Raw genomic sequence first — 867,975 nt, forward strand, 5'->3', positions numbered from 1 at the left:
TTGTTGCTGAACCAGCTGAAGACAAGTTGCAGGGCTCGGTTCAGGTCACTTCTCAAAGGCCTAGAATGTTGCCATGCTCCCACATAATCACGTAACACTGGTGAGCCTAAGTCACTCTGCCCATCATTACCTGCTACGCAGCCCCTTCTAAAATTCCCTCATTGCCTTACAAATATCTTCTAGAGGGGCGCCTGGGTGGCGCAGTCGGTTGAGCGTCCAACTTCAGCCAGGTCACGATCTCGCGGTCCGTGAGTTCGAGCCCCGCGTCGGGCTCTGGGCTGACAGCTCAGACCCTGGAATCTGCTTTGAATTCTGTGTCTCCCTGTCTCTCTCTCTGCCCCTCCCCCACTCACTCTCTGTCTCTCTGTCTCTCTCTCAAAAATAAATAAACATTAAAAAAAAAAAAAAAAGAAATCTCCCGACACACAGGTCAAACCTTGTTTTGGGGGAAGGTGGTGGTGTCCAGAAAGAACATGCATAGACATCCATAGCCTTACCGATACATCTAGCCTTACGAATGAAAATGGTCACCTCAAAGACAGGGTTTTTCTTCTGTTTTGCTTTGTTTTCCAGTGGTCGGATTTGTTGTCGGGCTTTAGAAGCATTTGCAGGAGAATTGAATGGAATCATTCGCTCAGGCAGCACCAACATGGTCCAGACTCTGGACCTCATCGTTAGCCACTGAAGGTGAGATACCGGAGGGTTCCTGTTGCCTTTCCTTGGGACCCTGTATCGAGGTACCATCGAAGGGTGGATATCAGGAGCCTGCTCGTCTCTTAGGTCGCAGCCTTCGACAGCGCGTTCATGCTGGTCCCCACATAAAGGACTGTTGTGGGAACCTAAGTAGGACCCTACTCCGGGGCCCAGCTGTGCGTACAACTAGATGGTACACCTCTGGTCCAAGCCTATCTCCCCTCCAGGCCTTGGTTTCCTCATCTGCAAAGCCGTGAGTTGCTATGGTCTAAAAGGCAAGGCCACTTTCTTCTCGGCTGGCTGGCTTCATGTCAGGCCCTCCCAGGAGTGAACACCTGGCACTCCAGGCACTCCCTCAGATTATCATGAGAATTTCCTCACTTTGTCTCCAGGAAGTCACCTCTTTGACGCAAGCCTGATAAATCCATGGAAGGTCAGGATACTGGCAACCAGCAGGCCGTGAGAGTTTGCTCTGCCCTCTTCCTACTTCAGAAATGTACAAGCAGTACACGTGGCCCTCAGCCCTCAAGCACAGCCCCACCGTGTCAACTCTTTCAGCCCCTTCTGTCCCCCCTTCTTTCAGCCCCTTCAGCCCCTCTGTCCCCTAAGCCCTCACTGCATCCCGTTTCTTTACGAAATGGTGGGAAATATGTCAGAAACGGGGACAGAGGATCTGAAGCAGGCTCTGCACTGACAGTGGAGAGCCCAAGGCGGGGCTTGAACTCACCAGCCATGAGATCATGACGTGAGCTGAAGTCGGACGCTTAACCGGCTGAGCCACCCAGGCGCCCCAACCTTCCTTATGTCTCAAACACAACTCTTAATGCCCTCCAAACCATTGCTCCCCTAACCTTCCCCAAAGCATAACGTATGCATCACCGCCCTCCCAGTTGTGCCAGACAGAAGCCTAGGCGTCTTTCTCAAACCTTTCACTTCTGCCACACCCCAAATCCAGTCCACTTACCGGTCAGGTGAGCGTGCCCTCCCACATACGGCTGAGCCTGCTCCCTACAGATCAGCTCCACGGTCTTCATTGAACTAAAACTGCCACTGCCCCTTGCCTGAACTACTGCAGACATCTGGAGCTCCAGCCTCCCCCTCGGCCCTCGCGCTGTCTCACCACTGCTCAGAGCCGCTGATGAAAATCTTCAAAACTGTGAACCGGACCAGATCGCTCCCTTGTTCGTCATCTACCCAGAGTCTGCTCGTGAGGGCAGGACTCGCTCAGTGCTGTATCCCCAGTGCTGGGCTGAGGGTCTGGCACGTAGTAGGTGCTCAGTACACATAGTAGTGCTCGCACATTAAGTGGGAAGAGTAACCAAGACTGGAAATCTCATGAAAGGAGATAGGGAGCTGTTCACGGTGAATAACTACATTTTTTTTTTTTCATCTTCTTTGCACTTCACTAAAAGCCTAACACAGTGCTTTGCACTTAGTAGGAGTTGAGCAAACATATGTATTCGGTTGAATCTCACTGAACAAGCCAAGTTTCAGAGGCTCCATGTCCTAATTAGAAAAACTCTTCTGGAGGGGATAAAGGCTGGGAGGAGGAGTTTGTCAGGAGACCCAGGTTCCCAGCTTGGCAGGATATATACAAAGGGCTCAATGGGCTCATTTGCATTTTGTTTTGCATAAATATGCAAGCCCAGCGGCTGAGCTGGTGTCTCTAAGGATGTCAAATGGCAACTGACTGCGTTTTCAAATCGGATATCCAAGATCCTACAGTCAGATTCCCACCCCAAAGAGGTTCTTCCTCTGCCCTGGTTATGGTGAGGTACCCTGACCCTGGCTGAGCGAATGTGCTTTGACTGGGTCCTCCCTATGCCCTGGCCCCTGCCAGCTGCTTCCCCCATGCTCACCCCCTACAGAGACCTTGGCAAGCCTGGCTAAGGTGTGGTGACTTCCAACAAGGCCCCGTTGACAGAGCTTAAAACAAACCTCCCTGTTCACACATGGGCCAGAGAGATGGAAAGAGACAAGTTGGGAGACCGACTCTGACCGGCTGAGGCTACCAGTGCACAAGAGAAGTTTCAAACAGAAAACAGCCCTTAAAAAAAAAAAAAAAGCATCCTTTCTGAGGCCAACATGGAGTGCTGGGAGGGCTCCGAAAGACCATGGGATTTTTTTTCTCCCCTGTTAATCCCGTTGCCCTGATTTGCATGGGATTTGCATAAACAGCACGCTGTATTCAGGCAGCCCTCACTTCAAGGACCAAGATTATGGTTGAGGATTTGTCCCACCCACAGTAGTTTTGTTCAACTTCCACTGTTTAGAAGCGCGGGGACACCTAAAATAGCTCTTTATATACTGGCCGAGGTGAAAAGGATACAAAATGATGATGGAGAAGCAGCGAGGACCGGAGTGAGGGGGGGGTGGGTGGGGGAAGATGCGGTGTTCCCTCCTGGGAGCCAGGACAGGAGGTAGAACAGTAGGAACTTTAACGTGGCTTCCAGTTCTGGAATTCTATAAATCTCTGCGGGGTGCCAGGCACTGGAGGGCTGGCCTCCTCGCCAAACCCTGGGATGAAACCGGGAGCAAGATGTGCTTGCTGCGGCCAGATCCAGGTTGAGCTAATATTTGTTGAAGGCTTTTCTGTGACAGCCAATGTCACGTGGGGAGAGGGAGGGGGCGTGATTCCATTGGACAAAGGAAGGGATGGGCAGGAAGGAATGTGGACTTCTTCCATTAACCTCACCATCGCTGCCCTCCCAGACACTATGCAGCGATAGGCTCTTTAAAAGGCTAAGGTTCACAAACCTCCTTCAACTTCCAGCCGTCAAGCTGTACCTCGTCCTCGAATGAGAAGCAACCAACGTCTTCCCGTTGATGCTGGTCAAGAGTCGCTTTCCAACTCCCGATGTCAGGCTCCACTCAGGGCATTTCCGAATGGGCCTCTCCACCCCCGATTGGCTCTGCCGGTGCTGGTCTTTGAAATTTCTCATGTTTTTTTGGCTTGAAGGAAGTTGCCTTGGCCCCAAGCTCTGTTGAGCCCACACCCAGATATCCCAACCTTAGCTTTAGCATTGTGCCAAGAAAGATCACAGAGCAAGATCATGGAACCTACTGGGCTACCTCAGATAAAATAAACAACAGGTAATAACCTTCTAGGAGCAGGTCAGGAAAACCTGCAGGACACTCATGAAGAGAGGGTGGGAGCAATGTCCAAGGTCTCTGTTTCTTTCTCCCCAACGTCCTCATTGTGTACACAGAGTACTAGTTGCTGATTACTGTGTGTGCAGCTGGGCACCTGATACACCCAGCCTCCGGGAGAGCCGCGTGTCCCGACAAGAGGTGGGAGGAGGGCACTGAGAGGGGCAAAAAGACTGGGACCCTAGACCTTCCTGGTCTGGCCGCATCGAAGCACCACTCACTTTATCGTTACAAGATCATGCACGTCGCCCCACAGCTCGTGAGCATCACGTCCAGGCAAAGAAAACTGGAACAAAGTAAAACAGACAAGCAGAAAGAAAACACTGGTGTCCAGTCCTAACCCTAAGGCTTGGGAGCTATGGAACTCACTAGGGTTTTCACTTGCCTTCCTTACAGAAGGGGGCTTTGAAAGTCCCCCTGGCCTTATTCTCACAAGAGAGCTGAGAATCACAACGGACATCACACAGGTGTGGATTGGGGCAGCCACTTGTCCCATATTTTCTGTCCCAGAAAAACAGACGTGGCTGAAAGTTTTTCCAACTTGTCCACCAAAACGGAATTATTCTGTTCGTTCCAGATCTGATTTCCCCTAAACAACGTATGATCGGTAGCATTTTCTCCTTGCCTTTCCTTTGTGTGTTTGTTTCTTTCTTTCCCAGAGATGCGGGAAGGAAACAGCTCAGGATTCTGGAGTTTTATATCCACACAGAGCTTCTTCAGCAGCTGGCGGACTACAATACAACAATACAACAGATCTATGATGGATCAGTAAGTCTATCTCATTATCATTTACGGCTTAAGGAAACGCTTGGTGGTTTGGAGACTGCGAATTAGATTTTCTCAAAGGGAGTATGATTTGGGCTTCCTATGGTCTTGAGACATGCAAGAACCAAACTCAGCTTGTAAAGATGGGAAACAGAAAGTTCTGTTCCCATTTTCGATGCCGATCTCCTATCAGACTCTGATGCTCATGGATTACTTAGCCTAAATGTAATCAATTTTGATAACTTTAGTTTTCCTGCTTCCCTTCTGTATTTTTTCCTTTTTTTTTTTTTTTTTTCAAAATTAACCCAGAGGCTCAAAAGGCTGAGGAAAATTTCCCAATGCCTTTTAGCTGGTTTCTGGTTTAAAACCTAGTTTTCTTCTGAAATCCTTGAATTTCCACTGCAGGATAAACAACATACCTTTAAGCCCCCTTCAGTTTACTCCAGAGGCCAATGTGCCCTGCTGATTTATTTACAGATTTTTGGGATGCTCTTCTCTCCACCATGAAATGTTGCGGAAGCCCAGGAACTAGGGACAGGGGGAGGAGGAAAAAAAAAAAACATATTGTTGCAACCCCCTCCTTCTCCTTGATCATTAATTGTATCCTGCTGGGAGCTCTCCCGTGCACTCTGGGTGAGCATGTGTCAAACACATTTCCCTCTTCCCTGCACTTGCCAAGGGTGTGTTAGCCTCTTAGTGTTGGAACCCCCTCCTTGGGACATGGAGAAAGTCGGACCAGAGGAAGGAGGGGGATGGAGAAGATCACAGGCGTGCGGCGGGCCAGGGTCAGGCTCTGGGCTGGAGCCTGCAAGTTCAAACTTCCTCCGTGGACGGAGGGTGGGGGTGATCAGGTCTTCTGTGGTGACCAGCTGGAGGCTGGGGAGGCAGAAGGGACCCACTACGGTGCCCGGAAGCTAGGAGGCTGCAAACTCACTTGGGGTTCTCCTTAAATGATGGGGTAGCAATCCTTTGTCTGACTCCGCCTCCACTCGTTCTGAGGCCCCCGGACAATCCCAGCAGCCAAATGCGGCTGCTTCTCCCAGCTGTTTTGAATTCTTCTGAGAGCAGGATAAGAGGAAAAATCCTTCCTGGATATTTATTTGCCCCAGAGGGCAACAAGGTACATGACCAAGGGGCCGGGAACAGTCTATTGGGTTCTATCAAGGGAAGGAACATTCACAGTCTGGGGGGCCTGGAAGCTCCACTGGGGTTTCTGCCGTTTTTGGCTCCCATGGAAGAGTCTTGCCTCTCAGAGCTGCTCCCCACGCTGAAGCGTGAGACTCGGGTCAGTCTTAGCAATTCTGCTCAAGGAATTGTAGGCGTAGGGTCGTCCTCTGTCACCGGGCTTAGTCCTCTCTTCCCTTCAGCCCCAGCCATGTGGAAAGGCTTCCGATTGGCAGATCACAGCTGGCTCGCAGAGAGGCTGCTTCTCCAAGACACGGGAGGACCGGCGACCTTCTCCCCGGATCAGGAGAGGCTGCCAGCCAGCTTTCGTTCGGCTTCACCGTGACTTTGGCTCTTTGCAGTATCACGCATGACGCCTTCAACCCCGCGTCGGTCCCATCCCCGCATTGTCCTTGGCGAAGCTGTACAACTTGCTGCAAAGTGGTCGTTACTACCTGGTGCCCGTGACAGGACTACTGAGCAGACAGGCTTACAGGCGGACACGACTTGACCCGCACCTCATTAGCTGCAGGACCCGTCCTCTCTGAACAGCTTGAGCTTCAGGCCACCCATCCCTGTTTATTTTTAAAGGATGGAATGAGAAGGGCCCGTGGGGGGTTCAGTCGGTTAAGCGCCTGCCTTCTGCTCAGGTCACCATCTCCCGGTTTGTGAGCTCAAGCCTCGCATTGGGCTCTGTGCTGTCAGTGCCGAGCCCGCTTTGGATCCTCTCTCTCTCTCTGTCTCTCTTTACCCCTCCCCAGCTCATGCTCTCTCTGTGTGTCTCTCAAAAATAAACCTAAAAAAAGTTATTTAAAGAGAAAAGGCTGAATGAGAATATGCGTGTGAAACACAAACACTGTGAGGGCACGTGGTCTGCAAGAGATCTCATGTGTTACCGCAAGGAAAGTGAAAAACGGCAAGAGTGAGATCTGGAAGCTCATGTTGCTTGGGCCACACTCACCAGCGCCACCTCCCAGCCGGGATGCCCCCCTCCTCCGCTTTCAGGTTGTGTCCTCTCTGGGTCACATATGTCCACGAGCCACAGACTTTTCACTATCCCATGAAAACTCAGCCCAGATGGAGACAAGGCAGAAAAAAAAAAGGAGAAGAAGAAGAAAAGAAAAAAGCCGTAGTGTGGCTCTCCGTGGACCCTTGCTTAACTTGCGTTCGGCCCACGGCCCGCTTGCGCACGAACAGGCACAGCTGTTCCTCCCGCCACGCTCAGCCCCAGCGTCTTGGATGTCCCCGCAGGCCGGCCTCTCGAACCCAAGTCACAACTGGCTCCTCGAGGCAGCACCTGGAAAGAAAACTCTCCTCCCTGTTGAAAATGCACAGGGCCCCCTCTGCCCCGGTCCCTGCCACTCCCCCAACATTGTCCTACTACTGTTTCCGTGTAGCGCATCTGGCCAAAGCAAACAGCTCTCTGGAGCCGATCTCCAGCAAGCAGCTGCAATTCAGAGTTGGCAGACTGTTTCAGGAAGCCTCGGCCTTCCCCCCGCTCGCCCTACGAGCTCTCCTGGAGGACACGAGAAACGGGGCCTAACCTTTTAATTAGCCCTTGCACAGAGCCTGACCCCCTTCTCTGCAGGGACCGGACCTCCCCCTCCACTCTTCCGCCGTGGTCCTCACCCATCTTCCACGTGCCGGGTGCCCAAGGACTGGGATTGGTTTCGGTCCTCTTGAGAAAAAGAAGAGTGTGCTATGCACATGGGAGGGTGGGGGCAGATATGAGGCTCACGGGTCGGAACGCGTCTTGTTATCCTATAGTCATGGTTCTCTGCCTGAGTCTGCGGTTTGGGGACGGATGCGGGTCTCGAATCTGGGAATAATAGGAAAAGGAAGAGTCGGAAGAACAAAGGGTGGAGGAAGATGGAGGGATGGAGAAAAGGAAGGACTTTTAGCACCTTGGTAGGTTAAGTCACGTGAAAAGCGTTTTACGTGGGTTTTCGCCTTTAAAATCTGTAAGGCCATGTTTTCCCCATTTTATATGTCAGACTTTGGGGATTGCTCAAGGTCACGGTTGGTAAAAGGCGGAGCCAAGGCAAGAACACGAGTCTTTGGGCTCCAGACACGGAAGTTTTCCATCACCTTCTGCTCTTGCCCAGTAGTTTGGGGATTCCTCTAGAATGTACTTACTTGGTCCCATCGCCTGGCATAAGGCAACCGTAGGCTCAGCTGGTCCACCAGTCTGGAATGCGTCATTTCGGCTAAGAGTGACAGTCCCTCGTTTTGGGGTTTTGAAGAGTTACTTGGCGGTGGCTCTGGTGACAGTAACGAGGGGGAGTGGCAGTGGCAGCAGGGGTGGTGGTTGTCATGGTGGATTGGTGAATGGGTAACCACAGTGTGGAAGACGGTGGGGACAGTGGCCGTATCGATGATGGTGATGCTGATGGTGGTGGTGGTGGTGATGGTGACAGTGGTGGTGGTGACGTTGGTGTTGATGGTGCCTGTGGCGGTGGCAATGACGGTGATGGCACGCCCCTATTGTCACGAGTGGTGGCAGTGAAAATGACACAAGACATAAATAAACCAGGTAACTGGCCTTCTCTGTCTCTAAAATCCTTCCTCGTACCTCCCTCCCGTCTTCTGATGTTTTAATTTTGTAAAAAGTGGCCAGAGTTCTGAAACCTTTGTTTTTGGTAGCAGCATCTGTAAGATGATATGACAGCCTTTTTATTTATTTATCTTTGAAAGGAGGTAAGGGAAACAGCTTCCCTTATTTAAATAAAACACAGAGTCCCCAAGGCCTTAAAACTGGAAGCCAAGTCTCCAGGTGGGGCGGGGGTGCTGACCAAGCAGAGCCAGGACCTCTCCTGAGTTTCCTCTTTCCCTTGCCCTCCTCTCCCTCTGACTCTCGCAGCCACGACTATGTCAGCCCAGCACCGAGTTGCCGTTCAGTCTTCAGAGTTCCAGCCCAAGTGTGGCCAGCCATCTGCCCCGCTTGCTTTCCCTTAGCCCCGCCGAAAGACAGAAATGTTAATGACACAAAGAGGAGATAGAGACACACAGAGAAACTGAGAGAAGAACACCAAAGGAAAATAAACAAAGAAAACACAGGAAGTTTAGCGAGCATCCAGATTACAAAGCTTATTTTTCTGAACCTTCACAGCTAGCTCATTCCCAGGCCCCCTGGCCGTGTCCTCGTCCGCAACTTGTCTGCTGTGTTGAAGGTGCTGGGACAATTTAAGAGGATTTGCATGTTCCCCGAAGTTCCTGACTGTCTCCATGTGGAAAGGGTCCCAGCACATTCCTCTGGTCACCTTGTGCTGGTGCAACCCACACAGAGATCGCGAACCCCGGCCACCCACCCAGGGTGCTCCCGCGCAGCCCCCTTCGCCCAGATGCCCAGCAACACGGCAGTTGCCACCGAAATGAGTGAACGCACCCTTTAGGGGATCGGCTCGGCCTTTGTGGTTGGCCTAACAGTGTAACAACCTCGTAAGTGCAGAATCACTTTGCAGTGAAGTTAATTTCACCCATGAGGTTACAGCGAGGCCACCTCCCAGTAAGAGGCAAGACCAAGACGGAAGAGCTTGGTGCCGGGGACTGCCTTCAGCCATCTTTCTGGTTCCCTGCTGATGGCAACATTATGGACAAAAGATACAAGAACAACAGACTTAAAGCTCAAAGGAGAACAATTCAAAACTCCCTGGGGCTGCAAACTGAGTCGCTTTATTTTATTTTATTTTTTTAAAAATGTTTATTTATTTTTGAGAGAGAGAGAGAGACCGAGCATGAGCAGGAGGGGGCCAGAGACAGAGAGAGGGAGACACAGAATCAGAAGCAGGCTCTGGGCTTTGAGCTATCAGCACAGAGCCCAATGCGGGGCTCGAACTCACGAACCGTGAGATCATGACCTGAGCCAAAGTCGGATGCTTGACTGAGACACCTAGGTGCCCCCGAGTCACTTGAATAACAACTGAAATTCCTTGGGAAGCCTTATGCAGCCCACTTTTCCTTTCTGTTAGTGCTGCGTCCCTGGGCAGTCTGAAGGAGATGTCTACACTTCTTACAAACAGCCAGTCCTAGCTCTGGGGGTGTCAGCCAACTCCCTAGTCAGGGATGCCCCTCCTGGGGAAGGGGATGCCAGTCTGAGGGTCCTGCAGGACCCCAAGCTCCCTCGCCCAGCTCCCCTAAACCTCACACTTTTTTTCCAGGCCCGCTCCCTTTCAGCCTTCACCCAGTTGCTCCCTCTACGGCTTCTTCTAGAAACACTTTGATAAAAGGACACAAGGAAGAGAAGAAGGGAAACAACGCCTGGGAAGGATATCTGGCACTTGTTTTTCTTTGCCGTTCAAGTAACAATTTCTGCCTGGTCAGTTTGGACCGCAGATTCTATTTATTTTGCTAGCCTCCTATCATATTCCCATCCCAGGGGTGGGGTGGGCTGATAGTTTCTTTCAAGGCTGTACTAAAAATTCCAGCCTCCCTCATGATTCTAGCCTCCAGGATTAGCGGTGCAGGCAGCCTGTCCCTCTTTGTCGCTCACAGGATGGGGTCGCTCACAGCCTCCCCCGGGGGGGGGGGGAGGGGGGTGTGCAGGGGGAGGCCTTGAAGCATTTGGAGATGCGGGAGGCACAGGAAGGACATGCCCCTTCTCTCCTATCTCTCAAATGTGTTGAGGGAGGATTGCAATTGTCTCTTTTTAGCAGAAACCCCGGGACAAAACTAATTCTCCCCCAGGCCCATCACTCCCTGCCTCACAACGATTCCTAATCTTTCTGCAGAAGTTGAGCTGTTTCCACGCCTCAGCCCCCAGCCGCCCCTGTGGTTTTTCTCCGTCCCTCCTGAGTGAGGCTGGAGTTTGCAGGGAGGGAAGACGAAGACGGGGGCTCGAAGGGTTAAGTTAGCCTGGCTTTGGAAGAAGAACAACGGCATTCCCCTGATCCCAGATGGAGAATACTGAATAACTCCCTTGGGCAAGTCAGCATGTTTGGTTATCTTGGAGTGCGTACTGGGGCTAACTCATCCTGGCCAGTCCTTCCGGATGCAGCCTTGCTCAGAATCAAGCCTTATACAGGAGTGTTATTCCCCGGGGCTGCCTCCTCCCCGGCTGATAAAGAGTTTCATCATGGATGATTCAAGAGGTTGAGATTCAAGCTCTGGAGATAGCTAATGAGGCCTCCAGCGCCCAGCTGACCTCACTTTCAAGCTGTTGACAGGTTCAGTCAGGCTGGCCAAACAGCATCCCAACGACGCCAAGACAAATGATCTCCAGCGCCTGCACCCCTCCGTGTCTCCAAGTGCTCCTCCTGGATTGCTGTCTACCTCCAAGACACCCCGTGGACCCTCTCCAGATGGCCCTCGCTCCACAGGCAGATGAGTAGGCCCAGGTGGATCAGGCCGATTCTGCTCTCCAAGCCCACATCACTGGCTGCCCAGAGCTTGACATGGATCCTCATGGACCCTTCTTCCTCCCAAATTCTCCTTCCCACTCGGTCTGTTAGGGGCCTGGGTAGGTGTTTTTTTTGCATCTTGGATCACTTTAAAAAGCATGCAGTGGGCCCAGTCTTCTTGTGGACAGAGACTTGAAAGTAGGTGAGGGACACACACACACACACACACACACACACACATACACACACACGCACACACACACACACACACACACACACACAGCAGCAGCAGCCCAGCCTGTGCTCCAGCCAGGGCTAGGATGGGAAACGGAGGCCTCCTTCTCAACCACATGGCCAGTGGCACTGAGAGCCCCCAGTTCCTGGGAATGGTCACCTTCTCAGATCCTGAGTAGGGGACTGAAAGAAGACGGCAAGGCTGCACCGGTATCCACGTGGTGGGTGCCAGACAGACTGGCCCAGGACACAGCATTTTCTCCATAACTTCTAGAGTTAAGCATCGCTTTGGAAACATTGGAAGGGACGGAAAGTCCTGGGGTGTGTGAGGAGGGACCATACCCCTCCCCTCCACCCCACACAGCCAACTCTTGGGGGCCAGGGCTCAAACTAATATGCAACTTGAGCTGTGTCCATACTGGGCTCAAAGCTGAGGCTGAAAAGGCTCCAATCCTCGTGTGGCAATTCAGTCCACCGAGTTAGACCCAGGGGCGTCAGTAATAATAACAAACCACACCCCCTGACTGCTGCGTGATAACTTTGTCCTTCTTGAAATGCTTTTCCTGTACATTGTCTGATCCTCATGTCATGTCTGTGAGTTCTATATTGTTACCCCTCTCTCCTTTACAGGGGAAGAAATCTGGGATAGTGATGAGCAGAATGAGGACACTAACCTTGGACCTTTGACCCCAGATCCTTGGCTTCTCCCTTGAAGAACGCATTTAATTGAACTTGGAAATGGATAATACTTTACAGCAACGTGAGGAATTGAAGACTGATAGGCACAATGATGAGATTAACAAAGACAAGGTAACAAGAGAGTGGAAGACATTTTCCTTTTAAGAATTTTTTTAATTGGGGCGCCTGGGTAGCTCAGTCCGTTGGGCATCCAACCTCGGCTCAGGTCATGATCTCGAGGCTGGTGAGTTTGAGCCCCACGTCGGGCTCCGTGCTGACAGCTTGGGGCCTGGAGCCTGCTTTGGATTCTGTGTCTCCTTCTCTCTCTGCCCCTCCCTCGTGTCTCTCAGAAATAATAAATGAATAAACTTAAAAAAAAAAATTTTTTTTAAATTGCTTTACTTCAGCATGGTGGAAATTTAACTATTCATTACTTTATGCATTTAGTCCATGGTTATTGTATAAAAATGTTTAAATACTGATTAAAAAAAAGAAAAAACTAATGGTGCCTGGGTGGCTCAGTCGGTTGAGTATCCAACTGACTCTTGAGTTCCGCTCAGGTCATAATCTCAAGGTCATGAGATCGAGCCCCACATTGGGCTTTAAGCTGGGTACGGAGCCTGCTTAAGATTCTCTCCCTCTCTCTCTCTCTCTCTCTCTCTCTCTCCCTCCACTGTTTGGCTTGTGCTCTTTCTCTTGAAAAAAAGAAAAAAAAAAAGAAAAGAGAAACCACTAATTTCAGTTCCAGCAATGGGATGTATGTATGTAGATACATACACATCCTTGTCCAGTTGAGTTGTTCTTTGTGCATATAATCATTAATTATAAAGATCATATATTAATAAGTATTAATTATGTATTTCTATCTCCACATGCCTTCATTTTTACTTAGAAAACCTAGAAAAATTCTGGAACTATGTGTCCATGTCAGTAAATAAATCCATATGATTTTTTAATGATTTCCTAGTGTTTCATTGTATTGATATTATTGGACACTGAACATTGTTTTCATTTTTTTATAATTGCAAATCATGTTGTAAAGAAACCTCTTAGGCACGCATCTTTGTGCAGCTGTCTGATTATTTCCTCAAGATGAATTCCTGGAAATGGAAGAACTTGGTTAAAACACACCTTCAAGGTTTTGGATGTATGTTGCCAAAAAGTGTGCCTTTTTGTAATCCCAGCAGCCACATCTGGGGGTTGGAAGGCTTAGTCAGAGAACGTGTGAGCAGGAGACAATGGCTGGAGTGGGGGGGGGGGGTCAGAGTGCAAGCCGTGTTTGAGGGGGACCTTGGGTGACATTAAGTAAAGACTGGACTTTGATTTATAAGGATTAGAGACTTACGTTTTGAGCAGAGATGGACTTGGCCAGAAATGGCAAAAACAGGAGGAGAAACTGACCCAGCAGAGAGCCCTGGTGCAGGTGGGGAAAAATGGAGTACTGAGATGATCTGCATCCATGTGACAGACAGAGAGACAGAGTGGGAAGTGAGGGGGGGAGGGAAGGGGAGAAGAAGAAGAAGAGAAAGAAGGAGGGAGAGGAGAAAGAGGGGGAGTAAGAAAGTGAGGGGGTTGAGAGTCATGTCATATGTGGGAGTAAAGATGATACAAAGCTTTTGAATCTGAGCATTGGGAGGGATGCTGGCAACGCTCCAAGAAAATGGGGGGAAATTTTAAGGGAAAGTCAAATTTGTTTTGAGTGGTTTGATGGGCCACATCCATGCAAAGCTGTCTCTCAGAGCTGCTTAGGAGGGTGACCTGGTTTAGAGGCAGGTTTAGAGCCAGACTCCGAGTTCACGGTTAAGGCTGCAGGAGTAGATGACACTGCAAGAAGTGAAAAGAAGTATAAAGAAAGGACCAAGGACAGAGCCAACTTCAACTGGAGGAAAGAAAAGAGCCAAAAAAGATGGTCAAGATGAGTCAATAGAGAGGAAGAAAGAGGACATGGAACCTTGGCCTATGGGGCCCTAAGAGGAGAGATTTAGAGGAGGGGTAGTTGAACATGATGCAGAGAAGTCACCCAGAAAAACATGGAAGAGGAGCCATTCATTTGACCCCACTGGTGAGCTCCTCATGGAATAAGAGAGAAGGCATCACTCAACTGGCCATGAGTCTGGGAGGAGCTCGGCCTGAGCCTTTGCTAAGGGCAAAGATGGGAGTGAAACAAAACAGAGTTCATCGGGCCATGAGCAAGAGGAACCTTCATAGGCTGAGTCCAACCAGGAATGTTCCCACCCTTCAAAGCCTGATTGAGGGGATGGTGTGGGGGAGCAATCTTTTCTGTGAATTATCTAAATGAATGCATAGCATATAGGAGGGGCACTCAATGAAACAGGATGCACAACTCATGCTGTGTTTAAGGCAGTGGTACCGTGGTAGCCCAATCACTCTGTTTTTTTAACATAGAATTCCAACCCAGAAAAAGAAAGGGAGCATCCTATTCCATATTATGGGCAAAATTTCCTCCCTCTTCATTCAACAAAATAGTAAAGGTCTTTGGGCTGACACAAATGCCACCCTCCCTCTTAAAACAAAAGTCTCAGTTACAAAAACAAAACAAAACAAAACACATTATTCTCCCAGAGAAGCTGGGCATTCTGTTGCGATCCCCATGCCTTGGTTCTCTCTGGAGGCAGTTCCCTCCGTTATGTCCCTCCACCCCCATTTTCAGAAGGCGGGGGGCAGCCCGTCAGCTGAATCCCTTCTGCTCTGCTTGCCTCCTCCAGGACTCAATTGAGGGCACACACCAGGCAGAACAAAACAGTGGCAATTGATGACAAATGGGCTGAGCTGCCCCCACATCCCCCTCCCCATTCCCTGTTACCATGGAGACACCAGCCAGCCGAAGCCAAGAAATCAGGAAATATCCATAAAGGACAGTCTGGTGAACACAGGTGTTTAGGGAATCAATATGAGCCAACAAGAACCTTTAGTCTATTGAGGGTTGGAGGGGGACTGGGGACTAAGTAACACAGGTGGGCTTTGCCCTTGGGACCAGGAGCCTCTTTTCTCACCACTGAGAGTTGCATCATTCTGATACATGTTGATGCCATACATGGAAAGCTCTAGTTGTTTTCAGTGCCCATTTCTTCTTCCCTTTTCTACTTCACCCACAAGTCTGAATAATGGATACATGCACAAGAAGCCTTGAAATCTGGCAGAATATTTAGAAGACTTGGTCACTGGAACCTCCTTCAATCACTTTGGAAAATAGACGGGACAAAGTACTTAGGTACTTTGAACTCAGTCATCTGCATTGTTCTAATTCTAGGTGCCTGCCATGATTCTTATAACAAGACGCTCACAGCACTCACCTCTGGAGCTGGAGGACAGATTGAGCCGATTGTTCTAGACTTTCACAACATTGCTTTGTCACTGCAGTAGCCGTGAGGATCAAGACCAGGATTTTTGCAGTTGGTTTTGTGGAGCATGAGTTGCCAAAAAACTAGCAGCGTTCACTGCTTGCAGAAGGTACTCAAAACATGCTGGTTGGTTGAACACTGGAAAATTCTAAGCCTCGCTATACTAGAAATTACAGCTGAATCCCTAAGAGTTCTTTTTCCTCCATTGTATAATCCCATTGCATGGGATTTAAATAGAGATTGACTCCACCCAGCTGCAGGGTCGGATCAATCAGCGATTTGATTCTGATCCTCCTGCCACAATGTTTGGTTGAGATAAATGAAGTCTATGCCAATCAACACACAGCATTTTCCTGAGTCCTGAGGGAAACTTTGCCAGGACTTTTGAGAGAGTAAGTTCTTAACTGTGTCAGGGAGAACCACCAAAGCCTCACTCCTGGAGAACATTGAAGATGACAATCCTAGAGCTTTAAACATTTTGCCACCGTGAAGGAAATTGGCCTGAAAATAAAGATGGCACCAATGAAGACCGAGCAAGGTCAAAACAAAACCAGTCCTGATGACTTAATTAATCTGTTGGATCAAACCAACCGTGAATTCCACTTTATCCATTCTTTTTCCAATGGGCTAGGCCAATAAATCCCTTCCGTTGTTTAAGCCAGTTTGAGATGGGCTGTCTTTTTGTTTACTTGTTTTCTTTCCAAAACAAAGAGTCCTAATAAATTGTTTAAAATTTTTTAATTTAAAAATTTTTTAATCGTTTAAAAATTTCTAAAAGTGACAAGCAACCTAACCAACATACTTACCCAAACTGTCATCTGTTTGACAATTTTGCCCTTAATGAACAAAAACAAGTTTTGAAGATCTGAAGTCTGAGATTACAAATGAAATCTCCTCTTTGGAGAGGTACAAACTGGTGAATGACCAAACTGTGTCACCAGCTTGTGCTGTTCAAGGTATCCAAGCACAGTCCACTCTTGACAGTTCTTGTTAAAAGGTGGGGGAAAAGTCAGGGGAGACAGCGAACATTTTGTAGTGCACTGTATGTTCTATGAAAAGCAGATCCATTTTTATACGTAGCTAAAGCTAACATTTAAATGAATTTGCATTCTCTGAGCATTAACGTGGACCATTGTGAAGAATGATGTTGCAAGTGCTCAAGCATTCCAGAAACCGATAAGGAATTTGAATTAGAAATGAATAATATAATATGTCGATAATCCCAATGCCAGTTGCTGAGAAAGACTTTTAGGCATTCTATTGGAATTAAACTATTTGTCATGTAGCTGAAAAGAACATGTTAACTCATCATTGGTCTGCAAGAAGGACCCCCTAATTACTCTGACCAGATACACAAGGGAAAGTACTGAGAAGTTAATGCCAAATACTGTTTTTGGAGACTTAGTGATTTACTGGCTGTATTCTGCTAATCCAAGGATGAAGCTGTTCTTTGTTCTTTGACTCCCCACAACTGCAGAGTTAAGAAAAGAGGAGAAGCCCAAGAAATAATGGACAGATGGATAGACGGATGGATAGATGGATGGATGGATGTAAGGCTGATGGGTGGAGCTCTCCATGAAAAGAACACTGATCCACACCACATCATCGAGTCTGAAACATTCCTTCCAAAGGCAGGAACCCATCTCTAATTCTGTGATTGCTGGTCCAAAACACATTCTTCAATAGCATCCATCCACACCCAGGTTCTGTAATCTTCACCACTTCAGGTATCTCAGCAAATCTGATGATGGAAAACTACCTCTTATGTCTCAGCCTTGCAGGGCCTTAGCATCCAACTAACACGTACACCTCTTTCTCTGTTTTTTCCTTCTCAAATGAGGACTTACATGTGCCTTAGAGTCATTGAATTCCAACCAAACTGTCGACTCCACAAACTCTGTTAACAGAAACACCGTTTTCCTCATCAAAGCCCCAAATTAGGAAATCATCATCGTTCCTTACTTCCTACTTGGCCCCCACATGCAACTTGTAAGCCCTGAAGAGCCCAGCTGCTCATTGGTTTTCACCTTGCCCCCTCCTTTCTTTGTCTACCCCCACCTCCTACTTCAGGTTTTCATTAACGTGTCACTTAAACAATGTAATTGCATCTTATTTGATCTCCTTATTTCTGCCCCCCCCCCTCATGCTTTTCTATCTTATCCATCACTAGAAAATACGATACTGTTCCAAAAGAACCACTCTTTCCCCTCGCCCAATTGAAGCCTTACACAAGATGGAAAAAGCCAAGGTTTCTTCACATAAAGCTGGAACAGGGGTAGAGGAGCAGGTGATGTGTTGCCCTCCATGACAGTCCCTTGGTAGCCCTGTGACACCCTACAGCTGAAGCCTCCCTCCTGCTGCTGCCACTGGTGCCTTCCAGGAAAAGGCCGCTGAACAGATGCTGAGAGCACAGAACTTCAGATTTTCAAAGAGTGTGGTGTCCTTTCATCCTCACTGGCCTAGGATCCCTTCTAGAGCCTTGAAGCAATAGGAAGTATTCCTTTTTCCCCATCTCTGGATCTCATAGTGTCAACCAGATATACACCATTTCTGACTCTGAGCTGATTTTTTCTACAATCAGGCTTGTGTTTGGGACAAGGCTAGGGAAAGGTCACCATTCTGTTGGCAACTTACCCTTGTCTCCTCATCTCTTTCCCAGGGACCAAAACAATCCTATCATACCCCTCCAGATAGACAGATTGAAAGGGATATGTAATTTATATATTTACATATATTATATTTATATCAAATTTAAATTACATGTACACACACACACACACACACACACACTCCTGGGAATTTCACCGACCCACCAATTTATCAGATACGACCAGTAGTGGGCTATTGCTTTAGTCCGTGTTTATAAACATGTGTTTTCCCAGGGGAGACTTAGGGGTCATAGTCAACATTTCACTCCCCTCTTTCAGTATCTAGTTAACCAGTTCTGTTGAGATTACCTTCTATTTTTTTTTTTAACGTTTATTTATTTTTGAGACAGAGAGAGACAGAGCATGAACAGGGGAGGGTCAGAGAAAGAGGGAGACACAGAATCAGAAACAGGCTCCAGGCTCTGAGCCATCAGCCCAGAGCCCGACGCGGGGCTCGAACTCACGGACCATGAGATCGTGACCTGAGCTGAAGTCGACCGCTTAACCGACTGGGCCACCCAGGCACCCTGAGATTACCTTCTAAATATCTCTCATGTCTGTCACCTCTGGCCATCTCCATTGTTCATTACCCTACTTTAGGCCCTCATCATCTAATGCTTGGACTGGTGCAGTAGCCTTCTGATAGACCTCTCCACCTCCCAAATCATCCCCTTCCTTTCCATTTGCTCTTCCCATTATAGTTGGAAAATATATACATGGCCTTTTTTTTTTTTTTAACTCCTCAGCTTAAAACTTTTCAGTGGTTCCTTTTGGTCTAGAGATAGAAAGTCAACCGTATTCGCAACCCGGTCCTGCTTCCGTAGTGGTTTCCTGTACAACTGTCTTCCCAGTTGTACACTCTTCCCACTCTTTTGAGCTGTGGTTAAGTCCCCCTATCTGCATTTGGGGGGCTTCAGAAGACAAGGCCATGTCAGAACATGAGCTGGTCCCATGGCCAGAACTGCTCAGTCCTGAATGAGCATTCGATCATTGTTAGGTCAATGAGTTTTCTCACCGGGAATTCTATGCCATGTCCGACCGGAGAATGCTTCCCACCTATGCTGTCTGCTATGCTTCACACTAACCAGCACACACGGGAAGTGAGAAGTGACGCCAGAGAGGGGGGACTGACCACAATCAAACCTCTGGTGCTAGCTGCTCCCCTCCGCGGGCAGGTGCATCGCTGTGCGACTCTTCCTGGGATCCCATGAGCTACCCCAGCATTCTTCCTTCCAGTTCTCTTTTGACGCGTGCTAATCGGAGTTGGGCTTCCACGTCTGCAGCCAACCGTCCTAGCTATGCAGCCCCCCTTACAGGTCAGCCCCTGGAGCCCAGGGCCGTGACTTTGTCATCTCTGCTACCCTCAATGCCCATTCAGCGCTGGCACTCAAAGCTTGTGGAACGAAGAACCGATCTGGTGCCGAAAAGAAGTTTCTAGGGCTGCCTTGTTAGCTCATCACCAAAGAGAAGATTAAGAACGATTTAATTCAAGGACACCCACGGCATTCACCTCTTCCGTGCTTCCTGGAATAGCCACACCTTCTCTCCGGAGAAGGTTTCCGGTACCACAGCGACCACAGCAGTGGTGATGCCTACCACCGCCCTGCGCATGCGCAACCCCGTGCTATCGTCCCGGCAATCCAGCTGGGTGGCGCTCTCATCAGGACCATCTCCACGTGTACAGCTGGACATACGGAGGCCCAGAGAGAGGAAACGACTGGCCCGATGTCCGTGACCTTGCAGCCCCACGGGGTTCTGCCGGACTCCAAAGCCAGTGCTCCTACCAGTTTCCCGCCTTGCCTTCTCGTCGGATTTCCCGAACGGATTGGCTCTGTGTTTAGACCAGAAGAACCCCCAGAGCGTGAGCCTGTGTTTCAGATGGTGCCAGGGGTGGGAAGAAATCCCCGCGAGCACCCGCGGAGAGGCGAATGGTCATGTTCTGTGCCGCAGTCAGACCGGGCCGCCGGTACAGCTAGCAGAGTGAGACCGCACGGGGCCGGGGACACTTGATTTTTCCAAGAGGGTCCCAGGTGTGGGACACAAGGCGCCCCTCCCGCAGTCAGCACGTCCCCTCCCTCCGCAGAAAGGTGCTTTGAAGAGCTGACACACTGCGGAAAGCGCCGACGACACATCGCAGAAGGAGCGGACGAGAGAGGGGCCCCCGAGGTGGGTAACGAAGAGTTAAGGCTGCAGCTGCCAGTGCGTGTGCTGTGGAGTTATGTTCAAACTGTTCCCACTGGAGACCGAGTCAGCTGTCATCAGAGAACAAAGAATCCCCCAGAGCCGCTCAAGTTATGTCACACCCGGGAAGCCCTGAGAGCTCCCTGATTAGGATTTCTAAATCAGCCCCATCGAGGCCTGAAGCACAAAGCTGCGGAACAATACGCTGGCCACATTCACACAGTCCCAGTCCGGCCTGGCTGCCCGCCTCCCCGCCACCGCCCCTCCCACGGGGCCTCAGAGGCCACTTCACCTCCATTGGGAAAATCCTGTGCCGTCGAACCCCCCCCCCCCCCCCCCCGCGGCTGCGGCTGCGTCCAGAGAGCTTCGGCCGCAGGGGGGTGGGGGTGGGGGGCTTTGTCGCGCGGGGTCTCTGCTTGCAGTCAGGGGCAGGGGCTGTTCCTCAGGTGTGTCTTTGGCGGCATAAAGGGGGATCTGGTGCAAGGACTGGGGGGGGGGGACCCTGCAGGCACAGCAGAGGCCTCAATCTGGGAGCGCAGATTTTGCTGTTCGTGTTTCATTCCATGCAAGTCTAGGTGACCAGAGCTTAGTGCTGGAATCCTGGGATCCCCACCCTGGACGCTCAGCCCCAAGCCTGAGAAGGCCTCTCAGATACCAGTGAGCCATGGGCCATGGCGTGGGCCATGACCGCTGGCCAGAAGATTTCTTATTATCCGCAGACACTGTGGTGAGGCGAGGCAGTAGGTCTCCAAAGCACCTTGAATTCGGAGTTTTGACTTAACGCCCATGTAAGGATATTCATAAAATCGTTCGGGTTGTGAGTGCTATTGAAACTTCTTTTGTTCAATGTAAATGCTTTAAGAACACCAAACCGTTACAACCTTGAACTGCATAGATTTTAAAATTCTGGGATTTAAAAAAAAAAAAAGGCAGGCTGAATATCTCAAATTCTGAAGATTCTTGGTTTTCAATCAAACATTTTTCCTTTTTAGGGGCACCGGGGTGGCTCAGTCGGTTGAGAGTCTGACTTCGGCTCAGGTCATGATCTCACAGCTCGTGAGTTCAACCCCCACGTCGGGCTCTGTGCTGACAGCTCAGAGCTTGGAGCTTCGGATTCTGTGTCTTCCTCTCTCTCTCTGCCCCTCCCCCTCCCCCACTCACGCTCTGTCTCTGTCTCAAATATAAATAAACATTAAAAAATTAAAAAAAAAATTTTTTTTCCTTTTTTTTCTACCAAGAGTCAAAGTCATTGCCTGGGACTGCCTTTTACTTCCAGGTGTCATGGGGTCATTAACAAGGAGGATTTGGGGAGCTTGAGCTCTGAGGGGAGCCTGAAGCTGTGCCTGGGGGTTCTGGCCGTCCCCTCCTCTGTGCCTGCGTCAGCCCTGGGATCTGAGGGTTAGCTCCCTGAGAGGCTCCGACACTTACGGGCCCACCTGGAGCCAGGCCTGGGGGAAGCTGTGCCCCACGTTCTCCTGCCACACCTCCTCCCACCGACTGGAGTCACAAGGGGATACACTTGCATCATCAGGTCCCCGCACCACTTTTCCGAAGGAGATCGTGGAGGAAGGCATGGCTGGACTCCCAGACCACCTCTCATCCAGCCGTGAGATCTGAAAGCCAGAGCGAAAAGGATCACAGTCCTTTGCGGCAGCGCGGTTCAAATACGTTCTGTTATCAAATGCAGACGCTCCTTAAGGAAGCAGAGTGCATCTCGCAGGTGGGCAGACCAAATGTGCCGTAGCTCCAGGACTTTCTCAGAAGTGTCTATCTAGGGTGGCACAGCCCATCACAGAGTCCAGACCCAGCCAACACCCTGGTATCGGTAACGCCTGCCGATACAGGACCCTTCTTACGTGTTCAGCATTGCTTACAGTTAGTGCCGTAGCATTGATGCCTGTTGTGGTGAGGAGAAATAAATAGCACACAGAGCAAAACACTGACAGAGTCACAATATGAGCCCAGGTCCGGCTGCCCCCAGGACCATATCACTGAGTTTCCTGGACTCCTTCCCCTCAATTGTGTGCCATCTAAATGGAAAAGTCTTTGATGCAACACAGTTCCCCTTTCTCCTTCTGTCCTCTCGCTGCTCCGGATGGGTGGAAGGAGCCAGAAGCGTCACCGCCAGGGGACAGGCTTCACTGGGGTGGCAGGAAGGGCAAGGGTGCAGTAGCCAGCCAGTCAGGTGAGGCAGTGGTTCTGCTGAGCACCTTAGGCCAATCACCTACCCTCTCTGAGCCTCAGTGTCTTCCCGTGGGAAAGTCTGGAGGTGGCACCGATCTCACCGATGGCTTGGGGATCCACGGGAGAAAGCTGCATAGAAGCGTCTGACCCATTGTACGTGTCCTGTGAATGTCAGTGTCTCACCTCTTCCTTCCGCCAGGATAAAGGTAGCTGTTAGCCCTGATCTCAAATCACTCTGCTCCGGGTGAACAGCCTCCCCCAAACGGTGCCACTTTCTATGCTCTTTTGCGGACCATCGTTTATTCTCTTTTCACACCTTCTTGAATCCTGGCGGGACTGACTGACAAGAAAAGCTGCCTGAAGATGAGCCAAAGAAACAAAGAAAAAGAAGGAAAAGAAAAGAATGATGATGTGGTCGTGTAATGATGTCACCGATTCATTTTAAGACTTGGAAATAAGTAAACTGGGGTGGGGGGGTGGTGGAAAGATGCCCCCTTGAACCTCACACATTAGGTTCAAACTGTTCTGTTTCTTTCCTAACCTGGAGTATAAGTCTGATTTTAGCAGAAATGCCTGTGAGCTCATCACCACTGTCTCTGGATCTGAGGCAGAGGCACTGAATGAGAGAAGGGGACTCGTTGAATGCAGGTCAATCTAACACTAGCGATCAAGACAGTGGTTGCGAGATGTAGTTAGCGGCCTTCCCACTTTCCTCCAAAGTCCTTTTAAGTTAGTTGTTCTGTGTATGGTGGCCTACCCAGGGTTGTCGGGCTGGAGACTGGGGACCTTGACCGGAGAGGGCAGCACTGTGTTCTGAAGTTATTGGTATCTTCAGCGACACTTAAGATGTCTGGTGGGCTGAAGGAATGAGTAAAGAACGAATGAATGAATGACAAGCACATCCCAAATCAAGATTTTCTCTACCTACAACTCACTCTTGCCCAATGACATCAGAGTATTGTCAAATCCCTTTTTTTAGATTTCATTTTTAAATGTCAGCTCAGAGGCACCCAGGTGGCTCAGTCAGTTAAGTGTCCGACTCTCGATTTTGGCTCAGGTCATGATCTCACAGTTTGTGAGTTGGAGCCTCGTGTTGGGCTCCACACTGGCTGTTGGGAGCCTGCTTGGGATTCTCTCTCTCACTCTCTCTCTCTCCCTCTCTCTGCCCCTCCCTGCTCTCTCTCTCAAAATAAATAAACTTTTTAAAAGTTTATTTAAAAAAATAAATTAAAAAATGTCAGCTCAACTTTTGAAACTAGAGAAAAAAATTTTTTTAATTTATTTTGAGGAAGAGAGGGAGAGCAGGGGAGGGGCAGAGAGAGAGAGAGAGAGAGAGAAAGAAGAGAGAGAGGAAGACAGAATCCCAAGCAGGCTCCACACTGTCAGAGCAGAGCCCGATGTGGAGCTCGATCTCATGAACCATGAAATCATGATCTGAGCCAAAACCAAGAGTTGGACGGTCAACGTACTGAGCCATCAGGTGCCCCAAAACTAGAGAAACTTTCAAGTTGATGTTGGCGGATGCCAAGAAAAGACATCAAAAATGACTGACACATCTTAATGACTGGCAGGAGAGAAGAGATGTGTCGTGCTTGGCCCGAAGCTGGGGATGGGGGGATGTGTCAAGCCTGGAAAGAAGGATGAATAACAGATCTGAGTAAGACCAGATTGTTGAAAACCCACCAGCGACATGGTGGTGTTCATGGTGTTCATGGTGTGCATGGGGGGTGTAGAGTTGAAGGCCTCACAGGGCGAGACAATATGTGGTGTTGTTCAAAGAGCTGGGGCTTTAAAATCAGACAACAGAGAGTCCGAATTCAAGTTCTGCCACTTACTGGGTAGGAAAGTTCCATTTTCCTCACCTATAAGGTGTGGAAACAAGTACCTACTCTTTACACAAGGCTGTCGTGGGAAGGAGATGATATAGAATGTATATATGGAGCCTGGCGCAAGGAGACGCTCAGCAAGGGTAAGACTATACGGTGAACTAAGGCACGGGCTGAAGGAAGCAATGGGCTGAAGGAAGCGGACCACAGCCAGGGCGCAGGGGGTTATGATCTGTGGCCATAACCACCGCTCCCTAGGTAAGAACGCTAGGCTGAAAAGTGTGTCTTAATTATGACATTAAAGCCAGTAAGGGAAAGAAAGGAAACTTCTAGTAGCTCAGGGGAAATAGGAAATGGACAAATACCCAGGAAGGATCACCTGCGGGGCACTGGCTTAGCCTGGGAGAGGCCTCTTTCGTGGCCACCGGGGCCCTGGAGGCTGGGGCAGTCCACGTACAGGCTGTGAAACGCAGCACACTTGCTCTAGTCGTTACTGTCTTCCTGGTCGGTACCTGTTCTCACTCCCCATTTCCCAGAACCCAGGGATTTCACATTATCTCCCTCTCCCTGATAGAAAGCCTGCTCCCCGAACATTTCATTCATTCACTGATGCCAAAGCACGGCTGACAGGTGACAATTTAAAATATAAACCCACCCCGTAGTCATTTAGATTGGAAAGCTAATTAAATAAGAAAGTTGATTTAGCAAACGTTTCGGGACTCCAGTTCACTGCGAGCACTCGGGCACTGAGGATACGGAGTGGAGACAAGTGCTTTGCTCCTGCCTTAATGTCATGGTGTGCTAGCTGGGCCACCTCCCATGGCCTGACGTTGGAGCACCCCAGACGTGCCCACTCCTCCAAAGGGTAAAAAACACCCCGTCCAAAGTCCCCTTCAGTGGGTTTCTCCAGCACACACGGTCCTGGGGGAGCGTGGCACTGGTTGTTTCTGCCTGATCGTGAGTTCAGCCCGTGGGCAGAAAGAGGAAGCCAGAGACTGGAGGTTTGGTCGTTCTTGCTCTTTCTTGCTTATCCTGTGACCTTGGGCAAGTCAGCTTTGCTCTCTATGCTTCACTTTCTCTTCAGAAAAGCCAAGAGATCCCTTTTAGTGCCAACATTTCAGGAATTAAATGAGATGGCCATCACACTGGCTCAGAGAACCACTTTGTTCTTGTGCAAAATTATACATTAATATAATTAATATTAGATATCACCAAATAAACTATAGGATATATTATGCATCAAAAAATTATATATTAATAAAACATACTCATTTATATTTTCTATAAAATTTTATATAAATATATAATTTATATTAATATAATTATCTGTTATATATGCACAACACACATATATATGTATCTGTGTATTTGCCATCTTATTTAATTATATACATGTATTATGTATGTATATATGTCACATATGTTCATATACATGTATATGCACACATATAGTTAAAATAGTGTTAAGAATCAATGTTCTAAATCACAGAATATCTTCTCCATAAAAAAAGGACACACACAGTGCAGTTAGATCCAGGAACATGTTCGTTGCTCTTCGGACAGTGTCATTATTTTAGAGCTAGGCCCGGAGGGGACGTTGGGACCTGAAATCATTTCCCTGGCTCCAGTCCAAACGGGGCTCAGTGAGGACTCTTCCAGACTTACTACCCCCATGAGCACCAATTATCCCTTGTGTGTACTTGAGCATTGCTTTTTGTTTCTGGGCTGAAAGGAAATGTTGCATTTAGATAAAAATGCAAAATTAGTAAATGAATCAGGGAGCATCAATATCAAAATTAATGATAATGATAATGGTGAATGACAATGAAGTTCTCTCCAGGCAGTGAGTAGAATGTTTGAAAAGAAGTTTCTGCTGCCTGTGCCAGAGACAGGCCTGGATGGGGCCATCATTCTTGGACTCACAGAATGTCCAGATTGGAAGGGAACTTAAAACTTAGCCAATTGCAAAGAGCCCAAATGTCCATCAACTGATGAATGGATAAAGATGTGGTTTATATACACAATGGAATACTACTTGGCAATGAGAAAGAATGAAATCCTGCCATTTGCAGCAATGTGGATGGAACTGGAGGGTATTATGCTAAGTGAAATAAGTCAGTCAGAGAAAGACAGATATCATATGTTTTCACTCATATGTAGATCCTGAGAAACTTAACAGAAGACCATGGCGGGCGGTGGGGAAGGGGGGAAAATGTTACAGAGAGGGAACGAGGCAAACCATAAGAGACTCTTAAATACAGAGAACAAAATGAGGGTTGAGGGGACGCGGGGCAGAGGGGAAAATGGGTGATAGGCACCGAGGAGGGCACTTGTTGGGATGAGCACTGGGTGTTGTACGTAAGCGATGAATCATTGGAATCTACCCCCAAAACCAAGAGCACACTGTAGACACTGTATGTTAGTTAACTTGACAATACATTATTTTAGAAAAAAAACAAACACAACAACAACAAAAAAGCAGCCAATTGCACCCCACTTGACAGGCAAGCAGGTCGTCTGGACCCATCATCCAAATAATAGTTGATTGCCTCTCCTGACTCACAGGCAACCGGTCCAATTCACCAAGTGAACACAAGAGGACCCCGGCCAAGCAGATTCTACCTTCGAGGGCTGGGGGAATAAGGACACAGAGAGCAAGATGTGATTCCAGTTAGCAGGGGGAGCTGAGTGAGGAGGTGAAAAAGTGGAGTCTAGGCTGGGTCAGCACGGGGCCAGCCAGGGTCATGGGCACAACGTTATGGCGCAGCAGAAACCACGAGTGCACGCAGCAAAGCAACTCTGCAGAGGGCTTGGGAAGCAGATCTATCAGCAAAGCAGAAATGAGAGAGCATTGGCCTTTGAGATGTGAGAGCGAGCGGGAGGGAGAGCCGAGCCCTCGGGGCTCACGAGGCCCAGCAGTACTGGGCTCCCAGGGCAAACCAGGTCAAGGGCAAGCAAAATCCTCTAGAGGCACCAGTAGTAAAGAAGCATGTTACTAGTTCTAAATTAAAATTGACACCTGCAGACTGTGAGCATTTCAATACATTACCCTTAACGTCATCATCTCGGACTCGTTCAGTACTTGTATCGTCTATGTGTTAGATTATAACCTCTGGAGATGAGGGGGCCATTTCTGTTTGTTTTCCGTAGTACGATGACACGTTTACAACTCGGGAGTGCTTTTCTTTTTTTTAAGCATCGTATTGCAAAAATTAGATAGGATTTTATCAATTAGAGAGTGTACTGATCTTGCCTGCTCTGTCGACCCGCTTTTGACTCTTTAAACTCTATGCGTGTTCCAGTTATAACAGCCCAACCTGGAAACTATCCAAATGTCCATCCACAGCAGAATGGAAAAATAAATTGTGGTATTTTCACACAATGGGATATTTTACCACAATGAGAATAAACAGTCTATGACTCTCTGCAACAATCAGACTGGGTGACAGGAAGCCTGAGACAAAACCACACGTACTGCGCGATTTCATTTATATGAAGTTCAGAAATAAGTCTTGCAAGCTGATAGTGTTAAAAGTCAAGATGAGGGCTTCCCTCGGTGGGAAGGAGGGAGGAGCCACTGGAAGGAAGCCTGAAGGGGCTTCTAAGTTTCCGTTTCTTAATCCCAGTGCTGGTTACAAAGGTGTGCTCGGCTCGTGAAATTCATCAAGCCGCTCGCCTTTGCAATTTGAGCACTGTTCTATAGGGATATTATTATACTTCAGTAAAAAAGCAAAGAACTGCATGTATGACCGTGGTAAACATAAACTAATACATAGGAAAATTTATAGATTTTACAAAGCACGTTTGACGGGAATGGTATTAGTACTCCGTACTATCGTTCTGAAACGTTGAGCCAAAGAACATCATAACAAACCACTTCATTAGAATGCTTGCTTTAGAAAACCGTGGTTTTTAACTTCAGGTTGTAAATTCTGTCCTCGGAGGTTGTTCTCAACCCATGCACCTTACTGGGAAGTAATTCATTATGAGATCCCAACTCAGCTCTAACTGGACCTTTACAAAATGGGTGCAGATTTTCTTAAACCTAGAAGCAGAGCTAAAGATGTTTCTTCTTATTTAAAAAAAGGGTATATATTTAAGTATAAAATAGTTATCTAATTCAATTGAGAGAAACCATATCAGTTTCAATGCTTCCTTGTGATAAACCAAAACCTGCCTCAGATTTTTTTCCTAATGTATTCCCTGGGCCATCTTCTCCCCACCTGTTCTAAGCCCAGTTCAACCCAGTTTGAAACGGAGGCATAAACCTCCAGAGTAATGCCCGATTCGTGCAACATTCCCCCAGACTAAATTGTGTCTCGACGTTTGAGTTCTTAGAAAGCTAAGAGCAAATAAATGCATTATTTGTGCATTGGTGCAGGTAAGCGGATAACAAACACAGAGAAGTTTCCATGAGCCTACTTAGAGGCACTCAACCTTTTAATGGCAACCAGGGACTTTCACCGCAGAGACGAACCTTTTATCTTTCAAAAGAAAAGTCTCAAAATTTCTATTATCCCGCCACTTTCACAAAGCTACCTTTTAACCTTCTATGCCTTGGAAGATGAATCTCCTTGTTCGGACATTAACGTTTTTCTATTAAAGCCAGTCCTCTTAAAAAAAAAAAAAAAAGTAGGCTCTTAAAGTTAATTGAGTTCAAAGTGGGATTTTTTTTTCCATTTTAAGTGGTAATCACCTCCACTGCTGCTTAACTCTGAGATCACGGATCAGCTTCCCCTCAGCTAAGCATCTTCTCAGGAGGGCAGTGGGTACTGCAGTGGGTTCTGAGGGGCCGTGGAGGGTTTGGATGGGACTCTTCTACTTAGCCCAATTGTGCTCAAATTTGTGTGTGCATAAGGATCTTATGGCTTTCTTGGATGATCTTAAGGCTTTCTTAGCCTTCATTCCCCCCTTCTCACATCTGTTCCTGGTAATCAGGTTCCCATTACCTAGGGCAGGTGATATCAGCTAAGATGTAAAAGAAGGGCAATGTGGTCAAAGTAGTTCATACTAGCGTGTGAATGACTGATGCCATTGAGCAATTTTTGAGCAGTGCCTAGAGGTAAAAGTGTCCCTGGGCCAGTCACAAGCCCATTCTCTGATCTCTTCTAGTCCCTCCACTTCGTACCTGAAAGATGTCCCACTTATCATCCTAAAATCGGCCATCCCACTTGGAAGCCACACCCACCCCTTGCCAGGATCTCACTGACATACTCTTCCTTCACATCCAGAACTAGCCACTGTCTAATCTGAATTCCTGAAAGTGAGTGCTGCTAAAATCGTGTAACGCCAACACAACCTGGTGTGCTAGTATTTCTTTGCTTAAACCCTGGAAAGATTTGACGCAGCTTGTCCATAAAAATGCTACAATTTCTCTCATTTTTCCCATTTTCCCTCCTTGCCCATATTTCTAAGTCTGTTGGAGGCCATCCCATTTCTCCAAACCAATTATATAATTGGATTATAATTATAATAGAAAATATTATAATATATTATAATAGAAAATATACACTTATTTATAATTATAATAGAAAATTATATATAGAAAATATATAATTTTATATATTATAATAGAAAATAGATTATAATAGATTATAATAGAAATTATAATAGAAAATAGCAAAGACGTTCCCAGCTGTCAACATAAAAGTAGTTACCAGCCTGACTGCCACGGAGCTCATCCTACACACACACAGACCTGGGAGGGGCTCGATGGCGTGTCCTGTCCCCTCAAGTCTGGGGTCTTCCCCTCCTCTTCATGTTGGGGCCTTCCTATTTCCCTCACATCTCATCTTTGGAAATGTCAAGCAGCAAAGCACACTACTGCTAAAACCACGTACAGGACAGACGAACGGAAAGCGACGTTGAAGCAGACTCGCGTCACTTTTCAAATGGGGAAAAAGGCCATCGCGCACTTTCTGGACTAGTCCCAGTACCCATGGTACCTCTGAAAGAGAGGTCCAAGACCTGGGGTCCAGCCTGCATTCGTCCACTCTATTCCGCCACGGCTGCTGAGTGACGCCTCCCACACGCACACACGTCACGAATCAGCACTAGATGGGGGCAGGGGACGTGACAAAGGTAAACCAGAGACAAACCCTGTGTTCCAGGACCCTGTAGTTTCTGAGAGGAAAGAACGTACCAGGAGTCACGTTTACTTATGGTAGAGAACGGGAAGCACAACGCAAGAGGTAAAAAACATACAGTAAAACTTTGGATCGCAAGTAACTTGTTCTGCGAGTGTTCCACGAGACGAGCAAGGATTTCTAATAAATGTTAACTTGCTCAACGAGTGAGGTCTTACAATACAAGTAGCCGAATGTCATGTGATCACAACTGAGCCAGTGGTTCTTCTCTCTCTCTCTCTCTCTCTCTCTGTCTCTCTCTCTGGGGGATTGTGGGTGACTGTCCCCATACTCGGTCTCGGGCTTCAGTGTTTGGCAGAAATCAGTGATTTTCCAGAACATCGGAAGGTACCCACGGCTGGCACTAGTGATTTTTTGTCACTTCAAAGGACCTATGGACAGTCCTTGGCTTCTCCATCCAAGAGTGAGCTTAGGAACGCTTTGCTTCATTCTAGGTCAGGCTGCCTGCAGATAGAGACCCTTCCCTCTGCTGCCTTATTACCAGCTGCACTAAATACAGTATATGACAAGAGTTTATTAATACTGTACCATAGTCAACATCCCTGTGAGCGTATACAATGGCCCCCACGTAGAACAATATTCCATCGAGCCAACAGACAGCAGTGATTCCATTAGTGACAGTGAAAGTCGTCCTACACAATATCCCTCCTCTCTCTGGTCTCCCTCGCACCAGCCAGGAAGGTTTTCAAAGGTAAGTGCAGGCTAATTTATGTTTCTTTATATTTTTTAATCATCTTTATTATTTTGTATTATATTACAGCATTGTAATCATTTTCATGCGAATATTTTTGGGTCGTGGAATGAATCACCCGAGTTTCCATTATTTCTTATGGGGAAATTCGCTTTGATACACAAGTGCTTTGGATTACAAGCATGCTTCTGGAACAAATTACGCTCGCAAGCCAAGGTTTTACCGTGTATAGACATATGAGAAGTCAGGGAAAGAAAAGTGTTCTTCGGATAAAGAGAGTCAGCGAGACAAAATCTGAGCTGGTTTTTAAAGGCTCGGAATTTACTCCTACCAGAAGCCACGTGGGGAACTGTGATTCGGGTCGAAGCAACAGAGGGGCAAAGGGCAGAGAGAGAAGGTGTTCTCCTTCTGGTCCAGCTCAGAGCACAGGAGGCAGCTAAGGGAACCCAGAACCTCATGGGTGAGAAGTTGGGGGCGGTTAAAGGCGGGTTGCTGGGCAGTGGGGAGGGCTAAGATCACAGGTGGGTTCAAAAGCCAAAGGGTGATGTGAGCGAAGTGAAGAGGCGGGTCTTAAGGAATGTGCCCCATTTTCCTGGCTCCTTGGGGACTCCAGGCATTCTAACAAGAGATGTGTCGCCTGCCAGCCAGCAGATGTGGCCCATGAATAAACATCCCCGCAGGGCTGGGGGTGGGGTGGGGTGGGGTGGGGAGAATACTAAATATGAAGAAGGTGGTGGCCTGCCCCTCCGGGTCCCCCTTCCCTGCTCCCAGGGCAGCAGACACGCTGGCCCGAAGGGGCGGACTCAGACATCCTCACTCTGGGCCGGGGTCGGCCGCACATTAATCCGGGTGGATTTGGCCATCTTGTGACATAGCCAATCAGTTCGAGGGAGGGGATGGCAGGAACGCCTCTCTTTTCACGCCACAAAAGGATTTTCGTCCCTAGAGAGCACAATGGGAAAAAAAGCCAATCAAGGCGGGATCAGCTGTGGGCTGGTCGCTGCAGATCTGTCTCTCCCAGAGGGGGGTGGGGGGGACATATTGGTCCGTGTGGGAAACCCACAGCCTCAGCTTCTCACACATTGTTCTCCTCCTCTTCAACTGCACCCCTCCCCACCAGCCCGCACCCTCCCCTCTCCCCTCCCCAAAGCCGTTAATGCCACAAAAGATACTTTCCCCATTGTGCCCGGACAGCTGAGAGGTCCGAGCTAGCCCTACACAGCTCTGCGTCCTCTCCAGGGAGAAGGGGCTGGACCGTCCAAATGGAGAGCTGGATGCTTATCATACAAAGGAATTAAACCCACTTGGGCTCTCTCCTGCTAATCTGGGACTGTGGGGGGTTAAATACGGTTACATTTTCATTAGGTGCTAATAGCACAAGGGCAGCTCGGGGCAGGAGGGGCCAGACATTGTCATGCAGAAAGCTTCCCACTAAGGAAGGTCAAGGCAGGTGGGGGTGGGGGGGATAAGAGGTAGGAGGGGACCGCCAGCCTTAAAGCTTGGTGGGGGGGGGGGGAAGGGTGGGGTGTTCTTGCAGTGGGTGTGTTGTTGGCCTCAGAGTTCCATCAATGGCTAAAGTCATGTTTTCTCCAAAGGAAACAGGGTGAAATTGTTGGGGAGCGGAAGGGCTGGTCGGTGGCTGGGGGACAGAGCGAGGCCACTTGGGACTAAGTCCACCTTCCAGGGAGCCCTCCCCACTGCCACATCTGCTCTGAGGCTCTGTCAGGGTAAATGGAAGATTCGGGCAGGGGGCCAGGGTGGCGGGCAGTGGTGTGGAGGGGAAAGTTTTGGAACCTGGGAGCACTGGTATGAGCCCTGGTTCTGCCAGTCTCTCCGTGGTGGTGGTGGTGGTGGTGGTGGTGGTCTTGTGCCCTGGAGCATCAGTGGGAGTCTCTGAACCTCAGTTTCTTTTTAATGCAAAAAGGAGATAAAACGCAGCCCCAAGGATCCTTGAGCAGCCTCAGGGATTGGAAAGTGTCTGTTACAATCAGCTGCTCAGAAATGGGACGGGCTTTCTCCCAACTACCACTGAAAAGATATAGACAAAGGTGAGCTTTGATACTGTGGACTAATGTCACTTTACTCCCTCATGGTCTTCTAGCCTCCCTGACCTGGGAGCACACGTCTCTTGTCTTCTCTTTGGTTTCTTCCAGAGCTCCATCCAGAACTCGGCTCTGCCACGACCTTTGTTTGCTTTAAGTTCAGCGCATTCGGACACCACAGTCCCCCAGCCCTGAAAATGCGTCCACAAATAAATCAGCGGGTAAGCCCGTGATCTGTTTTCTGTTGGGGATTTCTTTTCCGTGCGTTCATCATCACACAGCACAGGCAGGACTTCATGGGGATGCAGAGAAGTGTGCCCGGAAGACGAGAAAATAAACACCCTGCGGGCTGGCCCTAGCCTTTGAGGTGGTGAGTGTATCACGTCTTCATTCAACAAGACACGAGATCGTGGCTCTCCATCATTTCTCATCGCACTTGGCATTCCCAGAAACTCAGAATTCATAACAAAGTGGTGAAGAGCTGCCCATCAAAGACCCTAATGATCTTGTCTCTACAGCACGTGGCCAGAAGATGTACGTATGACAGCACAGCTTCAGCAGAGGTAAATCTGTGTTTTTATCAACCTTTTGCACTGAGTGGGTTAGGGCGGGAACTGCTTCCTTCCCCACATAGGATGCCATTCCCCTCGCTCTCACCTTCTCTCTAATGCCCACCTCCGCAGACGGTGGTCCCGGATCTGCATGATCCAGTGATTACCTCTGGTGAGGTTTCAGGTTCCACGAGGCTGCTTTTCAACCATAAAGAAGTGCCCGGTCAGGCTAGTCATCTCCAAGAGTTCCCTAGTAAGATACTTCCAGGATGAGATGGCTTGACCAACAGTGGCACCTGCGGAAGGTCTACAAGAGCGACTTGTTTTCTGGAGCCCACACTTGGTTTCAGAGTCTCTCCCGAAAGCCCAGTTGGGATGTATGTGATGGGGAGAGAGAGGCGATTAGTCCTCACACTGGCTGAGAGTGTCTTGCTTGGTCCGACACGGGTCTTAGCACAACAGAGGCTCTCCAGCCATATTCCTGATTTATGGAAAGTAGTTGCAGCCTGGGAGAGCACCCACGGAAGTAATGTGCTCATCCAGAATACCTCTGAGTAAGAGAACAGATGACGCTCCAGTCCAGGTAGCATTCAGAAAAACTCGTCGCAAAGTCATAACCAGGGATCTGATAACCTGAAATCTTTAATAAGCTCCCTCTTATCTTCATCAAATATCAGATGTCAAATATCGAAACCAAGGAATTCAGGAGAAGCCAAGCACTAAACCAAACTAAGGCAAAACGAGAAGGTTTCTAACTTCAACCTGGACTTCCCCCCCCTCCAACCCCCGCCCACCTCTTTGGGAAAAAAAGAGAACATGCCTCACCCAACCGGTTAATAAAATTAGAATTCAAAAATCTTTCCAGGTGCAATGATGGATCCCTTTAGAGGAAACTGCTTCCCTGAAGCCAGCAGTGCTCAGAAATTACAACCGGTTTCAGCAATTAAGAGAAGTAAAACATTAAAAAGCAAGAGGCAAAGTACATTTGCATGCTAATAGCCCCTTCTGTAGTGCTGGGAAGCCGTGTTGTACAACAAAGCAGATAACTTTCCCACTATAGCAATATTAACCCTTGGGTTCTCACTCCAGCCCCTTGCCCCAATTCCGATGTCTGGAATTCTTCTGGCCCTGATTGGGGGAGGCGGGGCTTAGCTGTCTATCAATCTACCCACTGTGGCCTAATGCTTTCTGACTTGGGCAGGAGAAGAAATAGCATCTTAAGACTTTTGAACGTCCTTAGGGGTAGCGAGAGGAATGTGGAAAGTTGCAAGAAGCACCAGGGGTGAAAAGAACGTTTCGCTAGAAAACACGCTGGGACGGGCTGGGCAGAGGTTCTGGTGTGAAGTGAGACTTGAATCTGAACCTGGCCATACCACTTCCTAGCGACGTGATGTTGGACAAGCTATTGAAGTTCTTGGAGCCCAGTTTGCTTATTGAATAGGGTGGAATGAGGATTAAATGAGGCAATGAGGGTAACACTTCTATGCGTCTGGTAACTATGAAGGTGACTCTAACGGTGCTGTAACAGGTGGGATTTGCAGTGTTTTAGGAGGAACTTTACAAAGAACTTTTGGATGCAACGCCTTGAAAAATCACTACGACTTTATTGGAGGTGAAAAGCGATCCTTTTTGCCTCCTGTAGAAAGTTCATCTTGGAATAACAGCAGATAATGTAAAAGACTCCTTTTTGTTTTTCTTAAAGTTCATGTATTTATTTTGAGAGAGAGAGGGGGAGAGAGAGAGAGCGCAGCGGAGGGGCAGAGAGAGGGAGAGAGAGAATCTTAAGCAGGCTTCGCGCTCAGCGTGAAGCCCAAAGCGGACCTCGGTCTCATGAAACCATGAGATCATGACCTGAGCTGAAATCAAGGGTCGGACACTTAACCGACTGAGCCACCCAGGCGCCCAGACTGCTTTTATTTCTCCCCAAGATGGAGGCCAACATTCTAGGTTCCCTCAAAGATGGCAACTGTCAAGAATATACTGTAGGCTTAGGGTAGCTCACAGAAACGAGGAGAAAATTCTCAGCTCCTATTGGAAGAAGACGGTATGGCATAGAGCTTGGGTTGGGGAGCCGTGTACCCCTGGTTTTGACATCCACTTGCTTTGAAACTGCCTGGCTGTGTTACTTTGAACAAATTTCTTAACCTCCCTGGGCCTCAGTTTCCCACTGTCACACGAGGATGATAAAACAGCATACATTTGGGGCAAGAGTTTTCTGAGTAAGCACTCAACACATATCAATTATTAAGGGATATTTCCTTGTTTCTCTTTTGAAAATATGTCCTTCTCCATATGACACGATGAGGAAGCAATGCCCAAAGTATGTCATGCCTTGGATTTCAGGCCAACTCACTGAAATCGAGTAAAGATGAGGAAAGAGAAGTTTCAGTTTGTACACCAACATCCTCATCACTCACCACAGTTCTGCTGATGGGAAAGAGAGGCTGCCGGAAGGAAACAAAAGCTCATCAAGGGTTGGCAAAATATTAATCTGGAAGCTCACGGATGGGCAGTGATGCGCGTTCTCCGGCAGCATGCTACCTGCGGGCTGGACAAGCCTACCACCCCACCCTTGCACCGGGGGCACTCGCCATGACATGCCATTCACCCTCTGGACTAGATGTACCTCCAAATTACTTTCTGAGACGAGGCCAGGCAGGGGACTGGACGGATGGAAAGTGAGTGGAAAAGCGCAGCGAAGAAGCACAGGTACTGAGGTCTGACTTCAAAAACAACTTCTTTCTCTTAACAGGGTGTGTTTTCCCCCAGCGTGGTGGGTTTTAACCCTGATCGTGCATCAGATTCACAGAGGAAACTTTACAAAATTGTGCTGGGTCTCTACCCCCATTGATTAGGATTCCTTTTTTTTTTTTTTTTCTGGGGTGAGCCCTGCACGTGGGTATTTTTAAATAGCTCTTCAATGATTCTGACAGGTAGCCAGGCTTGAGAACCATTGTCCCACATGGAAAATCTGCTGAGAGTCTCCCCGACCGCCCCCTTCCTTTAAAGGATGTGTTTGATCAGCTCATTCTTGGCTACACATTAGGATTACCTGGAGGACTTTGAAAAAATGAGGATGGCCAGGACCTGCCCCCAGAATTTTTGATTTAACTGGTTGAAAGTGGGCTGTAGGCATCCAAGATATTCCTCCACAAGCTTATACTTCCATCGGTACAAGATTATTCACACCGCATAATTTGTAATAGCAAAGATTGAAGACAAGCCAAACGTTTATCTAGAAGAGATGCGTTAAATAGAGTCTGGTACAATCGTGACCTAGAATGCTATGCATCTGTTAAAAAAGAATTAGAAAGATCTCTCTGATTGCACTGATATTGAAAGACATCTTGGGTAGATACAAAGAAAAAAAAAGCAACAGGCAGAGTAGTTACTATAGGAAGGGGAAAAAATCAAGAATATGCTTTCATATTGTTTATATCTTCATAAAGGAAGACTGGAAGGGTACCCAAGAAAATAATGAAGGTGGTGACTATAAGGAGCAAAGGGTGACAAATGTTTGGGGACATGGGTTGGATAGAGACTTTGGATACCGTCTGAATTTCTGGAGTATCTAAATTACCTGTTAAAAAAAAATAAAGTTCTTAAAAATTTCCTCTAGTGATGCTAATGATGCAAATTGCATCCTGTGGACAAAATCCAGCCTGCCCCCTATATATTTTTTTTTTTTAGTTAACTTTTTATTTAGGAATATTTTAGACTTCGAAAATTATTGAGAACATAGCTCAGAAATTCCTTGTATATCCTACACCCAGTTATTCCCCTATTATTAACATCTTGCATTAGCATGTACATTTGCCATAGTTAATGAATAAGTATAGGTAACTCATTACCATACTTCAGATATCCTCAGTTTCCCCTAATGTCCTTCTTCTGGTCCAGGATCCTGTCTAGGATCTCACATTATATTCAGCCATCATGCCTCCTTAGAGACTCCTCTTGGCTGTGATAATTTCCTGGATTAACTTTCTTTGTTTTTGGTGACCTGGACAGTTTGAAGGGACACTGGTCCAGAATTTTGTTGATTGTCCCTCAGTTGGAATTTGTCTGATTTTTTTTTTTTTTATGATTAGACTGGGATAATATGTTTTGGAGAGGAAGCCCACAGAAGTAAAGTGCTATTCTCATCATATCACGTCAAGGGTATATGGAATCAACAAGATTTATCACTGTTGATGTTAATCTGGCTCACCTGGCTGAGGCAGGATTTGCCAGGTTTGTCCACTGTGACACTCTTTGCCTCCCCACTTTCCGTACCATACTCTTCGGAAGAAAGTCACTATGCACAAGCCACATCTAAGATGGAGTAGCTATAGAAGTTACTTTGGGGCGACTGGGTGGCTCAGTTGGTTAAACATCTGCCTCCAGTTCAGGTCTTGATCTCACAGTTTTGAGTTCGAGCCCCACGTGGGCTCTCTGCTGTCCTCGCAGAGCCCAGTACAGATCCCCTGTTCTGCTCTCTCTCTGCCCCTCCCCTGCTTGCTCTCTCTCTTTCCCTCATTCATTCATAAGTAAATAAATAACTAAATAAATATTTGGAAATCTGCATGAGACATTCTCCATTTATTCTTCTGTTCTCCATTTATTCATCTGATTGCTTATTTATGTCATTATAAACTCATGGGTATTTGTTTTATACTTCGGGATATATATAACATTACTTAATTTTCTTGCTCAAGCAGCTTTCAGATGGTTCCTGTATCCCTTTAACATACTCCCATCATTGTGGGGTGTTTGTTTTGTGCTTTTTGTTGTTGTGACTTTGTTTTTTAAACATCTTCTTATATTCTGGCACTATAGGATGTTCCAGGACCACTGTGTATATTTCCTGTCCCCATAGAATAATTAGCTATTTCTCTAAAGATGCCTGGATATGTCTTTTTACTGGAGAGGATCTTGGTATAGAAACCAAGATCTGGGTACTAGATGTGCTCATTGTTTCTGGGGTGTCATGGCTTCTAGTTTCTCTCAGCTGACAGAACAAGGAGACATATGCATGTACACTAACCTGTGCATACACATGTATCTATAAATATTTCTAGATGTAATCATCTGTATCTTTGTTAAGCTAAATAGGAGTCCAGTTAGATATCTCTAAAGCATCACCACATGGTTAACTCTGGCCTCCTCTCCTTGTTTATTTATTATCTCCCACTCCAACAATGAAAAACCTGACTTTCACCGTCCTCCCCCAATCAACATAATTGCCCAATTCTGGCATACGTGCCTTATGGCTTCAGAATTCTCAACTCCTATTCCTGTAGTCCTGCAAACTCCAGTCATTTCCAAAGTTAATTAGGTCAACGCTTTGATCCTCAACTTCAGTCATTTATGTGCTTACATCTGTAATACACCGACATTCTTTTGTCACGTTCCACGTTCCATCTGGGGACTCCTCCAAGTACTTAAGTCACTTTTTAAAATTTGTATGAAGCCTACTTTCTGTGCTATAAAGTTCTATGGGTTCCGATAAATGTTTAATGTCTCGTACTCATCATTACCATATCTTACAGAACAACTTCACTGCCCTAAACAATTCCCTGTGTTCCCTCTCTTCAGCTGTCTGTCCCCTCTGAACTCCTGGGAAGCACTCCTCTGTTTGCCATCTCTATAGTTTCGCCTTTTCCAGAACGTCCTATATTTGGAATCTTACACTTTTGTAGCTTTTTCAGACTGTCTTCTTTCACTTAACAATATGCTTTTGATCAAGTCTTTTGATGGCTTACTGGTTCATTTCTTTTTATTGCTGAATAATATTCCATTGTATGAATATACCATAGTTTACTTATCCATTTACCTATAAAGAACTTCTTGGCTGTTTCCAGTTTGGGGCAATTATGAATAAAACTGCTATGCACAGATTTCCGTGTAGACATAAGTTTTCAAACCCAGTTGGGCAAATACCTGGAAGTGTGATCGCTGAATTGTAGGGTAAGACTATGTTTAGTTTTATCAGAAACTGCCAAATTGTCTTCCAAAGAGGCTGTAACATTTTGCAACCCCACCAGGAACAAATGAGAGTCCCTGCTGATCTTTATCCTTGCCAAAATTTGGTAGTCAGTTTTTGCATTTTATTTTTTTAATTAAAATTTTTTAATGTTTATTTTTATTTTTGAGGGAGAGAGAGGGAGAGACAGAGCACGAGAAGGGCAGGGGCAGAGAGAGAGGAAGACACAGAACTAGAAGCAGGCTCCAGGCTCTGAGCTGTCAGCACAGAGCCTGACCTGGGACTCGAACCCATGAATGGGGAGATCATGACCTGAGCTGAAGTCGGACGCTCAACTGACAGAGCCACCCAGGAGCCCTCCATTTTTGGATTTTAGTTATTTTAATAGATATGAAGAAAAATGTTATTAATTTTTGATTCTTTGATGACACATTGAGTTTCTTTTTATGTGTTGAGTTGTCATCCATCTATATGCTTTATTTGATGAAGTTCTGTTCATATCTTTTATTCATTAATTGGGTTGTTTTCTTATTTCCTAGTTTTAAGAGATCTTTGTATATTTTTATACAAGCCCTTTATTAGATGTGTGTTTTGCAAATATTTTCTTCCAGTCTGTGTCTTATCTTTTTATTCTCTTAACAATGTCTTTTGCACAGCAGAAGTTCTCAATTTTAATAAATCTGATCAATTCTTTGCTTTCATGGATTGTGGTATTGATGATTTATCTAGGAATTTATCCCCAAAGCCAAGATCATGTAGATTTTCTTCTATGTTTTCTTCAAGACGTTTTTTAAGTTTATCTATTTATTTTGAGAGAGAAAGAGGCAGAGGAGGACAGAGAGAGAGGGAGAGAGAGGATCCCAAGTAGGCTCTGCACTGTAAGTGCAGTCTGAAACAGGGCTCGAACTCACAAACCATGAGATCATGACCTGCCTGAGCCAAAACCAAGAGTTGGACACTTAACTAAATCACCCAGGCACTCCTCGAGACTTAATTTTTGTGTAAGGTGTCAGATCTGTGTCTAGGTTCTTCTTCTTCAGTTTTGTAAAAAGATATCTACTGTTCTGGCACCATTTGTTGAAAACACTATCCTTTCTCCACTGAATTGCCATTGCTCCCTTGTCAAAGATCAGCTGACTATATTTCTCTGAGTTTTTCCTCAGCTCTCCATTCTGTCCCATTGACCTCTTCTGTTCTTCAAATAATACCACAGTTTTGATGACTAGCCTTTTAGTAAGCCTTGAAATCTGGTAGTGTGAATCCTCCAACTGTGCCCTTCTTCTTCAGTATTGTGTTGCCTAATTGAGGTCCTTTGTCTTTTCGTATATACTTTAGAATCAGTTTATCAATATCTATAAAATAGCTTGCTGAGATTTTGATTGGAATGGTGGTGAATCTGAAGATCAAGTTAGGAAGAACTGACACTTTAACAATATTGAGTCTTCTAATCCATGAATATGGTATATCTCTCCATTTACTTAAATCTTTGATTTTTTTCCCACCAGTGTTTCTCATTTTCCTGCCTGTTTCATTGGTTCATGGCCATGTTTATTCATTTACGTATTGCCTGTGGTTGCTCTCACACTACAATGTCAGACGTGAGAAGCTGAAACAGAAACTACAATTCACAAAGCCTAAAATACTTACTATCTGGCCATTACAGAAAAAGTTTTCTGATCCCTGATGCAGAGCTCACATTGCTGACCTTCTTTCTTCCAACTCTGCTTTCAATGATCTTTCTCTTTTATGGCTTTGGGAAAGAAGAGAGCATCTAAAAAGGAATAAGGGTATCTTGAGCCTCAGCAATGAGTTAAAAATTCTCCTTTAGAGGCAGTAAACAGAGGATCAATAGGAACCTTCTTTATTATCAAGGTTTTGTGGGTAGAGTTTAGAAGTAGATTATTTATAGAATTTATGTGTATGTTCTGAACTCAGTGCTGTTGGCCTAGCAGCATCTCAATGCCCCTCATAGCACGCAAAACACAGGAAGTTCTTAATAAATGTTTTATGGATGAATGAAATAAAGAATGAACGATGTGTGACGAAAGAATCGTCAGGTAGTTACTCTGGGGACTGCTGAGGTGCAGAAGTAATATCCTCAGGAGCTATAAAAATGGAGATGAATGGAACAGAGGCATGGGCCATGTAGCTAGCAGCAGGTATATAAAAAGGATGGCCCTTTGTCTTCCAGGGAAGCCAACAGATGACAGGAACACTGGTTTCTGCACTTAGCAAATGTAGTCTTGTGTTGTATCTGTATCAGTACTAAAGCAATAGGGAGAAGAAAGCCTATTAACCATTATCATGCTCCAGGCACCAGGCTAGGCCCTTTACACACACTATTTCCAAACCACACAATAGTTGCAAGGTAGCCCTTAGTATTCCAGTTTTAAAGATCAGCAAACTAAGAATCAAAGAGCAAAGTGACTCCTTCAAGATCTCTTCGTTTTGAAGTAGCAGAGACAAAACTAACTAGGGGAAGAGGTGCAAAGGAATCTTCAGCCACATGGTACCTTTCAGCCACATTCAATGCAAATGCCAGCAAATAGCACAAGATGTTGCACGGCTTCCTGCTATCATACAGCCAATATCTATAGATGCCAACTCCAGGGATCTCACAAGCATAGACATTATGCTTATGTCCCACATAGACATTAAGAAATTAGCAGACATATTTCTGCGTCCATGAAAGCCCATACCTACTCCTAGTCAATTGATTGGTCAAACAAGGAGTGACTTCCAGCTGAGAGCACAGCCCTTCATAGCAGGCACTGAAGGAACATCGGCAAAGGGAGAGATCTGCTTTCTGCCCACAGGAACCTCATGCTGTCCTGGGGAGTCTAGCATGCATGCAGGTACATCTATCCCCACACGGAGAGTCAATGAAACCATTAAAAAGCACATTTAGACAAGTTATCATTATTGCATAGATATATGTATATATATATATATGTATAGGCATTGACTCAATATGATTAAACTGTGGGGACTTCAAACTCTCCAGTTGTTTATTCATGTAAATAACAAATCCTCAACAGTATCTGATTTCCATTGTCCGATTTGTCATGAAACAACAACAAAACTAACATTTTTATAGTCCTTTACAGTTTACATAGACTTTACAAATACATCTGCCTCGCAAAGTACCTAGCACAGGAATTGTTATTGCACCCATCTTAAATCTTTGCATTCTGAGGTTCAGATAAATGATTTGTCCAAAGTCATGCAGCCAGTAAGCCAAGGACTGCCCACTAGCCTACAGCTCCCTCCTCTTTCCACATATCCCCAAAGCCTTCACGTGCTAACCTTTTGTCTCTGTCCATGAGAAATCTGCAGTCCCCAGGGCACCGGGTAGGCAATGGTGAGAGTCTCCTTTTCCTCTCCTGGAGCTTCAAAATGAGATGGCCTCTCCCAGAGGTGCTTGGTAATTTCCTTCTCTTGTGACCGGCAAAACAAAGCGGCTCCCTTTCCAAGAACCAGAGATGATCCAGGCCACCTTTTGCTTGTGGAGCATCTGCAAACTCTGTTCCCACCCCAGTCTAGCTGCTTTGTTTCCTTCAGCACAGAAAGCACGTAGGCTCAGCCGACATCTTTCCAATGCAATGGCCAAGGCATCTTCCGTGGATCTCTTAGCAAGAGGCAAGTGAATCTGGTCCAACTCCAAAGCTCTGTGGCACCAACCCACTGCCTCACCCATCCCCAAGGTACACACAAACCAGCCACCCTCTTCTCATCCTCCCATACCCCTGTGGCCCTCTAGTGTCTTCCAACCAAAGAGACATCTACCACTTCCAGGGGGTAAACAAGGAAGAGGGGGGTGAAAATGAGGGTAGACTCTCTAAAAGAACCAATGGAAAATCTTTCACTACCTTCCTTCAGCACTAAGCAACAGCTGAGCACCCAAGCCACCTGGAACGAAAGCCTGTATTGACAGAACAGTTTTTGGCATCTCACAACAGGTTGGCCAGGGCCCTTCCCCAGAGGGGAATATTTTGGTGTGAGCAAATCTCAAGGAATGGCCTCATCAAACTTCCCACCTCAGAGGAAGCAGAGCTGACAGGTGAGCTCCTACTAAGAGAAAAGCAACATTGCCAGAGGGTGACCGTGTGTTTCCTAAGCTTTGGTTGACGGCCACAGGTGTTCACGGGCTCTTCCCTCTTTTCACCCACAGCGTCTTGGATGTTTTCTGAAAGGCAGGCTGAAGTGTAAGCGGGTGAAATGGATTAGCCACTCTGAGGATGGGCAGGGATTAGGACCCAAGCCCCCAGGGTCCTGACATCCAACCACCCATCCAATCCTGTTTATCTTACGATTCAAAGGATAGACACGCTTTACAAATAATGGGTCGGAAACCAGAACGGGACCAGCAAATACTCCGAAATGTGTTCAGCAGTGGGAGTGGCTTGTCTACATCCGCTGGGCTCGGCGCAGGAAGGAGCTTACTGCGCCTGGTTCACTGTGGTATCCCTGACACCAAGCACAGGGCCTGGCACAGAGCAGGTGACCAATACATCTTTATCGAATGACCGAGACTTTCTACACCTTCTCTCTCCTGGAGTCGAGGAGCGCTAACATGGTTGTAACAACAGAACTTGGGCCGACGTGGTCAGAACACTGAATCAGAATGCAGGAGGGGCCTGGTGAGGGCGGAAGGTGGGGACAGCCAGCGGTCGCCGAGCTCAGAGCCTCGCACCCTCTCGACTGGAGGGACCAGCCCGCTGATGCATTAGAGGCAGTCCAACTCAGAATATTCTCTGCAGGAAGGAAGGGTCTTGAGTCACTTCAAAGCAGGGGATTGGTTCCGTCTGTGATTCAGGATTCCAGATGAGTCACTCTAAACATGAACTTGTGAAAAAACTTAGAGTAATCGAGCAGATTCTTCCTCCAGGAGCTCTGAGAGAGAAATCGTTATTTTATGGCAAGTATTAGTATCGCTGTTGTTGGTACTATCGTTACCGCTACGATTTTTTGTTTGTTTGTTTTTTTGGTCTAACTCATGCTTCCCTTTGGTTTAAACTTGGTACTGGAACTGCTCAGGAGATCCCGAAGGAAGCTCGCCCCCATCCCCCAAATGCGTTTGAAGCGATATGCATGAATCTATAGAGAGAGACAGATCTCAGTCCCAAGATTGAGCTTAAGTACTGCAGCTGCAGGTTATAAGCCCATAAATAAAGTTTATGGTTAAACTGGCCTGACCTGGCTTTGCCCCTAGGTACAGAAGCAGTATCTTGTCATTAGTATGCAGAACACATCAGCCTAATGTCTGCTCATTTGTTCTCAAGCCACTCTGCTCTATAAATCTTTTGGCGAGGGCGGAGTGGGGGGGTGAGGGGGGCAGAGTGAGGGGTAGACGGAGAAAGGGTCAGAGGAGGGAGGGGTGCGGGCTGCTCCGAGCTTCACCGCTGCAGTCCAACAGGCGGCCGCCGGCTCACGTGCTTGGTAGAGGGGAAAGTCACAAGTCACATAAAATAAAGTATTTTGTTTGTCCAGCGATAGGTGAAGAAGTAGGAGGCTGTGGGAAATCTAATTTGTAAGATGAGAACATTTTCTCACTCTCCGAGTTCCAAAAACAAGTTCAAAGTTATATATCATAGGATTTTACTGACAAAGCAAAGTCCCCCTGCCTTCGGGGTTGCTTATTTTTGCCTTTTGTTTTGTCCTTATTTTCTTGTGTGTTTGGTTTTTGGTTTTCCTTTTTTAAAAAAGGGTTTTCTTTTTGTTGTTGTTCTGTTTTTTTTTGTTTTTTGTTTTGTTTTGGTTTTGCATTCTAAGGAAAGGACTGGGTTTTGCTCACCCACACCACATGGGGGGCTCTTAGAGAAGCAGGTGGGGAGTTTTCAGTGTTTCCATCCTTGGCAGGCTAGCAAACTGCTGAGTGTGAAGGTTCAGACCTTGGTCATCTCTGCTGAGGGCTACATGAGAATAAAACGGGGATGAACAGGCACACAGGAGGGCCGACCTTGGAAACCGCCCTGAACCAGAAGCTACTGAAAATTGATTTAATTTGTAGAAGGTGAGCCTTTCTTCTTTGCTAGGATAACTTCCAGTCCGGAATAAATCCTGACTTTGGGAGTATCCTGCCTGGGGACTCTGGCGTTGGGGACTGGGGAAGAGGTGGGCTCCGGGAGTAGGGCAGGCCCGATATTTGTGCCTCTTGAGGGCTTTCCAGTTTCCCACTGGGCAGCAAGCAAGAGGACATCTCACCTTCAGCCTCCAGCCAGGCATAAGGAACTTTCCTTGGCACATTGGAAAGGTGTTGCAGGAATCAGAACAGAGCCTTAAATGACTCACGTCAGGGAGGGATGGTGGCCAGAAAGGGCAGGAAGCTGGAGAGGAGGGCTCAGCCCCACGTTGTGTAGACTGCCCATCCCCCAGCATCCTTCCATGCATGAAAGGTGGCTAAAATGAACCCAGGCTAGCCTTGAAGGGGACATCATGGGTCTTACAGCCTCAGGGCACTGAGTGGAGGAGGGAGTGGGATTACAGGTCCCAGGCTAGCTCTCCAATTCTTGATGACGCTGCCCAGGGACCTAAGGTTACTTATAGGCTGAAGGTTTATATTTAAACCTCAGGCCCTCTATTTTATTATTATTATTTTAAAAAATTTTAAGTTTATTTGTTTATTTAGAGAGAGAGAGAGAGAGAGAGAGAGAGCACATGGGAGGGCAGAGAGGGAGGGAAAGGGAGAATCCCAAGCAGGCTCTGCACTGTCAGCACAGAGCCAATGCGGGGCTTGACCTCACGAACTATGATGTCATGACCTGAGCCGAAATCAAGAGTCGGACACTTAACTGACTGAGCCAACCAGGCGCCCCAATTATTATTTTAAGTGGAGCATGCAACTCTGATCTCAGGGTCGTGAGTTCAAGCCCCACGTTGGGCATAGAGCTTACTCAAGCCCTTTACTTTAAAACTGGTTTCTCCTTCACTTTGGAGTTTCTCAGCTGCAGCACTATTTACATTTGGGACCAGATAATTGCTGCGTGTGCATGTGTGTGTGATTTTGCGTGTGTGTGCACTGTAGGATGTTCAGCAGCATCCCTGGCTTTTACCCACAAGATGCCAATAGCATCCCCCACCCGGTGGTGACAATCAGAAAATATCTGTAGACATCGCCAAATGACCCTTGGGGGCAAAATCACCCCCAGTTGAGAATCACTGCTCTTCTCCCTTTTGCCTCCTCCAGGCAATGCCCTCAACCTGACCATGCTGGCTCCCAGGGCCTTCCATGCACAGGCAGGAGAAGGAGGGCCCTGGGGGTCATAACAAAGGAGGAAATACAAAGAAGCATGCCCAGTTCCTGACCTCAGGAAATCTGTTGCCCCAAAGTGCTTTTAAATTCATCCTCAGAACTTAGACCAAAGAGAGACAAGAGAAATGGCTCTTCAGGTAGGGCTGTCAGATTTGGCAACCAGAGCAGCAAGGAATGCGTGTTTTAGTATAAGTGTGTCCCATGTCATATTTGGGATATACTTACACTAAAAAAAAAAATTACTGGTTATTCATCTGGAATTTGAATTTACCTGGGGATCCTGTATCTTATTTGGCAATACTCACTTCACGTGGTGGTGATCACATAAGGAAAAAACCCAGAGCGATGTTCTCATGGTGCAGAAATATTCCATTTTCTTGGAGCAGGATTTGACCTGTAATTGAAAACAAAAAAGGCAGATCTCCCCTTAATCCCACTGAAGCGCTCTCAGAATTCAGGCGGGACTGGAAGACCAGGGGACGTCTGCGTGGTTGTCTAGATCTCTCTCCGTCTGAAAAAGTAGCCGCTGCTCCCCGCTGGTGGTCCTATTTGCACACCCACCTTGGAGAATATTGCCCTGGAACTGGCTACAGAGAGGAAACACGGGACTGTGGGTGGGCGAGTCTCTGCCAGGCTTTATCTGGAAGGGGGAGATGTGGCCACTTCATAAACCCACCCGTAAGAGGCACTTTTCCTGCTGGAGCCAGAGGAGCTGGGGCGGGGTGGGGGGGGGGGCAGGCATCTTCACTGGCCTTTTCCTCTGCCATCAATCTTTTTCCTCTTTGAAGGAGAGGCGCCATTACTCATGGCCCGACAGAGTGAACTGAGGGGAAGACAGCCAGGGGAAGAAGAAGGCACCTAACTGGCAGGTGAAGGCCTCTGGGAATCCGGGGGAGGGGGGAGCAGAGAGGGACAGTCCCGGAAGGGAAGTTCATCAAGGCCGGGCCCCAGAGTAAGCTCAAAGCTGACCATGAGTCAAGCTGAGCAAATCTGGCTCTCAGAGTTTCAGGGGAGCCTCCATGTGGGGAGGAGGGAACAGGAAGACGCAGGTGCTCAGGCAGATCCTTCAGGGCCATTGAAACCTCCCCGTCTGTGTCTGTGCGGAAGGACGGCGCTGTGGCCACAGCTGGGGTCCGGGACCACAGTTCAAGCTTAACCTGCCTGACTCACCTTCCCATACACATCTCTGTCTCTTCATTTGTCAAGCGAAGGGGCTGATCCCACGTGATTTTTATAATCTCTCTGATTGTCAAATTCCGCCCTGCTATTCTTTCCATTTCTCGCTACAAGCTCGGGGTGTTCTGCTACTTCCTTCCTTTCGTGAAAATCTGAAGCCCTGAGAAACTGTAGGGAACCCTGGGACCCTAAGATTTCCTTAGGGAAGATGATGCAAAGGAATACCGTGTCCAACAAGAGAACACAGTCCCTGGAGGATTAGCACCCCTAAGTGGTGAGCGGGGCGGGGGGCACCCCTCAATAACAGTGTAACCCGAGGGAAGCAGGTCACTTCTGACACTCAGTGATACCCACCCGTAAAATGGAGGAGTAATCCCTACAGTTTATTGGGACAACAAATGAGACAGCTGCTAGAAGCATTGTTAAAAATAGAAAAGCCGTACGCATATTATATCTAATAATACACACGTGTGGCACGCACACACGCACACACACACACACACACACACACACACACAGGGCAGCGTGACTCCAGCGGTCTCTAGCCGTTAAGAGTGGAAACAGAATAAGAGTGTGTCTGGGAAGGGAGGGGGCCAGGTCTTTGGGAAGCTGCTGCCAGTCTGTCTTTCCTTCAGGACAACAGCTAAATTCCAGAGCCTCATCAGACGGGCCCTCCATGTCTTAGTAAAACTAAACTGGCAAGCGTGACCTCCCCTTGGCGGTTCACCTTATTGAAGCTGTCTGGTAGGTGAGACATTTATTAACATGGATGGACTGCCTACCGCGAGGGCCCCACTGCGGAGGGCTCAGCGGAATGAATTCCTTCCCCAGATGCAATAAGTCTCTGCTTCAATATGGAATTTGATCAAGTCCTCCTTGCCGAAGGGCCTTGACTGAAGGAAAGCTGTGATTTTGACATGGGAATAGTCAATCCATGGGGCTATAGAGCTGTAAATGTGAACTCCAGTCCTGGGAGGCACGCGGTTCCATAATTCTGGACAGGCCACTTCAAACTCAGTTTCCCGTCTGGGAACTGGATTAAAACTGTCCACAGTAAGAATGGAGATGGGAAGGGAGGGCACTAAAAATTTCACCGAGTCAATCCATTCGAATGTTGGATGGGTCACAGATCAGTCTCTCTACTGGAGACCCAGGGCACACACCCATAGTTAAGATGAAATATTCGGGAAAAATCTCAGAACCAGCTTAAGCAGTACTGCGAATGTGTTAGCTATCTATAGCTGTGTAACAAGTGATCCTAAAATTTAGCAGCTGCAGACAACAAACACTTACTATCTCAGAGTTTCTATGCGTCAGGAATCTGGGCTCAGCTCAGCTGGGTGCCCCAACTCTCACAGAGTGGATTCATCTCCAGCCTTGACCCAGGGAGTAGGGGAGGATATCAGCTTCTAAGGTCACTCGCATAGCCACTGGATGGAGGGCTTCAGGTCCACAATAACTGTTAGCCTGAAACCTCCTTCAGTTCCTTGTTGTGTGGGCTTCTCTGGAACATGGCTCACAACCTAGTTATTGGTTTCCCTTACAATGAGGGAGGGCAAAATGTGATGGTTAAGTGGATACGTCAACCTGGCTGTACCATGGCGCCCAGATATTTGGTCAAATATTTAATCTGGACGTTTCTCTGAATGTGTACATTGGGTGAGATTAACATTTAAATGGGTGGATTTTGAGTCAAGCAGATTACGTCTGTAGTATGGGTGGGCCTCATCCAATTATGTGAAGGCCCTAACAGAGCAAAGACTGACCTGCCCACAGAAAGAAGATGTTCTGCTAGCAGATGGGCTTTAGACTTGAACTCTTCCCTGAGGCTTCAGCCTGTTGGCTTCCTCCATCAGATTTTGGACTCACTGAACCTTTGCAATTGCATGAACCAATTCTTTAAAATCAATCAATCAATCAGTCAATCATCTACCTATCCATCAGCTATCCATCTGTCCTGTTATTGGTTTCTCTAGCAAACCCTGATTAATACAGAGAGAATGAGAGAGCAAGCAAGGCGGAAATCCCAGACTTTTTGTAGCCCAATCTTGAAAGTGAAACCCCATCCCTTTTTTCCCCAATTTTTTTTATTGTGGCAAAATACACATAACATAAAATTTGCCGCCTCAACTGTCTCTCAATCTACAGCTCAGTAGTATTAAATCCCTTTATAATGTAGTGTCACATCACCACCATCCATCTCCAGAACTTCTTCATCTTCCCCATCTGAAACTCCCCGTCCATTAAACAATAAACTCCTTTCCACACTCCCCTGACACACCCCCCCACCACTCCTAGCAACCACCACTCTATTTCCATCTCTGTCTGACTACTTTAGCTACCCCACGTGACTGGAAACCAGTCCTTTCGTGGCTGACTGCTTTCACTTAGCGTTATGCCCTCAAGGTTCATCCGTGTTGTAGCAGGTGTCAGAATTTCCTTCCTTTGTTAAGGCTGATAATATTCCTTTGTTTGGACAGACCACGTTTTGCTTATCCACTCGTCTGTGACACCCATCAGCTTTTGCTGTATTCTACTGGTTAGAGGTGAGTGGCTGGGTCCAGCCCACCCTCAAGGGGAGGGACTTACGAAGGGTGTGCATGCCAGGTGACAGGGATCACTGGTAGCCATTCTCAAAGCTGCCCACCCCAGCAGGTATCAGGGGACAAACTAACACTCTTATGAAGCTTATCAGCTCTATGATCTTGGGGCAAATGATTTAACCTCCTCAAGCCTCATTTTCTCATCTGCTATAGGGAGGGAGGGAGGGAGGGAAACAAAAAACCTCTTACAGTGATTCTATTGTGCAGTCGTGGTCATAAGGAGTGAAGATGGCATTGTAGCAGGGGGACCCTGTGTTAGTTTCATCCCTCAAACACAGCTAGATTGACATCAAATCGTTTTGAACACCTAGGAGATCGATCTGAGGATTAAGAGGACAATCTGCATAATGTGAGGCCGTCATGGTCAGGATCTACTGCATAGAGTAGGGGTTAGCAAACTATGGCCCATGAGCCAAATGGCCCACCACTTGATTTTGTAAATAAAGTTTTATTGAAACATAGCTACATTCATTCACTTAACACATTGTCTATGGCAGCTTTCTCACTACAGTGGCAGAGTTGTATAACTGCAACAGAGACCACATGGTAACTATCTGGCACTTTACAAAAAAAAAAAAAGTGGCCTACAGGCAGTGGTCCTTAAACTTTGGCGGATATCAGAATCCCCAGGGAACTTTATAAAAACGCAAAGGCCCGGGCCCTTTCTTACTTCCACAAGCCCGGGCCTCTGAGTCTTTACTGGACCTCTGAGTGAGCCTACGTACTAGAGTCACTACCCGGACTGATGAGGGAGACCAGGAGAAACACCACCCACAGTTGCCTATCGGCAGACACTGGGCTAAAGTTCTGAATGATGACCTCTCATCTCTGTCTCTCTCTGTGACAGTCTTCTGCCCCATGGAGCTACCGATTCAAACAGGCTTATCTCCCCAAATGGAGATGTCACACGAATCATTTCAGCTCCTCATGAAACCGTGGCACGATGCCGTCCCACACGGTTCCCTGAATCACAGCCTCTGCGTAGGCAGAGGCCGCATCGCCGGCTGCAGTCATGCATGGGGGCGCAACGTGGTCAGCGTGCAGGAGCTGGTTGTGTTCTTGCACAGGATGCGTAGAGCCCACACCTTTGTTCTTACCACTGTCTCCTCTGCGGTGGTTTGTTCATGGGAAGAGCCCTGACACATGTCCAATGCAAAGGCTGTTACTCTGGTTCCGGGGCTCTCGGCCATGACCATGCATCATTAGAACCCCTATGGAGTTTCAAAGAACTAACCAATAATCTGATGCTTGGGCCACACTCTTGGGGAATTCTCACTTGGCAGGTCTGGGGTGGCAGGTAGGCAGCTGATTGTAATAACGCGGTCACCTGGCCTGGGAATCGTTGTTCTAGACTCTAGAATCTAGAGCAGTGATTTCCAAACATTACCACGCATCAGACTCCCCTGGAGGGCTTGTTAAAACACAGATGGCGGGGCCCCACCCTAGAGTTTCTGGGAGTTCTGGGGTGGGACCCACGAATTTGCCTTTCTAGCAAGTTCCCAGGTGTTGTTGCTGAGGCTGCTCTGGGGACAAGACTGTGAGAACCACTATTTTAGGACATCATGAGGTCTGACGGTGGAAGGGACTGGAACGGATGGAGCATGGGCTGCATTGGGGGCATTTGGGTCCTGTGGTAAAGCCACTGACAAGTCAGTCCCTCCAGGTCTCTGCTTTGTTGTGTGTGGATACCAAGTCCACTGGGGGCCCAACGAGGTGACATAATATCTGCTGATCTCCAGATAATTCCCCGCGGAAGGCACCGGGAAAAGATCAAGGATGATGAACAAAGGATAGGCGAAACAAAGCCCAGGAAAACAAAGCATTTCAAAATTGAAATTCCTCAAAGCTTCTTTAAAACCCACCACCAGTGGGAACCTGAAAGTGTAATTACATAACCCGTGAATATAATTAGGCGCTTCCCTTCTGTCCCCACCCACTTCTCTCAGGCTTTGGGTATGGGAGAAGGAGGAGGGGGTCCTGAGAGCCTCCAGACTCACAACATAACACCCTACATTCCCCTGCTCTTATAAACTTCCTCAAAAAACAGTACTTGGATCTGGCTGGAGCCAAACCCCAGAGCTTCTTGTCCATCAATTAATATTTATTGGGCCTTCACAATGAGCTAAGCAGGCTTATAAAAGACAACAGTTCCTGCAGACTGTTATTAAGCCGAAAAAGAACAAGCACCTCGCCTTCCTTTTCACAAGGTGTTGGCAGCTGGGTGGTTGTGTCTGGGTCAAAATGAACATTCAACCACTCAGCCCACAAAAATTTACTGAGCACTCGCCATGTTGCAGACACTGTTCTAGGCACTGGAGGTGTGGCCGTGAGCAAAACAGACAGAAACCCCTGCTCCAAGTAGTGGGTAGATGAGACGGAGTCTCTAAGAAGCTTGGGGACAGAGGCTGGTGTCCGGTCTCTACACATGTGGCACCCCAGTCCTGCCACTGGGTCAGCCGGTCTGCCAGGAAACCGCTCATTTAAAGAAAAATCCAAAACTGTTTATTTTATGGGCCCTTTTCCAAAACATAGACATCTATGATCCCGAGGCCCTATGGGGTCTGACTTTAGACACATTTTCTTCATGAATGAATTGGACGCTCATTGGATCTCCAAATCTCTTGCCCAAATAAAATATTCATTCTAAAGCCATTTGGAGCCCAAACACCAGCAACTCTCTGGAGCATCATCTCCTCCGCAGCTCGGTTCCTCAGAATCTGTGTGCCCGTTAAGAGGCTGCCTCGACCCTCACCGGAAGCTGTGGTTGTTCCAGGTCAATGGTGGCTCGTTGACCCCTTCCCAAAAGGCACTTGTAGTTTTACAGTGTGTTGTGCCCTTCTTAGAAGGTGGTTGGGTACCAGAGAGCCCGTATCTCAGCCTGGCTGGTGGCTCCCAATCAGGATCCTGTGAATAGAAGCTTCCCAGAGACAGGTACCATTTGCTCTGTCCAGTGTGGCAAACCTAGCATCTAACAGTTTTCCTGGAGCCCAGCAGGCGAATGTCGGAAAGGAGGAGCGAATAAACGAATCAGAAGCACTTTGTGGACCTTTGTAGTCCCACGAGGCTTGTGCCAGGAACTGTCTCCACCCTCATGTTTGTCATATCGACCTCACGGAGGACATTCGCTGAGCCCGTGGCGCATGGAGGTGAGACATGAGGCCAGGGTTGTAATTGGAGACCCACAGAATGGGAACAGCCACTGGAAGATCTAGATAATTGTTCCACGGGGGTTGGGGGGGGGCGAACGGAGGGCAATGGCTTATGAGCTGGACAGAAGGCAACAACTAGCCTCATATATTTTTCTCCCGCAACCCCACTCCTCGACATCAGGTAAAAAGGGGGCATCCGGGTGAAGTTTGAAAGAGATGCATTTGAACTTATTACCTTTGGAGGCAATTAAGCTGGGATGAATGGGGATTGAGCCCCATATTTGGAGATGAGGAGGCAGAAGGAACAAAACATCGACGCAGCTCAGTATTGTTGCAGGGTGACACAAGAATGTGTGAAGGGGTGCATAGTGGCTTAGCATAAGCCCACTAGCACAGGTAGGAAATGTCACAGAGCCAACCTAGTATACGTGCTGTAGGGGAGGAGGAATCAGAAAACCAGCAAAGTCTGTAAGAAAAGACCCACTTGGGATAAGCAATCACCATGTGCTTGTTCTCGCTGTGTGGAACATGTTTTGCTTTCTTTTTCTTATCCCTTGAGATCTTGACACTTGCAATTATCTCTCCCTGGAATGGCAAGACTTATCTTTCCAGAAAACTCCTCTGCATCCTTCAAAACTTAGTTTTCATTTCATCTCTCGCCCCCAAAATGACTGCTTTTCCCAGGGATTACCACGGTACCCTCGACTTCCACCATCGTGGCATGTGTGATTCAACGCTATGTTTGAACATGTTACGTGTCTATCTATCTTGCTGGACCGTGAGTTCCCGGAGGCCAGGATCCGATCCTATTCACCTTCGTTCTCTCCAGTATCTGGCATGAAGTAGTCCTCAATGCACGTTTCTCGTATTGAAAAATAAATAAATAAATAAATAAATAAATAAATAAATAAAATAAAAGGAAAAATGACTACTACAGGCCTTGTCAAATTTGAACATCCGATGGGGACATGTCTACATGGGGGAAACCGAGTTGTGGTGGACAGTTGAAAAATGCTCCCTGAGTGAGACCTTCCAGGTTGTGGGCAGTGGGGACGAACACATGTCAACGCCGGGCCAGAGCTACCCCATCATTCCGGAGGCCCTCTCAGGAAGCAGGGAGGCTCACAGGCGATTGGAGACTTGTTTATATCAAATAAGCACTTGCTGGAATATTCAAAAATCGACAAGTTCCAGCTTGAACTCTCCAGAGAAGTCATGGCCGTTTACCCTCCATTTGGTTCCAGAGTTTGAGCAGCTCGACAAGGGTTCAGTCTGGCCCCTTGATGGGAGATCCATTGGGATGGCTCGAGCCCCAGTGTCAGTGGGACCTCGGGAACGTTGTGAAGACAAACCACCCCTGATCCCACTGCTGGGTGTCTCTGTGTTGCTGCTTGAGAGAGTAATAAGCAAAATGAAATAACTGTGGTATTTACCGCTGTTAATTAACAGCAAGGTGTTCATGAGTAATGTTGTGGTATGAAGGGTGTGGTGAAGCTTTTTGTTACTGACTCCTTCCTTCGCAGGGTTATAAACTCCAGAAGAGATGTTCCCTCCTGGCTGAAACTTGGCAGCTGGCCTGAGGTTCTTCCCTGTGGCTGGTGCTGGACCTGCCCGCTCATCAGCCTGTTGAGATCTGCCTCCGTTTCCACAGCAGTCACTGCTAGGGCCACGAGCTTCTGGAAAACTTGCCATTGGAAGCCACTCATGCTCCCCCCCCCCCCCCACCGGCATACAAAGCTCCTAAAGCAAAGATTTAAATAATGGGACTGACATGCTCTAGAAATATCCAAGTCCATGGGAAGTCACCCAAAAAAGCCACCAGGAAGTAGCATGTGAGGGCATAAGGCTGTCTTTATCCGGCAGGTAGGTGCAGAAGGGTTAAGTCAAGAACACATCTGTTATTCTCAGGACCCAATACTCAACAGCTCTAGCAAAGTCCTCTGAGGGTTGCCTCAGATGAGAGGCTATATTAGGGAATGAGCTGGGGGTAGTGTGTCTTCTATTTGGGTGAAGTTTATAAGTTATAACATGCTCTGGCTTCACATTCCCTGAGCAATGTTCACATCCCGCTAGGTCTTGCACTTTATGTTTTCCATCGCCTTTTCACAAACAGTCTTTCATTTTCATGTTCTTCCGTCCCACAACCCTCTGAAATGGGCAACGGTGGGGCGGGGGGTGGGTGGGATTGTTACTCTGGTTTCACAGATAAAGAAATCGGGTTTCGGAAAATTCAAATGACTTCCCCAGATTCACATGACATGTCCACGTTCAAACTCAAAGCTTCTGATGCCAAGGCCAGTGCTCAGACTTTCCACCCTAGCTTGTTCTAGAAAACTAAGAGTCACCACTGGTCCCACTTCTTGCAAAGCTGACTGGCAAGCGGGTTGATGGTAATGGATTATGAATTTCCCTCTGGGAAGGGAGAGTTGCTCAATGAGCTGCATTTCTCTTTCACTTAAACCGAAGAGAAACTTGGTTCAGCTTGGCTTGGATTTCCAATGGGTAGGGACCCAGAATGAGAGGCCCTTCTGAATTCTATCACCAAGTCAGAGAAGGAGAACCCAGGGCAGATGCTCTGGAGACCATCACCAGACCCCCACACCCCAATCAAACAATAGCTATACTAAATGTAACCTCCTTAGCCCCCAAGTCCTTAAAAAGCAATAGCACGGTAAAAGGAACCAACAAATTAGTAACCCATTACCTACAGATTTTAATTAGTAATGAAAACTAGACCCAACATGAACTCCTCTCTAGAAAGTCTTTCTGTTCCAACCACCTGGCAGGGATATTCCCTCCTATCTGGGAATGCTTTCAAGAAGTTGGCAACAGCCAGCTCAACCTGTCCCATCCTCCAAGATGAAGGAAAGAAACCCTTGGATGAGCCACGGAAGCCCAGCCAACGACTCCAGCAGAGCTCAGAGACCCATGGAAAAGTGACAGGGCTTGGTTGCAGTTGCAAATCTTAGCAGATCTTGGCTAAACCATACAGAAACAAAAAAAAAAAAAAAAAAAAAAAAAAAGAAAGAAAGGAAAAGAAAGATGCCTCATTTTCACACTTGGAGATTTAAAGGCTACTCTTGGTTATCCACCCGAACAAAGTTTAACTAACACAGTGTACATAAAAAGGTGCTTATGTTTAATTTTGAGATGAGCTAAAAATGCTTTATATTGCAATTGCTTCTCTACCTCCTTGGAGTTGCTTTGGCTCCCATTTACATTATTGGGCATCATTTGATCGTGTATTAGCTGTGCAATGGGGAAAAAGAGGTGATGAGTGGGGCGCATGGACTGGTTACGAAGGATGGGGCATGGAAATTGCGTCCATGAAGAACCTGCTTGGCATACGGGTCTTGGCTCTTTCTCACAGGGGTTTTCCTTTCTGAGCAAGGAGGGGAAGGAGCCATCCCAGAATTAGTTTTAATGCCTGCCTACATTCAGGGAATTGTCTCAGCCGCTGCTGATCTTCTGGTCCCTCCACAACTGCTGCTACCCTGAGGTGATGTGGCTGGTGATCCACAGAGATGAGGGTTGGTGCCCCCCAGCCCCCTAAGAGTTGGAACAATCCACAAGGTAAGGGGAAGCAGACATCCCTCCTTGCCCTGGGAGCCTCTGCCTCTCTAGTCTTCCCCGATCCACCTGCTTGAATGTGCACATTTTTTCACTGAGGGGTTAGGAACATCTCAATATTGGGGACTTCAACTTCCTTATCTCCTTGTACCTTACCAAGGTGAAGAGGCATCACAGAACTCAAGAAAGTAGAGTTCCCATGTGGAGATACCCCTTCTCCTGTCCGTCCCTTTCCTCAAGGCCCCGTATCCTCCCATGAGCTCCTCCAGAACGTACCCCACACTCTTTCCTCAAGAAATCTACCCTTTCCTCATTTCTTACTTAGATGTAGCAAACTGAGCATTCTATTAGATGCTAACGAAGGATCTCATCTATGTGTGTTTGGAAACTCAAGGAAATGAGTCCCAAGAGTTGGGTAGGTGGTGGGAGTTCAAGTTCACATTACACCTTCTTCAGCAGGAAGCTGCCGCTGATATACTCACAAGTTACCTAAGAAGCAAGCCCTCCTCACCAAAGCCAGCAGCGCTGTATTTTTCTCAGAGATGCCCCCATCTGGTCTTCTATGAGGAAAACACATCCCTCCTCAGAGCGTGGTTAGATTTTTTTTTTCCTTTGAAAATGATAATCCTGGAATTAATATATTACAATATGTTGGATTCCAGAGATTTACTTATATAAGAGTATACTAGGAGTGGACGAAACTTACCCATCAGTGCTGGATGGTGACAGTTATAATTAGATAGTGCTGGTGACCTCATCTTTCCTCAGTTTACCTCACTGCAAACTGGTAATTGAGATGTTGCTTACAGGGTCTTTTTCCCAGGAACAAAGCTTGCCTTGAGTTCCTCCTCATGACGACGTGAAATATAAGTAAGGGGAATAACTAAAAGAGTTCTGGAAACTTCCCCTATTGTGTGATATATGTTACATACCTAAAAAGTAACAGCAAGCAAGAGATGAGGGTTTTAACAGGGGAGGCCAGCTACTCACATAACTTGATGGAAGAATTGGCCGTTTCTGTGGAAGAAGAATGTTCTTCTTGACTGAGCATGTGGATGTGGGAGGGATGTACATTTAAAAAAAGTAGTCGCTCAGGAGCACATGGGTGGCTCAGTCGATTAAGCGTCTGACTTCGGCTCAGGTCATGATCTCGAGGTGCATGAGTTCGAGCCCCACGTTGGACTCTGTGCTGACAGCTGGGAGCCCGGAGCCTGCCTTAGATTCTACGTCTCCCTCTCTCTGCCCCTTCCCTGCTCGTGCTCTATCTCTAGCTCTCAAAAACAAAATAAACATTAAAAAAAAAAGCTGCTCAATTAGCCAACCAGATCATTCACATAAACCCTGTGATCAGTGAGTGATAGATTATTGTCACATCTGGAAATAGACATGAATAGATTACACAACATGACCCAAACAAATCAAAATCGATTGGTCTTTTTCAATCAACCTCAACAGAATACAGCTAACGGGGAAAACCCATGGGGACTTGATGCTTCCCCCAGAGGAACTCCCCCTCCCCCCCACAGAGGTGATGCATTCCAGAAGAGTAACTATCCTTTAAATCATGTGACGTAAGTATTATTTCAAAACGCTTCATATCTCTAAATTTTAACTTCACAGACTTCGTGAGGACATCGGAATCTCTAGGTTTCAAGTGGTAAGATGGATGGTAAGGGTAAATGAGGCTTCATGGCCACCTGTCTAGTGGACGGTGTGTCCAGGATTGTAATCCCGTCAGGGAAGCCTGAGTTCTTCCTCTCCTCTCCTCCAGGAACATAAGGTTCTGTTTAGCTCATGCCGTCTTGGCCATTCCTTTTCCAAGAAAAGTAAGTGTGCTCCCCAAACCATATGAAGGGAAATAACAATCTGGAACTCCCTTGGCCTCTTGGCCTCAAAGCACCCCCGTGGGCGTTGACAGGCATGTCAGAATGAAAGAGAAAGAGAGGGTGCCCATCTCCCCCTCTTTGCTCTGGGGTGCAGGTTTTTCAGCCCCTGCTATACCAGGGAACAGGATTAGACAGGCTGGCTGGGCATCAGGTTTCAGATTCTTGACTTCTTTTCTCTTTTCTCCTCAGCACGTTGGCTTGAGAACTGACACCAGAACAGGAAGGGGTGAAATGGTAGGGGCAACACGAAGGACTAGAGGGGGACCGATAACTCAGAGAGCTGGAGGGAGGGAGAGTCAGAAAGTGTGAAGATAGACACCTCACAGGGACATATGCAGCTAAGTGAACAGTACGGTGGTCATGGCCATGTCAGGGTTAGACCCTGGGCACATCTGAAGACTTAGGAAGGGGGAAGTGGATGGCAGACTCAGAGGGAAACCACCCATGAGGAAAGTAAGAGAGAAGTAAGTCTCATCAAAGGGGGGAGAATCCATACTGACTGTTGGCGTTCATGCGTTCCAGTCCTTGATGAAAATAGACAGGCTTACTGATTAATGACCTGTGTAATTAAGCCAATGGCTAAAAAGAAATACAAATTTAAAAACTGTCTTGAGCTCTGTAGCAGGAGAGAGCAGAAGAAAGGTTCCAGGAAAGGTGCCTCATCGATAGTGAGGCTGATTAAAAGCAAGACCAAATGATTCCGGAGTACATTCGAAGAGGGAACTCTGACTCCATTTTTTATCTGGATAAAAGGCTGAAATGTCCTCAGATGGCCCTTTTGAATTCTGGCTGGCCGCTGTGTGCAGGGGACAGCCTCCCCGCGGGCACTGAATCCTACAGTAAGATGATGTTAAAAGCTGAATTGTCAAGTTCCATTTCCTCAGCGTAATGAGGAAGAAGGGTGCAAAATTTGGAGTCGGAAACTTGGGTTTAGTTCCAGAATCTGTCTCTCCCTCTCTGTGTGATCTTGGGCAAAGTCACTCAAACTCTCTGAGCCCCGCTTCTCCACTGTGTGTGACATAAGTGATAATGCTCAACACAGAGTATTGTTGTTAAGTATCATCTTCTAGAATATGAGTAAAAGTATTCAATGCCAGAAGAGACTTTATAAGTGTTGATATTCTTTAGCTCAGAACATCCAGACTCAAGAGGTGAAATAATGTTCAAATGGCTAGTTTAAAAAATGGCTGGTTAATATAATAGCTAAGAACATAACTTGGGTCTCTTAGCTAATGCTTCTTGCTGGTTGAGAGCTAGTGATTTGGGAGTGTTTTAGAAATGTTATAATATGGTAATTCGTTGAGGCTTTCCTTTTTTGCCATCTGGATTGAGCCACGAACAAACCCCAACTCAATTGCCAAGGCATTCGTTTCCTTGTCATGGATCCTAAGAGTGGAGAAAAGGAGCACTTCCTCCAGAGACCAATATGGCAGCTTCTCCGTGGCTGTGGGAGCTCTCCATTCATCTCGACGGTGAGGAGGCAGCAATAGGTAGCATGGAGAAGTCATCCCAGCACGGTCACAGAAAGCCTATCAAGGTCAGAACAGAAATCTTCAAGGGGCACGGACAGCCACTGTGCGGCCAAGAGGTTGGTGCCATCTTAGGAAAGAAAATGGGACCGGTCACATGCACGGGCTCTCTCCTCCTGCAGCTCCTCACGAGACTGCCTTGTGTCGCCCAGAATGCCAGCTAAGCCATAAATCCACCCATTGGGTGAGCCCCAGCAACCTGCCCAACCCTGCTGGGAAACAACACATCCGGCTGTTGACGGCACTCATGACTGCCTGGCTGAGAAGTGGTATTTTAAATAAAGAGAGAAAAAAAAACGCCCTATTATTTTACTCTGGTAATTGACAACAAGTTTCTCATGAGTAATTTTATAGCACTCAGGGTGTGCCGGGGTTTGATTTAACTTCTCTTTACAGGAGCCTCAAACTTGCAGTACAAACACTATTTTGAATGGAATGAAACATGCTTCAAAAATCTGTATGGACATTGTCAAGACTTTAGTTGAAATATCCTGATCCTAAGGCCCACTAAAAACTTATTTTATTGCTGCTTCTTTCAAATTCCACTTCTGGGAAGAGAAAACATCTGAAATTGGGATCCCCAAAGATCTTAACTAATAAAAAAAACCCTCTAGTTGTATGTACATGTATACTACAACTGTAGTATACAAATATATGTGTTTTTTCTTACAATTCTATTCTATAGAATATAGAATTCTATACAATTCTATTCTATATTCCAGCAACTAGTGAGTGATTCCCAAAGTGGAATATGCAGAAAATTATTTCCTCGAAATATTCTTTAAAAATGGGTGAGGGTGATCCTTGCAATCAAATGTAATTGGGAAAGGCTGCCTATTCAATAGTGGGTCTTGCTAGACCATTAGCTATACACTAATGTATATGTTCACGATATACATTAGTGTGATCAAGGCTCTGAGATGTCCTGCAGGAAGAGAGCCTTGCTCATCGCTGTTTCGAACACAGAATCCCCCAAAGTAGAGCACAGCATTTCCCTACAAGAAATTACATACACACACAAACACATACCACCACTTGTTAACGTCCCAGTGTTATTTGATCCCACAGGGTGAGAAGTTTGAGGAACAGATTTTGAGAGACCCAGAGCTAAAAGAGAAGGAAGGAGGTACACTCAGGGCTCAGGAGTAAACCATCTCCTACTTGATTTTGGTGTTTGTACCCCAATACCTCGTTATTCATTCAACAAACACTTATTGGGTATCCAATATGGATAATGGTCAGGGGACATGCAAAGATAAATCAGATGTGAAGAAACAAGTAACACAACACTGTTGAAAGACAATGTGCTGGATAGGTTCAAAAGATCTAGTTCTACCTCCTTTCTAGCTGGTGGAGGAAACTGGGACTGAGAGAAATGACGTGATTAGTCTCTGGACGTAGAATACCTCGGCACTTCTACTTTGAAGCCCCTTCCCTTAGAACATACATATGACTGGAATAAACATTTAGCCTCCAGGAGGGAAAATGGCTCTAGGTACAAGTGCCACGTGTTAAAGGCATCTGCAAATGCCCTCAACATGAGGGTCTCTAACCACGTAAGTTTTAGGGAAGGGGCAGAAATTAAGATGACGTCTTTCCAGGAAAGACATCAAAGAGGAAATTTAATGAGCCAGATGTCCTGCATTGAGGAAGAAGTTGGACACTCAGACCTGGTCTCTGCATTGAGAGGAAACAAGCCTGTGGCAGCCACATTCAAGGCCACTGGGTCCCTTCTAGGACTCTGGACGGCCATGGGAGAGTCCCAGCGTTTACGAGAGACGCTGTCGGTCTTTGTTTTCGTGTGCTGGGCATCCGGTGAACCCACTACGCCCTCATAATAAGAGCACTTCGTGGGTTTGCTTTTTGTTTTTCTTTACTGCTTTTTGTGATGAGTACTAAGCGTAGAGTGTTAGTTCAGTAACATGATCTTTCTCCTTTGCAGCCCTCAGAGAGCTCATTCATTCTTAGAGCTTTGATTATGTACCTGTGTGCAGCTCGTTCCCATGTTTGTAAGTCAAGTTCTCCCCATCTACCCAAGTCTCCTGTTGGGTATTTTCATTAGTCTCCAAACTTTCCTGTGAATCTTTACACATCCAGGTTATCTTCCCTCAAACCCTCCTCTCCTCCCAGTATGCCTAATTCCCATCAATGCAAGCATTTTCCATGATTCCGTATCTCCCTCATTTCTATTTTCCCAGGCACTCGGTTTTGAAAGCACAGAACTTTTTCCTGTGTCCTCTCCATATCCCACAGGCAGTAAGTAACTAAAATGTGTCCTTTCTTCTTCAAGATGTCTCATGGATCTATCCCTTCCTTCCCTTTCTATTTGCTATGGACCTAGAAGAGGTCTTGCCCCCTGTGGTTGGACCACCAGTCTTACAGCTCCAGACCACCATTCACTCCCTGCTCCGATCCACCCATCCTCAGTGTTCATCTAGTGCCCCAGCTGGGACACTAGAGTTTATGGACTGTATTGAAACAGGAGCACGCAGGATGCTATATACATAATAAGTTCCCCCAGGTAATCCTGGTGTTCCGCCATGATTAAAAACCATTTGCATCCAGTGGGCATTCGAACAGTGGTAATCTCTGCGGTCACAGTATCTCCTGGGACACATTCTCAATCTCATCAGCCACAAGTAGCCCCCATCTGTTCCCTGTTTACCATGTGCCATAAAGTTGCTCAGCACTCGATGCCAATGCCATTACATAGCTACCGGGATACCCTTTTCGTAGATGAGAAATCTTCTGCCGTCAACACCTAAAATCCTTATTAAATGGATAGTGATGGGAGTGACCTCACATCTCTCTCCCATCAGCAGGAAAGACATGTTACATCTGAGCCCTTTAAAATCTCAATTTGCATATGCCTTGCCGCCTTTACCTATCTGAGTATCAGTGGAAATAATCAAGTAATTGGGGAAAGACACACGCCTCTGTCAGACACAGTTGGAGGTAGCAAGTGTAGAAAACATGGAAAGGACTGGAACAGAAGAGAAACTGTCTATTTTGGACCCAGATGCTGCCCATTCAGTGCACCAGGACCCACCGTTACAATCAGCCTCAAAGCCCACCGAACGGTTTGGCCTCGTTCTGCATTTTGAAGAAAAGTGTTAGAGACTCTCCCCTGGCCCAGGCTCTTGCAGCAGGGCCTTGTTCAGACGTTCAGACTCTACCCTCCGCAGACTAGAGGTTTCAGACTCCTCCCCAGCCCACTCCCCTCACGGCTGTCCGTTCCAAGAGCCCTGCTGAGCCCTCTCTCTGCACCTGCCTCCACGCCAGCCGGCCCCCAAAATGGCAAAATCAGCCGAGGGGGCGGTGAGATTACCGCAAATGAGGTAACGATAATCCCAGGCAAGGACCTTTTATCCAGGAAAAGTCTCCATCTAGCCGTCATCACGGCTCTGCACAATCTCCTCTTAATAAGTCCAAGGCCGGAATGTTGCAGAGATTAAGCCTGTTGAGGAATGTGACGCTTTGTAGTCCTGACATGGAGTGCTCGGAGCCGGGGAAGGAGGGACAGGTGGAGGGCGGTGGAGAGCGGAAAGGAAAAGAGGAGAGGAAAGCAAGACAAAGGACAACGTAGTCTGCAATCTTTCTGCTAAAAGCCTTTGTTCTGCCGGGACGTTATTTGGTGATCCAGACAAGGCATAATAATGTCCTGTATCTGCTTGGTTTATTATGTGTGTGTGTCATGGGTGTACATGCATATTATGGACTCTAAAGTATATAGACTGCGTGCCAGGAAGAGGGGAGAGAATGCAACGACTTCTGACTCAGTGAGAGTTTGCTTTCTCTTGGGCAAGCCGGCCTTCGGGCATCCTAACTGTGATCATCTCCAGCCAAGCAGTGATTTTGAGAAGAGGCCATTTCATAAAGTAGACACAATTAAAATAAATAAATAAATAAATAAAAATGGCTATGTTAATTCTTGCTCCCCTAGAGCCTGGACGAAGAACAAGCCAAAAGATTTTCCTTGCTGTCTAGGGTCACATCTATTTTCTGGGAGTGCAGTGCGGGAGGGAGAGGGGTGGTGGGAAATTGACCAGCCTATTACTGAAGAGTAACAGAATGCATATTCACTTCCTGTTTGCAGCATACTGGCTTCTGTGGATGTTTTCTGAAACGTGTTCTCGATTAATGAAAAATTCACGGAGGGTCGTCCACAGTAGAATTAAAAAAAAAAAAAAAAAGCTGTGGAGTTAAACAAACCTGGATTCAAACCTAGCCTCTGCTCCTTGGGAGCTGTGTGATCTCCTGTGATCCCCTTTGTTCCTCTGTTAAACTCACCTGCAAAACGGAATCACGATTCCTACCTTGGAAGTTTGGTCGCATGGACACCCAACACTGCACGTGGACTTATCATTTATCATTTACCAGTGAGCAACTGGGGGGGAGGGGGTTGGTATTACTCCGAAGAGGTAGATTGCTGAGGGAGATCGGCGTTCTCTGACTGCCTTTGCTGCGAAGCCGTCTTAGCCCCCTGCGGCGTCCACGAGAGGAAGACAATCAGTTATAGCCAATCAAGCTTCCGTAGAGCCTTGGAAAATGTTCTGTCTTAGCAATCCAGTTCTCTTAAAAGGGGGAACTGGCATAGAAGTTAGTTCATTTGTACTTCCCTAGGGAAAATGGGAGATGCGTCCAAAGCATCTTCAGGACCATTTGTTGCCTCTGGGTGAGCTCGCTGTTGCAGGACGTAGTTCAGATCCCTTGACTCACACACATCCAAGTCTGTGCTCTCTCACTGACCATCTCAGTCGCTTCCAATCACCGTAAGCTGGATCTCCGGGGCCATTCATCCATTCATTCACACATTCACTCACTTTGCAGCTGTTTGCTTGTTTTAAAAATACCATGGGGAGTTAGGATACGTACAGGGAAACAACAGAAGGGCACATTGGCCCCGGGGATGGTGCCTTGAGAGCAATAACGGACAATTTTGACAAGCCTTAAAGTCTTATTCTGTACGTTCCTTATTGCCTTCAGCTGTTCAGACATCCATGGAAATCATCAAAGACAGGAGAAGACAGGAAGAAGTGAAATGCACATTTTTCTTAAGCAGCATTGGAGGTACTAAGAGGATAAAAAAAAAAAAAAGCAAAGGATGAAAAACAAAGGAAACTTCCTGTTTAAAATAGGCATTGCCTTCGAGACACATTTCATCTAGTTGAGAAAACGGTGCATGTGTGCATGAAGAGGTAATAACCGAAGGTGACAGTTCACGAAAAGTCAAAGCGCTATTCTTTCAACTTTTCTGAGGGTAATAAAGAAATATATAAGTTACCAGCTGACTTCCTTTTCACAGGAGTGTCTTAAATGGTAGTTGTATTATTAGAAAGAGCTGAAAGCAGGAGTGGCTGAAATGGAAATGGAACTCTGAAATGGATAGGACGTTCTCTGCAAAAGAAAAAGGATCTGAGTTGAACCTTTCGGGAAAATATCGTAAATCTCATGATTATTGATGAGACCGGTCACCTTCATTTCTCAGCTGCATAGGTGATGCCAGACCTGTATTATGTGCTTCCTCAAAACTGCCCCCATGGGATTCTCATACTGAGAACCAACACGAGTTTTGTCATCCTATTTGACAGAGGTGAAAACTGAGGCTCAGGCCCACTGAGTGAGTTCAAGGTCTCACAGCGAGGGAAGGTGGTAAAACCAGGATTTGAACCCGGTTCTGTGTGACTCTGGGGCCAATGCTCATCCTCCCTAGTCAGAGTGTTTTCCCTGTCAGGCAGCACTTAGACAAGCAGGAGAGAGTGTCAGGCAAGGGAGACCATTATGCAGCACAGCAGGATTCCCCAAATGTCATCTTGTGAACAAATGAAAGGATTGACTCTAGCCAGGATTACTGGCTGTTCCCAACAGCCTTTCCCACCTTCTTGCTTTAGTAATAAAACCCTGAGTCTTAACCAGGCATGCACATGCCCTGTCATAGTGAAGCATACATTTCCCAGCCTCCTCTGGGCCTGGATGTGATCATGTGACTAAATTCTGACCAATAAGATTTAAGCGGAAGTCATCTATACAACTTCCAAAAATGTCCTTAAATGGAATGTCTGTGTTCCCTCTTCACCTTTCCTACTTCTTTCTGGGTGGACTGTGGATTTGACAGCAGGGTGTGAAATGCCTAATCCGGATCCAGGGTGACCTTGGGAATGGAGGTCACACGAAGCAGAGCAACAAGATAGCAGGAGCCTGGGTCTTGGGGCACTTGGTGAAGTACAACTATCATTCCTGTCCTGGGCTTTGAAAAGAGGGAGAAATGAGCTTCTATGTAGTTTAAGTCACTGTTATTTTAGGCTACAGTGTTACTGGCAATTGAACTTAATCCTAATTAGAACACAGTCTAAATTGATTTGATCTGAGTTTCTGTACGTGATCGGTGGGAGAGCAGGTTAGGAAAGAATGGAGATTGTGGAGAATTTCTCGAATCAAGTTAAGGCACGTGTTACTGATCTTGTAGGCTCTCTGGGCAGACAAGTATAATACGTGCGGCATTTCCAGAAGAATAAACACTCTCGCTGTGTTTTGTAGAGTGTCCCAGTCTGGAGAGCCAATGGAAGAGGTGTGGACACTTGGGCAAATCACTCCCATAAGCCAGGCGTGAGGTGGTCAGAGCCTCACCACGGGGAGAGGATGGAGAGGTCAGGAACTGAAGCTGTAGGATTCAGATACTAAGTTGATATTGAAGATCAGAATGCAGGGTAGTCAAAGGTGACAGAGATTTTTCTTTGAGGTGTCTCAATCCGTTGGCCAAAACAGAGAAGTCAGAAAGTGAATGAAAATTCAAAGAGAGATGGGGACCTCTGTTTTGGAATTCTGAAACTGGAGACCGTGGCAACATGTCTAGCAAAAGACAGATGAGGGGGAGGGGTCCATGCCTACAGCTCATTAGAAGAAAAGTTGAAAAATACAAGTATGGACAATGGTTAGCATAAAGTATGGAGCAGAAGTTGTGATATTAGATGAGTTTGTCAAGTAATGTGATTTAACAATCGGTCCAGATTCATAAATATGAGGAGGAAGAAAGAGGCAGTAGAGGGTGGTGGGGGAGGGGGGAAGTGGTCAGTAGAGAAAGAGAGAGAGGGAAGAAGTGAATTGGTAGAATAGATTGTCTGAGAGCCTTAGGCAAGAGCTTCCATCAACAGTGGAATGTGCCAGAAAATAAGACTACGTGAAAAAAGGTCATTGAACTTGGCAACGAAGAGGTAGGTCATTGTTGACCTTTGAGTGACAGTGTCACTAGAGGGCTGAGAATGGAAGCCTAGGGGAAGGGAAACTTGGGTATGAATTGAGAAAAGAAAAAAAGGAGCTAGAAAGCCCAGGAGGACGGCGGTGTCCAGGTCTTTCTTGGGATGGTGGAGGGGCCCTATATGGATTACTTAGCAGTGTATAAACGGGCAGAAGCCACCCCTCAAAGCCTCTGTATCTTTGCGTGTCCAATGAAAGTGTGCATATCTACCACGTGGGATTGTGGTGAAGAGAAATTAGCGTGTGTGAAAATACACAACACAGAGCACGGCACGTAGTAGTTCCCCATCAAACATCCACTTGTTCCTCAATGCCTTCTGGTGATCTCTCCCTTTTCGTCATGTAGTTTTAGGCCTAGGGAATCACCCCTCACGTGACTGTCCCTGTGCTTGTGGAGGTCAGAAGAAAGCTCACTGCAAACCCACGCCAACCATCTAAGGCAACAGTCCAATCGCACCTGTGGCCTGGATCCCACGTGGTCTCAGATTTCCCAGCAGTTCTGGGGGTCCTGTGAGGCGGGAGAGACCCCTCGAAAGCGGCGACTCAAACAGTTCCTGTGGATCTCCAGTGCCCATGAGGCTATAGTGGCCGTCCCAGACAGTAGCCAGGCCATGTGCTAAGCCCAGACAGCCTTAATTTCACTTAATTCATGAAGTTGGCAAAATTATCTTCTCCATTTCACTTGTGGGAAACAGGAGGCTCAGAAGAGTTTCACAAGTTGTCATTTGTTGCAGGGGATCACGTGAGGAGAAAGAGGGTTCTGAGCTCAGTTCGTGTCTGAAACCCATGAGCTCTGCCATCACTCTATGGGCCTCTTCCTGCTGAGGTGTCTGGGGGCCTGGAGCCTTCCCTAGGGCTCTCCCTGCTTCCGTGAACACTTGCCCAGGAGGAGAGAAGGCTGAAGGCAGCCCTGACCTAGACATGAGGTGGGACAGTCACAGGGCGACAGTGATACGAGCCTCGCTATGTTCAAGGGCAGCCCAGATGAAGGATGAGCCTGTTCCCAAACGGGGAGGGGTGGAGAGGAGGTCAGTGGCCCAAGTGACAGAGACTGAGCCCAGCCTTGTCACCTCATTTATCCAGAGGCAAATTTGGACCAGACCCATGGGCCACAGCTTGAACTTCCAAACAGTCTGGCAAATCCTGACAAATTTTATGCCTTCCCCAAGGCCCCCTCAGCCACCAAAGAGCCACTACATCATGGACGCAGAGACAGCTCTGGCCTCCACACACTGCAGCAATTGTGGTGGCGGCTGGGCCCCCAAGTGACCCCGCCCAACCCAGACACCTCGAAACAGCTATTCTCCGAAGCAGGCCTGAGACTGTTACCTCTAAATGAAGTAAGCGAAAAGATGAAAAGACCAAGGTGATCATTTCAGTCCGGCTTATGCATAATTATGCATTCATCAGTCAGAGCTTTAATTACCCGGAGATAAAGGTACCATTAGCGTTTGGGGGAAACCTGGCTCCAGCAAAGCGCATTTCTTTTGTCTCCCAGCCAGTGACAACCAACTGTTATCCTTGGAAGGGCTTAGCAGGGAGACTCCAACCTAAACCATAAAAGACCCTCAGTCATAAAAGGCGATGCCACTGAGTTAGGCACAGCATTTGTGGGAGATGTGGCTGAGCTGGGGAGCCCGGAAGAGCTTCCCGGCAAGGACACGCTTCCCCGCACGCTGGAGAACGGAGAAGCGTCGGGCACACAGCAGTGGAGACGCGGAGGGCAGGGGGAAGGAAACTTTGGCGCCTTCCTTAAAGCTGTACCTTGCCATTCCCTGGCATGAAATGCAGAACTTCACATCCCACCCAAGATCTTCCGAATGAGAATCTGAATTCTCACGTCATGCCCCTGGTGTTATAGACGCACGTTCAAGTGTGAGACACATTGCTTTAGAGGTCCACATACACCAGGACAACATCCCAGCTTCTCATATGAAAAACAAGAAGGCGGGGTTTGCTCGTTTGTCCTGTTTATCTGTGTACATTAAAGAGGAAAACTAGAGGCAGAAATGTGTGTGTGTGTGTGTGTGTGTGTCTGTGTGTGCGCACGCGCGCGCGTGTGTGTCTAGGGAGTATTTTTCTTTTCTATTTTTTTTAACATCTGGCAGGAGAAATAGATTTTCCCCTTCCAGTGTTGCTTTAAAAGGTAAACATAATTGAATGGGGGCAAAGTGGGGGCGGAAGTAAAGAGCATAAAACACACAGAATGTCAAATTGAAATGATTAATAAGGCTGAGAGGCAAAGCATCTCCCGGTGTGCTGTGAGATGCGACAGACAGGTCAGGGCAAACGCTAGCGAATCAATTTCAGTGCCTCTCGCCTAAGGGCTGGGACAGGCAGCAACAGAGAGAAAACCATTTCACAACGAGAAGAGGAAACTGGCAAGAAAGAAACCTCAGAAAAGGGGGACCGGGTGAGAAGGAATCGCACGGGGAGAGAAGTGGCTGGGGTGGCGAGGTTATAGGTGTGGTGGGACAGTAGGGCAGCATCTAGGCCGTACCCACAAGATCAAATTAACAGAGCATAAATGCCAGGCATCCAACCCAGAGTTCTGAATAATTAGCCAAAGTTCTGAGGTCTGAAGGCAGATTTGGCTTGTAATGCCAATGCGGCCACTTAGAAATATAAATCTGGATGCAATGCAGAGTTTTTCATTGACCTTCAACTTCTTCATCTGTAAAATGGGGATAATTCTATCAGTCTCACAGAGTTGGAAAGATTAAATGAGATACTGCATATTAAACCTTAGCACAGTGTCTGGTAAATATCACGCTCTCACCAATGGTAGCCATTATCGTTTATTATTTTTCCAGAAAGTATTCCCAGCATAACTAAATTCTCAGCGAATTTCTTCTGTTGGCCCTGACCTTAATCCGTGTTCTGAAAGAGGGATGTGAAGTGATTCAAATGCCTCTTAGTGTTCTCAGAGTATGATCTCTTATCCCATTCATTCATTCTTTCAACAATATTGGAAGCTTAGTGCATATCAAGCATATTAACCAATTAAACTCTACTCGTATTAAAGCATCAGTGACAAAAAGCATAACGAAGATGCACAGAAACAGGAGAGTGCCTAGCATCCTCTCAATCTTATGCACCTGCATTTTCTTTTCTTTTTTTTTTCTTTCCTTTTTATTTTGAGAGACAGAGTGTGAGCAGGGGAGGGGCAGAGAGAGAGGGAGACACAGAATCCGAAGCAGGCTCCAGGCTCTGAGCTGTCAGCACAGAGCCCGACGCGGGGCTCGAACCCACGAACTGCGAGATCATGACATGACCCGAAGTCGGACACTCACCAACTGAGCCACTCAGGTGCCCCTGCACCTGCATTTTCTAAGACCTAGCTCTGAAGAAGTGCGGGACGGGATTTAAGCCAACTTCCTGGGCTTCCTGGAAGTAAATACATGCTCTCAGGAATGACTCCAGGATGAGGCGAACAGGTCTGCAATTCCTGTATCTCATGGAACGTTCCATCAATGCCATGTCCCTCAGATGAAGGGACACAGTGACAATGAAGCCATGCTCAGCCACTTCTCAAGTGGCTTCTTCGCACTGCAATGCCATTTGCATCCCAGACCAGATCATCTGCCACACAGACTCACGTCTTTTGTCCCAAGGGTGACGGAATGAGACCAGGTGTATCTGCCTGGCTCCCCTTTCAGGGAACAGGGGGTATGGAGGAGGCCTTGAGAGCAGTGCTCCATGGCTGGTGAGTTATTGGGGTCTCTGCCAGGGACAGCCAACACAATAAGGGACCATACAGAAGTGCTGAGGTACAGTCATCAACCACTAGTCTCTGAGCTCAGACAAACCTGGGTTTGGAGACCTCTTATTAGGTAGAAGCCCTTGGACTTAGTGGCTTGCCCTCCTTCAGGGTCAGTTTCCTCGCCTGTAAAATGGGAATCATTTTACCTCTGTGTCTACCTCTGTGTCTGTCAAGGTTCTGGCAGAAACAGATGACACACTCAAGTTGGGTAATTTAAGGAGAGTTTAATGAATGAGCGACTTATAGAGGAGTGGGCAGAGTGCAGGGAAATAGGGGGGATCGTGCAGTACCCCAGGGCTAGAAAGAGCAGGGCCATCACCCAGGACTGAAGGGCAAGAATGCAGAAGAGCGATATCCCTTAATGGTACTTGTGAATTCTGATGGAGAGATGCAACCAGCCAGGGTAACTCTAAAAGATAAGGATTGGCTCACCTTTGTCTCCTGCCCTCCTTGGCTTAACCCAACTGGAAGCCAAGAGCAAGGCAACCTATTGACACTGTTCCCTACAGCTCAGCCTCTTGAGACCCAGAACAGGGTGAAGAGGCAAACTGAAAACACTCAGCACAATCTCATGGGGTCACCATAGGGATTCAATGAGGTCACTCATGTAAGCATGGGATAAATGTTAGCTCCAACGACGACCCTTTTCTTTCCCCCGTGAGAAGAGTGAGGCTTAAGAAGTTTAAAACTTTTCCCTAAGTTACGTGGAACTGGGACTCTGACTGGTTATTAGTCCTAGAATGCCACCTCTTAGGTATGGGGACAATGACAAGGGGACTTAGTGGCTGGATGGAACATCTAGAAGAAAGATCTCAGGGCATCAATACAATTGGAGACACACATGCTCACTCTTTGTGGCCTCTCATATTAGGTCCAGCGGGAGGAATTAACAGAAAACATCGCCATCTGAAATACTTATGGGATAAAGAGGGATTTGGGCTGGACGTCAGAGTCTGCAAGAATACAAAAACAAATAACGTGTCAATTGCAGGTCTGTCTTGACATAATCTAAGCAGCCTTGGAGCTAAGTATAGTCCATCAGAACCAACACTTCCATGTACCCATGAGCTCAACGCTGGTAGAACCAGGTGACCTCGTCAGCATTGTCCACAGAGCAGTCTAGAACTTGACCAGTTGGTGGCTATCGGCATCAACTATGCCATCTGTCCCATTCGGGTGCGTCATGCTGGGTATGGCTACAGCGCCCTGTCAGCTCAGGGAGAAGGCTTGTTTGGCTAGCCCGCTAGAATCTCAGAGCATCTGGGATCGCCTTGCTTAAACCCCTGATTTCACTCTAATGATGCCTGCATCTTGCGCTGAAGTATTGTTTTGGAGATGATCACCTAACATGACCCATGGGCACCAGGACTCCTGCCAGGTCACACAGCTATCTACTACCCCTTCTGGAAACAAGAAATCACTCCACTATTCCCCAACTAGTTCCACCCAGATCCTACTGAATACCCAGTGCTGTCTCAGGACCTAACAGTGTGTTTAATGAATCTCCTGCCATGAGAAATCTTCCTTCTGGACCCAGGGTGAATTATATGGAAACTTGACTTTCTATGTTTTACATTGACTTTCTCAGGGACATCCATGGGCCATTCATAAAATCCCCCAGAAGACACTGTTTTTGCCATCAAGCTCCCTCTGCTCTTGGCTTCCACTCCTGCTGGCAGTCTATGATTGCTCTGCCCCTGGCTATAAACCACAATCCACTGTATCCCCAGAAGAATAAACATCAACGTATTGCAAAAATCTTGGCCTCAGATGCAAACCCTACAGCACTTACTCATATCCAAATTGTTGCACCCAGAGCTCATCTAATGGGCAAATAGAGGAGTTGAAACAATTCCTCATTAGGGTCAACCTCAGGTGGCCCCAGAACCAGTAGTCTCCAGGGATGGTCGCCAATATATGCTCCATTTGGACTCACTGAGTGAGACTTCCCAACTTCCAGACACCCACCAGCTTGTTCAACAAGGAGGCAAGCAGCTCTCCCTCCGCCCCCACCCCACCCCGGCTGCATCTAAGCTGAGATTAAGTTTGGTCTCAGGAGCAAATTCAAGCATAAGCTTGTGTTCTTAGGGGCGTCGGTTAAGTGTCTGACTTTGGCTCAGGTCGTGATCTCACAGTTCGTGGGTTTCAGCCCCATGTTGGGCTCTGTGCACAGCTCAGAGCCTGAAGCCTGCTTTGGATTCTGTGTCTCCCTCTCCAATGCCCCTCCTCCACTCGCGCTCTCTCTCAAAAAAAAAAAAAAAAAAAAGCAGCATTCTTAAATGGATGCCTCAAGCTTCAAGATACCCTACATGTCAGACCTATAATCAAAACCATTTCTACGGACCTGAGTTTTATATTCAGTTGGCCAATTATTTTCCTAGAGGAGCAGTGGGGGTGCCACTTGGTATTTGTCCATTGGTTTTTGACTTTTTAGAACACCAGGCTCTGACCAGTGTCCAAAGCCACAGGAAGCAGTATGCATAGTGGTTCATCCCAAGGAATTGGTGGGAAGACAAACATTAACTGCCAGGCTTTGAAATTTCCTATAGCTCTGCTGGCCTCTGATTCCACATTTGCAAAATGGGGCCAAGAACATGGAGGTGGTGAACAGGGGTGACATAATTCACAAAACACTGAGTCCAAAAGACAGTAGCACTCAATAAATACTAAAAACAAACAGAGGGGCGCCTGGGTGGCTCAGTCAGTTGAGTGTCCGACTTCGGCTCAGGTTGTGATCTCACAGTTTGTGGGTTCAAGTCCCATGTCGGGCTCTGTGCTGACAGCTCAGAGCCTGGAGCTGTTTCGGATTCTGTGTCTCCTTCCCTCTACCTCTCCCCCTCTCGTACTCTCTCTCTCTCTCTTTCTCTCTCAAAAATAAACATTAACATTTTTTTTCAAAAAAAAAAAAAACAAATAGTAAAAGATGCTCACAATCCTGACCCATTTTCTTTTCCTTCTGTCCCTAAAGCGAGTTAAAATACCACATTAAACACTGGAATGGTTTGTTCCAGGCAATTATAGGAAACCCTCAATGGAAGAGGCATTTTCAAAGAAATAGGCCGTTTTACTTCATTGATACGGATGCACACATGGGGGGGCGGGGATGGGAGGGGTGGGGTTGGGGGCCAGCACAGGCCACCATGACGTGGGGGCTGGGAGGAGAAGGAGGGCAAGTCCCTTTTAGTAGCTGTGTGGCGATCAGGGGAGATTCAGCTCTACATCTCTTAACTAGTGGGATGCTGACTCAGTTGATGAAATATGGAAAAAGCTAATAGGAAAAAATGAATCCCATTAGGCTGTCTTGCATGTTGGCTACAAGGCTAAATGTAGCACAGGCTTCCAATAAATATGAACTAATAATCAAATTTAAAAGCGAGGAAATCATTGTTCTCCCAGCCTGGCCGCCCGCCCAGCTGCCGCTGGGAGGACGATGGGCTGCTCTTTATCTGAGAGTGGATCTCCCCTTTGCCCGGAGAAATTGTTTGGAACCCAGTCCAGCTGGAAGACTTTTCTCAGAAGTGTTTGCTTGGACCATGGCCTTCTTTTTCCAGCACAATCCTCATACCACACCCCAGGGAACCTCACCCTTGGCTTTTTTTTTTTTTTTTTTTTTAATAAGCAACTTGATTTGTTCCAGTTTCCTTAAGGATCAAAGTATAAAGAGTCCACTTTTGGCTTCCAAGTCTACACTGCCAAGAGCTGAGTTCTATTAAAATCGATCAGAACCCAGGAAAGACCAAAGGAGAGATATCACTAGTTCCGTAAGCTGGAAGCATCCTGGGAGCTTCATATTGCCCCAGACCTGGGTCCGGAAGGCATCTGCCGTCTAAAATGCATTTATTCCGCCTCTGTCCAGTAACCCTGCAGGCTTCTTCTGGTTAGTTCCTGTTACTCCTTCCTGTTGAAGTTGCTGACTCAATACTCTGAATATCAAAATGGGGTTTATTATCAGAGATGGCAAAGAAGTCAGGTTTCTCCAAGAAGTGCATTATACATTAAAGCTGACAATATGTTCAAAGGTGATTCTAGAAATTCTTGGTTTCTGAGGAGTGCCCCTGCCATTGAAGCTTCTAAAATACAAACGAACCAAAAACAAAATAAAATAAAATAAAATAAAATAAAATAAAATAAAATAAAATAAAATAAAATAAAACAAAACAAAATAAAATAAAATAAAATAAAATAAAAGAATTTCATACCAGAGCATTTGATTTATAAAGAAGAAGTATGACCCAAGCAACTATAGGAACTAGTAGAAAAATGTCCACACATCCCCAAAATGCTAAGTGGATGTCAAAAGGAGAGATATGAAAGTGTCAAAGCCCTTACTGCTTACTCTGAATTTTACCCAGACCAACACTATTTTGTGTTTGTCCAAAGCTTCGGGACTCTCTATTCCAATCCAACCTAAGGCAGAAGGATCTGGGTAACAAATATTGAAAGTAACAATGCACTTTATGAGGGAATCCCCAAAGATTTCCTCTGATGATTTCCTTAAATACATACAAAATCACCCACTTCAAAATGTCCATATCCCCATGTATGTCTAGGCACCTGTCTTCTGCAAATGTAAGGCACACATCTGTAGAAGTCCTAACTTTTCAGATGTTTTGTCTTCGGAAAAGGATATCCTATCTTTATCCCATTTGATAAGACAGTTGAAATTACACTTTACAAATTTGTAGTTACAGGGCAGGTTGGGAGGAAGAATGAACTGGTTCCACCAATTTCTACCAGTTGCAGTTGTGAATCCCCTCCCCAAAGCCCACCTCTGTAGGGTGCGTGGAACCTTGGCAAAGGAGATTTCTGCTCTCCCTTAAAGGCTGCCCACCCATCTTAGAGGATGAGCTCCAGAAACCCCTTTATCAGTATTTACTGGACCCATCTTTTTTATATGCGGGTCAGCTTGATGTTTTAAGCATGCAACCTGAAAGTCCAGGTCAGAAAAGCAATAAATTAAGTTAAAATAGCCTGGGAAGTCCAAGAGACTCATTGCTTTAAATAGAAGCTTTTGGAGGGGCATCTGGGTGGCTCAGTCAGTCGAGCGTCCGACTTCGGCTTAGGTCATGATCTTACAGTTCGTGGGTTCGAGCCCTGCGTCAGACTCTCTGCTGTCAATCAGAGCCTGCTTCGGATCCTCTGTCTCCCTCACCTTACTCCTCCTCCAGCCTCTCTCTCTCTCTCTCTGTCTCTCAAAAATAAGTAAACATTAAAAAACGTAAAAATAAATATAAGCTTTTGGAGGTCTCTAGTGTCAATCCCTAGAGGGGATAAGGGGCATCAGCTTATCTCCTGCATCTGCACTGAGCCTCTCTGGAGGAAGCCCATTTTGGTGTTCCACGACCCTGCTGGTGTTTGATCACAGGGCACTAGGTAGACTATTCTGGCTAAGCAGACAAAAGACAATGTCACTGGATGTGACCATTACAGAGGGAATCTAGGATGAGCAGATGACACCTGAATGGAAAATGTAGACATGCAAATTAAAATCACACTACTATCCTCACTCCAATACACACACACACACACACACACACACACGGCCCCTTCTCCCTCCAGCTTCATCATCAGTCACGTTCAACACGAATCATCAATCACACCCTCCACCTATCAGTATAACTCAAGGACCCCCGAATGCCTTGGCTGACACCTTAGCTAAATTTCCACTAACAATTTCAGAGTCAAATATAGCCAAGGGTAAGAAATCTCTAAAAAGAAGTCCATTAATCCAACTTTGCTGTTCTTTACTTTAGGCTACTGTTACGAGAGGAAAGGGGAAAAGAAAAAAAGAAGAAGAAGAAGAAGAAGAAGAAGAAGAAGAAGAAGAAGAAGAAGAAGAAGAAGAAGAAGAAGAAGAAAGGAAGCTATCCCATAATATCAATCCTCAGGCCTCCAAGCCGGTTTGCCTAAACGTTGCCATGGTGATGTGTATATAAGTCGGTCTTCACTCTGAGCCACAATCGCTGACTTGACAGAGAACATCCATTTGGGCTCCAAAGTCAGGTAATAGCCAGGGAGCACGAAGGCATGTTTTTGCTCAGGTTCCAACTTGAGAGTTCTACAGGAAGCCATGAGTTATTTTGTGTTTTGTTTTTCTCTCTGTAGCCCTCTTCCTCTTTTCACCTGTTCCTCACCTCTGCGGGGAGAGAGGAGGAGGAGAAGGAAAAATCCCCGGGACAAGCCTGAAGGGAGAGTGAGGGCTGGCCCCACCAGGTCTGGCTTTCCGTCTTTGCCCAGAGCAGAAGGTGGAGGGAGACTGGGGCTGAAGCCCAGGTCCTCCCTGACTTCCAGAGCCGAAACACAGGGCCTCTGAGCTGCAAGGCTCCCTGGGATGGAAAGTGACTTGCTCACGGTCACCCAGCAAAGACAGGTTTGATCCCACCTCCCATCCAGGGCTTTTCGACATAGGCAATGACATCACCCAGGATTGCCTAGTTACCCGACATACTTCTCATAGGAAGTGCCGTGTCTGTCCCACACATGGAGCAGTGCAGCAGATGTTTGATGAATGAATGAATCGATGAACACCCTCAGTATCTTTCTTTCCAGGGTTTCTGGATTCCGAAGCCAACTCGCAGCTACAAAATAACCAGCTGTAAAAATCTTGCATCCCTAAATACCCAGTGTACAACCCAGAGACAATCCTCTCCCAGGACCCCAGACGTAGCCACCTCTGCTGAAAAGTAGAACTACCGGGGTTCTCCCTAATGAGTCACCCCCGGCCCATCATAGTAGTATCAAGTGATTGACAAACAAAAATGTAGTTCCAGTGTGTGTGTGTGTGTGTGTGTGTGTGTGCGCGTGTGTGTGTGTGTTTTGGGGGGGAGGACACGGTGAGGAGGAAAGCTGGTCACATATGCCATGAGTAGATTGAGAAAGTAATCCCTCACATCCTTTTGTGTAACGTCCCCTCTTGGACCGAGGTTATTCATTTATGAATGAATGAAGTGCCACCTTGGATCAGCAGTGCCTTTGTGGCCCCAGATGACAGCTAGGCCAATTAGAACTTCCAGGGGACCGAACCGAGGATGCTGTCCTTATCTTAATTGAAGCCAATTAAATCAGTCAGTTGCATGCCACCTTAACCCTCTCCCCACAGCATCCCATCTCTAAATTGAAGAGCAGTTGAAGAAATGTGTAGCTTCCTGCAGAGAGGAGCTGCATGTAGGAACAAACACACAAAATCACCTTCTCAGGATAAGCTTGCTGCCTCTTGGGCTTTTGTAGCCAAGCCCTGCTGGCTGGCAGCTTGGTTTGCCTCCTTAGTGGGAACCATGATGCATTTGGCTGGCTCTTGGCTTCCAGTCCTACTTGTAATTTGAAGCGAGGGTAGATGGCTGGGGTCAGACAGCAAGGAGCCTGCAGGCTTAGGGGGGGAGCCTCCTTGCTTGATGAGACACCGCAGGGCGCCGAGGTAGAAGTCCTACAACTCCGCGGTGCTCTGTATCCCAAAGTAGATCCTTCCAAAAGTCGAGGAGGGGCAGAATTTAACTCTGGCTTTAGGAGCTCCCTGGGGATGAGTTCAGAGATGCCTGAACACCCCACGGCTTGACGTTCCCAGGGCACCATGAGATGTCTTACTTAAGTACCAAGGATAAGACAGATGTCACTGCCACTTGTCGAACATCCCAAGGGAAAAGCAAGCACAGTGCTTGGCACATAGTAGAAGTTCCAGAAATGTGTGCTGATTGAAACCAGGAGAGCCTATATCTGCCCCCTCTCTGGCTTACACTATCGCCGTACCAAAGAGGACTGGTTTTGAAATCTGTAATAGAGTGCTTTTTGAAGCTGTTTCATCAGATTTTCTTCACTCATTGTTGTACCCAGGTTGACAAAGAGAATGATCTGTGTGTGAGGCAACCTGTGGGTAATAACGAGGGGTGTTCAGAAGTGGACGGGTGGGCACCTTCCGCTCAGAAAACCGTAGAAAGCAGACTCGTTCCTGTTCTACGGAGCAGACACGGTACCAGTCAGAAGGCAGTGGGCGTGCTGGGTGGGGCCATGTGTGTTCCAAGATGACTCAAGTCAGGAACGGAGCTCAGAGTGGGTTCCAAGTGTCCAGAGTCCCAAGGGGCCAGGCTCGAAAACGGCCAAGTCCAAGCCAAGGTGAGAACCAATTAACTCGCGCCTCTTCTGGGAGGGGTTTGATATTTCACATTTGCCTCTTCCTATCACTGGCCAGTGAAGCCGACTTCGGGCATGCGAACTCGTCCTCACATCAGCCCGAAGGAAAGTAGAGTTGTGAGGGTGAGTTTACCTGCAAAGCTAAGCACGTGTGTTCCAAAGCTAATAACTGATGTTGTTTTTCTGGGTTCTCTGCTGGTCACAATGATCAGAGACGGTTCAGTCTCCCAGTATTGCCAAGGCAAGCCTCAGCTCTGCCTGTTGCAAGTTGTATAACCTCAGGCATGTGCCTTAGCCTCAGTTAGAACCCTCAGGAATGATTTGATATCTGTGATCCGGGAGCCGTGCTAGGCGCTGGGGACACAAAGGTAACCGCCTCCCCTGGAAGAGTCCTTGGGGAAGATAAACACCTCAGCCGAGAATTTCAACACCACCTGGTCAGTGCAAAGATGCACTAGGCGGTGCGTGTGAACACACGTGTACATTGCACACCAGGACCAGAGAGTGAGATACTGAGTTGCTACCATTATTGCAGGCATTCTACACGGTTTACATCCACAGCTTATAGGTAGCTAATCTTACCCCATTTTACAGATGAGGAAACTTTACGGCTCAAAGAAGCAAAATAACATCCTACTCCCATGGAGCTAGGACACGGGGGGAGCCAGAATCCAAACCCAATCCGGTCTGAGCTCATGATCCCTGCACTGTCCTCGCCCTTGGGGATGTATGGTCTGGTCAGGGAGAATGGGCAAAACAACACAGGAAGGAATTACATCAATGGGAAAAAGACACATAGACAGATACATAGGTCGATACTCTCACTCCATCTCCATTTTCCAAGTTCCAGATTCAGATTTCCGGTGCCTTAATGAAACAATTGCCACACAGAAACATAGGAATCCTGTAGCCACCTCAAAATTGGCAAATCCAACATCGTCATCCCCCCAACCCTGTACCCCCCACCTCTGCACACACACCTGCTCTGCTCTTCTATATGCTTTACCTCAGCCAATCTGGTAATTGCTCAAACAAGTATCTTCATGAGCCTTCCTCTCGCCCCATACACCCAAATCCTGCTGAGGCCACTTTCCAACCTCTCACGGGATTCTTTCTGCCTCCGTCTTCCCGCTGGCGCTACCTCCTTATGGCCACCGTCAAGCTTCCCGACTGGCACCTCGCCTTCGTGCTAGAGTCAGTGACCCTCCGAAAAGCCACCGTAATCGGGTCACTCTCCTGAACTAAAATGCCTCGCTGATGTCACCACGCTTTTCGAAGAAGCTAAACTTCTTGGATATCATTCCTCGCACTCCAACAGCCCATTCCAATCCACATTCTTGCCCCATCTTCTACTCACTTACGTCTGTGGACTACACCCCCCCCACCATTCCCTAAACACATAAATTTTTTTTCAGCTCAACAAACATCACCAAGTACCATTTTTATTTGCCAAGCGCTGTGTTGGGCACAGGGATGCAAGGCATGGTTTCTCAATCGTGGCACTATTGACATTTCGTACAGATAATTCTCTGTTGTGGGGGCCCGTCCCATCCATTCTGGGATGTTTAGCAGCATCCCTGGCTTCTACCCACTAGATGCCAGTGGCAACTCCCCACAAAGGTGGGACAACCAGGAGTGTCTCCCAGACATTGCCAGATGTCCCTCAGAGAGCAAAATCATCCACAGTTGGGAACTGCTGTTCTAGGATAAGACATGCTCCCTGCCCTCCGAGAGCCCGCCCGTGGTTTGGTAGAATCGACCGGCACGTAGAGCAATGGAGCATGGAAGACGCTGAAAACATGGGCCTTTCAACGGGGTCACCCTGAGTTCGTGTTCTGACTCCTCTGCTTTCTTCTGTGGCCCATGAACGTCTCTGAGCCTTCTTACTCATGTGTAAAATATGAATTCTAATTTCAACTCCAAGCTCTGCTATGTGCATTATGTAAATGAACACCCATAAATACCTGACACGTTGAGACCCTTGAGATGTGATATTTTCCCAGCCCTCACCATATGCCTTCCATATCCCCAGGGCATGGCCCAGAACTACGTGGAATCCTAACTCCTGTCCCTTCTTACCTTTTGACAAATCCTTCAAAATTCAGCTCTAATGTCACTCCACTCACTGGTGCAACACCACGGAAACAGAACTAGGTGCTCCCTTCTTTGTGTTCCCCATGTGCTTTGCTTACATCTCTTTTAGCCTATTGTTCCTATTGGTGACTAGATCTTTCTCAAGGTCAGGGGCCAGCAAATTCTTTTTTTTAAGAGCCAAAAATAAATATTTTAGGTTTGGGGGCTACATGTCTGTGTTACAACTACTCAACTCAGCCGCTATAAGCAGTCATAAACAATTATAAACAAATTGGCGTGCCTGTGTCCCAATAAAGTTTTATTTATAAAACAATATGGCGGCTGGATTTGACCAAGCTTAGGACGCCTGCTCCAGCAGTGAGCTCCTTGAGGTTAAAGCCCATGTCTTACTGGCCTTTGTATCTGTAGCACCTCACACAACACCTAGTGCATTGCAGACTCTGTTTAAATTATTAATAGATGGTGGGGTGCTTGGGTGGCTCAGATGGTTGAGTGTCCAACTCTTGATTTTGGCTCAGATCATGATCTCAGGGTCCAGCCCTGTGTCAGGCTCTGCACTAAGCCTTCATATTCTCTCTCTCTCTCTCTCTCTCTCTCTCTCTCTCTCTCTCCTTCTGCCCCTCTCTTCTTCTCTCTCTCTCTCTCACTCTTTCTCTCTCTCTCAAAAAATTTACATTTTTAAAAAAGATTAATAGATCAATGAATCAATATTAGTCATCATACAAGTATTAGTAAAACAGGTAGCTGGAAAATCTTTTTGAGATTGTGTGCATTAAGGAGCTGACCAAAATAATACAGACAACCTCCAATGTTGATTCAGAAATTAAGGAGCCAACATATACTAAAAGAGGAGTGAAAAACCTCTCTTCTTTGGAGCCATGAACCAAGGTTTGGTAGGTGTAGGATTGCCAGACAAAGTATAGGACATCTCACTAAATTTGAAATTCAGAGAAGTAACAATTAACTTTTTGGCATAAGTACACCCCGTGCAATTTTGGGGACATACTTACACTAAAAAAATATTGATCATATATCTGCAATTCAAATTTAACTGAGTACCTCTTCTTTTTATTTGTTCACTCTGGCTACCTTACTTAGGCACAGACTGTGCACAATCTCTTCCCCTCTTTCCCTCCCTCAACTTTCCAGTAGAAAAGATGAGAGCCTGTCTGACCTGCTGGGCCACCTTCCCACCCCCCAGGAAGAGGGCCCCCAGTAAACCTCATGGCAGCAGCAAGAAGTTCTGTTGGAACTGGAAATTTAATTAACAAAACGCTAACATGTAATTTCGAGGAGGGGCGGGGGGGGGGGGGAAGCGTTATCACGAAGTTAATAAGAGAACTATTTTAATTACGGTATTTAGCAAGTTATGACCATGCCACTGTGTTCTCTGGGGAAGGATTTACACAGTTCAAGAATCTTGGGGGCAGGAAATGGATGAAATGAAGAACCGAGGTGGAAACATTGCTATACTGTGCTTCTCTGAGGCACGTTTGTGGGTCCTCACGCCCGGCATTGAAAAGCCCCCAAAAGTCAGCTTAAAGGGAGATCCCACTTTCCAAACCTGGGATAATTTGAACAACAACAAAATCAGTAAAGTAATGGCTTCTGACTCATGAAAAGAAGATTTCATGAGCCCATACTGATAGAAATAAACTGAAATTTTGATGAGACACAGAATCTTTGCATTGTCTCAAAGTGCCTCCCCACGCAGAAAAAATACTAATTACACAGGGAAGAGTGGTAACTTTCTGATGGTGAGATCTGGCAGACCCACCTCCTTCAGGGCTCAGAGTTGTGTACTGCGTTTCGGGATGCAACAAAAAGAACACAGCATTGCTTCTGTGATATCTGTCAACTGTGCATCACCCAACGGTAACCATGAAGAATCATTCCACAAATTTGAAACTAAGGGCTATTCTAAGAGTTACTGGCCTGTGGTCTTTAAAACCGCCAAGGTCACAAAAGTCAAGGAAAGACTAAGAAACTGTGACAGTTCCAAGGGTCCAAACGAGACACGTCAATCACGACAACTGGCTCCATTATTGGACCAACTGGGGAGATGGGAATGGGCCTCGGGTTAAGCAGGAGTAATGTGTCCGTGCTAACGTCGGGATTGGGATGGCTGTATCTCGGCCATGGAGAATGTAGTTATGGATACGCAGCTATGTAAGGATCTTTGCTGTTGGTAGAAATTACACACTAACGTTTTCATGGTGATAGGCCATCATGTTGGCAACTAACTCTCAAGTGGCTCGTAAAATCAAAAATTCTTTGTCCTGGGGCGCCTGGGTGGCTCGGTCGGTTGAGTGTCCAACTTTGGCTCAGGTCACAATCACGCAATTGATGAGTTCGAGCCCCGTGTCGGGCTCTGTGCTGACAGCTCAAGAGCCTGGAGCCTGCTTCGGATTCTCTCTCTCCGCCCCTCCCCCACTCATGCTGTGTCTCTCTCTGTGTCAAAAATAAAATAAACATTAAAAAAAATAATAAAAAAATTCTTTGTCCTGTATTCGCAATTTTTCTGTAAGCTTGATATTGTTTCAAAATAAAAACCTAGGGGAGCCTGGGTGACTCAGTTGGTTAAGTGTCCGACTTCGGCTCAGGTCATGATCTCACGGCTCGTGGGTTCGAGCCCCGCGTGGGGCTCTGTGCTGACAGCTCGAAGCCTGGAACCTGTTTCAGATTCCATGTCTCCCTCTCTCTCTGCCCCTTCCCCACTCACAATGTCTTTCTCTCTCTCTCTCTTTCTCTCAAAAAATTGAATAAAACATTTTTAAAAAGCCTAAAAAGTAATGAAAAAGAGACACCATAAGGTAATGAGATACAGATATCAAAATGTGGTAGTAAGGGAACTAGCTTTGGGATTCTATCAAGACCAAGAAGTTGATTACAATTGATGGGGCCCAAACTTGAATTGGGAGCTACAGGCTTGACTCTACGACTTCATGTCAATGAAGCACAGGAAAGATGCAGAAAATTCTAAAGTGGGTCCTCCTCAGCCCCGCCTCCCCAAAGAGCTTGTGATGATTCACAGTCAATGAGGCTAAAACAATCGTCCTAGTTCTGGTTCACTGTGGACGTCTTTCTGTTCCGGGACACCCTGTCCATGCCACTGACTTTACCAGCAGGTTCCCGGGCAGGCTTTGCTTCTTTGCTCCCCTACAGCGTGCTAGCTGTAGCCGTGGGATCCGTCCTACCCGGCTGTCTATCTGTCCTACCTGGACCTTCTCCCGGCTCTTCTCTGCGGAGCCTGGGGGCCTGCAGCTCACTGGGGCAATGACAGAGACTCAGCAGGAAGAGCTCCTTTCTTCCAAGAGAAGGAGCTGAAAACACAGCCCCTGCTTATCCAGTATTAATAAACCTTCCAGCACCAGTTCCCCGGATACATTTCAGGCTTTGTGTCACCTCTATCCTTACTACTTTGAGTCCCCACGGGGAAGGTCACAGGGGGATCCAGCGCTACTAGGATGGAAAGGCTCTTCAAGGCAGCCAGCCGTGTGTCAGGGTAGCGTTTTTGAGGCAAAGTGGTCAGATGGCTTCATCTACATGAGAGACAGATGCACCACCCACCACAGTCACACATACTCCGAAATATTTGCCCTGAACACTTAACGCAAATCACCGTCTTCTCTGATGAAGGGTTAATAATGCCTCCGAGCGCACCAGCGCCCCCCGCCCAGCATGGTTTAGCTTCAAGAGATGCAGATCCAACAGGAAAAGGAAGGAGGAAATGCCTAGGACACCAGTTCAGGTGTCTTTCCTCATAGAATTCTCCAGGAGAGGGAAGAATGTGAACTATGCTTTTGTTTCAACTGCTGGCCTGCCACGGGGCATGGCAGCGGGTGGGTCAAAGAAGTGGCCCAGCTCACATAACATAACACCCAGCTCCACGGGGCACCCTTGACAAACCAAATACGGCCAGACTCGTTCTCCACCACCCGCGCTGCCGGGAATCCAACTCTGGATGAAGTGAGACTTTGTTTAAACGTAGGGGAGATCCGCGCAAGGGTCCCAACAACTTTTATGGTTTAGCCTGAAGAAATAGGTGCCCGCCATCATTCACATATGGTGTTGCCTCATTATACAGAACGACTGTGCTCATCCAACTGAAGCACAGAAACATCGAGTGGCCAGCCCAAGCTCCTATTTGGAGATTGGGTCAATTAAGATGTTTCTGGCCATGATTTAAAAAAAAAAAATAGCCAGAGAAAAATGACTTTTAAGAATAAAAACCTTTAATTATATCATAGAGTAAGAGGTCTGGAGGTAGGTGGTCCCAAGGTGAATTAATTTGGCAGCTCAAACGTGTCTGGGCTCTGGGTCACCTTCCCTGAAATTTTCCTCATGGTCACAAAATGGCCACTGCAGATCCAAACATCAAACCCTGTACCGAGCACCTATCATCTGCTAAGCACTGTACAAGCATGGGCCAGACAGGACCCCGACTTCTTGGGTCTTGCAGTCTACTGTTAGTCCAGAGAATGTCCTGGAATATGTCCACATACAGTGATTCTGATTCCTTTCGATTCTGATTGCATTGCACAGCTTGGCACAATTCAATCTGTACCCCTGTTTTTTAAAACTCAGAGGTAGTCTGAAAGCTTGACATATCCAGAATTCCTTTCCTCCAGGTTTCCAGCTCGCCCAACCCCTTGAAGGGATTTGTTCAATAATTCAAAGATGTTGTAAATAGAACTCTGGCTCAGGTCACGATCTCACGGTTCGTGGGTTCGAGCACCACGTCAGGCTCTGTGCTGACAGCTCAGAGCCCGAAGCCTGCTTGGGATTCCGTGTCTCCCTCTCTCTCTGTCCCCTCCCCTGTTCATGTTCTGTCTCTGTGTCTCTCTCAAAAATAAGTAAACATTAAAAAATTTAAAAAAAAGAAAAAGAAAGAAGATTTTGTAAATAGAGAGCAACCAGCACATGCCTGAGATGTGGTGAATATCCACAAAAGTAAGTTCTCATGTCCTTTCTTTGATCTTTGAGGTTCTTGGCCACCACCAGCACGTCTCCTCATCTCTTTCAGGAAGGAGCTTCCTCTAATTGTGTTCTGAACCAAAGTACCGCCTAGTGACAGGAGGGACAATGATTTACCGGGAACCTTCTATGTGCAGCCTCAATTTCCTGACATGGGCACCTGAGCTCATTAGTGTTTTCAGAGCATGGCTTGTCCTAGGCCCCGATCATGAAAGGAGTTCCAGATTAATTCCATACGGAGCAAAAAGCTCTTCTGTGGCTTTAGGAACCAAGTCTTAATCAGTTCAACTTCTCAGAGACACTTGCCCTGAGACCCAAAGATGGGTAGATGGTTGTCCATATGGATGGGAGTCAAGAAAGAATCTTTTCTTAATTGACCAGTTCCTAGACTTTGGCTACCAGACTACATCTAATTTAATCCTCCTAACAATCGAACGAAGGAGTTTTAATTTTCGCCTGAACAAACTTGGATGCAGAGGTTGGAAGATTTACCCGAGGCTTCACAGCCAGTGGTAAAGCCAAGATTAAACCCGGCTGTCTTAAGACCTGGTCCTTTTTCCATTTACCATAGATGTGGCCTTTACCACAGAGAACAGAGACCACGGCTGGGCAGAATGAAACCTGTCACGGTTATTCAGGCCTCAAAGCACCTGCTTTAGAGCGGTGGACAAAACCACTGTTCATTCAGTGAACACACCTTATTCACTCAACAGACACACTTGCTGTGTGCTAAGGACTAGAAGAGTTTAGAGTGTTCTGAAATCAGTAAGACTCGGTAGAGCCCAACTTTCAAGGATCTCACAACTTCTCAAGGGTCAGATTGGTGAGAGGTGAGTGTATATATAATGTTTGTTTGTTTGTTTGTTTGTTTGTTTTTTAGAGAGAGCGCAAGTTGGGGAGGGGCAGAGAGACAGGGAGACACAGAATCCCAAGCCGGCTCCAGGCTTCGAGCTGTCAGCGCGGAGCCCGACGCGGGGCTCGAACTCACGAACCGTGAGATCATGACCTGAGCTGAAGTTGGACACTTAATCGACTGAGCCACCCAGTGCCCCGAGGTAAATGTATATATAGATCATCATATTTATTTATTTTTTTAAGGTGGAAGTGGAGAGAGAAGCGAGTATACCTACTTCTAGAATTAAAAACATAGCCTTTCTTTCTTTCTTTCTTTCTTTCTTTTTCTTTCTTTCTCTTTTTTACGTTTAGTAAGAGAAGGCCCTTTCCAGGCAAAAGGTATTGTTATGGAACTGATACACGTACATAAATAGCAACAGAGTTGGAGGGAGAAAGAAGAAGTAATGATCTGATACCTCTGGTTGCCGAGCAGGAAAAACATTCCCTCCTGATTTTCACACGGCTGTGCCAAGTGGGAAAATTCCCGTCCCCATCCCTGTATCGGAGCTCAGTGCCAGATCTCCGGAGGGCATGCATCGAGGAAGCCCGTGTGGACCAGCTCTGCTGCAATAGGTTAAACGGAGAGAGAGGAAGCCAAGCAGGGAGGGAGAAGAGGTGACAGACTGAGGTCAACACTTCGGTGGTGTCATTTTGGGCAAAGTCACCAACACGCTTATTGAAGTTTCCATTTCTCCACATCCTGGAAATAACTAGCTTTGCCCCTTCGCTATTAAAACAAGCAGAGGGGGGTGCCTGGGGGGCTCAGTCGGCTGAGCGCCTGACTTCGGCTCAGGTCACGATCTCATGGTATGCGAGTTCGAGCCCCGCGTCGGGGTCTGGGCTGACAGCTCGGAGCCTGGAGCCTGCTTCGAATTCCGTGTCTTCCGCTCTCTCTGCCCCTCCCCTGCTTGGACTCTGTCTCTTAAAAATAAACATTAAAAAAAATTAAAAATAAAAAATAAAACAAGCCGAGGTCCACAGGCCCAGGGCCTGGCAGAACAAGGTGACGAAACCAAACAGGAGGGGCCCGCCCGGCCCCTCATCTGTTTTGCTCGGGATGACCACGTTTATCAAGAATTCCGACTTTAGAGTCCTTCTCGATAAAATGAGAATCACCTTGTTGAGCTCTCTGGATCCTTCCATCTCATGCCCGCTCCCTCTGGGCCTCTTCCCACAACAAACCACGCAAGTGCCCCAGAGGTGGCTGACGTCCAGTGGACATTCTAGCTTTTTACTTCTTTGGCCCCAGTTTAAGTGCCTGTCCCTTTCTTCGCCTGTCACCACCCCACTTTCACGGCCCACATCTTGGACTTGCCATCATCCCAAACTGTCCTGCCTCTGACGTTTAAAACCTGAGATCCTTGACATAGTGTCCCAACTTTCCAGCTCTTTCTCTTGCTCAATCTCTCACCTCGTCATGCTCTTTAGACTCTGGACCCCTCCCCTTTCTCACACTTTGTCACTTCCTCCTACTGTCCTTTTCTTCCCAGGTAAGCTCATTCAGCCACAGCCACCGTCATGCCAACAAGTGCAACAATGCTGGGTTTCTTTCCACTTCCAGCCCCAACCGTGCACCAGCCCAGCCACCGGTCTGCTCTGCTCCCACGTCCTGATGGCCGGGCACCTCTGAGAATTGCTCACAGACCCCGACACGGGCGGGACCCCCGTGTGCCAAGGGTCAGACTCGGATGAATCCCTCAGTGCTCAGCCACCTTGTTGCAAGTTTCTGATCAACCTCATGCCCCGTTTGCCTCACAGCAATGACATAATTGAAGCCCCTTCTGCCATCTTTCCTATCAGAGGGGACCTTGCCCATTTCACTGAGACAAAATGGAAAGAAAGAAGAGGCAAGCGGCCATAAACTTCCTCACTTGGTACCCACCCCTCCCTGCATCCAAACCTCCTTCCCACATCGCTAATACGAGTGCTACCTGCCTTGCATCCAAGATGCACCCACATGTCACGCCCATTTCTCCTATAACCTCCCTCGAACAGCTGGCCTCGGTATTTCCTCTGTGTTTTACTTCTCTCTCTCCATTGACTTCTTCCTGTCAGTCTATCGGCATTTTCAAGAGTCTTCTATCTTAAAGAGTCTATTGACTTTGCATCCCCTCTGAATACTGCCCATTGCCTACTTATCATCTACGTACCCATTGAACAGTCGTCCGTCTGTCTCCCTGCATGCACACTACCAGGGTTTCTGCAGTGAAGCCTATGTTTAGAGTAGCTACTTTGTCCCTTGTCAACACCCCTCAGCTCATTGGATGTGTCCCCTCCTTCTCTGCACTGAAACAGCTCCCTCCAAGGTCCCATGTGGCCTCCTCCAGACACAAGAGTGATTTTCAGTGGTTTGGGTTGCCCTTTCTGCCACGTTTTCATGTCGCCCACGTGTCCTTCCTTGGATGTCCTCCTGACTTTATTTCAGACACTCGCCACTACCTCCTAATCGGCTCTCTTCTCCTCCCAACGCACCCCATTAGCCCTGCGTAGACTTGTCTTTCTCTCCCCATCCCTCGAACGTCGGTTTTTCCCAAGACTTCCTCCTTTCCCATACCAGCTGCTTGCCAGCTGCATCCCGAGCATCCACACTGGGACCTCCCTGGAGCGCCTCAGACTCAGCACGTCAAGACCCCTCTAACCACTGGCTCCCTTCACCTCCTCTCTATCTGCCTCCGCGAACAGAACCACCAACCGCTGAATTGTCCAAATGAGAAAACCAAGGGCCACGCTGAATGCTCCCCTCATTACTCACTTGTAATTAAAAATTAAATCTGGTTGATCCCCCAAAATCTCTCAACCGCCCACCCCCCTTTGCACCACCACCTGCATCCCATTACTGTCAGTTTCCTTTGCCCGGAATTTGGAAAATTCCCTTATCTGGTCTTCCTGCCTCCGGCCTAACTCCCTACCCTCTACCCCCTGTGCCAGGCCAGAGTCATCCTTCCAGCACGCAAAAACGATCATCTCGTCCCCATGCGTGTAAAACTCTTCACTGGCTCCTTACTGATGGCAGGAGGAGAGGTACCTTCACGGCATCGGACTTTCTGTGAGCCTGGCCCCTCCCCTCTTGTCCGGCTTTATCTCTCATCATGGCTGCTCTCGTGTGCGATACTCCAGGCACCCCTAGGTGCTCACCAGCGCGTGTTCTACCTCAGCGCCTCGACACTTGCTTTTCATCCGTCTGAAACAGCTCTTCTCTAACCCTGTGCCCCTCTTGCCTGCCTTGGGGATCTCTGCTCTAGGATTTCCTCTCTTGAGGAGTCTCTCCTGACCACACCAGAAGATTCACATTGTATGGGGTTGTTGATCTGTCTCTTTCTTTCTTCCAAGGGAGGAGCCACGTTCTTTTGTCTTTATGTTCCAAGGGCTTCGACTCAGGTATAGTGAGTACTCATAAAATTCCGTGGAGCGAATACTTGAATAAATGAAATAAAAGAAGAAACGCCACTCCCAGTCTTTCATCTCAAATATATACAACGGAGAATAAATGTGCCGACAGAAGAAAAGGGCATCGATGACCTCAGTAAATGCAGCCAGGTCCAAATACGAAGACTTTTATCTAGAATATTACCTTGAAAATTGGATCATATAACCAACACGGGATGTCTGTAAGTAGGCCCCTAACTATGTGTGAGTTTCTATTATTTGAAGTATGGGATTGCTAATACCAAACCAGCCCTCGAATCCGTGGAGCCTTCACTGCACGCTAAGCCCCCTTTGGCCTCCGACTCCGTTTCCCCACCACCCCAGAAATAACGGCCTTGCCTTCGAGCGTCTGGCCACCGGACTGTGGCTCCTGGAGCAGATCAGTCTGCACCCCAGAGAACAGACAGTCTCCCCATGTGTTAGGTTGCTGCTCTCACAGACCGTTCCTATCATTCCTGCAAATTCCCTGAAACTGACTCTCTCTGTTGGTCATGGCAGGAATCAGCGGCTGCCTGAGTCCGGCAGAGATGGGAGACAGAGTCAAGCTGACCATTGCAGCCCCACCGGCCTGCAGCTTCTTGGGTATAATGCGACTTCGCAACAAGCCAAGCCTGGGCTGGGGGAACAAGAGGATGCAGGGGAAGCCGGCCGGGAAGGGGTGCACCCCAATTCCAGCCTGGTTTTCCAGCTTCTGGGTTTTTTTTTTTAATTTTGTAACATTTATATATTTTTGAGAGAGAAGGAGACAGAGCGCCAGCAGAGGGGGGGCAGAGAGAGAGGGAGACACAGAATCCGAAGCAGGCTCCAGGCTCCGAGCTGTCAGCCCAGAGCCCGACGCGGGGCTCGAACTCACGGACCGTGAGATCATGACCCGAGCCAAAGTCGGATGCTTAACTGACTGAGCCACCCAAGCACCCCTGGTTTTCCAGCTTCTAAGATATTTTGCCTTTTTTCAGACCTCCAGAGAAGCAAGGCTCTTGGGAACAGAGCCACGTCGAAGGAGGGAGCAAGAGAAAAATGGCTTCAAGGAAACAAACAAACAAACAAACGGAATTCTATCATGTCACCGCTTACGATAGAGCAAGGAATCCCAAAATGTTTTAGCCCAGCTAATATAACTTGGGGCGCCCCTGCAGTTGGGGAACACTGCTCTGGATGACTTCGTAGCAAGGAGCTCCCTATCGTCTGCCTCCCGGCGCTTCCAGCCCCCTTCCCCTCCCCCTCCCCACCCCTCAGACACACCAAAGGATCCTCAAGTTCAAATACATATAAACCAAGCTGCCTCCGTTCCCTCTCCAAGTCATTGTCAGACCCCTGCTGGAGAGCAACCAAACCCTACCACCACCTTCTCGGCGACTCCTCTTTCAAATCCCCAAACCTGAAACTAGATTCTTTTTATAGTTCCCCGAACTCGACAGCGCGTGTTTCTGTGCCATGCAAACTACCACAGACCCACCGACCCGGGACTCCGAAAATATCAGGCCAGGATGGAGAATATGTATCCGGCTGTTTCCTGCCGCCTGAAGCAAATGTCACCATGTGCTTGTTGGTAAGCGGGCCAGACAGCGGTGAATTTTATTATGACCTCTGAAGACTTTGGTTCACAACATATAATCCTAAAAGCTAACCTAATAAATATTGATATCCGGCGTTCTGTTAGGCACTTGTCATGAACTGTGTCATTTAGCAGAGCCACAACAGACTTTTGGCCTCGCTCTGTAAGGAAACTGCTTATGACCTCTCCAAGCAGCCCCAAACGTGCCGTGCCGAAGGGAGCACTCGCCCCCCACCCGCCCCCCAAGCCTTTCCCCGTGGCTGTCTTGGGTGCTCTCTGCTTCATCCCAGACCCGGCACCCTCTCAATCACTACTGGGCTTGGACCTCTTCCAAAGTGGTCTACCTCTGGCCCTCTTAGCACGAGCTCCTACACTTTGACCTCTGATTCTTAATGGGCTCAAAGCAAAGCCACCGTGCACCCTGTTTATGCCGCATCAAGCCTGAGTTTGGGCCTTCTTCAAAACCAATCCTTCAAAGAGTGGGATAGTGCCCTTGGCGAGAAAGATGACCCCCTCTACCAAGTTCCTGAGGCCATTAGCTCGCCACAAATTCCTTGTTCGCTGCTGTGAGATGAACTTGCACAGAAGGAGCTAAGGGGGAGGCGTGGCAGAATCAGAAGGTCTCGCCAGACCTCCCTCCTGCTGCTTCGGTGGTAGGTCTTAGGAAAAAGAGTCTCAAATGATTAGGCTGCAGCTTTCCTCCGAGTTTGCTTTCAGATCCGGGTCCTTTTTCTCCCCAACCTGTCTTCTCCTCTCCCCTGATCCTTCAACCTCTCCTCCCTCCCCTTTCCTGTTCACTAGCTCTCGTCTTATCCAGCACACAAAGGGTTAAATGTTCCCAGAAGTAGAGAGGCCGGGCAACAGAGGTGCAGGTGCTAACAGAGAAAGTGTGGGCTGGACTCTAGAATGATCTGTCACCGTTCCAAGAGCTTCTTTTGGGTGAGGAGTGATCACAGATTTGACTAAGTCTCCAGGTGAAAATTCCATAAATCTAGAAACTGTGAAACTCAATGGAAATTTAATTAAATGAGTGAATATATGTAGAGGGTTTGGGACAATGCCTGGCACATAGCACGCTATATAAACACTTGGAAATGAGTACGAGTTTGGGGAAATCTACGTTTCCACATCACAGCAGTCTGCATATTCCAGAATCCTTGCAAATGGTTATTTGACTTCGTGTCTGTGCAAAGTGCCTTCTGTGTCTGCCACCAGTCCTCAGGGGGTTCTCTCCTCCATTTCACCTCCTTCCTTCTCTTCTGTCCCCCTAAGAACAGCTAAAGAGCCCCGTCTTCTGTTCTCACCATTATGCCTTACTCTCAAATCCAGTGAAAAGTCTTGATCTCCCCGAAGCTTGTGTTGGTGTGGCTCACAGGGTGTCTTTCCTATCGCCTTGGCAGTAAAAACACACTGGTTTTATAATAATAGCCATTTAGTGCTTTAGAATCAAGCTGTAATTATAGGAATGCACTGGAGTGCCCACCTAAAGTAAGCTTTCCTCTCCCAAACACATTGGCAAGGGTTCGGGTTGGGTTTTCAGCACGGATGAGCTCTGGAAATCTCATGGAAAAGAGGCCGGAGTCCGTCCCTGCTGCGCACCGTGGTGCACAAGCCTCCACAGCAAAGAAGATAATGTGCAGGGTCCTTCAGAGTCACCCCTCCAGGAGGAGAGGGCCGAGAAGCAAGAATGCTTCCCTCTTTCTACTTAATGCTTCGTGGGGCAGGGAGGAAGGTGGTCGGGAAACTTCCTTCACCCCGATGTGCACGGCGCCCCGAAGCAGGCCTCGCGGCTTTGCTAACTGCTCCGGGATTACGCCTGCTCCCGGTTGTGCTGGGTTCCGGCTCAGATTCCGCCCAAGCCCCTCCTGTTCACCAGGAGAAGGGAGTGACAGACGCCGCTCTCCTGAGACATGATGAAAGATATGAGTCAGAAGAAGTGGGAAGGAAATTGGCTCTACGTTCAGGGGCTCAGGGTGTCAGCAGCTGGATGGGGCTGAAGGAGAAGGAGGGGAATCCCTAAGGGAAAACATATCACTGGCTCCAGCTTCTCTCTTCCTAACCCACTCAGATAGAAATATGCCGAGACACAGAGTGGTCGTACCCATGTACGGAGTGCTTACTTTGCATCTCACACTGTTCCCGACCTGGGTTGACAAATGCACCAGGGCAGGTAGGATGGGGACGACGAGGCCAGGGTGATGACCTAGTTCTGACTTTGATGCGGCCACGCCATAGAACGTCCAAGTTAGTGCAGTTCTTAGGTACCACTGTTTTGCAGATAAGCAAACCAAAGCTCAGAGAGGGCAAGGAGTTTATCTAAGACACACAGCAACCCAGCTGGCTGGCCAGACGTCGCTTTTTTGGCCCCCAGGACAAGACAATGTGCAAAGACAATGCAGAAGTGCTGGTGCGTGGACCCCACGTGTCTGTCTCCATGGCGACACTGACCTCACAGTTCTCCACCACCTTGTCACCTGTGGGCTCCAGGATGGGCACACAGGTGACATCGTCCACCTACCTTGTCATCTCAGTCCAGACTAGAGTCCAGGATCTGTGATTAACAAGCCTCCAATCATAAGAAAATCAAAGGGATCCAAGGACCAGACGAATATCTCTGATGGAAAGTTTTTCAATCAAACGCCATAAAGTTTGGGGCTCTTCTGGCTCTTGATTACTAAAAAGGAAAGGGACCCACAGCTGGTCTAAGGGACCCACTGCCCTTAGAAAAACAAACAACAGGATACACGATCTGTGGTCCATCCAGACAGTGGAATATTACTCCGCACTGAAAAGAAATGAGCCAGTTAGCCACGAAAAAGTACGGAGGAACCTTCAACGCATATCACTCAGTGAAAGAAGCCAGGCTGAAAAGGATGCATATAGTATGATTCCAAATCCCTGACATCCTGAAAAACAGAAAAGTGATGGAGGAGGTAAAAAGATGAGGACTGGCCAGGGCTTAGGGGAAGGGAGGGAAGCATGGCGGAGCACCGAGGATTCTGAGGGCGGTGAAGCTAGGACGCTGGGATGGGGGTCACTCGTCCTCACACCCTTGTCCGCACCCACAGCATGTGCCAAAGAGCGAACCCTGATGTCGGCTGTGGACTCAGGGCGATCAGGTCGTGTCAGCGTAGGCGCATCCTTTGTCACAAATGCCCCGCTCTGGTGTTGACAACGGGGGGAGGCTGTACGTGTGAGGGGCAGGGGTATATGGGGAATCTTTGTCCCTTCCTCTTGGTTTTGCTGGGAACCTGTAACTGCTCTAAAAAAAATAAATAAAGCCTCAAAAAAAAATAATAAATTTCTCTGATGGCAGGGATCCAATTCAATCCAAACATCATTTAATTGACTTGCTAGTTTCAGCAAAATATTTTTTTTCCTCCTTGACATTTGCCAGTTTCATAGGTTTTTGTTTTTGTTTTTGTTTTTTGGGGTGTGTGTGTGTGTGTGTGTGTGTGTTTCTTCTGTCTCCTTTGTGGAAACACAAAGAAAAGTATCAAGTGGCCCCGGATCCTAGGAGAATGTTCTCCTGTAGTGCACACATTTCGACTATCCTGGTCACTTGGGGGTGTGGGGTTCTTGTTAAAAATGCACATCCTTGGGGCACCTGGGTGGCTCAGTCGGTTAAGCGTCCAGCTCTTGGTTTCGGCTCAGATCATGATCTCGTGGTTTGTGGGTTTGAATCCATGTGGTTCCCTGTGCTCTTGGCATGGAGCCTACTTGGATTCTCTCTCTCTCCCTCTCTTTTTGCCTCTCTCTCTCTCTCTCTCTCTCAAAATAAATAAATAAACTTAAAAACATGCATATCTTTGGGCCCTTCCCCTAATCCATGAATTCAGACCCTCTACAGGCAGGGCCAAGGAAGCTGCATTTTCACAACCTCCCCAAGCAATAAATGTCTGCTCAGGTTTGGTAAAAGCCATTTCCTTCGTATACTGGGAGCGCATGAAGTCTTTAGGAGGAAATATGGCGGCAACATGGCCGTGCCCTCAACGTTTATAATCTAAGATTGATGGGAACAAGCACATAAAGGTCCACAGACATCAGGTTAGGAGCACGGAGCATGGAATCCACACTCTCCCTTTCTGAATAATGAGCAGATCTGAAAATCCGCTCCCCCCCCCCCCTTGGACGGACGGCCCAAGAGCCTCAGACATGTTCACGGTGGTCTCCCCAGCACACGGCTAAACAGAGGAATTCCGCTTCCCCGCAGAAGACACAAATAAAGGCACCACCAAAGACTGCCCAAACCCTCCCAAATTCCTCACGCAGCCCTACGTTTAAATGTGCAGCGTCCCCTGTGAGAGCCACACGCTGAGCAGGGCAGGCTACAGAGCTGCTGGGTAAAACTCAGCAGAGCTTGGCCACTACCTGTTGGCCGCTAAGGAGAAAGTGACCCCAGGGAACTTTTTCACCTTCGGGAAAGCAGGAACATTCTGTTTCCAGAAGTCACAGCTCTAGGGAGCCCTGCTTGCTGGGGGGCGAGGGGGGGGGGGCGTGGTGCCTAGCACTGCTCAGTTTCCAGGATACCAAAACTAAGCAGCTAAACAGACACCAAGTTCTCAGAAGGGAAGACGCCAGGAAGCCCGGGGCCTGATCTGCACCCCCACTCCCCACACCCACGTTTGCCCCACCGCCTTGCAGACAGCCTTGGATGCCATCCCTTCAGATGCACTTCTCTGGCCTTTTTCTCTTGTTTTAAATTGAAAATTCTCCTGAAATTGTGGGAACCCTGCTTCATGCTGGGATATAAATCGCTTGCTGTCTTGGCTTGCTGAGGCTGTGGTCACAAAGTGTCGCAGAGCGGGTGGCTTCATACAAGCCCATCATCTTCTGGAAGCTGGGGGTCGATGTCAAGACAGTGTCAACGTGTGGGCAGGGCTGGCCCCTTCTGAGGGCCCCGAGGGAAGGGTCGTCCAGGCCTCTCTCCTCGGCTTGCAGATGGCCGTCTTGTCCCTGTGTCTCTTCACATCATCTTTCTTCTATGTGTGTCCCTGTGTCCAGATTTCCTTTCTATAGGGACACCAGTCATATTGGGTTAGGGCCCGTCCGCTAATGACCTCAGCTTGACTTGACCACCTTTGTAAAGACCCCATCTCCAAATAAGGTCCCATTCTGAGGGACTGGGGGTTAGGACTCCAGCATGTGAGGATCAGCCGCCGCAGGGGAGGAGGGGAGAGGGACACGGGTTCACAGTGCTGCCCAGGGCTGGTCTCAGTGTTCGGTGGTCCTTACTCGTCCTTCATTTGGCTGTTATATTTGCCACCGCTTGTCACACTGCATGTGACCCTCGGTGACACACTGGTGTCACTTCCCTGCAGCTATAGGCAGCAGGCAGAATTCGGAGGTATTCACTAGTAACTCCATTTCTCCAAGTTCTCGGTCACCCCAAGAACCTGCCATTGCATTGACCTCCCTCCAGACCCTAACATGCAACACTGCATTTGCTCCTGGGCTGCCTCGAAAGCATCTTCCAGTTGTGACAAGGGGGCATACGCTGTCACCTTTGAAACATTCCCCAGTTCTTGGGGCGCCTGGGTGGCTCAGTCGGTTAAGCGTCCGACTTCGGCTCAGGTCATGATCTCATGGTTCGTGGGTTCGAGCCCCGCGTCGGGCTCTGTGCTGACAGCTCGGAGCCTGGAGCCTGTTTGGACTCTGTGTCTCCCTCTCTCTCTGCTCCTCCCCTACTCATGCTCTGTCTGTCTCTCTCTCTCTCAAAAATAAATAAAGATTAAAAAAAAAAAAACATTTCCCAGTTCTGGGACACCTGGGTGGCTCAGTCAGTTAAGCATACAACTCTGGCTCAGGTCATGATCTCACAGTCTATGGGTTTGAGCCCCACGTGGGGCTCTGTGCGGACAGCTCGGAGCCTAGAGCCTGCTTCGGATTCTGTGTCTCCCTCCCTCTCTCCCTCTCTCTCTCTGCCCCTCTCCCACGTGTGCTCTCTCTCTCTCTCTCTCTCTCTCTCTGTCTCAAAAATAAATAAATAAACAAAATAAATAAGTAAAATCTTAAAACATTTCCCAGTGCTTTTGGTGACAGGCAAACCTGAGATCGGATACCAGTTCGGCCACTTACCACCTGTATGGCCTTGAGCAAATTGCTTCACCTCTCGGTGCCTCAGTTTCTTCATCTTTTGGTGGAGATAATGGTGACCGCCAATGTTATTGTAATGACTCAATAAGAGAGCGAACCTAAAGCATGTGCTGGGTATTATCTCCCGCTGTGCCCTGCACAACTCCCACTGCTTTGTGTGTGTGACACACAAGCACTCCCCAGAACCTACTGTTGTACATGTGGAGGTACCAGGAAGTGTTCGCCTCTGCGGGGAGCTGACTCCTTGTCCCTTGTCTGTAGAAGTCTCGCACCACCCCGACCTCTGTACTCTGTATTTTTCCTAAAAGCCCCGGATATTCTGTTCTGGATATACCAACTCCTTAGGTCACTTTAAGGGAAAATCCTCTAATAAAGGTTGGGCGGGGGGGTGGATACAGTTGGTGCAGTGAATCATGTTTTAGGACTCGAGGATCCCCAGTCACCACACTGGAAGTCCTGGGGCCGGGGCGATCCTGATTCCCATGGCCCCAGATAACCCCTCCACATACTCAGCAAGCAAAGCCAGGGTTCTCTGCCCCTGATCTGTGGTTGCTTTTGAAATCTAGCACCCAGGCTAAAGAGTTAACATAACTTCATTGCAGAAGGATTTCTCCATAATCCGTACACGTGTCCCGGGGATCAGGACTGTGGGAGGTGGTGCTATTCCGTGGTAGCTGCTCGGGCCCTTGGCCCACAGCCCACCGAGCTCCCAAAGCCCTCTTGTTCAAGTCGATTTCAAATTTAATTACAACAACCAAGCAGAAGCTGGGGCCTCTGCAGAGCCATCACCCCGGAGCTTGGAGAAGGCCAGGGAGAGAAGCATCTTATCACGAAACAGAAACGTGGGAGGGGCTCCTGTCACCTCGCCCTGTGAAAACAAGCCAGCGATAAGCGTTTGGGCTTCGAAGGAGCCAGAGTCGCGCCTGTGGATAGTGAAGTAAGGGCAGCCTCGAAGTGGGCCACCTTCCTGCTGTCCCCATAGCCTGCCTCGCCACCTCCCTCCCACCCTGTCAGGTCAAAAGGCCTGGCACCAACTCTCTCCTCGCACTGGTCGGAGTTAATAACTGATGTCTGAGAAGGGCTTGAAGGACAAAGGCACAAAGAACGGAAAGGGAAGAGAGAAGGAAGGCGACACGGGCCAGGTAATCTGACACACTTCTGGAGTGAGACACCCTGGCAGGGTGAAGGCGTTGGAGAAAGATTAGCGCCTTGGCTGATGAGCCAGATGACTGTTGGGTATTTCGAAGTGTGGGTCGCCAGCTCCCAATAATCAGAATAGCCCCAGACCCTGGGAGGCTTCTGATCAATGCTGATTCCTAGGCCTCCACCTAGACTTAGGAGACCATCAAAGGGGGCCAAGAAATGAGCAGTTAAAAAAAATTTTTTTTAACGTTTTTAATTCATTTTTTGACAGAGACAGAGCATGAGTGGGGGAGCGGCAGAGAGAGAGGGAGACACAGAATCCAAAGCAGGCTCCAGGCTCTGAGCCATCAGCACAGAGCCTGATTGATGCGGGGCCCGAACTCACAGAGTGTGAGACCATGACCTGAGCCGAAGTCAGACACTCAACCTCAACTGACTGAGCCACCCAGGTGCCCCATTCTGATGCTTTCCACCACACATTTCAGGAGGCTAGGATAGCCTCGAACGGGGATTGGCAAACTATAGCCCATGGGCAGAATGTGGCCCATGGCCTGTCTCTACAAATAAAGTTTTATTGAAACACAGCCATCCCTTGGGGCGCCTGGGTGGCTCGGTCGGTTAAGCATCCGACTTCGGCTCAGGTCATGATCTCATGGTCTGAGGGTTCGAGCCCCGCGTGGGGCTCTGTGCTGACAGCTCAGAGCCTGGAGCCTGTTTCAGATTCTGTGTCTCCCTCTCTCTGTGACCCTCCCCCGTTCATGCTCTGTCTCTCTCTGTCTCAAAAATAGATAAACGTTAAAAAAAAATTAAAAAAAAAAGAAACACAGCCATCCCCACTCATTTGTACGCTGTGGCGGCTTTTACAGTACAATGGCAGAGTTGAATAATTGTGACCGAGATCCTGTGACCCTCAAAACCTGGCCCTGTCCAGGAAATGTTTGCCAGCTCCTGGTCTCGAACAGTGACAACCTTAGCGCTACATTAGAATCACCTGGCAAGTTGCAAAGATAACTGATGTGGGCCCACCCCAGGTCAATTAAGTGAGAATGGGGTAGGGGTAGCCTCAAGCATGATGAGATTTCTATGCTGCTAAGGTCTAGACTTTGTTGGGAGAAACCTTGTGTAATTATAGAATTGGCAATGATTCAGAATCGGCTACTGCTCCCTCCTCTGATGGCAAACGGCTTCAACGAATATTTAGGGAGAATCTTCTAGGAGGAATAAGACACTGGTGCTAAAAGGTGACTCGGCCCTACCTATCTTCCAGGGGTGCTCCGTCCATTCGGCCGTAAGTGACACTCAGCATATTTTCCCCCTTAGACACGAAAGACCTGCTCTGTCCTTAAGGAGGCATCCTCAGCTTCGCCGGCTGGCCCGTGGACTGGTAACCTCAGGGTCACTTAGGGGAGCGATTAGAAACCCAGTCCCCAGGGGCGCCTGGGTGGCTCAGTCGGTTGAGTGTCCGACTTCGGCTCAGGTCATGATCTCACAGTTTGTGGGTTCGAGCCCCGCATCAGGCTCTGTGCTGACCGCTTGCTCAGAGCCTGGAGCCTGCTTCAGATTCTGTGTCTCCTACTCTCTCTGCCCCTCCCCCGTTCACGCTTTGTCTCACTCTGTTTCTCAAAACTAAATAAATGTATAAAAAAAAAAAAAAGAAACCCAGTCCCCGGATCGTGCCCAGAACTGTGAATCAAACTCTCTGAGGCTGGGGCCTGGGAACAGTTCTGGTTGACGGGCTTCCAGGGAGCGGTCAAGGCATCCAGACTTGGGAACCACCAGTAGATTCTCTTTGAGGCTTAGTCTAAATGTCATTTCTACTAGGTTCTTCTAAAGCCGGTGGGCCCAAAGGAAGCATGCTTCCCGTTTACGACACGAACCGGAAAGGTGCTGAGCCGGGCCCATTTCTTGGCCCCCGATAAGGAGCAGCACGACCAAAGGCCATGGTGTGTATGCGTCTGTGTGTGTGGGTGTGTGGGTGCATCGGCGTCAGACTGTTTGTGGGCGAGGGAGGTGGGTGTGTGCCCACGTGAGTATTAACATGATAGTGGGCGCGTGTGTGCACGCACACTGTGAGCGTGAGAGCGTTCGTGTGTGAGCGGATGGGTGTGTAAGCGTGTGTGCGCGTAGGTGACTGTGTGCGAGTGTGTCTGGGTTAATCCCTACCCGACAGACCGGCCCGTCCCGTGAGGAGAAGTTCAGGTCCTACGGGCGCTCAGCCAGGCAGGGCTGGACCACGACAGAGCGAGCGAAGCTCCAAAGGTGCTCACGTGTGGGGGTCACGTGCTTCAGCCAAGTCCCAGTGCCCCTGCCAAACTTCAGGTACCTCCCCCCCAACCCCCTCGCCCCACTGCTCACCTGCCCTGTGAGCCCAGGCAGGTGCCGTCCCCTCCCTAAGCCTGTTTCCTCATCCAAACGCTTGGGAGAACGGCCATGCCTACGGACAGAGGTTGGAGAGGAAAAACAAAGAAAACGTGAGGTAAGGCTTTTACAGGTCCAGCTGAGTGCCTGACACGTTTGTTTGTCATTTCACGAGATGTTCGGCGAGAACCTGCCCCGGACAGGTTGTGTTCTAGGTACTGGAAACAAAGCAGTGGACAAACTAGAATGAATTCCTTGTCTTCGTGGAATGAATGTTCTAATGGGGAGGGACGGAGACTAGAGCAAACACACCCGGGGAAACATACGGTGTCTTCAGACGGCGATACCCGCTATAAAGAATGGTAAGCAGGGCCAGACATCACGCTAACACGGGACACGAACGTTGGTCACGGTTCCGAAAAGGATCCGTCATTAGCAATGCCTCCCTAAAGTGAATGGCTCAGCTACCCCACTCCAAGATTCCCTAACTTCCTGGGACTCAGCTATAGTTATTTGTGGCTAAAAATTGAGCATTCTATCAAGAGAGCTATGCAAAGCAAAAGAAAAACAAACAAACAAAAAAAATAAAATAGAAATGTAAAAACAAACAGAACTCCCCACACTTTTGCTGGAGGTTTGTTTTTGCTGGCGTCTCTACCAAGAGGGAATATTTGTCCGCACGCACAACGAGAAGGTGGGGCTTCCAGAATGCAGCAGAAGCCGGCCCCATTTCCAGGGCGGCCAGCTGACAGCTACAGGGACAGCAGGGACCCCGAGCCTGCCCCTCCATAACCCCAACCCTCATTTTCTGCATGTAACTCTAGATGCACAGAAGACAGAGAAACCAAGATTGTGGCCGCTTTAGCCAACCACGCTCCCAGAGGGGAGTTTTGTAATGGAGGAAGAAGATTTTGAAATAACTCTCTTGTAGCCAGTGAGAAATAAATCTCGCTTTCTGGTCAGAGGCTGAGACTAACAGGCTCTTGGCGTCACTCAGGAGAGAAAGACACCATCTCCCCCCTGCCGCGTCCCATCCCCGCCCCGGGGCCACCAGGGAAATGACCGGTTCCACACCCTGCCCATCCGGCTTTGAAAGGGCCTTCAAGGAATCAAGAAGCAAAATGCTTGCTGCGGATGGTGATTTCTCAGCCGTCCTTCGTGGCGTTTCGCACAAGCTGCAGCTCTCTTGTGCTACATCGGTTCCTGCATTTCAACTCCATGCGTCCCCTTACCCACCCGCCCAACCGACACTTGCTCCCGCGGGCAGTCGGGATCCAGTGTCCGTAAGAGGCCTTTAAAAACTTCAGGAACATCTACAAATCGGGCTGTTGTTATTCTCCATTCAAATCCACGAGACTCTGCCCTGAGGCCGCATGGACACACACACACACGCGCGCACACACACACACACACACACACACACACAGGGGCAGTGGGGCTAGTGTGTGGAGAATACACAGAGGGCCTTTGCACTTACGGCCACAGTTTTGAGGAAAGGATGATGGAAAATGGGCAGCAGCGATATGAGATGCTGCCATACAGGCTGCACCCTAAAGACATTCTGGGTTCTTCTGCTGATGGCCGCCACACCCCTCCTCCAAGCTCACGGGCCAAAAGGAGACAGACGAGGGAGAGAAGTTATTCCCACTTGGATTTTCGCATGGAACCGAAAGAGACCCCTCAACATGTATTTGCTGAGCACTCACTCTGTCCCCAGATCCCCAAAATGCAAAACAAAGAAGCCATGTTCCTTCTCTCCAGGAATGCAGTCTGTAAAGATAACAGATGAGCAAATGTCTTTTATTTATTATTTTTTAAATTTTTGAATGTTTTATTCATTTTTATGACAGAGAGAGACACAGCATGAGTGGGGATGGGGCAGAGAGAGAGGGAGACACAGAATCTAAAGCAGGCCCCAGGCTCTGAGCCGTCAGCACGGAGCCCGACGCAGGGCGCGAACTCACGAACTGTGAGATCATGACCTGAGCCGAAGTTGGACGCTCAACCGACTGAGCCACCCAGGTGCCCCGGGACAAATGTATTTTAAAATGATAATAACATCCAACCTCCTTTCTCTGACCATTAAGACCTTCCGTGATCTGGCCCCTACCTACTTTTCTGAACACATGCCATAGGACTTTTGCCTCATTTACTCCACTCTAGCCACTCTGGGCTTCTGGCTGTGTCTTGAAAATGCTAAGAACGTTCCTGCCTCAGAGGCTTGGCATTTTCTCTTCCCTCTGTCTGGAATGTTTTCCCACAGACATGCCAATGGCTTGCTCCCATACTTCCTTCAGTCTCTGCTTCCCTGTGTCCCTCTGGGGAGCCTCCCCTGGCCATTCTACTTGCGACAGCCCTGTGGTTACTCTGTCTGTCCTCTGACCCCGCTTTATTTTTTTCTCAGTATATCACTATCTACATGAATGGTACAAATATATTTCTTGTCTGTCTCCCTCACTACCAGTAAACCTCATAAGGGCACCAACGTTGAGTCTTTATTCCCTGCTATCTGGTTAATGCCTAGCTTACCATAAGTACACAACAGATATGTACTTAAAAGAATAAATAAATGCTATAATAAAGTCAGAGCGCAACATAATCTGTCCCAAACACTCCCAGGCTGTGATAGGAATATCCCATTTGCAACATCTCCCTTTCCTGGAAAGTTTTCTCTAAGCACAGTCCTAAGGATCAAATCGTATTTCCCTGATGGCATTTATGGTAGGAGCTGGAGATGTATTTCTCTAGAACAAGAAGGTTACATCATGGTACAGTGAGATCTCGGAAAATGAGTCCAAACCATATAAAAATACACTATGGTGATTTTCTAAAATATTAGCTGCTGAGTTGCAGAAAACTCACATGTGAATGCCCACACCATACGGCAAAACAAAGTCATGAGGGTGTCATGGAAGTGGGGCAGGGACCAGAATGTCTCCTTCCAATCCCTCTTTATTCCCCAGAGCAGTTGCAAGGACAGATTTTAGGGCTTCGAGCCGTTTAGAGGCACGGTTTAAAATCCAAATTCCAAAACTTACCAAGAAAAGCTGGGAAATGCAAAATGAAATCAACGAGATCATATTTCTCTGCTGACACCAAAGCTTCAAAGCTTAGAGAAAGCCTCTCCACCCATCTGTGACACGGGGCACCCGGACTGCGCCCTCCCCAGCTGTCTACTGCAGCCGGCCAAGCATCTCTTTTTTGATGGCTCGGCGCTGGGTTCAAGACACTTCGGCACGGTGGCTGGCTTTAAAAAAAATGTGTTATAAAGAAGATGTGACCAGCTCAATCTGATCAGAGAAGAAAAGGAAATATGAAAGAGCGATGATTCGAAATGCTGCAGGAAATGAGGAAACGAAGGAGGGGTGTGATGGGAAAGTCTAGAAAGAAGGGAATAAGACAGAAACATAGTTACTGAATCTGATGGAAAAGGAGTGCCGTGAAGGCAGGTGGGGCACGTGCAGGTGAGATTCACAAGTCCCCCTCTTGCTCTGAGCCCCCTACACTCCACACGCCACATGGGGACCCCTCCGTGAGCCGGTGGAACAGACGTCGGATGAAGAGTCACGGGAACCAGCAGCCGCGGGCCACGGTCAGGAGAGCCCCAATAACCGCCACAGCAGCGGTAATTATAATAGCCCCCAGGGTGAAGGGCGTCCTGGGTCCGCAAGGTGCTAAGCATCTCACATGCAAGGCCTCAGTTAATCTGCCAACAATATATGAGACCAAAGGTGGACTCATCCCTGCCTTCCAGGCACACGTTACACAGTTTCTCTACATCTGCATGCCTTGCAATTCGAATGCAGCGCCGACTGACCCCCGAGACCAAGAGACCCTCTACCCACCTTCTCCTCGCCTACACAACGGCCCCGACCCTTCCCACCCCCCACCCCGCACACCTCACGGAGCCGCGGTGAGGGACAAGTGACATGTCCTATGTGAAAGCGCCTCACAGCTGGGCGAGCGTGGTCTAGTGGTCCCTTCCTTCAAATCTACACAGCGGGCCTCCTCCAGGCCAGACTCGCTCTGTACTGTGGAGTCACGGCGGTGACCAGAGGGACAAAGGTGAAGGCCCGAGGCGCATGCTGTCAGCAGACAACGCCGATGGCACAGAGTGGTCCAAAGGGCTAGGAGGAAAGGCAGGCCAGGCCAGGGCAAGCGACGGAGAGCTCGTGAGATGCCATCGTGCACAAAGTCCAAGGGGAAGGCCTCCCTGGGAAGAGAACATTCCAGCAGACCTCTCCATGAAGACAGCACCCCACCCTGGGCCCTTCTAAGGGAAAAGCATTCGAAACAACAGAACCGTGTGTGCAAATGGCTGAGGCAGATACCCAGACCGGAGGCCAGTGAGGGGAAGTGTGGGCATGAGGCCGGGAGGCAGCCAGGGACGAGACTCGGGACCGTCCTCCTGCGAGGCGGGAAGTGGCAGGGCAGTGGCATCCGTGAGGAACCTCGGAAGGGATGAATGGCTCTGCAGGTCACGAGAGCAGGTTAGAGTTCAGTCACGGCCAGCAGCTCCCGACCTCCACGAGCCCCGCAGAAGCGGCCCAGGCTGACCGCCCCGGGGCTCTGCCCTGGCCGACTGACTCCTCTATTTTATGCCCTTTGCAATCTGCATGTTAGCTGCTGCGCGCGGGGACCAGGGAAGTTTGCCGAGGTGCCTCGCACCAGCTCTCCCCCGACCCGTCCCTGCTTATTTGCGTGAGATAACAGCAGTAGGTGATTCATGGCAACGGAACAACAGAAACCCGGAGATTTAGAGCAAGGGCATCCCAAAGCAGGAAGTGATAAGGGTTGGAGGGAATGTGTGAAAGCGAAAAGGGAGCTGGGATTAATCGGGGTGCAGACTGGACTTAACCAAATGCGGTTCTCCGTGTGCCTTTGAGGAACACCCAATGCAAAACTATTTGCATGCATGCAGCCACTGTGTACGGCCATCCGCTAACGTTGCAAGGGGACACATAATTCAAAGGCGAAAAATATTTGCCGGATCGGCCTCTTGCCACACGCGACAGCTCCCTGGTGTGAGGTTCAGGGGTGGTGGTGGTAAAGGGGTCCACGCGGTTCTGGTTTCTCTCCTTGAAGTCACTCTTCTGGAAGAGCTCCCTTCCCGGGATAACAGCCAGCACTGTTGCTATGCTTTGGGCCTTGCACTTGGCCACGGAGGGGCCAGAATCTAGGCTTCCTTCACCGCTGGACCCTCAGTGTGTGTCTCAGAATGGTCGGAAGAGGAACTGGGTGGGCTGAGAGGGGCAGTGATTTCTGACAGAAGGGTCCTATTCCCCCTCAAAAGGAGCCAACCCCAGTGACACGGTGATAGCAGACTTCCAGCCTCCAGAGCTGTGAGACATTACGTTTCTGTTGTTCAAGCCACCCGATCGGGGTTTGTTATGGCAGCCCAGGGAACAAACACACTCACCAACAGCAGCTTATACTCCACGGCAGGTCTCTAGCGATTATTATGTTTCCCCGGGCCCTCCCTGATGCCCTGCAGAGGACGCTCACGGACCTGAAGTCGTGGACGACTCCCGTACTGGGTTCTCCACTCCTGGTTCTCTGATGAGGGCTGTGAACTCGTCCCCCTCCCAGACTGTCACCGCTCACTGTGTCGTAGGCAATATGTAAGACTTTATAGGACTTCCTCATTTCATCCTCATGATAATAACGGGTTCTATTGTTTCCTCCACTTTACAGGTGAGGAATCAAGGACATTCGTTAGTACATGAAGTTCATGATAGATGGCGGGGGAATCTGGTGCATCTTGGCCAACGGAGCGTCCTCTTGAGATGAACTCTGCTCATAGTTGGTAGGAGATGGTGGTCACGGAGCTGTGAGTTCCCTGATCTAAGGGAACACATCCCAGAGGAAGAAGAGGTAGGCAGTCAGGCTGAGGTTCCAAGCCTGGCTCTTCCCCCATAGCCATCGGCCTTGGGCACGTGGATTCCAGAGCTTCCTCCATGAGAAGGGTAATGGCAGGAGGGTCCATTCATCATAGGACCTACCCTAAAAACCACCCACCTACTCGTTGCAAGCAGTGCCCTACCTGAGGAGAACCCCCCCCCCCCCGCCAAATCATCCCACACATTTCAAATATCTTTAGGGGATAGTGCCATACTTAGTGGAGAGCCACTGGATCATTCAGAGTCTCATAAACTTCACCTCTAGAATGAGAAAGAGACAGACTATCTTTGTGTCCAAGTCTTGAGGACCTAGAGATTTCCACATACAGAGAGCAAGCTTTCTCAGCCTCAGCACCATCAACATTCTGGACTGGAGAGTGTTTATTATGGGGGGGCTGTCCTACGCACTGTGTGTTTAGCAGTTTCTCTGGCCTCTACCCACTACATATGCCAGGAGCACCCTTCTCCCAAGCTGTGACAATCAAAAATGTCTCCAGACATTGTCACATGTCCTCTGGGGGGCAAAATCGCACCCCCCCCCCATTGAGAACCACTGATACAGAACACTCAGGACAGTATGAGGCTTATAGTTGGGATACAGGGAACTGTAACTATTGGAGACAACCAGCTTCCTTCTGTTTTTATTCAGTGACAATAACCAATCAATTCCATTAGACGATGAGAATGGTCCACTGACCACGAGCAGTACCTATGTTAAGTGCACAGCCCAACAGGCTTTCTTACTGATTCTAAAGACAGAGCATAATTATCGCCAGTGTCCTCCTCTTGCCAGTTTCAAGAGCCTTTCCAGAAGCCTTGCTCTGACCCCACCCCTTCCATCAGTTCTCTGACGCTTCCTGTCCCCAATTCAACAGTTAATCCCCCATTCACCGCTCACCATTTCCTCTCCATTCTCACCGCCACCACCCAAAGTGACGTGCCCTGCATCCTTCATCCAGACACCCTAGCTGCTTCTAGAGGAAGAGCCTGCTCTTTCCATCTTCCTCCTTCAATCCTTCCATCTCCTCCTGTCAAGACAACATCCCCTGGGGACACTTGGGTGGTTCAGTCAGTTGGGCGACCGACTCTTGATTTTGGTTCAGGTCATGATCCCAGGGTCATGGGATGGAGCCCCGCATCAGGTTCCTTGCTGAGAGTGGAGCCTACATGGGATTCTCTCTCTCTCTCTCTCTCTCTCTGCGCCCCACTCCCGCTCATGCTCTCTCCTTCTCTCTTGTAAATAAAAAAAAAATTTTTTAAAGACAACATTCCCCAGATACCACATTCATCGTCCATATACCAAAATCAAGAACTTTCACTGACTTTCAACTTCCCTTTATCACATTCACCTTCCCCCGTTGGCAGCCTTACTTCCTGCTTCTCCCCAGGTGAGTTCTCTCTGGCTACTTTCTGCCTCACGCATTCCTGCTACATCCTCTGGGCAGCACGGTCTTTCTCCCTACTTCCTTCCCATTCCTCCAGCCCTAGCACAAACTCAGCTTTCCCCAAAGCCTTGTTGAACTTCTCCAATCCTGATGACTTTTCCCTTCATTAAGTTCTAGTACATGTATGGTCATTTCTGTTTAGCAGAACGCTTAACTCATTGTTTAAATCCAGTCTTGACATTTTTACCCTGGTGTCATTAGATGAAAAAAAAATTATCTCCATGCTATTAAGCTCAGTACCCACCCCCCACCATGCTGCCCCACCAAAAATACCTGGCTTATTCTATCCTCCAGATTTTCACTAAATGTCACCTTCTTTTTTTTTTTTTTTTTAAATTTTTTTTTTTTCAACGTTTATTTATTTTTGGGACAGAGAGAGACAGAGCATGAACGGGGGAGGGGCAGAGAGAGAGGGAGACACAGAATCGGAAACAGGCTCCAGGCTCCGAGCCATCAGCCTAGAGCCTGATGCGGGGCTCGAACTCACGGACCGCGAGATCGTGACCTGGCTGAAGTCGGACGCTTAACCGACTGCGCCACCCAGGCGCCCCATTCTTTTTTTTTTTTTAATTAAAAAAAATTATGTATTTATTTTGAGAGAGAGAGAGAGAGTATAAGCAAGGAAGAAGCAGAGAGAGAGGAAGAGAGAGAATCCCAAGCAGGCTCCACACTGTCAGTGCAGAGCCTGATGCGGGACTCAATCTCACAACCATGAGACCATGACCTGAGCCCAAATCAAGAGTTGGATGCTTAACCGATGGAGCCACCCAGGCAGGCGCCCTTTGAATGTCACATTCTTAGCACAGCCTTCTTGGACCACCATATTTAAAATTGCAACTTGCCCAGCGCTCCCAAGCCATCCATCCCCTCACCTGCTGGGAACATGGCAGCTAAGGAGATAAAATGACTTGTTGCTTTCATGGAGCTTATATAAGCTTGACATATTTACTCAGGCACAAAATATATTCACTTCATTCACTTATTTCTTTCATAGTTCAATATCAAATCTGCTCTCCGTATGACTTCATATCCGTGTCTGTGTTCTTGACTTTAATCTCAAAGGCAAGAATCTCCTCTGGTCTTTCTTTAGTAAATCTTTAATTCTAAAATAGTTTCCAATGCACAGAAAAGTTAGGAGGTTGATACAGCAAGGTCCTATACACCCCAGATTCCCCTATTATTAACATCTTACATTACTGTGGTAGATTTGTCACAATTAATGAGCCCATGTTGATGCGTTATTATTAAATGAAGCCTATACATTTTTCAGATGTTCTTAGTCTTTCCTAATGTCTTTTTTCTGTTCCAGTTTCTCAGCCAGAACACATTACATTTAGTTATCATTGTCCCCTCCCATGCTTCTTGGCTGTGATGGTTTTCAAGCTTCCCTTGCTTTTCATGACCTTGGCAGTTTTGAGGAGTACTGGTCAGATATTTCGGAGAATCTCCCTCTGGTTTTATTCATTTGACGTTTTCTCATGGTAAGACAGGAGTTACAAGTTTGGGGAAGGAAGGACACAGAGGTAAAGTGCCATCGTTATCATATCATCTCAAGACTACATGCTCTCAACATGGTTTATTACTGTTGACACTGACCTTGACCTCCTGGTTGAGGTAGTATTCATCAGGCTTCTCCACTGGGAAGTCCCCTCTCTCTCCTCCTTTCCTGACTGTGTTCTTCAGAGGGAAATCACTAGGTCCCATGTCCTTGATGGTTGAGTGTCTACATAAGTTCTTTGAAATTCTTCTGCACAGAGAATTGTCTTTCCCATCTATTTATTTATGAAATATTTATTTACATCAGTGTGGACTCTCATGGATATTTGTTTTATACTTTGGTTTATAATCCAATACTACATTATTTATTTTCTTGCTCAAGTTGATTCAGATTTGGCCACTGAGAGCTCTTTCACTTTGGCTCCTGTGTTCCTTTGACATATCCTCATCATCATGTGTATGTGTGTTTTGGTTTTTGTTTTGTTTTATCTGTTTGGAGTTTAGGCATTCCCTTCCTTTCTGGCAAGACAGGTGCTCCAGGCTCATCTTGGATATTTCCTGCCTCAGCCCGGAAGTCAGCCATTTCTCTAAAGAGCCCTGGTTCTCATTACTGGAGAACAGGACCAGAAACAAAGGGCATTCAGTGCGCTCATTGAGAGTGTGGTGATGTTAATTCTAAGTCCTTTCAATGGACAGAGCAAGGAAATACATGTGTATACTAATCCATGTTTACACACACACACACACACACACACACGCATTTATAAATGTTTCTGTATGTAATCATCTGTATGTATATTAAGCTCATATTAGTACGAGCTCCTACTAATATTTCCAACTCTAATCCATGACCACATGGATCATTCTAGCCTCCTCCCTTTCTTTATCTGAAAAGTCCATTCCAACAGTGAGAAGCTGGGCTCCCACCATTTGCTGTCTATTTACTCACTTGTTCAGTTCCAGGAAGCGTGGACAAGTATGAGAACTGCTAACCCATGCTCCCATGGGAACCAACTTAATGAACCACAGTACAATTACGTGCAGTTCCTTTTGCCTCTAGTCTTATAGACACATTTGCAAAGTCGCTTAGATTCACACCTTTCCCGCCCTAAACCTCCCATGAGATTGTTGCGTATATTTCCAATACAGTTGGATCCCAGTATCACATTTTCCTTCCATCCTAGGATCCCCCAACCTCCTAAATATGTATATTTTTATTGCATACATTAAGGTTCGCTCTCCGGGCTGTAAAGTTCTATGGGTTTGACAAATGCATACTGTCATGTATATGCCATTACTGTATCCAACACAATTGTTCCTTCCATTGCCCAGAAAACCCCCTGTGCTTTGCCTGTTCAACTCTCCTTCCCTCCTGAACCTCTGGCAATCACTGATTTTTTTCCTCTTTTTTTTGCCACCTGTATTTTTGCCTTTTCCAGAATATCATAAAAATGGAATCACACAGTATGTAGCTTTTCAGGCTGCTTCCTTACACTTCGCGAGGTGTAGTTTGTGTGGTTTGGTAATCCATTCCCGTTTCGCCACTGAATAGCATTCCATTGATCATTGGGGGTACCCACCAAAGTGTCTCAATCAATTTCATCTGCCGGAGGGCATCATAGTTCCTTCCAGTTTTTCGTGATTGTGAGTAAAGCTGTTATAAACATTTGTGTGTAAGGCATAAGTTCTCAACTCAGGTAGGTAAATATCCAGGAACACGATTGCTGGATTGCATGGTAAGACTATCTTCAGCTTTGTAAGACCTTCTTTGTTTATTTGGGGGTTTGGTTCATTTGTTTGGTTGGTTGTTTTAAGCAATGCTCAGTACTGAGACACCCATGACCAAACAGTTGATAAATAACATTTTATGTATTAAGGATCTAACAGTCAGCTGCTTATAGACTCAGTTCCTATGAAAGCAGCTTAATTGCGGGTGAAGGAAAGGACGTCCCTGGCATAACCCCCTTCATCACCAGCATAAGGAGTCAGGAGGCCTTAACATTAAACCTGCCCATGGGGTCATGTGCCATGCCTTCTTCTGCACCTCAGTTCCTTTCAACTCAGGCATGCCTTGTGGTTTCTGAGATCATACATGTGAAAGGAATATTAATCACTACTAACTACTAAACCATCAGTTAGTGTTAAACTGTGTGGCCCAACTGAAAACCATATTGTCTCCATTTGATTATTTACTGTATCCTCACTCCCTAGGCACCCATTTTCCCAATTCCAAACAATCTTGCTGCCACACCCCAGAGTGAGGAGAAGCCCATTTTTCCGGGGCGGGGGGGGGGGGGAGGGAAGTAGTGTTGAAGAGCCTGAGCTCATTTAGAAAGTATCAGATCTCTCCAGCAGGATCTGGCTCTCCTCCCATGCATGGGAGGACAAAGGATCCTGCCCCTCTTCTTTTCTTTTCCAGAGTGTGGTGGGACCGAGGGGACCTGGGATGTTTTGGATTCTCCTCTGCAGATTCAGCCCAGAGCAGTGGGTGTGGGATTTGGGCACACATTCCAATTCTCTAGATGTTAAAACTCAGACTTCTAGGACCCATCCCCACAGCGTCTTACTCAGTAGGTGTGGGTTGGGATGCAGAATTTGCATTTCTAACAAGCTTCCAGGTGATGAGATGCTGTTGGTCCTGGATAAGTCTTGGAGAAACACTCCCCTAGATGATCACCTTTCATGCATCCAATGCAGCCAAGGCATCACTAGGACTTGCCTTCTCTACTCAGATGGAAGACAAAGCTGGATGGGAGAGCTGGGGAAGGTTGAGCTTAGGTTTGGGGGAGGAGGGCCAAGGAGGCTGACACTTTGACACTGGGCACACAAGTCACCTGCCACTCTGGAAATGGCTCCCCATTGTGGAAATACAGGTTTAGGGAGATGAAATGGACTATGGTGGCCAAAACCACTTCGTTGTAAAAGGGAAGGAAGCGAACCCAGTGGGAGGAGGCAGCTCACACAGCAAACCAGGGCAGAGCCACAGTGACCTAACCTTTCTGGCTCTTCCTACAATAGCAGAGGGCGCTTCCTACAATAGTAGAGTGACGCTTCCTTGCTCAAGGCAGCACAGGTGCCTTCTATGCTCAGAGGTGAGGAGGGCAGAAGCAAGCCCATTATTGAAATGATGATGCTTGAATTGTCATCTCAACCATAAGTGAGCAAAACATAGCTCCTCTCTCCATCCATCCCCCCCCAGACACACACACACACACACACACACACACACACGCACACACACATGGGTTCACGAGGGCCAGCACTCCAAAGAGACAGAGGGTGGGAAATGAACAAGTGGGTAAGATGTAGGATCATTGTTTATATAGCAACACTAGTCAGAGCAATAACTTGTGTTGGGCCACACAGGATAAAGAACTCCAAGCTTCCAAGGGCGCCTGGGAGGCTCAGTGGGTTAAGCGCCCGACTTCGGCTCAGGTCATCATCTCAGTTTGTGAGTTTGAGCCCCACATCAGGCTCTCCACCCTCAACACAGAGCCCTGTTCGGATCCTCTGTCCCTCCCCCTCCCTCTCTTCTTCTCCCTTGCTTCTTCTCTCTCTTTCTCTCAAAAAATAAACATTAAAAAAAATAATAATAATAGATTTTTTTTAAAAAAAAAGAAGAACTCCAAGCTTCTGGAAGATGAGAGCACTAAAATTCTCAGTTGAAAAACCAAAGAGACAGAAGAACCAAAGTCGATGCCCTCAGTTCCTCCCCCCAGAATAAAAGAACTCTGGCCATCCTGTCCTTGTGACCCTGGAAATTGCTCACCTGAGCGATTCACTGTATTTGTTGAAGATGAATAAATGCCCGTCACTGTGTCTGGAACCCGGATCTCAGAGCACCTCTAGAAGGAGAAGTGAGGGATGGACAGAGGAAGGGGGCTGGGGGAGGAGAGGCTTTGCCTGCTTTTCCTTAGATTTTCAATACTATTAGATGATTTCCTTGAATTTCTAATAAGCAGGTTGAAGTTTACATTACAAGATCTCTAACAGAGTCAGAATCCAAATGGTGCGGGAGTCGGCAGACGACAATTGCCACAGCCGGATGGGTTTCAGGTTTGTTCTTTGCAGAGACAAAGCTCCCATTGAGTGGTGGAGAGGAGGAGAGCCCGTGGAGGGTTTTCGTTACCCTCGTCACCATCCGCATGGCCAGGGGAGGACGCAGAAGGAAGAAAGCATCGCCCGGCTGGCCAATGTGCTGCTGAGGATTACAGTGTGTAGGGAGGCACACACCTGCTATGGGGCAGGGTGGGGATAGAAGACAAAGATGAGAAAAGAAAGAACCAAGCCCAGCTATGCAAGCTCACGCATTCAACAAAAATGAAGAGTGCAAACATCAGAGCAGAGAGTGGGCTCTTGGTAGCAAAGGACTATGCGCTGATTTGTTTGAGAGAGGTGAGGTCTCCCTGAGGTCTTCTGGGAGATTTGGTTCACACTCCCTTTTGTTTACGAAAACTTTGCAAAACGCTTCAGCCAGAAGCTGAAATGTTCATTTAATTCATTCTCTCAGAGGTAGTGTAGTCGTGTGGTTATGAAACCAGGATTTGGGGGTGAGGATGTCAAGATTGCTTGGGATAATTAATAATAAATTATGCCTAAGCTCCCCTCCCCACACACCCCGTTTCTCCTAGGGTTTTTGTGAGCATTTAAATGCAAACGTATGTAAATGTTAGCAGCCTTCCTATCACTTGCAAAGCACAATTTGTAGCTACTTGTCATCAGTTCCCTTGTACCTTGAGGAAAGAGGCTCTGAGGAGCACAGAGACTTCCATTTGACTTTGACCACGCTCGGGATCATCCTCCACTGAAGGACCTTCCGCAGATTGCTTTCTTGCTCAAGTTTCAACATTTCCAGTTTCTTCTCCAGAACAGCTGGTCCCAATCTACGAAATAACCCCTTTGCACACTTGAAGACCATTATTAAGATTCCCTTTGGCCATAAACATATGAAGAAGTGTTTAACATATGAAAAAAATGTTTAACCTCACCGGTAATCAAAGAAATCCAAATCAAAACAACAAAATGCAATCTTTGCCTATCAATTTGGTAACTTTTTTTAATGATAGTACTCCATGCTGGTGAGAGTAGGCTAAGGTGGCAATTTCGTACATTGCTGGTGGGAACATAAATTGGTACAGTCTTTCTGGAAAGCAATTTGGCAATATGTTATCAAGACCCTGAAAATTGTCCTTACCCTTTAACCCAGTAATTTCACTTCTGGGAATCTATCTCAAGGAAATAATCAAAGAATCGGACAAAGATTTCTGCTCCGTGGGATTTGTGATAGCACACACTATTTTGATTTGTGAATAAGTAAAACCACCCAGAAGTTCAGTGATGCTGTGACACATATTAACAAGTTATCAGCAGTCACATTAACAAGGAATATTCAAGGACATGCAGAGTGGCCACCATAAAATGCGAAACACAAGGACACACAACGGGATACAAAACTAAACACAGTAGGATTTTAATTATGTAATTACATATATTTATACTTTTATAGGTGCATAGGGAAAGACTAAATGCAAACACAGCAAAATATTAACAGTTCTTATTAGAAGGTGATAGAATTATGGGTGCTTTTTTATTTTCTTTATAATTTTATAACTAAAACAATTATTTAAGAGCTCGCGTGGCCTCATGTATGTTTCTAAGTAGCTCGGCATGGTCCCAGTCCTGCCATAGCACATTGTCCAGAACCTAAACAATGGACGATCAAAGGTTGTGGAGTTTTCCTGGAAAGGGCCAGATAGCAAATGCGTTTTAAGCTTTGCCGATCATACAGTCTCTGTTGCACCTACTCGACTCTGCTGTTGTATGGCAAAAGCATCCATAGACGATACGTCCACAAGTGGGCATGGCTGTGTTCTAATAAAACTTTATTTGCAAAATTAGGCAGCAGGTTCATTTTAGCCCATAACCTTGGTTCACCGACTCCTGGTCTGGGTGATTTGAATTTCTCCCAGCCTAAAAAAAAAAACAACTATAGTTTCAGACTTCTAGAAGAATCAGATGAGGCAAAGTTCTTCCCCATTCTCCCGACGAGTCAGTCTGAAGCCTTTATTCAGAAGCAGTCGGCGAAGGGCTCTCGTGACGGGTCCTGTTTACTCACCACTGCAAGGTGCTTCCTCTTCCCACCATGGACACCACCTTCCAAGTGGGTTGTTCTGCACCACCCACTCGGGCCCTGATAGTGGGGTGGGGTGGGGTGTGAAGAAAGCCAGAAGTCCAAGGGACGACAGCTGAGACTGCAGACTTGGAACAGCTGATAGCTGGTTAGAGATTCCCACTCTCTGCCATCCATGTGGCTGTAGAGGCTCCCGGGGTCCTAGGCCTATCGTTCTGTTTTCTTCCGGCCACTGTGTTCCAGAGGGAGGAGAGGAGAGAGTTGGAAGGCTGACTGTGCCCTAGCTGCATCCTCAGTCATTTTCAAAGGGGTGCAAATAGATGTTTTGCAGGGTGCTCGGTTTTGTAGACAGACAAACTGAACCCTCAGTGAGAGCACATGATGCACTTGTATATACACTTATGTACGATATGAAGCTTTGAAATCCCCCTTCCTGGGATTGGAATCCATCACACTCACCTTGGCATAGACACAGGTCATCATGAGGTAGGTAGTCCTTCTCTCCTCTCCCACCTCTTTTTCCCTGCCCCAACTCCTGGTGTGTGTTTCCAGTGGGGACACCTTATCTAAACCATTTTAGACATGGGACGCTTGTCCAGAATGCAGGAACGGCATCTCAGAGCAGCCTGCCTATCAGACCTAGTGATGTGGTAGGAGGTTACGAAATGGAGGTGACCAATTCCAGGGGTCTTTATTTCCTTGTCACTTTGCCCTACAACCAAATCAAACAACAAGTTGAGAACCACCAAGTGAAGAAGGCCCAAGTGGAAAGAAAAAGCAGTAATCGGGAACTTTTCCAGAAGCCCTCTTCTGGCTCTTGGTTTTGATTCCCTGACGTGGTTCAGTTTTATAGTCCTATTTTCTCTTAACCCTAAATCCCAACTCACAGGTTGTGAGTCCAGGATATAGGCACTGCCGTAGGCCAGCTTTCCATACAGACCCCACCATCCTGGCAGTTAAATAGTGATAAGAGAAGAGAAAAAGGAGATTTTGCATTTAAAAAAAAAAAATTAGAGGGGCGCCTGGGTGGCTCAGTCCGTTAAGCATCCGACTCTTGGTTTTGGCTTAGGTCATGATCTTGTGGTTCGTGGGTTCAAGCCCCGAGTCGGGCTCTGCACTGATGGTGTGGAACCTGCTTGGGATTCTCTGTCTCTCTCTCTCTCTGCCCCTCCCCTGCGCAAGCTCTCTCTCAAAATAAATAAATAAGGCTTAAAAAAAAATTAGAAGCCCCAATGGCTTCTTTTGCTCATAAAAACACCTCTCACACCGTTACTAAGACAGAAAATATTTACCCCAAACCCTCTCCTCTACCTACTCTCTCCACTCGGCTGCCTGCCTATGACGTGTCTTCCTGTTCAAGACCGTAATGCACACCCTTCTCTGATTCCCCAGGGATAGAGGCATTTGCTTACTGTTTCGTTGGAGCAAGGGCGTGTTGAGGGTCCCTGTTGCTGTATACCATGCCCTCTTCTTTTTTTTTTTTTAAATCCCATTCCATAAATAAATATTAGGAGTAGCGTGGTGTATTGAAAGCCCACAGGATTAGAAGTAATTCATGCAGCCTGCTTCTTAGGCATTTTCGCTATAGAAGACGGGCCTCAGTTTGAAATGCAGTTCCATTACTTCCCAGCTGTGTGAATTACTTAATCTCCCCAGCCTTATCTTTCCTCTATTTAAAGAAAAAAAAAGAACTGTGTGGGGGCGGGAGGCACAATGATATCTGTCGTGCAGAGCTGTCACGTTGGAACAAGAGACCGCATGAGAACACCCGGCACTGTGTAGGACGGAACATTTTATTCCCTCTTCCCTTCTTTAAGCAGGGAATGGTGCTAATAACTCCGAGATGTGCAGGGAAGAATGGTACCTGGCCCTGCACTCCAAGCGCTGGGTCTTTAGGGGGCAAGATTTATATGCACAGGTCGCTTGCAATGTTGGGTACCAGGCATGGCCGTGCAATGTGCTATTGGAACAGAGAAGAGGGAGCGATTCATTCTAGCCAGTAGTGGTGGTGAAGGCTTCAGGGAGCCTGTGACATTTGAGCTGAGCCTTGAAGGACCAGGATGGAGGTGCAGGAGAGGCTTCGGGGCCCGGGAACTGTCAGAGCACAGGCTAGAGACAGAAAGGGACAAAGCATGTCAGGAAATGATGACGCATTTGGGTGAACTGAACGGTCAGGTGCACAAGGGCCCAGAAAGAAGGCGAGGCTAAAATCACCGAGGAGGCCAGATCAGGAGGGATCCATGAGCACTGCGCGGAGATTACATGTCATCGGTGGGGGCCATGAGATTTCGAAACCAGGAAGTGGCATCGTCCGAATGTCACGTTAACAGCATGAACCTGCATCTCTATCTGCCCGGGACAGTCCCGCTGTGTAACTATTAATAGAACTCCCTTTCACGCACAGAGTGTGTCTGTTTGGACAGTTAACGATGTGGCCACAGCAGTTTTTCACCGTGCTATCAATGGGAGAAGCCAGGGCACAAAGAAGCTAGCCCCGGAGAGATCTGTGCAAAAGCCATTTCAAGTATCTGGGTAGGAAATAAGAATCTCCAAAGGGAAAAAAACCAATGGGCATGGAAAGAACATTAACAGATCAACGACCCGCTTCGAGGGTAAGCGCAACAAGACGGGTGCATTGGTAAAGGAGACAAGGAGGGAGCTTGTGAGCTGGCTGGTATTTCGGTGGTAGGTGAGTCGAACCAAGGGGGTGAACAACATCCTCTGTGGAGAAGCATGGCAAGGAGCCAGAAATGGGAATCGGGAGCACAGGAGAGGTCAGAGCTGGAGATGTGGATTTGGCAGACTCTTGGGTGAAATCGTGGCTGGAGAGGGAGTGTGTAAGACCACCCAGGAAGAGGACAGACGAGATGACACTCCAGGGGCTCACTGACAGATGATAATGAGTCATGTGCAGAAGAAATGAGAAGCCAGGGAGAAACAGAATCGTGGATGCCCAGGGAGAAGAGAGTTTGGGGCTGACTGTTTAGATCCTCAGAGCTAGACGCTCCCGACGGACTGAGTCGGCTGGAGGAGGGCCATTAGAAAGACCTTTGAAAGTTCCATTTCGCCAGAGCAGCGGGGGCAGGAGGCAAATTGCAGTGGGCAGGGAGGGAGTGGGAGGCCAGGAAGTGGTGTCAACAAAGCACAGACGATTCTTTGGAGAGACGTGTTAGTGAAAGGAAGGAAAGAGATGGGACTGTGGTTTAAGGGAATAATCAAGAGAAGGCCAGTATTGGCGGGGGGTGGGAGGGCGAGTTACATGGAACCCCAGCACATCTGAACACCAGGGAAGGAAGAAGATGCTTGCGAGGAGAAGGCAGTTCCAAGAGGCCAGAGATGCTCGCTAGGAATGAGAGAGGGGCAGATGGCATCTGCCTCGGCGGAGACGCTGGCCACGGACCAGAGACGGGACTCCCCAACATCGAGAAGGGCTGGAAGGAAGTGCGGCTGTCACACTGGGGCATATGACGTGAGTGGCAGCGGCGGTGGTGGTAACAGTCGAGACACTCTTCATGTGTCACACGTCCCAACGGTTAACAGCTACCATCACTTTTTGTTTACGTGCAAGTTCCGCGCATTAATTTAAACCTCACCGCAACCCATTTTACAGGTGAGGACACTGAGGCTGAGGGAGGCGAAGGAAACTGCCCACGAGTGGCAGAGTGGAGGCGGCAGAGCCCTGACTGAAACCCAGGTCCTCCTGACAGCACAAACAGCCAGGCTCGCAGGCTGCCTGGAGTCCGTATAGACAAGTGGCTTCGTCCTGTCGGTAGAGCCGGAGGTGAAGTCATCTGCTGTGAATGATGGGGGTGGATTTAGAGGCCTGAGGAGGGAGTAGAAGAGTTGAAACAGCTGCTGGGAAGAATGCGGTCGGGCTGGGCCTGGGGAGAGAGAGGAGAGAGGGCACGGACAGCTTCCCAGAGGTGCTGATAGCTTCCAGGAGATTCCATCTCGTTCTTATCACCCTTCCTCCCAACCCCATTTCCTGCCGAGAACTTGCCCCACACTCTCCTCATATCTCCTCTCATCCCTCCCTCAAGGGACATAAGAGTCACGTGGCCCAAGTAGAGCGGGTCAAAGATTCTTCCCACCGCTGGAAGGCTTGCTGGTCATGAGCAGCGAAGGGAGCCTGAATCCTGAGACTCTCTGCCCTAGCGAAGAAACCTACAGCCGGAAAGACTTAAGGAAGCAGTGCATTCAGTGGGCAATAATGATGGCAGATGGAATGTCTGGGGGCCCCGGTCCAGTCCAGTTGCTTGGACCCAAGCACGTAGAGAGAGAGAGAGAGAGAGAGAGAGCGGAGTCAAAGAGCTTCTGCCAGGTGAACCGGCCATCACCCTATTCCAGCAACTGGCCCGTCCATCCTGAGACCTCTTTCCACCGAAGATGTATTGATTTTAGTCAGCAAGCCCCGAAGAAGTCTCCTGCATTTGGGCCCAAAGCTTTTGCAGTGGCTTGCCTGCTTTGAAAATAGTAGCAGACTTAGGCTGGCTCTTCCTCTTTGGGAGGACTCCACCGAATTATTCACTGAAGGTGTTGGCCCTAGGGACAGGCCCGAAGACACAGGCTCATTGCTCGCTGGAGCGGCCCACCAGCTCGAACACGACTCTTAAAGCCATTGGTCGAATTAATAAAATCCATACGGGACCAGAGTCTCGAAGGAGCTGGGCTCAATTCAAATTTCCATAAAAGTGTCTAACAGGGACCAGGGAACTGTCATTGGATTCTAGAAGTGTGCTGGCTTCCTGCCTCCCAAACGTCATTTTCGGCACACTGGGACTCGGATAGAAAATCTGTGGGCTGGATGATTCCAGAAGCTTTTATTAGAATCTTCTCAGGGCCGTCTTTCCATAGGGCTAGAAACTTACTTGAGGGAGGGTAATCGTAGTTGCTTCTTTAGGGAAAAAATAAAAGCACAGGGAAAATGTCCATGGCTTCTGTTCAGGAGAACATGGAGTCTTTTGAGGGGATACAACCAAGTGGGACTCCCATTTACATTCCAGGGCCGCTAGCTGTGGGATCGGGGCAAGGGAGAGGGGCAATGGGACTCTTCCTAGAGAACTGGGCTAAATGTTTGTGTATTCAGAGTGCGTGGGCAAATGATGGACAAGCAGTGATGCGTGTGCGTGTGTGTGTATGTGTGTGTGTGTGTGTGCACGCACCCAGACACTCCAGGCTCAGGAAGAGGTATGTACCATCATCCTGCCCAAGGCAAAATAAAGCTCATGCCTCCCCATAGCCCCGATTTAAACTGGATCCCCCTCAAACCCCTCCCTCTCCCACCCGGTCCAACATTTCTCTAATTAATGCAGGAGAAAATTAATTACAGAGGGATTTTCAAGACCTCGGCATCTAATGGCCAGCCGGCTCCCCCCACCCCCCCCCCGCCTCCCTGGGCCAACTGCGGGCCCCATTGGTCCTGCTGCACCCCCCTCTTCCCCAGAACCGCGCACAATACCACAGGCTAATTAGGCCGGGAAGGAGTTTCTTGGCAAAGGGGGCTGAGCGCTAGGTCAGTACCTTGAACAACCCAGAAGAAAAACAAAACAGCATTAAAAGAAAAAAAAGAAAGAAAGAAAAAAACCCTGCTAATCCCAAGCGCATTTCCGCCAAATATTCTCCTTTTCAAGTGTTTTCTTCCTGGTAAACAAAATGCTGTCGCTGGCTCTGCAGATTTTAGGACACGGTTGCTTGGTAATATTGGGGAAAACACCAAGTCCTCACCTTAGCTCCATTTGTTTCCCTTCTGTCTTGCTCACTTCACTGAGAGGCCCTGACATTCCCACATCACGAGGGACCCCCTGGTTTGCAAAGAAGAGCTGCAGGGTTTTTTTTCTTCTTTTTCTTTCTTTCTTTTCTTTTCTTTTTTCTTTATTTCTTTTTCTTTTCTTTCTTCCTTTTCTTTCTTTTCTTTTCTTTCTTTCCTTCTCTTTCTCTCTCCCTTTTTCTCAAAAAAATTTTTTTAATGTTTATTTATTTTTGAAGGACAGAGAGACAAAGTGTGAGTGGGGGAGGGGCAGAGAGAGAGAGAGAGAGAGAGACACAGAATCCAAAGCAGGCTCCAGGCTCCGAGCTGTCAGCACAAAGCCCAACAAGGGGCTTGAACTCACAAACCATGAGATCATGACCTGAGCCGAAGTCAGACGCTCAACCGACTGAGCCACCCAGGCGCCCCATCTCTCTCCCTTTTTCTTTCTCTTTCCTTTTCTTTCTTTCTTTCTTTCTTTCTTTCTTTCTTTCTTTCTTTCTTTCAAAGATTTCTTTCTTTCTTTTCTTATGTAACTGCTCCCCAAAGCCAAGCTACGAACACAATTCAGGTCCTGTAGGCCAGTAGAACCTTCTGCAATCATGGGAATGTACTATGTCTGCACCATCCAATATGGTAGCCGTTAGCCACTTACGCCAGGGCTCCTGACAAAAGCCCTGTGGGCTGAGCTGGAAGAGCCAAGGAGGGGTCAGCCATAGAGTCTGGGGGCCCTGTGATGACAGTGAGGAACCAGAGGATGGTGTAGAACTCTTCTGTACCATTCTAGATGATCACACAAGTACACTCCAGGGTTGTGTCTGAGGCCCTGATAACGGACGCCAAGTCATTATCAGCACATATGTGAGGTCCCCAGTGACCTCTTCCACTAGAGAATAAGGACTATAGCTGGCATGGCCCACTCCTGCGCTTCTTGGCTTGCATTTCTGCTCCCAGAATGCTGTGCAGTTTCCCCCCTCCATGTTTCCCCCTCCATTCCTGAAACTCCCTGCTTCCCTGCTCCTCTGCCTTGGCCTTGGTGATTCCAATTTAATCTACGAGGTCCTAAAGCCTCAGCCTGAGAATCCCCTGAATTGGGGGAGCTGGCTCTTCTGCAACCTTGTCTCTGTGAACATGTGCTCCTAGGCATTGGTCTTGTAATGATCTTTTTATAAACCTATCATCCCCATTACAAAGTGAACCCTGAGGACACAGCCTGTTGTTGACTTTGTTTCGCTTTTCAGTGGTGTCCCCAATACCCAGGATGGCATCTAGCACATAGTAACTTCTCAATTAATATTCGCCATCCATGAAACAGCAATGATGCATCACGGCTTACCCCCTGCATCAGGGGTCAGCAAACTATATAGCCCATAGGCCAAATCCAGGCCACCATCCACTTTCGGATAGCCCTCAAGCTAAGAAGGTTGTTGTTTATTTATTTAGTTTGTTAACGTTGAAAGGGTTAGATTTTAAATGGTTATATAAGTACCTACATAATGTAATTGACCTTGCCTCTTGATCTGCAACGCCTAGAAGAGTCACTCCCTGGCCTTTTAAGAAAAAGTTTGCCAACCTCAGGTCTAGATCCCCAAGACAGCTGTTGATGGGGCTTCGTGTAGCTGGAAGTCAGAGAAAGGGAGGAGAGGGCGCTTGGGGACGGGTGCTGAGAGAGGAACCCCAAAGCTCACATCTGGGCTGAATGCAGGTTGCTGGGCAAATAAGCATGAGCCAGTCCCTGGGGATGCAGCCGGTGGGGCAGGACAGGCCATGCTTTGTCTTTCTCAAACCACCTGCCTCGTCCCCCCTGCATACACCTCAGGGGGTGAGGGTTGGAGGGACACATGATGTGAACTTCTGACAAAGTTCTGCCATGCCCACACCCAACCATGGCAAATGGAAGAGGGGCTTTTCTGGAGTCTGCATTGTGGTTTGGCTGTGTTAAGTAGCAGTTTCTATTTAAAGTCAAGCCCCCAAACATGTTTTTAATAGCAATGGAAAGGTCTTCCAGAGCAACACGCACAGAGGCTCAGAAGCAATCATCCAGCAGGCAGGAAGCAATCTGTTCTCCTCTGTCCTGCTAAGACACAAACTGAGGTTTCTAGGAGCCAAAGCAAAGATTGATATTGCTTGACACCACAGCAAGGTGAGCAATAAGGAGCCTGAAAGTCACCCCATCTGTGTCCCATGTCCCCTCCTACCCTCCCCTACACCCTCGATGGCTTTCTGACATCCAGCTCGGAAACAATTTGCCAAATACCACGGGCATCTGGGATTACCTGGAGGCTCCCTCGTTTCCCTGTTTGGTTCCATCTTCCGACAGGGAGAGGCCGAGCGCACCCAACGTGCTAAATATTTCCCTGCTGGAGAGTCTATTTTGCCTCTGCTGCTGCTTGGCGGCAGAGAGACAGGAAGCTATTTAGATATATTATCTCCCTTTTCAGGAAGTTTAGAGGAACTTTTCTATTGCAGTTCACACAAACATCCAGCTAATGGTCATTCAGTCATGCCGGCTCATTAAGTCACCAGTGAAGAATGCTCGGCCTGATGCAATGTCACCCGAGCTTCTCCACTCGCTGCCCTAGATCCAAGGGAGAACTGGGTGGGTTGTAACTAAGACTGGGAGCCTAGCCTAACGGCCATCAGGGTCCAACAGAAAGTGATTCTCACTTCCCAGGGTTGCCTACGGCTTTATAGCGTAATTGATATGTGAGTGAGAAAGAAGGTGGTCTCCATGAATAGTTTCTGGCCGGATAAAGCTGTATTTTAAGGGCGATCAAAGAGAACTCTTGGAAGGAGATTGTAAGAACGCTGTTAGGAAAAATATGATATGGATCCACGGACTATAAAGTTCAGGTCATGTAGGCGAGTCAATAGCTAGGAAAGGAGACTGGTGCGGACCATCATGGCTAACTATGTTGATCTGTTATTATACTCTGGACATAAGTGTTTTACATGCATTAACTCCTATGAGGTTCAAACAACCCAACGAGGTAGGCACTATGAGGAAATTGGCCCAGAAAGCCAAATATTTTGTGTAAGCTCACATAACTGGTGAGTGGCAGGGCTGGGATATGGATCTGGCCTGAGCTATCCAATGGGACTTTCTCTAAGGGTAGATATGTCCCATATCAGTGCTTTCCAAAACAGAAGCCACTAGCTGCGTGTGGCTATTGAGCCCCTGAGGCTAGTGTGGCTAAGGAACCGAACTCTTAATGTTATTTAATTTTAATGTATTTAAATTCGGGCAGCCACTTGTGGCCAGTGGCTACCATACTGGACTCCCAGATCTAGGCAGTCTGGCTCCAGAATCCACACTCTTAAACATTAGACTATCCTGTCTTTTAAATCAATTGAGAGAATTTGGAACTACTTATTAGGAGAACAATTAAAATCTAGAGGTAGAGTTTAATTAATATCTTCAAGGATAAGAACATATAAGACATTAGATCCCATGGAAATGCAAGAGAGAAGAGTTTGCTTAAGTTAAAAAGCAGGCGTTCATAGGATCAGGTGTTTGGCAAAATACCTACAAACAGAAGAAGGTGAAACACCAGCGTGGTTTGTCAAGAGAGGAGGTAGTTTCCTCTTGTTTAATCAATAACTTGTATTGAGCTCCTCCCATGTGACCTTACTCAGCCCCTTCTCTCTAGAGCTACGTGGTCTAGGTAGAAACTAAGTCAAATCCCTCAAACAAATCAAGGCTACATGAGCCAGGGTGGATGGTACTACTAAGTCTGTTCTTGTTGGAATTCAGGTTAGATGTTTATCAGTGAAAGCAGGCATGATCAAGGAAGCCTTCATGGAGGAGATGGCATTTTAGCTGGAAGTTGAAGGATGCATTGGATTAGGAGAGTGGGATGTTGGGAAGGAAGAATGTAACAGCAGACTTGGAAGGAAAAACAAACTGTTCTTGACAGATCATTTGGAGACTGACATTTAGGGATAAATCAAAAGTGACTCCAAATGTTCTAGCTTGTTCAAAAATAGTGGTTCTGGGGGCAGACGTGGGGAAAGTTAAGGGGTGGTAGGAGACGGTTTGGGGAAATTATGACTTTGCCTTCGGCCATGTGGATTCTGAGGCAACAGCTTGTGTCAAACCTCGGATTAATATTCCCTTTTTCAAGAGCCATTAAATGTCCAATTTAGATGTGAACGGGGTGGATCAAAAGGCCATCCAAGATCACCTCCATCCTGGTACTCGGTGATTTTTGCTTCCCCTCTGAGGTTCGGAAATTAGGCCATGGCAAAACGGGAGAGAAGCCACAGGACTCCAGAGATGTGCACGTCACCACCCCGCTGGGGACAAACGCATACCTTGTTTTCTCTGCTACGCCGAGTTGACAGACATCCGGTTACTTCATTTGGGAGTTATATTCATCTGGCCTTTGGAACATCCTGCCCAATGACTGATTTCTTTAAATAGCTTTTTTTCCCCCCTGATTATATTTGCAATACCTACCCACTGCAAAATATTTGGAAACTTCAGAAACAGAAATAAGGAAATGCAGTCATACATACGTACACACACACACAGACCTACATATGGATGTGCACGTGTGTGTATGTGTATGTGTATATATATTTATACATACAGTTAACATATTTATACAGTTAGAGTTTTCATCCATCTCTAGCTACTATGTTAAAATATATTTTTAGCTGTATGAATACACACATACGTATGGATACATAAGAAGCTAACGATGCCCAACTTTTATTGAGCTCTTAGTATGTTCTAGGTGTAAAACAGTCATCAATCTCTACATACGAGCACATCTAGAAGAGTCTATTCTTAAAACAAACCTATAGACTTTTCCTCTGTTGCCCAGCAACTATGTCTGTAACACCTCCTTTGGTCATTTGCTATTTTCCTTTCCACCACTGTAGATTCAGAATTCCTTATAAGGGACTGAGAAGACCAAGGAGGGCCAGCAGTTGGGGGTCAGGAGTAAGGAGTTGGGACCAAAAGAGGCAGGTGCCCCGCCAATGTTCTAAACCACACATCTGGAATTCCTGACTCTGAAGAATGTCCAGACAAGAGAAAAAAAAAAACGAACACTGAACATGCATAGGGGAAACCACAAATAGATACACACTAGCAGCACATGGAGCGAAGCAGACACAAGAGAGTGGAGAAGACACAGTTGAGACTGGGTAGCACCAAGGTGAATTTCTATGGTACCTTTAAACCGCCCCAGGGAAATCAGAGATTGAATTATCCCCTACTGAATATGATCCATGTAGACAGAGAACCTATGGGTAACTGAAATACACACACACGCACACATACACATATACCTACACACAGGCATGCAACCTTAACTGGGATTCTTCACTCCTGCCTTGGTTTCCTGGGGACTCAACCCAAGGCATTGGTGCTCCTGTTCTTGGAGACACCCACAAACACCAAGGGTATGGGTGGATCCTTATCTGGTCCTTTTTTTTTTTTTTTTTTGCAAGAAACAGCTTGCTCCCTGTGCAAAGCTTGTGGGAGAAGAGAGTTGTCTCAGTGTCTACACCTAGGGACAGGGTAACGAGGGGATGGCCTTTCCTCCAAAGATAGCACAACAGCCCCAGACAGCCTGTGATTCTCTCTCCAAAACCTTCCTAATGAGCTGCCTGGGGGTGGGTGGAGGGGTGGGGCATTTTCAACCATATTTCGGCCACTGCTTGTTTTTTAGAATTCTGTCTCCATTTTTCGATTTCACAAACGCCGTTTGCAATGACCTTTCCCTCTCCACCATCTTTGACAGTTTCTCATGCGTGAAACATATTTTTGTTCATTATTTTTTTTTTTTTTTTTTTTTTTTTTTTGTCCACAACCTCCCCTCACAACCGTCCAGCCTGGGTCTCCCTCCCTGTACCCTTCACCCCCATGTCAGACATATAATGAATTACCATTGCTTCAGACAACAGGGTTGGAAACTCGTGGTCTCCAAGGCAACGGGGTATCCTGGGGTGGGGTGCTGGGGAGGGGGGCTTGCCCGGCCAGGAAAGGACTGGAAGCCAAGGGGGGTGGGGAGGCAGAAGCAGAGATGATATCATTCCTGAAGCCTGAAAGCAGCCAATCAGCTGGTGAGGATATGATGTCATCTCCCCCACCCCCACCCCTTTAGGCCTAGGTAGCCCCACTGAGAATTCTAGACAAGTATTGAGCCGAAGCTGTATTGCTGTGAGAGAAAGGGGGCGGGCGGTGGCAAAGGGGGGAGGGGAGAGGGATCTACCGGCTCTCTGGATGGCCCTAACAGACACCACAGTCTTCACTAGAGGCAGCCCCATAAAAATGTCATCGGCTTGGGCTCTCCCTGCATTACAACACAATGATTTCTTTGGGGAGAAGAAAAAACCCTGAGATTTATTTTGCAGCCACACCCCCGCCTCCCTTGGAAGAGAAAAACCAACCAACAACAAGTTGTGAATGAAGTGTCTGCAGATCGGCCCCCGCCAGCCCGGCCTGAGAACTTGCCGAACGGAAAGACGCACGCACTCACACAGAACCAGCTAAAGCCATCCGTGCCGCTCCCTGCGGCCACGGGGACGGAGGAAATGCTCTGGGTGCTCCAGGGTGGGAGGCTGCTTTGGGGTGAAGCCACCCAACCTGGCAGGGGGGGCCACTTAAGGTGCCGGGGGAGGGGCGTCTGTCCCCAAGACAATGACAGTATCTAGGGCTCTGTGCCAGGTTCCTAGGAGAAGAAAACAAGCATGGCTTTAGGGAGGGGAGCTGGCGAGTTAGAGCGCCTACTGAAGTGTTACCCCCACGCAGAGGGGAGGGTGAGCGCGCAGGGCTCTCTTCTGCCAGATTTTTCTCTTGGGACTGGGAAGCAGCGTTGTTTCGCAAAAATGTTCCCAGGAGCCCAGGCCATAGGACGGTGTGTCCAAGGGCTCAGACCGGGCCAGGGCTGCCCTCCCACTGCCCTTGAACCGTGCAAAACGTGTAGGTTCCCCCCACTGGTCTTTCTGAAGTCGTTCCAGAGTTGGCCCACGTGGCCCCACTTAGACCTAAGTCTTTGAGGAAACAAAGAGGCAAAGAAAGATCCATGTCTCCTCCCCATTTTGCAGATGTGGCCATCAAGGCCAGAGAAGGAAGGGACCAGCCAAACGGCTAACACAGTCACCAGTCGATCTGGGACTAGACCCGGAACTCTGTCTCCTGCCCACTTGTTCATTCTTCGAGACAATCCCATGACACAGTAGTAGCCCTGGAAGATGGAAAGCCTTCAATGTCGGCGTCACCTGTTTACCATTTTCTGCATAAGTAATTACGTCATTGGAACCGCATGATGATCTCCAGACCCGTTCCTATGAGGTGTGAGCAAGAATCACTCTGCAGACATCTACCGCACATCCAGCCCCCACCCCTTGATCGGCAGTCCCGACACACAGAGACCCACGAGGCACAGCCAGGCTCCCAAGGGGGCCACATCCAGGAAGGAAGACAAAACAGGGGTCACGACAATATGTGCAAATTGTACACACGGGCGTTATGAATCAGGGCTGAAGACGCACGAGGGAAGGGGTGAACGTGCATATTTTAGCAAACGCTTACTGACTTCCTACTCCGTGGCAGGTGTTGAAATGGAAATGGCCAAGTCTGAGTCTACCCTCACGGTACTTATATCGCGAAAAGGACACTGAGGCTGTGTGCAAAACATCCCCCTCCGAAAGCCCCAGGAAGACAGAGACTCGATTGTATTCACGGCGTATAATCCCAGCACCTCGAGTAGTACCTGGTATACGGCAGGCATTCAATAAATTCTGGCCATATGGCCACAGAGGAGCAGTGCCTAGAATGAATGATGTTTCTATCTTTGGAGGACATTAGCAAGGAGGTGATACCTGAACAGGGCATTGGAAGGCAAATAAAAATTTCCCGGTGGAAGGCGGGGGAATATTCTAAGCAGAGGTAGCCACATTTGCAAAGATGTAGCGTGTAAGGACGGGACAGGATGGGTCACGCTAAGATAACAAATAGCCCCCAAGTCTCCGTGGCTAAAGATGGTATTAGGAGGGGGGGCCTTTGGGAAGGGATTAGGTCATGAGGGTGGGATTGGTGTCTTTATAAAAAAGACCCCAGAGGACCCCTCCATTTCTTTGCCCATGTGAGGACACAGCAAGGAGAGGGCCACCTCTGAACGAGGACGTGGGTCCTCACCAGACATTGACTCCACTGGTGCCTGGATCTTGGCCTTCCCGGCCCCCAGAACTAGAAGAAATCAATGTTTGTTATTTAAGCACCCCTGTCTCTGGTGTTTTTGTTATAGCAGCTGGAGCTAAGATAATAATTCACTCCCGTATTAAATCATTGCGGTGTTCAAATTTGTGCCAGACTTAGCCAAGGGGAGCGCTCCTTCAAGCTGATTTCTGTGTCCCTGTGACACCCCCCCTCATCCCTTTTTAAATTTATATCATTTTCTAAATTGGTACCAAGAGGACCTTATTCACTTGGATACTCCAGTGGGATCACCAGCTGAAGACTCCAGGAAGGCAGGAGAGTTTCGAGGCAGCAGGAAGAAGCCCCCGCTTGGCCTTTCCAACATCCTGGGGAGAGGAAGGAATCTGTTTTGTTGAGGAGCTGACGTGCCCCTCTTAACACAAACCTTAACAAGAACATAAGAAACGCAGTCAAAGAAATGACTATAGAAGTGCTCACTTGCCATTCCCTTTCTGAGATACTTCTTGGAGCCGTAGAGTAACAGATTTAGAGGCACAGGCAGAGGCAGGACTAGTTATTCCCCTGCACTAGTTACAGCTCTAAATGCCACATTCTTCAAATTTTTGTGGCGCTCTGTGCAGTTTTTAGCAGCCTGGATACAAGAGTCCCTCTGACTGCCCTCATTTTGGGCACCAGAGCTGTCTAATTCTTTGTGCTATTGCCTTTTCCCTCCCACATGATCTCTTAATAAGAAAGAAAGAAAGAAAGAAAGAAAGAAAGAAAGAAAGAAAGAAAGAAAGAAAGAGAGAAAGAAAGAAAGAAAGAAAGAAAGAAAGAGAAAGAAAGAAAGAAAGAAAGAAAGAAAGAAAGAAAGAAAGAAAGAAAGAAAGAAAAAGAAAGAAAGAAAGAAAGAAAGAAAGAAAGAAAGAAAGAAAGAAGAAAGAAAAAGAAAGAAAGAAAGAAAGAAAGAAAGAAAGAAAGAAAGAAAAAGAAAGAAAGAAAGAAAGAAAGAAAGAAAGAAAGAAAGAAAGAAAGAAAGAAAGAAAGAAAAAGAAAGAAAGAAAGAAAGAAAGCTAAGGTTTTCCTACTCCCATTTTACAGATGGTGTCACTGAGGTCCCCAAACATCAGGAGACTTGCCTAGTCTCACGGCAGGGCATTTGGTCACTAGCAGCCTGGCCTCTCCTTGACTTGGGTCAGTTCATGTCAACAGAGAGCAAACCCAAACAAGCAGGAGCTTCTGGGCTCTTCTTCACCCCCACCCACTTCACATGCACAAGAGTGTATCCGGCTGAGGACCTCACACTGAAACAGGCCCCCCAGCCGGCTCTCCTGTGCCACTCACACACAGCATGAGTCGGGGCTACGGTTACGTCCAGAAGCAAACAGTGGGATGCGGCCCAGGACCCGCCCTGTTGGAGCACACTTCAGACGCTGATGAGACCAGGGCAGCTGTCCAGGAACCGCGCCCAAAGCAGGGTGAGTGAGGGCTCCAGATGTCCCAGCAGAAGGGGGTCCATTCAGGGGCCACCATGCATCCCTCTCTCCGGGGTCAGAGTGAGGACAAGGCCTACAGATTAGGAGAGTAACACGGGTCAGCCGGTGCTGGCTGGAGGACGGTCCAGAGAGAAAACTGCAGTCACCTGGTCCCCCATCCTAGAACCGCAGGGAACAGCGACTGATCCTGACCTCAGAGTCCCTCCCTAAGTAAAACAGGGGCACCAGAGGCCCACGGAGAGCCTGCAGGAGCGCTTCTGATGCTGGCCTCACGTAAACCTTATTTTTATATTCTTTTCCTCCTGTGCCCTTCTACTTGTCTTTTGCTTAAAAGGTGGAGCTTTGGAAATCAGGCAGCCAGAGTAACCTACTTCGACCTGAGGTTCCACGAGCCTGTTTCCTCTGTTAATGGGAAGAGGGATCCCTCCACCTCGGGGCTGTGTTGTGGTTAAACTAGACAACGTATTTTCCCACTGCTGCTCTGCTCAGTCTAGCCCAGAGAACACAGAAACCGGAGCTGTATCTGGAGACAGGGCCTCTAAAGATGTAATAAAGGTAAACTGAGGACATACGGGTGGGACACGGACACGTGTGCGCTGAGTGGACGCGGCGAGAGGACGGCCATTTGCAACCCAAAGAGAGAAGCCTCAGGAGAAACCAACCGTGCTGATGCCTTGACCTTGGAGTTCCAGCTTCCAGAGTGGCGATTAAGCCGCTCGGGCTGTGGTGATTTGTTAGGGCAACCTGAGCAGACGAAGACAGACATGTGCCATAACTCTGCCTTTCTCCTCAGCTCCTGCCCTGCCTTTCCCTTCTCCCTTCTCCCTTCTCTCTTCGTCTGGGTGCTGCCTGCCCTGCTCCCAGCTCCCCTGGGTCTTTCTGGACAGTCTCGTGGCTGACGTGTTACTGGTAGCATTCCTCAAGGGACAAGGTGAGACGGCTCACCCGGTCCAGGACTCCAGTTTCTGAGCCTTTGACTCAAAAGAAGATGGCGGAAAAACCCAAAAGACCGGACTTTGCGTTTTCCTCGGATTCTATTTTGCGCTTAAAAAAAAAATCCAAGACTACCCCTGGCCACACTTGTGACGTGATACGTGCACCAACCACAACCCACGGAACATAGTGCGGGGCATTCGCAGCTGGGAGGTCAGGGCAACATTGGAATAAAATCGCTCTTTACTGGTGTCTGACTTCTGACAGAATGGGTTCTCTGCCCACCCACTCACCCACCAGGCCCGCAGGTAAGGCTGCACACCAAGGACACCGGTGTGGTGAGTCACTCTCGGCTCAACCAAGGACGATGGCTGCTTAGGGAGGGTGGGCCTGAACCCCCACTAGGCTGGCGGCCACAGTCGGGTCGGGCTCCCCGGAACCCCCCGGGCTGACTGATCAGACGAGGCCAAGAAGAATGCCCTTCCTTACTGTTCTGACAAGGCGGACCTCCTGTGCTCTGTCATGTGGCCCTGGCCGCAGCCTCCTCCTTGTCTTCTGGAAGAGGCATGGGGGAAGGGGAGGGCTGCAGGGCAGCGTGAGAGGCAGGGGATCCTTCCTAACAGTTCAGTGCAGCTCTGTTCCATGGGGCAGGTGGCCCGTACTCAGGTTCCATCTGTGGCCTGTTCCCATGCAACCCCGGCCTTCCCCTCCACGGCAAATCAGGGCATTTCCAGAAATGATTGCAATCAGCCACACTACCCGCAGAGCTGCCCCAGGGCCCTGCCAGGGCAAAGGAAAAAAACACGCCGTTCTTCTATTTTATGAATGAACAAACCTGTATGCTTTCTATATAAATGTCTGCATAAATCACTGGTGGGCATTCCCATCTTGGCACAAGGAAAAACCCATCCCAGGCTGCAAAGGTGGCTTCTTCCCCAAGAGAGAGGCCCAGGGGCGGCTCCCTTCCTTTCTTCTGGATCCTGGGGAGCTGTCTCTGGCTCTGTAGAGAAAGCTCTTGCTCAGACAGTGACTCAGCCCCAAAGGGGCGGAAGCTCACCTTTCCAGGGGCCTCCTGGGCCGAGCTCCAGGTGAGGCCCGGCCAGGCCTGCTGGGCTTTAGGGGATCCTTCGTAAGCTGTCCTCCTGGGAGCTCCCGCTTTCCCAGACCCGTGGCGGCGCCCTGCCTACCACAGCTCGCCGGAGAGGAGCGCCTGCCCGAAACAGCCACCGTCAAGGTCTCTGTGCCGCTGGCATTTTGTGTAAGAGCTCCGTGTCCATTTAACTAACAAGTAATCATTAATATTACCCCTGGCCCATGTATCCAACTGTTAAACTGACACTAATGAGTCTCGGGCACCATGACCAATATGAAAACCAAGTCTACACTGTTAACTTAAGTGACCCAGGCTGATTTATACATCGTGCCTTGCATTTAACCAGAATGGAGGGTATTTTATATCAAAATGCACGGACACTTCTTCCACCCTGGCTTTATTCTTTCTTATTACATCCCAGCCCCAACTGGATCAGACCAGACCACACCAGACGGTCCCGGCCTTAATTGCTGGGATCATAGTTCTGCTTCCTTGGTGAAAAGGGATTCCCAACAGAGGGGAAATTTCTTGGAAAATCTAGGGTTGAAAATGATGTACTACATGTGACTTTGGAATCCGGTGGGATAAGCATGCTATAGAATTGACTAATTCAAATGGTTTGAGTCTTCACTATGGTTAAAAAAAAAAAAAAAAGGTAGGGGTACCCAGTTTTAGGAGGGCTCTTCCAGCGGGGAGGATCCAATTCAGCAGGGGTCGCTTACCATTCTCACCTCCTTGAGGCTGGCTTCCAGGAGGCAAGAGAAGGTCAGGATCCAGGAGGGCTGAGTTGCAGAAACCCTGCCAAGGAAGAGAAGCCTGCCCCACTGCTGCCTTTACCACTTCCCAAGCATGCTGGGCTTGGTGGTCTCCCTTAATTTAGAAGTAAGTGATGCATTCATCCCACAGAACACCACACTCACACCAGGCAGCCTGCCTTCCTCCTGGTCCCACCCTTGGCCCTAGGGACACGGCCCAAAACAGCCACTCAGCCTGCATCATCTGCCTGTGAATCACAGACTCTGTGCAAGGGCGGGGGGGGGGAGGGGGGGGGAGGGGAGCATCAGGGAGAAACAGAGCTGCAGGCGGCCTTCATTCTCAGGCAGCCCTGAGGTGGGCAAGCGTGGGCCGGACCAGGAGGCCAGGTGGTCACGGAGTCCTGAGGCTCCTCTGTGACAGGAGAGCATGGGTATTCGGGGTTAGGCAGCTATTGGGGCATTTCACCCCAAAGCCCTTCAAAGCTGGTGCTCCCATGAGCCAGTATTGAGGGTTTGGGGGTGTTTCCGGTTGGCAGATAGCATCTACTCCCCGAGGAAGACTGGAGAGACCAGTGGGGAAAGACAGGTAAGGAGCCCTGCTAAGAAATGAGTCAGTGCATCTGAGGACAAATGATAGAGCTCACCCTCCAGTCTTGGTAGACCTACCTGCCCCTCCCCTGCCATGTGGCACCGGGGACCGGCTGGGGGCACGCTAATTTAGAATAGAGTCTGCAGGGTCTTACTTGCTTTTTTCTTCACTACTTGGTTTTGATTCCCAGATGTAGCTGTGTGCCTTGAGCAAGCTACCCACCCTCTCTGAGCTTCATTTTCCAGTACAGTACAATGGACAGCAGTGCACTGGATATAACAACCACACCACTCATATCAAAGGATTAAGCGAGGGGTGCTTGGGTGGCTCAGGGGTGAAGCGTCTGACTCTTGATTTCGGCTCAGGTCATGATCTCACAGTTGGTGAGTTCAAGCCCTGTGTCCCTCTCTGTGCTGGCAGTGTGGAGTCTGCTTGGGATTCTCTGTCTCCCTCTCTCTCTCTGCCTTTCCCTTGCTCACTCTCTTTCTCTCCAAAGTAAACTTTTTTAAAAAAGGATTAAGTGAGATATTTCATATAAAGCCCACTGCTGCGCAGTGCCCAGCAGGTAGCAAATGCTCAAACCCCATGGTTATTTTTGTCTTCCTGCTCCAGTCCCCCTGGGGAAAGTCTAACCTCTTCACCTTTGGGAGGGAGGTGCTCTTTCCTAGCCTCTCACCCCTTCCTTACTCATGGGCTCCATGTTCTCCTGTCCAGCCCGCACAGGCTCTCCTGGGAACCCGGGACACAGGTGGCAGGTCTGGACGTTGTCGGGGCCGCCAGGTGACACAGGCCAACACAGCCGTCTCCCCAGCGCTCAGGGAGCACGTTTCCACCTGACCCGCCGGGGGGGGGGGGGGGGGGGGGGGGGGGGGCGGGGGGGGTGCCCGCCGGAGGCCACGCCCACGCGCTGTCACTTTCAGGCCCCGCCCCCTTCCTCTGGGCCGGGCCTCACCTGTCCCTTCCAGCTTTCAGGCACCCCCTCTGCCGGTGCCTCATCAGGCCCTAACTCGTCTGGCCGGCTTGCCTTGGTACTGCGGCTTATCCAAACATCATCGCTTTTCATAAATTCAATCCCTCCTTATCAGCCGCACCATCAGGAGGAAGGCAGGGGGCTGTGACTGAAGAACGGAGAAGAGAAGCTTTAATTAGCCTCCCTGCTCCGCGGGGTCACCCGCAGTTCACTCGCCCTGCCCTCACATGTTCCCAATCACGTAGTGGGAGCGCCAGCCTGGCACCCACTGGCGACGTCTGTCCCCTGCTCCCCACTCACAGGGCTGGGCAGGAGGCAAGTTGTGCACGGAAATCGGGTGGCCGGACCCCTCCCCCCGACTCCCGCCCCCAGATCTGTCGGGTCACTGCCTGAACTGCTAGAACGAAAACCCAACCTTGGTCCCACTAGCAAACTCACTCTGCAGAGAGCGTCAAAACACCCTTGGGAAGCCAAAGCCACCTCCATGATAATGAGTGGAAAGAGCACTGGGCTCGGAGGAGACACTGGATTCCGCCACAGATCAGCCTGCAGTTGCAAAAGGTTCCTTGTCTTAAAAATAAGGGGGGGGGGGGTGCGTCTGGATGGCTCAGTCTATTAAGCGTCCCCGACTTTGGCTCAGGTCGTGATCTCACGGTTTGTGGGTCCGAGCCCCGCGTGGGGCTCTGTGCTGACAGCTCGGAGCCTGGAGCCTGCTTCGGATTCTGTGTCTCCCTCTCTCTCTGCCCCTCCCCTGCTCGTGTTGTCTCTCTCTTTCTCAGGAATAAACATTAAACAAAAAAAAAAAAATTTTTTTTTTAAGTGGGGATGAGAATACTGATCCTTCCTACCTCCCAGCGCTGTCAGCCCAGAGCAGAACCATATTCAAATACGCTTCCTCACTTGCCAAATTCTAAACAAATGACACATATTCCTAGCTGTCCAGCTCACTGGACGTGAGGCAGTCAACGTAGGGGCCCAGACACTGTTCTGTTCACGCTTGTATTTTAACTCAACTCTGCCATTTTCCTAAGGCCCAGTTTCTTCCACGAAGACCTTGACCTGATTCAGGCACCTCACTGATGGGATTTAGAAGATAGGGGCTAATTTCTCAGAGTATAAGGATATCGCACAAATGGCCGTCCACTCTTCCTGAACGTTGAACCACTCGAGGGCTGTCCTGGCAATGCAACAGAATCACTCCCAGACCCCCTGCCTTGTGCTTTCCACAGGCGTCGAATCTCCACGATAATCCAACAGCCAAATCGGCTGGATAATTGCCATTTCTGAGGTTCCTTCTTGGTGCCGAGCCCTGTTCTAGCTCCTAGGGAAGGTCCTTGACTTTGTTATGGCTGTACAGAGGGGTTACAGCTAGTGAGCCCACAGACCTGTTCACCCAAATCGGAACACTCTTGAGAGCAGAAACGTGCTCTTAATAACTACATGGGGAACACCCATGTAAACTGGGACTGTCTCGAGCCAATGGGGAGGTGTGGTTTTGCATTTTCTAGATCTTGGGGGGGATAGGGGAGGAGGCAGGTGCACTTTCTCAAACAGCACTTGAAAAGTGGATGCCCAAAGGGGCTGAATGAATGGATCCCTCGGTCGCTGTGCTGCCTGGGAGAAATGGCAACGCTCATCTTCCAACGGGGCTCACCAAGGGTCCCACTGGAGAGGGAGTCCCCCGGCGCTCAGCTTGGTGCGTGGCACATTAACACGCAGCCAGTGTTGGCTGGCCCGAGCTTGAGGGAGGAGACCGATCTCAGGGACAGACACAGTCCTAGATTCCCCCAAGAGGTCCCAGCCCAAGCATTTATGATTATGATTATAACTGGCATGTGTGTGGTAACCAGGCCTTCCGAGCGCATTCTCATGCATTTTCTCTTTTGATCTGAGGCAGATAACGCAGAAGGGAGCATGCGTCTGAAAGGCCACCCTGTTGAACAGCACACTGGCTGAGCAAGAACAAAGCCCATAAATGAAGAAGGATGTTTGCACTACGCTTCCCGCTTGCCTGAAAACAGGAAGCTTCGGAGGCCTGCTCTGGCGAGATCTCCACCTCTTCCATACCCCAAAGCTACATGGCCCAAGAGGTTTTCTTTTTATTACTTTTTTTTTTTTTAATGGGGCAAATCTCTTCTGAGACACACTTTTTTCTTTTCTTTTCTTTTCTTTTCTTTTCTTTTCTTTTCTTTTCTTTTCTTTTCTTTTCCTTTCCTTTCCTTTCCTTTCCTTTCCTTTCCTTTCCTTTTCTTTTCTTTTCTTTTCTTTTTGGTGTCGTCTTGCTGCAGCAAGAGCGAGCCATGTCTGCCCTGAAGGTTCAGTGTGGAGACTAGTCCTGGTGGCAGCTGGCCCCTTTACCTGTCACCCATTGGGCAGCCTCTGCAGAGCTCACGTCGCACAAGCACCTGTGGGGAAAAGCCGTCACTGGCTGGGGGACTGCCAGCAGTTAGCCCGTTTGAGACGGCTGGGCACACGCCTGGGGCTGGCAACTTGGAAGAAGTCTGGGGACGTACGCTTCCCTGCAGATGTCCAGGATTACAGAACGACGGAACGGACTTGTCCCAGGGATGGTATTCACTGACACCAGAAAGGACTGGAGGAGAGCTCTCTTGCTGATAAGAGGACCAGGGACCAGCCAGCGAGGAAACCCAGGGGAGAGTATGGCTGAGCGTCGACGGGAACAGGACTGGGGCGGTGTGTTTGGAGACAACAGGCAGGACACGGTCCAGACTGGCCTCGGGAGTTTTTATGCTGCCGTCTGGGCAGCCGCCAGCTCTTCCCGTCCCCCCCGTTCTTAAAATATAAACGCGGGCAAGAGAGTAACGCTCTGAATCAGAGCTCTCCAGAGAACTAGACCCAATAATAAGATACACATGTATGTGCATACGCTTGTATCTTTACGTAGATGATGATATGGATGGGTAGACAGATGATAGATATACATACCGTTTTTTAATGTTTATTTATTTATTTTGAGAGAAAGAGAGACAGCGTGAGATGCTTTCATGAGCTGCTACTGCGAGTACGTACTCAGTAATGCCCCCTGAACTGAATTCTATTGAGACAATTAACTGGGTGTCATGGAAAGGGCATGGCTCTTATAATCAGAAGAGCCAGATTCAAATTCTAGCTTTACCATTAGTTGGTGGTGGTTTTCTTCTCCGGGCCTCGGTAGGATATGTAGAAGTTAAGTGGAATCTTCTCCAACCTCATCAATAATTGTTGTCCCACAAGTCCTTGAGGAAACATGCCTTAATGTTTTCAGGGGACAGTTGTATCCCAAGAACATGACAGAAAACATCAGAGCAAATCTAAGAAGTAGGTAGGTAGGCAGATAGATAGATAGATAGATAAAATCTGTAATTAAGTATATCAAATAGAATATAAAATTATATAAGCTGATAGGGAATATGTGATTCATGTGTTCTAAGATCTAGATTTTTCTCTTTCATTGCTAAGAACCCCCAGTAAAACCATGTGCTTTGAATTTGGATATAGCTTCAGTAAACAGTCTGGAGACGACGTATCCTTGTCTCCATACCTAAAGATAATGAAGTCAAAGAGTCACCCTGGAGAAAGACAATACTGCAGAAAATGGAACAGGAGATTTGTGGAAGGAATCCACATGGCAAAAGGCAGGGAAAGATGCTCAGTCTCCTGGGAATCATAGAAATTAACACTTCAGGGGCGTCTGGGTAGTTCAGTAGGTTGAGTATCCGACTCTTGATTTTGGCTCAGGTCATGATCCCAGGGTTGTGAGATCGAGCCCCGTGTCAGGCTCCGCGCTAAGTGTGCAGCCTGCTTGGGATTTTTTCTCTCTCCCTCTGCCCTTCTCCCCCTCGCGTTCTCTCTCTCTCTCTCTCTCTGAAATAAAAATTTTATTTTTTTTATTTTTATTTTTTTTAATTTTATTTTTTTTCCCAACGTTTTTATTTATTTTTGGGACAGAGAGAGACAGAGCATGAACGGGGGAGGGGCAGAGAGAGAGGGAGACACAGAATCGGAAACAGGCTCCAGGCTCCGAGCCATCAGCCCAGAGCCTGACGCGGGGCTCGAACTCACGGACTGTGAGATCCTGACCTGAGCCGAAGTCGGACGCTTAACTGACTGTGCCACCCAGGCGCCCCAAATAAAAATTAAAAAAAAATGAAATCAACACTTTAAAAAGTACTGTGAGGAAAAGATCCTCTTGCACTGTCAGTGGGATCTTTTTGGAGGTCACCTGGGCAGATCTACCAAGTTTAAATTATACTCTTCAACCTAATTCTTTTTTTTAAATGTTTATTTCTTTATTTTGAGGGGGGAGGGCAGAGAGAGAGAGGAAGGCACTAAATCCCAAACACAGAGCCCCGCGACGGGCTCAATCTCACAAACCCATGCAGCCTGAGCCTATATCAAGAGTCAGACGCTTAATGACTGAGCCACCCAGGCCCCCCCTTCTTCAACCTAATTCTATGTATAGGTATCTGTCCCTAGGAAATACCCACCTTTGGGTGCATATGTGTTAGAATGCTTACTGCAATCTTTTGGGTAGCAGAGAAAAACCACAAAAAGCCCATACATCTACAAAATGGTTATATAACTTATTATATATTAGGTGATGGAATTTCACACAGCAGTTAAAAAACAAGGGGTCCATATGTTTTGATAGGGAGAATGGCAGAACAATGCATATATTATAAGCCAAATTTCTCTTATACAAGCTCTATAGCTGTGTGTGTGCGTGTGCGTGTGTGTGTGTGTGTGTGTGTGTATACAAAAATATCGAGAAAGAAAGACTAGTACAAAGTGCACTGGGATGAAGGAAGGGGGTGATGGCAGAAAGGGACACTGAATTATTCAACCTACACCCTCTCGTATTGTTTTATTTGTTTACAACTGGAATGTCACCTGCATAATTTGAATAACAACAAAAGTAGCAAGGACAGTGTTGATAAAAGGCAAAACAAAGGAGAGTCACTAGCCTTTTGCTAGTTCCTGTGATTACCTGTGAGTTGTCCACCCTCCCGGCTCCCCAGGTTCTCCTGGGTGAGGCTCCCAGAAGCTTAGCTTACTCGTAAGGAATGTGAAAGCAAAGGGTTGGTAAATGCCATTGCAATTTCTAAATTCTTCCATCAAACTTCCAGTTCCGGTGTCAGTCAGGGTCCTGGCAGGAAGTGCATGACACATTCAAATTAGGTAATCTGAGGTGAGTTAGTAAAAGGATTATTTTACAAGGTGTGGGCAGGTGTAGGGAAATCATGAGGGGTAGCACCATCCATAGGGGCTCAGCTGCTGCCCTTGAGAGAACAGTTACCAGTGAACACACACAGAGGGTGACAGAATGGGGCGGTGAACACCCCAGCTTCACTGTCCTCCCTCCTCTGCCACCTTCCTCCAAACTCGCCATTGTCCAGAGCCAATGTCTGGAAGCCAGAGGGGCAGGGAAACTTTTTTTTCCCTTAAGTTTATTTATTTTGAGAGAGACAGAGTACGAGCGGGGAAGGGCTGAGACAGAGAGGAAAGAGAGAGAATCCCAAGCAGTCTCCATGCTGTCAGAGCAGAGCCCGACGTAGGGCTCGAACTCACGAATGAGATCGTGACCTGAGCTGAAACCAAGAGTGGGACTCGTAACCAGCTGAGCCACCCAGGAGCCCCGGGGCAGGGAAACTTTTGATGCAGCTCATGGAGGTTAGTCTCCTGGGGCACAGAGCAGGTGGGGCAGGGTGGAGAGGGGCAAAGAGGGGAAATCCACAGGCACAACTGTCCCTTCGAATGCAGGAAGACAGGCATGACCACAATCAGATGTTTAGCTCCAGTATCACACATCTACTTGGGTATGCAAGAATCTCTGCCACTAACTGGTCTGTGGCCTTAGGCACCCTCCTACTCCAGTGCCCATGCTCAGAGCGAGCCCGACACAAAACTCAATCCCACGGCCCTGAGATCCCGACCGGAGCCAAAAATCAAGATAGATGCTCAACCGACAGACCCACCCAGGTGCAGATCTATAACACGAGGGTGTTGAGTGGATCAAATTATTTTCTAGATGCCTTCCAGCTCTAACTCCCATGACTGTGAGTCCAGACCTCTGCCTGGGCCTTGAGCCCTTTCCACTGGTTGGGAAACTCTGGTGACACCTATCACCTCACCGGCAGCAGGGAAAGAGCCAACTCTGAAGGACTGTGACGGGCCACGTGTGGGTCCGCGGGGCTTTTATGCAGCTCCTGCCCCCTCTACTCGGCACAAAGAAGGTAAAAAATGGGCCGGTCCTTAGCGCCTCCTGTGCCCGTGCTCAAGGTCAGTAAGTGAAATCCACACCACTGACCCACAGGCAGTGTTCCTGATTCACCACTTTCAGACAAGGGGCAGGTGACTGGGTAAAGGTGAAAACAGATAACAGACTTTCATTGAGTCCGGCGCCCCTTTCCTCCTCTGTGCCCTGCTCAGCCCCAACCTTCTGAGTCAGAAGAAAGACAGCTCCATTCCTGAGGAATGTTGCCAGGAACCCTCCTTCCTCAACCAAAGACTCACATCTAAGGAATGTAATGTGCGGTACACCTTTTATTTGGCCCCCTTACATCCTAAACAGGAGGATGGTCTAGTACCCAAGTGACCCCATTGTGGTCTGGCCCAGCCCCTCTGAGGCCTTAGACTCTGAGCTCTCCTCCTCTCACAAAACTAGCCATTCCCTTGACATCCCAGGACTCCTTTTTTACCTCCAGAGCATTAGGGCTCTTCACAGTGCCCTTGAACCAAGAGTGCACAAAAGCTGAGAAGTCATCTGACGTCAGAAGGGCACAGAACCCAGCTTTGTGCCTAGAAGGAGCTGTAGTGGTGATCCCAGATGTTTCTTCCATGACTTAAAGAAAAAAATCCCTCCCACCATCCTTCCTGCAGACTTTTGGCTTTAGTATATGGTGAGTTCACTTAAAGGCAAGAATGTTATTGTGCATTTCCTTCTACAGTGTTATAGCTGTACTTCTGTTAGCTGGGCACCCATGACAAGGACAGATGGCATGGTGCCAGTCAGCTGAAGAAATTGATACTGAATAAGGAAACATGTCTTACCAGCGAGAGACTCTCGGCTATGAAATAAGTCCCCAGTGATGCAGGGCATTGCAAGAGACTGAGTCACCCCATGCTAGGATCTGTGCCCAGATGAGATACTCAGTTACCCATCTTCTCAGGTATTAGAGCTACAAAATAAAAGATAGAAAGGTCTGAGTAATTCTTCCTTCCTCCGCGTTTGGTTGATTTTCATTTTGGGGGGGTTTAGTGTCCCATGGCTTCTCAGCACTAAATACTGAGGATCACAGAGACGGGGGCTGTCTCCCCATCTGTGGATGTCCTAGGAGAACGCGAAGCGAATGAACAGTATTGGTCATGAACAGACAGGCCAAAGGGCTTTCTAAACATCACCGTATTTTATCTTTACGATTATTATGCCCATTTAAAGATGTGGAAATGGAGACATTCCCTGGGAGACGAAGTAGGTTTCCCAGGACCGCGGCTCACCTGCAAGGCTACTATTTAAACCTGAGTCACTCTCCTTTCGGAGCCCTTGCCCCCATCCACACCAGCACACTACTACCTAGATGTGGGTTCAGGGGACGTCAATCTGGATCTAACGGCATCTGAGACCCCCAAGTGGTGTCCCGAGGTACGTTTCTATTCCGTGGGCTGTGCCACTTTCCCCACCCTCCCCGGGACAAGGGGGTCTGGTCGTTGCAAAGGAAGGACCCGCCAATGGAAGGAATGGAGGGACCCACCCCCGACCGGTACCTGACTGCATCTTGGCCACCAATGAGGATGGAAAATGGCACCAACTGCTTAGTTCTCCAAGCTGGGACGGCCTGACCCGCCCCCAAAAGGGAAAGGAGCTTTAGGTGAGGCAGGAAAGGAGCCGGGCTCTAAGCAGGACAAGCTCTCCCAAAGCAGGTGTGGAGGGATAATGTTTTGCAAGTCTTAACCAATGCTCACATGGCTTCCCTACAGTGTCGCCTTGCGCCCCTTGGCCTTTCTTCAACTAGTCGGGGAGGCCCCGTGGAATCCACTGCACTACAGAATGGACAGCACAGTGAAAACCAAAGAGATGATAAATTCCAGTTGGAGTTTCAAAGAAGGCTTTGGAAATGTACGGCAAATACATCACACATGGGAGGACGCAGGATGAAGACGAGCAGAGAAGCCCTTGGATAAAGACTAAGAGAGAGTCCCTGTGTTTGGGGAGGGCAAAGGGAGCCTGACACCGAGGAAGGAGTAGGAACCAGGTAAGGGGTGCTTCCAAGGCTTCTAGAAGCGTGTGGCCCTTGAGGGTCTCTGGTTGGGAACAAAAGATGACTGAGCAGTGGCTGGTGTGGATTAATGGCTCTTGACTAGTTATTGGAGATGTCAAAGGAGGCCAGTGGGGACGATGACACAGACACAGCAGGCTGCCGGCCCCCCTCCAGTGCTACTGTCCCCCACTAACCTTCCCCCTCCCCAGAAATTCAGCGCAGCCCCAACGAAAAGTGTAGGAAGGACCCTGAAATGCCCTGGTAGAATGGAGTTGTAAGAAAATCAAGTTGTAGCTGTTGCATTCCTGAGGGGTTTGTCTTTAATCATATATTTTTAAGTTTATTTCTTTATTTTAAGAGAGACAGAGAGAGCGCTCGAGCAGGGGAGGAGCAGAGACAGAGGGAGAGAGAGAGGGAATCCCAAGCAGGCTCCGTGCTGTCAGTGCAGAGCCCGATGTGGGCCTCGAACTCACGAACCATGAGATCAGGACTTGAGCCAAAATCAAGATGCGTAACAGACTGAGCCACTCAGGCACCCCATTTCTGAGTTTGTAAACAGAGGCTCACACCTGCCCTCTGGGCCAGGCATCTCTGCCCCCCAATCTCCTCAAAGGGTGCAGAGTTTACACCCTCTACTCTTTACCCCAAAGCCCCAAAAACCCGCCCACAGACGTCTCTACCACCCAGGAAGACCCTTGCACATCACTGCATGCTGCATACACATAGGATACAGCACCCTGGAGCCTGTTCTCTTGGATTCTGGGGCTGCAAGCCTCCCCCTTACAAGGGCAGCCGTTCTGGTGACAAGTCCATCCCAGCCCGATCCATTGGCAGAGGAAAACGCTGGGGAGGCAGAGAGGCTGAACCAGAAAAGGACAATCTCCCCCGCCTGCCGTCTCTGGGAACACCGTATCTGAGGTTTGTTTGGCCACCCAAGGTGCCGGGGCTCTGCCAGACCAGATAACCATTCCGGTTTGACAGGCACCCACAGCCCCCTGGTATGTGCCTTTGGCCCACCTGATAGTTCTGTTTTCCTTTTCCTCTGGGATGCCTGGGCTGCTGCTCCCCTCCCCTCCCCACCCTTCCTCCTCCTGACTTACAAAGCAGGCTCAGGAGATGTCGCCCCACCAGCGTCCTCCAACCCCCCAAGAGGCAGCGGGATGCCTCAACATCATGATTTTTTTTAAGCTTTTAAAACCTTGGTAAAAAATGGCTTGACATTGGCTCAGAGCACTGGTTCTCTGCCCACCCCCAAAACATGCATGTGTCTTTCCACAGTATCGTTGGAGCACCTGTTATGCACCAGCCTCTGTTCTAGCGAGTGGGGATCAGCCACAAGAACGACGTCCAAGATCCCCGCTCTTGGAGAATGTACGTTCTAGCCTGGTAGGGCAGGCGCGGAGATGTGGCACTCAGATCCCCCTTCAAGAAAGGACTCGCTGCCTGACCGAGGAGCTTGACTGGCCCCCGGCCCCTAAGCACTGGTGTCTCCAAGTTCCTCTTCGGCTTTCCAGCTGAGGTCATGCTCTTCTTGGGGAAGCCCCTGGCCAATGCCTGAGCAAGGTGGTGGGCCAAGAGCCAAGCCATTTCCACCCACAGGGGATTTCTCCAACAGGCCGTCTCTGCCCTAGAGCTCCTCGGGGGCTGGCAGAGACTTTTCAGGTCTTCACATTCCCACATGGGGGGCATTCTCCTGCCCAAGGCTGCTCTCCCCCTCTGCTTCTTCTATAGAAGCAAATATAACCTTAACCCCATCTCAGCATTTGCTTCCTGGGGAACCCACCCCGTGAAGGCAAGATGGCAGCAGTTGACTTGGCCAAAGAGGTCGATATTAGCTAGACGCCAAGTGTACCCACTTTCTCTGAGAAGGTGACGTTGGACCGGAGACAGGAAGGAGGAGGGGCAGTCTGCCATGCCCTGAGGACCGGGGAGAGGGTTCCAGGTGGCATGGGGAGGGAGAGGTGCGTTAGAGGTAGAGAGGGGGGACTGTTGCCGAAGCACAGGAGACGAGTGATGGGAGATCACAGGACATGAGCCAGGGGGGTTCGCGGCACCTTGTATCCCACCAAGGGGCCAGGGGCTCTTCTATGTGGAGTGAGAGGGTGGCCATCCTGTGTGCAGCACGGTCCCGTGGACAAACCCAGATGTGAGGCAACAGTGAAACACGGCAGCAATTTGTAATTCTGACACCATTCAGGACAATATTAGCAAAAGTTCCTCTCCCTTCCTGTCAGTCCGGGCTGTGACCTAAATGAGACAGGCCTGGAAGAGTGGCCAATTCTGGCCACTCGGAAAACCCTGCTGGAATCCGGGAGACTGCAAGCCATGTTGCTATGTTAGTACCTGCTCGAATTTGTTTTCAAGAGTGAATCACTCACAAACCTCAGGACGTTATTCATGGCAAGTCACTTGTTCCCCTCCTCACGAGTGACGGTGACACACACACATGTCACTTCTCCTTGGAGGGGGGTGATCAAGGGGCGGGGTTTTCTGAAATAAGGAACAGCCTCTCTCCCCACCTGGACACCTGGGTTCTCAGCAACAATTCCAGGGAAGCTGCCCTAAATCAGTGGTTCTCAGGTAGAGGCGACTGTGTGCCCCGGGGGGATATTTGGCAGTGTCTGGGGACATTTTGGGTTTGTACAGTTTGGGAGGAATGTGAGTGGCATCTGATGGGCAGAGGCCAGGAATGCGGGCAAACATGCTTAGCGCACCCAGTATAATCGGCCCCGAATGTCAGCAGTGCGGAGGCTGGGGAAGCCCGCCTGGGGTCAAGGGTCTCCAGGTTTGGTTCCCAGACCGGCAATCTCAGCTTTTCCCAGGAACACGTTAGAGAAGCAAACCCCCGGGCCCCACCCCAGAGCTCCTGAATTTTCTTCCTCGGCCATTTCCTTATTTCAGGGATCCCAGCGGGCACCTCTGAACCACGGGCTGATTTCAGGCAGGTGCCTTCTGGTGACAGCTTGCGGCAGAGTTTGAGAAGCACCACCAGTGGGGCCTCCTGGCTGTGAGATTACACCTCACAGGTGTAATCCTACAACTGTGAGCACAACATCTGAATGTCTGCACTGTCTTCGTGTAGTGAAGATACCAAGAAAGATTTCCTTAAAAGAGACAATTCTCACGTTCAAGATGGCAGACTGTCCCATTGGCCATCTTCCAGGCTGGCTGATAGGGCCAAATGGGGTAGAGACCCAGCCAGAGAGAGCGGGGTGGGCAAGATGCCCCCCACCCTGGCTCCCCCCCCGACTCCTCTGCTCCTCCCATCCCCCCGCCCCCCACCAAGGGAGGTCCTTCCCAGGCGAGCATTCCTATGATAATAATGTAGAATATGGCAGAGTGCTGCATTTTAATTAATTTTAGTCCCTTTCAAGACCACAGTTATTATTATAAAAACACTGATAATACCAAACACATGTTGAAAGTACACAGCAGGCTGCAGCCCTGGAGACCTGGGGACGTGCTAAGTCATATGTCATCTGGGGCGGCGAGGAATCAGCAGGCCCCTCCCTTGTGCCCTCTGACACCCCACGCCCTTCTCCGCGGGCCTGCTCTCTCTTTGTCACCAGCAGGCCCCTTCCCAGCCCAGCCTCTACCCTCCCACCCGAAGCTCAGTGCTCCCCTCTCCCTCCCCTGCAGAAACTGCCAGAAACTGCTAGGGCGGTGAGGTGTCAGGCCTCCAGAAATCCCTGTTTAATTATTTTATTGGGAAAAGGGGCGGGGGAGGCAAAGAAAAGGCACATTCTCTTATTTTGGAAGAATGCTTCATTATCTGCCTCTGCCGAGTGTGAAACACCTCCCTGGGCTGTAGGCAGTCCTGAATTATGACGTGAGACGCTCAGGCGCCTGGGCTCTCCCCTTCCCCGCAGCCCCCCTCCCTGCACCGCCCGCCCACCCTGCCGGTTGAGGGACTTTCAGGTGAGGACCGAGATGGGCCAAGAAGGGCAGTGCAGCGCATGCTGTCGCAACAGGGCTGGGATCCGGCCCCAAGGCGGCGGCCCCTTCGAGGGCTCCTGCCCTGAAAACACCCCCAAGAAGAGGACAAGAAGGAGTATGCCCGGTTCCACGATCATTCTTGCCAGAACCCCTGCGTCCTTGACCTCTGCTGGCTCCCGGTTTCTGGTGGTGGCAGGGGGGGGGGGTGCTCCCTGCCTGGTAAAATATCTCAAGTCCCCTGAAGAGGTTGGGAAGTTCCTTCGAGGCTAAAACAGAAGACAGGGGCACCTAGGGGGAGCGCTCTGTGCCTGGCAGGTGAGTTTGCAAATGTTCCCTAGACACAGCCTTCCTTAACATCACCTCCTCTGGCAGTGACAGAGCAGTATGGTTAGCCCCATTTTACAGAGGTTAAGTGGCTTTTCCGAGAGCACACAGCAATTATAAGGCAAGGTCATGGGGGCCAGGGGCAGGGATGGCACGAGGCTCCTGCCCTCAGCAATAAACACACTGTGGCCCCGTATCAGCATACTGATCTGCCCCAGGGCTGGATAACCCCCACTTTCGGCTAGCAGCGCCCTTCGAAGACATTCTCTCCAAACCCCGAGGGCTCATGTGGCTCCCTGAACGCAGGGGAGTCCAGAAAGCGGCCTCCATCACTCAGGTTCACGGCACTGGATTCACAGGTGGCTCTTCCCCCCCCCGCTGTCAGATGCTGCTTCTCCCCTGGAACAAGGGTTCCGCCACTGTTTGTGCATCTAACCCTCCCCGCTCCCCACCGCCACCCCTCTCCTGCAGAAATACTCTCCTCTATCCAAGGCTAAAAAGGGCCAGACAGGCCTTGACTCCGTCACCTATAGAAAAGCCAAAACCGGTCTCTTTCTCATTTGTGAAGAAGCTGATCTGCCCAACTTTCCAAAAGACCTGAGTGAGGAGTTTCTTGAGGACAGCCCCCTAAAAAAAGGTTTAAAAAAACAACAACAACACAGCCAGGCACTCTTGAATGTTATATGATTAGCACACTGAACCTTCATAACAGCTTCACGAAGTAGGCGCTACTTTGTGTCCATTTTATGGATTAAGAAACGGAGGCACAAAGTATTCAAGTAACTGGCCAGAGGCCACACAGCTGCCAAGTGGGGGGCAATAGGATTAGACCATTAAAAAAGAAATGTTCAGGGCGCCTGGGTGGCTCAGTTGGTTAAGCCTCCGACTCTCGATTTCAGCTCAGGTCATGATCTCACGACCTCATGAGTCTGAGCCCCGCATGGGGCTCTGTGCGGACAGCCAGGGGAGCCTGCTTGGGAGTCTCTCTCCCTCTCTCCCTCTCTCTCTGCCCCTCCCCCACGTGCACTCTCTCTGTCTCTTTCAAAATAAATAAACTAAAAAGAAAAAAGAAAAGAAATTGCCAGGCGGAGGGCGTTCAGGGAGAGGGAGGGTTATAATTGCTCCTCCGGGAGCTGTTTTCCAGGAATATTTCCAGGAGGATAAAATCACCTTTTCATTCTGTTAAGTGTCCTGTAGTTGGGAGAGCAAGGCAGTATCTCAATAGATTGTGCTGCCCCCCAAGTTGTCAGTACATAACCGTCACATCTCCCCGGGGTTCTCTCTCCCGCAAGTGTATTAATCAGGACGACTCACGCGAGCTGCCGTAACAAACACTCCCCAGGCCTCGGCGGTTTCACACTGGAAAGCTTTATTTTTCATTCTTGTCACAGACCAAGTGGCTGCGTCTGATGGGGAGCCTCCCAGGTGGGATTTCAAACGATTCAGGGGTGCCCGGCTCTTCGATCTTGTTCTGCCACGCTCTTAGGACCAGTGAAAGGGAAGAGTGTCGTGGGGACATTTCGCAGGGCAGTACAGATGGAGGGCGTCAGAGCTACCCGTATTCCGTCATCCAGAAGCTCGTCAGCCGTAGCCCAAACTAACCGTGGTGGGGGGAGGCCGGGAAATATCGACTTCCAGCGTGCCTCCAAAGAGAACGTGGGATGAAGAGCATCTAGGGGTCTCTACCGCACCACTCACTCCACTTGGACATCTTCAGCAATTCCTCCGTTGCACGCCTCCAACGGTCACTCTGGTTCCCTTCAAAGTGACGCTCGGGATTAAACACACTTCCCTAGACGTGGCCTGGCCTGGTCCAGGAGACCCTGAAGCATCACCTCTCTGGATCTGGATACCATATGTCCATTAGAGCAGCCTACAAGGATTCTAGCATTTTCAGCAACAGTCACACGGTTGGATCGTATTAGACTTGTGGTCAACGAAAACCTCCACATCTCTTTCATGTGAACTGTTGCCAACAGAGGACTCTCTAATCTACTTCTTGTGCTTCTGAATTTGAAACCACACGAGACTGAGCAGCAGGAGTTGAAAGCCTTCTATCTTGTTGGGTTTGGCTGAGCATTTGGGTCCACGGAGATTATCAGGGATGTGAATGCGTGCACGCATCATCCCGGCTCCCCTTCTAGCCTAGGGTCATCTTCAGACTTTCTTGATGTTTAGTCGGGTCACTGATAAAAATTCAGATGCCCACGGAGGCCTAAAGCACAATGCAACTATGTTTGAAATGAGGCTTTGATTGATACGTTGGGTAGAGTTGTTTAACTATCTGGGGATCTGCCGAACAAAACTGTTCACCAGCTCACATGTACTCTTTTAACCAGACGATACAGTCAAATGAAACCTCGTTCATTTAGAGCTCGCTCTTTGAAAGTATCTAATCTACCCCAATATATCATTCCTGTTGAATTCAATATGCTATAAACCCTAACCAATTCACAGTCATAGTTTGTCGTTGTTGTTTATCTATGGTTTATTGTTAACAGAAACCCAGGGGAATTTAAGTGCCCTGAATCTCAGTGCTTCCCGTACCATCAAGAATACTTTGAGACAACCCAGGCACATGGTCTTGAAGCAGAAACCGACCCAACTGAAGTGGGGCCACGTGGCTGTTAGTTCCTCCCCCGAAATGCCCACATATTTTCCAGCGTGCGGCTTCCCATCCATCAACCCACCGTTCTGCCCTTCCAATTAGAAAGACAAGAAATCTGACTGCCAAATGTCATGTTGGGAAAACTACCTGGACTCAGGTGTGACTCATGTCACGTGTGTGTTCGTCATGTGCTTAGGGAAGGCCTCCCGGGGGACGCCCATGACACCGGCTATCAAAGTCCACCCCCCTACAGCCCCCAAGGTCAAATTCAGGGAGGAAGACTGGTCTGGATTAGTGAAAACCCCCAGGTGCAAAAAAGCTGCCAAGCACAGGGATGCTTGTATGATTTCCAACTGCACAGTACTTCACCTAAGAGGGCATAGCCAAGAAGAGTTTCTGCGAGATCTGATAAGAATCCTTCCTAATTAACACACTAATTGTTTCCAAGTAGATGTTTCTAAGGGCCTGAAAAGCTTGTTCCCTCAAGTAGACCAAAACCCTCCCTCTCTCCACCAAATATTGTTTCTGTCGTTAACTCCCTGGGCTACACTTTTTATCAGAGAAAATCTAGAGGTAAACCTAAAACACAGTGAAATAATTCTGAATTCTTTTTTTTTTTAAGTTTATTTCTCTACTTTTAGAGAGAGCAAGCAGAGAAGGGGCAGAGAGAGAAGGAGAGAGAGAATCCTAAGCAGGCTCTGCGCCGTCAGCACAGAGCCCGACGCAGGGCTCGAACCCACGAACCGTGAGATCATGACCTGAGCCGATACCAAGAGGTGGGTGTTTAACTGACTGAGCCACCCAGGTGCTCTGAAATTATTCTGAATTCTTAATGAATGAAATCCCTGATAATTACAATATATATAATATATATATTATATATATACACATACATATACAAATAAATCATATATATATAATATATGTATATGATTTATTTTTTAATCTGAGCTTTAAAGACCTTACTTGAGAATGGGAGGAAATCATTCAAATTAATTTTTTTTCGAACTCTAGAATCATGCATCTTTTGTTTATAGGGTTTTTGTTTTGTTTTGTTTTTAATTTAAGGAATCTCTGCACCCAATGTGGGGCTTGAACTCACAAGCTCAAGAACAAGGGTTGCATGCTTTTCCGACTAAGCCAGCCAAGCATCCCCCTACATATATGATTTTTAGTGCTAACATATTGAACTGGATAGCTTTCTGTGTAGGAGTCAGGCACTGGGCTGTGTGCTTTCATTTATTATCTCTATTAATTGTCACACCAAGAGCAAATCAGCCCCATTTACAGATGGAGACAGTGAGGCTGAAATGGATCGCACAGTGAATAACAGTTTCTACCAAGGCAGGAATCAAAACCAGCCCTCCAACTTCAGCAAGACTTTACTTTTTTCTAGGAGATATATAAGGGCAGGGACTTAAGCCAACAGGCTTTTTGTGGACCCATGAAAAAACATTTGAACCCTTCAAGAAAAGAAAAATGCATTGGCTCCAAAATATAAAGAAAAGAACTTTTACAAAATCCATTCTTACCAAATGTTTAGCTACATATCCTCAAAATAACCTTGTTAACTGGCCAATGGTAATTTAACTCAATTCTCAAGTAGTTATTAATGAATATAATAAAGTTTAAATCATGAGAATAGACCTTTATTCCGAAATCTCAAAAAAAAATAATAAAACTCTTGTCCCTTCCCCCCTCCCCCACACATAAAATTATATTAAATGTGGGATGTGGGGACATTTTAAGACTTTTGATAAGATGAGGGGTGGGGCCTCCAAAAATAAGAGGCTTATTAGGGGTTGCTGAGATCTGAAAACGTCCACGGATTTGAGTCTCGCCTCGTAATCCCTCTGCTATACCACATTTTGTGTCCAAATTCGTATTTCTCAGTCCCTGAGATGAAACAAAGCCTGTTGTTCTCTGTACTTTTTGCATTAATTGACTCATCAACTTCCTCTATAGGTTGGCTTGTAGTGTCCACTCAAGTTGAATGTATAAAATGCTATTTCTTTATAAATAGTTGCCAATACACTAAAATTGAGGGTTTGGGCTAAGTCAGAAGGCCCTGGGCAGAGAGTGGTGTTGGCTTAAGTGGTATTTCAGGACAACAGGCTAAGGACAGGACAACCTAGGAACAGGTTCAACAATAACTTGGCCCAGCTCAAAGGGACCATTGCGTCCCCGGGGGCATGGACCAGGCTTTTTCCAGGAGGAGCTGGAAGGATCGATGGCACAGCAAGCTTGCCAAACTCCCCGCCCACCTACTTTCTACAGAGAAATCACATGCAGCGGCACCGGTCACAAGGGCCTTAATTTCCCGGAGGCGGCATCCAGGCCAGGCGTCCTGAGCATCGGCCTGGCTGTCAAGAGGCTTTCCACCTCTCATGAGGCTTTTGTCTCCCTCAGAAGCCAAAACGAACAGGCAAGACCAACTTCTTGGTTTAGAGAAAGTTCCAGAGAACCCAGTTAATGGTGATAGTCGGGGGTGGGGTGGGTGCAGGTGGGGATCAGGGCTGAGCTCTCCTGAGCCCTGCTAACCACCGCCGCTTAAATACCAAAAGCACCTGACAGGTTCAGTGTATTGTTCTGGAAGCTACTTTTGAACATGGATCATCTGACATAACTCTCATGCCAAGTCTGGAACCTACGTGAGGCAGAACACTTCAACAGCAGTAAGGAGGTGTGGTGCACAACAGTTAAGGGACTACCCCAAAGTCACCCAGTGATGCGGGGGTAAAACCCTCACTAGGCCAAGGCCTCTGGACCCAAGGATAGCCCTTTTCAGACTATTGCCAGTGTCTCTGTGGTCTGAGCCTCCCAAGAGTCACCTCCCAAACCCTCTACTTTGGGATACAACAACAACAACAAGAACAAGAACAACAACAACAAAAACCCCAGAGACCCAGACCTGCCGGCAGAGGACCTCGAAATACCCAAACTCTTGACTCCAAAATAGTGTTTGTGTGTCTAAGACCTGGGACCTTGAGCTACACTTCTAATCTTTGCCCAAGAGCCTGACTCACGCTAGCTGTGTTGGAAGGTGTGGCCATACCACGTGGCCATCTTTCCCTCCCACCAGGGCACTGTTGCTCTCCTGAGCTGGTGGGCTGAGTGGCTTTCTGGCCAAATGCAGCCCATTTCATGCTTTAGAAACTGGGCGTTTGTCCTGCCACGTGGCATCTAATCACACGTCTAACCCTACGTCCAACCCTACATCCAACCCCACGTCTAACCCCACGTCTAACCCTACAACCAACCCTACATCCAACCCCATGTCTAACCCTATATCCAATCCCACATCGAACCCTACATCCAACCCTATATCTAACCCCACGTCTAACCCTACATCTAACCCTACATCCAACCCCACGTCTACCCCACGTCCAACACTACATCCAACCCCACGTCTAACCCCACGTCGAACCCAACATCCAACACCACATCTAACCGTACACCATCCCTACATCTAACCCCATGTCTAACCCTACATCCAACCCTACATCCAACCCGATGTCCAACCCTACATCTAACCCCACGTCTAACCCTACGTCCAAACCTACATCCAACCGCATGTCTAACCCTACATCCAACCCCACATCTAAACCCACGTCTAAACCTACACCCAACCCTACATCTAACCCCACGCCTAACCGTACGTCCAACCCTACATCCAACCCACGTCTAACCCCATGTCTAACCCTACATCTAACCCTACATCCAACCCCACATCTAAACCCACGTCTAACCCTACATCCAACCCTACATCCAACCCCAGTCCAACCCTACATCTACCCCACGTCCAACCCTACATCCAACCCCACATCTAACCCTACATCCATCCCTACATCTAACCCCACGTCTAACCCTACATCCAACCCCACATCTAACCCCACGTCTAACCCTACATTCAACCCCACATCTAACCCCACGTCTAACCCTACATCCAACCCTACATCCAACCCCATGTCTAACCCTACATCTAACCCTACATCCAACCCCACGTCTAACCCCACGTCCAACCCTACATCTAATCCTACATCCAACCCCACGTCTAACCCTACGTCCAACCCTACATCCAACCCCACGTCTAACTCTACATCTAACTCTCTAACTCTATGTCTAACCCTACATCAGCCCCAGCAGCAGTGCTTGACTGCTGTGTCCTCTGCCCACCTTATGTTCCCAGCACAGCTAAGTCCCCAGATACCTGAGACCCACGCAGCCAAGCCCAAGGCTCTGCCCGCGAGTCTTAAGCACATTCGGGGTAGCTGGCTCATCTTTAAAAACCTTGTCATGTCCACCGTGATGACCTCTCCCTGCAAGCCAAGGACTGGTCGACCCCTAGGATATAGTCTGTGTCTTCAAGGAGTTCATGGCCTAGGGAGCTAAATGGACAAGGAGACAATTACCATTCAAATGGATTCATGTGATGGGGGAAGCACAGGGCAGACTATAAACCCAGGGAAAGAATTTTAAACATTCTTAAAACTCGGGGAAGGCTCCCTGGAGGAGGTGATGCTGGACTGGAATCATAACCCCTGGATCAGACAGATGCTGTTTCCAATCAGGGCTCTGCTGGCTCCGTCTGGGCCAGCCCAACCCACCAGACACTCCAGGTCATGCCAGTAGATGCAGTCTCCTGGGAATAGCACCAGGATCTCCAGGGACCCCGCCCCCAAGTCAGTAGCTGGTTTTTTATCCAAGGTTGGCATCAGTTTCCCAAGACCCAGAGAGCTGAGGTGGCAGGGAGGGTTCTGATGGCAGCTGTCGTCATGAAAACAGCATGCTGGCTGGGGGAAGAACCCCAAAACTGAGTTCCTCAGGACTGTGTCTCCGCGGAGTGAGAGCTTGGGGACCAGCAGATAAACCACCAGAGTTTGGCTCTGCAGGCCCCTGGAGAGCAAGATGACGATTTGGCTTGGCTACCTTCCCAGATGAGGAGACACAGCAAAAACCCCAAGGCCGGTGGTGTTATTCCAGATGCCGAACTTCTCTCCACAGTTACGGTGAGGCTCGGCCCTGCCCAGAGACTGTGTCTGCACACGAGAAAGAGGGCCACCTCCCAGGTGGCCACCAGGAGCGTGTGACAGGCAGCTCTGAGTTTGCTGTCGACCCTATCCTGTGACTGACTACGGGCCAGGGAGCTTGTTGACACAGCCTGGCTCTTCCCAAAGAAGGGGCAGACCCAGCTTGGCCACTGGGCTCTGACAGGGTCCTGTGGAATGGGGTCTGACAGAGGAAAGTCTGTGACAACCACATGGGGGTGAGTGGGTGCAAAGCATAGGGTTTTTTGCGGAGAGGAGACAGGACAGAGAACAATTCACTCCTTGCCTGTTAACCTGTGCCAGGCACAGTGCCAGGGGCTTTGCATACATCGTTTTAGATCATCTGAATCATACCGAGAGGTGTGATTTGTCCTCAGCTAACAGACGAAGGAAGGGAGGCTCATAGAGGCTAAATGGCTTGCCCAAGGTCAACCAGCCCCGAGTGACAGCACTGAGGTCGGAACCTGCTTCATGTGACACCAGAGCCCCTGCTTTCCTCATGCACGATGTTGCCCGAACAGAAGCCCCCCTTCCACCCTCACTCACACCTCTGTTGATCAGAAAAGCTTTTCAGCTCGTCCTGACATCAGGGAACAGGAGGACAGGGAGTGGGTGGCCAGAACAAGGCTCAACCATGTGGTCATCCGGGCTCAGCCTGGGGACTGCCGTGTGCCACCCTCGGGGGGAAGATGATGATGGTGAGCCCGGGACGGGAAGGAAGCGGCACGTGCAGAGTGGGCTCCCCCAGCTCACCCATCCTGTGTTCACCAGGCACTCTTTCGCACGGGCAGCTCACACCCTCCTTCACATGGCCTGGACAGGACCTCCCGGGGGTCCTGGCACCTCTGTGCATCCAACTGAAGCCTCTGGCCCCTGGATCCTTCTCCCACATCCTGCCAGCTCCCTGGAGCCAGGCAGCAACCTCTCCGCCACCCTCGGAGATGGCTGGGAACACTGGTGCCTGGCTCGGGGAGGCTCCTAGAAGCCCCAGGCACGGATCACTGCACTCAGCCATCGGATTAAAGGGGCTCAGAGTGAGGGCAGTCTGCGTGGCTGGGCCTGCTGGGCCGTTCTGGAACCAGGCCAGGCGGCCCTGCCCTCCTCTGCCCAGCCCATGGGATGCCAGGCAGCCTTGAGAAGCTGTGGACAGGGAACAGGGGTTGAACGGGCCTCACTCCTTCCTTCCAGCTGTCCCAAAGGGCAGAGCCCTTGGGTTCCGGAGGTGGCCTTTCCTGGGGAAAGGAAAGCTTCTCGTGGCCAGAGTCCTCGGAGGGGTGTGGACCTGCTCCCACCCGGGTCTTGTTTAGAGAGAATCACTTGGAAAGAGACCTGAAACTGTATCCTACAGGAAATCACAGGCCAAGAGCCAGAAAGAAACCAGGTCAAGCTTCATGGAATCAGGCCACCAGGAAGGAAGGCAAAGAGCCCACTGTTTGTGGAGTGTCTTCTCCACGCTGGGCACACTCAGCACATGTGAAATATCACCCTTCGGAGGAGGTCAGGCTTTGCCCCATTTCACACACGGGCCGAGACAGTAAGTGACGACCGAAGCAGTTACCGACGTAACGGGGGGTACGGCTAGGATTCAAACGTAGGTGTGCCCGACTCCAAAGTCAGAACTCTACCCATCGTACCCAAGACCACCGCTGGTCCCTGACACCCTCCTCCCGGGAGCAGGGCAGCAGACAGCACGGACACCCTCAGAGCCTCACTGACTCTAAGAGGCCGTGTTGTGTTGAACTCAAGGGCACAGAGCAGCGTTCAAACCCTGGCTCTGGGCTTCCAAGCTGTGTGACTTTGGGCCAATATCGTAACTTCTCTGTGGCGTAGCTTCCTCTTAACGAAGAATAGAGCTACGGATGGTCTATCGTCAGAGCTCGACTGTGAGGCTGATCATGAGGGATTTGGGGTGAAACGTTTAGGCCAGTGCTTGAACACTGTAAATGTTCAATCAGTGTTACAGTTATTAGCATTACAGTTAACGTCAACGTCAGCCTGGATGTCAAAGACCTAGCTCCTGTCACTAGACCTTCCGTTACCAAATCCCCCTCCGAAACCCCAAACAAGTTGCAGGTTTGCAGGCAGGTTGCTGATTGCTCAGGGCAGTCCCGCAGAGGGAGCTGGGACCAGCGGGGGAGGAGGCTGGGTGACTAAAAATAAACACTCGTCAGCAGACCACACACTTCATCTGTCGCCCCTCCCACCGCGGACGGGAGGAGAGAATACAAGTTCCTCCAACCAAGCTGAGTCAAGGCAAACGCATTTCTTCCTCCGGGGAGAGGAGGCCACAGGATATCGGACACGAGTGCCGCAAACTGCCACCCGGAGCATCGCCTCCTCAGTCAGGTGCAGCCGCACCTGGCAAACCCGAGCGCTGGGACGGAGCCAGGAGCTGGGAAGGTTCGGGACCATCGCAGGCTGGGAAGCCAGAGGTGGGCACGTGAGCACACTGAGGGGTCCCACGTGCAAAGATACACAAACACTCCCGTCCCGCCGCTCCTAAACTCAACAGCCCTGGCCTCTGGGGGAGCCACAACCCACCAGGACACAGGACGCAGAGCCTCATGGCCTGTGGGTCTCTAAAAGGAAAGTGGAGTCGGACACAGGTACCCCCCAGGAAGTCCCTGGAGACGGGGCCTCCCAGGACACCCCGGTGTTAGAAGTCCACGCTGTTTTGAAAGACAACAGCACCTTCCCCTCCCTCCCTGCTCCGTGTTTCCACAGGCCACCTGGTCCTGGACTTCAGCCCCCTGTCCCTCCAAGGAAGCCTCTGCCTGTGAACCCCCGGGGCCCCCGGTCGCAGCCACTGTTCCCGACCCCGGAGTCCCCCACGCCGTGTCTTCTAGGCAGCACACTCAGCTCGCGAGAATTAATTTGCTCCCAATTCTCAAGGCTCACCTCCTTCACGGTGTTTTCCCCCTTCACTGTTCCCCGCAGCACAGCAAATAATACCCCATTTTATATGGAAAACACTAAAATAGGATCACACCTTTTAAAAGATATTTCCACCTCGCAGCCTGAAATCAGACTTCACCTTTCTCCCGCCCTCCACAACCACCCCCCTCCCGGCCCCCCTCCACACACACGCACACACACGCACACATGCGCTCGCGCACGCACACACACACACACATACACACACACACACACACACACACATGCACACACACATGCCCGTTTCGCTACCAGACTTCCCTAAGCCCGTTTAATTGAAAAGGCATGATTTAGGCTAATTGAGAGCAGATGGGTCCGGCTGCAAAACGCAGAGAAGCATTTGTTGAACATGATTTACAGCAACGAGGCAAAACTTTCTCCTTTTTATATCGTCCTTCGAGCTCCACGGCCAAAACAGCTCAGCAGAAATGGGAGGAGAAAAAAAAGTAATTAGTGTTTAATTTTTTAACAATTTTTAACTCCCTTTTTAATTGCTTTACATAAACCTGTCCTAGAATTTTACAGCCTTCAAATCTCTGTCTAAGTCTGGTCCTTGTTTCTGGTTTTAATTACAGGGAGGCTTGTCTGGCACATTAAATTAGAAGAAAAACACACACACACAATTTCAGAAATATTTTGCTGTTGGACTCCCAACTGAACATCTAATATTTCAGCGTGCGAACGGGAAGGCTATGGTGGAAGCAAATGTGGGCCGAGAGCTCCCGCAGCATTACTGCATCAATCCCAAACTGTCCCTTAAGTTATTAGCAGTGAAAGAGCAGTCGCAAGACAGTATCTGATAGCCCGTAGCGGCCCGGGGAACCTCCGCGCCGCTTCGAAAAGAACGGGCTTCCCAGAAGAGCTGGGCGCCTTGCAGACCTCTGCAGGCTTTGGTCGGACTTCAGGTTCTTGCTCGTTTCTCTGCGGTCCGTTTTCAGCAGGACAGAAGCCAGAGAGGAGCACGTGTGGAGCAGAGGAGCTGGGTCCCCGCAGCGCAGGGTTAATGGAAGGGTCCAGGGAGCAGATGCAGGCGCTGGCCAGGTGACTGCATCCGAGGGACACCTTTTGCAGAGACGGTTCAGGCAGAGTCGGGGACTCACCGAACATTGCCGCTTCTCCAACACGGTAGCCACCAGCCTCCGCGTGGCTATTTAAATTTAAATGCGTGACCATTAAATACAATTGACAGTCCCCTTCCTCGGTGGTGCTATAGCAACTCTTCAAGGGCTTAATAGGCTCCTAGCGAATACGTCTCGTGCAGTGTAAATATGGGCATTTCTGTCTCTGCAGAAAGATCTGTTGGACAAGGGCGCTCCAGACTCTTCCTACTGAAAACGTGGTCTGGAGCGAGGCAGCTTGGGCGTCCCCCCGAGAGGTGGTGAGAAATGCAGGATCTTGGGCCTCATGGAGACTTGGAAACTGCATCGTAACAGGACCCCGGGGGATATGAGCCCACATGCAGGGTCACATCCCTGAAGCAGCGTGGCTGGCTGGGGCCCGGAGCAGAGTAATGGCCCGTGGATTCCCTTCAAGGTGTGCACAGAGGTGGGGGAAAGTGTGCAGATGGGGGTAAGGGGCGGTGTGCCATAAAATGTCCTCGGGACACGAAGCCCGCAGGGCTGAGGCTCCCCCGGCTTGCGTTCATTAGCACTGCCGAGGCCGCAGACCCCCTTGGCAGACCCTGCCTGAGCCTGCCCTGGGCTCCTCCAGGACTCCCGCTGGGAGGCGGAGGGGCCGCCTGGCGCCGCTGGGCGGGCCACGCTGGGGATGGGGCCAGGCCAACGCCGGCTCCCCACACACGGTCATTACCTCCCGAAAACCCAGGGGTTATTACAATTAAAACACGTTGCAGGGGGGAGTGGGGGTTGGAGGAGGTCCCTTTAGGAAGGAACACTGGGATTAAAAGAAATTAGACAGTTGTCATGACAACGCTACCAGGCCGGGCCTACCCTGTGATTATTTCAATGGGAACGGGATCGGGGCAGAGGGGGCTGGGACAGGGGGTGCCGGGAGCCATACCCGGCTGCACGGACAGGAGCTATGCTTTTCCCCTTAGGATGCGGCACAGCAGCCCGGGAAGCTCTCCCCGGGCTGATTCCTGCTGGCCTTTGCGTCCTCTGTGACTCTTGCTTACCCCAGACCACTGTCCTCCAGGATACTGACGCCCCAGTCCTCCGCCATCCCTTTCTTTTTAAACGAGGAAACTCCCAAGAGGGCCCCTGCTCCTCGGGCCACGTCGCTGGAATGACCTGGCCTGGTTTCCTGTCAGCTCCACTCTGGGGATCAGGAGACCCCCGGAAAACCGAGCACCCCTTCCTCCAGGAGGCAGGCGACAGGAAGTACAGGTGTGCGCGGCAGGCGGAGTCCCGGAAGCCAGGACCGGACGCGTTCTGGAAAAGGGCCCACGATAATGAGCAAGATGGAAATCTGCGTGCGGCACCTCCGGGCACCCGTAGAGGATTAGGGTCCCTACAGAATGGGGATCCTCATTTGGCAGAGCTACGGGCACTGAAAAGAGAAAACAGTAATTAGCTCTCCCTCTCTCTGCTCACCAGGCCCAGCAGGTCTGGCCGACAGGCAAGGAGAACCTATTTGGAAGCCCCTGGGGCAGCACAAGGGGATGGGTTGGGATGGGGCTGGGGGCGGAGGGGGAGAGGGATGCGGGCTGCTCCTGTGAGGGGGGCTCCCAGCAAATTCTCCCGTCTGCAATCGAGGCTCCTCTGGTGCCAAATAAGGAGGCTCACGGGCTGGGCTGCAGGACGAGGGCTGCACGCTGGACCAGAGGGAGGAGTTTCACGCGTCCTTCCTTGTAGAAGGCCCCGGCAAGCGTCCTCGAGGCAAGTCCTCCATCCTCCTTAAGCACGCCAAGCTGGAGATCCTGGAGGTCTGGCTCCTCCTCCTCCTCCTGGCTTTGCCCTCCCTTTTCCAACCCCAGGAGCCACGGCCCATCATTCTGGATCTTCAGCAGGGCTTTCCCCGCTTGCATTTGCAAGATCTGAGGTGTCCCCATAAAAAACGCACGCTTGTAGAATGAGGCCTAAGTGTAGGCCTTGCCCTAGCCGCTGACTTGGCGTGTGACCTTGAGAAACTCACTCGACATGTCTGTCTCCGGTGCCTTCTCTGTGCAGACCCATCTAATGCACAGTGTCGTCATAAGGATGTGTGAGATAAGGGACTTCAAATGCCCGGCTCTATGGCCACCAGAGTTCCCAGTTTGCCCCAGTCTGGGGGCGTTCTCTGGATGTAGGACTTCCCGGCTTAAAATAGGAACATTCCCCAGCAAGCCGGGACAAGCTGGTCACCCTTCCAGGCACAGCATGTGCATCCTGGGGGGCCATGCACATAGGGGGCCTCAGTCCTTGGTAAAACTCTTTACACGTTATGTATGTTCACAAAAGGTGTATGTTTACAGACCATGTATATACATATATGTATATGAATTCTCCAAAGAGATCAATTGGGGGGTAATTATTCACCTTTCAACAAGAATCCTCACTTGGCAAAATGATCAAATGTGACATTCCTGTCTACAAGGTTGGGGCTTGCGCATGGGACTCTGTGTGAAAGGAAATTTCAGAGAAACTGAGCTGATAGATGGGAAAGCAACCCGAAATCCAGTTGCTTCTGAGATCCTTTCATTTCTGGGGAAACCCCAGAACTTCTAGAAGATTCTGGCACCCAGCTGTGCCACACTCTTTCTCACGGGAAGCAAAGCACACCTGCACCTCAGCCCCACCATGCATCTGCGGCAGGGGGAGGGGGCGGTGGGGGGGGGGGTGAGTCCCTGAAAGCCGCTTGCCTGAGGACGTGCTGTCAGGATGGGGGTAACAAAGGCTCCAGGGCGCGCTCCAGCCCGATGGGCTGGGCCTTCTGAGTTGCACACGGAGGCAAGCATTCTATTTGTTTTTCTGCCCTCCCTCAGTTCAGAGTTCACGGACTGCTCGGGTTTGCCCGATTCTGAAACAAGTTCAGGTGGCGAATTCACACACAAACCGGAAAGATTAACATCAGAGCATCCTGCCCAAGATTTCTTTTTTTCTTTTTTTTTTTCCTTTTTAACCATTTAGTATTTAGAACAACTGGTGAGAGGGGACAGGAGGTCAAGAGGGGAGATGACAACCCCACCAGCTTGAAAACCCAGAGGCATGGTTAAACGACACAGGCAGATGGGCCTTGTACGGGTTTTTCAGAAGCAATGGACTCCTGCCTGACCCGCTGAGTTGCAGTCCTGCGTACTGAGCTACCCCAGCCCCACATCTCCCAGCCCCCAGCCTCTGGGCAAACCTGAGCAGAGCAAGGGAGAACCCCGTGTCCCTGTCCCCCCCCCCCCCCTTCCACCTGCTCCTTTCAGGGCAACCTAAGCCACGCGGCCACAGCCACAATCAGTATCATAAGCTTCACTCACTCCAAGTCTAAATCCTGAGGAGAAAGGGCCCAGCTGGAAACACATCCTGTCTCCCTGTAGGTGAGGTGACAGTGGGGCCAGGCACAGCAAGGGCGGAAAATATTGGAAGGTGTTGAAAAGGAGAGCTCTCTTTTTCTCCCCAGTTGGAGAGATCAAAGTCCTCACTTCATGAAAAGGAGGCTGATCACCTCCGTGCCCCCAAGGAAGTGCAGGCTCCTTCCCCCGGGAGCGCCAGGCTCCCTGAGGCTAAGCAGCCCAGGGACCCAGCCTCCTGGCCCTGCAGAGGCTGAGGCTTGGATCCCAGAGAACGAATGGTGGCTGCTGAGGCTGTCCGCCTGCTCTGGGCATCGCTGGGACAGGCTTAGCAGTGACGCTGGGTCTTACGACTTCTTGGAAGGTTGTTTGGTGAGAGGTGCCCTCACTGCCTTCAACACTAAGGCTCAGTCCTGCTTGGAAGAGAAGGATCCTGACATCCCCCGCCCCCTGCCAAACCCCATCTTGATCCCTGCCTATTTCTGCCATTGTACTTATTATACTACTTGGAAGTCTCTCTCTCTCTCTCTCTCTCTCTCTCTCTCTCTCTCTCTCTCTCTCACCTTTGATCTCTTAAAAGCAAGATTGGGCTTTCTGCCTGTGCCTTTGTATCCCATACACACAGTAGGCACTCAGTGTGTGTTTACCTAAACAGACTCTTTACAGCTTTACTACGATGTGTGTCCGAGGGGCACAGGATACCCCAAGCCTATCTGACACCCAAGCCTAATCCCCAGGCACCCTGGCCAGAGATCCTAGCCTCTCCCTACCTCTCATCTCTCCTTTTCCACAAATTTTCCCCAAAGGAGGCTGGGAACTGGCCCATTGTTCTGCCCCCAAACCATTTAACAATAACAAAAAAGAAAAAAAAATGCAAACAAGCCCTAGAAGAGGAAAACTAGCAAAAAAAAAAAAAAAAAAAAAAGAGGCAGGGAGAAGAAGAACAAAACACGCATGTATACACACATAATACAAGTTAGCATATCCCAAAGCCCCCTGGGCAGAAACCAAACAGGAAATCTAGAATCATTACCAAATGCACTTCCCCTGTTTGCCCTGCCCTCGGCCCCTGGGGGTGGGCCAAGGGTCCTCAGGTCCCGCTCACCAAGCTAGAAGCCATGGGAGGGTGGGGCTTTGATGGACTGATTGGCATTTCCTCCCCTCCCCCTGCCCTCCTGACCTCTTGGTAGGGTTTCTCCTTGGATGGATGATGGGATGGGACTGGGACAGAAGCCGCTTAGCTGCTGTCACCTCCCAGGAGCAGCAGGGCTCAGAGCTTTTCCACGAAGGCCCCCCACAGTGTGGGAGGGGGAGGTGGCCAGCAGCTGGCCTCCCTCACCCCACTCCACAGAGACCTGTGTGATGGCCGGGGCTTTGGGATCAAGACCTCTTGCTCTTAAGAAAACAGATCAGAAATGTTGGCATCAAAATAAAATATGTCGAGAGGAAGCAAGTAACCCTCGGAGCGAAACGCAGGCCACGAGGTTGAAGTGAAAAGTCTGAGCAGAAACAGAGCTGCAGTGATCATGAGTTCAAGTTCATCCTTCACAGGCTATTCCTTTTGCTTGGAGCCCAGCCAAAGATTGCACCCTGGCTCTGCATCAGCTGCCTCACCAATCCATTAAAGTCAGCCAACTTCTAATGTGAAAAGCCAGATAGTAAATATTTTTGGTTTGGGGGCCATAGGGTCTCTGTCACAAATGCCTAATTCTGCCACTGTAGCATGATAACAGATACAATACATAAATGAAGGGGCATGGCTTCGTTCAAGGAGAACTTTATTTACAGGGGCGCCTGACCGGCTCAGTCGGTAGAGAGTGCCATTCTTGATATTGGGGTTGTGAGTTCAAGCCCCATGCTGGGTATAGAGATGGCTTAAAAATAAAATCTAGAGGGGCGCCTGGGTGGCTCAGTCGGTTAAGCGTCCGACTTCGGCTCAGGTCATGATCTCATGCGCCGTGAGTTCGAGCCCCGTGTCGGGCTCTGTGCTGACAGCTCAGAGCCTGGAGCCTGCTTCAGATTCTGCGTCTCCCTCTCTCTGACCCTCCCCCGTTCATGCTCTGTCTCTCTCTGTCTCAAAAATACACATTAAAAAAATTAAAAAAAATAAAATCTAGAAATAAAGGGGGGAGATTTATTTATAAAAACAGGCAGCTGGCCAGATTTGACCCACAGGCTATAATTTTCCGACACCTTGGCACAGTTCAAGACAATGGAATGATATGATGGCTGAAGAATATGGGCTTTGAAATCAGGCAGACCCTAGTTCAAATCTTTGTCCAAGACTTATTAGCTGGGTCACCTTGGACCAGCCACCTAATCAAGCTCATCCCCACCTTTAATGAATGGCATTACCTGCTCACCAGGTTACAGCAATGATGGAACCAAGTAGAGCACCTGACATTTAATAAATGCCAGCTTCTAAGAATTCTCATTATGATGGGAATGAAGTGGACTCCAGGGTGGGTAGTGGCTTTGAGTCTCTCGCTGTTGTTGAAAGAGACTCTGCATACCTGGGTGATGAGGGTCCTTGGTGTTTTTCTGTGCAAAACCTCATTTCCTAAAATTCAATATTCCATGGATTCACTTCATGACATTAAGTCAGTGGTTGCACATTAGAATCATGTGAGGAGCTTTTAAACCTCTTAAACCAGAATCTCTGGGGGTGAGACCCTCATGCATCAGTTTATTTTGAGGCTCCCCAGATGATTCCACTGCGAAGCCCAAGTTGAGACCCACCGGACTACACAGATGGGGAGAACAAGGGAGGACCCTCTCATTTCTTTCTTCTACTCAAGGTGGAGTCTATGCACTCATAGCATCAGCATCACCTGGGAGCTTACGAGAAGTGAAGACTCCCAGGCCCACCCCCCACACCCCACCCCCCGACCTGCTGGGTCAGCCTCTGCATTTCGACAGAACCTCCCGGGGATTCCTGTGTACATCCGAGTTGGAGGTACACCAATGTATTCCACAGATGCCTGACCCAACTTGGCTCATTATCAGAATTCCCTGCAATGCTTGAAAAATTCCTAGATCTCGTCACCATCTCACTGGATCGAAATCACCATGGGTGGCCCAGGCATTGGCGCTCTGTTCCAATATTTTATTTGAAAATGTTCAAAGACGTAGAAATATCGTGCCCACATACGTGCCACCTAGATTCTATGATCGTCGAGACTTCGCTATGGTCGTTTCGTCACGGATCTATGCGTGGATCTACATCAACCCATCTCATTTTTTAAATGCACGTCAAAGTAAATTGCAGACATCCAGACCCTTCATCCCTAAACCCTTCGGTATTCACATCATCAATTTTTTTTTAATTTTTTTTTCAACGTTTATATATTTTTGGGACAGAGAGAGACAGAGCATGAACGGGGGAGGGGCAGAGAGAGAGGGAGACACAGAATCGGAAACAGGCTCCAGGCTCTGAGCGGTCAGCACAGAGCCCGACGCGGGGCTCGAACTCACGGACCACGAGATCGTGACCTGGCTGAAGTCGGACGCTTAACCGACTGCGCCACCCAGGCGCCCCTACATCATCAATTTTTAACAAGGTTTCCAATTGGCACAGCTATTCATCTAGCAATAGTCTTTTTTTTTCTGTCCAGAGGGAACAGTGGAGATGAATGCTGGTGTTTGACCTCATTCCACATTCCTCTGTCAGCCCCACCTCCTCCTTCCCTTGGTAGGACATGAGCCAATGGCCACACGCTACTATCTTCCTGCGTCTCTCGTATTTAACAATGTCATTCACTGGATACTGCCATGTCCCCCCCACCTGCCCTGGTGTGTACCCTCCTGGCAGACCCTCCAGGGCACTAGGATCCCATCTGTGGAGACTAATGATGAGCCTGCCACTGCCCCTGCCAATCCTGTACTCGAGGACATTGGAATGGCCTTAGGGACAACACGCGACGTTGCCGTTACTCACGGCGGCCGGGTTTCAGGATATCATGGACCGGACAGCTGCCATGTCACCTCCACTTCTGGTCTTCCTTCACCTTGTCTTTGTTTTTGACAGTGACCTGCCAAAAGTCAAACTCCAAGCTCTGTCAGTCTAGCCTGACGTGAACCACAAAAAAAACTAATCAGAGAGATTTTTCTGGTCACTTTAAACCAGAAAAGAGGCGAGCCCTGGGACACAAGGCAGGAACATCCATTCTGGTCAACACTGGCATGCTGTTCCACTCCTGCACCCAGCTTTTTAGGAATCTTCCAGAATCGCGGAGTTGGGTCTGCAGTCCAGCCTGCACACTTCCGCTCCTTCCCAAGGTGATCTGAGAACCACCAGAGCCCTCAGGATAAATTAGTTAAGAGGTATTGCCCCTAAATACCCCATGATTTCCAAATACTCTTCAACAGTCTCTGAAAAGCCTGCTCCGAGAGTCTGGACACATGCCCCCCCACCTTCGAAGTTGCTCTTATAGACAGAGATAACTGGGTCACAAGTCAGGTCACGCTTCATTCAGCATTTCCACCTACAAACATAAAAGGGTGAATGGGTTCTCTCGCCCCCTGCCCCTTGCCCACTTCTTTTTCCAGACCACCCACTCTCTGTTTGCCTTGGTCCTTCAACCTTGAAACCTGACACCCTCCTCTGTAGGAACCACCCATGCTTAAACAAATAAATACCCCAAAGTGACCCACTCCCCGGTGGTATTCAAATAAATGTCCCAGGAAGGAGTGTGGGGGAAGGAGGAAGGGTACTCTGGGCCTTCCCTGCCGGGAGCAAACTTGGGCCGGTGTTTCTTTGCAAATATCCGGCCAGGACTTCTGTGCAACACTAAGGAGACCCACCAGAATGGAGAGGGACCCCATGGGCTAAGAGGTTCTAAAAGTCGGGGCGCCTGGGTGGCTCAGTCAGTCAAGCATCTGACTCTTGTTTTCGGCTCAGGTCAGGATCTCATGGTTCAGTTAGTGAGATCAAGCCCGAGTAGGGCTCTGCGCTGACTCACAGAGCCTGCTTAGGATTCTCTGTATCCCTCTCTCTCTGCTTCTCCTTATCTCGCTCTCTCTCTCTCGAAATAAATAAACATTAAAAAAAAAAAAAAAAACCTTTCCTAAAACAAAAAAGAGGTCTATAAGTCATGTCTGGGGAGCTTCTGGCTGCTGGAGCTCAGGGAAGCAGAGGCAGGGGGCCATGCTCAGGCAAAGAACAAGACGTCCAAAGCCGGAATGGGGTTCTCTCTGAACTCCTCGTTACTCAGCCATAAGCCTTGAAATCCCTCCAGCTGAGGATGGAGTGCTAGGTGCCGTTCAGAGAGCGGATGGGTGGGTGAGTGGCGAGGAACAGGCACCAGTGTTCTCTATGACTCAGAAACACTTAAATATAGTCCAGAGACTAGCCTGCAGTGAGGAGAGGAGGGGTGCAGGGAAACAGGAGGGACCCGGCAAAGCAAAAACCTCCTTGCCTCTGACTCAATGCAGAAAACCACCAAGAGTCTTTGGTTTCACGGAATGTGGATGGCTAGGAATAAAGTCTCAGCTTTGTCACAGGTCAGCTGGCCAACGGAGTCACTAATGAAAAGGATCTTCAAGCGCATCTGAGAAATTGGGGGGTGGGGGAAGACAACTGCCGCTTTAAGAGAACCTCAGATAGTTGCAGACTTCCCCGCCCCCACGACCCCCTTGGAGGAAGGGAGGGGGAGAGATGTCCTCAGAAGTTGGCCGGAGGGGTTTATGGATGGCCGACGAACGTGTGGACAAGTCGGTGCCAGAAAGCTGGCTGCACACCACTGGTGCGTAAGGAAGAAGGCGGGGAGAAGGAGACTACATCTCAAAAATAAACACAAACCCCAAAGTCAACGCTGTTAATGGAAGTGACTAATCAAGGGTGTGCTGAACTTGGTCGTTCTTGATAAGATACAGGTGGAAATGCACTCGGAAAAAATAACAGACATTTTCCCCCTTTGGTAAATAAAGTGATGGGGAGGGGGGTGGGGGGGGGCGGGGGCCCAGAGTTGGCGCATGGTTCAACCCTGCAGCGGAGATTTAAAGCGCAGTTTCTCAAGTCCAACACTATTGACATTCGGGGCTGGGTAACGCTGTGCAGTGTGGGGTGTTGTCCAGTTCATTGTAAGATTTTTGGCAGCCTCCTCGGGCCTCTACCCACTAAATGCCAACAGCACCCTCCGTTCTAGCGATGACAACCAAAAATGTCTCCAGACAGCGTAAATGGCCCCTGGGTTGGGGACAGAGGGCAACACCACCGCTGGTCAAGAACCACTGTATAACTCAAGAGCACGGCCGAGTTTGAAAGTCACATACGAGCTCGTGGTGGAGGCTCAGAGGGCCAGACAGCCGGCCATCTGGAAAGGAATGTAGCATCTCAGGCATGTGAACCTTTGCTGGCTGTTAATAGCTGTGTGCTACCAGGACCTCAGCAGAAAGCCACCTGTCAGCACCGAGATCGACACAACTGGGATCTTGTCGGTTCGGAGGTCCTAGCAGTAAACTAGCAAGCACACAGCTAGGCTACTTCCAAAGTTCCGCAAACAGTCACCAGTGGTCTCAAAGTCACCTTCGCTGGGAAGCTAGGATCCATTTCAAGGAAGAAGTCTCCGGAGAAGGGACATCCAGATGCCAACTGCAGTCCAGTGGGTAGAGCCACCAGTCTCACTGGGCTCCAAAGTGAGCCACGTATGGGGCCAATGAGAGTCACTCCTCAGACACCAAGCTTCTCTTGCAAGGCAAAGGCGAAGGAGAAGGTAGGGGATCGGGGAATGGTTTTTAAAGATATTGTTTTCAGAGACCCCTTGGCCACCCCCAACTCGGCCTACGGAGTCTGCAAGGACCTAATCTGTATTTGACACAGCTGTCCCTTTGCAGGGTGGGGGTCCGGGGGAGGATCGACTGAGTCCTGAAGTCAAAATGTCAATCGCCTCACATCCCATCTTCGCCGGCGAGCACGTCCATGATGTGCCGGGATCGCCTTTAACTCAGACCGCCCACGTTTCCAGAAGAAGATCACGTCATAATGCCATCCTGCAGCCAGGCAGGCGTGCTAAGTCCCACTCAACAGTGCACACCACAGAGGGCGTGTTTACTGCAATGGGGCTTTCTGTTCCAGGGATGCATGGAATTCAAAGCATTGCTTGCCTGTCTCACCTGTCGAAGTAGAAATAATTTCAGACGCTTCTACTCTGCCTCCATAAGCCCTGCCTGGAGATGGGCTGCTGGGCTGGAGGAGGGTGATGGGCACAGAGACGGAGGAAGGGGAGAATCCTATGGGGCCAGTCCGCCGGCTCCAAGTCCTGGCCTTTCTCTCGGCCTTCCCCCAACCCCCTACTCTGGAAGCACTGCAGAATCCTCTTCCGCTGGCCTGCTGCTTCCCTCCTCAGCAATCTGCTTTCCACAAAAAAAGTGTTCTAAATAGAGCGGAACTGAGAATGGGGCCACAGCCCGGATGGAGTCTTCCCCTCCCTGGAGAGCCCGGCGTCCCCCATGGAGGGCTGGTCTCCCCCCAGCGCCTCTTATTCAAAGCATTCTTGACCCCGGAGCGCCCAAGCCTGACGGCAGGCGCGAAGCCACCACAAATGGATTTTGCCTCTGCAGCACTTTGCCTGGGCTGGACCCCTCCTCCCTCTCGGGCATCTCGGATGCCTCCTTTGGTCTCCTGTCCCTGCATTTACCCTCGGAGGTACCCAGGGGATCCTATTCCAGGCAGGGATTCAGAGGCCTGCTCCCATCACTGCTCACCATTAGTTTGCTGAGTGAGCTTGGGGGGCTCCACTGCCCCACCTGCACCTCAGCGTTCCCGAAACCAACATCTGAGAACAAGGACCACTGTGGTCTCTGTCTTACATTAGATTGTTGCGTGCTAATTTTTATTTAGGGTCTCCTGTTGCTCTCAAGGAGGACTGGGCACCAGACTGGGGGTCGGCAGACATTCCTCCTGCATTCTGGAAGAGTCTACCCAAAGCTCCTACCTACGCGGCACGACAACAGTGGCACATTTGGGGATCTGGGTAAAGCACGTGGTTCTGTGTATTTCACTCTTCAGCACGCACACCAGGAAATCATTCCAGTGTCAACCAGGTTTCACCAGTGAGGCCCTCAGACCTTCTGGAATAAGAATCCTCAGGCCTCCGGAGACGGGGCTGTGAAGAAGGCCCACATACTTCAAAGGGGGGTGTCCAGCTTTCCCCTTTATCATGCCACCACTCCCAACCCCGGTACCAAGCCTAGGTCAGGGGACCCTGGGACAGCTCTATGATGTTGTCAGAGGTCCGGTGTGGGGGTGGGCAGTCAGGAAGAACAGAGGAGGCCGGTGGGAGCCCATCGGGAAGTTGTGGGGGTGCAGCAGACCCTGCCCTCCACCCCAGGCCACTTCCTGGAGCCTCCACTGAGTTCAATCTTACGGAATCTGGAGTCAAACTGATGCCATGACCTGTCCGTGAGCCACGCCACTCTGTTCTCCGTGGCCTCTCTGAATTCAGCACCTCCAAGAATATCGATTCGTCCAACCGGGCAAAGGCAAGGGATTTAGAAAGTGAAGCGAACTTTAATAGAAAGTGGGGACGACCCACACATATCGCTGACAGCGTGGGGTGTTCCTCCTTCACGCCAACCCAGGACAGCAGAGGGCAGAGGGTAGGTCTAGAATACGCAAATAGGGGCCCTTACTAATGCAGTGCATCTATAAACAAGAATAATCGTCTTTCAAAACTGGTTTGGGGGAATTTGGTTTTTGGTGTCCCCACCCCGTCCCCACAGTTTCATGTATCTCAGAGCCAGAAAGAAAAAAAATAAAAAGGTTTTCCTCTCTCCTTTCATTCAGAACAGCAACAACAACAATAACGAAATTTAAGTGCTGAAACAAGGTATCGGAACCAGGTATTTCTTCCCCCTCTGGATGAACTGTTTTACGATAAGCTACCTGCCGGGGTCAGGAAACCTGAGCTCAATGGCTTTCCGCTCACATAAAAACTCACGAGGGGGATTCGAAGAGCTTTGCGTAGAGAGGTGGTCAGCCCACACACAACCCCTTTGTATCTGTTCTAGCTTTCCTGGAAACCACTTCTCCCCTCTGCTTCACCTCCCTCCCTCCTTCCTGATTCTCACTTAACTAATGCTACCAGCTCTCCTGGAGGAGAGCAGCGTCTGGCCAGCGCGGACCGTCCCCCGTGTCTATACCCTGAAGTGAACGAAATCCGAAGGTGAGGGTGCAGTGGGAAGGAAGGGGGAAACTCGGGAGGACGAAGGAAGGGTAGGGTAGAGCTGCTCCCTCTGTCCTGATAGGGAGCGTATTTTCTTCACTATTAGGTGTGCGATGCTCAAAAAGCAGAGGAATGGTCAAAATCAAAATAAATAGCCAACGGAAATAGGCGGCCCCTCCCTGGGAATGGTAATTGCACAGGATGAAAGTTTATCCAAACACAGGAGGAAAATGGTTCGTGTTGGAGGGATGGGGGAAAGCAGTGATCCTTACTGGAAAGGAAATTTGTTTACCACATTTTATTTGCCCCTTAGTTTTTAATGCTGCTCTGGCCCCGTGTCCTGTAAACAGACCAGCTTTTCCATTCTCCAGTGGTGCCAGGAGAGTCGTCAAAGACGGAACAGACCGAGCTGTGGCCAGAATCCTGGACGACTGAGGTCTCCCAGCTACAGGCAGCCACGCCCAGCCAGGGGTCTGATTTGAAGTCTAGGTGTGGAGACAGGGAGAAGGCGGTCCGGCTCGTGAAATCACCTCTTCTCTGCCCCGGTGCAAGAGGCAACAGAAAGGGGCTTGAGTACCCAACGTGCGTGTCCATTCGGGCATTTGGTAGGCCGCTTAGTCGGCAGAGGCCACGGACAGATGCCGGAGAGAACTTGGCCTCTGGGGAAGAAAGCGCGACTGGTAGTAGGGTGGGATGACGGGAACGTGGTGGTGAGTGTGCCCGGGAAGGAGAATCAGTGTTCCTAGAGTCAGGGTCCAGACATCACCCACATCAATACCCCCGGCCAGCAGCTCAGCTCTATCCCCAGTATCAAAGCAAACAGGCCAAAGAGCCTGCTCACAGCCAGAGAGAAGCAGCGATGCCATGGCACATCAGGAAAACACAGACTCCACGGCAGAGTCCACACTTGACGTTTCTCTTCCCATCCAGGCACAGAGATCATCTGGGCCAAGAGTCATGGCAGGCGGGCCACCGGCTCCGTGTATGTAGAGCCTACGCTGACTGAACTGGCGAGCAGATCCCCCGGGTCATCTGAGTGCTGAGTCCCTGGCACCGTTCTCAGTGCTCTGCCTGCAATAACTCACTTACACCTTGCTGCCACCCCACGACGCAGTTTAAAGATCGGGAAATTGAGGCCCACGGAGGCAACCGACTAGAGGTCTTCCTACACTTCCGAGAGGTCTCATGACTAGGGTGGTTGGGATGGTTCAGTGCAGACGGTCTGAAGCCAGAGGCTGTGCCATTCAGCCTCTCTTTAAGGTTGCTGTGTCCTAAAATAGGAGTCAGAGTCCCTAAATTTCTGCAGGAAAAGGAGCCTTCTGCCCCCACCACTGCTGCCTCACATACCATGGAGGTGTGAATGGAAAAACTCACAGACACAACAAAGATCTGGGGTGTTTTGTTACAGCAGCCACCTGGGGCTGATACGGCTTGCGTTTTCAGTCCCTCCTTGAGGTGGCCGTAGAGAAACCGGAACATGGCATGGAGGGCAGGGTCCTCATGGGGTACGCTCTATGGCAAGTCACCGACCCCTTCAGCGTGGTCCCTTCACCTGTAACAACGAAGTCTCAAAACCTTCTCCCGCTGTGGCCGTGAGATTCAAACGAGCAGCTTTAAAATTGTAAAGCACGGTAGAACACTGAACATGTTATTTCCTGAACTGCCTGATTTTTCTCCGCTGAACGTCCTATCATCTCTCACATATCTAACATCGGTGCTGGTGACCGCAGCCCACAGATGGCATCCACTGTGCCCCAAACTCTAATTTTACTTGTTTGTACGAAGTGAGAAGAGGGGGTGGGCTTTGAGTTCTTCCCCTCTTCCCAAAGAAAGTGAACCTCCGACATAGATCTCTGCCCCTCTCTTTTCCTTCCTATGCTCTTGCCCTTGAAAGGGGGTAGTCAGAGAGCAAATGGGAACACAGCCTCTCTCCCTGGGGCCTGCTTGCTTTTGAGTGACAATTCTTCCATCTTTGCCTTCTGTCCCCAGGTGATAAGCCCTTGAACCCAGGCCCATCCCCTGTAGCAGGGGATCTAATCACCATTAGCCAACTTTTCTGCCCATGACTTGGTGAAAATGTTTGCATTAGAGTAAAGGACAGGCAGCATTATGCATCCATTCAGGAACCCTAATGAAGAGTTCATCTGGCAAATGAGACTAAGACTGTAAGATCCTGAAGGCAGGGAGCATCTCGTGTGTGTGTGTGTGTGTGTGTGTGTGTGTGTGTGTGTGTGTGTGTTTCCTTTAGTGTGTGTGTTTCTCCTATTAGACGCTGTGAAATTCTTCAGAAATTCTGACCTAAACTTTGAGTTTCTTTTTTTTTCCTTTATTATTTTTTTTTAATGTTTATTCATTTTGGGAGACAGAGAGACAGAGCATGAGGGGGGGAGGGGCAGAGAGCGAGGGAGACATAGCATCTGAAGCAGGCTCCAGGCTCTGAGCTGTTAGCACAGAGCCCGACACAGGGCTCGAACTCCTCAACTGTGAGATCATGACCTGAGCCAAAGTCGGATGCTTAACCCACTGAGCCACCCAGGTGCCCCAGAACTTTGAGTTTCAATTTCTCTTTCCTATTTTAAAAATGAACCTACCTCTCAAATAATCAGCAAAAAACAGACACATTCTATTGCAAGAAAAGTTTCTACAGGGAAAACAACCCATCACGCAACAAGCACATTTCCTCCACTGTTCAGAAAAAGAAAACACTTTATTGATGAATAGTGGGCAAACAAGAAACTGGCAGTTTGGTGGGCAACACAGTGACAGGTCATTAGTAGGAAAACTCAACTTGACATCTTTCTTGTACATCTGCCATGTTCAAGCCATCACGCAGCAACTGAAGAGCTCTGAACTTGAGGCCCTTTAATGACCTCAATTTTGATCTGAACCCTCACCTGTAAGAATTGGTCCAAGCGACTGATCCATGTGATTCTGTTTTCTGAGGATTAAATGTCAACCACAGTGCCTGCCATGTGATCATTAACATGAGGGGGCATCTCAGGGATAAATTTCAATGCATAAGGAGTGACCCAGGTCCTGCTCTTACAAGGGTCGGGACGGGGGAGAGAAGGAGACAGTTAAAAGGAAGAAGGAATAGTTAAAATAAGTTGAGTGTAAGCTCAGTAAAAGACATATGAAAAGTGCCGGGGTCCAGGAAGGAGAGATCAGCATCTCTCGAGTACCCGTCCAATGCCAGCTGCTTTAAAAGGACACGTGCCCGGTTGACAGGGAAGAAGGAATTCAGGGAGGCTTCCCAGAGAACGGAGCCTTTGAGTTGAGCCTTGAAGGATCAGTAGGACTTCAGCAGCCTGGGTACCCAACATCGACCTTTTTAAAAATAGACTCATCCAGGAAGAATTGCCGAGTTAAATTGCCGAGTTAAAATTGCATGAGTTAAAAATCGTGCTGAGTTCAATCAAAAATCACCACTGGAATGTGAAAGGAACGTTCTTAATGAAGCCATTCCAGAACGTTCCCAACTCTTGGCTACAGGAGTAGTGGCAGTGAACCATGATATCCTGAACTGGCCCTTAAGGTGCATCCTCTGTGGACAGTTGTCAGAGTGGCCAGGGCCCTGAGGGTCTGACATGCAGCCCTGTGCCCTGTGCCCACCGTGGTAGGTATCAGCGAGCAGCACCCATGAGGCCCGAGAAGCCACAGACTGCAGTGATTCAGAACAGACTGGCTCGCACTGAGGACGCTTGAGGCAAAGGGTAAAGAATCTTTCATGTTGTTGAGCTTCACTGCAGCTCATACTTGGAAACTGGAGAGATCAGGTGTCTGTCCAGCCCCTCTGGTCTGGACGTTTCGCTCCACGGATCGTGAGAAACCCTGGTCAGACCCCAATTAGCACTCACAGTGCTACCTTCGGTGGTTCGTCTTTCAGTGCATCTGGCTGAAATCACTGTTCAGCATGAACAGTCACATATGAATGCGTAGCCTTTCCTATTGCCCATAATTATGCTCAGGGCCGAGGACGGAGGGGCCCCACAAGGACCACCTGGTGGGCTCACAACCCCTTCCCCCCTGAGCCTCCGTTCCGGGAACTGGGCAGTCCCTAGGCCGGTGGGAGCCCTGAATATAGACAGCTTCATGACCAGGACGATGCATCTTCCACACCCTGCTATCCCCATGCCTTTAAAACCCAGACCTGAGGTTACAGTAACAGGGAGGAAGGTAGGCAAAGGACGGAGAAAAGGAGGAGATGGAAAACAATAAAAAAAAAAAAAACAACCAAAACACAAAAAAACCCCACCCTTTGACAGAACTCGATAACCCAAAGTACATGGTGATCGGTGCCGGACGGCATACAAAAGCCAAAAGGCAGGTCCCAGGACGGGTCAACTTAAGACTTAATATTTGCTTTTCACTAAGCAAACTAATAAATCCCCTCCAGTTGTAGCCACACAGAGCGACCAGTTTTTATTTATTGGTCAAAACTGCAGGCAGGTCTCCCCCCTGCTCCTTGTCACCCGGGCAAATAGTAGTTCCCCCTTCCCCGTGCCTGCCATCAGTCTGTATGTCTATTTATCTTCTGCCTCAACAAACTCAAGTTTAGTGCAACTGACAACCAGTGCAAACAGCTTTGAAGTATTCTTTGGTAATGGACTTCCCAGGACAGCCCTGGTTTTTGGCTTGTGCAGCCGAGGATCAAGGGAGAGGAGCTACTTGGCAGAGGAAAGGCAGGCATCAGCTGGGTCAGAGGAGGCTTCGAACTTGACACATGGGAGGGACCCGAGACGATCACCAACTTCCTTCTCCCATTTGGTGGAGGAGAAAACTGAGACCCACAGAAACGGATCTAACGCTGAAGGACGAGGGTACAGATGTAGCCTGGGCAAAGAAGGTCTCACTCTGAAGCAGAGGTAGGGGGAACCAGCCCTGCTTTCCACCAGCCTGGCATGAAGGGTCTTGTCCAAGGTCAAGGGCCATTCCCAAGGTCAATGTGATGCCCTTTAAAGCATATTCCCGAGCAGAGGGCCTTACTTCACGATTAGAAGCTCCTATCTCTCCATCACCACCAGGGTTTCCCTTTGTAGATGATCAAAAGTCCCTGTGGGTCAAGATTCAGTGCCACGGGAAAAATTTCACAGGGAAGCCTGAACAAAATCTTGGGGCTGGGGTGCTAATTTGAGGTTCTGTTCATAATGAGTTGCAGCAAGATGAATTGGTTCAGGATGTGGATGAAATGGCTTTACACTGTACCTTGGGCAACATCTGATTTACTCTTCTCCTATTGAGCCAAAAAACCCCAGCAAATCTTCAAGTCATGGACTCTATTAAATAGGACGGCCTGTGGATGTCAGAGACAGAAGAGGCTTTGGGGATCACATGGCCCGACCCCTCCATTTTACAGGGAAGGATTGAAGGTGAGGGGCTCTCTGAGATGAAAACTCAGGTTTCCTGGTCTCCCCACTCTGTGGTTTTTATCAGCAGAAGACACGCGAGATCCAGAAGAGAGAGACTGATGTGCGTCAGGGAGAGGGCAAGAAGCATCTGCCTCGAAATCTCATTAAGAACTTGACATTCAGGGTCTCTTGACAGTCTATGAATTGCTCTTCAAAATCCTACCACTTCCCCACCAGGCTGAATACCACCCACCCCTCTCTCACCGTTCTCTCCCACTCTGCCAAAATGGCTGCCTCCCCCAGGCCTGGACAGTCCCTCGTCTGATGTTGGAAAGGGGATTCCTGCATCAGTCAGAGGTAAATCTAGATAAAGGTGATGCTACAGACCACTTCGAGCTCTGGGGTTCTGTGTTTCTATGTGAATGAGAAGATAAGGAGAGAGAGAAAGAGGAGATTGTTGCCTTTGGCACAACAGCGAGACTTCTGGAACCAAAGACTGTACGTGGGACATAAATGAAGGAAATGTCTGAAATGAGTTTGTCTTTTTAAAAAGAAAAACAGCGTCGAAGGAGCTGGGCTAGTGTTCCTTCAAGGGTGGTGAAGGCGGAGAGAGTCTGAACAAGGGCAAAGACTCAGGTGCACGGGGGAATCTCAGTTTTTACACAGGAGTAATGAGAGACTGGTTCCTAGACTTTTGCGTGCTCATTCTACCTCAGTAGGCGAAGACCTCCCTGTGGCCACGGCGTGCGAGAGGCGCGGGATTAGCCGAAGGCTCGTGTTCCAGTACCGCAGACACTCGTGCCCATCTTTCAACAGCAAAGATGGAGGCCTGATCCCTTGACAAGAAGCAACAACTTCAGAATGGTATGCAATCCCGAAAGCCCGGATCTGCCTAGCCTGAAAAGAACCTGTAATTTGCCTTCAGATTGTTCTTACTTGTCATGAACACCGAAAACTGGGCAGACACAACCTTCCCGTCCTCTACCGCCCACGACCACCACCAAGTTCCGCTCCTTTATCCCAGATAAAGTCAGTGTCTGGAAAGGTAAGAGTGAGCTGGGAGGTCCCATTCAATATGATCGGAGTTGAACTCAAAGGTTATCTGGGAGACTTTGGAGAGAAAGTACACACTTGGGTCCAACTTACATACCCTTGAGATTTCAAAGAATCCTAGAGTTCAAAGGAATTTCAGGAAGTCCTCCAGCCAACTCCTTTGCTCTCCAGACAATGCCATCCCGATCATTAAAAAAAAATTTTTTTAACGTTTATTTATTTTGAGAGAGAGAGAGAGACAGAGTGTGAGTAAAGGAGGAGCGGAGGGAGAGGGAGAGGGAGACACAGAATCTGAAGCAGGCTCCAGGCTCTGAGCCATCAGCACAGAGCCTGACGCAAGGCTTGAACCCACGAGCAAGATTGTGACCAGAGCCGAAGTCGGATGCTCAACCGACTGAGCCACCCAGGTGCCCCCATCCATCCCAATGATTATTAGCTCTTAGCCTCCATCTTGCAAAGATGCATCATTTTCTTCTTGGCTTATTCTATGTGGTATGTGCGTGTATCTCACACGCATGTGCATGCACACATCGTAGTCTGTTTTCTCCTGTTCCCGGTAGCTGTTTTTGTTTCCTACTGATTTGCTTTGTTCTTAACATGAAAGGTTAGGTTCATCTTTTTAAGTAGGACTGTATTGGAGAGGAATCCCTGATACTTTGAATGGCTGCCATATCCACTATCCACAGCACTTCTTCTGAAGCATGTGGTCTCGACTGGTTCATGACACCCAGGCTTTTGTTCAGTATCATGGAACCCTACCACCCTGGAAACACCAGATTTGGTCAAGATTGGTGCTTGATCCAATGGCATCCATCTGTAGCCTACCTGGTGGTCAACGACGTGGTCAGACACAAGGGTTCCGAATGGCAGCTGGCCAGACTAATCGAGAGCATCGGCTCGCTACAGCAGGTAAAGCAGCAGCAAAGGCAGTGTCATCAAGTCACCCACTAGGGTGACGGTTATTCTGGTTTGCCCAGGGCTGTCCCAGGTTTATTGCTGAAAGTCGTGTGTCCCGGAAAACTGCTCAGCCCTGGGCAAACTGGAACAGCTCCGAATGCGAGAAGCAGGAGCAGTGATTCCTGCTGCTGAACAGAAGGTCAAAATGACCATGGTGTCAGAGTTCCTGCTCTTCCTGGAAACTCTGTAGCGAATGGATATCTTGAATGACTTTGGGCTTCTAGACAGGTCTTGCCGGGCAGCTGCTGGGTAGACTGTTTCCTGTCTACCTTACTTCCATTCCCATGCAACTTGGAATAAACCCTCATTCACGGAAGTGATGTAAGTGGATCTCTGTTCCTTGAAACCTGAAGGAATCTAACCAGGACGAGGAGTCTGTGTGCATGTCAAGGAAGGAAGGCAAAGCCCACAGACAAGCTTCACATTTCAACAGCATGAAATTTCCTCAAGAGGGTCCCCTCCCTCATTTTGTGGTGAATCTGAGATGCCAAGAAGGTCCCCGTTGTTCCCCTTAGAAGACACCAAAGTCATTAAATGGTCACAGAAACCCATCACCTACAACACAGAGAAGGTGGATATGTACAGCTTTAATTCTTTCTACAAAAATGAGCCATCCATTTTTTGGGTGCAGGACGTGCAGACATCGTTGGCTCTGCAACGCAGACAAGATCGAATCTAGAAGTGCTTTCAGCCATGCGCATGGTGGTGACAGAATATTTGACTCGTGTTTCACGAGGCCCAACCTGCCGTCAGGAGTGTCATCGGCATTCTGGGGGACGAGGATCCTCAATAAACACACCAGCTCTGGCAGCCAGATTGTCTGTAAGGAAGCACCATGTTCTGGCATGGGTCCCAACTGCCACCTGCGAGGTGGGGGGGGGGGGGGGGAGGGGGTCTTCATAGCGGGCGGTGCGTCTGCCTCAACAGAAGACAGGTGGGGAACAAGTATAACAGTATGTCAGTTATATGTCAAAAATACAGTTTAAAAAAGGTAGAAGGTAGCTGGGATGAACAAATCGTCTTTTTCACTCTTCCAGACATACACCTGCGTGTGATCCGAACGAAAGAAGCTGGACACGGAGGACGCCAGCCGTCCTGAGCCAGCTCCCCTGCAGGAGCCCCTCCGGTGTCCCTGACACTGGAGAGCCCTGAAGAACTTCAGCACTCACCTGCCTCGCTCTGGAACCCCAGGGGGCCAGATCCCAAATAAGGGAGAGGACGTACTATTCCAATGTTGCTCACAGAGCAACGCAAACACCGGCCGCTTTAGAAGGAACAGGAACGAAAATTAAAATCCCATTTGACCTAAGTGTAGTTAACTATTCACTCTGTATCCGGCTGGAAGATAATGGAGCAAACAAGAATGACTGCGTCCAAAGGCACAGCAGACGGGGGAGCCGGGGGGCAAGACAAAGGGTGCGGTAGAAAGCCCTGTGGTTCCCGGGGGTTGGGGCGCGGAGCAGGGGGCGGAGTCTTAAGACCAGGCGACGGTACAGGGAATGTCTCCCACAAGAAGGAAGGACGAGGTCTGTGACGACGGTGTCTCGCCAGCTATATGCAGGTCACGTCCGGCTCACGCAGGTCCAGACACAGACTACTCCTCAGTGCACGAGTCTTTACTTTCTCCTCCAATGTCCTCTCCAATCTAGAATGTTCTTCATTCTCCGGAAGAGGAAGTCTTAATCAGATCCAGAGCTCTTGCCTCTTAGGAGATGGTCCCATCTTAGCCGGGTCCTTCCCGGGGATCCTGGCGGCACACGCCAGCCCCGCCCGGCTTCCTGGCGGGACGTGTGGGCAAGGAAGAGCAGCCCTTAGCCGCCCCTCCTTTCCAGGCCTGTGGACCGAAACACAGCATCAGAGTTAGAGTCTGGCTTCTGCTCTTTCAGCAGTGAGCTTGACTTTCCTGTCTTTAGTCCACAATGTTCTAGCCGGTGAACAGAACCTCCAGTGCTAACCGCGCTATCCGAGCTAAGACAGAAAAAAAAGAAAGGCGTATTTATACCACTCAAGGAACTCCTACGCGGAATTGTCACGGGGAACCCTCCACACAGACCTCACCGCGATACCCACAGCTGACTTAAAAAAACAAACCAAAACACACCGAATACAGCCAGCCCAGAGCAAGTAGAAAATTCTCTTTTTCAGCATTTCACTAGGAAGGCTGTGAGACATGGTGCAAGAAGCATGGGGGTGTTAGGTCACCCACTTTATAGCTGGGAAAACTGAGGCGCAGAGGGTGCCGGTGTTCTCAGTGTACAGGATGACAAGGGCCTGGTCCCTATCCCAACGTTCACCTTAGCTGAGACCTCTGTCTATTCTCACAAATCCCTTGACAACTAATGAGGAAATGATCCAGGGCAGATGGGTCTCCTTAGAGGAAAAGGGAAGACACAGCTTAACACATTCTCTTTCCTAATGCTGACTGCAGATGAACGAAGATGGGTTTGGGCTCTGCATACCTCTGTCACTTCCCGCCACCCCCTGTGGCTCCCTTTTCGGAGAAATATAGCTAGTGCCACCAAGTGCCCCCGGGGGACTTCCCCATTTTAAAATTGACGAGGCCCAGCAAGGCAAGCCAGGGGCCTACTCACAGGCACAGATAGCCCAGGCCTCCCTCACGACAGCAGCAATCACCGTCAACTCACACGGAACAACTTGGACAACTGCAAATCCATGCAAATCCGTACGGGGAACCCAAGTCCCAGACCGGGCCGGCTGAAGCACACAGGCAAACCGGCCCTTGCAGGCCTCGGGAGAGAGGGGACACGGATCAAGCTCGAGGGACGCACGCTAGGGATTCCGGGGGTCAACAGGCCCCCTTCCACCCCTCTGAGGACCTACGGACGTCACAGCTTAGCCCCCTGCACCTGACGAAGGGGTGTTCTCCTTCTTGAGGGCTTTGGCTACACCCCAGGCAGTGATGTGTGCAGCTGCCGTGATCCCCAGAGACAAGGTGCTAACTGTCAGAGACGGGAGGAGGTCCCCGCGGGCTGGGAGGCACTGAGCAGAGAACTCAGAGGACATTGCTCTGCAGGAGAACCGCAAAGGGCGAGTGTGCGTGTGAGAGCCACCTACCCGCAGAAAGCCAGCCAATGTGCCTACGCAGAGGCGCTCTGGCACTCCAGGAGGCTCTCTGATTGGCGGCCAAGAGGAAACCGTAAGTCTCACCCAGGTGTGGCCTGGGCTCTCCAGACACTCTTTCATTTGGACCCGAAAACACCCCCGAACGGCCCCAAGGTTGTGCTAACTTTTCTCTGGTCTCCTTCCCCCTCCCGGGCAGCGGCCCTCTGCACAGGCTCACGGAGGGCCAGGAGGAGCCTTTTCCCCAGGGAGACGCACACAGCTAGCAAATTAATTGGCAACAGCGGGTGAATCACACTGGGACTTCCTTCTTGTTGCTGGGCAACCTCATGCACTTGGCAGAGGGACATTAAACACAGAGGGGAATGTTGGGAGGCATTTGCAAAATAAAATAAAGAGTAAAACATACAACACCCCAGACTCATCCCAGCAGGCGGACCCAGCCAAGGCGGGCGGGGGGGTGGGGTGGCGGTTGGGATGGGGGGGGCGATGAGGGGATCACTGCAGGGAAGGAAAGTAAGGTTAGGGAAGAACCAGCCCCACAGAGAAGCACACCCCCGTCCTCCCTCCCCACATAACTCTGCTCCGGGTAGTAGCATTTGTATTTGGCCAAAGACACGCCTCCGTTAGCCTAGAGAAAGGCAACAAACAGGGGGCTCAGGGATTAGCAGGCAGCTAGAGATTTGGGAGATTACCCACAAACCAGACGGTTTTGCGAAGCTTGCTACGCGACAACTGTATCTCCTATGTATGCTTCTTCAGCGTGCATCACGCCCAGGTGAAGTCGCACTGCCACGTCCAGGGCAGGATCCCCTTCCCCCAATCCTTTCTCCACGTGAATGTTTTCGCGCCCGTTGCCAAGGCCGCTGGGAGCTGATCAGACAAACCTCCGACACACCGTGTTGCCCTTCAGAACCAGTCTCTGGCCTTTTTGAAAACTCCCGGGACAGAAGTTAAATGTATGGAGAGTCTGTGTGGGGAACAGCTGATGGAGGAAAAACTGGGGCCAAGGAAGGAAGAATGGGAGGATGGGGGCAAGAGCAAGATAGCCCCTGTGGTTGGCGGAATATCAGCCCCCAAAGACACCCATGTCCCAATCTGGGCAACCTGTGACTGTTCCCCTCTGTGGCAGAAGAGATCTGACATACAGAGGTGATTCTGGAAGACCCGGGTAGGCCCCACGTGTCACCACAGGTGTCCTTATAAGAGGGAGGCAGGGGGAATGAGATACGAAAATGAAAGCAGGAGCCTGCAGTGATTCAGGAAGGACTCAGAACACAGAGGCCTTCAGAAGCTAGAAAAGGCTAGGAACTGGATTCTTCCCTAGCCCTTCCAGAACAAACCAGGCCTGTGGGTACTTTGAGGTTAGCCCGGTGAAGTGGGCCTCCAGAATGTACGAGAATACATTTGTGTTGTTTCAAGCCACTGCGCTTGTGGTAACTTCACAGCAGCCGCAGGAAACTAATGTTGTCAATCGGGCCTACCATGCCTCTGTCTCCCGGCGGATCCAGAGAAGAGGGCATTAGGGATACAGGTGACAACGGAATGCAGCTGGTCAGAAGGGATGGGGTCCCAAATTTGGCTCAGAATCGTCTACCAGACACCCTGCAGGCTCAGAAGGGAAAGGTCGGGTCTCTGAGAGCAACTGAGGCAAAAAGCAGTCCGGGATTTAAGCAGGCTCTCAAATTATACCATTTGTGACTGTCACTCGGGCTGGTGGCTTAATCTCTGAAAGCCTCAGTTCCATCAACTGAAAAACAGCTGTAGCCTTTCTCTAGATTTCTGTTATGTGGGAGAGAATGCTCTTCTGTCTTAGTAAGTCATTGCCAATTTAGAGTTTTCTAGTAACCACGATGGAGGCGGTATTGTCACAGATCTAGAAAAACAGGATTCAGAGTCAGTCTAGAGTAGTGACTCTCCAAGTGTAACCTTGGACCGGCAGCTTCAGCAAGCACCCGGGTAACTTGTTAGAAATGCAAATTCTCAGGCCCTGCCCCAGACTTACTGAATCAAAACCACAGGGGGCTGTTCTGTAGCTTGTAAGATGGTTAGCAGCACCCTTGGCCTCTACCCACTAGATGCCAACAACACCCTCTTCCCCGTGTGGCCATCAAAACTGTCTTGGGCATGGTAAGAAAGGGAAGGGAGGGGGGGTCATCAAAATCTCTCCCACTTGAGAAAGGCTGCCTCTCAGGGGTGGTTCATTCTTGACCTTGGCTGCACATTAGAATCACCTGGGATGCTTTTCGATATTCCAGTGGCTGGACCTTGGCCCCAACCTGGAGAAATCAGAATCTACTAGGGCAGGATCAGGAGGTAGTTAAAGCTCTCTGGGTGATCCCAGTGTGCGGCCAATGCCGAGAAGCACTGCACGTTGCAGAAGGCCAGTGGGCCCGGAGGAGACACCTCTCCGAGCTGGGGAAGGGGACACACCTGAATCCTGACTATGGGAAGCACACAAGAAGCTACAATAAGCATGGCTTGCTGTGGACCTGGGAACCGGCATCCTAGTCGCCAGATGAGGGTGACTAGATGGGGTGGAATAGAAATTCCTATTCCCTGTGTCACCTCATTTCCCATCAGAACTGGGTGGACACCTTTCAGTGTCTCCCATGAATAACCACACAAAGCCTCAGTTTCCTCCCCTAATAAACAGCACACAATGAACCAGCTCCCACGAGCTAGAAACATGAGCTCATTCAACAAAAAGAACTGTCTTAATAAAGACAGTGGGATTGGCAGTGGGGCCTATTCAGAAACGGGGAGCATTAATTCTCCTTCCAATTGGGTAAACTCCCCAGGCACTGAAACCACAATCCTCCCACAAGGATGCCCCCGGAGCAAGGAGAGATTTCCCATCTATTTAACGGAGCCCTGAAAATCAGCTTGGCCGGGGCTCCACACTGGGTTGGAGCAGAAAGGAAGGAAAGAATTAAATGAGAAACCAGCAATGAAGAAAGGGAGGGCCGAACAGGTTGATGCTCTGGCTCCTCGAAAAGAAAGATGAAGTCATGTGTAAATTGTCTGTCCTGCTGGGACTGTCTTTTTCCTCCATTACTTCACTCCCTGCCTACCCTGCTGAAATGCTGAGCCAAGCTCTTCCTTGGTTCCCTTGGCCCAAACCATTAAGTCCAGGATGTCACTAGGGGAAGTGGGGGCTGGAGAAAAAAGGAGGAAGAAGAGGAAGAGGAGGAGGTGAAGAGCAGAGGAGAGGAGACCGAGAGAGAGAAAGAGAGAGGGAGGGGGTGGGGCAAAAGAGGAGTGCAGGGCGAGAGAGCAGCTCACAGGGCTCTGACCTTCTCAGGCATCCCTTCACAGAGGCACCTGGATGAGTGGGCCTTTCTGTCCCCTGCCTACGTCAGCCCCCCAGTGGCTAGCCTAGATGGAAAGATGAAGAGGTCACAGAAAAAGCCCCCCTCCCCACCTAGCGAGGCTCTCAGAAGCTAAGGTTCAACGGGATGGAGTCTGCCAGCACGTTCCCATTCTTTCCCAGAGGACCTGATTTCTGTCCTGACCACGTAATGCAGCTGATCGGAACAAAGTAGAAGAAATCCAGCCGCTCTCTACCAGGGGTGCCGAAGAGGCGAAGGACTCGGGTCCCTTTTCTGCTCCGAGGGCCTCTTAACAAGTTCCTGCGCTACCAATTAGCCCAAAGCATATAGGACTTTGCTGCTGACACCGGCCGTTCCCAGGGTTCCCCCATTCCTTTCCCTACACTACTGGCCTTCTCCAGAGTCAAAATGTGTCTCCCGCTTGACGAAACTCCTGGTTCCCTCCAGCCTGTAAACCTCGTGTGCAAATGTCCTGACTCTTGCAAATGTGTTAAAAAATAAACTTTAAAAAGCTTCCAGATGTTCTGTTTGGATGGGGGTGTTTCTCTGCTCCTGTCTCCGGAGGCCAGTGCACGACGCCCAGGGGCACCACCGCCTGGGGGTAGCGGGGGAAATGCCCCTCCCCCAGGGCCACGCTCGACCAATTCATGCACCAACCCTCCCCCTGCAGAGATGCGACCGTGCGCTTCCTCTTTGTTCTTCCACCCTTATGGGTGAGACATATCCCCCTGAGGTTTGCTCCCTGTAGTGCAGAGACCTCCAAAAGATTCCAAAGGAGCGAGCCTGAGATCCCAAATAACATGCCTTCGGGCTCTGTCTCCTCAGAGCACCCTCAAAATCCTTACACCACCTGCCTCCGAGGCAGACTCAAGTACAAAATGACACAGAGCGTCCCTTACACATGTAAGGTGTGAAATCCCCACCTGCAGGGACATCCGAGGAGCTGGACCAGCTGGAATAAGGGGACGGTGCTCACGGCTGGCCAAGGCCCCTTGGGGCTGGTGGCCTCTGATCTATACAAAGGCAATTGCCAACGGGCAGCCTTGTGCACACACAGCCCCACACGCACTCTTCCCAGCACACACACCTGAGGGCTCGGGGTTCTTTGCACAAGGTGACGCCTGCTCCCTTTGATGTTCGCCGGATGTGTTCCCATTGGGTGAAAACCAGACCTCAATAAAACTGGGCATTATCGAGAGACTGGTGGTTTGTGATTGCACCAGCCTGTTATCTCGGCTGCCCTGGGTGGGGCTGCTTTGCGGTTCTCCGTGGAAAAGCATTAACTTCTAGGTGGATCAAAGACCCTTCTGAACCAGCCGACTTGGATCCCTTGTGTATCCGCGGGAGACTGTTCCTGAAGATGGACTTTAAAGATAATACGGACCCCAGTCCCACACTCCCTCTGCCCTCTCCTTATCATGCAGCACGTCCCTCAGGGGCCACCCAATGGCCAGTCACAAGGCCCTTCTCTTCTCTTTCTTCAGATGGCCCATTAACAGTAGCTAATAGGGGACTGGGCCAGAGAGGGTCCGGCTTTGCTGCAACCATGAGGACCAAGGGGACAGAGGGACACCTATGTGGAGATCTTGCAGGAGCTCCTCTGCCCTCTGTGAATCATGCCAGGGATGGGGTTCCACAGGAGGGCGCGTGCTACCCTCTCTCCTCAGGAGGGATAAATGGATAGGTCCCCTCGCTTGGTCCCTAAAGTCTCTTATTGGACTCTACCGTCTACCCAAATGTTTGAGGGCCCATAGCCGCCTGCAGTGAGGACACTGTGGGACCTGTGGCTTGTCTGGATCTAGAACACCAAGGACTGTCAACCACATGGGAGAGAAAAGAGCCCGTGCACTCAAGGACCCATGCTGGCGGGCTTCGAGGGCCCTGAATGTTCCTCAGCACCTCACAGGTCGGTCACCGGTCAGCTGGAGGCATCCGTCAGCAACCACGTTTTCCTTCTCGGTGCTCAGAGGACCCTTAGTGTCTGACCCTGAAGAGGCACACGAATGAGTGAATGAATGTATGAATGACCGAATAAGTGAATCACCAGAAACAGAGGCTAGTTACCCAAGAAGTGCAGGAGGGACGTGAGGCATGGACACTCACTCCTACCAACAGGAAAAGACGTCCGGCAGCACACGTCGCTGAGGACACCTCGGCTTGTTGAAATGGAGTCAAGGCGAGGTTCGAGTCCCGGATCTTGGGCCAGTTACCTCAGTTCTCTCCAACCCAGGTGTTAAACGGGAATAAGAGAAGGATCCATGTTGTGAGGACGGAGTGAAAGACTAACGGCTCAACAAGTGAATCTGTCCCTGTAATTGTATCTATCTCGATCTCTACTAAAAAATTCGGGAAGGAGGGACTGTAAGTCACTGCCTCGATTATCTTCCTGGTGTAGACCAGACCTAAGAGGTGTATAAAAACTCCAGACTCATCCTTGGTACTCTTTTTGTGAAATCAATAAAGCTGTCTGTAGCATTTAGATTAACCGTTACCTCGACGCCTTCCATGCTCCCTCCAGCACCCCTAAAGCGTGTGGCAACGTGTGTCCCCGTACAGGGAGCAGGTGACAAGGGCCCCTCCTCCTGGAGCCGTCCCCCTGCGCCCCCCCCCACCCCAAGAAGAGGATGGCCCAGCCACTGACAGGACAGGACAGGACAGGACAGGGCTGCGACCTGGATTCCAACCCAGTTGACGTAAATCAGGCCTCTAGGTTTGACGCTGTTTAACCTGGAAGCACATGGACAGAAGGAAGGATGGACAGACGGACGTCCTCTGCCCACCTCCAGCTCCTGGGTCCTGCCCTTGCTTCTCTCCTCCTCCTAACTTGGAGTCCCTGACTCCTCCTCAAACCCTTGGCCGCGTGTTCTACCCCCCCCCCCCCCCATTAGAGACACTACAGCCTGAAGAGCCAGCTTAGGCCAACCCAACAGAAAGGGGGCTCTGGGGACTCTGAATGGTCTGCCCGGCCCAGCCCCAGCCCCGCCTGCACGGCATGTGGCACGGATGCCAAGGTGACAGGGTGGTGGGGGGTGGGGGAGCAGGGCCTCGGCACCCTCCCGTCACTGCGGGGCCAGGCTGTTAACCAAGGCTGCAGCTGGGCTCTCAGAGGCCGGGGGAGGTCAGGCAGCAAGTTCACAGGACAGGCCACCCACACGGCACATCAGGACCGCTGGACTGTCCCCGGGGCCAGCGCGGCTCTGGCCCTTGGCCCTGACTCGGAACACTCCACCATATGGCCTCCCTCAGGGAGGATGAGAGGGAGGAAAAGAATAAACGGGGGATGGGCAAGAAGGAGCCACACCTCCCCCTGGGCGCCAGGGACCCTTCCTGGGCTTGGGGGAGGGGAGGCTGGAACTGTCCCCAGCAGCAGGTCCCAGAAAAGCAAGCGAGTGTCACAAAGTGAACTCTGACAGCAGCAACGATGCCCGCGATGAGATGGGGTCTTCCTCTCTGTGCTCTGCAGCCCCCAGATGGGTTCCCAGGGTTGGATCTGAACCTCAAACACCCTGGACCTTGGGCTACTTCACACTTTGCCTATTAAAGACCCAAACTGGATTTTCATGTTTGCAGAGACAACTTTGACCAAAAGTGTAGGCAGTGGAACAAAACAGGAAGAGAACTCTCTCTCTCTCTCTCTCTCTCTCTCTCTCTCTCTCTCTCTCTCGTTCTCCCTCCCTTCTAAAACTCTAAAAGTATGGGGTGGGGCGAGGGGGACAGGAGGGGGAGGCAAACAAAATTTTGGCCGCTTTGGTACCTCTGGGCACCCTGGGGCCCGCCTGTGCTCTGTTGAAAGCTCTTCTCCCTTTCTTGGGTCCTGCAGACACCGGTCGGTGGGTCACCGGTTGGGCAGGGATGGGGGGAGAGGGCAACTGGGTGAGGCTCTGGGAAAAGGGAAGAAAGAGGTGAAGAACAGATTCTCTGGCAGAGCTGTGGAGGAAAGAGCCTGAATGCCTCATCTGGGCGGAAGGCAACCTTCCCAAGGTTCCTCGGCATGCTGGGACTTGCTGGAGACCAGAGCCCCGGCTGGCAGAATGAGGGTGGACAGCGGAACCAGAATTCAAAGGGGCAGCCGGAGGAGGGGGGCCCCATGGGGGAAGAGGGGGAGGTTTCAGTGAATCATATAAATTAGAGACAGAAAGGATGTCAGGCCACCTTCACTTCCTTCCTCTCCTAATGGGAATTATCTCATTAGCCCCGAGCTTCCCAGAGGCTGACTCTAAATGATTCCTGTAATGGGGATTTCAGTCCACAGCCTCCCTATCGGATTGGACTCCGAGGAGGGCTAAGAAGGGCTCTTAAAGGGACAGCAGCAAACCACGCCAGTCAATCTACTCGACACGGAGTGCCTTCTCCAAACACTTCACGCAGCATCAGTATGACCCTTGTGCCCTGTATTCCCACTTACAGGAATTTACTATGAGGAAGCAGTCATGGACATAGGCATAGGCTCTATAACAACATCCCCTTCCCCCAGAAGAATGAGAGTCACGTTCTAATCCCTGGAACCCATAAATGTTACCTTCTATGGCAAAAGGGATTTGGCAGGTGGGATTACGGCAAGGGTCTTGAAATGGAGAGATGATCCTGGATTATCCAGATGGGCCCTAAATGCCCTCACAGAGGTCCTTATCAGAGGGAGGCAGATGGAGATCTGACTACAGAGAGAATGAACGTTGACCATAGAGGTAGAGATTGGTGTGATGTGGCCACAAGCCAAGGAATGTGCCAGCCTCTTGCAGCCAGAAGCTGCAAGAGACCAGGAAGGACTCTTCCTTGGAGCCTCCAGAAGGAAGAGACCTTGTCCACAACCTGCTTTGAGCCCCATGAGACTCATAAGATTTCAGACTTCTGGCCGCCAGAACCATAAGACAATACATTCGTGTTTTAAACCACCAAGCTCCTGGTGATTTGTTACAGCAGCCCCCGGAAAGTAGAATGGACATGAATCAAGTTCTTACCAGGATGTTCTTCAGAGCCTTTCGGCACAAAAGAAAACACCGCTGGAAACATCAAAGAAGGGTTCCAAAATAGCTATGCCACAGTCCTATGGCGTACTATATGACCATAAAAACACCGTGATGCTATTCCTTAAAAAGAGAGCATTGATATAATCGAGTATGGATCCTGAATATTTTCCTTGCCTTTTATAAAATTTTCTTTTTTTAAACCTTTTTAAAAGTTTATTTATTTATTTCGAGAGAGTGAGAGACAGAGAGAGCAGGGGAGGGGCAGAGAGAGAGGGAGAGAGAGAGAATCCCAAGCAAGCTCCGTGCCATCAGCACAGAGCCCGACGCGGGGTCGATCTCATGAACCACGAGATCACGACCTGAGCCGAAACCAAGAGTCGTACGCTTAACTGACTGAGCCACTCAGGCGCCCCCTTTTATAAAATTTTCTAATGGTAAGCATCTTATAACTACCTCTGGCATCACGTAAGTCACAATTTGGCAGAGAGAGTCAGAATCCAAGGTCGGTACCTTTCTGGGCTCCGAAGACCGTCTCCCGGCAGAATGGCTCTGCTCCACACACACCTCAGCCTGGCATCACGGCCCTCCAGCTACGGACCCACGAGCCTGCAGACCCTCCTGACAGGTAGCCTGGTCCCCTGCACTCCTCACCTCCAGCCTGTTCCCCTAACCCATCACAGAGCGTGTTTATGTCTGCCTCACATGCCATGCGGGGGCCGCCGTAACAAATGATCACGATCTGGTGGCATGAAGCGACAGACACTTCTCTTCTCAGAGTTGAGGAGGACAGAAGTCCGAAATTAAGGTGTCGGCAAGGCTGGTTCCTTCCAGAGGCTGGGAGGCGGAACCCGTTCCAGGCTGGTCTCCCAGCTGCTGCTGGCTGTCGGCCGTCGGCGACCTGTGGATGCTTCACTCCAGTCTCTGTTTCCGTCTTGAGATCCCCTTCTTCTCTGCGTCTCTCTGTTCCCTCTCTCTCCTTTGAGGACTTGTCACTGGGTCCTTAACTAATCACATCTGCAGAGACCCTATTTACAAACACAGTCACAATGTGAGGTTGTGGGTGGCCGTGGCTTCTGCGGGACGCTCGTGGATGCGCTGCAGACAGCCTTTTCTTTGGGTCTCGGCAACTCCGCAAGGCCTTCTCGGAGTCCTCCAGGTCCCAGACGTCAATCCCGCCTGGAAGGACCCAGGGGCAGACAGAGTCTCCTTAAATGAACGAACTTCCTGGCAGCTGGAGTTGCCGATGGCGGGCAGGGCAGCCTCGAGAGAGAGGTTCTGCACCACGCCAGTGTTCCCAGCAGAGAACACCCGCCTGGAAAGACTCAGAGGAGATCCTGGTCTGCAGAGGAGATCGATTTGGGTGGCCAGGGAGAGTACGGCTTTACAAGAGCCGAGGAGTTGTACCCAATCCACTTAGCACAGTGCTGGGCAAGGAAAAGGCACTCGAGAGATGTTTACTGCCTCACCAGACAGGCCCCCTTAAATCTCAACATTCCTCCTTTCAAAGAAAGTGTGGGACATTCTGGAGCAGATTAAACTAAGAATTAGATGATCTGTATATTCAACGACTATCTGTCGAGCACCTCCTTGATGAACTGCCCTATGAGATACCGATCGGACACTCCCGTGTGCCTGTCTCTTCCCTCATGGCAAGCCAGTGACATACCAGGGCAAATCACGTGGCCAGAGACACCTCAGTCTGAACCTCAGTGATTATGTGGACTGAGAAAGAGACTTGGGACAACCAGAGTCGGTACAGGGGCAGGTGGTGGGTTCCTGGGGAAAGCCTAAGAGATAAGGTCCTGGGATCTGTATTTGCTCCTCCTTGGCCCACTGAGGAAGGGAGAGAAGGCAGAGAAGCATTTTCTGCAGCAGCAGCCCAGACTAAAAACACCTACCGGTGTGATTTATCAGCTGTGTGAGGCCCAAAAAGCTCTTAAGCCGCAGGTGGGTGCCTGTAAAGCCACCCTCCCAGGGGAGCCCAGACCTCAGGCCCTGCTTGACTGCTAATCACCGTAAGAACCACAGTGCCTCGGCCCCGATCTGGGTGGCCCTTGACCACTCCCAAAGCCTGTCACGTGCTCGGTGATCTCAGCTGGCCTCACACAAACCCTGTCAAGTAAGCAGGACAGGTGTTGTTATTATTCCCACTCTACAGATGGGGAAACCGCCTGAGCGCTTCGAGGACTTGCTCAGGGCCACCCAGGGAGTACATGTCCCGGTCACCAGCCCAGTGCTCCTTCTGCAGCCCAGGCTCGCAAATGGCATCCCCACCACCTACGTTCTGCCCGCGAGTACTTTGGGGTTTTACACAGGAGACCACAAAGATCAGATGATGGCACCTCCTTCTCTCGGTGCTGGGCTTCTTTTCTGGACCCTGGGGAGCGTGACTCCCTAAAACTCCCACCTCTTCCTGTTCAATCAACTTTGCTCCTCCTGCTTCACAGCAGGAGGTGGACCGGCAGAGGCAGGCATGACTCCTGTCCAGGCCGGGCCACCCTTGCGAGAGCGGCGAAGCACGCCTTTTGGGATCTGGGAGCAGAAGCAGCCCGTGTGTACCTCTCCGGGCACGGGGAAAGACCAAGGGCACGCAGAGCTGACCCGAGTGCCGGGCTCAGCTCTTGAGCTACAGCCTTGCCAACCTGCTCTGTAGAGGTCGTCAGAGCCGGGCCCTGTCTCAAGCGGCCCCAGGAAGTGGCTGGGTGACTTCAGAGAAGAGCAGAGCAAGAACAACACTACCCTCTTCTGGGGCCACAGGTCAGGAGGGCAGGAGTTAATGATCCTCGGGTTGGCCCTCCGTGGGAGGAGGCAGGGTTCCTTTCCCAGGGCCGCTGGAAAGACCAGCCCATACCGCCCCAAGGCATTCACGGCAGAGCTGATCGAGGTCCCAGAACCAGAACCCTTTGGGCAGCACCTGTAGGGCGGGGAGGGCAGGGCAGGGCAGGGCCAGCCCTATCCACAGCCCACTCCTTCTGGAATTCCCGGGTTCAGGCTGGCTCCGTGGACTTAACCTTCCAGCCAAGGTTGCCCCTTACCAAACCACTGCTTTGTCCCCTTCCTCATCCCGTGTGGGACTTTGTGTCCTCCTCAAGGCCCCTTGGGAGACCCTGTGCAACAAAGAGCTCCATGGGCTCTTCTGCCTTGGGGTTCAAGCCGGAGGGGAGCCGTAAGAAGGGAGTGGAAGGTGTGCAGGCTGTGAAAAAGCCCAGCCACCTCCAGCAATCTAGGCCAGCGTCCGGTTCCCATGACACTCTTACTGGCAGCGTTAATAACTAACCACGTCCCAGACAGGTGCTGGCGGCCTGGCCTTAGGAGTTCTTGCTCAGGGTTGACAGTGAGTCACTTCCCTTTTATAGTTTGCTAGCAGACTGAGTCACCCGGAGGCCGACCCTTTCACACAAGTTCTCACACCTGGGCCAAGTGGCATCCGTGCCTATACCTTCGACCACCTTTTCTCCGCATCAGCTGGGCCCTGTGAAGTGGACCCTCAAGGTCTAGGCCAAACAGTGTCCCCGTGCCCCAGCCTCTGCCCCTCCCCATCCCTCCCCACTCCCTCAGTAGGGACAGTGACCCCGGACCCAAGGAGTCTGGAGAGATGTCTGAGAGAGGGGTACTTGACAGGTGGTCACCCAGGCCTGACAGTGGGTCAGGTGTCTGTCACCTTTGACCTTTACCCTAAAGAGCGCTCTCCTACCTGCCCACCCCTCCATTTGCACACAAGGATGACCAGAAGTGGAAAGTTCTAGATGATGAGCCACAGGACAAAACTGTGAGGCCATAAGTTAGCTCCATCACCCTCAGGAAGGACAGAGGCTGTGGGTGGTAAACTGAGTCCCATGACTGTCAACATACTCTCTATGCCCTGCGTCAGGTGGGAGGCAGGACTGGCCTGGCAGGGCCACCTTTCTGTGTTTTCTGGAGATACACCAAATCAACCTCACCCGGGGGGAGGGTGGACCCCTCTTCAGGTGCCCCTTCCTTCCCCACCCTTGCATGGTATTTCCTATAATTTTTTTTAATTAAAAAGAGAAAGAGAGAGGGGGGAAAATGAAAATTATGAAAAAGAAAAAAACAGGAGGCAAAAAAAAAAAAAAAAACCAAACAAACAAACCAAACACCTCACTGAAATAGTCTGGGGATTTACTTTTTTTTTTTTTTAATCCTCAGAAAGTCCCTCCCGCTACCTGGTTTCTAAAACAGACGATAAACACAGATGACATCAGATTGGACAGCACTGGGCGCCTCACCGCCAGGGGCTCCCGGCAGGTGTGAGACTGACAGGTTGAGAAAAGATGACACTCTTTCTATCATTAGAAGATGAAAACCAAGGGGGGAAGATGAGAGGAGAGGCTGAGTGCCGGGTGTGGTGGGAAATCTGACACCCCGCCAGCCGCTGGCCTTTTGGGTGAACTCCGCTCGTCTAGATGGGGCGACAGGGTGCTTCCTTGGGGCGGGCGGGCGTGTGTCCCCCACCTCTCAGGTGTCGGAGTGCAACTCACTCCGGGGCTCAGAGAGCGAGGCTGCCGTGCTCTTTGAGGCCCGGAGCCCCCCGGACTTTCCAGACTGAATTCTGAAATCGGCTTTGGCAGCTGTGGCTCAACCCCGTGCGGCGTGAGGGGCTCTGTCTGCCACACACGTCTCGCACATACTGTCCGAGGACGTGGCCGGCCAAGCTGCGTCCACAGCACGGAGGGTGCAGATGCCAGGAGAGAGAGGCTCCACCCCGCCGTGGCTGGCTCAGGGACACCAAGTGAGTCATCAGGCCTGAGCAGTGACCATGATGTCCCAGGGTGAAAAGTGGGAGGCCCGGGGACGGAGCCCGCTGCACAGACGCGAGCCACGGTGACTCACATTTGGACCCCGAGGGGAAGTTCCATCCGCGAGTCCTCTGGACGGCTCCCGTCCCCCGGCTGAGGTCATCCCCACTGGCGCTCGGAACTGGGGCTTGTTTCGTTCTTTCTCCCAGGGCCCCGGGCTTTTCACTCTCAATTACGGTTACGGCAGAAGTCCGCGTCCTAGCCACCTCTCTGTCCCCACCACACACGCGTGATGGTTGGACCCGAGGAAACAGCAGGTCCTCCCTGGGTGTCAGGTTTTCAGGTCCCCACGGGAGCATTCTAAGAGACACGCTGTTTGAGGGGTGAGCTCTGGGGCACAACGAGCCTGCCCCAGCCGGGCGGTCACTCTGACCGCAGGACAGGAAAGACACACGGGGAGTGAGGACAGCCCCGTCACCGTCAGGCTCCCTCTGACGGCAGGAGGAAGAGGTGAGGAAGACACAGGTGCTGCAGGGCACCAGGCAGAGCCCCCTGACGGGCGGCAGGGAGACCACAGGGATGGCCGGGATCAGCCTCTCGGGTGTCCCCTGAGGGCAGCCTGCTCCCTCTCCTGTCCTTCCACTACTGGACGGGAAAAACGGGGGCATCTGGCCTCTCTCTTCCCAGAATTCTTCCCCCATTCCCTCTGTTTCCTCTTTCCCTTTGAGCCGAGCCCGCAGCCTACCGGTCTGATGCCCGATGGCTTCGAAGGCAGGGAGGAGAGGAGACTGACCCTCACAGGGAGCCACCACCCCAGGGCAAGAGGCTAGCCTAAACGGGGCAATCACAGCTCCTGAGAAATGGCCTCGGAGCTTCTCAGCTCATCCCCACCTTAAATGTCATCCCGTTGTCACACGTATGTGATTGGGCGGGACAGGGATAGGCACCCCGAGAGCCCGACCGATCGTGCCGTCACCCCTCAGCTGCTCTGCTCCTCTCCGTTTCCACACATGTGGCTCCCAGTTTCCTCAGTGGGAAAGGCTGATGCCCCCCAGGCTCTCGCTGGCCAGGGCCTCCTTCAAACCCCACCGGTGCCCCTGTCCTCAAAGACACCAGGTGGGCGGGGGCCTCGGTCTCAACGCCCCTCTTCCCTCTGTAGAAGCTCTTCCCAAAGTGTTCACGCGGCCAGCTCCTTCGAGCCTGTGCTCAGAGGTCCCCTCCTCAGTGAGGAGCCCTGCCTTATTCAACACTGCAACCCGCCCTCCCCTCCCCTCCCCTGCCGGCACACTCGGCCTGCCTTTCCTGCCTACATCTCTGTTGTTTTGCAGAGCCCAGCGCCTTCCCAGGTACTAGGTGATTAACATATTTACTATTTTGCTGTTTAGCATCCACCCTCCCCACACTCTCGGCCAGTTCTGTGACAGCAGGATGGCGTCCTCTGCCTCGAGCGCCCCGGCACGGCCCGGGCACCCAGTAACGCTCCGTTAGATGAATGCACGAGCGAATGAAGGAAAGAATGAGGAACTCGCTGCCGTTCCCAAGGGCACGGAGGGCTGTGGATCTCAGGGAACGAACTGCTATTGAGGCTGAGGTCACCTGGGGAGGGAGGGGAGAGGGCGGGCTAAGGCAGAGGGAGCTGTTTTCACAAAGGCAGTGCCCACAGTTGGCCTGGAAATCCCCTCGGAGTCACTCATTAACACCCCGCCCCCCACTCACGCTCCCCTGCCAGTCACCCGAACTGTAGACGGCGGCCACACTGACTTCCCCGACTGACTCCTTCTCAGGCCCAGCCTCCCACCCTTCGTCCCCACTGCCATCTGAGCACCCAGTGTGTTGGGTCATGTATTAAGACATGCAGGGAGGGAGGGATGAGATGGAAGAAACACCCACACCCAAAAGAAAATAAGCTCCCACTCCGCCCGCCCCCCCCAGCTGTGAAGGCACCAGTGGGGGAGGGAGGCAAAGGTGAGATGAGGTTCCAGTGCCCTGGGCCCCCATGGTTACGGGGTTTCGAGGAGGTGAGCACATAGATGGCAATATGGCGGGCGGGGCGGGGGGGGGGGTTGCGCTGGGGGGTGGCATGGAAACATTCCAGTCTTGGAGGTAGGATACGAAGCACGTAAGTTTGTCTAAAAGGATCCGGATTTGAGTGGGGAGTCGTAGCAATAAGATTAAGTGTCCAGTGAGGTCTGGTTGCTCAGATAACAAATAGAGAAGCATGACAGGGTTGCTTTTCTGTTTTATCTTTTTTTTTTTTTTTCAATCCGAAAGTAGCCATGATGAATACTGGGTTTAAGAAAGCAGGTTAGAGAAAGCACAGGTAGGATCATGTGCGGAAAGAAAGACTGGAAATCTAAAGGTTGGCGCCCCCAGTGAGTATCCCGGTGTGTGCAACCAAAGTCAAGATCAGCAGGGTGGCCGGGAGAAGGGAGGGGAAGGATCAACTCCGAAAATCACCGGGGAGCAATGGTCAGGATTCAGGGTTCTAGGGGATGGGGGAGTTAACACGGTTGGATATCTTCCTTCTACGTGATCCATGAGGAATAAGATAAATAAGGAAGGAAACAGACAGGGCATCTATTATGATCTGGACTTTCATTTGTATTTTTGTACTGTCTCATTTAGTTCGTGACCTCCCCTGACGACAAGGTATTAGCATCACCATCTTATAGGCGACAGGCTTACCAATTCACCCCAGATCATATCCGGAGCTAAAGAGGGAAAAAGCCCCACTGACATTAAGTGTGTGCCTTAATACATCCCAGGCACTATGCCAAGCACTTAACTCTGTATCCTCTCATTTCATGGCCCAACATAGCAGGGATTTCCTTGCGTCGTCCCCATTTAACAGCGGCGAAAACTGAGGTCTAGGGAAGTGAAGGCCATCGGCCTATAGTCACAAAGGGAGGAAGTGATGGAAGGCAACCTGGGCGACTGACGGTTCCTCTGTCTCCTCACCTGCAGGCTGGGTAGAACACGCTGACCTGCTAGGGTTGTGACAGGTGGGAACGAGTTCGCCCAGGTAGAAGCTGTGAGAACACAGCCTGCCTGGAATTAATTGCAATGACCGTTAGTATTTATTAACCTGTGTCCCTGGACCTCCTCTGACAGCTAACTGCAAGGCTCCTGCCTGCCAATCACCCCTGTGGGCTGGCGTGCAGGTACAGGTGCATTCGGGATGTCTGGGAAGAGGAACTTGGCTGTAGAAGGAACAAAACCCCCAAAGCAAGAAGGGGTTACCTTCTTGCAGCTCACCTTTGTGTCTTGCCCTTCTTTCTTGGTTCGGAGCACCTACGCAGGCCAGCCTCAAACCTCTGGTTTCACCTAGAAAAAGAAGGGAGAGTTACACCAGGAAATAAGACAATAAAACTCATCTTTAAGCTTAAAATGTAGAGGGAGTGGTCTCTGAATGCCAGACAGCCTGCCAAGGACATAGGAGTTTAATAGTTGTTTATTCTTTTTTTCCCCACTTATTTTAGAGGGAGAGCGAATGGGAGGGGGAGAAGGACACGGAGAGAGAGAGACAGACAGACAGACAGAGAGAATCTCAAGCAGGCTCCACGCTCAGCACAGAGCCCAACCCCCAGGGCTCACTCAACCCAGGGATGATGACCTAAGCCAAAATCCAGAGTCTGACCCTCAACTGACTGAGCCAGCCAGGTGCCCCTGATTATTCTTTAATATAAAATAAAATTACATTCATTCTGAATAAAGGCAAAAATCCATTTCCTATGTCCGTCACAGACGTGGCAAATGGAAGAATACTGTCAAAGAAATACAGGCTATTGGGGCGCCTGGGTGGCGCAGTCGGTTAAGCGTCCGACTTCAGCCAGGTCGCGATCTCGCGGTCCGTGAGTTCGAGCCCCGCGTCAGGCTCTGGGCTGATGGCTCGGAGCCTGGAGCCTGTTTCCGATGCTGTGTCTCCCTCTCTCTCTGCCCCTCCCCCGTTCATGCTCTGTTTCTCTCTGTCCCAAAAATAAATAAAAAACGTTGAAAAAAAATTAAAAAAAAAAAAACAAAAAAACAAAAAAAAATAAAAAAAAAAAGAAATACAGGCTATCATCTTAATAAACAACACCTACAATAAAATGAAACGGATATTACATTGGATAGCAATTTTTTTTTCAAGTTAAATCTTACATTCACAGTGAATCTTTAGTAAAAAAAAAAAATAATAATAATAATCTCTTGCCACAGGCCTGAGTTGTTCCAGTTTTCAGGGTCCTTTTACTCAAAGACTCCTATGACACTACTGAATTGTGTATGTTCTGACTTTATGGTATGTCTGAATTCATCAGATGGGATAAATCAGGAGGACCATCTAGCTCTGTGCCTGCCCCCTACCATTGTTATTAGCTTCACTTTCATTTATTCCTTTACGTGCTTCTAGAGAGCAAGGCTATTCCATGCCGTCCACATAATTCCTGAGCATAGTTGCTGCCGCTGCTGCTAAAATAGATATTTAATCTTTAAATCCAACCTCTGTTCAACCTGATTCAGACACCAGGAAGAGTAGTATTTCAAAAGGTGTTTAAGATAATAGCCCTATTCTAAGCTTCCCCATCATTAGGCTCAAAGAAATCACTCTAGACCCCCAGGTTGGCAAATGAAAACAGGGAGAAGAAAGAAAAGGGGGAAAAATAATACCATCAGATTTGAAACAGAAAACTTGTAACCTTCACTCACAAGGGGAAGGATTGTTTGGGTGGTGTTTTGTTCTTTCGCTGGATGCACACATACATCATCTTGGGGCCCGGATCACTCCCGCGGTTTCTAGAGTTATGGAAGACAGGGTCCATGCTGGTACTCTGTGGCCAACCCCGTCCACCAATGCCCGCCAGCAGATCGGCATCCTCTGAGCCCCACAACTCCCTCCCCCAGTCCTGGGGACACGCATCTGCCGAGCCAGCTTCTTCCACCGTGCCCAAGAACTTATCCCAAGAGCAACCTCAAATGCAATGTAGGGCTCTTGAGTACAGGGCAAGGAACTCAACAATTTTAGCTCCGCTGAGCCATGCAATACTTGAGACATAACTAGATGACTCACCCATGCTAGAAAGTTCATCAAAAAGAAGCAAAGCAAACCACAACGTATCCTCCAACTTCAACTTGGATTCCCACTCCTGTTACTACTTTATGTAAGGGCACCCCCACGCCCAACCTGTGTTCAGTTCATTAGGTGGAAAGCATCCAATAACCCCATTCGAGTCAAAGGGCAGATGAGTGGAAATGCTTCCAGTCTCACCCTTCCAGGGGACATAGGACATTTAACACAAGGAGGTCTAAGCTCACCGTGCACCCATGACATTTTGATTTAGCCAATGTAGTAGTAGACTTTGGGGAGTGGGGGTCTTAAACCCTACAGAGGGGGAGGAATGGTTCTCCCTGCCTAGGCTCCCAGACCAGGCTACTCACTGAAATCACTCCCCTTGGCAGCTGGAAAATCCTACTGCAGCCTGGGTCCCACTCCCAGCAGCTCTGGCCAGTATAAAGTAAGGTCTGAGCATTGGGTTAAGGAACATGTTAAGTTCCCCCAGGAAAGTTTAACATGCATCAAAATGTAAGGATCAACTGGAGAATCCGTTAAAATTCAAATCAACAAGTCTGAGGTGGCAGCCTGAGATTCTGCCTTTCTAATACGCTCCTGGGCCGGCCCAATGCTGGTGGTCCCACAGAACGTGCCCAGTAGTCAGGGCTCAGCAGGGATGCCCTCAAACACCTTACGTCCCCTTCCGCAGAAACCTCGGGCAAACTGACCCCACCCTGCCCCAGTCTCCCCACTGCCTCTCCAGCAGGCCCCAAGACCTACCCAGCTGACTTGTGGAATGCCAGATGGGCCACATCCCAAGAGACAGCTGCCCCTCTCCCCCTCCCCGCTTAATCCAGTTCTCAGCAATCCAAACGCTAGCCTGAAACACACTCTAAGAAACACTGCGTTCAACGGAACAGTTTGTTTCTGCTCTGGGGGTTTTCCCCTTTGCTTTCTGTGTCAAGGTGCCTATCCAGGGCAGGCGGGAAGCCTGGGGGACCATGGATACAGCCTCTCCCTGCCCACGGCATACTGGCTCAGCACCTGCCACACGGAGCCCTTCTGTGGCCACACACCCACCTCCCAGCTGCCTATTCATTCTCGGTGCAGACTAGGGCAGGACAGGGAGTGGATGGTGTTCCCTCGAAGGTGGCCAATGGCAGCCGGCCACGCCCGGCACCAAACCTCTGAGCTTGCATTGGGTTACCCACAGCCTGCCCCAAAGGTCCCTCCCTTCCATCTGTACCCCCCACCCTGACCAGTTCCTTCCAGACATCTCCAGGGATACCTGAGCCAAACACCATCTAGTGGCTCTTGGCCCAACCACCTCGGCCCAAGATGGAAGGGGCGGATCCTCCCGGATACCTGCGACTGAGCCACTGAAGGCTCAGCAGGTGAGGCCACAAGAAGACAGGAGTCTGGAACATGTCCAGGCCACGCAACTCACGCTGGTCTCTCCTCTCCACCCACGCTGTCAGTCTCGCAGACAACAGAAGGCCACACGGTGGAGAAGACTAGGGGAGGGCAAGATCAAACACCAGCTTTTAACATTTTGTAAGCAACGGGTCCCTCTTCGGCCAAAACAAGTGTTGCAGTTTAGGAGAATTCTTGGACCTTCTAAATGGGTCCAGTATCAGAGGGGAGTGACTTCTACAAAACAGGCCAGGGAGTTGTCAGCTGGCCAACCCCCCGGGCCCCATTTCTAAGAAGGTACCTGAGGCCGATACTCACTGAGCACAGGATGCAGTGCCCAGGACCCTGATCCACGAAAATGTTCTAATTTCTTATAAAATTAGAAGCAATAAAATGAGTATAATTTTTATGCCTATATAACAGTGAATCCAGCCTGGATGATATTCACCCTTAAAATCACTGCAATCATAACATGTCATTTTTAGGGGTACCTGGGTGGCTCAGTTGGTTGAGCGTCTGACTTCGGCTCAGGTCATGATCTTGCAATTTGTGGGTTCGAGCCCCGCATCTGGTTCTGCGCTGACAGCTGGAGGCTGGAGTCTGCTTTAGAATCTGTGTCTCCCTCTCTCTCCTGCCCCTCCACCGCTCGTGTGCTCGCTTTCTCTCTCTCTCTCTCTCTCTCTCTCTCTCTCTCTCTCTCTCTCAAAAATAAATAAGGGGCGCCTGGGTGGCTCGGTCGGTTAAGCATTCAACTTCGGCTCAGGTCATGACCTCACGGTTCGGAGGTTCGAGCCCTGCCTCAGGCTTGTGTGCTGACAAGCTCAGAGCCTGGAGCCTGCGTCGGATTCTGTCTCCCTCTCTCTCTGTCCCTCTCCTACTCATGGTTGCGATCTCTCTCTGTCTCTTAAAAATAAACATTAATAAATAAATAAATGATAAATAAATAAACAATTGTTTTTAAGTAATAAAATGTCGTTTTGAACTTTTTGGGGGGAGGGGTGGGGAAGGGGCTCAGGAAGGCAAAAGGGCCTAAGGTCATGAGCAGCTCATCCAGCTCAGAGTCTGACTTCCTTCCAAACTCCAACCTTGCCACCCTTTACGCAGATCCTTTGTTGAATGCCCTTTCTCGGAGACCCCCACCCCAGCCCGGAGGCCTTCCCCCAAGGGCCTCCCAACGACCCTCCGCTGACTCTGTCCCAAGTCCTTCTGTTCCATGCAGGTGCGCTGGGCCTGCTTTGGACCAGGCAGACAAGCTCCCACCCCCGCTCTGTGGAAGCAGCTCAGCCTGGCAGACACAGAGGCATCTCTGAAATCCAAACACGCACTCAGCCCCCTGCAGCATAAACACTGAGCACACCTCACACCCAGGCCTATAAAAGATAATTACACAATCTGATCTGGCAAATTAGGGCCACAGAACGTCTAATTCGTACAATGAATTCAAGGGCTGTATCGGCAGGAAAAATTAACCCGGATCTTTATTGGGATTCGCCCCCAGGTCAGGATTAAGGTTTATTGGTCTTCTTTAATTTTCTTGCTGAGGATGGGTAGAAAGGCGACCTCTGCTGCCCACCCCCACGCCCCCGCCCTCACCTCCCCACCCCATCCAGGTTTGGCTTTTAGACAAGCAAGCTGACCAGTGATCTTTCCCACAAACGAAGTCACTCTAGCTAATATCAAACAAAGCACAACTAGAAGAGACAGACAGATAGATACAGAGATCTATTGATCAATAGATCGATCGATTGATCGGTAGGTAGGTAAGTAGACAGGCAGCCAGTTAATTTTTCACGAAAGGAAAGTTGGGACATCCCAAACCCAAATCAAGGGCTTTATTTTATTAGTTGGCACTAACTCAGTACAAGTAAACAAAAGAACTGACATGCCCAGCTGGCAATTTACCTCCTAATTATTCTGGCTCAACTGTGAAATGTGTACTTGGAGAACAATCATATATACACACTTCCCTAAATACACTGTTTCTCTCTCCCTCTCTCTCTCTGTCCATCTCCTTCCCACCTCCCTTCCAAGGAGCCTTCCAAGAGGAGAGGCCTCTTAAGAGTTGGGTCCTACCTCCTTAGCTCATATACAGCCAGATCACCAAAGACCTGTTACCGGAAGGTCAGGGCAAGCCGACACCACGTGAGGATTACCCTTCACCGAACCGAAAAAAGCACTGTGGCAGGACAGTGAGGTTTTCCCTCTCTTTCCCAGTGTACCTTTCTGGGGGGTCTCCTCTGGGGCAATAAATTCCCTACCTGGACTCCTAAGTCAGCCCTACAGATGAAAGAGGAAACACTGGTCAACAGAGCGGGATTTAGTGCTCACGCCTTAGTGGCTACTGCAGAGGGAAGTCTGTCTGCGAAATAAAGAGGTGATGAGCACAGAGGCAGAGGACCACCCGATGCCAGCATGATCTACCCCAGAAATTATTTCGGTGTGACTCTCTAGGAGACTGCCCCGGCTCAGAGAAAAAGCACGTGCTTCCGTAGGCTTTGATGTGGAGCCCACAGAACGTTTGCTCTTATGGGAGTTTATTGTATATGGACAACCTCAGCTCAAAAATATACATATGGGTGAGTGAGTGACTGTGTCTTTGTGTGGCTATGTATATATGTGTATACACCCAGGACAATGAGTTTATGGGAAAACAAACCCGTTCTAAACAACAGCTTCTGACTTAAAGCAACAGACATGTGGTTTTCTTGTACCAAATCCATAAGGATTCTAGGTGACCCAGTTAAGAGCGGAGGAAAGGGGCGCCAGACCGTGCAAATTTACTGTCAGCTGGATTACAATCTCTGTAAAGAGCTCCAGCCAAATCTCAGATTCCGACTCCAAAAAGGTTGAGACGAGGGTATGCTTTTAAGAAGGAGACAAACATCCATTCCATGCCGACTGCTTTGAGGGGTCGTGGAAGGAGGAGGGAAGCAGCCAAGAAAAGCGTCTCTCTTTCCGAACAGTGACTCTGCTGACGCGGGCTTTATTTTGAAGCACTGACCATTCTAAGCCCAGAAAGACGGGCAAGAGGATGTCGAGTATCCATCAAATCCATCGCAGATGGACGACACAGAGTCTTGGCGAATGATCAAACGTATGTCACACACTTCTGGGTTCTAGGGTCAGAGAGTCTAAGGTTAAAATCCTAGCTTGACCACCAGCTAGCTGTATCACCGTGGACCCCTTCCTGGGTGTCCATTTTCTCACCTGAAAAGCAGAGACAGCAGTAGCGACCATTCTTTGTCACTCGTAAGCCTTCCACAACGGTTAGCCATGATCATTCTTGTTATTTCTATTTGAGGATGTAAAACAGGGCTGCACTGGTCTGTATTTCACAAATGGGTTCTTGCTACTAAATTAAACCATTTGTTCAACTGTGTAGCATATTACCTGGTCAATGGAAAGTAACTGATAAATATAACTGCTATCAGTGTAAAAATAAATAGGTTACAGAATTGCATAGTTAGAAAAACAAACTTAGGGGCGCCTGGGTGGCTCAGTTGGTTAAGCATCCAACTTCAGCTCAGGTCACGATCTCGGAGTTTGTGGGTTCGAGCCCTGCGTGCTTGACAGCTCAGAGCCTGGAGCCTGCTTCGGATTCTGTGTCTCCTTCTCTCTCTGCCCCTGCCCTGCTCACACTCTGTGTCTCTCTCCAAAATAAATAAACATTTAAAAAAATTAAAAAAAAAAAAAAAAGAAAAACAAACTTGGAAGGAGAAAACAAAAGGTTAACCATTGCCATTTCTGGAGGGTAAGTTTATGGACAATTTGTTTCATTTCTGCATGTCGAAAGTGAATAGGCATCATTTGGTAAAGAAAAAAAAGTCTTGGTATTTAAAAAAAATCCAAAAAAAAGGGGGGGCATTCATCGTCTTCAAGTAGAAATAAAGCTATAAATGCAGTTTTTAAAAACCAGCCAAGGGACGCCTGGGTGGCTCAGTCGGTTGAGCGTCCAACTCTCGATTTCCGCTCAGGTCATGATCCCCGGGTGGTGGGATCGAGCCCCACGTCTGGCTCCACACGGAGCGCGAAGCTCGCTTAAGATTCTTTCTCCCTCTCCCTCTGCCCCTCCCCCGCTCACACTCTCTAAACAAAACAAAAAACAACAGTCAAAACAGAAGTTGCAGGATTGCTTGTGAAATCAGAAAGAGATATTACAAGCTCGCCCCAAAGTTGGGGTTTGAGACCAGATCTGGCAAGGGTGCCCCCTGGGACCTCCCGTGTGATCCACAGACCAGGGGTCAGACACACCCAGGCGGTGAGGGGAACAGCCCGCAGACTTCACTGACAGGAGAGCGGCACTTTCCACTGAAGGATACAGTCAACATTGGCTGGAACGGTAAACTTGACCAAGAATCCGAACTCAGCTGACAGGCTGCAGGCCAGAGGGTTAACAGACCTGCTCCGTGGCATTTTCCAAATACCTGTGCCATTATAGACAGAGGGCTCTGATGACACTAGCCGTTTTGGTTCAGGACCCACGGCCCCGTGCACTTCCCGGAGCCTGTTACATAAGCCCAGGCTGGAAACAGAGGCCAAGCTCCATGGAGACGCGGAGGCCACGCCAGCAGTTAAGGGCCTGCTGCATGACAGCGTGGAACAGGGAGGGTGGATTTGAGCCTGAGAACCAGGACCCTCATGGGCCTCACTCGGGGTGCCCAGGTTCAGGAGCGTCCCCCTAACCTCCTCTTCCTCCTGGGTCCAGCATACAGGGGGACCCCACGGCTCAGGCCTCAGCCCAGCTGAACGGCCGTCCTTTCCTCCCGTTCTTGAAGACTTCCCAAATCCCTGCCCCTGTCCTTTTTCCCAAGCCCCAGCATGCAAGCCGCAGGGCAGGCTGATCACCGATTCCCAAAGAACTTTGAATTCTCCACCTCCAAAGAGAACTCCTGATCCCCTCAACCAGGCTCCCCTCGGAACCTCTCCATTTTCTGTGAAATGAATTTCACTTCACTCCCTCCGTTATCCACATGGGCAATATTCCCCCAAATCACGTGCGTGAATCACCCTACCTCTGCTCAGTTCTTCTGCAGGTGGTGTTCATGATCTGTCTTCTCTTTTGTCCCCATGGCCCTGACCATAGTTTAGGCTCTCTCTAACCTCAGGTCCAGAACATCCCCATAATAAAAATGTCATTTGTTGAGCATTTACTGTGTCCCAGCCTTTTACATGTGTTCCGTTACTTAATTCCCTCATCTTGTGCCGCGTCTCACCCTGTTCTCTCTCCCTCTATACACGAGCTCTATGTCTGGGCTGAAAAGCTCTCCAAAGTTCTTTGGTGCCTCGGGGCCCTTGCACGTACGGTGTCCTCAGCCTGAAACACTCTGTTTAACTTCCAAAGTCTCAGCTTAGACTGCCACTTTCTTGCAGAGGCCGTCCATGATGACTCTATTACACGGGCCACCCAAGCAGTAAAACCCACTGTGTTCTTCACGGCACTTAACCTAATCTGAAATGATCAGATGTATTTATTTCATTTTAGTTTGTGTGTCTGCCTACAATCTTACTTCCAGGCTATGAGATTCCTGCGTGCAGAGATGATATCTGTTTGGTTCTCCACTGTACGATCAGCATACATTGTAGGAGGCAGCCCTCTTTTGGCTAAATGAATGACTATTAGTACCCCCGCGTGAAAGGTAAGGCAATTGACATACAGAAAGATTTACAACTCGCTCCCGGTCACGAGGCTACTAGGCAGTGGAGTCCACACTTGCACCAAAGCTCTTCTGGCTCCAAGGGGAAAGCCGACGGCCACCTTGCTATTCTGCCTTCCACGCTGCAGTAACCCCCCGTGTGGGCTTTCCACCTGCCTGATCCAGACCCTTCTGTATCGCTCTCCTAGTTTATCATTCTAAAATACCAACTACGTCTACCAAACTCTGCTCAACAGTTAATCAGCGGCTCCCTGCTGCCTTCCACGCAGACTGCACGTCCCCGCCTGAAATCAGAGGCCATCTATGCTCTGTCCTTCCTCTTCTCTCCCCAGCCTCATCTGCAGGATTTCTCTGCTTCTTATCTAATCTTCGTTCCCCACACCTGCAACGCCTCCCTCCCTCTGCCTCTCCCTAACACCTTCCCTTGAGGCCCAGCCCTGGTCCCACCTCCCACGAGAAGCCGCCGGACTTTCCAGCCTTTGGTGGTGGCTCGCACTTGAGCCACAGTATTACTGGGCGCCCCACAGGTGCCCTGAACATGAGGTGAAAGAAGGAAGAGGTTCCCTATCCTGTCTCCCCCCACTCCTGCCCGCTGCAAAGAGATCTTAAATTCCTTCAGGGCGGGCAACATGCCTCCTGCGTTGGGATCCCTGGAGCCCAGTATAAACCCTAAATGAGAGGAGCTTTGTTGCTGCTATGTGCCATACTCTGGCCTGCAGTCCTCCAAAGATGGGGGTGCCTGGGGAGCCCGGGGGGCTTAGTCAGTTGAGTGTATGACTTTGGCTCAGGTCATGATCTCATGGTTCGTGAGTTCCAGCCCCGCGTCGGGCTCCGTGCTGACAGCTCGGAGCCTGGAGCCTGTTTCGGATTCTGTGTCTCCCTCTCTCTCGGCCCCTCCCCTGCTCGTGCTCTGTCTCTTTTTGTCTCTCAAACCTGAATAAACATTGGGGCGCCTGGGTGGCTCAGTTGGTTAAGCGGCCGACTTCAGTTCAGGTCACGATCTCGCAGTTTGTGGGTTCGAGCCCCATGTTGGGCTCTGTGTTGACAGCTCGGAGCCTGGAGCCTGCTTCCGATTCTGCGTCTCCCTCTCTCTGCCCCTCCCCTGATCATGCTCTGTCTCTCTCCGTCGCTCAAAAAATGAATAAAAATTAAAAAAAAAAAAAAAGCTAAATAAACATTTAAAAAAATTAAAGACAAAGATGGGGTGACGGCACAACGGCAAAACTCTCTCACTTAGTGCCCTTGGAGGCTGGCTTCTCAAGCCTTTCCCACCCCATCTCCACCTGGAACTGCTAATATTAGGGCTACTCTGAACTCTCTCCTGGGTCTTCCCCGAGCAGAGCCTCTGACATGAACCTAAAGACAGAGCCTAACCCACTGGGCTGAAAAGGGAGGGGAAAAAAAAAAAAAGAAAGTTTACAAGCCCATCCGTTTTTCTCTTTTAAAACCACCTCTTTGCCCCCAGGGACACCTTCCGCATATGGTGTCAGAAAGGACCCCCCCAAGTACCCCTCGGGAGGGGAGCATCAAGGCGGAGCATCCCTGGCAGGGATCAGCACGGCCTTGGGGCCAAGTGTTTGCTGAGGGCTGCTGGGCAGAGGTGCGCGAGGCTCCCGGTCCCCCGCCCTCCCGCCAAGTCTTGGCCTCCACGTGCGTCGGTTTCACCGTGGTTAATGGAAAATAAAATGCTCAACTCAAAAACACTTTTCCGATGATATTTTAAGGGAATATGAGATCACAGAAAATCAGGGAGGTAAGTTGAAATGGTGTAACCCCAAGCCACATTTTTTTTCAAAGAATGCCCTGAGGGTGGGGTATGTATCTGGGGAGACCTTACCCTAGAGGCGACCTGGGCAGGAGCGACCCTGATAGTCGCCACGAAAAGTCATGATGCTACCTGAACCCACACCCTCCCTGCAAACAGCCTCCTCCCCTCTGAGGCCCAAAGGGACCCCGAGGTCCCTTTAGCTTTACAAGAGCTGCCAACAGCCCCCACCCCTCTCTTGCCAGCCAGGTCAACACTCTGCCTCTGCCAGAGATACCAAATGTTTCCTAAACCCACCCCAAGTCCAGCTCCCTGAGCTATGAATAGTTATTAACATTAACTCGGGGCATTAATTAAAAACCGTTCAGCCAGGCAAATTCTCATACTTTTAAAAAGTCATTTGGGTAATCGCCTTTCCATGCCACAAACTTTCCAAACGACTGACAGGTTGACATTTCATAAGGTTGTTTGTGTTAATCAAGAAGAGGGAGAGAGCCGGTGCCTTGATTTACTGATTGGCCAATCCCCACTTAATAGCTGTACAGCAAGGCTGGGGGAGAAAGAGGCCCCCACGTCCCCGGGGCTGGGGTCGGGGCTGGAGAAGAGGGAAGTGCCCCAGGGCACTGCCACGGCTGTCTCCAACTTCCTCCCCTCTCCCAACACCCAGCAACCAGCTTCCCCTGGGACGCACCGCAGAACCTCCCAAACTTTACTCTGGGCTGCACACCCCCTGTCCACCAATGAAGGGCTACTTCCTGCACAAATATCCAATGGGGGGGGGGGGTGCTATGTCGGCAAACTTAGGAGTCCGAGGGCAGTGGGGACTAGGCTCTTAAACTCTCAAACTTCTTTCTTAAAGCGGGAGAACCCAGAACCAGGCTGGAGTGTGTCCATTTACCAGAAGTCTTGGACTGCTCTGTGCCTCAGTTTCCTCATCCGTCAACAATTTGGGCAGTAAGTATGATATCTACCTATACAGTTGTTTGGAAGGTTAAATTAATTTTGGTAAAGCATTTGCAACAGGATCTGGGCATGATAGATGTTCCACGTTTAAAAGCCTTCGCTCCTCCCTGACACACACGAATCAGGACCCGGCATTTAACCGAAAACAGAGTTGGATCTGTCCTGGCTGACAGGAGCACAGAAGGCCAGGCCTTGCCCATTCCAGCCATCCGCCCCCCATCCCAGGTTTCCTGTTTCCAGGGGGCCACCACAGCCCCTCCAAGGCCCCGCAGGGTCCCGGGGCACAAAGTGTGACAGCCACTGCTCGTGCTGAGGCCTGAAAGCACTCGACTTGCCATCTGACACCACAAGCCTGCCCACACCACAAAGTCTTTTGTGGAAACACAAAGGAGCTCTCCCAGGAGCCGGTGTCCAGGGGCAGGCTGACGACGCATGGCCGGCCAGGGTGCGGCACGAGGTTGGTGAGGGAGTACACGCTCACCACCCAGCCCTTCCTCAGGACCACACTGTGACCTGCCTGCCCGCCCGACACAGAGAGCAGCCACCACGCTGAAGGGAAGGAGGGGTTTTCTTTTCTGGTTTTTGGGTTTGTTTTTTTTTAAAGTTTACTTATTTATTTTGAGAGAGAGAGTGCGTGCGCACAAGTCGAGAAGGGGCAGAGAGAGAGAGGGAGAGAGAGAATCCCAAGCAGGCTCCACACTGTGAGCACAGAGCCCGAGTTGGGGCTCAAACCCACCGACCGTGACAGCATGACCTGAGCCAAAGTCAAGAGTCAGATGCTAAATCGACTGAGCCACCCAGGTGCCCAAGGAGGGGTTTATTTTCTTCCTTCCTTCCTTCCTTCCTTCCTTCCTTCCTTCCTTCCTCCCTCCCTCCCTCCCTCTTTCTCTTTCTTTCTTTCACATTGATTCATTTTTGAGAGACAAAGAGACACAGAGGGTGAGCAGGGGAGGGGCAGAGAGAGAGGGAGACACAGAATCCAAAGCAGGTTCCAAGCTCTGAGCTGTCAGTACAGAGCCCGACATGGGGCCTGAACCCACGAACTGCGAGATCGTGACCTGAGCTCAAGTCGGAAGCTTAGCCAACTGAGCCACCCAGGCGCCCCAAGGAGGGGTTTTCTTAAGGAAAAACCACCACAAAGACTTCCAGCAATCCTACAACAACAAAATACGACCCACACAGGCACAGACCTTATTTAAACTCACTGCAAACCACAGACACCACGGACGCATGTCAATGTCAACGTAGCACCTACTGTGTGCCAAATGTTAGTACAGGCACCAGAAATACAAAGCACATGGGACACCCGGGTAGCTCAGTCGGTTAAGCCTCTGACTCTTGGTTTCGGCTCAGGTCGTGATGTCACAGTTTTGCGAGTTCAAGTCCTGCATCGGGCTCTGCGTTGGCAGCATGGAGCCTGCTAGGGATTCTCTGTCTCCCTCTTTCTCTCTGCCCCTCCCCCCCCTCAAAATACATAAATAAACTCAATACAAAAATTTTTTTGAAAGAAATACAAAGCACAGAAAGGAAGGCCCCAGGCTCCCCAGAGCAGAAAACCTGGTAGGAGAGAAGAGGTCCAAAACAACTGACACTTTTATCTTGTGATATGTATTATGTGTGCGTATTATATATTATAATTCATATGTCATACATATGTACACATGCACGGATACCTACAAGAGCTGGGGGAGAAGGAGGCTCCCACCTCTGTGGGTTGGCAGGGTGGGGGCACCTCGGCAGGAGAGGAGGAAACGGTCGCAGGGTCATTAGCCAGAAGGTTCACTTGGTTTCGGTGGAAAGGAGGATGGCAGGCATTTCTGCGCGGGGATTAAGCTGGCACTTTCTCGCGGTACCATCTTGGGTTTTTAACACCTTTTCGAGCATCGGTAAAAAGCGCATGATGCACGGACACCCCCACGCAGCAGGCAGGCAGTAGGTGATCAATTAATTGCCAAGGAGAGAAAAGCGAGAAAGCTTGGCCGAGGCGGTGCCCGAATGAGGCCGTCGGGAGGTGCTTGGCTGGGCTCAAAGTCAGACAAGCGAGCAAGAGGCCCTCATGGGAGCCCGGTGGCAGCACGGCCCCGGCCGTGCTTTTATGCCGTTTTACCAGCCCCGTCGGCAAAATCTGGGCCATCGTTCCTCCTCCTTCCTGTCTCCCGGGGATGTCTGGGGACACATGAGAACCAAGCTGGGGCAGAGAGTCGGGTAAGAGATCTGTGATTTCAGAAGAAAGGCAAGCCGTGAGCTGGAAGATTATTTAACTCGTGGACAACGGTTGTGATTTCTTCAGGCTTATCAGGAAATCCTCACAGAAAAGAGGTTACTTAGCGGAGACCGGGAAAGAATGTGCAGATATTAAAAAATATTAAACGGAATTACTAAAGCCCCATAATACGATGCCTCCTTTTCTGAGCTTGGCTGATTTTAAAGCCTTGAGTAGTAACCAGAAGCCGGACAGATCACAAGCTTGTTTAACTTGGCTCCCTGATCCCACGGCAACCAACCCCCATCTCAGGACCGGGCATCACCGACTTCTGTTTGGAGTAGGATCTTCAGAAAGAGTGACTTAAACTGAGAGTCAGAGGTCATTCCAGGCTTCCAGTGAGACCCAGGACCTGCCGGGACACAGCTGAGTCCGCCAGTCGATAGGCAGGAAGGCTCGTGGGGAGGGGTTGGGAGAGACAGAGGGCAAACTGGGAGAGGTCCGACCTCCTGCCAAGACTCAGAAACCCCCAAACACGTAACCAACCGGCCTGCTGGGGAGCGGTGATTTGCACATGAGGGCATGCGTATAGAGGAGCATGGAGTAAACACACCTTGCCACCAAGCGCTCAGAGTCTAATGCAGAAACTCCACAAAACCCAACTGTACTGGGCTCACAATGCACAGACACAGGCTGCAGAACCATGCCTCACAGCGAGACTCGCACAAGCAAAGTCTTATCAACTTACGGAGGTGAAGGGTCGAGTTTGTAACTGGGGAGAGACTGGGTATGCCCGTCGCCTTAGATGTTTCAGAAAGAACTGGATAGAACAGCGTCTGCACAGGCATCAGTACAAGCTTTGGCACAGGTGGTTTCCCGTATGACTTGGTGGACGTTCACGTCCTTCTACGTAGCTGCTCTGGGCCCAGCCACACCCCCCCCCCCCCCCCCCCCCGCCGCCCGCCACCATTCTCCCCTGGTTCCTGCGAATTTCTAGCTGGATCTGTGTTATAGGAACTTAGTGGCGCTGTCTTACTGTCCTCACAAGGACGCCCCTTGAAGGCATAAGCCATAAGCCAACTTACCTTTTTGTGCCGTTGGTTGTAAGTAAAATCCTTCAGAGTCCCACCCTAAGAAACCCCACTTCCCAAAACTTCCTCTATTTAGGATGGGGATGGAGAGATCATTCTGGTGTTTTGTGTGTAGGAGGACGTAGGGGAGTCCAATTCTGCCACCATCCGATTTCACGCTATTTCCAACGAATGACAGGCAAACTTTAACGACACATGGTCAAGAGATTGCTGGGAGAACCGGAGGTGGTAACTTATGCCACCAAATGGCTTTCATAAATTAGAGAAGATGATGTTTTCCACTCCTTCTTTGGTACAGCAAAAGCTACTGGTTAGCTTTGCAAACAGACAGCACTTGCAGTCAAGTGCAAGAGGCAGCAGGGAGCAAGGGGGAAAAAGAAGACGAGAGCCAAGAAGCCCGCCCCTAGAGAAGGGTTCTCGACCTCAGCAGTAGACACATTTGGGGCTGGATCATTCTTTGTGGTGGGGTCTGTCCTGTGCCCTGCAGGGTACAGGATGTTGGGCAGCCTCCCTGACCTCACCCACCAGATGCCAGTAGCAACCCCCAGCTGGGAAGATACAAAATGTCTCCAGATCACTGTCCAATGTGCCCCGGGGGAAGACGCAGATGTTCCCCCTGGGGGAAGACGCATAATGGCCCCTGGTTAAGAACCACTAGACTAGAGTCAGGTTGGCCACAGATTAGCAATGGGATCTGAAGGCTGTCAGGGGTCTCTGTTTTCCACAGGCCTTAAAGTTCTAGACCGCGAGATGAGGACCCTGACTGTACCGGTGTTTCCCACACTAGGGGTGATGCACCCCCTAGGGGTACCTGAGATAAATGTTGGCCACGGTCTAATATGGCATTAAATAACACCGGGTCATGCAGAAGTGCTTTTCCCTTTTCTGCTCTCTTTCCATACTGATCCAAGCAGGAAAAGCACCCCCATTTGGTGTTTTCAGTAATACCTCTGCAAGTCCAACTATAAGAAGAGAGAGCAATTCTTAGGCACAGAGACTTGGGAAAAGTCACAAAATCTCAATCTTTTATGATTCCACTGTATTTTCCACTTATGTCCAATGGCCTCTGATTCCATTTCTGACACTGATGTGGATTTTTCTCTTAACGTATGTTTACTTTAAAATATGAAACCACGTAGAAAACTATTAAGAAAACAATAGTATGGGGTGCCTGAGTGGCTCAGCCGGTTGAGCATCCGGACAGCTCTTGACTTTGGCTCAGGTCGTGATCCCAGGGTAATGGGATCAAGCCCCATGTTGAGTTCCGTGGGGAGTGAGAGTGGAGCCTGGTTGGGATTGTCTCTCCCTCTGCCCCCCTCACCCGCTCATGTGCTCCCTCCCTCTCTCTCAAAAATTTTTTTTGAAAAATTTATAATAAAAAAATAAAAAGAAAATAATAGTGTGTGTGGCGACGCGGCAAAAATCACAAAAGTCTTAGGAAGTGTTTGGAAGGGTTAACTCTGCCCTTCCTCCCCCATCAATCTCTAACCCCCCACTGGACATCTTCTTGGGTGCCTAACATTAACCTCAAGACATGAGGCGAGATTAGTAATTTGAAAATTCTTGAATCCGAGTTCCCTCTATAGCTCGGTTGTAAAGGTTGGTCATTTGTCATCTGTCATAGGTTGAATCGTGCCCCCCACTGAACAAATTCATATGTCCAAGCCCTAATCCTCAGTACTTCAGAATGTGATCTTATTTGGAAATCAGGTCGTGGCAGATGTAATCGGTTAAGATGAGGTCCTACTGAAGGTGGCCCCTGCCATGATGTGCCCGGTGTCTTAATACAAAGGAGAAATCTGCATACAGACAACACAGGGACCATACCGGGTGGAAGTGAAGGCAGAGACGGGGTGATATCTCAACACACCAAGGACACCAAAGATTGCCAGCAAACCCCCGGAAGCCAAGAGAGAGGCTTCTTCAAACACATCTCCTTCAAACCCCTCAGAAGGAACCAGCCCTTTGACCTTCTAGTTTCCAAAGCTGTGAGACCATAAATTTCCATTGTGTAAGCCAGTTTATTTGCGGTACTTTTTGTAATATTAGCCCCAGCAAACTAACACATCATCTTAAATTGATTTCCTAGTTTGGTGACTGTATTTTGCACTCCTGAATCTCCCTGCAGGGCAGGAAATGCAGATATACCTGCTCAAGAACAGAGACAGAGAGAGCACGAGTGGGGGGGTGGTGTGCAGAGAGAGAGGGAGACACAGAATCTGAAGCAGGCTTCAGGCTCTGAGCTGTCAGCACAGAGCCCGATGCGGGGCTTGAACCCATGAACCGTGAGATCATGACCGAGCCGAAGTCGGATGTTTCACCGACTGAGCCACCCAGGCGTCCCGTCACCATCAGTGTTTACATACATCTTAATATGCCTGCCATATGTACATCTTCACAAACTATATAAATTAGCTCTTTGCTTGTTGCATTCTCTTCTCTGCTTGTCTACACTATTTCAGCCGCTAGCTGTGAAATATGGGTGCCCAGCTTCAGCATCGAGGGAGGCCCCAGGGTGGAGGCAGCAGAACAGGGCCTAGAACACAGGTAGCTGAGCACAGGTGTTATCACCTAGAACTCAGTCTGTAGGATGCGTGCTGTTCCCCCTAAAAAACGTTCATACCAACTGGGCCTTTCAACCGGAAGGTTCCAGCTACTTGCGGATGCTTAGAGCTGACTCCAAAGTGCCAATATGGAGGCACCTGACAATTCGTGACCAAAACCAAACTCTTAATTTAAAAGGATGCCCTGGTGAGTAATTCAAAGCACACAAAGCCTTTTGAGCCCTTCTGCAGAAAGCACCACGTGACGTGGTCACGTCATGGGCGGCCTTGGAGGTGACCGGGGTCACCTCTCACTAGCCAACAGCGACAGGAACTAACGGCTCACCTTGTACTAACACCACGTCAGAACTCAGGACTTTTAGATACTTGCCACGTGGCCAGGAGACTGCAGCCCTGTCTTTTTGGATCAGAAAAATGCCCCTATAAGTACCCACCTCTGCAATATACAACAACAACAACAACAACAAATAAATAGAACCCATGATCGTGATGCATTGTGTCTCCATCTAACATAAACATACCATACATAACCCCACACCTCTGATCACAACCGTCCATTTGAGAGATCAAGAATCAGGCTAGAATGTTAAATAGCATTCCTTTTTTCTCCCATTTCTGGGAGTGGCCTAGCACGCACCAGAGCCAACGGAAGCGTTAGGAGCCAGAACGCACAAATGTCCCACTGTACCCACGAACATCGTTCCCCCAGCACCCGTCCTGGAGGCATTAACCCAAATAGTGACGGCGTCCACGGTGTGTCAGACGCTGTGCGGGGAGCTGGGGCTCCGTCAGTCATACAGCGGACACAGTCCCAGGTGGGGACACCGGTCATGAATAAGTACACACAGGCATTCAATTATCAATCAAGAAGCTTCTGGGAAGAAGCACAGAAGAACGATGTGGGGGCGGGAAGCGAGTTACAGTGACAGCAGAGGGCCCCTCTCAGGGAATGCCACGAGCCGTGTGAGCTAACATAGGGGAGCTCCCGCCTTTGGCTGGACCCCAGGCATAACTGGGGTGGACCCCACTCCAAGGCCACACTGCAGAGTGGAAATTCTGAAACAGTTAAAGCAAAATATAACTGGGCTTGAGAGAACACAAGACCCATGAGGATACAAGCCAGGGGAACGCAAACTGCAGACATGACCTCAAGGTAAGGTAGGAAACTCAGAGCGTCCTTGAGACCAATGCCTCATTCTAGCACCTACCGCTGAACTGAGGCATACAGCAACAGGTCTTAAAGGGACCACGCAGAACCGTGAGATTTTACCCCTCCGGTCCACTGGGTTCTGGGAAGGCATTGATGAGGGCCTCGAGCATGACCACTCAACATTTTATCACCGCGAGTGAAGCTTAGTTAAAATAAAATTAAATAAGATAAAGGCTTCCGGATTCCTTGTCCCTCATTGGGATAACCCCCCAAGGCAAGCCTGGAAAATCCCTAGGCTGCTAGGTCACTGGGGCTCAAAGTTCTCCTCTTCCCAGCCCCACCCGCCAGTGGAAAAGTACTGGCATATGGGGTGGCTGGGTTTCTTCCAGGGGTCCCTGCTGGAGACACGTCCATGCCCCCTTGCCCATACCCTACAGGGAAATCCCACCGCACGGGGTTTAGCCCCAGCCTCCCCCTCCGGCCCGACTGGTTTCACAGCCTTGAACAACCCTGCCCAAACAACCAAGCAGTCAAGTGTGGCCAGCGGCCAGGAAAAATGCCTTGAAAAGCAGTGAGCTCTTCAGACGGCTCACAGCTTGGCTGGGACACCGCCCCGTGTGGAAAACGAACACGAAGGTCTGGTGGAGCGAGGAGGGGAAGGAGGCCTCGGCACCCTGCAGCCGGCCTCGGACCGGAGGGCCCAGGGCCGCGGGACACGCGGTGATCACGAAGGGGGCGCTTCCCGCGTGAACAGAAAGTTCTGGAATGGGAAGGCAGAGGTGGGCGACGGTGGGGCACAAGGGGTGGGGGTGGGGGGGGCACCAGGACCTTCGTGCCTCTTTTCGTGAGATGACATACCTGACCGGCCAGGGCACACCTGGACGCTGGGGCAGGCCAAGCTCTCCAACAGTCGCCCACTGTTCCCTGAGCGGAGAGGCCTGGCAGCCGCACTCCTCCCAGACAGGGGGGTTTTTCTCCTCCTCAGTGGGGCCACGCCTTCCCCCAGGCACATATTCCCTCCGTCCAAGGGTTTCGTCCAAGCCCCAGGCTCTGACCACAAAAAGCGCCCTTTTCTTTGGCGGGCTCACCTCAGACGTGAGGTCCCGGAGAGCCAAACCGCCTGCTAAAAGGACACCCCCAGCACATTTCTTTCTAGTCAGAGGGTCCGTGGCTGGCGGCCACAAACAGCACGTCCTCCCCCGCCCCCCCAAGCCCGGGGCCCTCCCGAGTGGCTCCCTTGGTTCCTGCTTCATTTGTGGCAGAAAAAGCAGTTGCCTGAAAGGGCTCTTGGCTTCTTTAAGGTCCTCCAGGTTGACCCAAAGCAAGTTGGGCAAATCTCTGGTGCGACGAGCCAAGCTGTTGAACACAGAGCTTCAGGTCTCGGTTCCGTGGGTGCCGCGGCACCCACCCCAGCGTTTCTGGCAACCGCCTTCCCCCTGTGAGCCTCCCACCCAGGTACTCCAACGTGCTCCCGGCAGTGGTGGTCGAGGGGAGCGGGGGTGGTTCACCCTAACGGTGGGATCTGGAGGGACCCCCCCCCCCTTCACAGGAGCCTAGTGGATTTCTTCTTTTAAAAAATCGTTTTCTTTTTTTTTTTTTTTTTTGGTCACACAAAACCTGGTTGTGAAAGGAAAAGAAAATGCCAGCCCTGTTTGACAGACATCAGATTTATGACCATTTTTTAAAGCCTCAAGTACGTCACGAGAATTGGCCCACCCACTGTACTGCCCAATTGTAAACACGGCCGGGCGCCCACTGCCTCTCTCCCCCTATCGAATCTGTGGTCCTCCACCTCTGAACAGCCCTTGTTTCCCTCCCTCGGTCTCTGGAGGGTTAAAGAGATGCCTGGCTGTGTATGTATATACGGGGGGTGCACCATGGAGCTCTCTGGGCTAAACCCCCAAGACAAACATGGCCGACTCACACCTCCACTGGCTGCAGGCAGGCCTCAGATGCTAACAAGCACAGTTGGGGCTCATGGTCTGCCCTGCCCGTCGTCGACTTCTCCATCCATCTTAGACTCCACAAGTCAGGAGACCATTTCTCCCCCCCCTTCTCTCAACGTACGAAGTCAGTAAACTGTTGTCAGGCTTGGCGATAAATTTATGAATTTTGGCTTCTGGATGGGGCTGGAAATAAAAGTAAACACAGGGCACGAACCACTGTATTTCAGGTTTGTGCCCCGTGAGGCTGACTCTGCAAAACCATAGCCGAGGGAGACTCATTTGCCCTTTTCAATGAGACACCAGGAGACAGCTTTCCTCAAGGTAGGGATGCTATTCTGAGCAGGAAAGAGAGGCCAACGTCCTGTGGAAATTTTAGGGTAAGGACTGGAATGCAGTGATGTGGCCCCTTACTCAGAGCCGTGCGCAGTCCGGCGCCCCGCTCTGGCCCAGGGGGTCCGAGTGGTATTCTCTGAGAGTTCTGGCTAGGACCCAAGCCTGGTGGGGGGAAGTCTTCAGATCAGAAAGAATTTTAAAAATCTCTATCATGAGATCCACCTTCGTGGTATCATTTATCCAGAAAGAAGAGACGGGGAGGTGTTCAGAAAAGAGGCAAAGGGGTCAAGTGTAAACAGATAGGTCCGTCCGGTCCAAACACGGATCAATAGGTTTCATGTGATTCTGTGGGTCAAAAAACTAGCGGGGCTTCAAAATCTGAAGTCTCACTGATCTGTCCATAGTGAGGAGCAGGGGAGAAAACAACACGGACCTCTGAAAAACGCAATGTGTTAGCAGCTGGCATTTCCTTTGCTTTTTCTTTAGAGGGAGATTGAGAGAGAGAGAGAGAGAGAGAGGGATGGAGCGGTAGACATAGCGTTTGACTGACGTGCATTTACCGCATGTCTTTCTGGAGCGTATTTGCTTAAGCAAAGTAATAAAACAAAAATTCATAAGGCAAAGGTTTTCTTGGTAACAATTCAGTGGAAATATTTGTGAAGTCGCGACCAACTGCACACACTGAAGATGTTCCCCCTGGAAATGGCTTGGCAAGGTGACGGGCTGGGCGTGTGGCTCAACAAGGGGGCAGCGGTCACTACAATCCACCTTTGTTCGGCCCCAGGGAAGAGGCTAATAATTCATCTCCAAACACCGAGTAACAAACCCACATCTGCATGAAAACTGGATCCAGTAAGCCAGTGAGCATTGCCGCTCTGGGGGAAGGTCATTAGCCAGACGCTTGGGATTTGCACAGTTTGGGTTGTACACATGTGGATTTTATACCTTGTTTTGTTTTTGAAATGGGACTTTAAGACGAACCTTAAAGCTTTCCTCCTCTGGATAAGAAGCCACAGAATCGCTGAACTACATCCTCAGGAAGATGCGTGAAAGGCCAACAACCATTAATTCTCCACCTCTGTACTTTGATGTGAGGGGGGCCCCGCGAGGCGTGCCGCTAGCTGGCTCGGCATACAGACCCGAAGTGTGCCTCGACATTCTCTTGGAATCGGGTGATGAGATGCAAAGATGGGAGATTTTTTAGACCGCACACAAAAATCCGGATTCCGGGATGGTCTTGAGAAACGAGACGATCTGGCAACCCCATCCTTGAATTCCTACACGGGAGCAGGCAGCGAGTTGAGAAGCAGCAGTCTCTTTAAGGCAGGGCGTGTGCTCTCCAGTGTGCGGTAATCTATGCTATGCCAAAGCACCAGCCTTATTCATTCACTTGGGTTACCTCCGTGGCCCCTGAACGCATTTAAATTTATAATTCTGGTCAAAAATCATCTCCACTAGATGCTTCTCATTTGGTCTCTTTCATGGCAATGTCAAAGAAGATGCTGACCCACCCGGCCCTCCTGCCTACGGAGAAACAACATGGCTTGGTAAAAAGGGGACCAAAGGGAAGAGAAGAGGTAACCATCAGTGACTGGCCCTCTTAAGTTCCCTGGTGCAAGGCAGTAGCACTTTCAGTGCTATGACACTTCAAAGTCTCTAACCATGAAATCATTTGAGCAGGTATGTCTCAGATCCGTGCACCATAGATGTTACTTAACAGCAGCACGAAGGGACCCAAAAAAGTATCCAACAGACACAGGTCACCTCTCTCTCTCTCTCTCTCCCTCTCTCTTTCTGCCACATCTGAGTTACTATCATATGTGGCTCACAATATTAATGTGTTCTCAAGAGGCTTACATCTTTTTAAGGGGCTACAATATAGGGAAAGTGTGTTTGTATAAGGACCCAGGAACCAGTTTGAAGGAGCTCCTGTTGGCCAAATCTGGGATATTTTGAGCACCAAAATAATTAAGTAAAGTAGTGAATTATAAGCCAATGAATACGTAGGTATCCATGAGTGCCTGCCAAGAGTGAACAGACTCATTTATTTATTATACAAATAAATAGGGAGGCGGATAGACTCTTGATAATAGTAGAATGCCAAGAACCGAATGACAAATGTTGAGGGAACAGTAGAGGTAGAAAAGCATTTGCAGCCATCACAGTGATTGGATCAGGCAAGAATTATCACTGGATGCCAATTCTAGGAGGAAATTTCGATGAGAATTTTTGCCTGACCTTAAAGTATCTCCCCAACAGACCATTTATTAGTTGCAAGAGAGAAAAAAAAAACCAACACAGTAATTACACATTGGAGACACCAGATGATGCCTTCCTTACACGGGTGGGCAAAATTAACATCACCAATCCTGGACAGATGGACACTGGGTACCTGTAGATGTGTCATGCTGAGAAAGACACCACACTACCTATTGAGTAGTCCAAGAACACATAACCTCAGTTGAACCACAAGAAAACTGCGCTCACAAAATGAGGAATTTTCCATTAGCAAAATGGAGGACGGGGGCGGGGGGAACTGTACTCTTCAAAAATGTCCATGTCATAAAAAAACAAAGGCTATGGAAATGTTCCAGATTAAAGGGGCCCAAGGAGACACGACAACCCATCGCAGTCGCTTTCTCTAGCCTGCATTCGCTTCCGGAGGGAAATGGTATCATAAAGGACATTATTAGAATAACTGATAAAACCAGACCATGGATGAAGAGTAGACGAGAGTATCACGTCAGTATAAATTTATGAAGGCGGTCGCTCTTCAAACGAGGATATCCCTCTTAGGAAATGCACATCGATGTACTGAGAGGTAAAGGCCCATGATGAATGTAACTTACCTTCAAGCGGTTAAGGAAGGAAAAAATAGAGTAAATGATATAGCAAATAGGATAAAGTGTTAAAAACAGGTGAATCTGGGTAAAGGATGTAGGAGTATCTGGTACTATTGTTAGAATGCTTGAATTATTTCCACATTAAAAGTTTAAAAACGTGTGGGCACGTGCACACGTGCATGTTTATAAAAGCAAGACACCTCACGAACACACTTTGAGCACGAATCCATGGGACGAGACCCTCGGAGCAGAGGATTGGACACCACGGACTGGTGGGGCTTTCCACACACAGGTAACAGCAGGGTGCCAAGATCAAGCAACTGGGGCCCAAGTGTCTGCTGAGGGGGTGGGGGGAAAATTTCCCCAAATGGACTATGTATGTTCAAGGGGAGTGGACTCTGAGGCTGGAGAGACTGAAAGCCAGTGGTGGACCCAGATGGCAGGTTAGGGAGCTTACGGTCAAGATAAAGTCTAGGGCAGGAACAGGAAGTAGCATATGCAAAAAGGTGTACAACCCACTAGTGAGTGGGACAGACTGGAGAGATGGGCACGTGGCCAGGAAAACCAGCTGGGGACTACTGCCCGAGTCGAGGCTGGCAGTCACCTGATGGCCACAAAATTTAACGCCAGTGTCCCACAAGATGAAGGCATGCTAAGCATTGTTAGAAGACTGACAACATAATGCCTTACACAAACATGTTGAGTTTTTCAAATATTTAGTGGATAAAATATTAAGTCATTACTCAGTCAAGAGGAGCCTGTGAAAATACATAATATTAATGTGGGTCTTCACATTCAAAAGGATGAGAGGCTCTGGGGATAAGGTGTCAAGTTCCTGTCCAGGGCAGGGCTGTGGAGAACCAGGTGCGGGGGGGGGGGGGGGGGGCAGGGAGGGGAGAATAAGAGGAAGAGAGGATCGTAAGTGCTGTACAAGTTTAGGGAACAATACTTTTAGTTTAATTATCATACATTTATTAAGACAGCAGAGTGTAACGAACTCCCAGGAAGTCCAGAGAGGAACAAGACAGACATAATGACCTTGTTTTTAAAGAGCCAACCTTGCAGGTATAGATTAAATTATAGTGGCCAGCTGAATGCCAGCCAAGAGGTAAACAGGTAACAAACCTTCATACTGATGTCCAGACAAATTCTTGTAGCCCAACAGGAAAGAAACCTAGGGCAGAGCCCAGCGTGGGGGCAAAGGTAATGAACTTGAGGAGATGGGTGTAAAAAGGGATACACAGAGCTGACATCCGAAGAAATTCCAAGACCAAAGATGCAAATTTCAGAGCTGTTTTTTTTTTTTTTTTAATGAGGGGTGTGGCCAAAACCCTGGCAGCAGATTGGACGGTAGAATAGAAATGCAGGGCTGAAGCTCATCCCCAGTGGGCAGAGGTGGCATGGGGAGTCTGTGGGTGGTCGGTGTTGAACAGGCCAGCGTGAACACAGAAGGACTAAGAAAAGGCAACTAGATCTGAAGCGGTTTGGAGGGAACCACACGGAAGAGTGGGAAAAGCCAGAGTGAGATTTCCAAGAGGGAAGGATGGGTGAGCTGTTAAAATCAGAGAGGATTCACAGAAATCTTTACCTCTCTGTAGACGGAAGGAAAAACAAAAATAAAGAAAGTAAGCGGCCAGGTCCAAGAACATTTTTAAGTTCAGAAAGGCCCTCGGACATGTTCGCGGAGCTGGTGAGAGAGAGAATGAGTGGGCTGAAAAGGGTCAAAGTGAAGGATGAGGCAGGAACACGCCTGAGAGGCAGTGCTTCTGGGCTCTCTGGTTCGTATTTGTGATTTGGGGAAGGAAGGGGTTAAGTGGGACAAGGGAAAAGCCGCAGAGAAGCCACTGGGAGAGAAAAACAGGAAGAGCCTGCATATAATGGAGAGGACAGGAGGAGACCAGGCCATGTGCCTTGATAGGGGTATATTTACCCCAGCGGGAGCCCCCTCCCCTTGTCTTCCTCCCCATCTACCTGCATATCATTTACCTGGTTTAGTTAGAAACCATGGAAACAGGAAGCATGAAGAAGCACTGAAATGCTAGGAGGCCACGGTGCCTCATGGGGCCATACTTCTGTTTTCTGGGGAACTGGATCCTTTGGCAACAAAGAGTGAGATGTCACACAGGCTGCTGCCCACTGTCCCACAGCCGGATTTGACCTTTATGGGACAAACAAGCTGGCGGCAGCTGTGGACCAGGCGCAACCGAAGCCCAGGTTCCCAATGTCACCCCAGCTCTGGGGACCCTGTGCTAGGAGCATCCTTTCCCTCCTTGCCGGCTCACTTCCAGCTTCCCAGCCCTGCCCCCCTGCGTGGTCCTTCTTCACATCCTACAAGTAACAGGTGATCTACGTCATCAAAGGATGCAGGAGAAACCTGGTCTAGACTCTGCTGCTGCTCTGGGGTCTGAGTAGTCATTTGCTCTGTATCCTTTTCTCCATCCACACTCAGTGCTGTGAAACCCCCAAGTCACGTAGAAAGGTGCTACGGATCGAATACTGTATCCCCGCAAGAGCCCTATGTTGAAACCCTAAGCTTCAGTGTCATGGTGTTGGGAGATAGGGCCTCTGGGAGGTAGTTAGATCACGAGGGTGGGGGGCCCCCGAGAGCGCTCGTGCCCTTGCAAGAGGAGACGGGAGAGAGAGCTTGCTTTCTTCACCCCCCAGCCCCCGTGATGAGAGAAGGCGGCCTTGAGGAAGAGTCTTCACCCACAACCTGACCATGCTAGCACTCGGATCTTGGACTTCTGGCCTCCAGAACCCCACGAAATCAATGTCGTTTAAGCCACCCGGTCTACGGAGACTTTGTTACAGCAGCCGAAGCTGACTAATACAAAAGGTATTAGCGTCCATCCACAAGATTTAAAGCAACCTACAAGGTCGGAAGCCTTATGCCAGCCCCCACAAAAAGTTCACTCAGCCCAAAACCGGTAACTTGACCAACATCCACAAAGTCATTCCCACCCTCCGGCTCTGTCTGACTCACTGTACATTTTCTAGATTTATTCGGTCCCGTGTACGGGACCCCGTGCACCTCCGACTGGATTGTCTCCCCAGGAGACTCAGAGGCCCTGGGTAATCCACAGGCAGGCTCACATGTGTCTCGAACACTCAGGATTTTTCTTTTCTTTTCTTTTTTTTTTTTAACCCTTGGGAAATCGTACGAAATGGCTGCCATTGCCTGTAGCTTTTGCCTTTCAAGCTGGCCCTGGTTCTCCCTGACACCTCGCCTTGGCTCCCCTCCCGGCCAGGTCGAGGAGTGTCTGGGATGAGCGCAGAGGAAATACCCCAGCGGCCACAGGCACCGAGGGCCTGCGTGCGCCATGGTGGTCCTTGTTGAAGCGGTCACGGCCCGCGGCCAGACACCCTCGGTCCTTACGGCTCCGCTCGGGCCCTGCCAACCACAGACGTCTTCAAACAGAGGCTGTGAAAAGAAGCATTGCTTCGGATCGGCCCCTACCACCATCCTGGGAAACAGGGTCTACAAGGTAAATATTTTCTTAAAGTAACTCCCTGGTTTGGGGGGGTTTACCTGCCATAGGGGAATTATTATTACTATTATTTTTTTTTTTTTTGTAAGAAAAGCATTTAGTGGCCCCTGTGAGCAGCCGACGGAGAGGAGGGGAAAAGAAATCTCTCTCTCTCTCTCTCTCTCTCTCTCTCTCTCGACCCGCCTGAATTTGAGGTTTGGCTCAAACACCAGGACAGGGCTGGCCAAGAGAAAGGTGTGGCTCTCGCTGAAGGACATGTCCAGGAGGCCAGCAACAGTAAAGTTGAATCCCGGCTCTAACCTCGCCTAACTCCCAGCCCGGACTGCCGGTGACTCACTTCATCTCTCTCGCCCTGGTGGCAGCATCCAGTAAAACGTGGGACTCCTGACCTCACTGGGGAGCAGGGAGATTAGCTCATGTTTATAAAGTGCTTTGAAGATGAAAAAGCCTGTGCCTAAAGGGGGCTATTATTATTATAACTGCCTGTGAAAAAAAGAGAGAGAAGAATGGGAATCCATGTGTAATGATCAGCTCTTAGCACCCATGGAGTCAGAGGGGCAGGGAGCAGATCCTTGTGGGCAATTACTCGGGGCAGCTGTACTTATGTCCGCGGCACTGAGGCAGTAGTCCCCAAAGTCTGGGATGGGGACCATCACGGGGGGCCCAGCAGATGGCACAACGTAGCATCGAAGCAACCCCCTTCCCTCTCTCTTTGAATCCTGGTTGCGTTTAAGGAGAGAGGCTCAGCTCCATGCAGGCAGGTCTGTGACATGGCTTCATGTGCTGATTTCTCTTCGTGGCAAAGAGAAAGATAATCTCGAGGCCAGAGGCTTGGCAGACAAGCGCCATCTCCCTTGAACTTACAAACATGGTTGAGATTTCATTGTGCTCATTATTTTTAGGTTTACTTTGTATGGGAAGTGGTAATGGGTTCAGTAAATTCTACTTTAAGGTCATGTTTCTTTCTTTAAATCAGAGTTTGCCAACCTTAGCCATGGGCACTGGGGGGCTGGTTATAATTCTTTGCCGGTGGCGGAGGGGGGGCTGTCCTGCGCATTGTGGGATATTTAGCAGCATCTTTGACCTTGTCTACCCATCAGATGTCAGTAGCACTGCTGTACCCAAGTGGCAACAACCAAAAATATCTCCAGACATTGTCTAATGTCTCCCAGGGTGGGGTGAGGGGAGGCACCCCCCCCATTTGAGAATCACTGTTTTTCATTCAATTCACTTTAAACAACAACAACAACAACAGATTTAAATAGTAAAGACTGAACTAAAATGGCCCCAGTAAAAGAAAACCTGTAACATACAAACAGCTGACTGACGGACAAGAGATTCAACCATTTCTGGAAGTCGCAAACCAGAATGTTTAGAAATCATTTTCATTCCGGGCCGTTCCCAGGGGTCATGCCCCACTTATCAGATCTCCAGAACTCAGTGGACACCTGCTTGTCATGACTGGCCTGCCTAGAAGCTAGAAAAAGGATGGGACCAGGGCAGTCATTGGGAAACATGGGTGGAGCCCATTCAGAAATGTTTCAAGGTCCCAGAAGGGCCTTCCAAGGAGAAACTGTGGCCCAGGACGAAAGGCTCTGGGCCCCGGGACAGATTCAGTCTGTAGCAAAACAGGCCTAGAGTATAAGGCCTCCTAACGCTATTCACTTTCTTCAACACGGTGCCGTGCATGGCAATACACAGGAAAAAGAAAGCGTCACAACCCAAGGCAAAGAAAGGGCTTACAAGGGGGCTGCTTCCAATCGCTACAAATCGGTGGCAGCAAAGCTATATAAACGAAATAATTAAACCTCACACTGGCAGCTGCCCAGCAGGCATGAGGAAAGCCTATTCCGTCACCACCTATGGCCCCAGCACCCACCGGGCGCAGGCCGTGAACAGTCGCTACACGGGCTCCTCGGCGTGGCCATCTCTGGGCTTTCCACGGGATGTTTTCCTTCCATGCCTCTCTCTCCTATGTGGCATTGCATTCCTCATGCCTCACCTGCTTGTCCCCAGATCACCAGGAAGTTAAATGGCCAAACTTCCTGGTTCATGCAAAGTTAAGACTGTCAATTACACAGACACCGGGAAAAAAAAAAACAGTCTAATTGTGAAAATTGTGCCTCCAATACTTCTCTGTGTCAGGGACCAGCATCAGACATCTACAGCAAACACAAAGACAGCTCACAAGAGGAGGTTCTTTGAACCATAAACACGGGACAGCACATCCTCACAGCAAGCAAGGCCTGTTTGCCTGGGCTTCTTCACCTTCAGTCCCTGGAGCACGATGCTCCCGTGCATTCCTGAGGACAGCCTGGGGAAGCAACTTTTCCTGCCCCCGTTGTGCAGATAAGAAACCTGAAGGCCATGCACCCAGGGGATCTACTTTGTGATTTGGAGAATCAAAGCAATGTAGGCTAGTGACAGATATTAATGCGGCAACCTACACTGGTTATAACGTCAGTGGGCTGCCCTATCAATCATTAAATCGATATTCACTTAGCCTGCCACATGGAAGCCCAGTGCCAGCCCTGCAAGGACCAGCCAGACACAAAGCCACGATCTGATCCCTGAGAATCCCGCATGTTAGCAACCATGGAGAGAGATACCACAGGGTGATATGTGACTCTTTGCCAAAGGAATGACACAGTTATTAAACATTGTGAAGTCAAGAGGAACATCTCTGAGGGATGAGGAAGAGCTTCTTTATGGAAGGGCTGGGTCTGGGAATGTAAGAAAAACTCAGGCCTGGGGCCCCTGGGTGGCTCAGTCGGTTAAGTATCCGACTTCAGCCCAGGTCATGATCTGGCAGTTCGTGAGCTCGAGTCCCGCATCAGGCTCTGCGATGACAGTGCGGAGGCTACTTGGGATTCTCTCTCTCTCTCTCTCTCTCTCTCTCTCTCTCTCTCTGCCCCTCCCCCACTTGTCCTTTTTCTCTCTCAAAATAAATAAACTTACAAAAAATTATAAAAGAAAAAAAAGAAAAAGAAAAAGGAAAAGCACAGGCCTGCACATAGGACCCAGGCGGGGCATTCCTAGCTGGTGAATGGGTGTGGGCAAAGACCAAGCACAGGGGAAGAATAGATCATTCTGTGCCCTCATCCGTGTTCTCTGCAACCAAGAAACAAAGCTGCTCAGCTTTACACCAACTGTCTGTTAAGCAGGATACACTCCCACCAAACACAAAAACGGAAGGAAAAAAACCAGTACCTGGACTCATTTCCCTTCAGTTTTAGAATGGAATGGATTTAAAGGATTTTTTTTTAAAGCAATAACATTCCTACTTAAGGTAGCTATTACGATAGCTTAAGAGGAAATGGCACGTCTTCCTATAAAAAGCATCTGTTATGACCCCATTACGTTCCAGTGCTTTGCTAGGATGTGGGAAGAGAAAGTAGAGATCCCACTGTTTCTAGGAAGCTCTCAGTCCAGACTGGAAGGTGTTGAGGGAAGGCGGGAAATAGATTTATTTTTTGATTATTTATTTATTTATTTTTTAAAGTAAGCTCCGTGCCCACGGTGGGGTTTAAACTCGCCACCCTGAGATCAAGAGTCACATGCTCTATTGCCTGAGTCAGCCAGGCGTCCTGAGAGAGAGGTTTTTAAAACCTGTGCTATGGATAAGTTACCAACCTCAAGTCTGAGGTTAAGAACACCCCTCTCTCTCACCCTCAACATTTATTAGCCGTTCCTCATTTTCCAGGCGTCTGCACAGACACGGTCCCTTTTGATAATGTATACAAATCCCTGAGAATGAACCAGGGGTTTATTACCGTCCCTAAACAAGGTCCAAAGGAGCCACATTTGCCCCTGAGAGAATCCACAGCCCTGGTGGCAGGATGCATGGCAGGATGAGGCAGGTTTTATAATGTGATTAAAACCTCCTGTCCACAGCTTTATGTTCCCTTGCTCATCCTAATATAAAAAACATCACCACTCCTGGAATCTCACACAGGTAAACCCAGTGACACGGGAAGGATGCTTATTGAAGAGCTGTGTCTTGTGCCAAAGAGTTGGGGACAACTTAGGCGTCTGTCACCAAGACAGTAGATACAAAGAGTAGTGCCTGCACTTTGCACTTTGCTCCTGCCTAGATTAGAAGTCCGAGAACTCTGTCAAAGGCCAGATACTACTTAATCCGGCAGCAACAGTGAGGAAGCAGCTACAGACAATACGTACATGAGTGGGTGTGGCTGAGTCCCAATAAAACCCTATTTACAAAAACAAGTGGCTGTGGGTTTTGGCCTGAGGGCCATCATCTACTGACCACTGGCCTAGAACATTCTTTCCCCAGATACCTGCCTGATCTCTGTTCAAAGGTTATCTCCTGAAGAAACCTTTCCTGGCCACACTCAACAATACCTGCCATCACTCTATCCCTTTATCCCTAATTTTTTTTCATAACATTTATTACTTCTGGTTCTATTTGTTTATCCGTTAAGTCTGTTTTCCCTCCAGTGATGCCAAGATTTGTTTTTCTGTTTTGTTTGTGATTAGCACCTGGCACTTAGTGACTATCTGTTGGGTGAAGGAAAGAGTGACTGCCCCATCCATCAGCCCACGTCAGGCAACAATGCATGTGTCTCATACTTTAGGACCAGGGAACACTTAAAGGTCAGCCAGGTTAGTAGACCACCTCCCTGCCCCGAGGGAGACTACATGAGAAATCACCCTGCGCAGATCTTTTTTTTTTTTTTCTTTCTCTCTTTTGAGAATCTCAGAGAAATCAGACAGTCAAACACTCCTTGGTAGCAACCCTAGGTCACTGCTCTGTGCCACCAATGAGAAGATCCCATAAGCCAACAGCATTTTCTCTTAGAACCTGCCAATCCCTTCGGAACATTCCACGCAGGGCTCTAAGACAGAGAAGAGGGGAAAAAAAGCAACTCCCGATGGATGGCTCACCCTTGCATCCACCAGAAGCCAGCTTCACGGCTCTCCAGGAGACTGAGCAAATACACTTTTTTCAGCAGAGAATAAAACCCACCTCTCTTCATCTACCTACTGTGGGTCCTTGCTTCCTAAACTCCAAACTGGTTTCTCAGTGCTGACACAGTGAAACCTGCCTTCCTAAACCTTCTCAAGGAGCCAAACCTCTACCACGGTACAGCCCGGAAGCCTCTGCAGAACAGATCAGAATCCCCGGTCTCCCTCCCCACCTTATGACTCACAGCCCAGCTAAGCTCCATTGACAGATTACGGATCTACTGTTCTGTTTCTCCCAAGGGCAGAGGGAGACCAGACAGGACAGCCCGCTGCAGAAAGCAATCCCACCTAATCCGTGAAGGAACCCAACTGAAGCCTTCCCCTAAAAACGCAACCCGATGGGACTCCAATCTGTGGCTGTTCCCTGCCGCCGGGCTTCTCACCTTTCCTACCACCCCGTCCTCTGGACGTGACCTGGAGGAGCCCCGGGCAGCCCCCAGGTCCCTCACCACTTGGTCTCAATGGAAGAGTCTGCGGTCACACTTTCTGTCCAACCGGTTCTGTTCCTTATTTTTGTTTCGGGGAGGATTATCGCCATGGTGATGTCCAGGTGACAGAGACAGGAGGGGAAGAAACCCACCTGTATTCAACCCTAAGTGCTTTGAGCGTGTCAGAAAGCAGCAGCCTTGGGAAATGGAAAACCTGACCAGTGTCTCGTACCTGTCTCAAGACGCAATACGCTAGAAAGTTGCTGAGCTGCGGCCGCCAGGCAGCTCTCCACGAAGGAGGCGGGGTCAGTCCGGCACCCCTAAAGGCTCTGCAAATCGCCCTGTACGAGGAGGTTCGCCGGGTACAAGTTTTCGCGTTCAGGAGGAGTGTGGCAGGAAGGCAAGAGAAAGTCGTCTGCGTTTGGGGGCGGGGGGGGGAGGTGAAAAAAAGGAAAGTGCTTTTCAAATGTGATGTCGATACCGCTCCGGGATCCAAGGATCACCACGGCCCTCGGGCCTCCTATCCCCACAGCGCTGGTCATTTCTGTGTTGGCTGTGCCCACGGCGTGGCCACTCTCTATCTGTACCTCTACTGGGAGTGGGTGGGGCAAACAAAACCAAGCCCAGTTCCTGGGTATTAGCTTAGCATCCGCAAAGGTCCTCTCCGCTTCTGAGGAACTGGAAGGTCACCGGAGCTACACCCACTCACAAAGAACACAAAGAAATGAGGAACTCACTGGAAATTTTCCCCATCTATGCTGGGATGAACCTGCACAGGTACCCACAGGGGCTGTCACACAGACAGGCTCATGAAATAATGAGTTTATAAATATGAGTCTGTAACTGCTGCTTATTATTATTTTTGGGAAACTTTGTTTTGTTTTCTATTTATTTTTGAGAGAGAGAGAGAGAGAGAGAGAGAGAGAGAGAGAGAGAGAGAGAGAGAGAGACAGCACAAACAGGGGAGGGGCAGTGAGAGAGGGAGACACAGAATTGGAAGCAGGCTCCAGGTTCCGAGCTGTCAGCGCAGAGCCCGATGCGGGGCTTGAACCCAAGAATCGTGAGATCGTGACCTGAGCCGAAGTCGGATGCTCCATCGACCGAGCCACCCAAGCGCCCCCTTGGTTTTGTTTTAAATAAGTATTGTGCGCTAGCGTGGGCTGCAAACATTACAGATGGGTGGGCTTCCCCCACAAAATCACGTCCCCGGTTCATATGCCACGCCACTGACCGTCACTGGAGCCCCATCTCAGCTCCTTGGTTTTTTTCAGTTAATTGTTAAGAAGGCATATACTAGATTTGTCCCCTTTGTGGTTCTGTTATCTGTAAGGGACGTTATATTGTATGGGTTTTCCTATTCTTGCTACCCAAGAAGGCAGGGACGGTCCGAGGGCTTTTCAATAGGAGAGCGAAACAGGTGAGGAGAACGAAACAGGTGAGGAGAACGAAGATTTTACAAAAATATCAAAGAACGCCTTAATTAAGCAACGAAGGGTAAGAGTGCAAAGGGAAGGCCTCCGTGGTATCTGTGGGTTTGGTTGGCTCGGTGTGTTTATCAGGTTTGTAAGAAAAAGTGCAGCGGCATGAGGCTACTGTGAGCTCTCCCCTGCCTCTATCGACTATCCTTGCGGTAAGAAGGTCTGACGGGCCAATTTATATGGGAAAAGTCGTCAGAGGCTGGGAGACAGTAAGCAGACTGACTGCACACGGCTGGCCTTGCCCTTCTGAAATCAATTAAAGGTGGCCAGCCCCTCTAACCACACGATTCGAGTGTGCATGCCAAATGAGGAGACATCGCGGTCGAAGAGGCAATGTTTCGTGCAAATCGTGGGTTTGGAGCAGGGTTTTGTGGAGGGAGCGTCTTTGGGAAAAATGCTAGGATGGCTACGGGCGGGCGGGCAGGCGGGCGGTCCATCAGAGCCACCTCCTCCCCCACGATCGTGCAGACAAGACTTCTCACCACCCTCGACGGACACACAGTCAGAAGCTAATAATGCGGTCCCAGAACGGACAAGACGCGTCCTTTAAAACACGCATGCACATGCACATATACTCCAGGAGGTTCAGAGCCCCATCTCTTTCGCCTGGGACTTTTCATGCTGAGGATCTGGGCGTAACCCATGGGAACAAGTTCCTCCGAGGCCACACGTGGCTGAAACTCTCCTCCCGGTCTCCCAGACACTGGCTCCCCTGGGAATATGTGAGCAGAGAGCCGCTGTGGGGTGATTCATAAACTGAGCTCCCAGCCGGGACACCCATGAACCTGCAGCTTCCATTACTCAGCCTTCCCTGAGCCCTTCCCACAGCCAGAGTCAGGGCCACTGGCTGCGGCTCCAGACCGGCCCTCGTGCAGGGACTGACACTTGCCTAGGGCAGCCTCTGCTCCTTCCTGCCTTCTCTCCTCCATCAGACCGGGGACCCTGGGAACCTGGGTAAAACTTCTCGACACGAGAGACTCTGTTTTGGGACTAACACTTCATTCTGGTTTGTATTTTTGAAACAGAAACTACACTTAGCTATTGAACTGGGCAAAGGTACATGACGGAACGGAGGGCTGCGGCATGCACGTTCTTGGTAAAAGTCGGACACTGTGCAAAACACATTCTTCTAGTGACTGTCACGATGCACTCAGAAAACCAATGAACCGTGAAATGTCACTATATCTTCCAATCATAATTTTTGGAAAACAACTTGTGTGAGTTTCCTGATACTTGGGTAATTTGCCGATAAAGCCCTCCTGGCCCCCATGTCTTCCTCAAGGGGTTGCTACCTGAATCTGTGCTCCCCAAAGTGCAATTCTAAGATCCCAAACAAATGCTACCTGAATCTGTGCTCCCCAAAGTGCAATTCGAAGATCCCAAACAAATGCTTCAGGTTTATTTCAGTTCTGCCTCTTCTCTTGGTCGATAGGACCCAAGCACACACAGCGGGTCCTAGGAGGAGAAGGGGAACGGTGTCACTGTGGGCTCAGAGAAAAAGGCAGGAAAACAACATTCCGTTCCCTCGGTTGAAAAAATCTGAAGCTCGGGTCCAAGGTCACTATTTTGTTTTTATTTTTTTAAGTATTTTTTTTTTCCAAATGTTTGTTTATTTTGAGAGAGAAAGAGAGTGAGAGGGGAAGGGGCACAGAGAGAAGGAGAGAGAGAATCCCAAGCAGGCTCCATGCTGTCAGTGCAGAGGCCGATGAGGGACTCAAACTCACAAACCTCAAGATCATGACCTGAGCCGAGTTGGACGCTTAGCCAACTGAGCCATCCAGATGCTCCGAGGGTCACCATTTTAAAATCAGCAGTGAGGGGCGCCTAGGTGCCTGAATTGGTTAAGCAGGTGACTTTGGCTCAGCTCATGATCTCATGGTTCATGAGTTCGAGCCTCGCATCGGGTTCTGTGCTGACAGCTCAGAGCCTGGAGCCTGCTTTGGATTCTATGTCTCCCTCTCTCTCTGCCCCTCCCCCACTCACACTCTGCCTCTCTCAAAAATAAATAAATATTAAAACAATAAATTAATCAAAATCACCAGTAACACTCTATCTACTCAGCTTACTCTTCTCAGCCAGTCTCTAAGCTTTGTTTCTTCTGTGATTTGTGATTTTGAACATTCGAGGGTCCCAGCTGCCATAAATTCTTCCTAGGGCAAGGTGGAATGAGGGGACCCCGCTTGCAAGAGGAGGAGGGGTGGGGGGGACGAATATGTTGTACCTCCCCCCCTGCTCTCTGTCCCATCCCACTCCCACTGCAGCTCTGCCCCCACTAGAACTGACTCATTCAGCAACCAGGGGCTTCCTCTCCTTAAGGGGACTTCAGAACACGCAACTTTGCTAATACTCGCAGCCTACTATCCCGAAACTCCGAGCTTATTTCAGAGAACGTGTCATAAATACCACCGTAGGAGTTCCAAAACTCTGACCCTCTTCCCTCTTCTCTTAGCTTAACATAGCAAAGCTTTATCTCCTTTTCCTGATTGTTAGTGAGCTTTACTCCAATGTGCACGAAGCCCTATAATTGTTGTTCTGAGCGCCCACTCGTACCCTGCCTGTTTAAATAATCAGGGATCTAGAACCAGGATTGGCAAACTTTGTGCAAAGGGCCAGACAGTAAATACTTCCAACTTTGTGGGCTCTGTGCTCTCCATGACAACTACTCAACTCTGCCTTGGTAGTGGCAAAGCGTGCAAACGAATGGGCATGGCGGAGACCCAATAAAATTGTATTTACAGACACTGAAACTTGTCTGTCGTATCATTTTCACGTGGCAGAAAACATTACTTTTTAAAAAAACTTTTAATGTGAAAATGATTCTTAGCTCATGAGGTGCACAAAAACAGGTAGCAGGTGGGTTTGGGCCCGTGGAAAAGGAAACCCTCTGCGAATTCTTCCTTTTGAAAAAAAAAAAAATAACAGTAACAATAGTAATAGCTAACATTTATTGAATACTGATTACACAGAAGGACTCGGCAAAGAAAACTGCTTTCTGTTCTCACTGGTGGTAACACCCGAGGTAGGTAACTATTCCTGTTTAGTAGATGGGGAAACTGAGGCTGAGGAAAAGACAATGTGCCAAGCTCACGTAGTGAGGGTATTCATCTAAGAAATCTGACTCCAGGGGCGCCTGGGTGGTTCAGTCGGCTAAGCCTCTGACTCCTGATTTCGGCTCAGGTCACGATCTCACAGTTTCATGGGTTCGAGCCCCACGTCAGGCTCTGTGCTGGCAATGCAGATCCTGCTTTGGGATTCTCCCTCTCTCTCTCTCTCTCTGCCTATCCCCCCTTGCACTCTCTCTGTCTTCATTAAAATAAATAATAAATTAAAAAAAAAAACTTAAAAAGAAATCTGACTCCAGATAGAGACAAGGAGGCACGGGTTTGGCATCCTTAAACAACAACAGAATATATTAAGAAGGACGTGAGGAGAGGAGGTCCGGGAAGCCATTTGCCTGGAGCTTTGTAGGATGAGTTCAGAAAAGCCTCCCATCAGAGCCGCCACGGAATGGGGAGGGACACCCATCTCCTCCCTGTACCAATTCCTTCTCAAACCTTCTCCCAAGTGAAACAGGGCTTGAAGGGACCTCTAAGAATCATCCAGCACTGGGGTGAGGGAGGAGGGGGGGTACATTTTAAAAGCTAAGTGCCACCTTGTACAGAGGGCCATAGAGAAGTGCAGTGAAGGGACAGACTGCAGGGATATGAGCCTATCTCTGGTCATCACTCTCAGTGCTGGTGCAGGAATTGGCTCACTGGGATCCCCAAAGTAGCATCTGCCCTGCAAGCAACTCCCCACAAGAAGCCTCGGCCATTTCCAGACACTCTGGTCTCCCAAGTATTCCTCGTTTCTGCCTTCCTCCTGGCCCCAGCCTTCCTGCTGCCAGCCTCCACCTTCTCAGCGAGATGCAAAATTAGCGGAGCCCCCCTCTGCTGCTCCCCCCAGAGAGAATTCCATTCGAAAGGGGCCGGAGCCGGGAAGAGAGCTGGGTGGCTGCTCGCAGTTCCTTTCAGAGCCGCTGCCCGATTTGTTCTCCATCCCGGGCACACCAAGGCACATGTGGGTGCAAGAGAACTCCTTGGCTGCCCATGAGGCCACCACACCCGGTGGAAAGCCACGGATCCTGGATAGAAACCGACCAAAGCGAGAGAGGGCCGGCTGCTGGAGCAGAGCTCTGCCCTGCAGACACGCACGCGGGTTTCCTAATCCTCAGGAGGCCCGACCCGCCGGGGCGCTCCAACAGGCCGATGCGGAGGGAGGCAAGCTTCTCATTATGTAAAGCACTTGGCTCCTTCCTCTTTCTCTGCATCCTGCTAGCAATTTTGTATCCGGTTTGGGAATTCCAGGAACATCTGCGATTGTCTTTTGCCCAACCACACATGTGCGAGCCGAAGGGCTCAATCATGTTCCTACCTGCCCGTGCCCTGTCATTAGCCGTGAACTTCAGCGAAACATACCAAACCCTGGCCAGCAACCACACCTGCGGGATCCTACCTCCCTGCCTCATCCCGCTCAGACCCAAGGCACAAAGACCAAGTCCCCTTTCCTGCAGTGAGAAACTCAGAGGTCCCAGAGGGCTTGTTTGAACAGCCAAAAAGTCCTCTAACCAACCAGACGGCACATTGGTAACACAGCATTCCCCCTTGGCCTCTGCTGGCATGTTGGCGTTTGTGTGGCAGGGTCAGGGCAGGCCAGGTGGAAACGGGTGAGGTGCGACTGAGTTCAAGAATCTCAGAAGAGGCATTGGCTTGGGTGAGTGCTATTTCAGGCAACACCGATGGCCGCTGTTCACATCAGAAAGTGAGTCTTTGGGATATTAGCACCCCCCCCACACATGCAAGATACCGTCATCTCGGGGGTCAGCTACCCCTTCTTGCTCTTTGGGCCTCAATCTGTAAAATGGGGTAGAAACAGTGCTTACCATTGTTTAATAAGTAAGCGGTACATGTGATGCGTTTAGAAGACCATGTGACCCATAGTGCACATGCAACCAGCAATTATGAGTATTTATTATTCTTACCAGCCTTTGTCCCCACCATGGAGCTGCTCCCCACCACCCTGCACACCTGGGGCTTCCTCCTGTGTCCCCAGTGGCTCATCAGCCTCCATCCACCTTACTGTCACTGCGTCCTCCAGGATTCCGTCCTCAGGTCTCCTTTCCTTCATCTACCAGCCCTCCCACAATAGGCCTGTCCCAAGTAACATCTTTCCTGGGTGCAGATGTACACTCCCAGTCTCCCCAGTCTCCCGGGGCCCCACTCTACCCTGTGCTCCACCCCTGCATAATTTCAGTGTTTGCATGCTTATCTGCTACCATCGGTCATTGGCTGGGCCAAAAGGAATGAAAATGGATGCATGAGTTTATCCCTGGTATAATCTGATGCAAAGAAGGAACCCAGCAAATGTGGAGACAAAGCACTACCTTGGGCCTCTCGTCCTACCTGTGAATTCCCATCTCCAAGTGGCCAGGTAGACATCTTCCCACGAACATCATGGAAGTTCCAGAAACCCATGGTAATCCCTCCTGTGTTCTCTGTCTCAGCTTCCTCATTACATCCAGATCTTAGCACATCGGTGATACCCAGTAAATGCAAATTAAACCACTCACCCATTAGTTTAGGGTCAGGCTGACATTTTAGACATCATCTTGGATGTATCCCTCTCCCCCACAAGCCTTCAGTCCCCACATTGTCAATTTCGACCTCCTCCCCCAATGTCACCTGCTTCCTCGCCCACTTTTCCACCATTGCTGATGCTCTGTTACTGCTCCACAGTCCAGTGACCAGCTCCTTGCTCACCAGCCATTTCTCCCCCTATCCTAATGTCGGGGTGGGGGCGGGGCACAGATTAAATCCTGCCCAGCTCAAAAGCCCTCCAAGTTCTGCAAACTCCCAGGCCCTGGCTGTCGAGATCCTCCCACTTTTTGACCCCACCCACCATTTATTTTTAATGTTTACTTATTTATTCTGAGACAGAAAGAGAGAGAGAGAACACGAGTGCATGAATGGGGGAGGGAGAGAAAGAATCCCAAGCGGGCTCTGCATTCACAGCACTGGGCCACTCGGGGCTCGAACTCAGGAACCACGAGAGCATGACCAGAGCCTAAATCAAGAGTCACAGGACCAACCAACAGAGCCACCCAGGCACCCTGACCTCACCCACCATTTTAACCCCATCTCCTCCACTCCGCTCCTCCAGCCCCGGCCAGCTCCTGGGAACGCGTGCCCTGACCCACCTCGGGCCCCCTGCTCAAAGCAAGCTTCCACCTGACATGGCCATCTTTCCCGCCCACCTCAGCTCTGCTACAAAAGTCAATGGTCCTCTGCAGCCTCTATTCCTCTCTGACAACTTTCTAGACCTCTCCCAGACACTTCTGCCTGCCTGGGTCTTCCAACAAAGTGCCCTGGATCACTAACCTGATGTGCACATGTTCCGCCATGTGTTACACCAGCGTGCCACCCCCCGTGGGGACAGGGACCAGATCTCACACCTCTGGGCCAAGCAGAAACACTGTGCATGTAGCAGCCACTCGTATACTGTGAGCGTATACGTGCTACGAGGATACATAAGTGCACTTTTCTTTTTCTCACGCGGCAACCCCTGGAAGAGGCTCTGAGCACTCTACAGGTGACTACCCGGCAGGCAGCAGGGTTCACATTGGCTCACATCAAGTAGGTCTCACCCCTGTGAAGGATGGGCTGTGGGAGCCTGGGGAAGGGGGGAAAACCCATGCATGCCTTTCCCGACCCGCCGGTCCCCTCCAGCGGCCACAATCAACCATTCCCCATACCTTTGACGTCCGTGCAAGATTTTGTTGACATAAAGGCATAAGTGGCTACATTTTTTAAAAAACTACTAATATACTCCAGCCAGTTCACCTTCAACAAGAGAAGGGTGAGGCCTACAGAGGGGAGATGATGTACCCAAGGACACACAGCTACCGGTGAGGGGAGATTACACCCTCACCCATATACCCCCAGATTGGTCAACACACCCGCACCTGACAAGTAAGTCCACAATTGAGAGGGTCCCCGCAGCGCACCCCGCAGCCACCCCAATTGCATCCATGGGTTCCATCATCCACCTCGTTTCTTGCAGTAGGTGATTCAAGGCTTCTCCTAAGACAGAGGGGTCTCAAATTCGGGAGCAGGGGTAACACAGAAACGAGTCAAGCTGGCTGAGCGTAAGAATGAATCAGGAGGGGGGCGCCTGGGTGGCTGAGTCGGTTAAGCGTCTGACTTCGGCTCAGGTCATGATCTCATGATCCGTGAGTTCGAGCCCTGCGTCGGGCTCTGTGCAGACAGCTCAGAGCCTGGAGCCTGCTTCGGATTCTGTGTCTCCCTCTCTCTCTCTGCCCCTCCCCTGCTCATGCTCTCTGTCTCAAAAATAAAAAAAAAAATAAAAACATTAAAAAAATTTTTTTTAATAAAAACATTTTAAAAATTAAAAAACGAATGAATTAGGAGGGTGGGAGAGCTGTGACGGCCCCAAGGAGGTGGCACTTTGCAGCTCTCAGGGTCTGCAGCCAACGGGGAATACTGGCTCTTCCTCAAGTGCCTCCCTTTTCCTAGTAAAGCTGGAGGTCCAAACTTTCCTATGAAATACCCACAACTTCAGTATTGGCAACACACTCAAACCTTTGTAGCAACAACGTATAAGTAAAACAAAGCAAAACAAAACAATCACACCCATACCCAGGTCCCTGGGGCCATAGATTGGTACGTTCTGACCCTTAAGAATGCCTTTCCGGTTGAAAGACCAGTTAACAAGAAGAAAAGCAAGGGCTGAGACCCTGAGGTCATAATGAACTTTGAGTCTAAAAGTATACGACTTAGTACAAAATGTAACATCTAAAAGTGAGGTGCTTTCAAACAACCTACAAAAGTCCCATTCTTGGGGCGCCTGGGCGGCTCAGTCGGTTCAGCATCTGACTCTTGATTTCAGCTCAAGTCAGGATCTCACAGTTTGTGACTTCGAGCCCTGCGTGGGACTCTGCTGTCAGCACAGAGCCTGGTTGGGATTCTCTGCCTCCCTCTCTCTCTGCCTGTCCCCTGCTTGCTCGCTCACTCTCTCTCTCTCTCTCAAAAAAAAAAAAGAAATAAAAATTCAACACACACACACACACACACACACACACACACACACACACTCTTGTGTCCATAATGCCTAGGCAGAAGCTCAGGATTTAGGGTGTCTTGGGGAAAACAGACAGTAGAAACAAACCAGCTATGTTTTTCTAATAAAGCTCTTAAAATGCTCTCCTTAAGTAACTGCGGTTCTGATTCTGGAGTAATAATGGTGACAGTAAATTAGGGAGAGGAGCCCCAGCGGTTGGCAGCTCAAGGTGGCTCTCAGATGGAACATCCTTAAATTCAGACAGACATCAGTAGGAGCAATGACACTGGTTATCAGAGTCAGGGCGTCCCCATTTTCCTCTGCATCCCGTCCATAAAACAAGGTGATTTACGGAGACACAGGGAGGGACCTTCGCTTCCCTTGTACAGAATTTATTTCTCTTTAATGGGCTGCCATGCCTCCCCTTCCTTCTAATCTCTTCCTTTCTGGGTTTGCTCACCCTCTCCTGCTTCTGCTCTCTCCTCTGCGAGGGACAGCCGGTGAGTCCGGGTGGCAAAATGCTACGGGCTGAGCCAAACGGTAAAAGAACAAAAGGGATGGGCTGAGTGGGCAGTAGAGGAAAGTGGCCGCAGCCTGAAGAGGGCTGGCCTGGCAGATGTGGGTTTGCCTAGGCTCCCATCTGGCTTTTATTGGGGGAAAGAATTTATTAATGTGAATAATCCCACCTTTAGCGAAAAAAAAACTGGAATGTTGCAGACAATGGTGGGTGGGGGGCACAGGGGATGGGAGAATCGATCCCCTAAAGGGAGGCACAAATGATTTACATCCTTGGACACAGCTTGGGGACTAATGGGGACCGTGATCTGTAATTAGACCACCACTACAATTACTCCAAATTCCTCCCCTTTCTTGCTCCCACCCAGTTCTGGTCTTTTCCAAGAAGTGACTGCTCTGAACCCGGGAGGCCAGGGGTTACGAAGTGAGGGAAGGTCTTAGAAGTTACAGGCCTGCTGGTGAAGCCTCCTGCCTGAGACTACGAGGTCTCCTGGGTGTGGGGGGGAGAACAGAACACCCCCCAGTGCAGGTAATTAGACATCTGCTGTCATTCTTCACAAAGCTCCTTCGCTGACATTAGTTCATTTGATCCTTGCAATACCCCTGCTAGGGCAGTGGGACTCCGCTTTATGAAGGAGAAACTGAGGCCCAGAGAGGTTAGATGACTTGCCAGAGATCACACAGCTAGCTAGTGACAGATCTCTCAGCCCCAAGTCTGGAACTATTCCCCCCGTAACTACAGCCACCACAGTTGTTTGGAGTCTGGCAAAAAAAAAACCAAAACCAAAAACAAAAAATAGAAAACAAAAACAAAACTCCTAACCAAGAACAAGTACAAATAGTCACAATTAAAATGAAAAAGTTTGTATTGACTGATTTTAGAAACTGATTTTTAGAAAGGCCATCTCAGATGACACAGGGACAGAAACTGCCGAGCATGTATCTTGAAAGCCACAGATATTTCTTTTCAACAACGGGAGGTTTAGTATCCAAGACTTATGTTCTCTCCCTTCCCTTCAGGCCCTACATGCCTCTTCATCCTCCCAACAGCGATACAAGAAGGGAAGATGTGGGCAGGAGATCGTCAGGCGTGACGGACTCCAGATTTCCCGTGACGAGGTCGGAAACCCTTTGCAGAAACTCGCCAGCGGCCAAGTCACCCAGATGGCTCCTCTGGGAGGAGTCTTCTCTGGGTGGGGCCAAGGCAGAGTCAAGGTGGTGCCAGGGTCTTCAGGCTCCAGACACCCCCGGATGCTCAGAAAGTAGCTCAGTACCTGGACCCAGGACATACCCACCCGGGTGCCAGACATCAGAGGTCACCTGACTGAATGGCCTGGAACTGAAACGTCTGCTTCCGCAGAATCGACGCCTCTGTCAGCGGTGAGAATCTCGTGGAATCAGACGAAATCCAGACCAGGCGGCCTGGCACAAAGGCTCCACCCACCCTGAGTACATGTGACGGTCAACCCACACTCAGGCTTGGTAGACCAGGAGGCCGACCTCTTTTCTTTTGGATTTTCCTCTTTCCCCATTGGGACCTCCTAACAAATGTTGCTGGCTGGCTCTGACCCTACTAAGAGCAGTGGCAAGTGCTGAGTGCTCGCCTTGGCTCATCTACGCAAGCACCTTCCCGGCGACCTCCGGGAAGGCTGGCTCATTATCCTAACGGTAGAGACACAAGTAATGGATCCTGAACTGGATTTTCACAGGCTTTGCTCTCACGTGGAAGGCGGCTTGGGGCAGAATGAAAGAGACCCTTACCGAGAAAGCATACGCCCTCCCTTAAAAAATTCGGAAGTTGTGACATTTAGTTCAGGTGGCCACTCAGCTCCCATTCCCTCCCTCTCTCCATCAGGGCCACCCACCCCTCCCGCAAGCACCCAGCCTGGACGAAGGTCTTATTCTCAGTTGGCTGCCCATGAAGTCCTAGAGGGTGCTAAGTGATAAGCAAGGTAGTGATTTAGTCATTTATATCCCTAAGTGTAGCCAGCCCCTCCCAGGGGCTTTTATAGATTAAAAGGTTATTTTTGAGAGAGAGGTCTTTGAAAATTCAGAGGAAAGCTGACATAGCGTCTCTCAACTTTGGTACTACTGACAGTTTAGGCTGGATAATTCTTTTATGTTTATTTATTATTTGAGATTGAGAGAGAGAGAGAGAGAGAGAGAGAGAGAGAGAGAGAGAGAGAGAGAATCCCAAGCAGGCTCTGTGCTATCGGCATAGAGTCTGATGCAGGGCTCAATCCCGAGAACCATGAGATCGTGACGCGAGCCGAAATCAAGAGTCAGACACTTCACTGAGCATCTAGGATGGATAATTCTTTACTGAGGGGACAGGCTTGTGATGTCTGGGGTACCCCTCTCCCTGCTAAGCGGTGGCAATCAGAAGATATCTCCAAACATTGCGTCGTAAGACGCCCTGAGGTGCAAGATCGGCCCTGGTTTGAGAACACAGAGGTAATGGCGTGGGCGGGGAGACTGGGGAACAAGGGCCCCATCAAATCATACCACCCGGGCAGCTGCCTAATCAGGCTTACCTGGGAAACTCTGACCACGAGGCATTTTGGAAACGTCATGGGGATACCAGCAGAGAGAATAACATGGCCTTCTGGGCCAGAGGGAAAAGCCAAGGCAAAATCAAGGTAGCCGGAGGTCTCCATCTTTGTGGACGGGACAATGGATGGGGCAGTGGAAATGCAAGCCGAACGCAGACATTTCCAAGAGGCCAAGGGCGCCTTCTGAAATCCACATCTCATAAGGGAGACGACTTGTCCACCATCATCTCTCCCCCGTCCCCAACATGGCCCTTCATCCCTTCTGAGGCCAAGTCTTCTGGAGGTTTCTGATTAGTATAGGAGGAGAGACCCCGAAAGGCCTGCACTGGTTTTTATTTACCTGGGCAGGTGTCGGTTTGGCCCCCGAAATGATCCTGGAAGCTAGAGTCAAGCCAGGCTCCTGATTAAAGATGCTGAGAAAACAGTAGGAGAAAGGCAGGCTCCTGATTAATTGAGAAAACGCAGCCATGCCATGCGTGAATTAGCCGGCCCAGTGGAATGCAGGGCCCTTTTTTGTGTGCTCATTCGTTTGAAACAAAAGCGAATAGAGGGGGCTACAAAGGGGTCAGGGGGAGGGGAGAGCGACAACCAATGGATTCCTGTGAACAGACCCTCTTTGCGGGAGACGGGAGACCGAGGTGCTACAGAGAAAGGCAGTAATGAGCCCTTGTGGATAAAATCTGTCCACCTATGTCCTTAAATTCATTTTTTATTCCTGTTTACAGAGAACAGTTTATTCCCCAAATTTAACCACTTCAACTTCCTCTCCAGACCTGCACTGTCCAGTACAGGAGCCACTCGTCGATGAGCACTGGAAACGTGATAAGTCCAGACTGAAACTGATGTCGTGCAAAATACACACCAAATTTCCCAGACTTTGTATCAAAAAATAAAGTAGAATATCTCACTACTAGATATCAATTGCATGCTGAGATGATATGATTGGGGATATAGCAGGTTATATAAAATATACTATTAAAATTGCATCTATGTCCTTGTCCTCTTTTTTTTTTTTTAATAACAAAGCAATACCCTTTTTATTTCATTTACTTACTTATTTTTAGAGAGAGAGAGAGAGAGAGCAGGGGAGGGGCAGAGAGAGAGGGAGAGAGAGAATCCCAAGCAGGCTCCACGCTGTCAGCACAGAGCCCGACACGGGGCTCGAACTCACAAACCGTGAGATCATGGCCTGAGCCGAAATCAAGAGTAGGACACTTAACCAACTGAGCCACCCAGGCACCTCTGTCCTTGTCCTCTTTTAAATGTGGTTACTAGAAGGTTTAAGATTACACATGTGGCTTGAGTTTTACTTCTATAGGACAACGCTGCTCTATGCTAATGGTTCTCAGTTTCTGCTCTCTCCTTCCTCCCCCTACCTTGCCTCCTCCCTTCCTTGCAAAGCTGCCTCAGATTATCTGGATCCTTTTAAAGAGTGTATCAATCTTAATTCACTTGCCAAAGACATCCAACATGTCTTCTGCACATAAAGCACTAAGTTGGCATCAGTGGGGGACCCCAAAATCAATCAGACTCTTGGACAGGAGGCCTTTAACAACCTGTAGGACCTGGCTTACCCCTTTAAGAAGTGAAGCTGAGAGAGCCAGCTCTGGGGAACCCACCAACACAGAAACTGCAAACGCCCTCCCCTTTTGGCTTGGCCGCCATGTTGGATCAGTTCCATGTGGGCAGCTGGTGAAGCTTAGTTTTTTACCTTCAACACGCAAGTGGCTTTTCTGGTTCTTTTCTCTCCCTGGTGACACTAACCCTGCGACCAGTGGTCCCTCTCTCTGCCACAGATTTCTTTTTTCCTTCCTCATCTGGCATAGGGATTGTACATCTTGGAGAAAAGAACCTGTGTTTAAGGACACTGCGTTTAGCTTCTTGTCCCCTAAGCCAACCCCTTCCCTGGCTGAGGGCTTCAGTTTGTCAAGTCAGGGAAGGCCCAGAAAAAGCAACGGGAGATGGTTGAGAAAGGGCATTCATCATCTCAACCTACGGCATGGACTTCGAAGGCTAATTTTCATCCAGAGAGCCCAAGTGAAATACATCAGTGATCAGTACCATCACTAAAACAGGGCTTCTCAACTGGGAGCAATTGTGACCCCTCCAGGGGGCACGTGGCAACGTCTGGAGTCATTTTTGATGGTCATAACCGGAGAGGGGGGCACTGCTGGCACCTAGCAGGTATGGGCCAAAGGATGCTGCTCAACGTGGTACAACACAAATTATTTGGCCCCAAATGTCAACGGTGTCAGGGCTGGGAAACTCTGACCTAGAACATGGAGGAGACGAGCATCCCCCACCACCATCGCCAAGCCAGAGCTTGCTCTGATCTCTGGCATCAACGAGCATCCACCTCTCTCAACACCACCTTCCAGCAAACACACCTGGGAGGGGATCCAGGAAAACCTGAAGGGTCAGGGCAAGAAGAACAACTGGAAGAAGAAAAACAGTACAAACATGATTAAATAAATTAGCCCCGCTAATTACCAAGGTTCTAACTTAGCACCTGGAGCAGCAGCTGGGGTTGAGCAAACATCACCCCCCATCCAGGCAGACTCCGGGCACCCTGACTTGCTCCTCCCTGCCTTCCTCTGGCAAAAGACTTGACTGAGGAAAGACTAAGCAATCACGTCTTCAAGCAGAGTGGCCGCCCTCTGGAGGTGGGTTCAATGCCACAGTCGCTTCTGGAACACCTGCAACGCCCCCAGCCAGGACGTTCCCGGAAGAGACGGTTGCTCAATGCAGTGAAAACTCATCCTAGGCTGAGGTCCTAGCTTCCCAAGCTGCTGACTTCTGCAGATCACCCGGTCTCCTGCCTCCATGAGCGCTGTTGGCCTGGTGCTGGTGAAATGTCCAGACAGAACGCTACTGCCCCTCCCCCGCCTCCGCTCTAACTACTTCTCTGCTCTGTTCCTCTGAGAGTATGTTTCTCCATCTTGGAAGAACTGTTATTTGTTCTCTAAGGTACTCCCACGAAGACCCACCGCCCTGTGTCTTACTGCCGCGATCACTCCCCCTGGGTAGCAAGGTCTAACCAGATGCCCACTGAGCTTGGTAGACTCATAGCCCACCCAGCGGCTCCACACCACAGCAGACACTGCGGTGTCACGTGTCTCCAGTGCCCGTAGCTGCTTCTCCCATCACCACTGCAACTCAGCGGCATCACAACCCCACCCGGCTTGGAGGTAAGAAGCACCAGGGCTCTGGTCAGGGGCTCTGTTTAATTTTAAGACCTCCTGTCGAAACAGATGCTGGCAAGGATGTGGAGAAACGGGAACCCTCCTGCGCTGTTGGCGGGAATGCAGTCTGGTGCATTCGCTCTGGAAAACAGTGTGGAGGTTCCTCGAAACATTAAAAATAGAATTACCCTACAACTCAGCAAGAGCACCACCGGGAATGTATCCAAATGTTACACGAGTGCTGATGCCTAGGGGCACATGTACCCCAATGTTTACAGCAGCGCTTTCAACAACAGCCAAATTATGGAAACAGCCTCAATGTCCACCAACTGATGAATGGATAAAGATGAGGTTTATATATACAATGGAATACTACTTGGCAATGAGAAAGAATGAAATCCTGCCATTTGCATCAACGTGGATGGAGCTGGAAGGTATTATGATGAGTGAAATAAATCAGTCAGAGAAAGACAGATACCATACGTTTTCACTCATATGTGGAACTTGAGAAACTTAATGGAAGACCACGGGGGAAGGGAAGGGGAAAAAATGGTTACAAACAGAGAAGGAAGGAGGCAAACCATAAGAGACTCTTAAATACAGAGAACAAACTGAGGGTTGATGGGGGGGGGGGGGCGGGAGGGAAAATGGGTGATAGGCATTGAGGAGGGCACTTGTTGGGATGAGCACTGGCTGTTGTACGCAAGCGATGAATCATCGGAATCTACCCCCAAAACCAAGGGCACACTGTGGACACTGCATGTTAGTTAGCCAACTTGACAATAAATTATATTTAAATAAATAAATAAAATAAAATAAAATAAAATAAATAAAACCTCCTGTTGAAGTGGTTTTCCCAGATTGCACACTTATCCTGAGTTGAATGGTGGCCCCCAAAAGACAAGTCCACCTCCTAACCCTCGGAATCTATGTATATGTCCTTATTTGGAAAAAGGGTCTTTGCAGATGGAATTAGGTTAAGGATCTCAAGACCAAGGCCTCCTCGATTACCCAGGTAGGCACTAACTCCAATGACAGGTGTCCTTAGAGACAAGAAGAGACAAAGACAGACACATCAAGGAGAACATGTGAAGATATGGCGGCAAAGACTAGAGCAGGGCTGTCCCAAGCCAAGAAAGCCCGTAGCCACCTCCAGCTGGAAGAGGCCATGGAAGATGTTTCCCTAGGACCTTCAGAAGGAGTATGGCCTTGCTGACACCTTGATTTTGGACTTCTGGCCTCAGAACCATGAAAGAACAAGTTCCTGCTGTTTTGCCCAGTTAGTGGCAATTGGGGCCAGTGGCCCTAGGACACAAATATGCTCACATCCAACCCCACCTCTCGTCAGCCATGTTGCCCATGCATATGGCTTATTTAGCACAAGATGTGGCACTCTGAGCTTGAGCTGTGTGTTCATCCATTCACACTTTTATTTATTTAAAAAAATTTTTTAAAATATCTATCTTTGAGAGAGCACACGTTCACGCACACGCAGGAGCAGGAGAGGGGCAGAGAGGGGCGTGGGGGGACAGAGGATCCGAAGCAGGCTCCACGCTGACAGCAGACAGCCAGATGCGGGGCTCCAACTCACGAACTGTGACATCATGACCTGAGCCGAAGTTGGACGCTTAACCGACTGAGCCACCCAGGCACCCCTCCACACTTTTATTAAACATTGACTCTATCCAAATATCACGTCCTCAGGGGTTTCCGGAACAACTCCATCAAAATGGTCCTTCCTGAATCCTCCACATATCCCTCTCTCACCTCTTGTCCTGCTTTCTTTTTCTTCACATCCCTTACTGCTCGGCGGGATTGTGTGTTTGTGTCCTTGGATATCACCTATTTCCCCAATCTGAATGTATGCTTCCTAAGGGCAGAGTCTCATTCTATTTATTTCCTGCTAAGACTGCAGCAAAGAGAATGCCTAGCACCTAGAAGGTTCTTAAAATATTTTGATGAGATGAATAAAGTCACAGTCCTTATCTTCAAAAGCAGAGAAAGTCTAGAATGTTCTACTGTATTTTAATTCTAGAGCTTTTTTTTTTTTTTTTGCAAATAAAAAAGTCTTCTTACACTCTCCCTTCAGGCCGCCATGGACTTTTATACATATCACGCTTGCTCCACGAGCCAGAAGTACATCATGATTTGTCTTTGGAAAAAATGGGATTTTTCTCCGAAGGGAGATTCCCGTGCTCCTGTCGGCTACAGCATATTGCCTAAAATGCCCCTAAATTTTTAATGAGTGACCAGTTTTTTTGCTCCTCCCACTGCTAGTACTTTCTTCAAGCCGCACAGGTTGAGATGGATGGTGAGTGATGATGTGGGGAACAGATGATGCTTCCGCACACAGAGGTCATGCTGACTGGCAGGCCAGTGCTCCCCTGGGCAGCCAGCGGCTCCAAGTCCATGGTCGCCACCAAGCCTTGCAGTGTTCCTGGCACACCTGAGGCTGTTCATGACCCTGAGGTCACACAGAAAAGATCCAACTGGACCGCTTCTTTAGGAACACAAAGATCCAAGGACGCTCTGTGAAAACGAGTGACACCATTTGGTCAACAGGTAGTTGTAGTTCTAGCTCAGCCCAGATAAGCGCGAGGGGACCTTTAAGAACCGGCAAGCTCTGGTCTCTCCGTAAGGTATAAGTGAGGCCCTCCATTATTCACACTTTTTCCAGACGTTAGTTGTGTAACATGATAGAGCTTCTTCCGGGCAGGATAATAAGTAAAGAGAAGTCTTTAGGGTTTTGATGCAGGAAGGCATTCATAGGAAGAAAAAAAAAATTGGGAGTAACAGGGATATGGGAAATTTTTTTTTTTTCAACGTTTATTTATTTTTGGGACAGAGAGAGACAGAGCATGAACGGGGGAGGGGCAGAGAGAGAGGGAGGCACAGAATCGGAAACAGGCTCCAGGCTCTGAGCCATCAGCCCAGAGCCTGACGCGGGGCTCGAACTCACGGACTGTGAGATCGTGACCTGGCTGAAGTCGGAAGATATGGGAAAATTTTAAAGAGACTCTGTCCTTCCAAACAAAGCCAAAAATATTATTCGTACTTCAGTCTACCTTCATTTGGGACGCTTGGGTGGCTCTTTGCCCTAAGCTTTCCATCAAATATCACCCATCACCATTTTGTTACTCTGGCCCAAGGACCATGTTGGGAAAGAAGTCTACCCTCACGAGACAGGGAAAAGAACAAAATGACCTCAAGGTGACGGAATAAGAAAGCTCATGAAGATGGTTTCAAATTTATACTGAAACTAAACTTAAAAAAAAAAAAATACCACTTGTAGAGTTTGGGTGAAATATCAAAGAAGAATACCCACAATTATCTAAAAAGGCTGTGAATATACTTCTCCCTTTGTGTAAAAACCTAGGGGGATGCGACTGGATTTTCTGCACATACGTCACAGCAACACGTACGTCTACAGACTGAACACAGAAGCAAATATGTCCATCCGGCCAGACAACAGAGAGCCCAGCAAACACAGGGAAAAAATGCCACTCTTCCCAATTTTTGGCTTTGGTAAATAAAAGTATTATAAGGTCAAAAATGCAACGCATGCATTATTCTGATTTTTCAATGAGTAAGCAACTTTTAAAATTTTCTCAGCTTTCATTTCGAATACGGTAAATATCAAAAACTACAAGCCAACATAGAAAAGCTCTTGGTGGGGGGGGGGGGGGGGGGGCCTTGGGTGGCTCGGTCGGTTAAGCGTCTGACTTTGGCCCAGGTCAGGATCTCATGGTCCGTGAGTTCGAGCCCCACGTGGGGCTCTGTGCTGACAGTTCAGAGCCTGGAGCCTGTTTCAGATTCTGTGTCTCCCTCTCTCTCTGCTCCTCCCCCACTCCCGCTCTGTCTCTCTCAAAAATAAACACTAAAAAATTTCTTAAAAAAAGAAAAAGAAAAGCTCTTTGGGCTCTCAAAAATCTAAGTGTGTAAGAGAGTCCCGAGACTAAAATGGCAGGAGCATCACTGTAGAAGGGTATTTAATGATTTTGCTAAGTAAGGAGGGAAAAAACAGATTATCAAAGCCTATGGCAAACCCCAGCGATTTTATTTTCTTCTCTGGGTTCTTCCTCTATTTCTAATTTTCTGTGAACACACAGTGCATATTACATGGATATATAAAGATACACAAACACAGCATTTCACCAGCTCCTATGTGTAATACTCTCTCCGTAATGCAAAGCACAATATTTGGGACATACCTTTGGCTTACGTCCGGAATAACGATTCCTAAAATGAAATTTATTTTCTTCTGGGGAGCGGGAGAGCTATTAAATGCTCAAAACCAGTAACAGCAATACATGATCATTTCAATTAAAACCTTTTTTTTTTTTTTTTTTAAAGCCAGGGGAAAAAGTAGCAAAGTCATAAAATTAAACCCAGGCTGGGTATCGAGGTTTTCTACTTCAAAAAGAAGGTGGAGAACGGCAGCTTGAATCTGTTTACCCTCTGCGAACGGGGAAAACAATCCTAAATAGCAATGCTCCCGTGGCATTAGAAGATGCTAAGAGAAGAATAACTTTAAAAGAAACCTGCCTGGTCTTTGGTTACCTGGCTCTTTCTGGGTGGCCTTCTGAGGAACCAACTCGGGAGATTTCTGTTTCTGTGGCTGTGGAAAGAACCTAATGAGCACTCCCAGGGGAGCAGTGAGGACCAGAATGCTGAAGACCAAGGTGGTTGGTTCCGAAGAATTTCTGGAATGGGCATCCTGGAATTCAGAAGCTCCCGGGGACCTCTCCAACTGCCTACGGTCCTGCACGGAGAACCTGCAGAGGGCTAGTTTTGAAAACCCTTCCTGTTGACCTGTAAGCAAGCAGCCAGAGCATCCAGTCCCGTCCGGTCCCACCCTCCCCCCCCACACCCCCCACTTCCCACCCAGGCTCAGCAGCCCAGCCCCTGAGGCTATTTCCTGGTCAGACCCAAGGCACACAGACCCCTTCTGAGGTTTTCCATGCCACCTCTCCGGGCGGCTCGGGCAGGTCCACATTGCTCCCTCGGGCTGCATAATTAGCGGGCTTCAGGCCGCCCTTGCCCGGTATGCTGTGGTTCCCGACTCCCAAACACAGCCCCCCGAGCCCCCTCCTCACCGGCGCCACCCCTGCCGCCACGCCACACACATCCCCGCCCTTCCTCCCCCCAGCCCTCCCCGGCCCCACCTTGCCAACCTTGGGTCCCCCACACGGCAGCCCCAGGGCCGCCGCCACCCTCACACTGACACGTTCCCTAATCCGCTGGCAAACGCAGACCAAGTCTACAAAGCCCTGCTGTCACCACTCAGAGCCAAACTTAGTCTCAACCCATTTAGAGACTTTCAAAGCTATGGTGGGAATAAGGAAAACGCAGGAACTCAAACTAATACTTATCTCTCATCTGGATTCTGTCCTCTCCGTCTCCTTCCCTCTTTCTCCCCCTGCCCCCCTCCCAACCCCAAAATCATAATCCCCCTACTGGAAGGCAAGGTCTTAAGAGGTCACTTAGTCTATCCTCCTGCCTTTGGGCAGGGCTATCCTCAAAATAAATGTGAGAAATAGTCATCTGTCTCTAAAAGGCTGATGCCACACCACCCTCTTATATATGTACCTGGACTTCGAATACAGAGCTAAGCTCATACCCTCGTGCTTGGCAAGGAACACGAAACGCACAACAAAACAGTGTAACTGTCCGGGCACCAGGGTGGCTCAGTCGGTTAAATCGACCTACTCTTGGTTTCGGCTCAGATCATGATCTCGTGGTTTTGCGAGTTCAAGCCCTGCGTCGGGCTCTGTGCCGTGTGGAGCCTGCCTGGGATTCTTTCTCTCTCTCTCTCTCCCTCTCCCTCTCTCTCTCTCTCTCTCTCTCTCTCCTCCCTTCCCCATTCATGCTGTCCCTGTCTCTCTCAAAAACACATAAACCTAAAAAATATGTAAGTGTCTCCATGCCAACTGGGGACACTCCTCTAGGCTGCAGGGACACCCCACTCTCACTGGAGCCATGAGGATACCCTCCTTCCAGGGAGCCTGGAAAAGGCAAGAGGGAACACACCGGTGGATGAGTTTTCCATCCTCAAGAATAGGGACCAGGGAAGCACACCCTTTGTGTTCTAAAATTTACTTTCAGCTTCAGCAAGTGAAGGGCTTTTTTTTTTTTAAATATAATAAAAAAAAGTTATATGACTTTAATTAAATGCACTTATTAAAAGGGTGAAATATTTGGAGAGGCTGTTTTTGTGCTGGAGGCACATTTTCCAGCGTGCTGTAGAGCGTCTGCATCCGTCCGCTCTAGGCAATTTTTAATGCACAAATAAATCCGCACCTGACGTGCTGACAGATTATTATGCACTGTTGCAGCCAACAAAAGTAAACACAGGGGCAAGTTTTAACCTCTTGCAGTCACGGAGCTTTCCCCGCTGGGCCCGGCTCAGGTGTCCAGAACCGCGCAGGCAAAGGTTTTGCTTCCAGCGAGGCATCTTCCCGTCCTGGAGCCCGTCCTGTCCCTGGAAACAGGCCGCTCTCCCCGTCAGGCTGTCTGGAAGGTGGCACGAGCAAAGGCACGAGAGACGACCCAGGGAGGGGACGGAGAGGAAGGCTGGGAACACGCGGTGCTCCCCCCCTAGCACCCCGCCTTCTTCCTTCCAGCCTGTTTACGCTGCGGCCCTCAGATCCACAGGCTTCAGCACAGCAGGCTCCTCAGCGGTCCGCCAGCGCGCTCCTGGGTCCCTCCAGCCCCGGCAGACCAGGCTCTGCAGATGGAGGGTCCCCCACGTGTTTCTCCCAGCTCGGCCCCGGGCGCACGCGTCAGGACAGTCGCTAGAGAGCTACAGGGCACCTGGGTAGTGTCCACACTCTGGACCTTACACGATGGGAGTACAGATTAGCATACGGTGAAGAGACCTGCTCGTCTCCTGGTGCTCCGATTCGACGGGATGCGCAAAGTACAGCTCCCGGAAATGTCCGCTTTGCAACAACCAAAGAGGTCTGGGTTACACCTGCCTGGTCGGCTCCACGGGGCTCTGGGGGCTCATGTGTCCTGCCTCCCACCTTTGAGCTGCTTTGCTCCGACCAGATTTTTTAGGACTTGGGTTTCCTCATCTGTTTAATGTATCTTCAGCTGAAGGGGTGGGCAGGGGAAGGGAGGTCCTTAGGAGGGAGGAGACCCTTCTCCCACAGTCTGTCAGGCCTGCCGGTCCCACCCTGTTATCTGGTGGCTGAGATCACAGTGTTCATCTGCGTCCGTAAATAATCGCTTTGTCATGATAATTTGTTGGGTGTTGACTACAAACCATACCCAGTGCTAAGTGCTTTCGTACATTATCTCATTTTATTTCCAGGTTCTCTAGGGCATGGATCCCTTCTCTCCTTCGTTATTGCCACTAATTTGAACAGCTTCCTCTCTGTTCTTTCTCTCAACAATCTTACTATCCTCATGCTTAGTAAGACTAGGTTATTTCTCCCAGGGAATCCATGACAAAGAGCATAAGTACAAAGACGCAACCACATCAACCGACAACCCATCCAGAGCACACATATTTTCAGTGTAGAGACCAGGGCGCCTGGGTGGCTCAGTCAACTGAGCATCCGACTCTTGATTTCAGCTCAGGCCATGATCTCACGGTTGGTGAGTTCAAGTCCCGCATCGGGCTCTGTGCTGACAGTACAGAGACTGCTTGGGATTCTCGTTCTCTGCCCTCCCCCTCCCCTGATCTCTCTCCCTCAAAATAAAACATAAACTTAAACAATTTTTTTAAACATAGAGAGCAGTTAGGACCACGGAAAAGATAAGTTTAGGGATACATAAATTTATTTTTAAAACAATAGGAAGGCTTGGGCACCATGAAATGTGATCAGATAAACACAGAAAATTCCTGCAGTGGGGACAAGTGCCCTTCCAATGGCATCAGCGGGCAGGTGTCACACTGGGGACATCTGTCAATCTCCTGGGACTGGGGGCTGGCCCGCTTGGTGAAGCAGAGGTCCCTGTGGCCAGGAAGCTCGGGATACAGGTTCCTTCTCCACTCCCCCCCCTCCCCCAGCTCCCTTGCCTCCAGGGCAAAGAGCAACAAGGCTTAGGTTCACGCCCATGCCTGACCTTGAGCGTTAAGGAGTGCTACAAAGCCCTGGAAGTCCTGAGAGACCCAGTCCAGCGAGGTGGAGCACAGCTGACACAGGACCGCTCACCTGCTCTGGAAGGCAGCCATTCTAGCACAGTCTCCTGTGCCCAGCGTCAGTGGCATAGCCTCTGACAGACGTGCCCAAAGGTACAAGTGACACCGTCATCAGACCAGCATTTGAGACCTGTTGTTGGATGCAGAGCCTTGAGCTTGGTTTCCTTCCCTTCACAGAGATGCTGAGCTAGCGCAATGTGCTTGTAATAAATCCTTTTTTTTTTTTTTTTTTTTTTTTTTTTTTTTTAGCTTAAATGAGCCAGAGGTCATTTCTGTTGCTTGCAAACAAGAACCTGATGGAAACAGGATTCTGTGCAAAAATCCTAGCATTGGTACTTGGACGTTACAGCGCAGTGTCTCTTAGGTTGGGCTTTTTTTCTTTTTTTGCGTTTTTAGCCTTTTTTAGCTTTAATTTTTTACTGCAATAAAATATGCAATAGGAAAGTGCCGCCTGGGTGGCTCAGCCAGTTAAGCATCTGACTCTCAATATCGGCTCATATCTTTTGGCAAAATGTGAACGTATGTTTGCTGGGTTATAGAGAGATGTTCATAAGTGTGTGAGTATACACATATACACACACACATATATATGCACATATACACATATATACACATATATGTGTATACACACACACACACATATATATATGTTCAACTTCGGTAAATGCTGCCAAGCAGTTTTCTAAAGTGATCATATCCATTAGAATGATTAAAAAAATTTTTTTTAATGTTCATTCATTTTTTGAGAGAGAGAGAGGGAGAGAGAGAGGGGCAGAGCATGAGCAGGGGAGAGGCAGAGAGAGGGGGAGACACAGAATCGGAAGCAGGCTCCAGGCTCTGAGCCATCAGCACAGAGCCCGATGCGGGGTCTCGAACCCACGAGCCGTGAGATCGTGACCTGAGCCGAAGTCGGACACTCAGCGGACTGAGCCACCCAGGTGCCCCTCCATTAGAATGACTTGTAACTGACCTTCCAGAACACTTGTTGCCCCCAAAATATAAGACACTGGAGAAGGACGAGATGGGCAAGGAGAAGGATGTCAGTAAAAATTCACACAGTGACATTTTGCCCTTCTTAAATGATTCCACTGCAGATGAAGGAGTAAGTCTTGGTATTCAGCACAGCGCCACCCGGCTTGACCTCGGTTAAATGACTGCTGACAGGTCATCGTGAAAGTCAAGGGCACAGCTGGAAGGAGACTTCTGAACTCCTGGCCTTTTGACCCAGCAGCACAGACTCGCATTCCTGCCAGCCACTTCCAGCCCCAGGAAACCGGCAGCCGTGCGGCATCTCGACTTTCCCCAGCATCCGAGCGGGGGTGGCGTGCATTTGGACTGGGATCACGGGCCTGAATGCCTACGGGGCCAGCAGGAATTTAAATCAGGCCACGAGGGCCCGGCATGGTGGGGATCAGGTCAGGAGTGGTGGGGATTGGAATAAATTGAGAGCGAATGTCCGGTCTTAAAGGGACATTTATTACCCAGCCCGCTGATTTTTGCCATATGGGAAAGAGGAGCCCGCTGCCGCCAGATTCTCCGACTTTTCCAGGGAAGCTGTAAAACTGGATTGTTTTTCATGAGATGCTGCAATTTGCAATGCTGGTAGCGAACCTTTAAAAAAAAAAAAAAAAAAAACACACCCAAACGCTGCCAGCCCAGCAAGACGCATTGATAGATCAGATGCGCTACAAGAGCCACCTCTGGGTAGGACCACCTCTGACTTACACGGACTCAGCATATACCGTTCACAAGAAGAGGCCGCACAGAGCAGACCTGAAGGAAACAATGGACCACGACAGCCCCAGCGAAGCACACGCAAGAACCCATCCATCCCTTCTCTCTTCCGTGGATGGGCTCCCTCCTTCCCGACGACCCTTTTTGTCACCCTGGTGAAGTCAGCATTGAACCTAAAACCCTGAACGTCATGAACACCTCGGACAAGGTGCCTCGCACCTGAAGGGGGGGAGCAGGTCTTTTCGTTCTTCCCTCTACATCTGGCGATGACGTGTCGTGTCATTACCGTAGGTCGCCGTCTCTGGCCCCGAGCCTCACTGCACTTGGGCAGGATCCACTGGGATGCAGTACGTGTGGTGACGTGAAGCACAACCTGGAAACCGATTCACCTGCGCAAGACGTCATCGGCGAGAAGACATTCCCGTTTTTAGCAAATCATATCTACCTCGTCGCTCGCGCAACCTCCACACGTGTTTCCCGAGTTGCCTACAACGGCGTTTGTGAAGCAGGCTGCTTACCTCTTCTAGTCTACCCCTTCCCCGACCGAGGCGCACCGACATCATCTCCCTGCATCTGCCCTCATTAAACACATCGCTCTCACACACACACACACGCACGCGTGCGCACATCCGTCTGCCGATTCCAGGACTGAGCAGGTGGAAACAATCTAGCCACCAACGTGCATGGGAATCCGTTTGCCCTTACCTTCCCCTGGCCTCAACACCCACTTTCTAGTTCTTAAGCTAAGCAGACGCACAGTGGGTGCTCCATAAACATCTGTCAAATGTCCTGTAGGTCCCGAGACAAAATTGCCAAGTCCCACGTGTGCCAACAGCTGCTCTGGAGTTCCTACCACGGATGTGTAATGTCACCACACCCCACAGGCAGGTTGAGACAGGTGTCCCCAGAGGAGGAAACAGGCACAAAGAGGTGCTGAAGCCACCTGGGCAGAGGGCAGATGGAGAGGCGAAAGGCAAGGCCTGCTCCAGGTCATAAGCCTCCCAAACCCGACTTCCCGAGGGGCCAAGATGATTATTCAATAAATTAATAACCTAAGTGCTCAACAAACACCAGCTACGTACCAGTCACTTTATATCATGAACGCAGGTAATTCTTCCAACAGCCCTACAAGGCTCAACTGCAGAGTCTCAGGATACAGAGCTCACCCAAGGAAATTAGTCAGGTTCAGCTCAGCGCTTTTTAAAGTGGGGGGACTTGGGGACACATGGCACGGGACACTCTGGGTTGTCACAATTCATGGGGCACTGCTGCCATCCGGTAGGTAGGTGGCAGGGGCGCCGAATACCTGCATCGTACAGGACCTCCCCACCTGAACGCCCACAGCACTTCCCGGTCGAGAAACACCGTTTTTTGGTTTTGTTTTTTTGTAAGAGGCAAAGCCAGTATCTGAACTGGGCAAGTTGGCCTCTAGAGCCTCTGTTGTTCTTACTACTCCATTCTTCGGCCTCAAAGACGTTTTTCACGCCACATGGACTGCTTCCCGGTGGAATGATTGGCGGCCTCGTGGGCAACATCTTGGGTAACTTCAGCATGCAGAGAACAGAGCTTGATCTAGAACGAAAAGTGCATCCCTCCCACAGAGAAAAGACGTTTAAGAAGCATTCCCTACAGGGGCTATGGCTCTGAACGTAGTGAGGAAGCTGTTGAGGAAGCGCTTTGTTTTACGATTATTTTTGTTAAGACAGAGGCATGGCTTCAACGGCTGCAATGTCACAGAAGAGAGAGATCAAGAGAAGAAATCAGACTGTGAGTGGCACCAAATGACCAGGAGAGACCATACACGTTCCAAGATCGGAAGCCACCGGAGACCATTTGTGGCTCAAGTGTTCAGAGAAGGCGTCATGAAGAAAGCAGGACTTGACTGGACTTCCGAAGATGGAAGTGATTCCAGTCAGCAAGAGAGGAGGAAAGGGGAAGTGGGCAACCAAGTCAAGCGTGAAGCAAGACTCAGCTAGCCAAGGTGAGGGGCGCTGGGGAGGCCACCCTGGATGAATCACAGGCTCCATCCGTTCAGAGCAGAAAGGGGTGAACCTATGGGGTTGAGGAAGGGTTTCATCTATAGCCAAGGAATTCCAACTGATCTGTAGGACATTGGAACCCACCATAGACGACAGTGGTCATTTCAGGAGCGAACACACCCAACAGGAGCGAGTGGGGTGAGGGGTCAGTTAGAAGTGCTCTCAATAAACCCACCATGAGTAAGAGCTTCTGTGAGGTAGTAACAACAGAAATCAGCCACCGAGCCCTGCCAGTTCCTTCTTCATACGCTGCTCTGTGGTTGGTTGGATAGGAAACTGTGTCGGGAGCCTGACAGAAGAGAAAGGGTTGAATCCCACTTCTTAATACAGACTCTGATAACCAGAGGGACAATGGCACCTGTCGCTAATAAAAAAACATTTAGCAAGGGTTTTTAGCCACCCCAATTATTTAGGTAGAAAGGTCAAGGGAATAGTAAAATCTAATCAGAGAGTTGGCCCTCTGGTTCAGAGACAACCTTGTCATTCTTAGATACAAAATGAGACCTTTCCCATCAGCCGGCTTGCGGGAGACCAGCGGCAGCAGCTTCCGCGCTAACCATGAGGTCGGTGGCTCGCGGTCAACCTTGCCTCCTAACACTGTACCCTTCTTCGGTTCCCCACCCTTGAATGGAGGCTGGCCCTGTGACCTGCTTTAACCAACATAATGTGGCAGGAGTAATGCTGTGCTGGTTCCAGGCCTAGGTCTTAAGGAGATCTGAGAGCCACACCACCCTACTCAAGGGGCCATGTGGAGACACCATGTGAAGAAAGAGAAGTCCCGAAATGATGAGGAAACAGAGAAAGGCCCAGTGTCCCTGGGACCCAGCTCAGCCCAGCCCCATCCAATCTCCAGCCAAATGACGCTTCCTGAGTAACCACTGACTAGACTAGTAGAAGAACTGCCCAGTCAAGCCTAGCTCCAAATCCAGAATCCTGACCAAATAGTTACTATTTGAAGCCACTAAGTTTTGGGGTGGTTTGTTACGCAGCAGTAGATAGCTGATACACCTCCGTAAGGCCATCAGCTATGCCAGAGTGCTGGTCCATGCAAAGCTCTGAGCACAGAGATACGTGCTTATCCTGAGTGAGTATGAATACAAACAGCAATACAGAATCCCTGCCATCCACTGGTACCCAAGCTTAGCACACAGCTGGCACCTGGATAAACATTTGTAAAATGGACACACAGCCCTCAATCTGATATTAATCAATGCTAGAGAAGCCGGCCCAAAGCTTACTTATTCCTGCAAACCTTCTTAGGAACTTACAACCTTCAACATCAGGAAAGGTTCTCACCAATCTGATTGTAGTCCCCGGGGCTCCGGAAGCCTGTTTCCTCTTCCCCAGCTGGATGGATAACAGCTGGTCACTGTCCCAATGTCCCCCAACACGGTACCGTCCTCAGCTTAACCGAGTTCTCCTCATTAAGAAAAAAGGCTACTGCATTTTGACTTCTGCAAACTGATTTTTTCAACTGTTCCTGGAGAGGCATTGCTTCTGTTTAACGTGATCTTTACGGGGTTCTCGTTAAAATGCAGATCCCGCTTCGGTAGGTCTGGGCTGGGGCTTGAGAGTGCAGTTTTAGCAAGTCCCAGATGCTTCTGCTGCTGGTGATCCAAGGGCCACACTTTGCACCGCCTTCTCATTGGATAGATGAGCAGAATGAAGTACAGGGAGAAAGTTCTACTGCTGGCTTCAGGCCCCCAGACCAGACTGCACCTTCCCTGGGGAAGTGTTAGCTTTAAAGCAGCGTGAGCAATCGGGGCAGGCCTTCCTCGGCTACGGAAGACTGGTTCTGGAGCAGCTGTACCCCAGCCACCTAAGGAAAAGCCCACTGCACTGGAATCAGTCCCGGGGCTTACAAAATGCAGATTCCCAGGCCTCCCTGCTAGAGACCGACTCAGTGGCTCTGCCATGGGGCTCCAGAAACTCCATGGGGGATTCTGATGCACAGCTGGGTTTGGGATGGCTCAGCTAGACTACTTGTGGGGCAGGGACCCCAAGAAAGTAAGACACAAAATGATGCACAAGCCGACGCTCACTAAGGGGTTTCTGCATTCCAGGTGCCGTTCTCATTTAAGTCACCATTCAATGGTCTAAGCGTCACCAGGACTCTATCTAGTTAGGTATCGTCATCCCTCCCATTTCACAGAGGACAAAACCAAGGCACGGAGCAGCTGTGTGACATGGCAAAAGCCACTCCCTTAGTAAAGGAGCTGAGCCGGGATTAGAACCCAGGTCCTTAAGCGGAGTCTACGTCGTAACCACTAGGCTCTCATCCTCCCTCTACAGCGAAGGCACGTAAGCTCCTTGGGATGAACTGCCTTATCAACTACAGCCGTGCTTCTCCAAGGAGAAGCCACACACCATTAGTTCCAAGGGACCTCAACACATGCTCCTCGGGAGAGAAATGGTGGGAGATGATCTAAATCAAATTTGGCAAATCCTGAGTTCAAGCAAACTAAACAGACTTCTTCTTGCAGACATACATAAATTAATTTCCAAGGGTGGAAGGTGCATTTTACAACTCTCTCCAATGGCACTGACCGCAGAATCCTTCTGTCCAAGAGCATCTCGAGGTAGGAGGAGGAGGTCAGGAACCCCCCTTTGGGGAACTGCAGGTCCAGAACTGTGCTTTGCAAACTGTAACACGCACGTGAACCACCTGTGGGTCGTGGTAAAAGCAGGCTCTAATTCACTAGGTCTGGGTGGGGCCTGACAGCCTGGCTTTCTAGCAAGTTCCGGCTGCTACGGCTCGCTGCTGGATCCCACGCGGCCTAGCAAAGACCTGGAGCACAGCGCGGGCTGGCTCTGCTCTGCACGATCTCCCCAGACAAGCCTTATCCCAGCTCCTCATCCCCGAGAGAAAACCCCTTACGCAGACTTCCAGAGGCCCAGGCCACGGCTTAGCTCCCCAAATGTGAAACTGTTCCACACACTGCCAAGTTTGCTCATGGACCCTGGTTTGGCGGGGGCGGGGGGGGGGGGGCTGTGAATCCAGACCTTCTAGAGAAGCATCTACCCCAGGGTCTGCACCCCAGCCCTCCTCTCTGTCCTTCCACACCCCCCACACCCCTGCCCGGGACTCAGAAAGCCCTCATTCTGCAGGTGAAGTCCCCTTAGCGGACAGCCTCCCTAAGGCTGCTACGTGCCCAGGGTTGCTACGGAGCGAGAGCCGCTGCAAGGAAGGGAGAGCGGGGAAAAGGAGGAAAGCAGAGAGCGAGGAGGCCCTGTGAGGTCTTGTGACCGACTGGGCCTCCTGGTGCCACCGGGCAGGGCTGAAACACTTGGCCTGTCTCCGAAGCAAACACCCAATCCAAACAGGCCCTGGTGTGCCTCCGAACAGACTGTGTAAATAAGGGGGGAAGGGGGGGAGGGAAAAAAAAAAACCCAACTGGCCACAGATCTCGCTTTCAAACACGTTGAAACAAAATAATCCCTCTCACTCACTCCCCTCCTGCTCCCTCTTTTTTTAAAATTTCCACTGGTGCCGAGGCCTCAGTGGAGCCTGGCTGGCGGCGTGTTAGAGCCTGCAGCCTACCTGTCCTGCATAGGAATGAAGCCTAGAGGAGTTACATGATATGCCCGCGCTGCAGGCCCGGGGACCACAGCTACCGCATTCAGAGTCCAGGAAACAGAGAAAAAGCTGTTCTCAGAGCTCCACTGAGAAGGGACTTGGGAGGGGGGAGAGGGGGGGAAGGGCAAGTCAGCAGGGGGAGAGAGCTGCATGAGAGACGGTCCAATCAATTAACCTGGCTTTGACCAGGGGTGGCCCTGCCTCCAAAGCGCACACCCCGAAAATCAGGGTCCTGACCCCACAAAACAGAGCTGGAAATACACAGCCCGTGAGAAGGAGCTCATCCCGGACAGCCTCTCTCCAAGGGCGTCTCTGAATGCCAAGTGTGTACCCAGACAAGGGGGCAATTCGCTTGTGGTTTGTTGCTGGTTTTGTATTTGGTTTTGAACTTTCTAATGGCAGGGCGGGGTCGGAGGGGGCCGGTTGGGGGGGGGAGGGGGGCATGAGTCATCTTGCAGATGAGAACCCATCTCCCCCTTCTCTGCAAGTTGAAACAATTGAGTTGTCTCTCTCGGTCCTTGCCAACGTCTCTTACTCAATCTTGGATCAAAAGGGCGGTGGGGAGGGAGGCTGGGACAGGAATCCAGACAGTTCTCTGCCTCTGACATCAGGCCCAGCTGCTGGAAGTGCGCTGAGGATATCTGACCCAGAAGGGAAGCCGGCCCAGTTTGGCGAGGTGGGTGAAGGAAAGAGCAGAGGGTGACCCTATCTGGGGAGCCCGGGGAGGCGCACGTTGTAGGGAGAAGGGGCCAGCTTCGGGGTGACCCTTCCCGGGTCACATCCACTCACCGTTTCCCTCCTCACTCATATTCTTAGAAGCAGGACTGGGACTTTATCCTGTGCACAGGCTGGTCCCCTGTAGGCATTTCACAGCGATTATTTACAATCGCAACTACTCAGAAGAGACGAGACTCAGCCGGGTGAGCCCAATAGCCTGCGGCTCAGCAGGAAGAGAAGTCTAGGTCCCACGTCCAAGAATATCAGCAAATCCTCATGAAGCATCCGTTGTTGTAACGCAATTTAAAAGCGCTGGTTTGAAGGGCCTGTCTGACACTATCCAGGTCTGTGGGCAGTGCCGATGATGCCACACCCATTGTGGGATTTCGGCTTCCTTTTCAAAATTAAAGAAAAAAAAATCCCTTGCACATTAATCTCCATTTAGCGTGGCATGTCTATTTGGTCTGCAGGCACAGACTCAGCACCATATACAAGAGGAGAGCCCAGAAAAATCAGACAGATCGATCCCAGGTTTTTTTTTTAATTTTTTTTAATGTTTATTTATTTTTGAGAGACAGAAAGAGATAGCATGAGTAGGAGAGAGCAGAGAGAGAGAGGGAGACCCAGAATATGAAGCAGGCTCCAGGCTCCAAGCTGTCAGCACAGAGCCTGACACGGGGCTCGAACTCACGAGTCATGAGATCGTGACCTAAGCCGAAGTTGGACGCTCAACAGACTGAGCCACCCAGGCGCCCCTCGATCCCAGGTTTTAAGGAATGTACGCCTTTGCTGGGAGACATAACTAACCTACTAGGGTTCAATGGCTTTTGTCTCTTCTGAGACATAACTGTAAACGTAACGCGAGTACGAGCCGCCCCCTCTTGAGTGTCATTCTGTACCAGGCAGTATGCTAAGGACCTTCGAGGCGGGGGTTCTGATCCCCACAATCATCCTGTGAGGTAGAAACCATCGCACGGGGGAGCACATGGGGGCTCCGAGGACAAGCCAACGGGCCAGGTCACACAGCTGACAAATGACAGTGTGCCGGCTGAGGGCCCTTCCTTCCCATGACTCTGTCACGGCACCAACTCACCTTCTGCCTGGAAGTCAAGGGGCTCCCAGACAGAGCTCCGCAAGGCCAGGCAACCAGGTCTATCTACTTCCAAACCGTCCTCAGCCTTGGGTTAGCACCGGAGACGGTAAGTAGATCCTTAGACAACGTTTGTTGAATAAATGGATCGCGACTTGCAAGAAGGAAAAGGCCAGTCGGTCCCTTTATTCAGATATGTACTGAACATCTACCGTGGGTCTCTCGCTCTACTGGACATGGGGGCCCAGCTGAGCTGAGGGAGCCCAGGTTTCAGGGGGCTCCGTCTGGTGACAAGGGTGAGTCTGGAGCCTCAGGGAACAAGCTGCACCTGCACAAATCCCCGAGGGCGCTGCTGGAAAGCTGACTTGAGACACAGCCCCTGCCATGGGGGTGTCTGTCCCCTAAGGAGGGAGCACAGATCTACAAGACACAGAAAGGCAAGTGGAATCAGAAAGTTCTAGTTTGCCAAGAGAAAGGAAGGCTCCTGAGGTCCCCAGAGGTAAGCTGGTTCATAAGCACTTCTTCATGTAAGAATCCCTCTTCCCTCCAGGGGCTCCTGGGTGGCTCAGTTGGTTAGGGTCCGACTTCAGCTCAGGTCCTGATCTCACGGTTCGTGAGTTGGAGCCCACATTGTGCTCTGGGCTGACAGCCTGGGGCCTGCTTTGGATTATGTGTCTTCCTCTCTCTCCGTCCTTCCCCCATGCACACTGCCTCTGTCTCTCAAAAACTGAGTAAATGTTTAAAAAAAATTTTTTAAAAAGAATCCCTCCTTCCCCCACTACATTCTGCTCTGTGTCTATGCAGAGAAGACACACATAATATACAGTGAGAACGCAAGATCTACCCACACACTTACCAAAATGGCTAAACTTCTCAAAAGTGACTGCCCCTAAATGCGTGACAAGGAGGGCACCTGTTATGACGATCACTGGGTGTTGCATGCTAAGCGATGAATCACTAAATTCTACTCCTGATACCAATATGGCACTATAGGTTAACCAGAATCTAAACAGAAGTTTGAAAAGAAAAAAAAAATCCAAAATAAAAAAAATAAAAAGTGACAGCCCCAAATGCTAATGACGAGAAGAGCCACTGGAAGGTTTGTTTGTACATGGTCACCGGAAGTGCATAAGGGTACAGGCACGCTGGGAAAGGGTCTGATGGTTTCTTATGGCACTAAGTGGATAGCTACTCCCTGAGCCCACGATTCCACTCCTAATAATCATTTAACCCGAGAGAGATGAAAATGTGTGTCCACAAAGTTCTGCTCAAGAATGTCCAGTCAACTTAGTTCAACACAGCCCCAAACCGGAAACAAGACAGGTGCCCATCAGGGGGAGAATGGAAGAATGAACCGTCATTCAACGGGGCAGCCCTCAAGGGCACAAAAGCCCTGCGTCCAAGAATGGGATGGATCTCTGAAACATTACCCTGAGTCAAAGAGGAGTCACACGATGGAATAGGTAAGGAATGACTTCATTTATGTGGCGTTCCTCCTAGAATGGGCACAGTCATCTAGGGACAAACAAAAAACAAAAAACAGAAGAGTAGTTGCCACTGGGGGCCTCGGGGTGGGGAGGGGCTGGCAAAGTCACATGGGGGAACCTGCTGGGTGCTGGGAGCATCCATACCTAGGGACACTTGAGATTTGCGCAAAGGTTGCCTGAAAGGAAGCAAAAGATCTCTAACCAGATATTGAAGTCCAGCTAATGATGTTCGTGCTGTGGTATTTGGGGGGGATTAGCAACTTACTCTGAATGGATCGAAGAACATGGGGCAGAGAGATGCGTGGAAATCAGGCTGGCCGTGAGATACGGAGTCTGGCAAAAGTCGAGCACGGCATGGAGGTGGAGGGTCTATGGGCGCTTGCTGTAAAATGCTTTCTTCCAACTTTTACGTATATTTATACACTTCCATAATGAAATATTGGTGGGGCGGGGAGAGAAACGAAAGGGCACCCCAAAACAGCCTCACGTGAAAGGCACCTCGTTGTGGTGAGTTTTCAGAGCTGCTGAGGCTTTCAGAGGCTGCAGAGAGAGGAGCGAACGGGAAAGACTCAGAGGGCTCAGAACTGACCCAGAGCCTCCCAAGGCAGAGATTCCCTCTGTGGTCTGCGTTAAGACCGGTCGCGGCGGCCTGGGTCTGCGTTCAAGACGCAATTTCCTGTTCCTTGGGATGAAGCACATCTTGGACTTGGACTACCTCTCTCTACACGGCCTTTGGGTGAGTTAAGTGTCAGTGAATCAGAAACAAATGGATTAAGTTTCTCCGCACACATGCGGGCCTGAAGAGAAACAAAATACAAATACAGGAAAGGGAGAAGGGGACATTATGAGAAGGGGAAGGGGTCTCTGTTTCAAACTGTGCGCAAAACGGGTGTTCCGAGAAATACTTGATTGACTTGCTGATCTCAGTCCCCTACACGAAGGGCTTCTGGGGCCCGGCTCTTTAATATGCAAATGACTTTGAAAACTATTTCTCCTCCTGGAAAGCAGAGGGGAAAGGAAATGCTTTGAAGCCCTCCTGGTTATTTAATTATTTTTTTCAAAGGTAAAGCAGTATATTTTTATCCAATATTAAATAAACATTATTGAAATGGTATGTTCAAAGCTTTGAAGCCTGTGATGTTGGTTTGGGAGGTTTTTTGCTTTGTGTTCTGGGTGGGGAGGTGGGGCGGGGGGGAGCGGGAAGGATGGTGCTTCTTCTTGCCAAATGTTCTAGAATCGCAGAACATTAGACCCAGGAAGCCCAAGCGGCCAGGATGGCATTGTGGAGCGGAGGGAGGCTCAGACAGGCTGTGGTGACCTTGCTTGAGAAGTAAGCAGTTACCAGGCTGGGATCAGGATGCAGGTGGCCTGGCTCCCAGGGCCACGTGCAGAGTGTTCCAGTCTCCGCAGGGGATCTCCGGGTCGGCTCTGGGGCTCTGAGATGACGATCCGGGGGGGGGGGGGGGCACCCTTCCTGGACATGCGAGTTTACAGAAATGTCTTTTCTCAGTCACCACCAGGAAAGATGACAATGGCCATCTCCCCAGGGACACTGGGAGACTCCTCGAGTGTGTTTGCAGGTAAGGTAGGGTGAGGACATGTGAAGTCAATGCACCTTTATGAGAGAATCTGGGCTCAGAAAAAAAAAGTCACACCTCTGAAGGATTTTTCTCAACCGGCCTAATTTAGACACAACATATACAGACACAACCCGCAAAGATTATTTGGGCATGGAGCATGGGACAGTGGGATAGGAAGGGAACAGCATAATCATGATCCTCAAATACTTAATGTTTGAGTAACAGCCCATAAATCCTTATTAAGTGAATTAACAAATAAATATAATGCACACACTCATCCATCACAGAAGTAACGATTAGCGTAGAAGATTTCAGAAAAGATATATCGGGGTAAGATACACCCAATGCGAGCAGCTGCCAGGCACAGAGTCCCCTAGGTGACCATGGCACCCATTATGAGTAACACCGTGCAGACTTGATTAGCTTTCGCCATGGCCTTAAGAGAAAAGAGTCATTAACCCCATTTTATAGATTTAAAAAAAAAATTTTAAGAGCAAAGCTCTTGATCGTGACATATCTTGCCTGCCTGGCTGTGCCCAGAAGAATGAACTAAAACTTTACCCTAAAGGATCCATGAGGGGCGCCTGGGTGGCGCAGTCGGTTAAGTGTCCGACTTCAGCCAGGTCACGATCTCGCGGTCCGGGAGTTCGAGCCCCGCGTCAGGCTCTGGGCTGATGGCTCAGAGCCTGGAGCCTGTTTCCGATTCTGTGTCTCCCGCTCTCTCTGCCCCTCCCCCGTTCATGCTCTGTCTCTCTCTGTCCCAAAAATAAATAAATGTTGAAAAAAAAAAATTTTTTTAAGGATCCATGAAGTCTAATGAAGAGAGTCATAGGCAATAATACCAAAAAACAAAACAAACAAACAAAAAAGACAAAATTTTATCGGGTGCTACTTTCTTTCCCCAGAGGGAATAAACTTCCCTGATTTTTTTTTTTAACATAAAATAATTCTCATTGCAAACTAGAAAATTAAGATCATCTATAATCACAGCAACCCTCAGAGGTAATCTGTTCTTTGGTTATAAATCCTTCCAAAGTGTTAAGCGTGCTCAGATGCTTTTTCTTAACAGACATTTTTTTGGGGGAAGAATTTCAGATTTATAGAAAAGCTGCAAAGACAGTACAGAGTTCCCATACGTCCCTCACCCAGGAAAGATAAAAAATGTCATGGATATTTTACATAACTACGGTATATTTGTCAAAACTAAGAAATTAACGTGGACACGCTACCATGAACTACAGATTTTTTTGGATCACTCCAGTTTTTCGACCAACATCTCTTGTTCCTGTTGCGGGATCCAGTCTGGGGTGTCACACTAGAGGGCTCCTAGCGTTTGTAAACACACTGCTTTCACTGAACAGTGCACACCATGAACATATTTCTAAGTCAACGAACAGACGCCAACAGCGTTATGTTCAATAGCATCCTAGCACATGTCCCACTCAACGGACGGACGATCCCCTCCCCTTGAAGGGCACACCCATTGCTTTTGGGTTTTCACTGTTCCCTAAATGCACGAATTCACCCAGGCTGTGCGTGTCTAACAACGTCCTCAGAACCCATTTCTAAAAGTGTGCTGAGAGTGTGTCAGGAGTATGTCCTTCAAGACTTTTCTTGTATATTGCCACCCTCACCTCCAGAGAGCCTGAGTCCATTTGCCTTATGACCAATAGATGAGTCCCTTTAAATTCATATGGACAATAAAAGACCCTTCACCCTAGAGAAAAAAAAAAACCCCATCAGACTGGAAAGAGTTAAGAGACATTCAGGACAGGCATTTCCCCCCCCACCCCCCCCCCCCACACACACACACATCCCTTGCAAACCAGACTCATTTCAAAGAGCCACCTAGAAATTAAACCTTCATTCCCTTCGGCGCAAGCTACTCCCAACCGTCCTCTCTCCGGGTCTGACAGAGAGAGGTATCTTCGGATCTTCGGCATTTCAATCATGGAATTACTTTCGAGGTGCAGGGGCGACCCCCACCGAGTTTAATTTCCTTCTCATCTCTCTGTAGTGTCTACTGGAGGTCCCTGAAGGAAAACTTGAGCAGGGTTGTGCACTAATGCATGCAAGAGGAAGGACAAAAGGACGTGATGGTCAGCAGAGTTGTATGCTTTGTATTTATTTATTTTTTTTATTTTTTTTATGGTGAAAGAAATAGGGGAAGGAGTAGAGACACAAAGCGGCTTCGTATCTAGAAACGGCTCACAGAGAACCCAAACCAGGAACCTACCCAGCATGCTAACTGGAACCATCACCTTGCTTTTCCAAACAAGCCCGTATTTTATTTTGAGACTCCTGTTCGTCAATGCAAAACACTCTGTCCCCATGCTTAGCCCTGTAAAGCATTATATATCTGAGAAGCCAGGAAAAGAGGGTGGCAGGAGAGGTTTTGGAAACGGAGCCAGATCCCATGCTGGGGAATTCTTAAGTGCCATCCTGGCCTGCAAAAAGAGAAAGAAAAGAAAGAAAGAAAGAAAAAGAAAAAACAAGCTACTGGTCAGAGGGAATGCTCCTCCATGCCAAGCTCAGCTTGAATTCATACACAACACAACCTCTTAAAGGGGAGAAACACTGCTTTAAACCCAGAGTCTCTCCTCTCGATGCAACTGATGAAAAACGACAGGAAGTTCAGAATATTCTGGGAGGAAAAGGGCTGCAACATGAGATACTTTCTTTGCTCCCAATGTTTGCAATCTTGTCACTCTGGTCAAGGCCACACCTTCAGGTCAGGAGGGATCAAGTCTTTGCGGCAAAGGATGCCAGGTTCCATTTCCCCCAAGAAGAACAATGCCCAGGGTCTGAGGCTCGTCATCTCCCTGGGGCCTGTGCGGTCTGGTTGCGTAGCTGGTAAAACCCACTTCACTTTTGAATTCTTCCCAGAAACGATAAGAGGATCTTCCCAGGGAAGAGAAAAATGGAATTGGTTACAGGGGTAGGGTCTGCCCGGAATGCACTCCTACCCCCGTTTCCCACACAGTCCGCTGGCTGTTGGGAAGGAGGGGACTGGAACATACAGAATCTGGCTGTGAGGAAGAAAACAAAACCTGCCTTTCACACAAAGGGGACATTTCCCCTCGTCAGCTGAGCAGGTACTAGAGTAACTTAACAGAAGCAAGTAACCACACAGAGAAGAAACTAAAGCCTTAAAAACCAAGGCACCTTTCCTCCAGCGTGTGTCTTCCAGGGTGAGGCGAGCACACGTCGCTAACGGAGCTGTGTTAGGCCGACCGGGAGATCTTTGACATTTGGGTCATTCAACCTATCAACCTTAAATTATTATCTTTTATGGTTTTTATTAAAAAAATGTTTGTCTAACGTTTGCTTATTTTTGAGAGAGAGAGAGAGACAGAGAGAGGCAGAGGGTGAGGGACAGGGACAGACTGAGAAGGAGACACAGAATCCAAAGCAGGCTCCAGGCTCTGAGCTGTCAGCACAGAGCCCGACGCGGGCTCGAACCCACGAACCTCCAGATCGTAACCTGAGCTGAAGTCGGATGCTTACACGGAGCCGTCCAGGTGCCCTCAAGCTTAAATTAAAACCCAAGCCATGAGAAGATCAGACGGACCTCACGATTCTAACTGTGTGAGCGTATACACGTGTATGCCTTATCTTGGAGCGGGCTTTGTCAAGTGACCACACTTTAACCCAAGCCCTGAGCTGTAAGCAATACTCCCTCGGTGCTGCGTGTGTTTGTTTGCTTTTAATTGTGAAGAGTTACGCACACCCTGTAAGCACAAACTGTAAGAGGGCAGATACATGGACGGACCCTCGTACTATAAATAAAACATGCTGTTCGCATCAAATAAAACTTGCAGCGAATCAGGCCTGACATTTAGGAATAACCTAGTGTCACTGAGCTACACACACAACTCCAGCAAGGGAGACAAACCTCCTGCAGTGGTGACTCTGAGTCAGCTGGGGGTGGGGGTGGGGGCGGGGCAGAAGGTGGAAGGGAGGAGGGAACAGGGGAAGGTGGGGCGGGGGCGGAGAACCCCCTGTAAGTCCCTCCAGAGGCTGGATTACAGAGGCTTTAGCCAGGACTCCCAACTGGGGCATCCTGGACGAGAATGCCACCCCGATGCTATGTCACAGGATAAACAAAACCACATGAGTCCTTGTCTCCTCCTTCAAAGATGCCTAGTTGCCTTCCTAGCACCTGTAATCCCTCCAAGGATGTATGCACTCGCATTTAAAGCAAAGGTCTGCAGGGCGGGGCACCTGGGTGGCTCAGCGGGCTAAGCGTCCGCTCAGGTCATGATCTCCCGGTTCGTGAGTTCGAGCCCCGCACCGGGCTCTACGCTGGCAGTGTGGAGCCTGCTTGGGATTCTCCCTCTCTCCCTCCCTCCCTCCCGCTCTCTCCCCCTCCCCAGCTCACACTCTGTCTCTCTATCAAATAAGAACAAAAAATTCAAAGCAAACATCTATAGGAACTTGATGGCTCTTCATACCTCAGAACGTGCTTTGGTTCTCTCATCCAGAGTACGGTTTACTTTCGTAGCCAGGATCGATCAGAGAAGTGTGTGGGGTTGTATGTATGAACACAGGTGTCCAGAAAACTCATCCCCCTCTCCCTTCACCTGCTGCCGGCCTCCCCCTAACCCTCTCCCTGGACCTGAGGCAGGTATCACATCTCCTGGGCAGCCAGGACCCACCAAATGACTTGAGTGCCCAGTGCACCCTGAAGCCAGGCAGAGAGGAAATGGGCGGGCATCTCATCCCAAGGCTGACTCCCAGTCTGTCCCTGCCTCTCCGCCCTTCCAGGCATCAAGGGCACTCATGGAACTCTGGGGCTCCTCTCATCTGCCCTCCTTACTGGGCTACTCAGAGGTGGGCAGTGAGAGGAGGCAGAAGGGAAAGCCACGGCACCCCCGGACCGGCCTCCCAGGCCTCCGGGCTGCAGCGAAGAGACGGTGTGACGTGCAGGGCCAAGCCCCCTGTGCCCATCTCTCAAGAGGGAGGTGAGCTTGGCCACCTGTGTTCAGAGGGCCTGACTCCACGTGTGCGCAGCCCAGGCCGGGGCAGGGGTCTACCAGGTGGTGGAAAGGTTGACTGCAGGAGCCCTGGGATCACTCCTTATGCCAGCAGATTCTGACAGATTCTGACCCTTTGCCTTCCCTCATCCAGCCCGATTCCAGAGAAACCCCAGAGTGCTCCCGTTCTTCCAGGCGGGGTCTCTTTAAACAGCCGCTGCCAACGCTGTGGGGGATTTGTGGTGACTCAGCCCTGGCCCCAGAGAAGCTGGATGCACCATGGCTCAGCCAGGATATGGCCGCAAGCCCACGAGCTGCTGCGAGGAGACAAAGCCGCTCTCTGGAGCCTTCTGAAGCACCCTCCCTTGGGTTTGACAGGCATATCGCAGTCCCAGCCATACTCCCCGAGTGGACATTCAGAGGCTGGCTGCAGTCTCTTGATGGCTTGAAGACAAGACAATTGCCCGCCTCAGCCCCAGAAGAGAAGGCAGGCAGCCGGTGGGGGGGGGGGGGGGGGGCGCGGGCAGAGTGGGTCTCTGCTTCTGTTCCCTCCCTCGTTTAAGGCAGCTCATCTGAGTGTAGACGGAGTTCTGTTTGTTTTCTCCTCGGGAGGCAGGCAGGGCCAGCGGACGAACCAGCAAAGTCAGAGGACAGAGCCCAGTTCAAACCTAGTGGCCCCAGAAAGTTCAGGAGCCCCACTCAAATCGTGATTGGCCTCGTTCCACCCGTCTCCAAGCAACGCAACACAAAACCCACTGGAACGTTATCAGCGAGCCAGTGAACTGGAAGGCACTGGGGGTCACTAGGGCTCACACCCCCCACAGTACAGTGCCGGTCGGGGGGAGCGGGGGTTCGGACACGGGGAGAAGACGACAAAACCTCTGCCTAGACTTTTAAGCCCCAGGAAGCTCCTTTTATAGCCAAAGAAGAAAATGAGGTCCAGTCTCTTGAAGGCAAGATGAGATCACCCAGCAAGGGGCTGAACCAGGCCCGCCCTCCCATTTCATGGATCCCTGGTGCGGATGGTTCAGGGGCCTTCCAGGTAAGCACTCAGAGCCCAGGTCAGCCTCCGGAAGCTTCCGGCTGAGTCCACCCGAATTCATCTGCTCACATACAACACAGCTCTCTGCTTAGTATCCTCCTTAAAATGCCACGACAAATGCCCAGAAATTGTTCCTCAGTACCCCACCCCCACCCCTCGTCAAGGCAAAAAATGTCCTTCATCTGTTTTTATCTTTCTCCCTAGGACCACTTTCTAATCATGCCGGAAACAATTTCATCTCCAGGGCTGGGTACCAAGCATTGTCTTCCCAGTTACTCGAATCTGCAGGTAAATGTGAGTCCAATCCAGATTTTAGGGGATATCGCAGGAAGGGCACATAGCATCAAAAATGAAAATCTGGGGCACCTGGGTGGCTCAGGCGATTGAGCGTCCGACTTTTGGCTCAGGTCACGATCTCATGGTTTGTGGGTTCAAGCCCTGCATCAGGCTCTCTGCTGTCAGTGTGAAGCCCACTTTGGATCCTCTGTCCCCCTCTCTCTCTGCCCCTCCCCTGCTCACGCTCTCTCCCAAAAATAAAGAAGTATTTAAAAATGAAAATTCACTGAACACCAAAAAAGGGTGAGTGTTACTGTATGTCAGTTATATGTCAATAAACATGACTTTAGAAAAAAATCTACAGGTTCGTCCTTCCTGAAGAAACAAACACACACACATATATGCACACAAAGTTAGGGAGAAAATAAGGGAATCGGTATCTTTTTGCTTGACCGAGGTGTCAATAAAAACCAAAAAGTTCCCAAGAAAGTTCTGAGGAGGCCGCTCAGAGGCTGTTCTGAGAAGCTCCGACTTGTTTGTGCCCAGCTCTCCTGGAAAACCCACGGAGCGCCCGCCAGACAAGAGTGGGAACCAGGTACCGTGAAACGCTCAGCCACAGTCTCCCTTGGTGTCATGAGACACACACAGGCCGAGGGCAAAGGATTCACAGACGGGAGGCCAGAGAGGTTTCACAAAGCACCGATCCCTCACAACAGCCAAAAAACAGAACCACCGACGTGCCCACCAACATTCCTGCAGCCTGCTTTACACACTCACCTAGTAGGCGTTCAACAAACCTCACAAAGATTATACTGCCCCCATGTCAGGCTGCAAACGAAATGGAGCCCCTCGTCCCCAGCCGTGTAAGGGACCGGGCACTCAGGGCACGTAGCGATTCTTCCACACTTTCTACAGCCCCTCTGTGTCACACGTGATTAATGAGTGCCGTGTCACCAACGTCCCAGGGGTCAGGCTACTGGAATGGAAAACATGAATGAGTCAGGAATGGCCTCAGAATGGGAGAGATTCCAAACATGGCGAAGCAAACGAAAAAAAAAAAAATGGTGACACCCTGTCTTGTTGCTGACTTGAATAGAAGCAAGGTTTCCTCCTTGTCGCAACCAAAAGTTGAGAGCTTTTCAGAAACCTGAAAACCAGCAAATGCATCTAATTAAATGATACCCTAAAGCCCTGTGCATTTTCTAGAAGTTGCCAGAACTCTAGATTGGCAAAGGTTGATGGGGGGGGGGGGGAGGGCGGGGAGATGTACCAATTCATTTATCCTACATTTTATGAATAACCAATTACTGTACACGTCCTAAACCTCACGCACTGCACTCAACGTGAAGCGATTTATGGTCAGTAATGCACGCAATCACCGTGTAATCATCACAGCCCTAAAGGAAAAGGCATTGTCATCCCGATTTTACAGGTGGAAAAACTGAGGTCATGCAGCTAAGAGATGACAGAGGAGATTCAAACGCCCAGCGGACTCCAAAGCCCACGCCCCTAACGCCGCTGACTCTCCGATGAAAAGTTAGATCTTCTCCACGCCATGTGCTGAGCTCGCTGTCCAGGAAGGAAACGGTTCCAGGACTTATCAGATTTCTGACCCCAAGGAGGAAAGAATGGTAGCCCTTGGACGGATCACAAGCATGGAGGGCTGCTCAGCAGAGGAGCCTCTTCGTGAAGTCCTCCCCCAGGCCCTGCAGGCTCCAGACTTGCCTCTGCCCAGCCTGGCAGACGGGGAAGGCCTGGTGGCTTTACTGAAAGTCAAAACGTCCTCCCCAAGAAGACACTGGAAAGTCTCCGGTGGAAAAGGCAAGGGATGGAGAGATCAGAGGCTCACGCCTGCCAGGCACAAGACCCAGAGGTTCCCCAGCAACTGTCCCACTGTCCCTTGGAGGAGTCCCCACCCTGAGCAGAAGACAGAAGTCAGTCTCCGGCACCTTGAGAACCATAGGGAAGAAGCCAGACACAAAAGGCCACAACTTGTGTAACTCTGTTTACGTGAAATATCCAGAAATACCCAGAACAGGCAAATCCATAGAGACACAAAGTGGGTCAGTGGTAGCCAGGGGCTCACGGTGGGAGGGAGGAGTGGACAATGACTACCTGACGGACAGGGACGGGGTTTCCTTTTGGGGTGGGGGCGGGGTCAAAGAGTTCTGGAACTAGATGGTGGTAAGGGTTGCATAACACCGTGGATGCACTTAATGTCACTGAGCTGCACACTTTAAAATGATTACGATGCAGGTGCGCCTTGGTGGCTCAGTCAGTTAAGCATCTGATTTCGGCTCAGATCACGATCTCACGGTTCATGAGTTCAAGTCCCGCATCAGGCGAGCAGGAGCCCTGCTTCGGGTAAGCCCCACTTCTCTCTCTTTCTCTCTCTCTCTCTCTCTCTCTCTCTCTGCCCCTCGCTCACTTGTACCCTCTCTCTCTCAAAAAAATAATAAAAATAAAATGAAACGATTACAATGGTACATTTCACGTTATGTGTATTTTACCATAACTTGGGGAAAGAAGTGAATCTCCAAGGAATCCTTGAACATATTCAATGGAGCATGAGACCAAATCACGGAGCCAGGGCTTAGCCTCTACGAGACTTAGAACTGGATGTTCCCCTAAGACCCTCAGATTCATAAACCCCACGTTTAGAGAGAGGGCGGAGTGGACGGAGAGGGAAGGAAGAAGGCGTGCCAGGAGCAGAGTGCCGGCTGGCCTGGAGGCAAACTGGGTAACCGGAAGGCAGGGCTCCCTCCCCAGGCAGCGTCCCCCAGGCTGGGGCAGCTCCAGACCCCAGCCGCCCCACCCCCAGCCTCCGCCCACCTGGCAGGCATCCTGGTTACTTTCTTGGGGCTAGGAGCCTGGTGTCCTTGGTCTGCATCACAGAGTCAACAGCAATTTATCTGCACTGGGCAAACAGGGCAGCGGTAAGTGGCGGAACTCTGACAATATTTAATGACTCAGGGGGTGGGGAGGCCTTGCAGGATGGAGGGCAGGGAGGAAAGGAACCAGAGAGCAGGCAGAACACTCCAGGGGAAATTCCGTGGGGGGGAGATAAAAGGGGGCTGTAAAGCAATTTTGACAGGTTAACAGACAGGTAATATTCCAGCGGTGTTTACTTAACCAGGCTAGCGCTCCATGAGGCAGCGATTAAGCCGACGCGCGAGAGCCTCAGCAGCTAAGGGTTTCACAGAAACAAAGATCTAGTCAGAGAAAACCAAATAACGGCCAGTCGGATGCTGGCAGCCCCGCCTGCCTCTCCCCCAGCTCGGAAGCCGCGGGAGAGGCTTCCTGGAGATCAATCTGGAGAGATAGCATCCAGCGGGATGTGCTGCGGGGGCTGCCCACCTGGGACAGGGGGCGTGGCTTCTGGCAGCTCCTTGGAAGGGGCGGGGCCCAGGCCTGTCCTCCCTCCCCCTTCAGGCCAGACCAGTTCTGCCCGTTTCCTAGTCCTAGAAAGACAGCTCGCTGGTCCCACCCACTGTCCCAGGGCTGCTGGCTCAGGACAGTTAGCCAGCAATGAGACTCATGCCAACTCCAAAACCCCAAGTACCCACCTGGAGTCAAACTCCAGTTCTTCTGTCTCCTAGCTGTAATCCACGGGGTCTAAGCTCCCTGACCTCTCTGGGCCTCAGTTTCCTCATCTGCAGAACGGGACAGTAATTCCCACAAGACTGTTTATGATGAACGCATTACTGACAATTCATCCTGTGTTAATGTAGTTAACATACATATTAATAATATTTCATATACACTTAAATCGCTATGAGGAATACGTAAACAACATGAGGGGTACATGAAGCACCCTGCCTGGATTCATCGTAGGCACTCAACACATTGTCGTTTCCTGTTGTAAGTGTCTCTATGAGTCACCTGCCCGAGATTCCGAGTAAAACAGAACCACCTACAGACTGAAAGGTGCTTAATTTTTTAAGTGTATTAACGTGGCTCTCTATCCACCCCTGCTCTCATAGGATGGGGAGAAAGCTCTTCATGGGGACCAGAAGAGGTGTCACCTTGGCTTAGGTACCAGAGTCAGACACCCAAGGCGCTCTCCGTCCTCTGAGAGCTTGGCAGCCACACTGAGCAACGTGATATGGTTTCACGTGCCTGTGTTCCCGGGAGGACGTGAAAGTCTTCAAAGCAATTGAACAAGCACATCAGGGGTGCCAAGATTCTGACTTCATTTCCTACAGGGTTCCCTGGCCTGTGTTACAGGACACTATTTTGAGGTTGGATTATACATTTTTAGGTTATTTGGAAAATCATTGTGGCTTTCAATAATAAAATTCTGAGTGACATCTGTCAGCCCCGATTACCGTGAGCCTGCTAAGCGGCATGTTCTTTCTGTTTCGTGTTTAAAAGCGCAATGAAGTAAGTGTTACCTAGAAAGGTTTGCACGAGTCTTCAGGGTTGTGTATTCAACACTCTCTTGAAACGGGTCCCAAAGGCATGTACCAGAGGCTGTGCTATGCCCAAGAGCTGAGCTGGCAAACTCTGCCAGAAACAGGGTGTAGGAATCAGAAACCAACGAGCCACAGGGGCATCTGGTCAACCTCCTTCATTTCATCAGTGGGGAAGCAGACGCCCCAGGAGGTAGTGGCGGGTCTCCCCGAGGTACATCCAGCACTTTCCAAGTTATCAACACTTTGTTTCTTCTCATTCCATGACTTAGAGCAGCACACGAATGAGATCTGTCTCCTACCGTAACGGCCAAGAAATCACCTCACAAAAGGGTTCCTTCACATGAATCTCTGCCCCAAATCTTCATTTTCAGGGTGCAATTATTATCCCTACTCAGAAGAGTGCATCTTTATGACTACCTCTTGGTTCTTCAGCACGTGAGTCTTACCTAGCATGGGACCGGTAATCTGGGAAACACTTGTGGCTACCACAGTTTCAGTCCCGAGGGGAAGGTGTCATTTGCAAAATGAACTTGGAATGTCTGGGTTGAGACAGTCTCCTTCTCAGACAGCAAGGACCCCTGCACCAAATATCTACCAAAACCCATCTGCCCCACACCCCCTGCCCCCCACCCCCCTGCAGTCACCACCGAGCCCTGAGGATCCACACCTGTTGATATTCCCCTTTGATAGAGAAAACTATGGAGACACAGAAAAACTGTTTGCATCCAAGACCTTGAAGGATTATCTGTGAGCACGAGGAACACACCGGACACTCATCCAAAAGGGACAAAGAGCTACTAAGAGTCCAACTCAGCTTTTTTTCTTTTCTTTTTTTCTTTGTCTCTTGGAGGGACAGGGAAAGGACAGGCTGCAAAGTAGGAATTAGCCTCCGAGCATTATAATCATCTGGTAATCATCCTTTTTTCCTCAAAACAGTTTGATCCTTAATGTCTGGAGTTTTGTTCACCCCTCTCTCCATTGGGACACTCATTCAGTGCTTAGCACAGGGAATCGGTCCGTGAATGTTCGATGAACAGGTGAACGCATTTGGCAAATAAGCCTTTCAAGGCAAACCGTGAGACAGATAATGCACGTGACCTGAGCACGCATTTTGTTGTACAGATCCAGAGACTGGAGATGGGCTGGGAGTTCCATTTCAACTGACGGACGACCCTGTTTAAAAGGTTTCTGGGCTTTGAACCACCCTTCCCCATGAAGACCTCTGTGACACAGAGAGGGTAGGATTACTCTTCACGTGTGACCAAGCAGAAAACCAGGGAATGCAATGAAAAGCCTCCCTGGAGTCTCAAAATGAATGAACAGAAGAGCTGGGTCTAACTTTCGGCTTGTTCACCCTCTTATTTCCAATTCCCTTAGCGTGGTGTTTTAGAGTCTCTCCAAAAAAAAACCCCTGTATCTACCTACCTACCTACACATCACATTAAAAGCCTTCAGGCAACACTGACTTAGGGGGATAATGAAATGATCCCACATTTCATCAGCCTTGCCAATAGCCTATGCCTAAAACCACATCACTGTTTGTGGCTCTGAAGCCCAGGAAAACAATCCTAATCATATTTCTGGAAATCTAGGAAAGATGGCTTGCCAAAAGAGAACTATTAGACCATACCTCAAAGCCTTCTGTGCAGCAAACACTGGAAAGGAGGAGCTCTAGGCGGTATTTCCCCCAAAGAGCTCACCTTCACCCATGCGTACTTCTGTTTCCCCATGAAAAACACTGATGCTACACCTGGGAGTCCCCCCCCGCCCCCACCCCGGCCACAGGATAATGGGTGTGTGGTCAGGAACACAGTAGGTGCTCCATATATGTGAAATTAAGAAGACTCGGTCCATGATGCACTCGCATCAAAAACTATGCTCCAGGGGTGCCTGGGTGGCTCAATCGGTTAAGCGTCTGACTTTGGCTCAGGTCATGGTCTCACGGTTCATGAGTTCGAGCCCCGCGTCGGGCTCTGTGCTGACAGCTCGGAGCCTGGAACCTGCTTCAGATTCGATGTCTCCTTCTCTCTCTCTCTCTGCCCCTCCCCCAGTAACACTCTGTCTCCCTCTCTCTGAAAACTAAATAAAAATTAAAAAATATGTAAAAACAATGCTCTAAATGGGGTGTGTCCATCGTGGAATATTATTCGGCCCTGAAAAGGAAGGAAACTCTGAGACAAGCTACAGTATGGATGAACCTTGAGGACATTACGCTGAGTGAAATGAGCCAGTCACAAAAGGGCAAGTTGTCTATAACTCCACTTCAACGAAGCCCCTGGAACAGTCCAATCGCAGAAAAACAGAGTAGAATCGTGGCTGTCAGGGGACTCTGTGAATGGAGAGCTCTTGTTTCACAGGGCAGCGTTTCAGTTTCACAAGATGAAAAAAGCTCTGTGGGGGGATGGTGATGATGTCTGCACAACGATGTGAATGTGCTTAATGGCACTGAATGTTACACATAAGAGGGGTTAAAATGGTTAATTTTATATTATGTATGAGTGTGACCACAACTATAGGTAAATAAATAATGAAAAAAGAAACTCCTGTGCTCAAAGAGAAACTTATGTTTTCAACCACCATGTTCCCAACAGGGCAAGAGGTAGGAGATTCCTTCAACAGACATCATCAAAGTCTTGGTGCCTATGCCTCAGTCTCTGATGTCCCAAACACAAGACAAGGAGACAACACCACGGGCGTTAAAGCCTTCCCCAGCATTCTGAGGCTGCTTCCTTCATTTCATCAACCAATCGCCAGCCAGCTCACCGGGAAACGGGCTGCTGTTCTGGAAACAAACAGACTCCCGAAAATCAACATGATTTCCGGCATTATAAGTTGTCCAAAGTCCAAAACTCTGCCGCTCTTTAAAGGAGGCAGAGGAAAAGAAACTAGAAACCAAGAAGCGCTAAGTGACCAAGGTTAGGTAGAGTACGATGCCCGTGCACCAGGAGTAAGACTTTCAGCAGGACAGGCACAGCTACCAGAGCAGAATGAGGTGGAACCTGGCTTTCTCTTCTCCTGCGGGGCAGGCGGGAGTTCCTTCTGGAGGAATACGTATCGCCAGCCCCTCTGTGCGAAGTCTGCTCCAAGAAAAAGAAAATGTGTTTAACCAGAGACCCAGGATAGAAAGGGAGCCGACTCTTAAAACGTGGGCCATGAGTGCACTCGAAGGTTGGTTTTGCCCCTAAAGGAAATAAAATTTATGGTTTGTCAGATAAGTAGAAAGAAAAACCCTCAGGATGGAAATCTGGCCGGATAAAAGTCTACACATGAGCAAAACAGTTTTCTTAAAATGCAGTGCCTAAATGTCTCAGCCTAAAAGAAAGGTTCTAGGACCCACCAAACTTCATTCCAACTCAGAATCGAGCTCCATTTCACCTTCATTTCAGACACCTCTCTACCAGAAGCCCTTCTTTCTTTCTTTGCTGGATGGGCTCATCTGTCGACCACCTAGCTGTGAGCACGCAACCCTTCCTTTCTGCAACAAAACACCACGATGAGCCATGAAATATCTGGGGTAAGTGGGGAAGAACTGGCACAATAGTACCTTCCAGGTTGCTGGAAATATTCTAGATCTTGATTATGGATGGTAGTTATACAGATGTATACATATGTAAAAATTCATCAAGCTCTACATTCAGTCTTTGTTTATTTTCGATGCATTATTTAGTAAAAAGGAACACATACACACATAGACACACACACACACAAATTTTAAGTCTCCACAGGCTTATTTCATGCCCAACAAGAGCCAGGTTGTTTGTCAAAAAAGGTCCCAATCAACAATTAATTCCTTCTTCCAAGCTCCTACCTCTCCTCCCCCGAGCCCCACACTCCTGTTACCCAAGCTGGCTCTACCAGGTCATCTGGAGGAAGGAGAGTCCCCAGACTCCCCCCAAATCATGCTGAAATCTGTCGCTCAAGAACTTCAACGAACGTGTCCTCTTCCTGAATTATAGGACGCCGTGAGCGTCTTATGAACATTCTCTTCTCAACATGGCACCCTTTCAAACAGCAAAGTCCGTTGGTATTGTTCATTCAGGCGATTCGCTCATTCGACCTATTGAGTGGACGACAGTGATATGACAACTATTTCTTACACAGAATGATTTTTCAGACCCCCTCACTATCCTGGACACCCTCCTCCAAATACACTCGAATTACTGGACCCCAAAATAACCAGCTACCCCTAGGGCTCTGTATGGACCAGAATCACTTGACTATTCCTTTCCTTACCTCAGACGTTGTGACGGTCTTGATGCAGCTTCCTATTTTAATCATATGATCGACTTCCAAAGTATCACCCCTTTTCCTCCCTTATACAGTTGTGTAGGACCCAACACTGCTGAGTTTCATCCTGTTGATTTCAGCCCATAGTCCCTGCCTCTTTTGGCCACGTGGAACCTCAACGTCTTGGTGTGCCAGCCAGCCTCCCAGCTGGGGCCATCTCTGAATTCGATAGCTCCAGTCTATCCTGATTGCGGGATGCAATCAACATGCATGATGCAACATGCATGATGCAAGCAACATGCCAGCAGCCTCTGCCGATGCCCACAGGGTTCGAAACAAGTCCACCCGTCTGCACACCTGGGGATGCAAATACACTGAAGGTTCCTAGTTTCTACCATCCACCCTGCAATTCTTTATCTCATCCAGAAGCACACCAAAAAGAACCATCGTATTTCCCGCAATCAGGATGCTTGCTGCCTGCAACAGGTCTGGGACTGGCCAGCCCTCCGCAACTATCAAGTCGGAGCAAGGTTCCAGACTCCGTTTCTCCACGTCCATCACCCCCGCTCATCTCCCGGCTACGCAATCAGGAAACTGCTCTCTTGGTCTCGTGTACGATCCTCTTCTGTCATCCCTCACGTCCCCACTGGCCTTGCTGCTGTTTCCTCGGGGAAACGTAATGCTTTAATGTTATGTAGTCCCCGGGATGGTGGGTGGGTCACGCTCCACCCTTGGGTCAGTGCAAATGTGTGTCGGATTCAGCCTCAGAGCCCGACGCTGAGTCGATGCTATTAATCAGCCGAGCCGAAAGTGATGTGCACTGGCACACGAACTAAGGCTGGCTCTGGGGCGCAGCCACAGAGGTCTCCCTAAGACCTCCCCGGCCCACGCGCAGCTCCCTTCATCTTGCCTGAGCCCACAAACCCTCAGTCTCCTGTCTGGCACTCTACCAACCAGCTTTGCCCACTCTCCCGACGTCGTCTTGCCTCTAAACAGCCCTGGTAGCCCATCTACCTAAACTGTGAAGTATCCTCACGTTCCCGTTGTCCCCCACCCTATACCCACCCCCACGGAGTGCACCGAGGCTCACCTGCCCGTGCCTGCGGAGCGTACCCACGCTCCCGTGCTCACCTCCACGGAGGGCGCCCTGGTTCCCCTGCCCATCCCCGCGGAGCGCACACATGCTCACGTGACCACCCCCCACACGCACACAGCTCACACGCAGGCTCACGCGCCCACCCCCACGCTCACGTGACCATCACCCCCAGCGCCCACCCATGCTCACGTGACTATCCCCCCCAGCGCCCACCCATGCTCACGTGACCAAATCCCCAACCCCTCCCTGCACAGCGCACACCCAGGCTCACGCGCCGGCCTCCACGTACCCGGGCTCACACAAAGGAACCACGGTGTTGCGCTGCACAGGGGGCCTGGACCAGGTGCCTGCAGAACCCATCTCACCTTCCCCTCCTCGATCTCAATACCCAGGCTGCCCCTCGCACAACCAATACCATCCATTCATTCGATGCTTCTTCAGCTCAGAGCCACTGACCGGGCTCTTTTGCCTCCTGGCCCAGCAGGGTTTTCACGTGCTCTCCTCGGCTGGCACTTTGACCGACGATGGACCTTTCCGGCAAGGCCCGGCTCTTTCCTGTCACCCCCACATGTTGTCCCTGCACCCCTGGGGTATCGTCTTGTCGTCCGTGCCATCCTCGGGAACCTGGTCCAGTGCACACCAGACACCCCGTCGGCTGGTGCCCCCTCCCTGGGTGCCTTCGGCCTCCTCTGTGCCACCCTCTACCCATGACGCATGCTGTCTCTGCCTGCACTCGCCCACGTGCTCCCGCCGCACCCGACGGTAACTGCAGCCATCGCCGTAGTAAGGGCAAGTGCGGTGGCACTAGGCACCTCTGTCCCAAGAGCCGTGCGACCCTTTCCCCGTTGAATCCTCATGAATGTGTGTGCTGACTTTCCCCGTGTGTACAAGTGAAGAAATGGAGAGCAAGTTCTAGACCTTGCTTCCAGGTGCACAGCTAACGTCTACTACATGGTAAACACAAAGAGAGCGTGTATGTGTTTTAACTTCTCAAACTGCTAGAACATTTCATCCACTCAGGAAGCATTTATTCAGCTTCTTTAGTATATATCCCTTAAGGTTTTTTGTTTTGTTTTGTTTTACTTATTTTGAGAGAGAGAGAGAGAGTGCACGTGCACACACGTGGGTGCATGTGAGGGGCAAAGAGAGAGAGAATCCCAAGCAGGCTCCACGCTGTCAGCACAGAGCCCCCCTCGGGGCTAGAACTCACGAACATGACCGGAGCTGGAAGCAAGAGTTCAACACTTAACCCACTGAGCCACCCGGTCACCCCATCCTCTCTTTTGAGGGAAGGATAAATGCAGGCTTTACACTCTGCCATCCTGAGTTATTATCCCAGCTCTACGTCAATCTGGGGGATACTGGTGATGTGTGGGCCCTCCTAGCAGTTGTCTCTTTATGTGTGTAAACTGATGACAATATGACCCACCTCCCAGGGTCCTCGAGTGCTGAGATAACACTCTTAGCCCAGGGCTCGGTACACCTTTGGTGCTCAAACAATGCTAACTGTAGATACTACACCTGCTCACAAGGGTCACTCCTCAGCACAGCCGGTCTGACAGGCCTTCTAGTGGCCTCAGAAACCCACAAATGTCACCCATAGGAAGACACGTGGGAGAATGACCAGTCTGTCTTTGAGGTTCACACCGTGTCACCTTGGAGCATCAAAGAGGGATCCCTCCTTAAATTCTATATAAGGAAAATATGCCTCCTGGGTAAACAGAGCCCCGGGAGCCCCAGCACCCCCTGTCCATCCCTTCCCAGAGCTGCTGTTCAGACTTGGTCTCTGAACGAGACGTGCATGCCTCATTTCCTGCACAAAATAGAAAGCGTAGCCCTCATGTTTCATTCAAAGGCATTCGTTTGTGGTTTTTATTTATAGTTCTGCACATATTTATGCACAAACAGATATGCCAGCCAGGAAGCATGGACCCAGGTGTATGTAAACACACACACACACACACAATCAGGAGCAGCACGATTTATTTGTGCACAGGCACAGTTAAAGGTAAGTCCATTCCCTGATTCTTTCAGACAAGACGCTACCAACTTTCCCATTTTCACTTCCAGAAACACCCCAAAAGAAACATCTAGTCAACCTAACCCTCAAAGTCACAGCCAGTAGTGCGCACACAGTACAAACTCCACGATTTTGCTCACTTTGCTCTTACTTAACCTGAGAATTTGGAAAACGGAGGGAGAGCCAAACAGGAGAAAACCTGGCCTCCAAAACTGATCCCCCCCCCAAGCAGCTCGTCCCCACCAGGACAAAACTCCCTCCCCTTGTCTCTACTCTGCTATTTGTGAACTGCTGCATCTGCTCCATCCACTCGGTGTTCAGATCATCTCACAGGGGTGGGGACCGGGGACGGGGAAAACATTCCTAATAAGATTTTTCACTGGTTGCTGTGGACCCAGAGGCTGCAGGAGAGATACGCCAAGCGAGGACCCAAGTTCGGTTACCCTTTGCGCTTGAAAACACAACCCCCTCCTGGCCCAAATCCTGCAGCTCACGTGACGCTTAAAGTAACTCCCTCTCAACACATTTGTTTCTTTTTTCATTTTGATTATCTTGCCGGAGGTCGGCTCCCTGGCCAACCCTTCTTTCTCATCACTATCTCCCTCCCTCCTTTCCAACCAACCACGTAGGCACTTTATGAACAAACAAACAGACAAACTCCCTTGCTGGCGCTATCTGGAGCACAAGATGTTAAAAACAAAGCCTGAAATAATGTTGCAGGTTGCAGCCCGGTAAAGTCACCCAAGTGGTGGGAAGATTTTTGTTGAGTGCACGGAAGTCAACTGAAAGAAACGGAGAATGTTCTCGGGCTGCAAGGGTTTGTGCCTTTTAATTAATTAATTTAATAGAGAGGGGAGGGTCAGGAAGGAAGCGCCCTTTGTAACTTCTCAGGCGGTGCTGGGGTTTGGGACAAGAGGGCACTGGAAACACACAATGGGCACACTGTGAAATGCGACATTTCACGGGGGAATAGGTTGCAGAATTCCCAGGAATTTTGAGAATCGATAAAGGTGACTTCCAAGAAAACTCTCCAGGCTACAAAGAAATACCCAGGCCAAATCGCTAGACCTTATGAGAATTTCCGTTCTTTTCTGTGTCTATAATCTCCCGAGAGTGTTGCGACGTTAAAACTTGAAAATTATTTAGGGGCGCCTGGGGGGCTCAGGCGGTGGAGCGCCGGACTTCAGCTCAGGTCATGATCTCGTGGTCCGTGAGTTCGAGCTCCACGTCGGGCTTGTTGCCGTCAGCCTTTCAGTGCAGAAGCCCACTCCAGATCCTCCGCCCCCCTCTCTCAATCCCTCCCCCACTTGTGCTCTCCTAAAAATAAGTATTTTTTTTTAAGCTTTGGAAATTATTTAAAGGAAGAGAATGTCTTCTCCTTCTTCCAAGCTCCCCTTGGATCCACCCACTATGGCCTCTCCCTTGACCTCAGCATCCTCCCAATAAAGCCCCCCTCCAGGGGCACCTGGGTGGCTCAGTCGGTCAAACATCCAACTTTGGCTCAGGTCATGATCTCACAGTTCCAGGGGTTCTAGCCCCACATCGGGCTCCGCACTGACAGCTCGGAGCCTGCTTGGGATTCTCTCCTCCCCAACCTCTCTGCTCCCTTCCCCTGCATGTGCTCTCTCTTGAAAATAAATAAACATTTCAAAAAAGTTTTTTTTAAAAGCCCCCCTGCAAACTCCGAGATACATAGGACCGCTTTCTGAGGGGTCACTGCCTAAAGTCAGCGTGCGTAAGAACACAGAACGTGTGAAAAGCGATTTAAAAACAAATTTCCTTCTACCGTCCACACACATTGGTCACCCACAGTAATACCAAGTCTCCAGAACTCAAATTCCAGCCATCCAATTCAACCCACACTTAGTTATGATCACTCTTGAAAGGGAACGGATCACATCTGTCCGAAGCAACACATGATATGACTATGTTCGAAAGAACATCGTGTTTCATGAAGATAGTATTTATGTCAAGATTTTCTTTCACAACTGCCATCACAGAGCCTCTCGTTCTCTCATGAAGAAATACACCAAGAATACAAAATGAAGGAAGATAAACTCTGACGGGTGGAGAAAAGGGAGGTAATGATGTCATTTTCATACCAGAAAGATAGTAAGAGCTAACCTTTTCTTGGAGCCTTCCTGCCTGGCACTGAGCTATGCATTTCACATGTACCATCTCACGTTCTCCTCCCCCAAACCTCTACCTCCAGCGGATGCCCAAGCTCTGGTGTTACTGTTTCTTTTTTAAAAAAGTCTTTTTTAATGATTATTCGTTTTTTGAGAGAGACAGACAGAGCATTAGCAGGGGAGGGGCAGAGAGAGAGACAGAGACACAGAACCCGAAGCAGGCTCTGGGCTCCGAGCTGTCAGCACAGAGCCCGACGCGGGGCTCGAACCCACAGACCGTGAGATCAGGACCCGAGCTGAAGTCGGACGCTCAACCGACTGAGCCTCCCAGGCGCCCCCAGTGTTACTGTTTCTTAGACATTGCCTTCCAAGCCTCTGTGCATCTGTACATACTATTCCTTAAACACTCCCTTCCAAGAGGCTCCCTTCCAAGCCTCTGTGCGTCTGCACATGCTGTTCCCTCTGCCTGAAATGCCCTTCCTCTCACTTCCTCCATGCAACACTCTTTGAATACCTCTTAAACTTTCAAGGCTCACCGAATGAATGTCCCTGACGAAGTCTTCCCGCTGACCACAGATGGAGTCCTACATCGCTCAGTGGATCCCTAGAAGCCCAGACTTCTCTCTCCAGCCACTTAGCACAAACTTTGTGCCATTATGCTTACTGGTTCAAGCTTCTCCCTCTCCACCATCTGAGGACTGTCCTCGAGGGCACGTATCTGCACGCACCTCCGTATCCCCGGCAAGCAGCACCGCGCCAGGCCAACAATACACGCCGAACAAATATTTGCTGAATTAATTAACAAATGAATCGATTTCTTTCCATGAAGATCTCCAGATAAGAGGCTTCATTTTTTGGAACACAAAACACATACCACAACTCATCGCAGGCACAGATGTTGACAAGTGTCATTCCCACACCTCAACCCGAGGGCAGTCTACGGGGATGGTGTGCCGCCTACAATTTGCTCAAGCAAATTTCCCCACCGTCTGTCTCGCCCAAGCAAACAACCACCCTGCTTTTCACTCTTGCTCACTTACAATCTTCGGAAAGCGGCCTCTAACTGCAGGAAGGAACGCGGGAAGGGGTAGGGGTGCCGGCCTGACTGTATTTGAAGGCTCAAGTCCTAAGCCCCCGCAGGGGGATCCTGGCTTCTCGACCCCTCAATCCAAGGAGGAGATTCCTCACTCAGAATAACCCCGGCAGATGAAGCCGACCCGGACCCGAGTCGACAGGCGGGGAGAAGGGCTGCCGACGTACAAACCCCAGACGGCACGTGCTTCCCGCTTGCGACATCGACATCCAGAGCTGATCTGACTCAGGGATGTACACATGGCTGTCACCACGAGGTCAGCGGGTTGCGTCTTAGACACTTTCCTGCTTGCAGATCCCATGGGGAAGCAGAAACCCCAGAGGGGTCCAACCACAGCACGTAGCTGTCCGGCTGGCTTCTGAAAAACTGCCAGACAACAAAGATCAAATCTCAGGAGACAACCACATGCTCCTCTGTCATCTTTGCCCAGGGGGCTATGTGACACTTCCCCCTTCCTCCTCATCCTCCAGAAGGGCGGTGGGCTGCAGTGTCAGTCCAACGGGGCGTTTCTAGCTGCATCAGCCTCATTCGAGGGTAAAGGTTTTTGGTTTTGTTTTTGTTTTAATGTTTGTTTATTTTTGAAGGGGAGAGGGGCAGAGAGCGAGAGAGGGAGACACAGACTCTGAAGCAGCTCCAGGCTCTGAGCGGTCAGCACAGAGCCCGACGTGGGGCTCGAACCCACGCACCGTGAGATCGTGACCTGAGCCAAAGTCAGACGCTTAACCCACTGAGCCACCCAGGTGCCTCCAGAGGGTCAGGTTAAGCAAGTCAGTCATTTACTTGCTTTGAGCCCTCCCTGTGCGTCACAGCCCGGCCTCTAGACCTCAGTGCCACCTGGAGCTAAGCAGGAAGGGCACTCGCAATCTGGAGAGGCAGACAGATGACAGCCGGGTTCTCAGCTCTGCCCCTAAAGCTGTGTGGCCTCAGGCAAGTTGCTTAACTTCTCTGAATATGCTTCTTCATTCATAAAATGTAAATAATACCTACCATCCAGAATTGTGAAATTTGGGCATAGCGTGTAATCAATAACCAGAAGCTGTTACTTACGGTACCGACATGGAGTATTTGCCGATAAGCCCAGGAGGGCAGCCTTTCATAGCTTCGGTGAAGTGCTGCTCTCAGCATAGGCCTGTCACCCTACCCTAGCTGCAGGCGGCAGGCACAAACGATGACACACACCTCCTAAGGCAGAGGGGTCTCTGGGACAGGCACGCGAGAGGCTCCCGCCAGCGATAATCAAGCTAACACAGCAGAAGCCTCAGCCGCACCACCTGAGACAGACGAGAAACGCCACCATTCACCCAGGACCATTTTCCCCACACTTTCCCAAAACCGCCGCTGTGGGGTTATTTTTAGAGCTACAAGAAAAAGCCGCGTCTCTACCCCGGCCGTCCGTCAATCCTCGGGCCAACCACCAGCTTCCTAAAGTGGAAACGAGTACCGTCACCTGTGGGAGCATCAGGGGAACGTGGGACCCATACAAGTGGGTTTTCAGGGTGGAACATGGGAAGGGGAGTCAAGGGGCCATCTCCTTCTGCCCGGGGCCACTTCTGGCTTTCACAGACGATGACAGCCTCTCATCACAGCTGGAGATGTACTCCGTTTACAACTGTGTGTGTGTGTGTGTGTGTGTGTGTTTTCTAAAACCGTACTGTGCTCTCTCTCACGCCTTGTCACACACGGTGGAAAGATTCCTCAGATAGCAAATCCTAGGGAGAGAATCTTGCATCAAGCTGGCCAGCTCCGAGAAGGAAACGCACTGGCCGACACCTGGCTATCAGAAGGCCCCTCACTACAGACACCCGGCCCGCCAGACAGTAAGCAATGTCACCCTGGCCGAGTCGCGTCCCCGCGTTTGCTGTGTGTCTGCCTTCCTCTCGCCGATCCACCAGGTGACAAACCTTCACCACCATCGTCATCCTCGCCAATGGGTGGGCCTGAAGGCGCTCGTGCTCCCTCCATGATTGATTTTGCTTTAATGGCAACTCACACCGGAGTGTCACCTCAGGCACCGCCCTGTTAAGTCTCCCCCGCCCCGCCCCCACCCCAGAGTCGAATGAAAGGACTGTTTCTTCTTTAAAGGATGTGAAAAACCACAGCAGCAAGGAGACAGAAGGCACTTGGGCGGGGGAGCCCCAGAAGGCACCCCGGCCTTTCATCCTGCTCTAGAAGGCTTTCTCTTCCTGTCCTCCTCCCCACGCGCCCCTGCCCCTGCCTTCCTTCCGGAGAGATGCTTCATCTCATGGCATCGCCCCTACCTGATGCCCTGGCTCACGTCTTCCAGTTCCTGTGTTCTTTCCACCTGCAGGGGTGAGGAGTCTCCATACGCACAAGCGCGTGTTCACACACACACACACACACACACACACACACACACCCTTGGAAGGCGTGTTCTTCCTCAATGGAGACTTTTCACGTCTTATTGACCACAGTTGTGCATATTCATTATTGAAGATGCTGCTCCTTTATTCAAAGCTCCACGGTTGTATCTGGTGTAGTTTCGGAAACAGGAAGTGGATCCCATGACTTCTAGAAGAAGAAAGCCACAAGGCTCCAAACCGGAGGTCCTTGGCATGGGGTGGGATGAGCTGCCATCTGACTGGATGCCTCCCACACAGGAGCACACGGGGTGGGGGGCAGAAGGGGAAAGTGATGCGGGGGAGGTGGGGTGAGAGCCATTCAGCAAAAGTGTCCCAGTCGAGCTCGGAGGCTCCAGTCTCGCCATCTGGGTGACTCTGGGCACGGTAACAACGACCTGTCTGGGTGTCTTTTGCCCACCACAGGGACCATGATACCACGTACGTAGTCAGGGTCTTGTGAGGATTAACTAGAATAATCTAAGCAAAATCCTTATACGATGTGTGGCCCGTGGGAGCATTTAATAACTAGCAGCTTTAAAGAAATTACCCTCCTTTACCCCAGCTTTCTTCACATCAACCCTATGGACTGGCCAACGTTTCTCGATTTTCTGGATAAGAAAACCAAAGCTGAGAGAGTTGTGTGACTCCCCCAAGAACACAAAGCTAGAGGCAGGCAAAGCCAGGGTGTGAGCTCTGGTCGGTGTGGCTGCGGGACGCTGTTCCTGCCCCAGGGCCACCGCAGGCACCGGGGACCTGAAGGGCACCTGGGCCATCAAGGCTCTGATGACCGGAGTGCTGTCTCCTTTGTCCCCATCCCCTGCGGTTTCTTCCCAGAGTCCTGAGAGAGCCCGGGACCCCTTGTGCCTCCAGGAGGCAGCCAGGCAGGGCAGAAGGAGAGTAACACCAGCAGGGGAAAGAGAGAGAGAGAGAGAAGACAAATAAAAAACCTTTTTCTGTCTCCTGGGGCTAGATGTCCCGCTGCCCTGGGAACAGGGGACCCCGGGGGACCCAGCAATGCCAGCTCCAGCCTTCTTTCTGCCCCTGCCCTTTGCTGCTCTCGGGCGGAGCACAAGCGTGCAGAGTCCTGGGTTTGGACAGGCCAGTCGGCTCAGACAGGCTTGCTGCTGTGTCTGCCCCCAGGGAGGGAAGGCAGAGCCGGAAGCAGCAACCTGACATGCACATGCACATGTACACGCACACACACACACACACACACACACACACACACACACGCATGCACACGCGCGCATGCACATAAGCACACACACGCATGCACACACACCCGGGCCTTCTGCATCTGTCCGGGGACCCTCCAGAGGAACGAGGGCCTGACTCAGTGAGCCCTGAGCCTGCCTCTCAGCCTGCAGAGCCCCCCCCCACCCCCACCCCCACCTGCATACAGGTGCCCAGAGGTTCTGCCAGGCAACGCTCAAAGCTAGGAGCCCAAGCACCCTGCTCTGGGTGTCCTCAGACTTGCTGAGTTAAATGGGGCAGCTCGCTTTGCAAATCGAAACAGGGCAACTCTGGCCTTGAGGAAAGCCACATCTACAGAGTTCTGCCCTCCCTGGAAGCTACCATTCAATCACTCTCTTCCGAACGTCTGAATCACGGCTCCACGGAGACCTTTTCACACAAAAACCTAGCCGAGCACCGTCTGTGTGCGAAACTTCAAACACAGACCTGCTTCAGTGAGCGTTCAAAAGCCAGCTTGCCAAGGAGAACCGTGCTCCGTGTATTAAATTAAAAATTGGGCAAGCAAACCGATGAATCAACGGATCCAGCCGGGGGGGGGGGGCGGATTACAGAAGACAGATCCGTGCAGTGACAATATATCTTGGAATAAGATACTGAAATAGAAGTCACTTCCGGGTGAAAAAGTACGAATGCTTTCTATTTCTTTCTCTGCGTTTTGCACGATTTTATACATGTGCACTTCAGAATGTTTGGAGTCAGATAAAAAGCCCATTTTTAAAGAGCTTCTTTTCTTTTTCTTAATTTTCTTTGCATTCCACGCTAGCGGCTTGCTTGAACTTTGTGTTCAAACACCGTTCTCTCCCAAGCACCAGACCTAAGAAGGGTTTTTTTTTTTTTTTTTTTTTTTTTTGGAGTGAAGTTAGAGCCACAGAAAAGCTTGAAAAGAGGAAACAGGCCAGCCCGGCCATGGCTCCGTTCAATTCCTCCCCAAAATCAGAGCAGAGATTAAATTAAATTGTAGTTCTTCGGCAGGCCCGGGGCTTGGGGCCCCGGACCTGGTAAATAGCTATTAGTAAGACCGCGGAAACGTGGTGCAGGCAAGTAAACAAATCAAAACAGGAAAAAAAAAAAAAAAAAGTTTTAGGAAGAATAAAGTCGGTGGCGAGGGTCCTGGGCATTGCCAGGACAAGGGCAGGGGAAACAACGCCAAAGCCCCAGGCTTCTTCCATGCGGGGTGTAAGTTGGGGAGCCGCTGGGACCCGGCAGGGGCTTTGTGCTTGCTGAGGCAGCAGCGGCCCGCGGCCACCGGCGAAGGCGCTCAGTGGAGCCACAGCGCCATCAAGCGGCCACTCTGGGAACGGCCGCGCAGGGACCGGGAAAGAGGTCCAGGGCTCCCAGCCCTGACTGGCTCCGGGGGAGGGTCTGGAGCAGGGCCTGGGCCTGCCAAGCTGTCACTCCAGGCCCGCAGGCAGGAGCCTGCAGACGGACACCAGCTGTCCGGGCGCACTACGCAACCCGGGGCTGGCCAGGAACCGGCTGCCCTAGAGGATGCTCTGGGGCTGTTTTTGCAATCCCAGACCCACCCTCTCCTCCAGCCACTTGCTCCAAGCTTAAAAAGGGTTGTTTCCCAAGAAGAGCGGGGGCCAGAGCAAAGGGGAGCTCTGATGGGCAGAGGAGTACCGGTCACACCCTTCGGGGCTGCAGACAGGCACACAGCAGCCACGCATCAGGTGTGTGGCCCCAGGGCTGTGAGACAGGCCACTTGGCGTGTTCCCAGAGAATCTGGGTTTGGGTCCTGGCCCTGCCAGGACCACAAACTAGGACACGTCTCCCCCGGGACGTGGTGCGTGATTCCATCCGTGTGCCTCCCGGGACTGAATCTGGTCCTCTGAAACAAATTACGGGGCAACGCAAGAGAAAAACACATGCTCTCCATTCACAGACCACGGGAGGAACCCAACACAGGAAAAGTTACAAATCCTTAGAACACCAACCGGGAAAATAGTATCTAACAGGAAATCGCTGCAAAGGCATTGAGCGGTTGGCTATGTGTGAATGACTGTGCTAATTCCTTTATACACATTATCTCATTTAATCTTCAAACCACCTTAGGAGATGAGCACTTTTATGGTTTTTGTTGTACAGAAAAGGAAAGGGAAGGACCCAGATAACTTGCCCGAGGTCTGCAGCTGGTAAGTCACAAGGCCACACCTGGATCTCCGAGCCCCGAACCCACTCCCTTGCTTATTGGTTCCTGAACCCACTCTTTGCATCCAGCCCCTGTCTCCCAGGGGTAGACTTGGGTTTTATGGGACCTGAAGCTTATACGTTTTTCTGGAGGGAGGGGCATCTTCTTTCAGAGAAATAATGAGGTTAAAGGCACATGTGAGGTTAGACATACATAGTTTGATGCAGAGCAGAGGGCCCATGCAGGTGGGGGGCTGTTGCTTCATTACCTCCAGGGAAGATCCGCCTCTGCTCTCCCCCACCCTCCCCTGCCGCTGGCTTCCCTGCAACACTCTACATTCACCCCTCCCGGCCACTGCTCTGGCCTCTGCAATTGACAGCCATGCCCTGCTTGTCCCCGAAACTGCTCTGAGTCAAGGTCACCAATGACACCCCAGCTGCCAAGTACAATGAGTGCTCTGTAGCCCTTCCTCCTGGAAGAATTACAGCCCTTACATTTCCGCTCCAGAAAACTCTCTTCTGGCATCCTGTGTTCCTCTCAACGCTGGCCACTGTTTCGCCGTGTTCCTCGCTGATGGAGTTCCCGTCACCTGCTCCTTAAATGTCCAGCTGAGCGTGGCAGGGGAAAGCGCATACCCTCTGAGACAGCCAGACCCGGGGTTTAACCCCTCCTCACCCCTACCCCCCCAACCCTGTCCCTGGTAAGAGCTGTGTGGCCGACAGCAAATCAGTCACCCTCTCTGAGCCCGTCTTCTCTTCTGTACAATTGGGATGAAACACCGTTAAGTTACTTAAAAACTTGAATACATGAGGAGTGCTCAGTAGGATGTCCAGCACGTAGTAGGGCTCCGCGATCCCTGATGGCCAGTGTCAGCCCCAAGTGCCAGTTCGTCACTCTGTCCGGGGCACTTGATGACTAGTTCCAGCACCTACTGCAGATCAGCTCACCCGTGGTCCCTCTGAGGACCTCATCTTGTCTACAAGTGCTCCTGGCATCATCACCCTCAAGCCTGTGCCCTCCCTCTGCTTATTTCTGGCATGGCACAGGTGATGATGCATGGAGACAAGAAATCCAGGACTCGTCCTGAATCCACCTTCCACCACACCAGCAATCTCCCTGGAATCCATCAACCACACCAAGAATCTCCCTCCCTCAGCCCGTGCCCTCCTCTCCGGCTTGTGCCCAGGTTCTCCAGATCTTGCTCCCGATCTCTGAAGAGCCTCCTACAGGATGTGCACCCCTGTTGCCCCGCCTCCTACCCGTCCCCCTCATCAGAAGAGTGAGCTTCCTCAAACGCATTTCAAATTACGCTGTTTCTCTACATAAGAGGCAAGGTCTTTCCTTTGCCATCAGCGTGAGGTTCGACCGCATTACAAAGCCCAGGATTATCAGACTCCTGTCACCCCTGTGCCTGCCGCATCTCCCCATAGGGCCCCCCGCACGATCACGTTCCATTCAGACATCCCAGACTGTGCATTTCCCAAGCATGGCACCTGGTGCCTGTCCCCTCTGTGCCTGGGCACGCGCTATTCCAGCACTTGGAACGCTCACCCCTTTCTCTGCCGACTACCGTCAGAACCTAGTTCAAATGTCACCTCCTCTTGGAATCCCTCCAGGATGACTCCTCAATGATACACCAATTCCCTCTGTATCCTGGGCATGCCCTATGCATGCCCATCACAGCACTATGCAAACCCTACGACATTAGTGTTGATTTACGGTTTCCCAGGCTATATGGCGACCAGTGCGGAGGGCGAGTTCTGGAACCAGACACCCTGGGACAAGTCCCGGCTCTATCTAGCCTTTCCCAGACAGCTGGCAGAAGTTCCATCACTTCTCGGAGCCTTCCTCCTCTGTATCATGGGATGTGGGCGGGGTCTCCCTCAGAGCAGGTGGCGGTGGGTGGAGGGGAGGGTCTGGCTTAGAGAGTACTTGACATAGGCCAACATGGGCCAAAAGCAGCAGACCGTGAGTCCCACAAGTCATCCAGAATGTTCTAGCAGCCACTTGCAAGAGCTCCAAAGAAACAGCCATGGCTAATTTTAATAATGTTTATTGAACCCAATACATCTCAAGTCTTCTCGTTTCAACACGAACCAAATTTGTAAACGTTATTCATGAGCGATGGTGCTACTTTTCCGTAGCGAGTGTCTGAAATCCAGCGCCCACTTTTGGCACTGACCACAGCGCCTCTCAATTCACGCACACGAAGCGGCACCGGGTGACTCCCCAGGGGAGGGACACTGGGCAGCTTGCACCTCGTCTCCCCCTGACTTCGACTGACTTTGCATTTTATCCTTTCGCTGAAATTAGTCAGAGCTGTGAGTATAGCTGTATATGGAGTCCTGTGAGTTCCAGTGAGCCACTGAAACTGGGGGTGGTCTAGGGGGTCCCCGACTCAGCCCCCCTGCAATGTTCCGGTTCCCGTGATCACCGGGCAGCCACCCAGCTCATCATGTGGCCTCCCAGGGCCCTTGAGCTTGGGGCGTAATCTGTGCAAGGGAGTCTCTGCCATTTTGAGCCAATAGACAAGAATTCTTGTGTCTTCCTCTGTCATTGTGGATTTCGGTTAGTTTTTATTGTGTATCCACAGTCTGGGCAGGCTACCAGTGTGTGCAAAGTAAAAACGAGCACAATTAAATGGTCTCGGGAAAGACATTTTCAACATGCGTTCACTCAGTATCTCCTATGTGCCAAGCACCCAGTCATTTCCCTCATCAAAACAACAAGCACGGGGCGCCTGGGTGGCTCAGTTGGTTAAGCGTCTGACTTCAGCTCAGGTCATGACCTCAAGGTTCTTGGGTTCAAGCCCCGCATCAGACTCTGTGCTGACAGCTCAGAGCCTGGAGCCTGCTTCAGATTCTGTGTCTCCCTCTCTCTCTGCCCCTCCCCTGCTCAGGCTCTGTCTGTCTGTCTCTGTCTCTCTCTGCCCTTCCCCTGCTTGTGTTCTCTCTCTCTCTGTCTCAAAAATAAACATTTTAAAAAACTGAAAAAAAAAAAAGAAATTAAAATTGAAACATTTCTGTGGGCTCCGAAAAGTATCGTGGACCCTGAGTCCCGGGCCTCCTGCCCAGGCAGGTAAGGCTATTCCTGGGTGGAGGACGCTGAGGTGGTCACCTGTAAGGCAGGTTTTTACAGATGGGAAATGAATGTGTCTCAACCTGTGTCCTCTTGCTTCCCTGCAAAGCAGGAAGCCACAATCCTACAAAAGTCCTGTAAGTCATATGGAGGCCACGACCCGATTCTTCAGGCCAAAACTCTCAGGTGAGGGAGGGTCCACCCATCCCTGAAGCTTGTAGGTGGATGCCTTGCCTTCGGGTTTTTCATGAGGGTAGTGTTTGCATTCTGGTCTGCAAGGCCAGACGGTGGCTCCCACCTTCGTGCACTCCCCACTGCTAATGCAGAGCTGAGCAGTGGCCCGCACCCATCCGATGTAATAATCCGTTTAGGTATCTGCCTCCCCCACCGGCACGAGCTGAGCGTGAGACACAATTCAATCTTTATTCATTTCTGCTTCCCATGGCCCAGCACATCACCCTGGAGGGGAATGACATACTTACCGTGTATTAATTATATGTGCTCTCTACTCTAATTACCTTTCTATACGAGGATATGATAAGCGAATGGAAAGGATTTTAGCACTACTATGCCATAAGCCAGAATTTCTATTACTTCTCTCCAAGACGCAGGTGTTATTCTTTCCATTTCACGGATGACTCACATAATTTGCCCAAGGTCTCGCAGTTAGCACATCCTGCCCAAAACACGTTTATTACCTGGCAAATACTAATTACTCTTATTTTAAAACAAACAAAGGAGCAGGACAGCACTCCACGTCCAGGCTGGCTGTGCAGCGCTCCAAGAGCACAGGCGTCGAGGATACCAAAGGCTGTGACTTCCAACGTGCTGGACCCTCTCTCATTCGTCCTCTCTCCTGGTCTCTCTCAGCCAGCTGCCACAATGTGGCCTGTCTTATTGAGAGATCCACGTGACAAGGAGGCAAGACCTTCAACCAACAGCCCATAAGGAACTCGATCTGGCCGACAACCCTCGAGTGAGCGTGGAGTAGACCCTGCCCCGCTCGAACCTTCAGATGGCGGCAGCCCCAGTCACCACCCTGACTGCAGCCTCCAGAGACACCCTGACACCCTGAGTCACACCCACATCCCTGCCCCCACAGAAACCTCAGATGACACACGTTTCTGGAGAAAAAAAATAAAATAAAGGGGAGGGGGGCGCCTGGGGGGTGCAGTCAGTTAAGTGACCAACCCCGGATTTCTGCTCAGGTCACGATCTCACAATTCGTGGGATCGAGCCCCGAGCTGGGTGCTGCCTGCACAGAACAAAGCCTGCTTGGGATTCTCTCTCTCTGCCCCACCTCCACTCATGCTCTCTCCCTCCCTCTCTCAGAAAATAAACATGAACAAAACTTTAAGAATACATGTTGTTTCAAGCTGCTAAATTTGGGGTGGTTTGTTACACAGCGTTAGGTCACGAATACAGCAAGTAAGTGGCGGGAACGGTGCCTGGCACATAGGAGGTACTTGCATATTTGCTGAACGAGTGAAGAGAAAGAAAATTAGATTCTAAGGTGATGACTTACCACCTCGACTCTCTTTTCAATGAAGGCAGGGTATAAACGAACAACCGTAGAAATATCGACCTCTCTGCCAGGTCGGCACAACCCCCCAGCATGAGGGCCAGCCTGCGCCTTGCCAGCGTCCTGGTCACAGTTTCACACCGCGGCGCGGTGACAGCAGCCTCTGACCAGTGTCCTCCCCTGCCCACAACCCCCCCCCCACCCACAGACGGGGTGCAGGTTTACCTTCCCCAAAGCCCCCTCTCCGAAGCCTTTCAGGCGCTACCCAACACCTGTAACATCACGGTCAAAACCGTGACTCAGGGCGGAAGGCCCTCCCGAGCTGCCCTCACCCCCACGTCCCCCGCCTGGCAGCGTGTAAAGCATTAAGAATCTACTTTGTGCACCAAAGTAGTTCTGTTCTAGTGTACAGAACCAGGTAAATTATAAGTCTACTGTAGACGCACAGAGCCCACTCACCACGGAAGTCTGACTCTTCTCAGCCTGGCAAGCTCTCGCCGGCCCCTGCCGCTGACCCCCGCCCTTCGGTCTAGAAAGTTCAGCAGGGCACCCCCTAGGCCGTGTCTGACACGCCCCCCCCCCCCCCCCCCCCCCCGCAGCTAGTGCTCACGTCTCTGCTCTCTGCAGTCCAGCTCCTTCTTGCTCAGAAGGTCCTAGATGAATGTAATTTAGGGACACTTAACCAGGACACCCTCTAAATTGCTCTCCGTCTCCTGATTTGATTAAAGTCTTTCCCACTGTAGTAAGAAGAACAACTTCCTTGGTGAGGCCTGAGCAGCAAGGCCACGTCACTTAGGTCAGCACTGGTCCTTCCGCTGCTAGCCAAACCCTCGGCAGGACTCTCCCTCACATTGCTCGTCCTGAACACCTTCCTGGTCATCTCGCTCCCAGACCTCCAGTGTTACCCCTAGATAAGCGGTCTTGGGGGGGGGCGGCTATAGGACTGTCCCCAACATCCACATCCCTAACCCCAGTGCACATGCAAATGTCCCCTTTGAAATAAACCACTAGGCTGGACTTGACTTCCCCTCCCAACAATCCCACAGAAACTCCACGGCTGCTGGCTCCTCCCCTGTCCCCCCCACTGAGAGAGGTGAGGCTCCTCTCCGGGGAATTCCTGGTGTATCTTATGTTACATGCCTGGAACTATGCTGGCTTTAGCCCGACCATCCCATAAACTCCTGGGGGAGGGTGGTGTCGGAATCCCGTTGGAAAAGAGAATCTCCTTCCGGCTCCTAAAGCCTCTGCCCCACTCAGTTCTTCCCTCGCCTCCTCAGATCCACCCCATTAGCATTTCCTCCTTTTACACTCACCTCCTCACACACACAGACACACACACACGCACGCACACACACGCACATTTAGGCGCACTGGCCCCATGCTGTGCTCTGTCCCACAACTTTGAGCCGATCATGAAGGACGTTAACATCGTGCCCGTTTGTGTTTAATAGAAGTGAAATTTTAGCCACAGGAAAACACGAAATGGATCATGGGAGGAACCCTATGTAAGTGACTCGTGGGATGGTCACAGGAAGCTCGAAAAAAAAATTCAAGAAAAAAATGTTTTATCATGAAGTCAAACTAATTAAAGCAGCAGATAGAGAGAACAGACGGTCCCCGGACGAGTGAGACTGTGACGCTTGGCAGGTCACACGGACGCATCGAAAGGCGGCATCACGTGGAAGCAGTGGCCTTCAGGCACACGAGTCACACACGTGCGATCACACACGCGTGCACATACCCCACACACGTCCACGTCCACACGCTTGTAAGCACGCACACACTCGTGCATCATACACACTCACACCTGCACGCACACACCCCCACACATTTGTACAAACCCCACACGCACACAAGTACCCACGTGCACATGCACACATTCATACTCGATGCCCACGCCCACACGTTCACACATGTGTGCATGCACACCCATACACCTGAACTCAGTTACCATATACACGGACACATGCGTGTGCACGCTCCCACGCACAGGCGTGCACATCCCACACACACGTGCGCTCACAAAACCACACCCATGTACACACGCCCTCGTTCTCTATGGACACACGCACATGTACACACACACACAGCTCCCGTGTGCACATGCCCCCTCAGTCGTGCACACTCATCCCGGGTTCGAAGGGCGGACCGAGGCAGTGCATGGCCACCTCCACCCAGGGAGAATGAGGCGGACTCTGGAGGCTGAGGGCACTCCCCCTGCCAACCGCTAACCCCGTGTTCACCAGGCAACAGCCTGAACAATAAGGGGGCCTCTTAGATGCCCTGAAACCGGGATGCGGGTTGCCATGGCAGAAGCTCCGAGAATTCCAACACCTGGAAAAGGATGGCTCCTACCTTCACAGACGCACCAGCACCTGATGTGCACATCCGCCCTGTTTCCTCCAGAGTCGGGCTGTCCCCAGGCACCTGGTCATCCAGTCCCAATGGAGCCAGGACCTCGGAGACTGATTCCCAGACCCTGGAGGATCGCGAGGCCTCTGACGCCCTCTGAATTTCCCTCTCCCCCTGGTGTCAGCCTTGCTTCACAGCCCAGACCACCACTTAATGCTGGGGCGCTGGGAGGTCAGGAGGAAGGACAAGGGAAGCAGGGATGGGTGGCCCCATACATATCCGAGGTCAGCCCTCCCCCCTCCAAGATGTGCTACTGTGGATACCACGGAAACCACTCAGGCTGGAATGTGATATGTGAGTGATGGTCTAGATCTAGTCCTACTGAGGTTTGGCCATGACCCTGCAGAGGGCCCTGAGCAGTGTGGCCCATGGGCTTCCTCATCAGGAACATAGAGCGATGCGTGATGCCAGAGCCCTGCTCACAGCACGTTTTCAGGGGTAGTAACAACAAAGACCTATGTGCCCAGCGGTATACAGACTTGAAGTCCAGTCCCGGCCTCTGCCTTTGCAGATGGAAAGCTGGAGGCAGGGACCAGGGCAGGCCCCCCCGCAGAGGCACACTCAGTGTGAGCAGCACCGGGATTTCCCCGCGGGAGTGGAGCCCACACCCTGCTGCCTCCCACAAATGAGACATCCGCAGTCCTCAATCACCATGGGGGTATCGCCTCGACTGCCACCAACAGACTCCCACGTGAAACCCAGTTCTCTTACCCAAAGACCCCGCAAGGTCCAAATCCAAGTGGTAATTAGACATACACGTTATTACGGGCTTTTTATAAACATAGCACTAAAAGAAATGATCAAGAAGTATTCACCCAAAACCCCAAGCTTGGATTATCCCTCCAAGCTTGGAAAGAATTATTCCACAATCAAGGCAAGGAGAAATGTGTTTTAACAGGCATCCATGAGCCCATCCTGATATAAATAAACAATCAAACAGATACGTTAATGGGGTGGAGAGGGACAAAATTCCCTTACAGAAGAATTCCCAGCAACACACACAGGTACTGCCCCGTCCGGGAGATAGGCTGGCTACCCCTCCTGCTGGGTGTGGGCTGAACTCGGGGACTCTCTTCTAATGAACAGAGTATGGAAGGGGAAAAACAGCAAGTCTGAAATGGAGACACCTGGCTGAGCCACCTTCTGAGTAATGAAGGTCATATCATGGCCAGGGAGAAGTCACGTGAATATCACATACCCACGATGTGGTGCAATGAGGATACTTCGCCCCTCTGTGGTATTCTTCCCCACATGCCAGTCTATTATGAGAAAACATCAGGCAAACCAAAATTGAAGAGCCCTCTGCAAAACACACGACCGGTCCTCTCCAGAACTGTCAAGGTCATTAAAAACTGCACCGACTCAGAGAGAGCTAAATGCAATGTGGGAATCCAAATTGGATCCCCGAACAGAAGAAGGTTGTTGGCGAAAAGACTAGTGAAATACACATCAGGTCTGTAGTTTAGGTAACAGCATTGCACCCACGTTAACTTCTTTGTTTTAACAACTATACCAGGGTTACGGAAGACGTTAGAGCAACTCTCTGTGCTACCGATGCGACTTTTTGGTAAATTCAGATTATTCCAGAAGAAGAAGAAATTGTACTGGATAAAACGGGTGGATAACTGGTCAGAACCATTACCATCCTGTCCACCACCCGTCCAGGAATTACACAACAGGATGATGTCTGAAAGCTGTATACACAAGGTTCACAGACCCACGGTCCATCATGAAAGACAGTTGAACAGCTAGTACATGCCGGCCACCTCATTATCTCTAATTCCCAAACCACCTCGAGCGTCAGCCTCCCTATAAATGGGAAACAGACAGTGGGGGAAGTTAAGTAACCCGACAAAGTCACCTGGCATTCAGGTGTGCCTCTGATTCAGGGCTGGCCCTGAAGCACATGTGGGTGCTTCACGAGCACCCCCTATTGTCTTCCCACGAGCACCCCCCTGTGCCTTTCAAGACCAGAGCCATGGAAGAGACAGGCCCAAGGAGTGGAAGGGGCCCTCTGTCAGACGTTCACAGTCCCAGGCCCTGGAGAGTTCTACTGAGAGGTGATACAGCAAAGAACCACTAGGTGGCGACAGACCCTACCAATGTCAAGGAGAAGCATCCAGGTACAGAGTGGCCATCCCTAGCTCAGACACTGTTCTTTGCCTCAGACTTCCGAACAGCAAAGCTTTTTATAGGCTAGGCAGTGTTTCCTTGGCCATTTGCATGCGCGCGCGCACACACACACACACACACACACACACACGCACACGCACACGCACACACACCTGAGACAGATCTTTATATTCGGTCTTCAGAGTCAGGGTTCGCAGAACTCATCTTGACTCACCACTGTGGAAAACAGGGGTTCTGGCCCCCATTTTTAAACCTCAGGAGCTCCAGATTGAAAACGCGACTGCCTGGGTTTGAATCCCAGCTCTGTCACTTGCTATAGGAGTGACCTCGGGCACCTGGCCTAGTCAAGGACCTCACTTCCTCATCCAGCTCCTGGAGATCTCGCTAGATGCCCTGTGTGATTAAATACGTTCACAGGGGAAACGTCACTTCAATCAGTGCTTCATAAATGTTTGCCATTTTTTTTTTTTTTGGTGATCGTTCCCCCCTCTTGAGGGGGTATATTTACCCCACGCCTCAACCCCCCACCTGTCACATGGACAGGATATGGTCTTACTGGGGGAGCTCTAGAAGGAGCCCTAATGAATACCTGCCCTATGTATCCAGTTCCAAGAACTGAAGGTTCAGTTGGTGGGAGAGTGTCTCAACCTCTAGCCAGTTTCGAAGAACCCACCACAGCGGACCACCCCCCTTATGCGGGGAGAACATGAGGCAACCCGTGTCTTGAGGGAGACACCAGGAATTTGCATGGCAACAAGGCAAGGTTTTATCCTGGTGGTACTGAGACGTTTTTGTTTTTGTTTTAAGGTCAAGGTGAATGTTTAGGAACAACTGCTTTAAAATTTTTTTCTAGGCTAGGGGGCGCCTGGGCGACTCAGTCGGTTAAGCATCCGACTCTGGATTTCAGCTTAGGTCATGATCTCATGGTTTGTGGGTTTGAGCCCTGCACTGGGCTCTGTGCTGACAGTGTGGAGACTGCTTGGGATTCTCTCTTCCTCGCCCTCTGCTCCTCCCCTGCTTGCGCACACCCTCACGTTCTCTCTCTCTCTCTCTCTCTCAAAATAAATAAACTTAAAAAAAGAAAAAGATATTTTTTTTCTAGGCTAAAATACCACAGCCTGTATCCAAACCTTGGAACTGGAGTCTGTCATTCTTGTTATTCATGTGTGTAACAGACACGCAAATGTTTTCTAGAGGCAGTCGAGCTAGAGCAGAGACAAGGTCTCCCATTCTTGAGAGAGCCCCTTAATTTTAAGGTGAAATGTCCGCCCTGTTTCAGCAGGGGGTTTCTGCTGTAATACCTGCATCAAAGAGAGACCCTCCCTGGTCTGGCAGAGCAAAGCTTCCAAGGTTGTGCCAGTGAATAGACACCATAAAACTCCGTTGCCAGCAAGCATACATCTACTCTCTCTAGACCAGTGGGGTCCTTCGACCGGCAGTAGGAACATCATGGGAGCTTATTAGAAATGCAGACTCCCGCCCCTCCCCTCCCCCCAAGAACTACTGTATCAGAAACTCTGGGGGTGGAAGCAGGGATCCGTGTTCTAACAGCACTCCATGCAGCTCAAATGCACTTAGCCTGGAGAACCACCACTCTGGATATTCAATCATTCTTCATCACACCGGCTGTCGCTGCCCTGTTCTGGCCTTCCTCTGAGTCACAGACTTGCTCTTTGCTGTTTACACCGCAGGCCTCCTTGAAGGGAAATGACACGGAATGAACCCAGAAGTTCCTTGAGGTTCAGAATTCCTGTAAGAATACGATGCCTCAGCCACATGGCATTTTGCAGGGAGTCCAGAGGCCCTGAGCATCTCTACCAATCAAAGCATATGGACAATGAAATCTACTGAGAAATGATAGAACTGATCTAGAAAGCTCTAGACTACTCTAGATCGTAATCTACTGAGAAATGATAGAACTGATCTAGAAAGCTCTAGACTACTCTAGATCGTATCCATGACGCATTTAGGGATTACAGCAGACCACTTGATCCTAGCTTTGTTCGTGGCTTCATCTTATTTTTTCCACCTTTATTTTCCCTACTTTTATTTTCTTTATGTATAAAAATAAGATTGTAAATAAACTGCCTTAAATTCACTTGGCCTTGTCAGGCCAGGCATAAGTATGTTTGACGTCTTGCAAAGTTGCGACACAACTTCCTTAAAGGGATGTCCACCTGGGGAGAGAAAAGGCAGCTTGGATTTTCAGCTTTTCAGCCCCAGCCTGAAGTTGGTACGATTTGGAAAAGCGCCTGCAACAACCTAACGTATACACTAGAGGGCACCATAGCCCAAGAGTCTGGCCGGCCCCGACCAGGCCCTGGGCAGGCTCCAGGGACAAGAAACACAATAAGAGAAAGGCCCACTGCAGACCCCATAACGATCTGAGCTACATGATGCTGCAAGAGGCAGGCCCCTCTCGGCCTGGCACCTGTGCATCCCCCGCCCGTTCGTGTTCACGCACGGGCCCGGTCAGTGAGTGGGCACCCGGGGACACCCAGAGCTGCAAACCGCGGGCCGCTCAATCTGCATTTGTAGAAGTTCCCACACTCGCCGAGTGCTCTGAGGATAAAAGGAGGTGGTGCCACGGAGCACCTGCGATCACATCACTTTGCAGGACATTTTCTCCCACGCACCGACAGGCACAGGCGCATTCCACCTCAGTTAGACCAGCAGCAGCAGCTGGGGGGGGGGGGGCTGGTTCCATCACCCCGCTTGCAGATGAGGAGCACGAATCCCCAGGGTGCAAAGTCACCTCCACGGCCAGAGATCTGGGCCGGCTGTGGGCCGAGCTTGGGCAAGTGTCACCCGGACGGGGTGCTTTTCACGGTAGCCCAGCACCTCCCAAAAGGCAAACGGGAGCCCGTTCTCAGGAGTGCTGGCCTCGGTGACCCGGAGCTAGGATAAACTTGGGGTGAATGTTGCTGGTGGAGCCCAGGGGCGGGTCCCCAGGAGACTTGGCTCATTGCCAGCAAACGGAGGTGGGGGGCGAGGGGGGGAGTTAAGCCACCATTCGGAGGTCTGGAGTCCCTTTATCTGCCCTGAGACTTCCTCCCCCAGTTCTTACAACATTTGCAATTTATGCTCCTGCTTAGGCTACAACACTGCTGTATCTCACTCTATAAAAAGTAAGATGGGGGCGGGGGGCACCTGAGTGGCTCAGTCAGTTGAGCGTCTGACTTCAGCTCAGGTCATGATCTCACGGTTCATGAAGTCGAGCCCCACGTCAGGCTCTGTGCTGACAGCTTGGAGCCTGGAGCCTGCTTCAGATTCTGCGTCTCCCTCGCTCTCTGCCCTTCCCCCACTCATGCTCTGTCTCTCCCTGTCTCTCAAAAATAAATATTATAAATAAATAAATACAAATAAAACTTCTTCCTCGTGTCTGCCCAATGTTGGGTTATCAGTTAGGACTATGAAAAGGTTACTAATCCCAAGACTAGCTCTACTCAAAACACATTTTCGGGGCGCCTGGGTGGCTCAGTCAGTTAAGTGTCTGACTTCGGCTCAGGTCATGATCTCACGGTTTGTGAGTTCGAGCCCGGCGTCGGGCTCTGTGCTGGCAGCTCGGAGCCTGGAGCCTGCTTCGGATTCTGCGTCTCCCTCTCTCTCCCCCTCCCCTGCTCATGCTCTGTCTCTCTCAGAAATAATAAATGAATAAACTTCAAAGAAATTATTTTTAAAAAGTAAGATAGGAATGGGTGTGGGTGTTGGTGCAAGTGCATGTTGCCCACCCCCAGAGGCACCGGGAGCCCTGAAAGTCAGGGTCCCTCCCGGCACCGTGGTCCGGCCACCACGGCCAGCGTCCTATTCTCATTCTCAGCAGGTTCTGCCCCACAGAAATTTGGAAGATACACGAAAGGAACCAAGCCCCTGCCCCAAATTTCACAGAGGTGTGCAAGCCCCAGAGGACAGGCGGACACTTTGCAGGCGGGGTTCCTGCCCCCAAGGCCGATGGCGCAGCATGACCTCCTGGTCACCCAGCCTGACTCCCCAGGCACCGGGGACATCAAAGCCCGAACTGGCCTGCAAAACTAACACAGCAGGAAGCAGCCACCAATTTTTACTCCACAATAGGAACAGAAACGTCGGTTACATACCCTGGTTCCAATTTTCTGTCCTTACTCCACTTCTGTCTTGTACTAAAAAAAATCGTACGTCAAGAACAATCTCCCCAACATGGTTTCTGGGCAGAGAAGGACAACGTCGACCTTTCCCGCATCCAGAAGAAAGAGGAGTCTGTTGAACCTACATAGGTCCCAAAGACATGTCACCTCTCAATCAGGAAAGCCGCCTTCATTCCAGCCCCGGGTGCCTGTGAACTCCCGCCTGGTCCCCATCAGCGGCCTGCATCGCACGCTGCCTTGAAATTCTGGGCTACGCACGAGCCAAGCCAGTGTGTACGCACCATCATTCCTGGGAGGTAGCAGCACCTGCTTCTCCCTGTGACCCCCGTGATGCATGAACCCAAACGCGGGGAGAAAACGATCTGGAGATAAGCTTTGCTTTGGGTCCATAACCATAGTCTTTGTCCAAGAACAACATCCACCTAATGCATAAACCATGGCTCAGCAGGGCCTGTGCGTGGAGATACGGGAGTCCTTTTCCAACCACTCCCCTCATTTCCACCTCGTCGAGGTATACGGAGGATGGAGGGGGGGCGGAGGGGGGGGCAGTCTGGGTGCTGAGCTCCTGCGGGGCGCTGAGGCCGCTCTCTGGGGACCTTCATCTCAGAGTAAGAGGGGTTGGTCACGGAAACTTAGGCCCGGAGGCACAGTGGTAGAAGCTATGGTATTTTTAAGGGCCATGAAAATGTTTTATTTTGAAATCAGAGGAATAAAAGAACACAAAAGTTTAGGCTGAAGAAAATGTCTTAATATATACTAATATGTTCATAGTGATAAAAGTTACTTTTTTTTTTTTTTTTTTTTTTTAAGGAAGAGGGGGCCCGTGAAGGCAGAAGCGCCTGGCAAAGTCTGCATGAGGCCAGGAACAGCCTGGAAGGGAGGATCTGCGTCTCTTAGCAGGACGATCCGCGTCCCTTAGCGGGACGATCTGCGTCTCTTAGCAGGACGGCTTACCCACACTTCCAAGTAGACCCCAGAAAGCTCCGCAGGAGCCCCTCCTCCTCTGCCCTGAGGGTAGAGTTTCTGTGCTCACCACACCAGGGCGCTCACCACACCAGGGCACGGTTCCACCTTGCTCACATAGTTTCCTGCTGCCAAGAGACTTCCAGAATCGGGTCCACCTTGCAAAGGGCCTCATCCAGTTCTGGGGCCGGGACTCCTAAGAAGCAGAGAGGACTCGATGGGGGCAGAAAACCAAGCGGATGGAACTCTGAGCCTTCTCCTGAGGCAAATCCTATCACAAAGTCCCGGGTGTGCCCTTTGGTGTAACATTCACCTAACAAAACTCACCATTTTAACGTGTACGTTTCAGAGGCAACCGAGCATGTCCACAGTGTGGGGCAGCCATCCCCACTCTGTCCCAGAACATCGTCAACCCACCAAAAGGAAACCCACACGCCCATTAAGCAGTCACAGCCCTCACCCCCACCCTCTCCCAGGACCCGGCAATCATTAACCTGCTTTCTGTCTCTTTCACGAAAGTGGAATCAGACAACGCGCGTTCCTTTTGTTTTTCTGTTTCTTTCACTGAGCACAATGTTTTCAAGGTTCGTCTATACTGTAGGAAGGGTCAGCACTTAATTCTTTCTATGGCTGAGGATCATTCTGTTGTACGCTACCTTGTATTTCTTCTCTCCCCTTGGTAGGCATGAGGGCACTCAGAGCGGACGGATAAGCATAAACCTCTATGATTGACATCATCAAACTTCAGTCAAAAGCGCTCAGCTCGGTCAGAGAGAGAGGGACACTGAACTTTCAGCACGCACAAAATCAGATGTGCATACAGACAGACATTTTCTTTGGCTGCCGCCCTGACATCCTTCCCTCTGGTCCATCATCCAGGGCCCGGAAGTCAAGTGCTGATCAAGCACTTGGATTAGGGGATTCTAGAAGCAAGGTGAGGAGGGGGGGGGTCTCCACAGTCCTGGCCATAGCCCATCTCCCCTGGCCCTCTGGCCAACGCTGGCTGCTGGGCTTCCCTCCACCCTCCCTCCTCCATGAGGAAGGGGAGAACCAGCCTTGTGTCCCGGGAAGAGCAGACTCGGGAGGGGGCGGGTGGGAGGGAACAGAGGTAAGCTTGAGGAACACAGGCAGGAATGAGGCTCCAAGCTTTGAAAAATGAGAAAGCTTTTTACCTGAAGTGAAGGAGGATGAGGAGAGGAAGAGTGTAGGGCCCCCGAGAAAGACAGCGAGTGAGACCCCGCCCCCCCCCTCCCCCAGCCACAGTGAAGGCCACTTCCCACAGCCTTGGCTTCTGACACGGCCCCACCTGCAGTCAGTGAGAGAACAGGGGCACAGCTTTGCTCCTTTCCCCAGCCCCGTTCGAGCTTTAAGGAACTGGATAAGGGTTATGATTGTCAAGTCAGAGACCCAAGTCACTTCAGATGCTCTTATTATTAAAAAAAAAAAAAATACAAAAATGTTTATGACAGCCTCAGGGTGAAAAATGGAAATCCAAAGGCCCAGCACCGGGGACTTGTTAAGAAAACAATGGCCCATTGACTCAGGGGCCCTCATGCCATGAAGGATCATGAACCAGGTAGGCCGGGACACAGGAAAATCTCCCCTGTTATAGAAATGACAGCAGGGGTGCCTGGGTGGCTCAGTCGGTTAAGTGTCTGACTTCAGCTCAGGTCACGATCTCGCGGTCCGTGAGTTCGAGCCCCGCGTCAGGCTCTGGGCTGACAGCTCAGAGCCTGGAGCCTGCTTCGGATTCTGTGTCTCCCTCTCTCTCTGCCCCTCCCCAGCTCATGCTCTGTCTGTCTCTCTCTCTCTCTGAAAAATAAATGAAAACATTAAAAAATAAATAAATAAATGACAGAAGAATAGGACCCATACTATGCATGTCTGGTCAAGCACGTCAAGGGGTCATCCGACATATTTCATCTTTAGGCCACCATCAAGGGTTCATTTTCTGACAGTGTTCTAAAATGTCCATGGCCGTCAGAATAAACAGGAACAGTGTCTGCATCGCTCACGGTCACATTGACCTCCGGAACATTTCCCATCACCTTCCCTCTTCCCACAGGACTTGCAAGAGCTGCTCAGTGCCCCCCTCCCCAAATGTGTTTGTGTACATCTGCATGCATGCACACACACGCACACACACGCACACACACATGCATTCTGCACTGCCCCTTAGTGATTCTCAAGTCAGGGCCACTGGTGACACTTGAGACCGGGCCATCGGCACTGGGAGCACAAAGCAGCTTTTCTTGTTCAAGGGGTGTTTGCTCAACGCTCAGAGCCCCTGAGCCCGGGCAGGGCTACAAAAAGAGGAAGACTTTTCAACGCCTGGAAGGAATCCCAGAGCAAGCCGCTCCCTTCTCCCCGTCCCTCCTGTGCCCAGTGGTCCTTCCAGGACGGGAAGGCAGGGAGAGAGAGGGGCTCAGCCAACGTGGAAACATGGACACGGAGAGGGGACACAGAGCAAGCCTGAGACTCAACTTTCTCCTTTAAAGGTTAAGAATTCTGCACCCCACCCGGAGCCTGGAAATCCACGCAAGGGGAAGAAACATCCCTTCAGCTGCAGCCGAGCGTCAGGCAGGTCCAAGAACAAAACTGAAGACTCTCCTAACGCCTCCCAGATGTGCGTCTTGAGAGCAGAAAGACCCGAGACCCCAGAGACCAGGAATACGCCAGCAGCGTGCATCCTGCCACCGAAATACCCAGTTTGACTAAAAGGCACAAGAAGCACAACATAAGAAGTTTCGTAGCCCCATTTACACAAGCCTAAACTAAAGCTGGTGGCCTTCTGCTGAAGAGTGAGTTAGTTACACATGAAGCAAACTGTGGCGTTGGTTTGGCAGAATACCACACGGGCAATGAAAGCAAGCACAGAGACGAGGAACGCAAGAACATGGAAAGACGAGAACCAAAGGAGGGGTTGAGAAGGAGAATCAGACCGCCGGCTCGGAGATCAGGACTCTGCGACACCCAGATGCAGACCGGGAAGGGGCTGGACGGACGGGAAAATACAAGCGTGCGGCAGGGAGGCGGGACGCTGCGGACAGCTTAAGGACACAGTGGTTGGGAAGAAAAGGTATGGTTTGGACGAATAGTGGTGTAAAATAGGAGGAAAGTCACCAGAGCACAACTCACAGGGACGGCAGCAGAGGACAGCTCTGACTGCGGGTCTGGGGGCGTGGCAGGCTTCCTCAAGACCCCACCCCATCTAGAGCGTGGGACCAGGCCGCTCCCACCCGCTTTCTCCTCCTGGCTCTGCAGCTTAGCAGCGGTCACAGCCTTCTGATGGCACATCTGCGGATGCGGGATCCTGGGAGCGGAGCATCCCCACCTTCTCTGGCCACGGCCCCGGCACAGCCCTACAGGGACCACGCGCCTCCCCTCCACCTGCAGCCAGCCCACACCGTGGTCCTCTCTTCCAGAGCTCCCCTCCCCGCTTCCCACAGCCGAGCCGTGGGGTTTCTATGTCCTTTTCTTCCCGACCATCCCAGGCGGCACTGTGGTCGCCCCCATCTGGGAACAGGTGCTTTTGTTCTCTCGGCCTCAGTTTGTCCACTTCACGCCTCCTCTCCCCCTCCCGGCTGGAAGCCTCCAGAGGTCTGGGGCTGGATCTCCTCCCCTGCCTGCGCTAGGCACCCAAGACCAGTTCGCTGAATGAATAAACGGCTCCTCTGTCTCCTTGGATCGGGGCTGGGGAGGTGGGGAGGGAAAAAACCTAAAAATACATGAAATGGGGCCTTTTTACCCTGGTAGACAACAGCCTAGAGAATCAGCCTGGGAAGAGAAAAATCAGTTGCAGCAAAGGGGAGCCCTGGAGAGAGGAGGGACTTTGCCAACATCCTCCCAGACCCCCTCTGGGGAGCGGGAACAAGGCCACGGGAGGGTCAAGTCCTTCCTGGCTGAGAGGAGGGCTGGCCCAGGTTCCAATCTTCCACTTACTTTAATTGCCAGGAAACAGCTTCTCCGTCTGTCATTATGACTTAATTAAGCTGAAACCGCCCGGAAGGAGGAAGCCAGGTCCTTTAAAGCTGGCTGGCAAGGTGGGGCGTGTGCAATCAGGAGCCCGGGCAGGAAGGAAGCACTGAAGACAAGACACTCCTCACATCCCCAGGTACAGCCCCCACCCTCCTACCATAACACAAACGTGTTGCACGTTTCCGGTTAACCCATTTGCTGCCAGACACACACACACACACACACACGCACCTCAATGAAAACTCGGTGGCGGCCACTTTCTCAGAATCATCCTAAGTGAAGGAAGCCAGATGTTGTCTAATCGCATGGATACAAAATGCCCACATAGGGCAAAGTGACAGAGCATATCAGCGGTTGCCTAGGGCTGCCCAGGGGAGGGGGGACTGGCGGCCTGAGGAAATCTGCAGGGGGTCGGCGGGGGAGAGGCAGTTGATGGATATTTCAAAACTGAATTGTGGGACAAAACGCCTGCATTGCGGTGATGGTCACTCAAGCTTCCAAATTTACTGAAATTCACTCAGTTGAACGTTTACAATAGATGAGTTTTGTATGATGTTAAGTTATTTCTTGATAAAGCCAGTTTTGGGGCACCTGGGTGGCTCAGTCAGTTAAGCATCCGAATTCAGCTCAGGTCATGGTCTCGAGATTCATGGATTCGAGCCCCACACCAAGCTCTCTGCTGTCAGCACAGAGCCCACTTTGGATCCTGGTCTCTGTCTCGCTCCCGCTCACCCACTAGCACATGCACACGTGATCACGAGCGCGTGCTCTCTCTCAAAACTAAACAAACATTTAAAAATACAAAGCTGTTAAAAAAAAAAAAAGAGTTGGTGTGCAGGTAGGCAGCTCAAGGTAAAAAGAATGAGGCATCATGCTCAGAGCCGAACCCCACACCCCCACCAAGCCTTACCCCACACCCCAGCAAGCCTTACCACGAATGTTGCTCTCCTGCCCCCCAGGGGCCAAAAGCCCCAGCTGACAGTGCTGGGCTGCAGCCCATGGGCTCCCGGCTCAGACCAGCCGAGCCCCTCATCAGCAGTTTGATCCTGCACGTGCTTTCCTGTCTTCTCATCTGTGACGATGCTAATAATATTCACCAGCATGCATCATGCCACCAGAAGGTGACACGTCTTACACACTCAACACCACATTAGTGCTTTTCCTTTCCATTTAACAAGACTTAAAGAGATCTCTACAGTGTGCTTGGCCCTGTACTGGATGCTCTGAGGGACACAAAAGTAATAGAAAAAAGTGCCTTGTATTTTCAGGCTTACAACCTGTGGACACATTTAAAAACCAACTCACGGTGGCTGAGGATAAAACCTCATCATCAGGGTCAAAAACTCGCAGTGCCGAAAAATCCAAAGGTGGAGCCATGGCCTGGGAGGAAGGGGTCCCCAGGAGGGCCTCTCAGGGGAGCTAGGGGCTGAGCCAGCTTCGAACAGAGGCAGGAGGGTCAGGAAGAATACGGCTTTCCAGACCCCAAGCCTGATTTAAAATCCCTGCTCTGCCCCTCACCAGCTGGGATGCTGGGCAGGATATTGCACATCTCGACCACATCAGCAGAACCAGCTGCAAGATGGAATCACTTCCAACGTCTGTGTCAGGAGGGGTGATGTGGCACGTGGAGAGAATGTCACAGAACCCAACACACAGTACGTGCTCAGTTATCATCGGGTGCCTTTAAAGAGAGGTAGCCATGCAAGGGCGAGGAGGAGGGAGGGCGAGGGGGGAGAGGAGGAGGGGAAGAAGGAGGAGGACAAGGGGGGTGAGGAGGGAGACAAAGGGGATGAGGGGGATGAGGAGGGGGAACGAGGAGGAGGGGGATGAGGAGGAGGGGACGTGGTGGAGGAGGGGGGCTATGGTAGAGGAGGGGGGACATGGTAGAGGAGGGGGGACGTGGTAGAGGAGGGGGACGAGGTGGAGGGGGGAATGAGGTGGAGGCAGGAGGAGGTGGTGGGGGGACGAGGTGGTAGGGGGACGAGGTGGAGGGGGGATGAGGTAGAGTTGGAGGAGGATGAGGGGGGAGGAGGATGAGGGGGAAGGGGGGATGGGGGGGATGAGGAGGAGGGGGGATGAGGGAATAGGAGGGAGGAAGAGGAGGGGGAGGAGGGGGGAGGAAGAGGAGGGGGAGGAGGGGGGAGGAAGGGGGGACGAAGAGGGGGGCACAAGGAGGGGGGATGAGGGGGGATGAAGGGGGGGACAAAGGGGGATGGGGGAACAAGGGGGTGATGGGGGGATGAGGAGGGGGACGAGTGGGGACAAAGGGGGGGATGATGGGGGGTCGGGGGAATGAGGGGGGGATGAGGGGGGATGAGGAGGGGGACGAGGAGGGGGATGAGAGGGGATGAAGCGGGGACGAAGGGGGCATAAGGGGGGAGACAGGGGGAACAAGCGGGTGACAAGGGGGGGATGAGGGGGGACAAGGGAGGGGGATGAGGGGGGGAACGAGGAGGGGGGACGAGGGGGGATGAGGAGGGGGGGACAGGGGGATGAGGGGGGATGAGGGGGGACAAGGTGGGACGAGGGGGGGATGAGGGGGGATGAGGGGGGATGAAGGGGAGATGAAGGGGGGGATGGGGGGACGGGAACAAGGGGAGGACAAGGGGGGGATGAGGGGGGACGAGGGGGGGACGAGGTGGGACGAGGGAGGGGGGCAAGGAGGGGGATGAGGAGGAGGATGAGGAGGGGGAGGGGATGAGGAGGGGGACAAGGCGGGGACGAAGTGGGGGGAGGAGGAGGGGGAGGGAGCAGGGGGAGCACACTCCAAATCAATAAAGATGAAGACTCACAGGGGAGGCCGGGAAGGGAGCAGCCTCACAGAACGCTGCATCCTCGATCCCCCCCTTCCTCCCTCAGAAAACCCACCGGACCCGCTGCTCAAAGCCAGGAACCCAGCCCAGGGCCGCCTCTGCTCCCCTTCCTCCCACCCTAGCTCCTGCAATGAAGGAAGCCCCGCTAAGCCAGGCGGACCCCAAACACTTAATAGGGAAGATGCATTTCCTTCAGGGAACAAACAGGTCCCACTTGGCACTCATGGGCCGAAGGGGGCCGCCTCTTGAGGCTGACGCGTCATCTGAAGGGGGGGGGGGAAGGGGGGGACTCGCATCGACCGTGTGCAAGGCCCAGGGCCTGGGACCGTGGGGGCTGAGCCAGGAAAACAGCAGGACAGGGCACCCCGCAGGCAGGGGGCAGAGCCAACCCCTCTTCCTCCCACCACCGCCCCCCTCAGTGAGCCGGGGATGATGCCGGCTTCTCCAGACCCTCCCTCAAACGAAATACAGGGATCGGATGATCCAAAACCTCCTGCGAGACAACCCGCATACGGGTAGCGGGAACCACAGCATTCGTCTCTGCGCGGGGGCGCTGGCTTTTCGAGCTGGCTGAGCTAAGGGCGCAAGCGGGTGACCCTGAGCCGAGTCATTTGACTTCCGTGAGCCTCAGGCTCTGCCACTGGAGAAGGAGGCTACACAAAGCCCTTCCAAGGCTACAGGGCGGGTGGACATGACCACGGAGCTGGCACACAGCCGTCCTCCGGCTCCCTGGGAACACAGCCTGGCGCTCGATCGCAAACCCCGGAGCCCGAGAGCTTGGCTTTGGGGCCAGCTCGCACCGCGTGATGGCTGTGTGATCTTTGAGGTTACTTGCCCTCTCTGTGCCTGACTTTCCTCATCTGTAAAATACGGATAATAATGACAGCTTCCTCACAGGGCCGTTGTGAGGGATACAGGAGTGTGCGTGTGCACGCGTGTGTCTGAGCAAGCTTACACGTACGCTGTATGTGTGTGTCCTAGAATGACGGATGCTCGGAACACAGAACGTGCTGGAGTGTCAGCAACTATTATCGGCTAATAGTATTAGCTTTTCTTGTTAACCCTCAACCACCGAACTTCAACAATGCAGAACCCCTCTCTCAGAACGGGGTTGTACCGGCCCCAGTGTGATCCGGACCCCCCACACCCTGCGAGGAGCGTGTCAGAGCTGAGTGTCCACACCCACCACCGGGATTCTCCATCGCGGTTCCCTCTGGCAGGTGGCTGGCGCTCCAAGTTCACCCAGCTCGGGGCTCCTTATGGGCAGTGAGGGCTGCTGTTCTGGGAACAAGATCCCTCAGCAGAGAGCAGGGGGTCGGGGTTGAAGAGGGGGGGGCAGGGACTGCTGAGCCTGCTGAAGTCACGGATCACGTGAGCAAGGGCAAAGTCACCAAGAGCTGCAGGGTCACACCAGACAGGGGAGTGCTTCTGCCAATGAGAGAAGGAACGGTCTACAAGCCCCTCTGCTTTAAAAGATAAGGAATTGTTAGCTAGAAACAGAAGTGAGTCACTGGGTTTGGGGAGACACGTCTACAGGAGGGGGCAGGGTGTCTGCAGGAAAGATACAGCTGGGGGAAGTGCACAGGCGAGGTCACGGAGGGTCCGAGGCAGAAAACACTGCAGCAGGGAGGTCTCTGTGCTTCCTCTTACAGCCCCCAGACCCCTAAGGTCTCCGTCCCCACAGTGCGGCCAGGTGAGGGGCGCCCCGGGAGATTCCCACAGGGCCTGCCCCCGGGTTCGGAGGGCTTCTCTGCCCGGAGTCAGATCATGCAATCGGGCTGAGTGGGAAGCAAGACGGGAGCCCACCAGGGGCCCCCACATGAAGGCAGACCCCTCTAGGATCCTCCCTCCCAATGGGGGACCTTCTTTAGGCCACCCTCAAAGAGCAGAGCCGATAAGGAGATGGTTCCCCCAAACCCACCCCAGAATGCAAGGCCTTGGGGGCCAGCCACCCCACAAATCCCACCCAGCTTGCGGTCCTTTTAGGGAGCCAGGTTCCCGAGACATATGGTCCCTGCCTGGGAATGCTCCTCGTCCGCCTCCTCCCTGCCTCCCCGTCCCTCACTTGCCCTGACCTCCCTAAACAAGGTGCTATTCTCCCTGCTCCCTGGGGTCAGGTTTTCTTTTTGCTTGGGACCAACATGACTCGCCTCCCCAGGCACCACCGTACCCTGGAGACAAACCCTGTATTGTTTTCACTAATAAAGGACAACACTCCCTCACCCCCTGCTGCTTATCCCCCTAGCCCGCCCAGCTCCCCCTTTCCCGCCAAAGTCTCCCTTGTGCTAAGTGTCGCCCTCCACCAACGCAAGAATGGGAGGCTCGAGTCCAGGGCAGGAGAGCCCTGCCCTGTGCTCAAGGTGCCATCCACGTGTTACCAGGTGAAGCTTCAGTCCAAAGAGAGGCTTGCGCCTGTGGGAAACTCCCAAACCCAGCCTCCTCCCTTCTGATCGGGCCTGGAACCAAAGGGAACACACAAAGGTGGCAGTTAAGAGCGCCGATGATAAGGATGTTCCGTCCGTTTTCCAAAACACACGCCTCATCAAGAAAGCTCCCTCGCCCACTGAAAAAGTCAGTGACAGGAGGAATTAAGCCAAGCAGACTTTTTTCCTAGTCAGATCAGTAAGGCCGACCTGCCACGCTGGGGGAGGGCGTGTTGGTGCCCAAGGAAGGTCGGATACCAGTAAAAAGGGCTTCTTCTGGGCTGCCCGAATGTGGGCTGTGCCAGTGTGTGTGAACAACGAGCCGAAGGACGAGGCACACGTCACCCTGCCCAGACACAGACTCACACAAGCATCGTCCCAGGCCCACCGGACAATCCCCAGAGCCTCCAGCTTTCCTGGGGTGTGCAAGAAGCCAGAAAGGGACAGCAGCCGCCCTACCTCCTCGACCGCCTGCCCTGAGCCTCCAGACCTCACGCTCGGTGCTGCGCATTCACCAACCACCCATCGGGCCGGACGCAATGGAGATGAGTCCCCCCAGGAGACCAGCAGCCTGACTTCTGATCCCAAGCTGACTCTCCCGTCCCTCCCTGCCCTCCGCCAGGCTGTATACGGGCCAATGGGTTCTCACATCCTCACCGTCGCCAAGGCAAGGGTCCCCTTCTCCTTGGGACGGGGTGGAGAGGTGGGATGACACCCTTCCGGGGCAGAAGTGACTTGAGCCACAGGGAAAGGTGCACAAGAACCGAGGGACAAGGGAGCCCGTGCACATGCCCAGACACACTCCCAGCCCCCCGTGGACGCACATCATAAAACATGGGATCGCGTGATGTCTAGAGCTGGACGGAACTTGGGAACACATCCTCGGTATTTTACCTATGGAATGCGCGGAGGCACAGAGAGGCAGGGTGAGCGATCCGAGATCTCTCGTTCGCCTGGGAGAGAAGCAAGCAAACATGGAGACCCCGGCCGGACCTAAGGCACGTCTCACCCTCCCTCAGGCGGCCAATCGATAGATCCCGTGGCGCCACCGCCTCCATCTACGGCAATAAGTGGTTCAGAAACACCGGCCTGTACGAAACGAGGGCTCACGCCGTGGCAAAGGTACAGAAACAACCTGGGCACCCCCACAAAGGCAGACATCCTGCCAGGAGCGACCCTGATCTGCCCATCCGGCCCTGGTCCCCTCTGGTGCACGCTGCCATTGTGCAAATGTCCCTGGGGATTATTCTGGATCCCGCGGTTGGCGGGGACTTCGAGCCAGTAGTACTCATTTTCCTGGTCCTGTCCTGGGAGTCCAGGAACGCCCCCAGGATGCAGAGACCCACTCTCTGATGTCCGGGATGGCGATGCTGCTGCTTCCCCAGCAGGGCTGACGTTGGCCGCTGTTCCGCGTCCTCGCCCCCGAGGTCACCACCCTTCCCACCCCCATCCCCAAGCCAAGAACTTGAGCTCCCCTCTTTTGCTCCATGCCGTCCCCCCACACCCTGCCACCGGCCAACCTTCCCTCCTGCCGTCATCGGTCCCGGTGGGTCCGCACAGCCATGCAAAGGAGCGTGGTTTGTTTCTCGCCCAACGCCCTCTTGGCTCCATCCTGAATTCTGCAAACCCCTCTTCCCCACCCCCATGCATGCCTAGCGCCTGCTTCTGAGACCGCCTCCCCCCTGCAGGAAGTCCATGTGCAGTGATTCAGGGCGACTCTCACCCTCCTGGTTCACGAGGCAGGCAGGCCCAGGGTGCAGCCAGCCCTCCGCGGCCAAGACAGGCTCCGCCAGACAAGGGGAAGGCCCAGGAGCCTCCTGCCCTAGGATGCGAGACCCCGACTGCCCTGGCAGCTGTGATATGTGAACAGGGACTCTGCCCTTGGCCATAAAGCCCTGCAGAGAAGAAGGCCTCTCTCACTGCCCCTGAACCCCCACCCTGCCTCCTCTAGGCACTCACTCCTGGCATCGCAGGAGGATCATGCACGGAGACAGAGCACAGGTGACTCAGGAATTTCAGGAGCCACCCCTCCTGTCCCCACCCCCCAACTCCCGCACACAGGTCGGCCCCCGGGGTCCCCCACCCTGAGAAAAGAAAATGGGAAGACCAAGTCACAGATTTGGGGCCGGGGGCTGGGTCAGAGTTCCTCTCTAAGACATCAGTGGGGAAGGCACTTTCCTCCAGCTCCAGCAAGGCGCCTCGACCCAGCCTGTGTGCACAAGCAGCCAGGCATCTCCCTCCCAGCTGCAACTGGGCCCCGCAGGCTCCAGCCTCTCTGCCGTCTCCCCACCACAGCGGGCACGCGTGGGAGCCGAGCACTGCAAGGGCACAGGCCTACGTGGGTGCGAGACAGACCGGGACCCAGAGCCGTGAGTAGATTTCCAACCCTGGGGGAAGGCAGCAGGAACGGCAGGAGGCAGAGGACAAAACCAAAGCCAGGCGGGAAGGCTAGGGCCTGGCAGCACCCTCATTCTGCTGTGACCCTGGCACCCTCAGCTCTTCCCCGCTGGCCCTCTCGCTGTGCTGGACCCTCGCGTGTGGCCTCCAGCTCAGCAGCAGGCAGAAGCTCCAGGCTCAGCCATAGCAGGGCCGGAACCTCAGGCGCCCCACTGCCTGGTGACGCCAGGCCAGGCACCTGCAGTGTTCGACTCAGACTCCAATTCGAATAGCGAATCACAGACATTTGTGGTTTACCTCTCGCCACATATAACAAAGGCTACGCCAGAGTTATGGCAATGGCCACATGTGGGGGCCGGGGGCACCCACATACCTCCAGATGAGGCGCATGAGTGCGCGCGCGCGCGCACACACACACGTTCCCAGGCGGCCAAATTTACCAATGATGCTTGCCACCCGAAGACCTTTAGACCAAGAATCTTTTTTTTTTAAGTTCATTTATTTATTTTGAGAGAGACAGCATAAGTTGGGGAGGGGCAGAGAGACAGAGAGGGAGGGAGGGAGGGAGAGAGGGAGGGAGGGAGGGAGGGAGGGAGAGAGAATCCCAAGCAGGCTCCATGTTGTCAGCACAGAGCCTGATGCGGGGCTTGAACCCATGAACCGTGAGATTGTGACCTGACCCAAAAGCAAGACTGGGAAGCTTAACCAACTGAGCCACCCTGGCACCCCTAGACCAAGAATCTTTATACACACACACACACACACACACACACACACACACACACACAGAGTTGGGGCCTGGCCCACCAAGCGGGTGAGTTTTGCCGTACCCAATAGGTTGAAGAAACAACAAAAAACAAAAAACGGATCCCTCCAGGCAAACCAAGACAGACTTGCCCAAGAGAGTCTTGAGGACCTGGAGGGGAGCGGAGGGGAGAGCCAGAGCTGAGGCAGCGGTTCTGGGAGAGTTACAGTCCACTGCCCCCTGCGGAGATTTCCCCCTGAAAGATAAACTGATAAGATAATAACCCAGGAGGCTCTCCCCCACCAGCCCCACCACAGACCCCTCCTCTGTTTGCTCAGACCCCTGCTCTCCAGCACAAAGTCTCTATTGGTCTCCCCGCAGGGGTGAAAAGAAAGGGGGTTTTGTCCTCCTCCCCGCGGGTCTGAGTGAGTTTATCTGAAGCTGCAACAGTCTTTGTAAGCTGAGTGTCCCAGGATAAACGCTCCCTTAAGAGTTGCTTGGCTTGGGACAGAGGGACCCTCTCCAGAGGAGAATGGGGAGCTTGTTCCGATGGTCTTTTAATACGGGGGGCGGGGTGTCACAGAGGACAGGCCTCCAACAGACTTTCACAGAAGGGTCTCTGTCCCAGGGCTACAATGGAGGGAATTCTTAAAGACACAGATGCAGAAAAGGGGAAGGATTTTTTTTCCCCCCTAAGAGGAGGGGAGGGTGGGGAGGGCGGGAAGGAAAAGGGGGCGTGGCGAGGACGGCTCCCTCCCAGAACAATTCAGGTTATAACCAGGCATCTCAGCCTCAAAAGCAACAGAAATGCTAGCAAAGAGGCAACCCCACGGAGCAGAACTCTGGTGACACGGCTTGTGTGCCCGGCAGCTGGGTCTGCTTCCCGAATCCAGCTCGGGAACCGCCCGCAAGCAGAAAAGAATCTCATTTTTCCCTAAGTGAAGGGCCTCTGTTACACTGTACTAAAGGATCGATCCTTTGAAGGCAGTTTGGGTCCAAATGTTCACTGTGGAAAGGGGGAGGCAAGCAGCCACAGGCCCTTAAATAAATAAAATTCTCTCCAGCCACAGGGCAAAGAGGGTAATTTACTCTTCTAGATGTTTATTTTGGTACAAGGTCACCCTCACTTATTTCTGAAGGCATCCCAAACTATCACAAATGATGTTTCATAAAAACTGCCCCCACGAGACCGTTGTATGTTTTGATTTCATTTATGTTTAATTGAGTACTTCTCCAAGAAGCTGAGCGGTACAGCACAAAGAACTGGGAATGATGTGTCCACCAAGAACAATTGGGTGTTTCTTCTCGCCTACCTGGCTCACGGAAATCTGCCAACAACAGCGAGGGAGACGAGGAGGCACCCTCTCTGCCGAAATTAATCAAGGAACCATCGAGTACACAGTAAGGTACAAGGGGGGGGGGGGAAACTGAGGCCCCAAGATGTGACAGAACCTGCCCAAAGCCACAAGGCAAGTTAGGAGACTGAAAACAGGCAAAACCAGCGCTCCTGGCTGAGCCACCGTTTGTAGGCACAAGGGACAGAGGTACGCAATGCCCAGGACTACCTGGAGCAAAGACCAGCAACGCCTTCCAAAAGCAAGATGTGAAAAGCCATTTTTCCAACGCAATGTGTCTGGGTAAACCAGCCCGAGTCCACGGACCCAGCATCCACAGCCACACACAGCAGCAAAATGGCAGGGTGGCGTGGGCCCCTGACCTGTCACCTCATCAAGCACACACTGTTTTCACTGGAGTCGGCATCAGGCCAGGCGCCGGGAAAGCACGCTTCTGATTTTACTGAAGAAGAAAAATCCACGTACGTGAACCGGTCATGGCGGTATATATTAGATGATTAGTAATACAAATTCAGGGATGGGAAAGACTGGATAAAAGAGAAATTTGAAAAAAGAAAGGGTGAGTACCCATCGGTGAGTTTAAGTACAACCTGAGCAACCACTGTAACAGCAGTATTGGACCCTAGGTCCCCTCCACCTGGGAGTGTCACCGACTAAGCACAGGGACAGCCAGGGAAAGAGACAAGAAGGACCCAACCCCTAAGGAAAGGAGTGGCTAACGGGTCACAGGGAAGAGTGGGTTGAGTCAAGCCCGATGCAGACCCCAGGAAGAACCATCGAGGGCACTTCACCGCCTCCTCCCCCACACCCTGCTGCTGTCTGCCTCCTCAGGCCAACAGAGCTCCTGAGACTCGTGAGTCACACTCATAAACCACCTTCACACAGGTCACTGCACTTAAGCCTGGACTCCCCAAGTTCTACCCTCTGTAGCCCAAATTCTTCACTTCTGAGAAGAAAACCCAAAGAGAACTGGACTCCTCGACTAGAAAGTGGAAATTTCCTTCCCCAGTTAAATCCAGCGACATCACAGTAGAGAGACAACGGCAGCAGATATAGCCATGGAGCTCGTCCATTTCTGTAACATTTACACAGGTTTCCAGCCAAGAAGGGGCAAGAAAAGAAGTGGGAGGAGGAATCCAAGATGCAGTCCACCTGATCCAGTGAACTAGACACACCTTGACTGCCACCCCTCCCCAGCCCCAAGGCCACCCAGGCTCTATTTCTACCCTCCAACGTCAATCAGAAGGACAGGCCAGCCACAGGTGTGGTCTGAAAGCCCAGCTCAGCTTTGAGCTCAAGGAGTAAAGTGCACACGACACTGCCCTGTTATAGGACAGTTACAATCCTTCAACACAAACACTTCCATTAAACACCTTGATCGTGGGCCAATCTACCTCCCTGTCCCCCTCAAACGTGTGCACCCAACCTCGTGAGGCTCCTTGAGCGAGGACGCTAGGCCTCCCCACAATCATCACCCTGAATGCCAGCGGTCGCAGGAGACGGAAAAAAGTCACAGGAACCCAACTCAGTACAATGTGGCCCGAGCATCCCTGGTGGGATTTCAGCAACAAGGGGGTTGAGGACATTGATGCGGGTCTGGGACGTGAGCATCTCCCACGTGAACAGAGTCAGGACAATACTATAGGGAAAGGTAGTGGTTTACCTGCATGAGGATCCTGACTCCATGCCTGCCGGTTGGGAAATGGCACGCAGTGGTTTCCAGCTCTCCCAGCCAGGTCCTCCATCCGCCGGGAATAATGGGAAGATGGCAAAACAGAAGAGGTAGACCTCAGGGAAAGGCCTGGAACCCGGGGAGAAGTTGACGATAGCTCCTCATCGGCGAAACTCTGGCAGAAGAATCTTTCGATTGGTTTGGTGTAAATTTTTTAACATTGACTTCACTGAGAAGGGACAAGGAAGCACTGTCTTAAACTTGTCTGTGGTTGCTCCGGAGGAAGGGGCGAAAGATGAATCACAGCTACAGAGACCTTATCAAATCCATCTGATCCGTGACTTTGAGCACTTTCCAGAAGAAGCAGGGATCCACGCTTGCAGCTTGAGGCGAGATAGATGCAGTCAAGTGCCAACTTGGAGCAGATGGAGGTCTGGCTCTGCCACTGGCCGGCAGGGTGACTCTGGACAAGTGACGGAAGCCCTGGGAGCCTCAGCTTCCTCGTCTATTCAACGGGGCAGTACTAAACGCGGAAGCTAGCACACGTCTGAGGACCTCCATCACTTTAATCATGATAATCACCCCCTCCCCTCCACCGCACCACCCTTGCGAAAAAGCCGAATCACACTCATGCTTGGGGGTAGAAATGATCTCTCAACATGACCATGAACTTTCCCCCTCACAACGGCAAACGAGGGCAGCTGAGAGCACCTGCCAGGGCAGCGTGGCGGCCGTTAGAGCTCACAGGACCCACGAGCATAAATCAGTGCTCCTCAAAGCCTACCTGTCTGACATGCAGACAAAGCAAGCACATACGGCCCCCCACCTGGAGTTCAACAGCCTGGAGAGCGAAGCCATCTCTTTAACACGGAGCCCCCGGAAGCTGGGACACCAGTTGGCATGTGAATGTGTGGACGCAAAGGAGCCATCTAGAGAAGTCCACATATGTGCTTGCGGCAGGACAAGCCCTCTGTCTGGTCTAACGGGGCGCTCGGGCTCCTCCCCAGGCTGCCACATGCAGGAGCTTCGCAAGAAGTCTGCGCACATCCATTAGCCCCATCTCCCATCACTGGGCTTTTCATATCAGGAATAGGACAAAATGTGTCCTCTCAGGTGACAGCAGCCACGCCAAGCGTCAAGTTGCTATTCCAGTAACAACCCTTTCCTGCAGGTAAATGAGAACCCAGATATGGGCCATCCCCTGCAAGGCCAGATCTGGAGGTCCAAGGGCCAAATCCCATTTCTTGATGGAGCAAGAGGATGTCCTGTGAAAAAAAATAGAATCTCGGGTCCAGAAGCTCAGAGGAGGAAAGAACTGGAGAGGTCCATCCATTTGCCACCTGTCACTGAGCATTACAACACCCCGCCACCCCCCTTGGTCCTAGCTATACAACGGGAAACACAAGTAACCCCCTGCCCACCATTCATTCTGGTGGATTATCCAGTGGTCCAGTTTACTCATAGCGAACTTCCGATGTTTCTCTGCGTCCTTCCCTGTTCCTACGGCCTTCACTCCCATTTGCACATCCCAGTGGCTTTGGGTAGAGGGAAGCCGCCTCCACCTGCAGAGGCGCTGTGAGGCATGTGACCACAGGACAGCCAATCAGTGTATCCCACTGGGCCACAGGGATGGGTCCAGGGGTGAGCCCTGCTGCCGGGCCAGCTCTCCAGAAAGCTGAAATGAAGGCATTCTCTCGCTCTGGATCTGTAGAGACAGGGGTGTGCCAATACCCCTGCCCTTTCTGCTTCCATCAGAGAATTAAAACCTAAGAATAAAAAGAACTGGAGAAAAACAGAGAGCCAAATCACCCCAAGGCACAACTCCTAGACTTTCCAGGTAGATGAACAACCCCAAACTTGATTGTTTAAGCCAGTTAGAATTGGTTTCTCTAACTCGCAACCAAAAGCACCCAATCTAAAAACAGACTCTTCTTTTACGGATGAGGAAGTGAGCCCAGAGAGGCCCAGTGACTTGTCCAATGTCACACAGACAGTGGTGACTAGGTCAGGATGGGACCCCAGTGTCAGGCATGACACGGAACCATGGTTCCATCCTGCCAGGCTCTTGGGCATTAAGGGTGTTCCTTCAAGTCTCTAAACGTCTGACATCAGAGGTAATAATGCCCGCCTCCAGGCCTACAAGGATTAAGAAAGAGATGCTGGGAACACCTGCTACGAGCCTGTGGAAGGTTGGCTTCTCGCTCTTTCCCAACAGAACACTCCTGCTCTGGTGGCCGGCACTGGTTGGTGGATCCCATCTGTTGAACCCTTATTCAGGGGTGCGGAAGGAACAGGACGAGGTCCTAGTTTAGGGGACAGGGATATCAAATGGCCATTTCGACTGTGAGCCATGAATGCAGCCACACAAGCATCTTCCCCAAGTCAGAGCCCGGTGGACAGATACCAGGATGATAAGGGCAGAGAGAATGAACACGGAGGAGAGGAAAGACATGAGTTCAGATGCAGCATGAGGGGCTCGGGTGGGGAAGGGAGGGGAACAGGATAAAACCAGGTCAGCGGAAAGTGACCAAGAGAGCAATTCCAGGAAAGGCGGAAAAGCACAGTGGTCAGGGTGGAATTAGAAACCGGGACCATCTCAGCTCTTTGGTTAACCACATTCCTGGTCTCTACTGAAGAAATTTAATTAAAAACCCAAACATCTCAATTTCCCAACTGGCTTGCCAGGGGCCACAGATTCCTTCGATTCAGAGAAGCCTCCCTCAGGGTGACTCTGGGGCCACTAGACAAGTCTTGCGTGAAGTCAGAGAGGAAGGGTCACATGCAGGGCCATGGGGAGATGTCAGGGGCAGGTTCCTCCTCCCTTCCCCTCCCCTCCCAGAGAGAAGACAGCCTCCTCGGGGTTGGGACCATCCTGTTCTGTCACCCCATCCAGAGGAAGAAGAGCTTTGTTTCTTGCTGCTTAATTTAAAAAATAAAAAGAAACAGGGGCGCCTGGGTGGCTTCCTTGGCTGAGCACCCGACTCTTAATTTCGGCTCAAGTCATGATCCCAGGGTTGTGGGATCGAGCCCTGCATCAGGCTCCACGTTGAGCATGGAACCTGCTTAAGCTTCTCTTTCTCAGGGTGCTTTGGTGGCTGAGTTTGAGCCCCGCATGAGGCTCTGTGCTGACAGCTCAGAGCCTGGAGGCTGCTTTGGATTCTGTGTCTCCCTCTCTCTCTCTCTGCCCCTCCCCTACTCATGCTCTCTCTCTCTCTCTCTCTCTCAAAAATAAATAAAGATTTAAAAAAAAATTTTTTAAAGATTCTTTCTCTCTCCCTCTGCCCCACTCCCTAACTCATGTTTTCTCTCTCTAAAATAAGAAAAAGAATATCAGAATGAAAAAAAAATTAAATGAAATAGAACTACATTCATTATGGCTCCAGGGACACAAAGTCACCTTCCTTCTGCCGCATGGGAGAAGGTGCAGAGGCTGGGAGAGACAAACTTGGGGAACAGTCGGTCCCCAGTCCACTAACATCACTTACTGCAAACACCTAACCCCCTCGAGGCTGGACGCACACCTGGGATGTCCAATGACCAACCAGAACAGACTGAGCTCTCGGGACTCACACACAGCTTCAGGAAGCAAACCCTAAGAGGGAGCTGGTCACCCTGGCCCAGCTACTAACCAGGGCTCTCCGCGGGAGCTGCGACAGGAATCTGACACGGCACCCATGTGCTCAGAAAGGCATTTCTTCAGCCATGTGACCGTGCAGAAAAGAGTTCCACAGAAGAAGAATTAAATTTTTCTTTCAAAAAAAAAAAAAAAAATCCCACAGCCAGCAAACTTCACATACGAAATCCCACAGCCACACAAACTTGACCATGGAGGATAGAGTTCCCCCTAGAGTGCTCTCCAGTGGCAATGCCAATCTCCATTTTCTTCCGGAAAAACGGGGATGACACCTGACCATTTCACCAGGTTGGGGCTGGTACCAGATGGGATATGGACACAGAATCGCTTGAACAACGCCGGTGCAAATGATCAGGACCTAAGAACTCACTAGATCACCAGACCTTTTAATTTCCCAAGAACAGATGCAGCTGGCTGGGAGCTGACGGCTGCCTGCCCACGGCTGCTCTTTCTTCCCATCACTTCGCTGCCAGTGAAGATTCTTCCTCCGAGATAAAAAGGAGATCCGCGGGCACGCTGAGCGTAAACCGGGGTGGGAGGGGGGGTGGGAATATCTAACCATCCCGGTCAATCTGCCTTTAAAATTAAAGTGCCGCTTCACACCCAATGGGATGGCTATTACCAAAAAACAAAAACATTTTGGCAAGGATGTGGAAAAATTGGAACCCTTCTGCCTTGCCGGCGGGAATGTAAATTCTGCAGCTGCTGTGGAAAACAGTCTGGTGGTTCCATAAATAAATAAATAAATAGATAGATAGATAGATAAATAAATAAATAAATATCACACACGAAATGACCCTGGGATCCAGCAGTCCTACTCCTGGGCATACCCACAAAAGAGCTGAGAGCAGGACCTCGAACAGCTTCCCGCACACTCAGGTTCAAAAGCAGCATTAGCCACCATCGCCAAGAGGCAGCCACAACCCAAGTGGCCATCGACGGACGGACGAATAAACAAAACGTGGCCTCCACGTACAGCGGAAAATTATTCAGCCTTAAAATGGTGACCAAGGGGCGCCTGGGTGGCGCAGTCGGTGAAGCGTCCGACTTCAGCCAGGTCACGATCTCGCGGTCCGTGAGTTCGAGCCCCGCGTCAGGCTCTGGGCTGATGGCTCGGAGCCTGGAGCCTGTTTCCGATTCTGTGTCTCCCTCTCTCTCTGCCCCTCCCCCGTTCATGCTCTGTCTCTCTCTGTCCCAAAAATAAATAAACGTTGAAAAAAAAATTTAAAAAAAAATGGAAAAGAATTCTGGCACCTGTTACGACACGGGGGAGCCTCGAGGACATTATGCTCAGTGACGGAAGGCAGACACAGAAGGACAAACACTCTATGATTATACTTACATGAAGTCCCTATTGATAGAGACAGAAAGCAGAATGGTGGTTGCCAGGGGCCGAGCAGGGGCAGGACAGGGAGTTCGTGTTTAAAGGGCACAGAGTTTCAGTTGGGGACGCTGACAAAGTTCTGGAGACGGATGGTGGGAAGATGGAAAGGCAGTGTGAATGAGGCACATGCCCATACTAAAAGGGTAAAACTTGCTTAGTTGGCCACAGGAGAGGAACCCGTGGGGTTGTAGCAGTGTCTGAGGAAGCATCCAGCAGGCACTTGCTACCTGCAGAAGTTAAGAGAGAGGGAGCCTTACTGGCAAATGATTGGCAACATGTCCACAACGAGGGAAAGGGAACAGTCCATTGGAGGCCCAAAAAGCACGCACCGGGGCACCTGCGTGTCTCAGTTAAGTGTCGGACTTCAGCTCAGGCTGTGGCCTCGTGGTCTGTGAGGTCAAGCCCCACGTTGGAATCCACACAGACGATGCTGCGCCTGCTTGGGATTCTCTCTCTGCCTCTCCCCTGCTTGTGTGCTCTCTCTCTCTCAAAATAAATAAACTTAAAAGAAAAAAAGCCCGCACCGACATGGCTAACACGTTACCAGATGGACGGCGGGGCAGCAGAGATGGTCTGCCCTGTCCTGTCCCCCTCAGGCTTCTCCGTCCAGTCAAAGGAAAGCAATGGCAATTCTGAAGTGAGACCACATGACTTTTTAGGAAAGGAAATGGGTCAGAAAACCACTAAAATCAGACCCTTGTAAGGGGCATTTTCCAAAGGATGGTGGGATGGTGGGATGGTGGGATGGTGGGGGAGGGGGTGTTGTGCTCACAGAGCTGACGGGAGAGACTGAAGGTCTGACTGATTTCTGGAAACCCAGAACTTTATCCTTCGCCCCAGTGCAGCCACTTCTGCCTTAACCAACGACAGAAAGCACCTGGTTTCAAGGCTTCTAGGTGAAAACCTGTACCAACAAATCAAATGCGGGAGTAGGCGATGATTCACATCACAGAAAGAATGCTTTGACAGAAACTAGCCTTTTCAGCATTCCACCGCTTGGATGTTCCCTCCAGGCCTTTCGCGGGTCATGTGATCAACCGAGATTGGTTTTGTATAGACATTTTTTCGGGCACAAACATGGTCTGCAGAGTGAGCGATTTTGAACAGGGTGTCTTTTTGGCCGACGGCATAGTTCGAAGCGAGGGCCTTCGTCCAGGACCATTGTCTTCCTCGCATAAAGTGAGCTGGGTGCACGTACCACGTGACGAAGGGGGTGCTCCCTTGCCGTGGAGGACACCGACCAGCTCCACGGCGATCGTGGACATAGCCTAGGATGACGCTGTCCAGAAACACAAGTGGCAGTGGTCTGCGTAGGCAGGCCGGGAAACTGCCTATCACCAGGCACCTTCTTCCAAGCTCCCGGGGAACTCACAGACCCGGGCGGGTGGTGGGGGGAGAACCTGCAGATCTAATTTGTTCCCAAAGCCCAGAACTGAAGATCCTCTGTCGTTCACCCAAAGGCAGCCATTTCTGTCCTAACCAAGCATAAAGGATACCTGATTTCAAGACTTCACGTTTCGAAACCAACAAACTAAGTTAAGTGCATGTGGAGGCCCAGACCAGGTGGAGGGAGGTAAGCCTGGAAGGCTTCCTAGAGGAGGAAAAAAAAAAAGAGAGACAGAGAGAGAGAGAGAGAGCGTGCAGCTTTGTGCCTGGTAAGTTTCAGAGGGAAAAAAACTCAGCTCGGGCTCTTGCTGGCCAAGACGTCAGTCAACTCTCTGATTCTTAAAGGTAACCATCTGTCCTGGAATGGCGAGACCTCAGAGCCCTCCCCTGCCCCCACCTGTACAGAAACCGAACCGTTAAGGTCGGGGAGGGCAGGATGGCTGCTATCAGTACTTATTTTTAACAAGGTCTTCAAGCGATCTGTTCTCAGGCAAACCACAACCTGAGGGACCGCGGTGGAGTAGCGCTAAGTGAACGGTCCTAACTGGGAAGAGCAGAGGCTCTGCAGGGAAGGCTCTGGAGGGAGGGCTCTGGAGGGAGGGCCCGTGAGGAGTCACTGAGGAGACAGAGAAGGCAGGTGTAGACGGAAGGGCTGTTCCAGAGCTGGTTAGTCACAACATCCCCAACCCCTCTCCCACCAAGACTTCCTGTTACGCTCCTCGCTGGAGCTGCCCGGTTATGGAAAACGTCTGGGCCGGTGCAGGATGGGAGACGGGGAGAGGGAGAGGAGGGGTATCTTCCAGCTTGCGAGATAGAAAAGGAAGGCCAGAAGCGCTTCAAAGAGGAAAAGAAAAACCCACTCTAGGCGACCATACCCTAAGGGCAACACAGAAACTCCACCTGGACAACTGAAGTCTGTTGTGTTGAGATCCAAGCAACTCAAAACGTCCTTCTCCCAATAAACAGCACCTACGCTCTGTGCGGGCAGCCACCCCAAGCTGGAAGGGACAGCCCTGATTTGATGGCACACTGTTGGCAGAAGATTCAGGCTAACGTGGTCTCTGCTGTAGGGGCAGGAGCAGGGCCTGTTTCTTGGGCTTCCTCAGCTGTTCTCTGATGTTCTCTCTGATGAACTCAGATGTTCTCTTCTGCAAAGACACACGAGGGCCAGCCAGCCTGCATCCGCGTCAGCTGCTTCCCAAACCCCTTCGGGCTGGCTCTCCTCACCCCTGGCAGGAGAAAGAAGTCCCCGAAAGAAAAGGGGATCACTTCCTAAGCCCCAGACCGGTTGACAATTCCCTACATCCAGTCTGAGGCAAGAGCAACCTTTACGTGTCCCCGGATAACCAGAAAACACGGTCTCTGGCGGGGTTGCACGCTTAGCAGCCCCAGCACACCTGCTGCTGGGCCCGCGTGAGTCACCCACACAGGCACTGCACGCCGGACTTGCCAGCCGCCGATTCGGCGCTCGGCGGCTCATTCTCACGCACACCGGATGTCATCTATCCACCTACCCCTTGGAAGACGTGTCGGGACAGATCAGGCTATAACCCAATTTTTACTAAACGACTCACTCCCAGTGGAGGGGTGGGGGTGGGGGGGAAGAAGGAGGGGTGCGCAGAGGAGTTTCGGCCATTCACAGTCAGGTCTCCGGTCTCCTCTAGGCTCTGAAGGGTCTCAGCTGTTGTGCTGGGGGCGGGGGGGGGGGGGGGGGGGGGGGGGGGAGACACGGGGCAAGTTAACCTGGGGAAGAAGACGAAAGCAGTCCCCATTTAAAACCTTCTCCAGAATAAAGACGGTCTGCTGAAATGAGCAAGGCCTAGTGTTCCCTCTCAGCGTCCACAGTTAACAATACTGCATTGTATACTTAAACATTTGCTAAGAGGGAAGATCTTTCGTTGAGTGTTCTTATCAACAAAATAATAATGATAATAAAGAGGGCGGGAGGAAACTTCTGTAGGCAATGGATGTTTGTGGCCTAGGTTGTGGTAAGGGTCTCAAGGTGTATACTTACTACCAAGCTCATCAAGTGATATCCATTAAATATGTACAGCTTTGTGTCTGTCAATCACACCTCGATAAAGTGGTTTAAAAGAAAGGAGAGGGTCTTCTGAATCCCTCTCCACTCCCACTTTTTTTTACAAGACAGAATTTTCTGCAATGCAAGATCCTGAATGGGATCCTGGACCAGAAAAAGGACATTAGTGGGACGACTGGAGAAACTTGAATAAGGCCTGAAGGTGAGTTCAAAGTATCCTGTCAGTGTCAGTCCAACGGCTTTGACCATAGCACTGTGGATACGTAAGATGTTAACATTTAGGGGAGCTGGGTAAAGGGTATAGGGGACCTCCATGTACTATTTTTGTGACTTTCCTATAAATATAGATTTCCATCCAAATCAAAAGTTAATTCTTTTTATTTTTTTTTTTTTATTTTTTAGCGTTTATTTATTTTTGAGACAGAGAGAGACAGAGCATGAACAGGGGAGGGGCAGAGAGAGAGGGAGACACAGAATCTGAAACAAGCTCCAGGCTCTGAGCAGTCAGCACAGAGCCCAACGCGGGGCTCAAACTCAAAGTGTGAGATCGTGACCTGAGCCGAAGTCGGACGCTTAACCGACCAAGCCACCCAGGCGCCCCAAAGGTTAATTCTTTTTAAAAAGGACAGCATTTTTAATCCAGCTGCCTACTAAATCTTAGCTTGGGGCCTTGCTAAAATAATTTACATCATAATCCTGGACACAAATTTTTAAGTTACTCTCATACCAGTGCTGGTCAACCCTGGGCTTCAGGAAACTCGAAATGAAACAGTGCATTTACTCAGCAAGTGTCTTCCCAGCTCCTGTACTCTGGCTCCCAGTTGTGATATTATCTGATGGGGACATGGGGCTCTCTTCAAGCCCACCTTGGGAATGTCCACTGCAGCCATGACTCTGACTAAAAGCAGACAGTGATTTCTGGGAATTCTCCAAAGGAGATCATCCAAAAAGTGGACACATCTTTATGTACAAATGATGCTCAATGATGCCTTAGTTTTTTCTTCATTTTTTAAATGTTTATTTATTTCTGAGAGAGAGAGACAGAGCGCGAGCGGGGGAGGAGCAGAGAGAGAGAGAGAGGGAGACACAGAATCCGAAACAGGCTCCAGGCTCCGAGCTGTCAGCACAGAGCCCGACGTGGGGCTCGAACCCACGGACCACGAGATCATGACCTGAGCCGAAGCTGGACGCTCAACCGGCTGAGCCACCCAGGCGCCCCACTGATGCCTTAGTTCTAAGGGTAAAAATCTACGAGTACCTTAGCGCCCAACAGTAGGGGAACTGTCAAGCAGATCGGGAGTTGACGCGGGCAGTGGAACCCAGTCATCACGTGGGGACTGTTAAGTAAAACCGAGAGAGAAAAAGCAGCGAACGAAGTTGTCTCTAGCGCAAGATTTCAGCAGTGAGCAAATACGTCAAGCTGCCAGCACTACTTGGAACTGGGTATTTTTTTTCCTGCTCTTTACACTTTTTTTGTAGTTTCCTAAAGAGAGAGAGTGCGCGGATTGCTTCTAAGGTCAGAGTGAGCTGCCGTGGTGAAGCTACGAGTCAATCGTGGAGCAGTTGAACAGTCTCCCAGGGGCTGGCAGGGGGCGAGGGTGGGGAAGGGCCAAAAGAAAAGGTGCCACACCAACGTGGGCAGGTCCAGGGACCTGGGCACGGCCACAGGCACAGGCTCCTGGGGGGAGGGGGCAGTATTAACACATATTACCTCTTTCCCTCCGGCAACGCCTGGCCCTCCCTTCTTCCCCAAGCAGGTGCTCACTGGAGGCAAGGCGCCCTGAGGGAGACCCCTGACAGCTCCCAGAAATTATCTGCGCAGGAGGGACTTCTGGGTGGGAAAGGACCATCGCCAACAGGCTGCCAACAGGGTCGGGAGGAAGGAAGGGAGTCCCACATCTGGGAAAGCATCTCCAGGAAGCCATCTTGGGGAGGGGGGGGAGGGCTGAGGTTGTCCTGGAGTTGAGGACAAGTGGCAAGGAGGGAGAAGGTAAAGGAGGGACCCGGCTTTATCTGTACATCAAGGCGGAGTCGCTCAGTCATTCATTCAACAAACACGTATTCCGCGCCTACTCAGTGCAGTGACAGGCACGGAGTTGCCCTAAACAGCACCGACACAAAAGGACAGGGAGAGGAAGGAGTTGTGGATTCAGAGCGGTTAGCTCAGGACTCAAGACTAAGTGCCCCCCCCCCCCCCGCCACGCTGGCCCTGAAACCCCTTCCAGAAACAGATTGCGCTGGGGTGGGGGCGTACGGGGTAGGGGCGCGGGTGGACATCCTGCCGTCTCCCACCTCTCCAGAAAGCCCTGCCCACACCACCCTGACGTCCGCCTGACCCGGAGTTGGGGGGGGGGGGGGGGGCTTGCGGCAAAGCCGCTCACCAAGGCACCGGCGACAGGGACATCCAGACACGCCCCAGCCCCCACTCCGAACGGCGAGAGGGGCTCGGCCCGGGCGCCACCGCCAGGCGCTGCGCCCCAGCCGCATTCTGGGTCGCCCGTGGGCAGAGGTCGGGAGCTCCCCGAGGCGGCACCGCTCCCGAAGTAACGGGCCCCGGAGGGCGACAAGGGAAAAGGTAAGGGCGAGGGGCCTTTTCCCCCGCGGAGGGTCTGTCCCGCGGGGCAGCCAGAGGCTTGGCGGCGCTGGGGGGCGGACGGCGTTGACCCCGCACGCCCGGCATGAACGCTGGCCACCGCGACCCGGCCAGTCGGCTCCGCCTGGAGGCAGAAGGACGGCCAAACGACCTCTGCGAAGATGTCAGTACAACGACAAAACTTTACTCCAAGACCTTCAGAAAGCGTCGCGGGGTAGGGGGGCAGGGGGCAGACGAGTCCACTCAAACCCCCTCCCTCGAATCGCAGGGAAACTTACCTCCAGGTAAAGCGGCCCGACTGCCAGGTGGAATGAATCAATCCGAGGATGGAGACGAGGTCGTGGGTCTTCTGAGCCCGGCTGACACGCACCAAGTAATCCACGTTCGGGGGTCCGCAGCCCCGCGCCCCATTTCCCACTTTCCATCCAAGGCCAAAGGGCCTGCAGCCCCGACCTCTGTGCTGGAGCCCCGCGGAGATGGAGGGACTTCGCCGCGGGGGTTCCCAAGCGGCAGCATCCCCCGGCCCGGCGGCGGGCGCTCCCCGCCTCCCGGCGCTCCGAGGGCACCCAGCCCGCACGCAGCTCCTCGCCTTTCCTCGCTGCGCATCGCCATCGCGAGCGCCGAGCTCCCCGCCGGGATCCCCTCCGCCAAGCCCGGGAAAGCGGCAGGGCAATTCCACTCTTGGCCTCCGGTTGGCAGGTCCGCGGGGCCCTGGCGGCGCAGGCTGGACGCCGCGGGGCAGGAGAGGCCGGGGGAGAGGCGCGGAGCCGCGGAGGCCAGCCCTGGTGGCCGCTTTCCCCCAAGCCCAGAACCGCGCCGCGCGCCCTCGCTGCCCCTGCGCTCTGCCGGAGGCCGGGCCATTCCGCCCTTATATATGAGCCTCCCCGGGGCGGGGCGTAGGGAGGGGGCAGCCAGGGCGCCGCGCTGCTTCCTGGGAGGTGTAGTTCTCTTCACCCAGTCACAGCAAATGCAGAACAGCTGTGGGAACGGTTGGGGTCCACACGGAACAGCTGTGCTCCCTTGCACCCTTCCGTCTTAGGTAAGGCTGGGATTCCGGCCTCGCTCTCAACTCCGTTAGGTCTAGGCTGGTCTTTGTGCACAAGGTGGGTGACCTCAAGCACCTAAATGCCGCCCAGGATGACAAACCTCGGTAGCCCTGGAGTCAGACAAACCCAGCTAGGCTGCAGTCCCAGCCTGCGCGAACTAGCTGTGTGTGACCTTCACGGAGGAGTTCCCATGTACACCTTGGATACTTCGTCTGACACAGGATACTGGTGATTGCTTCCATGGGGTTGTAGAGGGAGGCGACCACACTCGTTGCTGACCCGCCTGCACAGGGCGGCCTGATCTCCCCATCTCTAATTTCAACAACTATAATTTCCTTACACTTGTTAAGTGCTAAGTAAATTCAGTTTCAAGGCTCAACTTCTGCAAACCAAATGCCATCCAAGACGCTCCCAGATCACATTCTGGAGCTGCCAGGCACTTAATCGCAGGCTTCCGTTTCTGTAGCTGCCTCCTCATTTATCCAACACCTGAGCACCTGCACACCCCGGAAGCACAAAGGTAGGAGTCCTCCCTCAAGAAGCTGACAGTCAGGTAAGAGGAGGATACAACACGGCGGTAACCGTGGGGATGTGCAAAGGGCCGTATGCAACAGGGGACCTAACTCCGCTCAGGGGCATGAGCCAAGGCATCTAGAGGGCTGGTCTCTGAGTGGAGTTTGGAAGGAATGGGTAGGAAGGAGCCAAAGAGGCACACAAAACACAAAACGACAAAGGCAGGCAGAGAGCTGGCCATGTGGAGGACACCATGAGGGTCAAGAAGAAAGAAGGCAGGGGCACCTGGGGGCTCTGTCGGTTAAGCGCCTGAATTCAGCTCAGGTCATGATCTCACGGTCTGTGAGTTTGAGTCCCGCGTCCGGATGTGTGCTGACAGCTCGGAGCCTGGAGCCTGCTTCAGATTCTGTGCCTCCCTCTCTCTCTGCTCCTCCCCCACTTGTGCTCTCTCTCTCTCTCTCTCTCTCTCTCTCTCTCTCTCTCTCTCTCAAAAACATTAAAATTTTTTTGAAAGAAAAAAAAGGAAAGGGGAACTCACTGAAGAGGAGGGGAAGGGACTTGTACTAATTTCCTAGAGCTGCTGTACAAACTGGCTGGCTTGGAGCAACAGGCACTTATCATTTCACAGTCCTGGAGAATACTTACAGACGTGTGTATGTAGACAGGTTCATATACACACAGAGATCTCCCGGCTCCCTCTGCTGTATGTGGATGTAGAAACAATGACACCCAGGTGGCAATGAGCATTGGATGCATGGTTTGTTTCTATCACGATTGCCCCATAAAAGGAACCAGGTTTCCTCAGAGAAATGGCCGATTTTAGGACTGGGGCAAGAAATATACAAGATGAGCCTGGAGCATCCTGTAGTGCCAGGAAGTAAGAAAGCATGTGCACGCACATGCACACGCGTGCGTGCGCGCACACGCACACACACACACACCCCACAATGATGGGAGAACATCAAAGGGACACAGAAACCAACTGAACGTTGGTCCGAAGTTGAGAACAAGATGAATAACAAAATAAGTCCAGTACTATTGGATTATAACCCAAAGTAAACCATAAATATTCATGAGTCCATACTGATACAATTAGATAATTGAATAAATAAATATATGAAGAAAAATAAACAAATCTGTGCAGAATTCCAAAAATTACGTAGGTATTCTGCCCTCAAGGACGTAGAACCCTTAAGTGTAGGCTGCCTCGAGTGACTTCCTTTCAAGAGTAAAGGATAAAAGGCGGAGGGGTGGTTGTAACCCCCTCATCATCTAGTTAAGAGAAAAATTCCAATGGTGGGACAGTCTACAAAATACCTGACCGGTCCCCCTCAAAAATGTCAAGGTCAACAAAAACAGGGAAAATCTGAAAAGCTGTCACAGCCCAGAGGACGCTAAAGGGACACTCTGGCCCAGAAAAAGGATGTTAGGTCAAAACTAAGGAAATCTGGGGGTGCCTGGGTGGCTCAGTTGGTGAAGCGTCTGACTCTTGATCTCAGGTCAGGTCATGATCTCACGGTTCGTGAGTTACCTCATCAGGCTCTGTGCTGACAGCATGGAGCCTGCTGGGGATTCTCTCTCTCCCTCTCTCTTTCTCTGCCCTTCCCCAGCTCACGCTCTGTTCTGTCTCTCAAAATAAATAAACGTCAAGAAAAATTTTACAAAAAAAAAGAGTTTCTTGGCTACTCCTGGACCTCTGACTTTCCATATTAAATGTAGAATGGGTGTGAAATTTCAAGTAAATAAAAGTGAAAACTGGGGAGGAAAAGTACCTCCAGAAGCCCCTCACTGCCCACAAAATGACATATAAACTCGACGGCCTGGCATCAGAGCCTTCCGCAGTCTGACTTTAACCCTGTTCTTCATCTGTATCTCCCACACTCACCAACAAAACCCCTTGAACTCCGAAAAAACTGGAATACTTGCTATTTGCAAGCACCCCAGACTTCTCCAGCCCTCACTGTGGCTGCTTGTGCCTCTTCTAGCCAGAACGCCCCCAGCCCTAGCTACAGAATGTCGGACTCGTCTTCTACCTAGCCTTCAAGGCCAACTCACATGCCACCTCTTCCGGGAAGTCCTCTTAAAGCCCATGACCTGAGAGACCTCCATCCAACCTCCAAGCGCTTTGAGTCTTCTCTAGACCAAGTTTCTGCAGGCCATGCATTTATCTCCTGTTTATCAGGATCCTCCTGTCTGCTTTGCTGGGGGAAGGGCACATGGTAGACTCTTACTGGGGTTCTTAGAGCCCGTTGCACACCTGCTTTTAGGGGTAGCACCTGTACCAATGCCATGGATGCAGACGTTTCCTGAGAGCTTGCTACATGCCAGGCACTGTCCCGAATGTTTGTGACATATCGTGTCATATGACTTCCCAAGGTGTCAGCAGCCGGTGTTGTATTAATCACTTGTCAGAGGCAAAATCGAAGCTGGGAGCAGTTAGGCGACTCGGTTCATGTCACAGAGCAAACAAATAGCAGAGTCAGGGCTCAGAAACATCCCCGGCTCCTCCCCAGTTCCAGATGGTGTGTCTGTCTATCCATTTCCCTGCAGCATGGGCTGATCCTCTCACTCTGGTACCCACCGCCCTGGGGTTCGTTCCAGGAACAGCAGGTGCTCTGCACAAGCTGCTGTGAGAGTGGTTGAATAAGTAGGAAGCACCCAGCGCGACCTTGACAATTACAGGCGCTCCATAAATGTTAGCCATTCGGGAGGCCACCTGTCCTCCTGTCCTTCCTTCTGACCCTTCCCTGCCCTGCCCACACTCTTCCATCACCCATTCTACTCTTCCTTGTTGAAAGGAGGCACTGCCTAAGGTCCTGGGGCTGATGGCGACCAGCCACGTGGCGGATGTAAAACGGCCTGAGTGCCGGACACAGGGCCAGCGTGACGGTGGGACCTGGCTTGGGACAGAAGTGCTCAGAACCAGTCACCTTGTCTCCATCAGTCAACATACATAAAACGTGGTAGCTGGGCACTGGTCTGCCGGTCACGCCTTTGGGAAAGTCTAAGCAGCACTGTTGCACCTGTTAAAAAGGAAACACCTATGGAAGAGAAGGTATGTTCTAAGGCAATAAAGCATCAAGCTAAATGCGGGCGGTCTGAGCCAGACTAGATCCTAGGCCCAAAGCCCAGCTTTGACATCACTGCCTAGTGCAGTGACTTGAGCAGGGTTCTGATGGCTCTGTGCCTCAATGTCCTCATCTGTAGAATGGGGCTCATTCATTGGGTTGTTTCAAGGCACAAATGACTCAGTACCTGGAAAACATCTGGGACGGTGACTGGCACAAAGCGATCGCTCGGTACCCACATGGGCAATACTAGGACCATTGGGAAGCTTCAATAAGATCCTATACATGAAAGGAGTCCCTAAAACACAACCTGAGTGTAACATAAGGAAACATTAGTGTCATCATGCTTGTTCCTACAACATGCAAATCCCGAAGAGGCACACAGATAAACAAGACATAATCCCAGAAAGTTAACAGGTGAGAACTGCACTGTCTCCTACAGTGAGCCACCAGCCCACGTGTGGCTCTTTAAATCGAAAAAGTAATTAGAAGTAAATAGTTTAAAATTCAGTTCCTTACTTTTGCTAGTCACCTTTTTAAGTGCTTAGTAGCAACAGGTGGCTAGAGGCTAACGTACTGGGCAGCGCAGATATGGAACATTTCCGTCGCTGCCCAAGTTCTACTGCACAGAGCTACATCAGCATCAGGAGGCCACGCAGGAGGGCATCTCGAAATGCACACTCTCAGGCTGCACCCCCGGCCCCAGAAACTGCACCATCTGATGTACGTTTAAACATTTTTTTTATTCGGCAAGGGGGCACAATCCTACATACATACGCAATCCTACTTTAAAAATTAAAAGGCTTATGGGGTGCCTGGGTGGCTCAATCAGTTGGGCGGCCGACTTCGGCTCAGGTCATGATCTCACGGTCCGTGAGTTCGAGCCCCGCGTTGGACTCTGTGCCCTCAGCTCGGAGCCTGGAGCCTGTTTCGGATTCTGTGTCTCCCTCTCTCTCTGCCCCTCCCCTGTTCATGCTCTGTCTCTCTCTGTCTCAAAAATAAATAAACGTTAAAAAAATTTTAAAAAAAATTAAAAGGCTTGGACGGAGTGTTGATTTAAAATTTTTTTTAATGTTCATTTATTTTTGAGAGAGAGAGTACCAGTGTGGGGCACGCAGGGAGAGAGAGAGAGAGAGAGAGAGAGAGAGAGAGAGACAGAATCCCAGCAGGCTCTAGGCTCTGAGCTGTTAGCACAGAGCCTGATGCAGGGCTCGAACTCATGAACCGCGAGATCATGACTGGAACCAAAGTCAGGAGATTCAACCGACTGAGCCACCCAGGCGTCCCATGACAGAGTGGCGTCCCATGACAGAGTGCTGATTTTAAACAAATGGAATGCCCCACCTCTCGTTCCACAATATCCTTTCTCTTATTAGCAATATGATTTAGAGAGCCTTCATAAGTTGAGCAGTGCAAGGGAGACGGAACATTTGGAAATAGTTTGACATGAAAGAAATTCAACAAAGTCCAAGACTGACCCAACGGCCCCCGTCTTGTGCACTGAGATCCCAGGACACTCTCGGTGGCGGGTTAAAACACGCAGATGAACTTGGTGCCGACACCTGAAGATATCAAAGCAGGGACTGCATAAGGGAAGAGCCAAAGGTACTGGGGCATGTTTGAGAAGTAGACAGGGCATATCTGTGGGCTCTAATTATGAAACCCAGCTTGCTGGTTTTTCTCTGCTTGGTTGCAGAGATTAAAATAACTAAGAGACGCAAACTCAGACAGATTTCAGGAAAAAAAATGCTATCATTAAATGGAAGGGAGTGCTCTAGAACCACCAGGAAGTTTCAGAAGGGATCAGCCAAGCCATTAGATTTCTGGAAAATTCCAAGTTTGTGTGCGGTCACATGTGCAACCACGCGAGGAGTCATCAGAGCCCACACCTCTCTCTCCAGGTCACAAGACTATCATTCTTTCGCTTTCTGCTTGGCAACATGCTCAGTTCTCAATAATAAATGATTCTGAAAAATTTCATCAAGCACTAATTAAATGGCAGGCTCCGTGCCAAGCACTTAAACATTTCAGACAGACAGTGACCTTAAAAAAATAGGAAAGAGGATCACTGCTGTCTTACAGATGAGACACAGGGTGACCTGCCTGGGGCCAAACAGCCTGGCCTGCCACCTGCTTACTTCCATCCACCTGCCTTTATCACACAGACTCAGCCCCTCCTCTGCCTCCAGGGAGCTTGTCCGGGCCTTCTTAGTTTCCCGAAATCCTTCCTTCCCTAGGCTTCTGCAGTAACGTGCCAGGCGCTGGGGTCTGCACGGGTCCACCCGCCCCACACTAAGGGGGGCACATGCCAGGCTCCAGGGCCGAGCTGCCCACTCGTCTCCCTCCTTGGGTGCCTTTTCCTCTTGCACCCAGTCCTGCCCACCAGGGAGTGTGGCTCGACTCCAGCTCTGTCTCCCACCTGCCTGCCGGATGTCTCCACCCCAGGCTGCCTAAGAACAAGCACCTTGACCCACGTACTATCGCCGCCTCGCCCAACAGAGCCACGCCACCGGTGGGCACTTCTAGCAAGTGACCGCCTCTGCCCCAGCCAGCTGTGGTCCTGTTTTCTGTCTCCTGATGCTCCTGGGGACTGTTTAGCTCTCGGCAAGAGCATCTCCAAGGACGGCCCTCAAGCAATGAGGGAAGGAAGGAAGTCTTTGGATAAACACTTCATCTTCACCCTGCCACTTGGCAGTTCTGAAGTTCATCCAGTTGCCCAGAGGGTCTCCAGTGAGATTCAGCCCTGGACGCCCTCGGCGTAACTTCTCATTAACCCACCATTTATATGATTGCCTGTTCTCCCTCCTAGTCACTCTCCCCTCGTCCTCCGCTGGTGCTGCTGAATGCAAACGCTCTGATCAATGACTTACGGTACCCACGTTATGTGTCTGCTTTGAGAAGAATCCAAAGTCAGACCCCATCCACAAACTGGTTTGCATTTCTGGATTCTTTATTTATGCCCATGATTTTCTAGGTCTCTCGGACATCAGGGCTGAACTCGCAAACCCTTTTTTTTTTTTTAAGCTTATTTATTTTGAGAGAGAGACACAGAGAAAGTGAGTGGGGCAGAGGCAGAGAGAGAGAATTCAAAGCAGGCTCCGTGCTGCCCATGTAAAGCCCGATGTGGGGCTCAAACTCACAAACCGTGACATCATGGCCTGAGTGGAAATCAAGAGTTATATGCTTAACTGGCTGAGGCACCCAGATGCCCCGATTCCTTTTTTATTCCTTTGCTCTCCGCCTTCCACCTCCCTGAGTCGTCCTGATTCATGCTTTGACATATCTTATGTCCATTTTTCCATTGTTCCCACCCTAGTTCAAATCCTTATAACCTCCCACCTTGATGAACCCCCCCCCCACCTCCACCTTACTCAGCCCATTCAATCTGCCAGGAATGCTCCTCAGGTTTGTCCTTGAGTGGCTCCTCTCTGCCATGCCTTGTGCTAGGTGTGTCCTTCAAGCTCCTCTGGGATGGTCTTCCCTGCCCCCCATTCCAAAGACGGTTTTCTTCTCTGTACTTCCTTCACAACGTTATCCACTCCATTCACTTGATGTTGGCAGTCTGTGGTCTTTCAGCATTGGTTACTTACACGTGTGCATGTCTCACTCCTCCAATTAATTTTAAGGACATTAGGGTCGAGAACTGCATCATATGCTTTTTTAAAAAAATTTTTATGTTCATTTATTTTCGGGGGGGGAGAGAGAGAGAGACAGAGACAGAGACAGAGACAGAGACAGAGACAGAGTGAGCACCAGAGGGGGAGGGGCAGGGAGAGAGGGGACAGAGGATCCAAAGCGGGCTCCGTGCTAACAGCACAGAGCCCGATGTGGGGCTTGAACCCACGGATGGTGAGATCATGACCTGAGCCAAAGTCGGGGTCTTAATTGACTGGGCCACCCAAGCGCCCCTGTATCATATGCTTTTTTAAAAAAAAATCTCCTTAATTGGGGCTCAGTCAACATTAGGCTGGTTTCATGTGACTGACAAGCTTACATCATTAACAAGGTAAATGCAGGTAAATGGTGCCCTGGCAGGTGGACGAACACTTATCCCCCACACGTACTGAATAACCCCCAGAAGTCTCACCCACAAAGCTCTGCCCAAAAGTCTGACGTTACAGCAAGCTGACCAAGAGGGTAGAATTAATTAGGCTACACCTACATGCCAGCATCCGACTACAGTCAGTATTTTTGCTGGTTCATGGCCTCGTGAGAGAAAGGATGGTGTTTGCCCTTGAAATACCATGAAGAATGAGAGTTGATGGCTTTTTGTCTCTACGCTGAACGATGGTGACCATTCATTCATTCACCCAACAAACATATATTGGGCACCAACCGAGCACCAGGTGTTATGCAAACCACTGGGGGAATAATTACAAAGCCTTTCCTTGCGGGGGAGACAGACAATAAATGAGTAAACAACCCAATTAAATTAAATAATTGCAGAATAATACGAAATAAGGAAAGAAATACACAAGGATGGAAAGGCTGTAACAGAAGAAAAAGTGGGTCTGACTTGAAAAGGCTTCTCTAAGGACAGGTGATAAAATTGATCAAAACTAGAACTACATGTGCACAGAGACACCTACATCTCAGGCGGCAGTGTGAGCGACCTGGGTGGTCAGAGAAGGCTTCCTGGAGGAGGCGGCCTCAACTTTGGCTTTAAAAGCAGCCAGAGAAGTTTGCTGCATGGACGATGGGGAAGCAGAGGCTAGGAGGTGCCGGGGGCCGGGGAAGGGAGGCATGGCTATGCTCTCACACTAGCACGCTCTGTCAGAACCGGTGCCATAGGGTCTCACGTCTGGGTGAAATGTGGCAGGCGGCTCTCCCCCACGTCTCCCCCTGATGGCAAAAAGCTGCTCAGCCAGAAACCCACATTCCCCCCCCCCCCCGGGGAGTAGAGTGGCTGCAGAAAGCCCCAGACACCCAGGCATGCCAGCACAAGGCGACAGAAGGCATGGGACGCAGTTAGACTACACCTTTTCCCTTTCATGGAACTAGCAAAACCAAACAGGCCCCTGAAAAGGGGGTATGGTTATGGGCAGGGGACACGCAGAGCTTGGGACTTGCACAGGGCTCCTCCTTGGGGTGAGCAGGAAGCCCAACCCAGATTTTGCAAGAAGCTTTGTAATGCAAATACTCTCTAAGACACGGGTCCAGGCATTCACCTGAGATGCCCTCTCTTCTCTCTCTCTCTCTCTGTCTCTCTCTCTCATTCTCTCTCTCTCTCGGGTCATTTCTTCCATTCCAGGGAGCAGGTCAGATGGGTGGGAGACTTGAGTGAGCAGTTCTGGGAAAATACCTCGGCCCCACCCCACTCCTCCTACCCCCCAGTAAGGAGGAGCCACACGGGCGCTCCCCTTGGAACACTGAGGCTTTGTTTGCTAGAGGTTCTGAAATCAGCCTCCTCACTTACCTCATCCCACACTGAAAGTTCTGTCCCCTCCTGTTTCGCTGAGGAGGGGGGAAGAGAGAGGCAGGAAGGAGGGGTAGCTAATAATGGCTGGCACGCGTCTCTAAGCCTGCCGCCCCACTGCAACCTTTACCGTCCTTCCTCCCCACGGAGATGAGCAAAGCGGCTTCGAGAGGGCCGAAGAACGTGACCAAGGTCATGGGGTGGGTAGGTGCCCGAGCAGGCTTTGAACATCAGTTATTCTGTACAACCTGTTGATTTTCCCCGCCCCCGCCTCTGCATGCCAGAAATCAGACCACCTGCAGGGATGGCTGTCCAGTGAAGAAATATCAGGTGGAAGGAAGGAAGGAAGAGGCTCGATTCAAGTTCTGGCTCAGCCCTTAATTAACAGAGTCTGGGTGTCCTGTGGGAAAATGAGGGGTTGGCTTTCTGTACAAGTGGCCGAAGAGGCCATAAGCCATCAGGCTTTTTCACAGGCTTCATAGAAAAGGCCCAGGCGAGGAGACAGAATAGCAAACCGTCACATTTTCATTCATTTACTCATTGAAGTATTTATGGAGAGGCTCCCAAGTCAATCCGGACGTGGAAGGCACATTCCTAACAAATGTGTTCACTGATTCATTTTACATACGTAGAAAATGAGACCCAGGGAAGGTAAGCAACTGATCAAGCTCACACAGCAAGACAGCTGCAGATGAGGAAACGGGCACTCAGAGACAGAGGGACCTTCCCACCGTCACATGGATCAAGAGAGGCAGAGCCAGGCCCTGAAGAGCGGGGAGGGGCTCATTCTATGGTTTCACCACCTGAAGCCAAGTTAGAAGCTCAGCACTGTCGACGGCAGTATTTTCACACGGAGAGTATAACTCTTTAATAATTACTTTATCTGGCAAATTGACCTTTAACCCACCTGTTTTCCAAAATCATCTGAAAAATAGGCTATCTAAGTTGACCTACAAGAAGAGATTGAATTAGTAATTAAAAGAAAAAACCTGACACAAAGTAAAGCCCGGGGCCAGATGGCTTCATGGATGAAAGCTACCACACTTTAAAATCTGCACAAACATTTAATCCTTCACGAGCTCTTCCAAAAAACAGAACAGAAAGGATCACTTCCCAATTTATTCTATGAAGCTAGTATTACTCTGATTCCCGGTAACACCCAGTATTACCTTGTTACTAAGACAAAACAATAAAGAGAAATTACAGACCAATATCCCTTGTGAATATACCTGCAAAGATCCTTAACAACATACTAGCAAACCATATTTAGCAACATATAAAAAAGATCATACACCATGACCAAGTGGGATTTTACCCCAGGAATGCAAAGTTGATTTAACACAAGGAAATCCATCAATGCAATTCACTATATGAATTGAAAAAAAAAAAAAAAAAAAGAGAAGAAAAGCTACCTGATCATCTCAGTTGACACAGAAAAAGCATCTGACAGAATCCAAAACCTTTTCCCAATAAAATACTCAGACTAGGAACAAAAGGGACTTCCTCAGCCTAATCAAGGCCATCTATGAAAAACCCACAGCGAACCGTGGTGGTGAAAGATGGGATGTGTTCTGGTCAGGAACAAGCCAAGGATGTCTACTCTCACTACTTCTCCTTAACATGGTACTGGGGTTTGTAGCCCACAGCAACTAGGGAAGAAAATAAAGGTATCGAGACTGGAAAGGAAGTAGTAAAACTTTGTCTAGTTAAAGCTGACATGATAATAACAAGTGTTGGTGAGGATACAGAGAAACTGGAACGCTTAGACACTGCTGGTAGGAAGGTAAAATGGAGCCGTCACTTTGGAAACCAGTCCAGCAATCTTCAAATGATTACACATATTGTTACTATATGACCCTGCGAATCCACTGCTAGGTCTCTGCCCAAGAGAAGTGAAAACATATGTCCACACACAAAAAAACTTGTACACAAACACTCATAGCAACATTAGTCATAATGGCAAAAAGTGGAAACGATCCAAACATCCATCAGTGGATGAATGGATGAATGTGATACATTTATACAATGGAATATTATTCAGCAATGAAAAGGTATGAAGGGTTGATACATGCTACAACATAAAGGAACATTGAAAATATGCTAAGAGGGCACCTGGGTGGCTCAGTCAGCTGAGCGTCCAACTTTGGCTCAGGTCATGATCTCACACTCCATGGGTTCAAAGCCCCGTGTCGGGCTCTGTGCTGATAGCTCAGAGCCTGGAGCCTGCTTTGGATTCTGCGTCTCCCTCTCTCTCTGTCTCTCCCCCACTTGGGCTCTGTCTCTCAAAACAAATTAACATTAAACATTTTTTTAATAAAAAAAAAAGAAAAAGAGAAGAAAAAAGGAAGATATGCTAAGAAATCAGATGCAAAGGCTACTCATTGCATGACCCCATTTGTATGAAATGTCCAGAAAAGGCAAATTCATAGAGATGGAAAGTAGGCTGGTGATGGCCAGGGGCTGGGGGAGACATGGAACCACGGGGAGAAGGGAAATACAAGCCCTCCCTGTGGAACGAGACACCTGCCTGAGTGAGGGCCCGATTACATGCTGGCATTCTATGTGAACCTTGCAAATGAAGGCACACTTGGAAAACACTGCAATTTCAGTGTCACCTAAAGTGGCAATGGAATAAAGCCAGTATCACTGCAAATATTCGAAACAGTTGGAAAACATATTTAATGGCAAATTGGGAGACCTAGAAATTTCTAACACAAGCCAGGAACTGAGAAGTCACAGTCTGCCCTCCATCCCTAGCCATCTGGGTCCCTGTTGAGGTGCACTTCCAAATATGCACTTGATTTCCCATTAATCACATATTACAGTTCTAGTCTACCATGTGACATTTGGCCAGGCGTTCAAAGCTCACCTGTACAATGAGGGGGTGGGGCAACACTCTTTCCTGATCTAAAATGACCAGCATGTAGCCTCAATTTCCAGGAACACCTTGAAACCCTGCCAGTGACCAACCTCAGGATGAAGGTGATGCTGGGGCTGGGAGAACCTCGGTCCCTGATGACATCACTGAACCACCGGATTGACTAGTCCTGGAGCCCATCCTACCTCTGGACTTGCCGCTATGTGATGTCGAACATGTCCTCAGTGTCTACACTTACAGGTTACATCAGGATTTGTGTCACAGAAGCCATCCTTGACTGATGACCAGTCGCGTTGATGGCACCAGGCTGAAGTCTTGAACACACAGCCCACTCTGGTAGTGACTCTCCTGTGTTATCTTCAAGAAGCCACTCAACCTTTCTGGACCTGTCTCTACCATCTCAAACGCGGGGGCCATTTTCCCCACCCCTCCTGATTTTGCAAGATGACTCTGAGAACCAGTGAGATACAAAGGGTGTGTAGAAACCTGAGCGGTGCTGGGATTTATGGATCACGGTTTCTTCTGTCTTCCAACTTGAACTCTCAAGAGGCTTTGCAACATCATTTTACAAACGTGACATCATTCAAGCTTCGTGTCAACACTCTGAGGTGACAGTACCGTTATTCCCATTTTTCTTGATGAGCGAACAAGGTCAGGAATGTTGAGTGACCTGCCCAAGGTCACATACACCGAGGCTTGTACCTGTGTGATCTCATTTATGATCCATTATCACACAACCTCAGTCACCGCCCTATCACATAACTAAGGTGCATCCATCGGCAACCAGAAAATAACGAGTTGTTCCTACGTTGACATTGCCAATTAGCTGATTGATTTATTTGCTTAACTGATAGCTTCTGTCTGTTAAATTGTGAATACGTCAAATGGTGTGTGTGGAGCCTCGTAAATGAAGTTGATTACTTGGCTTCTGGAAATAATTGCTGTTCGACCATGTGTATGGTGAACACTAATTTGCCTGGTACTCCTCCCTTCCTTGAGAACGACCGCTCTCCCTACCATATGAAGAAAGCAGATCTGCAAAGAGAAGGAAGACAGCTAACGTGCAGAGAAAAGCAGTTGCACGCATGTTCTGAAGACAGACTGTATTCCTTCCAACCTGTCTTTGGATATTCCATCCTTTCATTTGGGTTTATTTATTTATTTATTTATTTATTTATTTATTTATTTTTTTGCCCCAAACCCTTCCAAGAAATTCCTCTTTGGGCCCATGCTAGTTCCATCTGGGCGTCTATCGCTTGCAATGAAAAAGTCTATGAACTCCCGAACCATGTGCAAAGCGATTGTGACAAGAGAGCCGCCACCGAGGCAGGAAAGCAAACACCGCGTGAAGGGCACGCATGCGTTTTCAAACAGACTGATATTTAGAGGCTATCTTCTACTGGAAATTCGCCAAGTTTTGGAAGAAGTTTTGATAAACTTGAGCAAAAAGCAAATGTTCCTGCTCAGAATTCCTTTCTGCTTAGGAAATGCTGGCTCCATTATAGGTGGCTCACGGCTGTGACTTCAAATAGCAACTCATCTTAGCGTCAAGAAGGAGTTTTGAAGCTTCCCGGGGAAGTCGGTGGCAGACAGTATGACAGAGAAGAATCTGGAAATGTTAAAAAGCAGGTGATCAAGAGCTGATCCCATGATGGGCGGATCCTAGAAAATTTGCCAATCATTTCAGCTGACAGAGCTTTCCTCAGTTGTAATGATTATTCGTCCATTTCTTAGAAGGTCTCTCTTGATTAGGAGTTTCATCCACAAGAAAGAGATAGGATATGTTCTGTGTGTCCCTGACTCCAGTTTTTGTATTATTCAGGGTCCTCGTAGGATACAGATGGCCCTTCCCAATTGCAGGGCTGAAGAGAGTTGAAGGCAGGGACCATGCACAAGGGGACAGATAAGGTTCGGGGAAACCAACGAGGGAGAGTGCAGGGCCTCAGCACCTGCCAGCAATGAGGCTTGACCCCCCCCTCTCCCCACTAAGCCAGAGGGGACAAGGGGAGCAATTGTTTCCAGAATCTAGAGAAGGCAGCAACACAGGGAGACCCACGTGCCAAGAACTATGGCTACTTTCCATCCCTCGCCGTTGTTCCACTGGCTGAACCCAGCTGGAATCCAGAGGCCAAGAGAGCCTGCCGATGCAATCCAGATAGGGCAGCTCCTGGGGCAGGGTGGGGAGAGGACCGGGACAGGCCAAGGGAAGAGATCCAGTCCTGTGTTCCAAGAATGCTCCCCCCGTCACGGAAGCATTAACGAGAGATCGCAGTCGTGACTTTCCGTTCAAGCCCCAGAACTCTCTTTCCAACTGGTTATCAGGCGCCTGCTCCTTGGTGCCCTGCTGGCCTCTCACACCCAACACACACGAACCACGCTGTTCATCTCGCTGCTCAGTTCTGATCCTTCGCCGGACCTCCCGATTGGTTATGTTTCTCCAGCTCGGCCCTCCCGGCCACCCAGGCAAAAAGCTCAGTGCCCCTCCACGCTGCTGTCTCCATAGTTCCTAACCCCCACCGTCTTATGGTTCGCTGTCTTGCCCATTCTTTCTTTTCTCATTTGCTTCTATCTCAGAGGAGCCCCTTCTAACTGGTTTCCACATTGCTAATGTCTTCCCTTTCGTATGTATTTCACACACCATAGCCTCATGCATTAAAACCCAACGCAGATCTGGATTTATCTGCCCATGACTTAACCAGCCCAGCCCCTCCTTGTCCCCCAAATAAGCTCCAAGTCCCACCTGCCTCAGTATCTCTGGTAAAACTTTTCTTTTTCCTGGAGGAGGGGCCACCCTCCATTTTTACCTCCCAGAGTCTAGCCTCCCTTCATGCTACCGAAGATTGTGATCTTTCCCTCCTCTAGTCTCCTGGGATAGTTTGTTTGTACCCCTCGTAGGGAACACATCCCATCCGACTCTATATAATCCTAATCCACAGACATGCGTTCTTTCCTCTTTTTCTTACCACTTTGTAAACTTGAGGCGAGAATCATGCCCCACTCATTTCTACAGTTGCTCCTAGTACCTAGCCAAGTGGCTGGTTTATTATACATATTTAATACCCGCACATGGAATGAATGGATATGACTACCACTTGGGAGATTTTCCAAGGGCCACAGAGGCAATATATTTCTTGGTCTGTCTCTCGGTCTCCACAATAATACGAACCTAGTACAGCCCTAATGAGCCCCACGTTGATTGTGGCGCATATGACTAATCCCATAATATACTTGAACTGCTTTATGAAAGCACTTTTCAAACAGCTTTATAGCATAGCCAGGCACACAAGGTTGGGAATAGATATCTAGAGATTTATGGGATCATTAAATGAACTGGAAGACAATGGGCATTGTGTTCATCTACATACTGAGAGGGAGACCCAGGGCGCCTAAACCTTCCCCATGGTAAAAATCAGCCCTCAGGCTCCGCGTCATCTACAACACGCCAAAAAGTACCCCGCAAGGTTTGGATGAGCCAGTGGGAAGACTCGGGAAGCCTTGGGTCCACGATGGTGGGTGTAGGTGGGAGGAAGATGGGGGGGGGAGGGAGGAGGAGAGAAGAGAGGAATTGTCAAAAGTGCAGTGATTTAGTGTCTGTCTCTTTCCCCCTCCCTCCCTCCCTCCCTCCCATCCCCCGCCTCCTGCACAAGGAACTATTGAGAAGGGACAGAACAAATGCTCCCTTATGCAGCTCTCACAGCGTCTCTGGGTTTGTCCGAGCCAGCTGCCTGTAGCACGCTATGGTTACTCATTACCCGGGTTCCCAGGCAGGAAAAGGAGCAAACTTAATAGACCTGAACTAACCCTCAGCTCAAATACTCCAGCCGTAAATAAATAAATAAGTCAGGTGTACCAGGACTCGGGGAGGGGGTTGGGGGAACGGGTGGCTGTGCAAGTGGACAGATGGGAAAAACACAGGAGTTTCTAAAAGGGGAGGGGGAAGGGGAGGAGGAGGAGGAGGAAGGCAAACCCCCTTTGGAGAAAAGGACAGAGGGGTGCTTGTGCTGGTGGCTGGTCCTTGCCTGCAGAGCGGCCTCGGGTCTCCGTTGGCCACTCGCAGACCTTGCAGAGAATGAGGACTTTGAGGGAAGAGAAAAGAAAGCCCCATTTCGCCTAGCTGCCATGCCCACTCCCGGCTCGCTTTTGCTGGTGGCAAAAGGCCGTGCGAGGTAGGGCACGAGTTTTGCTTTCCTCCAGACTCGCGATTCAAAGGCTTCGTCCTCTGCCTTCACGACGCCCACTGGACGGATGGGGAGGGCAGGGATGGATAGAGAGGGGAGAAGGGACAAGAGGCAGGGTGACTGTTGGTCTGAAGACAGTCATACCCCCTAATTCAAAGGTACCAATAGCACCGGCTCTCAATGGAGACATTCTCTCCCTCCTTGCCCAGGGAGCACTGGGCACGTCTAAGACATTTTTCGTTCTCACCCTTCCACATAGAACAGCCTCCCACGAGACAGAACGATCCAGCCTCAGACCTCACGACACTGAGAAAGCCTACTGCAAATCGACATCTCAGAACCCAGGCCCCAGCCGAGGCCACCTCCAACTCTGTGGATGGCGTCAGTCAGTCAGCCCAGCAGCCCATCACAGCTCCATCAATCCACGGCGAACGAGGGAGCAAACTCCTAGAACTCTCCTTTGGACTAACTCTGGGAACGGAACTACAGAGCAAACACGACCCCCGCCAAGGAGGAGAGGAGGTGCATCCGTCACACCAGCATCCCTCAGTCACTGCCTGATCGGTTAACAGAGCGCCCAAGTCATTTCAGGACCAATGGGTTGTGGCCACCTATCCCCTTGTCTCAGTCTCTGACAACCGTGGCACACTGGGGGCTTGTGAGGCTGCGTTTAGGGTTGTTTCGTCCCCACCGAATTTGTTGCTCCTGAGCCAAATAATCTCACACATGACCCTCACCCTCACTGGGCCTCAATTTAATAAAGTCAGCGTGGGCAGGGATGGTCCCCAGTTCCCATCTCAAGACCAATGCAAAGTTCAATGAGCTCTTTCTGGAGTTTGAAGGGCTCCCAGCAGACCTCCTACAAAGATGAAGCGCGACCCAATTACTGTGGCCAAGTGTGCAGTAAGTGTGGACAACTTCAAGGGCCAGTATGAGATCTGTTTTCCAGTGTGGCTGGGGTCTAGCCCAGCCCTCAGCATGTTCCAGGGACACCATCCGCCCCAGCTGCCCCGGGAGGCTGACAACCGGCTGCTGTCGGTCCAACGATTCTGTTGCCCTCACACCAGCTCCTCGAAGGTGTGTGTGTGTGTGGGCGGGGGGGGGGGGGGCAGGTGATGTGTCTATGTGATGTGGGTGCACGCATGTGCTATGCACGAGCATGTGTGTGTCGTATATGTGCGTGTGGCCTATGCAGGTATGTGATGACCGTATGTATGGCCACAGGTGATAAATGTCAGAACAAGAGGACCAAGGAAGACTCCAGAGATAAGACTGTCCTGAAACATCTCTGATGGGCACCTTTGGGGATGCAGGATACCTGGAGCCTAGAAGCTGTAAGAAAAGGCTCGTCAGTACCTGTCGGTTCCTTCCATTCGTGTCTCTGCTGCTTTGGAGCTATAAGAACTCCAAGGTGTTTTAACATCAGCCAGACTCCACTTCCTCATCTCTATAAAGGGACAGTAAAATTACGTACCCTGTGGGTTACAGGAATTAGTGACTATGTGTCAAGTACCTAGTGCTGGGCTCGAAGCAAGCACTCAAGAGAGGCCAAGTGTTCTGATTGTCACTGCTTCCGGAGGAAAGTTCTTCCTGGAGTCTAACCTGTTGCTGCCTACTCCCGTCCCTGCTTCCTAGGGAAAGCCAGTCCCCCTGGGCTGATTGCCATGTCTGCCTGACAGAGTCCTCTCTCGACTCTAGCTGCCTCTTGGTGGAGACGCCCGACGTCCACATAGCAGCTGGCGCATCTGGTCCACCTAGCCCAGACACGAAGGACCAAGGTAAACTGATAACCAACCTCCACCTCGAGGGCCCCCAAACCTTCCCTAACGGTCCATCAGACTGCCAAGAAAGCCTGGCCAGGGGCTTACCCCCTTATCCCCACAGCTGGGGCCTAGATCCCTCAGATGCCCGAGGATGACTTATTACCACCATAAAGCAATGACCGGCCACTGTCACCAGTCAGTCAGCCCCGCCTTCCCTTCACAACCGGTTTGTCAAAGCCGCCCCTCCCTTCCCGCTGTTAGCTCTCTGCTTGCTTATCTGCTGCTGGAGACAGAAGTCTCTGGTTTAATTGTGGCAAATTAATTATTGAACTCCACGGCCTGCTCCTCCCCAGGCACAAGACAATCACTCCCATTCAAGGCCAAGGTGGACTCCACAGCCATTCCAGACCGGCTGGGGGAGCACACTCAGCCCCAGCCCCAGAGGGGGCTCGAAGCAGCTGAGCGAAACCCTTCCTCCTCCATGAAACCCCTCCCAACCCTTCTGCCGACACACCTCCGTGCAAGACTTTGCAACAACGGCATCAGGCTCTTGCTTTGCAAATCAATAAATGACGTTGCCCTGTAACTCACCAGTTTATTTCCGCAGATCCGTATAAGCCCCTGAGGCTGGTTCAGAGCAGACGCTTAATCCGCGCTAATGAATGAACACAGATGAGTACCCTCTCCAACTCCATCTCATTTCCCGTAGGAGAGTTGATATATACAAAGTAACACACGTAACTCATGGCGTGTACCTGACAGGCACTTTTTATAGCACTTCTTCCTCGTAATTCTGGGGTAGGTACTGTGGCCACCAATGTCTATTCACCGATGAGGAGGCTAGTGCATAAAGAGGTTGTCACTTGCCCAAGACCCCGGAGCGTGGCAAACTGAGGTTCAAACCCAGAGTCTACACATCATATCCTGCCGCTTCCTGTGTGGGTGTTGTTACTCTTTTGCAATAGTCACAGGAACACCTGGAATCCACCACCCAGCTTAATGAAGATCTAAGACCACTGACATTCTTTGTGTAGACCTTCCTCCTCTTCCCGGACAAATACCCCAAATTCCGTTTATCATTCCCTTTATTTCCATTGCAGTTTTCACACACATGCTGCTTAGTTGTGTGGTTGAACCTCATTAAAATGTTTTTTTTTAATAATGTTGTTCATTTATTTTTCAGAGAGAGAGAGCCAGACAGAGCACGAGTGGGGGAGGGGCAGAGAGAGAGGGAGACACAGAATCTGAAGCCGGCTCCAGGCTCTGAGCCGTCAGCCCAGAGCCCGACGTGGGGCTAGATCGTGACCTGAAGTCGGACGCTTAACCGACTGAGCCACCCAGGTACCCCAAAATGGTTCCCTACCCTGAAGTCCAGATTTTCTGAGATGTTCTTCTCCGCTCCTCAACTTTTTATGCCTCTCTCTGCTGTAGCACTCCTGGGTATAATCTGTGCTGTCCTAATGTATATTTAAGTCTATATTGATTGTTTGCAAAGCTTTACAGAGTTTGTAAAAAGAGTTCCTCAACCATCATTTCTTTTTGGCATGTGACCCTCACCCCTTTCTCTTTCTAACAATGTGGAAGGCCCTCTACAATGAGGACCATAAGATAAAAGGGGACCCAGGCTGCACATAGGGTTTCTGGGTGCTTCTGGCAGGCTGGGGATGTCCCTGGGCACCCAGGGCAATATTTCTTGGACGTAAGATGACAGCACAGGATTGTAATCTGTTAAAGGCTGGGCTTTGGAGCCAGCCTCACTTCGGTTGAATCTCCCCATGTTAACATAAGTTCAATACCAATAGCATGACAAATGATGGAACACTACTGTCTTACAATGAGAGGCATTGAATACCACATTCGCAGGCCTGCTGGTTGACTGTGGTTCTGCCAGTGTGGGATGGACCCAACGGGGCAACGTGACTTGAGGCTGCCTGCTGGCTGAGCTTGGATCCCAGGCTGTGGGTGGACAGTCATCTATTCCAACTCGGTGGCTTAAAACAATGGTTTCTTTCTTTCTGATGGTTCTTTAAGCTGGCCGGGCAGATCTGCTGATCTTGCCTGGGCTCATTCGTGTGGCTAGGGTCCGAGGTGGTCTCACTTCTGTGTCCAGCAATTGGTGCTGGCGATCCTTTGGGGATCACTGGTTCTCTTTCATGTGGCCTCTCGTTCCTCAGGAATCTAGAAGGGTGTCTTCACAACATGGTGGGCTCGGGGGTCCAGGAGAGTGACAGTCCAGTATGCAAGGTCTCTTAAGGGCTCTGGAAGACCCACATATCACTTTGGCCACCTTCTGGTCAAAGCAAGTCACAAGGTGCCCAGCCCAGGTTCAAGGCAGTGGAGGGCAATGGAAATAGGTCCCCCTCCTGAAGACATAAACAGCAACCTCCCAGTAAAAAGGGGCACGGATTCAGGTTGGCATGATTCGTCTGATGGGGCAAGGCAGAGAGTTAATTATCGACACGATCTACCACAGTTGGGTTCAGATCCCCTCCACTTGTGCTCCTCTAGATCCAAGACTCAAGGGCTAGTAGAGATCTGGGACATGCTCTTCTTGAGATAGACCACAGGAAACCAAACTAAGCCAAACCCTAAAGCCTCTGCTCCTGGTGGGACCGCTAACATTCCACCGGCCAAAGAAGTGATATGGCCAAGGCCAACAGCCATGATGCAGGATTAGTGGGAAGGGGTGGGGGAGTATATACAAACAAAACAATAATCCAAGCTATGACAGGCCCTCTGCAACCCACCATATTTAGTTCTTGCCTGAAAAACAGGGGGTAACTTCCCCTTAGAGCATTGTTTCAGGCAGAGTGACTAACTCATCCTGGTTTGCCTGGGACTTTCCTGGTTTTAGCACAGACAGTCCCACATCCCAGGACATCGCTCAGTCCTGTAGGATGTGTCTGGGGGACTAACAACCTCAACAACCCTCTTAATCCTCCCAACACCCCCCAACTAGGTACTAGGATGATGGTGACTATGCAGCAGCTACACGCACAGCCAGTGTGAGAAACTCTCCCCAGCAACAGTCTCCAACTGCCCCACTTCTCCCACACCCACTATCTCCTAAGCCCATCTCTCCTGAGGTCCTCGCTCCCTGGTCTTTATAAAAGGCCCTCTGGAAGAGCACGGGTGCTTTGTAAAGAGAGGAACAGAGGTCCAGAGAGGTTAAAGGGGGCACCTGCTGGTGATGAACGGGGGGTGGGGTTCTCAGGCCAGGGGGGAGCAGAGAGTGGACACAGGAAAGAGGGGGGAGCTAACCTATGGAAACAGAGAAGCTAGCCTCTAACTAGGCAGAGTCCCCAAGAGGCAGGAAAGAGGATACCCAGCACAGCTTGGCATGGCCGGCTCATTGGCCAGGCTTGGCTGGGAATGGCTGAACCTTGGTGCTGAGCCTCCCTCTCTTCCATAACTTCAGACGTTCAGTAAAGGGCTCTGTGCTGACCCACTAGAGCCAGATTCCAGTCCTGCCCTCTCTCTGGCTGACCTGCTGTATGGCCTGCAGCAAGCTGTCCTAACCTCTCTGGGCCTCGACTTCTGTTTATGAATCAGCTTCCTGACTTGGGGAATCAGGGGAAAGGTGAACGAGGCAGGTGCCTAGAGCCAGGAGGCACCATAATAGATTATCCAATCGCCACCTTGCAGGTTGAGCCTCCAAAAGAGATGATATTTCCTGTTTTTTTTTTCTTCCAGAAACAATACAAAGGAGGCATATTGTAATGGGAGAGCACGGAGTTTGGAATCACAACACCAAGTCCTGGTTGTGTGTGCCATTTAAAAGGCCCCCGTCTGCTTGAAGCTGTCAATCACAATTCTTGCCCTGGGTCTTAGTCAGCTCAGGCTGCTGTAACAAAACACCACGGACAGAATGGCTTGAACAACAGACATTTTTTTCTCAGGGTTCTGGAGGCTGGAGGTCCGAGATCAGGGGGCCAGTGTGGTCGGGTTCTGGTGAGAGCAGATGGCCGCCTTCTCCCTGGGTCATCACATGGCAGAGAGAGGGCGAGTTCCCTCTTTCCTCTTCTTATAAGGCCACCAATCTTATTGGATTAAGACAGTGCCTTAGTTACCTCCCTGAAAGCCCTATCTCCGGATACAGTCACATTGGGGGTTAGGGCTTCAACACGTGACTTTTAGGGACGCAATTCAGTCACAGCTCCTTGTGCTTCTCTCCTTTGCTGGATCCAATAAGACAGGCACGCGACCCACTCGCTGGAAGTCAACTGGCAGGCGGGGTGCGGGGCCTTGCTGGCACATCACATAAGCGGGGAGGAAATCGACTGGGACCACACTGAAAGGGTTACGGGAAATGACACCAAAAAGCACTCGTGACTCGCCGCGTTTTCTCAGGGAGAACCAGCTCCCGAGGCCTGGGATCGCCACCCCTGAACCCCTGTCCCGGACCCTTCCGAGGGCATCCAGAGGACAAACACCTTCTGATTGGAATGTTTTCCAAACACTCAACATCTGCAAGGGCCTGTAACAAAGGCCCCCTTTGTGTAGCCGGGAAATGGGCTGGCAATAAAACCGGGCCAGACCCCACAGCGCTGGGAACGGCAGGGGCGCAGAGCGGGCGAGGAAGGTGGACGGTTGGGGGCAGGGGCCGCGGGGCTGCGAGGAAGCCCTGGGTGAGCATGAGGTCAGCAAGGAGGGGCACGGGGGGCATCAGACACCACATGAGAGGCGGTGTTTGCCTAGTGCGTCCCGTGCTGGGTGCTGTTCTGGGAGCTTTGCCTTTGGTGCCTTATGCTGATAGAAGAAGCTTTTTAAATTTTTTTTAACGTTTATTTATTATTTTTGAGAGACAGAGAGACAGAGCATGAGTGAGGGAGGGTCAGAGAGAGAGGGAGACACAGAATCCGAAGCAGGCCCCAGGCTCTGAGCTGTCGGCACAGAGCCCGACGCGGGGCTCGAACTCACGAACCGTGAGATCGTGACCTGAGCCAGTTGGATGTTCAACCGACTGAGTCACCCAGGCGCCCCTAAAGGAAAGTTTAACAGCGGGTCGCAGAGAGGGAACTGGATGTACCTGAGAGGAGGTGTGCTACGGGATGGAGAGATTAGATCGAGTAGAAGGGCAGCGGAGAGATGTAGGAATTCCCACGGCATCACGGGAATGCTCTTCAGGTCCGGGGAAGGCCAAGGCGGAGGAAGAATCACCGTTGGAATGCTAAAAGGTGACAGTGGCCAACTCCGTTTCTAACCAGCTTTCTCCCCCCACTTCCTTGGAGGCGTGTGCTCGGGAAGCAGGAAGCTCCTATCCGTCTGTTCCAGCAGGTGGCTGTGCAGACGTGTCTGTAGGCCCACAGGGGCTGACAGGATCCTGTGATAACAGAACCCTGCGGCTCATCCCTCCCATCGCGCGGCCACCGTGCGCGCTCTGTCCCCGGTCCCCGTGTGCCTGCGGCTCCGAGGAGGTCCAAACACACTCCCGGAGCCCCCTCTGCGGAAAGTTCCTCAAAGACTGAAGGCCAGTTGGGCCCAAATCCCTGTCCAAAGCCAGGAACAGAGAGCTGCCCCCGCTTCTTGCAAAAAGCGTCTGAAAATCAATTCAGGCCGTGCTTCCGGAAGCTCACAATCGTGGGACCGGAATGAAGCTCGTGGGAAGTGGACGGACCACCCTGAGTGGGGGAGCGTAGTAGACATATAGATTCCCAGGCCTTGTTCCGGACAATTCCATGAGCAAGGAGTAGGGAGGGAGAGGGTGGTGGCACACAGGAATCTGGGAATCTGCATTTGGTAAATTCTGTGGGTGATTTTTGTTTTTTGTTTTTTTTAAAGTTTATTTTTATTTATTTTGAGAGAGAGAGAAAGAGAGAGAAGAGCTGGGGAGGGGCAGAGAGAGAGGGAGGCAGAATCCCAAGCAGGCTCCACGCTGTCAGCATAGAGCCCGATGTGGGGCTCGAACTCACAAGCCATGAGATCGTGACCTGAACTGAAACCAGGAGTCGGACGCTTAACCGACTGAGCCACCCAGGCGCCCTTCTGTGGGTGATTTTTAAATGTACATTCGAGTGTGAGAAGTGTTGGTCCAAATCGTGACCCAGCTTCCAGGAGAGCAGCAGGTACGAACCAAAGGCACACGGCCCCTCTTTCGATTCTTAGACACGTCTAAGGCGGCACATTTCTCAGCATTCACAAAGTCCTTCCCAACTTTCACACTTTATATCTACCCTTACCTTTGTAAGCCTCCTTCCTGTGCACTTGTGTTGAGCACCAACGACACAGAGGGCAAGTTCACTGCATATTATCTTAGTTAACATTCAAGGCACTGCTTTGAGCTACATACAGGATGGAGGCTGTTAGAGAAAGAGGAGAAAACAAGAGGGAAGGAAGTCGTAGGAAAGGGGGACCACAGGGAGGAGAGGAGACGTTCCATAGGCACCTGGCTCTGGGGAAGCAATAAGGCGACTCCTTGGCATGTCCTGGTCATTTCTTTACAGCCAGAGCACGGGCAGTCACCAAAACTCAGAACTTTCCAAATACGGAAAAACAAAACCCTCCTCTTGTTCTGCTAGACTTCCTTGCAGCTAGGATTGGCCATTTTACCTATTTCTGACAAGGAGATGTTACAGGAAGCCTGTTTCTAGGGAATCTTTGGCATTCCTAACAAAAGGGAAGGAGGCTGCAGGCGCAGCCCTCCCTTCTCCTTCCAGCCTTGGATTGCTGTATCTGATTCCACGTGCAGCCACAACAAATGACCACCAACTCGGCAGCTTAATACCACAGACACTTATTCTCTCGTGGTCTGGAGGCCAGAAGCTCAAATTCAGGGTGTCAGCTTCTCTTCTGAAAGCTCCAGGGCAGAACCCTTCCCTACCAATTCCAGCTTCTGGTGGCTCCTGACAGTCCCCTGGCTTGTGGCCATATCACTCCAATTTGTGCCTCTGGCTTCATGCAGCCTGACTCCGTCTTCGTGTGCTCCTTTCTGCCACTCATTGGATTTAGGTCCCACTCGCATCCAATATAATCTCATCCTGATCCTTGCCTTAGCTATATCTGCAAAAGACCCCAAACGGTCACATTCTAGGGTTCTGGGTAGACGTGAATTTTGGGCGAATGCTGTTCAACCTACAGATGGGGATGTGATTCATGGAGCTGCAGCAGCCATTTTGTGACACCGATGGGCAGACATGAGGACAAGAACAAAAACTAGCTGAGAAGGGCAGTGCAGAAAACCTGAAGGCTACATGTGAAGATGCGATTCTGAGAGCAGAGCCATGAGCTGTCAGGTCTAGAAAGAGTCAAAACAATAAAGGCAGAGTGGGTCAGAGCGCGGAACATTTGCTGTGGAGTCACACAGACCTGAGCTTAAATTCCAGACCCCAGTCACTTTCAGGAGGGACACCCAGGGAGCTTATCTTGTATCTCTAAACTTTACCCAACCTCTCTGAAAGCTTGATTTGAGGACTCCACAAGATAATGCATGAATCCCCAGTAAGGACTCAATAATTCTCTCGCGCCCTGTTTTTCCCCTCAGAATGGCAACTCTGTCTTATGTTTATATCTCCAGTGTGTGGCATATCCTACACCATTAATTACTAGCCATGAGCCCCAAACGACCAACCCAACACTGGCTATGTCGGTGGCTGCTCTTAACATCTCTGGGTTTCAGTTCCTACCAGTGACGTGTAGAGATCTGTCGCACCGGGTTACTGGCGTTTGGTACTGGGATAAGGCCAAAAAAGATCAGAAAGACTTCCAGTAAAACATGGTAGGCTGAGCATGTGTGATTCCTTCCCCTCCTTCCTGAAACCACTGGAATGATAGCAATGGTATTTACAAGGGAAAAAAAAAGTCAGAAAAACAAAGAGAACAGGAGAGGAGAGGACATAAGAGAATTCTGAAAGTCAAAAAAGGATTCGATGGCGTGAAGAAAACTGAAGCCCAGCTGTCTGCAGAGGAGGAGGCCACACGAGGCAGCCAACCTGCACGTTGGCACACCAGAACGGCACAGGAGTTGGAAACACTAGTTAGCGCCAAAGGCAGGGTGTGGGGTGGGCAGAGAACGGCACGTTCCCTGGACGTCTGTGAATGGGTGTTAGAGCCTCCCCCAGATCCCTGGCATACGCCCACCCTGTGCAGCCGGCCAACTTCCCCCTCTACCCCATGGGAGACTGGCAATTCAGTTTCCGGAGAAAGTGACCCAGAGGGTCCAGACGCGGGCACTGCAGAAGCAGGGGCAAAGCAGGAAGCCGAGGGAGGGATAACAAAAGGCGCCTATGTGCCCCTCCACCTAGCACCGTGAACGTTAGTGACCAATTTACGCCCCCCCCCCCCTTGACAAGACACGTCCAGATTCCGCTACGGTAACACGGATCACCCCAAGAGAAAAGACAGTGGTAACTGAGGTTCCACAGTGCAAGGTCTAGTCTCTGCCCAAACACCCACCAGTGGAGTCGACCAGCCGTCTGGTCCCAGCCATCTCCACCCCTGCGTACAGAGCTTTCAATGAGGCATCACCAGACACTGGGGGCAAGTCCCAAATAGGACAGACAGAGACCCAAACAACAAAATGGGGTAGGGGAAGAGGAAAGAAACCCAGGGGAAACCAAGGCAGGGACTGGAAGAAAACAAAAACATAGTAAAACCTACTAGCTCCTTTCATTGTAACACTGGGAGAGACAGAAGAAAGCACTACATCCAAGAACTAAGAAGAGCAGGCCACAAGAGGGATTATCATGGCAATTGGAGCTCTCAGAAAATGAAAAATGTGACAACAAAAATCAAAAAGTGGTGGTGGGGCACCTGGCTGGCTCAGTCGGTAGAGCAGGCAACTCTTCATCTTGGGGCTGTGAGTTTGAGCCCCACGCTGGGTGTAGAGATTACTTAAAAATAAAATCATTTAAAAAAAGAAAGAGGGGCACCTGGGTGGTTCAGCTGAGCGTTGACGTCCGACCCTTGATTTCAGCTCAGGTCATGATTTCACAGTTTGTGGGTTCAAGCCCCACATCGGGCTCTGGGCTGGCAGCACAGAGCCTACCTGGGATTCTTTCTTTCTCCTCCTCTCTGCACCTCCCTTACTCGCTCACTCTCTTTCTCTCAAAATAAATAAATAAACATTTTTTAAAAAAGAAAAAGAAGAAAAAGTGGTAAAATTGTAAGATTATGTTGAGAGACAGAGACAGAGAAAGGCATAGTAAACACAAGAGGAACGGATACCAAAGAGGACAGAGCCAGGAGTTTCGAGATGCAACAAATAACAATCCCAAGAGAGAAATCCGAGGGGGAGAAACTGTGAGGGCAAATAATATAAGAAAACAGACACACGTTTTCAGGGTTGAAAGTTTCCTGTCAAGGGCCCAGTGTGATGAACGAAAACAGGTCCACACCAAGATCACAAAGTTCCAGCCCATTAGAAATGAAAGGAAGACCTTCCAAGGAGGGAAGGAGCAGGAGAAGAAAGGAGAGAGCAAGGTCACACAAAACACCAGAAACCTGAATACTGCCAAACTATGGGACAGCAGCAGGGGACCTAAGAAGGTAACAGAGCATCAGCAGGGCTGACGCCCTTCTGGAGGCTCCAGGAGAGAACCCACCCACCTGTCCCTCCAGCTTCAGGCTGCCACCTGCATTCCTCGGTTCACGGTCCCCTTCCATCCCGAAAGTCTGCAATGGCCAGGAGAGTCATTCTCCACACATCACCTCAGCATCCCTTCCGCATCTTTCATGCACGAGGACCCTTGTGCTGACACTGGTCCCATCCCAATGACCCCGGGTGATCTCCCCATCTCAAGGTCAGCAGACTGGCAAACTTAATTCCACCTGCGACCTTGATTCCCCTCAGGCCTATAACCTAAGATACTCATGGGTTCTGGGGACTAGAACATAGACACGTCCGTCTACTGTACCAGGCAGGTAGAGTTTGTTGTTTCGCAGAAAGGGAAGAGTGGACGGAAGGCAGGCACGTGCTGAGGATTACAGAGCGGAATGGCAAGAGGCAGGCAGGGTCCCCAGTGACCCCTCGGAACCACCGCTCCAATCCCAGACTGAGCCTCGACGGCACTTTAAGTAATTTGAGAGAAATCTGTCCTCGTTGGTTAAGACACAGCAGGCTTTTACTGCACGAACCCAAACACAAGGCCAAGTAAGGAAACTTTCACTTTCCAACGTAAGAAGTCAATAGATAGTATCTGAAACCAAAACGGGGAGAAATGCCAGGGCAAGCATGGTATTGGGAAATCAGAAGTAAATCTCAAAAGAAACATATAATTGCACTTGAAAAAGGTGTTCAGAGGGAGCAAATTCACACTTGAGGAAGGAGAGGGCAGGGCATGGCTGACTCATTAAACATGTTATCGTGCGGCTTGATTTAGGAAGCCTTATGTATCCGGTACTTAATAAAATGGCATTAAAAAGATTTTTTTAATTTTTTTATTTATTTTTGGGACAGAGAGAGACAGAGCACGAGCAAGGGAGGGGCAGAGAGAGAGAGGGAGACACAGAATCCGAAACAGGCTCCAGGCTCTGAGCTGTCAGCACAGAGCCCGACGCGGGGCTCGAACCCACAAACTGTGAGATCACGACCTCAGCTGAAGTCAGAAGCTCAACCGACTGAGCCACCCAGGTGCCCCTAAAATAGCATTTTAATTTTAAAAACGACAAAGATAGTTTTACACATTTATGGCAACCACCCAGAAGGTGCGAGGAAACTACCTATCCATGCACGGCCCCTAGCTGGTGTGGGTCAGGCTGGAAGGGTCCCCCTTCCGGGAGACATGACGTGGCCTCTTCGGGTGCCACCAGGGGGTGGCAGAAGGCGCTCTCTCAGCTTGGTTCAACAACATCCAGATGTGTCTCCCTCATGAAGATGGCCAATGCCCTACTGCTCCCCCTCGAGCCACAAAGGGCAAGAAGTCAGGGCAGGATCCAGAGTTCCCTGTCCCCACACGATGCCATTTTTAGGAGAACTCAGAAGGGCAAGCTAAGAGAAGAAGAGCTTGCAGGGAGGGGCAGCTTCCAGGGAGAGTGACCATGGCGGTCCCTCTCTGCACATCTGCTTCTCTACGCCTGGCCCTGGGGAACAAAGCCAAGATCTTAATCACCCAGCGTTGCTCTGGCACGCTGAGTGCGTGATACACCTGTCTCCACCGTCAGGCAAATGAGTGGGCTCACAGGCAGAGGCCTGCCCTGCCTAACAATGCTCCCCTTTGTCCCCGCCCAGAGCTCGGGCTTTGCAAGGAAGCCAAATCCATCGGCACTTGTCAGGGCCCTCGATGAACACAATGCAAGTTAGGATCCACATTCTCCAGCAAAGCCCCAGGCTTCCAGCACGAGCTCTCACTGACACGCAAAGTGTCAGTCAACCTAAAAGCCCGGGGTGGGGACCCGGGGAGGGGCGGAGGAGGGGGGGGCATTAGGCTCTCATCCCCAGAAGCCAACCAGGGCCAGAGAAGGTGCGCCTGAAACTCTGACATGTCCTTTCTGAAAACCAGCCCCGAGAGAGCTACATGAAAAGAAAATCATTTTTCCATGTAGGCACAGGGATCTTCCAGCTACTTTATGAGCACTTAGGTGGTGCACACCCCCAGCTCATGTGCCTGGCAGTTTAAAAAGCAGAACCCTGCCGGGGCACCAGGGTGGCTCAGTCACTTGGGTGTCTGACTTCAGCTCAGGTCACGATCTCGCGGTCCGTGAGTTCGAGCCCCGCGTCGGGCTCTGTGCTGACGGCTCGGAGCCTGGAGCCTGCTTCGGATTCTGTGTCTCCCTCTCTCTCTCTGCCCCTCCCCCATTCGTGCTCTCTCTCTCTCTCTCTCTCTCTCAAAAATAAATAAACGTTACAAAAAATTTTAAAAACCCACGAAAAACAGAACCCTGCCTGGGAAGAGGGAAAATGGAAGTATGGATTTCCAAATGAGATGCCCTACAAATTCAACAGCAACCAGAAAGGTGTGCCACTGCCCTTGGCAGCCAGAGAGAGGTGGCAGGCTCTACAGATGTTAGGGGACTTTGTGGTCTAAGAGCAGCCTGTGCGGATGCTGCCCGGTGAGTATGCTTCTTGACAAGTCCTGGAAGCCATCCTAGGCTGTCTTATTCGGTCCGGCTATCCCCTCCCTTCCCACTCTCCAACCACATGACGGCCAGCCACCTGGCCAGGAAGATACAAGCATTTTCCTCAGGCAAATAACTTTTCCGCAGCTGCAGACGCCTAGCCGGGGCCTGGCACTCAGCACAGACGGAGGGGACAGGTGAGGAGGGGGTGTCCAGACCTGCTGTCCCTCTAGGGTGGGGCCATTGGCACGAGCTGCCTAGGCCATGGGTGCAAGGCAAGTTCAGAGTTATGATTAGTGCTGATTGAGGCCCTGCTGCCCAGGTCTCATTCCCTGCGCTTTACCCCACAGGCTTATTTAGGGAAAGGAAGTGAGCTAATGAATGAGTTTTGAAAAAAAGCACAAATTCCCTTAGAAATATAGGCTATTTGAGTTAAACAGTTAAGATTTTACTGTGTTTGGCCAAAGGCCACTCCTCAACTTAAAGAGAGGGAATAAGGTGTATGTGGGTTTTTAAAGCAAATTACATAATGTCACTTTTTTTTTTTTTTTTTTTGGTATAGTAATGGTATCAGGGTCATGTAAAAAAAGCAATCCTTTTCCTTTTTGAGACACATACCAACCTGCTTATGAATCAAATGACAAATGTCTGGGATTTTCTTTTTACCTTCTTTCAGAATAATGAGAAAGAGAGAGGTGAGGGGGGCCAGGCTGGTTAATGGTTGGAACTGGGTGATGGGTCCAAGAGGATCCATGACACCATTCTGTTTACTTGAAGTGGAGGCTCAAAATTCTCCCTAATAAAATGTGAACAAAAACACATGTTAAAGATCCAAACACGGAGGAAAGAATAAATCTGCCCACCTAAGGCTTCGGTATGCGTCGTAAAGCAAATGATCAGATCTGGCCTTGCCCTGAAATTAGAGCCGTTACAATGGACTTGGCTTTGCTTTTTTTTTTTTTTTTTTTTTTTTTTTTAACCAGACAGTAAAAAGTTGAGTGAGCTCCAGTGTTGGACAGTAAACCACTCGTTTTTGGTGGAACGTCTCGTGACACTTACTCCCCAAATACTCCTGCTGTAGCACAGATTACATCACAGCAGAGATCAGATGGACTGAGGCAGTTCCTAAACACAGGACACGTTTGGCCAAAGCTGTAGTCGTGGTTCGGAAGGGGACTGTTACAATACTTCTATCGGCAGGAGGAAGGGCAGCTATAATGGCAGCAAAACCACTGGTAACCATCCCAGGTAAAGCGTCCTGCATAGCCTGACACTTGTAGGATGTTTGCGAGCGTTCCACTTTTAGCTGGTACATTGCCCAAGCTAATGTTATCCACTGAATCTTTTCCCCTTGCTATTTTTGTTCTTAGTGGATGGTGCGAGTGAAGATAAGGATTAGAGAGAGAATATCAGAAGTCACCCGTTCACTCCCTGAATTGTAACAGCCACACCCACGTGCATAGGTGCTCTCTCTCCTTCCGACTGTAAGATCCTACCCTCCTTTACTTAGGCAGCCATATCATACCCTGGGCTGGCCCGACTCCCCTTCATACCTGCCAACAAAATCTCAGTGAAGAATGGTGCTGACCGACTCGTGGGACACGGGCAACGCAGAGGGTCAATGACCCAGCAGAAAAAAGCGAGGCACCAGGTGCTGATGGGTAATATTCCCAAGGGCCAAAGAGGTGGGACGAGGCTCCGCCATCAACAAAAGTCGGGAGGAAATGAAAGCTGGGCTCTCGGTAAGAGGAGCCTGTGTGTGGGTGGGTGATGGCAGCCCTGGGCACAGGAGGTTGGCTTTCTGAGGCCGCCCTGTGCCTTACCTGTTTGCTGCGCTTTTCCAAACCACAAAGCCCTGCTTAGAGCTTCCCTGCCAAGGCTGATCACAATCTGCCACACTATCAGCAATGTCATCTTACACGGACACACCATCAGTGCTATGGATTCTAAAGAAGCTGCCTTGAAGGATCCTACCTTTTCCCACAGCCATGACCTCTGCCATCCAGTGGTGCAAGTGATGCCAATGGTACCAGCCGGCATCCCCATCAACATCCCTCTCTCCTTCTTCTTTACCCTGCCCCTCCCATCCCAACCCTACCCCCCCCCCAGCCCAAAGCTTAAGATGAGCATAAACCACCTCCCCATTTTCACCCTTGTCTTTCACAGCTGGCCAGATAGAGCCCACTGAGGAAAAGCTCTAACCCTGGCCCTCCCTTCGATCTAGAGAGCTGTGTCATCCTTCCAGAGGCCGTCAGTGTGGCTGGTGCCTGGGTCTACCAAGAGCTCAGACAGATGGCACTCTGCCTGGTGGCGTCACGAAGATGATGATGGAAAACTGGCAGCAGAGGTTTGCTGGCTTGGAAAAAGCGTTTCAGCACCTGCCAGCCTGACAGGTTTGCCAAGAATTTTACATCTGCCAACAATTCTGCGTTAAACAAATACACACGCCTATATGAGCCCTCCTCCTCAAACCGCATAACCTAGTGGATACAGAAACAGCTCTAGGAAGGAGGATGGTATAGGTTCGTGAACCTTTCTAGTTTCCAGGGCGTAGCCTGTTTTTTTTTTTTTAATATGAAATTTATTGTCAAATTGCTTTCCATCCAACACCCAGTGCGCATCCCAACAGGTGCCCTCCTCAGTGCCCGTCACCTACTTCCCCCCACCCCCCGCCCCAGGCATAGCCCGTTTTAATCTCTGCCGGGGACCCAAAAGTCTATTCATCTAATATCTCCCTTACATTAAAGTTTCGGTTCCCAACCAAGAAAGTTAACGCTTGATTCTGACCTACCAGGTTTTTGTTGTTGTGTTTTTATTATACAAGTCTATTTATACAAGTTTTGAACATACAGGTATGTGCATATAAATCCTTGGGAGATTTCTAGGTCTATAAGCTCCTACAGGTCTGGTAGGAGCCTGGTTTTTGGTTATTGTCGTCCCTGTGTCTCCCTTCCTTCCCTCTTGCCTACAAAGTACAGCCAATGGCTGAGACTTACATGGCCATTGCCATGAAATACGTAATAGGAGCTGGTCTGTAAAAGTTTCTAGACCAAACTGAAGACAGTGTCCAAAATTAAGGCATCACTGCCTCTATCCCATGTCTGCATGGAAATGGTCACCCTGACTCTGAAGCATTTATACTTAGCTCTGCTCTGCTAATGACAGAAGATGGGGTAGGGGGGGAAAGACTTGCAAATGCTCCTCTCCAAGCACTCAGCATCCCAGCACCTGTCGCTGGGTCATGTAAAGAAGCCAAGAGTTGGCCACAACTCTGGATCAGAGTTCTGGGGGATCAGCCCATGGACATCCCTCGAGGAAGGCACATGGACCAGGATCCACGGGGCTCACGCAACACAGTCCATCTCTCCAGGTGGGCATCCGTGACTGCAGTCCCCCCCCCACTCACCCAACCCTTCCATTTTCTCACTGTACCACTCTGATGCATATGCGCAAGAGAGAGAATAAAGTCATATCATACCCACACGAAGTCGGCTGTGTCACGTACGCCACGATGGACGAAAAAGACGGCGAACGTATGAAGTCAACTCATGTGACCTGGGTTTCTGAGCCCGGAGAATATGGCAAAGGTGACAGGGTCTCGCTTCTGTGATTCTGCTACTTTGATCCCCTCTTGCTAGCAAACTCACCCAGAGGCTGATTCGAGGAAGTAAGCAGCCATGTTGGGAAAGGCCGTGTGCCAAGAAACTGTGAGCGGCCCCTACAGGTGGAACCACAGGTGGCCCCTAGGAGCTAAGGAAAGCCCAGAGCCGACAGTCAGCAAGAAGCTGGGCTCCCAGTCCCAACGACCACCGAGAACTGAATTCTGCCAGCCACCTGGGTGCTCTTGGAAGTGAACTCTTCCCCAGTAGAGCCCCCAGAGAATACAGCCAAGAGTAGGCTTTTTTTTTTAACCTATATTATAGACTTGTTAGTGAATGACCAATTTTATATTCCCCCTATTTTCACATAGTAAGTTCTTTCAGGATTGTTCACTGAAAAAGCAGAAATGGAGCAGGTATCCTGTTCAGGAGAAACTTTGATGAAGTTCAGACCTAAGTACTAATCTGAAAACAGCTGACTGTTCTTTTCTATGGGACACCCTCCACGGGGTGGTAGTGACCGATGCGGGCTGCAGACCCAAGTGCACATCCAACCCTAAAGCTAAAAGGCAAGGTCAGAGAAGGGGGTATACTTCCAACACCTTTACTGAGCACTTAGAAAGCAAAGCCAAACCTTCGCTAAAGTTTGGCTCTCTCTGCATGCTCCCTCCAGGCTACCTTCTCATTCTTCTGACACATCCTGGAGTTCTTGGAGGCCATGGCTCTTGCCATCAGTGAAGGGAGTTTAGCCTGGCCTCAAACCCCAGGGCTGGGTCCTCACCAACTCCAAACACCAACTCCCAGATCCATACCCCGTACTGCTAGACAACAAGGCCAGCAAAAACACTCGTTAACTTTGTGGCTCATAGTTTGCGAGAGAGTAGAGACTACATCAGAGGAGATCCCACACAATTTCTGGTCTGATCTTTTTTTTTTTTTTTTTTTTTTTTTTAAATAACCATAGAATGTGATCTATTTTTTTTTTTTAATTTTTTTTTCAACGTTTATTTATTTTTGGGACAGAGAGAGACAGAGCATGAACGGGGGAGGGGCAGACAGAGAGGGAGACACAGAATCGGAAACAGGCTCCAGGCTCCGAGCCATCAGCCCAGAGCCTGACGCGGGGCTCGAACTCACGGACCGCGAGATCGTGACCTGGCTGAAGTCGGACGCTTAACCGACTGTGCCACCCAGGCGCCCCTCTGGTCTGATCTTTTAATCTGGATAAGAATCAAGGGCTGCTGGGATACAGGTCCCAAGGTCTACCCTGTATGAAAAGAATCCTATGCCTTTCCCTGGGCCAACAAAATCCAGCTGCTCTTTTCGCTCAGCCATCTGCCTATGTCTTCCATGTCTTGGAACAGAGGGCATAGCCAGGTGCCCCAAGGCCGCTTGGGGGTCTTGAGGCTGAGCAGCCCCATCAGAAGCTGCAGCGGTCCAGTGACAGCTCTTGGGGACAGACGGTGGCCATGCAGGGCCCCTTAGCTCTCAAGTCGCTGGCGGAGCCCAGACACTGTCAAGAGGAGAACTAGAAGGGAAGAGGGTTGGGTAGGATCCTAAGGCTTAGGCTTTCCGTTTCCCCCAGCGCTCACTGGCAGCCGGGGGCCAGCCTTCTTCCCGCTTCCGGCCGGAAGGAGGAAACACTCGGCCTGGCAGGTGTAGTTCTTCCCGCTCCAGGACAGAGAAGCACAATTTTGAGAGGTATTCCTCCTGCCTGTGAACACACTACCACCCCCTGTCACAGTTGCAGGGCTGGGCTATACTAGGAAGATGATCACAAAGTGAACTCGCTCAATAAAACCCCTGACGTTCTGGAACCTCAAAATGCCCTAGCACCGTCAGACAGGGTAAATTACGGCTCGGGGACCAGAGGTGAACTTACCTTAAAGCCAGGGAAGCCTCGACTGCAGGGCCGCTGGTCTCAGGCGCCCTTTCCAAAGTCCGGTACCTAATGGTGTGTTTGTCCTTTAATTTCCCCCCAAAGAGTGCTCCTCGAATTGCATAAACTTCGGAAACCCCAAATCCGGGTCCACCCCTGCAAGGGACAAGCCTGCACACAGCAGGGAGCCCCAGGAAGCCAGAGTTCCCTTCGGTGGAGACGGACTGCCCTCCTTGGAACCAAGCGGGTTGATGGCGTTGGCGGGTTCGTGGCAGGCGGGGCTGCCGGGAGGGGCGGGCCCCAGCGCTTCCCGGGAGCACCTTCTGCTGCAGGCCCCGCCCAGCGCCAGCCCCAGGCCCCGCCCCCGCCCGCAGCCCCGCCCCGCGCAGGTAAACAGCCGCCCGCCGACCGCGGATCCCGCCCGGGGACCCGCCCCCGGCGCCGCGTCGGGCTCCCGGTGACCCGGGGCCGCGCCCCGGGGAACGTGTGCCCGCGCAGGCAGCCCAGCCTCCTCTGGCCGGCCGGGAGGGCGGGTGGCACCTGCGGGCCAGGCGGCTGACCAGGGCACGTAGCCGGGGGAGAGACCTGAGAGCCGGGGAACCCCACGCCGGTGGCTTCCCTAGACCCTGCCGCAGGGCTCGGCCCAGGGGTGCGTAGGTAAAAATTCGTGGAACCGCATACCTACGGTCTGTGCCTTTGTTATATGTAATCATACTTGTTTAAAAGCAAGAGAGGAAAAGAACAGCCCCTGGGCTCCCATTTGCTTCCAACTTTCACAGGTTCAACCAACATTTTATTAGAGGGTGGAGGGGTGCAGAACGTTGGGCCTGGAAAGCTCCAAGGAGGAGGGTCTGGGAAGTCACTTACCGCATTCTTAGTGCAAAGTAGAGCCAACCCCTGCCACTGCCTGTCACCACTTTGGAGAGAGGAAGATTTTCTGGACCTCACCTTCCTTGTTGGCAAAGTGGGGCAGTAACGTGGAAGTCAAGGAGCTGTAAAGGAGGTGATGCGCATAGCACCCTGCCTGGCCCACAGTTTTCACCCGATGGCCCTTTGGTCCTTCCCTCAGAACAGCGGGGTGAAGGGCGCCTGGGTGGCTCAGTTGGTTAAGTGTCTGACTTTGGCTCAGGTCATGATCTCATGGTTTGTGGGTTGGAGCCCCGCATCAGGCTTTGTTCTGACAGCCTGGAGTCTGATTCTGTGTCTCCCTCTCTCTCTGCCCCTCCCTTGCTCATGCTTTCTCTCTCTCTCTCTCTCTCTCTCTCTCTCTCTCTCTCTCTCTCTCAAAAATAAGTAAACATTGAAAAAAAAACTTTTTTAGAACAGTGGGGTGAGAATGTCTTTGTTAGGTCCCCAGAGAAGAGCCAGATGCTGATACTTACCCCCATCTCTCAATATCTCATTACAGTCCTCTGGAATGAACGGTCCATCGAAGGCAAAGCCTTGAGGGAACAAGTTCCTGCCACCAAACGGTCAAGGATATGAAGGCAGAGTCAGTCCCATCAGGCAGGGCTAGCAGCTTGAAAACACACTAGCAAACTCCAGTACTGAAATACCAGCTCAAGGAAAAGATGAAAACCTAGAGATATCGGGGCGCCTGGGTGGCTCAGTCAGTTGAGCGTCCGACTTCGGTTCAGGTCATGATCGCACCGTCTGTGAGTTCGGGCCCCGTGTCAGGCTCTGTGCTGACAGCTCAGAGCCTGGAGCCTGCTTTGGATTCTGTGTTCCCCTCTCTCTCTGACCCTCCCCCGTTCATGCTCTGTCTCTGTCTCAAAAATAAATATTAAAAAAAAATTTTAAACCAAGAGTTATCTTATGACAGTTCTTAAATATCCTTTTACCTCTTGTATCCGTAAGGCTGAGAAAAGTAGAAAAAGCAAATGCAAAATCCGATCCCCAGGATTGGCTGAATGTCCGTGCTGGTAAAGTTCTACCCTTTTCATAGAAAGCAATGGTCAGGAAGCAGTAGGACCCAGAAAAGGAAAACAGAGATATATGGGAGGATTCAAAAACCTTGGAATCTTCTCAATTCTAAATCCTCAAAGAGCTTCCTTTGTCAGCTGAAACAACCCCCTTCCTTCAGTCTTCTGAAACACTTCACTGTGTTTTTGCTTTGCCTGAAGGAGTCACCCTGCAAGGGAAAGCCAGTTCTCCTCGCCCACCACCCTGTATCGTCTCCAGAAATGATGAGTTATATCCCAGCATGCCCCCAAAGGAAGGGCAGTGGCAAACTCAACCCCGGGGAGAATAAGGATTTGAAGCCAACACTATTTCAGGAGTTTCCTAATTTTATTGACAAAGTTGGGGGAATGATGTGCAGGAATAGATTTTTAGGGTACTCAACCATGGAGGGAAGAACATAATTCTAGTCTGAATTCATTGACGTCTCATTGCTAGAGAGATTCTGGGTTTACTGTGCTAGTGTGAGAAGCATAGGAACATAGAACACCAGGTGATTTTCCCTAAGGTATTGCATGCCATGTGTGAGCCAGACCATCCGTTATGCATGGGTCATCTAACACACTCACAAAGTTCTGTTACCAATTGGAAATGGTTTATATGGGACTGGGCCATGACCCTGGGTACTGCTGATACTCCAGGGACACCCATAGACTACTTAGTTCAAGATTGATTACTTTGGACCTCTTCCATTATGAAAAAGGCAGAGATATCACCCCACTGAAACAGGCTCGTATATGTGGGTTTGGAGTAGCTCCCCTGTCTATCCAATCACTATGGCATTCTATGTGACACTACTTCTGACCAAATAATTCACTTATAGTCAAAGAGGGAAGGCATTGGGTAGATATCCTGGTGATTTGAGCCTATCACTCAGGAGCAGTAATGTGTTTTGAATGGTGACTTGAATTATTGAAGATCTGGTTTCAGGACTAGCTCTGAGACAGTACCTAATGAAGTTGAGGTACTGTCCTTTAAGACAAGTGGTCCTTTAAGGACAAGTGTCCTTTAAGACACTGGTTCAAAAAAAAAAAAAAAGACACTGGTTCAGAACAAATGATTGCTATGTGGGGCTGTTTCTCCCCAAAGCCAGACGAATCAGGTCTGGAAGACAGGGGTGTGGGGATGATGCCTGCTCCATTTTACCTAATAACACACTCTCTTCACCTTTGGACCCCACCAGTTTAGAATTTTTGAATCCAAGAAAGGAATGCTCCATACTGGGGCAGCCGGCCCTTAGGGTGACTCCCTTTGAAAAGGGAAAGTATGAAGTTTCATTGCATGATGGAGAGCTCCATTATCTAGCAGAAGTTTTGTTTAAGGGTGAACAGAGAAGTTTGAGTGTATGGAGATGTGGAACAGCAAGAGAGTGAGGCTGTAATAAATGTAAGAAACATATTTTTTTCTTCTTTTGGGTCTCCACTATCTGAACTCATTCCAAAAACTGAAAAGCCATTATTTTGTGAGTCTTGGTAGGGAGTCAGGACCAGCTAGTTCATGGACACAGGATATAAATTCTGCCAGCTTAGATGCTACTGCCCAGAACTTTGAATGTGGAACCGGGGCGCAAAGGATCAGGGTCAGTTCAGACTGGTTCACTCCCATGGCGGTGGTGGTAGAACCAAGGAGGAGCAGCTTGAGTAGCAGTTTTCAGTATCCAGATGTCATGGCACCCAAACCAAGCTGTCTTTGCGATGTGATTGGGTCGTGGTCCCAGAGCTCTAGACTTCTTGGATCCAACCCATTTTCGAGATGGTTTCTCCTATAGATCTTGAGAGCTCCCAACAGCCTTCCATTAAATACCCATCTAAATTAGCTGGAGGTGGATTTGTGGCTTGTAACCATGAATCTAACTGGCCCATCTCATCGGAGCTCTTTCCTTTGCTTCTGCTGACGTCAGGTAGGGGAGATGTTAGGACTAACTTTAGTAAGCTCTTACATTATCAACCCTGGAAAGAAGCAACTTGGAGAAGGATTGGACACAGCTCATCCACAACAATATCCCCTTTATTGATATTAATCACAGTTATGAGGTCTTGTCCATCAGAGAGTTTGCGTTATGCAGAACTACATACAAAGACATCAAAAAATACACATATACCAACCACCAAACCAATTAATTTCAACCAATCAAAACCCTCTGAATGTGTCTTCAATTTTGATCATCAGTGCTTCAGAAGAACATACATAGACCCAGCATGAGGTTGGCCTTCGGGGTCTCAGAGCATTCACAGAGCAGGCTCTTCACCCTTGGAAGCAATTCAACATGTAAACTCAGAGGGCAGGCATTGACAACAGTGCCCGAATACCTGGTTCCCGGGCTGCCGGCCACGTTGGCAGAGCCCATTTAAGGTCGCATATGCTCCTTTGACCAACAAGGACGGCAGGCTTTAGCTCTGTTTGAAGCAGACAGTGTGTGGCCCCTGTTGGAGAAGCTCTCGGCAGGAAGGGGCAGACTGGCCTCTGGTCTACTTTAAGTCATTCTTTAGGGTCATTTCAGAATGGTGACTTGGCCAAGATTTCCTTTACAAGGGGGACGTGAAAATCTCTCTTTTTCTTCCCACCCCTTCTTCCCTTTCCCATCCTGCGCTCTCTGGCCACACTCCAGCAAAGCCTGCGGCAGTTTAAGACTCCTGGGTCAGGTTACAAGTTACGGAATGGTCAACCGGGAAGGGGGTATTGCAGATTCCAAATGTCTTTCTCTCACTAAAGTTAGCTTCAGTGGCTCCCTCCATAACTCCAGGAGGGTTTGGGCTCCAGCCACCTGCTGGAGTCCCCGAGTCTCTTAGAAAACTGGAGGCTATAAACATATTGAAAGAAATGTCTAGGGGATCTGGAAACCATGACAAACCACTTTGCTCTTGGAATCCATAGAAAGCAGAGGTCTCTGAGCAAAGCTGCTCTCTGCCTTTACAGGGTTCACTGTGTTCGTGGCTCTCCGAATTCCCTAATTCCCTTAACTTCAATAGTGTCAATCTTTGCCTTGGAAAAGGAGAAAAGAAAGAAAGAAAGAAAAAGACAAACTGATTTTCTTCCCTTTGTCTGTGTCCCATCCCATCCAGCATGTCCCTCGGGGGGGACACAGGAGGAAGTCGTATTCCTCCTTAGGCTGGCCGGACCTTGGAAAGTAGGTTGCTCTGTCCATGATGTTCCAGTTCTGGTCTAACGGGTAGATGATCAATGGTGAGAGGTCAGGAGGGATGGACGAGAGAGGTCCTGACCATTCTGCTCTGAGTCACGAGGCAAAAAATGCTTGGAAGCTTCTCTCTTAGCAGCTTGCTCCTCCAGGTGAACTTGACAAGCTGCCACAGAGTCCAGTGAGAGAGACTGAGGGCGTGAAAGCAGAGATTTCCCTGATCTGTGTGTCCTTGGTAATCCCGCCGAAGAAAGATTCTATTCAGTGGCCAGAAACAAAAATCTGTTGTTCCGTGACACCTTGACATTCTAAATAAAACTATTATCTCCCTCAAGAGAAAAGCAAAAATTGTCATGTTATGATCAGAGTCAATCAGGATAATGAGATGAACAGGAGAGAAAGGAAAAATGTTTTAATGTTACAGGAAGAGGCGTGCGGTCCCGTAGAAGCCAGCCACTGCAGTTTCCTTGTGCTGCTTTTCCTGGGCTCTGAGGCATCTCGGCACTAGCCCAGGCCGACATCGAGTGACATCATCACCACAAATCCCAGGATGGAGGTCCAGGATGCCAGTTTCCCGTTACCACTGGGAGGGAAGGAAAGGAAGACCTTAATGTACTCTGGGACACTGTCCAAGCTGCAAGCATCCTCTGTGATGTCCAATTCCAATAAAAATGTACCACTACGATTAGTAAGGATAATAATATTGACGTGTAACATTTACTGGGGCTTACTATATGCCAGGCAAAGTAATTCATGTAATCCCAAAGGATGACCACACAAGATCAGTAGTACTACCGTTATTCTCTTGTTACTGGTGGGGAAACTGAGGCACACAGAAGTAACTTGCCCAAAGACACCTCTTGTGGCTCTGGAATAAATGCTCGAATGATAAAGAGTGGCAATTAAATTCTTGATGATATTATTGAATCTGACCTTTAAACTAGCTACAAAAACCAAACGAAACAGGGGTGCCTGGGTGGCTCAGTCGGTTAAGCATCCGACTCGTAATTTCAGCTCAGGTCACGATCTCACGGTTCGTGAGACTGGGCCCTGCGTCAGGCTCTGCGCTGGTGGCACTGAGCTTGCTTGGGATTCTCTCTCTCTCTCTTTCTCTCTCTCTCTCGAAATAAATAAATATGTTAAATAAATAAATAAATAAATAAATAAATAAATAAATAAATAAAACAAAGAAAGGAAGCACCCCCCCTCCCCCTTCCCGGACACCTGGCCTATAGCTACATAATAAGAACATGGATGGATAGCTTTGGCTCTCAGAGCTCACCTCTCCCGAGATTCTAGCCCTAGAAAAATCGAGAAAGAGAAGGGTGGGGAGAGAAAGGGACAATATGCAAAAGCTAATCGTCTGTGTCATGGGGGTGGGGAGGTAGAGTGTCCGTATGCCATTACCTGGTGTCACCTGGGCCATCCCCACCCACCTGCCCCTTACTCCTCTCTCTAGTTTCAGAAAACACAGTTGAGAAGGGAGTGGGGACGATCTCGGGAAGCGGCAGAAAGGGGTGGGAGCAAAGAAAGGAGCAGCAAGTGAGGAAAGGCAAGATCTGTATGCCGGGCCGGGCTTGGGAAACAGACGAGCACGAATGGGGGAGGGGATGCTCTTCAACCTGATCTGAGCCTCGGGGATGATGTCGTCCATGACCACATAGACCATGGCGCCAGCAGCAAAGGCCAGGGCGTAGGGCAGGAGGGGCTCAGCCAGCACCACAGCAAAGGCACCAAAGACCCCTGCCAGGGGCTCCACCATGCCGCTTAGCTGCCCGTACCTGAGGAGAGACCAGAGACAAGTGCCACCATGAGGAAAGTCAAGCAGACAGCAGCGCGCTCAGGCACTCTGTGCTCAGACTGCCGACTCAGCCCCAGAAAACGGATGCATTTCATTCCACGTCATATCCGCGCACAGCAGTGCAAATCACTGCGTTTTTAGCCACCTCCTTCTTCCCTGACCTCCTCTAACACAGTAGGCTCCCCCCCGCCCCGGGTTTCTGGTAGAGTTTTAAGGTTTCCACACTGTCTGTCTTCCATAATAGCATTATTGAGATATCATTCACATACCATATGGCACACCCATTTAATGTGTTCAGTCCAGTGGTTTTAGTATCGTCACAAGGTTGTGCAACCATCACCCCTATCTAGTTCCAGAACATTCTCATCACCACAGAAGGAAACCGCACACCCATCAGCGGCCACTCCCCACCCCTCCCTCCCCCAGCTCCTGGCAACCACTGATCTGCTTTTTGTCTCGATGGATTTGCCTATTCTGGATATTTCGTACAAACGGACTCAAGCAATATGTGGCCCTTTTTACTAGCTTATTTCATCTCACATAATGTTTTCAAGGTGCATCCATGTCATAACACGTATCATTCCTTTCTTTTACGACTGAGCAATAACCCATTGGACAGATCCACCACGTGCTTGCTAACCATTGGTCAGCTGATGTCTACCTTGTCTCTTGACCGCGAGGACACTGATGAGGAGTGGTATAGACACTTCCCTAGCATAGTTGTGCCTGGTGTGTTTGGGTCACAACTATACCCCCTTCTGAAGGAGCTGCACCCATGCATCTCTGCTGAAGATGTGGACCTACCTGGCTAGATGTATACTGACGGCCTGTCCCCACTACCCCCATCCTGAATTAAGCTGAGATTTCTTCTTTAAAAAAAAAAAAATCCCTCGGTTGGCGGCGGGGGGGCGGGCCTGGGCAGCTCAGTGGATTAAGCGTCCAACTTCAGCTCAGGTCATGATCTCACGGTCCGTGAGTTCAAGCCCCGCATCAGGCTCTGTGCTGACAGCTCAGAGCCTGGAGCCTGGTTCTGATTCTGTGTCTTCCTCTCTCTCTCTGTCCCTGCCCTGCTCGCACTCTGTCTTTGTCTCTGACTCTTTCAAAAATAAATAAACGTTAAAAAAAATTTTTTTTTAAGTCCCTGGGGCACCTGGGTGGCTCAGTCGGTTAAGCGTCCAACTCTTCATTTCAGCTCAGGTCGTGACCTTATGGTTCATGGGATCGAGCCCCGTGGTGGGTTCTGCCTGAAATTCTCTCCCTCCCCCTCTCTCTTTGCCCCTCCTCCACTTGTGCACACGCACACTCTCTTTCACAATAAAAAATATAAATAATTCCCTTTATTCGAGCTAGTGAGAGTGGGTCTCTGTTGCTTGAAATCATATGAGCCCTGAGTAAAACAGTAGCCCAGGTGAGCGCTGAGAATTCAGAGAGCAGATGAGCTGGCACCTGCTCCCCATAGCGGAGCAAAAGTCACCACCTGCAAAAGTCACCTGATATGGGTTGGACACCACTAGACAAGGGAGCTGGGATATATTTCCCACTATCCCTTGCTGTGGGCATTTGGCAAGATATACTGCCTGTGAGCCTCAATCTCTCCATCTGTAAAATGGGGGCAAGAAACCCAGAGGTGCACTGGGGCACTTCCCCGCCCAGTGTGCCTCCCCAGTGACAAGACAGGGCTGTGAACTCCACCCCTGCCCTGCCCCCCGCTTCTCTGCTTCTCCCTGGCCAGGGGCAGACAGTGGGCATGGGGGAAACATTGTCTGCGCTGCAGAACCCTGTAAGGGGCCACCGCTGCCTGACCTGTGCCCTGTGCACGGGTCGGCCGACTTTGTAGCTCTGTGCTGCGGGTACAATTCCTGACTTGGCTTTGTCACTTGGGGAAAAAGTGAGTTGGACGTCAGGCCCCGACTGGAGCAAGAAGAAAAAAAGTTTAAGCTCAGGGTCCCTCACCTCCTGTCCGGGGTGCCCCTCCCATATGAAAAAAAGCAGTCACAGCTACTGGGCTCCCAGAACTCACATTTGAATCAAATCTCTAAGGCCATGATGCCCTGCCCGCACCTAGGCCTCTATTCCGTAGACTCCGGCAATGGAGAAAGAGACAGGAGGGGGGAAATAAGATAATTTAAGTATGTGTAAGAACTTGTAAGTCATAAGGCCCCATAAAATGGAAGGCATTTTTAAATTGTTGTTATTAGCAGTCTTTTTAAATGCCCTCACCATACATTCTAGAGCAGTGATTGCTTGAACAGAGAAGTATTCTGAGGCTCAGAGTCCTGAGTTGAGGGACAGAAGATTAAACTTCTGGTCTTGGAGTCACCACCACTGAAACCAGTCACCTGACATTCAAGGCCACAGTTCTCTCCTCTGAAAACTGAGGACTCACCTTATGTGTCACTGAGAAGGTAAAATTAAGGAAGAGACTCGAAAGGCCTCTGGAGCCCATGAAAACACAAAGTCTGAGTACAGTAGGGCATCATTTCCTATGGACACGATCCTGGCCTTCACAGTGACAAGGATTGTGACAGGGGCTAGTGTGTGACTCTTGGAGGCGGGCTGTGGTCAGATGGGCCTCAGCAAAGGCATGTGATATTTAGGGTAGACATTGGTTTACTTCCTACTGGAGGGGAAAGAGCCCTAACACTGAACGGGCATGGCGTGGCTACAATGGAAACATTTTGAAATAGGAAACCTGGCGATTTGAGCTGGTTTATGTAAAGGCTGAAGGTCAAGAGATGAGTTTCTTGAGCTTCCTCCCACCCTTGAGGGCTCAGGACTCAAACAGACTGTTGGCGTTTGACCAGAAGCTCCAGAGACACTTCCGGGACGGAAGAGATGGTTCTTGAAGAAAGAAGCCCATACAGAGGACTGCTCTGACTTTACGTCAGACACGGCCCTGGCCTCTGACAGCTGACACTCTCGGAGCACTTACCAGAAGGCTCTCCAGGGGGAGAAGCCAGCCCCTCGCAGGGGGAGGCTGACAGCGAGGCCCTCCGGGAAATTCTGGATCCCGATTCCAATGGCTAAATTCCTGAAAGACCAAGAAGACACATGGAGGCAACCGTCTAGAACTGAGCACCCACACACGCAGGACCCCCTCGCCTAGGCCCAACGATGCCCTTTGGTGTCAGAGATCCAGGTGAGACCTGTGCCAGGTGGAGGAAAAGGCAAGGTTAGGGCATAGGTGCAGGTGCAGGACGCAAGGAGAAAGGGCTGATACAGACCGTCCACCCCTTGGTGCTACTCCTGGTCCCCAGGGACACTGGATCTTTATGGCGCTGCAGTAAAGCAGAGAGCATGCTGGCTGGACATTAGGACCACCCGCGCTCTGCCACTCAGCCGTATAACTTTGTGCAAATCATTTGACTTAGTAGGTCTCAGAGCCTTATGAATACCACAGACGGGCTTGCGTGGGGATGGTAACATCTCCTACGAAGGAGGGCCGACTGCCATGTGGCCCAATGACCTCATGCCTGTACAGTTCCCAGCACATGTGAGGTGCTCAGTACCTTTGGGTCTCCATTCCCTTCTGGCTTGGAGACAGATACATCGCATTTTACTGAGAGGCAACCTCGGAAATGGGGCGGGGAAGTGCCAAATAGAATCCAACAGGGACACAGGTCTCCTGGGCTTGGCTTCCGCACCGACCCTCTGCGGGTCCGGCACTGGCACCATGCTTCTTTGGGCCCCTGTGGTGCTCACTGAGATCCTCTCTCCTCTGCTCCTGTGGGACACGTGGCGGCAGGGGGGAGGGGCTGTGCTGTGGTCACTGGTCAGGCTCAGGGGCAAACTGTCCTACTATCTGCGGAGGGTGAAAAAAGGCTGGCCTTGGGGGCTGGGCTTGGGATCAGAGTCAAGAGTCTCACTTCTCAGGGCGCCTGGGTGGCTCAGTCAGCTAAGCATCTAACTCGGTTTCAGCGCAGGTCATGATCTCACAGTTCGTGAGTTTGAGCCCCGCATCAGGCTCTGTGTTGACAGGGTAGAGACTGCTTGGGGTTCTCTCTGCCTTCTCCCACAGAAAGAAAGAAAGAAAGAAAGAAAGAAAGAGGGAGGGAGAGAGGGAGGGAGGGAGGAAGAAAGAAAAAAGAAAGAAAGAAAGAAAGAAAGAAAGAAAGAAAGAAAGAAAGAAGAGAAGAGAAAAGAAGGAAGAAAGGAAGAGAGACAGGGAGGGAGGGAGGGAGGGAGGGAGGGAGGGAGGGAGGGAGGGAAGAAGAAAGAAGAAAGAAAGAAGAAAGAAAAAAAGAAAAAAGAAAGAAAGAAAAGAAAAGAAGGAAGAAAGAGAGAGAGAGGGAGGGAGGAAAGGAGGAAGAAAGAATGAAAGAAAGAAAGAAGAAAGAAAGAAAAAAGAAAGTAAGAAAGAAAAGAAGGAAGAAAGGAAGAGAGAGGGAGGGCAGAAGGAAGGAAGGAAGGAAGGAAGGAAGGAAGGAAGGAAGGAAGGAAGGAAAGAAAGAAAGAAAGAAAGAAAGAAAGAAAGAAAGAAAGAAAGAAAGAAAAAAACTTAAAAAAATAGGAGTCTCACTCCTCACCTCTTGGATCTTGGGTCTAGGAACCCAAACCCAGCCTTGGATCATCTGGTCAAGCCCTGCTCAAGTTACAGGGCCCCCATATGCTCCCACCAGCCCTGGGCAGAGAGCCCTGGGCTCTAGAGGCTTCTGCTGTCACTGTCATAGCCCACACTGACCCTGAGCTCCTACTTCAGGAGCAAGGGACATTTAAAATATATTTCTGTGGAAGAAATGAACCTTAAGGTTTCATTTGCCAATATCATCTTGCCAGTATTTCATGAGCCCCTGTCCTGTCTTCTCAAATAGACCCTCAAAGTGGTGGTCCCTTCTTCCCCCCACACTTTTTCAGCATCCCCTCCCCGCCCCCAAATGGATAAGTGAATACAACCAGCTTTCTTGACCCGAATCTAAGGTTTCTTTCAACGAGGAAGGTCAAAGTGTCTGACCAGATCTCGAGTCCCTTGTCTGACGTAGAAACAGCATCGCCTGCTCCCCCCACACCCCGTTCACAGGTAGGCACACGACTTACCCCCAGCCTAACCCCAGAGTTGCCAGCCCCATGTCACCAGCAAGTCAGAGGTGGGGCTGCCCGGCCAAAGTCCTCACCATGACGCAGCACTGACTGCAGCCATCCGCCGGGCGGGCTGTGGGAGCCTCCTCCACATCCTGTCCAGCAGCCACCATCCTGATAAGCAGCACAGAAACCCCATTCTTCTATCCCTGGCAAGCCACATCACCTCCACCCTGCCCTGACTCTGACTCTGACATGGGGCTCCCAGCCCAACCAGGTGCTACGCCCTCTGAGACCTGCCAGGCCGTCCTCAGCAGGGCACCACCTTGCTGGGAGATCACCAGATCTCTCCTGAGTGCTCCTGGGCCCCTCACCCCCCGCAAGGGTCGGACCACAGAGTCTCTGCCCTTCCCATCTTCATATACATCCCTTCCCAACTTGGTTCTGTTCTTCACATGTGCACACACACACACACACACACACACACACACACGCTAGCCCACCGTGTTCCCTGCTCCACCGTATGCCCTGAATCTGTAAGATGTCAGCTAGGTGGGGGGGACCCCATGGAAGGGCTCAGTCCCCTCCACACCCTCTGTAGTACCACTTCATCATTTGCGTCAGCTCAGGACTGGATTAAAAAATCCAGAGCTCCCAGCCCCGGCCGAAAGGCCGATGCCCGGGCCCACCCTCGGAGGCCGCAATTGATCGCTATGGTGTCGGGCTCCAGATCCGCAGACTTGAAGAACGCGCCCGCAGTGTTGCGAACCCGTGACCTAAGACATCACCAAAATGGGTGAGGATGAGGCTCGTCGTCACGCCCACCTCTGGCCCAGGAGACCCTTTCCTGCTATCTTGACACTCAGCTGAGAAGTGTCACGGGGGTGGCCCCACGTGGGAGCTGAAGACACCAGCGGCTCCTTGTGAATGCACCAGGTGGCCAGCAGCTTGGATGCTTCCTGTGCATAAAACCTGAACTGGGGAGTCCTGGAGGGGCTCCGAATGGAAGAACAGAGAACAGAAGCATCAAAGTGGAGGGTGGCTGGGGCGACAGGAGTAGCAACAGCAGTGACAGAAGAGAGTGGCTCCCAGGTGCCCAGGGTAAAAGAGGAGAAGGGGAGCAGGGGCTCAGGCTGGCAGGGCTGGTCCCTTGGATGGACAAGCTTGGAGCTGCCTTAGCCGTGGGGGCCGAGATCAGCAGGATGGAGCCCCAGGAATGAGGGGGAAAGGGCGGTCTGCCAGGAAGGAAGCCCCAGACGCTCACTCCTCTTGCAGCCCTACTGTGCTCTCCCTGGCTCCACGCGAGAGCCTGGGCCCTTCCTGCCGCCTCTCCAGGTAGCGGGGCCTGGGGGGCCATTCCCCCTTCATCCCACTTTGGGCAGGGAAAGCCCAGATGAGAGGGTTCCTTTCCGGGATGGGCTATGAAGGTTCCCAACGGATTTGAAAAGCAAGGGGAGAAACCCAAACCTTGTCCTTCCCAAGACCGTGAGGCTGCCGTGTCCTGTGTTTTGTTCTTCCCAGAGGAAGCACAAAGACCCTGCCACTAATCTGGACTGCAGCAAATTAGCGGCAGGGAGAAGGAGGTGGGGACGAAGGGCTCATTAAGAAAAGAAACCACAGGCTGTCCCCTGACGGCACCCCTTTGTCTCAGGGTCAAGCCAAGCCCCACGGTGACCCGTCATCTGTGTCTGACTGGGACTCGCAAGGGAGGGGAGAGAAGGGCAGGGAAAGGACATCCATGGGGAGAGCAGGGGTGGGGAGGAGAGAGTAAGTGGAGGAGGGCCGGGGCCTGTCAGGTGCAACGCTGGCCGTCCAGGCCGCTGTCAGAAGGGCCCTCCTTGCCCTTATCTTCCTGAGAGGCGAGCGACAGGAAGAAAAGCCATCCCCGTGGGCAGCTGTTTCTGCTTCTTCTTAGAAGCCCGACCCCATCGCCCCCCACCCCAGGCCTGCCTTCTCATCTCCTGCGTCCTCCTCCCACTCAGCCCCCAGAGTAAAAGCCAGAGAACACTTGGCTGCAGAGGCCCTTGGAGGTCCCTTGTCCAACACCTTCATGGTTAAGGGAGAAACCAAGGCACGGAGAGGTGGCGTGACAGATAGCAGGTTTGCCTGACAGACCCGGTGGGACCCCCCCAGGTGCACCACTGTGACCCAGCGCAAGCTATAGGAAACTCGGCCTTCGCTTTTCCACAAAAGGGGCATGAATGCCCCATTTGCGGGGTTCTTCTGTGGACAATCGCTGTGAAGTGCCAATCACAGCACACAGCCCAGAGCTGGGGCTCCTCGAACGGTCCTACTGTTCAAATTGCCCGAGGTTCCCGAACAAGGCGGCATTCGGGCTGTGCTGCTCCCCAGCGCCTGGTGACCTTCCCAGCTTCACGTGAAACTTCTTCTCGGGCTCATGCTCCTCAACCGTCTTGATTCTGTGACCTCCTGGTCGGAACCAAGGCCAGAAATAGCAACTGACGGCCAGCAGGGAGCCCCCTTTCAAGGGCGCCTCCAGAATCCACCACTGCGCGCTGGCCATGTGTGAGAGCTCAGGTCACATACGAAGAGAGATGGTAGGAAGGGCCCCCCTCGATCTTCAAGGAGTCTGCAATCAAAGAGAGGGCAAAACACCTGCCTACAAAGGACAGGACGGCACGGAACTGGCTCAAAGCCGGAAGAGCAGCGCAAAGTGTGAGGGGAGGACGATTCCCGCAGAAGAAGGTGATCCGAGACAGAAGGTGACATTCAAGACGGACTTTGAAGGACAGGGATCCTTTTAATCAACAGAGAGAGATGGGGAGACGCGTGTCCCAAGGGAAGAAGGAACTGAGCAAGCGTAGGAGTGAGGTGGTAGGCCAGGGTCATCCAGGCCTTCTTTTCTCACCCCTTCCCCAGTTCAAAGCCTACACACACACACACACACACACACACACAGACACATGCGGGCATGCGGGCGCTGGCGTCCTAGACACCCATCTTGTACCGTTCCTGCGCACAAGAAAGCGTCACAGTCTGCTGAGTCTGCTCAGTGCTGAGTGCTCAGTGCCCCGGCCCAGCTGCACCCCAGTCTTCCCAAGGCCAGGTGTGGAGTTGCGCCCCAGGGGCCTCCAGCCCACCTTTGGAGGCGTTCCCTCGAAACTCGTGAATTGGTGGTCTCCACTCAAACCTGCCACTTAATTATCTCAGGCCTTGAACTTGGGGAAAGTTTTCAGCAAGGGCAGCAGCACTAAGCACAGGGCGCGCATTCCCCATGGCAACAGCCCGCCCCCGAAATCAGCTCGCGTCTCATCTCCGCTTACCATGCCCATCACGGGAGCCTAAGGTCCCCTGGCTGGAATAAAGATAATGACAATCATCCCTGCCATTTATTGAAGGTGATAAAATGGGAGGCGTGGTTGTGGGTGTTTTATTACACGTAGCAACACAATTAACCTCAACTACCTTGTTAAGTGTTTTCTACCCTTCCTATCCCCATTTTGCAGACGGGGAAACTGATGCACGAGCGGCCATCCCCAAGGTCACCCGGCCACGAAGTGACAGTGGTCACATACTTCGGGTCCTCTGAGCCTCACGCAGACCCATCACACCATCTTGGAGACAGATGGTTACCTGGGCTCACGTCCCCAGCAGACGAGCAGGTGATGCCGTATGCCCACTCAGTGGTGATCTGCGATTTGGGGCGATCTGGAGGCAAGGACATCAGACCTGATGGAAGAGGTGTTAACCAGAGACCCCCAGAGTTAACGGGGTTGGAACGTCTCATCCACGGCACGGCTTCTTAACCTCGCCACTACAGACATGTTAGGCCAGGTCACTCTTTGCTGTAGGGTCTGTCCTGGGCATGGTGGGAGGTTTAACAGCATCTCCGGCCTCTTCCCACTAGATTCCAGCCATACCCTCCCAGTCCTGACAACCAAAAATGTCTCCAGACTCTGCAGAACGTCTTCTGGGAGGGGGGGGCAGAGTGGTCCCTGCTTGACAACCACTGCTTAGGTTTCTTCCTCAGCAAGTATCTGAACGTCAGAAAACATTGCTCAGACCAAGCAAAGGACAACATCCGACCCCATCCACGTTATTTGAGAATTTCTTGGTTCAGTGGAGTTGAGTCTTTCAGGGAACTTAGCTGTGGCGGGACAGACTGCTGGGATTCAAGGTAGAAGTGACACTGGGCAGTGATGGGGCCTCTGCTCCTGCATTCCTAAGGCAGTAGCTTTGGGGCCTCGGAGTCGCACAATCGTGGACCTGCTGTGCGCGTCGTGTGCTCTGTGACCGGCACCCTTCTGGAGTTGTGCGACGGGGCATTCCTGCTGGAACCCCACGCGCAGATTATCGCTCCGTGGCGGGTTTAGGGCTGGGGTTGGAGGCGAGGGGTCCCCGGGGGGGTGGGAGGGAGCGTCACGGGTTCCTCTGGGAGTTGGCAGGTGTGAGGGCAGCCTGCTCTCCAGGCCATGATCTCTGCGCTGCTGGTTATGAAAGAACAGCATATTCCTGACGAGCCCCGCTTCACCCGGGCTCTCGCAGGTCCTCCCCTGTGCCGTGAGCGTGTGTGTTCTTGCGTGGCAGGCCCTCACACACCGTGTTGATTGTTATCGTCCTGCCCTGAAAGGCCTGACTGTTCAGGCTCGGCGGTGACATCACCAGCTTCCCACTCGGGCTGCCGGCTGAGGTGTTTGATGAGCCTGCAGATGGGTAGGGGCTGGAGGCTCCCCGCGGGGCTGCTGGGCCCTACCCGCTCCGTGGAGCTGGTTTGGCACGAAAGGGATCTTCCCCACCCCCTTCTTACAGTTTTGGGAGGCTTTATTGCCACAGGCTGGAAAGCCGGGATGACCCATCCTTTCCCTTAAAGTCTGCCGACCTTCGCAGAGAGGGCGGGGAAGAGCCCCAGGAAGCAAGCCACAAGGCAGGGAGGCGTACAGGGGTGACTCGGGCCACCACTGCGCACCTCTCCTTGCAGGAAAGCAGAGAAGCCTCCCAGATTTGGGGGTGGGGTGGGGGGGAGGCGGGGAATCTCTCGCTCCCCCCAGGGACACCCCGGGGATCTTCACCTGCCATGTCTCCTGGCAAATAAATCAGCTCTATGCACAGGCCAGGTGCAAGGCTGCCTCGTGAGACTTAAAAAGCACCTGGGGCTATGTGCCCAAGAGTAATGTGCTTACGTATTCATAAAAAGGCTACTAGGTTCTATCAGTAACAGCCCCAAACCGAAAACTCAGCGAACGCCCATCAAAGACTGAGCGAATAAAGAAACAGCGTTCCGGTCACACCGTGCAATGGCATATAGCAAAGAGAATGAATGACCTATAACTACGTGCAACAGTATGACGCATCTCAGAGGCAAAATTTTGAGTGAGAAAAAAAGAGAAAAACTAGATACAAATCGTGAATGTTGTGTGCTTCTAATCACATAGAATCCCCAAACAGACAAAGCCCAGCTATGCCTTCTCTCACCTACTAATTGATAGGAGGTGTCAGAGGCCAATAGCAACAACTTATTGGTGGGTTCTCCTTTAAAGTAATTGATTTTTTAAAACAGTGCATTTGGGGGCGCCTGAGCTGCTCAGCTGGTTGAACTTCCGACTCTTGATTTCGGCTCAGGTCTTGATCCCTGGGTCGTGCGATCGAGCCGTGCATCGGGCTCTGCACTGAGCATGGAGACTGCTTGAGATTCTCTCTCTCTCTCTCTCTCTCTCTCTCTCTCTCTCTCTCTCTCGCTCTGACCCTCTCCCTCTCGTGCTCTCTAAAAAATAAAAATAAAATCCATTAAAAAAAAAAAGACCAGTGCATTTTAGTAGAGAATGTAGATGCTCTCAAGGTAGGAATTCAGGTCCCGGGTGGGGACAAGAAAACTCCTCATTGCCTTTTTTATTTTAAGCTTACTTATTTATTTTGAGAGAGACTGAGAGAGAGGCAGAAGGAGAGGGAGAGAGAGAATCCCAAGCTGGCTCCACACCATTAGCGTGGAGCCTGCCATGGGGCTCAAACTCATGGAACCGTGAGAACATGACCTGAGCCAAAACCAAGAGCCGGGTGCTTAACTGACTGAGCCACCCAGATGTCCCCCCCACACTCACTGCCTTTTAATAAAGACATTTTATTGCAGCTGGATGTACATGCAGAGAAGAGCACATACGATAAGCGTTCTGCTTGATGAATTTTCAGAAACTTGATGGTCATCACGAACTCCCCACCCAGATGAAGAAACAGAACATGATGAGCACCCCAGGAGCCTCCAACCCCGGGCTTCCTGCTCCCCCTGCTCCGGCCCCATGAGGAGCCACTGTCTTCGCTTCCAATGGCTCAGCCTAGTCATGCCTGCTTGGGGACATTCTGTGAATAGTTTAGGTGGCCCTACCAGACCCTGCTGGGGGATCCTGGGAGGGTTATGGGTGATGAACACTTTGCAAACTTGGCATGAAGCTGGCTTCCCCGGGGCCATAGGTTTGGAGCTTGGTGTAAGGCCTTTCCTAGAACACCCGAGTTTATCCCCCTGCCATGATTCACCCCATTTTCTTATCCACTGCCTGCATCAGTCATTCCATCTACAGGATCAACATTGGAGGGGAGGGCGTGCCGCAAAAACATTTTGTTCTCCAGCATGAAAAATACCATGACAAACCATTAAAAAATTTCCCAGCACTTTAGTAGTTTCTTCTAAAGAGCTTCAAGTGGGGCGCCTGGGTGGCGCAGTCGGTTAAGCGTCCGACTTCAGCCAGGTCACGATCTCGCGGTCCGTGAGTTCGAGCCCCACGTCAGGCTCTGGGCTGATGGCTCGGAGCCTGGAGCCTGTTTCCGATTCTGTGTCTCCCTCTCTCTCTCCCCCTCCCCCGTTCATGCTCTGTCTCTCTCTGTCCCAAAAATAAATAAACGTTGAAAAAAAAAATTTAAAGAGCTTCAAGTGCCTTTATGAACATGTATTCTTTCTTTCACTTGAGAAGTACAAGTTTATCTTCCATTTTGTAGACAGTAATAACCAAGGTCCCACAAAGGGTGAACGATAAACCAAAGAACACAGCGCGGGTCACAGCAATAAGGCAAACGGTGCTGGGTTCCAAGCCTTTCCCATAAGCCATCTCTTCATATAAAACCACAGAAAGCAGGGAGAAAAAGTGGCCAGTGATGGCTTCAGGGAACGAAGACCACAAACCTTGATGTCATTCTCGGCTACTCTCACTCCTCACCCATAACCCGATAGAGAAACCTGTAGGATCTATCCTCCAAGCCTATGTGGATCCAGGCACTTCCTCCCTCCTCCACGGCTGCACCCAGGTGGGAACTGCCACCATCTCCTGCGTGGTTTACGGTGGCAGTGTTCTAACTGGTCCCCTTGCTTCTCTCCCTACCCCTCCAGTCTGTTCTCGCCACACCTACTACACCTGCTTACGCTGCTCCTTGGCCCAAAATTGCTGTGGCTACCCAGTTCACCCAGAGGCAGCACCCAAGCCCTTCTCCTAGCTTGCCGTGACCTACATGTCCCTACCCTGTGTCTTCTCTCTGACCTCCTCTATTCTTCCCTGGCTCTTTCTACTCTATCTGTTCAGCCTTTCTCTCTGCTCTTCTCTCTCTGCCCTTCTCTCTCTCTAGCTTTGGGCATTTCTACTGGAATATTCCTCCTTGGGTATCTGTGGCTCACTTCTTCACCTCTTTCCAGACTGGGCTATATGACTTTTCCAAGGCTTAGGTCACAAAAGACTTTGTGGCTTTCATCTGTCTCTCTCGATCACTAGCTCTGGGGGAAGCCAGCTGCCATGTCGTAGGACCCTCAAGCAGCCACATGGAGGCACGCATGTGACAAGGGGGCCTCCAGCCAGCAGCCATGTGGTCTGCCATCTTGGAAGCAGGTCCTCCAGCCCAATCCAGCCTTCAGATGAGAGCAGCCCCAGCTGACTTCCTGATTGCAATCTCAAGAGGGACACGGAGCAGGGACCACTCAGCAAAGCCACTCTCCAATTCCTAACCCACAAAAAAAACATGAGCTAATGTTTATTGGTTTGAGCCACCAAACTTTGAGCTATTTTTGTTATTCAGCAGTTGTAAGGTAGTCACCTCCTCAGTGAAATCTCCCTCCTCCCCTTATCTAAAATTGCAAACCATCCAGAGCTCTCATTCCCCTTTAAACCTAATTTTCTTCTCTTCTTCCTTCTTTGATAGAAATCTCTACCATCTAACCTACTGTATAATGTACTTTTTTTTCATAGGTGAAAAATGATTCACTCTTTCCCCTGTGTCTGACCCGGCATCGAAACACGCTAGGAATCTCTGTTCACCTAGGTGTCCCGGTGAACACTAGAAGAGTGCCAGGTGCACACGGCCATGAAACAGGCATGCGCAGAGAGACGGGCCGTGAGTTCCAGCAAGGCCGAGGTCTCGCCTGCTGCCGGCCGCAGGTAATCAATCAGCAGCGAGCATGTCACAGCTCCCTGGGCCGCGGTGTCCCCAGCTCTAAAGCAAGAAGGCTGAATCGGGCAACCCGTAAGCTCTTTTCCAGACCCTAAGCTTTGCAATTCCTACACAAGGGCGGCATTGTGGGTTCTCTGGATTTCAGGGGCTGCAGAGACTGGCCTCCGTGTTTGCCAAAGCCCGTTTTCCCGGCCGTGCACATCTGGAAAGCCGAAAAACAAAAACCATCGCATTGTGCACATCTGGACAGCATAAACCAATCGCTCCAGGAGGAAACTCCGAACCGGGTGCTCAGCGAAAACCGCGGTGCAGGCCAAATGAGAGGGGCTGAAAGGCTCCTTTCTTTTCCACCCGCAAAACAATCTTCTGGGCACGGAACTGGAAGCCCGATGCTCTGTTGCTGAATAACATAAGCTCTCAATAGCCTTCGACTGCCGTCTCGGTCACATTGCTCTCTCGGCCTGGCTCTTGGCCAATGCAAAACTTAGAGAACAGGCATTTTTCTTCCCCCCACTCCCTTGTTAAGACCAAACGATACCTTCGCTTATCCCTGGGGCATGTGGACGGAGTTCAAAGCTGAACACCACCTGCTCCTCCTCCTTCAAGGAGAGTAATTGAACTGCACGCCTAATGCAAACCGAACAGGGAGCTTTGAGCTCTGGTGAGAAATCGCGGGTGATTTGCATGCAGCTATAACCGCAGCTGGGCGGAGAAAGCCGCCTGTCAGTATGCAGTCTGTTGTGGGGCAACCAGCCTGGGCCCCCTGGAACAAAGAGGAATGATATTCCTTGCAAATGAAACGAGTCTGAGGGGCTCCGAACTTCCTACGCTCTCTTCAGCTAGCCAAGACCCACAGTGCAGGGAGGGCGGGAGAGGCGTGCAAGGAAACGTGGGGTTCTACCCACTTCCAACTGCACGGCCGGTGATGTCAATGGCTTGATGGCCAAGACGACTTGGAGCATGGGAAGCCTCGAGCTGCAACTCAAAGCGTTGCAGTGCACGGGAGTCAGAGTGTCACGCAAACAACATGGGAGGCTTGCAAGGAGTGCACGAGGATGGGTGAAGACGTTGGGGTTAGGGTGTCTGGTCATCCTTCATCGTCCTTCTTTACGGAACTTGAAGGTGCAGGTGAAGAGGCAGGAGCAAGGCCCAGGGAGTCATGGCCCAGCCCTGGACCCTCACCCCCGAACAACAGCACCTCCCCAAGCCTCAGAACACTCGACATCCGTGAGACCGCTGTCTTAGGCTCTCCAGCCTCACGGCACTGAAAGCATGTGGCCCATAGATCATAGCCCCCTGCCTCTGAGTGCAGACTTACATGAAGAAAACCAGGCAGGGTGCTCGAAAGAAATCTAACAAGAAAGAACTCTCTTCCTTCCTCGTCCTGGCTAGCTGGGGACGCTGAGCTTTGCTGCTGGGGGACGACTATGTTCCGAGTGCAAGATGCATGTCCAGGAAGCCCACGCCAGTGAGGTGGGCTGTGGATAATCCTCAGCTGGAAGGTTCTGCATCTGCTGCTGTGTACATGCTGCTAATGACACCGAGGGGGTGGGCGAAGCAGCCACCCTCGTCAGAGCCGCTTTTGCGAGAAGCGGCAGGTGCCGATCACAGGCCAACGGCAACCACAGCAAGAACAGCAGATCCCGCCTTGCACCAGATCCAAAGACAAGTGCTGTGGATGAACCAACTCATTTTACTCTGGCACAAGAAACGCCACGAACCCATTTTAGAGATGTAGAAGCTGAGGCTTACAGAGGGTGAAATATCTCTCCCAAACTCATGAGCCCCCAAGTCGCTGAAATTCCAGCTCAGATCTGATTCCAGAGCTTAAGGACTTCACCCACATGTGCTGCCCCCACCCCCCACTCCTACAGAAACCTTGCAGAGCGAGGGTGGATCTTCCTGTACTCTCAGTTTATGGGGGGGGGGGGTAACCTGTGATTAAGGGCAATATTTCACACCACGAAGCTGTCCAGTACCAATCTTCCAGTGCAGGGGTTGGAGAGGGGGTGCCTATCACGAACATCGTAAAATACCCCGTTGGTTTCAAACATTAATGTTCTTGGGGCACCTGGGTGGCTCCGTCAGTTAAGCATCTGACTTTGGCTCCGGTCATGATCTCACAGTTCATGAGTTCAAGCCCCGCGTCGGGCTCTGTGCTGACAGCTCAGAGCCTGGAGCCTGCTTCGGATTCTGTCTCCCTCTCTCTCCACCCCTCCCCTGCTTATGCACTCTCTCTCTCTCTCTCTCTCAAAAATAAATAAACATTTAAAAAAAAAAAAGAACCGTTCCATGTGAACAGGAGATTATGAAGAAGGTTGCCTTCTCCACTGCTTCCTATCGAAAACAGCCAGTCCAAGAACATCAGTGTCATCCAAGACAGAAAGGCAGGAAACTGCTTTCCATTAAAGGAGATTAAGGAGATGTGACAACCAAATGCAACGCCAAAGCCAACACATAAAATGTCACAGACACATCTATAAAGGACATTTGGGAGTGATTACAAAAATTGGAGAGGGTCAGCGTACTAGATAATTTCATTAGACCAGTGTGGAATTTCCTGGGTGGGAAAATCATATTGTGGTTATGTGAGAGAATGTCTTTATTCCTCCTTTTTCCCCTCAAAGTTAAGTAGGTTGCTTTGCTCTGAGACTTCTCAAATAATTTAATGTACAAATTTAGTCATTCATCAAATATTTACAGTTTTTTTAAGTAATCTCTACCATCAAAATAGGGCTCAAAACTCACGACCCCGAGATCAAGAGTCGCATGCTCTTCTAACTGAGCCAGCCAGGGGTCCCCCCTCCATTCATCAAATATTTAGAGAGTCTATGTGCCAGGTACTGTGTATTATACCTTCTTTATGAATAGTGTTCATTTCCTTTCCTCTATTTTTTAATTTATTTCATTTAAAATCTTTTAAATGTTTACTTATTTATTTTTGAGAGAGAGAGAGGGAGAGAGAGCAAGCAGGGGAGGGGCAGAGAGAGGGAGACAGAATCCCTAGCAGGCTCCTTGCCATCAGCACAGAGCCTGAGGCGGGGCTCAGACCCACAAACCAGGAGATCTTGACCTGAGCCGAAACCAAGAGCCAGACACTTAACCCACTGAGCCACCCAGGCGCCCCTTTTTAACTTTTTTTTAAAGTTTATTTTTATTTATTTTGAGAGAGGGAGAGAGCAAGTGAGGGAGGGACAGAGAGAGAGGGAGACAGAATCCCTAGCAGGTTCTGTATTATCAGCCCAGAGCCTGATGTGGGGCTCGAACTCACAAACCATGAGATCAGGACCTTAGCGGAAATCAAGAGTTGGACACTTAACGAGTGAGCCACCCAGGCGCCCCTCCTCTACTTTTTAAAATCAGAATGTCCTCATCCTTAAAAGATACAGCTGAAGTACATACAGAAAAGGAGCCCTGCCATGTCAAATGGTTCAGTGGGGAAGAAAGGTGCGCGTGTGTGTTTATGTGAGTGTGAATGTTTCTCTATCTATGGAGAGAACAATAGTCTTATTATACACACACACACACACACACACACACACACACACACACACACACACAAAGAGCCCCTCCCTCTCCACATACACACAAAGTGAGTCAGTTGTCCACACGCCACTGTGCTTCCCCCCATTGCTACAGCGAGCATGCTCGATGGCCCGCCCTCCTCCCTTGCCTCCATGGTTTCCACATGCTAAGCCACTCTGGGAGGGGTGTCAATGCCGACAGGCTGGGCACCTCCCTAGAAAGCCTGGAAACCTCCCAGAGCACTCAGGTCTCCTCTGACTGCCTTCCCCCAGCCGGGTGTCTCCTGTCTCCTGGAATCCCATCCAGCCAAGGTCTTAAAGGTCGGCCCCCCCGCCTGGTCACTCCCGCCTACCCTCACAATGTGCACCACGATTTCTCACTTTAGATCAATCCACCTTTTTTCGTTCAAATGCCTTTTTTAAAAAAATAAAGTTGTAATACTTTTGTAAGAGGAACCAACTACAACATTATTTGCCTGACACAGAAAATAACTGTATAAGTAAATGTGTCAAGGGTGTGCCTGGGTGGCTCAGCTGGTGGAGCACCCAACTTCAGCTCAGGTCATGATCTCACAGTCTGGGGGTTCGAGCCCTGCGTTGGGCTCTGTGCTGACAGCTCAGAGCCTGGAGCCTGCTTCGGATTCTGTGTCTCCCTCTCTCTCTGCCCCTCTCCTCCCCACTAACACTCTGTCTCTCTCTCTCTCAAAAATGAGATTAAAAAAAAAAAAACATTGAAGTGTGCTCTTGGTTTTGGGGGTAGATTCCCGTGATTCATCACTTACATACAACACCCAGTGCTCATCCCAACAAGTGCCCTCCTCAATGCCCATCACCCATTTCCCCCTCCCTCCTGCCCTCCCCCACCCCATCCACCCTCAGTTTGTTCTCTATATTTAAGAGTCTCTTATGGTTTGCTTCCCTCCTTCTCTGTAACTATTTTTCCCCTCCCCCCCCCCATGGTCTTCTGCTAAGTTTCTCAAGTTCCACATATGAGTGAAAACATGATATCTGTCTTTCTCTGACTGACTTATTTCACTTAGCTTAACACCCTCCAGTTCCATCCATGTTGCTGCAAATGGCAGGATTTCATTCTTTCTCATTTCCAAGTAGTATTCCATGGTGTATATAAACCACATCTTCTTTATCTATTCATCAGTTGATGGACGTTTAGGCTCTTTCCATAACTTGGCTATTGTTCAAAGTGCTGCTATAAACATTGGGGTAGAAGTGCCCCTATGCATCAGCATTCCTGTATCCCTTGGGTAAATTCCTAGCAGTTCTATTGCTGGGTCACAGGGTAGGTCTATTTTTAATTTTTTGAGGAACCCCCACACTGTTTTCCAGAGTGGCTGCACCAGCTTGCATTCCCACCAACAGTGCAAGAGGGTTCCCGTTTCTCCACATCCTCGCCAGCATCTTTTGTTGCCTGAGTTGTTAATTTTAGCCACTCTGACTGGTGTGAGGTGATATCTCAGTGTGGTTTTGATTTGTATTTCCCTGATGATGAGTGATGTTGAGCACCTTTTCATGTGTCTGTTGGCCATCTGGATGTCTTCTTTGGAAAAGTGTCTATTCATGTCTTCTGCCCATTTCTTCACTAAATTCCTCCTTAAAATAACCCCCCCCAAAATAAACAAAAAATTTTTAAAAAAACTAAAAATTAAAAAAATGTGTTGACATGAAAAGATGTGACGAGCCCATCTCATGTTGGGCTTTGTGTACTGAGCCTCTTCCAGTCCCCTGGCCCTCTCAGCCCTTAAGTCCCCATTTCCAACCCACTAAGGTCAGGACCCTGGCTGCCTCCCACTCATAACCCTAGGATGTGATGGGTGCCGTGTGCAGCTTCCCTTAGGTGCAGCCTCCTGACGTCAGCCACTGTCATTGCTGCTACTTCTTCCGCTGGAGGTCTCCCAAGCCCACCCCAATTGGATGAGCCACCGCAAGGACCCACAGGACTCAGCATTCAGTCGTACCTACAGATAAGATGTATTGCAGTGAAAAGATACAAAGCAAAATCAGCAAAGGAAAGACATACTTGGGGCAAAATCTGGTGGAAACCAGGCACAAGCTTGCAGAAGTTCTGTTTTTCGCTAGCTCACAGGGTGTGCTCAATTCCTCCAGGGGTGAATTTGTGACAATGCGCGCAAATTCTTGTCTCCCCAGGGCACCCATTAGAGCCTCCGTGCCCAAAGATTCTACTGGGGGCTGGTCACATAGGCACCCTCTGACTACCACACACCACCACCACATTCCAGACTCCCGGAAGTGAAGCAGGCGTTCAGCGTAAAACAATACGATTTGCACAAACAGTTTAGGCACAGAGAGACACCCTTATCAAGTTTCCAGCCCTGCAAATAGACCTCCCTAAGGAGAGCCGTTTCAAGCCTGCTGTGTTAACTCTTTTTGATACATGGCTACTGATCAGCATGGTGATGAAGGAAGTAGCCAGCGTTCATTGAGCATTTACTTTGTGCCCAGCGCTATGTGCAACACAGCGCTACGTAGCTTCACAGTGAAGCTACAAGGAGAAAGGACAGCACCTCACCAGATGCTCCCCTCAGTGAGGAGAGGGGTAATGCTGAGAATTCAGATCTCCTTTAGGGAAGAGGAGAAGAGGGAGGGGGAATCCCAAATTGCCTGTGTTTATAACCCGAGCTGAGCGGATTTAAGACTAGAGGTGACAGGGCTATCTTTAAATGGCACACGTTTGCCATCCAGGCAAAGGAAGGCTAAGTTCTTGGGCAGTAGTGGTTCTCAAACTTGAGGGTCCATGAGAATCACCTAGAGGGTTTGTTAAAACAGACTGCTGGGTCCGCCCAGGGCATCCAGTAGACGGGAGTGGGGCCTGAGAACGTACACTTTTAACAGGCGATGCTGCTGTTGCTGGGGGCCACGCTTTGAAAGCTGCTGACACAGAGACACACATTTACCTGTCACCATCAGAACGAATGGGCTTCTGCAGCGTAGAGGGAAGAATGGTTTGCACCCAAATGCACGAGCAGCTCTGGGCAATGAGGATGTCATGAATCCACTCTCCCCCGACCCCAGCCCCCGGCGGGCAGCAGCTGGGTGGGGAAGCCGGGCTCAGAAAAGGCTCAGGAGGAGAGGTGGGCTCATCAAAAGCCCCAGCGGGGCCATCTTGGCAGAGCTCTGGGGAAACAGAACTATTCCAGAGCCTTCCAAGATGCACACACCCACCCTGTCTCAGGCGCCTTTTACCATGCAGGCAGTAGCTGGGATGTCCCAGCTCAAGCCAAGGGCACATCACACCTGTCAGGTCTTGGTGCTGCTGGAGGGGTGGGCGTGAGCTCTGGGCTCCAGTAAAGAAAGGATGCAGGCATCCATAAAAATGACAGTCCCTCCTGTTCCCCCAGACCAAAGGTTTTCAACAGGGGAGGGAGGCTGGTGACTCGGCCTCCCAGGGTACATTGTCAACGTCCGGAGACTTGGTGTCGCAGCGGGAGCCGGGCTACTGATATCTAGTGTGGAGAAGCCAGGGATGGTTCTGAACATCCCCCGAGACACAAGCCGGCCCCCGTTACACAGGAGCCTCTGCCTCAGAGTGTCAGTGTTGATGAGAAAGCCCCCTCCATATCCTTGCACAGCAAGCTCAGGATACAGCAGGTGCAGCATCAGTGGGGGCTAGTGATAAGGGGGAAATGAAGCTAGCTAGCGTGTCTCCAATTTCTGGAGTCCTTAGCCATGCTCCCTCGAGGGTGTCTGGGACACAGCGAGCGCGGGCAGCGCGTAAGGAGGGAGGGAGCAGAGGAGGCCCACAGAGGGCCTGTCCCGCCACCACCAAGGCCATCTCGGAGACAACATCACCACCTACAAGCCTCCGCCCTCGCCTCTTAGCCTGACTTCCAAGCTCATTCGGGCTCCTTCTCCCTCCGCGCATCTCAGAGCAGGGACAACCATATCCATCAACTAACATCCCACAAACAGAGGCAGGGAGTCCACATTCCAATGGCATTTTTGGAATACAAAACATTTATACCTTTTCAAAGCTCCCAGCAGGTTTCCCTACAAAGGTCTGCTACAAATGGCGGGTTGGGTGCCCAGCTCAGCTCACAAAAGCCCATTTAACTCATGCATGAGTGGCTTACAAGTATTTGAGTACCTTATGGCTGACGTAAAGCTCGTGGGGGACGGCAGGAACTGAATCACCATTTATAACATGGTTTGTGTTTGGTTCTTTTTTCCCTACGGGAAAAGGCCTTCCCTCGGAACAGTGGGAAGGGAACATGAAAGGACTAAGAAATGAGTAATGAGACAAAATGTGGAGATGGGAGGAATTTGAAACTCCGAGGAGATCATTCCTCAGCCACTGGGGTCACGATCATGAAGCGATTCAAGGATTAATCAATCCTCAGCCACCACTGAGTTCCTCTTCTCTCTCTCCAGACAAGACAGCCTGACGACTCCAAAGGGCAATAATCCCTGGGGAATTCGTGCTTCCAGGAAGGGCACGGCTGCTGGAACCAAAGAGGGAGAGCCAAGACAGGCCATCTGGGTTCTGGAGAGTCTCCTGAGGGAGGCTGGCCAGGCGCAGACATGGAACCCCCGTGGCAGGAAGCTGCAGGTGTTTGTCATGACTGGGGAGTGGGGTGAGCAAGGGGACAATGGCCTGATGTGAGGTGGGCTCGGAGGGCACAGTAAGGATTTTTTTTTTAATTGTGGTAAAATTCACATGGAATAAAATTTGCCATCCTGACCATTTTGAAGTGCGGAGTTCAGTGGCATTTAGTACATTCACAATATTGTGCAACGCTCTCCGCTACCTGGTTCCGGAACATTTTCATCACCCCGAAAGGAAACCCCGTATTCATTGGCCGTCATTTTCCATCCCCTTGTCTCCCCAGCCCTGGCAACCAGCTAATCTGCTTTCCGCCTCAGGAGCATATAAAGGGAATCATACAATATGTGACCTTTTGTGACTGGTTCCTTTCACTTAGCACAATGTTCTCAAGGTTCATCCATATCGTATCGTCTATCGGTACTTCATTCTTTTTTTACGGATGAATAATATTCCCCGGTGTGGACAGAACCCGTTTTGTTTATCCATTCATTCATGGATGGGCATTTGGATGGTTCCTACCTGGTGGCTATCATGAGTAGGGTTGCTATGAACATGGGCGTATGAGTTTTTGTTTGAACACCGTTTCAATTACGAGGGGCCCGTAACTATGGCTGAGCCACATAGTAAGGATTCGGGGCTTGTCTCGGAGCACCTGGGGGCCACCCAGGTAGGAGCCACATTACTAGAATCGTGTTTTCATGCACTCTCTAGGGCTGGCATGGGCAGAACGTCACAGGGATGCGGGAGTGGCTGGGATGGACGAGAGACCAGATGAGGGTGGCAAGGAGGAAGGAGAGAAGTGGAGAGTCCCATCTTCCACGTATCTTTTGCCTCTGCTGTTCTGGCAGAGCTGTGGACATCTCGTCACGAGTGAGAAAGCGCCATTTTCCCTGCTGAAATCCCCCCCACTCCGCCACCGCCCAATGTGACCGCTGAGCCAACGGCAGAGCCCGTTCCAGGCAAGACAGGCATGTCAGCTGACTGTTAACTTCTTCCCAGCTGGACTGTAAGGAACTCACTGGCCTCCAAGAGCTCTTCCTCATCTCTTTAAGCCAGGAGTGGAGCCCCCATTATGTCTGAGGGAACCTCCACTTCCAGACCGTTGCCTGTACTGGGGCTGTACAGCTGGGCTCTTTGCCTCCGACTGGGAGATGATTTCCACCCTTTAGGAAGCTGTTGACTCAAACCGAGCCTCAGCTATCTTCTTATCAGCCCCTTATTTATATAACTGCCTGATTTGTGAGTCAATCTCAAGCACACGGTAAAAGTTCAAATCTGAATAACCTAAGACCTACAGCATTACCTTGAGGCACCCGTTTCTTTGACACAAAAACAAAATGTCAGCAAAGCCAAACCAAATGAAAACTGTCCACTGCCAGAACTCCTAGCCACTCTGCAGGGGACGGGCATCTATGACAGGGACTCTTGCCCACCATCTTTACAAGGAGCTATTTCCGTTCCTAGTCTGTACTGGGACCAGTGAAAGGAAAAGGGTGGGCACAGACCCTCAGATGGAAAGTCTTCCACGTGGCCAGGTTATTGGTGGATTCCCAAGAAGGCTTTGCTTCCTGCATTTCTTCTGGGTGCCCTCTGCATTCTAATTCACCGTTGACAAAATTCACCACTAATTCACCGTTGACAAAAGACCCTCTCTGATCTTCCCATGTAACTAATTCTCCTTAGGTCCTGGTTGGCGGGAAGGAAGGATATGCCGACGAATGCACAAAACAGACACTCCCGTGGAAGAAAGAAGAAAGCCATCCAGGGCCATGATTGCTTTGGATTTGGTGTTCCATTTCGTCAAGGCTGATTTGGATAGTGGTGAGGACAGAATCAGGTCAGCAGGGGATTCTGCACCTAGCCCTTGGCCTATAAAAGCTCCTACTGAGAGGCAGAGGGTTGATCTTGCGGGGGGGGGGGGATTCCATTTAGGTAAACACATAGCCAGGAAACCAGTGCAGCCAATAGATTTGCCACCAGAGGAAAAGCTCCCAGAATATCTGTGACTCCATCACTTGCATTTTCCTAGAGAAGCCCAAGCCCCAGGATTCCTCTTGGAGATCTGGCAGCTTGGGGCTCTTCCCAGTTTCCTGCCTCACCCTTTTCATTTCAGCACTACCCATCTAAGCTCTGCTGGCAGGGGCCCTATGAGTCCCAGGAGTAGAGCCATCCAAGAGCTTAGCAAATTTCACAATCAGACTTTCGAGGGTAAATATTTATAGTGACTCACAAGAGAGATTTTCTGCTCTAGTTATGGCCCCCAAGGAGCCACAGGGTTATTTCCCGGGGCCTGCTATTAGCTCAAGGTTATCTGCAGGCTGTGTCCAAAAGTGGATTTGTCAGGCTCCCCGGACAGCTCATGAGTCAGAGTCTGGGTTCCTTGACCCACTCCCTCCCCTGGGAAGCATCTGGACTTACCACGCCAGAGGTCAGCGGAACGTCAATGGCACCACATCCTGGTAAAGTCAATGGTGCAAGTGTCCGGCTTGTGGTCTGGAGGCTCTGCCCAAGCTCGTGGGACAGGCAGACAATTTACGAGCAAGGTAGCACATCATAAAAAATAAGCAGCAAATGCTAAGGAACCGACAAGCCAGGACAGAAGACTTTTCTCTCTGACCAGGGAAGCTGACAGAGCCACCACCCTGGGATGGGGCAGGACAGCACGGCCAGTCCTGACAACAACGGTCAAGGGTAACTCAGAGGACTCTCCTCCAGACCGTACAAAGCTACTGTAAACCTGACTTTTTGCAGCCTGGGCCCCCAGGAGCTGGAACTTCTCATCATGTCTGTGCACAGGCTTGCCGCTGGCCACCTGAGGGCTGTGATGACACATCAAGTTCCTGAACCACCCTGTGGCCTTTGATTCCAGCTGCACTGATGCAGGATGGACCAAGCAATGGCTAGAAGCAGTGCTGAGCGGGGAAAATGCTTCCATTCAATTCTGCTAAACAGATACTCATTTAGCCGGCAAGAACTTAGCAAGCCCTTCCTAGGTGCCTCATTCCTTGTTCTCACAAGAGCAGGGAACAGACAGCAAACACGTAAGCAGACACTTCCACACGGAGGAACTGTGGTCAGGACTGGGAAGGGCATGGCCGTGGGATGCGACGGGGAATTTCAGGGAGGCCCTCACTTAGATAGGGTGCCCAGAGTTGGACTCTGGGAGGAGATGTAATTGAAACCGAGATCTGAAGAAGGAACGGGACGGGACCAGCAGGTTAGAGAGTGAACTTTAGGGAGAATGAATGCTCCATGCAGAGGGCAAGACAAGAATAAAGGCCTGTCTGTAGGGCAAGATCTTCGTGTGTTCAAGGAATCTGAAGAGGTCCTGTGTGGCTGGAGTCTACCGAGAGACGGGGGCGGGACACGGTGGGGGAGTGAACTTGAACTTTATTCCAAATGCAATGAGCCCCAAGAGAACTGATGTCAGGATGGTGGCAAAGGTTAGTTTTCACAACGGGGTTGAACCGGGCCTCTCAGGTGTTTTTGGCTGGCTTCCCTTGTAACACAGCTACAGAGGCGAACTGCTCAGCTGGGGACTGGGACTGACTGAGGAGCACGGGCAACTCTCTGATTTTGCAATAGCCAGATTTCCATCCTCGGCATCAAATCTATCCGCAGCTGGACCCCTTGATCCCCACCTGCAGGAACGATTCTCCCCCCAGGGCCATTACTGGTTTACCGCAAGATACATGTGGGAGCCTCTAGTCCAATAATGTGAGATCCAACACCCCTTTGAAGTTCTGCAAATAGGTTATCTGCCTTTAGTCTAAGCCCCTGCAACCCAGCTCCACTGCTGGCATGCTTTACTGCCTGACGCTGAGGTCTTTTTGGTGCCTCATTTTACGTGCTCTTTGTCGCCTGCCCCTCCTCCAAGAGCCGAAGCCCCGCGAGACATTGTCCGGTGTCTAGAATCCTGCTATGTGGCAACAAAGCTTCGCAAAGCTGACTATGGTCTGCCCATACTTTCAAATAATACTTGATCCTGGACCCCACCATTATCACCCTCCACCTGCCTCCGGGACCCCCACGTGATGTGTTATTCTTGGCTGGCTCTTGCTGGTAAAGACAGCGCTAGCCTCTCCTGCCCGTGGCCCTCCCCTCCACACCTTGGAGGGCCCTTTCCTCCAAACAATGCCCCGGGTCTGCCTGGCAAGTGGCGCTCCCTCCAAGCATGCGCACCTGGGGACTTCTGTGCCGGGAGGAGGCCAACTCCCAAGGCCAGGCTTCTGTCCACTTGTTCTCCAGATGCTGCTGTGATGCCCGCGCTGGCCCAAGATAGAACTACCCAGGGTGTCCACCTGAGATACTAACCTTCGAGTTTATAAGGGGCTTTCGAAGCAGGCTGACAGCCAGCCGATTTCCCTATTTGACAGGCTTGAGTTGTAGTAAAGGAAGTTTACATGACAGTGTCGTTGAGTCAGGGGCGCGATGGGACCAACACAGGCGAGCTGGTCCCTCCGTCTGCTGCTTGCTACGAAAGGAGTGGCCAAGCATCTGTCCCATTGCCTTATGGCCAGGCAAGTAAACCTTGCCAGAGGAATAAACAAACTCTCAAGAACCTTCTAGAATAGCTACTTTCCAAATTCGTCGGGCTGGGGAATCCTTTTCTTTGGATGAGCTCTTGGGTAGGAGCGCAATATTTAAAACAGAAGAGAGCAAAGCCCGGCTCCCGCTTCTACCGCGGAGACCTTAGATCTCTGTGGGACAGGGTTTGGAAACCGTGGCTGAAATTACAGAGATCCTCAGCAGTGAGCCAAAGCCCCTGTGAGGACGAGGCATGGGAAGGAGAAGGTCTGCATGTTAACAATGATAAGGATGACAAAATAGTAGCACTGAGCAAGCATTTGCACAGACCGTGTGCAAGGTTCTACGTGCTCTGTTGTTGAACCTCCAAATCTTTCCCAAGTTGGTGTAATTATTCTAAATGGACACAAGCAGAAACGGAGGCTCTGAGAGGCTAAGTGACGTCCCCAAGGCCACACGCGTCCTGGAGAGCCACCACCGGTTGGAACCCGGCTATGTTCCGCTTACAACCAGTGGCATCAGAGGGCCCCTTTGTGTGCAAGGATTGCATGACTCCTTTGAACGGCCCAAGCTGGCTACACGTCGGGAAGAGCCCAACAGCTTTAGAGGCCACTTGAGCTGGTTGTCGAATGCTCTGCGCTGATTAACTGTGAACTTAAGGGAAGACAAGTATGCATTGAGGCCGCGGATCTCTCCCAGGCCTGTTGGGGCCTGTTTCCGCCCTCTGAATGAGGAAGCTGTGCTTTGCAGGCGCCCGCAGAACAAGAATAGGCCCTAAGATGCCTGAATGAAGGGCCCAGGGGAAATGCAAAGCATCATCATTGTTGGAAGTCAAAGCCCTGCCAGGCTGCGGGAGCGCCCAGTGGCCAGGCACTGCTGGAGGAAAGGAAAGATGTTAATATTTCCTGGGCAGACAATGCAACTTTTCTAACTGGAAACTCTGCAGCCATGACCTCATGCTGGACAAGCACTTCAACCCTGGCCAGGCCAATCGGTGGCTGCCAGGCCATCATGAGTGCATCCACAGCTGGGCTGCCCTCCACCCAAGACCAGTATCCCCTCTGAAGGCTGCCTTCCAGGCTGTGTGTGTGTGTGTGTGTGTGTGTGTGTGTGTGTGTGTGGAGGGGGACACATTAGCTGCCCTCCTGGATGTCCCCTAGCCGCCCCCCAAGTTTAGCAGAGCTTCAGCTAGCAATGGGAGGAGAGTGTTATGGAGGGAGCAGTTCACAGATAGATTTCACAAGGCCCTCTAATAGCCAAACTATGTCCCACAGGCCAGGGGGGGTTTCAGGCAGGCCGTCGGTGCAGTAGAACCACCCAAAACACAGCCCTGGGGAGCAGCAGTCACATGGCAACTTCCAGAGCAGATAAACCAGACCAGACATTCCAAACATGCAAGGGAGAGAGGCCCTTTGTGGGAAGGGGCAAGTATGGAAATGGGTCACTCCATTTTATGTGAGATCTCTTCTTCTCAGCACGTCTCAAGATCTCTTGAAGCCTTATCTCAAAGGATTGATTCTATCAAAGGAGACTTTAAGCAGAAGGGCAGCCTAGGGATGGGGGAGGATCTGAGAGCTTTTTCAAAACGTAGGTACCAGCTCCCTGGGGATGAAGCCTAGGGACCAAGTTCCCAGGTGATCCAGAAGTGCAGTCATCGCTGAGGACCCTGAGCATGGGGTAAGAGACAGAGTAAACCCTTTAGCTCATATCCTGGCTCACTTAGCTCCTAGCAGTGGCCTTGGGCAAGACACTCCCTTCTCTGTATCTGCTTCTCTCTGGGTAAAATGTACCACACTGTGTCCTGAGTATCCTCTAGGCATCTGTATACATCTATACGTGACCCTGGCGTTAGCCTTTCTGAGATTTATTTTCCGAACAAAGTGGTTGGGGCAGCTGGGTGGCTCAGGCAGTTAAGTATCTGACTCTTTACTTTGGTTCAGGTCACAATCTCATGGTTCGTGGGTTCGAGCCCCACGTCAGGTCCTGTACGGACAGTGTGGAGCCTGCTTACACTTCTCTCTCTCACTCTCTCTCTGCCCCTCCCCCCTCACACACTCTCCCTCTCCTCTCCCTCTTTCTCAAAAGAAATAAACTTTGAAAAATAAATGTAAAAAATTTTAAAAATGGTTAACTAGCACGACCATTTGGAAACTGACGACTAGGCATTCCACCATCAGACTTAGACACAACTATTAACTCCAGAATTTCTTATTAGCCAGAAGTGCAAGAGCTGCCCCCCACCCCCCCAGAACACTTACATTCTAGTCACTGGATCAAAAAAGCTGTTTGCAACTGAAACAGTGCCTTCAATAACTTCAGCTGTTCGGGATCAATTCCACTAACATTGCAAGAGTGAACCAGTGGCTTTTTTTTTTTTTTTGAGATTTACTCACATGTAGAAATGAAATATGAATAAAGCCAGTGATTGCATTTGACTCACGCTTGAGTCACATCCACGTGCAGATATCCTTTGTTCACCAGAGTTTTCCCCGCGACATGCACGGGGCCCTGCGGACCTATGGATTTCTGGACCAGGTACCGCCCTCCCAGCTATGACACTGTCACAATGTGGTCAGTGGCCTACAGAGGGGGCAGGACTCCTGGGCTTGAGGAATCAGGGAACAGGGAGGAGGCCTCTCCCACCAAACCCCCGAGATCTGGCCTGACCAGGTAGGTTGCCATCTGTCCCCATGCCTGTCTCAACTGCACACCTAGCCATTTGTCCTGAGTTGGCTTTTGTAAACCTGCTCAACTCCTAGAGTGATGGGATGGCGTGAGGAGAGCAAGGATTTACACATTTACTCCGCGTCCGTGAGCCACCATGCCCACAGTCCGATGGGGGCCGTGGGGAGAAGGGGAGCGGAGAGAACGATCAACAGCCTGTTGCCTCACCTGCCCTCATCGCCTGAACTGGGCTCTGACCTCAGCAGGGTCCTCTTTCTCAGGCAAGACCCGTCTGCCAGGAAGTGATAGCGGTAACGCAAGTTGGGTTCACCTGGCGCTAAAAGAATATTAAACTCAGCATTCCGTGGGCTTCATCAGATGCCAAATATCTTCATATAAACCAAACACCTGGATCAATTTTAAAGTAGGGAGAGTCCCCAGACGAAAATGGAACAAAACAAGGAACTACTAGAATTCAAAGCAAGCCCTCCCCCATCCAGGTACCCAATTCAGCAGGTACCTCGGCCACCCCTCGCCTGGGCCCACCCTGCTCTCCGGTGGCCCTCAGCCCCAAGAGGGTGCGTGAACACTTGGCTCCCCGCAGGCCCTGCTTCTCCAGAGCTGCGTGGACCACCGACCTTCCAGCACGCTTGTGGCCCGGGGGACTTCCTTCCCTCGGCCCCTCCCATCTTTAATCCAAACAGATGGGCGTGAAGACCTGCAGAGCTGCCCGCACAGAGCCCTTGAACCAGATGCTGCCCAGATGCCGGGAGGGCCCTGGCCTCGTAACCAGAACTCATAAACGTTATTAAAATATTTTATTTAAAAACGCGATCGATAAACCGTCCGTTCCTTGGGTGGTCGCAGAGTACCCAGCACCTCGCCTTCCCGAAGGCAAGATCTTGCCTTCCCTTATCTCGGGAAAACTGCTGCACGCTCAGTGGCACAGAGCCCAGTCCGAGACCCCAGGCCAAGGGAACGCCAGTCTTCCCTGCCCCGGGCCCGTCTCCGCCTCCCCACGGCTGCCGCAACCATCTTCCCCGCGCACAGAATTGGCCATACCATTCCTCTGCTCAAAAACACTCCAAAGCTCTCTGCTGTCTACATCAGGGGTCGGCAAACTATGGCCACGGGCCAAATCTAACCCGTACTGTTTTTGTAAACAGAATTTTAGTGGCACCCAGCCACACCTATCCACTTATGCTATTTACGGCTGCTTTGGGGCTAAAAGGGCAGACCTGTGTAATTGCTACAAAGCCTAAAATGTTTACTATCTGGCTCTTTGGAGGAAGATGATGGTCAGCTTGCTATGCCCTCCTTCCTGTTCTCTTTTTGTCAGAATTTTGTTAATTTTTTTTACTGTTTATTTATTTTTGAGAGACAGAGCGCAAGCGGGGGAGGGGCATAGAGAGAAGAGACATAGAATCCGAAGCAGGCTCCAGGCTCCAAGCTGTCAGCACAGAGCCCAACGTGGGGCTCAAACTCACCGACCGTGAGATCATGACCTGAGCCGAAGTCGGACGCTTAACCAACTAAACCACCCAGGTGCCCTTTTCCTGTTCTGACTCTTGAGGGGACAGTGTCCATCTGGACAGTCTGCCACGCTCAGGGAGTTTGAGGGAAGGGGAGAAGAAGAAATAAAGGAGGTGGTACTGGGGGGTCCCCTGCCTACAGCCGCTTACTCGCTGAGACGTGCTGGCCCCTGAGACCTTGCAAGGCGGGGCTCTCTGGGTGCTGTGAGGCCAACCTCACAAAATCCACCGTGAGGTCATTCCTGGGCCGTAGCAGATGTACATTCAGACTAAAGATACTGCTTCATTTGGAGAGTGCGTAGTTTTCTTGCTTACTTAAACTGTAGTCAGAAATGTGGGAATTGGCTCCTTCTGGACACTTCCCTGAGCTCTGGTGTCCTTTGCAGCTTCCTGCTCTGGCTCCTGTTTCCCGGGCATCAAAGGCATGGTCTCCTTGACGTCACTCAGATACCACCGTCCCTGCGGCCTCTGGGGCACCTCCATGGAGCTCCCCTTCACAGCCCAAATCACTGTGGAGCCCCCCTGGCTTGGTAGTTGACCTGGCTTTGAATTTCCTCAAGAAAGAGGCAGGTTGTCGGGCTGCAGACCCGGAACCAGCTGAAGACGGGCTCCCCCCATTTTGTGAGCGTCCGCCAGACCCGCCTGTCTGCTGTGGGGCTGTGGCTGGTGCTTTGTGAGGGCGGAGGGGTGTCTGCTGACCCCACCCTTGCCGGGTGGCTCTGTCTTTCCCACTGTGTCCTCTCCAGGGGATCTGTGGCTGGCTGAGGAACGGCGACAGGCAGATGATCAACAGGGCACAGACGGACAGAGGGGAACCTGTGGGGTCATGTCGGGGTCTATCCAGCACGGTCTGAAATGGTGGTTTCTCTTTAACAAGCCCCGGGCCACCTGCAGGAAGGCCTGGGGCTGGGGCCAGCCGGCCGGTTGTCCCTGGGCTGCCCTGCAGAGTCGGCTGCCCTCGTTTTGTGGCCCAGAGGTGGTGGGGACTCCACGGATACCCACCCTGAGATTTCCTCCCGATGCAAGCCTCTCTCTTGCTCCCTGTTTCCAGGCCAAGGCCAGGCATGTGATGTGTGCAGGGCTGGCCTCCCTGTGGTTGGGAGTAGGGCCTCCTTTGGCCCGTCCTTTGTTCTCTCCTCTCTTGGGGGAAATCTGCCCTTTCTCTTGGTCTGGTACTGAATCCTTTGGTTCTCTTTGGAAATCAAGAGAATGGCCTAAACAGAGGCCAGAGATCAGGAATGCCAAGAAGGGTAGAAATGCGGAATACACACCTCCGGTCCGCCTGTGTTCCTTACTGGACTCAGGTCTCTGCCTCAACCTCCCTCCCCTGCCTCCACCCCGCCTCTGCCCTCCTGCAGGCCTCTCCTGAGTGCCCATCTAAACACAGTCTGTCTCCATCACTTCTCTCATGTGCTCTGCCTCATTCCTGGCTTGATTTTTCTCCTCGGCATGTCTGCCACTAGCTGGCACATTTATACTCATTTGTTCATTGTTGGTCCCTTCCCACTAAAAAAAAAGGCAAGCGTCGTGAGAGACGGACGTGTCCTGGGTCACGTGTGGCTGGGTTCTGTGCCTGGGACGGTGCCTTGTACCCAATGGGCACTTGGCAAGTCATTACTGTTCAAAGCATCTTTATTCCAGGAGAACGTCGCACAAAGGAGGGCATCGTGGGCTGCATGGTGGTCCCCAAAGAGGAACGCCATGCCCAGAACCTGTGAACATGGCCTCACTTGGGAAAAGGGTCGTCGTGGATGCATTTAAGTTAAGGATCTGGAGACGATACGGATCAGGATTACCTGGGAGGGCCCTAAATCAATGACAAGTGTCTGGAGAAGAGACAAACAGAGGAAGGGCTCACAGAAGAGGAGAAAGCCACACGAGGACGGAGGCAGAGACCGGACTTACACCGCCAAAACCCAAGAGTTGCCTGGAGCCACCAGAGACTAGAAGAGACAAAGGAAGATTCTCCTCCGGAACCTGCAGAGGGAGGGTGGCCCTGCCGAAATCTTGATTGCAGACTTCCGGCCTCCAGAGCTGGGACATAACCTGTTGTTTTAAGCCCTCTGCTCTGTGGTAATTTGTTTTGGCAGCCAGAGGAGACTAGGTAGAGGGTGGCGGGGGGGGGGGGGTGGGGGGAGACATCTGCAACACCTGGACGCCGGGTGTGGTGAAACAGACCCTGATGCAGGGCAGAGTCTGTGAGGAGACACAGATAGTAATTAAGTAGAGAGGAAAGTATATGTAATTACAGCTTGTGAAGGGCTCAGAAGGAAACAGGTTGGCCGGTGGGATGAAGAGTAAATGGGGGTAGGGGTGGACGGGAAGGCAGGGCCTTTCAGAGAAGCTGGCATGTCAGCGGAGGTCTCGGGGCTGGGAAGGAGTGGCAGAGCTTAGGCCTGTACCTGAATTCTCCCCTGGGTCCTCCCCTGAATCCTCCCCTGGGTCCTCCCCCCATTTTCCTCCTGGGTCCTCCCCTGAATCCTCCCCTGGGTTCTCCCCTGATTTTCCTCCTGGGTCCTCCCCTGAATCCTCCCCTGGGTTCTCCCCTGATTTTCCTCCTGGGTCCTCCCCTGAATCCTCCCCTGATTTTCCTCCTGGGTCCTCCTCTGAATCCTCCCCTGGGTCCTCCCCCGATTTTCCCCCTGGGTCCTCCCCTGAATCCTCCCCTGGGTCCTCCCCTGATTTTCCTTAGTCCTCCCCTGAATCCTCCCCTGGGTCCTCCCCCAATTTCTCCCCTGGGTCCTCCTCTGAATCCTCCCCTGATTTTCCCCCTGGATCCTCCACTGAATCCTCCCCTGGGTCCTCCCCAGATTTTCCTCCTGGGTCCTCCCCTGAATCCTCCTCTGGGTCCTCCCCTGAATCCTCCCCTAGGTCCTCCCCCGATTTTCCCCCTGGGTCCTCCCCCAATTTTCCTCCTGGGTCCTCCCCTGAATCCTCCCCTGATTTTCCTCCTCCGTCCTCCCCTGAATCCTCCCCTGGGTCCTCCTCTGAATTCTCCCCTGATTTTCCCCCTGGATCCTCCACTGAATCCTCCCCTGGATCCTCCCCTGAATCCTCCCCTGGGTCCCCCCCCGATTTTCCTCCTGGATCCTCCCATGAATCCTCCCCTGGGTCCTCCCCCGATTTTCCCCCTGGGTCCTCCCCTGAATCCTCCCCTGGGTTCTCCCCTGATTTTCCTCCTGGGTCCTCCCCTGAATCCTCCCCTGATTTTCCTCCTGGGTCCTCCCCTGAATCCTCCCCTGGGTCCTCCCCCGATTTTCCCCCTGGGTCCTCCCCTGAATCTTTCCCTGAGTCCTCCCATGGGTCCTCCCCTGGATCCTCCCCAGAGTCTTCCCCAAAGTCCTCTCGTGGATCCTCCCCTAATTTTTCCCCTAGAGTCCTCCCCTGAGTCCTCCCCCAATTTTTCCCCCTGGGTCCTCCCCTGAGTCCTGGCCTTAGCCTCTGCCTCGAGTTGCGCCCTCCTTCAAAGCACCCCCATTCTCCACCACGCTGACAGATGATCTTTCCAGAGCACAAATAATTACAGTCACCATTTCAAAGAGGTCTACCAGGAGAGTGGCGGGATGCAAGGTGGCTACTGTTAAATCCCACTCTACACATCAAAGACCCAAGGCTCCTGGCTTAAAGGACATGTGCATGGTTCAGCCAATCAGACTCCAAAGTCTGCTCCTCTTCCTGCTGGACTTCGTGGACATTCCTCATCATCCATCCTTGCCTCGCTCAAGAGCCTTCAGGGGTTTCCCACTGCCTACCATAAAACACCCATACTCTCTCGTACAACCTCATTGCCCCCAACTCCACGATTTCCGTATAAAACTTCTTCCAATCTCCTGTCGTTTCCCATCAAGAGTTTTCCAATTCACCCACACAGACCTACTCACCTATTTTTAGCACCTCCATGAACTTGCTTTTGATAATCACATTGCAAATTATACTACACATAAATAGTATAATACTATTGTTATGTTACCATTGCCTTTCCAAGCCCTGCTACGTGTCCCGTACTGTTCTAGATGCTTCGCGTATAGTATCAGCTGATTACTGCCGCAGCCTCGTGAGGTATATTTAAGCATCTGCATCTTGTACGCGGAACTCAGGACCTTGGCCCAGGGCTGGAGATGACTGTCTGTGCCCGGTATGTTCCACTTCACTTTACCCACAGAAGTCTCGTTTGTTTCTCCTCGTAACAATGACATCAACTTTCACGTGGCCTTTTATGGTTTTGCAAAGTACTTTTGTGTATGTACTTTTAACTGCCAAGCCTTCCCTGACCACCCCTACATGAAGGTGTCTCTTAATTTGCTGCCAATAAGGGCCCAGGGTAAGGCTGGCTGGGTTGCAAGAAAAGGCAAGAAAGACGTTGGCCCGCTCAACTTCCATAATCACCATCAATGCCCACTGCCATCTAACCATCTCATGGAAACCAAAAAGCCAAGTACCCAGAACAAGGAGCCCATTACACCACAGGGCAGATCCCCGGATTCCATCTCCCCAGCTGAGCCCACACTCTGAGAAACACGGAGTCATGGCCAGGGATGTGTCCCACGGTGGGGACCGAGCCCCTGAGAGCAGAATCCACTATCCCTATATTCCAGGAGCTCAGTAAATGCTCTTCTGTCTGATTTGATCTGTACGTGTCCGGGACGGGCCTGGGAAGGAGAAGACACAGGGCACAGTGCTCTGCCAAGGTCCCCGGCCACAACCCCGGGGGCTGACAATTTATTAGCAGACAGGAGCCACACAAGCTCCGTTATCACAGTTACAGCCTTGTCCAGAAACAATGCTGCCTTTCAGATTGTTTTCCGCCTGGGACGGTGGATTTATAAACGGAACTGGGGACGCCTTGTTCTAAGTGGGCCTGGTTTAGGAGTATCCTGATAAGATAAACACAGATAATGACCTGCTGGGGGAGGAGGTGCTTTTATATATGCCTCCATGTCTGCATTTACATGCACACAGCCTTACGCTGGGAGGTTTGGGGGGGCGGGGTGGGCGGGCTCTGGGTTGGCTGGGTTTCAGATCAAAGGGAGAAGGGGAAAAAAAAGCCATTTTGATAATAGTTGAAGCTGGGTGATGCACATATGGGGTTTATTATAGTAGTCTCCTGTTTTTATGTATGTTTACACATTTCCATAATAAAAGCCAAAAAAAAAAAAAGGCAAGTTTGGCTGAATAATTACTGAAGCTGGTGATGGGCATATGGAGATTCATTATAACGTTTTCCTTCCCATATGGTTGTTTAAAACACTCCGTGGTAAAAGGAAAAGAAAAAGGGCTTTGGCTGAAAGGCAATGCCTTAAAACTCCTTTCCTCTCATTCATTCATTCAACAGATATTTATTTGTGCCACGTACTGTCCTAGGTGCTGGGAAATAGCGTCGGACAGGAGCAGGGGTGTCCCTGGCTCCAACGATATGATTTCCTAGAATTCAAATACTCCTTCAGTGTGAATATCTGGGTGGGCTTTGTCTGCACTGAGGGATACCTTTGGGGGAGGATCTTTGGGTGGGGGGGGGCGGGAATGAAATCCTTGCAGACTTTGCTGGGTTTTGGGGGTGAAGGAGCAGCTCAGCTCTGGCCCCTCGGGAATCTATCTAGTCTGCCCCTCCTGAGAATTCTGGAGCAGGACAGAGCAGGGAGACGCCTCAGAGAGGTCCCACAATGTGTGATGGAACCGCTCGTTCGTATCGTTCACCAACAGCAGCCGCCCCCTGAGGCTGACAGGCATTTGCAGAGAGGGTCCCATCCACCTTTCGCCTTGGTGCTGTGGTATGACCGCTCAGGACTATCCTGGTTTTAAAAGGTCTCTGGGGAGGGAGCAGCCAGCCCCGAGACAGAGGCTGCCAAGGGCAGCCGGTGCTGGGAACATTCTCAGCTAGGGGAGCAGGGGACAAAAGCCTTCTGTGCTGCTCTGTGCTCTGTTAACTGCACCACCCATGACCCATCTTCAGTGGGGGGGGCGGGGGGGGAGACGGGCTGCCCAAGTCCTGGAATGACCAGGTTTCTCATGTGCCACGTATGTCCACCCTTCAGGAGGCCACTTCCAGAATCTGGGTGTTGGTGGCATCCCACACCTAAAAACTCGGTCCTCGGAGAAAGCCGGGTGGGGAGTTAGCCTGCTCTGAGGCTGTACGTCCGATATCTTACCCAAGGCCACACAGAAACTAGGCTATAGGGTTTCTTCAAGAACACAAGGTCTTGGGAGAGGAAGGTCAAGAATGTGGAAACCCCGGTTTCAGGTCAAAGGTCTCTGTGGCCCTTCCAAGGCCGGGCTCCACGATGTCGCTGGCTTCTTGGCCGAGACTGGGGCACGGCTTGGGCCAGCTGCTTTTTTTTAACTTAAAGTTCATGTTTTGCATCTGTGATTGTTCTCGTGAGTTCGATTGGGACAGGGACCTCGTTTCAGGTTTTGTTGATAGTTTTTGGTCAACAACCGGGCTGGAGAAGGGTGCTAAGTCTCAGAATCATAAAGTCATTTCTGTCTAACTCTGGGGACAGTCTGAGTGAAACCTAAGAGGCCAGGGGGACATATGACTGTTTATATACATAACATCAAACATCTAGAGGTATTTACTGACTTCTGAGTACCTCCTAGAGACACTAGCCGAAAATTGGGGCTGGGACTGCGGGGGAAAAGGGCCCAAAGGAGTCGGCATGGCACAGTCCCCACTTCAGGCTCCAAGGTGAGCTGATGGAGGCCAAGAAAGTGTGGAGAGGGAGGTGGAGCTGAGACGCAGGGCCCCGCTACTGAGCGCAGATGTCACAGCATGGAGCTGGGGACAGATGCTTTCACGTTCTACCCCAGCAGCACAGCGTGGAAACTTTGCAGGAACTGGCCACATCTTGCCGTTCTCATCCAGATGTTTGGCACGATTTTGGCATTACCCACAACGCCTCCCAGGAGGTTAGAGACCTGGAATTTTGCCTGGAGAGAGGGAGGCGCAGAGGACGCTGGCCAAGCCTCTGAAGTGTGGTTCTTCAGGAGACTGGGAGCAGCCGCTCCCTCTGCACTGGGGAGGGAGTGCGGAATGGCTTTGAGGGCTGGCTAAGTAGGAAGGCCTTGGGGCCAGTGAGAGCTCGCTCGGAAGACAGTTAAGTAACGCCGTTTACAGAACATAGGCGTTTCTTGGCACGAACATATGACTGATTTACCCCAGATGCACCAATCCAGGCTGTCTGCATTTACACTCATTTGCAAGTGCTCTGTTCTTCTGAGTCCGAGGACAGGAGCCCACTGGTTTTGATTCAACCAGCACCTGGCAGAAGCCTGGCACACAGTAGGCCTTCCAGTGTTTGAAGTATGTACTACCTCGGGGGGTGGTTCTCAACCAGGGAGATCTGGTCCCCCCAGGGGACACTGGGCAGGGTCTAGACACAGTTTGGGCCCCAACAGTGCTTCTGATACCTGGTGGGTAGAGACCGGGGACGCTGCTGAATGACCTGCAATGCCCACGATAGTCCCCACGACAAAGAATGATCTGTCCCAGTGATCGACGGTGCCGAGTTCTGGCAATCACGTTTGCATACAAGCAGGAAGCGTGCCTGGGAGAGGGTGTGGATTTCTCTTTTCCAAGGAATTTTGAGAATGGACTTCAGCTGTCCTTGTGGGTTTGAGAGCCTGGGATGAGCAAAGGAGACTGAAATGGGCTGCTTGATCTCTTGAGCCCCATTATCACCCCGTCACCAGACTGTGGATTGTCCTGTATTCATTCTTCCGCCTGCTCCTCCTGCTCGGATTTATTGCATAGGCTTTTCCTGAAATGTTAGGGGGTTTCCATCAGGAGTGGATCCTGTCCAAACCATAAGGCGGTGAAAAGTCCCTCTTGTAGGACTGGTGTTCCTGTTGTGTCTGTGCTTCCAGAGAGAGAGAAACGACAACATAAACCCTGCATATCGAAATCAAATCCCTCTAGACTCAAGCTCCAACCCGCAGAAACTTTTCTGGCCAAGTCATGAGCTGCAGAGCTGATGGCCTTTTAATTACAGCAGTTCCGTGGGGGCAAGAGGTGGGGGTGCTATTGTGATAAGAATACACAGCAAGCAGAAGAACGCCTTTAAAGGAGCATTCTCTCACAGGGTAAAGGTAATGCCCGTTGGGGCAATACCTACGGGTCAGGTTTTCAAGGTATCTGTGCTTCATGGGGCCCCAGGCACGTCACCGGCATCCTTGGTCTTGACATCAAGGCCCGTGAAGAACACAGGGTAAGAGTTCCTCGCTCTGAACTGCTTTTCTGATGTGCTAAAGGCCAGACCGAGTCCCAGACAGATCCAGCTTTTAAATCCTTTTCAAAAAATGGTGATATCCCATTGCCAACAAGATAGACTCAGGAATGAACGCTGGAAAGCTCTGCCTTCTACCGCAGTGTGTCTTTGGGAGAGGCTCAGAAATCAATTTCTGTTTCATGGCTTCGGACAGAGGAACTCACTTCATAAGAGTAAAACCTGGGGCGCCTGGGTGGCTCAGTCGGTCAGGCATCCGACTCTTGGTTTCGGCTCAGGTCATGATCTCATGGTATCGTGGGTTTGAGCCGCGCCATCGGGCTCTGTGTTGACAGTGCGGAGCCTGTTTGGGATTCTCTCTCTCCCTCTCTCTCTCTCTCTCTGCCCCTCCCCAACTCATGCTGTCTCTGTCTCTCTCAAAATAAACTTAAAAAAAAATAATAAGAGTAAAAGCTATGATTTTTACCACGGAGTACCTGCAAATATGCCAGATGCTATTCTGAGCATTTGACATGTATTACACTCATTAATACAAGGGAGATCATCTTATCATACCCAATTTACAGATGAGGAAACCAAGGCACAGAGGTAACTTACTCAAGGCCACCCAGGTGATCAGTGGCAAAGCCCAGACTTGGACCCAGGGAGGGTGGCTTCGGAGCCCGTGCTCGTGACACTGTGCTAGGTTGCCTCTCTGGGGAATAACAGCCCGATTCTTCAGGCATTTAAGACTAAAGTAAAGGAAGGAGCTAAATCCACGGGTCCCGAGGAACAGCAGTAAAAAGAGGACTTGACTTTGTGAAGCTCTGGGCAGTTTACGAAGCCCACTTCTTATGATCTCCAGGGGGTCCTGCGAGGCCCTCAGTCTGATGGTGGCCTCGAAGCATGCAAAGACGCTGTCCCCCCAAAACGCCCAAGCGTAACCTCTGCAGGTGTGTGTTCTATCCAAGGAGGCCCAATGGAATAAAGCATGAGAGAACAAGAGTATGAAGGCGCCTCTCAGAGAGGCCAGGCCGTTCCCCTGGGGAAACCTCCTTGTCCCTTCTCAGTCCACAGGATTCAGCTGAGGCTCCATTCTGGGCTCCAGGGAGCAAACTGAGATCATACTCTGGATGATAGGAGTAAATCCAATCATCTGGTCACAGTAATTAGTTAGCTGGTTCAATTTATGTGATATAATTTGGTTTAATCAGACCTCAAGGGAGCTACCAGGGGGAGATAGCCTATTTCTCTTGAACCTGAACCTGGAGGACACAGGGCTGGAGCGGTTAGCAGGAGACTATCTTGCTACCACAGAGAACCTGAGAATCAAGCCAACATTGAGGAGAGCAGAGGTGACAGACAGACAAATAAGCAGAGGTCTGATGATATAATTTACGCCCCTGGACCAAACTGTGCCTGAAGCCAGGATCCCTGAACTTTTTAGCTCTGCAAACCCAGTAAATTTTCTTTTTAGCTTAGGACGATATGTACTGTCATTCTGTCTCTTACCGTTGACATAAATGAACACTAAAAATATCTTGTTAAAAAAGTTGCACACAAGTACACTATACTGGTTGGGAACAGAGTGAGGAAAAGATTGGTCATCAAGATCCTGCTCCCTCTCCCCACACCTTTATATGAAAGGAAAATATAAAACTCTAGGGATGCACAGGAAATGTGATTGACTTTATGTGAACTATGTTGGTAGGCAAGGTGATTATCTGTGAACGTCGTTAGTAAATTCATGGGATTTGTTCCTGTGTGAGTTATTCATTGAGCTGTACTCTCTTATCCATAGCCACATTGTACCCTTGTTACCAACTAGCATTTGCAATTACAGGCTCTGGGTGACAGGTTAGATGGATAAGAGTGGATGGGTTGGCCCATTTCCTCTACCTGAAGATCAACATAAAGGGTTTGGCATCCTAGCAGCTGGAGGGCTGGCCAGCTCAGTGGCAAAGGCTGAGCTATATGCACCTTACCCCAGTGTGTTCACTAAAGCAAAAAGCTCTCGCTTGAGCCAATTATTTACTTTATGAGTTCTGGACTGAGACTCTCCAGAGTAAAATTCAAATAACTCATGATCCTCCCAATGATCCCATTCTCCATATATATTTTCTCTGGTTCCACAGCCTCCAGAAGGACCTCAGCAATTTTCTGTTTCCCAAGATACATGGCCTCCAGGTCCGTGCCTTCCCTGGGAAGTCTAATTTGAATGTGAGGGACCAAGCAGGCAGATGGGGCCCCAGGTGTTTGTGAGCTGCTGGAACTGGCTAACAGCTGCCCGCCGACACCCTGGGTTTCAGATGTGGGGCGTCACTGTGTTTGTTTTCCTGCTGATCGAATTACTCATGCCTCATTTGTCCACTTCCCTGAAACAATCTTTTTTGGATGCGTTTGGAAACCCGAGTCTCTGTGGTTTGTCTGGACTGGTTTCTATTTGTGGAGAAGGAGAGTTTGCTTGTCTAAGGCAGAGAAATATAAGTTCTGCAGAAGTCACGATACCCTTGGTTTCTCGCCACATGTATTCCTGCAGTTGTCTCTGGGAACCAGGATTCTTTACAGAATGCCTCTGTTCCCTTTGGAAGCTCCCAGTGCAATGTAGGGGGAAATCCTGCCAAATCTGTAGGGTTCATAAATGAGTCTCAATTCTCAGAGAGTGCTCTGGCAAAGAGAGATCAGGAAACACACTGCAAGCATAAAGGGCCTGGCAAAAGCAAATAATTACCGAGCCTGTTGGTAAACAGACCCAGAGAAGACAAGTGTATTCAGCTTGTTCACTCTCGTCTGTCAGACGAATTTAATACCATCCTGTTTCTGTTTTTCTTCTGCCCACGACCCAAGTTAGAGCTTGCTTAATTTCTGTTTACAGTGTGGGTCCCATGGGGATCAGGGAAAAAGAGGTCTGGCCAGAGTGGGAGAAAAGAACTCAACTTCTGAGGGAGAGCGCCCTGTAGACCAGTGGTTCTCAAGCCTCAGTATAAAAATCTCCCAAGGAGCCCAGGCCTCAACTTAGCCCCATTAAATCAGAATCACTATGGGGAGGACCTCAGTATCAGTATTTTAAAGCCCCCCGAAAATTCCAGCATGCAGCCAAGGTTGAGAACCACTGCTCAAGAGCTGTGCTATCCAATATAGTAGCCATGAGGCATGTGTGGCTATTGAGCACCTGAGACATGGTAAATCCAAACTGAGATGTGCTGTAAATGGAAAATGTATCCCAGATTTCCAAGAGTTGGCATGAAACAGAGAAAGTCAACTCCACCATCGTTAACAATTTTGCTATATTCAACTACATCATCAACAATTTTGTTACAATGATTACAATGGAAACAAAGCGGGCCTGCCCTGAGTGAGAATATGTGTATGTGTATGGGCAGGAACATGTAGGTGGGACTGTGGGACAGGTCAGAAACCTATAAGGAATCACTCAAGGAAGAGAAAGAAGGCAAACGTCCATGTCTTCAAGCAACGTCAGCATCATTTCCATTTATATGGACCATATATTCCCAATCACCTCCCTTGGCACACCCACACTCACACAGTATACCATCCTGGTATATCACTTTTAATTCACGGTTTATTTTCTTTCCACCAAAGAAAACATGATTAGGAAGGCAAAGGCTACAGCATGGACTAATAGGCTCCTAGCAAAAGACAAAGTTCAACTTTGAAGATTCTTTTTATCCATTCTTCTCAAGCAGGGCAAAAAAAATACCCTCAAAGTAAACTAGTTCAGATGATAACGTTTTCAGCACTAAGAGGCAAGTCGGCAGAATTTAAAGATAAACACATGATCAGCGATAATCTCTGTAGAAAAAGAGTGAGCCGCACGGCAATAATCTTGTATCAGACATGTTGGTCACTTTGTGTGCCACGTCCGGTGTAGGGGACCAGTCTGTTCCACCCCAGCTCTCTGTGATCCTGCCCAAGCTCTGGACCTTGGCAGAGAATTTCTTGAGCAGACTCAGAAATTCTCATGTGTGGGATGGTTCATCTTATGTGTTACCTTGACTAGTCCACAAAGTGCTTAGTTATTTGGCCAAATATTATTCTGGTTGTTTCTGCAGGGGTGTTTTTGGATGAAATTAACATCTTAATTGGTAGACTAAAGCAGACTGCCCTCTGTGTGGGTGGGTCTCATCTAATCAGTTGAAGGAACTGACAAGAAATACAAATCAGACCCTCCCTAGAGTAAGAAAAACTTTTCCAGCAGCCTGCCTTTGGACTAGAATGCCACCACTGATTCTCACATCTGCCAGTCCATACTGCAAGTTTGGACTTGTCAGCCTCCATGAGACACGAGCCAATGCCTTATAATAAATCTTTCTCTGTGTATACGCATTCTATTGGTTCTGGTTCTCTGGAGAACCATGACTAATATAGCATGCCATTCCTGAAGTCTCACCTGCAGCTTGTTACCTCATAACATCAGGAATGCCCTAGGTATGCTCAGAAGTAAGGACTCGGTTTCTTTCCACGGTGGCTGGACCCACAGCAGGTTCAGTGCCCACATCCCCCTGACTGGACCCACAGCAGCTGCCTGGAGGGATGGGTAATGCAAGACAGAAGCATGGCGGAGGTGGGCTTGGGCCAAAGAAGCAGGGGATGCGAAGGCATTATGAGATAAATCCCGTGTGCATTTCTTCTCTCGCCCCCTCTCTGCGCCTTCCAACAGACAGTTCTGAGACTCAGCAGTTCCACTCCATCTCAATAAAGATGTTCTTCATAACCATGACCGAGCACTGAGATTTTAGTTTTTGAGACGCTATGGCCAGCTCACTGATATGTCTCAGATTTACTTCCTTGCCTTCCTCATGCCATTCGCTTCCTTTTCCCCTCACTCTTGCTTCTTTGGGAGTTCACTTCCTAATACGCTTTAGCACGTAAACTTTGCCTTTGGCTCTGTTTTCTAAGAAACCCAGGCTAAGACAATCAGATTTTTTTTTTTCTTTTTAAACCCATTTCCTTGCCCAGGAAAGAGCTGAGCTCTTTTTTGTTTGGAGTGTCCAGAAGTATCAGACCAGTCCAAGGTGAACTGATATGTAGACTGGCCCTCGCCCTGTTGTTTAAGGTCCCTCTGGAACATAGACGAGCGGAGCCAAATATGTTTTCTCTTATAATTAATTAAAACTTGACAAAGAGAAGTGTATTCCATGAACAGTGGTTGTTGGACAAAGAAATTATAGGCTGACAGCCTTACTGAGCTATGCATAAAAAATGAAGGAAGTATGTGAGTATGTAGGTGCATGACAGAGGGAGAGAGGAGAAGAAGGAGGAGGAGAAGGAAAAAAGGGGTGTAGGAGGGGGGGAGGAAGAAGAAGAGAAGAAGAGAAAGGATGAAGGAAGAGGAGGAAGGAGGAAGAGGAGGAGGAAGGAGGAGGAGGAAGAGGGAGGAGGAGGAGGAGGAAGAAGAAAGAGGTGATCTGTTCCACCAACCCTATTTACTCTATTGTAATCTATTGTTTTCCCCTTCGCATGTTTTTAAATAGAAAGGCAACCCAGAGAGAACATTTGCAGGATGGCTTGGGTCCAGTTAAAACCTTGGCTACGACCCTACCAGAAAGCAGTGTTTGTGATTCTGAGGTTTGAGTTTTCAGTCTGCTTTGAAAGGTTTCCAAGGCTTTGCTGGGTGATATGAGGAACCTTCCACAGAGCTTAAAGGCAATCCTCCCCTGGAAAGCTGCAGCACTTCCTTGTTTCTCCATCTACAAAGACCCTTGGTCAAAGGATATGCTTTCATGTATTTAACTTACCCACAGAGGAAAAGGAATTGAGGTTTTTTACCTTGGAAGTCAATACCATGGGGTCACAGTTGACATATGAGCAGCAGCAGCATGGGGCAGGCCAGGGAAATCCAGGACCAACAAGATGGACAGGTAAGACATCGTGGGAGGTGTGGGGAGAGGTGAGGTCAGCTGGTATCAGGATGGGATATAAGAAGAGGCAAGTCCAGTTGGGGAAACAGATGTCAAGATTCTGGAGAGAAGGGGGCAGTGGTAACAGGCAGCACCAACGAGCAAGGGCAGGGAAGCAACTGAAAATTCAAAGCAGACAAGACAGTCTCAAGAGTCCAGGTAAAAAGAAAAGTAGAGGAGAAGAAGTAGGTTCAAGCAGACACATTATACCATCCGAGCCTGGGGTGATGAGGCTCACCACCCATGCAATGCGAGGGGAGGACCTCTGTATCCACAGACCCGGTAGGTAATGGGGTCAGAATCCAGGCTGGAAGAATTCAGAGCCAGAGACCTGAAGCCCAGCTCAGAAATGGAGTAACAAGGTGTTAAGCGTAGGTAAGGTATCTGATGGCAGGTCTCGCATAGGTCCTGAACAGGTGTCTTATAAAGCAGGAACTACGCCCACATTCTTGGACCAGAAGGTAGATAGACGGGAGAGTTTCCAAGGGTAGGTGCCAGGCCCACCAACTGCTCTGGAGAAAGTGGAGGTTGTGAACCAGTTTTCTTAAAACAGCAGTTGCTACGTCAATAGGGGTAAAACCCAAATTGTTCTCGTACCCTGATCTTAATCATCAAACTCATCATTGCCTTCTTCCTCCCTTGGAATCTCTGTATCTGTGAGAGGCACTAACATTTACCTGCCTGCACAAATTCAAAACATTGGCGGGGTGGCAGGGGGGGTGGGGAGGAGTTCTAGTTGTTCTTATCCCCGATATCTAATTGGACTAATTGTCAGTGTTACCTGACACCAAAATCAGACAAAGACATCACAAGAAAATAAAACTAAAGACCAATGCCCCCTATGGATATGGATATAAAATTCTTCAGTCAAGTTCTAACAAACCAAATCTAGCAACATATAAAAAAAGATTATACATCATAACCAAGTGGGATTTATCCCTGGAATGTAAGGTTGGTTTTAAACATCTGAAAATCAGTACAATATTCCGTATCAATAGGATAAAAGAAAAAAATCATTTCAATAGATGCAAGAAAAGCATTTGACAAAATCCCAACACGTTTTCATAATAAAAACCTTCAACAAACTAGGAATAGAAGAGAACTTTCTTGATGTGATATAGATCACCTATTAAAAACCCACAGCTGGGGGGTGGCAGCTGAGTGTCTCAGTCAGTTAAGCATCTGACTTTGGCTCAGGTCATGATCTCGCAGTCCGTGAGTGCAAGCCTCCTGTCAGGCTCTGTGCTGACATCTCAGGGCCTGGAGACTGCTTCGAGTTCTGTGTCTCCGTCTCTCTCTGCCCCTCCTCCACTCATGTGCGCTCTCTCTCTCTCTCTCTCTCTCTCTCTCTCTCTCTCTCAAAAATAAATAAACATTAGGGACGCCTGGGTGGCTCAGTCGGTTGAGCAGCCGACTTCAGCTCAGGTCACGATCTCGTGGTCCATGAGTTCGAGCCCCACGTCCGGCTCTGTGTTGACAGCTCGGAGCCTGGAGCCTACTTCAGATTCTGTGCCTCCCTGTTTCTCTGCCCCTCCCCCATTCGCGCTCTGTCTCTCTCTGTCTTTCAAAAATGAATAAATGCTAAAATAAATTAAATAAATAAATAAATAAATAAATAAATAAATAAATAAACATTTAAAAAAATTGTTTTAAACCCACAGCTGGGACACCTGGGTGGCTGTTGGTTAAGCATCTGACTCTTGATTTCAGCTCAGGTCATGATCTCACAGTTGTGGGACTGAATCCCATGCCAGGCTCCATGCTGGGCGTAAAGTCTGCTTAAGAATGATTCTCTCTCTCTCTCAAAAAAAAAAAAAAAAAAAGAAGAAGAAGATTCTCTCTCTCCCTCTTCCTTTGTCCCCCTTCAAATAAAAAAAGTGCAAATCAGGACCTTTAGCCATTCAGGTTGTCATTCACCTGTGTGGGCAATAAAAAGACGTTAAAAAAAAAAAACCACAGCTAACATCACATATTGTACTTGAAAGGTAGAAGACTGAATGCCTTCCCCCTAAGATCATGAACAAGACACACATGTCCACTCTCACTACTTCTATTCAACATTATACTGGAGGTCCTACCAGTATAATAAGATAAGAAAAATTAATGCGGCATCTAGATTGGAAAGGAAGAAGTAAAATTATCTCTGTTTGAAGACAACATAAGCTCATATGTGGAAAATCCTAAGGAACTCACCAGAAAGAATTACAAGAGATAATAAATGAGTTCAGCAAGGCTTCTGGACACAAGATAAATATACCACACACACACACACACACACACACACACACACACACACACACGGTATTTCTATAGACTAACAATGAGCCATCTAAAAACAAAATTAAGAAAATAATTCTACTTATAATAGTATCAAAATGAATAAAATCTCCAGTAATAAATTTAGCCAAGGAGGTAAAAGACTCAGACACTGAAAATTACAAAACATTACTGAAAGTGAAGACCAAAACAAATGGAAAGATATCCCATGTTCATGGATTGGAAGACTTAGTATTGGTAAGATGTCAACACTCCCTGAATTGATCTTCAGATTTAATGCAAAGTCTTTCAAAATCTCAAATGATTTTTTGCAGTAATTGATAGGCTGGTCCTAAAATTCATAAGGAAACAACAGGGACACCGAATTGCTGACACAATCTTGACAGTTAAGAACTAAGTTGGAGGACTAGCACTTCCTAAATTAAAATTTTACTACAAAGCTACAGTAGTCAAACCTGTGGTGTACTGACATGAGGACAGACATAGAGATCAATGGAATGCAGTTGAGAGTTCAGGGGGCGGGGGGCGGGGGAGGGAGACACCTCCCATTTGTAGTAAACTGATTTTCAATAAGGGTGCCAGGTCAAATCAAAGGGAAAAGAAGACTATTTTCAATAAATGGTGCTGGACAATTGGACATTTACATGCAAAAGAATGAAGCTGAATTTCTATCTCATATCATATACAAATATTAACTCAAAATGAATTAAATACTTTAACAGCCCAAACTATAAAACATTTAGAAGAAAATGAGTTAATCCTTGTGACCCAGGATGAAGCAATGGTTTCTTAGATATGTCACCAAAAATACAAATAAAAGAGAGAGATAAACTGGACTCATCAAAATTTTTAACATTTGTACTTCAGGGGCACCTGGGTGGGTCAGTCAGTTAAGGTCTGACTCTTGATTTTGGCTCAAGTCCTGATCTCACAGTTTGTGGGTTCTAGCCCCACATCAGGCTCTGCACTGGTGTCACAGGGCCTGCTTGGGATTCTCTCTCTCTCTTTCTGTCTCTCCCCCCACCAATCCCTCCCCTGCTGATTCTCTCTCTCTCTCTCTCTCTCTCTCTCTCTCTCTCTCTCCCCCTCCCCCTCTCTCTCTACCTCTCCTCCCGCTCATGCTCTCTCTCCCCCAAAATAAATAAACATTAAAAAAATAAAATAAAATTCGTACTTCAAAGAACACCATCAAGAAAGTGAAAAAGCAACCCATATATATGAGAGCATATGCAAATCATATACCTGATAAAGGACTTGTATGTATATCAAATGAATAAAGAATTCTTGACACTCACTAATAAAGTTGTGTACTCCAATTTAAATACTGGGTAAAGAGCTTTAATAGACATTTCTCCAAAGAAGATACACAAATGGCCACTAAGCACCTGGAAAGATGCCCAACATCATTAAGCACCAGGAAAATTCAAATGAAAACCACAATGGCTTCCCACTACCCTCTAGGATGGCTATCATCAAAAAGTCAGATAATAACAAGTATCGGTGAGGATGTGAGAAATTAGAACCCTCCTTTACTGGTGGTGGGAATGGAGAATGGTGCACCTGCTTTGGAAAACAGGTTGGCAGTTCCTCAAATGTTAACCAGATTTATGATACGACCCAGCAATTCCACTCCTGGGAATCTGCCCAGGAAGACGGAAAATAACGTCCACGTACAAACTTGCACTCAGATGTTTGATGCAGCACTGTTTGCGATTGCCCCAACATAGAAGCAACCCAAATGTCCATCGACTAATGAATGGATCAACAAAATGTGGTGTATCGGTACCATGGAATGTTATTTGGCCACACAAAGAAGTAAAATACTGATACGAGCTGCAACATGAATTAACTTTGGAAACATGACACTAAGTTAAAGATGCCAGTTGCAAAGGACCACATATATGCAATGTCCCAAAAAGGAAATTCTACAGAGACAGAAAGTAGCCTAGCAGGTGCCAGGGGTCCAAGGGTTGAGGGGAAATGGGGAGAGGGGGTAGTGACAGCTTATGTGTATAGACTGCCTTTCTGGGGTGATGGAATGTTCTGGAATTGACCGTGGTGATGGCTGCACAACTCTGTGAATATACTAAAAACTGTACACTATAAATGGGTGAATTATATAGTAAGTGAATTATATCACAATAAAGCTGTTACCGAAAAATGTTATTAGGTATATTTATAGTGGTTATAATAAATGTTAATTTCTAAACCATTGTCTGGCACACTGAGGGGCATGTTATGTCAGGTCCCTTTTTATTTTGGTCTTCAGTTGGGGAACAAGCCCCAACTGGTCATGTGGAGCTACTGAGATGTCCACACGTTATATGGCACACAAGCCATAGCGATGACATCATGGTCATTTTTTTCTAAATGTTATTTATTTTTGAGAAATCACAAGTGGAGGGAAAGGCAGAGAGGAGGGGACAGAGGATCCGAAGCGGGCTCCGCGCTGATAACAGTGAGCCCGATGCGGGGCTCGAGCCCACAAGTCACAAGATCATGACCTGAACCAAAGTCAGACGCTCAACCGACTGAGCCACCCAGGTGCCCCCATGGTCCTTTTGTAACAACAGATTGCTGGCGTGTTACCAACAAGCAGACGCCGTGAAGAACTTGAGGTCAGAGCAGAGAGACGTGCTCCTCCAGCTCCTAGTCCATGGAGAAGATTCTACCTCATCCTGCCTTTGCATGCTCCAGCCGCAGAAGAAGAGGCGAAGTCACAGCCTTGTACATCCACGCCCCCGCTGCTGAGAGTGGTACCGGCTACATAGCAGAGCACCACCCAAGACCTTAACCTTCACTTTTATTTATTCCCCCCAAAGCAACCCTATTTTTACAGATGCAGAAACTGAGGCTTCAGGAAGAAAGCTTGAGGGGGGAACACCGTGTTTAGACTCCAGAGAATAAGACCCCCCCTTGAGATCACGGGGCGGGGGGGGGGTGCTCCCCCAAAACTGGCAGGAAGGTGGGACCACCTGAAGCCCACAGTGTGCCCATCCTGTCACTACCCCAGGTTCAGATCTGGGTTCACGGAGCTTCCAATCTACCTGAAGAGGAAACGTGGCTGGAGGCATGAGGCCAACAGTGAAAGGTTCATTTGGCCAAAGAGCTGACAGAAAAGTCTGGAATCACAGATCTTTACATGCACATATTTAAACTCACCTCACCTGGCCTCACTGAACCCCTGATCCTCACTTTCTCTTCCCAGTTTCTTTCCACTCTCTGTCATAAAGGGCCACACGAACAGTGCAGCCACTCAGGGGCCTGGGCACCAGGAAGGTCAGGTCAGAAGCACATACCCCCTGCCCCCCAAGCACCTGGTCACGGTCAAGGGGTCAGGTCCCGGGAGCCTGTGAGGGTGTATATTCCTCCAGGAAGAAGCCCTGTGCCTGAGGGAGCCCAACATTAAATAGTAAATTAAAAAATGCCATGAAAAATTCCTCAAAAAATTAAAAATCCAATTTCCCTGTGGCCCAGCAATTCTACTTCGGGGTATATACCCAAAAGAATTGAAAACAGGGTCTTATAATAGCCAGGAGGTGGGAGCAGTCCAAGTGTCCATCAACGGACGGATGGATACACAAAATGTGGTGTGTACACGCAGGGGAATATTATTCAGCCTTGAAAAGGAAGCAATTTCTGCCACCTGCCACCTATGTGAAACATTCCAGGCACAAAAAGACACATCCTGTATGATTTCACTCACAGGAGGAACCGAGGGTAAGTAGTCAATTCACAGAGAAACACAGTAGATTGGGGGGTTCTGGGGCTGAGGGGAGGGGGCGGTGGGGGCTCCTTGTTTAGTGAGGACAGGGTTTCCCTCTTGCAAGATGGACGAGTTCTAGAGACGGATGCTGGGGACAGCTGCGCAACAGTGTGAATGCACTAAATGCCACCGGACTGCACACTTAAAACGGCTATGGTGGTAGCTTTTATGTATGTTATGTGTATTTTACTGCAATTAAAAAATGTTAAGATGACGCGATTTTAATAAAGCACGATGACAGGTTGACAGAGACATCATAGAAGAAGAAAAAAAAAGCCTTTTTTTTTGTCCTCCAGCTATTTGAACAAGGGACCCCGAGTCTTCATTTTGTGTTAGGTCCTGAAGATTGTGTAACAATTTGTCTCGGGGATAAAACAAAGCAGGTGTTTCTGCTGTTGTCACTTGTCTCTGACCCCAGGCAGAGGCTGCGTCCTCTGAAATGGTGCCTCTCTTTCCCCCTGACTCAGGAAAGACCCGGGCTGGGGAAGCATCTCCCCCTTCATGGGGGACAGCTGAAACAGGGGTGTGGGGCCCCTACGCCCCTCTTCCCTTGCTTTCCTTCTAGAGCCGTGGCTCTCGTGCCGGTTCCTCCACAGCACACGGGGGGCGCGCTGAACATGTTGCTTTGGGACCCGACCCGGAAGCAGAGGCGTGGAACCGTGTCTGGGGTGTGATGGTCACGCCGTGGTCCTCAACCGGGGTTCAGGAAGCGCTGCTCTGGGTCCTGGAGAAGGAAGACACGACGAACCCCCACTTCCTTTGTCTCCTCTGAACGCCGAGCCCCTCTTTTTGCCTTGTTTTCTGAAAGAGGCCGTTCTTAACGAGTGTACCGGCTTCTGTAACCAGATGCGGACCCCTCCCTGAGGCCCGGGGAAAGCCCCTCCTCTGCTGTCTTCACTTTCTCTGTGGCACGGTGGCCTGGGGAGCGCCCTTCATGCTGGCCACCTGAGCAGCACCAAGATGTTAACCCTGATGTGATCAGAGGTGGTGAAGGGTGAAAGCCAGCGGAGCGTGGCTGGGGCTCTGTGACCAACAGACTCAAGAGCGGCTTTCTCGGGGTTCGGGGCCCAGGGCGGTCCGAGTGCCACGCTGGGACATGGGGCACTTTGGCCACTGGTCCCGGGCAGGCAGGTACGGTCTGACATTAGTGAACGGTGTGGCTTTGGGCAAGTCACGTTACTTCCGTTTTTCTCCCGCATAAAAGGCGGCTCTCTCAGACTGAATGCAAAATTACGCAAATCTTCACTCTGGCGGGCCAAGGCGTCTATGACTTGGCCTCCCTGACTTCTCCGAGCGCTTCTCCCTTTTCTGTCCCGAATAACAGCGAACTCAGGTCCTCATTCTCCTGCCCAGCCCCCTGAGCAGCCAGGCCCCGAGGGGCTCTGACTCCCCAGCCTGCAGACAGGCAGGCATGGGTCACACCAGCAGGGAGCGGGGTGCAGGCCAGGTGCAGATGGTCCGGGGAGGGCCCCCAGCCTTGGGTCTGGGCAAAATTCGTCTTTTAAGAGCAAGCGATAGGCTGATGACTGAAGTCCCAAAGAATTCTGTGGTTGAACCATTTTTTTTGTTGTTTGTTTTCTGGCACAATCTGTCTCTGTTTCTGAGCCGAGTGCCGTGTTCCCTGTGACAAAGGCCTCTTTCTTACGACAGTTTAATAGCTCCGATACGGGGACAGCCCTGACTCTCCCATGGGCCCGCGTCTGCAGGCGGCTGCGGACGAAGGAAGAAAACCGCCGCTTTTCTCCCATTTGGTCCAAGCTGAACTGAGAGAGACTTCAGGAATAAAATGAAACAGAACCAGAAGCTCCTCCTGAAATTTAAAAAAAAAAAAAAAAAAAGGAAAGCTCCCGGAGGGGTGAGGGAAACGTGCGTCCAGATAGAGAAGAACGGGGATCAGAAGTGTCCTCCGTGGGAGGAGGTGAAGAGAGCTGAGTGGGGTCAGGGGACGGAGAAGGTACAGATGGGGAGCGTGGAGACGCTATGCATTAGGCTCCTATGGCCGCCGACGCAGAACACAGGGATTTATGCTCACTGTTCAGGATGCTACGAGTCAAGGGGCCAGCAGGGCCGGGCTCCCTCCGACGCCTCCAGGGAAGGACGCCCCCCTGGCTCTTCCAGCTCCGGGTGGCTGTCACTGCCCCTGAGCGCTTCTCGGGTCCTAGCCACGTCACTCCAATCTCCGCCTCTGTCTTCACGTGCCCGAAGTCTTCCCTCGGTGTCTCTGTGCTGTCCAGGGGCATCCTCCTCCGTGTGAGCGTTGAGTGTGCGTGTCTTTTCTCCTCATCTTGGAGGGACACTGGTCATACTGGATTTAGGACCCACCCGCACGCAGCGTGACCTGGTCTTAACAAATTCCCTCTGTACAGACCCTCTCGCCCACGAAGGTTGCATTCACAGGTTAGGATGTCAACACAACTTTCTGGGGGACACGATTCTACCACAACACCATTGCCCAAAAGAACCTGGGGCCTCCACACAGCCAACCCCCACCTCCCCTCGTTCGGGCACTCACAGGACAGGTAACTGGTCCTATCCTCCCAGCGTCCCAGCCTATCTGTCCATGCTTTCTGGGAGGTGAGGTGGGGAAGTTGGACCGTGACGTAATGGCCATCCAGACTATCTCTGTCCCCTCTCTTTGGGTCTTCCTCCTCTCCCCCTTCCTTCCCTCAGCCACTGGCTGCATGGAGACACCAGGCAAGCCTTAGGGTTCTTACTACAGCAGCAGACGTCTAGAGTGGTGTTCGGCAAGACCTTTGACAGAAATACTCGCTGCCACTAAGATCGGCTAGACAAAGTCTGTCCCTCACCGGGGAGAGTTATATACACCTCTAGCCCCCAAAATGTCCAATGAGACAGGATGTCAAAGAGGGGTTTGACAATGGACTCAGACCTCCTACAGCCAACACAAAAGCATCCACAAAAGGGGTCAGACACCTTTTTACAACTAAGCAGAGACTATCTTCTGCACCGCCTTAGGGGGCGTTTTTCCAGCCTCTGTGGACCTGGCAGGTACTTGACCCGGGTGGCAGGAGAGGTCAATGGTTTAGGGCACGGGCTCCGGAGCCAGGCTTCCTGGGTTCGAATCCGGCCTCTGCCCCTTACTTGCAGGAGCATCCCGCAGCTGTAAACTGGGGCCCGTCATTTCGCAGGGGGCTTCGAGGACCGGCCAATACACAGGTCAGCGGGCGCAGGGTCTGCACGTGGAAAGCACTCTGTAAACGTCAGCTTTCATGCTTGCTGGAAGCAGGGGTGGAGAGGCAGTTCGGCATGGGCCTCTGCATCGGCCAGACCTCAGACAGACCCTGAGCCTTCCGCTTGCCGGAAGCATGACCCCCGAGAAAGTTCCCAGGCTCTGCGTCCTCCTCTCCATACTGGGATGGCAGCGAGGATTAAGTGGTGCATGTAAACCGCCCATAACGACAGCTGTCCCTACTAGTGTCACAAGGGCAAACGAACGCACGTACCCAAGCTGCCTTTTGCAGCTTGCCAAGCAAGGGTTGTGGCACGAAGACCACCACCCCAAGCGAGCCGTGCCTACGGATCCCTTAGCGTCTGCTCTGGAAAACACTGTCACTCTCTGCCTCTCCTTGCTTGCAACAAGCTGTGGGGGAGGCCGGACGGGGCAGCAATGGACCCCTCCGACAGCCCCACGCGAGTCACGCTGTCTGAACAAGGAGGGAGGCAGCCGCACTGCCTCCTGTCTGCCGAGCAGCGGCCTCTCCCTGTGGGCAGCACAAGGGGCCATTTGTGCCGTGGCCCCCTCCGCTCCCCCCCCCCACCGCCTCCAGCCACCCCCACCCACATCCCCGGCGACAGGGCTGGACATCTTGGCACGGGGGACGGATCTCTACACAACGTGCACTCTGTTTAGCCTGCAGCGGGCTTGGGGGCGGGGGGGCGGCGGGGAGGCAGGGACCCTACAAAGCTCTTTGAGAACAGCAGTGTGGTTTCTTTGTGGCTTTCCCAGGCTCTGGAGACGACACACACTTTTCTCTCCCCCGTTCCCATCGCCGCCCTGTCCGTCCTCCTGCACAGCTTGGGACAAGCAACTCAAGGTCTGAGAGGGAGTCCAGGGACTCGCGGGGCCAGGAGGAAGCAGCTAGTGCCCTTGGCGGGTGCTGTCCATTATGGAACCGCGTACAGAATTCCAGGCAGGCTGTCGACCCCCTGGCGCAGAGCCGACTCTGCCCAGCCTGGTGCTGGGTCCCACGCGACAGCAGAGGAGATGGCCCAGGCCATGCTCCGGGCAAGGGCACAGGATGGGGTAAAGCATACGTACACGCTAACGGCTGAGGACACTGAGCGGTTCCGGAGCGAGAGCCAACGAACACGAATGTCACGTCTGTGCTGAGACATGACAGCAAAATCCCCAAAGGGGGATCGGGGAAAGGATGTTAGGCATGGGGCCCGAGACTCAGGCCAACAGAAGCAACATCGGGAGCAGCTATACGCACCTGGAGCCCCCCACGTTGCTGGACTAGGGCCTCCAGGCCTGCGTGGTCCCACGCAGACTGTGGATGCCACTTCCAACCCAGTTCTCTTTCTGGGTAGGCAGGGGGTTGGGAGCTCCAATCCTGGAGCCCAGGCAGGGGCAGGAATGGGCCGGGCAACTATCTGTAGTGCCTGCGATGGGCAGGCCAAAGGAAGACAAAACAGAACAAAACAAACAAAACAAAAAACAATACCTACAATGCAAAAAAAAAAAAAAAAAAAAAAAAAATCCCACATCCTACACTGCCTTCCTGTATGCCAAGCGCTGTTCCAGGTTCTTCGTGTATAAGAAATCCAGTTAAGTCTGTTGAAGTAGACGCTATTATCGTTATGACTACTTCTACGACTACTGATTACTGTGGGAATTTGCAGATTAGGAAACTGAGGCACAGAAGAAAGGCAACCCGTTCAGGTTCTACAGCCAGGGAGTGGCAGAGTCAAGATTTGAACCCAGGTGGTCTAGCTCCAGGATCCAGGTCCTCCAATATTCTGTGTGTTCTTGGGCTTGCTGGGCTGGGGAGGGGCGGGTGCTGCACCAGGGCCCCATGACTGGTTCTCGCAGGTCTCACTGTGCCCCGCGCATGCGAGCGGCTGTGGGCAGAGGGCGCCCTATCTCCCTCCCGGTGAATGACACCTGCTTTGTTCCGGGGCTTGAAAACAGGTACACAAGTGTGTGGGGTTGACTGTGTCACTGTTCCTTGCCTTCTCTCATACCACACCCTGAATCCCACATGGGGCACACAAGCAGTCCGTGTGTGTGTGTGTGTGTGTGTGTGTGTGTATCAAGATTTACACCCCATAACTCAGACGTGCACTAAAAACCAACCTTTTTTTCCTATGATATGATCCCGTCCTGGATCCCTCATTTCCACACAGTAGCTGAAACAAAATCAGTATGACTTTTGCAAGTAGATCATCCCGATCTGCGGAAACTGGTTTTCAACACAGATAAAATACAGTAAGATTTTCAAGGTAGCATGATACACAGTAGTAGAATACAGGGGATGTTCAAGATCACTTTGTTGCATTGCCCGGCGGTGGGGGGTGGGGGGCGCAAACTGACGAATTTGTATGAAGAACATAATTACGTATCGAGTGGTGTTGGACAAGCTCTTCATGTTGTAAGTTGCTCTGAATTTGAATGGAGAGAGACAGAGAAAGATAAAGAGAAGTAAACTCCTATCTGAAAAGTAGAATGGATTTTGTTTTTTCCTGACCTTATGAACTGATTTTTGGTGATAAGTACACTGTTAACCGAGAGATACCTTATACAAGAATTGACTGACAGGGAGAGCCTATGATCGCAGCTTTCTATCGATGCCTTTACTTTGCAAAACAGAGAAGGTGACAGCTCTCCGTCCGTCCACATACACAGGCGACGTTTTTATTGTCCCGCGAAGCCCAACAGTCCCGGAACCACAGATGCAACCTGCCTCTCTTCACGAAATGCGCATAAAAACTGAGGTTTAGATAGTAAGAGTCAAGGACACGGTCAGACTGCCAGGGGCTTGCTAGCCTGGGTCCCCTCTGCTTGACACAGAGGTACCATTGGAAGGACCGCGTGCTGAAATGAGCATATTTGCGAGCATTTTTCTGTCTCTGTAGCACCGTGTGTGTGGAAGGATGGGTGTGGGGGTCAGAATGCTGCTGCTGGAGGTTCACATCAGAGAACGTCCCCAACCTTCGAAGGAAACCATCTGCCAGGGGGAGACATGGCTCCCCTCTCCAGTACCAGCAGGGAAAAATGAATGACCGTCCCTGGGCCTCCCGACGAGGTCACTCTGACATAGCTGACGGTCACCTTAGACTTGATGATGTGTGCCAGGAAAGGCGAGCGAAGGTCTGAAGAACCCTGACTTCCAGAACACCCAAAACCGATCGGGTTTTTCTTTGTATCCTTTCTAGTGGCTTTGTGCTCAAATAATGGTAATTATCCCAGCTGTCCTGGGAAGTATGGAAAGTCTGCCAGATTCGTGGGTGAAGCCAAACTAACATTAAACGGTTCCTCGTGGACAATCTCAGGTAGCAGGTAAATGATAAATACACAGGCTTTCACTCCTCCATCTGTTCACGTATCTGTGTACCCAGTGCAGGGAATGAATGGGCACCAGGCCCCACGATGGGCATATTTTGCAGGCAGGTGGCTATTAGGTTCTGGATTCTCTTTGTCATCAGCGGGGGAGTCCCCCAGGTGTGCAGGTAACAATGACATCTGTGTGTCTGCACAGACCTGGGGATGTGGAAGGCAAAGTGTCTGAAGGGGTGGGGGTGCTGCTATCCCCTCGAGAGGATAACCCAGTCCAAGAAAAGTCTTGGGGGTTCTTGGGGACAGAACACGGGAAGTGGAGGGGGCTTACTGGCAAAATACTGTTACTTTTTTCATTGTTTCCTGTACCATTCTGCTCTTGCTGGGAGCATAAAAACCCACGGGAAGGGAGGAGGAGCCAGGAGAGAGAGTGGCAGAGGGCGGTAAGTACGCCGGGGTTTGGACAAGGAGACGGGACGGAGACCATTCCTTTCTCGCCCTCGCTTCCCATCCCCCAACCCTGCCGGCTCCTTTCAGTCAGGCCTCCTGGAGCAAAGCACCTGGAGGCTGTTCTCGGGAGGACTGTTGGAGAACCCCCAGGGGTTCTGAGGATGGGAGGGGCACTTCTTGAGGGTCAGTGGGGACGAGGGAAAAAGAAGGGGGCGCCTGGGTGGCTCAGTCGGTTGAGCGTCCACCTTCGGCTCAGGTCATGATCTTACGGTTTGTGGGTTTGAGCCCCGCGTCGGGTTCTGTGCTGACGGCTCAGAGCCTGGAGCCTGCTTCCGATTCTGTGTCTCCCTCTCTCTCTGCTCCTCCCCTGCTCATGCTCTGTCTCTCGCTCTCAAAAATAAACGTTAAAAAAAATTAAAACCAAACAGAACAAAAAACCGTGTGGGGCGTGCTCGGGAACAGCTCTGTGGAGGGAATGGCTCTCCAGTTGCCTACAAGGAAGTGCTGGGCCCGAGTCTGGCTCTGTCCATGTGTTTGGCAGGCTTTTAGGCCCATCCTCTTTACTTCCAGGACTAATAGACTAATTTTCATAACATTGTTTTTTGAAGTCATTAGCAAAATAAAACATAAAGAAAAATCGAATGAATTTTTGGGTGTCTTGAAGGTAAGCCCGTTCACCCCACTGCTTTCCTACTGGTGCCGACAGTCACGGCCCCGAGGGACTTCCTGCTCTCTTCTGGTGCCTTCCACATCCACCCTCCTCTCTGTGCCGGGACCACGCAAAAACTTGGCCGTTATGCTGATGCGGGAAAATAACACGACAGTGGAGCACCGTCAGGGCTGAATCCAATGAACTATTGGGGTCAACAAGGCAGGGATATAAAGATGTAACTATTTCGGGAAATGCACACAGCATTTTTATAAACTTGTATGTATATAACACCGGGTCTTAAACTTTTGTAGGTGTGACTTCTGTCTGAGATCCACACTGCTTCAGCCATCCACGTGTCCCGACTGCTTTTGTCCCTTTGTCATGGTTTTGTCACCTGGCATCGATGATGGCTAGCCACCACACGGGGGCACTGGCCACCACCTGCTGCCTGCCTGCCCACACTTGCAAATTCCTCTCTCTCGTCAGAATACAGGGTAAAGGGATCGGTGTGTGGGAGGACTGGAAAGAAGCATGTAAGAGAAAGAGCTGCCGATAGATAACTCTAGAATCCCGGGCAAGGTAGCTTGATGGGTTCAGGAGAAGGGCTTGTTTGCATAAAATAAAATGGAGAGCACAGTCCGCCGTCACACATACAGAACAGCGCAAGAATTCGCTTTCTGGGGTGATTGAAGCGTGTGGCGGTGGGGTTTGTGGTGCGGGGAGCGGGAGAGGGCGTGTGTGTTATTCTGCTGTGAAAGGGGTGGCAGTGGTTGGGTCAAGGGGTGCAAGGACCTCCTCTCCCGGGCACCTTTCCTGACCTCATGCTGGGGCTGCGCTTCTCAGCCTGAAGACCAGTCTCCAGAGAGACCGGGCTGGGCTCTGGAACGGTGAGACCCAGAGCTGCGGGCGCGCGGGGAAGTCAAGAGCGGCAGCCTGAGGCATGCAGAGTCTCTTGAGAATTCTCTGGAAGTCTGGCAGCTGGTCCTGCCACAGGGTGATCTAGGGACTTTGTAAGGGCGGCTTGACCGTGCAGGCGGTTACGGTAGATGTGTGAGTGGACGATGCTGAAGAAATTTACACTTAGTTCTCCGAGACCCCTCCCCACCACAACAGTGAGGCCTGCTCTTGACCTTCTCTACATTTAATTGGTAAACCTATTTTCAATAATTTTCTGGATCCAAAGTAGGGGGATTAATTGGACAGACAGATGCACATAGGTAATGGGTCTTCCACATAAAGACATATCGACTGGTTACTGTTGACTAATGACCAGGAAAATGTGTCTACTGCCATTTTTTTTTAATGTTTATTTATTTTTGACAGAGAGAGGGAGAGAGAGACAAGAGCGAGAGCAGGAGAGGGGCATAGAGAGAGAAGGAGACGCAGAATTCGAAGCAGGCTCCAGACTCCGAGCTGTCAGCACAGACCCTGACACGGGACTTGAACTCATGGACTGTGAGATCATGACCTGAGCCGAAGTCAGGTGCTTGACCAACTGAGCCAGCCAGCCAGGCGCCCTACCATTTTTGTTTCTAAACAAATGGCTGCTTGGTTGACTAATGACTGCTGTCTTAAATGATTGTTAATATACCAACACGTGTGTTGGTTTTTCAGCCAGGGAAAGTATATATCTGACTTATGATTTACCCCTTGATAAGGGAGGCAGACATACACTTTAAAATTTATTTTGATGTCCCTCCTGTGCAACTTAGTGAGCCACCTTAGGTCCAGATGCAGACTAATCCACCAGGCATCCCTTCCCAAGTATCTAGATGTCGGTTAGCATTAGCTGGTTGGGACACAAGAAACACATTCGAGGCGTATCTTGGGGATGTGCTTTGTGGATTATCCACAAAGACCATGAGTCTGCAGCCAGCCTCCTTGGCTACCCAGAGCCTGTTGCACCTGCCGGTCAGGGTATGTTCGTGGGTGACAAACGCCACCCAACGTGTGTGCTCAGTCAAAGCCTAATAGGAAGTGGTCTGTATGTGAAGTGTAAATAGCCTTGCTCTCCCCGCTAGTTTGCATTATGCCTGCCGCTGAGTCAAGTGACAGCCGAGGGCACGTTTCCTCCGTCGGGAACATGTTCTTTGGAGGTAATGCCACTTCAGAAAGGAAAACTGTTTAAGCAGCAAACTCCCAAGGGACATGTGGTCTGAAGAATTTCTTGGCGGTGACACCAGAAGAAATTGCGATGGGACCAGACTGGAGAGAAGAAAGCTATGTTTCCCTTGAACCACGGGCTTCCCTTTGCTGCCTGAGATGCTTCGCAGTTCAGAGGACACTGAATTCGGGATAAACAGTGCCACACCAGCTATCCAGTGAGGAAGGAGGGTGGATGGAGGGAAGGCATGGGGACAGGCGCCATAAAGGTGAAGTAACAGCATCCGAACACAGGGTGGCAGCAGCAGCCCTACACAAATTACATGCCTGCGTCCTGCCTGAGTCCTGGTTGTGGAGAAATTCAATTAAGGATCGTGCCTCCTTGGGAGTCTTTATTTTATACCTTTCTTTTCTCCCGTGGTGGCTGCAGATATGTGGCTTCCGGATGCATTATTAACAGGGCACAAGAAAGAGGTCGTACAAGAGTTAGTTGGTGTCAGAGCATTTGCTGATGAATCTGCAGTAAAATTACGGTTTTCCGCTGAATTAGAGGCCTGCATACTTTGGTCTGCAAAGGGCCAGATGACTATAGACGCTCAGCTTTCGGCCTTGAGGTTCTGCGGCAACTGCCCGCCTCCATTATTACCAGGAGTTACGGACAATATGTCAACAAATGAGTGTCGGCTGTGTTCGAAGCAAACGCCGTTTCCAGAACCGGGTGTTGGGCCGGACCTGGCCCGGGGGCTACAGTTTGCTGAGACCCCTGGGCTAAATGAAAAGCAGCTAGCTTGGTCCACGTGGGCCCCAGGCACATGCCAGGTAACTCTTGTTGCCAAGTACCTGCAAATGCATCCTCTCGCCCTCCGGGCCCTCCCGGAGCCCTGCATGATTATCTAGGTCTCCCTACGCTCAAACCTGAATTCCCCCTTCTCCCTTCCGCAGGACAACAAAATCCGCCGACAGATGCCGTCTGGTGGGTCTGCATTCAAAGCTCTTCCTCCCTCCCCTCCTTGTGGTCTCCCTTCAGTCCCACATCCCTCGTCCTGCTCTGAGGGCACACAGCTGTGGGTGGTCAACACGGGTCCATCTATGTCCTCGCCTCAAATTATTCCACGGGAGCCAGATCACGGATCAAACCACCTCTTGGGTTTTGTCATTTCATCTCCCTGGATATCAGAACCCACCCTAGCTGCCAACCTCTCGGTGCATGATGTGCTTTCTTAGCCGTCAGGCTTACCTTCCAGAAAGCACCATGTGAGCTCCATCTCAGTGACTTCACCTCTCCGCCGGCCCTGAAAATGCCTTGGGACCTACCTGGGCCTTTCTTCACAATATTACCCGCCTCCATCGTGTCCACCAATTCAAGCTGACCATCCCCCCCGGTCCTGATGAAGTACCACCGTTCTATGAAGTGCCCGTGACACGGAGGAAGAGCCTGCCCTTCATCCACTGGTTTCTTAGTAACTCGGTTTGTATCCCTTCCTTGGAGCTCACGCTGTGCCCTTCTTATGGTGTTACTGGTTTCACTGCCCACTAACCAATTATTTAGGCCATCTTTTCTGGTATTGATTTTCAATTATGTCACACTGCGGTCACAGAATGTGGTCTGAGTGGTATCGATTTGGGGGGCATTCCGACTTTTCTCTGCGGCACGGCGCTCATCAATTTTGGGAACCATGCGCACGCGGGCTTGACAAGAAAGTCGGTTTTTTCATCACCAGGCTGGGGCTCTACGCACATCCATGATGTATGTCGTGTTAACTTTTTATCTGCCTTCTCAGTGCCCGGGCGGGGAATCCTAACCCTTCACCATGACGACGGTTTTGTCTGACTTCCCTTGAAATTCTGACCATTGTCCTTCCCCAGTGTGAGACTTAGGTTGCCAGGAGCATACAGGTGCCCATCAGCCCGGGGCACTGTTCCTCTTCCGGCAAAGTACTGACCTCCATTCTTTACGTGGCTTTCTGCCCGAAAGTCTGTTTTGTCTGATTCCAAGACTGTAATACCTGCTTTCTTTTTGGCCAGGGTGCACCTTCCACCTTTTTTCACTCCTTTGTTTTCAAGCTTTTCTGTGTCATGTCTTAGGCGTGCCCCTCGTTCATCACCCGGAGCTGGGATTTCAAAAGGCAAAACCTGTCTCTTGTACAAGATGCGTTTAATCATCGGATGACTTTGCTTTTGCAGCCAGCCTTCCGGCATTAGCCTTGTTCTTTCTCCTTCTCCCTCGTGCCTTGCCTGGGGGCTCTTATGCATCACCATCCTCACCCCCTCCCCCCGCCCCCGGGCATTTGAAAAGGAAGAACCCAAATCACAACTGTAGGTGGATTTATGGGGGGGGTGGCCTGATGGGGAGGGCCTGTTGGAGGGGGAACCTTCCCTCCCAAGATACTCTGGACACAGTGGTGACAACAGCAAAGCCCCACATGCTGTGGCTGAGAGTGGGTGGAGGGCGGGGGGTGGTGAGAACCCCCCAGTGGCTCCATTAGCAGGGGGTTTTTTGAGGCTGAAAATACCAAGACTGCCGCCCCAGGTCAATCCCAACTGGAAGGTCCTGTTGGGGGTTTATGTAACTCAGAGAGCGTCTGTTCAAGGGAAGAGAGGGGCTGGGTCAGAAAGATTGTTGCTCTACTTTCTTCAGAAATATTTATAAAGATTAGCGGAAAGTGCAGGTAATAGAATAGAGGGCCGTCCGAGTGGCCATCCCGATGTCGCGGGAGATGTGGCTGGACTGAAAGCCTGGCTGGGGGCAGGGCTGTCACTTGCCAGCCACCGACCCCCTGCAACGTGCACGGCGCCCGAGCTCCAGGAGGACCCGGCCTGTGGATGCTGACAGGCTCGGCTCCTGGGATCCTGCTGACTCGGAAGTTTCTCCTGGTCTAAGCGAGGCCAAGATCAAAACGGCAAAAAAGCCATACTCCCCGACCCTCTCCCGTCTCCCAGGGTGAGAAGAGCAGCCTGCAGGGAATTAGGAATCACAATTAACCCTTGATTTTGGCGACACTTCTACACTATGAAGTCCCCTCTGCCCTCCCCCCACCCTCCATCAACCAGCTCATCTGGTTTTCACAATAGGTATCACATGAACGGATGATGCTGGAGGAACCCACCAGTTTGACAGGTGGGAAAAAGAAGTTGAGAACAGGGGAAATTTCGACTTGGAACATGCCGGCCCACATGCACGTCTGGGGCCTCAAGGAGCACACATGTCCCTTAACATGTAGCATTAGAATTTAAAGCCCTACAGGGGGGCGCCTGGGTGGCTCAGTCGGTTGAGCGTCTGACTCTTGACTTCGTCAACTTGAGTCATGGTCTCAGGGTTGTGAGTCTGAGCCTTGCGCCCTGCGCCGGGCTCCGTGCTGAATGTGGAGCCTGCTGGGGATTCTCTCTCTCCCTCTCTCTCTGACCTCCCCCAAAATTAAAAAAATAATAATAAATAAAGACCAGCAGAGACTACACTTAACACACAGGGGTCCCACACTGGCTGAGGAGCTAAAAGGAGGGGATGGGGCATAAAGAGGCCTCACATAAGTTCAGCAGCCGAGGGAGGGCGGGAAAGGGGCTCTGTGAGAAATGAGTTCCTGACAAGCAGGGGAATAGAAACCAGGTTGATCACTGAAGGAGGCGGAGCCACTGCCACAGGGGGAAAAAGTCGGTCAGAAGGCAGAGAAATGAGCTGGATGCAGGGGTCAGAAACCAGTGGCCCCCGGGACCATCTCTTGAACATGAATCATATTTTTAAAATGATTGTGCCTTGAGATAGTGCATGTGCTGCCCAGTGGAGGTTCACCTCTGTCCTCACTGTTCCTAACTGTCTCCACCCCAGGATGGTCTCCACTCAATTTCTTGCCCCTTAGTCTTCTGAAGGCACCTGAGTTTGCCACCCTTGGATGGAAGGCTCCTCCCTGCTCTCCTGCAGCCCAAGGCTGTAGTATTCACGGTCCTGTAGGCACAAGGGACCACGTAGAACACATCTCCATTATGGCTACAGGATAAGCCATAAGCCTCCGTGGTCCCGAGACGATAGCCTTGCCTAGGCCCTGTGTGGGGCCAGGGAGGTAGAAGAGAAGAAGAACTTAGAAGGCACAGATTGTCTGCGGAAAGACTGTCTATGGACATGAGGAGTCAAGGATAGCAGTGAGTTTGGTTTGGGCAACCGGGTGCAAGGGGGTGATGGGGAACCCTGGAGGAGGGACAGGTTTTTGCAGGATGGCAGCAGAAGACAATAAGCTCAACTTTGGAAATGCTGAGCGTGGGGATCCTGAAAAACATTTGAGTGGAGATGTCTGCAAGGTAGCTGGACCCGTAGGTGTAAGTTCCAGAAAACAGTCTAGGCTGAAGATCAACATTGGCATCACCAGCAAATGCACGGAAAAATAAAGTCTCGGGAATGGAGGAGATTCCCCAAGGAGAGTACACTAAGTGAGAAGAAACGAAGCCCCAGAGACGGATCCCAGGCAACATCAACATTTCAGAGAGGGTCGCAGGACGAGAAGCCCACAGAAGAACCTGTAGAGGAACAGGAAGTGGGGGGAAACCAGGAGAGCGCAGGGTCCGGAAAGAGAAAGGAGTGGCTTCAAAAAGAGGGAGCAGTTGAGAGCATCAGTTGCTGGCTTTGTCAATTTTTTTTTTTTTGTCTTTAGTCTTTATACATTTAAAGGATTTGGAGAACGCAGACGATTATTTCCATGTTGTGTTTTCAAAGCGGTTACCCATTAGATAGCTCATCTGACAAACGGCGTAAACCAGCTTGTTTGATGGAACCCCTCTCTCAGGCAATCTTCACCTGACCTCCCCCACCAACTTCCACCAGTCCTGGCCCTCTGGGGCCAGGGGTGCCCATCGAGGTAATAAGCATTTTCAGAGCACCACTGGGTACGGTGCCAGGCTCTAGGTAGCAGGTGCTGGCTTACCTGGCACTCTCAAAGGTGGCGGATGCCGTCTTTTCCACAGCCCCAAATCCGACGCCAACAGCAAGACCCTCTGAAATGGAATAAAAAAGCATGAAGGGTTAGGAGCAATTTTCGAACAAGGTTCATTACCATCGCTGTGTCAGGTGAGACCGCATTAGGCTGCCAGTAACAGAAAACCCACATAACTGGAGTTTAAACCCGGGGTTGGCTGGCAATGGTCTGGGGGCCAAATTCAGCCCACTGCCTATTTTGGTATGGCCTGAAAGCTAAGAACGTTTACGTTTTTAAATAACTGGAAAAAAAAATCAAAGAAAGAATAGTATTTCGTGACACATGAAAGTTGTATAATTTTAGTGTTCACAAATAAAGTTTTATTGGCTTAATTTGTTGACAAGTTGTCTGTGGCTGCTTTTGCGCTGCATCCGCAGAGATGAGTAGTTGTGATAGAGAACATATGGCCCAAAGACCTACAATATTTACTGTCTGGCCCTTTACTGAAAGAGATTGATGACGGGCTCCTAAGCTAAACACATAGGGTTTTATTTAGCTCACGCAACAAGAAGTCCGAGATTGGTGCAGGGGCCCAATGATGTCTTCCCAGACATTCGAGGGGCCATCTTGAAATGGTAGACTGTTACAGTCTACTCTGAGATGGTGTGGCTACAGTCTAGCTTAAGCTTAGGGATGGACAAGATGATTCCCCAAGTCCTCTCCAGAGGGACTAGTAAGCCTGCCAAGGCTACCAACACTCTGACTTTGATCAAATGTGGAAGAACACTGCTTGTCTACAAGTATCTGATGGAGAAGGAAAGGTTACAGAAAAATGGTCCAGTGGCCTGGGACCAGTGGGGTAGAACCATGATGTTAAGACATTTTCTGGTATCTGTGGGACAGTTTAAAGATCCCCTGAATCATAACAGGAAAGAGACCTACCAATACTGGTCAGAATCAAGACCAAGGGCTTTTGGGGCCAGGAGGAACTTTTTTGTTATAAAGAGGGAAGAGGGAAAAATCCACTGAGTGAGAAGGGCTTGTCTTCTTTTGGGATTCACCGCCTCTTTGAAACGCCTTTTTATCCTTGTGTCCTTTTTAGTTGGGGTGGGCCAAGGATGCTAGGATTCTAGGAGGCACCTGGAGAAAAAAGAGCTGCTCACGCTTGTCCCATGTGAAAGGGTAAGAGCTCACCCATTATCTAGTCTGGTTCACCGAGGGACCACAATGGGGTTTGGAGTCCGAACACCCTGCTAAGGCCTAAAGGGCTCTTTTCTTCCCTCACCTTACCCTTTGTGCTTCAATCTCCTGTGGGGACCCTATGGGGGTTGCTGGTTGAGAATTTGGGATTCTCATGCTCCTCCAAGTATCTTCCCATATTCCTCATAATGACCAATGGTGGGATACAGAATCCTAGGACTTTAGAGGTAGAGGAAACCCCAGAGATCACGTGGTATGACTCTTGGGCCACTGCCAGGCTCAGAAGTTATCGGTTTGGTTGGGGTGGGGGGTGGGGGGGGGGAGGAGGTTTTTCCAAAACCAGATGGCAGACAGCACCCTCCCAGCATGCCTAGCACACTCCAGAGCCGGCTGCAGAGAAGCCCCTGAGACACTGCGTCCAACAGGCTCTGGGGCCGAAGTGGCCAGGCAATCAACACCACCAGAGCAACCGCATGTTTCAGGATCGAGGCTTTAAAGACTGATTTATTTTTATATAATTGTTAAGGCTCCTGATGTAAATTCTAAAATTTTTTTTTTTTTTTTACATTTAGTCATTTTTGAGAGAGAGAGAGACAGAGTGCGAGCAGGGGAGGGGCCGAGAGAGAGGGAGCCACAGAATCCAAAGCAGGCTCCAGGCTCCGAGCTGTCAGCCCAGAGCCCGACACGGGGCTGGAACTCACGGACCGTGAGATCATGACCAGAGCTGAAATTGGATGCTTAACCGACTGAGCCACCCAGGCGCCTTTAAAAAAAAGAAAATTTTTTTTAACATTTATTCATTTTTGAGGGACAGAGAGTGACAGAGCTGTGGTCTCTTGTGAGCAGGGGAGGGGCAGAGAGAGAGAGGGAGACACAGAATCTGAATCACAGTAGCTGCCGGTGCCCGCGGTCATGAGATCAGAAAGCTGGAGGACATCTCCGACGCTTCTTCCATTTGACCAGTCCCCTACCCTCAGAGACTCCAGTGTTTCCAAAGCTGCTGTCCTCATTCTTGTTTTGTGCCCAAACAGCCAAGCCCTCAGCCGGCTCTCAGCGGTGACTGCGGGTCTCCAAGGCAAAGAACTTCACCAGGGAGCCCTGACCCACTGGGGAGAGGTGTCCAAAGCTGGGGAGGGACTAAGAGGTGTTTTATAACATCAGAGGGGCATCTCCCTTCCTTTGAAAAAAAAATGTGCTTTTCTAAAGTATAAACAGCAGCTGGTTGGCTCTTTTGTTAAAGATTTTGCTCTAATCAGTCACTTTATTTTATTTTATTTTTTTAACGTTTATTTATTTTTGAGACAGAGAGAGACAGAGCCATGAACGGGGGAGGGGCAGAGAGAGAGGGAGACACAGAATCGGAAACAGGCTCCAGGCTCTGAGCCATCAGCCCAGAGCCCGACGCGGGGCTCGAACTCACGGACCGTGAGATCGTGACCTGAGCTGACGTCGGACGCTTAACCGACTGCGCCACCCAGGCGCCCCTCTAATCAGTCACTTTAATGTAAACGATAGCGCAGCCCAGAGCAACAGGACCTATATTAATCAGCGAACTAACCCCTTCTGGTTATTTAGCAAAAGCCCCAGCACTTGGACTCACAGTAGCTCTGGGAGGTTGGGCAGGGGAGTAACCAGTTAAGGCAGGAAAAAATAGCGTCTGCCCAAAGGGACGCACGCAGCCCCGAGCAGCAGAGCCAGGTCCCCCACTCCCCCCCACCCGTTTGCCAACCTGTACTTGTGGCTTTCTCCCAGGTGTGGGTGGCAAGAGCTGGCATCCGAATCCGTACTCTGAAGGGGTTTGGAGCAGTGAATGCATAGTCCCTCTGCCCCCACCCTGTACCTGGGCCAACAGTGCGGAACATTCTGTGATGATCTGCACATGAAGAGGGTCCCTCCTCTCTGCTCCAAAAGCATAAGCTGTGTCCTGGGGGGGGGGGGGGGAGAAGCAGTTTCCCACCGCCAGGGGAAGGGCAGGCGATGGGGAAAGAAATGTAATCGCTACCTCGTCCGAAGGTGGAATAGAGCCTGGCAGAGAAGCTAATGAGAGACCAAGATAAATTACACGCGCGGAAAGAACATAAATAAAAGAATTAAGGCAGATATTTAAGATCAACAGATGGCAGAAAGAACCCGCTGGGTGGAGAAGGAGCAGAGGAAAAAATTGCCGACTGGTGCTCACACCCCAGGTGTTCCACCAAAAGTGCAAATTAGGAAGGTAATTAAGACAAGAAACCCAAGTGACTGGAATATTATCAGTGAGCTGCTGCCTCTTTTCACAGCCACTGCCATTAACTCGGGTGCAAAGAGAGAGAAGATAAATCCCAGATCTGTAGTGGCGCATCTGGCAGATAGATGGTGGGCGAGGCAGAGTCCTGAGGACAAGCCAAGCCGGAGAATAGGCTCAGAAAGCCCAGGCCGCCCCCGCCGCCCTCCTGCAGGGTTGGACGGCAGGTGCGTGTGCGTCCCTCCCTCCATCTCCCCACCCTCCTGTGTCTCCATCCCATCTTGTCCCCCACCGGGGAGAAGAATAACAAAAAGGCTACGGCTCAGGTCCGGTATGTTATTTAAGGTTCCTCTAGAAATGGAAGGAGGATAACGATGCTTCGCGTACAGGATGATGTGCTCGGGGAAGGCTTTCTCGCTACGGACACTGTCTTGTACGAGGCCGGCCTAGACATCTTAGGACGTCGAGCCGCATCCCTGGCCTCTGCCCTCTAGATGCTGGCCACGCCCCCTCCCCATGAGGGGTGCTAGTCAAAAATGTCTCCGGGCACTGCCTAATGTCCCCTGGGAAATATCGTGGCCGGTTGAGAACCACTGGTTTCTCATCGAGGGGAAGCGTTTTGAAACTATTCTAGAACACTCTAAGAGTTTAAATAGATGGTAGGAAAATGAGTAGTTAAAAACTAGTGTCTTGGCCTGCTCTGGCTGCTATAACCAAATACCATAACCCGGGTGGCTAATAACTAACACGAATCCATTTCTCAACAGTTCTGGAGGCTGAAAGTCCGAGGCCAAGATGCTGGCAGACGGGGTGTCTGGTGAGAGCCTCCTTCCGGGTTCACAGACGCACCTTCTTGCCATGTCCTGACGTGGTGAAGGGCGAGGGACCTTTCTTAAGCCTCTGTCATAGACTCTAATCCCTGGGTTCCTATCTTCAACCTCCTGATATCATCACCTTGGGGGGCAGGATTTCAGTGTATGAATATGGGGAAGGATACGAACGTTCGGACCATAGCAACTAATATTTTCTTTTTCCATTGAGGGCTAGCCATTTCTTTGTTGTTGTTTTCTTTTTAATTTTTTAACATTTATTTTTGAGAGACAGAGTGCTAGTGGGGGTGGGGGGGCAGTGGGCAGAGAAAGGGAGACACAGAATCTGAAGCAGATGCCAGGCTCTGAGCTGTCAGCAGAGAGCCTGACTCGGGGCTCAAATCCACAAACTATGAGATCACGACCTGAGCCGGAGTCAGACATTTAGCTGGACTGAGCCACCCAGGCGCCCCTACTATTCCTTTGTTTTTAAGGGCATGGTGGGGGGAGGGGAATAGTTCACAGGTCTTCTCCAAGAGACCTTGCCAGCCTCCAAAACAGTTGACGTAGGTGACATTTCAGCTCTGCCTGACATTCACGGTGTCAGGTCACATGGGGGATGGGAGGAAAAGCCAGCATGGGGTCAGGAGAAATGTGGTTACTGGTTCAGCTGAGCTGCTGTGGGGACACCCCTCCTCTCCCCACCTGGTTATGCTCCTCTCCATGTGGGCCCGGCTGTCAGATGGTCTCAGCAAGACAGAGCCTTCTGAAATACAGATTTGGGTGTCTGGGGCACTCAGGCCAGGGCTAAAGACTGTGGGGGGTCTCATCTCCCTGTCCTGGGCTCTGCCACTCTCTCACCACAGCTCACGATTACATTCCTCTTGGGTGGCTTTCACACTGGGGGGCAGTGAACTAAACCCTCAGTCTGTCACTTAATGCGCTGATGGGAAGCCTCGGTTCTCCAGCCACTGCCTCTGCTGTTCCTTCTTTGCATCTCAGGGTGGTCGTGCAGGGGCCATGGGATCTCCTGATTACTCAACTTTCAATGCTCTAGCTGGGTCTCTGGTTTAAGTGTCCTTGCTATCGGTTCTAGACATTACAGCCAAAAGCCACTTAGAGAAGGTCAACACAATGGCCATGAAGGAAATGAAGGATGTTATGACTTTTTCCCCTCGATTCAAAAAGTATTAAATTTAAGAGAGCAGCTCACAGCCTGTGGGGGCTTAATATTAAACATGGCCACGGGGGCTCCTGGCTGGCTCATTCGGTAGAGTGTGTGACTCTTGATCTCAGAGTTGTGAGTTTGAGCCCCAAGTAAGAGATTAGCCAAGTAATCTCTTGGGTGTAAAGACTACTTAAAAATTTCAACAAGAGGAGCGGCTGGGTGGCTCATTGGGTTAAGTGCTGGACTTCGGCTCAGGTCATGATCTCATGGTTCATGAGTTCCAGCCCGTGTTGGGCTCTGTGCTGACAGCCCAGAGCCTGAAGCCTGCTTTGGATTCTGTGTCTCCCTCTCTCTGTGCCCCTCCCCTGGTTGTGTGCTCTCTCTCTCTCTCAAATAAATTTTTTTTTTAAAGTTCAACAATAGCCAAATTATGGAAAGAGCCTAAATGTCCATCGACTAATGGATGGATAAAGAAGATGTGGTATATATATATATATATAATGGAATATTACTCAGCGATCAAAAAGAATGACATCTTGCCATGTGCAACAATGTGGATGGAACTAGAGTGTATTATGCCAAGCAAAATATGTCAATCAGAGAAAGATAAATATCATATGATTCCATTAATATGTGGAATTTAAGAAACAAAACAGATGAACATAAGGGAAGGGAAGGAAAAATAAGATAAAAAGAAAGAGGGAGACAAACCATGAGAGACTCTTAAATACTGAGAACAAACTGAGGGTTGCTAGAGGGAGTGGGGGGAATGGACTAAATACGGGATGGGCATTAAGGAGGGCACTTGTTGGGATGAGCACTGGGTATTAAATGTTAAGTGATGAATCACTGAGTCCTACTCCTGAAACCAATATTACACTATATGTTAACTAACTTGAATTTAAATAAATTAAAAAATTTTTTGGAGGGGCGCCTAGGTAGCTCAGTCAGTTAAGCGTCCGACTTCAGCTCAGGTCATGATCTTGTGATTCATGGGTTCGAGTCCCGCATGGGGCTCTGTACTGACAGCTCGGAGCCTGGAGCCTGTTTCAGATTCTGTGTCTCCTCTCTCTCTGCCCCTCCCCTACTCACTCACTCTCTCTCTCTCTCTCTCAAAAATAAACATTAAAAACATTAAAAAATGTTTTTAAATAATAAAATCTTAAAAAAACGAACAAACAGCTGCTGCCACCAGCACCACCAACAGCAAATCCCAAAGGTGGAGAAATGAGGTGAAAGAGGACAACTTACTTGTTCTCATCTCTACTGAGGACCGAACAAGAGAAACATGACTCATATTGCAGCTGGAGGGATTCAGACAAAGGGGACACATTACCTTGAGGGAGGAGGTTCTTGAAACGTATGACATACCTCACTGAACGGGGGTTGAAAATACTCCTTCCCTGGGAGAAAAGTGGCCTTTGCCCCCGCTGAGCTGCTTCCCAGGCAGGGATGACCATGGATGTGGTGATAGGCGGGATTGAAAAGAATGGAGAGGGTGGCCTTGTGTTGGCCCTTGTGGACACATGATGCCTCAACATTAAATAGGGGCTCAGTCCTAGAGCGAGGCCAAGCTGCCACTTATATGTTCCCAGGTCCTCATGGGTTATTTATTTTAAAAAATAGCAATATAACCATCTTGGGGCATCTGTGGCTGGAGGGGACCGTGTGGGCAATGGGGGCCGTGAGGAAGGGGGCATGCCCACCCCCAGTGGCAATGGGAGGCTTCAAGGATGCTGGGAGAGCCCAGTTTTGATTCCTCCCCTGCTCCCGCCCATCTGGGCACTGTCCCTGGGCTGGGAGGGGTGTGACATGCTGGATGAGGAGGCAGTGTCACATCATACTACGGGAGGGATTTCCTGGCCATAAGGACTTGCTTTTGGCTGTCGGGAGGGTTCACCCATCTGGCGTGGACATGCCTGCTGTCTCTATTTCTACTCTGAACCCACAACTTGGCTGGGCCTTCTGGGGAGACTGGCCCACAATATACTGGTTCCCCCACTTGGCCTGTCATTGGCCACACGCAGATTTCCAGCAAGAAGGGAAAGCAGCAAGGCAGGATCTCTGATCATATTAAATGAGATGTTGGTACGACCAGCCAGGTATTGCCACAGAATCCCTGTGGGGTCTGGCAAACACCCCATAAAGGATAAAAATGATCTACTTAGTGTTATTTTTTGAAAAAGTAGTTGGACACACTTTCTTTTTTTTTTTTTTTAATTTTTTTTTTTAACGTTTATTTATTTTTGAGACAGAGAGAGACAGAGCATGAACGGGGGAGGGGCAGAGAGAGAGGGAGACACAGAATCGGAAGCAGGCTCCAGGCTCTGAGCCATCAGCCCAGAGCCTGACGCGGGGCTCAAACTCACAGACCGCGAGATCGTGACCTGGCTGAAGTCGGACGCTTAACCGACTGCGCCACCCAGGCGCCCCTGGACACACTTTCTAATATGGATTACTAGCCCTGCTATTTGTATTGGGTAAAGTCAACTGTTGGGAAAGACAGGTGTTCCAGGAGAGATGAATCGAGCTCAAATTCTTATCAGTGTCAACAGGCACGTCTTAAGACCTTATTAAGAGATGTTGATAAGTAAAGATATTCCATCATGGATCTCCCTCTAATTAAAATAAACACTCCCTAATTAACATTCGCAAGTGTGCTTTTTTTGGCATAGTCTACTGTCTCCGGTTGGGTTCCAGCGAAGGACCCGAAGGAACTACTGTCCTGTGGTCCTTGCCGCCTCCAACCCCAGCAGACGGCAGAGAAGGAGGCATCTCCTTGTTGGTAGAAAGGAGGACGGACGACTCAGCCACATCTTTCAACAAGTGAAGGCGTCTTGTTGAATATCCACATCCGAGAGTCAATTTCAATTTGCTTCAGTTTTCAGCAACCAGACAAAGATCAGATCCCTGTGTTCCCGTGGAGAAAAAGGAAGGGAATGCCTTTGCTGGCACAGAAAATGCTGGGCAATTCCAGCCCACAAGTCCTGCTTCGTGCCCAGACTCGGGACTCTAGCCAGCTCCCCTTCACCATGTGCCACTGTGGCCACAGCGCAGCTTGCCCTCCAGGTAAAGGATAAACTTGCAGACCCAGGGACATGCCAGGTGTCATAGAGGGCCAGATCAGGTGTGGTAGGGGGGCCAGACCAGATGTGGTAGGGGGGCCAGACCAGGTGTGGTAAGGGGGCCAGGACAGGTGGGGTAGGGGGTCCAGACCAGGTGTGGTAGAGGGGCCAGGAAAGGTGTGGGAGGGGAGCCAGACCAGGTGCAGTAGTGGGGGTGTGAAACCAGGTCTAGTAGAGGGCAAGACCAGGTGTGGTGGAGGGGCCAGGCCAGGTGTGTGTGTGTGTGGGGGGGGGTCAGACCAGGTGCAGTAGAGGGCCAGACCAGGTGTGGTGGGGGGGCCAGAGAAGCATCATGGTCTCTGCTCTCCAAGCACCTGGTCACCGAGCTTCCTCTCCCCACTTGCAGAGGCCCTGGTGTGCAGAGGAGCATCCAGGTGCTTGAATCTGACAAATTCACACTATTTAAGTGCACAAGTTTCTGTTCTATAACTTACCAACAAATCCTTTTGAGATTTAGGAAGCACTGAAAACCCAAGAAACTCTACAACCATGACAATGGATCCTAGGCGGTCAAAAGTGTGGCCTCTATAGAATTATTTTCCCAATACAAGTGTACCCTGCAGTGATGCGCTTATTTGAAGCCAGGGCTGCAGGTGGAATTTCTGTTCGGTGGCACCCATCCCCCCAGGCAATGGGGAGCCCCCCCCCCCGGCACCACGCTGCATGCTGAAGCTTCCCACCCCCGATCTCAATCTCCCAGGTGGTGAAAACTGCTCTGAGGTGGGACAGAGTCCCAGGAAAGAGAGGAAAGCATGGCCAAAGCCACCCCGTGGCACCGTCCCTGCTCATAGTTCACCAACCACTGGAAGGAAGCCATAGCAGGAATTCAGCCAGAGAACATGCCTCACTGAAAATGCCTGTAGCTGACACACACACACCCCTAACAGCCCAGCTTCTCGAGGCTTCCTGAAAAGGACGCTCTTCTCCACAAAAAGACGGGATTCCTGGGACAAGGCAAAGCCAGGGGAGCAGGGAGTCAGCTGTCCCCCAGCAGCATGCTGCTGTCACCCATTCTGTACTCCGTGGGAATTACCCTGCCCAGGGACCTTGAAGCCCTCGGGTGGCAGCTGACACCTGCTGGTCCTCCCTGGGGTTCAGCATGAAGAGTCACTGGTCACTGCAGTCTTGGTCCCAGGAGGACGGAGCTGCCGAGCTGCAGGGACAGGCAGCCTGGGACAGGCTGTCTTGTGAGTGCAGCTGTGAGCTGGTCCACCTGCCTGCCTCCTCCCCCACAGCCCACGCATGGGGTACAGCCAGCTTTGGGACATGCCTGAAAGCTGGACGGTTTTGGAGGTATGAGGGGGACTGATTCATGGTTCTGTGACTCCTGTGGACTCGAGGGCCGAAAGAAACCGGGAGGAAAGAATTTTTTTTTACCCCCCTTGAAGGACTTACGAACAAAATTAGACTCTGGCAGTTCTCTTAGAATGATGAACGACCTAAGGCACAGGTTCAATTTACCATTCCCCATACCCAACTCCCACCAAAGTATTTCTTCTTCTTCTTCTTTTTTTTTTTTTTTTTATTATTTTCAAGAGAGAAGGGGATGGGGAGGGGCAGGGAGAAAGGGAGACAGAATCTAAGGTAGGCTCTGTACTGTCAGCTCAGGGCCCGATGCGGTGCTCAAACACATGAATCGTAAGATCATGACCTGAACCGAAATCACGAATTGGATGCTCGACCGACTGAATCACCTAAGCCCTCCACCACCAAAGTATTTCTAAAAGCCAGGCAAGAAACAGCTGTTGATGTCTCAGACACTGTTGTGTTTCGCTACACTGATGGCCAGCACTATAATACAATGACTGTACTGGGCGAGGTGGGGCGGGGGCAGTGGGGAGCAGTATTTTCCTTAGAGGGAGCGTAGCATTTCACAAGGATGTCAACAGAGGAGGAAAATGGTGTCTGCCCTCTCTGCCCCAGTCCTGTGATCGCCGTGCACCCAGCGGTGGCTTCTGGGCTCCTCAGGGTGGGCCCTCTGTGGTCATGGCCATCCTGCACGGACCTGTCCTCCTGGCCACGGCTGACTGGGCACTTGGTCAAGTGGGCGCAGTGAGAGCTGGGATTTTTCCATGGAGCAGGAAGAGGGCCAGGCAGCCACAGGAAGGGAAGGTCAGGAGCCATCATTATCTTCATTCTGTATCGCGTAGGAGAAACTGGTCTACAGAAGGAGACGGTGTAGCCGGCATGTGACAAGAAGCAGCGATGGATAAAGCAAAGTGTCTGTGTCTAGTTTTCATTTATCCCTGAAGCCTGGAGCACGGCTGGGGCTCTGTCCTTCCTGTGAGTATGTGAGATGTGGCAACGTCCTTGCCACCCCCCACTGTTTTCCTAAAGCCATTTGAGTTCTCGCTCTGCAACTTGCAACCCAAAGACTCGATAATTCAGCCAAAGTCGGTCCCAGGTACACTATGCTCATCACCTAAACTGATCTAATTTAACCCTAGTTCGATTGCCAAATTGATACTGTTACTGTATTTCCCAGAGAGGTAAACCGGGGTTCGGAGCGGTCAAACAATATGCCCAAAGTCACACACCTCTTGAGCCGTTCAGCCTATGTGTTCCTTCTTTTTCATAGTGCACCACACGGGCTTCTTCATTTAGTTGACCATTACGCCTCCTCTCCTTCTGGGAACTCAAAGGGCTGAGAATGGCATCAATGTCAGCAAGAGCATCCATCTGGACACCGTCTTTAATCTGGTCCTTTCAACAACCCCATAAGATGGGTATACTCTTAGCCCTGTTGGAGACGTGGAGACCGGTCCTCTGATGCCTTCCACGACTCCTGTTCAACATCACCATTTCTGTTGCCACCATCTCCATATATTTGAACATCCTTTTACTTTCCTTAAGACTTTAGGCACATCAGGGGCGCCTGGGTGGCTCAGTCGGTTAAGCATCCGACTTCGGCTCAGGTCATGATCTCGCGGTCTGTGAGTTTGAGCCCCACGTCGGGCTCTGTGCTGACAGCTCAGAGCCTGGAGCCTGTTTCAGATTCTGTATCTCCGTCTCTCTCTGACCCTCCCCTGTCATGCTGTCTCTCCCTGTCTCAAAAATAAATAAACGTCAAAAAAATTAAAAAAAAAAAAGACTTTAGGCACATCAAAATGTTTCATTTTATATTCTTACTTTGAACCTAAAAAATGGTTATTTTAAATCATGCTACTCACTACTTTTTAATCAAAGCAATACACCTACACATGGAAGAAAACATTCAAAACGCTCAAAAAAGTCTAAAGTAATACATTTCCCCATCTAAATCCCCATTAGTTCCCCTCCTATGAGGCGACGTATGTTTTCTAAGTTCTAACTTTTCATTCTCCAGTGGGTGCCTCTGTAACTTTACATAACTTTAAATATTAATACATTTGCTTTTTTAAAACAATTTTTTCATATTTATTTATTTTTGAGAGAGAGAGACAGACTGTGAGCAGGGGAGGGGCAGAGAGAGAGGGAGACACAGAATCGGAAGCAAGGCTCCATCCAGGCTCTGAGCTGTCAGCACAGAGCCTGACGTGGGGCTCGAACCCATGAACTGTGAGATCGTGACCTGAGCCGAAGTCGGACGCTCAACTGACTGAGCCACCCAGGTGCCCTTAATGTATCACAGTCTTGATTTAGATAGTCAGTTGACAGAACCATTGCTTCTTATTCTGTTGAGCCTCCCTTGAAAAGGTTGAGGGATTCAGTGTACTTTCTTCCCACCTCTGCCTTCTGTCCACCTTGACTCTATGAAAGCTATCGCATTTGGTACTTGTTCTGCAGATATATTCCACCCAAGGTGTGTTCTCAGACCAGCTCAGAAAACAGCAACCCAAATAAAAATGGAACTTATGATAGTGGGGTGCTAACATATATTCTTTACAAATCAGGTTGCTAAATGAAGAGACGGAAAGATAGTCCCAAGAAGCCTTTAAATTCTTCCCATTTGCAGAAAATAGTCCCAAGAATCAAGTCCCACTGGATTCTTTCTGGATTCTTTCTGGTGTTCATCTTATCTTCTGGGTCTTAATTAGATACCTTCTTCCTTCCTTCCTTCCTTCCTTCCTTCCTTCCTTCCTTCCTTCCTTCCTTCCTTCCTTCCTCCCTCCCTCCCCTCCTTCCTCCCTCCCTCACTTCCTCCTTCCCTTTCTCTTTTCTCTTTCTTTCTTTCTTTCTTTCTTTCTTCCTTCCTTCCTTCCTTCCTTCCTTCCTTCCTTCCTTCCTTCCTTCCTTTCTTTCTTTCTTTCTTTCTTTCTTTCTTTCTTTCTTTCTTTCTTTCTTTCTTTCTTTCTCTCTTTCTTACATTGTTTCTTTTATGATTACTTTTATGATTACTTTTAAATATAATTTATTGTCAAGTTAGCTAACATACAGCAGTGTGCTGTTAGTTTTGGGGGTAGATTGCCATGATTCATCACTTACATACAACACCCAGTGCTCATCCCAACAAGTGCCCTCCTCAATGCCCATCACCCATTTCCCCCTCCCTCCTGCCCTCCCCCACCCCTTCCACCCTCAGTTTGTTCTCTGTATTTAAGAGTCTCTTATGGTTTGCTTCCCTCCTTCTCTGTTTGTAACTATTTTTTCCCCTTCCCTTCCCCCATGGTCTTCTGTTAAGTTTCTCAATTTCCACATATGAGTGAAAACATATGATATCTTTCTCTGACTTATTTCACTTAGCATAATACCCCCTTGTTTCTTTCAATGGCGGTAAATACACATCACATAAAATTTAACATCTTAACCATGTTAAGGCTCAGTGGTGTTAAGGTCATTCACAGTTGGGTACCCACCACTACTGTCTTTCCAGAACTCTTTGTATCCTGCAAAATCGAAACTCGGTCCTCCTTACACACTAACTCCCATTTTCCCTCCAGCCCAGTCTCTATCAGCCACCATCCCAGGTTTGTCTCCATGAATGTGACTCCTCTAAGACTCTCATATAGGAGGGGGCGCCTGGGTGGTTCAGTCGGTTATGATCTTGGCTCAGGTCATGATCTCATGGTTTCTCAAGCCCTACATCTGGCTCTGTGCCAACAGCATGGAGCCTGGTTGGGATTCTCTCTCTCCTTCTCTCTCTGCCCTGCCCCGTCTTGGGGTCTCTCTCTCTCTCTCTGTTTCTCAAAAATAAATAAATAAACTAAAAAAAAAAGAGAAGCTCGTATAAGAGAGATCACACAGCATTTGTGATGCCACCTCCCTCAGATGTCATGTGTTCCTTCCTTGTTTTGTTCGAGGGCCTCCGTGACCCCACAGGATGGATGGTGATAAACTTCTGAGTCCTTGCATGTGTAAAAATAATTTTGATTTTTTGCTCTGTGACTTAATAGTTTGGTCTGATAGAAAATTCTAGGTCCCAAATGACCTCTCCTCAGTATCTTGAAGGCACTGTCCCACTGCCTTCTGGTATCCAGTGTTGCTGCTGAGAAGTCTGGTATTAATTTGATTCTCAGTTCCTTGTAGTTGAGCTGACTTTTCCCTCTGGAAGCTCTTAAATTTTTTTCATCTTCGTGTTTAGAGTTTTAAAATCTCACCAAGATCTGTGTGAGGGGGAGGTCTCTGTTCATTCATACTCAGCATTTGGTGGGTCATTTAAATCTGCAACGTTGGGGCTCCTGGGTGGCTCTATTGGTTAAGTGTCTGACTCTTGATCTTGGCTGAGGTCATGGTCTCATGGTTGGTGAGTTTGAGCCTTGCTTGGGATTCTCTCTCTCTCTCTGCCCCTACCCTGCTCGTGCTCTCTCTCTCTCAAAATAAATAAACAAATAAAAATCTGCAAGGCTGTGTGTTTTCTTTAGCTTAAGAATTATTTCTCTGCATCCCTGCTCACATTTTACATCTTTGACTTTGTGTCTGTGACCTGGAGGACTGCTTGCTTTCTACTTAACTTCCCAGGTTGGCCTTTCATCTAGAATGTTCTTATCAGTCTATCCATTTAACTTAAAAACATTTTTTATGGCAATTATAGTATTAATTTGGAGGTATTCTTTCTGATTTCCCAGTCGTCCCCTTGCATGCCCGCACCAGGTCAGTGACAGCTGGCTGCCCGAGGTGCTGCTCAGCCACGCAGAGGTAGAGATGGTCTCATAAATCACTTCGAAACATTTGCCCAATTCGAAGTCCAGCGTAAATGTCAGAAACTGATAAAATATGTAACCCAGCTAGCAAGGTGCTCAAAGCCTGAGGCCTTCTTTTAATTAATGTCAGATTTGATCCAAGATACTCCGGAGAGAGAGCGGCAGGTGCCAGGAGGATCCTCCCAGCTGGCTTTGTCACGAGGCCCCACACACAGGCTGTCCTCCTTAGTCAGACCACGGAGGATCTGCCCTTGTACTTGGCACGTGCAATCCTGGTTTTTCTCTATAAGGGAGATCCAAAACAGACGTGGGCGCTCCCTGAGCAGCAGGGAGCTAAGAGTTAGCTGATGGAGGGGAGAGGGGGGGAATATGGCAGACGGCGGCCAAAGAAATTGTGAGTGGTCCTCTGCTAAAAGAACCACAACTAGATTATTACAAGTCTGGTTCACAAGTCTCCATCAAACAAACAAACAAACAAACAAACAGGAATGGGAGCCAAGAGGAACCAGCGGGCATTCATGAGCAGTTTATTTCAAACGAAGTGCAAAACCCTTTTGGCGGATTGTAACCAGGAGGGCAGGGGGGGTGCAAAGGACACAATATTTATAATGTATCCGGATTTCATCATAGGTTTTGGTTCTCGTGATACCAAATGAACAAGGTAAAATAATGCATCGTGGTGCGGATAACTGCGTTCCTAACTGGCTGAGAGACTACACTCGGGTGTCAGTTAAAGGGTTCGTGCAACCCCTCGGGAAGAGCTAAGCCACGTGGCTCGGCTGTTGCCACTGTCCACTCCGTGTGAGCATCAACAACTTCAGTGGGGACACAGAAGGAAAAACTGTGAGAGAACACAACATGGAGAACACTGTATGCTCAAGAGACACGCGATAGAGAAATCACAAAGGGTGCAAAATGAGAGAAAACATTTAGCTCAGATATGGCGTCTAAGAAAAGCGTAACATCCCAAACTTAGGTACACAGAACTGGCCAAGAGAAGGCAGAGGTGGCCAGCTCTTGGCTCCGTGCAAGGAGGTCCCCCTTGGGATCAGAGCTATTTATACAGATCCACGCACCCTGGGAGTCAGGGCTTTGTGTAACAGACATGTTTAGGCAGAAGCACAAAACAGAAACTCAGGGGACATCGCAGTTGATATCGCCCCAGGAAATTCAAATATTCGACATCTGTCCCAACCCTAAACTTGTATTATTCCGAAACTTCCCATAGTGGCTGAAGTAGGGGGAAGACGGCAAGACCTCGCTCCGCAGGCTGTGCTGGGTTCACAGCAGAGTTTAACTTGGTCTACAAGGAGATTCACAGGCTTTAAACACAGAATGCCTTTAGATAGGGTGTGTCCTCTCCAGTCCTTGAAGGAGTCACCACTCCCTAAACACTCACATCTAGCCCAGTCTCAGATTTATTTACCTGCCTGACATCGACAGGCTTTTCCTTCTGGAATGCTGCTTTGGATGTGCCTTTAAGGTTAGGTCTGATAGGGGACATATTTTCAAGTCAGCCCAGCTCTGTCTAGAATTCTAGTCAAGAGTCTGACTCACCTACAATCCACAGAGAAAGATCTAGGATAGCATTTCCCAAAGTGAATTCTGGGGAGTGTAAGGTCTGGTGCATGTTTATAAGCATTTCATGGAAGTGCCTGTCAAATATATTTGACCCTAAATACATGTACAGCCATGTATATATATTTCTGTATACACACATATGCACATACACGTGCGTGTGTTTACATGTGCACATACATATGTGTATAAATGTATGGGGATTTAAGTAGACTAATCAGTATGCATGTTTTGTGAATCTGTCACAGAAGTACAGAGTATGCAATTATGCAAATGTCTTTTGCCATGGAATGCTTTTTTGCTTTCCTCTTTGCAGATCCCAGGATACATGGATTTCACGGAACATATTTTAACATATGCTCTTCAGAAAAGACATCGAAGAAACCGTGTCTGTGTTCTGCAAGGAGGGTGTTGGAAATGTCTGAGCCTGCTGCTCGACCCTGTTTATGAAGTTGGGCCCGGGCTGTAAGGCAGAAAGACAGCTGTGGTTTCCATGTGGGACACTGAGCTGTCCTATGGCCACCGAGTGGCTCCATCTCTAATCCCAGCCACCTACATCCCATGCACTATACTCTTGGTAGTGCTAAGTGCAAAAAAGTGGCTGGTTTGGCATAAGCTTCTTCCCCTGTTGGAAACATTTTAAAAAATGCCTTGAGATATCAGTAGGGTTGATGTGAGCACTAGAAGATACACCCTTTCATTTTGACTGAGATCGAATATTCATGATCAAGGAAGCCAGCAACACAGCCCCCACCCTACAGCCACATCAGAACCAGCTCTGTAGGCAACCCAAATCAATGATCCCCCTTGGTGGCTGTGAACTCAAGCCACCTCCCATGCCACAGGGTCACCCTGTGATCTGCCTTCCAACCTTTCCACTGGGGAAACCCCTAGAGAACAATTTGCTGGCAAAGGCACCCATTCAACTTCTTACTTGACCATTCCTTCTACTGGAATCCCCTTCAATGCCACGACTGCCCCTTTGTCACACAGCCCCATTGTGTCACCTGCTTCCCTATACTCAGTCCTGACCTAATCTATGAAACAATGCAAACTATAGAGTACATGCCCCAGGTACAGTCAACCAAATCAAGTAAAATAAAACATATTAACCAAGCTCAACCCCAGGCCTCCCAACTCCATGCCAAAACATCTCAGTGAAAGAACCAGAAAGCCATGTCAAACCTCAGAAGTAATAAAAGGGGATGGTGATGTCTTTTGAGCACTTGCTGTTTCTTAGCCACTTTATTTCACATTTTCAAACACAATCCTGCCAATGACCATGGGGTGGAGATACATATGACCAATGTCTGCATTTAGAAGATAAGAAAGCAGGGGCACCTGGGTGGCTCAGTCAGTTAAGCGACCGGCTTCAGCTCAGGTCATGATCTCATGGTTCACGAGTTCAGGCTCCGCATCGGGCTCTGCACTAACAGTGTGGAGCCTGCCTGGGATCCCCTCTCTCCCTCTCCCTGCCCCTCCCCCACTTGCTCTCTAAATAAATACATACATACATACATAAATACATACTTATAGACATGAGAGCAAGAGGGTAACTACCTTGCTCCAGGTCACATAAGGCTTTCCACTCGTGTCTGTGAAGCCCCAACAACCTGCTCTTCTCCATTTGTCTAATATCCAAGTGTGGGTTTGGTCCAGAATTCCCAGCCAACACCACTCATCCCCAGGGAAAAGGAATTCTAATTGTTGGTTGATTGCAAAGTTCTTACAAGCAAGCACAGTGCAGTGCTCGGATCAGCAGGCGTTCAAGAGCAAGGTCAAAGCAAGAGAAGGGTGGGGCCATGCTACGTCCACAATGAGGAGGAAAGAACACAGGGAATCCACGGTTAATTGAGGACCAGAGCTCCACTCTGGGGCAAATCATGAGTAGATGTGGACAGCAGATACAGAGCCAGCCTTAGGAGAGTCTGGGATATTCCAGAGATGACGAGTTGGCAAAGGCTGGCCTTCCAATAAGGACCCGGGGGACTGTGGGTGTGTTGTTGTTGGGGTTTCCCCCAAGGAGTCGTGTGTGTTGCCATGCCCTTGTTTCCTCAGACCCACTGAAGCCCTTCCTGCTATCCTTATTCAAGCACGACCCTCTGCTTTGACTACAGACAGAAAACCAGAATGCCCAGAAAGTTCCAGCCTCACCCGTGTCCCACTGGTTATCATCATGTTCATTATTTCTCACTGTGGCTCTTCTGAATTTTAGGACCCAGCTAGGCTGTTGCTTGTTTGGGATGAGGAAACAGGCCTTGACTCTGGCAGAGAAGTTTTTGGCCTTTCTAGGGGATCTCTCCCTAGGCTAGCCTAGGGAGAGCCCGAGGGACCTCAGGGCTAGCCCAGGGAGGGCGGTGATAGCACCTACCCCACCAACGTAAATAGTGAGGACACAGGGAGACAACAGGTATATGAAGGGTTTCCAACTATGAAGCATGATGGGATACAGGCTGTTACCTCCCTCTCTGGTTTTCAGTTGGCTACCATGGGGTGGAGGTGGGGACAATCATCCCTGAATCTCTAGGGAGAGAATTCTCTAAGACTCACCCCCACTCACAACCCCAAAGGCACTTCAGACTCTCCTGGGACAGGAGTCTAGGGATGTGCACTGTGAAAAGGCTTTCGATGTGATTTAAGATTCTCCCTCCTTGAACCCCGCATCCCCCACATTCTCCCTCACCTCCAAAGGAAAACCAATGTCCTAGATCCATGTTTTCCAAACTGCGTTCCATGGAACACGAGTAACAATGTTTAAAGATTCAGTAGTCAAATATTGCGTTGAATCCTATGAAATTACTGCAATTTAACCACTGTCTTTTTTTTTTTTTTTTTTTTACTAGAAAGTAGCAATTTCATTGGGTCCAACCTAATGAGTTTCGGAAACCATGAATATTCTGCTCTTGAACATTTGGTGTCTACATTAACATTTTAAAGGCTAGAATAATTCCCCACAGTAACGAAACCTGTATAGCTTTGTTTTCCAAACATTATTTGACAACAGAACCCTTTTATTAGATAACACCTGTTACATCTTGCAGAACCTGTGTTTTGTGGGACTCGTTCAGGGAAATACTGCCTGGGAGAATTAAAAATAATTAAGAGGTTTCTGAGCCTTTTGCAAACCCGCCTTCGCCACCATCATATCATTTTTATTTGAATAAAAGGAAATTGACTCATCCCTGTCATACCGGCCTAGTCACCGTGCAAGGACTTACTGAGAGCTTGATCTGCACCACAGCATCTGCTCAGAACTGGGAACGTACAGGAATATGAGTGTTCTGCTCAAGGGAAAGGCATTCACGGGTGGAATAGCCAGCGTGGCTCAGAGAAGTCAGTGAGGGCTGAATGGAGATGTGAGTTCTGAGCTGCGGCTTAGTGGATTTCTCCAGGACAGGAAGCTGATGACCAGTGTCCCGTCCAGTGAGGCAGCCCCATTTCACCTGGTCACACCTCGGTACATTCTCAGAGCCCATCTGCCAGAGCCTGGAGGTTGCCAGGCAATGTGACGACGCATCATTTGCTTCCATTGTTTCTGCCTGTTTTGTCCTTGGCCAGCTACCCTAGGTAAGGTTTATTCGATTCCAGGTGGATTCAGCTCCTGATCTCCTTCAGGAGTGGTGCTATTGTCCAGTAGGGGACCCCAGGGTCACCGACCACAGACCCCTTTCCCCTCTGTCTTCTTGTCTTTCTCTGAGCTCATGCGGGTATCTGCCTCAGGGAGTTCCATGAAGCAGAGCGAAGGGCTGTCATGATGGCTGACCTTACGGGGAGGTGCTCCCACCCCAAGCGGGGTCTCAGGAACCGTGTGACTCACAGAAAGCAGAGTTCAGGGGAGGGGTGCACTGGTTTGCAAACACTGGACCTTCACAGCCATGCAGCTGTGGTAGAAACAAAGGTGCAGCTCTTCTGTACTCACCCAGGGCAAGGGGAGATTTCTACAGCGTGGCGCCACATTCCCTCACCCCCACCTTTCCCTTGGCTCATCCATAACCCTAACTGAAGCGGACACCCTGGTGGGTAACCGCGGGAGTGGTTACGGGCACTGGGTCATTAGGAGGAACGACAGCTTCCCAGTCTGCGCATGCCCTTTTAATGCCCCTCTCTCCCCCGAGGTAGCCCCAGGGTCTGTCTCGTGCAACAAGAAGAGCCTAAGTGGCACCATTGGTGGGACAGACCACGGATGGCTGGGGCCGGACAGGGTGAGTGGGGGAGGAGGGCAGACGTGAACCCAGGGAATCCTGGAGGGCATGTTGCCAGCCTCCGGCGTTCCCGGCCCAGAGCTTGGGGTCTGATGCTGCATCTTGTGGAAGTTGTATTACACATGTGCCATTTGTAGCCCAGAAAATAGGAGAGAAAGATAAGTGACAGGGGCGGGGGGAGGGGTGGGAGCAGAGGTTCGAGCACAAAACCCTGCAGCTCCACCACAAAGGGTCATCTGTCCAGTGATGGTGGAATCGGGTCAGGCTGACTGGGGTACCTGCTGCTGACACACAGGGAACCGTGCCCAGGAGCTCTTGGGAGCTGAGCCAGTCAGGCCTGGGGAGCTTTCCTTTCAAATAAAATCACAATACAAAGCAATATTCCCCTGCAGCTGAAAACTCTTAAAAGCAGGTCAACCACAAACTGGCTATTTTTTAATCTGGTAATGACATATTTGTCAGTTTTATCTTTATCTCTGTGTTCTAAGGTTCTCCCCAAGGAGAGATTTTTTTTTTTTCTTTCCATCTTGCAAAGGACAGTCTGACTCAGAACTTGACCCAGTGCTGCTCGCGAGATAATGGAAAATTTTTCATCAGCCTCAGGAGCCCAGACAGGGCTGGCCATCAGCCTGACCAGAATCCTCCACCGCTGGCGGCTAGAGAGCAGATGGAAATCACCACGCTGCTGGGAGCTCCTCTTGGCAAAAGAGGTCACGAGGCCTGATGGCGGAAAGTGGGATGTCACTTTAAGAATGAGGATGATGCGGGGCGCCTGGGTGGCTCAGTCGGTTGGGCGGCCGACTTCGGCTCAGGTCATGGTCTCGCGGTCCATGAGCTCGAGCCCCGCGTCGGGCTCTGTGCTGACAGCTGGGAGCCTGGAGCCTGTTTCAGATTCTGTGTCTCCCTCTCTCTGACCCTCCCCCGTTCATGCTCTGTCTCTCTCTGTCTCAAAAAAATAAATAAACGTTAAAAAAAAAAATTTAAAAAAAAAAAAAAGAATGAGGATGATGCCAAGTGGCCTCAGATCATTCACCAGCTGAGCGTCCTTCAGCGAATCACTTTTTATCAATGGGCCTCAGTGACCTCAGGGCTAGACCAGGGAGGGCGGTGATAGCACCTACCCCCCCAAGGTAAATAGTGAGGACACAGGGAGACAAAAGGCATATGAAGGTTTTCCAACTATGAAGCACGATGGGATACAGGCTGTTACCTCCATCTCTGGCTCAGCTGCCCTAGAGGTAGACAATTATTCTAGAAGGACCCAGGGCCCAAAGGGGGTCTAATCATAGCCCTATCCCTTCCTGGCTGGAAGAAAACTTAGTAATTCAGCCATTTTATTTTATTTTATTTTTTAATGTTTATTTAGTTTTGAGAGAGAGAGAGAGAGAGAGAGACAGAGAGACAGAGAGAGCAGAGGAGGGGCAGAGAGGGAAGGAGACACAGAATTGGAAGCAGGCTCCAGGCTCCGAGCTGTCAGCACAGAGCCTGATGTGAGGCTCGAACTCATGAACTGTTGACATCATGACCTGAGCCGAAGCTGGACACTTAACCAACTGAGCCACCCAGGCACCCAGTAATTCAGTCATTTTAAACATGTCTTCCAGGTAACTGTCTTATTTTCCAGTCCCTGAACCTTTCAGTTTGCAAGGATTCACTTACTTTCTAGAAGGAGGAGTAAAGAAACCACTCGTTCTTTTACCTTCTTTTTGACCAAAGGCCAGAGAAGCCAACCCCAGCCTGCATCCCAGACAGGCGCCCGGTTTTGCCACCTGTGAACAGAACGAAGGTACTCTTCCATTGCCTTTACTGTCTGAAGGTGAAGATGGGCTGATCAATATGTCAGCAATGGCCACATGTTATAGATTCAAGGCCACGGCACGTCCAGCCCTTTGTCTCCAAGCACTCAAGGATGGACCCAAGTAGGGCAGTGTTTGTGCCGTGCAGGTAAAGACACGAGGCTGTCTTTGCTGCTCCTTCTATAGTTATCCTCATCAGCAAACACTTCCTTGACAGCCGGCCAGTGTGGGCACCACCTTTGACACTGAACAAACAGAAGCCAATGGAACCTTCTTTTCTTATTACTGAAGGTGAACTTCATAGAACATAAAAGTCACCATTGTAAAGTATACATTTCAGTAGCATTTAGCACATTCACCATGTTTTATAACCACCATTTCTATCTAGTTCCGAAACATCTGTGTGACCCCCAAACCCAAAAGAGAACCAAACGGTGACCCCCTTTTCTTCCCTTCACCCCAACCCCTGACCACTACCAACCTGCTTTGTGGATCTAGGGATTTGCCTCTTCTGGAAATTTCACATAAATCGGATCATGTAAGATATAACCTTTCATGTCTGCTTTCTTTCACTTAGCATAATATATATTTTTTAAGTTTATTTATTTATTTTGAGAGAGAGACAGCACAAGCAGGTGAGGGGCAGAGAGAAGGAGAGACAGAATCCCTAGCAGGCTCCTCACCATCAGTGCAGAGCCCGATGTGGGGCTCAAACTCACAAACCGTGAGATCATGATCTGAGCCAAGATCCAAGAGTTGGATGCTTAACCGACTGAGCCACCAAGGTGCCCCTCTTCACATATTTTTCAGGTTCATCCATCTTGCCATCTTTAGCAGTGCCTCACTTCATTTTACAGCTGAGCAATATTCCACTGTGCAGCAAACCACATTTTGCTTATCCATTCATCTGCCGATGGACCTTTGGCTTGGTTCCCACCGTTTGGTTATTATGAACAGTTCTGCTGTGAACATTCAGGTGCAAGTATGTCTTGGAATACCTGTGTTTTTATTCTTTTGGGTATATTCTTAGGAGGGGAATTACTGGGTCAATGGCACCTTTTGAAAACATGGATCAGGGTGCCTGGGTGGCTCAGTGGGTTAAGTGCCCGACTTTGGCTCAGGTCATGATCTCACGGTTCATGAGTTCAAGCCCCACATTGGGCCCTTCGTTGGCAGTGTGGAGCCTGCTTCAGATCCTCTGTCTCACTCTTTCTCTGCTCCCCGCCTCCTGCTCATGCTCTTGCTCTCTCAAAAACAAACAAACAAAAATAAACATTAAAAAAAAGAAAGAAAGAAAACATGGATCAATGTTGCTCTCCTCTGCTCTAAACCCTCCAGTGGTTCCCCTCTGCACTTAGAAGGAAGTGAAAATGGTAACCTGCACATCTGGCCTTGTCTATCCTAATCTCATGTTCTTTCTGTTTTCTAGTTACCTGGACTTTGCAAGTAGTTATGTTTCCTCCAACTGCAGGGCCTTTGGGCCATTGCTTCTTCTGGCTATGTCTCTCCCTCTCTCTACTTTGCCCACTTAGTTAACATCTGCTTGTCTTTTGGGTTTCAGTGGTCATGTAACTTCCTCAGAGAAACCTTCCCTGGCCCCCAAAGTAGGTCAGGCACACCCATACTGTGCTCTCATAGCACCTTCAACTTGTCCTTCACCACATGCTGAATTGCATGTTTATTGCAAGTATTTCTTTTGTTGGTTCATTCAGGAAGTATTTATTCAGCATCGGCATCAGGCTGGAGTTTCCTCTAGGTGCATAAGGAACATCAATACGTAAAATAGTCTCCACCTTTTAGAGATCAACTCTTTTGTAGAGGAGAAAGAGAAGACCAGATAAACAAAGAGACAGAAGATAAGGTCAGGTAATGAGGAGTGTCATAAAGAAAAATAATCCAGGGCTGGGAAGAGTATTTCTTGGGGAGCTATCTTCAGCAAGACCACACTGCAGCCTCATAGAAGAGGTGGCTTAGATAAGCATGCATCACCCCTACCAGACTGTGAACTCCGGTAAAGGGTACCTGTGTCTGTTTCATGCAACATCATGTGAATCTCCAGCACCAAGGTGAATGCCTTGCACATATTAGGATAAGTAGATAAATGAAATGACCCTGCTTTCAAAGAGCCCTAGCACCCTCTGTCCCTGTGGCCACCCCTAGGCCCACAGTGTAGCCTGAAGGAACCCAAGAGTCAGAGAGCAGTCTCCTAAGCAGTTTTCCTGCTCTGAGGCAGGAACTGAGGTCAGTGTTCTCCATCTCGCCCACCACCAGGCCTGTGCTCTCCATTCTCTGTGCCCCTTCTCGCCTCTCTAACGCTGACATATGGCATAGTCATTAGTGCAGCTGGACCCTGGCCAGCCTCTGAGAGGTGACCAGGTGTGAGCTATCAGGACTCTTGCTTGGCTTCTAGATCTAACTTTGCAAACACCCCTTCTCCCCCCTCCATCCTTCACTGCTCACCACCCTCCTCTAAGTGGCCCAGAGTTCACACTATTAGCCACTGGCTCTGAACTCAGAAAAGCACCTTAATACTAGGTGGTGAGAGCCCATGATAGTCAACAACCCTCTGGCCTGCATGGTGCTCATCTTTCCAGCGTATCTCTCATCTATGACACAACAGAGGAGAGGTTGACAACCTTTAAAGACTCATTGGTTACATACACTGGAATATTATGTGGCCTTGAAAAGGAAGGCAATTCTGACACCTGCTACAACATGGATGAACCTTGAAGAGATTATACTAAGTGAAATAAGCCAACTATAAAAGGACAGATATTGCAAGACTCCCAAGTCTACGAGGCACCTGGGATAGTCAAATTCATAGCGATGGAGAATAGAATGGTGGCTGCAGGCGGCAGGATGGGAGGAGTGGCTGGGAGTTATTGTCTAATGGGTGCAGAGCTTCAGTTTGTGAAAATGGAAAAATTCTGGAGATGGATGGTGGTGATGGTTGCACAATCATGTGAATGTACTTAATGCCACAAAACTGTAGACTTAAAATGGTTAACATGGCAAATTTTGTATTATATATATTTTACCACAATAAAAAAATATAAGGTTCAGGAAAAACCCCCATGTATGACCTCTTAGATGTAAAACTTGCATCCTATGTAATACTACTTGACATTTTGAAATAAAGCAATTCTTTGATAAACAAACCACTAAGGAAATAGGAAACAGACCTGCTTTACTTTCATATGTTACCCCCCCCCCCACACTTCATTTTTGTGGAGCATCACTTTATCAATAAGGTAGGCTGGTGGTGAAAGTCGTAGGAACACTGGGGACAGGGATCTGCCCCTAATGCCTTCATCATCCCCAACAGCACAGAGTATGCTTCCCACACTGACATGTTATAGAATCAATCACTCAGCATGTTCATTGAAAGTCAAGATCCAGATACTCAGATTTCTAGGTAAATTACCCTTCCACTAAACTACAGTGACCCTCCAGGAGCTTGAGATAGTGGACCAGGAGCCAAAAACCAAAGGCAAATTCTCAGATATGACCACTAAGAAAATGGCAACTGTGGTGGCAGATAAGATGTATCATTCTGGTTCTTAGACTTTGTTTCCTTATCTGTCAAAGGGTTGTGGCCAATGCATTAAGTGTTTTCCTGGGATGCCAATTCTCCTAGGAAGCAGTTGGTTCCTCACATAACTAGCTGTCTTTCTATCAGAATTCAGCACTAGGGCTGCTGGACAGTGCCCTGCAACCAATCCGGTGATAACCCCTTGTCTTGCCTCTAACTACCCCCTGCCCACTCCCAGAACATGCTCAGTCTCTTGCTTCTTCCTGAAAAAGCCTCGGCAAACACATGCAGAATAGTAGAAACCACAGAGGGAAAAAGAAAAGCAGAGACAACTGATTCCCTACCTTCAGAGTTTACAGCCTGTCCCACTGACGATCTGTGGTAGCCATGAAAATGCGTCCTTCAGATCTGCTGTGGGGAGCATAGTGACTGGTGGCCCCAGTGGCTGCTTTTCAGAACCCACCACCACATTTCCCCCTCTCCCAGCTGCTCCCAGCCAGTGACTGAGCATGGGGTGACCAGTATAGAATGTGGGACTCTTCTCAGCAGACTCCTGTGGCTGAAGGACCTCCCCTCACATTGTCTTGACTGAAACATCTCTGGAACTGTGCCACACGTGGAGACTCTTCCTTCCCTGTCTCCTTCCACAGGTGCCAGACCTGCATCACAGGCTGAAGGCTCTGCCTTCCACCTTTTTACTCCTTTCCCTCTACCCTTCCATGTGTTTCTCCCAACAGATGTCTTGCACATCTAGCCCTTCTTGGCACCAGCTTGGACCTGAGCTGATATACTGTCACACTGGCCAGAAGAGCGAAACACCCAATCAATGCCCTACAGACCAACGTATGCCCTTGGAACTAGCGTGATACATTTGGAAGAACAGCAAAAGCTGCCCTGAATTTTTTTTTCAGAACTTAACACTTTAAAGTCTACATTATTCCTTCAATAAATGTGTATTAAGTCCCACTGATGACAAGCATGTGCGTATCCTACACTTACAAGGCAGGCTGGCATTCTCATCCACATTTTTCACATGAGCAAACTGTAAGGGATTACTATAAGTGTATAACTTGGCTCTAATTAACGATGATGAAAATAATAGCCAACGTCATTTAGCATTTACTATATGCCAGGTATTTGTTCTGTACTTTTTATGTGTGGCTCGTTTTAAAAAATCCTGAAAACAGCACTCTGCATTAGGGAAGGATGAGAAAACAGAAGCACAGATGTGTGCCGGGAGTCGCTTGGTGAGTCATGCTTTACAGGAGTCGGCCCAGAGGAGGGAATAGGGAGTCATAGCACGATTGCACCTGCAGGCTCACCTGGCGGGAGGCTGCCTACACTCCCTGTGAATCAGCCTCGCCCTGGATGGCAGAGCCTGAGTTGAGAGTCTCTGTGGTCTGACGGATTATCTTTAGAGTTTCATGTGGCTGCCTCTGCTTTCACACCAGACGCCTTCAATGAGAAGACATGACAATGGATAATAAAGCACACGGCTCAGATTCCTAATAAAACAAGATGGCACTGTAATGTGCCCATCGGCCATGGCTGAGGCCAACTGCAACACAGAAATGAGAAAAATCCACGTGCGGTTTACAGAGAGGACAAGCTTCATCCTTTAGATGTCAAACAAATCAAGGAAAATGTGAGGTCTCACATAGTGTTAATTTTTCAAACGCAACAAACTAGTCATCGGAGAAAGAAATGGAGCCAGTGCCAAAGACCTGGAGGGAAAGAGAAAGTGCTGGTGCAGAGAGAGCCGTCCTGAACCTCAGCCCCGCCTCTTGAGAGGGTGGGTACCTCTCCACCAGCCAACATTCTTTTTCCTGTGGAGACGGGAGCTTTCCTCTGTCTCGACCTGCCACATCCTTCATTCCTTCCCACCTCTTCTCTCACTGAAGTAAGAGTATCTAGACACATCACTCTTTATTCTTCCTGGTCATTCACTCACCTGGCCTGGGGACACACCTGAGATGGAAAGCTATTTCCCGGGGCTGTCCCTTCTCCCCTTGATCCCTTTCCAACAACACTGGATGATGATAAGGGCTCATTCAACAAGCCTTCACTGCAAAACTCATCTTCAGGGCTGAGCAAGACTGACTTGGTCATTTGGAAAGAGTTGTACTTTACTTCCGGATACCCCCACCCAAATCTGCAGTTATCCCTCCACCACAGCAAGGCAGTATTTGGGGTTCCCACCCTTTATACCATACTGTTCCTTCCTCATTACACCTGAGCACTCTGTTCCTTTACCTCCACATCCAAGTTCAAGACCCTCCAGGACTGTTAAGCCCACCAGTACCCCCAGGCTTAGCACGATGGCACACACCTTCTCCCTTTATTTTTCTCTATTCTTAATACGTACTCTAAGCTACTTGGGTTTGGGGATCCCACCCTGGACATCTTCTACATCTCCACAGCTCTGGAAGCCACACAGTGACTGTTCAAAACTCAGGTGCAGAATGACTGATCCTGCTTGACAAAATGCTATCTGTGGTTCTGGTGGGGAGAGCTAATGCATAAGGGAGTCCAGTACCCGCTTGGCAGGACTCAGCTGAGAGGAGAGACAGAAAGAGAAGGTAAGTGCAGACTTCCTGTTTCATCACCCACACTACAGTTCTGCTGCCCACGGCACAGAACTTGGCTCATGGCGGGTGCACAAGTCAGTGAAGCAAAGGAGTGAAATGAATAGAAGGAACAATGAAAAGAACAGAGAAAAGGGGGAAGATGAAGGAGAGATGCACAGATATTCTCAGATCAGAATAAGTTGGTAGAAGGTATGCCCTGGCATGATCAGTTTATCAGGCATGCTTTCACCCTAGGCTGGTGTGCTGCTTTGAAAGGTTATCTTCTATAGACAAGCTGAAACACACACTCATGGGATATCATGGTGTGGCGTCCACAGCCGTGTGGCCAAAAGTGCAGGTTGTGACCTTGAGCCAGGCTGACCAGAGCTCATGAGCACAATTTTACCATCACCGACCTGTAGATTTCCAAGCCTAACCATCAACAAAATACACACTTCAGGGAGGGGTGTTCTGGCTGCAGGTCAAAACACCCAACCTTCCCCCCAGCTTCTGAAGTGGTAGGAGCAGACTGACCCACAGATGGAGCCTGGCCCGGGAGGCATCTGTACTCCCCATCGGCCTGGATTGTAATTACAAAGCTGAAGAACAAGGGATGGTGTTAGTAAGGCCGTAAGTGGGGACAAGTTTGAAGCCAAAGCTGCTTGGGCTCCCAACTAGGCACTCTGGGCCCCTGTGCCTCTTTGGATGCAAAAGGTCACAGAGTCGCTCCTGGTTTCTGGCTGTCTGGAGTAGCCATCCTCACGGGCATGGTGACTTGGTCCATGGAATGCACACATGCAAACGAACAAGGGTGCACTTGTGTAACCGACGGCCGGAGCCAGAAGCGGGGACCAGATGAGGCTCGTGTTCCCTGCGGGGACTGAAATGGTCTGTAATGGGACAATCACCACCAAAATCTCCATCGTCTTGCTGCACGGTTTACGCCTGGCTCTTGAGAAATTTACGACTTAGGAGAGCTGGTGGCAGCCTGCCTTGACTCCCCAGAAGGGCTTGGTGACGACTTGAGGTAGTAAAAGTACAGAGTTTCTAAGCAACCAGATAACAGATCTTCCGTTACAGCTCCTCCGTTTGCAAAACAGTAGCTCCAGAGCAGCATGTAATTAAATTGGCCAAGGCGGCATCGCCCTGGGATAACCTAAGACCTTGCAAAGACCGCTTTTCATTGCTTTTCGTTAAATAAAGGTAAACAAAGTCATCTGAAGTCATGCCTAGAGGGGGTCTCCCAACCTCGCGTTAATTGGGTATGTCAGTTGGCCTTAAGAATCCAATCGTCAAGGCAGTGACCCAACCGACAGCTGACAAATGGGCCGTTTTGTGTGTCCCAGTCTTTATTTCAAAAAATGAAAAATCTTCTTTGAAAAAGAAACGGTGGCCTCTGGCTTGAACATCCCCCGTCTGTCTGGATCCAGCTGTATACATTTGCCATTGATGCCACATTGCTTTGTGCTTGTTTCTAAGCCAAGGTCAGGGGTATGTCCTGTGAGCCCAGAGTGAGCTGAAGTTCAGAGAACTTCCTTCTTACTGTCTTCTCCCTTCTTTCTCTCTCCACAAGGCTCAGGCAGGAGACATCTCCCCTCTGCTCTGTTTCACCCTGGCCGGACCATCTCTCCTTCCATGCCTGTCTAACTTTCAGGCACTTGTTGTCAAGGGAGCAGTGGGGCCTGGCTACACATGAAAGAAAAAAGAAAAAAAAAACCCAGCCAGTCTCTTGCTACCTGACTCTTCTCTCCTCAGCTCCCTTTCATCAGATCCATTTCCAGCCCTGAGACCCTGCTCTGTGGAGCCTTCTCCAAGCAGCGGCTTCATCTCTATAAGAGCTTCTGTGGTTCTAAGCCTGGAGCCCCTCTCAAGATCCCAGCCCCTCCCCCCACCCACCCCCGCAGCCCAGTATCCAGGCAGCTGAGATGCCCCACGGGCCACCACTCTAGGAGCAGACAGCTGGCTGGTCCTTGGATGGGTTGAATCTGAATCATCGCTGGCCCTTCTCAAAAATACACACCCAGGTCCCATGAAACACGGAAGGGGCAGGGAAGCTGTGTTTGTCGCAAGCAGGTCAGGTTGATTCTAGCATTGCCTATTGGAGGCCTTGGGGAACCAGGTCCAGAGCACAACCAGACAAGGTAAGAGAGGTGAGTTCTCTGAGCTCATATCCACCCAGTGCAGCAGGAAGATCTACATGCTAACGGAAGCCTCCGGGAATCAGTCTTTCGTAAAGGATTATATCCTGCAAGATGATCTTGGGGGCCTATACCAATCAGATGGAGGCATCACCTGGGCACAGCTGCAGGGAGCCGGGCTACAAGGTACCAGCTCATTTCAATGCCTGACCCTCAAGCCTCAACACACAGGAAGCGCCCTGCCCCGAGCTCAGGGCCATTCTCTGCCTCAAGGCACTTCTTCTGGTCTGCCTTGAAGAACAAAGCTGACACACTTCTCTGCACATTTCTCTGGAGTCCAATGATGGGAAGACCCACAGCAGGGCTGGGCTAGAAATTAGGCATGAGGTTTTAGCTCTCCTCTTCTGCTGCGGAGGGCTTGGTGCTAGCTGGCGCTGGATCCATGCTTATTTCTGAAAGACCAGGGATATTCACACAGAACTCCTCTGCCAGCCCTTCCCGAGGTACCCTGCGGCTCTAAGTTATTTATGAAGCCCTCTTTTCCAGGCAGGTCCCACAGAGCTACCACATGTTACGTCTCCTTGGATCAGGCTGGTCTGGGAAGAATTAGGAAATACAGATGGGCAAGGTCCCCTGCTTGGAGGAGATGTGATTACAAACAGTAGGACCAGGACACGTGCCTGCAAATGCCAGATGGCAGTGGAGTCACCCCCTCCAGGAAGTCCACTTGGCACCTACCTCAGACAGCTGCCAAGATCGTGGGGGGACCTACAACCATTGCTTCCGTTCTTCCCTTTCCCACACACCCTGACCACCACACTTGCCACTTCTCGAACGCAAACCCTCCTGGGACCATGCAAGGCAGGCACCAAGCAAAACCAAGAGACAGGTTGCTGCTAATATAACTACTAGATGGAGGAGAAGGGAAACAAACATTCGCCGGGAAATTCCCAATACTACACACACATGTCTGATCTAATTCTCACAGCAGCATTTCAGACAAGATGCCATCCATCCCATTCTCCAGGTGGAATAACAGCGGCTCGGAGAGGTGACATCACCTCCCCAAGCTTGTCTGGTAAGGCAAGGATCCCGCCTCTCCCCTGGTCACCACCTGCCTCGATACCAAGAGCCAAGGGTCCTGGCTCTGAAGTCGACTTTTACAGTTCATGGTACGTGACCTTTCTCAACCGCCTTTTCTCATCTGCAATATGGGTCCTGCCTACATCTCCAGGAGGCTGAGAGGATTGGCCGAGGTGACACGAATCTGCTTTGTGAACTAGTAGTATGTGGGAGGAGGCCTAAATGAACACACCCACGGTTGGGCTCCAGTATTTTAAAAGACTTCGAACAACAAGGGCAACATCCTCACTGAACCACGTGCGTTTTAATAGGGGACGGATCTGGAAGCCAAATGAAAGAAGTTCTAGCAACAGGCCTCACGTCTCACGTGTCCTGTGAGGTGAACGGGATTGGAGTGGGGAGGGGAAGCGAGTTCTCTGTTTGACAGGACCCCCTTAGAAAACTCTAAGTCACACCAGGGAATCCTGCACTGGGGTGAATACGGCCCGCCCCAAATTCATATTCAACCTGAGCCTCGGAATGTGATCTTATTTGGAAACAGGGTCTTCGCAGAGGTAATCTGTTAAGATGAGGTTGTACTGGATTGGGGTGGGTCCTAGAGTCCAGTAGCTGATGTCCTTATAAGAGGAGACACACAGACACGGAGAGAAGCCAGTCACGTGAATACAGGCAGAGACCGGAGTGATGTGTCTACCTGCCAGGGACTTTCCACGGCCACCTGAGTCTGGAAGAACCAAGGAAGAACCAACCCACCCCCCACCCCCGGCCCCAAGCCTTCAGGAGGAGAAGCACGGCCCTGCCAGGACACCTTGATTCCACATGGCCTCGGAACTGTGGGGAAATAAAACTTTTGTTTTAAGCCACCCGGTGTGCCAGCCCTAGAAAACTAATACAAACAGTAATGGAAGTTTCTGGGACAGGCTCTGTGCTCTGGGTGCGTTTCCTCATTCATTTCACGAGGGATATGGTGTCAGAACCGCATTTTGCAGAGAGGACCATGAGGCTTAGAAAGGCAATGGAACCTGGCCAAGTTCACATGGCTCTGCAGAGATGGCAGGACGCAGGGCCTGATCTGCCGACCTTGGTCTTGGCCACTGGGCCGCCCTGCTGTGGAGGGGACGCCTCTGTCCCTCCCGGCTGGCCACCACCAGCCACCCATACCCACGCTGATGGAGGGAAACTCAGGGACTCAGACCACGAAGGAGCCACAGTAATCAACACGGGTTTTCCTATAGCTGCGCCTCCACCCTTAAGCACTGATACTGTCCTTTATTTTGATGGAGGTTGTTCTCAAAGATGATCCTCATTTTCCCACATCCTTAATTAAATTTAATTTCTGCGCCGATGACCCAGAGTCATCTCAGAGACCTTCCTTACTGTGTGAGGCCATGAAACATGACGGCCTCAGACATCTGGAGGTAGGAGGGGACATCAGGTCCCTCGTTCGAGCCACCCTCCAGCTGGCCTGTTCATTGAGGTGGCATTTGCACGAATGACACATGTCATCGATTTTATGCCCCGTTCGTGGTCATGAGATTTTATGCCCCGTCCGTTTCCTGTCTTGCAGTTTTCAGGAGGTTCACGTGCAGCAAGACCTCCCCCTTTCATGTGTCATGTGCTTTTCCTTCCTCATCTGATAAAGGTTTAGGAAGCGGGTAACCAAATCTCTTAGAACTGAGCAGAGACCCGGCTTCTTTCATGGGTCAAACCCACCGCTTCGGGACTTTTCTGATCTCTCCTTGGAATGTGGAGGCCTTTACCCTTAATTTCCTGTTACCCAGCGGCACTCGTGATGAAAGAGCTTTCCTATCTCCACCCCCTCCAACCTTGTTGCCCTGCAGAGGCACCCCCTTTCTGGGGCAGGGAATGAGTTACACTGGGCTCCAGAATGAAAAACAGATGTTCGCTTAATGTCCAGTTTCTCCCGTTGGCGGGATGGCCTTTAGAAGGCATTTGGGGGACTGGCATCGTGAGACCCCCTGCAGACATCCCGGGACATAAGAGGTATTCTAAGAAGTTCTTGGCTGCTGTCTGCTTTTCTCGTGTAAGCGCTAAGGAGACAGTTCATCTGATTGTACCATGCTTTTACTCCACGCATTGTGGCCGCTGGGCAAGAATGCCCCCCCCACCCCTCACCCCCCACCCAATTGACACCATCGTGGCAGCATCTCATGTTCAAGGGGAAGTTCACATCTCTGGCCTCTACCTTCAGTTGGCTCATTGCTGCTGATATATGATGCTCCCCAGACTGTGTCCTAGCTGCTCACATGATCCACGGTGAGGAGCATCCAAACCCAGAACTGCATTTAAACCAGAGCCATGAAGCCTGCTCTTGGCCCTGCACATAAGAGGGCTCCTCCTAGGGGGTCCTGCAGCTGCTCCCCTCGTAACCAGGCAAGGAGTCCAGGGAGCCCAGGAGGCACAACTACCTGTGGTGTATATACCTCCTTCTCTGAGTATATGGCATCAGGGGATTCCTTTCCCGAAGGCCCTGGGCCCAAGTTCAAGGCCAGCATGGAATTCTTTCTCATGGTGGTTGAGCAGTGACTATCCTCCTGGTCTGTGCACTCCGGGCTTAGCAAGGGCCCAAGGTGAAGGAGGGCTAAACCCTAATTTCTTTGTTTCAACCCAAACCCTTTGTGGACTCCAGCATGCTGGATTTTTAAAAAGCAAAAGAGGGGCACCCGGGTGGCTCAGTCGGTGAAGCATCCCACTCCTGATTTCAACTCAGGTCATGATCTCCCGGTTCGTGAATTCAAGCCCTGAATCAGGCTCTGCATTGACAGTGCAGAGCCTGCTTGGGATTCTCTTTCCCTCTCTCTGCCCCTTCCTCACTCATGCTCGCTCTCTCTCTCTTTCAAAAGAAAAAAAAACTTAAAAAAAAAAAAGGCAAAAAAAGGAACAGTTCTAAGTGGGCCAAGTGAGAAAGAAGTGAGGAGAAACTGATTATCACTCCAGGGTAAATGCTCAGCCAGCCAGGTCTTCTCCATAAACACCTCCCAAGCAAGACCTACTGTCATTGCCTTGGCTTCTGTCCTTGGTTTGGGGGCTGACTTGAGCTCAGCTGTCCCTGAGCTGGGCACAACCATCATGAAGAAATATAGCTTTTCTGAGAGATCTAGTAAGAACTTCTCAATTTTGATTTCATTGCTGACGTTCGGGATGAAAGGGGCAACATTCACTTGGTGGGTGTTGATGCTATGTGCCCTGCCTGCCCTGCCGTGTCCTAGAGGTGCTGGGGGCACAGAAATATGTCAGAGCCGCCCCTGGGCTTCGCGAGTTCATCCCTCCACGTAGAGTTCAACTGCCCTTTCTATCTCCTTCCATATTAGATCGGCATTCAGTTTTTCTTGAAAACGTTTCCTAAATTTCTTTCCCCCCATCCCACACTCATTATAGTTAAAAAAATTTTTTTAATGTTTATTTATTTTTGACAGAGAGAGAGACAGAGACAGAGTGTGAGCAGGGGAGGGGCAGAGAGAGAGGAGACACAGGATCCAAAGCAGGCTCCAGGCTCTGAGCTGTCAGCACAGAGCCTGACGCGGGGCTCGAACCCATGAACCGTGAGATCACGACCTGAGCCGAAGTCAGACGCTTAACCAGCTGAGCCACCCAGACGCCCCCCACGCTCATTATCGTAGCCCAAGCTCTTAGGGCACTGGCCAGGACCTCCCTTCTGGTTGGCTCAAGGCGGGCTTACCAAGTTTAAGACCTGGACAGCTCCCCCAGAGGAGCAACAGGAAGCTCAAAGTGAATAAATCCCAACCGGAACGCCTGGTCTTTCCTCTGTGCCTCCCTCCCTCCTTCTCCTCTGCTTTCTGTCTCTCCTGAGGGCAACACCTGATTGCCTGAGCCCGGGACAGGGGCCCTCTCTCCTGTTTCCCATACCAATCGACCTCTAAGCCCAGGGCATGTGGACTCTCCCCAGCACGTACCCCTGATGGCATTACTGTGGGAGACAGTCCATTCCCCCTCCAGCCACCCTACCCTCCGTCTGCAGGAGCAGAGTTTAGCTGAGCACAGGGCTGTCAAGCTAGAGACTTTATTTCTGGCCTCCCTGGTAACTGGAATAAAGTATATAAACCACAGAGACACAAACACACTTCTACCTTACATAAGCCACCGTATTTCAGGGGCCTGGGACAGCCACTTAGCCTGTACCCTAAACCACACTGGGGCTGTTTAACTTCCGCCTGAAGTGCTGGCCAGAGGGTCCCAACCTCCTTGCAGATGGCCAGTTTCTCCCCACGATGGCTGCCTTAGCGATCTGTGTGAAGGGTGCACGGGAGGGGCACCTGGGTGGCTCAGTCGGTTGAGCGTCCGACTTTGGCTCAGGTCACGATCTCACGGTGCGTGGGTTCGAGCCCTGGGTCGGGCTCTGTGCTGACAGCTCAGAGCCTGGAGCCTGCTCCGGATTCTGTGTCTCCCCCTCGCTCTCTGCCCCTCCCCCACTCACACCCACGTGCACGCTCTCTCGCTCGCTCTCTCTCAAGAAATGAACATTAAACAAAATTTAAGGGTGCACTGGAGTGGCAGTTCCCACTGCGTACAGGATAAAGCCCCCACACCCTCTGGAGCTGGGCACGGCCTGCCCCCTGGCCCCACCTTCCCGCAGACACCACCCCTCAGCCAGTCCTAACCGTGTGCGGCCACACTGTGAGCCCGAGCTGCCTTACATCCGGCAGACAGCGCTGTTTATCCCCTCCCCGGGATGCTCTCCTTCTTCTCTACTTTTCATCCCCCTTTAGACTCAGCAGAGACATCCCTACTTCCAGGGGGACTTCCTCTGACCTCCCCCACACCCCTCCTCCGTGCCCTCTTCATAGGATCGTATTCACCTCCACGGTCACGGCAATCACACTGTTTTGAAATAACCCGTCCGAGGGATTCTTTCCTTGCGGTACATGGAACACATCCGATCAGCCTTTTGTGGCAAAGCACAGAGCGGAGCCCAACGAACACCTGCTCAGCTGATTTTAGCTGAAGGCAGACTGAGGCAGACCGGATGGGAGGTAGGAGATGCACTTCACAGGCATGTATAAGGTATAATTGAGAGGATCTGAATTTCAACTAGATATTATACGTGAGGGAAGACAGATCAAGGGCAGCATGCTTCTTTCTTGGGGGAAATGAAGTGTTTTGATAAGAATGGAAATTGAGCTTATGGCAAACGACGTAGGCGCAAGGTTTTAACACGCTTACAGAACGTTCAGGGGAATCTGCCCCAGTCACGTGGAAGGCCTGGGGCAGAAGAGACAAGTTTGGATGGTAGATATTGATTTGGGAGCCATCAACCTACGGGTTGTCTGCAACCACTGCGGCAGGTAAAAAAAAATGCCCAGGAACGAGACAACAAATCCAGAGGATGATCGATCGGATCAAATGGAACACGAACTTCTAAACGGCGGGTGGAAGACAATGTGCCACGGGAAGGGAGAGGAAACAGAGTTTATCAACGGCCGAGTCAGAATGTGATGGAAGGAAGACGCAGGAACAGAAAAAGCAGCCACGAGTGCCGCTTTCCAAAAAGCAAGGCAGTCTCAGTGCCTCCCCGGCCCCGCCTCAGCCAGCGGAGAAAGGCTCTGTGGAACTCTGGGGCTTTCAGGAGCCAGGGCAGGGCTGCCTCAGGATTGCAGGGTGGCTCCAAAGTGGAAACAGGTGGGGTGGAAACAGGACGCTGTGGGGGTAACCCCCAGGAGCGACTAAAAGCAAAGGGTATGAACGAAGCATTCAGAAGTGCTCAGAAAACAAACAAGGCAAGGCAAAAACAATGTGTCACCAGAATGTCAACACGGTGGCTTTGGTCGGAGGGTGTCAAGCTACTTGGGAGACGTCTGGAGATGAAAAGAGGCAAGGATATAGGATGAGAGCCCGAGGGGCAATTATTACTGAGGATAATCCGCTCTCCTTCCTTCCCCTTCTGTCTTCCTCCACTTTCCTTCTGTCTTCTCTCCCTCCCTCCCTCTTTCCTCTAAGTCTGGAAGAGATACTTGCAGGCTGATGGGAAGAAGACAGAGAAGGAGAATGGATGTGGCAAGAGAGTAAGTGACAAAACTTGAGAGAGAGAGAGAGAGAGAGAGAGAGAGAGAGAGAGAGAGAGAGAGAATTGAGGAAAGATGGAGGGAAAGCCCACAAGTATGTAAAGTAAACCAGTGCCGCAATATTTGGACTTCAGTGGAGGCGTCAGGGGCCCACTGGGTCCCGGGTACAGGAATCCTGGGAAAATGGCTTTCCTTCTTCCCTGTGTTTCCCTTGTGCTCCCAGTTGAATCCGAAGAGCTGCAAGAGTATTGTACGTATGTATCTGAATCTTCCGGGTCTTGTCTTGTCACTCAGATGTGCTGAATGCATCTCACATCTAAGTATGAAAAACACCTTGAGCCAGGAACACATATTAGCTTGGCCCAGAAATGAAATTTTATGCTCCAAAAAAAAAAGTGTTTAATTGGATTGGACCAAAGCTCACTCTTCGGGCTACTGAATATTCATTTTCTTTACCTCATCGGATAAGATATTCCCCCCATTCATGGATCATAATTATCAGAAACCTGTAGGGAGGTGGAAAACACCCTGAAAGGGCAGTACGCACATGCGGAAGCCTTATGGTACAAACTTGGATCCTAGGAACTTTCTGGGTGGGAAACCAGGAGTCAGGGCCTGGGCGCCCAGCTAGAATCTGACAGAAACATCACCCTACCCCATTTACAAACATATGGGAGCTGCAGTGAAGAGTCTGAGTTTGCTAGGACAGCCAATGAAAAGTTCTATTCTTAGTTAATACTGTAACTACAGATGCCTTTGATCCTGGCTCTTCCAGACAATTAACCCACAGTCTGTGCCAGTGAAATTTTTACATTTATCTTCCTGTCTTACTGTAAATAACCCAATTTCAAAGGCAAATGCTCCATACGCCCTCCCACATATACGTCTTATTATATACATCACATCTTGCCTTTTCTTCAAGATAGGGAAGTAGTCCTAGTTACCAAAATAAGCCGCCTTCCCCATGCGTCAAAATGCTAGATTGGTTACAGGAACAGAAGATTTTAGGGGACACCTGGGTGGCTCGGTCAGTTGAGTGTCCAACTTCGGCTCAGGTCATGATCTCATGGTTCATGAATTCGGGCCCCACATTGGGCTCTGCGCTGACAGCTCGGAGCCTGGAGCCTACTTCGTATTCTGTGTCTCCCTCTCTCTCTCTCTCTCTGCCCCTCTCCCACTCATTCTCTCTCTCTCTCTCTCTCTCTCTCTCTCTCTCTCTCTCTCTCTCAAAAATAAATAAACATTAAAAATTTAAAAAAAAAAGATTTCAGGATGAACTCTGGGGTATTTTTTTCCAGATTAGAACACACCCAGGATATTCCTTGATGACGGGGGATATGCATAGCAATGTCTTGATTTGTCTTAGACCCCTCCCTTCTGTATGGACAGGAGGTGGGATGTACCTCTGGATGGACAGTGAGATTAAGGGATGGTGACACTGGAGACAGTGAGGGATGCCACAGACCAGGGTCCTAGAGGCAGCCTCCATATGTTTAAGATAGAGTGCAGGGGACCTGGCGTCAGCTTATTCGGACAAACACGCCTCAAGAGACCCTGAAATAACACACCTCCGGCGTTTACCATTTGCCACTTTTGCTGCAGCCATCCAAAATTTCAAGGCAATTCTCCTCTTTTAAGTTGAAATATTGGGGTTTTACAGTGGCTTCCGCTCCTCTTGGAGCCCTTCCTTCTAACTGTTCAGAGTAGCACACACTCAGCCAATAATATCTGTTGAATCCTGGGGGTAGAGGTGATTTTAAGGTAGCGGTAATTTTAAGTATGGAGAAAACCCAACTCGAGCTAAACACAGCTCCATGGCCAAGTTTCTGCCAAAACCAAAGTCACCATGCCTCTTGTCCCTAGTCCATTCTGTTCCCCTCCTGCGATGCACTGCCTACCCCAATGATTCTTCTCCTCCTCTTTCCCTGGATGCTTCTCTGGGCCAGTCCTGCTATTATGTGTCCTCATGGCACTGTGCACCTCTCTGTTGCAGGTACATAAGATTCACATTTATTTGTATGACTCTTTAATCAGCGTCCTCCTCTCCATGGACTGTAAATCTCCATTAGGGCAGGGACAGCACATTCTACTAACCGCTGCGTCCCCAACACTTGGCATTTTTTTCCCCAGCATTTTGTAAGTCGAGTAGCCTCTAGCCTGCATCCTCTGGGTCTGGGAAACCGAGGTCCTTTCCCCCTTGATTAGACCCAAACTAGCACCGCAGGCTATTTCCTCCACGCCTCCTGGATCCCTCAATCAGAAACATCTTGACCTAGCCCCTTCCCTCCTATCCAATCTACCTTGGGCTCTCCCGATAGCTCTCTGCCATGACTTCTGGCTGAATCAATCCTTTCCCTGCTTCGGTGGGTTGACAGTTTTCTCTAATGATCTTCTCATCTGAGTGTGATACCATATGAGCATCTGGAGAGTTTCTGAAGATCAGTGTTTATCCACTTTCCTCTATGCAGAAGAGAAAAAAACCAAAAGTCAAGGAAGTTGGCTAGCTTCACACAGTTCCAGTTTATGCTTTCTAACCCTCCATTTTGCAGCTCTTTTTGATGTACCTCTGTCCCGAGTCCCACATTTTCATTAGGCATGCTCAGTAACCTGACCCCAGAAAAGGGGAGTGTAAGAATGATAGGGGCACCAGGGTGGCTCAGTCGGTTGGGCGTCTGACCTCGGCTCGGGTCACAATCTCACGGTCTGTGAGTTCGAGCCCCGCGTCGGGCTCTGTGCCGATGGCTCAGAGCCTGGAGCCTGCTTCGGATTCTGTGTCTCCCTCTCTCTCTGCCCCTCCCCACTCACACTTTGTCTCTGTCTCTCAAAAATAAATAAATGTTAAAAAAAAAAAAAGAATGATACACACATGATTTTGAGAGATGGCAGGATTTATCGTTACCATGGCCAAACAACAGCCCCATCGGAAAGCTGGTGGAGAGGACGTGCATCAGGGGTGTGCAGTGAAGTTAATGCTGCCCCTGCTTGAGCAGAAGTCCCTGACGACATCGGAGGCAGAGAACCCAATCTCAAGCACTGAGACAGGAAGCTGTGGGAAGGTTGGACGGTGGGAGCACGGGACACGGCCAGAGTGAAATGTGGCGGCCACCGCAGACCACACAACTGAAATGGGACCCCAGGTGAAAGGCTGGGTGACAAAGCCAGCTGTCTCACCATGGTATATTTTCTTGTGTCTCTCCTGATGGTGTTATCTTCATGTGACTGAGTATCAAATCCTCAGGGGTCACCAACAGAGAGAAAAACTTCACGGGCAGGGTGATATTTTACCCCACCCATGCCAAACTCTCTCTCGCTATTTGTTATTGAACTTTGCACTCGTGCCAGGGGGCCACGGAGAACAATGGAGGATTAGCCACCTTGAGGCTCAAGTCAAAGAAGAATGTGTCGGGGTAACGGGTGTGTGAGATGAAGAATGGTTTTGGGATTGGATGTGGGAGTAGGTTCAGTGTCTCCAAGGTGAGGACCACCCCAGAAGTAGGCCTATTGCCTGGAAGACCATGGCCTGTCCTCCAGTTCTACCCTTTTGCTCGGTTGAGCAGTCACCCACTGTATGGCAGACGCTGGATAGTCTAGAGGCATGATCTAAAACAGCAATCTAAGTAAAACCCACCCTTTCTCTGAAGCATCTGAATTAGTTGTAATTCGCCTGGGTGGCTTAGCTAGTTGGGGGTCCGACTTCGGCTCAGGTCATGATTTCATGGTTTGTGGGTTCGAGCCCCGTGTTAGGCTCTGTGCCGACGGCTCGGAGCCTGCAGCCTGCCTCAGATTCTGTGTCTCCCTCTCTGCCCCTCCCTCCCCCACTTGCACTCTGTGTCTCTCTCTCTCTCTCAAAAATAAATAAACATTAAAAACAATTTTTTTTTAAAAGAAAGAAACTTTTCCTTATGTGGGCATCTATGGAAGCTCATTCCCTGAAGCACTGTAAAGGTACTGACATCCACAAGTGATGGCCCGGTGGTCAAGCATTACTGGAGAAGGGGGAGAAATCTGTTGATAGGTAATGGGCCTCCCACCATGCTGAAGAAATCACTGATGAACATGGGCAAGGTTCACCTTCCACGTCTGGTCTGACAAACTGAGATGCCTGGGTAGGGAATTTGACTCTAGTTTGGTTTTCTGAGATCCCCCGGAGGACAGAAGATTCAGCTGGGGGAAAGCAGGCCGCTATGAAAAAAACAAGTCCATTCCTCGTCTAGGATTCTACAACACAAAGTGCTTGTTCTATAGCCACGGGAGGCGACTTACCCACAGCTACACAGAGGGGAGCTGGCAATAACAAACCGGGACAGATATCTGTTTATTTCCCTCTTTCTGTAGGCTAGGGCATTGAGTACCATGTGGCGTCAACGCTGCCTGTGCCCCCGGGAGAGCAGACTGGTACATCCAGGACCCCAGGCTTGGCTAATCCCAGAGGTTTTCTGACTGCGATAAAAACTCCATGCTGCTTGCCCGTGGCCCAGCTCTGACAAACAAGCATCCGGAATACCCACCAAGTGACCTGGACAGACAGAACCTGGCAAGGGAGGAGGTGACAGTCTTCCAGAACAGAACCACAAAGTGCGGGAAGAGAGATAGCAGACGGTAGCATGTTCTCCCCAGCCGGCACGTTCTTTATACCACGGAGAGGTTCTGGAGCTGCATTTCCAAGGAGGGAGGTCACAAGAAGAACACCCGTCTTTCAGAGGAAGCAGTGAATTTCTGGGATTCGTATCACATTCACATTTAAAGTTAGTGGGATGCTGAGCAGAAGGCAGAAGGGAAGCTGAAACAGAAACAGCTAGACCAAGTCCACACAGTCCTGTAGCCCAAGTCAAGGACGAGTTTGGCTCCCTGCCTGGTAGATCTTCCCATGAAGTTAGCGGTTCTCAAAGTGGAGTCCCCAGATGGGCAACATCAGCATTTTCGGAACTTGTTAGAAGTGCAAGTTCTTGGGCCCCTTCCCAGAGACCCGCTCAATGAGACGCTCTGGGGGTGGAGAGCAGCAAAACCCTCCAGGTGATCTTGATGCAGCCCCAAGTTTGAGAGCCAAGGCGCCAGGTCGATCATAGCAAATTATAATAGCAAAGGCACAGTGCTTCCTGTGTTCCAGGAGCGGTTTTACATGCTCTATAGACATTATTTCACTCAATGCTCATGGTGACCCTATGATGGAGGCACTTTGATAGCCTCTCCTTTTACAGAGAAGGAAACCGAGGCACAGAGAGGTCAGACTGTTCTTACAAGGTGCTCTGATCACCTCTTCTTCACCTGGTAGTGAGGGAGGGAGGGGTTCCCCACCCTACACAGAACGAGATGGCCAAACACACGACACCGGCCACTGGACAGATGAGATTTGCAGCAGCTTATTAATCACATACACCTGCAGCCAGCAGAGGGAGACACTGCATGCCATGAAGGGCCACTGGGGGTTGTACTCAGGGACAGAATGAACCAGAAGGGACAGTGGGAGGCAGGCTTCATAACGGAAAGAGGGTGAAGTGGCTCTTGATTCCTGATGGAGGATGCGAGCGGCCTGCTGGAGTGTCTATGCTGGCAGGTTGGGGACCAGGCGGACTGTAGCTGGTCTGGCTGGGCGGGAAGCCCTCCCCGCTGGGTGGGGAGCACGTCTAACAAGAGCAGGGAACTCAAGACTAGAAGTCTGGAGCCCTCTGAGGCTCAGAGAGGTCAGGGTAGCACACAGAATTTCCGGCTTTAAAACACACAAGGTCAGGACACCTGGGTGGCTCAGTCAGTTACGTGTCTGACTTCGGCTCAGGTCATGATCATGCAGCTCATGGGTTCGAGCCCTGCATCGGGTTCTGCACTGACAGCTTGGGCCCTGGAGGCTGCTTCAGATTCTGTGTCTCCCTCTCTCTCTGGCCCTCCCCCAACTTATGCTCTGTCTCTCTGTCTCAAAAATAAATATTAAAAAAAATTTAAAACACACACACATGAGGTCACATGGTAGGAGGTGACAGAGTCAGGATTTGAACCCAAGCCCATCTGCTCTAGAGGCTCCATCGCCTTTCACCGCACCAAGTCCCTCTTGGGCCCACGCGCACTTGGTAAAGCAGCGGCTGCGTCAGGGAGGCTTTGGGTACCAAGGTCAAAGGTCTTCCTCCACGAGTCACATGCCCCCTCACGTGGCGACTGCATTTCCTTCTCAACCCCTCCACACACCCGGCTGCAAATCAGCAAGGGCACAAACACTGTCCGCTGCGTGTACAAAACATTCGATCCCCCAGCAAACAGCACTGACTCCGGCAGGACCCTGCCAGGCGCCAGGGACTCAAAGGCAATGTCAAAACAATGGGGCCTGAGAAACTCCCAGCGGAGTAGGGGAAACCAAAATCCAAATGAGAGCTTCGGGAGAACATTGCAAAGGGCTTAAGTTCATCCCCGAGGTGTACCCTGCGGGCTCTGGTGAATCAGCAGAGGCCCTGGCCCCGGGACGGATGAGGACATCTGCCATTTTAGGAAGGCAATTCTGGGGACAGAGTGCGGGCAAAGCTAGCATGAAGGTGGGTTTCTGGTAAGGCTTCCAGACAAAGGGCTGTGGAGGGAGTGATTGGTCAATGATCAGATGCAGGGCCACGGACTCCCAGGGTGCCAGCCCAACAGGGACCAGAGGCAGGCCACAGACGGCACACTTTAAAAAGTCCCATTGCTGGGCAAGCGCTCTCCTGGTGGCCACAGGCCCACACCCCCCTATTGTCTTCACGAGCTGCTCGCCTAGGTTCCATGAACTGCCTGGTCCACTGAGGCTCTATATTTGTGACCCTCGGACAGATTTTTCTTTTTCTTTTTTTTTTAAGTTTATTTATCCACTTATTTTTATTTTATTTTTTATTTATTTATTTATTTATTTATTTTTTCAACGTTTATTTATTTTTGGGACAGAGAGAGACAGAGCATGAACGGGGGAGGGGCAGAGAGAGGGAGACACAGAATCGGAAACAGGCTCCAGGCTCTGAGCCATCAGCCCAGAGCCTGACGCGGGGCTCGAACTCACGGACCGTGAGATCGTGACCTGGCTGAAGTCGGATGCTTAACCGACTGCGCCACCCAGGCGCCCCTTATTTATTTATTTTTGAGCGATAGAACGAGAGAGAGTGCATGTGAGTGGAGGAGGGGCAGAGAGAGAAAGAGAATCCCAAGGGGGCTCTGTGCCATTATCCCGATGCGGGGCTCAAACCCACGAACCACGAGATCATGACCTGAACCAAAACCAAGGGTTGGATGGTTAACCAAGTGAGCCACCCAGGAGCCCCAAAACAGATTTTTCTTTAATACATAGGATATGATGACGGAACGAATTGTGTGGAACACAGGAATGGGTGAGTAAGGGAGGAAAAGGATTACAGGTAATAGATTTCTCCTTTTAAAGGGGAAAATGCCCTTTTAAATTTTATTTATTTGTTTATTAGTGTTTATTTATTTTTGAGAGAAAGCAGAGGAGGGGCAGAGAGAGAGGGAGACAGAGAATCCGAAGCAGGCTCCAGGCTCCGAGCTGTCAGCACAGAGCCCAACGTGGGGTTCAAACCCACGAACTGTGAGATCATGACCCGAGCCAAAGTCAGACGCTTAACCGACTGAGCCACCCAGGCGCCCCAGAAAATGCCTCTTTTTTTAAATCGAAGTAGAGTTGACACATGACACATGAAATTTTCGATTATACGCCTGAAACTGCCCCTTGACGTACATACACATTGCTCTGTCTGGATGAATGGGAAGGGAGCACAGAAAGGGAAGGAACGGCGAAGGCCAACAAGTTCTGCTCCCCTGGGGTTGAGGGGGACCTCGGCGGTTTCACACGGGGCCAGGAGAAAAACACAGTCCTGCTCTGCAGACACGAACCAGACCTCGCGGCTTCCCACGCGGCAAACCCTCATCCCCAGGTGAGCTGCACAGGCGGGCGCACAGGGAAAAGACAGAGTCTGCGGGCTGGAAAGAAGCCCGAGGGGCCCGCGGTCGTGCCTCCAGCTGGTAATAGCAGCCTGCCAAGATCTGGGTTGCTATCGACATCCAGCTGTGCCTGGGATTCGTGGCGCTGTCCCGAGAGCACCCTCACCCATCCTGGGGAAATGAGATTGCACCTGAGAGCTGCCAGTACCTGGGAACAGTCACCGTAGACGTCGCCAGTGGGTCCCGGCATCTCCTCCCGCCTAGAGGCGGAAAATCAGAAGCGCGTGCTCAACACAGCCATGGGGTTCGGGAGTACAAATCACCCAGGCTAAGGAAAACGGCTTACTCCAGAGAACGGAGCCATGCCTTGGGAGAACCGAGTGGAGCAGACCAGTCCCCAGAAAGCCAGTGAGTGCAGGCAATAAGGTCCCACACAGTGTGGATCTGTAGGGTAAGGCCGACAGTTACTGATTTTTTTTCTTTTTTTGTCATGCAAATGAACGACTTAAGCTTTGATCGCCTAAGCATGCACCCCAAAGAAGGCATCCACTTCAAAGATGTCTCTCTCTAATAAACACGTTCAGCTACACAAGCAGATAAAGAGCTAGGCCACCTCCCCCACACGGAGGCTCCTCTGCTCTAAAGATGTTAGCTGATGTTGATGACTGGCCATCTGGGCTACTTGCCTTTCCCTTTCCACACTTCCAATTCCTGCTCTCGTGTTTTAAGTTCACCAATAAAGAGTGAGCCCACAAAGCCCTAGGCCCCACCTTCAACCCCAATAAGAGCAGAACCCAATGCACAAGGCCTGGCTTTCTTGTGCTATAGCTCGCTCTCTGCTCTCTCCCCCCACCCCCCATGACCACGCCTGTGGCTGCCAGTGCGCTACCTAATTCCCAGGTCTTGTAAGTAATAAGCATTTTTCCTAGAAGATTCCCCATGGTTTCTGCTGAAAGGCGTCTTGCGATCTTAAGAACCACAAAGGCTGGTGCAGCCACAGCGCTGGTTATCGACAGGCTAGACTAGCACACAACTGGATCCTTTTCTCTTAAGTCCCAGGCAATCCTTTTGCTAGTTTGGTAAGAAAATCCGCTAACGCTGCTCTCCTGACCAAAGCCTTTGCTTCTCATTGCTCACAAGATGAAATGCTAAATTCTTGGCATGGTCCCTGAGGCCCTGGTGCTCCCCCTAGGTGCCCGATTTCATTGCCAGACCCTCCTCTCTGCCCATCCTTCTCTACTCCAGCTAATGAGCCCCACTGTCTCTTACTGCATTTCATCATGGTGCGGGGCTCCTGTGTGCTGTGCCCTTGGGCCTGTCCCCCAACCTCCTCCTCACCTGGTCAATTTCTTCTCTGCCTTCAGGGCTCTGTGTAGCTTTCACTTCGTTGAGCGCGTCCCTACCATCAACGCCTTCCTTTCTCTGCCTCTGTATCAGTTATCTATTGTTGTGTGACAAATCACTCCCAAAATCCAGCAGCATACACAATTAACACTTATGACCTCGCACAACTTCTGTGGGTCGGGGGGTGGAGAAAAAAAGGCACTGGACACGTCAACACCCACAATGGACACAATGGACGAACGCTTTCCAAATTCTGGGGGAAGAGAATGGAACTCTATACACAGTCAAGGCATCAGTCCAAAGTGGGGGGATAATGAAGACTTTTCAGATAAGTAGAGTATTGAAGAATTAACTTCCGTCACACTATGTATTCATTATCTATTACTGGTTAATAAATTATCCCACTTACTGCATGTATTACCTCACAGCTCTGTGGGTCAAGAGTTTAAGGGTAGCTTAGCTGGGTGGTTCTGGTTCATGGCCTCTCATAAGGCTGCAGTCAACATGTCGGTGGAGCTGTGGTCATCTAAAGGCCAGACTGGTTTGGGGGACCTTCTTCCAAGATGGTGCCCTCCTACGGCTACTGGCTGGAGGTAGCTGGCTTCAGTTTCGCACCACATGGTCTCTCCACAAGGCTGATCGTGACGTGAAAGCTGGCTTTTCTCAGAGCAGGTGATCCACGAGGGAAAGAGATCGACAGGGCGGCCAAGATGGAAACAATATGGACTTTCGATGACCTACTCTCCAGAGTAGCATAACCATCACTTCTGCTCTTCCCCAGTGATCTGGTTAGAAGCAGATCACTAAATCTGGCCCTTCCCTTCCAAAGGAAGGAGAATTAGCCTCCACCTCTTAAAGGGAGGAATGTCAAAGAATTTATGGACATGTCTGTAAGACTGCCACATCCGGGCGCCTGGGTGGATCAGTCGGTTGAGCATCCAGCTTCGGCTCAGGTCATGATCTCGCGGTCCATGAGTTCAAGCCCCTTGTTGGGCTTTGTGCTGACAGTTCGGAGCCTGGAGCCTGTTTCGGATTCTGTGTCTCCCTCTCTCTCTGCTCCTCCCCCGCTCGTGCTCTGTCTCTGTCTCTCTCTCAAAAATAAATAAACATTAAAAAAAAAATTAAAACTGCCACATCCTCCTAACACGTGAGGTCAGAATTCTCTGCTCGATGGCTTGGCGGTCACAGCACATCATGCCTCTATTTTTTACTACTTTATAACAAGGGCACGTAACTAATTATGTGTGTGATTTGCAGGGTGCTAACTCTCTAAATTCAAGAACCCCTGAAGGCAAGGACAGTTGTATGTTACATCTCTGGTGAATAGCACAGCAGTTGGTACATAATAGAGGGTCAACAAAACGTTATGGGTTGAGTGAAAAAAATAAACGAACGAATGACTGATACATGTACGGGGAATAAAGAAGGGGGAGAAAGAAGTAGGACACAGAAAATGACCATAAGAAAGAAGTAAAAATTGGGATGACTTTTGACTTTCCTACAATGCAAGGGAAGGCAATGAAATGTATCCAGAGCCCCATGCTAATCAGCCTCCGTGTCTTTGTCTTTTTTTTTTAATGTTTATTTTTGAGACAGAGAGAGACAGAGCATGAACGGGGGAGGGTCAGAGAGAGAGGGAGACACAGAATCGGAAACAGGCTCCAGGCTCTGAGCTGTCAGCACAGAGCCTGACGCGGGGCTCGAACTCACGGACCGCGAGATCATGACCTGAGCCGAAGTCGGCCGCTTAACCGACTGAGCCACCCAGGCGCCCCATCAGCCTCCGTGTCTTTGGATTGCAGCTTAACCACTCTGAGTCATGAGGAAGGAGCCCTGGGCTCAGCTTCAGGCAGCAGGAAACTCCTCAGATTGGCTCAGCAGGCCTCTGGCCACAACAGGAAAACTATTTTCCAATACATGAGACAGAGGAGCCTGGAAGTCACATCTCGCTTATTAGACGAGGCTTCCCTCATCATCCTCCTGGGAGTAACGGGCTTCACATCTCATGGTTCCCAGCAACAGCACCCAGGGAAGCCAGCCAGTGGGTGTGCCCTGCCTCCTGTACTTTGGGTCACTCTATACGAATGGGGGCTTGTCTCTCTGCTCGTCTCCCAGCATCGAGATTCTTGGAAGTATGCCCTCTCTACAGAGCAGGGATGTCTTCAACAATTAAGCAGCAGCCTGAGATGTGGCCTCTGCAGGCAAAACTTTCTATCTTCCCCTGGGGAAATGCCAGATGAGAGGGAGGGCAGGAGGCAGAGGCGGACAGTGGCAGCAAGGGAGGGAGAGGGCAGGATGGAGAACGCATTAAAATGAGAGGCTGGGAGAACAGAACCCAGACCCTGGAGAGTACCCAGGTGTGTCCAGGGCAAACCACACACATTAAAATCCAACGGCATCACCGCATCATACTCAACAGTGACTTAGCATTGACCGTGTGCAAGATAATGGAAGTGCTCAGTCTATAAAAAGACATTACCCCTAGTTCTTGATTTTCACAGTCACTTGGGGAAACAACACACATGCAAAAAAGGATAAATGACAATATAATGCAAGATGGCAGACGCCGTCGGCCAAATAAGTGATTCACACAGAGTTGTCAGGAGGGAGCTGTCCACAGGCTAAGGCAGTCGCCGAGAGTTCCCAAGGGAAGCTGGGGCTGAAACTTCCTGACTTTCTGCAGAGCGTGGGGGAGATCACTCCCAGAGAACAGAGTTTCTGGGAAGTACCTGTGTACAGGATGTGTGTGCATTCACACACTGCTCTGCTGCCAGAAAAGCCTAGTACAAAACAAGAATCTGCCCACCAGGGGTTCATGAGCTTGTTGAGGACCGAACAGTCACACGGGCACAAACATCTGTGATTCAAAGCAGCGCACAGGACTATGTTACTGTGAATGATAATAAATAATAATGATGCCCCTGAGGAATACCCATCAGTCTAGTCTACTGCTGGAGGCAATAGGGAGCCCCTGCAGGGCTCGGTTTCCACATCTGTAGAATGGGATTGTAGGAGTATTGAATAAGACAAGGAATGAGGCAATCGCTGGCAGGTCAAGGACACTTCCTCCTTTCTTCCACCAAGGTGATTAGGCAAGAAGAAGGTAGCATTTGAAGAGGGCTGGGGGGGCACCTGAGTGGTGCAGTCGGTTAAGCGTCCGACTTCAGCCAGGTCACGATCTCGCGGTCCGTGAGTTCGAGCCCCGCGTCAGGCTCTGGGCTGATGGCTCAGAGCCTGGAGCCTGTTTCCGATTCTGTATCTCCCTCTCTCTCTGCCCCTCCCCCGTTCATGCTCTGTCTTTCTCTGTCCCAAAAATAAATAAACGTTGAAAAAAAAAATTTAAAAAAAAAAAAAAAGAAAAAAAATGAAGAGGGCTTGGAAGGGTGGGGTTCTGTTTATTCCAGGGAATATCGGAAGAAAGGGCGGGACAAAGGCTAGTCACGCCAGCAGTCCCATTTACCGAGTTCTTTGTAAGTGCCAGGTACTCGGCATGTCCCGCCTCGCCGAGTCCTCCGCGCCGACTCCGGAGATGCAACCCCCGCCGTCCAGATCTACACCCGGGAGACTGAACCTTACAGGTGTCAATGTCCAGCCCAGGCTAGCAGGTGGCAGAGTTGGCATCCCAACCCAGTTTGCTCCAAGGTATACACTCACAACCACTGCTTAATGCCGCCTCTGCAGGGAGGTTCATGCTGGGGAGCGCTGGTGGAGGAGGCTGGAAGGAGATCCTCCAAGGCTTCCCGACTCCTGGGCCCGCAGGGCTGGGCTAGGGCCCCGGGCTCCAGCCAGCCTAGGGCTTGGCAAGTGACCCCACGGGTCTCTGCACTAGCAACTTAGGACCACGAACACACCCAGCATCTGCACCTCCTGCTTGGACGTGACCTCTCAGGCAGAGAAGAAGCAACACACTCAGGAGGTGCAAAGAAGCGACTTTGGGGGCTACAGGGGGGCTGCGTGGACTGTGGAGCTCTGGGAAGTTGTCACATGCCACTTCTCCACAGGGTGAAGGATTTAAAGGGTTTAAAAGGCAGAGGCAAGCCCCACAAGAGAGGTGTGAGGTTACTTCCGGGATCGCCTCTCAATTGCTTGGAAACAGACCCACCGAGAGCTGACCCCCTCCTCAGCCAGGCACATCTCATCTGATTTCTCGACTTTACATCTCCACACTGGCACAGAGCAGACCCTCGATTGATATTTGGTAGAAGAAAGGGAGTCTTATTTCACCCTCTGGGACTTGCTCTTCTGTAGTGGCTTTGGAGGGGGCTGATGGCAGCCATCTGGATGGAGATGATTCACCTGGGATCCAGATGATCCTGTGCCCCTGGGTCAGATGCCCTTCTGAGACCAGTCATCAATCCTACTCCATTTAACCAACTTTAGATGAGAAATGAATTCTTATAGACAAATGCCTCCATTTCATAACAGAGCCATTGTGCCTGTTTCTTTATATATATATAGATATTTTAATTTGAGAGAGAGAGAGAGACTCTGTATGTGCGCAGAGGAGAATGGCAGAGAGAGAGAGAGAGAGAGAGAGAGAGAGAGAGAGAGAGAGAGAGAATCTTAAGCAGGCTCCACACTCAGGGTGGACCCCGATGGGGGGCTCGATCCCACAACCCTGGGATCACGACCTGAGCTGAAATCAAGAGTTGGATGCCCAACCGACTGAGCCACCCAGGTGCCCCTCCCCCCATTTTACCTGCTTCTATGTTTCTTTGTAAACATTGTCCGTATACAGCCCCCACTTGAGTATAAAGTCCAAAGAATCTGGAACCATTGCCTATTCTTTCCCTCCAGTCCTGCACAGAGCTCTGCCCAGTGGCCACCGTTCTGGAAAGATGTGGCTGCACAGGTCTGGCAACCTAAGGACCCACAGGAGGACACACACCCTTGTTGGGAGCGTGCATCCCACTTCCCCCTTCTCCCCTTGCCCAGCCCAGGCAAGGGTGTGTGGCCAGACTTAGCATCTGGAGCCCAGAGGTAGAAACAATCTATTACAAAGACACCTGAGCAATTTAATTGCAACCGTAAGACTGGTTAATCACACAAGAGGATAACGTGCTTTCAAGCAGCTGAAAAGCATTTGCTGATGAGTGACGCCCAGGGGTTGGTACAGCGACCGGAACACAATGCATCAATAGACCTCCTTCTGGACTCATCTCTGCCACTCTGTCTGGCTGTGGAAGCTTGGAGAAGTTATGCAATTTCCCGATCTATAAGGTGGTCATCTTAAGGGGAAAGTAAATAATTTCCAAAGTCCCTTTTATATGACGAACCTTACTACTCTATCATACAAAATTACAGCGATCAACACAAAGTCAGCCTCTGGTACGTGTAACTGTTTTGATACTAATTGAAGAGGCTTTGGGGGTTTGGGGTGGGGAGCCGGTTCTTGTATACTCGGTATCCTTACCCCCCACTTTTGGTGGCAGCTCCCTGCCTTTCTTTGAGGACCCCCAGCTCTATTCCATGCAGTCTTGATGGGACTAGTGAACAAGCCCCACCCCACCCCCACCTCCGGACGGCACGTGAACCCTCTCCTGTCCTAACCAACTGCTCCAGCCTGGTAGGCATCCTAGGCCTCCACAAAGGCTGAGTGCAAAGGAGGCTGACGGGTGAACCTGGGTGGCAGCAGCTTTGCCATTGGTGCGTGGAGTTGGCCACATAAAATGCCTGATGTTCTGTTTGTCATATGTGCTGTGGGGCCTCTGAGGATGGCACGTTCACACTCAAGAGAGTGGAAGTCCCGGCTGGTGTTCCCTTCCTCCCCTGATCAGTGAGACACAGCCTCAAGGCCTGCTCATCACGTCACCTTAATCAGCTTGCTCTGGGGAATGTCGGGTGGGCTCGCAGGTCAAGTTGACACCCCAAGAGTGGGGACCAGGAGAGGTGACACGTGCTGACTTGCACCAGACCACTCTGGCCTATGGTTCTTCAAAGCACGGAAATGAGGAAAGAGATCTGTGCCAGCGTCAGATTCCTCAGGCCTTTGAAAGCTTGAAACTTGGGAACTTGAAAACCTCCTTCAATCGTCCTCTGGCTTGAAACACTGCTGTTGGGATGTGTGATGTCCTTCTAACTCAGAACTATGTCTCCCTTTCTGCAAGCTCTGGTGATGGCACCCTAGAAGCTCACGATGGCGCTTCCTGGCAAGGGTCCCTTTTTCATTTACGGGGTTGGCACTCAGAATTCTTTTCCAGTCTGCAAAGTTAGTCTACTTCAGTCTGGGGAAATTTTTATTTGACCACTCTGGCACTCTCGAAACTCCACTTTCTTTTTGGAATGGTGATTAGTCAGTAGCTGGTCCCACTGGATTCACCTGCTCATTTTCTTATCTTCCTTTCTCACGTCATGTGGCATTCTGCCTTTTATTCTATTTTCTTAGATATTTCTCCAACTTGCTCTTTTAGCCTTTCTACTTTTTAAATCTAGGTTTCCTGTTTTTAGTTTCTGAGAGCTCCTTCTTCATCAGATCATCCCTTTTAATTAGTGATTATGTCCTCTTCTTCTCTGAGGATATTAATCATTTTGTTTTGTTTTCATGTTTTCTTGTGATCGATGCCTTGTTTCTGTTATCTCCAAATTAGCTTTTGGACTTTATCTTTCAGAAGGAAGGCATTCCTCAGAAGTCTGAGTAACTCTGGCTGTCCAAGCCATATTTCACGCAAGGCATTAAAAGGCTCACTGGAGGCCCAGGATGGATGGGGCTTGTCGGGCGCTGGATGAAATCCCAGGGGGCTGTGTGGTCACATCTTTTTGGTAGGTAGACTCCCCAGTGTCAGTGTCTGGAGATCATTTGCCTAAGACTCTTCAGTTTCCCCAGCAAAGAGTCCTCCCCTTTCCTCCCTGGATGCTGTGCTCTTGGTTTCATTATTCCCTGTACCAAGTTGGATCATCACCTTTATTTTCTCCTGGTCTATCAAGCCAGATGCCTCTCTGGCCTCGTTTATATAGATAATAAACGTGTCTCTTGCCATGCTGCAGGAGACATGACTGTCCATTTGTTGGGTGTGGGACAAAGATCTAACTACTCCTGGAGCACCTGGGTGGCTCAGTTGGCTAAGCATCCAACTTCGGCTCAGGTCATGATCTCATGGTTCATGAGTTCAAGCCCCACATTGGGCTTTCTCCTGTCAGCACGGAGCCTGCTTGGGATCCTCTGCCCCTCCCTTGCACACCCATGCTCTCTCTGTGTTTCTTAAAAATAAATAAATATTTTTAAAACTTAAAAAAAGAAAAAGTCTAACTACCCCCGATACAGATTACCACCAACCACCCTGTTGGCTGTCCCATCTTGTCCCCATTCTACTCCCAGGATTGTTGAGGCTTCCCAGGATTTAACTAGCACATTTCATCTGGCTTCTTGGAGGCTTCCATTCTGCAGGTACTTAGGTCCTTCTCCATTTGAAGCCAGTCAATTAGCACTTTTTCTTCTGTTTTCCATTTCCCAACATCTGTTCACCACTCCAGATCTCTGTCCTTCTAGGTACCCATTTTTAAGTCCTTACTATCATTTCAGTGGGGTTTGGGGAAGAAGCAGAAATGCATGTGCTAAATCTGCCATGTTTAAAGGAAGCCAGCTTAATTCCAAGCCTCTGTTTTATTGTTTTTGTGTTTAAATGAAAAAAAAAAAAAAAAAAACCCACCGGTAATAATCATCACTGAATACTATGGTAAGAAAATGTCTTTCCTGATTCTAAAATCGTACTGGTTAATCTATTCAAGCCAAACATATGTCTATCCTGTTCCCTGGCAGCTCCAGCCATAGAAATATACACAAGAAAAATGAATATGCATGTCCACAAAAATACTTGTGGAAAATGTTCAGCGTGGCTTTTCTTCTAGTAGCCGCAAACTGGAAACACCCAAGTATCTACCCACAGCAGAATGGATATGCTGTGGCACATAAATACCACAGTATATTACACAGCAAAAAAAAAAAAAAATTGTTCAATTCATCAACTAATACGACACAGGCATGGATGAATCTCAGAGCAAAAGAAACCAGATAAAGAAGGACAACATGCAGGATGATTCCATTAAATGATATTCAAGAATGGGGAGAACCCATCTGTGGGGAAAGTAACTTAGAAGAGTACTTATGTCTTAGAGGAAGTTACTGCCTGGGCAGGGCTATGAGGAAGCTTTCTATGTGGCTAGAAATGTTTTGCATCCCGATCTCAATAGTGGTTACAGGGATATGTACATACACAAAAACTCTTTCAGCTGTATATTTGAGATGTGTTTACTGTACATACATTATAACTTGACTTTAAAAGGAGAAAAAAGAGGGGTGCCTGGGTGGGTCAGTCGGTTGGGCGTCCGACTTCGGCTCAGGTCATGACCTCGCCGTTCATGAGTTGGGAGCCCTGCGTCGGGCTCTGTGCTGACAGCTCGGAGCCTGGAGCCTGCTTCGGATTCTGTGCCTCTCCCTCTCTCTGCCCCTCCCCTGCTCACACTCTGTCTCTCTCTCTCAAAAATAAATAAACATTAATAAATAAATAAGACAGAAAAAATAAAGTATCGCTGATTATCATTTTAAAGCTTTGTGGGAAAAGATTTTCAGAGAGGAAAAAAAAGGGATGTGATGCCTTCCCAAACCTCCCTGGATCTCAGAAGTGAGGGGAGGGGCTGGCATCTTTGCATATCAGCGGTTCAGTCACTGAGATGCTTGACTGAAATAGAGTTCAACCTCCTTGCCCCTCCAGTTCTGCTATTAGCGCCGTGGATCTTGGGCAGGTCACACTTTCTCTGAGTTTCTCTTAAACCAGGGGGTGACCTACGTTACCTTGGAGGTCCATTCCAATTCCAAAATTCTTTGACCACTGGGGAAAAGTGGGGATTGTTTTTTTTTTCTTAAGCAAAAGACATTCTATCTCTTCCCTCCTTTTCAACCAGACACGGGATTCCTCTGCTCTTACCCTCTCATCACGGACCAGATAAGCTCTCAGGGGTCGGAGACCACATCACCCCTGTTTTTTGTAGTCAACAATCGCAGTGAGATGAATATGGCAGGCACTGTTAGATGAAAGAATCTTATTTTGCCATAAAATATATTGGATCTAAAGCAATGAACCTGCATCCACAATAAAAAGCCTATCAGCAAAGTGGTCTAATAATACAAGCCTTTGGAGAGAGTTACTATTTCTACCAGCCAACTTGGTGGGCCACTGAATAAATTGCCTTCCCCCCGCCCCAACCCAAACTTGGCCTTTGCAGAAATGACATTGTATTCTCTTTGGCCAGAAACAAGAAAAACTACACATAATATGTTTGAAGAGAGAGTTACCCTCCAAGGTTATCTTATTCTAACCAGAGATCATCTGTGAGGGGGAAAGTATCTGGGCAGTCAATTTGATGGGCTGGCAGCCTCTCTCTCTCTCTCTGTCTCTGCAGATCGTCCCCCAGAGTCAACTTTGAGAATCGTCACCATCGTATCCTAGACATCTTGCTTGCTATTTGAAGTCAGAGCAACAACAAAAAGTAATATGAACTTGAGTGATTTAGAATCTAGAGTCTAGGGTTCGATACATTTATTGCAAAGATGCCTAAGCAACTGAAACACAAGGGTGAGACTGAAAAAGGAACAGTTAGCCTCATGTAAAGACAATGTGCCTTCAAGCAACTGAAAAGTGTTTGTCGATGGGAGAGGCAGAGTGAGTGGCACAGCAGCAGGGACATCACAACTCCCTCTGGAGACCTGCTTCTGGTCCTGCCTCTACCGTTACCCAGCTGTGGAATCCTGGACAAGTCATTTGGCTTCTTGACCTGTAAAGTGGGCAAATTAGGGTAAATGAAATAATTTCCGAAGTCTCTTTTACATGATGAACTTTACCGTTGTCTGATACGTGGAGAAAAATTGCAAAGATAAATGCAAAGTCTGTTCTTGTAACTCTCTCTGGTGTCTGTAACGATTTTGACACTATTTAAAGAGGCAATGTGTTTGGGAAGGGCTCCGTTTTCCTATGCTTGGATGCCTACTTCCTCTCTTTGGAGACGGCACTCTGCTTTTCTTTGCGAATGACCTCCCCACCCCCAGCCCTCCCAGTAGACTAGGTCGATCAGATTTTCTCTCCCAGAATTGGATCTTGAGCTGAATGACAGAGGCAGAAAATGGTTGTCCCTGAGTCATTGTAACGTCAGCTCTTTCAAAAGACACCCGTTAGCTTGTATCTATCATTGCAAATCTTGGGATGCCTCGCTATGGTCTTCCAAGGCCTGGCAATCCATTTTCCCTTTCATTGTCTGAGTTATTCCTCATACTTCTGATAATCTCCTTGGTGTGATTAAGCTGGCCAGAGCTGACCTCTGTTACTTGCAACTAAGAATCCTAACTGACACAGAACTCTTTCCTGATCCCTTGTGGGACCTTACTTTGTTCTCCGAATTAATAAAACTTAATTCATTTTAACGTACTCTAAAAAACTAGGTTAAAAAAAATCTAATAAGACATACATTTTCCCTAACTAGAATAAGCAGAGCTATTGCACATTGAGAGTCATAATTTTATTTTATTTTATTTTTTTGCTACTGTAGACTGTACTAGATTAACTTGGTAAAGCAGCATGGTCCTTTATCCTGCTGGACTTAAACTGCATTCAAGTATCAAACTCTGGGACTAGTTCTGTCCTTCCCTATGATCATGGGTATCACCAGGATCCTGGGCAACCCTTGTCAGCATCCAATCTACCAACCATTTCCTGGAGGAAAGCAGAAGCTGATCATCCAGCCTAAGCCCACGATGGCACTGCTAGGAATACTTACTCCAGGAAAATAAAGAATTTCTTTTTAATAGGCGGTCAAAAGATATGCCAGAGCTAAGACTTCAGCCATTACTCTCACAAGAGCAAAATGCCTCCAGTCGGGACAGAGTGGGGCAGAGGGAGGCTCAGAGAAAGACACCTACTCCCCATTAACGAGAGTAAAGTCCACTTCCCTAATAATGTGGCTCTGGGAACCAACATTTAAAACTTGTCACTGACAGTGCTCCTTATTTATGGTTGGGAGAGGCTTTCGGGATGACTTTCTTGAAAGAGCAGAGCAAGGTATCTAGTGCTAGAATAGAACCGTTGCTAAAAAAAATAGCTGGCATCACCCTCTCATTCTGAAATAGTGTTGTCTGTTACAGTAGCCACATGTGGCTACTTAAATTTAAAAAAATTAAATTAGTTAAAATTCAACAAGATTGCATACCCACATATCCAATATGGTAGCTAGCGGTTACCATATGAGACTGTGTATACGGAATATTTCCATCATCATAAAAAATTCTATGGACAGTACTCATCTACAAAGGTGTCTAACGCTCTATGCAGTGTCTAATGGGGAGGAGTCTCTCCAAAATGGTGCTGCTTCCCAATGGTCCCATGGAAAGACCATGAGGTCTCTCCCTCAGAGAGAGCTATCAGAGTATGCCCTGAGGAGGAGGGAACTTTTCTGTACTCAGGCCAAGTGAAAGTCCACTCCAAGAAATAAGCTCGCCAGGCTTGGCATACTTCCCTGTAGAACTGCTCTCTGACTGTTTCCTGGAAAGAGTCCCGAGGGGAGAAGGTGGCTGGGAGAATTCTAGTGGCTGACTGAGGAGAAGGGGCTACTCTGGAAGTAGCCTGCATTTCCAAAGGACAAAGGACCAGCTTGATTATTTTGGAAGGTGACTAGAAACAACGTCTACAGGTTCTCTCCTCAGAGGTCCACCTACAAGGGCAAATGGCACTTCTAGTGGAATTTTTGCAGAGAAGACCACCAGGGGATGAGAGGGAACTCCTACGTGGTCCACCACAAGGCACCCTACCTATACCAGTGGATACTCCCATTGGAGGCTTAGAAAAGCCCTCAGAAACCCATGAGGCGAAGGGCCCACACTTGAAAATCTGCCACTCTGAGTACACAACACTAAATTACAACTGTCATCTTTAGGGAAGACCGTTTGCCAATACCACCAACTATACCCCACCACCACCTTTTCTTTCTGTCTTCCTTCAGTTCCCTGGCATGGCTGAGCCATCCCCAACAAGATGAGCAAGATCAAAGGGTAAAAAAAAAAAACAAAAAAAAAAAACAAAGGAAAAGACAGACCACCCACCTCTGACCCCACTGTGGGCTTCCAAGGCTAATCAGATGAGGAGAGAAGGATGTTCATTATACTGAATGAGAGACTGAAGTTACCAGACTGGCTCATCAGCATCAAACAGGATAAGGAAAAGTGTTTATCCACCTGAAACATACTGGAAATTGAGATGTCTGCCCATGAAATCACCCAGGGGCAGTAAGGGAGAACTAATAGGGCAGTTAGATACAGCGATGAACAGAATATAAAGCTGTTCTGTGATTTGCCTTACAAACTTAGAAGGTTCTAGAAGGAATGTATGAGAAACGTGCAGCCCAGGTAGGACTGCAGGGATGCAAACAGCCCATGAGGAGGTGATGGTAAGAGCACTAAATTAACAACGACACGGGTGACCTGTCAGCTTTGGAACGTAGACTCCTGGCCACAGGAGCACCATGTGGCGTGGATAATTACTCCATTTTACGCAGAGGGAATGGAGGCTCAAAAAAGCTCGATAACTTGCCAAAGACTGCAGTGAGCGGGTCAGCCAGGATTCAAACCCAGGTGGGCTCTTGCCACCATGTGGCTGCTTCTGCAAGGAGTGGTCTTGAATGGGGTTCCCTTTCCACGAGGTCGCTCAGGCACATCACTGGTGCTGAGACTCTGACAGACCACTGTCTGGGCAGAGCAGAGACTATTCCTGCCTTCTAATATCCATTTGCCCCCCTTTCCTTAGCAGGAGAGCACTGTGAGCCCGAACTTTCCAGAAGACAAAGCAAGAGTTTGGAGTTGTCCTCTGTACCACCTGTAGAGTAGGGTAATGACTGGAGTTCCAGTGGCTACCCTGACTATGAGGTAACTCAAGATCAAAGCCATATGCAAAGCAGAAAATGAAAAGGGACCTATGTCCCTAAATGTGTTTTGTAGTCGCCATATCTGTGCTGAACTGCCTGTCTCTGAGAGCAGATGCTGTTGCTTCAGGTTTTCTGCATATGCAGCCAACCCCTCATCCCAACTGGGAAGGCAGAGAGGTTCTTTACGTTGGTCTTTGGATCCTGCGTGCTCCATTCAACATCGTCTGCCTGCATTTCCGTGGCCGAGAAAAGTTTCTGGAGGTGTGTGTTGGGGGGGGGGGGGGGAGTGCCCAGCTGTGGAGTATTCCCGTCTCCATGAAGGCACTCCTTGGACTGAACTTGAACTTGTGGATCCCTACACCTCTCATAGGAATGAACTCCCAGACACAGCTTTGATCATTGGTGGCAACAGGGTTATTTTCTTAAACATCTCTTAGCTATTTCTTTTGCTCTTCCTTCCCATTCCCATCCCATGCAGAGGAGGAAAAAAAAAAAAAAATCAGCCAGGCAAGAGAACATCCAATTCCCTTTCTTAATTAGAAGAAGCAAAACATTTGAAAAGCAGTGGCACAGTTACTTGAAGAACATCGCACATTATCCACAAGCGCAAAGCTAGCGTATTAAGGAAAGCAGCAGGGGCAAAGAACACACTCCCAGGCTAGTGGAAAAGGCGATCCATATCTGCAGAGGCATCTGTCAATCACAGCGGGGACTTCCTAACCCCCTCACTCACTGCCAGCCACGCGTGAAAGAAGGGCTCGTGTGGAATAGAATGAACCCAAAGTGTCAACAGCACAGCTATGAGATCTATCGTCCCCAAACTCACGCTCCAGAGTGCGTAATGGATTTGGAGGAAGCGTTCAAATAAATAATCATTTCCTGGTAGGAGATTAGATTTCATACACCACAGCCCAGCCCGAGCTTACGTGGAGGAATATGAAGAACAGAGTTCTTTTTCCAAAAGGAAAATTTACTTCGAATCCACTAATAAATAAGTAACTAGTTCCTTCCAAACCCTGTGGTCTGGGAAAGAAAGCAATTAGCTTGATTGAGAGTGTTTTCTGACTTCAAGGGTTCTTTAGAGGCAGTCATATTACATCAGATAGAGGAATGGCTGACTATGACAGATCCTGGGGTCTCTTTCTCCAGAAAGAGCAGGTTGGCTATGACAACATCACTACCTCTTGAGATAAACCAGAATAGTTCACTTTTAGATAGTTCCAACCGTGAAAAAGTTATTCCTTATGCTGTGCTAACATCTATTCTCCTATACCCTTCACTCGTTCGTTCTACTTCCGGCTTGGGAGGGAACATGGGACAAACCCAGGCTCTGCTCCCCATGGCGGTCCTCCCAAGACATAAAGCAGCCAACACCCCCTCCATTTTCACTGCTTTGGCCTAAAAGGCCCGGTGATCTTGGATGCTACTCTGGCCTCAGTTTCTAGCCCAGCATGCTGGGGGGTCCTTGTCTGCAAGACCAAGGCTATGGGGCTCTCTTCTATCATTGGATTCTCAGAGGAGGGTACCCTGCCTTGTACCTCCCCTTGTCCAGGTGACAGTAGACACAGCATGAGCCCTGAAAGGAACGGCTTCACCAGGTTCACTTATCAACTCCAGTGGTACCTCGTGCCTTGCAGAAAGGAGGTGAGCAGCAAACACTTCAATCAATACGTGATTGAATGAACGATTAAGCTTCTCTTTTTTTAATGTTTATTTATTTATCTTGAGAGAGAGAGAGAGAGAGAGAGAGAGAGAGAGAGAGAGAAAGAGGCAGAGAGAGAACCCCAAGCAGGCTCTACGCTGTCAGCACAGAGCCCGACGCAGGGCTCAATCTCACAAACTGAGAAATCATGACCTGAGCTGCAATCAAGAGCCAGACGTTCAACCGACTGAGCCACCCAGACGCCCCCAATTAAGCTTCTTATGGAATTAAAATCCAAATTCACTTCCTTCCTCCTGAAGACACTTTTCTCACTTTCTCACTTTTGTCACCTGTTTGGGGGTGAGGAATCTAATTTCGGGACTGTACTTAGGTCCCTGTTTCTGTCCGTCTTCACCTTGTGACAGTGCATCAGAATTCCAGCCTTGGAGATCTTTGAGTTTAATGATTTAATCATCCTGCAGGCTACCTGCCCTTCAGGTCAGCTACAGATTGTCATGCCATCAATAGGCTGGTCTGAGTGACTAATTAGATGATCTTTAGGTGATATGTGGCTTATGTTCATAGTCCAAGTTTTGAAGAGGCATGTTGAACGTGTTTGTCTGGTCTTCCTGGAAGGAGGGTGCTATGGGTGGAATAATGTCACGGTTCCCACCTCCCCCCCGCCCCAGTTCATATGTTGACGTCCTAACACCTAGGACCTCACGTCAGAACACCTAACACGTCACCTAACACCTAACACATCAGAACATGACCTTGTTTAGAAATACACTGTTGCAGATGTAATAACTTAAGAGGAGGTCAGCCTGGAGTAGGTCGGGCCCCTTATCCAACGTGACTGGTGTCCTTATGGAATGGACATGCACAGAGGGAAGATGTCAAGAACCACAGGGACAAGATGGCCATCTGTAAGCAGAGGAGAGAGGTGTGGACAGATCCTTCCCTCCCAGCCTCACAAGGAGCCAACCCTGCTGACACCTTGACTTTGGACTTCTAGCCTCTAGAACTGTGAGGCAATACTTTTCTGTTCATTAAGCTACCGAGTTTGTGGTCATTTGCTCAGCAGCCCTGGGTCCCCCTCAGCTCTGCATGCCTTCCTTCCCTATCCCACCTCCCTGCTCACCAGGGACTGACTGTACAAGGCCCTTCCCCATTTCAGGTGGGAACAGAACCAACCCCCAAAATGAGGAAGGTGAGCCACTACCTGCAGGTGTCTGTCTAGATTTTGAGAGTCTAGAAATCTAAAGCCAGTGTGGAGCAGAATGGGAAATGCAGGCTGTGGGGGGAGTCCTGAGTGTTGGGGTCACCAGGAGGGGCCACCGAGGCATGCTGGGCAGATGGGATCAAGTAATGTTCCCCAAGGAGATGATGCTTGAGCTGGGCATTGAAGGTTGAGTAGAAGTTGGCCAGGTGAGGGGCGCCTGGGTGGCGCAGTCGGTTAAGCGTCCGACTTCAGCCAGGTCACGATCTCGCGGTCCGGGAGTTCGAGCCCCGCGTCGGGCTCTGGGCTGATGGCTCAGAGCCTGGAGCCTGTTTCCGATTCTGTGTCTCCCTCTCTCTCTGCCCCTCCCCCGTTCATGCTCTGTCTCTCTCTGTCCCAAAAATAAATAAACGTTGAAAAAAAAATTAAAAAAAAAAAAAAAAAGAAGTTGGCCAGGTGAAAAGATGGGCCAGAAATGGTGGAGGGGGACAGAGGGAAGGGGAGGAAGCAGAGAAGGGTGGGGTTGTGGCAGCCTCTGGACAGACCCGAGCAGCATATTGGCTAAGGCCAATTGTGAATAAGGGAGCACCAGGGCATTGGATGGGAGGAGGGGATCACGGGCAAAACCCTGAAAAGACAGCTTCAGCACTACACTGGAAGTCAAGACAAAACAGTGTGTTACCACTGGAGGGATATTTTAACATATTTTTTTCAACGTTTTTTATTTATTTTTGGGACAGAGAGAGACAGAGCATGAACGGGGGAGGGGCAGAGAGAGAGGGAGACAGAGAATCGGAAACAGGCTCCAGGCTCCGAGCCATCAGCCCAGAGCCTGATGCGGGGCTCGAACTCACGGACCGCGAGATCGTGACCTGAGCCGAAGTCGGACGCTTAACTGACTGCGCCACCCAGGTGCCCTTCTCTTTCTGCCCTTTCCATTTATCAAAATCCTATGCATCTTTTACTGTCTAACTGCCCTAGTGTGCCCTTCCTCCCCAGCTCCCCAGACTACTCGCATCCCTGACCCAGAGTTAACTGGTGCCTCCTCTCTGCTCCTGGTGCCCTTTCTCTGGGTCACTAATGGAGCAGATCATCCCCTCAGTAACTGTGTTTTGACCCCCTCCCTCACTTGGTTGAGTGACCCTCCAATGTCTCCATGGAGTGCTGAAACGTTCCCAAGAACTCAGGAAAGGGGCAGAACCAAGTGTGTGTTAAGGAATGTCACTGAGCGGTGCAGAAGTTCCTTATAAGGTCAGGGGATGGCACGGAGAAACACATCAGAGGGACTCAGACAACTGGTAACACTGCTCAAGAGAAATACACAGGCAGAAGATGGGGAGAAAAGGAGATGGGCCAAGGATGCATTTCTCCTGGACAAGTAGGAACAGGTGTAAGTCTGTAGAAAGCTAGGGGACACACGCTCACAGGTGATTCTTCAAGCTGCCAGCAGGAGCTAAAATTGCCACCACCGATAAATGAAGAACCCTTTACCTGTACCTCAAACTCCCCAGAGTGGAGGGAGCATTTGGGGGTGCCACTATGTGGACCCCCGACTCTGCAGTCCACTGACACAAGAGCACAGAGCAGATGTGAACTTCTGCGGCTTCAACAAAGAATCCCTTGAGGATGACCCCAAAAGGCCTTTTTTTTTTCCTGAATTATGAACACCAGAGTTAAGAGGGAGATGTCTGCGTTCCTTGATTCCTACCATGTGAAACATGGAAATGACTCCAAGACGGAGGACAGAAAGGGCGGCCGCTGCTGCTGCGAGTTTCCAAAAAGACACTCACGATCCCACCAGAAGAGAAAAGCTGGGGCAATAAGTGAAAACTCAGAATTCAAAAAAGCTCAGTGGTGTAACAGAGGGGGTTGGGTCCTGGGGTCCACACACCTGAAAAAAAGATACACGTTACAGTGGCTGCTTAATTCTGTCTCTGTCAGAGAGCACGCACTGCTGTTAAAAAGAAAAAAAAAAAAAAAAAAAGCAAAACTCAACCCTGCTTGTCGACTCAGGTGCTAACTCGGCTGTATCTTGGACAACAAATTGGTGTTTGTCTAAAACACACACAGAAAAGAAGATACCTTCCCAGTTGTCAGAGCGAAAATCCTTTACTCTTCTGTCCAGCAACTGGAAGAAAAACAAGGGAATTTGTGGCTTGGTTTCCTTGACAACCTTATCTTCACTCCAGGCGTCGTGCCCTGTCTCTAAGCAACAGGGCACTCTTCAGAAGCACCGGGAGGCAAAACCTAGAGCTTATCCTGAGCCCCGGAGGATGGGGCAAATCAGGGCAGAGTGTGTCCCTGCCAGGGCACAGCCCAAGGAGCTTGGAAAGGTGCACGGCCCCAAACACCCCCACCAGACCCCATACACAACCCGGCATCTCCTCCCGTCCTTGGGGCCTAAAATTCTACCTCTCTGCTCTCCTCCCCTGGGCGTTTTCCCCTGACCTCTGGAGGGGTCAGTGGCTCAGTTCATCATGTACCCCACTCCTGACAGAAAAGCCCCACATGGCCCTAGTGTGAAGGGGAGACTGCCCCTTGAGAACAGGGCACAGAAAGGGAAGTTAAGATGCCTCTGGGACTTGCTAATTGTGCAAACAAATGGCTCTGCCGGAGAAAAGCATTTGATTAAAAGCAGACGGGAGAAGACGGCTACGTTGCTGTATTGACATTTAAGAATTTGCACCTGAAAATGGGAGTCAGAGATTTTTTTTTCCCCCCCACCAGCACGTCCCTGCTTCTTCTCTAACATCTCTGCACCGGGAAGCATTTCTGAGAATATACTGAAGAGCAAATGAACAAAATATCTGGAAATGACAGCTCTGAACTTTAATCAGAGCAAGAGATGATGAATTTGTCGCTCTGAGGCTTGGAGGAAATGGGGATGTGGAAGGGAAGGTGTGGACAAACACTGCTTTTAACTACTGTATCCGGTAGTCAGGGAAACCACTGTCCCTCTGGTCCCTTTACTCCTCAGGCAGGCTCATGTCCCTGGTCAAAGTTTATCCTCCTGTCACCTGGGAGGCAGGGAGGTGGGGCCACGCTGACTCACCTTCCTTCGCGGGTCTGGAAATCACAACTTGCTGAAGTTGTAATACATACAAACCACACGGTTATTTACACAGTAAGATAAAAACTATAGATTCTGATTCCTAGCTCTTACTTACGTGTGGAAATGGAGAATTTGGCTAGTCTAAATTGCTATCATTCCAAGGCAATTTCCAAATTCCAAATCCCATAAGCTTTGGGTTATTTTATTTTTTATTCTTTTTTTTAAGCTTATTTATTTTTGAGAGAGAGAGAGAGAGAGAGAGAGAGAGAGAGAGAGAGAGACTGAATCCCAAGCAGGCTCCGAGCTGCCAGTGCAGAGCCCAATGCAGGGCTTGAACTGATGAACTGTGAGATTATGACCTGTGCTGAAATCAACAGTCAGATGCTTAACCAACTGAGCCACCCAAGCACCCCTGGATTATTTTCTAATTAGTTTCTTTGGTAGCCCATTAGCAAGACAGATCTATTTGAGATTCCCCTCCTTGGGCATTTTCTCTTGAGTAGAATTGCTGACCAAAAGGGGCGATGGATTTCTTTTCAAGCACTCATTCGAGCCCCGTTTATAATAGCTGCTTGGCTCAAGCTGAGGGATCTGTGCTCTACAAAGCTGACAGTGGGGCTTAAGTCACGGGCATGGGCTGCAAAGATCGACAGCTTGGGGCCACTCCCAGGGTTAGGAAAGAGAAGCAGTCGGGGAAGAAAGAGTTCAGGGGCGGGAAGAGTGACTACGTGCTGGTATTTTGTAGGACGTTGAAGCAGGGCAAGATGTGGCACGAGATCCAAGGCAACAGGAAATGGGGCCCGATGTCTATTCCCAATAGCTACCAGCCACTGCAAGAGCAGCCAGAAGGTGACTGACTAGGACGAGACCCTGCATGAGGTCGCGGTGCCACCCTTTGGGCAGGTAACATGCAAAAATCACAGGCCAGGGGGCTGTCTCTTCTCCAAGGTGCTGAACTGCCGAAGGACGGGTGGCTAGACGTGGCTCGGACCCAGGTGTGGGAGGAAGCTCGGGTCCATCACAGCCCCCCTGGGGGCTTCCCACAGACAGAACTGGCCAGCTTCCACCCCCCTGTGTGTTCTGTGGAGAACAGCCTCCCTCCTCGTCTCCCACGGCCCCGTGGGAGCTCACCACTCCCGAATGTGTGTCTCCAGGTCCACAAGAAGATAGGAGCCCAAGGCAACGGAGGCTGTTTGAGTCAGGCCAGGACCCATCTCTGGCACTTACCACCCTGAAAAGGGAAACACACCAACTGCGCGGGGAACAGACCTACACTGGGCTGCCGTTTCACTCACTGTATTTAATCAGAGAGAGAGGAAGACAATGGGATTTTGATTTCAGAATTCATCCTTGGTTAATTGTTATTTGCAGAACACAAGTAACATTTTAATTATTTTCAACCCCACACCATAACAGCTATCAAGGGAATGGAGACAAAATAGAATAAACAGGGGACTTATTAAACACATAATTAATGTGTGCTAAAATTAGCATATATGAATATGAATGAGCTGGGACTATTATAAAGTCAGTACCTCAAATATTATCACCTGATTAGTCCTGTTATCTGCTATAGCTTCTCAAGAGTTGAGGCCACCCCAACAGGGGACGGGGACACATCAGCAGATGAGATGTTCCTTGGAGGATTAATCTGCCCGCCAAGGCTTCGGGTATTTTTATAAATCAAAGTTTGAGAGAAGCTACAATTCTTTTTACAGTGAAGCAAAGACACGTCAAGCGCTGGGCAAAGATCATCGCAAAGCCAACATGGGTCACGTGGGACTCTGGACATGATAATGTCTTTGAGTTCTGGGACGGAAGCAGCGGGCCAGTCTGCAGGAACAACCTGTTCTCGGGATGGCTTCTCCAGGTGGAGGAAAGGGTCTGCAGGTATTTCTCATGGCAGCCTTGGCCCAGCGTGGAGCTGCCCGGGCCAAGCACAGCAGCAACATTGTAGTTCTGACATAAAAGATGGTCTGCCCGGTGCATGCGAAGGTAGGTCAGTGCCGAGGCTCGAGACACTAATCTCATTAACTAGCAGGAAGAAAGAGAACAGCCTGGTATTGAGCCAGTGGCCTTGACCTTTCCCATGTGCCGCTCCCCAGGGCATTCCCGCTGGCCTCCTCCATCCTCTCTGCTGTGGGTGGGATCACTGGCACCCAGTCAGTCCTACAAGGCCTGGGTTTCAATGTCAAGTCTAGGAGCAGTAAATATTATTGTTTAAACCGCACACAGCCAAAAGAAACGACACCCTTGCTCCAAAGGCTTGCACTTACTGCTTTGACTTCCGGTGACAATGGATTCGTTCTGCACTGCATCATAATACGTGTGTGTATAAACTTCATCCTGTCTGCCAGACGGGAAGCTCTTTTGAGGCAAGGGCCGTTTTTTATCCTGTTTTGTAGCTCTCAGAGCATCTACATCCACGCCATCGGACATGGCGGCTACTAGCTACGTGTGGCCGCGAAGCACTTGGGATTTGGCTGGTGGGACTGAGACAATGAATGATTTGTTTTTGTTTTAATTAACTTAAGTTTACATCTGAAAACTGAAGAAATATATATAATATTTTTTTTTCTCCACTCTACACAGCTTTGTTTTGAGGGGACTACATTTCACTTGAACCATTAAAAATTTAGCCTCCAAACTGAGTTGTGCCCAGAGTGTAAAATACACGCTGCATTTCAAAGACTTAGTGTGGAAAAAAAAAGAATGTACAATGTCTCAATTTTTTACATTGAGTCTGTTGAAATAATAAGATTTTGACTATTTGGGTTAAATAGAATATGTATTAAAAATTAGTCTCGGGGCGGCTGGGTGGCTCAGTTGGTTGAGCGTTCGACTTCGGCTCAGGTCACGACCTCATGGCTTGTGAGTTCAAGCCCCACGTCGGGCTCTGTGTTGACAGCTCAGAGCCTGGAGCCTTCTAGAGATTCTGTGTCTCCCTCTCTCTCTCTGCCCCTCCCCCGCTTGTGCTCTGTCTCTCACTCTCAAAAATAAGTCAACGCTAAAAAAAAAAATTAAAAATCGGCTTCACTTCCTTTTTACATTTTTTAAAAAAATGGCTACTAGGAAGCTAACAATGGAGACGCAGATTGCATTGTATTCCTGTTGGACATGGGGGATCTAGCAGCCTCCACACACAGGACGTATCAGTCGATTGTTTGGTTGAACATTATAAACAGATGACTGCACCACCTCTCACCCGGCCCCCAGTCTCCATCACAAACCAGATAAAAGTATTTTTCAGGTATCTGGATTAGAAATCGAATCTGTGCCCAGGAAACAAAGGAAACCGGAGACAAAGGAATAAAATCGCGTGTGCCAATTAATGAGGAACCTCCCTCCTTTTGAAATGGATTGAAGTGCAATACAGTAGTAGGTTGTACAAGAAGAGAAGAATTCCAATAATGAGACCATCAGAATGCACTTCCTTCTTATCTCGATGGCAAGGGGGCTCTGTGTTCTTAGCAGCCGAGGGAAAAAAGAAAAGGCATACACAGTAAATTATGAATACCGTTTCCACAAGCGAGGCAAAGCTTTCGCAGGCGGTGCATTCTAAACTAAATACCTTATTTGGGAGCATTGGGGGATGAACTAGGCAATGTTCCCAGCAAAAAAAAAAAAAAAAAAAAGTGACAGTAAATGCTGTGGTGATTTTCATGTGACAGTTAATGTCCTTCCTTCGAAACCCGAGCTGAGGCAAGAGAATCTGTTCTGTGAGAGGGCTAAGCTGGCACAGACCAGTATGCTGGCTTGCTCGGGGGGCAGGGGGGTGTCACCCGGAGCAGAGAATGACAAGATCATCCTTGGAGTGGCTCTTTCCACATCTCCTTGACATCAGACGTGGTGACGAGCCTGCTGTGATTTCTCTGCACAAGCTGCCCCCCGCCCCATCTGAGAAATCGGAAGCCAGATCAGAACCAAAGGGAACAAGAATGATGGCACCACAGGGGTGACCCTGTCCTCCCCTTAGCTTATTTTAACAAAATCCACTTATTTTCAAATTTTGAGACGTAAGGCATTTTATTCGTAAAATACGTTTGACGCCCGACCCCACAACCAAGAACACCTGTCTCGGGAAACAGAATGTCTCCCCTAAATAGAACTCGGCCCAAGGCAAGCTGAGGTAGGCTCTAGATAACCTGTGGAGTTAACACTGTTTTGCCAAGGGTCCAGGCCAGTGCCATCCAATAGAACTTTCTGTGATGACAGAATTGTTCGGTACCTGTGCTGTCCAATGTGGTAGCCACTGGTTGCGTATGGCTAGTCAGCACTTGACATGTGGCTAGGTGTGACTGAGGATTTAAATTCTGCATTTTGTTTAAATCTGACAAATAAATAGGACAGCATTTGGTGGCTCTGGGACCTCAGGCTTTCTAACTCCAGAACCTACGCTTGTCTGTCCCTATAGCTACTAGCTGCTGTCCCGGACAGTGCAGGTCTGGGAGGACTTAGGAAAACCGTGAGGTGGCTGATAACTGCCTGGCCAGAGTAGAAAGACAATTGGAATTTACCGGAAACATTGAGTCTTCAGACAAAAACATGTTCAGATCCTCTTGCCTTAATTTTTCCCTTTAATTTACATAATAGATGGGAGGATGACCTAATCTAGCAGATGTGGAAATGAGTCTTGATTTTAACCCTAGTCCTCATGCAGCTTTAATTTTTTTTTAAGTTTATTTATTTTGAGAGAGACAGAGACAGCCCAAGCTGGGCAGGGGCAGAGAGAGAAAGGGAGACAGAGAATCCCGATGCGGGGCTCGAACTCCCGAAACCGCGAGACCATGACCAGAGCAGAAGCCAAGAGTCGGACCCTCAGCTGACTGAGCCACCCAGGCGCCCCAATCCTTATGCAGCTCCAGAACATAGCTCACGTGTTCCGGCCAGTCGGTAGGGCACAGGCAGGGGTCTGTAACCCATGGCAGGAGTTGGGAGTGAATTTTAAAGTTGCCCTGTTGCACTGGGGAGGTGGTGGTCGGGGGGGGGCTGCAGGAATCCCAGTTACGATTTCACCCTCGGGGGCTCTGTGCCAGTTCTCCTGCTCAAACCCAACAGCGTCACCGGGGAGCACGCTACCAGCTTCTGCTACGGTGCTCACCCAGGAACACAATATGCTGCACAAAATGTCATCCCAGACAGGAGCCCAAGTTAATTATAATGTCAGGCTTCCCACTGAGACACAGATAATTAGAGGAGAATATTACAGTGTTTCCCAACTCCTGGGGTAAATGGGAAGCATCTTCGAATGTCACCTGCTGGAGATAGGAATTAAAGTGGTTGGAGATGTTCCACTGGAGACGCCCAAGGCCAGAACGAAACCGTCTTTTGGGATCAGAGCGGCGTGAAGGCAAAGTAAGAGGGGGCAGGGGGGAGGGGAGAGGACGAGGTGTTCTAGGCCCGGTGATATACACGTCACAGCAGATGACATAATGAGTGGCCCTGCTGGTGGCCAGCACTGTCACCTCACTTAACACCGAACCCCAAGATGGATTATTATTTCCATTTTACAGCCAGGACCCTGAAACTCCCAGCGTCTTAGCTGAGGTCACCCAGCTGGCAAAGCATTTGGTGACTCCAGGGTTCACGCCCTGGCCTTTCTGATTCTACATCCTGGGCTGGTCCCCTCTCCCCACACCTCCCTCCTTGATACATCAAAGGGCTAACGATTTGCTTGGGTCCTGGCTTGTCCTCCCTTGGTGGAGGTGGTGGTGATGGCGACAGGTGCATGGGGACCGCGCGGGGGCTCACTGTACCCACATCTGCAGAGCGCCCACGGTGGATAGTCCAGGTTTCCCCTGCCGAAACCTCCCTGCTGATCTGAGCTGCTGCGTCTGGAGTGACAATCGCACCAACACGCCATTGTGGTGCCGCGGACATTCACATCTAATGTGGCAAGCTTCAAAACACGAGAAGCATTTCCTGAACTTCTCTGTAACTGGCTCTGAAAAACTCTGTGATCCATCGGGAGGAAGAAAGCATAGCCCCCGTAGCGAGAGGCAGGCTGCCCATGCCTGCACATGCAACCGTGAGCTTCATCTTCTGCCTCCCTGGACAGCTTCGAAAATGTAAAACAGGGGGTACAAATACCTAACTCATACACAGAGGACACTTACAAAAGGCCCCGGCAAGTGGCAGCCTCCAGTATGACTGGTGGCTTTTGTGGCTGCCAATGAGTTGCAGTCTTGAGTGGTCTTCAGCTTACACATTAACTGAGCCTGGGTCCCTGGCTGTGCAGAATACTCCTCCAGTTTCTGGAAACAGAACAATGCGAAGGAGAGGCTGTTGCTTCAGTGTTTTCCCTGGAAAGCTCCCTTTCTAATAACAGGATTTTCTATTCGGTCTTTGTCCCAGGAAAACGAAGAGTCAGGAAGCTGTTCTTTCCAGCTCTTGGCTCCTTCCTGTAAGCTCGAAGTTGCCAGACCGCTGAAGCTGCCCTTCCAGCACGTGGAGACCACACACAAGGGTAAAGTGAATGCCAGGGACAAGACCTGGAACCTGGGAATCCCAGCGCTCATGACAAAGGAGACTTTGCAGACAGGACGGTCCTGGATTATCTAGGGACAGGATAACCAAGCGTAGGTTATATGGGTGGACCAGATAACCCAAGAATCTTTATAGGAAGGAGGCATAGAGATTAGACACAGAAGAGAAAGCAATCTAATGCAAATCCTTTGTTTTGTTTCCAGCCTGTAATGAAAACGACCCAAACAAGATTATCTCAGCCATAAAGGAATAACTGTTATTTCTACCCTTTTGTGTGTGTGTTGGGGGTGAGGGATGTTGAGGCAGTTAAGCGATAGAGGTTCCTCTTCCAAAAACCTTTTTTATCATACAAGTCACTTGTGATAGATAAGTTGATAAATCTCACAAGAACATGAAGAAAATAAAAATCAGCCACAATCCCAGGAATAACCAACGACGGTTAATATTTTTAGTGTATAAATTTGTGAGATTCTGTTCCTTAAAAAAAAAAAAAGCCCCACTCAAGCATTTCATGTAAAGCCACAGAATGTAGCCTAACAGGAACCGTTGAATGAAGACAAGCCAAGTAATTAAAATCAATTGTGCTGTTTCTGGAGACACAGGCAGTGACCCTAGTTCGCTGTATGTCACAGCAACAACCAGCAAAGTGAACTTGGCTCTTGACTTTAATGAAAGGAAAATAAAAAGCGTGTGACTCATCTCGCCTCTTCTATGGGTTTATAAATAATTTTAACCACAAAGGAGAGCCCACTGTGTCACAGAGACCCACAGAAGCTGAATGCCGTCCCTTAGCCCGCCTGTGGCCAAGGGAGAAGGGAAACTGGGACCCTTGGCTCTCAGATGACAGCCCTCCATCCCAGGATGGACCGTAGGTACCAAGTGCACCAGTCATTCCTTGTGCTGGAATAGACACTGAGCTTCAATATGCAACATGAGGTCCTAAAAGGGAGACAGCATGGGGCTTCTTACAGGAAACTCCATCTGTGGTGGGGGTGGGGAGAGCGAGACCCCTTTAAGTGACTGCCATTCAAGGTGATAACCATCACTACAGAAGCAGAGACAGGACATAGCAAGGCATCACCAAGAAAGGAATGATTTACACCGTTAAATACATTAGATGAATATTGTACTTTTTGTATTATTTTTCACAGAATCATCCAATGCCAGGGCTGAAAGGAATCGCAGCGATAATTTAACACACACACACACACACACACACACACACACACACCCTGAGTCACCAAATGGAGTAGTGCTTGAAGAAGATAACTCTGGAAGATCCCTTTAAGCTCTAAATTTATCTTTCTGGCATACAAAATGATGCTATAGCACACTGTCGAGACCATAAGCTGCTCATGAAAAGAGATTAGTAGGAACTCGGTTTGCTAGTTGATTTTTAATTCCACTCAGATGCACAGAGGATGCTTGTTTTCCGAAGGCCCGGGGACCTCTGGAAGGCTCAGAGCCCTTCAGCCTGCACGATGCCGCATGAAAATCACTTTTCAGAGACAAGGCTCAGAAGGCGACAGAGTTGCTTGTGCAGAAAACACGTCATTTCCCCGGGGCACCGTTTTCCAAAGGACTCGGGCACCCCATCCCGCCTTCGACGCACATTGGCCAAGTCAGAGAGGGGGCATGGAACTTGGAGGCGGCACATCTACCTGTAAAGACTTGAGGTCTGCCACACGGGCCGGAGGGGCTCACGTCTGATGGTCTTCCTCGGCCATTACGGTTTCTTCCGGAAACACGTCCACTGTTGGCACGATTGTGCGTGTTTTTCTCCAAAGTGGGGATTCTTCCCTGCTCTAGGGCTGTGGGCGGTCTTCACGAGGTCCATGAACACTTGGGGCTGCCTGCGTGCTGCATGGGAGGGGGTCCCCAGCTCCTCCCAGGTTCTTAAGAACAGCTGTGAGCCACAAAAGTTTAAGAACGTGTCCGCCCCGGGGCACCTGGGTGGCTCAGTAGGTTGAGGGTCCGACTTCGGCTCAGGTCATGATCTCACAGTCGGTGAGTTCGAGCCCCATGTCGGGCTCTGTGCTGACAGCTCAGAGCCCGGAGCCTGCTTCGGATTCTGTGTCTCCCTCTCTCTCTGCCCCTCCCCTGCGCACACACTCTCTCTCTCTCAAAAATAAACATTAAAAAAAAATTAAAAAAATAAAATAAAATGAAAGAACACGTCCTCCCTTGCACACATGTGTAAACCCAGGGCCTGGGGTGTGTGCGTGTGCCTACATGTGTGACCTCACACACCAGAAAACTCTAGTGGACAAGACAATCACTAACAAGCTTCCATTTTTTACTTCCACATTAAAAAAAAATTAACAAAATGTCATCCCTATCATCCCCAGGACATACAAAACTGAACCAGCAAAGACAAAAAAACTTCAAAAAAATCAAGTATCCTTTTAGTCACTGTGAAAAGTCTATCTTAAAACCCAGAGTCGCGGGGAACGTGAAAGCTCTAGTTAAATTTTTAATAAACTATAAAGGATAATGGTAAAAAAGAGACCTTTTCAAAGGTAAGCTGGCGACAGACAAGCTCTTGAAATGGTTCCCATCAAAGGGCAGGAAGCTGCCGCGGGTAACTGCGGGTGAGTGAACTTCTCTTGCAACCGGAGTTAGCAGACTGAGGCTCCAGGGATGCGTCCCAGTGGGGCCTTGGGAGACTCGTCTGTTTGTATTTAGACCCTGGTGATGTCATCTGGTGCCGGGGGGGGTTCAACCGCATCTACGTGCCAATGATTCACAGGCGGCCCAGATTGATCTCTGCGGCCCAGACTCTGCTCCGATCTCCAAATTCGAACATCCGACTGCCTGATGGGTATCTCCACTCGAAGGTCTGCCGACAACCAAACCTCGCAGTCCGAAACGGAATTCTTGATATGCCCTTCTGCAGCCTGCCCCCGCTGGGCCATCCCCATCCCAGTCGAAGGCGATTCCACGCTGAGCTGGTCAGCCCTGAAACCTCAGGGTCCTTCCTGGCTCCTGCCTTCGTCTCTCACCCCACGTCTACTGCACCAGCAAATCCCTCCTCTCCACCTTCAACAGAAGCCAGAATGGGACCCCTGCTCAGCATCTATGGCACCACCACCCTGGTCTGAGCCACCTTCGTCTGTTACCTGCATTCCTGCAGTGAGTGGCCTCTCTGCCCGGTCTCTCCACAGCCGCCCTCCCCCTCCTGAGTCCAGTCTGAACTCAGCACCGACAGACAATCTTTTACAACACAACTCAGATCATATGCTTCTCTGTTCAAAGGTCCCACAGAGTGAAAATGAAAATCCTTACAAGTTCCAACTGGGGCAGGGCCGACCTCTCTGTCCTTCCTTTGTGCCTCCCACTCACCCTGTTCCGGCCACAGTGGACTCCTGACTACTCCTCATAGGTCCTCACGTGCTCCTGCCTCAGCATTTTTGCACTGGCTGCTCCCTCTGCCTGAAACATTCACTCTGCCCCAGAGAGCTGCATGTCAGACTCAAATGCAAGATCTCAGTGAGACTCACTCTGACTGCTCTATTTAAAATTGCAACTCCTTTCTGGGGTGCCTGGGTGGCTCAGCCAGCTAAGCATCCGGCTTTGGTTCACGTCACGATCTCACGGTTTGTGGGTTTGAGCCCCGTGTAGGGCTCTGTGCTGACCACTCAGAGCCTGGAGCCTGCTTCCGATTCTGTCTGTGTGTCTGTCTCTCTCTCTGCCCTTCCCCAGCTTGTGCATGCTCTCTCGCTCGCTCTCTCTCTCTCTCTCTCTCTCTCTCTCTCTCAAAAATAAATAAATAAGCTTAAATACATACATACACACATACATACATACATACATACATACATACATAAAATGCAATTAATAAAAGGCAGGAAAGGAGGAGAAATTTCCCCTTGAACCTCTTGATCTAGGCAAGCCAGCCGCTCCCCAGGTCATGAACTGTTAACGCCATGCTTCTGATGAACCAACTAGTTGAGGTTCCTATGAGCCACTCAATCCTCCATACAGTCAAAAGGTACTTCCAATTCACCATAAAAGGGACACAGGTTGAACTTGAACTTGGGAACGCCAGAGATCCAGAAGAAGGTCTGTTGTCAGGAAAGAAGTAACTTTTGAATCTGTGCTGATTACGAATCATCAAATGTCAGTGTCCACCCACACCTCCGCCTGCTAACACATTTTTGCTTCTGGCCTTAATCCAAGCTCTTACTGAAGTCAATGAACACGTAAATATGTGAACTCTGACTCTCCCTGATCTTCTGTTAAAATGAGCCCAGAAACAGTCCCAGTTGAGCACACGGGAACACAGAGGGTAGTGGCAGGTGGGAGATGGGAAGGGCTCCGCCAGAGGAAAGCTTATGCGCGGCTTCTCAAAGCCCAGTCGTATAAAATATGGATTTTTAGATCGCTTTTGTGTTCTTCTGGGAGACAGAAAATCACCACGGGATACCTCAAGCCAGTATAGTTACCTTATTTGGCTGTAAACCCACTGGGCTGATCTTTATTCGTTTTCAACTGGTTAGAGAAGGAGCCTTGAGTGGCAGCAAGATAGCAATTAACTATTACGACTGAAGAGGCAGGGTAAGTACCTTCTCTTTTCTACTGATTAGAATTTAATAGGTTGAGGGTGACTGTGGAGGTTTTTCAAGCCGCCCTCTGCCAAGTCTTTGGTCTTCCAATGAGCTCGCTAAAACTTTGGGGGTGAATGTGGCCAGACCCATCCACCAGAGCAAATCTACTCGGGTCAGCTTGGTGCTTTGGGGTCCCACATAAGACTTCCTCCAAAGGAATACTGAATAGTAAGCTCTAGAAAAACCAGAGAGTATGCCTATGGCCAAAAGGGAAAGAGCCAAGAGGGAAATGAGATTGTGAAGAAAAACTGGAAGGCAACCAGCCTGTATGATCCTGATAGAAATTCCTAAGACCAGGACAGAAATGATAAGGAAAGTGCTTCTCATCTAGGGGAAGACCTAAGTTTAAAAAGTGATTGGGGGGGGCGCCTGGGTGGCTCAGTCGGTTAAGTGTCCGACTTCAGCTCAGGTCATGATCTCGCGGTCCATGAGTTCGAGCCCCGCGTCGGGCTCTGGGCTGACGGCTCAGAGCCTGGAGCCTGCTTCTGATTCTGTGTCTCCCTCTCTCTCTGCCCCTCCCGCGTTCATGCTCTATCTCTCTCTGTCTCAAAAATAAATAAAAAACGTTAAAAAAAAATTTTAAAAGAAGTGATTGGGGCACCTGGGTGGCTCAGTCAGTTAAGTATCCGACTCTTGATTTCAGCCCAGGCCACGATCTCACGGTTTGTGAGTTCAAGTCCCCCATGGGGCTCTGCGCTAACAGCAAGGAACCCGCTTGGAATTCTGTCTCCCTCTCTGTCTGCCCCTCCCCCACTTGTGTGCGCACGTGTGCACGCGTGTGCTCTCTCTCTCTCTCTCTCTCTCAAATAAAAAAAAAAGTAATTGGACACATAGTGTTCTAGACAGGTTTAGTATATACGGGAATATAGAACATTGAAATTTTGATTCTTTAAAAACGACAAAGCAGAAGTGACAAACGTTGTAAAAGTTAAAAATGACTTCTGTGCAAGCAGAAGTTATATCAAGTTACCCAGAGAGGAATACATTGCCTGTGGCCTTTTCTCCCACAACACTGAAGCCAGAGGGCAATAGAACAACGTCTACACGAGCTTCGACGAGAAGAATGTGCCTCTAGCAAGCCTGGTCCAGTCGAGTCACGGCTGTGTAACAGGGTAACAGGCTGGCATTATGAACTGGGCAAGGGCTCAGATAATGTATCTCCCGGGGACACTCCCTCAGCAAGGTTATTCCTCAGACTCGAGTTCTGGCCCAAGGAAGATGAATCTGGATGCTGAAGAACTCAAGACTGAGGAAGCCACAGCTGGGAAGGAGGACAGGAGTATGACTAATGCTAACAACCGCGACCATTTTCCAATTGCTCATGTGGCCCAAGTACGGTACCAAAATCTGTGAACGTATGCGTGTGTGTGTGCACATTACAGCATCTTATTTAAGTATCAAAATAAATCAATTCATTTTGTAAATAATACCCCAGTTATCTCAGTGGTAGCAAATGCCCATTTCACAGATGAGAAAACCAAGGCTCAGAGAGCTCGAGTCATTTGTCCAGATACACTAACTGGTGAATTCCAAGATGTGACCGACCCAAGGACTGCCTCAGCTTCCTTCAATTTATTTTTTTTTATAACATCTTTATTCTTTTTCATGTTTATCTACATTCTCTAGTTACTCTAAATGAAACGTGATATTATTTTTGAAATAGAATGCCAGCACACTTTTTTTCAACTAAAATAAATCCAAAGACACAACACGAGTTACTGCCGAGTGCTAAAAAGGATAGGCCTCGCAAGGACATCTCAGACAGGTGTCCCACAGCAAGAAGGCACGTAAGGCAACTATCAGTGCTCAGCTATACAGAAGTCAGTGTTTTAAAAGGGCGTTAAGCAGGGGCGCCTGGCCAGTTCAGTCGGTTACGCGTCCGATCTTGATTTCAGCTCAAGCAAATCGTGATCTCACGGTCCGAGAGTTCAAGCCCCTGCACCAGGCTGTGCACTGACAGCACAGAGCTTGCTTGGGATTCTCCCTCTCCTTCTCTTTCTGCCCCTCCCTCACTCCCTCTCTCTCTCACTGTCTCTCAAAATAAATAAACTTAAAAAAAATAATAAAAGAGCGCCAAGCGGAACCGGAGACATCCCGGGCTTGTAAAAGGTGCTCCCCACAGCAATAACGCAAGTTACAAATAAAGCCAGGGAAGATTTGCATTCTGTCCCCCACCCCCATCAAAAAAGGACCCACGTCACGACTGTTCCAGCCGAGCAGCTGAGCTGACGGCGTGACTTTACCTTCGGGCAGGCGGCTGGACCGCTCGGGGGCGAGACCTCACCTGGAATGTTGTGTATGGTGATGGCCAAGATGAGCAGCGCGATCCTCCTCCAGCTGCCGCCAAGGGGCTGCGCCAGGTTCCCTCGAGGAGGCGGCGGGACAGCAGGGCCCTCGGGAAGACCCGCGGCCACCGCCTTCTTCCGCTGATAGGCCTCCCCGTTCTCACTCTTGTCTGAGCAAACAGAGAGGGACAGGGAGAGAGAGCACTTTGAAAATGTGCACGCCGGTCCTTGGCAAGCAGCAGCGGGAAGCAGCTCTCAACCCCGGGAAATGGTCCACTTCCTGACTTCCCAGGGGACCGCGGATTCTGTTTCTCTCCCTGTTCCTCCTTCCTTCCTTCACTTGATTCATTTTAGCAAACATTCGCTGAACAGACGGCGCCCAAAGTACAGGTACTGGAAGGGATAAAAAAAAGATGGAACTGGGGCCACCCTAACAACGCCTATTTAAAAGAAACAATATTGAGGAGTGGCCAGGAGCTCAGAGCCTGGAGCCAGGCTCCCCGACTCACCCCTGACTCGTGCACATAGCAGCTGTGTGGCGCTACACGAGCTGGTTACCGTCTCTGTGCCCTGGTTTCCTGAGTCACAAAATGGGACACTAAGAGGACCCAACCCACAGAGGTTCGTGAGGCTTAAATGAGAGGCTCCATGCAAGGGCTAAGTGCGTAGGTGTGGACTGCGCTGGCTGTCCTGTGTTTCCTCTTTCCCTACAGCATTGCAGGGTATGTGACCCTCCTCTCCTCTTCACACCGCCTCATGGGAACCCATCGTGTGCCAGGCCCAGCCAAAGAGATCCCCTCCCCAGGGCCAAGGGACTGGTGACGTGTGTGGATTCTCAGTCCGAAAGGTCGTGCGAGGGCAGCCTGACGACCCACGAGGGAAGAGAGCAAGGAAACAGCTTGGCAGATGACAGAAGGAAGGGGCGGCACACAGACACACAGACATGGGAAATCATGCACCCAGCCAGCCAGCCGGACAGACAGACAGACAGACAAATGGCAGCCTGCGTGTCGCGGGACATTCTGAGCCCCACGGGCTGACTACGGTCCCAGCCACTGGACTTCATGAGCCAACCTCCCTTTCAAACATTCCTCTTGGGGGATATATTTGAAGGATGTCATCTCCTAGGCCCAGGCTGTGCCAACTACCCATGGTCTCCAGGGTCATTTGCTCCCTTTCAATGGCGGCAAATCGCCTGGGTCTGAGGCAGTGTCTAGACTGCGGTGCACAGCACGGGACGCATTTGTGGGAGCGGCTTCCTGGGGGAGCAGAGTCTGGAGCGAATCTCGGGCACGTGGCGGCACAAATGAAAAGGAGGGTCTCGCTATCACGAGTGAACCTAAGAACCTGTAAGTCACAACTCAGTGGTCTTGGACGGGACACAATAGGGCAACCATACATCCCAGTTTGGGCTCGCCACCCCGGGGGTGGGGGGATTGTTGGTGTCCCCTTTCACTCTCAAAGTGTCCTGGTCTGGACAATAAGCGATGTGGCTCCCCTGGCTGCAGGAAACAGCAGAAGCTGGACTGATTCTCCACTGTGTTGGGGGGGAACGTCTCTTGCAGGAGTTAATGGTCATCAACTTGAAGGGTAGGAGGGACTCTCTGTGGTGGGCTCCTTCCCTTCCCTATGAATTTTCCACAAGCAAAAGAATTCTCATCTCTAAGCGGAAAGTTGCAGAAAATTTTTCCCAGAGTCAAATTAAGAAACAACAGGCAACTATAAGGACTCCTTTTGCCCTGACCATGGGGCTCTCCTTTACTTCTTTTCATTTTTTATTTTATTTTATTTTATCATTATTTTTTTTATTTCTGGGAGAGAGAGAGAGAGAGAGAATGTGAGCAGTGGAGGGGCTGAGTGAGAGGGAGACACAGAACTGGAAGCAGGCTCCAGGTTCTAGACTGTCAGCACAGAGCCCGACGCGGGGCTTGAACTCACGAACTGTGAGATCATGACCTGAGCCGAAGTCAGGGGCTTAGCTGACTGAGCCACCCAGGCACCCCTCTCCTTACTTCTTGATATAAAGCAAAGGTAGGAGGGGGTTGATCTTAGCAACCAGAATCTCGCTACATAAACTTGACCGGGTCTTTGATCCTCTTTTCGGATGAACGCGCCTAAGTGAACATTGCTTTGTATTTCCAAAACGGGGGTGGGGAAGGGGGGAATCTTCTTTTGAAAATCCTTTTGTGTTCGTTCACTCAAATCAAGCAAGTAAGCCCGAAGAGTAAGCAAGTTCCAAAGGGCAGGCAGACTCAGGCTTCCCCAGGTCCCAGTCGGTTCTCTCTCTCTTACAACAGCCGAATCTCAATGCCCTTAGGGAGAAGGGGCCTTCTATGGATCCTCCAGAATATGCAGGGTTACCAGCCCCCACCCAGTCAGCAGCCGCAGCTCTTTAACCGGCCTCTGGGGACTCCAACAATCTCTGTTGGAAAGCCACTCTACCCAGACACTATTTGCACGGGGCAAAGCTAAATACACATTCACGGCGCGGTCTCCATATGGTGGCAGAGGTGGCACCCGCCTTCCTCCTGGACCAGTCAGGAAACACCACGGATTCCTTGGGCTTCCTTTGAGCACACAGACCTGACCTCGCTCTCCAGTGGGAGCTGATGGCGGTGGGGGGTGGGGAACTCTTCCCCTTGGGATTTCACAATTTAAGAGAGAAGAGACAGAGAAGATATGAATAATTCCTTTGCATCGGAGGGCAGAAATGTACACTCTCTAGTAAACTCTGAAGCTGGTGCTTATTTCTGTCAGGGCCACGGAGGCATCAGACTCTGAATCCGCTGCAAATTTGCACAGAGAGCAACAGAGATGGGGACACCGTTAGCAAATCCCAGCCGTGTGCTAGTGTCTAATAGGAGCGACGGAGAAGCAGAAAGAGGTGAAGCCACGTGCCCCCACCTCAGGGTCCCCGTGTGCGAAAGCTGCTGTGCCCGAACGGGACCTGAGATGGTGTGAACAGCTCACGTGCATGTTAAATAAGCCACTGTTTGCTAACAGCCTCTAATGGGTCTGCAACGAGGAAAATTAGTCCAAAGTAATCACTACAGAGAGTACGAAGCCTCCTGAGCAATGAATCTCCTTGCCTCTCCTGGCAGGGCCGTTGAGACCACCGCATACCAAGAACACCAGCACCGTGAGCAAAGGACGACCGCTTCATGGGGGCAGTGGCCAAGCCTGGGGTGGGGTGAAGAGGTGTGCCAGAGCGACAAGAACGTGTTGGGGGGGGGGAAAGGTCTGGGCACTTTCGAAGTAGGATTTGGCAAAGAGGAAGGACGGGCAATGTCGATTCAGAAACGCAAAATGGCATTAGTGACACTGGCTAATAGGGAACTTTATCCTCAGTCTTCACAAAAGCCCCACAAAGCAGAGAAGGTTCCCTCTAACAAATGCAAAGCTTGAGGGGCACACCTGGGTGGCTCAGTCGGTTAAGCGTCCGACTTCGGCTCAGGTCATGATCTCGCGGTTCGTGAGTTCGAGCCCCGCGTCGGGCTCTGTGCGGACAGCTCAGAGCCTGGCGCCTGCTTCGGATTCTGTCTCTCTCTCTCTCTCTCTGCCCCTCCCCTGCTCTCTCTCTCTTAAAAACAAACATTACAAAAAAAATTAAAAGCAAAAAAAAGCTTGAAGAGCAGAGAGGTAGAGTTAACCAGTCCCAGCTCACCAACTTGTCCCAGATGGATTCCGAAGTCAAGCCAGGTCTTTGCCTCCAGAGGCCACCTCTTAACCAGGACCCTGTTGTTGACTGGGCTGGGGTGTGAGGGGTGGGGAGGGGGGGCTGTTGATCTGCTTCTTTGCTCACTGCTCTCACTGCCGTGGCATTCAGGGACTTGAAATCCCAGATGTTTATGTTGGATACATTCAGCGTGCAGAGGGGGTTTGGTGAGCTTGCAACCAGTGACCCCAGAGGTGGAGAAGGCTCAGTGGACGTCTCGTATCTATAGTCAGTCCCACTCATAGACAAACCTGAAAACAACGCTTCTGAAACCCTTAGACCTGCTATGTCCAAGGATAAAGAAGCTACAAGTAGAAAATAGTTATCAACACCTAGCGCGGAACACAGGGTTACGATTCTTTCAGAAGGTAAAAGAAAAGACTTCAAAGCTGCCCATTATCAAAAAAGCATTTTTTTTTTTTACCTGAGACGTTAGCATCTAAGAATCCACACAAAGAAGGGACCCACTGCTGGGGCTGAGCCTGTTGTCCTCCTTTCCTGGAGAGGCACGGCGTTGCTGGATTTGAGAAGGACCACAGGGGACAGACAGACCTGGCCAAGGCTCATCTCTCCCACTGAAGGGTGGGGCGACCTTCTGTGACACATTCACACAATCACACAGGTGATTCTCATCCCAAAGCATCGTATCACAGAGCAAAGCCGTCTCTGGTCCGGCAGGCACGAGCCACGGGTCACGGCAAACCCTGATGCCTGGGTAGGCCCTGTCCCCCTCGGGGTTTGACAGTGAAGCGAAAGGTGAAGTCTCTGTATCAGTGGCTCTAAACCATTTTGAATCAGCAACTGCTTTTGAAAAAAAAAAAAATTTTTAATGTTTATTTATTTATTTTTGAGAGAGAGAGAGAGAGAGAGAGAGCGAGCGCACAAGCCGGGGAGGGAGAGAGAGAGAGGGAGAGAGAGGAAGACACAGAATCCAGAGCAGGCTCTACATTCTGAGCTGTCAGCGCAAAGCCCAACACAGGGCTCGAACCCAGGAACCGTGAGATCATGACCTGAGCTAAAGTTGGCCGCCTAATTGACTGAGCCACCCGGGCGCCCCAGCAACTGCTTTTTAAAGTACAGTGAAAGCTATAATCCTCTCTTCGCAAAAAAAAAAATAAATAAATAAATAAATAAATAAAAATAAAAAATTAATTAATAAAAAACAAAGACAATTTGAAATAATTTTTGAATCCTCATGGATTCAGGGACCTCAGACCGAGAACATCGTGCAAAATGAAAACCACGTTAACCTTTGTTTTCATAACCCATGGGCCCGGGATGGGGCCCACAGGATGTCTGGTGTCCCTCAGATGATGTAACCGGCCAAATCTAACAGGGCCCAGGGATGAAACCTCAGCGCCCAGCGAATGCGGCAACACTAATTAATAAATCACCAGCCACAAGAGCTTTAAAAATATCCCCAACATATCATTGGAAATGATCTGGTTGAGTTAACACAAATAGGCAAATCCTCATCTGCTAAGTGCAGAAAACTTCAACCCACTGGAAAAATACCTTCCTTCTAAACCCCATTTACAAAACATATAATGAAGAGTAGTCAGTGATATATATTCACTACGTACTACATATGCACAAACAAAATCAAAAGGCCAGTCCGAAGCAGGGAGAGAGGATAATCTATTTACTTATTATTTTTCCTTCCTGTTGGTTTCCCAGGAGATCAGAATGAGTTGGGGGAAGAAATTCAATTATCAACATGAGTGTGACAACGCTTGCTAAGAATTTGGTTCTGTTTCTTTAATCATTTATGGGATTAGCATGACTTCCTTTATGTAATTAATGCCAAATTTGAGCATGAAATAATGACTCAACATGGGTGAGTATTCACCCTGGCACGTGGAGAGATCAAGGCCCATGGAGGCCCTTCCTGACAGTCACATGGAAATTTAAGAAAGAGCCAGGTCATTCTCACAGTCTTGGCAGATGACCCTCCAGTTCAAATATACCCAAAACTAAAGCCTATAACTGTCTCTAAACCTCTCCACACTCAGACTGCTTCCTTTTTGTAAAGCTGTAAACATAACTACATTAAAGAAAAAGTCTCCGGTGTCCCTCTCCCGATGACTGTCATTTGTTCCTACCCCTTGTCCAGTTCATGCTTTTTTTTTTTTTTTTTTTTTTTTTGCATATTTGTGGTCAGTGCAAATGGTAAAGAGAATAGATGTGGGATCACATTGCCTACCATGGGATCATGGCTTTGTCAACCATGGGACTCTGGCTCTGTCAATCATTAGCCATAAGGCTTCAGAGAAATGCTATATCTGTGCCTCAGTGCCTTTGTACTAAAATGGTTTTTGTTTTCTTGTTTTTTTTTTGAGAGAGAGAGAGACAGAGCACAAGTGGGGGAGGGGCAGAGAGGGAGGGAGACAGAATCTGATGCAAGCTCCAGGCTCCGAGCTGTCCGCACAGAGCCTGATGCAGGGCTTGAACTCACAGACCGTGAGATCATGACCTGAGCCGAAGTCGGACACTTAACCGACTGAGCCACCCAGGTGCCCCTTGATTATACATCTTAATGTACAGTTTCATATTCCACTTGTTTCACTTAAAACTCCAGAAACATTTTCTACATTTCTTAGCCTCTGTGACTCTAGTTTTTAATGCCTTAAGGGAATTTTGCTTAGTTCTGAGCCCATCACTTGCAAAACCATTTCTTTTTATTCAAGTTTAATTCAGTTTTCTAGACGCTAAAAGCTGCGGTGGGCATACTCCTTCTGCTCCCTCCCACCTAGGAGGGACACCCACCCAGGAAAAGTACCTTCTTGACCTCAGGCACTAATTCTTTGTTTTATGGCTTCATGGTTCATATACACCATGGGAGCAGAGGGCTGACCTACCCCAGGAAACACACCCCTGCATGTGAGGAAAAGCTCCTAATGCAGATAGAGAAACTTTGTGCAATGGTTCTTAAATCTTCCACGGGCTTACTTGTAACTCCTAGTTGGCCAACAACTGGTTTCCTAACATTGAACTACAGTGGAGCTGTATCACAGGCACATTTTGCAAATTCAGGTATGTGCCGTTGAAAACAAACACGGGAAAACTCCATTTATCCATTCCTCCCTTTCTCCTTTCCATCACTATCCTTTCAAAGAAATTTCGGCTTCAATCGCCCAGAAAGAGAGAGGTGTTCGTTGAAATGGTAAGAAAAGTTAATTCTTGGTTTTGGAGGTTCTGGGTGAGGGGCAAGTCTTGGCGGTTTAAGGGAGAAAAAGGATGTTCAAGGGGGTGATTTTGACTCTTCAACATTTTTGCCTTAAATGCTGACTTTAGAACCCACTGGGCACTTGTGTTAGGAAATGGGAAGGTGTGAGTCGTTGAGGCTGGCAATTGAGAGCAATCCATCTCTCGATGCAAAACCGGGCAGCCAAGATGATGCTCGTGGCCCCCTCACCCGAGAGAAGTTCCTCAGCTTCCCTGAGCCCTACAAGGCTACTCACCCATGAGTGTCCTTAGATCCTCCACAACCCCTTGGAAATGCCAACATATATGCTGCAAATGTGAAGTCCTGGCATAAAGCCAACAGCATGGCGTTCATTTAAATGTCGCCCATTCCATAAGTTTTATGGGCTCCAGTAGTCAAGGGGGGGCTGGCCAGCCATTCGACCCACCTCTCCACCATTGGGCAGGTGCCCCAAATAAAATACTCCTGCTGGTAAATACTCCTGCTGGTATAGTAACTGCATTCTGACTATAAAGATATAAGTGCATATGAAAGCAACCTTGGGAACTCTAAAAATAGAAGAAAATTTAAATCACACATAAACACATCACCTAAAAACATATATATTTGGAGTTTGGTATACTTCCGTGTTTTTTGCCTGGTTTTACGTAACCGGGATAGCATATTATACAACTGAAGACTGCTTTTTATTCTCGCTAAATAGAAGCATTTCCCCCATATGACTGAAAACTCTTAGAAGCATTTCCAGCAATAGAAATTATTATTTACATTCTCATAATGTTGGGCATTTAGGCCATTTCTAATTTTTTTTCTATAAATATCACTGCAAAACCTTTCACCTGTATTAACAAGCAGAAATTTGAACAAAATTCCCAGAGCTGAAGTGTTGATGAAAGGGCGGTGGTGCGTTTGGCTAATTAATTTCCAGAAAGGCCATGCCATTTCCATTTCCATGAGGGAAGTTCACGAGTTCTCACCATGGCATTTCTTAGTCAGCATGGGTATTTTTCATTTAAAAATAAATGTATCCACTTATGAAGGAAATGACATTTCCCTTCATTTGTATTTCTTTGACTACAGGTGAAGTTGAACATTTTTCAGAGTTTCAGGTGTATTTATTTCCCCTTTTGTGAAGGGTCCTCTGTCCAAACCAGGCCTCTTTAATGATATATGATTAACTAACTCCTTACGGACACGGGTAATTTTCCTGTGAGGCGTCTGTGCTTGTCGATGGTACCTGAGACCCGGCTGGGAGCGGCGGGTGTTCTCACACATCAGACAGGTGTATCCACCTGGCCAACCTGGGATACCAGCCTCCCTTTAAAAAGTTCCTCAGGGCGCCTGGGTGGCTGAGTCGGTTGAGCATCCAACTTCTGCTCAGGTCATGATCTCGCGGTTCGTGGGTTTGAGTCCCTCATCGGGCTCTCCGCTCTCAGCCTGCTTCGGGTCCTCTGTCTCTCTGCCTCTCTCTCTCAAAATTAAATAAACATTTAAAAAAAATCCGCTTTGACATTCCTCAAGACAGTGTACTGCCTTTTAAAAAAAGTAGGGGGATGGGGCGCCTGGGTGGCGCAGTCGGTTAAGCGTCCGATTTCAGCCAGGTCACGATCTCGCAGTCCGTGAGTTCGAGCCCCGCGTCAGGCTCTGGGCTGATGGCTCAGAGCCTGGAGCCTGTTTCCGATTCTGTGTCTCCCTCTCTCTCTGCCCCTCCCCCGGTCATGCTCTGTCTCTCTCTGTCCCAAAAATAAATAAACGTTGATAACAAAAGTAGGGGGAGAGGGGTCATCCGCTTCATTTATGCTGCTGGCTGGTATGGTCCCCAAAGCTGTGTTTCTCTCTCAATATTGAAACGCTACTTTTTTTCAAAAGCAGGATACATGACAGCTTCTCTTCCTTCCCTAGTCTTCTTGCTACCCAATGACCCTGGGACTCTTGTAAGTAACAGCAGTTCCGCAAACATTACATACGGCGAGAGGAATCTAGTGTGGAACAGGAGCCCTGCTGGGGCTTCCAGATTTAGCAAATAAAAAAGACAGGGTGCTCAGTTGTAACCGAATTTCAGATAAAATGAAACTTTTTAGGATAAGTATATCCCAAATATTGCCTGGGATATACTTATCGTAAAAAGCATTCATTCTTATTTGACACTGAAACTTACCCGGATACCCTGTATTTTATCTGACTGTCCTACTTGTTGCCCCATTTAGCGTCTCAGTTCTCAGGTGGGGAGAGAATGCACAAACCGCATTCCACTCTGAAAGCAGCCACACACTCTTCTCAGTGCAAAACTGTCCAAGGAGACACTGCATGGGTCACATGTAATCCAGGGCAGGAAAAGATTCCACTGGAGATGAAGGAAACTTCATGGAAAGATAACTGAAGTATTTACTATGCTTAATTACTAACCCTTGAGCAGAGAAGCATCTGGAGTTTAAAAAATATGATGCAAAACTTATTTACAGGGGTTACCTGGGTAGCTCAGTCGGTTAAGCATCCGACGTCGGCTCAGGTCATGATCTTACAGTTCGTGAGTTCGAGATCCACGTCGGGCTCTCTGCTATCAGCACAGAGCCCGCTTTGGATCCTCTCTCCCGCTCCCTCTGCCCCTCCCCGACTGGTGCGTGCAGGCTCTCTTTCTCTCTCTCTCTCAAAAATAAACATTTCCCAAAAAACCTGATTTATAATCTCTGTAACTAGAATAGATGTCTTCACTTATCATTCTAAACATCATGAGCCACACGATTATCAGAGGGTCAAATGCTGCCTGGGTAGGGTGGCTGGTTCGATTCCCTTGTCTTTTCAGTCCATATTTCCCAGGACCTGTAAGTAACCCATGCCTCGCCTATTGATGCCTACAAATAAGCAACTGCTTAGCGACAACACAGACACAAACGGATCTGCATAACTGGTAAAAATTAAATGTACCTCTGAAGAGATGGGCTCACTCTTAGCGAGAGGTTTCTCATCCATTAAGCAAACCACCCACTAAAACATGGCTTTTTCCAACTATCTAAGGTAATAATTTATATTCTCAGCCAAGGGAGCCAAAATATCCAATAACATTACCTACCAGGTCAGTTCTTCTGCTGCAAAGGTACAAACAACCAATTAATCAACATGAACTCATTCCTGATGAATTGAATGTGGTCTAAAAATAAATCCCAGGTGGGCTCCAGAGCTGTCTACCCTGCATGTGTGTGTTCAGCACAAATGCTCCCGTGGGAAAGAGATCATTCTAGCTTTGGGGGAGTCCAGCCGCAAAAGACATTTGTTTCAAAAAACTCCCAGCACACTCCTCGGAGAGAGACAAAGGACATCCTGAAAAATACCAGTGCTTATAAGAGCTTTGCAAAGGACTCTCGGCCGACCCCAGAAAGATGGTGGGGGTGGGAGGGGAAGGCGTGTGCTTAACCTACATGGTTGTCAATTACCAGGTCAGGGAGGAGGCACCCGGGAGAACAGCACCCACTTCAGGGCTCTTGTCCAACAGCAAATATTAACTTAATTGTCATTGGTTCACTTTCCCCTATGACATAATGCTGTTCTGCTGTCCTCTCTAATTCTGAGAATGAAGATTAATAGCCTAGACCACTATATCTCCCAAGCGTGGAGTAGAAGTCCATCCGTTGCTGGGTCATGGTGGGAGCTTGTAAGACACCAACTCCTGGAGCCTGTCCTGGAGCTACTGGGTTAGAACCTGTGGGCGAGGGCACATCGTGGATTCTGGGGCCCAGGAATCCACCATATGCTGTCTCCCACCCTCACCCCCAAGGTAATTCTGATACATTCTAGATTTTGAAAATTAATATTTTAGACCACTTCAGTACTACTTACTCCATGTACCTCCTTAGTCTCTAAATTTACGTCAGTCCAGGGGCACCTAGGTGGCTCAGTCACCTGATTCTTAGTTCTATGTGGGCACCTAAGGACACACATGACTGCCAAACGCACGGCGGGGGACGGAGACGGGGGGGAAGGCAAAGGAATTTAAGACCAGAAGGTAAAAAGTAATTGTACCATCCTGACAGAAACCATGGTCTCCTTACATCAAATGAAAATCCTTTTTTTTTCTTCTTTTAGAGAATACGGACCATCACCAGGAAAGGCAGCCACCAGCAGAAGAATTGAGAGAAAAATCAATTCCCCCCCCAAACAAGGCATTCTCTTATCTCCCCTGTGTCTACAGAGAGTCTATGAAGGGTCTAGGTCGACCTAAACTCTCCCTCTATTTCTATCTCGCATTTCCTCTCGTGTCCTAGGGCTTGGCCACCAGGAATCCCAACACGACACTATCAATGACACCGTTAGGTGCCACAATCATGAGAGCGCACACATGGCCAGTATTAACCAATAGGATTACGGTCTGCAAAGGGCGCTGGGAAATAAAACCTTCCTTTTGCCTAGGGGCACGTGACTGAATGGAAACCGCGGTGCTGGAAAGGTTCACGTGGATCTAAAATTCCACAAACGTTTCTTGGTCCGGGGATTTTCTTGCTTTTCAGGATACGCACAGTTGACACGGGAACACAGTTAGTGGCTGGAGACAACAAGGAAGGAAGGAAAAGATAAGCACAGGCCTGAAGATGTGTGGTTTGTTGGTTGTCTTGGTTACAAGAAGGTGAGAGAGCTTTACCTGGAGGCAAGGGAGAATTTTTGCCCACGGCAGGTTCAGCGGGGAGAATTTACGGGGCACGGGCCTCAGGGAAGGGCAATAGAAGCCAAGTCAGTCATCAGAAGAAAACTGAGGGGCTCGTGGAATTAACCCAGGAAGGCCACAGAACCCACCCTGGAACCCCAACAGAGCCAAGGGAGACCAGGACTCCTGCTCCACCAAAATGCCACCGCACACCCATGTGGCAGTACCTCTGTCCTCAAGGCTGGACGCCAAATGCCCCAGCTCAGGTCACTGGCACTGAGTCCTGGCCACTTCTGCTGGGATAACTTTGCTACCAGGTCGGTCCCACTGGCCAAGCCACGGTCAGCTCTAGCTGCAAGAGAGGCCGGAAGTCCAACTTCTACCCTGGGAGACAGCCTCCATCTTCCACCGGGACTCCAAGGTGGGGGGAAAGGAAATACCAAGCACAGTCAAGAAGTTTGGAAGATAAGCCATTACAGGGGGAGAAGGAGGGAGAGGGGGAAGGAAGGACTAGGGAAGACTAACTACCATAGGGAAGCTTTATTCATGTCCTTGGACATCCATGGCTTTGATATACTCGTCTATACTAAATTTGCACCAGGTCGGGGCATCTGGGTGGCTCAGTCAGTTAAGTGTCCGACTTCAGCTCAGGTCATGGTCTCACAGTTCGTGGGTTCGGGCCCCGTGTCGGGCTCTGTGCTGACAGCTCAGAGCCTGAAGCCTGCTTCTGATTTTGTGTCTCCCTCTCTCTCTCTGCCCCTCCCACATTCATCCTCTGTCTCTCCTTGTCTCTCAAAAATAAATAAACATTAAAAAAATTTTTTACACAATTGCACCTGGTTTCCTGCTGTCCTTAGAAAGCCACAATTAAATGAATGAAATCATGGCATACAAATCTCAGGTCAACTCTATCCCTAGTCTTCTATACACAACCCTGCGCAAGTCCCAACCTCTGAAGGTCTCAGCTTCTTCCAACTGCAAATGAGCTGAATTAGGTAGACTTCGGGGCCCCTTCCAGCGCGAATTCTATGCTCTGCCACCGCTGGCCTTCATGGTCGCTCATCCCAGACAAGTAGGAGAGAGAGGCTATTTCCAATGTCAGTGTTCATCCAACTCTGTTCTAGACTCAGAAATGCCCCAAGATGAGCTTCAGAGATGGCACATTCACTGTTCAGAAAGTAAGAACGTCCACTGAATGAGGGGCAAATTTGTTTGCCCAGAGGAATCGGCATCTCTTTCTGCCCTAAGACGAAAAGCATTATATTCCCTTTAAATGTGTTATGATATTTTCTGACAATACAAACATTCCCAGACATTACAGGAAATAGAGAAAATACTGATAAGGGCACAGGGAAACTAAAAATCATTCACCACCCAGAGGGGACCACCTTGAACAAATCCTGACAGTCTTTTTCATATTTATGCTGTATCTGTACAGATGAACATACACACACACACACACACACACACACATACACACACACACACACACACACGTTTTTAGGTGGATCATACAGTTCTGAAACATGACTTCACGTAGTGGTAAGGTGTGAACATCCTCCATATCATAATATAATAATCTCCCCGAGTCAATGGTTCTCAGCCAAATCTCCATCACCTACTGGAGGTCAACAAGGAACAAGGCAGAGTTTCCAGTAGTCAAACAGAGAACTAACAATATATACTCAAGATTTTTTTCTTGTCAGAAGAAAAGATGTGTTAATTGTCCAAACCATTTCAAAGTCTGGTACAACCAGCTACCTTTCAGGCCTCTAGTGAGCTTTGGTGTTTAGAGTACTAAAAGTCATCTGGACAGGAATTATAAACGGGCACTTTACAATTGGCTAAATGTTGGTTGAACTTGGAAGGGTCAATATTTACTGTTCTGGGATTTCTGTGATATAAATGTTACCTTCAGGGTGGTTTCTGAGCCCTTTGTTTTTCAGGCTCAATTTAAATGGTGTAGTAGAAAGAACATGTGTATGGTGTGTGTGTGTGTGTAGCGGGGGAGGGGGGGTCTTCTACAGCCTAAATTCCGTAATATTTAACCGCTTTCCAGTGCATCTTTGGTCTGTGCACAGGGCCACCACCTCTGATGCCTGAGCAGCACAAAGGGCTGAGTCCATATGCTCACAATGGCACAGCACTTAGCACACAGGAGGTCCTTAAATATCTGTGGAATGAATAATGGAAGCCAAGCACGCTCTTCCCCAGAAAAGTGTGCGCACACATCTACAACACAGAACATTTTGCACATGTTTTCAGAGAGTCTATGGTTTTATTAAAGATTAAGACCCTCATTCCGAAACATCCTATTGATTGACCAACCAACATTTATTTATGCAAATGCCTTCCATATGGACATACATCGCAAGGGTCAGCAAATGTTCGGGTAAAGATCCACATAATAAATATTTTAGACTTTGTGGGTCATTCCAGCTTCCTGGAAAACTACTCAACTCTGCCTGTGTAGCGCAAAGGGGAGCCACAGACAACAGGTAAATGAGTTGGTTTGTCTGCGTTCCAATAAAACTCTTTTTTACAAAAACAGGCCAGATCTGGCCAGCAGACTGTACTTTGCTGGCCCCTGATCCAGGCTACTAAAAGCAGGGTTTTTAATGGGGCACCTGGGTGGCTCTGTTGGTTAAGCGTCCGACTCTTGGTTTCAGCTCAGGTCATGATCTCACGGCTTCATGGGTTCGAGCCCCACATCGGGCTCTGTGCTGGCAGCACAGAGCCTGCTTGGGATTCTCCCTCTCTCTCTCTAGCTGCCCTTCCCACACTCATGCTATCTCTGTCTCTCTCAAAATAAATAAATAAACTTTTTTTTTTAAAGTAGGGTTTTTAGGATTTCTTTAAGATTCAATTCTCTTAGTCATCAGTAGCCCTCATGAGAATTATTCCTAAGCCTTTACGTTCCCCAAAGAAGTTTATGGCCTGGGTCCACCCAGCGGCTGGTGTGGATAATTCAGCCATGTGTGAGTCATAATGGAGGTCACTGGTCAGCTTGACTAACTGGAAAGAAGAGTCCAGAGAGTGAGTACCATGACAGAATGCTGCGTCCTATGGACACCTTGTGGTGTCCATGCAAAGGTTTGCCTTGACATTTGCAAGCACTGTCTGTCCTTTCCCCCAACACTCCGTGCTTTGCGTGGCCCATCCGGACCTGCCTGGGCTTGATAAACCAATGGATGAACCTGAGTTCAGTGTACATGGATCTCCAAGAAACAATATGCAGTGGGTGGCAGACTAATCTCACTGCGGACTTTTTGTTTAGCATGCTAACTATTAGAGCTGCCTACTAACAGAAGACATTACTTCGACCTCATCCTCAACAGGGGACAAAAAAAAAGCAAAAAGAGGAGGGACAGTAGATGACAACCTGAAAAAAGGACACTCTAACCCCCAAAAGGCTTATGTAAACACCGACCCCGCTGTGAAAGGCGATGGCCCAAGATAACCTCAGGACCCTGCCTCATGACCTCCTCTCTCTCCCTGATTCAGGTTCAATGATCACCAATTGAAATGCCTATTCTGCACCATGCAAGACCCCACAGGCATGGTCACCTGGAAAACTTTTCATCTTCTTTAATTCTAGAAGCAACCCTGGGAGGTAAGTTCTTGCAAATCCTATGTTACAGGTAAGCAAGAGGTTAGCTCAGTGGCCTACCCTAACATCCTTTCAACCGGCCGCCCAGCCATTATTTCCAGCTCTGCCTCCTTCATGGAACTAACTGGTTGGTCTACCCCCGGTTTGGTGGGGTATGAAATTCTGCTGCCCCTACTTCTGTTTCCATGAGGAGGGACTTTGCCCTGAATATTCCTGGTCTTTTGTGCCACCCTTAGTACCTCCCCATGGGGACAGAGTGAGTTTCTTGAGAGATGAATTTGGGGTTAGCCTCCCCCCTTGCCCTGAGTGCCAGGGTGCCCACAGGCAGCCTGACTTCCAGTCTAGGCCTCCATGCTGCAAGGTTCACGGGGTTCCCCAGCGTGTCTGTGAGTTGGTGAGTAAATTGGCCTAATTCCACAGCCCACCATCACGAATCGCACTCTGATGCACATCACAGCCATTGCCTCTAACCCAATCTTTTGGTATTGAGCGTGGAATTTTTATTTCCCTCTGCCTCCTTCGCCTCTTAAAGTTGATTCAGAGCTCGGACAGGGAAGACGGAGGTGTTCAGCAGGAGGCCTCTCCAACCCCAGCCCCCGACCCTAAGCCTGGTCTAGTCTGCAGAGCACAGTGGTCAGTTCGGGGGTGAAGGTATGATCTGAGCCAGTGGCCTACGGATATTGCCCCGTGGACACCGCCCCCGTGGGCTGAAGCCCAGCCACGCGGGGCAGGAACAAGGAAACGCGCCGGGTGCAGAGGCTGTCTTGATGGTACTGCCCTCGCTGTTCAGAGCCCGAGGCCTGTTCCTGAAGCTCCCCTTGATTCCGCGAGCTTTCAGTACCTCTCCCCACGAGTGAGCAAATAAAAGTTGATTCCTGTCGCCAGCAATCAGAAGAGGTCTGACTGAAATAAGAAAACCTCGGCTACCGAGTGATCCCGCTAGGGTAACACTGCCAGTTCGCAGCAGGACCGAGAGTCAAGCCCCCGGCTCCTGACTGCTAGTTTGGGGCTGATCCCCGCCCCCCCCCCACCGGCATCGCACCGCCACAAGCTTTCCCTGCCAGGGGAGCCTCCACCTCCACCAAAACCCAAAGACCCCCGACCCGTTAATTCTCTAAAGCACCAGGGGCACGAACACCTCCTTCTACCATGCAGACGCCTGAGGACGCATCTGACCACCACGCACTGCAGCCACGGATCCTCTGTGCTCACTCCCAAGTGGGGACAGCAGGAGGTTTTAGGGAGGATACACCTGCTCTTGGAGCTTTGTTGCCGTGGAAGTCTCCTGAAAGGACTGGACTGGTGCTTCTGAAAAGAGGCCTTGATCAGAATGATCTGAAAAGCTTCAAAAATCCAGATTCCCAGTCTTGGCGGCAGACCTAGTGGATCCGCATGTCCCAAGGGAGGAGCCTGCCCACGGGCATCTCTGTGGGCTCTGAGGTGGGGCTGCTGCTGCCGGCCCACGGGCCGGCCAGCATATGAGAACCGCTGGATCACATGACATTAGTGTCTTTCCTGGTAACGGGCTCTGAGAATGCCCCACTTCATTAGCCCGTGCTGCCAGGCTGGTCCCTTCCAAGATCACCCACGTCCGAGCACGCGTGACAGTCTCCGCTCTTCGGGCACCTTGTATTTTCCTAGCCTTGCTGAACCCTGGTGTCTGTAAGAACCCCATAATTGCGAAGTAACTGGCCTGCTTCGGGTGACTGTTGGCTCTGTACTCGTCACCCCGGGCTGCAAACAGAACAGACATTCGAAGGCCAAGAGGACTTGAACTTGGCCTGCGGGCTCAGACTCGGGTCCGCCTTCCCACCCAGTGCTCGCTGCCCATGCAAATCCCCAGTTCCCTGCACGGTCTCCCGGCCATGAGTTCTGGCCTCATTAATCACTCAGCCCATAGAAGCAGCCAGTCTCCTCAATCCAGCTGGTCCTGGTCCTTGGCCACCCTCGTGTCACCCCATTCCGAGAGCCTATCCAGAGACGAGCAGGTTCGGGAAGGGAGGAGCCTGAAGGAAGCTAGGAGGAGGGCAGGGTGTACAGGTAGGCACAGGTGTCCTCCTGTGCCTTCGTCTCCTTTGCCACAAGGAAGGCCTCCCGCACCAAGACTGAGGCCTCCAGACACTGATCAGATTCCACGAAAGCAACATGAAGAACAACAAGGGCTTATGTGGAGGTGGGACAAGTGGACAACTTGCACCTCAGCAGAAGCGCTGGCCAGGAAGGCGTTCCAGCGGATCAAGGGTGGGAGCAAATGGAACTGCGTTCCACAAGGGTCAGCAAAGAAAGTCCCTTTTCTGGGGGACAGGACGTGGTTGGGACCAAGTCTATTCTAAGACAGAACCTGCGATGGGCAGAAGCACCTGTATGCTGATAGGTAGCAATGAATCTGTTGTCAGCGCGGCCCTAAGGTGAAGCCAATGTCAAGGACACTCATGGGTCGGGTGGGCTCATTTCCAATCAGCTTGGGCTTCTAAGCAAAGAGCAATGAGCACATCGAGATGCAAATACTTTACACATTATGTAAATGCAGCTAAATGTCTCCAAAAGTTTGTTGTCTTAATTAGCTAACTATTTCCCTGGCAATATTATCCTGCCATTAATCTGTTTAAGAAACACTTAGGAGAGTGCAAAGGTAAACTTCAGCACAGCTACCCACTGTGTTAAGAAGAACCCAGCTCTACAAGAATGAGTCCCAACTAACAAAGAAAATCCACACTTCCAGACTCATGGGTCCTCTCCACAAAGAACACATCGTACAAAGAACACAAAGTCACATCGTATTTGGGTAAACTTCTGCCAAGGTCGGACTTGCGGGTGGGGGGTGGACTGTGAACAGAAAAATCTGCTGGTGCCACCAGATGGGCATGTGGCCAACAAGCCCAGCAGCTCTTGTACCAATCGGCTACTTTTTCCACCACGTCCCCATTCACCAGATGGGGAAAAGTGATTCGGACACAGAAGCCACCTGTTTCCCTTGCCAGGATCAATGGGGAAGAAAGCTACAATGGCTGTGAGCCCAGAAGTGTTCCTCTTATTCACCTTTTCAGGATGTGCAGGTGTGTGTGTGTGTGTGTGTGTGTGTGTGTGTGTGTGAGAGAGAGAGAGAGAGAGAGAGAGAGAGAGAATGAGAGAGAGAGAGAGAGAATATGCACATGTGTGCCCATATGCAGATTATCACCAATTTATTTGATTTGAGGTGGTCTGGTAGTTTCTCCCAAACTTCCCCTGGGGGCTGTCAGTCAAAGGTGGATGGATGGTGTGGGCAGGGAGGAGTAAGACAGACACGGCCTAAGAGGCTGGCAGGCTGGCTGAGGGCATCAAAGGCTGGGGTACCTCAGTGGCTCGGTTGGTTAAACACCCAACTCTTGGTTTCAGCTCATGATCTCACAGTTGGTGAGTTCCAGCCCCATCTGCACCGATGGTGGGGAGCCTGCTTGGGATTCTCTCTCTCTCCCTCTCTCTTTGCCCCTCTATCCCTTTCTCTCTCTCTCAAAATAAATAAACACTAAAAAAAAATAAGAAAAAGAAAAAAGGAAGGCTAATGTTGTGCCTAGTACACTTAATCCGTTCTTAACTTAAGCCCAAAAGGGCAGAACGCCATGAAGGGGCAGAAAAAAATGGATCATGATAGGATTTGGTGCAGAGTTTTCAAATACCTTCAGATCCCAATACTCTGTGCTGGCAGAGTTGAGCCCAGTCTTGGCTATAAAGTGAGAGCCTTTTAAGATTCATGGTCATGTCAACATTTTCAACTTTCAGGAAGGGTCACCAGCTGCTAAAGGTAATAGAGACTTTCCATCAATACTCGGAGAGGGCTTGGTGCCCTTTAAGATTGTCTATTCTGCTTTGGACTGCAAAGTAATTTTGTCCTCTTTTCTTTCTTTCTTTTTCCTTCCTTCCTTCTTTCTTTTTTGAATAGCAGATTTTTCATCTAATGTCGTTTACTTAGACTAACATTAATACCAGTTTGCGCTTCCTCAAAAATGTTACAACCAGAGAGATGGGGAAAAAGTAGGTCACTAGCATCCCTAAAGTGTGCTGGGTGGTTGTTTATTATCCAGAGAAAACTGTGATAGATAGATAGATAGATAGACAGATGGATGGATAGGCAGATAAACTTTACATGTGCACATATGTGCATAAATACATACATGATCTAGGTACTATATCATATACTCAATGCTATTTCATTAGGCCATTAAATTTCGATTTTAAAATTTAATGTTTTTAAAAAATGTATACATACAATTTTTAGAAATTCACCTTGGAAACTGGATCGTTGAAATAGCACCCAACAGCTAATTTCCGAGAAGAATGAGCACTATTCCTTACTCCCCAGATTTCCCATCAACGTAAGTAGGAAGGGGAAGGGCCAGGAGGAAAATTGGTCTCTGGAAACAAATGTAGCTCCCGGGAGGGAAACACATTCTCTTTCTCTACCATTTTTGGTTAAGATTTAGGGGCTACCCTAAATCTTCAGAGGGCGTCTGTCTCTGCGTAAGGACACCAGGCAGGCACTATGCCGAGAAGCCCAGATGCCGTGGAGGACGCCCCGCGTGGACCCCAGTGTGGGAAGCTTAGCTCTTGAGCCCTCTGCTTTGTGAGGCAGAAGGGCTGGGTCAGACAGGAGAAGACTGACAGAGAGAGCTATCTGTACTGACCTGAGGTCGCTTGAAGCTAAAGCACAAAGCGAAAAAAAAACAAACCGAAACAAAACCTGGTTCTGAGACAGCAGGAATAAAAACCATCGGAAGTCACGTGGAGCGGGGCTTACCAGTGCGGTCAGTGTGGGGACGAGTGAGGCGGCCCTCATGTTCAAGGGCAGACCCTGCTTGGTGAAACGAATAGGATTTAATGGGGCAGAGCAGAAATGTTTGCCAGGCTGGGAAGAGACCTTCTCACGTGACCACAGGGGACCATGAGGAATGGCTTGGTTCCTAGTGGGAAAGGAAATGCCATCCAGTGGGGGTTCGGAGAAAGGGAGAGACGTGGCTGCTGAGAGCTCCGTACTCCTTCAGCTTCCGCCGAAAGCAGAAAATAAATGCCTTGCCGAAAACAAAGGCTTCAGAAGGACATTCTCTCTAGGCGATGTCTGGATTACGGCGGACCACGAATGTGAAAGAGGACCAATGTGGTGGCACCTGGGTGGCTCGGTCGGTTAAATGCCCGACTCTTGATTTCGGCTCAGGTCAAGATCTCACGGTTTATGAGTTCAAGACCCGCGCTAGGCTCTGTGCTGGCAGCATGGTGCCTGCTTGGGATTCTGTCTCCCTCTCTCTTTGCCTCTCAGGCCCCAAGAAAAAAAAAGAGGACCACCATGAAACAGGGCTGGCAAATGTAATGTCAATTATGTCAAATGACACGGGAGCTCTCACCACAAAGAGAGGTGCAGGGCTGAAGCCGTGTGCGTGTGTGTGTGTGTGTGTGTGTGTGTGTGTGTGTGTGTGACTCTCACAGGCTGGGAACCACTGGATGGTTCAAGAACCTAACTGAGGCCAGGCCAAGCAGAGTCTTCTGCAGTGGTTCTCAAACTTGAACTTGCAAAAACACATACGTACGTACATACGTATGCAAGCAAACAAATCAACCAGCCTGCTTGTTTCAGTAGCGCATATACTAAAATTGAAGAGAAGCCAAGAAGGTAAGCCTGGCCCGTGTCCAAAGATGACACCCAAATGGGTGAAAGCATTCCGTATTTTTGGAAGACGGAGTTACTAATCAGTGGGCATATCTGTTAAGCAAGATGAATAAGCCGTTGGAGATCTCCCATATAACATCGTACCAAAGTCAACAATAACGTGTGTGTGTACCCTTCAAAATTTGTTAAGAAGGTAGGTCTCAGGTTATAATAAAACAACATTTTAAAAAGAAGGATCGTGGGGCGCCTGGGTGGCGCAGTCGGTTAAGCGTCCGACTTAAGCCAGGTCACGATCTCGCGGTCCGGGAGTTCGAGCCCCGTGTCAGGCTCTGGGCTGATGGCTCAGAGCCTGGAGCCTGTTTCTGATTCTGTGTCTCCCTCTCTCTCTGCCCCTCCCCCGTTCATGCTCTGTCTCTCTCTGTCCCAAAAATAAATAAACGTTGAAAAAAAAATTTAAAAAATAAATAAATAAAAATAAAAAAATAAAAAGAAGGATCGCCTAAATAACTTCCACAAAAATCATACTCAGTTTTTTTGGGGGCGCCTGGGTGGCTCAGTCAGTGAAGCATCCGACTTCAGCCTCGGTCATGATCTCATAGTTCATGAGTTCAAGCCCCATGACAGGCTCTGTGCTGACAGCTCGGAGCCTGGAGTCTGCTTCGGATTCTGTGAATCCCTCTCTCTCTGCCCCTCCCCTGGCTCGCACTCTCTCTCTCAAAAAATAAATAAACATTAATTAAAAAAAAAAAAGTATTTTTCTTCAGTGCAGTTGCTTGGAACATCTGGGAGAACTGGGCAGGGCTCCAGAGTTTGAAGGTGTGACAGGCACCCGAGGGAACATAGTTTAGAGGAGAAAGAGGGATCCAGAAAAACACAAAAGAAACCCATTGAGAATGGACTCCCTGGCTGTTATGTCCAGCCCAGATTCCTTGACAGGTGTTTACTAGGAATCCTACTTAGGACTCTTACCAGTTTTGCTCACCTTGCGCCAAACGGGATAGACTTATCCCCTTAGGGGTATATCCCCTCCTCTCGTAATTTCTATTAGAATGACAGATTCCACAATCTTCCTCATTCGCCAAACCAGGAACGTGGGAACAAGTGCCTGGGCAGAAAGCCCACGGAACCCATTCTGAGCAACCCTGTTCCAGGAGGACCCAACCAAAGGAAACCCATGGAGAGACACCAGGTGAGGGTACAAGGGAAGTGGCAAGGAGGTGTGCTTGCCCACGGGACAGCCTGTGATGCCTTCGCGTGTAAGGTTCCAGTCGGAAGCACGGGAGCAGGAACAGAATATCCGACCGAGACAGAGCTGCCGGGCACATCTCAAAACCGTAAGCCACCTCCCCACCAAAATCTGTCCCACTCGATGACAGTAGAACCCCGAGCCTGCGGAGAAGTCAGGTCTGGGCTCAGCAAACAGGACCTGGCGCGCCACAGGGTGGGCTATACAGAGAGCAGTGTGCCTGCTGCCATGGTAACCGCTGATCCGCCAGGAATGGGGAAGGAGGTGCTCTGCTAATTGAAACCCCGGCGACACTTTAGCATAAGCCCCAAGGAAGTTAATGCTCATCCTAGATTTTCTCCTATCTCTTTCTCCTCTGTCCGTTCATGTCACCAAGTGGCTTTAAAGTTTCCCCTTCCCCCTAAAAAGAAAATCATGCACCAAGATAAGACTTCTGATAAACCACTGAGCAGAATCTCCTTCCCCCCTCAAGCACCACTCTCAAGCAGAGCCTAAGATCCCCTTACTCCTTCCTGTTAGTAGCCTATCCATCTCAAAGGAAACGGATTGCCAAAAAGATTCTCAGGAATGCGCTGGCCTCACCATCAACCACCTCCCTGGGCACCCAGGGCACCAGGGTGAAAGGGTTAACAGGAGAGTTTTCCAACCCCCCCCCTCACCTACTGCAATGCTGAGTTGTCTCCCTCCTGGTCCTGAGTATGGTGGGTGCATACAGAAAACACCTGGAGCTGCAAGGTGAACTGGGAAAGCAAGCACGCCCACAACCCCAAAATCGTTACAGATGTACTCCCCACTCATAAAAGGAGTCCCCACTCAAAACCTCCCTCCCTGCCGAACAGCCTAACAGAAGTCCTGACCTGCCACTTACATCAGTCCTGTCGAATTTGAACGCGGATCGGCATTTTCATTTCATTGTCAACATTACGGAAATGTCAAGTCACAAGTCTTAAAAAAGATACGCATCGTGAAGCTCCGGGAAGTGACACGTATGTAAGGGGCGCTGCCTGCTGCCTGGCAGAGCCTGGGACACCTCGGACCTCGTGAACAACTCAAGACAGGACACGGTACAACGGCTGTGCAAATTTACATTTCTCCTAGAGACAGGTCTGTTTCCAGCAAGATTTAAACATTAAGGTACAACCAAAATCTCCCTCCACGATGCCTAGAAATGACGGATGCGATAAACAAAAGGGTTTTAAATGCACATCTGAGCTTGCAACAAAGAAAAGGGATCACTGATGACAAGGAAGCTATAAACCAGAGCCTAAATACCAAAACCGGTTCAGGTTCAGATGTTGCCTAGGGATTACCGAGGCCCCATGAACGGGTTCTGAGTGTTACTGTCCTCATGCAGCAAACAGGAGGCCTTGTGCCACACGAGGCAGGTGGTGAGAGTCTATAAATGCAAGGCTCACGAAATTCTGTCCCTATGTGGAAGGGGGCAGGAAAGTAGGACAAAAAGATCCATCCAGCTGCACAGAGAGACAAAAGAATGATTACATGTTTCTGCCTGGCTCCTGCAGGAAAAACTGTTTGAAGAACAAGAACCATGGGCTTTCACCTTAATCGTTCAGGGTTCTGAGTCTCTAGTGTCTGCTGGGCTGGGAAAACCCCGACTTGGACGTCACTGTAAAAATCAGTTCCGGGCTAACATCACTATAAGAGGGTCTTACAGAAGCAAGTGCAAAACCACGTTGAAGGTCCTCCCATGATCCAGGGCCTTGGGAATCCTTCGAGCGAAAGCACACCCCACTAGAGAAGTACTGGTCTAAAAAGTTACAAAGCCAGGGCGCTGGTGGCTCAGTCGGTTCAGCGTCCGACTTCGGCTCAGGTCATGATCTCGCACTTCATGGGTTCGAGCCCCGTGTCAGGCTCTGCACTGACAGCTCAGAGCCTGGAGCCTGCTTTGGATTCTGTGTCTCCCTCTCTCTCTGCCCTTCCCCTCACTCACACTCTCTCTCTCTCAAAAATAAATAAAATATTAAAAATAAAAAGTTACAAGGCCTACGAGAAAACAACACACCGACAAATGGAGTCCAAGATGCACCAAGGAGAAACATGGCTTTAAAATATAAAATATGCCTAACCTGGCAGGAAAGACACGAAACACATAAAAGAAGAAATCAAAACTGTGAGAAAAGAACGATCTGTAACAAAGGGAAGCAGACACAGTAAAAAAAAGCCAGAGACAATTCAAAAATAAAAACTAGTCATTGCAATTAAAAACTCAACAGTCTGGGGCGCCTGGGTGACTCAGTCGGTTAAGCATCTGACTTCGGCTCAGGTCATGATCTCACACTCCCATGAGTTCGACCCCCACATCGGCCTCTGTGCTGACAGCTCGGAGCCTGGAGCCTGCTTCAGATTCTGTGTCTCCCTCTCTCTGGCCCTCCCCCGTTCACGCTCTTTCTCGGTCTCAAAAATAAATAAACATTAAAAAAAAAATAAAAAATAAAAAACTCAACAGTCAACTTAAAAAGTGGGTGACAATCAGCTCAGTGTCTAATCCATGAACCAGAGAAGAGCCCACAGAGAGATAAAGGGATAGAGAACATCAAGGAAAGTATAACACGTGGGGCAGATATATAAGAGCATAGAATAAACATCTATTAAGTTCTGCAGAAGACAATGAAGAATGAGGAAGAGGTAAATTTGAAGAGATAATTGCTAAAAACTTCCCAGAAATTAATAATAATAATAATAATAATAATAATGAGTACTCAGCTTAAATAAGATAAAAATAGAGAGGGAGGCAAACCATGAGGGACTCTCTTTTTTTTTTTATACAAATGTTTATTTATTTTTAAGAGAGAGAGAGAGGGAGAGACAGAGTGCTAGTGGGCAAGGGGCAGAGAGAGAGGGAGACACAGAAAGCGAAGCAGGCTCCAGGCTCTGAGCTGTCAGCACAGAGCCCGACGTGGGTCTCGAACTCACGAACCGCAAGATCATGACCTCAGCCGAAGTCGGACGCTCAACCGACTGAGCCACCCAGGCACCATAAGAGACTCTTAAAATTTTTTTTTTCAATGTTTATTTATTTTTGCGACAGAGAGAGACAGAGCATGAATGGTGAGGGGCAGAGAGAGAGGGAGACACAGAATTGGAAACAGGCTCCAGGCTCTGAGCCATCAGCCCAGAGCCTGACGCGGGGCTTGAACCCACGGACCGCGAGATCGTGACCTGGCTGAAGTCGGACGCTTAACCGACTGCGCCACCCATGGCTGAAGTCGGATGCTTAACCGACTACGCCACCCAGGAGCCCCCATAAGAGACTCTTAAATACAGAGAACAAACCGAGGGTTGCTGGTGGGGTGTTGGGTGGGGGGATGGGCTAAATGAGGGATGGGCACTAAGGAGGGCACTTGTTGGGATGAGCACTGGGTGTTACGTGTAGGGGATGAATCTCTAAATTCTACTCCTGAAACCATCATCACAGTGGATGTTCACTAGCTCGGATTTAAATAACATTTAAAAGAAATAAAAATAAAGAAAAGAAAACAGAAAAAGGAAATTAAAAATAAAAGCAACAGCAAAAATAAATAAATAAACGCGTAACTAAATAAAGAGGTAAGTCTTTGAGTGATAAGAAAAAAAGAGCTCTCCAAGTCTTAGGCAGAACGGCACCCGCACACACACGTACACCTACAACGCCCCACCATGCTGAAACCGAGAAACACCAAGACAAATGAAAACGATACCAGAGGGAAAGACAGAAAACAGAGAGGAGGCCGCTGCTGGATATGTCTTGGTGACGCTCACAGAGACCGCGACATGTAACACAACTCTTGCGGTCCAAGAGCCGTAATTCTTTGGAATGACGTTGTCAACGTGCCAGAGGAAATAAAACTTTCTGTCACCCGAGGCATTTAGATGCAACTCAGTTTTTCCTTCAAGAGTCAGAGCAAAATAGAGGTATTTTTAGATGAGAGAAGAGATGTTTATCCTTCTGGATCCTGAGTAAGGAAATAATAAAGGAAGAAAGAAAAGGGAAAGGGGTGTGAAGCGTGGAACGATGGCGAACAAAGAAATGGGCAGAATTGTTGGAAAATACACACAACTGCTGATCATATAAAGCAATAACAAGAATTGATAAGCAGGATGTCATTAAAATTTAAAAGTTGGGCGGGGGGAAGGCTCCTGGGTGGCGCAGTCGGTTAAGCACCCGACTCTTGATTTTGGCTCGGGTCACGATCCCAGTGTCATGAGATCAAGCCCCACGTCAGGCTCTTCACTGACAGCAAAGAGCTGCTTGGGATTCTCTCTCTCCTTCTCTCTCTCTGCCTCTCCCCTCTTTCTAAAATGATAATAATAATAATATTTTTAAGGTCTATTTTAAAGGTCTATTTTCTATTTTTTAATAGAAGTTTTCAGAAGAAAAATATAGACCCCCCAATCTAGGTTTATTCTGATTCCTTCTATCTCCATTCGTGGTCTTATATAATAAAAATAATCAATGTCTGGTAAATGTCAAGAAATTATTAAACATGTGTTGGCTGAATAAATGAGATAATGGCTCCAAAGCAGTACAAGATCCTGAATCATTAGAGGATCCTAAATTAAGGACTCACTTATGCTTATTAAACTGTTATCAAAATGCTTATTCAAAGCTTTTTAATCATTGTTTGAAATCAGAAGATTTATGTTAAAGCTACAGTTATCAAGAAAGTGTGGCTTATAAATGACAAACTTATACAGGATAGAATTATAGCTAATATAGGGGCACCTGGGTGGGGCGCCTGGGTGGCTCAGTCGGTTAAGCATCCGACTTCGGCTCAGGTCATGATATCGTGGTCCGTGAGTTCGAGCCCCGCGTCGGGCTCTGTGCTGACAGCTCAGAGCAAGGAGTCTGCTTCCGATTCTGTGTCTCCCTCTCTCTCTGACCCTCTCCGTTCATGTTCTGTCTCTCTCTGTCTCAAAAATAAATAAACATTAAAAAAATTAAAAATATATATATAATAGGGGCACCTGGGTGGCTCAGTTGGTTGAGAATCTGACCCTCGATTTCAGCTCAGGTCTTAAAGCAGTGAGATTGAGCCCCAAACTGGGCTCCGTGTGAGTGTGGAGCCTGCTTGGGATTCTGTCTTTCTCTCTCTCTCTCTCTCTGCCCCTCTCCCACTCTCTCTCTCTTTCTCTCTCTCTAAAATTAAAAAAAAAAATAAAACCAAACATACTTTTACCAGATGATCCAGTAATCATGCCCCTTAGTATTCACCCAAAGGAGTTGAAAACTTACATCCTCACAACATCTTGCACATGGATGTTTATAGCAGCTTTCTTCATAACTGCCAAAACTTAGGAGCAACCGACATGCCCCTGAGCAGGTGAACGGATAAACATCCAGATGTTAGCACATCCAGACAAGGGAATACTATTCAACACTGAAAAGAAACGAGCTATCAAGCCATGAAAAGACATGAATGAGCCTCAAATGCCTATTACTTAGTGAAAGAAGGCAATAATGAAAAGGCTGTACGTGAACACAGACTGTATGTGTTCGACCGTATGGCATTCTGGAAAAATCAAACTATGGAGACAGTCAAGAGAGGAGTGGTTGTCGGTGGGGAGGGGGGATAGGAGGAGCACAGAGGATTTTTAGGGCAGTGAAAATACTCTGCATGATACTGTAATGGTAGATACATGGCATTATACGTTTGTTTAAAACCAAAGAATGTACAAGACCAAGAGTGAACCCTAATGTAAACTGTGGACTCTGGGTGCTAATGATACGTCCACAAAGGTTCTTTAGAAGTCACAAGCGTACCTCTCTGGTCCGGGGGTGTTGACCACGGGGGAGGCTGTGCATGAGAGAGGGCGGGGAGTATACAAGGGATCTCTGAACCTTCAGCCCAATTTTGCTGTGAACCTAAAATTGCTCTGAAAAAATAAAATCTACGGTTAAAAAAAATAAAACAATAACAATACTAGTAACTAACTTGGAGGTATCAGAAAAAAAAAAAGGTAGAACTAAAATGTTAGAAAACTAATATGGACGATGCCGGGGTAAAGCAAGTTACAGCATCCAGGGCCCTGAAAGATTGCTAGGGAGGAGGGGAGAGAGGTACTCATTAATTTCGAACATCATTAAGTCTACTATCCCTGTTAAAACGTCAAAGGTAGCCACAAACACGAAAGTGAATTTAAAACGTTCAAACAAATAAAGCATGGGGGAAGAAAAGGAGAAAGTCGTGTAGAAAGGTCAATACACCCAATGAAGTCCAAAAGAGGGGAGAAAATAGGTGGCAAATAGAAAGAACAACACAAAAGAGGGAGAAGTGCTATCCGCCTTGGGTAACGCCATACCACCATCCCCAGCACGTCTCCAAGGTGCACAGCCTCTGGTGTGCAGTGTGATGTGCACACACACACACACACACACACATTAGAAGCAAAATGGGAGTACTGAGAGACTATTGAAGGGGATCCCAAATGCACCGTTTGGGCGTAAGGATTATTTTTAGCTTAAGGCAATTGAGCAACAGCAGGTTCAGGAAGAACTCTCTGCCTTCTCCCCTTCTGCCTAAGGGCAGGATATAAATCGCCATTCCTAATGGTGCCTGCCCCTCCCTGTACCAGAAAGAGAACACACCAGAGATGATTGGTTTGCATCACAAACCTTACCAAATAATCCTTACCCACCATTAGTTTCCCCCATATATTTTCCCCCCACAATGTGTGGCCCCAGAAGCTCAGAGTTTTTTTCTTTGTCTAGTAATTTGCCTAGTAATTTGACCCCATGTCAAAATGGTATATAAGTTCTCAATCCTAAACACTGCTTTGGGTTTTCAGGTCTTTTCTGTGGAGCCCTCATGCACACAAAATTAACAATAAAATTTTATTGTGTTTCTCCTGTTAGTCTGTCTTTTGTCAGTTTAATTCACAGGTCCCAGGCACTGAACATAAGAGAGTAGAGGTAAAGTGTTCTTTGTTTTTTTCCCCCCTCCTCTACACTATCAAATTATCAAAGAATAATAATTCCAGAGGATGAATGGTTGGGAGGGAGGGGAAGAAAGACAACAACTCAACCCTGGATGATGTTGGTGTAACCTTAATATTCACACCAGAGAAACAAAACATAAATAAAAATTTTAAGCCACGCTCACTTATGAACATAGATGCAGGGGTGCCTGGGTGGCTCCAGTTGGTTGAGTGTCCAACTTCGGCTCAGGTCATGATCTACGGCTTATGGGTTCGAGCCCCACATCAGGCTCTGTACTGACAGCTCAGAGGCTGGAGCCTGTTTCGGATTCTGTGTCTTCCTCTCTCTCTGCCCCAACCTCGCTCGCACTATGTCTGTTTCTCTCTCTCTCAAAAATAAATAAATATTTAAAAAAAGAACATAGATGCAAAATGACTGTGGATAAAAAGAGACTATCTTTAGTATCTATCAAAAGATATCTATCAAAACTCTACCTACGAAACATCATATTAATGGTAAAAAAAAAAAATTGAAAAGTTCTCTTCAGCGTTCATGAGATAGGCAGAATTCTAAAGATAGCACCCAAAGGTCCCCCTTCCCCACTCGTGTGCACATTTTGCATAATCCCGGGGACTGTGTATACAATGGATTTCACTCCCATGATTACAAAAAATTGACCTTGAAATAGGGAGATCAGCCAGGTAGCCTGGCCTCATCCCATGAGCTCTTTGAAAGAGTTTTCTCCAGCTGGTTCCTGAATAGGACGCCAACAATTTCTCTGGGGCTAGGCTCAGAAATGTGCATCGCGAGTAGGCACCCCCAAAGCAATGAGCCCCAGCGTCGCCATCCCCAAGTGGTAGCAGTGAAAGGGACAAGAAAATCACCAGACAACGTCTGCTCTGCTGTTTGTCAAAATGTCCATTTGCAAGGATCTGGGAAGCATCAGATTCTTACAGGAGAGAAAGGAAAACCTGTCCTCCACCCTCCTAGGTTCTGCAGCTGGGGCCTGGAGATTAAACAGACAAAGGACAGACTGACAAGAGAAAAACAGAGTTTATTAACGTGGGCAGCACATACATACGTGGGTGAAGCTGGGTGATGAGTAACTCAAAGGGGTGATTAGAATTTGGGGCTTATGGAGCATCTAAACAAAGAGCAACAGATTTGTAGAGAAGTTACAAGACAAAAGCAAGGGGAACTGGGCTTGAAGGATGACAGACTGTGGGAGGGTAAATAAATACACGGAGGAACCGATAGGAGACAAGGGTTGTTTTCACTGGGCACCTCGTGGGCACTTCTCCAGGATGACAAGCATCTCTGGCAATGCACAGAACTTCTGCCCTTCCTGGTACAAGGAGGGTACCTTCCTCACAGGAAATTTTATGTCATGTTTTGTTTTTTTTATTATTCTTTTTTCAATGTTTATTTATTTTTGAGAGAGACAGAGTGAGCAAGGGAGGGGCAGAGAGAGAGAGGGAGACAGAATCGGAAGCAGGCTCCAGGTTCTGAGCTGTCAGCACAGAGCCCGACGCGGGGCTCGAACCCACAAACCACGAGATCGTGACCTGAGCCAAAGTCGGGACGCTTAACCGACTGAGCCACCCAGGCGCCCCTATGTCATGTTTTTAGGTAGGAAGGGAGAGGTCAGAGAGTCCTTCCTGCCTCTGCTGTTCCTCAAGCGTCTGCTCCAACTAATCGATATGCCCGTGGCACGTTTTGGGGTGGCATTCTCTGATCTGCCGCATCCTGGGATATTGGAGTGCGTGTTAAACATGCAGCCCTGGGCTCCCTCCCTGGAGGATCCACTACTGTCAGCGGGTGGCACGTTCATCTTCTTGAAGTGCGCTTTTAAAAATTGGTTTTCTTAACACGAAAAGAGCATAGAGAAGAAAAGAAAATGGGTGTGTAATCCCACTGCCCAGATAATCCCTGATGGCATTTAAAAGCATGAAAATAACAGAGGTATGGGGTTAGAAATGCAAACAGAAAAGGTTGAAATGAAAACCAGGAGTTTCCCTCGCCCCACCCCCCGCCAGGTGTCTCTTTCCAAGGTAACCAGTGATCAAGCTTCTGATGCATTCTTCCAGAAAAAAAATATCACATATCACATTAATACCAGGACATTCATCCTGTCCAATAGTTCCTTTTTTTTTTCTAACTCAAAAGGAATTATATCGTTTCCAGCTTTGTAGTTGGCTTTTTTTGTTTAACATAACCTGTAGATTTTTCTACATCTGCATTTAAAACACCTCCCCTGTTTACCTAAATAGGTTGAAAAGAGGGAAGGGATCACATTTTTCAATCGGGACTAAAAGTAATTCTAATGAGGGCGGGTGGGGGGGGGGGGTACAGTGAGCAGACCACACTCAGAACTGGGTCCTGGAAGACAGGTGTATTCATGTGAAACTCTCTCTGGTTGTGGTGTCCATCCCTGAAGAGGCCTCAGAAACGCCCTCCATGCCTCCCTAACAGGCAGGACCGCAGAATACCTCTGAACACCCTGCCTTTACACAATATCCGGGTGCATCCTGTCACAGGACAACTGGGTAAATATTCCCATCCAGACTCGGGTTAGCCACCTGCAAGGGTCTCAGGATAATTGCCATTGGGCGGGGGGGGGGGGGGGGGGGGGGGGGGGCGGGGGGCGCAAGGTTAGGCAGGAAATGATTCCTGGCTTTACCTCTGAGAATGGTGTGCCCAGAGGCGATTCATTCATCTGCAAAGCATCCCGAGTAGACCCCCAAATCACCACTCACCCACTTTCAATCTTGGCTCCAGGCCCAAGCAAAGGGAGGGGAGAGAATGGTCCCCCATGGCCCCAGATGCTCTCCAGATGCACAGAGAACCCCCTCCCCCTACTCCCGTGGCTGCACTCCCCGGCAGATTTTTGGCTGACCGTTCAGTGGCTCCAAAGAGAACATTGCTGCTGGGCCCAAAGCCCCGATCTGCAGCCCCACCTGTCTTTTAATGGGAAAAGTTTGGCCTGCTAATGAGCCTATGATGTCCATCACCTAATTATCTCTCAAAATCCTCGGCGATCCCCCTTCCCTGGCTGCAGCGATGATGCCTGTCCCTGGGAGATCTGCAGGGGGGAGAGGGAAAGCGATGCCCCAGATCAGTGTTTTCGCTCCTGTCCCAGCGCTGGGGGAGGCCGGTGGTCCCACCCAGCAGACAGAGTCCTAAAGCGAAGGGAGCTAGAAGCCGAGACCCACATCCCACAGGCACCCCCAGAGGGAGAGCCTGGGGTAGGCGTGCTCTACTCTGCTCCCCAGGGACAGTCAAGGGGACCAGGCAGGTACAACTCACCCACTCTGCCAGATTCTCAGACTGTTCTCTTGAACCGTGGGCACAGTGACTGGGAGCCAGGGTGGGGGGTGGGGTGGGCACAGCTCTAGCTAGAAAACGGGCCTGCAGGTTGCAGGATGCAAATGGCAAGCAGAAAGGATAGGCCTGGGCGGGGAGGCAGAGAGGAATGAATAGACACCTCCTGCCTGCCGTCAGCTTCCCACTTCCTAATCCCAGTGTTCCCCAGAGGCCCGGGGCATCTCCCCACCCCTGGATTCTGTGCCCTTAAGATGCACTCTCTCCTCCTCCTCCAGCTAGTATGAAGTGGGTTCTTCTCCCCTTCAACCACAGGCTACTGCCCGGATCAAGACAAAAGCCGCAGTTGTGATAAAGTCTTGGCAGCTGTCCGTGGAACCAGAGAACAGCAGGTCAGAAATAACCACTGAAACGTTTGCCCGGGGAAAGCAAGCCTCTGGGACCAGGCAGCACGGATGATTATTCGCTCCAAAGCAGAGAGACGTGTCCAGAGTCCACTGTGCGTGCCCTGCTGGGTGCTGGGCCACTTCTCGCTGTCTGTCACCCCAGACCCAAGCAGCTCCCTCTTGCGATGTGGTTGCCTAAGTGCCGGGAAGAGCTCCCCCCTCGGCAAGGCTGGCTACTCAGAGGATGGGACCTGGGCACCTATTTGTCACAGGGATGCTGAGCAAAGCTCAGGCACCAGGGGAAAGGGGAAAAGACTGCTTCCCGGTAATTCAAGGTCCTATAAATCCCTCCCACTGTGCCGGTGAAGTGGCTGAGATAGGAGCCGGAAGTTACCAGTCCGGACAGAAAATTGACCAGCTTCACCTTCGCTCCCAAAGAAACCACCAGGGACAAGTCTGAGAGGAAAGAGAGAGTCCAGATGGCAGATGAGCAGAAGCGTTCCTGACGGGTGAGAGGGCACAGTGGCCACCAGGGGCACTGTCTGTATTCTCGAGGGTCCCACCCTGGCCCCTCCCCAGGAGAAAGAACCCAGCCAGGGTCTCCAACCAATTGTGAACAAGGCAAAGAGGACACAGATTGGAGAGTTCAGGACCCCGTCATTTCTAATTATTGTCCCTGAAAACATAGCCTAATCATCTTATACCCCCAAATAAAGCTGAGAAATGTTACAGTGGCTGCAGATTGAATACACTGGGGGGAAAAAAAGGGAACCTCACAACCAAAAAACCCAGGCAGGCAAATGTATCTCCAACAGGATCGTAGACAAATACAGAGAGCAAATCAGTGTGGAGAGAGGAACAGAAGAGACAGGAGCTATTTTGAGACAGAAAAGCTGCTGCAATTAGGCTGCATGCTGAAATAACATTTTGAGGGTGGAGGGAAGTCACAAGGAATGTAATTAAGTGAACTGTATATATGATTTTAAATCCTGTTCACATTAATGCTGTAAATATTCCACTTAATTCATCATTATTGAATTTACCAGCAATGCTGCAGGGTAAAACTTCAGCCCTAAGTTTAATTACACCCAGGCAAAGTGGAGCATTTTTCATGTTCCGGAGAGCTGCCAGATGGAGAAAGATGCAGTTTTATAACGGTCCACCTTTCTGGACACAGCCACCACCCTCCTGAGGGATTCATCGGCGGGCAGAGGGATCCTGGAGCGCCCCCCCGCCCCGCCCCTGAGGCTCTGTGCCAGTGAACTTGCAAAGCAAGTTAGAGATCTATGGAAAAGCTATTCAAATCCAGTGATGGCAAATGCTCTACGATCCATCCACCTTTCCTTTGCTCACCTTCCGCTAGAGTATGCACGCATGCGTGTGCACACACACACGCACATCCACACTCACCGCCATGCACGTGTCCATCGTCCTACATTCACGCCGCTCTGGATGGTTACCCAGTTTGTGCATGTTCATTTATTAATGATCATCCTGCAGTCAGGGCTTCTTCCCTAACTCCCGTCCTCCCTTCTCCTTAGAGCACTTCCCACGCTTACTGTGTTAGCACCTCGTCCTGTGGGGGTCAAAGTTAAACTTGGACGTTTTCCTCTTTGTTCTCTTGAGACATGATCTCATGCTCTGTCGTGGCCCAAAATGTCCAGGTCACTGGGTGGATATAAAGGCTGGATTATGATGGTCGAGAAGAGAATAAATGAGGAGCAACTGTGGAATGCTCATGGAGGGGAGGGGGCAGGAGCCCCGGGCTTCCTCTCGGGGGCTGACTTCCCCCAGCCTCCAAACCGAAGTCAAGCAGAGAAGGGCTGAGGGAGCACATTATTAAGTTCTACACGTTTGACTGTGTTTGTTAGAATATAGTGCTAATGAGGCCACAATCACAGAAAGCTAGAGGCTACAGAAACCTTTTCAATGTCCCTGCACCCACAGCCATGAAATAAGCCCCCAGGCCCCGGCCGGGCCCCCAGCACGTTCAGGACCTTGGTGAGGAGGTGAGCTAAGAGAAAACGCATAATGTGAGTTAATGCTGCACCTGGTTTAGGAAAAAAACCTAATTAAGTACCGTCTCACTAAAAGATTGAAAAGCATCCCCGTCTCGATAAGGGAGAACAGCCACTCGCACACTTTCAAAGACCGTTGTACGCATCTGAGAAAGACATTCCAGTCTTGAGTTTTATGGAGGAAAGCTGGGGCGTGTCACGGGTGTGCTTTTGAAGGAAAATGCCAAAAAAGGCTTTGAGATCAATCATCTGTGCCTTTCACATCGGACCACCTTGCTCTCGCCCTCTCTTCCAGGCCTGCTTCCATTCCCCCTCGGCCCCTCCGAGTGTCGCTTCCTGACCACCTGTCCCGCTGGGTCTTTGAACGGTAACTCACAAGGCAAAAATCTGGGTGGCTTTACAACCGGGCCCATTTCCCTGATTCCTTTGAAGGGCAGCCAATTAGACCCTCAAATACAATGCTTTTCACTCTTGTTAGCGTCACACTGAAATGGGAAAAAAGAGGTCCAGACCTTTCCTTTGTGACAGGCTTGCGACGCCCAAGTGAAATGCATCAATTATTTTTTTTCCCCCACACTTATCCACGAGAGATAATTGGAATGCAAAAAACTCTGCAGCTGGGCAGGAGGAAAAGACCGCAGGTAATTTTCGATGAGAGGGGTTTTTCTAGCCCCGGGGACTCAGATCCCCTACTGGGAGCCCATCAGATGCACTCAGTGGAGTCAGGATGGATGCGGACAGAGTCCACACTTTATTCCAGCTTCGTGGCAGACTCGTGTTTGCACCCCAAGGGCAAGTGGCTGGACCGTCTTCATCTTGAAAATGGCACAAGGCGATCGATCCCTCCTCTCCAGAACCAGGGCTCCTCCGTGGCAATGAATGACACTCTTGGGGACACTTCCGCTCCATCACACCCTCACTGTCGGCTTTTGCCCCTACCGTGGAAGGAGTTCGTGACACTCTCTTCTCTTGTAAGTTTCAGGAAAATGGTAGCCCATTAGTACATTTTCTTGGCATATTTCAGAAAAATACACACCCTCCCCAGCCTACACACTCCCCCCCAAGCTTGAACATGCCAAGCTTGCTCCGACCTCAGGGCCTTGGCTTCTGCTTTTCTGTCTCGATCTGGTATTCTCTTGCTCCAGACATCCCTCTGGCTCGTCCCCTTACTTCCTGCAGGCCCTTACTCACAGGCCATCTTTGTAGTGAGCAATCTCAATATCCACTTATGACATCAGCACGCCCCGGCACCCTCTTTCCTGACTTCTTTTTTCTTCAAACAGCACTCATGCAGTCTAGCTCTTACATGTCCTACCTCTTTATCACATATGCTCCCCATGATAAATACAAGCTCAGAGGGCAGGGCGCTTTGTCAATCTGTTTAGGCCGTATCCCCAATACCTGACCCATAGATGCTCAATGAATAATTACTGAATAAATCAAAGAACGAACGAACTTTAAAACCTGTATCGTTGAAACGGGATCAGGTATTCATCATCACTACAGATCATCACTACAGATCGGAGAGCTTCTCCTTTGCACCAGGAGCATTTACAAATGAAGGAAGAACGTTAGACATAAAACCTCCCAGGGGGGAGGAATTAAGTCTCTGATGCAGAGAAAAGAAGGGATAACACAATCTCAGGAGTGGTCAGAAAACAAAAAGCACAAGTTCCTCAAATGCCAGGATTTGGAAAAGTCTTTAGGAATGGATTTCAAAGTCTGTTTCAAAGACGCAAAATATCTCTAAAAACTATTATCATGGGATCAGAAGGTATTCATGACTCTCAGTGGCTTCAGAAAGCATTCAGAAGGTATTCCCAATTCACAAGTTATTAAAAACCTCCCTTGAACGGACTGAAAACCAAGGACAGCTTCTGGCCCTGGAGATCCACATGTGAAGTCCAGTTGAGGTCTAGACTTTATGTCACTGGCTGGCTCCACCCCAGCAGGCGTGGCGGTAAGGGTCCCTTGTCCCCTTAAATAATAACCTGTGTAAGGTGTACAACCAATTACAAGAAAAATACAGACCATGCTCCAGAGCTGACCTTGAATTCCAACCCCTTTGGTTGATGGGTGGGTTGAGAAACAAATGAGACAGATGATGCAGGACGCAAAGAAAGGACCGGAAGATAGGGCAAAGATCAGGTTAAGGAAAGGGGTCAATCGCAAAACCTCCCACAATGGTGGCAAATGGTGCCATGAATTCTCCATTAAAAAAACTAAAAGCTAGACTTAGCATAGGGGAAGGGAGAGGTTGGGGAGGATAGTGTAAGGGTGCTATATTTTGCACAGTCTTATTTTCAATTAAAAAAGAAATACTTATGGGGCACCTGGGTGGCCCAGTCTGTCAAGCATCTGACTTCGGCTCAGGTCATGATCTCGTGGTTTGTGAGTTCGAGCCCCACGTCGGGCTCTGTGTGACGGCTCAGAGCCTGGAGCCTTCTGTGGATTCCGTGTCTCCCTTTCTGTCTGCTTCTCCCCTGCTCATGCCCTGTCTCTCTCTCTCAAAAATAAATAAACATTAAAAATTAAAAAAAAAAAAAACCTACAACTACCTACAACCGTCCTCTTATCCCTGGGACATCCAACAAAGGAACAAAAGTCACTGTCCCCCCCTTATCAAGTCCTGCTTTGCATCTGCCTTCCTGCCAGAGTCACACAGGAATCCAGGTCTTGCCTCCTGGCCGTGGTGCCCGCTCCTGGCCGCTGCGCCCCACTGCCCCGCCTCCATGGAAACTCAGCAGAGATGGTGCTGGGACCCACCAAAAGGCAGTGAGGCTGTGCCTCTCTAAAGGCTCACCTCTGAGCAGAAATCCAGGTCTGGAAATCCCAAGAATATTCATGCTCCCCGCAGTCTAGGATTCAGCATGAACCTGCTATAGCAGCCTTTGCAGAGAACGGGCATCATCAGAAATGGTGATTCGTGCTTATTCAATGCCTCTACCTTTGTTTCCCGGTTCATTAGTTCTGAATGTTTGTAACAAATGCCTCTTGGTACCTCGGCTTCATTCCGGCAGATCTAGTCAAAAGGAGAAATCTTCAAAATAACAACAACGGTGATAAAATCAGCGGTGATAAGATTTCTCCAGGTAACTGTCAGGAGGAGAATTAAACTCCAAAGAGCAACAAACTGCTTTGCAACTAATGGACAGAAGATGATCCAACCCTCTGGCCCAGGTCTGTAACATAATTCTTAGGGACTCGGTAGAGAGCCGTCCACGAAAACGTTTCCTCCTGTGGGGCATCTAATACGTGTGTCGTTAAAAGTGTCTCCGCTGATCATCAGCCAGGGGCAGCTGACAAACAAGTGCCTGACCATTTCTCTGAGGTTCTTCTCCCAGTTTATCCGGTAGAAAAGGGGAAAGAGAAGAGTGGGAGGAAATTTAATAGGACCTTAACAGTCACAAACAGCTGGCACGTAATGGATGGTGGGCAAGAGTTTGTCCTCTGTACCAATCAACCCTACCATTTTCAAGACAGTTGAGATGGTGGGTTGGTGACTTTCTGCTGAATGCCTGCACCGAGAGCACAGCCAGGAGTTGGTGACAGTCACCACAGGGAGCCATGGGGAGCAGGAAGTTGGGGCTCCAGCCAATGAACACTGGGCACGGGAGCTGGACTCTGGGTGGGAGGCAGTTTCCAGGAGTTCTCTCTGGGAGAATCCAGCCAGAGAAACGAAAGTATCAGAAACCAGCCCCCAGACAAAGTACAGGTTTCGATCACAGCAATGGCTTGGGCAGATGCTGGGTTTCATTCATTTCCTCATCCCTGTCTGCTGTCAGACCCCTCTCCCCACTAGTAGGGGGTACAGGGCCTGAGAAAGCAAGACAGAGCACTCTTCATGGGGTTCACAAATGAGGAAGGACCATGGTGTCACAGGGAGGAAATGATCAAAGAGTAGAGAAGGGGAGGGGGCAGGGAACTCCCCTCAGCTCTCTGAACGGGGGTGTCCTAATTCAGGCTGGAGGCATTCTGACTGCACTTGTGAGCACTGGAGACAACTGTTCCTAACCGTGGAACATGGTGAGCTCTCAGAGCTGTCCTGGGATTTCTCCCAGCCTGCGTATGCCCCATTCCCCGTAATCTCCAAGCACGGGTGGAATGTGGGCTGAGAGGAAGCGAGCAGTAGTTAAGAGCCCTCCTGAGCAACAGCCCTGCCGCCTGGAAGGGAGGCACATGCCATCTGCAGTTTGCCAAAGAGACCTGGACCCTCAGCACAGTCCTGCTAGAGCTACAGATCCAACCTGTTACCCGCCTCACGTTCAGGTGGCCAGTAGATCTTTGACAAAAGGAAAGGAAATCTTTTCCAAAAATGGTGCTGGAGCACCTGGATTTCAATACGTAAAAAGAACGAATGAAAGAAAGAAAGTGAAAGAAAGAAAGAAAGAAAGAAAGAAAGAAAGAAAGAAAGAAAGAAAGAAAACAAAGAAAGAGAAAGAAAGAGAGGGAAAGAAAGAAAGAAAGAAAGAAAGAAAGAAAGAGAACAAAGAAAGAGAAAGAAAGAGAGGGAAAGAAAGAAAGAAAGAAAGAAAGAAAGAAAGAAAGAAAAGAAAAGAAAGAAAGAAAGAAAGAAAGAAAGAAAGAAAGAAAGAAGGAAAGAAAGAAAGAGAAAGAAAGAAACCTGATATCTTGACCCCTATCTCCCAGCATATACAAAAATTAAAGATGTAAGGGCTAAAAGTATAAAGCAACTAGAAGAAAATATAGGACAATCTCTTCACAACCTGAGGATAGGCAAAGAGTTCTTTTCTTCTTTTAATTTTTTTTTACATTTATTTATTGTTGAGAGACAGAGAGAGGCAGAGCACAAGGGGGGAGGGGCAGAGAGAGAAGGAGACACAGAATCCGAAGCAGCAGGGTAGGCAAAGATTTCTTAGAGAAGATACAACAGGCACATATCCCCAAAGAACTGGATTAAAAAAAATTTAAGAACTTATCAAAATTTAAAATGCTTTCTCCTCAAAAGGCACCAGTAAAAAACTGAAAAGACAAGCCACAGACAGATTAATAAAAAAAAAAAAAAGATTCACAATCCGTACATCTAACAAAGGACTCGTATCCAGAATATATGAAGGATGTTCACAAATCGATAAGAAAAAGACAAAGGACCCAATTAAAGAAAAAAAAAATGGGAAAAGACTTAAAGCAATGTACTCGATGTCTCGGTCATCGGGGAAATAGAAGGATAACTCCCAGATGCCATTTCACACGCACTACAATACAGAATGGCTAAAGCTACCCAGACTGGCAACACCAAATGCTGGCAAGGGTGTGGGACAGCTGGACCTCCCACACACCTGGGTAGGTGTGTCAGAGAGGACAGCCACCCGGGAGAACCGTCTGGCAGTTTCTTATACAGTACGACATACACATCTTCTCTGACCCAGCAATCCCACTCCTGTTTTCCAACAGCAAGTGAACATATTTGTCAAAAAACGTATCCAAGTGGTTCCCATACAAGTTTTTTCTTACCTTTATATGTTTTCCATGAATGAATACCTTCTATTAAAAAATATTTATCTGAAGTTTAGCAATTCCTTTAGCTATGCTTTCTTTTGCTTCAGCTAAATTCAAAATTATGGAAATTCAATACTTATTTTAAAATAGCAGGGAGGGGCGCCTGGGTGGCTCGGTCAGTTGAGCATCCCAACTCTTGGTTTCAGCTCAGGTCATGATCCCAGGGTCGTGGGATCGAACCTGAGCGTGGAGTCTGCTTAAGATTCTCTCTCTCCCTCTGCCCCTCCCCCCCCCTTGTATGTGTGTGTGCTCTCTCTCTCTCTAAAATAAGAAAAAAAGAAAACTTAAAATAGCACAGACTCCCCTTCCTATGTTAATTAAATTCTTTCCATTCATCCATCCTTTTATCTATAAATACGCAGAGACAGATGTCTAGGATTGTGGTTACAAAACGTTTATATTGATCATCCCTGGAAGGTGAGACTTGGAGGAGATTTCTTGACTTTTTCTCGGGATTTGTTATATTGCTTAAATGTCTACAAAGAGCATACATCATTTTTGTGAAAATAATTCAGTCATAAGGAAAGAAATAAACAAAGTAGATCTCCTTCTGGTCCTGACCTTAGTACCTTGCTTATTTCCATCATGATGGCCCTCAAAAGTGATAGCTATGCCCATGAGTTTATTTAATATCTGTTTCCACCCCTGGGTTGCAGGCCCTGAGGGCAGGGCCAGGAATGGTGACTGAAATGTACTGGACACATGCAACCCATATTCTTGGAATAGACAGCCTAAAGAGAAGAAGGCTAATCAGCTTCTCTACTTACATATTTGCTGGAGTTCAAGAAGTCACCAAGATTGACCCTGTTTCGTTTTTTTTCAGATGTATCTAAAATGACAGAATATTCTCTGAATCCAGAGACTGAACTTTTAGGGCTTCATTGGTGGTTTTTCTCCAGGACAACTTGAGGGCAGCAAAGCCGTCACCTAATTAATGCTTTCATATTCCTCGGGAGATGGGAAAAACGTGTAGCTTCAAGAGCTGCTTTTTCCAACACTTTCACGTAGATAAACGGGAGAATGACTCATAGCTCTTGATTCTTTCCTAAAACTCATTCCTAAATGGCTGGTGGGTGGGCAGTGCCCATCATACTGGTTCCACTGCTGGACCGTAGAAATCCTCCTTCAAAGTCCATGGAGGTATGGCCCAGCTGAGAGCTGTGGACCCACACAGAGCAGCAGTGGCATTTCGAGGTAATACAAGGGTAGGGGTCTCTCTTGTTCTCCCTGTTTTAGTGACTCCCGTTCCATTCTCACTTCCAAACCTTTCTGCCATGGTTAGTTCCCCATCCCCCCTCTGGAAACAGGCTTGAAGTAATTCCTACTCTTCCTTAATAATGAATTTGTTCTAAATGTTCTGCGCATCTTAAGTGGCCTATACTGTTGCTCCTTACATTTCAATTAGGAGGATAAACTGGAGGTGCGAAATGCCAATGTCTGAGTAGCTCTTTCATCCATCATAGAAAGCATGACGGTCCCGGGATTAAAAAAGAAAACCCCGTTCTATTTATCAAGAGTTTCCGCTTTGGTTCTGGGTCCGTCAGAAGTACCTGCGGTCAATCTGAATCTCTAGAGCCCCGGATGTTCCTGTCTCCAAAGTGGATTCTTGAAAAGATCAAGATTAGCTTCACCTGACAACAGTCTTAGAAGTTTGAGATTGGAGAACGGAGTCTGAGCAATAGGAACTCTTTAACAACAAAAAAAAAAACCCTCCGGTGGTGGCATTATTCTGTGTTTATACCCTTGGCTCTGCCTGAGGACATCACCTTGACCCATCACTAGGCTCCTAGATGTCACGGTCTCAAAGAGCAAGGGCAGATCACCTGCTGGTGCCTGTCACCATATCAACAGGGTGCCAAATAGATGTTAACTTCCATCTTTCCCCAGACAGCTCCCACATCTCATCCCTACAAAGTGACTTTTAACTTTCTCTGTGATTACAGGGGTCTTTGAAAATTTGCTGAAAGGGTGCCTGGGTGGCTCATTCAGTTAAGCATCCAACTCTTGATTTCGACTCAGGTCATGATCTCATGATCTCCCCATGTAGGGCTCCAAACTGAGCGTGGATACTGCTTAAGACTCTCTTTCTGCTCAGAGCCTGGAGCCTGCTTTGGATTCTGTGCCTCCCTCTCTCTCTGCCCCTAACCCAGTTGCATTCTGTCTCTCTCTCAAAAATAAATAAACATTAAAATAAAACTTTAAAAAAAAGATTCTCTTTCTCCCTCTCAGCCCTTCCCCTGTTCTCTCTCTCTCAAAAAAAAAAAAAAGAAAGAAAGAAAATGAAAATGAAAATTTGCTGAAAGGTACTAGCCATCCCCTTAGAAAATACGTACACACAAAATTTTCTTGCAACTCCAAATGGTTATTAATTAATCCTGGGTTGTCATCTCCTGTCTTAGGGACCAAAGGTAGTAGGGAAGCAGGAGGAGGCCGTGTGAGGGGGTCCTGGGCCAGTAGGACCCCATCCTTACCCCACATCCTAGAGCTAAACACAGAGCAAAATATTCTGTGCTGGACAATCGTAGTGACCAACTTCAATACCAAAATGCACATCCTCTTCCAAAACGAGGAACAAATCTTAACCACAACCAAACTACCACCTCATTCTGTGAGAATTTTAGGAGGGCATCGAGAGACTTGGACATAAAACCCAATGTAGCTGAATCGCCTCTGGGATAGACCGTCCAGGGAGAGGCGTGTGGCCCGTAGGAATGAGTGGCTCTGAACAACCCTGAGAAGCCTTGGTCATACTGACCAGCTGTCCCCACATGCCCCACAGACGCATGCCGGGCCCCCGTCCAGCCCAGAGTGGAACAGGTGCGATGCTGCCTGAGCGAGGGTCCTGGATGGATGCTGTCCTGAACTGCAGAAAATCACGGCGTCAGGCACAGACTCCTAAACCTATCTTCTCAGCAGACTTATCGACTTTGCCTGATGACATTTTGTGATTCACCCCATCACCTAACACTGGCAGGCACACTTTAGGAGGCTTTGCCTACATTCGCCGATTCTCCGACAGTCTAGGTCTGTGCTAGGAAGAAGATATGTTCTTGGTGCTCTTAATCCTTGAGGGTCCCTGCATTCTAGCCACTGTCGAAGGCGTGCTGGCGATGGAAGGATGGACAGAAACCCGGTGGCTGCCTTTAAAAGACCCAGTATCTAGTGCACGAGGTGGAAGGGGAGAGCAGTGGATAGACAGTTTTCACACGCAACGGTAACACGGGTGTTGGGTTTGCCAAAGCACGAGACTAGCAAGGGAAAGGAATGCTTGATCCTGCCTGGAAAGTCAAAGAAGCCTTAAGATCGGAAGAGATGCCTGAACCATCTTGAAGAGCACGGGGTTCCGTAGACAAAAGGAACATTTTCATAGGCAAGAAAACGTAGAGGATTGGGGCACTCTTTTTGGAATAGGAATAGCCCTGCGTGGCTGGAATGTAAGGGGCATGAGGGGGAAAATAAGAGACGATGTCACAAAGAGGGAAGAGACACAGATAGTAAAAGCTTTTATGTCATGCTGAGGATCTTGGACTTCATCCCACAACTGTTGGAAATGTTAAGCTTCTAAATAGAAAAGTCATATTGCATCGATTCTGCCATTTTACAAAGTTCACATTGCTGGCAGTATGATGATGGATGAGAGACCGAATCCACGTTGGTCCCGAAACCTAGTGGTAGGTACATCCCACGGAGGTTCCAACATGAACAGAATAAAGACCTGTATTCGCTAAGGATCAGTATGCCGGAGAGTTGTTCATTAAAAACGTGTGTGACATTCTTTCCCTGTTTTTAAAATGGAAAAGATGACATCTGTCTCCATTTCAAACCTGGTGTAGGAACACGAAACGTACATTCACATACGTTTCATGTAATGAAAATGTCAGGAAGTATTCCTGCGACTCTAATTAAAATAAACCTGGCACATTAATTGAAATCCTAGGGCTCCCTGACCAGGGATAGGAATATAATCTCATCTCTGCCAGTATGCGTTCCATTGAACAAAAGTCCCGTGGGATTACGAAGCAGACAAGAGAAACTGATTTTCACGGTCAAATAAACGTAAGCGATATGTTTAGACACCTCTGTTTATGGGAAGGATGGGATGAAAGGGATTGGGTGGACTCTCCCACCTGAAACAGCTAAAACAAAAGAAAACAAAACAAAAAACAGACAAAATACATGAAACAACCATTTCCAAGTGGGCAACAGGCAACAAAAGACGGTGACTTCTGAGGGAGGGGAGCAGAGTGAGCCCTGTGACCTTCTCAGCTGGCCGTCTTGAGAGTTCGCAGGATACAGAGCAAGGAGAGGGACCTTAGGCAGAGCCTGGCGGAATCCCTGAGTTGAGGAGGACACTGACGCCACGTAAGCCCACGGAAAGATGCTCAACACCGTTAGTCACCAGGGAAACGCAAATTAAAACCAGAAGGAAGTACGAGTACACACCTGGGGAGCTAAAGTTAGAGAGACCGAACATACTCAGTGTCGGTGAGCTCACCCACGGTTGACTGCGACAGGAAATGGCAGAACCACTTTGGAAAAACAGCCTGGCAGGTGCGTAAAAAGTCAGAGGAACACCTCCCACGTGATGGAGCCATTCATTCCACTCCCGGGTCCGCATCCGAAAGAAAGGAAGGCGTGTGTGTCCATATAAAGACTTGTGCGCGAACGTCCATTGCAGCCTTGTCTGTAACGGCCCCACGTTGCAAACAACCTACATGCGTGTCAGTGAGTGAAGGCGCAGACGCGCTGACATATCCACACCGTGAAATACAAATCAGAAAATCAGAAGGAACTATGTGGGTCGTGGGGCGGGTTTCACAGGCGTACAGATGCGTTAAGTTCATCAGATTGTGCCCTTTAAACCCATGTTGTTTATCGTGAGTGGACGTCAGTAAAGCTGTTGAAAGTGCCTGGAGGGGGCGCCTGGGTGGCTCAGTCGGTTGAGCATCCCGACTTTGACTCGGGTCATGATCTTGTGGTTTGTGGCTTCAAGCCCCTCGTCAGGCTCTATGCCGACACACAGAGCCTGGGGCCTGCTTTGGATTCTGTGTCTTCCTTTCTCTCTTCCCCTCCGCCACTCGCACTCCGTCGTCTCTCCCACTCTCTCAAAAATAAATAACCATCAAAAAAAAATTTTTTTTTAAAAAGAAAGTGTCTGCAAAAGCCTGAGTTCAGTTACGTCGAATAAGTCTCTTTACCGGAGGATTTCCAGAGCCTCTAAGTGGGCATTGCTCTTCCGCCAAAAGACAACATAATATATGTCACTTCCCAAACTTATTCTACTGCTGAATCTTTTTCCCCCCTTGTATTCTTTTTAATGAGTATCTCATGGAGCTGTATTGCACGGATCACTTTGGGAAATACGACCACATCTGCTGTTGATTGAGAACCGTGCAAGTGGCCGATGGAAATGGTACGGAGACGCCTTCTCCGTTGTCTTCAAAACAAGAGAGGCCCCTAATTTCATAAAATCTGCTCGGGTATACGTGAGAACATCCGAGCTGCCCAAATAAGTGTGTGTGCTGAGCCTCACAGGCTGCAGAACTGGCTTCTCTCCTGCAGCGCGGGATCATACTTATTTTTTCTCTAGTTCCCACCAAAGAAGAAGCGAGGATATGTTAGTCCATTTTATTCCTGCATCCCGAGACATTGGCTAGAGGTGGTGAGTATTGTCAATAATTACACTACTAAATTTTCTGAGCACTGCAGAGTAGACGTTGTAAGGAAGCGATCAAAACAGCCGCTTTTTCGACTTCTTTTTTTTAAATGTTTATTTATTTTGGAGAGAGAGAAAGTGCAAGTGGGGGAAGGGCAGAGACAGAGGCAGGATCTGAGGCAGGCTCTGTGCTGACAGCAGGGAGCCCGATGTGGGGCTCGAGCTCGGGAACCGCAAGATCATGGCCTGAGCTGAAGTCGGACGCTCAACCGACTGAGCCACCCGGGCGCCCCTGAACTCTTTCTTTAAGAGACACACTACATACGTATACCCACAACTCAAGTGAGAGGGAGACGGGAAAAGCCCAGAAAGGCTGAGAGCCACGATCAGAAAGACATCTCCGAACTCTGAGGATGCCAGAACACGTCGCTCATTTAACTACTCTGCTTGTATCTGCTCTGACTCCTCCAGGACTGACCCTGAGATTTGAAGCTCTACAGGGATATCTTTAAACCATTTTATTAAGCTGGCCTGCTCTGCTGTTTCACTCATTCAAGCTACTTACTACAACCATTTAATCTAGGAGTCTGAGTTTCATCGGGAGCTGGAATCGCTGGCAAGGAATAATGTCTGACTTCAGCAGGAGAGGGTCGACCGCTTTTCCTGATGAAAGATTTCACAGGCTGCTTGAGGCAGAAGACGCTTTTAAGTGGAATTATCCACTTAAGGATAGAGGATTCATTACGGAGGGTCCATCTCTGTGCCACGTGTCACTTGGGCAGATTGGCTCCATGGAAGCAGAGGCAGATGTGAGCGAAACCCGCGTAGAACGTGGTCCAGGGCTCTGCTGTTAACTATCGGCCCCTCTGTGCACTGTTAACAGGTGTAAATCTGGGTACACTTGGGCTTCAGGCCTGGATGGTATCACAGCTGTCTGTGCCAGCTCTGTGTTCTCAATACGGCAGCCTCTTCGAATCCTCTCTAAAGCTGCAGAGGGCTGTTGCCAAAAATTTGGATGAAAATCAGAGACAACCCAGAATGGCACCTTCTTGATGACTGAGCCAGTTGAGGCGTGCTCCTGGGTGACATTGAAATGGTGTAAAATTGATGCTCAGGCATTAAAACTGAAGCTTTTAAAAAAAATTTTTTTTAATGTTTATTTATTTTTGAGAAAGAGACACAGAGTACCAGCAGGAGAGGGGCAGAGAGAGAGGGGAAGACACAGACCCCGAAGCAGGCTCCAGGCTCCGAGCTGTCAGCACAGAGCCCAACGCGGGGCTCGAACTCACAAACCATGAGATCATGACCTGAGCTGAAATCAGACTCTCAACCAAATGAGCCTACCAAACAAGTACTATTAGCACTTGAATGATTTTGTGTATACGTTTCTACAGTGCCTTCAAAACATGGCAATTCTTACCTAGTTGACTCAAGGACTTCTGACGATACTCGTATGTTATCGAAATCATTTCCTGGAAGCTAGCTTCAGATTCTCAAACCGACTTCTAGATTTTTCCAACATTTTCAGACCAGCGACTCTTTAGCTTCTGCTTGTTATGGAGCCTGAAATCCCAGTGTTTCCAATATGCTCGAGATTCGTATTTATTCAACTCAAGCACTGGGTACATCCAGGCAGCTGTGAACCTCTTCCAATGCCGCCATCACCTGTGCTGGTCCCTTTTCACACCCTCTTACACTGTTGGCTAAAAGGTCGCCTCTTGCAATCACACAGTTCCCACCTAGACCCTCCCTCCATTCGTTGAAGATATAAGCACCATCATTAATTCATAATTCACGATGTCAGTGTTCCTGGCTCATGTGGATATACCATCTGACACCTTGATTTCAGTCCCTTATTTGGTACTTTCTCATCCTCACCTTCAATGAACTTGTCCCACACACTGTTTCAGCCCGCTAACCCCAAGGGTATTACTAATAAAGGAACTGCCTCCAAAATGTCAATTTGAGGCATCCCCGATAGCCAACCACCCGCCTTCTATATTTCCAGCTCTTTCTTTTGAACCTTCCATCCAATAATTCTCTGGTCTCACTGGTACCTCTACTCCATTGGCCCAACCGCCATTTTACTTCCAATGCTCACCTTGTGTCCTTACCTCCCTCCTCATCCAACAGTGGTCCCGTGTTACAACCTACTCTTAGGCATACGCCCGCACACATGCCTCAGGAATGTCATCCCTCCACCTTCTCCGCATCTCTCCCAGAAAGCTGAAGGGGGCTGGGAAAAATGTAATGGCATGGTGTCTGGCCTGGTTTGAAAGCTTTCTGGGCTGGCTGGAATTTCTACTAGAGTCTGTTCGAGAAGACATGTTACCACTTCCAAAGGAATCTACTATATGCTTTCTTCCTCCTCAGTCCTCCAATCCTCCTTCCTCCCAGTTGATATTTTTTTTTAATTTCTGACTTCCTTGAGAAATCAGAAGAAAAATTCCTCAGCGTGTCCCTACCAAGTGCACCCGTGTTCCCGTGTCCACACCATCTGCTCTGCCTTCTGCCCCCAGAAAACAGACATCCTCACTCTTACCCCATTCCCTCTCACGTAGCCAGCAATTCTCCTGTAGTTCTCCTGGGTCATCAATTTCTCCCTCTCTGCTGGATTACTTCTATGAGTGTACGCCTTCCATAATAGGTCCCTTGTAAAAATAAATCCTGCCACGATGCCACAGCCCCTCGGCCACCACTCCGTTCCTCTGCCCCTTTTACAACAAAAACTCCTCAGCAGAATCTCCTATATCTGTCTTCACTTGTCACACTCTCCTTCTCTCTTTGACCCTCTCCTATCAGCCCTTCATCTCCACCGTTCCAGTGAGACCGTGCTTGTCAGGGTCACCGCTGGTCTCCGTTTGGCCCAACCCAGCGGTCACTGCCCAGACTGCATCTTGCTCGTCCCTTCGACATTTCACGTGGCCCCCAAACCCTCCTTTTCGAACATTCCTCATTTGGCTTCTGAGACATGATCCCCTCCTGGCATTACTATGCCCTCGGGAGCCACTCCCCATCAACCTCCTCTGCTGGGGTCTTCTCAAACTTGCTGACTTCGGGACGGAGGTCCCTGGTGCTCAGTCCTCAGTCCTCCCTCTCTCCTGCCTACACCTGCTTCTGAGATGATCTCAGCCAACCCCACGGCTTTCAACATCCCCAAGTGTTCACCTCTGGCCCAGACATCTCTACGAACTCCCAAGTCGTGGCTCCATCTGCCTGTTCAACCGTGCTATGTGGATATTTAAGAACGATCTCAGATACAAAACTCCCGACTCTCCCCACCCCAGACTTGTTCTTCCTCCAGCCATTCACCCAATCCAAAAAGCCTAAGAGTCTGCCTCTGTCCTTCTCCTTCCCTCACAGCCTCATCCATCAACACCTCCCATCACTTTAATATTCTACTCCACTACTATTTCCTCCGTCCGAGTGACCCTCTCCTCCACTGCAAACATTCCCTCCCAACCGGTAACCTGGATTTCACCTTTGTCCTTCCAGATCCCACACGGCCACCAGGTCAGTTCTGTAGAACTTGGGCCAACTCATGTAATGCCTCTGACTGAAACCTCCTGATGGCTTTCTGTTGTACTTGGAATGAAATCTGAAGGTCCTAGTGGTCCCAGACCTGTCCACAGTGCTGGCTTCCTGTTCTCCGTGTCCCTCTTATTCACACCGGTGTCCTGGCCGTCCCTCAAAGACATCAAGCACCTCCCAGCAACACGACCTTCTCACTGATGCTTTCTTTAACCAGGATGCTCCCTCTGACCAGGATACCCTCTCCACAGATACTCTAAAGGTGCCCTCTTCTTCTCAAAAGCCACCTTCTTAGAGAGGCCTTCCCTGACCACCTCATATAAGAAAAACACCAGCCCAGTCACACTTCCATCCTAGTAGTCTGCTTTATTTTCTTCCCGTGGAACCAGAGAAAACCATCCCCCACTGTCTCCCATTGGATGTAAGTCCTTTCTCTCCCCAGAGTTTAGGATAGCACCAAACAGATGCTCATCGAGTGAGTAGATGAATGAATGAATCAATGAATCAACCAATTAATCCATCCACTGGTCAGCAACTGAAATGAGAGGGTGTATGCTTGCAAAGTTTGTTTAGCTCTTGTGTTTAGCTTTGTGCAGAAGTGGGGCTCTGCAACAGGGCAGAAGACGCACATCAAAAACTCTGGTTTTCAACTCTAGAGCCTCCAACCCGCCAAAGGAACCCTCCGTGGAGGCTGCGTGCATTTCTCCGGAGGCTTCTGTGTCCCGCTCTTTCGTCTGCATTGTCTTCCCTGTGCCCGTGTACATAGTGGGTGGCTGCGAGCAGCAGAGAGAAATGTCAGCGTGCAGAGGGAGGAATGGTCCCCGCGGCCACTGCCGTCAACAGCTCCCATTCCGTCTCCATGATGAGATCGGTCGCTGTTGCACGTATAATTTTCTGTTTAGGTAACATCTTATTTGCATGCCGAAACCATGTCCTTTTTCCTATCACTGATGGAAAAGATTGCTTCTTTCTAATTATGTTGCAGGCACTCAGGGAATTCAAAGAGCAGAAAATATGTCAGGAACAATTTACAAATTGTGGCTATTTGCGGGCATGCTTAGCCTGGGTGACAGCAAATATAGAAAAGGGGGGAGGGAACTCATTAAAAATACCAGCTCTCCTCAGCAGATCTCTGCTCCCATTTGTCTTTCAGCCCTGACTAAATGCAAACTTAAACCCCAAATAGGAATGTACTTGTGAAAAATAAATAAAAGTATTTATTTTCCCCCGTCTCTCGATCATTACCGGTGGGGACTTAGAAATGAAACTTCCCTGAATGGCTCCCGTCCTGCCTTGGAAACTGCATTTCTCTTGCATTCAAGTCATGGTTTCTAAAAATAGGCTTTTTATTTTTTCCCTATTTTTGTTAACTGAGCCATCTTAAGAACTGGAAAATTCTTCCCAGAGTCATACGAGTCAGGACTGAATCATTTTTCCACGGACATCGAGATGAAAATACTGTGTGTGGGACAGAGGACTTCTACACTCACCTCCAGACTCTGAGACTAAACTTTTTTCTACATTTTTGTGTTCCATTAGATTATAAGGTACACAAAGATTCTAAAATATACCTTCTCTTTCTTTGGTATCTTACCGCAGTGCTGAGAAAAGGGCTGTACAGGCTTCTGACACGTGAATTTTCAACTCAGCATCTTTCACAGATATGATCAAAACCACCTACCAGAACCCAAAGGCAACAGAGGGGGTTGGCGCCTGCTTGTTGACTCGGATTTAGGAACAAGGGGTCTTTCAGAAGGCCTTCTGGAACCTCTGCTGGCCTAAACAGAGAAGCTTCTACACACCTCACAAGGCATGATCTTCTCAGAGTCCCATGCTGCGGTATCGCTTTGCCGACCTAATCGGCCCTGAGCTTGTTTCATTCAAGAGTCGCTGGGGACTAACCAGGTATAGTCGCAGAGGCCCGGTGCTATCAAGCTCAAACCCAGTCAAGAGGCGGCCCAAGAGTCAAACAAAATCCAAACAAAATACTAAAATAAATACTGCCCAGACACGCACTAATTCCGAATATAGGGCAAGTCTCCCATTTTCCCAGCGGAAAGGGAAGGAACTGACCAACCGAATATAAAGCTTTTGAAGACGCAGATGGGGATGGAATAGTCAAATGGCCATTTGTACGATTTAATCCACTAACTTAGTCGTAAATGCACGTGTTTTAAAAAGCGTCATAGAAAATAACACATTAACTTAGAAATGCTGCTTCTGCGCGTTCTCAGATTCCACCTCTGGGTCTTTGACACCAGTGTTGGCTGCATTCACAAGACAGGGTTCTTGAGTCATCAAACAATTTCAGCAGCAGAGTTGAAACAAGTTCTTTTCACTTTCATCTAGGTTATTTAAAATTCGGCTCTTTCATAACCCACATATGATGCTGTCACTACTAATTTTAGCCTGAGCCACAAGGACCCACTTGCACAGCACAGCCCCAGGATGGCTGTTTTGCTTTGTTCTGACTCATCCTGTAGGAGAACGTTTGACCTGTACCAGGTAACCACGTGTTGTGTTCAGTGCCAGTAAAGGGCAATGGACTCCGACCCGCTGAAGGGTTGAAAGCAAATAAACGCACGGGGTCAGGTGGGTGAGAGGTGGAGGGAGACCAGAGGCAGGGAGGTGCATTAAGGAGGCTGTTGGAATGGTCCACGCAAGTGGTCACGAGGGATTCGACGAGACCCGTCATGGTAGGAAGGGATCCAAGAAATATTTATGAAGCCTAATCAGCAGGGCTTGGTGACTACGTGGACTTGGGGGCTTAGACAAAAAGGAAAGAAATCAATGATGCTGAGGCTTCTTGCCTGAGAGGCTGAGATTTGGTTCCATCATATTCTTCCCAATGTGAGGAACAGAGCAGGCAGAGAAGGCTGAGGTCAGAGAAAACGGACATTGGGTATTCCATTTTAGACCCACTCCATTTAGGTGGCTGTAGGACAAACAAGTAAGATCCTCACTGAGAGGGGACATTTGATTCCAGCATCCATGAAAGAAAGGTGACTCAGTACTCAAGCTCTAAGCAGAACCTTGAGCCTGGGTGAGCTCCCCAGGGGAGAACGTGAGTACAAGGGAAAGAGGACGCTGCTGAAATACAAGAGGGAAACCCTAATTTCACGGGTAGACGCCCAAAGGGAGACTGGGAAGACAGGGCCAGAAAGGACGGCTGAGAACTGGGAGGCACAAGCGTCCCACAAGCGAGGGGAGGGAAGGTTCGAGAAGCAGCAGAGACTAACCATCGCAGACGGCATACTGTGGACGTCAGTCAAGTGACACATTTTCCCGTTGGATTTGATGTTTAGGATTCGCATGTCGGGGGGTGATCGGAGGCGAAGAAATGAAAACAGCTGGTGTGAATCTCTACTTGCAGAAGTTTTGTTTGAAAGATGACACAAGAAAGTGGGTGGCAGCTAGAGGCGGGTGGCTGGGTTGATGGAAGACCTTCTTTGTCAAGATAAAAGACATATCAGTGTGTCTGGACAGGCTGAACGAGCCAGGACAAGAGGGGATACAGAGAACAAAAGGGTAACGATGGAAGGAGGAAGAAGAGGAAGAAGACATGGTGGGAAGAACAAAGGACCAACCCTGAGTTGGGGGAGCAGACACCTCGTCTTCTGGGGCTGATAAAAAGCGGGCCAGTGGGGCGCCTGGGTGGCGCAGTCGGTTGAGCGTCCGACTTCAGCCAGGTCACGATCTCGCAGTCCGTGAGTTCGAGCCCCGCGTCAGGCTCTGGGCTGATGGCTCAGAGCCTGGAGCCTGTTTCCGATTCTGTGTCTCCCTCTCTCTCTGCCCCTCCCCCGTTCATGCTCTGTCTCTGTCCCAAAAATAAATAAACGTTGAAAAAAAAAAAAAAAGCGGGCCAGGAACAAATGGGGAAGTCAGGAGCGAGCAGAGCACGAAGCTGAGGGTTCCCTTGCCTTACGTCTATTACAAAGCTGTTGGCTGAGAGTTAAGGGGATGAAGGTTGAGACGGGGGCTTCGGGGGTGTGACAGACCTTTCAATAATCACCAAGTGCACAACGGAAAGAGCTGGCCAAGCCAGCCGGTTGGGCGACCTGGAATCTGGAACGGCACTAATGCCTGTACTTGTGTGTGACCGCTCTCGGCAGCCCCTGAGTCAGGGAGCGAAGAAGGGAAGGGAGGGGCGAAGACCGTAAGAACGTGTCCCAAACAGAGGTCTTTGGAGGCAGGGAGGTGACCAGGGGCATGGAGAGACACGATGCTGAGGTCAGAGAACAGGATACTGAAGTGTCCGTCTGAGCTGAGAGCAAGGCTCAGTGACCACCAGGGAGCACCATGAGGGGAGCACTGAGAGCTGTCCACGTGGAAGCTGACAGCAGTGGGGAGGTGCTGCTACGTAGTCCCCAAATCCCATCTCCTCTCCCTCTTGGGAATCCAGGGGGATGTGCTTGCCAGCATTCCCAGCAGTTGGGTGGGCCATGTGACTCAGTTCCGGCCAATGGAATGCGGGCAGAAGAGATACGTAACATTTCTAGACTTGGGCACCTAAAAACCCAAAATTCTCTTCAATTATGCTCTTTCCTTGTCTGCAGGCCTGATGCAGGGGGTCTAGGGGAGACCTTCAAGATGGTAGGAGCCTCCAGATGAATGAAGGCTGAGGACCAGAATACAGCCAAGATCACAGGGCAGGGAAGGAGCCAAACACCCCTTCCAACCTACTCAGATGGGACTACTGCTTGAGCAAGAAGTAATCCTTTCCTGGGGCCCCTGGGGCTGTTTGTTACAGCAGTTAGCTTGTGCTCACTGAAACAATGATGCTAAAGGCAGACAACACAAAGTTTAGAGAGGAAAGGCTTTTTGTTTTGTTCTTAAGTAGGCTCCACACCCAGCTGCAGCCCAACTTAGGGCTCCAACTCACGACCCTGAGATCAAGACCTGAGCTGAGATCAAGAGTCCAACATTTAACTGACTGAGACACTCAGGTGCCCGGAGAGGAAGGGCTTTTAATTAAAGGTCAAAAGAAGAGTGATGTGAACCCTGCCTCTTGGCTCCCTGGCAAGAAGGAGACTCAACTTGGACAGAAGGGACACAGTAGGTGCTCAATAAGGATTTGCTGAACAAATGCTGCAAAGGACCAGTGCAGAGACAAGAGTCTTGATTTTTAGCAAGGACTGCACAGAAGGAAGTGAGCTTCCATGACCATACGAGGGAAGACATTTAGAATTTTCTTTTCAAATTACAAACATTACTGGGAGCCCGGTATAGATGACAGAGAAAAATACAGAATCTCCTTCTCTTCAGAGTCTTAGGAGAGGGAAAAAAATGAGATACTTATCTTCCCGTAGTAATAGAAGGAGGAAGAGAAATAGTTTAATAATACCGCACCACTCCTTCCAGATTGAGGTGTCGATTTTGCCATTGATTTGGGGTGATTTTTTCCTATCTTGTCTAAGTGAGCAGCAGACTAAATTGAATCTCTTAATCCCCAGGGATAAAAGATGCTATAAATTTCCATGGATTCTAGGTGAGATGACGTGGTCCAGAAGCAACTGGTCCGCAAGCCATGCACGAGGCTGGTTCACACCCAATTTCCAGAGTTAGAAAGAGCTCAGTGTGACACTGTTTGGGGAGATTTCACGGGCACCGCTGCTCACCAAACTGCTCCCTCCAACTAATGGCCCCGTTGGATCCAAGAGACGTGAGCCCGAGGGAGGGAGAGGAATGAGTGTGGCTTGTCCCTCCTTGCCAGCATCGATGTGTTGTCCAGGGTAACTTCTCCAAGAAGCAATTATGTTAAATCAATCACCAGGAAATGAGGTCTTCATAATGATAGCTGTGACTTTGATTTCAAATATGGTGCCAGTTGGAATGAGGGCTTTTGTTCCTTTGTCAAAATGATCATTTATACAGAGTTCTAACACAACAATACCTTCTACCCACCTCCCCCACCCTCGCCACCCCCCCCCCAAAAATAAGAGAATAAAGGAAAAAGCAACCGATACTCTTGAATGAAAGCATGTGGACCACAGCAGCTCAATTGAGAAGTAAATTCCTTGGCTCGCTCTGCTACCCAATCTGGTCTTTAAATCTCATCTCTGCTAGATTGCTTGAAAATCTTATGCTGGAGGGATAATGGGTACAAAGCGGTGGGGAGGCAGGGGGAGCTTCACTTTGCTGTCCAAACCCACAACACACACATGAGAGGAACCATCGTTAGGAAGAGATTAATTTTAAGTTGAAAGACGTGGTTCTGGACCTTGATGCCGCTATTCTAACGGGGTACGAGGAAGCATAAGGGACAAAAGATGGAAACATGGCAGGACAAGTCACTGCTCATCAGAAAGACGGTAAGAGAGCTCTCTTAAGTGACAGGGTACACGCTACTCCAATGAGTATATTGTTCTCCTTTGAGATATCTCCCAAATACCTGCCACATACCAGGCACTGTCTCAGGGATATGAAGACAGATACGATACAGGATTTGAACGTGAGGAACCAAGCACTGAGTGAGACTGATGTGTGAACTCATGAAATAAAATACAAAACAACCAATGCTAATAATATAGGGGAGGGGGGAATGGGGAATCTAGAAGGCGCTGACGCCTCAGCCCCAATGAGTCAGAAAAGCCTCATGGAGAAGGGATATTTAAGCTGAGGCTTGAAGGATGAGTGGAATTGCCAGGTAGGGGGAGGAAACATGGGCACAGAGGGGACGTCCCAAGTAGAGCGTGTGGGCGGGGCTGCAGAAGGTGGCACAAAGCCAGGGTTTGGACTTGATCCGATCAGCAGCACGGAAGGCGGATCTAGGGAGTACTGTGAACGGGGGACCATGCCCGTCCTGCCGGCCACCGCCTTCCCGGAACCTAGCACTGTACCTGAACAAACATCCGTATCTTTGCTTAATTGATTAAAAACGGGAGACTGTTTCTTTGGCTAATTTGAGGCAAACACGGTTGGCAGTTTCTGGGAATGAGGTAGGCATGTGAAGGGATGGGCGGACAGCGGGGAACGCTGGGGGGTACCCCCTTGGGATGGAGAGAAGCCAGCTTGGAAACACATTCCCGAGATCTGAGCGCCCAAGGAGGAAGAAAGCTCCCTGACCTGGTTTGAAAACTGCCCACGGGGACTAAGTCTGTCTCAACACATGCTGTTTCCAACCAGAAAAGCCCTTTTCCATCCTTCCTCTGAAGAGAGGCAAAGTGTTTCAGCTGCCAACGCCCCCGTCCATAACAAATCCTCCCCTTCTGTTTTCTTCCCTCCTTCGCTATTTTCTGTTCTTCTGAGCCAGTGCCCCCGACCGTGGCTGCTTTGAGTCCGAGGAAAGAAAATTCCGTGTAAACACTACCTTCAGCAAAACCCAGTTGAGAGTGTTTAAGAAACGCATTCTCTGTGAAGAATGGTGGGAAAGGGGGATTTTCTTTAACCAAATGCTGTAGTTAAATGAAAATTGCTAACATAGATCATACACAAATTGCTATTTTTTTAAAAGAATTAGTACTATTTGTGCTTAATAAAGTACCCATAATCCCAAAGCCCCATTAGAGATTTAAAAAAATTTGGGGGGGGGTGTGTATGTATGATTCAGTATCTTTTTTTTTTCTTTTTTAATTTTTTTTTTCAACGTTTATTTATTTTTGGGACAGAGAGACACAGAGCATGAACAGGGGAGGGGCAAAGAGAGAGGGAGACACAGAATCGGAAACAGGCTCCAGGCTCTGAGCCATCAGCCCAGAGCCCGACGCGGGGCTCGAACTCACGGACCGCGAGATCGTGACCTGGCTGAAGTCGGACGCTTAACCGACTGCGCCACCCAGGCGCCCCAAGATTCAGTATCTTAAAATCAGCAGTCTTCGTTGAATCTAACTCAGTTTATGGTACAACGAAAACTGAGTTTTCAAGTTACATGATTTTTCAATAGATGGAGTCTTTACAACATGTTATCAGAAGAATAAAATGTAACCCAAAGCCAAAGGGCCCACATTTGGAGACAATCCACATCACTCCTCCGTTTGCCCCGTAAACATTTATTAGTGCTGTACTCCACACAGGACACCAGAAGATGTGTTTATACACTAAGCTGCTCCTTTCCTGAAGGGTTCACGGCGAGGGCACAGCTAACACACTTGTTCATTGTCCTAACAGAAGTAGGGGGAAAAAAAGGCACAGAAGAGAAAGGGCTCAGAGCTGTCTGCTCGTGGGTATAAGAGAAGGAAGGGGTTCACTGGGGAGATGACGCTTAAAGCCCTGAAAGCCCACTCCGAGAACACACGTTTGGAAAGAATCAGGCCATGGAAGGTCCTAGATCCTTCCTGGGAAAAAAGGCAGAAGCCCGAACTGAGGGAATCCCAGGACGGGAGGTCAGTGAGTGAGGGACAGAAAGCCCCCTGCACTGTGTGGTCCAGTATGGGCACTACCAGCTGCTCGCAGCTGTTTACATATAAAGTTGTTAAAATTCAATGACGTTAAATGTCAATCAGTCACACTGGGCACAATTCAAGTGCTCGGCGGCCACATGTGGCCGGTGGCTCCCATATTGCACAGTGCGGTTAGAGACCTCGTCTATCGACACACAAGTTCTGCTGGGCGGGGCTGGTCTAGAAGAGCCAAGTTTCTGGCTTGAGGCAAGCAGGTGAAAGGTGGTGGCACAAACTAGGGGAAATGGCAGGGAAGCGATGGGTCTGGGGGGAGCTGATGAGCTCTGCTTTGGACCAGCTGGGTCTGACGGCAGAGTCCGGCGTCCTGGTGACGCGTGACAGGCAGGTGGAACGTGCGTGTGACACTCAAGGAGAAGCGTGGGCTGGCAACAGAGCCGGAAGTGAGCGTGTACTGAGAACAGATGAAGCATCTGGCATGGAAAATATCCCCCAAGAGAAGAGGGCAGACGACGGAGCCAAAGGGAGGGCGGAAGGCAACACGTAAGGGATGGATGGGAGAACAGGACAGGACAGGACACTGGGAAAAACAGAGCAGGGAGGGAGAGCAAGGACAGAGAATTTTATGATAAACAAGAATAAGGAGCCCAGCGAACCAAATGCAGAAAGTCTAATAACGCACCGAGAAGCGTCCATAGCATTCAGCAATTAGGAAGTCACCTTAGGAAACCAGCTCCAGTGGACGGATGGTGGAAAGACAACGAAGCACAGAAGCACGACGGAAATGTTTGTTTTCAACTGGCAGCCTCCCAAAAAACGGGGATACACTGGGAATTTCTGAGGGGCTGAAGCACCCAATGTCACGAGTGTAGAAACGATCAGGATAGGTCAGATCCCCAGGGAATCCATTCCTCGTTATACCACCGCTGTTAGGGAAGAAACGTTGTGTCATCCATGCTAACATTTTAGGACAACCTCAAGGTGGTCCCCAAAAGAGGGACGGGATAAGTTACTGGGCTTCTCTCCTAACCCAAACCAAACCCAAGAACCCCAATGAGAAATGTAGCGAAAACCTACTGTGGTTTAGAGGCAGTAATTCTAATTTCACTGAAAGGCTCATGAGCTTAGTAAACAAGGAATACACACACACACACACACACACACACACACACACACACACACACACACCCTCCTTGTTCCTTTTCCTCTTCTGCAGAGCCAGGTCGAGAACCCAGATCTGACTCCAAACCCAGCGCTCTCCTCCACAGCATCTGCTCAACGCCCAGGGAAGCTACTGCCAAGAGAGGGTCTCTTCCAGAGCAAGAGGGGATGTTCCATGCATTACACGGGGCACAGGCTGAAGGGCTGTGCTGAGCGTCCAGACCTGTTTAAGTAAAAGCCACTTTACTGAACCCTATCAGCCCCAGTAAGTGGGCTGCACTCTCTCTGGCTTTGCCGGGAACTCCAATGGCTTTTCATAAACCCAAACCTGAGAAAGGGAAACACGGCGACCGCCTGAGGACGAGCGCTGTGCTGTGCCTAATGGTGTCTGGGTTCAAACAGTCCCCCCGGATTCGGCCTCCTGAACCCGACTACATCCTGAATCCTGCTCAGCTTTCTCATCCTCAAACCCAACAATCACAACCACCTAACCTTTTGTCTTCCTTAAACCCCGTGTCCTTTGTGTTGGATCCTAATTTGAGGAGCGGAGGACGGGTCCTCACGGAAAGGCCAGGCTCTGACAGACTTGCCCGTCTCTCATTCCCCTCTTCACGTCAATGCCACAGCCTCCTTTGCCCACGGTCACCACCTACGATGAGCTGGTCTCAGCACTGGGATTATGGCGCCGGGCAACATAGAGAAATCCCAAGCTCTGTGGAATTTAGTCCAGGAGGGGAGCTGGCAACAAACAACTGTCCAACAGGCCTCTGTGCTGGAGCGGGGGAAGGGACACGGTGGGGGCGTGGCCGGGAGGCAGAGGGGGCGTGGCAGAGAGGCGGAGGGGCGTGGCCGACAGCTTTCTTGGAGAGGAGCCCTTGCCTCTCTCCATCAGGACCTCTGAGCAGAGAAATCAGTAAGGGAAGAGCCAGCCCTGTGGATGGCCGGAAGGAAGTGCAAGCTCAATGGCTCTCTGAAGAAAGGCACTGACATGTTTGAGGACCTGCATGGCCTGGGGAGGGTGGCAAGAAAAACAGGAGGGCAGGGTGACTGCAGATGAGGCCAGAGGGGCAGCCAGGTGCCCGACGCTAAGGACCTGGAAGTCTAAGGCTAAGTGCAATCCAATTTGCATCTTTACGGGGTGGCTGGGCAGAGAACTGGTTGTAGGAGGGAAGGGTGGGGACAGAGAGCGAGTGAGGAGGCAGACACAGTCCTCCAGGGCAGAGGAGACGAGGGTCAGGAACTGGGAGCAATTATTTAGTGAGTCTTATCAGTGTCTGTGGTCGTTAATGCAACAACAATAAACAACAGAATCCATACTTCCAGGCGTTTCTGAGTTACCGCCAGGATAGTGGACGCTAATTACTGAGCAGCAGCAATTAGAGGGTCTGGCGTCCACCAGCAACAGTGCAGGGGTGGGGGTGGGGGGCCCTTATTTTTAGCATCTTCCTTTTCCTAAGCAGAACCCAAGCTTCAAAATGTCACCCACGTGTCTGTGTCTATTAGAGAGAGAAAGCGCATTTCTCCCCCAGAAGGATTATGTTGCAGGACGTCACAGCCACCAAAGAAACTCCATCAGATTTTCAGCAATGCTGATACGACTGGTAAAACGGGGTTCAAGCACGGCTGGCGAGAACGATTTCCCCCTTGCAGATTTATGAGAATGAAGGCTGGAAGCCAATGAGGTGGGTGAGGGGCTGGAACTCCAATGTGGGCCAGAATCCCGAGTGATCCCCTCCACTAGGGTGCAGGCCCACTGCATCCTGAAGGTGATCCGTGCGCAAGTCGGCGTCCAATCCCAAGGCAATCAGAGGCGTGAGCTGCCGTGGAAGGTAGCGGCTGCCAACAGGAGCCCCGCCCTCTCGGGCTGGGGTCAAAGACGACAGGATGAGACGTGCACTGACTCCGTGGACAGGAAGTAGCGGCCTGGCAGAGGCATGGATGAAGACTGCTACCTGGATGGCAGGGCTGGGAACGCCAGTGGGAGAAGAGAGGCTCCAGTTCGCAGCTGGATGTGCGTGACGATGTAGCCGTCGTCTTCCCGGCCAGACCGTAAGTCCTGGGAGGAGGGCAGGGCCCCCTCTACATTTGTACCCTAACTTATTCCCAGCAGACGCCGTAGTGACTGGCACACGTTAAGCTTTTTGATGAGTTAACGGCTGTAGTCGGTCCCCCCACAAAATTTCGTGTCCGTCTGGAACTTCAAAATGTGACCTTATTGGAAAACAGGGTCTTTGCAGAGGTAATAAAGGTGAGGTCATCCTGGAGTACAGGGGACCCTAAATCTGATGAGAAGAGAAGAAGAGAAGACACACAGGGAAGAGGGCCGTGTGAAGACGGAAGCAAGAGATGGGTAAGGCACCTCTAAGCCAAGGAACGTCAAGGTTGCCAGGAGCCAGGAGAGCCAGGAAGGCCCCGCTGACAGCTTGATTTCAGACTTCTGGCCTCCAGAACTATGAGACTATAAATGCCTGTTGTTTGAAGACGGCCAAGTTTGTGGTAATTAGTTATGGCAGCGCTGGGAAACTAAAAGAGTGGCTCAGGGAAGGGCGAGTGAATAAACAAGTGAACAAAGGGAAGGGAAGGCTGGGCCACCGGCGTGCCAAGAACAAGCATATGTGGATGGAATAGCTGTGCACACGCTGAAAGCCGGCAAGATACTTGGCATCCAGGGGCCCCTGGGTGGCTCAGTCGGTTAAGCATCCGGACTCTTGATTCAGCTCAGCTCATGATCATACGGTTTGCAGTTCGAGCCCCTCGTCAGACTCCGTACTAACAGTATGGAGCCTGCTTGCGATTTTCTCTCTCTCTCTCTCTCTCTCTCTCTCCCTCTGCCCCTCCCTGCCTCTCTCTCTCTCTCTCTCTCTCTCTCTCTCTCTCTCTCTCTCTCTCTCTCTCAAAAGAAAATGAACAAACTTAAAAAAATAAAACAACATATAGCTAGTTAAAGTAAATGAGAAGGTGTAGTGTTAGCTTCAAAGCTACCCTCTTCTGGCGGGTACCCCTCTGCCCATGAGGGTCACGCACAAGACCCAAGGCCTTTCTCTGGAACGAGCTCTCTCTCTCCCCGTGGCCACGGGGTTGTGGATCTGGACTTACAAGTAGGCAGAGGAACCAGAGAATCATTTTGTGTTTTCTCCCTCCTGGTCAAAGATGATAAATTGTAGTTAGGAATGGTTTGAAGAAGAGGGCCATTAGGAAACTCCATCGGCATATGCAGGAAGGGGCCACGGATGGAACGCACGTGCCAGGGCTGGTCTAGCTTTTTGGATGGATGTTCTGCAACGAAAGCCCGTTTCAGTCCCTGACGCAGGGTGTCTTTTAGGCACATCCCCATCTGTAATATTTCCTGCTTCTAAGACGCCCCTTGTCAGGCATGAGAAAAATAATTGAAGCTTGCTCCTGTTCTGCAAGACCACTTGTAATGACCCCAGCAATTGTGAGTCCTTCCAGAGGCTTTGTTTGCTGGACCGTGGCCGCAGGAGGCTGAGCCAGCCTCTCAGAGCAAAGGGCCAGCCAAGCCTCAGAGTTATCAGCCGACGCGAGCATTCCTGGGGCCTAGGAGCACAAGATCATTTATCTTCATGGGTTTTTTCCCATTACGTTTGAAGGGGGAAATAGGGAGACAAGATAATGGAGGGAAACGATCAAATTCTTCAAAGTAATTGGGCTTTATTAGTCTTTTCTTTCTATTTGTCTGAAAAGACTTGTCTGCCTGGAGGAAGAGAGGACAAAATAGGGGACATCCCGAGGTCTCAATAACCAGCCTCAATTAAAACTCACCTGGCCTCTCCCTAAAACCACTGCCCCGCCTTCCTTCCCACCCCTGCCTCATACAGAACGGGAGCCCCCGAGCTCCAGGGCAGCCCCAATTCCTGCTGCTGTGGGCCGTGGCAATAGACGCCGGTCACTCACCCAGCGTATGCCCGGGCACGAGGGGACCCTGAAATGAAGACCACACGGCTCAGGCCTCGCTGGAGGGAGGGAAGACAGTGGTAGGGAATCTGTGACCGGGGAAAGCTCCATCAAACAAGGTAATGAGTGAGCCCAGGGATGGGAAGCCCAGGAAGGATTTTGCAGGAATACAGGTGCTATAGACCGTTTGTGTCCCCACGAAATTCGTAAGTTGAAACCTAATCCCCAATGTGACGGTGTTAGGAGATGGGGCCTTGGGGAAGTGATTTGACTCCACCCACAAGAATGGAGGTAGTGCCCTTACAAAAGAGACCCCAGAGAGCCCGCTAGCTCCTTCTGCCGTGAGAGGACACAGCAAGAAGACAGTGTCTGTGAACCAGGAAGTCAGCTCTCAGCAGATACCAAATTTACCAGCACCTTGACCTGGGGTAGCCAGCCTCCAGAACTGTGAGACATAAAATTCTGGTGTTTATCGGCCCCCCAGTCTATGGTACTTTGTGACAGCAGCCTGACCTATGACAGAGGGAGAAGGGCATTTCAGGCAAGGGAACCTGATATCTACTGTGTCAAATGGATTTTCCCCATCCGGTGACCAGAAGAGGGAAAACTCGGCTGAAGACGTCCTTTTCTGGTGGGAGGTCGGCAGATGACAGAGGAAGTGGGGATTCCCCATCAGCTGAATTAGCGGGATTCCTTGCCCAAACTGGGCTCAGCAGGCCAAGCGCATTCAATGAAAGCTAACTCAAGTCTGGTCGCGGAAGGGAGTCTTTGTCACTGGTCTTCAGGCCTTCGTACTCTGGATGACTCAGGCCGCGAGCTGGGAGGGGTGGCCACAGACAGCAGTGGCTGATGCTGCTCTGGGCCATAGCCGCTCATGGGTTCGCAGGAAAGCTGGAGGCGGGGGCTGACCGCAAGCTCTGGCTTCTTACCCCCTTGTTCTTGAGTTTCGGCCACTATGCTACCCTCCTGTGCAGAAAGCCACAGCCGGCACATTCTGCAGACAGCCTGGCAATCCAGAGTGGAGTCAGTAGGGGGTGTCTGTCCCAGAATTCTGCTCCCCGTTCCCATCTGTCACTCCGGAGAACACCAAAGTTAGGACTAACAGGACTCCGGACAAATGCCACACTGGACTCAATGTCCCCAACTGGAGGGGACAAACCTCAGTGGGATGTGCGACCAGCTCCCTTTCCCACCATCTGCCCCGCCCCTCTGCGCTACGAAGGAGACTCCCCTGGACTGCATAGAGGGAACCCTGCCGAGGCTAAGTGAACAGACAGTGCCCGGCTGGCCCTCACATGTCCCAAGGACGGTCTAGACCGCCCTAAGTCCCAGCCCCAGCTCTGCCAGCATTTTCCATGTCACATGCCACCCATGTGCCTGTGCCTGTACATCAAAATGACTTGTGCTTGTTCAATACAGAGGCACGTTAACCCCTTATGTGTCTTCGAAAATCATTTTTTTTAACGTTTATTTATTTTTCAAAGACAGAGCACAAGCAGGGGAGGGGCAGAGAGAAAGAATCCAAAGCAGGTTCCAGGCTCTGAACTGTCAGCACAGAGCCCAATGCGGGGCTCGAACTCATGAACCGCGAGATCATGACCTGAGCGGAGGTCAGATTCTCAACTGACTGAGCCACCCAGGCGCCCCATCAGAAAATCATTTCAACACTAGGTTCCGGTCCACTTAAAGGCACTGCAAATATTCCAGGTGTCCTCTCTACAATGAGCAACTTTTGAGCAAGAACACAAACCTGGAACAGAGAAAGCATGTCCTTAGGAGATGCTTCTCGGAGTCAACGGTCCAGATAATAAAGGCGCATCTCGGCAAACACATTGCTCAAGCCAGGCCCCAAGTCCAAATCCCCTCAGTTCTTTTTTTTGGATTGGCTTCTTCTAATCTGACCCTGGCAGATGCTGGTCTGCTCTGCTCTATTTTTTTTTTATGTTTATTTATTTTGAGGGGGAGAGAGAGAGAGAGAGTGCAAGCAGGGGAGGGGCAGAGAAAAGGAGAGAGAGAGACACAGAATCCAAAGCAGGCTCCAAGCTCCAAGCCATCAGCACAGAGCCCAATGGGAGGCTGGAACTCATGAACCACGAGATCATGACCTGAGCCGAAGTCGGACACTCAACTGAATGAGCCACCCAGACGACCCCGGTCTGCTCCGTTCTTAAGTTTCACTTTTCCAAGACAGGTGCTTCTGGGGCTCTTCCAGTCATCTGTGCTGGCCACACGGTTTCCGTGCTAACATCTCATCTCAGCCCAACCCATGACCAGCACTCTTGGCATCGAGAGTGAGAACTGAATGCTTGCTTAAAGTTCACAACTAGATAGAGCAGCTGCAAAGGGCCAGAATGGGGGGTGCCTGGCAAGGGGACACCTAAAGGTTCCTGTGAGTCACACGGGAAAGAGATCAGATCCAAAGAGGTCAGTGATGCAAACACAAGCAGATGGGAAATTGGCTGGAGGAATGTGTGTCCAGAACCCTGCCTACGAGTCCAGAGGAGGAGAGGGGGTCAGCCAGAGGTCTGAGCCATGAACGGCCAGGAAGCCTGGCCAAGGCATCTGACAAAGTTAGGACGGACACACGGGCATCACAGGTGAGAATGGCACCTGTGTCTTTGGAGGCAGGGTCACCTCCTAGACCTCCTTCCCACCCAAAACCGGACCCAGACCCAGGGCTCAGCTGAGTCTGAGCCTACAGGAGGAAAACATGGGCAACTGCCAGAGCGGAGGGCTGGGAGGTGGGTGCCAGGCAGTTCCCAAGCCGGTGCCCAGAAGGACGTCCATGCCAAGGGTATTTCAGTTGGCCTGTTGTGCCGCGAGAGATACGCACCGAATCGTGCTGACTGCAGTTGATGACAGAAGGCAACTCATCTGAAACAGACCTTGTTTACTGAAACATGGCTTTAATGGACAACTCAGAATAATATCCACTGGCTGGGCTTCCTTAAATAAATCTCATTAGAGGCCTAAAATCAAAATCCAGTTATGTCCCAGAAAATCCTTCCCTCTGCAGCCATCTTTCCCATAACTACAGCGTTTCTCCTCTTCCTCCTCACTCTGTTTAGTTGGAAACCTACCACATAAATGTGACGGGGTGAATCCAGACCACCCTCCAGCGATGCCCCCGAGCCAACTCCTGCACCTGAAAGGCGGGGCTGCCTCATCAAAACACCTGCTCCTGCCCGAAAACCTCTGACAGCCACAGGGTGAGAGGCTGCCTTCCAGAAGAACTGAGATGGGCTGATTAAAGTCCCACCCTCACAAGAGGAGAGAAGCGGGGAGCTGGCATTTCGGAAGCAGGGATATTTCCCGGGTTTCCGTTCGGCGGGCCTCTCCTGCTCGCTTCTCCCGGTCCTGCTAGGGGTGTGGAAGGAAAATGCTGCCGGAAGAGAATGACTCAGGAGGATGGCATTAGACCCCCTGCCCACGCGGAGCCGGCACAACCCAAGCGGAGAGTGGCGCTGGTCTTCCTGCCTCGCACACACGTTCTAAAATAGCTGTCCTTTCTCCCCTCCTCCCCGAACACAGCGAATGGATTCAGCTGCTCCCAACCCACCTCCACTCAGGTGCTCCGGTTCTGCTCCCCCTATGCGGGTCCAGGCGCGGCGTCCTCTGCAGATAGAGACAACAACCACAGGCTACGTGTGGCCCCCAACACTGGGCAGCAGAAAGCTCGGCTCTCGCCTGCTCCAAAAAGCACTCCGAGCACTCCATGATGCTCCTGGCAAGACCTCCGGGAAGGCTAGCCCTTGAAAGCACTGTGGTTGGTGCAGGAACCTGCCTTCTGTCTTTTCTCTCTTTCTCCCTCAAAGTCCCTTTCTCCTGGATCTGCCACGGGCGAGACCCCAGGCTGTCCTCCGGCCTCCGGGCTTGCCCCTGCCGTGACTGTTTCCTTGAAACCCGAGGCTTCTGCGGCCAGACCCCCGGGACAGGCGCTTTCTACCTCCTGGGATATTGACTCTCTAGCCTAACAAATCCACAGGTGTGAGTGGGAGGAACCTAGGAGCCCCCATCCTTTCTCAAACAGGAACACTTTAATAGTAGTCTTCCGGAGGCAGAAGGCATCACGAGAGGGAGATGTCGGGGGTAGGGTCTTAGAGCCCCCTTCAAACCACTACTGCGACCTGCTTCCCACAAGGACAGGGCCAGACTCAACGCCTTAGAACCTAAACAACGTGGTGGTTGCATCTGAGCAAGATACTTGATGATTAGCTGTATGACACTGCCGCACGGCCTCTGCCAAGCGCAGAATTATCCAGAGATCCTTGGTCTGTCAGGCTTGTTCTCAATGAAGGTGGATACACACAGATCATCAAGGTAGACAGGACTCTGAAGGAGGGCGCTCAAGAAGCTTCCGCATGTGATGGGAATGACCTCGAGCAAGAGCGAAGGGGCTGCCATAGGACGACACCAGGTGGGAGCTACATACCAGAGGGTAAGGGGGCCCCAAGATGGCGGCCTTCAGCATACAGGTGAGATCTAAATCCCAAAGTGTTGGCCTGTCCGCCTCAGCCAGCTCAGGCTGCTATAACAAATTAGCACGGGGTGGCTGAAAGAACAGATATTTTTCTCTCACGCTTCTGGAGACTGGAAGTCCAAGATCAAGGTGCTGGCAGATCTGGTTCTCGGGGAGGGCCCTCTTCCTGATTTGCCGACACTCTCATCAAACCCTCACGTGGCGGAGGGCAGACAGAAAGCCGAGCTCTCTCCCGTCTCTTCTTACAAGAGCATTAATCCCATTGTGAGGGCTTTCCCCTCATGTGATCTAGTTTCCTCCCAAAGGCCTGGCCTGCCCATACCACCACAATGGGGATCAGGGTTTCAATACGGGGGGACAAAAACACACGGCCCAGAACAGGGCGAATTTCAGTTTGATGGGTAGCAGAGACTTCTAGCTGCCCCTATGCCAACCCATGACCATATCTACTCAGGCAAGAAAGGACGCTGACCAGAGAAGTCTCCAAACTTTAAACCATGACCGGGAACGTTTTCACATTCTCCAAGCCACGGGAGACCAGTCGGGCCATCTCATCCACCACATATGTGGCACCCCGGAGCCGAACTGAGGTGTCTCGAAACTATACCTCTCAGACAACTGAAACTAATCTCAGAGAACCGTTTCTCTTCTGGAAAGTTCTAGCTAGTCATGTGGACCATGCTGGCAAAGGAGGCCTCTACAGTGAGGGAGGCAAGGAGAAACACTATCCCAAGGAGGGTCTTTAGAAAGCCGTAACTTCAGGGGCGCCTGGGTGGCTCAGTCCGTTGAGTGCCCGACTTCGGCTCAGGTCATGATCTCACGGTCTGAGGGTTCGGGCCCCGCGTCGGGCCCTGTGCTGACGGCTCGGAGCCCGGCGCCCGCTTCGGATTCTGTCTCCCTCTCTCTCTGCCCCTCCCCTGCTCACACTCTATCTCTCTCTCTCTCAAAAATAAATAAACATTAAAAAAAAATTTAAAAAGAAAGAAAGAAAGCCATCACTTCAGAAACCTGTTTAACTTGAATCACACTTTCCGAGTTTGAGTCAAGAGTTCTCTTCACTCATTATCCACTGACATCCAACAGAAGGGTCTCCATGGAATACACTCTGGGGAGACCAACTTGGTCTTTAGGAAGAGCTCACGCAGGGGTTCATAAGCTGGGCTGCAGAGTTTCTGTAACCGTCCAAAAGCCTAAGGGGACAAAATCGTACATCCGGGTATTTTTTAGGGGAGAGGGTCCTCAGCGTCCAGCGAGTCCCCCGCACGGCCGAAATGGCAGAGGCGAAGAGCTGCTGACCTAGGACGGACTCCTTACCTGCAAATCAGGAAACTGAGGTCCGCGGATCCCGTTAACTCAAGTGTCTCTGGCAGTTGCTGGAGGTCAGACTAGAACCCGGGTCTCCCGGTTTCTAAAACGCGGTTTGCATCACATCCTACCAGCCACAGCACCACGCCTCCCGCCGTGTCTCTGTGGACTTTCACTGGAAACTCGATCCAGATTCTTCTCTCTCGCTTCACAGGTATTAAAACCCACGTACGAAAGAGGTAATGCGGCAATGACGCCGTTAGCAATCAACCTTCCCCACACATGCAAAATAGAATATCACTTCCCCCCACCCTATAGATTTGGAAATTGAGCAGTTTTTAAAAACATCACTACTCAAACACTCTCCTGGTACACATCCCGTGCTGTCACCTTGTACCTCTGTGACTTGCTGTGTTCTGGGAAGAACTGATATCGCGTTAGATATTGTACAGAAAAGACCATGAATAAACCACAGTGGCCTTCGGGTCTCACACTCCATCACTGAACAAAAACTCCCTGAGCGCCTACTATGTGTCAAGCACTGTTCCAGGCACCAGGATATGATGTAAAAAAAAATATAAAAGGTGGACAGACAAGACCCAGACCCTCAGGGAACTTACATTCTAACAGGGGAGGTGGACAGAAAGTCAGTAAGTAAATAACCGAGATTATTTCAAGAGAATAAGTCCTGAGAAAGAAGCAGGCGAATGTGTTTAGAGAGGTGGCATGTGATATATGAGCTAATGTGTGAAGAAGGAAGAGGAGCCAGCCATGAGAAGAGCAGAGGGACATTGGAAACAGCGGGCACAGCACGTGCAAAGGCCCTGTGGCTGCAGCATAGTGAGTGGAGGGGAGCGAGTGTAAGCTGAGGCCGGACAGGTAGCTTAGGCCCAGAGTACACAGGGCCTCATATGCCATGAAAAGGAACTTGGCTCTGGGAGGGAGGAACACAGAGAGTGCATCGAGTGCCATCACTCAGTCACCTCCATAAATTAAAATCCCACCAGTACAGACGAGACACCCCACTCCCCACGCCGGCCCACATTAGCCTTTCTCCAGCCAACCCCTCTGCCATCCCATGCCACATCACCGCACAGCTAACTCACACGCCAGCACCTTGTTCATCTGAGCCCGTGCGACAAGCAGCCATGTGCCAGATGGTCCCGAGAACCAGCGGCCTGGAGCTGCTCACACTAAAGCCCGCTCCTATTCACACCTCTGTGGCTGTTTTAACTAAAATGCCCTGAATTCATTTTTTTTTTCTAAGTCTGCTAAGCAGACATTTTTCAGAAACCTCCGCTGTCTCTTTGCACAAACACAAACCAGCCACCTACACCCACATCGCCATATGCCGAAGTCTAGTGCCACCGACAGAAAGCCGCATGCACACGTCTGGCCTCACCCAGGAATACGCGCACACCCGAAATTCTGGCCTTTTGTTTTTTCCAAAGGGGATCCTGTGGGGAGCCACTCTATCCTCTGCAACAATGGGAATTTCTGCTCAGTCAATTAGCAAGCACTGAAGTTAATTGCATTTGAATGCCCCATTAATCTCAACACTACATTTAATCTCCAAGAAATGACATGTTGTAAATTGCACCCACAGTAGTGAAATATGCACACACACACACACACACACACACACACACGAAACCTTAGAACAGAAGGGGAGAAAAAAGCCCTTAAAACACTATTTGATCCCCTTAAACATAAACATAACCACATGTCACTAACTCTTGCCACACTGGCTAAGGCATGCCTCCAGGCTTGTACAGGGGAACCTGGAGGTCCCCAGGCCAGACCTCGGAGCTGTGCTGGGGTCCCATCGCTATGCACCAGGCAAGCACCTCACTTCCCTTTCCTTCCCAGGGCTCCTCTCTGGGCCTCCTGAACAAGAGCCGGCCACATCATGCTGTCACCACGGCGGCAGCTCAGCGAGGCACCAGTGCCACTTCTCAGGATGTCACTCGTATTTCACGTACCTCCTCTAGTCCTCTCTCTCGCCTTAGCACTTGGGCAGGAGGCAACCGTCTGAACTGGACTGGGAGCCAAGTTCCAGGGACAGAGTCTACCTTCCGCTGGCCACTGCGGCTGTCTTCCCCAGGTCTGTGAGCGCCTGACGCGCTCTCCCGGGAGGCTCCCCATCCCCTCTGCCCCTCCCAGGTCAGCGTATCACACGTGCCCAGAGAGGCTGCCTGGCACTAGAAGGGCAGACACAGCCCACGCTCAAGCTAGGAATACACACACACACTCCACACACACGGGGAGACTTTATATTTCATTAAACCTGTGATGGGATGGCATGCGTCTTAGAACCTCTGCAAAATAAAGAGGGGTCTGAGGACAGTGGGAAGAGTAAAGAAAGAAAGGGGACGAGGATAAATGTCATCACTCGCCAAGGGCTGCCTCCTCGAACCTCAGTAACCAGAATGAAGGCGGTTCCTGCCTTTGGAAACTGTCACCTTAAAGGGGAGAGTAGCTCTGTGTCCCCACTCTGATGCCCAGCCACTGCATGACAATATAAAGCTGCCAGGAGGGACCAGGTGACTCCTGACATTTCCCACAGACTGCCAACTAAAGATGTTCGAGAACTTACTTAAAAAGCAAAGAGTCGGGCGCCTGGGTGGCGCAGTCGGTTAAGCGTCCGACTTCAGCCAGGTCACGATCTCGCAGTCCGTGAGTTCGAGCCCTGCATCAGGCTCTGGGCTGATGGCTCGGAGCCTGGAGCCTGTTTCCGATTCTGTGTCTCCCTCTCTCTCTGCCCTTCCCCCGTTCATGCTCTGTCTCTCTCTGTCCCAAAAATAAATTTAAAAAAAACGTTGAAAAAAAAATTAAAAAAAAAAAAAAAAAGCAAAGAGTCAGGGGCTCCTGGGTGGCTCAGGCAGTTAAACATCCGACTTTGGCTCTGGTCATGATCTCATAGCTTGTGAGTTCAAGCTCCAGGTCTGGCTCTGTGCTGACAGCTCAGAGCCTGGAGCCTGCTTCGGATTCTGTGTCTCCCTCTCTCTCTCTAAGTAAATATTTTTTAAAAAATAAAAAAATAAAAAAAAGCAGAGAGGTAACCCATCTTCCCTGTTTCCTGGATTAAGCCCCAAAAACATTTACCAGTTTTCAATGGAGCATCTCACTATGGAGAGGCTGGCACAGCCAAAGGGAAATCTGGGGGCCCTGGAAAATCTGGGAATGGGGAGAGGTGGTTACAAAGAGGGAGGCGAGGCATATTCCAAAAGAAAGTTTGATCTGCCTTACGATTTTGCCAGCGCCCCGGTGGCAGGTGGGCATCGCTAAAAGCCACCCACTGCTCTTTACTGGGCTGGGTACAAAATAAAAGTGTGCATGAATCACCGAGATGGGAATCTGAGACACTAAGGGTGCCACGAGTTCCCCTTGGTGGATGAGGATTACCAAGTGAGAGATCTGGGCTGTGTTCTCACGTAGATGTTCTTCTTCCAGCCGCTCCTTCCTTCTCACCTACGACTACCACCCACCAATGCTCCTGACGAGGGTGGGAGTGGGGAAGCCACCAAGGAACCGGATCCACAGGCCTGGCCTCAACAGCGCCATCACCTGGCCCGCTGTGGATGAAAAAGACTGGAGACCCGATGGGCTGAACTCAGATGCACCAGGGCCAAATCTGGGGCCAGACGTTTCTCCTAGAGGGACTCAGTGTCCTCACCTCACAACGTGAAAGCGTTAAGCCGGGTGATTGATCATTTTGAACCCCAAATGCCCCTGATTTGGCAGCCAATATGCTTTTTTCGGTTAAAACAAAAGACCCCCATCTGCATTGTGATCATATTCGACGTTCCCTTCACGCTTGTCACACGCGGAAAATTCTACCTTCCGCTTTCACGGGGAGGCTACTGGAGCATGCAGGAGCTGGTTCCCGCAGTGGCTCGGCTCGTGGGTTTCTAGTCCCATGATCGGAGGTTCCCTAGACTCTCTGTCCCTCTGTCCACAGTTTCGGAGGCAGCGGTTGGCCTATGACCTCACTTCCCTTACGGATCTAAGAAGACTTGTCGCTTGGGGCACCTGGGTGGCTCAGCGGGTTAAGGCACTGATGCCCGACTCTAGAATTCAGCTCAGATCATGATCTCACTGTTCATGAGATCGAGCCCCGCATTGGACTCTGAGTTGACAGTCCAGAGCCCGCTTGAGATTCTCTCTCTCCTCTCTCTCTGCCCCTCCCCCAGTCAGCTCCCCCCCCCCCGTCTCTCTCTCTCTGTCAAAATAAATACACATTAAAGAAATTTTTTTTAAATAATAATAACTTAAGAAATTAAATTAAAAGAAATTTCTCGGGGCGCCTGGGTGGCTCAGTCGGTTAAGCGTCCAACTTCAGCTCAGGTCACGATCTTGTGGTCCGTGAGTTCGAGCACCACATCGGGCTCTGGGCTGATGGCTCAGAGCCTGGAGCCTGCTTCCGATTCTGTGTCTCCCTCTCTCTCTGCCCCTTCCCCGTTCATGCGCTGTCTCGCTCTGTCTCAAAAATAAATTTTTTAAAAAATGTTAAAAAAAAATAAAAAAATAAAAAAAAAGAAATTTCTCTAAATCCATGATAGAAAAAAAAAAAAATACCAAAAGTTTGAAAATAAAAGCTGGACCCAGGGCGCCTGGGTGGCTCAGTCGGCTGAGCGTCCGACTTGGGCTTAGGTCCTGATCTCACCTCTGTGGGTTCAAGCCCCACATCAGGCTCTGTGCTGACGGCTCAGAGCCTGGAGCCTGTTGTGGCTTCTGTGTCTCCATCTTTCTCTGCCCTCCCCCGCTGGTGCTCTGTCTCCCAAAAATAAACAAACATGAAAAAAAATTTTCTTTTTTAAAAGAGCTGGACCCGATGCTGCATTTACATAGCCCTGCCTTACCCAGCTCCCCAATTCTAACACTATCGAACTCTATCTGTATTTAAAATTTTGACGTTCTGTTCATTGTGGACTTTTTGCATTCATTTGGAGTTTCAAAAATATTGCATTAAAAAAAATTTTGGGGGGCGCCTGGGTGGCTCAGTCGGTTAAGCGTCTGACTTCAGCTCAGGTCATGATCTCGCGGTCCATGAGTTCGAGCCCCGTGTCGGGCTCTGGGCTGATGGCTCAGAGCCTGGAGCCTGCTTCTGATTCTGTGTCTCCCTCTCTCCTTGCCCCTCCCCCGTTCATGCTCTGTCTCTCTCTGTCTCAAAAATAAATAAACGTTAACAAAAAATTTTTTTTATCTAATTGTACACCTGGCCCAGTGCCTCACTTATTCACCAACCCAGCAGGTGCCGCTTTAGACAACTAGGGAGAGAAGCCACAAAGGCAAAACCCCCAGGCCATCCCCGCCTTGGTTCCGCTGTGGGGCAAGGGGCCATCAGGCAGTCCAAATGCAAATGTCCCCCAGGTCCCTCTTCCTCTGCTTCCTCATACCATCTGTGCTACAGCCGAACAGAGGACCGAACGCTGGGCAGCCGTTCGGTATCGCATCACTTTAATTAATCCTCAGTGAGGGGCGCCTGGGTGGCGCAGTCGGTTAAGCGTCCGACTTCAGCCAGGTCACGATCTCGCAGTCCGTGAGTTCGAGCCCCGCGTCAGGCTCTGGGCTGATGGCTCAGAGCCTGGAGCCTGTTTCCGATTCTGTGTCTCCCTCTCTCTCTGCCCCTCCCCCGTTCATGCTCTGTCTCTCTCTGTGCCCAAAATAAATAAACGTTGAAAAAAAAAATTTAATTAATCCTCAGTGAACATGCAAGGGGATGTTATCATACCCACCTTACAGATGAGAAAACCAAGGACCAGAGACACTATCTTACCAAAGCCACATAGCACTGGGTGGGTGAGGCCGAAACGGGAACCCTGGTGTGCCCGAGGCTACAGGTTACCGGTCCTCAGGCTCCAGGGCCCCGGCTCACTGTTGGTCACGTGGGCCACACTGCATCCGCCACCCTCAGCCAGAGCCCCAGGGCTCCACGGCACTCCCAGGAAACCCCAGGAAACGTGCATGGGAAGAACTTCGCTGAGTTGATAACAACTGGCATCAGGGAAGAAACGTCCCCCTCAACTCAGCTCAACTTCCCTCCAAGTCTGCCCTTGACATGCGCTGCACGGTGGCAAATAGATTCAATATCGGTGATATGCTTATAATCCAGCCACAGTCACCTTATGGAGTGGCCCGGACCCAACGACAGGCCAGCCTTATAAAGCTCCAGACCCCAGTTCCTGCCTCCAGATCTGGTTCCACAGACTCTCCTTCCCCATGTCACGCATCCCAGCCTGCTTCCACATTCCCCAAGGTGCCAGGCTCTACGCTCTAGAAATGAAAAGGAAGAGAGGAATGCAGGGAGAGGAAGTCTCTCCTTACTCTTACAAGGAGGGGGCGCAGCGTAGAACAGAAATCGGCAGAAAATGGGTAAGCTATCTGGAAAAACAAAAATAAAGAGCAAACCACTTTACCATGAGCATAAAAATGGAGAAAGACAGAGGGAGACACGTGCATCGTCCACAGCAACCATGAGAAGCCGCACCAGGGACCCAGAAGGGGATCTTCTTTCCGGAAACCAAGAGAAGGTCGGCAACTGACAACCCTAAGGGAGAGAAGTTCAGAGTCCTCTGACCATGAGGACCCCGTGTGAGGTGGAGACCGAGCCTCAAGGGTGACTGGGGGCCAGGGCTGCGTCTATGACACTGGGGTTCACCCCAGGGCCCTGCTGGGAGTGCAAGGTCTGGCTGAAACTCGGTTTCGGAGGGCTCAGTTGACAAGGACAAATCTGGCCGCGATGAATTTCAAGGATCTCTTCAAATGTTTGTGCCGCTGTAGATTTTCACCGTACCGAATGATGCTGGCCAGAAATGGGCCACACGCCAGAGCTTGGGTTATTTTCTATTCTGGTAGAGACAACAGCAGTAATAAATTTGGCCTGCACGGCAATTTTTAACTTCTCACGGATCGTTTTATCAACTTAGGATTTCTCTGCCCACCAAACAGCGCCGGAACCATTTTAGACGTACGTAGGTAGGAAAACAGTGGGGGTAGGAGGGGGTACACCAGCGTGAGAGCAAACAGGATGGCCAGGATGATCCCTTAAAACTTCAGTCAGACCCTGTTCGAACCCTCAGCACAAAAGCCAGCGTCTCACTGTGACTTAGGAGGCCTCCGTACACATCTGTACTTCTTTTTCGTTCTTTATTAAGACCTAAGCGTGGCTCAGTGGGCGAAGCGCCCAACTCTTGGTGTCAGCTCAGGTCGTGATCTCCTGGTTTCACGAGTTTGAGCCCCGCGTCGGGCTCTGTGCTACCAAGGCAGAGCCTGCCTGGAACTGTGTCTCCCTCTCCTCTGCCTCTGTTCTCCCCTGCTCACGCTGTCTCTGTCTCTCTCGAAATAAATAAATCAACTTAAAAAAAAAAAAGGAAGAAGAACTAAATCTTTATCAAGTCCTTATTTCCGTATTTCACCAAATCTTAGGACACGACAACTTGAACACACACCTGTATTTTATGTGGTATGTCAGTTCCACTCTGACCTGCCATTGGTTGTGGAAGAGAAATACTAATTTCAGAGATGCTACAAGTACAGAAAAGAGCGAGTCTCCGAATCTGGAAACCATGGAGTACGTCAAACATCACCACCAGTCCTATTACATTTTTACCTACGTCCCAGTGCAACACATATTATTCCCATAAGTAAAGAGAAGCAAAGCTAGTAAAAACGAGATAAAAGGGGCCAGCCGGATACCCGAGGCTGGATACTCCCCTGCAGACTTTTGGCTTCTGCAATCTTGTTTGCCTTCTGTGTCCACCAACTGCCCGGAGAGCACCACCGATAAGGGGCCCCTTCCCTTTCTCTTTTGTCCCTCAACCCCCTACCCTCCCAGCCATAAAAGGAGGCCGCTGCCAAGGTTTGGGGCTCAGCTTTTGGAGGTGACTCCGCCGAGCCGGCACCGGTGCGCGATAAACAGTCTTTTCGGATTCCCCGGGTGCACGTGGCTTGTCTCTTCCTGGGCCCCGAGTATTTGCTGTAACAAAGGCACCACCAGAACTGCAAGAATTCAAATCTAGGTGTGTCCGAGAGCCCCTCAGGGCAGCCTGCCACCTCCCAACAGAGACAGGAGATCTTATAAGGACGTGCAGGACACCAACGGCCTGTGATCCACGGCACGGCACCGGGTGACACGGAGAAGTAATCATTTGGGTATCAAAGGACCTACAGAAGCACCTGGCTTTGCATCAGGAGCAATGGTTCCAACAAATCTCCAGATGTCCAGAGCAGAGTTTCACACGTATTATTCCACCGACTGTCTCTTTCCCCATCAACTTTACAGCCGCCTCTCGCTTCCACAAACAACCATTTAAGTGGGATTTCACGATCGGGAGCACACAGAGTTCTGTGTTGGAAAGGGAAGTCAGAGACAATAGGTGTTTGATCCCTCGTCAGTCTTAAAACACAGCCCTATTACCAAAGGATTAATAAAGGAAAGTCTTGGAAGGTCGGATGGGGCAGTGCACTGTCCAGGGTGAGGAGACAGAGGTCTTAAGACAAAAACACCCATTGCACTGAATGAAAACACCATGAATATGCTCCCACTCCCTCGAGGAGTTTTCAGGAACTCCGTGAGTAAAATCATCACCAGAAAGAAATCTCTCCAAGAAAACACAAAACTGCCCCCTCTCCCAAATTTTGCTTATTTGGTGACATGGGTATAACTTCATCGTAAGCTCTGGTGTCATCATTCACCTTTCTTCTTGTTTTATATTGAACGAAGAATAGGCCTGGTCATAGACTGTAATTTTTATTCACAATTACTCAATCCTCCCCTTTGCTGAGGGAGAATTATACAGCCCCGCTCAATGCCATGTGATGTGAAGTTCTAGACTGTCTCCGCTTCCCTTCCTCCCCCATCGTCAGGGCTGGCCATGTGAGCTGCCTGGGTAACAGGACGGGATGTGAAGTACACAGCATCCAGGCAGACGGTGTAAGAGGGATCGCCAGGTGTGACCAACAGGGACTGCCCCTCACACCTGAGGTTCAGAATAAGAATTCGTGCAGAGTGGGGCACCTGGGTGGCTCAGTCCGTTAAGCGTCCGACTTCGGCTCAGGTCATGATCTCGGTTCCTGAGTTCAAGCCCCACGTCGGGCTCTGTGCTGACAGCTCGGAGCCTGGAGCCTGCTTTGGATTCTGTGTCTCCTTCTCTCTCTGCCCCTCTCCCACTCGCGCTCTGTTGCTCTCTCTCAAAAATAATTAAACGCTAAAAAAAAATTAAAAAAAAAAGAATTCATGCAGAGCAGAACCACACCCCATCTGCAGCCTACACGCGCTGTGAGCCACTGAGGCACATGTTGCTTCATCAAGGTTGACTGTATGGCTTTGGGTGAAAAGGTCATAAAACAGAGCACTACAAAACGTGCTTTAGTCATTATGCATTTGACAAAGTGCTACAAGAAAGAGAAGAGGTCAGAAAAGTATTAGCTGACCGCCAGTAGGGTGGAGAGAAGGAAAGAAAATCGAGAAAACTTGGAACCTAAAAAGTTGGAAGTTGCAACTTTTTCTCATCTCATATTAATAAAGAAAAAAAAAGAAGAAGAAAAGGAAAAAGAAAAAGAAAAAGAAAAAGAAAGAGAAAGAGAAAGAGAAAGAGAAAAAGAAAAAGAAAAAGAAAAATGCTCTCAGAAGGAAAGATGATTAAGACCTAACCTCAGGACACACACAAAACCAAGGGCACTATGGTAAGACCTATAAATGGATTAAAATACACCCCACCCCCCACCCGGCAAATCCTTCTACCTGGATGCAATGTCTGCAGGAAGAGTGGTAAGTGGCACAGTTTCACCAAAACTTGATGAGCTCCAAGTGCCTAGAATTAAACCTAGAGACAGGGTGTGTCTGGGAAAGGATTATCTCACGTAGAAATGTGGGTGTGGCTACTGGCCCATGGAATAACTGAGATCAAGTGAAAATAAAAACTGAAAATGATTTAGAACGAGCTGTGCCACCAAAAGTGCCACTACCCAGGCACAGAAGAGACGGTTGACCACTGGACACCTGAAACAACTTTAGGAGTCCCAAATATTCTACAGGCGGGAAGCAGGCTAGGGAAGCTGCTTAGTCCCCAAGGAAGGGATACGCTCTACTATTTTTTTTTTGTCTTTTTGGATGTGCCCAAAGGGAATCGTCAAGAAGGAAGATCTCCTGAAGTGAAAAGTCTGGGGCCATGGAGAACACTGGAGCTTCCTGCAGGGCGCAGAAACAGACCCACGCATGGAGTATGCCCCATGCTCCGGGTAGGGAACCCTCACATGTCTGTCTGGTGGGACTTCAGAACTGCCATGTATCAGTGATGGCTATGTGGCCCCCATCCTTCCTCCTTCCGAGCAGAAGGCTTCAACCTGCTCCCGTTCCACCATGTCAGACATGAGGACAGGAAACTGTTTTTAGTTGGTGCGTCTCCAGATCAAGAGCAGCTAGATCCAGACCTGATGAAGACGTCCGAAATTCACCGTAAGGTCCTGAAATTCACACCCAATTCCATGACTGGATGAGGATTTTAAGGCACATTTCGTTGGGTCAGAAGTGAATTTATTTTGCGTATAGGACGAACGAAAGTGATTGTTTGTGACCGAGAGGGAGGACTGTGGCAAAGGGTATTACCTGCACAATTATTCATGCCTCTCTTCCCTACAGAGGATTCTTCCATCCCACCTGGACTGGCGGTGCCTCCCTAAAGGTCAAGTACACCTCCCTGCACAAGGACAGGCATTCCCATGTGATTTGCTGGGCAACGGGCGTGAGTGGAGATGAAACCACACTCAAGGAGAATTCTTACGAGGCACGGCAGGTTTCCACTAGCTCTCCTACCCTTCCCCTCCAGCATGACACCAGGCATGTCCTGACAGGGGATGCTTCCTCAGCGGGGACCCAGAAGGAGAAGAGCCAACCTGCAGCCTGCACGTCACCTGGGAGCAAAATACACCTTTGTGGTTGCAAGCCTCTGAGGTTGGAGAGCTGCTTGGTACAAGGCGGAGCTGAGTAGGTACAGCCTATTACACTCAGAGAGCTGAAGCCGATGCTAGAAGTCTTGTCAGTACACAAATCTCGCGCTAGGAATGTGCCTGGGGTCACATGTGGGCCCGCGGGTCCTTATGTCCTCATCTTCCCCGGGAAGGACGCCAGAGCACCGTTTGCTCTAGACAAATGCTTCTTCAAATTTTGAGCAGATGCCCTCAACTTTGTGAGTCATCGAGCGGTGAAACTTAATAATACTGAAAACAAGAGTTCAAACCATGATTTTTTTTTTTAATCTACTTTTTTTTTTTTAACCAGCCATGTTTTGGACAAGAAATCATACCCAGAACTTGTCCTTCTGTCTCTTCTCACCAACCTCGACAACTCCAGAGACCAGGAGGAGGCCAGCTAACGCCACAAAGGGTGAACAGACATGAGAAAATGTCCTGAAAACCTGGCACGAGTGAACGCTGTCCCCTGGGAGCCCTGCAGAGCATGAGGGACAAGGGAGCGCAAACCCCTCTGACTTTGGGATCATTACTTTAAATGTCCTGGGGGGAAGGAAACGGTTTGGAGAAAGCCCTTTTTGCTAAAATCATGCCCAACCAAAACAAAACCAGGCTGATTTGGGGGGAGGGGGCGTTTTGTTTTGTTTTGTTTAATTTGGGTTGTAAATCAACCCAGAGAAGCCTCCTAAGAACTCCCAAGAGCCTTTGGAGAAACGCCATCATCCCAAATTGGGATCAATTGGGGATCACTTCCGGAGGGGAGGGGGCCAAACTCTCCCCTTCAGAGGAGTTCTATAGTGTTTGTTCACATATTGGTTTTATTGCTTTGTAATCAGTTGTTACTTTCGACCCAAAAGGGAATTACTGAGCACCTCAGAATGGCACTCAGGGGCACGCGGACCCTAGTGGTTCATTTTGCTCCTGACGCAGCTCCCTGGGGGGGTGGGGGGGGGAGGGCCTGTAGACGGGGCTGGGGTGAAGAGTAGCCTCAAAGTCTTCTGGTAGCAAATAAATGCCCCATGGGAGCCAGCATGCGAGTCACTGGGTGGAAGGGACCATTTTTCCCAATTTGAACAGCAACCAACACACAGAGAGCCCTGAATGAAAAGCTTCCTGCAGGTGACATTATCTGGTGCCCCTACCCCCGATCTGAACCAGTGTCCGCCGAAACATTCCCAAGCCTGTCACCGTGTTCTCGTATACACACGTCTCAACACACATTCTAAAGAGGCTCTTAGTGATGTTCACTAAAGATGATGGAAGGCAGCCCATGAGTTTCAGAAACACCGTTAAAAAAAAAAAAAACCTGGGGCGCCTGGGTGGCTCAGTCGGTCAAGCGTCCGACTTCGGCTCAGGTCACGATCTCGCGGTCCGTAAGTTCAAGCCCTGCGTCGGGCTCTGGGCTGATGGCTCAGAGCCTGGAGCCTGCTTCCGATTCTGTGTCTCCCTCTCTCTCTGCCCCTCCCCCGTTCATGCTCTGTCTCTCTCTGTCTCAAAAATAAAAACGTTAAAAAAAAAATTAAAAAAAAAAAACCTGGTGATTTTAAAGCTTTACGGAAAGTAGCACACATATTTCTTAAGTGAGCATTCATTGCCAAGAACCAGTGGGAATGTCAATCCCTCACGGCAACCGCGTTCCCCTTTCCACAAGCATGTTAGTATGCATCTGGTGAGCAGTTACCTTTCCTTTTCCTATCAGGTTTCAGGAAACAAAGTATATTGAGTCTAAATAGTCTATGAAATCAATAAGCAATTTCATCACTTACATGAAGCAATATTTGATTCTATCAGGAAGTAAATATGTCAACATGCACACATATGCATGCAAACGTGTGTGTGCACGCACACACACACACACACATCCACACACACACTCACTGGGGAGCCCTCATTCCCCCTTTATACACCCACAGAGAGAATATCAATGAAAGGAAGTATTTGCAATATCATCCTGGACCATATGCCTTAGTCCAAAGAACATGGGTGGATAAAGGAAGAAACCATGTGATTCTCAAGAAGGTTGAATTTGATGTACTCCTGAACATTCATTGATCCAAAAACAATGATAAAATTCCTGCAAAGAAAAGGATCCCAGGTCTAATGATCGGGTTCTTTCCTAGACAATGTAACCACCCTCCGGAGACTATAAAAGAAATCAAGCATCAAAATTGCAGTATGACTATTTGTAATTACTGTGTAATGGCTTGTTTTTAGGCATCTGCCTCTCCCACAATCTTTGAAGGCAGAGACCAAGTTCCTGGCTTAGACTTAGCCAGAGTGGCTGGCTTCATGGAATGAATGAATTTAATGAACTAATTGGGGGGAAAAAAAGAAAACATGCAAATACCTTATGAAAGAAAAAGAAAACAATGGATCTTTACAATACCAAGACCAGTCCTACCCCATCAGAAACCTGGTGGGAAAATAAAGAAACAGGGGTGCCTGGGTGGCCCAGCTGGTTAAGCGTTCGACTTCAGCTCAGGTCGTGATCTCACAGCTCACGGGTTCGAGCCCCGCATCAGGCTCTGTGCCTGGAGCCTCCTTTGGATTCTGTGTCTCTCCCTCTCTCTCTCTGCCCTCCCCCTTTTGGGTGCTCTCTCTCTCTCAAAAATAAATAAACATTAAAAAATAAAATCCACACAGGGGCTCCTGGGTGGCTCAGTCGGTTAAGCATCCGACTTCAGCTCAGGTCATGATCTCATGGTTAGTGGGTTCGAGCCCCGCGTCGGGCTCTGGGCTGATGGCTCAGAGCCTGGAGCCTGCTTCCGATTCTGTGTCTCCCTCTCTCTCTCTGCCCTTCCCCTGCTCACACACTCTCTCTCTCTCTCAAAAATAAACATTAAAAAAAAGAAAAAAGAAAAAAAGAAACAAACAATAATAGGAAGTCTTACTCCAAGCTCCTAGAATAGCAACACGATTCCAAAACATCCCATTAAGAAGTGTGGATAGGAGATGAGAATGGGATGGAAGAAAAGAGGAGCCCAAACAGGGCAGTGGGTGGGGGAAAGCAGAGAGTATAGTTGTTACACCCAAAAAGTCCAGGGTGTGGCTGCGAAGGGGAAGCTTCCCTATCTGCTGGATTTCCGTGTCTCTCCTCTTTGCATCTGTCCAATAGTCTCGCGGCCTGAACGTCCTTAGACGTTTTGCCACTTCCCGCCGTCTGCATGTCAAGCATGACTACAAGACCACGATGCCCTGGAGATGGAGGTGATACAAAGGAAGGGACGTGCATGCATCTGGGGCTCATCACCAAGGGTCTTTGGGCCCCAGATAGAACCATAAATGGGTTTTATTTTGCTCAGTCGACAGACATGCCTTTAGCTCCCGGTGTGTGCCAGGCACCGTGCTGGGCCAGTCCCCAAGTGCTAGAAATCGAAGGTAAAAATGTGTGAGAACCCATATAGGTGTGCTTTTTCTGGGGAGAGGGTCTCCAGCAGGGGTTCTTCGTCAGGGGCGAGGGCAGGACGGCAGGTGGCCCAGAGAGCGCTCGGTACATTCAGAAGGCGCCCCTTCTTCTGGGCAGCCCCAGCCTGGACCCAGGCTGACACCTCCAGCAACAGAAGTTGGGCTGCAGTTCATTTGAGTTGGCAGGCTTGTGCGAGACCCACCCTGTCCTATTTTTTCTGCTCCCTTGGGGACAGCGCTGCAGGGAGCCTTTGGAAATGTCTGGGGCACTTCTGCCCCACTGTCACACAGACTAGGGGGTACTCCAGGTATAGAGCGGCCGGGGACCAGGGCACCAAGCAACATGTAATGTGGTACCACAAAGAGCCATCCCACCCCCAAATGCCAATAACCCAACAGTGTATGGTTTTCATCAGGTGCTCGGGCGGTCTCCTCCCCACAAAACAGTCAAGACAGATGTTCTGAGGAAGGTGGGTTAGGGTGGGGGAAGGGGTCACCACGTAAGAGGTAAGTAGCTACTTCAGAGCATCTAGACAGACATCACGGAAACCTCAGAAGAATTGCTACCTGCTTTTGAGCCAACATTTCTATTTAATTTACAATTTTTCAAATACTGAAATCTGACATTTTAAGAGGCGTATCTGTTTCTGAAGGGTAGGAAAACAGGCATCAGTCCCCTTTGCTGGTCCTAGCAGGCGACTCACCTCCCCTCCTAACCCCTCCGGCGGTGTCCCGGGGGTCTTGGAATCCTCGGAAACTGTGGATTTCACTTCTGTTAAGCTCCCTACAGATCAAAGAAGATAACTGCCAGGGTGTCTGGGTGGCTCAGGGTGCCTGACTTCGGCTCAAGTCATGATCTCAGGGCTCTCCCTCCCTCCCTTCCCCCCCCCCCAAAATAAATAAACATTAGAAAAAAAAAAGAAGATAATAGCCAATCGGTTCAAGGAAGACATTGGGCAGAGAAGATAAGACACATCAGCGTGTTCGATGCACGGTGGTGAAGAGTCCCTTCCCAGGTGAAGCAGTGTGGGCTGTCTGTGTCCCTGTGCCCAATGCGATGGCAGATTGAAATGCCTCTGCCTTGGCACACCGAACAAAAGGGGAGAGAGGGTGGAAGCAAAGCAAGAGCCCCACAGCCCCATGCTACCCTCTCCTAACCAGACTTTCAGAGCCCAGGTTTGCAGTTAAAATGCCCCTGTTCTGCTGGTCAGGTCGTATGATCAAAACTTGCCTCGGTCCAGCCTTCTGCATTCAGAATCTTAAACAAGCTTTTGGAGCCCACGACTTCCCATCAGCAGGCCAGCGGGGAGGCCAGAAGCAGCTCGTTAGTTCTGGGAGAGCCGTTTCAATCTCGTCCTGGTTGCAGTCTTTCCGGTCCCCTCCCTTTGTTGTTAAACGGCGCGCCCTCGAAGGCTTCCCTCCCTTCGCCCAGTGCTGAAAATTGGGCTGAGCGACAGGACTGTGAAATCCAATCACTAGCAAAAATCGGCCCTGAAGTCTTGGTCAGATAATAGGATCCCGTTAGATGCCAGGACAGAGTCTATCTACCCTTATCCCTAACTGTTCTTTTCCAGGCCGAGACAGGGGGAGAGCGCCAAGGGGAGACGCATGGTTCAATTAGACTCCTCAGGTGGAGTAATGTTGGATCAGAAGACTCTGCAAAAAAAGAAAATTAACATGGCAAAGCTTTATCCCCTGGCTGTGGCAGACAGACAGGAAGCAAGGATATTTTGACACTAAGTGGTTAATAACTCCAATCAAGTTGGGCTGGATGATGGACGGGTTGAGGCATCATTACCAAGACAGATGCTAAGAAAGATGATGCCTCCAAGGAGAGGTTGGTTCTCCATAATAAACTTGAAGGGTGTCTAGACTCTCATGGGGCTCCGCCCCAAATGCATGGCAGGCAGGGACCCTGACAACAGATCGCCTGGCTGAGTTTAATTAGCAGTGTAGCTGATGGGTTCTTGCTATGCAAAGCCAACCCAAAGCAAAGGCCTGGGGGAGAACTTCACCCAGATCTGAGTCTCCAGAAAGAGGGGCAGGTGGAATCTGCCCACATGGACCTCCAGACACACAGGGAAGCACAGGTCTCTGAAGAGCTTTTCCGACTGCTGCAGCACCCCAGAACCGCTACTCTGGGGCCACAGGGGCACCACCGGGCCCAACAGAGACCGAGAGGCTTCTCCAAGGGCTGCCCACAGTTGGAGCAAGGGAGAAGCTAGCAGATTCACTGCTGTCTCAGAGAGAGGGGAGGAAAGGCAGGCAGGCTAATCCCCTGACAGATGGGATGGGAAGGGGTGTGGGCGCAAAAAGAGGTTCTGACAGTGAGACGCAGGGAGGTGAGTGAGAGACACCAGGAGGGATGGAGAGACCAAGGGAAGAGACAGGATGAGATGAAACCACACAAGGGGTCAGTAAGGGATTCACCACACTCAGAGGTACTGGTCCACAGCGGGAAAGGAGGGGAGAGGTTGCCATGGCAACACCCAGCAGGCCCCGTAGCTGAGCCCAGAGAAGGCACCTGCAGCCCCCGATGGCCACACCCATGCTGCTTCTGTTAGCCTGTGCCAAAGCTCCCGCTCGCAAACTCCAGGATCTCAGACCAGAAGCCGTTGTCCCAGACTTTCAGGTCCACTGAGGCAGACAGGCAGAAGAGGCCTCCCCCAGCTGTTCTTGGTAGGCTCAGGGTCCAGCAATTCTGGAGCAGCAAGGGGGCCTCAGCAAGTTACTCGGCCCAAACTTTCACACTGCCCATGAAGCCCCTGTGCTTGAATCCTTCCAGTGATGGGCAGCTCAGCCTTCTGTACAATTCCAAAGCTTATCCCATCAACTTTCGTTCTCTGACCTAAGACCTTGTTCTATGTCCTGGGCAGAGAAAAAGTAAAGATGGACAAAGTCCATTCTGATGCTAGTGAACTGTGAGCCCAGGTTACTCCCACACCTACCACGCACCGTGACTCTAGCCCCTTGCTCTTCACCACACACACACACACACACACACACACACACACGCACACGCACACACGCACGCACACACACACGTTCTCTCCTCCTCACCTTCTGGTTCTCTATAATGTTTCACATCTACTTATGGTGTATTTTTCCTTAACGATACATTTATGCTTCTTTAATTTCCTTACGGATTTCTTTTCCCCTTGAGGAACCTCTTCTTCCAGCTTAGGGATCATCTGTTCTTTTCCAGGGTGGCTCCTCTGTCCCTGAACTGGACCAAATGTAAATGCTATACATCTGTTTGAGCATCTTGAGAGTATTACAGACCCAAATGTGCTCAATGACTGGAGAATCCACATGCAAACCTAAGCTTTCTGTACTTTAAAAAAAAAATTAATGTTTTTTATTTAGTTTTTGAGAGAGAGAGAGACAGAGAGAGAGAGAGACAGAGTGAGAACAAGCAGGAGAGGGGCAAAGAGAGAGGGAGACACAGAATCTCTGTCGGCTCCAGGCTCCGAGCTGTCAGCACAGAGCCTGACATGGGGCTCAAACCCATGAATCACAAGATCATGACCTGAGCCGAAGGCAGATGCTTAACTGACAGAGTCACCCAGGCTCCCGTTTCTGTACTTTTTAATAGGGGCAGCAAAATCTCCATAGTCTGTGCCAAAAAAAATCCCACATCCAGGCACCCTGAGCTCTGGGGCCATTTTTCCTGCCTTCCAGATAGAATAACGATGACTAATATTCATTGAGGGCGTACAAAGCACTGAGTGCTGTCCTAAGCAGTTTACACGCATCATCCACGTCCATCTACATAGCAGCTCCATGCGGTAATTACTATGATCCCCATTTTAGATAGAGAAGCTGAGGGTAAAAAGGAGGTTATGAAGGTTGCCCAAGGTCTTGTAGCTGCCCAATGGCTGAGTCAGAATCCAAACCAAGTTGCACCATATAACCTATTTTCTGGCCTGCTCTATACCATTTCTGTATTCTGACATCTCTTAGGAACCTGGTGGCTTTTCAAATATGTATGCCTTTCATCTACCATAAACCCATAGACAACACCATACTTAATAGTGAGAGACTGAATGCTTTCTCCCTAAGATTAGGAATAAGGCAAGAATGCCTCCTCTCGTGACTCCTATTCAACAACGTACTAGGAGCCTTAGCCAGTGCAAGTAAGTCAAGAAAAAGAAATAAAAGGCATACAGATTGGCTGGAAGTTAATGAAACAGTCACTATTCACAGACAGGACAGAGAAAATCCCAAGGAATCTACCAAAAAAACTGTCAGAACTAATAAATGAGTTCAGCCAGATTACAGGAACAAGACTAACACACAACATCTATTATATTTCTGAGCTAGCAATGAACAATTAGAAGTCAAAATTTCAAATACAGTATCATTTGTAATAGCACCATAAAAGGAATATTTAGGTATAAATCTAACCAAATATGTATAGGATATACATGCTGAAAACCACAAAACACTGCAAAAGAAGTCAAAGACAATGTAAGTAAAGGGAAAGATATACCATGTTCATGAAATAGAAGACGAAGATTATTAAGGTGTCAATTTTCCCCATATTGATTTACAGAGTCAATGTAATCCCAGCCTAAAGCCCATCAGGATTTCTTGGTACATTGTAACAAACTGATCCCGAAATTATATAAAGGCAAAGGAGCTAGAATAACCAAAACAAGTTTGAAAAAGAACAAAGTGGGAGGATGCATAATGTCTGATTCCAAGACTTATGATAAACCTATCATAATTAAGAGTGTGATACTGGTAAAAGGATAGGCACATAAACTAAAGCAGAACTCAGAGTCCAAACGCAGACCCATACCAATATGGTCAATTAATTTTTTACAAAAGCACAACGTCTATTCAATAGGGAAAGGTCGGTCTTTCCCACGCATAGTGCTGCAACAACTGAACATCTATATGAAAGAAGCTGAACCTCAAACTGTACCCCACTCCTTATCTAAAAATAAATAGCTCAAAACAAAGGGTGCTGTGGGGGAGCACCAAGGACATATTCAAGACCCATTTACGGGATTGTCAGAAGCTTGCGTATGTTTTGTTGAACTATTTAAAATGGCCTATTTGTCTTCCAAGAAGATTTGAATCTCCTTGAGGGTTTGTGCCTCCTAATTGTTTTTTTTAATGTTTGTTTATTTATTTTGAAAGAGAGAGTGCAAGTTGTGGGGGGTGGGGGGCAGAGAGAGGAAGGGAGATAGAGAATCTTAAGCAGGTTCCGCAACGTTAGCACAGAGCCTGATGTGGGGCTCGATCCCACAAACTGTGAGATCATGACCTGAGCCGAAATCATGAGTCGGATGCTCAACCAGTGAGCCACCCAGGTGTCCCCCCTAATTGTTTCTATATGTACAACAGGAGCATCACTACTGGAGAGAACATAATCAATGTTTACTAATAAGGCTGACTTGAGCAAACTTTACTGAGGTTTGTTGAGGATCGGTGCCTTGAAATCACCAGGGGAGCCTCATCTGCTAGGAAAGACAGCAGATGTCTGACCCTCTGTGTCTAAGAGCTGCAAAAGACATCTTATACATCCTCTCCTGCCATCTCCAGTGAACACCTCTGCCTCCCCTACCGGCTGATGATTAATTAGTTGAGGATTATCAAGGAGTCCAGGAGTCCTGAGAGTTAGTTCTGTCTGGGATCGTCAACTGGAAGACATTGGCACGTCCCTTAGTATCTCTAGCTCCAAAATGCCACAACCCTTGAAATCATGTTTCGTTGAGACAAACTGAATTAGTTTTAAGACACTTGGCGCTATTTACTTTCTCTGGCCCTAGGAAGGGAAATGCACTAGACAGAGGAAAGGAGAACAGAACTGCAGTGTGTACCCCCTGAAAAAGAGGAGGTCAGACCCTGCGTGCTAACAAAGGACGCCCAGGTCGAATGGAGCTCATCATAGACTCCTTTTCTTTAAGGCAAGATTGCACTGACCCCTTCCCAGATGCTAGCGTTGCTGTTGTTGATTTACATGGATTCAAACCCTACTCCTCATGCTCCCCTATCAGCCCCTGCCTTCTCTAAGGCTGCCTGTCTCAGTGGGTGGCACTTCCCAGTTCTATGGGCTCACAACCAGCTTCCATTCCTTCTCGGGCACTTCCCCTAACAGGCAAAAAGAAAAACGATAAATAAACAAACGATGGTGTCACCCTGTGCTTCTTTCTCCAGCTTAAGGGGCTTCTGCAAAAAATAACATCTGAAAACCAAAACACAAAAAGACATGGAGAGAGCCCAGGTCGCCTGGCTTTGGCATCAGCCCCCTACATCTCTGGGTAATAAAAGCCTGGCAGGACTATGCTAATGGGGGCTGGCACTGCCCAAGCCACTTGTCTGTTTCCCAAAAGCATATTAAAAACGCATTTCCCAGTTTAATAGACTTATGAGCTGAAATGAATGTGTCAGAACTCTTATAAATATGATAGAACCTGCTAGCCCAGCAAATGTTAAATTTTGCATAAGGAGACTGTATCCCTAACTCCTCGGTAGACACTTCATGAATATTTCAAACAAAGAGCCCCAGCAGCTGCTCCAAAGGCTCCTGATGAATTAAATGGGTTTTTATTACTGCCAGGATTAGCCTCCTCCTGTCTCCTCTCGTGTTCTCCCCTCTCCCTCACTTCTGCTTGACAAACAAGCCCGTCCACGCTAATTGAGTTCCCAGAGCCTGGTCACGGACTGATCACGAAGGGGGACTGGTCAGTGCACTGGGTTGAAAAGTGTCCCCCCAAAACTCACGTCCACCCAGAACCTCAGAAAGGGACCTTCCTTGGAAACACAGGCGTGAGTACAGATGTAATTAAGAGGCGGCCATACTGGATTAGTGTGGGTCCTAAAGCCAGCAACCGGGGTCTCTATGGGAGATGGAGAATCAGACGCAGACACACAAGGAACGAGGCCAGGTGCCAATGGCAGCAGAGACTGGCGCGGTGCGGCCACAGGCCAAGGAACGCCAGTGCCACCAGAAGTTACGAGAGCCAAGGAAGGATCTTCCCTCAGAGCCTCCGGAGAGGGTGTGGTGCCGATGACACGAATTTCAGACTTCTGGTCCCCGGAGCCAGGAGAGTATAAATTTCTGTTGTTGAAGCTACCCAGTTTGCGGTATGCGGCCCTAGCAGGTGAATACTGTCAGAAGAGCACGTTTGCACGTCCACTTGTGTATTAATATTGATCTCCCCCAAAGTCATCTCTCATTTCGTGGGATGACGGCAGTGGGTAGCTGTGTTCCACCCCTTTAACTTCATTGGCATAGATGGCCACACCTGCCAGCAGCCTTAGATCAGACTTAGGGGCGCCCGCGTGGCTCAGTGGGTCAAGTGTCTGACTTCAGCTCAGGTCATGATCTCACGGTTCGTGGGTTCGAGCTCTGCATCAGGTTCTGCGCTGACAGCTCGGAGCCTGGAGCTCTCTCTCTGCCTCTCCACCGCTTGTGCACTCTCTCTCTCTCTCTCTCTCTCTCTCTCTGACTCTCTTTCTCAAAAATAAAATAAACGTTCAAAAAATACAAAAAAAAAAAAAAAACAAGATCAAACTTAAAATCCCCTTTCTTTCTTGGTGCTGACTCCTAATAACTTTTCAAATTCATTCAGTTCTTTTTTATACCCTTTTCTCTATGTTCCCAGCCCATCCAGCTATGAGTCTAACAGATGAGGAGACAGAAATACCGTGAGAGAATCTAAAAGACAGAAAGAAACATTTGCCACCTGGTGTTCCTTTAGACTGGTTACCATCCATGGGAAGACGACTTTAAAAAAAAAAAAAATTGTTAAGCGCCGCCTTGGGCTGAGAGTGTGCCCCTCAAATTCCTTTGTTGAAGCCTTAACCTGTGTACCCCAGCAGGTAACTGTATTCGGAGACAGGATCTTTCAAGAGGTAATTAGGTTAAAATGAGGTCATTAGGGTGGGCTCTCATCCAATTTAGGTGGAAGAGATAAGGACACCTCACACAGAGAGGGAAGGACTCAGGGGAGAAAGCGGCCACCTACGAACTAAGGAGAGAGGGCTCAGAGGAAACCAGTGCTGCAGACACCCTGACCCCAGACTTCCAGTCTCCAGAACAGGGAGAAAATAAACTTCTGCTGTTGCAGCCACCCAGTCTGTGGTCTTTGTTATGGCAGCCCGAGCAGATTTATACAAGTCTAAGCAAGTGCCATTACTGCTTCTAAGCCTCGTGAAAATGCGCTCCCCAAATTGACCGCCTCCCTTAGAAGAAGGCGCACAGACAGGCTAAGCAACACTTGAGTGTTAACTATCAGGTGAAACATGACGCTCTTCAGAAGCAAAAGAATCTATAAAATGGACCCACCCGGTAATGCCTCCAGGAGCTGGGACATGCTAATAGTCACTCATACCCCCACGCGGAGCCCTGTCCGACAGGGTATTTCTTTTTTTTTTTTTTTTTTAATATTTATTATTTTGAGAGAGAGAGAGAGAGAGACAGAGCATGAGCAGGGAAGGGGCAGAGAGAGAGGGAGACACAGAATCCGAAGCAGCTCCAGGCTCTGAGCTGTCAGCACAGACCCCCGATGCGGGGCTCAAACCCCCGAACCGTGAGATCATGACCTGAGCCGAAGTCGGACGCTTAACCGACTGAGCCACCCAGGCGCCCCTCCAAGAGGGTATTTCTGTATAACTTCCTTATTTCCTTCAACGTCCAGGATGCCAGAGAGCTCCTGGTAATTATTTTTGTTGAATGCTTTGCTCTTCATCATTCTGCAAAATATTTTCATATTTTCCTGTATTAAGATGTGGCGCATTGCTATTGCCATGTGCTGACAGGTTTGGTTCATTCCCAACCTTTTAATGAAGAAACCCAGGTTGCAGGCCCTGGTCCAGAAAGCAGGTAACAATGCCAGGGCCAGCCTATTTTCCAGGCCCCTGACAACTCTTAGTTAGGCCAGGAAAAGACTTTAAAGTGTCCCCTAATCAACCAATTACAGGGGAGGTGAGGTGTCTAACTGCTAAAACCACATGCCAGGACATTAAACTTACGGGAAAAACTGTGAAGTTATTCTTGCAGCTTTAGAGATCTTACTGATAAAAAGTCAAAACTTTTTGACCCACCCAGGGGCGCCTGGGTGGCGCAGTCGGTTAAGCGTCCGACTTCAGCCAGGTCACGATCTCGCGGCCCGTGAGTTCGAGCCCCGCGTCAGACTCTGGGCTGATGGCTCGGAGCCTGGAGCCTGTTTCCGATTCTGTGTCTCCCTTTCTCTCTGCCCCTCCCCCGTTCATGCTCTGTCTCTCTCTGTCCCAAAAATAAAAATAAACGTTGAAAAAAAAAATTAAAAAAAAAAAAGTCAAAACCACTAATAAACATCTCAGAGATTTCCCTAACCACGCTATTTTGGAGACCTAACTACAAAGAAACACTCAGAATTTCTCCTAGGAGCTACATCGGACTCTTGATAGATTTCAGTTTACTGAATTTGCCTGTAAGTATTGGTGACAGAGGGAGCGTCTCCTCTGAAGAAGACTCAAAGTCAGAAGATATAGAATAAAGAAAAAAGCGATTGTCACAGGAGCCTGGGAGCTGTTTAAGTAAGCCCTCTTTGCTTCCCTAGGATTAGACTACTACAAGGAATTTCATTGCCAAGGACATCTAGCAGTTGGGAGTTGAATACACATGGATGTACTCAGAGAGAGAACAGGCAGTTGTCTTCCGAGAGGGGATTTCTCCCTGCACAGGGGGAAGAGAACAGAGCCCTCCCCTAGTACCCCACAGCTACCTAAAAGTATAATCCTCCAAAGGCCAACCAGTGTGGAAATCCAACGAACAGGGTCATCATCCAGCTGGAGAAACTGTCCCCAGTTAAAATGCAAACACTTGAGCAGGAATAAAACACTGTCGGTTGCTGGACAGCTCCGTGTTCCGCGGTGTTGTCCAGTGTTTTCCCAGGGGCATCTAAGGGATGACGCTTAACTGGGAAAACGGGAGAGTTCAAGATTAAAAGAGGACAGCATGATATCCAGTGGACAAATGAGGGTTCCTGAGGAGGGAGAAGGACACCAGGGAACACCTGAACTCCATCCCAGTTGTGAACGGACAGCCCGGTAGGTGCTAGCTAATCTGGGCATCAGGCACTTGGGAACCTTGAGTCAGAAGGGGCAAATTCTCTCTCCCAAGATCAGTTCTGTCTCCACAGGAGGGTACTACCTAGCAAGTCAGTAGCATAACCGAGAAGGAATTTGACATTTTAGACTAAAATGCAAACAAATAAAGACTGCCGGTGGGCTGGTGACGGTAGCTCAGGCAAACCCATAACCCGCTTGACATTAGGTTTGCATTGGTTTCGCTTTGTAAAACACGCCTTCAAATCTGCCAGGCTGTCTAGGTAGAATTATTCCTGCCTGGTGATTTCTCCCATTATAAAAGAACAGGACACTAAAGGAAAATCTGTTTCTAACTGGAGTTTCTTCCAGCCTATGCGCGCCTGACTCAAGTCCCCATTCACTTACCCCTCCAATGAGCTTTGGAAAGGTTTACAGAAAATAAAGTAAGTGCCATGTCGTAACTAAATAATTTCCCAAATTTAATCCGTCTCTTTCTCTACTGGAAAATAATACCCATTCCTGCTCCTTCCACAGATAACGCAGAATTACAGACAATTCTCCATCTGCTATGTTAATGGATCAATGAAAAACAAACAAGCAAACAGAAAACCTCACTCTTGAAGAGTTTCAACATCCTCAGAACAAACAACAGACTGAAATGGATAGCTACCAGTTAGTAAAAGGAGGGACTGATTCACTTTTTTACTACCCTTCTTTAGCCTAGAAGGAGTGCCAATAAAAATAATAATAATAAAAGTTCCACTGGGCAGCTGAATGGGTAAGGTTGAGGCAGAAAAACCCAAGATCAAGATGAACATCGGGGTCATGGCACCATCTGAAGAAAGATGGATGTTTTGGAGTTTTGCCTTCCAAAAACACCTATTATTATGTATGAAATGTCAAGAGATACATGAACCCTTTGGTGCCCATTCATGGACCCCAGATATACAGAACCTCTAACCTAATTTCTAGAATTTACTCAACAACATAATTGCCCACAGAGGTACACGTACAGGAATGCTCTCTGCCACATTCTTTATAAAAGCAAAAGACTGAAAACAACCTATAGGGCCATCAAGAGGGGACTAAGTAAGTAAGATGATAGCCAATAACATGAATGGCATGAATCTGTGAGCATCTCAGGAAACTAAGGCTAAAATGTATTGCTTAGTGAAAAACACAAGGTTCGAAACCATGAGCCAAGCACGACTGTATGAACGTACCATTTCGGAAAGGACCCACAAGAAAGAGTGTGTGTGTGTGTCTGAGACGGATGCCTGGACCGTAAAAGAGTTGACGTTGGAAGAAAAATTACTTCTCCGTTTTTAATCCACGTGATTACTTTTTTAATTAAAAGAAAGCCAGTTGGAGAGAGAGAGAAATAAACAGCTGAATTGAAAGAGAGAGAGATTGATTGATGGTTTTAAAAGAACTTCTGGTCTAGCTAATCCCAAAATATCCCCAGCCTTGAGAAGAGTTGCCATCGTAAAACATTAGGCACCAGGAGCTAAATAGGAAAAGTATCTCATAAATGCTTTCCCCGGCTCCGTGGGGTTGCCACCACCACTCAGAATAGCTGAAACTTCTCTCCCACAGTGCGGCTTCTCTGGCTTTTCCTCTTGCTGAACCAATTATGGGACATTATAACAGCGGCACCAATATTATTTTTTAAAGGCTAATGTTATTCACTAAACACCCATTAAACCGATCTCCACGTTGCACTTACAGCCAGCTTAAGGGCACATCCAGATGGCACAAATAATGCATATTCGGGCTCGATCTGCGTGAGGCCAGTCAGCAAATAGCCATTATCGGTTTTAGGGTTGTCAACTGCCTGACATCCACAGGCGTGTCCAAGTGAGCCGAAGAGAGACCTTTCTGGAGATGGCTGGGATCCCTCAGTCTCGGCGAATCATCTTTGCCGAGATCCCCCGCAAGGGATCTTTGCCTTTGCGTCTGACCAGTTAGCAATGGTGACTGGAGGTAGCCTGGTAACAGGCCTTGGTGTTCCTGAGCAGAGGACAGGACTGCATCTCCCTCCCCCACAGCCTCCACCCCCACTCACCGCTTCACCCTGGGTTGCCAAGAAGACCCCACGGTCCCAGGAGGCTCCCCTGCACGGCCTACTCCCGCTGGCTCTATGTTCTCATGGCCCCACTGGACAAGGTCTAGCACAGGGGACTGACACTGTTTTCACTGACACGCTCTGAACCTTCCCCCCTGTGGCCTTGAAGACAAAACAAAACCAAAAAAATGGGATAGAATAAAATCTGGTCAACTTTTTCATCCTAGAGAAGGCTCAGAATCAGGACTTTTGTAAAATCTTCAGAGGGGTCCACAGGAACGCTAGCCCGGTATGGCCAGTAAGAGTTGACACGTGTTCCCACGGTTCGGCACAAAAAGTGACAAGCTTTTCTGGAGGACAGTGCCCCATCCGGTTTCCAGACAGTTCGTGACTCCCCGATAGAAAAGGAACAGTGGACAACACCTGAGTCGCTCTGACTGGAGTACGAATGGCACGTGTGATGGGAGGCAGGGGACAGATTTTTCTGTGCTAAGCCCTCTAGTACGTGAGCTGATGTTAGATGAGTTTCCACTTCCCGGTTACATCCCCCTAGGAAGCTGTAAGAGGCAGAGAGGATCAACCCGAGTGGGGAAGATATTCGAGTTCTCCATGAATAATTCATGCAGGGCACAGTCTGAACACAGATCGGAGAACCAGCATCGCTCTAACATTTACTCCCCCTGAGGTCTAGAGATTCGTCGTAGCCTACACATGGCAAAAAGATTGAATTAAAATACCAGCACGGAAGTGTGAAAGGGCTTTTCTCCCTTGAATCACCAAGCCAGTCTGCTTCTGCCCAATTCACTCAAGAGAGAACTCCATCAGGGGGCGCCTGGGTGGCTCAATCGGTTAAGCATCCGACTCCTGATTTCAGCTCAGGTCATGATCTCACAGTTCATGAGATCAAGACCCGCATCAGGCTCTGTGCTGACAGTACAGAGCCTGCTTGGGATTCTCTCTCTGTCCACCCCCCCCCCCAAAAAAGTAAAAATTAAAAAAAGAGAGAGAGAGAAAGAGAACTCTGTGCAGGGGAGGAGGTGTCTGTTCTCAATATCTTTTGCACGTCTGTGGTCTACAGAGGAAGTGGGAAGGGCAGGGGCTAGGGAAAGAAAGGCATCCACCTCTCCTCATGCTAACAGACCCTTAAATTGGCCAAATGCCCTAAGTGAGTGAGCAAAGAAGAGGCAAGGAGGGGCAGTCTTACCCCGAGACCGGAAACCAATGTACTCCTGCCCGTGCACCTTCCACTCCTTGTCAGTGGGCACCAGCCCCTTCCACACCTGCCCCCTGGGGACTTATGAACTATGATGAGATCCCTCTCGGGGAGCGCATTCCCTCTACCTTAAGAGTTTTCCGACTCCAAACTGAATCAGTGAGAGAAACATCCACAGTTTCCCAGATGAATCAAAAAAAAAAAAAAAAAAAGAAAGAAAGAAAGAAAAATGAAAGTCACACGAGTGGAAAGGAGCATTTAGGGTCTGTCAGGGATGGGGAGACGGAGGGACAAACGCCAGATGCTGTGATCCAGACCAGCCCTGCCCCATCAGAGGGGTCCCTGCCCACTCAGCCAAGCTGGAAAGACGATGGAAAGGCACTGTGAGCTCCTGTGCGGGAAGCAGGTGGTTTGGAGAACGACAAGAAAGGAAGGCATGGGGCCAGACACCAGTTCAGCATCGTGCAACTGCGGGGTGAGGAATTCGGATGGACAGAACACCTGCCGTTTCCCACCTATCCTGCCTGACTCAGCCCCGGGTCTGCAGGGAGCTTGCCTGAAAGAAGCCCAGCTCTACCTATCCGGATGGAAAGTTCACTCTCGGGGAAGAGCAGCCTGGGACCCTCAGCGTCAGACTTCTTCATCAACGCAGGGGCGAAGTTCAGTGCCAGGGCCGTTGGGGGGTCTTCTGCGGCACCCTGAAACAAGAAGCAGTGATGTCACTGTAACACCCCCACGACCTTCATCCCCCAGACTCCTCCAGCTCAGAGCTGCCCACGCTGCTGGCCGGTCTCTACCAAAAGCACCAGACCCAGATGTCTGGCCAGGCCAGCTCACAAGGAAGACAACTCACTTTCTGGGCGTGGGGCTTTCGGGGTGACAAAAACTCTGGGGTCCGAGGATCGATGCTGATCCTAGAAACGGGAAAAACACGTACTGGGAAAGATGGGGCCCCATCCCATGCTTCACCACTGCAAGGCAACGGCATAAGGGGCTCCGTTCCTGAACTGTCGAAAGAAGCCAATATGGCAGGTTCTCTCAGACGGCAGCCTCGCTCTGGAACAAGGTCAACATTCTTAGTAACTGACCACCTTCACGTTTCTCATGAGATCAAAAGGGGAGGAGAGTCAAACAAAAGCACCTCAAAAGAAGGAAACAGGGACAGTCCCGGGGACCCAACGTATCTGGTGCGAAGTCCAGACAGACCCTAAGACAGCCATGTCACCCTTGTGCTTTGTAACTAGTTAATGTGACGGTTTTTACATCAACCAGGCAAAGTCTGGATTTTGAGCCCCCTGTTTATGTAACAAAACCTTACTTACTGCCAACTTCGTGCAGACTTGGGGAACAAGACAAAGTCACAGCTTTTCATGGAGGCTATATTCGAGTAGGAACAGATAAATGAATCCATAATGGGGCCAACCTTCTCTTCCAAAGCCATCCATGGAACCCCCCCCCCCACCCTGCTGACAGTTTACAATGTGTAAGATCTCGACGGGAATGAGGAAGATGGGTAAGTCCCCCCCAAAATGGCTTTCATCCTCCACTTTCATCCAAACATGTTGATGCTAGTTGCTAAGGGAAGGGGAGTAGAATCATCACAATGGGCAAAAAACAAAACAAAAAAAAACACAGATATTTTTTGAAACCCAGGCAAACGTAGTTCCAAACAGAAGTTTCCATTTAAAATATCTGTCTCTAATATGGGAGAGGAGAAGGCTGATGATCCAGTGAAATGCATCCATTTACAAGCAACTGCTAAAATTCTTGCTTAAGCTTCTTTCATGAAGGAATCTCACCAAAGTTATGGCTGACTGTGTCACACACACACACACACACACACACACACACACGCACCTTCCTGTTTTCTGTGGATCAGGAATCAGAATCTAATAATTCAGATCGCTTATTCAATTATTTCTTTATAATTAATGGTTGCAAATGAAAACATAAGCCCTCCCTCTCATGTCTTCCCACTTGTCCAATACATCGATATTATTCTAATCATTTTATTTACAACACCCTCTATGATACACGTTAATAAGGGTGCCGACAGTCGTTAAACCTTGTTTTATTTTATTTTATATGTTCATTTTTTTTATTTGTTTTTTAACGTTTATTTATTTTTGAGACAGAGAGAGAGACAGAGCATGAACGGGGGAGGAGCAGAGAGAGAGGGAGACACAGAATCGGAAGCAGGCTCCAGGCTCTGAGCCATCAGCCCAGAGCCCGACACGGGGCTTGAACTCACGGACTGCGAGATCACGAGATCATGACCTGAGCTGAAGTCGGACGCCTAACCGACTGAGCCACCCAGGCGCCCCTACATGTTCATTTTTGAGAGAGAGAGAGACACACAGAGCATAAGTGGGGGAGGGTCAGAGAAAGAGGGAAACACAGAATCTGAAGCAGGCCCCAGGCTCCAAGCTGTCAGCACACAGTTTGATGTGGGGCTGGAACTCACGAGCCGTGAGATCATGACCTGAGCCGAAGTTGGATGTTTAACAGACCTAGCCACCCAGATGCCCCTGGACTTTATTTTTTTAATGTTTATTTCTGAGAGTGAGAGAGAAAGAGAGAGGGAGAAACAGAGCGTGAGCAGGGGAGAGGCAGAGATAGAGGGGAAACACAGAATCTGAAGCAGGCTCCAGGCTCTGAGCTGTCAGCACAGAGCCCGATGCGGGTCTCCGACTCAGAAACCGTGAGATCATGACCTGAGCCTAAGTTTGATGCTTAACCGACTGAGCCACCCAGACGCCCCCACCTTTTTTTTTTGAAACTTGTTCTAAAAGGGGAAACAAAGATGCCTCGTGGCTGTGTCTGAGCTTCCCTCATGAGAGTCCTCGGGTCCCTTTACGGACTCCTAGGGGCTACAGGATCTCACCGGCTCTGTCACTGGGAGAAGCACAAAGCAAGGCAGCCTGTCACAGCATATCACAGTCAAGGCTGGCACTACAGATGGACAGAATCATGGGGACAGAAGGGACTTCGAGAGGGCCAGTCCCGCTCCCTGCTGAAACCCCCTGTCAGCACCCCCGAGGGACAGCTGGTGTCTGTGCTTGTGCCGTGGGCCATATCGTCACAGCTCTTTGTTTGTTTCTACGCTTTAATTATTTCCAATTCTACACCTCACCCTGACATCGAGGAACCACCGCAGCCCTAAAAGACGCGCGTCGCTACGAGCTTGCGTCGGCTGATTCTCCTGCCCTGGTCTTCCTTCTTTTTACGACGTGATTGACGCGCACCTGGGGAAAGCAGATGAAAAGAGAGCCGCTTCGTTGCGCAGAAATGCCACAGCGTTCAGACGCTCAAGGCTGGTTACTTGGCCCATTTAGCAAGGTGCAGCTTGGGCAGAGCTGGGTGTAGCCGACAACAGTGGTTTTCAACAGCGGTGATTTCGCCCCCCAGGCAGGGCATACTGGCAGTGGGCTCTTCTCTGTGTGCGTGGGGTGGGGGACAGGAGTGGTACCGGCATCTAACGGACAGCAGCCAGGGGGGTGCCGCCCAGGACAGCCCCCCCAACAAAGAGTGATCCAGCTGAGCGTCAACAGGCGGAGGCTGGGGAACGCTTTAGAACAACTTAGGACGGGGGCGCCTGGGTGGCTCAGTCGGTTGAGCAGCTGACTTCGGCTCAGGTCATGATCTCGTGGTCCGTGAGTTCGAGCCCCGCGTCGGGCTCTGTGCTGACAGCTCAGAGCCTGGAGCCTGTTTCAGATTCTGTGTCTCCCTTTCTCTGACCCTCCCCCGTTCGTGCTCTGTCTCTCTCTGCCTCAAAAATAAATAAACGTTAAAAAAAATAAATTAATTAAAAAAAAAAAAAAAGAACAACTTTGGACAGGCAGGGCCCCAAAGCTCCCCATGTTGTTCGCGGTGCCGGAAACTCACAGGGCCTCTTTTTCACTGCGAAGGGAAGACTTCTGCCACTTTGTCTTGGAAGGCCGCTCGCCTTCACGCATCTGGCAAACTCTTATTAAGCATCAACTGTATACCAGAACTGTGCCAGGTTCTTGTCCAAGTAGCCCAGCCCCCTGGGCTCCTGAATCTTGGCACTCTCCTTCCGGAGACAGACAATAAACTAATACCGGATATAAAACAGAGCGCCAGGAAGCGATAATGCAAGGAGAAAGAGGAGGTCCAACCGTTCCCACGGCGTTCCTAGCACAGCGGAGTCCTCGCTGGGTTCCCGGGGTGAGCCGGGCTCTGTCCCAGCACCTGAGGTGTGCCAGCTGGTCGCAAACTGTTACAGACGGCGTGCTCCTCCAGGCAAGATGCTGAGGGAGGCCTCTCCGAGACCATGGCGTTTGTGCAAAGGCTGAAAACTAAGGCAAGAAGCCGCCAGGATTTCTGGAGACCGTGTTTCAGGCCAGACACGGCAAGGCAAGCGTCCCCTTTCCCCGCCGTCTGCGTTTACCATTTTATCCCCCCTCCAACTTCACTTAGAAGCTGTCCTTCTAAAAGCGAGACAAGGACCCAGCATATTCCACCTGTCCCCAGCCTCCTCCGGTGCGCCCCATCCCACACCTTGCCTCGGAAGGCCTGGGGTGAGCCATGCAGCAGAGAGCCGCGGGGGGCATCCGGGGCGAAGCCAAGAACTACGTCTACACCCACGCCCCGGCAGCACTCTCCACGTGCCTCTGAGCCCAGGCACCGGCCGGCCTCCCGGGGCTCCTTCCAGACTCCCTTCTGGGATTCTCAATGTCCCTGCCCTCCACTCGCAACCGCCGATGAAGAAAACAGAAATAGAAACACATCCCTTGGAATTTCCAGGAATGGTCCCAGTGGGGGATGGTGACCCTGCTCTGGTGGCTTTATCATAATGCCCCTGAAGGTGGGGGGAAAGCCAGGAAGCATCTGTGGGACCGTCCTGCAGGGCTGACACTGCCAGCCCCCCACCCCCGCCCCCACGCTCCGCAGAGCCCTGTCTGCTCCTGGAGCACTCACACTGCAGGTGGAGGGAGCACTGCCTTAAACACAGAAGGCCTTGGCCTGCATGTGAGTGACCCCAGTGAGAAATTCCTTCTCTGCATCCTCCTCTTGCTTTGCTGATGGGAGCACAGCCCTCTTTACTTGATGTTAGCATGTCCTTACATTTCTGGGGCTTTCCTTTTCTTTCTTTCCTTTCCTTCTTTCTTTCCTTCCTTCCTTCTTTTCTTTCTTTCCTTCTTTCTCTCCTTCCTTCCCTTTTCTTTCTTTTTTCCTTCCTTCCTTCCTTCCTTCCTTCCTTCCTTCCTTCCTTCCTTCCTTCCTTCTTTCTTTTTCTTTCTTTCTTTCTTAAATCTTCTGCAAAGCTTTTCCAACTGTGCTTCCTACTCAATCCTTGAGGGTCCCGCGAGGACAGGAAGGTGAGAGCATGATCCTTTCCAGGGCAGACATTTGACTAATGCAAGCTGCTCAGCTCTCTGCTGCAGCCCTGACAGCCGGCTCAGCCGTCCATCAGACGGGGATGGGTCCCCCTGCTCTCCCTGACAGCTGCAGCCGGGCTCCAGGAACTCCAGGCCCTTCGGGGTTGCCCTGTCACCCTGCAGCTCCCAAATGTCAAGGTGCCAGACACACAGGCCCCTTCCCAAGCCACCAGTCTTGATTTTCTTCTGCACCACCCCCTCCCCCCAGCCCTCCTCCTGCCCTCCTCCCCGACCCCTACACGCCCCTCCAAATCCAGTTTCGTCCCGAAAGCAGGGGTGGGTGCTGCTGGGAGGCACCAGGCAACACCATCAAGGGCCGTGGAACTTGAGATCACTGTCTTCTTGTGACAGAATTATTATTGTTATTACTAATGTTATTGCTAATGGCTCAGAGCGAGTGTCCGGTCCAGAACAAACACAACAATTTCCACTCATTCTGGAAAGGCTGTGCAAAAGGGGCAGGACCTGGAGAATAATTAGCACTTCCCAGAAGCAAAAGAGAAGGAATGGAGAGAAAAGGAAAGGACGAAATAAAAGTGGGGGAGGGAGAAAGGAAGCAGCCCCACAATATGCCTGACATGGAAACATAAAGGCTTTGGGGCGCCTGGGTGGCTCAGTCAGTTAAGCGTCCAACTCTTGATTTCGTCTAGGTCATGATCTCACGGTTGTAAGATCAAGCCTGCGTCAGGCTCTGCACTGATCATGGAACCTGCTTAGGATTCTCTCTCTCTCTCTCTCTCTCTCTCTCTCTCTCTCTCTCTGCCCCTCCCCTGCTCAAGTTCTCTCAAATAAAAGAAAAAGAAAGCACACAGGTTTCAAGGAATCATACATATATCTCCTCTAAGAAATACCATCCGGGGACTACTCATCAGGGTTTGCTGCCCCAGGCACGAGCCTGAGGTTTCTAGAGCCCCAGAGAAATCAGTCCCACAAGGAAAAGCCTAGAGTGTAGGCAAGAGCATGTAGTCACGTCCAGACAAAAAAGTCTGTAACAGCAAACAGCAGCCCCCGGGCAGGGCACAACTATGGATACGTGCCCTGGGGGAGCCAAAGGTCTGCAAGCCCCAAAGCTTGCTGTAAGAAGCTTGATGGGTTTGCTCCAAGTTTCAGTGGCCAACTTCAATGTGCCCACCTGTCCCTGGTTCTTCTCCCACTAGGATGTCATTGCTACTAATAACCGTCAGGGAGGGCAAAGCAGACCAACCTCTGACTCTCTTGGGCGCGCTGCCTGCCATGTTCATTCAGGCTGGGGGAGTCCTGACTCTAAGCCACCCCAGCCCCATGGACTGCAGCCTCTTGAATTGGGGTTTGCCCGCGGGTCAGTGCTCTCTAATGAAGGGTGGAGGGAAAGGTCAGAGGATTAACTGGTGCCCCTGCCAGCCACCCAGCCCCAGCGGAGAAGGGGGATGAGGATCGCAAGAGGGGCCACACTCCCTCCCCACCGGCACTCACGGCAAGCTGATGTTTCGGAAGGTAGCTGGAGCCCACGTGGGCTGGGCCTCCTCCCCCGCCCAGCCTCTGCTCCCATCACCCCCACTTAACCCAGACACACAAGGTGACATTAAATAATTGATGCTGTTTTTATTACCGGGAAATTGCAATAATAATGACACTCGTAACACAATCTTAAATTATTCCACATAATGGAAAAAAAATTAAATGTCACCCCTGATCACTAGCCAGAATATGGATGACACTTACATAATAGATGACCTTCTCTCCCAGGGAGCCCGGCAGCAGCCTGGCTGCCTAGGGCTGGCTGGCTTAGGGTGACAAGTGGCTGGCCTCCAAGCAAACAGGGACATGGGGACACAGGGTGGGGTAGACGCTCAGTCTCTTTCAGGCAGGACGCTGTCATCTTTCTTACCTCAGTTTGCCAATGTGTTCAGGGATCATCATAACCAGGAGCCTTAAAGACAAGGAGAATCACAGCTCGAAGGACTTGGTCCCTCCTGGTTTACCTTGCCCAAGCATGCTAGGATTGCACCTCTAACTCAGCCTGTGTCCCCTCTCCCCATGGCAACAGCACGGCATCCAATCAGTGGCCAGTGAGGAGGTTTTCAAGCTTCTGATTACTCGATACTTAATACTTTTAAAATCTTGGCTGAAGAAGACTGAGCCCCCTCCTCCACGAAGCCTTCCTAGATAGGCCCAGCCTAGTTTGGATTCACTACGCCTCCCTCCCTGCGCTCCCCTGACATCCCACACATGCTTCTGTCACAACAGTTACCAAACTGCGCACGGTCACTTTCGGTGTCCTTGGCTATGTCAAAGCCACAGGATTCTCAGAGCAGGAGCTGTGTCTTCTGGCTCTTCTGTGAGAGACAGGACAGTGTCAGTGTTCACTAACTCCATTAATTTCCAGGAAGGGATGAACAATACTACGAAATCTCCAAGGGGGGGGGGGGGCAGGGGAAATGTTGCATAACATGCAACACAAAGACCCAGGTGACCACAAAATGCTGAGGCCGTGGGAAAGAAGGGAAGGGGGAAGGATTCGTGAAGAATGGGAGAGAAAAGACTTCAGAGCACTCAGGACATTCTAGCTAAGAGCACGAAGCAGGGCTTCCCAACCCCCCCCCCCCATCTGCCCTCTTGATGACTGCATGAGGTCTTCGATATCAGCCCCGAGGCCACGTGAGGATGTGCAGCCGCCTGGCCTGGGACCCGCCACCCAAAGGCTAATCCATTCCTCTTCCTGGCAGGAACGCTCAGAGCGGGGCAGCCCAGCTCTCTCGCCTCGAAGGGGAGACCTTTCCACTCTGAAGCCCATGACCCAGCCAAGGCCACGCCTTCCGCCGTTCTCCCTCTCTCCTCCACGACCTCAGCCCAGAGCTTCGTGATGGCAGAAGTTAACTGCGGACCTCTGGCTATATTTAAGCTACGCAAGTATGCTATTACTCAGACTATCTTTTTAGGGACGAAACCTTCTCCTATTTCTGATGCCAAATTACTATTCGTAATCAAGCCTATTTAATCACATAAAACAGATTTTAAAGCAACACACGGCTTTGCACAGACACAGCTCTACAAGAGGCTGCAAAGAGAGCCCTCCAATAGCTGTCCCAGGTAAGCGACGGTATGGTTGTGCTCCAAAGAGCTGGGTCTTTTGCTAGCATGGTTGACCGAGAGAGGGGGGGTTGGAGGAGTTTTCCAAACTAGGATGCGTTTTCTTATAACTCGAAATAGAACTTTTCCTTAAAACGATAATACAAATCTAAAGGAATACAAGTACCTACGTATAATGAGGTATTTTCTTTCTAATCCTCAGTGAATATCCATCACTCTTAACCTACTTCTAGGTTTAGTCCTAGAATTCACGAAAATACACCCAAATACACACGGGAGCCTTTTCTCGCTGTTCAACAGTTTGAGAACCCCCAGCTGGGTTTTCTCATACAACTTTTTCTTACCTATGTTCTCCTTTAGAAGGATATCAGATCCCTCCAGAAATCTGCTAAAAGACAAGATTACTCTTCCCAGAAAAAAAAAAAAAAAAGAAGTGCATGTGTATCAGACATTTATTGCTAGATAACAAAACACCCCAAAACTTAGCGGCTTAAAACCACAGTTATTATTGCTTGTAAGTCTACAGTCAACGGCCTAGGCTCAGTCAGTATCGCCTGGACTCACAGCTCGCCCAGGGGTTGAATGGCCCAGGATGGCACCTGCATCGGGCAGTCCACAGCCTGCCGGCCAGCAGTCATCTGGCTCTTGGCTGGGAAGCCAGGGCCCTTGTCCACGTGGCCTGTCATCCTCCGGCAGCCTACACTGGGCCCGTTCATACAGCGAATTCAGGATTTCAGCAAGATAAGGTGACATCCAATGTCAAGCGCCATGCAAGTCTCTGCCTGGATTCCATCTGCTACCACCCACCCCATTGACCACAGCAAGTCAGTGACCACTGGAGGCGTGGACAAATCGACCGTAGCTCCTACTGGGAGGATTCAGTGTCATGTTGCCAGAGTATGGACGTTCAGCGGGGGAGGACTCTGTGGCCATTTTCACAGCCTACCACAGCACATGTGCACAGACACATAAAATGTTGCACCCAACATCAGGGAGCCCGTGAATTGGCACGCAGCCCTGCATGGATCTAGCCTATACACAACTGTTCTGGACTAAACCCACAATTCAGTCTTGTTCGCACAAAACAGCGCTTCTCCGAGGGGGACCCAAGGACACGTTCTCGGAGGTCCGAAAGTTTAATATAAAAGTTTTTTAATTTTGAGGGCGCCTGGGTGGCTCAGTCAGTTAAGCGTCCGACTTCGGCTCAGGTCCCGATCTCACGGTCTGTGAGTTCGAGCCCCACGTGGGGCTCTGTGCTGACAGCCGGGAGCCTGGAGCCTGCTTCGGATTCGGTGTCTCCTTCTCTCTCTGCCCCTCTCCCACTTGTGCTCTGTCTCTCTCTGCCTCTCAAAAATAAATAAATGTAAAAAAAAAAACAAAAATAAAAATTTTTAATTTTGTATTTTCGTTTAGATGATAATCTACAGAAACAAATAATGCCAACATACTGAATCACCAGGGTGACTCTTTTATAACCAAATCCTACTGCTCGATTTCAGCGCCTGGGGCTGCGTTCGTGTTGACGATGGAGTGGGGGTACTCGGCAGTGCTAAGTTGGCTGTTGAGGGCTAATTGCTGAGCACAGATTCAATAGACAGATTACACACTGGAGCCAAGCTCAGACCAAATGACTTCATGGAGCCCTGTACAGATGATAGAGGCTTCTAGTTCTAGAATAGCAGCCGGAAAGCTGACTCCATCCAGCAGCTCTTGCTGGGACAGACTTGCTGGAACCAATGTCAGAGAAAGCAACTCTGTTTGTACAAAGCCTCTTGTCTACACCATGCTCAGCTTCTAACATGTCCCTTTTTTTAATGTTTCTTTCTTTATTTTTGAGAGAGGGAGAGAGCGAGCGTGCGTGCGAGCAGGAGAGGGGCAGAGAAAGAAGCGGGTGGAAGATCTGAAGCGGGCTCGGCACTGACAGCACAGAGCCCGACGCGGGGCTCGAACCCACGGGCCACGAGATCATGACCTGAGCCGAAGTTAGATGCTTACCCGACTGAGCCACTCGGGCGCCCCTAACATGCCCTCTTATATTATCACATGGGATCCTCGGTATCTTCTTGTGATGTAGACCCACAGATAGCATCATTACCCCCGTGAGGGGCTGAACTTCACCCCTAAAATTCCTGTGTGGAAATCCTAACCCCCAGCACCCCAGAATGGAACCCTATTTGAAGATAAGATCTTTGAAGAGGTAATTAAATTAAAATGAAGTTATTAGGATGGGCTGTAATCTAATCTGACTGGTGTTCTTACAAGAGGAGGGAATCTGGACGCAGACACGCCTGCAGAGAAGACAATGTGAAGACAGGGACAAGACAGCCACCTACATGCCATGGAGACAGGCCTGGAATGGATCCTCCCTGGAGACCCCCAGAAGGAACCAACCTGGCCAACACCTTGGACTTCTAGCTTCCAGAACTGTGAGGCAATAGATATCTTTTGTTTAAGCTACCCGGTCTGTGCTGCTTTGTGGTACTTTGTACCACGCTGACTGACGCACCCCCCCATTTTACATTTGAGGAAACTAACTCATAAAAGCTAATAACTTACCTAACGTCACAGTGAGTCACAGGCACATGTGGGATTTGCACCCAGAACTTCTGACTCCAAATCTCGCTAGTCCTCCCAACCACCAGGCTGCGGTCAGCCAGGAACGTACTAAAGGCAACCTACACTTCAAGAAGTGACCCCACCAAGGGGCACCTGGGCGCCTCAGTCAGTTAAGCGTCCAACTTCAGCTCAGATCATGATCTCGCGGTTCGTGAGTTCAAGCCCCGCATCGGGCTCTGCGCTGACAGCTCAGAGCCTGGAACCTGCTTCGGATTCTGTGTCTCCCTCTCTCTGCCCCTCCCCTGCTCATGTTCTGTCTCTCTGTCTCTCTCTCTCAAAAATAAAATAAACATTAAAAAAAAAAGTGACTCCACCGATATCGACCCAAAGGGTGGGACGTGTGTGAACACAAGCACATACTAGGTGCCAAGTCTCTGCCGCCACATCCAGCAGGGAGAGCTGTCTGAGCGTGGTGTTCACGCAGGGGTGACTGGTGCTGCTCTCTCTCCAGGCCTGGCAGAATCCCAGAGCTATGGAACCACAAACCTACATGCGACGGCCCACGAAAACTCACTTCACGGGTGTAGACGGATGGAAACTAACGCGAGATTCTACGGGGTAAGAGCCCCACCTGAAAACCGCGTCTCCAGGCAACAAGAGAAAATCCTAGAAATCTTATTGCTGGTAAAGATGGCCTCACATGGAAAGCAAGACACAGAGGTGGTCATCAGAAGGGACAAGGGTGCCCTCAGCGCCATGCCAGGGGACACTGAACCGTCAGCCACCTGTCCAGGGGAACAGACAGACAAGCACCAGCTTCAACAGACCAGGAGGGAAGCAACAGGGTTGAGGCCTCAACACGGCTTCAGCGTTTGTCCCCGGAGCCACTTGGGCAAAGCACAATTTCCTCACGGCCTGCCAGGGAGTGGCCTGGTGGGAGAGGCGGGGACAGGGCGACGGCGGGGGCCCGGGGTGTGGGAAGGCGGCACCACCACCAGCTCAGCAGCACCTGGCCCCCAGGGGGCTTGACCACCAGGGTCTGAAGCCACCAACTGTTTCTGAAAACAGTCTGCCTCCTGATGATTGTGTCTCCAGGGCTGAGACACACGGCTTCCCAGACGGAACTGGGACCAGAGTATATGGCCCAGAGGAAGCCGGCTGAAAAGGCTGGAAAGGGTGGAATCCGGGAGGCGGTTAGTGACTCGAAGGATGGCAGAGAGGGAAGGGGGGCTCTTCGTGTGAGGATGGAAATCCCTGTGCGTTTTGGTGCTAAGGAAATAGCGTGCAAATGGCACGCAAACCACTTCAAAACAGAAGCTCTGCCTTTGAAGAACAGACTTGATTTTTTTTTTTTAACAGCCTTTATCCAAGGCATCACTCTGCTTGGAGCAGAATTAATTATTCAACGTATCTGGGCTTGATGAAAACTTGGCAGCTGAAAAGGTTCTGAAGCAGCCTGCTTGGAGGGAATGATTTTCTGCTTCCTGCTATGGGGACGTGGAGACCCACGTCTTCCCTTTTCTTTCTTTTCCAAAGCAAACAACCAAGGGCAGACACACAGCCTGCGTGTGTGAGGCCGCCACGGCTGTACAAATCACCGCACGTTCGGGGGCTGAAAGCAACCATCATTTCCTATCTCAGCGTCCACGATTCAAACCGGGTCCTCTGCTCAGGGTCTCTCTCACCGGGCGCAAATCAAAACCGTGATCACATCTGAGGCTCGGGGCCCTCTTCCGAGTGCACCGGCTGTTGGCAGAATTCAGTTCCCAGTTGATGAAGGACCGAGGTCCCCCTTTCACTTGCTGGCTGCCACCTGGGGGCCGCTCTCAGGGACTCGATGCCACCCTCACATGTTTGCCGTGCGGCCCCCACCTCAGGCTATTCACAGCATGGCCGTACTCCTTCAAGGCCGGCAATAATCCCTCTGACCTCAGACAGGGCCTAGTCTCACCTGTAAGGGCTCACCTGATTAGGTCAGGCCCACCCAGAGTGAACTCCCTTTTGATGAACTCAAAATCAACTGATGGATAACCAGAGCAGGAACCTAAAGGGATGAAATCCCAAAGAGGGGAGGGGATTCTACAGAGTGCACACCATAAGAGCCCACAGCCCTTACGGACCACCTCAGAGGTCCATCCTGACATTTCTAGAGTCTAAATTTCTCCTTCGATGCTTTAATCGGGAGCCATATGTTACGAGCAAGATCTAGTGTTCCACCAATTCTCTGCAACACAAACTTCCCGTCAAACCCCAACCTCACAGAACCGTCTTCAGACTCAGCAAACCATGGCAAGACGGCGTGTTCCAGAGGTTCTGTGAGGCAGAGGCTTCGGCTTGGCCGTGAAGGGGAAGAAATCTGTAGTGTCCCCCAGGGTCAACTGACCCACTAGGCACAGGAAGTGCCGTGCCCAGTGGCCCACTTTTAGGGGCCCCTGAAAATGTTCTAATTTCTTTTAAAATCAGAAGGAAAAAAATGAGGGATAATGAATGTGTAATAATAAATCCACCCTGCATTATATTCACCTTTCTACCAACACAGCTGGAAAACACAACTTTTAGTCTTTTTTTGTTTTTTGGTGGAGGAAGGGGGGCTCGTGAAAGTCCAAAGGCAAGCCGGATAGTGGTGCCTCTTCGAGGTGCACGCTGGTTTTCCTAGCACAGCTCTGCAGTGATTTCAAAGGGCAACGGAGCTTGTCTGGGGAAGAGAAGTGAGTCAAGCCTGTGGGTCAGCCCTACAATGCTGACCTTTGGACGAAGCGAATTAAGAGTGCTAAGTGACAAACCAGGACAGTCCCGGGCCACTGCAGGGCAGTGCTGATATGCTAATTAGTTTGAGGGGAACAAATCAGCCTCAAGTTATAAACACAGGGCTCATAAGGCCATGTTTAGTCCTGGGATGAGCCATTGGTTTTGCTTGAGTCCGTGGTCATGCTGGATTCCTAATTCCCATCAACTACCTCACAGCTGGGAGTCAGTGGCCTCCTGGGGGAGGTAAGGATAGAACTGAAGCCATTCAAACCCTCCTCGGACACCAGCAAAAGGGCATAAAACTCTTCGTCATTAACAACGTCAATAAGATCATTAACCTATTAAAACGAAAAAGAGAAAGCAGGAATTGTGTGTGTGTTCAATGTTCAGAGTTAAGCATCAGGATGAGATACTTAGGCATGAGGATGAAGGGGGTACAGAAATCCCAGCGAGGGTTGACAAAAGTTGGTATCAAGATAAAAGTATAGGGCGGAACCCAGGACGGACAACCACAGAAAGCTGCAGAGAGAGGCACGGTCATTGCCGCCCCAAGAGCTGTGGAGCCTGGGCAGAAAGGAAGCGCTGCTGATAACAACACACATCAACTCTTGCTCGTGAAACAAGGGGGCTTGGAAGTGGATAACGCCAAAGGCTTGTCCTACACCCAACCTTCGGTAAATCTACAAGTGTCTAATTCTAGACAAAGACATCTACTCTCACTCCACAGAAGGGATAATCTCTCCACCCACACCTCCCCATAATTTGCCAAGCCACTTATATATATGGTGCCTCTCGAGGAAGAAGCCCTTGGCTGCAAGGTGGATCCCAGCTAGATCGGGGTGACAAGCCCAGCAGAGGGCAACAATGGAGTGACTTTAGATCCGAAAGGGCATCAAGGGTGACAGCGGCTGCCAGGTCTAGCGGCACAGGGTATAGCCTTTCTGTCTCTTCTCAGGCAGAGTCTCCTCACGGGAACACCACACCCACAGGGCTGGCAAGAGGTGGAATGCCCAGCCCTTCCGAGGATGGGTTCCCTGGGCTTCCAGGCTGAGAAAGACGGGATGCCCACACAAGCTAGCCCAACGAGCTTTCAGGCAGGGGGCGCTTCCCCCATGAGGATTATCTGTGGGCAACAACGCCCTCCCTACCACACAGGGAATCTGAGCAAATAACCACAGGTGACAGATACGGATGTTCTGAAGGTGACAGCATTTTCAGAAGGTCACAGACCTGCTATAGTGGGATACCATATCTTGTTGTTCTAGAGAAAGCACCCTGCTGAGATGAATAAGCACAGGTGAGAAAGTGGTGTGTGTGTGTGTGTGTGTGTGTGTGTGTGTGTGTGAGAGAGAGAGAGAGAGAGAGAGAGAGAGAGAGAGAGAGAGCACGCGTGTGTCCCTGTTATCAGGAAGATTCAGATAACAAATATATAGTGGCAGAAGTCAGAAATTGGCCTCCACATCAGAGTGCCATCCCGGGAAGGAGACCAAAGGGTTGGTATGTCCACAGGTGCCTGGGAGAGGTAGACTAATTTAAGAGAAAAATCACAAGATGTCTCTTCCCAAACTAGAAAAACAATCCATCATGGAGAGCTCCGACAGCCAGGGGAAAGAACCGTCTGCCAAAAACAAAAACAAAAACAACACACACACACACAAACTCATCAAGAGGCAAAAGGGGCTGACTGCGTTTCTCCAACACGTATCTGCAGGTTGAACGATGTGTGAGCTGTTCCCACCGCACACCCTCGGAGTGGGTGCAGGAGGCCGGCAAATCGGCCTCAGCTTCATCGAGTGAGGGCTGGAGAGACAGACCTCATCAGGCAGTGTGGGATCAAGGAGAGGGCTTAAGATGCAGGGTTAACTATGTCCTGGCCCCTGGACTAAAGGGAGTGATCTCCTCTGCCTGCTCTGTTCTTTTCCACCCTCCGTTGTTGCTGTTTTTCCCTGGGCGCAGCTACTATGATTCAGGCCCCTCTCCCTGCCCTCTGCCTCCACCCTCATCTGATCCGGAACCGCAGCCCGCGTACCTGCGCGGCGCAAGTGGACAAGATTAACGTGTTCCCCCGGGGACCTGGAGAGCAGAGTTGGGATTTGCCAGTAGGAGTAGGAGCAAATGCTTATCTGGAATATTAGCTGTTGCCCCCAAATCCCATGAGCTAAGGGGGCAAGCTGGGAGGGAATGTGTCCACTATTGAATTAAGAGGGCACTGATTAAGAGGGGCTTGATTAACGTGTCCCCGCGGAGGTAAACACGGTCCGCGCAAGGCTCAGAGCAGGAAACCGTTTGGACGGACTTCTTGCACACTGGTTATTTGACGTTCTCTTTCCCTCCCATTTCTAAGTCCGGGACAATCGTGTGGAAGGAACTAGGTGAGGGTCTGAAGGGCTACTGGCAGTGCTTAAGGTCACATGGAGGGAACCCACTAACCGGGAGTCAAATCCGCCCGCCTGCCACCAGCCCACCTGCCTCGGCCCTTGGGTGCGGGTGGGTGGGACAAGTGACATCCACAGAGGCCCCACCTACCACACAAGCCTGTGCTGTTGGTGCCTGAGCCCTCCCTACCAGCCCTTCCCTTCGAGCAGGATGTAACCAGTCTCCACTGTGGATTATTCTACCCTGGGCCTCCCAGAGGGCTAACTAAAAGGAAAAAAACCTTTTATTATATTTTGGAGGGGCGGGCCTCCCAAGCCAGGGTTGTTCTGGCCCCCAGCAGCCCCATGCAGGAGCAGGGGATCACATCCAGAGACCTCGACTGCCCCACCTGAAATGCACAGCCTGTGCGTCAGCACAGGACGCCAGGGCCACCAAAGGAGAGGCCGAAGAGTCCTCCTGGCGGCTCTTCTTATGCCTGGGACACATTCCCCCAGTTTATGGAAGCACGCTATCGCAGGGAGCCGGACCACAGGGAAGGTTCAGGGTTAGATGTGTTAAGGGAGCCCCACCCCAGGGCGGGGCCTCAGGGAAGGATGGGAAAACCAGCGGCTTCCAGGGAGGACACAACCAAACTGATTTCAGTTGCGGCCACCAGGATCCAGCCTCACAGAGGAGGAGCTTCCCAGGGAGGGCTCTAACTTCTTAGAGGGTCCAGTGTGGGAGAGGGAGATGGGGTGAGACGAACAGAAGATATGGGCCGTGGCAACTGTCCACTAAAACAAACCCCTGGGACAAAAAACAGGGCATCTCCAGAGCTCCAGAGCTCCGGCCAGGGAACCAAGAGCATATGAGCCTGCGCAATTTGCCATCTGTGTTCTCACTGGCTCTCTCCCTCTTCCTTCCTCCCTTTCTTCCACTACCCCCTCCCTGTGTGTGTGTGTGTGTGTGTGTGTGTGTGTGTGTGTAACCCTCTCCCTCTCTCAGACAGACACACACACACACACACACACACACACACACACACTATTTTCTATGGGTATTTTAAAGATGCGTGTAAATATACAGAAAGAACTATCCAAAAGGAGACGCACCAAACGCATCTCCCTCGGTTTCTGGGGAAATGAGGATCCCGAGAATAGCTGGTGATCAAAGACAACAGGTGTTGGTCTAATCTTTACTATTTTGTAAAGATCGTGAAGCGCACAGGGCATGTGTGACACGGGGAGGCCACAGTGAGGTGAGTTCATCCCAGCATACCATGGGCTCTAGCATATTCTCCCCAAGCCTGGCATTCCAGTGGCTGGGGGCCCTCCTCCTAAAAAGGATGGATCCTGCCAGAGCCTGGGGCCTGATCCCCAGGGGTGCCCGGCACCACCAGCTTACTACACTTGAGCCAGGGCTCCCCAGGATCCACAGAGCACTTATCTTTCGCTCAAATAATTTTTAAAAGTCCCAAATCATTCGGGCGCCAATGGTTTACTTTCTTTTTTTTAATTTTTTTAGTGTTTATTTATTTTTGAGAGAGAGACAGAGACAGAATGCAAGCGGGGTAGAGGCAGAGAGAGAGAAAAAATTTTTTAATGTTTATTTATTTTTGAGAGAGATGGAGTGTGAGCAGGGTAGAGGCAGAAAAGAGAGACAGACAGACAGACAGAATCTGAAGCAGGCTCCCAGCTGTCAGCACAGAGCCCTACGTGGGGCTCGAACTCATGTGAGATCATGACCTAAGCAGAAGTCAGATGCAGGCCTGAGCCACCCAGGCGTCCCCCCCCAAAAATATTTGTTTAAGTCCCCAACCATTTGGCCTTTACACTCTCAACAGTTAAAAGGCCAGCTTCTTAAAAAAAATAAGAAGAATCACTAAGTAAGTCAGAGTCCTTTGTGGGGTTAGAGAAAAAATGCCAACAGACTACATTCTCTGTTCCCCACACCCTGCTGCCCAGCTTGTGACTTTCTGCTTCCTGTGGCTGCAACTTTCTCACCTTTACATTTCCAATACCGTTTATCTGGGCTAGGAAGCATGAGTTTATTACAGGCGACAAGCCCTTCATCAGAAGCTGTGCATTCAGGAACCAGCCGCACCATGCTAATACAGGATTTCTCTTTTATGCCCCAAACAAAGAGAATCCTGAGTATATGCAGTTGAATTGCCAGAGCAGCAGGGAAGAGAAGCCGCTAATAAAAGAAAATATATAACAGCCCCATCAACTTAATATTTACATGAAAAGTCAAGCCTTGACATCTTGCTGAGGGCAAAACTCAACAGAGAGAATTCGGTCCACTGTAATACACCAGGATTTGCCCCAGAAGGCTCTCATTTTATGCCTATTAAAAAGGCAATTAGAGGATTAACCGGGAGAATGGCAATCCAGGGGGGCCTGAATCAAAGCACCGTGAGTCCTGGGGTCATGTTGGGCTCCTAACCTCACCAGAGGGTAAGAGGAAGGCTCTCCAACAAAAGCAGAGCAGAGGGGCCGCCTGGGTGGCTCAGTCGGTTAAGGGTCTGACTTTGGCTCAGGTCATGATCTCGCAGTTCATGAGTTTGAGCCCTACCGTAGGGCTCTGTACTGACAGCACAGAGCCTGCTTCGGATCCTCTGTCTCCCTCTCTCTGCTCCTCCCCCACCTCCCTCCGAAAAAATAAATAAACATTAAAAAAAAAAAAAAAGCACAGTGGAAAGTCATTTCTCCTGAAAGGACTCCCTCAAGCTCTCCTCACAGGGCCCAGAAGGCCCACCACTGTGTCTCCTCACCCACTCCACCTCTGCGGGACTCGGGACTCAGTGACTCCCCTGTGCTGCTGGATGTGATCACCAAGAGGCTGAGTATCCTGCCTCTGAATCACCCAGACCTCTCGTTTCTTGAATTTCATGCTTTTCCGTCAATCTCTGCTTACCAAAGCATGAGGGGCAGGAGGGGGGGAGACAGAAAAACAGGGATCCGTAGCTCCCGCTTACTATGGCCATTGTGTACAACAGGTTTGGGCACAGCTGGGAGCCTGAGTTTTAAAATGAGACTTTCGGGAGCGCCTGGGTGGCTCAGTTGGGTTAAGCGTCTGACTCTTGATTTCGGCTCGGGTCACGATCTCATGGTTTGTGGGATCGAGCCCCACGTCAGGCTGTGTGTTGACAGTATGATGCCTGCTTGGGAGGCCTGTTTCGGATTCTCTTTCTCTGTCCCACCCCCACTTGCTGTCTCCCTCCCTCCCTGTCTCTCAAAATAAATGAAAAAAAAAAAAACATTAAAAAAATTTTTAAATACAAATAAATAAAACGAGACTTTCAGAAGCCAATTGCCTCTTACAGAGGTAGAAACAATCAAGGTGTGCATTCACCATCCCTCGCCCAACACACACAGGTGCGCGCACACGTTTCCCCTCCCTATCTCTGAAAATCAGTTTCTCTCTCAGGTGGCCAGAAAGCAGCTTTGGGTTGACTGTTCAGTGCTGTCTCCCACAGGAAATGGCATAACGTCCCCAATTTTAATGAAAATCTCACCCTTTATTCCCAAACCCCTCCTGACTGCAAATATATTTTCCATCCAGATGGAGAGCAGGCATTAAAATCACAAGAGCGAGGCCTCCATCGGCCCTCGTGATCAGTAGCTGTTCCGGAAGGTTTGGCTTCGACTCGAGCAGAGTGTCTGAGCAGCTCCCGGGCAGCCTAGGCTGGGGCAGAGCGCGAGCACCGCACCCGTGGGCCAGACCCCTCCTTCCCCAGAAGGAGGACCTCTCCAGACGGGCTGCTGGTCAGGAGCCCAGGGCTCCCTCAAGGGGCTCCCCCAACCCGGTATAACTGGGCACACAAGACCTAACTGGTGTCATTTGTTTAATTAAAGAAGAGAAGCCGTGCAGACCTCCAGGGTAGCCGTCTGGGGAGTCGAGATCGTATCTACAAAGCACCCACGTTTCGCAAAAAGGGGCTGAAATCCTGACCTTGGGCCAAGTGTGCACAGGTCCAAATTCTGCTTTCAACCAACCTGCTGGGACTGGAGCTTCTCTTCCAGAAGGAGAATAAAGACATTTGTGTAACAAGCTTAGCAGGACCTGTGGCATGCAATAAGCCCTTGATTACCACCAGCTATGATTATCATCATCCTCATTATTACACGGAATACTGTGACTGGGGCTGCCCTAGAGGTGGAAACCACAAGGAAGGGGAAAGAAGACGTACGCAGCGTAGCTGTGACAAAATCTCACTCAGATCTAAGTGAGCGTGTAAGAGCGTGTCCCGCGGTAGAAGAGAAAAAGACATTTCGTGGTGCTTACTGCCACTGCTTTCTCCTTTCACCGTGGATGACGGCCGTGGTGGCCTGTCACTTAAGGAAAGTGAGGGTGAGGCTCAGGGGACAGAAGGAGGCGGGGGAGGGTTCACAGCAGGCCTGGGTTTGGGCACTACAATATAGACAGCTCCCCGCAACCCTTCCATTTGACAGATTCCCTCTGCTGTCTCCCCACCCGACCAGAAGCCTAATATTTACCCAGTGAAAGCAGGATTTTGTGTGCGTTGCCATCGAAAATCCAATAAGTATGGAGACAGAAAAGAGGATGCCTGCTTATGAGCCATGAGGGCAAATATCGCCAGCTCTTTAAAGAGCCACTGAGCTAATCGATACCCTCGCCCGTTTCCATTTGGGGCCCTGGGCCAATGGAGACTTAATAATTATTTTCCATCGTTACATCACTCGGAGAAGCTTCAAAAGAAAAGGTCGCTGTTTCTGAGTTTGTTCTCCTCTATTTGCCAAATACAGATTATTCTCTGGGGTCTGTGAGGCTCCCTTCCCAGACCGTATCAACCACAGACAGTCGGCGCAGGGCCACGTGGCGCTGACTTCAGAACCAGGATGCTGTTTGAGCCAGGGAAACCACACTAGCCATCACATTTGGTTGCCTGGCTTCCTACCCACCCCATTCTCTGCGAGGGTCAGGTTTTGGACAGACCTCCTGTTGGACATTCTTTTTCTTTGTCCGGAACTCAAAACGTCAATGGCAGGCTCTGTGGGAGGTCGGGCAGGAAGGAGGAGGATGCTGTGGGTTGCCATGGCCAGCACCTTCAACCTGGCTCCTTCCTGGAGAACGACCACACAGGGTTCCAACTAAGCTCTTTGTGCCCCACCACGGACACCTCCAAAGTCAGATGCTTAACCGCCACCCAGGTGTCCCTCAAAAAAGTTTTTTTTTTTTTTAAAAAAAAGAAGAAACAGAAAACGCTATCGCAGGGACTTAAACAGATAAAGGGCTTACTTGTCTCACTGCAAGAAGGCTGGGGGTCAACAATCCAGCCAGTTCAGTGGTTCCCACACTGCCCGGAAGAACCAGGCTCCTTCTGGCTTCCCACCCTGGTGCCCTTAGCCATGTGTCCCGCAACCCCAGGTGCTACCCTATTGTTGAAGGAGAAGGGGTGAGGAGAAGAGGAGAAAGCAAGCCCTCCCAAAAGACTTCTGCCAACCCCATCACCTGGGTCTAGCCCCATGGAAGGCTGCCAGATTGAGGCTTTATAGCTCGGCTCATCACGAGGTCAAACAAAATTGGAGTTCCGTTATAAAGGAAGATAGGGTAAGTGGATGTTTGGCAAAGAATCCATTCAGCTGCTGTTAACAAGGACAGAAAATTAAGAATGGATAAAGGACAATAGATTATTTCTTGGGAAAAGGTCCTGGCAGTCAATCTAGGGTAGGTATGGAGAATAGAGCGGGTATCAGCAAGGACTTCTTTGAGGGGAATCAGAGTGAAACAAACGCAAAGTCTTCGTATTGTTATAAAAGTTAACTTGCTTTTTCATGACTCAATTTATTATTATTATTATTATTATTATTATTATTACCTCTCATTTCCCCTGATAATGATGATGATGATGGTTATTTTAACCTCTCATTTCCCCTGAAAGGATCTCAAGGAACCTCCAGGAGTCCCCAGAGTGCTCATACCCTACTTTGAGGACCTCACTTTAAGGTCACAGCTCCCTTATAAATGAACACAGGAGTCTGGACACCACAGGTGGTAACTTGACTGAGAGAGTTACTGCTCTCTGCTGAGCAGTAACTCAGCTGAGAAAACTACATGGCGGGGAGAAGGTCTTAATTTGCAGGAAGGCAAGCAAGTTTCTCTATTAGGTCCCTGGATGATACATTTCGACTCCTGGGCCAGGTGTGGCAGGCAGATTTTCTAAAATGGCCCCCAAAGATGTCCTGCCCTAATCCCCCTAAGACAAGCTCTCGGTCCCATGGCTGTGGTAAGGTGTATGGCCCCGTTTTCCTTAAGAAGAGAGATGGCCTGAAGGGCCTCCTCTAGACACATGAGTCCTCAGAACAGAGAGCTTTCTGGGGTGATGTCGGAGAGATCCAAAGGTGAGAAGGAGGTGAGGTGCCAAGGCGGGTCTGAAGGTGGGAGGCCATGTGAGGAGGAACTTGAGTGGCCTTAAGGAACTGAAAGCAGCCCCTGGCCAAAGGCCAGCAAGGGAATGGAGACCCCACTCTTCTGCCTGCAGGAATGAGACTGAAAGAGCGCTCCAGGCTCCAGATGACAACACAGCTGGCCGCCATCTTGATTTTAGCCCATGAGACACCAGCAGAGAACCCAGCCATGTGGGCCTGGACTTCAGACCTACAGAACCCCGAGCTAACAAATGGGTGCTGTCTAAAGCCACCAAGTTTGTGGTCATTTGTTAGACAGGCAAGAGAAAGCTAACAGCAGGGAAAGAGGTGTGGCCTAGGGGCCTAGTCCCTGCAGGACAAAGTCCATCTAGGAGATCACGAGGCAGCAGGAAATCGTCCCCTTGCCCCGTGAGACAAACCAGTAACGAGGTTTAGATTAACGACCTGCAAAAGCATCAGAGAACACAAAGAGGCAAAGGGCGGCGCCCCACAGTGCCCAGAGAAAGGGACTCAGGAAGACGTGTGGAAAATAACCGTGAGGCACTAGCCCCTTATATAATGTACACAAAATAAACAGCCGTCATAGAAACCTACACAGCAACAATGAGTTTGGGGAAATATCCAAAGGGCAACAGCTCCCCAAGTGAACGAATGCCTTCATTCAATAAAGCAATAAACTGAGACGCCCTGGAAAACTCCATCGGCCAGCCAGCTGTGTCGGAGAGCAGAGGTGCCCAGGAAATAGACTCCATCAGCATTTGCCCCCGGGAGCCTCCCCACCCGCAAAACTGTGGGAATGAAAATGAGCAGTGAGTCATGGGGCCACCAGAGAAAAGCTAACAGAGTGTCGGTCCCCAGGGTTCTCCAACATCACTGGCTTCCTGGCTGGAATGGCCCATTGGGAGGCTTCTGGGCCGTCCTCTGGCCTGCGGCGTGGGCAAAACCACATAGAGACCCCAGCTGAGCCTCAGATCCTGGGGCCTGGGCCTCCAACTGTAAACCATAGGAACAACACGCATCTGACCTGCCCTTCCTTCCATCATCAGATTCGCTGAGCATTTCCGTCGTCAGTCCCTCTGCTGGGGGCTGATATTGGGGCTAAGAGCACACTAACAGGTGCCTGTCCTCAGTGCGGAGCCCGATGTGGGGCTCCATTCCACCACCCTGGGATCATGACCTGAGCTGGAATCAAAAGTCAGATGCTCAACCGACTGAGCCCCCCAGACGCCCCACATCTGTCCTTAGTATTAAGCGCAAAGGAAAGTAGTCAGAGGGCTCTAGGCGGGGGCGGGGCTGGGGGCATGCCAATCTACGTGTGTTATAGAGTCTTCTGGTTGCTCTACAGAGAACAGACTAAGCAGGGGCACAGGCCGTGGAAGCAGGGAGACCTACAGGGAGGCGTTTGCAACGGGGCTCCCTGGAAGGAGCCAATGACGGCTTAGGATGTTGGCAGGGGAGATGGAAAGGAGTGAATGGATTCAACAGCCCTCTTGGGAACAGAGCCAGTGGCACTTGCATGTGACAATTCATCCTCACTCTCGTCCACGCTCACTGCGCACTGACTCTGGACAAGGCGCTGCCCTCAGCCCTGGCACACAAGGGGGTGTCGGGTCTGGCTCTTGCCCTCAGGCGGGTGGCCATCGCACCAGACACGTGATAACTAAAGACGAGGAGGCCCGCTTCCCGGGACCTGCTCCCCCAGCACCTGGGTCTCCGGAGACGTTCAAAGTGAAAGCCTTACAGGCCCGGAAGGAGGCTCCGGGCTCTGGGCAGAGTGATCACGGCGCTGGGGTTCACCCCAGGGAAATGCTTAAGTCACCGTCACCTGAGCCAACGTCGGCTGGCCGGAAGAACCCGCCAGGCAACATGAGTGTGTAAACAGCAAAACGCACCCCTAGGAGAGCTGGAAGAGCCTGAGGACACCCCTAATGATAACAGTTACTCAACTCGACTGCCTGCCCCGTGTCTAAAGATGAGCGAGGGATGGAACCATCTGCTTGTCAAAGTATTCCTACCCCTAAGGAGACACAGGGCCAGAAAGCACATTAGGAACTGAAGCCCCTTCTCTGTCCTGCTGTCGCCTAACTGGGCTCCCGGCCAGAGTGCATCCGGAGCGCCACACGAGAGCAAATGGCAGCCAGCGTACCTGGAGGGACCAGGGGCTGCCCCCCTGAGCAGAGACTGAACACATCAGAGGACCAAGAGAATTCAAGAAGAAATGTAAATGTGCCAGGTTGAGGCTTCCTACTGTGGGGTCACGAGTGTCTTTTGGTAGTTAAGCAGGAAGAAATACAAAGGTGTAAGGGAGGGCCGCGTTCTATCATCAAACAGCACCCACGCCTTCTGAGGTCTGGCACCTGAAGGAGAATCCTCAGGCCGAGAAAGTGCCCTGGGGGTTCCTCACGCTCTGGGGTCCCTCAGCTTGATTGGCCCCTGCAGAGAGAAAAGCTGGAGTGAGGAAGAAAAAAATAGAGGCAAAATGCCTGAAAGGTTGTGCTACCGCTCTGGGACCAGATCATAGATATCACACAGGCCATCTGCAAGAATGTAGGTCCCAAGGTCCTGGGGCTGGACCTCTTTTTTTTTTTAAGTTTTTCTTTAAATTCCTGTTTAATATTAGTTTCAGGTGTACAATACAGTCATTCAATACTCCCATACACCCGCTGTTAATCACAAGTGTATTCCTTAATCCCCATCCCCTATTTAACCCATCTCCCTACCTACCTTCTCTCTGGTAACCATCAATGTGTTCTCTAGAGTAAGTCTGTTTCTTGGCTTCTCTCTCTCTCTCTCTCTCTCTCTCTCTCTCTCTCTCTCCTTTTTTTCTCCCTATGTTCATTTGTTTTGCTTCTCAAATCCCACACTTGAGTGAAATCATGTGGTATTTGTCTTTCTCTGACTTATTTCACTTTACATTGTACTCCCTCGCTCCATCCGAGTCGTCGCAAATGGCAAGATTTCATTCTTTTTGAAGGCCAAGTAATATTCCATTGTGTATATATACCACATCTTCTTTACCCATTCCTCCGTCGATGGACACTTGGGCTCTTTTCATAATCTGCCTGTTGTACATAATGTTGCTGCAAACATTGGGGTGCATGGGCCCCTTCAGATCAGTATTTTTGTAACTTATGGGTAAGTACATCGTAATGCAATTGCTGGATCATAGGGTAGTTCCATTTTTAACTTGTTGAGGAACCGCCATATTGTTTTCCACAGTGGCTGGAGGGAATGGACCCCACTCTGCAAGCTAGATGCTGTTAGGTTTTCATTTGTTTCTCTGTTGTCCTCTGAATAGTTAAATTCCTTTCAAATGTCAAGCTATCTTAGCAAAGAAGAATCAGGTATTTGGGTCCATACTTTAGGTTAAAGGGAGAGTGATATTAATTAAAAAGTAAAGATCAGGAAAGGGTTGGATTTTGTTAAGTGCTAGCAACCTGAAACCTCAGGACACAGAGCTCTGCTTACATCAGAAGCCAGTCATTTTTCTTAGAAGAGTCTCACTGAGATAACACCAGCTAAGACTAACTGAGCATAAGGCACTTTTTCTTCCTTTTTTCCTTTTTTCCTTCTTTCCTTCTTTCCTTCTTTCCTTCCTTCCTTCCTTCCTTCCTTCCTTCCTTCCTTCCTTCCTTCTCTTCCCTTCCCTTCCTCCTTCCCTCCCTTCCTTCCTTTCTTTTTTGAGAGAGAGAGAGCACAAGTAGGGGAGGGGCAGAGAGAAAGAGGAAGACACAGAATCGGAAGCTGGCTCCAGGCTCCGAGCTGTCAGCGCAGAGCCCGACGCGGGGCTCGAACCAACAAACGGTGAGATCACGACCTGAGCTGAAGTCAGACTCTCAAACCGATGAAACCACCCAGGTCTCACAAGTTGTGTGTCTATCCTCATTTTTCCAATAGGGAAACTCAGACTCAGGGGGCTGGACCCTCAGCAAAGCTTGGAGGAGCTGGGAAAAAAAAGCAAGCAATCCGATTCCAGACCTCTACTCCTAGACCATCAACCACGCCACCTCCCTCCACAAAAGAGGCTGTAAGTCTCATGATTGTGGCTCCAACATTAACCCTGAAGCAACAGGAAATGGGTGGGAGAGGCCACCACTGTGTCGGGAAGAAGAGATGACCACCAATGTTGCTGGGGGCCCTCAAAGAAGGGTTTGCTCCAGGAATCCCTAGTCATCTCAGCAACAGCCATCCCAAAAGAGTTTTTGATGAGCTTGTTTCCTGGGCAGCCCTTGAGGTATAAGGCACAGCTCTCTCTTCTTGATGTACAGGTGCGATAATGTCCCCGGCACAGGCTTCTGGAGCGTCGCCTCACTGAGGCTTTGAGACCCATCATCTCAGAAGTCCGCCTTCACTATATGAACCAGCACTAAATAAATCCCTTTCTGCCCACACTGGGCACCTGACAACCCATTTTTGACTTATTTTCCCTTTCCAAAGTTGCAATCTGGTGAGTCTTTGCCAAAAGAATCCAAGAATTAAAAAAACAAAACAAAAGAAAACAAAACCGGGGACTCCAAAAGTGGCTGTGCCACTGCTCCCTTGATAATCAAGCCCAGGATGAGTCAAAGAAAATCATGCCGAATGGCTGATTTATTGGTCAAGCCTATTCACTTCAGCTCAAGGAGGCTTCAGTCTGGTTGGCATTTGGGATGCTTTTGCATTCTTGGCTTTTTTCTCTGCAAATGCTTTAATGAGTCTGCTATAAACCCTTGAAGGTCTCCAATGGACACATCCTGAGCTATGTTTTCCCACTGGCAAAATGCCTTCTGTCCCTCAAGTGACTCAGAAGGCCTGTGGTAAAAAAGGTTACTGCCGAAGTCAGGAGAATCTCCAGGGGGTGGGAAACAAATCGAAGAGGCAAAGTACTTACAAACCTCTATTTCTCAGTAAGTACATGGAGTCCCACCTTTAGCCACAGAGCTTGAAGCCAGCAGCATGGACAGAAACAGGATGCTGGGAGGTCTCTTTTGTGTTTCTTGTAGAGAAGATCCCACGTGAATTGAAAAGGAAAAGAGAATTACTTCTCCGGAGCATCAGATTTCCTCTGACCTCCCAGTGGTCCTCCACCACCAAGACTGGGATGTTCAGCAGAAACACAACTCAAGGCTGCATCCCTGTTTGGGAATCTGGTGATTAAAGAGCTCTAAAGAGCTCTCTGAGGGTAAGCACGGTGCCTAGGAAAAGTGACAGAGTTTTTATGCGGCTTTGCCTCATAAGAAAAACCTACTCGCCGAAGCCAAAGAGTTTTCCAGAATCTATTGCTCACCTTCTCCCTTGGTCCCACTGCTTGGTCTCATTCTAACAGAGAAATTAAGTGATTACCTTCATCTTAAAATTGCCCCCATATAGAATATTCTCTCTTGTGAAAGAGTAGGTTTCAGTTCACAGAACTGTCCAGAGCAGAGGCCATCTGTTAACGTGAAGCCAAGATTTCTGTACTGGGTAGAATGTTCGACCGGGGGCCACTGGGTCATTTTTACCTTTTTTTTGCGGGGGGGGGGGGGTCATTTTTACCTTTAAGCTTCGTCCTTGGGCCTCACGTTGTCTGCACTGACTCCCTCCCCACACAGGGCATTCTCAGCACTCCTCTTGCAGTTCTGTGCTAGACTCACGGCCACCCAGCCTTCTGCAAAGCTGGCCTCGCCGATATGAGCCCTCAATTGTCCCCACTGTCCTGAGAAAGCAGGATTCGGGGTTTTGGAGTCAGAGAGCACTGGGATCGATGCACAGCCCCACCACATTCTAGCTGTTCAGCCTTGGGTACGTTATTAACCTCTCCAAATTGAGGCTTTGGTGATTGCAAAATAGGAGAGAATATTGCTCATGGTTCTGAGGTTTAAATAAAATCGCCTGTGCGTTTGGCCACACTTGGCCACAAAGGGCATCCATTAAAAATGTGCATTCTTCCCTCCCTTCATCCCTCCGTGCACTCTTTCTCTGCGCCTCCTGCTAGTCCAAAGGTTGCTCCTGGACAAAATAACACACCCAGAGAGATCTGAGTCCCCTAAGCTTAGCAAGTGACGCCAGACACGTCTTGGCAATTCTTCATCCAGCCTTCAACTTCGTGCCCCCACCGCAGCTGCTCCAAACCTTGTCTTCTCCCCTTGAGCTTCCAATCAATAATCAAATATCTGCTGAATAGCCAGTATTCTGAAAGCACCAAACTGCAGTTGTAGGGGAGACAAAGAGGCATTACAAAAAAAAAAAAAAAACACCCTCTGCAGCCCGTGCATGCAAATGAGCACAAAACAAAAGCTGTATCTGAAAAGTGCCGCGTGATGGGGACAAAAACAAAGATGCCGTTGGAGGTTCAGAAGACAGTTGAGGTCACTGGAGGTTTTCTGGAAGTGTCGCTTAAGCTGGCTGTCAGAGAAAGAGGATTGCCACAGAAGGAGTCCAGGGACAGAAGAAATCAAACGAGCAATGGCATGAAAATGGCACCGCACCACACAGGTTGGAAAGGAAAAGCCAGCTGGGTTCGCAAGTAATAAAAGACCGTCTGATCTTTTTGAAAAAAGACGGCAAATTAGATTCTGGAGGCTCTCCGCTTCCAAGCACTGCATAGAATTCATCCCCCAAAATCAAAACCGGGGGTCACAGCTCAAATGCCTGGCAGGGCCCAGGTGAGAAGCCCTACCAGGCACACCTGTGTTCACGCTGAGAGCTGGGGGGAGGGGAGGGGGTGGGAGATGACTTCAGATCTCACCTGGGACGGGGCAGCGGCCACCCACTTCCGGCCGACCGCTGCCAGGCTAGACGCCGGCCTCAAAGTTGCCAAAAAATCGGAGAGATCAAAATTCAGGTATCTCGCCTGACATCACCTGATTTCCAAACTGTTGGCTCACAGGATGCTCAACTCTGGGGTAAAAAGATAATTTTCTGACAATCTGAACTGCACGAGAAACGGTTACCTCATGGCGGGGGCGGGAGGGGCGGGTAGGAGCAGGGGGTCAGCTCTCCATCATCATTCAGAGAGAGGCTGAAGGGCCCCTGCCAAGGATGCTGTTAAGAAGGCTTCTGGACGGAGTGAGAACAGCAGCAGAGACTCCGGGGGCCCTTCTGGTTCTAAGACCATAGGATCTCACCACCGCTCCCCCCTTAATAACCGACATTGGCCTCCAGCCGCAGTGAGAGCAAAAAGAGACAGGTCTCATGTTCCATGCCCCCATGATGTGCCTTTCTTGCCTTGGCCACTAGGAGGCGCCACCCCCAACCCTGCCCTCAACTGGCCGGCCCACCCACATGGAGGACGCCTCTCCTTCAAGAGAACCGCTCCCCAGACCCGGCCGGTCCTTTCCTCCTCTTGGCACCCCAGACTTGTGCTTCTTCCCGGCCCCCTGGCCATCGTCACCCCCCTTCTCTGCTCGAAGATGACCAAGCACACAATACACGCATGTGCGATGCACACAACCCCCCTCCCTCTGGCTTCTTTAAGGCCACTAACTGCCCTCTCACCCTCTGGGTACATGGTTTTTTGTCTCCTCAGAGAGTCTGTACCTTCCATGAGAACGCGGATTTTCCCTCTCTCCTCTACTTCTCTACCCTGCTCGGGGACGAAAGGTAAACCCACAGAGGAGACAGTCCCTTACTTCTCCAAGTTTGACTTTCTGGTGAAACAGCCATAACCGCTAGACGGCGTGTTCTTAGAACAATATAGCAACAAGAACATTAGTGCTCATGTGGGAGCTGCTCAAATATAAAACCAATCTCATTCTTAAAAAAAAAAAAAAGTCTTGTGTCTTGTGCTAATGAACTTCCCCACATTCCGCCCTAATTTCAGTGTCAAATAATCTGAATTACTGGGCTATTTTCCAGAATTTCAATGTATGCATAGGCTTTTTGCTGTTCACGGGCACGCAACCCCATCATTCAGGTTAATGCTTCAGGAAGGAGGCACAGAGAACAGCACGAACATTAAATATAAAATGTAAACCCTTCACTGCATAGCAGTGCAGAAAAAGGATAGAAATAAACCAATGGAACAGCACAATAGAGCTGATAATTAAAAGCTGGGTTATCGGTGTAATAAGATAAGAGAGAAGAGAGATGGAAAGAAATGAGACATAAAAGGTATAAAAACTGGGGGGGGGGGAGTAAGCCATCACTATTTATGGATATATTAATATATATAATGTATATATTAACATATAATACATACATACATAACAGAGAATTATCAAGGAACAACTACTACCAATAACAGTATTCAGTTTGGTGGTTTAGTACAAACAGCTTGGAAAAATCAATAGTTTTCCTATGCAACAGTAGCCAGACAGAATGTATTATGAAAGAAAAGATCTCATTTACCATAGAAACAAAAGAAAATGCACTACCAAGGGACATAATCAATGTTTTGAACAAATGGAGTGGCACACCTTGTTCTTAGACAGAAACTCTCATCATCCTAAAGCTGCCACTTCTGCTCAAATTAATCTATAAATTTGAAACAAACGCCACAGAAATACCTAGAGGATGTTTTTGAAACTAAAAGGCTGACTCTGAAGTTGACATGGAAAAACGGGCTGGAAGAACAACAAAGAATCTCTGGAAAGGAATGGAGATGTAGGGGATCTAACAGGTAATAAAACAAAGTTCCAATAATTGAAATAGCACAGAACACGAATAGAACAGAAAAGATTAAAGCAGTGCTCCACCGTAAAAATATAATCTGAGCCACAAATGCAATTTTAAACTTTCTAGTAGCCAGAACAAACACAGTAAAAAGAAACAGCAAAATGTTATCACTCCAACATGTAAGCAATATGAAAATCACTGACATGTTATACATTCTTTAGTAAATCTGCAAGATCTGGTGCGTCTTTTACGTTTGCAACACATCTCAATTTGGACTGGCCACATTTCAAGTGCTAAGTAGCTACACGAGGCTAATGACTAGTATGTTATCCACTTTACAACTAAAACATCCAGAAATTAATCAGTAAGTATATTCTCTAATTTGATAAACAAAAGAGTTGGCATTTCACATCAGTGGAGAAAAGGTGTGCTTTATTCAACAAATTAGGCATCAGGACTTCTAGCAGACGTCTGGAAATACAAGTATCTTAAACACTACCCCACTTCTTACGTCAAAATGGATTCTGGATGGGTCAACTATTTAGATGTAAAAAGTGAAATAAAAGCGATAGAAAAGATGATATTTTTAATCATCCTGGAATGAGGAAAACTTTACTCGGCACTCCTCAAGAAAAACTGGTAAGTTCAAACAAGTACAAATTAAATGAAAATCTACATAGCTAGAAGTACCATAAACAAAGTCGTAAGAGACGAAGAGAGAAAATAATTGAAACAATGACAGATAATTTCCTCAGTGTATAAGCAACTCCAAAATGAGACGAACAATGCACAGAAAAACAAGAGAAGGACACAGTTCACAGAAAAGGAAATAGAAATGTCTTTGGAACATATGGCAAGATGCTCAAGCTAACTCACAAGAAGAAAAATACCCATTCGGACTCCACGAGGTACCCTTTTCACCTACCCCTATCAACAAAAAGCAGGCAAAAACCCCATATGATGAGGGTGTGGGGGAAAGTCATTCTCAAACATTGCTGGTAAAAGTGTAAATCGGGTCAGGCTCCACAGAGAGCAACTTGAGAATTCCTATAAAGATGGAAAATTCAGAAAACATTGTGTAATCCTATTGTCTGGAACTTATACCACTGACCTCTTCACGTTGACCTAAACATACTTGGTAGCTATTCTCTCTTCCCATGCAGCCAAAACTGGTTATTAGTGGGTTGATTTTTAAAGCGGATGAAGGAAAGACTCTCCCCCCAAAATAACTTCTAATTTCAAGCAAATAAATGTGCATTAACCTGTTCACCCTATGATGTAGCACAGAGGCCATTTTAGTGCATGTAGCTTAATGGATTGAGTTCGGCTTTCTCTATTCTGCAAACACCTTACCCATAATACTTCGTTTACAGTCTTCATATCTGGTTTCCTTAAAGTGGTGGAAGGACTTAACACATGGGAGGAAATCTTAAAACAGAGTCGTTCTCAATATTTTGGACCATTGCCCAGTCTTTGACAGCTGTCTCTTCTGTGCCTTATTTAATGGAAATTCCGTGATTCAACATTAGCAAACCTGTTCACAGCAGTCGACTGAACTGCCATCCAAACTTCTTTTCCTTCTCACCTCATATTTCATCAGTTTGTGTGATATTTGGTTAAATAAAATGATTACAACAACTGTAACTGGCATAAATACTTGCACTAACACACAAGTGACGCGGGGTGAGCTGACAACAGGCATTCAGAGTGTTACAGGGAACAGAAACTCAGAGCATCTGTCACTCAAACAACCCCACTGAGTCCGGGCCAACGAACAGAGCCTGGATTTTATTCAGGAAGGCAGCTATTCTCAAAGTGGGGTCCCTAGGCCAGCACTAGCAACACCTAGGAACTTGGCAGAAATGCAAATTCTCAGGTCCCCTTCCAGACCTCCGGAACCAGGCACCTTGGGGGTGGGCCCGTAATCCAGGTGACCCAGAAGCTAAAGCGTGAAGACCACCACCACAGAGAGGCAAAGCCCTTTGTGGGAGCCAAGGAAAGCACAGTCACACAGCATCTGGTGGCTTCTCTTTTGTGCCACAAAGTGTTTTCATGGGCCCCTGACTCATCCACCACCTTCCCCGTCGAAACAGAATCCTAAATAAATAAGGAGGAGGACGATTATTTATCTGAAACGTAGTCTATTTCACTTGCTTCTCAAGCTAATGATTCTGCCGACCAGTAACTCCAGCAAATGGTGCACAGGAGCAAGAACCCTCTTCTAGCATCGATTTTCTCTGGTTAGGAACCAAGAAGTCTCTGCCTCTAATATCGCCTGCATTGATTAGTGCATCAGGGTGCTGCTGGGAGGCCCAGGCTGGGATTGGGTACAAGCACAGTACCTCATGTGGGGCTGCAGTCCTTCTAAGGAGTTCATCCAACTCAGCGTGGTCGATGCCCCTCCACCAGGCGCCGGGGACCAGGCATGATCGGCTGGAGCTGATGGGGCCCTCGAGGGAGAGCCACACCGGGACTGCACAGGAAAAGGCAGAGGTGCCCATGGAGGGAGGGACGAGTCACAGCATCGCTCCCTGAAGTCTGTCCCCATCTCTGCTGACAGGACTGATGCTCTAACCCCTTGGTCAAGTGGTATTTATCTGAGATGTTCACTCGCATCCAAACCCTTCTTATTTCCACACCACCCCCTGCATGTCCCCCGGCAACGCCAATGTCTGACATTTAACACTGCATTTGCTAAGCCTCTAGCTGTGTATGCCCTGCCTCCCTGTTATGGGTTGAACAGTGTCCTCCAAAAGAGATATCATCGTCCCAACCCTCAGTACATGTGAATTTGACCTGATCTGGAAATAGGGTCTTTGCAGATGATCAAGTTAAGATGCGATCATTAGGGTGGGCCCTGATCCGATATGACTGTGTCCTTGTTAAAAGGGGAAATGTGGATGCAGAAATAGAGACGGGCACACAGGGGGAATGCCATGGGAAGAAGGCAGTTATGCGATCAGAACCCAAAGAACTGCCAGAAAGCAGGCAAGAAGGCTGCAACGTATCCTTCACTAGAGCCTTCAGAAGGAGGATGGCCGTGCCAACACCTCAATCTCATCTTTTAGCCTCCAGAACTTACAGAAATGATAAATTTTGGTTGCCTAAACCACTCAACGTGTGCCAGTATGTCGAAGCAGACCTAGGAACTAACGTTCTCTCCAGTGAGACCCTAGGTTCCCCGAAGGCAGGATGGCCTGGGAGCCACCTCTGAAAGTGGAACTATCCAGCGTCTGCACAACCTTTAGCAGGGGATGCTGGGGCAGTGATCCAAACTGTCGTTGGGGAGGTGGACTCATTTGGCCGGTTCTCAAACCTGGCCCAGACCCAGTCCGAAGAGCCCCCGTGAAGCTTTTTGGAAGTAGAAGCAGCTGAGCCCCACCTCAGGCCTCCTAAATCGGAATATCCAAGGGTCAGGTATGAGATGCCACCCGCCAGGCACTGGCCCACGGAACTTTCCCAGGGCCCCTCAACCCTGGGATTCCATCGACCTGTAAAATAGGAATAATACAGAACCTCGCTCATAGGATTAAGGACTGAATGAGTTAACACACAGGCAGGCCTTAGAACAGTGCCTAGTGTCTAATCACGTGGCAAGTGCTATGTAGCCCCAGATAAAAACTAAGGGATGACCTATTTACTATCCCCAACTGCAATGACTACAGCTTTCTGCTTTAAAAAAGGGGTGTCCAGGGGCGCCTGGGTGGCGCAGTCGGTTAGGCGTCCGACTTCAGCCAGGTCACGATCTCGCGGTCCGGGAGTTCGAGCCCCGCATCGGGCTCTGGGCTGATGGCTCAGAGCCTGGAGCCTGTTTCCGATTCTGTGTCTCCCTCTCTCTCTGTCCCTCGCCCGTTCATGCTCTGTCTCTCTCTGTCCCAAAAATAAATAAATGTTGAAAAAAAAAATTTTAAAAAAGGGGTGTCCCTAAACCAGAAGAGACTCCCATGAAAAGCAGCAGCCAGTTTCTGATCTGTTTCTTTGTTAGCTGAGCAGACTTAAAACAAATGAAAAAGTCCCCAGACCTGTGTTTTGTTTTAAATAGCCAAGTGTTCATTTTGCAACAAGAGCTATTTTTCATTTTAGGAAATCAAAGCCTTTTTTTAAGGTTAACTATAACCGTCAATTTTTTTTTTTTTTTTTTACAGGAGATTCTACCTCGTCAATGATTTTCGCTTTTAAAAATGGAAGTGATGGGGCGCCTGGGTGGCGCAGTCGGTTAAGCGTCCGACTTCAGCCAGGTCACGATCTCGCGGTCCGTGAGTTCGAGCCCCGCGTCAGGCTCTGGGCTGATGGCTCAGAGCCTGGAGCTTGTTTCCGATTCTGTGTCTCCCTCTCTCTCTGCCCCTCCCCCGTTCATGCTCTGTCTCTCTCTGTCCCAAAAATAAAGAAATGTTGAAAAAAAATTAAAAAAAAAAAAATGGAAGTGCCATATTGGAAAAAAAATGTCTCCCCCAAGTCAGTTACATTGAAAAGCCTAGAGAGGAAAACAGCCAGCCAAAAAAATCAAATACACATTTGAACTGAATACACGTTTCTCCAAAGATGACATACAAATGGCCAACAAGCAGAGGAAAAGATGCTCAACATCACAATCATCAGAAGAATAGAAAACCACAAGGATATGTCATCTCACACTGAGGACGGCTACTACCAAAAACAAAACAAAACAAAACAAAACAGAAAATGGCAGTGCTGGTGAGGCCATGGAGAAAATGGAAACCTTGCACACTGTTGGTGAGACTGTAAAATCGCACCATTGCTATGAAAAACAGCACAGCAATTCCTTAAAGAATTAAAAACAAAACTACCACCATGTGACCCAGAAATACCTTTTGTGAGTTTCAAAAGAATTAAAAGCAGGATCTCAAGGAGAGCCCGCTGATCCCCTGTCAAAGACATCGTTTCCCCCTTCCCTTCGATGTCAATAACACTCTCGCGTTCACAACAGCACTACTCACCATAGCGAAGGGGTGGAAACAGCCCAAACATTCATCAGCAGATGGGAGGGTAAACTAAATGTGGCATATCCATACAGTGGAATATTACTCGGCCTGAAAGAGGAAGAGAATTCCGACACCAGCTACAACCTGGATGAACCTTGAGGACATTATCCTAAGTGAAATAAGCCAGACGAATACCATATGTGGTTCCACACTTTCGGGAGATCGAAAGCAGCCAAATTCATAGAAATAGGAAGTAGGAGGGTGGTTACCGGGGGCTGGAGGTGGGGGCAGGGAGAGAACAGGGAGGTGCTGCTAAATGCATACAGTTTCAGAGCTGGAAGATGAAAAAGGTCTGCAGATCAGTTTCATGGTAAGGTGAGCATGCTGCATGCTACTGTACCGAACCCTAAAAATAAGATGGGCAATTTCACGTTATGTGTTGGTTTTTTTTTTTTTTTACCACAGTAAACAAAAAGAAAAACAAAGCAACGACAACAAAGAGAACAACAGACCGTGATCACTAACTGCTAGAGGCTGGCGTTCCACAGCACAGCCGGATCTTGGCTTCTTTTTACAGTGTTTTCCTTACTCTGGTATTGCCTTTCCTCTAATTGTTGAATCATTTTATTTGCCATGAAGTGATTTTTACGGGGATAACAAGGAACAAGGAGCAGGCAGTACAAGCTTCTCTTAAATTGCTTGGAGGAACTATCATGCCTTTTAACTCGGTAATAGCAAGCATATAAATATTCCATTTATGTCAAATCATTCTGCTTACAAGAATATGCGAGATATGTCTTAAGGATATAGATTACCTTTCAGCAATCCAGACTGGTATCTTTGTTTTTGCCTTTTAAGAGAATTTTTAAAGGGCATCTACTGTTCTAGGAAATTACCATTGTACTTGGGAAGTATGTTAACTTAAAATGACAGTCTGCCATGCGTCCTGACCTCCTCTACTTGCTCAAGCCGGGCTACGAGTGAAGATAGCTTTTTCTTATTCCACAGTTTCAAGATGTAGACTTTCACATTTATTAAGAGAAAAGTAATGAATTCCCACCTTGAAAATTAAACACAGACCATTGCAATAGACTATCCATCAGTATTCCAGTCCTGGGATACTGGTCTTCCAGCAAAGGGCTTCACATATGGATTATCATAAAACTTAATTATTTGGGGGACATTACTGTCATCTAAGAGACAATGAATGTTCTTCTAAGAGGTTCTCCAGTAATTTCTTTTGTCTTCATCACCAGAGCAATTTTCTCTTTTGATGAGAACTCATCCTAAATCACCCAGCATAAAAATGGATAATGCCGCACGTATTATCAGACTATTTGCAGATGACGCTGTAAATGGCTTATCCGTCTCATTACATGACAAGTGTAACATCACAAATACCCCATCTCAAGGCAAGCAGGAAGCTGAAAACTTAATTAAACAAGATAAGAACTGATGCTGTGTGCTACCCTCGTGTCCTCCTTGGTTCCAAAGTTAGAACATTGAAATTCACACTAATGCAGGACCTTGATGACTACTACGGATAAATTACTACGATTGGTAATAAACTTTATAAACTCAAAGCCTGCCCAAATGTGGGCAACTTGATTCTCGGTAGTTATCAAAATTAGAAATGTAATCATTGTCACTAAAACTGACCAGGAAGAAAATACAGGAGATACAGTACAATGGTGTGAATATATTCAAGGTAGACATTTCCTACTTCCTTTTAATATTGGGATTTTGTAATTACCCTCCACCTCCCCTGACGTGCACCTGCACACACGTACATACGCACGGACACACACACATGCATGCCTGCAGACACACGCATGCACTCTCTCTCACACCAAAATCTGGCAGATTGTTCTGTAGCCTACACACAAAAATTTAGAGTACTTGAATTACATGACCGCCAAAGGCCAGGGACCATTACTACAAAATGTGGGAGAGACGTGTTGGTAAAGATTACGTAAAAACATGAAGCCCACTGATCCACTGTCGAACACAATGGTTCCCCCTTCGCTTCAGTGTCATTTATTCTTATGATTTACGATGTTGTCTTTAGGTTTTAACACTGCTCCTTAAAGAACTATTTCAGAGATGCAGAAAAGCACAGAGAATAACAAGATTGAAATCCATGCACTCCCTACCTTAATTTAACAAAGGTAAACCTTTTACTATATATAGTTGATTCAAATTTTTTTTAAGTTTATTTCTTTTTGAGAAAGTGTGAGCATGAGCAGGGGAGGGGCAGAGAAGGAAGGAGAGAGAGAATCCCAAGCAGACTCTGTACCGTCAGTATAGAGCCCAATGTGGTGCTCGATCTCACAAACCACGAGATCATAACCTGAGCCAAAATCAAGAGTTGGACGCTTAACCGACTGAGCCATCCAGGCGCCCCTGTTGATTCAGATTTTTTAAATAAAATTTTGCAAAAAGAATTGGAGCTGCCTCCACCACCACCCCCAACTAAGAGGCATTAAATTTCTGGACAAGCTCATGAGTACCTTTCATAGTCACGTTTTTACACTTTTAATAGACACACCTAGGGGCGCCTGGGTGGCTCAGTCGGTTAAGCGGCCGACTTCAGCTCAGGTCACGATTTCATGGTCCGTGAGTTCGAGCCCCACGTCGGGCTCTGTGCTGACAGCTCAGAGCCTGGAGCCTGTTTCGGATTCTGTGTCTCCCTCTCTCTGACCCTCCCCTGTTCACGCTCTGTCTCTCCCTATCTCAAAAATAAATAAAACGTTAAAGAAAATTTAAAAAAATAATAGACACACCTATATATTCCTATAGGCCCATAAAAATATACAATGTTATTTTATATAATTTCAAACATTAAATTTTTTAACACTTATTTATTTCTTTTTTTTATTTTTTAAAAAAACTTTTTTTTTTTTTATTTATTTTTGGGACAGAGAGAGACAGAGCATGAACGGGGGAGGGGCAGAGAGAGAGGGAGACACAGAATCGGAAACAGGCTCCAGGCTCTGAGCCATCAGCCCAGAGCCTGACGCGGGGCTCGAACTCACGGACCGCGAGATCGTGACCTGGCTGAAGTCGGGCGCTCAACCGACTGCGCCACCCAGGCGCCCCAACATTTATCTATTTCTGAGAGACAAAGAGAAACAGAGCGTGAGCAGGGGAGGGGCAGAGAGAGAGGGAGACACAGAATCCGAAGCGGGCTCCAGGCTCCGAGCTGTCAGCACAGAGCCCGTCGCGGGGCTCAAACCCATAAACCGTGAGATCATGATCTGAGCCGAAGTAGGTCACTTAGCTGACTGAGCCACCCAGGCACCCCTATAATTTCAAATTTTAAACACTATTTCACTTTATGTACATTCTGCAACTTACTTTTGGTTTCTGCTCAACATGAGACATTTAGCCATGTCAATATATAGATGCGGCTCATGCATTTTAACTGCTGTTTAGCATCCCATTTTGTGAATTTACCGCAATTTCATTATCCATTCTTCAGATGACTAGTATTTTATTTCCAATTTTTCACCATCATGAGACATGCTGCAATGAAACTTCCTATGCATGGCTCCTCGTGTACCTTTGTGAGAACGTTTAGAGAGCACAGACCTGAAATGGGAATTATCTGGTCACGGGGACGTGTGCAATCTTCGATTTTACTAGACATTTCCAAACTACTCACTGTGATGGTTGTAATCAATTTGCACTCCTACCAACAGCACATGCAAGTTCCCATGTGCCCAGATCTTCCTCGGTTAACACTTAGTTTTGTCCAACTTTTTTCATTTTTTGTTAAATATAATGGATGAGAATGTAAGTTGCATTCCCCTAATTACCAGGGATGTGGAGCATCTTTTCATGTATTTGTTGGTCCTTTAGGGCTTCCTTCTCTGAATTCCTAATCTAATAGTTGGTTCGTTTTTTATTGAGTATGGGTTGTCCTTTTCTTGTCGATTTGCAGGAGATTTTTATATAAGCTAGACACCAATACTTTGTCAGTTATATGCACCGTAAACATCTCACCGGGTTTCAGCTGATGGTATCTTAGGGTGCCTGGATAGCTAAGTCGGCTAAGTGTCCAACTTCAGCTCAGGTCATGACCTCACAGTTCATGGATCCGAGCCCCACATCAGGCTCTGTGCTGACCGCTCAGAGCCTGGAGCCTGCTTCAGATTCTGTGTCTCCCTCTCTCTCTGCCCCTCCCCCAGTCGTTCCTCTCTCTCTCTCTCTCTCTCTCTCTCAAAAATAAACATTAAAAAAATGTTTTTAATAACTCGGTGGTGTCTTTTGTCACAGAGAAGTTTTTTTTTCAATGTTATCAAATTTTAAATGCTTCCTTTTTTTAAATTTTTTTTCAATGTTTATTTATTTTTGAGAGACAGAGAGAGACAGAGCGTGAGTAGGGGAGGGGCAGAGAGAGAGGGAGACCCAGAACCCGAAGCAGGCTCCAGGCTCTGAGCTGTCAGCACAGAGCCCGACGTGGGGCTCGAACTCACGGACCGCGAGATCGTGACCCGAGCCGACATCAGACACTTAACTGACTGAGCCACCCAGGCGCCCGTCTCCTCCTCTTCTTATAAGGACCTCAGTCATACTGGACTCAGGGCCCACCCTACTCCAGCATGACTTCTACCTAACTGATTCCATCTGCAAAGAGACCCTATTTCCAAGGAGAGTGACATTCTGAGTTTCTAGGAAAGACACGAATTTGGGGTTTCCTATTCAACCCAGTACAGCCGCCCCTCAACTTTGCACCCTGCCAGGTGACTGGCTCAGAGCGAAGGCAGACAACAGGCCTCTGGAGCAGAGCCACCCCACCCGTCTGCGGTCTTGCCACTCAGACACTTTGCTGACAGCGAGGAAATCAGTCCTTATGACTGTTGTGTGTATGCGCTGAGGTTTCACGCTCCTGCACACTTTGGACCACAGCAACAAAGAGCCTGCTACAGTGTATCGTTATTTTTTTTTCAAGGTTTATTTATTTGGGGGAGAGCGCCAGCAGGGGAGGGGCAGAGAGAGGGGGACAGAGGATCCGAAGCAGGCTCTGCACGCTGACAGGCTGACACCAGTGAGCCTGGTGCGGGGCTCGAACTCACAAACCGCAAGATCATGGCCTGAGCCCAAGTCAGCCGCTCAACCGACTGAGCCCCCCAGGCGCCCCCCGCAGAAACTGTGTCTGCAACGCATACCCCACTTCCTATCAAGGCCATCTACCTGACAAATCCCAACCTCATCCTCAAGTCTAAACACAAGTACCAACTCCAGGAGCCTTCTGTGAATCCCTCAAGCAGACTGAGTCACTCTCAGTGCTCTCGCCTTATACTCTTTCCCATTATAGTAATTACTGCACTGTAATTGCTTGTTTACATAATTATAAGGCTTTTGATCCCTGGCACTAGCAAAATGCCTGGTTCCAAAATTTGGCGCTAAATGAATCATAGAAGAAAAAGGTCTGGTGGGAACAGGGCCGTCGGGGGTAGGGACAAAAGTGGGGGAAGAAGAGTCACGGCCCAGGTCACGGCCCAGGAAGGGAGACCACAAACACGGGCAAAAGTCTGCCAGTCCAGACGCCATCGACGTGTGATCTTGACACATGTGACCGCGTAGGGGTATTAACCGCCCCTCCCCCCCGGATAAAAACTCGCGCGATCCCATCGAGCACGGAACAGAGTAGGGAAGGGAAGCAAAAGTCGGGGTCGGGGAGGTCCCTGCTGAAGCAGCTCAGTGAAGACGCAAGGAGAGCCAGCCTGCACAGGATTCGCAGACTCTGAGATAGAAAGGAACCGATGACATTTCTGTGACGACGACCACAGTGAGCGGTTAATTAGAGAAGAGTAGCAATTTTTTCAAGAGCTGGTAGGCAGAGGCAGCATTTTCCGCCACGTGCAGTGGGAACGGGGCATGAGTTAGAAGTGGCTCGGGGTCTCGCAGAGCACGACAAGACGATATAATGGCAATAGTGACTCATAGAAGGCACAGGTCTGCAAACACGAGTAGTACAGCCCTATCTCCCTCGGGGAGGCCACTGGCCAATGGCTGGAGCCCTGGCATCCCGGGATGCATACTGCCAAGGGAAGAGAATTCGAGGGTCCTCATGGCAACGCGGGTGTCCCCTCCTGGAGCGATCAATCATCCAAATTGCATTCCTCACCTTCTGTCTCTCACTGCCTCCTGCCATCCTCAAAAATGTACTCATCTCCCAGCCCTGCCTTTGTCGGGAATGCAAGAACAGCTGATCTTCCCACTCCGCAGGCCTGCCGGGAAATGAATCAAAGCCAGGCAGGGCTCAAAGAGACCCTTTCCAGCCAGGAATCTCGTAGTGTTTAGCACTCAGCCGGGTAAGACCCTCTTGGGCTGCTAATTATTGATAAACCTGCTGAACACCTTGAAACCTCAACCATCAAAGGGTTCTCATTACCAAGGCTTAATTGAGCCCTTATATTTATTTTTTTTCATATACTTTTTAAATATTTTAATGTTTATTTTTCTTATTTTTTTAAATGTTTATTTATTTTTGAGACAGAGAGTCAGAGCATGAGTGGGGTAGGGGCTGAGAGAAAGGGAGACACAGAATCGGAAGCAGGCTCCAGGCTCTGAGCTGTCTGCAGAGAGCCCGACGCGGGGCTCGAACCCACAAACCATGAGATCATGACCTGAGCTGAAGTCGGACGTCTAAGTGACCGAGCCAGCCAGGTGCCCCGAGCCCTTACACTTAGAGGGAAGTTGATACGTGTGTGATGAGCACTTCCTAGGAGGTAATTCTCAGCCATTTCAGCATGTCGGGGATTGTGCACTTCTGGAAGAATCCACTGGAAGTCAGGAGCCCACTCCCTACTGTGGTGAACACTGCCCATGACCGTGGATGGGTTTCTTTTATTTTGGTTGTGCTGTATCTGAACCCCGTGGTATGTAGGGAAGTGCCCGCTTTCTGCCAGTTGATACAGAATGAAGACCTCTTCCCATAACAGGACCTGAAAACCTACAGACACCCAGTTTTACGATGGCGTAGCTGCAGCTGGGACACAGCCACATGACTGAGCTCCGCCAGTCAAAAGCACCCACGCTGGGCTGCCTGAGAAGGCAGTGAACTCGGGCGGGGATCTCCCCCCTCCCCCCATCCCGCCTCCGTCCTTCTGGTGTTGGCTGAGGCAAAAGTAGCGGCCACTGTAATCAAGTCGTGTATCTGGCCAAGACTCGGGCGCGGGGCAAAGTAGACGCATGGGCTGCCCCGGGGCCAGCGGTGCGTTGCTCATCAGAGCAGTGCGGTGACTTGGTTTTGGGTGGTGCTCTCGAAATCTGAGCCCTGAGCCTCGTTCTCCAGCCTCCCTCCTCTCTTGCCGACATTCTGGGGGCGGCACGGTAGCCTCTTACAAGCCCCACTTCCGTTCAGCCAGCCAGAAGCAGTGTCCGTTGCTTACAACCCAGAACCCTGACCCATGGGCCCAGTCCTTTTTAGACACAGGATCCCAGGGTTCCCGGGCCAACGGCCACCGGCTGCAATCCCCACCGGCCCGAGCGCCTGCTTCCACACCTCTGTAATCCTCGGGCTGAGGCCTTGCAAACTACGTTTTGGTCCCGCCAGTCGTTCTTCGGTGGCTTCTGCCAGTGAGGGGACTAAAGGGAACCTCACAGGGCTTGAGAGGGGCCGTGCTCCTTCCTGTCTGCTGGCCGCTGCCCCTCCCGCAGCTCATCTCCGCCACGGCAGTGGCAACTCCTTCCGGTACCGTCGGCCGAATCCAACCCGGACTTTTCCCGGTACTTGTGGAACGAGGTTCACCGGGCCCCAGCCCACGACATCAACACCAGCCTGCCGGCACGTCCTCCTTGGACGCTGAGGGCCCCCTCCCCTCTAAGTTTTAATGATGCTGCCTTCTTCCTCGATTTCCTCGGCCCCAGGTGGTAAGAACCACCACCTTTGAGGCCTGGGAGCCCTCTTTTTACCCTGGCTAACGACTCTGTACCCAGTCGGCAGTTCTTTATAGTGAGGTCTCTGTGTTCAAATGACGAGTGTGGTTTCTCTCCCAGACTGGACCCTGAGTGACACAGAATCCTAGCCTTAAGGGAAGCCAGTGTGAGTTGAGTAGCTCTTTTGCCGCCAGAGAGGAGAGAAGTGAAAATGAGAAGGAATCAAAATTTACCCTCAAGTGAAGATTTAAGGTCTCAGAGACCCTAAAAACATAATCAATCGATCGATCGATCCATCAGTCAATGATTTTAAGGTCTCAGACTCCTCATCTCAAGGGGTGAGTCCTACACACACGGTGGTGCCAGGACCTCTGAGCCAGGGCTGAGGCGGCTGCAGGAACGGGCCCTGACCCCTGCGAGGGGCGAAGAAGGGCTGGGTCACCCCAGGCCTCTGACAATCGCCTCCACCACTGTCTTCGCTGCCCTAACAAAACCCCCCACACACGCTGTGGGGCTTGAACAACAGACATTTATTGCTCACAGCTCTGGAGGCTGAGAGTCCAAGCTCAGGGTGCCCGTGGAATTGGGTGCTGACATGGATCCTTGTGATATTGGGATTTGTAAGAAGAAATCGGTGTTTGGTCTTCGTCCCTGTTTCTGGCACAGGAGCTCTTAAAAAAAATACCCTTGGGAAGTCCTAAGCTGTAAGAGCGGAGTAAGGTGTCTTGATATTCATGGCAAACCTCTTTCCAACACACCTGAGTTTATGTGAATGAGGTGACCTTTAGAAAGCACCTGGGTGCCAGGGGAACCAACCTAGAGAGGGCTGGAACTTTCAGCCCCATCCCCTGACCTCTGGGAAGCAGCCAGGGACTGGAGGTTGAATCCGTGACCTAATCAACCGTGCCCTTGTAATGAGATCTCCATAAAATCCCAAAGGCACAAGATGCAGAGAGCTTCCAGGGTGGCAGGGAGACGCAGAGGGCTGACGTGTGGGGAGCTCCCCACACCTTCCCGTACCTTCCCTGCACTGCTGTACCATCTGGCTGTGAGTTTTATCTTTTTTCAACAGACCAGCGATCTCACAAGTACAGCTGACCCTTGGACAACATGGGTTGTGTGGGTCCAATGATAGGTGGATTTTTTTCCATGGACAGAGCACGGCACCGTAAATGCATTTTTTCTTCCTTGTGATTTTCTCTTCTTTTCTAATTTTTTTTAATGTTTACTTATTTTTGAGAGAGAGAGAGAAAGAGAGAGAGAGGGGGGTAGGAGCAGAAAGAGGAGACACAAAATCCAAAGCAGGCTCCAGGCTCTGAGCTGTCAGCACAGAGCCCAACACGGGTTTCGAACCCCTGAACTGTGAGATCATGACCTGAGCCGAAGTCGGAAGCTCAACCGACGGGAGCCACCCAGGCGCCCCATCCTTATGGTTTTCTTAATATTTTTTTTCCCTCCAGCTTACTTTACTAGAAGAATGCAGCACATAATACGTACAGCATCCAAAGTACGGATTAATCAACTGCTTGCGTTATCAATAAGGCTTTCTTTCAGTCAACACGGAGGCATGCTATTACTAGTTAAGTTTTGGAGGATTCACAAGTTACACGGAAGGCCGCCTGGGTGGCTTCGTTGTTGAGCTTCCGACTTTGGCTCAGGCCATGACCTCAAAGTCCATGAGTTCGAGCCCCACATCGGGCTCTGTGCTGACAGCTCAGGGCCTGGAGGCTGCTTTGGATTCTGTCTCTCCCCCTCTCTCGGCCTATCCCCTGCTCCTGCCCTCTCTCTCTCTCTGTCTCTCTCTCTGTCTCTCTCTCTCAAAAATAAAAAACATTAAAAAAAACTTTTTTTAAGTTACACGGGGCCTGCATGTATGTGGGGGAGAGGTTGGCACCACTAACATCTGCTTTGTTCAAGGGTCAAGTGCAAACTGTTTTCCTGAGCTCTGTGAGCTGCTTCAGCCGACTAATCAAATCCGAGGAGGAGGATTGGGAACCGCGATCTATGGCTGCTCGACGATCAGGACACTGGCAGGTAGACAGATGTCTCCAGGGAGATAGCGTCAGAACTGAGCTGAATTGTAGGGTACCCAGCGGGTGTCGGAGAACCGCTTGGCAGCACGGAGAAGACGCACACCACGGAGCCTTCTTCCTGGGGGGTAGGCAGCCACCCTGCGTCCCCACGTGGCAGAGAGAGAGAGAGAGATCAAGCTCTCTGGTGCCGCTTCTCTTCTCGGAAGAGCACTAATCCCACCACTGAGGGCCCCACCCTTGAGGCCTCATCGGAACCTAATTATCTCCCAAAGACCTCACTCCGAATACCATCACCCTGGGGTTTAGGGGTTCATACGCTGGGGGCCGGGGGGAATGCCTAATTCAGTCCCGGCAACAACCCAGACGTCAAACCGGGGGCACAACCTGCTAGCAACCTGTTACATGAGTATGGTAAATCTAGTTACGGAAAGTGAAGGCATCGGGCAAGTTGAAGGTTTCCGCCTCACCTACTCAAATCATTTTGGCCTCTGAGTGGCCACTGATCATTCTTCCTCTGAATAATCCATCTGAGAGAAAGACACCGCAGCAGGAGTGGCAAAGATGGGCTGTGGTCCTAAGGGTCCAGTTTTATGGGCAGAACTTTTCAACCCATTCCCTTGGGAATAGTAGAAATGAGGGGCCATCTGCTTATAGGATATCCAAACATCTATAAGAGAACATGTCACTTTCTAGAACCCAGAGGCAAGACCAATGAACATCACAATGAAACCCTCCTGCTTTGAAGACGGCAAGCATACACAAACACATAGACACATCTCCCCCAACACACACACACACACACACACACACACACACACACACACACACACACACGTTTTACTAAGCCTGGATCCCCAACAGCTTCCACATTTCCTGATGTAAGGGAACTGACATTTATTAAACACCTACTGTATGCCAGCCAACCTGTGTGGTAGGTACTCTGTAAGCATTATTGCCACCATCTCAGGTAGGATTCTATCCATTCTACAGATAAGGATACTGAGGCTCAGAGAGATAAGTAGCTGTCGCAAGACAGGCGGCCCTATGAATCCAGGACGATTTGGTTCAACGCCCATGCCTGTTCCACTACAACATGTTGCCTCTAAAGAATCTTTATACCCACCTAGAAACGCAGACTAGGGTAGGGAGCATGGCGGTGTTAGATAGAATTAAGATACAATACATATAATGGCATAGTATTACCTAATGCCATTATGGAGGAGTATCCTTCTACGTCAGCATATAATATGCCTTCACAAAATATAGTATCATTATATAATATAAATAACCCACCTTTATCCCCAACTGTGATGTTGAACTAGCACTCTCTCAGCAAGAAAACCTAGCTTTAGCTGGTGCGTCCCCAGGCTCATTACGTACAGGTCCTGCCTTAAATCGCTTCCGGGCATCTTCAGCGAGCCGGTCTCCTGGGACGCCACCAACTGCAATGGCACCGCCATATGGAAGCTTGATATTCAAGCAGCTTCTGACAAAATGGACGGGGTGGTGAGCAGAGTCAGGATCAGGGCGTCAGACGAAGCAAGGTGACCGCTTTCGCAAAAGGCTGCTGGGAGAATCGGGGGAGGTGGTAAGGGGGTGGTGGTAAGGGGGAGGTGGTAAGGGCAGTGGTAAAGGGGAGCCTGTGCCAAAAGGTCTCCCAGGTGATTCTGGTGAGCCTGGAAATGTGCAACTCACGAGAACCGGCTCCTCTCCCCTTTCATCCCGACACTGTCCCTTCGTCACCGGCAGAAAGTCCTTCTGTCCCTCTTTTCGGAGGCTTTTGCAATAGGAAAACTTGGCTTAGAAGGGAAAGAGAAAGGTATTTGAAGTGCAGTGAATTTGTCAAAAACACCTGAACAAAAAGCAAGTTATGAGTAGCCTTCAGTCAGCGGTCACCACATCGGCTGCACATCGGAGCCTCTGTGGGGATGTGTTGCCTTAGGTATCTAGATCAGAGGCTCCAGAGGGAGGCTCAGGTGTCAGTCTTTTTCTAAAGCACCAAAGACGACTTCCCTGCTCCTTCCCACCGCCCCTCCCACCTCCCTTCTAACACACTTCCTGATCATACCCCTTTTTAGGCAAACATCACCAAGAAAGTACAGCCATGAAACCCTGTATAACGGATTCAAATTTCAGATTCGGTTTTTGGTTTTTTCACCTGCACGTTTAATTATCTCTGCCTCATGTTTGTTTTCTTCCAAGAAAGCGGCCAGTCACAGAGGGCACGGATCCGCTTCCAGAAAATAACTCACGGGCACAAAGTCCTTTAAAACTTGGAAGCTGTAGGGAGTTTTCACAAAGACGATCCCCTGCGATCTTCCCTACACCTTCATTTACTCATCCATCAGACGCCTCCTGGAGACCTACTATGTGCCAGGCACTGTGCTGACTGGTGTGGAGGACATGGCGGGGACCAGAGCAGACTCATCCTTACCCACGCTCCTGCCTTCAGGCCCCCAAGGGATCGGGTCCACAGGTGAGCACAGCACAGGGAAGACGAGGGCCACACAGGAGAAGGAGCCAAGCAGAACCAAGACGCGGGGTGGTCAGGGAAGCTTCACGGAGGAGGAACACACAAAGGGCATCCCGTGGGGTAAGCAGGAGAGAACAGTGTTCTGAGCTGTTTGCCAGTGCCACTGGGCTCGTAATGGTCACTTAGCTTCTGTGCTAGAGTCAGAACGCTTCTGTCTTACTCGGGTCAAGATAAGGAAAGTCCTCCGATTGGAAAAAGGACGCTCCAGGGGGGATTGGCTGTGATTCTGGAGCCCCGGTGTGCTCCTGCGACACAGGGATGAAGTCCCTTCCCCTCCGGCCACCCCTGAGACACAGGACAGAGAAAGGAACTGCAGACTTCACGCAGCACAGAGCATTTCTGGAGGGGGTGCTGTATAACACCACACCACCGCTACCACAGAAATACGTTGTTTCTCCCCGGGGCTCCACAGGGGGAGAGTCGGCTGTCATCCGACTCGGTCCTAGGAACTGGCCAGACCACACCTCTGTGCCCACAGTTCCCTCCTCTGTTCTTCTTGGACACCAGAACCCTGACTGCCCTGGGGCTCAACTCTCCCCAGCCTTGGGGCCTACCATCGGCACCCGGATCCCATCCCGGAGGAACCGGACAACAGGGGTGTGGCCGGATTGCCAAGCTGGGGAAGGGCACGCCAGGCGCCTCGCCAGGGATGTCACTGCGAGTGACACACAGGGTGCCACCCGTGGGAGGAAGGAGCTAACAGAGACGCGCACCCAATTCCGGCCCTGTAACCCTCTGCCACCATCCCCTGTGCCATAAGCTGGCCTCAACAGCTAGACTAGACATGTATTCAGTCACAAGTTCATGGGAAAAAATAGGAAATCTAAGCACGGAGAGCAAATGCCAAGTTCTAGAAGGGTTTGCATTTAAGAATCAATCCCAGGGCGCCTGGGTGGCGCAGTCGGTTAAGCGTCCGACTTCAGCTCAGGTCACGATCTCGCGGTCCGTGAGTTCGAGCCCCGCATCAGGCTCTGGGCTGATGGCTCGGAACCTGGAGCCTGTTTCCGATTCTGTGTCTCCCTCTCTCTCTGCCCCTCCCCCGTTCATGCTCTGTCTCTCTCTGCCCCAAAAATAAATAAATGTTGAAAAAAAAAATTAAAAAAAAAAAAAAAAAGAATCAATCCCTGCCAGTTTATGGGGCACCTGGGTGGCTCAGTCGGTTGGGCGTCCGACTTTGGCTCAGGTCATAATCTCGCGGTCCGTGAGTTCGAGCCCCGCGTCGGGCTCTGTGCCGACAGCTTGGAGCCTGGAGCCTGCTTGGGATTCTGTGTCTCCCTCTCTCTCTGCCCCTCCCCGGCTCACACTGTGTCTCTCGCTCAAAATAATAATAATAATGATAATAATAATAATAATAAACATTAAAAAAATTTTTTTTAATCCCTTCCAGTTTATTATAAAAACAAAAAGCGTTTAGTGCTTGCTTTCACAGTGCTCTATGGCCTCTACTGGAGCGACAGCTTACGTGTGCCCCCGTGCATGCACACGTGCGTGTTTTCATGCCAGACCCACCGAGGGTCCTCTGGGAAGACACAGCCTTGACGGAGGTCGGCCCCGAGCCCTCTGGTCAAAATCTGGAGCACACAGTCCCCGGTGCTCTGGGCCACTGGCTGCAAAGCTGCAGGCATTTTTCTGCAGGCATTTTTCTGCAGCATTCACCACCCACCCCAGAAGGCGAAGGGGGCAAGCGGAGGGGAAGAGAGGGAGTTGGCGGTACGTGTATCCGCGGCCAATCCTGCACCGCAAGACTGCGCACTAGCGACACCCGCGGTTTTCTGCAAGCAGCAGCAACCACCCCAGGCTAGACTGCTGCAACGCCCCTTGCAGCCCCTGTGCACGCCGGCAGGACCGAAATTGACACCCGAGCATCTTCCTGAAAGTCGCAGGAGGCTGCAGAATGCATCGCAGGCCCAAGTATGGCTCCCACTTGCACCTTGGGACCCAGGGGGGCCTGAATGCCACTCTCTCCAGATACCGCGTGCCGGAGGGCCTCCAGCTTCAGTGCGTCAAGAGCTCCCCAGGGCGATGCAATCTCCTGCCCATTGCTTAAAAGACTCAAAACCCCTGTTAGGGAAGCCCTCCGAAAGACCACCTTTCCACAGCGCTCTCCAGCCAGGGCTCACACGCTGTTGCTTCTGTTGCTGGCTACCTTACGGGTTTGCTCCACCAGGAACTAAAGTATTCATTAGTGCCGCGTACCGGTTAGTGGGCTTGGCTGCTCAGGGTACGTGCTCCGTCAGCCTGCCCATTCCGGTGCAGGACTGCAGCGGGTTCTTGTTCAAGACACCCAGTCCCTAAACGGATGGCCTCCACTGACGTCCACGGATGAGCTCTCTGTCTACCTACCCGAGTCACCTCTCAATCTTAGTACCGTGAGTACCAAAAGAAACTGAGGGAACTTTGTTATGGGCTGAACTGCGTCCCCTAAAATCCTTACGTTGAAGCCTTAAACCCTGTGCCTCACAATGGGACTGTAATTGGAGACAGGGTCTTGAAAGAGGTCGTTAAGAAAGAAACAAGACTGTTAGGATGGGGGGCCCTGATCCGATCCGACTGGCGTCCATATAAGAGGAAATCTGGACACACAGGGAGATGCCAGGGACGCAGCTGCGCAGAAGAGAGACCACGTGAGGGCACGGCGACAAGACAGCATCTCCGAGCCAAGGAGAGAAGACACAGAAGAAACCCACGCTGCAGACACCCTGATCCCGGAGTTCCAGCCCCCAGAACTGGAAGCAGATACATTTCTGTTGGAAGCAGATACATTTCTGTCGTCCAAGCCACCTGGTCTGTACTATGCTCTGACAGACTTAGGAAATGGACACAGAAGCGCAGAAAGTTAAGCAATGCGCCCATGTGCAAAACCTCCTTCCTCTTTGACCTGATTCTGTAGACACTGGAGGTGCCCCATCCGCCCCGCGCCCCAGCCCCTGCACCGGGGGCTCTCCCCAGCCCAGCCAAGATGCCAACAACCGATCGAGCCTGGGATGCGCCTTCCAGTGTCAAACAGGATTGCATCTGCCACAGCCCAACCAAGTAGGAGAAAGAAGGAAGCACTGGCAACTGAGGCAGAGACCAACCTTTGCTACGGAGCTAGTTGGGCTCATCGGACGATGCCAGGCTTGTGCTACAGACTCCCAGGTGGTTCCTACGGCAGTTCCCCTTTTTTTGTAAGAGAGTCTTGCCATCCCCGCCCCACCCCCACCTTCTCTCTGTAAGGTGTTCTTTCTTTGGTGAGGTAGAATCGGAATGCTAAAGATGAAGAGAATCCATGGAGAAGAAAAGCATCTGAACCCTCCCGGGGGGGGGAGGGGAACAGAATAATCGCCTCCTGCAACGTCTGTCACTTCCAGACACTTGTCATACGTGGTCCCTCATAGCAACTCCCGCCAACCAACGTGGACGTCGGCAAAAGTTGGACGCGTGTTACAAGTATGTGCACACGCTGCTCGTTCAAGTTTTCAGCAGAGCCATCTTCTTGCCATTACAGAGAACACGAAGAGACACTTAACAGGACTGGGGACACAGAGAGATTGGGGGCAGAGATAAAGAGGGGGCAGAGAAGAAGGTAGGACCCCCGCTGCTTATGAACTTGACCTGCCCCCCCCCCCCCCAGAGCCTGTCTGGGCAGGACCACCAGCCAGGCTCTCTCAGATGAGAGATCTCAGATGGAATCAGATTCCCACCAGCTCCCCTTCCCCCTGCAGTCTTCGGGCAGCCTCTTCAAGAGAGAGGAGGGAGGGGGTGGGGAGCACACAGCTCCCAGGGAGAAGGCTGCCAAGACAGAAAGCAAGCTGAAAAAAGCAAGTAGCAACAACACAGACAGTATGTTACCATTTGTTTTTCAGAAAACACAAAACAAAATTACATTTCCAGATGTACATGTATACATACGTAATAGCACGGGGGATCTAGCTACTCGATGATGGGGAAATCACCCAGCAAACTACATACATACAAGTTAGGTGGTGGGGTGCTGCATAGATATTAAAATGACCGCAGATAAAAGTCATTTCAAATTTTAAAATAACACACAAGAGGGGCGCCTGGGGAGCTCAGTTGGTTAAGCACCGACTTCAGCTCAGGTCACGATCTCGCAGTCTATGAGTTCCTGCCCCACATCAGGCTCTGGGCTGACAGCTCAGAGCCTGGAGCCTCCTTCAGATTCTGTGTCTCCCTCTCTCTCTGCTCCTCCCCCGCTCACACTCTGTCTCTCTCTCTCAAAAATAAATAAACATTAAAAAAAATTTTTTTTAAATAACACACAAGAGAATGCACAGTTTCCAATGGTATAAAACTTCATGCACACACATTCACGAGAGAAGGGAGCTCTAAATGAGGCAGAGCTGGGACCGCTCTAGAGCGGATTGAAAGCACACTCGGGCGATACAAGCAAAGGGGGAACGTGTTTCTATTTCACTGTTTAAAACACACAACATAATTCATTTTCTTGCAGAAAGAAAAGAGAAAAAAAAATCTGGAAGGACACCCCCTAAACTAATAACAAGGGTTGGTCTGGGAAAGGACAGGAAGATGGAAATGTCATAGTCCACTCAGGCTGCTATAAAAAATGACGAGAGCAGCTCCCAGCTGGCTCAGTCGGTGGAGCGCATGGCTCTTGATCTCAGGGTTGTGGGTTCAAGCCCCATGCTGGGTGTAGAGATTACTTAAAAAAATAAAACTTATTTAAAAATGACTATAAGCAGAGTGGCTTATGTGCGACAAAAATGGATTTCTCACGGGGCGCCTGGGTGGCGCAGTCGGTTAAGCGTCCAACTTCAGCCAGGTCACGATCTCGCGGTCCGGGAGTTCGAGCCCCGCGTCGGGCTCTGGGCTGATGGCTCGGAGCCTGGAGCCTGTTTCCAATTCTGTGTCACCCTCTCCCTCTGCCCCTCCCCCGTTCATGCTCTCTCTCTGTCCCCAAAATAAATAAACGTTGAAAAAAAAAATGGATTTCTCACAGTTCTGGAGGCTGGGAAGTCCCACATCAAAGCGCTGGAAGAATCAGTGTCTGGTTTCTTGTTCCTAGACTGTGTCCGTGTGTCCCCATGTGTCCTCACCTGCCAGGAGGGGCAAGGAGCTCTTGGGAACCTCTTTATAAGGGCACTGAGCCCACTGTAAGGGCACCACACTCGTGACCTGATCGCCTCCAGAAGGCCCCACCTCCTAAAACCATCGCATTGGAGGTTAGGATTTCGCCACATGAATTTGAGGGGGACACAGTCTATAGCATGAAGGGAATTTCACATAAGGTTTTTTTGTTGTTGTTTTTTTAGTTTCTATGGTGAGAGTTTTGTGTTGTATTGATGTAATAGTAATGGGATTAAAAAGAAAGACAGGAGGCCTTGGAAACACACACCCTACCGTCCTTCCCAACCCTACCCTTCTACCCACCAGTAGAAAATCACTGCTTTAAATTCAAGGTGAAGGCTTCCCACCTGCTGCTATCCTTACCTTCATATAGAAGTAAAACTGCAAAGATCATAAAAATGCCAATGTCTCCAAACAGCCCTTTAGTATCCATTCTGTCTCTCCCTGGGGCCTCCAAAGGGAGCCCTGGGCTTGGGCTGGTCCCAGTCACATGTACCAGCCCCCTCTGGCCAGCCTTCTTCCTGAGGTCTAGGAGGTGGCACCTGTGTGCCTACCCCCAGCCTCCTCCCCTCTCCCATTAAGACTCCATTTGGCAGGGGCACCTGGGTGGCTCAGGCAATTAATTAAGTGTCTGACTCTTGAGTTCAGCTCAGGTCATGATCTCACAGTTCATGAGTTCTAGTCCCTTGTCGGGCTCTGTGCTGACGGTGCGGAGCCTGCTTGGGATTCTCTGTCTCCCTCTCTCTCCGCCCTATGCTCGCGTTCTTGCTCTCTCTCTCTCTCTCTCTCTCTCTCTCTCTCAAAAATAAATAAATGTAATTAAAAAAACAAAGACACCGTTTGGCAAAATCTCCGTAAACCTCTGTGAGCTCCTTGCCCATGAACAGTTACTGCCTGAGCTTTCTGTTTTTTTACTTCCCCATAAAGAAAAGAAAACAAATATCCAGTTCAGGGAGCGATTTGATGTATCTGAAGTTAACAAAGCCACAACAGGGTTAACCTGACAGGCCGTTAGGAGTAAAACCCTTTTCGTGAGCAATATTTTGCTTGGGCTGCAAAAGGGCAACAGATAAATGTGAAAGGCTGCATGAACAGAAACGGAGTGGGTTGCTAACCATCTCCTTCCCATGAACCCAAGAGTCTGGGCTCCCAAACTGCCTTCTCAGCTGCCTGAGACCACTACCTTCCCTGGGGGCGCTCAATCAGTGCGGGACCACCACCTGGACTCCAGGTCAAAACCCATGAACTCAGACTCCAGAAAGCATCTTCGACAGATCCAAGCTGCTGCCCTTTCTGGGTCTGGAAAGCAAATTAGCAGTGAAACCCAGGAAACCTCGTCCTGTCTCAGAGCGATGGCGGGTCGGGCTTCAAAGCACCACTCGTCAATGGCAGCATCTGTATTCGGTGACTACAGCAATTATAAATCATTCTTATCCTTTTATAAGACCTTCCAGGGCAAATTCCCCTTCTCATATCAATGGCCAGAATTAATTTCTTTTAAAATGTCCTAGAGCACAGGTGCCTGCCTGGGTGGCTCAGTCGGTTAAGTGTCCAACTTCAGCTCAGGTCATGATCTCACGGTTCGTGAGTTCGAACCCCATGTCAGGCTCCGTGCTGACGGCTCAGAGCCTGGAGCCTGCTTCAGACTCTATGTCTCCTTCTCTGCCCCTCCTCCATTCATGCTCTGTCTCTCTCACTTGCTCCTCTCCCTCAAAAATAAATAAACATTAAAAAAAATTTTTTTATTTATTGTCCTAGAACAAATGTTTACTCTCAGGCTGATCTTTCTGCTGATTAGCGAGCTTCTGAGCATTAACGGTTATTATGTCCTTTCTCAAGCCTCTTCGAGTTCTCTCCCTGGATGCTCAGCCGCCACTCCCAAGCCATTCCTAATTTTCTGTACAGTCTGTCCAAGACTTTTCCCTGGGATCTTCTCCATATTCAAAGCATATATTAGAACAGACATCAAGCAAAAGGTTAAAAAAATGTGCTGCTGCCTGGTGCAAATTAGCCAATGACTATTTACACTGCCCAGAGAAAGTCCCCACGTTCAGACAGCTGATCAAATATAGCTGGGGACCTCCTGCCCGCCCCCAGTACCAGTGAGCAGTGGCCCATCATGAGTGCAAAGAGCCCTCTACAAGAGACTGTCTTAGAAGCCCAGTGGGGACTAGGTAGGAAGGGCAGAATGAGACCCAGCGGGGGCTGTGCAGAGCCGCTGAGCCAGCCCCTGGACTGCTGTTGCAAGAGTTAAGGCCGTTGGCTGTCAGATCTTCCTGCCAGGGCCAGTAGAATACATCCCAACAGCAAGTTCACACATTACTAGGGTGGATTTGAGAGCAGAATATGGCAGCCCACACGGGAGACCTCTCAAAGTCATTATCATGCAACATAATGAACAGCAAGGAAGCCAAGGGTCCAGGGGGCAGAAAGTGACACTGACATTCAAGCTCTCAATTAAAAAAAAAAAAAAAATGATACATGGTCTTTCCTCCAAGACAATATCATGCCTCTCCACCCAACCATCACATCCAGCTCTCTGGTCCAGAGGCTGGTCCTTCTGGGACATGAGTAATCAGCTTCTCACCAGCCCCAGGGCCAGGTTCCCAAGAACCCGTCCTTCTCTCTCTCCGGTCAGGAATTTAAGGCAAGAAAGAGGACAGGAAGGCAGGGAAGACAATGTCAGAGTACCTCTTGGGATAGATGTCCAGCTGAGTCCTGTGAGCCTGACCTGATCCCAGCGCATCAGAATCCAACAGAAGCAATAACCTTCGACCTCATTCTCCCCGATAGGGTCCTTCCTCCTCCTCTTCCCTTTCTGGGTGAGCAGAGAATTCAAGCACTAGCTCAGATCTCACGGAGGACTTCTGCCTGCCTCTAGGGCTGCTTGGGACACAGCATCTGGTGAGGCTGTATGTTCCCCTACTGGGTTCTTACTGACACTGACCTTTCTCCACTGACAACAGTATATGCAGACTACCTGGTTTTAACCAATGGCATTCAGTTACAAGCTCGTGGCTTGACCTTGGCTCTCTCTGTCAGCGATCACAGCCAGATGGCGGGCTGTGGTTCGTACCATGCTACTGCATGAGTAAGTAGACGCTCATCCCCCAAACCCAACCCACCAGCCCTAGTTTACCAAAAAGGCCTAACATCTCTGGCTACCCCCACCCCCCAATTCTGGTGCCTTTTTAGATTTTAAAAAAAAATTTTTTTACATTTTTTTAATGTTTATTTATTTTTGAGACAGAGAGAGAGCATGAACAGAGGGGGAGCAGAGAGAGAGGGAGACACAGAATCTGAAGCGGGCTCCAGGCTCTGAGCTGTCAGCCCAGAGCCCGACACGGGGCTCGAACTCACAGACCATGAGATCATGACCTGAGCTAAAGTCGGCTGCTTAATTGACTGAGTCACCCAGGTGCCCCTAGATTTTTAAATTTTTACTTTGCAGCCCCTGAAGGGAGTTATCCTCAAGCTATAGGAAGGAAAACTGGAGCTGAGGGACACACAACTGGCAAATGGCACAAGTGAATTCAAACTCAGAGCCCTGCTACCCAATGTCCCCACTTCATCCTCCTATAAATAAGCTCCCGTCCACGTGACGCTTGGCCAATGGTCTTAGGCTAGAGTTGGGTATGTCGTCATCTCCCTGATGACAGTGAACGCTCCTTAAGGGTCAAGACCATGATCATATTCACTCACTTCTCCCGGTTTCTAGATCCGCTCATATACACAGTGCCACAGAGTACGACATCAGCTATACTCTATATTTATAATGAAATCTGACATTTAAAATCTGAACTCACCAAAATGTAACTAAGGGAACGATTAGTCATATTACCAAGAGCTTATTTTCTTTTAGGGGGAAAAAAAACCAGTCACAATTCAGCGCCTCTAGGTAAAAGCCCTAAATGCCTTAAAATATCTATTTCAATATCACTGGCTGCTCAACAGAGACATGAATGGCTATGTCAAGTGTGAAGAGTGGTACTCACCAGGTGAGGCATCAGGAGGTCAGCCAGGTAGACAAACGCAGCTCCGAGAGTGAAGCCGATGGCCACAGGGAAAAAGGCAAAGGCACCAAAACCCCCAGAGGACGTGGCCATCTCCACTGCCGGGGCCAGGAGAGACCAGTAAGAAGCCGCTAACATGACCTGCAAAACCACAGTGAACAATAAGCCATTAAACCAACCACACAGAAGGTGTTTCAAGTGCAGACTTTAGTTGCACTCGAACTGAAGCCAACACATGTGCTAGGCCTTCAGTCTTCCACGGTAGGTACTATCTAAAACCGAAAGGCCACCACCAGAATGCCTGGAACGAGTGTTATAGGAACAAAACATGGGGCAGACTAGAGCTGACCTTGGGAGAATGGAGTCCTAGATGCTGTCATCTAGCCTCTAATCCAGTGGGTTTTACCCATGGGCAACTGTACCTTCCAGGGGACGTTTGGCCGTGTCTAGAGACAATTTTGGTTGTCACAGTAGATGTGGGTCACACGTGTCTGTCTCCCTTCCATTTTTACCTGTTAGCTTTCTAGGTCTGCTCTCTGAGGCACCAAAGAAGGTATCCTTCCTCTTTGACACGTGGCACCCTTTGAAATATTTGAGGACAACCACTGATCAATATCAGCTCAGTCTTGCCAACTTTGTTATCTCTCAAAGGAAAGAAGGGAACTAATACTCATTGACCGCCTGCTATTTCCAGGGAAATGTATCTTTGATACCTTATTCTATCATTGCCACAACCTGGGAGGCAGACGCTGTTTTCTATTACTATCTGTAGAGAAAGAAATTGAATCTAGAAGTAATAAGAATTTGCACAAGGGCGCACAGCCAATAAATGGCAGATCCTGAACTGAAAAGTAGGACCTAATCACCTTGATGAGGGCAGAAACATGACAGGAAAGAGAAAAATGAAGCTGAACCCAAAAAAACCTCAGTGAGGTCAATTTGATAAAACTTTCCAGTGTTTACCGAAGTAAACGCTCGTCCATGGCTGTTTACTCTTACAGATGCTGTGACATCTCCTTGGCAGATACACCCACTACCCATCGTAACCATATGACAGTCGTCACTGACATGCAAAGTGTTGAATGGGTTTCTAAAAATGATTTAATTATGCCTTGCCTTTAAAAAAAAAAAAATCTGCATCACCCATCTCCAAAATAACTCTCAGAGTGACAGAACCAGGAATTACAAAAGCAACAATAAAGAATAAACCCATGCAGAAAGTAATTTCTCTTCTGCCAACAATCATCCACACATGATCAATTGCTCTGGGCCCGATTCTCCTAGCAAAAGTCTTAGGGCCACCCCCCGGGAAAATTGTATCTGCCTCAGAAACTTCCAGAAAGAAAGAAAATGTCTCATCAGTTCAGTTCCACGAGATCATCCAAGGAAGCCTGTGGGCCCCTTCTCCGTGACACAGCCCAACACGTCCCAGACTGTTGTCTCATGGCTTTCGAATTCAACAGCCTTTGAGAGCTGCTGTTCGTGGTGAACTCCACACCAAGGAGGATCTGCACGCACCTGTCCAGCAACCTCTTTCCCTGCACGTTCCAGGGCCTTCCATACAGCCCCACCATCAGCAACTCTAAAATGGTACCATCCAGGAAGGCCATTCGTTTCATCCTTCAATCCCTCCCGGCACCCTATCCTTGTCGATGCCACGGGTCGGGGGCACTTCCTCAGCCTCGGTTCCCCGTCCCATCTTACACACCAAGCGCGTCTCCCTCTGCCCTAGCTCCTTTCCGTCCCTCAGCATCCCTGTGTGCCAACCTTTCCTCTGCCCCTCCAGATGAGAAATACAAAATGTTCCCGTGGACAAGTGACACGAGGTACAGGGCAAAAGAGATGTGCCCCTCAAGGCAGGGGTATGCCAGAATCTGGGGTGCTTTAAACAGAAAAGCAGCCCAGATGATTCGGGTGGACCCCTCCTTGAGAATCACTATTCTTCATCCTTCCAGATACCCAACTGGACCCAACTGGATCTCCTTCATTTCTTTTCCTCACCATCCCTGCCACCCACATAAACTAGAAAAAAGACCAGAGAACAGTCATGAGATAGTATTGGGTTGCCTGTCCCAAGCGACCACAAGGTCCAGAGAAAAGTTATTTAGAGGGCAGATGTGGTAGACAAAGATGTGATGACTTCCCCCCCACCCCACCAAAGACAGCCACATCCCAATCCCCAAAACCTGTGAATATGTCACCTTACATGGCAAAGGGGACTCTGTACTTGTGATCAAGTTAAGGATCTTGATATGGGGAGGTTATGCTGGATGATCTGGATGGAGCCAATGGGATCACAGGGTTTCCATGAGACAACAAGAGGAGTCACAGGGTTGCCTGAGTGGCTCAGTCGGCTAAGGGTCCGACTTCGGCTCAGGTCATGATGTCACAATTTGTGAGTTCGAGCCCCACATCGGGCTCTGTGCTGACAGCTCAGCGCCTGGAGCCTGTTTCAGGTTCTGTGTCTCCCTCTCTCTCTGCCCCTCCCCCACTCACGCTCTTTCTCTCTCTCTCTCTCTCTCTCTCTCTCTCTCTCTCTCTCTCTCTCTCTCAAAAATAAATCAACATTACGAAATAATTTTAAAAAATAAGCATCACAGGGAAGATGTAATGACAAGAGCAGAGGTCACTGTCGGTAAGGGACTGGAAGATGCTGTCGGGCTGGCTTGATGATGGAGAAAAGGTCGTGAAGCAAGAAATACAGGCGGCCTCCAGAAAGTGGAAAAGACAAGGCAACAGATTCTCCCCTAGAGCCTCCAGAAGGAATGCACCCCGGAGAACACCTTGACTGTATCCGTTTTGGACTCCTGACCTCTAGCACTTTCAGATAGCATGTTTGTGTTGCTTTAAGCCACTACATTTGTGTAGCTTCTTACAGCAGCAACAAGAAACTAATACAGCATATGAAGGCATGCATGACAATTTTTTTAGAGCAGTTACAGGTTCACAGAAAAATAGAGCAGAAATTACAGAGAAGACCCCCCCTCCGCCCCACCATCTTGCACAACCTCCCCACTATAAACCTCCCGCCCACAACCTCCCCACTATCAACCTCCCGCCCCTCAGTGGCATAGTTGTTACACCATATTGATACACCATTACCGTCCAAAGCCCATAGTTTACATTTGAGACCAGTCTTGGAGCTGTACATTCTATGGGTTTGTACAAACACATAAAGACAAGTTTCCACTCCTCCAGTATCAGAGAGAGTAGTTTCACGACCCTAAAACTCCCGTGTGCTCTATCCATCCTTCCCTCCTCCTAGCCCCTGGAGACCCCTGATCCTTTTACCATCTCCGCAGTTTTACCTCTTCCAGAATGTCATACAGACAGAATCAGTCGCTACAGTGTGTAGCCTTTTTGGATTAGCTGCTTTACTTAGTGATATGCTTTTAAGATTCCTCTGTGTCTTCTTTAAAAAAAAAAAAAGCTTATTTATTTTGAAAGAGAGAAAAGGCAAGCATATGCGCATTCAAGCAGGCGAGGGGAGAGACAGAGAATCCCAAGCAGGCTCCGCACTGCCCGCGGGGACCCCAATGCGGGACTGGAACTCACAAATGGTGAAATTGTGACCTGAGCTGAAATCAAGAGTCGGACCCTCAACTGACTGAGCCACCCAGGCACCCGCCCCCACTGCGTCTTTTCATGGCTTGCTAGCTCATTTCTTTTGGGCTCTGAACAATATTCCACTGCCTGGACGGGCACCGTTTATTTATGCATTCACCTGCAGAGGGGTATCTTCGTGGCTTCCAAGTCTTGGCGATGATGAATAGAGCTGCTCTAAGCACCACGTGCAGGTTTGTGCGTAGATGTAACTTTTCAGCTCGTTCAGGTAAATACCGAGGAGTGCCACTGCTGGACTGTATGGTAAGTCCTATTTAGTAATTCCCCCAACGTAGCTGGCTGGCCTGAAACTCTCGATACTAGAAAAGCTCCTTTAAATGTTAAGCATTTTTTTTGATATGGACGTAGTGACACTGACTAGCTGTAGAGAGGCAGGAAGTCGTGTGCCGATGGACTCTCAGCCCTAAGGAGCAGAGCCTGGAGGGGACAGGTTACCAAGGAGAGGGCTCAAGATTTCAGGTAATGGGCTCCACAGGAAAGTCCTTGCCAGCCGGTCCCTTTATGACCCCAGATGACAGATCCCGAAAGCCTTCCCACTGACGCAAACCTGCTTATAAAGGCAAAAACTGGTCTAGCAGCACCAGCCCTGAAGACACGGGATAGAAGCCTGAGGAGCAGACAGTGGGTACCTTCCTCTTCCCACCTTTGTCTACGAAAGGCATGCATAATCAGGTTCTGGGGTACACGGCAGGGACCTCGCTGTTCCCCAAAGTCCTTGTTTGCCTCTTTACTGCCAAAAAGAAAACATAAAACCCAATCGATCAAACGCGCTATGGGAAAGCTTTTGTGAAGTCCATCCTCCAAGCCAGAGGTTGCTAAACCGGCCGAAGTGGCCCAGTTTTGCGCTAAATGATCAAAGAAGCTCAAGGAAGTGAGCATTTCAATAACAACAACTCCTGCAAAAAAAGAGCTAAGGAGGAAATACATTCTTGTTAATGTATTTTAACATTTATCTATTTTTTGAGAGACAGAGAGAGAGAGAGAGAGAGTGTGGGCGGCAGAGGGGCTGAGAGAGAGGGAGTCACAGAGTCCGAAGCAGGCTCCAGGCTCTGAGCTATCGGCACAGAGCCTGACGCGGGGCTCAAACTCACGGACTGTGAGATCATGACCTGAGCTGAAGTCAGACGCTTAACCAACTGAGCCACCCAGGAGCCCCTACATTCTTTTGAATGTATTTTATTTTATTTTTTATTTTTATTTATTTATCTTTTTTAAATACCTAGCTGGTTTGGTAGGTCTACTGCAGGGTCCAGAAACCTGAACGTGGCAGCTGATGTTTGAGAAGCTGTGTGTACTCTGCCCTTCTTCCCACGACTAAGGGTGGCCCTGCCCTGGCTCTCTTCTTGACTTGCCTCCCGTGGTGTCTCAGCCCCATCTTGACCTCAACATGATCCCTACAGAGGGGCGAATGAATGAATGGATGACAAGACTTGATTTAAAAAAGTGGCGTCCGACTTCAGCCAGGTCACGATCTCGCGGTCCGTGAGTTCGAGCCCCGCATCAGGCTCTGGGCTGATGGCTCGGAGCTGGGAGCCTGTTTCCGATTCTGTCTCCCCCTCTCTCTGCCCCTCCCCCGTTCATGCTCTGTCTCTCTCTGTCCCAAAAATAAATAAACGTTAAAAAAAAAAAATTAAAAAAGTGGATGTTCAGGGCGCCTGGGTGGCTCAGTCGGTTAAGTGTCCGACTTCAGCTCAGGTCACGATCTCGCGGTCTGTGAGTTCGAGCCCCGCATCGAGCTCTGGGCCAATGGCTCGGAGGCTGGAGCCTGCTTCCGATTCTGTGTCTCCCTCTCTCTCTGCCCCTCCCCCATTCATGTTCTGTCTCTCTCTGTCCCAAAAATAAATAAACGTTAAAAAAAAAAAAAGTGGATGTTCACCTTGTTCATCACTGACAAAAGATGGAAACAGCCCCAAATGTCCTTTAAGAGATGACGGAGTGCTTTTCAGCCCTGAAAACGAATGGAGCGCTGGGTTCATACTATGGTATCGGTGAACTTTGAAAATATTAATTATGCAAAGTACAAGAGGCCAGACAGAAAAAGTCACATGGTGTATATGATTCCATTTACACAAAGTATCCAGAACAGGTAAATCCTCAACACAAAACAGATCAGTGATGGACAGGGGGTGGTGGGGACAGGAAATGGGTGGAGGGGTGGCATGTACCCTGTTTCATGGGTACAGGGCCGTCCTTGGGGGTGATGAAAATATTTGGAACTAGACAGAGGTGGTGGTTGCACAACATTGTGAACATACTAAATGCCACTGACTTGGGCACTATAAAATGATTAACGGTATGTAAATTTGGTCTCAATTAAAAAAAACAAAAACAAAAACAAAAACAGTTGGGCTTGCCCTAACCATTAGATCATTCGTGCAATGATCTTGCCCTACAGCCCCTGGTTATGAGCTGAAACCCCCAGCCAACTTGCCTTGGTCCAAGCACTTTCGTCGGCGAAAATGCCAAAACACCAAGACCTACCTCGCATGGCCCTTTCTTCAAGCATCCAAAACCCTTTACCCGGGTCCACATATACAACGGACAGGAAAACACAGGATTTAGAATCAGGTTCAAATTTGAATGTCGGCTCCGCCATTTGGTAGTGAGGTAGCCTAAGCAAGTAACCTAAGCTCTCTGCAGCACGGTTCTGAGCAAACGAAACACAGGGGCAATGCTACTACGTAACAAGGTGGTCTCAAAGAATTCCACCAGCCGATATGCATACACCACACCAACCTAGTTCCTGGCAGGAAGTTAAGTGTCAAAGTGGTGTTGCCGGATTCTTCTCTGAGTCTGCCGGCACTCAGCAGGCTCCCCCATGTGGCCCCATCTCGCTGCCTACCCCTCCTCCAGGGTGGCCCCTTTCCAACACACTGGATTCATTATTTGTGTCCATATTCCCCTGGGACTAGGATTAGGGCCACGCTGTGAGCATCTCTGTATCCTAGCACCACAGACCCGGGCAGTCCTGGGCAGAGCAGCTCTTCAATACAGGATGGCCCAAATGAATCCTCTGTTATCCCTGCTAGTGAAGGGGAGCGATGAGGGGGGCAGAGAAATCAAACGAAGGCGTAATCGGGAAGTGATTCAACATTCATTTTTTAGTCTACTACCTAAATTACCTTCCAAATTAAGTACCATATAGGCTCATACTCAAATGTCTTCAGTCCTTTGACAAACACTGGATGAGTCACTGTTTAAAGCAATGGAGTTTTTCTTAGGTGTGGAAAGAAGATTGTATAGAATTTTCAGAGCATCACAGATAATCCATTGAATACAGTCTCCCGATAGAATTGCACTCTTAGAGTTGAAAGGGGTTTCGGGAGGCTGCCCAGTCCAAGTGCTTCATTTGACAGGTGGGGAAACAGAGACCTGAAGGGATCCAGTGGCTTCCCCAAAGCCCCAGCGCGAGCTGATGTAATCCAAAACTGACTGCACCCTCCCACATCAAGTCAGCCCCACCCCTCCCCCACCTCCACTGACCCCTGGGGGTCTTTTAAGAAATTCTAAGGGCTATCGAGTAAAGACAAAGTTAAAGCTAGTGCCTCCCTCATTCCCAGGCAAGGCATCCCACGATGACAGCCTGGGATGAATCGGTTTTAGCAATAATCAAATGTAATCGATCCCATGGCCATTCCCCACCATTGGGATATAAGCTGCTCCAAGAAAACGCAGCACTGGGAAATCTTTGGCAACTCATCAACAGGAGAAATGATCTTGTGGAACATTTTTCTCTGCAAGATTCATCAGACCTTACAAACCGAAATAAACCTTAAAAACTGAAACCCTTAGCCCGTGACTGCCTTAGAGGGAGGCAAACAAGAAGATAATTTCCCCCCTAGCAGCATAGCTAAAGCTGGCAGGTTCAAAACAAAGCCCACGTACATTATGCTTTCCGTGTAGGGCTCTGAATGAGAGGCACACCTTCCTCCCTTACAGACTACGCTTTAAAACAAGGACACTCTAAATGCAACATACATCCCAGACTGGATCCTGGGAACAGAGGAAGGTCATCAGCAGGAAAAACAGTGAAATCCAACTGAACGTCTGGGGTGTAGGGAAGAGTAACGTACCAGTGTTAATTTCTTGGCCTAGACAAACGGGCTGTGGTTATGTAAGATGTTTAGGGGAAACTGGATAAGGGTCTGCGGAAATTCCCTGTGCTATTTTTGAATGTTCTCTCAAAATCTAAAATACTTCCAAAGAGTTTATTAAAAATTAATAGTAACAGTTACCAAGGCCTGAGAGAAGACTGAGGGGGATCACTGCAGCCAAGGATCGTAAACTGTGCGAGCAAAGACTCGAAGCCAAGAGGGCCCACGGTTTGCTTTGTGGGGTCAGCAAAGTGACTGGCCTGGGGAGGCACTACTCATGGTAGCCGGAGGGGACTGTGTGCCTCACAAGCTTCACCTCTGGGAAACCTACGGCCTCCCTCCTTGGGGCTCAGAGAGGGTAAGTCACCCAAGGACACCCAGCAGGAAGTCACAGAGCTGGGATCTAAAACCCAGGCCACGCTCTTAACGCCAAAGCTCCATTCCATCCCCTAGATGTTTGAAATTCCTCAGAAACAGTAACATTCACAATGTCACCTATTCAGTACGTCTAAGCAGAGAACGATTTCCCCCTGAACATAACTGTCAGTGTTGACTGTGTTTAAAACAGCAATGTTTACCGTGCTGCTGTGTGTCAATCCTAGCCCATTTGGGAATACCGTGAAATTGAAATTGTGGAACTTTCGGTTACAGGTGGCTGATCGAACACAGACTACTGGCTCCTGCATTGCCGCTGGACTTAAAGTATAGGGACGGGAAGGATCTTGATCACAAAAAAGGAAAGGAGAGAGAAAGGAGGGGCACGTAAGGACTGACAGAGACCCTGAGAAGGCTGACCTAAGGTGGTTCCCCCACAGGACCCAGAGCAGCCCAGGGATGGAAGGGCCCAGACCCATCCAAAATGGGGGTGCAGATGGGGTGGCAAAGAAGACTGGTGGAAAGGCTGGAAAGCCATCAGATCCCAGATTCTTCCTGAACTTCATATGGCCAAGCAACTGGCCTGCCAGACACTCGGGGACACCCCCACCCCCACTCCACACCCAGCTAGGGGCTGGACCGCACCGAAAACAGGAGAAAGTGAAAGCCTGTGGAACAGGAGTGCCCAGTGTGCTCCCACGTTCCAGCCCCCCTCCTGCCCCAGCCCCGGCCCCGGCCACCTCCCGCCCCCTGGGCGGCTTCTCCAGAGCACTGTGCCTCCCCAGATTTCCTGCACAGGTCACGGGGGAGGCCGGCTGAAGACTTTACGTCCTGGCACCCTGTGTCAGGAGCTACAGTTCAGGCCCAGGGCCAAGAGCCCGAAGGAGAACAGGGGCTAGAAGGTTCCCAGGCAAGAGCAAAATCATAGACCTCCTGGCTAATGTCTGGAGGACAGACTTATGATTCTAGGCAGGAGCCTGGTGTCCAGTAAAGGGGAAAAAAAGACCTTTACTAATGCTGGAAAACACAGCTGCACAAGAAAGGAAATTCATGAAGAATATTTACAGACTGTTTTTTTACTTTTTTTTTTTTTTAACGTTTATTCATTTTTGAGAGACAGAGCGTGAGTTGGGGAGGGGCAGAGAGAGAGGGAGACACAGAATCCGAAGCAGGTTCCAGGCTCCGAGCTGTCAGCACAGAGCCTGACGTGGGGCTCAAACCCAGGAACCGTGAGATCATGACCTGAGCCCAAGTCGGACGCTCAACCGACTGAGTCATTCAGGCGCCCCAAGAATATTTACAGTCTTAATGTAAACTGACTAATATTGTTTATTAAGCGATTTGCTTATTTGTTATGATAAAATATATGTAACATAAAAGTTACCACGTTAAAGGTCTATACAATTCAGCCGTATTAATTACATTCACAGTGTTGTACAACCATCACCGCTATTTCTAAAACTTTCCACCCCAAACAGAAACTCTGTAAACACTGAGCAGTAACTCCTCATTCTCCTGTCCTCTTCCCCCCACCCTGCCCCCTGATAACCTCTAATCCACTCTCCGTCTCTACGAATTTGCCTATCGTACGTGTTCCATGTTAGTGGAAACGTGCGATCTTGCCCTTTGCATCTGGATTATTTCACTTAGCATAATGCTTTTGAGGTTCCTCCATATTGCAGTGTGGGTCACAATTATATTCTTTTTATGGCTCAATAATATTCCATGATTAAGCTGTGATTATTGAACTAACCCCCAAAAAAATACAACATATCTACAGCATTGAATGCAGATGGAGATAAGAGAACCGGGTTCTCATCTTCCACACCTGGAAGTCACTGGCTACATTTGAGGCTGAAAAAGCCAAGCAGTGGCCGAGTAGGTGTGCAGCTGAGAAATTTGGAAGCAAATAAACACTGACACTCATCCCTGAGACGTAGGAAAGAGGGAGGGGAGGGTCTGCAGATCGCTGCTTTTTGTTAATCAACCCTGTAGAAGAACTTGCCTTTTTTTTTTTAATTTTTTTAAATGTTTGTATTATTTTTGAGACAGAGAGAGACAGAGCGCAAGCGAGGGAGGGGCAGAGAGAGAGGGAGACACAGAATTCGAGGCAGGCTCCAGGCTCTGAGCTGTCAGCCCAGAGCCCGATGCGGGGCTCGAACCCACGGACTGTGAGATCATCACCTGAGCCGAAGTCAGAAGCCCAACCGACTGAGCCACCCAGGCGCCCCAATAGTTTAACTTTTCAAACTACACATGCACATATCTTTGGGGGACAATCTTAAAATAAATTGACAATGTAATTTTAAAATACTTAAATATGTAAGTAAATGTGATGAATAAATATATAATACAATTTTTGAAAGTTTTTTTTTTTTAATTTTTTTTCAACGTTTATTTATTTTTGGGACAGAGAGAGACAGAGCATGAACGGGGGAGGGGCAGAGAGAGAGGGAGACACAGAATCGGAAACAGGCTCCAGGCTCTGAGCCATCAGCCCAGAGCCCGACGCGGGGCTCGAACTCCCGGACCGCGAGATCGTGACCTGGCTGAAGTCGGATGCTGAACCGACTGCACCACCCAGGCGCCCCTGAAAGTTTTAATAATAGAAGAGCCTGCTGTCACAGTGAAAAAAAAAAAAAAAGCCAATGGGAGAAAAGGATCCTATGGACAAAAACTCAATTTCCAGAAATGTTTCTGCATGATAATGAGACACCCCCTGCCCCAGACGGCATGATTTTGTCAAAGGCTCCTAATCACAGCCTGGACACCAGGGAGCCAAACGGAGCTGCAGGAGACATTTAAAAATCAGCAGATGTGTTTGCAAGCTCTTTCTCACGTTGCTGGAGACTAACATCACCCACTTCCCCTCTGCAGTTTCCAAAAGCTAGCAAAACCCATATGATGCTTTTTTTTTTTTTTCTCAAAATATGGTGTAAAATGCCACAGGGATCCATACTTTGCAATGCTATTAATTTCCCTCTGGTGTCAGAGGTACCAGCATAGAATAATCAAAAACAATCAGCTAAACACCTAGCCCACAGCAGGCAAACCTTTTCATTTCTGCTTAAGTGCCCATTTTGAGACGATTTCTGCTCTGGAAATCACATAAATGAATTTGTGAAGAGTTCCTTAAGGATCAGAATAGTCTGGCATGATGAGTGCAGTTAAGCATTTATTTTATGATAGCAAAGACAGTTTGAAGACTGGAAGAAAATCCAAGTCACAGAACAAAATCTCCCTCTTAATGAAAAAGGGAAGAGGTGCCTGGGTAGCTCCGTTGGTTGAGTGTCTGACTCTTGATTTCGGCTCAGGTCACGATCCCAGGGTTGTGGGATCAGAACCCTCCAGAATGAGCTTGGCCGGGCCCACTGACTACTGAGTCACCCCCCCCCCCAGGACCCCACGATGGTTGGCCACATGAATTCTGCATTGAGTCAGCTCTCAAATTTGGCAAGTCGGTTAGTACTCATGACTCAAGCATGAATCAAATTGATACAGGGGCCATATCTGTACTTAATTTTCTTTTATCAGAAAGCCCTCATAATATACCAGTTTCATATGATTTTACAGACTTCAATCTAACAACTCAGAATTATAATAATTTACACTTCGCTTCAATTACAGTTATTAGTTGATGCAGACTGGCTTGAATGGCCTGACTCTTGTTAGCCACACCCACTCGGTGAAAATGATGGGCAAGGTCTTGGCCTGCAAGTTTGCACGCATGCTCCAAAGTAGGAGACAACATACGAGCTTAAAAAAAAAAAAAAATTCTACCCTACGACCCGGTAATTCCTCTCCTGGATAGCTGTCCCAAGAAAAATGAAAACATACATCCACACAGACTTACACAAGAATGTTCACAGCAGCTTTATTCGTAGACCAAACCTGGAAAGAACCCAATGTCCATCAGTGGGAGAATAGATATACATTCTTAACGCTACACTTATAAAATGAAACATTCCTTAGCAATAAAAAGGGGGGAAACCGCTGATATCACAACATGTATGAATCTCAAGATCATTACGCTGAATGAAGGACACCTGACAACACTGTATATATAGCCTTTTTCATTTTATTTGTTTGTTTGTTTTGAGAGAGAGAGAGAGAGAGAGAGAGAGACAGAGAGAGAGAGAGAGACAGAGAGAGAGCACACACGAGCTAGGAAGGGGCAGAGACAGAGGGAGAGAGGATCCCAAGCAGGCTCCATGCTCAACGCAGAGCCTGATGCAGGGCTCGATCCCACAAGCCTGGGATCATGACTTGAGCAGAAATCAAGAGTCTGATGCTCCACCGACTGGGCCACCCGGGCGCCCCTGTTTTATTTTTATTTTTTTATTTTTTTTTCCTTGTGCATTTTTTAAATGCAACCACTTAAGTTCAAGAATATGCAAAACCATATGGTGATGAAAATTATAAAGTAATTGCCTGGGAAGAGAGGAAGAATTAGCGTAGGTAATAGAAGCTCTCCCTGGAGTGACAGAAATGGTCTCAACCTCCCTTTGGGTGGTGGTTATACAGGTGTATATAACCGTCAAAACTCATTGGGCTGACGCCGTAAGATCTGGACGTATGTTCCTTTTTTAAAGACTCTTAGGGAGGCTCCCCCATATTTTGATGAGCCACATTTGTGCCATGAACAGTATATGGGGTCTCCAGGGTCTAGGGTCCACCCTAACATGGTCCCTCTGGGGATAGGCCAACACAATCACCAAGTACCCGACAAGGCCTATGCCCGGAGCTAGGAGTCGGGCCATTATCAAACACGAAGTGCCATCAGTATTAGGCAAATACGTCAATCATGCCCGAAAGGACCTCTCAGTATCCATTCTCAGTGACCACAGGTCTCCGTGGTGAGGGCAAAGCAAAAATAATCACCCAAGGCACATCTGGGCTTCCAATTTACTGGCCAACGACCCAATTCTAACTTGCCCTGCCCAAACAGAGGGAAAAGAGCCGAAAAAGTCAGCCCTCCAGCCCAGTTCTGCTCCAAACCTACGTTCCTGTTCCTATTCCAAGTACAACTCAGCTCCACAAACATTTACCAAGCAACTGCATCGTGTCAGATGGCCCCCGGGACTGGGGCACCTACTGGCAATGACCTCAGCTGCACCCAAGACCACGAGGTTCCAAAGTCAAATAATATTTAGACTTTTGGTTTGAGCTTGCCATTCCTCTTCCACCGACCCGTTATTCTGAATAATGGACAGGTGCAAGCATGCTAATTATCTCAGCCCTTTCAAAGCAGATTCAGTCTAGCCAGATGAGGGAGGACTCCCAGAATCCTTCGGCCTGCCAAAATCATTAATGCCATGTACACTAAAAAAGGGGGAGGGCATCCTTACTGGACCTCTTCACCAGCTGGTCGTCAAGAGAGCGAGAACATGACGTTGCCCAAAGCAACCTCTCCATGGCACCCAGCCACCAATTTATCAGCACCCTCTTCCCTTCGGCCTGTTGATGGACAACTGCACCAGTTGGTCAAGCCACCCCTACCCCGACACCACCACTCACTCACACTGATCCAATCTGTCCCAGGTCTGGCTGCGGAGGAAGCAGTCCCTGCCAACGTTCGGAGGAGTGAAGAGTACGCTGTGTGGTCCCACCGAGAAAAACTCAAAGATCTGGTTGAAGATTTTCTTCGACTTCACTATTCTCCCTCACCGGTGGCAAGAAACCACTATGCCACTGGCTCTGTGCCCCTGTCCTGGCTCAAAGAAAATTAGCAGCGAGGCTTAGGGACACAATCTTCATGGTCAAGAAGGAAAAGATGCCAGGCTTTATTGCAAACAAGATCACATTTCATTTTTACCACTCAGGCCGACATGGGTTCTCCGCGTTTCCTGCCCTAACTCACTTGGGGGGTGCAAAGGACCCCCCCATCAGTATGGTGGCAGCAACCCCGGGGAAATGGAGAGCAGGTCAGGAATGGTGGGACACAATCTTTTTTTTTTTTCCCTTCCCTCCCCTGATGGGACACAATCTTAAGGAAGGGACTGAAGAATGAAAGAGCCCCCCTGTTAGGTTGCCTGATTTAGCAAACCAAAATATGGGGTACCCAGGCAAATCTGAGTTTCAGGTAAACAGTGAATTTTTTTTTTCATTTGGGACACACTCATATGAAAGAATTCTTATTTATCTGGTATTCAAATTCACGTAGGGACGTGTATGTGGTCTGGCAACCCTGGCTAGCCCCACCCGCCCACTCTTTTCCCCTCTTTCTCCCTCTTGGTGAAAGGCAGTGCGGCATAATGGACAGAAGGCATGACTGTGGAGTCGGACTTCCTGATTCAAACCTAAGCTCCCAGCCTGGGAGACCTGGGGAAGAGATTCATCTCTCCAGGGCTCCTATGTCTTCACACAGAAAACAGAAATAATAGTGGAATAGTGACCCTCATACGTAAAATGGAATCGATCATAACAACATTTATAGATAGACTGACTCCGCCCCAGGAACCTTCGTAATCCTCCTCAGGTGAAAAGTTAGGGACCATAATGGCACCCGGGGGGCTCAGTCTGTTAAGCATCTGACTTCGGCTCAGGTCAAGATCTCAGTCTGTGGGTTCGAGCCCCACGTCGGGCTCTGTGCTGACAGCTCAGAGCCTGGAGCCCGCTTCGGATTCTGTCTCCCCTCTCTCTGCCCCTCCCCTACTCGTGCTCTGTCTTTCTCTGTCTCAAAAATAAATAAAAACATTTTTAAAAAATTTTTTTTAAAAAGTTAATAGTCTTAACAGCTCGGAGCCTGGAACCTGCTTTGGATTCTGTGTCTCCCTCTCTCTCTGCCCCTCCCTGCTCATGTTCTCTCTCTCTCAAAAAAAATAAACATATAAAACAATTTTTTTAAAGTTAGATACTATTGGGGGGCACCTGGGTGGCTCAGTCAGTTAAGCAACTGACTCTTGATTTCAGCTCAGGACATGATCTCACAGTTTGTGGGATCGAGCCCCGCAACGGGCTCTGTGCTGACAGGATGGAGCCTCCCTGGGATTCTGTCTCCCCTCTCCCTCTGCCCGTCCCCTCCCTCTCAAAAATAAACAAATGAATATAAAAATTTAGGGGGCACCTGGGTGGCTCAGTCTGTTAAGTGTCCGACTTTGGCTCAGGTCATGATCTTGTGGTTTGTGAGTTTGAGCCCCGCATCAGGCTCTGTGCTGACAGCTCAGAAGCTGGAGCCTACTTCAGATTCTGTGTCTCCCTCTCTCTGTCCATCCCCCACTTGCACTTTGTCTGTCTGTCTGTCTCTCTCTCTCTCTCTCAGAAATAAACATTAAAAAAACATTTAAAAATTTAGGTGCTATTATTATCCCTATTCCACATTTGTGGAAACTGAGGCACGGAGCACTTAAGTAATTGATAAGGGCATGCAGTTAGTAACTGGCAGAGCCAAGATTCAAATCCAGTCACTGTGGCTCTTGAGTCCCTGCTCTAGAGCATAACACCGTCCTTGAGGTGAGCCTTATCTCCCGTAACTGCTACAAGGATTAATGCAATAATGCATGTTAAGTGCTTAGCACAAAAACTGGCCTAAAAATTCTATAAATACTAAGCGTTATAATGCTCATTATATGTCTCCATTTTTGCTATTATGAGAGCAAAGGATTTGAGAGAAGAGTTTAAATCAAAGCCTTATGATCTAAACTCTGGAGTTCCTAGGGACAGAAGCCCAATTTACCCATCCTGAAAACTGCATATACACGTGTCTGCAGGTGCATAATACAACACGTGTAAGCATGAAGCATGTGCTGTGTACCCAGGTGGCGCCATATGTAAAACACACGACAAAGGGGAGGCGTCCCCAGCAGCCAGAGTCGCCTCAACCTTGCCACCAGATCACCAAGTTGTTTTTGTTTTATTTTTTTTAAACGTTTATTTATTCTTGACAGAGAGAGAGAGAAAGAGCATGAACGGGGGAGGAGCAGAGAGAGAGGGAGACAGAATCCAAAGCAGGCTCCAGGCTCCAAGCTGTCGCCCAGAGCCCGACGCGGGGCTCGAACTCACAGCCCGCGAGATCACGACCTGAGCCGAAGTCGGTCGCTCAACTGATTGAGCCACCCAGGTGCCCCACAAAGTTTTAATCCACTTCAATAACACATGGAGATGCGTCCGTTTGCGCTCACGGGCCTGTGTGCACAAAGAACTGTGCCTCGAATTTGTGGGAGACAGTGAGCAGGGAGCTGGGAGAGAAGGATCTGGCAGAAGACGACACACCATGAGGCCAAAGGCATTGCACCCAAGGAGGTCCACACGGAGGGATCCCGGGAAGACCGGCTACAAAGAGCACTGCACCATAGGGTGCACGCAACCCGAAAAGCCGGGTTGGGGCTGGGAAATCAGAGCAGAAACTCAGCATTCCAGGAGTGGTAGGGCAGGTTCAGGCAACAGCAAAGGTCAAGGCAGAGCACACATATAGGGAGAAGCACGGGAAGGAGATGGGAACAGGCCAGGAGAGCCGGGAATACCGTGCCAAGACGTTTAAACTTTATTCAGTAAGAAACAGGAAACCACGGAGAACTTCAGGGGCAGGGCAAAGGATCTCAAATATGATTTAGGAAGACAATTCTGGGGGCAGCATTAATTAACTCAGGGAACAGTTAACGAGTCGGGCACTGAGGGCTGTAATACACAAGACAGGCACACTCTGCCCAGGAGGAGCTTTCTCTCTGGGAAGAGCCAACAAACAATACCCAAGAAAACAAATAAGAGATGCGGAGAACAGTGGATGACACAGAGGAAATAAAACATTGCCCTGAGACAGACACTGACGGGGAGGAGTTATTTTGCGTGGGTGGTCAGGGAAGGCTTCTTTGGGGAGGGGACATTTGAGATGAGATCTGAATGATCAGAGGGGCCGATACTCAGTTCCAAGTAAAGGGAAGATGTTCCTGAGGTCAGAACAAGTTTAAGGACAGAAAAGAAGACTCAGGCATAGTGACCAAGGCAGGGAGGGGTACCAGAGAAGAGAGAGAAGGGCAGAGTCCTCGCAGATCGTGGGGCAGCTAGGATTTCACTCTCCGGCAGGTGCAATGGAGCTGAAATGTGCATTTACAGAAGCTCACAGGCTCCACACAGAAGCTCACACAGGCTGCAGCGGATGAAGGGGTGTAGACACAGGGTGGCGGGGAGGCAGGAGCAGAGGCAGAGAGCCAGAGAGGCCACTCCGGCACACCTGTGAGATGACCACAATGCAGACCAGATGGTGAAGAAAGATGGTCACATCTGGGCTGTATTCTGGAGGGAGAGACAGGGCTTGTCGGCGGAATGGATGAGGCAGGGTCATGTGACAGAGAGCGTAGGGGTCTCCTGAGGCTGCCTAGCCACACGCCACAAACCAAGGGGCTTGGAAACAACAGAGCTGTATTCTCTCGTGGTTCTGGAGCCTATGGATCCAAAATCAAAGACTCTGCGAGGCCATGGTCCCTCTGAAGCCCCTAGAGAAGAAACCTTCCTTGCCTCTTCTGGCCTCCAGGGCTGTGAGCCATCCTCGGCATGCCTTGGGTTGTAGACAATCATTCCTATCACATGGCCATCTTCTCCCCATGGGTCTCTAAGCCCGTGTCCATATTTGTCTCTTCCCGTAAGGACACCAGTCACATGGGATTTGGGGCTTACCCTAATTCAGCATGATCTCAACTTGATTACATTTGCAAAGACCCTATTTCCTAATAAAGCCATACCCACAGGTTCTAGGTGGACAGAGACTGGGACGGAGAAGGGGCAGGGGGACACCATGCAACCTAGTGCAGATGGGAATCAAGGCGACATCCCGGTTTGGGGCCCCTGCAGCTTCACGGAAGGTGGTGCCCTTGACCGAGAGGGGAGACCTAGGGGAGAGCACATGTGGAACACAGGATGGGGAAGGAAGTGAAATAAGGCAGTCGAGAGCCCTGGGTTGAACTTGTCAAGTGCGAGGTGCCCATCAGGCGACTGGCTAGAGATCTGCAGGGGCGGATCAGTGCATGTCCCAGACAAGGAGACCGTGACGAGCCCACAGTGGCATTCGGTGGCCTGGGCTGGAGTGGAAGCTGCTGTATACAGGTGGCAGGTGAGGAGAGGACTAGCATCGGGGGGAGACTCAAGCCTGATTGCAGAAGCCCCAGTGCAAATAACAACTTAGAGACATAAATGGGGCAAGGGTTGTAAATAACTGGCTCGTCACCAAAGAAATGCCCAAGGGTGCAAGGAACTAATGAGATGTTCGACCTCCCCTGTGATCAAAGAAAACTCAGGGAAACGTGTATCGCCAGGCTTAGGGCAAGGACTCGAGAATCACACAGACTTGAGGGCAAATCCCAACAGGGCCTGGGCATGTCCCATCCCCCTCCATAAGCCCCAGCTTTGCCATCTGCAAGACTGGAATGGCAGCCCCTCGCTCATCCGGCTGTTGCAAGGACTACTGAGAGGCACTCGAAATGTTGGCTGGTACTACTACGAGGCACGGTTTCTTTACCCAGCTGGAAACTTATTTTATTCTTATTTTTTTATTAAATAAGCTCTACGCCCAATGTGAGGCCCGAACTCACAACCCCAAGATCAAGAGTCACAGGCTCCACCTACTGAGCCAGCCAGGAGACCCTGGAGACTGTCTTTAAATGCTCCCGCGGGCGACCCCAGGAACCAAACAGGAAGAAAGAAGGCTCTTAGAGAGAACCCTGGGAATTCAAGGAAACAACATTGAAAAGGACAGGGCGCCGGAAGGAAAAGAAAAAACAAATAAAAGAAAACAAAAACAAAAACAAGGAGAACAAGAAAGTTTTCAGAAACCGAAACTATGAAAACACCAACAAAAAACATTTGCTCCTTTTATGGAGTTGAAGGTCCATGAAAGTTCCCACCGTGCAGAACAAAACAGCAGAGAGATTACAAAATAGAGAAGAGAAGAAAACGAGAGGTTCGTCCAGGAGGCCCCACGGCCAACTAGGAAGATTAATCGAGAGAGAACACAGGGCCAGCGGGGGAAACTATTGAAGATACCTAAAAAGAACAATGACCAGACTGAAGGGTACTGGTTTCCCAATCAAAAAAAAAAAAAATTGCAGAACAGATTTGTTTAGAAATATGAGGGAAAATTTCTCAAGAAACAGACAAAAGCGGTCACTTTTAGGAAAGAGAAGGGGCCGTGGGAGGCAGGGGAGGGAATGCTGTCCCTTTCTTCATAAGCCTTTTACGAACATTTGCTCTTCCTAGTCGCGTACATCTATTGCCCTGATAAAAGTAAACAACGATTCAAAGCCTCAAGTCCAACTGAAATGAGCAACAGGTCACTGGTTAAAAATATCCCAGTCACTGCGTGCAGTTGGGTGTGTTTTCATCATACCTCAATCAAAAGTGAAAACAAACATGGGCAGTTCTTGTGATCCAAGAGAATACGAAAAAAGTTCAGGATATATGAAGTGAAAGAACGTGCTTTAAAAAAAACTTTGTTTTTTTATTTTATTCCTGAGGGGGCAGAGAGGGGCAAAGAGACACACACACACACACACACACACACACACACACACACACACACACAGAACTTGAAGCAGGTTCCAGGCTCTGAGCCATCAGCACAGAGCCCGATGCGGGGCTGAAACCCATTAACTGTGAGATCATGACCTGACCCAAAGTCAGACGCTAAACCGACTGAGCCACCCAAGCACCCTAGAACATGCTTTTAAACATTATGTCCGGTATGATCCCTTTTTTTTTTTTTTTTTTAAGTTATACGTGAACAAAGAAAGCATCCAAGACGGTGCTGCCAGGAAGAAAGGAGGAAGGAGTGTGCACAGGTAAGATAATCAACTGCGGGCGACTAAGGGATGCTCAGTAATGTGAGAGTCACATATTGAAAGAAAGCTGATCCAAACCTTGATATCCAAGTTCACTAACTTCTACTAATTTCAAATTCCATGTGTGTCCTCCACCCGTTTCCCCTGACAGAGGATAATACTAATCAAGATTTACTACGTGACCATCACTGTGCTAGAAGCTTCAAATATTTTGACTCATTTCGTGTGTGCAACAACCCCGTAAAGGAGACAGCACTGTTATAACCTGTTTTACAGATGAGGAAATTGAGGCTTACAAAGTCCCAGCTCACACAACTAATTAGAGAAACCAGGATCAAACCGAACCAGGGTGACTCCATAGCTCGTTATAATACCAAAGCACATGTCCTCTAGAAATAAGGCCCCACCCGCAGTACCCAATCCCCCTGCCCTTACCTCACCCCACGCCACTGACAGTTTGAGACATTTCCTGGCATGACTACATCCTGAGAAGTTCATTGTAATTAAATTATGGGGAAATTTTCAAAGTGCTTCAGAGATGTAATGAGTTTACATTCAATTAATTTCTTCCTTCGTTGGAAGGATCAGAAAGACCGATTTCCTTATAGACCCAGAGGGTAGGGTTTCTCGTTGTCTATTTTGAGATTTCATCCTGATGTTCCAGAGATGTACATCAGTGCACACAGAAGGTCTGGAGAAACTGGGCTGGCCCTAAAGGCAGCCAACCCCAAGGAAAACCTTTAATGCACTCACCACACTCATTCAATGCTTATATTAAAAATATTTTTGGGGCGCCTGGGTGGCGCAGTCGGTTAAGCGTCCGACTTCAGCCAGGTCGCGATCTCGCGGTCCGTGAGTTCGAGCCCCGCGTCGGGCTCTGGGCTGATGGCTCAGAGCCTGGAGCCTGTTTCCGATTCTGTGTCTCCCTCTCTCTCTGCCCCTCCCCTGTTCATGCTCTGTCTCTCTCTGCCCCCCCCAAAAAAATAAACGTTGAAAAAAAATATATTTTTGAATGCTGGAGAGCCTGGGTGGGTCAGTCGTTTGAGCATCTGACTTCGGCTCAGGTCACGATCTCAGGGTTCATAACTTTGAGCCCTGCATCTGGCTCTCCGCTGTCAGCACAAAACCCGCTTTGGATCCTCTGTCCCCTCTCTCTGCATCTCCCCCATTCGCGCGCGCTCTCTCTCTCCCTCTCTCAAAAATAATATACACTAAAAAAACATATTTTTTTGAGTGCCAACCATGTTGGAGTTTCTGTACTAGGGACAAAGTTTCAACAGTGGAAAGGACAGCCCCTGCCTTCCAGGTGCCTCCAGTCTGGGACTAAGGAAAGAGAAATGAACAAGCAGTTAGGATCTAGAGATAAGGACCGTACAGAATAAGCAGAGAGCTACAAACGCTTGCCAAGGAGCACTGAGTGCCATCTTGGATAGGGGTTAAGAAATTAAGAAGGGGGGGGGGGCGCCTGGGTGGCGCAGTCGGTTGAGCATCCGACTTCAGCCAGGTCACGATCTCGCGGTCCGTGAGTTCAAGCCCCGCGTCAGGCTCTGGGCTGATGGCTCAGAGCCTGGAGCCTGTTTCCGATTCTGTGTCTCCCTCTCTCTGCCCCTCCCCCGTTCATGCTCTGTCTCTCTCTGTCCCAAAAATAAATAAACGTTGAAAAAAAAATTAAAAAAAAAAAAAAGAAATTAAGAAGGGGGAAATGAGGAGCAAAGTCTCCATGCCAAGGATGTGGAAGAGACCAGGCTCCCAGAAAGACAGAGCAGGCAAGCTCCCAGGACTTAGGACATGAGGTCCATGATGACAAGGCTGAGTTGGAGTAAACGAGAGGCAAATTCTCCCTTGACCAGTTAGCAACAATTTACCTCCCAACCCAACCTGCACAGAACCAGGAGCCCTCCTATTCCTAACCAGTGGGATGCTGGTTCTCTCCAGCAGGGAGGGGCTCATCCTCACCAGGGTCTTACATGAGGTGAGGTCCCACTTAGGGTGCACCACATTGATGCATGAAATGGGGCAAGGGAATATAAAAATAGTTAGGCACAGTAAGGCTCCTGAAGGAAGCACAGGTCTCTGGAGGCAGGGGGTGGGGGGCGGGGGCAGGCGGGGGTAGGACCCATCCTTCCTCTTCTGTCTATCCATCCATCATCCACTCACCCATCCACCCACAGTCTGTGCATCCATCCACCCGCCTACCCATCCATCCATCCATTTGAGCCTTTGTTTATTTGTTCAATACGTCAAAAGACTTGACTGAGAGCCTTCCACACATCGGGAACACCTCCTTAGCATCTTCACTGATTGATTCTTTTTAAAACTGCAATAGTCGTGACTCCCAGTATCCATCCTCCTCCTTTCCTTTATTGTTCTCATTCACACTCACCTCTGTCTGACATCCTATATGTTTCAGCGTAGAGTACTCTCTCTGCCAGAACAGCAGTCCCATGAGAGCAGGAATTTGGGGTTGCTTTGTTTTCTGTTTTACCCCCAGTGCTTGGCACACCTTGGCGGGATCTCAGCGGGGTACTGGAGGCTCCCTTCTCTTCCCCACTGCCCCCAGCACCCCAGGAACAGGTCACACGGAAAAGTCCAGCATGAGATACGGCACACCCTTCATCTATTATTTGCAAAAAAGAAAGCCTACAGCTACAGGATTATTATGAGGGTCGGATGAGGTAATGGATGGGGAAATGCTTTGAAAAGTATAAAGCAATAAAACCATTGTCAGATGATAATATTTGGGACTCACGAGCCCGTAAGATGTAAGTGCTCCCCGCAGTCAGCTCATGGACACACCCCACCCCACAGACCTCTCCATGCATAATTACAGAGGGTTCCGCAAATTCAGATGGGTAATCTACTTAACGCTTTTGCACAGGCAACGATTCCGGGTCCCTTCCTCCTTCTTCGATGCGATACTAACCCGTTTTCCCCTTGCTTATGCGTTTAATAGATATGTTTTTGTTTTTGTTTTCCCTTCTACCCTCCTGGAACACTAACTCACTTAGCCCCAGGGCTGTCGTGGTTGATTTCTTCACAAGAAGACCAGGGCTTCAGAAAGTTAAGACGTTTCCAAAGAAACGCTCCCCAAAAAAAAGAAAAAAAGAAAAAAAAATCTGCACAGGTGAGTGTGAAGGCTTCCATGTCCCTTCACTGGCTTGTCAAACGCACAATCCTCCCGGAGCTGACTCTCCATCGGGCCTGACGGTTCTATTCCCACCGCTGTTCGGCGAAGCATGGAGAAACAGCTCATCGTGGCCCTGAGCCAAAGTCAGATGTGGGATTAAAAGCCAGGGCACCCGGACAGCAAAGAGCAGCATCCACCAGCAAGCCAGTAAGGCGGCTGCCTCTCTCGTAGTTTGTTCTCGCTTTGTTCCAGAGGGCACAGAGGCATTAAACTATCATGCCCTGATTTTTCCCTTCCACTCTCTGCACGAGGTAGGAGGGGAAGGATTTCAGTCTCGGCGGAGCCATGAGATGCCCAGAGGTTACAAGACTTGCTGCTAATCACAGGGACTGTAAACAGCTCCGCTAGAAAAGCGACCCAGGGCTCCCGACTCCCTGTCTGAGCCCAGCACTCTTTATCACCGAGCAGGATCAGCTGCCCAAGAAGGCTCCTCTTGCCTCGGAAAGCGGAGGTATGATGGAGGCACTCCTGAGGTCCAATTCCTTGGGATGGGAGGCATCGCGGAAGGAGAGCCAGAGGCTGACAAAACTCTTCAAGGGGCCCTGGGAGAAGGCAGGAGTGAGTGTCCTCAGCCTCTGATTATAGCTTCTCTGGTCTCCTTGCACTCACCACGCTTGGGGGCAGTGGGGGAGTGAGAAGAGGGATAAATCCACAGTTCAGCAACCGTCCTGCCGCTCGACCCGCACGCCCATCAGAGAAACACCAGGATGGACGTTCACTCCACCACCCTGCCCTCAGCAATATGCTCTTTATATTCTTAAATTCTGTTCACAAAATGACGCAGAGATTCCCCTGCAAAGAGGGAATAAGACTGATGCCTGAATTTGAAAGGGAAATTTTTGACCTTTAAAAAAAAAGGAAAAAAGGGGCGCCTGGGTGGTTCAGTCGGTTAGGTGTCCAACTTCGGGTCATGATCTCACGGTTCGTGAGTTCGAGCCCCGCCTCGGGCTCTGTGCTGACAGCTGGGAGCCTGGAGCCTGTTTCGGATTTTGTGTCTCCCTCTCTCTCTGACCTTCCCCTATTCATGCTCTGTCTCTGTCTCAGAAATAAATAAATGTTAAAAAAAAAAATTTTTTTTTTAAAGAAAAAAAATCAGGGGCACCTGGGTGGCTTAGTCAGTAAAGTGTCAGACTCTAGCTCAGGTCATGATCTTGGGGTTCGTAGGTTCGAGCCCCACATCAGGCTCCTGGCTGGCAGTGAGGAGCCTGCTTGGGATTCTCTCTCTCAGCTCCCTCTCCCACGCCCTCTCTCTGCCCCTCCTCCCTTTTCTCAAAATAAATGAACTTTAAAAAAAAAATCAAAGTCATACAGGTTAACAAAACCAAACAATGCTGAAGCATGGAATGTTAAGAACTGGTATTTCTCCCGGGTCCTTCCAATTCCATAGTGTGGACACACACCCACTCTCAAAAGGTCATGTGTCCCCATATGAAAAGATTCCAGACCGATTACATTACTGTTAGCCACAGAATGTCACCTCACCCAACGGCTAATTCTTGCTTCCGGAACAGTGGGGCTCTTGTCCTAAGAATTTAGCCCAAATTCCTTCCTCTCAGGAGACCAGAACACCTATGACTAATCTGGGCCTGCAAAAGCTCTGCTTCTCTCCTGCCCCCAGAGCATGAATCAAGTTTCACTGGGTCTTCAGATTCCTTCCTTGCGTGTTCGTTTGTGAATGGAATGGAAACCTAGAAAGACAGAATTTCCTCCCACCGGGTGAGAGTGACACCCAAAGAGAAGCTGAGAAGCAGGATGGAGAAAACAGGATAAAGGGAGACCCAGGAGGGAGGTCTCGGGACTTCTAGAAATGACAACAAGATGGCACCCAGCAACAAAAAGGGTCTATGGATCCTGGAAGGGTAGACTGTCGACAGGCATCACTTCTGCAAAGCGAGGAGGTAGAGGGTAGCACAGAGCCATGATAGTTTGCAGGTTGTGGTCACCAAGGACCAGGGAGTATTTCCCCACCCCCTGGATCTGGGCGGGCCTTGCAACTTGCTTGGGCCAATAAAACACGACCAGTGACTTTGTGTACGTTCCTGAGGCCAGGCCTCCAAAGGCCTTACGGTTTCCACCTGCACCACTGACCCATGAGCCACTGTGCGTGACAGAGACCAGACGACAGGTAGCACCGAGTCTCCACAACTGTGAGTGAAGTCCTCCTATACCCCGCAGCCCCACCGAGCCACCAGATGCCCCGACCCCATGAGTGACACCAGGAAAGACCAGAAGAACCACCCAGCGGAGTCCAGTCGATCCAGAAGCATAAGAAGTGATAAAGTGCTGTTGGCTTACGCCACCATGTTTTCGGGTGGTTTCTAACTGGCACAAGAAGTGTTTGCTGTGATGTTTGCTGTATCTTGAAGAATGTGGGCACGTTTGCTGCACGTTGACCACCCAACCTCCATCACACCTACTCGGGCAAGGATACCTCCATTTTGCTTCAGAAGAACCATCACTCCCCTCCTTGTTCATCAATTTTAGTCTCTGCTTTTTACCTACGGGGAAGAGGAAGAGGCCAGTAGGGGTGGGCATGTGGCCCAGGCCTGGCCAATTAACACACCGCATCCCCATGGCAACAGGAATTAGGGTCCGGGGAAGAGGACACAACCCAAGTGAGGCCTGTCACTTCCTGCCCATGAAACTCAATTCCAAGGGCCATCAAAGCTGGGGGAGAAGGGCTCTTCCTCCCCACAGACGTGAGTCTGAGAGGATGTCAATACAGTACCCAAAAGTGGAGACACAGGGAAAAACAGGACCAGGAGACGGAGAAACCCAGGCCCCAGTGATGTCCTTGGATCTACAGAGTCTGGCAGTATTATCCAAGGTCAGTTCTGAGCCTGGTATTTTAAATGCGCGGGCCAACACATTTCCTTCATCAGTCCTTTGCCAGAGTGAGTTAGGTTTTCCGTCATTCGTGGCCTCCAAAGCCCTGGCTGATGACAGACATGGAGGGACTTATGTTTTACTGCATGCCCTTTGTACTACTTGAATTTCTTGCCAAGTTCATGTCTTTACTCCCCCATTTTGAAAGAAACTAAAGAAAAAAATAACCCAGTTCACTTGAAAGAACAACCACATACAAAATGAACACAGGGAAGGCAAATCAATAATAGCATCAATGCTCAACGTTCTCTCCGTGATGGGCTGTGTGGCCGAGGATGCTAATTGCCTGCTGTGGTTTCCATTCTCCCATCTCCTTTAGGAACACAATCCCACTGTTTAGCTGGGCACACTGCAGCACGGCTGAAAGACCGGGTGTCCTGGCCTTCCTTGCAGGTAGATGGGGTCTTCCGGTAAGTTCTGAGTAATGAGCTACAAGTGGAGCTGTCAGGCAAGACTTACAGGAAATCTCCCTCCCGGCTGACATTTTGCTGCCTGGAGGCAGCTGTGATGCCCTGAGCTCCAGCAGCCACCTTGGGCCAGAAAGGCAAATGCCTCCCTCTGGGACAAAGCACCAAGTAGAAAAGGAGCCTGGATCCCTTGGGACTCCATGGATCTACCTTCCCAGCCACAGTCTCTGGATTTCTTCTTCATGAGAGGAGTCTTTCTTGTTTAAGCCACTATTTGTTGGGGGAGAGGGGTGTCTCAGTGACTCTCAGTCAAAAGCACGGTGAGCAGAAGGAAGCATCACCATCAGTACAGCTAGGTGTAGGTGGCTGGTTGCCATGGAGACCATCCTGCCACACAGATTCCAAAGTACAAACCCACTCAAAAGAGAAAAGCCTGATATAAACTCCACCTCCCTGTTTCTGGTAGAGCCCCCCCTCCTCAGCCCCTAAGCCAGGAGGTGATACCAAATTCCCTGATTGCCCCAGGGGAAGGAGCCCCAGGAACACGGTACCTGTGATGGGCTTGAACTTCTTTGGCTACCTTCGCAATCAAAGGACCGCCAAGTCCCCAGTTCTCCAGCAGGACTGACCTTCACTCTCTCCCTTCCCAACTCCCCTGCCTCTGCCTGATTCAAGGCCTCTAAGGAGTCCAGGAGTCCACCTAAAGTAACATCAGAGCCTCCAACCTGCCTTCCCCTGCCGTGCTATCTGCTTCCAAGAGAACCCACTTCCTGAAATTACAACTCCGGTCACCTCCCCTCCCTCAAAGCTCCAGGGTCTCCCCACCAATCTAGAGAACAGAGCGCAAACCCTCCTCCGCGGGGCCCCAGGTTGTTTATATCCAGGCCCCAACCTACCTTGCGGCCATCAGCTTCCAGCCAAACCAATCACCATTCCTTCAACAGTCCTGTGTTTTCCATGCCCATGCTTCCAGTATGCTCTTCTTTCTGCCCAGAATTCATTTCCTCCCCGTTCCGTGCCCATCCTCAAACTACATATTCTTCCAATTTCATTTTCACCCTTGAAGCAGTCCTCCCTAACTCCTCCCTGTCCCCAGGCTTCCTGTCACCTTGCACACATTACCCTCCTACAACCACATGCTGACCTGTCTCGTGGTTGCAGGAACCCAGCCGGCCTTAGCCTCTTGCAGGGAGGGATTATATCTTGCTTCTGTACGTACCCCCACAATGCCTTCCACACAGTAGGTGCTCACTAAACGGTGGATGGATTGGCCTGAGGCCCATCCTCTCCCTGCTCCCACCTTCCGGGCAGCCACTCCCTAAGGAAGGAAGAAAATAAATGGTTCTTCTGCAAACAGAACACATGTCTGAGCCATCGCTAAAACTGCACAGGCGCTTGACAAAGCTTTGATGACCGGCTCTTCTCCCCTCCTGTGAGTGAGCCACCACTCAAAAGCAATCAGAAGCAATCCTTGCACAAAGGCAGGCCTTGCACAAAGCACTTGTGTTAATAATACGTGTAGAGATTTGGTCTTGGCACGCTAAGGCCACAGGACAAGACTTGACCAAGATTGACTTTGACCCCTTGCACTTGGAGTATCTTGCAAAAGAACTGACCCCTAAGTAAATGCTTTGTAATGTGATTTGTGCTAAGATGCCAAAGAAAGATGATGTCAGCTACTCTCTTACTTAAATTGCAGAAGACATTTAGATTAGGTAAGTTTCTAACAAGCTAGCTAAACACTCAATTAGGTTACAAAAAAAAAAAAAAAGCAGAGACTTGCTTCATAAAAGTCTTTGGGAACAAGCCCCATCCCCACCATCTGTCTGGATTAGGCAAAACATTGCCCTGTCTGATGGCACAGGGATGCCTTAGATGACTCCCAGAAGGCCCTGCCCATACTGAGATTTTTTCAGACACAGCGTGCGATCCAACAAAGACTGTGCATCGGGTGAGAATTTACGCTCACATTCAAGTTCTCCAAGCCGCAAAGATCCTGCCTCTCGTCTTTCTTTTGCATGTGTCGGGGAGCCCAGAGTTCTCATTCCGGCAGCTGGGACACCAGTATCACCTAACCAACTGGGAAACCTACGTGTGAGTACATCTGTCCCCTCCCAACTCAGGCTGGTATCAAAGTCAACCCGCCAGGCACACAGTGGACCGCCACGGCAGCAGCCTCCCCCTGGGCGCCCCCGTCCGGATTCCGAGGCCCCATCCTCCACACCCAGCGCCCCTGTGACCACGGCCCCAGCCCCACACGCGGGCTCAGCCAGACTCTTAGCCCCACAGCTACCTGGAGCCTCTGGAGGGAGTCTGCTGTTTCCAAACACCAGCCCATCCTTCATTAAACCGTCATCCCCATTCGGACTGGGTCCTCACTGCTGTGATCACCCGGGGAGCTCAAGAAACCACTGAAGCCTTATCCCAGCCCCAGAGATTTAGATGTAGTTAGTCCAGGGTGTGCCCAGGCCACTGGGCTTTTTAAATCTTTCCAGAGGATTCTATCATGCAGCCTGAGTGGAACCACTGCATCAGAACGAAGGGAATTTCTCCAAAGCCAGAGAGAAGCTCCTTGGGACTAAATTGCCGAGGATGTGAGGCCAAGTGAGCTCACTCTGCTAGACCACGGGTGCTGAGGACGGTTGCCAGCTTGAGGTTGATTTGAGCTGGGAAACCTAGTTTTTGTTCAAAATCTCAAAGGGCACATTTTTGTCCTTGGCCATCTGTCCTAACACAGTGTGCCTTATGTGACAAGATGAGAGCAAAGTGGTCCACGTAATTCACCGTGCTGCCCTGCAAAGCTATCCCCTGAAGATTCTTCAAAGGCCCACCCCAGCAAAGGGGCAGCAGTAGCATCGATTTCATGAGCCAAGGCCAGGCCTCCTTGGGGAGGAACCCCCCCCCCGTGCCCCGCAAAACCTAGCTCCCCCAGGAAATCACCTGCTCAGGAACACCAGACATTCCAGGGACGTTCTGAGACCGCCAGCCCGAGCCCCTCACAGCACGGAGCTGTGGACACCTGCTCAGGCTGTTTGTACTGCAACAGGCCTCAGAAAACCCCACCGTAAACACTAAATCAGGGGTCGGCAAACTTCTGCAAAGGGCCAGACGGTGAATACTTCAGGGTTTGCAGGCGATATGGTCCTTTAGCAGTTCCTCACTCTGCATTATGATGCACGAGCCCCGCAGACAGTATGCGAACAGACAGGCGTGGTGGGTGCCAATAAATCCCTGCCGACAAAAACAGGCAGGGTGCCCACCTCTCCACTAGAACTAGACCGTAACCTCCTTAAAGACAGAGACCACCTCCTATCACCCCTTCAAATCCTTAGCACTCGGCACAGTGCCTGGAAATACAACAGATCCTCCATAAATGCTGAATGAATGAATGCATGAATGACTGAATGAGTGAAACTGAGCCAGTCATCTTAAGGAATATCTATTACACGTTTACCTGCTCCTGCAGGAAGATGTGTAAGAGCTACTGCCTTTGGAGCACTCACATCTGACTACTAAAACGGAATCTCAAAGCCCTTTTTTAAGCTGCTGGTCACTTGCATACACTCGCCCCTCCCCTTCACGGAACAGGGAAGGATGCCCCAAACAAAGAGGAGCAGGTATTCCCCAAGGAGAACGCCCTGGCCCCAATCCCTGCAGGGCCCAGGCCTGCAAGGAAAGGAAGAGGAAACAAGGGGGAAGCAGAGGTGCCCAGGCCACGAGAGGACAGACAGCCTGAGCACCCGGGAAAGGCAGGGAGAGAGGACGGGCGAGGCAGGGAAGCGAGGTAAGCATCCAGGCGGCTCTGGGCAGGCCCCACAGCCACACGGGCCAGCTGCTTAGCAGGACGAGACAATACACGTGGGTTCTTCCATCTAGATGTCAGTGCAGATGGGAGGTAACGTGTATCATTTCCTCCCCCACACTGTTTACAACGACACTGGAGATCTGAAGCATGAAATTGAAAAGGAAAGACACACGAACAATAATAGTGATGGTCTGTCTCCTTCCTGGATGTTCTTCCCTTTTCTCCTTTCTTCCTCTCTCACCCGGCCACCCCTGGAGTCAGGGTCCGGATGTGTCGGGAAGGAAGGCCCTGATCCTGCCGGCACATGTCACAGAAGATGAGGGGAGGGCCAGGGGACACAGCTGTCACCACATCGCTCTCGTGCCCAGCAGAACCGCTATGGTTTGGGGTCCAGCAGCGCCGAGCCGGAAGTCAGGCTTGCCCCCCACGGTGCATTCAGCATCTGCTGCTCGCGCCTCGCAAGGTTTGAAAACATTCGGCGGAGACACAGAAGTTTTCCCGTTGTAAACTGACCATGGGAGACCTTTACAAATAACATGCTTTTCACGCAAACCTTAAGGGTCCAAAGCCCTCGGTGACGAGATTGAGCGCCACTGTCCCGCGGCATTCCCGTGCAAGAGGCAGAGGAGGCAAGAAGCGGCAGGTGGCCCCTTGCCAATCGTGACAGAACCTGGAGGGAGGCTGTGAATGGTCCTGCTTAGAGAGGCACCCTTCCCCCTGTTTTCTCCACACACCATGCCACAGTTAGCCGGTCACATAAGACCCCCGGGGCAGACGGCTCCAAGTCCCATCAAGCCAACCCAGTACACCTCGTCACCTCTTGGCTGAGGACAGTCTCAGCCCTCAAACGGACAAACATCACCACCACCTGGGTGGTGCAGTCGGTCAAGCGTCTGACTTGGGCTCAGGTCACTTTTCCACTGCCTCCGGCTGAAATCTCCCTGAATCCCTCATGCTGCTGAGTCTATTCTGCCCATCCATTTCGCCATGGAAATGGAGAACAGCTGGTCACCCTCGTCCCTCCAGACTCTGAGGCCATCACCGGAGAGCATCACTAACTTCCAACAGGGAGCCAGTTATTTGGAGAAAATATTATTCACCATGTTCTGCACAAAAACAGACTCAGCCAAACCCTCCTTAAGAAAATCGTGCCTTTCATGAGAACCCAGCTCCCCATGGGATTAAAGAATAGATATTAAATTGCCTCTTCCTGCCTACAAGTAAGCTTCTTGATTGGTAGGCTGCCTTTCTCTTCTGCAGGCTCCTGGTCCTGTTTATTCCACACAAGCGCGTCTTCCTTGAGAGAGGATGTACACTGATTCAGAGATTACTAGTGAATATCAACCTCACCAAAGAGACATCAAAACCAGAGCAAAGAAAATTAAAATGGTGAACGGTGACCCTTGATGTTTTGGCCTCTTCGAATTCCCCCAAATGTTTACCTTTCGGGACGACGACTGCTCATCTCAATTCGGATGAAAAGATCTTCAACTGCATGTGTAAATTTGCCATCGAACAAGTGAGTGAGTGAGTGAACAGGGGAAGTGGAACGAACGCTTCCCAATTGCCTTACGAGAAAAGGATATACACTAACCCACGCTAGAACCCGCCTCTTTAACTGGACAGAACCAAGAAGCCCTTAACAAACCATCAAGCCCAATGTCAGTCAACTGAGCAGAGTCAACTGAGGTCCAGGAACACTAAGGAGCTTGCCCAAGGTCACACAGCTAAATGTCAGCAGCTCCTGACTTCTCAGCTGAGTTTGGTCCTAGCTCTGCCCCTACCTAGTGATTTCCAATTCTAGAGAAGTCATTTCTTCTCTCTGCATTTGTTTCCTGCCTCTACATGGGGGGCAACTGGACCAGACATCAGCCGGGAGGCACTGTGGTTTAAGAGGGAAAGCTCTGGAGTCAGACTGTGTGTTCAAATCCTGCCTCTGCTCACCGTGGGAGATCCGGAACAATTCATTTACCCTTGCTATGCCTATTTCCTCAGCTGTAAAGTGGGAGTAAATAATAGCACATGTTACATACCTCATGGAGTCGTTACGAAAATTAAATTAGATGGTCGACACAAAGTGCTCAGCAGAGCACCTTGTAAACAACAAAGGTGCAATAAATACTAGCTATTATAACCATCTACAATCTCTCCCAGCTTTGGGGCGCCTGAGAGGCTCAGTCGGTTAAGCATCCCGACTTTGGCTCAGGTCATGACCTCACAGTTCGAGAGTTCGAGCCCCCATCAGGCTCTGTGCTGACATCTCGGAGCCTGGAGCCTGTTTCAGGTTCTGTGTCTCCCTCTCTTTCTGTCCCTCCCCCGCTCACCCTATCTCTCTCTGTCTCTCTCAAAAATAAACATTAAAAAAAATTTTTTTTTAAGTTGTAAAACTCTTCCGGCTTTAATGCTGTAATACTCTAGGTTTCTTTTTCTGCCTTTTTTTTTTTTAATGGTAAAATTTCTCCCCATTAAGTTCACACCTCAGGCAAAACGTGACGGCTGACATGGGTACTAAGAAAAAGACAACGATTATGAAAGACTTAAAAGAGTCTAAACCTTTTTTAGGAGTCAGGAGTGGGGGGGGGTGCGGCAGAAGGCAAATGGGATTCTCTGAAGAGTCATTTAAGGAGAACTGATTAATGCTTCCAAGGCCCTGCTAATGAGGGAAAAAACCACCTGTGAAATATACCGCTAAGCACATTTAAAACACCACGTCCTTTGTCCCAGGAATCTCCTTTCTCGGTGCACAATTATATAGATACATCACTGCAGCATTAAAGCAGAGACGGGTGTCAATGCACATACAACACATGCATAAATGTATCCCGCTGATCTGAAAGCATGTTACATCTGTGCAAAGTACAATGGGACCCCAGTCAACCGACTGATGGCTGGCTTTCCCTTTTCAAGATATTTACTCAAAGCATCTCAGAGCCGTGCTGAAGGCTAGCAAGCCCTGTGGCGTGTTTATGCCGATACTTTGTACGTGCATAATAAACAGTTCTCCAAGGAGCTGCTAATGGTTAACAGCAGTGACCTCTGAGAAGCAAGGGGGGGGGGCACGGGGGGGGGGGGGAGGCAGGATGATTTTCTTCTTCTTCTTTTTTTGACTTCTAATACATCTACATTTTTATACGTTCCACTCTGTGACCAGAGAGGATACATCAAAATGCTCTGGACCGGGATTTCTTGCTGTGGCACCATGGACGTTTTGGGCTGGGTAATTCTTTGGGGGGGGGGGGCAGGGAGAGGGGGGCTGTCCTGTGCACTGGAAAGTGTTTAGCAACATCCCTGGCCCCTACCCGCTAGATATCAGTTGTCACAACTGAACATGCCAAATGCCCCCCTGCAGCGGGGGGTAAAACCGCCCCCCCCCCCCCCCCCCCCCGTTGAGAACTACTGTCCTAGCCAACAGAATGGCTGTGTTAAATACAAATTATTCCCATGATTAGTACAAGTGGTTATTATAGCTCAGGCCACCTGGGCTCTACTGCCTTCTCCCTAGTTTGGGGAAGCATTTATGAGAACCCACTACTAGTCACCAAGGCCACTGGTATTTCCTGAGTTTTGAGTCTCAACAGTCTCCCACAGCACACTTTTACTTTCCTCCATGTAGCTGGTGACTTTGCAGAAGTTCCTCCTGTGGAACTAGCTCAAGGTCAATTTCAGAAAAGTAAATCCTATTTTCTTTAAAAATAAAAGAAAAAAGCACACACACGTAAATAATTTTTAGAATCTCTCTTTTTTAACAACTACATTAAAAAACGGAAGTAAAACTATTTTATTTTAGATCCTCATACTTAAATGACCACAAGAGTGGCCTGATGATTTTTTTTTGGGGGGGGGGAGGAATTACATCTAAAATGTTCATGTTTCATTATGCTCCCAAATTTATTCTTACATATCCTGAAGACTATTATTCTCTGCTTTTCCTTGTTTGTTCCCTTTCTTGTTTCATTTTGTTTTTTGCTTTTTGCTACATAAACCTTACAGTGGCTTTTGCCCTAAAAGAGCCACCTAGAACAGGAGACACAAATGCCTAGTCAAAAGCAGAAAGACAGTACAGAACAGAGTTCTTCAAATTCTGTATCTATGTAACCCCTAGAAGAATTTTTGAAAAACTAGGTACCCCCTCACTCCTTTTTTTTTTAATTTTTTTTTCAACGTTTTTTATTTATTTTTGGGACAGAGAGAGACAGAGCATGAACGGGGGAGGGGCAGAGAGAGAGGGAGACACAGAATCGGAAACAGGCTCCAGGCTCCGAGCCATCAGCCCAGAGCCAGACGCGGGGCTCGAACTCCCAGACCGCGAGATCGTGACCTGGCTGAAGTCGGACGCTCAACCGACTGCGCCACTCAGGCGCCCCATCCCCCTCACTCCTTTTAAAGTTAACATTTAAAAGGTTTTCATCTTGAATTTCAAGAGGTGCAAACTCATTTCCGGCATATAAATATCGATTTCTGTTTCATCAGTCAATTAATTGTATCCACTGGGATCTAAACAGCATAGGGATTTGATTCCCACTCTTACTCTAGTGATTCATTCATATATCCACGGACAAATATTTTATCTTCTTAAAATATAAATATAAACATATATATATAAACTGTATGTTCATGTTTTACGTACTCTTCTGTTCACAGGCTACATCCTAAACACACAAAAAAAGCGAACTCTTCTTGAAAAGTCCCAAAACTTACATCATTACTTTTTCTCCCAGACTCAAATTTCAATTCTCTTTCCCCACAGAATTTTACCCTAAAGCAACTTCTGTTTTACGCTAGAAAGTCTATTAATGATTTATTTATCCTACTTCTTTGTAATATAAATGTCTATATACATTTTAATTTAATTTTTAGGAAAATTCACGTGAACTTAGGGCTCTAACTGCTTAAGTAACAATTTCCCAGATTGAGTTACCATTAAAATGATTAGTGGTAGAGAACAGATTTCTAACAACAAAAATATAATACACTGTTTTACAATTACTAAACACTAAAAAATATTTTTTTTTTTTTGGAAATGTGTATTTTCATGGATGAGGCCCCCCCCTTGTTTTTTCCATTCACTCATACATCCATGGACAAATATTAAGTGGTCATCACTAGATTAAGAGTTGGGAATCAATTTTGTTTCTATTTTTCTTGCCTTTTTCTTTCTTTTTTAAACACAAGCAAAGAGGAAATGTGTTCGCATAAAGAAGAGGATGGAGAAAATAGATACTTTGTTACAATAATGTCATTTTGTTCTCTGAATTTTATCCAAGTTACAGGCCCCAAATCCCAAAATGGTATTTAAGCATCGCTCTGCAAACAATTTGATTAGATCCACAGTCCAAGGGCGAGACATGTCTGAACCACTTAAGGATTTATGCCCAGGGATCGGTGATTGGAGGCCTCACTTTCTCCACTCAGCACCAACATCGCAAGCGTTCCCCAATTTATGCGTGGAGATTTTGCCACCTAGGGACAGGGTGGTATGGCAAGAGTGCGTCTATCTTGTAAAGTGGGAGAGGGCAAACGCGGAAGGGGACTCGGGCAAGGAGCACCCCGGGCTGCCAGGGTGTCCTCACCAGAGTGGGTTTCAGGAAAGACAGCCTGTGGCCGCTGAGGACCTGGAAACGGATTTCGTGAACACTCTCCGTGCCTCTGTGCACTACCGGGAGGGCCTCTGTGTGCCCTGGAAGGTACACGGACCCCAGTCTGACGGCTGCTGACTTAGGCGACCTCTGGGAGACCCCGCAGGCCAGTTTTTGCAGATCACAGTAAAAAGGCGGCAAAGGAACCAAATCCTGATCACCCGGAAGAGAAAACCACGTGGTACGGGACTTCCGGTGTGACGAACAAAACCGGAACATCCCACCACCCTATGTGCGTGCCTGGGAAGCGGGCTCTGAACTCCCCAAACTCCAGGCTCTAACGCCCGGCTCACAGATCGGGGAACCGGGGAGCAAGGTACACAACCCCCCACCGAGGAAGCCATCAGCCAAATTCACCATGTGGGACACTCTACGGATATAAAAGACCCAGTGTCTCCAACAAATTACTGGAGAAAAAAAAAAAAAAAGGGATTGTTAAGAATAAAAGGCACTTAAAAGATATAATCGATACGAAAATCTTGCTCAGCTGCTGATTCGATGACCCCTTTGAAAAACTGGAGGAGGGGCGCCTGGGTGGCTCGGTGGGCCAGGCGACCGCCTTCGGCTTGGGTCATGATCTTAAGGCAAGTGGGTTCAGGCTCTCCTGCGGTCAGCGCCAGAGCGCGCTCTGTTCCCCGTCTCCCTCTCTCTGCCCATCCCCAGCTCGTGCTCTCTCTGTGTCTCAAAAATAAAATAAAAACATCAAAAAAAAATTTTTTTTAAGAAAAAATGGGAGAAAATCTGCTGTTAGGTTACTTACAGCAAGGAGTTGCCAATTTGGGTAAGTGTGATGAGGGGATTATGTTGTAAAAAAAAACAAAACGAAACAAGCCATCCGGTTAGAGATGGGGATTTAACTTCCGGGTGAACTTACACGATGTCTTGGATTTGCTTTAACAACATATTCCAACCTCTCAAGAAGGTTGGGGGAAGTCAGCAGAAATGAAATCAGCAAAACATGGGTAATGCTTGAAGCTGAATGATGGCTACCTGAGATTCTCTCCACTTTTTTTAACATGTTTGGGGATGTCCATTAAAAAAGGGCTTTTAAAGGGAAGGGAAAGAGAGAAAAGATATTTAACGAGCGCCGTGGAGGCCCTTCCTAAAAACCACCTCATTTCACAAGTCCTGAGACAGCTGCCCTACAAGCAGGCCTCTCTCGCTGAGAGGCGGGAGCATTTCAATAAGCTCGACGGTAAGTAGGGGCAGAGATACGAAGGGGCCATTAGCACCTGGAGCCCAGAGAGATGCATCTAGGTGGCAGGAGGAGAGACTGGACATACCCCCTTGGCACAGAAATGTTAGAATAAGCATGTCTCCGTTTTACATCACTCCTACTGACACGCTACTTACCCCTGCAGCAAAGCCAAGACTTCCATCCAAGATCCGCCTCTGAAAATATAAACAAGATGTTTCAGAGTCTGAGGGATGAGTCTGGGGATAAGAGGAAACCATATGATCTAAGAGAACCACACGAATAAAGACTGGCCCGTGCCTAAGTTTGTCAACCTGTCCAGCTAGAAGCCTGGATTGGAACCTTTATCAAATGGGCCAAGAACCAGGGGGAAGGTTTTTTTTTTTTTTAGCCTTCCATCCATCCCACAGCCAATCAGAGTTTTTCTCAGTGGTGCTTGCCTTCCATTGACCCACGTGTTGTCTTTTACCTGGCTCTCCTGTGAATGATAACTGTAAACCTTTAGTAAGTAGCTGGCCTAAAAGATGGAAATTGATAAGTGTTGGTAGGGACCATGGGGACCAAGCAGAACTCTCCCACGCTGCAGGCGGAGGGACAAAGCGGCACAGCCACTTTGGAAAACGAACTGGCAGCAGCCAGCGAACTGGAAATGAACATACCCTACGACCCAGCAGTGCTGCCCCTGAGTAGTGAAATCATCACCTAACAGGAACGCCTACTTGGACTCACCGAACACGTGTCCAGAGAAGCTCTCAGCAGCAGTACTTGTGAGAGCCAAAACTAGAAACTACCCGAACGCCCCACCAACAGTAGCATGGATGCAACAATTAGGATGTATTCACACAACAGAATACCACACGGCAATGAGAACACACACGACATATGCATGAATGGAGCCCATAATCAGGCAGGGGCATGGGGAAACTGGAAAATAAACAGAGTGGAATCAGCCAGACGCAGAAGAGCGCATACCATATGATTACTCCATTTATGTCATGTACGGAAACAGAGAAAACTAATCTCTGCGGGCACAGGCTAGGAGAGGGATTGCTCTTGGCAGTGGAGGTTGGGGATGGAGGGTAGGGATTAGAAAGGATCCTGAAAGGCTGCTGTGGGGCTGGTGCCGTTCTAGTTCTTGACCTGGGTACTAGTTTCATAGGCGATCGTGAAAAATCATCAAGCTGCACACTTATAAAATGGGCGCCTTTTGAGGCACCTGGGAGGCTCAATCGGTCGAACGTCGACTTCGGCTCAGGTCCTCATGGTTCGTGAGTTCAAGCCCCACATCGGGCTCGCTGCTGTCAGCACAGAGACTGCTTTGGATCCTCTGTCCTCCTCTCTGCCCCTCCCCACTTGCACGCGTGCGTGCTCGCTCGCTCGCTCTCTCTCAAAAATAAATGTTAAAAAAATAAAAATAAAATGTGAGCTTTTCTATATGCATTTTATATTTCCATTTAAAAATACTTGTTTAACTTTGTAGTCTAAGTTAGGAACATAATCTATAGCCCCGTGAACACGTTACAGGCTGGTTGAGGTGATTACCCCAACTGCTCAGCCCTCTCCCACCTCTGAGCGGCTGGAGGTGGACGGAAAGTTTTGACCCCAGGAAGCCATACAAATGACATTTACCTCTAGGCGTGCCATGACATGAGCAAAGTTGGCCAACCAAATAATTTAATGAAACCAGACAGCTCTAATAAAGAAGTCAGGTAAAAAAATTATTCTATCAGCATTCATCTGGATCCTGAAAGGAGAAAGATTATACTTTTTAAGTTTTTCCACTTTTAGACATTTACCTCAAGGAACTAATCAGCTAGGTGCTCAAAGGTTTATGTTCATCACAAAAGTGTTTCTAAAGACATTAGGAGAAAAGACATAACAGTTGGGGAAGGGCTACATAAACTGCAGACCATCCTTACAACAGAATAGTACACGCCCAGTTAAGTAACCAAAGTGATCAAAATAATCAAAAAAGCATTTAGGGATGTAGGAAGAATGTTTATGTTACCAAGTGAGGAAAACTAGTTGTAAAATATTACATAAAATTTGATCCCTGTCATGTAAAGAAACAGATACGGGTAAGTTTATGTATACGCGAATATAACTGAACTCTGGATGAACAGGTTCAGGGCTTGGAGTTTTTTTTTTTCTGAGAAGCACCTTTTTTATTATGTCTTTAAGCTTTTTCATACGTTATGAGTTTCCTACAATTAAAATATATTTTAAAGCAAGAAAACAAATTTTGAGCGAAACGTTTTTTTTTTTTATTTTTTGTAATGTCTATCTATTTTTGAAAGAGAAAGAGACAGAGCATGAGAGGGGGAGGAGCAGAGAGAGAGGGAGACACAGAATTTGAAGCAGGCCCCAGGTTCCGAGATGCCAGCACAGAGACCACCGCGGGGCTCGAACTCATGAACCGTGAGATCACGACCTGAGCCAAAGTCGGACATTTAACCAACTGAGCCATCCAGGCGCCCTTGAGCGAAGAGACGTTTGAGAGCAACTGCGGAGGGCAGCGTCCGCGTGTCTACTATCCCAGGTGACCCTCACTGCGGCCCCCATCTTAGCCGAATGGAAGCTGAGGTTTGCTGCGGGGCCAGAGCACATCTCTGTGAACTCCTGTCTCTGGCCACCTTTGCCTCCCAACGCCGTGCCTCCCCCCACTTTTCATGCAACCTGCCTGTGCAGAAAGGGTGCCTGTAGCCCACCCACGCCTGCTACCTTTGCAAGGTCCTGCTTGCGAGGCTGGCCCTTGGCTGGCTTCTGGGAACGTGGTGCTTGAACTGCCCCCCTCCATTCCCTGGTAAGGGTGGGTCAAGGTGCCTATGCTGGTTTCCAGACAAGGTCGTGGATGCAGGACACCTGCTTTCCTTCTGCAAGTCTGGAATTTCGGCAGCATGTACTGCCTTCATGAGCACCCCCGGTACAATCCTTGGGGCTGAGGCTCCACAGGGTGCCCCGGGCGGACACATCACGCGTGTGTTAACTGCGTTTTCCTTGCTGGGGGAAGGAACGCCCTCGTTGGGCCCCTCACAGGAGGCAGGGAGCATCAAAGGCCTGTGCACGGATGTCCCCAGACTCCGCCTATATCCTTCTCCTGCTGATCCTTTCAATGTTAAACCTTAGCCATGAGTACAACTATATTCTGGGTGCTGTGGGTCCTTCTAGTGAATCACCAAACGTGGGGACGTTCATGGGGAACGTGCCTCCACACAGTAGAAGTCTTCAGCAATTTCTCCTACTGACCTCGGTGATTATAGTAACACGAGACAAATTAGGGGCTCTGAGGCTCCACAGCAGAAGGGGGCACCTCGGTGAAGAAGGGAAGGCACCTGTTCCCTCCCAAAGTGCCCCCAGAGCGTTGGCCCGGGCCACACGGGGCTCTGGGGCCCATCCACCGTCGTGCCGCCGTTCACTCAGCCCTCGGCAGGGCAGCACGCCCGGGGGCGACGAGACCTCTCCTCAACGCAGGGTAACTACGGAAGATACAACCACGGGCTGCCCTGCCCTAGAAGGGCACAGAGACGGGACCCCAGAAAACCTGGCGTGACCGTCGTGAAGGAGGAGGAGGTGACCTGGGCCCTCTCCTCTGCCACCTGGGTGTCTCTCATTCAGGGACTGGGTTTTGAAAGGTTTCACTACCTGCCAAGGGCAAGCTGGGATGCCGGTGGTGTGAGTCTCATAGGCTCCAAACCTCCCACAGAGGAGAGGAGGGGGAGGGCGGTGGGGAAGTCAGAGCTTACCTGACAGCAAACACCCGTCTTACTGGTCTCTAATACAAGAGCGTCTGGCTTGCCAACTTCCTAGGCTGTGTTTTCCTTTCCAGATCCGGCTCACGGCATGTTTAAATGGATCTTAAATCACTCCCTCGCTTATCACGCCTACAGTTTCTAAGGCAGCCTGCTGAAGGGTGCGGGGACTTGCCAATTCCTCAAGATAAAGATGGGTTGACCGCTCCAGGCCTATGGACCGAGGGGGTCAAGGGCTGGGGAAGGGGAGGGAATCTCAGGTATATGAGGTGGGCTGGGGTTGTGGAGTGGGGAGGGGTATGTGGTGTGTGTCGGGGGGGGGGGTGAGTGGGAGTGGGGGGGGGCTGTGTGATACATGTGGGGTACGTGAGGGTATATGGGATGTATGGGGTGGGGGCATATGGAGAGATAGGGTGTGGGCTGGGAGGATTGTGGGTGTGCACATGGAGGGGCGGGGGTAGGGGAGTCTGCGTGGGGTATGTAGGAGGAGTGTAGGGTATGGGGGTGGGAGAATGTGGGGGGTGGGGGGTACAGGGGTGCATGGGGTGTGTGGGGGTGGGGTGTGGAGGCACCAAGGTGAGTGAGGTTGCCGGGGGCAGGGGTAGAGGAGGGGTGAGGGGTGGGGTGGGGGTCTGTGGGGGCAGGGGGAGACAAGTCTGTGTGTCTCCATCCCAGAGAGGGTCGGGGAGAGAATGAAAAGATGGCCATCAATGAGAAAGGGAACAGATACCCTTCCTTTCCCCAGGGCTTTTCAATCATCCCAGCTAGCTCAAGGACACAGGGCGGGACGGCTAACCCGCCAAACTGACCACCTGCACCAGGACTGAAGGAAAGGAGCCGGAAGCTAGAAACCAGGCAGGAGCTAAAGGAGGCTTAATAACTGGGCTCCCTTCCTCCTCCCTTCACACCAGGAGGGGAGCGGAAGCCGGGTAGGGAGAGGAGGAGGGAAAAACAGGACCTAGAAAGACCACAGAGGTGAGGAGGCGTGGCCAGTGGCCTTACCCGGGGAAACCTGCCCTGTGTGGTTCCAGAGCTTGCCAAGAGCCCCGCCCCCTGCCAACTTCAGAACCCAAGCGATGCCAACTCACCTGTCCACTAGAGAATATGAACACGAGAGCTGCCCCAGCTGCCGTCAGCCCCCAGGTGAAGAAGGTCCCCAGCAACGCCTGGAGCACAGAGTTGTGGCCTTGGAGCATGCTGGATACAGCTGTGTGCAGAGGAGCAAGAGGGGGGGTCAGCCGCCAGCGGCGCCTTTCAGGGACACCTGCACGTGCTAAGGTGTCCTGACACCCTCCACCTGAGCCGGCCCACGATCTGGCTTGGCGCTTTGCACCTTTCCGCCCCGCCATCCCTCAGCGGCGTCAACGACCCGGCACAGACCCGGCCTCTTCGTCCAGCCCCACACGTATCAGAAGTCATCTAACCCTGCACGCACAGACCTGGGGACGCCTAGGGAGACGCCAGAGGAGCCCACGGAAGAGCTTAGGACATTGGGGAGATAGTTCCAAAGAGAAGAAGTTCATAAAATGTGGATTATTCAGCGGGGAGGAAGAGAGCACGGGGAGGGTCTGATTACAGCCTTCTGCCACATCCTGCCTACTCCGGCTGCCCTTGCCCAGCATCGGTTCTGTCTCCTCCAAATACAGGTGACTAACTCAGATTCCCTCTTGAAGCTCTCCCACCTAAGTCCTGACCAAACCTTCAATAGCTCCCCATGGCCTGCCAAGGGCATACCCCACCGACTCTTTTGCCACTACCCCCCCCACCCCAAACTTCCACTCAACTAGTCATTTGTGGCACCTTCGGCAAGTCCCAGATCGTCCTGCCTCCAAGTCACTCTTCATCGGGTTCCCTCCCAGAATGCCTTCCTTCCCTCGTTCCAGCCAGCAGGCCCAGAGCACCTTCTAACGCCAACTTCGACCCCTCTCCACGCCTGTCTCCATGCACACCTGCGGTGCTTTCTTTGTATGGACTCACCTCCTGTATCTTTTACATCATTAGTTGCTTAAGAACAGGGATGATACCTTTTCACACCTGGCACCCCTATGAAATGGGGCTTCCTGGCATCCAAAAAACACTCGTATTGAAAAGGGCAGCTTATGGGGCGCCTGGGTGGCTCAGTCGGTTGAGCGTCCGACTTCCGCTCAGGTCATGATCTCACGGTCTGTGAGTTCAAGCCCCACATTGGGCTCTGTGCTGATGGCTCAGAGCCTGGAGCCTGCTTCCAATTCTGTGTCTCCCTCTCTCTCTCTCTGCCCCTTCCCTGCTCATGCTCTGTCTCTCTCTGTCTCAAAAATAAATAAAAAACATTAAGAAAAAAAATTAAAAAAAAAAGAAAGGGGCCAGCTTACCTTGATGGGACACTCAGCAAGGACAAGGAGAGGGAACTAGAAGAGGGAGCATTTCCCTGTCAACTGAGCACACCGCCAATGAAACGGAACTCACACTACTGCCCACCAAGGAAAGAAAGGGAAGTACCATTCCTTCTTGTTTCCGCTCAGCGGACCTCCTCTAGACTTGAACACGTTTTAAATTCTAGCTCTGACACGATAGGGGATCAGAGTCTTGCTGTGGAAAAGTTACAAGGCAGAGAAACCCATTTGTTGAAAAGCCCCGTGTTCCGGTACACAAACATCAGGGCTCACAGCCTCATCTCAAAGGGCTCATTCAACTGCCCACCGGGCTTCCAGCTCCCACAGGGCTGGACACGACCCCATGGGGCTCAGCCCAGCCAGGTCCCAGAGCTCTGTGAGCGCGGACCAAGAGCTAAACACGCTGACTCTGTTAACCCCGTAAGGAAACCGTGGCAGAGGGTGGACAGGGCCCTTATGCCAAGGGGCTCAGCAACGTGGATAGGACTCCAACCTGGGAAGGCTGTGGGTCCCCAGGTGAGCCCAGATGAGCCCAAGCCCAGCTCCCTTGCCAGGAAACCTCTAAGAGAAACAGCGTCTATGGACTCAGACCGTGTCTAAATAAAAACTCAGGAAAGGGAGTGCCCCCAAGAAAGAAAAAATAATATATTTTTTAAAAAACCCACCCATTTACAACTTCATCATGTTAGGTCCCCCTAAAATGAGTGGTTTGTGTTTCTCTGTCAACCAAGACATCTGGATCATTACCCCCCCAACCTTCTATTTCTGGCTGCTTGTGGATAAAATTTAAAACAGCGTTTGCAAAGAAAGGCACACAGCTGTCACCCCTTAGTACTTATCATCTAAGACAGGTCATAACAAACAAACAAAAAAATAAACACAATTTTTTTTTTTCCGGTACTGAATGTGCCTTTTAACAGCTACAGAGAAGAGGAAACCACATACATTTGCCAACAGGCCAAAGTCAACGTGGGCTTTGTGGGTTCGCCACCAAGAGAGCTCTGGGTGTTCCGGGAGGCGGGGGGGGGGGGGGCCTGGTTTGAGGGACAGCACTATCCCAGCCTGTCTGCACCTACCTGAGCACCCAAGATAGAAGGGAAAGGATCAGCAAGGCCAAGCACGCCCTTTCCGTCCCAAGAATCACAGCATTTACCATTGAAAATGCAAACCCGGTGGCCCTGGGAGAAGTTTCTTCCATGTGCTGTTTTAAATCCTCACTGCTCCAAGGGTGGTCCCCCTCGGGAGCCAGTTAGAAATGCAGGATGTTGGGCCCCACCGGGACCTGCTGAAACAAGACTCTGCATTTTATCAAGTTCTGAGAGGGAGTCTCACACCCATTAAAATGGAAAGCATTGCTCTAACCCTGGCGCTTCTAGGAGGCCCAGAGCCTTGAAAGTGACTTCCCCTGCCCTGCGAGGGAGGGACCGGCAAGACTGGCACAGAGTCCCAAGTGAACGAAAAGTTTTCTCCAATAGGTCGGCCAGTAAGTGGCACCTTGGGAACAGGGGCGCCAGTCCCAGCACCGCCCGCGATGGGGCTCAGACTTCCTTGTGGGCCGGATGTTAATACATAAACGTGGATTAATTTGCAAGAGGGAGGATTATTCTCTGCCCTCCCCAACTTTAAAGATGTGTGCACAGGAGGCTCCCTGACTGATACAGGATTTCTTTTCTCTCCCTCGCTAACCTGTTGCCCTGCCTCCCAGAGCCGGCCTCAAGGTATTGATGATGTTGGAGAGGTGGGAACAGCATTTAATGAAACTGCACACACACACACACACACACACACACACACACACACACACACACTCTCGCTCCACGAGTTGAATCCAGCAACGGGATTCAGGCTTGGGCCGATGGGACTGTGGAAAGTTCTCTGATACCTCACTGCTCCAAGTGTGGTCTGGGGGCCAGTGACCCCGGGGAAGGGTTACAAATGCACATGCTCAGGCCGGCTGCACCGTCACCAAATGTCCAGTCAGGTTCAAAAGGCCGTGCTGCTCCCCAGGATGAGTGGGAGGGGACGCTGACTGCCCCGCCTCTGCTCCCCCCCCCCAGGGCCCCAGGGACACCCCCACACACACACCCGCACGCCCACCATGAACCGCCGAACAAAGAGGATTTGGTGAACCACTGTCAAAGGAAGGCAGGTCAACACCCTCCAGCCGACCCCGGCCAGGGGCAGAGGGGGCTCCGGGCACCCCTCCCCTCCTCTGCCACCTGCCACAGCCATCCGGCTTCTCCCCCCGACCCCCTCCTCTCCCCGGAGGGCACCGCCTTCCAAACTCCATTTTGCCCTTCCAGGTCCCACACTCTCCTGAGGGCCCCAGACCCCGGGCCTCTGGCCCAACCAAGGCGCTGAAGGGAGAAAGAGCTGACTCACTACGGTGCCCTCTCAAGCCCCCACTCCACTTCCATCAGCCCCGCTGCCGCTGGCTCGGCCGGCTCCTCTCCCGAAGTCACTTCCTGCTTCCCTCCCGGCACACGTGTCCCTCCAGCCGCCAGGCCCCTCCCCGCCGGCTGCGACTGGCAGATCCCGCCTGAAGAATCAATTCTCTGGTTCACAGCCCTCTGCAGGCTCGGGAGCAGATGGGGCGGGTGGAACAGAGCCCCGAGGCCAAGCGGAGAACATTCTGCTTGTACAAGCCTCTGCGGTCTCCTATGAAGCCGCAGAAACCACGGGGAGAGAGCGCCTTGTAACGTCCCTGATATCATTTATGTCACTACACTTGGCAGCTGAGTGAGGAGATGTGGGGGGGGGGGGGGGGGGGGGGGAGGGGGGGAAGAGGAACCTCCTGGTATTAACATCGTTCTCTGAATCAGTGGCCCTCAATCTATAGCTCCCATCAGAATCACCAGGGAAAATGTCAAAACACAGAATGCAGGCACCCTGCAGAGGTTCTGGCTCTGCCAGTCTGAGCCGGACCGAGATTTTCTGTTCTGAACTAAGATTTGTTGATGCGCTGGTCCTGGGACCACGCTTTGAGAACCATTGCTCTAGGTCAAGGGCTTTGCTTCCCAGGCCTTCTATGAAAAGACCAGCGTGGGGGGGGGGGGGGGTGCTCCTGGGTGGCTCAGTCGGTTGAGCGCCCGACTTTGGCTCAGGTCATGATCTCTCAGTCTGTGAGTTCGAGCCCCGCGTCGGGCTCTGTGCTGATGGCTGGGGGCCTGGAGTTTGCTTTGGATTCTGTGTCTCCCTCTCTGCCCCTCCCCAGCTCATGCGCGCGCTCTCTCTCTCTCTCTCTCTCTCTCTGTCAAAAATAAATAAACGTTAAAAAAATTATTTTTTAATTACAAATTTTTAAAAATAGGGGTGCCTGGGTGGCTCAGTCGGTTAAGCGTCCGACTTCGGCTCAGGTCACGATCTCACGGTCTGTGGGTTTGAGCCCCATGTCGGGCTCTGTGCTGACAGCTCAGAGCCTGGAGCCCGTTTCAGATTCTGTGTCTCCCTCTCTCTGACCCTCCCCTGTTCATGCTCTCTCTCCCTGTCTCAAAAATAAAACGTTAATAAATAAATAAATAAATAAATAAATAAATAATAAAAGACAAATCGTGTTTTAGCGTGCGTCCTGTGCAACATTTGGGACATACGTATGCTAAAAACATATTTCACCTTCGTTGTTTACCAGAAATTCTGATTTAACTGCGTGTCCTATATTTTGTCTCAGGAACCTACCAGAGGGTGGCCAGGTCAGAAAAACTGTTCATAACTACAGTGCCACACACCAGAGGATTCAATAGGAGCTGGCATCTTTTGTCCAGTAAAAAACTGCCATCCCCATTGAGGGTGGCACCACATTCGCGCACCGCGTCAGGAAATGAGATGGCCTGGTGACTGTAGGGGCTCTCTGCCCTCAGGAGATTCTCAGACCCAACAGAGAACCAGACCAGGTGTCTTACTCAAGAAAATACCACCGATCGGGGAGGGGCTGGGGGGTGGGGCGGGGGCTGGCTTCAACAGCTGCCATTTATTGCGTCACAGTTCTAGAAACAGGAAGTCTAGGATCGGTCCAAGATCAAGGTGCAGATTTGGTTCTTGGTAAGAGCTATCTTCCCGGCTTGCAGACAGCTGCTTTCTCACTGTCCTCTTGTGGAGGAAGAGAGATCTCTCTCTCTCCTTTCCTCTTCTTATAAGGCCACCAATCCTATCGCATGAGGGCCCCCACCCTTATGGCTTCATTTAAGCTTACTTACCTCCAAAATGCTCTATCTCCAAATGCAGTCATATTGGGGGTTAGACCTACGAATTTCATGAGTGGAGCCTTCCTGCGTGGGATTAGTGTCCTTACAAAGAGGACCCTAGAGAGCTCCCTCACCCCCTTCCGCCGTGTGGAGACACATGAGGAGTCCGCGACCCAGAACAGGTCCCTCAGCCCCACCACGCTGGCACCCCCTGATCTGGGATGTCCAGCTTCCAGATCTGTGACTGATCAGTTTCTCTTGGGGATCAGCCACCCAGTCTGTGGTGGTTGGTGACAGCAGCCCAAATGGGCTGTGACACTCCATTTAACAGATAAGGAGACTGAGTCTCAGGAAAGCTCTGTCGGGACCCCAGGTTGACAGGGTAGTGTGGGAACCCAAGCCCAGCTGACTACAGAGAGGGGACTCTTCCTGCATCGGACATACAGGGTTCACAGGACGAAATCAACACCCCGGTCAGCAGAGCCTCGGGCTGACCTCAGGCTGGGTGGCCGACCCCCAAGAAACACATCTCAGAATTTCTTTCCTTCCCCCAGTGAGCCGTAAACACACACACACACACACACACACACACACACACACACACAGTAGCAGGCACTAATAAGAGGCGGGTGTTAGGCAGACTATGAGGGCTGCCTCCCGAGTATCTAAAGGCCATAAAACTAAGTGATGTTGACAGTCAGCAAAGGAGCCTCAGGGCAGCAGAATGGTGGCCCTTTACTGTGGCTTGACCTGGGGAAGCAAGCTGGCAGGGCCCTCCCCCTCGCAGCATGGGGGCAGAATGGAGGCGGGGGTGGGGATAGTGGCAGTGTCTGCAGCCAAACACCCCGGGTTGGGGGACGTGGAGAAGAGCTATGAGATGGGCACAAGGGATCCAGCCCAGTGGGTCCTGGGTCTTTCCTTCTCTACCCCTTCTTCCCGCTTCCCCTTCTCCCTCCCTCGCTGTCCGAGATCTTGATTTCTCTTAGGAGGTCATGAGCTGACAGCCAAGAGGAATCTCAGCCTGGCACATGAGTTTCCTTGGACAAATTCCCCAGCCCCTCCCAAACCCTCCCAGCCTCAGGCTCCCCATCCTAAGACAGTGACTGGAGTGAATCACCCAACGCCCAGCCCAGCACCCATCATGGCAGCCTGAATGATTATCTCTTGGCTGTCTCTCCTTCCTTCCTTCCTTCCCTCTTTCCTTCCTTCCTTCTTCCTTCTTTCCTTTCCTCTTTCCTTCCTTCCTTTCCTAACTTCCTTCTTTCTTTCCTTCTTTCTTTCCTTCCCTTCTTCCTTCCTCCCCCCCTTCCTTCTTTCTTTCCTTCCTTCCTTCTTTCTTTCCTTCCTTCCTTCCCTAACTTCCTTCTTTCCTTCTTTCTTTCCTTCCTTCCGTTCTTCCTTCCTCCTCCCCTTCCTTCTTTCCTTCCTTCCTTCTTTCTTTCCTTCCTTCCTTTCCTAACTTCCTTCTTTCCTTTCCTAACTTCCTTCCTTCCTTCTTTCTTTCCTTCCTTCCCTTCTTCCTTCCTCCTCCCCTTCTTTCTTTCTTTCCTTCTTTCCTTTCCTAACTTCCTTCTTTCCTTTCCTAACTTCCTTCTTTCCTTCCTTCCCTTCTTCCTTCCTCCTTCCCTTCCTTCTTTCTTTCCTTCCTTCCTTCCTTCCTTCCTTCCTTCCTTCCTTCCTTCCTTCCTTCTTTCCTGCCTGCCTGCCTTTACTCAATGCCTATTTCACAAGCCTCTGATCCATGCTAGACACTCTGTGGGGCCCCAGTACTCCAAGATCAACTGAGCACCTAGGTTGCGGGAAGTGGAGAATGTTCTAGGTTTACCACCTAGCAGACCAGGGCATATGTCATTGCTGATAATGCCCAGAAGCCTCAGAAGAAAAGGGCCTCAATCTAAGGTCTTGTGATTTCTTCCTCAGACTAAAGTAATATTCATTTTAATATCAAAATTTCTAATTTTTTTCTTAAAGAGGACCCTTAAAATTGTATAAACTTCAGAACCCACAAAACCTAATGTGCCCTGGGTGCATATTTAGAGATTTAAGCTGGAAAACCAATAGCTTCCTCTGGTAGGCAGAAGAGGCCACATCCTCCTCATCCCTGAAACCCATGAATGGGGACCTCCCACTGAAAAAGGGTATTTGCAGCTGCGGTTGAGCAAAGGAGCTCGAGGTGGGGAGATTACCCTGGGTTCTCTGGGTGGGCGGAGCGTCATCACAAGGGTCCCCACAAGGGAAAGGACGGAGGCAGCAAAGTCAAAGGAGGGTAGGAGGCATGAGGATGTGAACAGAGGTCAGGGCAAAGGGATGCCAGCGGCCTCGAGAAGCCAGAAAGGCAAGGAAGTGGATTGGCCCCCAGAGTCCCCGGAAGGAGCACAGCCCCCGCCAGTACCTTGATCTTAGCCCTTCTGTTGGCCCTTCTGACATCCAGAATCGTAAGATGAGAAATCTGTGGTGGTTCAAACGACAAGGATTTCCGTACTCTGTTTCTGCAGCCCAAGGAAACTAACACACTTGGGTTTGCCTGGAAGCATCTGATTTCACTGGTGCCTTTCTCCGGTGACACCGTGAACCACCAGGACCCACACTCGGCCCCTGCCCACCGTCATGACTAGGCAGGACAGACTACACAATTTGTAGGGCCTGGCACAAAATGCAAACAGGGGACCACTTATTCAAAAGGTAGGCGGAAGAGTGCCATTAAAATACTCATTAAGGGGCACCTGGGTAGCTCTGTCAGTTAAGTGTCAGACTCTTGGCTTTGGCTCAGGTCATGGTCTCAGGGCTTCATGGGATCAAGCACCTGTGTCAGGCTCTGCACTAGCAGCTTGGAGCCTGCATGGGATTCTGTGTCTCCCTCTCTCTGCCCCTCCCCATCTTGCACTGTCTCTCTCTCTCTCTCTCAAAATAAAATAAATAAGCTTAAAAAAAAAAAGTACTAATTAAGGGGCACCTGGGTGGCTCAGTCAGTTAAGCATCCGACATCGGCTCAGGTCATGATCTCACGGTTCCTGAGTTCGAGCCCCACATCAGGCTCACAGCTGTCAGCACAGAGCCTGCTTTGGATCCTCTGTCTCCCTCTCTTTCTGCCCCCCCCCAAAATAAACATGAAAAAAAGGACTAACTAATAAAGCCCTTCTCTTCTTCTGCATCTCTCTGCTCACTGAGGACTCCAGGGTCCCAGAAGATTCTGCTTACAAAACCCAAGTTCGGAGATAAAATTATTAGGAAATCTCAAGATGGTGACAGCAGGGCATTAAACCAAGTGCAGAGCCTTTCTGAGCACGAGGCCCTGCACTCCCAAATCGGTCTCACGCCCATGAAGCCGGCCCTGTCACAGGCGCTGGGATGGTGGGAACAGACTGAAGAAGGTCATGATGTCAAAATTAGGAAATCGGGCCAGGGTGGGTTATCCAAAAAACAGAAGTCCCCAGAGAGATTGGGAACTAGGACGTTCAGGGCAGAGGGAAAACATAGGTGACAGTCCAAGGTGCTGGTGTCAGGCGGCTTGGGGAGGGGACACGGGCAGTCCCAGGAGACTGCAGAGAGGGGCTGGACACCCTGCTGGAGAAGCCTGGGACTTGGGAAGGAGAAACTCCAGGAAGGCCGAGGTGAGGCCAAGGGAAGAGCAGGGCCATCTTAGCCATCAGAAGCTAGTGGACCGGTATCTGGGGTCCCCAAGTTTTCCGGCAGCCCATGAAATGGGTAAGCATCGAAAAAAATACTGGATTTTTAGCTCAATAAGAAAAAAAACCTGGAAATTTAAATTAATAAGTATTTAAATGTCTATAAAACCTTGTTAATTGTTGACTTTGGTGTTCATAAAAATTTAATTACATTCAAATAACAATCAGAGGTTAGCTTTTCTCACTTCAGGAGAATTTCTAAGTATGCACAATAATGGCCAAGAAATCACAGCCGATCGTAAATTAAATCAGCCTGGAGGCAAATGATTTCCAAGGCAAAATTATAAAAATCTTCCTGATGATTTTATGGGGGAAAGAACATACTTAATATGGAATGCGGGAGAGCATTTTAATATATGCTCGGTGCAATGTGGGATGAGACCCCAAAACGCAGGAGTTCTTTGGGGGCTTGCAAAGACCCTAAGAGGCCCCAGGGAATGGGGAGGGAGGCAGGCTTGCAATAAACGTTATTCCTCTCTCCAAGCAGGAGCAGAAACTAAAGTCATCTCACTAGCTGAGGCTCATAGAGGCCCGAGGATAGGGGTGGACGAAACTTTCCAGAGAGGACGGTGGTTTCCTACTGTCAAACTGTCAATAGGACCAGCCAATCAGGAGCCACAGTAGATGGGATGGTGGGAAGGGAACCCCCCTCGCGTGCAGAAGGCAAGAAGGTGGGGAGGTGGTCTCTCAGCTGTCCGTAGTCAGAGAGAGGAGCACACCTCCAAGTCTCTCCAGGTCCCATCAGACCGGATTGGGGGGCGGGGGGGCAAGGCCGGGGCTGGAAATGCATGGGTGCTGTGCAGAGTCATCCGAGAAGCCCCATGTAGTGCATTGAATGGTTGCCCCCAAAGATAACGTTTAAAATTTTTAAAAATTTATTTATTTAGAGAGAAAGAAAGCATGCAAATGCATGCATGAACAGGGTAGGGGCAGAGAGAGAGGGAGAGAATCCCAAGCAAGCTCTGTGCTGTCACCCCGGAGCCCCACTCGGGGCTCGATCCTACAAACTATGAGATCATGACCTGAGCTGAAACCAAGACTCAGATGCTTAACCGACTAAGCCACCCAGGCGCCCCAAAAGATACCTTTAAATCCTAACCCCTGGTGCCCGTGAATGTGACGTTATTTGGGAAAAGGGTCTTTGCAGGTCTGGAGAAGAGGTCATCCTGGATTAACCAGGTGGTGCTCCATCCAGTGACACGCGTACTTACAAGAGATAGAGGGGAAACGAAGACAAGGACACGGGGACAAGAAAGCCACGTTAAGATGGAGGCAGAGCCCGCAGTGATGTGGCCACAGCCAAGGGGGACCAGGAGCCACCACCAGCTGGATGGGGCAGGGAAGGATTCCCCGAGGGCCTTCGGAGAGCGTGGCCCTGCAGCTCATTTTCTGGTTTTGTGGCCTCCGGAACTGTGAGGGAATCCACTTCTGTTGTTTTAGGTCCCCTAGGCTGTGGCATTTTGTCTCGGCCACCAGGGAACAATACACCCTGAGTCCAAACGTTTCTACCACGTGCAGGCGGGAAAGCCCCCAAGCGCCAGGAATTGCCCCTAGCAAAAACACACGATGACCCCACCCTCCCCATCCCTTCGCTGCTTGGGCAGACGGGTACCAGCTCCCCAGACATCTGACCAGGCTCTCCATTTTTCTGAAGGATCCATCCCTAAGTGAATTCATGCCATATTTTCCCGCTAGCCTTTCTGCCAGACGGGCCAAGATTCCTGTCTCTTCCGTGCCTGCCCCTCCCCCCGCCAATCCTCCCACCCCACCCCCCATGACAAATCACTGTAGGGAAACCTAACTCATCCTTAAACACATCACTTCAAATTTCTCCCAAAAACCATCTGTGAAAGGTGAATAAAACCAATAAAACACCCCCCTAGCCAAAGAACCTTCTCAGACACCTGAGTTCTTGTTCAGTAAAGCCCTCCTTTGGCTCTGTGAGCTTGTGCACCACAGCATCCGTGTGGCCACGAAGGGAGGTATTTGTCATTTAAGCCAGGTGTGCCCTTGGACTTGAGGGCCTGACAGGGTCTCAGCATTGACGCAAGAAATCAAGGAGGAAGCACGCAGGCTGGTTCCAAGGAATCGGGGCACCGCTGTTTGAGCTCCAAGTTTTTCTTTGTTTGGTTTTGTTTTGTTGTTGTTGTTGTTGTTGCTTTTGCCAATAACTCACTGGGCAATCTTGGGCCAGCTCTTTCCTCTCTGAAACTGCCAAGTGTAAGAGCTGGACCTCAGGTGACCTCTGAGGTCCCTCCTATGCTGAACGTTGATTCTCTGATTAAACTGCCAAAGCAAAACAGTGCCAGACCACAAAACTGGCACCAACACTTTACCAAGTATAGCTGAGGCGTTCTTTTGTGCCAGATAGAAAGAAAGAAAGAAAGAAAGAAAGAAAGAAAGAAAGAAAGAAAAAGAGGGAAGGGGTAGGGGAAGGGAGAAAGAGAAAGAAAAGAAAAGAAAAGAAAAGAAAAGAAAAGAAAAGAAAAGAAAAGAGGGAAGGAGGGAGGGAGGAAGTCATCTCTTTGTGCTAAGGGGGACTTTCTCAACCTAACAGGGAGGTAGACCGACTTCCCAATTCAACTTCCACTGTTGGGGCTCTTATCGATTGACCAATGTCCTGTCTCCCTCCACCCCCGAAATTCACATGTTGGAGTCCTAACCCCCAGTCCCTCAGAATGGGACCTTATTTGGAGATGGGGTCTTTACGAAGGTGATCAAGTCAAGGTGTGATCATTAGGGTGGCCTCTAACCCGATGTGACTGGTGTCCCTATAGAAAGGAAAGCTGGACACAGGGACACATATACAAGAAAGACGACGTGAAGAGCCACAGGGACAAGACGGCCATCTGCAAGCCCAGGAGAAAGGCCTGAATGGATCCTTCCTTCGGGCGCCTCAGTAGGACCCAACGCTGCGACACCTTGATTTCAGAATTCCAGCTGCCAGAACCGCGAGAGAGTACATTTCTGTTGTGTAAGCCACTCGGTCTGTGGTGCTTTGTTATGGAGGTTCCGGCTAACACAGGGCGGCGCGTCACTGTGGCTTACGCCATAAAATTCAGCGCTGGGAAGCCCCTCCGAGAGCTTCTGGTCCAAGCCTCTTGGCTTCCCGGGTGGCCGCACAAACCCTGGGCCGGCAGCCGGTTGGTGCCAGAGCCGGGGCTGGCCCCCACATCTCCCATTGGCCCCAACTCCCCCACATTTCACACTCTGAGAGTCCTTAGTCATCCTAGGCTGTCGGATCAGAGTCCCAGCCTCGCAGCTCAACCAGGAAAATGATTATTGGAAGCACAACTACAGGGACATGGGTCAGGATACCAGAGCTAATAAAAATGGTTCAGGTACTTTCCAGGCATTCTGCGAACAGCTGACTTTCCCATTCCGTGTCTTAACACATCCCCGAATCAAGAATACTGTAGTTGTTTTCATAGTAAGATACTACGGAAATTCAAAATACTACGTAATTGAAACTTGACACAGATTCACGCTGGCCTTTTACCTAAAGTCATCATAATTGGCAACACTTTTACAGTCTGGCCACATGTTCAGAAAACCTCAGTGGAGACCTACAATGACAATACAGACAGAAAGCCTTCCACATGAAAGGCACTCGAATAAATCATTTGCCTAATTAAACAGAATGATGGAACCCTGCATTTTGCCCTGTGCCCCCTGCTCCTGCTAATGAGGGTGGCCCATCAGTAGGATTTCTCAGGAACGCGCTGAATACAACCATTTAAATTATAGGGAGAAAAAGATATGGATCATCTTAATGTTCAACCGAAGGATAGTCAAATTACAGAACATAAATGCAGTGGAGTTTTATGCGGTTAGTGAACATGATAAAGATCATAGCAACACAGGAAGTATTTATGATATCATATTTTATGAAAAAAGCAATAGACAAAAAAATATGCCATTTTGTTATTACAGTAGTAAAAAAATACACGAGGAACAGAAGACTAAGAAGGAAATTCATACAAATTAGTTGGGGCATCGGGTGACGAGAAGGTAGAGCTTTTCCCCCTTTCTATAATGCTATGTTCCTTTTATAATTTAAAAATATTTTGGCGGGGGCTCCTGGGTGGCTCAGTTGGTTAAGCATCTGACTTCAGCTCAGCTCATGATCTCACAGTTCATGGGTTCAAGCCTCACGTCGGGCTCTGTGTTGACAGCTCAGAGCCTTTTTTGGATTCTTTGTCCCCCTCTCTTTCTGCCCCTACCCCCCCCAAAAGCAGATAAATAAACAATTAAAAACTTTAAAAACATATATATAATTTAAAAATATTTTGGTAAGGTATAAAAGAAGATGAATACAGGAAACAAGTTGCACTGAGCTTAAATCATAATGCCTAAAGCCAGTAAAGACACCCAATCCAGGTACTACAAAACCTCAGCACAAGACCATCAGTCCATAAAATAGACTCTGTGCTTGTATCTAAAGGCACCTGGATGTTTAAAACACCCAGCTCTTTGGAAAGCCGGGTGCCCTTGAAATTTTCCATGATTTATTTTAATCAATCATTTCCAAGAATTGTCTGCACCTCATTAGCTCTTCAACAGGCCAGCTGCAGAATGAGGTAGTCTCTAAGTGACGAGAGCCAAAGGCCCAAGGAAGGTCCCTCCCTCCCTCCCTCCCACATGCACACGCTCCTGCTCCTCCCGGAGCCCCCTGGGGACCGCCTGTCACCACCAGGCGAGCCTGTCACACTCTCGCCTTCCAGTTTCACAGACAGATGGTTGGCGGGGCCACGGCTCAGACAGAACATCTGAGCCCTGAGGCTCCCACAGACGGGTGAGCTCCCACTGCCCACCGGAGACCCCGTTCCTCTGGTCATCCCAAATGCTCCCCAGATATTCCCAGGGAAGTACCCACAAGCACAGGGCAAAGCGGTCAAAACTGACTCTCCTGTTCTCCTCCCACCAGCTCCAGAAAAGTACAAAAAAGGGGGGCTTCCTGCAGGGCCCCCGATACATACCCAGCTGCCATCAGGGGGCCACATGGCAGTTGGACTTTTAGAATGTTGTCTCCTGAAGTGCCTCCATCTGGGGTTGAGAAGGCTACCCTGAGTTCTTCTAGAACCTTCTATGGCCACTGTGGGGAAGCACTCTCTGGTCCATTTTAATACCAAAGTCTACTTTGTGTTCATTTTAACGAGCACTGGTTGTCCCATGTGTAACCACCTCTGTGCTAACTATAAGCCACCTGTTATTATTTTCCTAACCCCATCCCCCCAAAAATAGTTTGTAAGAATTCTGCCAGGCAAGCGATGTTAAACAAGGGTTAATTATTTTCCCCATTTTTAATCCCTTCAAGACACACTGATGTAACTACTAATCAGAGCTTCAGATCAATGTGAGATACCAGAGCTGCAGAGCTAAGTGGCTGTCATTCCAGCCAAAAGCAAAGAAATTAGATTTTAATTTGCCTTTGCCTCGTTTTGGCCTTTGGAAATATTAATAATTAATAAACATGATACTAGGCAGTCCCTTCAAGCTCAGGAACCCCAAGCTGGGAATCACAGCTGCAGAATAAATGAAACACATGGTCCTCGGCATCCAGAAACCAGGAGAACAACGTAAACACATCCATGCAAAACAGCTAACTATGTGACTTGTCCACTGCTGTTCTAACACATATACAAATTAGGTTTTTCAGCTCCAAAGGGAATTATAATGAATGTGTGCTATCCCGCTGGTGAACAGAGCAGACCCTTAATAAATATTTGTCAGATAAATGAGGGATGACCTACAATATTTTAAGACTCTTAATTTTTACAGTGCATACCCCCAGGCAAGATTTCCAGAACAGGATCTCACAAAAACCCCCAAGGACAAGATTAATCAGAGAAGTCAGAGCAGCTGCTGGTCCCAAGGACCGATGAGGCTTGAGATGAGAAGGCTGGCAGGGGGTTTGGGGAGGAGCTCACCCTAAGATAATCCCCCCACTGTAAGCTCTAATTCATTCTCTTCTGTTGGAGGCTTTCCCATCCTCGAACCCTCATTGGTCCAGACTAGGGTTACTATCAGTTGGAAAGCAGTGTCACCCCCATTTCATGCCCAAAGTCCTAGAGCAGAGGTCATTAAGGGCTGGGAGAGCGAAGGGCATGGTAAAGGCGGGATCCTTATAGAACAGTGAGGGATGGGGGTAGGCAGAGAGGAGAGGAGAAGGCAATCATGGTGGGGAGACCAGTTTAAGCAAAGGCCCAGAGGCAGGAATTAACCAGAGTGTTTGGCCAACTACACAGAAATTGAACAAACCATCGTGCGGAGCGTTTAGATGATGTGCTTACTGAGTCTACCCTCATCCACCTGCGAATCCACATCAACACAGACTCTCTATTCCATCCAGCATGGTAGCCCTTAATTATATCAAATCTCAGAACGTTTCATTGTTTTTAAGTTTATTTACTTATTTTTTCGTGGGGAGGGGAGGGCAGAGACAGTGGGAGAGAGAGAATCCCAAGCAGGCTCCACCCGGTCAGCTCGGAGCCCAACTCGTGGCTCGAACTCACGAACCGTGAGCTCATGACCTGAGCAGAAACCAAGAGTCAGACACTTAATGGATTGAGCCCCCCAGGTGCCCCTCAGACCTTTATAAGCCATGTGTATTTGTTACCCATTGGGAATATGAGCTACTTATGAGTTTGGAAACATCTCACGCTTTCTTTCTACCCACCACAAAACTCAACTTCCTTAAGGGCAAAAACCCTCGAGAACTATACCAGTCAGGAAATACTGCAAGTTTAGCACCGGGAAATGGCCTGGCCAGAGGAGGTAGGGAAGGATCTGGAAGTAGAGACTAATAGGGATGGGGAGAAGAGAAGAGTGGAGGCTGCAGCAGCATAATTCACAGAGAGAGAGAGAGAGAAACACAGTCCTGGTGACACCAGACGTGTCCCAGCGGCAGGCAGCTGGGTTTCCTGACATCATACCCCCTTCTATCCCCAGAACGGGAGAGAAACTAAAATAGAGACAAAGCTCTCCTTGAGTCCCCCCCTGCATGGGACTCTGCGCCTTCCTCATTAAAGGAAATTTGGACCGTTCAACCTTGTCCTTCCCCTGGGGAGACGGTGGGGCTCCTAGAGTGACCGACCATCCGGGGGTTCTCCGATGCAAGACTTTGGGTTTTACGCAGAACAGTTCTAGGCAAACCAGGATGGGTGGGTCACCCCACATCACATCACACATGTGAAGGAACGCTGCCGGCCAGGTTAGGGCGCGCCCGTCACGTGTGACCTATGCACTAGCCACACGGGGCACACCTAGCAGGTCTCGGGTGGCGATCCTGGTAGAGGTGGAGAATCTCAGCCCTGTCTGGACCCGACAAGCCAGAACCTACAGCTTCAACGCCCCCCCCCCCCCCCGGGTGTTCCCATATACACTCAAGTGTCAGGAGCATGGGATTTTTGCATAAAATGTGTTCCTTAACGGGTCCGGGAGTCTGCGCATGCACCGTTTCTTTTCCTGTTTGACTATCAGGGGAAACCGTCCCCAAGTGGCGCCGGGTGGATGATAGCTTTTTATTAGCAATGCCGGCCTCACACTGCGGGAAAGCGGCGGAGCACGCTGCCTACAGAACTGTCTTGTTTCCTCCCTTCACCTGCTCCTCTGGACGTCAAGGAAGAATGCAACCGTCCGGCGCGACCTCTTGGAGTCCGTGGTTGCCGTATCAGGCCAGCATTTTCCAACCACAGCACTGGGGACATTTTGTGCCGCGTCATCCTCTGTGGTGGGGGACGCCGTCCTGGGCGTGGTCAGATGCTCAGCAGGATCCTGGGCCTCTACCCATGAGATGCCAGTGGCACCCCCTCCCAACGTGACAGCCACTAAGGTCACCAGTCATCGCCCAATGCCTCCTGAGGGGCGAGAGCGCCCCCCTCACCCCCCCTCGGGTGGAGAACCACCGTCTTAGACAAAGAAGCGGCTCTCTTAGGGCAACGAGAAGCGCAGGGAGACACTGTGCCTGCTGGGGAGCTCGTTAAAGTCTCAAAAAAACACAGGCCAAGCTGATGCCTGCAGGCTCCTGGGGCGGGGGGGGGGGGGGGGGGGAACCAGCTGGGTGGCCTCAGGGCCTACCCGTGTCTAAATCTAAGGGGAAGCTCTCTGTAGATGACACTAATGGAGACAAGCAGCCCGTTGCCCCAAACTCATGTCACCGGCCCCTCTGCTTACAGCTGCTCTTTGGTATTTAACCAGCAGAGCGCAAAGAAGGCCTTTTCGCCTTTTTATGGGAGTGCCTCTTTGAATGATATCGGAGAGTTTCTAACAGCACTGTTCAGAAAAAAAAAAAAAGAAAAGAAAAGACTGGGTAGCCTCTGTTCAAATCGCCAGAGTGAACCGTCTGGCCCAATCCGCAGCCCTGGTAACATAAAGGGGACCCTGGCGGGGCTGTTTACTATCTGAGTAGCCCCAGGAGGCTTGGGGACAGGGGAGAAACTCCCACCGCCACCACCAGGCCAGCGGGAGCCTCACTCTCACTCAAGGCATGTAGAGAAGGTTAACTACTGCGTTTCGTTCGTTCTAGGATGCGTGAACCACCACCCCACCCCCAATTTGGCACCTCGGAAATCGGATTCATTTTGCCGTCAGCCAGGTGGCAGGTGGGAAGCAGTCGTCAAAAGCCGATCATACGCCCACATCGGAAACACAGGCACAAAACTCTCAGCAGGGCCTTGGAGATTGGGAAGAAGCCGAGGAGGACTCTTTTGGCCCCTAGGAGATAGACAACCAGGGAACGTGGAGGTGGGAAATCGGAGGTCTTTAGTGGCATTCCTGAAGGAGGCAGACCGAGCCAGTCCCACAACAGAGCTACTCAGAGTGTGATCCCTGGACCAGCGACATGAGCATCACCTGGGATCTTACTAGAAATGCAAATTCTAAGGCCCCATGCCAGGCCTCTTGAGCCAGAATCTCTGCGAGCGGAGTCTAGCAATGTGTGTTTCTACCAGCACTTCAGGATATTCTGACGATGCTCAACCTTCCGAGAAACCCTCCTCCACACGTCTGGCTTAAATCCACGAAGGTGGCTTAGCACAAGAGATTAGCACCAGCGGCTTTTATTTCTTTCGTGGATGCTTTTAAGAAATGCTACATTGGGGCGCCTGGGTGGCTCAGTCGGTTAAGCGTCCGACTTCAGCTCAGGTCACGATCTCACAGACCGTGAGTTCGAGCCCCGCGTCGGGCTCTGGGCTGATGGCTCAGAGTCTGGAGCCTGCTTCCAGTTCTGTGTCTCCCTCTCTGTCTGCCCCTCCCCCATTCATGTTCTGTCTCTCTCTGTCTCAAAAATAAACGTAAAAAAAAAAAAAATTAAAATTAAAAAAAATAAAAATAAAAATAAAAATAAAAAAATAAAAAAAAAAAGAAATGCTACATCAGCAACATTCTAGATAGGGACAATGCTGGATAATGAGACAAAAAATACATGACGTAAATTCTGACTTGAAAAGTCATTGAGAAGCATCAGGCTCAGACAGGAAGAAGTTTCAGGAAGTGAGTCCCCTAGCAATTAATTGTAATTACATTCCTTCATGTGTATTCATAACATACGTATTACGTGTAGGTACGCATGTAGGTATATCTTCCTTTACATGTGTGTATAAGATAAAGTCAAGCATCAAAGGGTTCTTTTAATAAGTAAGACTTGAAATTTCTAAGTATAAGCAAATCGCATTGGTTTTGAGAGTGTGTTTTGCTTTTTCTTCTTTGGTGGTTCACAAACAATAGCATATCCTTTGGTGAACGAGTCTTTGATTCAGTAAGACGCGGCGTCCTGCTCTCTAACTTTGCTCCGTCTGACCCAAGCCTCTTGTGACACAGTTTAATCCTCTCCCTCCGCAAGGCTAGACCGCTGTTAGTTGCTATCTTCTGTGCCACGACGGATGCCGTGTTCAAAGATGATGAACTGGCCTTTCCCCACCTTTCCTATCCTGCGCTGGGCTCTCCCTCTGAATCCTTGATCAGTTCCAACTCCCCAGCCTCACAGGACCACCGTGGCTTTCCTCTGAGTTCCCTCTAGCCAGCCGAGGTCCCTCTCAATGATAGAGGGTCTGTAACAAAGTGTGGAGTGAGCTGCTAGGCTGAGTGAGGGAGACCTCTGGAGCACAGCTGGCTGCTGGCAGAGGCTGGCTCCGGCCCCTCCAGGCGAGCGGAGTGAGGGCATCTGTGAGGGCCTGAGAACCAGAAACAAACCTTTCTTTAGGAGCCAGGACCCCAGAGTCCCCAGGTGAGTCATGAAACCAGAGAGGGCAGTCAGCGCATCAGCATGATAAGTAGCTCTCGATGACATTTATGCTGCCAGCTCTCAGCCTCCAGCCTCTCCACCCGATTTCTCTCTCTGACGTCCCTCGGTCATCTGACAAGAATTGGCTAAAAGCTAAAAGAATTGCTTTAGAGCCAGATCAGACGACCTAGAGGGAACTGGGGCATGAGCCTGGTGGCGGATGAGTCTTAGGGAGCAGCTGAGGCCTGAGCCCACCGGCCTCGCCTCTGGAAACAAGCCTGGCCCAGAGAGAGAGGCATCCCCTTCCTTCTCGTTGGCCATCAGGGAGTTAGAACGTTCAGCAGTAAGATCGACTTCAGGAACCTGAGGCCTCCATCAGGGTTGGGGGCTAGGCAGATGGACCACACATCACAGTAGATTTTAAACCCTTAGAGGCAATCATTACATATTCATTGAAGGAAGGGGCACAGATAAAGGTGAGGGTCTTGGGATCAGCATACGAAAACTTAAATAACTTGCCACGGATCCTTTATCCGTGTTCACCTGTGGGGGGCCGGGGGAAGGGTTGTTGTTGGGTTGTGTCTGATTGGTGCCTGTCTTCCCTGTGGGAACGAAAGCTCCAAGCACACACATAACACCGATATCGCTCAGCCTTGTATCACCAGCACCTACGGAAATTAACCTGCCCAGCAGGTGCTCAACAACTAAATTTGGTGAGTTCACCAATGAATCCATTGGTTCAAAGACCTCCTTCTAGCTTCGACTGGAGATTCTCTACTGGTTAGGGGGTGGAGGGGTGGAGAGGGCAGGGATATGTAGCACGTCCATCTCGGGAATTTCTTTTATACTCTACTTTTTTATAATAATAACTCCATTTTTAATGTTTATTTATTCAATTTTTTTTTGAGAGAGAGAGAGAGAGCAGGCCAGGGAGCGACAGAGAGAGACGGAGAGACAGAATCCCAAGCAGGCTCCACGCTGTCAGTGCAGAGCTCGATGTAGGGCTCCAACCCACAAACTGTGAGATCATGACCTGAGCTGAAACCAAGAGTCAGACGCTTAACCGACTGGGCCACCCAGGCTCCCCTCAGGGATTTTTAAAAATTACAGACAATAGCTAACACTTTACGAGGCACAAAGTGCCACTCTAAGTCCTCTGCCCGCTGCACTGTAATTGACCTTCACAGTCACCTTCTGCAGTTTTCTGATACCATACCACTTCACAGATAAACAGACTGAGGCATGACCCCGAACTAATGACCAGGGTGTCTGAGCTGCATCTTGACTGGCAAGATCCTGTAATTGAGAATAACTGCCCTGGGGACACCGTTGGGGGTGAAGGGGCCACAAGTCCTTTAGTGTGTCAGGGCAGAGGCACAGTGAGGAGGACTGCCTTAGTTTACCTAAGCCAGGGGCTGAACCAAATCATTGGTCATCTGTTGAGTTGTGCAGCACATCAGAATGCACAAGCATCCTCTATATCGTGCCCCAAAAGTTCACATTTATGTATATATGTGTGTGTACATGTTTACCTGTATACACACACACACATATACCCACATACGTATTTCCATACATCTATATACTTATACAGATATGTATACATACAAACATACATACCTATACTTTTTTTTAAATGTTTATTTATTTTGAGGGGAGAGGAGGGACAAAGAGAGGGAGAGAGAGAATCCCAAGCAGGCTCTGGTGTCAGCACAGAGCCCGAGTCAGGGCTCAATCTCACGAACTACGAGATCATGACCTAAGCCAAAGTCAGACGCTTAACGGACTGAACCGCCCAGGTGCCCCTGAGATGAACTGTATTCTAGTTGGCCAGTCCCTCCTGAAGGACTTCTAGGATGTTTCTAATCTTTTGCTAGTACAGACAACACTCTAATGACTACTCTTTTTTTTTTTAAGGTTATTTATTTATTTTGAGAGAGAGAGAGAGAGAGAGAGAGAGAGAGGAAAGAGGGACAGAGACAGAAGGAGAAAGAGAGAATCCCAAACAGGCTCTGGGAGCGCAAAGCCTGATGCGGGGCTTGACCTCACGAACCGTGAGATCATGACCTGAGTGGAAACCAAGAGTCGGTCGTTCAACTGACCAAGCCACCCAAGGCGCCCCTCTAATGACTACTCTTCTGTCTTTATCTTTCAGTGCTGATGAGGACATTTCTGAGGATCCATTCCTGGAGGAACAAGCTGGGTCATAGGATCTGTCATGTTTTCTCTTCATAGATACCCCCAAGTCCCCAAACTACACTTCTGAAAGCGTTCTCCAAATTCCACTTCCGTTATCAGCAAGTGGAAACGCTTTTGTGGGGGTCGTGGCTGCCAAATCCAACAGACAACAATGGCACGTCATTCGGGCACCCACTGTCGGTGGCCCTCCTCGTGTCCACGTGCCAGCCGTATCCCCCGAGGGGCGTGTGGCGCAGCAGGAGAGGGCATGAGCCCTGGTGTCCCACAGCCAGATTCTCTCCTCTGCCTCTGCCTCTCAGGGACTGGTGCCCCTAGTTCATCATCAATACCATGGGAGGACTCAGTGGCCATGACGTGGAAACGGCACAGATCAAGTCCTTAGTGCGGAGCCTTGGCCCCACTGTCTACGCAGAAGCTAGCCTGTGGAATTCTACCTGCTCCACACAAGCCACTTCTCTCTCTCACCTCCCCCAGCCGCCAATTTCACTTCTGTTGCTCCCTCTGTTTTTGCCTGTTTATCTTCCTCCTTAATTCTCTTGACCCTCCTGACCACAACTCCTTTTGCTTATCCTGGCAACTGGTCTTTATGTGCTGATACCCTTCCTTTTGTTTTCACCCACACCTGCCTGGGATGTTGCCCCTGTGGGGCAGCTCTCGAGCCCACCCATCTTGCCCAAGCATCAGGCCCATGTGGTGAAGGCCCCATTAAAATCCCATGGTCCCTGGGGTGCCTGGGTGGCTCAGCCCGTTGAACATACAACTCTTGATTTTGGCTCAGGTCATGGTCCCGTGGTTCATGGGATAGAACTCACATTGGGCTCTGCACTGACATCACGGAGCCTGCTGGGGATCCTTTCTCTCCCCACAACCCCTCGTTCTCAAAACAAATAAATAGACTTAAAAAAAGTCCATGGTCCCAGGTCCATAGCACATCTACTGGCCGATGGAGAAAACAGATAACATCAAAAGCTTCCTCTTTGTAGCTCAAGTCTTTCCTCTCAGTGCACACAAACCACCTGCAGTTAATCTGTTCTCAGAACACAGCCCAGGATGGGCAGTAAATCAACAAGCCCTTGGTTTGAAGTCTTTTCCTTCTTTACTATTTGGAAAACGCAGACAAAGGTGAACATCCCTGGTCTTTTGCCATAATGTCTCTTCTTTGTGCTTTTCCCAAAATCCTCTTCAGCCAATCCACAATTTCACCTCCAAGCCTGTAGGCATCCAATTCATCCAGGCCAGGAGCACAGTTGTTCAGAACTGCCAGCCAGAACTTGTATCACTCCCTAGCGATTTCTGGAAATGACTTAATCCCCCCAACACACACACACACACATCTGCCCACACTTCCATAAATAAAGATTCGCAGTGAGATTTGTACCTGTTGCCGTCCAACTGCTAACTCCCACCCAGAGCCGAGAAGGAAAGGGCAACACAATTAGCCACATACAACCCAAAGAACAGATTGGGCCGGTGAGGAGGTCAGCGTTGCAAACGAATACGACCAAAGCCGATTTTTCCACTGGGTGCAGTGACCTTTCGTTTCATGTTTATTTGGAAATGACCTTTAAGCAGCAATCAACAAAAATGAAATGCTTCAAAGGAATAAATTAGATAATGCAGATGTTCCCCAGTGGCAAGCTATGCCCAAGGATGTAAACAGGGGAACATAAAAGCAGCTCTCTGCCCTGGGCAGCCACCTTCCAGTCTGTCCATCAGACTAATAAGTGAATACAGAGTTCTCGAAACTCTCGTCAATCAGACCACTGAGGACCTGAAGGCAGGCTGACCTGGGCAGGAAACGTGAGTGTTTCCAAAATTAAAGCCAAACTACTAGCTGACATTTCATTTTGATGCTGTCTGGGGCAGAGGTAACCGCGTTACTTGCTTGCCCACCAAGTGATTCACCATCTCGGGGCGAGGAAATCCCAAAGGTTTGGGCCGGGCGGCAGCCTGCGCTCTGCGTGCCCCATCCTGGCCTCATTCCAAAGGCAGACGTCACTCATTTATGGTAATTGACTCATTACTGAGCATTTACCACATACGGGGCTTTTTGCTGAGTGCTGGAGAGGCTTAAACACTAGAGAAAAGGCAGCCCGTCAAGGTCAAAGACAGAGTGACAGTGGGGCCCCTGAACCCACAGGAGCGACCCTCTCCACCACGGTATGCTTCCCTTGTGCGTGTGTGTCTTCTTCTACTGGCTATGCTCCGCTCTTCTCTCTCCCACTCTCCATTTTCCTCCTAAATATAATAAGGATTATATTTAATCCTTCGAGTGACGGCATCCCCAGGTATCACCAAACGGTGATTCTCGGAATTTAACAAAGCACTCACCTTGAAACAGAAGCATCTAAAAAGAGAGGCTCAGACTTTTTAGAAGCATCTAAAAAGAGAAGCTTTGCCTGTGCCCTGATTAGAGAGAGAATCCTAGAATTTTCTGAACCTCAATCTCAAGACAAATAGCTTTTCCTTGTCCTGGAGAATCTGCCAAGGGGATCCACTAGGGGCAGAGGATCCACCTAAAGGGTGTGCTTTCCTCCTGGGGAAGGGGTTCCCACAACAGTCCCTGATTTCCTCCCCTGGCCCCCAACATCTCTCACTGCCCCCAAGCAAAGGACACCTCACAAGAGGACTTACTTGGGACAGATGTGAAGTCAGAGCCCCCTTCACCTTCAAGGACAGGCTGGTCCTACCTCCAGCTCCCTTGGGAACCACAGAGGGAAGTGAGAGTATCAGGAGATATCCACCAGAGGACCCCGCAGAGGCCACAGAGGGGGGCCGGGCAGCCAGAATGGGCAGGAGTTTCTGGGGCTCCAGAATGGCTGACTGTGCATTTCTCTTCCCTTTTTAAAAAAATGTTTTAATATTTATTTATTTTTGAGAGAGAGAGAGAGAGAGAGACAGTGAGAGTGTGCATGGATGGGGGAGGGGCAGAGAGAGAGGGAGACAGAATCTGAAGCAGGATCCAGGCTCCAAGCAGTCAGCACACAGCCCAATGTGGGGCTGGAACTCACGAACCGCGAGATCGTGACCTGAGCTGAAGTTGGACACTTGACCGACTGAGCCACCCAGCCGCCCCAGCTCTTCCCTTTGAGGGCAGGTGGCTTATGGGAGTTGGGGACTGTGTGAGGAGGGCAGGGACTTTTCCAGATTCAGAACAGGAGGAAGAGAGTGAACGCTGGCCCAGCCAGGAGGGAGAGGAGTGGAAGTAACAGCACGTGCGACCTGGGGCTTCCCACCGGCTCACTGGGGCAGCTCACGTCATTTCTGTGCTCCCTCTCACCCGAGTGATCAAGAAGCCACAACCATCTATGATCCTCACGCCCTCAAAAAATGAAGACAGCACTCAGACAAATCCTTGTGCGTAAATGTTCACAGCAGCCAACAATTCACACCACCCACAGCAGCCAAAAGGTGGAAACAACCTAAGCAGCCATCAGTGGATGAATGGATAAACAAAACGGGTATATTTATGCAATGGAATATTTTCCACCCACTAAAAGGAATGGAGTACTGATACACGCTTCTGTGTGTACAAAACTCAAAAATACGACGTTCGCGACAGAAGCCAGACATAAAGGACCACTTGTAGTATTTATATTTCAGATAAATGGAATGGTTAGGACAGGTAAATCCATAGACACAGAGAGAAGACTGGTAGTTTTCAGGGACCAGAAGGAAGAGGACTGGAGAATAACTACTTACTGGGTCTAGTGTCTCGCTTTGGAACGACGAAAATGTTTTGGAACCACACAGAGATGGCAGCGGCACAACACGGTGAATGTTCTAAATGCCACTGAATTGTTCACTTAGAATGAATAATTTTATGTTATAGGAATTTCATTCCCATTAAAAAAAAATGTATGAGGGCGCCTGGGTGGCTCAGTGAGTTGAGCATCCAACTCTTGATTTCGGCTCAGGTCACCATCTCACAGTTCACGAGTTCGAGCCCCACATCGGGCTCTCTGCTGTCAGCACAGAGCCTGCTTGGGATCCTCTGCCCCCCCTTTCTCTCTGCACCTCCCCCACTTGTGCATGCATGCTCTCTCTCTCAAAAATAAACATTAAAAATGAAATAAAATAAAATATCTATGATAAGTAAGTTCACCACAGTTAAGCTCTGACTATAGGTATCTACAGATGCATTTACCTAAGGAAGAGTCGTAAAGGGGTCCACTCCCTCCATGTCTATCCCGGAAGCACCAGCACCATTCCCTTCCCACCCAACATAGCTAAATTAAACTCTTTTTCAATTTCTCTAGTGTTACTATATGTCTATTTGTTACTGACTCTCGACAACCAGACTGTAATGCCAAGGGACAAGAATTTATCTGGTCTATTGCAGTACCCCAGTGCCTAGCCAAAGGCAGGCTCAGTAAATATTATTAAATGAATATATAGACTCTCCTGCTTCCATTTTTACCTTTTTCAAAAAAAAAAAAAACCTATTAATATGTTGCCGGGAATGCAAAATGGCGTAGGTGCTATGGAAAGCAGAATAGAAGTTCCTCAAAAACATAAACATAGAATTACCAGTTGATCCAACAATCCCACTTCTGGGTATACGTCCAAAAGAATTGAAAACAGGATCTTGAAGAGATATTTGCACAACCAGGTTCATTGCCGCTTTATGCAGAATAGCCAAGAGGTAGAAGCAACCCAAATGTCCATCGATGGATGAACGAGTAAAGAAAATGTAGTACGTGCATGCAAGGAAGTACCATTCAGTCTTAAAAGGAAGGGAATTCTGACATAGGCTACAGCATGGATGAACCTTGAAGGCATTGTGCTGAGCGAAATAAGCCAGTGGCAAAAAAGACACTACTGATTGCATTCACATGAGGTATCTAAAGTAGTCAAACTCTTAGAAACAGAAAGTAGAATGGACACCTGGGGCTAAGGGGAGGGAGGGTTGTTGTTCAACAGGCAGAGTTTCAGTTTGGCAAGCAAAAGTTCCAGAGGTCTGTTGTACAATGGCGTGCATACAGTCAACTCTACCGGGCTGTATGCTTAAAAATGGCTTCCGTGGCGTAATGGAAAAACTCAGTGTGTGACTCCTGTGTGTCTCCTCTACCACTCTCAGAAAACACTTCACTTCTGACACTTCTGTCACTACGTGCGTGTGGGCTTTCTCCCCACCAAGCAATTCTCCACAATACTGGCCGGGTGTCCCACAATTTAACTCCATTCTGGTACCATCTACCCCTGGAGGTAACATGGGATCCCACAGGTTAAGGGCTTAGTCCCACAACACCACTCCCCACCCTACATCAGACGCCAACTTCAAGTAGTGGGTCCCCATGTTACCTACAACATCTGTCCGACTTGACCACAGATCAGAGGTTCCCATGACCTCCTCCCATTTGGCCTTCCTTTAACTTGCTAGAGTGGCTCACAGAACTCAGGAATAACATTTAACGTTTACCAGTTCGCTAAAGGATATAAGAAAAGATACACGTAGATGAACAGCCAGGTGAGGAGACACATACGGCAAGGCCTCGGAGGGTCCCCAACGCAGGAGCTTCTGTCCCCGTGAAGCTGGGTGCATCACCCAGTATGAGGCTGTGGTCCCCCATCTGGAAGCTCTCCAAACCCAGTACTAGTGACCAGCCCCTGTCCAGGAGCCACGCAGAGCCCACCCAGAGTCACTTCATTAGAACAAAAGATGTTTGTAGCGCTTATCGCTTAGGAATTCACAAGGGATTTAAGAGCCCTGTGTCAGGGACAGGGCCAAAGACAAATATTAGAACAAGAGACGATCCTAGTGTTCTTACAAGGGTTTTGGAGCTCTACGCCAGGAACCGGGGACAGAGACCAATCTATGTATTTTCTATTATCTCACAGATGGTAAATTGGATGTTACATGTTTTTCACCACAATTTTAAAAAGCTATAAACACATGTATAGATGAAGGCGTAATTATATCTCTTTCTTTTTTTTTTTTTTTTTTTTTTTTTTTGCCATAAGTGGGCTTTTCAGGGAGGAGCCGCACCTACAAGAACCCTACCACGAAGCTTTGAGTGCAGACCACCCTGGTTGGTTAAGCTTTGGACAGCAATGCCCATGAGGAGGCCTGGGCTCCGTCTCCTGCCTCCAGGAACTCATCAGCACAGATTGGAAAAGCATTACATAGTTGGATGGAGTTGCAGGGGGACCATCCAAACAGGCTTATGAAACAAGAGTTGTTAACAAGAAAAGTCAGCCATAGTGCTCTCTGCCAAGAACTCGGCTGCACAAAACACCACCCAGAAAATGTCGGGATCAATTTAGCATCAAAGTAGGTCTCTCCTAGAGGGCAATGGGACCCTGGCGGGCCCGAGTGGGCGCCATGGTGGCATGCTAAACGGCACCATTTGAGACTTTGAAAGGAAGGGAGGAAGCAAGAGTGAAACTGAGCACTCATAAACTTTAGTTCAAGGGTGGGCATACTAGAGGTCACAGGCAAAGTCTGGGCACCACCTGTTTTTGTAAATAAAGTTTTATCGGGACGTGCAGCCACGGTCACTCACTTACACGTTGTGTCTGGCTGCTTTTGCTAAGCGTGACGGTGGAGTGGTTGCAATAACATGGTCCACATAGCTGAAAATATTTACTCTTTGCCCATTTACAGATGTTTGCTGACCTCTGCTCTAGGGAAAGAAAACAGTATGCCAGGGTAGGGGAGGGTATATGCTTCATTCCTTATTCCAAGACGAACAAATCCCCTGCTCCCTTTTGTCCTCTCTGCTATTCCACATCCTAGTGCAGCCAACTCCCAACGGTGCACCCAAAGTCCCACAGAAAATGGCGCAGAAAATCCCAAGCTGCAGATAACGCAAAACATTTAGAATTGGCTTCAGATGTCAATGGGAGTCACCCAGCTCTCTCCGTTCCCCAACCGGATTTACCTGGCTCATCATGCGTGACTTCGGCTGATGTGAAGATGCATCCGTACTCCCAGGGCATCCTCCACCACCCTCCTGATTGCCAAGTGGGGAGGCAGCAGTGAACTCACAAATGATCTAAAGGGGCACCTGGGTGGCTCAGTTGGTTAAGTGTCTGACTCTTGATGTCGACTCAGGTCGTGATCTCATGGTTTGTGAGTTCAAGCCCCGTGTTGGGCTCCGTGCTGATAGTGCAGAGTCTGCTTGGGATTCTCTCTCTTCCTGTCTCTCTGCCCCTCCCCCACCCTCCTCTCTTTCTCTCTCTCTTTCTCAAAAATAATAAATACACTTAAAGAAAGAAAGAAAGAAAGAAAGAAAGAAAGAAAGAAAGAAAGAAAGAAAGAAAGAAAGAAATTATCTAAAGGGATGAACTCCAAAGGAATGGGCTGCACCACACAGGGCCCAGCAAAAGTTGAAATGCAAATAAGAAATAGGAGTTGGGGAGCGCCTGGGTGGCTCAGTCGGTTAAGCGGCCGACTTCGGCTCAGGTCATGATTTCGCGGTCCGTGAGTTCGAGCCCCGCGTCGGGCTCTGTGCTGACCGCTCAGAGCCTGGAGCCTGTTTCCGATTCTGTGTCTCCCTCTCTCTGACCCTCCCCCGTTCATGCTCTGTCTCTCTCTGTCTCAAAAATAAATAAACATTAAAAAAAAAAAAGAAATAGGAGTTGGCCCTAAAAATAATCCCTCAAACTTCTTTAGGTAGGAAGTCCTTTGAAAAGCTGACAAAAATTATGGATGTGCTCTCCAGAACAGTGGAAACATATATACACATCCCAATTTTACATGTAAATGCCTTGAAATGCATCGATAAGACACCAGATTGTTAACCCTCCGTCTAGAACAGAGGCTTTAATGTTTCCTTTTGTGCAGTCCAGCAACCCTTTCTTCAATTAAGATGTCACAGAGAGGCCTGATATTCAAAGTATCTTAAAGCAAAGTATCTTCTCTCCCTCCCTCTGCTGCCTCCGCCCACCACGGCACCTTTTGAGGTCATTCGTGGCAGAGCCATTCAGTGGCTGACGGCTTTGTGGTCAGACCAGGAGAAGTTCTACAGGCTTCCCCAGAGGATGCCCAGGGAGAAAGACACGGAGGTGGGGGGAGGGAGGTGGGGGAGGGGGGGAGACACTTACTCTTCACCCAATTTCTTGAAAGACTGGCAAGGTCTACCTCCTAGGGAAGGCAAAGGCACCTTACAGCTGTTTCTCATGGACTGTGCTCCATGGAAGGGCCGGAAGGGCTTGTTTCTCACGGACTGTGGTCCATGACCCTGGGACTCAGGAAGTTTGCAGACAAGGATGGGAGACTGCTGAACATCGAATAACAATGCAAGAGATCAGAGAGAGGGTGAGGGAAGAGACAGGAGAGAGGCAGAGAGAGAGAGAGAGAGAGAGAGAGAGAGAGAGAGAGAGGAGAGAGAGAGACTGCCAATGTAGTCAATGAGAAATTGCCAATTAAGTCACCTCAAATCTTTTACAGAATGAAAGGTGTAAGGACTTCTTTTGAGAGAGAGAGAGAGAGAGTGGGAGAGAGAGAGAGAGAGAGGGAGAGAGACAGAATGCGAGCAGGGGAGGGGCAGAGAGAGAGGGAGACGTGGAATCCAAAGCAGACTCCAGGCTCTGAGCTGTCAGCACAGAGCCCAATGGGGGTGGGGGGGGTGGCTTGAACTCACGAACCATGAGATCATGACCTGAGCCAAAGTCGGACGCTCGACTGACTGAGCCACCCAGGCGCCCCTGGGCCTTTTTTTTCTGAATAGCCGAAAGAGAAGTATAAACATGTACCATGAAATGGAAGCAGGGGGAGAGGGCTTTCAGTCAGAGTAGCCCCAGAGGGCTTTCTAGAGGTGAGAAGCTGGACTAAATCTGGGGATGGGCAGGACACATCTTCTCTGTCACGGGTTCCACGGCATCACCCTTCAGAAGTTGTTCTGCTGGGATCCCTCAGCCTGCCCCCTACCAGAGCTTCCCCAGGCCAAAGAGCAGGTGTAGCAGCAGCAGAGGTCAACGAGTTCTGATCCTGGGCCAGGCCTCGCTCTTTACATGAGCCTTCTTGGCTAATCCTCTGATAACCCCATCGCATAAGTTGTATCCCCATCTCTAAAACGGGATGCAGCATATAGTAAATTCCCAGGGAATATACATTTGTTTATGAGGTCGAATAACCCCCGTTTTACAGATGGGGAAGGGGTGGTGGGGTGGCTAGATATAGCAAATAAAAATACAGGACTCCCCCAAAAAATAAAAAATAAAAAAATATATATAAAAAAATACAGGACTCCCAGTGAAATTTAAATTTCAGATAAATAACAATTTTTTTTTTAGCACAAGCGCGTCCCAAGTATTAGGACCCCAGGTGTCTTGTGTTTTATGTAGCAACGTTAAGGAAGCAGGGGTTGGTGTGAGGAACTTGCCTGGGGTCACGCAGCTAGGAGATGGCAAAACAAATTCCAGCCCAGGTGGTCAAGTCTAGATCAGGTTTCACCGGCCTCCACGCTATTCCACGCTGCCTCTCCCTTCTTATCTTCTCATAGCCCTTTGAATACATCACTACTGACACGTTTAACACACTGCAAGGCAGTCAACAAGTGTACATGTTGATTTCCTTCCTTAGGAAAAAAATCATCCTGTTCTTTATAATTGCTTAGCTGTCTTCAGGAATCCTTTCTCCTCTTTCTCTTCAGTAAAAGAAACCTCAGTTCTTAGCTGGGAGCATGGCCCCCTGGGATAAAGACTACATTTCCCAGGACCCCTTGCAGCCATGTAAGCTCATGTGACTGTGCTTTAAGCAGGAAGTGTCCTGAAAGGAGGAAGCTTCCTCTTCCCTGCTGGGAGAGATGTGATGGAATGGCTGTCACTGGAGCAGCTCTATTGCACCATAAGGGACCTTGGGGATGAAAGCACCCAGCAGAGCAATATGACAGGAGGAGACTGGGCCACTGTTACTGTGAGACACAATGTCAGCCCTGGACTGCTTGTAGACCTGTTTCTACCTAATTTAAGCCATTGTTCTTTTGGGTTTCTATTACTTCGAGTGGAACTTAAGTTCCACTCATAAGTTAAGCATGACTTCGACACTTACAGCAGGGATGTGGTGAGGCATTGGAGAAGGACTCAGGGAGTTTATTGAAAGGATGCTTGCTGCATACATGAATAACTCCCTGCATTCCAAATGCTAGCCTATGAACTTCTTCCCCTCACGAACCTCATGTAAAACCCCAATAAAATTGTAATAAAAAAAGTGTTTCACAAAATCCTTGACCTAAGTACACCTAAATGTAATTTTATACTTTTGTAGGGAAGGAGAGGATGGGTAGAAAAAGAATAGCTTCTTTTTCTTGGATATTCCCCCAGACACTGAGATTTCAATGGTGTGCAAAAATGAGTTATTAATAATACAGTATTGGACTAAATGAGCTGGCATTGCCGCAACATCGAAAATCAAAAGACCTCATCACAAAACTCCCACTATTATGTAAATGCACCACCACTTGGGAAAATGATGAAGTATGAGATTCATTATAAGTAATGTTTTTATTCCAACCTTCACGGCCCTTGGAAACTTTCAATGTATGACCCAATTTATTACCTAAAAGAAGCAAGATCCCTCTAGAATACCTTTAGTGACTTCCATAAAACCTTAAGCTTAAATCACTTATAAATTATAAATCATGCAAATATCTTACATTAATTTTTAAGGCTCCAAAATTCCAAAAAACTCTCTTCGTCCTTAATGTATTTCCTGGCCCCACTATCATTTTATTGTATAAAGTATTGGATTAAAGATATGCCTGATAAATACATGGAAGAGAATGGTAGCACGTGTGTATCCATCAGAGTTTTTAGTTGCATGTAATAGAAACTAACTCTGATTTATTTACACAGAAATAAGTGTTATTAAATGACTATTGAGTCGCCGGCAAAATCCTCAGGAGGGACAAAGATTAAACAGTCAGGTGCAATCCAATAATTACACTATAGTACTAACCTAGTGAGGACAGCCATGCTGCAGCCCTCAGGGGTTGGACACTGTCATCTGCATCACCAGAGACCCCCGGATCCCATTTCCAGAACATTCTAAAACCTGGACATAGTCACTGCTGTTGCTACCCCCCTACCAAGAATGGATTCACCATGGTCCCTGCAACTTTTGGCCACTGACTTCTCATCCAAAGCCACGCGTGGATGCATATGATTAGCACTTCCCATGTCACGGCCCCCGTGCCCCAGTTCCAGTGAAGGCTAGGAAACCCCATACTGGTTATTCCAGAGGTGAGCTCTGTCTCATAAGTTGGGAAAGTTTTCCGTAAACACAACAGTTCTCATAGTGGGCAACCACAAAAACGAGTATCCATTTCAGTGCAATTTGGTTGAATATAATTTTGTCAGGATAACGATCTGATCCAAATTACTGTCCCAATGTCTTCCCCAGTATCAGCAGCTCTGGAATACCCTGAAGTGGTTTTATAATACTTTATAACACTTTATTTTTTCTGCAATTCCATTTTTCCCTTATTTTGAGGGTTTTAGTTCTTAAAAAAATTTTTTTTATGTTTACTTATTTTTGACAGAGACAGACAGACAGAGAGAGTGTGAACAGGGGAGGGTCAAAGAGGGAAACACAGAATCAAGCAGGCTCCAGGCTCTGAGCTGTCAGCACAGAGCCCGACATGGGGCTCAAACTCACGAACCGCAAGATCATGACCTGAGCCGAAGTGGGATGCTTAACCGACTGAGCCACCCAGGCACTGCTTTACTTCTTTTTTTTTTTTTTAATGTTTATTTATATTTTGAGAGAGACAGAATGTGAGCAGGGGAGGGGAAGAGAGAGAGGGAGACAGAGGATCCGAAGCAGGCTCTGCACTGACAGCAGAGAGCCCGACGCGGGACTCGAACTCACAAACCACGAGATTATTACCTGAGCCCAAGTTGGACACTCAACAGACTGGGCCACCCAGGCGCCCATTAGAAGTGGTTTTTACTTCCAGTTTATTTCCAATCGGTTATTTCCAGCTCTCTGTACAGCAAAAAGTCACAAACAGACTTATGTCCATCAATTCCTTAAAAGAAATGAAAGTATATGACAAAGTGAGATGCATACCAAGATAAGATAGAAAACATAGTTGGCTATTGCGACAACTTTGCAAACTTTTAAAATTGATGAAGCTCCTGCCAAAACCATGAAACATGAAGACTAGCTGGATGAAAGTGGGCTAGGAATTTTTAAACCCCTCCCCCTGGTCCAAAAACTTCAGATTCTTTTATCTTATCATTTTCTACTTGTATATATTTTGCGATATTGTTCCCTACTGTGGAAGCAATGTGAGCATGGTAAAAGTAAGAAAAACAGACAACGAGATGAATATAAAAATGTCTCCAACCTCACCACCCAGCGACAAGCAGTCTCAGCTCGAGGAGAGTGGCTTTGAGCACACACTCTGGGTTGAACCTGCCTGAATAAAACTCCCACAACCTTGGGCAAGTCCCCCGATGTCTCTGTCCTCCATTCCTCCATTTATTATTAAAAGAGGATACCAGGGGCGCCTGGTGGCTCAGTCTGTTGGATGCCCGGCTTTGGCTCAAATCATGATCTCGCAGTTTGTGAGTTCGAGCCCCGCGTCGGGCTCTTGCTGACGGCTCAGAGCCTGGAGCCTGCTTCGGATTCTGTGTCTCCTTCTCTCTCTCTCCCTTCCTTGCTCATGCTCTGTCTCTGTCTCTCTCTGTCTCTGTCTCTATCTCTCTCTCAGAAATAAATATACGTTAAAAAAAAATTTAAAGAGCGTACTAAGGTCTCTTCCCTCACAAGATTGTACGGATTAAATGAAATAAGTCCCGCCAAACCCTGAACAGACACCTGGTATAAAAGGAGCTTCCGAAACACTGGCTGTTATTTCAGAGTCTTGTCCAAAAATGGCACATTTCATCAAGCCTCTATCGGTGGACACCACAGTGGTCTCCAAGTATAACGATTACGAACAGCACAGAGCAGAAATTATTTGCCAAAGAAACCCCAAAACTATTTTTAATCGGAATTAAAAAAATTTTTTTTTCAACGTTTATTTATTTTTGGGACAGAGAGAGACAGAGCATGAACGGGGGAGGGGCAGAGAGAGGAGACACAGAATCGGAAACAGGCTCCAGGCTCCGAGCCATCAGCCCAGAGCCTGACGCGGGGCTCGAACTCACGGACCGCGAGATCGTGACCTGGCTGAAGTCGGACACTTAACCGACTGCGCCACCCAGGCCCCCAATCGGAATTTTTTAAATAGAGAGAAAATCATCTAAAAAAAAAAAAGCCCTCTAAAAGACAGAACTCTTCTTCAAAAAGCTTCCTAAAATATTGTGAACTGGAGACCACGGTCCACCAAAACTATTGATCCCAACTTGTTGTCGCGCACTGTCCTTGGAACCAACCACCGTCCTGTCCATCAGAGTGCTTTTGATCACCTCTCCCGTGATCGGCTCAAGGAGTGGAGGCCTGCTGCCTCCGGGCTGGCACAGAAAATGGCCCCGCGGCACGCTGAACAGAGATGGGACTGGGCAAGGCGCTTAGTAGCTGAATTCTGATCCGCGGGAAACTCCCCCAGTGTTGCCTGGCAATGTTACTATGACCCTTTGAGTCCTGCAATCGTCTGCTGACCGGACGCACGGTCAGTCCTTGCATATGCAAACAGCAGCCTGGCACCAGGGGCCACCGGAGATGACCCCCCCACCCCCCCCCCCCAGGGAGTGAGGGTGGCGGTGGAGCAGGCAACTCATTGACTGGAGACACAAACCTCAGAGCCCAGCCAGCCGACACCTGGTCGACTCGGGATTCTCTTGCTGCTGTCCACACCTCATGAAGACCACCATCATCTGGCAGGGGGGGTGGGAGACGAATGAAAAAACAAAGAAGTTCTGGATGTCTGAGTTTCTCTCCTCTCCTCATTTGGCCGCTTTCCAGCCCAGGGCGCATTTTCCTAGTGACAGCTGGTCAGGAAGATGAAATTGAAATGATGCCTGGGCCATCTGTCTGCTGCCAGCCCACCAAGCTCCACCCTCCTCTTCCTGGGCACTGCCCTCCTCCTGAAGCACCTCTGGCCTCTCAGAGCCCTTGAGGGGTCTTACCCTCTTTCTGCTCTGCTTCCTGAAAACCCCGGTCTGGTTCCAGGTAGAGCTGGTGCCTTTGCACGGGCTTTGAGATAGTAACATCCTCCCTGGACTTCTGGGATAGCCTTGACTCTCTCTCTCTCTCTCTCTCTCTCTCTCTCTCTCTCTCTCTCTTTCTCTTCTTTCTCTCTCTGTCCATTGTGAGCACGAGCATGGGAGGAGAGCTCTGGCTTTGGAGTCCAGTGGCTCTGATTGTGTCCTGATTAGCTGGGAGAACTGAAGGAAGGCACTGACATCCCCAGAGTGGGATGGGGCATTCATTTTTCTCGGGGTGATAAGTCCCTGTATTGTTTTGTGGGTTCGCTGGGATTCTGGGCTCTGCACCTAAAGCAACATCAATGGGTGAGTTGCAGAGGGAACAGCAAAATTTGTATTCACTCCTTCATCCGGTCCCTGTGCACTTCAGGGTTGAGAATCTGCAAAGCACTCATTCTGCCAGTCTGAAAGGAGTATTAAATGTAGGAATTTACGATTGACTTTACACTACGGCTTGGCCAACAATGTCAAGAAAGCAAGAGGGCCGGCAGTCAGCCTCACATTCTACAATCCCTAACCATACTGCGCAGCTTCCTGCCTCGCCATCACTTTTTTTGAACTTTTTTTAAATGTTGATTTATTTTTTTTAGAGAGAGAGAGAGAGAGACAGAGCATGAGCTGGGGGATGGTGGGGGGAGGGTGCTAAGAGGGAAACACAGAATAAGAAGCAGGCTGCGGGCTCTGAGCTGTCAGCGCAGAGCCTGACACGGGGCTCGAACCCACAAACCGTGAGATCATGACCTGAGCCGAAGTCAGACGCTTCATCAAGCGAGCCACCCAGGCGCCCCGCCCCATCACTTCTTAATTCAACAGCAGTGGCCGCCACTGGGATCCCTGAGACTCGAACCTTTCCGACAGCTGCTTTGATTACTCCCAGGATAACTTTGAAGAATATTCTGTCAAAGGGAGCCGTTTGCTGGGAAAAACAGCCCCCATACTTCTGTCCTGGCAGGTTTTTATTACAAACTACATTTGCATGGAAACAGGATTTGTTCTGGGTTCCGGAGCAGCTCATGTTTATTACCCCCACATAAAACCATAACTCTCTCCAGTCACTATGATCGAGAGACTCTTGGCAACCTCAGACGCAGGGATGGCAGGAAGTGGCCTCCAGCCTCTGTTCCTTCAACGGGAGACTGGACAGAGCCCGCTATAGACTTCAAGAGGACATCTCTGCTGAAGGAAGAGACGGACAAAAAGAGCCCCCCTGCAGAGCTGTGTACTTCTCAGTTAGCAGAGGGAAAATCTAGGTCCTTGACCTTTTTCATTCACCATGCCGGAACTTCACAATATTCATATGGGAGATGTCACCCCCTTCCCCGGCCCAGGGGCAGGGAGGAGGAGGACAGGAGAAAGGGAGACGGTGCATTAAGTGCTGCCAGTTAAAGCAGGTGGCACCATCAGCTTGCCACGTGTCCCCCAAAGACAGTGATTCCTATGGAAGGAGCCAGCCAGCCGGGGAGCAGGCAGCTGGAGGCCGGCACAGATGGGTCTGAATTCTGGAGAAGCGAGCGGGGCGCTGAGGAGAGTGTGGGGGTGCCGGGGAGAGCAAGCTGCTGGGTGAGCTGGGAGGAAGAGGGTGCGCTTGTCTGAGGCGACACCGTGCACAGGAAAGACCGGAGGGCCGTGCACGGCACTTTTGCGGAGGTTGGGTCTGGGTAAGAGGACACTCAACGGTTTTGTTTGTTTCTTTGACTCTGTGCTTTTCTGTGTTTTCAAGGTATCTTCAAGGAGCACACGATTCTTCTATAATTCAAAAATAATAATAGTTTGGTGTTTTAAGAAGAGATGTGCTCCTGTAGGGAAACAGGAAAGTGAGTATGGGTGGGGTGAGGGGGGGCTGGGAAGGAGGAGCTAGAAGGTCTCTTTTGAAAATGTATATGAAGGGGCGCCTGGTGGCTCAGTCGGCTGAGTGTCCGACTTCTTCTGAGTGTCTGGCTTGAGCTCAGGTCATGATCTCACGGTTCGTGAGTTCGAGCCCCACATCAGGCTCTCTGCTGTCAGCATGGAGCCCGCTTCAGATCCTCTGTCCCCCACTCTCTGCCCCTCCCCCACTGGTGCTCTCTCAAAAATAAATAAAACATTAAAAAAAAAGAAATATAAATGAGGGACAAGACATGAGACTGGTTTTTCCCACCACCCTCCCTACCCCACCCCACCCCCAAAATGGCCTGAGACTTCAATGCCTCTTGGGGTGGTGCTATGGACTCTGGACTCAATGTTGGTGTGCCCCTCAAATCCACATTGAAGTCCTAACCCCCAACATGATGGTATTAGAGGGTAGGGTCTTTGGGAGGTGGTTAGGTCATGAGGAGAGACCTCAGGAATAGGACCAGTGCCCTTACAAGAGGAGACACAAGAAAGATGGGACTCTCTCTCCCTCTCTCTCAAGACACACAGCAAGAAGGCAGCCATCTTTGAGCCAGGAGAGTCCTCATCAGACACCGAACCTGCCGGCATCTTGATTTTGGACGTCCAGCCTCCAGAACTGTGAGAAAGCAAGTGTTTGTTGTTTAAGCCACCCCTGGCTGTGGTGCTTTCTTACGGCCCAAACAAAGACAGGTAGCAAGAGATCGAAGAAGGACTGCGTGGAACGGAGGTTTCCATCCTTCCCACAGAGAAGAACCAATGCAGTCATGGCTCACCCACCCAGTGCCCACTGCCTACTGCAGACAAACCATTTGGGGAGACTGTTTTTTTTTTTTAAGTTTATTTATTTTTTGAGAGAGAGACAGAGGGAGAGAGAGAGAATCCCAAGCAGGCTCCACACTCAGCCCAGAGCCCGAGGCGGGCTCGATCTCTCAACCATGAGAATGTGACCTGAGTTGATATCAAGTCAGACACAACCGACTGAGCCACGCAGGTGCCCCGAGGGAAGACTTTAAAATACAGATTCCTGGGCCCCTCCCCATCTACTAAATTAGGTTTGGGTCCATGTCCTCAGGTCATTCTTGCACAAACTAATGTTTGAGGACTAGGAGAGAGACCAAGGACACAAGAGGCAGCCTATTGTGAGGGACTGAGGAGCAAACTTTGCTCCCCATGCAAAAGAGGGTGTGCGTGTCTGTCATGGGGGCCAGAAAGACTTCTCTGACAACTGGTGTGGGTGTGGGCACCTCTATGCTTCAGGGACAGACAGGCCTGGCTCTGTCACTTACTAATGACTAAATTGGTTGATATATCTTTTCAGACATTTTTAATCTACAGATTCCCCCTCCATCTTGTTCTTGTATTCCTTGTAGAATATTTGCTGAAACAGATTGCTTGTCCCGTGAGATAAATGATCTTTCTTAGGCACAGTCTGATTGCATTATTCCCTTCTCTCAGACTGTGTCCCACGAACACAGTCTGGAACTTTAGTGAGCATAAGAATCACCAGAGAGTCTTGCTATAATCCAGGTTCTCCAGTCCCCTCTCCAGAGATTCCAGTTCCAAAAGAGTGTGCAAGGGGCCTGGAATCAGCATTCTCAAGAAGCCCCCTGGTAAGTCTGAAACAGGTAACCCACAGACCACATGCATGAGAAACTCTGCCCATCCCCAGGTAACATCCCATTGGATGCCTATATTAGATTCTTAGGGCTGCTGTAACACATACCACAGACTGGTGGCATAAAGACAAAGAAATGTATTTTCTCACAGCTCTGGAAACTACAAGTCTGAAATTAAGGTGTTGGCAGGAACATGATCCCCCTGAAGGCTCTAGGGAAGGATCCTTCTTTGCCTCTCCTAGTTTCTGGTGTGGCCCACAACCCTCGGTTTCCCTTGGCTTACAGATGCATCACCCCAATCTCTGCCTCCATCATCTCATGGCCTTCTCCTTGTGTGTCTGTGTGTCTGTGTCTCTTCTTGTAAGGGCACCAGTCATGTTGGATTTAGGACCCACCCTCATGGCCTCATCTTCACTCATCAGAGAACGAATATGCAAACATACAATGACCAGACCGTAGATGAAAATAGGACTCTGACCCACACTTGGCAGTCAATCCAGGGAGCCAACCCATTACAGGATAGTATCTCAGACCCTTTAAACCTTGCCCTTCGCCTTGCCTGCTTTTCCCTCTCCCATTCTCTATTTTCCTTCTACAGCAAATGGTACTCTATGCCCCCAAAGGACGCTCACTACCGTCAGAACACTCGGCACACCGCATTGAAATCATCTGCATGTCTCTTGCACCAGATGTGGTACACCGCTCAGTGGGAGTGGCAGCTCACTTCCCTTACACCTGGTGGGCCAGGTGCAATGCCTAATATGTACAGGTGCTTAACAAATATCTGTGGTTAAATTGCATGGCCAAGCATGCGCCTCCCCCCTTTAACCACTTGGAAAATTCTTTCTCATCTTTTCAGACCTCACTCCAGGGTAGGCACCAGAGGCACCCGGTGAAGGCTTCCTGACCCCCCTCCCCTGACCCCACGCCACAGGAGGGATTCACCCAACATTCTGCACACTTGTGTGTTGATATCAGTGTGCTCCCCCCAGACAGCTCCTTAAGGCTGGGTGTGTTTTTCACTTCCCTGTCTCCAGCCAGACACACGGTGTCTGGAACTGAGTAAATCCTCAAAAAAATGCATTATGCATGATTCTTGAACAACAACAACAACAAAAAAAACCCTCTCATATTCTTCCTGTTTTTTCCAGATGCACCTCGCATCTACACCCACACCCACGTAACTCTAATGCCTGCGGTCACTTCTGCATGTATGAGCTTCTTCAAACACAACACAAGAGAAGTCCCATTTGCTGTCCAGGTGCTTCCTTCCTCTCAACTCTTCAGTCTCCCCCTCCCTCTTCCTCTTCCCTCTCTCTCCTAATCTAATCTAATCTAATCTAATCACATCTACTCACATTTACCACCTTAAAAAACCCACTCTTTTCAGCCAGATGCTTTCCTCTGGCCATTGGTGTCTCCTTCCTCTTCCCAACTGAGATGCTGAAAGAACTGAGTACACCTGCCATCTCTACCACTTCTGCATCCATGCCTCCTCCCTCCTCAACATGCTGCCATCTGCCTTCTGCCCACACCACCTCCCAAGGCACCAATGACTTCCTGGGTGTTCAAGCCAACATGCATCTTTCAGTTCTCCTCTTCATAACCCTACTTCCTCAGCCCTCCCTGCCTGGGAGACTCATTCTTCTTGCTATCCAAGACAATGATCAGGCTCCTTTCCTGCTTTTCTCTCTCTGAGTCTCTCTTCATCTTTCTCTCTCTTTCTCTCCATCTCTTCCTCATCTCTTCCCTCCCTGTCTCTCTTAGAGGACTTGTCTCTTAAATATTGGCATTCCCCATTCTCTTTTCTTCTCATCCCTGTATTCCCTCTGGATGACCTCATTTACTCCCCCACTTCCAACTATCACCTTAGAGAGTAACTCTCAAATTAAATGTCCAGCTCAGTTTCTTTCTCCCAAGATATCCAGACTCACAGATCAAACTTCGCACTGGGCACCTCCTTCAGCTGTCCCATAGGCATCTCAAACTCAGTACAACTAAAATGGAACTCACTCTCTTCTGCCTACACTGTGTTCTCCCCCTCTATTCCTCTTCTGGTAAAAGGTACCACCATCCATCCAGTTACTGAAGTCAGAAACCTGGGATCCCCATCTCCCCCCTGTACCCCCACTCCCTCCTTCCCTAAACCCCATAAGCTTCTAGCCTTCCAGAGTCTTCCCTCTTAACGCTCTCAAATCTGTGGCCCTGGTTTCACATCATTTGCTACAGTTCAAGCCCTCAACAGCTCTGTGCTGAATCCCCTCAACAGACTTTTAACAGATCCCCTCCCTTCCCCAACCAGTGTTATCTACCTTTGATCCACTCTTCCATACCCAGCCCAATTATCTCCATGAAACAAGTAAGTGATCACATCACACTCCTGGTAGAATTCCCAACACCCACCCCCTCTCCCACCATTTCCTTCAGCATAAAATGCAAACTTCCTAGCATGATGTGCATAGCATGGGCACCATTGCCTCTGTAAAAATATCATGATGCAAGTGTTTGTATCTTATTCAGACAGGACCGGGCACATAGCACGTGCTCAAAAGATTTGGTTGAGTGAATAGGTGGACAGATGAGGGACCAAAGGGTCAGGGGAAAGAAAACAGGAGAAGGTAGCTAGCTTGAAGGAAGGTTCAAGGAAGAGAATTCAAGAAGTAGGTGGTGGTCAATCATGTCCTTTGGCCCTGAAGACCAGTTGACAACCATCTGCCATGTGGAGATATCCTAACTAGAACAAAGTTATACATATCTGAGGGAGCCACTCCACTTTGCTAGTCATAGTCCCAACCAACCCCAGCAAAGGATATGTTCAGCAGAAGCTGTCAGTCCAGAGTGAGAAAGGCACCATAACAGTTCCACTCTAAGCTGGATGTTTCGGTGGCCACCATCCCTACAACTACATATTAATGAATGCAGAACAGAGCAGGCAGAAAGTCATCCCATGGGTGAGGACCAAGCAGTGAGCTAATCCAGTCAGTAACACTTAGCTAACCACATCAATAACCAAGTCCAAAGCTAACCAAGTCACTAATACACAGCTGGTTAAAAGCAATCAAACAAAAGAAAACTAAAAACATTCACATGGATAAACAAACAAAATAAAACCAAACGAATGAAAAAAACTCCAGTGCAGACTACCAGTAAAGACATCTGGTTAAATATGGCAGATTGAACACGTGTAGTTTTCTTCTCTCCCTTCCAAACTCCTCTACAGTGACAGTAAAGAAATTTTCAAAAGCAAAAGTTTATAAAGAAAATGACAGAGGAAATGACAATACATGAGACAATGTCAGAAACAAAAATCAGAAGTTGGAAAACAGCCAGGGAGGTAACTGACTCTGTAGGATAGAAAAAATGAAATGTGACCTTGAATGGGTAAAGCCAACCAGAAAGAAAGCCAACTCAAGCTGCAGATCTCCAGAAAGATCCAGGAATCAGAGGCTCCAAGTAGGGTTGGAAAGACGAGGATGGCTGAATGACTTCAAAAGAAATGTTTAGACATCACCCACAAAAAATTTTTGTAGCTATGTACGGTGATGGATGTTAACTCAACTTAAGGTGGTAGTCATTTTGCAGTATCTACAGATAGTGAATCCCTATACCGTATACCTGAAACTAATATAATGTTATGTCCAATATACTTCAAGTAAAAAAAAAGTGATCAGAACCTTAGATCCCTTCCCCACACCATACAGCTTCCTCTACCCCAGTTTTTTTTTTTTTCTTTTTAACGAAGTTTACTTTGGGTAGTGGTTGAAACAGCCAGGCTCTAGACTTGGGGACACCAATTCTACTGAAAGGTGGGGACGTGGTGCAATACTGCCAACAGGGAAACTAATGAACATCTAAATACTTGGTGAAATTCTCAACCGTCTCTTTCTGCATGGCTCTAAGATCATGTTAGCCAGCCTTATACAACCCTTACGTTCCAGCTTGGGGTGTTCCCAGGAAGCTGGCAGGCTTACGAAAACAATCTACAGATTAGGGGGCTTCCTAATGATCAGGTGACCTGGTCTCCTCCACCTGAGAATCTACAATGAATCCACCACTTGAAGCCATGCCTGTGTAGAAAGAGCCTTCAAAAGCCATTTTGGGCTTCTCTCTTAAATATGTAATCAATAAAGAATCACTGTCTGCAGAAAGCCTTGAAATACAGATAAAAATAAATAAGGAAAGGAATCTGAGGGAAACAAATAAGCAAGAAGTAGAAGGAAACTAAAAATAAAGAAAATCCTTAGAAAGTTGAGACCAAAATATTGTACCCGCAAACCAAGAACAGAAGACTACTAAAGAGAGCATGTTTAGAGAATAGGACACACTCCTACCAATTAAAAATACAATAGCAAAGGTAGGTGATGATAAATGTGTGTGCCCTTCTAAGCTCATTCATTTGGTTGCTGGCTGGAGGCTCCAGCTTCTCACCACAAAGGACTGCTCATGACAGGGCAACTGGCTTTCCTCAGAAAGAATGATCAGAGAGAAAGAGAGAGAGGAAGAGGAAGAAAAACAAGAAGGAGAAAGAGCAGGAGGAGGAGGAGGGAGGGGAAGGAGGAGGGAGAATAAAAGAAGGGAGGGGAGAGTAAGCTAGTCAGCAAGACAGAAGCCATAGTGTCTTGTATCCCCTAACCTCCGAAGTGACACACCACCATTTTTGTCATAGTCTGCTGGTCACATAGACCAATCCCAGCACGGTGTGGGAAGGGACTGGGAGATGGGGATTATTGGGGGTTGTCTTACAAGCCGACTACCACATGCCCTTTCTCAAGAGGCTCCTGGAGGAAGGCTAACGGACACATGAAAAAACGCTCAACATCACTCATGATCAGGGAAATACAAATCAAAACCACAATGAGATACCACCTCACACCTGTCAGAATGGCTACAATTAACAACATAAGAAACAACAGGTGTTGGTGAGGATGCGGAGAAAGGGGAACCCTCTTGCACTGTTGGTGGGAATGCAAACTGGTGCAGCCCCTCTGGAGAACAGTGTGGAGGCTCCTCAAAACGTTAAAAACAGAATTGTCTTCCAATCCGGCAATTGCACTACTAGGTATTTACCCCAAAGATACAAGAATACAGATTCTAAGGGGTACATGCACCCCAATGTTTATTGCAGCATTATCAACAATACCTAAGGTACGGAGAGAGCCCAAATGTCCATCGACGGATGAATGGAAAAAGAAGATGAGGTATATCACATCAGTTGATGAACATTTGGGCTCTCTCCATAGTTTGTGTATACACACACACACACACAAACACACACACACACACACACCCTGGAATATTACTCAGCCATCAGAGAGAATGAAATCTTGCTATTTGCAAAGACATGGATGGAGCTAGAGAGTATTACGCTAAGCAAAATAAATCAGTCAGGGAAAGACAAACACTACATGATTTCACTCATATGTGGAATTTAGGAAACAAAACAAATGAACATATGGAAGGGGGGAGGAGAGAGAGGGAAACAAACCATAAGAGACTCTTAAAGATAGAGAACAAACAGCGTTGATGGAAGGAGGTGGGTGGAGATGGGCTAGATGGGTGGTGGGCACTTAGCGGGGCACTTGTTGGGATGAACGCTGGGTGTTGTACGTAAGCGATGAATCACTGGATTCTACTCCTGAAACCAATGTCACACTGTATGTTAATTAACTAGAATTTAAATAAAATTTTGGAGAAAAAAAGAGAGAGAGAGAGAGAGAAGAAGAAGAAGAAGAAGAAGAAGAAGAAGAAGAAGAAGAAGAAGAAACTCCTGAAGGAGCTGCTCCAGTGAAACAAAGAAGCTATCCAGGAACAGAGTGAGGGAGAGGGAACAGAAAACTAATGTTGGAAAGCAAGAAAGAAAAGTCTCAGGATGATTTTGAAGAGATGTGAGCTCGGCAGCAGACTTCGAGGACAATGGGTCCGGACTTAGCAGAAGGGACAAAGGGATCCAGGAAGGATGCTTCCAAGCCAAAAATGAAACCTGTGGGTTAACTCCATTGAGAGACGACTTCCAATTCTGCCAGAATTTGAAGATGAGTCACATATGGACAGTTACATAGAAAAGTAAGCAAGTTTTTTTTTTTTTTTAAAGAGGTAATCATTAACTCCATGGAAAACACAGTCTCTACAAGAAAGAAGAGACCAGCAGAGAATAGTGTTTGGGTCAGCCTTAAGTAATATTTACATAGTTATAACAATGCAAACACTGACCCCTGATTTGACGAAAAAGGATAACTATACCAAGAGGGAAGAGGGTAGGGAAAAACACTGTGTAAGTGGTGAGGTGGGGCTCTTTCCTCACAGGAAGTCAAAAGAATCTAAAACAGAAAAATCAAGACATAGAAATGTAGGTACCTAAGTAGGAAAAAAAAAAAAAAAAACAGCAAAAAGAAAGTATTCACCCTCAGGGAGTGTTTGACTCTCTGACCACGTAGCATATAGAATCTGACAAAAAATTAAATTTAAAATAACATTTTCCTGGCTGAACAAATCCTTCTAGCAGCTTGAACTAAAGATCAGCATATTTTGTCAGCATATATTTTACTCTCTGGACCTCAAATTATAGACAATGATATCATTTTGGAAGAAATTAACCAGGATGAGTAACTCCAGCCCACTAGGCAGCCTCTGGCAGCTCAGGGCTCTGGTGCTGCCCTCCCACCCCACTAAAGAAATGCATCACATTTAAGTCATGCACCACTAATTGTTTTTTGATGGACTGCCAGCTTTGTGGCAAGATGCCAAGAACGGGGGACAAAGACAGTGTTAGCGATGACAACCCTTTTAGCCTGCCTCCTGTGTGGGATACAAGAGACCATGAAAAAATATCTGATTTCCGAAAGGCCCACAGAGGCACATCCAATGCAGTGATCGCCCTGCGTGCTTTCTGAGCACTTGGTCAAAAGGATTTAGGGCCTGAGGTGGGGACTTTTGAGTTCCCTCACCATGAGAGGATGCAGTCAGAAATTTGATCACAGAGCTCAGAAAACAAATTTTCTCCCCTTTTCTCTGATCTGCTCTTTTGTTTACTGAACGGATGGATGGACAAGTCAACGAAGGTACGTATCTGTGTAGGAGGTTCACGTGCAGATATAATCTTTTTTAAATTTTTTCATGTTTATTTATTATTCTTGAGAGAGAGAGAGAGAATGAGAGGGACAGAGAAAGAGGGAGACACAGAATCCACAGTAGGCTCCAGGATCTGAGCTGTCAGCACAGAGCCTGACACAGGGCTCGAACTCACGAACCCGAGAGATCATAACCTAAGCCGAAGCTGGACGCTTAACTGACCGAGCCACCCAGGCACCTCTAGGTGTAACCTTCAGAAGCACGATCACGTTGTCGGTGCCTTTTTACATTTTTGGTTTGTTTCTTTTGCCAACCACATCAGAGCCTATTCCTACACGGTCTAACAATCTCACGGCGCTGAGAGGTGCTCCTCTTGGAAAACTAAACATGCACTCAATACCTTCACTGCCAAGTCTTTTTTGGAACCCTTCTTTGAAAATTCACTTTGGAGCCCAAAGCACAATGTTTAGAATAGACTCATTGGTGGTCAATCATCACTGTTTTAGGGACGATCTGATTTCTGGAACCAGCCATATTTTGATAAGTAGCTCAAAATTTGTATATATTGTGTATGCATAGAAGAGCTGTATGGAAACAAAAATTCTTAAGTTCTGTTTAAATGAATTTCTTATTGAAAAAACCCTAAAGTGAGCCCTTATTCGGCACCCTATGGTGAAGCCAAGTCCCATCTCCCCTGTCACCTGCTTGGTCTGCCGGTGTTAGGGCCCCACCACGTGCTTCCCCCCCCCCCCCCCCCCCCCCCCCCCGCTAGAAGCAAACACACCTCCAAAGCCCTGGATCCAGTTACTCAAAAGGGTTCCGTGTCAGGCAGGCTAGCAACAAAAACCGGGACTTGACACGCTTCGCAACCTCTAATAAAAGGGTCTTGCCAGGGAAGAAGATTGAGTGTCTGAAGTGGCACTGAGAAATTAGTTTTTGGCGGCATGCACAGGGACAATCTGTCGGAGAAGAGATCTGGCTGCAGAAGGAAAGTGCGGTGGGGGAGGGGGGGGAGGGCAGGGAGGAGGTGGAGGAGGAGGGAGGAGGAGAAAGGGGGGGAGGGGGAGAAGCAGCCATTGAGGGGACGTGGGGGTGAAGGGGGACACACGGATGCCTTGTGGGGCACGGAAACCCCCGGTCCCCCTCTCCAGTCCAGCCATCTGCTCTGCTCCGGCCGGGGAGGCAGGCAGGCAGGCACCACGAAGCTTGGGGACTGACAGCTGGACCAGCAAACAAAACCCAACAGGCCGCCTGCCTCCCCACCCCGCGAGAAGGGAGAAGCCATCAGTCAACTCCCACTTTTGGAAAGTGGCCAAGTCTCGTCACCCGGGCTTCACCTGGCTCAATGAAGGAAGCCCCTCCGGGCGCAGCAACTGAAACCCCGCCAATGCCCACGGGTCTTTGTGGAGCCGCCTCCTGCGGAAAAGAAGGAAAATCTGTCTTGCTTGTCTTGCAGAAACTTTTGCGCCGCTCGGTGACAGCCTCACTAGGGGCTTCAGCACGCAGCCCAAGAACAGGCACTAAGCTCCCAAGACAGCTCTCCAAGATCCTTTTCCGGATACTTGTCTGTAAAAATTCCCCGCGCACGACCTGCAGTGGCCCTCAATGCCTCCTCGGCTCAGCCCAGCTCAACCTAGGCTGCAAGAAGCTGTGGCTTCCTCACTCCCAGTCAGGCCACCCTGATCTCACACAGAGGCCAGGGGGAGAGGAGATTGTCCTTGTGAGCAGTGATCCCGGAGGGGACACCTATGGGGAAAGGGGAGACCGGGAGAGTCCTCCTCTCCCGGAGGGCTTCAGAATCTGCGCCAAACGGAGTCCCAGGCACTGCAGTCATTTTGATTCTATCGGGGCTACATCCCAGCCCCAGATGGGAGGAGGGTGGCGAGGGGAGGAGGGAAGGAAAAGAAGAGTGGGGAGGTGGGCTTTGGGGCCCCATCCTGCCCGACCTGCTGCCCCCCGCCCCCCACGCCGCGCAGAGGCCCAATGGGTGGTGAGTTCTGTGCGCTCACCCCACCCAGAGGCCAGCGGAGGAACTGCAGCCTCTTTGGAAACAGGATTTAAAATTTATTAACTGCCTTTACTGGATTAACTCAGGGCGGGCGGCTCTCACTTCTTGGGGAATAGAGGCCCTTGGGCAGCAGAAATTCCTGACGTTAGGAGACAGTGCTACTCCTCTGCCATCGCAGACTCTTGGAGTGAAGACCCCTCTGCCAATATCAGGCCAGTGTCTCCACTTGGAGAGCCTCTCCTAGGGGCCTGTGCCTCCCCCAAATTCTTTTAAAATGTAAATATTCATGTCCCGTTAAGGATGAACGGATGATTTTAGCTGTTAGAGCAGGGAGAAAAGGACAAGGAGAATGTCTAGAGCCGGGAGGAGGGGTTATCCATGAAGAAAGGACCCAGTGGGATTCCTTACCAAGGTCCCAGGATGCTCACACAGACCCTGGGAAAGAACATGCCAGAAAGAAGAGGGTGCTTCAGTGCAGAGATCCTTTTTTCTTTTTTTTAGTGTTTATTGATTTTGAGGAAGAGAGAGCAAGAGCGAGCAGGGGAGGGGCAGAGAGAGAGAGAGAGAGAGAGAGGAAGAATCCTAAGCAGGCTCAGTGCTGTAAGCACAGAACCCCACAAGGGGCTCTATCTCACAAACCGTGAGATCATGACCTGAGCCGGAGTCAAGAGTCAGATGCTTAACCGACTGAGCCACCCAGGCATCCCCAGTGCAGTGATTCTAAAAGCACTTTGGCCAGGATGAAATCTGGCCCTGATCTTCCCTGCTCTTCATAAAAACAAAGCCACTGAGACCCATTTGCTGGTTCTGGCCCATTTATGAAATTGCTGCCTGCCTCTCATAGCTGTGAAATACCCATTCCTACAAGAGACAGCATCTGCAGTGGGCACTTGCCAAAGGGAACTGAGGTGTCGCCTCCCCCCATCTCACCCTGACATGTCACCATGAGACAGGGGTGTTTGCCACTCAACAGGGCTTTTCCTTATGAGAGGGACAACATGGTCCCATCTGCCGCCAAAGCGGAAGCCTCCAGGCCCCAGCCTGCACCAACCCTGCCCAGGGCTCCCTCTAGCCTCGTCACAGACTTCCTGGGCTCATGGCGCGGGTTGTGAGTCCACGGTAGCCCTAGAATAAAGAGACCGAGTGGTTTGTTGTCTGACCCACGACAGACTTTTCCCCTCCCCCTGCCTGCCCCCAGCCAAAGCTCCTCTACCTCTGAAATGAGAAGGTTGTGCTATCCGTGATTCTCAGCTCTAGCTGACATTAAAATCATCTAGGGAGTTTTTATTTTTTTTTATTTTTTTCCCAATTTTATTTTTTTTAAATAAGAAATTTATTGTCAAATTTTTCCATACAACACCCAGCGCTCATCCCAACAGGTGCCCTCCTCAATGCCCATCACCCACTTTCCCCTCCCCCTCCCCACCCCCCATCAACCCTCTGTTCTCAGTTAAGAGTCTCTTATGGTTTGGCTCCCTCCTTCTCTAACTTTTTTTTCCCCTCCCCCTCCCCCATGGTCTTCTGTTAAGTTTCTCAGGATCCACGTAAGAGTGACAACATATGGTATCTGTCTTTCTCTGGATGACTTCTTTCACTTAGCACAACACTCTCCAGTTCCATCCCCGTTGCTACCAAAGGCCATATTTCATTCTTTCTCATTGCCAAGTAGTATTCCATTGTGTATGTAAACCACAATTTCTTTACCCATTCGTCAGTTGATGGACATGGAGGCTCTTTCCATAATTTGGCTATTGTTGAAAGTGCTGCTATAAACATTGGGGTACAAGTGCCCATATACATCAGCACTCCTGTATCTAGGGAGCTTTTAAAAATCATCTGGGCCCCATCCCAGCTCCATTAAATCAGGATCGCTAAGCACGGGGCCCAGGCCACCTGTAGTTTTGAAGACGCCCCAGGTGATTTTGGTGCGCAGCCTGGCTGTGAGGCCCTGAACTAGATGCCCTCTGAGTGCCACTGGGCTTCTGTGAGTCTATAAATCCAATCCGAAAGGCAGCTCCCCTTTTCAGGAAGAGGCCTCCCCAGGGAGCAGGCTAATCAGGCAGCTGGACATGGGGTGGGGAGGGGGGTGGAGGGGAGTGGGGGAGGGGCAGGTCGTGCAGCAGGAGAGCACCAGATACTCCTGGCTCCGTCTGGAAGGGGGAGGATAAATGGGTCCTGGGAGGACCGGATGGCTGTCAGGGCCTCAGAGGACTTGGAAGCAATCCAGAACTCACCAACATGCACGGTGAGGCTGGGGGGGAGCACTGGAGGGAAAAGAGCTTGGAACAATTCAGGCTATTCACGGCGGGGGGCGGGGGGGGGGGGAGAAAGACCCTCTCCTACCTTAATCAGCCCCTGAGAGTGATTGCAGGTGGGAAGGGGCCCCCTCTCCTACACGTGTGGCCCTGCAAAACCATGCCTCAGGCGTTGGTACTTGGAGGGGCAGAGTGGTTCAGCTCTGTCGCTCCCTAGCTGTGTGGCCCTGGGCATGTTACTTAACCCCTCTGTACCTCGGTTGCTTTGTTCACAAATGGGGATGGTAATATGGTGATGTGCTCGCAGGGTTTCAGTTAGGATAAATGAGTAAGTACAAAGTGTACAAAGTACACAGTGCCTGGCACACAGTAAACGCTTAGCGTTAAAAATTCTTCACAGGGAAAGATCCCAGGGTTAAATAAGTTGAGGAAACACCGTGTCTAAGATAAATAGCCTCCTTCTCTGCTCAAAGTAACAATACTTTGGTCTGAGCTGTCAGCACAGAGCCCGACGCGGGGCTTGAACTCACAAACCACGAGATCATGACCTGCGCTGAAGTCAGACGCTCAACTGACTGAGCCCCCCAGGTGCCCCAAAATACCATCAAGAATAATAATGGTATGTATGTCAAAGGTTGAGAGGATTAAGTGAGATAATGGACGTATGAGACCCTCAGCCCTCCATGCACACAATGGGTACTTAATAAATGTTACCTATGAGTGTTATTAATATGCGTGGTGGGTCTTTGAGAGAAGGAGAAGCATTTCACAGACCTGGGCTCTTTTTCTACACAGCATCTCCCAGAATCAGTGCTCCAGGAAGCACACTCTGGAAAAAAAAAAAATCACAGAGCAGGGGTGGCCACATGTGTCCCCACCCTGTTGCCAAGGGACCGAAAAAGAGGAGGCTGGCCAGGGCAGGGGCGGCAGGGACTTGGCCATCAGGAGTAATGTACTGATGGAAGGGAAGAGCTGGGCCTCTACTGCTCCGGCTCCCACACACCACGTGGGGCGGGGTGCCTGTGGGAGGGGCAAGCGTCTGTGATGGAGGAGAGCCCATTCGACCCTTGACTTTGCCACTGTCGGTGGAGGGGGAGACCCTGGACAAGGCACGGTGCTTCTTGGAGCTTTGGTATCTTTCCCTGTATAAGGATGGGATGCGGGCTATAAACTTGAGAATGTCTAAGGTCCCTCTGGGTCCCGGATTCCATTTATGTGCATTTCTGCCAGAATGGGGGAGGCGAGAGAAAAAGGAATAATGTCTAAGCCTGGGTGTCTTCTAACCATGATCCCTGGGTCTAGACTTATTTGCAGTGGTTTCCAGCAAGGTTCTAAGGCCTGCTCGTGCACTCAGCCATTGTATTCTGTACGGATTGAGGATGTTAATAGAATAAAGGGGTGAAGTGTCAAGCCAAACCTATCTGTCACGGGGTGGGGGAGAGAGAGAAGCGAAGACTGGTCCTCACGTCAACCCCTTCTGTATCCGAAGAGACCCACTCTGCCAAGTGGCCAGCTCTTTAAAAGAAATTGTTTAAATATTCTATATCTTCCAAACTAAAGGTCAGGACTCCGATGTGGGACAGGATTTTTTGTGCCACCAGGTACAAGATGCAACCTCAGAGACAGAATGTGGAAGGTGACATCCCAATTTTGGCCAAGTGCAGTTGGTTTAGGGATGACAAGGGACAAAACAGCTGAAAACAGTGTCCCCCCAGGTAGTCCAGAAAATACCCTCATCATGCCGGGACTTTCTCTTCCTCCGTCCATCTGTATGTTCTCCACAACAGGAGCGTTGCTCTTTCCACATTAATAGAAGTGGCAAACTTTGTCCTTGGCATTCCCACAGAGTCAATAAAAACCACACTGGATGCCTGGATTGGCCTGAACCACTCCCGACCAGGTCCAACCCTCCTCTGGGGGATCTCTAACTGCAATCAACTGCGAGACTGCGAGACTTAACGTCCACTAACTGATTGCAGAGGAACAATTCCCCCCCGTTTAGCTTATTAAACCGCTAAGAGATGTAATGACCTACTTGGGATTTGTATCCACAGCCGTGTTCCTAAGGCTGTGAACTCCTCACCAAAGCGGCGAACGGAGTAGCGCCCCTCCCACCCCATGTTACAGGCTGAGTTCCCACCCCTGGCCCTTTTTCCTGCTTCTGTTCTTAATTTCCTGTTGTCTATTGTCTCTCCGATAAGTGCTGAAAGGGGGAAGGGAATTATTTAATTGCTTTAAAGATATCAAACAAGCCAGTGCTCGGGTTATCTCCTCCCCACCCGCTCTCTTTCTCCAGCTCACGGTTGTGTTACTTGGTTACTAACTGAGCCGCAGAGAAGTCGAGGCAGCCCCAGGTGTGACAGTGCAGACTTCACTGGGCAGGTGGAGAGGACAGTCAAAAGAATAGCCATTAGGAGTCAACGAGGGAGCCTCAGGAAGGCTGCTGAGTACAGGTGGCAGCAAAGTCAATGCCTTTCGAGGCATTCAAAGGGGGACGAGGGGGAGGCGTACATTATCCAGACAAAATCAACAATCGCTCTAGAGTACACATTTTCTGCTGTCAAGGTCAATGCTATTCAACCCCATTCACTCTGCCCTGAACAAGAGACAGGTGCACCTGAGGTGGACTGGACCAGCATTTTTTTTCCAACCTGTCATTAGGCAAGGAGAGATTTCACAAGTTAAGGACAGGAAGGGGGATTTCACTGCACTCCATCTCTGAGATAAAGAACATTGTTGGAGGGGCGCCTGGGCGGCTCAGTCGGTTAAGTGTCCGACTTCAGCTCAGGTCATGATCTCACGGTTCGTGAGTTCGAGCCCCACATCTGTGCTGTCAGCACAGAGCCTGCTTCGGATCCTCTGTCCCCCTTTCTCACTGCCCCTTCCCCGCTCATATTCTCTCTCTCTCTCTCTCTCTCTCTCTCTCTCTCAAAAAAAATCAACCTAAAATTTTTTTTTAAATAAAAAGGAACACTGTTGGGAGGAAGTGGGTCACCCATTATCCTCCTTCCCTGTCCTTGAAATGTATGTTTCACCCATTTGTCCCATACTAGGGTTCACTTCAAGGGTGCAGCCTTGAGAGAATAAGGTATTACTGAGACCATCAGGTCTAGAAGGCCTCTATAGACATTTTTAAGATTCTGGCAGCACCCAAGGCAAGCCTCCTAAGTCAATTCTCTTGCTTCTTAAAACCACCACCTACCAATCCGGACTGGCCTGCCTATTTCCTCAGTCTCTCTCTGCCCTCCGTGTAAAGCGCCACTCTCGGATTTCACTAGAGAGTTCCCGAGGTTGCAAACCAACGGGCACACAGAAGGGTGCCAGCTCACCACCCAAGCTGCCTTGAAGGAAGATGATCCTGATCTTCCGGGAGCAATTTGCTCTTGCTGGTATGCTACTCATGCTAAAACAGAAAGAAAAACAAACCAAGCATCGTCCTATCAGGGCCACTGTGGTCGGGGCGGGGGCAGGTGCATAGAGGCATTGAAAGCCAGTGGTTCCTTCTCGTGCAGGTTACAAAACTGTGGTTGTTTTTAAAGTGTATTTATTTTGAGAGAGAGAGAGAGAGAGAGAGAGAGAGAGAGAGAGAGAGAGAGAGGAAGGGGAGGAGCAGAGGGAGAGGAAGAGAGAGAAAATCCCAAGCAGGGACTCCAATGCGGGGCTCGAACCCTCGACTGGGAGAGCATGACCTGACCCGAAACGAAGAGCCAGACGCTTAGCCGACTGAGCCACCCAGGCGCCCCAAAACTTGTGGTTACTTTGTTTTCTTAAACGACACATGTTCAAGACCTTCAAGAAGACAGCATGATCGCAAGGAGAGCAGAATGGGCCCTGTGTGGGTCTTCCTCTTCCTACAGACCAGTCGGGTCACTGGTTTTAAACTGGAGATGGCAACAGGGGTTGTTGCACCAGCTGCGTGCCCTGGGCATGCAGAGCATGCGGAATTCTGAGCTCAATCCCACTCTGCCCTCCTGGTACCCTCAACACCCCCATCTCTCCCAGCCAACAGTGAGCAGGGACACCCCTCTTCTAGCGAGCCACCTGCCCCAGCCCCTCTACCCTGCACACAGGAGTCGAGAGAGAAGCTGCTTCCTGGATGGTTTGGAACATGAGGCAACCACTCACTCAACTTCCATCTCGCTCCCGGACCCTAGCAAGAGGGATTCGAGCCCCATCATAACCAACAGCTCAGAAAGAGACGAAACCCAAGGAAACCCTGATCCCTCACCCCCTGCAGCAGCTACCCCAGGACACAGTGTGGCCCAGACAGATACTTGCCGCTGACTGCTACCCAACCGGGCACTTTCTTTCCCAGGTGACTCACCTATCTCCAGGGCTCCCGCTACCCGCTCCGCACGCAGCCTCTGGACTTGTCAGCCCATAGACAAAACTGGAATTGGTGTTTGCTTTCTGTTCCCCGTCTTCTAAAAACTGTACCCAGGGAGATGAGTTTGTGACTGTGCTTGGAGGAGGGTGAATAAGGAGAGGCTGCAGGATCGATTATGACTTATTAATCTATTGGAACAGAAGCTGAATCATCACAGTCAAAAATGAAAACGCTGTAAAAAAAAAAAAAAAAAAAAGAGGCGGGGGGCGCCTGGGTGGCTCAGTGGGTTAAGCATCGGACTTCGGCTCAGGTCATGATCTCACAGTTTGTGAGTTCGAGCCCCGCGTCGGACTCTGTGCTGACAGCTCAGAGCCCGGAGCCTGCTTCGGATTCTGTGCCTCCCTCTCTCTGCCCCTCCCCTGCTCGTGCTCTGTCTCTCTGCCTCTCAAAAATAAATAAACAGTAAAAAAAAGAAAAGAAAAAAAAGAAAAGAAAAGAAAACGCTTTCCCCGGGGGATTCAGCTCGCACTTCCTGCGTGTCCCCTCTTGCTCACGCACAGCTCGCAGGAGGGGAGCCGAGCTGGGTCCCGCCAACAGGTGCCGTCGGACAGGGTTACAGGCGGGCGACTGGCTGTATGCCTGTGCACCTCCGAGCACGGAAAGCTGGGAGAGGGCACGAGTCCTCTGCTGAGCCTCGAGCTGAATTCTGGAACCCCTGTGCCGGCTCACACGCTGGCCCGGAGGGGTGCTGGCCACTGCATGAAGTGCTTTCCCCCACACCCGTTTCCTCCCTGCTGTCCCCGCGGCCCTGCGCCCCAGGACGACCGGCTCTGCAAACTTGTCTGACGGGAGATGGCGGAGGTCCCGGCGCGGAGGTCCCGGCGCGGGTCCGGGTCCCCCGGGCCGCCACTCCAGCCGCACGGAATATGCTGGCTGGAACACACCCGATCCTGTGCAAGCGGTAAGAGGGAACGCAGCGCGTGTCCCCGCCACGAGCGTCCGGGAGGCCGGGATCGCTCGGCCCTTCACGCCCCCGCCCCGGTGAGCTCGGCCCCGCAGCCCCCGGCGGGTTCTCCACGCGGCTCAGCCCCGTCCTCCTACGGACCAGCGGGCGGAGCGAAGCTGCCGTGACGTAACCGGGCGGGGGGGAGGCGCGTGGGGAAATGTGCCGAGGGGCCCGGGCTCCGCGGGGCCAGTCCCGGCGACGCAGCCACCCGCGCGCACGCGCTCGCTCGGCCACCCGCGCCCCGAGCCTCAGTCCGCGCTCGGCGCCGGGGGTCTGCGGGCCCTTTGGGCTCCGGGCGGCGCGAGGGGCGAGCGGGAGCCGGCAGCGCGGGACGCCGAGCGCCAGGCGCCGGCCAAGCTGCTGCGCGCCTGGGCGCCCGGCGGGGTTGGGGACGGTCGCTGGGTGCCGAAGAGCCGAGCTAGCCGAGTGCAGCGGAAAAGCAAAGGTGAGGCGTGTGTGCGTGTGTGAGAGAGAGAGAGAGAGAGAGAGAGAGAGAGAGAGAAAGAGACGCACTTGGGCACCTGGGTGCATCTGCGCTGCATGGTGGTGCGCGCCTCGGTGTGCCCGAGAGTAGGTCCCGGAGCGTGGTTCTCCGCCCCTGTGCCTTTTGGGCGGCGATTTTGGTGGCAAGGAACGACGGCGGGTGCCCTGGAGTGAGTGAGGGCTGTGGATCGTGTGTGCGGGATCGGACGCGTCCGCACCACCGCAGGCTGGTGTGCGTGGCATGCGCCCTTGTCCAGTCCTCGTTCCCCAGCCGGCTCGTCCAGGTGGTAGCTGCGACGGGGGACAACTTCTCTCCCAGCCGCCTGCAAAAGAGCCCCCACGCGAGGAGAGCGAAGCCGGCTGGGACGGGGGTGGAGGGTGTCACTGCTGGGGGCTCCTGCGGGGCGTGCATTCGAGATCCAAGCCTGTAAGGGGCAGGCGGTGGAGCAGAGAAAAAGGGTGGCTTCTCCTCTGTTTTTCCTTTCCCCGCCTGGGAGACAGATCCCGAGAGGTCTAGGGACTCCTTCCCCAGCACCGGGGAGGAGAGGGCAGTTCGCCTATGTTTGGAAAGATCCAACCCCTGAGTGGCCCGCGCCCGGGAGCTGCCGGCCAAGCCCCCAAGCGGCTGTTAACAGCTCCCCGCGGCCCTGATGCCTTGGCCACCACCTCTGCGTTTAGCGACGGGGAGTGCTGGCACGACAGTCTTTAATCTCCCCCATCAGCCTCCTGGAAATAGCAGAGGATTCTTTAAGAAACCCTTGGACCTGAGGGCCGTGGAATTGAGTGATGAGGATTTTCTGTGCCAGCCTGGGGAACCAAATGGACTGTCCCCAGTCTCACCTCTCCCCCATGCCCTTTGGCCAGGCTGCCTGGGCTTTCCTCAGGCGCTGTATTGCCGTGGTGGCTAGCACCTGACTATTGTCTCTTTCACCAGCAGGGCTGAGCTATGGCTGGCTGGAGACCTACTTGGGTTTAGCTGGCCACTGGGGAAGTGGTGGTGAGGAATGAATGGGGGGCTTGGGGTGGAATGTTGGGAAGAAGGGAAAAGCTGGAGCCCAACAGGATTTAGGACCGCTCCTGATGCCCAGTCCCAATGCCCACACTCGATTCATAGGCTCCCGGAAGGGCAAGGGATACCCCAGACCATTCTCACCCTCCTCTCCAACATAGCCCAGACTCAGTCTCAGAGGAAATCAACAACTAGCCATTGCCAGTGACTAACTCTTAGGCTGGAAAAATAAGGCAAGCAGAATTCTAGCCAAGCTTCCTTGTGCGTCTAACTTAACCCCAATCCAACAGGCATTGATTGCCTAGCATGGGACTCCACTTTCCCCGGGACCCAGATGAAGCAGAAGGTCACTCGGAGACCTTAGGCAGCTGACTTCGTTGTTGATGAAATAACAAGAGTCACTGTGACTTAAACTCATTTCTTCCTTGGAGAGGGCTCCCACTCTGGACTGGCTCGCCAGCTTACCACCTCTGCCACCTTCACCAAGCCCTGAACGCTATGTGCTGCTGCTTCACAACCTATTTCAGAAAAACAATCACCTCAGGCAATTCCATCCCACTGACGGAGACCCCAGCCAAAAAGGCAGAGTTAGGGCTGGAGATCAGCATTTGACCCTCCCTCACTGTCCTCCACCGTCATCATCTCGATCTCCAAACCTCTAGACAGCGCTCTGTCCCCCAGAGGTGTTCAGGCTCACCCAGACACTGAAGGGTGACCTTGCATGTTACATAGACGGGACCTTGGTAGTGATGAATACACACCCCAGTGCAGGAGGCTTCAACAGGATTCTGGGTCTGTAGAATTAAAGTACCAATAAGACGGTTAGAATAATAGTGGAAACAACCCAAATTAACCCAGGGATACCCAAAATGGTTTCTTTATAATTTCGGTTTCTAAGAGCTGCCAGTTTATGCTTTTTACCCAACGAAGACATTAAATCCTGGGTCCCCAAAGTACTTTGCAGAAAGGTCAGCCACAGAGCCCAGACCCCACTTTACAGATAGTTGCCCGGTAGGGAAATTAGCATAGAGAGGGTAAACAATTGTGCCTGGCAGTGCAGAATGAATCAGAGGCAAAGGTGGGCAAGGATTCTCTAGAACTTGTTGGTGGCTAAGTCCCCTATAGCTCACTAGCAGTCTCTCCAAGCATAAAGGAGCAATCTCCAATCTTCACTCAGGCACCAGGGAAAGTGCCCTGCTCGGGAGAGATGTGTCCACCAAGTGAATTATTCCCACTGTGTGCTGAGCACACCAGCCTTTTACCATCTTCTCTCTTCCTGGAATGACCTCCTTCCTGCCCTTCCTGCTTTATTCTTCATATATTCAAGACCCAGCCTACACATTCCTCTTACGAAGCCTCCTCTGAATCCTTCAGGAGAGGAAGGCATTCTTAAGCCCTTTGTTCATTTCTCCATGCAATTCACACCCAATAGGAGTTGGCTTCCTTGCCTGCCCCCCCCCCCTCTAAATTACCACCTCCTAGAGGGCACCAGACATGCCCTGTTCATTCCTATATCCCTGGTGTGCAGAACAAAGAATCTGCCCACCCACCCCCCCAGCACTGTTTTTTTTTTTTTTCATGACAGTAGATAAATCACCTAATTATGTGATGGGTATTGTTTTATGACTTGGGCCAAGCCAGTGGAGTTACAATTATTTTCTGAGCGCTAACGTAAAACAGGAGTCAGCTGTTTTAAACCAAAGCCCAATTATCAGCCACTAGTTTTCCAGTCCACCGAGCAGCAGATATGATGCTGTGAAAAACGCAGAAGAGTCGAGCGTCTTGTGTTTCAATCCCAGCTCCACCAGTTACATACAAGGGAATGGGAGCAAATTACTTCAACTCCCTAAGCCTCGGTTTCTCGTCTGTAAAACGGGGACAGTTATCCCACTTCATAGGATGGTGGTGAAGATCAAGGGGATAGAGGCGTGAACGAACCAGGTAGTGTTGGGAATGCACTTCTGTGAATGAGCCTGCCTCCCTCACACCTGGCTCCCGTTTTCCTCCTTAACCAGGGGATCCCAGGCAAATCCGCTGGAGTGTTAGAAGATGAGCATTCCGGAGCAGTAACCCCCCCCCTGCCCCCAGGGAGTAACCCTCCCCCCCAGGGACTCTGTGAAGCATGCGAAGGTCAAGCACTGGGTATTGGAGAACGAAAACAGAAGAAACAAACTAAACTAAAACATGATTTTAAATATAAAAGCAAGCCAGATTTTTACTTTTGATATTTAAGACTATAAATTTATTCATTATGTGAGTAGATTTCAATAAATTAGAGCTAACTCAGATGGCAGAGGAAAAAAGGGGGAAAGAAGATTTTTTTTTTTTCAGTTCTGATTATGAGCTCAGCACAATGCCAGGCATTTCCACATACATTTCATCCCTTAACCTCCATGATGCCCCCATTTTTAAAAATATTTATTTTGAGAGAGGCAGGGGAGGGGCAGAGAGAGAGAGAGGGAGAGAGAGAGAGAATCCCAAGCAGGTCCCATGCTGTCAGCACAGAGCCCCATGCGGGGCTCAATCCCATAAACCGTGAGATCATGACCTGAGCCGAAATCAAGAGTTGGACGCTTAACCAACTGAGCCGCCCAGGTGCCCCGTGACGCCCCCATTTTCACAAATGAGAGAGAGTGAGAGTGGTCGTGTGGCACGAGGTCACACAGGCTTCATGGTGGAACCCTTCTGCTTTACCTCTAAACTCTGGGATTTTTCCACTTGGGATTTTTAGAATGGAAAGACTCCAAAGCAGTCGGCAAGTCAGTGGAGATGTCCTCACAGGGAAAAGGCCAAGAATGCCCGTGTCAGACCCCTCAGAGTCAGTGGCAGGACTTCATGCTCTGCCTCTTTACAGTCTGGACCAGTCAACTCCTTAGGAATCAAAGTCCTTTTTTTTTTTTTTTTTTTTTCAGCCTCAGCCATGTCCCACACATGCGTCACCAAAGATGACAAGGTCAACCATGATGACCCGACCCAAACAAACCCTTCCCCGCATCTCCCTACTTCCCCCCCCCCCACCCCGGTGGAAAAACAACTCAAAGAGTCTGCACACTGATAAGAATGGGTCGGTAGCTCTAACGCTGATGCAGAAAGAGAACACGCTTTTCGACTGCAGGGCATGTCTGAGAGGGTAAACCGGAGACCCAGAAAGCTGGCGCGAGTGTAAGCCTCTGACTGGTGGACCCGTCTTCCTTTTTCCCTTGCAGATGTCACAGTGGATCCTTTGCCTCCAGGACACCTTAAGGTGAGAGTAAGATCTCTGGCTAGCTGGAATCGGCCTAGAGGAGTGTAAGGCAGCCATGGACATGGAGTACGAGCTACTCAATGAGAGCCGCCCGTGGCTTTCCCCTCCCTTTGACCTCAATGGCTCGGTGGTGGCGGCCAACGGCTCCAACCAGACAGAGCCATACTATGATCTGACCAGCAACGCAGTCCTCACGTTCATTTATTTTGTAGTCTGCATCATTGGATTGTGCGGCAATACGCTTGTCATTTACGTCATCCTCCGCTATGCCAAGATGAAGACCATCACCAACATTTACATCCTCAACCTGGCCATCGCGGACGAGCTCTTCATGCTGGGTCTGCCCTTCCTGGCCATGCAGGTGGCTCTGGTCCATTGGCCCTTTGGCAAGGCCATCTGCCGGGTGGTCATGACTGTGGATGGCATCAATCAGTTCACCAGCATTTTCTGCTTGACAGTCATGAGCATCGATCGATACCTGGCTGTGGTCCACCCCATCAAGTCGGCCAAGTGGAGGAGACCCCGAACGGCCAAGATGGTCAATGTGGCTGTGTGGGGAGTGTCTCTGCTGGTCATCTTGCCCATCATGATCTATGCTGGGCTTCGGAGCAACCAGTGGGGGAGAAGCAGCTGTACCATCAACTGGCCAGGTGAATCTGGGGCATGGTACACAGGGTTCATTATCTACACCTTCATCTTGGGGTTCCTGGTGCCCCTCACCATCATTTGTCTTTGCTACCTGTTCATTATCATCAAGGTGAAGTCCTCTGGGATCCGCGTGGGTTCCTCCAAGAGGAAAAAGTCTGAGAAGAAGGTCACCCGGATGGTGTCCATAGTGGTGGCCGTCTTCATTTTCTGCTGGCTCCCCTTCTACATATTCAATGTCTCCTCCGTGTCTGTGGCCATCAATCCCACCCCAGCGCTTAAAGGCATGTTTGACTTTGTGGTGGTCCTCACCTATGCTAACAGCTGTGCCAACCCTATCCTGTATGCCTTCTTGTCTGACAACTTCAAGAAGAGCTTCCAGAACGTCCTCTGCTTGGTCAAGGTGAGCGGCACAGATGACGGGGAACGGAGTGACAGTAAGCAGGACAAATCCCGGCTGAATGAGACCACAGAGACCCAGAGAACCCTCCTCAATGGGGATCTCCAGACCAGTATCTGAACTGCCTGAAAAATAAAAAATAGAATAAAACGCCAAGCTCTGCCAAGTGGCAATATGCTCCCTGCCCCCATGCCTTCCCTTCCTCTTGCCCATCACACCTGGCTTCTAGAATAGGGAATTGCTCAGCATGAGTCCAATCAGAGAACAGTGTTTGAGTCTGCTTGTCTGAGTGAATGATAATGTATTAAATTGATTACCTCCCCCTTAAAGCGAACATTTAAATGCAGGCAGACAATTCCAAGTCAGGAGAAGAAGAGATCATGCCTGGGTATGATCTGTAGAAATGGTGATGCTCAACAAAGATAGGAAAGTACGTCTGCATGTTCAAAACCTAATATGTAATCTTGTGGTCTTAACGTTTATACTTATCTATTCTATTCCTCTCTAGTCCCTGTACAGTCATTCCTACGTTCCCTGTGTTCAAGTACACGAGTAGCGAGTTGAAGTGTGCATAGTATAGGTGGACATTTGTTACAATATGGAACCCACAGAAGTGGACTTACCATGAAGCCAATAAAGTTTAAGCTTCAGGGATCTCACATGCTTGGGCAGTATTTTCACATGACCACATGTTTTCGTAAAAAATTGTAAAAGGAAGATATTTTTGTATTCTTTTTCTTAAAGACATCTCCTTAAAGCTTCCAGCCTCTCAAACCCACCTCTGCCCCCTGGGTATTTGCTTCTGTTTAATTTCCAGCAAGTTGGATCAGAGTGAGAAAGGCAAAGGAGTTATTTGAGGACCCAGACTATAAATTCATGTGTTTTCTCTCCTTAGATATAATCAAAGAATCATTCATTTACCCAAAAGGACTTAAATGCTTGGGGGGGGGGGGCGTTGATTATTGTATTTATCAAGACAAAGCCTGCTTTGTTGTAAGATTGCATTTGTTCCTTCTTAATTTGCTTTGGTCTTTCTTAGGGAGCCATGGAAGGGGAGGGTGGAGGAAATCACCAACATGACAGGCAAAAAGTTGACTGGAATTCTTGTGGGGAAACCATTTAATCCTCCCCCACCATGAAAATAAATGAATAAGAATAAAACAAGATTACACCTTGATGAGAAACCACGAAATTCTTCTTTTAAAAAAAGGCAGACAGGACTTCCTAATGAAAGAAAATGGAAATATAATCTAACAACTCCTTGATTTTTTTTTTTTAAGGAGTTGATACAAAGCTAGGCACTAAGAAAACCACAGTACACACTAAAGACCGAAGGATGCTATTCCTGAAACATAGGCATGGGAGCCAGCCAACCAAAATGTAGCAGGTAGGGGGTGCCTGGGTAGGAGTGGTGGCGGGAGTCCCATCCCTCACAGGTATGCCTGTGCCACCTTCCCCGCCCACCAGATACAAATTGAACATCGACCTTCAACGCCACAGACTCTGAGCTGTCCTCAAGCATGGTCATAGACAGGCACTCCACACCATCGGTGACATTTTTCTGTGCCTGAAATGGTAGATGGGCTCACGTACAAAGCAGTAAGAGACGAGATGATGCCCATTTCACTGAGCAAAATTTCCAGGGTATGAAGATATAACACGTGGGTGTTTGTAAGGATGCCATCATCTCTGGGTTTCTGTGAAAGCCTCACTCCCTGAGTGTCTCACATATAGATTTTACCATATTTAAAAAGGAGCCTTCCTCTTCTGGCTCCCTAAGCAAGGCCCATTTGACAGAATGACTAAGAACCCCACCTGTAGCGTTGCTGTTAATGTGCCGCCTTCGTTCTGTCTATATTATTCATGCCACCTCATTCCCGAAAGGACTCACTGCGGCCTAGAAAAATGTGCTCAGTAATATTATGATAGATAAGTAAATCCACGCAAAAACTAAAAGAGGCACAATTATAAGATGAGACTATAGGAAAAGCCATGACCCAAAAGTGCACGCAGTAAAATCCCACACTCTTACTTAAGGAAAGGTCGGCTATAAGTTCCACTCAGGACTTCTTAGCAGCCACAACTGATAGAAGGTGACTCTTCCTCCTCTTCCACCATAAAAACAAGCAAAGATTTGGAAGGAAATGCTTTAAACCCGGCTTTACCAATACTAATAATATGAGACATTCCCGGGTCTTTGAATAAATGCTGAGTTTTTACTTAGGGAAGGGATTCCAAGGGACCAAGAATTAGTGGAAATAATTTCAGGGAAGACGGACAAACTCTGTAGCACTCAGGCCCCTGCAATCAGACGCTCCCTCCAAGGGGGCCGGGGCCCACAGCAGCCGCCTAAAGTCTTGACACAAAATGCATATCCAGATATATAGTCGCTGCTCATCAGCAGGGCGATCATTCTAAGATTGAAGTTATAATTCTCTCCAAATAAGCAGGCAGGTTGCTACTGGATGAAAAGGAATTCTCCATTTTTCAAAATCTCTCTTTCAAGGATAACTTGCTCTCTGGTGGTTTTCTTTCTTCCAAAAGCGGGAATCAATAGCTGTTTTAATTTAAATGTTAACATAATTTTAATTCCAAAATGTCAGCTTAGCCTCAGCTCAGCATTCAATTATGAATATAAATCTGCTGGATGCTGGGAGAGAACAAAAAGTAAGGCACTCCAGTGAGTTTAGGGCATCTGATCATTTGGATTATGCAAGCTACTATTTAACCTACCCATTCGCATGGGTAGTTAAGAGCTGGTTAAACCTAAGTGGATCTGGTGAGGGAGGTATCAGGAGAGATAATAGGACATTGTGGCCTGTGTTGGACAACGTTAGCTTGTGTTTCAGTAACACGGAGTTGAGGAATAGTGAATATTTGGGGGATTTCGTGCCATAGCTTGGGACAGTCTAGGCGGCCAAGGAGAAGGACAGTGGGTAATGGAAGGACACTGCATTTCCTTCCTTTGTTTTTGGAAGGAGGAGAGGTGGGAGGAGGAGAAGGGGGAGGGGGAGGAGGAGGGGGAGGAGAAATCATGACTCTTTCTTAGTTGTAACTGCTAGGAAATCCTGAGTGGAACTTGTAGCCGACCTTTCCTTAAGCAATAGCGTGGGATTTTTACTGCACGCACTTGTGGGTAACAGCTTTTCCCTTTCCTATAGCCTCGTCTTAAAACTGTACCTTTTAAAAACATTTTTGCATGGATTTATTTATCTACCGCAAATGGCATGCAGAGGAGAAAATGCGGGCTGGTGGGTGGGGCTTCCAGAGCAGGCAGTAAACTGGAGTCTATTTGCTTACACAGATTTAATCTCCAGTGTTGATGGCTGACCCTTTCAGCCCCAGCTGCCCTAGATAGGAGCACCTCGCTGGAAAAGTGGACAGTGTGGTCACTGAGAGAGGTAGGAAGGAAATGACTGTCGAGATACGTGTTGCTAATCAGCTCCAAATGTGACGGTTCAATCAAGACAGCTAAGTTACGATGGAAGGCAGAGATGAACTTTGGCCTTGCTGAAGGATGATGGCAAGAGAATCATCAGGTCTCCAAGACGGTTGGGAAGGCCCGATTAGTGTTTCTGGAATGTGTGTCATCATAAAAATCACCATAGGCAGCGAGCAAGCCAAGCATTTTGAGATTTGTAACAACTTGTAATCAGTCACCTGTCTGATCCCGAGTTTTGCCAGATTCTGAAACACCACATTTCCTATCACAGGTCCGTCCCATCAGAGCAAACCTTCACCTAAGTGGTTGTTCGGCTCCTAATGTGTGAGTTTCTTGGAATAGCCCCATAGGCAGCGTCTCAAATTCTTCCCTCTAGCAGCTCATCTGGAAAGGAGGCACCAGGGACTGTATTCTACTTATGGCTGAAAAGCTTCCGTGGGTCTGTTACTCCAGTCGGCAGACCGTCAGGGTTGGAAATAGCAACTCCGGGGCAAGTGTTCATGCCTCCTGCCCCCGCAGCCCACTCCGCTTCTGTGAACTCAGCAGTGACTGGACACAGGCCGATCGCCTCCGTTTTCTCGTTTCGAGGCCGCGTGCACCCGGACTGTGCTACACGACACAGGTCAATATTAACCAAGACTTAACCACGCCGACTAGGATACGATGGACTCTCCCCAGGTTAAAAGTGAGTATAATCAATGAAACGCCGTGGCTTGCTCCCTGGGTTCAGGGGACAGAGACTGTCCGCCTGAGAACCGATCACGCAGACTCAGCCTCCGGGTGGGTGGAGAAGGGGAGACACTTTTAGCTTTTCGTCCCTCTTCTTTCCTGGCATTCCTGAAGGGACAGAGGAGGGACAGAAGAAGACCTCTCTGCCAGGAGACTGGTGTCTGGTGAGGAGAGGTGGCTCACTTTGCCCCTTAGCCTGTGAGGACTGGGCAGGCATCAAATCGCCCTGTCCTTGTAGGAGAGCCCGTGGAGTGTGACAGAGGCCTCTACTCTGAAGTGGCGTCCCATGGCCTCTCCCGCTCCGTTCTTCAGTGACTGGGCCTCTAATTCCTCCAGCAATAGAGCAGGTCCCTTTGAAGGGCAGTCACTAAAGAAGGAAAGGTGGAACCAAATCAGACCGCCTCAGCCCTGCACACAGGAGACACAGTTGTCCCAGGTCCTTATGAAGATTAGATCGCAAAATGGCCGGGAAATTCCTAGTTTCAAAAGAGGAAGACCCACGGTCAGCTCTACCGGACCACCTGTCGACCCGCCACTGGGGACCTCAAAGGTGCAGCAGTGCCATTCCTGGGCGATGCTCCCTCTTCCTCACTGAGGGCTGGTGCCCAGGCAAGGGAGTGTGGTCATTACTGAGAGAGCAGACATTTTCCCTCATGGGGTGTTATTTATTTTTTAATTTTTTAAATGTTTATTAATTTTTGAGTGAGAGAGACACAGCGTGAGCAGGGGAAGGGCAGAGAGAGAGGGAGATACAGAATCCGAAGCGGGCTCCAGGCTCTGAGCTGTCAGCACAGAGCCCGACGCGGGGCTGGAACCCACGAACCGTGAGATCATAACCTGAGCCGAAGTCTGATGCTTAACAGACTGAGCCACCCAGGCGCCCCGTCATGCGTGTTATTTTTAACAAGAAACCCAATTGTTTCTTGCACAACATAACCAAGGTCTCATTGTTTTGTCAGCGTTCACCAACGTCCTACTTCTCAGTGCAGAGGGACAGCCTCCTAAGGCTCGCTGCGCTCTGTGCCCTCGGACACACGCACCCCTGGGATGCAGCGCACAGGGCAACACAATGCAGCACACGTGTGTCCCACACATGAGGGACACACGCACATGCATGTGAGGCACACCGTGGTGCACGCACACATGCTCCCACCCAGTACACCTCCTGGATCTTGTGGGCAAGACTTCCAATGCAGGGATTCTCCAAGGCTTCCAATGGAGGGAGAGAACTGTAATTTGACTAACTCATTGGGAGTCTACAGACATTCACTCATTTTTTTTTTTTATGGCGGGGGGGGGGGGGGGTTAGATTGCATATAAGCTAATGTTTCACGCACACAACTCCATGCCAGATCATAGAGTGCAAGCCGGGACCGCCTGCTGTCCCTGCAAATAATGGTCACCTCAATTTCAAAAAAAGTAGAGGAGTTGGCAAAACCACATCCCCACTGGTGAAACAACATAAAGCACATGTCCTGCTAACAGCAATACTCTTGCATAAGAAAAAACATAACCATCTCTGTGCAGAAAAATCACTCAAAATGATTTTCAAATGGGTTCTCATGGAGGACAGCACTCTAACACATATTTCTTTCTCCCGTGCTGCTTTTTAAAAATTTTTTTCTCACTGAGGGGTAACCACCATACAATACTGTATTAGTTCCAGGTATATAATGTGACGGTTTGATATTTGCATATATTGTGAAATGATCACCACGGGAGTCTATTAAGCATCCATCACTACATGTAATTACAGAATTTTTTTTTTTTTTGTGATGAGAACTTTCAAAATTCACTCTCAGCAGCTTTCAGATAGGCAATACAGCATTATTAACTATAGTGGCCATGCCGTCCCTTACATCCCCTTGACTTATTTATAATGGAAATCTGTATCTTTTGAACCCCTTCATTCATTTCCCCCACTGTCCCCCCACCCCCCATCTTCTGCCTCTGGCAACCACCAATCTGTTGTCTGTATCCATGAGCTTGGTTTTGTGTTTTTTGGTCTTATTTTTATTCTTGTGTGTGTATTTTTTTGTTGTTGTTTTTTGTTATTTTTTAGATTCCACATGTAAGTGAAATCATATAGTATTTATCTTTCTCTGATTTATTCCACTTAACATAATGCTCTCAAGGCCCATCCATGTTGTTTCCGTTTCTTGGCAACCATAAATAATGCTGCAATGAACATGGGGGTACATGTACCTCTTTGAAATCCTGTTTTCATTTCCTTTGGATGGATACTCAGAAGTTACATGGTTGGATCATACTTCTATTTTTTTTTTTTTTTTTTTTGAGAGAGCAAGCAGGGGAGGGCAGAGAGAGAGGGAGAGAGAGAATCCCAAGCAGGCTCCGTTCTGTCAATGCTGAGCCCGATGTGGGGCTCAAACTCATGAACCCTGAGATCATGACCTGAGCCGAAATCAAGAGTCAGACGCTTAACCAACTAAGCCACCCAGGAGCCCTCTATTTTCAATTTTTTCAGGAACCTCCATACTGTTTTCCATAGGGACTGTGCCAATTTACATTTCCTAGCAACAGTGCAGGAGGGTTCTCTTTCCTCCCTAAAACATTCCTTTCTTGGCTTTTGGATAATAGCTATTCTGACAAGTGTGAGGTGATATCTCATTGTGGTTTTGATTTGCATTTCCCCGATGATTTGTGATATTGGGCACCTTTTTGTGTTCCTGCTGGCTCCCTGTATGTCTTCTTTGGAAAAATATTCAGATCCTCTGCCCATTTTTTTTAACCAAAAATTTTTATTGTTATTAAGTTGTAGGAATTCTTTATATATTTTGGATACTAACCCCCTTATCAAATATATGATTGCAAATGTTTCCTCATATTCAGCAGGCTGCCATTTCATTTTGTTGACGGCTTCCTTTGCTCTGCAGAAGCCTTTTAGCTTCACATTGTCCCAATTGTCTATTTTTGCTTTTGTTGCCTTTGCTTTGGGTGTCAACTTCAAAAAATCATTGTCAAGACCAATGTCAAGGAGCTTACTGCCTATGCTCTCTTCCAGGAGTTTTATGGTTTCCGGTCTTACTTTTAGGTCTATAATCCATTTTGAGTTGATTTTTGTGTGTGCTGTAAGAACACACATTCTTTTGCATGTGGCTGTCCAGTTTTCCCAGCACATCATCATGTATCGAAGAGACTGTCCCTCCCCCGTTGTGTACTCTTGGCTCCTTGGTCATAGGTTAAATGACCACATACGTGTGGGTTTATCTGTGGGCTCTCTATGCTGGTCCACTGATATACGGGTCTATCTTTATGCTAATACCAGACTGTTTTGATGACTCTAGCTTTGTGCCCCCATGCTTCTTAATAAAAATCAGGTTGAACACTTTGGGGGAAGTGGAGAGGCTTGGCCACCAAGAAAATGCACTGCAGTCTCTTCTTCAGGCATGAGCATACCCCCACAAAGAGGCTCTCCAATATCAAAGAAGTCTTTCCCTTGTCCATGGTTCCACTCCAGTCCACTCCCGTGGTTTGGGAGATCCACGTCAGCTCCTTCTCTTTACTTGTTAAGTACTGGCCAGTATGTGGTGAGAAAGAGAGCTGTGGCGCCCACCTGTAATCTAGACGCTTCCGGAGCAAAGACTGGATAAAGACTTACTTTGGCTTCACCTTAAATGCTTTTTAGCAGAGTAAGTCTCCTAAAACTTCTAAACTCCCAGGTGGATGGGCATGGTAGTATGTGTCGCAAGCTTGCTCTAGGAGGCAACAGATCACAGATGGTTCGCTTTTCCTCTGGGCCTTCACATGACCACCTTTTGCATTCTCCTAGCTCCCAGGGCTGGTCGTATTCTCAGCCACGCAGCACGTGGCCTCTGCTGGGAACGGTCTTTGCAGCCGAGGGAACCCATCCCTCCTCACCCGTTAAACAGAACATTTCTAGTCCAACTGAGCAGATACAAAATCCGGTTTGCCATCAGCAACATCGTTCTGGGCTGTTGGGTCATTGTGGAAATGGGTGTTTAGGGGATCTGGAATTTCAAGGGCTTCCTTTCTGCCTCCGGGATCAGTGAAGTCAACTCTAATCGTCGGAGAAGAACCAAAGTGGGGCACTGAAGGGGCGGACAGCAAAGCCTGTTGTCAGAGTTGGGCTTCACCTTCAAGAATGCCAAGGTCAGCCGAGGTCCAGGTACTCTGGTAGCATTAAGAAAGAAGTTGGAAGTGGGGGGGTGCCTTTGATCAGGGAGTCTCACATTTAAAAATTTTAGCTCATCAGAGTTCCTGTTCTTTAGTTTATTTTGTGTGCGCTGTGTGTGTGTGTGTGTGTGTGTGTGTGTGTGTGGTTTTTTGTTTTAAGTTCCACATATAAGTGAAATCATATAGTATTTATCTTTGACTTATTTCACTTAGCATAATGCCCTCAAGGTCCACCCATGTTGTTTCCACATCTTGGCGACCATAAATAATGCTGCAATAAACATGGGGGTGCAGGTACCTCTTTGAAATCCTGTTTCCTCCATCTATCTTTCAAAACAGTGTTCTCTAATATTTATTGAAATGTATATATATTGAAAATTTTTAAACTGCCTTGAGAATTCCACAATACCCACCTTTTTTTTGTTTTTTTTAAGTTCATTTACTTATTTGAGAGAGACAGAGAGCGGGGAGGGGCAGAGAGAGAGGGAGACAGAACCACAAGCAGGCTCTGCACTGTCAGCGTAGAGCCCGAGGCAGGGCTGGAACTCACTACCTGAGCTGAGATCGCTACCTGAGCTGAAGTCAGGTGTTCAACCGACCGAGCCACTCATTCGCCCAATGTCCACCTTTAAACAATAGAAAGACCTTAGTTTTCACAAAATGAGAAAATGAGAACCGACTCTGAAGGAAAGAGTCAGTAGAGGCATTTAATCCTATGGGTGGATGGTACGGAGCCAGGCCTCAAACTTTCCCCATCTCTCCCCTCTTCCGGTCGTAGCATGGCCTCAGACGGAAGCGGTCTACTACACGGTTGAACAGGAGAAAACAGTTCCTACTTAGCACAACCCGCCAATGAAGGCTGGTTTCCCATCTGTTTGCAGGAGGAAATTAGCCAGCCCAGCCACACAACCAAATGCCATGAGCGGCCTCCACGGTCACCCTATCTGATGATAATACAGGGCAAAGGTAGACAATTCTGCTCTCCCAAATGATGTGAAAGCCTTTTCTCCTGGAAAAAAAAAAAATCTCCATTCCAGTTTCCAACAGCCTGAGAACCATCTCAGCAAGAAAAAACAGTCAGTCAATGGTATGGAGTTGACTTTGACAATTGTTCAACAACAGTTTCACATGTATGGTATGTTTCCTAAAGTGTACTTACTCTCTATTTCGTAATCTGTCCGTCACTCACCATTAAACGACAGCAGGTTTTTACAAGCAGCGGATCAATCATTATCAGAGACTGAACATACTTCATACACAGGCGCTCACACTGCGTTTCACCCCGTCTGTTCTTCTGAGCGGTGCTGACATCGTTGTTTCCCGAAGGTGGTGGATGTCATGGAATTCGAGCCTTCAGGCCCCCTCCTACCCATCTGTGAGGGCTTAATGGGAGTTTTCTTTCTCCTTCCGTGCTCTGGACACAAGGAAACATGGGACATCCAAAAAAGCCTTCGGGAGTCCAACTGCAAAACCCATGTCAGTGACATGGTGTGATGGATGATTTTAATATGACAAGCTTAGGTATGCGAACAAGCTATGTTTATCATTCTTGTGGTACCGTGAATGTGGTTATTCTCGTGAACGTGTCATTCCTGCATGTCCGGTATTGAGATGAATTTGCTAAAACTGCTTTGGCCTTCAAGTAAGCTCTAACTAACTTTGTGAGTCTGTATGTGTCTCTGTATGTCAGATAAACTTACCTCTGTCTTTGCTGTTCTAATTGATTGTGTATACTGGAAAGCAAGAAGCAAACGTGGCTTTTAGTAACCATATTGCTTTTTTTCTTTGCAAGTGTTCTGTTCTATAAACTACCTTCACGTGAAATCATAGTCTCCATGGGCGGGACTCAGACTGAAGTTTGTTCATTAGGTCACCTGTGTGAACTCACCTCTGCTCCCATCTACCTCTGAAAAAGACGCTACGTGTTCAGGAAAATGGGCCACAGTCCCAGGTCACGAGATAACCTGCACTTTCCATGTTTCCCGAAACGCTGAACTGGAGAGTGTAGAATTTCAGAATTTTTTTTAAAACTCGAAACCCAATGAAAAGCCTACAAAACGTTTTCTAGATGTCTTAGCAATCACGCGGTAGCAAAAGGAAAACAAAACTTAAAACCAGACCACCACGGCTGAGTCCCTTTTGGTCCACAGACTGATCCTTAATGACCAGATCTGATGTCTTCGGGATTCTGGCCGAGTTTAAAGAGCATGGCTTAAGTCACGGTAAAGCGGATGGTGAAGGGGGGTGCTCCAGAAATGCCGTAAGGGCGCAGCAAGTCTTGCAGATGGCAAAAGTGATTACAGGGAAATAGCGGGTGTTTTAAAATTAGGTCAGAGAACTTTTTGTCACCTTCCCATCGCCTTTTCATTTACTCCACATCAAAACATGATGGATATTTCGAGCTGCTTAAAACAGGGTCTTGACCACAAACCAGACTGCTGAAACCAGTAAAGAAAGCGAGCCAACGTTTGCGGCGTTCACGAGGTACAAGCTCTGTTCTAGGTGCTGTGTATACATTGTCTCATTCAGTTCCCGCAGAAGCTAATCCCCAGGAGTACCACCGTTACCCCCACTCGACAGACAAGGAAACTGAGGCACAGCGAACTCGCGGCACCAGGCCAACAAGATAGGCGACCTCCGAGCCAGTGCCGGATACCCCCGAGCCCACGCTTCCTTGTCTGCAGGGCAGGGATAACGCCACGGACCGCACAGAGTTGTGCAAGGGACTGAATGAAAGCAAGTATTTTAAATGCTTTATCACATTATCAGGCGCACAGAGGTGCCCAGTACACATTAGGTTTCCCTCACCTTCAATCACAGCAAAAAAAAAAAAAAAAAAAAAGACCAGAAACGTTTTGGTTAAACAAATGACCATTTTCCAAACTAGCTAATATTAAACTATAGCCTCTAATCCTGCCATTAGTGGAGAGCTTAGCTGGCACTAACAAAGCCGAGCATGTGATGCAAGGTGAAAGCCAGTCCAGGGCAGAAAAGTAAATGCATTATGTGTCTGCCTGATAAGGCGCTACATGCCTTCTGTCTACACGGGGTGTTCCTTTCTGGCGAGGGGGACTTCCTGCCAGTGCAGTGCAGGCTTGGCAGTCAAGCCTAACTAAACTTTGGTCGCCTTCAGAACGGACCAGGAACATAACTTCTCACCTCCCTAAACAGAGCCTCATATTACTGAAACATTCTAGAAACTTAGCAGGTCACAGCATGTTACAAATGGCTGAGTCAATTCTGTGTTTTCCCTCCAGGGTGAGACCATGGTCCACCTGGGGTCTGGTGCTAACCAGAAGGAGAGGATCACGCCATTGATCTGGGGTCTGTAACCATCTGTGTCCAGCTGGAAATGGGTTTTAACGCGAATGTAAGGAATGAGCCGCGTACAGAGAGGTGTGGGCAGTAAGGGAATCAGCCAGGGACAGAGGAGGCGCTGGGACACTAGATACAGGTGGAAGCCTTTACCAGCCCTCAAGCTGAGGGGACAAGGGAGGGGATGCTGTACCAGAGCCCGGTGAGAGGCACAGCCACGGGGGAAGGTGGGATTCAACGGGAGCTATAGCTGCACAGGAACTCAGCCAGGGTCAGGGTCAGAGTGAACCCCTTTGATCTCGGCCTGTGGCGGAGCTCCACAGGAGCCACAGGGCAAGAGAGCCAAGGGAGGCAGTCACAGAGGTCCTCCACGGTGCCCAGAGCAGAGAAGGGCACAGAACGGACAGAATGGCAGGTGGGAGGCATGTGGAGAACCAGCAGCACTCCAGTGTGTGGGGTCCCAGCCCTCTCCAAGCAGCCCACGGTCTACCGGCGTAGCTGAAGGGCGTTCAGTAAAACTTCCACCTTAGGCACAGACACAGCTGGGGGGGGGGGGGGGAGGGGGCCCTGGGGACCCTAGGAGCACTCCCTAATTCCGAAGAGGATAAACTGGATTTCCAGAAAATAACCACTGGATGGCGTCGATGCAGCCAAAGGGCTCCAGGGTCCGAGTTCCATCCACATAGTATTCAAGGTGGCCAACTCCCAAAGGTTTAATTCTGCGTGGGGCACTCGCAGTGCAGAATACAACGTCAAGGTCTCCCTCTGCAAGATACCAAATCGTCCGCACAACTTGCCAAATGTGAACGTCAAGTAGTGTGCTCTTCTGCTCCCCCCACCTACGCAGGGTATTCAGTACACTTTAACCACTTGTTTGCATTTGCTCCCCAACTACATTTGCAAGTACCCGAATTTCACATTTCCTCGGGGCTCAAGACCGAGCATCTGTCATCTAATCCAGTCTGGGGCCAAGCAGATGAGAGAACAAGATGGTCAGAATGGACAGGAGTTTTTGTTTTTGTTTCCTAATTCCACAAGGGACGTTCAAAAATGCAAACAGTTCACCTAATAACTTGGGGGGAGAGGGGAGGGCTGGTCAGAAGGTGAATTCCTTCTACGTTCCCGAAACTCAAGGAAATCTGATTATTTTCTTTCTCTTCTTTCTTTCGTAGGAATTCTAAGGTAAGGTGTACTTTGAATATTTATCGATACGTCAGCATACGAATAAATTACTACAAAGTTAAATTATTGTCTGTGCACTAAAAACATAGTGAGCGTCTACTATGTTGCCAGACATTATTCTGGAAGCTAGGAATTCAGTGAGACGAAAGGCAGACCAAGTCTCCCCTCCTTATTGCAGCGGAGACACTCAACAAACAGATAAAGGACCGTGAACTCTCAATATAGTGACAGACGCTCTGATGAAAATACACGGACAGCCAAGAGGATAGTTAAGCACCCAGGCCCTGAAGCCAGTCTGGTTTGCGTCCCAGCTCTGCTAATTCCTAAATGATTGGGGGCAAATTATAGACTCTCCCTCGGCCCCAATTTCCTCCTCAATAAGGTAGACATGAGAACAGGATCCAGTTCAGAGAGTTTTATGAATTTGGAGAATGAAGTAAGGTAGTCCGTTCATATTCAGAATCTGTAACAGTGGCTGGCATACAGTGAGCCCCTCATAAAGGTTAACCCTTCCCACTTTATTTTTAATTTTTTTAATGTTTGTTTATATTTGAGAGAGAGACACACAGACCACATGATGGGGAGGGGCAGAGTGGGAGACACAGAACCTGAAGCAGGCTCCAGGCTCCAAGCTGTCAGCACAGAGCTCGACGCGGGGCTCGAACTCACGGACCGCAAGATCGTGACCTGGGCCGAAGATGGATGCTGAATGGACTGAGCCACCCAGGTGCCCCTAACTCTTCCTACTTTAGATGAGGGCGGCCCAGGCAGGCTTCTCAGAGGAGGCAACCAGCCTGTGAAGATCTGGTAAAAGAAACGGCCAGAGGGAAGTCCTTAGGGAGGAGCGGGCCCACAGCCTGTTCACCAAACAGAAGGCTGGTGAGGGAGGAATAGAGGGCTGGGACCAGTGAGGCCTGCAGGGACTTGGTGGTCTTTGATGGGAGCTGCCTTCTGCCCTCCAGGGGCAGAAAGCCACTGGAGCTTTGAAGCAAAGGATGCATGACGATGGACGGGTGGAGGTGAAGGACAGGAATCTATTGTAGATCAGGGATCAGCGAGCCACGATCCATGGACCAGATGTGGCCACTCTGCCTGCTTTTGTAACTAAAGTGCTATCGGAACACTGCCATGCCCACCGATTCACATCTTCTCTATTCCTAACCCTGCTACCGAGGCCTCGTTGAATAGTGATAGAGACCACAGAGCGGGCAAAGCCCACTGACTCTGGCTCTTTCTAGCAAAAGCTCATCGACCCCTATCTTGGAGGAAGAATCCATAGGGCTCGTAAATGGATGGGGTGTGGATGGTGAGAGGAGAGGATGGAGGATGATTCTGGGTTTTAGCCCTGACTGGGCAGTGCCATTTCCTGAGATGGGGGTGCCCTGGAGGAGAGTGTAGGATGGGGGGGCGGGAAGAGAGTTATTAGCGTGGATGTGTTAAGTCTGAGATGTCTCGGGGCGCCTGGGTGGCGCAGTCGGTTAAGCGTCCGACTTCAGCCAGGTCACGATCTCGCGGTCCGTGAGTTCGAGCCCCGCGTCGGGCTCTGGGCTGATGGCTCGGAGCCTGGAGCCTGTTTCCGGTTCTGTGTCTCCCTCTCTCTCTGACCCTCCCCCGTTCATGCTCTGTCTCTCTGTCCCAAAAATAAATAAAAAATGTTGAAAAAAAAAAAATTTAAAAAAAAAAAAAAAAGTCTGAGATGTCTCTTAGGCAGCCAAGTGGAGATTCTGAGGAGGCAGCGAGGGGTCCTGCAAAAGCTCAGGCTGAAGTCACACATGCAGGCATCACCTGCAGACACGTGTTCCCTGCCCTCTATTTCCACCATGGGCACAATTCCCACATGACCTGCCACAGTGACCGTCTAACCCTGAGGGCCAGGAGGGGGTCACTTGGTCAGGGAATGCAGGGCAAGAAGGGACCGGTGCTAAGGCTCGAGCCTGGGCCCATCTGACGCCTGAAGTCAAGCACAGGAAGAAGAGCCGGCAAAAATGATGGAGAAGAAGTGCCTCGTGCGGTTGGAGGAAAGGCCCCGGGGCATGTCGCAGAGGCCAAGAGGAAACAGTGTCCACAGGCCGCAGGTCAGCTAGGCCAAAAGGCCCAGGAACAGAGAAGCTGCTGGAGCTGGCGAGATGGCCAGGAAGGGCCTTGCACTGGATGCAGCGGGGGACGTGAGAAGCCCTGGTGGGTGGAGCGGAGCAGGACAGCAGGAGGTGACCGGAGACGTCTCCTCCCGACGAGGAGACGAGACGAGAAGCAGACGGGGGCTGCAAGAAGGCGTGCAAAGGAGCGCGACGCTTAAGATGGGAGACACCAGAGGGCATTTTTAAGACCCAGGTTCCCCGCCCGCCCCGCCCCACTGTCTGAAAGTGGAGATTCCTACAGAGCCTTTCGTTGGCCGACACGGGGCAGCGCAGGGAAGCAGTTACCACTGATGCTAAAAGTCACCTCTCGTAGTCTTTTCTGATACCTTCGGACACATCTTGCTAATAGACACACAAAACCAGCACAGATAACAGCCTGGACGCTCGCACAGTCCAAAGCTGGGGCGGCCAGCCGGATGCGGGGATGCCGAGTGTGGTCCCTGGAAGGGGCTGGACACCCCTGTCACCGCTCAGGTGACTTGCCTCTGTAGGGGCCTATTCGCGCTTTCGGCCTGTTTATCATAAAAGTGAAACTCCTCCTCGGGTTTCTTTTGGTTAGCGAAAATGGTATGAAGGGAGGTCTTTCTTAAAAGTGAAGGGGCCTGGGGCGCCTGGGTGGTTCAGTCGGTTAAGCGTCCGACTTCAGCCAGGTCACGATCTCGCGGTCCGTGAGTTCGAGCCCCGCGTCGGGCTCTGGGCTGATGGCTCAGAGCCTGGAGCCTGTTTCCGATTCTGTGTCTCCCTCTCTCTGCCCCTCCCCCGTTCATGCTCTGTCTCTGTCTCAAAAATAAATAAAAACTTAAAAAAAAAAAAAAAAAAAAGTGAAGGGGCCTTACACGAACTTTCAAAAAAGCAGAGGATGCCCGTCATGGGAAGGATCCTCCTGAACCATCCAGAACCCTCTCTCCTTATATGGGAGAGAGAAGGAGGTGAAGCTTTTGAGAAGTGGGGAGTGAGATCCAGAGGCCAAGTGGAGAGGTCAAGGGAGCAGGAACACTTTGTTCTTCGTAACAAGAGAGAAGGCGGGAGGTCTAAGTTTCTATTCAGGCAGGTTGGTAGATACAGCAGATTTAACATGAGGACATTCGTGTCTGATTACTTTGATTTTGTCAATACGTACAAGAAAGGCTCATCCGCTGTGGAATGGTTGGGGAGGGGAAAAGCCTGTGTATGGGACTTGAAAAGAAGTCTAAGGGGAGCCTGGGTGGCTCAGTCAGCTGAGCGTCTAACTTCAGCTCAGGTCATGATCTCACGGTCTATGGGTTCGAGCCCTGCATCGTGCTCTGGGCTGATAGCTCGGAGCCTGGAGCCTGCTTCGGATTCTCTGTCTCCCTCTCTCTCTGCCCCTCTCCTGCTCTTTCTCTCTCTCTCTCTCAGAAATAAATAAACATTAAAAAATTTTTTTTAAAAAAGAAAAGTTTGAGCTTGCTACCAAGCCACTGAATTTTTACGTTTATTTGTTTTGAGAGAGAGAAAGAGAGAGAGAGAGGGAGCGCATCTGTGAGCAGGGCAGGGGAAGAGAGAGAGGGGGAGAGAGAGACTCCCAAACAGGCTGTGTGCTGTCACCTTGGAGTCTGACCTGGGGCTCAATCTCACGAACTGTGAGATCTTGACCTGCACTGAAATCAAGAGTCAGGCGCTCAACCAACTGAGTCACCCAGTGCCCCTAGAGTCACTGTCAGTCAAATACCTTTTGTCTTCTCTCCAGCATCCAGCACAGGGCTAGTTAACATAGCAGCCACTCAGGGCGCCTGAGTGGCTCAGTCGGTTGAGTGTCCAACTCTTGATTTTGGCTCAGGTCGTGATCCCAGGGTCGTGAGACTGAGCCCTTGTCAGGCTCTGCACTGAGCGTGGAGACTGCTTGGGATTCTCTCGTTCTCTCCCTCTGCCCCTCTCCCCTGCTCATGCTCTCTCTATAAATAAATAAGTAAACAAACAAGCAAACAAACACAGTAATTACTCAATTACACGCCAATCAAGGACATAACATTTGGAGCATGAACTCTGCATCGCCTATCACCATGTTTTAGTCAAGGTACTGAGAACGTGTGCACCCTGGACGTCCAGGCTCCTGTGGTCAGGTGTGATAGCCTGCCTGGCTATTTGTTGAAGGCGGAGTCTCTGGAATCTGCAAACAGTTGAGTCAAACAACCAACCCTTCCACCGCAAACGTCAGCTCTAGCAGACACAAGCTGATAAACACAGCTATAAAGATAAGCCGGCGGGACGACCGCACTAGGCTCTCTCCATCCCAATGGCATCTCAGCCCAGAACAAACACCAAACGTCTGAATCCCACCAGGGTTCAGGTGTGGAATCCAGACTTCCTTCCAAGCCCCTGACATTCCTTTTATCAACACGGTGTGTCCTTCACTGGATCAAATCCTCCTAGCTTTCCTCCCCTCTCTGTTAATCTGCTGAGGGTGCCTCTCCTTTTTTCCTTCTCCTTTTCCATCTCTTCTCGCTCAGCCAGAATTAAGCTCACTTTCATGTTCCCACATAAGTTTCCATCTTCTACTTGTTCTTTCTCCTCCAGGGGTGCCCGGCCCGCATCCCACCCCAACTCTTGGGACAGGATGCCCTCTCTCTGACACCATCATGGCGGGACAGTATCCTGCAGGTTCACCCTTCAGGCTGAACACTGACATGCCCGACCCACGGCCACCCAGCACCGTTCATCAAAGGAGAGGTCCTGAAACAAGTCGGTGAGGTGGGTGTGGGATGAGTGAGAACCGTCTTAGGAATTGATGGTAGAAGGTCCTTTCGCCTTTTCCAATGCACCCTCTGAGCAGATACTTTGTGATTCTGTGACACTGTGCATGGCACTATTCATTCATCTTGCAAATATTTATTCAATTGTTTAGCCCGGGAGCCAAGGTCTCTGGGCCCCTTTCCTGGATGCTAGACCACATGTAGCATCAGGGAAGGAGACCAGTTAAGAACCCTGCAATTTAAACATGATGCTGCCTTGCTTTCCATATTTCTATTAAAAAGTAAGGATCGGGGTGCCTGGGTGGCTCAGTCGGTTGAGAGTCCGACTTCAGCTCGGGTCATGATCTCACCGCTTGTGAGTTCGAGCCCTGCTTCGGTCTCTGTGCTGACAGCTCGGAGCCTGGAGCCTGCTTCGGATTCTGTGTCTCCCTCTCTCCCTGCCCCTCCTCTGCTCACACTCTGTCTCTCTCTCTTTCTCTCTCAAGAATAAATAAAACATTAAAAAAAATCAAAAACAAAAAAGTAAGGAAAGGGGTGCCTGGGTGGCTCAGTCGGTTAAGCATCTGACTCCTGATTTCAGTTCAGGCCATGATCTCATGGTTCAGGGGATCGAGCGCCGCGTCAGGCTCCTCGCTGACAACACCGAGTCTGCCTGGGATTCTCTCTCCCTCTCTCTCTGCTCCTCCCCCACGTGCGTTCCTTCTCTCTTTCAAAATAAATAAGTAAACATTAAATAAATAAAAAGTAAGGAGGATCCTGCCCCCTCAACCATCTGAGTGAGACAGGAACACCGATGGGTCCGGAGAAAGCAAACGTATCAGAACGTGGTCCCAGCTTTGAAAGTGGGCTCTCCGGCACCAACACTTGGCTACCAGGCCTGACCAGCCGCCTGCCGCCTGCCCCCACATCACCGGAGAAGCACTCCAGCTCCAGTCCCAAACTGCCCAGGCAATGGCAGAGACCCACCTCCGGGCAACAGACAGGAAGCAGTGTGGGCGCCCTCTGAATGTTGCTCGGAGTGGTTTGACCCATCTGTCTCTTGATGTTCTGAAATTTTCTTTGAAGCTAATAATGTGACAAAGTAGGGAGATCAAGGACTTTCGAGTCAGGCTGCCAGGGACATATAGACAGGCTGCGTAATCTCAGGCAGGTTACTTGGGTTCTGCTGAAGCTGGCTTTATCTATCAAATGGGTGGAAAGCCACCAATGCTGTAGGGTTATTGTTGGGATTAGAGATCACATATGCAAAGTGTCTGGATGGTGCTCAAAATCACAGCTCTCGTAACTAGCAGAATGCTGGGGTTTGAACTCAGAGACCCAGGATGATCTAAATGTAATCTCTTGAATGGGAACACTGGATGTTTCCTGACCCTAAAGATTTAAGCTGAGAAGAAGAAAATGACACCAACACACCCCTGCCCTCACACACACACACTTCCCTAACCAAAACAAAATGATGGCATAAAAACTCGAAGTGCCCTTTGCTCATGTACCTCCTTGAGCAAAACAAAAAAGACCAGTTTTTCATCTCTGCCCCTGTGTGCCCAGCATTTGCCTTGTTCAGCTGCTGAAGCTGAGCTCTTGGCCCCCATCCTGATTTTGAGAAGGCAAGATGGTAAAAGAAAAAAAAAAGGCAGAAGATGAAGGGGAGGGGGACCTTGACATAGAGGGGAAAGGAAAAGGAACCAAAGAAGGTAAAGAGTCAAGGACACATTACCTCCAGCCCCGGGAGTGTTTCTAGTGCCCAGTTTCCAGGGCACGAATGTTCAGGAACAGCCTCTGTCAGGCGCTCAGTTCTCCAGGCAGAAGAGCAACAGTGGCATCTTCAGGATGGCCAGATGAACTTGGCCAGGGAAGCAGAGAGTAACCTGCTTTCACAACACGCTCCGCAGTGGAGACTTCTGTGGCCAGCTGGCCTTTCCTCTACTTGAGATGGCAGGTGTATGCACAAAGAAACCCCCAGGTCCCCCACCATAACCGATGCCTCAACACGCCTCCCCCTTGCTGTTAGAGAGACATCAGCCACACTCTTACTGAGCTGGAAACTCAGAACGGTGTGTCAGTCAGGGTCTCTAGGGCAAGCGACCAAAAGTGGTTTTGATTTCTCAAAGCCATCAAATTTATCAGTAAGATATTGGACAGCCCATACAAACTCCGGGAAAGCTGGAGAATCAGGCTCAGGGGACAGACAGGAATAAAGAAAAGCGAGAACATCCAGAACCCAATCAAAGCATACGTCTAGGCAATCAATTCAGATGAGGGGCCTCACTGGGGTCGCCCACCGCTGCCACCAGGACCAGTGCTACATGGGCAGCTGGGAGCCCCAGCTGGATTCAATGCCCCTGCTGCCCCTGGAGAGTGGATGTTGCCAAGAGGTACCTTCACTGCCCCCAGAATGAAATCTCCAGTGTCCCTGATGCCTCCTGACATCAGTGACTCTCCATTTAAAGTCCCCAGCAGTTAGTAGTCTGACGAACCAATCCTAGGCCCACAGGCTTTCACCACAGCTGCAAGGGTTCCCTGGAAAAGATCTTGCCCCACAGAGGTGACTTCCCCCAACACAGAAAAGACATTGCACCGATGCTGGGCAGCCAACGTCAAGAAAATGTCCCCTACAGAGCACAACGGACTGTGATGGCCAACTGCAGACCCACCATCACTGAGTGTTTTGAGTTTGTGGAAAGTCGCACGACAAAGCAGAAAAGGCACAAGCCAGGAATTCAAAACTCTAGACGAGATTCCATCCCTCATCAGCCATGCAACGCAAGGAGGGCACATAAGCTTCTCCGGGTTTCTGGTTATGCGTGGAACAGAAACGTTATCCCTACCTATTTTGCAAGGCTGACGTGTGTATCAAACTAGTTCGGTTTGTGTACAGGCTTTGAAAATTAGACTCTTACTGAGTAAGTCCATTTGTTTCTGGGGGTCCCAAGTTACCCATCTGTAAAATGAGAACATTTGCTACGTTGTAGGGCTATTGTGAGATATAAATATCAATGGTTTCATTTACAGATCGAAATCTTTGCTGTCTGGGATTTGTCTCAAAGTAACAGAGGCCGTGGGTGGGAGAGGAAGTGAATAGGGGTACAGAGGCGGCAGAAAACCTGGCGGGTGGGCACATGACACCATCCTCTCTGCGTCAGTGTGAAAATGAACTCTTCCATAATAAATGTTTTTAAAAGTGAAGGGTCTTGGAAGTACTCAGAAGAAACAGCCCCCCCCCCTCCCCAGCTCATCACTGCCGAGTCAGCGTTAGGCACCCCAGGCCCGCACCGCCAGGCGCTGTTTCTCAGGCACCGCGCCCCTTCTCTGCCCACCACCCTCGGCCCCACGCGAGTGCCAGTGCATCCTTCGTGGTTAAACACTGTCTTGAAACAAAAACCAAACCGCAAAGAACTGATCGACATCAAAAGAAAAACCGAAGCCAAACGAGCAGACGCGCGCCTTAGAGAAGAGCGGGTCCCGAACAACTGCGAAGTTACTTTCGAGGATGAACAGGAACGGATCCCAACTCCTCCACTCTGGGCGGCGCATTCGGCCAAGGGCCCCAGAAGATAACACCCGGTGCCCGCAGACAGCGCAGGGAGCCAAGTGGTCGACTTGCGCCGGGACCCCGGGCGGCTGCGGCTTTCCGAGGGACTCGGGCGTCCGGAGCAGACGGTACAAACGCGCTGCCCGTGCAGAGGTCGGACGCGTTGAGGGTGCACCTGCGCCGGGCGGGGCTGGGGGTCCCGGCGCGCCGACTGAGGGTCGGCCCTAGAGATCTACCCCACCCGCCGCGTCGCCCTTTAAAAAAAGTCACCACCCATCCCGGCCCCGCCCCTTGGCCGCCGGAGCAGCCCCTAAGAAGAATGGCGGGCAGCGGGGCGGAATTGCTTCCGCCCCTATCCAAGATGGCCACCGGGCGGGCCTCCGGGCGGAAGTGACCCGTCGGCCGACTGACCCGTCTATCATGGCGGCCGCGGCCACCTCTCCCGCGCTGAAGCGGCTGGATCTGCGCGACCCCGCGGCGCTCTTCGAGACACATGGAGCGGAGGAGATCCGCGGGCTGGAGCGCCAGGTTCGGGCCGAGATCGAGCACAAGAAAGAGGAGCTGCGGCAAATGGTGGGAGAGCGGTACCGCGACCTGATCGAGGCGGCCGACACCATCGGCCAGATGCGCCGCTGCGCCGAGGGACTGGTGGACGCCGTGAAGGCCACCGACCAGTACTGCGCCCGTCTCCGCGAAGCCGGCTCGGCCGCCCCCCTGCCGCCGCGGGACCCGCAGGTCAGCCCCGCACCCTCGGTCCCGCCCCCCGCGGACCCGCCCCCAGCCCTCGGGCGGCCACGGGCCAGTCCCCGCCCCCCCGCGCGAGCCTCACCTGCCGAGGGAAGAGCCTGCAGCAGCATTTCTGGACTCCCTTCCTGGTGGGGGGAACACGGCTGTCCTGCCTGCGCTGGCTGCTGATCCGTCATTCCGCTCAGGAACCTTCCCTGACTTCCGGGCCCAGATTCTCTCACCTCCCTCGTGGGTTCGCTGGGCTCTCCCTTCCAGCTTTAGATGAAACGCCAGGGTCTCTCGCTCGACAGTTCAGCTCATCCCTGTATAATGTTTCCTGACGTTATTCTTAGAACACATCTCTCCCTTACGTTGGTCCCTTCCCCTTATGTCGTTCCTCATCCCGGTCTTGAGCCCACCGCATTCCCAAGAATAAGTTCCATGATCCCAAACACCTATTCTACCCTTTGTTGGAGTTGGTGCAGACAGTACCAGCCATCAGGCTCTCATCTTTCAGTAGTGGAACATTTTCATTTTAGGGAGCTGAGGTTATTCTAATCAAGTTACCCAAGTGTTTTCCCCCCAAAATGCTAATGATTAGGCCTGATGTGGAAGGATTCAGCCCTAAATTCATCCTAATATCGGAGCAGCATTTTGTGTTCCTAAAGAATGTTGACTTAAGGATGACAAAGTTGAAGGGGTAGGGTGGGTCAGAAGAGTAAACATGGAATTTGTTCTTAACAACGTGGGGAGAAGGAACCTTAGAGCAACATGTTAGAACAAGTTGCAAAACTACAATTTAGCTCCAGTTTGGAACTTTTTAATACACCCTGTTTGAAAAATCCAAGTCAGTAGCCAGGGCTCACGCAACGGAACCATAGAAGATTAGAAATATTTTGCTAATTTTTGAAATGAGAAACCTCATCCCTCTCCTCTGTTCATTTATATATGCCTCCTTTTAGTGGCCAGCCTTTCCTATAACGGAGTTATGCTTCAGGTTTATTAAAAGGTAACTTGTACCGTGCCTGACCTTAGAAATATATTTTTTACAGTTATTATTTCTGATTTATTCTTAGACTCACAAATATTTGTGTGCCCTCTGTGTTGAAGGCACAAAGAAACAGAATCCTGCCCCTACCCCGCCATTCCTGCTCTGATGGAGCTTCCAATCTAGTCAAGGAATTAAGTCCATGGAAAGTTGATGAGAAAAATGTAAATACTTCAGAGTAGCAATAGAAAACATTTTAGGATAATGTGTGATTGATTCCAAAATAATTACTAACATTTACCATAATATTTCCGAAGGAAGTCACTTCAGGGTTGAGTCTTTCTCAGTAAGGAGGGGCCATTGTGATGGATGAGATTTGGAATATGGATCTGGAGTATGAAAAGACAATTAAAAATCGGTAATCAATTTGATTAAAGCAGGGGTTCTCAACCTTGGTGCTGCTGACATTTGGGGCTGGATCATTCTTTGTTTTAGAGACTGTCCTGTGCATTGTGGGATATTTATAAGCATCCCTGGCCTTGACCCACTGGACACCAGTAGCACCCCTCTTCTCCTTTCTGAAAATCGAAAATGTTTCCAGATATTTCCTGAGAGGATGAAATCACTCCCCTCCCCGCCACAGTAGAACCAACGGATTGAAGGGTCCCTGGAAGAAGGTACTTGGAAGGACAGGAAATCTTTGACAACCAGGCCAAGTTACTAAACAGCGAGGAGCCTTTTAGAAGGCTCTCCCTTTGAAGGAGATTAATCTGAAGGCAAAGGTAAAGGATAGATCGGAGGCGGTAGAGAATGAACGCAGCATGAGCGAAATGTTTTTGGATTAATGAGTGGGAGACGATAAGGACCTGCATTAGAATCCTGGAACCTAGTAGTGGAGACCTCAGCAGAACCACCGGAAGGACATGAATCTCCTGGGAACGTAGGAGCAGAGTGGTGGTGTGCTGAGATATGTTTGGAGGTCAGATGACTGAGATTTTGGGGAGGGCAGTGAATTTCGCCTTGGACATACTCATTACGGAATGGCAGTGACACTTAGCAGGCAGGCAGCAGAAGAGGCGTCCCTGGGACGCAGGAGAGTGGTGAGGGCTGAAAAAGACGCGATAGTGGTGGTCTGCTTAGAGGTGATGCTTCAGGGCACAGAGTCCTGGAGTAGGATCGTGGACTGAGGTGGGCAGAGGCGTGAGGACTGTGCCACGCGGAGGGGCGGTAAAGAACAGCCGGCAGAGGGGCGCCTGGGTGGCTCAGTCGGTTGGGCGGCCGACTGCGGCTCAGTTCATGGTCTCGTGGTCTGTGAGTTCGAGCCCCTCATCGAGCTCTGTGCTGACAGCTCAGAGCCTGGAGCCTGCTTCCGATTCTGTGCCTCCCTCTCTCTCTGCCCCTTCCCTGCTTGGTCTCTGTCTTTCCCTCTCTCAAAAATAATAAACATTAAAAAAAAAAAGAAAAAAAAAGAACAGCTGGCAGAGAAGTCTATTGAGCACTCAGAGAAGCAGGAGCAAATGGGGGAAGGCGGAACATCAGCAAAGGGAAGAAGAAAGCCCACTCGAATGGTGGTTTGCAGGGCTCTGCCGTGGAGACATCTGGAGGCTCGCTGATCACTAGACTGCGAGACGAGGACCAGATCAAGTCCACCTCTCCAAGAGACCGCGCAAAGGTGCCCCCAACCGGGAGGAAAAGCCAGTGCGGCTGGACAGGACTCCTGTCTCTGCTGATTCTCTGCCCCAGACTCTGATGCCTCGCCGAGCGGCATCAGCCTTAACAAAAGCTTGTGCCCTACGATACCCCCGCGCTTCCCCCCAAGCCTGCCAAACGCTGACCGTGCACCTGTTTGTTCTTCTGACGTGGTTTCCGTGCCTTTCTCTGCAGCCCCAGCAGCCATCCCAGGAGAAGTTCTACAGCATGGCTGCCCAGATCAAGCTACTCTTGGAAATTCCTGAGAAGATCTGGAGCTCCATGGAGGCCTCTCAGTACCTCCATGCCACACAGCTGTACCTGCTCTGCTGCCACCTCCACAGCCTGCTCCAGCTGGATTCTTCTGGCTCCCGATACAGCCCCGTCCTCTTGCGATTCCCGATACTCATCCGGCAGGTCGCAGCGGCCAGCCACTTCCGGTAAGTGGACCCGGCATGGCGACCGGCTCTGGGCACGGCCACACGCCACCACTACCGGGTCGTGGAATAGGTCTTCTCTCCTGATGTACCAAGGTTCTTCTTCCCAAGATGGAAAAAATTCCCCGTTGACCTCTGTCATCGTCTTTCTAGGTCAACTATTCTGCATGAAAGCAAGCTGCTGCTCAAATGCCAGGCCGTGTCTGACCAGGCTGTAGCCGAGGCCCTGTGCTCGATAATGCTCTTAGAAGAGAGTTCTCCTCGCCAGGCCCTAGCAGACTTCCTGTTGGCCAGAAAGGCAGCTATTCAGAAACTCCTCAACCAGCCGCACCACAGTAGGTTTGGCTTCTTTCCAAAACGTGGTCCTTAAACAACGGAGTAGAGACGCACGAGCTCAGGGAGACCGAAGCATCTGGGGTGTTCCCTGTTTCCCATTTGACCACAGGAACTTGTTTACAGGAGGGTGGTTTCTTTTCGTAGGTACTGGCATCAAGACTCAGGTCTGCTCGTTAGTGGAGCTGCTGGCCACCACTTTGAACCAGGCTCATGCTCTTTTCTACACTTTACCAGAAGGCCAGCTGCCAGATCCGTCCCTGCCATGCGGCTTGCTCTTCTCAACTCTAGAGACCATCACGGGCCAGCATCCGACCGGTGAGCTTTTGGCCAGCCTTTCTCATTTTCTGGTCACTCACCTGTTGTCTACTGAGCGTCTACCGTCTGCCTGCTGCGGTGCCGAGCGCTGGGGATACGGCAGCACGTGGGACCAATGCGGACCCTACCTTCGTGGAGGTCACAGTCTAGCGGTAGAGGCAGATACCGAACTCACAAATACACACACATCTGTTTGATATCCACATTGGCCACTGTCATAAAGGCCAAGCGCAAGTTGACTTGGGAGGGACTTCACCAATGATGCTTTCCTTGGAGAATGGTATTTAAACTAAAATCTGAAAGCTCAGTAAGAGTTAGTCAAATGAGGGAGGCAAGGAAGAGAGTTCCAGGCAAAGGGGATGGGATGTGCAAAGGTCCTGAGGCAAGGAAGATGTTAGGATATTTGAGGGACTAAACGCAAGCAGGTGAGGCTAAGGGTTTGGGGTGGGGTCAAGAGCAGCATGGGAAGAGATGTGGCCAGTCTGTCAGATGTGACCAGATAATGCAGAGCTGCGTGGACCAGGCTAGGGAGTTTGGACCTTATCCAGAGAACAGTGGAGAGCCTTCTAAGACCTTCCAGGCTTGTACATCCTTCTGTTATATGTCCCCATACGTCCTGTGCTTTTATTTGATAGCATTTATCCTAATTGGGACTAAACTCATTTGGCTTTTATGTGGCAGTGGCTCTTCATGGGGTCTGGAGTGGATGTGGAGAGCTCACTTGGGAGGCTGTCATCATGACCTAAGTGGCAGACGATGGGGGCTAGTTGGACAACTTGGACGTCTGTTTAGCAGGGGATTTGGTAGATTGGCTGTGGAGGGTGTGGGAAGGAGGTGTCCGAGTCTATTAGAAAGGGAGCTGGTCTGAAAGGGCTGATGATGAGCTCACTCTTGAAAATACTGCTTTGGAGACCGTTGAGCCCTTGGAATGGGAGTGTGCACTGGGCAGGCGGCTACAGGTCCAGAACAGAGCAGTAAAAGGTCTGGCCAGAGACACACATCTGTGCCTGTGGCTGAGGCCTTGGGGATAGGTGACATCATCACAGGAAGAGGATGACAGAGGACTGTGCCTCAGGGGACTCCAGAACTCAGAGGTCAGGCAGAGGAGACACGGCCAAAGGTAGAAGGGAAACAAGTAGAAAGTGGGGACAGCCATCTGGTCATTTTCAGAGAAACGTGTATTATGTAGTCTCTTCCAGCTACGGTGCCACTTCCTTATGCCTTGGCTTCCCTCTAGGTGCTTCCATTTCATCCTTTCCCCTCCCATGAGAGGTGCCTATGGGCTGATTTGTCAAGGCTTTGGAGAACAAGTACAAGGGACCTCAGAAGGACCCCTGTGTTTCCAGCTCCGGAGGGTGTTTGCCTCCCAGAGTTGCCCCGCGGATGCTGGTGTCCTTCTTGAAAGGTCACCTCTAAGGAGCTACAAGCCACTCATCAAGATGAGTGGTCTTCAGTTCTTAGCTCTTCCAGGTTGGTCGGAGGATGGTGAGGAAAGGGAAATGATCGCCTTTTATTTTGTGACAACGTAAGTTCTGCCTGTAGGACGTGGAGGGCACTCCAGTACTGCTCCTTCCCCCTGCCTCACCCCGCACCTTTCCTCCCTGCCTTTCACCTTCTCAACCAATATGGTGTCCATATTGGCGGGAAGCTGCCAGCTCCCTGAGAACGTCTATTCTGTACTTCCCTTTCCCCCCTGTTTCAGGGGTGCGGCCTGACCTGGCCAGAGGAAGGCGAGATGATTTTTGGAAATTCCTTCTGGGTCCAGGTTGTAATATGCCTTCCAAAGGATGGCCCCGATTACCTGTCACTTGGCCTTCTCTTAGGGAAGGGCGCCGGTGTTCTGCAAGAGGAGGTGAAACTGTGCAGCTGGTCCAGACACCTGCCGGCATCCGTTGTCCAGTTCCAGCCGGCTCTCCGAACCTTGGCACAGCCCATCAGCCAGGAGTACCTGAAAGACACGCTGCGGAAATGGATCCACATGTAAGTAGCCAGGACTTTCCCGAGGCTGGCAGGACCCACTCACGTAGCCACAAGAGGGGCCGGTGAGGCCACGGAGGAATGAGGGGAAAGCCGGATCTTCTAGGTGATGCTCTGCGTGCCGCCCGCTGGGTCATGCCAGTCACTCACCCTGCCACCTGTCACTGCCCTCGGGGGGTTCGGGGGGGTGGTCAGCCCCCGCTGTAGGAGAACCAAAAAGGAGTTCACCTTCCAAAATATTACCTACAGGATTGCAAGAGTTCTGCCACTCCTAAGCTTTTACTTAGTGCAGCGGTTTTTGAAGCCATTCTAGTGGCCCGTAGACGTCCTTCCAGGTAGATACCTCGGGGAGGCAAGGGTGGGCCCCATCCCCCAGACTAGCCAGAAACGCTGTCTTTAGTGCATATTGATAAATACTCTGAGATACATATACGTTTATATATTGGGACCCAAGTAAGAGGTTTTCCCTTGGAGTCCTGCTCTTTTTCTTAAGAAAGGTGTGAAAACCACGAAGCTAATAAAGCCCAAGAAAAATGACTTTGTTGCAGGTGTAATGAAGACATTAAAAATGGGATCACCAACCTGCTTTTTTACGTGAAGAGCATAAGAGGGCTCGCAGGGATCCGGGATGCCATGTGGGAATTACTTACCAACGAGTCCACCAACCACAGCTGGGATGTGATATGTCAGCGGCTTCTGGAGAAGCCACTCCTGTTCTGGGAGGATTTGATGCGGCAGCTGTTCCTTGACCGGTTACAGGTGAGATCACTCGGTCCGGCTGTCTTCCGGCCCGTCCTAGTGTGACCTTTTGACTGTCACTTCTGTCACTCCCTGAGTCTGTCCTCTGTCTGCTGACTGACTCAGGGGTGGCTCTTCTGGGTAACGAACCATAGAAATGAGCAGAGATCTAGACCGTGGTACAGAAAGAGACGCGGCCTCTGTCGGGGGGTCGGGAATGTGTCCGGGGCCGTCAGCAACGACCCCGTTCTCTGCCGACACCACGTGAGCTCTCTGAGCGTGCCGGAGGACGTGCGGAGCGCGAGGACGGCGTGCCAGCTGGTGCCGTGGCTTTGAGATGTCCTGACGGGTCACGACTGGAACGCTCGCTCCTCTCGCTCTCTTTCAGACCCTGACAAGAGAAGGCTTTGACTCCATCTCTACCGGCTGCAAGGAGCTCCTCATTTCCGCCCTGCAGGAGCTCGAGAGCAGCACCAGCAGCTCCACTCCGAGTAAGCACATCCACTTGGAGCGCAACATGTCTCTCTTCCTCTGGTCCGAGAGTCCCCAGGACCTGCCTCCCGATGCTGCCTGGGTCAGCGTGGCGCACCGGGGGCCGCGCGCCGGCAGCGGGCTCTCCATGAAGGCGCAGGCGGTTAGCCCCTGCGTCCAGGACTTCTGCTCTGCCCTGGATGCCAAACTGCAGGTTCAGCTGGACGACCTCCTGGCCTACCTTCCCTCTGCGGACGCGTCACCGCCCAAGGACGTCTCCCCCGTGCAAGCCAAGAGCTGTGCCTTTGACAGGTACGCGGATGCCGGCACCGTGCTGGAGCTGCTGCAGGCGCAGTCCGTGGCGTGCATCGAGCGCATCACGGCCTGCATCCGGGCAGAGCTGCACGGCTCGGAGCAGGTGGTGCAGGGGCAGCGGGATGCCCTCGACAGTGTCCAGCTGCACGCGGTCCTTTTCATGGCCAGACTCTGCCAGTCGCTGGGAGAGCTGTGTCCCCATCTGAAGCAGTGCGTCTTGGGGAAGTCCAGGAACTCTGAGAAACCAGCAAGGGACCCTAAGGCTCTGAAAAAGCAGGGAAAGGGGACCACTCGGGAAGTACTTCCTTCGCAGGCCAAGTGGCAGGAAGTCAAGGAGCTCCTCCTGCGGCAGAGCGTGATGGGTTACCGCGTGTGGAGCTCGGCGGTTGTGAAGGTGAGTGACCGACCCGTCGGCGGGTTCTTCCCGTGCTCGGCGGCGACCCCCCGTTTGCCTCCCTTCTGTCACGTTCCAGGCTGGCCAGCCTCGGCGAGGGCTTTCCGCAGTAAGGGAATAATGATTCTTATTTCACGCAGTTACTTTTACTTCTCTGCGATAGTGAGATGGCTCTCGCGTACACGTTTCTCCGTTCACATTTTTTAGCCTAGGTTTTAGAGACAGAAACACCGGCTTTTTCTCCTGCCCCCTGATAAGAATAAAAGAAAGACCTCTCGGGGCAAGGGTCTGTATTTCCTGCTCTTCAACCTGAGTATCATGTTCTCTGGGGTCCCCACTGGCATCTTAAGGGGTGGCCGCTGACATCTGCAGGGTAGTTACAACAAAACTCCCATTACCGCCACACGGAATCAGCCCAAGAGTGACGTTTCCACTCAGCAGGGCACACATGATCTAAGCAGCAGAAGCTGGTCTCAAGATTACCCTGGTGGCTTGAAACGCTCTGTGGAGGAGCTAAGGGGCCTATTGGACATTTGCCTTTCATTACCAGGTTTTGGCTCACGGATTCACCCGGTCGTTACTTCTAGACGATGCCGGCTCCATCCTGGCCACAGCCACCAGCTGGGATGAACTAGAAATCCAGGAGGAAGCGGAGTCTGGCAGCTGCATCATGTCCACAATCCGACTCCCTACACAGGTTAGCGGGTGCCCCCATTGGAGCACCTGTGGCCTGGACAGGGCCAAACAGCCCACTCTGCGGAGAGGGAAAAGACGAGAAAATCAGTCGGCACACGGCTTCTGAGGAAGAGCCGGAAGTGGTATTTATAACTTCCGTCATGGGGGTAGAGTGGACCGAGGGCCGAGGAGTCAGTCAGTTAACGATCCTTTCCTTGTGTGTCCCGGGCTCTGCTCATTAGATGGCTGTTTACCCTGAAGTGAAAACAGCGTAAAGCACAGTGCCACCTGCCGGGCCAAGCCCCCGGCCACCGTGGGGATGGCAGCGATTGTCACTTGCATCTGTTGCCGGGCCTGCTGTGAGGGGCTGACTGGAGGGTCAAGGTCCCGGCACATGAGCCTAGTGGGGATAAACGGAGCCACTTTTACCAACTGGCGCAACTTGGTGACTCGACGTTCCTTTGTTCTTTTAGCCATCCTGGTATGTCCAGTCCTTCCTGTTTAGCCTCTGCCAGGAAATTAACCGTGTTGGAGGCCACGCTTTGCCAAAAGTGACCCTGCAGGAGATGCTGAAAAGCTGTATGGTCCAGGTGGTGGCTGCCTATGAGAAACTTTCAGAAGAAAAACAGGTGAAGGTTGGTGTTTGAATTTTTTCCCCGCTAAAAACAGAAATAAACACCTTAGCTTTTTCTGGGGCTTGGGCAGTTCCCATCAAGGATTCCAAGCGTTTACACTCAGCACAGGCTGTCTAATCAGTAGCGGCTTCCCGCGCCATGAGTTCATCACACCCCTTCTCGAGGATCAAGCAGGTGTTCACTAGAAGGCAGTTCAGTGGGAAAGAAAAAAGGCCTGGTTTCCGACCCCAGCACTGCCAAGTACATGCTGCGGCTTTGGGCAAATTGTGACACTTTCTCCGTTTCTCCGGAGTCAGGTGCGGTCACTCAGAGAGCTGCTTGGGAGGGGTGGAGGGGGACTGTGCCCAGCGCAGCATGTGGCACACGGAGGTACCGGCTTCCGGGAGCTCCTGTGTCCCAGCCCTCCACCCACCCTCCCCTTCTCTGGAGCGCTCTGCCCTTGGTTGATGTCCCGGTTTCATTAGTGACATTTTAAAGACAGGACCACCGGGGCGCCTGGGTGGCTCAGTCAGTTAAGCATCTGACTTCAGCTCAGGTCATGATCTCACTGGGTTCATGAGTTCGCGCCCCACATCGGGCTCTGTGCTGACAACTTGGAGCCTGAAGCCTGCTTCTGCGTCTCCCTCTCTCTCTGAGCCTCCCCTGCTCACACTCTGTCTCTCTCTCTCTCTCAAAAATAAAGATTAAAAAAAAATTTTTTTAAAGACAGGACCACCTCCTGATTTGGGGAAGAATTCAGCGAAGTCTCCTCTCCTGAGCTGCCTCAGAATGCCTCTCCTTCACACAAGGAGCTTTTCCCCCTTTTAAAGGGCAGTCTACAGCCCCCAAGGCCTTTAAGGTTTTTAGTTTGGTTTAAGACAAACTTTCAAACATAACCTGTTCTTTTTGTTGGTGTTGTGAGACTGAACTGCCCTCATGAATATAAAAGCGGCTGCTTCTGGAATAAGCTGTAACTCAAAGCATGAAGCTGTTTATTTGGCTCATATCACAAGTCTCCCTTAACAGCTGGGGGTGGGATATTCACTTACAGAAAGAAGGTGCGTTCCCCATGACCCAGAATCGGGCCCTGCAGCTGCTTTATGATCTGCGCTATCTCAGCATCATTCTGACAGCCAGGGGTGAGGAGGTGAAGAGTGGCCGCAGCAAGCAGGACTCCAGGTAGGCTCCCGCCACGGGCTCTCCCAAGTGCACACAGCCCGTTCCAGAAAGCCCCCAAGAGGCAGCCTCTCGTCATGCATCGGTTGTATTTGTTTTAAACAGGAAGTGCTCATATTACCAGCTAGATAAAGAATAGCCACCTGCTGGGTAAATGCCATGGTCAAGTGTGGTAGGTGGAATCTCATTCCTCTCCTCTGAGTCAGCCAACCAGCTCTTGGGCAGAATTTGAGCCTGTGGCGCTGACCCTAACAATGTGAGGAAGGAATGGACTTCAGACATCTTAGCAGGTGGAAGCTCTTGGGATCACTTCAAGTACCACGGGCAGTGACAGGTGGTCCCGAGCCAGCAGTTACGACTACGTCCAAATACGGGGTCTCTTTAGCATCGAATCGCCCTAAGGGGGGTTTCCGAGCTAGAAAACTGGGTAAAGGAAATCAGAATCCTTTTTTCAGAATTGAGAAAGTGGCCGACTCCCTGGAAACACTCATTGACCCGTTTGACCTGGATGTCTTCACACCACACCTCAACAGCAACCTCACGCGGCTGGCGCAGCGAACCTCTGTAAGTCATGTGAGAAACGTGCTCGGTGTGAAAGCGCGCGGGCTCAGTTACCACGCAAACCTGCCTCTGCACTTAATACCCTGGAGGTGGTGCTGGGAGGGGGGCGGGACCCAAACCGCACAGTTTAGTTATAAGGGCCGAAAGAGGATTAGATAAAACCACTGCTGAGGCAACCACGGTCTGACCCCTGGAGGCGCAGATAAGGATTATTAAGGTTTTATGAAGGTCAAGGCCTCAGGAAGAGAATGAAGTAAAAGAGCCATGTGACTCTAAGGTTCTGACCCGTGAGCAGTGAAAAAGGTAATTTTGAAGCATTAACACTCAAAAGAACGTTCCCCAAAAGGCTGGACGGAAACAAAGTAGAGCTTGATTACTAGCCAGGGGTTTTTCTCTTTTCAACTGGACAGTAAAAAGCCCGGCGTGTTACTGCGCTCCATTTCTCGTCTGTCAGGTTCTGTTTGGATTGGTCACTGGTACAGAGAATCAGTTCACGCCCAGGAGCAACACGTTCAACTCCCAAGAACCCCATAACATACTGCCTCTGGCATCGAGTCAGATCAGGTAATGGTTCTAAAGATGTTTTAGCCGGGCCCCGAAGCTTCCTGTTCATGCCCCTGAAATTCCTTCACCTTGTCTTGGAGGTTCGGACTTCTTCCACTGAGCATGACAAGTACCCGAAAGGCCAAATCAACCAGCAGAAGCATCGAAACAAAAACCCAGGTTAGTGCACAGAGTGAGGGGTCCACCCCTGTTGATCCTGTCCCCACCTCCCACCAAACCACCCAATTAGCTCCCCCTTAAATAACCGATAAAGAACCGAATGACAAAATGCACTAATGCTGCTTTTAATGGCGGCGCAATAGAGAAGTACAAGGTTTCACTAGCTCGAGCTGATAGAAGTTTTAAAAGATGCCCATTTACACTGTCAAGTAGCCTCATAATAGGAACGTTCTCTCAGACTGCCAAGACTGTAAAAAAGAGGCAGGACAGGATGGAGATTATTTCTTGTAGGGTGAGAGAGTTAACTGCTAACCCAGCATGATGACTGTACTTGTTTGGGGGAAAAAAACATTCTGTTCTGGTGGTGGTTTCCTCTTCCATTTCTTTCAGTTGGGTGGGAAATTAAAGGGAATTTGCTCTGAGTTTGACATTTTCTTGTTAATGCGCGTTTTGTTTCAGTTGACTGCCATCCATTAAGCCCGCAAGAGTCCTCCTGGGTATTTCTGAGTTGTGTTGTGTACACGCGTTTGAGCCCAAACAGCTTGTCTTCTTTCAGCATTTAGTTGTGTTTGCTTTCTTGTGAGACAAAATATTAGCAACGTATCCTTTCCATCTTCCCCGCCATCAAACCCATTAAGACCCAGATTCTCATCAAACATCTGGTTGTCAAATGTGGGAGATGGTAGTGAAGAGAACGAGTTCCTGCACAGACCATCCCCTCCACGAGCATGGGCCTGTGCCAGAACTTCCCCCCCGAACTCGGAATGTCTCTTCAAGTAACTGACCGTAAGTCCTGTCCGTAGGAGAGGAACCGACCAGGGAAAGGAGGTACATATGTTTACCCTTTCCCCAGGAGAGTTCTCACCTGGAAGCGTTAGTTGTGTCACATAATAGAATCGCATTTTGTCCCCGACGGCCTTTGCCAATCTTGACAAAGAGCAAAGGCCCCTTCCTAGAGCTCTCCGTGCTTCTCAGATCTGCTCGTGTGTGCTGTGTGGACTCCGAGTGCAGTGGCGGGGGGTGAACAGGCAGGAGGGTCTGGGTAGACTCTAAGGCACTTTCCTCTACATGCGTGGCAGGTTGGCCCCCCGGCACTCTCCCGAGCAGGTGACCCGACGCACCCTGGCTCCTTGTTCAGACAGCTGGTCAGTGAGGAAGAAGACGCGTCTACGCCTTCGTTATTCAAGCTAGGCTGGCTCTCTAGTATGACTAAATAACATGGGAACATAGCCATCCCTCTCTAAATAAATACTACATCACTTCTTCTAACGGTGCCTCTGCTCATTTATTTCTAAGCCACACCAGTCTTTCCAGTTTCAGCGGTGGAATGTGGCCCCCAAATTACTGTTGGGGGTTTCCTTTAAGCATAAAGTGAATCCTTGTCCGACAGTTTCATACTTGTGACTTCAGACAGCAGTTCAGAGAGCCTACACTTGGTCAGCGTTCAGCAGCGCCTGAATTCTTGACCCCCAAGGCGGACTCCCAGTGAGATCACAGAAGCTGCTGGCAGAACAAGTCTGTGAGTAAGACAAAGGTCATTCGTTATGTACTTCTCGACTGTCAGATCTGTGCAGTGTTTTCTACTAAGTCTGAGATGCAGGCTTTGGAGGAGTAACGGTAGCAGAAGTTATCTGGGTACACAAGTCTGAAAGAGATTCTCTCTGGAAATACAAATATATAACAAAGAGAGAAGATGGTTATCAGCAAGGGTGCTTCCCTTCCTCGGTCTAACTTGGATCTGATTGTTCTCCTGTTAGAAAGGACAGCGTACTTTCAACAGGATGTCTACATACTAAGAGGTAGTATGGCAGTTAATTTCAGTGCAAGACTGAATCAAGCTTTCTAAATTTTGGAAAAAAAAACTTAGGTTTTTTTCATGGAAACTAGATACTCTTTGCTGATTTATTGAATTTAAAAAATTGAAGATCCCGCATTGTTAAAAGGCCTTTTTACATGAAGTAGAATTTCTAATTGACAGATTTGGAAACCAATCTGAACTGGACAAACTATGGATTCAACACGCAGATGAGATTTCCTCATACCGTTACCTCGACATGGATGTGATACCCACCCTCAAAAGAATCCTATAAAAAATTGCTTCGAAGCCCCTTTGAAATTGCAATAGTGCAGCAAAACCACAAGTAAACAACTGCCTGTTAACCTGCTCTTTCAAATATAGACTGAAAAGCCAACAGGCATATTTTTGTGCAATTTTTTAAAACATCGTAAGTTGAAATATCAAATCTGCACAGCGCTGTCCCTTCACAGAAGGCAAGAAACCGCCGGCACATCATGTCGGAGGCCGTCCCCGGTGCTGTAGGCTGTGGAAGTGGGCCTCCTTCAGGGTCTGGTTGATGCGGAAGTAAGGGCCTTGGCACAGTGCAGACTGCTCAGGAACAGGCTGAGGGGTGTTAGGGCCGGACCCGGCGCCCACGTGGTTCAAGCTGCTCTCCGGCCCGCTTGCCCTGTCTGGGCTGTTGATGCTGCTGCTGCTGCTGCCGCCGCTATCGCTGCTCGAAGACTGGGAGGAAAAAGAAACGGGAGCTCCGTTAGGCTGTTTTGTTTCTTCGGAACTTCACCGTGGTTTCATTCCCAACACCCTATTTGAGAGTATTCTTGCCATCTGCTTTGAGGAGCGCCAGCATCAAAACAGACCGCAGGCTTTAGAGCTTCACAAAGCACAGTCACCTAGGAGACTTCGTTCTATCCTCACGACCACCACGGGAGGCTGAGTGGGGCCAAGATCCCCATCACATTCCCAGAAGCGGCAGGGTCCAGGATTCAAGTGCAGGCCTCTGACCGCAAACCCTCTCCACTACACCCGAGTGCCTTTACACATCTTCTCTACCTGCGAATTTTATCGTTCATTCCGATAATGTCCAATCATCAAACGAGGAAGTGTTCAGCTTCCAAGGCAAAGTATCAATCACTGGTACAGGGGACAGACGTCATTAACAAATAAAATGGCTTCTGGGCACGAGTCTCAAAAAATCTGGGACAATTTCGTGGTTATCATCTCATGGACACAAAATGGTATCCCCTGGATGCAGAACACACATCCTGAAAGACTACAACATACTTCTTCTAAGTTACAGTAGCATTTCTGCAGCTCCAGATGTGTGTGGGCAAACGTGCACAAGCATGCACAAGCGTGCCTAATTTTTAAGGTAGCGAACATGACTTGATGTCTTACTTGTCTTGAAGAAGCTAGTCAGAGATCCCTAAGAGCTAGGGTTCTCAAAAGGGAAGTCAATGGTAAGAATCCATTTCAGAATTCTGATATTTGACAATTTACTGCATTTCAAATAAATGACTAGCAGTACCCTTCTTCCATTCACAACTCAATACGATACTGTACTAAAAAGAATCGATGCAGGAGAAAGAGTTCTAATAATGATCTAGTGTATGCTTTTTCTTAACTTAGTCGTTTGATACATCTAACTCCTGCTCCCTTCCACAAAGTCCTTGGTTTTGAAAAGTCTGCATACAGCTGTGTAAAATCTGCACCTCAGAAAAAAAGACTAGAGAAAAACTGGCCATGGTAGTTATATTAGGATGGAGGGACTGAAGTTGCTTATTTTTTTCCTACCCTTTACTATCACATTCTTGCAATGTGGTTATTGTGTATTTTCATTATAAAAATAAATATTTCAATAATGTCTCCAGACAGAACCTGAAAAGTGATTTTCAAAATTAGACTAGTTTATCCATTTTTGATCAAAAGTTACACCTAACAGTAGGTACATAAACATATCTGAGAACAGCAGAGAATGCAACGTCCATGAAAGATATCCATTATTAATAACACTTAAAGCAAGAATCATCATGGTCCAGAAGTCATCTTGAGCTATTTAACAGGTCACATATCCCACTGCCGACAGATAGTAAAAGACAAGCTATCTGTCTACAAAAAAACACAAACATGAAAGCATTATAAAATGGACTGAATGGAGTCAGATGGTACGGTTAGCTACAGCACTGGTTAAATTTACTTAAAAGACTTAAGAAGTCAAATACGATTCAAAACCAAAAATTGTTTTCTTACATTAAGGGGCCCCTCCTAATCTAGAGTGGAGCAGCCCACACGTGCGGCTCTCCTGCACCTGGTAAGGCCATGGCTCTTTAACAAGTCAGTTACTACACTAGATAAGAAACCCACCGCGCAGAACACTTTGTTTCCTCTTAGTCTGTTTTCTTTACTGTTTTTCGTTACAGGTACTGTCTGAAAATTAAGGCAAGAACTAGAATCAGTTTGTAGTAAGTCAAGTTTCCATCTCATTTTATTTCACACTATAATAGCAAAGGTGACACTATTCTGCAAAAAAGTAAAAGCTCTTTAAAATGGGTCACATAAGATACTGAAAAAGGGTGAGGGAGACAAACATACCTGTGATTTCTAGTCCCTTTTAAAACTCTTGCGTAAAGACATGGTTTATACCAACTTTATTTTTTTATGTTTATTTTTGAGAGAGAGAGCATGAGCAAGGGAGGGGTAGACAGAGAGAGGGAGACAGAGAATCCGAAGCAGGCTCCAGGCTCTGAGCTGTCAGCACAGAGCCCGACGCAGGGGCTTGAACCCACGAACTGTGAGATCATGACCCGAGCCAAGGTTGGACGATTAACCGACTGAGCCACCAGGTGCCCCTGGTTTATACCAACTTTATAAAGACAGGTACACAAATGTCTGGCCTGGCCTTGTTTGTAATACTAAAAAGTGAAAACCACCCACAGCTGCTGATAGTGATCCTACTGTCGTGCTCCTGTGGCAACGGGAACCCTGCAGCAGGTGAAGAATTAGGAAAGGCTCGTTGAAATGAACGGTGTCTGAAGTGGGCCGGGAAGGTGGAGGAAGAGTTTTAGTAAGCAAGCTGTGACGAACTGGGAGCACAGTAGGAGCAAAGTGAGAAGGAAGGAGTGTTCGGGGAGCAAAGCTAATAGTGTGGTGGGGCTGGGCCACTGCGGGCGCAGTCGGTCAGACAAAACATCCATGAGAGGTTATGGCTGGCGGATCCAGTGCCCTGAGGTCTGCACCTAATTCTGCCCAGATCTACCCTCAGCAGTGAGGATTCTGCATCAAGCAGGAAAGCAGGTCCCAGGAGAACTGCGGCAATGTAAACGAAAGGTAATGTGTGTCACAGCCCAAAGGGAGATGGAAGGAGGAAATGAAGGAGACATCCAAGCTGGCAAATACCGTGCTCAGTGTGTGTCTGTGGAATGGAAAGAGCACGGGCGAGCCTTGAGAGAACTTTCAGGGGTCGGGGAAGAAGCCGGGACACAGAGCGGAGAGGACGGAAGACAGGTGAGACAGCGCCAGCTGGGCTGAAGGTACCAGACAGCCGCTGGGAAAGGGAAGGAAGCGGTACGGGTATGGGCCGGGCAGCGAGGAGATCTGCAAGGAAAGGCACCTTCGTGGGCTCATGAGAGGACGGGGGGTGAGACGACACTAGAGAGACGCAGAGAAGGGAGGCATAGTGGGCGGGAGGGTGGGGGGGTGCTTTCAGGAGGTAGAGCAGACACAGAAAGGCAGAGGGACACTTCCCTCCGCAGAAAGGAAGAGTATAAATCCTGACACAGGACAGGAATGTTAAGCTCATTTTCTCAGTCCCCAGGGCGCAAATGATAAAGCGGAGAGTCAAGAACTCTCGGCCCCTCAGCTCGTCCTACCCCTAGGTTCCATCTTCCCAGCAGGTGAAGTCAGTTTCAGAGCTCACCCATGTATACCTATGGTAGAAACCAAACAACTCTGAAGACTGTTCCTGCTAATAATCTTTAGAAAGCCCTCCAGCAGGAATGTTAATTACTGAGCCTCTCTGCTTCATAAAGAGAGAACCAGAATATTTGTGCCTATCTATTATTTAGAGCTGCATGCTTTCTCTTTCTTTCTTTCGAGAGAAAGAGAACGCAAGCTTGAGTGGGGCAGGGGTAGAGATGGGGAGAATCCCAAGCAGGTTCCACGTTGTTAGTGCAGAGCCCCTTGCTGGGCTTGAACCCACAAACTAGGAGATCATGACCTAAGCCGAAGTTGGACGCTTAACCAAGCCACCAAGGCGAACCCTGCTTTCTCTTCTTAATTAGAAAAGCAGACTAGCTACGTATTTCTTTTGTCTTTCAGCCCCCAGCTTCCCATCACCTCCATCTCCCCATTCACCGCTGCTTTTAAATTTATGTGAGCCTCAAAAGACCAAAGGACTCCTGCTCACTGCATGCACACTCCCTTCCTGGGTCATGATGGAGTGCATTCTAACTCCACTGCAGACTCTGGAGTGAGGGACCCTAGCCAAGTCTATCAGAGCATCTAATGGAAACTTCTGTTTCCCAAGTGCCCAATGTTTTAAGAGAGCTCCAAGTCTGCTACTATCAGCGAGACCATAAGATTCCAAATGAATTCAGCAGGCTAATTAAAACCACTTTCTAACTATGCACGGAAAGAAAATGCAGGTGGTCACTCTTCTGTGCCGCTCGACAGGTAGTATGTCCTTTTTGTGTCTCAGTTTCCTTTATAAAATGAAGTTGGACCACACCAGATGTTTTAAGTTCCTTCCTAACTAAAATGTTCTATTAATCTATCACTTCATTTTGTTTACATTTCAACAGGCAAAAAAATAATCCTGACCTATAGAAAAATGTGTGTATGTAGTCTCATTACTTAACAAACTTGGCCTTCAATGTCAGTAAGAAACCACTTGTTGCAGCTTTTTGTGCTGGGAGCTGACATGATGTATTACCAACACTTCAAGGACTTAAACCAGGGGCAAAGTTTCTTAAAATGTATGCTAAAAATCAGACTAACTTTTGAAAGGCTTGTTACTCCATTTTTTTTTAAATTTTTTTTTTCAACGTTTATTTATTTTTGGGACAGAGAGAGACAGAGCATGAACGGGCGAGGGGCAGAGAGAGAGGGAGACACAGAATCGGAAACAGGCTCCAGGCTCTGAGCCATCAGCCCAGAGCCCGACGCGGGGCTCGAACTCACGGACCGCGAGATTGTGACCTGGCTGAAGTCGGACGCTTAACCGACTGCGCCACCCAGGCGCCCCTGTTACTCCATTTTAAATGGACTGTTTTAGAAGTTAATTTCAGAGTTCATTTGCTACAGGATTTTAAACACAACACACACCTTTCACCCAAACCCTTCCATCTCTAAGGATGCACCTGCTACCCTACAACAGACTGAAGATGAGAATGGGCAAAACTAAGAAACTTAAGATACTTTTTTAAAAATTACACTAAAGAATCCCACTGTCCTCGAACTTCACACCACTAAAAAAGATAACCTAATATTCAACTAATTCTTATCAGTTCAGATAAATGGATTGAGAGAATCCTAATTGTAATGACACATGGGTTCCCCTGGTTACTTTTTGTCACATCTCTGCCCTCCAAGAGTATCCCTGGGATTTTAGAGTTATGACATGAAAACCTTCCCTTTCTAATAGAGACCCCCCCCCAAAAAAAAGGACAGAGGCTGCTCAAAGTAAGCCACTTCGTTCTTCTTCCACATTTTCTCTCTCTGCTTGTTACACTTTATAGTGATCTAAAAATTAAAATGATCTTGGTAAGTTAAAGATATTTTTTTAAAAAACCCACAAACTGTGGCACCTGGGTGGCTACGTTGGGTGTCTGACTTCGGCTCAGGTCATGATCTCACCCATTGTTCATGAATTCGAGCCCCGCATCGGGCTCTGTGCTGACGGCTCAGAGCCTGGAGCCTGCTTCGGATTCTGTGTCTCCCTCTCTCTCTGCCCCTCCCCTGCTCATGCTCTGTCTCTCTCCATCTCTCAAATAAACATTGAAAAAAAAATTTTTTTTTAAACCCACAAACCTAGGTCTTTGCATTTAAAAGATGTACTGCTTCTATTTACTCAGGTAGCAGCACCTTTTATATCCTATGTAACAGAAGCCAGATTTATGTGGAAACGTCTAAGGTAATTTGTAAATAAAGATATTGAAACTGAAAGCAAAAAGCATTACTACAAATTAAGATAAAATTCAAACCAAAAAGGCCAGCCCCTAAGAGAACAAATTTAAATGTAGATAGTTTTTACCCATCCAAATAATTGTCCAAGATCAGGGAATGTCACTGCCTTTCCACGGGACCCAATACAAAGACACAAATTGACAAATGATTTCACTTTTCACTCAATGAACAGAAAAATGAACCTGACTTCTACATTAACTAAGACAATTCATCTAGCATGGTGTTACAAAAAAATTGGTTCCCATACCAGTAAACTATATATCAATTTTAAAATAGTATCCTCAAGGGGCGCCTGGGTGGCTCAGTTGGTTAAGCTTCTGACTTCAGCTCAGGTCATGATCTCACAGTTTGTGGGTTTGAGCCCCGTGTCAGGCTCTGTGCTGACAGCTCAGAGCCTGGAGCCTGCTTCAGATTCTGTGTCTCCCTCTCTCTCTGTCCCTCCCCCATTCACGTTCTATCTCTCTCTCAAAAATAATATAAAGATTAAAAAAATTTTTTTTTAATAGTATCCTCAGGCCCACAAGTCATTAAATCTAAGTCGCTAGGGGCGCCTGGGTGGCGCAGTCGGTTAAGCGTCCGACTTCAGCCAGGTCACGATCTCGCGGTCCGTGAGTTCGAGCCCCACATCAGGCTCTGGGCTGATGGCCCAGAGCCTGGAGCCTGTTTCCGATTCTGTGTCTCCCTCTCTCTCTGCCCCTCCCCCGTTCATGCTCTGTCTCTCTCTGTCCCAAAAATAAATAAACGTTGAAAAAAAAAAAATTTTAAATCTAAGTCGCTGGAGTTAAAATTTAAGGTCGTTGTTTCAAACACCAATTAGAATTTTGAAAAAACCATTAGACCCCAATTTCCTCACTTTTTCTTTAGTATTTTTTTTTTTTTTTTTTAGGTTTTGAAAGAGCTATTTATTATCAGGTTGATGATGTAGATCCATCTGATCTAGTTTTAATATAATTTGTCATCAAGTTGGTAACATACAGTGTGCTCTTGGTTTTGGGAGTAGATTCCCGTTCTTCGCTTTTTCTAACTAGAGATCTAAAATTGCTTTCACACTAATACTGTATCACAGCATTAACCTGGAAAAGTATTTCCCAGCTAAAAGACAGGAGGAGGAAAAATATTCTTCTTGTTCCTATGATTTGAGAGAAGTCTAGGACCTAAGCTGCCTCTGGATATATTTAGCAAAATCCCTCAGAACTTCCGTCCGGTATTCTGTGACACGGCACGTACCACGGTTAGGAGCAAGGAGCTCACCAGCCAAGCTCTGGAATCATCGACCCTGCCTCTTACTAGTTGTGTATCTCCGGGCAAACCACTTTCTTTTTCTGTGCCCCAATTTTCCCATCTGTGAAGCAGATAGCACCTACAAAAATGACAGGAAGAAAATGGACAAGTAGACTAAAAGTTTCTCTTTACAGAACTAATCAGGCAAGTCAGTCCACATTCTTCACCTTCACAGTATCTAGGAAGAGAGGTGTATACTATCTTTACTTTACAGAAGTAGCTGTGATTTACTTCTGGCATACATAATTCAAACACCTCACATCTTATTTCCCAGTACTGGGCAATATGATTACATTAGGAGAAAAACAGAACTTCTGAAAATTAATTATAAAAAACTTTAATTCTCTCTCAGAATTAAAGCAAACTCCGAGGTGCCTGGGTGGCTCAGCTGGCTAAGCATCCGACTTTTTTTTTTTTTTTTTAATATTTTTAATGTTCATTTTTTTGAGTGAGAGAGCGAGCGTACACGCGCAAGGGGGGTGGGGGTGGGCAGAGAGAGGGGGGCAAAGGATCCAAAGCAGGCTCCAGGCTCCGTGCTGACAACAGAGCCCGACATGGGGCTCGAACCCACAAACCGCAAAATCATGACCTGAGCCCAAGTCAGATGCTTAACCAACTGAGCCACCCAGGCGCCCGTTTTTTGCTTTTCTTTTCCCCTCACCCTTCCTTCCTTCCTTCTTTTTTTTTTTTAAATGAGCATCCTACTCTTGAGTTTGGCTCAGGTCATGATCTCATGGTTCATGAGTTCAGGCCTCGTGTCGGGCTCTGAGCTGACAGCATAGAGCCTGCTTTGGGTTCTTTCTCTCACGCATGCACGCACGCACGCACGCTCTCTCTCTCTCTCTCTCTGCGCCCCTCCCCCACTCATGCTCTCGTGCTCTTTCACAAAACAAACAAACATTAAAAAAAAAGTAAACTGCGGCGCCTGGGTGGCGCAGTCGGTTAAGCATCCGACTTCAGCCAGGTCACGATCTCGCGGTCCGTGAGTTCGAGCCCCGCGTCAGGCTCTGGGCTGATGGCTCGGAGCCTGGAGCCTGTTTCCGATTCTGTGTCTCCCTCTCTCTCTGCCCCTCCCCCGTTCACGCTCTGTCTCTCTCTGTCCCAAAAATAAATAAACGTTGAAAAAAAAAAATTAAAAAAAAAAAAAGTAAACTTCCATATAAAAGCTCTTCAAGTCACAAGAAAAAGAACTCTAAAATTACTTAAGTATTTCAGGAAAAACACAAGAAATGGTTTCTCTTCACTGAGTTAGTCTTAAGAAAACTTACCTCACTGGCCCAACCTTAGAATTAAAAGATAACATTTTCATTAATATGTGACTATATGAAATAACAAAAATAATCCACTAATGAATCATTTTTTTATTTTCCTTTTTATACACGATTGTCAAAAAGCAGCCAAGTGCCCCTAAACTTGATATTCTTGTGCTATAAATATAACAATCTATTCCAGTGGTGATGATCCAATCAATTATTTAGGGCTTAACTTTCCATTTTAAAGGTTTTCCCCCCGCTTTTTGCTTCTCTAGCCCTCCCTAGGTTGACTCAGCCTCATTACTTGTTAATCCCCACCCCCCTCTGGAGAAGCAGAGCACAAGTGGCCACCCATGCAGAAAGCCGGTAACTGCTTGGTCGGCAGGGCTGGAAGGAATGGTCAGAACCCTCCGTGCGAGGTCTACCAGGGAGCTTAGATTACCGTGAAAAATAAAAAGTACCTGTACTGACTGTTAATTATAACAAAGGCAAGCTGGTCCATCTTTCAGACCAATGATTACAGAGCAGTTTATCCACTCCATGTCTTTGAACAAGTAAGAACAAGACACATGAACCAAGAGGTTGAGTAACAATACGTTGTTTGCCTCTGTGATACCAATGCCCAGGTTTTCGAAAGGGAAGATCATTTTCTACGAACAGCAATGAAAACAAAGCAATACAAAAATACTAAGAGTCTTAGTGAAAATAGGAGATCAAAGCGTTTCCTTTTGTTTTTAATGACAACTTATATTCCTATTCTCAGGCATCACCACTGTAATTACAGGGCAAATGATCAATACAGTCAGACCGACTGTACCTTTGAGCTAACAAACCTCACTCAGCAGGATGTGCACACAGACACAAGGAAAGAAACACTGAAGTGGATAGATACAGTGAAAGCACTCACTGCGTGCTCTTTTAACAGACTTCTAATCCAAAAGAATGATGGAAAGTCAACTGTCACAGTTTCATCACTGGATGCTTGTGGGAGCCTCTCTAAGCTCTGCTTCACTTGCCCCTCCAGTTATCGCCTTACACAAAAGCTCAATTACTTTTCTGCGAATCATTTTTAAAAACATAAGAAAAAGGAAAGAAAGCATAACAGAGGATTTTTAAAAGGGGGAGAGAAGTCACAGAAACTCACATCCCCACACAAAAAGGTCCCACCCACACTTGTTCACGAACTGCTCCTAGTCGTGTAGGACCTATGTGAGAGTCAACTGGCTTTCCCCCCTTGGGAGAGCTTTGGATTTCTGGTAAGGACCGGATGTAGGTCAAATCCTATTATCAAGGACTGTTTAAAGTACAAATTATTTCGGTGGCACAAAAACTGTGATATGCAGAGCTCTGCTTTAAGTTATAAGGCTAAGGCTTAGGGATCTGTGCTGGGGAGGAGCTTCTCGTCAGGGTGACAACTCAAGGGTCACAATTTTCCAGTGTGTAAGTTAACAGAGGCGTCACTTAAATGCTAGCTGCCCTCCTTTCCCTCTGCAGAGCAGCCTTTCAACTGCACCAAAACGCTCCCTGGGGTATGCAGAATGGAGCTCTCTTGTTGGGAAACCAAAACTTTGGGAGCTCTTTCCCCCTCACGCCTCTCTCTCCCCACCACCCTGCCTCCCACAGGAGTTCTTTTAGAACATGATAAAAAAGGAATAACACTCAGGGGCGCCTGGGTGGCACAGTGTCCACAGTCGATTAAGCATCCGACTCTTGATTTCGGCTCAGATCATGATCTCACAGTTTGTGAGTGTGAGCCCTGCATCGGGCTCTGTGCTGACAGTGCGGAGTCTGCTTGAGATTCTCTCCCTCTCTCTCTGCCCCTCCCCGCTCTCTTTCTCTCTCTCAAAATAAATAAATAAACTTTAAAAAAAAGTAGTAACACTTAAAAATAGTATTTTGCATACACACACGGCATATTCTGAATGCTTACATAGTTTGTCATGAATAAAATTAAACATGAATTTCATGTGAATGAAAGCAATATACTTGCCTTAAGGATGATTAATGGCTTAGAAACTTAGAAAATAGTTGGTTTCTCAAATATCAACCAGACAGCTCAAAGATGAATTTTCAAAGGTCTATGACACTCGTAACAAATTTTGTGCTGTGTACATATTAGTATGTGCATATATACTCTTCAATGGAGAAAGGGTGCACGGTTTCCTCAAAGGGGCCGTGACTCAAAAAAAAAAAAAAAAGTTGAAACCACTACACTCAAATAAAATCACTTTTATTTATTCAAAGAATAATTTTAATCACACAAAGAAACTGGGTTATTTAGACTTTGTTCAAGCAATGGAAACGGCAGACACTCTGACCACACTTCCTACCTCTGTGTCCCAGGACTCATGAAAGACAGGGTTTCTACTACTCCTTTTGGTCTGGGGGGGAAGATGGTGGTCTTCTTCATTGCCATTCCTTCTCCTTTTCCTGAAATCAAGTTACGAGAAAAAAAAAAAATCCGACAGTTGATCTTTTGGACACTTAAAATCGTAAATCACAACAAATGTGCCCTCTCACCCGAGAAAACAGAATTTGCATGCTACCCCAATAGGTAAAAAGTTGAAAGTACACTACCGTTGGGCACAAAGAGTAAAAATACAAAATAGCAGCAGCAGGGGTGAGCTTAAATTAGTACAACTGATTTCTAAAAAGAAGCTTGGCAACTTTAAATGCCTACTGGGAATAAATAAACGTAAGGTGATGCTAATGACTAAGCTTCCAAATTCCACCTAATCAAGGTTATGGTCCTTCGACGTTTCCTGAAATCACAGTTTCAAGTTACCTAATCCTACTCCTCCCATAGGACAACATGGAAGACAGGAGCGGCTGTCGTTGCCCACATACCCCTAAAATCCTAATAAAACTGGGGTGCTACTCATTAAAGGTTCATGTAGCCTTTGATGTGCAGTTTTCTCTCATCCCTGACTTCCCCCCAATCATCACATGAAACAAAAGCTCAATGCCCTCTAAAGTATTAGATCGTTTTTCCCGACATTCATTAGAAAGGCTGCTCTTGGACACATTAACTCCATTATTCTCTCTACACCACCCCTAGTATTATGACACGTTACTTCACCAGATTGTTACTTTGGGTCTGGAACCCAGGCTGCTCAAAATTCTCAGGTTTAAAGAAAAAAATTCACACCTTTACCCCAGTGTTCTCAGATGTGCAACAAAGTTTGTATGTATTCTATGCAAGAATTAAGTGCTTCTAGAAGGACTTCTAAATCCCAGTTTAGAAGACAGAAGTTAGAGATAAATTAAAGGAGGTATTATTTTAAGTCAAATTGCCTGGAATTGTGCTGTCCAGGACAGGAACCACTAGCTATTGTTATATTATGATTATACATTATTATAACATATAGTCAGTTAAATTAAATTTAATTTACTATCCAGTTCCTTAGTCACACTAGCTATATTCTCAGTGTTCAAAGGCCACAGGTAGCTAGCGGTCACTGTACTGGACAGCACAGACAGAGGACATTCCCATCACCGCAGAAAATACCAATGGACAGTGTTGGCAAGAGGCCATTGATACGAAACGGCACAATTTATTACCATAAAAATTCTTAAAGATTCACATTCCCATAGCTGGAGGGAAAAACAGCTTTTGCGCAAGTACTGAACTTGAGCACGTGGCATCTCGTATGGCCACACATTTTCTACGCGAGCAGTGCGGCAAACCATGGCAGGCCCGTCCGTAATCCTAAGGTTTTGAGCTGAAGTCTTGATATCGGAGAAAATTTAAGGTACCACCCCGAGCTCAAGTTCCCGTATTCTGCAAAATTCCTGTACTCTGAATACATCTAGCTTTATTAATAAATACAGATCTAGGCGTGGAATGATAAAATTGTGACTGTGTGGTGCTGATAAAGCATTAACCAACCAGCAAAGGGCTGCACCATTTAACCTCATTCCCAGACTCAACTGCTTCTAAGACCATCATTCCTGCTCCCTAACTTTCTCTCAGGACATTAGATCTTACCTGCACGTTACTTTGAAGTATTTGCAGGTTAAAAACGAGGTGAAAAGCAGGCTTAAAACTAATTTAAATGGATGTGCTATTACCATAGATTTGAACCAAGAAATTACTATTTTCGTCCAGCTATGACCAGAGAATTTGTTCTGGAAAAGAGCTAGTTACAGGGCAAGGTCTGATGGAAGGCCAGTTGACACAGCTGGGAAACTCACCAAATGACAGTATGCTGGTCCCCAAACTCTTATTAATGTGCCAGCAGCTGACTGGGCCACTCTAAGCACTTCTGAGCCCGACCCAAACTTTCTCATTTCCTCACTTATAATCCAGACCGTATCTTTCCAGGGACAAGAAAACGAATGTCAAGGAGGTTGCAAAGCAAAAAGAGCGTAGGAACAAAGAGGATGGGCTGGTTTTGCAGATTTCAACTAAACTCTGGGAAAGTCGCATGAAACTATCCCTGCCTCGTGATCAGCTGCTTTCTCAAGGTACCAGAACAGAACGATCTCGTGTCGGGGGCCCTCTCCTCTGGATGCTACCCGATTAAGAATGAGCCCTGCTGTTTTCATTCTCCTTTTTCTAGGCTCCATGCAGATTCCGTCCTTGGAACAGTCTTCTTTCAACAAAATCGTTAATAATTGCCAAGATTATAGCTTCATGTTCAACCCTAGCCACACAGTCAGATTATAGCTTTCTACATTAATGCCACAGACCAGGTTATAATTTTAGCATCTACCATATAATTGATTATATTCTCCCCAGGCATCTAGCTACAGATTGTTGTTTAGCATCTGTTACTTCTAAGGACGGCTGACTGTACCACTGTCCATCATCTCATTTCTTTCTAATCTTCCTGCCATCTCCTAGAGACTGAGCAGAGAAGAAATCTTAAGAGGGGCGCCTGGGTGGCTCAGTCGGTTAAGTGCCTGAGGCTTGATTTCGGCTCAGGTCATGATCTCACAGTTGGGGAGTTTGAGTCCTGCATCACTTCAGCCTCTGCTCTGCTAGTGCAGAGCCTGCTTGAGATTCTCTATCTTTCCCCCTCTCTCAAAATAAATAAATAAATAAACTTTAAAAAGAAGAAGCAGCAGCAGGAGGAGGAGGAGGAGGAGGAATCTTGAGTATGGAAACTAGTGTTTTTCAAACTTTTTTTTTTTTTTTTTAAGTAACAGAACCCTTTCTTTCTGTTGGCAAAAATACGTCAATATATACGAGACAAAGGACCTGTTTTGGTTAAAGTGGGGGTTTTCTTGACCTACATCCACCCTCAATGGCTATCCCAGTGTATTTTATAACAGTCTGAAAAACCACCATCTCAGACCAACGCTTCATCCAGAAACTGGACTTGGGAGACATTATGTTAGCGGGAGCTGGCGGAATTGGTACATGAAACACGGGGTGACAAGGACGTAAGAAACCCCTGTCCAAATCAAACGGTTTCTTTTACGGCAACAAGGTCAGCAGTATAAACGGGCTGAGATTATTTGTGTAACAGGTAAAAGAAATCGGCTACCAGTATAAGCACATTTACATCTGCATACGGCAATGGATGAAGGGAATCAATCTTTCTGCAGGACCTATTTAGGCTTTTCCAGATATGAGACATCACAGGAGCCTATGTTTCTAACTCCAACAGCAAGTTGGTCATCGGGCCCCTAATTTCAAACTTAGACCATTCTTGTTCTCTACACGAGCAGGCTTTGTGCCCCACTCACTGTGTACCCAAATCAATAATCCAGTGCAGAAGTATGGGCGACCCTAGATTCTCGCTATTAGACCAAACAACCTCAAGATGCTTTCCAGAATCTTAATCCCTCAACTGACCATCCCCCAGAGCCGGATCCTTGTGGAAAGACTGCCCAGTACAATCAGAGCCAATGAAAATACAGAACGAGGAAACATCCAGCATAACCTACCGAGGGAATCCTATTGGCCTCAGCCGAGCTTCACTGAAAGTACCGTGAAGTAATGAAAAGAGCAGCGAACCTGGAAAGATTGGGGTAAACCTGCTGAGCTCCCTGAATGTCTCCTTATCAGAAAAATGAAAGCGTAGGACTTGGTGATCTAGAGGTTTTCCACAAAGGGATTTTTCTAACCTGAAGTAAAACTGCTCCGCTTCATTTGGGGTTCCCAATCCCAACTTTCTCCTCCCCAACTGTCTTACAGGGCGTAAGGAGGAGGAAAGAAAGACAAAGAAATTGCGGTTTGATCGGGACTCTATTCTGTACACGTCAAGCAAGCATAGCACCCCTAGGTCAAAACCCAGGTCCTGAGGTCAAGGTTCAGCGGAAAGTAGAGCATCGCCATATAATCCTACCTCCCGCCTTCGGAGTCAAACGGCTGCGCGTCCAAACAGTTTAGAATCCTGCCTGTTTATGCTATAAGCCACTTTGGTCATCTGCCCTCCTACGTTCACAACCGTCCGGGGCACAAATTCTAGTATCTATCCCAACCCTTCCCCACTGCAGAGCTAAACCCCATCCTTTCTGACCTTGGGGAGACGGCAGCTCCCAGCCTCGGTCCCTCAAAGACGTCCTAGGGGCTCCCTCTCAAAGATCAGACATTCCTCCCATCCCCCCACCCTCCTAAATTTAGGACAGGGAAGCTTCAAGGGCCACTGTCTCTCTTCCGGGACCGTTCAGACTGCATTCCAAGTAGGGAAATATAAGAGGGAAAAAGACGGGGTTGGGGGGAGACTTGGACCCTGGCGAGTCACTCCTCCAGCACCTCAGAGACCAGGTACCCGACCACTCGCGCATCCTTTTCTCCCCTCCCGGGGCCGTAGGGCGCCCAGATGGAGACCCACAGGGCCCACGCTTGCTCGGACCCCCGCTTCGCGTGCTCCCTCGGCCCCAGCCCCCAGCGAGGGGCTGGGAAGGAAGGAGGTCCCTGCGGTCTCACCTGGGGCGGAGGCGCTCGCTCATGGCAGCCGGTGGAGGGGAGCGACGCGGCGCCGCTCCGCGAGCTGAGGGAACAGAGGGTGTTGTGTTCCGGCGGCCGCCACGCCCACCCCCTCGGGCCTTGGCTCTCGCCGCGGCGCGGGTGGACGCTGCCGGCGGTGAGTACCCCTCGGTGGGACCCGTACCACCGCTACTTCCGGCGTCTGCTCCGCGCCCCCCCATGTCGCAGCCGCCGTGGTACCGCCCTCTCGAGACTGCGCAGTGGCGCGACGGCGGCCGCGCCGACCGGTAACCCCGCCCACGGGAAGAGGCGGGCTCCGAGTGGGGAGGAGCGCCTAGGAGCTTCTGGGAGAGAGGACCTCATGAGAAGGCGGCCCGAGCTTTCGCCTGTTCGCAGCCGAAAAGTGACGGCATATAAGTCAAGCCAGGTTTAAATTAATTTAAATTATTTTATAATAATACGATATAGGTACTTAAGTTAAGCACCTATGAGCTAACAGTTTTGTAGAAACATAGCTGAGAAGCATCAGGCAGTGGCGCAGACGGCCTGCGGCGGGTCCCCGACAGGGAGTTGGGAAGCTGCTGGAGGGCTGCGCTGGGGGGCTTGTCGCGGGGGCTTCCGGGACTTTCACACCTGGCTAGGTAAGGACACTGCTCTGGGCTAATTGCGGCGGGTCGGACTTTGTCCTAGTGCCCACGCCCTATGTCTGGGGGTCAGGGGAGGGGGCTTCCCGAGGAGAGAGGGGAGTCGATCGGGTGGCGGGCCAGCCGTGGGGGGGGGGGGGGGGCTTCCCGGGGCCTCAGGATGAACCTCCTCGGCGTCCCTGGGGCTCCGGCTGAGGCTGCAGTGGAGGCCGGCCCGGAGCCGCTAGCTTCCCCACGGCCCCCGCCCACTCCGCGGGAAGCGGCGGCTCGGCTTCCGGAAAGAGTGCCGGAGCTGGGAGGAGGGCGGGCCAGGTACCGCGGCTCAGGGGTGGAGTGGGGTGGAGTGGGGTGGGGCGGGGGGGCGGTTGGCACAAGTCCGACCGGCCCTGCGCCCGACCGGCGTGCGCGGCTTTAACTGTCTGCTTTCCGGAACACGGAGAGAGACCTGCACTGAGAGTTGGCTGTACTCGGTTCAGTGCCGCACCACATTCATTCACTGAGTGTGCTGTCGAATTACTTTTCCGATTGTGTCTTGCGCTGGCTGATAATTAAAATCGAGTTTCTTTTGCCAGACCCAGGAGCTGCGATCGTGAGGCATGGAGATACAAAAGAAACAACCACAAAATTAGCATCCTTCTGGGGAAGCTCCTGTAAGAAAGTATTTAGGCACTCACGGTAAGACGTTACCACGAGAGGGTGCAGGATCTTCCCAGTAGGACTGAGTGTGGTGGAGTACTGTAGGGGCAGACACGTCTAAGAGGTCAGGTCCTAAGCCTCTTCTGAAGTTATTAGCCTAAGGCCCGTGGACTGGCTCCAATTGTGGCTATTTTTGTAAGTCAACGGCTCAAAAGTTTGATTATATTGTCAGAGGGGTACCTCCAAAGTCAGAATGATTACTGTAATCAGAAACAGTTTTGTTTTGCCTGAGTTTACATAGGATCCTAAATGGATTGGCCAGGATTATGTCGGTTTATCTTGCAAATGGTTTCAGTGTCACTCTTTGACTTAAGTAGTAGTTAGAAGGTGTTCAGTCACAGTGATTTATGATAGCGTTTGCATGTTTACGTTTAGAGAAAAAATTCACTCAACAAATACCATATGCCCAGCAGGGTGCTCAAAGAGGTACAACTGATACATGGTATTACTTTTTTTTCATGTTATTACCTGGTGTGAATATCACAAAGGTTTCAAACTAAATGAATTTGCTGGCAGTCCATACGCTACGAACCGTGAATGAAAAACTGGGGACCATGTTCCCTCCACCTGTATATTATTAGTGCATCACACACTTTTTTTTGAGAGAGTGCGCGCACATGAGTGTGAGCAGGAGAGGGACAGAGAGAGTGAGAGAGAGAATCTTAAGCAGGCTCCACGCTCACCATGGAGCCCAGTGTGGGGCTCAGTCCCACAAACCTGCGAATGTGACCTGAGCTGAAATCAAGAGTGGGACGCTCAACCGACTGACCGAACCAGGCACCCCCACATACTTTTATATATATGTGTATGGGTGTACATGTGTTTTACTAATATGGGAAGTGTTAGTACAGCTTCATTTCTCATGCTGAAAGCCTGGAAGTTCTAATATTTTCTTCTTGCACCTCTGTGGATCTTCCATATACCACTTGGAAAACATGACTCTAGTCAACAGCCTTCAGATCTTGGCCTGAATTCACCATTCTTTCCTTAAGTGGTATATTTAAGGGCTTCAAACAATTTTTTTATACTCGTGTAATACCCAGTTGACTTGCTGTAACTTTAAATAGCAAACATTTTAATCTGACTGCTAGTTTGGACAACTTTTTCTTCCAGTAACCGTTATTTATTAGGTTTAAGTCTTTTAGCTTTGCTCAGCTACTAGTTAGGGATGTAAAACCTCTTTGATTGTCTTTTACTGATGATTGGTTGCTAGAAGACTTTAAGAAATGTATAATGCCAAGTATAAATGGAGCCAGGAGTATTTATCTTAAAACCAACTATGTCTTCTGTTTCCTATTTCTGTAAGAAAATGAAAACATATTTTTTTTTAACAATTTCCTTCAACCTGGGTTCTTCCAAATGAAAGGTACACATGTAAATGAAATATTAGTATTTACTTTACGAACTCTGTGCCCCTCATAATCTCCCGTTTACCTTTTTCAGGAATAAGAGAGTGATACTCTGCCAGGATGGAAGTGTGTCCTTACTGTAAGAAGCCATTTAAACGATTAAAATCCCACTTGCCACACTGTAAGATGATAAGGCCGACTGTACCTGCTGATCACAAAGCTTGTCAGTCCAAGCTAGCTACACGCCCACATGCTACAAGGAAAAGACCAATCACAGATTTAAATAACACTAAAGAGAGAGAGTTAGAGACCAGGAGTGAGAAGAGAAATACCAAGTTGGTAAAGGACAAACCAGAACGGACAGTGAAGTCTTTTCCACTACCGGCCATTGGTTTAGAAAGAGCAAGTAACACAAAGGCAGATGAATACCTCAAGAATCGAGTTCGGTGCTCCCTCAAAATGCTAAAAGATACTGAACCAAAGGTTGCTTTCCAGAGAGAAACCAAGGCTCAGTTTTATGCATCAGAAAATACCACTCCTAACAAAGAACTTCCCAAAGATTTGCCTCCATCAGGGGAGAGTAGAAGTAAGCTTTCAGAAATCAAAGCATCTTTACCTCTTGGCCCAGTAGAACCTTCTTCATCAAATCAAGATGGAAAACCTTCAGCCTTACCCAGTGATGTACAGACCACTTCTCCTGATTTAAGATTGGACAAAATTGATCCCCCAAGACAGAAGCTTCTAGTAAAGTTAGTAGGTACAGCTAATGGTGATTATCGTAGTTCTCCCATGAATCTCCATCATGGGATTGAAAGAGTAAGAACGTCCTTGTCAAGCAGTGAGACAGAGTCCAAGGCCAGGGACCACCTCTCAGAAGTCTCTAGTGATGTTAGAGACCCTGAGATTCAAGAAAAGAGAATGGAATCACAATTTTTAAATTTTAAAGTTAGCCCGTTAGGTGAAATCCACGTCAGGGAGAACCAAGGAGAAGGACTTGACCTTGGAGTAGAGGCACGTGGGAGCACCGGAAATGCAGAGAAAAGTGTATCTGTGATAGACACACAGGAACGGGCAAAGAACTTCAGTGGTGGTGATTCGGCCACAGAGAAGAAATGTCGAGACGAAGGTCCCGATTTAAATTCGTTCACTCCAAGGGAGGCGACTTGCGGTGAGCTACTTTCTGTATCACAGTCGTATAATCAAAATCTGGCCTCTCTGGCTGTCCGATTTTTTCAAGAAGAGAAAGCAGCAGCCTGCAGTCCTCACCGAGTCCCTGATGTGAAGGTGTTCACAGAGCGTAGTGAGCGGGCTCCTCTGCCGCACGGACCGGGCTGTGGGCCCCAGGCGTCACGACCTGGGTGCCAGCAGCCTTCACATTCAGTCCTGCTCCGCGCCTCTGACAGCCCCTTCAGTCAGGTGGGCGTGGCTGGCAGGAAGGGCCTCTCAAGCTCCCTGGGCCTGGAGTGGTTTCCAGAGCTCTATCCTGGTTATCTTGGACTGGGGGTGTTGCCAGGGAAGCCCCAGTATTGGAATGCAGTGGCCCAGAAGCCTCAGCTCATCGGTCCCCAGGGGGAGAGACTCTCACAAGGTAAGCGTGCTCGTTTTCAAGGACCCTCCAGCCCCTCCGAACAGCTCTGTGCCTTTTGCCTTAATCAGGTTCAGAACACTCCTGCTTTCTCTCAGCTGACTTGTACCCAGGCGTTCCAGTATGCCAGACTCAGTCGTGGTTCTGAAAACACTCATTCTTGCTCCAGAGTGCTTTACCACTCTCCCTTCCCCTGCACCCAGAGTTGACGGTTGGACTAGGCCAGGCTGGCTGGTGGCATTGATCACTCGAGTTTCCCCACTGGGCAGGGGCATGGCCAGTGGATATGGGGCAGGGATTCAAACTGTCTTGAGAGACTGGGTGAGAGGTTAGGGAAGGAGAGAGGACTGTGAGGGGGTCTCCTCAGAAGCTGTCCAGAGGCTCCTTGCCCGTGCCCGGAATGGGTTAAGTGGCCCCACAGAGCCAGGAAATTCTGGCATTTCGGGGATCCTCACTTCTTCCTGCAGAACCTTACTTTTAGTTATCGGACTGCCTCTCTAATTACAATATGTAATGTTTCTTCATTTTCCTCATAGGAGAGCTTTAGATTTTTTTCTTTCAAGGTTTTCTAGAAGCATAGTTCATTTTTTTATTTTAGTTTTTTTAAGTTGATTTGTTTTTGAGAGAGACAGAGTGAGAGGGGGAGGGGCGGAGAGAGAGAATCCCAAGCAGGCTCCGCACCACCCATTCGAAGCCTGATGTGAGGCTCAAACTCAAAAACCATGAGATCATGACCCAAGCCGAAACCAAGAGTTGGATGGTCAACTGACTGAGCCACCCAGGCGCCCATGGCAGCACAGTTAGTTTAACGTAGCATCCATCTCTGGGGGGTGTGTGTGTGTGTGTGTGTGTGTGTGTGTGTGTGTGTGTGTAGTATTCATTGGTGCTTTTAGGTTGGACAGGAGACCTGTAGCAAGTCAGAATACCTTTGCACCTGAAAATCCTGTAACCTCTTCCTAGAGACGTGTTTTCCCTCTCTGGTATATTTTGTAAATTATTACGTATTCACCAAACCCCAGGTTGTCCGGTGTGAAAAAGCATTTTCTTTTGTATGGTCATTATTCCTTTCTAAAGGTTTCAAAGCGGAAGTATATCAAGTGAAGTGTAGTGCTAGCTAAAGCTACAATTTTCTTCCACCCGCTGTACAAACACTCCTAACATCAGGCGCTCTCTACAAAGTTGTAGTCTGTCTCGAGGCCAAAGCCGTGCTCGCAAGCCCCTTTTCCATGTTAATACAGAAATGATATTAACGTCTGAGTTTGTTGATCTCAGAGTGCCTCTTCCATCCATTTTCTTACCGTGGCCCCGCCACTCTGAGAGGTGGCCAGTGATCTGTATCTCTGCTTTGCAGATGATAAAACAGACACAGAGAGAACATGTGACTTGTCCAAGGTCAGGTTGCTGTAAACGGTAGAGCTGCCAGGAGAACACAGTCTCTTCAGACCAAGTTTCACCTTTTCCACCAAACCGTGTTGCAGAAAGTGCACCAGAACCAGAAACACGGGGGTCGGTCAGCTGTCTCTACTTCCTTGTGGTTGGCATCACGTAGGCACGCGTGTGCTACGGCACAGCCCGTAGCAAATCTCTCTGGCAAGTAGGACTTCTCTGGTTCCTGTGCTGTCTCTTACAGTGCTGAGGAGAGTCTCTGGTGCACCCACTTCTCATTTTAGAGGGAAAGGGGAGGAGACTGACATTGGTCAGATGGTGACTGGATCAGCCTCTGCTAGGTACATTACTACCTCATTCAACCCTCATGACAACTCAGGTGACTGTCAGTGATGTCCCCGTCCCACCGTCTTTTATGGGCGAAGAACCTGAGCCCCGGACATCTTTTATTTATTTATCTATTATGTTGAGAAAGAGGGAGAGAGAGAAACGCAAGCAGGCTCCGCGCTGAGCATGGCTGATGCGGGGCTCCAGCTCACGACCATGAGATCATGGCCTGAGCCACCCAGGCGCCCCATGACCCCCAGACATCTCAAGTGACTTGCCCATGTCCATCCAGTGAGTGGTGGTCGGAATTCAAGTCTGGATCCATCTGACTTATCTACCCCTGGTCTTCATACTGTGCACTGGGCTTACTATTCGGGGCAGTTAGTGGTTGCTGTCATTTTTGATGTAAGTTATCTGTTGACATGCTCACTTTAGTGGGTCCCAAGAATATAGTGATAAGAATAAGGTAAGGGCTACATACAGTAACTAATCGGACCACCTGGCTTGCTTGTGAGATTGAATATGGGGGAAAAAATACAAGGTTTTTGTCAACAAGAGTTTCTCCAGAAGAGTGGTGAGGAGCTATTTTGTTCCCTCATATTGGTCCCAGTCTACAGTACTGTCACTAGCTTGGGCAGACTGGTGGCTCTGAGGACGCGGCTGAGTCGGGTTTCTGTAAGTCAGGAACGAGAAGTAGGCTTACTTATGGAGCTCGGCAGCATTAGGAGCCGAGCTGTCTTGTGAGGTTTAGTGAGAAGGATTTTCACGGACTTAACTACCCCAAAAAAGTAGTCTTCCCAGCATTAGAGAAAATAGACTTTAGAAGTTCAAGATTCAAATCTCGGGAGACTGAGCAAGTACAAGTGGCTGACAGTCCTCAGCAAAGAAACTGGAATTGGTTTCCTTTGTTCAAAGGAAAGCCTTGTGAGCACTTCGCTGGGGTGCTTGGCTGAGCCCTGGCCAGATGTCTGTCGGTGCCTTGGCTTCTGGGACTGAGAGTTGAAGAGCTCTAGGCCCAAATCAGGACAACCTGATGATCCCATATAGGATTAAAGATTCTTAGACCTCATCCCTAAAGACTGATTCTGAAGTCAGATCTAAGAATCGGATTTCCAAACGTTTCCAAAGTTAAGAGTACTGCAGGTGTTGGGAAGGCCACTGGCGGCGGGGAGGGGGGCACTCAGACCCTGTAGGGGGTGTTGGCAAACAGATGGTGGGGGAGGGAGGAGGAGGTTTGAATAAAACAGTTCCTAGAAATTGGCTGGTGGGGATAGCAGAAAGTAAAATAGGGAAACCTGATCGGGTCATGGGTTTTCGGAGACCCAGAAACAACTTCATAAGCCTCTTCTCTCATCTTTAAACAGTGTTTCCGCCGATAGAGTGTCCGAGTGACCTGTTTGAGATGGGGCACGTGATGAAGGGGCTCAGAATAGTTAGGATCAGAGCAGAGCAGGAATATGACACGTCAGGATTAGATCTTCTAGTAGCCAGAGGTGGCCATGTGAGGGGACATGTGACAACAGCCAGAGACTGGAGGGTGGGGGGAGTCAGGTCACAGGTCTGGAATTCCAGCCAGGTCAGAGGGGTGATAGGAAATGTTAGAGGTACCAGGGATGGTTCCAGCATTTATGTTAGAGAGTGGAACCGCTGTCACTAGGTTTGGGATAATAAGGATGTCTACACTGGCAGTGGGTCCAGGACAGTGTCTAGCGATGGCAGTGAAGCCAGGTCAAGAGGGGTATAGATCAGAACCCGGGGCCCCTGGACGACGGGAAGGATGACACTAAAGAAACTCTTAACCACCTCCGTGGGTTCTGAGCTGGCCTCTCCTGGACCTCGGGCTGCTTTTGTATCCCAGCCCAGGGCCCGAACTGATGTCATTCACACAAGTTTGACTGAACCCTCAGTGGAGGAAATGGGCTACTGGCTGGAGAGGGGACAGAGTGGAGGGGCTGCCCTGTTCCTGACACGGCAGGGGAAGTGGTTTTACAATTGCAGTTGTCACAAAACTGCCTCTTCCCGTCTCTTTTCAAACTTTTTCCAAGAAGAATGGGTTGTGTCACGCTTTGTTTTTTCAAGAGACTAATCTTCACCTTGTGAAATAATTTTCTGGGTAATTTCTTGAAAGCCAGTCTGGTTTGTCTCACTTAATATGAGCATTTGGTTAGTATGTTTACCTCCGCAGCAACTTTTACCACATCTGCTAAACTTGTTGTAAATATTCCCTTGTTTACCCTTTCTCCCACTGAGCCAAACCAAGAGCAGAGAACCAGCAATAGTAGAGATTCCCTGCCTATCTTTAAACAGAAAAACAGGTGCAGGAAAGATGTAAATGGAGAGCATAAACCCTCCTTTCTGGTTTTACGTGAGTTATTCACATGTTGAACAGAACTGTTTGCTGTTAGCAGTGGGGTGATAGAGCACACGTGTTGACCCTAGTAGATATAGTGAGGAGTAGCAGTGGTTAGTATCATGGTAGAAAGTCCTGCCTTCTGCTAAAACATTGCAAGTGGTAGAAAACGTAGACAGTTCATTTCATTAAGCACATGCACATGGAAGGGCTGCAGGGTGTATTCATCGGACCAAAAAGGTAGCTAGATCCTGATCCCCAGGGGCTCCCTCAGCCTTTTGCAGAACCTCTTTCGGGGAATAAACCGCCTTGACTTTCAGCACTTAGTTCACTGCAGCCCCGTACACAGTAATCCGGCTGTTTAGAGACCCTCCCCTCAGCCTGGCCCTGGGAACCCCGGGCACTGAGGATCGGGAAAGAGACCAAATCTAGATGAACTGTGACAGTGACTTCTGTTTGGAACCGTAGTTCCTTTGTTGGAAAGAAGCTCGACTGCTCTCAGGAGTTTGGGACCCCCGACCAGACTTACGCCCTCCAGCTTGTCTCTGATGAGGCTCTTGGGAGCTGTCCAGAAAGGTGAGCTGGAGTCATTGACTGTTGGGTTTTGTTGCTGGTTCCAAGCATTTGGAGAAGTTTCTCTTACTTTAGCCCCGATGGTTACAGCAAGGCTAAGGAAAAGAGAAAAAGAGACAAACGTGTAGGCCCCCTTCCCTTGGTCGGTTTTCACCGTGGAGTCTGACGACAAAGCCAGTAGGAGAGCGGCTGCCATTACGGGCCAGCTTTCCTGTTGGTGATGTCTCCCCTGGCCACCCCCCCCACCCCCCCCGCCATTTCTCCCCCGCTCGCCTGGATCGTCCCAAAGCCAGGAGGGCTCTACGCCTCAAGTTTACCAGGCGCGTTAACCTGCCCACTCGAGATTCCGACCAAACTCCCAAAACAAGAGTAACTCAACTTGTTAAAATTAAGGTCTTCCACCTTTGGGCCTTTTCGTCTGTGTAAAAAAAATACCCGTGTGGTGTTGGCGAGGATTCTGTGACTTCAATCCCATGGCCCAGGCCGACTGGGATAACATGAATATCCGGCAGGTTGCGGCCCCCTAGTTCCAGTTCACCATGGCAACTAGACGTGTTTCTCTCCACACAGGCTGGGTCAGGTGCAGCACCACCGTGAGGAGTGGAGTTGGGGGCGTCACCATGCTCTTCACGGGGTACTTCGTCCTCTGGTGCAGCTGGAGTTTCAGGCATCTGAGTAAGCTTTTTGATACTTTGAGCCTAAAATCACAGGCCTCGTCCCATTATGGGGACCTCCGGGGGATTCTCCGAATTACTTTGTTTTTGTTTTTGTTTTACAGTTTTGCGCTATCTGACACGGCCCAGTGACTGAGCCACTGCCTGAGGCTCTGGGGTTTTTTTTATTATGGGTTTTAGTTATAATGACCTTTATAAGATTGGACTAGACTTTACATGATTGCTCCTGTGCTCCCGTGTGAGGTTCTCCCTGGAGATGTGCTGGTCTTGTGCTTTGTCCTTAAAGCTGTTTGCCTGCCAGATCGGCGCCCTTCTTAATTCCCACCTGAGAACTGCCTTTCAGCATTGAAACCAAACAGTTTATACCCCAAGAGAGAAGGAGAAACAATACGGCGGTCAGACTTGTGTGTGCGGGTCACAGGAGTCTTAGTTAACGTTACTTTCTGCATTGAGAACACAAGCATCCTTCTAGTTGATTTCAGCCTGCCTCAGGCCTTCACCAGGAGGACAGCGTCTGAACTCCACCTCTCTTTTCAGTTCAGGTTAACTTCTCTCATTTTTTTTACAGTACTGCTTTATAAAAATACATTTTTATAAGTAAAAACTTTTCAAAGACATTCTATATAGGAGGATATCCAAAGAGCCCAGCAGTTTTCCACAATTAAAAAAGAGCCCAGACCCTTTCTGAAAACTTGGGGTGTAAAAGTACAAGATGACCGTGAACCCCAGCAGCATTCACAAATGGTCGGTAGGACTTGTAAAAGACCAGCACTTGACTCTCATTGGAGGTTTTCACGCATTCGGTGCCTAGAAGGCCGGAGAGCAGGTCAAGCGGCAGCCGGACGCCTGCCCGCTGGTGGGGGGTTGGTAGGTGGGGTGTCACACACTCACAGGGGAGAGGAGGTTCCTCCTGGTCAGCCCTGCGCATGTGGAGATCCCCCAGCCCTCAGCTGCTTTCCCAGGGAAAAGGCCTCCCCGGAAAGGTTTACCTGTCTCAAAGGGCTCAGTTGGTTGATACCCGAGGTGGTTTTTCAGATCTTTGAAGAAAGCGGAGCAGAAGCTCCCGATGGCGCCTAAGACTTTATTTCTGAATGTGTGAAGTGGTCTGCACAGGCAAGAGACAGAAACTGTCCTCGGGAGTGGCCTCCTGGCTTCTTACCGCTTCTCTCTGTTTATCCAAAGAGCTGCAGCGCTGGCGTAAGTAGTGACCCGGACACCACGTAAGAAAGCTCTGAGACTCGGGGAGCACGGCGAAGACCACTGCGGTGCGGATCGAGCGGTTTAGACTGGTATTTGGGGCAGGGAGAGGGCGTGAAAAGAATAAAGTTACTGGATTCTGAAACCATGATATGAGGAAGCCCGTCCCTTCGCCGTGGACAGGCCTGCGTCTGTGTGGCCATGTCTTCGGCTGGCTCTCCAGAGTGACAGAATTCCTGAAAGCCTTCGGTCTGTTGGCCCCTTAAGGCTGATGGTGGTCAGGGAGGCAGGAAGATGACCGAGGTCATCACTGAAATTTTTAAAGAGTTAGTTCTTAATTTGCAGTCAATAATATCTCACTTTTAGATCTTTCTCCCTAAAAGTATTCTCTAAGCTTTGGCATTTTACAGTTGTTCTGTACGAGATACCAGGCTACATACGCCCTGATACAGGTTAGTATCTGAAGTGGCAGGAAATCTGCCTCCCATCGGGCCTTTTGGGGTCCTTGACACCTTGGCGGGTGTGAGAAACATAAAAGCAAAGTCAGGGGGATACAGAGTTGCAGGTGGGTCTGTGGAAAATCCTTAAATATATTTAAGCTGATGAAAATGAAATCGCACACTAAACAGAATTGTTGAAGCACTTTTTATACATCTTGAGTATAACAGCAGATGGTTTCTGTTTATCATCTCTTCCTGGAAACTTCAGAATCCCACCCATCCCTTCCTGAGAACTTCAGTGACACACTCGGACGCTCCTGTTACTTCGTCAGGGTTGTTGGGTTTTCCGGGTCTCTTCCCCCATCAAAATATTCAGTGTCTTTCTAAGTTTGTGACTTCTGCTTCGGTGGCTTCCTCACCTGGTTACTGACAGATAGAAAAGGCTGAGAGGAAACGTAATCCAGATTGTACAGAGAGCTGTTTCTCCAATCCCTTTTCCAACATGGGGGTTGATTATATATCATAGACGTGTTCATATCTACATGTTTGTTTTATACACACACACACGTATATTTTAGCTTTGCTTGGGATATTCTCATGCCAAATACAGGAGGTTAGTCTCTTTCATCCCAGCTCTTTCAAAACTACAGAAAAAGCAGTATGCTGTTCCGAGGCCAGCATTTATTTATTTGCACATCTCTTCTCTCTTCTCAAAACTTGAATTCTGGCTCTATCTTCTGCTTTATCTGCCTTTTCTCTTCCCAGTCCCTGTCTCTCTCTCCTTCTAATTATCCCCAGTGGGAGTAATTTAATCCCGCATCAGTTTCTCCTGGTTGGGGAAGAGGTACACTAGAATTCCCCAAAAGGAAAAAATTCAGGGTTGAGGAGAGAAGAGCATTTGTATTACTGAGGACTTCATTGGAATTCCAAAAACAGGATCTTTCCTTTTGAAAGGGCTTTGTGGCCATTCTTTGCAAATGTGCTTTAAGGGAGACACTTGGGAGGGGGATGCTCCCTGCACTTCCCCCTTTGTCCTTAGTCCAGGTCGGGAACTGTCAGGGAGTCAAGGTAGAAGAGAATGCTGCCTGCCTGGGATGCCCTCTTGCCCCAGACCCCTCAAGCAGCTGCGTGGTGGCCTGGTCCAGCCCACTCCCTGTTTTGTAAATAAGGTCTTCCCGGAGCACAGCCCTGCTCCTTCTGTTAAGCGTGGTCTGGGGCAGCTTTTCTGCTCTGGTGACAGAGCTGAGTAGTTACAGCAGAGACCACGTGGTTTGCAAAGCTGGAAGTGTGTGCTGACCCTGCCCTGGGGGAGCGGGACCCCCTTCCCGCCCCCCTCCCCAGCATTTGGAGTAGGTAAGGCCACGAACCCCTGCATTTGGAGCGTTTGGAACGTGTAAGGCAACTTGGGATCCCTGCTCTAAGACAGTTTGGGTTGGGAAACATTTCAGTAGAAGCTTTTCTTGACCTAGAGCCTTAGTGCCCTGGTGCCACCCCCTGCTGTCCAAACACAGGTGCAGTGGTGGTCCCCAGGGGCTGGAGCCCCAAGACCTATTACCACTACTGTGAATAAGAGAGAGTCATTTGTCAGAATCAGAATGCTAGAACAGTGAAAACATTCTACTTAATTTATGTCACAGTAGGTATTTTATATCCCTGAAAATAAGTTCCTTAATGTGAAGAGCAAACTAAATGAACCAGCCGTCCTAGAGGGACAGCTAGCTGCTTCATTTTACCAAGTTGAAGATGAAGGTGGGATCCTGCACTAAAAAGATTTTTTAGTTTGACATGGTCAGCACCAAGAATCCTGACCCATGTGTAGGAAAGAAGAAAAGGGCTTAAGTGATGCCTCTGAATTTGATACTGAGCGTGGATACTTTTTTTTTTAATGTTTATTTTTGAGAGAGAGTGCGAGCGGGGGAGGGGCAGAGAGAGGGAGCTACAGAATCTGAAGCAAGTTCCAGGCCCTGAGCCATGAGCACAGAGCCCACCGCGGCGCTCGAACTCACGAACTGTGAGATCATGACCTGAGCCGAAGTCGGATACTTAACCAGCTGAGCCACCCAGGCTCCCCCCAGTACTGAGCGTGGATTCTTAAATGGTCCGGGAGACTTTGAAGAAGCCGTTAGTATCTCCAAATGCTGGAGCTCCTTGGTTTCTGGCCACTCGCATTTCTGCCATGTGGGGTGAGAGGGTGCTTGAAGACCTTTCATCAGGTCTTTTAACGATTTCCTCATAATGTTCCAAACAGTCTGAGTTGTTGAGGTCAGCAGAGAGCCATTGATTCTTGTCCTAGATTCCGGTCCAGACAAAGTGCTTGATCAAAGGAGCAGTTTCCGCTTACAGTAGCAATGTAAACTTGGCTCGTGAGGCTACATTTAGTGCTCAAATCTGCAAATATCCCTGCAAGATCAGTTCATTTGCACAGCCAATCCTAATCCTGTCTGTGACCTGGCAGATGCAGGGCTCCATCCAGAAAGAGGAGAGATTCTTTTCAAAACTGGGATCATAGATGAGTGAGGCCCTGTTACCTGCAGGCGTGAGTCAGGAGTAGCTGCTCATCACAAAGCCAAGAAAAAGAAGCCAGGGATGCTCCTAACCTGATGTTCGTGTTAAACGGCCTCCTTGATGTCGTCTCCCAAAATGATGCCTCGTACCTCCCACAGCACAGGCAGGAGCCCCCCCCAGATGAGCCCGCCCCCAGGTGAGCAACAGTGTTGGTTAGGTTCTGCTTCCAAGGCAGCGGCACGAATTCCCAAACGAATCTTCCAGCAGCGTGCAGAGAATCCATACGAGCGATCCGTATCCGCCTTTGAGAAGACTTCAGGGGAGGGTCCCGTTCCAGAAGGTTGGAAATACTTCCAGGCAGGCCCAAAGGCCATGGCTGTGCCCACGTGGTCTGTGTAGGGTGGGTTATCCCTGGTCTTAGCTCCTGGGATTGAAGCCTGAGTGACTATATCTGAAATACGGAGTTTACTGGGGAAAGTACTTTCTTCTAATACATACCAGAGTATTTAGTTATTAAAGATAATCATTTGTGTATTAGCAACAGGGTGTTTTACTTGTTCCGGGAAACCTCGATGCCGCTGTTCTTAGTCCTTTACCCTGATTTGCAGATTATCCTAATTCCCCTGCTCCCTGTGTTCCTCCTGTATGTTCCTACCACCACTCTTCATAACAGTAGTTTTAAAATTTTCCTCTCACCCGGTTATTTGCCTCTTCCAGACCCTCACCTTTGAGATGGGTGGCTGTGGCCTGGGGCGAGTTGTCTGACTTCCTGGAGCCTCTTTGGAGGTCTGGACTGTGAAGTGGGGACAGTTATACCTACTTTGCAGAGACTTGGTGGGATTAGAGGCCCCGCGTCGGTAAATTCCAGCAAGGGCCCACGTGTGGTAGGAATTAAATTCTAACGGCTCTTCTGAACCCCCTGTGGCCTCATGCTACTTCAGATTCTAAATGTGAACCAAGCGAGAACAGGCCCGCCACGATCCCCGCTGAAACGTGGCTACCCTCCGGGGCCTGCTCTGTCAAAGCCAAGTGCTGTGCAGAGTTCTTTACCTGCATTCTCTCATCCCATCCTTAGGACCACCCTGGGAGGCTGGCGCCGTTACGCTTATTTGTCACACTGAGGAGACTGAGGCTTGAGGCTGAGTAGTTTGCCTACACGGCTGTGTGGTATTTGTCTCAGCAGCCCAGGCGGGGCTGCCGTGCAGGCCCCCAGAACCTGCGGGCCTCGTTCTTCGATCACCCTGTCCCCTTACCTTCTAGCTCCAGGCGGCCGGGTGGCCGTCTCCACCTGCCACAGGCGGGTGGGGGTGGGGGTGGGGGGGGTGCGTCCTACTCACACCTTCTACTGTTTTCTCCATTTCTCCAAAAGTCTCTACTTTAACCTCCCCGCTCCTCTCCCAGTGGGTCAGACTCACTTGACTCCCGCATCCGCGTAAACAGAAGGCATTAAATGGTCCAGGTCACGCCCCTACCTCCCCAGGATAAGACTGGTGTGTACCGTCTCCCTCCCCATAATTCCTCACATCGGGCGTGCACAGGATCCAGCCTTAAATTTAAGTAAGCCGGAACAGGGAAGCAGCTGTCATGCCAAAGGAAACCATGGAGTTTAATCACCAGTTTGCAGCAGCAGGTGAGGCCACGTGCACGGGAACTGCCCCGTGCAGCCCAGGCTGGTCTTGTAGCGGGTGCGGGAGCCGCGCAGACGGGGGCGGCTGTTCCCACCGGCTTGGGTTCAGAGTTTATGTACATTCTGCTCCCCCGTTTTATGGCTAACTCGTCCTGCCACAGGTTGCGTGCCTCCAGTCCTGTTGTGTTTCTAGCAGCTCGTTCACGGACAGAATGAGAGGAAATAAGCCCGAATGCAGCACGCTACTCCCACATCTCCTACCCTGTTGAGGCGGACAGTAGGGTTCACTGGGAACAGAGAGGACCCCACAGCGTGGCCACTGGGTGTCTTCACTAGAAGGTCTTCAGTTACCCCACAGACCAGGGGTTACTTTTTGATAACTCCTACCTGTTGGAGTCTTTCTACACTTGCTGGCATAATGGCCCGGTTTTCGACACTAAAAGAAAAAGATTAAGGGTGTAACTTTTCATAAATTCAAATCTCAATAGAAACATCTTAACCTGTCTAAGGAACCATAAAAGCTAGTTAGCTGCCTAAGTAGCTTTTTTTTTTCTTAACTTTATTTATTTTGAGAAACCGAGACAGCACAAGTGGGGGAGGGGCAGAGAGACTCCCAAGCAGGCTCCGCACTCAGCGCGGCTGACAGGGCTTGAACCCGTGAAGCCGCAAGATCCCCACCTGAGCCGAAACCAAGAGTCGGACGCTTAACCGACAGAGCCACCCAGGTACCCTTGATGGATTTTATCTTAAATGAAGCTCCGTTTCAGGCCTGAGAGACCTTGAGATTCAAGCCATTATCACTATCCCAGAGAACAGGGCTCTGGATGTTCAGAGGCCCCAAAAATGACACGTATGAGAGAGGCAAGGGCCCTGTTCCCTGGCCTCTCCCGGTGGAGCTTGCTCTTACAGTGTAGAGCGGCCAGAAGCACAGGAAAGTCAGGGCGCCTGGCTGGCTCAGTTGGTGGAACGTGGGACTCCTGATTGCAGGGTGGGGAGTTGGAGCTTCACATTGGGTGTAGAGATTACTTACAAATAAAATCTCTAAAATAAAAAGCACAGAACAGCGTAGAGTTTATCTCGTGAAGGTATGTATGATGTTTTTCTTCTTGATAAACCAGGGGAAAAAAGGAAACCAAAGTGCTACATTCCCTTAGGAAGTCCTGCCCCCTAAATCTTGAGGACATTATAGATCAACTCAGAACTGGTAACACAGCAAAGAAGGTGATGAAAGCTGTTTAACTTAGTAGCTTTTAAAGAAAGCCTTGTCTGGCCAGAGAGGTAAGTCAGAGGAGGTCGTGGAGACTTAGGGTAACATTGGGGTTACCAGTGCCGCTCACTGCCCTCATTCACAGCCCTAGACCCCAGTGTGGTGGTCTTACCTGACCCGAAGGGAGTCGCACCGCAGCTACTCACCCTGTAGCACGGGCCGGGCTCTGGCGCCCTGAGTCCCAGGTGGTAGGAGACCAGGTGCTGCTGGGGCCTCTGAGCGGGGAGAAGCGGTCCCTCCGGCGGGGAAGGGGGCCTGCGAGGCTCCCAGGCACGAGCAGGAGGGGCTGAACCCCGTGGCCAGTTGACAAGCTGCTGATAAAGTCAGGAGAAAACACTGCAGACGTGGCGACTTTGCACTGAGGGCAGGGGCTCCGGCCAGGCGTGTACATGCAAAGCAGGTTTCAAGGTGCTTTATTGCGGCGTTAATTGCCGACAGCGTGGCTCCCGACGAGCCTTAGACTTGGGCTTGTGGATCGCCCACAGTCATTGAGGAGGCTTCCCACCTTCCAGCCAAGATCCCACCTGGAAGCGGCAGAGGGCGCCCTTCCGAGCCGGCGCCGGCCTTCCCTCTGGCTGAGGGACCGGATGTGGGGCCACTGATTGACAGGGGCTAAGCGCCCGCCCCCCGTTCCCACGCCTATTTTGACCTCCTTCAGACTTAACTGGCCGTCAGACTTTCAGTCTTCCGGACCAGGGGTCAGCAAAGACTTTCTGTAGGAGCCCAGAGAGGAAAGATTTCCGGCCTTGCAGGCCGTCTGGGCTCCGGCGCAGCCACTCCTAAGCACGAGACCGGCTGTAGATGACGCGTACATGAGCGTGGCCCGGTTCCAATAAAACTACGAGCACTGACATTTTCATTTTCACGTGTTACAGTATATTCTGGTTTCTCTCCCCTACGATCTTTAAAAAAAAAAAAAACAAAAAACCCACTGCAAGTGCTGGGCTGTACAAAAATAGGCAGTGGCCCGATCTGGCCCCCAGGCTGTAGTTTGCTGACCCCTGATGCGGGTGCTCGTCAGTGCTTGGTAGCAGTGGGAAGAGTATGTGTTCCCGCAGGGACCGGGCACAACCAGGATGGCCCCGATGCAGAGGAACGACTTTGGACCGCAAGCCCGGAGCTGGGCCCCTTGGTCTTTATCAAAAAACCACACACGTCGGGCGCCTGGCTGTCTTAAGTTGGAGGAACATGCGACTCTTGATCTCAGGGTCGTGAGTTGGAACCCCACAGGTTGCTTACACACACATGCCGCCCACTAAGGAGAATTCGAGGGCTGATGAGCTGAGCAGGGCCGCTACCTGCCGCAGAGGCTGCAGAGGTGGGAGGGGGTCTGGGCCGTGGCGGGTGCCTCTCCCGGGACGGGTACTTGGAGCGGATCGTGCGAGGGTGAGGGCAGCTGGGCGTAGTGCGGTGCCAGACAGAGTAAGTGCTCTCCAGGGAGCGCGTGCGGTAAAGGGAACGAAACACCCCTGCCCCCTCCCTGCCTGCACACTCACCTTCGTGAAACTCGGGTTGAATAAAAGATTCATCTTGGGACTGAGGGAAGTACAGAGAGAGAGAGAGAGAGAGACAGTTACAGCCTGGCTCCAGCCCTCCATCACCTGCTCATTAGCGTGCTCCTCGCCAGCCTACTGCGGATTTCCGGTTTCTGAGCCCCCGGGGGAAGGAGCCCATGCCCCAGCCAGGGGATGACGGAGAACTGCAGAGGGTTGGGGTGGGTTTTAAGTGTTTCTGCTCATTTCTAGAACAGTTTGGGAAGAGCTACATGCCTGTCAGCCCCACACAAATACACATGAACAGCCTGGGGTAGAGTTTGGTGCAGCACCTGGGGGGGGGGGGCAATGCAGGGTGAGTTAGCAAGGAAATCACTGCAGGGGGGAGGGGGGGCATGCTCACCAGACACTTCATTTTCCACCTTGGACCAGTGAAGGTATAGAAGGATCTAGATCCAGAAGCCAGAAAGCAGGCACCGTACTAGAGTTGCTAATCCAGGTGTCATACTTACTGTGCAAATTGGCACCTGGGTCCCTCGGGGCAGAAGCCCACAAAGTAGTTAGCGCACATGATCTTACGGACATGGCGGTGTTTGCACAGGGGACCTGCTGGGCAGAGAACAGCCAGAAACACACATGACAAATCTCACCGGGAGGGTATGGCAGTCATAGCTCTCCACTTAACAGGGTATATAAACCTTGTCCTTTCCTGCCCAAAGCACCTGCTTCCTAGCCACGTGACTGAGAGGGGAATGGCCACCTCGGAATGTGCTGGGGTGGGGGCCAGCTGGCCAGTGCTGAGCAGTGGGGTCGGAGGCGTCCCTGACACACTGCATCTTGGAGGATTTACGTGGTTGTAGACTGTCATTTGTCACCTTTACTTAGCTCCAGAAGCTACAGCTGAGGAAAGACTAACCCCACCACAGCTTACTAATCGTCCCCGAAAATGCCCCCAAAGGAACACTGCTGAGGACTCAGAACAGTGCACCTGAACACCAATGAAAGTAAAGGGCGCAGTACTCAGAGCACAGGGACTCCAATGGGGGGCCCCTGCCTCTTAATGGGGCAGGTGGAGCACGCTTAGGTGACAGCACCCCCCCCCCCAGGTGGGTAAAAGAAATAGACAAGAGAATGCATGTGGTCGGTCTCCCCTGGACCAGACCTGATGCCAAGGGCTTCCTGTGAGGTCCTATATCTGCCAGCTCAATAACCCTATGAAGGAGCGGTTTCCCCTTTCCATAAGTGAGGAACTGCGTTCAGCAATTCGTTCAAGGTCACGCAGCTGATACATTCTGAAGTCACTGGGATCTGAACCCAAGTAAGCCCACTGGGAGAAGCCATGCCAGGCTGAATGTTACAATACACAGAAGGTTCTTTTCCATAAGAGCGAGCCTGGGGGAGAACTATGGAAAGGTCTTCCGTTGGGATTTTAACCCAGGGGCACACCCCCATGGGGCCTTATCAGGCATATGCATCCTTCCCCTGCTGGGGACACCTCCCACATCGTGATCACCTAGTGCTCCCTTTCCATCGGGGCCTCACCATCCTTGCAGAAACCTTGGTCATACCAAGGACAGTCCCGGGTCTTGAAAGCTGGCTTCACGTGGAGAAAGGGACATTCCTTGTTGTTGCAATCACCTGAAAAGTCCAGCATTCTTTAAAAACGGGCTCATCTTAACGCTCATTTCCACCCTCCCCAAAGTGGACTGACCGCCTTGCTTAGCCTCCACTTGCCTTCCTTCCATCAGCAGCAGCTTTTGGAAGACAGCAAGGAGTTTCTAATCCTTCTTGCAAACTAGGAAGAATGGATCCCAATACTACTTGCTAAGTAGGACTTGGGTAAGAATAAACACATCTGGAAGAGCAGAGGCAGGGCCAGATATCCAGAGGGAGGGACTGGAACGGAAGGCATCTGGAGGCCACCAGAGAGGAAGGAATGAAGAAGAGGCGGGGAGAGGAGAGCCAGAGCGAGCCCCTAAAGATCCAAGAGGGACACAGTGTGGATGCATTTCAATCAAGGCCCTCTGTGCTTCGTCTCTGCGACGGAGACCTACGGTGCTTCTAGAACCAGGGTACGGTCCTTTCTGGCGGACAGGCCAACAAGACCAGCTCCAAAGCTGGCGGTGGTCTGATGCTAGATGCTACACAGGGACCCCTGTGGTTGCCCGATGCCTGTGCCGTAAGCTGTGGGTTATAGACCAAGACTCGGGTCCTCTAGAAGGAGCCAGCCTCGTGGGACAGACCACTGGAGAATTGTTGTAAGAACACTCTTAGATTTCTTGCAGGAGCCCAGGGCTCTGAAGGAGCGTGGGGAGGAATCAGTTCATCTTTCACCTCATGTGAGTAGAGAATTGGTGGATGCTTCCAATCCCATCCTCCTTAAAAGCCTACAACTCACGGGTGCGCCCGGGGGGCTCAGTCGGTTGGGCGACTGACTTCGGCTCAGGTCATGATCTCATAGTCTGTGGGTTTGAGCCCCGTGATGGGCTCTGTGCTGATGGCCGGGAGCCTGGAGCCTGCTTCGGATCCTGTGTCTCCTCCTCTCTCTGCCCCTCCCCTGCTCACGCTCTGTGTCTGTCTCTCGATAATAAATAAACGTTAAAAAAAAAAAAAAGTCTGCAACTCGGTGCTTCTCAGAGCCAAAAGGACTTGATGGTGTTCGCCCCATTGGTTTTCAAACTTCTCCAGAGATCTACTTAAAGGTCGTCCTTCTGCAAAGCAGGTTTCACCGCTGATGCCTAAGAACAGTTTGAAATCACCATTCCCTCCTGGCCTTCCCGTCTCACAAACGAGGACAGCAGTGCTCAGAGAGAGGAACTGCCCTGTGCAGCCCAGGGCAGAGTGCAGCCTCTGGGCTCCCGCCTTTTGAGGAATGGAAGTGACATCCCTCCCCTAGGGCTGGCGAGCATTTGATCTAGGAGGCAGCGGGCCGGCGGAGGCAGCGGGCGGGAAGTCACCTGCCCGTGCAATGCTGCCTTTCTGTCCTGGCCTGGATGCGCCTCGCTGCATTCCTCTGGCGGCCAGCAGGTGGCACCCGCGCCTCACCCTCCAGTCAGCCTTTTCGGAGTCCCCCAAGTAGCTGTTAGAAGAGCCCAGCCAGCTGCAGGGCCCAAGACCCTGGGCCCCCTCAGCTGCCCCTTCCCACTCCAACACCTCCCAACATAATGTTCTACATAAAACAGTTTACTTCCAATAAGAACGATAATTACTTTGGGGCGCCCGGGGGGCTCAGTCGGTTAAGCGTCTGACTTCCACTCAGGTCAGGATCTCAGTTTCCGTGAGTTCGAGCCCCGCGTCAGGCTCTGCGTTGACAGCTCAGAGCCTGGAGCCTGCTTCGGATTCTGTGCCCCCCCCCCTTTATGCCTCTCCCCCACTGGTGCTCTGTCACCTTCTAGCTCTCAAAAATAAATAAATGTTATAAATTTTTTTTCTTTAATGGTAAGTGGCATTTTTAAATGAAAGAGGTTTAGGTGCTGGCCAAGGGAAGCTGAGCTTCAGGTAAACTCTGTCTTTCCCTTCCAAGAACACATGCAGGCTGCGGGACCTCAACTCCCAGCAGGCAGGACACAGAATTTTGGCCCGGGAGGAGCTCTTTGGGGATGCTTCGCCTTCTTCCCAAATAGCCAGGACCTCCCCCCCGCCCCCCCCCCTCCCGCCACTGGCACTAAGGGCAGCTTACCCCAAAGCTGCCCCAGTCAGAGACGTCCCTGAAGACTGTGGCAGCTCTCTGTCCCTCCAGGTCACTCTTTTGGAACACAGTTTGGAAAGCACTGGACTAGATAATCCTTAAGGCTCCTTCCAGCTCTGGAAAGCACTGAGCTGTAGAATTTCACTGGGAAGATATTTTACAAGATCTGAGGCACACTTGCCGATTCAATCTTAAATGAGGTGGCAAGTGGTTGTGGCTTCCTGCCCCGGGCAGCCCTGTGCACGACAAAAGGAGGTCTGAAAGCCAGAGAGAAGGAGGACACTGGTCCCAACCCGACCACACAAGATAATTTTAGAGGCTGTGCTTCTGAACCTCATGACTGTATGTTTACAGTGACCCTGCATTGCCAATAAGAGATGCTAGTTTTCCACTTACGGAAGCAATGCAAAGTTTTCTTCTAAAATAACACTCCGTAAAACAAGACCGTCGGAAGAATCGACAGTGACACAGGTCAATGGCACAGGTGCTTTCTGTGTTTGGCAAGCATCGTGAAAGTGGCTTTCAAATCCTGCTGTTTGGGAAACGCTGGCCCGGACCCACCCCGGGGACAGAGACACGGCCCATTCCAGGCTTATTTCCGGACAGTCAGTCCGAGTATGTGATTAGCCAGGACTGCAGAGGGAAACAATTCAGCCTTTGAGTCCAGCCTCACCCCACCCTTCCCGTGGGGGTGGGGGTGGGGGTCACTAGCGTGTGCCCGAGCCTGTGGGCCAGTGAAACAGGGATCCCAGAGTACAGTTCCACTGTTCCTAGGGGGCTGGAAAAGCAGGCGCCTGGGGCTCAGAGAGGCCCGGTCGGCCACCGGAGACATACACAGTCTCCTTTGGGCTTCCCTGTCACACGTCTTCCTGTCTCCCCAGTCCCCACTGCCAACCCCCCTAGGTAAGGGCTGGAGCCAGGAAGGGGCGTTACCGAACTTGGAGTAGAAGTAGCACTCGGGCATCCTGGTGACATCGTACTGGTGCAAGAAGTTGCACTGGTCGCCCTTCTTACACAGTCCCCGCAGCCAGTGCTTACACACCACCATCTTCTCCCCTCGGTTGTGCCGGAGGGGACAGAGCTTCCCTGGGAACAGCAGAGCAGCCAGCTGGGAGCACCCCCACCCCCTGCTTGCCTGGGATTCCCGAGGAGCGCGCCCCTCGTCCATCCCGTCACCTGACCCCCGGTGGAGGCCGCACGGAGGACGGGCTGTCTTAGCACTGCCACACCTTTGCCCAAAGTTTCCTCTCTGCCTGGCCTGCCCTCGGGCTTCTCAAACCCCGGGAAGCCCCAGGGGGTCAGGACAGCTCCCAGCAGCCTCACAGCCCCCCTCTCCTCCAGGCTCAGGGTGGGGCTCCTACCAGAGAGCAGAGCCGTGGCTCCAGCCCGGGACCCCCACCCAGCACGGCCCCTGGCACATAGTGCTTGTTAAGGGCCTGCTAAAACCAGGTCTCAGAAACCCCCCTCAAACGTTGTGTTTCCTGAGCCCGGAGACCTAACGTGCTGACCTAAGAGCCGGCTTTGTAACTAACAACTGAGAAGGAAGTAGAAATGTCCTGTGTGACTCTGTTACCTTCTTACGGGGGGTACGGCCATCAGCAGTTAGGATGCCCCAGTTCCCAAGTTCCTAAACAGGACCAGCCTCATGCTTGGCCACCCCTCTGATAGAATGTGAGGGTTGCTGGGAAGGGGTTCTTTGTAAATAGTCCTACCCTCACCCGGCCAATGACTCGCTTGGGTGTGACCTTCCACCAGAGCACTTGGATTTCTTTGCAAGAGGGCGTGGATGTGTAGACGGCCCCAGCCCCCCACGCCCCGGTTCACCTGCTGACCCACCTTTCTCACAGAGCCCTTTAGCGAAAAAGTTGCACACAGCTGAGCCCGACTCTAGAAGGGGAAGAAGGAAAGAAGGTAAACAGAGGCTGCACCTGCCAGGGGGTTTTTCCTCCTCAGGAAGTCCCTACCCACCCCCACCCACCCCCGCAACCCTGAACCTCCCCAAAGCTTGGGCCTGGGGGCTAGGGCCTGGCTCTTTGGATGCTGGCCTCCAGAACCAGCCTCAAGACCTCAACACCTAAGCCCCCAACTCTGAAACACAGGTGATGGAGGGGCCCAAGGCAACTCAGGAGGCCAATGTGGACTTTCCTGGCTTCTCACCATTCCCTTTCTGTATCTCTCTGCTTTCCCCGTCTGGAAAATGGGCTGCCTGGAAGTCAGCTCCATTCTCCTGGAATCCTGGAGAGTATGTAAGAGGGGAGCCCTCAGCCCCTGAGAAGGGGGGTGCTGAGCTGAGAATCACGGGTGGCAGGCCCCAGTCCCCAACTCGGTCCCCCTGGTGTGCCGCAGTGGCGGAGAAGCCCAGAGAAGGGCGCAAGGTCCCCCAGGGGGACGGCTGACACCCTGTCCTCACTCACTGTCCATGCCCTGGAAAGGCAGGAGTCCAGTGCCCTTTTGCATCTCTACATCCTTCTCGAAGGTGAAGGTGAACTGCTCTAGCCCAGCAATGATCTCTTGCATCTTCCATCTCCTGCCGAGCCGCCCAAACCTGCTCAAGCCCCTGCAGGTGCACCCTATATAGCTCATCAGAGGCCCTTAAGGGGGCAGGGTCTGGTGCTGCCCCCCTCATCCCCGGATGCCAGTGGCCAGGTGACAGCTGGGCTCCTCTCTAGGCACAGCTGTCTTCTTACTCCCACCTGGTGCAGGTGCAGACGCCCCAGGGCCCCGCGCCCTCGCGCGGTGTACCTAACAGCCCGCTCACAATGCGCGCCGCTGGGGAAGAATTAGCAAAGCCGCACGTAAGCACGCACGGCGTATGCGCAGACGTTACCAAACCTGTGCTCGGTCTTTCAACATGAAGACAAAGCCACAGGTTAGCCTTGAGCAGAGTTGCACAAACCGACCACAGCGAGGCTGTTCTGATTCCCAGGAGCTTGGGGGCCAAAGGGTGAGGGGGTGGGTGGGGCAGGGGTGCAGAGGGAGGGAGCCCCCGCCCCCCGCCTCCCCACTTCCCTCCAATCGGGTCCCAGCCGACCCCTCCCTCTGGGACTCCTGACATCCCTTTTCTGGCCTGAGTGACAAGCCCTGAGCGTGCTCTTCATGGGAGAGGGAAAAAGGAACGAAATCCAGAGGAATCGGAAATAGTTGGATGAATAGCGCTTTGTTTACGCGCACACAATCGCGAGCTCGGCTGGGGGTGGAACCAACCAGAGGCCTCCCAGCCAGGATTCCACAGGCCACCCCAGCGCCTCCCACCCCTGAGAAAGTGCTTTGTAAACGAAATCTCTATGCAAATGTTGTTTTATTATTATTACACCACCCCTGCCCCCAGGGCTGGGGACATCTGAAAGTGCTTTCAAAGGAGCATTTTAGGGCTCTAACTAGGGCAGGCTCCCCCCCTCCCCCCACGCCCTGGCCCTGAACTGGCCTTCCCTCCAACTGGAGCTGGTGTTTTCAGAGTCGCACTGGAGCCCGCAGAACCCCGACGCCCTCCTTCCTGGACCGAGCGAGCGGGGAGAGGTGGGCAGCGCCCTGCAGGCCCGAGCGGGCCTGCAAGAAGGGGCCTGCTTGCTGGCTTTTGTTTTCCCGTGGCTGTCGCCACGCTCCTCCTCGATTTGGTGGTGTTCTTTTGAACTCGGGATCAGAAAAGAAAATAGCTGGGGAGAGAGACACCTGGAGCTGAGGCGGGGCTGGGAGGGGCGGGGAAGGGATCCAAGAGTTTCCAAAAGCCCGGGCCTCCCTCTGACTTCATTCCCAGGGAGGCAGGGGGCCGAGCCGGGGCCTGTGGGAGGCTGGGGCACAGGGGCGCCCCTGGGGCAGGAACCCTATTCCCGTGCATTGATTAGTAGTCCTGAGAACACATTCATCTATCAACACACCAACCCCGCAGGGCAGGCAGGCAGGCAAATGAGGACATCACGACTCAGCGAGGCCCAGGGCACACAGCTGGGAAGATGGTGACACGGAATTCAAATCCTGATCTCTCGATGGTTTCTTTCCATAAACATCCACAGAGCATCTACGTACAAGGGACTGGGGCCCCCAAAACAGAGTGCTGCGTTCCTGCCCCCAGGGACAGCCCAGCCAAGTGGGGAGGTACATGCTGGTCCCGGGGGACGATAATGGCTAACAGGGGGAGGTTAACAGGGGTATGAACGGTAAGGGGGGGGGGCGCTCAGCACGGGCAGGGAGGGGCGGCCGAAGAGCGTCTGATGGCGATGGGCATGTTCCAGAAGGGAGGCCAGCCATATGAGGGCATGGAGAATGAAGCAACGTGGTGGTGGGGAGGGGGTTGGTCAGGGTTTAGTTAGTCCTTCTGTTAGAGGGGTGGGGGTGACAAGATTGGCATTTGAAACTCGAGTGTCTCTTAGAGCTTAGTTTTCTATCATGAAGCCAGCGGAGCGGCCCGGAAGGGGTAGGCACCCTGGAGAGTAGATGGAGGAGGAGAGGACAGGCAGCTATTTAAGGGATGATAAAAATAATAATTAGAGCCTGGAAATATCTCCAGGGATGCTTCCCTGCACTGTGGTGGCCGGAAAGGGTTCACTGGCAAGAGCCGAGCTTGGAGGAGGCCCCCCCCCCTCGCCCGCCCCCGTGCAGACTCCTCCCTCCATCCACCCCAGCGGCCCCTCCTCTTTCGGTCAAGGCCCCGCCCACGATCCGGACTCCCGGTCGCACCTCTTGAGTGCCTGGCTGGCCCAGGGTGTGCCCAGGACGCTGCCTAGATGACTTCCCCAGTCCCAGAGCACAGTCACTGATTTGGCCTAAGAATGACAGCAGCTGGCATTCGCAGCCTTTGCTTACCCCAAATGCCCTCTAGGGTGGGTTGAATGGTCTCCCCCAAAGAGGGAGACCCAGTCCTAACCCCTGGTACCTGTGAATGTGACCTGATTTGGAATTTGAATCTTTGCACATGTAACTAAGGATCTCAGTGAGGTCCTCCTGGAATTCGTGTGGGCCCTAAACTCCATGGCTGGGGGCCTTACAAGAGGAGAGTTTGGGACACGCAGCGACGGAAGAGACGCAGAGAAGGAGCCCTATGAAGACGGAGGAGGAGACGGGATTCTGGCGGCTGCCGCGGAGCACCCAGGGTGGCCGGCTACCCCCAGAGACCCCGACGGAGGCGGCAACGGTTCTCCCCAGGGAGCCTGCCCTGCCTGCACCGCCCTCTCGGACCTGTGGCCTCCACGATGGGAGGACATGTCTGTTGTCTTAAGCCATCGCCTCTGTGATAATTTGTTATGGTGGCCCCAGCAAACTAATTCATCCGCCCGCTCGGCAATTCAGCTGCAGGAGACCTCACCCCTTTTACAGATGAGCAAATAGACACACAGGGAAGTAGGTGACTACCGAGGTCCCACAGCTAATTGGTGGCAGCTGGGGGCAGGTCTGGGTCTCCCACCTCCTAAATCCTTTCGCACTCTTGTCACTCGAACCAGGAGGCTGCCCCCCGTGTATACTACCACGTCAAGGCTCCCCAAGTGCACCAGCAATCCCACTGTGCAGAGACACAAAGCAAGCCCCAGGCCAGAGAAGGCGCCGGAGTGGGGAGCCGGGTGCCCCCTCTGGAACCTCATAGTCCTCCCTCTGTGCCCCGGAGTCTGTCCCCGCGCTTGTGTTTTCATCGATTAATTAATTCATGGCTGCAAAGTGGACACCCAAATCGTTCTGCAAACAGTGGTGTTAATTTTTAATCACCATCATTATGAGGCGCCCACTTAACTCCGGCTGCAGATTTCCTGAATCAGCATCACCCTGCCCCTTTCCCTCTATAGATGCACTGTTCTGAAAAGCAGGCGTGCAGGGAGCTCTAGAATTCTCTTGTCAGGAACTGGGGGAGGTCCTCAAGTCCGTCCCCCCTGGCCTTGGATCAATCTCAGGCAGTGCTTTTCCGGGCCGAGTGTGGCCAGGCCCTCCTCCCTGGTGTCTGTGCATCTATCTGCCCACCTCCCGCCTTGGGCACCCTGAGTTCATGCCACGGGTATTGACTGTGGCATTGGGCAGGCCAGGGTTCAAATCCGGGCTCTGCGGGGCCCCAGCCCGTGATCGTGAGCCAGTCATTTAATCACCTCCCTGAACCCCAGATTCTGCATCTGTGAACTGGGACCCACGGCGTGACCATACCCAGGGTGCTGTGTGAGAAGTACATATGCGCATGTGGGTGCCTGACATCAGGGAGTAGCTGGGTGGGAGCCGTCCCTCCCAGAAGGTAAGGAGTGAGGAACGGTGTCCTGCCCCCAGGCCCAAGGTGCCACCTTCCTCAAGCTTACTGTTCCTAAGGGCCCCTGATAAAGGAGGAGACAGGGGCCCCCCTAGGAGACAGGGGGCTCCATGCTATTCAGGCGCTGCTGGAGGGGCCGCTCTAAGTCCAGCAGGGACGGGCCCGGTGGCTGGATAGCCATGGTGTTGGGATGGAGTGGAGGTCAGAGGAACCCCCAGTGACCCACAGCTGCTGCTGTTCAGCTCAGCCCCAAGGACAATGAGCCAGTGTGCCCTGCCCTCTCCACTGCTCTGTGCCCCAGAGATGCCACTTGATGGGGACAGCTGTTGGCCTCACAATAGCCACTTGGAGTGCAGGGCAGGGAGGTCCAGCAGCTGGGATGGGCCTGCTCTGCCTTTGCCCAAGAGCTTGGTCTCTGGGAGTCTGGTGGTTCTAGGAAGTCTACTCTAGGAAAGGCATCCATCTACCCCAGGGGTGCGGGCTCAGTAATGGCACTAATGAGCCACCCACACTTCTCATCTGGGCCTCCTCCTGTCCTGACTTGCAACTGTTCAAGTTGCTTGTACCCATTTTGCAGACAAAGAAACCAGGGCTGAGAGGTGAGAAGGGCTGCCTGAACCAGTAGGTGTCGCACTTAGATGAGCTTCCCAAAGACCATAGGCTCCGTCTGCAGGAGCCTGACCTCTCAGGCTCGCGAGCGTGCTGAGGCCACTGAGAGGTCATGTGACACGCACTTTGGGTCTGAGAGTCAAGGAGACAGGACATTGTGGGGCTCAGGGGGTCCTGATAGCTTTTCTCCCCCACTGTTGCCACCTCCGTGCATCCTGGTCCTCAGGCCGTCCTCCCCAGCTTCTGTGCCCAGAGCCCTTCCAGGGGGAGCAGAGGCTGCTTGGAGCCTCCTGGGGTTCCTATGCCCTGTCACCGGCAGCTCTGGGGGGGATGCCAGAGGCCCAGACCGCCAGCAAAAATGAGTTAGCAGAAGAGGCGTGATGGGGCCAGCTCAGGTTACACTCTGGTTTCTTCCTCCTTATCCAGAGCCCTTCCGGCGTCCCCTCGATGGTTCTGCCCCCACCCAGCCTCTAGGGAGCTAGTCTTTCGTTCATTCACTCAGCACTCACTCAAAAATATTGTTGAACTTCTCTTCATGCTGAAGGATACAGAACGAACAAGGAGCAGCTTTTATCAGTGTTCTAGTGAGCAGAATACTGGCCCCCAAAGATGCCCACATCCTAATCTCTGAAACCTGTGAATAAGTTACCTTACATGGCAAAGGGGACTTTGTGGGTGTGGTTAAGGATCTTGAGATGGGGGAGGTTACCCTGGATTGTCTGGGTGGGCCCAATGTCATCACAAGGGGACTTAAAAGTGGGAGGCAGGAGAGCCAGAGGGAGGCAGGAAAGGAGAAAGAGAGAGGTTTGAAGACGTTAGTTACTCTGCTGGTTTTGAAAATGGAGGAGGGGCCATAAGCCAAGGAAGGCAGGAGGTCTCCGGGAGCTGTAAAAAGTGAGGAGGCAAGATTCTCCCCTAGTACCTCCAGAAGAAATGCAGACTTGCTGATGCCTTCATATTCATTCATTCATTAATTCATTCATTAAGCTCTACTCCCAATGTGGGCCTTGAAACTCACAACCCGGAGACAAGAGTCTCATGCTCTACCAACGGGAGCCAGCCAGATGCCCCCGGCCTGCATTTTAGAAAGAACCTGCGGCTGCAAAGCCCTGGGGCTGCTCTCCAAGGAAGCCCCCCCCCCCCCAGAAGGACTCGGAGCAGCCCGTTAGCCAGAATCCAGCAGTCCCAGGAAAGGGGGTCGTCTTCCCTACAGCCTTGAAGCTGTCTATGCTTTGTAAAGGAGAGAAACATTCAATGTCAGGATCCACAGTAATTATTAGCCGGGTTCTCATATCTGTATCTATTCCTGCATCCCAGGAGATGGCTTTGTGCACCTCCTGGGGTACACGCACCCCTTTCCTCCCACTTGCAGGAGGGGGGCGGAAGGTTTCTATAGGACACAGCACCGCCAGCTGGCTGTTGACAGTGTGATGGATTGATTCTCCCAGCCACGGCCTGGGGCACTCATTTTGATGGATTGGGGGCCAAGGTCACGAGTTTGATCTGCCTTTGGGTCAATTGAGTCTGGAAGAAAAACTCCATTTCCATCACAGCAGACTGCCCTCCAGTCTGTTACTTCTAAATGATTCTCGGGTCACGAGGCGGACAGAGTACGGATGGAAAAACCCTCCAGGCCCCAACTATTGATGGGAAGTCAATTGTGCCCATTTTGTGTCCAAGCCCAGTGGGTGTGAGTGGCAGAAGCCGACAAGCAGAGGGCAGCCCTGCCTGGCTCCCAGCCTGGACGACCCCCCAACCCATCCCGCCTGCATGTGCAGGCTTCTGGGAGCTAGTGGGGCTAGAGGGGAGAGGCTCACCAATGCTGACCTTCCCTCTGGTCGGCAGTGGGGGTTGGGGGGAGGGAGGAGGGTTATCACCGCCATGGAGCTGTCCTTGGTCTTACTTCTTGGCTTGAATTGCATCTCTGGGCCATAACTCCAGGGAGATGAGCAGCTAGAGACACATGCGGAGTTGCCCCCGTCTCAGTCAGTGCTGGCTGCCGGGACACAATACCACAGATGGGGGCTTGAACAGTAGGTTTTAGTTTCTCGCAGTTTCTGGAGCCTGGGAGTCCAAGATCAGGGTGCCGGCAGATTCGGTTCCTGTGAGAGTACACTTCCTGTCTCGCTGTGTCCTCACGTGGTGGAGAGAGACCCTCCAGTCTCTCTTCCTCCTCTCAACAGGACATTAATCCCATTGTGGGGGTCCCATGTTTGTGAACTTATCTAAACCTGCTCACCTCCCCGAGGTGAGCCCCCCTCCTAATACCATCACACTAGGGGGGTGGGTAGGACGGTAGGACATCAACGTATTAACTTAGGGGATCACAAACGTCCACTCCGAGGCACCCGCTTCCCACACAGCTGCCTTCTGGCCGTTTCTACTTGAGATGTCTGAGACCCACCCTAGCTCCCCTGAAGTTGGTTCCTCCTGCCATCTCCTCTCAGGAATGTCACCACCCCAGATGCTCGGGCCAAAGCGAGGGATGTCCTTGATTCCTCGAATGGGCCGGTCCTGCTCTTCGCATCATAGATTTCTCTCATTCGTGGGTCTGATTCCAACTCTCCTCTCTCAGGAGCACTTCCCTATTACCTTCTCTAAAGTGAGACCCAGGGGCACCTGGGTGGCTCAGTCGGTTAAGCGTCTGACTCTTAATGTCAGCTAGGTCATGATCTCATGGTTCGTGAGTTCAAGCTCCACATCAGGCTCTGTGCTGACAGTGCAGAGCCTGCTTGGGATTCTCTCTCTCCCTCTCTCTCTCTCTGCCCCTCCCCTGCTCTCTCTCTTTCTCTCTCTCTCCCTCTCAAAATGAATAAACATTAAAAAAAAAATTAAAGTGAGACCCAGGTCATTTCCTGTCCCAACACTCGCCAGTTTATCCCTGAGAAGCCCTTAGTGCCATGTCCAGTGTTTCACATGTTTCCTATCTTGCTGGTGCTCTGTTTGCTCCCCCAGCCCACCTCACCCCCAGCCCACCTCACCCCTAGCCCATGTTCCCACTGTGAGGCTTCTCCATCAGGCCCAGCAGGGGCAGTGCCCGGGCCAGGCCCTCAGCACTTTTAGAGGCCCACGAAAATGTTTTAATTTCCTTAAAATCAGAAGACGATATGGGAGGGTTTGGGCCAAAGAAAACGTTTTAATATTTAATATTAAAGCATGCATCTTTCTCCTAACGTGGTAAAAAGTACCCGATTGTCCACTCTCTTACGTTCTCTCACCGTTCCTGTGCCTCTCACAGCGCCGGGCACACAGCAGGTGCTTAATAAACACCTGCCGGGGACGCACGAACGAGTCTGTGCTGCCTATTTCTGTCTTCGGAGAACACAGCCTCAAACTTGCAGGCGGCTATGATTTGACTCGCCAGGGGCAGGGGGGGAGCCCTGGTTGCGAGAAACGATACTGAAGCAGCATCTTCCAAGTCACCTGGGAAATGACACAGTGCACTCGCCACCCTAGGTCTGCGGAGGGCAGCCCGGCCCCAGCCACCTTCTCAGTGCATTCCTCAGTGTGGCTCCAGGGGCAGAGACTAGAAGTCTGTGTCTCTATGGTGCTTCTCATATTACACCTTCAGAGAAACATGCTGATGGCTAAAGAGAAGCACCAGCTTTCTCAGTAAAGTGGGTAAAATTTAAGATGCAAATGTACACATTTTCCCCCGCGAGACTCCATAGCCTTTTTTTTTTTTTTTTTTTTTTTTGCTTTGAATAAAAAACATGTGACCTGAAAACCGTTTTGTCTTAAATTGGCCCTTATGAGGGGCGGGGTTTGGGGGAGGAAAATGGTGTTCCTGAAACAGAACAGGAGCAGTGGTTTTCAGCCCCGGATGGGACATCTGGCAATGCCTTCTGGGGACGTTTTGGATTGACCTAGTCAGTTGGGGGGCATGCTACTGGCATCCAGTGGGTAGAGACCAGGGATGTTGCTTAACCTCCTCCAGAACAGTTCCCGATAACAAAGAATGATGGGGGCCCACTTGTCAAAGTGCTGAGGTTGAGAACCCCTGCTTTGGAAGAATCTAAATTCTATGTCTTGGGTAAATGACTTACTTGGATCACTTAGGTCTGGCCTTTTCCATAGACCTGATTTTATTGATCTGCACTTTGGCATCGAGCCCTGGATTTACATTGAGCGAAGGCAGCCTGATGGGGTTTGTTGGCTCTGTTAGGAGACTGTGGTTGAGGACATTGTCTGAGACCCCACCCCTGGCTCCTTCAAAGATCTCACAAGAATCCCTCCCAGACCTCAGAACATGCACAGTTGCTTCTGGGATCCTTTTAACCTTGTGGACTTCATGAGTTTCCTAACAGGTGGATTTCCCTTTTCACTTCAACTAACGGGAAGCTCAGAGCCCAAGTTGCAGCCCATCTTTGAGAACTGCGGAGGCCCACTCGGAGAACATTTCTGCTGTGCCACCCTCTTGGTTCATTGTACTGTGTGTTCCAGCCCTGTTTTTGCTTTGATCTATTTTTATCCTATTGTAGTTTACTTTTTGTGTGTGTGTATGTGTTAAGCTGCCTCCAATCCTTTGGCAACGAAGCAGGCCATAAAAACGAAACAAGATTCAGCAGAGCCCCGTGGCCTCGGCGGGTATTTTTTAACATGCCAAGTGTCATTTCAAGGCTAGAGTCCTGCCGGGGGAAGGCGGCTACCCTTGGCTCCTCCTGTCCCCTCCTGGGAGTCTCCCTTCTTGGAGAACAGCAGTTCCGTGGATTGCAGCAACAGGTTTTAGAGGCAAAGCCACCGACACCCATCTGCCTGCAAATACCTCTCCCTCCCCCAAACATTCTTTCCAGTCTCCCATCTGGCTCCTGCCAAGGGGCTAGACAAGCTCTCGCTTTGCTATTCCTAAGTTGCCTTGCCCACATTTTCAGTCGGGGCCTCCAGGGTTACGCTGTGTAGACTGTCACTGCAGCCAGGGCGGTGTTGGGGGCGGGGTGGGGTGGGGACCTGTATGCAGAGGCGGGGACCTTTGGAAGGCTGTTGTGTGAGGGCGGGGGTGAGCCAGGGGCGGGTAGGGGGAGCTACATACACCTGGAAAGGTCAACCCCGCCCCTCACCCGTCAGCCCAACTAACACTCCCAGCTCAAGCAAGCACCCGTGCTCCCCACGTCCCACAGGCAGGGCTTGCCCCTTGTCCGCCAGGCCGGAGCCAGAGCCAGTCCAGTCCGCCTGTCTCCTCCGCTCTGTTCTGCTCACGTGACCCGGCCAGGGCTTCCTTCCCCCAGCCTCTGTCTGCCCATCTGTAAAATGGGGCACCGGGAGAGGTGGACCGGATCCTAAAACTTGGAGATGCTAAGAACCCCTCCTTCATGTGTCCTGACCCCCTCTATTCCTTTTGTCCACTTTCTTCTGGGAACGTGGTGAAGCGGGAGAACGGCTTGTGTGTGTGACAGAACGGAGTTGGAGGTGAGCCCTTTGCGGGACCAGCCTGGACACCACCAGGAACACGGGCCCGAGGCTGCAGGCTTGTGAGGCAAGCAAGGGGCCTACCCGGCAGGGACAGAGGCCAGCCCTGAGTGACCCCGAGAAGGGCCTTCGCACGCCCTTTGGATGGCGTGAATCAGCAGCCGCCAGCCCCTCGCCTGGCAGCGAGCAGTACCCCCTTCCCCTTGGGCGCACAGCCCAGGTGAGCTGGGAACACCCCACCCAACTTGGCCTGTCTCTGCACTGGCCTGCTCAGTCGGGTCACTGGCCCTGCTGGCCACTGCCGGTCCCGAAGTATAAATCATCAGGTTGGGACAGTGGTGGAGAGGAAGGCCTTGGAGGCCGTGCCCGGGTCCGTGCCCCAGCTCCTCCATTTGCCAGCTGTGTGTGGCTGGGCAGGTTCCTTAGCCTTCCGTTGCCGCGGCGTCCTCATCCGTAGAATGGGGGTAATACGACTAGCGAGGGCCTCACAGAGTTGTCATGACGATAAATGAGGCCAGCACCAAGGGCAGTGCCTGGCAGATGGCGGTCCTAAGGGCTGGCACCCAGCCTTCAGCACAGTAATGGTGCAGAACAGCATGTGCCCGGGGAAGCATGAGCAGAGCCCCGGCCTGCAGCGGTGGTCGCGGACGGGACACGAAGGCTGGACCGGGGCGGGCTGGTGCTGACGCGCATCTTTAGGCTAGAACCACAGCCCTGCCCGGAGCAGCAAGCTCTGCAGCACATTTTTGTTAAGTGTTGGCCGTGACCTGAATTAGCATGACTACATTACTGCCCAGATGCAGCCCCTGGCTCCTGCTTTGGGTTGCTGGAGGTAGAAGGGGCCCTACAGGGCATCTGTTAAGGCAAGATGTGCCCTGCAGGGGCCGTGGGCTTCTCAGGCGAGCCTCGGGGACCAAAGGGGAGAGAGTCCTCTCCCCTCCCTCTTTTGGGGCCACCACACCCTGCTTCTCACTCCCAGCCTCAGCCACATCCCTCATTAGCTGAGAATGAGCCCCTCTAGGGACAGAGGGGCCGGTGCAACATTTTTATTATGCTTCTAATTGCTTCCCAGGGAGGATGAGCTCAAGTCCAAATTTCTCTGCGGATGCTCGAGGCGACGGGCAGGGTTTCCAGGAACTCAGCCCCACTGGCCCCCATGTGGAAAGGAGGATGTGTGAGGGACTTCAGCTAGCAAACCCTGCCTTGCCTGGGCTGACAGGGCGGACGGGTCTCCAGGTCCCCCACCAGGACAGACACACCCTCAACCTCACTTCCTGAAGGAACGAAGCTCCCAGGAGGCCGTGAGCAGCCAGGTGAAAGGGCTTTCAGTCCATGTTGTCCTGAGTCTACTGCTTAGTGACTTGGGGAAGGTGGCCAGGTGGCGTCTGGACCCGTTTCTTATGGGCTCTCAGGCCGTGAGTCTGGACGAAGGGCACGCTGCCTGTAACATTCTCCGGGTCAGATGGGGAAAAGCCGGGAAAGAAAGGAGGGCGGCTCCTTTCTAGGGACTGTGTCTGCACCCGGCCCAGTAAGAGCAGCAGGGTTCCCGTATCACAGAGGAGCAGGAGGCACGGAGCAGCTAAGTGACTTAGTGGCC

General features: G+C 49.9%; 6 protein-coding genes, 5 long non-coding RNA genes and 1 other non-coding gene across 52 annotated transcripts; 6 read left to right on the forward strand and 6 right to left on the reverse strand.

Moving 5' to 3' along the window:
• Positions 1-160,640: 160,640 nt before the first annotated feature.
• Positions 160,641-165,600, reverse strand: LOC109494445. The gene is made up of 2 exons (XR_002149331.2): positions 162,414-165,600; positions 160,641-161,426 (listed from the first exon to the last, which is right to left on the reverse strand). It is a non-coding gene; the product is annotated as an uncharacterized LOC109494445 (long non-coding RNA).
• A 10,969-nt stretch (positions 165,601-176,569) lies between these two features.
• On the reverse strand, positions 176,570-329,080 carry LOC109494440. The gene is made up of 3 exons (XR_002738044.2): positions 326,071-329,080; positions 200,632-200,700; positions 176,570-183,073 (listed from the first exon to the last, which is right to left on the reverse strand). It is a non-coding gene; the product is annotated as an uncharacterized LOC109494440 (long non-coding RNA).
• On the forward strand, positions 267,985-271,944 carry LOC123382057. The gene is made up of 3 exons (XR_006589820.1): positions 267,985-268,604; positions 269,379-269,448; positions 271,607-271,944. It is a non-coding gene; the product is annotated as an uncharacterized LOC123382057 (long non-coding RNA).
• A 48,313-nt stretch (positions 329,081-377,393) lies between the features above and the next one.
• On the reverse strand, positions 377,394-805,850 carry SLC39A11 (solute carrier family 39 member 11). Of its 15 annotated transcripts, none has more exons than XM_045045244.1 (12): positions 804,834-805,806; positions 803,648-803,867; positions 720,010-720,128; positions 715,331-715,369; positions 678,178-678,336; positions 674,053-674,151; positions 621,159-621,300; positions 524,309-524,479; positions 445,360-445,429; positions 383,274-383,372; positions 380,163-380,321; positions 377,394-379,123 (listed from the first exon to the last, which is right to left on the reverse strand). In XM_045045244.1, the coding sequence occupies exons 2-12, from the start codon at positions 803,739-803,741 to the stop codon at positions 379,045-379,047; spliced, it is 1,230 nt and encodes a 409-aa protein (XP_044901179.1). In that variant the 5' UTR covers positions 803,742-803,867; positions 804,834-805,806; the 3' UTR covers positions 377,394-379,044. The 15 variants fall into 15 exon arrangements, 11 of the variants coding, with proteins under 11 accessions (XP_044901179.1, XP_044901180.1, XP_023099587.1 ...); XM_045045245.1 differs by lacking the exon at positions 804,834-805,806 and adding an exon at positions 778,023-778,119 and having other exon boundaries at positions 803,648-804,795; XM_023243819.2 differs by lacking the exon at positions 804,834-805,806 and having other exon boundaries at positions 621,180-621,300; positions 803,648-804,792.
• Positions 501,637-511,158, reverse strand: LOC123382101. Its single transcript, XR_006589963.1, has 2 exons — positions 509,962-511,158; positions 501,637-501,886 (listed from the first exon to the last, which is right to left on the reverse strand). It is a non-coding gene; the product is annotated as an uncharacterized LOC123382101 (long non-coding RNA).
• Positions 545,070-545,175, forward strand: LOC111557891. Its single transcript, XR_002738302.1, has one exon. It is a non-coding gene; the product is annotated as a U6 spliceosomal RNA (small nuclear RNA).
• Positions 780,538-782,299, forward strand: SSTR2 (somatostatin receptor 2). The gene is given in 1 exon segment (NM_001309046.1): positions 780,538-782,299. A coding segment is annotated over 1 exon segment (1,110 nt). The 5' UTR covers positions 780,538-780,624; the 3' UTR covers positions 781,735-782,299.
• LOC123382100 lies at positions 784,647-791,779 on the forward strand. The gene is made up of 2 exons (XR_006589962.1): positions 784,647-785,741; positions 790,719-791,779. It is a non-coding gene; the product is annotated as an uncharacterized LOC123382100 (long non-coding RNA).
• Positions 803,204-816,222, forward strand: COG1 (component of oligomeric golgi complex 1). 5 transcript variants are annotated; one of them, XM_019818181.3, is made up of 15 exons: positions 803,204-803,553; positions 806,112-806,204; positions 806,417-806,661; positions 806,812-806,993; positions 807,139-807,309; positions 809,133-809,289; positions 809,835-810,045; positions 810,413-811,204; positions 811,755-811,901; positions 812,353-812,508; positions 813,545-813,672; positions 814,125-814,233; positions 814,685-814,794; positions 814,875-814,953; positions 816,033-816,222. In XM_019818181.3, exons 1-15 carry the CDS (start codon positions 803,239-803,241, stop codon positions 816,168-816,170), a joined length of 3,033 nt encoding a protein of 1,010 aa, XP_019673740.2. In that variant the 5' UTR covers positions 803,204-803,238; the 3' UTR covers positions 816,171-816,222. The 5 variants fall into 5 exon arrangements, 4 of the variants coding, with proteins under 4 accessions (XP_019673740.2, XP_044901178.1, XP_019673739.2 ...); XR_006589947.1 differs by having other exon boundaries at positions 812,353-812,514; positions 814,111-814,233; XM_019818180.3 differs by having other exon boundaries at positions 803,205-803,553; positions 812,353-812,514.
• On the reverse strand, positions 815,063-832,632 carry FAM104A (family with sequence similarity 104 member A). Of its 6 annotated transcripts, none has more exons than XM_045045260.1 (5): positions 831,762-831,911; positions 827,796-827,895; positions 824,159-824,291; positions 819,113-819,175; positions 815,063-817,474 (listed from the first exon to the last, which is right to left on the reverse strand). In XM_045045260.1, exons 2-5 carry the CDS (start codon positions 827,879-827,881, stop codon positions 817,244-817,246), a joined length of 513 nt encoding a protein of 170 aa, XP_044901195.1. In that variant the 5' UTR covers positions 827,882-827,895; positions 831,762-831,911; the 3' UTR covers positions 815,063-817,243. The 6 variants fall into 6 exon arrangements, with proteins under 6 accessions (XP_044901195.1, XP_044901196.1, XP_003997165.1 ...); XM_045045261.1 differs by lacking the exon at positions 831,762-831,911 and adding an exon at positions 829,660-829,781; XM_003997116.6 differs by lacking the exons at positions 824,159-824,291; positions 831,762-831,911 and adding an exon at positions 832,346-832,566.
• On the forward strand, positions 832,159-843,277 carry CE1H17orf80 (chromosome E1 C17orf80 homolog). 6 transcript variants are annotated; one of them, XM_019818182.3, is made up of 6 exons: positions 832,159-832,183; positions 833,562-833,664; positions 835,129-836,622; positions 841,151-841,258; positions 841,826-841,930; positions 843,112-843,277. In XM_019818182.3, the coding sequence occupies exons 3-6, from the start codon at positions 835,155-835,157 to the stop codon at positions 843,132-843,134; spliced, it is 1,704 nt and encodes a 567-aa protein (XP_019673741.2). In that variant the 5' UTR covers positions 832,159-832,183; positions 833,562-833,664; positions 835,129-835,154; the 3' UTR covers positions 843,135-843,277. The 6 variants fall into 6 exon arrangements, with proteins under 6 accessions (XP_019673741.2, XP_006940592.2, XP_006940593.2 ...); XM_006940530.4 differs by lacking the exon at positions 832,159-832,183 and adding an exon at positions 832,639-832,772; XM_003997118.6 differs by lacking the exon at positions 832,159-832,183 and adding an exon at positions 832,813-832,986.
• CPSF4L (cleavage and polyadenylation specific factor 4 like) lies at positions 838,384-856,710 on the reverse strand. Of its 13 annotated transcripts, none has more exons than XM_045045254.1 (9): positions 856,561-856,704; positions 855,983-856,033; positions 855,080-855,232; positions 852,001-852,096; positions 850,971-851,067; positions 850,462-850,501; positions 849,112-849,279; positions 848,086-848,134; positions 838,384-841,350 (listed from the first exon to the last, which is right to left on the reverse strand). In XM_045045254.1, the coding sequence occupies exons 1-9, from the start codon at positions 856,661-856,663 to the stop codon at positions 841,340-841,342; spliced, it is 768 nt and encodes a 255-aa protein (XP_044901189.1). In that variant the 5' UTR covers positions 856,664-856,704; the 3' UTR covers positions 838,384-841,339. The 13 variants fall into 13 exon arrangements, with proteins under 13 accessions (XP_044901189.1, XP_044901191.1, XP_044901185.1 ...); XM_045045255.1 differs by lacking the exon at positions 838,384-841,350 and adding an exon at positions 847,824-847,960; XM_045045256.1 differs by lacking the exon at positions 850,462-850,501 and having other exon boundaries at positions 856,561-856,707.
• Between the last annotated feature and the right edge of the window lie 11,265 nt (positions 856,711-867,975).

Source organism: Felis catus, chromosome E1 (assembly GCF_018350175.1).
Source record: "Felis catus isolate Fca126 chromosome E1, F.catus_Fca126_mat1.0, whole genome shotgun sequence".
Classification (NCBI taxonomy): domain Eukaryota; kingdom Metazoa; phylum Chordata; class Mammalia; order Carnivora; family Felidae; genus Felis; species Felis catus.

Bases quoted from the DNA above. Each gene is read 5' to 3' on its own strand.
- FAM104A (XM_003997116.6), bottom strand. From the start codon at position 832,566: ATGGGGGGGCGCGGAGCAGACGCCGGAAGTAGCGGTGGTACGGGTCCC. The intron at 819,176-827,795 runs GTAGGAAGTGTG...CTTAATTTTCAG, and splicing joins ATGAGTCCTGGGACACAGAG to ACAGTACCTGTAACGAAAAA. The intron at 817,475-819,112 runs GTGGGTTTCTTA...TTTTCCTCCCAG, and splicing joins GAAACAAAGTGTTCTGCGCG to TCTTCGAGCAGCGATAGCGG.
- CE1H17orf80 (XM_019818182.3), top strand. From the start codon at position 835,155: ATGGAAGTGTGTCCTTACTGTAAGAAGCCATTTAAACGATTAAAATCC. The intron at 836,623-841,150 runs GTAAGCGTGCTC...TTGGAACCGTAG, and splicing joins GGGGGAGAGACTCTCACAAG to TTCCTTTGTTGGAAAGAAGC. The intron at 841,259-841,825 runs GTGAGCTGGAGT...CTCTCCACACAG, and splicing joins CTTGGGAGCTGTCCAGAAAG to GCTGGGTCAGGTGCAGCACC.
- COG1 (XM_019818180.3), top strand. From the start codon at position 803,239: ATGGCGGCCGCGGCCACCTCTCCCGCGCTGAAGCGGCTGGATCTGCGC. The intron at 811,902-812,352 runs GTTAGCGGGTGC...TTGTTCTTTTAG, and splicing joins CAATCCGACTCCCTACACAG to CCATCCTGGTATGTCCAGTC. The intron at 813,673-814,124 runs GTAGGCTCCCGC...TCCTTTTTTCAG, and splicing joins CGCAGCAAGCAGGACTCCAG to AATTGAGAAAGTGGCCGACT.
- CPSF4L (XM_045045249.1), bottom strand. From the start codon at position 856,663: ATGCAAGAGATCATTGCTGGGCTAGAGCAGTTCACCTTCACCTTCGAG. The intron at 856,034-856,560 runs GTGAGTGAGGAC...TTCCCCTTCTAG, and splicing joins GCCTTTCCAGGGCATGGACA to AGTCGGGCTCAGCTGTGTGC. The intron at 847,961-848,085 runs GTAGGAGTTATC...CCGCCTCAACAG, and splicing joins GTGTAGAAAGACTCCAACAG to GGTAGGAGATGTGGGAGTAG.
- SLC39A11 (XM_045045244.1), bottom strand. From the start codon at position 803,741: ATGACGGATCAGCAGCCAGCGCAGGCAGGACAGCCGTGTTCCCCCCAC. The intron at 678,337-715,330 runs GTAAGTAGCGTG...GTGGTTTTGCAG, and splicing joins GTCTTGGCTTTGCTGCAGGG to GTCATGTTAGCGGCTTCTTA. The intron at 445,430-524,308 runs GTGAGGTCTCGC...ATTCCATTTCAG, and splicing joins CACCATACACAACATTCCAG to AGGGTCTTGCTGTTGGCGTC.